Source organism: Stenella coeruleoalba (assembly GCF_951394435.1).
Source record: "Stenella coeruleoalba genome assembly, contig: scaffold_134, whole genome shotgun sequence".
Lineage (NCBI taxonomy): Eukaryota > Metazoa > Chordata > Mammalia > Artiodactyla > Delphinidae > Stenella > Stenella coeruleoalba.
The window spans coordinates 1-963,048 of NW_027646170.1; the positions used below are offsets into that span (position 1 = coordinate 1).

A 963,048-nucleotide genomic window follows, 5' to 3' on the forward strand; every position below is an offset into this window, starting at 1 on the left:
GTGCCCTAGGTTCTGTTGCTTTGTTTTTTAGATGTTTCAGGAAACACCATACACTTCTCCCAAGTGGTTGTTGGCAATTTACATCCCGCCCATCAGCATAACAAGGCTCCCAGTTCTCCATGGCCTGTCCTGCCTTTCTGGATTTTACACTTTTTTCAGATGGCCCTTTTGACCGGGGGAAAGTGAGACTTCATTGTAGTGCAGATTTCCTTTGCAAGCTTGCTTGGTTGGCCAAAAAGGGCGTATGCGTTTTTTCCTGAATATATTCAGGAAAAAACGCATACGCCCTTTTTGGCCAAGTGCATCATTGTGGACGTTCTGCCTCTTTTCCTATGCTTTCAATGCAATTCCAGTCTACCTCCTGAAATCGGTTTCCTGCAATTCTGCCCCGCTTTCAAGTCCTCTTGGCAGCCTTACTTCAGTCTATTTTTGGACGATAGCTGTCATTTATAACTCTGCAGGTTTGTGAATTACAGTGCCCCTGAGTTCCTTTGTTCAACTCGCTTTATTTTGAGCTGGCCGCAACACCGCAGGATGGCTTCAGGCCCTAATCTGTTTCCGGTACCGCACGCTGAGCCTTTGGTTATTTCCTGTTCCTGGTGGGAAATGAGAGTTAAATTTGCCCGTCCAGACACCTCCAGCTAGCCTCTCATTGGTTCTCGCTATTCCTGTTCATCTTCCGCAGAAATTGCAAACTGGGCCAAACAGGAGGTTAAAGGCGCTGACTCTCCAAGTGGGGAGAGTGTTAGTAAAGCGTCTGGAATGTTGCACCCGAGTACCAGGGGAGGAAAACTGAGACATATTTGAACACGTCTCCCGTTCACATGGTTGATCATACTTGGGTTCCACATGCATGTTTTAGCTGAAGGAAGAATACCTTAAACCTGGAGAGTTGAGACCCGTGTAATGGGTACCATGCAATATGACTTCAAAGGGTCTTCATTTGCTCACCGAACCTCTCCAATCCTATCACTGCTGCGTTTATGCCCCTGTACACATGCTTGATTCTCTTTTGGAGACATAGCAATCCATAGGTTTTAAGATACTTACTAGTCAGGTACATTCTTAGGCGTTTAATATGCGGTGTTGAGTCCATTTCGTTGAGCAAGGAGTAGCTCTTGTCTATTCCATATTTGGCTTAAAGAACTTTATCTGTGCTCATTTCAATCTCTGGTTTTATGCAGCACCCCAACTCACCTTTACCCTTAAGCAAGCATAAGTTGGTTTTCTAAATTTGAGAACCTGTTCTGTTTTGGAATTCAGTTCCTGTGTAGCCAAGTTTACATTCCGTGTATTAGTGATATCTTATGATGTTTCTTTTTCTGTGTGACTTATTTCAGTTAGAATCATCGTACCTGAATCCACTCATTGTGCTGCTAAGGGCCTGATGACACAGATTTCATTGCTGAGTGATATTGCTTTGTAAGTAAATACCACAACTTCTTTATCCATTTTTCACTTTCTGCGATGTTGAACTTGTACTGTAAACGAGGTTCTTGTAAACAGAGCCGTTCCAAACTTTGGGGTGGCTGTGTCTTTTTGATTTTAATTTCCCTAAGCTATAGGACCATAAGTGGCAGTGCCCTAGGCTCTGTTGCTTTGTTTTTTAGATGTTTCAGGAAACACCATACACTTCTCCCGAGTGTCTGTTGGCAATTTACATCCCGCCCATCAGCATAACAAGGCTCCCAGTTCTCCATGGCCTGTCCTGCCTTTCTGGATTTTACACTTTTTTCAGATGGCCCTTTTGACCGGGGGGAAGTGAGACTTCATTGTAGTGCAGATTTCCTTTGCAAGCTTGCTTGGTTGGCCAAAAAGGGCGTATGCGTTTTTTCCTGAATATATTCAGGAAAAAACGCATACGCCCTTTTTGGCCAAGTGCATCATTGTGGACGTTCTGCCTCTTTTCCTATGCTTTCAATGCAATTCCAGTCTACCTCCTGAAATCGGTTTCCTGCAATTCTGCCCCGCTTTCAAGTCCTCTTGGCAGCCTTACTTCAGTCTATTTTTGGACGATAGCTGTCATTTATAACTCTGCTGGTTTGTGAATTACAGTGCCCCTGAGCTCCTTTGTTCAACTCGCTTTCTTTTGAGCTGGCCGCAACACCGCAGGATGGCTTCAGGCCCTAATCTGGTTCCGGTACGGCACGCTGAGCCTTTGGTTATTTCCTGTTCCTGGTGGGAAATGAGAGTTAAATTTGCCCGTCCAGACACCTCCAGCTAGCCTCTCATTGGTTCTCGCTATTCCTGTTCATCTTCCGCAGAAATTGCAAACTGGGCCAAACAGGAGGTTAAAGGCGCTGACTCTCCAAGTGGGGAGAGTGTTAGTAAAGCGTCTGGAATGTTGCACCCGAGTACCAGGGGAGGAAAACTGAGACATATTTGAACACGTCTCCCGTTCACATGGTTGATCATACTTGGGTTCCACATGCATGTTTTAGCTGAAGGAAGAATACCTTAAACCTGGAGAGTTGAGACCCGTGTAATGGGTACCATGCAATATGACTTCAAAGGGTCTTCATTTGCTCACCGAACCTCTCCAATCCTATCACTGCTGCGTTTATGCCCCTGTTCACATGCTTGATTCTCTTTTGGAGACATAGCAATCCATAGGTTTGAAGATACTTACTAGTCAGGTACATTCTTAGGCGTTTAATATGCGGTGTTGAGTCCATTTCGTTGAGCAAGGAGTAGCTCTTGTCTATTCCATATTTGGCTTAAAGAACTTTATCTGTGCTCATTTCAATCTCTGGTTTTATGCAGCACCCCAACTCACCTTTACCCTTAAGCAAGCATAAGTTGGTTTTCTAAATTTGAGAACCTGTTCTGTTTTGGAATTCAGTTCCTGTGTAGCCAAGTTTACATTCCGTGTATTAGTGATATCTTATGATGTTTCTTTTTCTGTGTGACTTATTTCAGTTAGAATCATCGTACCTGAATCCACTCATTGTGCTGCTAAGGGCCTGATGACACAGATTTCATTGCTGAGTGATATTGCTTTGTAAGTAAATACCACAACTTCTTTATCCATTTTTCACTTTCTGCGATGTTGAACTTGTACTGTAAACGAGGTTCTTGTAAACAGAGCCGTTCCAAACTTTGGGGTGGCTGTGTCTTTTTGATTTTAATTTCCCTAAGCTATAGGACCATAAGTGGCAGTGCCCTAGGCTCTGTTGCTTTGTTTTTTAGATGTTTCAGGAAACACCATACACTTCTCCCGAGTGTCTGTTGGCAATTTACATCCCGCCCATCAGCATAACAAGGCTCCCAGTTCTCCATGGCCTGTCCTGCCTTTCTGGATTTTACACTTTTTTCAGATGGCCCTTTTGACCGGGGGGAAGTGAGACTTCATTGTAGTGCAGATTTCCTTTGCAAGCTTGCTTGGTTGGCCAAAAAGGGCGTATGCGTTTTTTCCTGAATATATTCAGGAAAAAACGCATACGCCCTTTTTGGCCAAGTGCATCATTGTGGACGTTCTGCCTCTTTTCCTATGCTTTCAATGCAATTCCAGTCTACCTCCTGAAATCGGTTTCCTGCAATTCTGCCCCGCTTTCAAGTCCTCTTGGCAGCCTTACTTCAGTCTATTTTTGGACGATAGCTGTCATTTATAACTCTGCAGGTTTGTGAATTACAGTGCCCCTGAGCTCCTTTGTTCAACTCGCTTTCTTTTGAGCTGGCCGCAACACCGCAGGATGGCTTCAGGCCCTAATCTGGTTCCGGTACGGCACGCTGAGCCTTTGGTTATTTCCTGTTCCTGGTGGGAAATGAGAGTTAAATTTGCCCGTCCAGACACCTCCAGCTAGCCTCTCATTGGTTCTCGCTATTCCTGTTCATCTTCCGCAGAAATTGCAAACTGGGCCAAACAGGAGGTTAAAGGCGCTGACTCTCCAAGTGGGGAGAGTGTTAGTAAAGCGTCTGGAATGTTGCACCCGAGTACCAGGGGAGGAAAACTGAGACATATTTGAACACGTCTCCCGTTCACATGGTTGATCATACTTGGGTTCCACATGCATGTTTTAGCTGAAGGAAGAATACCTTAAACCTGGAGAGTTGAGACCCGTGTAATGGGTACCATGCAATATGACTTCAAAGGGTCTTCATTTGCTCACCGAACCTCTCCAATCCTATCACTGCTGCGTTTATGCCCCTGTTCACATGCTTGATTCTCTTTTGGAGACATAGCAATCCATAGGTTTTACGATACTTACTAGTCAGGTACATTCTTAGGCGTTTAATATGCGGTGTTGAGTCCATTTCGTTGAGCAAGGAGTAGCTCTTGTCTATTCCATATTTGACTTAAGGAACTTTATCTGTGCTCATTTCAATCTCTGGTTTTATGCAGCACCCCAAGTCACCTTTCCCCTTAAGCAAGCATAAGTTGGTTTTCTAAATTTGAGACCCTGTTCTGTTTTGGAATTCAGTTCCTGTGTAGCCAAGTTTACATTCCGTGTATTAGTGATATCTTATGATGTTTCTTTTTCTGTGTGACTTATTTCAGTTAGAATCATCATACCTGAATCCACTCATTGTGCTGCTAAGGGCCTGATGACATAGATTTCATTGCTGAGTGATATTGCTTTGTAAGTAAATACCACAACTTCTTTATCCATTTTTCACTTTCTGCGATGTTGAACTTGTACTGTAAACGAGCTTCTTGTAAACAGAGCCGTTCTAAACTTTGGGGTGGCTGTGTCTTTTTGATTTCAATTTCCCTAAGCTATAGGACCATAAGTGGAAGTGCCCTAGGTTCTGTTGCTTTGTTTTTTAGATGTTTCAGGAAACACCATATACTTCTCCCGACTGGTTGTTGGCAATTTACATCCCGCCCATCAGATTAACAAGGCTCCCAGTTCTCCATGGCCTGTCCTGCCTTTCTGGATTTTACACTTTTTTCAGATGGCCCTTTTGACCGGGGGGAAGTGAGACTTCATTGTAGTGCAGATTTCCTTTGCAAGCTTGCTTGGTTGGCCAAAAAGGGCGTATGCGTTTTTTCCTGAATATATTCAGGAAAAAACGCATACGCCCTTTTTGGCCAAGTGCATCATTGTGGACGTTCTGCCTCTTTTCCTATGCTTTCAGTGCAATTCCAGTCTACCTCCTGAAATCGGTTTCCTGCAATTCTGCCCCGCTTTCAAGTCCTCTTGGCAGCCTTACTTCAGTCTATTTTTGGACGATAGCTGTCATTTATAACTCTGCAGGTTTGTGAATTACAGTGCCCCTGAGCTCCTTTCTTCAACTTGCTTTCTTGTGACCTGGCCGCAACACCGCAGGATGGCTTCAGGCCCTAATCTGGTTCCGGTACGGCACGCTGAGCCTTTGGTTATTTCCTCTTCCTGGTGGGAAATGAGAGTTAAATTTGCCCGTCCAGACTCCTCCAGCTAGTCTCTCATTGGTTCTCGGTATTCCTGTTCATCTTCCGCAGAAATTGCAAACTGGGCCAAACAGGAGGTTAAAGGCGCTGACTCTCCAAGTGGGGAGAGTGTTAGTAAAGCGTCTGGAATGTTGCACCCGAGTACCAGGGGAGGAAAACTGAGACATATTTGAACACGTCTCCCGTTCACATGGTTGATCATACTTGGGTTCCTCATGCATGTTTTAGCTGAAGGAAGAATACCTTAAACCTGGGGAGTTAAGACCCGTGTAATGGGTACCATGCAATATGACTTCAAAGGGTCTTCATTTGCTCACCGAACCTCTCCAATCCTATCACTGCTGCGTTTATGCCCCTGTACACATGCTTCATTCTCTTTCGGAGACATAGCAATCCATAGGTTTGAAGATACTTACTAGTCAGGTACATTCTTAGGCGTTTAATATGCGGTGTTGAGTCCATTTCGTTGAGCAAGGAGTAGCTCTTGTCTATTCCATATTTGACTTAAGGAACTTTATCTGTGCTCATTTCAATCTCTGGTTTTATGCAGCACCCCAACTCACCTTTACCCTTAAGCAAGCATAAGTTGGTTTTCTAAATTTGAGACCCTGTTCTGTTCTGTAATTCAGTTCCTGTGTAGCCAAGTTTACATTCCGTGTATTACTGATATCTTATGATGTTTCTTTTTCTGTGTGACTTACTTCAGTTAGAATCATCATACCTGAATCCACTCATTGTGCTGCTACGGGCCTGATGACACAGATTTCATTGCTGAGTGATATTGCTTTGTAAGTAAATACCACAACTTCTTTATCCATTTTTCACTTTCTGCGATGTTGAACTTGTACTGTAAACGAGGTTCTTGTAAACAGAGCCGTTCCAAACTTTGGGGTGGCTGTGTCTTTTTGATTTTAATTTCCCTAAGCTATAGGACCATAAGTGGAAGTGCCCTAGGTTCTGTTGCTTTGTTTTTTAGATGTTTCAGGAAACACCATACACTTCTCCCAAGTGGTTGTTGGCAATTTACATCCCGCCCATCAGCATAACAAGGCTCCCAGTTCTCCATGGCCTGTCCTGCCTTTCTGGATTTTACACTTTTTTCAGATGGCCCTTTTGACCGGGGGAAAGTGAGACTTCATTGTAGTGCAGATTTCCTTTGCAAGCTTGCTTGGTTGGCCAAAAAGGGCGTATGCGTTTTTTCCTGAATATATTCAGGAAAAAACGCATACGCCCTTTTTGGCCAAGTGCATCATTGTGGACGTTCTGCCTCTTTTCCTATGCTTTCAATGCAATTCCAGTCTACCTCCTGAAATCGGTTTCCTGCAATTCTGCCCCGCTTTCAAGTCCTCTTGGCAGCCTTACTTCAGTCTATTTTTGGACGATAGCTGTCATTTATAACTCTGCAGGTTTGTGAATTACAGTGCCCCTGAGTTCCTTTGTTCAACTCGCTTTATTTTGAGCTGGCCGCAACACCGCAGGATGGCTTCAGGCCCTAATCTGTTTCCGGTACGGCACGCTGAGCCTTTGGTTATTTCCTGTTCCTGGTGGGAAATGAGAGTTAAATTTGCCCGTCCAGACACCTCCAGCTAGCCTCTCATTGGTTCTCGCTATTCCTGTTCATCTTCCGCAGAAATTGCAAACTGGGCCAAACAGGAGGTTAAAGGCGCTGACTCTCCAAGTGGGGAGAGTGTTAGTAAAGCGTCTGGAATGTTGCACCCGAGTACCAGGGGAGGAAAACTGAGACATATTTGAACACGTCTCCCGTTCACATGGTTGATCATACTTGGGTTCCACATGCATGTTTTAGCTGAAGGAAGAATACCTTAAACCTGGAGAGTTGAGACCCGTGTAATGGGTACCATGCAATATGACTTCAAAGGGTCTTCATTTGCTCACCGAACCTCTCCAATCCTATCACTGCTGCGTTTATGCCCCTGTACACATGCTTGATTCTCTTTTGGAGACATAGCAATCCATAGGTTTTAAGATACTTACTAGTCAGGTACATTCTTAGGCGTTTAATATGCGGTGTTGAGTCCATTTCGTTGAGCAAGGAGTAGCTCTTGTCTATTCCATATTTGGCTTAAAGAACTTTATCTGTGCTCATTTCAATCTCTGGTTTTATGCAGCACCCCAACTCACCTTTACCCTTAAGCAAGCATAAGTTGGTTTTCTAAATTTGAGAACCTGTTCTGTTTTGGAATTCAGTTCCTGTGTAGCCAAGTTTACATTCCGTGTATTAGTGATATCTTATGATGTTTCTTTTTCTGTGTGACTTATTTCAGTTAGAATCATCGTACCTGAATCCACTCATTGTGCTGCTAAGGGCCTGATGACACAGATTTCATTGCTGAGTGATATTGCTTTGTAAGTAAATACCACAACTTCTTTATCCATTTTTCACTTTCTGCGATGTTGAACTTGTACTGTAAACGAGGTTCTTGTAAACAGAGCCGTTCCAAACTTTGGGGTGGCTGTGTCTTTTTGATTTTAATTTCCCTAAGCTATAGGACCATAAGTGGCAGTGCCCTAGGTTCTGTTGCTTTGTTTTTTAGATGTTTCAGGAAACACCATACACTTCTCCCGAGTGTCTGTTGGCAATTTACATCCCGCCCATCAGCATAACAAGGCTCTCAGTTCTCCATGGCCTGTCCTGCCTTTCTGGATTTTACACTTTTTTCAGATGGCCCTTTTGACCGGGGGGAAGTGAGACTTCATTGTAGTGCAGATTTCCTTTGCAAGCTTGCTTGGTTGGCCAAAAAGGGCGTATGCGTTTTTTCATGAATATATTCAGGAAAAAACGCATACGCCCTTTTTGGCCAAGTGCATCATTGTGGACGTTCTGCCTCTTTTCCTATGCTTTCAATGCAATTCCAGTCTACCTCCTGAAATCGGTTTCCTGCAATTCTGCCCCGCTTTCAAGTCCTCTTGGCAGCCTTACTTCAGTCTATTTTTGGACGATAGCTGTCATTTATAACTCTGCAGGTTTGTGAATTACAGTGCCCCTGAGCTCCTTTGTTCAACTCGCTTTCTTTTGAGCTGGCCGCAACACCGCAGGATGGCTTCAGGCCCTAATCTGGTTCCGGTACGGCACGCTGAGCCTTTGGTTATTTCCTGTTCCTGGTGGGAAATGAGAGTTAAATTTGCCCGTCCAGACACCTCCAGCTAGCCTCTCATTGGTTCTCGCTATTCCTGTTCATCTTCCGCAGAAATTGCAAACTGGGCCAAACAGGAGGTTAAAGGCGCTGACTCTCCAAGTGGGGAGAGTGTTAGTAAAGCGTCTGGAATGTTGCACCCGAGTACCAGGGGAGGAAAACTGAGACATATTTGAACACGTCTCCCGTTCACATGGTTGATCATACTTGGGTTCCACATGCATGTTTTAGCTGAAGGAAGAATACCTTAAACCTGGAGAGTTGAGACCCGTGTAATGGGTACCATGCAATATGACTTCAAAGGGTCTTCATTTGCTCACCGAACCTCTCCAATCCTATCACTGCTGCGTTTATGCCCCTGTTCACATGCTTGATTCTCTTTTGGAGACATAGCAATCCATAGGTTTGAAGATACTTACTAGTCAGGTACATTCTTAGGCGTTTAATATGCGGTGTTGAGTCCATTTCGTTGAGCAAGGAGTAGCTCTTGTCTATTCCATATTTGGCTTAAAGAACTTTATCTGTGCTCATTTCAATCTCTGGTTTTATGCAGCACCCCAACTCACCTTTACCCTTAAGCAAGCATAAGTTGGTTTTCTAAATTTGAGAACCTGTTCTGTTTTGGAATTCAGTTCCTGTGTAGCCAAGTTTACATTCCGTGTATTAGTGATATCTTATGATGTTTCTTTTTCTGTGTGACTTATTTCAGTTAGAATCATCGTACCTGAATCCACTCATTGTGCTGCTAAGGGCCTGATGACACAGATTTCATTGCTGAGTGATATTGCTTTGTAAGTAAATACCACAACTTCTTTATCCATTTTTCACTTTCTGCGATGTTGAACTTGTACTGTAAACGAGGTTCTTGTAAACAGAGCCGTTCCAAACTTTGGGGTGGCTGTGTCTTTTTGATTTTAATTTCCCTAAGCTATAGGACCATAAGTGGCAGTGCCCTAGGCTCTGTTGCTTTGTTTTTTAGATGTTTCAGGAAACACCATACACTTCTCCCGAGTGTCTGTTGGCAATTTACATCCCGCCCATCAGCATAACAAGGCTCCCAGTTCTCCATGGCCTGTCCTGCCTTTCTGGATTTTACACTTTTTTCAGATGGCCCTTTTGACCGGGGGGAAGTGAGACTTCATTGTAGTGCAGATTTCCTTTGCAAGCTTGCTTGGTTGGCCAAAAAGGGCGTATGCGTTTTTTCCTGAATATATTCAGGAAAAAACGCATACGCCCTTTTTGGCCAAGTGCATCATTGTGGACGTTCTGCCTCTTTTCCTATGCTTTCAATGCAATTCCAGTCTACCTCCTGAAATCGGTTTCCTGCAATTCTGCCCCGCTTTCAAGTCCTCTTGGCAGCCTTACTTCAGTCTATTTTTGGACGATAGCTGTCATTTATAACTCTGCAGGTTTGTGAATTACAGTGCCCCTGAGCTCCTTTGTTCAACTCGCTTTCTTTTGAGCTGGCCGCAACACCGCAGGATGGCTTCAGGCCCTAATCTGGTTCCGGTACGGCACGCTGAGCCTTTGGTTATTTCCTGTTCCTGGTGGGAAATGAGAGTTAAATTTGCCCGTCCAGACACCTCCAGCTAGCCTCTCATTGGTTCTCGCTATTCCTGTTCATCTTCCGCAGAAATTGCAAACTGGGCCAAACAGGAGGTTAAAGGCGCTGACTCTCCAAGTGGGGAGAGTGTTAGTAAAGCGTCTGGAATGTTGCACCCGAGTACCAGGGGAGGAAAACTGAGACATATTTGAACACGTCTCCCGTTCACATGGTTGATCATACTTGGGTTCCACATGCATGTTTTAGCTGAAGGAAGAATACCTTAAACCTGGAGAGTTGAGACCCGTGTAATGGGTACCATGCAATATGACTTCAAAGGGTCTTCATTTGCTCACCGAACCTCTCCAATCCTATCACTGCTGCGTTTATGCCCCTGTTCACATGCTTGATTCTCTTTTGGAGACATAGCAATCCATAGGTTTTACGATACTTACTAGTCAGGTACATTCTTAGGCGTTTAATATGCGGTGTTGAGTCCATTTCGTTGAGCAAGGAGTAGCTCTTGTCTATTCCATATTTGACTTAAGGAACTTTATCTGTGCTCATTTCAATCTCTGGTTTTATGCAGCACCCCAAGTCACCTTTCCCCTTAAGCAAGCATAAGTTGGTTTTCTAAATTTGAGACCCTGTTCTGTTTTGGAATTCAGTTCCTGTGTAGCCAAGTTTACATTCCGTGTATTAGTGATATCTTATGATGTTTCTTTTTCTGTGTGACTTATTTCAGTTAGAATCATCATACCTGAATCCACTCATTGTGCTGCTAAGGGCCTGATGACATAGATTTCATTGCTGAGTGATATTGCTTTGTAAGTAAATACCACAACTTCTTTATCCATTTTTCACTTTCTGCGATGTTGAACTTGTACTGTAAACGAGCTTCTTGTAAACAGAGCCGTTCTAAACTTTGGGGTGGCTGTGTCTTTTTGATTTCAATTTCCCTAAGCTATAGGACCATAAGTGGAAGTGCCCTAGGTTCTGTTGCTTTGTTTTTTAGATGTTTCAGGAAACACCATATACTTCTCCCGACTGGTTGTTGGCAATTTACATCCCGCCCATCAGATTAACAAGGCTCCCAGTTCTCCATGGCCTGTCCTGCCTTTCTGGATTTTACACTTTTTTCAGATGGCCCTTTTGACCGGGGGGAAGTGAGACTTCATTGTAGTGCAGATTTCCTTTGCAAGCTTGCTTGGTTGGCCAAAAAGGGCGTATGCGTTTTTTCCTGAATATATTCAGGAAAAAACGCATACGCCCTTTTTGGCCAAGTGCATCATTGTGGACGTTCTGCCTCTTTTCCTATGCTTTCAGTGCAATTCCAGTCTACCTCCTGAAATCGGTTTCCTGCAATTCTGCCCCGCTTTCAAGTCCTCTTGGCAGCCTTACTTCAGTCTATTTTTGGACGATAGCTGTCATTTATAACTCTGCAGGTTTGTGAATTACAGTGCCCCTGAGCTCCTTTCTTCAACTTGCTTTCTTGTGACCTGGCCGCAACACCGCAGGATGGCTTCAGGCCCTAATCTGGTTCCGGTACGGCACGCTGAGCCTTTGGTTATTTCCTCTTCCTGGTGGGAAATGAGAGTTAAATTTGCCCGTCCAGACTCCTCCAGCTAGTCTCTCATTGGTTCTCGGTATTCCTGTTCATCTTCCGCAGAAATTGCAAACTGGGCCAAACAGGAGGTTAAAGGCGCTGACTCTCCAAGTGGGGAGAGTGTTAGTAAAGCGTCTGGAATGTTGCACCCGAGTACCAGGGGAGGAAAACTGAGACATATTTGAACACGTCTCCCGTTCACATGGTTGATCATACTTGGGTTCCTCATGCATGTTTTAGCTGAAGGAAGAATACCTTAAACCTGGGGAGTTAAGACCCGTGTAATGGGTACCATGCAATATGACTTCAAAGGGTCTTCATTTGCTCACCGAACCTCTCCAATCCTATCACTGCTGCGTTTATGCCCCTGTACACATGCTTCATTCTCTTTCGGAGACATAGCAATCCATAGGTTTGAAGATACTTACTAGTCAGGTACATTCTTAGGCGTTTAATATGCGGTGTTGAGTCCATTTCGTTGAGCAAGGAGTAGCTCTTGTCTATTCCATATTTGACTTAAGGAACTTTATCTGTGCTCATTTCAATCTCTGGTTTTATGCAGCACCCCAACTCACCTTTACCCTTAAGCAAGCATAAGTTGGTTTTCTAAATTTGAGACCCTGTTCTGTTCTGTAATTCAGTTCCTGTGTAGCCAAGTTTACATTCCGTGTATTACTGATATCTTATGATGTTTCTTTTTCTGTGTGACTTACTTCAGTTAGAATCATCATACCTGAATCCACTCATTGTGCTGCTACGGGCCTGATGACACAGATTTCATTGCTGAGTGATATTGCTTTGTAAGTAAATACCACAACTTCTTTATCCATTTTTCACTTTCTGCGATGTTGAACTTGTACTGTAAACGAGGTTCTTGTAAACAGAGCCGTTCCAAACTTTGGGGTGGCTGTGTCTTTTTGATTTTAATTTCCCTAAGCTATAGGACCATAAGTGGAAGTGCCCTAGGTTCTGTTGCTTTGTTTTTTAGATGTTTCAGGAAACACCATACACTTCTCCCAAGTGGTTGTTGGCAATTTACATCCCGCCCATCAGCATAACAAGGCTCCCAGTTCTCCATGGCCTGTCCTGCCTTTCTGGATTTTACACTTTTTTCAGATGGCCCTTTTGACCGGGGGAAAGTGAGACTTCATTGTAGTGCAGATTTCCTTTGCAAGCTTGCTTGGTTGGCCAAAAAGGGCGTATGCGTTTTTTCCTGAATATATTCAGGAAAAAACGCATACGCCCTTTTTGGCCAAGTGCATCATTGTGGACGTTCTGCCTCTTTTCCTATGCTTTCAATGCAATTCCAGTCTACCTCCTGAAATCGGTTTCCTGCAATTCTGCCCCGCTTTCAAGTCCTCTTGGCAGCCTTACTTCAGTCTATTTTTGGACGATAGCTGTCATTTATAACTCTGCAGGTTTGTGAATTACAGTGCCCCTGAGTTCCTTTGTTCAACTCGCTTTATTTTGAGCTGGCCGCAACACCGCAGGATGGCTTCAGGCCCTAATCTGTTTCCGGTACGGCACGCTGAGCCTTTGGTTATTTCCTGTTCCTGGTGGGAAATGAGAGTTAAATTTGCCCGTCCAGACACCTCCAGCTAGCCTCTCATTGGTTCTCGCTATTCCTGTTCATCTTCCGCAGAAATTGCAAACTGGGCCAAACAGGAGGTTAAAGGCGCTGACTCTCCAAGTGGGGAGAGTGTTAGTAAAGCGTCTGGAATGTTGCACCCGAGTACCAGGGGAGGAAAACTGAGACATATTTGAACACGTCTCCCGTTCACATGGTTGATCATACTTGGGTTCCACATGCATGTTTTAGCTGAAGGAAGAATACCTTAAACCTGGAGAGTTGAGACCCGTGTAATGGGTACCATGCAATATGACTTCAAAGGGTCTTCATTTGCTCACCGAACCTCTCCAATCCTATCACTGCTGCGTTTATGCCCCTGTACACATGCTTGATTCTCTTTTGGAGACATAGCAATCCATAGGTTTTAAGATACTTACTAGTCAGGTACATTCTTAGGCGTTTAATATGCGGTGTTGAGTCCATTTCGTTGAGCAAGGAGTAGCTCTTGTCTATTCCATATTTGGCTTAAAGAACTTTATCTGTGCTCATTTCAATCTCTGGTTTTATGCAGCACCCCAACTCACCTTTACCCTTAAGCAAGCATAAGTTGGTTTTCTAAATTTGAGAACCTGTTCTGTTTTGGAATTCAGTTCCTGTGTAGCCAAGTTTACATTCCGTGTATTAGTGATATCTTATGATGTTTCTTTTTCTGTGTGACTTATTTCAGTTAGAATCATCGTACCTGAATCCACTCATTGTGCTGCTAAGGGCCTGATGACACAGATTTCATTGCTGAGTGATATTGCTTTGTAAGTAAATACCACAACTTCTTTATCCATTTTTCACTTTCTGCGATGTTGAACTTGTACTGTAAACGAGGTTCTTGTAAACAGAGCCGTTCCAAACTTTGGGGTGGCTGTGTCTTTTTGATTTTAATTTCCCTAAGCTATAGGACCATAAGTGGCAGTGCCCTAGGTTCTGTTGCTTTGTTTTTTAGATGTTTCAGGAAACACCATACACTTCTCCCGAGTGTCTGTTGGCAATTTACATCCCGCCCATCAGCATAACAAGGCTCTCAGTTCTCCATGGCCTGTCCTGCCTTTCTGGATTTTACACTTTTTTCAGATGGCCCTTTTGACCGGGGGGAAGTGAGACTTCATTGTAGTGCAGATTTCCTTTGCAAGCTTGCTTGGTTGGCCAAAAAGGGCGTATGCGTTTTTTCATGAATATATTCAGGAAAAAACGCATACGCCCTTTTTGGCCAAGTGCATCATTGTGGACGTTCTGCCTCTTTTCCTATGCTTTCAATGCAATTCCAGTCTACCTCCTGAAATCGGTTTCCTGCAATTCTGCCCCGCTTTCAAGTCCTCTTGGCAGCCTTACTTCAGTCTATTTTTGGACGATAGCTGTCATTTATAACTCTGCAGGTTTGTGAATTACAGTGCCCCTGAGCTCCTTTGTTCAACTCGCTTTCTTTTGAGCTGGCCGCAACACCGCAGGATGGCTTCAGGCCCTAATCTGGTTCCGGTACGGCACGCTGAGCCTTTGGTTATTTCCTGTTCCTGGTGGGAAATGAGAGTTAAATTTGCCCGTCCAGACACCTCCAGCTAGCCTCTCATTGGTTCTCGCTATTCCTGTTCATCTTCCGCAGAAATTGCAAACTGGGCCAAACAGGAGGTTAAAGGCGCTGACTCTCCAAGTGGGGAGAGTGTTAGTAAAGCGTCTGGAATGTTGCACCCGAGTACCAGGGGAGGAAAACTGAGACATATTTGAACACGTCTCCCGTTCACATGGTTGATCATACTTGGGTTCCACATGCATGTTTTAGCTGAAGGAAGAATACCTTAAACCTGGAGAGTTGAGACCCGTGTAATGGGTACCATGCAATATGACTTCAAAGGGTCTTCTATTGCTCACCGAACCTCTCCAATCCTATCACTGCTGCGTTTATGCCCCTGTTCACATGCTTGATTCTCTTTTGGAGACATAGCAATCCATAGGTTTTACGATACTTACTAGTCAGGTACATTCTTAGGCGTTTAATATGCGGTGTTGAGTCCATTTCGTTGAGCAAGGAGTAGCTCTTGTCTATTCCATATTTGACTTAAGGAACTTTATCTGTGCTCATTTCAATCTCTGGTTTTATGCAGCACCCCAACTCACCTTTCCCCTTAAGCAAGCATAAGTTGGTTTTCTAAATTTGAGACCCTGTTCTGTTCTGTAATTCAGTTCCTGTGTAGCCAAGTTTACATTCCGTGTATTACTGATATCTTATGATGTTTCTTTTTCTGTGTGACTTATTTCAGTTAGAATCATCATACCTGAATCCACTCATTGTGATGCTAAGGGCCTGATGACATAGATTTCATTGCTGAGTGATATTGCTTTGTAAGTAAATACCACAACTTCTTTATCCATTTTTCACTTTCTGCGATGTTGAACTTGTACTGTAAACGAGCTTCTTGTAAACAGAGCCGTTCTAAACTTTGGGGTGGCTGTGTCTTTTTGATTTCAATTTCCCTAAGCTATAGGACCATAAGTGGAAGTGCCCTAGGTTCTGTTGCTTTGTTTTTTAGATGTTTCAGGAAACACCATATACTTCTCCCGACTGGTTGTTGGCAATTTACATCCCGCCCATCAGATTAACAAGGCTCCCAGTTCTCCATGGCCTGTCCTGCCTTTCTGGATTTTACACTTTTTTCAGATGGCCCTTTTGACCGGGGGGAAGTGAGACTTCATTGTAGTGCAGATTTCCTTTGCAAGCTTGCTTGGTTGGCCAAAAAGGGCGTATGCGTTTTTTCCTGAATATATTCAGGAAAAAACGCATACGCCCTTTTTGGCCAAGTGCATCATTGTGGACGTTCTGCCTCTTTTCCTATGCTTTCAGTGCAATTCCAGTCTACCTCCTGAAATCGGTTTCCTGCAATTCTGCCCCGCTTTCAAGTCCTCTTGGCAGCCTTACTTCAGTCTATTTTTGGACGATAGCTGTCATTTATAACTCTGCAGGTTTGTGAATTACAGTGCCCCTGAGCTCCTTTCTTCAACTTGCTTTCTTGTGACCTGGCCGCAACACCGCAGGATGGCTTCAGGCCCTAATCTGTTTCCGGTACGGCACGCTGAGCCTTTGGTTATTTCCTCTTCCTGGTGGGAAATGAGAGTTAAATTTGCCCGTCCAGACTCCTCCAGCTAGTCTCTCATTGGTTCTCGGTATTCCTGTTCATCTTCCGCAGAAATTGCAAACTGGGCCAAACAGGAGGTTAAAGGCGCTGACTCTCCAAGTGGGGAGAGTGTTAGTAAAGCGTCTGGAATGTTGCACCCGAGTACCAGGGGAGGAAAACTGAGACATATTTGAACACGTCTCCCGTTCACATGGTTGATCATACTTGGGTTCCTCATGCATGTTTTAGCTGAAGGAAGAATACCTTAAACCTGGGGAGTTAAGACCCGTGTAATGGGTACCATGCAATATGACTTCAAAGGGTCTTCATTTGCTCACCGAACCTCTCCAATCCTATCACTGCTGCGTTTATGCCCCTGTACACATGCTTCATTCTCTTTCGGAGACATAGCAATCCATAGGTTTGAAGATACTTACTAGTCAGGTACATTCTTAGGCGTTTAATATGCGGTGTTGAGTCCATTTCGTTGAGCAAGGAGTAGCTCTTGTCTATTCCATATTTGACTTAAGGAACTTTATCTGTGCTCATTTCAATCTCTGGTTTTATGCAGCACCCCAACTCACCTTTACCCTTAAGCAAGCATAAGTTGGTTTTCTAAATTTGAGACCCTGTTCTGTTCTGTAATTCAGTTCCTGTGTAGCCAAGTTTACATTCCGTGTATTACTGATATCTTATGATGTTTCTTTTTCTGTGTGACTTACTTCAGTTAGAATCATCATACCTGAATCCACTCATTGTGCTGCTACGGGCCTGATGACACAGATTTCATTGCTGAGTGATATTGCTTTGTAAGTAAATACCACAACTTCTTTATCCATTTTTCACTTTCTGCGATGTTGAACTTGTACTGTAAACGAGGTTCTTGTAAACAGAGCCGTTCCAAACTTTGGGGTGGCTGTGTCTTTTTGATTTTAATTTCCCTAAGCTATAGGACCATAAGTGGAAGTGCCCTAGGTTCTGTTGCTTTGTTTTTTAGATGTTTCAGGAAACACCATACACTTCTCCCAAGTGGTTGTTGGCAATTTACATCCCGCCCATCAGCATAACAAGGCTCCCAGTTCTCCATGGCCTGTCCTGCCTTTCTGGATTTTACACTTTTTTCAGATGGCCCTTTTGACCGGGGGAAAGTGAGACTTCATTGTAGTGCAGATTTCCTTTGCAAGCTTGCTTGGTTGGCCAAAAAGGGCGTATGCGTTTTTTCCTGAATATATTCAGGAAAAAACGCATACGCCCTTTTTGGCCAAGTGCATCATTGTGGACGTTCTGCCTCTTTTCCTATGCTTTCAATGCAATTCCAGTCTACCTCCTGAAATCGGTTTCCTGCAATTCTGCCCCGCTTTCAAGTCCTCTTGGCAGCCTTACTTCAGTCTATTTTTGGACGATAGCTGTCATTTATAACTCTGCAGGTTTGTGAATTACAGTGCCCCTGAGTTCCTTTGTTCAACTCGCTTTATTTTGAGCTGGCCGCAACACCGCAGGATGGCTTCAGGCCCTAATCTGTTTCCGGTACGGCACGCTGAGCCTTTGGTTATTTCCTGTTCCTGGTGGGAAATGAGAGTTAAATTTGCCCGTCCAGACACCTCCAGCTAGCCTCTCATTGGTTCTCGCTATTCCTGTTCATCTTCCGCAGAAATTGCAAACTGGGCCAAACAGGAGGTTAAAGGCGCTGACTCTCCAAGTGGGGAGAGTGTTAGTAAAGCGTCTGGAATGTTGCACCCGAGTACCAGGGGAGGAAAACTGAGACATATTTGAACACGTCTCCCGTTCACATGGTTGATCATACTTGGGTTCCACATGCATGTTTTAGCTGAAGGAAGAATACCTTAAACCTGGAGAGTTGAGACCCGTGTAATGGGTACCATGCAATATGACTTCAAAGGGTCTTCATTTGCTCACCGAACCTCTCCAATCCTATCACTGCTGCGTTTATGCCCCTGTACACATGCTTGATTCTCTTTTGGAGACATAGCAATCCATAGGTTTTAAGATACTTACTAGTCAGGTACATTCTTAGGCGTTTAATATGCGGTGTTGAGTCCATTTCGTTGAGCAAGGAGTAGCTCTTGTCTATTCCATATTTGGCTTAAAGAACTTTATCTGTGCTCATTTCAATCTCTGGTTTTATGCAGCACCCCAACTCACCTTTACCCTTAAGCAAGCATAAGTTGGTTTTCTAAATTTGAGAACCTGTTCTGTTTTGGAATTCAGTTCCTGTGTAGCCAAGTTTACATTCCTTGTATTAGTGATATCTTATGATGTTTCTTTTTCTGTGTGACTTATTTCAGTTAGAATCATCGTACCTGAATCCACTCATTGTGCTGCTAAGGGCCTGATGACACAGATTTCATTGCTGAGTGATATTGCTTTGTAAGTAAATACCACAACTTCTTTATCCATTTTTCACTTTCTGCGATGTTGAACTTGTACTGTAAACGAGGTTCTTGTAAACAGAGCCGTTCCAAACTTTGGGGTGGCTGTGTCTTTTTGATTTTAATTTCCCTAAGCTATAGGACCATAAGTGGCAGTGCCCTAGGTTCTGTTGCTTTGTTTTTTAGATGTTTCAGGAAACACCATACACTTCTCCCGAGTGTCTGTTGGCAATTTACATCCCGCCCATCAGCATAACAAGGCTCTCAGTTCTCCATGGCCTGTCCTGCCTTTCTGGATTTTACACTTTTTTCAGATGGCCCTTTTGACCGGGGGGAAGTGAGACTTCATTGTAGTGCAGATTTCCTTTGCAAGCTTGCTTGGTTGGCCAAAAAGGGCGTATGCGTTTTTTCATGAATATATTCAGGAAAAAACGCATACGCCCTTTTTGGCCAAGTGCATCATTGTGGACGTTCTGCCTCTTTTCCTATGCTTTCAATGCAATTCCAGTCTACCTCCTGAAATCGGTTTCCTGCAATTCTGCCCCGCTTTCAAGTCCTCTTGGCAGCCTTACTTCAGTCTATTTTTGGACGATAGCTGTCATTTATAACTCTGCAGGTTTGTGAATTACAGTGCCCCTGAGCTCCTTTGTTCAACTCGCTTTCTTTTGAGCTGGCCGCAACACCGCAGGATGGCTTCAGGCCCTAATCTGGTTCCGGTACGGCACGCTGAGCCTTTGGTTATTTCCTGTTCCTGGTGGGAAATGAGAGTTAAATTTGCCCGTCCAGACACCTCCAGCTAGCCTCTCATTGGTTCTCGCTATTCCTGTTCATCTTCCGCAGAAATTGCAAACTGGGCCAAACAGGAGGTTAAAGGCGCTGACTCTCCAAGTGGGGAGAGTGTTAGTAAAGCGTCTGGAATGTTGCACCCGAGTACCAGGGGAGGAAAACTGAGACATATTTGAACACGTCTCCCGTTCACATGGTTGATCATACTTGGGTTCCACATGCATGTTTTAGCTGAAGGAAGAATACCTTAAACCTGGAGAGTTGAGACCCGTGTAATGGGTACCATGCAATATGACTTCAAAGGGTCTTCTATTGCTCACCGAACCTCTCCAATCCTATCACTGCTGCGTTTATGCCCCTGTTCACATGCTTGATTCTCTTTTGGAGACATAGCAATCCATAGGTTTTACGATACTTACTAGTCAGGTACATTCTTAGGCGTTTAATATGCGGTGTTGAGTCCATTTCGTTGAGCAAGGAGTAGCTCTTGTCTATTCCATATTTGACTTAAGGAACTTTATCTGTGCTCATTTCAATCTCTGGTTTTATGCAGCACCCCAACTCACCTTTCCCCTTAAGCAAGCATAAGTTGGTTTTCTAAATTTGAGACCCTGTTCTGTTCTGTAATTCAGTTCCTGTGTAGCCAAGTTTACATTCCGTGTATTACTGATATCTTATGATGTTTCTTTTTCTGTGTGACTTATTTCAGTTAGAATCATCATACCTGAATCCACTCATTGTGATGCTAAGGGCCTGATGACATAGATTTCATTGCTGAGTGATATTGCTTTGTAAGTAAATACCACAACTTCTTTATCCATTTTTCACTTTCTGCGATGTTGAACTTGTAGTGTAAACGAGGTTCTTGTAAACAGAGCCGTTCCAAACTTTGGGGTGGCTGTGTCTTTTTGATTTTAATTTCCCTAAGCTATAGGACCATAAGTGGCAGTGCCCTAGGCTCTGTTGCTTTGTTTTTTAGATGTTTCAGGAAACACCATACACTTCTCCCGAGTGTCTGTTGGCAATTTACATCCCGCCCATCAGCATAACAAGGCTCCCAGTTCTCCATGGCCTGTCCTGCCTTTCTGGATTTTACACTTTTTTCAGATGGCCCTTTTGACCGGGGGGAAGTGAGACTTCATTGTAGTGCAGATTTCCTTTGCAAGCTTGCTTGGTTGGCCAAAAAGGGCGTATGCGTTTTTTCATGAATATATTCAGGAAAAAATGCATACGCCCTTTTTGGCCAAGTGCATCATTGTGGACGTTCTGCCTCTTTTCCTATGCTTTCAATGCAATTCCAGTCTACCTCCTGAAATCGGTTTCCTGCAATTCTGCCCCGCTTTCAAGTCCTCTTGGCAGCCTTACTTCAGTGTATTTTTGGACGATAACTGTCATTTATAACTCTGCAGGTTTGTGAATTACAGTGCCCCTGAGCTCCTTTCTTCAACTCGCTTTCTTTTGAGCTGGCCGCAACACCGCAGGATGGCTTCAGGCCCTAATCTGGTTCCGGTACGGCACACTGAGCCTTTGGTTATTTCCTCTTCCTGGTGGGAAATGAGAGTTAAATTTGCCCGTCCAGACACCTCCAGCTAGCCTCTCATTGGTTCTCGCTATTCCTGTTCATCTTCCGCAGAAATTGCAAACTGGGCCAAACAGGAGGTTAAAGGGACTGACTCTCCAAGTCGGGAGAGTGTTAGTAAAGCGTCTGGAATGTTGCACCCGAGTACCAGGGGAGGAAAACTGAGACATATTTGAACACGTCTCCCGTTCACATGGTTGATCATACTCTGGGTTCCACATGCATGTTTTAGCTGAAGGAAGAATACCTTAAACCTGGGTAGTTGAAACCCGTGGAATGGGTACCATGCAATATGACTTCAAAGGGTCTTCATTTGCTCACCGAACCTCTCCAATCCTATCACTGCTGCGTTTATGCCCCTGTACACATGCTTGATTCTCTTTCGGAGACATAGCAATCCATAGGTTTTAAGATACTTACTAGTCAGGTACATTCTTAGGCGTTTAATATGCGGTGTTGAGTCCATTTCGTTGAGCAAGGAGTAGCTCTTGTCTATTCCATATTTGGCTTAAGGAACTTTATGTGTGCTCATTTCAATCTCTGGTTTTATGCAGCACCCCAACTCACCTTTCCCCTTAAGCAAGCATAAGTTGGTTTTCTAAATTTGAGACCCTGTTCTGTTCTGTAATTCAGTTCCTGTGTAGCCAAGTTTACATTCCGTGTATTACTGATATCTTATGATGTTTCTTTTTCTGTGTGACTTATTTCAGTTAGAATCATCGTACCTGAATCCACTCATTGTGCTGCTAAGGGCCTGATGACATAGATTTCATTGCTGAGTGATATTGCTTTGTAAGTAAATACCACAACTTCTTTATCCATTTTTCACTTTCTGCGATGTTGAACTTGTACGGTAAACGAGGTTCTTGTAAACAGAGGCGTCCCAAACTTTGGAGTGGCTGTGTCTTTTTGATTTTAAATTCCCTAAGCTATAGGACCATAAGTGGAAGTGCCCTAGGCTCTGTTGCTTTGTTTTTTAGATGTTTCAGGAAACACCATACACTTCTCCCGAGTGTCTGTTGGCAATTTACATCCCGCCCATCAGCATAACAAGGCTCCCAGTTCTCCATGGCCTGTCCTGCCTTTCTGGATTTTACGCTTTTTTCAGATGGCCCTTTTGACCGGGGGGAAGTGAGACTTCATTGTAGTGCAGATTTCCTTTGCAAGTTTGCTTGGTTGGCCAAAAGGGGCGTATGCGTTTTTTCCTGAATATGTTCAGGAAAAAACGCATACGCCCTTTTTGGCCAAGTGCATCATTGTGGACGTTCTGCCTCTTTTCCTATGCTTTCAATGCAATTCCAGTCTAACTCTTGAAATCGGTTTCCTGCAATTCTGCCCCGCTTTCAAGTCCTCTTGGCAGCCTTACTTCAGTCTATTTTTGGATGATAGCTGTCATTTATAACTCTGCAGGTTTGTGAATTACAGGGCCCCTGAGCTCCTTTCTTCAACTCGCTTTCTTGTGACCTGGCCGCAACACCGCAGGATGTCTTCAGGCCCTAATCTGGTTCCGGCACGGCACGCTGAGCCTTTGGTTAATTCCTCTTCCTGGTGGGAAATGAGAGTTAAATTTGCCCGTTCAGACACCTCCAGCTATTCTCTCATTGGTTCTCGTTATTCCTGTTCATCTTCCGCAGAAATTGCAAACTGGGCCAAACAGGAGGTTAAAGGGACTGACTCTCCAAGTCGGTAGAGTGTTAGTAAAGCGTCTGGAATGTTGCACCCGAGTAGCAGGGTACGAAAACTGAGACATATTTGAACACGTCTCCCGATCACATGGTTGATCATACTCTAGGTTCCACATGCATGTTTTAGCTGAAGGAAGAATACCTTAAACCTGGGTAGGTGAAACCCGTGGAATGGGTACCATGCAATATGACTTCAAAGGGTCTTCATTTTCTCACCGAACCTCTCCAATCCTATCACAGCTGCGTTTATGCCCCTGTACACATGCTTGATTCTCTTTCGGAGACATAGCAATCCATAGGTTTTAAGATACTTACTAGTCAGGTACATTCTTAGGCGTTTAATATGGGGTTTTGAGTCCATTTCGTTGAGCAAGGAGTAGCTCTTGTCTATTCCATATTTGGCTTAAGGAACTTTATCTGTGCTCATTTCAATCTCTGGTTTTATGCAGCACCCCAACTAACCTTTCCCCTTAAGCAAGCATAAGTTGGTTTTCTAAATTTGAGACCCTGTTCTGTTCTGTAATTCAGTTCCTGTGTAGCCAAGTATACATTCCGTGTATTACTGATATCTTATGATGTTTCTTTTTCTGTGTGACTTATTTCACTTAGAATCATCGTACCTGAATCCACTCATTATACTGCTACGGGCCTGATGACATAGATTTCATTGCTGAGTGATACTGCATTGTACGTAAGTACCACAAGTTCTTTATCCATTTTTCACTTTCTGTGATATTGAACTTGTACGGTAAACGAGGTTCTTGTAAATGGAGGCGTCCCAAACTTTGGGGTTGCTGTGTCTTTTTGATTTTAATTTCCCTAAGTTATAGGACCATAAGTGGCAGTGCCCTAGGCTCTGTTGCTTTGTTTTTTAGATGTTTCAGGAAACACCATACACTTCTCCTGAGTGTCTGTTGGCAATTTACATCCCGCCCATCAGCATAACAAGGCTCCCAGTTCTCCATGGCCTGTCCTGCCTTTCTGGATTTTATACTTTTTTCAGATGGCCCTTTTGACCGGGGGGAAGTGAGACTTCATTGTAGTGCAGATTTCCTTTGCAAGTTTGCTTGGTTGGCCAAAAAGGGCGTATGCGTTTTTTCCTGAATATATTCAGGAAAAAAGGCATACGCCCTTTTTGGCCAAGTGCATCATTGTGGACGTTCTGCCTCTTTTCCTATGCTTTCAATGCAATTCCAGTCTACCTCCTGAAATCGGTTTCCTGCAATTCTGCCCCGCTTTCAAGTCCTCTTGGCAGCCTTACTTCAGTATATTTTTGGACGATAGCTGTCATTTATAACTCTGCAGGTTTGTGAATTACAGTGCCCCTGAGCTCCTTTCTTCAACTCGCTTTCTTGTGACCTGGCCGCAACACCGCAGGATGGCTTCAGGCCCTAATCTGGTTCTGGCACGGCACGCTGAGCCTTTGGTTAATTCCTCTTCCTTGTGGGAAATGAGAGTTAAATTTGCCCATCCAGACACCTCCAGCTAGTCTCTCATTGGTTCTCGCTATTCCTGTTCATCTTCCACAGAAATTGCAAACTGGGCCAAACAGGAGGTTAAAGGGACTGACTCTCCAAGTCGGGAGAGTGTTAGTAAAGCGTCTGGAATGTTGCACCCGAGTACCAGGGTACGAAAACTGAGACATATTTGAACACGTCTCCCGATCACATGGTTGATCATACTCTGGGTTCCACATGCATGTTTTAGCTGAAGGAAGAATACCTAAAACCTGGGTAGTTGAAAACCATGGAATGGGTACAATGCAATATGACTTCAAAGGGTCTTCATTTGCTCACCGAACATCTCCAATCCTATCACTGCTGCGTTTATGCCCCTGTACACATGCTTGATTCTCTTTCGGAGACATAGCAATCCATAGGTTTTAAGATACTTACTAGTCAGGTACATTCTTAGGCGTTTAATATGCGGTGTTGAGTCCATTTCGTTGAGCAAGGAGTAGCTCTTGTCTATTCCATATTTGGCTTAAGGATCTTTATCTGTGCTCATTTCAATCTCTGGTTTTATGCAGCACCCCAACTCACCTTTCCCCTTAAGCAAGCATAAGTTGGTTTTCTAAATTTGAGAACCTGTTCTGTTCTGTAATTCAGTTCCTGTGTAGCCAAGTTTACATTCCGTGTATTACTGATATCTTATGATGTTTCTTTTTCTGTGTGACTTATTTCAGTTAGAATCATCATACCTGAATCCACTCATTGTGCTGCTAAGGGCCTGATGACACAGATTTCATTGCTGAGTGATATTGCTTTGTAAGTAAATACCACAACTTCTTTATCCATTTTTCACTTTCCGCGATGTTGAACTTGTACTGTAAACGAGGTTCTTGTAAACAGAGCCGTTCCGAACTTTGAGGTGGCTGTGTCTTTTTGATTTTAATTTCCCTAAGCTATAGGACCATAAGTGGAAGTGCCCTAGGTTCTGTTGCTTTGTTTTTTAGATGTTTCAGGAAACACCATACACTTCTCCTGAGTGTCTGTTGGAAATTTACATCCCGCCCATCAGCATAACAAGGCTCCCAGTTCTCCATGGCCTGTCCTGCCTTTCTGGATTTTACCCTTTTTTCAGATGGCCCTTTTGACCGGGGGGAAGTGAGACTTCATTGTAGTGCAGATTTCCTTTGCAAGCTTGCTTGGTTGGCCAAAAAGGGCGTATGCGTTTTTTCCTGAATATATTCAGGAAAAAACGCATACGCCCTTTTTGGCCAAGTGCATCATTGTGGACGTTCTGCCTCTTTTCCTATGCTTTCAATGCAATTCCAGTCTACCTCCTGAAATCGGTTTCCTGCAATTCTGCCCCGCTTTCAAGTCCTCTTGGCAGCCTTACTTCAGTCTATTTTTGGATGATAGCTGTCATTTATAACTCTGCAGGTTTGTGAATTACAGTGCCCCTGAGCTCCTTTCTTCAACTCGCTTTCTTTTGAGCTGGCCGCAACACTGCAGGATGGCTTCAGGCCCTAATCTGGTTCCGGCACGGCACACTGAGCCTTTGGTTATTTCCTCTTCCTGGTGGGAAATGAGAGTTAAATTTGCCCGTCCAGACACCTCCAGCTAGCCTCTCATTGGTTCTCGCTATTCCTGTTCATCTTCCGCAGAAATTGCAAACTGTGCCAAACAGGAGGTTAAAGGCGCTGACTCTCCAAGTGGGGAGAGTGTTAGTAAAGCGTCTGGAATGTTGCACCCGAGTTCCAGGGGAGGAAAACTGAGACATATTTGAACACGTCTCCCATTGACATGGTTGATCATACTTGGGTTCCACATGCATGTTTTAGCTGAAGGAAGAATACCTAAAACCTGGGTGTTGAAACCCGTGGAATGGGTACCATGCAATATGACTTCAAAGGGTCTTCATTTGCTCACCGAACCTCTCCAATCCTATCACTGCTTCGTTTATGCCCCTGTACACATGCTTGATTCTCTTTCGGAGACATAGCAATCCATAGGTTTTAAGATACTTACTAGTCAGGTACATTCTTAGGCGTTTAATATGCGGTGTTGAGTCCATTTCGTTGAGCAAGGAGTAGCTCTTGTCTATTCCATATTTGGCTTAAGGAACTTTATCTGTGCTCATTTCAATCTCTGGTTTTATGCAGCACCTGAACTCACCTTTACCCTTAAGCAAGCATAAGTTGGTTTTCTAAATTTGAGACCCTGTTCTGTTCTGTAATTCAGTTCCTGTGTAGCCAAGTTTACATTCCGTGTCTTACTGATATCTTATGATGTTTCTTTTTCTGTGTGACTTATTTCAGTTAGAATCATCATACCTGAATCCACTCATTGTGCTGCTAAGGGCCTGATGACACAGATTTCATTGCTGAGTGATATTGCTTTGTAAGTAAATACCACAACTTCTTTATCCATTTTTCACTTTCTGCGATGTTGAACTTGTACTGTAAATGAGGTTCTTGTAAACAGAGCCGTTCCAAACTTTGGGGTGGCTGTGTCTTTTTGATTTTAATTTCCCTAAGCTATAGGACCATAAGTGGAAGTGCCCTAGGTTCTGTTGCTTTGTTTTTTAGATGTTTCAGGAAACACCATACACTTCTCCCGAGTGGTTGTTGGCAATTTACATCCCGCCCATCAGCATAACAAGGCTCCCAGTTCTCCATGGCCTGTCCTGCCTTTCTGGATTTTACACTTTTTTCAGATGGCCCTTTTGACCGGGGGGAAGTGAGACTTCATTGTAGTGCAGATTTCCTTTGCAAGCTTGCTTGGTTGGCCAAAAAGGGCGTATGCGTTTTTTCCTGAATATATTCAGGAAAAAACGCATACGCCCTTTTTGGCCAAGTGCATCATTGTGGACGTTCTGCCTCTTTTCCTATGCTTTCAATGCAATTCCAGTCTACCTCCTGAAATCGGTTTCCTGCAATTCTGCCCCGCTTTCAAGTCCTCTTGGCAGCCTTACTTCAGTCTATTTTTGGACGATAGCTGTCATTTATAACTCTGCAGGTTTGTGAATTACAGTGCCCCTGAGCTCCTTTCTTCAACTCGCTTTCTTGTGACCTGGCCGCAACACCGCAGGATGGCTTCAGGCCCTAATCTGGTTCCGGAACGGCACACTGAGCCTTTGGTTATTTCCTCTTCCTGGTGGGAAATGAGAGTTAAATTTGCCCGTCCAGACACCTCCAGCTAGCCTCTCATTGGTTCTCGCTATTCCTGTTCATCTTCCGCAGAAATTGCAAACTGGGCCAAACAGGAGGTTAAAGGCGCTGACTTTCCAAGTGGGGAGAGTGTTAGTAAAGCGTCTGGAATGTTGCACCCGAGGACCAGGGGAGGAAAACTGAGACATATTTGAACACGTCTCCCATTGACATGGTTGATCATACTTGGGTTCCACATGCATGTTTTAGCTGAAGGAAGAATACCTAAAACCTGGGTAGTTGAAACCCGTGGAATGGGTACCATGCAATATGACTTCAAAGGGTCTTCATTTGCTCACCGAACCTCTCCTATCCTATCACTGCTGCGTTTATGCCCCTGTACACATGCTTGATTCTCTTTCGGAGACATAGCAATCCATAGGTTTTAAGATACTTACTAGTCAGGTACATTCTTAGGCGTTTAATATGCGGTGTTGAGTCCATTTCGTTGAGCAAGGAGTAGCTCTTGTCTATTCCATATTTGGCTTAAGGAACTTTATCTGTGCTCATTTCAATCTCTGGTTTTATGCAGCACCCCAACTCACCTTTCCCCTTAAGCAAGCATAAGTTGGTTTTCTAAATTTGAGACCTTGTTCTGTTCTGTAATTCAGTTCCTGTGTAGCCAAGTTTACATTCCGTGTATTACTGATATCTTATGATGTTTCTTTTTCTGTGTGACTTATTTCAGTTAGAATCATCATACCTGAATCCACTCATTGTGCTGCTAAGGGCCTGATGACACAGATTTCATTGCTGAGTGATATTGCTTTGTAAGTAAATACCACAACTTCTTTATCCATTTTTCACTTTCTGCGATGTTGAACTTGTACTGTAAATGAGGTTCTTGTAAACAGAGCCGTTCCAAACTTTGGGGTGGCTGTGTCTTTTTGATTTTAATTTCCCTAAGCTATAGGACCATAAGTGGAAGTGCCCTAGGTTCTGTTGCTTTGTTTTTTAGATGTTTCAGGAAACACCATACACTTCTCCCGAGTGGTTGTTGGCAATTTACATCCCGCCCATCAGCATAACAAGGCTCCCAGTTCTCCATGGCCTGTCCTGCCTTTCTGGATTTTACACTTTTTTCAGATGGCCCTTTTGACCGGGGGGAAGTGAGACTTCATTGTAGTGCAGATTTCCTTTGCAAGCTTGCTTGGTTGGCCAAAAAGGGCGTATGCGTTTTTTCCTGAATATATTCAGGAAAAAACGCATACGCCCTTTTTGGCCAAGTGCATCATTGTGGACGTTCTGCCTCTTTTCCTATGCTTTCAATGCAATTCCAGTCTACCTCCTGAAATCGGTTTCCTGCAATTCTGCCCCGCTTTCAAGTCCTCTTGGCAGCCTTACTTCAGTCTATTTTTGGACGATAGCTGTCATTTATAACTCTGCAGGTTTGTGAATTACAGTGCCCCTGAGCTCCTTTCTTCAACTCGCTTTCTTGTGACCTGGCCGCAACACCGCAGGATGGCTTCAGGCCCTAATCTGGTTCCGGAACGGCACACTGAGCCTTTGGTTATTTCCTCTTCCTGGTGGGAAATGAGAGTTAAATTTGCCCGTCCAGACACCTCCAGCTAGCCTCTCATTGGTTCTCGCTATTCCTGTTCATCTTCCGCAGAAATTGCAAACTGGGCCAAACAGGAGGTTAAAGGCCCTGACTCTCCAAGTGGGGAGAGTGTTAGTAAAGCGTCTGGAATGTTGCACCCGAGTTCCAGGGGAGGAAAACTGAGACATATTTGAACACGTCTCCCATTGACATGGTTGATCATACTTGGGTTCCACATGCATGTTTTAGCTGAAGGAAGAATACCTAAAACCTGGGTAGTTGAAACCCGTGGAATGGGTACCATGCAATATGATTCAAAGGGTCTTCATTTGCTCACCGAACCTCTCCAATCCTATCACTGCTGCGTTTATGCCCCTGTAAACATGCTTGATTCTCTTTCGGAGACATAGCAATCCATAGGTTTTAAGATACTTACTAGTCAGGTACATTCTTAGGCGTTTAATATGCGGTGTTGAGTCCATTTCGTTGAGCAAGGAGTAGCTCTTGTCTATTCCATATTTGGCTTAAGAAACTTTATCTGTGCTCATTTCAATCTCTGGTTTTATGCAGCACCCCAACTCACCTTTCCCCTTAAGCAAGCATAAGTTGGTTTTCTAAATTTGAGAACCTGTTCTGTTCTGTAATTCAGTTCCTGTGTAGCCAAGTTTACATTCCGTGTATTACTGATATCTTATGATGTTTCTTTTTCTGTGTGACTTATTTCAGTTAGAATCATCATACCTGAATCCACTCATTGTGCTGCTAAGGGCCTGATGACACAGATTTCATTGCTGAGTGATATTGCTTTGTAAGTAAATACCACAACTTCTTTATCCATTTTTCACTTTCTGCGATGTTGAACTTGTACTGTAAACGAGGTTCTTGTAAACAGAGCCGTTCCGAACTTTGAGGTGGCTGTGTCTTTTTGATTTTAATTTCCCTAAGCTATAGGACCATAAGTGGAAGTGCCCTAGGTTCTGTTGCTTTGTTTTTTAGATGTTTCAGGAAACACCATACACTTCTCCCGAGTGGTTGTTGGCAATTTACATCCCGCCCATCAGCATAACAAGGCTCCCAGTTCTCCATGGCCTGTCCTGCCTTTCTGGATTTTACACTTTTTTCAGATGGCCCTTTTGACCGGGGGGAAGTGAGACTTCATTGTAGTGCAGATTTCCTTTGCAAGCTTGCTTGGTTGGCCAAAAAGGGCGTATGCGTTTTTTCCTGAATATATTCAGGAAAAAACGCATGCGCCCTTTTTGGCCAAGTGCATCATTGTGGACGTTCTGCCTCTTTTCCTATGCTTTCAAGGCAATTCCAGTCTACCTCCTGAAATCGGTTTCCTGCAATTCTGCCCCGCTTTCAAGTCCTCTTGGCAGCCTTACTTCAGTCTATTTTTGGACGATAGCTGTCATTTATAACTCTGCAGGTTTGTGAATTACAGTGCCCCTGAGCTCCTTTCTTCAACTCGCTTTCTTGTGACCTGGCCGCAACACCGCAGGATGGCTTCAGGCCCTAATCTGGTTCCGGCACGGCACACTGAGCCTTTGGTTATTTCCTCTTCCTGGTGGGAAATGAGAGTTAAATTTGCCCGTCCAGACACCTCCAGCTAGCCTCTCATTGGTTCTCGCTCTTCCTGTTCATCTTCCGCAGAAATTGCAAACTGGGCCAAACAGGAGGTTAAATGCGCTGACTCTCCAAGTGGGGAGAGTGTTAGTAAAGCGTCTGGAATGTTGCACCCGAGTTCCAGGGGAGGAAAACTGAGACATATTTGAACACGTCTCCCATTGACATGGTTGATCATACTTGGGTTCCACATGCATGTTTTAGCTGAAGGAAGAATACCTAAAACCTGGGTAGTTGAAACCCGTGGAATGGGTACCATGCAATATGACTTCAAAGGGTCTTCATTTGCTCACCGCACCTCTCCAATCCTATCACTGCTGCGTTTATGCCCCTGTACACATGCTTGATTCTCTTTCGGAGACATAGCAATCCATAGGTTTTAAGATACTTACTAGTCAGGTACATTCCTAGGCGTTTAATATGGGGTGTTGAGTCCATTTCGTTGAGCAAGGAGTAGCTCTTGTCTATTCCATATTTGGCTTAAGGAACTTTATCTGTGCTCATTTCAATCTCTGGCTTTATGCAGCACCCCAACTCACCTTTCCCCTTAAGCAAGCATAAATTGGTTTTCTAAATTTGAGACCCTGTTGTGTTCTGTAATTCAGTTCCTGTGTAGCCAAGTTTACATTCCGTGTATTACTGATATCTTATGATGTTTCTGTTTCTGTGTGACATATTTCAGTTAGAATCATCATACCTGAATCCACTCATTGTGCTGCTAAGGGCCTGATGACACAGATTTCATTGCTGAGTGATATTGCTTTGTAAGTAAATACCACAACTTCTTTATCCATTTTTCAATTTCTGCGATGTTGAACTTGTACTGTAAACGAGGTTCTTGTAAACAGAGGCGTCCCAAACATTGGGGTGGCTGTGTCTTTTTGATTTTAATTTCCCTAAGCTATAAGACCATAAGTGGCAGTGCCCTAGGCTCTGTTGCTTTGTTTTTTAGATGTTTCAGGAAACACCATACACTTCTCCTGAGTGTCTGTTGGCAATTTACATCCCGCCCATCAGCATAACAAGGCTCCCAGTTCTCCATGGCCTGTCCTGCCTTTCTGGATTTTACACTTTTTTCAGATGGCCCTTTTGACCGGGGGGAAGTGAGACTTCATTGTAGTGCAGATTTCCTTTGCAAGCTTGCTTGGTTGGCCAAAAAGGGCGTATGCGTTTTTTCCTGAATATATTCAGGAAAAAACGCATACGCCCTTTTTGTCCAAGTGCATCATTGTGGACGTTCTGCCTCTTTTCCTATGCTTTCAATGCAATTCCAGTCTACCTCCTGAAATCGGTTTCCTGCAATTCTGCCCCGCTTTCAAGTCCTCTTGGCAGCCTTACTTCAGTCTATTTTTGGACGATAGCTGTCATTTATAACTCTGCAGGTTTGTGAATTACAGTGCCCCTGAGCTCTTTCTTCAACTCGCTTTCTTGTGAGCTGGCCGCAACACCGCAGGATGGCTTCAGGCCCTAATCTGGTTCCGGCACGGCACGCTGAGCCTTTGGTTATTTCCTCTTCCTGGTGGGAAATGAGAGTTAAATTTGCCCGTCCAGACACCTCCAGCTAATCTCTCATTGGTTCTCGCTATTCCTGTTCATCTTCCACAGAAATTGCAAACTGGGCCAAACAGGAGGTTAAAGGCGATGACTCTCCAAGTCGGGAGAGTGTTAGTAAAGCGTCTGGAATGTTGCAGCAGAGTACCAGGGGAGGAAAACTGAGACATATTTGAACACGTCTCCCGTTCACACGGATGATCATACTCTGGGTTCCACATGCATGTTTTAGCTGAAGGAAGAATACCTAAAACCTGGGTAGTTGAAACCCGTGGAATGGGTACCATGCAATATGACTTCAAAGGGTCTTCATTTGCTCACCGAACCTCTCCAATCCTATCACTGCTGCGTTTATGCCCCTGTACACATGCTTGATTCTCTTTCGGAGACATAGCAATCCATAGGTTTTAAGATACTTACTAGTCAGGTACATTCTTAGGCGTTTAATATGCGGTGTTGAGTCCATTTCGTTGAGCAAGGAGTAGCTCTTGTCTATTCCATATTTGGCTTAAGGAACTTTATCTGTGCTCATTTCAATCTCTAGTTTTATGCAGCACCCGAACTCACCTTTCCCCTTAAGCAAGCATAAGTTGGTTTTCTAAATTTGAGACCCTGTTCTGTTCTGTAATTCAGTTCCTGTGTAGCCAAGTTTACATTCCGTGTATTAGTGATATCTTATGATGTTTCTTTTTCTGTGTGACTTATTTCAGTTAGAATCATCATACCTGAATCCACTCATTGTGCTGCTAAGGGCCTGATGACACAGATTTCATTGCTGAGTGATATTGCTTTGTAAGTAAATACCACAACTTCTTTATCCATTTTTCACTTTCTGCGATGTTGAACTTGTACTGTAAATGAGGTTCTTGTAAACAGAGCCGTTCCAAACTTTGGGGTGGCTGTGTCTTTTTGATTTTAATTTCCCTAAGCTATAGGACCATAAGTGGAAGTGCCCTAGGTTCTGTTGCTTTGTTTTTTAGATGTTTCAGGAAACACCATACACTTCTCCCGAGTGGTTGTTGGCAATTTACATCCCGCCCATCAGCATAACAAGGCTCCCAGTTCTCCATGGCCTGTCCTGCCTTTCTGGATTTTACACTTTTTTCAGATGGCCCTTTTGACCGGGGGGAAGTGAGACTTCATTGTAGTGCAGATTTCCTTTGCAAGCTTGCTTGGTTGGCCAAAAAGGGCGTATGCGTTTTTTCCTGAATATATTCAGGAAAAAACGCATACGCCCTTTTTGGCCAAGTGCATCATTGTGGACGTTCTGCCTCTTTTCCTATGCTTTCAATGCAATTCCAGTCTACCTCCTGAAATCGGTTTCCTGCAATTCTGCCCCGCTTTCAAGTCCTCTTGGCAGCCTTACTTCAGTCTATTTTTGGACGATAGCTGTCATTTATAACTCTGCAGGTTTGTGAATTACAGTGCCCCTGAGCTCTTTCTTCAACTCGCTTTCTTGTGAGCTGGCCGCAACACCACAGGATGGCTTCAGGCCCTAATCTGGTTCCGGCACGGCACGCTGAGCCTTTGGTTATTTCCTCTTCCTGGTGGGAAATGAGAGTTAAATTTGCCCGTTCCGACACCTCCAGCTAGTCTCTCATTGGTTCTCGCTATTCCTGTTCATCTTCCACAGAAATTACAAACTGGGCCAAACAGGAGGTTAAAGGCGATGACTCTCCAAGTCGGGAGAGTGTTAGTAAAGCGTCTGGAATGTTGCACCCGAGTACCAGGGGAGGAAAACTGAGACATATTTGAACACGTCTCCCGTTCACACGGATGATCATACTCTGGGTTCCACATGCATGTTTTAGCTGAAGGAAGAATACCTAAAACCTGGGTAGTTGAAACCCGTGGAATGGGTACCATGCAATATGACTTCAAAGGGTCTTCATTTGCTCACCGAACCTCTCCAATCCTATCACTGCTGCGTTTATGCCCCTGTACACATGCTTGATTCTCTTTCGGAGACATAGCAATCCATAGGTTTTAAGATACTTACTAGTCAGGTACATTCTTAGGCGTTTAATATGCGGTGTTGAGTCCATTTCGTTGAGCAAGGAGTAGCTCTTGTCTATTCCATATTTGGCTTAAGGAACTTTATCTGTACTCATTTCAATCTCTGGTTTTATGCAGCACCCCAACTCACCTTTCCCCTTAAGCAAGCATAAGTTGGTTTTCTAAATTTGAGACCTTGTTCTGTTCTGTAATTCAGTTCCTGTGTAGCCAAGTTTACATTCCGTGTATTACTGATATCTTATGATGTTTCTTTTTCTGTGTGACTTATTTCAGTTAGAATCATCATACCTGAATCCACTCATTGTGCTGCTAAGGGCCTGATGACACAGATTTCATTGCTGAGTGATATTGCTTTGTAAGTAAATACCACAACTTCTTTATCCATTTTTCACTTTCTGCGATGTTGAACTTGTAATGTAAATGAGGTTCTTGTAAACAGAGCTGTTCCAAACTTTGGGGTGGCTGTGTCTTTTTGATTTTAATTTCCCTAAGCTATAGGACCATAAGTGGAAGTGCCCTAGGTTCTGTTGCTTTGTTTTTTAGATGTTTCAGGAAACACCATACACTTCTCCCGAGTGGTTGTTGGCAATTTACATCCCGCCCATCAGCATAACAAGGCTCCCAGTTCTCCATGCCCTGTCCTGCCTTTCTGGATTTTACACTTTTTTCAGATGGCCCTTTTGACCGGGGGGAAGTGAGACTTCATTGTAGTGCAGATTTCCTTTGCAAGCTTGCTTGGTTGGCCAAAAAGGGCGTATGCGTTTTTTCCTGAATATATTCAGGAAAAAACGCATACGCCCTTTTTGGCCTAGTGCATCATTGTGGACGTTCTGCCTCTTTTCCTATGCTTTCAATGCAATTCCAGTCTACCTCCTGAAATCGGTTTCCTGCAATTCTGCCCCGCTTTCAAGTCCTCTTGGCAGCCTTACTTCAGTCTATTTTTGGACAATAGCTGTCATTTATAACTCTGCAGGTTTGTGAATTACAGTGCCTCTGAGCTCCTTTCTTCAACTCGCTTTCTTGTGAGCTGGCCGCAACACCGCAGGATGGCTTCAGGCCCTAATCTGGTTCCGGCACGGCACACTGAGCCTTTGGTTATTTCCTCTTCCTGGTGGGAAATGAGAGTTAAATTTGCCCGTCCAGACACCTCCAGCTAGCCTCTCATTGGTTCTCGCTATTCCTGTTCATCTTCCGCAGAAATTGCAAACTGGGCCAAACAGGAGGTTAAAGGCGCTGACTTTCCAAGTGGGGAGAGTGTTAGTAAAGCGTCTGGAATGTTGCACCCGAGTACCAGGGGAGGAAAACTGAGACATATTTGAACACGTCTCCCATTCACATGGTTGATCATACTTGGGTTCCACATGCATGTTTTAGCTGAAGGAAGAATACCTTAAACTTTTGTAGTTGAAACCCGTGGAATGGGTACCATGCAATATGACTTCAAAGGGTCTTCATTTGCTCACCGAACCTCTCCAATCCTATCACTGCTGCGTTTATGCCCCTGTACACATGCTTGATTCTCTTTCGGAGACATAGCAATCCATAGGTTTTAAGATACTTACTAGTCAGGTACATTCTTAGGCGTTTAATATGCGGTGTTGAGTCCATTTCGTTGAGCAAGGAGTAGCTCTTGTCTATTCCATATTTGGCTTAAGGAACTTTATCTGTGCTCATTTCAATCTCTGGTTTTATGCAGCACCCCAACTCACCTTTCCCCTTAAGCAAGCATAAGTTGGTTTTCTAAATTTGAGACCTTGTTCTGTTCTGTAATTCAGTTCCTGTGTAGCCAAGTTTACATTCAGTGTATTACTGATATCTTATGATGTTTCTTTTTCTGTGTGACTTATTTCAGTTAGAATCATCATACCTGAATCCACTCATTGTGCTGCTAAGGGCCTGATGACACAGATTTCATTGCTGAGTGATATTGCTTTGTAAGTAAATACCACAACCTCTTTATCCATTTTTCAATTTCTGCGATGTTGAACTTGTACTGTAAACGAGGTTCTTGTAAACAGAGGTGTCCCAAACTTTGGGGTGGCTGTGTCTTTTTGATTTTAATTTCCCTAAGCTATAGGACCATAAGTGGCAGTGCCCTAGGCTCTGTTGCTTTGTTTTTTAGATGTTTCAGGAAACACCATACACTTCTCCTGAGTGTCTGTTGGTAATTTACATCCCGCCCATCAGCATAACATGGCTCCCAGTTCTCCATGGCCTGTCCTGCCTTTCTGGATTTTACACTTTTTTCAGATGGCCCTTTTGACCAGGGGGAAGTGAGATTTCATTGTAGTGCAGATTTCCTTTGCAAGCTTGCTTGGTTGGCCAAAAAGGGCGTATGCGTTTTTTCCTGAATATATTCAGGAAAAAACGCATACGCCCTTTTTGGCCAAGTGCATCATTGTGGACGTTCTGCCTCTTTTCCTATGCTTTCAACGCAATTCCAGTCTACCTCCTGAAATCGGTTTCCTGCAATTCTGCCCCACTTTCAAGTCCTCTTGGCAGCCTTACTTCAGTCTATTTTTGGACGATAGCTGTCATTTATAACTCTGCAGGTTTGTGAATTACAGTGCCCCTGAGCTCCTTTCTTCAACTCGCTTTCTTGTGACCTGGCCGCAACACTGCAGGATGTCTTCAGGCCCTAATCTGGTTCTGGCACGGCACGCTGAGCCTTTGGTTATTTCCTCTTCCTGTTGGGAAATGAGAGTTAAATTTGCCCATCCAGACACCTCCAGCTAGTCTCTCATTGGTTCTCGCTATTCCTGTTCATCTTCCACAGAAATTGCAAACTGGGCCAAACAGGAGGTTAAAGGGACTGACTCTCCAAGTGGGGAGAGTGTTAGTAAAGCGTCTGGAATGTTGCACCCGAGTACCAGGGTACGAAAACTGAGACATATTTGAACACGTCTCCCGTTCACATGGTTGATCATACTCTGGGTTCCACATGCATGTTTTAGCTGAAGGAAGAATACCTTAAACCTGGAGAGTTGAGACCCGTGTAATGGGTACCATGCAATATGACTTCAAAGGGTCTTCATTTGCTCACCGAACCTCTCCAATCCTATCACTGCTGCGTTTATACCCCTGTACACACGCTTGATTCTCTTTTGGAGACATAGCAATCCATAGGTATTAAGATACTTACTAGTCAGGTACATTCTTAGGCGTTTAATATGGGGTGTTGAGTCCATTTCGTTGAGCAAGGAGTAGCTCTTGTCTATTCCATATTTGACTTAAGGAACTTTATCTGTACTCATTTCAATCTCTGGTTTTATGCAGCACCCCAAGTCACCTTTCCCCTTAAGCAAGCATAAGTTGGTTTTCTAAATTTGAGACCCTGTTCTGTTTTGGAATGCAGTTCCTTTGTAGCCAAGTTTACATTCCGTGTATTAGTGATATCTTATGATGTTTCTTTTTCTGTGTGACTTATTTCAGTTAGAATCATCGTACCTGAATCCACTCATTATGCTGCTACGGGCCTGATGACATAGATTTCATTGCTGAGTGATACTGCATTGTACGTAAGTACCACAAGTTCTTTATCCATTTTTCACTTTTTGCGATGTTGAACTTGTACCGTAAACGAGGTTCTTGTAAACAGAGCCGTTCCAAACTTTGGGGTGGCTGTGTCTTTTTGATTTTAATTTCCCTAAGCTATAGGACCATAAGTGGAAGTGCCCTAGGCTCTGTTGCTTTGTTTTTTAGATGTTTCAGGAAACACCATACACTTCTCCCGAGTGGTTGTTGGCAATTTCCATCCCGCCCATCAGCATAACAAGGCTCCCAGTTCTCCATGGCCTGTCCTGCCTTTCTGGATTTTACACTTTTTTCAGATGGCCCTTTTGACCGGGGGGAAGTGAGACTTCATTGTAGTGCAGATTTCCTTTGCAAGCTTGCTTGGTTGGCCAAAAAGGGCGTATGCGTTTTTTCCTGAATATATTCAGGAAAAAACGCATACGCCCTTTTTGGCCAAGTGCATCATTGTGGACGTTCTGCCTCTTTTCCTATGCTTTCAGTGCAATTCCAGTCTACCTCCTGAAATCGGTTTCCTGCAATTCTGCCCCGCTTTCAAGTCCTCTTGGCAGCCTTACTTCAGTCTATTTTTGGACGATAGCTGTCATTTATAACTCTGCAGGTTTGTGAATTACAGTGCCCCTGAGCTCCTTTCTTCAACTCGCTTTCTTTTGAGCTGGCCGCAACACCGCAGGATGGCTTCAGGCCCTAATCTGGTTCCGGCACGGCACGCTGAGCCTTTGGTTATTTCCTCTTCCTGGTGGGAAATGAGAGTTAAATTTGCCCGTCCAGACACCTCCAGCTAGTCTCTCATTGGTTCTCGCTATTCCTGTTCATCTTCCGCAGAAATTGCAAACTGGGCCAAACAGGAGGTTAAAGGCGCTGACTCTCCAAGTGGGGAGAGTGTTAGTAAAGCGTCTGGAATGTTGCACCCGAGTACCAGGGGAGGAAAACTGAGACATATTTGAACACGTCTCCCGTTCACATGGTTGATCATACTTGGGTTCCACATGCATGTTTTAGCTGAAGGAAGAATACCTTAAACCTGGAGAGTTAAGACCCGTGTAATGGGTACCATGCAATATGACTTCAAAGGGTCTTCATTTGCTCACCGAACCTCTCCAATCCTATCACTGCTGCGTTTATGCCCCTGTACACATGCTTGATTCTCTTTTGGAGACATAGCAATCCATAGGTTTTCCGATACTTACTAGTCAGGTACATTCTTAGGCGTTTAATATGCGGTGTTGAGTCCATTTCGTTGAGCAAGGCGTAGCTCTTGTCTATTCCATATTTGACTTAAGGAACTTTATCTGTGCTCATTTCAATCTCTGGTTTTATGCAGCACCCCAACTCACCTTTACCCTTAAGCAAGCATAAGTTGGTTTTCTAAATTTGAGACCCTGTTCTGTTCTGTAATTCAGTTCCTGTGTAGCCAAGTTTACATTCCGTGTATTACTGATATCTTATGATGTTTCTTTTTCTGTGTGACTTATTTCAGTTAGAATCATCATACCTGAATCCACTCATTGTGATGCTAAGGGCCTGATGACATAGATTTCATTGCTGAGTGATATTGCTTTGTAAGTAAATACCACAACTTCTTTATCCATTTTTCACTTTCTGCGATGTTGAACTTGTACTGTAAACGAGGTTCTTGTAAACAGAGGCGTCCCAAACTTTGGGGTGGCTGTGTCTTTTTGATTTTAATTTCCCTAAGCTATAGGACCATAAGTGGCAGTGCCCTAGGCTCTGTTGCTTTGTTTTTTAGATGTTTCAGGAAACACCATACACTTCTCCCGAGTGTCTGTTGGCAATTTACATCCCACCCATCAGCATAACAAGGCTCCCAGTTCTCCATGGCCTGTCCTGCCTTTCTGGATTTTACACTTTTTTCAGATGGCCCTTTTGACCGGGGGGAAGTGAGACTTCATTGTAGTGCAGATTTCCTTTGCAAGCTTGCTTGGTTGGCCAAAAAGGGCGTATGCGTTTTTTCCTGAATATATTCAGGAAAAAACGCATACGCCCTTTTTGGCCAAGTGCATCATTGTGGACGTTCTGCCTCTTTTCCTATGCTTTCAATGCAATTCCAGTCTACCTCCTGAAATCGGTTTCCTGCAATTCTGCCCCGCTTTCAAGTCCTCTTGGCAGCCTTACTTCAGTCTATTTTTGGACGATAGCTGTCATTTATAACTCTGCAGGTTTGTGAATTACAGTGCCCCTGAGCTCCTTTCTTCAACTCGCTTTCTTTGGAGCTGGCCGCAACACCGCAGGATGGCTTCAGGCCCTAATCTGGTTCCGGCACGGCATGCTGAGCCTTTGGTTAATTCCTCTTCCTGGTGGGAAATGAGAGTTAAATTTGCCCGTCCAGACACCTCCAGCTAGCCTCTCATTGGTTCTCGCTATTCCTGTTCATCTTCCGCAGAAATTGCAAACTGGGCCAAACAGGAGGTTAAAGGGACTGACTTTCCAAGTGGGGAGAGTGTTAGTAAAAAGTCTGGAATGTTGTACCCGAGTACCAGGGGAGGAAAACTGAGACATATTTGAACACGTCTCCCGATCACATGGTTGATCATACTCTAGGTTCCACCTGCATGTTTTAGCTGAAGGAAGAATACCTTAAACCTGGGTAGTTGAAACCCGTGGAATGGGTACCATGCAATATGACTTCAAAGGGTCTTCATTTGCTCACCGAACCTCTCCAATCCTATCACTGCTGCGTTTATGACCCTGTACACATGCTTGATTCTCTTTCGGAGACATAGCAATCCATAGGTTTTAAGATACTTACTAGTCAGGTACATTCTTAGGCGTTTAATATGCGGTGTTGAGTCCATTTCGTTGAGCAAGGAGTAGCTCTTGTCTATTCCATATTTGACTTAAGGAACTTTATCTGTGCTCATTTCAATCTCTGGTTTTATGCAGCACCCCAACTCACCTTTACACTTAAGCAAGCATAAGTTGGTTTTCTAAATTTGAGACCCTGTTCTGTTTTGGAATACAGTTCCTGTGTAGCCAAGTTTACATTCCGTGTATAAGTGATATCTTATGATGTTTCTTTTTCTGTGTGACTTATTTCAGTTAAAATCATCATACCTGAATCCACTCATTGTGCTGCTAAGGGCCTGATGACATAGATTTCATTGCTGAGTGATATTGCTTTGTAAGTAAATACCACAACTTCTTTATCCATTTTTCACTTTCTGCGATGTTGAACTTGTACTGTAAACGAGGTTCTTGTAAACAGAGCCGTTCTAAACTTTGGGGTGGCTGTGTCTTTTTGATTTTAATTTCCCTAAGCTATAGGACCATAAGTGGAAGTGCCCTAGGTTCTGTTGCTTTGTTTTTTAGATGTTTCAGGAAACAGCATATACTTCTCCCGAGTTGTTGTTGGCAATTTACATCCCGCCCATCAGCATAACAAGGCTCCCAGTTCTCCATGGCCTGTCCTGCCTTTCTGGATTTTACACTTTTTTCAGATGGCCCTTTTGACCGGGGGGAAGTGAGACTTCATTGTAGTGCAGATTTCCTTTGCAAGCTTGCTTGGTTGGCCAAAAAGGGCGTATGCGTTTTTTCCTGAATATATTCAGGAAAAAACGCATACGCCCTTTTTGGCCAAGTGCATCATTGTGGACGTTCTGCCTCTTTTCCTATGCTTTCAGTGCAATTCCAGTCTACCTCCTGAAATCGGTTTCCTGCAATTCTGCCCCGCTTTCAAGTCCTCTTGGCAGCCTTACTTCAGTCTATTTTTGGACGATAGCTGTCATTTATAACTCTGCAGGTTTGTGAATTACAGTGCCCCTGAGCTCCTTTCTTCAACTTGCTTTCTTGTGACCTGGCCGCAACACCGCAGGATGGCTTCAGGCCCTAATCTGGTTCCGGTACGGCACGCTGAGCCTTTGGTTATTTCCTCTTCCTGGTGGGAAATGAGAGTTAAATTTGCCCGTCCAGACTCCTCCAGCTAGTCTCTCATTGGTTCTCGGTATTCCTGTTCATCTTCCGCAGAAATTGCAAACTGGGCCAAACAGGAAGTTAAAGGCGCTGACTCTCCAAGTGGGGAGAGTGTTAGTAAAGCGTCTGGAATGTTGCACCCGAGTACCAGGGGAGGAAAACTGAGACAGATTTGAACATGTCTCCCGTTCACATGGTTGATCATACTTGGGTTCCACATGCATGTTTTAGCTGAAGGAAGAATACCTTAAACCTGGAGAGTTAAGACCCGTGTAATGGGTACCATGCAATATGACTTCAAAGGGTCTTCATTTGCTCACCGAACCTCTCCAATCCTATCACTGCTGCGTTTATGCCCCTGTACACATGCTTGATTCTCTTTCGGAGACATAGCAATCCATAGGTTTGAAGATACTTACTAGTCAGGTACATTCTTAGGCGTTTAATATGCGGTGTTGAGTCCATTTCGTTGAGCAAGGAGTAGCTCTTGTCTATTCCATATTTGGCTTAAAGAACTTTATCTGTGCTCATTTCAATCTCTGGTTTTATGCAGCACCCCAACTCACCTTTACCCTTAAGCAAGCATAAGTTGGTTTTCTAAATTTGAGACCCTGTTCTGTTTTGGAATTCAGTTCCTGTGTAGCCAAGTTTACATTCCGTGTATTAGTGATATCTTATGATGTTTCTTTTTCTGTGTGACTTATTTCAGTTAGAATCATCATACCTGAATCCACTCATTGTGCTGCTAAGGGCCTGATGACACAGATTTCATTGCTGAGTGATATTGCTTTGTAAGTAAATACCACAACTTCTTTATCCATTTTTCACTTTCTGCGATGTTGAACTTGTAGTGTAAATGAGGTTCTTGTAAACAGAGCCGTTCCAAACTTTGGGGTGGCTGTGTCTTTTTGATTTTAATTTCCCTAAGCTATAGGACCATAAGTGGCAGTGCCCTAGGCTCTGTTGCTTTGTTTTTTAGATGTTTCAGGAAACACCATACACTTCTCCGCAGTGTCTGTTGGCAATTTACATCCCGCCCATCAGCATAACAAGGCTCCCAGTTCTCCATGGCCTGTCCTGCCTTTCTGGATTTTACACTTTTTTCAGATGGCCCTTTTGACCGGGGGGAAGTGAGACTTCATTGTAGTGCAGATTTCCTTTGCAAGCTTGCTTGGTTGGCCAAAAAGGGCGTATGCGTTTTTTCCTGAATATATTCAGGAAAAAACGCATACGCCCTTTTTGGCCAAGTGCATCATTGTGGACGTTCTGCCTCTTTTCCTATGCTTTCAATGCAATTCCAGTCTACCTCCTGAAATCGGTTTCCTGCAATTCTGCCCCGCTTTCAAGTCCTCTTGGCAGCCTTACTTCAGTCTATTTTTGGACGATAGCTGTCATTTATAACTCTGCAGGTTTGTGAATTACAGTGCCCCTGAGCTCCTTTCTTCAACTCGCTTTCTTTTGAGCTGGCCGCAACACCGCAGGATGGCTTCAGGCCCTAATCTGGTTCCGGTACGGCAAGCTGAGCCTTTGGTTATTTCCTGTTCCTGGTGGGAAATGAGAGTTAAATTTGCCCGTTCAGACACTTCCAGCTAGCCTCTCATTGGTTCTCGCTATTCCTGTTCATCTTCCGCAGAAATTGCAAACTGGGCCAAACAGGAGGTTAAAGGGACTGACTCTCCAAGTCGGGAGAGTGTTAGTAAAGCGTCTGGAATGTTGCACCCGAGTACCAGTGTAGGAAACCTGAGACATATTTGAACACGTCTCCCGTTCACATGGTTGATCATACTCTGGGTTCCACATGCATGTTTTAGCTGAAGGAAGAATACCTTAAACCTGGAGAGTTGAGACCCGTGTAATGGGTACCATGCAATACGACTTCAAAGGGTCTTCATTTTCTCACCGAACCTCTCCAATCCTATCACAGCTGCGTTTATGCCCCTGTACACATGCTTGATTCTCTTTCGGAGACATAGCAATCCATAGGTTTTAAGATACTTACTAGTCAGGTACATTCTTAGGCGTTTAATATGCGGTGTTGAGTCCATTTCGTTGAGCAAGGAGTAGCTCTTGTCTATTCCATATTTGGCTTAAGGAACTTTATCTGTGCTCATTTCAATCTCTGGTTTTATGCAGCACCCCAACTCACCTTTCCCCTTAAGCAAGCATAAGTTGGTTTTCTAAATTTGAGACCCTGTTCTGTTCTGTAATTCAGTTCCTGTGTAGCCAAGTTTACATTCCGTGTATTACTGATATCTTATGATGTTTCTTTTTCTGTGTGACTTATTTCAGTTAGAATCATCATACCTGAATCCACTCATTGTGCTGCTAAGGGCCTGATGACACAGATTTCATTGCTGAGTGATATTGCTTTGTAAGTAAATACCACAACTTTTTTATCCATTTTTCACTTTCTGCGATGTTGAACTTGTACTGTAAACGAGGTTCTTGTAAACAGAGCCGTTCGAAACTTTGGGGTGGCTGTGTCTTTTTGATTTTAAATTCCCTAAGCTATAGGACCATAAGTGGAAGTGCCCTAGGCTCTGTTGCTTTGTTTTTTAGATGTTTCAGGAAACACCATACACTTCTCCCGAGTGTTTGTTGGCAATTTACATCCCGCCCTTCAGCATAACAAGGCTGCCAGTTCTCCATGGCCTGTCCTGCCTTTCTGGATTTTACACTTTTTTCAGATGGCCCTTTTGACCGGGGGGAAGTGAGACTTCATTGTAGTGCAGATTTCCTTTGCAAGCTTGCTTGGTTGGCCAAAAAGGGCGTATGCGTTTTTTCCTGAATATATTCAGGAAAAAAGGCATACGCCCTTTTTGTCCAAGTGCATCATTGTGGACGTTCTGCCTCTTTTCCTATGCTTTCAATGCAATTCCAGTCTACCTCCTGAAATCGGTTTCCTGCAATTCTGCCCCGCTTTCAAGTCCTCTTGGCAGCCTTACTTCAGTATATTTTTGGACGATAGCTGTCATTTATAACTCTGCAGGTTTGTGAATTACAGTGCCCCTGAGCTCCTTTCTTCAACTCGCTTTCTTGTGACCTGGCCGCAACACCGCAGGATGGCTTCAGGCCCTAATCTGGTTCTGGCACGGCACGCTGAGCCTTTGGTTAATTCCTCTTCCTGGTGGGAAATGAGAGTTAAATTTGCCCATCCAGACACCTCCAGCTAGTCTCTCATTGGTTCTCGCTATTCCTGTTCATCTTCCACAGAAATTGCAAACTGGGCCAAACAGGAGGTTAAAGGGACTGACTCTCCAAGTCGGGAGAGTGTTAGTAAAGCGTCTGGAATGTTGCACCCGAGTACCAGGGTACGAAAACTGAGACATATTTGAACACGTCTCCCGATCACATGGTTGATCATACTCTGGGTTCCACATGCATGTTTTAGGTGAAGGAAGAATACCTAAAACCTGGGTAGTTGAAAACCATGGAATGGGTACAATGCAATATGACTTCAAAGGGTCTTCATTTGCTCACCGAACATCTCCAATCCTATCACTGCTGCGTTTATGCCCCTGTACACATGCTTGATTCTCTTTCGGAGACATAGCAATCCATAGGTTTTAAGATACTTACTAGTCAGGTACATTCTTAGGCGTTTAATATGCGGTGTTGAGTCCATTTCGTTGAGCAAGGAGTAGCTCTTGTCTATTCCATATTTGGCTTAAGGAACTTTATCTGTGCTCATTTCAATCTCTGGTTTTATGCAGCACCCCAACTCACCTTTCCTCTTAAGCAAGCATAAGTTGGTTTTCTAAATTTGAGAACCTGTTCTGTTCTGTAATTCAGTTCCTGTGTAGCCAAGTTTACATTCCGTGTATTACTGATATCTTATGATGTTTCTTTTTCTGTGTGACTTATTTCAGTTAGAATCATCATACCTGAATCCACTCATTGTGCTGCTAAGGGCCTGATGACACAGATTTCATTGCTGAGTGATATTGCTTTGTAAGTAAATACCACAACTTCTTTATCCATTTTTCACTTTCTGCGATGTTGAACTTGTACTGTAAACGAGGTTCTTGTAAACAGAGCCGTTCCGAACTTTGAGGTGGCTGTGTCTTTTTGATTTTAATTTCCCTAAGCTATAGGACCATAAGTGGAAGTGCCCTAGGTTCTGTTGCTTTGTTTTTTAGATGTTTCAGGAAACACCATACACTTCTCCTGAATGTCTGTTGGCAATTTACATCCCGCCCATCAGCATAACAAGGCTCCCAGTTCTCCATGGCCTGTCCTGCCTTTCTGGATTTTACCCTTTTTTCAGATGGCCCTTTTGACCGGGGGGAAGTGAGACTTCATTGTAGTGCAGATTTCCTTTGCAAGCTTGCTTGGTTGGCCAAAAAGGGCGTATGCATTTTCCTGAATATATTCAGGAAAAAACGCATACGCCCTTTTTGGCCAAGTGCATCATTGTGGACGTTCTGCCTCTTTTCCTATGCTTTCAATGCAATTCCAGTCTACCTCCTGAAATCGGTTTCCTGCAATTCTGCCCCGCTTTCAAGTCCTCTTGGCAGCCTTACTTCAGTCTATTTTTGGATGATAGCTGTCATTTATAACTCTGCAGGTTTGTGAATTACAGTGCCCCTGAGCTCCTTTCTTCAACTCGCTTTCTTTTGAGCTGGCCGCAACACTGCAGGATGGCTTCAGGCCCTAATCTGGTTCCGGCACGGCACACTGAGCCTTTGGTTATTTCCTCTTCCTGGTGGGAAATGAGAGTTAAATTTGCCCGTCCAGACACCTCCAGCTAGCCTCTCATTGGTTCTCGCTATTCCTGTTCATCTTCCGCAGAAATTGCAAACTGTGCCAAACAGGAGGTTAAAGGCGCTGACTCTCCAAGTGGGGAGAGTGTTAGTAAAGCGTCTGGAATGTTGCACCCGAGTTCCAGGGGAGGAAAACTGAGACATATTTGAACACGTCTCCCATTGACATGGTTGATCATACTTGGGTTCCACATGCATGTTTTAGCTGAAGGAAGATAACCTAAAACCTGGGTAGTTGAAACCCGTGGAATGGGTACCATGCAATATGACTTCAAAGGGTCTTCATTTGCTCACCGAACCTCTCCAATCCTATCACTGCTGCGTTTATGCCCCTGTACACATGCTTGATTCTCTTTCGGAGACATAGCAATCCATAGGTTTTAAGATACTTACTAGTCAGGTACATTCTTAGGCGTTTAATATGCGGTGTTGAGTCCATTTCGTTGAGCAAGGAGTAGCTCTTGTCTATTCCATATTTGGCTTAAGGGACTTTATCTGTGCTCATTTCAATCTCTGGTTTTATGCAGCACCCGAACTCACCTTTACCCTTAAGCAAGCATAAGTTGGTTTTCTAAATTTGAGACCCTGTTCTGTTCTGTAATTCAGTTCCTGTGTAGCCAAGTTTACATTCCGTGTATTACTGATATCTTATGATGTTTCTTTTTCTGTGTGACTTATTTCAGTTAGAATCATCATACCTGAATCCACTCATTGTGCTGCTAAGGGCCTGATGACACAGATTTCATTGCTGAGTGATATTGCTTTGTAAGTAAATACCACAACTTCTTTATCCATTTTTCACTTTCTGCGATGTTGAACTTGTACTGTAAATGAGGTTCTTGTAAACAGAGCCGTTCCAAACTTTGGGGTGGCTGTGTCTTTTTGATTTTAATTTCCCTAAGCTATAGGACCATAAGTGGAAGTGCCCTAGGTTCTGTTGCTTTGTTTTTTAGATGTTTCAGGAAACACCATACACTTCTCCCGAGTGGTTGTTGGCAATTTACATCCCGCCCATCAGCATAACAAGGCTCCCAGTTCTCCATGGCCTGTCCTGCCTTTCTGGATTTTACCCTTTTTTCAGATGGCCCTTTTGACCGGGGGGAAGTGAGACTTCATTGTAGTGCAGATTTCCTTTGCAAGCTTGCCTGGTTGGCCAAAAAGGGCGTATGCGTTTTTTCCTGAATATATTCAGGAAAAAAGGCATACGCCCTTTTTGTCCAAGTGCATCATTGTGGACGTTCTGCCTCTTTTCCTATGCTTTCAATGCAATTCCAGTCTACCTCCTGAAATCGGTTTCCTGCAATTCTGCCCCGCTTTCAAGTCCTCTTGGCAGCCTTACTTCAGTCTATTTTTGGACGATAGCTGTCATTTATAACTCTGCAGGTTTGTGAATTACAGTGCCCCTGAGCTCCTTTCTTCAACTCGCTTTCTTGTGACCTGGCCGCAACACCGCAGGATGGCTTCAGGCCCTAATCTGGTTCCGGCACGGCACACTGAGCCTTTGGTTATTTCCTCTTCCTGGTGGGAAATGAGAGTTAAATTTGCCCGTCCAGACACCTCCAGCTAGCCTCTCATTGGTTCTCGCTATTCCTGTTCATCTTCCGCAGAAATTGCAAACTGGGCCAAACAGGAGGTTAAAGGCGCTGACATTCCAAGTGGGGAGAGTGTTAGTAAAGCGTCTGGAATGTTGCACCCGAGTACCAGGGGAGGAAAACTGAGACATATTTGAACACGTCTCCCATTCACATGGTTGATCATACTTGGGTTCCACATGCATGTTTTAGCTGAAGGAAGAATACCTAAAACCTGGGTAGTTGAAACCCGTGGAATGGGTACCATGCAATATGACTTCAAAGGGTCTTCATTTGCTCACCGAACCTCTCCAATCCTATCACTGCTGCGTTTATGCCCCTGTACACATGCTTGATTCTCTTTCGGAGACATAGCAATCCATAGGTTTTAAGATACTTACTAGTCAGGTACATTCTTAGGCGTTTAATATGCGGTGTTGAGTCCATTTCGTTGAGCAAGGAGTAGCTCTTGTCTATTCCATATTTGGCTTAAGGAACTTTATCTGTGCTCATTTCAATCTCTGGTTTTATGCAGCACCCCAACTCACCTTTCCCCTTAAGCAAGCATAAGTTGGTTTTCTAAATTTGAGACCTTGTTCTGTTCTGTAATTCAGTTCCTGTGTAGCCAAGTTTACATTCCGTGTATTACTGATATCTTATGATGTTTCTTTTTCTGTGTGACTTATTTCAGTTAGAATCATCATACCTGAATCCACTCATTGTGCTGCTAAGGGCCTGATGACACAGATTTCATTGCTGAGTGATATTGCTTTGTAAGTAAATACCACAACTTCTTTATCCATTTTTCACTTTCTGCGATGTTGAACTTGTACTGTAAATGAGGTTCTTGTAAACAGAGCCGTTCCAAACTTTGGGGTGGCTGTGTCTTTTTGATTTTAATTTCCCTAAGCTATAGGACCATAAGTGGAAGTGCCCTAGGTTCTGTTGCTTTGTTTTTTAGATGTTTCAGGAAACACCATACACTTCTCCCGAGTGGTTGTTGGCAATTTACATCCCGCCCATCAGCATAACAAGGCTCCCAGTTCTCCATGGCCTGTCCTGCCTTTCTGGATTTTACACTTTTTTCAGATGGCCCTTTTGACCGGGGGGAAGTGAGACTTCATTGTAGTGCAGATTTCCTTTGCAAGCTTGCTTGGTTGTCCAAAAAGGGCGTATGCGTTTTTTCCTGAATATATTCAGGAAAAAACGCATAGGCCCTTTTTGGCCAAGTGCATCATTGTGGACGTTCTGCCTCTTTTCCTATGCTTTCAATGCAATTCCAGTCTACCTCCTGAAATCGGTTTCCTGCAATTCTGCCCCGCTTTCAAGTCCTCTTGGCAGCCTTACTTCAGTCTATTTTTGGACGATAGCTGTCATTTATAACTCTGCAGGTTTGTGAATTACAGTGCCCCTGAGCTCCTTTCTTCAACTCGCTTTCTTGTGACCTGGCCGCAACACCGCAGGATGGCTTCAGGCCCTAATCTGGTTCCGGCACGGCACACTGAGCCTTTGGTTATTTCCTCTTCCTGGTGGGAAATGAGAGTTAAATTTGCCCGTCCAGACACCTCCAGCTAGCCTCTCATTGGTTCTCGCTATTCCTGTTCATCTTCCGCAGAAATTGCAAACTGGGCCAAACAGGAGGTTAAAGGCCCTGACTCTCCAAGTGGGGAGAGTGTTAGTAAAGCGTCTGGAATGTTGAACCCGAGTTCCAGGGGAGGAAAACTGAGACATATTTGAACACGTCTCCCATTGACATGGTTGATCATACTTGGGTTCCACATGCATGTTTTAGCTGAAGGAAGAATACCTAAAACCTGGGTAGTTGAAACCCGTGGAATGGGTACCATGCAATATGATTCAAAGGGTCTTCATTTGCTCACCGAACCTCTCCAATCCTATCACTGCTGCGTTTATGCCCCTGTACACATGCTTGATTCTGTTTCGGAGACATAGCAATCCATAGGTTTTAAGATACTTACTAGTCAGGTACATTCCTAGGCGTTTAATATGCGGTGTTGAGTCCATTTCGTTGAGCAAGGAGTAGCTCTTGTCTATTCCATATTTGGCTTAAGGAACTTTATCTGTGCTCATTTCAATCTCTGGTTTTATGCAGCACCCCAACTCACCTTTCCCCTTAAGCAAGCATAAGTTGGTTTTCTAAATTTGAGACCCTGTTCTGTTCTGTAATTCAGTTCCTGTGTAGCCAAGTTTACATTCCGTGTATTACTGATATCTTATGATGTTTCTTTTTCTGTGTGACTTATTTCAGTTAGAATCATCATACCTGAATCCACTCATTGTGCTGCTAAGGGCCTGATGACACAGATTTCATTGCTGAGTGATATTGCTTTGTAAGTAAATACCACAACTTCTTTATCCATTTTTCACTTTCTGCGATGTTGAACTTGTACTGTAAACGAGGTTCTTGTAAACAGAGCCGTTCTGAACTTTGAGGTGGCTGTGTCTTTTTGATTTTAATTTCCCTAAGCTATAGGACCATAAGTGGAAGTGCCCTAGGTTCTGTTGCTTTGTTTTTTAGATGTTTCAGGAAACACCATACACTTCTCCCGAGTGGTTGTTGGCAATTTACATCCCGCCCATCAGCATAACAAGGCTCCCAGTTCTCCATGGCCTGTCCTGCCTTTCTGGATTTTACACTTTTTTCAGATGGCCCTTTTGACCGGGGGGAAGTGAGACTTCATTGTAGTGCAGATTTCCTTTGCAAGCTTGCTTGGTTGGCCAAAAAGGGCGTATGCGTTTTTTCCTGAATATATTCAGGAAAAAACGCATACGCCCTTTTTGGCCAAGTGCATCATTGTGGACGTTCTGCCTCTTTTCCTATGCTTTCAATGCAATTCCAGTCTACCTCCTGAAATCGGTTTCCTGCAATTCTGCCCCGCTTTCAAGTCCTCTTGGCAGCCTTACTTCAGTCTATTTTTGGACGATAGCTGTCATTTATAACTCTGCAGGTTTGTGAATTACAGTGCCCCTGAGCTCCTTTCTTCAACTCGCTTTCTTTTGAGCTGGCCGCAACACCGCAGGATGGCTTCAGGCCCTAATCTGGTTCCGGCACGGCACACTGAGCCTTTGGTTATTTCCTCTTCCTGGTGGGAAATGAGAGTTAAATTTGCCCGTCCAGACACCTCCAGCTAGCCTCTCATTGGTTCTCGCTCTTCCTGTTCATCTTCCGCAGAAATTGCAAACTGGGCCAAACAGGAGTTTAAATGCGCTGACTCTCCAAGTGGGGAGAGTGTTAGTAAAGCGTCTGGAATGTTGCACCCGAGTTCCAGGGGAGGAAAACTGAGACATATTTGAACACGTCTCCCATTGACATGGTTGATCATACTTGGGTTCCACATGCATGTTTTAGCTGAAGGAAGAATACCTAAAACCTGGGTAGTTGAAACCCGTGGAATGGGTACCATGCAATATGACTTCAAAGGGTCTTCATTTGCTCACCGAACCTCTCCAATCCTATCACTGCTGCGTTTATGCCCCTGTACACATGCTTGATTCTCTTTCGGAGACATAGCAATCCATAGGTTTTAAGATACTTACTAGTCAGGTACATTCTTAGGCGTTTAATATGCGATGTTGAGTCCATTTCGTTGAGCAAGGAGTAGCTCTTGTCTATTCCATATTTGGCTTAAGGAACTTTATCTGTGCTCATTTCAATCTCTGGTTTTATGCAGCACCCGAACTCACCTTTACCCTTAAGCAAGCATAAGTTGGTTTTCTAAATTTGAGATCCTGTTCTGTTCTGTAATTCAGTTCCTGTGTAGCCAAGTTTACATTCCGTGTATTACTGATATCTTATGATGTTTCTTTTTCTGTGTGACTTATTTCAGTTAGAATCATCATACCTGAATCCACTCATTGTGCTGCTAAGGGCCTGATGACACAGATTTCATTGCTGAGTGATATTGCTTTGTAAGTAAATACCACAACTTCTTTATCCATTTTTCACTTTCTGCGATGTTGAACTTGTACTGTAAATGAGGTTCTTGTAAACAGAGCCGTTCCAAACTTTGGGGTGGCTGTGTCTTTTTGATTTTAATTTCCCTAAGCTATAGGACCATAAGTGGCAGTGCCCTAGGTTCTGTTGCTTTGTTTTTTAGATGTTTCAGGAAACACCATACACTTCTCCCAAGTGGTTCTTGGCAATTTACATCCCGCCCATCAGCATAACAAGGCTCCCAGTTCTCCATGGCCTGTCCTGCCTTTCTGGATTTTACACTTTTTTCAGATGGCCCTTTTGACCGGGGGGAAGTGAGACTTCATTGTAGTGCAGATTTCCTTTGCAAGCTTGCTTGGTTGGCCAAAAAGGGCGTATGCGTTTTTTCCTGAATATATTCAGGAAAAAACGCATACGCCCTTTTTGGCCAAGTGCATCATTGTGGACGTTCTGCCTCTTTTCCTATGCTTTCAATGCAATTCCAGTCTACCTCCTGAAATCGGTTCCCTGCAATTCTGCCCCGCTTTCAAGTCCTCTTGGCAGCCTTACTTCAGTCTATTTTTGGACGATAGCTGTCATTTATAACTCTGCAGGTTTGTGAATTACAGTGCCCCTGAGCTCCTTTCTTCAACTCGCTTTCTTGTGACCTGTCCGCAACACCGCAGGATGGCTTCAGGCCCTAATCTGGTTCCGGCACGGCACACTGAGCCTTTGGTTATTTCCTCTTCCTGGTGGGAAATGAGAGTTAAATTTGCCCGTCCAGACACCTCCAGCTAGCCTCTCATTGGTTCTCGCTATTCCTGTTCATCTTCCGCAGAAATTGCAAACTGGGCCAAACAGGAGGTTAAAGGCGCTGACTTTCCAAGTGGGGAGAGTGTTAGTAAAGCGTCTGGAATGTTGCACCCGAGTACCAGGGGAGGAAAACTGAGACATATTTGAACACGTCTCCCATTGACATGGTTGATCATACTTGGGTTCCACATGCATGTTTTAGCTGAAGGAAGAATACCTAAAACCTGGGTAGTTGAAACCCGTGGAATGGGTACCATGCAATATGACTTCAAAGGGTCTTCATTTGCTCACCGAACCTCTCCAATCCTATCACTGCTGCGTTTATGCCCCTGTACACATGCTTGATTCTGTTTCGGAGACATAGCAATCCATAGGTTTTAAGATACTTACTAGTCAGGTACATTCCTAGGCGTTTAATATGCGGTGTTGAGTCCATTTCGTTGAGCAAGGAGTAGCTCTTGTCTATTCCATATTTGGCTTAAGGAACTTTATCTGTGCTCATTTCAATCTCTGGTTTTATGCAGCACCCCAACTCACCTTTCCCCTTAAGCAAGCATAAGTTGGTTTTCTAAATTTGAGACCCTGTTCTGTTCTGTAATTCAGTTCCTGTGTAGCCAAGTTTACATTCCGTGTATTACTGATATCTTATGATGTTTCTTTTTCTGTGTGACTTATTTCAGTTAGAATCATCATACCTGAATCCACTCATTGTGCTGCTAAGGGCCTGATGACACAGATTTCATTGCTGAGTGATATTGCTTTGTAAGTAAATACCACAACTTCTTTATCCATTTTTCACTTTCTGCGATGTTGAACTTGTACTGTAAACGAGGTTCTTGTAAACAGAGCCGTTCTGAACTTTGAGGTGGCTGTGTCTTTTTGATTTTAATTTCCCTAAGCTATAGGACCATAAGTGGAAGTGCCCTAGGTTCTGTTGCTTTGTTTTTTAGATGTTTCAGGAAACACCATACACTTCTCCCGAGTGGTTGTTGGCAATTTACATCCCGCCCATCAGCATAACAAGGCTCCCAGTTCTCCATGGCCTGTCCTGCCTTTCTGGATTTTACACTTTTTTCAGATGGCCCTTTTGACCGGGGGGAAGTGAGACTTCATTGTAGTGCAGATTTCCTTTGCAAGCTTGCTTGGTTGGCCAAAAAGGGCGTATGCGTTTTTTCCTGAATATATTCAGGAAAAAACGCATACGCCCTTTTTGGCCAAGTGCATCATTGTGGACGTTCTGCCTCTTTTCCTATGCTTTCAATGCAATTCCAGTCTACCTCCTGAAATCGGTTTCCTGCAATTCTGCCCCGCTTTCAAGTCCTCTTGGCAGCCTTACTTCAGTCTATTTTTGGACGATAGCTGTCATTTATAACTCTGCAGGTTTGTGAATTACAGTGCCCCTGAGCTCCTTTCTTCAACTCGCTTTCTTTTGAGCTGGCCGCAACACCGCAGGATGGCTTCAGGCCCTAATCTGGTTCCGGCACGGCACACTGAGCCTTTGGTTATTTCCTCTTCCTGGTGGGAAATGAGAGTTAAATTTGCCCGTCCAGACACCTCCAGCTAGCCTCTCATTGGTTCTCGCTCTTCCTGTTCATCTTCCGCAGAAATTGCAAACTGGGCCAAACAGGAGTTTAAATGCGCTGACTCTCCAAGTGGGGAGAGTGTTAGTAAAGCGTCTGGAATGTTGCACCCGAGTTCCAGGGGAGGAAAACTGAGACATATTTGAACACGTCTCCCATTGACATGGTTGATCATACTTGGGTTCCACATGCATGTTTTAGCTGAAGGAAGAATACCTAAAACCTGGGTAGTTGAAACCCGTGGAATGGGTACCATGCAATATGACTTCAAAGGGTCTTCATTTGCTCACCGAACCTCTCCAATCCTATCACTGCTGCGTTTATGCCCCTGTACACATGCTTGATTCTCTTTCGGAGACATAGCAATCCATAGGTTTTAAGATACTTACTAGTCAGGTACATTCTTAGGCGTTTAATATGCGATGTTGAGTCCATTTCGTTGAGCAAGGAGTAGCTCTTGTCTATTCCATATTTGGCTTAAGGAACTTTATCTGTGCTCATTTCAATCTCTGGTTTTATGCAGCACCCGAACTCACCTTTACCCTTAAGCAAGCATAAGTTGGTTTTCTAAATTTGAGATCCTGTTCTGTTCTGTAATTCAGTTCCTGTGTAGCCAAGTTTACATTCCGTGTATTACTGATATCTTATGATGTTTCTTTTTCTGTGTGACTTATTTCAGTTAGAATCATCATACCTGAATCCACTCATTGTGCTGCTAAGGGCCTGATGACACAGATTTCATTGCTGAGTGATATTGCTTTGTAAGTAAATACCACAACTTCTTTATCCATTTTTCACTTTCTGCGATGTTGAACTTGTACTGTAAATGAGGTTCTTGTAAACAGAGCCGTTCCAAACTTTGGGGTGGCTGTGTCTTTTTGATTTTAATTTCCCTAAGCTATAGGACCATAAGTGGCAGTGCCCTAGGTTCTGTTGCTTTGTTTTTTAGATGTTTCAGGAAACACCATACACTTCTCCCAAGTGGTTCTTGGCAATTTACATCCCGCCCATCAGCATAACAAGGCTGCCAGTTCTCCATGGCCTGTCCTGCCTTTCTGGATTTTACACTTTTTTCAGATGGCCCTTTTGACCGGGGGGAAGTGAGACTTCATTGTAGTGCAGATTTCCTTTGCAAGCTTGCTTGGTTGGCCAAAAAGGGCGTATGCGTTTTTTCCTGAATATATTCAGGAAAAAACGCATACGCCCTTTTTGGCCAAGTGCATCATTGTGGACGTTCTGCCTCTTTTCCTATGCTTTCAATGCAATTCCAGTCTACCTCCTGAAATCGGTTTCCTGCAATTCTGCCCCGCTTTCAAGTCCTCTTGGCAGCCTTACTTCAGTCTATTTTTGGACGATAGCTGTCATTTATAACTCTGCAGGTTTGTGAATTACAGTGCCCCTGAGCTCCTTTCTTCAACTCGCTTTCTTTTGAGCTGGCCGCAACACCGCAGGATGGCTTCAGGCCCTAATCTGGTTCCGGCACGGCACACTGAGCCTTTGGTTATTTCCTCTTCCTGGTGGGAAATGAGAGTTAAATTTGCCCGTCCAGACACCTCCAGCTAGCCTCTCATTGGTTCTCGCTATTCCTGTTCATCTTCCGCAGAAATTGCAAACTGGGCCAAACAGGAGGTTAAAGGCGCTGACTTTCCAAGTGGGGAGAGTGTTAGTAAAGCGTCTGGAATGTTGCACCCGAGTACCAGGGGAGGAAAACTGAGACATATTTGAACACGTCTCCCGATCACATGGTTGATCATAATCTAGGTTCCACATGCATGTTTTAGCTGAAGGAAGAATACCTAAAACCTGGGTAGTTGAAACCCGTGGAATGGGTACCATGCAATATGACTTCAAAGGGTCTTCATTTGCTCACCGAACCTCTCCAATCCTATCACTGCTGCGTTTATGCCCCTGTACACATGCTTGATTCTCTTTCGGAGACATAGCAATCCATAGGTTTTAAGATACTTACTAGTCAGGTACATTCTTAGGCGTTTAATATGGGGTGTTGAGACCATTTCGTTGAGCAAGGAGTAGCTCTTGTCTATTCCATATTTGGCTTAAGGAACTTTATCTGTGCTCATTTCAATCTCTGGTTTTATGCAGCACCCCAACTCACCTTTCCCCTTAAGCAAGCATAAGTTGGTTTTCTAAATTTGAGACCTTGTTCTGTTCTGTAATTCAGTTCCTGTGTAGCCAAGTTTACATTCCGTGTATTACTGATATCTTATGATGTTTCTTTTTCTGTGTGACTTATTTCAGTTAGAATCATCATACCTGAATCCACTCATTGTGCTGCTAAGGGCCTGATGACACAGATTTCATTGCTGAGTGATATTGCTTTGTAAGTAAATACCACAACTTCTTTATCCATTTTTCACTTTCTGCGATGTTGAACTTGTACTGTAAACGAGGTTCTTGTAAACAGAGGCGTCCCAAACTTTGGGGTGGCTGTGTCTTTTTGATTTTAATTTCCCTAAGCTATAGGACCATAAGTGGCAGTGCCCTAGGCTCTGTTGCTTTGTTTTTTAGATGTTTCAGGAAACACCATACACTTCTCCTGAGTGTCTGTTGGTAATTTACATCCCGCCCATCAGCATAACATGGCTCCCAGTTCTCCATGGCCTGTCCTGCCTTTCTGGATTTTACACTTTTTTCAGATGGCCCTTTTGACCAGGGGGAAGTGAGACTTCATTGTAGTGCAGATTTCCTTTGCAAGCTTGCTTGGTTGGCCAAAAAGGGCGTATGCGTTTTTTCCTGAATATATTCAGGAAAAAACGCATACGCCCTTTTTGGCCAAGTGCATCATTGTGGACGTTCTGCCTCTTTTCCTATGCTTTCAACGCAATTCCAGTCTACCTCCTGAAATCGGTTTCCTGCAATTCTGCCCCACTTTCAAGTCCTCTTGGCAGCCTTACTTCAGTCTATTTTTGGACGATAGCTGTCATTTATAACTCTGCAGGTTTGTGAATTACAGTGCTCCTGAGCTCCTTTCTTCAACTCGCTTTCTTGTGACCTGGCCGCAACACCGCAGGATGTCTTCAGGCCCTAATCTGGTCTGGCACGGCACGCTGAGCCTTTGGTTAATTCCTCTTCCTGGTGGGAAATGAGAGTTAAATTTGCCCATCCAGACACCTCCAGCTAGTCTCTCATTGGTTCTCGCTATTCCTGTTCATCTTCCACAGAAATTGCAAACTGGGCCAAACAGGAGGTTAAAGGGACTGACTCTCCAAGTCGGGAGAGTGTTAGTAAAGCGTCTGGAATGTTGCACCCGAGTACCAGGGTACGAAAACTGAGACATATTTGAACACGTCTCCCGATCACATGGTTGATCATACTCTAGGTTCCACATGCATGTTTTAGCTGAAGGAAGAATACCTTAAACCTGGAGAGTTGAAACCCGTGGAATGGGTACCATGCAATATGACTTCAAAGGGTCTTCATTTGCTCACCGAACCTCTCCAATCCTATCACTGCTGCGTTTATGCCCCTGTAAACATGCTTGATTCTCTTTCGGAGACATAGCAATCCATAGGTTTTAAGATACTTACTAGTCAGGTACATTCTTAGGCGTTTAATATGCGGTGTTGAGTCCATTTCGTTGAGCAAGGAGTAGCTCTTGTCTATTCCATATTTGGCTTAAGGAACTTTATCTGTGCTCATTTCAATCTCTGGTTTTATGCAGCACCCCAACTCACCTTTCCCCTTAAGCAAGCATAAGTTGGTTTTCTAAATTTGAGACCCTGTTCTGTTCTGTAATTCAGTTCCTGTGTAGCCAAGTTTACATTCCGTGTATTACTGATATCTTATGATGTTTCTTTTTCTGTGTGACTTATTTCAGTTAGAATCATCATACCTGAATCCACTCATTGTGCTGCTAAGGGCCTGATGACACAGATTTCATTGCTGAGTGATATTGCTTTGTAAGTAAATACCACAACTTCTTTATCCATTTTTCACTTTCTGCGATGTTGAACTTGTACTGTAAATGAGGTTCTTGTAAACAGAGCCGTTCCAAACTTTGGGGTGGCTGTGTCTTTTTGATTTTAATTTCCCTAAGCTATAGGACCATAAGTGGAAGTGCCCTAGGTTCTGTTGCTTTGTTTTTTAGATGTTTCAGGAAACACCATACACTTCTCCCAAGTGGTTCTTGGCAATTTACATCCCGCCCATCAGCATAACAAGGCTCCCAGTTCTCCATGGCCTGTCCTGCCTTTCTGGATTTTACATTTTTTTCAGATGGCCCTTTTGATCGGGGGGAAGTGAGACTTCATTGTAGTGCAGATTTCCTTTGCAAGCTTGCTTGGTTGGCCAAAAAGGGCGTATGCGTTTTTTCCTGAATATATTCAGGAAAAAACGCATACGCCCTTTTTGGCCAAGTGCATCATTGTGGACGTTCTGCCTCTTTTCCTATGCTTTCAATGCAATTCCAGTCTACCTCCTGAAATCGGTTTCCTGCAATTCTGCCCCGCTTTCAAGTCCTCTTGGCAGCCTTACTTCAGTCTATTTTTGGACGATAGCTGTCATTTATAACTCTGCAGGTTTGTGAATTACAGTGCCCCTGAGCTCCTTTCTTCAACTCGCTTTCTTTTGAGCTGGCCGCAACACCGCAGGACGGCTTCAGGCCCTAATCTGGTTCCGGCACGGCACACTGAGCCTTTGGTTATTTCCTCTTCCTGGTGGGAAATGAGAGTTAAATTTGCCCATCCAGACACCTCCAGCTAGCCTCTCATTGGTTCTCGCTATTCCTGTTCATCTTCCGCAGAAATTGCAAACTGGGCCAAACAGGAGGTTAAAGGCGCTGACTTTCCAAGTGGGGAGAGTGTTAGTAAAGCGTCTGGAATGTTGCACCCGAGTACCAGGGGAGGAAAACTGAGACATATTTGAACACGTCTCCCGATCACATGGTTGATCATAATCTAGGTTCCACATGCATGTTTTAGCTGAAGGAAGAATACCTAAAACCTGGGTAGTTGAAACCCGTGGAATGGGTACCATGCAATATGACTTCAAAGGGTCTTCATTTGCTCACCGAACCTCTCCAATCCTATCACTGCTGCGTTTATGCCCCTGTACACATGCTTGATTCTCTTTCGGAGACATAGCAATCCATAGGTTTTAAGATACTTACTAGTCAGGTACATTCTTAGGCGTTTAATATGGGGTGTTGAGACCATTTCGTTGAGCAAGGAGTAGCTCTTGTCTATTCCATATTTGGCTTAAGGAACTTTATCTGTGCTCATTTCAATCTCTGGTTTTATGCAGCACCCCAACTCACCTTTCCCCTTAAGCAAGCATAAGTTGGTTTTCTAAATTTGAGACCTTGTTCTGTTCTGTAATTCAGTTCCTGTGTAGCCAAGTTTACATTCCGTGTATTACTGATATCTTATGATGTTTCTTTTTCTGTGTGACTTATTTCAGTTAGAATCATCATACCTGAATCCACTCATTGTGCTGCTAAGGGCCTGATGACACAGATTTCATTGCTGAGTGATATTGCTTTGTAAGTAAATACCACAACTTCTTTATCCATTTTTCACTTTCTGCGATGTTGAACTTGTACTGTAAACGAGGTTCTTGTAAACAGAGGCGTCCCAAACTTTGGGGTGGCTGTGTCTTTTTGATTTTAATTTCCCTAAGCTATAGGACCATAAGTGGCAGTGCCCTAGGCTCTGTTGCTTTGTTTTTTAGATGTTTCAGGAAACACCATACACTTCTCCTGAGTGTCTGTTGGTAATTTACATCCCGCCCATCAGCATAACAAGGCTCCCAGTTCTCCATGGCCTGTCCTGCCTTTCTGGAGTTTACACTTTTTTCAGATGGCCCTTTTGACCGGCGGGAAGTGAGACTTCATTGTAGTGCAGATTTCCTTTGCAAGCTTGCTTGGTTGGCCAAAAAGGGCGTATGCGTTTTTTCCTGAATATATTCAGGAAAAAACGCATACGCCCTTTTTGGCCAAGTGCATCATTGTGGACGTTCTGCCTCTTTTCCTATGCTTTCAATGCAATTCCAGTCTACCTCCTGAAATCGGTTTCCTGCAATTCTGCCCCGCTTTCAAGTCCTCTTGGCAGCCTTACTTCAGTCTATTTTTGGACGATAGCTGTCATTTATAACTCTGCAGGTTTGTGAATTACAGTGCTCCTGAGCTCCTTTCTTCAACTCGCTTTCTTGTGACCTGGCCGCAACACCGCATGATGTCTTCAGGCCCTAATGTGGTTCTGGCAAGGCATGCTGAGCCTTTGGTTAATTCCTCTTCCTGGTGGGAAATGAGAGTTAAATTTGCCCATCCAGACACCTCCAGCTAGTCTCTCATTGGTTCTCGCTATTCCTGTTCATCTTCCACAGAAATTGCAAACTGGGCCAAACAGGAGGTTAAAGGGACTGACTCTCCAAGTGGGGAGAGTGTTAGTAAAGCGTCTGGAATGTTGCATCCGAGTACCAGCGTACGAAAACTGAGACATATTTGAACACGTCTCCCGATCACATGGTTGATCATACTCTAGGTTCCACATGCATGTTTTAGCTGAAGGAAGAATACCTTAAACCTGGAGAGTTGAAACCCGTGGAATGGGTACCATGCGATATGACTTCAAAGGGTCTTCATTTGCTCACCGAACCTCTCCAATCCTATCACTGCTGCGTTTATGCCCCTGTAAACATGCTTGATTCTCTTTCGGAGACATAGCAATCCATAGGTTTTAAGATACTTACTAGTCAGGTACATTCTTAGGCGTTTAATATGCGGTGTTGAGTCCATTTCGTTGAGCAAGGAGTAGCTCTTGTCTATTCCATATTTGGCTTAAGGAACTTTATCTGTGCTCATTTCAATCTCTGGTTTTATGCAGCACCCCAACTCACCTTTCCCCTTAAGCAAGCATAAGTTGGTTTTCTAAATTTGAGACCCTGTTCTGTTCTGTAATTCAGTTCCTGTGTAGCCAAGTTTACATTCCGTGTATTACTGATATCTTATGATGTTTCTTTTTCTGTATGACTTATTTCAGTTAGAATCATCATACCTGAATCCACTCATTGTGCTGCTAAGGGCCTGATGACACAGATTTCATTGCTGAGTGATATTGCTTTGTAAGTAAATACCACAACTTCTTTATCCATTTTTCACTTTCTGCGATGTTGAACTTGTACTGTAAACGAGGTTCTTGTAAACAGAGCCATTCCAAACTTTGGGGTGGCTGTGTCTTTTTGATTTTAAATTCCCTAAGGTATAGGACCATAAGTGGAAGTGCCGTAGGGTCTGTTGCTTTGTATTTTAGATGTTTCAGGAAACACCATACACTTCTCCCGAGTGGTTGTTGGCAATTTACATACCGCCCATCAGCATAACAAGGCTCCCAGTTCTCCATGGCCTGTCCTGCCTTTCTGGATTTTACACTTTTTTCAGATGGCCCTTTTGACTGGGGGGAAGTGAGACTTCATTGTAGTGCAGATTTCCTTTGCAAGCTTGCTTGGTTGGCCAAAAAGGGCGTATGCGTTTTTTCCTGAATATATTCAGGAAAAAACGCATACGCCCTTTTTGGCCAAGTGCATCATTGTGGACGTTCTGCCTCTTTTCCTATGCTTTCAATGCAATTCCAGTCTACCTCCTGAAATCGGTTTCCTGCAATTCTGCCCCGCTTTCAAGTCCTCTTGGCAGCCTTACTTCAGTCTATTTTTGGACGATAGCTGTCATTTATAACTCTGCAGGTTTGTGAATTACAGTGCCCCTGAGCTCCTTTCTTCAACTCGATTTCTTGTGACCTGGCCGCAACACCGCAGGATGTCTTCAGGCCCTAATCTGGTTCTGGCACGGCACGCTGAGCCTTTGGTTAATTCCTCTTCCTGGTGGGAAATGAGAGTTAAATTTGCCCATCCAGACACCTCCAGCTAGTCTCTCATTGGTTCTCGCTATTCCTGTTCATCTTCCACAGAAATTGCAAACTGGGCCAAACAGGAGGTTAAAGGGACTGACTCTCCAAGTGGGGAGAGTGTTAGTAAAGCGTCTGGAATGTTGCACCCGAGTACCAGGGTACGAAAACTGAGACATATTTGAACACATCTCCCGATCACATGGTTGATCATACTCTAGGTTCCACATGCATGTTTTAGCTGAAGGAAGAATACCTTAAACCTGGGTAGTTGAAACCCGTGGAATGGGTACCATGCAATATGACTTCAAAGGGTCTTCATTTGCTCACCGAACCTCTCCAATCCTATCACAGCTGCGTTTATGCCCCTGTACACATGCTTGATTCTCTTTTGGAGACATAGCAATCCATAGGTTTTAAGATACTTACTAGTCAGCTACATTCTTAGGCATTTAATATGCAGTGTTGAGTCCATTTCGTTGAGCAAGGAGTAGCTCTTGTCTATTCCATATTTGGCTTAAGGAACTTTATCTGTGCTCATTTCAATCTCTGGTTTTATGCAGCACCCCAACTCACCTTTCCCCTTAAGCAAGCATAAGTTGGTTTTCTAAATTTGAGACCCTGTTCTGTTTTGGAATGCAGTTCCTGTGTAGCCAAGTTTACATTCCGTGTATTAGTGATATCTTATGATGTTTCTTTTTCTGTGTGACTTATTTCAGTTAGAATCATCATACCTGAATCCACTCATTGTGCTGCTATGGGCCTGATGACATAGATTTCATTGCTGAGTGATACTGCATTGTACGTAAGTACCACAAGTTCTTTATCCATTTTTCACTTTCTGTGATATTGAACTTGTACGGTAAACGAGGTTCTTGTAAACGGAGGCGTCCCAAACTTTGAGGTGGCTGTGTGTTTTTCATTTTAATTTCCCTAAGCTATAGGACCATAAGTGGAAGTGCCCTAGGTTCTGTTGCTTTGTTTTTTAGATGTTTCAGGAAACACCATACACTTCTCCTGAGTGTCTGTTGGCAATTTACATCCCGCCCATCAGCATAACAAGGCTCCCAGTTCTCAATGGCCTGTTGCATTTCTGGATTTTACACTTTTTTCAGATGGCCCTTTTGACCGGGGGGAAGTGAGACTTCATTGTAGTGCAGATTTCCTTTGCAAGCTTGCTTGGTTGGCCAAAAAGTGCGTATGCGTTTTTTCCTGAGTATATTCAGGAAAAAACGCATATGCCCTTTTTGGCCAAGTGCATCATTGTGGACGTTCTGCCTCTTTTCCTATGCTTTCAATGCAATTCCAGTCTACCTCCTGAAATCGGTTTCCTGCAATTCTGCCCCGCTTTCAAGTCCTCTTGGCAGCCTTACTTCAGTCTATTTTTGGACGATAGCTGTCATTTATAACTCTGCAGGTTTGTGAATTACAGTGCCCCTGAGCTCCTTTCTTCAACTCGCTTTCTTGTGACCAGGCCGCAACACCGCAGGATGGCTTCAGGCCCTAATCTGGTTCCGGCCCGGCATGCTGAGCCTTTGGTTAATTCCTCTTCCTGGTGGGAAATGAGAGTTAAATTTGCCCGTCCAGACACCTCCAGCTAGCCTCCCATTGGTTCTTGCTATTCCTGTTCATCTTCCGCAGAAATTGCAAACTGGGCCAAACAGGAGGTTAAAGGCGCCGACTCTCCAAGTGGGGAGAGTGTTAGTAAAGCGTCTGGAATGTTGCACCCGAGTACCAGGGGAGGAAAACTGAGACATATTTGAACACGTCTCCCGATCACATGGTTGATCAAACTCTGGGTTCCACATTCATGTTTTAGCTGAAGGAAGAATACCTAAAATCTGGGTAGTTGAAAACCGTGGAATGGGTACCATGCAATATGACTTCAAAGGGTCTTCATTTGCTCACTGAACCTCTCCAATCCTATCACTGCTGCGTTTATGCCCCTGTACACATGCTTGATTCTCTTTCGGAGACATAGCAATCCATAGGTTTTAAGATACTTACTAGTCAGGTACATTCTTAGGCGTTTAATATGCGGTGTTGAGTCCATTTCGTTGAGCAAGGAGTAGCTCTTGTCTATTCCATATTTGGCTTAAGGAACTTTATCTGTGCTCATTTCAATCTCTGGTTTTATGCAGCACGCCAACTCACCTTTACCCTTAAGCAAGCATAAGTTGGTTTTCTAAATTTGAGACCCTGTTCTGTTCTGTAATTCAGTTCCTGTGTAGCCAAGTTTACATTCCGTGTATTACTGATATCTTATGATGTTTCTTTTTCTGTGTGACTTATTTCAGTTAGAATCATCATACCTGAATCCACTCATTGTGCTGCTAAGGGCCTGATGACACAGATTTCATTGCTGAGTGATATTGCTTTGTAAGTAAATACCACAACTTCTTTATCCATTTTTCACTTTCTGCGATGTTGAACTTGTACTGTAAACGAGGTTCTTGTAAACAGAGCCGTTCCAAACTTTGGGGTGGCTGTGTCTTTTTGATTTTAAATTCCCTAAGCTATAGGACCATAAGTGGAAGTGCCCTAGGCTCTGTTGCTTTGTTTTTTAGATGTTTCAGGAAACACCATACACTTCTCCCGAGTGTTTGTTGGCAATTTACATCCCGCCCTTCAGCATAACAAGGCTCCCAGTTCTCCATTGCCTGTCCTGCCTTTCTGGATTTTACCCTTTTTTCAGATGGCCCTTTTGACCGGGGGGAAGTGAGACTTCATTGTAGTGCAGATTTCCTTTGCAAGCTTGCTTGGTTGGCCAAAAAGTGCGTATGCGTTTTTTCCTGAATATATTCAGGAAAAAACGCATACACCCTTTTTGGCCAAGTGCATCATTGTGGACGTTCTGCCTCTTTTCCTATGCTTTCAATGCAATTCCAGTCTGCCTCCTGAAATCGGTTTCCTGCAATTCTGCCCCGCTTTCAAGTCCTCTTGGCAGCCTTACTTCAGTCTATTTTTGGACGATAGCTGTCATTTATAACTCTGCAGGTTTGTGAATTACAGTGCCCCTGAGCTCCTTTCTTCAACTCGATTTCTTGTGACCTGGCCGCAACACCGCAGGATGTCTTCAGGCCCTAATCTGGTTCTGGCACGGCACGCTGAGCCTTTGGTTAATTCCTCTTCCTGGTGGGAAATGAGAGTTAAATTTGCCCATCCAGACACCTCCAGCTAGTCTCTCATTGGTTCTCGCTATTCCTGTTCATCTTCCACAGAAATTGCAAACTGGGCCAAACAGGAGGTTAAAGGGACTGACTCTCCAAGTGGGGAGAGTGTTAGTAAAGCGTCTGGAATGTTGCACCCGAGTACCAGGGTACGAAAACTGAGACATATTTGAACACATCTCCCGATCACATGGTTGATCATACTCTAGGTTCCACATGCATGTTTTAGCTGAAGGAAGAATACCTTAAACCTGGGTAGTTGAAACCCGTGGAATGGGTACCATGCAATATGACTTCAAAGGGTCTTCATTTGCTCTCCGAACCTCTCCAATCCTATCACAGCTGCGTTTATGCCCCTGTACACATGCTTGATTCTCTTTTGGAGACATAGCAATCCATAGGTTTTAAGATACTTACTAGTCAGCTACATTCTTAGGCATTTAATATGCAGTGTTGAGTCCATTTCGTTGAGCAAGGAGTAGCTCTTGTCTATTCCATATTTGGCTTAAGGAACTTTATCTGTGCTCATTTCAATCTCTGGTTTTATGCAGCACCCCAACTCACCTTTCCCCTTAAGCAAGCATAAGTTGGTTTTCTAAATTTGAGACCCTGTTCTGTTTTGGAATGCAGTTCCTGTGTAGCCAAGTTTACATTCCGTGTATTAGTGATATCTTATGATGTTTCTTTTTCTGTGTGACTTATTTCAGTTAGAATCATCATACCTGAATCCACTCATTGTGCTGCTATGGGCCTGATGACATAGATTTCATTGCTGAGTGATACTGCATTGTACGTAAGTACCACAAGTTCTTTATCCATTTTTCACTTTCTGTGATATTGAACTTGTACGGTAAACGAGGTTCTTGTAAACGGAGGCGTCCCAAACTTTGAGGTGGCTGTGTGTTTTTCATTTTAATTTCCCTAAGCTATAGGACCATAAGTGGAAGTGCCCTAGGTTCTGTTGCTTTGTTTTTTAGATGTTTCAGGAAACACCATACACTTCTCCTGAGTGTCTGTTGGCAATTTACATCCCGCCCATCAGCATAACAAGGCTCCCAGTTCTCAATGGCCTGTTGCATTTCTGGATTTTACACTTTTTTCAGATGGCCCTTTTGACCGGGGGGAAGTGAGACTTCATTGTAGTGCAGATTTCCTTTGCAAGCTTGCTTGGTTGGCCAAAAAGTGCGTATGCGTTTTTTCCTGAGTATATTCAGGAAAAAACGCATACGCCCTTTTTGGCCAAGTGCATCATTGTGGACGTTCTGCCTCTTTTCCTATGCTTTCAATGCAATTCCAGTCTACCTCCTGAAATCGGTTTCCTGCAATTCTGCCCCGCTTTCAAGTCCTCTTGGCAGCCTTACTTCAGTCTATTTTTGGACGATAGCTGTCATTTATAACTCTGCAGGTTTGTGAATTACAGTGCCCCTGAGCTCCTTTCTTCAACTCGCTTTCTTGTGACCAGGCCGCAACACCGCAGGATGGCTTCAGGCCCTAATCTGGTTCCGGCCCGGCATGCTGAGCCTTTGGTTAATTCCTCTTCCTGGTGGGAAATGAGAGTTAAATTTGCCCGTCCAGACACCTCCAGCTAGCCTCTCATTGGTTCTTGCTATTCCTGTTCATCTTCCGCAGAAATTGCAAACTGGGCCAAACAGGAGGTTAAAGGCGCCGACTCTCCAAGTGGGGAGAGTGTTAGTAAAGCGTCTGGAATGTTGCACCCGAGTACCAGGGGAGGAAAACTGAGACATATTTGAACACGTCTCCCGATCACATGGTTGATCAAACTCTGGGTTCCACATTCATGTTTTAGCTGAAGGAAGAATACCTAAAATCTGGGTAGTTGAAAACCGTGGAATGGGTACCATGCAATATGACTTCAAAGGGTCTTCATTTGCTCACTGAACCTCTCCAATCCTATCACTGCTGCGTTTATGCCCCTGTACACATGCTTGATTCTCTTTCGGAGACATAGCAATCCATAGGTTTTAAGATACTTACTAGTCAGGTACATTCTTAGGCGTTTAATATGCGGTGTTGAGTCCATTTCGTTGAGCAAGGAGTAGCTCTTGTCTATTCCATATTTGGCTTAAGGAACTTTATCTGTGCTCATTTCAATCTCTGGTTTTATGCAGCACGCCAACTCACCTTTACCCTTAAGCAAGCATAAGTTGGTTTTCTAAATTTGAGACCCTGTTCTGTTCTGTAATTCAGTTCCTGTGTAGCCAAGTTTACATTCCGTGTATTACTGATATCTTATGATGTTTCTTTTTCTGTGTGACTTATTTCAGTTAGAATCATCATACCTGAATCCACTCATTGTGCTGCTAAGGGCCTGATGACACAGATTTCATTGCTGAGTGATATTGCTTTGTAAGTAATGACCACAACTTCTTTATCCATTTTTCACTTTCTGCGATGTTGAACTTGTACTGTAAACGAGGTTCTTGTAAACAGAGCCGTTCCAAACTTTGGGGTGGCTGTGTCTTTTTGATTTTAAATTCCCTAAGCTATAGGACCATAAGTGGAAGTGCCCTAGGCTCTGTTGCTTTGTTTTTTAGATGTTTCAGGAAACACCATACACTTCTCCCGAGTGTTTGTTGGCAATTTACATCCCGCCCTTCAGCATAACAAGGCTCCCAGTTCTCCATGGCCTGTCCTGCCTTTCTGGATTTTACACTTTTTTCAGATGGCCCTTTTGACCGGGGGGAAGTGAGACTTCATTGTAGTGCAGATTTCCTTTGCAAGCTTGCTTGGTTGGCCAAAAAGTGCGTATGCGTTTTTTCCTGAATATATTCAGGAAAAAACGCATACACCCTTTTTGGCCAAGTGCATCATTGTGGACGTTCTGCCTCTTTTCCTATGCTTTCAATGCAATTCCAGTCTGCCTCCTGAAATCGGTTTCCTGCAATTCTGCCCCGCTTTCAAGTCCTCTTGGCAGCCTTACTTCAGTCTATTTTTGGACGATAGCTGTCATTTATAACTCTGCAGGTTTGTGAATTACAGTGCCCCTGAGCTCCTTTCTTCAACTCGCTTTCTTTTGAGCTGGCCGCAACACCGCAGGATGGCTTCAGGCCCTAATCTGGTTCCGGTACGGCATGCTGAGCCTTTGGTTATTTCCTCTTCCTGGTGGGAAATGAGAGTTAAATTTGCCCGTCCAGACACCTCCAGCTAGTCTCTCATTGGCTCTCGCTATTCCTGTTCATCTTCCGCAGAAATTGCAAACTGGGCCAAACAGGAGGTTAAAGGCGCTGACTCTCCAAGTCGGGAGAGTGTTAGTAAAGCGTCTGGAATGTTGCACCCGAGTACCAAGGTACGAAAACTGAGACATATTTGAACACGTCTCCCGATCACATGGTTGATCATACTCTAGGTTCCACATGCATGTTTTAGCTGAAGGAAGAATACCTTAAACCTGGGTATTTGAAACCCGTGGAATGGGTACCATGTAATATGACTTCAAAGGGTCTTCATTGGCTCACGAACCCCTCCAATCCTATCACTGCTGCATTTATGCCCATGTACACATGCTTGATTCTCTTTCGGAGACATAGCAATCCATAGGTTTTAAGATACTTACTAGTCAGGTACATTCTTAGGCGTTTAATATGCGGTGTTGAGTCCATTTCGTTGAGCAAGGAGTAGCTCTTGTCTATTCCATATTTGGCTTAAGGAACTTTATCTGTGCTCATTTCAATCTCTGGTTTTATGCAGCACCCCAACTCACCTTTCCCCTTAAGCAAGCATAAGTTGGTTTTCTAAATTTGAGACCCTGTTCTGTTTTGGAATGCAGTTCCTGTGTAGCCAAGTTTACATTCCGTGTATTAGTGATATCTTATGATGTTTCTTTTTCTGTGTGACTTATTTCAGTTAGAATCATCGTACCTGAATCCACTCATTATGCTGCTAAGGGCATGATGACATAGATTTCATTGCTGAGTGATACTGCATTGTACGTAAGTACCACAAGTTCTTTATCCATTTTTCACTTTCTGTGATATTGAACTTGTACGGTAAACGAGGTTCTTGTAAACGGAGACGTCCCAAACTTTGGGGTGGCTGTGTCTTTTTGATTTTAATTTCCCTAAGCTATAGGACCATAAGCGCAAGTGCCCTCGGCTCTGTTGCTTTGTTTTTTAGATGTTTCAGGAAACACCATACACTTCTCCTGAGTGTCTGTTGGCAATTTACATCCCGCCCATCAGCATAACAAGGCTCCCAGTTCTCCATGGCCTGTCCTGCCTTTCTGGATTTTACACTTTTTTCAGATGGCCCTTTTGACCGGGGGGAAGTGAGACTTCATTGTAGTGCAGATTTCCTTTGCAAGTTTGCTTGGTTGGCCAAAAAGGGCGTATGCGTTTTTTCCTGAATATATTCAGGAAAAAACGCATACGCCCTTTTTGGCCAAGTGCATCATTGTGGACGTTCTGCCTCTTTTCCTATGCTTTCAATGCAATTCCAGTCTACCTCCTGAAATCGGTTTCCTGCAATTCTGCCCCGCTTTCAAATCCTCTTGGCAGCCTTACTTCAGTCTATTTTTGGACGATAGCTGTCATTTATAACTCTGCAGGTTTGTGAATTACAGTGCCCCTGAGCTCCTTTCTTCAACTCGCTTTCTTGTGGCCTGGCCGCAACACCGCAGGATGTCTTCAGGCCCTAATCTGGTTCTGGCACGGCACGCTGAGCCTTTGGTTAATTCCTCTTCCTGGTGGGAAATGAGAGTTAAATTTGCCCGTCCAGACACCTCCAGCTATTCTTTCATTGGTTCTCGCTATTCCTGTTCATCTTCCACAGAAATTGCAAACTGGGCCAAACAGGAGGTTAAAGGGACTGACTCTCCAAGTCGGGAGAGTGTTAGTAAAGCGTCTGGAAAGTTGCACCCGAGTACCAGGGTACGAAAACTGAGACATATTTGAACACGTCTCCCGATCACATGGTTGATCATACTCTAGGTTCCACATGCATGTTTTAGCTGAAGGAAGAATACCTTAAAACTGGGTAGTTGAAACCCGTGGAATGAGTACCATGCAATATGACTTCAAAGGGTCTTCATTTGCTCACGAACCTCTCCAATCCTATCACTGCTGCGTTTATGCCCCTGTACACATGCTTGATTCTCTTTCGGAGACATAGCAATCCATAGGTTTTAAGATACTTACTAGTCAGGTACATTCTTAGGCGTTTAATATGGGGTGTTGAGTCCATTTCGTTGAGCAAGGAGTAGCTCTTGTCTATTCCATATTTGGCTTAAGGAACTTTATCTGTGCTCATTTCAATCTCTGGTTTTATGCAGCACCCCAACTCACCTTTCCCCTTAAGCAAGCATAAGTTAGTTTTCTAAATTTGAGACCCTGTTCTGTTCTGTAATTCAGTTCCTGTGTAGCCAAGTTTCCATTCCGTGTATTACTGATATCTTATGATGTTTCTTTTTCTGTGTGACTTATTTCAGTTAGAATCATCATACCTGAATCCACTCATTGTGCTGCTAAGGGCCTGTTGACACAGATTTCATTGCTGAGTGATATTGCTTTGTAAGTAAATACCACAACTTCTTTATCCATTTTTCACTTTCTGCGATGTTGAACTTGTACTGTAAATGAGGTTCTTGTAAACAGAGCCGTTCCAAACTTTGGGGTGGCTGTGTCTTTTTGATTTTAATTTCCCTAAGCTATAGGACCATAAGTGGAAGTGCCCTAGGTTCTGTTGCTTTGTTTTTTAGTTGTTTCAGGAAACACCATACACTTCTCCCAAGTGGTTGTTGGCAATTTACATCCCGCCCATCAGCATAACAAGGCTCCCAGTTCTCCATGGCCTGTCCTGCCTTTCTGGATTTTACACTTTTATCAGATGGCCCTTTTGACCGGGGGGAAGTGAGACTTCATTGTAGTGCAGATTTCCTTTGCAAGCTTGCTTGGTTGGCCAAAAAGGGCGTATGCGTTTTTTCCTGAATATATTCAGGAAAAAACGCATACGCCCTTTTTGGCCAAGTGCATCATTGTGGACCTTCTGCCTCTTTTCCTATGCTTTCAATGCAATTCCAGTCTACCTCCTGAAATCGGTTTCCTGCAATTCTGCCCCGCTTTCAAGTCCTCTTGGCAGCCTTACTTCAGTATATTTTTGGACGATAGCTGTCATTTATAACTCTGCAGGTTTGTGAATTACAGTGCCCCTGAGCTCCTTTCTTCAACTCGCTTTCTTTTGAGCTGGCCGCAACACCGCAGGATGTCTTCAGGCCCTAATCTGGTTCCGGTACGGCACACTGAGCCTTTGGTTATTTCCTCTTCCTGGTGGGAAATGAGAGTTAAATTTGCCCGTCCAGACATCTCCAGCTAGCCTCTCATTGGTTCTCGCTATTCCTGTTCATCTTCCGCAGAAATTGGAAACTGTGCCAAACAGGAGGTTAAAGGCGCTGACTCTCCAAGTGGGGAGAGTGTTAGTAAAGTGTCTGGAATGTTGCACCCGAGTACCAGGGTTCGAAAACTGAGACATATTTGAACACGTCTCCCGATCACATGGTTGATCATACTCTGGGTTCCACATGCATGTTTTAGCTGAAGGAAGAATACCTTAAACCTGGAGAGTTAAGACCCGTGTAATGGGTACCATGCAATATGACTTAAAAGGGTCTTCATTTGCTCACCGAACCTCTCCAATCCTATCACTGCTGCGTTTATGCCCCTGTACACATGCTTGATTCTCTTTCGGAGACATAGCAATCCATAGGTTTTAAGATACTTACTAGTCAGGTACATTCTTAGGCGTTTAATATGGGGTTTTGAGTCCATTTCGTTGAGCAAGGAGTAGCTCTTGTCTATTCCATATTTGGCTTAAGGAACTTTATCTGTGCTCATTTCAATCTCTGGTTTTATGCAGCACCCCAACTCACCTTTCCCCTTAAGCAAGCATAAGTTGGTTTTCTAAATTTGAGACCCTGTTCTGTTTTGGAATGCAGTTCCTGTGTAGCCAAGTTTACATTCCGTGTATTAGTGATATCTTATGATGTTTCTTTTTCTGTGTGACTTATTTCAGTTAGAATCATCATACCTGAATCCACTCATTATGCTGCTACGGGCCTGATGACATAGATTTCATTGCTGAGTGATACTGCATTGTACGTAAGTACCACAAGTTCTTTATCCATTTTTCACTTTCTGTGATATTGAACTTGTACGGTAAACGAGGTTCTTGTAAACGGAGGTGTCCCAAACTTTGGGGTGGCTGTGTCTTTTTGATTTTAATTTCCCTAAGCTATAGGACCATAAGTGGAAGTTCCCTAGGCTCTGATGCTTTGTTTTTTAGATGTTTCAGGAAACACCATACACTTCTCCTGAGTGTCTGTTGGCAATTTACATCCCGCCCATCAGCATAACAAGGCTCCCAGTTCTCCATGGCCTGTCCTGCCTTTCTGGAGTTTACACTTTTTTCAGATGGCCCTTTTGACCGGGGAGAAGTGAGACTTCATTGTAGTGCAGATTTCCTTTGCAAGTTTGCTTGGTTGGCCAAAAAGGGCGTATGCGTTTTTTCCTGAATATATTCAGGAAAAAACGCATACACCCTTTTTGGCCAAGTGCATCATTGTGGACGTTCTGCCTCTTTTCCTATGCCTTCAATGCAATTCCAGTCTACCTCCTGAAATCGGTTTCCTGCAATTCTGCCCCGCTTTCAAGTCCTCTTGGCAGCCTTACTTCAGTCTATTTTTGGACGATAGCTGTCATTTATAACTCTGCAGGTTTGTGAATTACAGTGCCCCTGAGCTCCTTTCTTCAACTCGCCTTCTTGTGACCTGGCCGCAACACCGCAGGATGTCTACAGGCCCTAATCTGGTTCCGGCACGGCACGCTGAGCCTTTGGTTAATTCCTCTTCCTGGTGGGAAATGAGAGTTAAATTTGCCCATCCAGACACCTCCAGCTAGTCTCTCATTGGTTCTCGCTATTCCTGTTCTTCTTCCACAGAAATTGCAAACTGGGCCAAACAGGAGGTTAAAGGGACTGACTCTCCAAGTGGGGAGAGTGTTAGTAAAGCGTCTGGAATGTTGAACCCGAGTACCAGGGTACGAAAACTGAGACATATTTGAACACGTCTCCCGATCACAGGGTTGATCATAATCTAGGTTCCACATGCATGTTTTAGCTGAAGGAACAATACCTTAAACCTGGAGAGTTGAGACCCGTGGAATGGGTATCATGCAATATGACTTCAAAGGGTCTTCATTTGCTCACGAACCCCTCCAATCCTATCACTGCTGCATTTATGCCCATGTACACATGCTTGATTCTCTTTCGGAGACATAGCAATCCATAGGTTTTAAGATACTTACTAGTCAGGTACATTCTTAGGCGTTTAATATGCGGTGTTGAGTCCATTTCGTTGAGCAAGGAGTAGCTCTTGTCTATTCCATATTTGGCTTAAGGAACTTTATCTGTGCTCATTTCAATCTCTGGTTTTATGCAGCACCCCAACTCACCTTTCCCCTTAAGCAAGCATAAGTTGGTTTTCTAAATTTGAGACCCTGTTCTGTTCTGTAATTCAGTTCCTGTGTAGCCAAATTTCCATTCCGTGTATTACTGATATCTTATGATGTTTCTTTTTCTGTGTGACTTATTTCAGTTAGAATCATCATACCTGAATCCACTCATTGTGATGCTAAGGGCCTGATGACATAGATTTCATTGCTGAGTGATATTGCTTTGTAAGTAAATACCACAACTTCTTTATCCATTTTTCACTTTCTGCGATGTTGAACTTGTACTGTAAACGAGTTTCTTGTAAACAGAGGCGTCCCAAACTTTGAGGTGGCTGTGTGTTTTTCATTTTAATTTCCCTAAGCTATAGGACCATAAGTGGAAGTGCCCTAGGTTCTGTTGCTTTGTTTTTTAGATGTTTCAGGAAACACCATACACTTCTCCTGAGTGTCTGTTGGCAATTTACATCCCGCCCATCAGCATAACAAGGCTCCCAGTTCTCAATGGCCTGTTGCATTTCTGGATTTTACACTTTTTTCAGATGGCCCTTTTGACCGGGGGGAAGTGAGACTTCATTGTAGTGCAGATTTCCTTTGCAAGCTTGCTTGGTTGGCCAAAAAGGGCGTATGCGTTTTTTCCTGAATATATTCAGGAAAAAACGCATATGCCCTTTTTGGCCAAGTGCATCATTGTGGACGTTCTGCCTCTTTTCCTATGCTTTCAATGCAATTCCAGTCTACCTCCTGAAATCGGTTTCCTGCAATTCTGCCCCGCTTTCAAGTCCTCTTGGCAGCCTTACTTCAGTCTATTTTTGGACGATAGCTGTCATTTATAACTCTGCAGGTTTGTGAATTACAGTGCCCCTGAGCTCCTTTCTTCAACTCGCTTTCTTGTGACCAGGCCGCAACACCGCAGGATGGCTTCAGGCCCTAATCTGGTTCCGGCCCGGCATGCTGAGCCTTTGGTTAATTCCTCTTCCTGGTGGGAAATGAAAGTTGAATTTGCCCGTCCAGACACCTCCAGCTAGCCTCTCATTGGTTCTCGCTATTCCTGTTCATCTTCCGCAGAAATTGCAAACTGGGCCAAACAGGAGGTTAAAGGGACTGACTCTCCAAGTAGGGAGAGTGTTAGTAAAGCGTCTGGAATGTTGCACCCGAGTACCAGGGGAGGAAAACTGAGACATATTTGAACACGTCTCCCGTTCACATGGTTGATCATACTCTGGGTTCCACATGCATGTTTTAGCTGAAGGAAGAATACCTTAAACCTGGAGAGTTGAGAACCGTGTAATGGGTACCATGCAATATGACTTCAAAGGGTCTTCATTTGCTCACCGAACCTCTCCAATCCTATCACTGCTTCGTTTATGCCCCTGTACACACGCTTGATTCTCTTTTGGAGACATAGCAATCCATAGGTTTTAAGATACTTACTAGTCAGGTACATTCTTAGGCGTTTAATATGGGGTTTTGAATCCATTTCGTTGAGCAAGGAGTAGCTCTTGTCTATTCCATATATGGCTTAAGGAACTTTATCTGTGCTCATTTCAATCTCTGGTTTTATGCAGCACCCCAACTCACCTTTCCCCTTAAGCAAGCATAAGTTGGTTTTCTAAATTTGAGACCCTGTTCTGTTTTGGAATGCAGTTCCTGTGTAGCCAAGTTTACATTCCGTGTATTAGTGATATCTTATGATGTTTCTTTTTCTGTGTGACTTATTTCAGTTAGAATCATCATACCTGAATCCACTCATTGTGCTGCTAAGGGCCTGATGACACAGATTTCATTGCTGAGTGATATTGCTTTGTAAGTAAATACCACAACTTCTTTATCCATTTTTCACTTTCTGCGATGTTGAACTTGTACTGTAAACGAGGTTCTTGTAAACAGAGCCGTTCCAAACTTTGGGGTGGCTGTGTCTTTTTCATTTTAATTTCCCTAAGCTATAGGACCATAAGTGGAAGTGCCCTAGGTTCTGTTGCTTTGTTTTTTAGTTGTTTCAGGAAACACCATACACTTCTCCCAAGTGGTTCTTGGCAATTTACATCCCGCCCATCAGCATAACAAGGCTCCCAGTTCTCCATGGCCTGTCCTGCCTTTCTGGATTTTACACTTTTTTCAGATGGCCCTTTTGACCGGGGGGAAGTGAGACTTCATTGTAGTGCAGATTTCCTTTGCAAGCTTCCTTGGTTGGCCAAAAAGGGCGTATGCGTTTTTTCCTGAATATATTCAGGAAAAAACGCATACGCCCTTTTTGGCCAAGTGCATCATTGTGGACGTTCTGCCTCTTTTCCTATGCTTTCAATGCAATTCCAGTCTACCTCCTGAAATCGGTTTCCTGCAATTCTGCCCCGCTTTCAAGTCCTCTTGGCAGCCTTACTTCAGTCTATTTTTGGACGATAGCTGTCATTTATAACTCTGCAGGTTTGTGAATTACAGTGCCCCTGAGCTCCTTTCTTCAACTCGCTTTCTTGTGACCTGGCCGCAACACCGCAGGATGTCTTCAGGCCCTAATCTGGTTCCGGTACGGCACGCTGAGCCTTTGGTTAATTCCTCTTCCTGGTGGGAAATGAGAGTTAAATTTGCCCATCCAGACACCTCCAGCTAGTCTCTCATTGGTTCTCGCTATTCCTGTTCATCTTCCACAGAAATTGCAAACTGGGCCAAACAGGAGGTTAAAGGGACTGACTCTCCAAGTGGGGAGAGTGTTAGTAAAGCGTCTGGAATGTTGAACCCGAGTACCAGGGTACGAAAACTGAGACATATTTGAACACGTCTCCCGATCACATGGTTGATCATAATCTAGGTTCCACATGCATGTTTTAGCTGAAGGAACAATACCTTAAACCTGGAGAGTTGAGACCCGTGGAATGGGTACCATGCAATATGACTTCAAAGGGTCTTCATTGGCTCACGAACCCCTCCAATCCTATCACTGCTGCATTTATGCCCATGTACACATGCTTGATTCTCTTTCGGAGACATAGCAATCCATAGGTTTTAAGATACTTACTAGTCAGGTACATTCTTAGGCGTTTAATATGCGGTGTTGAGTCCATTTCGTTGAGCAAGGAGTAGCTCTTGTCTATTCCATATTTGGCTTAAGGAACTTTATCTGTGCTCATTTCAATCTCTGGTTTTATGCAGCACCCCAACTCACCTTTCCCCTTAAGCAAGCATAAGTTGGTTTTCTAAATTTGAGACCCTGTTCTGTTTTGGAATGCAGTTCCTGTGTAGCCAAGTTTACATTCCGTGTATTAGTGATATCTTATGATGTTTCTTTTTCTGTGTGACTTATTTCAGTTAGAATCATCGTACCTGAATCCACTCATTATGCTGCTACGGGCATGATGACATAGATTTCATTGCTGAGTGATACTGCATTGTACGTAAGTACCACAAGTTCTTTATCCATTTTTCACTTTCTGTGATATTGAACTTGTACGGTAAACGAGGTTCTTGTAAACGGAGACGTCCCAAACTTTGGGGTGGCTGTGTCTTTTTGATTTTAATTTCCCTAAGCTATAGGACCATAAGCGCAAGTGCCCTCGGCTCTGTTGCTTTGTTTTTTAGATGTTTCAGGAAACACCATACACTTCTCCCGAGTGTCTGTTGGCAATTTACATCCCGCCCATCAGCATAACAAGGCTCCCAGTTCTCCATGGCCTGTCCTGCCTTTCTGGATTTTACACTTTTTTCAGATGGCCCTTTTGACCGGGGGGAAGTGAGACTTCATTGTAGTGCAGATTTCCTTTGCAAGTTTGCTTGGTTGGCCAAAAAGGGCGTATGCGTTTTTTCCTGAATATATTCAGGAAAAAACGCATACGCCCTTTTTGGCCAAGTGCATCATTGTGGACGTTCTGCCTCTTTTCCTATGCTTTCAATGCAATTCCAGTCTACCTCCTGAAATCGGTTTCCTGCAATTCTGCCCCGCTTTCAAGTCCTCTTGGCAGCCTTACTTCAGTCTATTTTTGGACGATAGCTGTCATTTATAACTCTGCAGGTTTGTGAATTACAGTGCCCCTGAGCTCCTTTCTTCAACTCGCTTTCTTGTGGCCTGGCCGCAACACCGCAGGATGTCTTCAGGCCCTAATCTGGTTCTGGCACGGCACGCTGAGCCTTTGGTTAATTCCTCTTCCTGGTGGGAAATGAGAGTTAAATTTGCCCGTCCAGACACCTCCAGCTATTCTTTCATTGGTTCTCGCTATTCCTGTTCATCTTCCACAGAAATTGCAAACTGGGCCAAACAGGAGGTTAAAGGGACTGACTCTCCAAGTCGGGAGAGTGTTAGTAAAGCGTCTGGAAAGTTGCACCCGAGTACCAGGGTACGAAAACTGAGACATATTTGAACACGTCTCCCGATCACATGGTTGATCATACTCTAGGTTCCACATGCATGTTTTAGCTGAAGGAAGAATACCTTAAACCTGGGTAGTTGAAACCCGTGGAATGGGTACCATGCAATATGACTTCAAAGGGTCTTCATTTGCTCACGAACCTCTCCAATCCTATCACTGCTGCGTTTATGCCCCTGTAAACATGCTTGATTCTCTTTCGGAGACATAGCAATCCATAGGTTTTAAGATACTTACTAGTCAGGTACATTCTTAGGCGTTTAATATGGGGTGTTGAGTCCATTTCGTTGAGCAAGGAGTAGCTCTTGTCTATTCCATATTTGGCTTAAGGAACTTTATCTGTGCTCATTTCAATCTCTGGTTTTATGCAGCACCCCAACTCACCTTTCCCCTTAAGCAAGCATAAGTTAGTTTTCTAAATTTGAGACCCTGTTCTGTTCTGTAATTCAGTTCCTGTGTAGCCAAGTTTCCATTCCGTGTATTACTGATATCTTATGATGTTTCTTTTTCTGTGTGACTTATTTCAGTTAGAATCATCATACCTGAATCCACTCATTGTGCTGCTAAGGGCCTGTTGACACAGATTTCATTGCTGAGTGATATTGCTTTGTAAGTAAATACCACAACTTCTTTATCCATTTTTCACTTTCTGCGATGTTGAACTTGTACTGTAAATGAGGTTCTTGTAAACAGAGCCGTTCCAAACTTTGGGGTGGCTGTGTCTTTTTGATTTTAATTTCCCTAAGCTATAGGACCATAAGTGGAAGTGCCCTAGGTTCTGTTGCTTTGTTTTTTAGTTGTTTCAGGAAACACCATACACTTCTCCCAAGTGGTTGTTGGCAATTTACATCCCGCCCATCAGCATAACAAGGCTCCCAGTTCTCCATGGCCTGTCCTGCCTTTCTGGATTTTACACTTTTATCAGATGGCCCTTTTGACCGGGGGGAAGTGAGACTTCATTGTAGTGCAGATTTCCTTTGCAAGCTTGCTTGGTTGGCCAAAAAGGGCGTATGCGTTTTTTCCTGAATATATTCAGGAAAAAACGCATACGCCCTTTTTGGCCAAGTGCATCATTGTGGACCTTCTGCCTCTTTTCCTATGCTTTCAATGCAATTCCAGTCTACCTCCTGAAATCGGTTTCCTGCAATTCTGCCCCGCTTTCAAGTCCTCTTGGCAGCCTTACTTCAGTATATTTTTGGACGATAGCTGTCATTTATAACTCTGCAGGTTTGTGAATTACAGTGCCCCTGAGCTCCTTTCTTCAACTCGCTTTCTTTTGAGCTGGCCGCAACACCGCAGGATGTCTTCAGGCCCTAATCTGGTTCCGGTACGGCACACTGAGCCTTTGGTTATTTCCTCTTCCTGGTGGGAAATGAGAGTTAAATTTGCCCGTCCAGACATCTCCAGCTAGCCTCTCATTGGTTCTCGCTATTCCTGTTCATCTTCCGCAGAAATTGGAAACTGTGCCAAACAGGAGGTTAAAGGCGCTGACTCTCCAAGTGGGGAGAGTGTTAGTAAAGCGTCTGGAATGTTGCACCCGAGTACCAGGGTTCGAAAACTGAGACATATTTGAACACGTCTCCCGATCACATGGTTGATCATACTCTGGGTTCCACATGCATGTTTTAGCTGAAGGAAGAATACCTTAAACCTGGAGAGTTAAGACCCGTGTAATGGGTACCATGCAATATGACTTAAAAGGGTCTTCATTTGCTCACCGAACCTCTCCAATCCTATCACTGCTGCGTTTATGCCCCTGTACACATGCTTGATTCTCTTTCGGAGACATAGCAATCCATAGGTTTTAAGATACTTACTAGTCAGGTACATTCTTAGGCGTTTAATATGGGGTTTTGAGTCCATTTCGTTGAGCAAGGAGTAGCTCTTGTCTATTCCATATTTGGCTTAAGGAACTTTATCTGTGCTCATTTCAATCTCTGGTTTTATGCAGCACCCCAACTCACCTTTCCCCTTAAGCAAGCATAAGTTGGTTTTCTAAATTTGAGACCCTGTTCTGTTTTGGAATGCAGTTCCTGTGTAGCCAAGTTTACATTCCGTGTATTAGTGATATCTTATGATGTTTCTTTTTCTGTGTGACTTATTTCAGTTAGAATCATCATACCTGAATCCACTCATTATGCTGCTACGGGCCTGATGACATAGATTTCATTGCTGAGTGATACTGCATTGTACGTAAGTACCACAAGTTCTTTATCCATTTTTCACTTTCTGTGATATTGAACTTGTACGGTAAACGAGGTTCTTGTAAACGGAGGTGTCCCAAACTTTGGGGTGGCTGTGTCTTTTTGATTTTAATTTCCCTAAGCTATAGGACCATAAGTGGAAGTTCCCTAGGCTCTGATGCTTTGTTTTTTAGATGTTTCAGGAAACACCATACACTTCTCCTGAGTGTCTGTTGGCAATTTACATCCCGCCCATCAGCATAACAAGGCTCCCAGTTCTCCATGGCCTGTCCTGCCTTTCTGGAGTTTACACTTTTTTCAGATGGCCCTTTTGACCGGGGAGAAGTGAGACTTCATTGTAGTGCAGATTTCCTTTGCAAGTTTGCTTGGTTGGCCAAAAAGGGCGTATGCGTTTTTTCCTGAATATATTCAGGAAAAAACGCATACACCCTTTTTGGCCAAGTGCATCATTGTGGACGTTCTGCCTCTTTTCCTATGCCTTCAATGCAATTCCAGTCTACCTCCTGAAATCGGTTTCCTGCAATTCTGCCCCGCTTTCAAGTCCTCTTGGCAGCCTTACTTCAGTCTATTTTTGGACGATAGCTGTCATTTATAACTCTGCAGGTTTGTGAATTACAGTGCCCCTGAGCTCCTTTCTTCAACTCGCCTTCTTGTGACCTGGCCGCAACACCGCAGGATGTCTACAGGCCCTAATCTGGTTCCGGCACGGCACGCTGAGCCTTTGGTTAATTCCTCTTCCTGGTGGGAAATGAGAGTTAAATTTGCCCATCCAGACACCTCCAGCTAGTCTCTCATTGGTTCTCGCTATTCCTGTTCTTCTTCCACAGAAATTGCAAACTGGGCCAAACAGGAGGTTAAAGGGACTGACTCTCCAAGTGGGGAGAGTGTTAGTAAAGCGTCTGGAATGTTGAACCCGAGTACCAGGGTACGAAAACTGAGACATATTTGAACACGTCTCCCGATCACAGGGTTGATCATAATCTAGGTTCCACATGCATGTTTTAGCTGAAGGAACAATACCTTAAACCTGGAGAGTTGAGACCCGTGGAATGGGTATCATGCAATATGACTTCAAAGGGTCTTCATTTGCTCACGAACCCCTCCAATCCTATCACTGCTGCATTTATGCCCATGTACACATGCTTGATTCTCTTTCGGAGACATAGCAATCCATAGGTTTTAAGATACTTACTAGTCAGGTACATTCTTAGGCGTTTAATATGCGGTGTTGAGTCCATTTCGTTGAGCAAGGAGTAGCTCTTGTCTATTCCATATTTGGCTTAAGGAACTTTATCTGTGCTCATTTCAATCTCTGGTTTTATGCAGCACCCCAACTCACCTTTCCCCTTAAGCAAGCATAAGTTGGTTTTCTAAATTTGAGACCCTGTTCTGTTCTGTAATTCAGTTCCTGTGTAGCCAAATTTCCATTCCGTGTATTACTGATATCTTATGATGTTTCTTTTTCTGTGTGACTTATTTCAGTTAGAATCATCATACCTGAATCCACTCATTGTGATGCTAAGGGCCTGATGACATAGATTTCATTGCTGAGTGATATTGCTTTGTAAGTAAATACCACAACTTCTTTATCCATTTTTCACTTTCTGCGATGTTGAACTTGTACTGTAAACGAGTTTCTTGTAAACAGAGGCGTCCCAAACTTTGGGGTGGCTGTGTCTTTTTGATTTTAATTTCCCTAAGGTATAGGACCATAAGTGGCAGTGCCCTAGGCTCTGTTGCTTTGTTTTTTAGATGTTTCAGGAAACACCATACACTTCTCCCGAGTGGTTGTTGGCAATTTACATCCCGCCCATCAGCATAACAAGGCTCCCAGTTCTCCATTGCCTGTCCTGCCTTTCTGGATTTTACACTTTTTTCAGATGGCCCTTTTGACCGGGGGGAAGTGAGACTTCATTGTAGTGCAGATTTCCTTTGCAAGCTTGCTTGGTTGGCCAAAAAGGGCGTATGCATTTTTTCCTGAATATATTCAGGAAAAAACGCATACGCCCTTTTTGGCCAAGTGCATCATTGTGGACGTTCTGCCTCTTTTCCTATGCTTTCAATGCAATTCCAGTCTACCTCCTGAAATCGGTTTCCTGCAATTCTGCCCCGCTTTCAAGTCCTCTTGGCAGCCTTACTTCAGTGTATTTTTGGACGATAGCTGTCATTTATAACTCTGCAGGTTTGTGAATTACAGTGCCCCTGAGCTCCTTTCTTCAACTCGCTTTCTTTTGAGCTGGCCGCAACACCGCAGGATGGCTTCAGGCCCTAATCTGGTTCTGGTACGGCACGCTGAGCCTTTGGTTATTTCCTCTTCCTGTTGGGAAATGAGAGTTAAATTTGCCCGTCCAGACACCTCCAGCTAGCCTCTCATTGGTTCTCGCTATTCCTGTTCATCTTCCGCAGAAATTGCAAACTGGGCCAAACAGGAGTTTAAAGGGACTGACTCTCCAAGTCGGAAGAGTGTTAGTAAAGCGTCTGGAATGTTGCACCCGAGTACCAGGGGAGGAAAACTGAGACATATTTGAACACGTCTCCCGTTCACATGGTTGATCATACTCTGGGTTCCACATGCATGTTTTAGCTGAAGGAAGAATACCTTAAACCTGGAGAGTTGAGACCCGTGGAATGGGTACCATGCAATATGACTTCAAAGGGTCTTCATTTGCTCACGAACCTCTCCAATCCTATCACTGCTGCGTTTATTCCCCTGTACACACGCTTGATTCTCTTTTGGAGACATAGCAATCCATAGGTTTTAAGATACTTACTAGTCAGGTACATTCTTAGGCGTTTAATATGGGGTGTTGAGTCCATTTCGTTGAGCAAGGAGTAGCTCTTGTCTATTCCATATTTGGCTTAAGGAACTTTATCTGTGCTCATTTCAATCTCTGGTTTTATGCAGCACCCCAACTCACCTTTCCCCTTAAGCAAGCATAAGTTGGTTTTCTAAATTTGAGACCCTCTTCTGTTCTGTAATTCAGTTCCTGTGTAGCCAAATTTCCATTCCGTGTATTACTGATATCTTATGATGTTTCTTTTTCTGTGTGACTTATTTCAGTTAGAATCATCATACCTGAATCCACTCATTGTGATGCTAAGGGCCTGATGACATAGATTTCATTGCTGAGTGATATTGCTTTGTAAGTAAATACCACAACTTCTTTATCCATTTTTCACTTTCTGCGGTGTTGAACTTGTACTGTAAACGAGTTTCTTGTAAACAGAGGCGTCCCAAACTTTGGGGTGGCTGTGTCTTTTTGATTTTAATTTCCCTAAGGTATAGGACCATAAGTGGCAGTGCCCTAGGCTCTGTTGCTTTGTTTTTTAGATGTTTCAGGAAACACCATACACTTCTCCCGAGTGGTTGTTGGCAATTTACATCCCGCCCATCAGCATAACAAGGCTCCCAGTTCTCCATGGCCTGTCCTGCCTTTCTGGATTTTACACTTTTTTCAGATGGCCCTTTTGACCGGGGGGAAGTGAGACTTCATTGTAGTGCAGATTTCCTTTGCAAGCTTGCTTGGTTGGCCAAAAAGGGCGTATGCGTTTTTTCCTGAATATATTCAGGAAAAAACGCATACGCCCTTTTTGGCCAAGTGCATCATTGTGGACGTTCTGCCTCTTTTCCTATGCTTTCAATGCAATTCCAGTCTACCTCCTGAAATCGGTTTCCTGCAATTCTGCCCCGCTTTCAAGTCCTCTTGGCAGCCTTACTTCAGTGTATTTTTGGACGATAGCTGTCATTTATAACTCTGCAGGTTTGTGAATTACAGTGCCCCTGAGCTCCTTTCTTCAACTCGCTTTCTTTTGAGCTGGCCGCAACACCGCAGGATGGCTTCAGGCCCTAATCTGGTTCTGGTACGGCACGCTGAGCCTTTGGTTATTTCCTCTTCCTGTTGGGAAATGAGAGTTAAATTTGCCCGTCCAGACACCTCCAGCTAGCCTCTCATTGGTTCTCGCTATTCCTGTTCATCTTCCGCAGAAATTGCAAACTGTGCCAAACAGGAGGTTAAAGGCGCTGACTCTCCAAGTGGGGAGAGTGTTAGTAAAGCGTCTGGAATGTTGCACCCGAGTACCAGGGGAGGAAAACTGAGACATATTTGAACACGTCTCCCGATCACATGGTTGATCATACTCTGGGTTCCACATGCATGTTTTATCTGAAGGAAGAATACCTAAAACCTGGGTAGTTGAAACCCGTGGAATGGGTACCATGCAATATGACTTCAAAGGGTCTTCATTTGCTCACCGAACCTCTCCAATCCTATCACTGCTGCGTTTATGCCCCTGTACACATGCTTGATTCTCTTTCGGAGACATAGCAATCCATAGGTTTTAAGATACTTACTAGTCAGTTACATTCTTAGGCGTTTAATATGCGGTGTTGAGTCCATTTCGTTGAGCAAGGAGTAGCTCTTGTCTATTCCATATTTGACTTAAGGAACTTTATCTGTGCTCATTTCAATCTCTGGTTTTATGCAGCACCCCAACTCACCTTTCCCCTTAAGCAAGCATAAGTTGGTTTTCTAAATTTGAGACCCTGTTCTGTTCTGTAATTCAGTTCCTGTGTAGCCAAGTTTACATTCCGTGTATTACTGATATCTTATGATGTTTCTTTTTCTGTGTGACTTACTTCAGTTAGAATCATCATACCTGAATCCACTCATTGTGCTGCTAAGGGCCTGATGACACAGATTTCATTGCTGAGTGATATTGCTTTGTAAGTAAATACCACAACTTCTTTATCCATTTTTCACTTTCTGCGATGTTGAACTTGTACTGTAAACGAGGTTCTTGTAAACAGAGGCGTCCCAAACTTTGGGGTGGCTGTGTCTTTTTGATTTAAATTTCCCTAAGCTATAGGACCATAAGTGGCAGTGCCCTAGGCTCTGTTGCTTTGTTTTTTAGATGTTTCAGGAAACACCATACACTTCTCCTGAGTGTCTGTTGGTAATTTACATCCCGCCCATCAGCATAACAAGGCTCCCAGTTCTCCATGGCCTGTCCTGCCTTTCTGGAGTTTACACTTTTTTCAGATGGCCCTTTTGACCGGCGGGAAGTGAGACTTCATTGTAGTGCAGATTTCCTTTGCAAGCTTGCTTGGTTGGCCAAAAAGGGCGTATGCGTTTTTTCCTGAATATATTCAGGAAAAAACGCATATGCCCTTTTTGGCCAAGTGCATCATTGTGGACGTTCTGCCTCTTTTCCTATGCTTTCAATGCAATTCCAGTCTACCTCCTGAAATCGGTTTCCTGCAATTCTGCCCCGCTTTCAAGTCCTCTTGGCAGCCTTACTTCAGTCTATTTTTGGACGATAGCTGTCATTTATAACTCTGCAGGTTTGTGAATTACAGTGCTCCTGAGCTCCTTTCTTCAACTCGCTTTCTTGTGACCTGGCCGCAACACCGCATGATGTCTTCAGGCCCTAATGTGGTTCTGGCAAGGCATGCTGAGCCTTTGGTTAATTCCTCTTCCTGGTGGGAAATGAGAGTTAAATTTGCCCATCCAGACACCTCCAGCTAGTCTCTCATTGGTTCTCGCTATTCCTGTTCATCTTCCACAGAAATTGCAAACTGGGCCAAACAGGAGGTTAAAGGGACTGACTCTCCAAGTGGGGAGAGTGTTAGTAAAGCGTCTGGAATGTTGCATCCGAGTACCAGCGTACGAAAACTGAGACATATTTGAACACGTCTCCCGATCACATGGTTGATCATACTCTAGGTTCCACATGCATGTTTTAGCTGAAGGAAGAATACCTTAAACCTGGAGAGTTGAAACCCGTGGAATGGGTACCATGCGATATGACTTCAAAGGGTCTTCATTTGCTCACCGAACCTCTCCAATCCTATCACTGCTGCGTTTATGCCCCTGTAAACATGCTTGATTCTCTTTCGGAGACATAGCAATCCATAGGTTTTAAGATACTTACTAGTCAGGTACATTCTTAGGCGTTTAATATGCGGTGTTGAGTCCATTTCGTTGAGCAAGGAGTAGCTCTTGTCTATTCCATATTTGGCTTAAGGAACTTTATCTGTGCTCATTTCAATCTCTGGTTTTATGCAGCACCCCAACTCACCTTTCCCCTTAAGCAAGCATAAGTTGGTTTTCTAAATTTGAGACCCTGTTCTGTTCTGTAATTCAGTTCCTGTGTAGCCAAGTTTACATTCCGTGTATTACTGATATCTTATGATGTTTCTTTTTCTGTATGACTTATTTCAGTTAGAATCATCATACCTGAATCCACTCATTGTGCTGCTAAGGGCCTGATGACACAGATTTCATTGCTGAGTGATATTGCTTTGTAAGTAAATACCACAACTTCTTTATCCATTTTTCACTTTCTGCGATGTTGAACTTGTACTGTAAACGAGGTTCTTGTAAACAGAGCCATTCCAAACTTTGGGGTGGCTGTGTCTTTTTGATTTTAAATTCCCTAAGCTATAGGACCATAAGTGGAAGTGCCGTAGGGTCTGTTGCTTTGTATTTTAGATGTTTCAGGAAACACCATACACTTCTCCCGAGTGGTTGTTGGCAATTTACATACCGCCCATCAGCATAACAAGGCTCCCAGTTCTCCATGGCCTGTCCTGCCTTTCTGGATTTTACACTTTTTTCAGATGGCCCTTTTGACTGGGGGGAAGTGAGACTTCATTGTAGTGCAGATTTCCTTTGCAAGCTTGCTTGGTTGGCCAAAAAGGGCGTATGCGTTTTTTCCTGAATATATTCAGGAAAAAACGCATACGCCCTTTTTGGCCAAGTGCATCATTGTGGACGTTCTGCCTCTTTTCCTATGCTTTCAATGCAATTCCAGTCTACCTCCTGAAATTGGTTTCCTGCAATTCTGCCCCGCTTTCAAGTCCTCTTGGCAGCCTTACTTCAGTCTATTTTTGGACGATAGCTGTCATTTATAACTCTGCAGGTTTGTGAATTACAGTGCCCCTGAGCTCCTTTCTTCAACTCGATTTCTTGTGACCTGGCCGCAACACCGCAGGATGTCTTCAGGCCCTAATCTGGTTCTGGCACGGCACGCTGAGCCTTTGGTTAATTCCTCTTCCTGGTGGGAAATGAGAGTTAAATTTGCCCATCCAGACACCTCCAGCTAGTCTCTCATTGGTTCTCGCTATTCCTGTTCATCTTCCACAGAAATTGCAAACTGGGCCAAACAGGAGGTTAAAGGGACTGACTCTCCAAGTGGGGAGAGTGTTAGTAAAGCGTCTGGAATGTTGCACCCGAGTACCAGGGTACGAAAACTGAGACATATTTGAACACATCTCCCGATCACATGGTTGATCATACTCTAGGTTCCACATGCATGTTTTAGCTGAAGGAAGAATACCTTAAACCTGGGTAGTTGAAACCCGTGGAATGGGTACCATGCAATATGACTTCAAAGGGTCTTCATTTGCTCACCGAACCTCTCCAATCCTATCACAGCTGCGTTTATGCCCCTGTACACATGCTTGATTCTCTTTTGGAGACATAGCAATCCATAGGTTTTAAGATACTTACTAGTCAGCTACATTCTTAGGCATTTAATATGCAGTGTTGAGTCCATTTCGTTGAGCAAGGAGTAGCTCTTGTCTATTCCATATTTGGCTTAAGGAACTTTATCTGTGCTCATTTCAATCTCTGGTTTTATGCAGCACCCCAACTCACCTTTCCCCTTAAGCAAGCATAAGTTGGTTTTCTAAATTTGAGACCCTGTTCTGTTTTGGAATGCAGTTCCTGTGTAGCCAAGTTTACATTCCGTGTATTACTGATATCTTATGATGTTTCTTTTTCTGTGTGACTTATTTCAGTTAGAATCATCGTACCTGAATCCACTCATTATGCTGCTATGGGCCTGATGACATAGATTTCATTGCTGAGTGATACTGCATTGTACGTAAGTACCACAAGTTCTTTATCCATTTTTCACTTTCTGTGATATTGAACTTGTACGGTAAACGAGGTTCTTGTAAACGGAGGCGTCCCAAACTTTGAGGTGGCTGTGTGTTTTTCATTTTAATTTCCCTAAGCTATAGGACCATAAGTGGAAGTGCCCTAGGTTCTGTTGCTTTGTTTTTTAGTTGTTTCAGGAAACACCATACACTTCTCCCAAGTGGTTCTTGGCAATTTACATCCCGCCCATCAGCATAACAAGGCTCCCAGTTCTCCATGGCCTGTCCTGCCTTTCTGGATTTTACACTTTTTTCAGATGGCCCTTTTGACCGGGGGGAAGTGAGACTTCATTGTAGTGCAGATTTCCTTTGCAAGCTTGCTTGGTTGGCCAAAAAGGGCGTATGCGTTTTTTCCTGAATATATTCAGGAAAAAACGCATACGCCCTTTTTGGCCAAGTGCATCATTGTGGACGTTCTGCCTCTTTTCCTATGCTTTCAATGCAATTCCAGTCTACCTCCTGAAATCGGTTTCCTGCAATTCTGCCCCGCTTTCAAGTCCTCTTGGCAGCCTTACTTCAGTCTATTTTTGGACGATAGCTGTCATTTATAACTCTGCAGGTTTGTGAATTACAGTGCCCCTGAGCTCCTTTCTTCAACTCGCTTTCTTGTGGCCTGGCCGCAACACCGCAGGATGTCTTCAGGCCCTAATCTGGTTCTGGCACGGCACGCTGATCCTTTGGTTAATTCCTCTTCCTGGTGGGAAATGAGAGTTAAATTTGCCCGTCCAGACACCTCCAGCTATTCTTTCATTGGTTCTCGCTATTCCTGTTCATCTTCCACAGAAATTGCAAACTGGGCCAAACAGGAGGTTAAAGGGACTGACTCTCCAAGTCGGGAGAGTGTTAGTAAAGCGTCTGGAAAGTTGCACCCGAGTACCAGGGTACGAAAACTGAGACATATTTGAACACGTCTCCCGATCACATGGTTGATCATACTCTAGGTTCCACATGCATGTTTTAGCTGAAGGAAGAATACCTTAAACCTGGGTAGTTGAAACCCGTGGAATGGGTACCATGCAATATGACTTCAAAGGGTCTTCATTTGCTCACGAACCTCTCCAATCCTATCACTGCTGCGTTTATGCCCCTGTACACATGCTTGATTCTCTTTCGGAGACATAGCAATCCATAGGTTTTAAGATACTTACTAGTCAGGTACATTCTTAGGCGTTTAATATGGGGTGTTGAGTCCATTTCGTTGAGCAAGGAGTAGCTCTTGTCTATTCCATATTTGGCTTAAGGAACTTTATCTGTGCTCATTTCAATCTCTGGTTTTATGCAGCACCCCAACTCACCTTTCCCCTTAAGCAAGCATAAGTTAGTTTTCTAAATTTGAGACCCTGTTCTGTTCTGTAATTCAGTTCCTGTGTAGCCAAGTTTCCATTCCGTGTATTACTGATATCTTATGATGTTTCTTTTTCTGTGTGACTTATTTCAGTTAGAATCATCATACCTGAATCCACTCATTGTGCTGCTAAGGGCCTGTTGACACAGATTTCATTGCTGAGTGATATTGCTTTGTAAGTAAATACCACAACTTCTTTATCCATTTTTCACTTTCTGCGATGTTGAACTTGTACTGTAAATGAGGTTCTTGTAAACAGAGCCGTTCCAAACTTTGGGGTGGCTGTGTCTTTTTGATTTTAATTTCCCTAAGCTATAGGACCATAAGTGGAAGTGCCCTAGGTTCTGTTGCTTTGTTTTTTAGTTGTTTCAGGAAACACCATACACTTCTCCCAAGTGGTTGTTGGCAATTTACATCCCGCCCATCAGCATAACAAGGCTCCCAGTTCTCCATGGCCTGTCCTGCCTTTCTGGATTTTACACTTTTATCAGATGGCCCTTTTGACCGGGGGGAAGTGAGACTTCATTGTAGTGCAGATTTCCTTTGCAAGCTTGCTTGGTTGGCCAAAAAGTGCGTATGCGTTTTTTCCTGAATATATTCAGGAAAAAACGCATACGCCCTTTTTGGCCAAGTGCATCATTGTGGACCTTCTGCCTCTTTTCCTATGCTTTCAATGCAATTCCAGTCTACCTCCTGAAATCGGTTTCCTGCAATTCTGCCCCGCTTTCAAGTCCTCTTGGCAGCCTTACTTCAGTATATTTTTGGACGATAGCTGTCATTTATAACTCTGCAGGTTTGTGAATTACAGTGCCCCTGAGCTCCTTTCTTCAACTCGCTTTCTTTTGAGCTGGCCGCAACACCGCAGGATGTCTTCAGGCCCTAATCTGGTTCCGGTACGGCACACTGAGCCTTTGGTTATTTCCTCTTCCTGGTGGGAAATGAGAGTTAAATTTGCCCGTCCAGACATCTCCAGCTAGCCTCTCATTGGTTCTCGCTATTCCTGTTCATCTTCCGCAGAAATTGGAAACTGTGCCAAACAGGAGGTTAAAGGCGCTGACTCTCCAAGTGCGGAGAGTGTTAGTAAAGCGTCTGGAATGTTGCACCCGAGTACCAGGGTTCGAAAACTGAGACATATTTGAACACGTCTCCCGATCACATGGTTGATCATACTCTGGGTTCCACATGCATGTTTTAGCTGAAGGAAGAATACCTTAAACCTGGAGAGTTAAGACCCGTGTAATGGGTACCATGCAATATGACTTAAAAGGGTCTTCATTTGCTCACCGAACCTCTCCAATCCTATCACTGCTGCGTTTATGCCCCTGTACACATGCTTGATTCTCTTTCGGAGACATAGCAATCCATAGGTTTTAAGATACTTACTAGTCAGGTACATTCTTAGGCGTTTAATATGGGGTTTTGAGTCCATTTCGTTGAGCAAGGAGTAGCTCTTGTCTATTCCATATTTGGCTTAAGGAACTTTATCTGTGCTCATTTCAATCTCTGGTTTTATGCAGCACCCCAACTCACCTTTCCCCTTAAGCAAGCATAAGTTGGTTTTCTAAATTTGAGACCCTGTTCTGTTTTGGAATGCAGTTCCTGTGTAGCCAAGTTTACATTCCGTGTATTAGTGATATCTTATGATGTTTCTTTTTCTGTGTGACTTATTTCAGTTAGAATCATCATACCTGAATCCACTCATTATGCTGCTACGGGCCTGATGACATAGATTTCATTGCTGAGTGATACTGCATTGTACGTAAGTACCACAAGTTCTTTATCCATTTTTCACTTTCTGTGATATTGAACTTGTACGGTAAACGAGGTTCTTGTAAACGGAGGTGTCCCAAAATTTGGGGTGGCTGTGTCTTTTTGATTTTAATTTCCCTAAGCTATAGGACCATAAGTGGAAGTTCCCTAGGCTCTGATGCTTTGTTTTTTAGATGTTTCAGGAAACACCATACACTTCTCCTGAGTGTCTGTTGGCAATTTACATCCCGCCCATCAGCATAACAAGGCTCCCAGTTCTCCATGGCCTGTCCTGCCTTTCTGGAGTTTACACTTTTTTCAGATGGCCCTTTTGACCGGGGAGAAGTGAGACTTCATTGTAGTGCAGATTTCCTTTGCAAGTTTGCTTGGTTTGCCAAAAAGTGCGTATGCGTTTTTTCCTGAATATATTCAGGAAAAAACGCATACACCCTTTTTGGCCAAGTGCATCATTGTGGACGTTCTGCCTCTTTTCCTATGCCTTCAATGCAATTCCAGTCTACCTCCTGAAATCGGTTTCCTGCAATTCTGCCCCGCTTTCAAGTCCTCTTGGCAGCCTTACTTCAGTCTATTTTTAGACGATAGCTGTCATTTATAACTCTGCAGGTTTGTGAATTACAGTGCCCCTGAGCTCCTTTCTTCAACTCGCCTTCTTGTGACCTGGCCGCAACACCGCAGGATGTCTACAGGCCCTAATCTGGTTCCGGCACGGCACGCTGAGCCTTTGGTTAATTCCTCTTCCTGGTGGGAAATGAGAGTTAAATTTGCCCATCCAGACACCTCCAGCTAGTCTCTCATTGGTTCTCGCTATTCCTGTTCTTCTTCCACAGAAATTGCAAACTGGGCCAAACAGGAGGTTAAAGGGACTGACTCTCCAAGTGGGGAGAGTGTTAGTAAAGCGTCTGGAATGTTGAACCCGAGTACCAGGGTACGAAAACTGAGACATATTTGAACACGTCTCCCGATCACAGGGTTGATCATAATCTAGGTTCCACATGCATGTTTTAGCTGAAGGAACAATACCTTAAACCTGGAGAGTTGAGACCCGTGGAATGGGTATCATGCAATATGACTTCAAAGGGTCTTCATTGGCTCACGAACCCCTCCAATCCTATCACTGCTGCATTTATGCCCATGTACACATGCTTGATTCTCTTTCGGAGACATAGCAATCCATAGGTTTTAAGATACTTACTAGTCAGGTACATTCTTAGGCGTTTAATATGCGGTGTTGAGTCCATTTCGTTGAGCAAGGAGTAGCTCTTGTCTATTCCATATTTGGCTTAAGGAACTTTATCTGTGCTCATTTCAATCTCTGGTTTTATGCAGCACCCCAACTCACCTTTCCCCTTAAGCAAGCATAAGTTGGTTTTCTAAATTTGAGACCCTGTTCTGTTCTGTAATTCAGTTCCTGTGTAGCCAAGTCTCCATTCCGTATATTACTGATATCTTATGATGTTTCTTTTTCTGTGTGACTTATTTCAGTTAGAATCATCATACCTGAATCCACTCATTGTGCTGCTAAGGGCCTGTTGACACAGATTTCATTGCTGAGTGATATTGCTTTGTAAGTAAATACCACAGCTTCTTTATCCATTTTTCACTTTCTGCGATGTTGAACTTGTACTGTAAATGAGTTTCTTGTAAACAGAGCCGTTCCAAACTTTGGGGTGGCTGTGTCTTTTTGATTTTAATTTCCCTAAGCTATAGGACCATAAGTGGAAGTGCCCTAGGTTCTGTTGCTTTGTTTTTTAGATGTTTCAGGAAACACCATACACTTCTCCCGAGTGGTTGTTGGCAATTTACATCCCGCCCATCAGCATAACAAGGCTCCCAGTTCTCCATGGCCTGTCCTGCCTTTCTGGATTTTACACTTTTTTCAGATGGCCCTTTTGACCGGGGGGAAGTGAGACTTCATTGTAGTGCAGATTTCCTTTGCAAGCTTGCTTGGTTGGCCAAAAAGGGCGTATGCGTTTTTTCCTGAATATATTCAGGAAAAAACGCATACGCCCTTTTTGGCCAAGTGCATCATTGTGGACGTTCTGCCTCTTTTCCTATGCTTTCAATGCAATTCCAGTCTACCTCCTGAAATCGGTTTCCTGCAATTCTGCCCCGCTTTCAAGTCCTCTTGGCAGCCTTACTTCAGTCTATTTTTGGACGATAGCTGTCATTTATAACTCTGCAGGTTTGTGAATTACAGTGCCCCTGAGCTCCTTTCTTCAACTCGCTTTCTTGTGGCCTGGCCGCAACACCGCAGGATGGCTTCAGGCCCTAATCTGGTTCTGGCACGTCACGCTGAGCCTTTGGTTAATTCCTCTTCCTGGTGGGAAATGAGAGTTAAATTTGCCCGTCCAGACACCTCCAGCTAGCCTCTCATTGGTTCTCGCTCTTCCTGTTCATCTTCCACAGATATTGCAAACTGGGCCAAACAGGAGGTTAAATGCGCTGACTCTCCAAGTCGGGAGAGTGTTAGTAAAGCGTCTGGAATGTTGCACCCGAGTACCAGGGGAGGAAAACTGAGACATATTTGAACACGTCTCCCGTTCACATGGTTGATCATACTCTGGGTTCCACATGCATGTTTTAGCTGAAGGAAGAATACCTTAAACCTGGAGAGTTGAGACCCGTGTAATGGGTACCATGCAATATGACTTCCAAGGGTCTTCATTTGCTCACCGAACCTCTCCAATCCTATCACTGCTGCGTTTATGCCCCTGTACACACGCTTGATTCTCTTTTGGAGACATAGCAATCCATAGGTTTTAAGATACTTACTTGTCAGGTACATTCTTAGGCGTTTAATATGGGGTTTTGAGTCCATTTCGTTGAGCAAGGAGTAGCTCTTGTCTATTCCATATTTGGCTTAAGGAACTTTATCTGTGCTCATTTCAATCTCTGGTTTTATGCAGCACCCCAACTCACCTTTCCCCTTAAGCAAGCATAAGTTGGTTTTCTAAATTTGAGACCCTGTTCTGTTTTGGAATGCAGTTCCTGTGTAGCCAAGTTTACATTCCGTGTATTAGTGATATCTTATGATGTTTCTTTTTCTGTGTGACTTATTTCAGTTAGAATCATCATACCTGAATCCACTCATTGTGCTGCTAAGGGCCTGATGACACAGATTTCATTGCTGAGTGATATTGCTTTGTAAGTAAATACCACAACTTCTTTATCCATTTTTCACTTTCTGGGATGTTGAACTTGTACTGTAAACGAGGTTCTTGTAAACAGAGCCGTTCCAAACTTTGGGGTGGCTGTGTCTTTTTCATTTTAATTTCCCTAAGCTATAGGACCATAAGTGGAAGTGCCCTAGGTTCTGTTGCTTTGTTTTTTAGTTGTTTCAGGAAACACCATACACTTCTCCCAAGTGGTTCTTGGCAATTTACATCCCGCCCATCAGCATAACAAGGCTCCCAGTTCTCCATGGCCTGTCCTGCCTTTCTGGATTTTACACTTTTTTCAGATGGCCTTTTTGACCGGGGGGAAGTGAGACTTCATTGTAGTGCAGATTTCCTTTGCAAGCTTGCTTGGTTGGCCAAAAAGGGCGTATGCGTTTTTTCCTGAATATATTCAGGAAAAAACGCATACGCCCTTTTTGGCCAAGTGCATCATTGTGGACGTTCTGCCTCTTTTCCTATGCTTTCAATGCAATTCCAGTCTACCTCCTGAAATCGGTTTCCTGCAATTCTGCCCCGCTTCCAAGTCCTCTTGGCAGCCTTACTTCAGTCTATTTTTGGACGATAGCTGTCATTTATAACTCTGCAGGTTTGTGAATTACAGTGCCCCTGAGCTCCTTTCTTCAACTCGCTTTCTTTTGAGCTGGCCGCAACACCGCAGGATGGCTTCAGGCCCTAATCTGGTTCTGGCACGGCACACTGAGCCTTTGGTTAATTCCTCTTCCTGGTGGGAAATGAGAGTTAAATTTGCCCGTCCAGACACCTCCAGCTAGTCTTTCATTGGTTCTCGTTATTCCTGTTCATCTTTCACAGAAATTGCAAACTGGGCCAAACAGGAAGTTAAAGGAACTGACTCTCCAAGTGGGGAGAGTGTTAGTAAAGCGTCTGGAATGTTGCACCCGAGTACCAGGGTACGAAAACTGAGACATATTTGAACACGTCTCCCGATCACATGGTTGATCATACTCTAGGTTCCACATGCATGTTTTAGATGAAGGAAGAATACCTTAAACCTGGGTAGTTGAAACCCGTGGAATGGGTACCATGCAATATGACTTCAAAGGGTCTTCATTTGCTCACGAACCTCTCCAATCCTATCACTGCTGCGTTTATGCCCCTGTACACATGCTTGATTCTCTTTCGGAGACATAGCAATCCATAGGTTTTAAGATACTTACTAGTCAGGTGCATTCTTAGGCGTTTAATATGGGGTTTTGTGTCCATTTCGTTGAGCAAGGAGTAGCTCTTGTGTATTCCATATTTGGCTTAAGGAACTTTATCTGTGCTCATTTCAATCTCTGGTTTTATGCAGCACCCCAACTCACCTTTCACCTTAAGCAAGCATAAGTTGGTTTTCTAAATTTGAGACCCTGTTCTGTTTTGGAATGCAGTTCCTGTGTAGCCAAGTTTACATTCCGTGTATTAGTGATATCTTATGATGTTTCTTTTTCTGTGTGACTTATTTCAGTTAGAATCATCGTACCTGAATCCACTCATTATGCTGCTACGGGCCTGATGACATAGATTTCATTGCTGAGTGATACTGCATTGTACGTAAGTACCACAAGTTCTTTATCCATTTTTCACTTTCTGTGATATTGAACTTGTACGGTAAACGAGGTTCTTGTAAACGGAGGTGTCCCAAACTTTGGGGTGGCTGTGTGTTTTTGATTTTAATTTCCCTAAGCTATAGGACCATAAGTGGAAGTGTCCTAGGCTCTGATGCTTTGTTTTTTAGATGTTTCAGGAAACACCATACACTTCTCCTGAGTGTCTGTTGGCAATTTACATCCCGCCCATCAGCATAACAAGGCTCCCAGTTCTCCATGGCCTGTCCTGCCTTTCTGGAGTTTACACTTTTTTCAGATGACCCTTTTGACCGGGGAGAAGTGAGACTTCATTGTAGTGCAGATTTCCTTTGCAAGTTTGCTTGGTTGGCCAAAAAGGGCGTATGCGTTTTTTCCTGAATATATTCAGGCAAAAACGCATACGCCCTTTTTGGCCAAGTGCATCATTGTGGACGTTCTGCCTCTTTTCCTATGCCTTCAATGCAATTCCAGTCTACCTCCTGAAATCGGTTTCCTGCAATTCTGCCCCGCTTTCAAGTCCTCTTGGCAGCCTTACTTCAGTCTATTTTTGGACGATAGCTGTCATTTATAACTCTGCAGGTTTGTGAATTACAGTGCCCCTGAGCTCCTTTCTTCAACTCGCTTTCTTGTGACCTGGCCGCAACACCGCAGGATGTCTACAGGCCCTAATCTGGTTCCGGCACGGCACGCTGAGCCTTTGGTTAATTCCTCTTCCTGGTGGGAAATGAGAGTTAAATTTGCCCATCCAGACACCTCCAGCTAGTCTCTCATTGGTTCTCGCTATTCCTGTTCATCTTCCACAGAAATTGCAAACTGGGCCAAACAGGAGGTTAAAGGGACTGACTCTCCAAGTGGGGAGAGTGTTAGTAAAGCATCTGGAATGTTGAACCCGAGTACCAGGGTACGAAAACTGAGACATATTTGAACACGTCTCCCGATCACATGGTTGATCATACTCTAGGTTCCACATGCATGTTTTAGCTGAAGGAAGAATACCTTAAACCTGGGTAGTTGAAACCCGTGGAATGGGTACCATGCAATATGACTTCAAAGGGTCTTCATTTGCTCACGAACCTCTCCAATCCTATCACTGCTGCGTTTATGCCCCTGTACACATGCTTGATTCTCTTTCGGAGACATAGCAATCCATAGGTTTTAAGATACTTACTAGTCAGGTACATTCTTAGGCGTTTAATATGGGGTGTTGTGTCCATTTCGTTGAGCAAGGAGTAGCTCTTGTCTATTCCATATTTGGCTTAAGGAACTTTATCTGTGCTCATTTCAATCTCTGGTTTTATGCAGCACCCCAACTCACCTTTCCCCTTAAGCAAGCATAAGTTAGTTTTCTAAATTTGAGACCCTGTTCTGTTCTGTAATTCAGTTCCTGTGTAGCCAAGTTTCCATTCCGTGTATTACTGATATCTTATGATGTTTCTTTTTCTGTGTGACTTATTTCAGTTAGAATCATCATACCTGAATCCACTCATTGTGCTGCTAAGGGCCTGTTGACACAGATTTCATTGCTGAGTGATATTGCTTTGTAAGTAAATACCACAACTTCTTTATCCATTTTTCACTTTCTGCGATGTTGAACTTGTACTGTAAATGAGGTTCTTGTAAACAGAGCCGTTCCAAACTTTGGGGTGGCTGTGTCTTTTTGATTTTAATTTCCCTAAGCTATAGGACCATAAGTGGAAGTGCCCTAGGTTCTGTTGCTTTGTTTTTTAGTTGTTTCAGGAAACACCATACACTTCTCCCAAGTGGTTGTTGGCAATTTACATCCCGCCCATCAGCATAACAAGGCTCCCAGTTCTCCATGGCCTGTCCTGCCTTTCTGGATTTTACACTTTTATCAGATGGCCTTTTTGACCGGGGGGAAGTGAGACTTCATTGTAGTGCAGATTTCCTTTGCAAGCTTGCTTGGTTGGCCAAAAAGGGCGTATGCGTTTTTTCCTGAATATATCCAGGAAAAAACGCATACGCCCTTTTTGGCCAAGTGCATCATTGTGGACCTTCTGCCTCTTTTCCTATGCTTTCAATGCAATTCCAGTCTACCTCCTGAAATCGGTTTCCTGCAATTCTGCCCCGCTTTCAAGTCCTCTTGGCAGCCTTACTTCAGTATATTTTTGGACGATAGCTGTCATTTATAACTCTGCAGGTTTGTGAATTACAGTGCCCCTGAGCTCCTTTCTTCAACTCGCTTTCTTTTGAGCTGGCCGCAACACCGCAGGATGTCTTCAGGCCCTAATCTGGTTCCGGTACGGCACACTGAGCCTTTGGTTATTTCCTCTTCCTGGTGGGAAATGAGAGTTAAATTTGCCCGTCCAGACATCTCCAGCTAGCCTCTCATTGGTTCTCGCTATTCCTGTTCATCTTCCGCAGAAATTGGAAACTGTGCCAAACAGGAGGTTAAAGGCGCTGACTCTCCAAGTGGGGAGAGTGTTAGTAAAGCGTCTGGAATGTTGCACCCGAGTACCAGGGTTCGAAAACTGAGACATATTTGAACACGTCTCCCGATCACATGGTTGATCATACTCTGGGTTCCACATGCATGTTTTAGCTGAAGGAAGAATACCTTAAACCTGGAGAGTTGAGACCCGTGTAATGGGTACCATGCAATATGACTTCCAAGGGTCTTCATTTGCTCACCGAACCTCTCCAATCCTATCACTGCTGCGTTTATGCCCCTGTACACACGCTTGATTCTCTTTTGGAGACATAGCAATCCATAGGTTTTAAGATACTTACTTGTCAGGTACATTCTTAGGCGTTTAATATGGGGTTTTGAGTCCATTTCGTTGAGCAAGGAGTAGCTCTTGTCTATTCCATATTTGGCTTAAGGAACTTTATCTGTGCTCATTTCAATCTCTGGTTTTATGCAGCACCCCAACTCACCTTTCCCCTTAAGCAAGCATAAGTTGGTTTTCTAAATTTGAGACCCTGTTCTGTTTTGGAATGCAGTTCCTGTGTAGCCAAGTTTACATTCCGTGTATTAGTGATATCTTATGATGTTTCTTTTTCTGTGTGACTTATTTCAGTTAGAATCATCATACCTGAATCCACTCATTGTGCTGCTAAGGGCCTGATGACACAGATTTCATTGCTGAGTGATATTGCTTTGTAAGTAAATACCACAACTTCTTTATCCATTTTTCACTTTCTGGGATGTTGAACTTGTACTGTAAACGAGGTTCTTGTAAACAGAGCCGTTCCAAACTTTGGGGTGGCTGTGTCTTTTTCATTTTAATTTCCCTAAGCTATAGGACCATAAGTGGAAGTGCCCTAGGTTCTGTTGCTTTGTTTTTTAGTTGTTTCAGGAAACACCATACACTTCTCCCAAGTGGTTCTTGGCAATTTACATCCCGCCCATCAGCATAACAAGGCTCCCAGTTCTCCATGGCCTGTCCTGCCTTTCTGGATTTTACACTTTTTTCAGATGGCCTTTTTGACCGGGGGGAAGTGAGACTTCATTGTAGTGCAGATTTCCTTTGCAAGCTTGCTTGGTTGGCCAAAAAGGGCGTATGCGTTTTTTCCTGAATATATTCAGGAAAAAACGCATACGCCCTTTTTGGCCAAGTGCATCATTGTGGACGTTCTGCCTCTTTTCCTATGCTTTCAATGCAATTCCAGTCTACCTCCTGAAATCGGTTTCCTGCAATTCTGCCCCGCTTCCAAGTCCTCTTGGCAGCCTTACTTCAGTCTATTTTTGGACGATAGCTGTCATTTATAACTCTGCAGGTTTGTGAATTACAGTGCCCCTGAGCTCCTTTCTTCAACTCGCTTTCTTTTGAGCTGGCCGCAACACCGCAGGATGGCTTCAGGCCCTAATCTGGTTCTGGCACGGCACACTGAGCCTTTGGTTAATTCCTCTTCCTGGTGGGAAATGAGAGTTAAATTTGCCCGTCCAGACACCTCCAGCTAGTCTTTCATTGGTTCTCGTTATTCCTGTTCATCTTTCACAGAAATTGCAAACTGGGCCAAACAGGAAGTTAAAGGAACTGACTCTCCAAGTGGGGAGAGTGTTAGTAAAGCGTCTGGAATGTTGCACCCGAGTACCAGGGTACGAAAACTGAGACATATTTGAACACGTCTCCCGATCACATGGTTGATCATACTCTAGGTTCCACATGCATGTTTTAGATGAAGGAAGAATACCTTAAACCTGGGTAGTTGAAACCCGTGGAATGGGTACCATGCAATATGACTTCAAAGGGTCTTCATTTGCTCACGAACCTCTCCAATCCTATCACTGCTGCGTTTATGCCCCTGTACACATGCTTGATTCTCTTTCGGAGACATAGCAATCCATAGGTTTTAAGATACTTACTAGTCAGGTGCATTCTTAGGCGTTTAATATGGGGTTTTGTGTCCATTTCGTTGAGCAAGGAGTAGCTCTTGTGTATTCCATATTTGGCTTAAGGAACTTTATCTGTGCTCATTTCAATCTCTGGTTTTATGCAGCACCCCAACTCACCTTTCACCTTAAGCAAGCATAAGTTGGTTTTCTAAATTTGAGACCCTGTTCTGTTTTGGAATGCAGTTCCTGTGTAGCCAAGTTTACATTCCGTGTATTAGTGATATCTTATGATGTTTCTTTTTCTGTGTGACTTATTTCAGTTAGAATCATCGTACCTGAATCCACTCATTATGCTGCTACGGGCCTGATGACATAGATTTCATTGCTGAGTGATACTGCATTGTACGTAAGTACCACAAGTTCTTTATCCATTTTTCACTTTCTGTGATATTGAACTTGTACGGTAAACGAGGTTCTTGTAAACGGAGGTGTCCCAAACTTTGGGGTGGCTGTGTGTTTTTGATTTTAATTTCCCTAAGCTATAGGACCATAAGTGGAAGTGTCCTAGGCTCTGATGCTTTGTTTTTTAGATGTTTCAGGAAACACCATACACTTCTCCTGAGTGTCTGTTGGCAATTTACATCCCGCCCATCAGCATAACAAGGCTCCCAGTTCTCCATGGCCTGTCCTGCCTTTCTGGAGTTTACACTTTTTTCAGATGACCCTTTTGACCGGGGAGAAGTGAGACTTCATTGTAGTGCAGATTTCCTTTGCAAGTTTGCTTGGTTGGCCAAAAAGGGCGTATGCGTTTTTTCCTGAATATATTCAGGCAAAAACGCATACGCCCTTTTTGGCCAAGTGCATCATTGTGGACGTTCTGCCTCTTTTCCTATGCCTTCAATGCAATTCCAGTCTACCTCCTGAAATCGGTTTCCTGCAATTCTGCCCCGCTTTCAAGTCCTCTTGGCAGCCTTACTTCAGTCTATTTTTGGACGATAGCTGTCATTTATAACTCTGCAGGTTTGTGAATTACAGTGCCCCTGAGCTCCTTTCTTCAACTCGCTTTCTTGTGACCTGGCCGCAACACCGCAGGATGTCTACAGGCCCTAATCTGGTTCCGGCACGGCACGCTGAGCCTTTGGTTAATTCCTCTTCCTGGTGGGAAATGAGAGTTAAATTTGCCCATCCAGACACCTCCAGCTAGTCTCTCATTGGTTCTCGCTATTCCTGTTCATCTTCCACAGAAATTGCAAACTGGGCCAAACAGGAGGTTAAAGGGACTGACTCTCCAAGTGGGGAGAGTGTTAGTAAAGCATCTGGAATGTTGAACCCGAGTACCAGGGTACGAAAACTGAGACATATTTGAACACGTCTCCCGATCACATGGTTGATCATACTCTAGGTTCCACATGCATGTTTTAGCTGAAGGAAGAATACCTTAAACCTGGGTAGTTGAAACCCGTGGAATGGGTACCATGCAATATGACTTCAAAGGGTCTTCATTTGCTCACGAACCTCTCCAATCCTATCACTGCTGCGTTTATGCCCCTGTACACATGCTTGATTCTCTTTCGGAGACATAGCAATCCATAGGTTTTAAGATACTTACTAGTCAGGTACATTCTTAGGCGTTTAATATGGGGTGTTGTGTCCATTTCGTTGAGCAAGGAGTAGCTCTTGTCTATTCCATATTTGGCTTAAGGAACTTTATCTGTGCTCATTTCAATCTCTGGTTTTATGCAGCACCCCAACTCACCTTTCCCCTTAAGCAAGCATAAGTTAGTTTTCTAAATTTGAGACCCTGTTCTGTTCTGTAATTCAGTTCCTGTGTAGCCAAGTTTCCATTCCGTGTATTACTGATATCTTATGATGTTTCTTTTTCTGTGTGACTTATTTCAGTTAGAATCATCATACCTGAATCCACTCATTGTGCTGCTAAGGGCCTGTTGACACAGATTTCATTGCTGAGTGATATTGCTTTGTAAGTAAATACCACAACTTCTTTATCCATTTTTCACTTTCTGCGATGTTGAACTTGTACTGTAAATGAGGTTCTTGTAAACAGAGCCGTTCCAAACTTTGGGGTGGCTGTGTCTTTTTGATTTTAATTTCCCTAAGCTATAGGACCATAAGTGGAAGTGCCCTAGGTTCTGTTGCTTTGTTTTTTAGTTGTTTCAGGAAACACCATACACTTCTCCCAAGTGGTTGTTGGCAATTTACATCCCGCCCATCAGCATAACAAGGCTCCCAGTTCTCCATGGCCTGTCCTGCCTTTCTGGATTTTACACTTTTATCAGATGGCCCTTTTGACCGGGGGGAAGTGAGACTTCATTGTAGTGCAGATTTCCTTTGCAAGCTTGCTTGGTTGGCCAAAAAGGGCGTATGCGTTTTTTCCTGAATATATCCAGGAAAAAACGCATACGCCCTTTTTGGCCAAGTGCATCATTGTGGACCTTCTGCCTCTTTTCCTATGCTTTCAATGCAATTCCAGTCTACCTCCTGAAATCGGTTTCCTGCAATTCTGCCCCGCTTTCAAGTCCTCTTGGCAGCCTTACTTCAGTATATTTTTGGACGATAGCTGTCATTTATAACTCTGCAGGTTTGTGAATTACAGTGCCCCTGAGCTCCTTTCTTCAACTCGCTTTCTTTTGAGCTGGCCGCAACACCGCAGGATGTCTTCAGGCCCTAATCTGGTTCCGGTACGGCACACTGAGCCTTTGGTTATTTCCTCTTCCTGGTGGGAAATGAGAGTTAAATTTGCCCGTCCAGACATCTCCAGCTAGCCTCTCATTGGTTCTCGCTATTCCTGTTCATCTTCCGCAGAAATTGGAAACTGTGCCAAACAGGAGGTTAAAGGCGCTGACTCTCCAAGTGGGGAGAGTGTTAGTAAAGCGTCTGGAATGTTGCACCCGAGTACCAGGGTTCGAAAACTGAGACATATTTGAACACGTCTCCCGATCACATGGTTGATCATACTCTGGGTTCCACATGCATGTTTTAGCTGAAGGAAGAATACCTTAAACCTGGAGAGTTGAGACCCGTGTAATGGGTACCATGCAATATGACTTCCAAGGGTCTTCATTTGCTCACCGAACCTCTCCAATCCTATCACTGCTGCGTTTATGCCCCTGTACACACGCTTGATTCTCTTTTGGAGACATAGCAATCCATAGGTTTTAAGATACTTACTTGTCAGGTACATTCTTAGGCGTTTAATATGGGGTTTTGAGTCCATTTCGTTGAGCAAGGAGTAGCTCTTGTCTATTCCATATTTGGCTTAAGGAACTTTATCTGTGCTCATTTCAATCTCTGGTTTTATGCAGCACCCCAACTCACCTTTCCCCTTAAGCAAGCATAAGTTGGTTTTCTAAATTTGAGACCCTGTTCTGTTTTGGAATGCAGTTCCTGTGTAGCCAAGTTTACATTCCGTGTATTAGTGATATCTTATGATGTTTCTTTTTCTGTGTGACTTATTTCAGTTAGAATCATCATACCTGAATCCACTCATTGTGCTGCTAAGGGCCTGATGACACAGATTTCATTGCTGAGTGATATTGCTTTGTAAGTAAATACCACAACTTCTTTATCCATTTTTCACTTTCTGGGATGTTGAACTTGTACTGTAAACGAGGTTCTTGTAAACAGAGCCGTTCCAAACTTTGGGGTGGCTGTGTCTTTTTCATTTTAATTTCCCTAAGCTATAGGACCATAAGTGGAAGTGCCCTAGGTTCTGTTGCTTTGTTTTTTAGTTGTTTCAGGAAACACCATACACTTCTCCCAAGTGGTTCTTGGCAATTTACATCCCGCCCATCAGCATAACAAGGCTCCCAGTTCTCCATGGCCTGTCCTGCCTTTCTGGATTTTACACTTTTTTCAGATGGCCTTTTTGACCGGGGGGAAGTGAGACTTCATTGTAGTGCAGATTTCCTTTGCAAGCTTGCTTGGTTGGCCAAAAAGGGCGTATGCGTTTTTTCCTGAATATATTCAGGAAAAAACGCATACGCCCTTTTTGGCCAAGTGCATCATTGTGGACGTTCTGCCTCTTTTCCTATGCTTTCAATGCAATTCCAGTCTACCTCCTGAAATCGGTTTCCTGCAATTCTGCCCCGCTTCCAAGTCCTCTTGGCAGCCTTACTTCAGTCTATTTTTGGACGATAGCTGTCATTTATAACTCTGCAGGTTTGTGAATTACAGTGCCCCTGAGCTCCTTTCTTCAACTCGCTTTCTTTTGAGCTGGCCGCAACACCGCAGGATGGCTTCAGGCCCTAATCTGGTTCTGGCACGGCACACTGAGCCTTTGGTTAATTCCTCTTCCTGGTGGGAAATGAGAGTTAAATTTGCCCGTCCAGACACCTCCAGCTAGTCTTTCATTGGTTCTCGTTATTCCTGTTCATCTTTCACAGAAATTGCAAACTGGGCCAAACAGGAAGTTAAAGGAACTGACTCTCCAAGTGGGGAGAGTGTTAGTAAAGCGTCTGGAATGTTGCACCCGAGTACCAGGGTACGAAAACTGAGACATATTTGAACACGTCTCCCGATCACATGGTTGATCATACTCTAGGTTCCACATGCATGTTTTAGATGAAGGAAGAATACCTTAAACCTGGGTAGTTGAAACCCGTGGAATGGGTACCATGCAATATGACTTCAAAGGGTCTTCATTTGCTCACGAACCTCTCCAATCCTATCACTGCTGCGTTTATGCCCCTGTACACATGCTTGATTCTCTTTCGGAGACATAGCAATCCATAGGTTTTAAGATACTTACTAGTCAGGTGCATTCTTAGGCGTTTAATATGGGGTTTTGTGTCCATTTCGTTGAGCAAGGAGTAGCTCTTGTGTATTCCATATTTGGCTTAAGGAACTTTATCTGTGCTCATTTCAATCTCTGGTTTTATGCAGCACCCCAACTCACCTTTCACCTTAAGCAAGCATAAGTTGGTTTTCTAAATTTGAGACCCTGTTCTGTTTTGGAATGCAGTTCCTGTGTAGCCAAGTTTACATTCCGTGTATTAGTGATATCTTATGATGTTTCTTTTTCTGTGTGACTTATTTCAGTTAGAATCATCGTACCTGAATCCACTCATTATGCTGCTACGGGCCTGATGACATAGATTTCATTGCTGAGTGATACTGCATTGTACGTAAGTACCACAAGTTCTTTATCCATTTTTCACTTTCTGTGATATTGAACTTGTACGGTAAACGAGGTTCTTGTAAACGGAGGTGTCCCAAACTTTGGGGTGGCTGTGTGTTTTTGATTTTAATTTCCCTAAGCTATAGGACCATAAGTGGAAGTGTCCTAGGCTCTGATGCTTTGTTTTTTAGATGTTTCAGGAAACACCATACACTTCTCCTGAGTGTCTGTTGGCAATTTACATCCCGCCCATCAGCATAACAAGGCTCCCAGTTCTCCATGGCCTGTCCTGCCTTTCTGGAGTTTACACTTTTTTCAGATGACCCTTTTGACCGGGGAGAAGTGAGACTTCATTGTAGTGCAGATTTCCTTTGCAAGTTTGCTTGGTTGGCCAAAAAGGGCGTATGCGTTTTTTCCTGAATATATTCAGGCAAAAACGCATACGCCCTTTTTGGCCAAGTGCATCATTGTGGACGTTCTGCCTCTTTTCCTATGCCTTCAATGCAATTCCAGTCTACCTCCTGAAATCGGTTTCCTGCAATTCTGCCCCGCTTTCAAGTCCTCTTGGCAGCCTTACTTCAGTCTATTTTTGGACGATAGCTGTCATTTATAACTCTGCAGGTTTGTGAATTACAGTGCCCCTGAGCTCCTTTCTTCAATTCGCTTTCTTGTGACCTGGCCGCAACACCGCAGGATGTCTACAGGCCCTAATCTGGTTCCGGCACGGCACGCTGAGCCTTTGGTTAATTCCTCTTCCTGGTGGGAAATGAGAGTTAAATTTGCCCATCCAGACACCTCCAGCTAGTCTCTCATTGGTTCTCGCTATTCCTGTTCATCTTCCACAGAAATTGCAAACTGGGCCAAACAGGAGGTTAAAGGGACTGACTCTCCAAGTGGGGAGAGTGTTAGTAAAGCATCTGGAATGTTGAACCCGAGTACCAGGGTACGAAAACTGAGACATATTTGAACACGTCTCCCGATCACATGGTTGATCATACTCTAGGTTCCACATGCATGTTTTAGCTGAAGGAAGAATACCTTAAACCTGGGTAGTTGAAACCCGTGGAATGGGTACCATGCAATATGACTTCAAAGGGTCTTCATTTGCTCACGAACCTCTCCAATCCTATCACTGCTGCGTTTATGCCCCTGTACACATGCTTGATTCTCTTTCGGAGACATAGCAATCCATAGGTTTTAAGATAGTTACTAGTCAGGTACATTCTTAGGCGTTTAATATGGGGTTTTGAGTCCATTTCGTTGAGCAAGGAGTAGCTCTTGTCTATTCCATATTTGGCTTAAGGAACTTTATCTGTGCTCATTTCAATCTCTGGTTTTATGCAGCACCCCAACTCACCTTTCCCCTTAAGCAAGCATAAGTTAGTTTTCTAAATTTGAGACCCTGTTCTGTTCTGTAATTCAGTTCCTGTGTAGCCAAGTTTCCATTCCGTGTATTACTGATATCTTATGATGTTTCTTTTTCTGTGTGACTTATTTCAGTTAGAATCATCATACCTGAATCCACTCATTGTGCTGCTAAGGGCCTGTTGACACAGATTTCATTGCTGAGTGATATTGCTTTGTAAGTAAATACCACAACTTCTTTATCCATTTTTCACTTTCTGCGATGTTGAACTTGTACTGTAAATGAGGTTCTTGTAAACAGAGCCGTTCCAAACTTTGGGGTGGCTGTGTCTTTTTGATTTTAATTTCCCTAAGCTATAGGACCATAAGTGGAAGTTCCCTAGGTTCTGTTGCTTTGTTTTTTAGTTGTTTCAGGAAACACCATACACTTCTCCCAAGTGGTTGTTGGCAATTTACATCCCGCCCATCAGCATAACAAGGCTCCCAGTTCTCCATGGCCTGTCCTGCCTTTCTGGATTTTACACTTTTATCAGATGGCCCTTTTGACCGGGGGGAAGTGAGACTTCATTGTAGTGCAGATTTCCTTTGCAAGCTTGCTTGGTTGGCCAAAAAGGGCGTATGCGTTTTTTCCTGAATATATTCAGGAAAAAACGCATACGCCCTTTTTGGCCAAGTGCATCATTGTGGACCTTCTGCCTCTTTTCCTATGCCTTCAATGCAATTCCAGTCTACCTCCTGAAATCGGTTTCCTGCAATTCTGCCCCGCTTTCAAGTCCTCTTGGCAGCCTTACTTCAGTATATTTTTGGACGATAGCTGTCATTTATAACTCTGCAGGTTTGTGAATTACAGTGCCCCTGAGCTCCTTTCTTCAACTCGCCTTCTTGTGACCTGGCCGCAACACCGCAGGATGTCTTCAGGCCCTAATCTGGTTCCGGCACGGCACGCTGAGCCTTTGGTTAATTCCTCTTCCTGGTGGGAAATGAGAGTTAAATTTGCCCATCCAGACACCTCCAGCTAGTCTCTCATTGGTTCTCGCTATTCCTGTTCTTCTTCCACAGAAATTGCAAACTGGGCCAAACAGGAGGTTAAAGGGACTGACTCTCCAAGTGGGGAGAGTGTTAGTAAAGCGTCTGGAATGTTGAACCCGAGTACCAGGGTACGAAAACTGAGACATATTTGAACACGTCTCCCGATCACAGGGTTGATCATAATCTAGGTTCCACATGCATGTTTTAGCTGAAGGAACAATACCTTAAACCTGGAGAGTTGAGACCCGTGGAATGGGTATCATGCAATATGACTTCAAAGGGTCTTCATTTGCTCACGAACCCCTCCAATCCTATCACTGCTGCATTTATGCCCATGTACACATGCTTGATTCTCTTTCGGAGACATAGCAATCCATAGGTTTTAAGATACTTACTAGTCAGGTACATTCTTAGGCGTTTAATATGCGGTGTTGAGTCCATTTCGTTGAGCAAGGAGTAGCTCTTGTCTATTCCATATTTGGCTTAAGGAACTTTATCTGTGCTCATTTCAATCTCTGGTTTTATGCAGCACCCCAACTCACCTTTCCCCTTAAGCAAGCATAAGTTGGTTTTCTAAATTTGAGACCCTGTTCTGTTCTGTAATTCAGTTCCTGTGTAGCCAAGTTTCCATTCCGTATATTACTGATATCTTATGATGTTTCTTTTTCTGTGTGACTTATTTCAGTTAGAATCATCATACCTGAATCCACTCATTGTGCTGCTAAGGGCCTGTTGACACAGATTTCATTGCTGAGTGATATTGCTTTGTAAGTAAATACCACAGCTTCTTTATCCATTTTTCACTTTCTGCGATGTTGAACTTGTACTGTAAATGAGTTTCTTGTAAACAGAGCCGTTCCAAACTTTGGGGTGGCTGTGTCTTTTTGATTTTAATTTCCCTAAGCTATAGGACCATAAGTGGAAGTGCCCTAGGTTCTGTTGCTTTGTTTTTTAGATGTTTCAGGAAACACCATACACTTCTCCCAAGTGGTTGTTGGCAATTTACATCCCGCCCATCAGCATAACAAGGCTCCCAGTTCTCCATGGCCTGTCCTGCCTTTCTGGATTTTACACTTTTTTCAGATGGCCCTTTTGACCGGGGGGAAGTGAGACTTCATTGTAGTGCAGATTTCCTTTGCAAGCTTGCTTGGTTGGCCAAAAAGGGCGTATGCGTTTTTTCCTGAATATATTCAGGAAAAAACGCATACGCGCTTTTTGGCCAAGTGCATCATTGTGGACGTTCTGCCTCTTTTCCTATGCTTTCAATGCAATTCCAGTCTACCTCCTGAAATCGGTTTCCTGCAATTCTGCCCCGCTTTCAAGTCCTCTTGGCAGCCTTACTTCAGTCTATTTTTGGACGATAGCTGTCATTTATAACTCTGCAGGTTTGTGAATTACAGTGCCCCTGAGCTCCTTTCTTCAACTCGCTTTCTTGTGGCCTGGCCGCAACACCGCAGGATGGCTTCAGGCCCTAATCTGGTTCTGGCACGTCACGCTGAGCCTTTGGTTAATTCCTCTTCCTGGTGGGAAATGAGAGTTAAATTTGCCCGTCCAGACACCTCCAGCTATTCTTTCATTGGTTCTCGCTATTCCTGTTCATCTTCCACAGAAATTGCAAACTGGGCCAAACAGGAAGTTAAAGGGACTGACCTTCCAAGTCGGGAGAGTGTTAGTAAAGCGTCTGGAATGTTGCACCCGAGTACCAGGGGAGGAAAACTGAGACATATTTGAACACGTCTCCCGTTCACATGGTTGATCATACTCTGGGTTCCACATGCATGTTTTAGCTGAAGGAAGAATACCTTAAACCTGGAGAGTTGAGAACCGTGTAATGGGTACCATGCAATATGACTTCCAAGGGTCTTCATTTGCTCACCGAACCTCTCCAATCCTATCACTGCTGCGTTTATGCCCCTGTACACACGCTTGATTCTCTTTTGGAGACATAGCAATCCATAGGTTTTAAGATACTTACTTGTCAGGTACATTCTTAGGCGTTTAATATGGGGTTTTGAGTCCATTTCGTTGAGCAAGGAGTAGCTCTTGTCTATTCCATATTTGGCTTAAGGAACTTTATCTGTGCTCATTTCAATCTCTGGTTTTATGCAGCACCCCAACTCACCTTTCCCCTTAAGCAAGCATAAGTTGGTTTTCTAAATTTGAGACCCTGTTCTGTTTTGGAATGCAGTTCCTGTGTAGCCAAGTTTACATTCCGTGTATTAGTGATATCTTATGATGTTTCTTTTTCTGTGTGACTTATTTCAGTTAGAATCATCATACCTGAATCCACTCATTGTGCTGCTAAGGGCCTGATGACACAGATTTCATTGCTGAGTGATATTGCTTTGTAAGTAAATACCACAACTTCTTTATCCATTTTTCACTTTCTGGGATGTTGAACTTGTACTGTAAACGAGGTTCTTGTAAACAGAGCCGTTCCAAACTTTGGGGTGGCTGTGTCTTTTTCATTTTAATTTCCCTAAGCTATAGGACCATAAGTGGAAGTGCCCTAGGTTCTGTTGCTTTGTTTTTTAGTTGTTTCAGGAAACACCATACACTTCTCCCAAGTGGTTCTTGGCAATTTACATCCCGCCCATCAGCATAACAAGGCTCCCAGTTCTCCATGGCCTGTCCTGCCTTTCTGGATTTTACACTTTTTTCAGATGGCCTTTTTGACCGGGGGGAAGTGAGACTTCATTGTAGTGCAGATTTCCTTTGCAAGCTTGCTTGGTTGGCCAAAAAGGGCGTATGCGTTTTTTCCTGAATATATTCAGGAAAAAACGCATACGCCCTTTTTGGCCAAGTGCATCATTGTGGACGTTCTGCCTCTTTTCCTATGCTTTCAATGCAATTCCAGTCTACCTCCTGAAATCGGTTTCCTGCAATTCTGCCCCGCTTTCAAGTCCTCTTGGCAGCCTTACTTCAGTCTATTTTTGGACGATAGCTGTCATTTATAACTCTGCAGGTTTGTGAATTACAGTGCCCCTGAGCTCCTTTCTTCAACTCGCTTTCTTTTGAGCTGGCCGCAACACCGCAGGATGGCTTCAGGCCCTAATCTGGTTCTGACACGGCACACTGAGCCTTTGGTTAATTCCTCTTCCTGGTGGGAAATGAGAGTTAAATTTGCCCGTCCAGACACCTCCAGCTAGTCTTTCATTGGTTCTCGTTATTCCTGTTCATCTTTCACAGAAATTGCAAACTGGGCCAAACAGGAAGTTAAAGGAACTGACTCTCCAAGTGGGGAGAGTGTTAGTAAAGCGTCTGGAATGTTGCACCCGAGTACCAGGGTACGAAAACTGAGACATATTTGAACACGTCTCCCGATCACATGGTTGATCATACTCTAGGTTCCACATGCATGTTTTAGATGAAGGAAGAATACCTTAAACCTGGAGAGTTGAGACCCGTGGAATGGGTATCATGCAATATGACTTCAAAGGGTCTTCATTTGCTCACGAACCCCTCCAATCCTATCACTGCTGCATTTATGCCCATGTACACATGCTTGATTCTCTTTCGGAGACATAGCAATCCATAGGTTTTAAGATACTTACTAGTCAGGTACATTCTTAGGCGTTTAATATGCGGTGTTGAGTCCATTTCGTTGAGCAAGGAGTAGCTCTTGTCTATTCCATATTTGGCTTAAGGAACTTTATCTGTGCTCATTTCAATCTCTGGTTTTATGCAGCACCCCAACTCACCTTTCCCCTTAAGCAAGCATAAGTTGGTTTTCTAAATTTGAGACCCTGTTCTGTTCTGTAATTCAGTTCCTGTGTAGCCAAGTTTCCATTCCGTATATTACTGATATCTTATGATGTTTCTTTTTCTGTGTGACTTATTTCAGTTAGAATCATCATACCTGAATCCACTCATTGTGCTGCTAAGGGCCTGTTGACACAGATTTCATTGCTGAGTGATATTGCTTTGTAAGTAAATACCACAGCTTCTTTATCCATTTTTCACTTTCTGCGATGTTGAACTTGTACTGTAAATGAGTTTCTTGTAAACAGAGCCGTTCCAAACTTTGGGGTGGCTGTGTCTTTTTGATTTTAATTTCCCTAAGCTATAGGACCATAAGTGGAAGTGCCCTAGGTTCTGTTGCTTTGTTTTTTAGATGTTTCAGGAAACACCATACACTTCTCCCAAGTGGTTGTTGGCAATTTACATCCCGCCCATCAGCATAACAAGGCTCCCAGTTCTCCATGGCCTGTCCTGCCTTTCTGGATTTTACACTTTTTTCAGATGGCCCTTTTGACCGGGGGGAAGTGAGACTTCATTGTAGTGCAGATTTCCTTTGCAAGCTTGCTTGGTTGGCCAAAAAGGGCGTATGCGTTTTTTCCTGAATATATTCAGGAAAAAACGCATACGCGCTTTTTGGCCAAGTGCATCATTGTGGACGTTCTGCCTCTTTTCCTATGCTTTCAATGCAATTCCAGTCTACCTCCTGAAATCGGTTTCCTGCAATTCTGCCCCGCTTTCAAGTCCTCTTGGCAGCCTTACTTCAGTCTATTTTTGGACGATAGCTGTCATTTATAACTCTGCAGGTTTGTGAATTACAGTGCCCCTGAGCTCCTTTCTTCAACTCGCTTTCTTGTGGCCTGGCCGCAACACCGCAGGATGGCTTCAGGCCCTAATCTGGTTCTGGCACGTCACGCTGAGCCTTTGGTTAATTCCTCTTCCTGGTGGGAAATGAGAGTTAAATTTGCCCGTCCAGACACCTCCAGCTATTCTTTCATTGGTTCTCGCTATTCCTGTTCATCTTCCACAGAAATTGCAAACTGGGCCAAACAGGAAGTTAAAGGGACTGACCTTCCAAGTCGGGAGAGTGTTAGTAAAGCGTCTGGAATGTTGCACCCGAGTACCAGGGGAGGAAAACTGAGACATATTTGAACACGTCTCCCGTTCACATGGTTGATCATACTCTGGGTTCCACATGCATGTTTTAGCTGAAGGAAGAATACCTTAAACCTGGAGAGTTGAGAACCGTGTAATGGGTACCATGCAATATGACTTCCAAGGGTCTTCATTTGCTCACCGAACCTCTCCAATCCTATCACTGCTGCGTTTATGCCCCTGTACACACGCTTGATTCTCTTTTGGAGACATAGCAATCCATAGGTTTTAAGATACTTACTTGTCAGGTACATTCTTAGGCGTTTAATATGGGGTTTTGAGTCCATTTCGTTGAGCAAGGAGTAGCTCTTGTCTATTCCATATTTGGCTTAAGGAACTTTATCTGTGCTCATTTCAATCTCTGGTTTTATGCAGCACCCCAACTCACCTTTCCCCTTAAGCAAGCATAAGTTGGTTTTCTAAATTTGAGACCCTGTTCTGTTTTGGAATGCAGTTCCTGTGTAGCCAAGTTTACATTCCGTGTATTAGTGATATCTTATGATGTTTCTTTTTCTGTGTGACTTATTTCAGTTAGAATCATCATACCTGAATCCACTCATTGTGCTGCTAAGGGCCTGATGACACAGATTTCATTGCTGAGTGATATTGCTTTGTAAGTAAATACCACAACTTCTTTATCCATTTTTCACTTTCTGGGATGTTGAACTTGTACTGTAAACGAGGTTCTTGTAAACAGAGCCGTTCCAAACTTTGGGGTGGCTGTGTCTTTTTCATTTTAATTTCCCTAAGCTATAGGACCATAAGTGGAAGTGCCCTAGGTTCTGTTGCTTTGTTTTTTAGTTGTTTCAGGAAACACCATACACTTCTCCCAAGTGGTTCTTGGCAATTTACATCCCGCCCATCAGCATAACAAGGCTCCCAGTTCTCCATGGCCTGTCCTGCCTTTCTGGATTTTACACTTTTTTCAGATGGCCTTTTTGACCGGGGGGAAGTGAGACTTCATTGTAGTGCAGATTTCCTTTGCAAGCTTGCTTGGTTGGCCAAAAAGGGCGTATGCGTTTTTTCCTGAATATATTCAGGAAAAAACGCATACGCCCTTTTTGGCCAAGTGCATCATTGTGGACGTTCTGCCTCTTTTCCTATGCTTTCAATGCAATTCCAGTCTACCTCCTGAAATCGGTTTCCTGCAATTCTGCCCCGCTTTCAAGTCCTCTTGGCAGCCTTACTTCAGTCTATTTTTGGACGATAGCTGTCATTTATAACTCTGCAGGTTTGTGAATTACAGTGCCCCTGAGCTCCTTTCTTCAACTCGCTTTCTTTTGAGCTGGCCGCAACACCGCAGGATGGCTTCAGGCCCTAATCTGGTTCTGACACGGCACACTGAGCCTTTGGTTAATTCCTCTTCCTGGTGGGAAATGAGAGTTAAATTTGCCCGTCCAGACACCTCCAGCTAGTCTTTCATTGGTTCTCGTTATTCCTGTTCATCTTTCACAGAAATTGCAAACTGGGCCAAACAGGAAGTTAAAGGAACTGACTCTCCAAGTGGGGAGAGTGTTAGTAAAGCGTCTGGAATGTTGCACCCGAGTACCAGGGTACGAAAACTGAGACATATTTGAACACGTCTCCCGATCACATGGTTGATCATACTCTAGGTTCCACATGCATGTTTTAGATGAAGGAAGAATACCTTAAACCTGGGTAGTTGAAACCCGTGGAATGGGTACCATGCAATATGACTTCAAAGGGTCTTCATTTGCTCACGAACCTCTCCAATCCTATCACTGCTGCGTTTATGCCCCTGTACACATGCTTGATTCTCTTTCGGAGACATAGCAATCCATAGGTTTTAAGATACTTACTAGTCAGGTGCATTCTTAGGCGTTTAATATGGGGTTTTGTGTCCATTTCGTTGAGCAAGGAGTAGCTCTTGTGTATTCCATATTTGGCTTAAGGAACTTTATCTGTGCTCATTTCAATCTCTGGTTTTATGCAGCACCCCAACTCACCTTTCACCTTAAGCAAGCATAAGTTGGTTTTCTAAATTTGAGACCCTGTTCTGTTTTGGAATGCAGTTCCTGTGTAGCCAAGTTTACATTCCGTGTATTAGTGATATCTTATGATGTTTCTTTTTCTGTGTGACTTATTTCAGTTAGAATCATCGTACCTGAATCCACTCATTATGCTGCTACGGGCCTGATGACATAGATTTCATTGCTGAGTGATACTGCATTGTACGTAAGTACCACAAGTTCTTTATCCATTTTTCACTTTCTGTGATATTGAACTTGTACGGTAAACGAGGTTCTTGTAAACGGAGGTGTCCCAAACTTTGGGGTGGCTGTGTGTTTTTGATTTTAATTTCCCTAAGCTATAGGACCATAAGTGGAAGTGCCCTAGGCTCTGATGCTTTGTTTTTTAGATGTTTCAGGAAACACCATACACTTCTCCTGAGTGTCTGTTGGCAATTTACATCCCGCCCATCAGCATAACAAGGCTCCCAGTTCTCCATGGCCTGTCCTGCCTTTCTGGAGTTTACACTTTTTTCAGATGACCCTTTTGACCGGGGAGAAGTGAGACTTCATTGTAGTGCAGATTTCCTTTGCAAGTTTGCTTGGTTGGCCAAAAAGGGCGTATGCGTTTTTTCCTGAATATATTCAGGAAAAAACGCATACGCCCTTTTTGGCCAAGTGCATCATTGTGGACGTTCTGCCTCTTTTCCTATGCCTTCAATGCAATTCCAGTCTACCTCCTGAAATCGGTTTCCTGCAATTCTGCCCCGCTTTCAAGTCCTCTTGGCAGCCTTACTTCAGTCTATTTTTGGACGATAGCTGTCATTTATAACTCTGCAGGTTTGTGAATTACAGTGCCCCTGAGCTCCTTTCTTCAACTCGCTTTCTTGTGACCTGGCCGCAACACCGCAGGATGTCTACAGGCCCTAATCTGTTTCCGGCACGGCACGCTGAGCCTTTGGTTAATTCCTCTTCCTGGTGGGAAATGAGAGTTAAATTTGCCCATCCAGACACCTCCAGCTAGTCTCTCATTGGTTCTCGCTATTCCTGTTCATCTTCCACAGAAATTGCAAACTGGGCCAAACAGGAGGTTAAAGGGACTGACTCTCCAAGTGGGGAGAGTGTTAGTAAAGCGTCTGGAATGTTGAACCCGAGTACCAGGGTACGAAAACTGAGACATATTTGAACACGTCTCCCGATCACATGGTTGATCATAATCTAGATTCCACATGCATGTTTTAGCTGAAGGAACAATACCTTAAACCTGGAGAGTTGAGACCCGTGGAATGGGTACCATGCAATATGACTTCAAAGGGTCTTCATTGGCTCACGAACCCCTCCAATCCTATCACTGCTGCATTTATGCCCATGTACACATGCTTGATTCTCTTTTGGAGACATAGCAATCCATAGGTTTTAAGATACTTACTAGTCAGGTACATTCTTAGGCGTTTAATATGCGGTGTTGAGTCCATTTCGTTGAGCAAGGAGTAGCTCTTGTCTATTCCATATTTGGCTTAAGGAACTTTATCTGTGCTCATTTCAATCTCTGGTTTTATGCAGCACCCCAACTCACCTTTCCCCTTAAGCAAGCATAAGTTGGTTTTCTAAATTTGAGACCCTGTTCTGTTCTGTAATTCAGTTCCTGTGTAGCCAAGTTTACATTCCGTGTATTACTGATATCTTATGATGTTTCTTTTTCTGTGTGACTTATTTCAGTTAGAATCATCATACCTGAATCCACTCATTGTGATGCTAAGGGCCTGATGACACAGATTTCATTGCTGAGTGATATTGCTTTGTAAGTAAATACCACAACTTCTTTATCCATTTTTCACTTTCTGCGATGTTGAACTTGTACTGTAAACGAGTTTCTTGTAAACAGAGCCGTTCCAAACTTTGGGGTGGCTGTGTCTTTTTGATTTTAATTTCCCTAAGCTATAGGACCATAAGTGGAAGTACCCTAGGTTCTGTTGCTTTGTTTTTTAGATGTTTCAGGAAACACCATACACTTCTCCCAAGTGGTTGTTGGCAATTTACATCCCGCCCATCAGCATAACAAGGCTCCCAGTTCTCCATGGCCTGTCCTGCCTTTCTGGATTTTACACTTTTTTCAGATGGCCCTTTTGACCGGGGGGAAGTAAGACTTCATTGTAGTGCAGATTTCCTTTGCAAGCTTGCTTGGTTGGCCAAAAAGGGCGTATGCGTTTTTTCCTGAATATATTCAGGAAAAAACGCATACGCCCTTTTTGGCCAAGTGCATCATTGTGGACGTTCTGCCTCTTTTCCTATGCTTTCAATGCAATTCCAGTCTACCTCCTGAAATCGGTTTCCTGCAATTCTGCCCCGCTTTCAAGTCCTCTTGGCAGCCTTACTTCAGTATATTTTTGGACGATAGCTGTCATTTATAACTCTGCAGGTTTGTGAATTACAGTGCCCCTGAGCTCCTTTCTTCAACTCGCTTTCTTTTGAGCTGGCCGCAACACCGCAGGATGTCTTCAGGCCCTAATCTGGTTCTGGCACGGCACGCTGAGCCTTTGGTTAATTCCTCTTCCTGGTGGGAAATGAGAGTTAAATTTGCCCGTCCAGACACCTCCAGCTAGTCTTTCATTGGTTCTCGTTATTCCTGTTCATCTTCCACAGAAATTGCAAACTGGGCCAAACAGGAAGTTAAAGGAACTGACTCTCCAATTGGGGAGAGTGTTAGTAAAGCGTCTGGAATGTTGCACCCGAGTACCAGGGTACGGAAACTGAGACATATTTGAACACGTCTCCCGATCACATGGTTGATCATACTCTAGGTTCCACATGCATGTTTTAGATGAAGGAAGAATACCTTAAACCTGGGTAGTTGAAACCCGTGGAATGGGTACCATGCAATATGACTTCAAAGGGTCTTCATTTGCTCACGAACCTCTCCAATCCTATCACTGCTGCGTTTATGCCCCTGTACACATGCTTGATTCTCTTTTGGAGACATAGCAATCCATAGGTTTTAAGATACTTACTAGTCAGGTGCATTCTTAGGCGTTTAATATGGGGTTTTGTGTCCATTTCGTTGAGCAAGGAGTAGCTCTTGTGTATTCCATATTTGGCTTAAGGAACATTATCTGTGCTCATTTCAATCTCTGGTTTTATGCAGCACCCCAACTCACCTTTCACCTGAAGCAAGCATAAGTTGGTTTTCTAAATTTGAGACCCTGTTCTGTTTTGGAATGCAGTTCCTGTGTAGCCAAGTTTACATTCCGTGTATTACTGATATCTTATGATGTTTCTTTTTCTGTGTGACTTATTTCAGTTAGAATCATCGTACCTGAATCCACTCATTATGCTGCTACGGGCCTGATGACATAGATTTCATTGCTGAGTGATACTGCATTGTACGTAAGTACCACAAGTTCTTTATCCATTTTTCACTTTCTGTGATATTGAACTTGTACGGTAAACGAGGTTCTTGTAAATGGAGGCGTCCCAAACTTTGGGGTGGCTGTGTCTTTTTGATTTTAATTTCCCTAAGCTATAGGACCATAAGCGCAAGTGCCCTCGGCTCTGTTGCTTGGTTTTTTAGATGTTTCAGGAAACACCATACACTTCTCCTGAGTGTCTGTTGGCAATTTACATCCCGCCCATCAGCATAACAAGGCTCCCAGTTCTCCATGGCCTGTCCTGCCTTTCTGGATTTTACACTTTTTTCAGATGGCCCTTTTGACCGGGGGGAAGTGCGACTTCATTGTAGTGCAGATTTCCTTTGCAAGTTTGTTTGGTTGGCCAAAAAGGGCGTATGCTTTTTTTCCTGAATATATTCAGGAAAAAACGCATACGCCCTTTTTGGCCAAGTGCATCATTGTGGACGTTCTGCCTCTTTTCCTATGCTTTCAATGCAATTCCAGTCTACCTCCTGAAATCGGTTTCCTGCAATTCTGCCCCGCTTTCAAGTCCTCTTGGCAGCCTTACTTCAGTCTATTTTTGGACGATAGCTGTCATTTATAACTCTGCAGGTTTGTGAATTACAGTGCCCCTGAGCTCCTTTCTTCAACTCGCTTTCTTATGGCCTGGCCGCAACACCGCAGGATGTCTTCAGACCCTAATCTGGTTCTGGCACGGCACGCTGAGCCTTTGGTTAATTCCTCTTCCTGGTGGGAAATGAGAGTTAAATTTGCCCATCCAGACACCTCCAGCTATTCTTTCATTGGTTCTCGCTATTCCTGTTCATCTTCTGCAGAAATTGCAAACTGGGCCAAACAGGAGGTTAAAGGGACTGACTCTCCAAGTCGGGAGAGTGTTAGTAAAGCATTTGGAAAGTTGCACCCGAGTACCTGGGTACGAAAACTGAGACATATTTGAACACGTCTCCCGATCACATGGTTGATCATACTCTAGGTTCCACATGCATGTTTTAGCTGAAGGAAGAATACCTTAAACCTGGGTAGTTGAAACCCGTGGAATGGGTACCATGCAATATGACTTCAAAGGGTCTTCATTTGCTCACGAACCTCTCCAATCCTATCACTGCTGCGTTTATGCCCCTGTACACATGCTTGATTCTCTTTCAGAGACATAGCAATCCATAGGTTTTAAGATACTTACTAGTCAGGTACATTCTTAGGCGTTTAATATGGGGTGTTGAGTCCATGTCGTTGAGCAAGGAGTAGCTCTTGTCTATTCCATATTTGGCTTAAGGAACTTTATCTGTGCTCATTTCAATCTCTGGTTTTATGCAGCACCCCAACTCACCTTTCCCCTTAAGCAAGCATAAGTTAGTTTTCTAAATTTGAGACCCTGTTCTGTTCTGTAATTCAGTTCCTGTGTAGCCAAGTTTCCATTCCGTGTATTACTGATATCTTATGATGTTTCTTTTTCTGTGTGACTTATTTCAGTTAGAATCATCATACCTGAATCCACTCATTGTGCTGCTAAGGGCCTGATGACACAGATTTCATTGCTGAGTGATATTGCTTTGTAAGTAAATACCACAACTTCTTTATCCATTTTTCACTTTCTGCGATGTTGAACTTGTACTGTAAACGAGGTTCTTGTAAACAGAGCCGTTCCAAACTTTGGGGTGGCTGTGTCTTTTTGATTTTAATTTCCCTAAGCTATAGGACCATAAGTGGAAGTGCCCTAGATTCTGTTGCTTTGTTTTTTAGTTGTTTCAGGAAACACCATACACTTCTCCCAAGTGGTTGTTGGCAATTTACATCCCGCCCATCAGCATAACAAGGCTCCCAGTTCTCCATGGCCTGTCCTGCCTTTCTGGATTTTACACTTTTATCAGATGGCCCTTTTGACCGGGGGGAAGTGAGACTTCATTGTAGTGCAGATTTCCTTTGCAAGCTTGCTTGGTTGGCCAAAAAGAGCGTATGCGTTTTTTCCTGAATATATTCAGGAAAAAACGCATACGCCCTTTTTGGCCAAGTGCATCATTGTGGACGTTCTGCCTCTTTTCCTATGCTTTCAATGCAATTCCAGTCTACCTCCTGAAATCGGTTTCCTGCAATTCTGCCCCGCTTTCAAGTCCTCTTGGCAGCCTTACTTCAGTATATTTTTGGACGATAGCTGTCATTTATAACTCTGCAGGTTTGTGAATTACAGTGACCCTGAGCTCCTTTCTTCAACTCGCTTTCTTTTGAGCTGGCCGCAACACCGCAGGATGGCTTCCGGCCCTAATCTGGTTCCGGCACGGCACGCTGAGCCTTTGGTTATTTCCTCTTCCTGGTGGGAAATGAGAGTTAAATTTGCCCGTCCAGACACCTCCAGCTAGCCTCTCATTGGTTCTCGCTATTCCTGTTCATCTTCCGCAGAAATTGCAAACTGGGCCAAACAGGAGGTTAAAGGCGCTGACTCTCCAAGTGGGGAGAGTGTTAGTAAAGCGTCTGGAATGTTGCACCCGAGTACCAGGGGAGGAAAACTGAGACATATTTGAACACGTCTCCCGTTCACATGGTTGATCATACTTGGGTTCCACATGCATGTTTTAGCTGAAGGAAGAATACCTTAAACCTGGGTATTTGAAACCCGTGGAATGGGTACCATGCAATATGACTTCAAAGGGTGTTCATTTGCTCACCGAACCTCTCCAATCCTATCACTGCTGTGTTTATGCCCCTGTACACATGCTTGATTCTCTTTCGGAGACATAGCAATCCATAGGTTTTAAGATACTTACTAGTCAGGTACATTCTTAGGCGTTTAATATGCGGTGTTGAGTCCATTTCGTTGAGCAAGGAGTAGCTCTTGTCTATTCCATATTTGGCTTAAGGAACTTTATCTGTGCTCATTTCAATCTCTGGTTTTATGCAGCACCCCAACTCACCTTTCCCCTTAAGCAAGCATAAGTTGGTTTTCTAAATTTGAGACCCTGTTCTGTTCTGTAATTCAGTTCCTGTGTAGCCAAGTTTCCATTCCGTGTATTACTGATATCTTATGATGTTTCTTTTTCTGTGTGACTTATTTCAGTTAGAATCATCATACCTGAATCCACTCATTGTGATGCTAAGGGCCTGATGACACAGATTTCATTGCTGAGTGATATTGCTTTGTAAGTAAATACCACAACTTCTTTATCCATTTTTCACTTTCTTCGATGTTGAACTTGTACTGTAAACGAGGTTCTTGTAAACAGAGCCGTTCCAAACATTGGGGTGGCTGTGTCTTTTTGATTTTAATTTCCCTAAGCTATAGGACCATAAGTGGAAGTGCCCTAGGTTCTGTTGCTTTGTTTTTTAGATGTTTCAGGAAACACCATACACTTCTCCCAAGTGGTTGTTGGCAATTTACATCCCGCCCATCAGCATAACAAGGCTCCCAGTTCTCCATGGCCTGTCCTGCCTTTCTGGATTTTACACTTTTTTCAGATGGCCCTTTTGACCGGGGGGAAGTGAGACTTCATTGTAGTGCAGATTTCCTTTGCAAGCTTGCTTGGTTGGCCAAAAAGAGCGTATGCGTTTTTTCCTGAATATATTCAGGAAAAAACGCATACGCCCTTTTTGGCCAAGTGCATCATTGTGGACGTTCTGCCTCTTTTCCTATGCTTTCAATGCAATTCCAGTCTACCTCCTGAAATCGGTTTCCTGCAATTCTGCCCCGCTTTCAAGTCCTCTTGGCAGCCTTACTTCAGTATATTTTTGGACGATAGCTGTCATTTATAACTCTGCAGGTTTGTGAATTACAGTGACCCTGAGCTCCTTTCTTCAACTCGCTTTCTTTTGAGCTGGCCGCAACACCGCAGGATGGCTTCCGGCCCTAATCTGGTTCCGGCACGGCACGCTGAGCCTTTGGTTATTTCCTCTTCCTGGTGGGAAATGAGAGTTAAATTTGCCCGTCCAGACACCTCCAGCTAGCCTCTCATTGGTTCTCGCTATTCCTGTTCATCTTCCGCAGAAATTGCAAACTGGTCCAAACAGGAGGTTAAAGGCGCTGACTCTCCAAGTGGGGAGAGTGTTAGTAAAGCGTCTGGAATGTTGCACCCGAGTACCAGGGGAGGAAAACTGAGACATATTTGAACACGTCTCCCGTTCACATGGTTGATCATACTTGGGTTCCACATGCATGTTTTAGCTGAAGGAAGAATACCTTAAACCTGGGTATTTGAAACCCGTGGAATGGGTACCATGCAATATGACTTCAAAGGGTGTTCATTTGCTCACCGAACCTCTCCAATCCTATCACTGCTGTGTTTATGCCCCTGTACACATGCTTGATTCTCTTTCGGAGACATAGCAATCCATAGGTTTTAAGATACTTACTAGTCAGGTACATTCTTAGGCGTTTAATATGCGGTGTTGAGTCCATTTCGTTGAGCAAGGAGTAGCTCTTGTCTATTCCATATTTGGCTTAAGGAACTTTATCTGTGCTCATTTCAATCTCTGGTTTTATGCAGCACCCCAACTCACCTTTCCCCTTAAGCAAGCATAAGTTGGTTTTCTAAATTTGAGACCCTGTTCTGTTCTGTAATTCAGTTCCTGTGTAGCCAAGTTTCCATTCCGTGTATTACTGATATCTTATGATGTTTCTTTTTCTGTGTGACTTATTTCAGTTAGAATCATCATACCTGAATCCACTCATTGTGATGCTAAGGGCCTGATGACACAGATTTCATTGCTGAGTGATATTGCTTTGTAAGTAAATACCACAACTTCTTTATCCATTTTTCACTTTCTTCGATGTTGAACTTGTACTGTAAACGAGGTTCTTGTAAACAGAGCCGTTCCAAACATTGGGGTGGCTGTGTCTTTTTGATTTTAATTTCCCTAAGCTATAGGACCATAAGTGGAAGTGCCCTAGGTTCTGTTGCTTTGTTTTTTAGATGTTTCAGGAAACACCATACACTTCTCCCAAGTGGTTGTTGGCAATTTACATCCCGCCCATCAGCATAACAAGGCTCCCAGTTCTCCATGGCCTGTCCTGCCTTTCTGGATTTTACACTTTTTTCAGATGGCCCTTTTGACCGGGGGGAAGTGAGACTTCATTGTAGTGCAGATTTCCTTTGCAAGCTTGCTTGGTTGGCCAAAAAGGGCGTATGCGTTTTTTCCTGAATATATTCAGGAAAAAACGCATACGCCCTTTTTGGCCAAGTGCATCATTGTGGACGTTCTGCCTCTTTTCCTATGCTTTCAATGCAATTCCAGTCTACCTCCTGAAATCGGTTTCCTGCAATTCTGCCCCGCTTTCAAGTCCTCTTGGCAGCCTTACTTCAGTCTATTTTTGGACGATAGCTGTCATTTATAACTCTGCAGGTTTGTGAATTACAGTGCCCCTGAGCTCCTTTCTTCAACTCGCTTTCTTGTGACCTGGCCGCAACACCGCAGGATGGCTTCAGGCCCTAATCTGGTTCCGGCACGGCACGCTGAGCCTTTGGTTAATTCCTCTTCCTGGTGGGAAATGAGAGTTAAATTTGCCCGTCGAGACACCTCCAGCTAGTCTCTCATTGGTTCTCTCTATTCCTGTTCATTTCCGCAGAAATTGCAAAATGGGCCAAACAGGAGGTTAAAGGGACTGACTCTCCAAGTGGGGAGAGTGTTAGTAAAGCGTCTGGAATGTTGCACCCGAGTACCAGGGGAGGAAAACTGAGACATATTTGAACACGTCTCCCGTTCACATGGTTGATCATACTCTGGGTTCCACATGCATGTTTTAGCTGAAGGAAGAATACCTTAAACCTGGAGAGTTAAGACCCGTGTAATGGGTACCATGCAATATGACTTAAAAGGGTCTTCATTTGCTCACCGAACCTCTCCAATCCTATCACTGCTGCGTTTATGCCCCTGTACACATGCTTGATTCTCTTTCGGAGACATAGCAATCCATAGGTTTTAAGATACTTACTAGTCAGGTACATTCTTAGGCGTTTAATATGGGGTTTTGAGTCCATTTCGTTGAGCAAGGAGTAGCTCTTGTCTATTCCATATTTGGCTTAAGGAACTTTATCTGTGCTCATTTCAATCTCTGGTTTTATGCAGCACCCCAACTCACCTTTCCCCTTAAGCAAGCATAAGTTGGTTTTCTAAATTTGAGACCCTGTTCTGTTTTGGAATGCAGTTCCTGTGTAGCCAAGTTTACATTCCGTGTATTAGTGATAACTTATGATGTTTCTTTTTCTGTGTGACTTATTTCAGTTAGAATCATCATACCTGAATCCACTCATTATGCTGCTACGGGCCTGATGACATAGATTTCATTGCTGAGTGATACTGCATTGTACGTAAGTACCACAAGTTCTTTATCCATTTTTCACTTTCTGTGATATTGAACTTGTACGGTAAACGAGGTTCTTGTAAACGGAGGTGTCCCAAACTTTGGGGTGGCTGTGTCTTTTTGATTTTAATTTCCCTAAGCTATAGGACCATAAGTGGAAGTGCCCTAGGCTCTGATGCTTTGTTTTTTAGATGTTTCAGGAAACACCATACACTTCTCCCCAGTGGTTGTTGGCAATTTACATCCCGCCCATCAGCATAACAAGGCTCCCAGTTCTCCATGGCCTGTCCTGCCTTTCTGGAGTTTACGCTTTTTTCAGATGACCCTTTTGACCGGGGAGAAGTGAGACTTCATTGTAGTGCAGATTTCCTTTGCAAGTTTGCTTGGTTGGCCAAAAAGGGCGTATGCGTTTTTTCCTGAATATATTCAGGAAAAAACGCATACGCCCTTTTTGGCCAAGTGCATCATTGTGGACGTTCTGCCTCTTTTCCTATGCCTTCAATGCAATTCCAGTCTACCTCATGAAATCGGTTTCCTGCAATTCTGCCCCGCTTTCAAGTCCTCTTGGCAGCCTTACTTCAGTCTATTTTTGGACGATAGCTGTCATTTATAACTCTGCAGGTTTGTGAATTACAGTGCCCCTGAGCTCCTTTCTTCAACTCGCTTTCTTGTGACCTGGCCGCAACACCGCAGGATGTCTACAGGCCCTAATCTGGTTCCGGCACGGCACGCTGAGCCTTTGGTTAATCCCTCTTCCTGGTGGGAAATGAGAGTTAAATTTGCCCATCCAGACACCTCCAGCTAGTCTCTCATTGGTTCTCGCTATTCCTGTTCATCTTCCACAGAAATTGCAAACTGGGCCAAACAGGAGGTTAAAGGGACTGACTCTCCAAGTGGGGAGAGTGTTAGTAAAGCGTCTGGAATGTTGAACCCGAGTACCAGGGTACGAAAACTGAGACATATTTGAACACGTCTCCCGATCACATGGTTGATCATACTCTGGGTTCCACATGCATGTTTTAGCTGAAGGAACAATACCTTAAACCTGGAGAGTTGAGACCCGTGGAATGGGTACCATGCAATATGACTTCAAAGGGTCTTCATTTGCTCACGAACCCCTCCAATCCTATCACTGCTGCATTTATGCCCATGTACACATGCTTGATTCTCTTTCGGAGACATAGCAATCCATAGGTTTTAAGATACTTACTAGTCAGGTACATTCTTAGGCGTTTAATATGCGGTGTTGAGTCCATTTCGTTGAGCAAGGAGTAGCTCTTGTCTATTCCATATTTGGCTTAAGGAACTTTATCTGTGCTCATTTCAATCTCTGGTTTTATGCAGCACCCCAACTCACCTTTCCCCTTAAGCAAGCATAAGTTGGTTTTCTAAATTTGAGACCCTGTTCTGTTCTGTAATTCAGTTCCTGTGTAGCCAAGTTTACATTCCGTGTATTACTGATATCTTATGATGTTTCTTTTTCTGTGTGACTTATTTCAGTTAGAATCATCATACCTGAATCCACTCATTGTGATGCTAAGGGCCTGATGACACAGATTTCATTGCTGAGTGATATTGCTTTGTAAGTAAATACCACAACTTCTTTATCCATTTTTCACTTTCTGCGATGTTGAACTTGTACTGTAAACAAGGTTCTTGTAAACAGAGCCGTTCCAAACTTTGGGGTGGCTGTGTCTTTTTGATTTTAATTTCCCTAAGCTATAGGACCATAAGTGGAAGTGCCCTAGGTTCTGTTGCTTTGTTTTTTAGATGTTTCAGGAAACACCATACACTTCTCCCAAGTGGTTGTTGGCAATTTACATCCCACCCATCAGCATAACAAGGCTCCCAATTCTCCATGGCCTGTCCTGCCTTTCTGGATTTTACACTTTTTTCAGATGGCCCTTTTGACCGGGGGAAGTGAGACTTCATTGTAGTGCAGATTTCCTTTGCAAGCTTGCTTGGTTGGCCAAAAAGGGCGTATGCGTTTTTTCCTGAATATATTCAGGAAAAAACGCATACGCCCTTTTTGGCCAAGTGCATCATTGTGGACGTTCTGCCTCTTTTCCTATGCTTTCAATGCAATTCCAGTCTACCTCCTGAAATCGGTTTCCTGCAATTCTGCCCCGCTTTCAAGTCCTCTTGGCAGCCTTACTTCAGTCTATTTTTGGACGATAGCTGTCATTTATAACTCTGCAGGTTTGTGAATTACAGTGCCCCTGAGCTCCTTTCTTCAACTCGCTTTCTTGTGACCTGGCCGCAACACCGCAGGATGGCTTCAGGCCCTAATCTGGTTCTGGCACGGCACGCTGAGCCTTTGGTTAATTCCTCTTCCTGGTGGGAAATGAGAGTTATATTTGCCCATCCAGACACCTCCAGCTAGTCTTTCATTGGTTCTCGCTATTCCTGTTCATCTTCCACAGAAATTGCAAACTGGGCCAAACAGGAAGTTAAAGGGACTGACTCTCCAAGTGGGGAGAGTGTTAGTAAAGCGTCTGGAATGTTGCACCCGAGTACCAGGGTACGAAAACTGAGACATATTTGAACACGTCTCCCGATCACATGGTTGATCATACTCTAGGTTCCACATGCATGTTTTAGATGAAGGAAGAATACCTTAAACCTGGGTAGTTGAAACCCGTGGAATGGGTACCATGCAATATGACTTCAAAGGGTCTTCATTTGCTCACGAACCTCTCCAATCCTATCACTGCTGCGTTTATGCCCCTGTACACATGCTTGATTCTCTTTCGGAGACATAGCAATCCATAGGTTTTAAGATACTTACTAGTCAGGTGCATTCTTAGGCGTTTAATATGGGGTTTTGTGTCCATTTCGTTGAGCAAGGAGTAGCTCTTGTGTATTCCATATTTAGCTTAAGGAACTTTATCTGTGCTCATTTCAATCTCTGGTTTTATGCAGCACCCCAACTCACCTTTCACCTTAAGCAAGCATAAGTTGGTTTTCTAAATTTGAGACCCTGTTCTGTTTTGGAATGCAGTTCCTGTGTAGCCAAGTTTACATTCCGTGTATTAGTGATATCTTATGATGTTTCTTTTTCTGTGTGACTTATTTCAGTTAGAATCATCGTACCTGAATCCACTCATTATGCTGCTACGGGCCTGATGACATAGATTTCATTGCTGAGTGATACTGCATTGTACGTAAGTACCACAAGTTCTTTATCCATTTTTCACTTTCTGTGATATTGAACTTGTACGGTAAACGAGGTTCTTGTAAACGGAGGCGTCCCAAACTTTGGGGTGGCTGTGTCTTTTTGATTTTAATTTCCCTAAGCTATAGGACCATAAGCGCAAGTGCCCTCGGCTCTGTTGCTTTGTTTTTTAGATGTTTCAGGAAACACCATACACTTCTCCTGAGTGTCTGTTGGCAATTTACATCCCGCCCATCAGCATAACAAGGCTCCCAGTTCTCCATGGCCTGTCCTGCCTTTCTGGATTTTACACTTTTTTCAGATGGCCCTTTTGACAGGGGGGAAGTGAGACTTCATTGTAGTGCAGATTTCCTTTGCAAGTTTGCTTGGTTGGCCAAAAAGGGCGTATGCGTTTTTTCCTGTATATATTCAGGAAAAAACGCATACGCCCTTTTTGGCCAAGTGCATCATTGTGGACGTTCTGCCTCTTTTCCTATGCTTTCAATGCAATTCCAGTCTACCTCCTGAAATCGGTTTCCTGCAATTCTGCCCCGCTTTCAAGTCCTCTTGGCAGCCTTACTTCAGTCTATTTTTGGACGATAGCTGTCATTTATAACTCTGCAGGTTTGTGAATTACAGTGCCCCTGAGTTCCTTTCTTCAACTCGCTTTCTTGTGACCTGGCCGCAACACCGCAGGATGGCTTCAGGCCCTAATCTGGTTTCGGCCCGGCATGCTGAGCCTTTGGTTAATTCCTCTTCCTGGTGGGAAATGAGAGTTGAATTTGCCCGTCCAGACACCTCCAGCTAGCCTCTCATTGGTTCTCGCTATTCCTGTTCATCTTCCGCAGAAATTGCAAACTGGGCCAAACAGGAGGTTAAAGGGACTGACTCTCCAAGTCGGGAGAGTGTTAGTAAAGCGTCTGGAATGTTGCACCCGAGTACCAGGGGAGGAAAACTGAGACATATTTGAACACGTCTCCCGTTCACATGGTTGATCATACTCTGGGTTCCACATGCATGTTTTAGCTGAAGGAAGAATACCTTAAACCTGGAGAGTTGAGACCCGTGTAATGGGTACCATGCAATATGACTTCAAAGGGTCTTCATTTGCTCACCGAACCTCCCCAATCCTATCACTGCTGCGTTTATGCCCCTGTACACACGCTTGATTCTCTTTTGGAGACATAGCAATCCATAGGTTTTAAGATACTTACTAGTCAGGTACATTCTTAGGCGTTTAATATGGGGTTTTGAGTCCATTTCGTTGAGCAAGGAGTAGCTCTTGTCTATTCCATATTTGGCTTAAGGAACTTTATCTGTGCTCATTTCAATCTCTGGTTTTATGCAGCACCCCAACTCACCTTTCCCCTTAAGCAAGCATAAGTTGGTTTTCTAAATTTGAGACCCTGTTCTGTTTTGGAATGCAGTTCCTGTGTAGCCAAGTTTACATTCCGTGTATTAGTGATATCTTATGATGTTTCTTTTTCTGTGTGACTTATTTCAATTAGAATCATCATACCTGAATCCACTCATTGTGCTGCTAAGGGCCTGATGACACAGATTTCATTGCTGAGTGATATTGCTTTGTAAGTAAATACCACAACTTCTTTATCCATTTTTCACTTTCTGCGATGTTGAACTTGTACTGTAAACGAGGTTCTTGTAAACAGAGCCGTTCCAAACTTTGGGGTGGCTGTGTCTTTTTCATTTTAATTTCCCTAAGCTATAGGACCATAAGTGGAAGTGCCCTAGGTTCTGTTGCTTTGTTTTTTAGATGTTTCAGGAAACACCATACACTTCTCCCGAGTGGTTGTTGGCAAATTACATCCCGCCCATCAGCATAACAAGGCTCCCAGTTCTCCATGGCCTGTCCTGCCTTTCTGGATTTTACACTTTTTTCAGATGGCCCTTTTGACCGGGGGGAAGTGAGACTTCATTGTAGTGCAGATTTCCTTTGCAAGCTTGCTTGGTTGGCCAAAAAGGGCGTATGCGTTTTTTCCTGAATATATTCAGGAAAAAACGCATACGCCCTTTTTGGCCAAGTGCATCATTGTGGACGTTCTGCCTCTTTTCCTATGCTTTCAATGCAATTCCAGTCTACCTCCTGAAATCGGTTTCCTGCAATTCTGCCCCGCTTTCAAGTCCTCTTGGCAGCCTTACTTCAGTCTATTTTTGGACGATAGCTGTCATTTATAACTCTGCAGGTTTGTGAATTACAGTGCCCCTGAGCTCCTTTCTTCAACTCGCTTTCTTGTGACCTGGCCGCAACACCGCAGGATGGCTTCAGGCCCTAATCTGGTTCCGGCACGGCACGCTGAGCCTTTGGTAAATTCCTCTTCCTGGTGGGAAATGAGAGTTAAATTTGCCCGTCCAGACACCTCCAGGTAGTCTCTCATTGGTTCTCGCTATTCCTGTTCATCTTCCGCAGAAATTGCAAACTGGGCCAAACAGGAGGTTAAAGGGACTGACTCTCCAAGTGGGGAGAGTGTTAGTAAAGCGTCTGGAATGTTGCACCCGAGTACCAGGGTACGAAAACTGAGACATATTTGAACACGTCTCCCGATCACATGGTTGATCATACTCTAGGTTCCACATGCATGTTTTAGATGAAGGAAGAATACCTTAAACCTGGGTAGTTGAAACCCGTGGAATGGGTACCATGCAATATGACTTCAAAGGGTCTTCATTTGCTCACGAACCTCTCCAATCCTATCACTGCTGCGTTTATGCCCCTGTACACATGCTTGATTCTCTTTCGGAGACATAGCAATCCATAGGTTTTAAGATACTTACTAGTCAGGTGCATTCTTAGGCGTTTAATATGGAGTTTTGTGTCCATTTCGTTGAGCAAGGAGTAGCTCTTGTGTATTCCATATTTGGCTTAAGGAACTTTATCTGTGTTCATTTCAATCTCTGGTTTTATGCAGCACCCCAACTCACCTTTCACCTTAAGCAAGCATAAGTTGGTTTTCTAAATTTGAGACCCTGTTCTGTTTTGGAATGCAGTTCCTGTGTAGCCAAGTTTACATTCCGTGTATTAGTGATATCTTATGATGTTTCTTTTTCTGTGTGACTTATTTCAGTTAGAATCATCGTACCTGAATCCACTCATTATGCTGCTACGGGCCTGATGACATAGATTTCATTGCTGAGTGATACTGCATTGTACGTAAGTACCACAAGTTCTTTATCCATTTTTCACTTTCTGTGATATTGAACTTGTACGGTAAACGAGGTTCTTGTAAACGGAGGCGTCCCAAACTTTGGGGTGGCTGTGTCTTTTTGATTTTAATTTCCCTAAGCTATAGGACCATAAGCGCAAGTGCCCTCGGCTATGTTGCTTTGTTTTTTAGATGTTTCAGGAAACACCATACACTTCTCCTGAGTGTCTGTTGGCAATTTACATCCCGCCCATCAGCATAACAAGGCTCCCAGTTCTCCATGGCCTGTCCTGCCTTTCTGGAGTTTACACTTTTTTCAGATGGCCCTTTTGACCGGGGAGAAGTGAGACTTCATTGTAGTGCAGATTTCCTTTGCAAGTTTGCTTGGTTGGCCAAAAAGGGCGTATGCGTTTTTTCCTGAATATATTCAGGAAAAAAACGCATACGCCCTTTTTGGCCAAGTGCATCATTGTGGACGTTCTGCCTCTTTTCCTATGCCTTTAATGCAATTCCAGTCTACCTCCTGAAATCGGTTTCCTGCAATTCTGCCCCGCTTTCAAGTCCTCTTGGCAGCCTTACTTCAGTCTATTTTTGGACGATAGCTGTCAATTATAACTCTGCAGGTTTGTGAATTACAGTGCCCCTGAGCTCCTTTCTTCAACTCGCTTTCTTGTGACCTGGCCGCAACACCGCAGGATGTCTACAGGCCCTAATCTGGTTCTGGCATGGCACGCTGAGCCTTTGGTTAATTCCTCTTCCTGGTGGGAAATGAGAGTTAAATTTGCCCATCCAGACACCTCCAGCTAGTCTCTCATTGGTTCTCGCTATTCCTGTTCATCTTCCACAGAAATTGCAAACTGGGCCAAACAGGAGGTTAAAGGGACTGACTCTCCAAGTGGAGAGAGTGTTAGTAAAGCGTCTGGAATGTTGAACCCGAGTACCAGGGTACGAAAACTGAGACATATTTGAACACGTCTCCCGATCACATGGTTGATCATAATCTAGGTTCCACATGCATGTTTTAGCTGAAGGAACAATACCTTAAACTTGGAGAGTTGAGACCCGTGGAATGGGTACCATGCAATATGACTTCAAAGGGTCTTCATTTGCTCACGAACCCCTCAAATCCTATCACTGCTACATTTATGCCCATGTACACATGCTTGATTCTCTTTCGGAGACATAGCAATCCATAGGTTTTAAGATACTTACTAGTCAGGTACATTCTTAGGCGTTTAATATGCGGTGTTGAGTCCATTTCGTTGCGCAAGGAGTAGCTCTTGTCTATTCCATATTTGGCTTAAGGAACTTTATCTGTGCTCATTTCAATCTCTGGTTTTATGCAGCACCCCAACTCACCTTTCCCCTTAAGCAAGCATAAGATGGTTTTCTAAATTTGAGACCCTGTTCTGTTTTGGAATGCAGTTCCTGTGTAGCCAAGTTTACATTCCGTGTATTAGTGATATCTTATGATGTTTCTTTTTCTGTGTGACTTATTTCAGTTAGAATCATCATACCTGAATCCACTCATTGTGCTGCTAAGGGCCTGATGACACAGATTTCATTTCTGAGTGATATTGCTTTGTAAGTAAATACCACAACTTCTTTATCCATTTTTCACTTTCTGCGATGTTGAACTTGTACTGTAAACGAGGTTCTTGTAAACAGAGCCGTTCCAAACTTTGGGGTGGCTGTGTCTTTTTCATTTTAATTTCCCTAAGCTATAGGACCATAAGTGGAAGTGCCCTAGGTTCTGTTGCTTTGTTTTTTAGTTGTTTCAGGAAACACCATACACTTCTCCCAAGTGGTTCTTGGCAATTTACATCCCGCCCATCAGCATAACAAGGCTCCCAGTTCTCCATGGCCTGTCCTGCCTTTCTGGATTTTACACTTTTTTCAGATGGCCCTTTTGACCGGGGGGAAGTGAGACTTCATTGTAGTGCAGATTTCCTTTGCAAGCTTGCTTGGTTGGCCAAAAAGGGCGTATGCGTTTTTTCCTGAATATATTCAGGAAAAAACGCATACGCCCTTTTTGGCCAAGTGCATCATTGTGGACGTTCTGCCTCTTTTCCTATGCTTTCAATGCAATTCCAGTCTACCTCCTGAAATCGGTTTCCTGCAATTCTGCCCCGCTTTCAAGTCCTCTTGGCAGCCTTACTTCAGTCTATTTTTGGACGATAGCTGTCATTTATAACTCTGCAGGTTTGTGAATTACAGTGCCCCTGAGCTCCTTTCTTCAACTCGCTTTCTTGTGACCTGGCCGCAACACCGCAGGATGTCTTCAGGCCCTAATCTGGTTCTGGCACGGCACGCTGAGCCTTTGGTTAATTCCTCTTCCTGGTGGGAAATGAGAGTTCTATTTGCCCATCCAGACACCTCCAGCTAGTCTTTCATTGGTTCTCGCTATTCCTGTTCATCTTCCACAGAAATTGCAAACTGGGCCAAACAGGAAGTTAAAGGGACTGACTCTCCAAGTGGGGAGAGTGTTAGTAAAGCGTCTGGAATGTTGCACCCGAGTACCAGGGTACGAAAACTGAGACATATTTGAACACGTCTCCCGATCACATGGTTGATCATACTCTAGGTTCCACATGCATGTTTTAGATGAAGGAAGAATACCTTAAACCTGGGTAGTTGAAACCCGTGGAATGGGTACCATGCAATATGACTTCAAAGGGTCTTCATTTGCTCACGAACCTCTCCAATCCTATCACTGCTGCGTTTATGCCCCTGTACACATGCTTGATTCTCTTTCGGAGACATAGCAATCCATAGGTTTTAAGATACTTACTAGTCAGGTGCATTCTTAGGCGTTTAATATGGGGTTTTGTGTCCATTTCGTTGAGCAAGGAGTAGCTCTTGTCTATTCCATATTTGGCTTAAGGAACTTTATCTGTGCTCATTTCAATCTCTGGTTTTATGCAGCACCCCAACTCAACTTTCCCCTTAAGCAAGCATAAGTTGGTTTTCTAAATTTGAGAACCTGTTCTGTTTTGGAATGCAGTTCCTGTGTAGCCAAGTTTACATTCCGTGTATTAGTGATATCTTATGATGTTTCTTTTTCTGTGTGACTTATTTCAGTTAGAATCATCGTACCTGAATCCACTCATTATGCTGCTACGGGCCTGATGACATAGATTTCATTGCTGCGTGATACTGCATTGTACGTAAGTACCACAACTTCTTTATCCATTTTTCACTTTCTGTGATATTGAACTTGTACGGTAAACGAGGTTCTTGTAAACGGAGGCGTCCCAAACTTTGGGGTGGCTGTGTCTTTTTGATTTTAATTTCCCTAAGCTATAGGACCATAAGCGCAAGTGCCCTCGGCTCTGTTGCTTTGTTTTTTAGATGTTTCAGGAAACAACATACACTTCTCCTGAGTGTCTGTTGGCAATTTACATCCCGCCCATCAGCATAACAAGGCTCCCAGTTCTCCATGGCCTGTCCTGCCTTTCTGGATTTTACACTTTTATCAGATGGCCCTTTTGACCGGGGGGAAGTGAGACTTCATTGTAGTGCAGATTTCCTTTGCAAGCTTGCTTGGTTGGCCAAAAAGGGCGTATGCGTTTTTTCCTGAATATATTCAGGAAAAAACGCATACGCCCTTTTTGGCCAAGTGCATCATTGTGGACGTTCTGCCTCTTTTCCTATGCTTTGAATGCAATTCCAGTCTACCTCCTGAAATCGGTTTCCTGCAATTCTGCCCCGCTTTCAAGTCCTCTTGGCAGCCTTACTTCAGTCTATTTTTGGACGATAGCTGTCATTTATAACTCTGCAGGTTTGTGAATTACAGTGCCCCTGAGCTCCTTTCTTCAACTCGCTTTCTTTTGAGCTGGCCGCAACACCGCAGGATGGCTTCAGGCCCTAATCTGGTTCCGGCACGGCATGCTGAGCCTTTGGTTATTTCCTCTTCTTGGTGGGAAATGAGAGTTAAATTTGCCCGTCCAGACACCTCCAGCTAACCTCTCATTGGTTCTAGCTATTCCTGTTCATCTTCCGCAGAAATTGCAAACTGGGCCAAACAGGAGGTTAAAGGCGCTGACTTTCCAAGTGGGGAGAGTGTTAGTAAAGCGTCTGGAATGTTGCACCCGAGTACCAGGGGAGGAAAACTGAGACATATTTGAACACGTCTCCCGATCACATGGTTGATCATAATCTAGGTTCCACATGCATGTTTTAGCTGAAGGAAGAATACCTTAAACCTGGGTATTTGAAACCCGTGGAATGGGTACCATGCAATATGACTTCAAAGGGTGTTCATTTGCTCACCGAACCTCTCCAATCCTATCACTGCTGCGTTTATGCCCCTGTACACATGCTTGATTCTCTTTCGGAGACATAGCAATCCATAGGTTTTTAGATACTTACTAGTCAGGTACATTCTTAGGCGTTTAATATGCGGTGTTGAGTCCATTTCGTTGAGCAAGGAGTAGCTCTTGTCTGTTCCATATTTGGCTTAAGGAACTTTATCTGTGCTCATTTCAATCTCTGGTTTTTTGCAGCACCCCAACTCACCTTTCCCCTTAAGCAAGCATAAGTTGGTTTTCGAAATTTGAGACCCTGTTCTGTTTTGGAATGCAGTTCCTGTGTAGCCAAGTTTACATTCCGTGTATTACTGATATCTTATGATGTTTCTTTTTCTGTGTGACTTATTTCAGTTAGAATCATCATACCTGAATCCAATCATTGTGCTGCTAAGGGCCTGATGACACAGATTTCATTGCTGAGTGATATTGCTTTGTAAGTAAATACCACAACTTTTTTATCCATTTTTCACTTTCTGCGATGTTGAACTTGTACTGTAAACGAGGTTCTTGTAAACAGAGCTGTTCCAAACTTTGGGGTGGCTGTGTCTTTTTGATTTTAATTTCCCTAAGCTATAGGACCATAAGTGGAAGTGCCCTAGGCTCTGATGCTTTGTTTTTTAGATGTTTCAGGAAACACCATACACTTCTCCTGAGCGTCTGTTGGCAATTTACATCCCGCCCATCAGCATAACAAGGCTCCCAGTTCTCCATGGCCTGTCCAGCCTTTCTGGAGTTTACACTTTTTTCAGATGGCCCTTTTGACCGGGGAGAAGTGAGACTTCATTGTAGTGCAGATTTCCTTTGCAAGTTTGCTTGGTTGGCCAAAAAGGGCGTATGCGTTTTTTCCTGAATATATTCAGGAAAAAACGCATATGCCCTTTTTGGCCAAGTGCATCATTGTGGACCTTCTGCCTCTTTTCCTATGCCTTTAATGTAATTCCAGTCTACCTCCTGAAATCGGTTTCCTGCAATTCTGCCCCGCTTTCAAGTCCTCTTGGCAGCCTTACTTCAGTCTATTTTTGGACGATAGCTGTCAATTATAACTCTGCAGGTTTGTGAATTACAGTGCCCCTGAGCTCCTTTCTTCAACTCGCTTTCTTGTGACCTGGCCGCAACACCGCAGGATGTCTACAGGCCCTAATCTGGTTCTGGCATGGCACGCTGAGCCTTTGGTTAATTCCTCTTCCTGGTGGGAAATGAGAGTTAAATTTGCCCATCCAGACACCTCCAGCTAGTCTCTCATTGGTTCTCGCTATTCCTGTTCATCTTCCACAGAAATTGCAAACTGGGCCAAACAGGAGGTTAAAGGAACTGACTCTCCAAGTGGGGAGAGTGTTAGTAAAGCGTCTGGAATGTTGAACCCGAGTACCAGGGTACGAAAACTGAGACATATTTGAACACGTCTCCCGATCACATGGTTGATCATAATCTAGGTTCCACATGCATGTTTTAGCTGAAGGAACAATACCTTAAACTTGGAGAGTTGAGACCCGTGGAATGGGTACCATGCAATATGACTTCAAAGGGTCTTCATTTGCTCACTGAACCTCTCCAATCCTATCACTGCTGCGTTTATGCCCCTGTACACATGCTTGATTCTCTTTCGGAGACATAGCAATCTATAGGTTTTAAGATACTTACTAGTCAGGTACATTCTTAGGCGTTTAATATGCGGTGTTGAGTCCATTTCGTTGAGCAAAGAGTAGCTCTTGTCTATTCCATATTTGGCTTAAGGAACTTTATCTGTGCTCATTTCAATCTCTGGTTTTTTGCAGCACCCCAACTCACCTTTACCCTTAAGCAAGCATAAGTTGGTTTTCTAAATTTGAGACCCTGTTCTGTTCTGTAATTCAGTTCCTGTGTAGCCAAGTTTACATTCCGTGTATTACTGATATCTTATGATGTTTCTTTTTCTGTGTGACTTATTTCAGTTAGAATCATCATACCTGAATCCACTCATTGTGCTGCTAAGGGCCTGATGACACAGATTTCATTGCTGAGTGATATTGCTTTGTAAGTAAATACCACAACTTCTTTATCCATTTTTCACTTTCTGCGATGTTGAACTTGTACTGTAAACGAGGTTCTTGTAAACAGAGCCGTTCCAAACTTTGGGGTGGCTGTGTCTTTTTGATTTTAATTTCCCTAAGCTATAGGACCATAAGTGGAAGTGCCCTAGGTTCTGTTGCTTTGTATTTTTGATGTTTCAGGAAACACCATACACTTCTCCCGAGTGGTTGTTGGCAATTTACATCCCGCCCATCAGCATAACAAGGCTCCCAGTTCTCCATGGCCTGTCCTGCCTTTCTGGATTTTACCCTTTTTTCAGATGGCCCTTTTGACCGGGGGGAAGTGAGACTTCATTGTAGTGCAGATTTCCTTTGCAAGCTTGCTTGGTTGGCCAAAAAGGGCGTATGCGTTTTTTCCTGAATATATTCAGGAAAAAACGCATACGCCCTTTTTGGCCAAGTGCATCATTGTGGACGTTCTGCCTCTTTTCCTATGCTTTCAATGCAATTCCAGTCTACCTCCTGAAATCGGTTTCCTGCAATTCTGCCCCGCTTTCAAGTCCTCTTGGCAGCCTTACTTCAGTCTATTTTTGGACGATAGCTGTCATTTATAACTCTGCAGGTTTGTGAATTACAGTGCCCCTGAGCTCCTTTCTTCAACTCGTTTTCTTGTGAGCTGGCCGCAACACCGCAGGATGGCTTCAGGCCCTAATCTGGTTCCGGCACGGCACACTGAGCCTTTGGTTATTTCCTCTTCTTGGTGGGAAATGAGAGTTAAATTTGCCCGTCCAGACACCTCCAGCTAGCCTCTCATTGGTTCTCGCTATTCCTGTTCATCTTCCGCAGAAATTGCAAACTGGGCCAAACAGGAGGTTAAAGGGACTGACTCTCCAAGTCGGGAGAGTGTTAGTAAAGCGTCTGGAATGTTGCACCCGAGTACCAGGGGAAGAAAACTGAGACATATTTGAACACGTCTCCCGTTCACATGGTTGATCATACTTGGGTTCCACATGCATGTTTTAGCTGAAGGAAGAATACCTAAAACCTGGGTAGTTGAAACCCGTGGAATGGATACCATGCAATATGACTTCAAAGGGTCTTCATTTGCTCACCGAACCTCTCCAATCCTATCACTGCTGCGTTTATGCCCCTGTACACATGCTTGATTCTCTTTCAGAGACATAGCAATCCATAGGTTTTAAGATACTTACTAGTCAGGTACATTCTTAGGCGTTTAATATGCGGTGTTGAGTCCATTTCGTTGAGCAAGGAGTAGCTCTTGTCTATTCCATATTTGGCTTAAGGAACTTTATCTGTGCTCATTTCAATCTCTGGTTTTATGCAGCACCCCAACTCACCTTTCCCCTTAAGCAAGCATAAGTTGGTTTTCGAAATTTGAGACCCTGTTCTGTTCTGTAATTCAGTTCCTGTGTAGCCAAGTTTACATTCCGTGTATTACTGATATCTTATGATGTTTCTTTTTCTGTGTGACTTATTTCAGTTAGAATCATCATACCTGAATCCACTCATTGTGCTGCTAAGGGCCTGATGACACAGATTTCATTGCTGAGTGATATTCCTTTTTAAGTAAATACCACAACTTCTTTATCCATTTTTCACTTTCTGCGATGTTGAACTTGTACTGTAAACGAGGTTCTTGTAAACAGAGCCGTTCCAAACTTTGGGGTGGCTGTGTCTTTTTGATTTTAAATTCCCTAAGCTATAGGACCATAAGTGGAAGTGCCCTAGGCTCTGTTGCTTTGTTTTTTAGATGTTTCAGGAAACACAATACACTTCTCCCGAGTGGTTGTTGGCAATTTACATCCCGCCCATCAGCATAACAAGGCTCCCAGTTCTCCATGGCCTGTCCTGCCTTTCTGGATTTTACACTTTTTTCAGATGGCCCTTTTGACCAGGGGGAAGTGAGACTTCATTGTAGTGCAGATTTCCTTTGCAAGCTTGCTTGGTTGGCCAAAAAGGGCGTATGCGTTTTTTCCTGAATATATTCAGGAAAAAACGCATACGCCCTTTTTGGCCAAGTGCATCATTGTGGACGTTCTGCCTCTTTTCCTATGCTTTCAATGCAATTCCAGTCTACCTCCTGAAATCGGTTTCCTGCAATTCTGCCCTGTTTTCAAGTCCTCTTGGCAGCCTTACTTCAGTCTATTTTTGGACGATAGCTGTCATTTATAACTCTGCAGGTTTGTGAATTACAGTGCCCCTGAGCTCCTTTCTTCAACTCGCTTTCTTGTGACCTGGCCGCAACACCGCAGGATGGCTTCAGGCCCTAATCTGGTTCCGGCCCGGCATGCTGAGCCTTTGGTTAATTCCTCTTCCTGGTGGGAAATGAGAGTTGAATTTGCCCGTCCAGACACCTCCAGCTAGCCTCTCATTGGTTCTCGCTATTCCTGTTCATCTTCCGCAGAAATTGCAAACTGGGCCAAACAGGAGGTTAAAGGGACTGACTCTCCAAGTCGGGAGAGTGTTAGTAAAGCGTCTGGAATGTTGCACCCGAGTACCAGGGGAGGAAAACTGAGACATATTTGAACACGTCTCCCGTTCACATGGTTGATCATACTCTGGGTTCCACATGCATGTTTTAGCTGAAGGAAGAATACCTTAAACCTGGAGAGTTGAGACCCGTGTAATGGGTACCATGCAATATGACTTCAAAGGGTCTTCATTTGCTCCCCGAACCTCTCCAATCCTATCACTGCTGCGTTTATGCCCCTGTACACACGCTTGATTCTCTTTTGGAGACATAGCAATCCATAGGTTTTAAGATACTTACTAGTCAGGTACATTCTTAGGCGTTTAATATGGGGTTTTGAGTCCATTTCGTTGAGCAAGGAGTAGCTCTTGTCTATTCCATATTTGGCTTAAGGAACTTTATCTGTGCTCATTTCAATCTCTGGTTTTATGCAGCACCCCAACTCACCTTTCCCCTTAAGCAAGCATAAGTTGGTTTTCTAAATTTGAGACCCTGTTCTGTTTTGGAATGCAGTTCCTGTGTAGCCAAGTTTACATTCCGTGTATTAGTGATATCTTATGATGTTTCTTTTTCTGTGTGACTTATTTCAGTTAGAATCATCATACCTGAATCCACTCATTGTGCTGCTAAGGGCCTGATGACACAGATTTCATTGCTGAGTGATATTGTTTGTAAGTAAATACCACAACTTCTTTATCCATTTTTCACTTTCTGCGATGTTGAACTTGTACTGTAAACGAGGTTCTTGTAAACACAGCCATTCCAAACTTTGGGGTGGCTGTGTCTTTTTGATTTTAAATTCCCTAAGCTATAGGACCATAAGTGGAAGTGCCCTAGGTTCTGTTGCTTTGTTTTTTAGATGTTTCAGGAAACACCATACACTTCTCCCGAGTGGTTGTTGGCAATTTACATCCCGCCCATCAGCATAACAAGGCTCCCAGTTCTCCATGGCCTGTCCTGCCTTTCTGGATTTTACACTTTTTTCAGATGGCCCTTTTGACCGGGGGGAAGTGAGACTTCATTGTAGTGCAGATTTCCTTTGCAAGCTTGCTTGGTTGGCCAAAAAGGGCGTATGCGTTTTTTCCTGAATATATTCAGGAAAAAACGCATACGCCCTTTTTGGCCAAGTGCATCATTGTGGACGTTCTGCCTCTTTTCCTATGCTTTCAATGCAATTCCAGTCTACCTCCTGAAATCGGTTTCCTGCAATTCTGCCCTGTTTTCAAGTCCTCTTGGCAGCCTTACTTCAGTCTATTTTTGGACGATAGCTGTCATTTATAACTCTGCAGGTTTGTGAATTACAGTGCCCCTGAGCTCCTTTCTTCAACTCGCTTTCTTGTGACCTGGCCGCAACACCGCAGGATGGCTTCAGGCCCTAATCTGGTTCCGGCCCGGCATGCTGAGCCTTTGGTTAATTCCTCTTCCTGGTGGGAAATGAGAGTTGAATTTGCCCGTCCAGACACCTCCAGCTAGCCTCTCATTGGTTCTCGCTATTCCTGTTCATCTTCCGCAGAAATTGCAAACTGGGCCAAACAGGAGGTTAAAGGGACTGACTCTCCAAGTCGGGAGAGTGTTAGTAAAGCGTCTGGAATGTTGCACCCGAGTACCAGGGGAGGAAAACTGAGACATATTTGAACACGTCTCCCGTTCACATGGTTGATCATACTCTGGGTTCCACATGCATGTTTTAGCTGAAGGAAGAATACCTTAAACCTGGAGAGTTGAGACCCGTGTAATGGGTACCATGCAATATGACTTCAAAGGGTCTTCATTTGCTCCCCGAACCTCTCCAATCCTATCACTGCTGCGTTTATGCCCCTGTACACACGCTTGATTCTCTTTTGGAGACATAGCAATCCATAGGTTTTAAGATACTTACTAGTCAGGTACATTCTTAGGCGTTTAATATGGGGTTTTGAGTCCATTTCGTTGAGCAAGGAGTAGCTCTTGTCTATTCCATATTTGGCTTAAGGAACTTTATCTGTGCTCATTTCAATCTCTGGTTTTATGCAGCACCCCAACTCACCTTTCCCCTTAAGCAAGCATAAGTTGGTTTTCTAAATTTGAGACCCTGTTCTGTTTTGGAATGCAGTTCCTGTGTAGCCAAGTTTACATTCCGTGTATTAGTGATATCTTATGATGTTTCTTTTTCTGTGTGACTTATTTCAGTTAGAATCATCATACCTGAATCCACTCATTGTGCTGCTAAGGGCCTGATGACACAGATTTCATTGCTGAGTGATATTGTTTGTAAGTAAATACCACAACTTCTTTATCCATTTTTCACTTTCTGCGATGTTGAACTTGTACTGTAAACGAGGTTCTTGTAAACACAGCCATTCCAAACTTTGGGGTGGCTGTGTCTTTTTGATTTTAAATTCCCTAAGCTATAGGACCATAAGTGGAAGTGCCCTAGGTTCTGTTGCTTTGTTTTTTAGATGTTTCAGGAAACACCATACACTTCTCCCGAGTGGTTGTTGGCAATTTACATCCCGCCCATCAGCATAACAAGGCTCCCAGTTCTCCATGGCCTGTCCTGCCTTTCTGGATTTTACACTTTTTTCAGATGGCCCTTTTGACCGGGGGGAAGTGAGACTTCATTGTAGTGCAGATTTCCTTTGTAAGCTTGCTTGGTTGGCCAAAAAGGGCGTATGCGTTTTTTCCTGAATATATTCAGGAAAAAACGCATACACCCTTTTTGGCCAAGTGCATCATTGTGGACGTTCGGCCTCTTTTCCTATGCTTTCAATGCAATTCCAGTCTACCTCCTGAAATCGGTTTCCTGCAATTCTGCCCCGCTTTCAAGTCCTCTTGGCAGCCTTACTTCAGTCTATTTTTGGACGATAGCTGTCATTTATAACTCTGCAGGTTTGTGAATTACAGTGCCCCTGAGCTCCTTTCTTCAACTCGCTTTCTTGTGACCTGGCCGCAACACCGCAGGATGTCTTCAGGCCCTAATCTGGTTCTGGCACGGCACGCTGAGCCTTTGGTTATTTCCTCTTCCTGGTGGGAAATGAGAGTTGAATTTGCCCGTCCAGACACCTCCAGCTAGCCTCTCATTGGTTCTCGCTATTCCTATTCATCTTCCGCAGAAATTGCAAACTGGGCCAAACAGGAGGTTAAAGGCGCTGACTCTCCAAGTGGGGAGAGTGTTAGTAAAGCGTCTGGAATGTTGCACCCGAGTACCAGGGGAAGAAAACTGAGACATATTTGAACACGTCTCCCGATCACATGGTTGATCATACTTGGGTTCCACATGCATGTTTTAGCTGAAGGAAGAATACCTAAAACCTGGGTAGTTGAAACCCGTGGAATGGGTACCATGCAATATGACTTCAAAGGGTCTTCATTTGCTCACCGAACCTCTTCAATCCTATCACTGCTGCGTTTATGCCCCTGTACACATGCTTGATTCTCTTTCAGAGACATAGCAATCCATAGGTTTTAAGATACTTACTAGTCAGGTACATTCTTAGGCGTTTAATATGCGGTGTTGAGTCCATTTCGTTGAGCAAGGAGTAGCTCTTGTCTATTCCATATTTGGCTTAAGGAACTTTATCTGTGCTCATTTCAATCTCTGGTTTTATGCAGCACCCCAACTCACCTTTCCCCTTAAGCAAGCATAAGTTGGTTTTCTAAATTTGAGACCCTGTTCTGTTCTGTAATTCAGTTCCTGTGTAGCCAAGTTTACATTCCGTGTATTACTGATATCTTATGATGTTTCTTTTTCTGTGTGACTTATTTCAGTTAGAATCATCATACCTGAATCCACTCATTGTGCTGCTAAGGGCCTGATGACACAGATTTCATTGCTGAGTGATATTGCTTTTTAAGTAAATACCACAACTTCTTTATCCATTTTTCACTTTCTGCGATGTTGAACTTGTACTGTAAACGAGGTTCTTGTAAACAGAGCCGTTCCAAACTTTGGGGTGGCTGTGTCTTTTTGATTTTAAATTCCCTAAGCTATAGGACCATAAGTGGAAGTGCCCTAGGCTCTGTTGCTTTGTTTTTTAGATGTTTCAGGAAACACCATACACTTCTCCCGAGTGGTTGTTGGCAATTTACATCCCGCCCATCAGCATAACAAGGCTCCCAGTTCTCCATGGCCTGTCCTGCCTTTCTGGATTTTACACTTTTTTCAGATGGCCCTTTTGAACAGGGGGAAGTGAGACTTCATTGTAGTGCAGATTTCCTTTGCAAGCTTGCTTGGTTGGCCAAAAAGGGCGTATGCGTTTTTTCCTGAATATATTCAGGAAAAAACGCATACGCCCTTTTTGGCCAAGTGCATCATTGTGGACGTTCTGCCTCTTTTCCTATGCTTTCAATGCAATTCCAGTCTACCTCCTGAAATCGGTTTCCTGCAATTCTGCCCCGCTTTCAAGTCCTCTTGGCAGCCTTACTTCAGTCTATTTTTGGACGATAGCTGTCATTTATAACTCTGCAGGTTTGTGAATTACAGTGCCCCTGAGCTCCTTTCTTCAACTCGCTTTCTTGTGACCTGGCCGCAACACCGCAGGATGGCTTCAGGCCCTAATCTGGTTCCGGCCCGGCATGCTGAGCCTTTGGTTAATTCCTCTTCCTGGTGGGAAATGAGAGTTGAATTTGCCCGTCCAGACACCTGCAGCTAACCTCTCATTGGTTCTCGCTATTCCTGTTCATCTTCCGCAGAAATTGCAAACTGGGCCAAACAGGAGGTTAAAGGGACTGACTCTCCAAGTCGGGAGAGTGTTAGTAAAGCCTCTGGAATGTTGCACCCGAGTACCAGGGGAAGAAAACTGAGACATATTTGAACACGTCTCCCGTTCACATGGTTGATCATACTTGGGTTCCACATGCATGTTTTAGCTGAAGGAAGAATACCTAAAACCTGGGTAGTTGAAACCCGTGGAATGGGTACCATGCAATATGACTTCAAAGGGTCTTCATTTGCTCACGAACCTCTCCAATACTATCACTGCTGCGTTTATGCCCCTGTACACATGCTTGATTCTCTTTCGGAGACATAGCAATCCATAGGTTTTAAGATACTTACTAGTCAGGTACATTCTTAGGCGTTTAATATGCGGTGTTGAGTCCATTTCGTTGAGCAAGGAGTAGCTCTTGTCTATTCCATATTTGGCTTAAGGAACTTTATCTGTGCTCATTTCAATCTCTGGTTTTATGCAGCACCCCAACTCACCTTTCCCCTTAAGCAAGCATAAGTTGGTTTTCTAAATTTGAGACCCTGTTCTGTTCTGTAATTCAGTTCCTGTGTAGCCAAGTTTCCATTCCGTGTATTACTGATATCTTATGATGTTTCTTTTTCTGTGTGACTTATTTCAGTTAGAATCATCATACCTGAATCCACTCATTGTGCTGCTAAGGGCCTGATGACACAGATTTCATTGCTGAGTGATATTGCTTTGTAAGTAAATACCACAACTTCTTTATCCATTTTTCACTTTCTGCGATGTTCAACTTGTACTGTAAACGAGGTTCTTGTAAACAGAGCCATTCCAAACTTTGGGGTGGCTGTGTCTTTTTGATTTTAAATTCCCTAAGCTATAGGACCATAAGTGGAAGTGCCCTAGGCTCTGTTGCTTTGTTCTTTAGATGTTTCAGGAAACACCATACACTTCTCCCGAGTGGTTGTTTGCAGTTTACATCCCGCCCATCAGCATAACAAGGCTCCCAGTTCTCCATGGCCTGTCCTGCCTTTCTGGATTTTACACTTTTTTCAGATGGCCCTTTTGACCGGGGGGAAGTGAGACTTCATTGTAGTGCAGATTTCCTTTGTAAGCTTGCTTGGTTGGCCAAAAAGGGCGTATGCGTTTTTTCCTGAATATATTCAGGAAAAAACGCATACGCCCTTTTTGGCCAAGTGCATCATTGTGGACGTTCTGCCTCTTTTCCTATGCCTTCAGTGCAATTCCAGTCTACCTCCTGAAATCGGTTTCCTGCAATTCTGCCCCGCTTTCAAGTCCTCTTGGCAGCCTTACTTCAGTCTATTTTTGGACGATAGCTGTCATTTATAACTCTGCAGGTTTGTGAATTACAGTGCCCCTGAGCTCCTTTCTTCAACTCGCTTTGTTGTGACCTGGCCGCAACACCGCAGGATGTCTTCAGGCCCTAATCTGGTTCTGGCACGGCATGCTGAGCCTTTGGTTATTTCCTCTTCCTGGTGGGAAATGAGAGTTAAATTTGCCCGTCCAGACACCTCCAGCTAGCCTCTCATTGGTTCTCGCTATTCCTGTTCATCTTCCGCAGAAATTGCAAACTGGGCCAAACAGGAGGTTAAAGGGACTGACTCTCCAAGTCGGGAGAGTGTTAGTAAAGCGTCTGGAATGTTGCACCCGAGTACCAGGGGAAGAAAACTGAGACATATTTGAACACGTCTCCCGATCACATGGTTGATCATACTTGGGTTCCACATGCATGTTTTAGCTGAAGGAAGAATACCTAAAACCTGGGTAGTTGAAACCCGTGGAATGGGTACCATGCAATATGACTTCAAAGGGTCTTCATTTGCTCACCGAACCTCTCCAATCCTATCACTGCTGCGTTTATGCCCCTGTACACATGCTTGATTCTCTTTCGGAGACATAGCAATCCATAGGTTTTAAGATACTTACTAGTCAGGTACATTCTTAGGCGTTTAATATGCGGGGTTGAGTCCATTTCGTTGAGCAAGGAGTAGCTCTTGTCTATTCCATATTTGGCTTAAGGAACTTTATCTGTGCTCATTTCAATCTCTGGTTTTATGCAGCACCCCAACTCACCTTTCCCCTTAAGCAAGCATAAGTTGGTTTTCTAAATTTGAGACCCTGTTCTGTTCTGTAATTCAGTTCCTGTGTAGCCAAGTTTACATTCCGTGTATTACTGATATCTTATGATGTTTCTTTTTCTGTGTGACTTATTTCAGTTAGAATCATCATACCTGAATCCACTCATTGTGCTGCTAAGGGCCTGATGACACAGATTTCATTGCTGAGTGATATTGCTTTGTAAGTAAATACCACAACTTCTTTATCCATTTTTCACTTTCTGCGATGTTGAACTTGTACTGTAAACGAGGTTCTTGTAAACAGAGCCGATCCAAACTTTGGGGTGGCTGTGTCTTTTTGATTTTAATTTCCCTAAGCTATAGGACCATAAGTGGAAGTGCCCTAGGTTCTGTTGCTTTGTTTTTTAGATGTTTCAGGAAACACCATACACTTCTCCCGAGTGGTTGTTGGCAATTTACATCCCGCCCATCAGCATAACAAGGCTCCCAGTTCTCCATGGCCTGTCCTGCCTTTCTGGATTTTACACTTTTTTCAGATGGCCCTTTTGACCGGGGGGAAGTGAGACTTCATTGTAGTGTAGATTTCCTTTGCAAGCTTGCTTGGTTGGCCAAAAAGTGCGTATGCGTTTTTTCCTGAATATATTCAGGAAAAAACACATACGCCCTTTTTGGCCAAGTGCATCATTGTGGACGTTCTGCCTCTTTTCCTATGCTTTCAATGCAATTCCAGTCTACCTCCTGAAATCGGTTTCCTGCAATTCTGCCCTGCTTTCAAGTCCTCTTGGCAGCCTTACTTCAGTCTATTTTTGGACGATAGCTGTCATTTATAACTCTGCAGGTTTGTGAATTACAGTGCCCCTGAGCTCCTTTCTTCAACTCGCTTTCTTTTGAGCTGGCCGCAACACCGCAGGATGGCTTCAGGCCCTAATCTGATTCCGGTACGGCACGCTGAGCCTTTGGTTATTTCCTCTTCCTGGTGGGAAATGAGAGTTAAATTTGCCCGTCCAGACACCTCCAGCTAGTCTCTCATTGGTTCTCGCTATTCCTGTTCATCTTCCGCAGAAATTGCAAACTGGGCCAAACAGGAGGTTAAAGGCGCTGACTCTCCAAGTGGGGACAGTGTTAGTAAAGCGTCTGGAATGTTGCACCCGAGTACCAGGGGAGGAAAACTGAGACATATTTGAACACGTCTCCCGATCTCATGGTTGATCATACTCTGGGTTCCACATGCATGTTTTACCTGAAGGAAGAATACCTAAAACCTGGGTAGTTGAAACCCGTGGAATGGGTACCATGCAATATGACTTCAAAGGGTCTTCATTTGCTCACCGAACCTCTCTAATCCTATCACTGCTGCGTTTATGCCCCTGTACACATGCTTGATTCTCTTTCGGAGACATAGCAATCCCTAGGTTTTAAGATACTTACTAGTCAGGTACATTCTTAGGCGTTTAATATGCGGTGTTGGGTCCATTTCTTCGAGCAAGGAGTAGCTCTTGTCTATTCCATATTTGGCTTAAGGAACTTTATCTGTGCTCATTTCAATCTCTGGTTTTATGCAGCACCCCAACTCACCCTTCCCCTTAAGCAAGCATAAGTTGGTTTTCTAAATTTGAGACCCTGTTCTGTTCTGTAATTCAGTTCCTGTGTAGCCAAGTTTACATTCTGTGTATTACTGATATCTTATGATGTTTCTGTTTCTGTGTGACTTATTTCAGTTAGAATCATCATACCTGAATCCACTCATTGTGCTGCTAAGGGCCTGATGACACAGATTTCATTGCTGAGTGATATTGCTTTGTAAGTAAATACCACAACTTTTTTATCCATTTTTCACTTTCTGCGATGTTGAACTTGTACTGTAAACGAGGTTCTTGTAAACAGAGCCATTCGAAACTTTGGGGTGGCTGTGTCTTTTTGATTTTAAATTCCCTAAGCTATAGGACCATAAGTGGAAGTGCCCTAGGCTCTCTTGCTTTGTTTTTTAGATGTTTCAGGAAACACCATACACTTCTCCCGAGTGTTTGTTGGCAATTTACATCCCGCCCTTCAGCATAACAAGGCTCCCAGTTCTCCATGGCCTGTCCTGCCTTTCTGGATTTTACACTTTTTTCAGATGGCCCTTTTGACCGGGGGGAAGTGAGACTTCATTGTAGTGCAGATTTCCTTTGCAAGCTTGCTTGGTTGGCCAAAAAGGGCGTATGCGTTTTTTCCTGAATATATTCAGGAAAAAACGCATACGCCCTTTTTGGCCAAGTGCATCATTGTGGACGTTCTGCCTCTTTTCCTATGCTTTCAATGCAATTCCAGTCTACCTCCTGAAATCGGTTTCCTGCAATTCTGCCCCGCTTTCAAGTCCTCTTGGCAGCCTTACTTCAGTCTATTTTTGGACGATAGCTGTCATTTATAACTCTGCAGGTTTGTGAATTACAGTGCCCCTGAGCTCCTTTCTTCAACTCGCTTTCTTGTGACCTGGCCGCAACACCGCAGGATGGCTTCAGGCCCTAATCTGGTTCCGGCCCGGCATGCTGAGCCTTTGGTTAATTCCTCTTCCTGGTGGGAAATGAGAGTTAAATTTGCCCGTCCAGACACCTCCAGCTAGCCTCTCATTGGTTCTCGCTATTCCTGTTCATCTTCCGCAGAAATTGCAAACTGGGCCAAACAGGAGGTTAAAGGCGCTGACTCTCCAAGTGGGGAGAGTGTTAGTAAAGCGTCTGGAATGTTGCACCCGAGTACCAGGGTACGAAAACTGAGACATATTTGAACATGTCTCCCGATCACATGGTTGATCATACTCTGGGTTCCACATGCATGTTTTAGCTGAAGGAAGAATACCTTAAACCTGGGTAGGTGAAACCCGTGGAATGGGTACCATGCAATATGACTTCAAAGGGTCTTCATTTGCTCACCGAACCTCTCCAATCCTATCACTGCTGCGTTTATGCCCCTGTACACATGCTTGATTCTCTTTCGGAGACATAGCAATCCATAGGTTTTAAGATACTTACTAGTCAGGTACATTCTTAGGCGTTTAATATGCGGTGTTGAGTCCATTTCGTTGAGCAAGGAGTAGCTCTTGTCTATTCCATATTTGGCTTAAGGAACTTTATCTGTGCTCATTTCAATCTCTGGTTTTATGCAGCACCCCAACTCACCTTTCCCCTTAAGCAAGCATAAGTTGGTTTTCTAAATTTGAGACCCTGTTCTGTTCTGTAATTCAGTTCCTGTGTAGCCAAGTTTCCATTCCGTGTATTACTGATATCTTATGATGTTTCTTTTTCTGTGTGACTTATTTCAGTTAGAATCATCATACCTGAATCCACTCATTGTGCTGCTACGGGCCTGATGACATAGATTTCATTGCTGAGTGATACTGCATTGTAAGTGAATACCACAACTTCTTTATCCATTTTTCACTTTCTGCGATGTTGAACTTGTACTGTAAACGAGGTTCTTGTAAACAGAGCCGTTCCAAACTATGGGGTGGCTGTGTCTTTTTGATTTTAATTTCCCTAAGCTATAGGACCATAAGTGGAAGTGCCCTAGGCTCTGTTGCTTTGTTTTTTAGATGTTTCAGGAAACACCATACACTTCTCCCAAGTGTCTGTTGGCAATTTACATCCCGCCCATCAGCATAACAAGGCTCCCAGTTCTCCATGGCCTGTCCTGCCTTTCTGGATTTTACACTTTTTTCAGATGGCCCTTTTGACCGGGGGGAAGTGAGACTTCATTGTAGTGCAGATTTCCTTTGCAAGCTTGCTTGGTTGGCCAAAAAGGGCGTATGCGTTTTTTCCTGAATATATTCAGGAAAAAACGCATACGCCCTTTTTGGCCAAGTGCATCATTGTGGACGTTCTGCCTCTTTTCCTATGCTTTCAATGCAATTCCAGTCTACCTCCTGAAATCGGTTTCCTGCAATTCTGCCCCGCTTTCAAGTCCTCTTGGCAGCCTTACTTCAGTCTATTTTTGGACGATAGCTGTCATTTATAACTCTGCAGGTTTGTGAATTACAGTGCCCCTGAGCTCCTTTCTTCAACTCGCTTTCTTGTGACCTGGCCGCAACACCGCAGGATGGCTTCAGGCCCTAATCTGGTTCCGGCCCGGCATTCTGAGCCTTTGGTTAATTCCTCTTCCTGGTGGGAAATGAGAGTTAAATTTGCCCGTCCAGACACCTCCAGCTAGCCTCTCATTGGTTCTCGCTATTCCTGTTCATCTTCCGCAGAAATTGCAAACTGGGCCAAACAGGAGGTTAAAGGGACTGACTCTCCAAGTCGGGAGAGTGTTAGTAAAGCGTCTGGAATGTTGCACCCGAGTACCAGGGTACGAAAACTGAGACATATTTGAACACGTCTCCCGTTCACATGGTTGATCATACTCTGGGTTCCACATGCATGTTTTACCTGAAGGAAGAATACCTTAAACCTGGGTAGTTGAGACCCGTGTAATGGGTACCATGCAATATGACTTCAAAGGGTCTTCATTTGCTCACCGAACATCTCGAATCCTATCACTGCTGCGTTTATGCCCCTGTACACATGCTTGATTCTCTTTCGGAGACATAGCAATCCCTATGTTTTAAGATACTTACTAGTCAGGTACATTCTTAGGCGTTTAATATGCGGTGTTGAGTCCATTTCTTTGAGCAAGGAGTAGCTCTTGTCTATTCCATATTTGGCTTAAGGAACTTTATCAGTGCTCATTTCAATCTCTGGTTTTATGCAGCACCCCAACTCACCTTTCCCCTTAAGCAAGCATAATTTGGTTTTCTAAATTTCAGACCCTGTTCTGTTCTGTAATTCAGTTCCTGTGTAGCCAAGTTTCCATTCCGTGTATTACTGATATCTTATGATGTTTCTTTTTCTGTGTGACTTATTTCAGTTAGAATCATCATACCTGAATCCACTCATTGTGCTGCTAAGGGCCTGATGACACAGATTTCATTGCTGAGTGATATTGCTTTGTAAGTAAATACCACAACTTCTTTATCCATTTTTCACTTTCTGCGATGTTGAACTTGTACTGTAAACGAGGTTCTTGTAAACAGAGCCATTCCAAACTTTGGGGTGGCTGTGTCTTTTTGATTTTAAATTCCCTAAGCTATAGGACCATAAGTGGAAGTGCCCTAGGCTCTGTTGCTTTGTTCTTTAGATGTTTCAGGAAACACCATACACTTCTCCCGAGTGGTTGTTTGCAGTTTACATCCCGCCCATCAGCATAACAAGGCTCCCAGTTCTCCATGGCCTGTCCTGCCTTTCTGGATTTTACACTTTTTTCAGATGGCCCTTTTGACCGGGGGGAAGTGAGACTTCATTGTAGTGCAGATTTCCTTTGTAAGCTTGCTTGGTTGGCCAAAAAGGGCGTATGCGTTTTTTCCTGAATATATTCAGGAAAAAACGCATACGCCCTTTTTGGCCAAGTGCATCATTGTGGACGTTCTGCCTCTTTTCCTATGCCTTCAGTGCAATTCCAGTCTACCTCCTGAAATCGGTTTCCTGCAATTCTGCCCCGCTTTCAAGTCCTCTTGGCAGCCTTACTTCAGTCTATTTTTGGACGATAGCTGTCATTTATAACTCTGCAGGTTTGTGAATTACAGTGCCCCTGAGCTCCTTTCTTCAACTCGCTTTGTTGTGACCTGGCCGCAACACCGCAGGATGTCTTCAGGCCCTAATCTGGTTCTGGCACGGCATGCTGAGCCTTTGGTTATTTCCTCTTCCTGGTGGGAAATGAGAGTTAAATTTGCCCGTCCAGACACCTCCAGCTAGCCTCTCATTGGTTCTCGCTATTCCTGTTCATCTTCCGCAGAAATTGCAAACTGGGCCAAACAGGAGGTTAAAGGGACTGACTCTCCAAGTCGGGAGAGTGTTAGTAAAGCGTCTGGAATGTTGCACCCGAGTACCAGGGGAAGAAAACTGAGACATATTTGAACACGTCTCCCGATCACATGGTTGATCATACTTGGGTTCCACATGCATGTTTTAGCTGAAGGAACAATACCTTAAACCTGGGTAGTTGAAACCCGTGGAATGGGTACCATGCAATATGACTTCAAAGGGTCTTCATTTGCTCACCGAACCTCTCCAATCCTATCACTGCTGCGTTTATGCCCCTGTACACATGCTTGATTCTCTTTCGGAGACATAGCAATCCATAGGTTTTAAGATACTTACTAGTCAGGTACATTCTTAGGCGTTTAATATGCGGGGTTGAGTCCATTTCGTTGAGCAAGGAGTAGCTCTTGTCTATTCCATATTTGGCTTAAGGAACTTTATCTGTGCTCATTTCAATCTCTGGTTTTATGCAGCACCCCAACTCACCTTTCACCTTAAGCAAGCATAAGTTGGTTTTCTAAATTTGAGACCCTGTTCTGTTCTGTAATTCAGTTCCTGTGTAGCCAAGTTTACATTCCGTGTATTACTGATATCTTATGATGTTTCTTTTTCTGTGTGACTTATTTCAGTTAGAATCATCATACCTGAATCCACTCATTGTGCTGCTAAGGGCCTGATGACACAGATTTCATTGCTGAGTGATATTGCTTTGTAAGTAAATACCACAACTTCTTTATCCATTTTTCACTTTCTGCGATGTTGAACTTGTACTGTAAACGAGGTTCTTGTAAACAGAGCCGATCCAAACTTTGGGGTGGCTGTGTCTTTTTGATTTTAATTTCCCTAAGCTATAGGACCATAAGTGGAAGTGCCCTAGGTTCTGTTGCTTTGTTTTTTAGATGTTTCAGGAAACACCATACACTTCTCCCGAGTGGTTGTTGGCAATTTACATCCCGCCCATCAGCATAACAAGGCTCCCAGTTCTCCATGGCCTGTCCTGCCTTTCTGGATTTTACACTTTTTTCAGATGGCCCTTTTGACCGGGGGGAAGTGAGACTTCATTGTAGTGTAGATTTCCTTTGCAAGCTTGCTTGGTTGGCCAAAAAGTGCGTATGCGTTTTTTCCTGAATATATTCAGGAAAAAACACATACGCCCTTTTTGGCCAAGTGCATCATTGTGGACGTTCTGCCTCTTTTCCTATGCTTTCAATGCAATTCCAGTCTACCTCCTGAAATCGGTTTCCTGCAATTCTGCCCTGCTTTCAAGTCCTCTTGGCAGCCTTACTTCAGTCTATTTTTGGACGATAGCTGTCATTTATAACTCTGCAGGTTTGTGAATTACAGTGCCCCTGAGCTCCTTTCTTCAACTCGCTTTCTTTTGAGCTGGCCGCAACACCGCAGGATGGCTTCAGGCCCTAATGTGATTCCGGTACGGCACGCTGAGCCTTTGGTTATTTCCTCTTCCTGGTGGGAAATGAGAGTTAAATTTGCCCGTCCAGACACCTCCAGCTAGTCTCTCATTGGTTCTCGCTATTCCTGTTCATCTTCCGCAGAAATTGCAAACTGGGCCAAACAGGAGGTTAAAGGCGCTGACTCTCCAAGTGGGGACAGTGTTAGTAAAGCGTCTGGAATGTTGCACCCGAGTACCAGGGGAGGAAAACTGAGACATATTTGAACACGTCTCCCGATCTCATGGTTGATCATACTCTGGGTTCCACATGCATGTTTTACCTGAAGGAAGAATACCTAAAACCTGGGTAGTTGAAACCCGTGGAATGGGTACCATGCAATATGACTTCAAAGGGTCTTCATTTGCTCACCGAACCTCTCTAATCCTATCACTGCTGCGTTTATGCCCCTGTACACATGCTTGATTCTCTTTCGGAGACATAGCAATCCCTAGGTTTTAAGATACTTACTAGTCAGGTACATTCTTAGGCGTTTAATATGCGGTGTTGGGTCCATTTCTTCGAGCAAGGAGTAGCTCTTGTCTATTCCATATTTGGCTTAAGGAACTTTATCTGTGCTCATTTCAATCTCTGGTTTTATGCAGCACCCCAACTCACCCTTCCCCTTAAGCAAGCATAAGTTGGTTTTCTAAATTTGAGACCCTGTTCTGTTCTGTAATTCAGTTCCTGTGTAGCCAAGTTTACATTCTGTGTATTACTGATATCTTATGATGTTTCTGTTTCTGTGTGACTTATTTCAGTTAGAATCATCATACCTGAATCCACTCATTGTGCTGCTAAGGGCCTGATGACACAGATTTCATTGCTGAGTGATATTGCTTTGTAAGTAAATACCACAACTTTTTTATCCATTTTTCACTTTCTGCGATGTTGAACTTGTACTGTAAACGAGGTTCTTGTAAACAGAGCCATTCGAAACTTTGGGGTGGCTGTGTCTTTTTGATTTTAAATTCCCTAAGCTATAGGACCATAAGTGGAAGTGCCCTAGGCTCTCTTGCTTTGTTTTTTAGATGTTTCAGGAAACACCATACACTTCTCCCGAGTGTTTGTTGGCAATTTACATCCCGCCCTTCAGCATAACAAGGCTCCCAGTTCTCCATGGCCTGTCCTGCCTTTCTGGATTTTACACTTTTTTCAGATGGCCCTTTTGACCGGGGGGAAGTGAGACTTCATTGTAGTGCAGATTTCCTTTGCAAGCTTGCTTGGTTGGCCAAAAAGGGCGTATGCGTTTTTTCCTGAATATATTCAGGAAAAAACGCATACGCCCTTTTTGGCCAAGTGCATCATTGTGGACGTTCTGCCTCTTTTCCTATGCTTTCAATGCAATTCCAGTCTACCTCCTGAAATCGGTTTCCTGCAATTCTGCCCCGCTTTCAAGTCCTCTTGGCAGCCTTACTTCAGTCTATTTTTGGACGATAGCTGTCATTTATAACTCTGCAGGTTTGTGAATTACAGTGCCCCTGAGCTCCTTTCTTCAACTCGCTTTCTTGTGACCTGGCCGCAACACCGCAGGATGGCTTCAGGCCCTAATCTGGTTCCGGCCCGGCATGCTGAGCCTTTGGTTAATTCCTCTTCCTGGTGGGAAATGAGAGTTAAATTTGCCCGTCCAGACACCTGCAGCTAGCCTCTCATTGGTTCTCGCTATTCCTGTTCATCTTCCGCAGAAATTGCAAACTGGGCCAAACAGGAGGTTAAAGGCGCTGACTCTCCAAGTGGGGAGAGTGTTAGTAAAGCGTCTGGAATGTTGCACCCGAGTACCAGGGTACGAAAACTGAGACATATTTGAACACGTCTCCCGATCACATGGTTGATCATACTCTGGGTTCCACATGCATGTTTTAGCTGAAGGAAGAATACCTTAAACCTGGGTAGGTGAAACCCGTGGAATGGGTACCATGCAATATGACTTCAAAGGGTCTTCATTTGCTCACCGAACCTCTCCAATCCTATCACTGCTGCGTTTATGCCCCTGTACACATGCTTGATTCTCTTTCGGAGACATAGCAATCCATAGGTTTTAAGATACTTACTAGTCAGGTACATTCTTAGGCGTTTAATATGCGGTGTTGAGTCCATTTCGTTGAGCAAGGAGTAGCTCTTGTCTATTCCATATTTGGCTTAAGGAACTTTATCTGTGCTCATTTCAATCTCTGGTTTTATGCAGCACCCCAACTCACCTTTCCCCTTAAGCAAGCATAAGTTGGTTTTCTAAATTTGAGACCCTGTTCTGTTCTGTAATTCAGTTCCTGTGTAGCCAAGTTTCCATTCCGTGTATTACTGATATCTTATGATGTTTCTTTTTCTGTGTGACTTATTTCAGTTAGAATCATCATACCTGAATCCACTCATTGTGCTGCTACGGGCCTGATGACATAGATTTCATTGCTGAGTGATACTGCATTGTAAGTGAATACCACAACTTCTTTATCCATTTTTCACTTTCTGCGATGTTGAACTTGTACTGTAAACGAGGTTCTTGTAAACAGAGCCGTTCCAAACTTTGGGGTGGCTGTGTCTTTTTGATTTTAATTTCCCTAAGCTATAGGACCATAAGTGGAAGTGCCCTAGGCTCTGTTGCTTTGTTTTTTAGATGTTTCAGGAAACACCATACACTTCTCCCAAGTGTCTGTTGGCAATTTACATCCCGCCCATCAGCATAACAAGGCTCCCAGTTCTCCATGGCCTGTCCTGCCTTTCTGGATTTTACACTTTTTTCAGATGGCCCTTTTGACCGGGGGGAAGTGAGACTTCATTGTAGTGCAGATTTCCTTTGCAAGCTTGCTTGGTTGGCCAAAAAGGGCGTATGCGTTTTTTCCTGAATATATTCAGGAAAAAACGCATACGCCCTTTTTGGCCAAGTGCATCATTGTGGACGTTCTGCCTCTTTTCCTATGCTTTCAATGCAATTCCAGTCTACCTCCTGAAATCGGTTTCCTGCAATTCTGCCCCGCTTTCAAGTCCTCTTGGCAGCCTTACTTCAGTCTATTTTTGGACGATAGCTGTCATTTATAACTCTGCAGGTTTGTGAATTACAGTGCCCCTGAGCTCCTTTCTTCAACTCGCTTTCTTGTGACCTGGCCGCAACACCGCAGGATGGCTTCAGGCCCTAATCTGGTTCCGGCCCGGCATTCTGAGCCTTTGGTTACTTCCTCTTCCTGGTGGGAAATGAGAGTTAAATTTGCCCGTCCAGACACCTCCAGCTAGCCTCTCATTGGTTCTCGCTATTCCTGTTCATCTTCCGCAGAAATTGCAAACTGGGCCAAACAGGAGGTTAAAGGGACTGACTCTCCAAGTCGGGAGAGTGTTAGTAAAGCGTCTGGAATGTTGCACCCGAGTACCAGGGTACGAAAACTGAGACATATTTGAACACGTCTCCCGTTCACATGGTTGATCATACTCTGGGTTCCACATGCATGTTTTACCTGAAGGAAGAATACCTTAAACCTGGGTAGTTGAGACCCGTGTAATGGGTACCATGCAATATGACTTCAAAGGGTCTTCATTTGCTCACCGAACATCTCGAATCCTATCACTGCTGCGTTTATGCCCCTGTACACATGCTTGATTCTCTTTCGGAGACATAGCAATCCCTATGTTTTAAGATACTTACTAGTCAGGTACATTCTTAGGCGTTTAATATGCGGTGTTGAGTCCATTTCTTTGAGCAAGGAGTAGCTCTTGTCTATTCCATATTTGGCTTAAGGAACTTTATCAGTGCTCATTTCAATCTCTGGTTTTATGCAGCACCCCAACTCACCTTTCCCCTTAAGCAAGCATAATTTGGTTTTCTAAATTTCAGACCCTGTTCTGTTCTGTAATTCAGTTCCTGTGTAGCCAAGTTTACATTCCGTGTATTACTGATATCTTATGATGTTTCTTTTTCTGTGTGACTTATTTCAGTTAGAATCATCATACCTGAATCCACTCATTGTGCTGCTAAGGGCCTGATGACACAGATTTCATTGCTGAGTGATATTGCTTTGTAAGTAAATACCACAACTTTTTTATCCATTTTTCACTTTCTGCGATGTTGAACTTGTACTGTAAACGAGGTTCTTGTAAACAGAGCCGTTCCAAACTTTGGGGTGGCTGTGTCTTTTTGATTTTAAATTCCCTAAGCTATAGGACCATAAGTGGAAGTGCCCTAGGCTCTCTTGCTTTGTTTTTTAGATGTTTCAGGAAACACCATACACTTCTCCCGAGTGTCTGTTGGCAATTTACATCCCGCCCATCAGCATAACAAGGCTCCCAGTTCTCCATGGCCTGTCCTGCCTTTCTGGATTTTACACTTTTTTCAGATGGCCCTTTTGACCGGGGGGAAGTGAGACTTCATTGTAGTGCAGATTTCCTTTGCAAGCTTGCTTGGTTGGCCAAAAAGGGCGTATGCGTTTTTTCCTGAATGTATTCAGGAAAAAACGCATACGCCCTTTTTGGCCAAGTGCATCATTGTGGACGTTCTGCCTCTTTTCCTATGCTTTCAATGCAATTCCAGTCTACCTCCTGAAATCGGTTTCCTGCAATTCTGCCCCGCTTTCAAGTCCTCTTGGCAGCCTTACTTCAGTCTATTTTTGGACGATAGCTGTCATTTATAACTCTGCAGGTTTGTGAATTACAGTGCCCCTGAGCTCCTTTCTTCAACTCGCTTTCTTGTGACCTGGCCGCAACACCGCAGGATGGCTTCGGGCCCTAATCTGGTTCCGGCACGGCACGCTGAACCTTTGGTTAATTCCTCTTCCTGGTGGGAAATGAGAGTTAAATTTGCCCGTTCAGACACCTCCAGCTAGCCTCTCATTGGTTCTCGCTATTCCTGTTCATCTTCCACAGAAATTGCAAACTGGGCCAAACAGGAAGTTAAAGGGACTGACTCTCCAAGTCGGGAGAGTGTTAGTAAAGCGTCTGGAATGTTGCACCCGAGTACCAGGGTAGGAAAACTGAGACATATTTGAACACGTCTCCCGTTCACATGGTTGATCATACTCCGGGTTCCACATGCATGTTTTAGCTGAAGGAAGAATACCTTAAACCTGGAGAGTTGAGACCCGTGTAATGGGTACCATGCAATATGACTTCAAAGGGTCTTCATTTGCTCACCGAACCTCTCCAATCCTATCACTGCTGCGTTTATGCCCCTGTACACATGCTTGATTCTCTTTCGGAGACATAGCAATCCATAGGTTTTAAGATACTTACTAGTCAGGTACATTCTTCGGAGTTTAATATGCGGTGTTGAGTCCAATTCTTTGAGCAAGGAGTAGCTCTTGTCTATTCCATATTTGGCTTAAGGAACTTTATCTGTGCTCATTTCAATCTCTGGTTTTATGCAGCACCCCAACTCACCTTTCCCCTTAAGCAAGCATAAGTTGGTTTTCTAAATTTGAGACCCTGTTCTGTTCTGTAATTCAGTTCCTGTGTAGCCAAGTTTACATTCCGTGTATTACTGATATCTTATGATGTTTCTTTTTCTGTGTGACTTATTTCAGTTAGAATCATCATACCTGAATCCACTCATTGTGCTGCTAAGGGCCTGATGACACAGATTTCATTGCTGAGTGATATTGCTTTGTAAGTAAATACCACAACTTTTTTATCCATTTTTCACTTTCTGCGATGTTGAACTTGTACTGTAAACGAGGTTCTTGTAAACAGAGCCATTCGTAACTTTGGGGTGGCTGTGTCTTTTTGATTTTAAATTCCCTAAGCTATAGGACCATAAGTGGAAGTGCCCTAGGCTCTCTTGCTTTGTTTTTTAGATGTTTCAGGAAACACCATACACTTCTCCCAAGTGTCTGTTGGCAATTTACATCCCGCTCATCAACATAACAAGGCTCCCAGTTCTCAATGGCCTGTTACCTTTCTGGATTTTACACTTTTTACAGATGGCCTTTCTGGCCGGGGGGAAGTGAGACTTCATTGTAGTGCAGATTTCCTTTGCAAGCTTGCTTGGTTGGCCAAAAAGGGCGTATGCGTTTTTTCCTGAATATATTCAGGAAAAAACACATACGCCCTTTTTGGCCAAGTGCATCATTGTGGACGTTCTGCCTCTTTTCCTATGCTTTCAATGCAATTCCAGTCTACCTCCTGAAATCGGTTTCCTGCAATTCTGCCCCGCTTTCAAGTCCTCTTGGCAGCCTTACTTCAGTCTATTTTTGGACGATAGCTGTCATTTATAACTCTGCAGGTTTGTGAATTACAGTGCCCCTGAGCTCCTTTCTTCAACTCGCTTTCTTTTGAGCTGGCCGCAACACCGCAGGTTGGCTGCAGGCCCTAATCTGGTTCTGGCCCGGCATTCTGAGCCTTTGGTTAATTCCTTTCCTGGTGGGAAATGAGAGTTAAATTTGCCCGTCCAGACACCTCCAGCTAGCCTCTCATTGGTTCTCGCTATTCCTGTTCATCTTCCGCAGAAATTGCAAACTGGGCCAAACAGGAGGTTAAAGGCGCTGACTCTCCAAGTGGGGAGAGTGTTAGTAAAGCGTCTGGAATGTTGCACCCGAGTACCAGGGGAGGAAAACTGAAACATATTTGAACACGTCTCCCGATCACATGGTTGATCATACTCTGGGTTCCACATGCATGTTTTAGCTGAAGGAAGAATACCTAAAACCTGGGTAGTTGAAACCCGTGAAATGGGTACCATGCAATATGACTTCAAAGGGTCTTCATTTGCTCACCGAACCTCTCCAATCCTATCACTGCTGCGTTTATGCCCCTGTACACATGCTTGACTCTCTTTCGGAGACATAGCAATCCATAGGTTTTAAGATACTTACTAGTCAGGTACATTCTTAGGCGTTTAATATGCGGTGTTGAGTCCATTTCGTTGAGCAAGGAGTAGCTCTTGTCTATTCCATATTTGGCTTAAGGAACTTTATCTGTGCTCATTTCAATCTCTGGTTTTATGCAGCACCCCAACTCACCTTTCCCCTTAAGCAAGCATAAGTTGGTTTTCTAAATTTGAGACCCTGTTCTGTTCTGTAATTCAGTTCCTGTGTAGCCAAGTTTCCATTCCGTGTATTACTGATATCTTATGATGTTTCTTTTTCTGTGTGACTTATTTCAGTTAGAATCATCATACCTGAATCCACTCATTGTGCTGCTACGGGCCTGATGACACAGATTTCATTGCTGAGTGATACTGCATTGTAAGTGAATACCACAACTTCTTTATCCATTTTTCACTTTCTGCAATGTTGAACTTGTACTGTAAACGAGGTTCTTGTAAACAGAGCCGTTCCAAACTTTTGGGTGGCTGTGTCTTTTTGATTTTAATTTCCCTAAGCTATAGGACCATAAGTGGAAGTGCCCTAGGCTCTGTTGCTTTGTTTTTTAGATGTTTCAGGAAACACCATACACTTCTCCCAAGTGTCTGTTGGCAATTTACATCCCGCCCATCAGCATAACAAGGCTCCCAGTTCTCCATGGCCTGTCCTGCCTTTCTGGATTTTACCCTTTTTTCAGATGGCCCTTTTGACCGGGGGGAAGTGAGACTTCATTGTAGTGCAGATTTCCTTTGCAAGCTTGCTTGGTTGGCCAAAAAGGGCGTATGCGTTTTTTCCTGAATATATTCAGGAAAAAACGCATACGCCCTTTTTGGCCAAGTGCATCATTGTGGACGTTCTGCCTCTTTTCCTATGCTTTCAATGCAATTCCAGTCTACCTCCTGAAATCGGTTTCCTGCAATTCTGCCCCGCTTTCAAGTCCTCTTGGCAGCCTTACTTCAGTCTATTTTTGGACGATAGCTGTCATTTATAACTCTGCAGGTTTGTGAATTACAGTGCCCCTGAGCTCCTTTCTTCAACTCGCTTTCTTGTGACCTGGCCGCAACACCGCAGGATGGCTTCAGGCCCTAATCTGGTTCTGGCCCGGCATTCTGAGCCTTTGGTTAATTCCTTTCCTGGTGGGAAATGAGAGTTAAATTTGCCCGTTCAGACACCTCCAGCTAGCCTCTCATTGGTTCTCACTATTCCTGTTCATCTTCCGCAGAAATTGCCAACTGGGCCAAACAGGAGGTTAAAGGGACTGACTCTCCAAGTCGGGAGAGTGTTAGTAAAGCGTCTGGAATGTTGCACCCGAGTACCAGGGTACGAAAACTGAGACATATTTGAACACGTCTCCCGTTCACATGGTTGATCATACTCTGGGTTCCACATGCATGTTTTAGCTGAAGGAAGAATACCTTAAACCTGGAGAGTTGAGACCCGTGTTATGGGTACCATGCAATATGACTTCAAAGGGTCTTCATTTGCTCACCGAACTTCTCCAATCCTATCACTGCTGCGTTTATGCCCCTGTACACACGCTTGATTCTCTTTTGGAGACATAGCAATCCATAGGTTTTAAGATACTTACTAGTCAGGTACATTCTTAGGCGTTTAATATGCGGTGTTGAGTCTATTTCGTTGAGCAAGGAGTAGCTCTTGTCTATTCCATATTTGGCTTAAGGAACTTTATCTGTGCTCATTTCAATCTCTGGTTTTATGCAGCACCCCAACTCACCTTTCCCCTTAAGCAAGCATAAGTTGGTTTTCTAAATTTGAGACCCTGTTCTGTTTTGGAATGCAGTTCCTGTGTAGCCAAGTATACATTCCGTGTATTAGTGATATCTTATGATGTTTCTTTTTCTGTGTGACTTATTTCAGTTAGAATCATCGTACCTGAATCCACTCATTATGCTGCTACGGACCTGATGACATAGATTTCATTGCTGAGTGATACTGCATTGTACGTAAGTACCACAAGTTCTTTATCCATTTTTCACTTTCTGTGATATTGAACTTGTACGGTAAACGAGGTTCTTGTAAACAGAGCCGTTCCAAACTTTGGGGTGGCTGTGTCTTTTTGATTTTAATTTCCCTAAGCTATAGGACCATAAGTGGAAGTGCCCTATGTTATGTTGCTTTGTTTTTTAGATGTTTCAGGAAACACCATACACTTCTCCCGAGTGGTTGTTGGCAATTTACATCCCGCCCTTCAGCATAACAAGGCTCCCAGTTCTCCATGGCCTGTCCTGCCTTTCTGGATTTTACCCTTTTTTCAGATGGCCCTTTTGACCGGGGGGAAGTGAGACTTCATTGTAGTGCAGATTTCCTTTGCAAGCTTGCTTGGTTGGCCAAAATGGGCGTATGCGTTTTTTCCTGAATATATTCAGGAAAAAACGCATACGCCCTTTTTGGCCAAGTGCATCATTGTGGACGTTCTGCCTCTTTTCCTATGCTTTCAATGCAATTCCAGTCTACCTCCTGAAATCGGTTTCCTGCAATTCTGCCCCGCTTTCAAGTCCTCTTGGCAGCCTTACTTCAGTCTATTTTTGGACGATAGCTGTCATTTATAACTCTGCAGGTTTGTGAATTACAGTGCCCCTGAGCTCCTTTCTTCAACTCGCTTTCTTGTGACCTGGCCGCAACACCGCAGGATGGCTTCAGGCCCTAATCTGGTTCCGGCCAGGCATGCTGAGCCTTTGGTTAATTCCTCTTCCTGGTGGGAAATGAGAGTTAAATTTGCCCGTCCAGGCACCTGCAGCTAGCCTCTCATTGGTTCTCGCTATTCCTGTTCATCTTCCGCAGAAATTGCAAACTGGGCCAAACAGGAGGTTAAAGGCGCTGACTCTCCAAGTGGGGAGAGTGTTAGTAAAGCGTCTGGAATGTTGCACCCGAGTACCAGGGTACGAAAACTGAGACATATTTGAACACGTCTCCCGATCACATGGTTGATCATACTCTGGGTTCCACATGCATGTTTTAGCTGAAGGAAGAATACCTAAAACCTGGGTAGTTGAAACCCGTGGAATGGGTACCATGCAATATGACTTCAAAGGGTCTTCATTTGCTCACCGAACCTCTCCAATCCTATCACTGCTGCGTTTATGCCCCTGTACACATGCTTGATTCTCTTTCGGAGACATAGCAATCTATAGGTTTTAAGATACTTACTAGTCAGGTACATTCTTAGGCGTTTAATATGCGGTGTTGAGTCCATTTCGTTGAGCAAGGAGTAGCTGTTGCCTATTCCATATTTGGCTTAAGGAACTTTATCTGTGCTCATTTCAATCTCTGGTTTTATGCAGCACCCCAACTCACCTTTACCCTTAAGCAAGCATAAGTTGGTTTTCTAAATTTGAGACACTGTTCTGTTCTGTAATTCAGTTCCTGTGTAGCCAAGTTTACATTCCGTGTATTACTGATATCTTATGATGTTTCTTTTTCTGTGTGACTTATTTCAGTTAGAATCATCATACCTGAATCCACTCATTGTGCTGCTAAGGGCCTGATGACACAGATTTCATTGCTGAGTGATATTGCTTTGTAAGTAAATACCACATCTTTTTTATCCATTTTTCACTTTCTGTGATATTGAACTTGTACGGTAAACGAGGTTCTTGTAAACGGAGGCGTCCCAAACTTTGGGGTGGCTGTGTCTTCTTGATTTTAATTTCCCTAAGCTATAGGACCATAAGTGGCAGTGCCCTAGGCTCTGTTGCTTTGTTTTTTAGATGTTTCAGGAAACACCATACACTTCTCCGGAGTGTCTGTTGGCAATTTACATCCCGCCCATCAGCATAACAAGGCTCCCAGTTCTCCATGGCCTGTCCTGCCTTTCTGGATTTTACACTTTTTTCAGATGGCCCTTTTGACCGGGGGGAAGTGAGACTTCATTGTAGTGCAGATTTCCTTTGCAAGTTTGCTTGGTTGGCTAAAAAGGGCGTATGCGTTTTTTCCTGAATATATTCAGGAAAAAACGCATACGCCCTTTTTGGCCAAGTGCATCATTGTGGACGTTCTGCCTCTCTTCTTAAGCTTTCAATGCAATTCCAATCTACCTCCTGAAATCGGTTTCCTGCAATTCTGCCCCGCTTTCAAGTCCTCTTGGCAGCCTTACTTCAGTCTATTTTTGGACGATAGCTGTCATTTATAACTCTGCAGGTTTGTGAATTACAGTGCCGCTGAGCTCCTTTCTTCAACTCGCTTTCTTGTGACCTGGCCGCAACACCGCAGGATGTCTTCAGGCCCTAATCTGGTTCCGGCATGGCACGCTGAGCCTTTGGTTAATTCCTCTTCCTGGTGGGAAATGAGAGTTAAATTTGCCCGTTCAGACACCTCCAGCTAGTCTCTCATTGGTTCTCGCTATTCCTGTTCATCTTCCGCAGAAATTGCAAACTGGGCCAAACAGGAGGTTAAAGGGACTGACTCTCCAAGTGGGGAGAGTGTTAGTAAAGCCTCTGGAATGTTGCACCCGAGTACCAGGGTACGAAAACTGAGACATATTTGAACACGTCTCCCGATCACATGGCTGATCATACTCTAGGTTCCACATGCATGTTTTAGCTGAAGAAGAATACCTTAAACCTGGGTAGGTGAAACCTGTGGAATGGGTACCATGCAATATGTCTTCAAAGGGTCTTCGTTTGCTCACCGAACCTCTCTAATCCTATCACTGCTGCGTTTATGCCCCTGTACACATGCTTGATTCTCTTTCGGAGACATAGCAATCCATAGGTTTTAAGATACTTACTAGTCAGGTACATTCTTAGGCGTTTAATATGCGGTGTTGAGTCCATTTCGTTGAGCAAGGAGTAGCTCTTGTCTATTCCATATTTGGCTTAAGGAACTTTATCTGTGCTCATTTCAATCTCTGGTTTTATGCAGCACCCCAACTCACCTTTCCCCTTAAGCAAGCATAAGTTGGTTTTCTAAATTTGAGACCCTGTTCTGTTCTGTAATTCAGTTCCTGTGTAGCCAAGTTTCCATTCCGTGTATTACTGATATCTTATGATGTTTCTTTTTCTGTGTGACTTATTTCAGTTAGAATCATCATACCTGAATCCACTCATTGTGCTGCTAAGGGCCTGATGACATAGATTTCATTGCTGAGTGATACTGCATTGTAAGTGAATACCACAAATTCTTTATCCATTTTTCACTTTCTGCGATGTTGAACTTGTACTGTAAACGAGGTTCTTGTAAACAGAGCCGTTCCAAATTTTGGGGTGGCTGTGTCTTTTTGATTTTAATTTCCCTAAGCTATAGGACCATAAGTGGAAGTGCCCTAGGCTCTGTTGCTTTGTTTTTTAGATGTTTCAGGAAACACCATACACTTCTCCCAAGTGTCTGTTGGCAATTTACATCCCGCCCATCAGCATAACAAGGCTCCCAGTTCTCCATGGCCTGTCCTGCCTTTCTGGATTTTACCCTTTTTTCAGATGGCCCTTTTGACCGGGGGGAAGTGAGACTTCATTGTAGTGCAGATTTCCTTTGCAAGCTTGCTTGGTTGGCCAAAAAGGGCGTATGCGTTTTTTCCTGAATATATTCAGGAAAAAACGCATACGCCCTTTTTGGCCAAGTGCATCATTGTGGACGTTCTGCCTCTTTTCCTATGCTTTCAATGCAATTCCAGTCTACCTCCTGAAATCGGTTTCCTGCAATTCTGCCCCGCTTTCAAGTCCTCTTGGCAGCCTTACTTCAGTCTATTTTTGGACGATAGCTGTCATTTATAACTCTGCAGGTTTGTGAATTACAGTGCCCCTGAGCTTCTTTCTTCAACTCGCTTTCTTGTGACCTGGCCGCAACACCGCAGGATGGCTTCAGGCCCTAATCTGGTTCCGGCCCGGCATTCTGAGCCTTTGGTTAATTCCTCTTCCTGGTGGGAAATGAGAGTTAAATTTGCCCGTCCAGACACCTCCAGCTAGCCTCTCATTGGTTCTCCCTATTCCTGTTCATCTTCCGCAGAAATTGCAAACTGGGCCAAACAGGAGGTTAAAGGGACTGACTCTCCAAGTCGGGAGAGTGTTAGTAAAGCATCTGGAATGTTGCACCCGAGTACCAGGGTAGGAAAACTGAGACATATTTGAACACATCTCCCGTTCACATGGTTGATCATACTCTGGGTTCCACATGCATGGTTTAGCTGAAGGAAGAATACCTTAAACCTGGAGAGTTGAGACCCGTGTAATGTGTACCATGCAATATGACTTCAAAGGGTCTTCATTTGCTCACCGAACATCTCCAATCCTATCACTGCTGCGTTTATGCCCCTGTACACATGCTTGATTCTCTTTCGGAGACATAGCAATCTATAGGTTTTAAGATACTTACTAGTCAGGTACATTCTTAGGCGTTTAATATGCGGTGTTGAGTCCATTTCTTTGAGCAAGGAGTAGCTCTTGTCTATTCCATATTTGGCTTAAGGAACTTTATCTGTGCTCATTTCAATCTCTGGTTTTATGCAGCACCCCAACTCACCTTTCCCCTTAAGCAAGCATAAGTTGGTTTTCTAAATTTGAGACCCTGTTCTGTTCTGTAATTCAGTTCCTGTGTAGCCAAGTTTACATTCCGTGTATTACTGATATCTTATGATGTTTCTTTTTCTGTGTGACTTATTTCAGTTAGAATCATCATACCTGAATCCACTCATTGTGCTGCTAAGGGCCTGATGACACAGATTTCATTGCTGAGTGATATTGCTTTGTAAGTAAATACCACAACTTTTTTATCCATTTTTCACTTTCTGCGATGTTGAACTTGTACTGTAAACGAGGTTCTTGTAAACAGAGCCGTTCGAAACTTTGGGGTGGCTGTCTTTTTGATTTTAAATTCCCTAAGCTATAGGACCATAAGTGGAAGTGCCCTAGGCTCTCTTGCTTTCTTTTTTAGATGTTTCAGGAAACACCATACACTTCTCCCGAGTGTCTGTTGGCAATTTACATCCCGCCCTTCAGCATAACAAGGCTCCCAGTTCTCCATGGCCTGTCCTGCCTTTCTGGATTTTACACTTTTTTCAGATGGCCCTTTTGACCGGGGGGAAGTGAGACTTCATTGTAGTGCAGATTTCCTTTGCAAGCTTGCTTGGTTGGCCAAAAAGTGCGTATGCGTTTTTTCCTGAATATATTCAGGAAAAAACGCATACGCCCTTTTTGGCCAAGTGCATCATTGTGGACGTTCTGCCTCTTTTCCTATGCTTTCAATGCAATTCCAGTCTACCTCCTGAAATCGGTTTCCTGCAATTCTGCCCCGCTTTCAAGTCCTCTTGGCAGCCTTACTTCAGTCTATTTTTGGACGATAGCTGTCATTTATAACTCTGCAGGTTTGTGAATTACAGTGCCCCTGAGCTCCTTTCTTCAACTCGCTTTCTTGTGACCTGGCCGCAACACCGCAGGATGGCTTCGGGCCCTAATCTGGTTCCGGCCCGGCATGCTGAGCCTTTGGTTAATTCCTCTTCCTGGTGGGAAATGAGAGTTAAATTTGCCCGTCCAGACACCTGCAGCTAGCCTCTCATTGGTTCTCGCTATTCCTGTCCATCTTCTGCAGAAATTGCAAACTGGGCCAAACAGGAGGTTAAAGGCGCTGACTCTCCAAGTGGGGAGAGTGTTAGTAAAGCGTCTGGAATGTTGCACCCGAGTACCAGGGTACGAAAACTGAGACATATTTGAACACGTCTCCCGATCACATGGTTGATCATACTCTGGGTTCCACATGCATGTTTTAGCTGAAGGAAGAATACCTAAAACCTGGGTAGTTGAAACCCGTGGAATGGGTACCATGCAATATGACTTCAAAGGGTCTTCATTTGCTCACCGAACCTCTCCAATCCTATCACTGCTGCGTTTATGCCCCTGTACACATGCTTGATTCTCTTTCGGAGACATAGCAATCTATAGGTTTTAAGATACTTACTAGTCAGGTACATTCTTAGGCGTTTAATATGCGGTGTTGAGTCCATTTCGTTGAGCAAGGAGTAGCTCTTGTCTATTCCATATTTGGCTTAAGGAACTTTATCTGTGCTCATTTCAATCTCTGGTTTTATGCAGCACCCCAACTCACCTTTCCCCTTAAGCAAGCATAAGTTGGTTTTCTAAATTTGAGACACTGTTCTGTTCTGTAATTCAGTTCCTGTGTAGCCAAGTTTACATTCCGTGTATTACTAATATCTTATGATGTTTCTTTTTCTGTGTGACTTATTTCAGTTAGAATCATCATACCTGAATCCACTCATTGTGCTGCTAAGGGCCTGATGACACAGATTTCATTGCTGAGTGATATTGTTTTGTAAGTAAATACCACAAATTCTTTACCCATTTTTCACTTTCTGCGATGTTGAACTTGTACGGTAAATGAGGTTCTTGTAAACAGAGGCGTCCCAAACTTTGGGGTGGCTGTGTCTTTTTGATTTTAATTTCCCTAAGCTATAGGACCATAAGTGGAAGTGCCCTAGGCTCTGTTGCTTTGTTTTTTAGATGTTTCAGGAAACACCATACACTTCTCCAGAGTGGCTGTTGGCAATTTACATCCCGCCCATCAGCATAACAAGGCTCCCAGTTCTCCATGGCCTGTCCTGCCTTTCTGGATTTTACACTTTTTTCAGATGGCCCTTTTGACCGGGGGGAAGTGAGACTTCATTGTAGTGCAGATTTCCTTTGCAAGCTTGCTTGGTTGGCCAAAAAGGGCGTATGCGTTTTTTCCTGAATATATTCAGGAAAAAACGCATACGCCCTTTTTGGCCAAGTGCATCATTGTGGACGTTGTGCCTCTTTTCCTATGCTTTCAATGCAATTCCAGTCTACCTCCTGAAATCGGTTTCCTGCAATTCTGCCCCGCTTTCAAGTCCTCTTGGCAGCCTTACTTCAGTCTATTTTTGGACGATAGCTGTCATTTATAACTCTGCAGGTTTGTGAATTACAGTGCCCCTGAGCTCCTTTCTTCAACTCGCTTTCTTTTGAGCTGGCCGCAACACCGCAGGATGGCTTCAGGCCCTAATCTGGTTCCGGCACGGCACGCTGAGCCTTTGGTTAATTCCTCTTCCTGGTGGGAAATGAGAGTTAAATTTGCCCATCCAGACACCTCCAGCTAGTCTCTCATTGGTTCTCGCTATTCCTGTTCATCTTCCACAGAAATTGCAAACTGGGCCAAACAGGAGGTTAAAGGGACTGACTCTCCAAGTCGGGAGAGTGTTAGTAAAGCGTCTGGAATGTTGCACCCAAGTACCAGGGTACGAAAACTGAGACATATTTGAACACATCTCCCGATCACATGGTTGATCATACTCTGGGTTCCACATGCATGTTTTAGCTGAAGGAAGAATACCTAAAACCTGGGTAGTTGAAACCCGTGGAATGGGTACCATGCAATATGACTTCAAAGGGTCTTCATTTGCTCACCGAACATCTCCAATCCTATCACTGCTGCGTTTATGCCCCTGTACACATGCTTGATTCTCTTTCGGAGACATAGCAATCCATAGGTTTTAAGATACTTACTAGTCAGGTACATTCTTAGGCGTTTAATATGCGGTGTTGAGTCCATTTCGTTGAGCAAGGAGTAGCTCTTGTCTATTCCATATTTGGCTTAAGGAACTTTATCTGTGCTCATTTCAATCTCTGGTTTTATGCAGCACCCCAACTCACCTTTCCCCTTAAGCAAGCATAAGTTGGTTTTCTAAATGTGAGAACCTGTTCTGTTCTGTAATTCAGTTCCTGTGTAGCCAAGTTTACATTCCGTGTATTAGTGATATCTTATGATGTTTCTTTTTCTGTGTGACTTATTTCAGTTAGAATCATCGTACCTGAATCTACTCATTATGCTGCTACGGGCCTGATGACATAGATTTCATTGCTGAGTGATACTGCATTGTACGTAAGTACCACAAGTTCTTTATGCATTTTTCACTTTCTGTGATATTGAACTTGTACGGTAAACGAGGTTCTTGTAAACAGAGGCGTCCCAAACTTTGGGGTGGCTGTGTCTTTTTGATTTTAATTTCCCTAAGCTATAGGACCATAAGTGGAAGTGCCCTAGGCTCTGTTGCTTTGTTTTTTAGATGTTTCAGGAAACACCATACACTTCTCCTGAGTGTCTGTTTGTAATTTACATCCCGCCCATCAGCATAACAAGGCTCCCAGTTCTCCATGGCCTGTCCTGCCTTTCTGGATTTTACACTTTTTTCAGATGGCCCTTTTGACCGGGGGGAAGTGAGACTTCATTGTAGTGCAGATTTCCTTTGCAAGCTTGCTTGGTTGGCCAAAAAGGGCGTATGCGTTTTTTCCTGAATATATTCAGGAAAAAACGCATACGCCCTTTTTGGCCAAGTGCATCATTGTGGACGTTGTGCCTCTTTTCCTATGCTTTCAATGCAATTCCAGTCTACCTCCTGAAATCAGTTTCCTGCAATTCTGCCCCGCTTTCAAGTCCTCTTGGCAGCCTTACTTCAGTCTATTTTTGGACGATAGCTGTCATTTATAACTCTGCAGGTTTGTGAATTACAGTGCCCCTGAGCTGCTTTCTTCAACTCGCTTTCTTGTGACCTGGCCGCAACACCGCAGGATGTCTTCAGGCCCTAATCTGGTTCTGGCACGGCATGCTGAGCCTTTGGTTAATTCCTCTTCCTGGTGGGAAATGAGAGTTAAATTTGCCCGTCCAGAAACCTCCAACTAGACTCTCATTGGTTCTCGCTATTCCTGTTCATCTTCCGCAGAAATTGCAAACTGGGCCAAACAGGAGGTTAAAGGGACTGACTCTCCAAGTGGGGAGAGTGTTAGTAAAGCGTCTGGAATGTTGCACCCGAGTACCAGGGTACGAAAACTGGGACATATTTGAACACGTCTCCCGATCACATGGTTGATCATACTCTAGGTTCCACATGCATGTTTTAGCTGAAGGAAGAATACCTTAAACCCGGGTAGTTGAAACCCGTGGAATGGGTACCATGCAATATGACTTCAAAGGGTCTTCATTTGCTCACGAACCTCTCCAATCCTATCACTGCTGCATTTATGCCCCTGTACACATGCTTGATTCTCTTTCGGAGACATAGCAATCCATAGGTTTTAAGATACTTACTAGTCAGGTACATTCTTAGGCGTTTAATATGGGGTGTTGAGTCCAATTCGTTGAGCAAGGAGTAGCCCTTGTCTATTCCATATTTGGCTTAAGGAACTTTATCTGTGCTCATTTCAATCTCTGGTTTTATGCAGCAGCCCAACTCACCTTTCCCCTTAAGCAAGCATAAGTTGGTTTTCTAAATTTGTGACACTGTTCTGTTCTGTAATTCAGTTCCTGTGTAGCCAAGTTTACATTCCGTGTATTACTGATATCTTATGATGTTTCTTTTTCTGTGTGACTTATTTCAGTTAGAATCATCATACCTGAATCCACTCATTGTGCTGCTAAGGGCCTGATGACACAGATTTCATTGCTGAGTGATATTGTTTTGTAAGTAAATACCACAACTTCTTTACCCATTTTTCACTTTCTGCGATGTTGAACTTGTACTGTAAACGAGGTTCTTGTAAACAGAGCCGTTCCAAACTTTGGGGTGGCTGTGTCTTTTTGATTTTAATTTCCCTAAGCTATAGGACCATAAGTGGAAGTGCCCTAGGTTCTGTTGCTTTGTTTTTTAGATGTTTCAGGAAACACCATACACTTCTCCCGAGTGGTTGTTGGCAATTTACATCCCGCCCTTCAGCATAACAAGGCTCCCAGTTCTCCATGGCCTGTCCTGCCTTTCTGGATTTTACCCTTTTTTCAGATGGCCCTTTTGACCGGGGGGAAGTGAGACTTCATTGTAGTGCAGATTTCCTTTGCAAGCTTGCTTGGTTGGCCAAAAAGGGCGTATGCGTTTTTTCCTGAATATATTCAGGAAAAAACGCATATGCCCTTTTTGGCCAAGTGTATCATTGTGGACTTTCTGCCTCTTTTCCTATGCTTTCAATGCAATTCCAGTCTACCTCCTGAAATCGGTTTCCTGCAATTCTGCCCCGCTTTCAAGTCCTCTTGGCAGCCTTACTTCAGTCTATTTTTGGACGATAGCTGTCATTTATAACTCTGCAGGTTTGTGAATTACAGTGCCCCTGAGCTCCTTTCTTCAACTCGCTTTCTTGTGACCTGGCCGCAACACCGCAGGATGGCTTCAGGCCCTAATCTGGATCCGGCACGGCACGCTGAGCCTTTGGTTATTTCCTCTTCCTGGTGGGAAATGAGAGTTAAATTTGCCCGTCCAGACACCTCCAGCTAGTCTCTCATTGGTTCTCGCTATTCCTGTTCATCTTCCGCAGAAATTGCAAACTGGGCCAAACAGGAGGTTAAAGGCGCTGACTCTCCAAGTGGGGAGAGTGTTAGTAAAGCGTCTGGAATGTTGCACCCGAGTACCAGGGGAGGAAAACTGAGACATATTTGAACACGTCTCCCGTTCACATGGTTGATCATACTTGGGTTCCACATGCATGTTTTAGCTGAAGGAAGAATACCTAAAACCTGAGTAGTTGAAACCCGTGGAATGGGTACCATGCAATATGACTTCAAAGGGTCTTCATTTGCTCACCGAACCTCTCCAATCCTATCACTGCTGCGTTTATGCCCCTGTACACATGCTTGATTCTCTTTCGGAGACATAGCAATCCATAGGTTTTAAGATACTTACTAGTCAGGTACATTCTTAGGCGTTTAATATGCGGTGTTGAGTCCATTTCGTTGAGCAAGGAGTAGCTCTTGTCTATTCCATATTTGGCTTAAGGAACTTTATCTGTGCTCATTTCAATCTCTGGTTTTATGCAGCACCCCAACTCACCTTTCCCCTTAAGCAAGCATAAGTTGGTTTTCTAAATTTGAGACCCTGTTCTGTTTTGGAATGCAGTTCCTGTGTAGCCAAGTTTACATTCCGTGTATTAGTGATATCTTATGATGTTTCTTTTTCTGTGTGACTTATTTCAGTTAGAATCATCGTACCTGAATCTACTCATTATGCTGCTACGGGCCTGATGACATAGATTTCATTGCTGAGTGATACTGCATTGTACGTAAGTACCACAAGTTCTTTATGCATTTTTCACTTTCTGTGATATTGAACTTGTACGGTAAACGAGGTTCTTGTAAACAGAGGCGTCCCAAACTTTGGGGTGGCTGTGTCTTTTTGATTTTAATTTCCCTAAGCTATAGGACCATAAGTGGAAGTGCCCTAGGCTCTGTTGCTTTGTTTTTTAGATGTTTCAGGAAAGACCATACACTTCTCCCGAGTGTCTGTTGGCAATTTACATCCCGCCCATCAGCATAACAAGGCTCCCAGTTCTCCATGGCCTGTCCTGCTTTTCTGGATTTTACACTTTTTTCAGATGGCCCTTTTGACCGGGGGGAAGTGAGACTTCATTGTAGTGCAGATTTCCTTTGCAAGCTTGCTTGGTTGGCCAAAAAGGGCGTATGCGTTTTTTCCTGAATATATTCAGGAAAAAACGCATACGCCGTTTTTGGCCAAGTGCATCATTGTGGACGTTCTGCCTCTTTTCCTATGCTTTCAATGCAATTCCAGTCTACCTCCTGAAATCGGTTTCCTGCAATTCTGCCCCGCTTTCAAGTCCTCTTGGCAGCCTTACTTCAGTCTATTTTTGGACGATAGCTGTCATTTATAACTCTGCAGGTTTGTGAATTACAGTGCCTCTGAGCTCCTTTCTTCAACTCGCTTTCTTTTGAGCTGGCCGCAACACCGCAGGATGGCTTCAGGCCCTAATCTGGTTCCGGCACGGCACACTGAGCCTTTGGTTAATTCCTCTTCCTGGTGGGAAATGAGAGTTAAATTTGCCCGTCCAGACACCTCCAGCTAGCCTCTCATTGGTTCTCGCTATTCCTGTTCATCTTCCGCAGAAATTGCAAACTGGGCCAAACAGGAGGTTAAAGGGACTGACTCTCCAAGTCGGGAGAGTGTTAGTAAAGCGTCTGGAATGTTGCACCCGAGTACCAGGGTACGAAAACTGGGACATATTTGAACACGTCTCCCGATCACATGGTTGATCATACTCTAGGTTGCACATGCATGTTTTAGCTGAAGGAAGAATACCTTAAACCTGGGTAGTTGAAACCCGTGGAATGGGTACCATGCAATATGACTTCAAAGGGTCTTCATTTGCTCACCGAACCTCTCCAATCCTATCACTGCTGCGTTTATGCCCCTGTACACATGCTTGATTCTCTTTCGGAGACATAGCAATCCATAGGTTTTAAGATACTTACTAGTCAGGTACATTCTTAGGCGTTTAATATGGGGTGTTGAGTCCATTTCGTTGAGCAAGGAGTAGCTCTTGTCTATTCCATATTTGGCTTAAGGAACTTTATCTGTGCTCATTTCAATCTCTGGTTTTATGCAGCACCCCAACTCACCTTTCCCCTTAAGCAAGCATAAGTTGGTTTTCTAAATTTGAGACCCTGTTCTGTTCTGTAATTCAGTTCCTGTTTAGCCAAGTTTACATTCCGTGTATTAGTGATATCTTATGATGTTTCTTTTTCTGTGTGACTTATTTCAGTTAGAATCATCATACCTGAATCCACTCATTGTGCTGCTAAGGGCCTGATGACACAGATTTCATTGCTGAGTGATATTGCTTTGTAAGTAAATACCACAACTTCTTTATCCATTTTTCACTTTCTGTGATGTTGAACTTGTACTGTAAACGAGGTTCTTGTAAACAGAGCCGTTCCAAACTTGGTGGTGGCTGTGTCTTTTTGATTTTAAATTCCCTAAGCTATAGGACCATAAGTGGAAGTGCCCTAGGCTCTGTTGTTTTGTTTTTTAGATGTTTCAGGAAACACCATACACTTCTCCCGAGTGGTTGTTGGCAATTTACATCCCGCCTTTCAGCATAACAAGGCTCACAGTTCTCCATGGCCTGTCCTGCCTTTCTGGATTTTACACTTTTTTCAGATGGCCCTTTTGACCGGGGGGAAGTGAGACTTCATTGTAGTGCAGATTTCCTTTGCAAGCTTGCTTGGTTGGCCAAAAAGGGCGTATGCGTTTTTTCCTGAATATATTCAGGAAAAAACGCATACGCCCTTTTTGGCCAAGTGCATCATTGTGGACGTTCTGCCTCTTTTCCTATGCTTTCAATGCAATTCCAGTCTACCTCCTGAAATCGGTTTCCTGCAATTCTGCCCCGCTTTCAAGTCCTCTTGGCAGCCTTACTTCAGTCTATTTTTGGACGATAGCTGTCATTTATAACTCTGCAGGTTTGTGAATTACAGTGCCCCTGAGTTGCTTTCTTCAACTCGCTTTCTTGTGACCTGGCCGCAACACCGCAGGATGTCTTCAGGCCCTAATCTGGTTCTGGCACGGCATGCTGAGCCTTTGGTTAATTCCTCTTCCTTGTGGGAAATGAGAGTTAAATTTGCCCATCCAGACACCTCCAGCTAGTCTCTCATTGGTTCTCGCTATTCCTGTTCATCTTCCGCAGAAATTGCAAACTGGGCCAAACAGGAGGTTAAAGAGACTGACTCTCCAAGTCGGGAGAGTGTTAGTAAAGCGTCTGGAATGTTGCACCCGAGTACCAGCGTACGAAAACTGGGACATATTTGAACACGTCTCCCGATCACATGGTTGATCATACTCTAGGTTCCACATGCATGTTTTAGCTGAAGGAAGAATACCTTAAACCTGGGTAGTTGAAACCCGTGGAATGGGTACCATGCAATATGACTTCAAAGGGTCTTCATTTGCTCACGAACCTCTCCAATCCTATCACTGCTGCGTTTATGCCCCTGTACACATGCTTGATTCTCTTTCGGAGACATAGCAATCCATAGGTTTTAAGATACTTACTAGTCAGGTACATTCTTAGGCGTTTAATATGGGGTGTTGAGTCCATTTCGTTGAGCAAGGAGTAGCTCTTGTCTATTCCATATTTGGCTTAAGGAACTTTATCTGTGCTCATTTCAATCTCTGGTTTTATGCAGCACCCCAACTCACCTTTCCCCTTAAGCAAGCATAAGTTGGTTTTCTAAATTTGAGACACTGTTCTGTTCTGTAATTCAGTTCCTGTGTAGCCAAGTTTACATTCCGTGTATTACTGATATCTTATGATGTTTCTTTTTCTGTGTGACTTATTTCAGTTAGAATCATCATACCTGAATCCACTCATTGTGCTGCTAAGGGCCTGATGACACAGATTTCATTGCTGAGTGATATTGTTTTGTAAGTAAATACCACAACTTCTTTACCCATTTTTCACTTTCTGCGATGTTGAACTTGTACTGTAAACGAGGTTCTTGTAAACAGAGCCGTTCCAAACTTTGGGGTGGCTGTGTCTTTTTGATTTTAATTTCCCTAAGCTATAGGACCATAAGTGGAAGTGCCCTAGGTTCTGTTGCTTTGTTTTTTAGATGTTTCAGGAAACACCATACACTTCTCCCGAGTGGTTGTTGGCAATTTACATCCCGCCCTTCAGCATAACAAGGCTCCCAGTTCTCCATGGCCTGTCCTGCCTTTCTGGATTTTACCCTTTTTTCAGATGGCCCTTTTGACCGGGGGGAAGTGAGACTTCATTGTAGTGCAGATTTCCTTTGCAAGCTTGCTTGGTTGGCCAAAAAGGGCGTATGCGTTTTTTCCTGAATATATTCAGTAAAAAACGCATACGCCCTTTTTGGCCAAGTGCATCATTGTGGACGTTCTGCCTCTTTTCCTATGCTTTCAATGCAATTCCAGTCTACCTCCTGAAATCGGTTTCCTGCAATTCTGCCCCGCTTTCAAGTCCTCTTGGCAGCCTTACTTCAGTCTATTTTTGGACGATAGCTGTCATTTATAACTCTGCAGGTTTGTGAATTACAGTGCCCCTGAGCTCCTTTCTTCAACTCGCTTTCTTGTGACCTGGCCGCAACACCGCAGGATGGCTTCAGGCCCTAATCTGGATCCGGCACGGCACGCTGAGCCTTTGGTTATTTCCTCTTCCTGGTGGGAAATGAGAGTTAAATTTGCCCGTCCAGACACCTCCAGCTAGTCTCTCATTGGTTCTCGCTATTCCTGTTCATCTTCCGCAGAAATTGCAAACTGGGCCAAACAGGAGGTTAAAGGCGCTGACTCTCCAAGTGGGGAGAGTGTTAGTAAAGCGTCTGGAATGTTGCACCCGAGTACCAGGGGAGGAAAACTGAGACATATTTGAACACGTCTCCCGTTCACATGGTTGATCATACTTGGGTTCCACATGCATGTTTTAGCTGAAGGAAGAATACCTAAAACCTGGGTAGTTGAAACCCGTGGAATGGGTACCATGCAATATGACTTCAAAGGGTCTTCATTTGCTCACCGAACCTCTCCAATCCTATCACTGCTGCGTTTATGCCCCTGTACACATGCTTGATTCTCTTTCGGAGACATAGCAATCCATAGGTTTTAAGATACTTACTAGTCAGGTACATTCTTAGGCGTTTAATATGCGGTGTTTAGTCCATTTCGTTGAGCAAGGAGTAGCTCTTGTCTATTCCATATTTGGCTTAAGGAACTTTATCTGTGCTCATTTCAATCTCTGGTTTTATGCAGCACCCCAACTCACCTTTCCCCTTAAGCAAGCATAAGTTGGTTTTCTAAATTTGAGTCCCTGTTCTGTTTTGGAATGCAGTTCCTGTGTAGCCAAGTTTACATTCCGTGTATTAGTGATATCTTATGATGTTTCTTTTTCTGTGTGACTTATTTCAGTTAGAATCATCGTACCTGAATCTACTCATTATGCTGCTACGGGCCTGATGACATAGATTTCATTGCTGAGTGATACTGCATTGTACGTAAGTACCACAAGTTCTTTATGCATTTTTCACTTTCTGTGATATTGAACTTGTACGGTAAACGAGGTTCTTGTAAACAGAGGCGTCCCAAACTTTGGGGTAGCTGTGTCTTTTTGATTTTAATTTCCCTAAGCTATAGGACCATAAGTGGAAGTGCCCTAGGCTCTGTTGCTTTCTTTTTTAGATGTTTCAGGAAACACCATACACTTCTCCCGAGTGTCTGTTTGCAATTTACATCCCGCCCATCAGCATAACAAGGCTCCCAGTTCTCCATGGCCTGTCCTGCCTTTCTGGATTTTACACTTTTTTCAGATGGCCCTTTTGACCGGGGGGAAGTGAGACTTCATTGTAGTGCAGATTTCCTTTGCAAGTTTGCTTGGTTGGCCAAAAAGGGCGTATGCGTTTTTTCCTGAATATATTCAGGAAAAAACGCATACGCCCTTTTTGGCCAAGTGCATCATTGTGGACGTTCTGCCTCTTTTCCTATGCTTTCAATGCAATTCCAGTCTACCTCCTGAAATCGGTTTCCTGCAATTCTGCCCCGCTTTCAAGTCCTCTTGGCAGCCTTACTTCAGTCTATTTTTGGACGATAGCTGTCATTTATAACTCTGCAGGTTTGTGAATTACAGTGCCCCTGAGCTCCTTTCTTCAACTCGCTTTCTTTTGAGCTGGCCGCAACACCGCAGGATGGCTTCAGGCCCTAATCTGGTTCCGGCACGGCACGCTGAGCCTTTGGTTAATTCCTCTTCCTGGTGGGAAATGAGAGTTAAATTTGCCCATCCAGACACCTCCAGCTAGTCTCTCATTGGTTCTCGCTATTCCTGTTCATCTTCCACAGAAATTGCAAACTGGGCCAAACAGGAGGTTAAAGGGACTGACTCTCCAAGTCGGGAGAGTGTTAGTAAAGCGTCTGGAATGTTGCACCCGAGTACCAGGGGAAGAAAACTGAGACATATTTGAACACGTCTCCCGATCACATGGTTGATCATACTCTGGGTTCCACATGCATGTTTTAGATGAAGGAAGAATACCTTAAACCTGGGTAGTTGAAACCCGTGGAATGGGTACCATGCAATATGACTTCAAAGGGTCTTCATTTGCTCATGAACCTCTCCAATCCTATCACTGCTGCGTTTATGCCCCTGTACACATGCTTGATTCTCTTTCGGAGACATAGCAATCCATAGGTTTTAAGATACTTACTAGTCAGGTACATTCTTAGGCGTTTAATATGCGGTGTTGAGTCCATTTCGTTGAACAAGGAGTAGCTCTTGTCTATTCCATATTTGGCTTAAGGAACTTTATCTGTGCTCATTTCAATCTCTGGTTTTATGCAGCACCCCAACTCACCTTTCCCCTTAAGCAAGCATAAGTTGGTTTTCTAAATTTGAGACCCTGTTCTGTTCTGTAATTCAGTTCCTGTGTAGCCAAGTTTACATTCCGTGTATTACTGATATCTTATGATGTTTCTTTTTCTGTGTGACTTATTTCAGTTAGAATCATCATACCTGAATCCACTCATTGTGCTGCTAAGGGCCTGATGACACAGATTTCATTGCTGAGTGATATTGTTTTGTAAGTAAATACCACAACTTCTTTACCCATTTTTCACTTTCTGCGATGTTGAACTTGTACTGTAAACGAGGTTCTTGTAAACAGAGCCGTTCCAAACTTTGGGGTGGCTCTGTCTTTTTGATTTTAATTTCCCTAAGCTATAGGACCATAAGTGGAAGTGCCCTAGGTTCTGTTGCTTTGTTTTTTAGATGTTTCAGGAAACACCATACACTTCTCCCGAGTGGTTGTTGGCAATTTACATCCCACCCTTCAGCATAACAAGGCTCCCAGTTCTCCATGGCCTGTCCTGCCTTTCTGGATTTTACCCTTTTTTCAGATGGCCCTTTTGACCGGGGGGAAGTGAGACTTCATTGTAGTGCAGATTTCCTTTGCAAGTTTGCTTGGTTGGCCAAAAAGGGCGTATGCGTTTTTTCCTGAATATATTCAGGAAAAAACGCATACGCCCTTTTTGGCCAAGTGCATCATTGTGGACGTTCTGCCTCTTTTCCTATGCTTTCAATGCAATTCCAGTCTACCTCCTGAAATCGGTTTCCTGCAATTCTGCCCCGCTTTCAAGTCCTCTTGGCAGCCTTACTTCAGTCTATTTTTGGACGATAGCTGTCATTTATAACTCTGCAGGTTTGTGAATTACAGTGCCCCTGAGCTCCTTTCTTCAACTCGCTTTCTTTTGAGCTGGCCGCAACACCGCAGGATGGCTTCAGGCCCTAATCTGGTTCCGGCATGGCACGCTGAGCCTTTGGTTAATTCCTCTTCCTGGTGGGAAATGAGAGTTAAATTTGCCCATCCAGACACCTCCAGCTAGTCTCTCATTGGTTCTCGCTATTCCTGTTCATCTTCCACAGAAATTGCAAACTGGGCCAAACAGGAGGTTAAAGGGACTGACTCTCCAATTCGGGAGAGTGTTAGTAAAGCGTCTGGAATGTTGCACCCGAGTACCAGGGTACGAAAACTGAGACATATTTGAACACGTCTCCCGATCACATGGTTGATCATACTCTAGGTTCCACATGCATGTTTTAGCTGAAGGAAGAATACCTTAAACCTGGGTAGGTGAAACCCGTGGAATGGGTACCATGCAATATGACTTCAAAGGGTCTTCATTTGCTCACCGAACATCTCCAATCCTATCACTGCTGCGTTTATGCCCCTGTACACATGCTTGATTCTCTTTCGGAGACATAGCAATCCATAGGTTTTAAGATACTTACTAGTCAGGTACATTCTTAGGCGTTTAATATGGGGTGTTGAGTCCATTTCGTTGAGCAAGGAGTAGCTCTTGTCTATTCCATATTTGGCTTAAGGAACTTTATCTGTGCTCATTTCAATCTCTGGTTTTATGCAGCACCCCAACTCACCTTTCCCCTTAAGCAAGCATAAGTTGGTTTTCTAAATTTGAGACACTGTTCTGTTCTGTAATTCAGTTCCTGTGTAGCCAAGTTTACATTCCGTGTATTACTGATATCTTATGATGTTTCTTTTTCTGTGTGACTTATTTCAGTTAGAATCATCATACCTGAATCCACTCATTGTGCTGCTAAGGGCCTGATGACACAGATTTCATTGCTGAGTGATATTGTTTTGTAAGTAAATACCACAACTTCTTTACCCATTTTTCACTTTCTGCGATGTTGAACTTGTACTGTAAACGAGGTTCTTGTAAACAGAGCCGTTCCAAACTTTGGGGTGGCTGTGTCTTTTTGATTTTAATTTCCCTAAGCTATAGGACCATAAGTGGAAGTGCCCTAGGTTCTGTTGCTTTGTTTTTTAGATGTTTCAGGAAACACCATACACTTCTCCCGAGTGGTTGTTGGCAATTTACATCCCGCCCTTCAGCATAACAAGGCTCCCAGTTCTCCATGGCCTGTCCTGCCTTTCTGGATTTTACCCTTTTTTCAGATGGCCCTTTTGACCGGGGGGAAGTGAGACTTCATTGTAGTGCAGATTTCCTTTGCAAGCTTGCTTGGTTGGCCAAAAAGGGCGTATGCGTTTTTTCCTGAATATATTCAGGAAAAAACGCATACGCCCTTTTTGGCCAAGTGCATCATTGTGGACGTTCTGCCTCTTTTCCTATGCTTTCAATGCAATTCCAGTCTACCTCCTGAAATCGGTTTCCTGCAATTCTGCCCCGCTTTCAAGTCCTCTTGGCAGCCTTACTTCAGTCTATTTTTGGACGATAGCTGTCATTTATAACTCTGCAGGTTTGTGAATTACAGTGCCCCTGAGCTCCTTTCTTCAACTCGCTTTCTTGTGACCTGGCCGCAACACCGCAGGATGGCTTCAGGCCCTAATCTGGATCCGGCACGGCACGCTGAGCCTTTGGTTATTTCCTCTTCCTGGTGGGAAATGAGAGTTAAATTTGCCCGTCCAGACACCTCCAGCTAGTCTCTCATTGGTTCTCGCTATTCCTGTTCATCTTCTGCAGAAATTGCAAACTGGGCCAAACAGGAGGTTAAAGGCGCTGACTCTCCAAGTGGGGAGACTGTTAGTAAAGCATCTGGAATGTTGCACCCGAGTACCAGGGGAGGAAAACTGAGACATATTTGAACACGTCTCCCGTTCACATGGTTGATCATACTTGGGTTCCACATGCATGTTTTAGCTGAAGGAAGAATACCTAAAACCTGGGTAGTTGAAACCCGTGGAATGGGTACCATGCAATATGACTTCAAAGGGTCTTCATTTGCTCACCGAACCTCTCCAATCCTATCACTGCTGCGTTTATGCCCCTGTACACATGCTTGATTCTCTTTCAGAGACATAGCAATCCATAGGTTTTAAGATACTTACTAGTCAGGTACATTCTTAGGCGTTTAATATGCGGTGTTTAGTCCATTTCGTTGAGCAAGGAGTAGCTCTTGTCTATTCCATATTTGGCTTAAGGAACTTTATCTGTGCTCATTTCAATCTCTGGTTTTATGCAGCACCCCAACTCACCTTTCCCCTTAAGCAAGCATAAGTTGGTTTTCTAAATTTGAGACACTGTTCTGTTCTGTAATTCAGTTCCTGTGTAGCCAAGTTTACATTCCGTGTATTACTGATATCTTATGATGTTTCTTTTTCTGTGTGACTTATTTCAGTTAGAATCATCATACCTGAATCCACTCATTGTGCTGCTAAGGGCCTGATGACACAGATTTCATTGCTGAGTGATATTGTTTTGTAAGTAAATACCACAACTTCTTTACCCATTTTTCACTTTCTGCGATGTTGAACTTGTACTGTAAACGAGGTTCTTGTAAACAGAGCCGTTCCAAACTTTGGGGTGGCTGTGTCTTTTTGATTTTAATTTCCCTAAGCTATAGGACCATAAGTGGAAGTGCCCTAGGTTCTGTTGCTTTGTTTTTTAGATGTTTCAGGAAACACCATACACTTCTCCCGAGTGGTTGTTGGCAATTTACATCCCGCCCTTCAGCATAACAAGGCTCCCAGTTCTCCATGGCCTGTCCTGCCTTTCTGGATTTTACCCTTTTTTCAGATGGCCCTTTTGACCGGGGGGAAGTGAGACTTCATTGTAGTGCAGATTTCCTTTGCAAGCTTGCTTGGTTGGCCAAAAAGGGCGTATGCGTTTTTTCCTGAATATATTCAGGAAAAAACGCATACGCCCTTTTTGGCCAAGTGCATCATTGTGGACGTTCTGCCTCTTTTCCTATGCTTTCAATGCAATTCCAGTCTACCTCCTGAAATCGGTTTCCTGCAATTCTGCCCCGCTTTCAAGTCCTCTTGGCAGCCTTACTTCAGTCTATTTTTGGACGATAGCTGTCATTTATATCTCTGCAGGTTTGTGAATTACAGTGCCCCTGAGCTCCTTTCTTCAACTCGCTTTCTTGTGACCTGGCCGCAACACCGCAGGATGGCTTCAGGCCCTAATCTGGATCCGGCACGGCACGCTGAGCCTTTGGTTATTTCCTCTTCCTGGTGGGAAATGAGAGTTAAATTTGCCCGTCCAGACACCTCCAGCTAGTCTCTCATTGGTTCTCGCTATTCCTGTTCATCTTCCGCAGAAATTGCAAACTGGGCCAAACAGGAGGTTAAAGGCGCTGACTCTCCAAGTGGGGAGAGTGTTAGTAAAGCATCTGGAATGTTGCACCCGAGTACCAGGGGAGGAAAACTGAGACATATTTGAACACGTCTCCCGTTCACATGGTTGATCATACTTGGGTTCCACATGCATGTTTTAGCTGAAGGAAGAATACCTAAAACCTGGGTAGTTGAAACCCGTGGAATGGGTACCATGCAATATGACTTCAAAGGGTCTTCATTTGCTCACCGAACCTCTCCAATCCTATCACTGCTGCGTTTATGCCCCTGTACACATGCTTGATTCTCTTTCGGAGACATAGCAATCCATAGGTTTTAAGATACTTACTAGTCAGGTACATTCTTAGGCGTTTAATATGCGGTGTTTAGTCCATTTCGTTGAGCAAGGAGTAGCTCTTGTCTATTCCATATTTGGCTTAAGGAACTTTATCTGTGCTCATTTCAATCTCTGGTTTTATGCAGCACCCCAACTCACCTTTCCCCTTAAGCAAGCATAAGTTGGTTTTCTAAATTTGAGACCCTGTTCTGTTTTGGAATGCAGTTCCTGTGTAGCCAAGTTTACATTCCGTGTATTAGTGATATCTTATGATGTTTCTTTTTCTGTGTGACTTATTTCAGTTAGAATCATCGTACCTGAATCTACTCATTATGCTGCTACGGGCCTGATGACATAGATTTCATTGCTGAGTGATACTGCATTGTACGTAAGTACCACAAGTTCTTTATGCATTTTTCACTTTCTGTGATATTGAACTTGTACGGTAAACGAGGTTCTTGTAAACAGAGGCGTCCCAAACTTTGGGGTGGCTGTGTCTTTTTGATTTTAATTTCCCTAAGCTATAGGACCATAAGTGGAAGTGCCCTAGGCTCTGTTGCTTTGTTTTTTAGATGTTTCAGGAAACACCATACACTTCTCCCGAGTGTCTGTTGGCAATTTACATCCCGCCCATCAGCATAACAAGGCTCCCAGTTCTCCATGGCCTGTCCTGCCTTTCTGGATTTTATACTTTTTTCAGATGGCCCTTTTGACCGGGGGGAAGTGAGACTTCATTGTAGTGCAGATTTCCTTTGCAAGTTTGCTTGGTTGGCCAAAAAGGGCGTATGCGTTTTTTCCTGAATATATTCAGGAAAAAACGCATACGCCCTTTTTGGCCAAGTGCATCATTGTGGACGTTCTGCCTCTTTTCCTATGCTTTCAATGCAATTCCAGTCTACCTCCTGAAATCGGTTTCCTGCAATTCTGCCCCGCTTTCAAGTCCTCTTGGCAGCCTTACTTCAGTCTATTTTTGGACGATAGCTGTCATTTATAACTCTGCAGGTTTGTGAATTACAGTGCCCCTGAGCTCCTTTCTTCAACTCGCTTTCTTGTGACCTGGCCGCAACACGGCAGGATGGCTTCAGGCCCTAATGTGGTTCCAGTACGGCACACTGAGCCTTTGGTTATTTCCTCTTCCTGGTGGGAAATGAGAGTTGAATTTGCCCGTCCAGACACCTCCAGCTAGCCTCTCATTGGTTCTCGCTATTCCTGTTCATCTTCCGCAGAAATTGCAAACTGTGCCAAACAGGAGGTTAAAGGCGCTGACTCTCCAAGTGGGGAGAGTGTTAGTAAAGCGTCTGGAATGTTGTACCCGAGTACCAGGGGAGGAAAACTGAGACATATTTGAACACGTCTCCCGATCACATGGTTGATCATACTCTGGGTTCCACATGCATGTTTTAGCTGAAGGAAGAATACCTAAAACCTGGGTAGTTGAAACCCGTGGAATGGGTACCATGCAATATGACTTCAAAGGGTCTTCATTTGCTCACCGAACCTCTCCAATCCTATCACTGCTGCGTTTATGCCCCTGTACACATGCTTGATTCTCTTTCAGAGACATAGCAATCCATAGGTTTTAAGATACTTACTAGTCAGGTACATTCTTAGGCGTTTTATATGCGGGGTTGAGTCCATTTCGTTGAGCAAGGAGTAGCTCTTGTCTATTCCATATTTGGCTTAAGGAACTTTATCTGTGCTCATTTCAATCTCTGGTTTTATGCAGCAACCCAACTCACCTTTCCCCTTAAGCAAGCATAAGTTGGTTTTCTAAATTTGAGAACCTGTTCTGTTTTGGAATTCAGTTCCTGTGTAGCCAAGTTTACATTCCGTGTATTACTGATATCTTATGATGTTTCTTTTTCTGTGTGACTTATTTCAGTTAGAATCATCGTACCTGAATCTACTCATTATGCTGCTACGGGCCTGATGACATAGATTTCATTGCTGAGTGATACTGCATTGTACGTAAGTACCACAAGTTCTTTATCCATTTTTCACTTTCTGTGATATTGAACTTGTACGGTAAACGAGGTTCTTGTAAACAGAGGCGTCCCAAACTTTGGGGTGGCTGTGTCTTTTTGATTTTAATTTCCCGAAGCTATAGGACCATAAGTGGCAGTGCCCTAGGCTCTGTTGCTTTGTTATTTAGATGTTTCAGGAAACACCATACACTTCTCCTGAGTGTCTGTTGGTAATTTACATCCCGCCCATCAGCATAACAAGGCTCCCAGTTCTCCATGGCCTGTCCTGCCTTTCTGGATTTTACACTTTTTTCAGATGGCCCTTTTGACCGGGGGGAAGTGAGACTTCATTGTAGTGCAGATTTCCTTTGCAAGCTTGCTTGGTTGGCCAAAAAGGGTGTATGCGTTTTTTCCTGAATATATTCAGGAAAAAACGCATACGCCGTTTTTGGCCAAGTGCATCATTGTGGACGTTCTGCCTCTTTTCCTATGCTTTCAATGCAATTCCAGTCTACCTCCTGAAATCGGTTTCCTGCAATTCTGCCCTGCTTTCAAGTCCTCTTGGTAGCCTTACTTCAGTCTATTTTTGGACGATAGCTGTCATTTATAACTCTGCAGGTTTGTGAATTACAGTGCCTCTGAGCTCCTTTCTTCAACTCGCTTTCTTTTGAGCTGGCCGCAACACCGCAGGATGGCTTCAGGCCCTAATCTGGTTCCGGCACGGCACGCTGAGCCTTTGGTTAATTCCTCTTCCTGGTGGGAAATGAGAGTTAAATTTGCCCGTCCAGACACCTCCAGCTAGCCTCTCATTGGTTCTCGCTATTCCTGTTCATCTTCCACAGAAATTGCAAACTGGGCCAAACAGGAGGTTAAAGGCACTGACTCTCCAAGTGGGGAGAGTGTTAGTAAAGCGTCTGGAATGTTGCACCCGAGTACCAGGGTACGAAAACTGGGACATATTTGAACACGTCTCCCGATCACATGGTTGATCATACTCTAGGTTGCACATGCATGTTTTAGCTGAAGGAAAAATACCTGAAACCTGGGTAGTTGAAACCCGTGGAATGGGTACCATGCAATATGACTTCAAAGGGTCTTCATTTGCTCACCGAACTTCTCCAATCCTATCACTGCTGCGTTTATGCCCCTGTACACATGCTTGATTCTCTTTCGGAGACATTGCAATCCATAGGTTTTAAGATACTTACGAGTCAGGTACATTCTTAGGCGTTTAATATGCGGTGTTGAGTCCATTTCGTTGAGCAAGGAGTAGCTCTTGTCTATTCCATATTTGGCTTAAGGAACTTTATCTGTGCTCATTTCAATCTCTGGTTTTATGCTGCACCGCAACTCACCTTTACCCTTAAGCAAGCATAAGTTGGTTTTCTAAATTTGAGACCCTGTTCTGTTCTGTAATTCAGTTCCTGTGTAGCCAAGTTTACATTCCGTGTATTACTGATATCTTATGATGTTTCTTTTTCTGTGTGACTTATTTCAGTTAGAATCATCATACCTGAATCCACTCATTGTGCTGCTAAGGGCCTGATGACACAGATTCATTCCTGAGTGATATTGCTTTGTAAGTAAATACCACAACTTCTTTATCCATTTTTCACTTTCTGCGATGTTGAACTTGTACTGTAAACGAGGTTCTTGTAAACAGAGGCGTCCCAAACTTTGGGGTGGCTGTGTCTTTTTTATTTTAATTTCCCTAAGCTATAGGACCATAAGTGGAAGTGCCCTAGGTTCTGTTGCTTTGTTTTTTAGATGTTTCAGGAAACACCATACACTTCTCCCGAGTGTCTGTTGGCAATTTACATCCCGCCCATCAGCATAACAAGGCTCCCAGTTCTCCATGGCCTGTCCTGCCTTTCTGGATTTTACACTTTTTTCAGATGGCCCTTTTGACCGGGGGGAAGTGAGACTTCATTGTAGTGCAGATTTCCTTTGCAAGCTTGCTTGGTTGGCCAAAAAGGGCGTATGCGCTTTTTCCTGAATATATTCAGGAAAAAACGCATACGCCCTTTTTGGCCAAGTGCATCATTGTGGACGTTCTGCCTCTTTTCCTATGCTTTCAATGTAATTCCAGTCTACCTCCTGAAATCGGTTTCCTGCAATTCTGCCCCGCTTTCAAGTCCTCTTGGCAGCCTTACTTCAGTCTATTTTTGGACGATAGCTGTCATTTATAACTCTGCAGGTTTGTGAATTACAGTGCCTCTGAGCTCCTTTCTTCAACTCGCTTTCTTTTGAGCTGGCCGCAACACCGCAGGATGGCTTCAGGCCCTAATCTGGTTCCGGCACGGCACGCTGAGCCTTTGGTTAATTCCTCTTCCTGGTGGGAAATGAGAGTTAAATTTGCCCGTCCAGACACCTCCAGCTAGTCTCTCATTGGTTCTCACTATTCCTGTTCATCTTCCGCAGAAATTGCAAACTGGGCCAAACAGGAGGTTAAAGGGACTGACTCTCCAAGTCGGGAGAGTGTTAGTAAAGCGTCTGGAATGTTGCACCCGAGTACCAGGGTACGAAAACTGAGACATATTTGAACACGTCTCCCGATCACATGGTTGATCATACTCTGGGTTCCACATGCATGTTTTAGCTGAAGGAAGAATACCTAAAACCTGGGTAGTTGAAACCCGTGGAATGGGTACCATGCAATATGACTTCAAAGGGTCTTCATTTGCTCACCGAACCTCTCCAATCCTATCACTGCTGCGTTTATGGCCCTGTACACATGCTTGATTCTCTTTCGGAGACATAGCAATCCATAGGTTTTAAGATACTTACTAGTCAGGTACATTCTTAGGCGTTTAATATGCGGTGTTGAGTCCATTTCGTTGAGCAAGGAGTAGCTCTTGTCTATTCCATATTTGGCTTAAGGAACTTTATCTGTGCTCATTTCAATCTCTGGTTTTATGCAGCACCCCAACTCACCTTTACCCTTAAGCAAGCATAAGTTGGTTTTCTAAATTTGAGACCCTGTTCTGTTCTGTAATTCAGTTCCTGTGTAGCCAAGTTTACATTCCATGTATTACTGATATCTTATGATGTTTCTTTTTCTGTGTGACTTATTTCAGTTAGAATCATCATACCTGAATCCACTCATTGTGCTGCTAAGGGCCTGATGACACAGATTTCATTGCTGAGTGATATTGCTTTGTAAGTAAATACCACAACTTCTTTATCCATTTTTCACTTTCTACAATGTTGAACTTGTACTGTAAACGAGGTTCTTGTAAACAGAGGCGTCCCAAACTTTGGGGTGGCTGTGTCTTTTTGATTTTAATTTCCCTAAGCTATAGGACCATAAGTGGCAGTGTCCTAGGCTCTGTTGCATTGTTTTTTAGATGTTTCAGGAAACACCATACACTTCTCCCGAGTGTCTGTTGGCAATTTCCATCCCGCCCATCAGCATAACAAGGCTCCCAGTTCTCCATGGCCTGTCCTGCCTTTCTGGATTTTACACCTTTTTCAGATGGCCCTTTTGACCGGGGGGAAGTGAGACTTCATTGTAGTGCAGATTTCCTTTGCAAGTTTGCTTGCTTGGCCAAAAAGGGCGTATGCGTTTTTACCTGAATATATTCAGGAAAAAACGCATACGCCCTTTTTGGCCAAGTGCATCATTGTGGACGTTCTGCCTCTTTTCCTATGCTTTCAATGCAATTCCAGTCTACCTCCTGAAATCGGTTTCCTGCAATTCTGCCCCGCTTTCAAGTCCTCTTGGCAGCCTTACTTCAGTCTATTTTTGGACGATAGCTGTCATTTATAACTCTGCAGGTTTGTGAATTACAGTGCCCCTGAGCTCCTTTCTTCAACTCGCTTTCTTGTGAGCTGGCCGCAACACCGCAGGATGGCTTCAGGCCCTAATCTGGTTCCGGCACGGCACGCTGAGCCTTTGGTTAATTCCTCTTCCTGGTGGGATGTGAGTGTTAAATTTGCCCGTCAGGACACCTCCAGCTAGTCTCTCATTGGTTCTCGCTATTCCTGTTCATCTTCCGCAGAAATTGCAAACTGGGCCAAACAGGAGATTTAAGGGATTGACTCTGAAGTCGGGAGAGTGTTAGTAAAGCGTCTGGAATGTTGCACCCGAGTACCAGGGTACAAAAACTGAGACATATTTGAACACGTCTCCCGATCACATGGTTGATCATACTCTAGGTTCCACATGCATGTTTTAGCTGAAGGAAGAATACCTGAAACCTGGAGAGTTGAAACCCGTGGAATGGGTACCATGCAATATGACTTCAAAGGGTCTTCATTTGCTCACCGAACCTCTCCAATCCTATCACTGCTGCGTTTATGCCCCTGTACACACGCTTGATTCTCTTTTGGAGACATAGCAATCCATAGGTTTTAAGATACTTACTAGTCAGGTACATTCTTAGGCGTTTAATATGGGGTGTTGAGTCCATTTCGTTGAGCAAGGAGTAGCTCTTGTCTATTCCATATTTGGCTTAAGGAACTTTATCTGTGCTCATTTCAATCTCTGGTTTTATGCAGCACCCCAACTCACCTTTCCCCTTAAGCAAGCATAAGTTGGCTTTCTAAATTTGAGACCCTGTTCTGTTCTGTAATTCAGTTCCTGTGTAGCCAAGTTTCCATTCCGTGTATTACTGATATCTTATGATGTTTCTTTTTCTGTGTGACTTATTTCAGTTAGCATCATCGTACCTGAATCCACTCATTATGCTGCCACGGGCCTGATGACATAGATTTCATTGCTGAGTGATACTGCATTGTACGTAAGTACCACAAGTTCTTTATCCATTTTTCACTTTCTGTGATATTGAACTTGTACGGTAAACGAGGTTCTTGTAAACAGAGGCGTCCCAAACTTTGGGGTGGCTGTGTCTTTTTGATTTTAATTTCCCTAAGCTATAGGACCATAAGTGGAAGTGCCCTAGGCTCTGTTTCTTTGTTTTTTAGATGTTTAAGGAAACACCATACACTTTTCCGGAGTGTCTGTTGGCAATTTACATCCCGCCCATCAGCATAACAAGTCTCCCAGTTGTCCATGGCCTGTCCTGCCTTTCTGGATTTTACATTTTTTTCAGATGGCCCTTTTGACCGGGGGGAAGTGAGACTTCATTGTAGTGCAGATTTCCTTTGCAAGTTTGCTTGTTTGGCCAAAAAGGGCGTATGCGTTTTTTCCTGAATATATTCAGGAAAAAACGCATACGCCCTTTTTGGCCAAGTGCATCATTGTGGACGTTCTGCCTCTTTTCCTATGCTTTCAATGCAATTCCAGTCTACATCCTGAAATCGGTTTCCTGCAATTCTGCCCCGCTTTCAAGTCCTCTTGGCAGCCTTACTTCAGTATATTTTTGGACGATAGCTGTCATTTATAACTCTGCAGGTTTGTGAATTACAGTGCCCCTGAGCTCCTTTCTTCAACTCACTTTCTTGTGACCTGGCCGCCACACTGCAGGATTGCTTGAGGCCCTAATCTGGTACCGGCACGGCACGCTGAGCCTTTGGTTAATTCCTCTTCCTGGTGGGAAATGAGAGTTAAATTTGCCCGTCCAGACACCTCCATCTAGTCTCCCATTGGTTCTCCCTATTCCTGTTCATCTTCCGCAGAAATTGCAAACTGGGCCAAACAGGAGGTTAAAGGTGCTGACTCTCCAAGTGGGGAGAGTGTTAATAAAGCATCTGGAATGTTGCACCCGAGTACCAGGGGAGGAAAACTGAGACATATTTGAACACGTCTCCCGTTCACACAGTTGATCATACTCTGGGTTCCACATGCATGTTTTAGCTGAAGGAAGAATACCTGAAACCTGCAGAGTTGAGACCCGTGAAATGGGTACCATGCAATATGACTTCAAAGGGTCTTCATTTGCTCACCGAACCTCTCCAATCCTATCACTCCTGCGTTTATGCCCCTGTACACACGCTTGATTCCCTTTTGGAGACATAGCAATCCATAGGTTTTAAGATACTTACTAGTCAGGTACATTCTTAGGCGTTTAATATGGGGTGTTGAGTCCATTTCGTTGAGCAAGGAGTAGCTCTTGTCTATTCCATATTTGGCTTAAGGAACTTTATCTGTGCTCATTTCAATCTCTGGTTTTATGCAGCACCCCAACTCACCTTTCCCCTTAAGCAAGCATAAGTTGGTTTTCTAAATTTGAGACCCTGTTCTGTTTGGAATTCAGTTCCTGTGTAGCCAAGTTTACATTCCGTGTATTAGTGATATCTTATGATGTTTCTTTTTCTGTGTGACTTATTTCAGTTAGAATCATCGTACCTGAATCCACTCATTATGCTGCTACGGGCCTGATGACATAGATTTCATTGCTGAGTGATACTGCATTGTACGTAAGTACCACAAGTTCTTTATCCATTTTTCACTTTCTGTGACATTGAACTTGTACGGTAAACGAGGTTCTTGTAAACAGAGGCGTCCCAAACTTTGGGGTGGCTGTGTCTTTTTTATTTTAATTTCCCTAAGCTATAGGACCATAAGTGGAAGTGCCCTAGGCTCTGTTGCTTTGTTTTTTAGATGTTTCAGGAAACACCATACACTTCTCCCGAGTGTCTGTGGCAATTTACATCCCGCCCATCAGCATAACAAGGCTCCCAGTTCTCCATGGCCTGTCCTGCCTTTCTGGATTTTACACTTTTTTCAGATGGCCCTTTTGACCGGGGGGAAGTGAGACTTCATTGTACTGCAGATTTCCTTTGCAAGCTTGCTTGGTTGGCCAAAAATGGCGTATGCGTTTTTTCCTGAATATATTCAGGAAAAAACGCATACGCCCTTTTTGGCCAAGTGCATCATTGTGGACGTTCTGCCTCTTTTCCTATGCTTTCAATGCAATTCCAGTCTACCTCCTGAAATCGGTTTCCTGCAATTCTGCCCCGCTTTCAAGTCCTCTTGGCAGCCTTACTTCAGTCTATTTTTGGACGATAGCTGTCATTTATAACTCTGCAGGTTTGTGAATTACAGTGCCCCTGAGCTCCTTTCTTCAACTCGCTTTCTTGTGACCTGGCCGCAACACCGCAGGATGGCTTCAGGCCCTAATCTGGTTCCGGCCCGGCATGCTGAGCCTTTGATTAATTCCTCTTCCTGGTGGGAAATGAGAGTTAAATTTGCCTGTTCAGAGACCTCCAGCTAGCCTCTCATTGGTTCTCGCTATTCCTGTTCATCTTCCGCAGAAATTGCAAACTGGGCCAAACAGGAGGTTAAAGGCACTGACTCTCCAAGTCGGGAGAGTGTTAGTAAAGCGTTTGGAATGTTGCACCCGAGTACCAGGGGAGGAAAACTGAGACATATTTGAACACGTCTCCCGTTCACATGGTTGATCATACTCTGGGTTCAACATGCATGTTTTAGCTGAAGGAAGAATACCTGAAACCTGCAGAGTTGAGACTCGTGGAATGGGTACCATGCAATATGACTTCAAAGGGTCTTCATTTGCTCACCGAACCTCTCCAATCCTATCACTGCTGCGTTTATGCCCCTGTACACATGCTTGATTCTCTTTCGGAGACATAGCAATCCATAGGTTTTAAGATACTTACTAGTCAGGTACATTCTTAGGCGTTTAATATGGGGTGTTGAGTCCATTTCGTTGAGCAAGGAGTAGCTCTTGTCTATTCCATATTTGGCTTAAGGAACTTTATCTGTGCTCATTTCGATCTCTGGTTTTATGCAGCACCCCAACTCACCTTTCCCCTTAAGCAAGCATAAGTTGGTTTTCTAAATTTGAGACCCTGTTCTGTTCTGTAATTCAGTTCCTGTGTAGCCAAGTTTACATTCCGTGTATTACTGATATCTTATGATGTTTCTTTTTCTGTGTGACTTATTTCAGTTAGAATCATCGTACCTGAATCCACTCATTATGCTGCTACGGGCCTGATGACATAGATTTCATTGCTGAGTGATACTGCATTGTACGTAAGTACCACAAGTTCTTTATCCATTTTTCACTTTCTGTGACATTGAACTTGTACGGTAAACGAGGTTCTTGTAAACAGAGGCGTCCCAAACTTTGGGGTGGCTGTGTCTTTTTTATTTTAATTTCCCTAAGCTATAGGACCATAAGTGGAAGTGCCCTAGGCTCTGTTGCTTTGTTTTTTAGATGTTTCAGGAAACACCATACACTTCTCCCGAGTGTCTGTGGCAATTTACATCCCGCCCATCAGCATAACAAGGCTCCCAGTTCTCCATGGCCTGTCCTGCCTTTCTGGATTTTACACTTTTTTCAGATGGCCCTTTTGACCGGGGGGAAGTGAGACTTCATTGTACTGCAGATTTCCTTTGCAAGCTTGCTTGGTTGGCCAAAAAGGGCGTATGCGTTTTTTCCTGAATATATTCAGGAAAAAACGCATACGCCCTTTTTGGCCAAGTGCATCATTGTGGACGTTCTGCCTCTTTTCCTATGCTTTCAATGCAATTCCAGTCTACCTCCTGAAATCGGTTTCCTGAAATTCTGCCCCGCTTTCAAGTCCTCTTGGCAGCCTTACTTCAGTCTATTTTTGGACGATAGCTGTCATTTATAACTCTGCAGGTTTGTGAATTACAGTGCCCCTGAGCTCCTTTCTTCAACTCGCTTTCTTGTGACCTGGCCGCAACACCGCAGGATGGCTTCAGGCCCTAATCTGGTTCCGGCCCGGCATGCTGAGCCTTTGATTAATTCCTCTTCCTGGTGGGAAATGAGAGTTAAATTTGCCTGTTCAGAGACCTCCAGCTAGCCTCTCATTGGTTCTCGCTATTCCTGTTCATCTTCCGCAGAAATTGCAAACTGGGCCAAACAGGAGGTTAAAGGCACTGACTCTCCAAATCGGGAGAGTGTTAGTAAAGCGTTTGGAATGTTGCACCCGAGTACCAGGGGAGGAAAACTGAGACATATTTGAACACGTCTCCCGTTCACATGGTTGATCATACTCTGGGTTCAACATGCATGTTTTAGCTGAAGGAAGAATACCTTAAACCTGGAGAGTTGAGACCCGTGTAATGGGTACCATGCAATATGACTTCAAAGAGTCTTCATTTGCTCACCGAACCTCTCCAATCCTATCACTGCTGCGTTTATGCCCCTGTACACAAGCTTGATTCTCTTTCGGCGACATAGCAATCCATAGGTTTTAAGATACTTACTAGTCAGGTACATTCTTAGGCGTTTAATATGGGGTGTTGAGTCCATTTCGTTGAGCAAGGAGTAGCTCTTGTCTATTCCATATTTGGCTTAAGGAACTTTATCTGTGCTCATTTCAATCTCTGGTTTTATGCAGCACCCCAACTCACCTTTCCCCTTAAGCAAGCATAAGTTGGTTTTCTAAATTTGAGACCCTGTTCTGTTCTGTAATTCAGTTCCTGTGTAGCCAAGTTTACATTCCGTGTATTAGAGATATCTTATGATGTTTCTTTTTCTGTGTGACTTATTTCAGTTAGAATCATCGTACCTGAATCCACTCATTATGCTGCTACGGGCCTGATGACATAGATTTCATTGCTGAGTGATACTGCATTGTACGTAAGTACCACAAGTTCTTTATCCATTTTTCACTTTCTGTGACATTGAACTTGTACGGTAAACGAGGTTCTTGTAAACAGAGGCGTCCCAAACTTTGGGGTGGCTGTGTCTTTTTGATTTTAATTTCCCTAAGCTATAGGACCATAAGTGGAAGTGCCCTAGGCTCTGTTGCTTTGTTTTTTAGATGTTTCAGGAAACACCATACACTTCTCCCGAGTGTCTGTGGCAATTTACATCCCGCCCATCAGCATAACAAGGCTCCCAGTTCTCCATGGCCTGTCCTGCCTTTCTGGATTTTACACTTTTTTCAGATGGCCCTTTTGACCGGGGGGAAGTGAGACTTCATTGTACTGCAGATTTCCTTTGCAAGCTTGCTTGGTTGGCCAAAAAGGGCGTATGCGTTTTTTCCTGAATATATTCAGGAAAAAACGCATACGCCCTTTTTGGCCAAGTGCATCATTGTGGACGTTCTGCCTCTTTTCCTATGCTTTCAATGCAATTCCAGTCTACCTCCTGAAATCGGTTTCCTGCAATTCTGCCCCGCTTTCAAGTCCTCTTGGCAGCCTTACTTCAGTCTATTTTTGGACGATAGCTGTCATTTATAACTCTGCAGGTTTGTGAATTACAGTGCCCCTGAGCTCCTTTCTTCAACTCGCTTTCTTGTGACCTGGCCGCAACACCGCAGGATGGCTTCAGGCCCTAATCTGGTTCTGGCACGGCACGCTGAGCCTTTGGTTAATTCCTCTTGCTGGTGGGATGTGAGTGTTAAATTTGCCCGTCCAGACACCTCCAGCTAGTCTCTCATTGGTTCTCGCTATTCCTGTTCATCTTCCACAGAAATTGCAAACTGGGCCAAACAGGAGGTTAAAGGGACTGACTCTCCAAGTCGGGAGAGTGTTAGTAAAGCATCTGGAATGTTGCACCCGAGTACCAGGGGAGGAAAACTGAGACATATTTGAACACGTCTCCCGATCAAATGGTTGATCATACTGTAGGTTCCACATGCATGTTTTAGCTGAAGGAAGAATACCTTAAACCTGGGTAGTTGAAACCCGTGGAATGGGTACCATGCAATATGACTTCAAAGGGTGTTCATTTGCTCACCAAACCTCTCCAATCCTATCACTGCTGCGTTTATGCCCCTGTACACTTGCTTGATTCTCTTTCGGAGACATAGCAATCCATAGGTTTTAAGATACTTACTAGTCAGGTACATTCTTAGGCGTTTAATATGCGGTGTTGAGTCCATTTCGTTGAGCAAGGAGTAGCTCTTGTCTATTCCATATTTGGCTTAAGGAATTTTATCTGTGCTCATTTCAATCTCTGGTTTTATGCAGCACCACAACTCACCTTTACCCTTAAGCAAGCATAAGTTTGTTTTCTAAATTTGAGACCCTGTTCTGTTCTGTAATTCAGTTCCTGTGTAGCCAAGTTTCCATTCCGTGTATTACTGATATCTTATGATGTTTCTTTTTCTGTGTGACTTATTTCAGTTAGAATCATCATACCTGAATCCACTCATTGTGCTGCTAAGGGTCTGATGACACAGATTTCATTGCTGAGTGATATTGCTTTGTAAGTAAATACCACAACTTCTTTATCCATTTTTCACTTTCTGCGATGTTGAGCTTGTACTGTAAACGAGGTTCTTGTAAACAGAGCCATTCCAAACTTTGGGGTGGCTGTGTCTTTTTGATTTTAATTTCCCTAAGCTATAGGACCATAAGTGGAAGTGCCCTAGGCTCTGTTGCTTTGTTTTTTAGATGTTTCAGGAAACACCATACACTTCTCCCGAGTGGTTGTTGGCAATTTACATCCCGCCCATCAGCATAACAAGGCTCCCAGTTCTCCATGGCCTGTCCTGCCTTTCTGGATTTTACACTTTTTTCAGATGGCCCTTTTGACCGGGGGGAAGTGAGACTTCATTGTAGTGCAGATTTCTTTGCAAGCTTGCTTGGTTGGCCAAAAAGGGCGTATGCGTTTTTTCCTGAATATATTCAGGAAAAAACGCATACGCCCTTTTTGGCCAAGTGCATCATTGTGGACGTTCTGCCTCTTTTCCTATGCTTTCAATGCAATTCCAGTCTACCTCCTGAAATCGGTTTCCTGCAATTCTGCCCCGCTTTCAAGTCCTCTTGGCAGCCTTACTTCAGTCTATTTTTGGACGATAGCTGTCATTTATAACTCTGCAGGTTTGTGAATTACAGTGCCCCTGAGCTCCTTTCTTCAACTCGCTTTCTTTTGAGCTCGCCGCAACACCGCAGGATGGCTTCAGGCCCTAAATTGGTTCCGGTACGGCACGCTGAGCCTTTGGTTATTTCCTCTTCCTGGTGGGAAATGAGAGTTAAATTTGCCCGTCCAGACACCTCCAGCTAGCCTCTCATTGGTTCTCGCTATTCCTGTTCAACTTCCGCAGAAATTGCAAACTGGACCAAACAGGAGGTTAAAGGGACTGACTCTCCAAGTCGGGAGAGTGTTAGTAATGCGTCCGGAATGTTGCACCCGAGTACCAGGGTAAGAAAACTGAGACATATTTGAACACGTCTCCCGATCACATGGTTGATCATACTCTAGGTTCCACATGCATGTTTTAGCTGAAGGAAGAATACCTTAAACCTGGGTAGTTGAAACCCGTGGAATGGGTACCATGCAATATGACTTCAAAGGGTCTTCATTTGCTCACCGAACCTCTCCAATCCTATCACTGCTGCGTTTATGGCCCTGTACACATGCTTGATTCTCTTTCGGAGACATAGCAATCCATAGGTTTTAAGATACTTCCTACTCAGGTACATTCTTAGGTGTTTAATATGCGGTGTTGAGTCCATTTCGTTGAGCAAGGAGTAGCTCTTGTCTATTCCATATTTGGCGTAAGGAACTTTATCTGTGCTCATTTCAATCTCTGGTTTTATGCAGCACCCCAACTCACCTTTACCCTTAAGCAAGCATAAGTTGGTTTTCTAAATTTGAGACCCTGTTCTGTTCTGTAATTCAGTTCCTGTGTAGCCAAGTTTACATTCCGTGTATTACTGATATCTTATGATGTTTCTTTTTCTGTGTGACTTATTTCAGTTAGAATCATCATACCTGAATCCACTCATTGTGCTGCTAAGGGCCTGATGACATAGATTTCATTGCTGAGTGATATTGCTTTGTAACTAAATACCACAACTTCTTTATCCATTGTTCACTTTCTGCGATGTTGAACTTTTACTGTAAACGAGGTTCTTGTAAACAGAGCCGTTCCAAACTTTGGGGTGGCTGTGTCTTTTTGATTTTAATTTCCCTAAGCTATAGGACCATAAGTGGAAGTGCCCTAGGTTCTGTTGCTTTGTTTTTTAGATGTTTCAGGAAACACCATACACTTCTCCCGAGTGGTTGTTGGCAATTTACATCCCGCCCTTCAGCATAACAAGGCTCCCAGTTCTCCATGGCCTGTCCTGCCTTTCTGGATTTTACCCTTTTTTCAGATGGCCCTTTTGACCGGGGGGAAGTGAGACTTCATTGTAGTGCAGATTTCCTTTGCAAGCTTGCTTGGTTGGCCAAAAAGGGCGTATGCGTTTTTTCCTGAATATATTCAGGAAAAAACGCATACGCCCTTTTTGGCCAAGTGCATCATTGTGGACGTTCTGCCTCTTTTCCTATGCTTTCAATGCAATTCCAGTCTACCTCCTGAAATCGGTTTCCTGCAATTCTGCCCCGCTTTCAAGTCCTCTTGGCAGCCTTACTTCAGTCTATTTTTGGACGATAGCTGTCATTTATATCTCTGCAGGTTTGTGAATTACAGTGCCCCTGAGCTCCTTTCTTCAACTCGCTTTCTTGTGACCTGGCCGCAACACCGCAGGATGGCTTCAGGCCCTAATCTGGATCCGGCACGGCACGCTGAGCCTTTGGTTATTTCCTCTTCCTGGTGGGAAATGAGAGTTAAATTTGCCCGTCCAGACACCTCCAGCTAGTCTCTCATTGGTTCTCGCTATTCCTGTTCATCTTCCGCAGAAATTGCAAACTGGGCCAAACAGGAGGTTAAAGGCGCTGACTCTCCAAGTGGGGAGAGTGTTAGTAAAGCATCTGGAATGTTGCACCCGAGTACCAGGGGAGGAAAACTGAGACATATTTGAACACGTCTCCCGTTCACATGGTTGATCATACTTGGGTTCCACATGCATGTTTTAGCTGAAGGAAGAATACCTAAAACCTGGGTAGTTGAAACCCGTGGAATGGGTACCATGCAATATGACTTCAAAGGGTCTTCATTTGCTCACCGAACCTCTCCAATCCTATCACTGCTGCGTTTATGCCCCTGTACACATGCTTGATTCTCTTTCGGAGACATAGCAATCCATAGGTTTTAAGATACTTACTAGTCAGGTACATTCTTAGGCGTTTAATATGCGGTGTTTAGTCCATTTCGTTGAGCAAGGAGTAGCTCTTGTCTATTCCATATTTGGCTTAAGGAACTTTATCTGTGCTCATTTCAATCTCTGGTTTTATGCAGCACCCCAACTCACCTTTCCCCTTAAGCAAGCATAAGTTGGTTTTCTAAATTTGAGACCCTGTTCTGTTTTGGAATGCAGTTCCTGTGTAGCCAAGTTTACATTCCGTGTATTAGTGATATCTTATGATGTTTCTTTTTCTGTGTGACTTATTTCAGTTAGAATCATCGTACCTGAATCTACTCATTATGCTGCTACGGGCCTGATGACATAGATTTCATTGCTGAGTGATACTGCATTGTACGTAAGTACCACAAGTTCTTTATGCATTTTTCACTTTCTGTGATATTGAACTTGTACGGTAAACGAGGTTCTTGTAAACAGAGGCGTCCCAAACTTTGGGGTGGCTGTGTCTTTTTGATTTTAATTTCCCTAAGCTATAGGACCATAAGTGGAAGTGCCCTAGGCTCTGTTGCTTTGTTTTTTAGATGTTTCAGGAAACACCATACACTTCTCCCGAGTGTCTGTTGGCAATTTACATCCCGCCCATCAGCATAACAAGGCTCCCAGTTCTCCATGGCCTGTCCTGCCTTTCTGGATTTTATACTTTTTTCAGATGGCCCTTTTGACCGGGGGGAAGTGAGACTTCATTGTAGTGCAGATTTCCTTTGCAAGTTTGCTTGGTTGGCCAAAAAGGGCGTATGCGTTTTTTCCTGAATATATTCAGGAAAAAACGCATACGCCCTTTTTGGCCAAGTGCATCATTGTGGACGTTCTGCCTCTTTTCCTATGCTTTCAATGCAATTCCAGTCTACCTCCTGAAATCGGTTTCCTGCAATTCTGCCCCGCTTTCAAGTCCTCTTGGCAGCCTTACTTCAGTCTATTTTTGGACGATAGCTGTCATTTATAACTCTGCAGGTTTGTGAATTACAGTGCCCCTGAGCTCCTTTCTTCAACTCGCTTTCTTGTGACCTGGCCGCAACACGGCAGGATGGCTTCAGGCCCTAATCTGGTTCCAGTACGGCACACTGAGCCTTTGGTTATTTCCTCTTCCTGGTGGGAAATGAGAGTTGAATTTGCCCGTCCAGACACCTCCAGCTAGCCTCTCATTGGTTCTCGCTATTCCTGTTCATCTTCCGCAGAAATTGCAAACTGTGCCAAACAGGAGGTTAAAGGCGCTGACTCTCCAAGTGGGGAGAGTGTTAGTAAAGCGTCTGGAATGTTGTACCCGAGTACCAGGGGAGGAAAACTGAGACATATTTGAACACGTCTCCCGATCACATGGTTGATCATACTCTGGGTTCCACATGCATGTTTTAGCTGAAGGAAGAATACCTAAAACCTGGGTAGTTGAAACCCGTGGAATGGGTACCATGCAATATGACTTCAAAGGGTCTTCATTTGCTCACCGAACCTCTCCAATCCTATCACTGCTGCGTTTATGCCCCTGTACACATGCTTGATTCTCTTTCAGAGACATAGCAATCCATAGGTTTTAAGATACTTACTAGTCAGGTACATTCTTAGGCGTTTTATATGCGGGGTTGAGTCCATTTCGTTGAGCAAGGAGTAGCTCTTGTCTATTCCATATTTGGCATAAGGAACTTTATCTGTGCTCATTTCAATCTCTGGTTTTATGCAGCAACCCAACTCACCTTTCCCCTTAAGCAAGCATAAGTTGGTTTTCTAAATTTGAGAACCTGTTCTGTTTTGGAATTCAGTTCCTGTGTAGCCAAGTTTACATTCCGTGTATTACTGATATCTTATGATGTTTCTTTTTCTGTGTGACTTATTTCAGTTAGAATCATCGTACCTGAATCTACTCATTATGCTGCTACGGGCCTGATGACATAGATTTCATTGCTGAGTGATACTGCATTGTACGTAAGTACCACAAGTTCTTTATCCATTTTTCACTTTCTGTGATATTGAACTTGTACGGTAAACGAGGTTCTTGTAAACAGAGGCGTCCCAAACTTTGGGGTGGCTGTGTCTTTTTGATTTTAATTTCCCGAAGCTATAGGACCATAAGTGGCAGTGCCCTAGGCTCTGTTGCTTTGTTATTTAGATGTTTCAGGAAACACCATACACTTCTCCTGAGTGTCTGTTGGTAATTTACATCCCGCCCATCAGCATAACAAGGCTCCCAGTTCTCCATGGCCTGTCCTGCCTTTCTGGATTTTACACTTTTTTCAGATGGCCCTTTTGACCGGGGGGAAGTGAGACTTCATTGTAGTGCAGATTTCCTTTGCAAGCTTGCTTGGTTGGCCAAAAAGGGTGTATGCGTTTTTTCCTGAATATATTCAGGAAAAAACGCATACGCCGTTTTTGGCCAAGTGCATCATTGTGGACGTTCTGCCTCTTTTCCTATGCTTTCAATGCAATTCCAGTCTACCTCCTGAAATCGGTTTCCTGCAATTCTGCCCTGCTTTCAAGTCCTCTTGGTAGCCTTACTTCAGTCTATTTTTGGACGATAGCTGTCATTTATAACTCTGCAGGTTTGTGAATTACAGTGCCTCTGAGCTCCTTTCTTCAACTCGCTTTCTTTTGAGCTGGCCGCAACACCGCAGGATGGCTTCAGGCCCTAATCTGGTTCCGGCACGGCACGCTGAGCCTTTGGTTAATTCCTCTTCCTGGTGGGAAATGAGAGTTAAATTTGCCCGTCCAGACACCTCCAGCTAGCCTCTCATTGGTTCTCGCTATTCCTGTTCATCTTCCACAGAAATTGCAAACTGGGCCAAACAGGAGGTTAAAGGCACTGACTCTCCAAGTGGGGAGAGTGTTAGTAAAGCGTCTGGAATGTTGCACCCGAGTACCAGGGTACGAAAACTGGGACATATTTGAACACGTCTCCCGATCACATGGTTGATCATACTCTAGGTTGCACATGCATGTTTTAGCTGAAGGAAAAATACCTGAAACCTGGGTAGTTGAAACCCGTGGAATGGGTACCATGCAATATGACTTCAAAGGGTCTTCATTTGCTCACCGAACTTCTCCAATCCTATCACTGCTGCGTTTATGCCCCTGTACACATGCTTGATTCTCTTTCGGAGACATTGCAATCCATAGGTTTTAAGATACTTACGAGTCAGGTACATTCTTAGGCGTTTAATATGCGGTGTTGAGTCCATTTCGTTGAGCAAGGAGTAGCTCTTGTCTATTCCATATTTGGCTTAAGGAACTTTATCTGTGCTCATTTCAATCTCTGGTTTTATGCAGCACCGCAACTCACCTTTACCCTTAAGCAAGCATAAGTTGGTTTTCTAAATTTGAGACCCTGTTCTGTTCTGTAATTCAGTTCCTGTGTAGCCAAGTTTACATTCCGTGTATTACTGATATCTTATGATGTTTCTTTTTCTGTGTGACTTATTTCAGTTAGAATCATCATACCTGAATCCACTCATTGTGCTGCTAAGGGCCTGATGACACAGATTCATTCCTGAGTGATATTGCTTTGTAAGTAAATACCACAACTTCTTTATCCATTTTTCACTTTCTGCGATGTTGAACTTGTACTGTAAACGAGGTTCTTGTAAACAGAGGCGTCCCAAACTTTGGGGTGGCTGTGTCTTTTTTATTTTAATTTCCCTAAGCTATAGGACCATAAGTGGAAGTGCCCTAGGTTCTGTTGCTTTGTTTTTTAGATGTTTCAGGAAACACCATACACTTCTCCCGAGTGTCTGTTGGCAATTTACATCCCGCCCATCAGCATAACAAGGCTCCCAGTTCTCCATGGCCTGTCCTGCCTTTCTGGATTTTACACTTTTTTCAGATGGCCCTTTTGACCGGGGGGAAGTGAGACTTCATTGTAGTGCAGATTTCCTTTGCAAGCTTGCTTGGTTGGCCAAAAAGGGCGTATGCGCTTTTTCCTGAATATATTCAGGAAAAAACGCATACGCCCTTTTTGGCCAAGTGCATCATTGTGGACGTTCTGCCTCTTTTCCTATGCTTTCAATGTAATTCCAGTCTACCTCCTGAAATCGGTTTCCTGCAATTCTGCCCCGCTTTCAAGTCCTCTTGGCAGCCTTACTTCAGTCTATTTTTGGACGATAGCTGTCATTTATAACTCTGCAGGTTTGTGAATTACAGTGCCTCTGAGCTCCTTTCTTCAACTCGCTTTCTTTTGAGCTGGCCGCAACACCGCAGGATGGCTTCAGGCCCTAATCTGGTTCCGGCACGGCACGCTGAGCCTTTGGTTAATTCCTCTTCCTGGTGGGAAATGAGAGTTAAATTTGCCCGTCCAGACACCTCCAGCTAGTCTCTCATTGGTTCTCACTATTCCTGTTCATCTTCCGCAGAAATTGCAAACTGGGCCAAACAGGAGGTTAAAGGGACTGACTCTCCAAGTCGGGAGAGTGTTAGTAAAGCGTCTGGAATGTTGCACCCGAGTACCAGGGTACGAAAACTGAGACATATTTGAACACGTCTCCCGATCACATGGTTGATCATACTCTGGGTTCCACATGCATGTTTTAGCTGAAGGAAGAATACCTAAAACCTGGGTAGTTGAAACCCGTGGAATGGGTACCATGCAATATGACTTCAAAGGGTCTTCATTTGCTCACCGAACCTCTCCAATCCTATCACTGCTGCGTTTATGGCCCTGTACACATGCTTGATTCTCTTTCGGAGACATAGCAATCCATAGGTTTTAAGATACTTACTAGTCAGGTACATTCTTAGGCGTTTAATATGCGGTGTTGAGTCCATTTCGTTGAGCAAGGAGTAGCTCTTGTCTATTCCATATTTGGCTTAAGGAACTTTATCTGTGCTCATTTCAATCTCTGGTTTTATGCAGCACCCCAACTCACCTTTACCCTTAAGCAAGCATAAGTTGGTTTTCTAAATTTGAGACCCTGTTCTGTTCTGTAATTCAGTTCCTGTGTAGCCAAGTTTACATTCCATGTATTACTGATATCTTATGATGTTTCTTTTTCTGTGTGACTTATTTCAGTTAGAATCATCATACCTGAATCCACTCATTGTGCTGCTAAGGGCCTGATGACACAGATTTCATTGCTGAGTGATATTGCTTTGTAAGTAAATACCACAACTTCTTTATCCATTTTTCACTTTCTACAATGTTGAACTTGTACTGTAAACGAGGTTCTTGTAAACAGAGGCGTCCCAAACTTTGGGGTGGCTGTGTCTTTTTGATTTTAATTTCCCTAAGCTATAGGACCATAAGTGGCAGTGTCCTAGGCTCTGTTGCATTGTTTTTTAGATGTTTCAGGAAACACCATACACTTCTCCCGAGTGTCTGTTGGCAATTTCCATCCCGCCCATCAGCATAACAAGGCTCCCAGTTCTCCATGGCCTGTCCTGCCTTTCTGGATTTTACACCTTTTTCAGATGGCCCTTTTGACCGGGGGGAAGTGAGACTTCATTGTAGTGCAGATTTCCTTTGCAAGTTTGCTTGCTTGGCCAAAAAGGGCGTATGCGTTTTTACCTGAATATATTCAGGAAAAAACGCATACGCCCTTTTTGGCCAAGTGCATCATTGTGGACGTTCTGCCTCTTTTCCTATGCTTTCAATGCAATTCCAGTCTACCTCCTGAAATCGGTTTCCTGCAATTCTGCCCCGCTTTCAAGTCCTCTTGGCAGCCTTACTTCAGTCTATTTTTGGACGATAGCTGTCATTTATAACTCTGCAGGTTTGTGAATTACAGTGCCCCTGAGCTCCTTTCTTCAACTCGCTTTCTTGTGAGCTGGCCGCAACACCGCAGGATGGCTTCAGGCCCTAATCTGGTTCCGGCACGGCACGCTGAGCCTTTGGTTAATTCCTCTTCCTGGTGGGATGTGAGTGTTAAATTTGCCCGTCAGGACACCTCCAGCTAGTCTCTCATTGGTTCTCGCTATTCCTGTTCATCTTCCGCAGAAATTGCAAACTGGGCCAAACAGGAGATTTAAGGGATTGACTCTGAAGTCGGGAGAGTGTTAGTAAAGCGTCTGGAATGTTGCACCCGAGTACCAGGGTACAAAAACTGAGACATATTTGAACACGTCTCCCGATCACATGGTTGATCATACTCTAGGTTCCACATGCATGTTTTAGCTGAAGGAAGAATACCTGAAACCTGGAGAGTTGAAACCCGTGGAATGGGTACCATGCAATATGACTTCAAAGGGTCTTCATTTGCTCACCGAACCTCTCCAATCCTATCACTGCTGCGTTTATGCCCCTGTACACACGCTTGATTCTCTTTTGGAGACATAGCAATCCATAGGTTTTAAGATACTTACTAGTCAGGTACATTCTTAGGCGTTTAATATGGGGTGTTGAGTCCATTTCGTTGAGCAAGGAGTAGCTCTTGTCTATTCCATATTTGGCTTAAGGAACTTTATCTGTGCTCATTTCAATCTCTGGTTTTATGCAGCACCCCAACTCACCTTTCCCCTTAAGCAAGCATAAGTTGGCTTTCTAAATTTGAGACCCTGTTCTGTTCTGTAATTCAGTTCCTGTGTAGCCAAGTTTCCATTCCGTGTATTACTGATATCTTATGATGTTTCTTTTTCTGTGTGACTTATTTCAGTTAGCATCATCGTACCTGAATCCACTCATTATGCTGCCACGGGCCTGATGACATAGATTTCATTGCTGAGTGATACTGCATTGTACGTAAGTACCACAAGTTCTTTATCCATTTTTCACTTTCTGTGATATTGAACTTGTACGGTAAACGAGGTTCTTGTAAACAGAGGCGTCCCAAACTTTGGGGTGGCTGTGTCTTTTTGATTTTAATTTCCCTAAGCTATAGGACCATAAGTGGAAGTGCCCTAGGCTCTGTTTCTTTGTTTTTTAGATGTTTAAGGAAACACCATACACTTTTCCGGAGTGTCTGTTGGCAATTTACATCCCGCCCATCAGCATAACAAGTCTCCCAGTTGTCCATGGCCTGTCCTGCCTTTCTGGATTTTACATTTTTTTCAGATGGCCCTTTTGACCGGGGGGAAGTGAGACTTCATTGTAGTGCAGATTTCCTTTGCAAGTTTGCTTGTTTGGCCAAAAAGGGCGTATGCGTTTTTTCCTGAATATATTCAGGAAAAAACGCATACGCCCTTTTTGGCCAAGTGCATCATTGTGGACGTTCTGCCTCTTTTCCTATGCTTTCAATGCAATTCCAGTCTACATCCTGAAATCGGTTTCCTGCAATTCTGCCCCGCTTTCAAGTCCTCTTGGCAGCCTTACTTCAGTATATTTTTGGACGATAGCTGTCATTTATAACTCTGCAGGTTTGTGAATTACAGTGCCCCTGAGCTCCTTTCTTCAACTCACTTTCTTGTGACCTGGCCGCCACACTGCAGGATTGCTTGAGGCCCTAATCTGGTACCGGCACGGCACGCTGAGCCTTTGGTTAATTCCTCTTCCTGGTGGGAAATGAGAGTTAAATTTGCCCGTCCAGACACCTCCATCTAGTCTCCCATTGGTTCTCCCTATTCCTGTTCATCTTCCGCAGAAATTGCAAACTGGGCCAAACAGGAGGTTAAAGGTGCTGACTCTCCAAGTGGGGAGAGTGTTAATAAAGCATCTGGAATGTTGCACCCGAGTACCAGGGGAGGAAAACTGAGACATATTTGAACACGTCTCCCGTTCACACAGTTGATCATACTCTGGGTTCCACATGCATGTTTTAGCTGAAGGAAGAATACCTGAAACCTGCAGAGTTGAGACCCGTGAAATGGGTACCATGCAATATGACTTCAAAGGGTCTTCATTTGCTCACCGAACCTCTCCAATCCTATCACTCCTGCGTTTATGCCCCTGTACACACGCTTGATTCCCTTTTGGAGACATAGCAATCCATAGGTTTTAAGATACTTACTAGTCAGGTACATTCTTAGGCGTTTAATATGGGGTGTTGAGTCCATTTCGTTGAGCAAGGAGTAGCTCTTGTCTATTCCATATTTGGCTTAAGGAACTTTATCTGTGCTCATTTCAATCTCTGGTTTTATGCAGCACCCCAACTCACCTTTCCCCTTAAGCAAGCATAAGTTGGTTTTCTAAATTTGAGACCCTGTTCTGTTTGGAATTCAGTTCCTGTGTAGCCAAGTTTACATTCCGTGTATTAGTGATATCTTATGATGTTTCTTTTTCTGTGTGACTTATTTCAGTTAGAATCATCGTACCTGAATCCACTCATTATGCTGCTACGGGCCTGATGACATAGATTTCATTGCTGAGTGATACTGCATTGTACGTAAGTACCACAAGTTCTTTATCCATTTTTCACTTTCTGTGACATTGAACTTGTACGGTAAACGAGGTTCTTGTAAACAGAGGCGTCCCAAACTTTGGGGTGGCTGTGTCTTTTTTATTTTAATTTCCCTAAGCTATAGGACCATAAGTGGAAGTGCCCTAGGCTCTGTTGCTTTGTTTTTTAGATGTTTCAGGAAACACCATACACTTCTCCCGAGTGTCTGTGGCAATTTACATCCCGCCCATCAGCATAACAAGGCTCCCAGTTCTCCATGGCCTGTCCTGCCTTTCTGGATTTTACACTTTTTTCAGATGGCCCTTTTGACCGGGGGGAAGTGAGACTTCATTGTAGTGCAGATTTCCTTTGCAAGCTTGCTTGGTTGGCCAAAAAGGGCGTATGCGCTTTTTCCTGAATATATTCAGGAAAAAACGCATACGCCCTTTTTGGCCAAGTGCATCATTGTGGACGTTCTGCCTCTTTTCCTATGCTTTCAATGTAATTCCAGTCTACCTCCTGAAATCGGTTTCCTGCAATTCTGCCCCGCTTTCAAGTCCTCTTGGCAGCCTTACTTCAGTCTATTTTTGGACGATAGCTGTCATTTATAACTCTGCAGGTTTGTGAATTACAGTGCCTCTGAGCTCCTTTCTTCAACTCGCTTTCTTTTGAGCTGGCCGCAACACCGCAGGATGGCTTCAGGCCCTAATCTGGTTCCGGCACGGCACGCTGAGCCTTTGGTTAATTCCTCTTCCTGGTGGGAAATGAGAGTTAAATTTGCCCGTCCAGACACCTCCAGCTAGTCTCTCATTGGTTCTCACTATTCCTGTTCATCTTCCGCAGAAATTGCAAACTGGGCCAAACAGGAGGTTAAAGGGACTGACTCTCCAAGTCGGGAGAGTGTTAGTAAAGCGTCTGGAATGTTGCACCCGAGTACCAGGGTACGAAAACTGAGACATATTTGAACACGTCTCCCGATCACATGGTTGATCATACTCTGGGTTCCACATGCATGTTTTAGCTGAAGGAAGAATACCTAAAACCTGGGTAGTTGAAACCCGTGGAATGGGTACCATGCAATATGACTTCAAAGGGTCTTCATTTGCTCACCGAACCTCTCCAATCCTATCACTGCTGCGTTTATGGCCCTGTACACATGCTTGATTCTCTTTCGGAGACATAGCAATCCATAGGTTTTAAGATACTTACTAGTCAGGTACATTCTTAGGCGTTTAATATGCGGTGTTGAGTCCATTTCGTTGAGCAAGGAGTAGCTCTTGTCTATTCCATATTTGGCTTAAGGAACTTTATCTGTGCTCATTTCAATCTCTGGTTTTATGCAGCACCCCAACTCACCTTTACCCTTAAGCAAGCATAAGTTGGTTTTCTAAATTTGAGACCCTGTTCTGTTCTGTAATTCAGTTCCTGTGTAGCCAAGTTTACATTCCATGTATTACTGATATCTTATGATGTTTCTTTTTCTGTGTGACTTATTTCAGTTAGAATCATCATACCTGAATCCACTCATTGTGCTGCTAAGGGCCTGATGACACAGATTTCATTGCTGAGTGATATTGCTTTGTAAGTAAATACCACAACTTCTTTATCCATTTTTCACTTTCTACAATGTTGAACTTGTACTGTAAACGAGGTTCTTGTAAACAGAGGCGTCCCAAACTTTGGGGTGGCTGTGTCTTTTTGATTTTAATTTCCCTAAGCTATAGGACCATAAGTGGCAGTGTCCTAGGCTCTGTTGCATTGTTTTTTAGATGTTTCAGGAAACACCATACACTTCTCCCGAGTGTCTGTTGGCAATTTCCATCCCGCCCATCAGCATAACAAGGCTCCCAGTTCTCCATGGCCTGTCCTGCCTTTCTGGATTTTACACCTTTTTCAGATGGCCCTTTTGACCGGGGGGAAGTGAGACTTCATTGTAGTGCAGATTTCCTTTGCAAGTTTGCTTGCTTGGCCAAAAAGGGCGTATGCGTTTTTACCTGAATATATTCAGGAAAAAACGCATACGCCCTTTTTGGCCAAGTGCATCATTGTGGACGTTCTGCCTCTTTTCCTATGCTTTCAATGCAATTCCAGTCTACCTCCTGAAATCGGTTTCCTGCAATTCTGCCCCGCTTTCAAGTCCTCTTGGCAGCCTTACTTCAGTCTATTTTTGGACGATAGCTGTCATTTATAACTCTGCAGGTTTGTGAATTACAGTGCCCCTGAGCTCCTTTCTTCAACTCGCTTTCTTGTGAGCTGGCCGCAACACCGCAGGATGGCTTCAGGCCCTAATCTGGTTCCGGCACGGCACGCTGAGCCTTTGGTTAATTCCTCTTCCTGGTGGGATGTGAGTGTTAAATTTGCCCGTCAGGACACCTCCAGCTAGTCTCTCATTGGTTCTCGCTATTCCTGTTCATCTTCCGCAGAAATTGCAAACTGGGCCAAACAGGAGATTTAAGGGATTGACTCTGAAGTCGGGAGAGTGTTAGTAAAGCGTCTGGAATGTTGCACCCGAGTACCAGGGTACAAAAACTGAGACATATTTGAACACGTCTCCCGATCACATGGTTGATCATACTCTAGGTTCCACATGCATGTTTTAGCTGAAGGAAGAATACCTGAAACCTGGAGAGTTGAAACCCGTGGAATGGGTACCATGCAATATGACTTCAAAGGGTCTTCATTTGCTCACCGAACCTCTCCAATCCTATCACTGCTGCGTTTATGCCCCTGTACACACGCTTGATTCTCTTTTGGAGACATAGCAATCCATAGGTTTTAAGATACTTACTAGTCAGGTACATTCTTAGGCGTTTAATATGGGGTGTTGAGTCCATTTCGTTGAGCAAGGAGTAGCTCTTGTCTATTCCATATTTGGCTTAAGGAACTTTATCTGTGCTCATTTCAATCTCTGGTTTTATGCAGCACCCCAACTCACCTTTCCCCTTAAGCAAGCATAAGTTGGCTTTCTAAATTTGAGACCCTGTTCTGTTCTGTAATTCAGTTCCTGTGTAGCCAAGTTTCCATTCCGTGTATTACTGATATCTTATGATGTTTCTTTTTCTGTGTGACTTATTTCAGTTAGCATCATCGTACCTGAATCCACTCATTATGCTGCCACGGGCCTGATGACATAGATTTCATTGCTGAGTGATACTGCATTGTACGTAAGTACCACAAGTTCTTTATCCATTTTTCACTTTCTGTGATATTGAACTTGTACGGTAAACGAGGTTCTTGTAAACAGAGGCGTCCCAAACTTTGGGGTGGCTGTGTCTTTTTGATTTTAATTTCCCTAAGCTATAGGACCATAAGTGGAAGTGCCCTAGGCTCTGTTTCTTTGTTTTTTAGATGTTTAAGGAAACACCATACACTTTTCCGGAGTGTCTGTTGGCAATTTACATCCCGCCCATCAGCATAACAAGTCTCCCAGTTGTCCATGGCCTGTCCTGCCTTTCTGGATTTTACATTTTTTTCAGATGGCCCTTTTGACCGGGGGGAAGTGAGACTTCATTGTAGTGCAGATTTCCTTTGCAAGTTTGCTTGTTTGGCCAAAAAGGGCGTATGCGTTTTTTCCTGAATATATTCAGGAAAAAACGCATACGCCCTTTTTGGCCAAGTGCATCATTGTGGACGTTCTGCCTCTTTTCCTATGCTTTCAATGCAATTCCAGTCTACATCCTGAAATCGGTTTCCTGCAATTCTGCCCCGCTTTCAAGTCCTCTTGGCAGCCTTACTTCAGTATATTTTTGGACGATAGCTGTCATTTATAACTCTGCAGGTTTGTGAATTACAGTGCCCCTGAGCTCCTTTCTTCAACTCACTTTCTTGTGACCTGGCCGCCACACTGCAGGATTGCTTGAGGCCCTAATCTGGTACCGGCACGGCACGCTGAGCCTTTGGTTAATTCCTCTTCCTGGTGGGAAATGAGAGTTAAATTTGCCCGTCCAGACACCTCCATCTAGTCTCCCATTGGTTCTCCCTATTCCTGTTCATCTTCCGCAGAAATTGCAAACTGGGCCAAACAGGAGGTTAAAGGTGCTGACTCTCCAAGTGGGGAGAGTGTTAATAAAGCATCTGGAATGTTGCACCCGAGTACCAGGGGAGGAAAACTGAGACATATTTGAACACGTCTCCCGTTCACACAGTTGATCATACTCTGGGTTCCACATGCATGTTTTAGCTGAAGGAAGAATACCTGAAACCTGCAGAGTTGAGACCCGTGAAATGGGTACCATGCAATATGACTTCAAAGGGTCTTCATTTGCTCACCGAACCTCTCCAATCCTATCACTCCTGCGTTTATGCCCCTGTACACACGCTTGATTCCCTTTTGGAGACATAGCAATCCATAGGTTTTAAGATACTTACTAGTCAGGTACATTCTTAGGCGTTTAATATGGGGTGTTGAGTCCATTTCGTTGAGCAAGGAGTAGCTCTTGTCTATTCCATATTTGGCTTAAGGAACTTTATCTGTGCTCATTTCAATCTCTGGTTTTATGCAGCACCCCAACTCACCTTTCCCCTTAAGCAAGCATAAGTTGGTTTTCTAAATTTGAGACCCTGTTCTGTTTGGAATTCAGTTCCTGTGTAGCCAAGTTTACATTCCGTGTATTAGTGATATCTTATGATGTTTCTTTTTCTGTGTGACTTATTTCAGTTAGAATCATCGTACCTGAATCCACTCATTATGCTGCTACGGGCCTGATGACATAGATTTCATTGCTGAGTGATACTGCATTGTACGTAAGTACCACAAGTTCTTTATCCATTTTTCACTTTCTGTGACATTGAACTTGTACGGTAAACGAGGTTCTTGTAAACAGAGGCGTCCCAAACTTTGGGGTGGCTGTGTCTTTTTTATTTTAATTTCCCTAAGCTATAGGACCATAAGTGGAAGTGCCCTAGGCTCTGTTGCTTTGTTTTTTAGATGTTTCAGGAAACACCATACACTTCTCCCGAGTGTCTGTGGCAATTTACATCCCGCCCATCAGCATAACAAGGCTCCCAGTTCTCCATGGCCTGTCCTGCCTTTCTGGATTTTACACTTTTTTCAGATGGCCCTTTTGACCGGGGGGAAGTGAGACTTCATTGTACTGCAGATTTCCTTTGCAAGCTTGCTTGGTTGGCCAAAAATGGCGTATGCGTTTTTTCCTGAATATATTCAGGAAAAAACGCATACGCCCTTTTTGGCCAAGTGCATCATTGTGGACGTTCTGCCTCTTTTCCTATGCTTTCAATGCAATTCCAGTCTACCTCCTGAAATCGGTTTCCTGCAATTCTGCCCCGCTTTCAAGTCCTCTTGGCAGCCTTACTTCAGTCTATTTTTGGACGATAGCTGTCATTTATAACTCTGCAGGTTTGTGAATTACAGTGCCCCTGAGCTCCTTTCTTCAACTCGCTTTCTTGTGACCTGGCCGCAACACCGCAGGATGGCTTCAGGCCCTAATCTGGTTCCGGCCCGGCATGCTGAGCCTTTGATTAATTCCTCTTCCTGGTGGGAAATGAGAGTTAAATTTGCCTGTTCAGAGACCTCCAGCTAGCCTCTCATTGGTTCTCGCTATTCCTGTTCATCTTCCGCAGAAATTGCAAACTGGGCCAAACAGGAGGTTAAAGGCACTGACTCTCCAAGTCGGGAGAGTGTTAGTAAAGCGTTTGGAATGTTGCACCCGAGTACCAGGGGAGGAAAACTGAGACATATTTGAACACGTCTCCCGTTCACATGGTTGATCATACTCTGGGTTCAACATGCATGTTTTAGCTGAAGGAAGAATACCTGAAACCTGCAGAGTTGAGACTCGTGGAATGGGTACCATGCAATATGACTTCAAAGGGTCTTCATTTGCTCACCGAACCTCTCCAATCCTATCACTGCTGCGTTTATGCCCCTGTACACATGCTTGATTCTCTTTCGGAGACATAGCAATCCATAGGTTTTAAGATACTTACTAGTCAGGTACATTCTTAGGCGTTTAATATGGGGTGTTGAGTCCATTTCGTTGAGCAAGGAGTAGCTCTTGTCTATTCCATATTTGGCTTAAGGAACTTTATCTGTGCTCATTTCGATCTCTGGTTTTATGCAGCACCCCAACTCACCTTTCCCCTTAAGCAAGCATAAGTTGGTTTTCTAAATTTGAGACCCTGTTCTGTTCTGTAATTCAGTTCCTGTGTAGCCAAGTTTACATTCCGTGTATTACTGATATCTTATGATGTTTCTTTTTCTGTGTGACTTATTTCAGTTAGAATCATCGTACCTGAATCCACTCATTATGCTGCTACGGGCCTGATGACATAGATTTCATTGCTGAGTGATACTGCATTGTACGTAAGTACCACAAGTTCTTTATCCATTTTTCACTTTCTGTGACATTGAACTTGTACGGTAAACGAGGTTCTTGTAAACAGAGGCGTCCCAAACTTTGGGGTGGCTGTGTCTTTTTGATTTTAATTTCCCTAAGCTATAGGACCATAAGTGGAAGTGCCCTAGGCTCTGTTGCTTTGTTTTTTAGATGTTTCAGGAAACACCATACACTTCTCCCGAGTGTCTGTGGCAATTTACATCCCGCCCATCAGCATAACAAGGCTCCCAGTTCTCCATGGCCTGTCCTGCCTTTCTGGATTTTACACTTTTTTCAGATGGCCCTTTTGACCGGGGGGAAGTGAGACTTCATTGTACTGCAGATTTCCTTTGCAAGCTTGCTTGGTTGGCCAAAAATGGCGTATGCGTTTTTTCCTGAATATATTCAGGAAAAAACGCATACGCCCTTTTTGGCCAAGTGCATCATTGTGGACGTTCTGCCTCTTTTCCTATGCTTTCAATGCAATTCCAGTCTACCTCCTGAAATCGGTTTCCTGCAATTCTGCCCCGCTTTCAAGTCCTCTTGGCAGCCTTACTTCAGTCTATTTTTGGACGATAGCTGTCATTTATAACTCTGCAGGTTTGTGAATTACAGTGCCCCTGAGCTCCTTTCTTCAACTCGCTTTCTTGTGACCTGGCCGCAACACCGCAGGATGGCTTCAGGCCCTAATCTGGTTCCGGCCCGGCATGCTGAGCCTTTGATTAATTCCTCTTCCTGGTGGGAAATGAGAGTTAAATTTGCCTGTTCAGAGACCTCCAGCTAGCCTCTCATTGGTTCTCGCTATTCCTGTTCATCTTCCGCAGAAATTGCAAACTGGGCCAAACAGGAGGTTAAAGGCACTGACTCTCCAAATCGGGAGAGTGTTAGTAAAGCGTTTGGAATGTTGCACCCGAGTACCAGGGGAGGAAAACTGAGACATATTTGAACACGTCTCCCGTTCGCATGGTTGATCATACTCTGGGTTCAACATGCATGTTTTAGCTGAAGGAAGAATACCTTAAACCTGGAGAGTTGAGACCCGTGTAATGGGTACCATGCAATATGACTTCAAAGAGTCTTCATTTGCTCACCGAACCTCTCCAATCCTATCACTGCTGCGTTTATGCCCCTGTACACAAGCTTGATTCTCTTTCGGCGACATAGCAATCCATAGGTTTTAAGATACTTACTAGTCAGGTACATTCTTAGGCGTTTAATATGGGGTGTTGAGTCCATTTCGTTGAGCAAGGAGTAGCTCTTGTCTATTCCATATTTGGCTTAAGGAACTTTATCTGTGCTCATTTCAATCTCTGGTTTTATGCAGCACCCCAACTCACCTTTCCCCTTAAGCAAGCATAAGTTGGTTTTCTAAATTTGAGACCCTGTTCTGTTCTGTAATTCAGTTCCTGTGTAGCCAAGTTTACATTCCGTGTATTAGAGATATCTTATGATGTTTCTTTTTCTGTGTGACTTATTTCAGTTAGAATCATCGTACCTGAATCCACTCATTATGCTGCTACGGGCCTGATGACATAGATTTCATTGCTGAGTGATACTGCATTGTACGTAAGTACCACAAGTTCTTTATCCATTTTTCACTTTCTGTGACATTGAACTTGTACGGTAAACGAGGTTCTTGTAAACAGAGGCGTCCCAAACTTTGGGGTGGCTGTGTCTTTTTGATTTTAATTTCCCTAAGCTATAGGACCATAAGTGGAAGTGCCCTAGGCTCTGTTGCTTTGTTTTTTAGATGTTTCAGGAAACACCATACACTTCTCCCGAGTGTCTGTGGCAATTTACATCCCGCCCATCAGCATAACAAGGCTCCCAGTTCTCCATGGCCTGTCCTGCCTTTCTGGATTTTACACTTTTTTCAGATGGCCCTTTTGACCGGGGGGAAGTGAGACTTCATTGTACTGCAGATTTCCTTTGCAAGCTTGCTTGGTTGGCCAAAAAGGGCGTATGCGTTTTTTCCTGAATATATTCAGGAAAAAACGCATACGCCCTTTTTGGCCAAGTGCATCATTGTGGACGTTCTGCCTCTTTTCCTATGCTTTCAATGCAATTCCAGTCTACCTCCTGAAATCGGTTTCCTGCAATTCTGCCCCGCTTTCAAGTCCTCTTGGCAGCCTTACTTCAGTCTATTTTTGGACGATAGCTGTCATTTATAACTCTGCAGGTTTGTGAATTACAGTGCCCCTGAGCTCCTTTCTTCAACTCGCTTTCTTGTGACCTGGCCGCAACACCGCAGGATGGCTTCAGGCCCTAATCTGGTTCTGGCACGGCACGCTGAGCCTTTGGTTAATTCCTCTTGCTGGTGGGATGTGAGTGTTAAATTTGCCCGTCCAGACACCTCCAGCTAGTCTCTCATTGGTTCTCGCTATTCCTGTTCATCTTCCGCAGAAATTGCAAACTGGGCCAAACAGGAGGTTAAAGGGACTGACTCTCCAAGTCGGGAGAGTGTTAGTAAAGCGTCTGGAATGTTGCACCCGAGTACCAGGGTACAAAAACTGAGACATATTTGAACACGTCTCCCGTTCACACAGTTGATCATACTCTGGGTTCCACATGCATGTTTTAGCTGAAGGAAGAATACCTGAAACCTGCAGAGTTGAGACTCGTGGAATGGGTACCATGCAATATGACTTCAAAGGGTCTTCATTTGCTCACCGAACCTCTCCAATCCTATCACTGCTGCGTTTATGGCCCTGTACACATGCTTGATTCTCTTTCGGAGACATAGCAATCCATAGGTTTTAAGATACTTACTAGTCAGGTACATTCTTAGGCGTTTAATATGCGGTGTTGAGTCCATTTCGTTGAGCAAGGAGTAGCTCTTGTCTATTCCATATTTGGCTTAAGGAACTTTATCTGTGCTCATTTCGATCTCTGGTTTTATGCAGCACCCCAACTCACCTTTCCCCTTAAGCAAGCATAAGTTGGTTTTCTAAATTTGAGACCCTGTTCTGTTCTGTAATTCAGTTCCTGTGTAGCCAAGTTTACATTCCGTGTATTACTGATATCTTATGATGTTTCTTTTTCTGTGTGACTTATTTCAGTTAGAATCATCATACCTGAATCCACTCATTGTGCTGCTAAAGGCCTGATGACATAGATTTCATTGCTGAGTGATATTTCTTTGTAAGTAAATACCACAACTTCTTTATCCATTTTTCACATTCTGCGATGTTGAACTTGTACTGTAAACGAGGTTCTTGTAAACAGAGCCGTTCCAAACTTTTGGGTGGCTGTGTCTTTTTGATTTTAATTTCCGTAATCTATACGACCATAAGTGGAAGAGCCCTAGGCTCTGTTGCTTTGTTTTTTAGATGTTTCAGGAAACACCATACACTTCTCCCGAGTGTCTGTTGGCAATTTACATCCCGCCCATCAGCATAACAATGCTCCCAGTTCTCCATGGCCTGTCCTGCCTTTCTGGATTTTACACATTTTTCAGATGGCCCTTTTGACCGGGGGGAAGTGAGACTTCATTGTAGTGCAGATTTCCTTTGCAAGCTTGCTTGGTTGGCCAAAAAGGGCGTATGCGTTTTTTCCTGAATATATTCAGGAAAAAACGCATACGCCCTTTTTGGCCAAGTGCATCATTGTGGACGTTCTGCCTCTTTTCCTATGCTTTCAATACAATTCCAGTCTACCTCCTGAAATCGGTTTCCTGCAATTCTGCCCCGCTTTCAAGTCCTCTTGGCAGCCTTACTTCAGTCTATTTTTGGACGATAGCTGTCATTTATAACTCTGCAGGTTTGTGAATTACAGTGCCCCTGAGCTCCTTTCTTCAACTCGCTTTCTTTTGAGCTGGCCGCAACACCGCAGGATGGCTTCAGGCCCTAATCTGGTTCCGGCCCGGCATGCTGAGCCTTTGGTTAATTCCTCTTCCTGGTGGGAAATGAGAGTTAAATTTGCCCATCCAGACACCTCCAGCTAGCCTCTCATTGGTTCTCGCTATTCCTGTTCATCTTCCACAGAAATTGCAAACTGGGCCAAACAGGAGGTTAAAGGGACTGACTCTCCAAGTCGGGAGAGTGTTAGTAAAGCATCTGGAATGTTGCACCCGAGTACCAGGGGAGGAAAACTGAGACATATTTGAACACGTCTCCCGATCAAATGGTTGATCATACTGTAGGTTCCACATGCATGTTTTAGCTGAAGGAAGAATACCTTAAACCTGGGTAGTTGAAACCCGTGGAATGGGTACCATGCAATATGACTTCAAAGGGTGTTCATTTGCTCACCAAACCTCTCCAATCCTATCACTGCTGCGTTTATGCCCCTGTACACTTGCTTGATTCTCTTTCGGAGACATAGCAATCCATAGGTTTTAAGATACTTACTAGTCAGGTACATTCTTAGGCGTTTAATATGCGGTGTTGAGTCCATTTCGTTGAGCAAGGAGTAGCTCTTGTCTATTCCATATTTGGCTTAAGGAATTTTATCTGTGCTCATTTCAATCTCTGGTTTTATGCAGCACCACAACTCACCTTTACCCTTAAGCAAGCATAAGTTTGTTTTCTAAATTTGAGACCCTGTTCTGTTCTGTAATTCAGTTCCTGTGTAGCCAAGTTTCCATTCCGTGTATTACTGATATCTTATGATGTTTCTTTTTCTGTGTGACTTATTTCAGTTAGAATCATCATACCTGAATCCACTCATTGTGCTGCTAAGGGTCTGATGACACAGATTTCATTGCTGAGTGATATTGCTTTGTAAGTAAATACCACAACTTCTTTATCCATTTTTCACTTTCTGCGATGTTGAGCTTGTACTGTAAACGAGGTTCTTGTAAACAGAGCCATTCCAAACTTTGGGGTGGCTGTGTCTTTTTGATTTTAATTTCCCTAAGCTATAGGACCATAAGTGGAAGTGCCCTAGGCTCTGTTGCTTTGTTTTTTAGATGTTTCAGGAAACACCATACACTTCTCCCGAGTGGTTGTTGGCAATTTACATCCCGCCCATCAGCATAACAAGGCTCCCAGTTCTCCATGGCCTGTCCTGCCTTTCTGGATTTTACACTTTTTTCAGATGGCCCTTTTGACCGGGGGGAAGTGAGACTTCATTGTAGTGCAGATTTCTTTGCAAGCTTGCTTGGTTGGCCAAAAAGGGCGTATGCGTTTTTTCCTGAATATATTCAGGAAAAAACGCATACGCCCTTTTTGGCCAAGTGCATCATTGTGGACGTTCTGCCTCTTTTCCTATGCTTTCAATGCAATTCCAGTCTACCTCCTGAAATCGGTTTCCTGCAATTCTGCCCCGCTTTCAAGTCCTCTTGGCAGCCTTACTTCAGTCTATTTTTGGACGATAGCTGTCATTTATAACTCTGCAGGTTTGTGAATTACAGTGCCCCTGAGCTCCTTTCTTCAACTCGCTTTCTTTTGAGCTCGCCGCAACACCGCAGGATGGCTTCAGGCCCTAAATTGGTTCCGGTACGGCACGCTGAGCCTTTGGTTATTTCCTCTTCCTGGTGGGAAATGAGAGTTAAATTTGCCCGTCCAGACACCTCCAGCTAGCCTCTCATTGGTTCTCGCTATTCCTGTTCAACTTCCGCAGAAATTGCAAACTGGACCAAACAGGAGGTTAAAGGGACTGACTCTCCAAGTCGGGAGAGTGTTAGTAATGCGTCCGGAATGTTGCACCCGAGTACCAGGGTAAGAAAACTGAGACATATTTGAACACGTCTCCCGATCACATGGTTGATCATACTCTAGGTTCCACATGCATGTTTTAGCTGAAGGAAGAATACCTTAAACCTGGGTAGTTGAAACCCGTGGAATGGGTACCATGCAATATGACTTCAAAGGGTCTTCATTTGCTCACCGAACCTCTCCAATCCTATCACTGCTGCGTTTATGGCCCTGTACACATGCTTGATTCTCTTTCGGAGACATAGCAATCCATAGGTTTTAAGATACTTCCTACTCAGGTACATTCTTAGGTGTTTAATATGCGGTGTTGAGTCCATTTCGTTGAGCAAGGAGTAGCTCTTGTCTATTCCATATTTGGCGTAAGGAACTTTATCTGTGCTCATTTCAATCTCTGGTTTTATGCAGCACCCCAACTCACCTTTACCCTTAAGCAAGCATAAGTTGGTTTTCTAAATTTGAGACCCTGTTCTGTTCTGTAATTCAGTTCCTGTGTAGCCAAGTTTACATTCCGTGTATTACTGATATCTTATGATGTTTCTTTTTCTGTGTGACTTATTTCAGTTAGAATCATCATACCTGAATCCACTCATTGTGCTGCTAAGGGCCTGATGACATAGATTTCATTGCTGAGTGATATTGCTTTGTAACTAAATACCACAACTTCTTTATCCATTGTTCACTTTCTGCGATGTTGAACTTGTACTGTAAACGAGGTTCTTGTAAACAGAGCCGTTCCAAACTTTGGGGTGGCTGTGTCTTTTTGATTTTAATTTCCCTAAGCTATAGGACCATAAATGGAAGTGCCCTAGGTTCTGTTGCTTTGTTTTTTAGATGTTTCAGGAAACACCATACACTTCTCCTGAGTGTCTGTTGGCAATTTACATCCCGCCCATCAGCATAACAAGGCTCCCAGTTCTCCATGGCCTGTCCTGCCTTTCTGGATTTTACACTTTTTTCAGATGGCCCTTTTGACCAGGGGGAAGTGAGACTTCATTGTAGTGCAGATTTCCTTCGCAAGCTTGCTTGGTTGGCCAAAAAGGGCGTATGCGTTTTTTCCTGAATATATTCAGGAAAAAACGCATACGCCCTTTTTGGCCAAGTGCATCATTGTGGACGTTCTGCCTCTTTTCCTATGCTTTCAATGCAATTCCAGTCTACCTCCTGAAATCGGTTTCCTGCAATTCTGCCCCGCTTTCAAGTCCTCTTGGCAGCCTTACTTCAGTCTATTTTTGGACGATAGCTGTCATTTATAACTCTGCAGGTTTGTGAATTACAGTGCCCCTGAGCTCCTTTCTTCAACTCGCTTTCTTGTGACCTGGCCGCAACACCGCAGGATGGCTTCAGGCCCTAATCTGGTTCTGGCATAGCACGCTGAGCCTTTGGTTAATTCCTCTTCCTGGTAGGAAATGAGAGTTAAATTTGCCCGTCCAGACACCTCCAGCTAGTCTCCATTGGTTCTCGCTATTCCTGTTCATCTTCCGCAGAAATTGCAAACTGGGCCAAACAGGAGGTTAAAGTCGCTGATTCTCCAAGTGGGGAGAGTGTTAGTAAAGCGTCTGGAATGTTGCACCCGAGTACCAGGGGAGGAAAACTGAGACATATTTGAACACGTCTCCCGTTCACATGGTTGATCATACTTGGGTTCCACATGCATGTTTTAGCTGAAGGAAGAATACCTAAAACATGGGTAGTTGAAACCCGTGGAATGGGTACCATGCAATATGACTTCAAAGGGTCTTCATTTGCTCACCGAACCTCTCCAATCCTATCACTGCTGCGTTTATGGCCCTGTACACATGCTTGATTCTCTTTCGGAGACATAGCAATCCATAGGTTTTAAGATACTTCCTAGTCAGGTACATTCTTAGGTGTTTAATATGCGGTGTTGAGTCCATTTCGTTGAGCAAGGAGTAGCTCTTGTCTATTCCATATTTGGCGTAAGGAACTTTATCTGTGCTCATTTCAATCTCTGGTTTTATGCAGCACCCCAACTCACCTTTACCCTTAAGCAAGCATAAGTTGGTTTTCTAAATTTGAGACCCTGTTCTGTTCTGTAATTCAGTTCCTGTGTAGCCAAGTTTACATTCCGTGTATTACTGATATCTTATGATGTTTCTTTTTCTGTGTGACTTATTTCAGTTAGAATCATCATACCTGAATCCACTCATTGTGCTGCTAAGGGCCTGATGACATAGATTTCATTGCTGAGTGATATTGCTTTGTAACTAAATACCACAACTTCTTTATCCATTGTTCACTTTCTGCGATGTTGAACTTGTACTGTAAACGAGGTTCTTGTAAACAGAGCCGTTCCAAACTTTGGGGTGGCTGTGTCTTTTTGATTTTAATTTCCCTAAGCTATAGGACCATAAGTGGAAGTGCCCTAGGTTCTGTTGCTTTGTTTTTTAGATGTTTCAGGAAACACCATACACTTCTCCTGAGTGTCTGTTGGCAATTTACATCCCGCCCATCAGCATAACAAGGCTCCCAGTTCTCCATGGCCTGTCCTGCCTTTCTGGATTTTACACTTTTTTCAGATGGCCCTTTTGACCAGGGGGAAGTGAGACTTCATTGTAGTGCAGATTTCCTTCGCAAGCTTGCTTGGTTGGCCAAAAAGGGCGTATGCGTTTTTTCCTGAATATATTCAGGAAAAAACGCATACGCCCTTTTTGGCCAAGTGCATCATTGTGGACGTTCTGCCTCTTTTCCTATGCTTTCAATGCAATTCCAGTCTACCTCCTGAAATCGGTTTCCTGCATTTCTGCCCCGCTTTCAAGTCCTCTTGGCAGCCTTACTTCAGTCTATTTTTGGACGATAGCTGTCATTTATAACTCTGCAGGTTTGTGAATTACAGTGCCCCTGAGCTCCTTTCTTCAACTCGCTTTCTTGTGACCTGGCCGCAACACCGCAGGATGTCTTCAGGCCCTAATCTGGTTCTGGCACGGCACACTGAGCCTTTGGTTAATTCCTCTTCCTGGTGGGAAATGAGAGTTAAATTTGCCCGTCCAGACACCTCCAGCTAGTCTTTCATTGGTTCTCGTTATTCCTGTTCATCTTCCACAGAAATTGCAAACTGGGCCAAACAGGAAGTTAAAGGAACTGACTCTCCAAGTGGGGAGAGTGTTAGTAAAGCGTCTGGAATGTTGCACCCGAGTACCAGGGTACGAAAACTGAGACATATTTGAACACGTCTCCCGATCACATGGTTGATCATACTCTAGGTTCCACATGCATGTTTTAGATGAAGGAAGAATACCTTAAACCTGGGTAGTTGAAACCCGTGGAATGGGTACCATGCAATATGACTTCAAAGGGTCTTCAGTTGCTCACGAACCTCTCCAATCCTATCACTGCTGCGTTTATGCCCCTGTACACATGCTTGATTCTCTTTCGGAGACATAGCAATCCATAGGTTTTAAGATACTTACTAGTCAGGTGCATTCTTAGGCGTTTAATATGGGGTTTTGTGTCCATTTCGTTGAGCAAGGAGTAGCTCTTGTGTATTCCATATTTGGCTTAAGGAACATTATCTGTGCTCATTTCAATCTCTGGTTTTATGCAGCACCCCAACTCACCTTTCACCTTAAGCAAGCATAAGTTGGTTTTCTAAATTTGAGACCCTGTTCTGTTTTGGAATGCAGTTCCTGTGTAGCCAAGTTTACATTCCGTGTATTACTGATATCTTATGATATTTCTTTTTCTGTGTGACTTATTTCAGTTAGAATCATCATACCTGAATCCACTCATTATGCTGCTACGGGCCTGATGACATAGATTTCATTGCTGAGTGATACTGCATTGTACGTAAGTACCACAACTTCTTTATCCATTTTTCACTTTCTGTGATATTGAACTTGTACGGTAAACGAGGTTCTTGTAAACGGAGGCGTCCCAAATTTTGGGGTGGCTGTGTCTTTTTGATTTTAATTTCCCTAAGCTATAGGACCATAAGCGCAAGTGCCCTCGGCTCTGTTGCTTTGTTTTTTAGATGTTTCAGGAAACACCATACACTTCTCCCCAGTGGTTGTTGGCAATTTACATCCCGCCCATCAGCATAACAAGGCTCCCAGTTCTCCATGGCCTGTCCTGCCTTTCTGGAGTTTACGCTTTTTTCAGATGACCCTTTTGACCGGGGAGAAGTGAGACTTCATTGTAGTGCAGATTTCCTTTGCAAGCTTGCTTGGTTGGCCAAAAAGGGCGTATGCGTTTTTTCCTGAATATATTCAGGAAAAAACGCATACGCCCTTTTTGGCCAAGTGCATCATTGTGGACGTTCTGCCTCTTTTCCTATGCCTTCAATGCAGTTCCAGTCTACCTCCTGAAATCGGTTTCCTGCAATTCTGCCCCGCTTTCAAGTCCTCTTGGCAGCCTTACTTCAGTCTATTTTTGGACGATAGCTGTCATTTATAACTCTGCAGGTTTGTGAATTACAGTGCCCCTGAGCTCCTTTCTTCAACTCGCTTTCTTGTGACCTGGCCGCAACACCGCAGGATGTCTACAGGCCCTAATCTGGTTCCTGCACGGCACGCTGAGCCTTTGGTTAATCCCTCTTCCTGGTGGGAAATGAGAGTTAAATTTGCCCATCCAGACACCTCCAGCTAGTCTCTCATTGGTTCTCGCTATTCCTGTTCATCTTCCACAGAAATTGCAAACTGGGCCAAACAGGAGGTTAAAGGGACTGACTCTCCAAGTGGGGAGAGTGTTAGTAAAGCGTCTGGAATGTTGAACCCGAGTACCAGGGTACGAAAACTGAGACATATTTGAACACGTCTCCCGATCACATGGTTGATCATAATCTAGGTTCCACATGCATGTTTTAGCTGAAGGAACAATACCTTAAACCTGGAGAGTTGAGACCCGTGGAATGGGTACCATGCAATATGACTTCAAAGGGTCTTCATTTGCTCACGAACCCCTCCAATCCTATCACTGCTGCATTTATGCCCATGTACACATGCTTGATTCTCTTTCGGAGACATAGCAATCCATAGGTTTTAAGATACTTACTAGTCAGGTACATTCTTAGGCGTTTAATATGCGGTGTTGAGTCCATTTCGTTGAGCAAGGAGTAGCTCTTGTCTATTCCATATTTGGCTTAAGGAACTTTATCTGTGCTCATTTCAATCTCTGGTTTTATGCAGCACCCCAACTCACCTTTCCCCTTAAGCAAGCATAAGTTGGTTTTCTAAATTTGAGACCCTGTTCTGTTCTGTAATTCAGTTCCTGTGTAGCCAAGTTTCCATTCCGTGTATTACTGATATCTTATGATGTTTCTTTTTCTGTGTGACTTATTTCAGTTAGAATCATCATACCTGAATCCACTCATTGTGATGCTAAGGGCCTGATGACACAGATTTCATTGCTGAGTGATATTGCTTTGTAAGTAAATACCACAACTTCTTTATCCATTTTTCACTTTCTTCGATGTTGAACTTGTACTGTAAACGAGGTTCTTGTAAACAGAGCCGTTCCAAACATTGGGGTGGCTGTGTCTTTTTGATTTTAATTTCCCTAAGCTATAGGACCATAAGTGGAAGTGCCCTAGGTTCTGTTGCTTTGTTTTTTAGATGTTTCAGGAAACACCATACACTTCTCCCAAGTGGTTGTTGGCAATTTACATCCCGCCCATCAGCATAACAAGGCTCCCAGTTCTCCATGGCCTGTCCTGCCTTTCTGGATTTTACACTTTTTTCAGATGGCCCTTTTGACCGGGGGGAAGTGAGACTTCATTGTAGTGCAGATTTCCTTTGCAAGCTTGCTTGGTTGGCCAAAATGGGCGTATGCGTTTTTTCCTGAATATATTCAGGAAAAAACGCATACGCCCTTTTTGGCCAAGTGCATCATTGTGGACGTTCTGCCTCTTTTCCTATGCTTTCAATGCAATTCCAGTCTACCTCCTGAAATCGGTTTCCTGCAATTCTGCCCCGCTTTCAAGTCCTCTTGGCAGCCTTACTTCAGTCTATTTTTGGACGATAGCTGTCATTTATAACTCTGCAGGTTTGTGAATTACAGTGCCCCTGAGCTCCTTTCTTCAACTCGCTTTCTTGTGACCTGGCCGCAACACCGCAGGATGGCTTCAGGCCCTAATCTGGTTCCGGCACGGCACGCTGAGCCTTTGGTTAATTCCTCTTCCTGGTGGGAAATGAGAGTTAAATTTGCCCGTCCAGACACCTCCAGCTAGTCTCTCATTGGTTCTCTCTATTCCTGTTCATTTCCGCAGAAATTGCAAACTGGGCCAAACAGGAGGTTAAAGGGACTGACTCTCCAAGTGGGGAGAGTGTTAGTAAAGCATCTGGAATGTTGCACCCGAGTACCAGGGGAGGAAAACTGAGACATATTTGAACACGTCTCCCGTTCACATGGTTGATCATACTCTGGGTTCCACATGCATGTTTTAGCTGAAGGAAGAATACCTTAAACCTGGAGAGTTAAGACCCGTGTAATGGGTACCATGCAATATGACTTAAAAGGGTCTTCATTTGCTCACCGAACCTCTCCAATCCTATCACTGCTGCGTTTATGCCCCTGTACACATGCTTGATTCTCTTTCGGAGACATAGCAATCCATAGGTTTTAAGATACTTACTAGTCAGGTACATTCTTAGGCGTTTAATATGGGGTTTTGAGTCCATTTCGTTGAGCAAGGAGTAGCTCTTGTCTATTCCATATTTGGCTTAAGGAACTTTATCTGTGCTCATTTCAATCTCTGGTTTTATGCAGCACCCCAACTCACCTTTCCCCTTAAGCAAGCATAAGTTGGTTTTCTAAATTTGAGACCCTGTTCTGTTCTGTAATTCAGTTCCTGTGTAGCCAAGTTTCCATTCCGTGTATTACTGATATCTTATGATGTTTCTTTTTCTGTGTGACTTATTTCAGTTAGAATCATCATACCTGAATCCACTCATTGTGATGCTAAGGGCCTGATGACACAGATTTCATTGCTGAGTGATATTGCTTTGTAAGTAAATACCACAACTTCTTTATCCATTTTTCACTTTCTTCGATGTTGAACTTGTACTGTAAACGAGGTTCTTGTAAACAGAGCCGTTCCAAACATTGGGGTGGCTGTGTCTTTTTGATTTTAATTTCCCTAAGCTATAGGACCATAAGTGGAAGTGCCCTAGGTTCTGTTGCTTTGTTTTTTAGATGTTTCAGGAAACACCATACACTTCTCCCAAGTGGTTGTTGGCAATTTACATCCCGCCCATCAGCATAACAAGGCTCCCAGTTCTCCATGGCCTGTCCTGCCTTTCTGGATTTTACACTTTTTTCAGATGGCCCTTTTGACCGGGGGGAAGTGAGACTTCATTGTAGTGCAGATTTCCTTTGCAAGCTTGCTTGGTTGGCCAAAATGGGCGTATGCGTTTTTTCCTGAATATATTCAGGAAAAAACGCATACGCCCTTTTTGGCCAAGTGCATCATTGTGGACGTTCTGCCTCTTTTCCTATGCTTTCAATGCAATTCCAGTCTACCTCCTGAAATCGGTTTCCTGCAATTCTGCCCCGCTTTCAAGTCCTCTTGGCAGCCTTACTTCAGTCTATTTTTGGACGATAGCTGTCATTTATAACTCTGCAGGTTTGTGAATTACAGTGCCCCTGAGCTCCTTTCTTCAACTCGCTTTCTTGTGACCTGGCCGCAACACCGCAGGATGGCTTCAGGCCCTAATCTGGTTCCGGCACGGCACGCTGAGCCTTTGGTTAATCCCTCTTCCTGGTGGGAAATGAGAGTTAAATTTGCCCGTCCAGACACCTCCAGCTAGTCTCTCATTGGTTCTCTCTATTCCTGTTCATTTCCGCAGAAATTGCAAACTGGGCCAAACAGGAGGTTAAAGGGACTGACTCTCCAAGTGGGGAGAGTGTTAGTAAAGCATCTGGAATGTTGCACCCGAGTACCAGGGGAGGAAAACTGAGACATATTTGAACACGTCTCCCGTTCACATGGTTGATCATACTCTGGGTTCCACATGCATGTTTTAGCTGAAGGAAGAATACCTTAAACCTGGAGAGTTAAGACCCGTGTAATGGGTACCATGCAATATGACTTAAAAGGGTCTTCATTTGCTCACCGAACCTCTCCAATCCTATCACTGCTGCGTTTATGCCCCTGTACACATGCTTGATTCTCTTTCGGAGACATAGCAATCCATAGGTTTTAAGATACTTACTAGTCAGGTACATTCTTAGGCGTTTAATATGGGGTTTTGAGTCCATTTCGTTGAGCAAGGAGTAGCTCTTGTCTATTCCATATTTGGCTTAAGGAACTTTATCTGTGCTCATTTCAATCTCTGGTTTTATGCAGCACCCCAACTCACCTTTCCCCTTAAGCAAGCATAAGTTGGTTTTCTAAATTTGTGACCCTGTTCTGTTTTGGAATGCAGTTCCTGTGTAGCCAAGTTTACATTCCGTGTATTAGTGATAACTTATGATGTTTCTTTTTCTGTGTGACTTATTTCAGTTAGAATCATCATACCTGAATCCACTCATTATGCTGCTACGGGCCTGATGACATAGATTTCATTGCTGAGCGATACTGCATTTTACGTAAGTACCACAAGTTCTTTATCCATTTTTCACTTTCTGTGATATTGAACTTGTACGGTAAACGAGGTTCTTGTAAACGGAGGTGTCCCAAACTTTGGGGTGGCTGTGTCTTTTTGATTTTAATTTCCCTAAGCTATAGGACCATAAGTGGAAGTGCCCTAGGCTCTGATGCTTTGTTTTTTAGATGTTTCAGGAAACACCATACACTTCTCCCCAGTGGTTGTTGGCAATTTACATCCCGCCCATCAGCATAACAAGGCTCCCAGTTCTCCATGGCCTGTCCTGCCTTTCTGGAGTTTACGCTTTTTTCAGATGACCCTTTTGACCGGGGAGAAGTGAGACTTCATTGTAGTGCAGATTTCCTTTGCAAGCTTGCTTGGTTGGCCAAAAAGGGCGTATGCGTTTTTTCCTGAATATATTCAGGAAAAAACGCATACGCCCTTTTTGGCCAAGTGCATCATTGTGGACGTTCTGCCTCTTTTCCTATGCCTTCAATGCAATTCCAGTCTACCTCCTGAAATCGGTTTCCTGCAATTCTGCCCCGCTTTCAAGTCCTCTTGGCAGCCTTACTTCAGTCTATTTTTGGACGATAGCTGTCATTTATAACTCTGCAGGTTTGTGAATTACAGTGCCCCTGAGCTCCTTTCTTCAACTCGCTTTCTTGTGACCTGGCCGCAACACCCCAGGATGGCTTCAGGCCCTAATCTGGTTCCGGCCCGGCATGCTGAGCCTTTGGTTAATTCCTCTTCCTGGTGGGAAATGAGAGTTAAATTTGCCCATCCAGACACCTCCAGCTAGTCTCTCATTGGTTCTCGCTATTCCTGTTCATCTTCCACAGAAATTGCAAACTGGGCCAAACAGGAGGTTAAAGGGACTGACTCTCCAAGTGGGGAGAGTGTTAGTAAAGCGTCAGGAATGTTGAACCCGAGTACCAGGGTACGAAAACTGAGACATATTTGAACACGTCTCCCGATCACATGGTTGATCATAATCTAGGTTCCACATGCATGTTTTAGCTGAAGGAACAATACCTTAAACCTGGAGAGTTGAGACCCGTGGAATGGGTACCATGCAATATGACTTCAAAGGGTCTTCATTTGCTCACGAACCCGTCCAATCCTATCACTGCTGCATTTATGCCCATGTACACATGCTTGATTCTCTTTCGGAGACATAGCAATCCATAGGTTTTAAGATACTTACTAGTCAGGTACATTCTTAGGCGTTTAATATGGGGTGTTGAGTCCATTTCGTTGAGCAAGGAGTAGCTCTTGTCTATTCCATATTTGGCTTAAGGAACTTTATCTGTGCTCATTTCAATCTCTGGTTTTATGCAGCACCCCAACTCACCTTTCCCCTTAAGCAAGCATAAGTTGGTTTTCTAAATTTGAGACCCTGTTCTGTTCTGTAATTCAGTTCCTGTGTAGCCAAGTTTACATTCCGTGTATTACTGATATCTTATGATGTTTCTTTTTCTGTGTGACTTATTTCAGTTAGAATCATCATACCTGAATCCACTCATTGTGATGCTAAGGGCCTGATGACACAGATTTCATTGCTGAGTGATATTGCTTTGTAAGTAAATACCACAACTTCTTTATCCATTTTTCACTTTCTGCGATGTTGAACTTGTACTGTAAACGAGTTTCTTGTAAACAGAGCCATTCCAAACTTTGGGGTGGCTGTGTCTTTTTTATTTTAATTTCCCTAAGCTATAGGACCATAAGTGGAAGTGCCCTAGGTTCTGTTGCTTTGTTTATTAGATGTTTCAGGAAACACCATACACTTCTCCCAAGTGGTTGTTGGCAATTTACATTCCGCCCATCAGCATAACAAGGCTCCCAGTTCTCCATGGCCTGTCCTGCCTTTCTGGATTTTACACTTTTTTCAGATTGCCCTTTTGACGGGGGGAAGTGAGACTTCATTGTAGTGCAGATTTCCTTTGCAAGCTTGCTTGGTTTGCCAAAAAGGGCGTATGCGTTTTTTCCTGAATATATTCAGGAAAAAACGCATACGCCCTTTTTGGCCAAGTGCATCATTGTGGACGTTCTGCCTCTTTTCCTATGCTTTCAATGCAATTCCAGTCTACCTCCTGAAATCGGTTTCCTGCAATTCTGCCCCGCTTTCAAGTCCTCTTGGCAGCCTTACTTCAGTCTATTTTTGGACGATAGCTGTCATTTATAACTCTGCAGGTTTGTGAATTACAGTGCCCCTGAGCTCCTTTCTTCAACTCGCTTTCTTGTGACCTGGCCGCAACACCGCAGGATGTCTTCAGGCCCTAATCTGGTTCTGGCACGGCACGCTGAGCCTTTGGTTAATTCCTCTTCCTGGTGGGAAATGAGAGTTATATTTGCCCATCCAGACACCTCCAGCTAGTCTTTCATTGGTTCTCGCTATTCCTGTTCATCTTCCACAGAAATTGCAAACTGGGCCAAACAGGAAGTTAAAGAGACTGACTCTCCAAGTGGGGAGAGTGTTAGTAAAGCGTCTGGAATGTTGCACCCGAGTACCAGGGTACGAAAACTGAGACATATTTGAACACGTCTCCCGATCACATGGTTGATCATACTCTAGGTTCCACATGCATGTTTTAGATGAAGGAAGAATACCTTAAACCTGGGTAGTTGAAACCCGTGGAATGGGTACCATGCAATATGACTTCAAAGGGTCTTCATTTGCTCACCGAACCTCTCCAATCCTATCACTGCTGCGTTTATGCCCCTGTACACATGCTTGATTCTCTTTCGGAGACATAGCAATCCATAGGTTTTAAGATACTTACTAGTCAGGTGCATTCTTAGGCGTTTAATATGGGGTTTTGTGTCCATTTCGTTGAGCAAGGAGTAGCTCTTGTGTATTCCATATTTGGCTTAAGGAACTTTATCTGTGCTCATTTCAATCTCTGGTTTTATGCAGCACCCCAACTCACCTTTCACCTTAAGCAAGCATAAGTTGGTTTTCTAAATTTGAGACCCTGTTCTGTTTTGGAATGCAGTTCATGTGTAGCCAAGTTTACATTCCGTGTATTAGTGATATCTTATGATGTTTCTTTTTCTGTGTGACTTATTTCAGTTAGAATCATCGTACCTGAATCCACTCATTATGCTGCTACGGGCCTGATGACATAGATTTCATTGCTGAGTGATACTGCATTGTACGTAAGTACCACAAGTTCTTTATCCATTTTTCACTTTCTGTGATATTGAACTTGTACGGTAAACGAGGTTCTTGTAAACGGAGGCGTCCCAAACTTTGGGGTGGCTGTGTCTTTTTGATTTTAATTTCCCTAAGCTATAGGACCATAAGCGCAAGTGCCCTCGGCTCTGTTGCTTTGTTTTTTAGATGTTTCAGGAAACACCATACACTTCTCCCGAGTGGTTGTTGGCAATTTACATCCCGCCCATCAGCATAACAAGGCTCCCAGTTCTCCATGGCCTGTCCTGCCTTTCTGGATTTTACACTTTTTTCAGATGGCCCTTTTGACCGGGGGGAAGTGAGACTTCATTGTAGTGCAGATTTCCTTTGCAAGCTTGCTTGGTTGGCCAAAAAGGGCGTATGCGTTTTTTCCTGAATATATTCAGGAAAAAACGCATACGCCCTTTTTGGCCAAGTGCATCATTGTGGACGTTCTGCCTCTTTTCCTATGCTTTCAATGCAATTCCAGTCTACCTCCTGAAATCAGTTTCCTGCAATTCTGCCCCGCTTTCAAGTCCTCTTGGCAGCCTTACTTCAGTCTATTTTTGGACGATAGCTGTCATTTATAACTCTGCAGGTTTGTGAATTACAGTGCCCCTGAGTTCCTTTCTTCAACTCGCTTTCTTGTGAGCTGGCCGCAACACCGCAGGATGGCTTCAGGCCCTAATCTGGTTTCGGCCCGGCATGCTGAGCCTTTGGTTAATTCCTCTTCCTGGTGGGAAATGAGAGTTGAATTTGCCCGTCCAGACACCTCCAGCTAGCCTCTCATTGGTTCTCGCTATTCCTGTTCATCTTCCGCAGAAATTGCAAACTGGGCCAAACAGGAGGTTAAAGGGACTGACTCTCCAAGTCGGGAGAGTGTTAGTAAAGCGTCTGGAATGTTGCACCCGAGTACCAGGGGAGGAAAACTGAGACATATTTGAACACGTCTCCCGTTCACATGGTTGATCATACTCTGGGTTCCACATGCATGTTTTAGCTGAAGGAAGAATACCTTAAACCTGGAGAGTTGAGACCCGTGTAATGGGTACCATGCAATATGACTTCAAAGGGTCTTCATTTGCTCACCGAACCTCTCCAATCCTATCACTGCTGCGTTTATGCCCCTGTACACATGCTTGATTCTCTTTCGGAGACATAGCAATCCATAGGTTTTAAGATACTTACTAGTCAGGTGCATTCTTAGGCGTTTAATATGGGGTTTTGTGTCCATTTCGTTGAGCAAGGAGTAGCTCTTGTGTATTCCATATTTGGCTTAAGGAACTTTATCTGTGCTCATTTCAATCTCTGGTTTTATGCAGCACCCCAACTCACCTTTCACCTTAAGCAAGCATAAGTTGGTTTTCTAAATTTGAGACCCTGTTCTGTTTTGGAATGCAGTTCATGTGTAGCCAAGTTTACATTCCGTGTATTAGTGATATCTTATGATGTTTCTTTTTCTGTGTGACTTATTTCAGTTAGAATCATCGTACCTGAATCCACTCATTATGCTGCTACGGGCCTGATGACATAGATTTCATTGCTGAGTGATACTGCATTGTACGTAAGTACCACAAGTTCTTTATCCATTTTTCACTTTCTGTGATATTGAACTTGTACGGTAAACGAGGTTCTTGTAAACGGAGGCGTCCCAAACTTTGGGGTGGCTGTGTCTTTTTGATTTTAATTTCCCTAAGCTATAGGACCATAAGCGCAAGTGCCCTCGGCTCTGTTGCTTTGTTTTTTAGATGTTTCAGGAAACACCATACACTTCTCCCGAGTGGTTGTTGGCAATTTACATCCCGCCCATCAGCATAACAAGGCTCCCAGTTCTCCATGGCCTGTCCTGCCTTTCTGGATTTTACACTTTTTTCAGATGGCCCTTTTGACCGGGGGGAAGTGAGACTTCATTGTAGTGCAGATTTCCTTTGCAAGCTTGCTTGGTTGGCCAAAAAGGGCGTATGCGTTTTTTCCTGAATATATTCAGGAAAAAACGCATACGCCCTTTTTGGCCAAGTGCATCATTGTGGACGTTCTGCCTCTTTTCCTATGCTTTCAATGCAATTCCAGTCTACCTCCTGAAATCAGTTTCCTGCAATTCTGCCCCGCTTTCAAGTCCTCTTGGCAGCCTTACTTCAGTCTATTTTTGGACGATAGCTGTCATTTATAACTCTGCAGGTTTGTGAATTACAGTGCCCCTGAGTTCCTTTCTTCAACTCGCTTTCTTGTGAGCTGGCCGCAACACCGCAGGATGGCTTCAGGCCCTAATCTGATTTCGGCCCGGCATGCTGAGCCTTTGGTTAATTCCTCTTCCTGGTGGGAAATGAGAGTTGAATTTGCCCGTCCAGACACCTCCAGCTAGCCTCTCATTGGTTCTCGCTATTCCTGTTCATCTTCCGCAGAAATTGCAAACTGGGCCAAACAGGAGGTTAAAGGGACTGACTCTCCAAGTCGAGAGAGTGTTAGTAAAGCGTCTGGAATGTTGCACCCGACTACCAGGGGAGGAAAACTGAGACATATTTGAACACGTCTCCCGTTCACATGGTTGATCATACTCTGGGTTCCACATGCATGTTTTAGCTGAAGGAAGAATACCTTAAACCTGGAGAGTTGAGACCCGTGTAATGGGTACCATGCAATATGACTTCAAAGGGTCTTCATTTGCTCACCGAACCTCCCCAATCCTATCACTGCTGCGTTTATGCCCCTGTACACACGCTTGATTCTCTTTTGGAGACATAGCAATCCATAGGTTTTAAGATACTTACTAGTCAGGTACATTCTTAGGCGTTTAATATGGGGTTTTGAGTCCATTTCGTTGAGCAAGGAGTAGCTCTTGTCTATTCCATATTTGGCTTAAGGAACTTTATCTGTGCTCATTTCAATCTCTGGTTTTATGCAGCACCCCAACTCACCTTTCCCCTTAAGCAAGCATAAGTTGGTTTTCTAAATTTGAGACCCTGTTCTGTTTTGGAATGCAGTTCCTGTGTAGCCAAGTTTACATTCCGTGTATTAGTGATATCTTATGATGTTTCTTTTTCTGTGTGACTTATTTCAGTTAGAATCATCATACCTGAATCCACTCATTGTGCTGCTAAGGGCCTGATGACACAGATTTCATTGCTGAGTGATATTGCTTTGTAAGTAAATACCACAACTTCTTTATCCATTTTTCACTTTCTGCGATGTTGAACTTGTACTGTAAACGAGGTTCTTGTAAACAGAGCCGTTCCAAACTTTGGGGTGGCTGTGTCTTTTTCATTTTAATTTCCCTAAGCTATAGGACCATAAGTGGAAGTGCCCTAGGTTCTGTTGCTTTGTTTTTTAGATGTTTCAGGAAACACCATACACTTCTCCCGAGTGGTTGTTGGCAAATTACATCCCGCCCATCAGCATAACAAGGCTCCCAGTTCTCCATGGCCTGTCCTGCCTTTCTGGATTTTACACTTTTTTCAGATGGCCCTTTTGACCGGGGGGAAGTGAGACTTCATTGTAGTGCAGATTTCCTTTGCAAGCTTGCTTGGTTGGCCAAAAAGGGCGTATGCGTTTTTTCCTGAATATATTCAGGAAAAAACGCATACGCCCTTTTTGGCCAAGTGCATCATTGTGGACGTTCTGCCTCTTTTCCTATGCTTTCAATGCAATTCCAGTCTACCTCCTGAAATCGGTTTCCTGCAATTCTGCCCCGCTTTCAAGTCCTCTTGGCAGCCTTACTTCAGTCTATTTTTGGACGATAGCTGTCATTTATAACTCTGCAGGTTTGTGAATTACAGTGCCCCTGAGCTCCTTTCTTCAACTCGCTTTCTTGTGAGCTGGCCGCAACACCGCAGGATGGCTTCAGGCCCTAATCTGATTTCGGCCCGGCATGCTGAGCCTTTGGTTAATTCCTCTTCCTGGTGGGAAATGAGAGTTGAATTTGCCCGTCCAGACACCTCCAGCTAGCCTCTCATTGGTTCTCGCTATTCCTGTTCATCTTCCGCAGAAATTGCAAACTGGGCCAAACAGGAGGTTAAAGGGACTGACTCTCCAAGTCGAGAGAGTGTTAGTAAAGCGTCTGGAATGTTGCACCCGAGTACCAGGGGAGGAAAACTGAGACATATTTGAACACGTCTCCCGTTCACATGGTTGATCATACTCTGGGTTCCACATGCATGTTTTAGCTGAAGGAAGAATACCTTAAACCTGGAGAGTTGAGACCCGTGTAATGGGTACCATGCAATATGACTTCAAAGGGTCTTCATTTGCTCACCGAACCTCCCCAATCCTATCACTGCTGCGTTTATGCCCCTGTACACACGCTTGATTCTCTTTTGGAGACATAGCAATCCATAGGTTTTAAGATACTTACTAGTCAGGTACATTCTTAGGCGTTTAATATGGGGTTTTGAGTCCATTTCGTTGAGCAAGGAGTAGCTCTTGTCTATTCCATATTTGGCTTAAGGAACTTTATCTGTGCTCATTTCAATCTCTGGTTTTATGCAGCACCCCAACTCACCTTTCCCCTTAAGCAAGCATAAGTTGGTTTTCTAAATTTGAGACCCTGTTCTGTTTTGGAATGCAGTTCCTGTGTAGCCAAGTTTACATTCCGTGTATTAGTGATATCTTATGATGTTTCTTTTTCTGTGTGACTTATTTCAGTTAGAATCATCATACCTGAATCCACTCATTGTGCTGCTAAGGGCCTGATGACACAGATTTCATTGCTGAGTGATATTGCTTTGTAAGTAAATACCACAACTTCTTTATCCATTTTTCACTTTCTGCGATGTTGAACTTGTACTGTAAACGAGGTTCTTGTAAACAGAGCCGTTCCAAACTTTGGGGTGGCTGTGTCTTTTTCATTTTAATTTCCCTAAGCTATAGGACCATAAGTGGAAGTGCCCTAGGTTCTGTTGCTTTGTTTTTTAGATGTTTCAGGAAACACCATACACTTCTCCCGAGTGGTTGTTGGCAAATTACATCCCGCCCATCAGCATAACAAGGCTCCCAGTTCTCCATGGCCTGTCCTGCCTTTCTGGATTTTACACTTTTTTCAGATGGCCCTTTTGACCGGGGGGAAGTGAGACTTCATTGTAGTGCAGATTTCCTTTGCAAGCTTGCTTGGTTGGCCAAAAAGGGCGTATGCGTTTTTTCCTGAATATATTCAGGAAAAAACGCATACGCCCTTTTTGGCCAAGTGCATCATTGTGGACGTTCTGCCTCTTTTCCTATGCTTTCAATGCAATTCCAGTCTACCTCCTGAAATCGGTTTCCTGCAATTCTGCCCCGCTTTCAAGTCCTCTTGGCAGCCTTACTTCAGTCTATTTTTGGACGATAGCTGTCATTTATAACTCTGCAGGTTTGTGAATTACAGTGCCCCTGAGCTCCTTTCTTCAACTCGCTTTCTTGTGACCTGGCCGCAACACCGCAGGATGGCTTCAGGCCCTAATCTGGTTCCGGCACGGCACGCTGAGCCTTTGGTAAATTCCTCTTCCTGGTGGGAAATGAGAGTTAAATTTGCCCGTCCAGACACCTCCAGGTAGTCTCTCATTGGTTCTCGCTATTCCTGTTCATCTTCCGCAGAAATTGCAAACTGGGGCAAACAGGAGGTTAAAGGGACTGACTCTCCAAGTGGGGAGAGTGTTAGTAAAGCGTCTGGAATGTTGCACCCGAGTACCAGGGTACGAAAACTGAGACATATTTGAACACGTCTCCCGATCACATGGTTGATCATACTCTAGGTTCCACATGCATGTTTTAGATGAAGGAAGAATACCTTAAACCTGGGTAGTTGAAACCCGTGGAATGGGTACCATGCAATATGACTTCAAAGGGTCTTCATTTGCTCACGAACCTCTCCAATCCTATCACTGCTGCGTTTATGCCCCTGTACACATGCTTGATTCTCTTTCGGAGACATAGCAATCCATAGGTTTTAAGATACTTACTAGTCAGGTGCATTCTTAGGCGTTTAATATGGGGTTTTGTGTCCATTTCGTTGAGCAAGGAGTAGCTCTTGTGTATTCCATATTTGGCTTAAGGAACTTTATCTGTGCTCATTTCAATCTCTGGTTTTATGCAGCACCCCAACTCACCTTTCACCTTAAGCAAGCATAAGTTGGTTTTCTAAATTTGAGACCCTGTTCTGTTTTGGAATGCAGTTCCTGTGTAGCCAAGTTTACATTCCGTGTATTAGTGATATCTTATGATGTTTCTTTTTCTGTGTGACTTATTTCAGTTAGAATCATCGTACCTGAATCCACTCATTATGCTGCTACGGGCCTGATGACATAGATTTCATTGCTGAGTGATACTGCATTGTACGTAAGTACCACAAGTTCTTTATCCATTTTTCACTTTCTGTGATATTGAACTTGTACGGTAAACGAGGTTCTTGTAAACGGAGGCGTCCCAAACTTTGGGGTGGCTGTGTCTTTTTGATTTTAATTTCCCTAAGCTATAGGACCATAAGCGCAAGTGCCCTCGGCTATGTTGCTTTGTTTTTTAGATGTTTCAGGAAACACCATACACTTCTCCTGAGTGTCTGTTGGCAATTTACATCCCGCCCATCAGCATAACAAGGCTCCCAGTTCTCCATGGCCTGTCCTGCCTTTCTGGATTTTACACTTTTTTCAGATGGCCCTTTTGACCGGGGGGAAGTGAGACTTCATTGTAGTGCAGATTTCCTTTGCAAGTTTGCTTGGTTGGCCAAAAAGGGCGTATGCGTTTTTTCCTGAATATATTCAGGAAAAAACGCATACGCCCTTTTTGGCCAAGTGCATCATTGTGGACGTTCTGCCTCTTTTCCTATGCCTTCAATGCAATTCCAGTCTACCTCCTGAAATCGGTTTCCTGCAATTCTGCCCCGCTTTCAAGTCCTCTTGGCAGCCTTACTTCAGTCTATTTTTGGACGATAGCTGTCATTTATAACTCTGCAGGTTTGTGAATTACAGTGCCCCTGAGCTCCTTTCTTCAACTCGCTTTCTTGTGACCTGGCCGCAACACCGCAGGATGTCTACAGGCCCTAATCTGGTTCCGGCACGGCACGCTGAGCCTTTGGTTAATTCCTCTTCCTGGTGGGAAATGAGAGTTAAATTTGCCCATCCAGACACCTCCAGCTAGTCTCTCATTGGTTCTCGCTATTCCTGTTCATCTTCCACAGAAATTGCAAACTGGGCCAAACAGGAGGTTAAAGGGACTGACTCTCCAAGTGGGGAGAGTGTTAGTAAAGCGTCTGGAATGTTGAACCCGAGTACCAGGGTACGAAAACTGAGACATATTTGAACACGTCTCCCGATCACATGGTTGATCATAATCTAGGTTCCACATGCATGTTTTAGCTGAAGGAACAATACCTTAAACCTGGAGAGTTGAGACCCGTGGAATGGGTACCATGCAATATGACTTCAAAGGGTCTTCATTTGCTCACGAACCCCTCCAATCCTATCACTGCTGCATTTATGCCCATGTACACATGCTTGATTCTCTTTCGGAGACATAGCAATCCATAGGTTTTAAGATACTTACTAGTCAGGTACATTCTTAGGCGTTTAATATGCGGTGTTGAGTCCATTTCGTTGAGCAAGGAGTAGCTCTTGTCTATTCCATATTTGGCTTAAGGAACTTTATCTGTGCTCATTTCAATCTCTGGTTTTATGCAGCACCCCAACTCACCTTTCCCCTTAAGCAAGCATAAGTTGGTTTTCTAAATTTGAGACCCTGTTCTGTTCTGTAATTCAGTTCCTGTGTAGCCAAGTTTCCATTCCGTGTATTACTGATATCTTATGATGTTTCTTTTTCTGTGTGACTTATTTCAGTTAGAATCATCATACCTGAATCCACTCATTGTGATGCTAAGGGCCTGATGACACAGATTTCATTGCTGAGTGATATTGCTTTGTAAGTAAATACCACAACTTCTTTATCCATTTTTCACTTTCTGCGATGTTGAACTTGTACTGTAAACGAGTTTCTTGTAAACAGAGCCGTTCCAAACTTTGGGGTGGCTGTGTCTTTTTGATTTTAATTTCCCTAAGCTATAGGACCATAAGTGGAAGTGCCTTAGGTTCTGTTGCTTTGTTTTTTAGATGTTTCAGGAAACACCATACACTTCTCCCAAGTGGTTGTTGGCAATTTACATCCCGCCCATCAGCATAACAAGGCTCCCAGTTCTCCATGGCCTGTCCTGCCTTTCTGGAGTTTACACTTTTTTCAGATGGCCCTTTTGACTGGGGGGAAGTGAGACTTCATTGTAGTGCAGATTTCCTTTGCAAGCTTGCTTGGTTGGCCAAAAAGGGCGTATGCGTTTTTTCCTGAATATATTCAGGAAAAAACGCATACGCCCTTTTTGGCCAAGTGCATCATTGTGGACGTTCTGCCACTTTTCCTATGCTTTCAATGCAATTCCAGTCTACCTCCTGAAATCGGTTTCCTGCAATTCTGCCCCGCTTTCAAGTCCTCTTGGCAGCCTTACTTCAGTCTATTTTTGGACGATAGCTGTCATTTATAACTCTGCAGGTTTGTGAATTACAGTGCCCCTGAGCTCCTTTCTTCAACTCGCTTTCTTTTGAGCTGGCCGCAACACCGCAGGATGGCTTCAGGCCCTAATCTGGTTCCGGTACGGCACGCTGAGCCTTTGGTTATTTCCTCTTCCTGGTGGGAAATGAGAGTTAAATTTGCCCGTCCAGACACCTCCAGCTAGCCTCTCATTGGTTCTAGCTATTCCTGTTCATCTTCCGCAGAAATTGCAAACTGGGCCAAACAGGAGGTTAAAGGCGCTGACTTTCCAAGTGGGGAGAGTGTTAGTAAAGCGTCTGGAATGTTGCACCCGAGTACCAGGGTACGAAAACTGAGACATATTTGAACACGTCTCCCGATCACATGGTTGATCATAATCTAGGTTCCACATGCATGTTTTAGCTGAAGGAACAATACCTTAAACCTGGGTATTTGAAACCCGTGGAATGGGTACCATGCAATATGACTTCAAAGGGTGTTCATTTGCTCACCGAACCTCTCCAATCCTATCACTGCTGCGTTTATGCCCCTGTACACATGCTTGATTCTCTTTCGGAGACATAGCAATCCATAGGTTTTTAGATACTTACTAGTCAGGTACATTCTTAGGCGTTTAATATGCGGTGTTGAGTCCATTTCGTTGAGCAAGGAGTAGCTCTTGTCTGTTCCATATTTGGCTTAAGGAACTTTATCTGTGCTCATTTCAATCTCTGGTTTTTTGCAGCACCACAACTCACCTTTCCCCTTAAGCAAGCATAAGTTGGTTTCCGAAATTTGAGACCCTGTTCTGTTTTGGAATGCAGTTCCTGTGTAGCCAAGTTTACATTCCGTGTATTACTGATATCTTATGATGTTTCTTTTTCTGTGTGACTTATTTCAGTTAGAATCATCATACCTGAATCCAATCATTGTGCTGCTAAGGGCCTGATGACACAGATTTCATTGCTGAGTGATATTGCTTTGTAAGTAAATACCACAACTTTTTTATCCATTTTTCACTTTCTGCGATGTTGAACTTGTACTGTAAACGAGGTTCTTGTAAACAGAGCTGTTCCAAACTTTGGGGTGGCTGTGTCTTTTTCATTTTAATTTCCCTAAGCTATAGGACCATAAGTGGAAGTTCCCTAGGCTCTGATGCTTTGTTTTTTAGATGTTTCAGGAAACACCATACACTTCTCCTGAGCGTCTGTTGGCAATTTACATCCCGCCCATCAGCATAACAAGGCTCCCAGTTCTCCATGGCCTGTCCTGCCTTTCTGGAGTTTACACTTTTTTCAGATGGCCCTTTTGACCGGGTAGAAGTGAGACTTCATTGTAGTGCAGATTTCCTTTGCAAGTTTGCTTGGTTGGCCAAAAAGGGCGTATGCGTTTTTTCCTGAATATATTCAGGAAAAAAACGCATACGCCCTTTTTGGCCAAGTGCATCATTGTGGACGTTCTGCCTCTTTTCCTATGCCTTTAATGCAATTCCAGTCTACCTCCTGAAATCGGTTTCCTGCAATTCTGCCCCGCTTTCAAGTCCTCTTGGCAGCCTTACTTCAGTCTATTTTTGGACGATAGCTGTCAATTATAACTCTGCAGGTTTGTGAATTACAGTGCCCCTGAGCTCCTTTCTTCAACTCGCTTTCTTGTGACCTGGCCGCAACACCGCAGGATGTCTACAGGCCCTAATCTGGTTCTGGCATGGCACGCTGAGCCTTTGGTTAATTCCTCTTCCTGGTGGGAAATGAGAGTTAAATTTGCCCATCCAGACACCTCCAGCTAGTCTCTCATTGGTTCTCGCTATTCCTGTTCATCTTCCACAGAAATTGCAAACTGGGCCAAACAGGAGGTTAAAGGGACTGACTCTCCAAGTGGAGAGAGTGTTAGTAAAGCGTCTGGAATGTTGAACCCGAGTACCAGGGTACGAAAACTGAGACATATTTGAACACGTCTCCCGATCACATGGTTGATCATAATCTAGGTTCCACATGCATGTTTTAGCTGAAGGAACAATACCTTAAACTTTGAGAGTTGAGACCCGTGGAATGGGTACCATGCAATATGACTTCAAAGGGTCTTCATTTGCTCACGAACCCCTCCAATCCTATCACTGCTACATTTATGCCCATGTACACATGCTTGATTCTCTTTCGGAGACATAGCAATCCATAGGTTTTAAGATACTTACTAGTCAGGTACATTCTTAGGCGTTTAATATGCGGTGTTGAGTCCATTTCGTTGCGCAAGGAGTAGCTCTTGTCTATTCCATATTTGGCTTAAGGAACTTTATCTGTGCTCATTTCAATCTCTGGTTTTATGCAGCACCCCAACTCACCTTTCCCCTTAAGCAAGCATAAGATGGTTTTCTAAATTTGAGACCCTGTTCTGTTTTGGAATGCAGTTCCTGTGTAGCCAAGTTTACATTCCGTGTATTAGTGATATCTTATGATGTTTCTTTTTCTGTGTGACTTATTTCAGTTAGAATCATCATACCTGAATCCACTCATTGTGCTGCTAAGGGCCTGATGACACAGATTTCATTTCTGAGTGATATTGCTTTGTAAGTAAATACCACAACTTCTTTATCCATTTTTCACTTTCTGCGATGTTGAACTTGTACTGTAAACGAGGTTCTTGTAAACAGAGCCGTTCCAAACTTTGGGGTGGCTGTGTCTTTTTCATTTTAATTTCCCTAAGCTATAGGACCATAAGTGGAAGTGCCCTAGGTTCTGTTGCTTTGTTTTTTAGTTGTTTCAGGAAACACCATACACTTCTCCCAAGTGGTTCTTGGCAATTTACATCCCGCCCATCAGCATAACAAGGCTCCCAGTTCTCCATGGCCTGTCCTGCCTTTCTGGATTTTACACTTTTTTCAGATGGCCCTTTTGACCGGGGGGAAGTGAGACTTCATTGTAGTGCAGATTTCCTTTGCAAGCTTGCTTGGTTGGCCAAAAAGGGCGTATGCGTTTTTTCCTGAATATATTCAGGAAAAAACGCATACGCCGTTTTTGGCCAAGTGCATCATTGTGGACGTTCTGCCTCTTTTCCTATGCTTTCAATGCAATTCCAGTCTACCTCCTGAAATCGGTTTCCTGCAATTCTGCCCCGCTTTCAAGTCCTCTTGGCAGCCTTACTTCAGTCTATTTTTGGACGATAGCTGTCATTTATAACTCTGCAGGTTTGTGAATTACAGTGCCCCTGAGCTCCTTTCTTCAACTCGCTTTCTTGTGACCTGGCCGCAACTCCACAGGATGGCTTCAGGCCCTAATCTGGTTCCGGCCTGGCATGCTGAGCCTTTGGTTAATTCCTCTTTCTGGTGGGAAATGAGAGTTGAATTTGCCCGTCCAGACACCTCCAGCTAGCCTCTCATTGGTTCTCGCTATTCCTGTTCATCTTCCGCAGAAATTGCAAACTGGGCCAAACAGGAGGTTAAAGGGACTGACTCTCCAAGTCGGAAGAGTGTTAGTAAAGCATCTGGAATGTTGCACCCGAGTACCAGGGGAGGAAAACTGAGACATATTTGAACACGTCTCCAGATCACATGGTTGATCATACTCTGGGTTCCACATGCATGTTTTAGCTGAAGGAAGAATACCTAAAATCTGGGTAGTTGAAACCCGTGGAATGGGTACCATGCAATATGACTTCAAAGGGTCTTCATTTGCTCACTGAACCTCTCCAATCCTATCACTGCTGCGTTTATGCCCCTGTACACATGCTTGATTCTCTTTCGGAGACATAGCAATCCCTAGGTTTTAAGATACTTACTAGTCAGGTACATTCTTAGGCGTTTAATATGCGGTGTTGAGTCCATTTCGTTGAGCAAGGAGTAGCTCTTGTCTATTCCATATTTGGCTTAAGGAACTTTATCTGTGCTCATTTCAATCTCTGGTTTTATGCAGCACCCCAACTCACCTTTACCCTTAAGCAAGCATAAGTTGGTTTTCTAAATTTGAGACCCTGTTCTGTTCTGTAATTCAGTTCCTGTGTAGCCAAGTTTACATTCCGTGTATTACTGATATCTTATGATGTTTCTTTTTCTGTGTGACTTATTTCAGTTAGAATCATCATACCTGAATCCACTCATTGTGCTGCTAAGGGCCTGATGACACAGATTTCATTGCTGAGTGATATTGCTTTGTAAGTAAATACCACAACTTCTTTATCCATTTTTCACTTTCTGCAATGTTGAACTTGTACTGTAAACGAGGTTCTTGTAAACAGAGCCGTTCCAAACTTTGGGGTGGCTGTGTCTTTTTGATTTTAATTTCCCTAAGCTATAGGACCATAAGTGGAAGTGCCCTAGGCTCTGTTGCTTTGTTTTTTAGATGTTTCAGGAAACACCATACACTTCTCCCGAGTGTTTGTTGGCAATTTACATCCCGCCCTTCAGCATAACAAGGCTCCCAGTTCTCCATGGCCTGTCCTGCCTTTCTGCATTTTACACTTTTTTCAGATGGCCCTTTTGACCGGGGGAAGTGAGACTTCATTGTAGTGCAGATTTCCTTTGCAAGCTTGCTTGTTTGGCCAAAAAGGGCGTATGCGTTTTTTCCTGAATATATTCAGGAAAAAACGCATACGCCCTTTTTGGCCAAGTGCATCATTGTGGACGTTCTGCCTCTTTTCCTATGCTTTCAATGCAATTCCAGTCTACCTCCTGAAATCGGTTTCCTGCAATTCTGCCCCGCTTTCAAGTCCTCTTGGCAGCCTTACTTCAGTCTATTTTTGGACGATAGCTGTCATTTATAACTCTGCAGGTTTGTGAATTACAGTGCCCCTGAGCTCCTTTCTTCAACTCGCTTTCTTTTGAGCTGGCCGCAACACCGCATGATGGCTTCAGGCCCTAATCTGGTTCTGGTACGGTACGATGAGCCTTTGGTTATTTCCTCTTCCTGGTGGGAAATGAGAGTTAAATTTGCCCGTCCAGACACCTCCAGCTAGCCTCTCATTGGTTCTCGCTATTCCTGTTCATCTTCCGCAGAAATTGCAAACTGGGCCAAACAGGAGGTTAAAGGCGCTGACTCTCCAAGTGGGGAGAGTGTTAGTAAAGCGTCTGGAATGTTGCACCCGAGTACCAGGGGAGGAAAACTGAGACATATTTGAACACGTCTCCCGTTCACATGGTTGATCATACTCTGGGTTCCACATGCATGTTTTAGCTGAAGGAAGAATACCTTAAACCTGGAGAGTTGAGACCCGTGTAATGGGTACCATGCAATATGACTTCAAAGGGTCTTCATTTGCTCACCGAACCTCTCCAATACTATCACTGCTGCGTTTATACCCCTGTACACACGCTTGATTCTCTTTTGGAGACATAGCAATCCATAGGTTTTAAGATACTTACTAGTCAGGTACATTCTTAGGCGTTTAATATGGGGTGTTGAGTCCATTTCGTTGAGCAAGGAGTAGCTCTTGTCTATTCCATATTTGGCTTAAGGAACTTTATCTGTACTCATTTCAATCTCTGGTTTTATGCAGCACCCCAACTCACCTTTCCCCTTAAGCAAGCATAAGTTGGTTTTCTAAATTTGAGACCCTGTTCTGTTTTGGAATGCAGTTCCTGTGTAGCCAAGTTTACATTCCGTGTATTAGTGATATCTTATGATGTTTCTTTTTCTGTGTGACTTATTTCAGTTAGAATCATCGTACCTGAATCCACTCATTATGATGCTACGGGCCTGATGACATAGATTTCATTGCTGAGTGATACTGCATTGTACGTAAGTACCACAAGTTCTTTATCCATTTTTCACTTTCTGCGATGTTGAACTTGTACTGTAAACGAGGTTCTTGTAAACAGAGCCGTTCCAAACTTTGGGGTGGCTGTGTCTTTTTGATTTTAATTTCCCTAAGCTATAGGACCATAAGTGGAAGTGCCCTAGGCTCTGTTGCTTTCTTTTTTAGATGTTTCAGGAAACACCATACACTTCTCCCGAGTGGTTGTTGGCAATTTCCATCCCGCCCATCAGCATAACAAGGCTCCCAGTTCTCCATGGCCTGTCCTGCCTTTCTGGATTTTACACTTTTTTCAGATGGCCCTTTTGACCGGGGGGGAAGTGAGACTTCATTGTAGTGCAGATTTCCTTTGCAAGCTTGCTTGGTTGGCCAAAAAGGGCGTATGCGTTTTTTCCTGAATATATTCAGGAAAAAACGCATACGCCCTTTTTGGCCAAGTGCATCATTGTGGACGTTCTGCCTCTTTTCCTATGCTTTCAATGCAATTCCAGTCTACCTCCTGAAATCGGTTTCCTGCAATTCTGCCCCGCTTTCAAGTCCTCTTGGCAGCCTTACTTCAGTCTATTTTTGGACGATAGCTGTCATTTATAACTCTGCAGGTTTGTGAATTACAGTGCCCCTGAGCTCCTTTCTTCAACTCGCTTTCTTTTGAGCTGGCCGCAACACCGCAGGATGGCTTCAGGCCCTAATCTGGTTCCGGCACGGCATGCTGAGCCTTTGGTTATTTCCTCTTCCTGGTGGGAAATGAGAGTTAAATTTGCCCGTCCAGACACCTCCAGCTAGTCTCTCATTGGTTCTCGCTATTCCTGTTCATCTTCCACAGAAATTGCAAACTGGGCCAAACAGGAGGTTAAAGGGACTGACTCTCCAAGTCAGGAGAGTGTTAGTAAAGCGTCTGGAATGTTGCACCTGAGTACCAGGGGAGGAAAACTGAGACATATTTGAACACGTCTCCCGTTCACATGGTTGATCATACTTGGGTTCCACATGCATGTTTTAGCTGAAGGAAGAATACCTTAAACCTGTGTATTTGAAAGCCGTGGAATGGGTACCATGCAATATGACTTCAAAGGGTCTTCATTTGCTCACCGAACCTCTCCAATCCTATCACTGCTGCGTTTATGCCCCTGTACACATGCTTGATTCTCTTTTGGAGACATAGCAATCCATAGGTTTTAACATACTTACTAGTCAGGTACATTCTTAGGCGTTTAATATGCGGTGTTGAGTCCATTTCGTTGAGCAAGGAGTAGCTCTTGTCTATTCCATATTTGGCTTAAGGAACTTTATCTGTGCTCATTTCAATCTCTGGTTTTATGCAGCACCCCAACTCACCTTTACCCTTAAGCAAGCATAAGTTGGTTTTCTAAATTTGAGACCCTGTTCTGTTCTGTAACTGAGTTCCTGTGTAGCCAAATTTACATTCTGTGTATTACTGATATCTTATGATGTTTCTTTTTCTGTGTGACTTATTTCAGTTAGAATCATCATACCTGAATCCACTCATTGTGCTGCTAAGGGCCTGATGACACAGATTTCATTGCTGAGTGATATTGCTTTGTAAGTAAATACCACAACTTTTTTATCCATTTTTCACTTTCTGTGATGTTGAACTTGTACTGTAAACGAGGTTCTTGTAAACAGAGCCGTTCGAAATTTTGGGGTGGCTGTGTCTTTTTGATTTTAAATTCCCTAAGCTATAGGACCATAAGTGGAAGTGCCCTAGGCTCTGTTGCTTTGTTTTTTAGATGTTTCAGGAAACACCATACACTTCTCCCCAGTGTTTGTTGGCAATTTACATCCCGCCCTTCAGCATAACAAGGCTCCCAGTTCTCCATGGCCTGTCCTGCCTTTCTGCATTTTACACTTTTTTCAGATGGCCCTTTTGACCCGGGGAAGTGAGACTTCATTGTAGTGCAGATTTCCTTTGCAAGCTTGCTTGGTTGGCCAAAAAGGGCGTATGCGTTTTTTCCTGAATATATTCAGGAAAAAACGCATACGCCCTTTTTGGCCAAGTGCATCATTGTGGACGTTCTGCCTCTTTTCCTATGCTTTCAATGCAATTCCAGTCTACCTCCTGAAATCGGTTTCCTGCAATTCTGCCCCGCTTTCAAGTCCTCTTGGCAGCCTTACTTCAGTCTATTTTTGGACGATAGCTGTCATTTATAACTCTGCAGGTTTGTGAATTACAGTGCCCCTGAGCTCCTTTCTTCAACTCGCTTTCTTTTGAGCTGGCCGCAACACCGCATGATGGCTTCAGGCCCTAATCTGGTTCCGGTACGGCACGCTGAGCCTTTGGTTATTTCCTCTCCCTGGTGGGAAATGAGAGTTAAATTTGCCCGTCCAGACACCTCCAGCTAGCCTCTCATTGGTTCTCGCTATTCCTGTTCATCTTCCGCAGGAATTGCAAACTGGGCCAAACAGGAGGTTAAAGGCGCTGACTCTCCAAGTGGGGAGAGTGTTAGTAAAGCGTCTGGAATGTTGCACCCGAGTACCAGGGGAGGAAAACTGAGACATATTTGAACACGTCTCCCGTTCACATGGTTGATCATACTCTGGGTTCCACATGCATGTTTTAGCTGAAGGAAGAATACCTTAAACCTGGAGAGTTGAGACCCGTGTAATGGGTACCATGCAATATGACTTCAAAGGGTCTTCATTTGCTCACCGAACCTCTCCAATCCTATCACTGCTGCGTTTATACCCCTGTACACACGCTTGATTCTCTTTTGGAGACATAGCAATCCATAGGTATTAAGATACTTACTAGTCAGGTACATTCTTAGGCGTTTAATATGGAGTGTTGAGTCCATTTCGTTGAGCAAGGAGTAGCTCTTGTCTATTCCATATTTGACTTAAGGAAATTTATCTGTACTCATTTCAATCTCTGGTTTTATGCAGCACCCCAAGTCACCTTTCCCCTTAAGCAAGCATAAGTTGGTTTTCTAAATTTGAGACCCTGTTCTGTTTTGGAATGCAGTTCCTGTGTAGCCAAGTTTACATTCCGTGTATTAGTGATATCTTATGATGTTTCTTTTTCTGTGTGACTTATTTCAGTTAGAATCATCGTACCTGAATCCACTCATTATGCTGCTACGGGCCTGATGACATAGATTTCATTGCTGAGTGATACTGCATTGTAAGTAAGTACCACAAGTTCTTTATCCATTTTTCACTTTCTGCGATGTTGAACTTGTACTGTAAACGAGGTTCTTGTAAACAGAGCCGTTCCAAACTTTGGGGTGGCTGTGTCTTTTTGATTTTAATTTCCCTAAGCTATAGGACCATAAGTGGAAGTGCCCTAGGTTCTGTTGCTTTGTTTTTTAGATGTTTCAGGAAACAGCATATACTTCTCCCGAGTTGTTGTTGGCAATTTCCATCCCGCCCATCAGCATAACAAGGCTCCCAGTTCTCCATGGCCTGTCCTGCCTTTCTGGATTTTACACTTTTTTCAAATGGCCCTTTTGACCGGGGGGAAGTGAGACTTCATTGTAGTGCAGATTTCCTATGCAAGCTTGCTTGGTTGGCCAAAAAGGGCGTATGCGTTTTTTCCTGAATATATTCAGGAAAAAACACATACGCCCTTTTTGGCCAAGTGCATCATTGTGGACGTTCTGCCTCTTTTCCTATGCTTTCAGTGCAATTCCAGTCTACCTCCTGAAATCGGTTTCCTGCAATTCTGCCCCGCTTTCAAGTCCTCTTGGCAGCCTTACTTCAGTCTATTTTTGGACGATAGCTGTCATTTATAACTCTGCAGGTTTGTGAATTACAGTGCCCCTGAGCTCCTTTGTTCAACTCGCTTTCTTTTGAGCTGGCCGCAACACCGCAGGATGTCTTCAGGCCCTAATCTGGTTCCGGCACGGCACGCTGAGCCTTTGGTTATTTCCTCTTCCTGGTGGGAAATGAGAGTTAAATTTGCCCGTCCAGACACCTCCAGCTAGTCTCTCATTGGTTCTCGCTATTCCTGTTCATCTTCCGCAGAAATTGCAAACTGGGCCAAACAGGAGGTTAAAGGCGCTGACTCTCCAAGTGGGGAGAGTGTTATTAAAGCGTCTGGAATGTTGCACCCGAGTACCAGGGGAGGAAAACTGAGACATATTTGAACACGTCTCCCGTTCACATGGTTGATCATACTTGGGTTCCACATGCATGTTTTAGCTGAAGGAAGAATACCTTAAACCTGGAGAGTTAAGACCCGTGTAATGGGTACCATGCAATATGACTTCAAAGGGTCTTCATTTGCTCACCGAACCTCTCCAATCCTATCACTGCTGCGTTTATGCCCCTGTACACATGCTTGATTCTCTTTTGGAGACATAGCAATCCATAGGTTTTCCGATACTTACTAGTCAGGTACATTCTTAGGCGTTTAATATGCGGTGTTGAGTCCATTTCGTTGAGCAAGGAGTAGCTCTTGTGTATTCCATATTTGACTTAAGGAACTTTATCTGTGCTCATTTCAATCTCTGGTTTTATGCAGCACCCCAACTCACCTTTCCCCTTAAGCAAGCATAAGTTGGTTTTCTAAATTTGAGACCCTGTTCTGTTCTGTAATTCAGTTCCTGTGTAGCCAAGTTTACATTCCGTGTATTACTGATATCTTATGATGTTTCTTTTTCTGTGTGACTTATTTCAGTTAGAATCATCATACCTGAATCCACTCATTGTGATGCTAAGGGCCTGATGACATAGATTTAATTGCTGAGTGATATTGCTTTGTAAGTAAATACCACAACTTCTTTATCCATTTTTCACTTTCTGCGATGTTGAACTTGTACTGTAAACGAGGTTCTTGTAAACAGAGGCGTCCCAAACTTTGGGGTGGCTGTGTCTTTTTGATTTTAATTTCCCTAAGCTATAGGACCATAAGTGGCAGTGCCCTAGGCTCTGTTGCTTTGTTTTTTAGATGTTTCAGGAAACACCATACACTTCTCCCGAGTGTGTGTTGGCAAATTTCATCCCACCCATCAGCATAACAAGGCTCCCAGTTCTCCATGGCCTGTCCTGCCTTTCTGGATTTTACACTTTTTTCAGATGGTCTTTTTGACCGGGGGGTAGTGAGACTTCATTGTAGTGCAGATTTCCTTTGCAAGCTTGCTTGGTTGGCCAAAAAGGGCGTATGCGTTTTTTCCTGAATATATTCAGGAAAAAACGCATACGCCCTTTTTGGCCAAGTGCATCATTGTGGACGTTCTGCCTCTTTTCCTATGCTTTCAATGCAATTCCAGTCTACCTCCTGAAATCGGTTTCCTGCAATTCTGCCCCGCTTTCAAGTCCTCTTGGCAGCCTTACTTCAGTCTATTTTTGGACGATAGCTGTCATTTATAACTCTGCAGGTTTGTGAATTACAGTGCCCCTGAGCTCCTTTCTTCAACTCGCTTTCTTTTGAGCTGGCCGCAACACCGCAGGATGGTTTCAGGCCCTAATCTGGTTCCGGCACGGCATGCTGAGCCTTTGGTTAATTCCTCTTCCTGGTGGGAAATGAGAGTTAAATTTGCCCGTCCAGACACCTCCAGCTAGCCTCTCATTGGTTCTCGCTATTCCTGTTCATCTTCCGCAGAAATTGCAAACTGGGCCAAACAGGAGGTTAAAGGGACTGACTCTCCAAGTGGGGAGAGTGTTAGTAAAGCGTCTGGAATGTTGTACCCGAGTACCAGGGGAGGAAAACTGAGACATATTTGAACACGTCTCCCGATCACATGGTTGATCATACTCTAGGTTCCACATGCATGTTTTAGCTGAAGGAAGAATACCTTAAACCTGGGTAGTTGAAACCCGTGGAATGGGTACCATGCAATATGACTTCAAAGGGTCTTCATTTGCTCACCGAACCTCTCCAATCCTATCACTGCTGCGTTTATGCCCCTGTACACATGCTTGATTCTCTTTCGGAGACATAGCAATCCATAGGTTTTAAGATACTTACTAGTCAGGTACATTCTTAGGCGTTTAATATGCGGTGTTGAGTCCATTTCGTTGAGCAAGGAGTAGCTCTTGTCTATTCCATATTTGACTTAAGGAACTTTATCTGTGCTCATTTCAATCTCTGGTTTTATGCAGCACCCCAACTCACCTTTCCCCTTAAGCAAGCATAAGTTGGTTTTCTAAATTTGAGACCCTGTTCTGTTTTGGAATTCAGTTCCTGTGTAGCCAAGTTTACATTCCGTGTATTACTGATATCTTATGATGTTTCTTTTTCTGTGTGACTTATTTCAGTTAGAATCATCATACCTGAATCCACTCATTGTGCTGCTAAGGGCCTGATGACATAGATTTCATTGCTGAGTGATATTGCTTTGTAAGTAAATACCACAACTTCTTTATCCATTTTTCACTTTCTGTGATGTTGAACTTGTACTGTAAACGAGGTTCTTGTAAACAGAGCCGTTCCAAACTTTGGGGTGGCTGTGTCTTTTTGATTTTAATTTCCCTAAGCTATAGGACCATAAGTGGAAGTGCCCTAGGTTCTGTTGCTTTGTTTTTTAGATGTTTCAGGAAACAGCATATACTTCTCCCGAGTTGTTGTTGGCAATTTCCATCCCGCCCATCAGCATAACAAGGCTCCCAGTTCTCCATGGCCTGTCCTGCCTTTCTGGATTTTACACTTTTTTCAGATGGCCCTTTTGACCGGGGGGAAGTGAGACTTCATTGTAGTGCAGATTTCCTTTGCAAGCTTGCTTGGTTGGCCAAAAAGGGCGTATGCGTTTTTTCCTGAATATATTCAGGAAAAAACACATACGCCCTTTTTGGCCAAGTGCATCATTGTGGACGTTCTGCCTCTTTTCCTATGCTTTCAGTGCAATTCCAGTCTACCTCCTGAAATCGGTTTCCTGCAATTCTGCCCCGCTTTCAAGTCCTCTTGGCAGCCTTACTTCAGTCTATTTTTGGACGATAGCTGTCATTTATAACTCTGCAGGTTTGTGAATTACAGTGCCCCTGAGCTCCTTTGTTCAACTCGCTTTCTTTTGAGCTGGCCGCAACACCGCAGGATGGCTTCAGGCCCTAATCTGGTTCCGGCACGGCACGCTGAGCCTTTGGTTATTTCCTCTTCCTGGTGGGAAATGAGAGTTAAATTTGCCCGTCCAGACACCTCCAGCTAGTCTCTCATTGGTTCTCGCTATTCCTGTTCATCTTCCGCAGAAATTGCAAACTGGGCCAAACAGGAGGTTAAAGGCGCTGACTCTCCAAGTGGGGAGAGTGTTAGTAAAGCGTCTAGAATGTTGCACCCGAGTACCAGGGGAGGAAAACTGAGACATATTTGAACACGTCTCCCGTTCACATGGTTGATCATACTTGGGTTCCACATGCATGTTTTAGCTGAAGGAAGAATACCTTAAACCTGGAGAGTTAAGACCCGTGTAATGGGTACCATGCAATATGACTTCAAAGGGTCTTCATTTGCTCACCGAACCTCTCCAATCCTATCACTGCTGCGTTTATGCCCCTGTACACATGCTTGATTCTCTTTCGGAGACATAGCAATCCATAGGTTTTAAGATACTTACTAGTCAGGTACATTCTTAGGCGTTTAATATGCGGTGTTTAGTCCATTTCGTTGAGCAAGGAGTAGCTCTTGTCTATTCCATATTTGACTTAAGGAACTTTATCTGTGCTCATTTCAATCTCTGGTTTTATGCAGCACCCCAACTCACCTTTACACTTAAGCAAGCATAAGTTGGTTTTCTAAATTTGAGACCCTGTTCTGTTTTGGAATTCAGTTCCTGTGTAGCCAAGTTTACATTCCGTGTATTAGTGATATCTTATGATGTTTCTTTTTCTGTGTGACTTATTTCAGTTAGAATCATCATACCTGAATCCACTCATTGTGCTGCTAAGGGCCTGATGACATAGATTTAATTGCTGAGTGATATTGCTTTGTAAGTAAATACCACAACTTCTTTATCCATTTTTCACTTTCTGCGATGTTGAACTTGTACTGTAAACGAGGTTCTTGTAAACAGAGGCGTCCCAAACTTTGGGGTGGCTGTGTCTTTTTGATTTTAATTTCCCTAAGCTATAGGACCATAAGTGGCAGTGCCCTAGGCTCTGTTGCTTTGTTTTTTAGATGTTTCAGGAAACACCATACACTTCTCCCGAGTGTCTGTTGGCAATTTACATCCCACCCATCAGCATAACAAGGCTCCCAGTTCTCCATGGCCTGTCCTGCCTTTCTGGATTTTACACTTTTTTCAGATGGTCCTTTTGACCGGGGGGAAGTGAGACTTCATTGTAGTGCAGATTTCCTTTGCAAGCTTGCTTGGTTGGCCAAAAAGGGCGTATGCGTTTTTTCCTGAATATATTCAGGAAAAAACGCATACGCCCTTTTTGGCCAAGTGCATCATTGTGGACGTTCTGCCTCTTTTCCTATGCTTTCAATGCAATTCCAGTCTACCTCCTGAAATCGATTTCCTGCAATTCTGCCCCGCTTTCAAGTCCTCTTGGCAGCCTTACTTCAGTCTATTTTTGGACGATAGCTGTCATTTATAACTCTGCAGGTTTGTGAATTACAGTGCCCCTGAGCTCCTTTCTTCAACTCGCTTTCTTTTGAGCTGGCCGCAACACCGCAGGATGGCTTCAGGCCCTAATCTGGTTCCGGCACGGCATGCTGAGCCTTTGGTTAATTCCTCTTCCTGGTGGGAAATGAGAGTTAAATTTGCCCGTCCAGACACCTCCAGCTAGCCTCTCATTGGTTCTCGCTATTCCTGTTCATCTTCCGCAGAAATTGCAAACTGGGCCAAACAGGAGGTTAAAGGGACTGACTCTCCAAGTGGGGAGAGTGTTAGTAAAGCATCTGGATTGTTGTACCCGAGTACCAGGGGAGGAAAACTGAGACATATTTGAACACGTCTCCCGATCACATGGTTGATCATACTCTAGGTTCCACATGCATGTTTTAGCTGAAGGAAGAATACCTTAAACCTGGGTAGTTGAAACCCGTGGAATGGGTACCATGCAATATGACTTCAAAGGGTCTTCATTTGCTCACCGAACCTCTCCAATCCTATCACTGCTGCGTTTATGCCCCTGTACACATGCTTGATTCTCTTTCGGAGACATAGCAATCCATAGGTTTTAAGATACTTACTAGTCAGGTACATTCTTAGGCGTTTAATATGCGGTGTTGAGTCCATTTCGTTGAGCAAGGAGTAGCTCTTGTCTATTCCATATTTGACTTAAGGAACTTTATCTGTGCTCATTTCAATCTCTGGTTTTATGCAGCACCCCAACTCACCTTTACACTTAAGCAAGCATAAGTTGGTTTTCTAAATTTGAGACCCTGTTCTGTTTTGGAATTCAGTTCCTGTGTAGCCAAGTTTACATTCCGTGTATTAGTGATATCTTATGATGTTTCTTTTTCTGTGTGACTTATTTCAGTTAGAATCATCATACCTGAATCCACTCATTGTGCTGCTAAGGGCCTGATGACATAGATTTCATTGCTGAGTGATATTGCTTTGTAAGTAAATACCACAACTTCTTTATCCATTTTTCACTTTCTGCGATGTTGAACTTGTACTGTAAACGAGGTTCTTGTAAACAGAGCCGTTCTAAACTTTGGGGTGGCTGTGTCTTTTTGATTTTAATTTCCCTAAGCTATAGGACCATAAGTGGAAGTGCCCTAGGTTCTGTTGCTTTGTTTTTTAGATGTTTCAGGAAACACCATATACTTCTCCCGACTGGTTGTTGGCAATTTACATACCGCCCATCAGATTAACAAGGCTCCCAGTTCTCCATGGCCTGTCCTGCCTTTCTGGATTTTACACTTTTTTCAGATGACCCTTTTGACCGGGGGGAAGTGAGACTTCATTGTAGTGCAGATTTCCTTTGCAAGCTTGCTTGGTTGGCCAAAAAGGGCGTATGCGTTTTTTCCTGAATATATTCAGGAAAAAACGCATACGCCCTTTTTGGCCAAGTGCATCATTGTGGACGTTCTGCCTCTTTTCCTATGCTTTCAGTGCAATTCCAGTCTACCTCCTGAAATCGGTTTCCTGCAATTCTGCCCCGCTTTCAAGTCCTCTTGGCAGCCTTACTTCAGTCTATTTTTGGACGATAGCTGTCATTTATAACTCTGCAGGTTTGTGAATTACAGTGCCCCTGAGCTCCTTTCTTCAACTTGCTTTCTTGTGACCTGGCCGCAACACCGCAGGATGGCTTCAGGCCCTAATCTGGTTCCGGTACGGCACGCTGAGCCTTTGGTTATTTCCTCTTCCTGGTGGGAAATGAGAGTTAAATTTGCCCGTCCAGACTCCTCCAGCTAGTCTCTCATTGGTTCTCGGTATTCCTGTTCATCTTCCGCAGAAATTGCAAACTGGGCCAAACAGGAGGTTAAAGGCGCTGACTCTCCAAGTGGGGAGAGTGTTAGTAAAGCGTCTGGAATGTTGCACCCGAGTACCAGGGGAGGAAAACTGAGACATATTTGAACACGTCTCCCGTTCACATGGTTGATCATACTTGGGTTCCACATGCATGTTTTAGCTGAAGGAAGAATACCTTAAACCTGGAGAGTTAAGACCCGTGTAATGGGTACCATGCAATATGACTTCAAAGGGTCTTCATTTGCTCACCGAACCTCTCCAATCCTATCACTGCTGCGTTTATGCCCCTGTACACATGCTTGATTCTCTTTCGGAGACATAGCAATCCATAGGTTTGAAGATACTTACTAGTCAGGCACATTCTTAGGCGTTTAATATGCGGTGTTGAGTCCATTTCGTTGAGCAAGGAGTAGCTCTTGTCTATTCCATATTTGACTTAAGGAACTTTATCTGTGCTCATTTCAATCTCTGGTTTTATGCAGCACCCCAACTCACCTTTACCCTTAAGCAAGCATAAGTTGGTTTTCTAAATTTGAGACCCTGTTCTGTTCTGTAATTCAGTTCCTGTGTAGCCAAGTTTACATTCCGTGTATTACTGATATCTTATGATGTTTCTTTTTCTGTGTGACTTACTTCAGTTAGAATCATCATACCTGAATCCACTCATTGTGCTGCTACGGGCCTGATGACACAGATTTCATTGCTGAGTGATATTGCTTTGTAAGTAAATACCACAACTTCTTTATCCATTTTTCACTTTCTGCGATGTTGAACTTGTACTGTAAACGAGGTTCTTGTAAACAGAGCCGTTCCAAACTTTGGGGTGGCTGTGTCTTTTTGATTTTAATTTCCCTAAGCTATTGGACCATAAGTGGAAGTGCCCTAGGTTCTGTTGCTTTGTTTTTTAGATGTTTCAGGAAACACCATACACTTCTCCCGAGTGGTTGTTGGCAATTTACATCCCGCCCATCAGCATAACAAGGCTCCCAGTTCTCCATGGCCTGTCCTGCCTTTCTGGATTTTACACTTTTTTCAGATGGCCCTTTTGACCGGGGGAAAGTGAGACTTCATTGTAGTGCAGATTTCCTTTGCAAGCTTGCTTGGTTGGCCAAAAAGGGCGTATGCGTTTTTTCCTGAATATATTCAGGAAAAAACGCATACGCCCTTTTTGGCCAAGTGCATCATTGTGGACGTTCTGCCTCTTTTCCTATGCTTTCAATGCAATTCCAGTCTACCTCCTGAAATCGGTTTCCTGCAATTCTGCCCCGCTTTCAAGTCCTCTTGGCAGCCTTACTTCAGTCTATTTTTGGACGATAGCTGTCATTTATAACTCTGCAGGTTTGTGAATTACAGTGCCCCTGAGTTCCTTTGTTCAACTCGCTTTCTTTTGAGATGGCCGCAACACCGCAGGAAGGCTTCAGGCCCTAATCTGTTTCCGGTATGGCACGCTGAGCCTTTGGTTATTTCCTGTTCCTGGTGGGAAATGAGAGTTAAATTTGCCCGTCCAGACACCTCCAGCTAGCCTCTCATTGGTTCTCGCTATTCCTGTTCATCTTCCGCAGAAATTGCAAACTGGGCCAAACAGGAGGTTAAAGGCGCTGACTCTCCAAGTGGGGAGAGTGTTAGTAAAGCGTCTGGAATGTTGCACCCGAGTACCAGGGGAGGAAAACTGAGACATATTTGAACACGTCTCCCGATCACATGGTTGATCATACTTGGGTTCCACATGCATGTTTTAGCTGAAGGAAGAATACCTTAAACCTGGAGAGTTGAGACCCGTGTAATGGGTACCATGCAATATGACTTCAAAGGGTCTTCATTTGCTCACCGAACCTCTCCAATCCTATCACTGCTGCGTTTATGCCCCTGTACACATGCTTGATTCTCTTTTGGAGACATAGCAATCCATAGGTTTTAAGATACTTACTAGTCAGGTACATTCTTAGGCGTTTAATATGCGGTGTTGAGTCCATTCCGTTGAGCAAGGAGTAGCTCTTGTCTATTCCATATTTGGCTTAAAGAACTTTATCTGTGCTCATTTCAATCTCTGGTTTTATGCAGCACCCCAACTCACCTTTACCCTTAAGCAAGCATAAGTTGGTTTTCTAAATTTGAGAACCTGTTCTGTTTTGGAATTCAGTTCCTGTGTAGCCAAGTTTACATTCCGTGTATTAGTGATATCTTATGATGTTTCTTTTTCTGTGTGACTTATTTCAGTTAGAATCATCGTACCTGAATCCACTCATTGTGCTGCTAAGGGCCTGATGACACAGATTTCATTGCTGAGTGATATTGCTTTGTAAGTAAATACCACAACTTGTTTATCCATTTTTCACTTTCTGCGATGTTGAACTTGTACTGTAAACGAGGTTCTTGTAAACAGAGCCGTTCCAAACTTTGGGGTGGCTGTGTCTTTTTGATTTTAATTTCCCTAAGCTATAGGACCATAAGTGGCAGTGCCCTAGGCTCTGTTGCTTTGTTTTTTAGATGTTTCAGGAAACACCATACACTTCTCCCGAGTGTCTGTTGGCAATTTACATCCCGCCCATCAGCATAACAAGGCTCCCAGTTCTCCATGGCCTGTCCTGCCTTTCTGGATTTTACACTTTTTTCAGATGGCCCTTTTGACCGGGGGGAAGTGAGACTTCATTGTAGTGCAGATTTCCTTTGCAAGCTTGCTTGGTTGGCCAAAAAGGGCGTATGCGTTTTTTCCTGAATATATTCAGGAAAAAACGCATACGCCCTTTTTGGCCAAGTGCATCATTGTGGACGTTCTGCCTCTTTTCCTATGCTTTCAATGCAATTCCAGTCTACCTCCTGAAATCGGTTTCCTGCAATTCTGCCCCGCTTTCAAGTCCTCTTGGCAGCCTTACTTCAGTCTATTTTTGGACGATAGCTGTCATTTATAACTCTGCAGGTTTGTGAATTACAGTGCCCCTGAGCTCCTTTGTTCAACTCGCTTTCTTTTGAGCTGGCCGCAACACCGCAGGATGGCTTCAGGCCCTAATCTGGTTCCGGTACGGCACGCTGAGCCTTTGGTTATTTCCTGTTCCTGGTGGGAAATGAGAGTTAAATTTGCCCGTCCAGACACCTCCAGCTAGCCTCTCATTGGTTCTCGCTATTCCTGTTCATCTTCCGCAGAAATTGCAAACTGGGCCAAACAGGAGGTTAAAGGCGCTGACTCTCCAAGTGGGGAGAGTGTTAGTAAAGCGTCTGGAATGTTGCACCCGAGTACCAGGGGAGGAAAACTGAGACATATTTGAACACGTCTCCCGTTCACATGGTTGATCATACTTGGGTTCCACATGCATGTTTTAGCTGAAGGAAGAATACCTTAAACCTGGAGAGTTGAGACCCGTGTAATGGGTACCATGCAATATGACTTCAAAGGGTCTTCTATTGCTCACCGAACCTCTCCAATCCTATCACTGCTGCGTTTATGCCCCTGTTCACATGCGTGATTCTCTTTTGGAGACATAGCAATCCATAGGTTTTCCGATACTTACTAGTCAGGTACATTCTTAGGCGTTTAATATGCGGTGTTGAGTCCATTTCGTTGAGCAAGGAGTAGCTCTTGTCTATTCCATATTTGACTTAAGGAACTTTATCTGTGCTCATTTCAATCTCTGGTTTTATGCAGCACCCCAACTCACCTTTCCCCTTAAGCAAGCATAAGTTGGTTTTCTAAATTTGAGACCCTGTTCTGTTCTGTAATTCAGTTCCTGTGTAGCCAAGTTTACATTCCGTGTATTACTGATATCTTATGATGTTTCTTTTTCTGTGTGACTTATTTCAGTTAGAATCATCATACCTGAATCCACTCATTGTGATGCTAAGGGCCTGATGACATAGATTTCATTGCTGAGTGATATTGCTTTGTAAGTAAATACCACAACTTCTTTATCCATTTTTCACTTTCTGCGATGTTGAACTTGTAGTGTAAACGAGGTTCTTGTAAACAGAGCCGTTCCAAACTTTGGGGTGGCTGTGTCTTTTTGATTTTAATTTCCCTAAGCTATTGGACCATAAGTGGAAGTGCCCTAGGCTCTGTTGCTTTGTTTTTTAGATGTTTCAGGAAACACCATACACTTCTCCCGAGTGGTTGTTGGCAATTTACATCCCGCCCATCAGCATAACAAGGCTCCCAGTTCTCCATGGCCTGTCCTGCCTTTCTGGATTTTACACTTTTTTCAGATGGCCCTTTTGACCGGGGGAAAGTGAGACTTCATTGTAGTGCAGATTTCCTTTGCAAGCTTGCTTGGTTGGCCAAAAAGGGCGTATGCGTTTTTTCCTGAATATATTCAGGAAAAAACGCATACGCCCTTTTTGGCCAAGTGCATCATTGTGGACGTTCTGCCTCTTTTCCTATGCTTTCAATGCAATTCCAGTCTACCTCCTGAAATCGGTTTCCTGCAATTCTGCCCCGCTTTCAAGTCCTCTTGGCAGCCTTACTTCAGTCTATTTTTGGACGATAGCTGTCATTTATAACTCTGCAGGTTTGTGAATTACAGTGCCCCTGAGTTCCTTTGTTCAACTCGCTTTCTTTTGAGATGGCCGCAACACCGCAGGAATGCTTCAGGCCCTAATCTGTTTCCGGTATGGCACGCTGAGCCTTTGGTTATTTCCTGTTCCTGGTGGGAAATGAGAGTTAAATTTGCCCGTCCAGACACCTCCAGCTAGCCTCTCATTGGTTCTCGCTATTCCTGTTCATCTTCCGCAGAAATTGCAAACTGGGCCAAACAGGAGGTTAAAGGCGCTGACTCTCCAAGTGGGGAGAGTGTTAGTAAAGCGTCTGGAATGTTGCACCCGAGTACCAGGGGAGGAAAACTGAGACATATTTGAACACGTCTCCCGATCACATGGTTGATCATACTTGGGTTCCACATGCATGTTTTAGCTGAAGGAAGAATACCTTAAACCTGGAGAGTTGAGACCCGTGTAATGGGTACCATGCAATATGACTTCAAAGGGTCTTCATTTGCTCACCGAACCTCTCCAATCCTATCACTGCTGCGTTTATGCCCCTGTACACATGCTTGATTCTCTTTTGGAGACATAGCAATCCATAGGTTTTAAGATACTTACTAGTCAGGTACATTCTTAGGCGTTTAATATGCGGTGTTGAGTCCATTCCGTTGAGCAAGGAGTAGCTCTTGTCTATTCCATATTTGGCTTAAAGAACTTTATCTGTGCTCATTTCAATCTCTGGTTTTATGCAGCACCCCAACTCACCTTTACCCTTAAGCAAGCATAAGTTGGTTTTCTAAATTTGAGAACCTGTTCTGTTTTGGAATTCAGTTCCTGTGTAGCCAAGTTTACATTCCGTGTATTAGTGATATCTTATGATGTTTCTTTTTCTGTGTGACTTATTTCAGTTAGAATCATCGTACCTGAATCCACTCATTGTGCTGCTAAGGGCCTGATGACACAGATTTCATTGCTGAGTGATATTGCTTTGTAAGTAAATACCACAACTTGTTTATCCATTTTTCACTTTCTGCGATGTTGAACTTGTACTGTAAACGAGGTTCTTGTAAACAGAGCCGTTCCAAACTTTGGGGTGGCTGTGTCTTTTTGATTTTAATTTCCCTAAGCTATAGGACCATAAGTGGCAGTGCCCTAGGCTCTGTTGCTTTGTTTTTTAGATGTTTCAGGAAACACCATACACTTCTCCCGAGTGTCTGTTGGCAATTTACATCCCGCCCATCAGCATAACAAGGCTCCCAGTTCTCCATGGCCTGTCCTGCCTTTCTGGATTTTACACTTTTTTCAGATGGCCCTTTTGACCGGGGGGAAGTGAGACTTCATTGTAGTGCAGATTTCCTTTGCAAGCTTGCTTGGTTGGCCAAAAAGGGCGTATGCGTTTTTTCATGAATATATTCAGGAAAAAACGCATACGCCCTTTTTGGCCAAGTGCATCATTGTGGACGTTCTGCCTCTTTTCCTATGCTTTCAATGCAATTCCAGTCTACCTCCTGAAATCGGTTTCCTGCAATTCTGCCCCGCTTTCAAGTCCTCTTGGCAGCCTTACTTCAGTCTATTTTTGGACGATAGCTGTCATTTATAACTCTGCAGGTTTGTGAATTACAGTGCCCCTGAGCTCCTTTGTTCAACTCGCTTTCTTTTGAGCTGGCCGCAACACCGCAGGATGGCTTCAGGCCCTAATCTGGTTCCGGTACGGCACGCTGAGCCTTTGGTTATTTCCTCTTCCTGGTGGGAAATGAGAGTTAAATTTGCCCGTCCAGACACCTCCAGCTAGCCTCTCATTGGTTCTCGCTATTCCTGTTCATCTTCCGCAGAAATTGCAAACTGGGCCAAACAGGAGGTTAAAGGCGCTGACTCTCCAAGTGGGGAGAGTGTTAGTAAAGCGTCTGGAATGTTGCACCCGAGTACCAGGGGAGGAAAACTGAGACATATTTGAACACGTCTCCCGTTCACATGGTTGATCATACTTGGGTTCCACATGCATGTTTTAGCTGAAGGAAGAATACCTTAAACCTGGAGAGTTGAGACCCGTGTAATGGGTACCATGCAATATGACTTCAAAGGGTCTTCTATTGCTCACCGAACCTCTCCAATCCTATCACTGCTGCGTTTATGCCCCTGTTCACATGCGTGATTCTCTTTTGGAGACATAGCAATCCATAGGTTTTCCGATACTTACTAGTCAGGTACATTCTTAGGCGTTTAATATGCGGTGTTGAGTCCATTTCGTTGAGCAAGGAGTAGCTCTTGTCTATTCCATATTTGACTTAAGGAACTTTATCTGTGCTCATTTCAATCTCTGGTTTTATGCAGCACCCCAACTCACCTTTACCCTTAAGCAAGCATAAGTTGGTTTTCTAAATTTGAGACCCTGTTCTGTTCTGTAATTCAGTTCCTGTGTAGCCAAGTTTACATTCCGTGTATTACTGATATCTTATGATGTTTCTTTTTCTGTGTGACTTATTTCAGTTAGAATCATCATACCTGAATCCACTCATTGTGATGCTAAGGGCCTGATGACATAGATTTCATTGCTGAGTGATATTGCTTTGTAAGTAAATACCACAACTTCTTTATCCATTTTTCACTTTCTGCGATGTTGAACTTGTAGTGTAAACGAGGTTCTTGTAAACAGAGCCGTTCCAAACTTTGGGGTGGCTGTGTCTTTTTGATTTTAATTTCCCTAAGCTATAGGACCATAAGTGGCAGTGCCCTAGGCTCTGTTGCTTTGTTTTTTAGATGTTTCAGGAAACACCATACACTTCTCCCGAGTGTCTGTTGGCAATTCACATCCCGCCCATCAGCATAACAAGGCTCCCAGTTCTCCATGGCCTGTCCTGCCTTTCTGGATTTTACACTTTTTTCAGATGGCCCTTTTGACCGGGGGGAAGTGAGACTTCATTGTAGTGCAGATTTCCTTTGCAAGCTTGCTTGGTTGGCCAAAAAGGGCGTATGCGTTTTTTCCTGAATATATTCAGGAAAAAACGCATACGCCCTTTTTGGCCAAGTGCATCATTGTGGACGTTCTGCCTCTTTTCCTATGCTTTCAATGCAATTCCAGTCTACCTCCTGAAATCGGTTTCCTGCAATTCTGCCCCGCTTTCAAGTCCTCTTGGCAGCCTTACTTCAGTGTATTTTTGGACGATAACTGTCATTTATAACTCTGCAGGTTTGTGAATTACAGTGCCCCTGAGCTCCTTTCTTCAACTCGCTTTCTTTTGAGCTGGCCGCAACACCGCAGGATGGCTTCAGGCCCTAATCTGGTTCCGGTACGGCACGCTGAGCCTTTGGTTATTTCCTCTTCCTGGTGGGAAATGAGAGTTAAATTTGCCCGTCCAGACACCTCCAGCTAGCCTCTCATTGGTTCTCGCTATTCCTGTTCATCTTCCGCAGAAATTGCAAACTGGGCCAAACAGGAGGTTAAAGGGACTGACTCTCCAAGTCGGGAGAGTGTTAGTAAAGCGTCTGGAATGTTGCACCCGAGTACCAGGGGAGGAAAACTGAGACATATTTGAACACGTCTCCCGTTCACATGGTTGATCATACTCTAGGTTCCACATGCATGTTTTAGCTGAAGGAAGAATACCTTAAACATGGAGAGTTGAGACCCGTGGAATGGGTACCATGCAATATGACTTCAAAGGGTCTTCATTTGCTCACCGAACCTCTCCAATCCTATCACTGCTGCGTTTATTCCCCTGTACACACGCTTGATTCTCTTTTGGAGACATAGCAATCCATAGGTTTTAAGATACTTACTAGTCAGGTACATTCTTAGGTGTTTAATATGGGGTGTTGAGTCCATTTCGTTGAGCAAGGAGTAGCTCTTGTCTATTCCATATTTGGCTTAAAGAACTTTATCTGTGCTCATTTCAATCTCTGGTTTTATGCAGCACCCCAACTCACCTTTACCCTTCAGCAAGCATAAGTTGGTTTTCTAAATTTGAGACCCTGTTCTGTTCTGTAATTCAGTTCCTGTGTAGCCAAGTTTACATTCCGTGTATTACTGATATCTTATGATGTTTCTTTTTCTGTGTGACTTATTTCAGTTAGCATCATCATACCTGAATCCACTCATTGTACTGCTAAGGGCCTGATAACACAGATTTCATTGCTGAGTGATATTGCTTTGTAAGTAAATACCACAACTTCTTTATCCATTTTTCACTTTCTGCGATGTTGAACTTGTACTGTAAACGAGGTTCTTGTAAACAGAGCCGTTCCAAACTTTGGGGTGGCTGTGTCTTTTTCATTTTAATTTCCCTAAGCTATAGGACCATAAGTGGAAGTGCCCTAGGCTCTGTTGCTTTGTTTTTTAGATGTTTCAGGAAACACCATACACTTCTCCCAAGTGGTTGTTGGCAATTTACATCCCGCCCATCAGCATAACAAGGCTCCCAGTTCTCCATGGCCTGTCCTGCTTTTCTGGATTTTACACTTTTTTCAGATGGCCCTTTTGACCGGGGGGAAGTGAGACTTCATTGTAGTGCAGATTTCCTTTGCAAGCTTGCTTGGTTGGCCAAAAAGGGCGTATGCGTTTTTTCCTGAATATATTCAGGAAAAATATATTCAGGAAAAAACGCATACGCCCTTTTTGGCCAAGTGCATCATTGTGGACGTTCTGCCTCTTTTCCTATGCTTTCAATGCAATTCCAGTCTACCTCCTGAAATCGGTTTCCTGCAATTCTGCCCCGCTTTCAAGTCCTCTTGGCAGCCTTACTTCAGTCTATTTTTGGACGATAGCTGTCATTTATAACTCTGCAGGTTTGTGAATTACAGTGCCCCTGAGCTCCTTTCTTCAACTCGCTTTCTTGTGACCTGGCCGCAACACCGCAGGATGTCTTCAGGCCCTAATCTGGTTCCGGCACGGCACGCTGAGCCTTTGGTTAATTCCTCTTCCTGGTGGGAAATGAGAGTTAAATTTGCCCGTCCAGACACCTCCAGCTAGCCTCTCATTGGTTCTCGCTATTCCTGTTCATCTTCCGCAGAAATTGCAAACTGGGCCAAACAGGAGGTTAAAGGGACTGACTCTCCAAGTCGGGAGAGTGTTAGTAAAGCGTCTGGAATGTTGCACCCGAGTACCAGGGGAGGAAAACTGAGACATATTTGAACACGTCTCCCGTTCACATGGTTGATCATACTCTAGGTTCCACATGCATGTTTTAGCTGAAGGAAGAATACCTTAAACATGGAGAGTTGAGACCCGTGGAATGGGTACCATGCAATATGACTTCAAAGGGTCTTCATTTGCTCACCGAACCTCTCCAATCCTATCACTGCTGCGTTTATTCCCCTGTACACACGCTTGATTCTCTTTTGGAGACATAGCAATCCATAGGTTTTAAGATACTTACTAGTCAGGTACATTCTTAGGTGTTTAATATGGGGTGTTGAGTCCATTTCGTTGAGCAAGGAGTAGCTCTTGTCTATTCCATATTTGGCTTAAAGAACTTTATCTGTGCTCATTTCAATCTCTGGTTTTATGCAGCACCCCAACTCACCTTTACCCTTCAGCAAGCATAAGTTGGTTTTCTAAATTTGAGACCCTGTTCTGTTCTGTAATTCAGTTCCTGTGTAGCCAAGTTTACATTCCGTGTATTACTGATATCTTATGATGTTTCTTTTTCTGTGTGACTTATTTCAGTTAGCATCATCATACCTGAATCCACTCATTGTACTGCTAAGGGCCTGATAACACAGATTTCATTGCTGAGTGATATTGCTTTGTAAGTAAATACCACAACTTCTTTATCCATTTTTCACTTTCTGCGATGTTGAACTTGTACTGTAAACGAGGTTCTTGTAAACAGAGCCGTTCCAAACTTTGGGGTGGCTGTGTCTTTTTCATTTTAATTTCCCTAAGCTATAGGACCATAAGTGGAAGTGCCCTAGGCTCTGTTGCTTTGTTTTTTAGATGTTTCAGGAAACACCATACACTTCTCCCAAGTGGTTGTTGGCAATTTACATCCCGCCCATCAGCATAACAAGGCTCCCAGTTCTCCATGGCCTGTCCTGCCTTTCTGGATTTTACACTTTTTTCAGATGGCCCTTTTGACCGGGGGGAAGTGAGACTTCATTGTAGTGCAGATTTCCTTTGCAAGCTTGCTTGGTTGGCCAAAAAGGGCGTATGCGTTTTTTCCTGAATATATTCAGGAAAAATATATTCAGGAAAAAACGCATACGCCCTTTTTGGCCAAGTGCATCATTGTGGACGTTCTGCCTCTTTTCCTATGCTTTCAATGCAATTCCAGTCTACCTCCTGAAATCGGTTTCCTGCAATTCTGCCCCGCTTTCAAGTCCTCTTGGCAGCCTTACTTCAGTCTATTTTTGGACGATAGCTGTCATTTATAACTCTGCAGGTTTGTGAATTACAGTGCCCCTGAGCTCCTTTCTTCAACTCGCTTTCTTGTGACCTGGCCGCAACACCGCAGGATGTCTTCAGGCCCTAATCTGGTTCCGGCACGGCACGCTGAGCCTTTGGTTAATTCCTCTTCCTGGTGGGAAATGAGAGTTAAATTTGCCCGTTCAGACACCTCCAGCTAGTCTATCATTGGTTCTCGCTATTCCTGTTCATCTTCCACAGAAATTGCAAACTGGGCCAAACAGGAGGTTAAAGGGACTGACTCTCCAAGTCGGGAGAGTGTTAGTAAAGCATCTGGAATGTTGCACCCGAGTACCAGGTGAGGAAAACTGAGACATATTTGAACACGTCTCCCGTTCACGTGGTTGATCATACTCTGGGTTCCACATGCATGTTTTAGCTGAAGGAAGAATACCTTAAACCTGGGTAGTTGAAACCCGTGGAATGGGTACCATGCAATATGACTTCAAAGGGTCTTCATTTGCTCACCGAACCTCTCCAATCCTATCACTGCTGCGTTTATGCCCCTGTACACATGCTTGATTCTCTTTCGGAGACATAGCAATCCATAGGTTTTAAGATACTTACTAGTCAGGTACATTCTTAGGCGTTTAATATGCGGTGTTGAGTCCATTTCGTTGAGCAAGGAGTAGCTCTTGTCTATTCCATATTTGGCTTAAGGAACTTTATCTGTGCTCATTTCAATCTCTGGTTTTATGCAGCACCCCAACTCACCTTTCCCCTTAAGCAAGCATAAGTTGGTTTTCTAAATTTGAGACCCTGTTCTGTTCTGTAATTCAGTTCCTGTGTAGCCAAGTTTACATTCCGTGTATTACTGATATCTTATGATGTTTCTTTTTCTGTGTGACTTATTTCAGTTAGAATCATCGTACCTGAATCCACTCATTGTGCTGCTAAGGGCCTGATGACATAGATTTCATTGCTGAGTGATATTGCTTTGTAAGTAAATACCACAACTTCTTTATCCATTTTTCACTTTCTGCGATGTTGTACTTGTACGGTAAACGAGGTTCTTGTAAACAGAGGCGTCCCAAACTTTGGGGTGGCTGTGTCTTTTTGATTTTAATTTCCCTAAGCTATAGGACCATAAGTGGAAGTGCCCTAGGCTCTGTTGCTTTGTTTTTTAGATGTTTCAGGAAACACCATACACTTCTCCCGAGTGTCTGTTGGCAATTTACATCCCGCCCATCAGCATAACAAGGCTCCCAGTTCTCCATGGCCTGTCCTGCCTTTCTGGATTTTACACTTTTTTCAGATGGCCCTTTTGACCGGGGGGAAGTGAGACTTCATTGTAGTGCAGATTTCCTTTGCAAGTTTGCTTGGTTGGCCAAAAGGGGCGTATGCGTTTTTTCCTGAATATGTTCAGGAAAAAACGCATACGCCCTTTTTGGCCAAGTGCATCATTGTGGACGTTCTGCCTCTTTTCCTATGCTTTCAATGCAATTCCAGTCTACCTCTTGAAATCGGTTTCCTGCAATTCTGCCCCGCTTTCAAGTCCTCTTGGCAGCCTTACTTCAGTCTATTTTTGGACGATAGCTGTCATTTATAACTCTGCAGGTTTGTGAATTACAGTGCCCCTGAGCTCCTTTCTTCAACTCGCTTTCTTGTGACCTGGCCGCAACACCGCAGGATGTCTTCAGGCCCTAATCTGGTTCCGGCACAGCACGCTGAGCCTTTGGTTAATTCCTCTTCCTGGTGGGAAATGAGAGTTAAATTTGCCCGTTCAGACACCTCCAGCTATTCTCTCATTGGTTCTCGTTATTCCTGTTCATCTTCCGCAGAAATTGCAAACTGGGCCAAACAGGAGGTTAAAGGGACTGACTCTCCAAGTCGGTAGAGTGTTAGTAAAGCGTCTGGAATGTTGCACCCGAGTACCAGGGTACGAAAACTGAGACATATTTGAACACGTCTCCCGATCACATGGTTGATCATACTCTAGGTTCCACATGCATGTTTTAGCTGAAGGAAGAATACCTTAAACCTGGGTAGGTGAAACCCGTGGAATGGGTACCATGCAATATGACTTCAAAGGGTCTTCATTTTCTCACCGAACCTCTCCAATCCTATCACAGCTGCGTTTATGCCCCTGTACACATGCTTGATTCTCTTTCGGAGACATAGCAATCCATAGGTTTTAAGATACTTACTAGTCAGGTACATTCTTAGGCGTTTAATATGCGGTGTTGAGTCCATTTCGTTGAGCAAGGAGTAGCTCTTGTCTATTCCATATTTGGCTTAAGGAACTTTATCTGTGCTCATTTCAATCTCTGGTTTTATGCAGCACCCCAACTCACCTTTCCCCTTAAGCAAGCATAAGTTGGTTTTCTAAATTTGAGACCCTGTTCTGTTCTGTAATTCAGTTCCTGTGTAGCCAAGTTTACATTCCGTGTATTACTGATATCTTATGATGTTTCTTTTTCTGTGTGACTTATTTCAGTTAGAATCATCATACCTGAATCCACTCATTGTGCTGCTAAGGGCCTGATGACACAGATTTCATTGCTGAGTGATATTGCTTTGTAAGTAAATACCACAACTTCTTTATCCATTTTTCACTTTCTGCGATGTTGAACTTGTACGGTAAACGAGGTTCTTGTAAACAGAGCCGTTCCAAACTTTGGGGTGGCTGTGTCTTTTTGATTTTAATTTCCCTAAGCTATAGGACCATAAGTGGAAGTGCCCTAGGTTCTGTTGCTTTTTTTTTAGATGTTTCAGGAAACACCATACACTTCTCCCGAGTGGTTGTTGGCAATTTACATCCCGCCCATCAGCATAACAAGGTTCCCAGTTCTCCATGGCCTGTCCTGCCTTTCTGGATTTTACACTTTTTTCAGATGGCCCTTTTGACCGGGGGGAAGTGAGACTTCATTGTAGTGCAGATTTCCTTTGCAAGCTTGCTTGGTTGGCCAAAAAGGGCGTATGCGTTTTTTCCTGAATATATTCAGGAAAAAACGCATACGCCCTTTTTGGCCAAGTGCATCATTGTGGACGTTCTGCCTCTTTTCCTATGCTTTCAATGCAATTCCAGTCTACCTCCTGAAATCGGTTTCCTGCAATTCTGCCCCGCTTTCAAGTCCTCTTGGCAGCCTTACTTCAGTCTATTTTTGGACGATAGCTGTCATTTATAACTCTGCAGGTTTGTGAATTACAGTGCCCCTGAGCTCCTTTCTTCAACTCGCTTTCTTGTGACCTGGCCGCAACACCGCAGGATAGCTTCAGGCCCTAATCTGGTTCCGGCATGGCACGCTGAGCCTCTGGTTATTTCCTCTTCCTGTGGGAAATGAGAGTTAAATTTGCCCGTCCAGGCACCTCCAGCTAGTCTCTCATTGGTTCTCGCTATTCCTGTTCATCTTCCGCAGAAATTGCAAACTAGGCCAAACAGGAGGTTAAAGGCGCTGACTCTCCAAGTGGGGAGAGTGTTAGTAAAGGGTCTGGAATGTTGCACCCGAGTACCAGGGGAGGAAAACTGAGACATATTTGAACACGTCTCCCGATCTCATGGTTGATCATACTCTGGGTTCCACATGCATGTTTTAGCTGAAGGAAGAATACCTAAAACCTGGGTAGTTGAAACCCGTTGAATGGGTACCATGCAATATGACTTCAAAGGGTCTTCATTTGCTCACCAAACCTCTCCAATCCTATCACTGCTGCGTTTATGCCCCTGTACACATGCTTGATTCTCTTTCGGAGACATAGCAATCCCTAGGTTTTAAGATACTTACTAGTCAGGTACATTCTTAGGCGTTTAATATGCGGTGTTGAGTCCATTTCTTTGAGCAAGGAGTAGCTCTTGTCTATTCCATATTTGGCTTAAGGAACTTTATCTGTGCTCATTTCAATCTCTGGTTTTATGCAGCACCCCAACTCACCTTTCCCCTTAAGCAAGCATAAGTTGGTTTTCTAAATTTGAGAACCTGTTCTGTTCTGTAATTCAGTTCCTGTGTATCCAAGTTTACAATCCGTGTATTAGTGATATCCTATGATGTTTCTTTTTCTGTGTGACTTATTTCAGTTAGAATCATCGTACCTGAATCCACTCATTATGCTGCTACAGGCCTGATGACATAGATTTCATTGCTGAGTGATACTGCATTTTACGTAAGTACCACAAGTTCTTTATCCATTTTTCACTTTCTGTGATATTGAACTTGTACGGTAAACGAGGTTCTTGTAAACAGAGGCGTCCCAAACTTTGGGGTGGCTGTGTCTTTTTGATTTTAATTTCCCTAAGCTATAGGACCATAAGTGGAAGTACCCTAGGCTCTGTTGCTTTGTTTTTTAGATGTTTCAGGAAACACCATACACTTCTCCCGAGTGTCTGTTGGCAATTTACATCCCGCCCATCAGCATAACAAGGCTCCCAGTTCTCCATGGCCTGTCCTGCCTTTCGGGAGTTTACACTTTTTTCAGATGGCCCTTTTGACTGGGGGGAAGTGAGACTTCATTGTAGTGCAGATTTCCTTTGCAAGCTTGCTTGGTTGGCCAAAAAGGGCGTATGCGTTTTTTCCTGAATATATTCAGGAAAAAACGCATACGCCCTTTTTGGCCAAGTGCATCATTGTGGACGTTCTGCCTCTTTTCCTATGCTTTCAATGCAATTCCAGTCTACCTCCTGAAATCGGTTTCCTGCAATTCTGCCCCGCTTTCAAGTCCTCTTGGCAGCCTTACTTCAGTCTATTTTTGGACGATAGCTGTCATTTATAACTCTGCAGGTTTGTGAATTACAGTGCCCCTGAGCTCCTTTCTTCAACTCGCTTTCTTGTGACCTGGCCGCAACACCGCAGGATGGCTTCAGGCCCTAATCTGGTTCCGGCCCGGCATGCTGAGCCTTTGGTTAATTCCTCTTCCTGGTGGGAAATGAGAGTTAAATTTGCCCGTCCAGACACCTGCAGCTAGCCTCTCATTGGTTCTCGCTATTCCCGTTCATCTTCCGCAGAAATTGCAAACTGGGCCAAACAGGAGGTTAAAGGCGCGGACTCTCCAGGTGGGGAGAGTGTTAGTAAAACGTCTGGAATGTTGAACCCGAGTACCAGGGGAGGAAAACTGAGACATATTTGAACACGTCTCCCGATCACATGGTTGATCATACTCTGGGTTCCACATGCATGTTTTAGCTGAAGGAAGAATACCTAAAACCTGGGTAGTTGAAACCCGTGGAATGGGTACCAGGCAATATGACTTCAAAGGGTCTTCATTTGCTCACCGAACCTCTCCAATCCTATCACTGCTGCGTTTATGCCCCTGTACACATGCTTGATTCTCTTTCGGAGACATAGCAATCTATAGGTTTTAAGATACTTACTAGTCAGGTACATTCTTAGGCGTTTAATATGCGGTGTTGAGTCCATTTCGTTGAGCAAGGAGTAGCTCTTGTCTATTCCATATTTGGCTTAAGGAACTTTATCTGTGCTCATTTTAATCTCTGGTTTTATGCAGCACCCCAACTCACCTTTCCCCTTAAGCAAGCATAAGTTGGTTTTCTAAATTTGAGACCCTGTTCTGTTCTGTAATTCAGTTCCTGTGTAGCCAACTTTACATTCCGTGTATTACTGATATCTTATGATGTTTCTTTTTCTGTGTGACTTATTTCAGTTAGAATCATCGTACCTAAATCCACTCATTATACTGCTACGGGCCTGATGACATAGATTTCATTGCTGAGTGATACTGCATTGTACGTAAGTACCACAAGTTCTTTATCCATTTTTCACTTTCTGTGATATTGAACTTGTACGGTAAACGAGGTTCTTGTAAATGGAGGCGTCCCAAACTTTGGGGTTGCTGTGTCTTTTTGATTTTAATTTCCCTAAGTTATAGGACCATAAGTGGAAGTGCCCTAGGCTCTGTTGCTTTGTTTTTTAGATGTTTCAGGAAACACCATACACTTCTCCTGAGTGTCTGTTGGCAATTTACATCCCGCCCATCAGCATAACAAGGCTCCCAGTTCTCCATGGCCTGTCCTGCCTTTCTGGATTTTATACTTTTTTCAGATGGCCCTTTTGACCGGGGGGAAGTGAGACTTCATTGTAGTGCAGATTTCCTTTGCAAGTTTGCTTGGTTGGCCAAAAAGGGCGTATGCGTTTTTTCCTGAATATATTCAGGAAAAAAGGCATACGCCCTTTTTGGCCAAGTGCATCATTGTGGACGTTCTGCCTCTTTTCCTATGCTTTCAATGCAATTCCAGTCTACCTCCTGAAATCGGTTTCCTGCAATTCTGCCCCGCTTTCAAGTCCTCTTGGCAGCCTTACTTCAGTCTATTTTTGGACGATAGCTGTCATTTATAACTCTGCAGGTTTGTGAATTACAGTGCCCCTGAGCTCCTTTCTTCAACTCGCTTTCTTGTGACCTGGCCGCAACACCGCAGGATGGCTTCAGGTCCTAATCTGGTTCTGGCACGGCACGCTGAGCCTTTGGTTAATTCCTCTTCCTGGTGGGAAATGAGAGTTAAATTTGCCCATCCAGACACCTCCAGCTAGCCTCTCATTGGTTCTCGCTATTCCTGTTCATCTTCCACAGAAATTGCAAACTGGGCCAAACAGGAGGTTAAAGGGACTGACTCTCCAAGTCGGGAGAGTGTTAGTAAAGCGTCTGGAATGTTGCACCGAGTACCAGGGTACGAAAACTGAGACATATTTGAACACGTCTCCCGATCAAATGGTTGATCATACTCTGGGTTCCACATGCATGTTTTAGCTGAAGGAAGAATACCTAAAACCTGGGTAGTTGAAAACCATGGAATGGGTACAATGCAATATGACTTCAAAGGGTCTTCATTTGCTCACCAAACATCTCCAATCCTATCACTGCTGCGTTTATGCCCCTGTACACATGCTTGATTCTCTTTCGGAGACATAGCAATCCATAGGTTTTAAGATACTTACTAGTCAGGTACATTCTTAGGCGTTTAATATGCGGTGTTGAGTCCATTTCGTTGAGCAAGGAGTAGCTCTTGTCTATTCCATATTTGGCTTAAGGAACTTTATCTGTGCTCATTTCAATCTCTGGTTTTATGCAGCACCCCAACTCACCTTTCCCCTTAAGCAAGCATAAGTTGGTTTTCTAAATTTGAGAACCTGTTCTGTTCTGTAATTCAGTTCCTGTGTAGCCAAGTTTACATTCCGTGTATTACTGATATCTTATGATGTTTCTTTTTCTGTGTGACTTATTTCAGTTAGAATCATCATACCTGAATCCACTCATTGTGCTGCTAAGGGCCTGATGACACAGATTTCATTGCTGAGTGATATTGCTTTGTAAGTAAATACCACAACTTCTTTATCCATTTTTCACTTTCTGCGATGTTGAACTTGTACTGTAAACGAGGTTCTTGTAAACAGAGCCGTTCCGAACTTTGAGGTGGCTGTGTCTTTTTGATTTTAATTTCCCTAAGCTATAGGACCATAAGTGGAAGTGCCCTAGGTTCTGTTGCTTTGTTTTTTAGATGTTTCAGGAAACACCATACACTTCTCCTGAGTGTCTGTTGGCAATTTACATCCCGCCCATCAGCATAACAAGGCTCCCAGTTCTCCATGGCCTGTCCTGCCTTTCTGGATTTTACCCTTTTTTCAGATGGCCCTTTTGACCGGGGGGAAGTGAGACTTCATTGTAGTGCAGATTTCCTTTGCAAGCTTGCTTGGTTGGCCAAAAAGGGCGTATGCGTTTTTTCCTGAATATATTCAGGAAAAAACGCATACGCCCTTTTTGGCCAAGTGCATCATTGTGGACGTTCTGCCTCTTTTCCTATGCTTTCAATGCAATTCCAGTCTACCTCCTGAAATCGGTTTCCTGCAATTCTGCCCCGCTTTCAAGTCCTCTTGGCAGCCTTACTTCAGTCTATTTTTGGATGATAGCTGTCATTTATAACTCTGCAGGTTTGTGAATTACAGTGCCCCTGAGCTCCTTTCTTCAACTCGCTTTCTTTTGAGCTGGCCGCAACACTGCAGGATGGCTTCAGGCCCTAATCTGGTTCCGGCACGGCACACTGAGCCTTTGGTTATTTCCTCTTCCTGGTGGGAAATGAGAGTTAAATTTGCCCGTCCAGACACCTCCAGCTAGCGTCTCATTGGTTCTCGCTATTCCTGTTCATCTTCCGCAGAAATTGCAAACTGTGCCAAACAGGAGGTTAAAGGCGCTGACTCTCCAAGTGGGGAGAGTGTTAGTAAAGCGTCTGGAATGTTGCACCCGAGTTCCAGGGGAGGAAAACTGAGACATATTTGAACACGTCTCCCATTGACATGGTTGATCATACTTGGGTTCCACATGCATGTTTTAGCTGAAGGAAGAATACCTAAAACCTGGGTAGTTGAAACCCGTGGAATGGGTACCATGCAATATGACTTCAAAGGGTCTTCATTTGCTCACCGAACCTCTCCAATCCTATCACTGCTGCGTTTATGCCCCTGTACACATGCTTGATTCTCTTTCGGAGACATAGCAATCCATAGGTTTTAAGATACTTACTAGTCAGGTACATTCTTAGGCGTTTAATATGCGGTGTTGAGTCCATTTCGTTGAGCAAGGAGTAGCTCTTGTCTATTCCATATTTGGCTTAAGGAACTTTATCTGTGCTCATTTCAATCTCTGGTTTTATGCAGCACCCGAACTCACCTTTACCCTTAAGCAAGCATAAGTTGGTTTTCTAAATTTGAGACCCTGTTCTGTTCTGTAATTCAGTTCCTGTGTAGCCAAGTTTACATTCCGTGTCTTACTGATATCTTATGATGTTTCTTTTTCTGTGTGACTTATTTCAGTTAGAATCATCATACCTGAATCCACTCATTGTGCTGCTAAGGGCCTGATGACACAGATTTCATTGCTGAGTGATATTGCTTTGTAAGTAAATACCACAACTTCTTTATCCATTTTTCACTTTCTGCGATGTTGAACTTGTACTGTAAACGAGGTTCTTGTAAACAGAGCCATTCCAAACTTTGGGGTGGCTGTGTCTTTTTGACTTTAAATTCCCTAAGCTATAGGACCATAAGTGGAAGTGCCGTAGGGTCTGTTGCTTTGTATTTTAGATGTTTCAGGAAACACCATACACTTCTCCCGAGTGGTTGTTGGCAATTTACATACCGCCCATCAGCATAACAAGGCTCCCAGTTCTCCATGGCCTGTCCTGCCTTTCTGGATTTTACACTTTTTTCAGATGGCCCTTTTGACTGGGGGGAAGTGAGACTTCATTGTAGTGCAGATTTCCTTTGCAAGCTTGCTTGGTTGGCCAAAAAGGGCATATGCGTTTTTTCCTGAATATATTCAGGAAAAAACGCATACGCCCTTTTTGGCCAAGTGCATCATTGTGGACGTTCTGCCTCTTTTCCTATGCTTTCAATGCAATTCCAGTCTACCTCCTGAAATCGGTTTCCTGCAATTCTGCCCCGCTTTCAAGTCCTCTTGGCAGCCTTACTTCAGTCTATTTTTGGACGATAGCTGTCATTTATAACTCTGCAGGTTTGTGAATTACAGTGCCCCTGAGCTCCTTTCTTCAACTAGATTTCTTGTGACCTGGCCGCAACACCGCAGGATGTCTTCAGGCCCTAATCTGGTTCTGGCACGGCACGCTGAGCCTTTGGTTAATTCCTCTTCCTGGTGGGAAATGAGAGTTAAATTTGCCCATCCAGACACCTCCAGCTAGTCTCTCATTGGTTCTCGCTATTCCTGTTCATCTTCCACAGAAATTGCAAACTGGGCCAAACAGGAGGTTAAAGGGACTGACTCTCCAAGTGGGGAGAGTGTTAGTAAAGCGTCTGGAATGTTGCACCCGAGTACCAGGGTACGAAAACTGAGACATATTTGAACACATCTCCCGATCACATGGTTGATCATACTCTAGGTTCCACATGCATGTTTTAGCTGAAGGAAGAATACCTTAAACCTGGGTAGTTGAAACCCGTGGAATGGGTACCATGCAATATGACTTCAAAGGGTCTTCATTTGCTCACCGAACCTCTCCAATCCTATCACAGCTGCGTTTATGCCCCTGTACACATGCTTGATTGTCTTTCGGAGACATAGCAATCCATAGGTTTTAAGATACTTACTAGTCAGCTACATTCTTAGGCATTTAATATGGGGTGTTGAGTCCATTTCGTTGAGCAAGGAGTAGCTCTTGTCTATTCCATATTTGGCTTAAGGAACTTTATCTGTGCTCATTTCAATCTCTGGTTTTATGCAGCACCCCAACTCACCTTTCCCCTTAAGCAAGCATAAGTTGGTTTTCTAAATTTGAGACCCTGTTCTGTTTTGGAATGCAGTTCCTGTGTAGCCAAGTTTACATTCCGTGTATTAGTGATATCTTATGATGTTTCTTTTTCTGTGTGACTTATTTCAGTTAGAATCATCGTACCTGAATCCACTCATTATGCTGCTATGGGCCTGATGACATAGATTTCATTGCTGAGTGATACTGCATTGTACGTAAGTACCACAAGTTCTTTATCCATTTTTCACTTTCTGTGATATTGAACTTGTACGGTAAACGAGGTTCTTGTAAACGGAGGCGTCCCAAACTTTGAGGTGGCTGTGTGTTTTTCATTTTAATTTCCCTAAGCTATAAGACCATAAGTGGAAGTGCCCTAGGTTCTGTTGCTTTGTTTTTTAGATGTTTCAGGAAACACCATACACTTCTCCTGAGTGTCTGTTGGCAATTTACATCCCGCCCATCAGCATAACAAGGCTCCCAGTTCTCAATGGCCTGTTGCATTTCTGGATTTTACACTTTTTTCAGATGGCCCTTTTGACCGGGGGGAAGTGAGACTTCATTGTAGTGCAGATTTCCTTTGCAAGCTTGCTTGGTTGGCCAAAAAGTGCGTATGCGTTTTTTCCTGAGTATATTCAGGAAAAAACGCATATGCCCTTTTTGGCCAAGTGCATCATTGTGGACGTTCTGCCTCTTTTCCTATGCTTTCAATGCAATTCCAGTCTACCTCCTGAAATCGGTTTCCTGCAATTCTGCCCCGCTTTCAAGTCCTCTTGGCAGCCTTACTTCAGTCTATTTTTGGACGATAGCTGTCATTTATAACTCTGCAGGTTTGTGAATTACAGTGCCCCTGAGCTCCTTTCTTCAACTTGCTTTCTTGTGACCAGGCCGCAACACCGCAGGATGGCTTCAGGCCCTAATCTGGTTCCGGCCCGGCATGCTGAGCCTTTGGTTAATTCCTCTTCCTGGTGGGAAATGAGAGTTAAATTTGCCCGTCCAGACACCTCCAGCTAGCCTCTCATTGGTTCTTGCTATTCCTGTTCATCTTCCGCAGAAATTGCAAACTGGGCCAAACAGGAGGTTAAAGGCGCTGACTCTCCAAGTGGGGAGAGTGTTAGTAAAGCATCTGCAATGTTGCACCCGAGTACCAGGGGAGGAAAACTGAGACATATTTGAACACGTCTCCCGATCACATGGTTGATCAAACTCTGGGTTCCACATGCATGTTTTAGCTGAAGGAAGAATACCTAAAATCTGGGTAGTTGAAAACCGTGGAATGGGTACCATGCAATATGACTTCAAAGGGTCTTCATTTGCTCACTGAACCTCTCCAATCCTATCACTGCTGCGTTTATGCCCCTGTACACATGCTTGATTCTCTTTCGGAGACATAGCAATCCATAGGTTTTAAGATACTTACTAGTCAGGTACATTCTTAGGCGTTTAATATGCGGTGTTGAGTCCATTTCGTTGAGCAAGGAGTAGCTCTTGTCTATTCCATATTTGGCTTAAGGAACTTTATCTGTGCTCATTTCAATCTCTGGTTTTATGCAGCACGCCAACTCACCTTTACCCTTAAGCAAGCATAAGTTGGTTTTCTAAATTTGAGACCCTGTTCTGTTCTGTAATTCAGTTCCTGTGTAGCCAAGTTTACATTCCGTGTATTACTGATATCTTATGATGTTTCTTTTTCTGTGTGACTTATTTCAGTTAGAATCATCATACCTGAATCCACTCATTGTGCTGCTAAGGGCCTGATGACACAGATTTCATTGCTGAGTGATATTGCTTTGTAAGTAAATACCACAACTTCTTTATCCATTTTTCACTTTCTGTGATGTTGAACTTGTACTGTAAACGAGGTTCTTGTAAACAGAGCCGTTCCAAACTTTGGGGTGGCTGTGTCTTTTTGATTTTAAATTCCCTAAGCTATAGGACCATAAGTGGAAGTGCCCTAGGCTCTGTTGCTTTGTTTTTTAGATGTTTCAGGAAACACCATACACTTCTCCCGAGTGTTTGTTGGCAATTTACATCCCGCCCTTCAGCATAACAAGGCTCCCAGTTCTCCATGGCCTGTCCTGCCTTTCTGGATTTTACACTTTTTTCAGATGGCCCTTTTGACCGGGGGGAAGTGAGACTTCATTGTAGTGCAGATTTCCTTTGCAAGCTTGCTTGGTTGGCCAAAAAGTGCGTATGCGTTTTTTCCTGAATATATTCAGGAAAAAACGCATACACCCTTTTTGGCCAAGTGCATCATTGTGGACGTTCTGCCTCTTTTCCTATGCTTTCAATGCAATTCCAGTCTGCCTCCTGAAATCGGTTTCCTGCAATTCTGCCCCGCTTTCAAGTCCTCTTGGCAGCCTTACTTCAGTCTATTTTTGGACGATAGCTGTCATTTATAACTCTGCAGGTTTGTGAATTACAGTGCCCCTGAGCTCCTTTCTTCAACTCGCTTTCTTTTGAGCTGGCCGCAACACCGCAGGATGGCTTCAGGCCCTAATCTGGTTCCGGTACGGCATGCTGAGCCTTTGGTTATTTCCTCTTCCTGGTGGGAAATGAGAGTTAAATTTGCCCGTCCAGACACCTCCAGCTGGTCTCTCATTGGCTCTCGCTATTCCTGTTCACCTTCCGCAGAAATTGCAAACTGGGCCAAACAGGAGGTTAAAGGGACTGACTCTCCAAGTCGGGAGAGTGTTAGTAAAGCGTCTGGAATGTTGCACCCGAGTACCAGGGAAGGAAAACTGAGACATATTTGAACACGTCTCCCGATCACATGGTTGATCATACTCTAGGTTCCACATGCATGTTTTAGCTGAAGGAAGAATACCTTAAACCTGGAGAGTTGAGAACCGTGTAATGGGTACCATGCAATATGACTTCAAAGGGTCTTCATTTGCTCACCGAACCTCTCCAATCCTATCACTGCTGCGTTTATGCCCCTGTACACACGCTTGATTCTCTTTTGGAGACATAGCAATCCATAGGTTTTAAGATACTTACGAGTCAGGTACATTCTTAGGCGTTTAATATGGGGTTTTGTGTCCATTTCGTTGAGCAAGGAGTAGCTCTTGTCTATTCCATATTTGGCTTAAGGAACTTTATCTGTGCTCATTTCAATCTCTGGTTTTATGCTGCACCCCAACTCACCTTTCACCTTAAGCAAGCATAAGTTGGTTTTCTAAATTTGAGACCCTGTTCTGTTTTGGAATGCAGTTCCTGTGTAGCCAAGTTTACATTCCGTGTATTAGTGATATCTTATGATGTTTCTTTTTCTGTGTGACTTATTTCAGTTAGAATCATCGTACCTGAATCCACTCATTATGCTGCTACGGGTCTGATGACATAGATTTCATTGCTGAGTGATACTGCATTGTACGTAAGTACCACAAGTTCTTTATCCATTTTTCACTTTCTGTGATATTGAACTTGTACTGTAAACGAGGTTCTTGTAAATGGAGGCGTCCCAAACTTTGGGGTGGCTGTGTCTTTTTGATTTTAATTTCCCTAAGCTATAGGACCATAAGCGCAAGTGCCCTCGGCTCTGTTGCTTGGTTTTTTAGATGTTTCAGGAAACACCATACACTTCTCCTGAGTGTCTGTTGGCTATTTACATCCCGCCCATCAGCATAACAAGGCTCCCAGTTCTCCATGGCCTGTCCTGCCTTTCTGGATTTTACACTTTTTTCAGATGGCCCTTTTGACCGGGGGGAAGTGAGACTTCATTGTAGTGCAGATTTCCTTTGCAAGTTTGCTTGGTTGGCCAAAAAGGGCATATGCGTTTTTTCCTGAATATATTCAGGAAAAAACGCATACGCCCTTTTTGGCCAAGTGCATCATTGTGGACGTTCTGCCTCTTTTCCTATGCCTTCAATGCAATTCCAGTCTACCTCCTGAAATCGGTTTCCTGCAATTCTGCCCCGCTTTCAAGTCCTCTTGGCAGCCTTACTTCAGTCTATTTTTGGACGATAGCTGTCATTTATAACTCTGCAGGTTTGTGAATTACAGTGCCCCTGAGCTCCTTTCTTCAACTCGCTTTCTTGTGACCTGGCCGCAACACCGCAGGATGTCTACAGGCCCTAATCTGGTTCCGGCACGGCATGCTGAGCCTTTGGTTAATTCCTCTTCCTGGTGGGAAATGAGAGTTAAATTTGCCCATCCAGACACCTCCAGCTAGTCTCTCATTGGTTCTCGCTATTCCTGTTCATCTTCCACAGAAATTGCAAACTGGGCCAAACAGGAGGTTAAAGGGACTGACTCTCCAAGTGGGGAGAGTGTTAGTAAAGCGTCTGGAATGTTGAACCCGAGTACCAGGGTACGAAAACTGAGACATATTTGAACACGTCTCCCGATCACATGGTTGATCATAATCTAGGTTCCACATGCATGTTTTAGCTGAAGGAACAATACCTTAAACCTGGAGAGTTGAGACCCGTGGAATGGGTACCATGCAATATGACTTCAAAGGGTCTTCATTTGCTCACGAACCCGTCCAATCCTATCACTGCTGCATTTATGCCCATGTACACATGCTTGATTCTCTTTCGGAGACATAGCAATCCATAGGTTTTAAGATACTTACTAGTCAGGTACATTCTTAGGCGTTTAATATGCGGTGTTGAGTCCATTTCGTTGAGCAAGGAGTAGCTCTTGTCTATTCCATATTTGGCTTAAGGAACTTTATCTGTGCTCATTTCAATCTCTGGTTTTATGCAGCACCCCAACTCACCTTTCCCCTTAAGCAAGCATAAGTTGGTTTTCTAAATTTGAGACCCTGTTGTGTTCTGTAATTCAGTTCCTGTATAGCCAAGTTTACATTCCGTGTATTACTGATATCTTATGATGTTTCTTTTTCTGTGTGACTTATTTCAGTTAGAATCATCATACCTGAATCCACTCATTGTGATGCTAAGGGCCTGATGACACAGATTTCATTGCTGAGTGATATTGCTTTGTAAGTAAATACCACAACTTCTTTATCCATTTTTCACTTTCTGCGATGTTGAACTTGTACTGTAAACGAGTTTCTTGTAAACAGAGCCGTTCCAAACTTTGGGGTGGCTGTGTCTTTTTGATTTTAATTTCCCTAAGCTATAGGGCCATAAGTGGAAGTGCCCTAGGTTCTGTTGCTTTGTTTTTTAGATGTTTCAGGAAACACCATACACTTCTCCCAAGTGGTTGTTGGCAATTTACATTCCGCCCATCAGCATAACAAGGCTCCCAGTTCTCCATGGCCTGTCCTGCCTTTCTGGATTTTACACTTTTTTCAGATTGCCCTTTTGACGGGGGGAAGTGAGACTTCATTGTAGTGCAGATTTCCTTTGCAAGCTTGCTTGGTTTGCCAAAAAGGGCGTATGCGTTTTTTCCTGAATATATTCAGGAAAAAACGCATACGCCCTTTTTGGCCAAGTGCATCATTGTGGACGTTCTGCCTCTTTTCCTATGCTTTCAATGCAATTCCAGTCTACCTCCTGAAATCGGTTTCCTGCAATTCTGCCCCGCTTTCAAGTCCTCTTGGCAGCCTTACTTCAGTCTATTTTTGGACGATAGCTGTCATTTATAACTCTGCAGGTTTGTGAATTACAGTGCCCCTGAGCTCCTTTCTTCAACTCGCTTTCTTGTGACCTGGCCGCAACACCGCAGGATGTCTTCAGGCCCTAATCTGGTTCTGGCACGGCACGCTGAGCCTTTGGTTAATTCCTCTTCCTGGTGGGAAATGAGAGTTATATTTGCCCATCCAGACACCTCCAGCTAGTCTTTCATTGGTTCTCGCTATTCCTGTTCATCTTCCACAGAAATTGCAAACTGGGCCAAACAGGAAGTTAAAGGGACTGACTCTCCAAGTGGGGAGAGTGTTAGTAAAGCGTCTGGAATGTTGCACCCGAGTACCAGGGTACGAAAACTGAGACATATTTGAACACGTCTCCCGATCACATGGTTGATCATACTCTAGGTTCCACATGCATGTTTTAGATGAAGGAAGAATACCTTAAACCTGGGTAGTTGAACCCGTGGAATGGGTACCATGCAATATGACTTCAAAGGGTCTTCATTTGCTCACGAACCTCTCCAATCCTATCACTGCTGCGTTTATGCCCCTGTACACATGCTTGATTCTCTTTCGGAGACATAGCAATCCATAGGTTTTAATATACTTACTAGTCAGGTGCATTCTTAGGCGTTTAATATGGGGTTTTGTGTCTATTTCGTTGAGCAAGGAGTAGCTCTTGTGTATTCCATATTTGGCTTAAGGAACTTTATCTGTGCTCATTTCAATCTCTGGTTTTATGCAGCACCCCAACTCACCTTTCACCTTAAGCAAGCATAAGTTGGTTTTCTAAATTTGAGACCCTGTTCTGTTTTGGAATGCAGTTCATGTGTAGCCAAGTTTACATTCCGTGTATTAGTGATATCTTATGATGTTTCTTTTTCTGTGTGACTTATTTCAGTTAGAATCATCGTACCTGAATCCACTCATTATGCTGCTACGGGCCTGATGACATAGATTTCATTGCTGAGTGATACTGCATTGTACGTAAGTACCACAAGTTCTTTATCCATTTTTCACTTTCTGTGATATTGAACTTGTACGGTAAACGAGGTTCTTGTAAACGGAGGCGTCCCAAACTTTGGGGTGGCTGTGTCTTTTTGATTTTAATTTCCCTAAGCTATAGGACCATAAGCGCAAGTGCCCTCGGCTCTGTTGCTTTGTTTTTTAGATGTTTCAGGAAACACCATACACTTCTCCTGAGTGTCTGTTGGCAATTTACATCCCGCCCATCAGCATAACAAGGCTCCCAGTTCTCCATGGCCTGTCCTGCCTTTCTGGATTTTACACTTTTTTCAGATGGCCCTTTTGACCGGGGGGAAGTGAGACTTCATTGTAGTGCAGATTTCCTTTGCAAGTTTGCTTGGTTGGCCAAAAAGGGCGTATGCGTTTTTTCCTGTATATATTCAGGAAAAAACGCATACGCCCTTTTTGGCCAAGTGCATCATTGTGGACGTTCTGCCTCTTTTCCTATGCTTTCAATGCAATTCCAGTCTACCTCCTGAAATCGGTTTCCTGCAATTCTGCCCCGCTTTCAAGTCCTCTTGGCAGCCTTACTTCAGTCTATTTTTGGACGATAGCTGTCATTTATAACTCTGCAGGTTTGTGAATTACAGTGCCCCTGAGCTCCTTTCTTCAACTCGCTTTCTTGTGGCCTGGCCGCAACACCGCAGGATGTCTTCAGGCCCTAATCTGGTTCTGGCACGGCACGCTGAGCCTTTGGTTAATTCCTCTTCCTGGTGGGAAATGAGAGTTAAATTTGTCCGTCCAGACACCTCCAGCTATTCTTTCATTGGTTCTCGCTATTCCTGTTCATCTTCCACAGAAATTGCAAACTGGGCCAAACAGGAGGTTAAAGGGACTGACTCTCCAAGTCGGGAGAGTGTTAGTAAAGCGTCTGGAATGTTGCACCCGAGTACCAGGGGAGGAAAACTGAGACATATTTGAACACGTCTCCCGTTCACATGGTTGATCATACTCTGGGTTCCACATGCATGTTTTAGCTGAAGGAAGAATACCTTAAACCTGGAGAGTTGAGACCCGTGTAATGGGTACCATGCAATATGACTTCAAAGGGTCTTCATTTGCTCACCGAACCTCTCCAATCCTATCACTGCTGCGTTTATGCCCCTGTACACATGCTTGATTCTCTTTTGGAGACATAGCAATCCATAGGTTTTAAGATACTTACTTGTCAGGTACATTCTTAGGCGTTTAATATGGGGTTTTGAGTCCATTTCGTTGAGCAAGGAGTAGCTCTTGTCTATTCCATATTTGGCTTAAGGAACTTTATCTGTGCTCATTTCAATCTCTGGTTTTATGCAGCACCCCAACTCACCTTTCCCCTTAAGCAAGCATAAGTTGGTTTTCTAAATTTGAGACCCTGTTCTGTTTTGGAATGCAGTTCCTGTGTAGCCAAGTTTACATTCCGTGTATTAGTGATATCTTATGATGTTTCTTTTTCTGTGTGACTTATTTCAGTTAGAATCATCATACCTGAATCCACTCATTGTGCTGCTAAGGGCCTGATGACACAGATTTCATTGCTGAGTGATATTGCTTTGTAAGTAAATACCACAACTTCTTTATCCATTTTTCACTTTCTGCGATGTTGAACTTGTACTGTAAACGAGGTTCTTGTAAACAGAGCCGTTCCAAACTTTGGGGTGGCTGTGTCTTTTTCATTTTAATTTCCCTAAGCTTTAGGACCATAAGTGGAAGTGCCCTAGGTTCTGTTGCTTTGTTTTTTAGTTGTTTCAGGAAACACCATACACTTCTCCCAAGTGGTTCTTGGCAATTTACATCCCGCCCATCAGCATAACAAGGCTCCCAGTTCTCCATGGCCTGTCCTGCCTTTCTGGATTTTACACTTTTTTCAGATGGCCCTTTTGACCGGGGGGAAGTGAGACTTCATTGTAGTGCAGATTTCCTTTGCAAGCTTGCTTGGTTGGCCAAAAAGGGCGTATGCGTTTTTTCCTGAATATATTCAGGAAAAAACGCATACGCCCTTTTTGGCCAAGTGCATCATTGTGGACGTTCTGCCTCTTTTCCTATGCTTTCAATGCAATTCCAGTCTACCTCCTGAAATCAGTTTCCTGCAATTCTGCCCCGCTTTCAAGTCCTCTTGGCAGCCTTACTTCAGTCTATTTTTGGACGATAGCTGTCATTTATAACTCTGCAGGTTTGTGAATTACAGTGCCGCTGAGTTCCTTTCTTCAACTCGCTTTCTTGTGACCTGGCCGCAACACCGCAGGATGGCTTCAGGCCCTAATCTGGTTTCGGCCCGGCATGCTGAGCCTTTGGTTAATTCCTCTTCCTGGTGGGAAATGAGAGTTGAATTTGCCCGTCCAGACACCTCCAGCTAGCCTCTCATTGGTTCTCGCTATTCCTGTTCATCTTCCGCAGAAATTGCAAACTGGGCCAAACAGGAGGTTAAAGGGACTGACTCTCCAAGTCGGGAGAGTGTTAGTAAAGCGTCTGGAATGTTGCACCCGAGTACCAGGGGAGGAAAACTGAGACATATTTGAACACGTCTCCCGTTCACATGGTTGATCATACTCTGGGTTCCACATGCATGTTTTAGCTGAAGGAAGAATACCTTAAACCTGGAGAGTTGAGACCCGTGTAATGGGTACCATGCAATATGACTTCAAAGGGTCTTCATTTGCTCACCGAACCTCCCCAATCCTATCACTGCTGCGTTTATGCCCCTGTACACATGCTTGATTCTCTTTTGGAGACATAGCAATCCATAGGTTTTAAGATACTTACTAGTCAGGTACATTCTTAGGCGTTTAATATGGGGTTTTGAGTCCATTTCGTTGAGCAAGGAGTAGCTCTTGTCTATTCCATATTTGGCTTAAGGAACTTTATCTGTGCTCATTTCAATCTCTGGTTTTATGCAGCACCCCAACTCACCTTTCCCCTTAAGCAAGCATAAGTTGGTTTTCTAAATTTGAGACCCTGTTCTGTTTTGGAATGCAGTTCCTGTGTAGCCAAGTTTACATTCCGTGTATTAGTGATATCTTATGATGTTTCTTTTCCTGTGTGACTTATTTCAGTTAGAATCATCATACCTGAATCCACTCATTGTGCTGCTAAGGGCCTGATGACACAGATTTCATTGCTGAGTGATATTGCTTTGTAAGTAAATACCACAACTTCTTTATCCATTTTTCACTTTCTGCGATGTTGAACTTGTACTGTAAACGAGGTTCTTGTAAACAGAGCCGTTCCAAACTTTGGGGTGGCTGTGTCTTTTTCATTTTAATTTCCCTAAGCTATAGGACCATAAGTGGAAGTGCCCTAGGTTCTGTTGCTTTGTTTTTTAGATGTTTCAGGAAACACCATACACTTCTCCCGAGTGGTTGTTGGCAAATTACATCCCGCCCATCAGCATAACAAGGCTCCCAGTTCTCCATGGCCTGTCCTGCCTTTCTGGATTTTACACTTTATTCTGATGGCCCTTTTGACCGGGGGGAAGTGAGACTAAATTGTAGTGCAGATTTCCTTTGCAAGCTTGCTTGGTTGGCCAAAAAGGGCGTATGCGTTTTTTCCTGAATATATTCAGGAAAAAACGCATACGCCCTTTTTGGCCAAGTGCATCATTGTGGACGTTCTGCCTCTTTTCCTATGCTTTCAATGCAATTCCAGTCTACCTCCTGAAATCGGTTTCCTGCAATTCTGCCCCGCTTTCAAGTCCTCTTGGCAGCCTTACTTCAGTCTATTTTTGGACGATAGCTGTCATTTATAACTCTGCAGGTTTGTGAATTACAGTGCCCCTGAGCTCCTTTCTTCAACTCGCTTTCTTGTGACCTGGCCGCAACACCGCAGGATGTCTTCAGGCCCTAAACTGGTTCTGGCACGGCACGCTGAGCCTTTGGTTAATTCCTCTTCCTGGTGGGAAATGAGAGTTATATTTGCCCATCCAGACACCTCCAGCTAGTCTTTCATTGGTTCTCGCTATTCGTGTTCATCTTCCACAGAAATTGCAAACTGGGCCAAACAGGAGGTTAAAGGGACTGACTCTCCAAGTCGGGAGAGTGTTAGTAAAGCGTCTGGAATGTTGCACCCGAGTACCAGGGGAGGAAAACTGAGACATATTTGAACACGTCTCCCGTTCACATGGTTGATCATACTCTGGGTTCCACATGCATGTTTTAGCTGAAGGAAGAATACCTTAAACCTGGAGAGTTGAGACCCGTGTAATGGGTACCATGCAATATGACTTCAAAGGGTCTTCATTTGCTCACCGAACCTCTCCAATCCTATCACTGCTGCGTTTATGCCCCTGTACACATGCTTGATTCTCTTTTGGAGACATAGCAATCCATAGGTTTTAAGATACTTACTTGTCAGGTACATTCTTAGGCGTTTAATATGGGGTTTTGAGTCCATTTCGTTGAGCAAGGAGTAGCTCTTGTCTATTCCATATTTGGCTTAAGGAACTTTATCTGTGCTCATTTCAATCTCTGGTTTTATGCAGCACCCCAACTCACCTTTCCCCTTAAGCAAGCATAAGTTGGTTTTCTAAATTTGAGACCCTGTTCTGTTTTGGAATGCAGTTCCTGTGTAGCCAAGTTTACATTCCGTGTATTAGTGATATCTTATGATGTTTCTTTTTCTGTGTGACTTATTTCAGTTAGAATCATCATACCTGAATCCACTCATTGTGCTGCTAAGGGCCTGATGACACAGATTTCATTGCTGAGTGATATTGCTTTGTAAGTAAATACCACAACTTCTTTATCCATTTTTCACTTTCTGCGATGTTGAACTTGTACTGTAAACGAGGTTCTTGTAAACAGAGCCGTTCCAAACTTTGGGGTGGCTGTGTCTTTTTCATTTTAATTTCCCTAAGCTATAGGACCATAAGTGGAAGTGCCCTAGGTTCTGTTGCTTTGTTTTTTAGTTGTTTCAGGAAACACCATACACTTCTCCCAAGTGGTTCTTGGCAATTTACATCCCGCCCATCAGCATAACAAGGCTCCCAGTTCTCCATGGCCTGTCCTGCCTTTCTGGATTTTACACTTTTTTCAGATGGCCCTTTTGACCGGGGGGAAGTGAGACTTCATTGTAGTGCAGATTTCCTTTGCAAGCTTGCTTGGTTGGCCAAAAAGGGCGTATGCGTTTTTTCCTGAATATATTCAGGAAAAAACGCATACGCCCTTTTTGGCCAAGTGCATCATTGTGGACGTTCTGCCTCTTTTCCTATGCTTTCAATGCAATTCCAGTCTACCTCCTGAAATCAGTTTCCTGCAATTCTGCCCCGCTTTCAAGTCCTCTTGGCAGCCTTACTTCAGTCTATTTTTGGACGATAGCTGTCATTTATAACTCTGCAGGTTTGTGAATTACAGTGCCGCTGAGTTCCTTTCTTCAACTCGCTTTCTTGTGACCTGGCCGCAACACCGCAGGATGGCTTCAGGCCCTAATCTGGTTTCGGCCCGGCATGCTGAGCCTTTGGTTAATTCCTCTTCCTGGTGGGAAATGAGAGTTGAATTTGCCCGTCCAGACACCTCCAGCTAGCCTCTCATTGGTTCTCGCTATTCCTGTTCATCTTCCGCAGAAATTGCAAACTGGGCCAAACAGGAGGTTAAAGGGACTGACTCTCCAAGTCGGGAGAGTGTTAGTAAAGCGTCTGGAATGTTGCACCCGAGTACCAGGGGAGGAAAACTGAGACATATTTGAACACGTCTCCCGTTCACATGGTTGATCATACTCTGGGTTCCACATGCATGTTTTAGCTGAAGGAAGAATACCTTAAACCTGGAGAGTTGAGACCCGTGTAATGGGTACCATGCAATATGACTTCAAAGGGTCTTCATTTGCTCACCGAACCTCCCCAATCCTATCACTGCTGCGTTTATGCCCCTGTACACACGCTTGATTCTCTTTTGGAGACATAGCAATCCATAGGTTTTAAGATACTTACTAGTCAGGTACATTCTTAGGCGTTTAATATGGGGTTTTGAGTCCATTTCGTTGAGCAAGGAGTAGCTCTTGTCTATTCCATATTTGGCTTAAGGAACTTTATCTGTGCTCATTTCAATCTCTGGTTTTATGCAGCACCCCAACTCACCTTTCCCCTTAAGCAAGCATAAGTTGGTTTTCTAAATTTGAGACCCTGTTCTGTTTTGGAATGCAGTTCCTGTGTAGCCAAGTTTACATTCCGTGTATTAGTGATATCTTATGATGTTTCTTTTTCTGTGTGACTTATTTCAGTTAGAATCATCATACCTGAATCCACTCATTGTGCTGCTAAGGGCCTGATGACACAGATTTCATTGCTGAGTGATATTGCTTTGTAAGTAAATACCACAACTTCTTTATCCATTTTTCACTTTCTGCGATGTTGAACTTGTACTGTAAACGAGGTTCTTGTAAACAGAGCCGTTCCAAACTTTGGGGTGGCTGTGTCTTTTTCATTTTAATTTCCCTAAGCTATAGGACCATAAGTGGAAGTGCCCTAGGTTCTGTTGCTTTGTTTTTTAGATGTTTCAGGAAACACCATACACTTCTCCCGAGTGGTTGTTGGCAAATTACATCCCGCCCAACAGCATAACAAGGCTCCCAGTTCTCCATGGCCTGTCCTGCCTTTCTGGATTTTACACTTTTTTCAGATGGCCCTTTTGACCGGGGGGAAGTGAGACTTCATTGTAGTGCAGATTTCCTTTGCAAGCTTGCTTGGTTGGCCAAAAAGGGCGTATGCGTTTTTTCCTGAATATATTCAGGAAAAAACGCATACGCCCTTTTTGGCCAAGTGCATCATTGTGGACGTTCTGCCTCTTTTCCTATGCTTTCAATGCAATTCCAGTCTACCTCCTGAAATCGGTTTCCTGCAATTCTGCCCCGCTTTCAAGTCCTCTTGGCAGCCTTACTTCAGTCTATTTTTGGACGATAGCTGTCATTTATAACTCTGCAGGTTTGTGAATTACAGTGCCCCTGAGCTCCTTTCTTCAACTCGCTTTCTTGTGACCTGGCCGCAACACCGCAGGATGTCTTCAGGCCCTAAACTGGTTCTGGCACGGCACGCTGAGCCTTTGGTTAATTCCTCTTCCTGGTGGGAAATGAGAGTTATATTTGCCCATCCAGACACCTCCAGCTAGTCTTTCATTGGTTCTCGCTATTCCTGTTCATCTTCCTCAGAAATTGCAAACTGGGCCAAACAGGAAGTTAAAGGGACTGACTCTCCAAGTGGGGAGAGTGTTAGTAAAGCGTCTGGAATGTTGCACCCGAGTACCAGGGTACGAAAACTGAGACATATTTGAACACGTCTCCCGATCACATGGTTGATCATACTCTAGGTTCCACATGCATGTTTTAGATGAAGGAAGAATACCTTAAACCTGGGTAGTTGAAACCCGTGGAATGGGTACCATGCAATATGACTTCAAAGGGTCTTCATTTGCTCACGAACCTCTCCAATCCTATCACTGCTGCGTTTATGCCCCTGTACACATGCTTGATTCTCTTTCGGAGACATAGCAATCCATAGGTTTTAAGATACTTACTAGTCAGGTGCATTCTTAGGCGTTTAATATGGGGTTTTGTGTCCATTTCGTTGAGCAAGGAGTAGCTCTTGTGTATTCCATATTTGGCTTAAGGAACTTTATCTGTGCTCATTTCAATCTCTGGTTTTATGCAGCACCCCAACTCACCTTTCACCTTAAGCAAGCATAAGTTGGTTTTCTAAATTTGAGACCCTGTTCTGTTTTGGAATGCAGTTCCTGTGTAGCCAAGTTTACATTCCGTGTATTAGTGATATCTTATGATGTTTCTTTTTCTGTGTGACTTATTTCAGTTAGAATCATCGTACCTGAATCCACTCATTATGCTGCTACGGGCCTGATGACATAGATTTCATTGCTGAGTGATACTGCATTGTACGTAAGTACCACAAGTTCTTTATCCATTTTTCACTTTCTGTGATATTGAACTTGTACGGTAAACGAGGTTCTTGTAAACGGAGGCGTCCCAAACTTTGAGGTGGCTGTGTCTTTTTGATTTTAATTTCCCTAAGCTATAGGACCATAAGCGCAAGTGCCCTCGGCTATGTTGCTTTGTTTTTTAGATGTTTCAGGAAACACCATACACTTCTCCTGAGTGTCTGTTGGCAATTTACATCCCGCCCATCAGCATAACAAGGCTCCCAGTTCTCCATGGCCTGTCCTGCCTTTCTGGATTTTACACTTTTTTCAGATGGCCCTTTTGACCGGGGGGAAGTGAGACTTCATTGTAGTGCAGATTTCCTTTGCAAGCTTGCTTGGTTGGCCAAAAAGGGCGTATGCGTTTTTTCCTGAATATATTCAGGAAAAAACGCATACGCCCTTTTTGGCCAAGTGCATCATTGTGGACGTTCTGCCTCTTTTCCTATGCCTTCAATGCAATTCCAGTCTACCTCCTGAAATCGGTTTCCTGCAATTCTGCCCCGCTTTCAAGTCCTCTTGGCAGCCTTACTTCAGTCTATTTTTGGACGATAGCTGTCATTTATAACTCTGCAGGTTTGTGAATTACAGTGCCCCTGAGCTCCTTTCTTCAACTCGCTTTCTTGTGACCTGGCCGCAACACCGCAGGATGTCTACAGGCCCTAATCTGGTTCTGGCACGGCACGCTGAGCCTTTGGTTAATTCCTCTTCCTGGTGGGAAATGAGAGTTAAATTTGCCCATCCAGACACCTCCAGCTAGTCTCTCATTGGTTCTCGCTATTCCTGTTCATCTTCCACAGAAATTGCAAACTGGGCCAAACAGGAGGTTAAAGGGACTGACTCTCCAAGTGGGGAGAGTGTTAGTAAAGCGTCTGGAATGTTGAACCCGAGTACCAGGGTACGAAAACTGAGACATATTTGAACACGTCTCCCGATCACATGGTTGATCATAATCTAGGTTCCACATGCATGTTTTAGCTGAAGGAACAATACCTTAAACCTGGAGAGTTGAGACCCGTGGAATGGGTACCATGCAATATGACTTCAAAGGGTCTTCATTTGCTCACGAACCCCTCCAATCCTATCACTGCTGCATTTATGCCCATGTACACATGCTTGATTCTCTTTCGGAGACATAGCAATCCATAGGTTTTAAGATACTTACTAGTCAGGTACATTCTTAGGCGTTTAATATGCGGTGTTGAGTCCATTTCGTTGAGCAAGGAGTAGCTCTTGTCTATTCCATATTTGGCTTAAGGAACTTTATCTGTGCTCATTTCAATCTCTGGTTTTATGCAGCACCCCAACTCACCTTTCCCCTTAAGCAAGCATAAGTTGGTTTTCTAAATTTGAGACCCTGTTCTGTTCTGTAATTCAGTTCCTGTGTAGCCAAGTTTCCATTCCGTGTATTACTGATATCTTATGATGTTTCTTTTTCTGTGTGACTTATTTCAGTTAGAATCATCATACCTGAATCCACTCATTGTGATGCTAAGGGCCTGATGACACAGATTTCATTGCTGAGTGATATTGCTTTGTAAGTAAATACCACAACTTCTTTATCCATTTTTCACTTTCTGCGATGTTGAACTTGTACTGTAAACGAGTTTCTTGTAAACAGAGCCGTTCCAAACTTTGGGGTGGCTGTGTCTTTTTGATTTTAATTTCCCTAAGCTATAGGACCATAAGTGGAAGTGCCTTAGGTTCTGTTGCTTTGTTTTTTAGATGTTTCAGGAAACACCATACACTTCTCCCAAGTGGTTGTTGGCAATTTACATCCCGCCCATCAGCATAACAAGGCTCCCAGTTCTCCATGGCCTGTCCTGCCTTTCTGGAGTTTACACATTTTTCAGATGGCCCTTTTGACCGGGGGGAAGTGAGACTTCATTGTAGTGCAGATTTCCTTTGCAAGCTTGCTTGGTTGGCCAAAAAGGGCGTATGCGTTTTTTCCTGAATATATTCAGGAAAAAACGCATACGCCCTTTTTGGCCAAGTGCATCATTGTGGACGTTCTGCCTCTTTTCCTATGCTTTCAATGCAATTCCAGTCTACCTCCTGAAATCGGTTTCCTGCAATTCTGCCCCGCTTTCAAGTCCTCTTGGCAGCCTTACTTCAGTCTATTTTTGGACGATAGCTGTCATTTATAACTCTGCAGGTTTGTGAATTACAGTGCCCCTGAGCTCCTTTCTTCAACTCGCTTTCTTGTGACCTGGCCGCAACACCGCAGGATGGCTTCAGGCCCTAATCTGGTTCTGGCACGGCACGCTGAGCCTTTGGTTAATTCCTCTTCCTGGTGGGAAATGAGAGTTATATTTGCCCATCCAGACACCTCCAGCTAGTCTTCCATTGGTTCTCGCTATTCCTGTTCATCTTCCACAGAAATTGCAAACTGGGCCAAACAGGAAGTTAAAGGGACTGACTCTCCAAGTGGGGAGAGTGTTAGTAAAGCGTCTGGAATGTTGCACCCGAGTACCAGGGTACGAAAACTGAGACATATTTGAACACGTCTCCCGATCACATGGTTGATCATACTCTAGGTTCCACATGCATGTTTTAGCTGAAGGAAGAATACCTTAAACCTGGGTATTTGAAACCCGTGGAATGGGTACCATGCAATATGACTTCAAAGGGTCTTCATTTGCTCACGAACCCCTCCAATCCTATCACTGCTGCATTTATGCCCATGTACACATGCTTGATTCTCTTTCGGAGACATAGCAATCCATAGGTTTTAAGATACTTACTAGTCAGGTACATTCTTAGGCGTTTAATATGCGGTGTTGAGTCCATTTCGTTGCGCAAGGAGTAGCTCTTGTCTATTCCATATTTGGCTTAAGGAACTTTATCTGTGCTCATTTCAATCTCTGGTTTTATGCAGCACCCCAACTCACCTTTCCCCTTAAGCAAGCATAAGATGGTTTTCTAAATTTGAGACCCTGTTCTGTTTTGGAATGCAGTTCCTGTGTAGCCAAGTTTACATTCCGTGTATTAGTGATATCTTATGATGTTTCTTTTTCTGTGTGACTTATTTCAGTTAGAATCATCATACCTGAATCCACTCATTGTGCTGCTAAGGGCCTGATGACACAGATTTCATTTCTGAGTGATATTGCTTTGTAAGTAAATACCACAACTTCTTTATCCATTTTTCACTTTCTGCGATGTTGAACTTGTACTGTAAACGAGGTTCTTGTAAACAGAGCCGTTCCAAACTTTGGGGTGGCTGTGTCTTTTTCATTTTAATTTCCCTAAGCTATAGGACCATAAGTTGAAGTGCCCTAGGTTCTGTTGCTTTGTTTTTTAGTTGTTTCAGGAAACACCATACACTTCTCCCAAGTGGTTCTTGGCAATTTACATCCCGCCCATCAGCATAACAAGGCTCCCAGTTCTCCATGGCCTGTCCTGCCTTTCTGGATTTTACACTTTTTTCAGATGGCCCTTTTGACCGGGGGGAAGTGAGACTTCATTGTAGTGCAGATTTCCTTTGCAAGCTTGCTTGGTTGGCCAAAAAGGGCGTATGCGTTTTTTCCTGAATATATTCAGGAAAAAACGCATACGCCCTTTTTGGCCAAGTGCATCATTGTGGACGTTCTGCCTCTTTTCCTATGCTTTCAATGCAATTCCAGTCTACCTCCTGAAATCGGTTTCCTGCAATTCTGCCCCGCTTTCAAGTCCTCTTGGCAGCCTTACTTCAGTCTATTTTTGGACGATAGCTGTCATTTATAACTCTGCAGGTTTGTGAATTACAGTGCCCCTGAGCTCCTTTCTTCAACTCGCTTTCTTGTGACCTGGCCGCAACACCGCAGGATGGCTTCAGGCCCTAATCTGGTTCCGGCCCGGCATGCTGAGCCTTTGGTTAATTCCTCTTCCTGGTGGGAAATGAGAGTTGAATTTGCCCGTCCAGACACCTCCAGCTAGCCTCTCATTGGTTCTCGCTATTCCTGTTCATCTTCCGCAGAAATTGCAAACTGGGCCAAACAGGAGGTTAAAGGGACTGACTCTCCAAGTCGGAAGAGTGTTAGTAAAGCATCTGGAATGTTGCACCCGAGTACCAGGGGAGGAAAACTGAGACATATTTGAACACGTCTCCAGATCACATGGTTGATCATACTCTGGGTTCCACATGCATGTTTTAGCTGAAGGAAGAATACCTAAAATCTGGGTAGTTGAAACCCGTGGAATGGGTACCATGCAATATGACTTCAAAGGGTCTTCATTTGCTCACTGAACCTCTCCAATCCTATCACTGCTGCGTTTATGCCCCTGTACACATGCTTGATTCTCTTTCGGAGACATAGCAATCTATAGGTTTTAAGATACTTACTAGTCAGGTACATTCTTAGGCGTTTAATATGCGGTGTTGAGTCCATTTCGTTGAGCAAGGAGTAGCTCTTGTCTATTCCATATTTGGCGTAAGGAACTTTATCTGTGCTCATTTCAATCTCTGGTTTTATGCAGCACCCCAACTCACCTTTACCCTTAAGCAAGCATAAGTTGGTTTTCTAAATTTGAGACCCTGTTCTGTTCTGTAATTCAGTTCCTGTGTAGCCAAGTTTACATTCCGTGTATTACTGATATCTTATGATGTTTCTTTTTCTGTGTGACTTATTTCAGTTAGAATCATCATACCTGAATCCACTCATTGTGCTGCTAAGGGCCTGATGACACAGATTTCATTGCTGAGTGATATTGCTTTGTAAGTAAATACCACAACTTCTTTATCCATTTTTCACTTTCTGCGATGTTGAACTTGTACTGTAAACGAGGTTCTTGTAAACAGAGCCGTTCCAAACTTTGGGGTGGCTGTGTCTTTTTGATTTTAATTTCCCTAAGCTATAGGACCATAAGTGGAAGTGCCCTAGGTTCTGTTGCTTTGTATTTTTGATGTTTCAGGAAACACCATACACTTCTCCCGAGTGGTTGTTGGCAATTTACATCCCGCCCATCAGCATAACAAGGCTCCCAGTTCTCCATGGCCTGTCCTGCCTTTCTGGATTTTACACTTTTTTCAGATGGCCCTTTTGACCGGGGGGAAGTGAGACTTCATTGTAGTGCAGATTTCCTTTGCAAGCTTGCTTGGTTGGCCAAAAAGGGCGTATGCGTTTTTTCCTGAATATATTCAGGAAAAAACGCATACGCCCTTTTTGGCCAAGTGCATCATTGTGGACGTTCGGCCTCTTTTCCTATGCTTTCAATGCAATTCCAGTCTACCTCCTGAAATCGGTTTCCTGCAATTCTGCCCCGCTTTCAAGTCCTCTTGGCAGCCTTACTTCAGTCTATTTTTGGACGATAGCTGTCATTTATAACTCTGCAGGTTTGTGAATTACAGTGCCCCTGAGCTCCTTTCTTCAACTCGCTTTCTTGTGACCTGGCCGCAACACCGCAGGATGGCTTCGGGCCCTAATCTGGTTCCGGCACGGCACGCTGAACCTTTGGTTAATTCCTCTTCCTGGTGGGAAATGAGAGTTAAATTTGCCCGTTCAGACACCTCCAGCTAGTCTCTCATTGGTTCTCGCTATTCCTGTTCATCTTCCACAGAAATTGCAAACTGGGCCAAACAGGAGGTTAAAGGGACTGACTCTCCAAGTCGGGAGAGTGTTAGTAAAGCAACTGGAATGTTGCACCCGAGTACCAGGGTAGGAAAACTGAGACATATTTGAACACGTCTCCCGTTCACATGGTTGATCATACTCTGGGTTCCACATGCATGGTTTAGCTGAAGGAAGAATACCATAAACCTGGAGAGTTGAGACCCGTGTAATGTGTACCATGCAATATGACTTCAAAGGGTCTTCATTTGCTCACCGAACATCTCCAATCCTATCACTGCTGCGTTTATGCCCCTGTACACATGCTTGATTCTCTTTCGGAGACATAGCAATCTATAGGTTTTAAGATACTTACTAGTCAGGTACATTCTTAGGCGTTTAATATGCGGTGTTGAGTCCATTTCGTTGAGCAAGGAGTAGCTCTTGTCTATTCCATATTTGGCTTAAGGAACTTTATCTGTGCTCATTTCAATCTCTGGTTTTATGCAGCACCCCAACTCACCTTTCCCCTTAAGCAAGCATAAGTTGGTTTTCTAAATTTGAGACCCTGTTCTGTTCTGTAATTCAGTTCCTGTGTAGCCAAGTTTACATTCCGTGTATTACTGATATCTTATGATGTTTCTTTTTCTGTGTGACTTATTTCAGTTAGAATCATCATACCTGAATCCACTCATTGTGCTGCTAAGGGCCTGATGACACAGATTTCATTGCTGAGTGATATTGCTTTGTAAGTAAATACCACAACTTTTTTATCCATTTTTCACTTTCTGCGATGTTGAACTTGTACTGTAAACGAGGTTCTTGTAAACAGAGCCGTTCGAAACTTTGGGGTGGCTGTCTTTTTGATTTTAAATTCCCTAAGCTATAGGACCATAAGTGGAAGTGCCCTAGGCTCTCTTGCTTTGTTTTTTAGATGTTTCAGGAAACACCATACACTTCTCCCGAGTGTCTGTTGGCAATTTACATCCCGCCCTTCAGCATAACAAGTCTCCCAGTTCTCCATGGCCTGTCCTGCCTTTCTGGATTTTACACTTTTTTCAGATGGCCCTTTTGACCGGGGGGAAGTGAGACTTCATTGTAGTGCAGATTTCCTTTGCAAGCTTGCTTGGTTGGCCAAAAAGTGCGTATGCGTTTTTTCCTGAATATATTCAGGAAAAAACGCATACGCCCTTTTTGGCCAAGTGCATCATTGTGGACGTTCTGCCTCTTTTCCTATGCTTTCAATGCAATTCCAGTCTACCTCCTGAAATCGGTTTCCTGCAATTCTGCCCCGCTTTCAAGTCCTCTTGGCAGCCTTACTTCAGTCTATTTTTGGACGATAGCTGTCATTTATAACTCTGCAGGTTTGTGAATTACAGTGCCCCTGAGCTCCTTTCTTCAACTCGCTTTCTTGTGACCTGGCCGCAACACCGCAGGATGGCTTCGGGCCCTAATCTGGTTCCGGCCCGGCATGCTGAGCCTTTGGTTAATTCCTCTTCCTGGTGGGAAATGAGAGTTAAATTTGCCCGTCCAGACACCTGCAGCTAGCCTCTCATTGGTTCTCGCTATTCCTGTCCATCTTTTGCAGAAATTGCAAACTGGGCCAAACAGGAGGTTAAAGGCGCTGACTCTCCAAGTGGGGAGAGTGTTAGTAAAGCGTCTGGAATGTTGCACCCGAGTACCAGGGTACGAAAACTGAGACATATTTGAACACGTCTCCCGATCACATGGTTGATCATACTCTGGGTTCCACATGCATGTTTTAGCTGAAGGAAGAATACCTAAAACCTGGGTAGTTGAAACCCGTGGAATGGGTACCATGCAATATGACTTCAAAGGGTCTTCATTTGCTCACCGAACCTCTCCAATCCTATCACTGCTGCGTTTATGCCCCTGTACACATGCTTGATTCTCTTTCGGAGACATAGCAATCTATAGGTTTTAAGATACTTACTAGTCAGGTACATTCTTAGGCGTTTAATATGCGGTGTTGAGTCCATTTCGTTGAGCAAGGAGTAGCTCTTGTCTATTCCATATTTGGCTTAAGGAACTTTATCTGTGCTCATTTCAATCTCTGGTGTTATGCAGCACCCCAACTCACCTTTCCCCTTAAGCAAGCATAAGTTGGTTTTCTAAATTTGAGACACTGTTCTGTTCTGTAATTCAGTTCCTGTGTAGCCAAGTTTACATTCCGTGTATTACTAATATCTTATGATGTTTCTTTTTCTGTGTGACTTATTTCAGTTAGAATCATCATACCTGAATCCACTCATTGTGCTGCTAAGGGCCTGATGACACAGATTTCATTGCTGAGTGATATTGTTTTGTAAGTAAATACCACAAATTCTTTACCCATTTTTCACTTTCTGCGATGTTGAACTTGTATGGTAAATGAGGTTCTTGTAAACAGAGGCGTCCCAAACTTTGGGGTGGCTGTGTCTTTTTGATTTTAATTTCCCTAAGCTATAGGACCATAAGTGGAAGTGCCCTAGGCTCTGTTGCTTTGTTTTTTAGATGTTTCAGGAAACACCATACACTTCTCCCGAGTGTCTGTTGGCAATTTACATCCCGCCCATCAGCATAACAAGGCTCCCAGTTCTCCATGGCCTGTCCTGCCTTTCTGGATTTTACACTTTTTTCAGATGGCCCTTTTGACCGGGGGGAAGTGAGACTTCATTGTAGTGCAGATTTCCTTTGCAAGCTTGCTTGGTTGGCCAAAAAGGGCGTATGCGTTTTTTCCTGAATATATTCAGGAAAAAACGCATACGCCCTTTTTGGCCAAGTGCATCATTGTGGACGTTCTGCCTCTTTTCCTATGCTTTCAATGCAATTCCAGTCTACCTCCTGAAATCGGTTTCCTGCAATTCTGCCCCGCTTTCAAGTCCTCTTGGCAGCCTTACTTCAGTCTATTTTTGGACGATAGCTGTCATTTATAACTCTGCAGGTTTGTGAATTACAGTGCCCCTGAGCTCCTTTCTTCAACTCGCTTTCTTTTGAGCTGGCCGCAACACCGCAGGATGGCTTCAGGCCCTAATCTGGTTCCGGCACGGCACGCTGAGCCTTTGGTTAATTCCTCTTCCTGGTGGGAAATGAGAGTTAAATTTGCCCATCCAGACACCTCCAGCTAGTCTCTCATTGGTTCTCGCTATTCCTGTTCATCTTCCACAGAAATTGCAAACTGGGCCAAACAGGAGGTTAAAGGGACTGACTCTCCAAGTCGGGAGAGTGTTAGTAAAGCGTCTGGAATGTTGCACCCAAGTACCAGGGTACGAAAACTGAGACATATTTGAACACATCTCCCGATCACATGGTTGATCATACTCTGGGTTCCACATGCATGTTTTAGCTGAAGGAAGAATACCTAAAACCTGGGTAGTTGAAACCCGTGGAATGGGTACCATGCAATATGACTTCAAAGGGTCTTCATTTGCTCACCGAACATCTCCAATCCTATCACTGCTGCGTTTATGCCCCTGTACACATGCTTGATTCTCTTTCGGAGACATAGCAATCCATAGGTTTTAAGATACTTACTAGTCAGGTACATTCTTAGGCGTTTAATATGCGGTGTTGAGTCCATTTCGTTGAGCAAGGAGTAGCTCTTGTCTATTCCATATTTGGCTTAAGGAACTTTATCTGTGCTCATTTCAATCTCTGGTTTTATGCAGCACCCCAACTCACCTTTCCCCTTAAGCAAGCATAAGTTGGTTTTCTAAATGTGAGAACCTGTTCTGTTCTGTAATTCAGTTCCTGTGTAGCCAAGTTTACATTCCGTGTATTAGTGATATCTTATGATGTTTCTTTTTCTGTGTGACTTATTTCAGTTAGAATCATCGTACCTGAATCTACTCATTATGCTGCTACGGGCCTGATGACATAGATTTCATTGCTGAGTGATACTGCATTGTACGTAAGTACCACAAGTTCTTTATGCATTTTTCACTTTCTGTGATATTGAACTTGTACGGTAAACGAGGTTCTTGTAAACAGAGGCGTCCCAAACTTTGGGGTGGCTGTGTCTTTTTGATTTTAATTTCCCTAAGCTATAGGACCATAAGTGGAAGTGCCCTAGGCTCTGTTGCTTTGTTTTTTAGATGTTTCAGGAAACACCATACACTTCTCCTGAGTGTCTGTTTGTAATTTACATCCCGCCCATCAGCATAACAAGGCTCCCAGTTCTCCATGGCCTGTCCTGCCTTTCTGTATTTTACACTTTTTTCAGATGGCCCTTTTGACCGGGGGGAAGTGAGACTTCATTGTAGTGCAGATTTCCTTTGCAAGCTTGCTTGGTTGGCCAAAAAGGGCGTATGCGTTTTTTCCTGAATATATTCAGGAAAAAACGCATACGCCCTTTTTGGCCAAGTGCATCATTGTGGACGTTGTGCCTCTTTTCCTATGCTTTCAATGCAATTCCAGTCTACCTCCTGAAATCGGTTTCCTGCAATTCTGCCCCGCTTTCAAGTCCTCTTGGCAGCCTTACTTCAGTCTATTTTTGGACGATAGCTGTCATTTATAACTCTGCAGGTTTGTGAATTACAGTGCCCCTGAGCTGCTTTCTTCAACTCGCTTTCTTGTGACCTGGCCGCAACACCGCAGGATGTCTTCAGGCCCTAATCTGGTTCTGGCACGGCACGCTGAGCCTTTGGTTAATTCCTCTTCCTGGTGGGAAATGAGAGTTAAATTTGCCCGTCCAGAAACCTCCAACTAGACTCTCATTGGTTCTCGCTATTCCTGTTCATCTTCCGCAGAAATTGCAAACTGGGCCAAACAGGAGGTTAAAGGGACTGACTCTCCAAGTGGGGAGAGTGTTAGTAAAGCGTCTGGAATGTTGCACCCGAGTACCAGGGTACGAAAACTGGGACATATTTGAACACGTCTCCCGATCACATGGTTGATCATACTCTAGGTTCCACATGCATGTTTTAGCTGAAGGAAGAATACCTTAAACCTGGGTAGTTGAAACCCGTGGAATGGGTACCATGCAATATGACTTCAAAGGGTCTTCATTTGCTCACGAACCTCTCCAATCCTATCACTGCTGCATTTATGCCCCTGTACACATGCTTGATTCTCTTTCGGAGACATAGCAATCCATAGGTTTTAAGATACTTACTAGTCAGGTACATTCTTAGGCGTTTAATATGGGGTGTTGAGTCCAATTCGTTGAGCAAGGAGTAGCCCTTGTCTATTCCATATTTGGCTTAAGGAACTTTATCTGTGCTCATTTCAATCTCTGGTTTTATGCAGCAGCCCAACTCACCTTTCCCCTTAAGCAAGCATAAGTTGGTTTTCTAAATTTGTGACACTGTTCTGTTCTGTAATTCAGTTCCTGTGTAGCCAAGTTTACATTCCGTGTATTACTGATATCTTATGATGTTTCTTTTTCTGTGTGACTTATTTCAGTTAGAATCATCATACCTGAATCCACTCATTGTGCTGCTAAGGGCCTGATGACACAGATTTCATTGCTGAGTGATATTGTTTTGTAAGTAAATACCACAACTTCTTTACCCATTTTTAACTTTCTGCGATGTTGAACTTGTACTGTAAACGAGGTTCTTGTAAACAGAGCCGTTCCAAACTTTGGGGTGGCTGTGTCTTTTTGATTTTAATTTCCCTAAGCTATAGGACCATAAGTGGAAGTGCCCTAGGTTCTGTTGCTTTGTTTTTTAGATGTTTCAGGAAACACCATACACTTCTCCCGAGTGGTTGTTGGCAATTTACATCCCGCCCTTCAGCATAACAAGGCTCCCAGTTCTCCATGGCCTGTCCTGCCTTTCTGGATTTTACCCTTTTTTCAGATGGCCCTTTTGACCGGGGGGAAGTGAGACTTCATTGTAGTGCAGATTTCCTTTGCAAGCTTGCTTGGTTGGCCAAAAAGGGCGTATGCGTTTTTTCCTGAATATATTCAGGAAAAAACGCATACGCCCTTTTTGGCCAAGTGCATCATTGTGGACGTTCTGCCTCTTTTCCTATGCTTTCAATGCAATTCCAGTCTACCTCCTGAAATCGGTTTCCTGCAATTCTGCCCCGCTTTCAAGTCCTCTTGGCAGCCTTACTTCAGTCTATTTTTGGACGATAGCTGTCATTTATAACTCTGCAGGTTTGTGAATTACAGTGCCCCTGAGCTCCTTTCTTCAACTCGCTTTCTTTTGAGCTGGCCGCAACACCGCAGGATGGCTTCAGGCCCTAATCTGGTTCCGGCACGGCACGCTGAGCCTTTGGTTAATTCCTCTTCCTGGTGGGAAATGAGAGTTAAATTTGCCCATCCAGACACCTCCAGCTAGTCTCTCATTGGTTCTCGCTATTCCTGTTCATCTTCCACAGAAATTGCAAACTGGGCCAAACAGGAGGTTAAAGGGACTGACTCTCCAAGTCGGGAGAGTGTTAGTAAAGCGTCTGGAATGTTGCACCCAAGTACCAGGGTACGAAAACTGAGACATATTTGAACACATCTCCCGATCACATGGTTGATCATACTCTGGGTTCCACATGCATGTTTTAGCTGAAGGAAGAATACCTAAAACCTGGGTAGTTGAAACCCGTGGAATGGGTACCATGCAATATGACTTCAAAGGGTCTTCATTTGCTCACCGAACATCTCCAATCCTATCACTGCTGCGTTTATGCCCCTGTACACATGCTTGATTCTCTTTCGGAGACATAGCAATCCATAGGTTTTAAGATACTTACTAGTCAGGTACATTCTTAGGCGTTTAATATGCGGTGTTGAGTCCATTTCGTTGAGCAAGGAGTAGCTCTTGTCTATTCCATATTTGGCTTAAGGAACTTTATCTGTGCTCATTTCAATCTCTGGTTTTATGCAGCACCCCAACTCACCTTTCCCCTTAAGCAAGCATAAGTTGGTTTTCTAAATGTGAGAACCTGTTCTGTTCTGTAATTCAGTTCCTGTGTAGCCAAGTTTACATTCCGTGTATTAGTGATATCTTATGATGTTTCTTTTTCTGTGTGACTTATTTCAGTTAGAATCATCGTACCTGAATCTACTCATTATGCTGCTACGGGCCTGATGACATAGATTTCATTGCTGAGTGATACTGCATTGTACGTAAGTACCACAAGTTCTTTATGCATTTTTCACTTTCTGTGATATTGAACTTGTACGGTAAACGAGGTTCTTGTAAACAGAGGCGTCCCAAACTTTGGGGTGGCTGTGTCTTTTTGATTTTAATTTCCCTAAGCTATAGGACCATAAGTGGAAGTGCCCTAGGCTCTGTTGCTTTGTTTTTTAGATGTTTCAGGAAACACCATACACTTCTCCTGAGTGTCTGTTTGTAATTTACATCCCGCCCATCAGCATAACAAGGCTCCCAGTTCTCCATGGCCTGTCCTGCCTTTCTGGATTTTACACTTTTTTCAGATGGCCCTTTTGACCGGGGGGAAGTGAGACTTCATTGTAGTGCAGATTTCCTTTGCAAGCTTGCTTGGTTGGCCAAAAAGGGCGTATGCGTTTTTTCCTGAATATATTCAGGAAAAAACGCATACGCCCTTTTTGGCCAAGTGCATCATTGTGGACGTTGTGCCTCTTTTCCTATGCTTTCAATGCAATTCCAGTCTACCTCCTGAAATCGGTTTCCTGCAATTCTGCCCCGCTTTCAAGTCCTCTTGGCAGCCTTACTTCAGTCTATTTTTGGACGATAGCTGTCATTTATAACTCTGCAGGTTTGTGAATTACAGTGCCCCTGAGCTGCTTTCTTCAACTCGCTTTCTTGTGACCTGGCCGCAACACCGCAGGATGTCTTCAGGCCCTAATCTGGTTCTGGCACGGCATGCTGAGCCTTTGGTTAATTCCTCTTCCTGGTGGGAAATGAGAGTTAAATTTGCCCGTCCAGAAACCTCCAACTAGACTCTCATTGGTTCTCGCTATTCCTGTTCATCTTCCGCAGAAATTGCAAACTGGGCCAAACAGGAGGTTAAAGGGACTGACTCTCCAAGTGGGGAGAGTGTTAGTAAAGCGTCTGGAATGTTGCACCCGAGTACCAGGGTACGAAAACTGGGACATATTTGAACACGTCTCCCGATCACATGGTTGATCATACTCTAGGTTCCACATGCATGTTTTAGCTGAAGGAAGAATACCTTAAACCTGGGTAGTTGAAACCCGTGGAATGGGTACCATGCAATATGACTTCAAAGGGTCTTCATTTGCTCACGAACCTCTCCAATCCTATCACTGCTGCATTTATGCCCCTGTACACATGCTTGATTCTCTTTCGGAGACATAGCAATCCATAGGTTTTAAGATACTTACTAGTCAGGTACATTCTTAGGCGTTTAATATGGGGTGTTGAGTCCAATTCGTTGAGCAAGGAGTAGCCCTTGTCTATTCCATATTTGGCTTAAGGAACTTTATCTGTGCTCATTTCAATCTCTGGTTTTATGCAGCAGCCCAACTCACCTTTCCCCTTAAGCAAGCATAAGTTGGTTTTCTAAATTTGTGACACTGTTCTGTTCTGTAATTCAGTTCCTGTGTAGCCAAGTTTACATTCCGTGTATTACTGATATCTTATGATGTTTCTTTTTCTGTGTGACTTATTTCAGTTAGAATCATCATACCTGAATCCACTCATTGTGCTGCTAAGGGCCTGATGACACAGATTTCATTGCTGAGTGATATTGTTTTGTAAGTAAATACCACAACTTCTTTACCCATTTTTAACTTTCTGCGATGTTGAACTTGTACTGTAAACGAGGTTCTTGTAAACAGAGCCGTTCCAAACTTTGGGGTGGCTGTGTCTTTTTGATTTTAATTTCCCTAAGCTATAGGACCATAAGTGGAAGTGCCCTAGGTTCTGTTGCTTTGTTTTTTAGATGTTTCAGGAAACACCATACACTTCTCCCGAGTGGTTGTTGGCAATTTACATCCCGCCCTTCAGCATAACAAGGCTCCCAGTTCTCCATGGCCTGTCCTGCCTTTCTGGATTTTACCCTTTTTTCAGATGGCCCTTTTGACCGGGGGGAAGTGAGACTTCATTGTAGTGCAGATTTCCTTTGCAAGCTTGCTTGGTTGGCCAAAAAGGGCGTATGCGTTTTTTCCTGAATATATTCAGGAAAAAACGCATATGCCCTTTTTGGCCAAGTGTATCATTGTGGACTTTCTGCCTCTTTTCCTATGCTTTCAATGCAATTCCAGTCTACCTCCTGAAATCGGTTTCCTGCAATTCTGCCCCGCTTTCAAGTCCTCTTGGCAGCCTTACTTCAGTCTATTTTTGGACGATAGCTGTCATTTATAACTCTGCAGGTTTGTGAATTACAGTGCCCCTGAGCTCCTTTCTTCAACTCGCTTTCTTGTGACCTGGCCGCAACACCGCAGGATGGCTTCAGGCCCTAATCTGGATCCGGCACGGCACGCTGAGCCTTTGGTTATTTCCTCTTCCTGGTGGGAAATGAGAGTTAAATTTGCCCGTCCAGACACCTCCAGCTAGTCTCTCATTGGTTCTCGCTATTCCTGTTCATCTTCCGCAGAAATTGCAAACTGGGCCAAACAGGAGGTTAAAGGCGCTGACTCTCCAAGTGGGGAGAGTGTTAGTAAAGCGTCTGGAATGTTGCACCCGAGTACCAGGGGAGGAAAACTGAGACATATTTGAACACGTCTCCCGTTCACATGGTTGATCATACTTGGGTTCCACATGCATGTTTTAGCTGAAGGAAGAATACCTAAAACCTGAGTAGTTGAAACCCGTGGAATGGGTACCATGCAATATGACTTCAAAGGGTCTTCATTTGCTCACCGAACCTCTCCAATCCTATCACTGCTGCGTTTATGCCCCTGTACACATGCTTGATTCTCTTTCGGAGACATAGCAATCCATAGGTTTTAAGATACTTACTAGTCAGGTACATTCTTAGGCGTTTAATATGCGGTGTTGAGTCCATTTCGTTGAGCAAGGAGTAGCTCTTGTCTATTCCATATTTGGCTTAAGGAACTTTATCTGTGCTCATTTCAATCTCTGGTTTTATGCAGCACCCCAACTCACCTTTCCCCTTAAGCAAGCATAAGTTGGTTTTCTAAATTTGAGACCCTGTTCTGTTTTGGAATGCAGTTCCTGTGTAGCCAAGTTTACATTCCGTGTATTAGTGATATCTTATGATGTTTCTTTTTCTGTGTGACTTATTTCAGTTAGAATCATCGTACCTGAATCTACTCATTATGCTGCTACGGGCCTGATGACATAGATTTCATTGCTGAGTGATACTGCATTGTACGTAAGTACCACAAGTTCTTTATGCATTTTTCACTTTCTGTGATATTGAACTTGTACGGTAAACGAGGTTCTTGTAAACAGAGGCGTCCCAAACTTTGGGGTGGCTGTGTCTTTTTGATTTTAATTTCCCTAAGCTATAGGACCATAAGTGGAAGTGCCCTAGGCTCTGTTGCTTTGTTTTTTAGATGTTTCAGGAAAGACCATACACTTCTCCCGAGTGTCTGTTGGCAATTTACATCCCGCCCATCAGCATAACAAGGCTCCCAGTTCTCCATGGCCTGTCCTGCTTTTCTGGATTTTACACTTTTTTCAGATGGCCCTTTTGACCGGGGGGAAGTGAGACTTCATTGTAGTGCAGATTTCCTTTGCAAGTTTGCTTGGTTGGCCAAAAAGGGCGTATGCGTTTTTTCCTGAATATATTCAGGAAAAAACGCATACGCCCTTTTTGGCCAAGTGCATCATTGTGGACGTTCTGCCTCTTTTCCTATGCTTTCAATGCAATTCCAGTCTACCTCCTGAAATCGGTTTCCTGCAATTCTGCCCCGCTTTCAAGTCCTCTTGGCAGCCTTACTTCAGTCTATTTTTGGACGATAGCTGTCATTTATAACTCTTCAGGTTTGTGAATTACAGTGCCCCTGAGCTCCTTTCTTCAACTCGCTTTCTTCTGAGCTGGCCACAACACCGCAGGATGGCTTCAGGCCCTAATCTGGTTCCGGCACGGCACGCTGAGCCTTTGGTTAATTCCTCTTCCTGGTGGGAAATGAGAGTTAAATTTCCCATCCAGACACCTCCAGCTAGTCTCTCATTGGTTCTCGCTATTCCTGTTCATCTTCCACAGAAATTGCAAACTGGGCCACACAGGAGGTTAAAGGGACTGACTCTCCAAGTCGGGAGAGTGTTAGTAAAGCGTCTGGAATGTTGCACCCGAGTACCAGGGTACGAAAACTGAGACATATTTGAACACGTCTCCCGATCAAATGGTTGATCATACTCTGGGTTCCACATGCATGTTTTAGCTGAAGGAAGAATACCTTAAACCTGGAGAGTTAAGACCCGTGTAATGGGTACCATGCAATATGACTTCAAAGGGTCTTCATTTGCTCACCGAACATCTCCAATCCTATCACTGCTGCGTTTATGCCCCTGTACACATGCTTGATTCTCTTTCGGAGACATAGCAATCCATAGGTTTTAAGATACTTACTAGTCAGGTACATTCTTAGGCGTTTAATATGCGGTGTTGAGTCCATTTCGTTGAGCAAGGAGTAGCTCTTGTCTATTCCATATTTGGCTTAAGGAACTTTATCTGTGCTCATTTCAATCTCTGGTTTTATGCAGCAACCCAACTCACCTTTCCCCTTAAGCAAGCATAAGTTGGTTTTCTAAATTTGAGAACCTGTTCTGTTTTGGAATTCAGTTCCTGTGTAGCCAAGTTTACATTCCGTGTATTACTGATATCTTATGATGTTTCTTTTTCTGTGTGACTTATTTCAGTTAGAATCATCGTACCTGAATCTACTGATTATGCTGCTACGGGCCTGATGACATAGATTTCATTGCTGAGTGATACTGCATTGTACGTAAGTACCACAAGTTCTTTATCCATTTTTCACTTTCTGCGATGTTGAACTTGTACTGTAAACGAGGTTCTTGTAAACAGAGCCGTTCCAAACATTGGGGTGGCTGTGTCTTTTTGATTTTAATTTCCCTAAGCTATAGGACCATAAGTGGAAGTGCCCTAGGCTCTGTTGCTTTGTTTTTTAGATGTTTCAGGAAACACCATACACTTCTCCTGAGTGTCTGTTGGTAATTTACATCCCGCCCATCAGCATAACAAGGCTTCCAGTTCTCCATGGCCTGTCCTGCCTTTCTGGATTTTACACTTTTTTCAGATGGCCCTTTTGACCGGGGGGAAGTGAGACTTCATTGTAGTGCAGATTTCCTTTGCAAGCTTGCTTGGTTGGCCAAAAAGGGTGTATGCGTTTTTTCCTGAATATATTCAGGAAAAAACGCATACGCCGTTTTTGGCCAAGTGCATCATTGTGGACGTTCTGCCTCTTTTCCTATGCTTTCAATGCAATTCCAGTCTACCTCCTGAAATCGGTTTCCTGCAATTCTGCCCCGCTTTCAAGTCCTCTTGGCAGTCTTACTTCAGTCTATTTTTGGACGATAGCTGTCATTTATAACTCTGCAGGTTTGTGAATTACAGTGCCTCTGAGCTCCTTTCTTCAACTCGCTTTCTTTTGAGCTGGCCGCAACACCGCAGGATGGCTTCAGGCCCTAATCTGGTTCCGGTACGGCACACTGAGCCTTTGGTTAATTCCTCTTCCTGGTGGGAAATGAGAGTTAAATTTGCCCGTCCAGACACCTGCAGCTAGCCTCTCATTGGTTCTCGCTATTCCTGTTCATCTTCCGCAGAAATTGCAAACTGGGCCAAACAGGAGGTTAAAGGGACTGACTCTCCAAGTCGGGAGAGTGTTAGTAAAGCGTCTGGAATGTTGCACCCGAGTACCAGGGTACGAAAACTGGGACATATTTGAACACGTCTCCCGATCACATGGTTGATCATACTCTAGGTTGCACATGCATGTTTTAGCTGAAGGAAGAATACCTTAAACCTGGGTAGTTGAAACCCGTGGAATGGGTACCATGCAATATGACTTCAAAGGGTCTTCATTTGCTCACCGAACCTCTCCAATCCTATCACTGCTGCGTTTATGCCCCTGTACACATGCTTGATTCTCTTTCGGAGACATAGCAATCCATAGGTTTTAAGATACTTACTAGTCAGGTACATTCTTAGGCGTTTAATATGGGGTGTTGAGTCCATTTCGTTGAGCAAGGAGTAGCTCTTGTCTATTCCATATTTGGCTTAAGGAACTTTATCTGTGCTCATTTCAATCTCTGGTTTTATGCAGCACCCCAACTCACCTTTCCCCTTAAGCAAGCATAAGTTGGTTTTCTAAATTTGAGACCCTGTTCTGTTCTGTAATTCAGTTCCTGTTTAGCCAAGTTTACATTCCGTGTATTACTGATATCTTATGATGTTTCTTTTTCTGTGTGACTTATTTCAGTTAGAATCATCATACCTGAATCCACTCATTGTGCTGCTAAGGGCCTGATGACACAGATTTCATTGCTGAGTGATATTGCTTTGTAAGTAAATACCACAACTTCTTTATCCATTTTTCACTTTCTGCGATGTTGAACTTGTACTGTAAACGAGGTTCTTGTAAACAGAGCCGTTCCAAACTTGGTGGTGGCTGTGTCTTTTTGATTTTAAATTCCCTAAGCTATAGGACCATAAGTGGAAGTGCCCTAGGCTCTGTTGCTTTGTTTTTTAGATGTTTCAGGAAACACCATACACTTCTCCCGAGTGGTTGTTGGCAATTTACATCCCGCCTTTCAGCATAACAAGGCTCACAGTTCTCCATGGCCTGTCCTGCCTTTCTGGATTTTACACTTTTTTCAGATGGCCCTTTTGACCGGGGGGAAGTGAGACTTCATTGTAGTGCAGATTTCCTTTGCAAGCTTGCTTGGTTGGCCAAAAAGGGCGTATGCGTTTTTTCCTGAATATATTCAGGAAAAAACGCATACGCCCTTTTTGGCCAAGTGCATCATTGTGGACGTTCTGCCTCTTTTCCTATGCTTTCAATGCAATTCCAGTCTACCTCCTGAAATCGGTTTCCTGCAATTCTGCCCCGCTTTCAAGTCCTCTTGGCAGCCTTACTTCAGTCTATTTTTGGACGATAGCTGTCATTTATAACTCTGCAGGTTTGTGAATTACAGTGCCCCTGAGTTGCTTTCTTCAACTCGCTTTCTTGTGACCTGGCCGCAACACCGCAGGATGTCTTCAGGCCCTAATCTGGTTCTGGCACGGCATGCTGAGCCTTTGGTTAATTCCTCTTCCTTGTGGGAAATGAGAGTTAAATTTGCCCATCCAGACACCTCCAGCTAGTCTCTCATTGGTTCTCGCTATTCCTGTTCATCTTCCGCAGAAATTGCAAACTGGGCCAAACAGGAGGTTAAAGAGACTGACTCTCCAAGTCGGGAGAGTGTTAGTAAAGCGTCTGGAATGTTGCACCCGAGTACCAGCGTACGAAAACTGGGACATATTTGAACACGTCTCCCGATCACATGGTTGATCATACTCTAGGTTCCACATGCATGTTTTAGCTGAAGGAAGAATACCTTAAACCTGGGTAGTTGAAACCCGTGGAATGGGTACCATGCAATATGACTTCAAAGGGTCTTCATTTGCTCACGAACCTCTCCAATCCTATCACTGCTGCGTTTATGCCCCTGTACACATGCTTGATTCTCTTTCGGAGACATAGCAATCCATAGGTTTTAAGATACTTACTAGTCAGGTACATTCTTAGGCGTTTAATATGGGGTGTTGAGTCCATTTCGTTGAGCAAGGAGTAGCTCTTGTCTATTCCATATTTGGCTTAAGGAACTTTATCTGTGCTCATTTCAATCTCTGGTTTTATGCAGCACCCCAACTCACCTTTCCCCTTAAGCAAGCATAAGTTGGTTTTCTAAATTTGAGACCCTGTTCTGTTTTGGAATGCAGTTCCTGTGTAGCCAAGTTTACATTCCGTGTATTACTGATATCTTATGATGTTTCTTTTTCTGTGTGACTTATTTCAGTTAGAATCATCATACCTGAATCCACTCATTGTGCTGCTAATGGCCTGATGACACAGATTTCATTGCTGAGTGATATTGTTTTGTAAGTAAATACCACAACTTCTTTACCCATTTTTCACTTTCTGCGATGTTGAACTTGTACTGTAAACGAGGTTCTTGTAAACAGAGCCGTTCCAAACTTTGGGGTGGCTGTGTCTTTTTGATTTTAATTTCCCTAAGCTATAGGACCATAAGTGGAAGTGCCCTAGGTTCTGTTGCTTTGTTTTTTAGATGTTTCAGGAAACACCATACACTTCTCCCGAGTGGTTGTTGGCAATTTACATCCCGCCCTTCAGCATAACAAGGCTCCCAGTTCTCCATGGCCTGTCCTGCCTTTCTGGATTTTACCCTTTTTTCAGATGGCCCTTTTGACCGGGGGGAAGTGAGACTTCATTGTAGTGCAGATTTCCTTTGCAAGCTTGCTTGGTTGGCCAAAAAGGGCGTATGCGTTTTTTCCTGAATATATTCAGGAAAAAACGCATACGCCCTTTTTGGCCAAGTGCATCATTGTGGACGTTCTGCCTCTTTTCCTATGCTTTCAATGCAATTCCAGTCTACCTCCTGAAATCGGTTTCCTGCAATTCTGCCCCGCTTTCAAGTCCTCTTGGCAGCCTTACTTCAGTCTATTTTTGGACGATAGCTGTCATTTATAACTCTGCAGGTTTGTGAATTACAGTGCCCCTGAGCTCCTTTCTTCAACTCGCTTTCTTGTGACCTGGCCGCAACACCGCAGGATGGCTTCAGGCCCTAATCTGGATCCGGCACGGCACGCTGAGCCTTTGGTTATTTCCTCTTCCTGGTGGGAAATGAGAGTTAAATTTGCCCGTCCAGACACCTCCAGCTAGTCTCTCATTGGTTCTCGCTATTCCTGTTCATCTTCCGCAGAAATTACAAACTGGGCCAAACAGGAGGTTAAAGGCGCTGACTCTCCAAGTGGGGAGAGTGTTAGTAAAGCGTCTGGAATGTTGCACCTGAGTACCAGGGTACGAAAACTGGGACATATTTGAACACGTCTCCCGATCACATGGTTGATCATACTCTAGGTTCCACATGCATGTTTTAGCTGAAGGAAGAATACCTAAAACCTGGGTAGTTGAAACCCGTGGAATGGGTACCATGCAATATGACTTCAAAGGGTCTTCATTTGCTCACGAACCTCTCCAATCCTATCACTGCTGCGTTTATGCCCCTGTACACATGCTTGATTCTCTTTCGGAGACATAGCAATCCATAGGTTTTAAGATACTTACTAGTCAGGTACATTCTTAGGCGTTTAATATGCGGTGTTGAGTCCATTTCGTTGAGCAAGGAGTAGCTCTTGTCTATTCCATATTTGGCTTAAGGAACTTTATCTGTGCTCATTTCAATCTCTGGTTTTATGCAGCACCCCAACTCACCTTTCCCCTTAAGCAAGCATAAGTTGGTTTTCTAAATTTGAGACCCTGTTCTGTTTTGGAATGCAGTTCCTGTGTAGCCAAGTTTACATTCCGTGTATTAGTGATATCTTATGATGTTTCTTTTTCTGTGTGACTTATTTCAGTTAGAATCATCGTACCTGAATCTACTCATTATGCTGCTACGGGCCTGATGACATAGATTTCATTGCTGAGTGATACTGCATTGTACGTAAGTACCACAAGTTCTTTATGCATTTTTCACTTTCTGTGATATTGAACTTGTACGGTAAACGAGGTTCTTGTAAACAGAGGCGTCCCAAACTTTGGGGTAGCTGTGTCTTTTTGATTTTAATTTCCCTAAGCTATAGGACCATAAGTGGAAGTGCCCTAGGCTCTGTTGCTTTCTTTTTTAGATGTTTCAGGAAACACCATACACTTCTCCCGAGTGTCTGTTGGCAATTTACATCCCGCCCATCAGCATAACAAGGCTCCCAGTTCTCCATGGCCTGTCCTGCCTTTCTGGATTTTACACTTTTTTCAGATGGCCCTTTTGACCGGGGGGAAGTGAGACTTCATTGTAGTGCAGATTTCCTTTGCAAGTTTGCTTGGTTGGCCAAAAAGGGCGTATGCGTTTTTTCCTGAATATATTCAGGAAAAAACGCATACGCCCTTTTTGGCCAAGTGCATCATTGTGGACGTTCTGCCTCTTTTCCTATGCTTTCAATGCAATTCCAGTCTACCTCCTGAAATCGGTTTCCTGCAATTCTGCCCCGCTTTCAAGTCCTCTTGGCAGCCTTACTTCAGTCTATTTTTGGACGATAGCTGTCATTTATAACTCTGCAGGTTTGTGAATTACAGTGCCCCTGAGCTCCTTTCTTCAACTCGCTTTCTTTTGAGCTGGCCGCAACACCGCAGGATGGCTTCAGGCCCTAATCTGGTTCCGGCACGGCACGCTGAGCCTTTGGTTAATTCCTCTTCCTGGTGGGAAATGAGAGTTAAATTTGCCCATCCAGACACCTCCAGCTAGTCTCTCATTGGTTCTCGCTATTCCTGTTCATCTTCCACAGAAATTGCAAACTGGGCCAAACAGGAGGTTAAAGGGACTGACTCTCCAAGTCGGGAGAGTGTTAGTAAAGCGTCTGGAATGTTGCACCCGAGTACCAGGGGAAGAAAACTGAGACATATTTGAACACGTCTCCCGATCACATGGTTGATCATACTCTGGGTTCCACATGCATGTTTTAGATGAAGGAAGAATACCTTAAACCTGGGTAGTTGAAACCCGTGGAATGGGTACCATGCAATATGACTTCAAAGGGTCTTCATTTGCTCATGAACCTCTCCAATCCTATCACTGCTGCGTTTATGCCCCTGTACACATGCTTGATTCTCTTTCGGAGACATAGCAATCCATAGGTTTTAAGATACTTACTAGTCAGGTACATTCTTAGGCGTTTAATATGCGGTGTTGAGTCCATTTCGTTGAACAAGGAGTAGCTCTTGTCTATTCCATATTTGGCTTAAGGAACTTTATCTGTGCTCATTTCAATCTCTGGTTTTATGCAGCACCCCAACTCACCTTTCCCCTTAAGCAAGCATAAGTTGGTTTTCTAAATTTGAGACCCTGTTCTGTTCTGTAATTCAGTTCCTGTGTAGCCAAGTTTACATTCCGTGTATTACTGATATCTTATGATGTTTCTTTTTCTGTGTGACTTATTTCAGTTAGAATCATCATACCTGAATCCACTCATTGTGCTGCTAAGGGCCTGATGACACAGATTTCATTGCTGAGTGATATTGTTTTGTAAGTAAATACCACAACTTCTTTACCCATTTTTCACTTTCTGCGATGTTGAACTTGTACTGTAAACGAGGTTCTTGTAAACAGAGCCATTCCAAACTTTGGGGTGGCTCTGTCTTTTTGATTTTAATTTCCCTAAGCTATAGGACCATAAGTGGAAGTGCCCTAGGTTCTGTTGCTTTGTTTTTTAGATGTTTCAGGAAACACCATACACTTCTCCCGAGTGGTTGTTGGCAATTTACATCCCGCCCTTCAGCATAACAAGGCTCCCAGTTCTCCATGGCCTGTCCTGCCTTTCTGGATTTTACCCTTTTTTCAGATGGCCCTTTTGACCGGGGGGAAGTGAGACTTCATTGTAGTGCAGATTTCCTTTGCAAGTTTGCTTGGTTGGCCAAAAAGGGCGTATGCGTTTTTTCCTGAATATATTCAGGAAAAAACGCATACGCCCTTTTTGGCCAAGTGCATCATTGTGGACGTTCTGCCTCTTTTCCTATGCTTTCAATGCAATTCCAGTCTACCTCCTGAAATCGGTTTCCTGCAATTCTGCCCCGCTTTCAAGTCCTCTTGGCAGCCTTACTTCAGTCTATTTTTGGACGATAGCTGTCATTTATAACTCTGCAGGTTTGTGAATTACAGTGCCCCTGAGCTCCTTTCTTCAACTCGCTTTCTTTTGAGCTGGCCGCAACACCGCAGGATGGCTTCAGGCCCTAATCTGGTTCCGGCATGGCACGCTGAGCCTTTGGTTAATTCCTCTTCCTGGTGGGAAATGAGAGTTAAATTTGCCCATCCAGACACCTCCAGCTAGTCTCTCATTGGTTCTCGCTATTCCTGTTCATCTTCCACAGAAATTGCAAACTGGGCCAAACAGGAGGTTAAAGGGACTGACTCTCCAATTCGGGAGAGTGTTAGTAAAGCGTCTGGAATGTTGCACCCGAGTACCAGGGTACGAAAACTGAGACATATTTGAACACGTCTCCCGATCACATGGTTGATCATACTCTAGGTTCCACATGCATGTTTTAGCTGAAGGAAGAATACCTTAAACCTGGGTAGGTGAAACCCGTGGAATGGGTACCATGCAATATGACTTCAAAGGGTCTTCATTTGCTCACCGAACATCTCCAATCCTATCACTGTTGCGTTTATGCCCCTGTACACATGCTTGATTCTCTTTCGGAGACATAGCAATCCATAGGTTTTAAGATACTTACTAGTCAGGTACATTCTTAGGCGTTTAATATGGGGTGTTGAGTCCATTTCGTTGAGCAAGGAGTAGCTCTTGTCTATTCCATATTTGGCTTAAGGAACTTTATCTGTGCTCATTTCAATCTCTGGTTTTATGCAGCACCCCAACTTACCTTTCCCCTTAAGCAAGCATAAGTTGGTTTTCTAAATTTGAGACACTGTTCTGTTCTGTAATTCAGTTCCTGTGTAGCCAAGTTTCCATTCCGTGTATTACTGATATCTTATGATGTTTCTTTTTCTGTGTGACTTATTTCAGTTAGAATCATCATACCTGAATCCACTCATTGTGCTGCTAAGGGCCTGATGACACAGATTTCATTGCTGAGTGATATTGTTTTGTAAGTAAATACCACAACTACTTTACCCATTTTTCACTTTCTGCGATGTTGAACTTGTACTGTAAACGAGGTTCTTGTAAACAGAGCCGTTCCAAACTTTGGGGTGGCTGTGTCTTTTTGATTTTAATTTCCCTAAGCTATAGGACCATAAGTGGAAGTGCCCTAGGTTCTGTTGCTTTGTTTTTTAGATGTTTCAGGAAACACCATACACTTCTCCCGAGTGGTTGTTGGCAATTTACATCCCGCCCTTCAGCATAACAAGGCTCCCAGTTCTCCATGGCCTGTCCTGCCTTTCTGGATTTTACCCTTTTTTCAGATGGCCCTTTTGACCGGGGGGAAGTGAGACTTCATTGTAGTGCAGATTTCCTTTGCAAGCTTGCTTGGTTGGCCAAAAAGGGCGTATGCGTTTTTTCCTGAATATATTCAGGAAAAAACGCATACGCCCTTTTTGGCCAAGTGCATCATTGTGGACGTTCTGCCTCTTTTCCTATGCTTTCAATGCAATTCCAGTCTACCTCCTGAAATCGGTTTCCTGCAATTCTGCCCCGCTTTCAAGTCCTCTTGGCAGCCTTACTTCAGTCTATTTTTGGACGATAGCTGTCATTTATAACTCTGCAGGTTTGTGAATTACAGTGCCCCTGAGCTCCTTTCTTCAACTCGCTTTCTTGTGACCTGGCCGCAACACCGCAGGATGGCTTCAGGCCCTAATCTGGATCCGGCACGGCATGCTGAGCCTTTGGTTATTTCCTCTTCCTGGTGGGAAATGAGAGTTAAATTTGCCCGTCCAGACACCTCCAGCTAGTCTCTCATTGGTTCTCGCTATTCCTGTTCATCTTCCGCAGAAATTGCAAACTGGGCCAAACAGGAGGTTAAAGGCGCTGACTCTCCAAGTGGGGAGAGTGTTAGTAAAGCGTCTGGAATGTTGCACCTGAGTACCAGGGTACGAAAACTGGGACATATTTGAACACGTCTCCCGATCACATGGTTGATCATACTCTAGGTTCCACATGCATGTTTTAGCTGAAGGAAGAATACCTAAAACCTGGGTAGTTGAAACCCGTGGAATGGGTACCATGCAATATGACTTCAAAGGGTCTTCATTTGCTCACGAACCTCTCCAATCCTATCACTGCTGCGTTTATGCCCCTGTACACATGCTTGATTCTCTTTCGGAGACATAGCAATCCATAGGTTTTAAGATACTTACTAGTCAGGTACATTCTTAGGCGTTTAATATGGGGTGTTGAGTCCATTTCGTTGAGCAAGGAGTAGCTCTTGTCTATTCCATATTTGGCTTAAGGAACTTTATCTGTGCTCATTTCAATCTCTGGTTTTATGCAGCACCCCAACTCACCTTTCCCCTTAAGCAAGCATAAGTTGGTTTTCTAAATTTGAGACACTGTTCTGTTCTGTAATTCAGTTCCTGTGTAGCCAAGTTTACATTCCGTGTATTACTGATATCTTATGATGTTTCTTTTTCTGTGTGACTTATTTCAGTTAGAATCATCATACCTGAATCCACTCATTGTGCTGCTAAGGGCCTGATGACACAGATTTCATTGCTGAGTGATATTGTTTTGTAAGTAAATACCACAACTTCTTTACCCATTTTTCACTTTCTGCGATGTTGAACTTGTACTGTAAACGAGGTTCTTGTAAACAGAGCCGTTCCAAACTTTGGGGTGGCTGTGTCTTTTTGATTTTAATTTCCCTAAGCTATAGGACCATAAGTGGAAGTGCCCTAGGTTCTGTTGCTTTGTTTTTTAGATGTTTCAGGAAACACCATACACTTCTCCCGAGTGGTTGTTGGCAATTTACATCCCGCCCTTCAGCATAACAAGGCTCCCAGTTCTCCATGGCCTGTCCTGCCTTTCTGGATTTTACCCTTTTTTCAGATGGCCCTTTTGACCGGGGGGAAGTGAGACTTCATTGTAGTGCAGATTTCCTTTGCAAGCTTGCTTGGTTGGCCAAAAAGGGCGTATGCGTTTTTTCCTGAATATATTCAGGAAAAAACGCATACGCCCTTTTTGGCCAAGTGCATCATTGTGGACGTTCTGCCTCTTTTCCTATGCTTTCAATGCAATTCCAGTCTACCTCCTGAAATCGGTTTCCTGCAATTCTGCCCCGCTTTCAAGTCCTCTTGGCAGCCTTACTTCAGTCTATTTTTGGACGATAGCTGTCATTTATAACTCTGCAGGTTTGTGAATTACAGTGCCCCTGAGCTCCTTTCTTCAACTCGCTTTCTTGTGACCTGGCCGCAACACCGCAGGATGGCTTCAGGCCCTAATCTGGATCCGGCACGGCACGCTGAGCCTTTGGTTATTTCCTCTTCCTGGTGGGAAATGAGAGTTAAATTTGCCTGTCCAGACACCTCCAGCTAGTCTCTCATTGGTTCTCGCTATTCCTGTTCATCTTCCGCAGAAATTGCAAACTGGGCCAAACAGGAGGTTAAAGGCGCTGACTCTCCAAGTGGGGAGAGTGTTAGTAAAGCATCTGGAATGTTGCACCCGAGTACCAGGGGAAGAAAACTGAGACATATTTGAACACGTCTCCCGTTCACATGGTTGATCATACTTGGGTTCCACATGCATGTTTTAGCTGAAGGAAGAATACCTAAAACCTGGGTAGTTGAAACCCGTGGAATGGGTACCATGCAATATGACTTCAAAGGGTCTTCATTTGCTCACCGAACCTCTCCAATCCTATCACTGCTGCGTTTATGCCCCTGTACACATGCTTGATTCTCTTTCGGAGACATAGCAATCCATAGGTTTTAAGATACTTACTAGTCAGGTACATTCTTAGGCGTTTAATATGCGGTGTTTAGTCCATTTCGTTGAGCAAGGAGTAGCTCTTGTCTATTCCATATTTGGCTTAAGGAACTTTATCTGTGCTCATTTCAATCTCTGGTTTTATGCAGCACCCCAACTCACCTTTCCCCTTAAGCAAGCATAAGTTGGTTTTCTAAATTTGAGACCCTGTTCTGTTTTGGAATGCAGTTCCTGTGTAGCCAAGTTTACATTCCGTGTATTAGTGATATCTTATGATGTTTCTTTTTCTGTGTGACTTATTTCAGTTAGAATCATCGTACCTGAATCTACTCATTATGCTGCTACGGGCCTGATGACATAGATTTCATTGCTGAGTGATACTGCATTGTACGTAAGTACCACAAGTTCTTTATGCATTTTTCACTTTCTGTGATATTGAACTTGTACGGTAAACGAGGTTCTTGTAAACAGAGGCGTCCCAAACTTTGGGGTGGCTGTGTCTTTTTGATTTTAATTTCCCTAAGCTATAGGACCATAAGTGGAAGTGCCCTAGGCTCTGTTGCTTTGTTTTTTAGATGTTTCAGGAAAGACCATACACTTCTCCCGAGTGGTTGTTGGCAATTTACATCCCGCCCTTCAGCATAACAAGGCTCCCAGTTCTCCATGGCCTGTCCTGGCTTTCTGGATTTTACCCTTTTTTCAGATGGCCCTTTTGACCGGGGGGAAGTGAGACTTCATTGTAGTGCAGATTTCCTTTGCAAGCTTGCTTGGTTGGCCAAAAAGGGCGTATGCGTTTTTTCCTGAATATATTCAGGAAAAAACGCATACGCCCTTTTTGGCCAAGTGCATCATTGTGGACGTTCTGCCTCTTTTCCTATGCTTTCAATGCAATTCCAGTCTACCTCCTGAAATCGGTTTCCTGCAATTCTGCCCCGCTTTCAAGTCATCTTGGCAGCCTTACTTCAGTCTATTTTTGGACGATAGCTGTCATTTATAACTCTGCAGGTTTGTGAATTACAGTGCCCCTGAGCTCCTTTCTTCAACTCGCTTTCTTGTGACCTGGCCGCAACACCGCAGGATGGCTTCAGGCCCTAATCTGGATCCGGCACGGCACGCTGAGCCTTTGGTTATTTCCTCTTCCTGGTGGGAAATGAGAGTTAAATTTGCCCGTCCAGACACCTCCAGCTAGTCTCTCATTGGTTCTCGCTATTCCTGTTCATCTTCCGCAGAAATTGCAAACTGGGCCAAACAGGAGGTTAAAGGCGCTGACTCTCCAAGTGGGGAGAGTGTTAGTAAAGCGTCTGGAATGTTGCACCTGAGTACCAGGGTACGAAAACTGGGACATATTTGAACACGTCTCCCGATCACATGGTTGATCATACTCTAGGTTCCACATGCATGTTTTAGCTGAAGGAAGAATACCTAAAACCTGGGTAGTTGAAACCCGTGGAATGGGTACCATGCAATATGACTTCAAAGGGTCTTCATTTGCTCACGAACCTCTCCAATCCTATCACTGCTGCGTTTATGCCCCTGTACACATGCTTGATTCTCTTTCGGAGACATAGCAATCCATAGGTTTTAAGATACTTACTAGTCAGGTACATTCTTAGGCGTTTAATATGGGGTGTTGAGTCCATTTCGTTGAGCAAGGAGTAGCTCTTGTCTATTCCATATTTGGCTTAAGGAACTTTATCTGTGCTCATTTCAATCTCTGGTTTTATGCAGCACCCCAACTCACCTTTCCCCTTAAGCAAGCATAAGTTGGTTTTCTAAATTTGAGACACTGTTCTGTTCTGTAATTCAGTTCCTGTGTAGCCAAGTTTCCATTCCGTGTATTACTGATATCTTATGATGTTTCTTTTTCTGTGTGACTTATTTCAGTTAGAATCATCATACCTGAATCCACTCATTGTGCTGCTAAGGGCCTGATGACACAGATTTCATTGCTGAGTGATATTGTTTTGTAAGTAAATACCACAACTTCTTTACCCATTTTTCACTTTCTGCGATGTTGAACTTGTACTGTAAACGAGGTTCTTGTAAACAGAGCCGTTCCAAACTTTGGGGTGGCTGTGTCTTTTTGATTTTAATTTCCCTAAGCTATAGGACCATAAGTGGAAGTGCCCTAGGTTCTGTTGCTTTGTTTTTTAGATGTTTCAGGAAACACCATACACTTCTCCCGAGTGGTTGTTGGCAATTTACATCCCGCCCTTCAGCATAACAAGGCTCCCAGTTCTCCATGGCCTGTCCTGCCTTTCTGGATTTTACCCTTTTTTCAGATGGCCCTTTTGAGCGGGGGGAAGTGAGACTTCATTGTAGTGCAGATTTCCTTTGCAAGCTTGCTTGGTTGGCCAAAAAGGGCGTATGCGTTTTTTCCTGAATATATTCAGGAAAAAACGCATACGCCCTTTTTGGCCAAGTGCATCATTGTGGACGTTCTGCCTCTTTTCCTATGCTTTCAATGCAATTCCAGTCTACCTCCTGAAATCGGTTTCCTGCAATTCTGCCCCGCTTTCAAGTCCTCTTGGCAGCCTTACTTCAGTCTATTTTTGGACGATAGCTGTCATTTATATCTCTGCAGGTTTGTGAATTACAGTGCCCCTGAGCTCCTTTCTTCAACTCGCTTTCTTGTGACCTGGCCGCAACACCGCAGGATGGCTTCAGGCCCTAATCTGGATCCGGCACGGCACGCTGAGCCTTTGGTTATTTCCTCTTCCTGGTGGGAAATGAGAGTTAAATTTGCCCGTCCAGACACCTCCAGCTAGTCTCTCATTGGTTCTCGCTATTCCTGTTCATCTTCCGCAGAAATTGCAAACTGGGCCAAACAGGAGGTTAAAGGCGCTGACTCTCCAAGTGGGGAGAGTGTTAGTAAAGCATCTGGAATGTTGCACCCGAGTACCAGGGGAGGAAAACTGAGACATATTTGAACACGTCTCCCGTTCACATGGTTGATCATACTTGGGTTCCACATGCATGTTTTAGCTGAAGGAAGAATACCTAAAACCTGGGTAGTTGAAACCCGTGGAATGGGTACCATGCAATATGACTTCAAAGGGTCTTCATTTGCTCACCGAACCTCTCCAATCCTATCACTGCTGCGTTTATGCCCCTGTACACATGCTTGATTCTCTTTCGGAGACATAGCAATCCATAGGTTTTAAGATACTTACTAGTCAGGTACATTCTTAGGCGTTTAATATGCGGTGTTTAGTCCATTTCGTTGAGCAAGGAGTAGCTCTTGTCTATTCCATATTTGGCTTAAGGAACTTTATCTGTGCTCATTTCAATCTCTGGTTTTATGCAGCACCCCAACTCACCTTTCCCCTTAAGCAAGCATAAGTTGGTTTTCTAAATTTGAGACCCTGTTCTGTTTTGGAATGCAGTTCCTGTGTAGCCAAGTTTACATTCCGTGTATTAGTGATATCTTATGATGTTTCTTTTTCTGTGTGACTTATTTCAGTTAGAATCATCGTACCTGAATCTACTCATTATGCTGCTACGGGCCTGATGACATAGATTTCATTGCTGAGTGATACTGCATTGTACGTAAGTACCACAAGTTCTTTATGCATTTTTCACTTTCTGTGATATTGAACTTGTACGGTAAACGAGGTTCTTGTAAACAGAGGCGTCCCAAACTTTGGGGTGGCTGTGTCTTTTTGATTTTAATTTCCCTAAGCTATAGGACCATAAGTGGAAGTGCCCTAGGCTCTGTTGCTTTGTTTTTTAGATGTTTCAGGAAACACCATACACTTCTCCCGAGTGTCTGTTGGCAATTTACATCCCGCCCATCAGCATAACAAGGCTCCCAGTTCTCCATGGCCTGTCCTGCCTTTCTGGATTTTATACTTTTTTCAGATGGCCCTTTTGACCGGGGGGAAGTGAGACTTCATTGTAGTGCAGATTTCCTTTGCAAGTTTGCTTGGTTGGCCAAAAAGGGCGTATGCGTTTTTTCCTGAATATATTCAGGAAAAAACGCATACGCCCTTTTTGGCCAAGTGCATCATTGTGGACGTTCTGCCTCTTTTCCTATGCTTTCAATGCAATTCCAGTCTACCTCCTGAAATCGGTTTCCTGCAATTCTGCCCCGCTTTCAAGTCCTCTTGGCAGCCTTACTTCAGTCTATTTTTGGACGATAGCTGTCATTTATAACTCTGCAGGTTTGTGAATTACAGTGCCCCTGAGCTCCTTTCTTCAACTCGCTTTCTTGTGACCTGGCCGCAACACGGCAGGATGGCTTCAGGCCCTAATCTGGTTCCAGTACGGCACACTGAGCCTTTGGTTATTTCCTCTTCCTGGTGGGAAATGAGAGTTGAATTTGCCCGTCCAGACACCTCCAGCTAGCCTCTCATTGGTTCTCGCTATTCCTGTTCATCTTCCGCAGAAATTGCAAACTGTGCCAAACAGGAGGTTAAAGGCGCTGACTCTCCAAGTGGGGAGAGTGTTAGTAAAGCGTCTGGAATGTTGTACCCGAGTACCAGGGGAGGAAAACTGAGACATATTTGAACACGTCTCCCGATCACATGGTTGATCATACTCTGGGTTCCACATGCATGTTTTAGCTGAAGGAAGAATACCTAAAACCTGGGTAGTTTAAACCCGTGGAATGGGTACCATGCAATATGACTTCAAAGGGTCTTCATTTGCTCACCGAACCTCTCCAATCCTATCACTGCTGCGTTTATGCCCCTGTACACATGCTTGATTCTCTTTCAGAGACATAGCAATCCATAGGTTTTAAGATACTTACTAGTCAGGTACATTCTTAGGCGTTTAATATGCGGGGTTGAGTCCATTTCGTTGAGCAAGGAGTAGCTCTTGTCTATTCCATATTTGCCTTAAGGAACTTTATCTGTGCTCATTTCAATCTCTGGTTTTATGCAGCAACCCAACTCACCTTTCCCCTTAAGCAAGCATAAGTTGGTTTTCTAAATTTGAGAACCTGTTCTGTTTTGGAATTCAGTTCCTGTGTAGCCAAGTTTACATTCCGTGTATTACTGATATCTTATGATGTTTCTTTTTCTGTGTGACTTATTTCAGTTAGAATCATCGTACCTGAATCTACTCATTATGCTGCTACGGGCCTGATGACATAGATTTCATTGCTGAGTGATACTGCATTGTACGTAAGTACCACAAGTTCTTTATCCATTTTTCACTTTCTGTGATATTGAACTTGTACGGTAAACGAGGTTCTTGTAAACAGAGGCGTCCCAAACTTTGGGGTGGCTGTGTCTTTTTGATTTTAATTTCCCGAAGCTATAGGACCATAAGTGGCAGTGCCCTAGGCTCTGTTGCTTTGTTATTTAGATGTTTCAGGAAACACCATACACTTCTCCTGAGTGTCTGTTGGTAATTTACATCCCGCCCATCAGCATAACAAGGCTCCCAGTTCTCCATGGCCTGTCCTGCCTTTCTGGATTTTACACTTTTTTCAGATGGCCCTTTTGACCGGGGGGAAGTGAGACTTCATTGTAGTGCAGATTTCCTTTGCAAGCTTGCTTGGTTGGCCAAAAAGGGTGTATGCGTTTTTTCCTGAATATATTCAGGAAAAAACGCATACGCCGTTTTTGGCCAAGTGCATCATTGTGGACGTTCTGCCTCTTTTCCTATGCTTTCAATGCAATTCCAGTCTACCTCCTGAAATCGGTTTCCTGCAATTCTGCCCTGCTTTCAAGTCCTCTTGGTAGCCTTACTTCAGTCTATTTTTGGACGATAGCTGTCATTTATAACTCTGCAGGTTTGTGAATTACAGTGCCTCTGAGCTCCTTTCTTCAACTCGCTTTCTTTTGAGCTGGCCGCAACACCGCAGGATGGCTTCAGGCCCTAATCTGGTTCCGGCACGGCACGCTGAGCCTTTGGTTAATTCCTCTTCCTGGTGGGAAATGAGAGTTAAATTTGCCCGTCCAGACACCTCCAGCTAGCCTCTCATTGGTTCTCGCTATTCCTGTTCATCTTCCACAGAAATTGCAAACTGGGCCAAACAGGAGGTTAAAGGGACTGACTCTCCAAGTCGGGAGAGTGTTAGTAAAGCGTCTGGAATGTTGCACCCGAGTACCAGGGTACGAAAACTGGGACATATTTGAACACGTCTCCCGATCACATGGTTGATCATACTCTAGGTTGCACATGCATGTTTTAGCTGAAGGAAGAATACCTTAAACCTGGGTAGTTGAAACCCGTGGAATGGGAACCATGCAATATGACTTCAAAGGGTCTTCATTTGCTCACCGAACCTCTCCAATCCTATCACTGCTGCGTTTATGCCCCTGTACACATGCTTGATTCTCTTTCGGAGACATAGCAATCCATAGGTTTTAAGATACTTACTAGTCAGGTACATTCTTAGGCGTTTAATATGGGGTGTTGAGTCCATTTCGTTGAGCAAGGAGTAGCTCTTGTCTATTCCATATTTGGCTTAAGGAACTTTATCTGTGCTCATTTCAATCTCTGGTTTTATGCAGCACCCCAACTCACCTTTCCCCTTAAGCAAGCATAAGTTGGTTTTCTAAATTTGAGACCCTGTTCTGTTCTGTAATTCAGTTCCTGTGTAGCCAAGTTTACATTCCGTGTATTACTGATATCTTATGATGTTTCTTTTTCTGTGTGACTTATTTCAGTTAGAATCATCATACCTGAATCCACTCATTGTGCTGCTAAGGGCCTGATGACACAGATTTCATTGCTGAGTGATATTGCTTTGTAAGTAAATACCACAACTTCTTTATCCATTTTTCACTTTCTGCGATGTTGAACTTGTACTGTAAACGAGGTTCTTGTAAACAGAGCCATTCCAAACTTTGGGGTGGCTGTGTCTTTTTGATTTTAAATTCCCTAATCTATAGGACCATAAGTGGAAGTGCCCTAGGCTCTGTTGCTTTGTTTTTTAGATGTTTCAGGAAACACCATACACTTCTCCCGAGTGGTTGTTGGCAATTTACATCCCGCCTTTCAGCATAACAAGGCTCACAGTTCTCCATGGCCTGTCCTGCCTTTCTGGATTTTACACTTTTTTCAGATGGCCCTTTTGACCGGGGGGAAGTGAGACTTCATTGTAGTGCAGATTTCCTTTGCAAGCTTGCTTGGTTGGCCAAAAAGGGCGTATGCGTTTTTTCCTGAATATATTCAGGAAAAAACGCATACGCCCTTTTTGGCCAAGTGCATCATTGTGGACGTTCTGCCTCTTTTCCTATGCTTTCAATGCAATTCCAGTCTACCTCCTGAAATCGGTTTCCTGCAATTCTGCCCCGCTTTCAAGTCCTCTTGGCAGCCTTACTTCAGTCTATTTTTGGACGATAGCTGTCATTTATAACTCTGCAGGTTTGTGAATTACAGTGCCCCTGAGCTCCTTTCTTCAACTCGCTTTCTTGTGACCTGGCCGCAACACCGCAGGATGGCTTCAGGCCCTAATCTGGTTCTGGCCCGGCATGCTGAGCCTTTGATTAATTCCTCTTCCTGGTGGGAAATGAGAGTTAAATTTGCCCGTTCAGACACCTCCAGCTAGCCTCTCATTGGTTCTCGCTATTCCTGTTCATCTTCCGCAGAAATTGCAAACTGGGCCAAACAGGAGGTTAAAGGCACTGACTCTCCAAGTGGGGAGAGTGTTAGTAAAGCGTCTGGAATGTTGCACCCGAGTACCAGGGTACGAAAACTGAGACATATTTGAACACGTCTCCCGATCACATGGTTGATCATACTCTAGGTTCCACATGCATGTTTTAGCTGAAGGAAGAATACCTGAAACCTGGGTAGTTGAAACCCGTGGAATGGGTACCATGCAATATGACTTCAAAGGGTCTTCATTTGCTCACCAAACATCTCCAAACCTATCACTGCTGCGTTTATGCCCCTGTACACATGCTTGATTCTCTTTCGGAGACATTGCAATCCATAGGTTTTAAGATACTTACTAGTCAGGTACATTCTTAGGCGTTTAATATGCGGTGTTGAGTCCATTTCGTTGAGCAAGGAGTAGCTCTTGTCTATTCCATATTTGGCTTAAGGAACTTTATCTGTGCTCATTTCAATCTCTGGTTTTATGCAGCACCGCAACTCACCTTTACCCTTAAGCAAGCATAAGTTGGTTTTCTAAATTTGAGACCCTGTTCTGTTCTGTAATTCAGTTCCTGTGTAGCCAAGTTTACATTCCGTGTATTACTGATATCTTATGATGTTTCTTTTTCTGTGTGACTTATTTCAGTTAGAATCATCATACCTGAATCCACTCATTGTGCTGCTAAGGGCCTGATGACACAGATTCATTCCTGAGTGATATTGCTTTGTAAGTAAATACCACAACTTCTTTATCCATTTTTCACTTTCTGCGATGTTGAACTTGTACTGTAAACGAGGTTCTTGTAAACAGAGGCGTCCCAAACTTTGGGGTGGCTGTGTCTTTTTTATTTTAATTTCCCTAAGCTATAGGACCATAAGTGGAAGTGCCCTAGGTTCTGTTGCTTTGTTTTTTAGATGTTTCAGGAAACACCATACACTTCTCCCGAGTGTCTGTTGGCAATTTACATCCCGCCCATCAGCATAACAAGGCTCCCAGTTCTCCATGGCCTGTCCTGCCTTTCTGGATTTTACACTTTTTTCAGATGGCCCTTTTGACCGGGGGGAAGTGAGACTTCATTGTAGTGCAGATTTCCTTTGCAAGCTTGCTTGGTTGGCCAAAAAGGGCGTATGCGCTTTTTCCTGAATATATTCAGGAAAAAACGCATACGCCCTTTTTGGCCAAGTGCATCATTGTGGACGTTCTGCCTCTTTTCCTATGCTTTCAATGCAATTCCAGTCTACCTCCTGAAATCGGTTTCCTGCAATTCTGCCCCGCTTTCAAGTCCTCTTGGCAGCCTTACTTCAGTCTATTTTTGGACGATAGCTGTCATTTATAACTCTGCAGGTTTGTGAATTACAGTGCCTCTGAGCTCCTTTCTTCAACTCGCTTTCTTTTGAGCTGGCCGCAACACCGCAGGATGGCTTCAGGCCCTAATCTGGTTCCGGCACGGCACGCTGAGCCTTTGGTTAATTCCTCTTCCTGGTGGGAAATGAGAGTTAAATTTGCCCGTCCAGACACCTCCAGCTAGTCTCTCATTGGTTCTCACTATTCCTGTTCATCTTCCGCAGAAATTGCAAACTGGGCCAAACAGGAGGTTAAAGGGACTGACTCTCCAAGTCGGGAGAGTGTTAGTAAAGCGTCTGGAATGTTGCACCCGAGTACCAGGGTACGAAAACTGAGACATATTTGAACACGTCTCCCGATCACATGGTTGATCATACTCTGGGTTCCACATGCATGTTTTAGCTGAAGGAAGAATACCTAAAACCTGGGTAGTTGAAACCCGTGGAATGGGTACCATGCAATATGACTTCAAAGGGTCTTCATTTGCTCACCGAACCTCTCCAATCCTATCACTGCTGCGTTTATGGCCCTGTACACATGCTTGATTCTCTTTCGGAGACATAGCAATCCATAGGTTTTAAGATACTTACTAGTCAGGTACATTCTTAGGCGTTTAATATGCGGTGTTGAGTCCATTTCGTTGAGCAAGGAGTAGCTCTTGTCTATTCCATATTTGGCTTAAGGAACTTTATCTGTGCTCATTTCAATCTCTGGTTTTATGCAGCACCCCAACTCACCTTTACCCTTAAGCAAGCATAAGTTGGTTTTCTAAATTTGAGACCCTGTTCTGTTCTGTAATTCAGTTCCTGTGTAGCCAAGTTTACATTCCATGTATTACTGATATCTTATGATGTTTCTTTTTCTGTGTGACTTATTTCAGTTAGAATCATCATACCTGAATCCACTCATTGTGCTGCTAAGGGCCTGATGACACAGATTTCATTGCTGAGTGATATTGCTTTGTAAGTAAATACCACAACTTCTTTATCCATTTTTCACTTTCTACAATGTTGAACTTGTACTGTAAACGAGGTTCTTGTAAACAGAGGCGTCCCAAACTTTGGGGTGGCTGTGTCTTTTTGATTTTAATTTCCCTAAGCTATAGGACCATAAGTGGCAGTGTCCTAGGCTCTGTTGCATTGTTTTTTAGATGTTTCAGGAAACACCATACACTTCTCCCGAGTGTCTGTTGGCAATTTACATCCCGCCCATCAGCATATCAAGGCTCCCAGTTCTCCATGGCCTGTCCTGCCTTTCTGGATTTTACACCTTTTTCAGATGGCCCTTTTGACCGGGGGGAAGTGAGACTTCATTGTAGTGCAGATTTCCTTTGCAAGTTTGCTTGCTTGGCCAAAAAGGGCGTATGCGTTTTTACCTGAATATATTCAGGAAAAAACGCATACGCCCTTTTTGGCCAAGTGCATCATTGTGGACGTTCTGCCTCTTTTCCTATGCTTTCAATGCAATTCCAGTCTACCTCCTGAAATCGGTTTCCTGCAATTCTGCCCCGCTTTCAAGTCCTCTTGGCAGCCTTACTTCAGTCTATTTTTGGACGATAGCTGTCATTTATAACTCTGCAGGTTTGTGAATTACAGTGCCCCTGAGCTCCTTTCTTCAACTCGCTTTCTTCTGAGCTGGCCGCAACACCGCAGGATGGCTTCAGGCCCTAATCTGGTTCCGGCACGGCACGCTGAGCCTTTGGTTAATTCCTCTTCCTGGTGGGATGTGAGTGTTAAATTTGCCCGTCAGGACACCTCCAGCTAGTCTCTCATTGGTTCTCGCTATTCCTGTTCATCTTCCGCAGAAATTGCTAACTGGGCCAAACAGGAGATTTAAGGGATTGACTCTGAAGTCGGGAGAGTGTTAGTAAAGCGTCTGGAATGTTGCACCCGAGTACCAGGGTACAAAAACTGAGACATATTTGAACACGTCTCCCGATCACATGGTTGATCATACTCTAGGTTCCACATGCATGTTTTAGCTGAAGGAAGAATACCTGAAACCTGGAGAGTTGAGACCCGTGTAATGGGTACCATGCAATATGACTTCAAAGGGTCTTCATTTGCTCACCGAACCTCTCCAATCCTATCACTGCTGCGTTTATGCCCCTGTACACACGCTTGATTCTCTTTTGGAGACATAGCAATCCATAGGTTTTAAGATACTTACTAGTCAGGTACATTCTTAGGCGTTTAATATGGGGTGTTGAGTCCATTTCGTTGAGCAAGGAGTAGCTCTTGTCTATTCCATATTTGGCTTAAGGAACTTTATCTGTGCTCATTTCAATCTCTGGTTTTATGCAGCACCCCAACTCACCTTTCCCCTTAAGCAAGCATAAGTTGGTTTTCTAAATTTGAGACCCTGTTCTGTTTGGAATTCAGTTCCTGTGTAGCCAAGTTTACATTCCGTGTATTAGTGATATCTTATGATGTTTCTTTTTCTGTGTGACTTATTTCAGTCAGAATCATCGTACCTGAATCCACTCATTATGCTGCTACGGGCCTGATGACATAGATTTCATTGCTGAGTGATACTGCATTGTACGTAAGTACCACAAGTTCTTTATCCATTTTTCACTTTCTGTGACATTGAACTTGTACGGTAAACGAGGTTCTTGTAAACAGAGGCGTCCCAAACTTTGGGGTGGCTGTGTCTTTTTTATTTTAATTTCCCTAAGCTATAGGACCATAAGTGGAAGTGCCCTAGGCTCTGTTGCTTTGTTTTTTAGATGTTTCAGGAAACACCATACACTTCTCCCGAGTGTCTGTGGCAATTTACATCCCGCCCATCAGCATAACAAGGCTCCCAGTTCTCCATGGCCTGTCCTGCCTTTCTGGATTTTACACTTTTTTCAGATGGCCCTTTTGACCGGGGGGAAGTGAGACTTCATTGTACTGCAGATTTCCTTTGCAAGCTTGCTTGGTTGGCCAAAAATGGCGTATGCGTTTTTTCCTGAATATATTCAGGAAAAAACGCATACGCCCTTTTTGGCCAAGTGCATCATTGTGGACGTTCTGCCTCTTTTCCTATGCTTTCAATGCAATTCCAGTCTACCTCCTGAAATCGGTTTCCTGCAATTCTGCCCCGCTTTCAAGTCCTCTTGGCAGCCTTACTTCAGTCTATTTTTGGACGATAGCTGTCATTTATAACTCTGCAGGTTTGTGAATTACAGTGCCCCTGAGCTCCTTTCTTCAACTCGCTTTCTTGTGACCTGGCCGCAACACCGCAGGATGGCTTCAGGCCCTAATCTGGTTCCGGCCCGGCATGCTGAGCCTTTGATTAATTCCTCTTCCTGGTGGGAAATGAGAGTTAAATTTGCCTGTTCAGAGACCTCCAGCTAGCCTCTCATTGGTTCCCGCTATTCCTGTTCATCTTCCGCAGAAATTGCAAACTGGGCCAAACAGGAGGTTAAAGGCACTGACTCTCCAAGTCGGGAGAGTGTTAGTAAAGCGTTTGGAATGTTGCACCCGAGTACCAGGGGAGGAAAACTGAGACATATTTGAACACGTCTCCCGTTCACATGGTTGATCATACTCTGGGTTCAACATGCATGTTTTAGCTGAAGGAAGAATACCTTAAACCTAGAGAGTTGAGACCCGTGTAATGGGTACCATGCAATATGACTTCAAAGAGTCTTCATTTGCTCACCGAACCTCTCCAATCCTATCACTGCTGCGTTTATGCCCCTGTACACAAGCTTGATTCTCTTTCGGCGACATAGCAATCCATAGGTTTTAAGATACTTACTAGTCAGGTACATTCTTAGGCGTTTAATATGGGGTGTTGAGTCCATTTCGTTGAGCAAGGAGTAGCTCTTGTCTATTCCATATTTGGCTTAAGGAACTTTATCTGTGCTCATTTCAATCTCTGGTTTTATGCAGCACCCCAACTCACCTTTCCCCTTAAGCAAGCATAAGTTGGTTTTCTAAATTTGAGACCCTGTTCTGTTCTGTAATTCAGTTCCTGTGTAGCCAAGTTTACATTCCGTGTATTAGAGATATCTTATGATGTTTCTTTTTCTGTGTGACTTATTTCAGTTAGAATCATCGTACCTGAATCCACTCATTATGCTGCTACGGGCCTGATGACATAGATTTCATTGCTGAGTGATACTGCATTGTACGTAAGTACCACAAGTTCTTTATCCATTTTTCACTTTCTGTGACATTGAACTTGTACGGTAAACGAGGTTCTTGTAAACAGAGGCGTCCCAAACTTTGGGGTGGCTGTGTCTTTTTGATTTTAATTTCCCTAAGCTATAGGACCATAAGTGGAAGTGCCCTAGGCTCTGTTGCTTTGTTTTTTAGATGTTTCAGGAAACACCATACACTTCTCCCGAGTGTCTGTGGCAATTTACATCCCGCCCATCAGCATAACAAGGCTCCCAGTTCTCCATGGCCTGTCCTGCCTTTCTGGATTTTACACTTTTTTCAGATGGCCCTTTTGACCGGGGGGAAGTGAGACTTCATTGTAGTGCAGATTTCCTTTGCAAGCTTGCTTGGTTGGCCAAAAAGGGCGTATGCGTTTTTTCCTGAATATATTCAGGAAAAAACGCATACGCCCTTTTTGGCCAAGTGCATCATTGTGGACGTTCTGCCTCTTTTCCTATGCTTTCAATGCAATTCCAGTCTACCTCCTGAAATCGGTTTCCTGCAATTCTGCCCCGCTTTCAAGTCCTCTTGGCAGCCTTACTTCAGTCTATTTTTGGACGATAGCTGTCATTTATAACTCTGCAGGTTTGTGAATTACAGTGCCCCTGAGCTCCTTTCTTCAACTCGCTTTCTTGTGACCTGGCCGCAACACCGCAGGATGGCTTCAGGCCCTAATCTGGTTCTGGCACGGCACGCTGAGCCTTTGGTTAATTCCTCTTGCTGGTGGGATGTGAGTGTTAAATTTGCCCGTCCAGACACCTCCAGCTAGTCTCTCATTGGTTCTCGCTATTCCTGTTCATCTTCCGCAGAAATTGCAAACTGGGCCAAACAGGAGGTTAAAGGGACTGACTCTCCAAGTCGGGAGAGTGTTAATAAAGCGTCTGGAATGTTGCACCCGAGTACCAGGGTACAAAAACTGAGACATATTTGAACACGTCTCCCGTTCACACAGTTGATCATACTCTGGGTTCCACATGCATGTTTTAGCTGAAGGAAGAATACCTGAAACCTGCAGAGTTGAGACTCGTGGAATGGGTACCATGCAATATGACTTCAAAGGGTCTTCATTTGCTCACCGAACCTCTCCAATCCTATCACTGCTGCGTTTATGCCCCTGTACACATGCTTGATTCTCTTTCGGAGACATAGCAATCCATAGGTTTTAAGATACTTACTAGTCAGGTACATTCTTAGGCGTTTAATATGGGGTGTTGAGTCCATTTCGTTGAGCAAGGAGTAGCTCTTGTCTATTCCATATTTGGCTTAAGGAACTTTATCTGTGCTCATTTCGATCTCTGGTTTTATGCAGCACCCCAACTCACCTTTCCCCTTAAGCAAGCATAAGTTGGTTTTCTAAATTTGAGACCCTGTTCTGTTCTGTAATTCAGTTCCTGTGTAGCCAAGTTTACATTCCGTGTATTACTGATATCTTATGATGTTTCTTTTTCTGTGTGACTTATTTCAGTTAGAATCATCATACCTGAATCCACTCATTGTGCTGCTAAAGGCCTGATGACATAGATTTCATTGCTGAGTGATATTTCTTTGTAAGTAAATACCACAACTTCTTTATCCATTTTTCACATTCTGCGATGTTGAACTTGTACTGTAAACGAGGTTCTTGTAAACAGAGCCGTTCCAAACTTTTGGGTGGCTGTGTCTTTTTGATTTTAATTTCCGTAAGCTATACGACCATAAGTGGAAGAGCCCTAGGCTCTGTTGCTTTGTTTTTTAGATGTTTCAGGAAACACCATACACTTCTCCCCAGTGTCTGTTGGCAATTTACATCCCGCCCATCAGCATAACAAGGCTCCCAGTTCTCCATGGCCTGTCCTGCCTTTCTGGATTTTACACATTTTTCAGATGGCCCTTTTGACCGGGGGGAAGTGAGACTTCATTGTAGTGCAGATTTCCTTTGCAAGCTTGCTTGGTTGGCCAAAAAGGGCGTATGCGTTTTTTCCTGAATATATTCAGGAAAAAACGCATACGCCCTTTTTGGCCAAGTGCATCATTGTGGACGTTCTGCCTCTTTTCCTATGCTTTCAATACAATTCCAGTCTACCTCCTGAAATCGGTTTCCTGCAATTCTGCCCCGCTTTCAAGTCCTCTTGGCAGCCTTACTTCAGTCTATTTTTGGACGATAGCTGTCATTTATAACTCTGCAGGTTTGTGAATTACAGTGCCCCTGAGCTCCTTTCTTCAACTCGCTTTCTTTTGAGCTGGCCGCAACACCGAAGGATGGCTTCAGGCCCTAATCTGGTTCCGGCCCGGCATGCTGAGCCTTTGGTTAATTCCTCTTCCTGGTGGGAAATGAGAGTTAAATTTGCCCATCCAGACACCTCCAGCTAGCCTCTCATTGGTTCTCGCTATTCCTGTTCATCTTCCACAGAAATTGCAAACTGGGCCAAACAGGAGGTTAAAGGGACTGACTCTCCAAGTCGGGAGAGTGTTAGTAAAGCATCTGGAATGTTGCACCCGAGTACCAGGGGAGGAAAACTGAGACATATTTGAACACGTCTCCCGATCAAATGGTTGATCATACTGTAGGTTCCACATGCATGTTTTAGCTGAAGGAAGAATACCTTAAACCTGGGTAGTTGAAACCCGTGGAATGGGTACCATGCAATATGACTTCAAAGGGTGTTCATTTGCTCACCAAACCTCTCCAATCCTATCACTGCTGCGTTTATGCCCCTGTACACTTGCTTGATTCTCTTTCGGAGACATAGCAATCCATAGGTTTTAAGATACTTACTAGTCAGGTACATTCTTAGGCGTTTAATATGCGGTGTTGAGTCCATTTCGTTGAGCAAGGAGTAGCTCTTGTCTATTCCATATTTGGCTTAAGGAACTTTATCTGTGCTCATTTCAATCTCTGGTTTTATGCAGCACCACAACTCACCTTTACCCTTAAGCAAGCATAAGTTTGTTTTCTAAATTTGAGACCCTGTTCTGTTCTGTAATTCAGTTCCTGTGTAGCCAAGTTTCCATTCCGTGTATTACTGATATCTTATGATGTTTCTTTTTCTGTGTGACTTATTTCAGTTAGAATCATCATACCTGAATCCACTCATTGTGCTGCTAAGGGTCTGATGACACAGATTTCATTGCTGAGTGATATTGCTTTGTAAGTAAATACCACAACTTCTTTATCCATTTTTCACTTTCTGCGATGTTGAGCTTGTACTGTAAACGAGGTTCTTGTAAACAGAGCCATTCCAAACTTTGGGGTGGCTGTGTCTTTTTGATTTTAATTTCCCTAAGCTATAGGACCATAAGTGGAAGTGCCCTAGGCTCTGTTGCTTTGTTTTTTAGATGTTTCAGGAAACACCATACACTTCTCCCGAGTGGTTGTTGGCAATTTACATCCCGCCCATCAGCATAACAAGGCTCCCAGTTCTCCATGGCCTGTCCTGCCTTTCTGGATTTTACACTTTTTTCAGATGGCCCTTTTGACCGGGGGGAAGTGAGACTTCATTGTAGTGCAGATTTCTTTGCAAGCTTGCTTGGTTGGCCAAAAAGGGCGTATGCGTTTTTTCCTGAATATATTCAGGAAAAAACGCATACGCCCTTTTTGGCCAAGTGCATCATTGTGGACGTTCTGCCTCTTTTCCTATGCTTTCAATGCAATTCCAGTCTACCTCCTGAAATCGGTTTCCTGCAATTCTGCCCCGCTTTCAAGTCCTCTTGGCAGCCTTACTTCAGTCTATTTTTGGACGATAGCTGTCATTTATAACTCTGCAGGTTTGTGAATTACAGTGCCCCTGAGCTCCTTTCTTCAACTCGCTTTCTTTTGAGCTCGCCGCAACACCGCAGGATGGCTTCAGGCCCTAAATTGGTTCCGGTACGGCACGCTGAGCCTTTGGTTATTTCCTCTTCCTGGTGGGAAATGAGAGTTAAATTTGCCCGTCCAGACACCTCCAGCTAGCCTCTCATTGGTTCTCGCTATTCCTGTTCAACTTCCGCAGAAATTGCAAACTGGACCAAACAGGAGGTTAAAGGGACTGACTCTCCAAGTCGGGAGAGTGTAGGTAATGCGTCCGGAATGTTGCACCCGAGTACCAGGGTAAGAAAACTGAGACATATTTGAACATGTCTCCCGATCACATGGTTGATCATACTCTAGGTTCCACATGCATGTTTTAGCTGAAGGAAGAATACCTTAAACCTGGGTAGTTGAAACCCGTGGAATGGGTACCATGCAATATGACTTCAAAGGGTCTTCATTTGCTCACCGAACCTCTCCAATCCTATCACTGCTGCGTTTATGGCCCTGTACACATGCTTGATTCTCTTTCGGAGACATAGCAATCCATAGGTTTTAAGATACTTCCTACTCAGGTACATTCTTAGGTGTTTAATATGCGGTGTTGAGTCCATTTCGTTGAGCAAGGAGTAGCTCTTGTCTATTCCATATTTGGCGTAAGGAACTTTATCTGTGCTCATTTCAATCTCTGGTTTTATGCAGCACCCCAACTCACCTTTACCCTTAAGCAAGCATAAGTTGGTTTTCTAAATTTGAGACCCTGTTCTGTTCTGTAATTCAGTTCCTGTGTAGCCAAGTTTACATTCCGTGTATTACTGATATCTTATGATGTTTCTTTTTCTGTGTGACTTATTTCAGTTAGAATCATCATACCTGAATCCACTCATTGTGCTGCTAAGGGCCTGATGACATAGATTTCATTGCTGAGTGATATTGCTTTGTAACTAAATACCACAACTTCTTTATCCATTGTTCACTTTCTGCGATGTTGAACTTGTACTGTAAACGAGGTTCTTGTAAACAGAGCCGTTCCAAACTTTGGGGTGGCTGTGTCTTTTTGATTTTAATTTCCCTAAGCTATAGGACCATAAGTGGAAGTGCCCTAGGTTCTGTTGCTTTGTTTTTTAGATGTTTCAGGAAACACCATACACTTCTCCTGAGTGTCTGTTGGCAATTTACATCCCGCCCATCAGCATAACAAGGCTCCCAGTTCTCCATGGCCTGTCCTGCCTTTCTGGATTTTACACTTTTTTCAGATGGCCCTTTTGACCAGGGGGAAGTGAGACTTCATTGTAGTGCAGATTTCCTTCGCAAGCTTGCTTGGTTGGCCAAAAAGGGCGTATGCGTTTTTTCCTGAATATATTCAGGAAAAAACGCATACGCCCTTTTTGGCCAAGTGCATCATTGTGGACGTTCTGCCTCTTTTCCTATGCTTTCAATGCAATTCCAGTCTACCTCCTGAAATCGGTTTCCTGCATTTCTGCCCCGCTTTCAAGTCCTCTTGGCAGCCTTACTTCAGTCTATTTTTGGACGATAGCTGTCATATATAACTCTGCAGGTTTGTGAATTACAGTGCCCCTGAGCTCCTTTCTTCAACTCGCTTTCTTGTGACCTGGCCGCAACACCGCAGGATGGCTTCAGGCCCTAATCTGGTTCTGGCATAGCACGCTGAGCCTTTGGTTAATTCCTCTTCCTGGTAGGAAATGAGAGTTAAATTTGCCCGTCCAGACACCTCCAGCTAGTCTCCATTGGTTCTCGCTATTCCTGTTCATCTTCCGCAGAAATTGCAAACTGGGCCAAACAGGAGGTTAAAGTCGCTGACTCTCCAAGTGGGGAGAGTTTTAGTAAAGCGTCTGGAATGTTGCACCCGAGTACCAGGGGAGGAAAACTGAGACATATTTGAACACGTCTCCCGTTCACATGGTTGATCATACTTGGGTTCCACATGCATGTTTTAGCTGAAGGAAGAATACCTAAAACCTGGGTAGTTGAAACCCGTGGAATGGGTACCATGCAATATGACTTCAAAGGGTCTTCATTTGCTCACCGAACCTCTCCAATCCTATCACTGCTGCGTTTATGGCCCTGTACACATGCTTGATTCTCTTTCGGAGACATAGCAATCCATAGGTTTTAAGATACTTCCTAGTCAGGTACATTCTTAGGTGTTTAATATGCGGTGTTGAGTCCATTTCGTTGAGCAAGGAGTAGCTCTTGTCTATTCCATATTTGGCGTAAGGAACTTTATCTGTGCTCATTTCAATCTCTGGTTTTATGCAGCACCCCAACTCACCTTTACCCTTAAGCAAGCATAAGTTGGTTTTCTAAATTTGAGACCCTGTTCTGTTCTGTAATTCAGTTCCTGTGTAGCCAAGTTTACATTCCGTGTATTACTGATATCTTATGATGTTTCTTTTTCTGTGTGACTTATTTCAGTTAGAATCATCATACCTGAATCCACTCATTGTGCTGCTAAGGGCCTGATGACATAGATTTCATTGCTGAGTGATATTGCTTTGTAACTAAATACCACAACTTCTTTATCCATTGTTCACTTTCTGCGATGTTGAACTTGTACTGTAAACGAGGTTCTTGTAAACAGAGCCGTTCCAAACATTGGGGTGGCTGTGTCTTTTTGATTTTAATTTCCCTAAGCTATAGGACCATAAGTGGAAGTGCCCTAGGTTCTGTTGCTTTGTTTTTTAGATGTTTCAGGAAACACCATACACTTCTCCTGAGTGTCTGTTGGCAATTTACATCCCGCCCATCAGCATAACAAGGCTCCCAGTTCTCCATGGCCTGTCCTGCCTTTCTGGATTTTACACTTTTTTCAGATGGCCCTTTTGACCAGGGGGAAGTGAGACTTCATTGTAGTGCAGATTTCCTTCGCAAGCTTGCTTGGTTGGCCAAAAAGGGCGTATGCGTTTTTTCCTGAATATATTCAGGAAAAAACGCATACGCCCTTTTTGGCCAAGTGCATCATTGTGGACGTTCTGCCTCTTTTCCTATGCTTTCAATGCAATTCCAGTCTACCTCCTGAAATCGGTTTCCTGCATTTCTGCCCCGCTTTCAAGTCCTCTTGGCAGCCTTACTTCAGTCTATTTTTGGACGATAGCTGTCATTTATAACTCTGCAGGTTTGTGAATTACAGTGCCCCTGAGCTCCTTTCTTCAACTCGCTTTCTTGTGACCTGGCCGCAACACCGCAGGATGTCTTCAGGCCCTAATCTGGTTCTGGCACGGCACACTGAGCCTTTGGTTAATTCCTCTTCCTGGTGGGAAATGAGAGTTAAATTTGCCCGTCCAGACACCTCCAGCTAGTCTTTCATTGGTTCTCGTTATTCCTGTTCATCTTCCACAGAAATTGCAAACTGGGCCAAACAGGAAGTTAAAGGAACTGACTCTCCAAGTGGGGAGAGTGTTAGTAAAGCGTCTGGAATGTTGCACCCGAGTACCAGGGTACGAAAACTGAGACATATTTGAACACGTCTCCCGATCACATGGTTGATCATACTCTAGGTTCCACATGCATGTTTTAGATGAAGGAAGAATACCTTAAACCTGGGTAGTTGAAACCCGTGGAATGGGTACCATGCAATATGACTTCAAAGGGTCTTCAGTTGCTCACGAACCTCTCCAATCCTATCACTGCTGCGTTTATGCCCCTGTACACATGCTTGATTCTCTTTCGGAGACATAGCAATCCATAGGTTTTAAGATACTTACTAGTCAGGTGCATTCTTAGGCGTTTAATATGGGGTTTTGTGTCCATTTCGTTGAGCAAGGAGTAGCTCTTGTGTATTCCATATTTGGCTTAAGGAACATTATCTGTGCTCATTTCAATCTCTGGTTTTATGCAGCACCCCAACTCACCTTTCACCTTAAGCAAGCATAAGTTGGTTTTCTAAATTTGAGACCCTGTTCTGTTTTGGAATGCAGTTCCTGTGTAGCCAAGTTTACATTCCGTGTATTACTGATATCTTATGATATTTCTTTTTCTGTGTGACTTATTTCAGTTAGAATCATCATACCTGAATCCACTCATTATGCTGCTACGGGCCTGATGACATAGATTTCATTGCTGAGTGATACTGCATTGTACGTAAGTACCACAACTTCTTTATCCATTTTTCACTTTCTGTGATATTGAACTTGTATGGTAAACGAGGTTCTTGTAAACGGAGGCGTCCCAAATTTTGGGGTGGCTGTGTCTTTTTGATTTTAATTTCCCTAAGCTATAGGACCATAAGCGCAAGTGCCCTCGGCTCTGTTGCTTTGTTTTTTAGATGTTTCAGGAAACACCATACACTACTCCCCAGTGGTTGTTGGCAATTTACATCCCGCCCATCAGTATAACAAGGCTCCCAGTTCTCCATGGCCTGTCCTGCCTTTCTGGAGTTTACGCTTTTTTCAGATGACCCTTTTGACCGGGGAGAAGTGAGACTTCATTGTAGTGCAGATTTCCTTTGCAAGCTTGCTTGGTTGGCCAAAAAGGGCGTATGCGTTTTTTCCTGAATATATTCAGGAAAAAACGCATACGCCCTTTTTGGCCAAGTGCATCATTGTGGACGTTCTGCCTCTTTTCCTATGCCTTCAATGCAATTCCAGTCTACCTCCTGAAATCGGTTTCCTGCAATTCTGCCCCGCTTTCAAGTCCTCTTGGCAGCCTTACTTCAGTCTATTTTTGGACGATAGCTGTCATTTATAACTCTGCAGGTTTGTGAATTACAGTGCCCCTGAGCTCCTTTCTTCAACTCGCTTTCTTGTGACCTGGCCGCAACACCGCAGGATGTCTACAGGCCCTAATCTGGTTCCGGCACGGCACGCTGAGCCTTTGGTTAATCCCTCTTCCTGGTGGGAAATGAGAGTTAAATTTGCCCATCCAGACACCTCCAGCTAGTCTCTCATTGGTTCTCGCTATTCCTGTTCATCTTCCACAGAAATTGCAAACTGGGCCAAACAGGAGGTTAAAGGGACTGACTCTCCAATTCGGGAGAGTGTTAGTAAAGCGTCTGGAATGTTGAACCCGAGTACCAGGGTACGAAAACTGAGACATATTTGCACACGTCTCCCGATCACATGGTTGATCATAATCTAGGTTCCACATGCATGTTTTAGCTGAAGGAACAATACCTTAAACCTGGAGAGTTGAGACCCGTGGAATGGGTACCATGCAATATGACTTCAAAGGGTCTTCATTTGCTCACGAACCCCTCCAATCCTATCACTGCTGCATTTATGCCCATGTACACATGCTTGATTCTCTTTCGGAGACATAGCAATCCATAGGTTTTAAGATACTTACTAGTCAGGTACATTCTTAGGCGTTTAATATGCGGTGTTGAGTCCATTTCGTTGAGCAAGGAGTAGCTCTTGTCTATTCCATATTTGGCTTAAGGAACTTTATCTGTGCTCATTTCAATCTCTGGTTTTATGCAGCACCCCAACTCACCTTTCCCCTTAAGCAAGCATAAGTTGGTTTTCTAAATTTGAGACCCTGTTCTGTTCTGTAATTCAGTTCCTGTGTAGCCAAGTTTCCATTCCGTGTATTACTGATATCTTATGATGTTTCTTTTTCTGTGTGACTTATTTCAGTTAGAATCATCATACCTGAATCCACTCATTGTGATGCTAAGGGCCTGATGACACAGATTTCATTGCTGAGTGATATTGCTTTGTAAGTAAATACCACAACTTCTTTATCCATTTTTCACTTTCTTCGATGTTGAACTTGTACTGTAAACGAGGTTCTTGTAAACAGAGCCGTTCCAAACATTGGGGTGGCTGTGTCTTTTTGATTTTAATTTCCCTAAGCTATAGGACCATAAGTGGAAGTGCCCTAGGTTCTGTTGCTTTGTTTTTTAGATGTTTCAGGAAACACCATACAATTCTCCCAAGTGGTTGTTGGCAATTTACATCCCGCCCATCAGCATAACAAGGCTCCCAGTTCTCCATGGCCTGTCCTGCCTTTCTGGATTTTACACTTTTTTCAGATGGCCCTTTTGACCGGGGGGAAGTGAGACTTCATTGTAGTGCAGATTTCCTTTGCAAGCTTGCTTGGTTGGCCAAAATGGGCGTATGCGTTTTTTCCTGAATATATTCAGGAAAAAACGCATACGCCCTTTTTGGCCAAGTGCATCATTGTGGACGTTCTGCCTCTTTTCCTATGCTTTCAATGCAATTCCAGTCTACCTCCTGAAATCGGTTTCCTGCAATTCTGCCCCGCTTTCAAGTCCTCTTGGCAGCCTTACTTCAGTCTATTTTTGGACGATAGCTGTCATTTATAACTCTGCAGGTTTGTGAATTACAGTGCCCCTGAGCTCCTTTCTTCAACTCGCTTTCTTGTGACCTGGCCGCAACACCGCAGGATGGCTTCAGGCCCTAATCTGGTTCCGGCACGGCACGCTGAGCCTTTGGTTAATTCCTCTTCCTGGTGGGAAATGAGAGTTAAATTTGCCCGTCCAGACACCTCCAGCTAGTCTCTCATTGGTTCTCTCTATTCCTGTTCATTTCCGCAGAAATTGCAAACTGGGCCAAACAGGAGGTTAAAGGGACTGACTCTCCAAGTGGGGAGAGTGTTAGTAAAGCATCTGGAATGTTGCACCCGAGTACCAGGGGAGGAAAACTGAGACATATTTGAACACGTCTCCCGTTCACATGGTTGATCATACTCTGGGTTCCACATGCATGTTTTAGCTGAAGGAAGAATACCTTAAACCTGGAGAGTTAAGACCCGTGTAATGGGTACCATGCAATATGACTTAAAAGGGTCTTCATTTGCTCACCGAACCTCTCCAATCCTATCACTGCTGCGTTTATGCCCCTGTACACATGCTTGATTCTCTTTCGGAGACATAGCAATCCATAGGTTTTAAGATACTTACTAGTCAGGTACATTCTTAGGCGTTTAATATGGGGTTTTGAGTCCATTTCGTTGAGCAAGGAGTAGCTCTTGTCTAATCCATATTTGGCTTAAGGAACTTTATCTGTGCTCATTTCAATCTCTGGTTTTATGCAGCACCCCAACTCACCTTTCCCCTTAAGCAAGCATAAGTTGGTTTTCTAAATTTGTGACCCTGTTCTGTTTTGGAATGCAGTTCCTGTGTAGCCAAGTTTACATTCCGTGTATTAGTGATAACTTATGATGTTTCTTTTTCTGTGTGACTTATTTCAGTTAGAATCATCATACCTGAATCCACTCATTATGCTGCTACGGGCCTGATGACATAGATTTCATTGCTGAGCGATACTGCATTTTACGTAAGTACCACAAGTTCTTTATCCATTTTTCACTTTCTGTGATATTGAACTTGTACGGTAAACGAGGTTCTTGTAAACGGAGGTGTCCCAAACTTTGGGGTGGCTGTGTCTTTTTGATTTTAATTTCCCTAAGCTATAGGACCATAAGTGGAAGTGCCCTAGGCTCTGATGCTTTGTTTTTTAGATGTTTCAGGAAACACCATACACTTCTCCCCAGTGGTTGTTGGCAATTTACATCCCGCCCATCAGCATAACAAGGCTCCCAGTTCTCCATGGCCTGTCCTGCCTTTCTGGAGTTTACGCTTTTTTCAGATGACCCTTTTGACCGGGGAGAAGTGAGACTTCATTGTAGTGCAGATTTCCTTTGCAAGCTTGCTTGGTTGGCCAAAAAGGGCGTATGCGTTTTTTCCTGAATATATTCAGGAAAAAACGCATACGCCCTTTTTGGCCAAGTGCATCATTGTGGACGTTCTGCCTCTTTTCCTATGCTTTCAATGCAATTCCAGTCTACCTCCTGAAATCGGTTTCCTGCAATTCTGCCCCGCTTTCAAGTCCTCTTGGCAGCCTTACTTCAGTCTATTTTTGGACGATAGCTGTCATTTATAACTCTGCAGGTTTGTGAATTACAGTGCCCCTGAGCTCCTTTCTTCAACTCGCTTTCTTGTGACCTGGCCGCAACACCGCAGGATGTCTTCAGGCCCTAATCTGGTTCTGGCACGGCACGCTGAGCCTTTGGTTAATTCCTCTTCCTGGTGGGAAATGAGAGTTATATTTGCCCATCCAGACACCTCCAGCTAGTCTTTCATTGGTTCTCGCTATTCCTGTTCATCTTCCACAGAAATTGCAAACTGGGCCAAACAGGAAGTTAAAGGGACTGACTCTCCAAGTGGGGAGAGTGTTAGTAAAGCGTCTGGAATGTTGCACCCGAGTACCAGGGTACGAAAACTGAGACATATTTGAACACGTCTCCCGATCACATGGTTGATCATACTCTAGGTTCCACATGCATGTTTTAGATGAAGGAAGAATACCTTAAACCTGGGTAGTTGAAACCCGTGGAATGGGTACCATGCAATATGACTTCAAAGGGTCTTCATTTGCTCACCGAACCTCTCCAATCCTATCACTGCTGCGTTTATGCCCCTGTACACATGCTTGATTCTCTTTCGGAGACATAGCAATCCATAGGTTTTAAGATACTTACTAGTCAGGTGCATTCTTAGGCGTTTAATATGGGGTTTTGTGTCCATTTCGTTGAGCAAGGAGTAGCTCTTGTGTATTCCATATTTGGCTTAAGGAACTTTATCTGTGCTCATTTCAATCTCTGGTTTTATGCAGCACCCCAACTCACCTTTCACCTTAAGCAAGCATAAGTTGGTTTTCTAAATTTGAGACCCTGTTCTGTTTTGGAATGCAGTTCATGTGTAGCCAAGTTTACATTCCGTGTATTAGTGATATCTTATGATGTTTCTTTTTCTGTGTGACTTATTTCAGTTAGAATCATCGTACCTGAATCCACTCATTATGCTGCTACGGACCTGATGACATAGATTTCATTGCTGAGTGATACTGCATTGTACGTAAGTACCACAAGTTCTTTATCCATTTTTCACTTTCTGTGATATTGAACTTGTACGGTAAACGAGGTTCTTGTAAACGGAGGCGTCCCAAACTTTGGGGTGGCTGTGTCTTTTTGATTTTAATTTCCCTAAGCTATAGGACCATAAGCGCAAGTGCCCTCGGCTCTGTTGCTTTGTTTTTTAGATGTTTCAGGAAACACCATACACTTCTCCCGAGTGGTTGTTGGCAATTTACATCCCGCCCATCAGCATAACAAGGCTCCCAGTTCTCCATGGCCTGTCCTGCCTTTCTGGATTTTACACTTTTTTCAGATGGCCCTTTTGACCGGGGGGAAGTGAGACTTCATTGTAGTGCAGATTTCCTTTGCAAGCTTGCTTGGTTGGCCAAAAAGGGCGTATGCGTTTTTTCCTGAATATATTCAGGAAAAAACGCATACGCCCATTTGGCCAAGTGCATCATTGTGGACGTTCTGCCTCTTTTCCTATGCTTTCAATGCAATTCCAGTCTACCTCCTGAAATCAGTTTCCCGCAATTCTGCCCCGCTTTCAAGTCCTCTTGGCAGCCTTACTTCACTCTATTTTTGGACGATAGCTGTCATTTATAACTCTGCAGGTTTGTGAATTACAGTGCCCCTGAGTTCCTTTCTTCAACTCGCTTTCTTGTGAGCTGGCTGCAACACCGCAGGATGGCTTCAGGCCCTAATCTGGTTTCGGCCCGGCATGCTGAGCCTTTGGTTAATTCCTCTTCCTGGTGGGAAATGAGAGTTGAATTTGCCCGTCCAGACACCTCCAGCTAGCCTCTCATTGGTTCTCGCTATTCCTGTTCATCTTCCGCAGAAATTGCAAACTGGGCCAAACAGGAGGTTAAAGGGACTGACTCTCCAAGTCGGGAGAGTGTTAGTAAAGCGTCTGGAATGTTGCACCCGAGTACCAGGGGAGGAAAACTGAGACATATTTGAACACGTCTCCCGTTCACATGGTTGATCATACTCTGGGTTCCACATGCATGTTTTAGCTGAAGGAAGAATACCTTAAACCTGGAGAGTTGAGACCCGTGTAATGGGTACCATGCAATATGACTTCAAAGGGTCTTCATTTGCTCACCGAACCTCCCCAATCCTATCACTGCTGCGTTTATGCCCCTGTACACACGCTTGATTCTCTTTTGGAGACATAGCAATCCATAGGTTTTAAGATACTTACTAGTCAGGTACATTCTTAGGCGTTTAATATGGGGTTTTGAGTCCATTTCGTTGAGCAAGGAGTAGCTCTTGTCTATTCCATATTTGGCTTAAGGAACTTTATCTGTGCTCATTTCAATCTCTGGTTTTATGCAGCACCCCAACTCACCTTTCCCCTTAAGCAAGCATAAGTTGGTTTTCTAAATTTGAGACCCTGTTCTGTTTTGGAATGCAGTTCCTGTGTAGCCAAGTTTACATTCCGTGTATTAGTGATATCTTATGATGTTTCTTTTTCTGTGTGACTTATTTCAGTTAGAATCATCATACCTGAATCCACTCATTGTGCTGCTAAGGGCCTGATGACACAGATTTCATTGCTGAGTGATATTGCTTTGTAAGTAAATACCACAACTTCTTTATCCATTTTTCACTTTCTGCGATGTTGAACTTGTACTGTAAACGAGGTTCTTGTAAACAGAGCCGTTCCAAACTTTGGGGTGGCTGTGTCTTTTTCATTTTAATTTCCCTAAGCTATAGGACCATAAGTGGAAGTGCCCTAGGTTCTGTTGCTTTGTTTTTTAGATGTTTCAGGAAACACCATACACTTCTCCTGAGTGGTTGTTGGCAAATTACATCCCGCCCATCAGCATAACAAGGCTCCCAGTTCTCCATGGCCTGTCCTGCCTTTCTGGATTTTACACTTTTTTCAGATGGCCCTTTTGACCGGGGGGAAGTGAGACTTCATTGTAGTGCAGATTTCCTTTGCAAGCTTGCTTGGTTGGCCAAAAAGGGCGTATGCGTTTTTTCCTGAATATATTCAGGAAAAAACGCATACGCCCTTTTTGGCCAAGTGCATCATTGTGGACGTTCTGCCTCTTTTCCTATGCTTTCAATTCAATTCCAGTCTACCTCCTGAAATCGGTTTCCTGCAATTCTGCCCCGCTTTCAAGTCCTCTTGGCAGCCTTACTTCAGTCTATTTTTGGACGATAGCTGTCATTTATAACTCTGCAGGTTTGTGAATTACAGTGCCCCTGAGCTCCTTTCTTCAACTCGCTTTCTTGTGACCTGGCCGCAACACCGCAGGATGGCTTCAGGCCCTAATCTGGTTCCGGCACGGCACGCTGAGCCTTTGGTAAATTCCTCTTCCTGGTGGGAAATGAGAGTTAAATTTGCCCGTCCAGACACCTCCAGGTAGTCTCTCATTGGTTCTCGCTATTCCTGTTCATCTTCCGCAGAAATTGCAAACTGGGCCAAACAGGAGGTTAAAGGGACTGACTCTCCAAGTGGGGAGAGTGTTAGTAAAGCGTCTGGAATGTTGCACCCGAGTACCAGGGGAGGAAAACTGAGACATATTTGAACACGTCTCCCGTTCACATGGTTGATCATACTCTGGGTTCCACATGCATGTTTTAGCTGAAGGAAGAATACCTTAAACCTGGAGAGTTAAGACCCGTGTAATGGGTACCATGCAATATGACTTCAAAGGGTCTTCATTTGCTCACGAACCTCTCCAATCCTATCACTGCTGCGTTTATGCCCCTGTACACATGCTTGATTCTCTTTCGGAGACGTAGCAATCCATAGGTTTTAAGATACTTACTAGTCAGGTACATTCTTAGGCGTTTAATATGGGGTGTTGAGTCCATGTCGTCGAGCAAGGAGTAGCTCTTGTCTATTCCATATTTGGCTTAAGGAACTTTATCTGTGCTCATTTCAATCTCTGGTTTTATGCAGCACCCCAACTCACCTTTCCCCTTAAGCAAGCATAAGTTGGTTTTCTAAATTTGAGACCCTGTTCTGTTCTGTAATTCAGTTCCTGTGTAGCCAAGTTTCCATTCCGTGTATTACTGATATCTTATGATGTTTCTTTTTCTGTGTGACTTATTTCAGTTAGAATCATCATACCTGAATCCACTCATTGTGCTGCTAAGGGCCTGATGACACAGATTTCATTGCTGAGTGATATTGCTTTGTAAGTAAATACCACAACTTCTTTATCCATTTTTCACTTTCTGCGATGTTGAACTTGTACTGTAAACGAGGTTCTTGTAAACAGAGCCGTTCCAAACTTTGGGGTGGCTGTGTCTTTTTGATTTTAATTTCCCTAAGCTATAGGACCATAAGTGGATGTGCCCTAGGTTCTGTTGCTTTGTTTTTTAGATGTTTCAGGAAACACCATACACTTCTCCCAAGTGGTTGTTGGCAATTTACATCCCGCCCATCAGCATAACAAGGCTCCCAGTTCTCCATGGCCTGTCCTGCCTTTCTGGATTTTACACTTTTTTCAGATGGCCCTTTTGACCAGGGGGAAGTGAGACTTCATTGTAGTGCAGATTTCCTTTGCAAGCTTGCTTGGTTGGCCAAAAAGGGCGTATGCGTTTTTTCCTGAATATATTCAGGAAAAAACGCATACGCCCTTTTTGGCCAAGTGCATCATTGTGGACGTTCTGCCTCTTTTCCTATGCTTTCAATGCAATTCCAGTCTACCTCCTGAAATCGGTTTCCTGCAATTCTGCCCCGCTTTCAAGTCCTCTTGGCAGCCTTACTTCAGTCTATTTTTGGACGATAGCTGTCATTTATAACTCTGAAGGTTTGTGAATTACAGTGCCCCTGAGCTCCTTTCTTCAACTCGCTTTCTTGTGACCTGGCCGCAACACCGCAGGATGTCTTCAGGCCCTAAACTGGTTCTGGCACGGCACGCTGAGCCTTTGGTTAATTCCTCTTCCTGGTGGGAAATGAGAGTTATATTTGCCCATCCAGACACCTCCAGCTAGTCTTTCATTGGTTCTCGCTATTCCTGTTCATCTTCCACAGAAATTGCAAACTGGGCCAAACAGGAGGTTAAAGGGACTGACTCTCCAAGTGGGGAGAGTGTTAGTAAAGCGTCTGGAATGTTGCACCCGAGTACCAGGGTACGAAAACTGAGACATATTTGAACACGTCTCCCGATCACATGGTTGATCATACTCTAGGTTCCACATGCATGTTTTAGATGAAGGAAGAATACCTTAAACCTGGATAGTTGAAACCCGTGGAATGGGTACCATGCAATATGACTTCAAAGGGTCTTCATTTGCTCACGAACCTCTCCAATCCTATCACTGCTGCGTTTATGCCCCTGTACACATGCTTGATTCTCTTTCGGAGACATAGCAATCCATAGGTTTTAAGATACTTACTAGTCAGGTGCATTCTTAGGCGTTTAATATGGGGTTTTGTGTCCATTTCGTTGAGCAAGGAGTAGCTCTTGTGTATTCCATATTTGGCTTAAGGAACTTTATCTGTGCTCATTTCAATCTCTGGTTTTATGCAGCACCCCAACTCACCTTTCACCTTAAGCAAGCATAAGTTGGTTTTCTAAATTTGAGACCCTGTTCTGTTTTGGAATGCAGTTCCTGTGTAGCCAAGTTTACATTCCGTGTATTAGTGATATCTTATGATGTTTCTTTTTCTGTGTGACTTATTTCAGTTAGAATCATCGTACCTGAATCCACTCATTATGCTGCTACGGGCCTGATGACATAGATTTCATTGCTGAGTGATACTGCATTGTACGTAAGTACCACAAGTTCTTTATCCATTTTTCACTTTCTGTGATATTGAACTTGTACGGTAAACGAGGTTCTTGTAACCGGAGGCGTCCCAAACTTTGGGGTGGCTGTGTCTTTTTGATTTTAATTTCCCTAAGCTATAGGACCATAAGCGCAAGTGCCCTCGGCTCTGTTGCTTTGTTTTTTAGATGTTTCAGGAAACACCATACACTTCTCCTGAGTGTCTGTTGGCAATTTACATCCCGCCCATCAGCATAACAAGGCTCCCAGTTCTCCATGGCCTGTCCTGCCTTTCTGGATTTTACACTTTTTTCAGATGGCCCTTTTGACCGGGGGGAAGTGAGACTTCATTGTAGTGCAGATTTCCTTTGCAAGCTTGCTTGGTTGGCCAAAAAGGGCGTATGCGTTTTTTCCTGAATATATTCAGGAAAAAACGCATACGCCCTTTTTGGCCAAGTGCATCATTGTGGACGTTCTGCCTCTTTTCCTATGCCTTCAATGCAATTCCAGTCTACCTCCTGAAATCGGTTTCCTGCAATTCTGCCCCGCTTTCAAGTCCTCTTGGCAGCCTTACTTCAGTCTATTTTTGGACGATAGCTGTCATTTATAACTCTGCAGGTTTGTGAATTACAGTGCCCCTGAGCTCCTTTCTTCAACTCGCTTTCTTGTGACCTGGCCGCAACACTGCAGGATGTCTTCAGGCCCTAATCTGGTTCTGGCACGGCACGCTGAGCCTTTGGTTAATTCCTCTTCCTGGTGGGAAATGAGAGTTATATTTGCCCATCCAGACACCTCCAGCTAGTCTTTCATTGGTTCTCGCTATTCCTGTTCATCTTCCACAGAAATTGCAAACTGGGCCAAACAGGAAGTTAAAGGGACTGACTCTCCAAGTGGGGAGAGTGTTAGTAAAGCGTCTGGAATGTTGCACCCGAGTACCAGGGTACGAAAACTGAGACATATTTGAACACGTCTCCCGATCACATGGTTGATCATACTCTAGGTTCCACATGCATGTTTTAGATGAAGGAAGAATACCTTAAACCTGGGTAGTTGAAACCCGTGGAATGGGTACCATGCAATATGACTTCAAAGGGTGTTCATTTGCTCACGAACCTCTCCAATCCTATCACTGCTGCGTTTATGCCCCTGTACACATGCTTGATTCTCTTTCGGAGACATAGCAATCCATAGGTTTTAAGATACTTACTAGTGAGGTGCATTCTTAGGCGTTTAATATGCGGTGTTGAGTCCATTTCGTTGAGCAAGGAGTAGCTCTTGTCTGTTCCATATTTGGCTTAAGGAACATTATCTGTGCTCATTTCAATCTCTGGTTTTTTGCAGCACCCCAACTCACCTTTCCCCTTAAGCAAGCATAAGTTGGTTTTCGAAATTTGAGACCCTGTTCTGTTTTGGAATGCAGTTCCTGTGTAGCCAAGTTTACATTCCGTGTATTACTGATATCTTATGATGTTTCTTTTTCTGTGTGACTTATTTCAGTTAGAATCATCATACCTGAATCCAATCATTGTGCTGCTAAGGGCCTGATGACACAGATTTCATTGCTGAGTGATATTGCTTTGTAAGTAAATACCACAACTTTTTTATCCATTTTTCACTTTCTGCGATGTTGAACTTGTACTGTAAACGAGGTTCTTGTAAACAGAGCCGTTCCAAACTTTGGGGTGGCTGTGTCTTTTTGATTTTAATTTCCCTAAGCTATAGGACCATAAGTGGAAGTGCCCTAGGCTCTGATGCTTTGTTTTTTAGATGTTTCAGGAAACACCATACACTTCTCCTGAGCATCTGTTGGCAATTTACATCCCGCCCATCAGCATAACAAGGCTCCCAGTTCTCCATGGCCTGTCCTGCCTTTCTGGAGTTTACACTTTTTTCAGATGGCCCTTTTGACCGGGGAGAAGTGAGACTTCATTGTAGTGCAGATTTCCTTTGCAAGTTTGCTTGGTTGGCCAAAAAGGGCGTATGCGTTTTTTCCTGAATATATTCAGGAAAAAACGCATACGCCCTTTTTGGCCAAGTGCATAATTGTGGGCCTTCTGCCTCTTTTCCTATGCCTTTAATGCAATTCCAGTCTACCTCCTGAAATCGGTTTCCTGCAATTCTGCCCCGCTTTCAAGTCCTCTTGGCAGCCTTACTTCAGTCTATTTTTGGACGATAGCTGTCAATTATAACTCTGCAGGTTTGTGAATTACAGTGCCCCTGAGCTCCTTTCTTCAACTCGCTTTCTTGTGACCTGGCCGCAACACCGCAGGATGTCTACAGGCCCTAATCTGGTTCTGGCATGGCACACTGAGCCTTTGGTTAATTCCTCTTCCTGGTGGGAAATGAGAGTTAAATTTGCCCATCCAGACACCTCCAGCTAGTCTCTCATTGGTTCTCGCTATTCCTGTTCATCTTCCACAGAAATTGCAAACTGGGCCAAACAGGAGGTTAAAGGGACTGACTCTCCAAGTGGGGAGAGTGTTAGTAAAGCGTCTGGAATGTTGAACCCGAGTACCAGGGTACGAAAACTGAGACATATTTGAACACGTCTCCCGATCACATGGTTGATCATAATCTAGGTTCCACATGCATGTTTTAGCTGAAGGAACAATACCTTAAACTTGGAGAGTTGAGACCCGTGGAATGGGTACCATGCAATATGACTTCAAAGGGTCTTCATTTGCTCACGAACCCCTCCAATCCTATCACTGCTGCATTTATGCCCATGTACACATGCTTGATTCTCTTTCGGAGACATAGCAATCCATAGGTTTTAAGATACTTACTAGTCAGGTACATTCTTAGGCGTTTAATATGCGGTGTTGAGTCCATTTCGTTGCGCAAGGAGTAGCTCTTGTCTATTCCATATTTGGCTTAAGGAACTTTATCTGTGCTCATTTCAATCTCTGGTTTTATGCAGCACCCCAACTCACCTTTCCCCTTAAGCAAGCATAAGATGGTTTTCTAAATTTGAGACCCTGTTCTGTTTTGGAATGCAGTTCCTGTGTAGCCAAGTTTACATTCCGTGTATTAGTGATATCTTATGATGTTTCTTTTTCTGTGTGACTTATTTCAGTTAGAATCATCATACCTGAATCCACTCATTGTGCTGCTAAGGGCCTGATGACACAGATTTCATTTCTGAGTGATATTGCTTTGTAAGTAAATACCACAACTTCTTTATCCATTTTTCACTTTCTGCGATGTTGAACTTGTACTGTAAACGAGGTTCTTGTAAACAGAGCCGTTCCAAACTTTGGGGTGGCTGTGTCTTTTTCATTTTAATTTCCCTAAGCTATAGGACCATAAGTGGAAGTGCCCTAGGTTCTGTTGCTTTGTTTTTTAGTTGTTTCAGGAAACACCATACACTTCTCCCAAGTGGTTCTTGGCAATTTACATCCCGCCCATCAGCATAACAAGGCTCCCAGTTCTCCATGGCCTGTCCTGCCTTTCTGGATTTTACACTTTTTTCAGATGGCCCTTTTGACCGGGGGGAAGTGAGACTTCATTGTAGTGCAGATTTCCTTTGCAAGCTTGCTTGGTTGGCCAAAAAGGGCGTATTCGTTTTTTCCTGAATATATTCAGGAAAAAACGCATACGCCCTTTTTGGCCAAGTGCATCATTGTGGACGTTCTGCCTCTTTTCCTATGCTTTCAATGCAATTCCAGTCTACCTCCTGAAATCGGTTTCCTGTAATTCTGCCCCGCTTTCAAGTCCTCTTGGCAGCCTTACTTCAGTCTATTTTTGGACGATAGCTGTCATTTATAACTCTGCAGGTTTGTGAATTACAGTGCCCCTGAGCTCCTTTCTTCAACTCGCTTTCTTGTGACCTGGCCGCAACTCCGCAGGATGGCTTCAGGCCCTAATCTGGTTCCGGCCCGGCATGCTGAGCCTTTGGTTAATTACTCTTCCTGGTGGGAAATGAGAGTTGAATTTGCCCGTCCAGACACCTCCAGCTAGCCTCTCATTGGTTCTCGCTATTCCTGTTCATCTTCCGCAGAAATTGCAAACTGGGCCAAACAGGAGGTTAAAGGGACTGACTCTCCAAGTCGGAAGAGTGTTAGTAAAGCATCTGGAATGTTGCACCCGAGTACCAGGGGAGGAAAACTGAGACATATTTGAACACGTCTCCAGATCACATGGTTGATCATACTCTGGGTTCCACATGCATGTTTTAGCTGAAGGAAGAATACCTAAAATCTGGGTAGTTGAAACCCGTGGAATGGGTACCATGCAATATGACTTCAAAGGGTCTTCATTTGCTCACTGAACCTCTCCAATCCTATCACTGCTGCGTTTATGCCCCTGTACACATGCTTGATTCTCTTTCGGAGACATAGCAATCTATGGGTTTTAAGATACTTACTAGTCAGGTACATTCTTAGGCGTTTAATATGCGGTGTTGAGTCCATTTCGTTGAGCAAGGAGTAGCTCTTGTCTATTCCATATTTGGCTTAAGGAACTTTATCTGTGCTCATTTCCATCTCTGGTTTTATGCAGCACCCCAACTCACCTTTACCCTTAAGCAAGCATAAGTTGGTTTTCTAAATTTGAGACCCTGTTCTGTTCTGTAATTCAGTTCCTGTGTAGCCAAGTTTACATTCCGTGTATTACTGATATCTTATGATGTTTCTTTTTCTGTGTGACTTATTTCAGTTAGAATCATCATACCTGAATCCACTCATTGTGCTGCTAAGGGCCTGATGACACAGATTTCATTGCTGAGTGATATTGCTTTGTAAGTAAATACCACAACTTCTTTATCCATTTTTCACTTTCTGCGATGTTGAACTTGTACTGTAAACGAGGTTCTTGTAAACAGAGCCGTTCCAAACTTTGGGGTGGCTGTGTCTTTTTGATTTTAATTTCCCTAAGCTATAGGACCATAAGTGGAAGTGCCCTAGGTTCTGTTGCTTTGTATTTTTGATGTTTCAGGAAACACCATACACTTCTCCCGAGTGGTTGTTGGCAATTTACATCCCGCCCATCAGCATAACAAGGCTCCCAGTTCTCCATGGCCTGTCCTGCCTTTCTGGATTTTACACTTTTTTCAGATGGCCCTTTTGACCGGGGGGAAGTGAGACTTCATTGTAGTGCAGATTTCCTTTGCAAGCTTGCTTGGTTGGCCAAAAAGGGCGTATGCGTTTTTTCCTGAATATATTCAGGAAAAAACGCATACGCCCTTTTTGGCCAAGTGCATCATTGTGGACGTTCGGCCTCTTTTCCTATGCTTTCAATGCAATTCCAGTCTACCTCCTGAAATCGGTTTCCTGCAATTCTGCCCCGCTTTCAAGTCCTCTTGGCAGCCTTACTTCAGTCTATTTTTGGACGATAGCTGTCATTTATAACTCTGCAGGTTTGTGAATTACAGTGCCCCTGAGCTCCTTTCTTCAACTCGTTTTCTTGTGAGCTGGCCGCAACACCGCAGGATGGCTTCAGGCCCTAATCTGGTTCCGGCACGGCACACTGAGCCTTTGGTTATTTCCTCTTCTTGGTGGGAAATGAGAGTTAAATTTGCCCGTCCAGACACCTCCAGGTAGTCTCTCATTGGTTCTCGCTATTCCTGTTCATCTTCCGCAGAAATTGCAAACTGGGCCAAACAGGAGGTTAAAGGGACTGACTCTCCAAGTCGGGAGAGTGTTAGTAAAGCGTCTGGAATGTTGCACCCGAGTACCAGGGGAAGAAAACTGAGACATATTTGAACACGTCTCCCGTTCACATGGTTGATCATACTTGGGTTCCACATGCATGTTTTAGCTGAAGGAAGAATACCTAAAACCTGGGTAGTTGAAACCCGTGGAATGGGTACCATGCAATATGACTTCAAAGGGTCTTCATTTGCTCACCGAACCTCTCCAATCCTATCACTGCTGCGTTTATGCCCCTGTACACATGCTTGATTCTCTTTCGGAGACATAGCAATCTATAGGTTTTAAGATACTTACTAGTCAGGTACATTCTTAGGCGTTTAATATGCGGTGTTGAGTCCATTTCGTTGAGCAAGGAGTAGCTCTTGTCTATTCCATATTTGGCTTAAGGAACTTTATCTGTGCTCATTTCAATCTCTGGTTTTATGCAGCACCCCAACTCACCTTTCCCCTTAAGCAAGCATAAGTTGGTTTTCGAAATTTGAGACCCTGTTCTGTTCTGTAATTCAGTTCCTGTGTAGCCAAGTTTACATTCCGTGTATTACTGATATCTTATGATGTTTCTTTTTCTGTGTGACTTATTTCAGTTAGAATCATCATACCTGAATCCACTCATTGTGCTGCTAAGGGCCTGATGACACAGATTTCATTGCTGAGTGATATTGATTTTTAAGTAAATACCACAACTTCTTTAACCATTTTTCACTTTCTGCGATGTTGAACTTGTACTGTAAACGAGGTTCTTGTAAACAGAGCCGTTCCAAACTTTGGGGTGGCTGTGTCTTTTTGATTTTAAATTCCCTAAGCTATAGGACCATAAGTGGAAGTGCCCTAGGCTCTGTTGCTTTGTTTTTTAGATGTTTCAGGAAACACCATACACTTCTCCCGAGTGGTTGTTGGCAATTTACATCCCGCCCATCAGCATAACAAGGCTCCCAGTTCTCCATGGCCTGTCCTGCCTTTCTGGATTTTACACTTTTTTCAGATGGCCCTTTTGACCAGGGGGAAGTGAGACTTCATTGTAGTGCAGATTTCCTTTGCAAGCTTGCTTGGTTGGCCAAAAAGGGCGTATGCGTTTTTTCCTGAATATATTCAGGAAAAAACGCATACGCCCTTTTTGGCCAAGTGCATCATTGTGGACGTTCTGCCTCTTTTCCTATGCTTTCAATGCAATTCCAGTCTACCTCCTGAAATCGGTTTCCTGCAATTCTGCCCCGTTTTCAAGTCCTCTTGGCAGCCTTACTTCAGTCTATTTTTGGACGATAGCTGTCATTTATAACTCTGCAGGTTTGTGAATTACAGTGCCCCTGAGCTCCTTTCTTCAACTCGCTTTCTTGTGACCTGGCCGCAACACCGCAGGATGGCTTCAGGCCCTAATCTGGTTCCGGCCCGGCATGCTGAGCCTTTGGTTAATTCCTCTTCCTGGTGGGAAATGAGAGTTGAATTTGCCTGTCCAGACACCTCCAGCTAGCCTCTCATTGGTTCTCGCTATTCCTGTTCATCTTCCGCAGAAATTGCAAACTGGGCCAAACAGGAGGTTAAAGGGACTGACTCTCCAAGTCGGGAGAGTGTTAGTAAAGCGTCTGGAATGTTGCACCCGAGTACCAGGGGAGGAAAACTGAGACATATTTGAACACGTCTCCCGTTCACATGGTTGATCATACTCTGGGTTCCACATGCATGTTTTAGCTGAAGGAAGAATACCTTAAACCTGGAGAGTTGAGACCCGTGTAATGGGTACCATGCAATATGACTTCAAAGGGTCTTCATTTGCTCCCCGAACCTCTCCAATCCTATCACTGCTGCGTTTATGCCCCTGTACACACGCTTGATTCTCTTTTGGAGACATAGCAATCCATAGGTTTTAAGATACTTACTAGTCAGGTACATTCTTAGGCGTTTAATATGGGGTTTTGAGTCCATTTCGTTGAGCAAGGAGTAGCTCTTGTCTATTCCATATTTGGCTTAAGGAACTTTATCTGTGCTCATTTCAATCTCTGGTTTTATGCAGCACCCCAACTCACCTTTCCCCTTAAGCAAGCATAAGTTGGTTTTCTAAATTTGAGACCCTGTTCTGTTTTGGAATGCAGTTCCTGTGTAGCCAAGTTTACATTCCGTGTATTAGTGATATCTTATGATGTTTCTTTTTCTGTGTGACTTATTTCAGTTAGAATCATCATACCTGAATCCACTCATTGTGCTGCTAAGGGCCTGATGACACAGATTTCATTGCTGAGTGATATTGCTTTGTAAGTAAATACCACAACTTCTTTATCCATTTTTCACTTTCTGCGATGTTGAACTTGTACTGTAAACGAGGTTCTTGTAAACAGAGCCGTTCCAAACTTTGGGGTGGCTGTGTCTTTTTGATTTTAATTTCCCTAAGCTATAGGACCATAAGTGGATGTGCCCTAGGTTCTGTTGCTTTGTTTTTTAGATGTTTCAGGAAACACCATACACTTCTCCCAAGTGGTTGTTGGCAATTTACATCCCGCCCATCAGCATAACAAGGCTCCCAGTTCTCCATGGCCTGTCCTGCCTTTCTGGATTTTACACTTTTTTCAGATGGCCCTTTTGACCGGGGGGAAGTGAGACTTCATTGTAGTGCAGATTTCCTTTGCAAGCTTGCTTGGTTGGCCAAAAAGGGCGTATGCGTTTTTTCCTGAATATATTCAGGAAAAAACGCATACGCCCTTTTTGGCCAAGTGCATCATTGTGGACGTTCTGCCTCTTTTCCTATGCTTTCAATGCAATTCCAGTCTACCTCCTGAAATCGGTTTCCTGCAATTCTGCCCCGCTTTCAAGTCCTCTTGGCAGCCTTACTTCAGTCTATTTTTGGACGATAGCTGTCATTTATAACTCTGAAGGTTTGTGAATTACAGTGCCCCTGAGCTCCTTTCTTCAACTCGCTTTCTTGTGACCTGGCCGCAACACCGCAGGATGTCTTCAGGCCCTAAACTGGTTCTGGCACGGCACGCTGAGCCTTTGGTTAATTCCTCTTCCTGGTGGGAAATGAGAGTTATATTTGCCCATCCAGACACCTCCAGCTAGTCTTTCATTGGTTCTCGCTATTCCTGTTCATCTTCCACAGAAATTGCAAACTGGGCCAAACAGGAGGTTAAAGGGACTGACTCTCCAAGTGGGGAGAGTGTTAGTAAAGCGTCTGGAATGTTGCACCCGAGTACCAGGGTACGAAAACTGAGACATATTTGAACACGTCTCCCGATCACATGGTTGATCATACTCTAGGTTCCACATGCATGTTTTAGATGAAGGAAGAATACCTTAAACCTGGGTAGTTGAAACCCGTGGAATGGGTACCATGCAATATGACTTCAAAGGGTCTTCATTTGCTCACGAACCTCTCCAATCCTATCACTGCTGCGTTTATGCCCCTGTACACATGCTTGATTCTCTTTCGGAGACATAGCAATCCATAGGTTTTAAGATACTTACTAGTCAGGTGCATTCTTAGGCGTTTAATATGGGGTTTTGTGTCCATTTCGTTGAGCAAGGAGTAGCTCTTGTGTATTCCATATTTGGCTTAAGGAACTTTATCTGTGCTCATTTCAATCTCTGGTTTTATGCAGCACCCCAACTCACCTTTCACCTTAAGCAAGCATAAGTTGGTTTTCTAAATTTGAGACCCTGTTCTGTTTTGGAATGCAGTTCCTGTGTAGCCAAGTTTACATTCCGTGTATTAGTGATATCTTATGATGTTTCTGTTTCTGTGTGACTTATTTCAGTTAGAATCATCGTACCTGAATCCACTCATTATGCTGCTACGGGCCTGATGACATAGATTTCATTGCTGAGTGATACTGCATTGTACGTAAGTACCACAAGTTCTTTATCCATTTTTCACTTTCTGTGATATTGAACTTGTACGGTAAACGAGGTTCTTGTAACCGGAGGCGTCCCAAACTTTGGGGTGGCTGTGTCTTTTTGATTTTAATTTCCCTAAGCTATAGGACCATAAGCGCAAGTGCCCTCGGCTCTGTTGCTTTGTTTTTTAGATGTTTCAGGAAACACCATACACTTCTCCTGAGTGTCTGTTGGCAATTTACATCCCGCCCATCAGCATAACAAGGCTCCCAGTTCTCCATGGCCTGTCCTGCCTTTCTGGATTTTACACTTTTTTCAGATGGCCCTTTTGACCGGGGGGAAGTGAGACTTCATTGTAGTGCAGATTTCCTTTGCAAGCTTGCTTGGTTGGCCAAAAAGGGCGTATGCGTTTTTTCCTGAATATATTCAGGAAAAAACGCATACGCCCTTTTTGGCCAAGTGCATCATTGTGGACGTTCTGCCTCTTTTCCTATGCCTTCAATGCAATTCCAGTCTACCTCCTGAAATCGGTTTCCTGCAATTCTGCCCCGCTTTCAAGTCCTCTTGGCAGCCTTACTTCAGTCTATTTTTGGACGATAGCTGTCATTTATAACTCTGCAGGTTTGTGAATTACAGTGCCCCTGAGCTCCTTTCTTCAACTCGCTTTCTTGTGACCTGGCCGCAACACTGCAGGATGTCTTCAGGCCCTAATCTGGTTCTGGCACGGCACGCTGAGCCTTTGGTTAATTCCTCTTCCTGGTGGGAAATGAGAGTTATATTTGCCCATCCAGACACCTCCAGCTAGTCTTTCATTGGTTCTCGCTATTCCTGTTCATCTTCCACAGAAATTGCAAACTGGGCCAAACAGGAAGTTAAAGGGACTGACTCTCCAAGTGGGGAGAGTGTTAGTAAAGCGTCTGGAATGTTGCACCCGAGTACCAGGGTACGAAAACTGAGACATATTTGAACACGTCTCCCGATCACATGGTTGATCATACTCTAGGTTCCACATGCATGTTTTAGATGAAGGAAGAATACCTTAAACCTGGGTAGTTGAAACCCGTGGAATGGGTACCATGCAATATGACTTTAAAGGGTGTTCATTTGCTCACGAACCTCTCCAATCCTATCACTGCTGCGTTTATGCCCCTGTACACATGCTTGATTCTCTTTCGGAGACATAGCAATCCATAGGTTTTAAGATACTTACTAGTGAGGTGCATTCTTAGGCGTTTAATATGCGGTGTTGAGTCCATTTCGTTGAGCAAGGAGTAGCTCTTGTCTGTTCCATATTTGGCTTAAGGAACTTTATCTGTGCTCATTTCAATCTCTGGTTTTTTGCAGCACCCCAACTCACCTTTCCCCTTAAGCAAGCATAAGTTGGTTTTCGAAATTTGAGACCCTGTTCTGTTTTGGAATGCAGTTCCTGTGTAGCCAAGTTTACATTCCGTGTATTACTGATATCTTATGATGTTTCTTTTTCTGTGTGACTTATTTCAGTTAGAATCATCATACCTGAATCCAATCATTGTGCTGCTAAGGGCCTGATGACACAGATTTCATTGCTGAGTGATATTGCTTTGTAAGTAAATACCACAACTTTTTTATCCATTTTTCACTTTCTGCGATGTTGAACTTGTACTGTAAACGAGGTTCTTGTAAACAGAGCCGTTCCAAACTTTGGGGTGGCTGTGTCTTTTTGATTTTAATTTCCCTAAGCTATAGGACCATAAGTGGAAGTGCCCTAGGCTCTGATGCTTTGTTTTTTAGATGTTTCAGGAAACACCATACACTTCTCCTGAGCATCTGTTGGCAATTTACATCCCGCCCATCAGCATAACAAGGCTCCCAGTTCTCCATGGCCTGTCCTGCCTTTCTGGAGTTTACACTTTTTTCAGATGGCCCTTTTGACCGGGGAGAAGTGAGACTTCATTGTAGTGCAGATTTCCTTTGCAAGTTTGCTTGGTTGGCCAAAAAGGGCGTATGCGTTTTTTCCTGAATATATTCAGGAAAAAACGCATACGCCCTTTTTGGCCAAGTGCATCATTGTGGGCCTTCTGCCTCTTTTCCTATGCCTTTAATGCAATTCCAGTCTACCTCCTGAAATCGGTTTCCTGCAATTCTGCCCCGCTTTCAAGTCCTCTTGGCAGCCTTACTTCAGTCTATTTTTGGACGATAGCTGTCAATTATAACTCTGCAGGTTTGTGAATTACAGTGCCCCTGAGCTCCTTTCTTCAACTCGCTTTCTTGTGACCTGGCCGCAACACCGCAGGATGTCTACAGGCCCTAATCTGGTTCTGGCATGGCACACTGAGCCTTTGGTTAATTCCTCTTCCTGGTGGGAAATGAGAGTTAAATTTGCCCATCCAGACACCTCCAGCTAGTCTCTCATTGGTTCTCGCTATTCCTGTTCATCTTCCACAGAAATTGCAAACTGGGCCAAACAGGAGGTTAAAGGGACTGACTCTCCAAGTGGGGAGAGTGTTAGTAAAGCGTCTGGAATGTTGAACCCGAGTACCAGGGTACGAAAACTGAGACATATTTGAACACGTCTCCCGATCACATGGTTGATCATAATCTAGGTTCCACATGCATGTTTTAGCTGAAGGAACAATACCTTAAACTTGGAGAGTTGAGACCCGTGGAATGGGTACCATGCAATATGACTTCAAAGGGTCTTCATTTGCTCACGAACCCCTCCAATCCTATCACTGCTGCATTTATGCCCATGTACACATGCTTGATTCTCTTTCGGAGACATAGCAATCCATAGGTTTTAAGATACTTACTAGTCAGGTACATTCTTAGGCGTTTAATATGCGGTGTTGAGTCCATTTCGTTGCGCAAGGAGTAGCTCTTGTCTATTCCATATTTGGCTTAAGGAACTTTATCTGTGCTCATTTCAATCTCTGGTTTTATGCAGCACCCCAACTCACCTTTCCCCTTAAGCAAGCATAAGATGGTTTTCTAAATTTGAGACCCTGTTCTGTTTTGGAATGCAGTTCCTGTGTAGCCAAGTTTACATTCCGTGTATTAGTGATATCTTATGATGTTTCTTTTTCTGTGTGACTTATTTCAGTTAGAATCATCATACCTGAATCCACTCATTGTGCTGCTAAGGGCCTGATGACACAGATTTCATTTCTGAGTGATATTGCTTTGTAAGTAAATACCACAACTTCTTTATCCATTTTTCACTTTCTGCGATGTTGAACTTGTACTGTAAACGAGGTTCTTGTAAACAGAGCCGTTCCAAACTTTGGGGTGGCTGTGTCTTTTTCATTTTAATTTCCCTAAGCTATAGGACCATAAGTGGAAGTGCCCTAGGTTCTGTTGCTTTGTTTTTTAGTTGTTTCAGGAAACACCTTACACTTCTCCCAAGTGGTTCTTGGCAATTTACATCCCGCCCATCAGCATAACAAGGCTCCCAGTTCTCCATGGCCTGTCCTGCCTTTCTGGATTTTACACTTTTTTCAGATGGCCCTTTTGACCGGGGGGAAGTGAGACTTCATTGTAGTGCAGATTTCCTTTGCAAGCTTGCTTGGTTGGCCAAAAAGGGCGTATTCGTTTTTTCCTGAATATATTCAGGAAAAAACGCATACGCCCTTTTTGGCCAAGTGCATCATTGTGGACGTTCTGCCTCTTTTCCTATGCTTTCAATGCAATTCCAGTCTACCTCCTGAAATCGGTTTCCTGCAATTCTGCCCCGCTTTCAAGTCCTCTTGGCAGCCTTACTTCAGTCTATTTTTGGACGATAGCTGTCATTTATAACTCTGCAGGTTTGTGAATTACAGTGCCCCTGAGCTCCTTTCTTCAACTCGCTTTCTTGTGACCTGGCCGCAACTCCGCAGGATGGCTTCAGGCCCTAATCTGGTTCCGGCCCGGCATGCTGAGCCTTTGGTTAATTACTCTTCCTGGTGGGAAATGAGAGTTGAATTTGCCCGTCCAGACACCTCCAGCTAGCCTCTCATTGGTTCTCGCTATTCCTGTTCATCTTCCGCAGAAATTGCAAACTGGGCCAAACAGGAGGTTAAAGGGACTGACTCTCCAAGTCGGAAGAGTGTTAGTAAAGCATCTGGAATGTTGCACCCGAGTACCAGGGGAGGAAAACTGAGACATATTTGAACACGTCTCCAGATCACATGGTTGATCATACTCTGGGTTCCACATGCATGTTTTAGCTGAAGGAAGAATACCTAAAATCTGGGTAGTTGAAACCCGTGGAATGGGTACCATGCAATATGACTTCAAAGGGTCTTCATTTGCTCACCGAACCTCTCCAATCCTATCACTGCTGCGTTTATGCCCCTGTACACATGCTTGATTCTCTTTCGGAGACATAGCAATCTATGGGTTTTAAGATACTTACTAGTCAGGTACATTCTTAGGCGTTTAATATGCGGTGTTGAGTCCATTTCGTTGAGCAAGGAGTAGCTCTTGTCTATTCCATATTTGGCTAAAGGAACTTTATCTGTGCTCATTTCCATCTCTGGTTTTATGCAGCACCCCAACTCACCTTTACCCTTAAGCAAGCATAAGTTGGTTTTCTAAATTTGAGACCCTGTTCTGTTCTGTAATTCAGTTCCTGTGTAGCCAAGTTTACATTCCGTGTATTACTGATATCTTATGATGTTTCTTTTTCTGTGTGACTTATTTCAGTTAGAATCATCATACCTGAATCCACTCATTGTGCTGCTAAGGGCCTGATGACACAGATTTCATTGCTGAGTGATATTGCTTTGTAAGTAAATACCACAACTTCTTTATCCATTTTTCACTTTCTGCGATGTTGAACTTGTACTGTAAACGAGGTTCTTGTAAACAGAGCCGTTCCAAACTTTGGGGTGGCTGTGTCTTTTTGATTTTAATTTCCCTAAGCTATAGGACCATAAGTGGAAGTGCCCTAGGTTCTGTTGCTTTGTATTTTTGATGTTTCAGGAAACACCATACACTTCTCCCGAGTGGTTGTTGGCAATTTACATCCCGCCCATCAGCATAACAAGGCTCCCAGTTCTCCATGGCCTGTCCTGCCTTTCTGGATTTTACACTTTTTTCAGATGGCCCTTTTGACCGGGGGGAAGTGAGACTTCATTGTAGTGCAGATTTCCTTTGCAAGCTTGCTTGGTTGGCCAAAAAGGGCGTATGCGTTTTTTCCTGAATATATTCAGGAAAAAACGCATACGCCCTTTTTGGCCAAGTGCATCATTGTGGACGTTCGGCCTCTTTTCCTATGCTTTCAATGCAATTCCAGTCTACCTCCTGAAATCGGTTTCCTGCAATTCTGCCCCGCTTTCAAGTCCTCTTGGCAGCCTTACTTCAGTCTATTTTTGGACGATAGCTGTCATTTATAACTCTGCAGGTTTGTGAATTACAGTGCCCCTGAGCTCCTTTCTTCAACTCGTTTTCTTGTGAGCTGGCCGCAACACCGCAGGATGGCTTCAGGCCCTAATCTGGTTCCGGCACGGCACACTGAGCCTTTGGTTATTTCCTCTTCTTGGTGGGAAATGAGAGTTAAATTTGCCCGTCCAGACACCTCCAGGTAGTCTCTCATTGGTTCTCGCTATTCCTGTTCATCTTCCGCAGAAATTGCAAACTGGGCCAAACAGGAGGTTAAAGGGACTGACTCTCCAAGTCGGGAGAGTGTTAGTAAAGCGTCTGGAATGTTGCACCCGAGTACCAGGGGAAGAAAACTGAGACATATTTGAACACGTCTCCCGTTCACATGGTTGATCATACTTGGGTTCCACATGCATGTTTTAGCTGAAGGAAGAATACCTAAAACCTGGGTAGTTGAAACCCGTGGAATGGGTACCATGCAATATGACTTCAAAGGGTCTTCATTTGCTCACCGAACCTCTCCAATCCTATCACTGCTGCGTTTATGCCCCTGTACACATGCTTGATTCTCTTTCGGAGACATAGCAATCCATAGGTTTTAAGATACTTACTAGTCAGGTACATTCTTAGGCGTTTAATATGCGGTGTTGAGTCCATTTCGTTGAGCAAGGAGTAGCTCTTGTCTATTCCATATTTGGCTTAAGGAACTTTATCTGTGCTCATTTCAATCTCTGGTTTTATGCAGCACCCCAACTCACCTTTCCCCTTAAGCAAGCATAAGTTGGTTTTCGAAATTTGAGACCCTGTTCTGTTCTGTAATTCAGTTCCTGTGTAGCCAAGTTTACATTCCGTGTATTACTGATATCTTATGATGTTTCTTTTTCTGTGTGACTTATTTCAGTTAGAATCATCATACCTGAATCCACTCATTGTGCTGCTAAGGGCCTGATGACACAGATTTCATTGCTGAGTGATATTGATTTTTAAGTAAATACCACAACTTCTTTAACCATTTTTCACTTTCTGCGATGTTGAACTTGTACTGTAAACGAGGTTCTTGTAAACAGAGCCGTTCCAAACTTTGGGGTGGCTGTGTCTTTTTGATTTTAAATTCCCTAAGCTATAGGACCATAAGTGGAAGTGCCCTAGGCTCTGTTGCTTTGTTTTTTAGATGTTTCAGGAAACACCATACACTTCTCCCGAGTGGTTGTTGGCAATTTACATCCCGCCCATCAGCATAACAAGGCTCCCAGTTCTCCATGGCCTGTCCTGCCTTTCTGGATTTTACACTTTTTTCAGATGGCCCTTTTGACCAGGGGGAAGTGAGACTTCATTGTAGTGCAGATTTCCTTTGCAAGCTTGCTTGGTTGGCCAAAAAGGGCGTATGCGTTTTTTCCTGAATATATTCAGGAAAAAACGCATACGCCCTTTTTGGCCAAGTGCATCATTGTGGACGTTCTGCCTCTTTTCCTATGCTTTCAATGCAATTCCAGTCTACCTCCTGAAATCGGTTTCCTGCAATTCTGCCCCGTTTTCAAGTCCTCTTGGCAGCCTTACTTCAGTCTATTTTTGGACGATAGCTGTCATTTATAACTCTGCAGGTTTGTGAATTACAGTGCCCCTGAGCTCCTTTCTTCAACTCGCTTTCTTGTGACCTGGCCGCAACACCGCAGGATGGCTTCAGGCCCTAATCTGGTTCCGGCCCGGCATGCTGAGCCTTTGGTTAATTCCTCTTCCTGGTGGGAAATGAGAGTTGAATTTGCCTGTCCAGACACCTCCAGCTAGCCTCTCATTGGTTCTCGCTATTCCTGTTCATCTTCCGCAGAAATTGCAAACTGGGCCAAACAGGAGGTTAAAGGGACTGACTCTCCAAGTCGGGAGAGTGTTAGTAAAGCGTCTGGAATGTTGCACCCGAGTACCAGGGGAGGAAAACTGAGACATATTTGAACACGTCTCCCGTTCACATGGTTGATCATACTCTGGGTTCCACATGCATGTTTTAGCTGAAGGAAGAATACCTTAAACCTGGAGAGTTGAGACCCGTGTAATGGGTACCATGCAATATGACTTCAAAGGGTCTTCATTTGCTCCCCGAACCTCTCCAATCCTATCACTGCTGCGTTTATGCCCCTGTACACACGCTTGATTCTCTTTTGGAGACATAGCAATCCATAGGTTTTAAGATACTTACTAGTCAGGTACATTCTTAGGCGTTTAATATGGGGTTTTGAGTCCATTTCGTTGAGCAAGGAGTAGCTCTTGTCTATTCCATATTTGGCTTAAGGAACTTTATCTGTGCTCATTTCAATCTCTGGTTTTATGCAGCACCCCAACTCACCTTTCCCCTTAAGCAAGCATAAGTTGGTTTTCTAAATTTGAGACCCTGTTCTGTTTTGGAATGCAGTTCCTGTGTAGCCAAGTTTACATTCCGTGTATTAGTGATATCTTATGATGTTTCTTTTTCTGTGTGACTTATTTCAGTTAGAATCATCATACCTGAATCCACTCATTGTGCTGCTAAGGGCCTGATGACACAGATTTCATTGCTGAGTGATATTGCTTTGTAAGTAAATACCACAACTTCTTTATCCATTTTTCACTTTCTGCGATGTTGAACTTGTACTGTAAACGAGGTTCTTGTAAACAGAGCCGTTCCAAACTTTGGGGTGGCTGTGTCTTTTTCATTTTAATTTCCCTAAGCTATAGGACCATAAGTGGAAGTGCCCTAGGTTCTGTTGCTTTGTTTTTCAGATGTTTCAGGAAACACCATACACTTCTCCCAAGTGGTTTTTGGCAAATTACATCCCGCCCATCAGCATAACAAGGCTCCCAGTTCTCCATGGCCTGTCCTGCCTTTCTGGATTTTACACTTTTTTCAGATGGCCCTTTTGACCGGGGGGAAGTGAGACTTCATTGTAGTGCAGATTTCCTTTGCAAGCTTGCTTGGTTGGCCAAAAAGGGCGTATGCGTTTTTTCCTGAATATATTCAGGAAAAAACGCATACACCCTTTTTGGCAAGTGCATCATTGTGGACGTTCTGCCTCTTTTCCTATGCTTTCAATGCAATTCCAGTCTACCTCCTGAAATCGGTTTCCTGCAATTCTGCCCCGCTTTCAAGTCCTCTTGGCAGCCTTACTTCAGTCTATTTTTGGACGATAGCTGTCATTTATAACTCTGCAGGTTTGTGAATTACAGTGCCCCTGAGCTCCTTTCTTCAACTCGCTTTCTTGTGACCTGGCCGCAACACCGCAGGATGGCTTCAGGCCCTAATCTGGTTCCGGCCCGGCATGCTGAGCCTTTGGTTAATTCCTCTTCCTGGTGGGAAATGAGAGTTGAATTTGCCCGTCCAGACACCTCCAGCTAGCCTCTCATTGGTTCTCGCTATTCCTGTTCATCTTCCGCAGAAATTGCAAACTGGGCCAAACAGGAGGTTAAAGGGACTGACTCTCCAAGTCGGGAGAGTGTTAGTAAAGCGTCTGGAATGTTGCACCCGAGTACCAGGGGAAGAAAACTGAGACATATTTGAACACGTCTCCCGTTCACATGGTTGATCATACTTGGGTTCCACATGCATGTTTTAGCTGAAGGAAGAATACCTAAAACCTGGGTAGTTGAAACCCGTGGAATGGGTACCATGCAATATGACTTCAAAGGGTCTTCATTTGCTCACGAACCTCTCCAATCCTATCACTGCTGCGTTTATGCCCCTGTACACATGCTTGATTCTCTTTCGGAGACATAGCAATCCATAGGTTTTAAGATACTTACTAGTCAGGTACATTCTTAGGCGTTTAATATGCGGTGTTGAGTCCATTTCGTTGAGCAAGGAGTAGCTCTTGTCTATTCCATATTTGGCTTAAGGAACTTTATCTGTGCTCATTTCAATCTCTGGTTTTATGCAGCACCCCAACTCACCTTTCCCCTTAAGCAAGCATAAGTTGGTTTTCGAAATTTGAGACCCTGTTCTGTTCTGTAATTCAGTTCCTGTGTAGCCAAGTTTCCATTCCGTGTATTACTGATATCTTATGATGTTTCTTTTTCTGTGTGACTTATTTCAGTTAGAATCATCATACCTGAATCCACTCATTGTGCTGCTAAGGGCCTGATGACACAGATTTCATTGCTGAGTGATATTGCTTTGTAAGTAAATACCACAACTTCTTTATCCATTTTTCACTTTCTGCGATGTTGAACTTGTACTGTAAACGAGGTTCTTGTAAACAGAGCCGTTCCAAACTTTGGGGTGGCTGTGTCTTTTTCATTTTAATTTCCCTAAGCTATAGGACCATAAGTGGAAGTGCCCTAGGTTCTGTTGCTTTGTATTTTAGATATTTCAGGAAACACCATACACTTCTCCCGAGTGGTTGTTGGCAATTTACATCCCGCCCATCAGCATAACAAGGCTCCCAGTTCTCCATGGCCTGTCCTGCCTTTCTGGATTTTACCCTTTTTTCAGATGGCCCTTTTGACCGGGGGGAAGTGAGACTTCATTGTAGTGCAGATTTCCTTTGCAAGCTTGCTTGGTTGGCCAAAAAGGGCGTATGCGTTTTTTCCTGAATATATTCAGGAAAAAACGCATATGCCCTTTTTGGCCAAGTGCATGATTGTGGACGTTCGGCCTCTTTTCCTATGCTTTCAATGCAATTCCAGTCTACCTCCTGAAATCGGTTTCCTGCAATTCTGCCCCGATTTCAAGTCCTCTTGGCAGCCTTACTTCAGTCTATTTTTGGACGATAGCTGTCATTTATAACTCTGCAGGTTTGTGAATTACAGTGCCCCTGAGCTCCTTTCTTCAACTCGTTTTCTTGTGAGCTGGCCGCAACACCGCAGGATGGCTTCAGGCCCTAATCTGGTTCCGGCACGGCACACTGAGCCTTTGGTTATTTCCTCTTCCTGGTGGGAAATGAGAGTTAAATTTGCCCGTCCAGACACCTCCAGCTAGCCTCTCATTGGTTCTCGCTATTCCTGTTCATCTTCCGCAGAAATTGCAAACTGGGCCAAACAGGAGGTTAAAGGGACTGACTCTCCAAGTCGGGAGAGTGTTAGTAAAGCGTCTGGAATGTTGCACCCGAGTACCAGGGGAAGAAAACTGAGACATATTTGAACACGTCTCCCGTTCACATGGTTGATCATACTTGGGTTCCACATGCATGTTTTAGCTGAAGGAAGAATACCTAAAACCTGGGTAGTTGAAACCCGTGGAATTGGTACCATGCAATATGACTTCAAAGGGTCTTCATTTGCTCACGAACCTCTCCAATCCTATCACTGCTGCATTTATGCCCCTGTACACATGCTTGATTCTCTTTCGGAGACATAGCAATCCATAGGTTTTAAGATACTTACTAGTCAGGTACATTCTTAGGCGTTTAATATGCGGTGTTGAGTCCATTTCGTTGAGCAAGGAGTAGCTCTTGTCTATTCCATATTTGGCTTAAGGAACTTTATCTGTGCTCATTTCAATCTCTGGTTTTATGCAGCACCCCAACTCACCTTTACCCTTAAGCAAGCATAAGTTGGTTTTCTAAATTTGAGACCCTGTTCTGTTCTGTAATTCAGTTCCTGTGTAGCCAAGTTTACATTCCGTGTATTACTGATATCTTATGATGTTTCTTTTTCTGTGTGACTTATTTCAGTTAGAATCATCATACCTGAATCCACTCATTGTGCTGCTAAGGGCCTGATGACACAGATTTCATTGCTGAGTGATATTGCTTTGTAAGTAAATACCACAACTTCTTTATCCATTTTTCACTTTCTGCGATGTTGAACTTGTACTGTAAACGAGGTTCTTGTAAACACAGCCATTCCAAACTTTGGGGTGGCTGTGTCTTTTTGATTTTAAATTCCCTAAGCTATAGGACCATAAGTGGAAGTGCCCTAGGCTCTGTTGCTTTGTTTTTTAGATGTTTCAGGAAACACCATACACTTCTCCCGAGTGGTTGTTTGCAATTTACATCCCGCCCATCAGCATAACAAGGCTCCCAGTTCTCCATGGCCTGTCCTGCCTTTCTGGATTTTACACTTTTTTCAGATGGCCCTATTGACCGGGGGGAAGTGAGACTTCATTGTAGTGCAGATTTCCTTTGTAAGCTTGCTTGGTTGGCCAAAAAGGGCGTATGCGTTTTTTCCTGAATATATTCAGGAAAAAACGCATACACCCTTTTTGGCCAAGTGCATCATTGTGGACGTTCGGCCTCTTTTCCTATGCTTTCAATGCAATTCCAGTCTACCTCCTGAAATCGGTTTCCTGCAATTCTGCCCCGCTTTCAAGTCCTCTTGGCAGCCTTACTTCAGTCTATTTTTGGACGATAGCTGTCATTTATAACTCTGCAGGTTTGTGAATTACAGTGCCCCTGAGCTCCTTTCTTCAACTCGCTTTCTTGTGACCTGGCCGCAACACCGCAGGATGTCTTCAGGCCCTAATCTGGTTCTGGCACGGCATGCTGAGCCTTTGGTTATTTCCTCTTCCTGGTGGGAAATGAGAGTTGAATTTGCCCGTCCAGACACCTCCAGCTAGCCTCTCATTGGTTCTCGCTATTCCTGTTCATCTTCCGCAGAAATTGCAAACTGGGCCAAACAGGAGGTTAAAGGCGCTGACTCTCCAAGTGGGGAGAGTGTTAGTAAAGCGTCTGGAATGTTGCACCCGAGTACCAGGGGAAGAAAACTGAGACATATTTGAACACGTCTCCCGATCACATGGTTGATCATACTTGGGTTCCACATGCATGTTTTAGCTGAAGGAAGAATACCTAAAACCTGGGTAGTTGAAACCCGTGGAATGGGTACCATGCAATATGACTTCAAAGGGTCTTCATTTGCTCACCGAACCTCTCCAATCCTATCACTGCTGCGTTTATGCCCCTGTACACATGCTTGATTCTCTTTCAGAGACATAGCAATCCATAGGTTTTAAGATACTTACTAGTCAGGTACATTCTTAGGCGTTTAATATGCGGTGTTGAGTCCATTTCGTTGAGCAAGGAGTAGCTCTTGTCTATTCCATATTTGGCTTAAGGAACTTTATCTGTGCTCATTTCAATCTCTGGTTTTATGCAGCACCCCAACTCACCTTTCCCCTTAAGCAAGCATAAGTTGGTTTTCTAAATTTGAGACCCTGTTCTGTTCTGTAATTCAGTTCCTGTGTAGCCAAGTTTACATTCCGTGTATTACTGATATCTTATGATGTTTCTTTTTCTGTGTGACTTATTTCAGTTAGAATCATCATACCTGAATCCACTCATTGTGCTGCTAAGGGCCTGATGACACAGATTTCATTGCTGAGTGATATTGCTTTTTAAGTAAATACCACAACTTCTTTATCCATTTTTCACTTTCTGCGATGTTGAACTTGTACTGTAAACGAGGTTCTTGTAAACAGAGCCGTTCGAAACTTTGGGGTGGCTGTGTCTTTTTGATTTTAAATTCCCTAAGCTATAGGACCATAAGTGGAAGTGCCCTAGGCTCTGTTGCTTTGTTTTTTAGATGTTTCAGGAAACACCATACACTTCTCCCGAGTGGTTGTTGGCAATATACATCCCGCCCATCAGCATAACAAGGCTCCCAGTTCTCCATGGCCTGTCCTGCCTTTCTGGATTTTACACTTTTTTCAGATGGCCCTTTTGAACAGGGGGAAGTGAGACTTCATTGTAGTGCAGATTTCCTTTGCAAGCTTGCTTGGTTGGCCAAAAAGGGCGTATGCGTTTTTTCCTGAATATATTCAGGAAAAAACGCATACGCCCTTTTTGGCCAAGTGCATCATTGTGGACGTTCTGCCTCTTTTCCTATGCTTTCAATGCAATTCCAGTCTACCTCCTGAAATCGGTTTCCTGCAATTCTGCCCCGCTTTCAAGTCCTCTTGGCAGCCTTACTTCAGTCTATTTTTGGACGATAGCTGTCATTTATAACTCTGCAGGTTTGTGAATTACAGTGCCCCTGAGCTCCTTTCTTCAACTCGCTTTCTTGTGACCTGGCCGCAACACCGCAGGATGGCTTCAGGCCCTAATCTGGTTCCGGCCCGGCATGCTGAGCCTTTGGTTAATTCCTCTTCCTGGTGGGAAATGAGAGTTGAATTTGCCCGTCCAGACACCTCCAGCTAGCCTCTCATTGGTTCTCGCTATTCCTGTTCATCTTCCGCAGAAATTGCAAACTGGGCCAAACAGGAGGTTAAAGGGACTGACTCTCCAAGTCGGGAGAGTGTTAGTAAAGCCTCTGGAATGTTGCACCCGAGTACCAGGGGAAGAAAACTGAGACATATTTGAACACGTCTCCCGTTCACATGGTTGATCATACTTGGGTTCCACATGCATGTTTTAGCTGAAGGAAGAATACCTAAAACCTGGGTAGTTGAAACCCGTGGAATGGGTACCATGCAATATGACTTCAAAGGGTCTTCATTTGCTCACAAACCTCTCCAATCCTATCACTGCTGCGTTTATGCCCCTGTACACATGCTTGATTCTCTTTCGGAGACATAGCAATCCATAGGTTTTAAGATACTTACTAGTCAGGTACATTCTTAGGCGTTTAATATGCGGTGTTGAGTCCATTTCGTTGAGCAAGGAGTAGCTCTTGTCTATTACATATTTGGCTTAAGGAACTTTATCTGTGCTCATTTCAATCTCTGGTTTTATGCAGCACCCCAACTCACCTTTCCCCTTAAGCAAGCATAAGTTGGTTTTCTAAATTTGAGACCCTGTTCTGTTCTGTAATTCAGTTCCTGTGTAGCCAAGTTTCCATTCCGTGTATTACTGATATCTTATGATGTTTCTTTTTCTGTGTGACTTATTTCAGTTAGAATCATCATACCTGAATCCACTCATTGTGCTGCTAAGGGCCTGATGACACAGATTTCATTGCTGAGTGATATTGCTTTGTAAGTAAATACCACAACTTCTTTATCCATTTTTCACTTTCTGCGATGTTCAACTTGTACTGTAAACGAGGTTCTTGTAAACAGAGCCATTCCAAACTTTGGGGTGGCTGTGTCTTTTTGATTTTAAATTCCCTAAGCTATAGGACCATAAGTGGAAGTGCCCTAGGCTCTGTTGCTTTGTTTTTTAGATGTTTCAGGAAACACCATACACTTCTCCCGAGTGGTTGTTTGCAATTTACATCCCGCCCATCAGCATAACAAGGCTCCCAGTTCTCCATGGCCTGTCCTGCCTTTCTGGATTTTACACTTTTTTCAGATGGCCCTTTTGACCGGGGGGAAGTGAGACTTCATTGTAGTGCAGATTTCCTTTGTAAGCTTGCTTGGTTGGCCAAAAAGGGCGTATGCGTTTTTTCCTGAATATATTCAGGAAAAAACGCATACGCACTTTTTGGCCAAGTGCATCATTGTGGACGTTCTGCCTCTTTTCCTATGCCTTCAGTGCAATTCCAGTCTACCTCCTGAAATCGGTTTCCTGCAATTCTGCCCCGCTTTCAAGTCCTCTTGGCAGCCTTACTTCAGTCTATTTTTGGACGATAGCTGTCATTTATAACTCTGCAGGTTTGTGAATTACAGTGCCCCTGAGCTCCTTTCTTCAACTCGCTTTCTTGTGACCTGGCCGCAACACCGCAGGATGGCTTCAGGCCCTAATCTGGTTCTGGCACGGCATGCTGAGCCTTTGGTTATTTCCTCTTCCTGGTGGGAAATGAGAGTTAAATTTGCCCGTCCAGACACCTCCAGCTAGCCTCTCATTGGTTCTCGCTATTCCTGTTCATCTTCCGCAGAAATTGCAAACTGGGCCAAACAGGAGGTTAAAGGGACTGACTCTCCAAGTCGGGAGAGTGTTAGTAAAGCGTCTGGAATGTTGCACCCGAGTACCAGGGGAAGAAAACTGAGACATATTTGAACACGTCTCCCGTTCACATGGTTGATCATACTTGGGTTCCACATGCATGTTTTAGCTAAAGGAAGAATACCTAAAACCTGGGTAGTTGAAACCCGTGGAATGGGTACCATGCAATATGACTTCAAAGGGTCTTCATTTGCTCACCGAACCTCTGCAATCCTATCACTGCTGCGTTTATGCCCCTGTACACATGCTTGATTCTCTTTCGGAGACATAGCAATCCATAGGTTTTAAGATACTTACTAGTCAGGTACATTCTTAGGCGTTTAATATGCGGTGTTGAGTCCATTTCGTTGAGCAAGGAGTAGCTCTTGTCTATTCCATATTTGGCTTAAGGAACTTTATCTGTGCTCATTTCAATCTCTGGTTTTATGCAGCACCCCAACTCACCTTTCCCCTTAAGCAAGCATAAGTTGGTTTTCGAAATTTGAGACCCTGTTCTGTTCTGTAATTCAGTTCCTGTGTAGCCAAGTTTACATTCCGTGTATTACTGATATCTTATGATGTTTCTTTTTCTGTGTGACTTATTTCAGTTAGAATCATCATACCTGAATCCACTCATTGTGCTGCTAAGGGCCTGATGACACAGATTTCATTGCTGAGTGATATTGCTTTGTAAGTAAATACCACAACTTCTTTATCCATTTTTCACTTTCTGCAATGTTGAACTTGTACTGTAAACGAGGTTCTTGTAAACAGAGCCGATCCAAACTTTGGGGTGGCTGTGTCTTTTTGATTTTAATTTCCCTAAGCTATAGGACCATAAGTGGAAGTGCCCTAGGTTCTGTTGCTTTGTTTTTTAGATGTTTCAGGAAACACCATACACTTCTCCCGAGTGGTTGTTGGCAATTTACATCCCGCCCATCAGCATAACAAGGCTCCCAGTTCTCCATGGCCTGTCCTGCCTTTCTGGATTTTACACTTTTTTCAGATGGCCCTTTTGACCGGGGGGAAGTGAGACTTCATTGTAGTGTAGATTTCCTTTGCAAGCTTGCTTGGTTGGCCAAAAAGGGCGTATGCGTTTTTTCCTGAATATATTCAGGAAAAAACGCATATGCCCTTTTTGGCCAAGTACATCATTGTGGACGTTCTGCCTCTTTTCCTATGCTTTCAATGCAATTCCAGTCTACCTCCTTAAATCGGTTTCCTGCAATTCTGCCCTGCTTTCAAGTCCTCTGGGCAGCCTTACTTCAGTCTATTTTTGGACGATAGCTGTCATTTATAACTCTGCAGGTTTGTGAATTACAGTGCCCCTGAGCTCCTTTCTTCAACTCGCTTTCTTTTGAGCTGGCCGCAACACCGCAGGATGGCTTCAGGCCCTAATCTGATTCCGGTACGGCACGCTGAGCCTTTGGTTATTTCCTCTTCCTGGTGGGAAATGAGAGTTAAATTTGCCCGTCCAGACACCTCCAGCTAGTCTCTCATTGGTTCTCGCTATTCCTGTTCATCTTCCGCAGAAATTGCAAACTGGGCCAAACAGGAGGTTAAAGGCGCTGACTCTCCAAGTGGGGACAGTGTTAGTAAAGCGTCTGGAATGTTGCACCCGAGTACCAGGGGAGGAAAACTGAGACATATTTGAACACGTCTCCCGATCTCATGGTTGATCATACTCTGGGTTCCACATGCATGTTTTACCTGAAGGAAGAATACCTAAAACCTGGGTAGTTGAAACCCGTGGAATGGGTACCATGCAATATGACTTCAAAGGGTCTTCATTTGCTCACCGAACCTCTCTAATCCTATCACTGCTGCGTTTATGCCCCTGTACACATGCTTGATTCTCTTTCGGAGACATAGCAATCCCTAGGTTTTAAGATACTTACTAGTCAGGTACATTCTTAGGCGTTTAATATGCGGTGTTGGGTCCATTTCTTCGAGCAAGGAGTAGCTCTTGTCTATTCCATATTTGGCTTAAGGAACTTTATCTGTGCTCATTTCAATCTCTGGTTTTATGCAGCACCCCAACTCACCCTTCCCCTTAAGCAAGCATAAGTTGGTTTTCTAAATTTGAGACCCTGTTCTGTTCTGTAATTCAGTTCCTGTGTAGCCAAGTTTACATTCTGTGTATTACTGATATCTTATGATGTTTCTGTTTCTGTGTGACTTATTTCAGTTAGAATCATCATACCTGAATCCACTCATTGTGCTGCTAAGGGCCTGATGACACAGATTTCATTGCTGAGTGATATTGCTTTGTAAGTAAATACCACAACTTTTTTATCCATTTTTCACTTTCTGCGATGTTGAACTTGTACTGTAAACGAGGTTCTTGTAAACAGAGCCATTCGAAACTTTGGGGTGGCTGTGTCTTTTTGATTTTAAATTCCCTAAGCTATAGGACCATAAGTGGAAGTGCCCTAGGCTCTCTTGCTTTGTTTTTTAGATGTTTCAGGAAACACCATACACTTCTCCCGAGTGTTTGTTGGCAATTTACATCCCGCCCTTCAGCATAACAAGGCTCCCAGTTCTCCATGGCCTGTCCTGCCTTTCTGGATTTTACACTTTTTTCAGATGGCCCTTTTGACCGGGGGGAAGTGAGACTTCATTGTAGTGCAGATTTCCTTTGCAAGCTTGCTTGGTTGGCCAAAAAGGGCGTATGCGTTTTTTCCTGAATATATTCAGGAAAAAACGCATACGCCCTTTTTGGCCAAGTGCATCATTGTGGACGTTCTGCCTCTTTTCCTATGCTTTCAATGCAATTCCAGTCTACCTCCTGAAATCGGTTTCCTGCAATTCTGCCCCGCTTTCAAGTCCTCTTGGCAGCCTTACTTCAGTCTATTTTTGGACGATAGCTGTCATTTATAACTCTGCAGGTTTGTGAATTACAGTGCCCCTGAGCTCCTTTCTTCAACTCGCTTTCTTGTGACCTGGCCGCAACACCGCATGATGGCTTCAGGCCCTAATCTGGTTCCGGCCCGGCATTCTGAGCCATTGGTTAATTCCTCTTCCTGGTGGGAAATGAGAGTTAAATTTGCCCGTCCAGACACCTCCAGCTAGCCTCTCATTGGTTCTCGCTATTCCTGTTAATCTTCCGCAGAAATTGCAAACTGGGCCAAACAGGAGGTTAAAGGGACTGACTCTCCAAGTCGGGAGAGTGTTAGTAAAGCGTCTGGAATGTTGCACCCGAGTACCAGGGTACGAAAACTGAGACATATTTGAACACGTCTCCCGTTCACATGGTTGATCATACTCTGGGTTCCACATGCATGTTTTACCTGAAGGAAGAATACCTTAAACCTGGGTAGTTGAGACCCGTGTAATGGGTACCATGCAATATGACTTCAAAGGGTCTTCATTTGCTCACCGAACATCTCCAATCCTATCACTGCTGCGTTTATGCCCCTGTACACATGCTTGATTCTCTTTCGGAGACATAGCAATCCCTATGTTTTAAGATACTTACTAGTCAGGTACATTCTTAGGCGTTTAATATGCGGTGTTGAGTCCATTTCTTTGAGCAAGGAGTAGCTCTTGTCTATTCCATATTTGGCTTAAGGAACTTTATCTGTGCTCATTTCAATCTCTGGTTTTATGCAGCACCCCAACTCACCTTTCCCCTTAAGCAAGCATAAGTTGGTTTTCTAAATTTCAGACCCTGTTCTGTTCTGTAATTCAGTTCCTGTGTAGCCAAGTTTACATTCCGTGTATTACTGATATCTTATGATGTTTCTTTTTCTGTGTGACTTATTTCAGTTAGAATCATCATACCTGAATCCACTCATTGTGCTGCTAAGGGCCTGATGACACAGATTTCATTGCTGAGTGATATTGCTTTGTAAGTAAATACCACAACTTTTTTATCCATTTTTCACTTTCTGCGATGTTGAACTTGTACTGTAAACGAGGTTCTTGTAAACAGAGCCGTTCCAAATTTTGGGGTGGCCGTGTCTTTTTGATTTTAAATTCCCTAAGCTATAGGACCATAAGTGGAAGTGCCCTAGGCTCTCTTGCTTTGTTTTTTAGATGTTTCAGGAAACACCATACACTTCTCCCGAGTGTCTGTTGGCAATTTACATCCCGCCCTTCAGCATAACAAGGCTCCCAGTTCTCCATGGCCTGTCCTGCCTTTCTGGATTTTACACTTTTTTCAGATGGCCCTTTTGACCGGGGGGAAGTGAGACTTCATTGTAGTGCAGATTTCCTTTGCAAGCTTGCTTGGTTGGCCAAAAAGTGCGTATGCGTTTTTTCCTGAATGTATTCAGGAAAAAACGCATACGCCCTTTTTGGCCAAGTGCATCATTGTGGACGTTCTGCCTCTTTTCCTATGCTTTCAATGCAATTCCAGTCTACCTCCTGAAATCGGTTTCCTGCAATTCTGCCCCGCTTTCAAGTCCTCTTGGCAGCCTTACTTCAGTCTATTTTTGGACGATAGCTGTCATTTATAACTCTGCAGGTTTGTGAATTACAGTGCCCCTGAGCTCCTTTCTTCAACTCGCTTTCTTGTGACCTGGCCGCAACACCGCAGGATGGCTTCGGGCCCTAATCTGGTTCCGGCCCGGCATGCTGAGCCTTTGGTTAATTCCTCTTCCTGGTGGGAAATGAGAGTTAAATTTGCCCGTCCAGACACCTGCAGCTAGCCTCTCATTGGTTCTCGCTATTCCTGTTCATCTTCTGCAGAAATTGCAAACTGGGCCAAACAGGAGGTTAAAGGCGCTGACTCTCCAAGTGGGGAGAGTGTTAGTAAAGCGTCTGGAATGTTGCACCCGAGTACCAGGGTACGAAAACTGAGACATATTTGAACACGTCTCCCGATCACATGGTTGATCATACTCTGGGTTCCACATGCATGTTTTAGCTGAAGGAAGAATACCTAAAACCTGGGTAGTTGAAACCCGTGGAATGGGTACCATGCAATATGACTTCAAAGGGTCTTCATTTGCTCACCGAACCTCTCCAATCCTATCACTGCTGCGTTTATGCCCCTGTACACATGCTTGATTCTCTTTCGGAGACATAGCAATCTATAGGTTTTAAGATACTTACTAGTCAGGTACATTCTTAGGCGTTTAATATGCGGTGTTGAGTCCATTTCGTTGAGCAAGGAGTAGCTCTTGTCTATTCCATATTTGGCTTAAGGAACTTTATTTGTGCTCATTTCAATCTCTGGTTTTATGCAGCACCCCAACTCACCTTTCCCCTTAAGCAAGCATAAGTTGGTTTTCTAAATTTGAGACCCTGTTCTGTTCTGTAATTCAGTTCCTGTGTAGCCAAGTTTACATTCCGTGTATTACTGATATCTTATGATGTTTCTTTTTCTGTGTGACTTATTTCAGTTAGAATCATCATACCTGAATCCACTCATTATGCTGCTACGGGCCTGATGACATAGGTTTCATTGCTGAGTGATACTGCATTGTACGTAAGTACCACAAGTTCTTTATCCATTTTTCACATTCTATGATATTGAACTTGTACGGTAAACGAGGTTCTTGTAAACAGAGGCGTCCCAAACTTTGGGGTGGCTGTGTCTTTTTGATTTTAATTTCCCTAAGCTATAGGACCATAAGTGGAAGTGCCCTAGGCTCTGTTGCTTTGTTTTTTAGATGTTTCAGGAAACACCATACACTTCTCCGGAGTGTCTGTTGGCAATTTACATCCCGCCCATCAGCATAACAAGGCTCCCAGTTCTCCATGGCCTGTCCTGCCTTTCTGGATTTTACACTTTTTTCAGATGGCCCTTTTGACCGGGGGGAAGTGAGACTTCATTGTAGTGCAGATTTCCTTTGCAAGTTTGCTTGGTTGGCCAAAAAGGGCGTATGCGTTTTTTCCTGAATATATTCAGGAAAAAACGCATACGCCCTTTTTGGCCAAGTGCATCATTGTGGACGTTCTGCCTCTTTTCCTATGCTTTCAATGCAATTCCAGTCTACCTCCTGAAATCGGTTTCCTGCAATTCTGCCCCGCTTTCAAGTCCTCTTGGCAGCCTTACTTCAGTCTATTTTTGGACGATAGCTGTCATTTATAACTCTGCAGGTTTGTGAATTACAGTGCCCCTGAGCTCCTTTCTTCAACTCGCTTTCTTGTGACCTGGCCGCAACACCGCATGATGGCTTCAGGCCCTAATCTGGTTCCGGCCCGGCATTCTGAGCCATTGGTTAATTCCTCTTCCTGGTGGGAAATGAGAGTTAAATTTGCCCGTCCAGACACCTCCAGCTAGCCTCTCATTGGTTCTCGCTATTCCTGTTAATCTTCCGCAGAAATTGCAAACTGGGCCAAACAGGAGGTTAAAGGGACTGACTCTCCAAGTCGGGAGAGTGTTAGTAAAGCGTCTGGAATGTTGCACCCGAGTACCAGGGTACGAAAACTGAGACATATTTGAACACGTCTCCCGTTCACATGGTTGATCATACTCTGGGTTCCACATGCATGTTTTACCTGAAGGAAGAATACCTTAAACCTGGGTAGTTGAGACCCGTGTAATGGGTACCATGCAATATGACTTCAAAGGGTCTTCATTTGCTCACCGAACATCTCCAATCCTATCACTGCTGCGTTTATGCCCCTGTACACATGCTTGATTCTCTTTCGGAGACATAGCAATCCCTATGTTTTAAGATAATTACTAGTCAGGTACATTCTTAGGCGTTTAATATGCGGTGTTGAGTCCATTTCTTTGAGCAAGGAGTAGCTCTTGTCTATTCCATATTTGGCTTAAGGAACTTTATCTGTGCTCATTTCAATCTCTGGTTTTATGCAGCACCCCAACTCACCTTTCCCCTTAAGCAAGCATAAGTTGGTTTTCTAAATTTCAGACCCTGTTCTGTTCTGTAATTCAGTTCCTGTGTAGCCAAGTTTACATTCCGTGTATTACTGATATCTTATGATGTTTCTTTTTCTGTGTGACTTATTTCAGTTAGAATCATCATACCTGAATCCACTCATTGTGCTGCTAAGGGCCTGATGACACAGATTTCATTGCTGAGTGATATTGCTTTGTAAGTAAATACCACAACTTTTTTATCCATTTTTCACTTTCTGCGATGTTGAACTTGTACTGTAAACGAGGTTCTTGTAAACAGAGCCGTTCCAAACTTTGGGGTGGCTGTGTCTTTTTGATTTTAAATTCCCTAAGCTATAGGACCATAAGTGGAAGTGCCCTAGGCTCTCTTGCTTTGTTTTTTAGATGTTTCAGGAAACACCATACACTTCTCCCGAGTGGCTGTTGGCAATTTACATCCCGCCCTTCAGCATAACAAGGCTCCCAGTTCTCCATGGCCTGTCCTGCCTTTCTGGATTTTACACTTTTTTCAGATGGCCCTTTTGACCGGGGGGAAGTGAGACTTCATTGTAGTGCAGATTTCCTTTGCAAGCTTGCTTGGTTGGCCAAAAAGTGCGTATGCGTTTTTTCCTGAATGTATTCAGGAAAAAACGCATACGCCCTTTTTGGCCAAGTGCATCATTGTGGACGTTCTGCCTCTTTTCCTATGCTTTCAATGCAATTCCAGTCTACCTCCTGAAATCGGTTTCCTGCAATTCTGCCCCGCTTTCAAGTCCTCTTGGCAGCCTTACTTCAGTCTATTTTTGGACGATAGCTGTCATTTATAACTCTGCAGGTTTGTGAATTACAGTGCCCCTGAGCTCCTTTCTTCAACTCGCTTTCTTGTGACCTGGCCGCAACACCGCAGGATGGCTTCGGGCCCTAATCTGGTTCCGGCCCGGCATGCTGAGCCTTTGGTTAATTCCTCTTCCTGGTGGGAAATGAGAGTTAAATTTGCCCGTCCAGACACCTGCAGCTAGCCTCTCATTGGTTCTCGCTATTCCTGTTCATCTTCTGCAGAAATTGCAAACTGGGCCAAACAGGAGGTTAAAGGCGCTGACTCTCCAAGTGGGGAGAGTGTTAGTAAAGCGTCTGGAATGTTGCACCCGAGTACCAGGGTACGAAAACTGAGACATATTTGAACACGTCTCCCGATCACATGGTTGATCATACTCTGGGTTCCACATGCATGTTTTAGCTGAAGGAAGAATACCTAAAACCTGGGTAGTTGAAACCCGTGGAATGGGTACCATGCAATATGACTTCAAAGGGTCTTCATTTGCTCACCGAACCTCTCCAATCCTATCACTGCTGCGTTTATGCCCCTGTACACATGCTTGATTCTCTTTCGGAGACATAGCAATCTATAGGTTTTAAGATACTTACTAGTCAGGTACATTCTTAGGCGTTTAATATGCGGTGTTGAGTCCATTTCGTTGAGCAAGGAGTAGCTCTTGTCTATTCCATATTTGGCTTAAGGAACTTTATTTGTGCTCATTTCAATCTCTGGTTTTATGCAGCACCCCAACTCACCTTTCCCCTTAAGCAAGCATAAGTTGGTTTTCTAAATTTGAGACCCTGTTCTGTTCTGTAATTCAGTTCCTGTGTAGCCAAGTTTACATTCCGTGTATTACTGATATCTTATGATGTTTCTTTTTCTGTGTGACTTATTTCAGTTAGAATCATCATACCTGAATCCACTCATTATGCTGCTACGGGCCTGATGACATAGGTTTCATTGCTGAGTGATACTGCATTGTCCGTAAGTACCACAAGTTCTTTATCCATTTTTCACATTCTATGATATTGAACTTGTACGGTAAACGAGGTTCTTGTAAACAGAGGCGTCCCAAACTTTGGGGTGGCTGTGTCTTTTTGATTTTAATTTCCCTAAGCTATAGGACCATAAGTGGAAGTGCCCTAGGCTCTGTTGCTTTGTTTTTTAGATGTTTCAGGAAACACCATACACTTCTCCGGAGTGTCTGTTGGCAATTTACATCCCGCCCATCAGCATAACAAGGCTCCCAGTTCTCCATGGCCTGTCCTGCCTTTCTGGATTTTACACTTTTTTCAGATGGCCCTTTTGACCGGGGGGAAGTGAGACTTCATTGTAGTGCAGATTTCCTTTGCAAGTTTGCTTGGTTGGCCAAAAAGGGCGTATGCGTTTTTTCCTGAATATATTCAGGAAAAAACGCATACGCCCTTTTTGGCCAAGTGCATCATTGTGGACGTTCTGCCTCTTTTCCTATGCTTTCAATGCAATTCCAATCTACCTCCTGAAATCGGTTTCCTGCAATTCTGCCCCGCTTTCGAGTCCTCTTGGCAGCCTTACTTCAGTCTATTTTTGGACGATAGCTGTCATTTATAACTCTGCAGGTTTGTGAATTACAGTGCCCCTGAGCTCCTTTCTTCAACTCGCTTTCTTGTGACCTGGCCGCAACAACGCAGGATGTCTTCAGGCCCTAATCTGGTTCCGGCACGGCACGCTGAACCTTTGGTTAATTCCTCTTCCTGGTGGGAAATGAGAGTTAAATTTGCCCGTTCAGACACCTCCAGCTAGTCTCTCATTGGTTCTCGCTATTCCTGTTCATCTTCCACAGAAATTGCAAACTGGGCCAAACAGGAGGTTAACGGGACTGACTCTCCAAGTCGGGAGAGTGTTAGTAAAGCGTCTCGAATGTTGCACCCGAGTACCAGGGTAGGAAAACTGAGACATATTTGAACACGTCTCCCGTTCACATGGTTGATCATACTCCGGGTTCCACATGCATGTTTTAGCTGAAGGAAGAATACCTTAAACCTGGAGAGTTGAGACCCGTGTAATGGGTACCATGCAATATGACTTCAAAGGGTCTTCATTTGCTCACCGAACCTCTCCAATCCTATCACTGCTGCGTTTATGCCCCTGTACACATGCTTGATTCTCTTTCGGAGACATAGCAATCCATAGGTTTTAAGATACTTACTAGTCAGGTACATTCTTCGGAGTTTAATATGCGGTGTTGAGTCCAATTCTTTGAGCAAGGAGTAGCTCTTGTCTATTCCATATTTGGCTTAAGGAACTTTATCTGTGCTCATTTCAATCTCTGGTTTTATGCAGCACCCCAACTCACCTTTCCCCTTAAGCAAGCATAAGTTGGTTTTCTAAATTTCAGACCCTTTTCTGTTCTGTAATTCAGTTCCTGTGTAGCCAAGTTTACATTCCGTGTATTACTGATATCTTATGATGTTTCTTTTTCTGTGTGACTTATTTCAGTTAGAATCATCATACCTGAATCCACTCATTGTGCTTCTACGGGCCTGATGACACAGATTTCATTGCTGAGTGATATTGCTTTGTAAGTAAATACCACAACTTTTTTATCCATTTTTCACTTTCTGCGATGTTGAACTTGTACTGTAAATGAGGTTCTTGTAAACAGAGCCATTCGAAACTTTGGGGTGGCTGTGTCTTTTTGATTTTAAATTCCCTAAGCTATAGGACCATAAGTGGAAGTGCCCTAGGCTCTCTTGCTTTGTTTTTTAGATGTTTCAGGAAACACCATACACTTCTCCCAAGTGTCTGTTGGCAATTTACATCCCGCTCATCAGCATAACAAGGCTCCCAGTTCTCAATGGCCTGTTACCTTTCTGGATTTTACACTTTTTACAGATGGCCTTTCTGACCAGGGGGAAGTGAGACTTCATTGTAGTGCAGATTTCCTTTGCAAGCTTGCTTGGTTGGCCAAAATGGGCGTATGCGTTTTTTCCTGAATATATTCAGGAAAAAACGCATACGCCCTTTTTGGCCAAATGCATCATTGTGGACGTTCTGCCTCTTTTCCTATGCTTTCAATGCAATTCCAGTCTACCTCCTGAAATCGGTTTCCTGCAATTCTGCCCCGCTTTCAAGTCCTCTTGGCAGCCTTACTTCAGTCTATTTTTGGACGATAGCTGTCATTTATAACTCTGCAGGTTTGTGAATTACAGTGCCCCTGAGCTCCTTTCTTCAACTCGCTTTCTTTTGAGCTGGCCGCAACACCGCAGGTTGGCTTCAGGCCCTAATCTGGTTCTGGCCCGGCATTCTGAGCCTTTGGTTAATTCCTTTCCTGGTGGGAAATGAGAGTTAAATTTGCCCGTCCAGACACCTCCAGCTAGCCTCTCATTGGTTCTCGCTATTCCTGTTCATCTTCCGCAGAAATTGCAAACTGGGCCAAACAGGAGGTTAAAGGCGCTGACTCTCCAAGTGGGGAGAGTGTTAGTAAAGCGTCTGGAATGTTGCACCCGAGTACCAGGGGAGGAAAACTGAAACATATTTGAACACGTCTCCCGATCACATGGTTGATCATACTCTGGGTTCCACATGCATGTTTTAGCTGAAGGAAGAATACCTAAAACCTGGGTAGTTGAAACCCGTGGAATGGGTACCATGCAATATGACTTCAAAGGGTCTTCATTTGCTCACCGAACCTCTCCAATCCTATCACTGCTGCGTTTATGCCCCTGTACACATGCTTGATTCTCTTTCAGAGACATAGCAATCCATAGGTTTTAAGATACTTACTAGTCAGGTACATTCTTAGGCGTTTAATATGCGGTGTTGAGTCCATTTCGTTGAGCAAGGAGTAGCTCTTGTCTATTCCATATTTGGCTTAAGGAACTTTATCTGTGCTCATTTCAATCTCTGGTTTTATGCAGCACCCCAACTCACCTTTCCCCTTAAGCAAGCATAAGTTGGTTTTCTAAATTTGAGACCCTGTTCTGTTCTGTAATTCAGTTCCTGTGTAGCCAAGTTTCCATTCCGTGTATTACTGATATCTTATGATGTTTCTTTTTCTGTGTGACTTATTTCAGTTAGAATCATCATACCTGAATCCACTCATTGTGCTGCTAAGGGCCTGATGACACAGATTTCATTGCTGAGTGATATTGCTTTTTAAGTAAATACCACAACTTCTTTATCCATTTTTCACTTTCTGCGATGTTGAACTTGTACTGTAAATGAGGTTCTTGTAAACAGAGCCGTTCGAAACTTTGGGGTGGCTGTGTCTTTTTGATTTTAAATTCCCTAAGCTATAGGACCATAAGTGGAAGTGCCCTAGGCTCTGTTGCTTTGTTTTTTAGATGTTTCAGGAAACACCATACACTTCTCCCGAGTGGTTGTTGGCAATATACATCCCGCCCATCAGCATAACAAGGCTCCCAGTTCTCCATGGCCTGTCCTGCCTTTCTGGATTTTACACTTTTTTCAGATGGCCCTTTTGAACAGGGGGAAGTGAGACTTCATTGTAGTGCAGATTTCCTTTGCAAGCTTGCTTGGTTGGCCAAAAAGGGCGTATGCGTTTTTTCCTGAATATATTCAGGAAAAAACGCATACGCCCTTTTTGGCCAAGTGCATCTTTGTGGACGTTCTGCCTCTTTTCCTATGCTTTCAATGCAATTCCAGTCTACCTCCTGAAATCGGTTTCCTGCAATTCTGCCCCGCTTTCAAGTCCTCTTGGCAGCCTTACTTCAGTCTATTTTTGGACGATAGCTGTCATTTATAACTCTGCAGGTTTGTGAATTACAGTGCCCCTGAGCTCCTTTCTTCAACTCGCTTTCTTGTGACCTGGCCGCAACACCGCAGGATGGCTTCAGGCCCTAATCTGGTTCCGGCCCGGCATGCTGAGCCTTTGGTTAATTCCTCTTCCTGGTGGGAAATGAGAGTTGAATTTGCCCGTCCAGACACCTCCAGCTAGCCTCTCATTGGTTCTCGCTATTCCTGTTCATCTTCCGCAGAAATTGCAAACTGGGCCAAACAGGAGGTTAAAGGGACTGACTCTCCAAGTCGGGAGAGTGTTAGTAAAGCCTCTGGAATGTTGCACCCGAGTACCAGGGGAAGAAAACTGAGACATATTTGAACACGTCTCCCGTGCACATGGTTGATCATACTTGGGTTCCACATGCATGTTTTAGCTGAAGGAAGAATACCTAAAACCTGGGTAGTTGAAACCCGTGGAATGGGTACCATGCAATATGACTTCAAAGGGTCTTCATTTGCTCACGAACCTCTCCAATCCTATCACTGCTGCGTTTATGCCCCTGTACACATGCTTGATTCTCTTTCGGAGACATAGCAATCCATAGGTTTTAAGATACTTACTAGTCAGGTACATTCTTAGGCGTTTAATATGCGGTGTTGAGTCCATTTCGTTGAGCAAGGAGTAGCTCTTGTCTATTCCATATTTGGCTTAAGGAACTTTATCTGTGCTCATTTCAATCTCTGGTTTTATGCAGCACCCCAACTCACCTTTCCCCTTAAGCAAGCATAAGTTGGTTTTCGAAATTTGAGACCCTGTTCTGTTCTGTAATTCAGTTCCTGTGTAGCCAAGTTTACATTCCGTGTATTACTGATATCTTATGATGTTTCTTTTTCTGTGTGACTTATTTCAGTTAGAATCATCATACCTGAATCCACTCATTGTGCTGCTAAGGGCCTGATGACACAGATTTCATTGCTGAGTGATATTGCTTTGTAAGTAAATACCACAACTTCTTTATCCATTTTTCACTTTCTGCAATGTTGAACTTGTACTGTAAACGAGGTTCTTGTAAACAGAGCCGATCCAAACTTTGGGGTGGCTGTGTCTTTTTGATTTTAATTTCCCTAAGCTATAGGACCATAAGTGGAAGTGCCCTAGGTTCTGTTGCTTTGTTTTTTAGATGTTTCAGGAAACACCATACACTTCTCCCGAGTGGTTGTTGGCAATTTACATCCCGCCCATCAGCATAACAAGGCTCCCAGTTCTCCATGGCCTGTCCTGCCTTTCTGGATTTTACACTTTTTTCAGGTGGCCCTTTTGACCGGGGGGAAGTGAGACTTCATTGTAGTGCAGATTTCCTTTGCAAGCTTGCTTGGTTGGCCAAAAAGGGCGTATGCGTTTTTTCCTGAATATATTCAGGAAAAAACGCATATGCCCTTTTTGGCCAAGTGCATCATTGTGGACGTTCTGCCTCTTTTCCTATGCTTTCAATGCAATTCCAGTCTACCTCCTGAAATCGGTTTCCTGCAATTCTGCCCTGCTTTCAAGTCCTCTTGGCAGCCTTACTTCAGTCTATTTTTGGACGATAGCTGTCATTTATAACTCTGCAGGTTTGTGAATTACAGTGCCCCTGAGCTCCTTTCTTCAACTCGCTTTCTTTTGAGCTGGCCGCAACACCGCAGGATGGCTTCAGGCCCTAATCTGATTCCGGTACAGCACGCTGAGCCTTTGCTTATTTTCTCTTCCTGGTGGGAAATGAGAGTTAAATTTGCCCGTCCAGACACCTCCAGCTAGTCTCTCATTGGTTCTCGCTATTCCTGTTCATCTTCCGCAGAAATTGCAAACTGGGCCAAACAGGAGGTTAAAGGCGCTGACTCTCCAAGTGGGGAGAGTGTTAGTAAAGCGTCTGGAATGTTGCACCCGAGTACCAGGGGAGGAAAGCTGAGACATATTTGAACACGTCTCCCGATCTCATGGTTGATCATACTCTGGGTTCCACATGCATGTTTTACCTGAAGGAAGAATACCTAAAACCTGGGTAGTTGAAACTCGTGGAATGGGTACCATGCAATATGACTTCAAAGGGTCTTCATTTGCTCACCGAACCTTTCTAATCCTATCACTGCTGCGTTTATGCCCCTGTACACATGCTTGATTCTCTTTCGGAGACATAGCAATTCCTAGGTTTTAAGATACTTACTAGTCAGGTACATTCTTAGGCGTTTAATATGCGGTGTTGGATCCATTTCTTCGAGCAAGGAGTAGCTCTTGTCTATTCCATATTTGGCTTAAAGAACTTTATCTGTGCTCATTTTAATCTCTGGTTTTATGCAGTACCCCAACTCACCCTTCCCCTTAAGCAAGCATAAGTTGGTTTTCTAAATTTGAGACCCTGTTCTGTTCTGTAATTCAGTTCCTGTGTAGCCAAGTTTACATTCTGTGTATTACTGATATCTTATGATGTTTCTGTTTCTGTGTGACTTATTTCAGTTAGAATCATCATACCTGAATCCACTCATTGTGCTGCTAAGGGCCTGATGACACAGATTTCATTGCTGAGTGATATTGCTTTGTAAGTAAATACCACAACTTTTTTATCCATTTTTCACTTTCTGCGATGTTGAACTTGTACTGTAAACGAGGTTCTTGTAAACAGAGCCATTCCAAACTTTGGGGTGGCTGTGTCTTTTTGATTTTAAATTCCCTAAGCTATAGGACCATAAGTGGAAGTGCCCTAGGCTCTCTTGCTTTGTTTTTTAGATGTTTCAGGAAACACCATACACTTCTCCCGAGTGTTTGTTGGCAATTTACATCCCGCCCTTCAGCATAACAAGGCTCCCAGTTCTCCATGGCCTGTCCTGCCTTTCTGGATTTTACACTTTTTTCAGATGGCCCTTTTGACCGGGGGGAAGTGAGACTTCATTGTAGTGCAGATTTCCTTTGCAAGCTTGCTTGGTTGGCCAAAAAGGGCGTATGCGTTTTTTCCTGAATATATTCAGGAAAAAACGCATACGCCCTTTTTGGCCAAGTGCATCATTGTGGACGTTCTGCCTCTTTTCCTATGCTTTCAATGCAATTCCAGTCTACCTCCTGAAATCGGTTTCCTGCAATTCTGCCCCGCTTTCAAGTCCTCTTGGCAGCCTTACTTCAGTCTATTTTTGGACGATAGCTGTCATTTATAACTCTGCAGGTTTGTGAATTACAGTGCCCCTGAGCTCCTTTCTTCAACTCGCTTTCTTGTGACCTGGCCGCAACACCGCAGGATGGCTTCAGGCCCTAATCTGGTTCCGGCCCGGCATGCTGAGCCTTTGGTTAATTCCTCTTCCTGGTGGGAAATGAGAGTTAAATTTGCCCGTCCAGACACCTGCAGCTAGCCTCTCATTGGTTCTCGCTATTCCTGTTCATCTTCCGCAGAAATTGCAAACTGGGCCAAACAGGAGGTTAAAGGCGCTGACTCTCCAAGTGGGGAGAGTGTTAGTAAAGTGTCTGGAATGTTGCACCCGAGTACCAGGGTACGAAAACTGAGACATATTTGAACACGTCTCCCGATCACATGGTTGATCATACTCTGGGTTCCACATGCATGTTTTAGCTGAAGGAAGAATACCTTAAACCTGGGTAGGTGAAACCCGTGGAATGGGTACCATGCAATATGACTTCAAAGGGTCTTCATTTGCTCACCGAACCTCTCCAATCCTATCACTGCTGCGTTTATGCCCCTGTACACATGCTTGATTCTCTTTCGGAGACATAGCAATCCATAGGTTTTAAGATACTTACTAGTCAGGTACATTCTTAGGCGTTTAATATGCGGTGTTGAGTCCATTTCGTTGAGCAAGGAGTAGCTCTTGTCTATTCCATATTTGGCTTAAGGAACTTTATCTGTGCTCTTTCAATCTCTGGTTTTATGCAGCACCCCAACTCACCTTTCCCCTTAAGCAAGCATAAGTTGGTTTTCTAAATTTGAGACCCTGTTCTGTTCTGTAATTCAGTTCCTGTGTAGCCAAGTTTCCATTCCGTGTATTACTGATATCTTATGATGTTTCTTTTTCTGTGTGACTTATTTCAGTTAGAATCATCATACCTGAATCCACTCATTGTGCTGCTACGGGCCTGATGACATAGATTTCATTGCTGAGTGATACTGCATTGTAAGTGAATACCACAACTTCTTTATCCATTTTTCACTTTCTGCGATGTTGAACTTGTACTGTAAACGAGGTTCTTGTAAACAGAGCCGTTCGAAACTTTGGGGTGGCTGTGTCTTTTTGATTTTAATTTCCCTAAGCTATAGGACCATAAGTGGAAGTGCCCTAGGCTCTGTTGCTTTGTTTTTTAGATGTTTCAGGAAACACCATACACTTCTCCCAAGTGTCTGTTGGCAGTTTACATCCCGCCCATCAGCATAACAAGGCTCCCAGTTCTCCATGGCCTGTCCTGCCTTTCTGGATTTTACACTTTTTTCAGATGGCCCTTTTGACCGGGGGGAAGTGAGACTTCATTGTAGTGCAGATTTCCTTTGCAAGCTTGCTTGGTTGGCCAAAAAGGGCGTATGCGTTTTTTCCTGAATATATTCAGGAAAAAACGCATACGCCCATTTTGGCCAAGTGCATCATTGTGGACGTTCTGCCTCTTTTCCTATGCTTTCAATGCAATTCCAGTCTACCTCCTGAAATCGGTTTCCTGCAATTCTGCCCCGCTTTCAAGTCCTCTTGGCAGCCTTACTTCAGTCTATTTTTGGACGATAGCTGTCATTTATAACTCTGCAGGTTTGTGAATTACAGTGCCCCTGAGCTCCTTTCTTCAACTCGCTTTCTTGTGACCTGGCCGCAACACCGAATGATGGCTTCAGGCCCTAATCTGGTTCCGGCCCGGCATTCTGAGCCATTGGTTAATTCCTCTTCCTGGTGGGAAATGAGAGTTAAATTTGCCCGTCCAGACACCTCCAGCTAGCCTCTCATTGGTTCTCGCTATTCCTGTTCATCTTCCGCAGAAATTGCAAACTGGGCCAAACAGGAGGTTAAAGGGACTGACTCTCCAAGTCGGGAGAGTGTTAGTAAAGCGTCTGGAATGTTGCACCCGAGTACCAGGGTACGAAAACTGAGACATATTTGAACACGTCTCCCGTTCACATGGTTGATCATACTCTGGGTTCCACATGCATGTTTTACCTGAAGGAAGAATACCTTAAACCTGGGTAGTTGAGACCCGTGTAATGGGTACCATGCAATATGACTTCAAAGGGTCTTCATTTGCTCACCGAACATCTCCAATCCTATCACTGCTGCGTTTATGCCCCTGTACACATGCTTGATTCTCTTTCGGAGACATAGCAATCCCTATGTTTTAAGATACTTACTAGTCAGGTACATTCTTAGGCGTTTAATATGCGGTGTTGAGTCCATTTCGTTGAGCAAGGAGTAGCTCTTGTCTATTCCATATTTGGCTTAAGGAACTTTATCTGTGCTCATTTCAATCTCTGGTTTTATGCAGCACCCCAACTCACCTTTCCCCTTAAGCAAGCATAAGTTGGTTTTCTAAATTTCAGACCCTGTTCTGTTCTGTAATTCAGTTCCTGTGTAGCCAAGTTTACATTCCGTGTATTACTGATATCTTATGATGTTTCTTTTTCTGTGTGACTTATTTCAGTTAGAATCATCATACCTGAATCCACTCATTGTGCTGCTAAGGGCCTGATGACACAGATTTCATTGCTGAGTGATATTGCTTTGTAAGTAAATACCACAACTTTTTTATCCATTTTTCACTTTCTGCGATGTTGAACTTGTACTGTAAACGAGGTTCTTGTAAACAGAGCCGTTCCAAACTTTGGGGTGGCTGTGTCTTTTTGATTTTAAATTCCCTAAGCTATAGGACCATAAGTGGAAGTGCCCTAGGCTCTCTTGCTTTGTTTTTTAGATGTTTCAGGAAACACCATACACTTCTCCCGAGTGTTGGCAATTTACATCCCGCCCTTCAGCATAACAAGGCTCCCAGTTCTCCATGGCCTGTCCTGCCTTTCTGGATTTTACACTTTTTTCAGATGGCCCTTTTGACCGGGGGGAAGTGAGACTTCATTGTAGTGCAGATTTCCTTTGCAAGCTTGCTTGGTTGGCCAAAAAGTGCGTATGCGTTTTTTCCTGAATGTATTCAGGAAAAAACGCATACGCCCTTTTTGGCCAAGTGCATCATTGTGGACGTTCTGCCTCTTTTCCTATGCTTTCAATGCAATTCCAGTCTACCTCCTGAAATCGGTTTCCTGCAATTCTGCCCCGCTTTCAAGTCCTCTTGGCAGCCTTACTTCAGTCTATTTTTGGACGATAGCTGTCATTTATAACTCTGCAGGTTTGTGAATTACAGTGCCCCTGAGCTCCTTTCTTCAACTCGCTTTCTTGTGACCTGGCCGCAACACCGCAGGATGGCTTCGGGCCCTAATCTGGTTCCGGCCCGGCATGCTGAGCCTTTGGTTAATTCCTCTTCCTGGTGGGAAATGAGAGTTAAATTTGCCCGTCCAGACACCTGCAGCTAGCCTCTCATTGGTTCTCGCTATTCCTGTTCATCTTCTGCAGAAATTGCAAACTGGGCCAAACAGGAGGTTAAAGGCGCTGACTCTCCAAGTGGGGAGAGTGTTAGTAAAGCGTCTGGAATGTTGCACCCGAGTACCAGGGTACGAAAACTGAGACATATTTGAACACGTCTCCCGATCACATGGTTGATCATACTCTGGGTTCCACATGCATGTTTTAGCTGAAGGAAGAATACCTAAAACCTGGGTAGTTGAAACCCGTGGAATGGGTACCATGCAATATGACTTCAAAGGGTCTTCATTTGCTCACCGAACCTCTCCAATCCTATCACTGCTGCGTTTATGCCCCTGTACACATGCTTGATTCTCTTTCGGAGACATAGCAATCCATAGGTTTTAAGATACTTACTAGTCAGGTACATTCTTAGGCGTTTAATATGCGGTGTTGAGTCCATTTCGTTGAGCAAGGAGTAGCTCTTGTCTATTCCATATTTGGCTTAAGGAACTTTATTTGTGCTCATTTCAATCTCTGGTTTTATGCAGCAGCCCAACTCACCTTTCCCCTTAAGCAAGCATAAGTTGGTTTTCTAAATTTGTGACACTCTTCTGTTCTGTAATTCAGTTCCTGTGTAGCCAAGTTTCCATTCCGTGTATTACTGATATCTTATGATGTTTCTTTTTCTGTGTGACTTATTTCAGTTAGAATCATCATACCTGAATCCACTCATTGTGCTGCTAAGGGCCTGATGACACAGATTTCATTGCTGAGTGATATTGTTTTGTAAGTAAATACCACAACTTCTTTACCCATTTTTCACTTTCTGCGATGTTGAACTTGTACTGTAAACGAGGTTCTTGTAAACAGAGCCGTTCCAAACTTTGGGGTGGCTGTGTCTTTTTGATTTTAATTTCCCTAAGCTATAGGACCATAAGTGGAAGTGCCCTAGGTTCTGTTGCTTTGTTTTTTAGATGTTTCAGGAAACACCATACACTTCTCCCGAGTGGTTGTTGGCAATTTACATCCCGCCCTTCAGCATAAGAAGGCTCCCAGTTCTCCATGGCCTGTCCTGCCTTTCTGGATTTTACCCTTTTTTCAGATGGCCCTTTTGACCGGGGGGAAGTGAGACTTCATTGTAGTGCAGATTTCCTTTGCAAGCTTGCTTGGTTGGCCAAAAAGGGCGTATGCGTTTTTTCCTGAATATATTCAGGAAAAAACGCATATGCCCTTTTTGGCCAAGTGCATCATTGTGGACTTTCTGCCTCTTTTCCTATGCTTTCAATGCAATTCCAGTCTACCTCCTGAAATCGGTTTCCTGCAATTCTGCCCCGCTTTCAAGTCCTCTTGGCAGCCTTACTTCAGTCTATTTTTGGACGATAGCTGTCATTTATAACTCTGCAGGTTTGTGAATTACAGTGACCCTGAGCTCCTTTCTTCAACTCGCTTTCTTGTGACCTGGCCGCAACACCGCAGGATGGCTTCAGGCCCTAATCTGGATCCGGCATGGCACGCTGAGCCTTTGGTTATTTCCTCTTCCTGGTGGGAAATGAGAGTTAAATTTGCCCGTCCAGACACCTCCAGCTAGTCTCTCATTGGTTCTCGCTATTCCTGTTCATCTTCCGCAGAAATTGCAAACTGGGCCAAACAGGAGGTTAAAGGCGCTGACTCTCCAAGTGGGGAGAGTGTTAGTAAAGCGTCTGGAATGTTGCACCCGAGTACCAGGGGAGGAAAACTGAGACATATTTGAACACGTCTCCCGTTCACATGGTTGATCATACTTGGGTTCCACATGCATGTTTTAGCTGAAGGAAGAATACCTAAAACCTGGGTAGTTGAAACCCGTGGAATGGGTACCATGCAATATGACTTCAAAGGGTCTTCATTTGCTCACCGAACCTCTCCAATCCTATCACTGCTGCGTTTATGCCCCTGTACACATGCTTGATTCTCTTTCGGAGACATAGCAATCCATAGGTTTTAAGATACTTACTAGTCAGGTACATTCTTAGGCGTTTAATATGCGGTGTTGAGTCCATTTCGTTGAGCAAGGAGTAGCTCTTGTCTATTCCATATTTGGCTTAAGGAACTTTATCTGTGCTCATTTCAATCTCTGGTTTTATGCAGCACCCCAACTCACCTTTCCCCTTAAGCAAGCATAAGTTGGTTTTCTAAATTTGAGACCCTGTTCTGTTTTGGAATGCAGTTCCTGTGTAGCCAAGTTTACATTCCGTGTATTACTGATATCTTATGATGTTTCTTTTTCTGTGTGACTTATTTCAGTTAGAATCATCGTACCTGAATCTACTCATTATGCTGCTACGGGCCTGATGACATAGATTTCATTGCTGAGTGATACTGCATTGTACGTAAGTACCACAAGTTCTTTATGCATTTTTCACTTTCTGTGATATTGAACTTGTACGGTAAACGAGGTTCTTGTAAACAGAGGCGTCCCAAACTTTGGGGTGGCTGTGTCTTTTTGATTTTAATTTCCCTAAGCTATAGGACCATAAGTGGAAGTGCCCTAGGCTCTGTTGCTTTGTTTTTTAGATGTTTCAGGAAAGACCATACACTTCTCCCGAGTGTCTGTTGGCAATTTACCTCCCGCCCATCAGCATAACAAGGCTCCCAGTTCTCCATGGCCTGTCCTGCTTTTCTGGATTTTACACTTTTTTCAGATGGCCCTTTTGACCGGGGGGAAGTGAGACTTCATTGTAGTGCAGATTTCCTTTGCAAGTTTGTTTGGTTGGCCAAAAAGGGCGTATGCGTTTTTTCCTGAATATATTCAGGAAAAAACGCATACGCCCTTTTTGGCCAAGTGCATCATTGTGGACGTTCTGCCTCTTTTCCTATGCTTTCAATGCAATTCCAGTCTACCTCCTGAAATCGGTTTCCTGCAATTCTGCCCCGCTTTCAAGTCCTCTTGGCAGCCTTACTTCAGTCTATTTTTGGACGATAGCTGTCATTTATAACTCTGCAGGTTTGTGAATTACAGTGCCCCTGAGCTCCTTTCTTCAACTCGCTTTCTTTTGAGCTGGCCGCAACACCGCAGGATGGCTTCAGGCCCTAATCTGGTTCCGGCACGGCACGCTGAGCCTTTGGTTAATTCCTCTTCCTGGTGGGAAATGAGAGTTAAATTTCCCATCCAGACACCTCCAGCTAGTCTCTCATTGGTTCTCGCTATTCCTGTTCATCTTTCACAGAAATTGCAAACTGGGCCACACAGGAGGTTAAAGGGACTGACTCTCCAAGTCGGGAGAGTGTTAGTAAAGCGTCTGGAATGTTGCACCCGAGTACCAGGGTACGAAAACTGAGACATATTTGAACACGTCTCCCGATCAAATGGTTGATCATACTCTGGGTTCCACATGCATGTTTTAGCTGAAGGAAGAATACCTTAAACCTGGAGAGTTAAGACCCGTGTAATGGGTACCATGCAATATGACTTCAAAGGGTCTTCATTTGCTCACCGAGCATCTCCAATCCTATCACTGCTGCGTTTATGCCCCTGTACACATGCTTGATTCTCTTTCGGAGACATAGCAATCCATAGGTTTTAAGATACTTACTAGTCAGGTACATTCTTAGGCGTTTAATATGCGGTGTTGAGTCCATTTCGTTGAGCAAGGAGTAGCTCTTGTCTATTCCATATTTGGCTTAAGGAACTTTATCTGTGCTCATTTCAATCTCTGGTTTTATGCAGCACCCCAACTCACCTTTCCCCTTAAGCAAGCATAAGTTGGTTTTCTAAATTTGAGAACCTGTTCTGTTTTGGAATTCAGTTCCTGTGTAGCCAAGTTTACATTCCGTGTATTACTGATATCTTATGATGTTTCTTTTTCTGTGTGACTTATTTCAGTTAGAATCATCGTACCTGAATCTACTCATTATGCTGCTACGGGCCTGATGACATAGATTTCATTGCTGAGTGATACTGCATTGTACGTAAGTACCACAAGTTCTTTATCCATTTTTCACTTTCTGCGATGTTGAACTTGTACTGTAAACGAGGTTCTTGTAAACAGAGCCGTTCCAAACTTTGGGGTGGCTGTGTCTTTTTGATTTTGATTTCCCTAAGCTATAGGACCATAAGTGGCAGTGCCCTAGGCTCTGTTGCTTTGTTTTTTAGATGTTTCAGGAAACACCATACACTTCTCCTGAGTGTCTGTTGGTAATTTACATCCCGCCCATCAGCATAACAAGGCTTCCAGTTCTCCATGGCCTGTCCTGCCTTTCTGGATTTTACACTTTTTTCAGATGGCCCTTTTGACCGGGGGGAAGTGAGACTTCATTGTAGTGCAGATTTCCTTTGCAAGCTTGCTTGGTTGGCCAAAAAGGGCGTATGCGTTTTTTCCTGAATATATTCAGGAAAAAACGCATACGCCGTTTTTGGCCAAGTGCATCATTGTGGACGTTCTGCCTCTTTTCCTATGCTTTCAATGCAATTCCAGTCTACCTCCTGAAATCGGTTTCCTGCAATTCTGCCCCGCTTTCAAGTCCTCTTGGCAGCCTTACTTCAGTCTATTTTTGGACGATAGCTGTCATTTATAACTCTGCAGGTTTGTGAATTACAGTGCCTCTGAGCTCCTTTCTTCAACTCGCTTTCTTTTGAGCTGGCCGCAACACCGCAGGATGGCTTCAGGCCCTAATCTGGTTCCGGCACGGCACACTGAGCCTTTGGTTAATTCCTCTTCCTGGTGGGAAATGAGAGTTAAATTTGCCCGTCCAGACACCTCCAGCTAGCCTCTCATTGGTTCTCGCTATTCCTGTTCATCTTCCGCAGAAATTGCAAACTGGGCCAAACAGGAGGTTAAAGGGACTGACTCTCCAAGTCGGGAGAGTGTTAGTAAAGCGTCTGGAATGTTGCACCCGAGTACCAGGGTACGAAAACTGGGACATATTTGAACACGTCTCCCGATCACATGGTTGATCATACTCTAGGTTGCACATGCATGTTTTAGCTGAAGGAAGACTACCTTAAACCTGGGTAGTTGAAACCCGTGGAATGGGTACCATGCAATATGACTTCAAAGGGTCTTCATTTGCTCACCGAACCTCTCCAATCCTATCACTGCTGCGTTTATGCCCCTGTACACATGCTTGATTCTCTTTCGGAGACATAGCAATCCATAGGTTTTAAGATACTTACTAGTCAGGTACATTCTTAGGCGTTTAATATGGGGTGTTGAGTCCATTTCGTTGAGCAAGGAGTAGCTCTTGTCTATTCCATATTTGGCTTAAGGAACTTTATCTGTGCTCATTTTAATCTCTGGTTTTATGCAGCACCCCAACTCACCTTTCCCCTTAAGCAAGCATAAGTTGGTTTTCTACATTTGAGACCCTGTTCTGTTCTGTAATTCAGTTCCTGTGTAGCCAAGTTTACATTCCGTGTATTACTGATATCTTATGATGTTTCTTTTTCTGTGTGACTTATTTCAGTTAGAATCATCATACCTGAATCCACTCATTGTGCTGCTAAGGGCCTGATGACACAGATTTCATTGCTGAGTGATATTGCTTTGTAAGTAAATACCACAACTTCTTTATCCATTTTTCACTTTCTGCGATGTTGAACTTGTACTGTAAACGAGGTTCTTGTAAACAGAGCCGTTCCAAACTTGGAGGTGGCTGTGTCTTTTTGATTTTAAATTCCCTAAGCTATAGGACCATAAGTGGAAGTGCCCTAGGCTCTGTTGCTTTGTTTTTTAGATGTTTCAGGAAACACCATACACTTCTCCCGAGTGGTTGTTGGCAATTTACATCCCGCCCTTCAGCATAACAAGGCTCCCAGTTCTCCATGGCCTGTCCTGCCTTTCTGGATTTTACCCTTTTTTCAGATGGCCCTTTTGACCGGGGGGAAGTGAGACTTCATTGTAGTGCAGATTTCCTTTGCAAGCTTGCTTGGTTGGCCAAAAAGGGCGTATGCGTTTTTTCCTGAATATATTCAGGAAAAAACGCATATGCCCTTTTTGGCCAAGTGCATCATTGTGGACTTTCTGCCTCTTTTCCTATGCTTTCAATGCAATTCCAGTCTACCTCCTGAAATCGGTTTCCTGCAATTCTGCCCCGCTTTCAAGTCCTCTTGGCAGCCTTACTTCAGTCTATTTTTGGACGATAGCTGTCATTTATAACTCTGCAGGTTTGTGAATTACAGTGCCCCTGAGCTCCTTTCTTCAACTCGCTTTCTTGTGACCTGGCCGCAACACCGCAGGATGGCTTCAGGCCCTAATCTGGATCCGGCACGGCACGCTGAGCCTTTGGTTATTTCCTCTTCCTGGTGGGAAATGAGAGTTAAATTTGCCCGTCCAGACACCTCCAGCTAGTCTCTCATTGGTTCTCGCTATTCCTGTTCATCTTCCGCAGAAATTGCAAACTGGGCCAAACAGGAGGTTAAAGGCGCTGACTCTCCAAGTGGGGAGAGTGTTAGTAAAGCGTCTGGAATGTTGCACCCGAGTACCAGGGGAGGAAAACTGAGACATATTTGAACACGTCTCCCGTTCACATGGTTGATCATACTTGGGTTCCACATGCATGTTTTAGCTGAAGGAAGAATACCTAAAACCTGGGTAGTTGAAACCCGTGGAATGGGTACCATGCAATATGACTTCAAAGGGTCTTCATTTGCTCACCGAACCTCTCCAATCCTATCACTGCTGCGTTTATGCCCCTGTACACATGCTTGATTCTCTTTCGGAGACATAGCAATCCATAGATTTTAAGATACTTACTAGTCAGGTACATTCTTAGGCGTTTAATATGCAGTGTTGAGTCCATTTCGTTGAGCAAGGAGTAGCTCTTGTCTATTCCATATTTGGCTTAAGGAACTTTATCTGTGCTCATTTCAATCTCTGGTTTTATGCAGCACCCCAACTCACCTTTCCCCTTAAGCAAGCATAAGTTGGTTTTCTAAATTTGAGACCCTGTTCTGTTTTGGAATGCAGTTCCTGTGTAGCCAAGTTTACATTCCGTGTATTACTGATATCTTATGATGTTTCTTTTTCTGTGTGACTTATTTCAGTTAGAATCATCGTACCTGAATCTACTCATTATGCTGCTACGGGCCTGATGACATAGATTTCATTGCTGAGTGATACTGCATTGTACGTAAGTACCACAAGTTCTTTATGCATTTTTCACTTTCTGTGATATTGAACTTGTACGGTAAACGAGGTTCTTGTAAACAGAGGCGTCCCAAACTTTGGGGTGGCTGTGTCTTTTTGATTTTAATTTCCCTAAGCTATAGGACCATAAGTGGAAGTGCCCTAGGCTCTGTTGCTTTGTTTTTTAGATGTTTCAGGAAAGACCATACACTTCTCCCGAGTGTCTGTTGGCAATTTACCTCCCGCCCATCAGCATAACAAGGCTCCCAGTTCTCCATGGCCTGTCCTGCTTTTCTGGATTTTACACTTTTTTCAGATGGCCCTTTTGACCGGGGGGAAGTGAGACTTCATTGTAGTGCAGATTTCCTTTGCAAGTTTGCTTGGTTGGCCAAAAAGGGCGTATGCGTTTTTTCCTGAATATATTCAGGAAAAAACGCATACGCCCTTTTTGGCCAAGTGCATCATTGTGGACGTTCTGCCTCTTTTCCTATGCTTTCAATGCAATTCCAGTCTACCTCCTGAAATCGGTTTCCTGCAATTCTGCCCCGCTTTCAAGTCCTCTTGGCAGCCTTACTTCAGTCTATTTTTGGACGATAGCTGTCATTTATAACTCTGCAGGTTTGTGAATTACAGTGCCCCTGAGCTCCTTTCTTCAACTCGCTTTCTTTTGAGCTGGCCGCAACACCGCAGGATGGCTTCAGGCCCTAATCTGGTTCCGGCACGGCACGCTGAGCCTTTGGTTAATTCCTCTTCCTGGTGGGAAATGAGAGTTAAATTTCCCATCCAGACACCTCCAGCTAGTCTCTCATTGGTTCTCGCTATTCCTGTTCATCTTCCGCAGAAATTGCAAACTGGGCCACACAGGAGGTTAAAGGGACTGACTCTCCAAGTCGGGAGAGTGTTAGTAAAGCGTCTGGAATGTTGCACCCGAGTACCAGGGTACGAAAACTGAGACATATTTGAACACGTCTCCCGATCAAATGGTTGATCATACTCTGGGTTCCACATGCATGTTTTAGCTGAAGGAAGAATACCTTAAACCTGGAGAGTTAAGACCCGTGTAATGGGTACCATGCAATATGACTTCAAAGGGTCTTCATTTGCTCACCGAGCATCTCCAATCCTATCACTGCTGCGTTTATGCCCCTGTACACATGCTTGACTCTCTTTCGGAGACATAGCAATCCATAGGTTTTAAGATACTTACTAGTCAGGTACATTCTTACGCGTTCAATATGCGGTGTTGAGTCCATTTCGTTGAGCAAGGAGTAGCTCTTGTCTATTCCATATTTGGCTTAAGGAACTTTATCTGTGCTCATTTCAATCTCTGGTTTTATGCAGCAACCCAACTCACCTTTCCCGTTAAGCAAGCATAAGTTGGTTTTCTAAATTTGAGACCCTGTTCTGTTTTGGAATGCAGTTCCTGTGTAGCCAAGTTTACATTCTGTGTATTACTGATATCTTATGATGTTTCTTTTTCTGTGTGACTTATTTCAGTTAGAATCATCGTACCTGAATCTACTCATTATGCTGCTACGGGCCTGATGACATAGATTTCATTGCTGAGTGATACTGCATTGTACGTAAGTACCACAAGTTCTTTATCCATTTTTCACTTTCTGCGATGTTGAACTTGTACTGTAAACGAGGTTCTTGTAAACAGAGCTGTTCCAAACTTTGGGGTGGCTGTGTCTTTTTGATTTTAATTTCCCTAAGCTATAGGACCATAAGTGGCAGTGCCCTAGGCTCGGTTGCTTTGTTTTTTAGATGTTTCAGGAAACACCATACACTTCTCCCGAGTGGTTGTTGGCAATTTACATCCCGCCTTTCAGCATAACAAGGCTCACAGTTCTCCATGGCCTGTCCTGCCTTTCTGGATTTTACACTTTTTTCAGATGGCCCTTTTGACCGGGGGGAAGTGAGACTTCATTGTAGTGCAGATTTCCTTTGCAAGCTTGCTTGGTTGGCCAAAAAGGGCGTATGCGTTTTTTCCTGAATATATTCAGGAAAAAACGCATACGCCCTTTTTGGCCAAGTGCATCATTGTGGACGTTCTGCCTCTTTTCCTATGCTTTCAATGCAATTCCAGTCTACCTCCTGAAATCGGTTTCCTGCAATTCTGCCCCGCTTTCAAGTCCTCTTGGCAGCCTTACTTCAGTCTATTTTTGGACGATAGCTGTCATTTATAACTCTGCAGGTTTGTGAATTACAGTGCCCCTGAGTTGCTTTCTTCAACTCGCTTTCTTGTGACCTGGCCGCAACACCGCAGGATGTCTTCAGGCCCTAATCTGGTTCTGGCACGGCATGCTGAGCCTTTGGTTAATTCCTCTTCCTGGTGGGAAATGAGAGTTAAATTTGCCCATCCAGACACCTCCAGCTAGTCTCTCATTGGTTCTCGCTATTCCTGTTCATCTTCCGCAGAAATTGCAAACTGGGCCAAACAGGAGGTTAAAGAGACTGACTCTCCAAGTCGGGAGAGTGTTAGTAAAGCGTCTGGAATGTTGCACCCGAGTACCAGCGTACGAAAACTGGGACATATTTGAACACGTCTCCCGATCACATGGTTGATCATACTCTAGGTTGCACATGCATGTTTTAGATGAAGGAAGAATACCTTAAACCTGGGTAGTTGAAACCCGTGGAATGGGTACCATGCAATATGACTTCAAAGGGTCTTCATTTGCTCACGAACCTCTCCAATCCTATCACTGCTGCGTTTATGTCCCTGTACACATGCTTGATTCTCTTTCGGAGACATAGCAATCCATAGGTTTTAAGATACTTACTAGTCAGGTACATTCTTAGGCGTTTAATATGGGGTGTTGAGTCCATTTCGTTGAGCAAGGAGTAGCTCTTGTCTATTCCATATTTGGCTTAAGGAACTTTATCTGTGCTCATTTCAATCTCTGGTTTTATGCAGCACCCCAACTCACCTTTCCCCTTAAGCAAGCATAAGTTGGTTTTCTAAATTTGAGACACTGTTCTGTTCTGTAATTCAGTTCCTGTGTAGCCAAGTTTACATTCCGTGTATTACTGATATCTTATGATGTTTCTTTTTCTGTGTGACTTATTTCAGTTAGAATCATCATACCTGAATCCACTCATTGTGCTGCTAAGGGCCTGATGACACAGATTTCATTGCTGAGTGATATTGTTTTGTAAGTAAATACCACAACTTCTTTACCCATTTTTCACTTTCTGCGATGTTGAACTTGTACTGTAAACGAGGTTCTTGTAAACAGAGCCGTTCCAAACTTTGGGGTGGCTGTGTCTTTTTGATTTTAATTTCCCTAAGCTATAGGACCATAAGTGGAAGTGCCCTAGGTTCTGTTGCTTTGTTTTTTAGATGTTTCAGGAAACACCATACACTTCTCCCGAGTGGTTGTTGGCAATTTACATCCCGCCCTTCAGCATAACAAGGCTCCCAGTTCTCCATGGCCTGTCCTGCCTTTCTGGATTTTACCCTTTTTTCAGATGGCCCTTTTGACCGGGGGGAAGTGAGACTTCAATGTAGTGCAGATTTCCTTTGCAAGCTTGCTTGGTTGGCCAAAAAGGGCGTATGCATTTTTTCCTGAATATATTCAGGAAAAAACGCATACGCCCTTTTTGGCCAAGTGCATCATTGTGGACGTTCTGCCTCTTTTCCTATGCTTTCAATGCAATTCCAGTCTACCTCCTGAAATCGGTTTCCTGCAATTCTGCCCCGCTTTCAAGTCCTCTTGGCAGCCTTACTTCAGTCTATTTTTGGACGATAGCTGTCATTTATAACTCTGCAGGTTTGTGAATTACAGTGCCCCTGAGCTCCTTTCTTCAACTCGCTTTCTTGTGACCTGGCCGCAACACCGCAGGATGGCTTCAGGCCCTAATCTGGATCCGGCACGGCACGCTGAGCCTTTGGTTATTTCCTCTTCCTGGTGGGAAATGAGAGTTAAATTTGCCCGTCCAGACACCTCCAGCTAGTCTCTCATTGGTTCTCGCTATTCCTGTTCATCTTCCGCAGAAATTGCAAACTGGGCCAAACAGGAGGTTAAAGGCGCTGACTCTCCAAGTGGGGAGAGTGTTAGTAAAGCGTCTGGAATGTTGCACCTGAGTACCAGGGTACGAAAACTGGGACATATTTGAACACGTCTCCCGATCACATGGTTGATCATACTCTAGGTTCCACATGCATGTTTTAGCTGAAGGAAGAATACCTAAAACCTGGGTAGTTGAAACCCGTGGAATGGGTACCATGCAATATGACTTCAAAGGGTGTTCATTTGCTCACGAACCTCTCCAATCCTATCACTGCTGCGTTTATGCCCCTGTACACATGCTTGATTCTCTTTAGGAGACATAGCAATCCATAGGTTTTAAGATATTTACTAGTCAGGTACATTCTTAGGCGTTTAATATGGGGTGTTGAGTCCATTTCGTTGAGCAAGGAGTAGCTCTTGTCTATTCCATATTTGGCTTAAGGAACTTTATCTGTGCTCATTTCAATCTCTGGTTTTATGCAGCACCCCAACTCACCTTTCCCCTTAAGCAAGCATAAGTTGGTTTTCTAAATTTGAGACACTGTTCTGTTCTGTAATTCAGTTCCTGTGTAGCCAAGTTTACATTCCGTGTATTACTGATATCTTATGATGTTTCTTTTTCTGTGTGACTTATTTCAGTTAGAATCATCATACCTGAATCCACTCATTGTGCTGCTAAGGGCCTGATGACACAGATTTCATTGCTGAGTGATATTGTTTTGTAAGTAAATACCACAACTTCTTTACCCATTTTTCACTTTCTGCGATGTTGAACTTGTACTGTAAACGAGGTTCTTGTAAACAGAGCCATTCCAAACTTTGGGGTGGCTGTGTCTTTTTGATTTTAATTTCCCTAAGCTATAGGACCATAAGTGGAAGTGCCCTAGGTTCTGTTGCTTTGTTTTTTAGATGTTTCAGGAAACACCATACACTTCTCCCGAGTGGTTGTTGGCAATTTACATCCCGCCCTTCAGCATAACAAGGCTCCCAGTTCTCCATGGCCTGTCCTGCCTTTCTGGATTTTACCCTTTTTTCAGATGGCCCTTTTGACCGGGGGGAAGTGAGACTTCATTGTAGTGCAGATTTCCTTTGCAAGCTTGCTTGGTTGGCCAAAAAGGGCGTATGCGTTTTTTCCTGAATATATTCAGGAAAAAACGCATACGCCCTTTTTGGCCAAGTGCATCATTGTGGACGTTCTGCCTCTTTTCCTATGCTTTCAATGCAATTCCAGTCTACCTCCTGAAATCGGTTTCCTGCAATTCTGCCCCGCTTTCAAGTCCTCTTGGCAGCCTTACTTCAGTCTATTTTTGGACAATAGCTGTCATTTATAACTCTGCAGGTTTGTGAATTACAGTGCCCCTGAGCTCCTTTCTTCAACTCGCTTTCTTGTGACCTGGCCGCAACACCGCAGGATGGCTTCAGGCCCTAATCTGGATCCGGCACGGCACGCTGAGCCTTTGGTTATTTCCTCTTCCTGGTGGGAAATGAGAGTTAAATTTGCCCGTCCAGACACCTCCAGCTAGTCTCTCATTGGTTCTCGCTATTCCTGTTCATCTTCCGCAGAAATTGCAAACTGGGCCAAACAGGAGGTTAAAGGCGCTGACTCTCCAAGTGGGGAGAGTGTTAGTAAAGCGTCTGGAATGTTGCACCCGAGTACCAGGGGAGGAAAACTGAGACATATTTGAACACGTCTCCCGTTCACATGGTTGATCATACTTGGGTTCCACATGCATGTTTTAGCTGAAGGAAGAATACCTAAAACCTGGGTAGTTGAAACCCGTGGAATGGGTACCATGCAATATGACTTCAAAGGGTGTTCATTTGCTCACGAACCTCTCCAATCCTATCACTGCTGCGTTTATGCCCCTGTACACATGCTTGATTCTCTTTCGGAGACATAGCAATCCATAGGTTTTAAGATACTTACTAGTCAGGTACATTCTTAGGCGTTTAATATGCGGTGTTTAGTCCATTTCGTTGAGCAAGGAGTAGCTCTTGTCTATTCCATATTTGGCTTAAGGAACTTTATCTGTGCTCATTTCAATCTCTGGTTTTATGCAGCACCCCAACTCACCTTTCCCCTTAAGCAAGCATAAGTTGGTTTTCTAAATTTGAGACCCTGTTCTGTTTTGGAATGCAGTTCCTGTGTAGCCAAGTTTACATTCCGTGTATTAGTGATATCTTATGATGTTTCTTTTTCTGTGTGACTTATTTCAGTTAGAATCATCGTACCTGAATCTACTCATTATGCTGCTATGGGCCTGATGACATAGATTTCATTGCTGAGTGATACTGCATTGTACGTAAGTACCACAAGTTCTTTATGCATTTTTCACTTTCTGTGATATTGAACTTGTACGGTAAACGAGGTTCTTGTAAACAGAGGCGTCCCAAACTTTGGGGTGGCTGTGTCTTTTTGATTTTAATTTCCCTAAGCTATAGGACCATAAGTGGAAGTGCCCTAGGCTCTGTTGCTTTGTTTTTTAGATGTTTCAGGAAACACCATACACTTCTCCCGAGTGTCTGTTGGCAATTTACATCCCGCCCATCAGCATAACAAGGCTCCCAGTTCTCCATGGCCTGTCCTGCCTTTCTGGATTTTACACTTTTTTCAGATGGCCCTTTTGACCGGGGGGAAGTGAGACTTCATTGTAGTGCAGATTTCCTTTGCAAGTTTGCTTGGTTGGCCAAAAAGGGCGTATGCGTTTTTTCCTGAATATATTCAGGAAAAAACGCATACGCCCTTTTTGGCCAAGTGCATCATTGTGGACGTTCTGCCTCTTTTCCTATGCTTTCAATGCAATTCCAGTCTACCTCCTGAAATCGGTTTCCTGCAATTCTGCCCCGCTTTCAAGTCCTCTTGGCAGCCTTACTTCAGTCTATTTTTGGACGATAGCTGTCATTTATAACTCTGCAGGTTTGTGAATTACAGTGCCCCTGAGCTCCTTTCTTCAACTCGCTTTCTTTTGAGCTGGCCGCAACACCGCAGGATGGCTTCAGGCCCTAATCTGGTTCCGGCACGGCACGCTGAGCCTTTGGTTAATTCCTCTTCCTGGTGGGAAATGAGAGTTAAATTTGCCCATCCAGACACCTCCAGCTAGTCTCTCATTGGTTCTCGCTATTCCTGTTCATCTTCCACAGAAATTGCAAACTGGGCCAAACAGGAGGTTAAAGGGACTGACTCTCCAAGTCGGGAGAGTGTTAGTAAAGCGTCTGGAATGTTGCACCCGAGTACCAGGGGAAGAAAACTGAGACATATTTGAACACGTCTCCCGATCACATGGTTGATCATACTCTGGGTTCCACATGCATGTTTTAGCTGAAGGAAGAATACCTAAAACCTGGGTAGTTGAAACCCGTGGAATGGGTACCATGCAATATGACTTCAAAGGGTCTTCATTTGCTCACGAACCTCTCCAATCCTATCACTGCTGCGTTTATGCCCCTGTACACATGCTTGATTCTCTTTCGGAGACATAGCAATCCATAGGTTTTAAGATACTTACTAGTCAGGTACATTCTTAGGCGTTTAATATGCTGTGTTGAGTCCATTTCGTTGAGCAAGGAGTAGCTCTTGTCTATTCCATATTTGGCTTAAGGAACTTTATCTGTGCTCATTTCAATCTCTGGTTTTATGCAGCACCCCAACTCACCTTTCCCCTTAAGCAAGCATAAGTTGGTTTTCTAAATTTGAGACACTGTTCTGTTCTGTAATTCAGTTCCTGTGTAGCCAAGTTTACATTCCGTGTATTACTGATATCTTATGATGTTTCTTTTTCTGTGTGACTTATTTCAGTTAGAATCATCATACCTGAATCCACTCATTGTGCTGCTAAGGGCCTGATGACACAGATTTCATTGCTGAGTGATATTGTTTTGTAAGTAAATACCACAACTTCTTTACCCATTTTTCACTTTCTGCGATGTTGAACTTGTACTGTAAACGAGGTTCTTGTAAACAGAGCCGTTCCAAACTTTGGGGTGGCTGTGTCTTTTTGATTTTAATTTCCCTAAGCTATAGGACCATAAGTGGAAGTGCCCTAGGTTCTGTTGCTTTGTTTTTTAGATGTTTCAGGAAACACCATACACTTCTCCCGAGTGGTTGTTGGCAATTTACATCCCGCCCTTCAGCATAACAAGGCTCCCAGTTCTCCATGGCCTGTCCTGCCTTTCTGGATTTTACACTTTTTTCAGATGGCCCTTTTGACCGGGGGGAAGTGAGACTTCATTGTAGTGCAGATTTCCTTTGCAAGTTTGCTTGGTTGGCCAAAAAGGGCGTATGCGTTTTTTCCTGAATATATTCAGGAAAAAACGCATACGCCCTTTTTGGCCAAGTGCATCATTGTGGACGTTCTGCCTCTTTTCCTATGCTTTCAATGCAATTCCAGTCTACCTCCTGAAATCGGTTTCCTGCAATTCTGCCCCGCTTTCAAGTCCTCTTGGCAGCCTTACTTCAGTCTATTTTTGGACGATAGCTGTCATTTATAACTCTGCAGGTTTGTGAATTACAGTGCCCCTGAGTTCCTTTCTTCAACTCGCTTTCTTGTGACCTGGCCGCAACACCGCAGGATGGCTTCAGGCCCTAATCTGGATCCGGCACAGCACGCTGAGCCTTTGGTTATTTCCTCTTCCTGGTGGGAAATGAGAGTTAAATTTGCCCGTCCAGACACCTCCAGCTAGTCTCTCATTGGTTCTCGCTATTCCTGTTCATCTTCCGCAGAAATTGCAAACTGGGCCAAACAGGAGGTTAAAGGCGCTGACTCTCCAAGTGGGGAGAGTGTTAGTAAAGCGTCTGGAATGTTGCACCCGAGTACCAGGGGAGGAAAACTGAGACATATTTGAACACGTCTCCCGTTCACATGGTTGATCATACTTGGGTTCCACATGCATGTTTTAGCTGAAGGAAGAATACCTAAAACCTGGGTAGTTGAAACCCGTGGAATGGGTACCATGCAATATGACTTCAAAGGGTCTTCATTTGCTCACCGAACCTCTCCAATCCTATCACTGCTGCGTTTATGCCCCTGTACACATGCTTGATTCTCTTTCGGAGACATAGCAATCCATAGGTTTTAAGATACTTACTAGTCAGGTACATTCTTAGGCGTTTAATATGCGGTGTTTAGTCCATTTCGTTGAGCAAGGAGTAGCTCTTGTCTATTCCATATTTGGCTTAAGGAACTTTATCTGTGCTCATTTCAATCTCTGGTTTTATGCAGCACCCCAACTCACCTTTCCCCTTAAGCAAGCATAAGTTGGTTTTCTAAATTTGAGACCCTGTTCTGTTTTGGAATGCAGTTCCTGTGTAGCCAAGTTTACATTCCGTGTATTAGTGATATCTTATGATGTTTCTTTTTCTGTGTGACTTATTTCAGTTAGAATCATCGTACCTGAATCTACTCATTATGCTGCTATGGGCCTGATGACATAGATTTCATTGCTGAGTGATACTGCATTGTACGTAAGTACCACAAGTTCTTTATGCATTTTTCACTTTCTGTGATATTGAACTTGTACGGTAAACGAGGTTCTTGTAAACAGAGGCGTCCCAAACTTTGGGGTGGCTGTGTCTTTTTGATTTTAATTTCCCTAAGCTATAGGACCATAAGTGGAAGTGCCCTAGGTTCTGTTGCTTTGTTTTTTAGATGTTTCAGGAAACACCATACACTTCTCCCGAGTGGTTGTTGGCAATTTACATCCCGCCCCTCAGCATAACAAGGCTCCCAGTTCTCCATGGCCTGTCCTGCCTTTCTGGATTTTACCCTTTTTTCAGATGGCCCTTTTGACCGGGGGGAAGTGAGACTTCATTGTAGTGCAGATTTCCTTTGCAAGTTTGCTTGGTTGGCCAAAAAGGGCGTATGCGTTTTTTCCTGAATATATTCAGGAAAAAACGCATACGCCCTTTTTGGCCAAGTGCATCATTGTGGACGTTCTGCCTCTTTTCCTATGCTTTCAATGCAATTCCAGTCTACCTCCTGAAATCGGTTTCCTGCAATTCTGCCCCGCTTTCAAGTCCTCTTGGCAGCCTTACTTCAGTCTATTTTTGGACGATAGCTGTCATTTATAACTCTGCAGGTTTGTGAATTACAGTGCCCCTGAGCTCCTTTCTTCAACTCGCTTTCTTTTGAGCTGGCCGCAACACCGCAGGATGGCTTCAGGCCCTAATCTGCTTCCGGCATGGCACGCTGAGCCTTTGGTTAATTCCTCTTCCTGGTGGGAAATGAGAGTTAAATTTGCCCATCCAGACACCTCCAGCTAGTCTCTCATTGGTTCTCGCTATTCCTGTTCATCTTCCACAGAAATTGCAAACTGGGCCAAACAGGAGGTTAAAGGGACTGACTCTCCAATTCGGGAGAGTGTTAGTAAAGCGTCTGGAATGTTGCACCCGAGTACCAGGGTACGAAAACTGAGACATATTTGAACACATCTCCCGATCACATGGTTGATCATACTCTAGGTTCCACATGCATGTTTTAGCTGAAGGAAGAATACCTTAAACCTGGGTAGGTGAAACCCGTGGAATGGGTACCATGCAATATGACTTCAAAGGGTCTTCATTTGCTCACCGAACATCTCCAATCCTATCACTGCTGCGTTTATGCCCCTGTACACATGCTTGATTCTCTTTCGGAGACATAGCAATCCATAGGTTTTAAGATACTTACTAGTCAGGTACATTCTTAGGCGTTTAATATGGGGTGTTGAGTCCATTTCGTTGAGCAAGGAGTAGCTCTTGTCTATTCCATATTTGGCTTAAGGAACTTTATCTGTGCTCATTTCAATCTCTGGTTTTATGCAGCACCCCAACTCACCTTTCCCCTTAAGCAAGCATAAGTTGGTTTTCTAAATTTGAGACACTGTTCTGTTCTGTAATTCAGTTCCTGTGTAGCCAAGTTTACATTCCGTGTATTACTGATATCTTATGATGTTTCTTTTTCTGTGTGACTTATTTCAGTTAGAATCATCATACCTGAATCCACTCATTGTGCTGCTAAGGGCCTGATGACACAGATTTCATTGCTGAGTGATATTGTTTTGTAAGTAAATACCACAACTACTTTACCCATTTTTCACTTTCTGCGATGTTGAACTTGTACTGTAAACGAGGTTCTTGTAAACAGAGCCGTTCCAAACTTTGGGGTGGCTGTGTCTTTTTGATTTTAATTTCCCTAAGCTATAGGACCATAAGTGGAAGTGCCCTAGGTTCTGTTGCTTTGTTTTTTAGATGTTTCAGGAAACACCATACACTTCTCCCGAGTGGTTGTTGGCAATTTACATCCCGCCCTTCAGCATAACAAGGCTCCCAGTTCTCCATGGCCTGTCCTGCCTTTCTGGATTTTACCCTTTTTTCAGATGGCCCTTTTGACCGGGGGGAAGTGAGACTTCATTGTAGTGCAGATTTCCTTTGCAAGCTTGCTTGGTTGGCCAAAAAGGGCGTATGCGTTTTTTCCTGAATATATTCAGGAAAAAACGCATACGCCCTTTTTGGCCAAGTGCATCATTGTGGACGTTCTGCCTCTTTTCCTATGCTTTCAATGCAATTCCAGTCTACCTCCTGAAATCGGTTTCCTGCAATTCTGCCCCGCTTTCAAGTCCTCTTGGCAGCCTTACTTCAGTCTATTTTTGGACGATAGCTGTCATTTATAACTCTGCAGGTTTGTGAATTACAGTGCCCCTGAGCTCCTTTCTTCAACTCGCTTTCTTGTGACCTGGCCGCAACACCGCAGGATGGCTTCAGGCCTTAATCTGGATCCGGCACGGCATGCTGAGCCTTTGGTTATTTCCTCTTCCTGGTGGGAAATGAGAGTTAAATTTGCCCGTCCAGACACCTCCAGCTAGTCTCTCATTGGTTCTCGCTATTCCTGTTCATCTTCCGCAGAAATTGCAAACTGGGCCAAACAGGAGGTTAAAGGCGCTGACTCTCCAAGTGGGGAGAGTGTTAGTAAAGCATCTGGAATGTTGCACCCGAGTACCAGGGGAGGAAAACTGAGACATATTTGAACACGTCTCCCGTTCACATGGTTGATCATACTTGGGTTCCACATGCATGTTTTAGCTGAAGGAAGAATACCTAAAACCTGGGTAGTTGAAACCCGTGGAATGGGTACCATGCAATATGACTTCAAAGGGTCTTCATTTGCTCACCGAACCTCTCCAATCCTATCACTGCTGCGTTTATGCCCCTGTACACATGCTTGATTCTCTTTTGGAGACATAGCAATCCATAGGTTTTAAGATACTTACTAGTCAGGTACATTCTTAGGCGTTTAATATGCGGTGTTTAGTCCATTTCGTTGAGCAAGGAGTAGCTCTTGTCTATTCCATATTTGGCTTAAGGAACTTTATCTGTGCTCATTTCAATCTCTGGTTTTATGCAGCACCCCAACTCACCTTTCCCCTTAAGCAAGCATAAGTTGGTTTTCTAAATTTGAGACCCTGTTCTGTTTTGGAATGCAGTTCCTGTGTAGCCAAGTTTACATTCCGTGTATTAGTGATATCTTATGATGTTTCTTTTTCTGTGTGACTTATTTCAGTTAGAATCATCGTACCTGAATCTACTCATTATGCTGCTATGGGCCTGATGACATAGATTTCATTGCTGAGTGATACTGCATTGTACGTAAGTACCACAAGTTCTTTATGCATTTTTTACTTTCTGTGATATTGAACTTGTACGGTAAACGAGGTTCTTGTAAACAGAGGCGTCCCAAACTTTGGGGTGGCTGTGTCTTTTTGATTTTAATTTCCCTAAGCTATAGGACCATAAGTGGAAGTGCCCTAGGTTCTGTTGCTTTGTTTTTTAGATGTTTCAGGAAACACCATACACTTCTCCCGAGTGGTTGTTGGCAATTTACATCCCGCCCCTCAGCATAACAAGGCTCCCAGTTCTCCATGGCCTGTCCTGCCTTTCTGGATTTTACCCTTTTTTCAGATGGCCCTTTTGACCGGGGGGAAGTGAGACTTCATTGTAGTGCAGATTTCCTTTGCAAGTTTGCTTGGTTGGCCAAAAAGGGCGTATGCGTTTTTTCCTGAATATATTCAGGAAAAAACGCATACGCCCTTTTTGGCCAAGTGCATCATTGTGGACGTTCTGCCTCTTTTCCTATGCTTTCAATGCAATTCCAGTCTACCTCCTGAAATCGGTTTCCTGCAATTCTGCCCCGCTTTCAAGTCCTCTTGGCAGCCTTACTTCAGTCTATTTTTGGACGATAGCTGTCATTTATAACTCTGCAGGTTTGTGAATTACAGTGCCCCTGAGCTCCTTTCTTCAACTCGCTTTCTTTTGAGCTGGCCGCAACACCGCAGGATGGCTTCAGGCCCTAATCTGGTTCCGGCATGGCACGCTGAGCCTTTGGTTAATTCCTCTTCCTGGTGGGAAATGAGAGTTAAATTTGCCCATCCAGACACCTCCAGCTAGTCTCTCATTGGTTCTCGCTATTCCTGTTCATCTTCCACAGAAATTGCAAACTGGGCCAAACAGGAGGTTAAAGGGACTGACTCTCCAATTCGGGAGAGTGTTAGTAAAGCGTCTGGAATGTTGCACCCGAGTACCAGGGTACGAAAACTGGGACATATTTGAACACGTCTCCCGATCACATGGTTGATCATACTCTAGGTTGCACATGCATGTTTTAGCTGAAGGAAGAATACCTTAAACCTGGGTAGTTGAAACCCGTGGAATGGGAACCATGCAATATGACTTCAAAGGGTCTTCATTTGCTCACCGAACCTCTCCAATCCTATCACTGCTGCGTTTATGCCCCTGTACACATGCTTGATTCTCTTTCAGAGACATAGCAATCCATAGGTTTTAAGATACTTACTAGTCAGGTACATTCTTAGGCGTTTAATATGGGGTGTTGAGTCCATTTCGTTGAGCAAGGAGTAGCTCTTGTCTATTCCATATTTGGCTTAAGGAACTTTATCTGTGCTCATTTCAATCTCTGGTTTTATGCAGCACCCCAACTCACCTTTCCCCTTAAGCAAGCATAAGTTGGTTTTCTAAATTTGAGACCCTGTTCTGTTCTGTAATTCAGTTCCTGTGTAGCCAAGTTTACATTCCGTGTATTACTGATATCTTATGATGTTTCTTTTTCTGTGTGACTTATTTCAGTTAGAATCATCATACCTGAATCCACTCATTGTGCTGCTAAGGGCCTGATGACACAGATTTCATTGCTGAGTGATATTGCTTTGTAAGTAAATACCACAACTTCTTTATCCATTTTTCACTTTCTGCGATGTTGAACTTGTACTGTAAACGAGGTTCTTGTAAACAGAGCCATTCCAAACTTTGGGGTGGCTGTGTCTTTTTGATTTTAAATTCCCTAAGCTATAGGACCATAAGTGGAAGTGCCCTAGGCTCTGTTGCTTTGTTTTTTAGATGTTTCAGGAAACACCATACACTTCTCCCGAGTGGTTGTTGGCAATTTACATCCCGCCTTTCAGCATAACAAGGCTCACAGTTCTCCATGGCCTGTCCTGCCTTTCTGGATTTTACACTTTTTTCAGATGGCCCTTTTGACCGGGGGGAAGTGAGACTTCATTGTAGTGCAGATTTCCTTTGCAAGCTTGCTTGGTTGGCCAAAAAGGGCGTATGCGTTTTTTCCTGAATATATTCAGAAAAAAACGCATACGCCCTTTTTGGCCAAGTGCATCATTGTGGACGTTCTGCCTCTTTTCCTATGCTTTCAATGCAATTCCAGTCTACCTCCTGAAATCGGTTTCCTGCAATTCTGCCCCGCTTTCAAGTCCTCTTGGCAGCCTTACTTCAGTCTATTTTTGGACGATAGCTGTCATTTATAACTCTGCAGGTTTGTGAATTACAGTGTCCCTGAGCTCCTTTCTTCAACTCGCTTTCTTGTGACCTGGCCGCAACACCGCAGGATGGCTTCAGGCCCTAATCTGGTTCCGGCCCGGCATGCTGAGCCTTTGATTAATTCCTCTTCCTGGTGGGAAATGAGAGTTAAATTTGCCCGTTCAGACACCTCCAGCTAGCCTCTCATTGGTTCTCGCTATTCCTGTTCATCTTCCGCAGAAATTGCAAACTGGGCCAAACAGGAGGTTAAAGGCACTGACTCTCCAAGTGGGGAGAGTGTTAGTAAAGCGTCTGGAATGTTGCACCCGAGTACCAGGGTACGAAAACTGAGACATATTTGAACACGTCTCCCGATCACATGGTTGATCATACTCTAGGTTCCACATGCATGTTTTAGCTGAAGGAAGAATACCTTAAACCTGGAGAGTTGAGACCCGTGGAATAGGTACCATGCAATATGACTTCAAAGGGTCTTCATTTGCTCACCAAACATCTCCAAACCTATCACTGCTGCGTTTATGCCCCTGTACACATGCTTGATTCTCTTTCGGAGACATTGCAATCCATAGGTTTTAAGATACTTACTAGTCAGGTACATTCTTAGGCGTTTAATATGCGGTGTTGAGTCCATTTCGTTGAGCAAGGAGTAGCTCTTGTCTATTCCATATTTGGCTTAAGGAACTTTATCTGTGCTCATTTCAATCTCTGGTTTTATGCAGCACCCCAACTCACCTTTACCCTTAAGCAAGCATAAGTTGGTTTTCTAAATTTGAGACCCTGTTCTGTTCTGTAATTCAGTTCCTGTGTAGCCAAGTTTCCATTCCGTGTATTACTGATATCTTATGATGTTTCTTTTTCTGTGTGACTTATTTCAGTTAGAATCATCATACCTGAATCCACTCATTGTGCTGCTAAGGGCCTGATGACACAGATTCATTCCTGAGTGATATTGCTTTGTAAGTAAATACCACAACTTCTTTATCCATTTTTCACTTTCTGCGATGTTGAACTTGTACTGTAAACGAGGTTCTTGTAAACAGAGGCGTCCCAAACTTTGGGGTGGCTGTGTCTTTTTTATTTTAATTTCCCTAAGCTATAGGACCATAAGTGGAAGTGCCCTAGGCTCTGTTGCTTTGTTTTTTAGATGTTTCAGGAAACACCATACACTTCTCCCGAGTGTCTGTTGGCAATTTACATCCCGCCCATCAGCATAACAAGGCTCCCAGTTTTCCATGGCCTGTCCTGCCTTTCTGGATTTTACCCTTTTTTCAGATGGCCCTTTTGACCGGGGGGAAGTGAGACTTCATTGTAGTGCAGATTTCCTTTGCAAGCTTGCTTGGTTGGCCAAAAAGTGCGTATGCGCTTTTTCCTGAATATATTCAGGAAAAAACGCATACGCCCTTTTTGGCCAAGTGCATCATTGTGGACGTTCTGCCTCTTTTCCTATGCTTTCAATGCAATTCCAGTCTACCTCCTGAAATCGGTTTCCTGCAATTCTGCCCCGCTTTCAAGTCCTCTTGGCAGCCTTACTTCAGTCTATTTTTGGACGATAGCTGTCATTTATAACTCTGCAGGTTTGTGAATTACAGTGCCTCTGAGCTCCTTTCTTCAACTCGCTTTCTTTTGAGCTGGCCGCAACACCGCAGGATGGCTTCAGGCCCTAATCTGGTTCCGGCACGGCACGCTGAGCCTTTGGTTAATTCCTCTTCCTGGTGGGAAATGAGAGTTAAATTTGCCCGTCCAGACACCTCCAGCTAGTCTCTCATTGGTTCTCACTATTCCTGTTCATCTTCCGCAGAAATTGCAAACTGGGCCAAACAGGAGGTTAAAGGGACTGACTCTCCAAGTCGGGAGAGTGTTAGTAAAGCGTCTGGAATGTTGCACCCGAGTACCAGGGTACGAAAACTGAGACATATTTGAACACGTCTCCCGATCACATGGTTGATCATACTCTGGGTTCCACATGCATGTTTTAGCTGAAGGAAGAATACCTAAAACCTGGGTAGTTGAAACCCGTGGAATGGGTACCATGCAATATGACTTCAAAGGGTCTTCATTTGCTCACCGAACCTCTCCAATCCTATCACTGCTGCGTTTATGGCCCTGTACACATGCTTGATTCTCTTTCGGAGACATAGCAATCCATAGGTTTTAAGATACTTACTAGTCAGGTACATTCTTAGGCGTTTAATATGCGGTGTTGAGTCCATTTCGTTGAGCAAGGAGTAGCTCTTGTGTATTCCATATTTGGCTTAAGGAACTTTATCTGTGCTCATTTCAATCTCTGGTTTTATGCAGCACCCCAACTCACCTTTCCCCTTAAGCAAGCATAAGTTGGTTTTCTAAATTTGAGACCCTTTTCTGTTCTGTAATTCAGTTCCTGTGTAGCCAAGTTTACATTCCGTGTATTACTGATATCTTATGATGTTTCTTTTTCTGTGTGACTTATTTCAGTTAGAATCATCATACCTGAATCCACTCATTGTGCTGCTAAGGGCCTGATGACACAGATTTCATTGCTGAGTGATATTGCTTTGTAAGTAAATACCACAACTTCTTTATCCATTTTTCACTTTCTGCGATGTTGAACTTGTACTGTAAACGAGGTTCTTGTAAACAGAGCCGTTCCAAACTTTGGGGTGGCTGTGTCTTTTTGATTTTAATTTCCCTAAGCTATAGGACCATAAGTGGAAGTGCCCTAGGTTCTGTTGCTTTGTTTTTTAGATGTTTCAGGAAACACCATACACTTCTCCCGAGTGTCTGTTGGCAATTTACATCCCGCCCATCAGCATAACAAGGCTCCCAGTTCTCCATGGCCTGTCCTGCCTTTCTGGATTTTACACCTTTTTCAGATGGCCCTTTTGACCGGGGGGAAGTGAGACTTCATTGTAGTGCAGATTTCCTTTGCAAGCTTGCTTGGTTGGCCAAAAAGAGCGTATGCGTTTTTTCCTGAATATATTCAGGAAAAAACGCATACGCCCTTTTTGGCCAAGTGCATCATTGTGGACGTTCTGCCTCTTTTCCTATGCTTTCAATGCAATTCCAGTCTACCTCCTGAAATCGGTTTCCTGCAATTCTGCCCTGCTTTCAAGTCCTCTTGGCAGCCTTACTTCAGTCTATTTTTGGACGATAGCTGTCATTTATAACTCTGTAGGTTTGTGAATTACAGTGCCCCTGAGCTCCTTTCTTCACCTCGCTTTCTTTTGAGCTGGCCGCAACACCGCAGGATGGCTTCAGGCCCTAATCTTGTTCTGGCACGGCACGCTGAGCCTTTGGTTAATTCCTCTTCCTGGTGGGAAATGAGAGTTAAATTTGCCCGTCCAGACACCTCCAGCTAGTCTCTCATTGGTTCTCGCTATTCCTGTTCATCTTCCGCAGAAATTGCAAACTGGGCCAAACAGGAGGTTAAAGGGACTGACTCTCCAAGTCGGGAGAGTGTTAGTAAAGCGTCTGGAATGTTGCACCCGAGTACCAGGGTACAAAAACTGAGACATATTTGAACACGTCTCCCGATCACATGGTTGATCATACTCTAGGTTCCACATGCATGTTTTAGCTGAAGGAAGAATACCTTAAACCTGGGTAGTTGAAACCCGTGGAATGGGTAGCATGCAATATGACTTCAAAGGGTTTTCATTTGCTCACCGAACCTCTCCAATCCTATCACTGCTGCGTTTATGCCCCTATACACATGCTTGATTCTCTTTCGGAGACATAGAAATCCATAGGTTTTAAGATACTTACTAGTCAGGTACATTCTTAGGCGTTTAATATGGGGTGTTGAGTCCATTTCGTTGAGCAAGGAGTAGCTCTTGTCTATTCCATATTTGGCTTAAGGAATTTTATCTGTGCTCATTTCAATCTCTGGTTTTATGCAGCACCCCAACTCACCTTTCCCCTTAAGCAAGCATAAGTTGGTTTTCTAAATTTGAGACCCTGTTCTGTTCTGTAATTCAGTTCCTGTGTAGCCAAGTTTACATTCCGTGTATTAGAGATATCTTATGATGTTTCTTTTTCTGTGTGACTTATTTCAGTTAGAATCATCGTACCTGAATCCACTCATTATGCTGCTACGGGCCTGATGACATAGATTTCATTGCTGAGTGATACTGCATTGTACGTAAGTACCACAAGTTCTTTATCCATTTTTCACTTTCTGTGACATTGAACTTGTACGGTAAACGAGGTTCTTGTAAACAGAGGCGTCCCAAACTTTGGGGTGGCTGTGTCTTTTTGATTTTAATTTCCCTAAGCTATAGGACCATAAGTGGAAGTGCCCTAGGCTCTGTTGCTTTGTTTTTTAGATGTTTCAGGAAACACCATACACTTCTCCCGAGTGTCTGTGGCAATTTACATCCCGCCCATCAGCATAACAAGGCTCCCAGTTCTCCATGGCCTGTCCTGCCTTTCTGGATTTTACACTTTTTTCAGATGGCCCTTTTGACCGGGGGGAAGTGAGACTTCATTGTACTGCAGATTTCCTTTGCAAGCTTGCTTGGTTGGCCAAAAAGGGCGTATGCGTTTTTTCCTGAATATATTCAGGAAAAAACGCATACGCCCTTTTTGGCCAAGTGCATCATTGTGGACGTTCTGCCTCTTTTCCTATGCTTTCAATGCAATTCCAGTCTACCTCCTGAAATCGGTTCCTGCAATTCTGCCCCGCTTTCAAGTCCTCTTGGCAGCCTTACTTCAGTCTATTTTTGGACGATAGCTGTCATTTATAACTCTGCAGGTTTGTGAATTACAGTGCCCCTGAGCTCCTTTCTTCAACTCGCTTTCTTGTGACCTGGCCGCAACACCGCAGGATGGCTTCAGGCCCTAATCTGGTTCCGGCACGGCACGCTGAGCCTTTGGTTAATTCCTCTTGCTGGTGGGATGTGAGTGTTAAATTTGCCCGTCCAGACACCTCCAGCTAGTCTCTCATTGGTTCTCGCTATTCCTGTTCATCTTCCGCAGAAATTGCAAACTGGGCCAAACAGGAGGTTAAAGGGACTGACTCTCCAAGTCGGGAGAGTGTTAGTAAAGCGTCTGGAATGTTGCACCCGAGTACCAGGGTACAAAAACTGAGACATATTTGCACACGTCTCCCTTTCACACAGTTGATCATACTCTGGGTTCCACATGCATGTTTTAGCTGTAGGAAGAATACCTGAAACCTGCAGAGTTGAGACTCGTGGAATGGGTACCATGCAATATGACTTCAAAGGGTCTTCATTTGCTCACCGAACCTCTCCAATCCTATCACTGCTGCGTTTATGCCCCTGTACACATGCTTGATTCTCTTTCGGAGACATAGCAATCCATAGGTTTTAAGATAAATACTAGTCAGGTACATTCTTAGGCGTTTAATATGGGGTGTTGAGTCCATTTCGTTGAGCAAGGAGTAGCTCTTGTCTATTCCATATTTGGCTTAAGGAACTTTATCTGTGCTCATTTCGATCTCTGGTTTTATGCAGCACCCCAACTCACCTTTCCCCTTAAGCAAGCATAAGTTGGTTTTCTAAATTTGAGACACTGTTCTGTTCTGTAATTCAGTTCCTGTGTAGCCAAGTTTACATTCCGTGTATTACTGATATCTTATGATGTTTCTTTTTCTGTGTGACTTATTTCAGTTAGAATCATCATACCTGAATCCACTCATTGTGCTGCTAAAGGCCTGATGACATAGATTTCATTGCTGAGTGATATTTCTTTGTAAGTAAATACCACAACTTCTTTATCCATTTTTCACATTCTGCGATGTTGAACTTGTACTGTAAACGAGGTTCTTGTAAACAGAGCCGTTCCAAACTTTAGGGTGGCTGTGTCTTTTTGATTTTAATTTCCGTAAGCTATACGACCATAAGTGGAAGAGCCCTAGGCTCTGTTGCTTTGTTTTTTAGATGTTTCAGGAAACACCATACACTTCTCCCGAGTGTCTGTTGGCAATTTACATACCGCCCATCAGCATAACAAGGCTCCCAGTTCTCCATGGCCTGTCCTGCCTTTCTGGATTTTACACATTTTTCAGATGGCCCTTTTGACCGGGGGGAAGTGAGACTTCATTGTAGTGCAGATTTCCTTTGCAAGCTTGCTTGGTTGGCCAAAAAGGGCGTATGCGTTTTTTCCTGAATATATTCAGGAAAAAACGCATACGCCCTTTTTGGCCAAGTGCATCATTGTGGACGTTCTGCCTCTTTTCCTATGCTTTCAATACAATTCCAGTCTACCTCCTGAAATCGGTTTCCTGCAATTCTGCCCCGCTTTCAAGTCCTCTTGGCAGCCTTACTTCAGTCTATTTTTGGACGATAGCTGTCATTTATAACTCTGGAGGTTTGTGAATTACAGTGCCCCTGAGCTCCTTTCTTCAACTCGCTTTCTTTTGAGCTGGCCGCAACACCGCAGGATGGCTTCAGGCCCTAATCTTGTTCCGGCCCGGCATGCTGAGCCTTTGGTTAATTCCTCTTCCTGGTGGGAAATGAGAGTTAAATTTGCCCATCCAGACACCTCCAGCTAGCCTCTCATTGGTTCTCGCTATTCCTGTTCATCTTCCACAGAAATTGCAAACTGGGCCAAACAGGAGGTTAAAGGGACTGACTCTCCAAGTCGGGAGAGTGTTAGTAAAGCGTCTGGAATGTTGCACCCGAGTACCAGGGGAGGAAAACTGAGACATATTTGAACACGTCTCCCGTTCACACGGTTGATCATACTCTGGGTTCCACATGCATGTTATAGCTGAAGGAAGAATACCTTAAACCTGGAGAGTTGAGACCCGTGTAATGGGTACCATGCAATATGACTTCAAAGGGTCTTCATTTGCTCACCGAACCTCTCCAATCCTATCACTGCTGCGTTTATGCCCATGTACACATGCTTGATTCTCTTTCAGAGACATAGCAATCCATAGGTTTTAAGATACTTACTAGTCAGGTACATTCTTAGGCGTTTAATATGCGGTGTTGAGTCCATTTCGTTGAGCAAGGAGTAGCTCTTGTCTATTCCATATTTGGCTTAAGGAACTTTATCTGTGCTCATTTCAATCTCTGGTTTTATGCAGCACCCCAACTCACCTTTCCCCTTAAGCAAGCATAAGTTGGTTTTCTAAATTTGAGACCCTGTTCTGTTCTGTAATTCAGTTCCTGTGTAGCCAAGTTTACATTCCGTGTATTACTGATATCTTATGATGTTTCTTTTTCTGTGTGACTTATTTCAGTTAGAATCATCATACCTGAATCCACTCATTGTGCTGCTAAGGGCCTTGTGACACAGATTTCATTGCTGAGTGATGTTGCTTTGTAAGTAAATACCACAACTTCTTTATCCATTTTTCACTTTCTGCGATGTTGAACTTGTACTATAAATGAGTTTCTTGTAAACAGAGCCGTTCCAAACTTTGGGGTGGCTGTGTCTTTTTGATTTTAATTTCCCTAAGCTATAGGACCATAAGTGGAAGTGCCCTAGGTTCTGTTGCTTTGTTTTTTAGATGTTTCAGGAAACACCATACACTTCTCCCGAGTGGTTGTTGGCAATTTACATCCCGCCCATCAGCATAACAAGGCTCCCAGTTCTCCATGGCCTGTCCTGCCTTTCTGGATTTTACACTTTTTTCAGATGGCCCTTTTGACTGGGGGGAAGTGAGACTTCATTGTAGTGCAGATTTCCTTTGCAAGCTTGCTTGGTTGGCCAAAAAGGGCGTATGCGTTTTTTCCTGAATATATTCAGGAAAAAACGCATACGCCCTTTTTGGCCAAGTGCATCATTGTGGACGTTCTGCCTCTTTTCCTATGCTTTCAATGCAATTCCAGTCTACCTCCTGAAATCGGTTTCCTGCATTTCTGCCCCGCTTTCAAGTCCTCTTGGCAGCCTTACTTCAGTCTATTTTTGGACGATAGCTGTCATTTATAACTCTGCAGGTTTGTGAATTACAGTGCCCCTGAGCTCCTTTCTTCAACTCGCTTTCTTGTGACCTGGCCGCAACACCGCAGGATGGCTTCAGGCCCTAATCTGGTTCTGGCATGGCACGCTGAGCCTTTGGTTAATTCCTCTTCCTGGTAGGAAATGAGAGTTAAATTTGCCCGTCCAGACACCTCCAGCTAGTCTCCATTGGTTCTCGCTATTCCTGTTCATCTTCCGCAGAAATTGCAAACTGGGCCATACAGGAGGTTAAAGTCACTGACTCTCCAAGTGGGGAGAGTGTTAGTAAAGCGTCTGGAATGTTGCACCCGAGTACCAGGGGAGGAAAACTGAGACATATTTGAACACGTCTCCCGTTCACATGGTTGATCATACTTGGGTTCCACATGCATGTTTTAGCTGAATGAAGAATACCTTAAACCTGGAGCGTTGAGACCCGTGTAATGGGTACCTTGCAATATGACTTCAAAGGGTCTTCATTTGCTCACCGAACCTCTCCAATCCTATCACTGCTACGTTTATGCCCCTGTACACATGCTTGATTCTCTTTTGGAGACATAGCAATCCATAAGTTTTACGATACTTACTAGTCAGGTACATTCTTAGGCGTTTAATATGCGGTGTTGAGTCCATTTCGTTGAGCAAGGAGTAGCTCTTGTCTATTCCATATTTGACTTAAGGAACTTTATCTGTGCTCATTTCAATCTCTGGTTTTATGCAGCACCACAACTCACCTTTACCCTTAAGCAAGCATAAGTTGGTTTTCTAAATTTGAGACCCTGTTCTGTACTGTAATTCAGTTCCTGTGTAGCCAAGTTTACATTCCGTGTATTACTGATATCTTATGATGTTTCTTTTTCTGTGTGACTTATTTCAGTTAGAATCATCATACCTGAATCCACTCATTGTTCTCCTAAGGGCCTGATGACACAGATTTCATTGCTGAGTGATATTGCTTTGTAAGTAAATACCACAACTTCTTTATCCATTTTTCACTTTCTGCGATGTTGAACTTGTACTGTAAACGAGGTTCTTGTAAACAGAGCCGTTCCAAACTTTGGGGTGGCTGTGTCTTTTTGATTTTAATTTCCCTAAGCTATAGGACCATAAGTGGAAGTGCCCTAGGTTCTGTTGCTTTGTTTTTTAGATGTTTCAGGAAACACCATACACTTCTCCCGAGTGGTTGTTGGCAATTTACATCCCGCCCATCAGCATAACAAGGCTCCCAGTTCTCCATGGCCTGTCCTGCCTTTCTGGATTTTACACTTTTTTCAGATGGCCCTTTTGACCCGGGGGAAGTGAGACTTCATTGTAGTGCAGATTTCCTTAGCAAGCTTGCTTGGTTGGCCAAAAAGGGCGTATGCGTTTTTTCCTGAATATATTCAGGAAAAAACGCATACGCCCTTTTTGGCCAAGTGCATCATTGTGGACGTTCTGCCTCTTTTCCTATGCTTTCAATGCAATTCCAGTCTACCTCCTGAAATTGGTTTCCTGCAATTCTGCCCCACTTTCAAGTCCTCTTGGCAGCCTTACTTCAGTCTATTTTTGGACGATACCTGTCATTTATAACTCTGCAGGTTTGTGAATTACAGTGCCCCTGAGCTCCTTTCTTCAACTCGCTTTCTTGTGAGCTGGCCGAAACACCGCAGGATGGCTTCAGGCCCTAATCTGGTTCCGGCACGGCACGCTGAGCCTTTGGTTAATTCCTCTTCCTGGTAGGAAATGAGAGTTAAATTTGCCCGTCCAGACACCTCCAGCTAGTCTCCATTGGTTCTCGCTATTCCTGTTCATCTTCCGCAGAAATTGCAAACTGGGCCAAACAGGAGGTTAAAGGCGCTGACTCTCCAAGTGGGGAGAGTGTCAGTAAAGCGTCTGGAATGTTGCACCTGAGTACCAGGGTACGAAAACTGGGACATATTTGAACACGTCTCCCGATCACATGGTTGATCATACTCTAGGTTCCACATGCATGTTTTAGCTGAAGGAAGAATACCTAAAACCTGGGTAGTTGAAACCCGTGGAATGGGTACCATGCAATATGACTTCAAAGGGTCTTCATTTGCTCACGAACCTCTCCAATCCTATCACTGCTGCGTTTATGCCCCTGTACACATGCTTGATTCTCTTTCGGAGACATAGCAATCCATAGGTTTTAAGATACTTACTAGTCAGGTACATTCTTAGGCGTTTAATATGGGGTGTTGAGTCCATTTCGTTGAGCAAGGAGTAGCTCTTGTCTATTCCATATTTGGCTTAAGGAACTTTATCTGTGCTCATTTCAATCTCTGGTTTTATGCAGCACCCCAACTCACCTTTCCCCTTAAGCAAGCATAAGTTGGTTTTCTAAATTTGAGACACTGTTCTGTTCTGTAATTCAGTTCCTGTGTAGCCAAGTTTACATTCCGTGTATTACTGATATCTTATGATGTTTCTTTTTCTGTGTGACTTATTTCAGTTAGAATCATCATACCTGAATCCACTCATTGTGCTGCTAAGGGCCTGATGACACAGATTTCATTGCTGAGTGATATTGTTTTGTAAGTAAATACCACAACTTCTTTACCCATTTTTCACTTTCTGCGATGTTGAACTTGTACTGTAAACGAGGTTCTTGTAAACAGAGCCGTTCCAAACTTTGGGGTGGCTGTGTCTTTTTGATTTTAATTTCCCTAAGCTATAGGACCATAAGTGGAAGTGCCCTAGGTTCTGTTGCTTTGTTTTTTAGATGTTTCAGGAAACACCATACACTTCTCCCGAGTGGTTGTTGGCAATTTACATCCCGCCCTTCAGCATAACAAGGCTCCCAGTTCTCCATGGCCTGTCCTGCCTTTCTGGATTTTACCCTTTTTTCAGATGGCCCTTTTGACCGGGGGGAAGTGAGACTTCATTGTAGTGCAGATTTCCTTTGCAAGCTTGCTTGGTTGGCCAAAAAGGGCGTATGCGTTTTTTCCTGAATATATTCAGGAAAAAACGCATACGCACTTTTTGGCCAAGTGCATCATTGTGGACGTTCTGCCTCTTTTCCTATGCTTTCAATGCAATTCCAGTCTACCTCCTGAAATCGGTTTCCTGCAATTCTGCCCCGCTTTCAAGTCCTCTTGGCAGCCTTACTTCAGTCTATTTTTGGACGATAGCTGTCATTTATAACTCTGCAGGTTTGTGAATTACAGTGCCCCTGAGCTCCTTTCTTCAACTCGCTTTCTTGTGAGCTGGCCGCAACACCGCAGGATGGCTTCAGGCCCTAATCTGGATCCGGCACGGCACGCTGAGCCTTTGGTTATTTCCTCTTCCTGGTGGGAAATGAGAGTTAAATTTGCCCGTCCAGACACCTCCAGCTAGTCTCTCATTGGTTCTCGCTATTCCTGTTCATCTTCCGCAGAAATTGCAAACTGGGCCAAACAGGAGGTTAAAGGCGCTGACTCTCCAAGTGGGGAGAGTGTTAGTAAAGCATCTGGAATGTTGCACCCGAGTACCAGGGGAGGAAAACTGAGACATATTTGAACACGTCTCCCGTTCACATGGTTGATCATACTTGGGTTCCACATGCATGTTTTAGCTGAAGGAAGAATACCTAAAACCTGGGTAGTTGAAACCCGTGGAATGGGTACCATGCAATATGACTTCAAAGGGTCTTCATTTGCTCACCGAACCTCTCCAATCCTATCACTGCTGCGTTTATGCCCCTGTACACATGCTTGATTCTCTTTCGGAGACATAGCAATCCATAGGTTTTAAGATACTTACTAGTCAGGTACATTCTTAGGCGTTTAATATGCGGTGTTGAGTCCATTTCGTTGAGCAAGGAGTAGCTCTTGTCTATTCCATATTTGGCTTAAGGAACTTTATCTGTGCTCATTTCAATCTCTGGTTTTATGCAGCACCCCAAGTCACCTTTCCCCTTAAGCAAGCATAAGTTGGTTTTCTAAATTTGAGACACTGTTCTGTTCTGTAATTCAGTTCCTGTGTAGCCAAGTTTACATTCCGTGTATTACTGATATCTTATGATGTTTCTTTTTCTGTGTGACTTATTTCAGTTAGAATCATCATACCTGAATCCACTCATTGTGCTGCTAAGGGCCTGATGACACAGATTTCATTGCTGAGTGATATTGTTTTGTAAGTAAATACCACAACTTCTTTACCCATTTTTCACTTTCTGCGATGTTGAACTTGTACTGTAAACGAGGTTCTTGTAAACAGAGCCGTTCCAAACTTTGGGGTGGCTGTGTCTTTTTGATTTTAATTTCCTTAAGCTATAGGACCATAAGTGGAAGTGCCCTAGGTTCTGTTGCTTTGTTTTTTAGATGTTTCAGGAAACACCATACACTTCTCCCGAGTGGTTCTTGGCAATTTACATCCCGCCCTTCAGCATAACAAGGCTCCCAGTTCTCCATGGCCTGTCCTGCCTTTCTGGATTTTACCCTTTTTTCAGATGGCCCTTTTGACCGGGGGGAAGTGAGACTTCATTGTAGTGCAGATTTCCTTTGCAAGCTTGCTTGGTTGGCCAAAAAGGGCGTATGCGTTTTTTCCTGAATATATTCAGGAAAAAACGCATACGCCCTTTTTGGCCAAGTGCATCATTGTGGACGTTCTGCCTCTTTTCCTATGCTTTCAATGCAATTCCAGTCTACCTCCTGAAATCGGTTTCCTGCAATTCTGCCCCGCTTTCAAGTCCTCTTGGCAGCCTTACTTCAGGCTATTTTTGGACGATAGCTGTCATTTATAACTCTGCAGGTTTGTGAATTACAGTGCCCCTGAGCTCCTTTCTTCAACTCGCTTTCTTGTGAGCTGGCCGCAACACCGCAGGATGGCTTCAGGCCCTAATCTGGTTCTGGCACGGCACGCTGAGCCTTTGATTAATTCCTCTTCCTGGTGGGAAATGAGAGTTAAATTTGCCCGTTCAGAGACCTCCAGCTAGCCTCTCATTGGTTCTCGCTATTCCTGTTCATCTTCCGCAGAAATTGCAAACTGGGCCAAACAGGAGGTTAAAGGCACTGACTCTCCAAGTCGGGAGAGTGTTAGTAAAGCGTTTGGAATGTTGCACCCGAGTACCAGGGGAGGAAAACTGAGACATATTTGAACACGTCTCCCGTTCACATGGTTGATCATACTCTGGGTTCAACATGCATGTTTTAGCTGAAGGAAGAATACCTTAAACCTGGAGAGTTGAGACCCGTGTAATGGGTACCATGCAATATGACTTCAAAGAGTCTTCATTTGCTCACCGAACCTCTCCAATCCTATCACTGCTGCGTTTATGGCCCTGTACACATGCTTGATTCTCTTTCGGAGACATAGCAATCCATAGGTTTTAAGATACTTACTAGTCAGGTACATTCTTAGGCGTTTAATATGCGGTGTTGAGCCCATTTCGTTGAGCAAGGAGTAGCTCTTGTGTATTCCATATTTGGCTTAAGGAACTTTATCTGTGCTCATTTCAATCTCTGGTTTTATGCAGCACCCCAACTCACCTTTCCCCTTAAGCAAGCATAAGTTGGTTTTCTAAATTTGAGACCCTGTTCTGTTTTGGAATGCAGTTCCTGTGTAGCCAAGTTTACATTCCGTGTATTACTGATATCTTATGATGTTTCTTTTTCTGTGTGACTTATTTCAGTTAGAATCATCATACCTGAATCCACTCATTGTGCTGCTAAGGGCCTGATGACACAGATTTCATTGCGGAGTGATATTGCTTTGTAAGTAAATACCACAACTTCTTTATCCATTTTTCACTTTCTGCGATGTTGAACTTGTACTGTAAACGAGGTTCTTGTAAACAGAGCCGTTCCAAACTTTGGGGTGGCTTTGTCTTTTTGATTTTAATTTCCCTAAGCTATAGGACCATAAGTGGAAGTGCCCTAGGTTCTGTTGCTTTGTTTTTTAGATGTTTCAGGAAACACCATACACTTCTCCCGAGTGTCTGTTGGCAATTTACATCCCGCCCATCAGCATAACAAGGCTCCCAGTTCTCCATGGCCTGTCCTGCCTTTCTGGATTTTACACCTTTTTCAGATGGCCCTTTTGACCGGGGGGAAGTGAGACTTCTTTGTGGTGCAGATTTCCTTTGCAAGCTTGCTTGGTTGGCCAAAAAGGGCGTATGCATTTTTTCCTGAATATATTCAGGAAAAAACGCATACGCCCTTTTTGGCCAAGTGCATCATTGTGGACGTTCTGCCTCTTTTCCTATGCTTTCAATGCAATTCCAGTCTACCTCCTGAAATCGGTTTCCTGCAATTCTGCCCTGCTTTCAAGTCCTCTTGGCAGCCTTACTTCAGTCTATTTTTGGACGATAGCTGTCATTTATAACTCTGCAGGTTTGTGAATTACAGTGCCCCTGAGCTCCTTTCTTCAACTCGCTTTCTTTTGAGCTGGCCGCAACACCACAGGATGGCTTCAGGCCCTAATCTGGTTCTGGCACGGCATGCTGAGCCTTTGGTTAATTCCTCTTCCTGGTGGGAAATGAGAGTTAAATTTGCCCGTCCAGACACCTCCAGCTAGCCTCTCATTGGTTCTCGCTATTCCTGTTCATCTTCCGCAGAAATTGCAAACTGGGCCAAACAGGAGGTTAAAGGCGCTGACTCTCCAAGTGGGGAGAGTGTTAGTAAAGCATCTGGAATGTTGCACCCGAGTACCAGGGGAGGAAAACTGAGACATATTTGAACACGTCTCTCGTTCACATGGTTGATCATATTTGGGTTCCACATGCATGTTTTAGCTGAAGGAAGAATACCTTAAACCTGGAGAGTTGAGACCCGTGTAATGGGTACCATGCAATATGACTTCAAAGGGTCTTCATTTGCTCACCGAACCTCTCCAATCCTATCACTGCTGCGTTTATGCCCCTGTACACATGCTTGATTCTCTTTCGGAGACATAGCAATCCATAGGTTTTACGATACTTACTAGTCAGGTACATTCTTACGCGTTTAATATGCAGTGTTGAGTCCATTTCGTTGAGCAAGGAGTAGCTCTTGTCTATTCCATATTTGACTTAAGGAACTTTATCTGTGCTCATTTCAATCTCTGGTTTTATGCAGCACCCCAACTCACCTTTACCCTTAAGCAAGCATAAGTTGGTTTTCTAAATTTGAGACCCTGTTCTGTTCTGTAATTCAGTTCCTGTGTAGCCAAGTTTCCATTCCGTGTATTACTGATATCTTATGATGTTTCTTTTTCTGTGTGACTTATTTCAGTTAGAATCATCATACCTGAATCCACTCATTGTGCTGCTAAGGGCCTGATGACACAGATTTCATTGCGGAGTGATATTGCTTTGTAAGTAAATACCACAACTTCTTTATCCATTTTTCACTTTCTGCGATGTTGAACTTGTACTGTAAACGAGGTTCTTGTAAACAGAGCCGTTCCAAACTTTGGGGTGGCTGTGTCTTTTTGATTTTAATTTCCCTAAGCTATAGGACCATAAGTGGAAGTGCCCTAGGCTCTGTTGCTTTGTTTTTTAGATGTTTCAGGAAACACCATACACTTCTCCGGAGTCTCTGTTGGCAATTTACATCCCGCCCATCAGCATAACAAGGCTCCCAGTTCTCCATGGCCTGTCCTGCCTTTCTGGATTTTACACTTTTTTCAGATGGCCCTTTTGACCGGGGGGAAGTGAGACTTCATTGTAGTGCAGATTTCCTTTGCAAGCTTGCTTGTTTGGCCAAAAAGGGCGTATGCGTTTTTTCCTGAATATATTCAGGAAAAAACGCATATGCCCTTTTTGGCCAAGTGCATCATTGTGGACGTTCTGCCTCTTTTCCTATGCTTTCAATGCAATTCCAGTCTACCTCCTGAAATCGGTTTCCTGCAATTCTGCCCCGCTTTCAAGCCCTCTTGGCAGCCTTACTTCAGTCTATTTTTGGGCGATAGCTGTCATTTATAACTCTGCAGGTTTGTGAATTACAGTGCCCCTGAGCTCCTTTCTTCAACTCGCTTTCTTGTGACCTGGCCGCAACACCGCAGGATGGCTTCAGGCCCTAATCTGGTTCCGGCACGGTACGCTGAGCCTTTGGTTAATTCCTCTTCCTGGTGGGAAATGAGAGTTAAATTTGCCCGTGCAGACACCTCCAGATAGCCTCTCATTGGTTCTCGCTATTCCTGTTCATCTTCCGCAGAAATTGCAAACTGGGCCAAACAGGAGGTTAAAGGGACTGACTCTCCAAGACGGGAGTGTGTTAGTAAAGCGTCTGGAATGTTGCACCCGAGTACCAGGGGGGGAAAACTGAGACATATTTGAACACGTCTCCCGTTCACATGGTTGATCATACTCTGGGTTCCACATGCATCTTTTAGCTGAAGGAAGAATACCTTAAACCTGGAGAGTTAAGACCCGTGGAAAGGGTACTATGCAATATGACTTCAAAGGATCTTCATTTGCTCATGAACCTCTCCAATCCTATCACTGCTGCGTTTATGCCCCTGTACACATGCTTGATTCTCTTTCAGAGACATAGCAATCCATAGGTTTTAAGATACTTACTAGTCAGGTATATTCTTAGGCGTTTAATATGGGGTGTTGAGTCCATTTCGTTGAGCAAGGAGTAGCTCTTGTCTATTCCATATTTGACTTAAGGAACTTTATCTGTGCTCATTTCAATCTCTGGTTTTATGCAGCACCCCAACTCACCTTCCCCGTTAAGCAATCATAAGTTGGTTTTCTAAACTTGAGACACTGTTCTGTTTTGTAATTCAGTTCATGTGTAGCCAAGTTCACATTCTGTGCATTAGTGACACCTTATGATGTTTCTTTTCTGTGTGACTTATTTCAGTTCGAATCATCATACCTGAATCCACTCATTATGCTGCTACGGGCCTGATGACATAGATTTCATTGCTTAGTGATATTGCATTGTACGTAAGTACCACAAGTTCTTTATCCATTTTTCACTTTCTGCGATATTGAACTTGTACGGTAAACGAGGTTCTTGTAAACAGAGCCGTCCCAAACTTTGGGGTGGCTGTGTCTTTTTGATTTTAATTTCCCTAAGCTATAGGACCATAAGTGGAAGTGCCCTAGGCTCTGTTGCTTTGTTTTTTAGATGTTTCAGGAAACACCATACACTTCTCCAGAGTGTCTGTTGGCAATTTACATCCCGCCCATCAGCATAAGAAGGCTCCCAGTTCTCCATGGCCTGTCGTGCCTTTATGGATTTTACACTTTTTTCAGATGGCCCTTTTGACCGGGGGGAAGTGAGACTTCATTGTAGTGCAGATTTCCTTTGCAAGCTTGCTTGGTTGGCCAAAAAGTGCGTATGCGTTTTTTCCTGAATATATTCAGGAAAAAACACATACGCCCTTTTTGGCCAAGTGCATCATTGTCGAGTTTCTGACTCTCTTCATATGTTTTCAATGCAATTCCAGTCTACCTCCTGAAATCGGTTTCCTGCAGTTCTGCCTTGCTTTCAGTGCCTCTTCATAGCCTTACCTAAATATATTTTTGAAAAATAGTTGGCCTTTATAACTCTGCAGGTTTTTGAATTGCAGTGGCCCTTAGCTCCATTTTTTAGCTCTTATTTTTGTGGTCTTGCCCCGTAACCACAGGATTCCTTGAAGCCCTATTTTTCTTCTGGGGCACCTTGCTGTGCCTTTGGTTAATTCTTCTTACTGATGTGATATTAGAGTGACATGTGCCCATTGAAACCGCTACAGCTAGTTTCTCACTGGTTCCCCCTATTCCCATTCATCCTCTGCACTAACTGCAGACTGTGCGATACCAGAACTTAAAGGCATTGACTCCATGTGGGGATGTTGTTAGTAAAGCGGCTGGAATGTCGATCCGGAGCCCCAGGAGAGGAAAAATGAGGTGCGTTTTAGAAACCTTTCCCGATCATATGGTATACCAGTCACTGGGTTTCCCAAGCATGGTTTAGCTGTAGGAAGATTCCCTTCAACCTGGAGTGTTGGGACCCTTGGACTGAGTAGCATGAAGTATTGCATTAAACTTTCGGCAGTTGCTCACCAAAGCTCACCAATCCTGTCAGCCCCAAGTGTCCAGCCTTATGTCTTATCCAGCTGTGGGTTTATATGTGGTCAATCCAGGTTGCATCACAGCCCCTGAGCGAATTTTGTAAGAATTTTTCTCTCTTTCATTGTTTCAGCGTTTTGTTTTTAAAATTTATTTCTATAATGGGGTTTAGCTCATTTTCACTGCTGTGTTTGTGCCGCTCTGCACACACTTGATTCCCTTATGGAGATATATCAATACATGGGTTTTAAGATTCTTATTCCTCAGATATATTTCTCTGCGGTGTATAGGGTGTGTTGAGGCCAGTTCATTGAGCAAGGTGTAGATCTTGTCTAATACCTATTTGGTTTATTGAACGGTATCTGTGCTAATTTCAAACTCTGGTTTTATGCATCACCCCACCTCTCCTTTCCCCTTAAGCTGACATAAGTGTGTTTTCTAAATGTGAGACACTGTTCTGTTCTGTAATTCATTTCTTGTGCAGCCATATTTACCCTCCCTCTATAAGTGATATCTTATGATATGTTTCTTTTTCTGTTTGACTTATTTCAAGTAGTATTATCGGACCTAAATCCACTCTTTATCCTTCTACTAGCCTTATTACATTGATTTCATGGTGAAGAGATATTCCATTGTACATAAGTACCACATCTTCTTTATCCATTGTTCTCTTTCCTGGGATATTTAAGGTGTACTGAAGTTGAGGTTCTTGTAAACAGAGTAGCCCTAAACTGTGGTGTGCTTGTGTCTTGTTGATTTTTAGACTTCCCTAGATATACTCCCATGATTGGAAGAGTCCTATGCTCTGTAGCTCTGTTTTTTAGATGATTTAGGAACCACCATACACTTCTCCAGAGTGGCTCTCGGCAGTTCACACACTGCCCATCAGCGTATAAAAGCTCCCTGTTCTCCATGGCCTGTCCTGCATTTCTGGTTTTTACAATTTTTTAGGATGGCCCTTTTGACCGGTGGGAAGTGAGACTTCTTTGTTGTGCACATTTGCATTGCTTGCTTGCTTCGTTGCCCATAAAGTGCGTATGCGTTTTTTCCTGGATATAATCAGGAAAAAACGCATACGCCCTTTTGGGCCAACTGCATCATTGTCGAAATTCTGCCGCTTTTCATGTGCGTTAAAGACGAGTCCAATCTATCTCTTGAAATCTGTTTCTTGCAATTCTGTCTTGCATTCAGATCCTCTTCTTTGCCTTACCTCAACATATTTTTGGACGTTAGTTTTCATTTATAACTCTGCAGGTTTGTGAATTGCAGTGACCCTGAGCTCCATTTTTTAAGTTGCTCTTTTGTGAGCTGGCCTCAAACCCGCAGGATTGCTTCAGGCCCTATTTTGGCTCCGGCGAGGCAGGCTGAGCCTTTCTTTAATTCTTATTCTTAATGGGAAATTAGAGTGATATGTGCCCGTCCAAACCCCTACAACTCTTCTCTCATTGGTTCCCCCTCTTCCCGTTCATCCTCCTCACAATTTGCAAAATGTGTGAAACAGAAGTTTAAATGTGCTGATTCTCCAAGTGGGGAGATTCTAAGTAGCGTGGCTGGAATGGTGAACAGGAGCACCAGGAGAGGATAAATGAGGTGCATTTTAGACACATCTCCCGATCACATGGTGTACAGTCCTCTGGGTTTTCCATGCATGTTTTAGTTGTAGGAAGATCCCTTGAACCTGCAGATTTGGGACCCATTGAATGGGTACCAGGTAGTATTACTTTAAAGGGTGTGCATTTCCTCACCCAACCTCACATTTCTCTTAGCGCAAACAGTTTCCAGCCTTATGTCTCATCCTGCTGTGGGTCTAGATGTGTTCAATCCATGTTGCATCACCGTCCCTGAGGAAAAGTTGTAAGAGGTTTTCTCTGTCTCTCTGTCGTTTATTTTTTTCAATTTATTACTATATTGGTTACAGCTGATTTTCAAAGCTCTGTTTCTTGCTGCTGTACATCCACTTGATTCACGTACAGAGAGACATCAATAAATTCTTTTTCAGATTCTTACCAGTCGTATATATTCTTTTCTGGTGACTTGAGTGTCCTGAGTGCAGTTCTTTTAGCTACCGTGTAGGCCTTGTTGATTATCAGTTTGGTATTTGGAATGGTATCTTTGCTAATTTCAACCTCCTGGATGATGCCTCACCCCTCCCCACCTTTCCCGTTTAGCAGCCTTATGCGTGTTTTCTACATATTTGACTATGTTTTTGTTTTGTAATTTATTTCATGTGTAGCCATTTTGGATTCCACCTTTAAGTGATATCTTATGATATGTGTCTTTTTCTTTTTGAATTCTGTCACTTAGAATGATCATACGTAACTCCTCCGGAGTCGTTACAACTGGCCATATTTCATTGATTTCCAGGCTGAATAATATTCCACTCTACCTAAGTACCACATCTCTATCCATTTTTTCCCTCCAGAGACATTTAAGTTATATCCTAGTCGAGGATCTTTTAAACAGAGAGGGGGTAAACATTGGGGTGCCTGTGTCCTCTCGATTTTTGTTTTTCCCAAGATATACGCCCATGAGTGCAAGTGCCCTATGCTCTGTAGCTCATTTTTTAGATGCTTTAGTAAACACAATACACTTCTCCAGAATGGCCGTTGGCAATATACATTTCCACTATAAGTCTCACAGGGCTCCCTCTTCTCGTTGCCCTGTCCTGCATTTCTGTTGTTTACGCTTTATGAGGATGGCTCTTCTGACTGATGCGAAGTGATATCTTTTGTAGTATTGACTTCCAGTGCCCACCTGTTTGGTTGGCTAAAAAAGTGTATGCCCTTTTCTTGAATATATACAGAAAAGAACGCATACACCCTTTTTGGCCAACTGCAATGTTGGCAATGTTCAGCTCCTTTTCTTGTGCTTAATGGCGAGTCCTTTCTACCTCCTCAAATCCCTTTCCTGCCATTCTCCCTTGCTTACAAGTCCTTTTCTCTGACTTTCCTCAAGACATTTTTCAGTGATGGATATTTTCAACTCTGCAGTTTTGTGAATTTTACTGCCCCTGAGTTCCATTGTTCAACTCGTGTTTATGGGAACTGGCCACAAAGCAGCGGGATTTCCTCAAGCCCTATACTGTTTCCATGGGCAACCCTAGCCTTTGGTCAATTCGTCTTCCTGATTGGAAATTAGAGTGACATGTGCCTGTCTGAACACCTAGGACTTGTCTCTCATTGTTCCTCATCCTTCCGCTTCATCCTCTGGACAAATTCCAAACTGTACGCAACAGGATGTTGACAGTGCTGACATCTCCAAGTGGGGAGACTGTTAGTAAAGACGCTGGAGGGGTGAACCCGAGCACCAGGAGATGAGGAGATGAGATGCCTTTTCCAAACTCTTCCCGATCAGACGGTATACCATCCTCTGGGTGTGACAGACATGTTTTAGCAGTAGGAAGAGTCCCATTCATGTAAGGAGAACACCAGGGCTTTTTCAAAATCAATGTCTCCCCGAAACCCAAACTGGGGAAGTTTTTAAGCTACGGCTACACATATGTTCATTAAGGGCCTTGGGAAGTAGGCAGAGTCCAAACTTTAGATGATTGAAGTCTTCAGGGTCAGAAGCACTCACCACCAGCTTCCCTTAGGCTACACTTTAACTGTCATTGATAGATGATGTCAATAAAAATATCTATTCTTTTTCAGATTATTTCCCCTTATAGGTTATTGCAAAATGTTGAGTGTAGTTCCCTGTGCTATACAGTAGTTCCTTGTTGATGATCTATTTTATACATAGCAGTGTGTATGTGTTAATTCCAAACTGTTAATTTATCCCTCCTCCCACCTTTCCCCTTTGGTAATAATAAATTATAAGATTTTATACTTCTCAGAAATGTGGGAGCTGAAAGAGAGGTATCATTTTCAATGGAAAAGCATTTAAAACAAGATTGAAGCTTTAACCAAGATTATTAGATGTACATCCTTGGAAAGAAATCACTTCGTTTCTCTAATATTGACCTGACAAATAAGACAAACCTTTTCACTGAACTTGCTTATAAAAAGTGATGGAAATATCAAATGGAAGTGTTAAAAACATCTTATTTTACCCGAGCCTTATACACTGTTCTATGTTAACTACAGTTTGGCTCACACATCTGTTCATTGAGGTTACAATAGTCTCAATTTCTGTTACTGATCCTCCAGAGTGGACCCCAACAAGTGTCCCCCTGCCCAGTGTCATTGGGGCCAACAGATCGAGACTGAGTTTGGTTCACAAGCAAAGGAAACTTTATATTTTGATCAGAGAATGGAGAGGTGAGAGCATGCACTACCCCGTGGGCTGTGGGCTGGGCTGCTGTGTAGAGATCCTGTCAGAGTCAGTGGGAGGGAGGGAGGCGGCGGAGCTCTCGAGGGCCGGGTTGGCTGTAGCTCAGGCTCTATATCGTGGAGTCTGCACTGGGCCCCAGGAGCTGAGGTGTCGACCCAGCCATTCTGCACTAGGAAATCTGGTCTGAAGTGCCGGGTGTGGAACCTCTGCATGCGGGACCCTAGGAGCACGTGAAATTAGACAAAGCACAAAGGATAAAAAAGGTTAGACTTGACTTTATTGCCCAGATTCTATTTTTATCTCCCAGGGATTTTTAATGGGCTTTGCTGGGGACAAACCCCTCTTCTGCCTTTTGTCCCGTTCCTCATTCTTGGAGTGCTGAGGGTGCAGACCCTTCTTCTGTAACTGCTGAGTGCTGAGTTGGGAGCCCTCATACCCTGGGGCGAGGGTCAGAGCTTCTCCCCAGCAGCCTCCCGGTGACGTTGATTGTCCCCAGGACACCTGCCTCCCTGCTCGTCCACCTGAGCACCAGCATTGGAAGTGTTATAGATTCTAATGACCTTTAAGGGTCCAGGAAAGAGATGTGCAGAGACGCTGTGGGGGCCGGTTTCACCCCGCCCCACATTTGTTCGGCCACCTTAGGCTGACTGTCTCTGCCAGCCTAGATGTTCTGACCAGTAGTCTGCGCTTTCTTCAGTTAGGCCCCTGAATTAACGTACAAACAGCACCAGGTGTCAGAGCCCTGCCCGCTCAACTCCCAGACAGTCCAGGGTCAGTGGTGACCAAGGACCATGATGGCTACTGAGTCAACAGCCTTTTGAAGTAAACAGGAGTCCAGCCGGTCTTATTGGCCACCATCATCACGGTGTCTGTCGGCTTTTCTATGGTGACAGTGTGGTATACTGTTCCCCCGCCAAGATTATTAGCTCCCCTCTGGGTGCAGTAAGTCCTGCAAGCAGTAGTCTACTCTTTTGGGACACACTCTTGTTGTTTTATGAGAGAAACTCCAGGTCAAGTGATGTTCACACGAGTCGTCATGGTGCCCTGTTGCCCCCGGTTATCTCTCTGGATGTTGGAGTTGGAGGGCCTCCTCACTCGAGGTCGGTGTGCCCACGGAGCGAACCCTGCAACTTCAGGGCATGGTTGGTGGTTAGGATCACCACGTGGGGTCCTTTTCCCTTAGGAGGGAGGTGGCCTTTTGGGCTGCTGATTTCCAGGTTTTTAGATACCGCCAGTATCTTGGCCAGATGTGGCAGTGGGCCAAGCCCCTTAGTGACCGTAGTTTATCCTACCTGGATGGCATTCTTGCATTGTTCCATTTCAAGTGGTCCCAGTTTTTACACTAATTCTCCAATGGCGATTCACCTTTCACCGGGAATGTAAAGGTCAAAGGGTTTAGCTAAATTAGGGAGTTCCAGGGCAAGGGTCTGAATTGACTGCTCTTTCCATTCTTGAAAGGCCACTTCTGGATTCTATTCAAAAGGATCATCATCTTTTCCTTTCAGTGTTTCATATAGAGGCCCAGCTAGTAGACTGTAGTTAGGGATCCAGAAGCAGCAAACCCTGGCCTCCCCAGGAACCCCTAAGCTGTCTTCTAGTTTTAGAAAGGGGTAAGGCTGAAAATGGTTTCTTCCCTTTCCTGGGATGGGCTTCTCTGACCTTCTGTGAGAATGAAGCCCAGGCAGGTCACCGCAGTCTGTGATATTTGAGCTTTTTCTTGGACAACTTCTATCCTTTATTGGCTTGGTAGTTCAGAGGCCTCCTTAGTAGGGCTGGTGATCAGAATGTCGTCTGCATATTGAAGGAGGGTTTCCTTTTCCAGAGGTAGAACTTTTAGGTCTTTAGCTAAGCTTTCCCCAAAGATGGTGTGGGAATTTTTGCACCCTTGGGGCCAGACGGCCCGGAAGTATTGTTTTAGTTGTATGTTGAGTCCTGCCACTCACAAGCCAAAATTTCTTGTGACTCTGGGACTAATGGAATACAAAAGAAGGCATCATTGAAGACTAATACAGAATACCATGTCCTGGTGGTTGGTAGAATGACCAGCAGGGTGTAGGAATTAGGAGCAACTGGAGGTATATCCTCGGTGGCTTCACTGACTGTCCTGACATCCTTTACCAGGTCCCCAGCAGCCCATGGGGCTCTCGTGGTCAGACCAATCCCAGAATATGGAGCTCACCTGGGCAGGTACCCCACCCCCACCCCAGCCCACGGGGCTCTCGTGGTCAGGCCCCTCCCAGGATACAGAGCTACCCTTGCGGGTACCGTGGCAGGGCTGGGCACACAGGAACCGTGCACATAGCCCTCATTGCAGAGCACCCCCAGCTCACCTGTCGCTCAGAGCTGACACAGAGCACCTCAGAGCAGGACTTGAACTAACAAACAGCAGCTGCGACAGGTCTGTGACCCTGGGCATCACTCCGTGAGGCCTCCCTCCACCTGGTCTTCCAGAGACTTCCACTGCACCCGGGGCACCAGGCCTCTGTCTCCAACCACCACCCACCCCTCCTCTCCCTGACTCCTGGGTTCCTCTCATTAGGAGAGGGTTTTCTTGAAGTTGTCTCCCACTCATGGGCCAGATAAAATGATTAGAAAACAAGCCAAAGCTGCAGCCCCTTGTCTATCCTGACTCTCAGGAGCCCACACCTGTTCCTTGGACCTGGCCGGTTCAGCAAGTTCCATTTTCTGCAACTGTGAGCCCCTGAGGGGTGATGATTGGCTGACCTGGGCAGCCTTACCGTGCCGGCCAGCCCTCCCCAGGTGTGCCTGGGTTGAGATCAATATAAATACCACTCCAGGCAGCAAGAGCCCCTGCAGCCATGCCTGACGCCATTTTCTCTGCCCTGTCAGCAGTCTCGGGGCTGGGCTGGTGGGAGGGAGTGAGAGGCCACGGCTTTGTGGGTGGCCCAGTGTGAGTGGGGCTCTGCTGGACTTTCTGCAGCAGTTGCCAGGCTGCCACCTGCTAAAGAAGAGGATGTGTCACCCATACCTGCTGCTGGAATTTCTCCCTGGGCAGAGGTGAGGAAGGAAAAAAGCAGTGGGGGCAGGGACAGGACGGGTATCTCAGGCAGGGAAATGGAAATCTTCCAGAAGAGCACCCAGGGCCAGGACCATCCTGGCTGGCCTGCAGGCACCAAGTCGGCCGGCATGCTGTCACTCGTGTGGCTCTATGGCCCTTCCTCTAGGCTTTCAAGTCCTTGTATATATTCAGGTGTTTTACCTGGGACGGGTGGGAATAGTTCAGCAGCAACTGGCCTGGGGCTCAGCTCACGTTTACTCACAGATGCCTCGGCACGGTGCCCCAGCTTTGCAATGAGGACGCTTGTTGCGTGGGGGCTGCTGGCTGAATGGGAGACGATTCCCCACCACTGATCAACTTCAGAATTGTTTACAACTGGAGCAAGTGCCCTGATACGGTTTTCCTCTGTGTAACTGGTGGGTTCTGTGTTTTTTTTCTCTTTTTCGTTTTTGGTTCAAGGTAGATTTTATTCCTCTTTTTTGTATTTACAGATATAAGCATGGAAATAATTTATTCATATAAATACATGTATGTGCAGGGAATAATTGTTTTTTCTGTTTTATTTTTTAAATTTTACTTCTTTTTAATTTTGAATTTTATTTTATATTTTTATACAGCAGGTTCTTATTGGTTATCTATTTTATACATATAAATGTATACATGCCAATCCCAGTCTCTCAACTCCTCCCACCACCACCCCCCCAACAGCTTTCCCCCCTTGTTGTCCATACGTTTGTTGTCTACATCTGTTGCTCTATTTATGCCTTGCAAAATGGTTAATCTGTACAGTTTTTCTAGGTTCCACATATATGCATGAATATACAAGATTTGTTTTTCTCTTTCTGACTTACTTCACTCTGTATGACAGTCTCTAGATCCATCGACGTCTCTACAAATGACCCAATTTCATTCCTTTTCATGGCTGAGTAATATTCCATTTTATATATGTACCACAGCTTTATGCATTCGTCTGTCTGTGGGCATTTAGGTTGCTTCCATTACCTCGATATTGTAAATAGTGATGCAATGAACATTGCGGTGAATGACTCTTTTTGATTTATGGTTTTGTCTGGGTATATGTCCAGTACTGGGATTGCTGTATCATATGGTAATTCTATTGTTAGTTTCTTAAGAAATTCCATATTGTTCTCCATAATGACTGTATCAATTTATATTCCCAACAATAGTGGAAGAGGGTTCCTTTTCTCCACACCCTTTCCAGCATTTTTTGTTTGTAGATTTTCAATGATGCCTATTCTACCAGGTGTGAGGTGATACCTCATTGTTGAATCCATTTCGTTGAGCAAGGGGTAGCTCTTGTCTATTACATATTTGGCTTATGGAACGGTATCTGTGCTAATTTCAAACTCTGCTTTTATGCAGCACCCCAACTCACCTTCCCCCTTAAGCAGGCATAAGTTGGTTTTCTAAACTTGAGACCCTGTTCTGTTTTGTAATTCAGTTCATGTGTAGCCAAGTTCACATTCCGTGTATTAGTGATACCTTAAGATGTTTCTTTTTCTGTGTGACTTATTTCACTTAGAATCATCGTGCCTCAATCCACTCATTATGCTGGTACGGGCCTGGTGACATAGATTTCATTGCTGAGTGGTATTCTGTTGTACAGAAGTACCGCAACTTCTTTATCCATTATTTGCTCTCTGGGATATTTAACTTGTGCCGTAGAAGAGATTCCTGTAAAAAGAGCCGTCCCAAATTTTGGGGTTGCTGTGTCTTTTTGATATTAATTTCCCTAAGCTATAGGACCATAAGTGGAAGTGCCCTAGGCTCTGTTGCTTTGTTTTTTAGATGTTTCAGGAAACACCATACACTTCTCCCGAGTGTCTGTTGGCAATTTAAATCCTGCCCATCAGCATAACAAGGCTCCCAGTTCTCCATGGCCTGTCCTGCCTTTCTGGATTTTACACTTTATTCTGATGGCCCTTTTGACCGGGGGGAAGTGAGACTTCATTGTAGTGCAGATTTCCTTTGCAAGCTTGCTTGGTTGGCCAAAAAGGGCCTATGCGTTTTTTCCTGAATATATTCAGGAAAAAACGCATAGGCCCTTTTTGGCCAAGTTCATCATTGTGGACGTTCTGCCTCTTTTCCTATGCTTTCAATGCAATTCCAGTCTACCTCCTGAAATCGGTTTCCTGCAATTCTGCCCCGCTTTCAAGTCCTCTTGGCAGCCTTACTTCAGTCTATTTTTGGACGATAGCTGTCATTTATAACTCTGCAGGTTTGTGAATTACAGTGCCCCTGAGCTCCTTTCTTCAACTCGCTTTCTTGTGACCTGGCCGCAACACCGCAGGATGGCTTCAGGCCCTAATCTGGTTCCGGCCCGGCATGCTGAGCCTTTGGTTAATTCCTCTTCCTGGTGGGAAATGAGAGTTAAATTTGCCCGTCCAGCCACCTCCAGCTAGCCTCTCATTGCTTCTCGCTATTCCTGTTCATCTTCCGCAGAAATTGCAAACTGGGCCAAACAGGAGGTTAAAGGGGCTGACTCTCCAAGTGGGGAGAGTGTTAGTAAAGCGTCTGGAATGTTGCACCCGAGTACCAGGGGAGGAAAACTGAGACATATTTGAACACGTCTCCTGATCACATGGTTCATCATACTCTGGGTTCCACATGCATGTTTTAGCTGAAGGAAGAATACCTAAAACCTGGGTAGTTGAAACCCGTGGAATGGGTACCAGGCAATATGACTTCAAAGGGTCTTCATTTGCTCACCGAACTTCTCCAATCCTATCACTGCTGCGTTTATGCCCCTGTACACATGCTTGATTCTCTTTCGGAGACATAGCAATCTATAGGTTTTAAGATACTTACTAGTCAGGTACATTCTTAGGAGTTTAATATGCGGTGTTGAGTCCATTTCATTGAGCAAGGAGTAGCTCTTGTCTATTCCATATTTGGCTTAAGGAACTTTATCTGTGCTCATTTCAATCTCTGGTTTTATGCAGCACCCCAACTCACCTTTCCCCTTAAGCAAGCATAAGTTGGTTTTCTAAATTTGAGACCCTGTTCTGTTTTGGAATGCAGTTCCTGTGTAGCCAAGTTTACATTCCGTGTATTAGTGATATCTTATGATGTTTCTTTTTCTGTGTGACTTATTTCAGTTAGAATCATCATACCTGAATCCACTCATTGTGCTGCTAAGGGCCTGATGACATAGATTTCATTGCTGAGTGATATTGCTTTGTAAGTAAATACCACAACTTCTTTATCCATTTTTCACTTTCTGCGATGTTGAACTTGTACTGTAAACGAGGTTCTTGTAAACAGAGCCGTTTGAAACTTTGGGGTGGCTGTGTCTTTTTGATTTTAATTTCCCTAAGCTATAGGACCATAAGTGGAAGTGCCCTAGGCTCTGTTGCTTTGTTTTTTAGATGTTTCAGGAAACACCATACACTTCTCCGGAGTCTCTGTTGGCAATTTACATCCCGCCCATCAGCATAACAAGGCTCCCAGTTCTCCATGGCCTGTCCTGCCTTTCTGGATTTTACACTTTTTTCAGATGGCCCTTTTGACCGGGGGGAAGTGAGACTTCATTGTAGTGCAGATTTCCTTTGCAAGCTTGCTTGTTTGGCCAAAAAGGGCGTATGCGTTTTTTCCTGAATATATTCAGGCAAAAACGCATATGCCCTTTTTGGCCAAGTGCATCATTGTGGACGTTCTGCCTCTTTTCCTATGCTTGAAATGCAATTTCAGTCTACCTCCTGAAATCGGTTTCCTGCAATTCTGCCCCACTTTCAAGCCCTCTTGGCAGCCTTACTTCAGTCTATTTTTGGGCGATAGCTGTCATTTATAACTCTGCAGGTTTGTGAATTACAGTGCCCCTGAGCTCCTTTCTTCAACTCGCTTTCTTGTGAGCTGGCCGCAACACCGCAGGATGGCTTCAGGCCCTAATCTGGTTCCGGCACGGTACGCTGAGCCTTTAGTTAATTCCTCTTCCTGGTGGGAAATGAGAGTTAAATTTGCCCGTGCAGACACCTCCAGATAGCCTCTCATTGGTTCTCACTATTCCTGTTCATCTTCCGCAGAAATTGCAAACTGGGCCAAACAGGAGGTTAAAGGGACTGACTCTCCAAGACGGGAGTGTGTTAGTAAAGCGTCTGGAATGTTGCACCCGAGTACCAGGGGGGGAAAACTGAGACATATTTGAACACGTCTCCCGTTCACATGGTTGATCATACTCTGGGTTCCACATGCATGTTTTAGCTGAAGGAAGAATACCTTAAACCTGGAGAGTTAAGACCCGTGGAAAGGGTACCATGCAATATGACTTCAAAGGGTCTTCATTTGCTCATGAACCTCTCCAATCCTATCACTGCTGCGTTTATGCCCCTGTACACATGCTTGATTCTCTTTCAGAGACATAGCAATCCATAGGTTTTAAGATACTTACTAATCAGGTATATTCTTAGGCATTTAATATGGGGTGTTGAGTCCATTTCGTTGAGCAAGGAGTAGCTCTTGTCTATTCCATATTTGACTTAAGGAACTTTATCTGTGCTCATTTCAATCTCTGGTTTTATGCAGCACCCCAACTCACCTTCCCCGTTAAGGAATCATAAGTTGGTTTTCTAAACTTGAGACACTGTTCTGTTTTGTAATTCAGTTCATGTGTAGCCAAGTTCACATTCTGTGCATTAGTGACACCTTATGATGTTTCTTTTCTGTGTTACTTATTTCAGTTCGAATCATCATACCTGAATCCACTCATTATGCTGCTACGGGCCTGATGACATAGATTTCATTGCTTAGTGATATTGCATTGTACGTAAGTACCACAAGTTCTTTATCCATTTTTCACTTTCTGCGATATTGAACTTGTACGGTAAACGAGGTTCTTGTAAACAGAGCCGTCCCAAACTTTGGGGTGGCTGTGTCTTTTTGATTTTAATTTCCCTAAGCTATAGGACCATAAGTGGAAGTGCCCTAGGCTCTGTTGCTTTGTTTTTTAGATGTTTCAGGAAACACCATACACTTCTCCAGAGTGTCTGTTGGCAATTTACATCCCGCCCATCAGCATAAGAAGGCTCCCAGTTCTCCATGGCCTGTCGTGCCTTTATGGATTTTACACTTTTTTCAGATGGCCCTTTTGACCGGGGGGAAGTGAGACTTCATTGTAGTGCAGATTTCCTTTGCAAGCTTGCTTGGTTGGCCAAAAAGGGCGTATGCGTTTTTTCCTGAATATATTCAGGAAAAAACACATACGCCCTTTTTGGCCAAGTGCATCATTGTCGAGTTTCTGACTCTCTTCATATGTTTTCAATGCAATTCCAGTCTACCTCCTGAAATCGGTTTCCTGCAGTTCTGCCTTGCTTTCAGTGCCTCTTCATAGCCTTACCTAAATATATTTTTGAAAAATAGTTGGCCTTTATAACTCTGCAGGTTTTTGAATTGCAGTGGCCCTTAGCTCCATTTTTTAGCTCTTATTTTTGTGGTCTTGCCCCGTAACCACAGGATTCCTTGAAGCCCTATTTTTCTTCTGGGGCACCTTGCTGTGCCTTTGGTTAATTCTTCTTACTGATGTGATATTAGAGTGACATGTGCCCATTGAAACCGCTACAGCTAGTTTCTCACTGGTTCCCCCTATTCCCATTCATCCTCTGCACTAACTGCAGACTGTGCGATACCAGAACTTAAAGGCATTGACTCCATGTGGGGATGTTGTTAGTAAAGCGGCTGGAATGTCGATCCGGAGCCCCAGGAGAGGAAAAATGAGGTGCATTTTAGAAACCTTTCCCGATCATATGGTATACCAGTCGCTGGGTTTCCCAAGCATGGTTTAGCTGTAGGAAGATTCCCTTCAACCTGGAGTGTTGGGACCCTTGGACTGAGTAGCATGAAGTATTGCATTAAACTTTCGGCAGTTGCTCACCAAAGCTCACCAATCCTGTCAGCCCCAAGTGTCCAGCCTTATGTCTTATCCAGCTGTGGGTTTATATGTGGTCAATCCAGGTTGCATCACAGCCCCTGAGCGAATTTTGTAAGAATTTTTCTCTCTTTCATTGTTTCAGAGTTTTGTTTTTAAAATTTATTTCTATAATGGGGTTTAGCTCATTTTCACTGCTGTGTTTGTGCCGCTCTGCACACACTTGATTCCCTTATGGAGATATATCAATACATGGGTTTTAAGATTCTTATTCCTCAGATATATTTCTCTGCGGTGTATAGGGTGTGTTGAGGCCAGTTCATTGAGCAAGGTGTAGATCTTGTCTAATACCTATTTGGTTTATTGAACGGTATCTGTGCTAATTTCAAACTCTGGTTTTATGCATCACCCCACCTCTCCTTTCCCCTTAAGCTGACATAAGTGTGTTTTCTAAATGTGAGACACTGTTCTGTTCTGTAATTCATTTCTTGTGCGGCCATATTTACCCTCCCTCTATAAGTGATATCTTATGATATGTTTCTTTTTCTGTTTGACTTATTTCAAGTAGTATTATCGGACCTAAATCCACTCTTTATCCTTCTACTAGCCTTATTACATTGATTTCATGGTGAAGAGATATTCCATTGTACATAAGTACCACATCTTCTTTATCCATTGTTCTCTTTCCTGGGATATTTAAGGTGTACTGAAGTTGAGGTTCTTGTAAACAGAGTAACCCTAAACTGTGGTGTGCTTGTGTCTTGTTGATTTTTAGACTTCCCTAGATATACTCCCATGATTGGAAGAGTCCTATGCTCTGTAGCTCTGTTTTTTAGATGATTTAGGAACCACCATACACTTCTCCAGAGTGGCTCTCGGCAGTTCACACACTGCCCATCAGCGTATAAAAGCTCCCTGTTCTCCATGGCCTGTCCTGCATTTCTGGTTTTTACAATTTTTTAGGATGGCCCTTTTGACCGGTGGGAAGTGAGACTTCTTTGTTGTGCACATTTGCATTGCTTGCTTGCTTCGTTGCCCATAAAGTGCGTATGCGTTTTTTCCTGGATATAATCAGGAAAAAACGCATACGCCCTTTTGGGCCAACTGCATCATTGTCGAAATTCTGCCGCTTTTCATGTGCGTTAAAGACGAGTCCAATCTATCTCTTGAAATCTGTTTCTTGCAATTCTGTCTTGCATTCAGATCCTCTTCTTTGCCTTACCTCAACATATTTTTGGACGTTAGTTTTCATTTATAACTCTGCAGGTTTGTGAATTGCAGTGACCCTGAGCTCCATTTTTTAAGTTGCTCTTTTGTGAGCTGGCCTCAAACCCGCAGGATTGCTTCAGGCCCTATTTTGGCTCCGGCGAGGCAGGCTGAGCCTTTCTTTAATTCTTATTCTTAATGGGAAATTAGAGTGATATGTGCCCGTCCAAACCCCTACAACTCTTCTCTCATTGGTTCCCCCTCTTCCCGTTCATCCTCCTCACAATTTGCAAAATGTGTGAAACAGAAGTTTAAATGTGCTGATTCTCCAAGTGGGGAGATTCTAAGTAGCGTGGCTGGAATGGTGAACAGGAGCACCAGGAGAGGATAAATGAGGTGCATTTTAGACACATCTCCCGATCACATGGTGTACAGTCCTCTGGGTTTTCCATGCATGTTTTAGTTGTAGGAAGATCCCTTGAACCTGCAGATTTGGGACCCATTGAATGGGTACCAGGTAGTATTACTTTAAAGGGTGTGCATTTCCTCACCCAACCTCACATTTCTCTTAGCGCAAACAGTTTCCAGCCTTATGTCTCATCCTGCTGTGGGTCTAGATGTGTTCAATCCATGTTGCATCACCGTCCCTGAGGAAAAGTTGTAAGAGGTTTTCTCTGTCTCTCTGTCGTTTATTTTTTTCAATTTATTACTATATTGGTTACAGCTGATTTTCAAAGCTCTGTTTCTTGCTGCTGTACATCCACTTGATTCACGTACAGAGAGACATCAATAAATTCTTTTTCAGATTCTTACCAGTCGTATATATTCTTTTCTGGTGACTTGAGTGTGCTGAGTGCAGTTCTTTTAGCTACCGTGTAGGCCTTGTTGATTATCAGTTTGGTATTTGGAATGGTATCTTTGCTAATTTCAACCTCCTGGATGATGCCTCACCCCTCCCCACCTTTCCCGTTTAGCAGCCTTATGCGTGTTTTCTACATATTTGACTATGTTTTTGTTTTGTAATTTATTTCATGTGTAGCCATTTTGGATTCCACCTTTAAGTGATATCTTATGATATGTGTCTTTTTCTTTTTGAATTCTGTCACTTAGAATGATCATACGTAACTCCTCCGGAGTCGTTACAACTGGCCATATTTCATTGATTTCCAGGCTGAATAATATTCCACTCTACCTAAGTACCACATCTCTATCCATTTTTTCCCTCCAGAGACATTTAAGTTATATCCTAGTCGAGGATCTTTTAAACAGAGAGGGGGTAAACATTGGGGTGCCTGTGTCCTCTCGATTTTTGTTTTTCCCAAGATATACGCCCATGAGTGCAAGTGCCCTATGCTCTGTAGCTCATTTTTTAGATGCTTTAGTAAACACAATACACTTCTCCAGAATGGCCGTTGGCAATATACATTTCCACTATAAGTCTCACAGGGCTCCCTCTTCTCGTTGCCCTGTCCTGCATTTCTGTTGTTTACGCTTTATGAGGATGGCTCTTCTGACTGATGCGAAGTGATATCTTTTGTAGTATTGACTTCCAGTGCCCACCTGTTTGGTTGGCTAAAAAAGTGTATGCCCTTTTCTTGAATATATACAGAAAAGAACGCATACACCCTTTTTGGCCAACTGCAATGTTGGCAATGTTCAGCTCCTTTTCTTGTGCTTAATGGCGAGTCCTTTCTACCTCCTCAAATCCCTTTCCTGCCATTCTCCCTTGCTTACAAGTCCTTTTCTCTGACTTTCCTCAAGACATTTTTCAGTGATGGATATTTTCAACTCTGCAATTTTGTGAATTTTACTGCCCCTGAGTTCCATTGTTCAACTCGTGTTTATGGGAACTGGCCACAAAGCAGCGGGATTTCCTCAAGCCCTATACTGTTTCCATGGGCAACCCTAGCCTTTGGTCAATTCGTCTTCCTGATTGGAAATTAGAGTGACATGTGCCTGTCTGAACACCTAGGACTTGTCTCTCATTGTTCCTCATCCTTCCGCTTCATCCTCTGGACAAATTCCAAACTGTACGCAACAGGATGTTGACAGTGCTGACATCTCCAAGTGGGGAGACTGTTAGTAAAGACGCTGGAGGGGTGAACCCGAGCACCAGGAGATGAGGAGATGAGATGCCTTTTCCAAACTCTTCCCGATCAGACGGTATACCATCCTCTGGGTGTGACAGACATGTTTTAGCAGTAGGAAGAGTCCCATTCATGTAAGGAGAACACCAGGGCTTTTTCAAAATCAGTGTCTCCCCGAAACCCAAACTGGGGAAGTTTTTAAGCTACGGCTACACATATGTTCATTAAGGGCCTTGGGAAGTAGGCAGAGTCCAAACTTTAGATGATTGAAGTCTTCAGGGTCAGAAGCACTCACCACCAGCTTCCCTTAGGCTACACTTTAACTGTCATTGATAGATGATGTCAATAAAAATATCTATTCTTTTTCAGATTATTTCCCCTTATAGGTTATTGCAAAATGTTGAGTGTAGTTCCCTGTGCTATACAGTAGTTCCTTGTTGATGATCTATTTTATACATAGCAGTGTGTATGTGTTAATTCCAAACTGTTAATTTATCCCTCCTCCCACCTTTCCCCTTTGGTAATAATAAATTATAAGATTTTATACTTCTCAGAAATGTGGGAGCTGAAAGAGAGGTATCATTTTCAATGGAAAAGCATTTAAAACAAGATTGAAGCTTTAACCAAGATTATTAGATGTACATCCTTGGAAAGAAATCACTTCGTTTCTCTAATATTGACCTGACAAATAAGACAAACCTTTTCACTGAACTTGCTTATAAAAAGTGATGGAAATATCAAATGGAAGTGTTAAAAACATCTTATTTTACCCGAGCCTTATACACTGTTCTATGTTAACTACAGTTTGGCTCACACATCTGTTCATTGAGGTTACAATAGTCTCAATTTCTGTTACTGATCCTCCAGAGTGGACCCCAACAAGTGTCCCCCTGCCCAGTGTCATTGGGGCCAACAGATCGAGACTGAGTTTGGTTCACAAGCAAAGGAAACTTTATATTTTGATCAGAGAATGGAGAGGTGAGAGCATGCACTACCCCGTGGGCTGTGGGCTGGGCTGCTGTGTAGAGATCCTGTCAGAGTCAGTGGGAGGGAGGGAGGCGGCGGAGCTCTCGAGGGCCGGGTTGGCTGTAGCTCAGGCTCTATATCGTGGAGTCTGCACTGGGCCCCAGGAGCTGAGGTGTCGACCCAGCCATTCTGCACTAGGAAATCTGGTCTGAAGTGCCGGGTGTGGAACCTCTGCATGCGGGACCCTAGGAGCACGTGAAATTAGACAAAGCACAAAGGATAAAAAAGGTTAGACTTGACTTTATTGCCCAGATTCTATTTTTATCTCCCAGGGATTTTTAATGGGCTTTGCTGGGGACAAACCCCTCTTCTGCCTTTTGTCCCGTTCCTCATTCTTGGAGTGCTGAGGGTGCAGACCCTTCTTCTGTAACTGCTGAGTGCTGAGTTGGGAGCCCTCATACCCTGGGGCGAGGGTCAGAGCTTCTCCCCAGCAGCCTCCCGGTGACATTGATTGTCCCCAGGACACCTGCCTCCCTGCTCGTCCACCTGAGCACCAGCATTGGAAGTGTTATAGATTCTAATGACCTTTAAGGGTCCAGGAAAGAGATGTGCAGAGACGCTGTGGGGGCCGGTTTCACCCCGCCCCACATTTGTTCGGCCACCTTAGGCTGACTGTCTCTGCCAGCCTAGATGTTCTGACCAGTAGTCTGCGCTTTCTTCAGTTAGGCCCCTGAATTAACGTACAAACAGCACCAGGTGTCAGAGCCCTGCCCGCTCAACTCCCAGACAGTCCAGGGTCAGTGGTGACCAAGGACCATGATGGCTACTGAGTCAACAGCCTTTTGAAGTAAACAGGAGTCCAGCCGGTCTTATTGGCCACCATCATCACGGTGTCTGTCGGCTTTTCTATGGTGACAGTGTGGTATACTGTTCCCCCGCCAAGATTATTAGCTCCCCTCTGGGTGCAGTAAGTCCTGCAAGCAGTAGTCTACTCTTTTGGGACACACTCTTGTTGTTTTATGAGAGAAACTCCAGGTCAAGTGATGTTCACACAAGTCGTCATGGTGCCCTGTTGCCCCCGGTTATCTCTCTGGATGTTGGAGTTGGAGGGCCTCCTCACTCGAGGTCGGTGTGCCCACGGAGCGAACCCTGCAACTTCAGGGCATGGTTGGTGGTTAGGATCACCACGTGGGGTCCTTTTCCCTTAGGAGGGAGGTGGCCTTTTGGGCTGCTGATTTCCAGGTTTTTAGATACCGCCAGTATCTTGGCCAGATGTGGCAGTGGGCCAAGCCCCTTAGTGACCGTAGTTTATCCTACCTGGATGGCATTCTTGCATTGTTCCATTTCAAGTGGTCCCAGTTTTTGCACTAATTCTCCAATGGCGATTCACCTTTCACCGGGAATGTAAAGGTCAAAGGGTTTAGCTAAATTAGGGAGTTCCAGGGCAAGGGTCTGAATTGACTGCTCTTTCCATTCTTGAAAGGCCACTTCTGGATTCTATTCAAAAGGATCATCATCTTTTCCTTTCAGTGTTTCATATAGAGGCCCAGCTAGTAGACTGTAGTTAGGGATCCAGAAGCAGCAAACCCTGGCCTCCCCAGGAACCCCTAAGCTGTCTTCTAGTTTTAGAAAGGGGTAAGGCTGAAAATGGTTTCTTCCCTTTCCTGGGATGGGCTTCTCTGACCTTCTGTGAGAATGAAGCCCAGGCAGGTCACCGCAGTCTGTGATATTTGAGCTTTTTCTTGGACAACTTCTATCCTTTATTGGCTTGGTAGTTCAGAGGCCTCCTTAGTAGGGCTGGTGATCAGAATGTCGTCTGCATATTGAAGGAGGGTTTCCTTTTCCAGAGGTAGAACTTTTAGGTCTTTAGCTAAGCTTTCCCCAAAGATGGTGTGGGAATTTTTGCACCCTTGGGGCCAGACGGCCCGGAAGTATTGTTTTAGTTGTATGTTGAGTCCTGCCACTCACAAGCCAAAATTTCTTGTGACTCTGGGACTAATGGAATACAAAAGAAGGCATCATTGAAGACTAATACAGAATACCATGTCCTGGTGGTTGGTAGAATGACCAGCAGGGTGTAGGAATTAGGAGCAACTGGAGGTATATCCTCGGTGGCTTCACTGACTGTCCTGACATCCTTTACCAGGTCCCCAGCAGCCCATGGGGCTCTCGTGGTCAGACCAATCCCAGAATATGGAGCTCACCTGGGCAGGTACCCCACCCCCACCCCAGCCCACGGGGCTCTCGTGGTCAGGCCCCTCCCAGGATACAGAGCTACCCTTGCGGGTACCGTGGCAGGGCTGGGCACACAGGAACCGTGCACATAGCCCTCATTGCAGAGCACCCCCAGCTCACCTGTCGCTCAGAGCTGACACAGAGCACCTCAGAGCAGGACTTGAACTAACAAACAGCAGCTGCGACAGGTCTGTGACCCTGGGCATCACTCTGTGAGGCCTCCCTCCACCTGGTCTTCCAGAGACTTCCACTGCACCCGGGGCACCAGGCCTCTGTCTCCAACCACCACCCACCCCTCCTCTCCCTGACTCCTGGGTTCCTCTCATTAGGAGAGGGTTTTCTTGAAGTTGTCTCCCACTCATGGGCCAGATAAAATGATTAGAAAACAAGCCAAAGCTGCAGCCCCTTGTCTATCCTGACTCTCAGGAGCCCACACCTGTTCCTTGGACCTGGCCGGTTCAGCAAGTTCCATTTTCTGCAACTGTGAGCCCCTGAGGGGTGATGATTGGCTGACCTGGGCAGCCTTACCGTGCCGGCCAGCCCTCCCCAGGTGTGCCTGGGTTGAGATCAATATAAATACCACTCCAGGCAGCAAGAGCCCCTGCAGCCATGCCTGACGCCATTTTCTCTGCCCTGTCAGCAGTCTCGGGGCTGGGCTGGTGGGAGGGAGTGAGAGGCCACGGCTTTGTGGGTGGCCCAGTGTGAGTGGGGCTCTGCTGGACTTTCTGCAGCAGTTGCCAGGCTGCCACCTGCTAAAGAAGAGGATGTGTCACCCATACCTGCTGCTGGAATTTCTCCCTGGGCAGAGGTGAGGAAGGAAAAAAGCAGTGGGGGCAGGGACAGGACGGGTATCTCAGGCAGGGAAATGGAAATCTTCCAGAAGAGCACCCAGGGCCAGGACCATCCTGGCTGGCCTGCAGGCACCAAGTCGGCCGGCATGCTGTCACTCGTGTGGCTCTATGGCCCTTCCTCTAGGCTTTCAAGTCCTTGTATATATTCAGGTGTTTTACCTGGGACGGGTGGGAATAGTTCAGCAGCAACTGGCCTGGGGCTCAGCTCACGTTTACTCACAGATGCCTCGGCACGGTGCCCCAGCTTTGCAATGAGGACGCTTGTTGCGTGGGGGCTGCTGGCTGAATGGGAGACGATTCCCCACCACTGACCAACTTCAGAATTGTTTACAACTGGAGCAAGTGCCCTGATACGGTTTTCCTCTGTGTAACTGGTGGGTTCTGTGTTTTTTTTCTCTTTTTCGTTTTTGGTTCAAGGTAGATTTTATTCCTCTTTTTTGTATTTACAGATATAAGCATGGAAATAATTTATTCATATAAATACATGTATGTGCAGGGAATAATTGTTTTTTCTGTTTTATTTTTTAAATTTTACTTCTTTTTAATTTTGAATTTTATTTTATATTTTTATACAGCAGGTTCTTATTGGTTATCTATTTTATACATATAAATGTATACATGCCAATCCCAGTCTCTCAACTCCTCCCACCACCACCCCCCCAACAGCTTTCCCCCCTTGTTGTCCATACGTTTGTTGTCTACATCTGTTGCTCTATTTATGCCTTGCAAAATGGTTAATCTGTACAGTTTTTCTAGGTTCCACATATATGCATGAATATACAAGATTTGTTTTTCTCTTTCTGACTTACTTCACTCTGTATGACAGTCTCTAGATCCATCGACGTCTCTACAAATGACCCAATTTCATTCCTTTGCATGGCTGAGTAATATTCCATTTTATATATGTACCACAGCTTTATGCATTCGTCTGTCTGTGGGCATTTAGGTTGCTTCCATTACCTCGATATTGTAAATAGTGATGCAATGAACATTGCGGTGAATGACTCTTTTTGATTTATGGTTTTGTCTGGGTATATGTCCAGTACTGGGATTGCTGTATCATATGGTAATTCTATTGTTAGTTTCTTAAGAAATTCCATATTGTTCTCCATAATGACTGTATCAATTTATATTCCCAACAATAGTGGAAGAGGGTTCCTTTTCTCCACACCCTTTCCAGCATTTTTTGTTTGTAGATTTTCAATGATGCCTATTCTACCAGGTGTGAGGTGATACCTCATTGTTGAATCCATTTCGTTGAGCAAGGGGTAGCTCTTGTCTATTACATATTTGGCTTATGGAACGGTATCTGTGCTAATTTCAAACTCTGCTTTTATGCAGCACCCCAACTCACCTTCCCCCTTAAGCAGGCATAAGTTGGTTTTCTAAACTTGAGACCCTGTTCTGTTTTGTAATTCAGTTCATGTGTAGCCAAGTTCACATTCCGTGTATTAGTGATACCTTATGATGTTTCTTTTTCTGTGTGACTTATTTCACTTAGAATCATCGTGCCTCAATCCACTCATTATGCTGGTACGGGCCTGGTGACATAGATTTCATTGCTGAGTGGTATTCTGTTGTACAGAAGTACCGCAACTTCTTTATCCATTATTTGCTCTCTGGGATATTTAACTTGTGCCGTAGAAGAGATTCCTGTAAAAAGAGCCGTCCCAAATTTTGGGGTTGCTGTGTCTTTTTGATATTAATTTCCCTAAGCTATAGGACCATAAGTGGAAGTGCCCTAGTCTCTGTTGCTTTGTTTTTTAGATGTTTCAGGAAACACCATACACTTCTCCCGAGTGGCTGTTGGCAATTTACATCCCGCCCATCAGCATAACAAGGCTCCCAGTTCTCCATGGCCTGTCCTGCCTTTCTGGATTTTACACTTTATTCTGATGGCCCTTTTGACCGGGGGGAAGTGAGACTAAATTGTAGTGCAGATTTCCTTTGCAAGCTTGCTTGGTTGGCCAAAAAGGGCGTATGCGTTTTTTCCTGAATATATTCAGGAAAAAACGCATACGCCCTTGTTGGCCTAGTGCATCACTGTGGACGTTCTGCCTCATTTCCTATGCTTGAAATGCAATTCCTGTCTACCTCCTGAAATCGGTTTCCTGCAATTCTGCCCCGCTTTCAAGTCCTCTTGGCAGCCTTACTTCAGTCTATTTTTGGACAATAGCTGTCATTTATAACTCTGCAGGTTTGTGAATTACAGTGCCCCTGAGCTCCTTTCTTCAACTCGCTTTCTTGTGACCTGGCCGCAACACCGCAGGATGGCTTCAGGCCCTAATCTGGTTCCTGCACGGCATGCTGAGCCTTTGGTTAATTCCTCTTCCTGGTGGGAAATGAGAGTTAAATTTGCCCGTCCAGACACCTCCAGCTAGTCTCTCATTGGTTCTCGCTATTCCTGTTCATCTTCCGCAGAAATTGCAAACTGGACCAAACAGGAGGTTAAAGGCGCTGACTCTCCAAGTGGGGAGAGTGTTAGTAAAGCGTCTGGAATGTTGCACCCGAGTACCAGGGGAAGAAAACTGAGACATATTTGAACACGTCTCCCGTTCACACGGTTGATCATACTCTGGGTTCCACATGCATGTTTTAGCTGAAGGAAGAATACCTTAAAACTGGAGAGTTGAGACCCGTGTAATGGGTACCATGCAATATGTCTTCAAAGGGTCTTCATTTGCTCACCGAACCTCTCCAATCCTATCACTGCTGCATTTATGCCCCTGTACACACGCTTGATTCTCTTTTGGAGACATAGCAATCCATAGGTTTTAAGATACTTACTAGTCAGGTACATTCTTAGGCGTTTAATATGGGGTGTTGAGTCCATTTCGTTGAGCAAGGAGTAGCTCTTGTCTATTCCATATTTGGCTTAAGGAACTTTATCTGTGCTCATTTCAATCTCTGGTTTTATGCAGCACCCCAACTCACCTTTCCCCTTAAGCAAGCATAAGTTGGTTTTCTAAATTTGAGACCCTGTTCTGTTTTGGAATGCAGTTCCTGTGTAGCCAAGTTTACATTCCGTGTATTAGTGATATCTTATGATGTTTCTTTTTCTGTGTGACTTATTTCAGTTAGAATCATCATACCTGAATCCACTCATTGTGCTGCTAAGGGCCTGATGACATAGATTTCATTGCTGAGTGATATTGCTTTGTAAGTAAATACCACAACTTCTTTATCCATTTTTCACTTTCTGCGATGTTGAACTTGTACTGTAAACGAGGTTCTTGTAAACAGAGCCGTTTGAAACTTTGGGGTGGCTGTGTCTTTTTGATTTTAATTTCCCTAAGCTATAGGACCATAAGTGGAAGTGCCCTAGGCTCTGTTGCTTTGTTTTTTAGATGTTTCAGGAAACACCATACACTTCTCCGGAGTCTCTGTTGGCAATTTACATCCCGCCCATCAGCATAACAAGGCTCCCAGTTCTCCATGGCCTGTCCTGCCTTTCTGGATTTTACACTTTTTTCAGATGGCCCTTTTGACCGGGGGGAAGTGAGACTTCATTGTAGTGCAGATTTCCTTTGCAAGCTTGCTTGTTTGGCCAAAAAGGGCGTATGCGTTTTTTCCTGAATATATTCAGGCAAAAACGCATAGGCCCTTTTTGGCCAAGTGCATCATTGTGGACGTTCTGCCTCTTTTCCTATGCTTGAAATGCAATTTCAGTCTACCTCCTGAAATCGGTTTCCTGCAATTCTGCCCCGCTTTCAAGCCCTCTTGGCAGCCTTACTTCAGTCTATTTTTGGGCGATAGCTGTCATTTATAACTCTGCAGGTTTGTGAATTACAGTGCCCCTGAGCTCCTTTCTTCAACTCGCTTTCTTGTGAGCTGGCCGCAACACCGCAGGATGGCTTCAGGCCCTAATCTGGTTCCGGTACGGTACGCTGAGCCTTTGGTTAATTCCTCTTCCTGGTGGGAAATGAGAGTTAAATTTGCCCGTGCAGACACCTCCAGATAGCCTCTCATTGGTTCTCGCTATTCCTGTTCATCTTCCGCAGAAATTGCAAACTGGGCCAAACAGGAGGTTAAAGGGACTGACTCTCCAAGACGGGAGTGTGTTAGTAAAGCGTCTGGAATGTTGCACCCGAGTACCAGGGGGGGAAAACTGAGACATATTTGAACACGTCTCCCGTTCACATGGTTGATCATACTCTGGGTTCCACATGCATGTTTTAGCTGAAGGAAGAATACCTTAAACCTGGAGAGTTAAGACCCGTGGAAAGGGTACCATGCAATATGACTTCAAAGGGTCTTCATTTGCTCATGAACCTCTCCAATCCTATCACTGCTGCGTTTATGCCCCTGTACACATGCTTGATTCTCTTTCAGAGACATAGCAATCCATAGGTTTTAAGATACTTACTAGTCAGGTATATTCTTAGGCATTTAATATGGGGTGTTGAGTCCATTTCGTTGAGCAAGGAGTAGCTCTTGTCTATTCCATATTTGACTTAAGGAACTTTATCTGTGCTCATTTCAATCTCTGGTTTTATGCAGCACCCCAACTCACCTTCCCCGTTAAGGAATCATAAGTTGGTTTTCTAAACTTGAGACACTGTTCTGTTTTGTAATTCAGTTCATGTGTAGCCAAGTTCACATTCTGTGCATTAGTGACACCTTATGATGTTTCTTTTCTGTGTTACTTATTTCAGTTCGAATCATCATACCTGAATCCACTCATTATGCTGCTACGGGCCTGATGACATAGATTTCATTGCTTAGTGATATTGCATTGTACGTAAGTACCACAAGTTCTTTATCCATTTTTCACTTTCTGCGATATTGAACTTGTACGGTAAACGAGGTTCTTGTAAACAGAGCCGTCCCAAACTTTGGGGTGGCTGTGTCTTTTTGATTTTAATTTCCCTAAGCTATAGGACCATAAGTGGAAGTGCCCTAGGCTCTGTTGCTTTGTTTTTTAGATGTTTCAGGAAACACCATACACTTCTCCAGAGTGTCTGTTGGCAATTTACATCCCGCCCATCAGCATAAGAAGGCTCCCAGTTCTCCATGGCCTGTCGTGCCTTTATGGATTTTACACTTTTTTCAGATGGCCCTTTTGACCGGGGGGAAGTGAGACTTCATTGTAGTGCAGATTTCCTTTGCAAGCTTGCTTGGTTGGCCAAAAAGGGCGTATGCGTTTTTTCCTGAATATATTCAGGAAAAAACACATACGCCCTTTTTGGCCAAGTGCATCATTGTCGAGTTTCTGACTCTCTTCATATGTTTTCAATGCAATTCCAGTCTACCTCCTGAAATCGGTTTCCTGCAGTTCTGCCTTGCTTTCAGTGCCTCTTCATAGCCTTACCTAAATATATTTTTGAAAAATAGTTGGCCTTTATAACTCTGCAGGTTTTTGAATTGCAGTGGCCCTTAGCTCCATTTTTTAGCTCTTATTTTTGTGGTCTTGCCCCGTAACCACAGGATTCCTTGAAGCCCTATTTTTCTTCTGGGGCACCTTGCTGTGCCTTTGGTTAATTCTTCTTACTGATGTGATATTAGAGTGACATGTGCCCATTGAAACCGCTACAGCTAGTTTCTCACTGGTTCCCCCTATTCCCATTCATCCTCTGCACTAACTGCAGACTGTGCGATACCAGAACTTAAAGGCATTGACTCCATGTGGGGATGTTGTTAGTAAAGCGGCTGGAATGTCGATCCGGAGCCCCAGGAGAGGAAAAATGAGGTGCGTTTTAGAAACCTTTCCCGATCATATGGTATACCAGTCGCTGGGTTTCCCAAGCATGGTTTAGCTGTAGGAAGATTCCCTTCAACCTGGAGTGTTGGGACCCTTGGACTGAGTAGCATGAAGTATTGCATTAAACTTTCGGCAGTTGCTCACCAAAGCTCACCAATCCTGTCAGCCCCAAGTGTCCAGCCTTATGTCTTATCCAGCTGTGGGTTTATATGTGGTCAATCCAGGTTGCATCACAGCCCCTGAGCGAATTTTGTAAGAATTTTTCTCTCTTTCATTGTTTCAGAGTTTTGTTTTTAAAATTTATTTCTATAATGGGGTTTAGCTCATTTTCACTGCTGTGTTTGTGCCGCTCTGCACACACTTGATTCCCTTATGGAGATATATCAATACATGGGTTTTAAGATTCTTATTCCTCAGATATATTTCTCTGCGGTGTATAGGGTGTGTTGAGGCCAGTTCATTGAGCAAGGTGTAGATCTTGTCTAATACCTATTTGGTTTATTGAACGGTATCTGTGCTAATTTCAAACTCTGGTTTTATGCATCACCCCACCTCTCCTTTCCCCTTAAGCTGACATAAGTGTGTTTTCTAAATGTGAGACACTGTTCTGTTCTGTAATTCATTTCTTGTGCAGCCATATTTACCCTCCCTCTATAAGTGATATCTTATGATATGTTTCTTTTTCTGTTTGACTTATTTCAAGTAGTATTATCGGACCTAAATCCACTCTTTATCCTTCTACTAGCCTTATTACATTGATTTCATGGTGAAGAGATATTCCATTGTACATAAGTACCACATCTTCTTTATCCATTGTTCTCTTTCCTGGGATATTTAAGGTGTACTGAAGTTGAGGTTCTTGTAAACAGAGTAACCCTAAACTGTGGTGTGCTTGTGTCTTGTTGATTTTTAGACTTCCCTAGATATACTCCCATGATTGGAAGAGTCCTATGCTCTGTAGCTCTGTTTTTTAGATGATTTAGGAACCACCATACACTTCTCCAGAGTGGCTCTCGGCAGTTCACACACTGCCCATCAGCGTATAAAAGCTCCCTGTTCTCCATGGCCTGTCCTGCATTTCTGGTTTTTACAATTTTTTAGGATGGCCCTTTTGACCGGTGGGAAGTGAGACTTCTTTGTTGTGCACATTTGCATTGCTTGCTTGCTTCGTTGCCCATAAAGTGCGTATGCGTTTTTTCCTGGATATAATCAGGAAAAAACGCATACGCCCTTTTGGGCCAACTGCATCATTGTCGAAATTCTGCCGCTTTTCATGTGCGTTAAAGACGAGTCCAATCTATCTCTTGAAATCTGTTTCTTGCAATTCTGTCTTGCATTCAGATCCTCTTCTTTGCCTTACCTCAACATATTTTTGGACGTTAGTTTTCATTTATAACTCTGCAGGTTTGTGAATTGCAGTGACCCTGAGCTCCATTTTTTAAGTTGCTCTTTTGTGAGCTGGCCTCAAACCCGCAGGATTGCTTCAGGCCCTATTTTGGCTCCGGCGAGGCAGGCTGAGCCTTTCTTTAATTCTTATTCTTAATGGGAAATTAGAGTGATATGTGCCCGTCCAAACCCCTACAACTCTTCTCTCATTGGTTCCCCCTCTTCCCGTTCATCCTCCTCACAATTTGCAAAATGTGTGAAACAGAAGTTTAAATGTGCTGATTCTCCAAGTGGGGAGATTCTAAGTAGCGTGGCTGGAATGGTGAACAGGAGCACCAGGAGAGGATAAATGAGGTGCATTTTAGACACATCTCCCGATCACATGGTGTACAGTCCTCTGGGTTTTCCATGCATGTTTTAGTTGTAGGAAGATCCCTTGAACCTGCAGATTTGGGACCCATTGAATGGGTACCAGGTAGTATTACTTTAAAGGGTGTGCATTTCCTCACCCAACCTCACATTTCTCTTAGCGCAAACAGTTTCCAGCCTTATGTCTCATCCTGCTGTGGGTCTAGATGTGTTCAATCCATGTTGCATCACCGTCCCTGAGGAAAAGTTGTAAGAGGTTTTCTCTGTCTCTCTGTCGTTTATTTTTTTCAATTTATTACTATATTGGTTACAGCTGATTTTCAAAGCTCTGTTTCTTGCTGCTGTACATCCACTTGATTCACGTACAGAGAGACATCAATAAATTCTTTTTCAGATTCTTACCAGTCGTATATATTCTTTTCTGGTGACTTGAGTGTGCTGAGTGCAGTTCTTTTAGCTACCGTGTAGGCCTTGTTGATTATCAGTTTGGTATTTGGAATGGTATCTTTGCTAATTTCAACCTCCTGGATGATGCCTCACCCCTCCCCACCTTTCCCGTTTAGCAGCCTTATGTGTGTTTTCTACATATTTGACTATGTTTTTGTTTTGTAATTTATTTCATGTGTAGCCATTTTGGATTCCACCTTTAAGTGATATCTTATGATATGTGTCTTTTTCTTTTTGAATTCTGTCACTTAGAATGATCATACGTAACTCCTCCGGAGTCGTTACAACTGGCCATATTTCATTGATTTCCAGGCTGAATAATATTCCACTCTACCTAAGTACCACATCTCTATCCATTTTTTCCCTCCAGAGACATTTAAGTTATATCCTAGTCGAGGATCTTTTAAACAGAGAGGGGGTAAACATTGGGGTGCCTGTGTCCTCTCGATTTTTGTTTTTCCCAAGATATACGCCCATGAGTGCAAGTGCCCTATGCTCTGTAGCTCATTTTTTAGATGCTTTAGTAAACACAATACACTTCTCCAGAATGGCCGTTGGCAATATACATTTCCACTATAAGTCTCACAGGGCTCCCTCTTCTCGTTGCCCTGTCCTGCATTTCTGTTGTTTACGCTTTATGAGGATGGCTCTTCTGACTGATGCGAAGTGATATCTTTTGTAGTATTGACTTCCAGTGCCCACCTGTTTGGTTGGCTAAAAAAGTGTATGCCCTTTTCTTGAATATATACAGAAAAGAACGCATACACCCTTTTTGGCCAACTGCAATGTTGGCAATGTTCAGCTCCTTTTCTTGTGCTTAATGGCGAGTCCTTTCTACCTCCTCAAATCCCTTTCCTGCCATTCTCCCTTGCTTACAAGTCCTTTTCTCTGACTTTCCTCAAGACATTTTTCAGTGATGGATATTTTCAACTCTGCAGTTTTGTGAATTTTACTGCCCCTGAGTTCCATTGTTCAACTCGTGTTTATGGGAACTGGCCACAAAGCAGCGGGATTTCCTCAAGCCCTATACTGTTTCCATGGGCAACCCTAGCCTTTGGTCAATTCGTCTTCCTGATTGGAAATTAGAGTGACATGTGCCTGTCTGAACACCTAGGACTTGTCTCTCATTGTTCCTCATCCTTCCGCTTCATCCTCTGGACAAATTCCAAACTGTACGCAACAGGATGTTGACAGTGCTGACATCTCCAAGTGGGGAGACTGTTAGTAAAGACGCTGGAGGGGTGAACCCGAGCACCAGGAGATGAGGAGATGAGATGCCTTTTCCAAACTCTTCCCGATCAGACGGTATACCATCCTCTGGGTGTGACAGACATGTTTTAGCAGTAGGAAGAGTCCCATTCATGTAAGGAGAACACCAGGGCTTTTTCAAAATCAGTGTCTCCCCGAAACCCAAACTGGGGAAGTTTTTAAGCTACGGCTACACATATGTTCATTAAGGGCCTTGGGAAGTAGGCAGAGTCCAAACTTTAGATGATTGAAGTCTTCAGGGTCAGAAGCACTCACCACCAGCTTCCCTTAGGCTACACTTTAACTGTCATTGATAGATGATGTCAATAAAAATATCTATTCTTTTTCAGATTATTTCCCCTTATAGGTTATTGCAAAATGTTGAGTGTAGTTCCCTGTGCTATACAGTAGTTCCTTGTTGATGATCTATTTTATACATAGCAGTGTGTATGTGTTAATTCCAAACTGTTAATTTATCCCTCCTCCCACCTTTCCCCTTTGGTAATAATAAATTATAAGATTTTATACTTCTCAGAAATGTGGGAGCTGAAAGAGAGGTATCATTTTCAATGGAAAAGCATTTAAAACAAGATTGAAGCTTTAACCAAGATTATTAGATGTACATCCTTGGAAAGAAATCACTTCGTTTCTCTAATATTGACCTGACAAATAAGACAAACCTTTTCACTGAACTTGCTTATAAAAAGTGATGGAAATATCAAATGGAAGTGTTAAAAACATCTTATTTTACCCGAGCCTTATACACTGTTCTATGTTAACTACAGTTTGGCTCACACATCTGTTCATTGAGGTTACAATAGTCTCAATTTCTGTTACTGATCCTCCAGAGTGGACCCCAACAAGTGTCCCCCTGCCCAGTGTCATTGGGGCCAACAGATCGAGACTGAGTTTGGTTCACAAGCAAAGGAAACTTTATATTTTGATCAGAGAATGGAGAGGTGAGAGCATGCACTACCCCGTGGGCTGTGGGCTGGGCTGCTGTGTAGAGATCCTGTCAGAGTCAGTGGGAGGGAGGGAGGCGGCGGAGCTCTTGAGGGCCGGGTTGGCTGTAGCTCAGGCTCTATATCGTGGAGTCTGCACTGGGCCCCAGGAGCTGAGGTGTCGACCCAGCCATTCTGCACTAGGAAATCTGGTCTGAAGTGCCGGGTGTGGAACCTCTGCATGCGGGACCCTAGGAGCACGTGAAATTAGACAAAGCACAAAGGATAAAAAAGGTTAGACTTGACTTTATTGCCCAGATTCTATTTTTATCTCCCAGGGATTTTTAATGGGCTTTGCTGGGGACAAACCCCTCTTCTGCCTTTTGTCCCGTTCCTCATTCTTGGAGTGCTGAGGGTGCAGACCCTTCTTCTGTAACTGCTGAGTGCTGAGTTGGGAGCCCTCATACCCTGGGGCGAGGGTCAGAGCTTCTCCCCAGCAGCCTCCCGGTGACGTTGATTGTCCCCAGGACACCTGCCTCCCTGCTCGTCCACCTGAGCACCAGCATTGGAAGTGTTATGATTCTAATGACCTTTAAGGGTCCAGGAAAGAGATGTGCAGAGACGCTGTGGGGGCCGGTTTCACCCCGCCCCACATTTGTTCGGCCACCTTAGGCTGACTGTCTCTGCCAGCCTAGATGTTCTGACCAGTAGTCTGCGCTTTCTTCAGTTAGGCCCCTGAATTAACGTACAAACAGCACCAGGTGTCAGAGCCCTGCCCGCTCAACTCCCAGACAGTCCAGGGTCAGTGGTGACCAAGGACCATGATGGCTACTGAGTCAACAGCCTTTTGAAGTAAACAGGAGTCCAGCCGGTCTTATTGGCCACCATCATCACGGTGTCTGTCGGCTTTTCTATGGTGACAGTGTGGTATACTGTTCCCCCGCCAAGATTATTAGCTCCCCTCTGGGTGCAGTAAGTCCTGCAAGCAGTAGTCTACTCTTTTGGGACACACTCTTGTTGTTTTATGAGAGAAACTCCAGGTCAAGTGATGTTCACACGAGTCGTCATGGTGCCCTGTTGCCCCCGGTTATCTCTCTGGATGTTGGAGTTGGAGGGCCTCCTCACTCGAGGTCGGTGTGCCCACGGAGCGAACCCTGCAACTTCAGGGCATGGTTGGTGGTTAGGATCACCACGTGGGGTCCTTTTCCCTTAGGAGGGAGGTGGCCTTTTGGGCTGCTGATTTCCAGGTTTTTAGATACCGCCAGTATCTTGGCCAGATGTGGCAGTGGGCCAAGCCCCTTAGTGACCGTAGTTTATCCTACCTGGATGGCATTCTTGCATTGTTCCATTTCAAGTGGTCCCAGTTTTTGCACTAATTCTCCAATGGCGATTCACCTTTCACCGGGAATGTAAAGGTCAAAGGGTTTAGCTAAATTAGGGAGTTCCAGGGCAAGGGTCTGAATTGACTGCTCTTTCCATTCTTGAAAGGCCACTTCTGGATTCTATTCAAAAGGATCATCATCTTTTCCTTTCAGTGTTTCATATAGAGGCCCAGCTAGTAGACTGTAGTTAGGGATCCAGAAGCAGCAAACCCTGGCCTCCCCAGGAACCCCTAAGCTGTCTTCTAGTTTTAGAAAGGGGTAAGGCTGAAAATGGTTTCTTCCCTTTCCTGGGATGGGCTTCTCTGACCTTCTGTGAGAATGAAGCCCAGGCAGGTCACCGCAGTCTGTGATATTTGAGCTTTTTCTTGGACAACTTCTATCCTTTATTGGCTTGGTAGTTCAGAGGCCTCCTTAGTAGGGCTGGTGATCAGAATGTCGTCTGCATATTGAAGGAGGGTTTCCTTTTCCAGAGGTAGAACTTTTAGGTCTTTAGCTAAGCTTTCCCCAAAGATGGTGTGGGAATTTTTGCACCCTTGGGGCCAGACGGCCCGGAAGTATTGTTTTAGTTGTATGTTGAGTCCTGCCACTCACAAGCCAAAATTTCTTGTGACTCTGGGACTAATGGAATACAAAAGAAGGCATCATTGAAGACTAATACAGAATACCATGTCCTGGTGGTTGGTAGAATGACCAGCAGGGTGTAGGAATTAGGAGCAACTGGAGGTATATCCTCGGTGGCTTCACTGACTGTCCTGACATCCTTTACCAGGTCCCCAGCAGCCCATGGGGCTCTCGTGGTCAGACCAATCCCAGAATATGGAGCTCACCTGGGCAGGTACCCCACCCCCACCCCAGCCCACGGGGCTCTCGTGGTCAGGCCCCTCCCAGGATACAGAGCTACCCTTGCGGGTACCGTGGCAGGGCTGGGCACACAGGAACCGTGCACATAGCCCTCATTGCAGAGCACCCCCAGCTCACCTGTCGCTCAGAGCTGACACAGAGCACCTCAGAGCAGGACTTGAACTAACAAACAGCAGCTGCGACAGGTCTGTGACCCTGGGCATCACTCCGTGAGGCCTCCCTCCACCTGGTCTTCCAGAGACTTCCACTGCACCCGGGGCACCAGGCCTCTGTCTCCAGCCACCACCCACCCCTCCTCTCCCTGACTCCTGGGTTCCTCTCATTAGGAGAGGGTTTTCTTGAAGTTGTCTCCCACTCATGGGCCAGATAAAATGATTAGAAAACAAGCCAAAGCTGCAGCCCCTTGTCTATCCTGACTCTCAGGAGCCCACACCTGTTCCTTGGACCTGGCCGGTTCAGCAAGTTCCATTTTCTGCAACTGTGAGCCCCTGAGGGGTGATGATTGGCTGACCTGGGCAGCCTTACCGTGCCGGCCAGCCCTCCCCAGGTGTGCCTGGGTTGAGATCAATATAAATACCACTCCAGGCAGCAAGAGCCCCTGCAGCCATGCCTGACGCCATTTTCTCTGCCCTGTCAGCAGTCTCGGGGCTGGGCTGGTGGGAGGGAGTGAGAGGCCACGGCTTTGTGGGTGGCCCAGTGTGAGTGGGGCTCTGCTGGACTTTCTGCAGCAGTTGCCAGGCTGCCACCTGCTAAAGAAGAGGATGTGTCACCCATACCTGCTGCTGGAATTTCTCCCTGGGCAGAGGTGAGGAAGGAAAAAAGCAGTGGGGGCAGGGACAGGACGGGTATCTCAGGCAGGGAAATGGAAATCTTCCAGAAGAGCACCCAGGGCCAGGACCATCCTGGCTGGCCTGCAGGCACCAAGTCGGCCGGCATGCTGTCACTCGTGTGGCTCTATGGCCCTTCCTCTAGGCTTTCAAGTCCTTGTATATATTCAGGTGTTTTACCTGGGACGGGTGGGAATAGTTCAGCAGCAACTGGCCTGGGGCTCAGCTCACGTTTACTCACAGATGCCTCGGCACGGTGCCCCAGCTTTGCAATGAGGACGCTTGTTGCGTGGGGGCTGCTGGCTGAATGGGAGACGATTCCCCACCACTGACCAACTTCAGAATTGTTTACAACTGGAGCAAGTGCCCTGATACGGTTTTCCTCTGTGTAACTGGTGGGTTCTGTGTTTTTTTTCTCTTTTTCGTTTTTGGTTCAAGGTAGATTTTATTCCTCTTTTTTGTATTTACAGATATAAGCATGGAAATAATTTATTCATATAAATACATGTATGTGCAGGGAATAATTGTTTTTTCTGTTTTATTTTTTAAATTTTACTTCTTTTTAATTTTGAATTTTATTTTATATTTTTATACAGCAGGTTCTTATTGGTTATCTATTTTATACATATAAATGTATACATGCCAATCCCAGTCTCTCAACTCCTCCCACCACCACCCCCCCAACAGCTTTCCCCCCTTGTTGTCCATACGTTTGTTGTCTACATCTGTTGCTCTATTTATGCCTTGCAAAATGGTTAATCTGTACAGTTTTTCTAGGTTCCACATATATGCATGAATATACAAGATTTGTTTTTCTCTTTCTGACTTACTTCACTCTGTATGACAGTCTCTAGATCCATCGACGTCTCTACAAATGACCCAATTTCATTCCTTTGCATGGCTGAGTAATATTCCATTTTATATATGTACCACAGCTTTATGCATTCGTCTGTCTGTGGGCATTTAGGTTGCTTCCATTACCTCGATATTGTAAATAGTGATGCAATGAACATTGCGGTGAATGACTCTTTTTGATTTATGGTTTTGTCTGGGTATATGTCCAGTACTGGGATTGCTGTATCATATGGTAATTCTATTGTTAGTTTCTTAAGAAATTCCATATTGTTCTCCATAATGACTGTATCAATTTATATTCCCAACAATAGTGGAAGAGGGTTCCTTTTCTCCACACCCTTTCCAGCATTTTTTGTTTGTAGATTTTCAATGATGCCTATTCTACCAGGTGTGAGGTGATACCTCATTGTTGAATCCATTTCGTTGAGCAAGGGGTAGCTCTTGTCTATTACATATTTGGCTTATGGAACGGTATCTGTGCTAATTTCAAACTCTGCTTTTATGCAGCACCCCAACTCACCTTCCCCCTTAAGCAGGCATAAGTTGGTTTTCTAAACTTGAGACCCTGTTCTGTTTTGTAATTCAGTTCATGTGTAGCCAAGTTCACATTCCGTGTATTAGTGATACCTTATGATGTTTCTTTTTCTGTGTGACTTATTTCACTTAGAATCATCGTGCCTCAATCCACTCATTATGCTGGTACGGGCCTGGTGACATAGATTTCATTGCTGAGTGGTATTCTGTTGTACAGAAGTACCGCAACTTCTTTATCCATTATTTGCTCTCTGGGATATTTAACTTGTGCCGTAGAAGAGATTCCTGTAAAAAGAGCCGTCCCAAATTTTGGGGTTGCTGTGTCTTTTTGATATTAATTTCCCTAAGCTATAGGACCATAAGTGGAAGTGCCCTAGGCTCTGTTGCTTTGTTTTTTAGATGTTTCAGGAAACACCATACACTTCTCCCGAGTGGCTGTTGGCAATTTACATCCCGCCCATCAGCATAACAAGGCTCCCAGTTCTCCATGGCCTGTCCTGCCTTTCTGGATTTTACACTTTATTCTGATGGCCCTTTTGACCGGGGGGAAGTGAGACTAAATTGTAGTGCAGATTTCCTTTGCAAGCTTGCTTGGTTGGCCAAAAAGGGCGTATGCGTTTTTTCCTGAATATATTCAGGAAAAAACGCATACGCCCTTGTTGGCCTAGTGCATCACTGTGGACGTTCTGCCTCATTTCCTATGCTTGAAATGCAATTCCTGTCTACCTCCTGAAATCGGTTTCCTGCAATTCTGCCCCGCTTTCAAGTCCTCTTGGCAGCCTTACTTCAGTCTATTTTTGGACAATAGCTGTCATTTATAACTCTGCAGGTTTGTGAATTACAGTGCCCCTGAGCTCCTTTCTTCAACTCGCTTTCTTGTGAGCTGGCCGCAACACCGCAGGATGGCTTCAGGCCCTAATCTGGTTCCTGCACGGCATGCTGAGCCTTTGGTTATTTCCTCTTCCTGGTGGGAAATGAGAGTTAAATTTGCCCGTCCAGACACCTCCAGCTAGTCTCTCATTGGTTCTCGCTATTCCTGTTCATCTTCCGCAGAAATTGCAAACTGGACCAAACAGGAGGTTAAAGGCGCTGACTCTCCAAGTGGGGAGAGTGTTAGTAAAGCGTCTGGAATGTTGCACCCGAGTACCAGGGGAAGAAAACTGAGACATATTTGAACACGTCTCCCGTTCACACGGTTGATCATACTCTGGGTTCCACATGCATGTTTTAGCTGAAGGAAGAATACCTTAAAACTGGAGAGTTGAGACCCGTGGAATGGGTACCATGCAATATGTCTTCAAAGGGTCTTCATTTGCTCACCGAACCTCTCCAATCCTATCACTGCTGCATTTATGCCCCTGTACACACGCTTGATTCTCTTTTGGAGACATAGCAATCCATAGGTTTTAAGATACTTACTAGTCAGGTACATTCTTAGGCGTTTAATATGGGGTGTTGAGTCCATTTCGTTGAGCAAGGAGTAGCTCTTGTCTATTCCATATTTGGCTTAAGGAACTTTATCTGTGCTCATTTCAATCTCTGGTTTTATGCAGCACCCCAACTCACCTTTCCCCTTAAGCAAGCATAAGTTGGTTTTCTAAATTTGAGACCCTGTTCTGTTTTGGAATGCAGTTCCTGTGTAGCCAAGTTTACATTCCGTGTATTAGTGATATCTTATGATGTTTCTTTTTCTGTGTGACTTATTTCAGTTAGAATTATCGTACCTGAATCCACTCATTATGCTGCTACGGGCCTGATGACATAGATTTCATTGCTGAGTGATACTGCATTGTATGTAAGTACCACAACTTCTTTATCCATTTTTCACTTTCTGTGATATTGAACTTGTACGGTAAATGAGGTTCTTGTAAACGGAGGCGTGCCAAACATTGGGGTGGCTGTGTCTTTCTGATTTTAATTTCCCTAAGCTATAGGACCATAACTGGAAGTGCCCTACGCTCTGTTGCTTTGTTTTCTAGATGTTTCAGGAAACACCATACACTTCTCCTGAGTGTCTGTTGGCAATTTACATCCCGCCCATCAGCATAACAAGGCTCCCAGTTCTCCATGGCCTGTCCTGCCTTTCTGGATTTTACACTTTTTTCAGATGGCCCTTTTGACCAGGGGGAAGTGAGACTTCATTGTAGTGCCGATTTCCTTTGCAAGCTTGCTTGGTTGGCCAAAAAGGGCGTATGCGTTTTTTCCTGAATATATTCAGGAAAAAACGCATACGCCCTTGTTGGCCAAGTGCATCATTGAGGACGTTCTGCCTCTTTTCCTATGCTTTCAATGCAATTCCAGTCTACCTCCTGAAATCGGTTTCCTGCAATTCTGCCCCGCTTTCAAGTCCTCTTGGCAGCCTTACTTCAGTCTATTTTTGGACGACAGCTATCATTTATAACTCTGCAGGTTTGTGAATTACAGTGCCCCTGAGCTCCTTTCTTCAACTCGCTTTCTTGTGACCTGGCCGCAACACCGCAGGATGGCTTCAGGCCCTAATCTGGTTCCGGCACGGCACGCTGAGCCTTTGGTTAATTCCTCTTCCTGGTGGGAAATGAGAGTTAAATTTGCCCGTCCAGACACCTCCAGCTAGCCTATCATTGGTTCTCGCTATTCCTGTTCATCTTCCGCAGAAATTGCAAACTGGGCCAAACAGGAGGTTAAAGGGACTGACTCTCCAAGTGGGGAGAGTGTTAGTAAAGCGTCTGGAATGTTGCACCCGAGTACCAGGGGAGGAAAACTGAGACATATTTGAACACGTCTCCCGTTCACATGGTTGATCATACTTGGGTTCCACATGCATGTTTTAGCTGAAGGAAGAATACCTTAAACCTGGAGAGTTAAGACCCGTGGAATGGGTACCATGCAATATGACTTCAAAGGGTCTTCATTTGCTCACCGAACCTCTCCAATCCTATCACTGCTGCATTTATGCCCCTGTACACATGCTTGATTCTCTTTCGGAGACATAGCAATCCCTAGGTTTTAAGATACTTACTAGTCAGGTACATTCTTAGGAGTTTAATATGCGGTGTTGAGTCCATTTTGTTGAGCAAGGAGTAGCTCTTGTCTATTCCATATTTGGCTTAAGGAACTTTATCTGTGCTCATTTCAATCTCTGGTTTTATGCAGCACCCCAACTCACCTTTCCCCTTAAGCAAGCATAAGTTGGTTTTCTAAATTTGAGACCCTGTTCTGTTCTGTAATTCAGTTCCTGTGTAGCCAAGTTTACATTCCGTGTATTACTGATATCTTATGATGTTTCTTTTTCTGTGTGACTTATTTCAGTTAGAATCATCATACCTGAATCCACTCATTGTGCTGCTAAGGGCCTGATGACACAGATTTCATTGCTGAGTGATATTGCTTTGTAAGTAAATACCACAACTTCTTTCTCCATTTTTCACTTTCTGCGATGTTGAACTTGTACTGTAAACGAGGTTCTTGTAAACAGAGCCGTTCCAAACTTTGGGGTGGCTGTGTCTTTTTGATTTTAATTTCCCTAAGCTATAGGACCATAAGTGGAAGTGCCCTAGGTTCTGTTGCTTTGTTTTTTAGATGTTTCAGGAAACACCATACACTTCTCCCGAGTGGTTGTTGGCAATTTACATCCCGCCCATCAGCATAACAAGGCTCCCAGTTCTCCATGGCCTGTCCTGCCTTTCTGGATTTTACACTTTTTTCAGATGGCCCTTTTGACCAGGGGGAAGTGAGACTTCATTTTAGTGCAGATTTCCTTTGCAAGCTTGCTTGGTTGGCCAAAAAGGGCGTATGCGTTTTTTCCTGAATATATTCAGGAAAAAACGCATACGCCCATTTTGGCCAAGTGCATCATTGTGGACGTTCTGCCTCTTTTCCTATGCTTTCAATGCAATTCCAGTCTACCTCCTGAAATCGGTTTCCTGCAATTCTGCCCCGCTTTCAAGTCCTCTTGGCAGCCTTACTTCAGTCTATTTTTGGACGATAGCTGTCATTTATAACTCTGCAGGTTTGTGAATTACAGTGCCCCTGAGCTCCTTTCTTCAACTCGCTTTCTTGTGACCTGGCCGCAACACCGCAGGATGGCTTCAGGCCCTAATCTGGTTCCGGCCCGGCACGCTGAGCCTTTGGTTATTTCGTCTTCCTGGTGGGAAATGAGAGTTAAATTTGCCCGTCCAGACACCTCCAGCTAGCCTCTCATTGGTTCTCGCTATTCCTGTTCATCTTCCGCAGAAATTGCAAACTGGGCCAAACAGGAGGTTAAAGGGACTGACTCTCCAAGTGGGGAGAGTGTTAGTAAAGCGTCTGGAATGTTGCACCCGAGTACCAGGGGAGGAAAACTGAGACATATTTGAACACGTCTCCCGATCACATGGTTGATCATACTCTAGGTTCCCCATGCATGTTTTAGCTGAAGGAAGAATACCTTAAACCTGGGTAGTTGAAACCCGTGGAATGGGTACCATGCAATATGACTTCAAAGGGTCTTCATTTGCTCACCGAACCTCTCCAATCCTATCACTGCTGCATTTATGCCCCTGTACACATGCTTGATTCTCTTTCGGAGACATAGCAATCCATAGGTTTTAAGATACTTACTAGTCAGGTACATTCTTAGGCGTTTAATATGCGGTGTTGAGTCCATTTCGTTGAGCAAGGAGTAGCTCTTGTCTATTCCATATTTGACTTAAGGAACTTTATCTGTGCTCATTTCAATCTCTGGTTTTATGCAGCACCCCAACTCACCTTTACCCTTAAGCAAGCATAAGTTGGTTTTCTAAATTTGAGACCCTGTTCTGTTCTGTAATTCAGTTTCTGTGTAGCCAAGTTTACATTCCGTGTATTACTGATATCTTATGATGTTTCTTTTTCTGTGTGACTTATTTCAGTTAGAATCATCATACCTGAATCCACTCATTGTGATGCTAAGGGCCTGATGACATAGATTTCATTGCGGAGTGATATTGCTTTGTAAGTAAATACCACAACTTCTTTATCCTTTTTTCACTTTCTGCGATGTTGAACTTGTACTGTAAACGAGGTTCTTGTAAACAGAGGCGTCCCAAACTTTGGGGTGGCTGTGTCTTTTTGATTTTAATTTCCCTAAGCTATAGGACCATAAGTGGCAGTGCCCTAGGCTCTGTTGCTTTGTTTTTTAGATGTTTCAGGAAACACCATACACTTCTCCCGAGTGTCTATTGGCAATTTACATCCCACCCATCAGCATAACAAGGCTCCCAGTTCTCCATGGCCTGTCCTGCCTTTCTGGATTTTACACTTTTTTCAGATGGCCCTTTTGACCGGGGGGAAGTGAGACTTCATTGTAGTGCAGATTTCCTTTGCAAGCTTGCTTGGTTGGCCAAAAAGGGCGTATGCGTTTTTTCCTGAATATATTCAGGAAAAAACGCATACGCCCTTTTTGGCCAAGTGCATCATTGTGGACGTTCTGCCTCTTTTCCTATGCTTTCAATGCAATTCCAGTCTACCTCCTGAAATCGGTTTCCTGCAATTCTGCCCCGCTTTCAAGTCCTCTTGGCAGCCTTACTTCAGTCTATTTTTGGACGATAGCTGTCATTTATAACTCTGCAGGTTTGTGAATTACAGTGCCCCTGAGCTCCTTTCTTCAACTCGCTTTCTTTTGAGCTGGCCGCAACACCGCAGGATGGCTTCAGGCCCTAATCTGGTTCCGGCACGGCACACTGAGCCTTTGGTTAATTCCTCTTCCTGGTGGGAAATGAGAGTTAAATTTGCCCGTCCAGACACCTCCAGCTAGCCTCTCATTGGTTCTCGCTATTCCTGTTCATCTTCCGCAGAAATTGCAAACTGGGCCAAACAGGAGGTTAAAGGCGCTGACTCTCCAAGTGGGGAGAGTGTTAGTAAAGCATCTGGAATGTTGCACCCGAGTACCAGGGGAGGAAAACTGAGACATATTTGAACACGTCTCCCGTTCACATGGTTGATCATATTTGGGTTCCACATGCATGTTTTAGCTGAAGGAAGAATACCTTAAACCTGGAGAGTTGAGACCCGTGTAATGGGTACCATGCAATATGACTTCAAAGGGTCTTCATTTGCTCACCGAACCTCTCCAATCCTATCACTGCTGCGTTTATGCCCCTGTACACATGCTTGATTCTCTTTCGGAGACATAGCAATCCATAGGTTTTACGATACTTACTAGTCAGGTACATTCTTACGCGTTTAATATGCGGTGTTGAGTCCATTTCGTTGAGCAAGGAGTAGCTCTTGTCTATTCCATATTTGACTTAAGGAACTTTATCTGTGCTCATTTCAGTCTCTGGTTTTATGCAGCACCCCAACTCACCTTTACCCTTAAGCAAGCATAAGTTGGTTTTCTAAATTTGAGACCCTGTTCTGTTCTGTAATTCAGTTCCTGTGTAGCCAAGTTTCCATTCCGTGTATTACTGATATCTTATGATGTTTCTTTTTCTGTGTGACTTATTTCAGTTAGAATCATCATACCTGAATCCACTCATTGTGCTGCTAAGGGCCTGATGACATAGATTTCATTGCTGAGTGATATTGCTTTGTAAGTAAATACCACAACTTCTTTATCCATTTTTCACTTTCTGCGATGTTGAACTTGTACTGTAAACGAGGTTCTTGTAAACAGAGCCGTTTGAAACTTTGGGGTGGCTGTGTCTTTTTGATTTTAATTTCCCTAAGCTATAGGACCATAAGTGGCAGTGCCCTAGGCTCTGTTGCTTTGTTTTTTAGATGTTTCAGGAAACACCATACACTTCTCCGGAGTCTCTGTTGGCAATTTACATCCCGCCCATCAGCATAACAAGGCTCCCAGTTCTCCATGGCCTGTCCTGCCTTTCTGGATTTTACACTTTTTTCAGATGGCCCTTTTGACCGGGGGGAAGTGAGACTTCATTGTAGTGCAGATTTCCTTTGCAAGCTTGCTTGTTTGGCCAAAAAGGGCGTATGCGTTTTTTCCTGAATATATTCAGGCAAAAACGCATATGCCCTTTTTGGCCAAGTGCATCATTGTGGACGTTCTGCCTCTTTTCCTATGCTTTCAATGCAATTCCAGTCTACCTCCTGAAATCGGTTTCCTGCAATTCTGCCCCGCTTTCAAGTCCTCTTGGCAGCCTTACTTCAGTCTATTTTTGGACGATAGCTGTCATTTATAACTCTGCAGGTTTGTGAATTACAGTGCCCCTGAGCTCCTTTCTTCAACTCGCTTTCTTGTGACCTGGCCGCAACACCGCAGGATGGCTTCAGGCCCTAATCTGGTTCCGGCCCGGCATGCTGAGCCTTTGGTTAATTCCTCTTCCTGGTGGGAAATGAGAGTTAAATTTGCCCGTCCAGCCACCTCCAGCTAGCCTCTCATTGCTTCTCGCTATTCCTGTTCATCTTCCGCAGAAATTGCAAACTGGGCCAAACAGGAGGTTAAAGGGGCTGACTCTCCAAGTGGGGAGAGTGTTAGTAAAGCGTCTGGAATGTTGCACCCGAGTACCAGGGGAGGAAAACTGAGACATATTTGAACACGTCTCCTGATCACATGGTTCATCATACTCTGGGTTCCACATGCATGTTTTAGCTGAAGGAAGAATACCTAAAACCTGGGTAGTTGAAACCCGTGGAATGGGTACCAGGCAATATGACTTCAAAGGGTCTTCATTTGCTCACCGAACCTCTCCAATCCTATCACTGCTGCGTTTATGCCCCTGTACACATGCTTGATTCTCTTTCGGAGACATAGCAATCTATAGGTTTTAAGATACTTACTAGTCAGGTACATTCTTAGGAGTTTAATATGCGGTGTTGAGTCCATTTCATTGAGCAAGGAGTAGCTCTTGTCTATTCCATATTTGGCTTAAGGAACTTTATCTGTGCTCATTTCAATCTCTGGTTTTATGCAGCACCCCAACTCACCTTTCCCCTTAAGCAAGCATAAGTTGGTTTTCTAAATTTGAGACCCTGTTCTGTTTTGGAATGCAGTTCCTGTGTAGCCAAGTTTACATTCCGTGTATTAGTGATATCTTATGATGTTTCTTTTTCTGTGTGACTTATTTCAGTTAGAATTATGGTACCTGAATCCACTCATTATGCTGCTACGGGCCTGATGACATAGATTTCATTGCTGAGTGATACTGCATTGTACGTAAGTACCACAACTTCTTTATCCATTTTTCACTTTCTGTGATATTGAACTTGTACGGTAAATGAGGTTCTTGTAAACAGAGGCGTGCCAAACATTGGGGTGGCTGTGTCTTTTTGATTTTAATTTCCCTAAGCTATAGGACCATAACTGGAAGTGCCCTAGGCTCTGTTGCTTTGTTTTCTAGATGTTTCAGGAAACACCATACACTTCTCCTGAGTGTCTGTTGGCAATTTACATCCCGCCCATCAGCATAACAAGGCTCCCAGTTCTCCATGGCCTGTCCTGCCTTTCTGGATTTTACACTTTTTTCAGATGGCCCTTTTGACCGGGGGGAAGTGAGACTTCATTGTAGTGCCGATTTCCTTTGCAAGCTTGCTTGGTTGGCCAAAAAGGGCGTATGCGTTTTTTCCTGAATATATTCAGGAAAAAACGCATACGCCCTTGTTGGCCAAGTGCATCATTGAGGACGTTCTGCCTCTTTTCCTATGCTTTCAATGCAATTCCAGTCTACCTCCTGAAATCGGTTTCCTGCAATTCTGCCCCGCTTTCAAGTCCTCTTGGCAGCCTTACTTCAGTCTATTTTTGGACGACAGCTATCATTTATAACTCTGCAGGTTTGTGAATTACAGTGCCCCTGAGCTCCTTTCTTCAACTCGCTTTCTTGTGACCTGGCCGCAACACCGCAGGATGGCTTCAGGCCCTAATCTGGTTCCGGCACGGCACGCTGAGCCTTTGGTTAATTCCTCTTCCTGGTGGGAAATGAGAGTTAAATTTGCCCGTCCAGACACCTCCAGCTAGTCTCTCATTGGTTCTCGCTATTCCTGTTCATCTTCCGCAGAAATTGCAAACTGGGCCAAACAGGAGGTTAAAGGGACTGACTCTCCAAGTGGGGAGAGTGTTAGTAAAGCGTCTCGAATGTTGCACCCGAGTACCAGGGGAGGAAAACTGAGACATATTTGAACACGTCTCCCGTTCACATGGTTGATCATACTTGGGTTCCACATGCATGTTTTAGCTGAAGGAAGAATACCTTAAACCTGGAGAGTTAAGACCCGTGGAATGGGTACCATGCAATATGACTTCAAAGGGTCTTCATTTGCTCACCGAACCTCTCCAATCCTATCACTGCTGCATTTATGCCCCTGTACACATGCTTGATTCTCTTTCGGAGACATAGCAATCCCTAGGTTTTAAGATACTTACTAGTCAGGTACATTCTTAGGAGTTTAATATGCGGTGTTGAGTCCATTTTGTTGAGCAAGGAGTAGCTCTTGTCTATTCCATATTTGGCTTAAGGAACTTTATCTGTGCTCATTTCAATCTCTGGTTTTATGCAGCACCCCAACTCACCTTTCCCCTTAAGCAAGCATAAGTTGGTTTTCTAAATTTGAGACCCTGTTCTGTTCTGTAATTCAGTTCCTGTGTAGCCAAGTTTACATTCCGTGTATTACTGATATCTTATGATGTTTCTTTTTCTGTGTGACTTATTTCAGTTAGAATCATCATACCTGAATCCACTCATTGTGCTGCTAAGGGCCTGATGACACAGATTTCATTGCTGAGTGATATTGCTTTGTAAGTAAATACCACAACTTCTTTCTCCATTTTTCACTTTCTGCGATGTTGAACTTGTACTGTAAACGAGGTTCTTGTAAACAGAGCCGTTCCAAACTTTGGGGTGGCTGTGTCTTTTTGATTTTAATTTCCCTAAGCTATAGGACCATAAGTGGAAGTGCCCTAGGTTCTGTTGCTTTGTGTTTTAGATGTTTCAGGAAACACCATACACTTCTCCCGAGTGGTTGTTGGCAATTTACATCCCGCCCATCAGCATAACAAGGCTCCCAGTTCTCCATGGCCTGTCCTGCCTTTCTGGATTTTACACTTTTTTCAGATGGCCCTTTTGACCAGGGGGAAGTGAGACTTCATTGTAGTGCAGATTTCCTTTGCAAGCTTGCTTGGTTGGCCAAAATGGGCGTATGCGTTTTTTCCTGAATATATTCAGGAAAAAACGCATACGCCCATTTTGGCCAAGTGCATCATTGTGGACGTTCTGCCTCTTTTCCTATGCTTTCAATGCAATTCCAGTCTACCTCCTGAAATCGGTTTCCTGCAATTCTGCCCCGCTTTCAAGTCCTCTTGGCAGCCTTACTTCAGTCTATTTTTGGACGATAGCTGTCATTTATAACTCTGCAGGTTTGTGAATTACAGTGCCCCTGAGCTCCTTTCTTCAACTCGCTTTCTTTTGAGCTGGCCGCAACACCGCAGGATGGCTTCAGGCCCTAATCTGGTTCCGGCCCGGCACGCTGAGCCTTTGGTTATTTCGTCTTCCTGGTGGGAAATGAGAGTTAAATTTGCCCGTCCAGACACCTCCAGCTAGCCTCTCATTGGTTCTCGCTATTCCTGTTCATCTTCCGCAGAAATTGCAAACTGGGCCAAACAGGAGGTTAAAGGGACTGACTCTCCAAGACGGGAGTGTGTTAGTAAAGCGTCTGGAATGTTGCACCCGAGTACCCGGGGAGGAAAACTGAGACATATTTGAACACGTCTCCCGATCACATGGTTGATCATACTCTAGGTTCCCCATGCATGTTTTAGCTGAAGGAAGAATACCTTAAACCTGGGTAGTTGAAACCCGTGGAATGGGTACCATGCAATATGACTTCAAAGGGTCTTCATTTGCTCACCGAACCTCTCCAATCCTATCACTGCTGCGTTTATGCCCCTGTACACATGCTTGATTCTCTTTCGGAGACATAGCAATCCATAGGTTTTAAGATACTTACAGGTCAGGTACATTCTTAGGCGTTTAATATGCGGTGTTGAGTCCATTTCGTTGAGCAAGGAGTAGCTCTTGTCTATTCCATATTTGACTTAAGGAACTTTATCTGTGCTCATTTCAATCTCTGGTTTTATGCAGCACCCCAACTCACCTTTACCCTTAAGCAAGCATAAGTTGGTTTTCTAAATTTGAGACCCTGTTCTGTTCTGTAATTCAGTTTCTGTGTAGCCAAGTTTACATTCCGTGTATTACTGATATCTTATGATGTTTCTTTTTCTGTGTGACTTATTTCAGTTAGAATCATCATACCTGAATCCACTCATTGTGATGCTAAGGGCCTGATGACATAGATTTCATTGCGTTGTGATATTGCTTTGTAAGTAAATACCACAACTTCTTTATCCTTTTTTCACTTTCTGCGATGTTGAACTTGTACTGTAAACGAGGTTCTTGTAAACAGAGGCGTCCCAAACTTTGGGGTGGCTGTGTCTTTTTGATTTTAATTTCCCTAAGCTATAGGACCATAAGTGGCAGTGCCCTAGGCTCTGTTGCTTTGTTTTTTAGATGTTTCAGGAAACACCATACACTTCTCCCGAGTGTCTATTGGCAATTTACATCCCACCCATCAGCATAACAAGGCTCCCAGTTCTCCATGGCCTGTCCTGCCTTTCTGGATTTTACACTTTTTTCAGATGGCCCTTTTGACCGGGGGGAAGTGAGACTTCATTGTAGTGCAGATTTCCTTTGCAAGCTTGCTTGGTTGGCCAGAAAGGGCGTATGCGTTTTTTCCTGAATATATTCAGGAAAAAACGCATACGCCCTTTTTGTCCAAGTGCATCATTGTGGACGTTCTGCCTCTTTTCCTATGCTTTCAATGCAATTCCAGTCTACCTCCTGAAATCGGTTTCCTGCAATTCTGCCCCGCTTTCAAGTCCTCTTGGCAGCCTTACTTCAGTCTATTTTTGGACGATAGCTGTCATTTATAACTCTGCAGGTTTGTGAATTACAGTGCCCCTGAGCTCCTTTCTTCAACTCGCTTTCTTTTGAGCTGGCCGCAACACCGCAGGATGGCTTCAGGCCCTAATCTGGTTCCGGCACGGCACACTGAGCCTTTGGTTAATTCCTCTTCCTGGTGGGAAATGAGAGTTAAATTTGCCCGTCCAGACACCTCCAGCTAGCCTCTCATTGGTTCTCGCTATTCCTGTTCATCTTCCGCAGAAATTGCAAACTGGGCCAAACAGGAGGTTAAAGGCGCTGACTCTCCAAGTGGGGAGAGTGTTAGTATAGCATCTGGAATGTTGCACCCGAGTACCAGGGGAGGAAAACTGAGACATATTTGAACACGTCTCCCGTTCACATGGTTGATCATATTTGGATTCCACATGCATGTTTTAGCTGAAGGAAGAATACCTTAAACCTGGAGAGTTGAGACCCGTGGAATGGGTACCATGCAATATGACTTCAAAGGGTCTTCATTTGCTCACCGAACCTCTCCAATCCTATCACTGCTGCGTTTATGCCCCTGTACACATGCTTGATTCTCTTTCGGAGACATAGCAATCCATAGGTTTTACGATACTTACTAGTCAGGTACATTCTTACGCGTTTAATATGCGGTGTTGAGTCCATTTCGTTGAGCAAGGAGTAGCTCTTGTCTATTCCATATTTGACTTAAGGAACTTTATCTGTGCTCATTTCAATCTCTGGTTTTATGCAGCACCCCAACTCACCTTTACCCTTAAGCAAGCATAAGTTGGTTTTCTAAATTTGAGACCCTGTTCTGTTCTGTAATTCAGTTCCTGTGTAGCCAAGTTTCCATTCCGTGTATTACTGATATCTTATGATGTTTCTTTTTCTGTGTGACTTATTTCAGTTAGAATCATCATACCTGAATCCACTCATTGTGCTGCTAAGGGCCTGATGACATAGATTTCATTGCTGAGTGATATTGCTTTGTAAGTAAATACCACAACTTCTTTATCCATTTTTCACTTTCTGCGATGTTGAACTTGTACTGTAAACGAGGTTCTTGTAAACAGAGCCGTTTGAAACTTTGGGGTGGCTGTGTCTTTTGATTTTAATTTCCCTAAGCTATAGGACCATAAGTGGAAGTGCCCTAGGCTCTGTTGCTTTGTTTTCTAGATGTTTCAGGAAACACCATACACTTCTCCGGAGTCTCTGTTGGCAATTTCAATCCCGCCCATCAGCATAACAAGGCTCCCAGTTCTCCATGGCCTGTCCTGCCTTTCTGGATTTTACACTTTTTTCAGATGGCCCTTTTGACCGGGGGGAAGTGAGACTTCATTGTAGTGCAGATTTCCTTTGCAAGCTTGCTTGTTTGGCCAAAAAGGGCGTATGCGTTTTTTCCTGAATATATTCAGGCAAAAACGCATATGCCCTTTTTGGCCAAGTGCATCATTGTGGACGTTCTGCCTCTTTTCCTATGCTTGAAATGCAATTTCAGTCTACCTCCTGAAATCGGTTTCCTGCAATTCTGCCCCGCTTTCAAGCCCTCTTGGCAGCCTTACTTCAGTCTATTTTTGGGCGATAGCTGTCATTTATAACTCTGCAGGTTTGTGAATTACAGTGCCCCTGAGCTCCTTTCTTCAACTCGCTTTCTTGTGAGCTGGCCGCAACACCGCAGGATGGCTTCAGGCCCTAATCTGGTTCCGGCACGGTACGCTGAGCCTTTGGTTAATTCCTCTTCCTGGTGGGAAATGAGAGTTAAATTTGCCCGTGCAGACACCTCCAGATAGCCTCTCATTGGTTCTCGCTATTCCTGTTCATCTTCCGCAGAAATTGCAAACTGGGCCAAACAGGAGGTTAAAGGGACTGACTCTCCAAGACGGGAGTGTGTTAGTAAAGCGTCTGGAATGTTGCACCCGAGTACCAGGGGGGGAAAACTGAGACATATTTGAACACGTCTCCCGTTCACATGGTTGATCATACTCTGGGTTCCACATGCATGTTTTAGCTGAAGGAAGAATACCTTAAACCTGGAGAGTTAAGACCCGTGGAAAGGGTACTATGCAATATGACTTCAAAGGGTCTTCATTTGCTCATGAACCTCTCCAATCCTATCACTGCTGCGTTTATGCCCCTGTACACATGCTTGATTCTCTTTCAGAGACATAGCAATCCATAGGTTTTAAGATACTTACTAGTCAGGTATATTCTTAGGCGTTTAATATGGGGTGTTGAGTCCATTTCGTTGAGCAAGGAGTAGCTCTTGTCTATTCCATATTTGACTTAAGGAACTTTATCTGTGCTCATTTCAATCTCTGGTTTTATGCAGCACCCCAACTCACCTTCCCCGTTAAGCAATCATAAGTTGGTTTTCTAAACTTGAGACACTGTTCTGTTTTGTAATTCAGTTCATGTGTAGCCAAGTTCACATTCTGTGCATTAGTGACACCTTATGATGTTTCTTTTCTGTGTGACTTATTTCAGTTCGAATCATCATACCTGAATCCACTCATTATGCTGCTACGGGCCTGATGACATAGATTTCATTGCTTAGTGATATTGCATTGTACGTAAGTACCACAAGTTCTTTATCCATTTTTCACTTTCTGCGATATTGAACTTGTACGGTAAACGAGGTTCTTGTAAACAGAGCCGTCCCAAACTTTGGGGTGGCTGTGTCTTTTTGATTTTAATTTCCCTAAGCTATAGGACCATAAGTGGAAGTGCCCTAGGCTCTGTTGCTTTGTTTTTTAGATGTTTCAGGAAACACCATACACTTCTCCAGAGTGTCTGTTGGCAATTTACATCCCGCCCATCAGCATAAGAAGGCTCCCAGTTCTCCATGGCCTGTCGTGCCTTTATGGATTTTACACTTTTTTCAGATGGCCCTTTTGACCGGGGGGAAGTGAGACTTCATTGTAGTGCAGATTTCCTTTGCAAGCTTGCTTGGTTGGCCAAAAAGTGCGTATGCGTTTTTTCCTGAATATATTCAGGAAAAAACACATACGCCCTTTTTGGCCAAGTGCATCATTGTCGAGTTTCTGACTCTCTTCATATGTTTTCAATGCAATTCCAGTCTACCTCCTGAAATCGGTTTCCTGCAGTTCTGCCTTGCTTTCAGTGCCTCTTCATAGCCTTACCTAAATATATTTTTAAAAAATAGTTGGCCTTTATAACTCTGCAGGTTTTTGAATTGCAGTGGCCCTTAGCTCCATTTTTTAGCTCTTATTTTTGTGGTCTTGCCCCGTAACCACAGGATTCCTTGAAGCCCTATTTTTCTTCTGGGGCACCTTGCTGTGCCTTTGGTTAATTCTTCTTACTGATGTGATATTAGAGTGACATGTGCCCATTGAAACCGCTACAGCTAGTTTCTCACTGGTTCCCCCTATTCCCATTCATCCTCTGCACTAACTGCAGACTGTGCGATACCAGAACTTAAAGGCATTGACTCCATGTGGGTATGTTGTTAGTAAAGCGGCTGGAATGTCGATCCGGAGCCCCAGGAGAGGAAAAATGAGGTGCGTTTTAGAAACCTTTCCCGATCATATGGTATACCAGTCGCTGGGTTTCCCAAGCATGGTTTAGCTGTAGGAAGATTCCCTTCAACCTGGAGTGTTGGGACCCTTGGACTGAGTAGCATGAAGTATTGCATTAAACTTTCGGCAGTTGCTCACCAAAGCTCACCAATCCTGTCAGCCCCAAGTGTCCAGCCTTATGTCTTATCCAGCTGTGGGTTTATATGTGGTCAATCCAGGTTGCATCACAGCCCCTGAGCGAATTTTGTAAGAATTTTTCTCTCTTTCATTGTTTCAGAGTTTTGTTTTTAAAATTTATTTCTATAATGGGGTTTAGCTCATTTTCACTGCTGTGTTTGTGCCGCTCTGCACACACTTGATTCCCTTATGGAGATATATCAATACATGGGTTTTAAGATTCTTATTCCTCAGATATATTTCTCTGCGGTGTATAGGGTGTGTTGAGGCCAGTTCATTGAGCAAGGTGTAGATCTTGTCTAATACCTATTTGGTTTATTGAACGGTATCTGTGCTAATTTCAAACTCTGGTTTTATGCATCACCCCACCTCTCCTTTCCCCTTAAGCTGACATAAGTGTGTTTTCTAAATGTGAGACACTGTTCTGTTCTGTAATTCATTTCTTGTGCAGCCATATTTACCCTCCCTCTATAAGTGATATCTTATGATATGTTTCTTTTTCTGTTTGACTTATTTCAAGTAGTATTATCGGACCTAAATCCACTCTTTATCCTTCTACTAGCCTTATTACATTGATTTCATGGTGAAGAGATATTCCATTGTACATAAGTACCACATCTTCTTTATCCATTGTTCTCTTTCCTGGGATATTTAAGGTGTACTGAAGTTGAGGTTCTTGTAAACAGAGTAACCCTAAACTGTGGTGTGCTTGTGTCTTGTTGATTTTTAGACTTCCCTAGATATACTCCCATGATTGGAAGAGTCCTATGCTCTGTAGCTCTGTTTTTTAGATGATTTAGGAACCACCATACACTTCTCCAGAGTGGCTCTCGGCAGTTCACACACTGCCCATCAGCGTATAAAAGCTCCCTGTTCTCCATGGCCTGTCCTGCATTTCTGGTTTTTACAATTTTTTAGGATGGCCCTTTTGACCGGTGGGAAGTGAGACTTCTTTGTTGTGCACATTTGCATTGCTTGCTTGCTTCGTTGCCCATAAAGTGCGTATGCGTTTTTTCCTGGATATAATCAGGAAAAAACGCATACGCCCTTTTGGGCCAACTGCATCATTGTCGAAATTCTGCCGCTTTTCATGTGCGTTAAAGACGAGTCCAATCTATCTCTTGAAATCTGTTTCTTGCAATTCTGTCTTGCATTCAGATCCTCTTCTTTGCCTTACCTCAACATATTTTTGGACGTTAGTTTTCATTTATAACTCTGCAGGTTTGTGAATTGCAGTGACCCTGAGCTCCATTTTTTAAGTTGCTCTTTTGTGAGCTGGCCTCAAACCCGCAGGATTGCTTCAGGCCCTATTTTGGCTCCGGCGAGGCAGGCTGAGCCTTTCTTTAATTCTTATTCTTAATGGGAAATTAGAGTGATATGTGCCCGTCCAAACCCCTACAACTCTTCTCTCATTGGTTCCCCCTCTTCCCGTTCATCCTCCTCACAATTTGCAAAATGTGTGAAACAGAAGTTTAAATGTGCTGATTCTCCAAGTGGGGAGATTCTAAGTAGCGTGGCTGGAATGGTGAACAGGAGCACCAGGAGAGGATAAATGAGGTGCATTTTAGACACATCTCCCGATCACATGGTGTACAGTCCTCTGGGTTTTCCATGCATGTTTTAGTTGTAGGAAGATCCCTTGAACCTGCAGATTTGGGACCCATTGAATGGGTACCAGGTAGTATTACTTTAAAGGGTGTGCATTTCCTCACCCAACCTCACATTTCTCTTAGCGCAAACAGTTTCCAGCCTTATGTCTCATCCTGCTGTGGGTCTAGATGTGTTCAATCCATGTTGCATCACCGTCCCTGAGGAAAAGTTGTAAGAGGTTTTCTCTGTCTCTCTGTCGTTTATTTTTTTCAATTTATTACTATATTGGTTACAGCTGATTTTCAAAGCTCTGTTTCTTGCTGCTGTACATCCACTTGATTCACGTACAGAGAGACATCAATAAATTCTTTTTCAGATTCTTACCAGTCGTATATATTCTTTTCTGGTGACTTGAGTGTGCTGAGTGCAGTTCTTTTAGCTACCGTGTAGGCCTTGTTGATTATCAGTTTGGTATTTGGAATGGTATCTTTGCTAATTTCAACCTCCTGGATGATGCCTCACCCCTCCCCACCTTTCCCGTTTAGCAGCCTTATGTGTGTTTTCTACATATTTGACTATGTTTTTGTTTTGTAATTTATTTCATGTGTAGCCATTTTGGATTCCACCTTTAAGTGATATCTTATGATATGTGTCTTTTTCTTTTTGAATTCTGTCACTTAGAATGATCATACGTAACTCCTCCGGAGTCGTTACAACTGGCCATATTTCATTGATTTCCAGGCTGAATAATATTCCACTCTACCTAAGTACCACATCTCTATCCATTTTTTCCCTCCAGAGACATTTAAGTTATATCCTAGTCGAGGATCTTTTAAACAGAGAGGGGGTAAACATTGGGGTGCCTGTGTCCTCTCGATTTTTGTTTTTCCCAAGATATACGCCCATGAGTGCAAGTGCCCTATGCTCTGTAGCTCATTTTTTAGATGCTTTAGTAAACACAATACACTTCTCCAGAATGGCCGTTGGCAATATACATTTCCACTATAAGTCTCACAGGGCTCCCTCTTCTCGTTGCCCTGTCCTGCATTTCTGTTGTTTACGCTTTATGAGGATGGCTCTTCTGACTGATGCGAAGTGATATCTTTTGTAGTATTGACTTCCAGTGCCCACCTGTTTGGTTGGCTAAAAAAGTGTATGCCCTTTTCTTGAATATATACAGAAAAGAACGCATACACCCTTTTTGGCCAACTGCAATGTTGGCAATGTTCAGCTCCTTTTCTTGTGCTTAATGGCGAGTCCTTTCTACCTCCTCAAATCCCTTTCCTGCCATTCTCCCTTGCTTACAAGTCCTTTTCTCTGACTTTCCTCAAGACATTTTTCAGTGATGGATATTTTCAACTCTGCAGTTTTGTGAATTTTACTGCCCCTGAGTTCCATTGTTCAACTCGTGTTTATGGGAACTGGCCACAAAGCAGCGGGATTTCCTCAAGCCCTATACTGTTTCCATGGGCAACCCTAGCCTTTGGTCAATTCGTCTTCCTGATTGGAAATTAGAGTGACATGTGCCTGTCTGAACACCTAGGACTTGTCTCTCATTGTTCCTCATCCTTCCGCTTCATCCTCTGGACAAATTCCAAACTGTACGCAACAGGATGTTGACAGTGCTGACATCTCCAAGTGGGGAGACTGTTAGTAAAGACGCTGGAGGGGTGAACCCGAGCACCAGGAGATGAGGAGATGAGATGCCTTTTCCAAACTCTTCCCGATCAGACGGTATACCATCCTCTGGGTGTGACAGACATGTTTTAGCAGTAGGAAGAGTCCCATTCATGTAAGGAGAACACCAGGGCTTTTTCAAAATCAGTGTCTCCCCGAAACCCAAACTGGGGAAGTTTTTAAGCTACGGCTACACATATGTTCATTAAGGGCCTTGGGAAGTAGGCAGAGTCCAAACTTTAGATGATTGAAGTCTTCAGGGTCAGAAGCACTCACCACCAGCTTCCCTTAGGCTACACTTTAACTGTCATTGATAGATGATGTCAATAAAAATATCTATTCTTTTTCAGATTATTTCCCCTTATAGGTTATTGCAAAATGTTGAGTGTAGTTCCCTGTGCTATACAGTAGTTCCTTGTTGATGATCTATTTTATACATAGCAGTGTGTATGTGTTAATTCCAAACTGTTAATTTATCCCTCCTCCCACCTTTCCCCTTTGGTAATAATAAATTATAAGATTTTATACTTCTCAGAAATGTGGGAGCTGAAAGAGAGGTATCATTTTCAATGGAAAAGCATTTAAAACAAGATTGAAGCTTTAACCAAGATTATTAGATGTACATCCTTGGAAAGAAATCACTTCGTTTCTCTAATATTGACCTGACAAATAAGACAAACCTTTTCACTGAACTTGCTTATAAAAAGTGATGGAAATATCAAATGGAAGTGTTAAAAACATCTTATTTTACCCGAGCCTTATACACTGTTCTATGTTAACTACAGTTTGGCTCACACATCTGTTCATTGAGGTTACAATAGTCTCAATTTCTGTTACTGATCCTCCAGAGTGGACCCCAACAAGTGTCCCCCTGCCCAGTGTCATTGGGGCCAACAGATCGAGACTGAGTTTTGTTCACAAGCAAAGGAAACTTTATATTTTGATCAGAGAATGGAGAGGTGAGAGCATGCACTACCCCGTGGGCTGTGGGCTGGGCTGCTGTGTAGAGATCCTGTCAGAGTCAGTGGGAGGGAGGGAGGCGGCGGAGCTCTCGAGGGCCGGGTTGGCTGTAGCTCAGGCTCTATATCGTGGAGTCTGCACTGGGCCCCAGGAGCTGAGGTGTCGACCCAGCCATTCTGCACTAGGAAATCTGGTCTGAAGTGCCGGGTGTGGAACCTCTGCATGCGGGACCCTAGGAGCACGTGAAATTAGACAAAGCACAAAGGATAAAAAAGGTTAGACTTGACTTTATTGCCCAGATTCTATTTTTATCTCCCAGGGATTTTTAATGGGCTTTGCTGGGGACAAACCCCTCTTCTGCCTTTTGTCCCGTTCCTCATTCTTGGAGTGCTGAGGGTGCAGACCCTTCTTCTGTAACTGCTGAGTGCTGAGTTGGGAGCCCTCATACCCTGGGGCGAGGGTCAGAGCTTCTCCCCAGCAGCCTCCCGGTGACATTGATTGTCCCCAGGACACCTGCCTCCCTGCTCGTCCACCTGAGCACCAGCATTGGAAGTGTTATAGATTCTAATGACCTTTAAGGGTCCAGGAAAGAGATGTGCAGAGACGCTGTGGGGGCCGGTTTCACCCCGCCCCACATTTGTTCGGCCACCTTAGGCTGACTGTCTCTGCCAGCCTAGATGTTCTGACCAGTAGTCTGCGCTTTCTTCAGTTAGGCCCCTGAATTAACGTACAAACAGCACCAGGTGTCAGAGCCCTGCCCGCTCAACTCCCAGACAGTCCAGGGTCAGTGGTGACCAAGGACCATGATGGCTACTGAGTCAACAGCCTTTTGAAGTAAACAGGAGTCCAGCCGGTCTTATTGGCCACCATCATCACGGTGTCTGTCGGCTTTTCTATGGTGACAGTGTGGTATACTGTTCCCCCGCCAAGATTATTAGCTCCCCTCTGGGTGCAGTAAGTCCTGCAAGCAGTAGTCTACTCTTTTGGGACACACTCTTGTTGTTTTATGAGAGAAACTCCAGGTCAAGTGATGTTCACACGAGTCGTCATGGTGCCCTGTTGCCCCCGGTTATCTCTCTGGATGTTGGAGTTGGAGGGCCTCCTCACTCGAGGTCGGTGTGCCCACGGAGCGAACCCTGCAACTTCAGGGCATGGTTGGTGGTTAGGATCACCACGTGGGGTCCTTTTCCCTTAGGAGGGAGGTGGCCTTTTGGGCTGCTGATTTCCAGGTTTTTAGATACCGCCAGTATCTTGGCCAGATGTGGCAGTGGGCCAAGCCCCTTAGTGACCGTAGTTTATCCTACCTGGATGGCATTCTTGAATTGTTCCATTTCAAGTGGTCCCTGTTTTTGCACTAATTCTCCAATGGCGATTCACCTTTCACCGGGAATGTAAAGGTCAAAGGGTTTAGCTAAATTAGGGAGTTCCAGGGCAAGGGTCTGAATTGACTGCTCTTTCCATTCTTGAAAGGCCACTTCTGGATTCTATTCAAAAGGATCATCATCTTTTCCTTTCAGTGTTTCATATAGAGGCCCAGCTAGTAGACTGTAGTTAGGGATCCAGAAGCAGCAAACCCTGGCCTCCCCAGGAACCCCTAAGCTGTCTTCTAGTTTTAGAAAGGGGTAAGGCTGAAAATGGTTTCTTCCCTTTCCTGGGATGGGCTTCTCTGACCTTCTGTGAGAATGAAGCCCAGGCAGGTCACCGCAGTCTGTGATATTTGAGCTTTTTCTTGGACAACTTCTATCCTTTATTGGCTTGGTAGTTCAGAGGCCTCCTTAGTAGGGCTGGTGATCAGAATGTCGTCTGCATATTGAAGGAGGGTTTCCTTTTCCAGAGGTAGAACTTTTAGGTCTTTAGCTAAGCTTTCCCCAAAGATGGTGTGGGAATTTTTGCACCCTTGGGGCCAGACGGCCCGGAAGTATTGTTTTAGTTGTATGTAGAGTCCTGCCACTCACAAGCCAAAATTTCTTGTGACTCTGGGACTAATGGAATACAAAAGAAGGCATCATTGAAGACTAATACAGAATACCATGTCCTGGTGGTTGGTAGAATGACCAGCAGGGTGTAGGAATTAGGAGCAACTGGAGGTATATCCTCGGTGGCTTCACTGACTGTCCTGACATCCTTTACCAGGTCCCCAGCAGCCCATGGGGCTCTCGTGGTCAGACCAATCCCAGAATATGGAGCTCACCTGGGCAGGTACCCCACCCCCACCCCAGCCCACGGGGCTCTCGTGGTCAGGCCCCTCCCAGGATACAGAGCTACCCTTGCGGGTACCGTGGCAGGGCTGGGCACACAGGAACCGTGCACATAGCCCTCATTGCAGAGCACCCCCAGCTCACCTGTCGCTCAGAGCTGACACAGAGCACCTCAGAGCAGGACTTGAACTAACAAACAGCAGCTGCGACAGGTCTGTGACCCTGGGCATCACTCCGTGAGGCCTCCCTCCACCTGGTCTTCCAGAGACTTCCACTGCACCCGGGGCACCAGGCCTCTGTCTCCAACCACCACCCACCCCTCCTCTCCCTGACTCCTGGGTTCCTCTCATTAGGAGAGGGTTTTCTTGAAGTTGTCTCCCACTCATGGGCCAGATAAAATGATTAGAAAACAAGCCAAAGCTGCAGCCCCTTGTCTATCCTGACTCTCAGGAGCCCACACCTGTTCCTTGGACCTGGCCGGTTCAGCAAGTTCCATTTTCTGCAACTGTGAGCCCCTGAGGGGTGATGATTGGCTGACCTGGGCAGCCTTACCGTGCCGGCCAGCCCTCCCCAGGTGTGCCTGGGTTGAGATCAATATAAATACCACTCCAGGCAGCAAGAGCCCCTGCAGCCATGCCTGACGCCATTTTCTCTGCCCTGTCAGCAGTCTCGGGGCTGGGCTGGTGGGAGGGAGTGAGAGGCCACGGCTTTGTGGGTGGCCCAGTGTGAGTGGGGCTCTGCTGGACTTTCTGCAGCAGTTGCCAGGCTGCCAACTGCTAAAGAAGAGGATGTGTCACCCATACCTGCTGCTGGAATTTCTCCCTGGGCAGAGGTGAGGAAGGAAAAAAGCAGTGGGGGCAGGGACAGGACGGGTATCTCAGGCAGGGAAATGGAAATCTTCCAGAAGAGCACCCAGGGCCAGGACCATCCTGGCTGGCCTGCAGGCACCAAGTCGGCCGGCATGCTGTCACTCGTGTGGCTCTATGGCCCTTCCTCTAGGCTTTCAAGTCCTTGTATATATTCAGGTGTTTTACCTGGGACGGGTGGGAATAGTTCAGCAGCAACTGGCCTGGGGCTCAGCTCACGTTTACTCACAGATGCCTCGGCACGGTGCCCCAGCTTTGCAATGAGGACGCTTGTTGCGTGGGGGCTGCTGGCTGAATGGGAGACGATTCCCCACCACTGACCAACTTCAGAATTGTTTACAACTGGAGCAAGTGCCCTGATACGGTTTTCCTCTGTGTAACTGGTGGGTTCTGTGTTTTTTTTCTCTTTTTCGTTTTTGGTTCAAGGTAGATTTTATTCCTCTTTTTTGTATTTACAGATATAAGCATGGAAATAATTTATTCATATAAATACATGTATGTGCAGGGAATAATTGTTTTTTCTGTTTTATTTTTTAAATTTTACTTCTTTTTAATTTTGAATTTTATTTTATATTTTTATACAGCAGGTTCTTATTGGTTATCTATTTTATACATATAAATGTATACATGCCAATCCCAGTCTCTCAACTCCTCCCACCACCACCCCCCCAACAGCTTTCCCCCCTTGTTGTCCATACGTTTGTTGTCTACATCTGTTGCTCTATTTATGCCTTGCAAAATGGTTAATCTGTACAGTTTTTCTAGGTTCCACATATATGCATGAATATACAAGATTTGTTTTTCTCTTTCTGACTTACTTCACTCTGTATGACAGTCTCTAGATCCATCGACGTCTCTACAAATGACCCAATTTCATTCCTTTGCATGGCTGAGTAATATTCCATTTTATATATGTACCACAGCTTTATGCATTCGTCTGTCTGTGGGCATTTAGGTTGCTTCCATTACCTCGATATTGTAAATAGTGATGCAATGAACATTGCGGTGAATGACTCTTTTTGATTTATGGTTTTGTCTGGGTATATGTCCAGTACTGGGATTGCTGTATCATATGGTAATTCTATTGTTAGTTTCTTAAGAAATTCCATATTGTTCTCCATAATGACTGTATCAATTTATATTCCCAACAATAGTGGAAGAGGGTTCCTTTTCTCCACACCCTTTCCAGCATTTTTTGTTTGTAGATTTTCAATGATGCCTATTCTACCAGGTGTGAGGTGATACCTCATTGTTGAATCCATTTCGTTGAGCAAGGGGTAGCTCTTGTCTATTACATATTTGGCTTATGGAACGGTATCTGTGCTAATTTCAAACTCTGCTTTTATGCAGCACCCCAACTCACCTTCCCCCTTAAGCAGGCATAAGTTGGTTTTCTAAACTTGAGACCCTGTTCTGTTTTGTAATTCAGTTCATGTGTAGCCAAGTTCACATTCCGTGTATTAGTGATACCTTATGATGTTTCTTTTTCTGTGTGACTTATTTCACTTAGAATCATCGTGCCTCAATCCACTCATTATGCTGGTACGGGCCTGGTGACATAGATTTCATTGCTGAGTGGTATTCTGTTGTACAGAAGTACCGCAACTTCTTTATCCATTATTTGCTCTCTGGGATATTTAACTTGTGCCGTAGAAGAGATTCCTGTAAAAAGAGCCGTCCCAAATTTTGGGGTTGCTGTGTCTTTTTGATATTAATTTCCCTAAGCTATAGGACCATAAGTGGAAGTGCCCTAGGCTCTGTTGCTTTGTTTTTTAGATGTTTCAGGAAACACCATACACTTCTCCCGAGTGGCTGTTGGCAATTTACATCCCGCCCATCAGCATAACAAGGCTCCCAGTTCTCCATGGCCTGTCCTGCCTTTCTGGATTTTACACTTTATTCTGATGGCCCTTTTGACCGGGGGGAAGTGAGACTAAATTGTAGTGCAGATTTCCTTTGCAAGCTTGCTTGGTTGGCCAAAAAGGGCGTATGCGTTTTTTCCTGAATATATTCAGGAAAAAACGCATACGCCCTTGTTGGCCTAGTGCATCACTGTGGACGTTCTGCCTCATTTCCTATGCTTGAAATGCAATTCCTGTCTACCTCCTGAAATCGGTTTCCTGCAATTCTGCCCCGCTTTCAAGTCCTCTTGGCAGCCTTACTTCAGTCTATTTTTGGACAATAGCTGTCATTTATAACTCTGCAGGTTTGTGAATTACAGTGCCCCTGAGCTCCTTTCTTCAACTCGCTTTCTTGTGAGCTGGCCGCAACACCGCAGGATGGCTTCAGGCCCTAATCTGGTTCCTGCACGGCATGCTGAGCCTTTGGTTATTTCCTCTTCCTGGTGGGAAATGAGAGTTAAATTTGCCCGTCCAGACACCTCCAGCTAGTCTCTCATTGGTTCTCGCTATTCCTGTTCATCTTCCGCAGAAATTGCAAACTGGACCAAACAGGAGGTTAAAGGCGCTGACTCTCCAAGTGGGGAGAGTGTTAGTAAAGCGTCTGGAATGTTGCACCCGAGTACCAGGGGAAGAAAACTGAGACATATTTGAACACGTCTCCCGTTCACACGGTTGATCATACTCTGGGTTCCACATGCATGTTTTAGCTGAAGGAAGAATACCTTAAACCTGGGTAGTTGAAACCCGTGGAATGGGTACCATGCAATATGACTTCAAAGGGTCTTCATTTGCTCACCGAACCTCTCCAATCCTATCACTGCTGCGTTTATGGCCCTGTACACATGCTTGATTCTCTTTCGGAGACATAGCAATCCATAGGTTTTAAGATACTTCCTAGTCAGGTACATTCTTAGGTGTTTAATATGCGGTGTTGAGTCCATTTCGTTGAGCAAGGAGTAGCTCTTGTCTATTCCATATTTGGCGTAAGGAACTTTATATGTGCTCATTTCAATCTCTGGTTTTATACAGCACCCCAACTCACCTTTACCCTTAAGCAAGCATAAGTTGGTTTTCTAAATTTGAGACCCTGTTCTGTTCTGTAATTCAGTTCCTGTGTAGCCAAGTTTACATTCCGTGTATTACTGATATCTTATGATGTTTCTTTTTCTGTGTGACTTATTTCAGTTAGAATCATCATACCTGAATCCACTCATTGTGCTGCTAAGGGCCTGATGACATAGATTTCATTGCTGAGTGATATTGCTTTGTAACTAAATACCACAACTTCTTTATCCATTGTTCACTTTCTGCGATGTTGAACTTGTACTGTAAACGAGGTTCTTGTAAACAGAGCCGTTCCAAACTTTGGGGTGGCTGTGTCTTTTTGATTTTAATTCCCCTAAGCTATAGGACCATAAGTGGAAGTGCCCTAGGTTCTGTTGCTTTGTTTTTTAGATGTTTCAGGAAACACCATACACTTCTCCCGAGTGGTTGTTGGCAATTTACATCCCGCCCATCAGCATAACAAGGCTCCCAGTTCTCCATGGCCTGTCCTGCCTTTCTGGATTTTACACTTTTTTCAGATGGCCCTTTTGACCGGGGGAAATGAGACTTCATTGTAGTGCAGATTTCCTTTGCAAGCTTGCTTGGTTGGCCTAAAAGGGCGTATGCGTTTTTTCCTGAATATATTCAGGAAAAAACGCATACGCCCTTTTTGGCCAAGTGCATCATTGTGGACGTTCTGCCTCTTTTCCTATGCTTTCAATGCAATTCCATTCTACCTCCTGAAATTGGTTTCCTGCAATTCTGCCCCACTTTCAAGTCCTCTTGGCAGCCTTACTTCAGTCTATTTTTGGACGATAGCTGTCATTTATAACTCTGCAGGTTTGTGAATTACAGTGCCCCTGAGCTCCTTTCTTCAACTCGCTTTCTTGTGAGCTGGCCGAAACACCGCAGGATGGCTTCAGACCCTAATCTGGTTCCGGCACGGCACGCTGAGCCTTTGGTTAATTCCTCTTCCTGGTAGGAAATGAGAGTTAAATTTGCCCGTCCAGACACCTCCAGCTAGTCTCCATTGGTTCTCGCTATTCCTGTTCATCTTCCGCAGAAATTGCAAACTGGGCCAAACAGGAGGTTAAAGGCGCTGACTCTCCAAATGGGGAGAGTGTTAGTAAAGCGTCTGGAATGTTACACCCGAGTACCAGGGGAGGAAAACTGAGACATATTTGAACACGTCTCCCGTTCACATGGTTGATCATACTTGGGTTCCACATACATGTTTTAGCTGAAGGAAGAATACCTTAAACCTGGAGAGTTGAGACCCGTGGAATGGGTACCATGCAATATGACTTCAAAGGGTCTTCATTTGCTCACCGAACCTCTCCAATCCTATCACTGCTACGTTTATGCCCCTGTACACATGCTTGATTCTCTTTTGGAGACATAGCAATCCATAGGTTTTACGATACTTACTAGTCAGGTACATTCTTAGGCGTTTAATATGCGGTGTTGAGTCCATTTCGTTGAGCAAGGAGTAGCTCTTGTCTATTCCATATTTGGCTTAAGGAATTTTATCTGTGCTCATTTCAATCTCTGGTTTTATGCAGCACCCCAACTCACCTTTCCCCTTAAGCAAGCATAAGTTGGTTTTCTAAATTTGAGACCCTGTTCTGTTCTGTAATTCAGTTCCTGTGTAGCCAAGTTTATATTCCGTGTATTACTGATATCTTATGATGTTTCTTTTTCTGTGTGACTTATTTCAGTTAGAATCATCATACCTGAATCCACTCATTGTGCTGCTAAGGGCCTGATGACACAGATTTCATTGCTGTGTGATATTGCTTTGTAAGTAAATACCACAACTTCTTTATCCATTTTTCACTTTCTGCGATGTTGAACTTGTACTGTAAACGAGGTTCTTGTAAACAGAGGCGTCCCAAACTTTGGGGTGGCTGTGTCTTTTTGATTTTAATTTCCCTAAGCTATAGGACCATAAGTGGCAGTGCCCTAGGCTCTGTTGCTTTGTTTTTTAGATGTTTCAGGAAACACCATACACTTCTCCCCAGTGTCTGTTGGCAATTTACATCCCGCCCATCAGCATAACAAGGCTCCCAGTTCTCCATGGCCTGTCCTGCCTTTCTGGATTTTACACTTTTTTCAGATGGCCCTTTTGACCGGGGGGAAGTGAGACTTCATTGTAGTGCAGATTTCCTTTGCAAGCTTGCTTGGTTGGCCAAAAAGGGCGTATGCGTTTTTTCCTGAATATATTCAGGAAAAAACGCATACGCCCTTTTTGGCCAAGTGCATCATTGTGGACGTTCTGCCTCTTTTCCTATGCTTTCAATGCAATTCCAGTCTACCTCCTGAAATCGGTTTCCTGCAATTCTGCCCCGCTTTCAAGTCCTCTTGGCAGCCTTACTTCAGTCTATTTTTGGACGATAGCTGTCATTTATAACTCTGCAGGTTTGTGAATTACAGTGCCCCTGAGCTCCTTTCTTCAACTCGCTTTCTTGTGACCTGGCCGCAACACCGCAGGATGGCTTCAGGCCCTAATCTGGATCCGGCACGGCACGCTGAGCCTTTGGTTATTTCCTCTTCCTGGTGGGAAATGAGAGTTAAATTTGCCCGTCCAGACACCTCCAGCTAGTCTCTCATTGGTTCTCGCTATTCCTGTTCATCTTCCGCAGAAATTGCAAACTGGGCCAAACAGGAGGTTAAAGGCGCTGACTCTCCAAGTGGGGAGAGTGTCAGTAAAGCGTCTGGAATCTTGCACCTGAGTACCAGGGTACGAAAACTGGGACATATTTGAACACGTCTCCCGATCACATGGTTGATCATACTCTAGGTTCCACATGCATGTTTTAGCTGAAGGAAGAATACCTAAAACCTGGGTAGTTGAAACCCGTGGAATGGGTACCATGCAATATGACTTCAAAGGGTCTTCATTTGCTCACGAACCTCTCCAATCCTATCACTGCTGCGTTTATGCCCCTGTACACATGCTTGATTCTCTTTCGGAGACATAGCAATCCATAGGTTTTAAGATACTTACTAGTCAGGTACATTCTTAGGCGTTTAATATGGGGTGTTGAGTCCATTTCGTTGAGCAAGGAGTAGCTCTTGTCTATTCCATATTTGGCTTAAGGAACTTTATCTGTGCTCATTTCAATCTCTGGTTTTATGCAGCACCCCAACTCACCTTTCCCCTTAAGCAAGCATAAGTTGGCTTTCTAAATTTGAGACCCTGTTCTGTTCTGTAATTCAGTTCCTGTGTAGCCAAGTTTACATTCCGTGTATTACTGATATCTTATGATGTTTCTTTTTCTGTGTGACTTATTTCAGTTAGAATCATCATACCTGAATCCACTCATTGTGCTGCTAAGGGCCTGATGACACAGATTTCATTGCTGAGTGATATTGTTTTGTAAGTAAATACCACAACTTCTTTACCCATTTTTCACTTTCTGCGATGTTGAACTTGTACTGTAAACGAGGTTCTTGTAAACAGAGCCGTTCCAAACTTTGGGGTGGCTGTGTCTTTTTGATTTTAATTTCCCTAAGCTATAGGACCATAAGTGGAAGTGCCCTAGGTTCTGTTGCTTTGTTTTTTAGATGTTTCAGGAAACACCATACACTTCTCCCGAGTGGTTGTTGGCAATTTACATCCCGCCCTTCAGCATAACAAGGCTCCCAGTTCTCCATGGCCTGTCCTGCCTTTCTGGATTTTACCCTTTTTTCAGATGGCCCTTTTGACCGGGGGGAAGTGAGACTTCATTGTAGTGCAGATTTCCTTTGCAAGCTTGCTTGGTTGGCCAAAAAGGGCGTATGCGTTTTTTCCTGAATATATTCAGGAAAAAACGCATACGCCCTTTTTGGCCAAGTGCATCATTGTGGACGTTCTGCCTCTTTTCCTATGCTTTCAATGCAATTCCAGTCTACCTCCTGAAATCGGTTTCCTGCAATTCTGCCCCGCTTTCAAGTCCTCTTGGCAGCCTTACTTCAGTCTATTTTTGGGCGATAGCTGTCATTTATAACTCTGCAGGTTTGTGAATTACAGTGCCCCTGAGCTCCTTTCTTCAACTCGCTTTCTTGTGACCTGGCCGCAACACCGCAGGATGGCTTCAGGCCCTAATCTGGATCCGGCACGGCACGCTGAGCCTTTGGTTATTTCCTCTTCCTGGTGGGAAATGAGAGTTAAATTTGCCCGTCCAGACACCTCCAGCTAGTCTCTCATTGGTTCTCGCTATTCCTGTTCATCTTCCGCAGAAATTGCAAACTGGGCCAAACAGGAGGTTAAAGGCGCTGACTCTCCAAGTGGGGAGAGTGTTAGTAAAGCATCTGGAATGTTGCACCCGAGTACCAGGGGAGGAAAACTGAGACATATTTGAACACGTCTCCCGTTCACATGGTTGATCATACTTGGGTTCCACATGCATGTTTTAGCTGAAGGAAGAATACCTAAAACCTGGGTAGTTGAAACCCGTGGAATGGGTACCATGCAATATGACTTCAAAGGGTCTTCATTTGCTCACCGAACCTCTCCAATCCTATCACTGCTGCGTTTATGCCCCTGTACACATGCTTGATTCTCTTTCGGAGACATAGCAATCCATAGGTTTTAAGATACTTACTAGTCAGGTACATTCTTAGGCGTTTAATATGCGGTGTTGAGTCCATTTCGTTGAGCAAGGAGTAGCTCTTGTCTATTCCATATTTGGCTTAAGGAACTTTATCTGTGCTCATTTCAATCTCTGGTTTTATGCAGCACCCCAACTCACCTTTCCCCTTAAGCAAGCATAAGTTGGTTTTCTAAATTTGAGACCCTGTTCTGTTTTGGAATGCAGTTCCTGTGTAACCAAGTTTACATTCCGTGTATTAGTGATATCTTATGATGTTTCTTTTTCTGTGTGACTTATTTCAGTTAGAATCATCGTACCTGAATCTACTCATTATGCTGCTACGGGCCTGATGACATAGATTTCATTGCTGAGTGAGACTGCATTGTACGTAAGTACCACAAGTTCTTTATGCATTTTTCACTTTCTGTGATATTGAACTTGTACGGTAAACGAGGTTCTTGTAAACAGAGGCGTCCCAAACTTTGGGGTGGCTGTGTCTTTTTGATTTTAATTTCCCTAAGCTATAGGACCATAAGTGGAAGTGCCCTAGGCTCTGTTGCTTTGTTTTTTAGATGTTTCAGGAAACACCATACACTTCTCCCGAGTGTCTGTTGGCAATTTACATCCCGCCCATCAGCATAACAAGGCTCCCAGTTCTCCATGGCCTGTCCTGCCTTTCTGGATTTTACACTTTTTTCAGATGGCCCTTTTGACCGGGGGGAAGTGAGACTTCATTGTAGTGCAGATTTCCTTTGCAAGTTTGCTTGGTTGGCCAAAAAGGGCGTATGCGTTTTTTCCTGAATATATTCAGGAAAAAACGCATACGCCCTTTTTGGCCAAGTGCATCATTGTGGACGTTCTGCCTCTTTTCCTATGCTTTCAATGCAATTCCAGTCTACCTCCTGAAATCGGTTTCCTGCAATTCTGCCCCGCTTTCAAGTCCTCTTGGCAGCCTTACTTCAGTCTATTTTTGGACGATAGCTGTCATTTATAACTCTGCAGGTTTGTGAATTACAGTGCCCCTGAGCTCCTTTCTTCAACTCGCTTTCTTTTGAGCTGGCCGCAACACCGCAGGATGGCTTCAGGCCCTAATCTGGTTCCGGCACGGCACGCTGAGCCTTTGGTTAATTCCTCTTCCTGGTGGGAAATGAGAGTTAAATTTGCCCATCCAGACACCTCCAGCTAGTCTCTCATTGGTTCTCGCTATTCCTGTTCATCTTCCACAGATATTGCAAACTGGGCCAAACAGGAGGTTAAAGGGACTGACTCTCCAAGTCGGGAGAGTGTTAGTAAAGCGTCTGGAATGTTGCACCCGAGTACCAGGGTACGAAAACTGAGACATATTTGAACACGTCTCCCGATCACATGGTTGATCATACTCTGGGTTCCACATGCATGTTTTAGCTGAAGGAAGAATACCTAAAACCTGGGTAGTTGAAACCCGTGGAATGGGTACCATGCAATATGACTTCAAAGGGTCTTCATTTGCTCACCGAACATCTCCAATCCTATCACTGCTGCGTTTATGCCCCTGTACACATGCTTGATTCTCTTTCGGAGACATAGCAATCCATAGGTTTTAAGATACTTACTAGTCAGGTACATTCTTAGGCGTTTAATATGCGGTGTTTAGTCCATTTCGTTGAGCAAGGAGTAGCTCTTGTCTATTCCATATTTGGCTTAAGGAACTTTATCTGTGCTCATTTCAATCTCTGGTTTTATGCAGCACCCCAACTCACCTTTCCCCTTAAGCAAGCATAAGTTGGTTTTCTAAATTTGAGAACCTGTTCTGTTCTGTAATTCAGTTCCTGTGTAGCCAAGTTTACATTCCGTGTATTAGTGATATCTTATGATGTTTCTTTTTCTGTGTGACTTATTTCAGTTAGAATCATCGTACCTGAATCTACTCATTATGCTGCTACGGGCCTGATGACATAGATTTCATTGCTGAGTGATACTGCATTGTACGTAAGTACCACAAGTTCTTTATGCATTTTTCACTTTCTGTGATATTGAACTTGTACGGAAAACGAGGTTCTTGTAAACAGAGGCGTCCCAAACTTTGGGGTGGCTGTGTCTTTTTGATTTTAATTTCCCTAAGCTATAGGACCATAAGTGGAAGTGCCCTAGGCTCTCTTGCTTTGTTTTTTAGATGTTTCAGGAAACACCATACACTTCTCCTGAGTGTCTGTTGGTAATTTACATCCCGCCCATCAGCATAAAAAGGCTCCCAGTTCTCCATGGCCTGTCCTGCCTTTCTGGATTTTACACTTTTTTCAGATGGCCCTTTTTACCGGGGGGAAGTGAGACTTCATTGTAGTGCAGATTTCCTTTGCAAGCTTGCTTGGTTGGCCAAAAAGGGCGTATGCGTTTTTTCCTGAATATATTAAGGAAAAAACGCATACGCCCTTTTTGGCCAAGTGCATCATTGTGGACCTTCTGCCTCTTTTCCTGTGCTTTCAATGCAATTCCAGTCTACCTCCTGAAATCGGTTTCCTGCAATTCTGCCCCGCTTTCAAGTCCTCTTGGCAGCCTTACTTCAGTCTATTTTTGGACGATAGCTGTCATTTATAACTCTGCAGGTTTGTGAATTACAGTGCCCCTGAGCTGCTTTCTTCAACTCGCTTTCTTGTGACCTGGCCGCAACACCGCAGGATGTCTTCAGGCCCTAATCTGGTTCTGGCATGGCATGCTGAGCCTTTGGTTAATTCCTCTTCCTGGTGGGAAATGAGAGTTAAATTTGCCCATCCAGACACCTCCAGCTAGACTCTCATTGGTTCTCGCTATTCCTGTTCATCTTCCGCAGAAATTGCAAACTGGGCCAAACAGGAGGTTAAAGGGACTGACTCTCCAAGTCGGGAGAGTGTTAGTAAAGCGTCTGGAATGTTGCACCCGAGTACCACGGTACGAAAACTGGGACATATTTGAACACGTCTCCCGATCACATGGTTGATCATACTCTAGGTTCCACATGCATGTTTTAGCTGAAGGAAGAATACCTTAAACCTGGGTAGTTGAAACCCGTGGAATGGGTACCATGCAATATGACTTCAAAGGGTCTTCATTTGCTCACCGAACCTCTCCAATCCTATCACTGCTGCGTTTATGCCCCTGTACACATGCTTGATTCTCTTTCGGAGACATAGCAATCCATAGGTTTTAAGATACTTACTAGTCAGGTACATTCTTAGGCGTTTAATATGGGGTGTTGAGTCCATTTCGTTGAGCAAGGAGTAGCTCTTGTCTATTCCATATTTGGCTTAAGGAACTTTATCTGTGCTCATTTCAATCTCTGGTTTTATGCAGCACCCCAACTCACCTTTCCCCTTAAGCAAGCATAAGTTGGTTTTCTAAATTTGAGACACTGTTCTCTTCTGTAATTCAGTTCCTGTGTAGCCAAGTTTACATTCCGTGTATTACTGATATCTTATGATGTTTCTTTTTCTGTGTGACTTATTTCAGTTAGAATCATCATACCTGAATCCACTCATTGTGCTGCTAAGGGCCTGATGACACAGATTTCATTGCTGAGTGATATTGTTTTGTAAGTAAATACCACAACTTCTTTACCCATTTTTCACTTTCTGCGATGTTGAACTTGTACTGTAAACGAGGTTCTTGTAAACAGAGCCGTTCCAAACTTTGGGGTGGCTGTGTCTTTTTGATTTTAATATCCCTAAGCTATAGGACCATAAGTGGAAGTGCCCTAGGTTCTGTTGCTTTGTTTTTTAGATGTTTCAGGAAACACCATACACTTCTCCCGAGTGGTTCTTGGCAATTTACATCCCGCCCTTCAGCATAACAAGGCTCCCAGTTCTCCATGGCCTGTCCTGCCTTTCTGGATTTTACCCTTTTTTCAGATGTCCCTTTTGACCGGGGGGAAGTGAGACTTCATTGTAGTGCAGATTTCCTTTGCAAGCTTGCTTGGTTGGCCAAAAAGGGCGTATGCGTTTTTTCCTGAATATATTCAGGAAAAAACGCATACGCCCTTTTTGGCCAAGTGCATCATTGTGGACGTTCTGCCTCTTTTCCTATGCTTTCAATGCAATTCCAGTCTACCTCCTGAAATCGGTTTCCTGCAATTCTGCCCCGCTTTCAAGTCCTCTTGGCAGCCTTACTTCAGGCTATTTTTGGACGATAGCTGTCATTTATAACTCTGCAGGTTTGTGAATTACAGTGCCCCTGAGCTCCTTTCTTCAACTCGCTTTCTTGTGACCTGGCCGCAACACGGCAGGATGGCTTCAGGCCCTAATCTGGTTCCAGTACGGCACACTGAGCCTTTGGTTATTTCCTCTTCCTGGTGGGAAATGAGAGTTAAATTTGCCCGTCCAGACACCTCCAGCTAGCCTCTCATTGGTTCTCGCTATTCCTGTTCATCTTCCGCAGAAATTGCAAACTGTGCCAAACAGGAGGTTAAAGGCGCTGACTCTCCAAGTGGGGAGAGTGTTAGTAAAGCGTCTGGAATGTTGTACCCGAGTACCAGGGGAGGAAAACTGAGACATATTTGAACACGTCTCCCGATCACATGGTTGATCATACTCTGGGTTCCACATGCATGTTTTAGCTGAAGGAAGAATACCTTAAACCTGGGTAGTTGAAACCCGTGGAATGGGTACCATGCAATATGACTTCAAAGGGTCTTCATTTGCTCACCGAACCTCTCCAATCCTATCACTGCTGCGTTTATGCCCCTGTACACATGCTTGATTCTCTTTCGGAGACATAGCAATCCATAGGTTTTAAGATACTTACTAGTCAGGTACATTCTTAGGCGTTTTATATGCGGGGTTGAGTCCATTTCGTTGAGCAAGGAGTAGCTCTTGTCTATTCCATATTTGGCTTAAGGAACTTTATCTGTGCTCATTTCAATCTCTGGTTTTATGCAGCACCCCAACTCACCTTTCCCCTTAAGCAAGCATAAGTTGGTTTTCTAAATTTGAGACCCTGTTCTGTTCTGTAATTCAGTTCCTGTGTAGCCAAGTTTACATTCCGTGTATTACTGATATCTTATGATGTTTCTTTTTCTGTGTGACTTATTTCAGTTAGAATCATCATACCTGAATCCACTCATTGTGCTGCTAAGGGCCTGATGACACAGATTTCATTGCTGAGTGATATTGCTTTGTAAGTAAATACCACAACTTCTTTATCCATTTTTCACTTTCTGCGATGTTGAACTTGTACTGTAAACGAGGTTCTTGTAAACAGAGCCGTTCCAAACATTGGGGTGGCTGTGTCTTTTTGATTTTAAATTCCCTAAGCTATAGGACCATAAGTGGAAGTGCCCTAGGCTCTGTTGCTTTGTTTTTCAGATGTTTCAGGAAACACCATACACTTCTCCCGAGTGGTTGTTGGCAATTTACATCCCGCCTTTCAGCATAACAAGGCTCACAGTTCTCCATGGCCTGTCCTGCCTTTCTGGATTTTACACTTTTTTCAGATGGCCCTTTTGACCGGGGGGAAGTGAGACTTCATTGTAGTGCAGATTTCTTTGCAAGCTTGCTTGGTTGGCCAAAAAGGGCGTATGCGTTTTTTCCTGAATATATTCAGGAAAAAACGCATACGCCCTTTTTGGCCAAGTGCATCATTGTGGACGTTCTGCCTCTTTTCCTATGCTTTCAATGCAATTCCAGTCTACCTCCTGAAATCGGATTCCTGCAATTCTGCCCCGCTTTCAAGTCCTCTTGGCAGCCTTACGTCAGTCTATTTTTGGACGATAGCTGTCATTTATAACTCTGCAGGTTTGTGAATTACAGTGCCCCTGAGCTCCTTTCATCAACTCGTTTCTTGTGAGCTGGCCGCAACACCGCAGGATGGCTTCAGGCCCTAATCTGGTTCTGGCACGGCACGCTGAGCCTTTGATTAATTCCTCTTCCTGGTGGGAAATGAGAGTTAAATTTGCCCGTTCAGAGACCTCCAGCTAGCCTCTCATTGGTTCTCGCTATTCCTGTTCATCTTCCGCAGAAATTGCAAACTGGGCCAAACAGGAGGTTAAAGGCACTGACTCTCCAAGTCGGGAGAGTGTTAGTAAAGCGTTTGGAATGTTGCACCCGAGTACCAGGGGAGGAAAACTGAGACATATTTGAACACGTCTCCCGTTCACATGGTTGATCATACTCTGGGTTCAACATGCATGTTTTAGCTGAAGGAAGAATACCTTAAACCTGGAGAGTTGAGACCCGTGTAATGGGTACCATGCAATATGACTTCAAAGAGTCTTCATTTGCTCACCGAACCTCTCCAATCCTATCACTGCTGCGTTTATGCCCCTGTACACAAGCTTGATTCTCTTTCGGCGACATAGCAATCCATAGGTTTTAAGATACTTACTAGTCAGGTACATTCTTAGGCGTTTAATATGGGGTGTTGAGTCCATTTCGTTGAGCAAGGAGTAGCTCTTGTCTATTCCATATTTGGCTTAAGGAACTTTATCTGTGCTCATTTCAATCTCTGGTTTTATGCAGCACCCCAACTCACCTTTCCCCTTAAGCAAGCATAAGTTGGTTTTCTAAATTTGAGACCCTGTTCTGTTTTGGAATGCAGTTCCTGTGTAGCCAAGTTTACATTCCGTGTATTAGTGATATCTTATGATGTTTCTTTTTCTGTGTGACTTATTTCAGTTAGAATCATCGTACCTGAATCCACTCATTATGCTGCTAAGGGCCTGATGACATAGATTTCATTGCTGAGTGATACTGCATTGTACGTAAGTACCACAACTTCTTTATCCATTTTTCACTTTCTGCGATGTTGAACTTGTACTGTAAACGAGGTTCTTGTAAACAGAGGCGTCCCAAACTTTGGGGTGGCTGTGTCTTTTTTATTTTAATTTCCCTAAGCTATAGGACCATAAGTGGAAGTGCCCTAGGCTCTGTTGCTTTGTTTTTTAGATGTTTCAGGAAACACCATACACTTCTCCGGAGTCTCTGTTGGCAATTTACATCCCGCCCATCAGCATAACAAGGCTCCCAGTTCTCCATGGCCTGTCCTGCCTTTCTGGATTTTACACTTTTTTCAGATGGCCCTTTTGACCGGGGGGAAGTGAGACTTCATTGTAGTGCAGATTTCCTTTGCAAGCTTGCTTGGTTGGCCAAAAAGGGCGTATGCGCTTTTTCCTGAATATATTCAGGAAAAAACGCATACGCCCTTTTTGGCCAAGTGCATCATTGTGGACGTTCTGCCTCTTTTCCTATGCTTTCAATGCAATTCCAGTCTACCTCCTGAAATCGGTTTCCTGCAATTCTGCCCCGCTTTCAAGTCCTCTTGGCAGCCTTACTTCAGTCTATTTTTGGACGATAGCTGTCATTTATAACTCTGCAGGTTTGTGAATTACAGTGTCCCTGAGCTCCTTTCTTCAACTCGCTTTCTTTTGAGCTGGCGGCAACACCGCAGGATGGCTTCAGGCCCTAATCTGGTTCCGGCACGGCACGCTGAGCCTTTGGTTAATTCCTCTTCCTGGTGGGAAATGAGAGTTAAATTTGCCCGTCCAGACACCTCCAGCTAGTCTCTCATTGGTTCTCACTATTCCTGTTCATCTTCCGCAGAAATTGCAAACTGGGCCAAACAGGAGGTTAAAGGGACTGACTCTCCAAGTCGGGAGATTGTTAGTAAAGCGTCTGGAATGTTGCACCCGAGTACCAGGGGAAGAAAACTGAGACATATTTGAACACGTCTCCCGATCACATGGTTGATCATACTCTGCGTTCCACATGCATGTTTTAGCTGAAGGAAGAATACCTAAAACCTGGGTAGTTGAAACCCGTGGAATGGGTACCATGCAATATGACTTCAAAGGGTCTTCATTTGCTCACCGAACCTCTCCAATCCTATCACTGCTGCGTTTATGGCCCTGTACACATGCTTGATTCTCTTTCGGAGACATAGCAATCCATAGGTTTTAAGATACTTACTAGTCAGGTACATTCTTAGGCGTTTAATATGCGGTGTTGAGTCCATTTCGTTGAGCAAGGAGTAGCTCTTGTGTATTCCATATTTGGCTTAAGGAACTTTATCTGTGCTCATTTCAATCTCCGGTTTTATGCAGCACCCCAACTCACCTTTCCCCTTAAGCAAGCATAAGTTGGTTTTCTAAATTTGAGACCCTGTTCTGTTCTGTAATTCAGTTCCTGTGTAGCCAAGTTTACATTCCGTGTATTACTGATATCTTATGATGTTTCTTTTTCTGTGTGACTTATTTCAGTTAGAATCATCATACCTGAATCCACTCATTGTGCTGCTAAGGGCCTGATGACACAGATTTCATTGCTGAGTGATATTGCTTTGTAAGTAAATACCACAACTTCTTTACCCATTTTTCACTTTCTGCGATGTTGAACTTGTACTGTAAACGAGGTTCTTGTAAACAGAGCCGTTCCAAACTTTGGGGTGGCTGTGTCTTTTTGATTTTAATTTCCCTAAGCTATAGGACCATAAGTGGAAGTGCCCTAGGTTCTGTTGCTTTGTTTTTTAGATGTTTCAGGAAACACCATACACTTCTCCCGAGTGTCTGTTGGCAATTTACATCCCGCCCATCAGCATAACAAGGCTCCCAGTTCTCCATGGCCTGTCCTGCCTTTCTGGATTTTACACCTTTTTCAGATGGCCCTTTTGACCGGGGGGAAGTGAGACTTCTTTGTGGTGCAGATTTCCTTTGCAAGCTTGCTTGGTTGGCCAAAAAGGGCGTATGCATTTTTTCCTGAATATATTCAGGAAAAAACGCATACGCCCTTTTTGGCCAAGTGCATCATTGTGGACGTTCTGCCTCTTTTCCTATGCTTTCAATGCAATTCCAGTCTACCTCCTGAAATCGGTTTCCTGCAATTCTGCCCTGCTTTCTAGTCCTCTTGGCAGCCTTACTTCAGTCTATTTTTGGACGATAGCTGTCATTTATAACTCTGCAGGTTTGTGAATTACAGTGCCCCTGAGCTCCTTTCTTCAACTCGCTTTCTTTTGAGCTGGCCGCAACACCACAGGATGGCTTCAGGCCCTTATCTGGTTCTGGCACGGCATGCTGAGCCTTTGGTTAATTCCTCTTCCTGGTGGGAAATGAGAGTTAAATTTGCCCGTCCAGACACCTCCAGCTAGCCTCTCATTGGTTCTCGCTATTCCTGTTCATCTTCCGCAGAAATTGCAAACTGGGCCAAACAGGAGGTTAAAGGCGCTGACTCTCCAAGTGGGGAGAGTGTTAGTACAGCATCTGGAATGTTGCACCCGAGTACCAGGGGAGGAAAACTGAGACATATTTGAACACGTCTCTCGTTCACATGGTTGATCATATTTGGGTTCCACATGCATGTTTTAGCTGAAGGAAGAATACCTTAAACCTGGAGAGTTGAGACCCGTGTAATGGGTACCATGCAATATGACTTCAAAGGGTCTTCATTTGCTCACCGAACCTCTCCAATCCTATCACTGCTGCGTTTATGCCCCTGTACACATGCTTGATTCTCTTTCGGAGACATAGCAATCCATAGGTTTTACGATACTTACTAGTCAGGTACATTCTTACGCGTTTAATATGCAGTGTTGAGTCCATTTCGTTGAGCAAGGAGTAGCTCTTGTCTATTCCATATTTGACTTAAGGAACTTTATCTGTGCTCATTTCAATCTCTGGTTTTATGCAGCACCCCAACTCACCTTTACCCTTAAGCAAGCATAAGTTGGTTTTCTAAATTTGAGACCCTGTTCTGTTCTGTAATTCAGTTCCTGTGTAGCCAAGTTTCCATTCCATGTATTACTGATATCTTATGATGTTTCTTTTTCTGTGTGACTTATTTCAGTTAGAATCATCATACCTGAATCCACTCATTGTGCTGCTAAGGGCCTGATGACATAGATTTCATTGCTGAGTGATATTGCTTTGTAAGTAAATACCACAACTTCTTTATCCATTTTTCACTTTCTGCGATGTTGAACTTGTACTGTAAACGAGGTTCTTGTAAACAGAGCCGTTTGAAACTTTGGGGTGGCTGTGTCTTTTTGATTTTAATTTCCCTAAGCTATAGGACCATAAGTGGAAGTGCCCTAGGCTCTGTTGCTTTGTTTTTTAGATGTTTCAGGAAACACCATACACTTCTCCGGAGTCTCTGTTGGCAATTTACATCCCGCCCATCAGCATAACAAGGCTCCCAGTTCTCCATGGCCTGTCCTGCCTTTCTGGATTTTACACTTTTTTCAGATGGCCCTTTTGACCGGGGGGAAGTGAGACTTCATTGTAGTGCAGATTTCCTTTGCAAGCTTGCTTGGTTGGCCAAAAAGGGCGTATGCGTTTTTTCCTGAATATATTCAGGAAAAAACGCATATGCCCTTTTTGGCCAAGTGCATCATTGTGGACGTTCTGCCTCTTTTCCTATGCTTTCAATGCAATTCCAGTCTACCTCCTGAAATCGGTTTCCTGCAATTCTGCCCCGCTTTCAAGCCCTCTTGGCAGCCTTACTTCAGTCTATTTTTGGGCGATAGCTGTCATTTATAACTCTGCAGGTTTGTGAATTACAGTGCCCCTGAGCTCCTTTCTTCAACTCGCTTTCTTGTGACCTGGCCGCAACACCGCAGGATGGCTTCAGGCCCTAATCTGGTTCCGGCACGGTACGCTGAGCCTTTGGTTAATTCCTCTTCCTGGTGGGAAATGAGAGTTAAATTTGCCCGTGCAGACACCTCCAGATAGCCTCTCATTGGTTCTCGCTATTCCTGTTCATCTTCCGCAGAAATTGCAAACTGGGCCAAACAGGAGGTTAAAGGGACTGACTCTCCAAGACGGGAGTGTGTTAGTAAAGCGTCTGGAATGTTGCACCCGAGTACCACGGGGGGAAAACTGAGACATATTTGAACACGTCTCCCGATCACATGGTTGATCATACTCTGGGTTCCACATGCATGTTTTAGCTGAAGGAAGAATACCTTAAACCTGGAGAGTTAAGACCCGTGGAAAGGGTACTATGCAATATGACTTCAAAGGGTCTTCATTTGCTCATGAACCTCTCCAATCCTATCACTGCTGCGTTTATGCCCCTGTACACATGCTTGATTCTCTTTCAGAGACATAGCAATCCATAGGTTTTAAGATACTTACTAGTCAGGTATATTCTTAGGCGTTTAATATGGGGTGTTGAGTCCATTTCGTTGAGCAAGGAGTAGCTCTTGTCTATTCCATATTTGACTTAAGGAACTTTATCTGTGCTCATTTCAATCTCTGGTTTTATGCAGCACCCCAACTCACCTTCCCCGTTAAGGAATCATAAGTTGGTTTTCTAAACTTGAGACACTGTTCTGTTTTGTAATTCAGTTCATGTGTAGCCAAGTTCACATTCTGTGCATTAGTGACACCTTATGATGTTTCTTTTCTGTGTTACTTATTTCAGTTCGAATCATCATACCTGAATCCACTCATTATGCTGCTACGGGCCTGATGACATAGATTTCATTGCTTAGTGATATTGCATTGTACGTAAGTACCACAAGTTCTTTATCCATTTTTCACTTTCTGCGATATTGAACTTGTACGGTAAACGAGGTTCTTGTAAACAGAGCCGTCCCAAACTTTGGGGTGGCTGTGTCTTTTTGATTTTAATTTCCCTAAGCTATAGGACCATAAGTGGAAGTGCCCTAGGCTCTGTTGCTTTGTTTTTTAGATGTTTCAGGAAACACCATACACTTCTCCAGAGTGTCTGTTGGCAATTTACATCCCGCCCATCAGCATAAGAAGGCTCCCAGTTCTCCATGGCCTGTCGTGCCTTTATGGATTTTACACTTTTTTCAGATGGCCCTTTTGACCGGGGGGAAGTGAGACTTCATTGTAGTGCAGATTTCCTTTGCAAGCTTGCTTGGTTGGCCAAAAAGGGCGTATGCGTTTTTTCCTGAATATATTCAGGAAAAAACACATACGCCCTTTTTGGCCAAGTGCATCATTGTCGAGTTTCTGACTCTCTTCATATGTTTTCAATGCAATTCCAGTCTACCTCCTGAAATCGGTTTCCTGCAGTTCTGCCTTGCTTTCAGTGCCTCTTCATAGCCTTACCTAAATATATTTTTGAAAAATAGTTGGCCTTTATAACTCTGCAGGTTTTTGAATTGCAGTGGCCCTTAGCTCCATTTTTTAGCTCTTATTTTTGTGGTCTTGCCCCGTAACCACAGGATTCCTTGAAGCCCTATTTTTCTTCTGGGGCACCTTGCTGTGCCTTTGGTTAATTCTTCTTACTGATGTGATATTAGAGTGACATGTGCCCATTGAAACCGCTACAGCTAGTTTCTCACTGGTTCCCCCTATTCCCATTCATCCTCTGCACTAACTGCAGACTGTGCGATACCAGAACTTAAAGGCATTGACTCCATGTGGGGATGTTGTTAGTAAAGCGGCTGGAATGTCGATCCGGAGCCCCAGGAGAGGAAAAATGAGGTGCGTTTTAGAAACCTTTCCCGATCATATGGTATACCAGTCACTGGGTTTCCCAAGCATGGTTTAGCTGTAGGAAGATTCCCTTCAACCTGGAGTGTTGGGACCCTTGGACTGAGTAGCATGAAGTATTGCATTAAACTTTCGGCAGTTGCTCACCAAAGCTCACCAATCCTGTCAGCCCCAAGTGTCCAGCCTTATGTCTTATCCAGCTGTGGGTTTATATGTGGTCAATCCAGGTTGCATCACAGCCCCTGAGCGAATTTTGTAAGAATTTTTCTCTCTTTCATTGTTTCAGCGTTTTGTTTTTAAAATTTATTTCTATAATGGGGTTTAGCTCATTTTCACTGCTGTGTTTGTGCCGCTCTGCACACACTTGATTCCCTTATGGAGATATATCAATACATGGGTTTTAAGATTCTTATTCCTCAGATATATTTCTCTGCGGTGTATAGGGTGTGTTGAGGCCAGTTCATTGAGCAAGGTGTAGATCTTGTCTAATACCTATTTGGTTTATTGAACGGTATCTGTGCTAATTTCAAACTCTGGTTTTATGCATCACCCCACCTCTCCTTTCCCCTTAAGCTGACATAAGTGTGTTTTCTAAATGTGAGACACTGTTCTGTTCTGTAATTCATTTCTTGTGCAGCCATATTTACCCTCCCTCTATAAGTGATATCTTATGATATGTTTCTTTTTCTGTTTGACTTATTTCAAGTAGTATTATCGGACCTAAATCCACTCTTTATCCTTCTACTAGCCTTATTACATTGATTTCATGGTGAAGAGATATTCCATTGTACATAAGTACCACATCTTCTTTATCCATTGTTCTCTTTCCTGGGATATTTAAGGTGTACTGAAGTTGAGGTTCTTGTAAACAGAGTAGCCCTAAACTGTGGTGTGCTTGTGTCTTGTTGATTTTTAGACTTCCCTAGATATACTCCCATGATTGGAAGAGTCCTATGCTCTGTAGCTCTGTTTTTTAGATGATTTAGGAACCACCATACACTTCTCCAGAGTGGCTCTCGGCAGTTCACACACTGCCCATCAGCGTATAAAAGCTCCCTGTTCTCCATGGCCTGTCCTGCATTTCTGGTTTTTACAATTTTTTAGGATGGCCCTTTTGACCGGTGGGAAGTGAGACTTCTTTGTTGTGCACATTTGCATTGCTTGCTTGCTTCGTTGCCCATAAAGTGCGTATGCGTTTTTTCCTGGATATAATCAGGAAAAAACGCATACGCCCTTTTGGGCCAACTGCATCATTGTCGAAATTCTGCCGCTTTTCATGTGCGTTAAAGACGAGTCCAATCTATCTCTTGAAATCTGTTTCTTGCAATTCTGTCTTGCATTCAGATCCTCTTCTTTGCCTTACCTCAACATATTTTTGGACGTTAGTTTTCATTTATAACTCTGCAGGTTTGTGAATTGCAGTGACCCTGAGCTCCATTTTTTAAGTTGCTCTTTTGTGAGCTGGCCTCAAACCCGCAGGATTGCTTCAGGCCCTATTTTGGCTCCGGCGAGGCAGGCTGAGCCTTTCTTTAATTCTTATTCTTAATGGGAAATTAGAGTGATATGTGCCCGTCCAAACCCCTACAACTCTTCTCTCATTGGTTCCCCCTCTTCCCGTTCATCCTCCTCACAATTTGCAAAATGTGTGAAACAGAAGTTTAAATGTGCTGATTCTCCAAGTGGGGAGATTCTAAGTAGCGTGGCTGGAATGGTGAACAGGAGCACCAGGAGAGGATAAATGAGGTGCATTTTAGACACATCTCCCGATCACATGGTGTACAGTCCTCTGGGTTTTCCATGCATGTTTTAGTTGTAGGAAGATCCCTTGAACCTGCAGATTTGGGACCCATTGAATGGGTACCAGGTAGTATTACTTTAAAGGGTGTGCATTTCCTCACCCAACCTCACATTTCTCTTAGCGCAAACAGTTTCCAGCCTTATGTCTCATCCTGCTGTGGGTCTAGATGTGTTCAATCCATGTTGCATCACCGTCCCTGAGGAAAAGTTGTAAGAGGTTTTCTCTGTCTCTCTGTCGTTTATTTTTTTCAATTTATTACTATATTGGTTACAGCTGATTTTCAAAGCTCTGTTTCTTGCTGCTGTACATCCACTTGATTCACGTACAGAGAGACATCAATAAATTCTTTTTCAGATTCTTACCAGTCGTATATATTCTTTTCTGGTGACTTGAGTGTGCTGAGTGCAGTTCTTTTAGCTACCGTGTAGGCCTTGTTGATTATCAGTTTGGTATTTGGAATGGTATCTTTGCTAATTTCAACCTCCTGGATGATGCCTCACCCCTCCCCACCTTTCCCGTTTAGCAGCCTTATGTGTGTTTTCTACATATTTGACTATGTTTTTGTTTTGTAATTTATTTCATGTGTAGCCATTTTGGATTCCACCTTTAAGTGATATCTTATGATATGTGTCTTTTTCTTTTTGAATTCTGTCACTTAGAATGATCATACGTAACTCCTCCGGAGTCGTTACAACTGGCCATATTTCATTGATTTCCAGGCTGAATAATATTCCACTCTACCTAAGTACCACATCTCTATCTATTTTTTCCCTCCAGAGACATTTAAGTTATATCCTAGTCGAGGATCTTTTAAACAGAGAGGGGGTAAACATTGGGGTGCCTGTGTCCTCTCGATTTTTGTTTTTCCCAAGATATACGCCCATGAGTGCAAGTGCCCTATGCTCTGTAGCTCATTTTTTAGATGCTTTAGTAAACACAATACACTTCTCCAGAATGGCCGTTGGCAATATACATTTCCACTATAAGTCTCACAGGGCTCCCTCTTCTCGTTGCCCTGTCCTGCATTTCTGTTGTTTACGCTTTATGAGGATGGCTCTTCTGACTGATGCGAAGTGATATCTTTTGTAGTATTGACTTCCAGTGCCCACCTGTTTGGTTGGCTAAAAAAGTGTATGCCCTTTTCTTGAATATATACAGAAAAGAACGCATACACCCTTTTTGGCCAACTGCAATGTTGGCAATGTTCAGCTCCTTTTCTTGTGCTTAATGGCGAGTCCTTTCTACCTCCTCAAATCCCTTTCCTGCCATTCTCCCTTGCTTACAAGTCCTTTTCTCTGACTTTCCTCAAGACATTTTTCAGTGATGGATATTTTCAACTCTGCAGTTTTGTGAATTTTACTGCCCCTGAGTTCCATTGTTCAACTCGTGTTTATGGGAACTGGCCACAAAGCAGCGGGATTTCCTCAAGCCCTATACTGTTTCCATGGGCAACCCTAGCCTTTGGTCAATTCGTCTTCCTGATTGGAAATTAGAGTGACATGTGCCTGTCTGAACACCTAGGACTTGTCTCTCATTGTTCCTCATCCTTCCGCTTCATCCTCTGGACAAATTCCAAACTGTACGCAACAGGATGTTGACAGTGCTGACATCTCCAAGTGGGGAGACTGTTAGTAAAGACGCTGGAGGGGTGAACCCGAGCACCAGGAGATGAGGAGATGAGATGCCTTTTCCAAACTCTTCCCGATCAGACGGTATACCATCCTCTGGGTGTGACAGACATGTTTTAGCAGTAGGAAGAGTCCCATTCATGTAAGGAGAACACCAGGGCTTTTTCAAAATCAGTGTCTCCCCGAAACCCAAACTGGGGAAGTTTTTAAGCTACGGCTACACATATGTTCATTAAGGGCCTTGGGAAGTAGGCAGAGTCCAAACTTTAGATGATTGAAGTCTTCAGGGTCAGAAGCACTCACCACCAGCTTCCCTTAGGCTACACTTTAACTGTCATTGATAGATGATGTCAATAAAAATATCTATTCTTTTTCAGATTATTTCCCCTTATAGGTTATTGCAAAATGTTGAGTGTAGTTCCCTGTGCTATACAGTAGTTCCTTGTTGATGATCTATTTTATACATAGCAGTGTGTATGTGTTAATTCCAAACTGTTAATTTATCCCTCCTCCCACCTTTCCCCTTTGGTAATAATAAATTATAAGATTTTATACTTCTCAGAAATGTGGGAGCTGAAAGAGAGGTATCATTTTCAATGGAAAAGCATTTAAAACAAGATTGAAGCTTTAACCAAGATTATTAGATGTACATCCTTGGAAAGAAATCACTTCGTTTCTCTAATATTGACCTGACAAATAAGACAAACCTTTTCACTGAACTTGCTTATAAAAAGTGATGGAAATATCAAATGGAAGTGTTAAAAACATCTTATTTTACCCGAGCCTTATACACTGTTCTATGTTAACTACAGTTTGGCTCACACATCTGTTCATTGAGGTTACAATAGTCTCAATTTCTGTTACTGATCCTCCAGAGTGGACCCCAACAAGTGTCCCCCTGCCCAGTGTCATTGGGGCCAACAGATCGAGACTGAGTTTGGTTCACAAGCAAAGGAAACTTTATATTTTGATCAGAGAATGGAGAGGTGAGAGCATGCACTACCCCGTGGGCTGTGGGCTGGGCTGCTGTGTAGAGATCCTGTCAGAGTCAGTGGGAGGGAGGGAGGCGGCGGAGCTCTCGAGGGCCGGGTTGGCTGTAGCTCAGGCTCTATATCGTGGAGTCTGCACTGGGCCCCAGGAGCTGAGGTGTCGACCCAGCCATTCTGCACTAGGAAATCTGGTCTGAAGTGCCGGGTGTGGAACCTCTGCATGCGGGACCCTAGGAGCACGTGAAATTAGACAAAGCACAAAGGATAAAAAAGGTTAGACTTGACTTTATTGCCCAGATTCTATTTTTATCTCCCAGGGATTTTTAATGGGCTTTGCTGGGGACAAACCCCTCTTCTGCCTTTTGTCCCGTTCCTCATTCTTGGAGTGCTGAGGGTGCAGACCCTTCTTCTGTAACTGCTGAGTGCTGAGTTGGGAGCCCTCATACCCTGGGGCGAGGGTCAGAGCTTCTCCCCAGCAGCCTCCCGGTGACGTTGATTGTCCCCAGGACACCTGCCTCCCTGCTCGTCCACCTGAGCACCAGCATTGGAAGTGTTATAGATTCTAATGACCTTTAAGGGTCCAGGAAAGAGATGTGCAGAGACGCTGTGGGGGCCGGTTTCACCCCGCCCCACATTTGTTCGGCCACCTTAGGCTGACTGTCTCTGCCAGCCTAGATGTTCTGACCAGTAGTCTGCGCTTTCTTCAGTTAGGCCCCTGAATTAACGTACAAACAGCACCAGGTGTCAGAGCCCTGCCCGCTCAACTCCCAGACAGTCCAGGGTCAGTGGTGACCAAGGACCATGATGGCTACTGAGTCAACAGCCTTTTGAAGTAAACAGGAGTCCAGCCGGTCTTATTGGCCACCATCATCACGGTGTCTGTCGGCTTTTCTATGGTGACAGTGTGGTATACTGTTCCCCCGCCAAGATTATTAGCTCCCCTCTGGGTGCAGTAAGTCCTGCAAGCAGTAGTCTACTCTTTTGGGACACACTCTTGTTGTTTTATGAGAGAAACTCCAGGTCAAGTGATGTTCACACGAGTCGTCATGGTGCCCTGTTGCCCCCGGTTATCTCTCTGGATGTTGGAGTTGGAGGGCCTCCTCACTCGAGGTCGGTGTGCCCACGGAGCGAACCCTGCAACTTCAGGGCATGGTTGGTGGTTAGGATCACCACGTGGGGTCCTTTTCCCTTAGGAGGGAGGTGGCCTTTTGGGCTGCTGATTTCCAGGTTTTTAGATACCGCCAGTATCTTGGCCAGATGTGGCAGTGGGCCAAGCCCCTTAGTGACCGTAGTTTATCCTACCTGGATGGCATTCTTGCATTGTTCCATTTCAAGTGGTCCCAGTTTTTGCACTAATTCTCCAATGGCGATTCACCTTTCACCGGGAATGTAAAGGTCAAAGGGTTTAGCTAAATTAGGGAGTTCCAGGGCAAGGGTCTGAATTGACTGCTCTTTCCATTCTTGAAAGGCCACTTCTGGATTCTATTCAAAAGGATCATCATCTTTTCCTTTCAGTGTTTCATATAGAGGCCCAGCTAGTAGACTGTAGTTAGGGATCCAGAAGCAGCAAACCCTGGCCTCCCCAGGAACCCCTAAGCTGTCTTCTAGTTTTAGAAAGGGGTAAGGCTGAAAATGGTTTCTTCCCTTTCCTGGGATGGGCTTCTCTGACCTTCTGTGAGAATGAAGCCCAGGCAGGTCACCGCAGTCTGTGATATTTGAGCTTTTTCTTGGACAACTTCTATCCTTTATTGGCTTGGTAGTTCAGAGGCCTCCTTAGTAGGGCTGGTGATCAGAATGTCGTCTGCATATTGAAGGAGGGTTTCCTTTTCCAGAGGTAGAACTTTTAGGTCTTTAGCTAAGCTTTCCCCAAAGATGGTGTGGGAATTTTTGCACCCTTGGGGCCAGACGGCCCGGAAGTATTGTTTTAGTTGTATGTTGAGTCCTGCCACTCACAAGCCAAAATTTCTTGTGACTCTGGGACTAATGGAATACAAAAGAAGGCATCATTGAAGACTAATACAGAATACCATGTCCTGGTGGTTGGTAGAATGACCAGCAGGGTGTAGGAATTAGGAGCAACTGGAGGTATATCCTCGGTGGCTTCACTGACTGTCCTGACATCCTTTACCAGGTCCCCAGCAGCCCATGGGGCTCTCGTGGTCAGACCAATCCCAGAATATGGAGCTCACCTGGGCAGGTACCCCACCCCCACCCCAGCCCACGGGGCTCTCGTGGTCAGGCCCCTCCCAGGATACAGAGCTACCCTTGCGGGTACCGTGGCAGGGCTGTGCACACAGGAACCGTGCACATAGCCCTCATTGCAGAGCACCCCCAGCTCACCTGTCGCTCAGAGCTGACACAGAGCACCTCAGAGCAGGACTTGAACTAACAAACAGCAGCTGCGACAGGTCTGTGACCCTGGGCATCACTCCGTGAGGCCTCCCTCCACCTGGTCTTCCAGAGACTTCCACTGCACCCGGGGCACCAGGCCTCTGTCTCCAACCACCACCCACCCCTCCTCTCCCTGACTCCTGGGTTCCTCTCATTAGGAGAGGGTTTTCTTGAAGTTGTCTCCCACTCATGGGCCAGATAAAATGATTAGAAAACAAGCCAAAGCTGCAGCTCCTTGTCTATCCTGACTCTCAGGAGCCCACACCTGTTCCTTGGACCTGGCCGGTTCAGCAAGTTCCATTTTCTGCAACTGTGAGCCCCTGAGGGGTGATGATTGGCTGACCTGGGCAGCCTTACCGTGCCGGCCAGCCCTCCCCAGGTGTGCCTGGGTTGAGATCAATATAAATACCACTCCAGGCAGCAAGAGCCCCTGCAGCCATGCCTGACGCCATTTTCTCTGCCCTGTCAGCAGTCTCGGGGCTGGGCTGGTGGGAGGGAGTGAGAGGCCACGGCTTTGTGGGTGGCCCAGTGTGAGTGGGGCTCTGCTGGACTTTCTGCAGCAGTTGCCAGGCTGCCACCTGCTAAAGAAGAGGATGTGTCACCCATACCTGCTGCTGGAATTTCTCCCTGGGCAGAGGTGAGGAAGGAAAAAAGCAGTGGGGGCAGGGACAGGACGGGTATCTCAGGCAGGGAAATGGAAATCTTCCAGAAGAGCACCCAGGGCCAGGACCATCCTGGCTGGCCTGCAGGCACCAAGTCGGCCGGCATGCTGTCACTCGTGTGGCTCTATGGCCCTTCCTCTAGGCTTTCAAGTCCTTGTATATATTCAGGTGTTTTACCTGGGACGGGTGGGAATAGTTCAGCAGCAACTGGCCTGGGGCTCAGCTCACGTTTACTCACAGATGCCTCGGCACGGTGCCCCAGCTTTGCAATGAGGACGCTTGTTGCGTGGGGGCTGCTGGCTGAATGGGAGACGATTCCCCACCACTGACCAACTTCAGAATTGTTTACAACTGGAGCAAGTGCCCTGATACGGTTTTCCTCTGTGTAACTGGTGGGTTCTGTGTTTTTTTTCTCTTTTTCGTTTTTGGTTCAAGGTAGATTTTATTCCTCTTTTTTGTATTTACAGATATAAGCATGGAAATAATTTATTCATATAAATACATGTATGTGCAGGGAATAATTGTTTTTTCTGTTTTATTTTTTAAATTTTACTTCTTTTTAATTTTGAATTTTATTTTATATTTTTATACAGCAGGTTCTTATTGGTTATCTATTTTATACATATAAATGTATACATGCCAATCCCAGTCTCTCAACTCCTCCCACCACCACCCCCCCAACAGCTTTCCCCCCTTGTTGTCCATACGTTTGTTGTCTACATCTGTTGCTCTATTTATGCCTTGCAAAATGGTTAATCTGTACAGTTTTTCTAGGTTCCACATATATGCATGAATATACAAGATTTGTTTTTCTCTTTCTGACTTACTTCACTCTGTATGACAGTCTCTAGATCCATCGACGTCTCTACAAATGACCCAATTTCATTCCTTTTCATGGCTGAGTAATATTCCATTTTATATATGTACCACAGCTTTATGCATTCGTCTGTCTGTGGGCATTTAGGTTGCTTCCATTACCTCGATATTGTAAATAGTGATGCAATGAACATTGCGGTGAATGACTCTTTTTGATTTATGGTTTTGTCTGGGTATATGTCCAGTACTGGGATTGCTGTATCATATGGTAATTCTATTGTTAGTTTCTTAAGAAATTCCATATTGTTCTCCATAATGACTGTATCAATTTATATTCCCAACAATAGTGGAAGAGGGTTCCTTTTCTCCACACCCTTTCCAGCATTTTTTGTTTGTAGATTTTCAATGATGCCTATTCTACCAGGTGTGAGGTGATACCTCATTGTTGAATCCATTTCGTTGAGCAAGGGGTAGCTCTTGTCTATTACATATTTGGCTTATGGAACGGTATCTGTGCTAATTTCAAACTCTGCTTTTATGCAGCACCCCAACTCACCTTCCCCCTTAAGCAGGCATAAGTTGGTTTTCTAAACTTGAGACCCTGTTCTGTTTTGTAATTCAGTTCATGTGTAGCCAAGTTCACATTCCGTGTATTAGTGATACCTTATGATGTTTCTTTTTCTGTGTGACTTATTTCACTTAGAATCATCGTGCCTCAATCCACTCATTATGCTGGTACGGGCCTGGTGACATAGATTTCATTGCTGAGTGGTATTCTGTTGTACAGAAGTACCGCAACTTCTTTATCCATTATTTGCTCTCTGGGATATTTAACTTGTGCCGTAGAAGAGATTCCTGTAAAAAGAGCCGTCCCAAATTTTGGGGTTGCTGTGTCTTTTTGATATTAATTTCCCTAAGCTATAGGACCATAAGTGGAAGTGCCCTAGGCTCTGTTGCTTTGTTTTTTAGATGTTTCAGGAAACACCATACACTTCTCCCGAGTGGCTGTTGGCAATTTACATCCCGCCCATCAGCATAACAAGGCTCCCAGTTCTCCATGGCCTGTCCTGCACTTTCTGGATTTTACACTTTATTCTGATGGCCCTTTTGACCGGGGGGAAGTGAGACTAAATTGTAGTGCAGATTTCCTTTGCAAGCTTGCTTGGTTGGCCAAAAAGGGCGTATGCGTTTTTTCCTGAATATATTCAGGAAAAAACGCATACGCCCTTGTTGGCCTAGTGCATCACTGTGGACGTTCTGCCTCATTTCCTATGCTTGAAATGCAATTCCTGTCTACCTCCTGAAATCGGTTTCCTGCAATTCTGCCCCGCTTTCAAGTCCTCTTGGCAGCCTTACTTCAGTCTATTTTTGGACAATAGCTGTCATTTATAACTCTGCAGGTTTGTGAATTACAGTGCCCCTGAGCTCCTTTCTTCAACTCGCTTTCTTGTGACCTGGCCGCAACACCGCAGGATGGCTTCAGGCCCTAATCTGGTTCCTGCACGGCATGCTGAGCCTTTGGTTAATTCCTCTTCCTGGTGGGAAATGAGAGTTAAATTTGCCCGTCCAGACACCTCCAGCTAGTCTCTCATTGGTTCTCGCTATTCCTGTTCATCTTCCGCAGAAATTGCAAACTGGACCAAACAGGAGGTTAAAGGCGCTGACTCTCCAAGTGGGGAGAGTGTTAGTAAAGCGTCTGGAATGTTGCACCCGAGTACCAGGGGAAGAAAACTGAGACATATTTGAACACGTCTCCCGTTCACACGGTTGATCATACTCTGGGTTCCACATGCATGTTTTAGCTGAAGGAAGAATACCTTAAAACTGGAGAGTTGAGACCCGTGGAATGGGTACCATGCAATATGTCTTCAAAGGGTCTTCATTTGCTCACCGAACCTCTCCAATCCTATCACTGCTGCATTTATGCCCCTGTACACACGCTTGATTCTCTTTTGGAGACATAGCAATCCATAGGTTTTAAGATACTTACTAGTCAGGTACATTCTTAGGCGTTTAATATGGGGTGTTGAGTCCATTTCGTTGAGCAAGGAGTAGCTCTTGTCTATTCCATATTTGGCTTAAGGAACTTTATCTGTGCTCATTTCAATCTCTGGTTTTATGCAGCACCCCAACTCACCTTTCCCCTTAAGCAAGCATAAGTTGGTTTTCTAAATTTGAGACCCTGTTCTGTTTTGGAATGCAGTTCCTGTGTAGCCAAGTTTACATTCCGTGTATTAGTGATATCTTATGATGTTTCTTTTTCTGTGTGACTTATTTCAGTTAGAATCATCATACCTGAATCCACTCATTGTGCTGCTAAGGGCCTGATGACATAGATTTCATTGCTGAGTGATATTGCTTTGTAAGTAAATACCACAACTTCTTTATCCATTTTTCACTTTCTGCGATGTTGAACTTGTACTGTAAACGAGGTTCTTGTAAACAGAGCCGTTTGAAACTTTGGGGTGGCTGTGTCTTTTTGATTTTAATTTCCCTAAGCTATAGGACCATAAGTGGAAGTGCCCTAGGCTCTGTTGCTTTGTTTTCTAGATGTTTCAGGAAACACCATACACTTCTCCGGAGTCTCTGTTGGCAATTTACATCCCGCCCATCAGCATAACAAGGCTCCCAGTTCTCCATGGCCTGTCCTGCCTTTCTGGATTTTACACTTTTTTCAGATGGCCCTTTTGACCGGGGGGAAGTGAGACTTCATTGTAGTGCAGATTTCCTTTGCAAGCTTGCTTGTTTGGCCAAAAAGGGCGTATGCGTTTTTTCCTGAATATATTCAGGCAAAAACGCATAGGCCCTTTTTGGCCAAGTGCATCATTGTGGACGTTCTGCCTCTTTTCCTATGCTTGAAATGCAATTTCAGTCTACCTCCTGAAATCGGTTTCCTGCAATTCTGCCCCGCTTTCAAGCCCTCTTGGCAGCCTTACTTCAGTCTATTTTTGGGCGATAGCTGTCATTTATAACTCTGCAGGTTTGTGAATTACAGTGCCCCTGAGCTCCTTTCTTCAACTCGCTTTCTTGTGAGCTGGCCGCAACACCGCAGGATGGCTTCAGGCCCTAATCTGGTTCCGGTACGGTACGCTGAGCCTTTGGTTAATTCCTCTTCCTGGTGGGAAATGAGAGTTAAATTTGCCCGTGCAGACACCTCCAGATAGCCTCTCATTGGTTCTCGCTATTCCTGTTCATCTTCCGCAGAAATTGCAAACTGGGCCAAACAGGAGGTTAAAGGGACTGACTCTCCAAGACGGGAGTGTGTTAGTAAAGCGTCTGGAATGTTGCACCCGAGTACCAGGGGGGGAAAACTGAGACATATTTGAACACGTCTCCCGTTCACATGGTTGATCATACTCTGGGTTCCACATGCATGTTTTAGCTGAAGGAAGAATACCTTAAACCTGGAGAGTTAAGACCCGTGGAAAGGGTACCATGCAATATGACTTCAAAGGGTCTTCATTTGCTCATGAACCTCTCCAATCCTATCACTGCTGCGTTTATGCCCCTGTACACATGCTTGATTCTCTTTCAGAGACATAGCAATCCATAGGTTTTAAGATACTTACTAATCAGGTATATTCTTAGGCATTTAATATGGGGTGTTGAGTCCATTTCGTTGAGCAAGGAGTAGCTCTTGTCTATTCCATATTTGACTTAAGGAACTTTATCTGTGCTCATTTCAATCTCTGGTTTTATGCAGCACCCCAACTCACCTTCCCCGTTAAGGAATCATAAGTTGGTTTTCTAAACTTGAGACACTGTTCTGTTTTGTAATTCAGTTCATGTGTAGCCAAGTTCACATTCTGTGCATTAGTGACACCTTATGATGTTTCTTTTCTGTGTTACTTATTTCAGTTCGAATCATCATACCTGAATCCACTCATTATGCTGCTACGGGCCTGATGACATAGATTTCATTGCTTAGTGATATTGCATTGTACGTAAGTACCACAAGTTCTTTATCCATTTTTCACTTTCTGCGATATTGAACTTGTACGGTAAACGAGGTTCTTGTAAACAGAGCCGTCCCAAACTTTGGGGTGGCTGTGTCTTTTTGATTTTAATTTCCCTAAGCTATAGGACCATAAGTGGAAGTGCCCTAGGCTCTGTTGCTTTGTTTTTTAGATGTTTCAGGAAACACCATACACTTCTCCAGAGTGTCTGTTGGCAATTTACATCCCGCCCATCAGCATAAGAAGGCTCCCAGTTCTCCATGGCCTGTCGTGCCTTTATGGATTTTACACTTTTTTCAGATGGCCCTTTTGACCGGGGGGAAGTGAGACTTCATTGTAGTGCAGATTTCCTTTGCAAGCTTGCTTGGTTGGCCAAAAAGGGCGTATGCGTTTTTTCCTGAATATATTCAGGAAAAAACACATACGCCCTTTTTGGCCAAGTGCATCATTGTCGAGTTTCTGACTCTCTTCATATGTTTTCAATGCAATTCCAGTCTACCTCCTGAAATCGGTTTCCTGCAGTTCTGCCTTGCTTTCAGTGCCTCTTCATAGCCTTACCTAAATATATTTTTGAAAAATAGTTGGCCTTTATAACTCTGCAGGTTTTTGAATTGCAGTGGCCCTTAGCTCCATTTTTTAGCTCTTATTTTTGTGGTCTTGCCCCGTAACCACAGGATTCCTTGAAGCCCTATTTTTCTTCTGGGGCACCTTGCTGTGCCTTTGGTTAATTCTTCTTACTGATGTGATATTAGAGTGACATGTGCCCATTGAAACCGCTACAGCTAGTTTCTCACTGGTTCCCCCTATTCCCATTCATCCTCTGCACTAACTGCAGACTGTGCGATACCAGAACTTAAAGGCATTGACTCCATGTGGGGATGTTGTTAGTAAAGCGGCTGGAATGTCGATCCGGAGCCCCAGGAGAGGAAAAATGAGGTGCGTTTTAGAAACCTTTCCCGATCATATGGTATACCAGTCGCTGGGTTTCCCAAGCATGGTTTAGCTGTAGGAAGATTCCCTTCAACCTGGAGTGTTGGGACCCTTGGACTGAGTAGCATGAAGTATTGCATTAAACTTTCGACAGTTGCTCACCAAAGCTCACCAATCCTGTCAGCCCCAAGTGTCCAGCCTTATGTCTTATCCAGCTGTGGGTTTATATGTGGTCAATCCAGGTTGCATCACAGCCCCTGAGCGAATTTTGTAAGAATTTTTCTCTCTTTCATTGTTTCAGAGTTTTGTTTTTAAAATTTATTTCTATAATGGGGTTTAGCTCATTTTCACTGCTGTGTTTGTGCCGCTCTGCACACACTTGATTCCCTTATGGAGATATATCAATACATGGGTTTTAAGATTCTTATTCCTCAGATATATTTCTCTGCGGTGTATAGGGTGTGTTGAGGCCAGTTCATTGAGCAAGGTGTAGATCTTGTCTAATACCTATTTGGTTTATTGAACGGTATCTGTGCTAATTTCAAACTCTGGTTTTATGCATCACCCCACCTCTCCTTTCCCCTTAAGCTGACATAAGTGTGTTTTCTAAATGTGAGACACTGTTCTGTTCTGTAATTCATTTCTTGTGCAGCCATATTTACCCTCCCTCTATAAGTGATATCTTATGATATGTTTCTTTTTCTGTTTGACTTATTTCAAGTAGTATTATCGGACCTAAATCCACTCTTTATCCTTCTACTAGCCTTATTACATTGATTTCATGGTGAAGAGATATTCCATTGTACATAAGTACCACATCTTCTTTATCCATTGTTCTCTTTCCTGGGATATTTAAGGTGTACTGAAGTTGAGGTTCTTGTAAACAGAGTAGCCCTAAACTGTGGTGTGCTTGTGTCTTGTTGATTTTTAGACTTCCCTAGATATACTCCCATGATTGGAAGAGTCCTATGCTCTGTAGCTCTGTTTTTTAGATGATTTAGGAACCACCATACACTTCTCCAGAGTGGCTCTCGGCAGTTCACACACTGCCCATCAGCGTATAAAAGCTCCCTGTTCTCCATGGCCTGTCCTGCATTTCTGGTTTTTACAATTTTTTAGGATGGCCCTTTTGACCGGTGGGAAGTGAGACTTCTTTGTTGTGCACATTTGCATTGCTTGCTTGCTTCGTTGCCCATAAAGTGCGTATGCGTTTTTTCCTGGATATAATCAGGAAAAAACGCATACGCCCTTTTGGGCCAACTGCATCATTGTCGAAATTCTGCCGCTTTTCATGTGCGTTAAAGACGAGTCCAATCTATCTCTTGAAATCTGTTTCTTGCAATTCTGTCTTGCATTCAGATCCTCTTCTTTGCCTTACCTCAACATATTTTTGGACGTTAGTTTTCATTTATAACTCTGCAGGTTTGTGAATTGCAGTGACCCTGAGCTCCATTTTTTAAGTTGCTCTTTTGTGAGCTGGCCTCAAACCCGCAGGATTGCTTCAGGCCCTATTTTGGCTCCGGCGAGGCAGGCTGAGCCTTTCTTTAATTCTTATTCTTAATGGGAAATTAGAGTGATATGTGCCCGTCCAAACCCCTACAACTCTTCTCTCATTGGTTCCCCCTCTTCCCGTTCATCCTCCTCACAATTTGCAAAATGTGTGAAACAGAAGTTTAAATGTGCTGATTCTCCAAGTGGGGAGATTCTAAGTAGCGTGGCTGGAATGGTGAACAGGAGCACCAGGAGAGGATAAATGAGGTGCATTTTAGACACATCTCCCGATCACATGGTGTACAGTCCTCTGGGTTTTCCATGCATGTTTTAGTTGTAGGAAGATCCCTTGAACCTGCAGATTTGGGACCCATTGAATGGGTACCAGGTAGTATTACTTTAAAGGGTGTGCATTTCCTCACCCAACCTCACATTTCTCTTAGCGCAAACAGTTTCCAGCCTTATGTCTCATCCTGCTGTGGGTCTAGATGTGTTCAATCCATGTTGCATCACCGTCCCTGAGGAAAAGTTGTAAGAGGTTTTCTCTGTCTCTCTGTCGTTTATTTTTTTCAATTTATTACTATATTGGTTACAGCTGATTTTCAAAGCTCTGTTTCTTGCTGCTGTACATCCACTTGATTCACGTACAGAGAGACATCAATAAATTCTTTTTCAGATTCTTACCAGTCGTATATATTCTTTTCTGGTGACTTGAGTGTGCTGAGTGCAGTTCTTTTAGCTACCGTGTAGGCCTTGTTGATTATCAGTTTGGTATTTGGAATGGTATCTTTGCTAATTTCAACCTCCTGGATGATGCCTCACCCCTCCCCACCTTTCCCGTTTAGCAGCCTTATGTGTGTTTTCTACATATTTGACTATGTTTTTGTTTTGTAATTTATTTCATGTGTAGCCATTTTGGATTCCACCTTTAAGTGATATCTTATGATATGTGTCTTTTTCTTTTTGAATTCTGTCACTTAGAATGATCATACGTAACTCCTCCGGAGTCGTTACAACTGGCCATATTTCATTGATTTCCAGGCTGAATAATATTCCATTCTACCTAAGTACCACATCTCTATCCATTTTTTCCCTCCAGAGACATTTAAGTTATATCCTAGTCGAGGATCTTTTAAACAGAGAGGGGGTAAACATTGGGGTGCCTGTGTCCTCTCGATTTTTGTTTTTCCCAAGATATACGCCCATGAGTGCAAGTGCCCTATGCTCTGTAGCTCATTTTTTAGATGCTTTAGTAAACACAATACACTTCTCCAGAATGGCCGTTGGCAATATACATTTCCACTATAAGTCTCACAGGGCTCCCTCTTCTCGTTGCCCTGTCCTGCATTTCTGTTGTTTACGCTTTATGAGGATGGCTCTTCTGACTGATGCGAAGTGATATCTTTTGTAGTATTGACTTCCAGTGCCCACCTGTTTGGTTGGCTAAAAAAGTGTATGCCCTTTTCTTGAATATATACAGAAAAGAACGCATACACCCTTTTTGGCCAACTGCAATGTTGGCAATGTTCAGCTCCTTTTCTTGTGCTTAATGGCGAGTCCTTTCTACCTCCTCAAATCCCTTTCCTGCCATTCTCCCTTGCTTACAAGTCCTTTTCTCTGACTTTCCTCAAGACATTTTTCAGTGATGGATATTTTCAACTCTGCAGTTTTGTGAATTTTACTGCCCCTGAGTTCCATTGTTCAACTCGTGTTTATGGGAACTGGCCACAAAGCAGCGGGATTTCCTCAAGCCCTATACTGTTTCCATGGGCAACCCTAGCCTTTGGTCAATTCGTCTTCCTGATTGGAAATTAGAGTGACATGTGCCTGTCTGAACACCTAGGACTTGTCTCTCATTGTTCCTCATCCTTCCGCTTCATCCTCTGGACAAATTCCAAACTGTACGCAACAGGATGTTGACAGTGCTGACATCTCCAAGTGGGGAGACTGTTAGTAAAGACGCTGGAGGGGTGAACCCGAGCACCAGGAGATGAGGAGATGAGATGCCTTTTCCAAACTCTTCCCGATCAGACGGTATACCATCCTCTGGGTGTGACAGACATGTTTTAGCAGTAGGAAGAGTCCCATTCATGTAAGGAGAACACCAGGGCTTTTTCAAAATCAGTGTCTCCCCGAAACCCAAACTGGGGAAGTTTTTAAGCTACGGCTACACATATGTTCATTAAGGGCCTTGGGAAGTAGGCAGAGTCCAAACTTTAGATGATTGAAGTCTTCAGGGTCAGAAGCACTCACCACCAGCTTCCCTTAGGCTACACTTTAACTGTCATTGATAGATGATGTCAATAAAAATATCTATTCTTTTTCAGATTATTTCCCCTTATAGGTTATTGCAAAATGTTGAGTGTAGTTCCCTGTGCTATACAGTAGTTCCTTGTTGATGATCTATTTTATACATAGCAGTGTGTATGTGTTAATTCCAAACTGTTAATTTATCCCTCCTCCCACCTTTCCCCTTTGGTAATAATAAATTATAAGATTTTATACTTCTCAGAAATGTGGGAGCTGAAAGAGAGGTATCATTTTCAATGGAAAAGCATTTAAAACAAGATTGAAGCTTTAACCAAGATTATTAGATGTACATCCTTGGAAAGAAATCACTTCGTTTCTCTAATATTGACCTGACAAATAAGACAAACCTTTTCACTGAACTTGCTTATAAAAAGTGATGGAAATATCAAATGGAAGTGTTAAAAACATCTTATTTTACCCGAGCCTTATACACTGTTCTATGTTAACTACAGTTTGGCTCACACATCTGTTCATTGAGGTTACAATAGTCTCAATTTCTGTTACTGATCCTCCAGAGTGGACCCCAACAAGTGTCCCCCTGCCCAGTGTCATTGGGGCCAACAGATCGAGACTGAGTTTTGTTCACAAGCAAAGGAAACTTTATATTTTGATCAGAGAATGGAGAGGTGAGAGCATGCACTACCCCGTGGGCTGTGGGCTGGGCTGCTGTGTAGAGATCCTGTCAGAGTCAGTGGGAGGGAGGGAGGCGGCGGAGCTCTCGAGGGCCGGGTTGGCTGTAGCTCAGGCTCTATATCGTGGAGTCTGCACTGGGCCCCAGGAGCTGAGGTGTCGACCCAGCCATTCTGCACTAGGAAATCTGGTCTGAAGTGCCGGGTGTGGAACCTCTGCATGCGGGACCCTAGGAGCACGTGAAATTAGACAAAGCACAAAGGATAAAAAAGGTTAGACTTGACTTTATTGCCCAGATTCTATTTTTATCTCCCAGGGATTTTTAATGGGCTTTGCTGGGGACAAACCCCTCTTCTGCCTTTTGTCCCGTTCCTCATTCTTGGAGTGCTGAGGGTGCAGACCCTTCTTCTGTAACTGCTGAGTGCTGAGTTGGGAGCCCTCATACCCTGGGGCGAGGGTCAGAGCTTCTCCCCAGCAGCCTCCCGGTGACGTTGATTGTCCCCAGGACACCTGCCTCCCTGCTCGTCCACCTGAGCACCAGCATTGGAAGTGTTATAGATTCTAATGACCTTTAAGGGTCCAGGAAAGAGATGTGCAGAGACGCTGTGGGGGCCGGTTTCACCCCGCCCCACATTTGTTCGGCCACCTTAGGCTGACTGTCTCTGCCAGCCTAGATGTTCTGACCAGTAGTCTGCGCTTTCTTCAGTTAGGCCCCTGAATTAACGTACAAACAGCACCAGGTGTCAGAGCCCTGCCCGCTCAACTCCCAGACAGTCCAGGGTCAGTGGTGACCAAGGACCATGATGGCTACTGAGTCAACAGCCTTTTGAAGTAAACAGGAGTCCAGCCGGTCTTATTGGCCACCATCATCACGGTGTCTGTCGGCTTTTCTATGGTGACAGTGTGGTATACTGTTCCCCCGCCAAGATTATTAGCTCCCCTCTGGGTGCAGTAAGTCCTGCAAGCAGTAGTCTACTCTTTTGGGACACACTCTTGTTGTTTTATGAGAGAAACTCCAGGTCAAGTGATGTTCACACGAGTCGTCATGGTGCCCTGTTGCCCCCGGTTATCTCTCTGGATGTTGGAGTTGGAGGGCCTCCTCACTCGAGGTCGGTGTGCCCACGGAGCGAACCCTGCAACTTCAGGGCATGGTTGGTGGTTAGGATCACCACGTGGGGTCCTTTTCCCTTAGGAGGGAGGTGGCCTTTTGGGCTGCTGATTTCCAGGTTTTTAGATACCGCCAGTATCTTGGCCAGATGTGGCAGTGGGCCAAGCCCCTTAGTGACCGTAGTTTATCCTACCTGGATGGCATTCTTGCATTGTTCCATTTCAAGTGGTCCCAGTTTTTGCACTAATTCTCCAATGGCGATTCACCTTTCACCGGGAATGTAAAGGTCAAAGGGTTTAGCTAAATTAGGGAGTTCCAGGGCAAGGGTCTGAATTGACTGCTCTTTCCATTCTTGAAAGGCCACTTCTGGATTCTATTCAAAAGGATCATCATCTTTTCCTTTCAGTGTTTCATATAGAGGCCCAGCTAGTAGACTGTAGTTAGGGATCCAGAAGCAGCAAACCCTGGCCTCCCCAGGAACCCCTAAGCTGTCTTCTAGTTTTAGAAAGGGGTAAGGCTGAAAATGGTTTCTTCCCTTTCCTGGGATGGGCTTCTCTGACCTTCTGTGAGAATGAAGCCCAGGCAGGTCACCGCAGTCTGTGATATTTGAGCTTTTTCTTGGACAACTTCTATCCTTTATTGGCTTGGTAGTTCAGAGGCCTCCTTAGTAGGGCTGGTGATCAGAATGTCGTCTGCATATTGAAGGAGGGTTTCCTTTTCCAGAGGTAGAACTTTTAGGTCTTTAGCTAAGCTTTCCCCAAAGATGGTGTGGGAATTTTTGCACCCTTGGGGCCAGACGGCCCGGAAGTATTGTTTTAGTTGTATGTGGAGTCCTGCCACTCACAAGCCAAAATTTCTTGTGACTCTGGGACTAATGGAATACAAAAGAAGGCATCATTGAAGACTAATACAGAATACCATGTCCTGGTGGTTGGTAGAATGACCAGCAGGGTGTAGGAATTAGGAGCAACTGGAGGTATATCCTCGGTGGCTTCACTGACTGTCCTGACATCCTTTACCAGGTCCCCAGCAGCCCATGGGGCTCTCGTGGTCAGACCAATCCCAGAATATGGAGCTCACCTGGGCAGGTACCCCACCCCCACCCCAGCCCACGGGGCTCTCGTGGTCAGGCCCCTCCCAGGATACAGAGCTACCCTTGCGGGTACCGTGGCAGGGCTGTGCACACAGGAACCGTGCACATAGCCCTCATTGCAGAGCACCCCCAGCTCACCTGTCGCTCAGAGCTGACACAGAGCACCTCAGAGCAGGACTTGAACTAACAAACAGCAGCTGCGACAGGTCTGTGACCCTGGGCATCACTCCGTGAGGCCTCCCTCCACCTGGTCTTCCAGAGACTTCCACTGCACCCGGGGCACCAGGCCTCTGTCTCCAACCACCACCCACCCCTCCTCTCCCTGACTCCTGGGTTCCTCTCATTAGGAGAGGGTTTTCTTGAAGTTGTCTCCCACTCATGGGCCAGATAAAATGATTAGAAAACAAGCCAAAGCTGCAGCCCCTTGTCTATCCTGACTCTCAGGAGCCCACACCTGTTCCTTGGACCTGGCCGGTTCAGCAAGTTCCATTTTCTGCAACTGTGAGCCCCTGAGGGGTGATGATTGGCTGACCTGGGCAGCCTTACCGTGCCGGCCAGCCCTCCCCAGGTGTGCCTGGGTTGAGATCAATATAAATACCACTCCAGGCAGCAAGAGCCCCTGCAGCCATGCCTGACGCCATTTTCTCTGCCCTGTCAGCAGTCTCGGGGCTGGGCTGGTGGGAGGGAGTGAGAGGCCACGGCTTTGTGGGTGGCCCAGTGTGAGTGGGGCTCTGCTGGACTTTCTGCAGCAGTTGCCAGGCTGCCAACTGCTAAAGAAGAGGATGTGTCACCCATACCTGCTGCTGGAATTTCTCCCTGGGCAGAGGTGAGGAAGGAAAAAAGCAGTGGGGGCAGGGACAGGACGGGTATCTCAGGCAGGGAAATGGAAATCTTCCAGAAGAGCACCCAGGGCCAGGACCATCCTGGCTGGCCTGCAGGCACCAAGTCGGCCGGCATGCTGTCACTCGTGTGGCTCTATGGCCCTTCCTCTAGGCTTTCAAGTCCTTGTATATATTCAGGTGTTTTACCTGGGACGGGTGGGAATAGTTCAGCAGCAACTGGCCTGGGGCTCAGCTCACGTTTACTCACAGATGCCTCGGCACGGTGCCCCAGCTTTGCAATGAGGACGCTTGTTGCGTGGGGGCTGCTGGCTGAATGGGAGACGATTCCCCACCACTGACCAACTTCAGAATTGTTTACAACTGGAGCAAGTGCCCTGATACGGTTTTCCTCTGTGTAACTGGTGGGTTCTGTGTTTTTTTTCTCTTTTTCGTTTTTGGTTCAAGGTAGATTTTATTCCTCTTTTTTGTATTTACAGATATAAGCATGGAAATAATTTATTCATATAAATACATGTATGTGCAGGGAATAATTGTTTTTTCTGTTTTATTTTTTAAATTTTACTTCTTTTTAATTTTGAATTTTATTTTATATTTTTATACAGCAGGTTCTTATTGGTTATCTATTTTATACATATAAATGTATACATGCCAATCCCAGTCTCTCAACTCCTCCCACCACCACCCCCCCAACAGCTTTCCCCCCTTGTTGTCCATACGTTTGTTGTCTACATCTGTTGCTCTATTTATGCCTTGCAAAATGGTTAATCTGTACAGTTTTTCTAGGTTCCACATATATGCATGAATATACAAGATTTGTTTTTCTCTTTCTGACTTACTTCACTCTGTATGACAGTCTCTAGATCCATCGACGTCTCTACAAATGACCCAATTTCATTCCTTTTCATGGCTGAGTAATATTCCATTTTATATATGTACCACAGCTTTATGCATTCGTCTGTCTGTGGGCATTTAGGTTGCTTCCATTACCTCGATATTGTAAATAGTGATGCAATGAACATTGCGGTGAATGACTCTTTTTGATTTATGGTTTTGTCTGGGTATATGTCCAGTACTGGGATTGCTGTATCATATGGTAATTCTATTGTTAGTTTCTTAAGAAATTCCATATTGTTCTCCATAATGACTGTATCAATTTATATTCCCAACAATAGTGGAAGAGGGTTCCTTTTCTCCACACCCTTTCCAGCATTTTTTGTTTGTAGATTTTCAATGATGCCTATTCTACCAGGTGTGAGGTGATACCTCATTGTTGAATCCATTTCGTTGAGCAAGGGGTAGCTCTTGTCTATTACATATTTGGCTTATGGAACGGTATCTGTGCTAATTTCAAACTCTGCTTTTATGCAGCACCCCAACTCACCTTCCCCCTTAAGCAGGCATAAGTTGGTTTTCTAAACTTGAGACCCTGTTCTGTTTTGTAATTCAGTTCATGTGTAGCCAAGTTCACATTCCGTGTATTAGTGATACCTTATGATGTTTCTTTTTCTGTGTGACTTATTTCACTTAGAATCATCGTGCCTCAATCCACTCATTATGCTGGTACGGGCCTGGTGACATAGATTTCATTGCTGAGTGGTATTCTGTTGTACAGAAGTACCGCAACTTCTTTATCCATTATTTGCTCTCTGGGATATTTAACTTGTGCCGTAGAAGAGATTCCTGTAAAAAGAGCCGTCCCAAATTTTGGGGTTGCTGTGTCTTTTTGATATTAATTTCCCTAAGCTATAGGACCATAAGTGGAAGTGCCCTAGGCTCTGTTGCTTTGTTTTTTAGATGTTTCAGGAAACACCATACACTTCTCCCGAGTGGCTGTTGGCAATTTACATCCCGCCCATCAGCATAACAAGGCTCCCAGTTCTCCATGGCCTGTCCTGCACTTTCTGGATTTTACACTTTATTCTGATGGCCCTTTTGACCGGGGGGAAGTGAGACTAAATTGTAGTGCAGATTTCCTTTGCAAGCTTGCTTGGTTGGCCAAAAAGGGCGTATGCGTTTTTTCCTGAATATATTCAGGAAAAAACGCATACGCCCTTGTTGGCCTAGTGCATCACTGTGGACGTTCTGCCTCATTTCCTATGCTTGAAATGCAATTCCTGTCTACCTCCTGAAATCGGTTTCCTGCAATTCTGCCCCGCTTTCAAGTCCTCTTGGCAGCCTTACTTCAGTCTATTTTTGGACAATAGCTGTCATTTATAACTCTGCAGGTTTGTGAATTACAGTGCCCCTGAGCTCCTTTCTTCAACTCGCTTTCTTGTGACCTGGCCGCAACACCGCAGGATGGCTTCAGGCCCTAATCTGGTTCCTGCACGGCATGCTGAGCCTTTGGTTAATTCCTCTTCCTGGTGGGAAATGAGAGTTAAATTTGCCCGTCCAGACACCTCCAGCTAGTCTCTCATTGGTTCTCGCTATTCCTGTTCATCTTCCGCAGAAATTGCAAACTGGACCAAACAGGAGGTTAAAGGCGCTGACTCTCCAAGTGGGGAGAGTGTTAGTAAAGCGTCTGGAATGTTGCACCCGAGTACCAGGGGAAGAAAACTGAGACATATTTGAACACGTCTCCCGTTCACACGGTTGATCATACTCTGGGTTCCACATGCATGTTTTAGCTGAAGGAAGAATACCTTAAAACTGGAGAGTTGAGACCCGTGGAATGGGTACCATGCAATATGTCTTCAAAGGGTCTTCATTTGCTCACCGAACCTCTCCAATCCTATCACTGCTGCATTTATGCCCCTGTACACACGCTTGATTCTCTTTTGGAGACATAGCAATCCATAGGTTTTAAGATACTTACTAGTCAGGTACATTCTTAGGCGTTTAATATGGGGTGTTGAGTCCATTTCGTTGAGCAAGGAGTAGCTCTTGTCTATTCCATATTTGGCTTAAGGAACTTTATCTGTGCTCATTTCAATCTCTGGTTTTATGCAGCACCCCAACTCACCTTTCCCCTTAAGCAAGCATAAGTTGGTTTTCTAAATTTGAGACCCTGTTCTGTTTTGGAATGCAGTTCCTGTGTAGCCAAGTTTACATTCCGTGTATTAGTGATATCTTATGATGTTTCTTTTTCTGTGTGACTTATTTCAGTTAGAATCATCATACCTGAATCCACTCATTGTGCTGCTAAGGGCCTGATGACATAGATTTCATTGCTGAGTGATATTGCTTTGTAAGTAAATACCACAACTTCTTTATCCATTTTTCACTTTCTGCGATGTTGAACTTGTACTGTAAACGAGGTTCTTGTAAACAGAGCCGTTTGAAACTTTGGGGTGGCTGTGTCTTTTTGATTTTAATTTCCCTAAGCTATAGGACCATAAGTGGAAGTGCCCTAGGCTCTGTTGCTTTGTTTTCTAGATGTTTCAGGAAACACCATACACTTCTCCGGAGTCTCTGTTGGCAATTTACATCCCGCCCATCAGCATAACAAGGCTCCCAGTTCTCCATGGCCTGTCCTGCCTTTCTGGATTTTACACTTTTTTCAGATGGCCCTTTTGACCGGGGGGAAGTGAGACTTCATTGTAGTGCAGATTTCCTTTGCAAGCTTGCTTGTTTGGCCAAAAAGGGCGTATGCGTTTTTTCCTGAATATATTCAGGCAAAAACGCATAGGCCCTTTTTGGCCAAGTGCATCATTGTGGACGTTCTGCCTCTTTTCCTATGCTTGAAATGCAATTTCAGTCTACCTCCTGAAATCGGTTTCCTGCAATTCTGCCCCGCTTTCAAGCCCTCTTGGCAGCCTTACTTCAGTCTATTTTTGGGCGATAGCTGTCATTTATAACTCTGCAGGTTTGTGAATTACAGTGCCCCTGAGCTCCTTTCTTCAACTCGCTTTCTTGTGAGCTGGCCGCAACACCGCAGGATGGCTTCAGGCCCTAATCTGGTTCCGGTACGGTACGCTGAGCCTTTGGTTAATTCCTCTTCCTGGTGGGAAATGAGAGTTAAATTTGCCCGTGCAGACACCTCCAGATAGCCTCTCATTGGTTCTCGCTATTCCTGTTCATCTTCCGCAGAAATTGCAAACTGGGCCAAACAGGAGGTTAAAGGGACTGACTCTCCAAGACGGGAGTGTGTTAGTAAAGCGTCTGGAATGTTGCACCCGAGTACCAGGGGGGGAAAACTGAGACATATTTGAACACGTCTCCCGTTCACATGGTTGATCATACTCTGGGTTCCACATGCATGTTTTAGCTGAAGGAAGAATACCTTAAACCTGGAGAGTTAAGACCCGTGGAAAGGGTACCATGCAATATGACTTCAAAGGGTCTTCATTTGCTCATGAACCTCTCCAATCCTATCACTGCTGCGTTTATGCCCCTGTACACATGCTTGATTCTCTTTCAGAGACATAGCAATCCATAGGTTTTAAGATACTTACTAATCAGGTATATTCTTAGGCATTTAATATGGGGTGTTGAGTCCATTTCGTTGAGCAAGGAGTAGCTCTTGTCTATTCCATATTTGACTTAAGGAACTTTATCTGTGCTCATTTCAATCTCTGGTTTTATGCAGCACCCCAACTCACCTTCCCCGTTAAGGAATCATAAGTTGGTTTTCTAAACTTGAGACACTGTTCTGTTTTGTAATTCAGTTCATGTGTAGCCAAGTTCACATTCTGTGCATTAGTGACACCTTATGATGTTTCTTTTCTGTGTTACTTATTTCAGTTCGAATCATCATACCTGAATCCACTCATTATGCTGCTACGGGCCTGATGACATAGATTTCATTGCTTAGTGATATTGCATTGTACGTAAGTACCACAAGTTCTTTATCCATTTTTCACTTTCTGCGATATTGAACTTGTACGGTAAACGAGGTTCTTGTAAACAGAGCCGTCCCAAACTTTGGGGTGGCTGTGTCTTTTTGATTTTAATTTCCCTAAGCTATAGGACCATAAGTGGAAGTGCCCTAGGCTCTGTTGCTTTGTTTTTTAGATGTTTCAGGAAACACCATACACTTCTCCAGAGTGTCTGTTGGCAATTTACATCCCGCCCATCAGCATAAGAAGGCTCCCAGTTCTCCATGGCCTGTCGTGCCTTTATGGATTTTACACTTTTTTCAGATGGCCCTTTTGACCGGGGGGAAGTGAGACTTCATTGTAGTGCAGATTTCCTTTGCAAGCTTGCTTGGTTGGCCAAAAAGGGCGTATGCGTTTTTTCCTGAATATATTCAGGAAAAAACACATACGCCCTTTTTGGCCAAGTGCATCATTGTCGAGTTTCTGACTCTCTTCATATGTTTTCAATGCAATTCCAGTCTACCTCCTGAAATCGGTTTCCTGCAGTTCTGCCTTGCTTTCAGTGCCTCTTCATAGCCTTACCTAAATATATTTTTGAAAAATAGTTGGCCTTTATAACTCTGCAGGTTTTTGAATTGCAGTGGCCCTTAGCTCCATTTTTTAGCTCTTATTTTTGTGGTCTTGCCCCGTAACCACAGGATTCCTTGAAGCCCTATTTTTCTTCTGGGGCACCTTGCTGTGCCTTTGGTTAATTCTTCTTACTGATGTGATATTAGAGTGACATGTGCCCATTGAAACCGCTACAGCTAGTTTCTCACTGGTTCCCCCTATTCCCATTCATCCTCTGCACTAACTGCAGACTGTGCGATACCAGAACTTAAAGGCATTGACTCCATGTGGGGATGTTGTTAGTAAAGCGGCTGGAATGTCGATCCGGAGCCCCAGGAGAGGAAAAATGAGGTGCGTTTTAGAAACCTTTCCCGATCATATGGTATACCAGTCGCTGGGTTTCCCAAGCATGGTTTAGCTGTAGGAAGATTCCCTTCAACCTGGAGTGTTGGGACCCTTGGACTGAGTAGCATGAAGTATTGCATTAAACTTTCGACAGTTGCTCACCAAAGCTCACCAATCCTGTCAGCCCCAAGTGTCCAGCCTTATGTCTTATCCAGCTGTGGGTTTATATGTGGTCAATCCAGGTTGCATCACAGCCCCTGAGCGAATTTTGTAAGAATTTTTCTCTCTTTCATTGTTTCAGAGTTTTGTTTTTAAAATTTATTTCTATAATGGGGTTTAGCTCATTTTCACTGCTGTGTTTGTGCCGCTCTGCACACACTTGATTCCCTTATGGAGATATATCAATACATGGGTTTTAAGATTCTTATTCCTCAGATATATTTCTCTGCGGTGTATAGGGTGTGTTGAGGCCAGTTCATTGAGCAAGGTGTAGATCTTGTCTAATACCTATTTGGTTTATTGAACGGTATCTGTGCTAATTTCAAACTCTGGTTTTATGCATCACCCCACCTCTCCTTTCCCCTTAAGCTGACATAAGTGTGTTTTCTAAATGTGAGACACTGTTCTGTTCTGTAATTCATTTCTTGTGCAGCCATATTTACCCTCCCTCTATAAGTGATATCTTATGATATGTTTCTTTTTCTGTTTGACTTATTTCAAGTAGTATTATCGGACCTAAATCCACTCTTTATCCTTCTACTAGCCTTATTACATTGATTTCATGGTGAAGAGATATTCCATTGTACATAAGTACCACATCTTCTTTATCCATTGTTCTCTTTCCTGGGATATTTAAGGTGTACTGAAGTTGAGGTTCTTGTAAACAGAGTAGCCCTAAACTGTGGTGTGCTTGTGTCTTGTTGATTTTTAGACTTCCCTAGATATACTCCCATGATTGGAAGAGTCCTATGCTCTGTAGCTCTGTTTTTTAGATGATTTAGGAACCACCATACACTTCTCCAGAGTGGCTCTCGGCAGTTCACACACTGCCCATCAGCGTATAAAAGCTCCCTGTTCTCCATGGCCTGTCCTGCATTTCTGGTTTTTACAATTTTTTAGGATGGCCCTTTTGACCGGTGGGAAGTGAGACTTCTTTGTTGTGCACATTTGCATTGCTTGCTTGCTTCGTTGCCCATAAAGTGCGTATGCGTTTTTTCCTGGATATAATCAGGAAAAAACGCATACGCCCTTTTGGGCCAACTGCATCATTGTCGAAATTCTGCCGCTTTTCATGTGCGTTAAAGACGAGTCCAATCTATCTCTTGAAATCTGTTTCTTGCAATTCTGTCTTGCATTCAGATCCTCTTCTTTGCCTTACCTCAACATATTTTTGGACGTTAGTTTTCATTTATAACTCTGCAGGTTTGTGAATTGCAGTGACCCTGAGCTCCATTTTTTAAGTTGCTCTTTTGTGAGCTGGCCTCAAACCCGCAGGATTGCTTCAGGCCCTATTTTGGCTCCGGCGAGGCAGGCTGAGCCTTTCTTTAATTCTTATTCTTAATGGGAAATTAGAGTGATATGTGCCCGTCCAAACCCCTACAACTCTTCTCTCATTGGTTCCCCCTCTTCCCGTTCATCCTCCTCACAATTTGCAAAATGTGTGAAACAGAAGTTTAAATGTGCTGATTCTCCAAGTGGGGAGATTCTAAGTAGCGTGGCTGGAATGGTGAACAGGAGCACCAGGAGAGGATAAATGAGGTGCATTTTAGACACATCTCCCGATCACATGGTGTACAGTCCTCTGGGTTTTCCATGCATGTTTTAGTTGTAGGAAGATCCCTTGAACCTGCAGATTTGGGACCCATTGAATGGGTACCAGGTAGTATTACTTTAAAGGGTGTGCATTTCCTCACCCAACCTCACATTTCTCTTAGCGCAAACAGTTTCCAGCCTTATGTCTCATCCTGCTGTGGGTCTAGATGTGTTCAATCCATGTTGCATCACCGTCCCTGAGGAAAAGTTGTAAGAGGTTTTCTCTGTCTCTCTGTCGTTTATTTTTTTCAATTTATTACTATATTGGTTACAGCTGATTTTCAAAGCTCTGTTTCTTGCTGCTGTACATCCACTTGATTCACGTACAGAGAGACATCAATAAATTCTTTTTCAGATTCTTACCAGTCGTATATATTCTTTTCTGGTGACTTGAGTGTGCTGAGTGCAGTTCTTTTAGCTACCGTGTAGGCCTTGTTGATTATCAGTTTGGTATTTGGAATGGTATCTTTGCTAATTTCAACCTCCTGGATGATGCCTCACCCCTCCCCACCTTTCCCGTTTAGCAGCCTTATGTGTGTTTTCTACATATTTGACTATGTTTTTGTTTTGTAATTTATTTCATGTGTAGCCATTTTGGATTCCACCTTTAAGTGATATCTTATGATATGTGTCTTTTTCTTTTTGAATTCTGTCACTTAGAATGATCATACGTAACTCCTCCGGAGTCGTTACAACTGGCCATATTTCATTGATTTCCAGGCTGAATAATATTCCATTCTACCTAAGTACCACATCTCTATCCATTTTTTCCCTCCAGAGACATTTAAGTTATATCCTAGTCGAGGATCTTTTAAACAGAGAGGGGGTAAACATTGGGGTGCCTGTGTCCTCTCGATTTTTGTTTTTCCCAAGATATACGCCCATGAGTGCAAGTGCCCTATGCTCTGTAGCTCATTTTTTAGATGCTTTAGTAAACACAATACACTTCTCCAGAATGGCCGTTGGCAATATACATTTCCACTATAAGTCTCACAGGGCTCCCTCTTCTCGTTGCCCTGTCCTGCATTTCTGTTGTTTACGCTTTATGAGGATGGCTCTTCTGACTGATGTGAAGTGATATCTTTTGTAGTATTGACTTCCAGTGCCCACCTGTTTGGTTGGCTAAAAAAGTGTATGCCCTTTTCTTGAATATATACAGAAAAGAACGCATACACCCTTTTTGGCCAACTGCAATGTTGGCAATGTTCAGCTCCTTTTCTTGTGCTTAATGGCGAGTCCTTTCTACCTCCTCAAATCCCTTTCCTGCCATTCTCCCTTGCTTACAAGTCCTTTTCTCTGACTTTCCTCAAGACATTTTTCAGTGATGGATATTTTCAACTCTGCAGTTTTGTGAATTTTACTGCCCCTGAGTTCCATTGTTCAACTCGTGTTTATGGGAACTGGCCACAAAGCAGCGGGATTTCCTCAAGCCCTATACTGTTTCCATGGGCAACCCTAGCCTTTGGTCAATTCGTCTTCCTGATTGGAAATTAGAGTGACATGTGCCTGTCTGAACACCTAGGACTTGTCTCTCATTGTTCCTCATCCTTCCGCTTCATCCTCTGGACAAATTCCAAACTGTACGCAACAGGATGTTGACAGTGCTGACATCTCCAAGTGGGGAGACTGTTAGTAAAGACGCTGGAGGGGTGAACCCGAGCACCAGGAGATGAGGAGATGAGATGCCTTTTCCAAACTCTTCCCGATCAGACGGTATACCATCCTCTGGGTGTGACAGACATGTTTTAGCAGTAGGAAGAGTCCCATTCATGTAAGGAGAACACCAGGGCTTTTTCAAAATCAGTGTCTCCCCGAAACCCAAACTGGGGAAGTTTTTAAGCTACGGCTACACATATGTTCATTAAGGGCCTTGGGAAGTAGGCAGAGTCCAAACTTTAGATGATTGAAGTCTTCAGGGTCAGAAGCACTCACCACCAGCTTCCCTTAGGCTACACTTTAACTGTCATTGATAGATGATGTCAATAAAAATATCTATTCTTTTTCAGATTATTTCCCCTTATAGGTTATTGCAAAATGTTGAGTGTAGTTCCCTGTGCTATACAGTAGTTCCTTGTTGATGATCTATTTTATACATAGCAGTGTGTATGTGTTAATTCCAAACTGTTAATTTATCCCTCCTCCCACCTTTCCCCTTTGGTAATAATAAATTATAAGATTTTATACTTCTCAGAAATGTGGGAGCTGAAAGAGAGGTATCATTTTCAATGGAAAAGCATTTAAAACAAGATTGAAGCTTTAACCAAGATTATTAGATGTACATCCTTGGAAAGAAATCACTTCGTTTCTCTAATATTGACCTGACAAATAAGACAAACCTTTTCACTGAACTTGCTTATAAAAAGTGATGGAAATATCAAATGGAAGTGTTAAAAACATCTTATTTTACCCGAGCCTTATACACTGTTCTATGTTAACTACAGTTTGGCTCACACATCTGTTCATTGAGGTTACAATAGTCTCAATTTCTGTTACTGATCCTCCAGAGTGGACCCCAACAAGTGTCCCCCTGCCCAGTGTCATTGGGGCCAACAGATCGAGACTGAGTTTTGTTCACAAGCAAAGGAAACTTTATATTTTGATCAGAGAATGGAGAGGTGAGAGCATGCACTACCCCGTGGGCTGTGGGCTGGGCTGCTGTGTAGAGATCCTGTCAGAGTCAGTGGGAGGGAGGGAGGCGGCGGAGCTCTCGAGGGCCGGGTTGGCTGTAGCTCAGGCTCTATATCGTGGAGTCTGCACTGGGCCCCAGGAGCTGAGGTGTCGACCCAGCCATTCTGCACTAGGAAATCTGGTCTGAAGTGCCGGGTGTGGAACCTCTGCATGTGGGACCCTAGGAGCACGTGAAATTAGACAAAGCACAAAGGATAAAAAAGGTTAGACTTGACTTTATTGCCCAGATTCTATTTTTATCTCCCAGGGATTTTTAATGGGCTTTGCTGGGGACAAACCCCTCCTCTGCCTTTTGTCCCGTTCCTCATTCTTGGAGTGCTGAGGGTGCAGACCCTTCTTCTGTAACTGCTGAGTGCTGAGTTGGGAGCCCTCATACCCTGGGGCGAGGGTCAGAGCTTCTCCCCAGCAGCCTCCCGGTGACGTTGATTGTCCCCAGGACACCTGCCTCCCTGCTCGTCCACCTGAGCACCAGCATTGGAAGTGTTATAGATTCTAATGACCTTTAAGGGTCCAGGAAAGAGATGTGCAGAGACGCTGTGGGGGCCGGTTTCACCCCGCCCCACATTTGTTCGGCCACCTTAGGCTGACTGTCTCTGCCAGCCTAGATGTTCTGACCAGTAGTCTGCGCTTTCTTCAGTTAGGCCCCTGAATTAACGTACAAACAGCACCAGGTGTCAGAGCCCTGCCCGCTCAACTCCCAGACAGTCCAGGGTCAGTGGTGACCAAGGACCATGATGGCTACTGAGTCAACAGCCTTTTGAAGTAAACAGGAGTCCAGCCGGTCTTATTGGCCACCATCATCACGGTGTCTGTCGGCTTTTCTATGGTGACAGTGTGGTATACTGTTCCCCCGCCAAGATTATTAGCTCCCCTCTGGGTGCAGTAAGTCCTGCAAGCAGTAGTCTACTCTTTTGGGACACACTCTTGTTGTTTTATGAGAGAAACTCCAGGTCAAGTGATGTTCACACGAGTCGTCATGGTGCCCTGTTGCCCCCGGTTATCTCTCTGGATGTTGGAGTTGGAGGGCCTCCTCACTCGAGGTCGGTGTGCCCACGGAGCGAACCCTGCAACTTCAGGGCATGGTTGGTGGTTAGGATCACCACGTGGGGTCCTTTTCCCTTAGGAGGGAGGTGGCCTTTTGGGCTGCTGATTTCCAGGTTTTTAGATACCGCCAGTATCTTGGCCAGATGTGGCAGTGGGCCAAGCCCCTTAGTGACCGTAGTTTATCCTACCTGGATGGCATTCTTGCATTGTTCCATTTCAAGTGGTCCCAGTTTTTGCACTAATTCTCCAATGGCGATTCACCTTTCACCGGGAATGTAAAGGTCAAAGGGTTTAGCTAAATTAGGGAGTTCCAGGGCAAGGGTCTGAATTGACTGCTCTTTCCATTCTTGAAAGGCCACTTCTGGATTCTATTCAAAAGGATCATCATCTTTTCCTTTCAGTGTTTCATATAGAGGCCCAGCTAGTAGACTGTAGTTAGGGATCCAGAAGCAGCAAACCCTGGCCTCCCCAGGAACCCCTAAGCTGTCTTCTAGTTTTAGAAAGGGGTAAGGCTGAAAATGGTTTCTTCCCTTTCCTGGGATGGGCTTCTCTGACCTTCTGTGAGAATGAAGCCCAGGCAGGTCACCGCAGTCTGTGATATTTGAGCTTTTTCTTGGACAACTTCTATCCTTTATTGGCTTGGTAGTTCAGAGGCCTCCTTAGTAGGGCTGGTGATCAGAATGTCGTCTGCATATTGAAGGAGGGTTTCCTTTTCCAGAGGTAGAACTTTTAGGTCTTTAGCTAAGCTTTCCCCAAAGATGGTGTGGGAATTTTTGCACCCTTGGGGCCAGACGGCCCGGAAGTATTGTTTTAGTTGTATGTTGAGTCCTGCCACTCACAAGCCAAAATTTCTTGTGACTCTGGGACTAATGGAATACAAAAGAAGGCATCATTGAAGACTAATACAGAATACCATGTCCTGGTGGTTGGTAGAATGACCAGCAGGGTGTAGGAATTAGGAGCAACTGGAGGTATATCCTCGGTGGCTTCACTGACTGTCCTGACATCCTTTACCAGGTCCCCAGCAGCCCATGGGGCTCTCGTGGTCAGACCAATCCCAGAATATGGAGCTCACCTGGGCAGGTACCCCACCCCCACCCCAGCCCACGGGGCTCTCGTGGTCAGGCCCCTCCCAGGATACAGAGCTACCCTTGCGGGTACCGTGGCAGGGCTGGGCACACAGGAACCGTGCACATAGCCCTCATTGCAGAGCACCCCCAGCTCACCTGTCGCTCAGAGCTGACACAGAGCACCTCAGAGCAGGACTTGAACTAACAAACAGCAGCTGCGACAGGTCTGTGACCCTGGGCATCACTCCGTGAGGCCTCCCTCCACCTGGTCTTCCAGAGACTTCCACTGCACCCGGGGCACCAGGCCTCTGTCTCCAACCACCACCCACCCCTCCTCTCCCTGACTCCTGGGTTCCTCTCATTAGGAGAGGGTTTTCTTGAAGTTGTCTCCCACTCATGGGCCAGATAAAATGATTAGAAAACAAGCCAAAGCTGCAGCCCCTTGTCTATCCTGACTCTCAGGAGCCCACACCTGTTCCTTGGACCTGGCCGGTTCAGCAAGTTCCATTTTCTGCAACTGTGAGCCCCTGAGGGGTGATGATTGGCTGACCTGGGCAGCCTTACCGTGCCGGCCAGCCCTCCCCAGGTGTGCCTGGGTTGAGATCAATATAAATACCACTCCAGGCAGCAAGAGGCCCTGCAGCCATGCCTGACGCCATTTTCTCTGCCCTGTCAGCAGTCTCGGGGCTGGGCTGGTGGGAGGGAGTGAGAGGCCACGGCTTTGTGGGTGGCCCAGTGTGAGTGGGGCTCTGCTGGACTTTCTGCAGCAGTTGCCAGGCTGCCAACTGCTAAAGAAGAGGATGTGTCACCCATACCTGCTGCTGGAATTTCTCCCTGGGCAGAGGTGAGGAAGGAAAAAAGCAGTGGGGGCAGGGACAGGACGGGTATCTCAGGCAGGGAAATGGAAATCTTCCAGAAGAGCACCCAGGGCCAGGACCATCCTGGCTGGCCTGCAGGCACCAAGTCGGCCGGCATGCTGTCACTCGTGTGGCTCTATGGCCCTTCCTCTAGGCTTTCAAGTCCTTGTATATATTCAGGTGTTTTACCTGGGACGGGTGGGAATAGTTCAGCAGCAACTGGCCTGGGGCTCAGCTCACGTTTACTCACAGATGCCTCGGCACGGTGCCCCAGCTTTGCAATGAGGACGCTTGTTGCGTGGGGGCTGCTGGCTGAATGGGAGACGATTCCCCACCACTGACCAACTTCAGAATTGTTTACAACTGGAGCAAGTGCCCTGATACGGTTTTCCTCTGTGTAACTGGTGGGTTCTGTGTTTTTTTTCTCTTTTTCGTTTTTGGTTCAAGGTAGATTTTATTCCTCTTTTTTGTATTTACAGATATAAGCATGGAAATAATTTATTCATATAAATACATGTATGTGCAGGGAATAATTGTTTTTTCTGTTTTATTTTTTAAATTTTACTTCTTTTTAATTTTGAATTTTATTTTATATTTTTATACAGCAGGTTCTTATTGGTTATCTATTTTATACATATAAATGTATACATGCCAATCCCAGTCTCTCAACTCCTCCCACCACCACCCCCCCAACAGCTTTCCCCCCTTGTTGTCCATACGTTTGTTGTCTACATCTGTTGCTCTATTTATGCCTTGCAAAATGGTTAATCTGTACAGTTTTTCTAGGTTCCACATATATGCATGAATATACAAGATTTGTTTTTCTCTTTCTGACTTACTTCACTCTGTATGACAGTCTCTAGATCCATCGACGTCTCTACAAATGACCCAATTTCATTCCTTTGCATGGCTGAGTAATATTCCATTTTATATATGTACCACAGCTTTATGCATTCGTCTGTCTGTGGGCATTTAGGTTGCTTCCATTACCTCGATATTGTAAATAGTGATGCAATGAACATTGCGGTGAATGACTCTTTTTGATTTATGGTTTTGTCTGGGTATATGTCCAGTACTGGGATTGCTGTATCATATGGTAATTCTATTGTTAGTTTCTTAAGAAATTCCATATTGTTCTCCATAATGACTGTATCAATTTATATTCCCAACAATAGTGGAAGAGGGTTCCTTTTCTCCACACCCTTTCCAGCATTTTTTGTTTGTAGATTTTCAATGATGCCTATTCTACCAGGTGTGAGGTGATACCTCATTGTTGAATCCATTTCGTTGAGCAAGGGGTAGCTCTTGTCTATTACATATTTGGCTTATGGAACGGTATCTGTGCTAATTTCAAACTCTGCTTTTATGCAGCACCCCAACTCACCTTCCCCCTTAAGCAGGCATAAGTTGGTTTTCTAAACTTGAGACCCTGTTCTGTTTTGTAATTCAGTTCATGTGTAGCCAAGTTCACATTCCGTGTATTAGTGATACCTTATGATGTTTCTTTTTCTGTGTGACTTATTTCACTTAGAATCATCGTGCCTCAATCCACTCATTATGCTGGTACGGGCCTGGTGACATAGATTTCATTGCTGAGTGGTATTCTGTTGTACAGAAGTACCGCAACTTCTTTATCCATTATTTGCTCTCTGGGATATTTAACTTGTGCCGTAGAAGAGATTCCTGTAAAAAGAGCCGTCCCAAATTTTGGGGTTGCTGTGTCTTTTTGATATTAATTTCCCTAAGCTATAGGACCATAAGTGGAAGTGCCCTAGGCTCTGTTGCTTTGTTTTTTAGATGTTTCAGGAAACACCATACACTTCTCCCGAGTGGCTGTTGGCAATTTACATCCCGCCCATCAGCATAACAAGGCTCCCAGTTCTCCATGGCCTGTCCTGCCTTTCTGGATTTTACACTTTATTCTGATGGCCCTTTTGACCGGGGGGAAGTGAGACTAAATTGTAGTGCAGATTTCCTTTGCAAGCTTGCTTGGTTGGCCAAAAAGGGCGTATGCGTTTTTTCCTGAATATATTCAGGAAAAAACGCATACGCCCTTGTTGGCCTAGTGCATCACTGTGGACGTTCTGCCTCATTTCCTATGCTTGAAATGCAATTCCTGTCTACCTCCTGAAATCGGTTTCCTGCAATTCTGCCCCGCTTTCAAGTCCTCTTGGCAGCCTTACTTCAGTCTATTTTTGGACAATAGCTGTCATTTATAACTCTGCAGGTTTGTGAATTACAGTGCCCCTGAGCTCCTTTCTTCAACTCGCTTTCTTGTGACCTGGCCGCAACACCGCAGGATGGCTTCAGGCCCTAATCTGGTTCCGGCCCGGCATGCTGAGCCTTTGGTTAATTCCTCTTCCTGGTGGGAAATGAGAGTTAAATTTGCCCGTCCAGACACCTCCAGCTAGTCTCTCATTGGTTCTCGCTATTCCTGTTCATCTTCCGCAGAAATTGCAAACTGGACCAAACAGGAGGTTAAAGGCGCTGACTCTCCAAGTGGGGAGAGTGTTAGTAAAGCGTCTGGAATGTTGCACCCGAGTACCAGGGGAAGAAAACTGAGACATATTTGAACACGTCTCCCGTTCACACGGTTGATCATACTCTGGGTTCCACATGCATGTTTTAGCTGAAGGAAGAATACCTTAAAACTGGAGAGTTGAGACCCGTGGAATGGGTACCATGCAATATGTCTTCAAAGGGTCTTCATTTGCTCACCGAACCTCTCCAATCCTATCACTGCTGCATTTATGCCCCTGTACACACGCTTGATTCTCTTTTGGAGACATAGCAATCCATAGGTTTTAAGATACTTACTAGTCAGGTACATTCTTAGGCGTTTAATATGGGGTGTTGAGTCCATTTCGTTGAGCAAGGAGTAGCTCTTGTCTATTCCATATTTGGCTTAAGGAACTTTATCTGTGCTCATTTCAATCTCTGGTTTTATGCAGCACCCCAACTCACCTTTCCCCTTAAGCAAGCATAAGTTGGTTTTCTAAATTTGAGACCCTGTTCTGTTCTGTAATTCAGTTCCTGTGTAGCCAAGTTTACATTCCGTGTATTACTGATATCTTATGATGTTTCTTTTTCTGTGTGACTTATTTCAGTTAGAATCATCATACCTGAATCCACTAATTGTGCTGCTAAGGGCCTGATGACATAGATTTCATTGCTGAGTGATATTACTTTGTAAGTAAATACCACAACTTCTTTATCCATTTTTCACTTTCTGCGATGTTGAACTTGTACTGTAAACGAGGTTCTTGTAAACAGAGGCGTCCCAAACTTTGGGGTGGCTGTGTCTTTTTGATTTTAATTTCCCTAAGCTATAGGACCATAAGTGGCAGTGCCCTCGGCTCTGTTGCTTTGTTTTTTAGATGTTTCAGGAAACACCATACACTTCTCCCGAGTGTCTGTTGGCAATTTAAATCCTGCCCATCAGCATAACAAGGCTCCCAGTTCTCCATGGCCTGTCCTGCCTTTCTGGATTTTACACTTTTTTCAGATGGCCCTTTTGACCGGGGGGAAGTGAGACTTCATTGTAGTGCAGATTTCCTTTGCAAGCTTGCTTGGTTGGCCAAAAAGGGCCTATGCGTTTTTTCCTGAATATATTCAGGAAAAAACGCATAGGCCCTTTTTGGCCAAGTTCATCATTGTGGACGTTCTGCCTCTTTTCCTATGCTTTCAATGCAATTCCAGTCTACCTCCTGAAATCGGTTTCCTGCAATTCTGCCCCGCTTTCAAGTCCTCTTGGCAGCCTTACTTCAGTCTATTTTTGGACGATAGCTGTCATTTATAACTCTGCAGGTTTGTGAATTACAGTGCCCCTGAGCTCCTTTCTTCAACTCGCTTTCTTGTGACCTGGCCGCAACACCGCAGGATGGCTTCAGGCCCTAATCTGGTTCCGGCCCGGCATGCTGAGCCTTTGGTTAATTCCTCTTCCTGGTGGGAAATGAGAGTTAAATTTGCCCGTCCAGCCACCTCCAGCTAGCCTCTCATTGCTTCTCGCTATTCCTGTTCATCTTCCGCAGAAATTGCAAACTGGGCCAAACAGGAAGTTAAAGGGGCTGACTCTCCAAGTGGGGAGAGTGTTAGTAAAGCGTCTGGAATGTTGCACCCGAGTACCAGGGGAGGAAAACTGAGACATATTTGAACACGTCTCCTGATCACATGGTTCATCATACTCTGGGTTCCACATGCATGTTTTAGCTGAAGGAAGAATACCTAAAACCTGGGTAGTTGAAACCCGTGGAATGGGTACCAGGCAATATGACTTCAAAGGGTCTTCATTTGCTCACCGAACTTCTCCAATCCTATCACTGCTGCGTTTATGCCCCTGTACACATGCTTGATTCTCTTTCGGAGACATAGCAATCTATAGGTTTTAAGATACTTACTAGTCAGGTACATTCTTAGGAGTTTAATATGCGGTGTTGAGTCCATTTCATTGAGCAAGGAGTAGCTCTTGTCTATTCCATATTTGGCTTAAGGAACTTTATCTGTGCTCATTTCAATCTCTGGTTTTATGCAGCACCCCAACTCACCTTTCCCCTTAAGCAAGCATAAGTTGGTTTTCTAAATTTGAGACCCTGTTCTGTTTTGGAATGCAGTTCCTGTGTAGCCAAGTTTACATTCCGTGTATTAGTGATATCTTATGATGTTTCTTTTTCTGTGTGACTTATTTCAGTTAGAATCATCATACCTGAATCCACTCATTGTGCTGCTAAGGGCCTGATGACATAGATTTCATTGCTGAGTGATATTGCTTTGTAAGTAAATACCACAACTTCTTTATCCATTTTTCACTTTCTGCGATGTTGAACTTGTACTGTAAACGAGGTTCTTGTAAACAGAGCCGTTTGAAACTTTGGGGTGGCTGTGTCTTTTTGATTTTAATTTCCCTAAGCTATAGGACCATAAGTGGAAGTGCCCTAGGCTCTGTTGCTTTGTTTTTTAGATGTTTCAGGAAACACCATACACTTCTCCGGAGTCTCTGTTGGCAATTTACATCCCGCCCATCAGCATAACAAGGCTCCCAGTTCTCCATGGCCTGTCCTGCCTTTCTGGATTTTACACTTTTTTCAGATGGCCCTTTTGACCGGGGGGAAGTGAGACTTCATTGTAGTGCAGATTTCCTTTGCAAGCTTGCTTGGTTGGCCAAAAAGGGCGTATGCCTTTTTTCCTGAATATATTCAGGCAAAAACGCATATGCCCTTTTTGGCCAAGTGCATCATTGTGGACGTTCTGCCTCTTTTCCTATGCTTGAAATGCAATTTCAGTCTACCTCCTGAAATCGGTTTCCTGCAATTCTGCCCCGCTTTCAAGCCCTCTTGGCAGCCTTACTTCAGTCTATTTTTGGGCGATAGCTGTCATTTATAACTCTGCAGGTTTGTGAATTACAGTGCCCCTGAGCTCCTTTCTTCAACTCGCTTTCTTGTGAGCTGGCCGCAACACCGCAGGATGGCTTCAGGCCCTAATCTGGTTCCGGCACGGTACGCTGAGCCTTTGGTTAATTCCTCTTCCTGGTGGGAAATGAGAGTTAAATTTGCCCGTGCAGACACCTCCAGATAGCCTCTCATTGGTTCTCGCTATTCCTGTTCATCTTCCGCAGAAATTGCAAACTGGGCCAAACAGGAGGTTAAAGGGACTGACTCTCCAAGACGGGAGTGTGTTAGTAAAGCGTCTGGAATGTTGCACCCGAGTACCAGGGGGGGAAAACTGAGACATATTTGAACACGTCTCCCGTTCACATGGTTGATCATACTCTGGGTTCCACATGCATGTTTTAGCTGAAGGAAGAATACCTTAAACCTGGAGAGTTAAGACCCGTGGAAAGGGTACCATGCAATATGACTTCAAAGGGTCTTCATTTGCTCATGAACCTCTCCAATCCTATCACTGCTGCGTTTATGCCCCTGTACACATGCTTGATTCTCTTTCAGAGACATAGCAATCCATAGGTTTTAAGATACTTACTAGTCAGGTATATTCTTAGGCATTTAATATGGGGTGTTGAGTCCATTTCGTTGAGCAAGGAGTAGCTCTTGTCTATTCCATATTTGACTTAAGGAACTTTATCTGTGCTCATTTCAATCTCTGGTTTTATGCAGCACCCCAACTCACCTTCCCCGTTAAGGAATCATAAGTTGGTTTTCTAAACTTGAGACACTGTTCTGTTTTGTAATTCAGTTCATGTGTAGCCAAGTTCACATTCTGTGCATTAGTGACACCTTATGATGTTTCTTTTCTGTGTTACTTATTTCAGTTCGAATCATCATACCTGAATCCACTCATTATGCTGCTACGGGCCTGATGACATAGATTTCATTGCTTAGTGATATTGCATTGTACGTAAGTACCACAAGTTCTTTATCCATTTTTCACTTTCTGCGATATTGAACTTGTACGGTAAACGAGGTTCTTGTAAACAGAGCCGTCCCAAACTTTGGGGTGGCTGTGTCTTTTTGATTTTAATTTCCCTAAGCTATAGGACCATAAGTGGAAGTGCCCTAGGCTCTGTTGCTTTGTTTTTTAGATGTTTCAGGAAACACCATACACTTCTCCAGAGTGTCTGTTGGCAATTTACATCCCGCCCATCAGCATAAGAAGGCTCCCAGTTCTCCATGGCCTGTCGTGCCTTTATGGATTTTACACTTTTTTCAGATGGCCCTTTTGACCGGGGGGAAGTGAGACTTCATTGTAGTGCAGATTTCCTTTGCAAGCTTGCTTGGTTGGCCAAAAAGTGCGTATGCGTTTTTTCCTGAATATATTCAGGAAAAAACACATACGCCCTTTTTGGCCAAGTGCATCATTGTCGAGTTTCTGACTCTCTTCATATGTTTTCAATGCAATTCCAGTCTACCTCCTGAAATCGGTTTCCTGCAGTTCTGCCTTGCTTTCAGTGCCTCTTCATAGCCTTACCTAAATATATTTTTTAAAAATAGTTGGCCTTTATAACTCTGCAGGTTTTTGAATTGCAGTGGCCCTTAGCTCCATTTTTTAGCTCTTATTTTTGTGGTCTTGCCCCGTAACCACAGGATTCCTTGAAGCCCTATTTTTCTTCTGGGGCACCTTGCTGTGCCTTTGGTTAATTCTTCTTACTGATGTGATATTAGAGTGACATGTGCCCATTGAAACCGCTACAGCTAGTTTCTCACTGGTTCCCCCTATTCCCATTCATCCTCTGCACTAACTGCAGACTGTGCGATACCAGAACTTAAAGGCATTGACTCCATGTGGGGATGTTGTTAGTAAAGCGGCTGGAATGTCGATCCGGAGCCCCAGGAGAGGAACAATGAGGTGCATTTTAGAAACCTTTCCCGATCATATGGTATACCAGTCGCTGGGTTTCCCAAGCATGGTTTAGCTGTAGGAAGATTCCCTTCAACCTGGAGTGTTGGGACCCTTGGACTGAGTAGCATGAAGTATTGCATTAAACTTTCGGCAGTTGCTCACCAAAGCTCACCAATCCTGTCAGCCCCAAGTGTCCAGCCTTATGTCTTATCCAGCTGTGGGTTTATATGTGGTCAATCCAGGTTGCATCACAGCCCCTGAGCGAATTTTGTAAGAATTTTTCTCTCTTTCATTGTTTCAGAGTTTTGTTTTTAAAATTTATTTCTATAATGGGGTTTAGCTCATTTTCACTGCTGTGTTTGTGCCGCTCTGCACACACTTGATTCCCTTATGGAGATATATCAATACATGGGTTTTAAGATTCTTATTCCTCAGATATATTTCTCTGCGGTGTATAGGGTGTGTTGAGGCCAGTTCATTGAGCAAGGTGTAGATCTTGTCTAATACCTATTTGGTTTATTGAACGGTATCTGTGCTAATTTCAAACTCTGGTTTTATGCATCACCCCACCTCTCCTTTCCCCTTAAGCTGACATAAGTGTGTTTTCTAAATGTGAGACACTGTTCTGTTCTGTAATTCATTTCTTGTGCAGCCATATTTACCCTCCCTCTATAAGTGATATCTTATGATATGTTTCTTTTTCTGTTTGACTTATTTCAAGTAGTATTATCGGACCTAAATCCACTCTTTATCCTTCTACTAGCCTTATTACATTGATTTCATGGTGAAGAGATATTCCATTGTACATAAGTACCACATCTTCTTTATCCATTGTTCTCTTTCCTGGGATATTTAAGGTGTACTGAAGTTGAGGTTCTTGTAAACAGAGTAGCCCTAAACTGTGGTGTGCTTGTGTCTTGTTGATTTTTAGACTTCCCTAGATATACTCCCATGATTGGAAGAGTCCTATGCTCTGTAGCTCTGTTTTTTAGATGATTTAGGAACCACCATACACTTCTCCAGAGTGGCTCTCGGCAGTTCACACACTGCCCATCAGCGTATAAAAGCTCCCTGTTCTCCATGGCCTGTCCTGCATTTCTGGTTTTTACAATTTTTTAGGATGGCCCTTTTGACCGGTGGGAAGTGAGACTTCTTTGTTGTGCACATTTGCATTGCTTGCTTGCTTCGTTGCCCATAAAGTGCGTATGCGTTTTTTCCTGGATATAATCAGGAAAAAACGCATACGCCCTTTTGGGCCAACTGCATCATTGTCGAAATTCTGCCGCTTTTCATGTGCGTTAAAGACGAGTCCAATCTATCTCTTGAAATCTGTTTCTTGCAATTCTGTCTTGCATTCAGATCCTCTTCTTTGCCTTACCTCAACATATTTTTGGACGTTAGTTTTCATTTATAACTCTGCAGGTTTGTGAATTGCAGTGACCCTGAGCTCCATTTTTTAAGTTGCTCTTTTGTGAGCTGGCCTCAAACCCGCAGGATTGCTTCAGGCCCTATTTTGGCTCCGGCGAGGCAGGCTGAGCCTTTCTTTAATTCTTATTCTTAATGGGAAATTAGAGTGATATGTGCCCGTCCAAACCCCTACAACTCTTCTCTCATTGGTTCCCCCTCTTCCCGTTCATCCTCCTCACAATTTGCAAAATGTGTGAAACAGAAGTTTAAATGTGCTGATTCTCCAAGTGGGGAGATTCTAAGTAGCGTGGCTGGAATGGTGAACAGGAGCACCAGGAGAGGATAAATGAGGTGCATTTTAGACACATCTCCCGATCACATGGTGTACAGTCCTCTGGGTTTTCCATGCATGTTTTAGTTGTAGGAAGATCCCTTGAACCTGCAGATTTGGGACCCATTGAATGGGTACCAGGTAGTATTACTTTAAAGGGTGTGCATTTCCTCACCCAACCTCACATTTCTCTTAGCGCAAACAGTTTCCAGCCTTATGTCTCATCCTGCTGTGGGTCTAGATGTGTTCAATCCATGTTGCATCACCGTCCCTGAGGAAAAGTTGTAAGAGGTTTTCTCTGTCTCTCTGTCGTTTATTTTTTTCAATTTATTACTATATTGGTTACAGCTGATTTTCAAAGCTCTGTTTCTTGCTGCTGTACATCCACTTGATTCACGTACAGAGAGACATCAATAAATTCTTTTTCAGATTCTTACCAGTCGTATATATTCTTTTCTGGTGACTTGAGTGTGCTGAGTGCAGTTCTTTTAGCTACCGTGTAGGCCTTGTTGATTATCAGTTTGGTATTTGGAATGGTATCTTTGCTAATTTCAACCTCCTGGATGATGCCTCACCCCTCCCCACCTTTCCCGTTTAGCAGCCTTATGTGTGTTTTCTACATATTTGACTATGTTTTTGTTTTGTAATTTATTTCATGTGTAGCCATTTTGGATTCCACCTTTAAGTGATATCTTATGATATGTGTCTTTTTCTTTTTGAATTCTGTCACTTAGAATGATCATACGTAACTCCTCCGGAGTCGTTACAACTGGCCATATTTCATTGATTTCCAGGCTGAATAATATTCCATTCTACCTAAGTACCACATCTCTATCCATTTTTTCCCTCCAGAGACATTTAAGTTATATCCTAGTCGAGGATCTTTTAAACAGAGAGGGGGTAAACATTGGGGTGCCTGTGTCCTCTCGATTTTTGTTTTTCCCAAGATATACGCCCATGAGTGCAAGTGCCCTATGCTCTGTAGCTCATTTTTTAGATGCTTTAGTAAACACAATACACTTCTCCAGAATGGCCGTTGGCAATATACATTTCCACTATAAGTCTCACAGGGCTCCCTCTTCTCGTTGCCCTGTCCTGCATTTCTGTTGTTTACGCTTTATGAGGATGGCTCTTCTGACTGATGCGAAGTGATATCTTTTGTAGTATTGACTTCCAGTGCCCACCTGTTTGGTTGGCTAAAAAAGTGTATGCCCTTTTCTTGAATATATACAGAAAAGAACGCATACACCCTTTTTGGCCAACTGCAATGTTGGCAATGTTCAGCTCCTTTTCTTGTGCTTAATGGCGAGTCCTTTCTACCTCCTCAAATCCCTTTCCTGCCATTCTCCCTTGCTTACAAGTCCTTTTCTCTGACTTTCCTCAAGACATTTTTCAGTGATGGATATTTTCAACTCTGCAGTTTTGTGAATTTTACTGCCCCTGAGTTCCATTGTTCAACTCGTGTTTATGGGAACTGGCCACAAAGCAGCGGGATTTCCTCAAGCCCTATACTGTTTCCATGGGCAACCCTAGCCTTTGGTCAATTCGTCTTCCTGATTGGAAATTAGAGTGACATGTGCCTGTCTGAACACCTAGGACTTGTCTCTCATTGTTCCTCATCCTTCCGCTTCATCCTCTGGACAAATTCCAAACTGTACGCAACAGGATGTTGACAGTGCTGACATCTCCAAGTGGGGAGACTGTTAGTAAAGACGCTGGAGGGGTGAACCCGAGCACCAGGAGATGAGGAGATGAGATGCCTTTTCCAAACTCTTCCCGATCAGACGGTATACCATCCTCTGGGTGTGACAGACATGTTTTAGCAGTAGGAAGAGTCCCATTCATGTAAGGAGAACACCAGGGCTTTTTCAAAATCAGTGTCTCCCCGAAACCCAAACTGGGGAAGTTTTTAAGCTACGGCTACACATATGTTCATTAAGGGCCTTGGGAAGTAGGCAGAGTCCAAACTTTAGATGATTGAAGTCTTCAGGGTCAGAAGCACTCACCACCAGCTTCCCTTAGGCTACACTTTAACTGTCATTGATAGATGATGTCAATAAAAATATCTATTCTTTTTCAGATTATTTCCCCTTATAGGTTATTGCAAAATGTTGAGTGTAGTTCCCTGTGCTATACAGTAGTTCCTTGTTGATGATCTATTTTATACATAGCAGTGTGTATGTGTTCATTCCAAACTGTTAATTTATCCCTCCTCCCACCTTTCCCCTTTGGTAATAATAAATTATAAGATTTTATACTTCTCAGAAATGTGGGAGCTGAAAGAGAGGTATCATTTTCAATGGAAAAGCATTTAAAACAAGATTGAAGCTTTAACCAAGATTATTAGATGTACATCCTTGGAAAGAAATCACTTCGTTTCTCTAATATTGACCTGACAAATAAGACAAACCTTTTCACTGAACTTGCTTATAAAAAGTGATGGAAATATCAAATGGAAGTGTTAAAAACATCTTATTTTACCCGAGCCTTATACACTGTTCTATGTTAACTACAGTTTGGCTCACACATCTGTTCATTGAGGTTACAATAGTCTCAATTTCTGTTACTGATCCTCCAGAGTGGACCCCAACAAGTGTCCCCCTGCCCAGTGTCATTGGGGCCAACAGATCGAGACTGAGTTTTGTTCACAAGCAAAGGAAACTTTATATTTTGATCAGAGAATGGAGAGGTGAGAGCATGCACTACCCCGTGGGCTGTGGGCTGGGCTGCTGTGTAGAGATCCTGTCAGAGTCAGTGGGAGGGAGGGAGGCGGCGGAGCTCTCGAGGGCCGGGTTGGCTGTAGCTCAGGCTCTATATCGTGGAGTCTGCACTGGGCCCCAGGAGCTGAGGTGTCGACCCAGCCATTCTGCACTAGGAAATCTGGTCTGAAGTGCCGGGTGTGGAACCTCTGCATGTGGGACCCTAGGAGCACGTGAAATTAGACAAAGCACAAAGGATAAAAAAGGTTAGACTTGACTTTATTGCCCAGATTCTATTTTTATCTCCCAGGGATTTTTAATGGGCTTTGCTGGGGACAAACCCCTCCTCTGCCTTTTGTCCCGTTCCTCATTCTTGGAGTGCTGAGGGTGCAGACCCTTCTTCTGTAACTGCTGAGTGCTGAGTTGGGAGCCCTCATACCCTGGGGCGAGGGTCAGAGCTTCTCCCCAGCAGCCTCCCGGTGACGTTGATTGTCCCCAGGACACCTGCCTCCCTGCTCGTCCACCTGAGCACCAGCATTGGAAGTGTTATAGATTCTAATGACCTTTAAGGGTCCAGGAAAGAGATGTGCAGAGACGCTGTGGGGGCCGGTTTCACCCCGCCCCACATTTGTTCGGCCACCTTAGGCTGACTGTCTCTGCCAGCCTAGATGTTCTGACCAGTAGTCTGCGCTTTCTTCAGTTAGGCCCCTGAATTAACGTACAAACAGCACCAGGTGTCAGAGCCCTGCCCGCTCAACTCCCAGACAGTCCAGGGTCAGTGGTGACCAAGGACCATGATGGCTACTGAGTCAACAGCCTTTTGAAGTAAACAGGAGTCCAGCCGGTCTTATTGGCCACCATCATCACGGTGTCTGTCGGCTTTTCTATGGTGACAGTGTGGTATACTGTTCCCCCGCCAAGATTATTAGCTCCCCTCTGGGTGCAGTAAGTCCTGCAAGCAGTAGTCTACTCTTTTGGGACACACTCTTGTTGTTTTATGAGAGAAACTCCAGGTCAAGTGATGTTCACACGAGTCGTCATGGTGCCCTGTTGCCCCCGGTTATCTCTCTGGATGTTGGAGTTGGAGGGCCTCCTCACTCGAGGTCGGTGTGCCCACGGAGCGAACCCTGCAACTTCAGGGCATGGTTGGTGGTTAGGATCACCACGTGGGGTCCTTTTCCCTTAGGAGGGAGGTGGCCTTTTGGGCTGCTGATTTCCAGGTTTTTAGATACCGCCAGTATCTTGGCCAGATGTGGCAGTGGGCCAAGCCCCTTAGTGACCGTAGTTTATCCTACCTGGATGGCATTCTTGCATTGTTCCATTTCAAGTGGTCCCAGTTTTTGCACTAATTCTCCAATGGCGATTCACCTTTCACCGGGAATGTAAAGGTCAAAGGGTTTAGCTAAATTAGGGAGTTCCAGGGCAAGGGTCTGAATTGACTGCTCTTTCCATTCTTGAAAGGCCACTTCTGGATTCTATTCAAAAGGATCATCATCTTTTCCTTTCAGTGTTTCATATAGAGGCCCAGCTAGTAGACTGTAGTTAGGGATCCAGAAGCAGCAAACCCTGGCCTCCCCAGGAACCCCTAAGCTGTCTTCTAGTTTTAGAAAGGGGTAAGGCTGAAAATGGTTTCTTCCCTTTCCTGGGATGGGCTTCTCTGACCTTCTGTGAGAATGAAGCCCAGGCAGGTCACCGCAGTCTGTGATATTTGAGCTTTTTCTTGGACAACTTCTATCCTTTATTGGCTTGGTAGTTCAGAGGCCTCCTTAGTAGGGCTGGTGATCAGAATGTCGTCTGCATATTGAAGGAGGGTTTCCTTTTCCAGAGGTAGAACTTTTAGGTCTTTAGCTAAGCTTTCCCCAAAGATGGTGTGGGAATTTTTGCACCCTTGGGGCCAGACGGCCCGGAAGTATTGTTTTAGTTGTATGTTGAGTCCTGCCACTCACAAGCCAAAATTTCTTGTGACTCTGGGACTAATGGAATACAAAAGAAGGCATCATTGAAGACTAATACAGAATACCATGTCCTGGTGGTTGGTAGAATGACCAGCAGGGTGTAGGAATTAGGAGCAACTGGAGGTATATCCTCGGTGGCTTCACTGACTGTCCTGACATCCTTTACCAGGTCCCCAGCAGCCCATGGGGCTCTCGTGGTCAGACCAATCCCAGAATATGGAGCTCACCTGGGCAGGTACCCCACCCCCACCCCAGCCCACGGGGCTCTCGTGGTCAGGCCCCTCCCAGGATACAGAGCTACCCTTGCGGGTACCGTGGCAGGGCTGGGCACACAGGAACCGTGCACATAGCCCTCATTGCAGAGCACCCCCAGCTCACCTGTCGCTCAGAGCTGACACAGAGCACCTCAGAGCAGGACTTGAACTAACAAACAGCAGCTGCGACAGGTCTGTGACCCTGGGCATCACTCCGTGAGGCCTCCCTCCACCTGGTCTTCCAGAGACTTCCACTGCACCCGGGGCACCAGGCCTCTGTCTCCAACCACCACCCACCCCTCCTCTCCCTGACTCCTGGGTTCCTCTCATTAGGAGAGGGTTTTCTTGAAGTTGTCTCCCACTCATGGGCCAGATAAAATGATTAGAAAACAAGCCAAAGCTGCAGCCCCTTGTCTATCCTGACTCTCAGGAGCCCACACCTGTTCCTTGGACCTGGCCGGTTCAGCAAGTTCCATTTTCTGCAACTGTGAGCCCCTGAGGGGTGATGATTGGCTGACCTGGGCAGCCTTACCGTGCCGGCCAGCCCTCCCCAGGTGTGCCTGGGTTGAGATCAATATAAATACCACTCCAGGCAGCAAGAGCCCCTGCAGCCATGCCTGACGCCATTTTCTCTGCCCTGTCAGCAGTCTCGGGGCTGGGCTGGTGGGAGGGAGTGAGAGGCCACGGCTTTGTGGGTGGCCCAGTGTGAGTGGGGCTCTGCTGGACTTTCTGCAGCAGTTGCCAGGCTGCCACCTGCTAAAGAAGAGGATGTGTCACCCATACCTGCTGCTGGAATTTCTCCCTGGGCAGAGGTGAGGAAGGAAAAAAGCAGTGGGGGCAGGGACAGGACGGGTATCTCAGGCAGGGAAATGGAAATCTTCCAGAAGAGCACCCAGGGCCAGGACCATCCTGGCTGGCCTGCAGGCACCAAGTCGGCCGGCATGCTGTCACTCGTGTGGCTCTATGGCCCTTCCTCTAGGCTTTCAAGTCCTTGTATATATTCAGGTGTTTTACCTGGGACGGGTGGGAATAGTTCAGCAGCAACTGGCCTGGGGCTCAGCTCACGTTTACTCACAGATGCCTCGGCACGGTGCCCCAGCTTTGCAATGAGGACGCTTGTTGCGTGGGGGCTGCTGGCTGAATGGGAGACGATTCCCCACCACTGACCAACTTCAGAATTGTTTACAACTGGAGCAAGTGCCCTGATACGGTTTTCCTCTGTGTAACTGGTGGGTTCTGTGTTTTTTTTCTCTTTTTCGTTTTTGGTTCAAGGTAGATTTTATTCCTCTTTTTTGTATTTACAGATATAAGCATGGAAATAATTTATTCATATAAATACATGTATGTGCAGGGAATAATTGTTTTTTCTGTTTTATTTTTTAAATTTTACTTCTTTTTAATTTTGAATTTTATTTTATATTTTTATACAGCAGGTTCTTATTGGTTATCTATTTTATACATATAAATGTATACATGCCAATCCCAGTCTCTCAACTCCTCCCACCACCACCCCCCCAACAGCTTTCCCCCCTTGTTGTCCATACGTTTGTTGTCTACATCTGTTGCTCTATTTATGCCTTGCAAAATGGTTAATCTGTACAGTTTTTCTAGGTTCCACATATATGCATGAATATACAAGATTTGTTTTTCTCTTTCTGACTTACTTCACTCTGTATGACAGTCTCTAGATCCATCGACGTCTCTACAAATGACCCAATTTCATTCCTTTTCATGGCTGAGTAATATTCCATTTTATATATGTACCACAGCTTTATGCATTCGTCTGTCTGTGGGCATTTAGGTTGCTTCCATTACCTCGATATTGTAAATAGTGATGCAATGAACATTGCGGTGAATGACTCTTTTTGATTTATGGTTTTGTCTGGGTATATGTCCAGTACTGGGATTGCTGTATCATATGGTAATTCTATTGTTAGTTTCTTAAGAAATTCCATATTGTTCTCCATAAATGACTGTATCAATTTATATTCCCAACAATAGTGGAAGAGGGTTCCTTTTCTCCACACCCTTTCCAGCATTTTTTGTTTGTAGATTTTCAATGATGCCTATTCTACCAGGTGTGAGGTGATACCTCATTGTTGAATCCATTTCATTGAGCAAGGGGTAGCTCTTGTCTATTACATATTTGGCTTATGGAACGGTATCTGTGCTAATTTCAAACTCTGCTTTTATGCAGCACCCCAACTCACCTTCCCCCTTAAGCAGGCATAAGTTGGTTTTCTAAACTTGAGACCCTGTTCTGTTTTGTAATTCAGTTCATGTGTAGCCAAGTTCACATTCCGTGTATTAGTGATACCTTATGATGTTTCTTTTTCTGTGTGACTTATTTCACTTAGAATCATCGTGCCTCAATCCACTCATTATGCTGGTACGGGCCTGGTGACATAGATTTCATTGCTGAGTGGTATTCTGTTGTACAGAAGTACCGCAACTTCTTTATCCATTATTTGCTCTCTGGGATATTTAACTTGTGCCGTAGAAGAGATTCCTGTAAAAAGAGCCGTCCCAAATTTTGGGGTTGCTGTGTCTTTTTGATATTAATTTCCCTAAGCTATAGGACCATAAGTGGAAGTGCCCTAGGCTCTGTTGCTTTGTTTTTTAGATGTTTCAGGAAACACCATACACTTCTCCCGAGTGGCTGTTGGCAATTTACATCCCGCCCATCAGCATAACAAGGCTCCCAGTTCTCCATGGCCTGTCCTGCCTTTCTGGATTTTACACTTTATTCTGATGGCCCTTTTGACCGGGGGGAAGTGAGACTAAATTGTAGTGCAGATTTCCTTTGCAAGCTTGCTTGGTTGGCCAAAAAGGGCGTATGCGTTTTTTCCTGAATATATTCAGGAAGAAACGCATACGCCCTTGTTGGCCTAGTGCATCACTGTGGACGTTCTGCCTCATTTCCTATGCTTGAAATGCAATTCCTGTCTACCTCCTGAAATCGGTTTCCTGCAATTCTGCCCCGCTTTCAAGTCCTCTTGGCAGCCTTACTTCAGTCTATTTTTGGACAATAGCTGTCATTTATAACTCTGCAGGTTTGTGAATTACAGTGCCCCTGAGCTCCTTTCTTCAACTCGCTTTCTTGTGACCTGGCCGCAACACCGCAGGATGGCTTCAGGCCCTAATCTGGTTCCTGCACGGCATGCTGAGCCTTTGGTTAATTCCTCTTCCTGGTGGGAAATGAGAGTTAAATTTGCCCGTCCAGACACCTCCAGCTAGTCTCTCATTGGTTCTCGCTATTCCTGTTCATCTTCCGCAGAAATTGCAAACTGGACCAAACAGGAGGTTAAAGGCGCTGACTCTCCAAGTGGGGAGAGTGTTAGTAAAGCGTCTGGAATGTTGCACCCGAGTACCAGGGGAAGAAAACTGAGACATATTTGAACACGTCTCCCGTTCACACGGTTGATCATACTCTGGGTTCCACATGCATGTTTTAGCTGAAGGAAGAATACCTTAAAACTGGAGAGTTGAGACCCGTGGAATGGGTACCATGCAATATGTCTTCAAAGGGTCTTCATTTGCTCACCGAACCTCTCCAATCCTATCACTGCTGCATTTATGCCCCTGTACACACGCTTGATTCTCTTTTGGAGACATAGCAATCCATAGGTTTTAAGATACTTACTAGTCAGGTACATTCTTAGGCGTTTAATATGGGGTGTTGAGTCCATTTCGTTGAGCAAGGAGTAGCTCTTGTCTATTCCATATTTGGCTTAAGGAACTTTATCTGTGCTCATTTCAATCTCTGGTTTTATGCAGCACCCCAACTCACCTTTCCCCTTAAGCAAGCATAAGTTGGTTTTCTAAATTTGAGACCCTGTTCTGTTCTGTAATTCAGTTCCTGTGTAGCCAAGTTTACATTCCGTGTATTACTGATATCTTATGATGTTTCTTTTTCTGTGTGACTTATTTCAGTTAGAATCATCATACCTGAATCCACTCATTGTGCTGCTAACGGCCTGATGACATAGATTTCATTGCTGAGTGATATTACTTTGTAAGTAAATACCACAACTTCTTTATCCATTTTTCACTTTCTGCGATGTTGAACTTGTACTGTAAACGAGGTTCTTGTAAACAGAGGCGTCCCAAACTTTGGGGTGGCTGTGTCTTTTTGATTTTAATTTCCCTAAGCTATAGGACCATAAGTGGCAGTGCCCTAGGCTCTGTTGCTTTGTTTTTTAGATGTTTCAGGAAACACCATACACTTCTCCTGAGTGTCTGTTGGCAATTTACATCCCGCCCATCAGCATAACAAGGCTCCCAGTTCTCCATGGCCTGTCCTGCCTTTCTGGATTTTACACTTTTTTCAGATGGCCCTTTTGACCGGGGGGAAGTGAGACTTCATTGTAGTGCAGATTTCCTTTGCAAGCTTGCTTGGTTGGCCAAAAAGGGCGTATGCGTTTTTTCCTGAATATATTCAGGAAAAAACGCATACGCCCTTGTTGGCCAAGTGCATCATTGAGGACGTTCTGCCTCTTTTCCTATGCTTTCAGTGTAATTCCAGTCTACCTCCTGAAATCGGTTTCCTGCAATTCTGCCCCGCTTTCAAGTCCTCTTGGCAGCCTTACTTCAGTCTATTTTTGGACGACAGCTATCATTTATAACTCTGCAGGTTTGTGAATTACAGTGCCCCTGAGCTCCTTTCTTCAACTCGCTTTCTTGTGACCTGGCCGCAACACCGCAGGATGGCTTCAGGCCCTAATCTGGTTCCGGCACGGCACGCTGAGCCTTTGGTTAATTCCTCTTCCTGGTGGGAAATGAGAGTTAAATTTGCCCGTCCAGACACCTCCAGCTAGCCTATCATTGGTTCTCGCTATTCCTGTTCATCTTCCGCAGAAATTGCAAACTGGGCCAAACAGGAGGTTAAAGGGACTGACTCTCCAAGTGGGGAGAGTGTTAGTAAAGCGTCTGGAATGTTGCACCCGAGTACCAGGGGAGGAAAACTGAGACATATTTGAACACGTCTCCCGTTCACATGGTTGATCATACTTGGGTTCCACATGCATGTTTTAGCTGAAGGAAGAATACCTTAAACCTGGAGAGTTAAGACCCGTGGAATGGGTACCATGCAATATGACTTCAAAGGGTCTTCATTTGCTCACCGAACCTCTCCAATCCTATCACTGCTGCGTTTATGCCCCTGTACACATGCTTGATTCTCTTTCGGAGACATAGCAATCCCTAGGTTTTAAGATACTTACTAGTCAGGTACATTCTTAGGAGTTTAATATGCGGTGTTGAGTCCATTTCGTTGAGCAAGGAGTAGCTCTTGTCTATTCCATATTTGGCTTAAGGAACTTTATCTGTGCTCATTTCAATCTCTGGTTTTATGCAGCACCCCAACTCACCTTTCCCCTTAAGCAAGCATAAGTTGGTTTTCTAAATTTGAGACCCTGTTCTGTTCTGTAATTCAGTTCCTGTGTAGCCAAGTTTACATTCCGTGTATTACTGATATCTTATGATGTTTCTTTTTCTGTGTGACTTATTTCAGTTAGAATCATCATACCTGAATCCACTCATTGTGCTGCTAAGGGCCTGATGACACAGATTTCATTGCTGAGTGATATTGCTTTGTAAGTAAATACCACAACTTCTTTCTCCATTTTTCACTTTCTGCGATGTTGAACTTGTACTGTAAACGAAGTTCTTGTAAACAGAGGCGTCCCAAACTTTGGGGTGGCTGTGTCTTTTTGATTTTAATTTCCCTAAGCTATAGGACCATAAGTGGCAGTGCCCTAGGCTCTGTTGCTTTGTTTTTTAGATGTTTCAGGAAACACCATACACTTCTCCCGAGTGTCTGTTGGCAATTTAAATCCTGCCCATCAGCATAACAAGGCTCCCAGTTCTCCATGGCCTGTCCTGCCTTTCTGGATTTTACACTTTTTTCAGATGGCCCTTTTGACCGGGGGGAAGTGAGACTTCATTGTAGTGCAGATTTCCTTTGCAAGCTTGCTTGGTTGGCCAAAAAGGGCCTATGCGTTTTTTCCTGAATATATTCAGGAAAAAACGCATAGGCCCTTTTTGGCCAAGTGCATCATTGTGGACGTTCTGCCTCTTTTCCTATGCTTTCAATGCAATTCCAGTCTACCTCCTGAAATCGGTTTCCTGCAATTCTGCCCCGCTTTCAAGTCCTCTTGGCAGCCTTACTTCAGTCTATTTTTGGACGATAGCTGTCATTTATAACTCTGCAGGTTTGTGAATTACAGTGCCCCTGAGCTCCTTTCTTCAACTCGCTTTCTTGTGACCTGGCCGCAACACCGCAGGATGGCTTCAGGCCCTAATCTGGTTCCGGCCCGGCATGCTGAGCCTTTGGTTAATTCCTCTTCCTGGTGGGAAATGAGAGTTAAATTTGCCCGTCCAGCCACCTCCAGCTAGCCTCTCATTGCTTCTCGCTATTCCTGTTCATCTTCCGCAGAAATTGCAAACTGGGCCAAACAGGAGGTTAAAGGGGCTGACTCTCCAAGTGGGGAGAGTGTTAGTAAAGCGTCTGGAATGTTGCACCCGAGTACCAGGGGAGGAAAACTGAGACATATTTGAACACGTCTCCTGATCACATGGTTCATCATACTCTGGGTTCCACATGCATGTTTTAGCTGAAGGAAGAATACCTAAAACATGGGTAGTTGAAACCCGTGGAATGGGTACCAGGCAATATGACTTCAAAGGGTCTTCATTTGCTCACCGAACCTCTCCAATCCTATCACTGCTGCGTTTATGCCCCTGTACACATGCTTGATTCTCTTTCGGAGACATAGCAATCTATAGGTTTTAAGATACTTACTAGTCAGGTACATTCTTAGGAGTTTAATATGCGGTGTTGAGTCCATTTCATTGAGCAAGGAGTAGCTCTTGTCTATTCCATATTTGGCTTAAGGAACTTTATCTGTGCTCATTTCAATCTCTGGTTTTATGCAGCACCCCAACTCACCTTTCCCCTTAAGCAAGCATAAGTTGGTTTTCTAAATTTGAGACCCTGTTCTGTTTTGGAATGCAGTTCCTGTGTAGCCAAGTTTACATTCCGTGTATTAGTGATATCTTATGATGTTTCTTTTTCTGTGTGACTTATTTCAGTTAGAATTATCGTACCTGAATCCACTCATTATTCTGCTACGGGCCTGATGACATAGATTTCATTGCTGAGTGATACTGCATTGTACGTAAGTACCACAACTTCTTTATCCATTTTTCACTTTCTGTGATATTGAACTTGTACGGTAAATGAGGTTCTTGTAAACGGAGGCGTGCCAAACATTGGGGTGGCTGTGTCTTTTTGATTTTAATTTCCCTAAGCTATAGGACCATAACTGGAAGTGCCCTAGGCTCTGTTGCTTTGTTTTCTAGATGTTTCAGGAAACACCATACACTTCTCCTGAGTGTCTGTTGGCAATTTACATCCCGCCCATCAGCATAACAAGGCTCCCAGTTCTCCATGGCCTGTCCTGCCTTTCTGGATTTTACACTTTTTTCAGATGGCCCTTTTGACCGGGGGGAAGTGAGACTTCATTGTACTGCCGATTTCCTTTGCAAGCTTGCTTGGTTGGCCAAAAAGGGCGTATGCGTTTTTTCCTGAATATATTCAGGAAAAAACGCATACGCCCTTGTTGGCCAAGTGCATCATTGAGGACGTTCTGCCTCTTTTCCTATGCTTTCAATGCAATTCCAGTCTACCTCCTGAAATCGGTTTCCTGCAATTCTGCCCCGCTTTCAAGTCCTCTTGGCAGCCTTACTTCAGTCTATTTTTGGACGACAGCTATCATTTATAACTCTGCAGGTTTGTGAATTACAGTGCCCCTGAGCTCCTTTCTTCAACTCGCTTTCTTGTGACCTGGCCGCAACACCGCAGGATGGCTTCAGGCCCTAATCTGGTTCCGGCACGGCACGCTGAGCCTTTGGTTAATTCCTCTTCCTGGTGGGAAATGAGAGTTAAATTTGCCCGTCCAGACACCTCCAGCTAGCCTATCATTGGTTCTCGCTATTCCTGTTCATCTTCCGCAGAAATTGCAAACTGGGCCAAACAGGAGGTTAAAGGGACTGACTCTCCAAGTGGGGAGAGTGTTAGTAAAGCGTCTGGAATGTTGCACCCGAGTACCAGGGGAGGAAAACTGAGACATATTTGAACACGTCTCCCGTTCACATGGTTGATCATACTTGGGTTCCACATGCATGTTTTAGCTGAAGGAAGAATACCTTAAACCTGGAGAGTTAAGACCTGTGGAATGGGTACCATGCAATATGACTTCAAAGGGTCTTCATTTGCTCACCGAACCTCTCCAATCCTATCACTGCTGCATTTATGCCCCTGTACACATGCTTGATTCTCTTTCGGAGACATAGCAATCCCTAGGTTTTAAGATACTTACTAGTCAGGTACATTCTTAGGAGTTTAATATGCGGTGTTGAGTCCATTTTGTTGAGCAAGGAGTAGCTCTTGTCTATTCCATATTTGACTTAAGGAACTTTATCTGTGCTCATTTCAATCTCTGGTTTTATGCAGCACCCCAACTCACCTTTACCCTTAAGCAAGCATAAGTTGGTTTTCTAAATTTGAGACCCTGTTCTGTTCTGTAATTCAGTTCCTGTGTAGCCAAGTTTACATTCCGTGTATTACTGATATCTTATGATGTTTCTTTTTCTGTGTGACTTATTTCAGTTAGAATCATCATACCTGAATCCACTCATTGTGCTGCTAAGGGCCTGATGACACAGATTTCATTGCTGAGTGATATTGCTTTGTAAGTAAATACCACAACTTCTTTCTCCATTTTTCACTTTCTGCGATGTTGAACTTGTACTGTAAACGAGGTTCTTGTAAACAGAGCCATTCCAAACTTTGGGGTGGCTGTGTCTTTTTGATTTTAATTTCCCTAAGCTATAGGACCATAAGTGGAAGTGCCCTAGGTTCTGTTGCTTTGTTTTTTAGATGTTTCAGGAAACACCATACACTTCTCCCGAGTGGTTGTTGGCAATTTACATCCCGCCCATCAGCATAACAAGGCTCCCAGTTCTCCATGGCCTGTCCTGCCTTTCTGGATTTTACACTTTTTTCAGATGGCCCTTTTGACCAGGGGGAAGTGAGACTTCATTGTAGTGCAGATTTCCTTTGCAAGCTTGCTTGGTTGGCCAAAAAGGGCGTATGCGTTTTTTCCTGAATATATTCAGGAAAAAACGCATACGCCCATTTTGGCCAAGTGCATCATTGTGGACGTTCTGCCTCTTTTCCTATGCTTTCAATGCAATTCCAGTCTACCTCCTGAAATCGGTTTCCTGCAATTCTGCCCCGCTTTCAAGTCCTCTTGGCAGCCTTACTTCAGTCTATTTTTGGACGATAGCTGTCATTTATAACTCTGCAGGTTTGTGAATTACAGTGCCCCTGAGCTCCTTTCTTCAACTCGCTTTCTTTTGAGCTGGCCGCAACACCGCAGGATGGCTTCAGGCCCTAATCTGGTTCCGGCCCGGCACGCTGAGCCTTTGGTTATTTCGTCTTCCTGGTGGGAAATGAGAGTTAAATTTGCCCGTCCAGACACCTCCAGCTAGCCTCTCATTGGTTCTCGCTATTCCTGTTCATCTTCCGCAGAAATTGCAAACTGGGCCAAACAGGAGGTTAAAGGGACTGACTCTCCAAGTGGGGAGAGTGTTAGTAAAGCGTCTGGAATGTTGCACCCGAGTACCACGGGAGGAAAACTGAGACATATTTGAACACGTCTCCCGATCACATGGTTGATCATACTCTAGGTTCCCCATGCATGTTTTAGCTGAAGGAAGAATACCTTAAACCTGGGTAGTTGAAACCCGTGGAATGGGTACCATGCAATATGACTTCAAAGGGTCTTCATTTGCTCACCGAACCTCTCCAATCCTATCACTGCTGCGTTTATGCCCCTGTACACATGCTTGATTCTCTTTCGGAGACATAGCAATCCATAGGTTTTAAGATACTTACTAGTCAGGTACATTCTTAGGCGTTTAATATGCGGTGTTGAGTCCATTTCGTTGAGCAAGGAGTAGCTCTTGTCTATTCCATATTTGACTTAAGGAACTTTATCTGTGCTCATTTCAATCTCTGGTTTTATGCAGCACCCCAACTCACCTTTACCCTTAAGCAAGCATAAGTTGGTTTTCTAAATTTGAGACCCTGTTCTGTTCTGTAATTCAGTTTCTGTGTAGCCAAGTTTACATTCCGTGTATTACTGATATCTTATGATGTTTCTTTTTCTGTGTGACTTATTTCAGTTAGAATCATCATACCTGAATCCACTCATTGTGATGCTAAGGGCCTGATGACATAGATTTCATTGCGGAGTGATATTGCTTTGTAAGTAAATACCACAACTTCTTTATCCTTTTTTCACTTTCTGCGATGTTGAACTTGTACTGTAAACGAGGTTCTTGTAAACAGAGGCGTCCCAAACTTTGGGGTGGCTGTGTCTTTTTGATTTTAATTTCCCTAAGCTATAGGACCATAAGTGGCAGTGCCCTAGGCTCTGTTGCTTTGTTTTTTAGATGTTTCAGGAAACACCATACACTTCTCCCGAGTGTCTATTGGCAATTTACATCCCACCCATCAGCATAACAAGGCTCCCAGTTCTCCATGGCCTGTCCTGCCTTTCTGGATTTTACACTTTTTTCAGATGGCCCTTTTGACCGGGGGGAAGTGAGACTTCATTGTAGTGCAGATTTCCTTTGCAAGCTTGCTTGGTTGGCCAAAAAGGGCGTATGCGTTTTTTCCTGAATATATTCAGGAAAAAACGCATACGCCCTTTTTGGCCAAGTGCATCATTGTGGACGTTCTGCCTCTTTTCCTATGCTTTCAATGCAATTCCAGTCTACCTCCTGAAATCGGTTTCCTGCAATTCTGCCCCGCTTTCAAGTCCTCTTGGCAGCCTTACTTCAGTCTATTTTTGGACGATAGCTGTCATTTATAACTCTGCAGGTTTGTGAATTACAGTGCCCCTGAGCTCCTTTCTTCAACTCGCTTTCTTTTGAGCTGGCCGCAACACCGCAGGATGGCTTCAGGCCCTAATCTGGTTCCGGAACGGCACACTGAGCCTTTGGTTAATTCCTCTTCCTGGTGGGAAATGAGAGTTAAATTTGCCCGTCCAGACACCTCCAGCTAGCCTCTCATTGGTTCTCGCTATTCCTGTTCATCTTCCGCAGAAATTGCAAACTGGGCCAAACAGGAGGTTAAAGGTGCTGACTCTCCAAGTGGGGAGAGTGTTAGTAAAGCATCTGGAATGTTGCACCCGAGTACCAGGGGAGGAAAACTGAGACATATTTGAACACGTCTCCCGTTCACATGGTTGATCATATTTGGGTTCCACATGCATGTTTTAGCTGAAGGAAGAATACCTTAAACCTGGAGAGTTGAGACCCGTGTAATGGGTACCATGCAATATGACTTCAAAGGGTCTTCATTTGCTCACCGAACCTCTCCAATCCTATCACTGCTGCGTTTATGCCCCTGTACACATGCTTGATTCTCTTTCGGAGACATAGCAATCCATAGGTTTTACGATACTTACTAGTCAGGTACATTCTTACGCGTTTAATATGCGGTGTTGAGTCCATTTCGTTGAGCAAGGAGTAGCTCTTGTCTATTCCATATTTGACTTAAGGAACTTTATCTGTGCTCATTTCAATCTCTGGTTTTATGCAGCACCCCAACTCACCTTTACCCTTAAGCAAGCATAAGTTGGTTTTCTAAATTTGAGACCCTGTTCTGTTCTGTAATTCAGTTCCTGTGTAGCCAAGTTTCCATTCCGTGTATTACTGATATCTTATGATGTTTCTTTTTCTGTGTGACTTATTTCAGTTAGAATCATCATACCTGAATCCACTCATTGTGCTGCTAAGGGCCTGATGACATAGATTTCATTGCTGAGTGATATTGCTTTGTAAGTAAATACCACAACTTCTTTATCCATTTTTCACTTTCTGCGATGTTGAACTTGTACTGTAAACGAGGTTCTTGTAAACAGAGCCGTTTGAAACTTTGGGGAGGCTGTGTCTTTTTGATTTTAATTTCCCTAAGCTATAGGACCATAAGTGGAAGTGCCCTAGGCTCTGTTGCTTTGTTTTTTAGATGTTTCAGGAAACACCATACACTTCTCCGGAGTCTCTGTTGGCAATTTACATCCCGCCCATCAGCATAACAAGGCTCCCAGTTCTCCATGGCCTGTCCTGCCTTTCTGGATTTTACACTTTTTTCAGATGGCCCTTTTGACCGGGGGGAAGTGAGACTTCATTGTAGTGCAGATTTCCTTTGCAAGCTTGCTTGTTTGGCCAAAAAGGGCGTATGCGTTTTTTCCTGAATATATTCAGGGAAAAACGCATATGCCCTTTTTGGCCAAGTGCATCATTGTGGACGTTCTGCCTCTTTTCCTATGCTTTCAATGCAATTCCAGTCTACCTCCTGAAATCGGTTTCCTGCAATTCTGCCCCGCTTTCAAGCCCTCTTGGCAGCCTTACTTCAGTCTATTTTTGGGCGATAGCTGTCATTTATAACTCTGCAGGTTTGTGAATTACAGTGCCCCTGAGCTCCTTTCTTCAACTCGCTTTCTTGTGAGCTGGCCGCAACACCGCAGGATGGCTTCAGGCCCTAATCTGGTTCCGGCACGGTACGCTGAGCCTTTGGTTAATTCCTCTTCCTGGTGGGAAATGAGAGTTAAATTTGCCCGTGCAGACACCTCCAGATAGCCTCTCATTGGTTCTCGCTATTCCTGTTCATCTTCCGCAGAAATTGCAAACTGGGCCAAACAGGAGGTTAAAGGGACTGACTCTCCAAGACGGGAGTGTGTTAGTAAAGCGTCTGGAATGTTGCACCCGAGTACCAGGGGGGGAAAACTGAGACATATTTGAACACGTCTCCCGTTCACATGGTTGATCATACTTGGGTTCCACATGCATGTTTTAGCTGAAGGAAGAATACCTTAAACCTGGAGAGTTGAGACCCGTGGAATGGGTACCATGCAATATGACTTCAAAGGGTCTTCATTTGCTCACCGAACCTCTCCAATCCTATCACTGCTGCGTTTATGCCCCTGTACACATGCTTGATTCTCTTTCGGAGACATAGCAATCCATAGGTTTTAAGATACTTACTAGTCAGGTACATTCTTAGGCGTTTAATATGCGGTGTTGAGTCCATTTCGTTGAGCAAGGAGTAGCTCTTGTCTATTCCATATTTGACTTAAGGAACTTTATCTGTGCTCATTTCAATCTCTGGTTTTATGCAGCACCCCAACTCACCTTTCCCCTTAAGCAAGCATAAGTTGGTTTTCTAAATTTGAGACCCTGTTCTGTTCTGTAATTCAGTTCCTGTGTAGCCAAGTTTACATTCCGTGTATTACTGATATCTTATGATGTTTCATTTTCTGTGTGACTTATTTCAGTTAGAATCATCATACCTGAATCCACTCATTATGCTGCTATGGGCCTGATGACATAGATTTCATTGCTGAGTGATACTGCATTGTACGTAAGTACCACAACTTCTTTATCCATTTTTCACTTTCTGTGATATTGAACTTGTACGGTAAATGAGGTTCTTGTAAACGGAGGCGTGCCAAACATTGGGGTGGCTGTGTCTTTTCGATTTTAATTTCCCTAAGCTATAGGACCATAACTGGAAGTGCCCTAGGCTCTGTTGCTTTGTTTTCTAGATGTTTCAGGAAACACCATACACTTCTCCTGAGTGTCTGTTGGCAATTTACATCCCGCCCATCAGCATAACAAGGCTCCCAGTTCTCCATGGCCTGTCCTGCCTTTCTGGATTTTACACTTTTTTCAGATGGCCCTTTTGACCGGGGGGAAGTGAGACTTCATTGTAGTGCCGATTTCCTTTGCAAGCTTGGTTGGTTGGCCAAAAAGGGCGTATGCATTTTTTCCTGAATATATTCAGGAAAAAACGCATACGCCCTTGTTGGCCAAGTGCATCATTGAGGACGTTCTGCCTCTTTTCCTATGCTTTCAATGCAATTCCAGTCTACCTCCTGAAATTGGTTTCCTGCAATTCTGCCCCGCTTTCAAGTCCTCTTGGCAGCCTTACTTCAGTCTATTTTTGGACGACAGCTATCATTTATAACTCTGCAGGTTTGTGAATTACAGTGCCCCTGAGCTCCTTTCTTCAACTCGCTTTCTTGTGACCTGGCCGCAACACCGCAGGATGGCTTCAGGCCCTAATCTGGTTCCGGCACGGCACGCTGAGCCTTTGGTTAATTCCTCTTCCTGGTGGGAAATGAGAGTTAAATTTGCCCGTCCAGACACCTCCAGCTAGCCTATCATTGGTTCTCGCTATTCCTGTTCATCTTCCGCAGAAATTGCAAACTGGGCCAAACAGGAGGTTAAAGGGACTGACTCTCCAAGTGGGGAGAGTGTTAGTAAAGCGTCTGGAATGTTGCACCCGAGTACCAGGGGAGGAAAACTGAGACATATTTGAACACGTCTCCCGATCACATGGTTGATCATACTCTGGGTTCCACATGCATGTTTTAGCTGAAGGAAGAATACCTAAAACCTGGGTAGTTGAAACCCGTGGAATGGGTACCATGCAATATGACTTCAAAGGGTCTTCATTTGCTCACCGAACCTCTCCAATCCTATCACTGCTGCGTTTATGCCCCTGTACACATGCTTGATTCTCTTTCGGAGACATAGCAATCCATAGGTTTTAAGATACTTACTAGTCAGGTACATTCTTAGGCGTTTAATATGCGGTGTTGAGTCCATTTCGTTGAGTAAGGAGTAGCTCTTGTCTATTCCATATTTGGCTTAAGGAACTTTATCTGTGCTCATTTCAATCTCTGGTTTTATGCAGCAACCCAGCTCACCTTTCCCCTTAAGCAAGCAGAAGTTGGTTTTCTAAATTTGAGAACCTGTTCTGTTTTGCAATTCAGTTCCTGTGTAGCCAAGTTTACATTCCGTGTATTAGTGATATCTTATGATGTTTCTTTTTCTGTGTGACTTATTTCAGTTAGAATCATCGTACCTGAATCTACTCATTATGCTGCTACGGGCCTGATGACATAGATTTCATTGCTGAGTGATACTGCATTGTACGTAAGTACCACAAGTTCTTTATCCATTTTTCACTTTCTGCGATGTTGAACTTGTACTGTAAACGAGGTTCTTGTAAACAGAGCCGTTCCAAACTTTGGGGTGGCTGTGTCTTTTTGATTTTAATTTCCCTAAGCTATAGGACCATAAGTGGAAGTGCCCTAGGCTCTGTTGTTTTGTTTTTTAGATGTTTCAGGAAACACCATACACTTCTCCCGAGTGGTTGTTGGCAATTTACATCCCGCCCATCAGCATAACAAGGCTCCCAGTTCTCCATGGCCTGTCCTGCCTTTCTGGATTTTACACTTTTTTCAGATGGCCCTTTTGACCGGGGGGAAGTGAGACTTCATTGTAGTGCAGATTTCCTTTGCAAGCTTGCTTGGTTGGCCAAAAAGGGCGTATGCGTTTTTTCCTGAATATATTCAGGAAAAAACGCATACGCCCTTTTTGGCCAAGTGCATCATTGTGGACGTTCTGCCTCTTTTCCTATGCTTTCAATGCAATTCCAGTCTACCTCCTGAAATCGGTTTCCTGCAATTCTGCCCCGCTTTCAAGTCCTCTTGGCAGCCTTGCTTCAGTTTATTTTTAGACGATAGCTGTCATTTATAACTCTGCAGGTTTGTGAATTACAGTGCCCCTGAGCTCCTTTCTTCAACTCGCTTTCTTTTGAGCTGGCCGCAAAACCGCAGGATGGCTTCAGGCCCTAATCTGGTTCCGGTACGGCACGCTGAGCCTTTGGTTATTTCCTCTTCCTGGTGGGAAATGAGAGTTAAATTTGCCCGTCCAGACACCTCCAGCTAGCCTCTCATTGGTTCTCGCTATTCCTGTTCATCTTCCGCAGAAATTGCAAACTGGGCCAAACAGTAGGTTAAGGGCGCTGACTCTCCAAGTGGGGAGAGTGTTAGTAAAGCATCTGGAATGTTGCACCCGAATACCAGGGGAGGAAAACTGAGACATATTTGAACATGGCTCCCGATCACCTGGTTGATCATACTCTGGGTTCCACATGCATGTTTTAGCTGAAGGAAGAATACCTAAAACCTGGGTAGTTGAGACCCGTGGAATGGGTACCATGCAATATGACTTCAAAGGGTCTTCATTTGCTCACCGAACCTCTCCAATCCTATCACTGCTGCGTTTATGCCCCTGTACACATGCTTGATTCTCTTTCGGAGACATAGCAATCCATAGGTTTTACGATACTTACTAGTCAGGTACATTCTTAGGCGTTTAATATGCGGTGTTGAGTCCATTTCGTTGAGCAAGGAGTAGCTCTTGTCTATTCCATATTTGCCTAAGGAACTTTATCTGTGCTCATTTCAATCTCTGGTTTTATGCAGCACCCCAACTCACCTTTCCCCTTAAGCAAGCATAAGTTGGTTTTCTAAATTTGAGACACTGTTCTGTTCTGTAATTCAGTTCCTGTGTAGCCAAGTTTCCATTCCGTGTATTACTGATATCTTATGATGTTTCTTTTTCTGTGTGACTTATTTCAGTTAGAATCATCGTACGTGAATCCACTCATTATGCTGCTACGGGCCTGATGACATAGATTTCATTGCTGAGTGATACTGCATTGTACGTAAGTACCACAAGTTCTTTATCCATTTTTCACTTTCTGCGATGTTGAACTTGTACTGTGAACGAGGTTCTTGTAAACAGAGGCTTCCCAAACATTGGGGTGGCTGCGTCTTTTTGATTTTAATTTCCCTAAGCTATAGGACCATAAGTGGAAGTGCCCTAGGCTCTGTTGCTTTGTTTTTTAGATGTTTCAGGAAACACCATACACTTCTCCCAATTGTCTGTTGGCAATTTACATCCCGCCCATCAGCATAACAAGGCTCCCAGTTCTCAATGGCCTGTTGCCTTTCTGGATTTTACACTTTTTTCAGATGGCCCTTTTGACCGGGGGGAAGTGAGACTTCATTGTAGTGCAGATTTCCTTTGCAAGCTTGCTTGGTTGGCCAAAAAGGGCGTATGCGTTTTTACCTGAATATATTCAGGAAAAAATGCATACGCCCTTTTTGGCCAAGTGCATCATTGTGGACGTTCTGCCTCTTTTCCTATGCTTTCAATGCAATTCCAGTCTACCTCCTGAAATCGGTTTCCTGCAATTCTGCCCCGCTTTCAAGTCCTCTTGGCAGCCTTACTTCAGTCTATTTTTGGACGATAGCTGTCATTTATAACTCTGCAGGTTTGTGAATTACAGTGCCCCTGAGCTCCTTTCTTCAACTCGCTTTCTTGTGACCTGGCCGCAACACCGCAGGATGGCTTCAGGCCCTAATCTGGTTCCGGCCCGGCATGCTGAGCCTTTGGTTAATTCCTCTTCCTGGTGGGAAATGAGAGTTAAATTTGCCCGTCCAGACACCTCCAGCTAGCCTCTCATTGGTTCTCGCTATTCCTGTTCATCTTCCGCAGAAATTGCAAACTGGGCCAAACAGGAGGTTAAAGGGACTGACTCTCCAAGTGGGGAGAGTGTTAGTAAAGCGTCTGGAATGTTGCACCCGAGTACCAGGGGAGGAAAACTGAGACATATTTGAACACGTCTCCCAATCACATGGTTGATCATACTCTAGGTTCCACATGCATGTTTTAGCTGAAGGAAGAATACCTTAAACCTGGGTAGTTGAAACCCGTGGAATGGGTACCATGCAATATGACTTCAAAGGGTCTTCATTTGCTCACCGAACCTCTCCAATCCTATCACTGCTGCGTTTATGCCCCTGTACACATGCTTGATTCTCTTTTGGAGACATAGCAATCCATAGGTTTTACGATACTTACTAGTCAGGTACATTCTTAGGCGTTTAATATGCGGTGTTGAGTCCATTTCGTTGAGCAAGGAGTAGCTCTTGTCTATTCCATATTTGACTTAAGGAACTTTATCTGTGCTCATTTCAATCTCTGGTTTTATGCAGCAATCCAACTCACATTTCCCCTTAAGCAAGCATAAGTTGGTTTTCTAAATTTGAGACCCTGTTCTGTTCTGTAATTCAGTTCCTGTGTAGCCAAGTTTCCATTCGTGTATTACAGATATCTTATGATGTTTCATTTTCTGTGTGACTTATTTCAGTTAGAATCATCATACCTGAATCCACTGATTGTGATGCTAAGGGCCTGATGACATAGATTTCATTGCTGAGTGATATTGCTTTGTAAGTAAATACCACAACTTCTTTATCCATTTTTCACTTTCTGCAATGTTGAACTTGTACTGTAAACGAGGTTCTTGTAAACAGAGGCTTCCCAAACTTTGGGGTGGCTTTGTCTTTTTGATTTTAATTTCCCTAAGCTATAGGACCATAAGTGGCAGTGCCCTAGGCTCTGTTGCTTTGTTTTTTAGATGTTTCAGGAAACACCATACACTTCTCCCGAGTGTCTGTTGGCAATTTACATCCCGCCCATCAGCATAACAAGGCTCCCAGTTCTCCATGGCCTGTCCTGCCTTTCTGGATTTTACACTTTTTTCAGATGGCCCTTTTGACTGGGGGGAAGTGAGACTTCATTGTAGTGCAGATTTCCTTTGCAAGCTTGCTTGGTTGGCCAAAAAGGGCGTATGCGTTTTTTCCTGAATATATTCAGGAAAAAACGCATACGCCCTTTTTGGCCAAGTGCATCATTGTGGACGTTCTGCCTCTTTTCCTATGCTTTCAATGCAATTCCAGTCTACCTCCTGAAATCTGTTTCCTGCAATTCTGCCCCGCTTTCAAGTCCTCTTGGCAGCCTTACTTCAGTCTATTTTTGGACGATAGCTGTCATTTATAACTCTGCAGGTTTGTGAATTACAGGGCCCCTGAGCTCCTTTCTTCAACTCGCTTTCTTGTGACCTGGCCGCAACACCGCAGGATGGCTTCAGGCCCTAATCTGGATCCGGCACGGCATGCTGAGCCTTTGGTTATTTCCTCTTCCTGGTGGGAAATGAGAGTTAAATTTGCCCGTCCAGACACCTCCAGCTAGTCTCTCATTGGTTCTCGCTATTCCTGTTCATCTTCCGCAGAAATTGCAAACTGGGCCAAACAGGAGGTTAAAGGCGCTGACTCTCCAAGTGGGGAGAGTGTTAGTAAAGCGTCTGGAATGTTGCACCCGAGTACCAGGGGAGGAAAACTGAGACATATTTGAACACGTCTCCCGTTCACATGGTTGATCATACTTGGGTTCCACATGCATGTTTTAGCTGAAGGAAGAATACCTTAAACCTGGAGAGTTAAGACCCGTGTAATGGGTACCATGCAATATGACTTCAAAGGGTCTTCATTTGCTCACCGAACCTCTCCAATCCTATCACTGCTGCGTTTATGCCCCTGTACACATGCTTGATTCTCTTTCGGAGACATAGCAATCCATAGGTTTTAAGATACTTACTAGTCAGGTACATTCTTAGGCGTTTAATATGCGGTGTTGAGTCCATTTCGTTGAGCAAGGAGTAGCTCTTGTCTATTCCATATTTGACTTAAGGAACTTTATCTGTGCTCATTTCAATCTCTGGTTTTATGCAGCACCCCAACTCACCTTTACCCTTAAGCAAGCATAAGTTGGTTTTCTAAATTTGAGACCCTGTTCTGTTCTGTAATTCAGTTTCTGTGTAGCCAAGTTTACATTCCGTGTATTACTGATATCTTATGATGTTTCTTTTTCTGTGTGACTTATTTCAGTTAGAATCATCATACCTGAATCCACTCATTGTGATGTTAAGGGCCTGATGACATAGATTTCATTGCGGAGTGATATTGCTTTGTAAGTAAATACCACAACTTCTTTATCCATTTTTCACTTTCTGCGATGTTGAACTTGTACTGTAAACGAGGTTCTTGTAAACAGAGGCGTCCCAAACTTTGGGGTGGCTGTGTCTTTTTGATTTTAATTTCCCTAAGCTATAGGACCATAAGTGGCAGTGCCCTAGGCTCTGTTGCTTTGTTTTTTAGATGTTTCAGGAAACACCATACACTTCTCCCGAGTGTCTGTTGGCAATTTACATCCCGCCCATCAGCATAACAAGGCTCCCAGTTCTCCATGGCCTGTCCTGCCTTTCTGGATTTTACACTTTTTTCAGATGGCCCTTTTGACTGGGGGAAGTGAGACTTCATTGTAGTGCAGATTTCCTTTGCAAGCTTGCTTGGTTGGCCAAAAAGGGCGTATGCGTTTTTTCCTGAATATATTCAGGAAAAAACGCATACGCCCTTTTTGGCCAAGTGCATCATTGTGGACGTTTTGCCTCTTTTCCTATGCTTTCAATGCAATTCCAGTCTACCTCCTGAAATCGGTTTCCTGCAATTCTGCCCCGCTTTCAAGTCCTCTTGGCAGCCTTACTTCAGTCTATTTTTGGAGGATAGCTGTCATTTATAACTCTGCAGGTTTGTGAATTACAGTGCCCCTGAGCTCCTTTCTTCAACTCGCTTTCTTGTGACCTGGCCGCAACACCGCAGGATGGCTTCAGGCCCTAATCTGGTTCCGGCACGGCATGCTGAGCCTTTGGTTATTTCCTCTTCCTGGTGGGAAATGAGAGTTAAATTTGCCCGTCCAGACACCTCCAGCTAGTCTCTCATTGGTTCTCGCTATTCCTGTTCATCTTCCGCAGAAATTGCAAATTGGGCCAAACAGGAGGTTAAAGGCGCTGACTCTCCAAGTGGGGAGAGTGTTAGTAAAGCGTCTGGAATGTTGCACCCGAGTACCAGGGGAGGAAAACTGAGACATATTTGAACACGTCTCCCGTTCACATGGTTGATCATACTTGGGTTCCACATGCATGTTTTAGCTGAAGGAAGAATACCTTAAACCTGGAGAGTTAAGACCCGTGTAATGGGTACCATGCAATATGACTTCAAAGGGTCTTCATTTGCTCACCGAACCTCTCCAATCCTATCACTGCTGCGTTTATGCCCCTGTACACATGCTTGATTCTCTTTCGGAGACATAGCAATCCATAGGTTTTAAGATACTTACTAGTCAGGTACATTCTTAGGCGTTTAATATGCGGTGTTGAGTCCATTTCGTTGAGCAAGGAGTAGCTCTTGTCTATTCCATATTTGACTTAAGGAACTTTATCTGTGCTCATTTCAATCTCTGGTTTTATGCAGCACCCCAACTCACCTTTCCCCTTAAGCAAGCATAAGTTGGTTTTCTAAATTTGAGACCCTGTTCTGTTCTGTAATTCAGTTCCTGTGTAGCCAAGTTTACATTCCGTGTATTACTGATATCTTATGATGTTTCTTTTTCTGTGTGACTTATTTCAGTTAGAATCATCATATCTGAATCCACTCATTGTGATGCTAAGGGCCTGATGACATAGATTTCATTGCGGAGTGATATTGCTTTGTAAGTAAATACCACAACTTCTTTATCCTTTTTTCACTTTCTGCGATGTTGAACTTGTACTGTAAACGAGGTTCTTGTAAACAGAGGCGTCCCAAACTTTGGGGTGGCTGTGTCTTTTTGATTTTAATTTCCCTAAGCTATAGGACCATAAGTGGAAGTGCCCTAGGCTCTGTTGCTTTGTTTTTTAGATGTTTCAGGAAACACCATACACTTCTCCCGAGTGTCTGTTGGCAATTTACATCCCGCCCATCAGCATAACAAGGCTCCCAGTTCTCCATGGCCTGTCCTGCCTTTCTGGATTTTACACTTTTTTCAGATGGCCCTTTTGACCGGGGGGAAGTGAGACTTCATTGTAGTGCAGATTTCCTTTGCAAGCTTGCTTGGTTGGCCAAAAAGGGCGTATGCGTTTTTTCCTGAATATATTCAGGAAAAAACGCATACGCCCTTTTTGGCCAAGTGCATCATTGTGGACGTTCTGCCTCTTTTCCTATGCTTTCAATGCAATTCCAGTCTACCTCCTGAAATCGGTTTCCTGCAATTCTGCCCCGCTTTCAAGTCCTCTTGGCAGCCTTACTTCAGTCTATTTTTGGACGATAGCTGTCATTTATAACTCTGCAGGTTTGTGAATTACAGTGCCCCTGAGCTCCTTTCTTCAACTCGCTTTCTTGTGACCTGGCCGCAACACCGCAGGATGGCTTCAGGCCCTAATCTGGTTCCGGCCCGGCATGCTGAGCCTTTGGTTAATTCCTCTTCCTGGTGGGAAATGAGAGTTAAATTTGCCCGTCCAGACACCTGCAGCTAGCCTCTCATTGGTTCTCGCTATTCCTGTTCATCTTCCGCAGAAATTGCAAACTGGGCCAAACAGGAGGTTAAAGGGACTGACGCTCCAAGTGGGGAGAGTGTTAGTAAAGCGTCTGGAATGTTGCACCTGAGTACCAGGGGAGGAAAACTGAGACATATTTGAACACGTCTCCTGATCACATGGTTGATCATACTGTAGGTTCCACATGCATGTTTTAGCTGAAGGAAGAATACCTTAAACCTGGAGAGTTGAAACCCGTGGAATGGGTACCATGCAATATGACTTCAAAGGGTCTTCATTTGCTCACCGAACCTCTCCAATCCTATCACTGCTGCGTTTATGCCCCTGTACACATGCTTGATTCTCTTTCGGAGACATAGCAATCCATAGGTTTTAAGATACTTACTAGTCAGGTACATTCTTAGGCGTTTAATATGGGGTGTTGAGTCCATTTCGTTGAGCAAGGAGTAGCTCTTGTCTATTCCATATTTGGCTTAAGGAACTTTATCTGTGCTCATTTCAATCTCTGGTTTTATGCAGCACCCCAACTCACCTTTCCCGTTAAGCAAGAATAAGTTGGTTTTCTAAATTTGAGAACCTGTTCTGTTCTGTAATTCAGTTCCTGTGTAGCCAAGTTTCCATTCCGTGTATTACTGATATCTTATGATGTTTCTTTTTCTGTGTGACTTATTTCAGTTAGAATCATCATACCTGAATCCACTCATTGTGCTGCTAAGGGCCTGATGACACAGATTTCATTGCTGAGTGATATTGCTTTGTAAGTAAATACCACAACTTCTTTATCCATTTTTCACTTTCTGCGATGTTGAACTTGTACTGTAAACGAGGTTCTTGTAAACAGAGCCGTTCCAAACTTTGGGGTGGCTGTGTCTTTTTGATTTTAATTTCCCTAAGCTATAGGACCATAAGTGGAAGTGCCCTAGGCTCTGTTGCTTTGTTTTTTAGATGTTTCAGGAAACACCATACACTTCTCCCGAGTGGTTGTTGGCAATTTACATCCCGCCCATCAGCATAACAAGGCTCCTAGTTCTCCATGGCCTGTCCTGCCTTTCTGGATTTTACACTTTTTTCAGATGGCCCTTTTGACCGGGGGGAAGTGAGACTTCATTGTAGTGCAGATTTCCTTTGCAAGCTTGCTTGGTTGGCCAAAAAGGGCGTATGCGTTTTTTCCTGAATATATTCAGGAAAAAACGCATACGCCCTTTTTGGCCAAGTGCATCACTGTGGACGTTCTGCCTCTTTTCCTATGCTTTCAATGCAATTCCAGTCTACCTCCTGAAATCGGTTTCCTGCAATTCTGCCCCGCTTTCAAGTCCTCTTGGCAGCCTTACTTCAGTATATTTTTGGACGATAGCTGTCATTTATAACTCTGCAGGTTTGTGAATTACAGTGCCCCTGAGCTCCTTTCTTCAACTCGCTTTCTTGTGACCTGGCCGCAACACCGCAGGATGGCTTCAGGCCCTAATCTCGTTCCGGCCCGGCATGCTGAGCCTTTGGTTAATTCCTCTTCCTGGTGGGAAATGAGAGTTAAATTTGCCCGTTCAGACACCTCCAGCTAGCCTCTCATTGGTTCTCGCTATTCCTGTTCATCTTCCGCAGAAATTGCAAACTGGGCCAAACAGGAGGTTAAAGGGACTGACTCTCCAAGTGGGGAGAGTGTTAGTAAAGCATCTGGAATGTTGCACCCGAGTACCAGGGGAGGAAAACTGAGACATATTTGAACACATCTCCCATTCACATGGTTGATCATACTTGGGTTCCACATGCATGTTTTAGCTGAAGGAAGAATACCTTAAACCTGGAGAGTTGAGACCCGTGTAATGGGTACCATGCAATATGACTTCAAAGGGTCTTCATTTGCTCACCGAACCTCTCCAATCCTATCACTGCTGCGTTTATGCCCCTGTACACATGCTTGATTCTCTTTCGGAGACATAGCAATCCATAGGTTTTAAGATACTTACTAGTCAGGTACATTCTTAGGCGTTTAATATGCGGTGTTGAGTCCATTTCGTTGAGCAAGGAGTAGCTCTTGTCTATTCCATATTTGACTTAAGGAACTTTATCTGTGCTCATTTCAATCTCTGGTTTTATGCAGCACCCCAACTCACCTTTACCCTTAAGCAAGCATAAGTTGGTTTTCTAAATTTGAGACCCTGTTCTGTTCTGTAATTCAGTTTCTGTGTAGCCAAGTTTACATTCCGTGTATTACTGATATCTTATGATGTTTCTTTTTCTGTGTGACTTATTTCAGTTAGAATCATCATACCTGAATCCACTCATTGTGATGCTAAGTGCCTGATGACATAGATTTCATTGCGGAGTGATATTGCTTTGTAAGTAAATACCACAACTTCTTTATCCTTTTTTCACTTTCTGCGATGTTGAACTTGTACTGTAAACGAGGTTCTTGTAAACAGAGGCGTCCCAAACTTTGGGGTGGCTGTGTCTTTTTGATTTTAATTTCCCTAAGCTATAGGACCATAAGTGGCAGTGCCCTAGGCTCTGTTGCTTTGTTTTTTAGATGTTTCAGGAAACACCATACACTTCTCCGGAGTGTCTGTTGGCAATTTACATCCCGCCCATCAGCATAACAAGGCTCCCAGTTCTCCATGGCCTGTCCTGCCTTTCTGGATTTTACCCTTTTTTCAGATGGCCCTTTTGACCGGGGGGAAGTGAGACTTCATTGTAGTGCAGATTTCCTTTGCAAGCTTGCTTGGTTGGCCAAAAAGGGCGTATGCGTTTTTTCCTGAATATATTCAGGAAAAAACGCATACGCCCTTTTTGGCCAAGTGCATCATTGTGGACGTTCTGCCTCTTTTCCTATGCTTTCAATGCAATTCCAGTCTACCTCCTGAAATCGGTTTCCTGCAATTCTGTCCCGCTTTCAAGTCCTCTTGGCAGCCTTACTTCAGTCTATTTTTGGACGATAGCTGTCATTTATAACTCTGCAGGTTTGTGAATTACAGTGCCCCTGAGCTCCTTTCTTCAACTCGCTTTCTTGTGACCTGGCCGCAACACCGCAGGATGGCTTCAGGCCCTAATCTGGTTCCGGCCCGGCATGCTGAGCCTTTGGTTAATTCCTCTTCCTGGTGGGAAATGAGAGTTAAATTTGCCCGTCCAGACACCTCCAGCTAGCCTCTCATTGGTTCTCGCTATTCCTGTTCATCTTCCGCAGAAATTGCAAACTGGGCCAAACAGGAGGTTAAAGGCGCTGACTCTCCAAGTGGTGAGAGTGTTAGTAAAGCGTCTGGAATGTTGCACCCGAGTACCAGGGGAGGAAAACTGAGACATATTTGAACACGTCTCCCGATCACATGGTTGATCATACTCTAGGTTCCACATGCATGTTTTAGCTGAAGGAAGAATACCTTAAACCTGGGTAGTTGAAACCTGTGTAATGGGTACCATGCAATATGACTTCAAAGGGTTTTCATTTGCTCACCGAACCTCTCCAATCCTATCACTGCTGCGTTTATGCCCCTGTACACATGCTTGATTCTCTTTCGGAGACATAGCAATCCATAGGTTTTAAGATACTTACTAGTCAGGTACATTTTAGGCGTTTAATATGCGGTGTTGAGTCCATTTCGTTGAGCAAGGAGTAGCTCTTGTCTATTCCATATTTGGCTTAAGGAACTTTATCTGTGCTCATTTCAATCTCTGGTTTTATGCAGCATCCCAACTCACCTTTCCCCTTAAGCAAGCATAAGTTGGTTTTCTAAATTTGAGACCCTGTTCTGTTTTGGAATGCAGTTCCTGTGTAGCCAAGTTTGCATTCTGTGTATTAGTGATATCTTATGATGTTTCTTTTTCTGTGTGAGTTATTTCAGTTAGAATCATCGTACCTGAATCCACTCATTATGCTGCTAAGGGCCTGATGACATAGATTTCATTGCTGAGTGATACTGCATTGTACGTAAGTACCACAAGTTCTTTATCCATTTTTCACTTTCTGTGATATTGAACTTGTACGGTAAACGAGGTTCTTGTAAACAGAGGCGTCCCAAACTTTGGGGTGGCTGTGTCTTTTTGATTTTAATTTCCCTAAGCTATAGGACCATAAGTGGAAGTGCCCTAGGCTCTGTTGCTTTGTTTTTTAGATGTTTCAGGAAACACCATACACTTCTCCCGAGTGGTTGTTGGCAATTTACATCCCGCCCATCAGCATAACAAGGCTCCCAGTTCTCCATGGCCTGTCCTGCCTTTCTGGATTTTACACTTTTTTCAGATGGCCCTTTTGACTGGGGGGAAGTGAGACTTCATTGTAGTGCAGATTTCCTTTGCAAGCTTGCTTGGTTGGCCAAAAAGGGCGTATGCGTTTTTTCCTGAATATATTCAGGAAAAAACGCATACGCCCTTTTTGGCCAAGTGCATCATTGTGGACGTTCTGCCTCTTTTCCTATGCTTTCAATGCAATTCCAGTCTACCTCCTGAAATCTGTTTCCTGCAATTCTGCCCCGCTTTCAAGTCCTCTTGGCAGCCTTACTTCAGTCTATTTTTGGACGATAGCTGTCATTTATAACTCTGCAGGTTTGTGAATTACAGGGCCCCTGAGCTCCTTTCTTCAACTCGCTTTCTTGTGACCTGGCCGCAACACCGCAGGATGGCTTCAGGCCCTAATCTGGTTCCGGCACGGCATGCTGAGCCTTTGGTTATTTCCTCTTCCTGGTGGGAAATGAGAGTTAAATTTGCCCGTCCAGACACCTCCAGCTAGTCTCTCATTGGTTCTCGCTATTCCTGTTCATCTTCCGCAGAAATTGCAAACTGGGCCAAACAGGAGGTTAAAGGCGCTGACTCTCCAAGTGGGGAGAGTGTTAGTAAAGCGTCTGGAATGTTGCACCCGAGTACCAGGGGAGGAAAACTGAGACATATTTGAACACGTCTCCCGTTCACATGGTTGATCATACTTGGGTTCCACATGCATGTTTTAGCTGAAGGAAGAATACCTTAAACCTGGAGAGTTAAGACCCGTGTAATGGGTACCATGCAATATGACTTCAAAGGGTCTTCATTTGCTCACCGAACCTCTCCAATCCTATCACTGCTGCGTTTATGCCCCTGTACACATGCTTGATTCTCTTTCGGAGACATAGCAATCCATAGGTTTTAAGATACTTACTAGTCAGGTACATTCTTAGGCGTTTAATATGCGGTGTTGAGTCCATTTCGTTGAGCAAGGAGTAGCTCTTGTCTATTCCATATTTGACTTAAGGAACTTTATCTGTGCTCATTTCAATCTCTGGTTTTATGCAGCACCCCAACTCACCTTTACCCTTAAGCAAGCATAAGTTGGTTTTCTAAATTTGAGACCCTGTTCTGTTCTGTAATTCAGTTTCTGTGTAGCCAAGTTTACATTCCGTGTATTACTGATATCTTATGATGTTTCTTTTTCTGTGTGACTTATTTCAGTTAGAATCATCATACCTGAATCCACTCATTGTGATGTTAAGGGCCTGATGACATAGATTTCATTGCGGAGTGATATTGCTTTGTAAGTAAATACCACAACTTCTTTATCCATTTTTCACTTTCTGCGATGTTGAACTTGTACTGTAAACGAGGTTCTTGTAAACAGAGGCGTCCCAAACTTTGGGGTGGCTGTGTCTTTTTGATTTTAATTTCCCTAAGCTATAGGACCATAAGTGGCAGTGCCCTAGGCTCTGTTGCTTTGTTTTTTAGATGTTTCAGGAAACACCATACACTTCTCCCGAGTGTCTGTTGGCAATTTACATCCCGCCCATCAGCATAACAAGGCTCCCAGTTCTCCATGGCCTGTCCTGCCTTTCTGGATTTTACACTTTTTTCAGATGGCCCTTTTGACTGGGGGAAGTGAGACTTCATTGTAGTGCAGATTTCCTTTGCAAGCTTGCTTGGTTGGCCAAAAAGGGCGTATGCGTTTTTTCCTGAATATATTCAGGAAAAAACGCATACGCCCTTTTTGGCCAAGTGCATCATTGTGGACGTTTTGCCTCTTTTCCTATGCTTTCAATGCAATTCCAGTCTACCTCCTGAAATCGGTTTCCTGCAATTCTGCCCCGCTTTCAAGTCCTCTTGGCAGCCTTACTTCAGTCTATTTTTGGAGGATAGCTGTCATTTATAACTCTGCAGGTTTGTGAATTACAGTGCCCCTGAGCTCCTTTCTTCAACTCGCTTTCTTGTGACCTGGCCGCAACACCGCAGGATGGCTTCAGGCCCTAATCTGGTTCCGGCACGGCATGCTGAGCCTTTGGTTATTTCCTCTTCCTGGTGGGAAATGAGAGTTAAATTTGCCCGTCCAGACACCTCCAGCTAGTCTCTCATTGGTTCTCGCTATTCCTGTTCATCTTCCGCAGAAATTGCAAATTGGGCCAAACAGGAGGTTAAAGGCGCTGACTCTCCAAGTGGGGAGAGTGTTAGTAAAGCGTCTGGAATGTTGCACCCGAGTACCAGGGGAGGAAAACTGAGACATATTTGAACACGTCTCCCGTTCACATGGTTGATCATACTTGGGTTCCACATGCATGTTTTAGCTGAAGGAAGAATACCTTAAACCTGGAGAGTTAAGACCCGTGTAATGGGTACCATGCAATATGACTTCAAAGGGTCTTCATTTGCTCACCGAACCTCTCCAATCCTATCACTGCTGCGTTTATGCCCCTGTACACATGCTTGATTCTCTTTCGGAGACATAGCAATCCATAGGTTTTAAGATACTTACTAGTCAGGTACATTCTTAGGCGTTTAATGTGCGGTGTTGAGTCCATTTCGTTGAGCAAGGAGTAGCTCTTGTCTATTCCATATTTGACTTAAGGAACTTTATCTGTGCTCATTTCAATCTCTGGTTTTATGCAGCACCCCAACTCACCTTTCCCCTTAAGCAAGCATAAGTTGGTTTTCTAAATTTGAGACCCTGTTCTGTTCTGTAATTCAGTTCCTGTGTAGCCAAGTTTACATTCCGTGTATTACTGATATCTTATGATGTTTCTTTTTCTGTGTGACTTATTTCAGTTAGAATCATCATATCTGAATCCACTCATTGTGATGCTAAGGGCCTGATGACATAGATTTCATTGCGGAGTGATATTGCTTTGTAAGTAAATACCACAACTTCGTTATCCTTTTTTCACTTTCTGCGATGTTGAACTTGTACTGTAAACGAGGTTCTTGTAAACAGAGGCGTCCCAAACTTTGGGGTGGCTGTGTCTTTTTGATTTTAATTTCCCTAAGCTATAGGACCATAAGTGGAAGTGCCCTAGGCTCTGTTGCTTTGTTTTTTAGATGTTTCAGGAAACACCATACACTTCTCCCGAGTGTCTGTTGGCAATTTACATCCCGCCCATCAGCATAACAAGGCTCCCAGTTCTCCATGGCCTGTCCTGCCTTTCTGGATTTTACACTTTTTTCAGATGGCCCTTTTGACCGGGGGGAAGTGAGACTTCATTGTAGTGCAGATTTCCTTTGCAAGCTTGCTTGGTTGGCCAAAAAGGGCGTATGCGTTTTTTCCTGAATATATTCAGGAAAAAACGCATACGCCCTTTTTGGCCAAGTGCATCATTGTGGACGTTCTGCCTCTTTTCCTATGCTTTCAATGCAATTCCAGTCTACCTCCTGAAATCGGTTTCCTGCAATTCTGCCCCGCTTTCAAGTCCTCTTGGCAGCCTTACTTCAGTCTATTTTTGGACGATAGCTGTCATTTATAACTCTGCAGGTTTGTGAATTACAGTGCCCCTGAGCTCCTTTCTTCAACTCGCTTTCTTGTGACCTGGCCGCAACACCGCAGGATGGCTTCAGGCCCTAATCTGGTTCCGGCCCGGCATGCTGAGCCTTTGGTTAATTCCTCTTCCTGGTGGGAAATGAGAGTTAAATTTGCCCGTCCAGACACCTGCAGCTAGCCTCTCATTGGTTCTCGCTATTCCTGTTCATCTTCCGCAGAAATTGCAAACTGGGCCAAACAGGAGGTTAAAGGGACTGACGCTCCAAGTGGGGAGAGTGTTAGTAAAGCGTCTGGAATGTTGCACCTGAGTACCAGGGGAGGAAAACTGAGACATATTTGAACACGTCTCCTGATCACATGGTTGATCATACTGTAGGTTCCACATGCATGTTTTAGCTGAAGGAAGAATACCTTAAACCTGGAGAGTTGAAACCCGTGGAATGGGTACCATGCAATATGACTTCAAAGGGTCTTCATTTGCTCACCGAACCTCTCCAATCCTATCACTGCTGCGTTTATGCCCCTGTACACATGCTTGATTCTCTTTCGGAGACATAGCAATCCATAGGTTTTAAGATACTTACTAGTCAGGTACATTCTTAGGCGTTTAATATGGGGTGTTGAGTCCATTTCGTTGAGCAAGGAGTAGCTCTTGTCTATTCCATATTTGGCTTAAGGAACTTTATCTGTGCTCATTTCAATCTCTGGTTTTATGCAGCACCCCAACTCACCTTTCCCGTTAAGCAAGAATAAGTTGGTTTTCTAAATTTGAGAACCTGTTCTGTTCTGTAATTCAGTTCCTGTGTAGCCAAGTTTCCATTCCGTGTATTACTGATATCTTATGATGTTTCTTTTTCTGTGTGACTTATTTCAGTTAGAATCATCATACCTGAATCCACTCATTGTGCTGCTAAGGGCCTGATGACACAGATTTCATTGCTGAGTGATATTGCTTTGTAAGTAAATACCACAACTTCTTTATCCATTTTTCACTTTCTGCGATGTTGAACTTGTACTGTAAACGAGGTTCTTGTAAACAGAGCCGTTCCAAACTTTGGGGTGGCTGTGTCTTTTTGATTTTAATTTCCCTAAGCTATAGGACCATAAGTGGAAGTGCCCTAGGCTCTGTTGCTTTGTTTTTTAGATGTTTCAGGAAACACCATACACTTCTCCCGAGTGGTTGTTGGCAATTTACATCCCGCCCATCAGCATAACAAGGCTCCTAGTTCTCCATGGCCTGTCCTGCCTTTCTGGATTTTACACTTTTTTCAGATGGCCCTTTTGACCGGGGGGAAGTGAGACTTCATTGTAGTGCAGATTTCCTTTGCAAGCTTGCTTGGTTGGCCAAAAAGGGCGTATGCGTTTTTTCCTGAATATATTCAGGAAAAAACGCATACGCCCTTTTTGGCCAAGTGCATCACTGTGGACGTTCTGCCTCTTTTCCTATGCTTTCAATGCAATTCCAGTCTACCTCCTGAAATCGGTTTCCTGCAATTCTGCCCCGCTTTCAAGTCCTCTTGGCAGCCTTACTTCAGTATATTTTTGGACGATAGCTGTCATTTATAACTCTGCAGGTTTGTGAATTACAGTGCCCCTGAGCTCCTTTCTTCAACTCGCTTTCTTGTGACCTGGCCGCAACACCGCAGGATGGCTTCAGGCCCTAATCTCGTTCCGGCCCGGCATGCTGAGCCTTTGGTTAATTCCTCTTCCTGGTGGGAAATGAGAGTTAAATTTGCCCGTTCAGACACCTCCAGCTAGCCTCTCATTGGTTCTCGCTATTCCTGTTCATCTTCCGCAGAAATTGCAAACTGGGCCAAACAGGAGGTTAAAGGGACTGACTCTCCAAGTGGGGAGAGTGTTAGTAAAGCATCTGGAATGTTGCACCCGAGTACCAGGGGAGGAAAACTGAGACATATTTGAACACATCTCCCATTCACATGGTTGATCATACTTGGGTTCCACATGCATGTTTTAGCTGAAGGAAGAATACCTTAAACCTGGAGAGTTGAGACCCGTGTAATGGGTACCATGCAATATGACTTCAAAGGGTCTTCATTTGCTCACCGAACCTCTCCAATCCTATCACTGCTGCGTTTATGCCCCTGTACACATGCTTGATTCTCTTTCGGAGACATAGCAATCCATAGGTTTTAAGATACTTACTAGTCAGGTACATTCTTAGGCGTTTAATATGCGGTGTTGAGTCCATTTCGTTGAGCAAGGAGTAGCTCTTGTCTATTCCATATTTGACTTAAGGAACTTTATCTGTGCTCATTTCAATCTCTGGTTTTATGCAGCACCCCAACTCACCTTTACCCTTAAGCAAGCATAAGTTGGTTTTCTAAATTTGAGACCCTGTTCTGTTCTGTAATTCAGTTTCTGTGTAGCCAAGTTTACATTCCGTGTATTACTGATATCTTATGATGTTTCTTTTTCTGTGTGACTTATTTCAGTTAGAATCATCATACCTGAATCCACTCATTGTGATGCTAAGTGCCTGATGACATAGATTTCATTGCGGAGTGATATTGCTTTGTAAGTAAATACCACAACTTCTTTATCCTTTTTTCACTTTCTGCGATGTTGAACTTGTACTGTAAACGAGGTTCTTGTAAACAGAGGCGTCCCAAACTTTGGGGTGGCTGTGTCTTTTTGATTTTAATTTCCCTAAGCTATAGGACCATAAGTGGCAGTGCCCTAGGCTCTGTTGCTTTGTTTTTTAGATGTTTCAGGAAACACCATACACTTCTCCGGAGTGTCTATTGGCAATTTACATCCCGCCCATCAGCATAACAAGGCTCCCAGTTCTCCATGGCCTGTCCTGCCTTTCTGGATTTTACCCTTTTTTCAGATGGCCCTTTTGACCGGGGGGAAGTGAGACTTCATTGTAGTGCAGATTTCCTTTGCAAGCTTGCTTGGTTGGCCAAAAAGGGCGTATGCGTTTTTTCCTGAATATATTCAGGAAAAAACGCATACGCCCTTTTTGGCCAAGTGCATCATTGTGGACGTTCTGCCTCTTTTCCTATGCTTTCAATGCAATTCCAGTCTACCTCCTGAAATCGGTTTCCTGCAATTCTGTCCCGCTTTCAAGTCCTCTTGGCAGCCTTACTTCAGTCTATTTTTGGACGATAGCTGTCATTTATAACTCTGCAGGTTTGTGAATTACAGTGCCCCTGAGCTCCTTTCTTCAACTCGCTTTCTTGTGACCTGGCCGCAACACCGCAGGATGGCTTCAGGCCCTAATCTGGTTCCGGCCCGGCATGCTGAGCCTTTGGTTAATTCCTCTTCCTGGTGGGAAATGAGAGTTAAATTTGCCCGTCCAGACACCTCCAGCTAGCCTCTCATTGGTTCTCGCTATTCCTGTTCATCTTCCGCAGAAATTGCAAACTGGGCCAAACAGGAGGTTAAAGGCGCTGACTCTCCAAGTGGTGAGAGTGTTAGTAAAGCGTCTGGAATGTTGCACCCGAGTACCAGGGGAGGAAAACTGAGACATATTTGAACACGTCTCCCGATCACATGGTTGATCATACTCTAGGTTCCACATGCATGTTTTAGCTGAAGGAAGAATACCTTAAACCTGGGTAGTTGAAACCTGTGTAATGGGTACCATGCAATATGACTTCAAAGGGTTTTCATTTGCTCACCGAACCTCTCCAATCCTATCACTGCTGCGTTTATGCCCCTGTACACATGCTTGATTCTCTTTCGGAGACATAGCAATCCATAGGTTTTAAGATACTTACTAGTCAGGTACATTTTAGGCGTTTAATATGCGGTGTTGAGTCCATTTCGTTGAGCAAGGAGTAGCTCTTGTCTATTCCATATTTGGCTTAAGGAACTTTATCTGTGCTCATTTCAATCTCTGGTTTTATGCAGCATCCCAACTCACCTTTCCCCTTAAGCAAGCATAAGTTGGTTTTCTAAATTTGAGACCCTGTTCTGTTTTGGAATGCAGTTCCTGTGTAGCCAAGTTTGCATTCTGTGTATTAGTGATATCTTATGATGTTTCTTTTTCTGTGTGACTTATTTCAGTTAGAATCATCGTACCTGAATCCACTCATTATGCTGCTAAGGGCCTGATGACATAGATTTCATTGCTGAGTGATACTGCATTGTACGTAAGTACCACAAGTTCTTTATCCATTTTTCACTTTCTGTGATATTGAACTTGTACGGTAAACGAGGTTCTTGTAAACGGAGGCGTCCCAAACTTTGGGGTGGCTGTGTCTTTTTGATTTTAATTTCCCAAAGCTATAGGACCATAAGTGGAAGTGCCCTAGGCTCTGTTGCTTTGTTTTTTAGATGTTTCAGGAAACACCATACACTTCTCCCGAGTGGTTGTTGGCAATTTACATCCCGCCCATCAGCATAACAAGGCTCCCAGTTCTCCATGGCCTGTCCTGCCTTTCTGGATTTTACACTTTTTTCAGATGGCCCTTTTGACCGGGGGGAAGTGAGACTTCATTGTAGTGCACATTTCCTTTGCAAGCTTGCTTGGTTGGCCAAAAAGGGCGTATGCGTTTTTTCCTGAATATATTCAGGAAAAAATGCATACGCCCTTTTTGGCCAAGTGCATCATTGTGGACGTTCTGCCTCTTTTCCTATGCTTTCAATGCAATTCCAGTCTACCTCCTGAAATTGGTTTCCTGCAATTCTGCCCCGCTTTCAAGTCCTCTTGGCAGCCTTACTTCAGTCTATTTTTGGACGATAGCTGTCATTTATAACTCTGCAGGTTTGTGAATTACAGTGCCCCTGAGCTCCTTTCTTCAACTCGCTTTCTTTTGAGCTGGCCGCAACACCGCAGGATGGCTTCAGGCCCTAATCTGGTTCCGGTACGGCACGCTGAGCCTTTGGTTATTTCCTCTTCCTGGTGGGAAATGAGAGTTAAATTTGCCCGTCCAGACACCTCCAGCTAGCCTCTCATTGGTTCTCGCTATTCCTGTACATCTTCCGCAGAAATTGCAAACTGGGCCAAACAGGAGGTTAAAGGGACTGACTCTCCAAGTGGGGAGAGTTTTAGTAAAGCGTCTGGAATGTTGCACCCGAGTACCAGGGGAGGAAAACTGAGACATATTTGAACACGTCTCCCATTCACATGGTTGATCATACTTGGGTTCCACATGCATGTTTTAGCTGAAAGAAGAATACCTTAAACCTGGAGATTTGAGACCCGTGGAATGGGTACCATGCAATATGACTTCAAAGGGTCTTCATTTGCTCACCGAACCTCTCCAATCCTATCACTGCGGCGTTTATGCCCCTGTACACATGCTTGATTCTCTTTCGGAGACATAGCAATCCATAGGTTTTAAGATACTTACTAGTCAGGTACATTCTTAGGCGTTTAATATGCGGTGTTGAGTCCATTTCGTTAAGCAAGGAGTAGCTCTTGTCTATTCCATATTTGACTTAAGGAACTTTATCTGTGCTCATTTCAATCTCTGGTTTTATGCAGCACCCCAACTCACCTTACCCTTAAGCAAACATAAGTTGGTTTTCTAAATTTGAGACCCTGTTCTGTTCTGTAATTCAGTTCCTGTGTAGCCAAGTTTACATTCCGTGTATTACTGATATCTTATGATGTTTCTTTTTCTGTGTGACTTATTTCAGTTAGAATCATCATACCTGAATCCACTCATTGTGATGCTAAGGGCCTGATGACATAGATTTCATTGCTGAGTGATATTGCTTTGTAAGTAAATACCACAACTTCTTTATCCATTTTTCACTTTCTGCGATGTTGAACTTGTACTGTAAACGAGGTTCTTGTAAACAGAGCCGTTCCAAACTTTGGGGTGGCTGTGTCTTTTTGATTTTAATTTCCCTAAGCTATAGGACCATAAGTGGCAGTGCCCTAGGCTCTGTTGCTTTGTTTTTTAGATGTTTCAGGAAACACCATACACTTCTCCCGAGTGGTTGTTGGCAATTTACATCCCGCCCATCAGCATAACAAGGCTCCCAGTTCTCCATGGCCTGTCCTGCCTTTCTGGATTTTACACTTTTTTCAGATGGCCCTTTTGACCGGGGGGAAGTGAGACTTCATTGTAGTGCAGATTTCCTTTGCAAGCTTGCTTGGTTGGCCAAAAAGGGCGTATGCGTTTTTTCCTGAATATATTCAGGAAAAAACGCATACGCCCTTTTTGGCCAAGTGCATCATTGTGGACGTTCTGCCTCTTTTCCTATGCTTTCAATGCAATTCCAGTCTACCTCCTGAAATCGGTTTCCTGCAATTCTGCCCCACTTTCAAGTCCTCTTGGCAGCCTTACTTCAGTATATTTTTGGACGATAGCTATCATTTATAACTCTGCAGGTTTGTGAATTACAGTGCCCCTGAGCTCCTTTCTTCAACTTGCTTTCTTGTGACCTGGCCGCAACACCGCAGGATGGCTTCAGGCCCTAATCTGGTTCCGGCACGGCACGCTGAGCCTTTGGTTATTTCCTCTTCCTGGTGGGAAATGAGAGTTAAATTTGCCCGTTCAGACACCTCCAGCTAGTCTCTCATTGGTTCTCGCTATTCCTGTTCATCTTCCGCAGAAATTGCAAACTGGGCCAAACAGGAGGTTAAAGGCGCTGACTCTCCAAGTGGGGAGAGTGTTAGTAAAGCGTCTGGAATGTTGCACCCGAGTACCAGGGGAGGAAACCTGAGACATATTTGAACACGTCTCCCGTTTACATGGTTGATCATCCTTGGGTTCCACATGCATGTTTTAGCTGAAGGAAGAATACCTTAAACCTGGAGAGTTGAGACCCGTGTAATGGGTACCATGAAATATGACTTCAAGGGGTCTTCATTTGCTCACCGAACATCTGCAATCCTATCACTGCTGCGTGTATGCCCCTGTACACATGCTTGATTCTCTTTCGGAGACATAGCAATCCATAGGTTTTAAGATACTTACTAGTCAGGTACATTCTTAGGCGTTTAATATGCGGTGTTGAGTCCATTTCGTTGAGCAAGGAGTAGCTCTTGTCTATTCTATATTTGGCTTAAGGAACTTTATCTGTGCTCATTTCAATCTCTGGTTTTATGCAGCACCCCAACTCACCTTTCCCCTTAAGCAAGCATAAGTTGGTTTTCTAAATTTGAGACCCTGTTCTGTTCTGTAATGCAGTTCCTGTGTAGCCAAGTTTACATTCCGTGTATTAGTGATATCTTATGATGTTTCTTTTTCTGTGTGACTTATTTCAGTTAGAATCACCGTACCTGAATCCACTCATTATGCTGCTACGGGCCTGATGACATAGATTTCATTGCTGAGTGATACTGCATTGTACGTAAGTACCACAACTTCTTTATCCATTTTTCACTTTCTGTGATATTGAACTTGTACGGTAAACGAGGTTCTTGTAAACAGAGGTGTCCCAAACTTTGGGGTGGCTGTGTGTTTTTGATTTTAATTTCCCTAAGCTATAGGAACATAAGTGGAAGTGCCCTAGGCTCTGTTGCTTTGTTTTTTAGATGTTTCAGGAAACACCATACACTTCTCCCGAGTGGTTGTTGGCAATTTACATCCCGCACATCAGCATAACAAGGCTCCCAGTTCTCCATGGCCTGTCCTGCCTTTCTGGATTTTACACTTTTTTCAGATGGCCCTTTTGACCGGGGGGAATTGAGACTTCATTGTAGTGCACATTTCCTTTGCAAGCTTGCTTGGTTGGCCAAAAAGGGCGTATGCGTTTTTTCCTGAATATATTCAGGAAAAAACGCATACGCCCTTTTTGGCCAAGTGCATCATTGTGGACGTTCTGCCTCTTTTCCTATGCTTTCAATGCAATTCCAGTCTACCTCCTGAAATCGGTTTCCTGCAATTCTGCCCCACTTTCAAGTCCTCTTGGCAGCCTTACTTCAGTCTATTTTTGGACGATAGCTGTCATTTATAACTCTGCAGGTTTGTGAATTACAGTGCCCCTGAGCTCCTTTCTTCAACTCGCTTTCTTGTGACCTGGCCGCAACACCGCAGAATGGCTTCAGGCCCTAATCTGGTTCCGGCACGGCACGCTGAGCCTTTGGTTATTTCCTCTTCCTGGTGGGAAATGAGAGTTAAATTTGCCCGTTCAGACACCTCCAGCTAGTCTCTCATTGGTTCTCGCTATTCCTGTTCATCTTCCGCAGAAATTGCAAACTGGGCCAAACAGGAGGTTAAAGGCGCTGACTCTCCAAGTGGGGAGAGTGTTAGTAAAGCGTCTGGAATGTTGCACCCGAGTCCCAGGGGAGGAAAACTGAGACATATTTGAACACGTCTCCCGTTTACATGGTTGATCATACTTGGGTTCCACATGCATGTTTTAGCTGAAGGAAGAATACCTTAAACCTGGAGAGTTAAGACCCGTGTAATGGGTATCATGCAATATGACTTCAAAGGGTCTTCATTTGCTCACCGAACCTCTCCAATCCTATCACTGCTGCGTTTATGTCCCTGTACACATGCTTGATTCTCTTTCGGAGACATAGCAATCCATAGGTTTTAAGATACTTACTAGTCAGGTACATTCTTAGGTATTTAATATGCGGTGTTGAGTCCATTTCGTTGAGCAAGGAGTAGCTCTTGTGTATTCCATATTTGACTTAAGGAACTTTATCTGTGCTCATTTCAATCTCTGGTTTTATGCAGCACCCCAACTCACCTTTACCCTTAAGCAAGCATAAGTTGGTTTTCTAAATTTGAGACCCTGTTCTGTTCTGTAATTCAGTTCCTGTGTAGCCAAGTTTACATTCCGTGTATTACTGATATCTTATGATGTTTCTTTTTCTGTGTGACTTACTTCAGTTAGAACCATCATACCTGAATCCACTCATTGTGCTGCTAAGGGCCTGATGACACAGATTTCATTGCTGAGTGATATTGCTTTGTAAGTAAATACCACAACTTCTTTATCCATTTTTCACTTTCTGCGATGTTGAACTTGTACTGTAAACGAGGTTCTTGTAAACAGAGCCGTTCCAAACTTTGGGGTGGCTGTGTCTTTTTGATTTTAATTTCCCTAAGCTATAGGACCATAAGTGGAAGTGCCCTAGGTTCTGTTGCTTTGTTTTTTAGATGTTTCAGGAAACACCATACACTTCTCCCGAGTGGTTGTTGGCAATTTACATCCCACCCATCAGCATAACAAGGCTCCCAGTTCTCCATGGCCTGTCCTGCCTTTCTGGATTTTACACTTTTTTCAGATGGCCCTTTTGACCGGGGGGAAGTGAGACTTCATTGTAGTGCAGATTTCCTTTGCAAGCTTGCTTGGTTGGCCAAAAAGGGCGTATGCGTTTTTTCCTGAATATATTCAGGAAAAAACGCATACGCCCTTTTTGGCCAAGTGCATCATTGTGGACGTTCTGCCTCTTTTCCTATGCTTTCAATGCAATTCCAGTCTACCTCCTGAAATCGGTTTCCTGCAATTCTGCCCCGCTTTCAAGTCCTCTTGGCAGCCTTACTTCAGTCTATTTTTGGACGATAGCTGTCATTTATAACTCTGCAGGTTTGTGAATTACAGTTCCCCTGAGCTCCTTTCTTCAACTCGCTTTCTTGTGACCTGGCCGCAACACCGCAGGATGGCTTCAGGCCCTAATCTGGTTCCGGCCTGGCATGCTGAGCCTTTGGTTAATTCCTCTTCCTGGTGGGAAATGAGAGTTAAATTTGCCCGTCCAGACACCTCCAGCTAGCCTCTCATTGGTTCTCGCTATTCCTGTTCATCTTCCGCAGAAATTGCAAACTGGGCCAAACAGGAGGTTAAAGGGACTGACTCTCCAAGTGGGGAGAGTGTTAGTAAAGCGTCTGGAATGTTGCACCCGAGTACCAGGGGAGGAAAACTGAGACATATTTGAACACGTCTCCTGATCACATGGTTGATCATACTCTGGGTTCCACATGCATGTTTTAGCTGAAGGAAGAATACCTGAAACCTGGGTAGTTGAAACCCGTGGAATGGGTACCATGCAATATGACTTCAAAGGGTCTTCATTTGCTCACGAACCTCTCCAATCCTATCACTGCTGCGTTTATGCCCCTGTACACATGCTTGATTCTCTTTCGGAGACATAGCAATCCATAGGTTTTAAGATACTTACTAGTCAGGTACATTCTTAGGCGTTTAATATGGGGTGTTGAGTCCATTTCGTTGAGCAAGGAGTAGCTCTTGTCTATTCCATATTTGGCTTAAGGAACTTTATCTGTGCTCATTTCAATCTCTGGTTTTATGCAGCACCCCAACTCACCTTTACCCTTAAGCAAGCATAAGTTGGTTTTCTAAATTTGAGACCCTGTTCTGTTCTGTAATTCAGTTCCTGTGTAGCCAAGTTTACATTCCGTGTATTACTGATATCTTATGATGTTTCTTTTTCTGTGTGACTTACTTCAGTTAGAATCATCATACCTGAATCCACTCATTGTGCTGCTAAGGGCCTGATGACACAGATTTCATTGCTGAGTGATATTGCTTTGTAAGTAAATACCACAACTTCTTTATCCATTTTTCACTTTCTGCGATGTTGAACTTGTACTGTAAACGAGGTTCTTGTAAACAGAGCCGTTCCAAACTTTGGGGTGGCTGTGTCTTTTTGATTTTAATTTCCCTAAGCTATAGGACCATAAGTGGAAGTGCCCTAGGTTCTGTTGCTTTGTTTTTTAGATGTTTCAGGAAACACCATACACTTCTCCCGAGTGGTTGTTGGCAATTTACATCCCACCCATCAGCATAACAAGGCTCCCAGTTCTCCATGGCCTGTCCTGCCTTTCTGGATTTTACACTTTTTTCAGATGGCCCTTTTGACCGGGGGGAAGTGAGACTTCATTGTAGTGCAGATTTCCTTTGCAAGCTTGCTTGGTTGGCCAAAAAGGGCGTATGCGTTTTTTCCTGAATATATTCAGGAAAAAACGCATACGCCCTTTTTGACCAAGTGCATCATTGTGGACGTTCTGCCTCTTTTCCTATGTTTTCAATGCAATTCCAGTCTACCTCCTGAAATCGGTTTCCTGCAATTCTGCCCCGCTTTCAAGTCCTCTTGGCAGCCTTACTTCAGTCTATTTTTGGACGATAGCTGTCATTTATAACTCTGCAGGTTTGTGAATTACAGTGCCCCTGAGCTCCTTTCTTCAACTCGCTTTCTTTTGAGCTGGCCGCAACACCACAGGATGGCTTCAGGCCCTAATCTGGTTCCGGTACGGCACACTGAGCCTTTGGTTATTTCCTCTTCCTGGTGGGAAATGAGAGTTAAATTTGCCCGTCCAGACACCTCCAGCTAGCCTCTCATTGGTTCTCGCTATTCCTGTTCATCTTCCGCAGAAATTGCAAACTGGGCCAAACAGGAGGTTAAAGGCGCTGACTCTCCAAGTGGGGAGAGTGTTAGTAAAGCGTCTGGAATGTTGCACCCGAGTACCAGGGGAGGAAAACTGAGACATATTTGAACACGTCTCCCGTTCACATGGTTGATCATACTTGGGATCCACATGCATGTTTTAGCTGAAGGAAGAATACCTTAAACCTGGAGAGTTGAGACCCGTGGAATGGGTACCATGCAATATGACTTCAAAGGGTCTTCATTTGCTCACCGAACCTCTCCAATCCTATCACTGCTGCGTTTATGCCCCTGTACACATGCTTGATTCTCTTTCGGAGACATAGCAATCCATAGGTTTTAAGATACTTACTAGTCAGGTACATTCTTAGGCGTTTAATATGCGGTGTTGTGTCCATTTCGTTGAGCAAGGAGTAGCTCTTGTCTATTCCATATTTGACTTAAGGAACTTTATCTGTGCTCATTTCAATCTCTGGTTTTATGCAGCACCCCAACTCACCTTTACCCTTAAGCAAGCATAAGTTGGTTTTCTAAATTTGAGACCCTGTTCTGTTCTGTAATTCAGTTCCTGTGTAGCCAAGTTTCCATTCCGTGTATTACTGATATCTTATGATGTTTCCTTTTCTGTGTGACTTATTTCAGTTAGAATCATCATACCTGAATCCACTCATTGTGATGCTAAGGGCCTGATGACATAGATTTCATTGCTGAGTGATATTGCTTTGTAAGTAAATACCACAACTTCTTTATCCATTTTTCACTTTCTGCGATGTTGAACTTGTACGGTAAACGAGGTTCTTGTAAACGGAGGCGTCCCAAACTTTGGGGTGGCTGTGTGTTTTTGATTTTAATTTCCCTAAGCTATAGGAACATAAGTGGAAGTGCCCTAGGCTCTGTTGCTTTGTTTTTTAGATGTTTCAGGAAACACCATACACTTCTCCCGAGTGTCTGTTGGCAATTTACATCCCGCCCATCAGTATAACAAGGCTCCCAGTTCTCCATGGCCTGTCCTGCCTTTCTGGATTTTACACTTTATTCAGATGGCCCTTTTGACCGGGGGGAAGTGAGACTTCATTGTAGTGCAGATTTCCTTTGCAAGCTTGCTTGGTTGGCCAAAAAGGGCGTATGCGTTTTTTCCTGAATATATTCAGGAAAAAACGCATACGCCCTTTTCGGCCAAGTGCATCATTGTGGACGTTCTGCCTCTTTTCCTATGCTTTCAATGCAATTCCAGTCTACCTCCTGAAATCGGTTTCCTGCAATTCTGCCCCGCTTTCAAGTCCTCTTGGCAGCCTTACTTCAGTCTATTTTTGGACGATAGCTGTCATTTATAACTCTGCAGGTTTGTGAATTACAGTGCCCCTTAGCTCCTTTATTCAACTCGCTTTCTTGTGACCTGGCCGCAACACCGCAGGATGGCTTCAGGCCCTAATCTGGTTCCGGCACGGCATGCTGAGCCTTTGGTTAATTCCTCTTCCTGGTGGGAAATGAGAGTTAAATTTGCCCGTCCAGACACCTCCAGCTAGCCTCTCATTGGTTCTCGCTATTCCTGTTCATCTTCCGCAGAAATTGCAAACTGGGCCAAACAGGAGGTTAAAGGCGCTGACTCTCCAAGTGGGGAGAGTGTTAGTAAAGCGTCTGGAATGTTGCACCCGAGTACCAGGGGAGGAAAACTGAGACATATTTGAACACGTCTCCCGTTCACATGGTTGATCATACTTGGGTTCCACATGCATGTTTTAGCTGAAGGAAGAATACCTTAAACCTGGAGAGTTGAGACCCGTGGAATGGGTACCATGCAATATGACTTCAAAGGGTCTTCATTTGCTCACCGAACCTCTCCAATCCTATCACTGCTGCGTTTATGCCCCTGTACACATGCTTGATTCTCTTTCGGAGACATAGCAATCCATAGGTTTTAAGATACTTACTAGTCAGGTACATTCTTAGGCGTTTAATATGCGGTGTTGAGTCCATTTCGTTGAGCAAGGAGTAGCTCTTGTCTATTCCATATTTGACTTAAGGAACTTTATCTGTGCTCATTTCAATCTCTGGTTTTATGCAGCACCCCAACTCACCTTTCCCCTTAAGCAAGCATAAGTTGGTTTTCTAAATTTGAGACCCTGTTCTGTTCCGTAATTCAGTTCCTGTGTAGCCAAGTTTACATTCCGTGTATTACTGATATCTTATGATGTTTCTTTTTCTGTGTGACTTATTTCAGTTAGAATCATCATACCTGAATCCACTCATTGTGATGCTAAGGGCCTGATGACATAGATTTCATTGCTGAGTGATATTGCTTTGTAAGTAAATACCACAACTTCTTTATCCATTTTTCACTTTCTGCGATGTTGAACTTGTACTGTAAACGAGGTTCTTGTAAACAGAGGCGTCCCAAACTTTGGGGTGGCTGTGTCTTTTTGATTTTAATTTCCCTAAGCTATAGGACCATAAGTGGCAGTGCCCTAGGCTCTGTTGCTTTGTTTTTTAGATGTTTCAGGAAACACCATACACTTCTCCCGAGTGTCTGTTGGCAATTTACATCCCGCCCATCAGTATAACAAGGCTCCCAGTTCTCCATGGCCTGTCCTGCCTTTCTGGATTTTACACTTTATTCAGATGGCCCTTTTGACCGGGGGGAAGTGAGACTTCATTGTAGTGCAGATTTCCTTTGCAAGCTTGCTTGGTTGGCCAAAAAGGGCGTATGCGTTTTTTCCTGAATATATTCAGGAAAAAACGCATACGCCCTTTTTGACCAAGTGCATCATTGTGGACGTTCTGCCTCTTTTCCTATGTTTTCAATGCAATTCCAGTCTACCTCCTGAAATCGGTTTCCTGCAATTCTGCCCCGCTTTCAAGTCCTCTTGGCAGCCTTACTTCAGTCTATTTTTGGACGATAGCTGTCATTTATAACTCTGCAGGTTTGTGAATTACAGTGCCCCTGAGCTCCTTTCTTCAACTCGCTTTCTTTTGAGCTGGCCGCAACACCACAGGATGGCTTCAGGCCCTAATCTGGTTCCGGTACGGCACGCTGAGCCTTTGGTTATTTCCTCTTCCTGGTGGGAAATGAGAGTTAAATTTGCCCGTCCAGACACCTCCAGCTAGCCTCTCATTGGTTCTCGCTATTCCTGTTCATCTTCCGCAGAAATTGCAAACTGGGCCAAACAGGAGGTTAAAGGCGCTGACTCTCCAAGTGGGGAGAGTGTTAGTAAAGCGTCTGGAATGTTGCACCCGAGTACCAGGGGAGGAAAACTGAGACATATTTGAACACGTCTCCCGTTCACATGGTTGATCATACTTGGGATCCACATGCATGTTTTAGCTGAAGGAAGAATACCTTAAACCTGGAGAGTTGAGACCCGTGGAATGGGTACCATGCAATATGACTTCAAAGGGTCTTCATTTGCTCACCGAACCTCTCCAATCCTATCACTGCTGCGTTTATGCCCCTGTACACATGCTTGATTCTCTTTCGGAGACATAGCAATCCATAGGTTTTAAGATACTTACTAGTCAGGTACATTCTTAGGCGTTTAATATGCGGTGTTGTGTCCATTTCGTTGAGCAAGGAGTAGCTCTTGTCTATTCCATATTTGACTTAAGGAACTTTATCTGTGCTCATTTCAATCTCTGGTTTTATGCAGCACCCCAACTCACCTTTACCCTTAAGCAAGCATAAGTTGGTTTTCTAAATTTGAGACCCTGTTCTGTTCTGTAATTCAGTTCCTGTGTAGCCAAGTTTCCATTCCGTGTATTACTGATATCTTATGATGTTTCCTTTTCTGTGTGACTTATTTCAGTTAGAATCATCATACCTGAATCCACTCATTGTGATGCTAAGGGCCTGATGACATAGATTTCATTGCTGAGTGATATTGCTTTGTAAGTAAATACCACAACTTCTTTATCCATTTTTCACTTTCTGCGATGTTGAACTTGTACGGTAAACGAGGTTCTTGTAAACGGAGGCGTCCCAAACTTTGGGGTGGCTGTGTGTTTTTGATTTTAATTTCCCTAAGCTATAGGAACATAAGTGGAAGTGCCCTAGGCTCTGTTGCTTTGTTTTTTAGATGTTTCAGGAAACACCATACACTTCTCCCGAGTGTCTGTTGGCAATTTACATCCCGCCCATCAGTATAACAAGGCTCCCAGTTCTCCATGGCCTGTCCTGCCTTTCTGGATTTTACACTTTATTCAGATGGCCCTTTTGACCGGGGGGAAGTGAGACTTCATTGTAGTGCAGATTTCCTTTGCAAGCTTGCTTGGTTGGCCAAAAAGGGCGTATGCGTTTTTTCCTGAATATATTCAGGAAAAAACGCATACGCCCTTTTCGGCCAAGTGCATCATTGTGGACGTTCTGCCTCTTTTCCTATGCTTTCAATGCAATTCCAGTCTACCTCCTGAAATCGGTTTCCTGCAATTCTGCCCCGCTTTCAAGTCCTCTTGGCAGCCTTACTTCAGTCTATTTTTGGACGATAGCTGTCATTTATAACTCTGCAGGTTTGTGAATTACAGTGCCCCTTAGCTCCTTTATTCAACTCGCTTTCTTGTGACCTGGCCGCAACACCGCAGGATGGCTTCAGGCCCTAATCTGGTTCCGGCACGGCATGCTGAGCCTTTGGTTAATTCCTCTTCCTGGTGGGAAATGAGAGTTAAATTTGCCCGTCCAGACACCTCCAGCTAGCCTCTCATTGGTTCTCGCTATTCCTGTTCATCTTCCGCAGAAATTGCAAACTGGGCCAAACAGGAGGTTAAAGGCGCTGACTCTCCAAGTGGGGAGAGTGTTAGTAAAGCGTCTGGAATGTTGCACCCGAGTACCAGGGGAGGAAAACTGAGACATATTTGAACACGTCTCCCGTTCACATGGTTGATCATACTTGGGTTCCACATGCATGTTTTAGCTGAAGGAAGAATACCTTAAACCTGGAGAGTTGAGACCCGTGGAATGGGTACCATGCAATATGACTTCAAAGGGTCTTCATTTGCTCACCGAACCTCTCCAATCCTATCACTGCTGCGTTTATGCCCCTGTACACATGCTTGATTCTCTTTCGGAGACATAGCAATCCATAGGTTTTAAGATACTTACTAGTCAGGTACATTCTTAGGCGTTTAATATGCGGTGTTGAGTCCATTTCGTTGAGCAAGGAGTAGCTCTTGTCTATTCCATATTTGACTTAAGGAACTTTATCTGTGCTCATTTCAATCTCTGGTTTTATGCAGCACCCCAACTCACCTTTCCCCTTAAGCAAGCATAAGTTGGTTTTCTAAATTTGAGACCCTGTTCTGTTCCGTAATTCAGTTCCTGTGTAGCCAAGTTTACATTCCGTGTATTACTGATATCTTATGATGTTTCTTTTTCTGTGTGACTTATTTCAGTTAGAATCATCATACCTGAATCCACTCATTGTGATGCTAAGGGCCTGATGACATAGATTTCATTGCTGAGTGATATTGCTTTGTAAGTAAATACCACAACTTCTTTATCCATTTTTCACTTTCTGCGATGTTGAACTTGTACTGTAAACGAGGTTCTTGTAAACAGAGGCGTCCCAAACTTTGGGGTGGCTGTGTCTTTTTGATTTTAATTTCCCTAAGCTATAGGACCATAAGTGGCAGTGCCCTAGGCTCTGTTGCTTTGTTTTTTAGATGTTTCAGGAAACACCATACACTTCTCCCGAGTGTCTGTTGGCAATTTACATCCCGCCCATCAGTATAACAAGGCTCCCAGTTCTCCATGGCCTGTCCTGCCTTTCTGGATTTTACACTTTATTCAGATGGCCCTTTTGACCGGGGGGAAGTGAGACTTCATTGTAGTGCAGATTTCCTTTGCAAGCTTGCTTGGTTGGCCAAAAAGGGCGTATGCGTTTTTTCCTGAATATATTCAGGAAAAAACGCATACGCCCTTTTCGGCCAAGTGCATCATTGTGGACGTTCTGCCTCTTTTCCTATGCTTTCAATGCAATTCCAGTCTACCTCCTGAAATCGGTTTCCTGCAATTCTGCCCCGCTTTCAAGTCCTCTTGGCAGCCTTACTTCAGTCTATTTTTGGACGATAGCTGTCATTTATAACTCTGCAGGTTTGTGAATTACAGTGCCCCTGAGCTCCTTTCTTCAACTCGCTTTCTTGTGACCTGGCCGCAACACCGCAGGATGGCTTCAGGCCCTAATCTGGTTCCGGCCCGGCATGCTGAGCCTTTGGTTAATTCCTCTTCCTGGTGGGAAATGAGAGTTAAATTTGCCCGTCCAGACACCTCCAGCTAGCCTCTCATTGGTTCTCGCTATTCCTGTTCATCTTCCGCAGAAATTGCAAACTGGGCCAAACAGGAGGTTAAAGGCGCTGACTCTCCAAGTGGGGAGAGTGTTAGTAAAGCGTCTGGAATGTTGCACCCGAGTACCAGGGGAGGAAAACTGAGACATATTTGAACACGTCTCCCGTTCACATGGTTGATCATACTTGGGTTCCACATGCATGTTTTAGCTGAAGGAAGAATACCTTAAACCTGGAGAGTTGAGACCCGTGGAATGGGTACCATGCAATATGACTTCAAAGGGTCTTCATTTGCTCACCGAACCTCTCCAATCCTATCACTGCTGCGTTTATGCCCCTGTACACATGCTTGATTCTCTTTCGGAGACATAGCAATCCATAGGTTTTAAGATACTTACTAGTCAGGTACATTCTTAGGCGTTTAATATGCGGTGTTGAGTCCATTTCGTTGAGCAAGGAGTAGCTCTTGTCTATTCCATATTTGACTTAAGGAACTTTATCTGTGCTCATTTCAATCTCTGGTTTTATGCAGCACCCCAACTCACCTTTCCCCTTAAGCAAGCATAAGTTGGTTTTCTAAATTTGAGACCCTGATCTGTTCTGTAATTCAGTTCCTGTGTAGCCAAGTTTCCATTCCGTGTATTACTGATATCTTATGATGTTTCTTTTTCTGTGTGACTTATTTCAGTTAGAATCATCATACCTGAATCCACTCATTGTGATGCTAAGGGCCTGATGACATAGATTTCATTGCTGAGTGATATTGCTTTGTAAGTAAATACCACAACTTCTTTATCCATTTTTCACTTTCTGTGATGTTGAACTTGTACTGTAAACGAGGTTCTTGTAAACAGAGGCGTCCCAAACATTGGGGTGGCTGTGTCTTTTTGATTTTAATTTCCCTAAGCTATAGGACCATAAGTGGCAGTGCCCTAGGCTCTGTTGCTTTCTTTTTTAGATGTTTCAGGAAACACCATACACTTCTCCCGAGTGTCTGTTGGCAATTTACATCCCGCCCATCAGCATAACAAGGCTCCCAGTTCTCCATGGCCTGTCCTGCCTTTCTGGATTTTACACTTTTTTCAGATGGCCCTTTTGACCGGGGGGAAGTGAGACTTCATTGTAGTGCAGATTTCCTTTGCAAGCTTGCTTGGTTGGCCAAAAAGTGCGTATGCGTTTTTTCCTGAATATATTCAGGAAAAAACACATACGCCCTTTTTGGCCAAGTGCATCATTGTGGACGTTCTGCCTCTTTTCCTATGCTTTCAATGCAATTCCAGTCTACCTCCTGAAATCGGTTTCCTGCAATTCTGCCCCGCTGTCAAGTCCTCTTGTCAGCCTTACTTCAGTATATTTTTGGACGATAGCTGTCATTTATAACTCTGCAGGTTTGTGAATTACAGTGCCCCTGAGCTCCTTTCTTCAACTCGCTTTCTTGTGACCTGGCCGCAACACCGCAGGATGGCTTCAGACCCTAATATGGTTCTGGCAACGGCACGCTGAGCCTTTGGTTAATTCCTCTTCTTCGTGGGAAATGAGAGTTAAATTTGCCCGTCCAGACACCTCCAGCTAGCCTCTCATTGGTTCTCGCTATTCCTGTTCATCTTCCGCAGAAATTGCAAACTGGGCCAAACAGGAGGTTAAAGGCGCTGACTCTCCAAGTGGGGAGAGTGTTAATAAAGCGTCTGGAATGTTGCACCCGAGTACCAGGGGAGGAAAACTGAGACATATTTGAACACGTCTCCCGTTCACATGGTTGATCATACTTGGGTTCCACATGCATGTTTTAGCTGAAGGAAGAATACCTTAAACCTGGAGAGTTGAGACCCGTGTAATGGGTACCATGCAATATGACTTCAAAGCGTCTTCATTTGCTCACCGAACCTCTCCAATCCTATCACTGCTGCGTTTATGCCCCTGTACACATGCTTGATTCTCTTTTGGAGACATAGCAATCCATAGGTTTTACGATACTTACTAGTTAGGTACATTCTTAGGCGTTTAATATGCGGTGTTGAGTCCATTTCGTTGAGCAAGGAGTAGCTCTTGTCTATTCCATATTTGACTTAAGGAACTTTATCTGTGCTCATTTCAATCTCTGGTTTTATGCAGCACCCCAACTCACCTTTACCCTTAAGCAAGCATAAGTTGGTTTTCTAAATTTGAGAACCTTTTCTGTTTTGGAATTCAGTTCCTGTGTAGCCAAGTTTCCATTCCGTGTATTACTGATATCTTATGATGTTTCTTTTTCTGTGTGACTTATTTCAGTTAGAATCATCGTACCTGAATCTACTCATTATGCTGCTACGGTCCTGATGACATAGATTTCATTGCTGAGTGATACTGCATTGTACGTAAGTACCACAAGTTCTTTATCCATTTTTCACTTTCTGCGATGTTGAACTTGTACTGTAAACGAGGTTCTTGTAAACAGAGCCGTTCCAAACTTTGGGGTGGCTGTGTCTTTTTGATTTTAATTTCCCTAAGCTATAGGACCATAAGTGGAAGTGCCCTAGGCTCTGTTGCTTTGTTTTTTAGATGTTTCAGGAAACACCATACACTTCTCCCAAGTGTCTGTTGGCAATTTACATCCCGCCCTTCAGCATAACAAGGCTCCCAGTTCTCAATGGCCTGTTGCATTTCTGGATTTTACACTTTTTTCAGATGGCCCTTTTGACCGGGGGGAAGTGAGACTTCATTGTAGTGCACATTTCCTTTGCAAGCTTGCTTGGTTGGCCAAAAAGAGCGTATGCCTTTTTTCCTGAATATATTCAGGAAAAAACGCATATGCCCTTTTTGGCCAAGTGCATCATTGTGGACGTTCTGCCTCTTTTCCTATGCTTTCAATGCAATTCCAGTCTACCTCCTGAAATCAGTTTCCTGCAATTCTGCCCCGCTTTCAAGTCCTCTTGGCAGCCTTACTTCAGTCTATTTTTGGACGATAGCTGTCATTTATAACTCTGCAGGTTTGTGAATTACAGTGCCCCTGAGCTCCTTTCTTCAACTCGCTTTCTTTTGAGCTGGCCGCAACACCGCAGGATGGCTTCAGGCCCTAATCTGGTTCCGGCCCGGCACGCTGAGCCTTTGGTTATTTCCTCTTCCTGGTGGGAAATGAGAGTTAAATTTGCCCGTCCAGACACCTCCAGCTAGCCTCTCATTGGTTCTCGCTATTCCTGTTCATCTTCCGCAGAAATTGCAAACTGGGCCAAACAGGAGGTTAAAGGGACTGACTCTCCAAGTGGGGAGAGTGTTAGTAAAGCGTCTGGAATGTTGCACCCGAGTACCAGGGGAGGAAAACTGAGACATATTTGAACACGTCTCCCGATCACATGGTTGATCATACTTGGGTTCCCCATGCATGTTTTAGCTGAAGGAAGAATACCTTAAACCTGGGTAGTTGAAACCCGTGGAATGGGTACCATGCAATATGACTTCAAAGGGTCTTCATTTGCTCACCGAACCTCTCCAATCCTATCACTGCTGCGTTTATGCCCCTGTACACATGCTTGATTCTCTTTCGGAGACATAGCAATCCATAGGTTTTAAGATACTTACTAGTCAGGTACATTCTTAGGCGTTTAATATGCGGTGTTGAGTCCATTTCGTTGAGCAAGGAGTAGCTCTTGTCTATTCCATATTTGACTTAAGGAACTTTATCTGTGCTCATTTCAATCTCTGGTTTTATGCAGCACCCCAACTCACCTTTACCCTTAAGCAAGCATAAGTTGGTTTTCTAAATTTGAGACCCTGTTCTGTTCTGTAATTCAGTTTCTGTGTAGCCAAGTTTACATTCCGTGTATTACTGATATCTTATGATGTTTCTTTTTCTGTGTGACTTATTTCAGTTAGAATCATCATACCTGAATCCACTCATTGTGATGCTAAGGGCCTGATGACATAGATTTCATTGCGGCGTGATATTGCTTTGTAAGTAAATACCACAACTTCTTTATCCATTTTTCACTTTCTGCGATGTTGAACTTGTACTGTAAACGAGGTTCTTGTAAACAGAGCCGTTCCAAACTTTGGGGTGGCTGTGTCTTTTTGATTTTAATTTCCCTAAGCTATAGGACCATAAGTGGCAGTGCCCTAGGCTCTGTTGCTTTGTTTTTTAGATGTTTCAGGAAACACCATACACTTCTCCCGAGTGTCTGTTGGCAATTTACATCCCACCCATCAGCATAACAAGGCTCCCAGTTCTCCATGGCCTGTCCTGCCTTTCTGGATTTTACACTTTTTTCAGATGGCCCTTTTGACCCGGGGGAAGTGAGACTTCATTGTAGTGCAGATTTCCTTTGCAAGCTTGCTTGGTTGGCCAAAAAGGGCGTATGCGTTTTTTCCTGAATATATTCAGGAAAAAACGCATACGCCCTTTTTGGCCAAGTGCATCATTGTGGACGTTCTGCCTCTTTTCCTATGCTTTCAATGCAATTCCAGTCTACCTCCTGAAATCGGTTTCCTGCAATTCTGCCCCACTTTCAAGTCCTCTTGGCAGCCTTACTTCAGTCTATTTTTGGACGATAGCTATCATTTATAACTCTGCAGGTTTGTGAATTACAGTGTCCCTGAGCTCCTTTCTTCAACTCGCTTTCTTTTGAGCTGGCCGCAACACCACAGGATGGCTTCAGGCCCTAATCTGGTTCCGGTACGGCACGCTGAGCCTTTGGTTATTTCCTCTTCCTGGTGGGAAATGAGAGTTAAATTTGCCCGTCCAGACACCTCCAGCTAGCCTCTCATTGGTTCTCGCTATTCCTGTTCATCTTCCGCAGAAATTGCAAACTGTGCCAAACAGGATGTTAAAGGCGCTGACTCTCCAAGTGGGGAGAGTGTTAGTAAAGCGTCTGGAATGTTGCACCCGAGTACCAGGGGAGGAAAACTGAGACATATTTGAACACGTCTCCCGATCACATGGTTGATCATACTCTGGGTTCCACATGCATATTTTAGCTGAAGGAAGAATACCTAAAACCTGGGTAGTTGAAACCCGTGGAATGGGTACCATGCAATATGACTTCAAAGGGTCTTCATTTGCTCACCGAACCTCTCCAGTCCTATCACTGCTGCGTTTATGCCCCTGTACACATGCTTGATTCTCTTTCGGAGACATAGCAATCCATAGGTTTTAAGATACTTACTAGTCAGGTACATTTTAGGCGTTTAATATGGGGTGTTGAGTCCATTTCGTTGAGCAAGGAGTAGCTCTTGTCTATTCCATATTTGGCTTAAGGAACTTTATCTGTGCTCATTTCAATCTCTGGTTTTATGCAGCACCCCAACTCACCTTTCCCCTTAAGCAAGCATAAGTTGGTTTTCTAAATTTGAGACCCTGTTCTGTTTTGGAATGCAGTTCCTGTGTAGCCAAGTTTACATTCTGTGTATTAGTGATATCTTATGATGTTTCTTTTTCTGTGTGACTTATTTCAGTTAGAATCATCGTACCTGAATCCACTCATTATGCTGCTAAGGGCCTGATGACATAGATTTCATTGCTGAGTGATACTGCATTGTACGTAAGTACCACAAGTTCTTTATCCATTTTTCACTTTCTGTGATATTGAACTTGTACGGTAAACGAGGTTCTTGTAAACGGAGGCGTCCCAAACTTTGGTGTGGCTGTGTGTTTTTGATTTTAATTTCCCTAAGCTATAGGACCATAAGTGGAAGTGCCCTAGGCTCTGTTGCTTTGTTTTTTAGATGTTTCAGGAAACACCATACACTTCTCCCAAGTGTCTGTTGGCAATTTACATCCCGCCCATCAGCATAACAAGGCTCCCAGTTCTCCATGGCCTGTCCTGCCTTTCTGGATTCCTCACTTTTTTCAGATGGCCCTTTTGACCGGGGGGAAGTGAGACTTCATTGTAGTGCACATTTCCTTTGCAAGCTTGCTTGGTTGGCCAAAAAGGGCGTATGCGTTTTTTCCTGAATATATTCAGGAAAAAATGCATACGCCCTTTTTGGCCAAGTGCATCATTGTGGACGTTCTGCCTCTTTTCCTATGCTTTCAATGCAATTCCAGTCTACCTCCTGAAATCGGTTTCCTGCAATTCTGCCCCGCTTTCAAGTCCTCTTGGCAGCCTTACTTCAGTCTATTTTTGGACGATAGCTGTCATTTATAACTCTGCAGGTTTGTGAATTACAGTGTCCCTGAGCTCCTTTCTTCCACTTGCTTTCTTGTGACCTGGCCGCAACACCGCAGGATGGCTTCAGGCCCTAATCTGGTTCCGGCACGGCACGCTGAGCCTTTGGTTATTTCCTCTTCCTGGTGGGAAATGAGAGTTAAATTTGCCCGTCCAGACACCTCCAGCTAGCCTCTCATTGGTTCTCGCTATTCCTGTTCATCTTCCGCAGAAATTGCAAACTGGGCCAAACAGGAGGTTAAAGGCGCTGACTCTCCAAGTGGGGAGAGTGTTAGTAAAGCGTCTGGAATGTTGCACCCGAGTACCAGGGGAGGAAAACTGAAACATATTTGAACACGTCTCCCGTTCACATGGTTGATCATACTTGGGTTCCACATGCATGATTTAGCTGAAGGAAGAATACCTTAAACCTGGAGAGTTAAGACCCGTGTAATGGGTACCATGCAATACGACTTCAAAGGGTCTTCATTTGCTCACCGAACCTCTCCAATCCTATCACTGCTGCGTTTATGCCCCTGTACACATGCTTGATTCTCTTTCGGAGACATAGCAATCCATAGGTTTTAAGATACTTACTAGTCAGGTACATTCTTAGGCGTTTAATATGCGGTGTTGAGTCCATTTCGTTGAGCAAGGAGTAGCTCTTGTCTATTCCATATTTGACTTAAGGAACTTTATCTGTGCTCATTTCAATCTCTGGTTTTATGCAGCACCCCAACTCACCTTTACACTTAAGCAAGCATAAGTTGGTTTTCTAAATTTGAGACCCTGTTCTGTTCTGTAATTCAGTTCCTGTGTAGCCAAGTTTACATTCCGTGTATTACTGATATCTTATGATGTTTCTTTTTCTGTGTGACTTATTTCAGTTAGAATCATCATACCTGAATCCACTCATTGTGATGCGAAGGGCCTGATGACATAGATTTCATTGCTGAGTGATATTGCTTTGTAAGTAAATACCACAACTTCTTTATCCATTTTTCACTTTCTGCGATGTTGAACTTGTACTGTAAACGAGGTTCTTGTAAACAGAGCCGTTCCAAACTTTGGGGTGGCTGTGTCTTTTTGATTTTAATTTCCCTAAGCTATAGGACCATAAGGGGCAGTGCCCTAGGCTCTGTTGCTTTGTTTTTTAGATGTTTCAGGAAACACCATACACTTCTCCCAAGTGTCTGTTGGCAATTTACATCCCGCCCATCAGCATAACAAGGCTCCCAGTTCTCCATGGCCTGTCCTGCCTTTCTGGATTTTACACTTTTTTCAGATGGCCCTTTTGACCGGGGGGAAGTGAGACTTCATTGTAGTGCAGATTTCCTTTGCAAGCTTGCTTGGTTGGCCAAAAAGGGCGTATGCGTTTTTTCCTGAATATATTCAGGAAAAAACGCATACGCCCTTTTTGGCCAAGTGCATCATTGTGGACGTTCTGCCTCTTTTCCTATGCTTTCAATGCAATTCCAGTCTACCTCCTGAAATCGGTTTCCTGCAATTCTGCCCCGCTTTCAAGTCCTCTTGGCAGCCTTACTTCAGTCTATTTTTGGACGATAGCTGTCATTTATAACTCTGCAGGTTTGTGAATTACAGTGCCCCTGAGCTCCTTTCTTCAACTCGCTTTCTTTTGAGCTGGCCGCAACACCGCAGGATGGCTTCAGGCCCTAATCTGGTTCCGGTACGGCACGCTGAGCCTTTGGTTATTTCCTCTTCCTGGTGGGAAATGAGAGTTAAATTTGCCCGTCCAGACACCTCCAGCTAGCCTCTCATTGGTTCTCGCTCTTCCTGTTCATCTTCCGCAGAAATTGCAAACTGGGCCAAACAGGAGGTTAAAGGCGCTGACTCTCCAAGTGGGGAGAGTGTTAGTAAAGCGTCTGGAATGTTGCACCCGAGTACCAGGGGAGGAAAACTGAGACATATTTGAACACGTCTCCCGATCACATGGTTGATCATACTCTGGGTTCCACATGCATATTTTAGCTGAAGGAAGAAACCTAAAACCTGGGTAGTTGAAACCCGTGGAATGGGTACCATGCAATATGACTTCAAAGGGTCTTCATTTGCTCACCGAACCTCTCCAGTCCTATCACTGCTGCGTTTATGCCCCTGTACACATGCTTGATTCTCTTTCAGAGACATAGCAATCCATAGGTTTTAAGATACTTACTAGTCAGGTACATTTTAGGCGTTTAATATGGGGTGTTGAGTCCATTTCGTTGAGCAAGGAGTAGCTCTTGTCTATTCCATATTTGGCTTAAGGAACTTTATCTGTGCTCATTTCAATCTCTGGTTTTATGCAGCACCCCAACTCACCTTTCCCCTTAAGCAAGCATAAGTTGGTTTTCTAAATTTGAGACCCTGTTCTGTTTTGGAATGCAGTTCCTGTGTAGCCAAGTTTACATTCTGTGTATTAGTGATATCTTATGATGTTTCCTTTTCTGTGTGACTTATTTCAGTTAGAATCATCGTACCTGAATCCACTCATTATGCTGCTAAGGGCCTGATGACATAGATTTCATTGCTGAGTGATACTGCATTGTACGTAAGTACCACAAATTCTTTATCCATTTTTCACTTTCTGTGATATTGAACTTGTACGGTAAACGAGGTTCTTGTAAACGGAGGCGTCCCAAACTTTGGGGTGGCTGTGTGTTTTTGATTTTAATTTCCCTAAGCTATAGGACCATAAGTGGAAGTGCCCTAGGCTCTGTTGCTTTGTTTTTTAGATGTTTCAGGAAACACCATACACTTCTCCCGAGTGGTTGTTGGCAATTTACATCCCGCCCATCAGCATAACAAGGCTCCCAGTTCTCCATGGCCTGTCCTGCCTTTCTGGATTTTACACTTTTTTCAGATGGCCCTTTTGACCAGGGGGAAGTGAGACTTCATTGTAGTGCACATTTCCTTTGCAAGCTTGCTTGGTTGGCCAAAAAGGGCGTATGCGTTTTTTCCTGAATATATTCAGGAAAAAATGCATACGCCCTTTTTGGCCAAGTGCATCATTGTGGACGTTCTGCCTCTTTTCCTATGCTTTCAATGCAATTCCAGTCTACCTCCTGAAATCGGTTTCCTGCAATTCTGCCCCGCTTTCAAGTCCTCTTGGCAGCCTTACTTCAGTCTATTTTTGGACGATAGCTGTCATTTATAACTCTGCAGGTTTGTGAATTACAGTGCCCCTGAGCTCCTTTCTTCAACTTGCTTTCTTGTGACCTGGCCGCAACACCGCAGGATGGCTTCAGGCCCTAATCTGGTTCCGGCACGGCACGCTGAGCCTTTGGTTATTTCCTCTTCCTGGTGGGAAATGAGAGTTAAATTTGCCCGTCCAGACACCTCCAGCTAGTCTCTCATTGGTTCTCGCTATTCCTGTTCATCTTCCGCAGAAATTGCAAACTGGGCCAAACAGGAGGTTAAAGGCGCTGACTCTCCAAGTGGGGAGAGTGTTAGTAAAGCGTCTGGAATGTTGCACCCGAGTACCAGGGGAGGAAAACTGAGACATATTTGAACACGTCTCCCGTTCACATGGTTGATCATACTTGGGTTCCACATGCATGATTTAGCTGAAGGAAGAATACCTTAAACCTGGAGAGTTAAGACCCGTGTAATGGGTACCATGCAATACGACTTCAAAGGGTCTTCATTTGCTCACCGAACCTCTCCAATCCTATCACTGCTGCGTTTATGCCCCTGTACACATGCTTGATTCTCTTTCGGAGACATAGCAATCCATAGGTTTTAAGATACTTACTAGTCAGGTACATTCTTAGGCGTTTAATATGCGGTGTTGAGTCCATTTCGTTGAGCAAGGAGTAGCTCTTGTCTATTCCATATTTGACTTAAGGAACTTTATCTGTGCTCATTTCAATCTCTGGTTTTATGCAGCACCCCAACTCACCTTTACACTTAAGCAAGCATAAGTTGGTTTTCTAAATTTGAGACCCTGTTCTGTTCTGTAATTCAGTTCCTGTGTAGCCAAGTTTACATTCCGTGTATTACTGATATCTTATGATGTTTCTTTTTCTGTGTGACTTATTTCAGTTAGAATCATCATACCTGAATCCACTCATTGTGATGCTAAGGGCCTGATGACATAGATTTCATTGCTGAGTGATATTGCTTTGTAAGTAAATACCACAACTTCTTTATCCATTTTTCACTTTCTGCGATGTTGAACTTGTACTGTAAACGAGGTTCTTGTAAACAGAGCCGTTCCAAACTTTGGGGTGGCTGTGTCTTTTTGATTTTAATTTCCCTAAGCTATAGGACCATAAGGGGCAGTGCCCTAGGCTCTGTTGCTTTGTTTTTTAGATGTTTCAGGAAACACCATACACTTCTCCCAAGTGTCTGTTGGCAATTTACATCCCGCCCATCAGCATAACAAGGCTCCCAGTTCTCCATGGCCTGTCCTGCCTTTCTGGATTTTACACTTTTTTCAGATGGCCCTTTTGACCGGGGGGAAGTGAGACTTCATTGTAGTGCAGATTTCCTTTGCAAGCTTGCTTGGTTGGCCAAAAAGGGCGTATGCGTTTTTTCCTGAATATATTCAGGAAAAAACGCATACGCCCTTTTTGGCCAAGTGCATCATTGTGGACGTTCTGCCTCTTTTCCTATGCTTTCAATGCAATTCCAGTCTACCTCCTGAAATCGGTTTCCTGCAATTCTGCCCCGCTTTCAAGTCCTCTTGGCAGCCTTACTTCAGTCTATTTTTGGACGATAGCTGTCATTTATAACTCTGCAGGTTTGTGAATTACAGTGCCCCTGAACTCCTTTCTTCAACTCGCTTTCTTTTGAGCTGGCCGCAACACCGCAGGATGGCTTCAGGCCCTAATCTGGTTCCGGTACGGCACGCTGAGCCTTTGGTTATTTCCTCTTCCTGGTGGGAAATGAGAGTTAAATTTGCCCGTCCAGACTTCTCCAGCTAGCCTCTCATTGGTTCTCGCTCTTCCTGTTCATCTTCCGCAGAAATTGCAAACTGGGCCAAACAGGAGGTTAAAGGCGCTGACTCTCCAAGTGGGGAGAGTGTTAGTAAAGCGTCTGGAATGTTGCACCCGAGTACCAGGGGAGGAAAACTGAGACATATTTGAACACGTCTCCCGTTCACATGGTTGATCATACTTGGGTTCCACATGCATGTTTTAGCTGAAGGAAGAATACCTTAAACCTGGAGAGTTGAGACCCGTGTAATGGGTACCATGCAATATGACTTCAAAGGGTCTTCATTTGCTCACCGAACCTCTCCAATCCTATCACTGCTGCGTTTATGCCCCTGTACACATGCTTGATTCTCTTTCAGAGACATAGCAATCCATAGGTTTTAAGATACTTACTAGTCACGTACATTTTAGGCGTTTAATATGCTGTGTTGAGTCCATTTCGTTGAGCAAGGAGTAGCTCTTCTCTATTCTATATTTGGCTTAAGGAACTTTATCTGTGCTCATTTCAATCTCTGGTTTTATGCAGCACCCCAACTCACCTTTCCCCTTAAGCAAGCATAAGTTGGTTTTCTAAATTTGAGACCCTGTTCTGTTCTGTAATTCAGTTCCTGTGTAGCCAAGTTTACATTCCGTGTATTAGTGATATCTTATGATGTTTCTTTTTCTGTGTGACTTATTTCAGTTAGAATCATCGTACCTGAATCCACTCATTATGCTGCTACGGGCCTGATGACATAGATTTCATTGCTGAGTGATACTGCATTGTACGTAAGTACCACAAGTTCTTTATCCATTTTTCACATTCTGTGATATTGAACTTGTACGGTAAACGAGGTTCTTGTAAAAGCAGGCGTCCCAAACTTTGGGGTGGCTGTGTGTTTTTGATTTTAATTTCCCTAAGCTATAGGAACATAAGTGGAAGTTCCCTAGGCTCTGTTGCTTTGTTTTTTAGATGTTTCAGGAAACACCATACACTTCTCCCGAGTGGTTGTTGGCAATTTACATCCCGCCCATCAGCATAACAAGGCTCCCAGTTCTCCATGGCCTGTCCTGCCTTTCTGGATTTTACACTTTTTTCAGATGGCCCTTTTGACCGGGGGGAAGTGAGACTTCATTGTAGTGCAGATTTCCTTTGCAAGCTTGCTTGGTTGGCCAAAAAGGGCGTATGCGTTTTTTCCTGAATATATTCAGGAAAAAACGCATACGCCCTTTTTGGCCAAGTGCATCATTGTGGACGTTCTGCCTCTTTTCCTATGCTTTCAATGCAATTCCAGTCTACCTCCTGAAATCGGTTTCCTGCAATTCTGCCCCGCTTTCAAGTCCTCTTGGCAGCCTTACTTCAGTCTATTTTTGGACGATAGCTGTCATTTATAACTCTGCAGGTTTGTGAATTACAGTGCCCCTGAGCTCCTTTCTTCAACTTGCTTTCTTGTGACCTGGCCGCAACACCGCAGGATGGCTTCAGACCCTAATCTGGTTCCAGCACGGCACGCTGAGCCTTTGGTTATTTCCTCTTCCTGGTGGGAAATGAGAGTTAAATTTGCCCGTTCAGACACCTCCAGCTAGTCTCTCATTGGTTCTCGCTATTCCTGTTCATCTTCCGCAGAAATTGCAAACTGGGCCAAACAGGAGGTTAAAGGCGCTGACTCTCCAAGTGGGGAGAGTGTTAGTAAAGCGTCTGGAATGTTGCACCCGAGTACCAGGGGAGGAAAACTGAGACATATTTGAACACGTCTCCCGTTTACATGGTTGATCATACTTGGGTTCCACATGCATGTTTTAGCTGAAGGAAGAATACCTTAAACCTGGAGAGTTAAGACCCGTGTAATGGGTACCATGAAATATGACTTCAAAGGGTCTTCATTTGCTCACCGAACCTCTCCAATCCTATCACTGCTGCGTTTATGCCCCTGTACACATGCTTGATTCTCTTTCGGAGACATAGCAATCCATAGGTTTTAAGATACTTACTAGTCAGGTACATTCTTAGGCATTTAATATGCGGTGTTGAGTCCATTTCGTTGAGCAAGGAGTAGCTCTTGTCTATTCCATATTTGACTTAAGGAACTTTATCTGTGCTCATTTCAATCTCTGGTTTTATGCAGCACCCCAACTCACCTTTCCCCTTAAGCAAGCATAAGTTGGTTTTCTAAATTTGAGACCCTGTTCTGTTCTGTAATTCAGTTCCTGTGTAGCCAAGTTTACATTCCGTGTATTACAGATATCTTATGATGTTTCTTTTTCTGTGTGACTTATTTCAGTTAGAATCATCATACCTGAATCCACTCATTGTGATGCTAAGGGCCTGATGACACAGATTTCATTGCTGAGTGATATTGCTTTGTAAGTAAATACCACAACTTCTTTATCCATTTTTCACTTTCTGCGATGTTGAACTTGTACTGTAAACGAGGTTCTTGTAAACAGAGCCGTTCCAAACTTTGGGGTGGCTGTGTCTTTTTGATTTTAATTTCCCTAAGCTATAGGACCATAAGTGGCAGTGCCCTAGGCTCTGTTGCTTTGTTTTTTAGATGTTTCAGGAAACACCATACACTTCTCCCGAGTGGTTGTTGGCAATTTACATCCCGCCCATCAGCATAACAAGGCTCCCAGTTCTCAATGGCCTGTTGCCTTTCTGGATTTTACACTTTTTTCAGATGGCCCTTTTGACCGGGGGGAAGTGAGACTTCATTGTAGTGCAGATTTCCTTTGCAAGCTTGCTTGGTTGGCCAAAAAGGGCGTATGCGTTTTTTCCTGAATATATTCAGGAAAAAACGCATACGCCCTTTTTGGCCAAGTGCATCATTGTGGACGTTCTGCCTCTTTTCCTATGCTTTCAATGCAATTCCAGTCTACCTCCTGAAATCGGTTTCCTGCAATTCTGCCCCGCTTTCAAGTCCTCTTGGCAGCCTTACTTCAGTCTATTTTTGGACGATAGCTGTCATTTATAACTCTGCAGGTTTGTGAATTACAGTGCCCCTGAGCTCCTTTGTTCAACTCGCTTTCTTTTGAGCTGGCCGCAACACCGCAGGATGGCTTCAGGCCCTAATCTGGTTCCGGTACGGCACGCTGAGCCTTTGGTTATTTCCTCTTCCTGGTGGGAAATGAGAGTTAAATTTGCCCGTCCAGACACGTCCAGCTAGCCTCTCATTGGTTCTCGCTATTCCTGTTCATCTTCCGCAGAAATTGCAAACTGGGCCAAACAGGAGGTTAAAGGCGCTGACTCTCCAAGTGGGGAGAGTGTTAGTAAAGCGTCTGGAATGTTGCACCCGAGTACCAGGGGAGGAAAACTGAGACATATTTGAACACGTCTCCCGTTCACATGGTTGATCATACTTGGGTTCCACATGCATGTTTTAGCTGAAGGAAGAATACCTTAAACCTGGAGAGTTGAGACCCGTGTAATGGGTACCATGAAATATGACTTCAAGGGGTCTTCATTTGCTCACCGAACATCTCCAATCCTATCACTGCTGCGTGTATGCCCCTGTACACATGCTTGATTCTCTTTCAGAGACATAGCAATCCATAGGTTTTAAGATACTTACTAGTCAGGTACATTCTTAGGCGTTTAATATGCGGTGTTGAGTCCATTTCGCTGAGCAAGGAGTAGCTCTTGTCTATTCTATATTTGGCTTAAGGAACTTTATCTGTGCTCATTTCAATCTCTGGTTTTATGCAGCACCCCAACTCACCTTTCCCCTTAAGCAAGCATAAGTTGTTTTTCTAAATTTGAGACCCTGTTCTGTTTTGGAATGCAGTTCCTGTGTAGCCAAGTTTACATTCCGTGTATTAGTGATATCTTATGATGTTTCTTTTTCTGTGTGACTTATTTCAGTTAGAATCATCGTACCTGAATCCACTCATTATGCTGCTACGGGCCTGATGACATAGATTTCATTGCTGAGTGATACTGCATTGTACGTAAGTACCACAAGTTCTTTATCCATTTTTCACTTTCTGTGATATTGAACTTGTACGGTAAACGAGGTTCTTGTAAACGGAGGCATCCCAAACTTTGGGGTGGCTGTGTGTTTTTGATTTTAATTTCCCTAAGCTATAGGAACATATGTGGAAGTGCCCTAGGCTCTGTTGCTTTGTTTTTTAGATGTTTCAGGAAACACCATACACTTCTCCCGAGTGGTTGTTGGCAATTTACATCCCGCCCATCAGCATAACAAGGCTCCCAGTTCTCCATGGCCTGTCCTGCCTTTCTGGATTTTACACTTTTTTCAGATGGCCCTTTTGACCGGGGGGAAGTGAGACTTCATTGTAGTGCACATTTCCTTTGCAAGCTTGCTTGGTTGGCCAAAAAGGGCGTTTGCGTTTTTTCCTGAATATATTCAGGAAAAAACGCATATGCCCTTTTTGGCCAAGTGCATCATTGTGGACGTTCTGCCTCTTTTCCTATGCTTTCAATGCAATTCCAGTCTACCTCCTGAAATCGGTTTCCTGCAATTCTGCCCCGCTTTCAAGTCCTCTTGGCAGCCTTACTTCAGTCTATTTTTGGACGATAGCTGTCATTTATAACTCTGCAGGTTTGTGAATTACAGTGCCCCTGAGCTCCTTTCTTCAACTCGCTTTCTTGTGACCTGGCCGCAACACTGCAGGATGGCTTCAGGCCCTAATCTGGTTCCGGCACGGCACGCTGAGCCTTTGGTTATTTCCTCTTCCTGGTGGGAAATGAGAGTTAAATTTGCCCGTTCAGACACCTCCAGCTAGTCTCTCATTGGTTCTCGCTATTCCTGTTCATCTTCCGCAGAAATTGCAAACTGGGCCAAACAGGAGGTTAAAGGCGCTGACTCTCCAAGTGGGGAGAGTGTTAGTAAAGCGTCTGGAATGTTGCACCCGAGTACCAGGGGAGGAAAACTGAGACATATTTGAACACGTCTCCCGTTTACATGGTTGATCATACTTGGGTTCCACATGCATGTTTTAGCTGAAGGAAGAATACCTTAAACCTGGAGAGTTAAGACCCGTGTAATGGGTATCATGCAATATGACTTCAAAGGGTCTTCATTTGCTCACCGAACCTCTCCAATCCTATCACTGCTGCGTTTATGCCCCTGTACACATGCTTGATTCTCTTTCGGAGACATAGCAATACATAGGTTTTAAGATACTTACTAGTCAGGTACATTCTTAGGTATTTAATATGCGGTGTTGAGTCCATTTCGTTGAGCAAGGAGTAGCTCTTGTCTATTCCATATTTGACTTAAGGAACTTTATCTGTGCTCATTTCAATCTCTGGTTTTATGCCGCACCCCAACTCACCTTTACCCTTAAGCAAGCATAAGTTGGTTTTCTAAATTTGAGACCCTGTTCTGTTCTGTAATTCAGTTCCTGTGTAGCCAAGTTTCCATTCCGTGTATTACTGATATCTTATGATGTTTCTTTTTCTGTGTGACTTACTTCAGTTAGAATCATCATACCTGAATCCACTCATTGTGCTGCTAAGGGCCTGATGACACAGATTTCATTGCTGAGTGATATTGCTTTGTAAGTAAATACCACAACTTCTTTATCCATTTTTCACTTTCTGCGATGTTGAACTTGTACTGTAAACGAGGTTCTTGTAAACAGAGCCGTTCCAAACTTTGGGGTGGCTGTGTCTTTTTGATTTTAATTTCCCTAAGCTATAGGACCATAAGTGGAAGTGCCCTAGGTTCTGTTGCTTTGTTTTTTAGATGTTTCAGGAAACACCATACACTTCTCCCGAGTGGTTGTTGGCAATTTACATCCCACCCATCAGCATAACAAGGCTCCCAGTTCTCCATGGCCTGTCCTGCCTTTCTGGATTTTACACTTTTTTCAGATGGCCCTTTTGACCGGGGGGAAGTGAGACTTCATTGTAGTGCAGATTTCCTTTGCAAGCTTGCTTGGTTGGCCAAAAAGGGCGTATGCGTTTTTTCCTGAATATATTCAGGAAAAAACGCATACGCCCTTTTTGGCCAAGTGCATCATTGTGGACGTTCTGCCTCTTTTCCTATGCTTTCAATGCAATTCCAGTCTACCTCCTGAAATCGGTTTCCTGCAATTCTGCCCCGCTTTCAAGTCCTCTTGGCAGCCTTACTTCAGTCTATTTTTGGACGATAGCTGTCATTTATAACTCTGCAGGTTTGTGAATTACAGTGCCCCTGAGCTCCTTTCTTCAACTCGCTTTCTTGTGACCTGGCCGCAACACCGCAGGATGGCTTCAGGCCCTAATCTGGTTCCGGCCCGGCATGCTGAGCCTTTGGTTAATTCCTCTTCCTGGTGGGAAATGAGAGTTAAATTTGCCCGTCCAGACACCTCCAGCTAGCCTCTCATTGGTTCTCGCTATTCCTGTTCATCTTCCGCAGAAATTGCAAACTGGGCCAAACAGGAGGTTAAAGGGACTGACTCTCCAAGTGGGGAGAGTGTTAGTAAAGCGTCTGGAATGTTGCACCCGAGTACCAGGGGAGGAAAACTGAGACATATTTGAACACGTCTCCCGATCACATGGTTGATCATACTCTGGGTTCCACATGCATGTTTTAGCTGAAGGAAGAATACCTAAAACCTGGGTAGTTGAAACCCGTGGAATGGGTACCATGCAATATGACTTCAAAGGGTCTTCATTTGCTCACGAACCTCTCCAATCCTATCACTGCTGCGTTTATGCCCCTGTACACATGCTTGATTCTCTTTCGGAGACATAGCAATCCATAGGTTTTAAGATACTTACTAGTCAGGTACATTCTTAGGCGTTTAATATGCGGTGTTGAGTCCATTTCGTTGAGCAAGGAGTAGCTCTTGTCTATTCCATATTTGACTTAAGGAACTTTATCTGTGCTCATTTCAATCTCTGGTTTTATGCAGCACCCCAACTCACCTTTACCCTTAAGCAAGCATAAGTTGGTTTTCTAAATTTGAGACCCTGTTCTGTTCTGTAATTCAGTTCCTGTGTAGCCAAGTTTACATTCCGTGTATTACTGATATCTTATGATGTTTCTTTTTCTGTGTGACTTACTTCAGTTAGAATCATCATACCTGAATCCACTCATTGTGCTGCTAAGGGCCTGATGACACAGATTTCATTGCTGAGTGATATTGCTTTGTAAGTAAATACCACAACTTCTTTATCCATTTTTCACTTTCTGCGATGTTGAACTTGTACTGTAAACGAGGTTCTTGTAAACAGAGCCGTTCCAAACTTTGGGGTGGCTGTGTCTTTTTGATTTTAATTTCCCTAAGCTATAGGACCATAAGTGGAAATGCCCTAGGTTCTGTTGCTTTGTTTTTTAGATGTTTCAGGAAACACCATACACTTCTCCAGAGTGGTTGTTGGCAATTTACATCCCACCCATCAGCATAACAAGGCTCCCAGTTCTCCATGGCCTGTCCTGCCTTCCTGGATTTTACACTTTTTTCAGATGGCCCTTTTGACCGGGGGGAAGTGAGACTTCATTGTAGTGCACATTTCCTTTGCAAGCTTGCTTGGTTGGCCAAAAAGGGCGTATGCGTTTTTTCCTGAATATATTCAGGAAAAAACGCATACGCCCTTTTTGGCCAAGTGCATCATTGTGGACGTTCTGCCTCTTTTCCTATGCTTTCAATGCAATTCCAGTCTACCTCCTGAAATCGGTTTCCTGCAATTCTGCCCCGCTTTCAAGTCCTCTTGGCAGCCTTACTTCAGTCTATTTTTGGACGATAGCTGTCATTTATAACTCTGCAGGTTTGTGAATTACAGTGCCCCTGAGCTCCTTTCTTCAACTCGCTTTCTTGTGACCTGGCCGCAACACCGCAGGATGGCTTCAGGCCCTAATCTGGTTCCGGTACGGCACGCTGAGCCTCTGGTTATTTCCTCTTCCTGGTGGGAAATGAGAGTTAAATTTGCCCGTCCAGACACGTCCAGCTAGCCTCTCATTGGTTCTCGCTATTCCTGTTCATCTTCCGCAGAAATTGCAAACTGGGCCAAACAGGAGGTTAAAGGCGCTGACTCTCCAAGTGGGGAGAGTGTTAGTAAAGCGTCTGGAATGTTGCACCCGAGTACCAGGGGAGGAAAACTGAGACATATTTGAACACGTCTCCCGTTCACATGGTTGATCATACTTGGGTTCCACATGCATGTTTTAGCTGAAGGAAGAATACCTTAAACCTGGAGAGTTGAGACCCGTGGAATGGGTACCATGCAATATGACTTCAAAGGGTCTTCATTTGCTCACCGAACCTCTCCAATCCTATCACTGCTGCGTTTATGCCCCTGTACACATGCTTGATTCTCTTTCGGAGACATAGCAATCCATAGGTTTTAAGATACTTACTAGTCAGGTACATTCTTAGGCGTTTAATATGCGGTTTTGAGTCCATTTCGTTGAGCAAGGAGTAGCTCTTGTCTATTCCATATTTGACTTAAGGAACTTTATCTGTGCTCATTTCAATCTCTGGTTTTATGCAGCACCCCAACTCACCTTTAACCTTAAGCAAGTATAAGTTGGTTTTCTAAATTTGAGACCCTGTTCTGTTCTGTAATTCAGTTCCTGTGTAGCCAAGTTTCCATTCCGTGTATTACTGATATCTTATGATGTTTCTTTTTCTGTGTGACTTACTTCAGTTAGAATCATCATACCTGAATCCACTCATTGTGATGCTAAGGGCCTGATGACACAGATTTCATTGCTGAGTGATATTGCTTTGTAAGTAAATACCACAACTTCTTTATCCATTTTTCACTTTCTGCGATGTTGAACTTGTACTGTAAACGAGGTTCTTGTAAACAGAGGCGTCCCAAACTTTGGGGTGGCTGTGTCTTTTTGATTTTAATTTCCCTAAGCTATAGGACCATAAGTGGAAGTGCCCTAGGTTCTGTTGCTTTGTTTTTTAGATGTTTCAGGAAACACCATACACTTCTCCCGAGTGGTTGTTGGCAATTTACATCCCACCCATCAGCATAACAAGGCTCCCAGTTCTCCATGGCCTGTCCTGCCTTTCTGGATTTTACACTTTTTTCAGATGGCCCTTTTGACCGGGGGGAAGTGAGACTTCATTGTAGTGCAGATTTCCTTTGCAAGCTTGCTTGGTTGGCCAAAAAGGGCGTATGCGTTTTTTCCTGAATATATTCAGGAAAAAACGCATACGCCCTTTTTGGCCAAGTGCATCATTGTGGACGTTCTGCCTCTTTTCCTATGCTTTCAATGCAATTCCAGTCTACCTCCTGAAATCGGTTTCCTGCAATTCTGCCCCGCTTTCAAGTCCTCTTGGCAGCCTTACTTCAGTCTATTTTTGGACGATAGCTGTCATTTATAACTCTGCAGGTTTGTGAATTACAGTGCCCCTGAGCTCCTTTCTTCAACTCGCTTTCTTGTGACCTGGCCGCAACACCGCAGGATGGCTTCAGGCCCTAATCTGGTTCCGGTACGGCACGCTGAGCCTCTGGTTATTTCCTCTTCCTGGTGGGAAATGAGAGTTAAATTTGCCCGTCCAGACACGTCCAGCTAGCCTCTCATTGGTTCTCGCTATTCCTGTTCATCTTCCGCAGAAATTGCAAACTGGGCCAAACAGGAGGTTAAAGGCGCTGACTCTCCAAGTGGGGAGAGTGTTAGTAAAGCGTCTGGAATGTTGCACCCGAGTACCAGGGGAGGAAAACTGAGACATATTTGAACACGTCTCCCGATCACATGGTTGATCATACTCTGGGTTCCACATGCATGTTTTAGCTGAAGGAAGAATACCTAAAACCTTGGTAGTTGAAACCCGTGGAATGGGTACCATGCAATATGACTTCAAAGGGTCTTCATTTGCTCACGAACCTCTCCAATCCTATCACTGCTGCGTTTATGCCCCTGTACACATGCTTGATTCTCTTTCGGAGACATAGCAATCCATAGGTTTTAAGATACTTACTAGTCAGGTACATTCTTAGGCGTTTAATATGCGGTGTTGAGTCCATTTCGTTGAGCAAGGAGTAGCTCTTGTCTATTCCATATTTGACTTAAGGAACTTTATCTGTGCTCATTTCAATCTCTGGTTTTATGCAGCACCCCAACTCACCTTTACCCTTAAGCAAGCATAAGTTGGTTTTCTAAATTTGAGACCCTGTTCTGTTCTGTAATTCAGTTCCTGTGTAGCCAAGTTTACATTCCGTGTATTACTGATATCTTATGATGTTTCTTTTTCTGTGTGACTTACTTCAGTTAGAATCATCATACCTGAATCCACACATTGTGCTGCTAAGGGCCTGATGACACAGATTTCATTGCTGAGTGATATTGCTTTGTAAGTAAATACCACAACTTCTTTATCCATTTTTCACTTTCTGCGATGTTGAACTTGTACTGTAAACGAGGTTCTTGTAAACAGAGCCGTTCCAAACTTTGGGGTGGCTGTGTCTTTTTGATTTTAATTTCCCTAAGCTATAGGACCATAAGTGGAAGTGCCCTAGGTTCTGTTGCTTTGTTTTTTAGATGTTTCAGGAAACACCATACACTTCTCCCGAGTGGTTGTTGGCAATTTACATCCCACCCATCAGCATAACAAGGCTCCCAGTTCTCCATGGCCTGTCCTGCCTTTCTGGATTTTACACTTTTTTCAGATGGCCCTTTTGACCGGGGGGAAGTGAGACTTCATTGTAGTGCAGATTTCCTTTGCAAGCTTGCTTGGTTGGCCAAAAAGGGCGTATGCGTTTTTTCCTGAATATATTCAGGAAAAAACGCATACGCCCTTTTTGGCCAAGTGCATCATTGTGGACGTTCTGCCTCTTTTCCTATGCTTTCAATGCAATTCCAGTCTACCTCCTGAAATCGGTTTCCTGCAATTCTGCCCCGCTTTCAAGTCCTCTTGGCAGCCTTACTTCAGTCTATTTTTGGACGATAGCTGTCATTTATAACTCTGCAGGTTTGTGAATTACAGTGCCCCTGAGCTCCTTTGTTCAACTCGCTTTCTTTTGAGCTGGCCGCAACACCGCAGGATGGCTTCAGGCCCTAATCTGGTTCCGGTACGGCACGCTGAGCCTCTGGTTATTTCCTCTTCCTGGTGGGAAATGAGAGTTAAATTTGCCCGTCCAGACACGTCCAGCTAGCCTCTCATTGGTTCTCGCTATTCCTGTTCATCTTCCGCAGAAATTGCAAACTGGGCCAAACAGGAGGTTAAAGGCGCTGACTCTCCAAGTGGGGAGAGTGTTAGTAAAGCGTCTGGAATGTTGCACCCGAGTACCAGGGGAGGAAAACTGAGACATATTTGAACACGTCTCCCGTTCACATGGTTGATCATACTTGGGTTCCACATGCATGTTTTAGCTGAAGGAAGAATACCTTAAACCTGGAGAGTTGAGACCCGTGGAATGGGTACCATGCAATATGACTTCAAAGGGTCTTCATTTGCTCACCGAACCTCTCCAATCCTATCACTGCTGCGTTTATGCCCCTGTACACATGCTTGATTCTCTTTCGGAGACATAGCAATCCATAGGTTTTAAGATACTTACTAGTCAGGTACATTCTTAGGCGTTTAATATGCGGTGTTGAGTCCATTTCGTTGAGCAAGGAGTAGCTCTTGTCTATTCCATATTTGACTTAAGGAACTTTATCTGTGCTCATTTCAATCTCTGGTTTTATGCAGCACCCCAACTCACCTTTAACCTTAAGCAAGCATAAGTTTGTTTTCTAAATTTGAGACCCTGTTCTGTTCTGTAATTCAGTTCCTGTGTAGCCAAGTTTCCATTCCGTGTATTACTGATATCTTATGATGTTTCTTTTTCTGTGTGACTTATTTCAGTTAGAATCATCATACCTGAATCCACTCATTGTGATGCTAAGGGCCTGATGACACAGATTTCATTGCTGAGTGATATTGCTTTGTAAGTAAATACCACAACTTCTTTATCCATTTTTCACTTTCTGCGATGTTGAACTTGTACAGTAAACGAGGTTCTTGTAAACAGAGGCGTCCCAAACTTTGGGGTGGCTGTGTGTTTTTGATTTTAATTTCCCTAAGCTATAGGAACATAAGTGGAAGTGCCCTAGGCTCTGTTGCTTTGTTTTTTAGATGTTTCAGGAAACACCATACACTTCTCCAGAGTGTCTGTTGGCAATTTACATCCCGCCCATCAGCATAACAAGGCTCCCAGTTCTCCATGGCCTGTCCTGCCTTTCTGGATTTTACACTTTTTTCAGATGGCCCTTTTGACCGGGGGGAAGTGAGACTTCATTGTAGTGCAGATTTCCTTTGCAAGCTTGCTTGGTTGGCCAAAAAGGGCGTATGCGTTTTTTCCTGAATATATTCAGGAAAAAACGCATACGCCCTTTTTGGCCAAGTGCATCATTGTGGACGTTCTGCCTCTTTTCCTATGCTTTCAATGCAATTCCAGTCTACCTCCTGAAATCGGTTTCCTGCAATTCTGCCCCGCTTTCAAGTCCTCTTGGCAGCCTTACTTCAGTCTATTTTTGGACGATAGCTGTCATTTATAACTCTGCAGGTTTGTGAATTACAGTGCCCCTGAGCTCCTTTCTTCAACTCGCTTTCTTGTGACCTGGCCGCAACACCGCAGGATGGCTTCAGGCCCTAATCTGGTTCCGGCCCGGCATGCTGAGCCTTTGGTTAATTCCTCTTCCTGGTGGGAAATGAGAGTTAAATTTGCCCGTCCAGACACCTCCAGCTAGCCTCTCATTGGTTCTCGCTATTCCTGTTCATCTTCCGCAGAAATTGCAAACTGGGCCAAACAGGAGGTTAAAGGCGCTGACTCTCCAAGTGGGGAGAGTGTTAGTAAAGCGTCTGGAATGTTGCACCCGAGTACCAGGGGAGGAAAACTGAGACATATTTGAACACGTCTCCCGTTCACATGGTTGATCATACTTGGGTTCCACATGCATGTTTTAGCTGAAGGAAGAATACCTTAAACCTGGAGAGTTGAGACCCGTGTAATGGGTACCATGCAATATGACTTCAAAGGGTCTTCATTTGCTCACCGAACCTCTCCAATCCTATCACTGCTGCGTTTATGCCCCTGTACACATGCTTGATTCTCTTTCGGAGACATAGCAATCCATAGGTTTTAAGATACTTACTAGTCAGGTACATTCTTAGGCGTTTAATATGCGGTGTTGAGTCCATTTTGTTGAGCAAGGAGTAGCTCTTGTCTATTCCATATTTGACTTAAGGAACTTTATCTGTGCTCATTTCAATCTCTGGTTTTATGCAGCACCCCAACTCACCTTTACCCTTAAGCAAGCATAAGTTGGTTTTCTAAATTTGAGACCCTGTTCTGTTCTGTAATTCAGTTCCTGTGTAGCCAAGTTTACATTCCGTGTATTACTGATATCTTATGATGTTTCTTTTTCTGTGTGACTTACTTCAGTTAGAATCATCATACCTGAATCCACTCATTGTGCTGCTAAGGGCCTGATGACACAGATTTCATTGCTGAGTGATATTGCTTTGTAAGTAAATACCACAACTTCTTTATCCATTTTTCACTTTCTGCGATGTTGAACTTGTACTGTAAACGAGGTTCTTGTAAACAGAGGCGTCCCAAACTTTGGGGTGGCTGTGTCTTTTTGATTTTAATTTCCCTAAGCTATAGGACCATAAGTGGCAGTGCCCTAGGCTCTGTTGCTTTGTTTTTTAGATGTTTCAGGAAACACCATACACTTCTCCAGAGTGTCTGTTGGCAATTTACATCCCGCCCATCAGCATAACAAGGCTCCCAGTTCTCCATGGCCTGTCCTGCCTTTCTGGATTTTACACTTTTTTCAGATGGCCCTTTTGACCGGGGGGAAGTGAGACTTCATTGTAGTGCAGATTTCCTTTGCAAGCTTGCTTGGTTGGCCAAAAAGGGCGTATGCGTTTTTTCCTGAATATATTCAGGAAAAAACGCATACGCCCTTTTTGGCCAAGTGCATCATTGTGGACGTTCTGCCTCTTTTCCTATGCTTTCAATGCAATTCCAGTCTACCTCCTGAAATCGGTTTCCTGCAATTCTGCCCCGCTTTCAAGTCCTCTTGGCAGCCTTACTTCAGTGTATTTTTGGACGATAGCTGTCATTTATAACTCTGCAGGTTTGTGAATTACAGTGTCCCTGAGCTCCTTTCTTCAACTCGCTTTCTTGTGACCTGGCCGCAGCACCGCAGGATGGCTTCAGGCCCTAATCTGTTTCCGGCCCGGCATGCTGAGCCTTTGGTTAATTCCTCTTCCTGGTGGGAAATGAGAGTTAAATTTGCCCGTCCAGACACCTCCAGCTAGCCTCTCATTGGTTCTCGCTATTCCTGTTCATCTTCCGCAGAAATTGCAAACTGGGCCAAACAGGAGGTTAAAGGGACTGACTCTCCAAGTGGGGAGAGTGTTAGTAAAGCGTCTGGAATGTTGCACCCGAGTACCAGGGGAGGAAAACTGAGACATATTTGAACACGTCTCCCGTTCACATGGTTGATCATACTTGGGTTCCACATGCATGTTTTAGCTGAAGGAAGAATACCTTAAACCTGGAGAGTTGAGACCCGTGGAATGGGTACCATGCAATATGACTTCAAAGGGTCTTCATTTGCTCACCGAACCTCTCCAATCCTATCACTGCTGCGTTTATGCCCCTGTACACATGCTTGATTCTCTTTCGGAGACATAGCAATCCATAGGTTTTAAGATACTTACTAGTCAGGTACATTCTTAGGCGTTTAATATGCGGTGTTGAGTCCATTTCGTTGAGCAAGGAGTAGCTCTTGTCTATTCCATATTTGACTTAAGGAACTTTATCTGTGCTCATTTCAATCTCTGGTTTTATGCAGCACCCCAACTCACCTTTACCCTTAAGCAAGCATAAGTTGGTTTTCTAAATTTGAGACCCTGTTCTGTTCCGTAATTCAGTTCCTGTGTAGCCAAGTTTACATTCCGTGTATTACTGATATCTTATGATGTTTCTTTTTCTGTGTGACTTATTTCAGTTAGAATCATCATACCTGAATCCACTCATTGTGATGCTAATGGCCTGATGACATAGATTTCATTGCTGAGTGATATTGCTTTGTAAGTAAATACCACAACTTCTTTATCCATTTTTCACTTTCTGCGATGTTGAACTTGTACTGTAAACGAGGTTCTTGTAAACAGAGGCGTCCCAAACTTTGGGGTGGCTGTGTCTTTTTGATTTTAATTTCCCTAAGCTATAGGACCATAAGTGGCAGTGCCCTAGGCTCTGTTGCTTTGTTTTTTAGATGTTTCAGGAAACACCATACACTTCTCCCGAGTGTCTGTTGGCAATTTACATCCCGCCCATCAGCATAACAAGGCTCCCAGTTCTCCATGGCCTGTCCTGCCTTTCTGGATTTTACACTTTATTCAGATGGCCCTTTTGACCGGGGGGAAGTGAGACTTCATTGTAGTGCAGATTTCCTTTGCAAGCTTGCTTGGTTGGCCAAAAAGGGCGTATGCGTTTTTTCCTGAATATATTCAGGAAAAAACGCATATGCCCTTTTTGGCCAAGTGCATCATTGTGGACGTTCTGCCTCTTTTCCTATGCTTTCAATGCAATTCCAGTCTACCTCCTGAAATCAGTTTCCTGCAATTCTGCCCCGCTTTCAAGTCCTCTTGGCAGCCTTACTTCAGTCTATTTTTGGACGATAGCTGTCATTTATAACTCTGCAGGTTTGTGAATTACAGTGTCCCTGAGCTCCTTTCTTCAACTCGCTTTCTTGTGACCTGGCCGCAGCACCGCAGGATGGCTTCAGGCCCTAATCTGGTTCCGGCCCGGCATGCTGAGCCTTTGGTTAATTCCTCTTCCTGGTGGGAAATGAGAGTTAAATTTGCCCGTCCAGACACCTCCAGCTAGCCTCTCATTGGTTCTCGCTATTCCTGTTCATCTTCCGCAGGAATTGCAAACTGGGCCAAACAGGAGGTTAAAGGGACTGACTCTCCAAGTGGGGAGAGTGTTAGTAAAGCGTCTGGAATGTTGCACCCGAGTACCAGGGGAGGAAAACTGAGACATATTTGAACACGTCTCCCGTTCACATGGTTGATCATACTTGGGTTCCACATGCATGTTTTAGCTGAAGGAAGAATACCTTAAACCTGGAGAGTTGAGACCCGTGGAATAGGTACCATGCAATATGACTTCAAAGGGTCTTCATTTGCTCACCGAACCTCTCCAATCCTATCACTGCTGCGTTTATGCCCCTGTACACATGCTTGATTCTCTTTCGGAGACATAGCAATCCATAGGTTTTAAGATACTTACTAGTCAGGTACATTCTTAGGCGTTTAATATGCGGTGTTGAGTCCATTTTGTTGAGCAAGGAGTAGCTCTTGTCTATTCCATATTTGACTTAAGGAACTTTATCTGTGCTCATTTCAGTCTCTGGTTTTATGCAGCACCCCAACTCACCTTTACCCTTAAGCAAGCATAAGTTGGTTTTCTACATTTGAGACCCTGTTCTGTTCTGTAATTCAGTTCCTGTGTAGCCAAGTTTACATTCCGTGTATTACTGATATCTTATGATGTTTCTTTTTCTGTGTGACTTATTTCAGTTAGAATCATCATACCTGAATCCACTCATTGTGATGCTAAGGGCCTGATGACATAGATTTCATTACTGAGTGATATTGCTTTGTAAGTAAATTCCACAACTTCTTTATCCATTTTTCACTTTCTGCGATGTTGAACTTGTACTGTAAACGAGGGTCTTGTAAACAGAGGCGTCCCAAAGTTTGGGGTGGCTGTGTCTTTTTGATTTTAATTTCCCTAAGCTATAGGACCATAAGTGGCAGTGCCCTAGGCTCTGTTGCTTTGTTTTTTAGATGTTTCAGGAAACACCATACACTTCTCCCGAGTGTCTGTTGGCAATTTACATCCCGCCCATCAGCATAACAAGGCTCCCAGTTCTCCATGGCCTGTCCTGCCTTTCTGGATTTTACACTTTTTTCAGATGGCCCTTTTGACCGGGGGGAAGTGAGACTTCATTGTAGTGCAGATTTCCTTTGCAAGCTTGCTTGGTTGGCCAAAAAGGGCGTATGCGTTTTTTCCTGAATATATTCAGGAAAAAACGCATACACCCTTTTTGGCCAAGTGCATCATTGTGGACGTTCTGCCTCTTTTCCTATGCTTTCAATGCAATTCCAGTCTACCTCCTGAAATCGGTATCCTGCAATTCTGCCCCGCTTTCAAGTCCTCTTGGCAGCCTTACTTCGGTCTATTTTTGGACGATAGCTGTCATTTATAACTCTGCAGGTTTGTGAATTACAGTGCCCCTGAGCTCCTTTCTTCAACTTGCTTTCTTGTGACCTGGCCGCAACACCGCAGGATGGCTTCAGGCCCTAATCTGGTTCCGGCCCGGCACGCTGAGCCTTTGGTTATTTCCTTTTCCTGGTGGGAAATGAGAGTTAAATTTGCCCGTCCAGTCACCTCCAGCTAGTCTCTCATTGGTTCTCGCTATTCCTGTTCATCTTCCGCAGAAATTGCAAACTGGGCCAAACAGGAGGTTAAAGGCGCTGACTCTCCAAGTGGGGAGAGTGTTAGTAAAGCGTCTGGAATGTTGCACCCGAGTACCAGGGGAGGAAAACTGAGACATATTTGAACACGTCTCCCGTTCACATGGTTGATCATATTTGGGTTCCACATGCATGTTTTAGCTGAAGGAAGAATACCTTAAACCTGGAGAGTTAAGACCCGTGTAATGGGTACCATGCAATATGACTTCAAAGGGTCTTCATTTGCTCACCGAACCTCTCCAATCCTATCACTGCTGCGTTTATGCCCCTGTACACATGCTTGATTCTCTTTCGGAGACATAGCAATCCATAGGTTTTAAGATACTTACTAGTCAGGTACATTCTTAGGCGTTTAATATGCGGTGTTGAGTCCATTTTGTTGAGCAAGGAGTAGCTCTTGTCTATTCCATATTTGACTTAAGGAACTTTATCTGTGCTCATTTCAATCTCTGGTTTTATGCAGCACCCCAACTCACCTTTACCCTTAAGCAAGCATAAGTTGGTTTTCTAAATTTGAGACCCTGTTCTGTTCTGCAATTCAATTCCTGTGTAGCCAAGTTTACATTCCGTGTATTACTGATATCTTATGATGTTTCTTTTTCTGTGTGACTTACTTCAGTTAGAATCATCATACCTGAATCCACTCATTGTGCTGCTAAGGGCCTGATGACACAGATTTCATTGCTGAGTGATATTGCTTTGTAAGTAAATACCACAACTTCTTTATCCATTTTTCACTTTCTGCGATGTTGAACTTGTACTGTAAACGAGGTTCTTGTAAACAGAGGCGTCCCAAACTTTGGGGTGGCTGTGTCTTTTTGATTTTAATTTCCCTAAGCTATAGGACCATAAGTGGCAGTGCCCTAGGCTCTGTTGCTTTGTTTTTTAGATGTTTCAGGAAACACCATACACTTCTCCAGAGTGTCTGTTGGCAATTTACATCCCGCCCATCAGCATAACAAGGCTCCCAGTTCTCCATGGCCTGTCCTGCCTTTCTGGATTTTACACTTTTTTCAGATGGCCCTTTTGACCGGGGGGAAGTGAGACTTCATTGTAGTGCAGATTTCCTTTGCAAGCTTGCTTGGTTGGCCAAAAAGGGCGTATGCGTTTTTTCCTGAATATATTCAGGAAAAAACGCATACGCCCTTTTTGGCCAAGTGCATCATTGTGGACGTTCTGCCTCTTTTCCTATGCTTTCAATGCAATTCCAGTCTACCTCCTGAAATCGGTTTCCTGCAATTCTGCCCCGCTGTCAAGTCCTCTTGGCAGCCTTACTTCAGTCTATTTTTGGACGATAGCTGTCATTTATAACTCTGCAGGTTTGTGAATTACAGTGCCCCTGAGCTCCTTTCTTAAACTCGCTTTCTTGTGACCTGGCCGCAACACCGCAGGATGGCTTCAGGCCCTAATCTGGTTCTGGCAACGGCACGCTGAGCCTTTGGTTAATTCCTCTTCTTCGTGGGAAATGAGAGTTAAATTTGCCCGTCCAGACACCTCCAGCTAGCCTCTCATTGGTTCTCGCTATTCCTGTTCATCTTCCGCAGAAATTGCAAACTGGGCCAAACAGGAGGTTAAAGGCGCTGACTCTCCAAGTGGGGAGAGTGTTAGTAAAGCGTCTGGAATGTTGCACCCGAGTACCAGGGGAGGAAAACTGAGACATATTTGAACACGTCTCCCGTTCACATGGTTGATCATACTTGGGTTCCACATGCATGTTTTAGCTGAAGGAAGAATACCTTAAACCTGGAGAGTTAAGACCCGTGTAATGGGTACCATGCAATATGACTTCAAAGGGTCTTCATTTGCTCACCGAACCTCTCCAATCCTATCACTGCTGCGTTTATGCCCCTGTACACATGCTTGATTCTCTTTCGGAGACATAGCAATCCATAGGTTTTAAGATACTTACTAGTCAGGTACATTCTTAGGCGTTTAATATGCGGTGTTGAGTCCATTTCGTTGAGCAAGGAGTAGCTCTTGTCTATTCCATATTTGACTTAAGGAACTTTATCTGTGCTCATTTCAATCTCTGGTTTTATGCAGCACCCCAACTCACCTTTACCCTTAAGCAAGCATAAGTTGGTTTTCTAAATTTGAAACCCTGTTCTGTTCTGTAATTCAGTTCCTGTGTAGCCAAGTTTCCATTCCGTGTATTACTGATATCTTATGATGTTTCTTTTTCTGTGTGACTTATTTCAGTTAGAATCATCATACCTGAATCCACTCATTGTGATGCTAAGGGCCTGATGACATAGATTTCATTGCTGAGTGATGTTGTTTTGTAAGTGAATACCACAACTTCTTTATCCATTTTTCACTTTCTGCGATGTTGAACTTGTACTGTAAACGAGGGTCTTGTAAACAGAGGCGTCCCAAACTTTGGGGTGGCTGTGTCTTTTTTATTTTAATTTCCCTAAGCTATAGGACCATAAGTGGCAGTGCCCTAGGCTCTGTTGCTTTGTTTTTTAGATGTTTCAGGAAACACCATACACTTCTCCCGAGTGGTTGTTGGCAATTTACATCCCGCCCATCAGCATAACAAGGCTCCCAGTTCTCCATGGCCTGTCCTGCCTTTCTGGATTTTACACTTTTTTCAGATGGCCCTTTTGACCGGGGGGAAGTGAGACTTCATTGTAGTGCAGATTTCCTTTGCAAGCTTGCTTGGTTGGCCAAAAAGGGCGTATGCGTTTTTTCCTGAATATATTCAGGAAAAAACTCCTACGCCCTTTTTGGCCAAGTGCATCATTGTGGACGTTCTGCCTCTTTTCCTATGCTTTCAATGCAATTCCAGTCTACCTCCTGAAATCGGTTTCCTGCAATTCTGCCCCGCTTTCAAGTCCTCTTGGCAGCCTTACTTCAGTCTATTTTTGGACGATAGCTGTCATTTATAACTCTGCAGGTTTGTGAATTACAGTGCCCCTGAGCTCCTTTCTTCAACTCGCTTTCTTTTGAGCTGGCCGCAACACCGCATGATGGCTTCAGGCCCTAATCTGGTTCCGGCCCGGCATGCTGAGCCTTTGGTTAATTCCTCTTCCTGGTGGGAAATGAGAGTTAAATTTGCCCGTCCCAGACACCTCCAGCTAGCCTCTCATTGGTTCTCACTATTCCTGTTCATCTTCCGCAGAAATTGCAAACTGGGCCAAACAGGAGGTTAAAGGGACTGACTCTCCAAGTGGGGAGAGTGTTAGTAAAGCGTCTGGAATGTTGCACCCGAGTACCAGGGGAGGAAAACTGAGAGATATTTGAACACGTCTCCCGATCACATGGTTGATCATACTCTAGGTTCCACATGCATGTTTTAGCTGAAGGAAGAATACCTTAAACCTGGGTAGTTGAAACCCGTGGAATGGGTACCAGGCAATATGACTTCAAAGGGTCTTCATTTGCTCACCGAACCTCTCCAATCCTATCACTGCTGCGTTTATGCCCCTGTACACATGCTTGATTCTCTTTCGGAGACATAGCAATCCATAGGTTTTAAGATACTTACAAGTCAGGTACATTCTTAGGCGTTTAATATGGGGTGTTGAGTCCATTTCGTTGAGCAAGGAGTAGCTCTTGTCTATTCCATATTTGGCTTAAGGAACTTTATCTGTGCTCATTTCAATCTCTGGTTTTATGCAGCACCCCAACTCACCTTTACCCTTAAGCAAGAATAAGTTGGTTTTCTAAATTTGAGACCCTGTTCTGTTCTGTAATTCAGTTCCTGTGTAGCCAAGTTTACATTCCGTGTATTACTGATATCTTATGATGTTTCTTTTTCTGTGTGACTTATTTCAGTTAGAATCATCAAACCTGAATCCACTCATTGTGCTGCTAAGGGCCTGATGACACAGATTTCATTGCTGAGTGATATTGCTTTGTAAGTAAATACCACAACTTCTTTATCCATTTTTCACTTTCTGCGATGTTGAACTTGTACTGTAAACGAGGTTCTTGTAAACAGAGGCGTCCCAAACTTTGGGGTGGCTGTGTCTTTTTGATTTTAATTTCCCTAAGCTATAGTACCATAAGTGGCAGTGCCCTAGGCTCTGTTGCTTTGTTTTTTAGATGTTTCAGGAAACACCATACACTTCTCCCAAGTTGTTGTTGGCAATTTACATCCCGCCCATCAGCATAACAAGGCTCCCAGTTCTCCATGGCCTGTCCTGCCTTTCTGGATTTTACACTTTTTTCAGATGGCCCTTTTGACCGGGGGGAAGTGAGACTTCATTGTAGTGCAGATTTCCTTTGCAAGCTTGCTTGGTTGGCCAAAAAGGGCGTATGCGTTTTTTCCTGAATATATTCAGGAAAAAACGCATACGCCCTTTTTGGCCAAGTGCATCATTGTGGACGTTCTGCCTCTTTTCCTATGCTTTCAATGCAATTCCAGTCTACCTCCTGAAATCGGTTTCCTGCAATTCTGCCCCGCTTTCAAGTCCTCTTGGCAGCCTTACTTCAGTCTATTTTTGGACGATAGCTGTCATTTATAACTCTGCAGGTTTGTGAATTACAGTGCCCCTGAGCTCCTTTCTTAAACTCGCTTTCTTGTGACCTGGCCGCAACACCGCAGGATGGCTTCAGGCCCTAATCTGGTTCTGGCAACGGCACGCTGAGCCTTTGGTTAATTCCTCTTCTTCGTGGGAAATGAGAGTTAAATTTGCCCGTCCAGACACCTCCAGCTAGCCTCTCATTGGTTCTCGCTCTTCCTGTTCATCTTCCGCAGAAATTGCAAACTGGGCCAAACAGGAGGTTAAAGGCGCTGACTCTCCAAGTGGGGAGAGTGTTAGTAAAGCGTCTGGAATGTTGCACCCGAGTACCAGGGGAGGAAAACTGAGACATATTTGAACACGTCTCCCGTTCACATGGTTGATCATACTTGGGTTCCACATGCATGTTTTAGCTGAAGGAAGAATACCTTAAACCTGGAGAGTTAAGACCCGTGGAATGGGTACCATGCAATATGACTTCAAAGGGTCTTCATTTGCTCACCGAACCTCTCCAATCCTATCACTGCTGCGTTTATGCCCCTGTACACATGCTTGATTCTCTTTCGGAGACATAGCAATCCATAGGTTTTAAGATACTTACTAGTCAGGTACATTCTTAGGCGTTTAATATGCGGTGTTGAGTCCATTTCGTTGAGCAAGGAGTAGCTCTTGTCTATTCCATATTTGACTTAAGGAACTTTATCTGTGCTCATTTCAATCTCTGGTTTTATGCAGCACCCCAACTCACCTTTACCCTTAAGCAAGAATAAGTTGGTTTTCTAAATTTGAGACCCTGTTCTGTTCTGTAATTCAGTTCCTGTGTAGCCAAGTTTACATTCCGTGTATTACTGATATCTTATGATGTTTCTTTTTCTGTGTGACTTATTTCAGTTAGAATCATCGTACCTGAATCCACTCATTGTGATGCTAAGGGCCTGATGACATAGATTTCATTGCTGAGTGATGTTGCTTTGTAAGTAAATACCACAACTTCTTTATCCATTTTTCACTTTCTGCGATGTTGAACTTGTACTGTAAACGAGGGTCTTGTAAACAGAGGCGTCCCAAACTTTGGGGTGGCTGTGTCTTTTTGATTTTAATTTTCCTAAGCTATAGGACCATAAGTGGCAGTGCCCTAGGCTCTGTTGCTTTGTTTTTTAGATGTTTCAGGAAACACCATACACTTCTCCTGAGTGTCTGTTGGCAATTTACATCCCGCCCATCAGCATAACAAGGCTCCCAGTTCTCCATGGCCTGTCCTGCCTTTCTGGATTTTACACTTTTTTCAGATGGCTCTTTTGACCGGGGGGAAGTGAGACTTCATTGTAGTGCAGATTTCCTTTGCAAGCTTGCTTGGTTGGCCAAAAAGGGCGTATGCGTTTTTTCCTGAATATATTCAGGAAAAAACGCATACGCCCTTTTTGGCCAAGTGCATCATTGTGGACGTTCTGCCTCTTTTCCTATGCTTTCAATGCAATTCCAGTCTACCTCCTGAAATCGGTTTCCTGCAATTCTGCCCCACTTTCAAGTCCTCTTGGCAGCCTTACTTCAGTCTATTTTTGGACGATAGCTGTCGTTTATAACTCTGCAGGTTTGTGAATTACAGTGCCCCTGAGCTCCTTTCTTCAACTCGCTTTCTTGTGACCTGGCCGCAACACCGCAGGATGGCTTCAGGCCCTAATCTGGTTCCGGCCCGGCATGCTGAGCCTTTGGTTAATTCCTCTTCCTGGTGGGAAATAAGAGTTAAATTTGCCCGTCCAGACACCTCCAGCTAGCCTCTCATTGGTTCTCGGTATTCCTGTTCATCTTCCGCAGAAATTGCAAACTGGGCCAAACAGGAGGTTAAAGGGACTGACTCTCCAAGTGGGGAGAGTGTTAGTAAAGCGTCTGGAATGTTGCACCCGAGTACCAGGGGAGGAAACTGAGACATATTTGAACACGTCTCCCGATCACATGGTTGATCATACTCTAGGTTCCACATGCATGTTTTAGCTGAAGGAAGAATACCTTAAACCTGGGTAGTTGAAACCCGTGGAATGGGTACCATGCAATATGACTTCAAAGGGTCTTCATTTGCTCACCGAACCTGTCCAATCCTATCACTGCTGCGTTTATGCCCCTGTACACATGCTTGATTCTCTTTCGGAGACATAGCAATCCATAGGTTTTAAGATACTTACAAGTCAGGTACATTCTTAGGCGTTTAATATGCGGTGTTGAGTCCATTTTGTTGAGCAAGGAGTAGCTCTTGTCTATTCCATATTTGACTTAAGGAACTTTATCTGTGCTCATTTCAGTCTCTGGTTTTATGCAGCACCCCAACTCACCTTTACCCTTAAGCAAGCATAAGTTGGTTTTCTACATTTGAGACCCTGTTCTGTTCTGTAATTCAGTTCCTGTGTAGCCAAGTTTCCATTCCGTGTATTAGTGATATCTTATGATGTTTCTTTTTCTGTGTGACTTATTTCAGTTAGAATCATCATACCTGAATCCACTCATTGTGCTGCTAAGGGCCTGATGACATAGATTTCATTGCTGAGTGATATTGCTTTGTAAGTGAATACCACAACTTCTTTATCCATTTTTCACTTTCTGCAATGTTGAACTTGTACTGTAAACGAGGTTCTTGTAAACAGAGCCGTTCCAAACTTTGGGGTGGCTGTGTCTTTTTGATTTTAATTTCCCTAAGCTATAGGACCATAAGTGGAAGTGCCCTAGGCTCTGTTGCTTTGTTTTTTAGATGTTTCAGGAAACACCATACACTTCTCCCAAGTGTCTGTTGGCAATTTACATCCCGCCCATCAGCATAACAAGGCTCCCAGTTCTCAATGGCCTGTCCTGCCTTTCTGGATTTTACACTTTTTTCAGATGACCCTTTTGACCGGGGGGAAGTGAGACTTCATTGTAGTGCAGATTTCCTTTGCAAGCTTGCTTGGTTGGCCAAAAAGGGCGTATGCGTTTTTTCCTGAATATATTCAGGAAAAAACGCATACGCCCTTTTTGGCCAAGTGCATCATTGTGGACGTTCTGCCTCTTTTCCTATGCTTTCAATGCAATTCCAGTCTACCTCCTGAAATCGGTTTCCTGCAATTCTGCCCCGCTTTCAAGTCCTCTTGGCAGCCTTACTTCAGTCTATTTTTGGACGATAGCTGTCATTTATAACTCTGCAGGTTTGTGAATTACAGTGCCCCTGAGCTCCTTTCTTCAACTCGCTTTCTTGTGAGCTGGCCGCAACACCGCAGGATGGCTTCAGGCCCTAATCTGGTTCCGGCCCGGCATGCTGAGCCTTTGGTTAATTCCTCTTCCTGGTGGGAAATGAGAGTTAAATTTGCCCGTCCAGACACCTCCAGCTAGCCTCTCATTGGTTCTCGCTATTCCTGTTCATCTTCCGCAGAAATTGCAAACTGGGCCAAACAGGAGGTTAAAGGGACTGACTCTCCAAGTGGGGAGAGTGTTAGTAAAGCGTCTGGAATGTTGCACCCGAGTACCAGGGGAGGAAAACTGAGACATATTTGAACACGTCTCCCGATCACATGGTTGATCATACTCTAGGTTCCACATGCATGTTTTAGCTGAAGGAAGAATACCTTAAACCTGGGTAGTTGAAACCCGTGGAATGGGTACCATGCAATATGACTTCAAAGGGTCTTCATTTGCTCACCGAACCTCTCCAATCCTATCACTGCTGCGTTTATGCCCCTGTACACATGCTTGATTCTCTTTCGGAGACATAGCAATCCATAGGTTTTAAGATACTTACTAGTCAGGTACATTCTTAGGCGTTTAATATGGGGTGTTGAGTCCATTTCGTTGAGCAAGGAGTAGCTCTTGTCTATTCCATATTTGGCTTAAGGAACTTTATCTGTGCTCATTTCAATCTCTGGTTTTATGCAGCACCCCAACTCACCTTTACCCTTAAGCAAGCATAAGTTGGTTTTCTACATTTGAGACCCTGTTCTGTTCTGTAATTCAGTTCCTGTGTAGCCAAGTTTCCATTCCGTGTATTACTGATATCTTATGATGTTTCTTTTTCTGTGTGACTTATTTCAGTTAGAATCATCATACCTGAATCCACTCATTGTGCTGCTAAGGGCCTGATGACATAGATTTCATTGCTGAGTGATATTGCTTTGTAAGTGAATACCACAACTTCTTTATCCATTTTTCACTTTCTGCGATGTTGAACTTGTACTGTAAACGAGGTTCTTGTAAACAGAGCCGTTCCAAACATTGGGGTGGCTGTGTCTTTTTGATTTTAATTTCCCTAAGCTATAGGACCATAAGTGGAAGTGCCCTAGGCTCTGTTGCTTTGTTTTTTAGATGTTTCAGGAAACACCATACACTTCTCCCAAGTGTCTGTTGGCAATTTACATCCCGCCCATCAGCATAACAAGGCTCCCAGTTCTCAATGGCCTGTTGCCTTTCTGGATTTTACACTTTTTTCAGATGGCCCTTTTGACCGGGGGGAAGTGAGACTTCATTGTAGTGCAGATTTCCTTTGCAAGCTTGCTTGGTTGGCCAAAAAGGGCGTATGCGTTTTTTCCTGAATATATTCAGGAAAAAACGCATACGCCCTTTTTGGCCAAGTGCATCATTGTGGACGTTCTGCCTCTTTTCCTATGCTTTCAATGCAATTCCAGTCTACCTCCTGAAATCGGTTTCCTGCAATTCTGCCCCGCTTTCAAGTCCTCTTGGCAGCCTTACTTCAGTCTATTTTTGGACGATAGCTGTCATTTATAACTCTGCAGGTTTGTGAATTACAGTGCCCCTGAGCTCCTTTCTTAAACTCGCTTTCTTGTGACCTGGCCGCAACACCGCAGGATGGCTTCAGGCCCTAATCTGGTTCCGGCCCGGCATGCTGAGCCTTTGGTTAATTCCTCTTCCTGGTGGGAAATGAGAGTTAAATTTGCCCGTCCAGACACCTCCAGCTAGCCTCTCATTGGTTCTCGCTATTCCTGTTCATCTTCCGCAGAAATTGCAAACTGGGCCAAACAGGAGGTTAAAGGGACTGACTCTCCAAGTGGGGAGAGTGTTAGTAAAGCGTCTGGAATGTTGCACCCGAGTACCAGGGGACGAAAACTGAGACATATTTGAACACGTCTCCCGATCACATGGTTGATCATACTCTAGGTTCCACATGCATGTTTTAGCTGAAGGAAGAATACCTTAAACCTGGGTAGTTGAAACCCGTGGAATGGGTACCATGCAATATGACTTCAAAGGGTCTTCATTTGCTCACCGAACCTCTCCAATCCTATCACTGCTGCGTTTATGCCCCTGTACACATGCTTGATTCTCTTTCGGAGACATAGCAATCCATAGGTTTTAAGATACTTACAAGTCAGGTACATTCTTAGGCGTTTAATATGCGGTGTTGAATCCATTTCGTTGAGCAAGGAGTAGCTCTTGTCTATTCCATATTTGACTTAAGGAACTTTATCTGTGCTCATTTCAATCTCTGGTTTTATGCAGGACCCCAACTCACCTTTACCCTTAAGCAAGCATAAGTTGGTTTTCTAAATTTGAGACCCTGTTCTGTTCTGTAATTCAGTTCCTGTGTAGCCAAGTTTCCATTCCGTGTATTAGTGATATCTTATGATGTTTCTTTTTCTGTGTGACTTATTTCAGTTAGAATCATCATACCTGAATCCACTCATTGTGCTGCTAAGGGCCTGATGACATAGATTTCATTGCTGAGTGATATTGCTTTGTAAGTGAATACCACAACTTCTTTATCCATTTTTCACTTTCTGCGATGTTGAACTTGTACTGTAAACGAGGTTCTTGTAAACAGAGCCGTTCCAAACTTTGGGGTGGCTGTGTCTTTTTGATTTTAATTTCCCTAATCTATAGGACCATAAGTGGAAGTGCCCTAGGCTCTGTTGCTTTGTTTTTTAGATGTTTCAGGAAACACCATACACTTCTCCCAAGTGTCTGTTGGCAATTTACATCCCGCCCATCAGCATAACAAGGCTCCCAGTTCTCAACGGCCTGTTGCCTTTCTGGATTTTACACTTTTTTCAGATGGCCCTTTTGACCGGGGGGAAGTGAGACTTCATTGTAGTGCAGATTTCCTTTGCAAGCTTGCTTGGTTGGCCAAAAAGGGCGTATGCGTTTTTTCCTGAATATATTCAGGAAAAAACGCATACGCCCTTTTTGGCCAAGTGCATCATTGTGGACGTTCTGCCTCTTTTCCTATGCTTTCAATGCAATTCCAGTCTACCTCCTGAAATCGGTTTCCTGCAATTCTGCCCCGCTTTCAAGTCCTCTTGGCAGCCTTACTTCAGTCTATTTTTGGACGATAGCTGTCATTTATAACTCTGCAGGTTTGTGAATTACAGTGCCCCTGAGCTCCTTTCTTCAACTCGCTTTCTTTTGAGCTGGCCGCAACACCGCAGGATGGCTTCAGGCCCTAATCTGGTTCCGGCCCGGCATGCTGAGCCTTTGGTTAATTCCTCTTCCTGGTGGGAAATGAGAGTTAAATTTGCCCGTCCAGACACCTCCAGCTAGCCTCTCATTGGTTCTCGCTATTCCTGTTCATCTTCCGCAGAAATTGCAAACTGGGCCAAACAGGAGGTTAAAGGGACTGACTCTCCAAGTGGGGAGAGTGTTAGTAAAGCGTCTGGAATGTTGCACCCGAGTACCAGGAGAGGAAAACTGAGACATATTTGAACACGTCTCCCGATCACATGGTTGATCATACTCTAGGTTCCACATGCATGTTTTAGCTGAAGGAAGAATACCTTAAACCTGGGTAGTTGAAACCCGTGGAATGGGTACCATGCAATATGACTTCAAAGGGTCTTCATTTGCTCACCGAACCTCTCCAATCCTATCACTGCTGCGTTTATGCCCCTGTACACATGCTTGATTCTCTTTCGGAGACATAGCAATCCATAGGTTTTAAGATACTTACAAGTCAGGTACATTCTTAGGCGTTTAATATGCGGTGTTGAGTCCATTTCGTTGAGCAAGGAGTAGCTCTTGTCTATTCCATATTTGACTTAAGGAACTTTATCTGTGCTCATTTCAATCTCTGGTTTTATGCAGCACCCCAACTCACCTTTACCCTTAAGCAAGCATAAGTTGGTTTTCTAAATTTGAGACCCTGTTCTGTTCTGTAATTCAGTTCCTGTGTAGCCAAGTTTCCATTCCGTGTATTACTGATATCTTATGATGTTTCTTTTTCTGTGTGACTTATTTCAGTTAGAATCATCATACCTGAATCCACTCATTGTGCTGCTAAGGGCCTGATGACATAGATTTCATTGCTGAGTGATATTGCTTTGTAAGTGAATACCACAACTTCTTTATCCATTTTTCACTTTCTGCGATGTTGAACTTGTACTGTAAACGAGGTTCTTGTAAACAGAGCCGTTCCAAACTTTGGGGTGGCTGTGTCTTTTTGATTTTAATTTCCCTAAGCTATAGGACCATAAGTGGAAGTGCCCTAGGCTCTGTTGCTTTGTTTTTTAGATGTTTCAGGAAACACCATACACTTCTCCCAAGTGTCTGTTTGCAATTTACATCCCGCCCATCAGCATAACAAGGCTCCCAGTTCTCAATGGCCTGTTGCCTTTCTGGATTTTACACTTTTTTCAGATGGCCCTTTTGACCGGGGGGAAGTGAGACTTCATTGTAGTGCAGATTTCCTTTGCAAGCTTGCTTGGTTGGCCAAAAAGGGCGTATGCGTTTTTTCCTGAATATATTCAGGAAAAAACGCATACGCCCTTTTTGGCCAAGTGCATCATTGTGGACGTTCTGCCTCTTTGCCTATGCTTTCAATGCAATTCCAGTCTACCTCCTGAAATCGGTTTCCTGCAATTCTGCCCCGCTTTCAAGTCCTCTTGGCAGCCTTACTTCAGTCTATTTTTGGACGATAGCTGTCATTTATAACTCTGCAGGTTTGTGAATTACAGTGCCCCTGAGCTCCTGTCTTCAACTCGCTTTCTTTTGAGCTGGCCGCAACACCGCAGGATGGCTTCAGGCCCTAATCTGGTTCCGGCCCGGCATGCTGAGCCTTTGGTTAATTCCTCTTCCTGGTGGGAAATAAGAGTTAAATTTGCCCGTCCAGACACCTCCAGCTAGCCTCTCATTGGTTCTCGCTATTCCTGTTCATCTTCCGCAGAAATTGCAAACTGGGCCAAACAGGAGGTTAAAGGGACTGACTCTCCAAGTGGGGAGAGTGTTAGTAAAGCGTCTGGAATGTTGCACCCGAGTACCAGGGGACGAAAACTGAGACATATTTGAACACGTCTCCCGATCACATGGTTGATCATACTCTAGGTTCCACATGCATGTTTTAGCTGAAGGAAGAATACCTTAAACCTGGGTAGTTATAACCCGTGGAATGGGTACCATGCAATATGACTTCAAAGGGTCTTCATTTGCTCACCGAACCTCTCCAATCCTATCACTGCTGCGTTTATGCCCCTGTACACATGCTTGATTCTCTTTCGGAGACATAGCAATCCCTAGGTTTTAAGATACCTACAAGTCAGGTACATTCTTAGGCGTTTAATATGCGGTGTTGAGTCCATTTCGTTGAGCAAGGAGTAGCTCTTGTCTATTCCATATTTGACTTAAGGAACTTTATCTGTGCTCATTTCAATCTCTGGTTTTATGCAGCACCCCAACTCACCTTTACCCTTAAGCAAGCATAAGTTGGTTTACTAAATTTGAGACCCTGTTCTGTTCTGTAATTCAGTTCCTGTGTAGCCAAGTTTCCATTCCGTGTATTAGTGATATCTTATGATGTTTCCTTTTCTGTGTGACTTATTTCAGTTAGAATCATCATACCTGAATCCACTCATTGTGCTGCTAAGGGCCTGATGACATAGATTTCATTGCTGAGTGATATTGCTTTGTAAGTGAATACCACAACTTCTTTATCCATTTTTCACTTTCTGCGATGTTGAACTTGTACTGTAAACGAGGTTCTTGTAAACAGAGCTGTTCCAAACTTTGGGGTGGCTGTGTCTTTTTGATTTTAATTTCCCTAAGCTATAGGACCATAAGTGGAAGTGCCCTAGGCTCTGTTGCTTTGTTTTTTAGATGTTTCAGGAAACACCATACACTTCTCCCAAGTGTCTGTTGGCAATTTACATCCCGCCCATCAACATAACAAGGCTCCCAGTTCTCAATGGCCTGTTGCCTTTCTGGATTTTACACTTTTTTCAGATGGCCCTTTTGACCGGGGGGAAGTGAGACTTCATTTTAGTGCAGATTTCCTTTGCAAGCTTGCTTGGTTGGCCAAAAAGGGCGTATGCGTTTTTTCCTGAATATATTCAGGAAAAAACGCATACGCCCTTTTTGGCCAAGTGCATCATTGTGGACGTTCTGCCTCTTTTCCTATGCTTTCAATGCAATTCCAGTCTACCTCCTGAAATCGGTTTCCTGCAATTCTGCCCCGCTTTCAAGTCCTCTTGGCAGCCTTACTTCAGTCTATTTTTGGACGATAGCTGTCATTTATAACTCTGCAGGTTTGTGAATTACAGTGCCCCTGAGCTCCTTTCTTCAACTCTCTTTCTTGTGAGCTGGCCGCAACACCGCAGGATGGCTTCAGGCCCTAATCTGGTTCCGGCCCGGCATGCTGAGCCTTTGGTTAATTCCTCTTCCTGGTGGGAAATGAGAGTTAAATTTGCCCGTCCAGACACCTCCAGCTAGCCTCTCATTGGTTCTCGCTATTCCTGTTCATCTTCCGCAGAAATTGCAAACTGGGCCAAACAGGAGGTTAAAGGGACTGACTCTCCAAGTGGGGAGAGTGTTAGTAAAGCGTCTGGAATGTTGCACCCGAGTACCAGGGGACGAAAACTGAGACATATTTGAACACATCTCCCGATCACATGGTTGATCATACTCTAGGTTCCACATGCATGTTTTAGCTGAAGGAAGAATACCTTAAACCTGGGTAGTTGAAACCCGTGGAATGGGTACCATGCAATATGACTTCAAAGGGTCTTCATTTGCTCACCGAACCTCTCCAATCCTATCACTGCTGCGTTTATGCCCCTGTACACATGCTTGATTCTCTTTCGGAGACATAGCAATCCATAGGTTTTAAGATACTTACAAGTCAGGTACATTCTTAGGCGTTTAATATGCGGTGTTGAGTCCATTTCGTTGAGCAAGGAGTAGCTCTTGTCTATTCCATATTTGACTTAAGGAACTTTATCTGTGCTCATTTCAATCTCTGGTTTTATGCAGCACCCCAACTCACCTTTACCCTTAAGCAAGCATAAGTTGGTTTTCTAAATTTGAGACCCTGTTCTGTTCTGTAATTCAGTTCCTGTGTAGCCAAGTTTCCATTCCGTGTATTACTGATATCTTATGATGTTTCTTTTTCTGTGTGACTTATTTCAGTTAGAATCATCATACCTGAATCCACTCATTGTGCTGCTAAGGGCCTGATGACATAGATTTCATTGCTGAGTGATATTGCTTTGTAAGTGAATACCACAACTTCTTTATCCATTTTTCACTTTCTGCGATGTTGAACTTGTACTGTAAACGAGGTTCTTGTAAACAGAGCCGTTCCAAACTTTGGGGTGGCTGTGTCTTTTTGATTTTAATTTCCCTAAGCTATAGGACCATAAGTGGAAGTGCCCTAGGCTCTGTTGCTTTGTTTTTTAGATGTTTCAGGAAACACCATACACTTCTCCCAAGTGTCTGTTGGCAATTTACATCCCGCCCATCAGCATAACAAGGCTCCCAGTTCTCAACGGCCTGTTGCCTTTCTGTATTTTACACTTTTTTCAGATGGCCCTTTTGACTGGGGGGAAGTGAGACTTCATTGTAGTGCAGATTTCCTTTGCAAGCTTGCTTGGTTGGCCAAAAAGGGCGTATGCGTTTTTTCCTGAATATATTCAGGAAAAAACGCATACGCCCTTTTTGGCCAAGTGCATCATTGTGGACGTTCTGCCTCTTTGCCTATGCTTTCAATGCAATTCCAGTCTACCTCCTGAAATCGGTTTCCTGCAATTCTGCCCCGCTTTCAAGTCCTCTTGGCAGCCTTACTTCAGTCTATTTTTGGACGATAGCTGTCATTTATAACTCTGCAGGTTTGTGAATTACAGTGCCCCTGAGCTCCTTTCTTCAACTCTCTTTCTTGTGAGCTGGCCGCAACACCGCAGGATGGCTTCAGGCCCTAATCTGGTTCCGGCCCGGCATGCTGAGCCTTTGGTTAATTCCTCTTCCTGGTGGGAAATGAGAGTTAAATTTGCCCGTCCAGACACCTCCAGCTAGCCTCTCATTGGTTCTCGCTATTCCTGTTCATCTTCCGCAGAAATTGCAAACTGGGCCAAACAGGAGGTTAAAGGGACTGACTCTCCAAGTGGGGAGAGTGTTAATAAAGCATCTGGAATGTTGTACCCGAGTACCAGGGGACGAAAACTGAGACATATTTGAACACGTCTCCCGATCACATGGTTGATCATACTCTAGGTTCCACATGCGTGTTTTAGCTGAAGGAAGAATACCTTAAACCTGGGTAGTTGAAACCCGTGGAATGGGTACCATGCAATATGACTTCAAAGGGTCTTCATTTGCTCACCGAACCTCTCCAATCCTATCACTGCTGCGTTTATGCCCCTGTACACATGCTTGATTCTCTTTCGGAGACATAGCAATCCATAGGTTTTAAGATACTTACAAGTCAGGTACATTCTTAGGCGTTTAATATGCGGTGTTGAGTCCATTTCGTTGAGCAAGGAGTAGCTCTTGTCTATTCCATATTTGACTTAAGGAACTTTATCTGTGCTCATTTCAATCTCTGGTTTTATGCAGCACCCCAACTCACCTTTACCCTTAAGCAAGCATAAGTTGGTTTTCTAAATTTGAGACCCTGTTCTGTTCTGTAATTCAGTTCCTGTGTAGCCAAGTTTCCATTCCGTGTATTACTGATATCTTATGATGTTTCTTTTTCTGTGTGACTTATTTCAGTTAGAATCATCATACCTGAATCCACTCATTGTGCTGCTAAGGGCCTGATGACATAGATTTCATTGCTGAGTGATATTGCTTTGTAAGTGAATACCACAACTTCTTTATCCATTTTTCACTTTCTGCGATGTTGAACTTGTACTGTAAACGAGGTTCTTGTAAACAGAGCCGTTCCAAACTTTGGGGTGGCTGTGTCTTTTTGATTTTAATTTCCCTAAGCTATAGGACCATAAGTGGAAGTGCCCTAGGCTCTGTTGCTTTGTTTTTTAGATGTTTCAGGAAACACCATACACTTCTCCCAAGTGTCTGTTGGCAATTTACATCCCGCCCATCAGCATAACAAGGCTCCCAGTTCTCAATGGCCTGTCCTGCCTTTCTGGATTTTACACTTTTTTCAGATGGCCCTTTTGACCGGGGGGAAGTGAGACTTCATTGTAGTGCAGATTTCCTTTGCAAGCTTGCTTGGTTGGCCAAAAAGGGCGTATGCGTTTTTTCCTGAATATATTCAGGAAAAAACGCATACGCCCTTTTTGGCCAAGTGCATCATTGTGGACGTTCTGCCTCTTTGCCTATGCTTTCAATGCAATTCCAGTCTACCTCCTGAAATCGGTTTCCTGCAATTCTGCCCCGCTTTCAAGTCCTCTTGGCAGCCTTACTTCAGTCTATTTTTGGACGATAGCTGTCATTTATAACTCTGCAGGTTTGTGAATTACAGTGCCCCTGAGCTCCTTTCTTCAACTCTCTTTCTTGTGAGCTGGCCGCAACACCGCAGGATGGCTTCAGGCCCTAATCTGGTTCCGGCCCGGCATGCTGAGCCTTTGGTTAATTCCTCTTCCTGGTGGGAAATGAGAGTTAAATTTGCCCGTCCAGACACCTCCAGCTAGCCTCTCATTGGTTCTCGCTATTCCTGTTCATCTTCCGCAGAAATTGCAAACTGGGCCAAACAGGAGGTTAAAGGGACTGACTCTCCAAGTGGGGAGAGTGTTAGTAAAGCGTCTGGAATGTTGCACCCGAGTACCAGGGGACGAAAACTGAGACATATTTGAACACGTCTCCCGATCACATGGTTGATCATACTCTAGGTTCCACATGCATGTTTTAGCTGAAGGAAGAATACCTTAAACCTGGGTAGTTGAAACCCGTGGAATGGGTACCATGCAATATGACTTCAAAGGGTCTTCATTTGCTCACCGAACCTCTCCAATCCTATCACTGCTGCGTTTATGCCCCTGTACACATGCTTGATTCTCTTTCGGAGACATAGCAATCCATAGGTTTTAAGATACTTACAAGTCAGGTACATTCTTAGGCGTTTAATATGCGGTGTTGAGTCCATTTCGTTGAGCAAGGAGTAGCTCTTGTCTATTCCATATTTGACTTAAGGAACTTTATCTGTGCTCATTTCAATCTCTGGTTTTATGCAGCACCCCAACTCACCTTTACCCTTAAGCAAGCATAAGTTGGTTTTCTAAATTTGAGACCCTGTTCTGTTCTGTAATTCAGTTCCTGTGTAGCCAAGTTTCCATTCCGTGTATTACTGATATCTTATGATGTTTCTTTTTCTGTGTGACTTATTTCAGTTAGAATCATCATACCTGAATCCACTCATTGTGCTGCTAAGGGCCTGATGACATAGATTTCATTGCTGAGTGATATTGCTTTGTAAGTGAATACCACAACTTCTTTATCCATTTTTCACTTTCTGCGATGTTGAACTTGTACTGTAAACGAGATTCTTGTAAACAGAGCCGTTCCAAACTTTGGGGTGGCTGTGTCTTTTTGATTTTAATTTCCCTAAGCTATAGGACCATAAGTGGAAGTGCCCTAGGCTCTGTTGCTTTGTTTTTTAGATGTTTCAGGAAACACCATACACTTCTCCCAAGTGTCTGTTGGCAATTTACATCCCGCCCATCAACATAACAAGGCTCCCAGTTCTCAATGGCCTGTTGCCTTTCTGGATTTTACACTTTTTTCAGATGGCCCTTTTGACCGGGGGGAAGTGAGACTTCATTTTAGTGCAGATTTCCTTTGCAAGCTTGCTTGGTTGGCCAAAAAGGGCGTATGCGTTTTTTCCTGAATATATTCAGGAAAAAACGCATACGCCCTTTTTGGCCAAGTGCATCATTGTGGACGTTCTGCCTCTTTTCCTATGCTTTCAATGCAATTCCAGTCTACCTCCTGAAATCGGTTTCCTGCAATTCTGCCCCGCTTTCAAGTCCTCTTGGCAGCCTTACTTCAGTCTATTTTTGGACGATAGCTGTCATTTATAACTCTGCAGGTTTGTGAATTACAGTGCCCCTGAGCTCCTTTCTTCAACTCTCTTTCTTGTGAGCTGGCCGCAACACCGCAGGATGGCTTCAGGCCCTAATCTGGTTCCGGCCCGGCATGCTGAGCCTTTGGTTAATTCCTCTTCCTGGTGGGAAATGAGAGTTAAATTTGCCCGTCCAGACACCTCCAGCTAGCCTCTCATTGGTTCTCGCTATTCCTGTTCATCTTCCGCAGAAATTGCAAACTGGGCCAAACAGGAGGTTAAAGGGACTGACTCTCCAAGTGGGGAGAGTGTTAGTAAAGCGTCTGGAATGTTGCACCCGAGTACCAGGGGACGAAAACTGAGACATATTTGAACACGTCTCCCGATCACATGGTTGATCATACTCTAGGTTCCACATGCATGTTTTAGCTGAAGGAAGAATACCTTAAACCTGGGTAGTTGAAACCCGTGGAATGGGTACCATGCAATATGACTTCAAAGGGTCTTCATTTGCTCACCGAACCTCTCCAATCCTATCACTGCTGCGTTTATGCCCCTGTACACATGCTTGATTCTCTTTCGGAGACATAGCAATCCATAGGTTTTAAGATACTTACAAGTCAGGTACATTCTTAGGCGTTTAATATGCGGTGTTGAGTCCATTTCGTTGAGCAAGGAGTAGCTCTTGTCTATTCCATATTTGACTTAAGGAACTTTATCTGTGCTCATTTCAATCTCTGGTTTTATGCAGCACCCCAACTCACCTTTACCCTTAAGCAAGCATAAGTTGGTTTTCTAAATTTGAGACCCTGTTCTGTTCTGTAATTCAGTTCCTGTGTAGCCAAGTTTCCATTCCGTGTATTAGTGATATCTTATGATGTTTCTTTTTCTGTGTGACTTATTTCAGTTAGAATCATCATACCTGAATCCACTCATTGTGCTGCTAAGGGCCTGATGACATAGATTTCATTGCTGAGTGATATTGCTTTGTAAGTGAATACCACAACTTCTTTATCCATTTTTCACTTTCTGCGATGTTGAACTTGTACTGTAAACGAGGTTCTTGTAAACAGAGCCGTTCCAAACTTTGGGGTGGCTGTGTCTTTTTGATTTTAATTTCCCTAAGCTATAGGACCATAAGTGGAAGTGCCCTAGGCTCTGTTGCTTTGTTTTTTAGATGTTTCAGGAAACACCATACACTTCTCCCAAGTGTCTGTTGGTAATTTACATCCCGCCCATCAGCATAACAAGGCTCCCAGTTCTCAACGGCCTGTTGCCTTTCTGTATTTTACACTTTTTTCAGATGGCCCTTTTGACCGGGGGGAAGTGAGACTTCATTGTAGTGCAGATTTCCTTTGCAAGCTTGCTTGGTTGGCCAAAAAGGGCGTATGCGTTTTTTCCTGAATATATTCAGGAAAAAACGCATACGCCCTTTTTGGCCAAGTGCATCATTGTGGACGTTCTGCCTCTTTGCCTATGCTTTCAATGCAATTCCAGTCTACCTCCTGAAATCGGTTTCCTGCAATTCTGCCCCGCTTTCAAGTCCTCTTGGCAGCCTTACTTCAGTCTATTTTTGGACGATAGCTGTCATTTATAACTCTGCAGGTTTGTGAATTACAGTGCCCCTGAGCTCCTTTCTTCAACTCTCTTTCTTGTGAGCTGGCCGCAACACCGCAGGATGGCTTCAGGCCCTAATCTGGTTCCGGCACGGCACGCTGAGCCTTTGGTTAATTCCTCTTCCTGGTGGGAAATGAGAGTTAAATTTGCCCGTCCAGACACCTCCAGCTAGCCTCTCATTGGTTCTCGCTATTCCTGTTCATCTTCCGCAGAAATTGCAAACTGGGCCAAACAGGAGGTTAAAGGGACTGACTCTCCAAGTGGGGAGAGTGTTAGTAAAGCATCTGGAATGTTGCACCCGAGTACCAGGGGACGAAAACTGAGACATATTTGAACACGTCTCCCGATCACATGGTTGATCATACTCTAGGTTCCACATGCATGTTTTAGCTGAAGGAAGAATACCTTAAACCTGGGTAGTTGAAACCCGTGGAATGGGTACCATGCAATATGACTTCAAAGGGTCTTCATTTGCTCACCGAACCTCTCCAATCCTATCACTGCTGCGTTTATGCCCCTGTACACATGCTTGATTCTCTTTCGGAGACATAGCAATCCATAGGTTTTAAGATACTTACAAGTCAGGTACATTCTTAGGCGTTTAATATGCGGTGTTGAGTCCATTTCGTTGAGCAAGGAGTAGCTCTTGTCTATTCCATATTTGACTTAAGGAACTTTATCTGTGCTCATTTCAATCTCTGGTTTTATGCAGCACCCCAACTCACCTTTACCCTTAAGCAAGCATAAGTTGGTTTTCTAAATTTGAGACCCTGTTCTGTTCTGTAATTCAGTTCCTGTGTAGCCAAGTTTCCATTCCGTGTATTACTGATATCTTATGATGTTTCTTTTTCTGTGTGACTTATTTCAGTTAGAATCATCATACCTGAATCCACTCATTGTGCTGCTAAGGGCCTGATGACATAGATTTCATTGCTGAGTGATATTGCTTTGTAAGTGAATACCACAACTTCTTTATCCATTTTTCACTTTCTGCGATGTTGAACTTGTACTGTAAACGAGGTTCTTGTAAACAGAGCCGTTCCAAACTTTGGGGTGGCTGTGTCTTTTTGATTTTAATTTCCCTAAGCTATAGGACCATAAGTGGAAGTGCCCTAGGCTCTGTTGCTTTGTTTTTTAGATGTTTCAGGAAACACCATACACTTCTCCCAAGTGTCTGTTGGCAATTTACATCCCGCCCATCAGCATAACAAGGCTCCCAGTTCTCAATGGCCTGTCCTGCCTTTCTGGATTTTACACTTTTTTCAGATGGCCCTTTTGACCGGGGGGAAGTGAGACTTCATTGTAGTGCAGATTTCCTTTGCAAGCTTGCTTGGTTGGCCAAAAAGGGCGTATGCGTTTTTTCCTGAATATATTCAGGAAAAAACGCATACGCCCTTTTTGGCCAAGTGCATCATTGTGGACGTTCTGCCTCTTTGCCTATGCTTTCAATGCAATTCCAGTCTACCTCCTGAAATCGGTTTCCTGCAATTCTGCCCCGCTTTCAAGTCCTCTTGGCAGCCTTACTTCAGTCTATTTTTGGACGATAGCTGTCATTTATAACTCTGCAGGTTTGTGAATTACAGTGCCCCTGAGCTCCTTTCTTCAACTCTCTTTCTTGTGAGCTGGCCGCAACACCGCAGGATGGCTTCAGGCCCTAATCTGGTTCCGGCCCGGCATGCTGAGCCTTTGGTTAATTCCTCTTCCTGGTGGGAAATGAGAGTTAAATTTGCCCGTCCAGACACCTCCAGCTAGCCTCTCATTGGTTCTCGCTATTCCTGTTCATCTTCCGCAGAAATTGCAAACTGGGCCAAACAGGAGGTTAAAGGGACTGACTCTCCAAGTGGGGAGAGTGTTAGTAAAGCGTCTGGAATGTTGCACCCGAGTACCAGGGGACGAAAACTGAGACATATTTGAACACGTCTCCCGATCACATGGTTGATCATACTCTAGGTTCCACATGCATGTTTTAGCTGAAGGAAGAATACCTTAAACCTGGGTAGTTGAAACCCGTGGAATGGGTACCATGCAATATGACTTCAAAGGGTCTTCATTTGCTCACCGAACCTCTCCAATCCTATCACTGCTGCGTTTATGCCCCTGTACACATGCTTGATTCTCTTTCGGAGACATAGCAATCCATAGGTTTTAAGATACTTACAAGTCAGGTACATTCTTAGGCGTTTAATATGCGGTGTTGAGTCCATTTCGTTGAGCAAGGAGTAGCTCTTGTCTATTCCATATTTGACTTAAGGAACTTTATCTGTGCTCATTTCAATCTCTGGTTTTATGCAGCACCCCAACTCACCTTTACCCTTAAGCAAGCATAAGTTGGTTTTCTAAATTTGAGACCCTGTTCTGTTCTGTAATTCAGTTCCTGTGTAGCCAAGTTTCCATTCCGTGTATTACTGATATCTTATGATGTTTCTTTTTCTGTGTGACTTATTTCAGTTAGAATCATCATACCTGAATCCACTCATTGTGCTGCTAAGGGCCTGATGACATAGATTTCATTGCTGAGTGATATTGCTTTGTAAGTGAATACCACAACTTCTTTATCCATTTTTCACTTTCTGCGATGTTGAACTTGTACTGTAAACGAGGTTCTTGTAAACAGAGCCGTTCCAAACTTTGGGGTGGCTGTGTCTTTTTGATTTTAATTTCCCTAAGCTATAGGACCATAAGTGGAAGTGCCCTAGGCTCTGTTGCTTTGTTTTTTAGATGTTTCAGGAAACACCATACACTTCTCCCAAGTGTCTGTTGGCAATTTACATCCCGCCCATCAGCATAACAAGGCTCCCAGTTCTCAATGGCCTGTTGCCTTTCTGGATTTTACACTTTTTTCAGATGGCCCTTTTGACCGGGGGGAAGTGAGACTTCATTGTAGTGCAGATTTCCTTTGCAAGCTTGCTTGGTTGGCCAAAAAGGGCGTATGCGTTTTTTCCTGAATATATTCAGGAAAAAACGCATACGCCCTTTTTGGCCAAGTGCATCATTGTGGACGTTCTGCCTCTTTTCCTATGCTTTCAATGCAATTCCAGTCTACCTCCTGAAATCGGTTTCCTGCAATTCTGCCCCGCTTTCAAGTCCTCTTGGCAGCCTTACTTCAGTCTATTTTTGGACGATAGCTGTCATTTATAACTCTGCAGGTTTGTGAATTACAGTGCCCCTGAGCTCCTTTCTTCAACTCTCTTTCTTGTGAGCTGGCCGCAACACCGCAGGATGGCTTCAGGCCCTAATCTGGTTCCGGCCCGGCATGCTGAGTCTTTGGTTAATTCCTCTTCCTGGTGGGAAATGAGAGTTAAATTTGCCCGTCCAGACACCTCCAGCTAGCCTCTCATTGGTTCTCGCTATTCCTGTTCATCTTCCGCAGAAATTGCAAACTGGGCCAAACAGGAGGTTAAAGGGACTGACTCTCCAAGTGGGGAGAGTGTTAGTAAAGCGTCTGGAATGTTGCACCCGAGTACCAGGGGACGAAAACTGAGACATATTTGAACACGTCTCCCGATCACATGGTTGATCATACTCTAGGTTCCACATGCATGTTTTAGCTGAAGGAAGAATACCTTAAACCTGGGTAGTTGAAACCCGTGGAATGGGTACCATGCAATATGACTTCAAAGGGTCTTCATTTGCTCACCGAACCTCTCCAATCCTATCACTGCTGCGTTTATGCCCCTGTACACATGCTTGATTCTCTTTCGGAGACATAGCAATCCATAGTTTTAAGATACTTACAAGTCAGGTACATTCTTAGGCGTTTAATATGCGGTGTTGAGTCCATTTCGTTGAGCAAGGAGTAGCTCTTGTCTATTCCATATTTGACTTAAGGAACTTTATCTGTGCTCATTTCAATCTCTGGTTTTATGCAGCACCCCAACTCACCTTTACCCTTAAGCAAGCATAAGTTGGTTTTCTAAATTTGAGACCCTGTTCTGTTCTGTAATTCAGTTCCTGTGTAGCCAAGTTTCCATTCCGTGTATTACTGATATCCTATGATGTTTCTTTTTCTGTGTGACTTATTTCAGTTAGAATCATCATACCTGAATCCACTCATTGTGCTGCTAAGGGCCTGATGACATAGATTTCATTGCTGAGTGATATTGCTTTGTAAGTGAATACCACAACTTCTTTATCCATTTTTCACTTTCTGCGATGTTGAACTTGTACTGTAAACGAGGTTCTTGTAAACAGAGCCGTTCCAAACTTTGGGGTGGCTGTGTCTTTTTGATTTTAATTTCCCTAAGCTATAGGACCATAAGTGGAAGTGCCCTAGGCTCTGTTGCTTTGTTTTTTAGATGTTTCAGGAAACACCATACACTTCTCCAAGTGTCTGTTGGCAATTTACATCCCGCCCATCAGCATAACAAGGCTCCCAGTTCTCAATGGCCTGTTGCCTTTCTGGATTTTACACTTTTTTCAGATGGCCCTTTTGACCGGGGGGAAGTGAGACTTCATTGTAGTGCAGATTTCCTTTGCAAGCTTGCTTGGTTGGCCAAAAAGGGCGTATGCGTTTTTTCCTGAATATATTCAGGAAAAAACGCATACGCCCTTTTTGGCCAAGTGCATCATTGTGGACGTTCTGCCTCTTTTCCTATGCTTTCAATGCAATTCCAGTCTACCTCCTGAAATCGGTTTCCTGCAATTCTGCCCCGCTTTCAAGTCCTCTTGGCAGCCTTACTTCAGTCTATTTTTGGACGATAGCTGTCATTTATAACTCTGCAGGTTTGTGAATTACAGTGCCCCTGAGCTCCTTTCTTCAACTCTCTTTCTTGTGAGCTGGCCGCAACACCGCAGGATGGCTTCAGGCCCTAATCTGGTTCCGGCCCGGCATGCTGAGCCTTTGGTTAATTCCTCTTCCTGGTGGGAAATGAGAGTTAAATTTGCCCGTCCAGACACCTCCAGCTAGCCTCTCATTGGTTCTCGCTATTCCTGTTCATCTTCCGCAGAAATTGCAAACTGGGCCAAACAGGAGGTTAAAGGGACTGACTCTCCAAGTGGGGAGAGTGTTAGTAAAGCGTCTGGAATGTTGCACCCGAGTACCAGGGGACGAAAACTGAGACATATTTGAACACGTCTCCCGATCACATGGTTGATCATACTCTAGGTTCCACATGCATGTTTTAGCTGAAGGAAGAATACCTTAAACCTGGGTAGTTGAAACCCGTGGAATGGGTACCATGCAATATGACTTCAAAGGGTCTTCATTTGCTCACCGAACTTCTCAATCCTATCACTGCTGCGTTTATGCCCCTGTACACATGCTTGATTCTCTTTCGGAGACATAGCAATCCATAGGTTTTAAGATACTTACAAGTCAGGTACATTCTTAGGCGTTTAATATGCGGTGTTGAGTCCATTTCGTTGAGCAAGGAGTAGCTCTTGTCTATTCCATATTTGACTTAAGGAACTTTATCTGTGCTCATTTCAATCTCTGGTTTTATGCAGCACCCCAACTCACCTTTACCCTTAAGCAAGCATAAGTTGGTTTTCTAAATTTGAGACCCTGTTCTGTTCTGTAATTCAGTTCCTGTGTAGCCAAGTTTCCATTCCGTGTATTACTGATATCTTATGATGTTTCTTTTTCTGTGTGACTTATTTCAGTTAGAATCATCATACCTGAATCCACTCATTGTGCTGCTAAGGGCCTGATGACATAGATTTCATTGCTGAGTGATATTGCTTTGTAAGTGAATACCACAACTTCTTTATCCATTTTTCACTTTCTGCGATGTTGAACTTGTACTGTAAACGAGGTTCTTGTAAACAGAGCCGTTCCAAACTTTGGGGTGGCTGTGTCTTTTGATTTTAATTTCCCTAAGCTATAGGACCATAAGTGGAAGTGCCCTAGGCTCTGTTGCTTTGTTTTTTAGATGTTTCAGGAAACACCATACACTTCTCCCAAGTGTCTGTTGGCAATTTACATCCCGCCCATCAGCATAACAAGGCTCCCAGTTCTCAATGGCCTGTTGCCTTTCTGGATTTTACACTTTTTTCAGATGGCCCTTTTGACCGGGGGGAAGTGAGACTTCATTGTAGTGCAGATTTCCTTTGCAAGCTTGCTTGGTTGGCCAAAAAGGGCGTATGCGTTTTTTCCTGAATATATTCAGGAAAAAACGCATACGCCCTTTTTGGCCAAGTGCATCATTGTGGACGTTCTGCCTCTTTGCCTATGCTTTCAATGCAATTCCAGTCTACCTCCTGAAATAGGTTTCCTGCAATTCTGCCCCGCTTTCAAGTCCTCTTGGCAGCCTTACTTCAGTCTATTTTTGGATGATAGCTGTCATTTATAACTCTGCAGGTTTGTGAATTACAGTGCCCCTGAGCTCCTTTCTTCAACTCTCTTTCTTGTGAGCTGGCCGCAACACCGCAGGATGGCTTCAGGCCCTAATCTGGTTCCGGCCCGGCATGCTGAGCCTTTGGTTAATTCCTCTTCCTGGTGGGAAATGAGAGTTAAATTTGCCCGTCCAGACACCTCCAGCTAGCCTCTCATTGGTTCTCGCTATTCCTGTTCATCTTCCGCAGAAATTGCAAACTGGGCCAAACAGGAGGTTAAAGGGACTGACTCTCCAAGTGGGGAGAGTGTTAGTAAAGCGTCTGGAATGTTGCACCCGAGTACCAGGGGACGAAAACTGAGACATATTTGAACACGTCTCCGATCACATGGTTGATCATACTCTAGGTTCCACATGCATGTTTTAGCTGAAGGAAGAATACCTTAAACCTGGGTAGTTGAAACCCGTGGAATGGGTACCATGCAATATGACTTCAAAGGGTCTTCATTTGCTCACCGAACCTCTCCAATCCTATCACTGCTGCGTTTATGCCCCTGTACACATGCTTGATTCTCTTTCGGAGACATAGCAATCCATAGGTTTTAAGATACTTACAAGTCAGGTACATTCTTAGGCGTTTAATATGCGGTGTTGAGTCCATTTCGTTGAGCAAGGAGTAGCTCTTGTCTATTCCATATTTGGCTTAAGGAACTTTATCTGTGCTCATTTAAATCTCTGGTTTTATGCAGCACCCCAACTCACCTTTACCCTTAAGCAAGCATAAGTTGGTTTTCTAAATTTGAGACCCTGTTCTGTTCTGTAATTCAGTTCCTGTGTAGCCAAGTTTCCATTCCGTGTATTACTGATATCTTATGATGTTTCTTTTTCTGTGTGACTTATTTCAGTTAGAATCATCATACCTGAATCCACTCATTGTGCTGCTAAGGGCCTGATGACACAGATTTCATTGCTGAGTGATATTGCTTTGTAAGTAAATACCACAACTTCTTTATCCATTTTTCACTTTCTGCGATGTTGAACTTGTACTGTAAACGAGGTTCTTGTAAACAGAGCCGTTCCAAACTTTGGGGTGGCTGTGTCTTTTTGATTTTAATTTCCCTAAGCTATAGGACCATAAGTGGAAGTGCCCTAGGTTCTGTTGCTTTGTTTTTTAGATGTTTCAGGAAACACCATACACTTCTCCGAGTGGTTGTTGGCAATTTACATCCCGCCCCCGCCCATCAGCATAACAAGGCTCCCAGTTCTCCATGGCCTGTCCTGCCTTTCTGGATTTTACACTTTTTTCAGATGGCCCTTTTGACCAGGGGGAAGTGAGACTTCATTGTAGTGCAGATTTCCTTTGCAAGCTTGCTTGGTTGGCCAAAAAGGGCGTATGGGTTTTTTCCTGAATATATTCAGGAAAAAACGCATACGCCCTTTTTGGCCAAGTGCATCATTGTGGACGTTCTGCGTCTTTTCCTATGCTTTCAATGCAATTCCAGTCTACCTCCTGAAATCGGTTTCCTGCAATTCTGCCCCGCTTTCAAGTCCTCTTAGCAGCCTTACTTCAGTCTATTTTTGGACGATAGCTGTCATTTATAACTCTGCAGGTTTCTGAATTACAGTGCCCCTGAGCTCCTTTCTTCAACTTGCTTTCTTGTGACCTGGCCGCAACACCGCAGGGTGGCTTCAGGCCCTAATCTGGTTCCGGCACGGCACGCTGAGCCTTTGGTTATTTCCTCTTCCTGGTGGGAAATGAGAGTTAAATTTGCCCGTCCAGACACCTCCAGCTAGTCTCTCATTGGTTCTCGCTATTCCTGTTCATCTTCCGCAGAAATTGCAAACTGGGCCAAACAGGAGGTTAAAGGCGCTGACTCTCCAAGTGGGGAGAGTGTTAGTAAAGCGTCTGGAATGTTGCACCCGAGTACCAGGGGAGGAAAACTGAGACATATTTGAACACGTCTCCCGATCACATGGTTGATCATACTCTAGGTTCCACATGCATGTTTTAGCTGAAGGAAGAATACCTTAAACCTGGGTAGTTGAAACCCGTGGAATGGGTACCATGCAATATGACTTCAAAGGGTCTTCATTTGCTCACCGAACCTCTCCAATCCTATCACTGCTGCGTTTATGCCCCTGTACACATGCTTGATTCTCTTTCGGAGACATAGCAATCCATAGGTTTTAAGATACTTACAAGTCAGGTACATTCTTAGGCGTTTAATATGCGGTGTTGAGTCCATTTCGTTGAGCAAGGAGTAGCTCTTGTGTATTCCATATTTGACTTAAGGAACTTTATCTGTGCTCATTTCAATCTCTGGTTTTATGCAGCACCCCAACTCACCTTTACCCTTAAGCAAGCATAAGTTGGTTTTCTAAATTTGAGACCCTGTTCTGTTCTGTAATTCAGTTCCTGTGTAGCCAAGTTTCCATTCCGTGTATTACTGATATCTTATGATGTTTCTTTTTCTGTGTGACTTATTTCAGTTAGAATCATCATACCTGAATCCACTCATTGTGCTGCTAAGGGCCTGATGACATAGATTTCATTGCTGAGTGATATTGCTTTGTAAGTGAATACCACAACTTCTTTATCCATTTTTCACTTTCTGCGATGTTGAACTTGTACTGTAAACGAGGTTCTTGTAAACAGAGCCGTTCCAAACTTTGGGGTGGCTGTGTCTTTTTGATTTTAATTTCCCTAAGCTATAGGACCATAAGTGGAATTGCCCTAGGCTCTGTTGCTTTGTTTTTTAGATGTTTCAGGAAACACCATACACTTCTCCCAAGTGTCTGTTGGCAATTTACATCCCGCCCATCAGCATAACAAGGCTCCCAGTTCTCAATGGCCTGTTACCTTTCTGGATTTTACACTTTTTTCAGATGGCCCTTTTGACCGGGGGGAAGTGAGACTTCATTGTAGTGCACATTTCCTTTGCAAGCTTGCTTGGTTGGCCAAAAAGGGCGTATGCGTTTTTTCCTGAATATATTCAGGAAAAAACGCATACGCCCTTTTTGGCCAAGTGCATCATTGTGGACGTTCTGCCTCTTTTCCTATGCTTTCAATGCAATTCCAGTCTACCTCCTGAAATCGGTTTCCTGCAATTCTGCCCCGCTTTCAAGTCCTCTTGGCAGCCTTACTTCAGTCTATTTTTGGACGATAGCTGTCATTTATAACTCTGCAGGTTTGTGAATTACAGTGCCCCTGAGCTCCTTTCTTCAACTCGCTTTCTTTTGAGCTGGCCGCAACACCGCAGGATGGCTTCAGGCCCTAATCTGGTTCCGGCCAGGCATGCTGAGCCTTTGGTTAATTCCTCTTCCTGGTGGGAAATGAGAGTTAAATTTGCCCGTCCAGACACCTCCAGCTAGCCTCTCATTGGTTCTCACTATTCCTGTTCATCTTCCGCAGAAATTGCAAACTGGGCCAAACAGGAGGTTAAAGGGACTGACTCTCCAAGTGGGGAGAGTGTTAGTAAAGCGTCTGGAATGTTGCACCCGAGTACCAGGGGAGGAAAACTGAGACATATTTGAACACGTCTCCCGATCACATGGTTGATCATACTCTAGGTTCCACATGCATGTTTTAGCTGAAGGAAGAATACCTTAAACCTGGGTAGTTGAAACCCGTGGAATGGGTACCATGCAATATGACTTCAAAGGGTCTTCATTTGCTCACCGAACCTCTCCAATCCTATCACTGCTGCGTTTATGCCCCTGTACACATGCTTGATTCTCTTTCGGAGACATAGCAATCCATAGGTTTTAAGATACTTACTAGTCAGGTACATTCTTAGGTGTTTAATATGGGGTGTTGAGTCCATTTCGTTGAGCAAGGAGTAGCTCTTGTCTATTCTATATTTGGCTTAAGGAACTTTATCTGTGCTCATTTAAATCTCTGGTTTTATGCAGCACCCCAACTCACCTTTACCCTTAAGCAAGAATAAGTTGGTTTTCTAAATTTGAGACCCTGTTCTGTTCTGTAATTCAGTTCCTGTGTAGCCAAGTTTACATTCCGTGTATTACTGATATCTTATGATGTTTCTTTTTCTGTGTGACTTATTTCAGTTAGAATCATCATACCTGAATCCACTCATTGTGCTGCTAAGGGCCTGATGACATAGATTTCATTGCTGAGTGATATTGCTTTGTAAGTGAATACCACAACTTCTTTATCCATTTTTCACTTTCTGCGATGTTGAACTTGTACTGTAAATGAGGTTCTTGTAAACAGAGCCGTTCCAAACTTTGGGGTGGCTGTGTCTTTTTGATTTTAATTTCCCTAAGCTATAGGACCATAAGTGGAAGTGCCCTAGGCTCTGTTGCTTTGTTTTTTAGATGTTTCAGGAAACACCATACACTTCTCCCAAGTGTCTGTTGGCAATTTACATCCCGCCCATCAGCATAACAAGGCTCCCAGTTCTCAACGGCCTGTTGCCTTTCTGTATTTTACACTTTTTTCAGATGGCCCTTTTGACCGGGGGGAAGTGAGACTTCATTGTAGTGCAGATTTCCTTTGCAAGCTTGCTTGGTTGGCCAAAAAGGGCGTATGCGTTTTTTCCTGAATATATTCAGGAAAAAACGCATACGCCCTTTTTGGCCAAGTGCATCATTGTGGACGTTCTGCCTCTTTGCCTATGCTTTCAATGCAATTCCAGTCTACCTCCTGAAATCGGTTTCCTGCAATTCTGCCCCGCTTTCAAGTCCTCTTGGCAGCCTTACTTCAGTCTATTTTTGGACGATAGCTGTCATTTATAACTCTGCAGGTTTGTGAATTACAGTGCCCCTGAGCTCCTTTCTTCAACTCTCTTTCTTGTGAGCTGGCCGCAACACCGCAGGATGGCTTCAGGCCCTAATCTGGTTCCGGCCCGGCATGCTGAGCCTTTGGTTAATTCCTCTTCCTGGTGGGAAATGAGAGTTAAATTTGCCCGTCCAGACACCTCCAGCTAGCCTCTCATTGGTTCTCGCTATTCCTGTTCATCTTCCGCAGAAATTGCAAACTGGGCCAAACAGGAGGTTAAAGGGACTGACTCTCCAAGTGGGGAGAGTGTTAGTAAAGCGTCTGGAATGTTGCACCCGAGTACCAGGGGACGAAAACTGAGACATATTTGAACACGTCTCCCGATCACATGGTTGATCATACTCTAGGTTCCACATGCATGTTTTAGCTGAAGGAAGAATACCTTAAACCTGGGTAGTTGAAACCCGTGGAATGGGTACCATGCAATATGACTTCAAAGGGTCTTCATTTGCTCACCGAACCTCTCCAATCCTATCACTGCTGCGTTTATGCCCCTGTACACATGCTTGATTCTCTTTCGGAGACATAGCAATCCATAGGTTTTAAGATACTTACAAGTCAGGTACATTCTTAGGCGTTTAATATGCGGTGTTGAGTCCATTTCGTTGAGCAAGGAGTAGCTCTTGTCTATTCCATATTTGACTTAAGGAACTTTATCTGTGCTCATTTCAATCTCTGGTTTTATGCAGCACCCCAACTCACCTTTACCCTTAAGCAAGCATAAGTTGGTTTTCTAAATTTGAGACCCTGTTCTGTTCTGTAATTCAGTTCCTGTGTAGCCAAGTTTCCATTCCGTGTATTACTGATATCTTATGATGTTTCTTTTTCTGTGTGACTTATTTCAGTTAGAATCATCATACCTGAATCCACTCATTGTGCTGCTAAGGGCCTGATGACATAGATTTCATTGCTGAGTGATATTGCTTTGTAAGTGAATACCACAACTTCTTTATCCATTTTTCACTTTCTGCGATGTTGAACTTGTACTGTAAACGAGGTTCTTGTAAACAGAGCCGTTCCAAACTTTGGGGTGGCTGTGTCTTTTTGATTTTAATTTCCCTAAGCTATAGGACCATAAGTGGAAGTGCCCTAGGCTCTGTTGCTTTGTTTTTTAGATGTTTCAGGAAACACCATACACTTCTCCCAAGTGTCTGTTGGCAATTTACATCCCGCCCATCAGCATAACAAGGCTCCCAGTTCTCAATGGCCTGTTGCCTTTCTGGATTTTACACTTTTTTCAGATGGCCCTTTTGACCGGGGGGAGTGAGACTTCATTGTAGTGCAGATTTCCTTTGCAAGCTTGCTTGGTTGGCCAAAAAGGGCGTATGCGTTTTTTCCTGAATATATTCAGGAAAAAACGCATACGCCCTTTTTGGCCAAGTGCATCATTGTGGACGTTCTGCCTCTTTTCCTATGCTTTCAATGCAATTCCAGTCTACCTCCTGAAATCGGTTTCCTGCAATTCTGCCCCGCTTTCAAGTCCTCTTGGCAGCCTTACTTCAGTCTATTTTTGGACGATAGCTGTCATTTATAACTCTGCAGGTTTGTGAATTACAGTGCCCCTGAGCTCCTTTCTTCAACTCTCTTTCTTGTGAGCTGGCCGCAACACCGCAGGATGGCTTCAGGCCCTAATCTGGTTCCGGCCCGGCATGCTGAGCCTTTGGTTAATTCCTCTTCCTGGTGGGAAATGAGAGTTAAATTTGCCCGTCCAGACACCTCCAGCTAGCCTCTCATTGGTTCTCGCTATTCCTGTTCATCTTCCGCAGAAATTGCAAACTGGGCCAAACAGGAGGTTAAAGGGACTGACTCTCCAAGTGGGGAGAGTGTTAGTAAAGCGTCTGGAATGTTGCACCCGAGTACCAGGGGATGAAAACTGAGACATATTTGAACACGTCTCCCGATCACATGGTTGATCATACTCTAGGTTCCACATGCATGTTTTAGCTGAAGGAAGAATACCTTAAACCTGGGTAGTTGAAACCCGTGGAATGGGTACCATGCAATATGACTTCAAAGGGTCTTCATTTGCTCACCGAACCTCTCCAATCCTATCACTGCTGCGTTTATGCCCCTGTACACATGCTTGATTCTCTTTCGGAGACATAGCAATCCATAGGTTTTAAGATACTTACAAGTCAGGTACATTCTTAGGCGTTTAATATGCGGTGTTGAGTCCATTTCGTTGAGCAAGGAGTAGCTCTTGTCTATTCCATATTTGACTTAAGGAACTTTATCTGTGCTCATTTCAATCTCTGGTTTTATGCAGCACCCCAACTCACCTTTACCCTTAAGCAAGCATAAGTTGGTTTTCTAAATTTGAGACCCTGTTCTGTTCTGTAATTCAGTTCCTGTGTAGCCAAGTTTCCATTCCGTGTATTACTGATATCCTATGATGTTTTTTTTTCTGTGTGACTTATTTCAGTTAGAATCATCATACCTGAATCCACTCATTGTGCTGCTAAGGGCCTGATGACATAGATTTCATTGCTGAGTGATATTGCTTTGTAAGTGAATACCACAACTTCTTTATCCATTTTTCACTTTCTGCGATGTTGAACTTGTACTGTAAACGAGGTTCTTGTAAACAGAGCCGTTCCAAACTTTGGGGTGGCTGTGTCTTTTTGATTTTAATTTCCCTAAGCTATAGGACCATAAGTGGAAGTGCCCTAGGCTCTGTTGCTTTGTTTTTTAGATGTTTCAGGAAACACCATACACTTCTCCCAAGTGTCTGTTGGCAATTTACATCCCGCCCATCAGCATAACAAGGCTCCCAGTTCTCAATGGCCTGTTGCCTTTCTGGATTTTACACTTTTTTCAGATGGCCCTTTTGACCGGGGGGAAGTGAGACTTCATTGTAGTGCAGATTTCCTTTGCAAGCTTGCTTGGTTGGCCAAAAAGGGCGTATGCGTTTTTTCCTGAATATATTCAGGAAAAAACGCATACGCCCTTTTTGGCCAAGTGCATCATTGTGGACGTTCTGCCTCTTTGCCTATGCTTTCAATGCAATTCCAGTCTACCTCCTGAAATCGGTTTCCTGCAATTCTGCCCCGCTTTCAAGTCCTCTTGGCAGCCTTACTTCAGTCTATTTTTGGACGATAGCTGTCATTTATAACTCTGCAGGTTTGTGAATTACAGTGCCCCTGAGCTCCTTTCTTCAACTCTCTTTCTTGTGAGCTGGCCGCAACACCGCAGGATGGCTTCAGGCCCTAATCTGGTTCCGGCCCGGCATGCTGAGCCTTTGGTTAATTCCTCTTCCTGGTGGGAAATGAGAGTTAAATTTGCCCGTCCAGACACGTCCAGCTAGCCTCTCATTGGTTCTCGCTATTCCTGTTCATCTTCCGCAGAAATTGCAAACTGGGCCAAACAGGAGGTTAAAGGGACTGACTCTCCAAGTGGGGAGAGTGTTAGTAAAGCGTCTGGAATGTTGCACCCGAGTACCAGGGGACGAAAACTGAGACATATTTGAACACGTCTCCCGATCACATGGTTGATCATACTCTAGGTTCCACATGCATGTTTTAGCTGAAGGAAGAATACCTTAAACCTGGGTAGTTGAAACCCGTGGAATGGGTACCATGCAATATGACTTCAAAGGGTCTTCATTTGCTCACCGAACCTCTCCAATCCTATCACTGCTGCGTTTATGCCCCTGTACACATGCTTGATTCTCTTTCGGAGACATAGCAATCCATAGGTTTTAAGATACTTACAAGTCAGGTACATTCTTAGGCGTTTAATATGCGGTGTTGAGTCCATTTCGTTGAGCAAGGAGTAGCTCTTGTCTATTCCATATTTGGCTTAAGGAACTTTATCTGTGCTCATTTAAATCTCTGGTTTTATGCAGCACCCCAACTCACCTTTACCCTTAAGCAAGCATAAGTTGGTTTTCTAAATTTGAGACCCTGTTCTGTTCTGTAATTCAGTTCCTGTGTAGCCAAGTTTACATTCCGTGTATTACTGATATCTTATGATGTTTCTTTTTCTGTGTGACTTATTTCAGTTAGAATCATCATACCTGAATCCACTCATTGTGCTGCTAAGGGCCTGATGACACAGATTTCATTGCTGAGTGATATTGCTTTGTAAGTAAATACCACAACTTCTTTATCCATTTTTCACTTTCTGCGATGTTGAACTTGTACTGTAAACGAGGTTCTTGTAAACAGAGCCGTTCCAAACTTTGGGGTGGCTGTGTCTTTTTGATTTTAATTTCCCTAAGCTATAGGACCATAAGTGGAAGTGCCCTAGGTTCTGTTGCTTTGTTTTTTAGATGTTTCAGGAAACACCATACACTTCTCCCGAGTGGTTGTTGGCAATTTACATCCCGCCCATCAGCATAACAAGGCTCCCAGTTCTCCATGGCCTGTCCTGCCTTTCTGGATTTTACACTTTTTTCAGATGGCCCTTTTGACCAGGGGGAAGTGAGACTTCATTGTAGTGCAGATTTCCTTTGCAAGCTTGCTTGGTTGGCCAAAAAGGGCGTATGGGTTTTTTCCTGAATATATTCAGGAAAAAACGCATACGCACTTTTTGGCCAAGTGCATCATTGTGGACGTTCTGCGTCTTTTCCTATGCTTTCAATGCAATTCCAGTCTACCTCCTGAAATCGGTTTCCTGCAATTCTGCCCCGCTTTCAAGTCCTCTTGGCAGCCTTACTTCAGTCTATTTTTGGACGATAGCTGTCATTTATAACTCTGCAGGTTTCTGAATTACAGTGCCCCTGAGCTCCTTTCTTCAACTTGCTTTCTTGTGACCTGGCCGCAACACCGCAGGATGGCTTCAGGCCCTAATCTGGTTCCGGCACGGCACGCTGAGCCTTTGGTTATTTCCTCTTCCTGGTGGGAAATGAGGTAAATTTGCCCGTCCAGACACCTCCAGCTAGTCTCTCATTGGTTCTCGCTATTCCTGTTCATCTTCCGCAGAAATTGCAAACTGGGCCAAACAGGAGTTTAAAGGCGCTGACTCTCCAAGTGGGGAGAGTGTTAGTAAAGCGTCTGGAATGTTGCACCCGAGTACCAGGGGAGGAAAACTGAGACATATTTGAACACGTCTCCCGATCACATGGTTGATCATACTCTAGGTTCCACATGCATGTTTTAGCTGAAGGAAGAATACCTTAAACCTGGGTAGTTGAAACCCGTGCAATGGGTACCATGCAATATGACTTCAAAGGGTCTTCATTTGCTCACCGAACCTCTCCAATCCTATCACTGCTGCGTTTATGCCCCTGTACACATGCTTGATTCTCTTTCGGAGACATAGCAATCCATAGGTTTTAAGATACTTACAAGTCAGGTACATTCTTAGGCGTTTAATATGCGGTGTTGAGTCCATTTCGTTGAGCAAGGAGTAGCTCTTGTGTATTCCATATTTGACTTAAGGAACTTTATCTGTGCTCATTTCAATCTCTGGTTTTATGCAGCACCCCAACTCACCTTTACCCTTAAGCAAGCATAAGTTGGTTTTCTAAATTTGAGACCCTGTTCTGTTCTGTAATTCAGTTCCTGTGTAGCCAAGTTTCCATTCCGTGTATTACTGATATCTTATGATGTTTCTTTTTCTGTGTGACTTATTTCAGTTAGAATCATCATACCTGAATCCACTCATTGTGCTGCTAAGGGCCTGATGACATAGATTTCATTGCTGAGTGATATTGCTTTGTAAGTGAATACCACAACTTCTTTATCCATTTTTCACTTTCTGCGATGTTGAACTTGTACTGTAAACGAGGTTCTTGTAAACAGAGCCGTTCCAAACTTTGGGGTGGCTGTGTCTTTTTGATTTTAATTTCCCTAAGCTATAGGACCATAAGTGGAATTGCCCTAGGCTCTGTTGCTTTGTTTTTTAGATGTTTCAGGAAACACCATACACTTCTCCCAAGTGTCTGTTGGCAATTTACATCCCGCCCATCAGCATAACAAGGCTCCCAGTTCTCAATGGCCTGTTACCTTTCTGGATTTTACACTTTTTTCAGATGGCCCTTTTGACCGGGGGGAAGTGAGACTTCATTGTAGTGCACATTTCCTTTGCAAGCTTGCTTGGTTGGCCAAAAAGGGCGTATGCGTTTTTTCCTGAATATATTCAGGAAAAAACGCATACGCCCTTTTTGGCCAAGTGCATCATTGTGGACGTTCTGCCTCTTTTCCTATGCTTTCAATGCAATTCCAGTCTACCTCCTGAAATCGGTTTCCTGCAATTCTGCCCCGCTTTCAAGTCCTCTTGGCAGCCTTACTTCAGTCTATTTTTGGACGATAGCTGTCATTTATAACTCTGCAGGTTTGTGAATTACAGTGCCCCTGAGCTCCTTTCTTCAACTCGCTTTCTTTTGAGCTGGCCGCAACACCGCAGGATGGCTTCAGGCCCTAATCTGGTTCCGGCCAGGCATGCTGAGCCTTTGGTTAATTCCTCTTCCTGGTGGGAAATGAGAGTTAAATTTGCCCGTCCAGACACCTCCAGCTAGCCTCTCATTGGTTCTCGCTATTCCTGTTCATCTTCCGCAGAAATTGCAAACTGGGCCAAACAGGAGGTTAAAGGGACTGACTCTCCAAGTGGGGAGAGTGTTAGTAAAGCGTCTGGAATGTTGCACCCGAGTACCAGGGGAGGAAAACTGAGACATATTTGAACACGTCTCCCGATCACATGGTTGATCATACTCTAGGTTCCACATGCATGTTTTAGCTGAAGGAAGAATACCTTAAACCTGGGTAGTTGAAACCCGTGGAATGGGTACCATGCAATATGACTTCAAAGGGTCTTCATTTGCTCACCGAACCTCTCCAATCCTATCACTGCTGCGTTTATGCCCCTGTACACATGCTTGATTCTCTTTCGGAGACATAGCAATCCATAGGTTTTAAGATACTTACTAGTCAGGTACATTCTTAGGTGTTTAATATGGGGTGTTGAGTCCATTTCGTTGAGCAAGGAGTAGCTCTTGTCTATTCCATATTTGGCTTAAGGAACTTTATCTGTGCTCATTTAAATCTCTGGTTTTATGCAGCACCCCAACTCACCTTTACCCTTAAGCAAGAATAAGTTGGTTTTCTAAATTTGAGACCCTGTTCTGTTCTGTAATTCAGTTCCTGTGTAGCCAAGTTTACATTCCGTGTATTACTGATATCTTATGATGTTTCTTTTTCTGTGTGACTTATTTCAGTTAGAATCATCATACCTGAATCCACTCATTGTGCTGCTAAGGGCCTGATGACACAGATTTCATTGCTGAGTGATATTGCTTTGTAAGTAAATACCACAACTTCTTTATCCATTTTTCACTTTCTGCGATGTTGAACTTGTACTGTAAACGAGGTTCTTGTAAACAGAGCCGTTCCAAACTTTGGGGTGGCTGTGTCTTTTTGATTTTAATTTCCCTAAGCTATAGGACCATAAGTGGAAGTGCCCTAGGTTCTGTTGCTTTGTTTTTTAGATGTTTCAGGAAACACCATACACTTCTCCCGAGTGGTTGTTGGCAATTTACATCCCGCCCATCAGCATAACAAGGCTCCCAGTTCTCCATGGCCTGTCCTGCCTTTCTGGATTTTACACTTTTTTCAGATGGCCCTTTTGACCAGGGGGAAGTGAGACTTCATTGTAGTGCAGATTTCCTTTGCAAGCTTGCTTGGTTGGCCAAAAAGGGCGTATGCGTTTTTTCCTGAATATATTCAGGAAAAAACGCATACGCCCTTTTTGGCCAAGTGCATCATTGTGGACGTTCTGCGTCTTTTCCTATGCTTTCAATGCAATTCCAGTCTACCTCCTGAAATCGGTTTCCTGCAATTCTGCCCCGCTTTCAAGTCCTCTTGGCAGCCTTACTTCAGTCTATTTTTGGACGATAGCTGTCATTTATAACTCTGCAGGTTTCTGAATTACAGTGCCCCTGAGCTCCTTTCTTCAACTTGCTTTCTTGTGACCTGGCCGCAACACCGCAGGATGGCTTCAGGCCCTAATCTGGTTCCGGCACGGCATGCTGAGCCTTTGGTTAATTCCTTTTCCTGGTGGGAAATGAGAGTTAAATTTGCCCGTCCAGAAACCTCCAGCTAGTCTCTCATTGGTTCTCGCTATTCCTGTTCATCTTCCACAGAAATTGCAAACTGGGCCAAACAGGAGGTTAAAGGCGCTGACTCTCCAAGTGGGGAGAGTGTTAGTAAAGCATCTGGAATGTTGCACCCGAGTACCAGGGGAGGAAAACTGAGACATATTTGAACACGTCTCCTGTTCACATGGTTGATCATACTTGGGTTCCACATGCATGTTTTAGCTGAAGGAAGAATACCTTAAACCTGGAGAGTTAAGACCCGTGGAATGGGTACCATGCAATATGACTTCAAAGGGTCTTCATTTGCTCACCGAACCTCTCCAATCCTATCACTGCTGTGTTTTTGCCCCTGTACACATGCTTGATTCTCTTTCGGAGACATAGCAATCCATAGGTTTTAAGATACTTACTAGTCAGGTACATTCTTAGGCGTTTAATATGCGGTGTTGAGTCCATTTCGTTGAGCAAGGAGTAGCTCTTGTCTATTCCATATTTGACTTAAGGAACTTTATCTGTGCTCATTTCAATCCCTGGTTTTATGCAGCACCCCAACTCACCTTTACCCTTAAGCAAGCATAAGTTGGTTTTCTAAATTTGAGACCCTGTTCTGTTCTGTAATTCAGTTCCTGTGTAGCCAAGTTTACATTCCGTGTATTACTGATATCTTATGATGTTTCTTTTTCTGTGTGACTTATTTCAGTTAGAATCATCATACCTGAATCCACTCATTATGCTGCTACGGGCCTGATGACATAGATTTCATTGCTGAGTGATATTGCTTTGTAAGTAAATACCACAACTTCTTTATCCATTTTTCACTTTCTGCGATGTTGAACTTGTACTGTAAACGAGGTTCTTGTAAACAGAGCCGTTCCAAACTTTGGGGTGGCTGTGTCTTTTTGATTTTAATTTCCCTAAGCTATAGGACCATAAGTGGAAGTGCCCTAGGTTCTGTTGCTTTGTTTTTTAGATGTTTCAGGAAACACCATACACTTCACCCGAGTGGTTGTTGGCAATATACATCCCGCCCATCAGCATAACAAGGCTCCCAGTTCTCCATGGCCTGTCCTGCCTTTCTGGATTTTACACTTTTTTCAGATGGCCCTTTTGACCGGGGGGAAGTGAGACTTCATTGTAGTGCACATTTCCTTTGCAAGCTTGCTTGGTTGGCCAAAAAGGGCGTATGCGTTTTTTCCTGAATATATTCAGGAAAAAACGCATACGCCCTTTTTGGCCAAGTGCATCATTGTGGACGTTCTGCCTCTTTTCCTATGCTTTCAATGCAATTCCAGTCTACCTCCTAAAATCGGGTTCCTACAATTCTGCCCCGCTTTCAAGTCCTCTTGGCAGCCTTACTTCAGTCTATTTTTGGACGATAGCTGTCATTTATAACTCTGCAGGTTTGTGAATTACAGTGCCCCTGAGCTCCTTTCTTCAACTCGCTTTCTTTTGAGCTGGCTGCAACACCGCAGGATGGCTTCAGGCCCTAATCTGGTTCCGGTACGGCACGCTGAGCCTTTGGTTATTTCCTCTTCCTGGTGGGAAATGAGAGTTAAATTTCCCGTCCAGACACCTCCAGCTAGCCTCTCATTGGTTCTCGCTATTCCTGTTCATCTTCCGCAGAAATTGCAAACTGGGCCAAACAGGAGGTTAAAGGCGCTGACTCTCCAAGTGGGGAGAGTGTTAGTAAAGCGTCTGGAATGTTGCACCCGAGTACCAGGGGAGGAAAACTGAGACATATTTGAACACGTCTCCCGATCACATGGTTGATCATACTCTAGGTTCCACATGCATGTTTTAGCTGAAGGAAGAATACCTTAAACCTGGGTAGTTGAAACCCGTGGAATGGGTACCATGCAATATGACTTCAAAGGGTCTTCATTTGCTCACCGAACCTCTCCAATCCTATCACTGCTGCGTTTATGCCCCTGTACACATGCTTGATTCTCTTTCGGAGACATAGCAATCCATAGGTTTTAAGATACTTACTAGTCAGGTACATTCTTAGGCGTTTAATATGGGGTGTTGAGTCCATTTCGTTGAGCAAGGAGTAGCTCTTGCTATTCCATATTTGGCTTAAGGAACTTTATCTGTGCTCATTTCAATCTCTGGTTTTATGCAGCACCCCAACTCACCTTTACCCTTAAGCAAGAATAAGTTGGTTTTCTAAATTTGGGACCCTGTTCAGTTCTGTAATTCAGTTCCTGTGTAGCCAAGTTTACATTCCGTGTATTACTGATATCTTATGATGTTTCTTTTTCTGTGTGACTTATTTCAGTTAGAATCATCATAACTGAATCCACTCATTGTGCTGCTAAGGGCCTGATGACACAGATTTCATTGCTGAGTGATATTGCTTTGTAAGTACATACCACAACTTCTTTATCCATTTTTCACTTTCTGCGATGTTGAACTTGTACTGTAAACGACGTTCTTGTAAACACAGCCGTTCCAAACTTTGGGGTGGCTGTGTCTTTTTGATTTTAATTTCCCTAAGCTATAGGACCATAAGTGGAAGTGCCCTAGGTTCTGTTGCTTGGTTTTTTAGATGTTTCAGGAAACACCATACACTTCACCCGAGTGTCTGTTGGCAATTTACATCCCGCCCATCAGCATAACAAGGCTCCCAGTTCTCCATGGCCTGTCCTGCCTTTCTGGATTTTACACTTTTTTCAGATGGCCCTTTTGACTGGGGGGAAGTGAGACTTCATTGTAGTGCAGATTTCCTTTGCAAGCTTGCTTGGTTGGCCAAAAAGGGCGTATGCGTTTTTTCCTGAATATATTCAGGAAAAAACGCATACGCCCTTTTTGGCCAAGTGCATCATTGTGGACGTTCTGCCTCTTTTCCTATGCTTTCAATGCAATTCCAGTCTACCTTCTGAAATCGGTTTCTTGCAATTCTGCCCCGCTTTCAAGTCCTCTTGGCAGCCTTACTTCAGTCTATTTTTGGACGATAGCTGTCATTTATAACTCTGCAGGTTTGTGAATTACAGTGCCCCTGAGCTCCTTTCTTCAACTTGCTTTCTTGTGACCTGGCCGCAACACCGCAGGATGGCTTCAGGCCCTAATCTGGTTCCGGCACGGCACGCTGAGCATTTCGTTATTTCCTTTTCCTGGTGGGAAATGAGAGTTAAATTTGCCCGTCCAGACACCTCCAGCTAGTCTCTCATTGGTTCTCGCTATTCCTGTTCATCTTCCGCAGAAATTGCAAACTGGGCCAAACAGGAGGTTAAAGGCGCTGACTCTCCAAGTGGGGAGAGTGTTAGTAAAGCGTCTGGAATGTTGCACCTGAGTACCAGGGGAGGAAAAGTGAGACATATTTGAACACGTCTCCCGTTCACATGGTTGATCATACTTGGGTTCCACATGCATGTTTTAGCTGAAGGAAGAATACCTTAAACCTGGAGAGTTAAGACCCGTGTAATGGGTACCATGCAATATGACTTCAAAGGGTCTTCATTTGCTCACCGAACCTCTCCAATCCTATCACTGCTGCGTTTATGCCCCTGTACACATGCTTGATTCTCTTTCGGAGACATAGCAATCCATAGGTTTTAAGATACTTACTAGTCAGGTACATTCTTAGGCGTTTAATATGCGGTGTTGAGTCCATTTCGTTGAGCAAGGAGTAGCTCTTGTCTATTCCATATTTGACTTAAGGAACTTTATCTGTGCTCATTTCAATCTCTGGTTTTATGCAGCACCCCAACTCACCTTTACCCTTAAGCAAGCATAAGTTGGTTTTCTAAATTTGAGGCCCTGTTCTGTTCTGTAATTCAGTTCCTGTGTAGCCAAGTTTACATTCCGTGTATTACTGATATCTTATGATGTTTCTTTTTCTGTGTGACTTATTTCAGTTAGAATCATCATACCTGAATCCACTCATTGTGCTGCTAAGGGCCTGATGACATAGATTTCATTGCTGAGTGATATTGCTTTGTAAGTGAATACCACAACTTCTTTATCCATTTTTCACTTTCTGCGATGTTGAACTTGTACTGTAAACGAGGTTCTTGTAAACAGAGCCATTCCAAACTTTGGGGTGGCTGTGTCTTTTTGATTTTAATTTCCCTAAGCTATAGGACCATAAGTGGAAATGCCCTAGGCTCTGTTGCTTTGTTTTTTAGATGTTTCAGGAAACACCATACACTTCTCCCAAGTGTCTGTTGGCAATTTACATCCCGCCCATCAGCATAACAAGGCTCCCAATTCTCAATGGCCTGTTGCCTTTCTGGATTTTACACTTTTTTCAGATGGCCCTTTTGACCGGGGGGAAGTGAGACTTCATTGTAGTGCAGATTTCCTTTGCAAGCTTGCTTGGTTGGCCAAAAAGGGCGTATGCGTTTTTTCCTGAATATATTCAGGAAAAAACGCATACGCCCTTTTTGGCCAAGTGCATCATTGTGGACGTTCTGCCTCTTTTCCTATGCTTTCAATGCAATTCCAGTCTACCTCCTGAAATCGGTTTCCTGCAATTCTGCCCCGCTTTCAAGTCCTCTTGGCAGCCTTACTTCAGTGTATTTTTGGACGATAGCTGTCATTTATAACTCTGCAGGTTTGTGAATTACAGTGCCCCTGAGCTCCTTTCTTCAACTTGCTTTCTTGTGACCTGGCCGCAACACCGCAGGATGGCTTCAGGCCCTAATCTGTTTCCGGCCCGGCACGCTGAGCCTTTGGTTAATTCCTCTTCCTGGTGGGAAATGAGAGTTAAATTTGCCCGTCCAGACACCTCCAGCTAGCCTCTCATTGGTTCTCGCTATTCCTGTTCATCTTCCGCACAAATTGCAAACTGGGCAAAACAGGAGGTTAAAGGGACTGACTCTCCAAGTGGGGAGAGTGTTAGTAAAGCGTCTGGAATGTTGCACCCGAGTACCAGGGGAGGAAAACTGAGACATATTTGAACACGTCTCCCGTTCACATGGTTGATCATACTTGGGTTCCACATGCATGTTTTTGCTGAAGGAAGAATACCTTAAACCTGGAAAGTTCAGACCCGTGTAATGGGTACCATGCAATATGACTTCAAAGGGTCTTCATTTGCTCAGCAAACCTCTCCAATCCTATCACTGCTGTGTTTATGCCCCTGTACACATGCTTGATTCTCTTTTGGAGACATAGCAATCCATAGGTTTTACGATACTTACTAGTCAGGTACATTCTTAGGCGTTTAATATGCGGTGTTGAGTCCATTTCGTTGAGCAAGGAGTAGCTCTTGTCTATTCCATATTTGACTTAAGGAACTTTATCTGTGCTCATTTCAATCTCTGGTTTTATGCAGCACCCCACCTCACCTTTACCCTTAAGCAAGCATAAGTTGGTTTTCTAAATTTGAGACCCTGTTCTGTTCTGTAATTCAGTTCCTGTGTAGCCAAGTTTACGTTCCGTGTATTACAGATATCTTATGATGTTTCTTTTTCTGTGTGACTTATTTCAGTTAGAATCATCGTACCTGAATCTACTCATTATGCTGCTACGGGCCTGATGACATAGATTTCATTGCTGAGTGATACTGCATTGTACGTAAGTACCACAAGTTCTTTATCCATTTTTCACTTTCTGCGATGTTGAACTTGTACTGTAAACGAGGTTCTTGTAAACAGAGCCGTTCCAAACTTTGGGGTGGCTGTGTCTTTTTGATTTTAATTTCCCTAAGCTATAGGACCATAAGTGGCAGTGCCCTAGGCTCTGTTGCTTTGTTTTTTAGATGTTTCAGGAAACACCATACACTTCTCCCGAGTGTCTGTTGGCAATTTACATCCCGCCCTTCAGCATAACAAGGCTCCCAGTTCTCCATGGCCTGTCCTGCCTTTCTGGATTTTACACTTTATTCAGATGGCCCTTTTGACCGGGGGGAAGTGAGACTTCATTGTAGTGCAGATTTCCTTTGCAAGCCTGCTTGGTTGGCCAAAAAGGGCGTATGCGTTTTTTCCTGAATATATTCAGGAAAAAACGCATACGCCCTTTTTGGCCAAGTGCATCATTGTGGACGTTCTGCCTCTTTTCCTATGCTTTCAATGCAATTCCAGTCTACCTCCTGAAATCGGTTTCCTGCAATTCTGCCCCGCTTTCAAGTCCTCTTGGCAGCCTTACTTCAGTCTATTTTTGGACGATAGCTGTCATTTATAACTCTGCAGGTTTGTGAATTACAGTGCCCCTGAGCTCCTTTCTTCAACATGCTTTCTTGTGACCTGGCCGCAACACCGCAGGATGGCTTCAGGCCCTAATCTGGTTCCGGCACGGCACGCTGAGCCTTTGGTTATTTCCTCTTCCTGGTGGGAAATGAGAGTTAAATTTGCCCGTCCAGACACCTTCAGCTAGCCTCTCATTGGTTCTCGCTATTCCTGTTCATCTTCCGCAGAAATTGCAAACTGGGCCAAACAGGAGGTTAAAGGCGCTGACTCTCCAAGTGGGGAGAGTGTTAGTAAAGCATCTGGAATGTTGCACCCGAGTACCAGGGGAGGAAAACTGAGACATATTTGAACACGTCTCCCGTTCACATGGTTGATCATACTTGGGTTCCACATGCATGTTTTAGCTGAAGGAAGAATACCTTAAACCTGGAGAGTTAAGACCCGTGTAATGGGTACCATGCAATATGACTTCAAAGGGTCTTCATTTGCTCACCGAACCTCTCCAATCCTATCACTGCTGCGTTTATGCCCCTGTACACATGCTTGATTCTCTTTCGGAGACATAGCAATCCATAGGTTTTAAGATACTTACTAGTCAGGTACATTCTTAGGCGTTTAATATGCGGTGTTGAGTCCATTTCGTTGAGCAAGGAGTAGCTCTTGTCTATTCCATATTTGACTTAAGGAACTTTATCTGTGCTCATTTCAATCTCTGGTTTTATGCAGCACCCCAACTCACCTTTACCCTTAAGCAAGCATAAGTTGGTTTTCTAAATTTGAGACCCTGTTCTGTTCTGTAATTCAGTTCCTGTGTAGCCAAGTTTACATTCCGTGTATTACTGATATCTTATGATGTTTCTTTTTCTGTGTGACTTATTTCAGTTAGAATCATCATACCTGAATCCACTCATTGTGCTGCTAAGGGCCTGATGACATAGATTTCATTGCTGAGTGATATTGCTTTGTAAGTAAATACCACAACTTCTTTATCCATTTTTCACTTTCTGCGATGTTGAACTTGTACTGTAAACGAGGTTCTTGTAAACAGAGCCATTCCAAACTTTGGGGTGGCTGTGTGTTTTTGATTTTAATTTCCCTAAGCTATAGGACCATAAGTGGAAGTGCCCTAGGCTCTGTTGCTTTGTTTTTTAGATGTTTCAGGAAACACCATACACTTCTCCCGAGTGGTTGTTGGCAATTTACATCCCGCCCATCAGCATAACAAGGCTCCCAGTTCTCCATGGCCTGTCCTGCCTTTCTGGATTTTACACTTTTTTCAGATGGCCCTTTTGACCGGGGGGAAGTGAGACTTCATTGTAGTGCAGATTTCCTTTGCAAGCTTGCTTGGTTGGCCAAAAAGGGCGTATGCGTTTTTTCCTGAATATATTCAGGAAAAAACGCATACGCCCTTTTTGGCCAAGTGCATCATTGTGGACGTTCTGCCTCTTTTCCTATGCTTTCAATGCAATTCCAGTCTACCTCCTGAAATTGGTTTCCTGCAATTCTGCCCCGCTTTCAAGTCCTCTTGGCAGCCTTACTTCAGTTTATTTTTGGACGATAGCTGTCATTTATAACCCTGCAGGTTTGTGAATTACAGTGCCCCTGAGCTCCTTTCTTCACCTCGCTTTCTTTTGAGCTGGCCGCAACACCGCAGGATGGCTTCAGGCCCTAATCTGGTTCCGGTACGGCACACTGAGCCTTTGTTTATTTCCTCTTCCTGGTGGGAAATGAGAGTTAAATTTGCCCGTCCAGACACCTCCAGCTAACCTCTCATTGGTTCTCGCTATTCCTGTTCATCTTCCGCAGAAATTGCAAACTGGGCCAAACAGGAGGTTAAAGGCGCTGACTCTCCAAGAGGGGAGAGTGTTAGTAAAGCGTCTGGAATGTTGCACCCGAGTACCAGGGGAGGAAAACTGAGACATATTTGAACACGTCTCCCGTTCACATGGTTGATCATACTTGGGTTCCACATGCATGTTTTTGCTGAAGGAAGAATACCTGAAACCTGGAAAGTTCAGACCCGTGTAATGGGTACCATGCAATATGACTTCAAAGGGTCTTCATTTGCTCACCAAACCTCTCCAATCCTATCACTGCTGTGTTTATGCCCCTGTACACATGCTTGATTCTCTTTTGGAGACATAGCAATCCATAGGTTTTACGATACTTACTAGTCAGGTACATTCTTAGGCGTTTAATATGCGGTGTTGAGTCCATTTCGTTGAGCAAGGAGTAGCTCTTGTCTATTCCATATTTGACTTAAGGAACTTTATCTGTGCTCATTTCAATCTCTGGTTTTATGCAGCACCCCACCTCACCTTTACCCTTAAGCAAGCATAAGTTGGTTTTCTAAATTTGAGACCCTGTTCTGTTCTGTAATTCAGTTCCTGTGTAGCCAAGTTTACATTCCGTGTATTACTGATATCTTATGATGTTTCTTTTTCTGTGTGACTTATTTCAGTTAGAATCATCATACCTGAATCCACTCATTGTGCTGCTAAGGGCCTGATGACATAGATTTCATTGCTGAGTGATATTGCTTTGTAAGTAAATACCACAACTTCTTTATCCATTTCTCACTTTCTGCGATGTTGAACTTGTACTGTAAACGAGGTTCTTGTAAACAGAGCCATTCCAAACTTTGGGGTGGCTGTGTCTTTTTGATTTTAATTTCCCTAAGCTATAGGACCATAAGTGGCAGTGCCCTAGGCTCTGTTGCTTTGTTTTTTAGATGTTTCAGGAAACACCATACACTTCTCCCGAGTGTCTGTTGGCAATTTGCATCCCGCCCATCAGCATAACAAGGCTCCCAGTTCTCAATGGCCTGTCCTGCCTTTCTGGATTTTACACTTTTTTCAGATGGCCCTTTTGACCGGGGGGAAGTGAGACTTCATTGTAGTGCAGATTTCCTTTGCAAGCCTGCTTGGTTGGCCAAAAAGGGCGTATGCGTTTTTTCCTGAATATATTCAGGAAAAAACGCATACACACTTTTTGGCCAAGTGCATCATTGTGGACGTTCTGCCTCTTTTCCTATGCTTTCAATGCAATTCCAGTCTACCTCCTGAAATCGGTTTCCTGCAATTCTGCGCCGCTTTCAAGTCCTCTTGGCAGCCTTACTTCAGTATATTTTTAGACAATAGCTGTCATTTATAACTCTGCAGGTTTGTGAATTACAGTGCCCCTGAGCTCCTTTCTTCAACTCGCTTTCTTTTGAGCTGGCCGCAACACCGCAGGATGGGTTCAGGCCCTAATCTGGTTCCGGTACGGCACGCTGAGCCTTTGGTTATTTCCTCTTCCTGTTGGGAAATGAGAGTTAAATTTGCCCGTCCAGACACCTCCAGCTAGCCTCTCATTGGTTCTCGCTATTCCTGTTCATCTTCCGCAGAAATTGCAAACTGGGCCAAACAGGAGGTTAAAGGCGCTGACTCTCCAAGTGGGGAGAGTGTTAGTAAAGCGTCTGGAATGTTGCACCCGAGTACCAGGGGAGGAAAACTGAGACATATTTGAACACGTCTCCCGATCACATGGTTAATCATACTCTGGGTTCCACATGCATGTTTTAGCTGAAGGAAGAATACCTAAAACCTGGGTAGTTGAAACCCGTGGAATGGGTACCATGCAATATGACTTCAAACGGTCTTCATTTGCACACCGAACCTCTCCAATCCTATCACTGCTGCGTTTATGCCCCTGTACACATGCTTGATTTTCTTTTGGAGACATAGCAATCCATAGGTTTTACGATACTTACTAGTCAGGTACATTCTTAGGCATTTAATATGCGGTGTTGAGTCCATTTCGTTGAGCAAGGAGTAGCTCTTGTCTATTCCATATTTGACTTAAGGAACTTTATCTGTGCTCATTTCAATCTCTGGTTTTATGCAGCACCCCAACTCACCTTTACCCTTAAGCAAGCATAAGTTGGTTTTCTAAATTTGAGAACCTGTTCTGTTCTGTAATTCAGTTCCTGTGTAGCCAAGTTTACATTCCATGTATTTCTGATATCTTATGATGTTTCTTTTTCTGTGTGACTTATTTCAGTTAGAATCATCATACCTGAATCCACTCATTGTGCTGCTAAGGGCCTGATGACATAGATTTCATTGCTGAGTGATATTGCTTTGTAAGTGAATACCACAACTTCTTTATCCATTTTTCACTTTCAGCGATGTTGAACTTGTACTGTAAACGAGGTTCTTGTAAACAGAGCCGTTCCAAACTTTGGGGTGGCTGTGTCTTTTTGATTTTAATTTCCCTAAGCTATAGGACCATAAGTGGAAGTGCCCTAGGCTCTGTTGCTTTGTTTTTTAGATGTTTCAGGAAACACCATACACTTCTCCCGAGTTGTTGTTGGCAATTTACATCCCGCCCATCAGCATAACAAGGCTCCCAGTTCTCCATGGCATGTCCTGCCTTTCTGGATTTTACACTTTTTTCAGATGGCCCTTTTGACCGGGGGGAAGTGAGACTTCATTGTAGTGCAGATTTCCTTTGCAAGCCTGCTTGGTTGGCCAAAAAGGGCGTATGCGTTTTTTCCTGAATATATTCAGGAAAAAACGCATACGCCCTTTTTGGCCAAGTGCATCATTGTGGACGTTCTGCCTCTTTTCCTATGCTTTCAATGCAATTCCAGTCTACCTCCTGAAATCGGTTTCCTGCAATTCTGCCCCGCTTTCAAGTCCTCTTGGCAGCCTTACTTCAGTCTATTTTTGGACGATAGCTGTCATTTATAACTCTGCAGGTTTGTGAATTACAGTGTCCCTGAGCTCCTTTCTTCAACATGCTTTCTTGTGACCTGGCCGCAACACCGCAGGATGCCTTCAGGCCCTAATCTGGTTCCGGCACGGCACGCTGAGCCTTTGTTTATTTCCTCTTCCTGGTGGGAAATGAGAGTTAAATTTGCCCGTCCAGACACCTTCAGCTAGCCTCTCATTGGTTCTCGCTATTCCTGTTCATCTTCCGCAGAAATTGCAAACTGGGCCAAACAGGAGGTTAAAGGCGCTGACTCTCCAAGTGGGGAGAGTGTTAGTAAAGCGTCTGGAATGTTGCACCCGAGTACCAGGGGAGGAAAACTGAGACATATTTGAACACGTCTCCCGTTCACATGGTTGATCATACTTGGGTTCCACATGCATGTTTTAGCTGAAGGAAGAATACCTTAAACCTGGAGAGTTAAGACCCGTGTAATGGGTACCATGCAATATGACTTCAAAGGGTCTTCATTTGCTCACCGAACCTCTCCAATCCTATCACTGCTGCGTTTATGCCCCTGTACACATGCTTGATTCTCTTTCGGAGACATAGCAATCCATAGGTTTTAAGATACTTACTAGTCAGGTACATTCTTAGGCGTTTAATATGCGGTGTTGAGTCCATTTCGTTGAGCAAGGAGTAGCTCTTGTCTATTCCATATTTGACTTAAGGAACTTTATCTGTGCTCATTTCAATCTCTGGTTTTATGCAGCACCCCAACTCACCTTTACCCTTAAGCAAGCATAAGTTGGTTTTCTAAATTTGAGACCCTGTTCTGTTCTGTAATTCAGTTCCTGTGTAGCCAAGTTTACATTCCGTGTATTACTGATATCTTATGATGTTTCTTTTTCTGTGTGACTTATTTCAGTTAGAATCATCATACCTGAATCCACTCATTGTGCTGCTAAGGGCCTGATGACATAGATTTCATTGCTGAGTGATATTGCTTTGTAAGTAAATACCACAACTTCTTTATCCATTTTTCACTTTCTGCGATGTTGAACTTGTACTGTAAACGAGGTTCTTGTAAACAGAGCCGTCCCAAACTTTGGGGTGGCTGTGTGTTTTTGATTTTAATTTCCCTAAGCTATAGGACCATAAGTGGAAGTGCCCTAGGCTCTGTTGCTTTGTTTTTTAGATGTTTCAGGAAACACCATACACTTCTCCCGAGTGGTTGTTGGCAATTTACATCCCGCCCATCAGCATAACAAGGCTCCCAGTTCTCCATGGCCTGTCCTGCCTTTCTGGATTTTACACTTTTTTCAGATGGCCCTTTTGACCGGGGGGAAGTGAGACTTCATTGTAGTGCAGATTTCCTTTGCAAGCTTGCTTGGTTGGCCAAAAAGGGCGTATGCGTTTTTTCCTGAATATATTCAGGAAAAAACGCATACGCCCTTTTTGGCCAAGTGCATCATTGTGGACGTTCTGCCTCTTTTCCTATGCTTTCAATGCAATTCCAGTCTACCTCCTGAAATCGGTTTCCTGCAATTCTGCCCCGCTTTCAAGTCCTCTTGGCAGCCTTACTTCAGTCTATTTTTGGACGATAGCTGTCATTTATAACTCTGCAGGTTTGTGAATTACAGTGCCCCTGAGCTCCTTTCTTCAACATGCTTTCTTGTGACCTGGCCGCAACACCGCAGGATGGCTTCAGGCCCTAATCTGGTTCCGGCACGGCACGCTGAGCCTTTGGTTATTTCCTCTTCCTGGTGGGAAATGAGAGTTAAATTTGCCCGTCCAGACACCTTCAGCTAGCCTCTCATTGGTTCTCGCTATTCCTGTTCATCTTCCGCAGAAATTGCAAACTGGGCCAAACAGGAGGTTAAAGGCGCTGACTCTCCAAGTGGGGAGAGTGTTAGTAAAGCGTCTGGAATGTTGCACCCGAGTACCAGGGGAGGAAAACTGAGACATATTTGAACACGTCTCCCGTTCACATGGTTGATCATACTTGGGTTCCACATGCATGTTTTAGCTGAAGGAAGAATACCTTAAACCTGGAGAGTTAAGACCCGTGTAATGGGTACCATGCAATATGACTTCAAAGGGTCTTCATTTGCTCACCGAACCTCTCCAATCCTATCACTGCTGCGTTTATGCCCCTGTACACATGCTTGATTCTCTTTCGGAGACATAGCAATCCATAGGTTTTAAGATACTTACTAGTCAGGTACATTCTTAGGCGTTTAATATGCGGTGTTGAGTCCATTTCGTTGAGCAAGGAGTAGCTCTTGTCTATTCCATATTTGACTTAAGGAACTTTATCTGTGCTCATTTCAATCTCTGGTTTTATGCAGCACCCCAACTCACCTTTACCCTTAAGCAAGCATAAGTTGGTTTTCTAAATTTGAGACCCTGTTCTGTTCTGTAATTCAGTTCCTGTGTAGCCAAGTTTACATTCCGTGTATTACTGATATCTTATGATGTTTCTTTTTCTGTGTGACTTATTTCAGTTAGAATCATCATACCTGAATCCACTCATTGTGCTGCTAAGGGCCTGATGACATAGATTTCATTGCTGAGTGATATTGCTTTGTAAGTAAATACCACAACTTCTTTATCCATTTTTCACTTTCTGCGATGTTGAACTAGTACTGTAAACGAGGTTCTTGTAAACAGAGCCGTTCCAAACTTTGGGGTGGCTGTGTGTTTTTGATTTTAATTTCCCTAAGCTATAGGACCATAAGTGGAAGTGCCCTAGGCTCTGTTGCTTTGTTTTTTAGATGTTTCAGGAAACACCATACACTTCTCCCGAGTGGTTGTTGGCAATTTACATCCCGCCCATCAGCATAACAAGGCTCCCAGTTCTCCATGGCCTGTCCTGCCTTTCTGGATTTTACACTTTTTTCAGATGGCCCTTTTGACCGGGGGGAAGTGAGACTTCATTGTAGTGCAGATTTCCTTTGCAAGCTTGCTTGGTTGGCCAAAAAGGGCGTATGCGTTTTTTCCTGAATATATTCAGGAAAAAACGCATACGCCCTTTTTGGCCAAGTGCATCATTGTGGACGTTCTGCCTCTTTTCCTATGCTTTCAATGCAATTCCAGTCTACCTCCTGAAATCGGTTTCCTGCAATTCTGCCCCGCTTTCAAGTCCTCTTGGCAGCCTTACTTCAGTTTATTTTTGGACGATAGCTGTCATTTATAACCCTGCAGGTTTGTGAATTACAGTGCCCCTGAGCTCCTTTCTTCACCTCGCTTTCTTTTGAGCTGGCCGCAACACCGCAGGATGGCTTCAGGCCCTAATCTGGTTCCGGTACGGCACGCTGAGCCTTTGTTTATTTCCTCTTCCTGGTGGGAAATGAGAGTTAAATTTGCCCGTCCAGACACCTCCAGCTAACCTCTCATTGGTTCTCGCTATTCCTGTTCATCTTCCGCAGAAATTGCAAACTGGGCCAAACAGGAGGTTAAAGGCGCTGACTCTCCAAGAGGGGAGAGTGTTAGTAAAGCATCTGGAATGTTGCACCCGAGTACCAGGGGAGGAAAACTGAGACATATTTGAACACGTCTCCCGTTCACATGGTTGATCATACTTGGGTTCCACATGCATGTTTTTGCTGAAGGAAGAATACCTGAAACCTGGAAAGTTCAGACCCGTGTAATGGGTACCATGCAATATGACTTCAAAGGGTCTTCATTTGCTCACCAAACCTCTCCAATCCTATCACTGCTGTGTTTATGCCCCTGTACACATGCTTGATTCTCTTTTGGAGACATAGCAATCCATAGGTTTTACGATACTTACTAGTCAGGTACATTCTTAGGCGTTTAATATGCGGTGTTGAGTCCATTTTGTTGAGCAAGGAGTAGCTCTTGTCTATTCCATATTTGACTTAAGGAACTTTATCTGTGCTCATTTCAATCTCTGGTTTTATGCAGCACCCCACCTCACCTTTACCCTTAAGCAAGCATAAGTTGGTTTTCTAAATTTGAGACCCTGTTCTGTTCTGTAATTCAGTTCCTGTGTAGCCAAGTTTACATTCCGTGTATTACTGATATCTTATGATGTTTCTTTTTCTGTGTGACTTATTTCAGTTAGAATCATCATACCTGAATCCACTCATTGTGCTGCTAAGGGCCTGATGACATAGATTTCATTGCTGAGTGATATTGCTTTGTAAGTAAATACCACAACTTCTTTATCCATTTCTCACTTTCTGCGATGTTGAACTTGTACTGTAAACGAGGTTCTTGTAAACAGAGCCATTCCAAACTTTGGGGTGGCTGTGTCTTTTTGATTTTAATTTCCCTAAGCTATAGGACCATAAGTGGCAGTGCCCTAGGCTCTGTTGCTTTGTTTTTTAGATGTTTCAGGAAACACCATACACTTCTCCCGAGTGTCTGTTGGCAATTTGCATCCCGCCCATCAGCATAACAAGGCTCCCAGTTCTCCATGGCCTGTCCTGCCTTTCTGGATTTTACACTTTTTTCAGATGGCCCTTTTGACCGGGGGGAAGTGAGACTTCATTGTAGTGCAGATTTCCTTTGCAAGCTTGCTTGGTTGGCCAAAAAGGGCGTATGTGTTTTTTCCTGAATATATTCAGGAAAAAACGCATACACACTTTTTGGCCAAGTGCATCATTGTGGACGTTCTGCCTCTTTTCCTATGCTTTCAATGCAATTCCAGTCTACCTCCTGAAATCGGTTTCCTGCAATTCTGCCCCGCTTTCAAGTCCTCTTGGCAGCCTTACTTCAGTATATTTTTAGACAATAGCTGTCATTTATAACTCTGCAGGTTTGTGAATTACAGTGCCCCTGAGCTCCTTTCTTCAACTCGCTTTCTTTTGAGCTGGCCGCAACACCGCAGGATGGCTTCAGGCCCTAATCTGGTTCCGGTACGGCACGCTGAGCCTTTGGTTATTTCCTCTTCCTGTTGGGAAATGAGAGTTAAATTTGCCCGTCCAGACACCTCCAGCTAGCCTCTCATTGGTTCTCGCTATTCCTGTTCATCTTCCGCAGAAATTGCAAACTGGGCCAAACAGGAGGTTAAAGGCGCTGACTCTCCAAGTGGGGAGAGTGTTAGTAAAGCGTCTGGAATGTTGCACCCGAGTACCAGGGGAGGAAAACTGAGACATATTTGAACACGTCTCCCGATCACATGGTTGATCATACTCTGGGTTCCACATGCATGTTTTAGCTGAAGGAAGAATACCTAAAACCTGGGTAGTTGAAACCCGTGGAATGGGTACCATGCAATATGACTTCAAAGGGTCTTCATTTGCACACCGAACCTCTCCAATCCTATCACTGCTGCGTTTATGCCCCTGTACACATGCTTGATTTTCTTTTGGAGACATAGCAATCCATAGGTTTTACGATACTTACTAGTCAGGTACATTCTTAGGCGTTTAATATGCGGTGTTGAGTCCATTTCGTTGAGCAAGGAGTAGCTCTTGTCTATTCCATATTTGACTTAAGGAACTTTATCTGTGCTCATTTCAATCTCTGGTTTTATGCAGCACCCCAACTCACCTTTACCCTTAAGCAAGCATAAGTTGGTTTTCTAAATTTGAGAACCTGTTCTGTTCTGTAATTCAGTTCCTGTGTAGCCAAGTTTACATTCCATGTATTTCTGATATCTTATGATGTTTCTTTTTCTGTGTGACTTATTTCAGTTAGAATCATCATACCTGAATCCACTCATTGTGCTGCTAAGGGCCTGATGACATAGATTTCATTGCTGAGTGATATTGCTTTGTAAGTGAATACCACAACGTCTTTATCCATTTTTCACTTTCAGCGATGTTGAACTTGTACTGTAAACGAGGTTCTTGTAAACAGAGCCGTTCCAAACTTTGGGGTGGCTGTGTCTTTTTGATTTTAATTTCCCTAAGCTATAGGACCATAAGTGGAAGTGCCCTAGGCTCTGTTGCTTTGTTTTTTAGATGTTTCAGGAAACACCATACACTTCTCCCAAGTGTCTGTTGGCAATTTACATCCCGCCCATCAGCATAACAAGGCTCCCAGTTCTCAATGGCCTGTTGCCTTTCTGGATTTTACCCTTTTTTCAGATGGCCCTTTTGACCGGGGGGAAGTGAGACTTCATTGTAGTGCAGATTTCCTTTGCAAGCTTGCTTGGTTGGCCAAAAAGGGCGTATGCGTTTTTTCCTGAATATATTCAGGAAAAAACGCATACGCCCTTTTTGGCCAAGTGCATCATTGTGGACGTTCTGCCTCTTTTCCTATGCTTTCAATGCAATTCCAGTCTACCTCCTGAAATCGGTTTCCTGCAATTCTGCCCCGCTTTCAAGTCCTCTTGGCAGCCTTACTTCAGTGTATTTTTGGACGATAGCTGTCATTTATAACTCTGCAGGTTTGTGAATTACAGTGCCCCTGAGCTCCTTTCTTCAACTTGCTTTCTTGTGACCTGGCCGCAACACCGCAGGATGGCTTCAGGCCCTAATCTGGTTCCGGCCCGGCACGCTGAGCCTTTGGTTAATTCCTCTTCCTGGTGGGAAATGAGAGTTAAATTTGCCCGTCCAGACACCTCCAGCTAGCCTCTCATTGGTTCTCGCTATTCCTGTTCATCTTCCGCAGAAATTGCAAACTGGGCAAAACAGGAGGTTAAAGGGACTGACTCTCCAAGTGGGGAGAGTGTTAGTAAAGCGTCTGGAATGTTGCACCCGAGTACCAGGGGAGGAAAACTGAGACATATTTGAACACGTCTCCCGATCACATGGTTGATCATACTCTGGGTTCCACATGCATGTTTTAGCTGAAGGAAGAATACCTTAAACCTGGGTAGTTGAAACCCGTGGAATGGGTACCATGCAATATGACTTCAAAGGGTCTTCATTTGCTCACCGAACCTCTCCAATCCTATCACTGCTGCGTTTATGCCCCTGTACACATGCTTGATTCTCTTTCGGAGACATAGCAATCCATAGGTTTTAAGATACTTACAAGTCAGGTACATTCTTAGGCGTTTAATATGCGGTGTTGAGTCCATTTCGTTGAGCAAGGAGTAGCTCTTGTCTATTCCATATTTGGCTTAAGGAACTTTATCTGTGCTCATTTCAATCTCTGGTTTTATGCAGCAACCCAACTCACCTTTCCCCTTAAGCAAGCATAAGTTGGTTTTCTAAATTTGAGACCCTGTTCTGTTTTGGAATTCAGTTCCTGTGTAGCCAAGTTTACATTCCGTGTATTAGTGATATCTTATGATGTTTCTTTTTCTGTGTGACTTATTTCAGTTAGAATCATCGTACCTGAATCTACTCATTATGCTGCTACGGGCCTGATGACATAGATTTCATTGCTGAGTGATACTGCATTGTACGTAAGTACCACAAGTTCTTTATCCATTTTTCACTTTCTGCGATGTTGAACTTGTACTGTAAACGAGGTTCTTGTAAACAGAGCCGTTCCAAACTTTGGGGTGGCTGTGTCTTTTTGATTTTAATTTCCCTAAGCTATAGGACCATAAGTGGAAGTGCCCTAGGTTCTGTTGCTTTGTTTTTTAGATGTTTCAGGAAACACCATACACTTCTCCCGAGTGGTTGTTGGCAATTTACATCCCGCCCATCAGCATAACAAGGCTCCCAGTTCTCCATGGCCTGTCCTGCCTTTCTGGATTTTACACTTTTTTCAGATGGCCCTTTTGACCGGGGGGAAGTGAGACTTCATTGTAGTGCAGATTTCCTTTGCAAGCTTGCTTGGTTGGCCAAAAAGGGCGTATGCGTTTTTTCCTTAATATATTCAGGAAAAAACGCATACACCCTTTTTGGCCAAGTGCATCATTGTGGACGTTCTGCCTCTTTTCCTATGCTTTCAATGCAATTCCAGTCTACCTCCTGAAATCGGTTTCCTGCAATTCTGCCCCGCTTTCAAGTCCTCTTGGCAGCCTTACTTCAGTATATTTTTGGACGATAGCTGTCATTTATAACTCTGCAGGTTTGTGAATTACAGTGCCCCTGAGCTCCTTTCTTCAACTCGCTTTCTTGTGACCTGGCCGCAACACCGCAGGATGGCTTCAGGCCCTAATCTGCTTCCAGTACGGCACGCTGAGCCTTTGGTTATTTCCTCTTCCTGGTGGGAAATGAGAGTTAAATTTGCCCGTCCAGACACCTCCAGCTAGCCTCTCATTGGTTCTCGCTATTCCTGTTCATCTTCCGCAGAAATTGCAAACTGGGCCAAACAGGAGGTTAAAGGGACTGACTCTCCAAGTGGGGAGAGTGTTAGTAAAGCGTCTGGAATGTTGCACCCGAGTACCAGGGGAGGAAAACTGAGACATATTTGAACACGTCTCCCGTTCACATGGTTGATCATACTTGGGTTCCACATGCATGTTTTAGCTGAAGGAAGAATACCTAAAACCTGGGTAGTTGAAACCCGTGGAATGGGTACCATGCAATATGACTTCAAAGGGTCTTCATTTGCTCACCGAACCTCTCCAATCCTATCACTGCTGCGTTTATGCCCCTGTACACATGCTTGATTCTCTTTCGCAGACATAGCAATCCATAGGTTTTAAGATACTTACTAGTCAGGTACATTCTTAGGCGTTTAATATGCGGTGTTGAGTCCATTTTGTTGAGCAAGGAGTAGCTCTTGTCTATTCCATATTTGGCTTAAGGAACTTTATCTGTGCTCATTTCAATCTCTGGTTTTATGCAGCAACCCAACTCACCTTTCCCCTTAAGCAAGCATAAGTTGGTTTTCTAAATTTGAGACCCTGTTCTGTTCTGTAATTCAGTTCCTGTGTAGCCAAGTTTCCATTCCGTGTGTTACTCATATCTTATGATGTTTCTTTTTCTGTGTGACTTATTTCAGTTAGAATCATCATAACTGAATCCACTCATTGTGATGCTAAGGGCCTGATGACACAGATTTCATTGCTGAGTGATATTGCTTTGTAAGTGAATACCACAAATTCTTTATCCATTTTTCACTTTTTGCGATGTTGAACTTGTACTGTAAACGAGGTTCTTGTAAACAGAGCCGTTCCAAACTTTGGGGTGGCTGTGTCTTTTTGATTTTAATTTCCCTAAGCTATAGGACCATAAGTGGTTATGCCCTAGGCTCTGTTGCTTTGTTTTTTAGATGTTTCAGGAAACACCATACACTTCTCCCAAGTGTCTGTTGGCAATTTACATCCCACCCATCAGCATAACAAGGCTCCCAGTTCTCAATGGCCTGTTGCCTTTCTGGATTTTACACTTTTTTCAGATGGCCCTTTTGACCGGGGGGAAGTGAGACTTCAGTGTAGTGCAGATTTCCTTTGCAAGCTTGCTTGGTTGGCCAAAAAGGGCGTATGCGTTTTTTCCTGAATATATTCAGGAAAAAACGCATACGCCCTTTTTGGCCAAGTGCATCATTGTGGACGTTCTGCCTCTTTTCCTATGCTTTCAATGCAATTCCAGTCTACCTCCTGAAATCGGTTTCCTGCAATTCTGCCCCGCTTTCAAGTCCTCTTGGCAGCCTTACTTCAGTCTATTTTTGGACGATAGCTGTCATTTATAACTCTGCAGGTTTGTGAATTACAGTGCCCCTGAGCTCCTTTCTTCAACTCGCTTTCTTGTGACCTGGCCGCAACACCGCAGGATGGCTTCAGGCCCTAATCTGGTTCCGGCCCGGCACGCTGAGCCTTTGCTTAATTCCTCTTCCTGGTGGGAAATGAGAGTTAAATTTGCCCGTCCAGACACCTCCAGCTAGCCTCTCATTGGTTCTCGCTATTCCTGTTCATCTTCCGCAGAAATTGCAAACTGGGCCAAACAGGAGGTTAAAGGGACTGACTCTCCAAGTGGGGAGAGTGTTAGTAAAGCGTCTGGAATGTTGCACCCGAGTACCAGGGGAGGAAAACTGAGACATATTTGAACACGTCTCCCGATCACATGGTTGATCATACTCTAGGTTCCACATGCATGTTTTAGCTGAAGGAAGAATACCTTAAACCTGGGTAGTTGAAACCCGTGGAATGGGTACCATGCAATATGACTTCAAAGGGTCTTCATTTGCTTACCGAACCTCTCCAATCCTATCACTGCTGCGTTTATGCCCCTGTACACATGCTTGATTCTCTTTCGGAGACATAGCAATCCATAGGTTTTAAGATACTTACTAGTCAGGTACATTCTTAGGCGTTTAATATGCGGTGTTGAGTCCATTTCGTTGAGCAAGGAGTAGCTCTTGTCTATTCCATATTTGGCTTAAGGAACTTTATCTGTGCTCATTTCAATCTCTGGTTTTATGCAGCACCCCAACTCACCTTTACCCTTAAGCAAGAATAAGTTGGTTTTCTAAATTTGAGACCCTGTTCTGTTCTGTAATTCAGTTCCTGTGTAGCCAAGTTTACATTCCGTGTATTACTGATATCTTATGATGTTTCTTTTTCTGTGTGACTTATTTCAGTTAGAATCATCATACCTGAATCCACTCATTGTGCTGCTAAGGGCCTGATGACACAGATTTCATTGCTGAGTGATATTGCTTTGTAAGTAAATACCACAACTTCTTTATCCATTTCTCACTTTCTGCGATGTTGAACTTGTACTGTAAACGAGGTTCTTGTAAACAGAGCCGTTCCAAACTTTGGGGTGGCTGTGTCTTTTTGATTTTAATTTCCATAAGCTATAGGACCATAAGTGGAAGTGCCCTAGGTTCTGTTGCTTTGTTTTTTAGATGTTTCAGGAAACACCATACACTTCTCCCGAGTGGTTCTTGGCAATTTACATCCCGCCCATCAGCATAACAAGGCTCCCAGTTCTCCATGGCCTGTCCTGCCTTTCTGGATTTTACACTTTTTTCAGATGGCCCTTTTGACCGGGGGGAAGTGAGACTTCATTGTAGTGCAGATTTCCTTTGCAAGCTTGCTTGGTTGGACAAAAAGGGCGTATGCGTTTTTTCCTGAATATATTCAGGAAAAAACGCATACGCCCTTTTTGGCCAAGTGCATCATTGTGGACGTTCTGCCTCTTTTCCTATGCTTTCAATGCAATTCCAGTCTACCTCCTGAAATCGGTTTCCTGCAATTCTGCCCCGCTTTCAAGTCCTCTTGGCAGCCTTACTTCAGTCTATTTTTGGACGATAGCTGTCATTTATAACTCTGCAGGTTTGTGAATTACAGTGCCCCTGGGCTCCTTTCTTCAACTCGCTTTCTTGTGACCTGGCCGCAACACCGCAGGATGGCTTCAGGCCCTAATCTGGTTCCGGTACGGCACGCTGAGCCTTTGGTTATTTCCTCTTCCTGGTGGGAAATGAGAGTTAAATTTGCCCGTCCAGACACCACCAGCTAGCCTCTCATTGGTTCTCGCTATTCCTGTTCATCTTCCGCAGAAATTGCAAACTGGGCCAAACAGGAGGTTAAAGGGACTGACTCTCCAAGTGGGGAGAGTGTTAGTAAAGCGTCTGGAATGTTGCACCCGAGTACCAGGGGAGGAAAACTGAGACATATTTGAACACGTCTCCCGTTCACATGGTTGATCATACTTGGGTTCCACATGCATGTTTTAGCTGAAGGAAGAATACCTAAAACCTGGGTAGTTGAAACCCGTGGAATGGGTACCATGCAATATGACTTCAAAGGGTCTTCATTTGCTCACCGAACCTCTCCAATCCTATCACTGCTGCGTTTATGCCCCTGTACACATGCTTGATTCTCTTTCGAAGACATAGCAATCCATAGGTTTTAAGATACTTACTAGTCAGGTACATTCTTAGGCGTTTAATATGCGGTGTTGAGTCCATTTCGTTGAGCAAGGAGTAGCTCTTGTCTATTCCATATTTGGCTTAAGGAACTTTATCTGTGCTCATTTCAATCTCTGGTTTTATGCAGCAACCCAACTCACCTTTCCCCTTAAGCAAGCATAAGTTGGTTTTCTAAATTTGAGACCCTGTTCTGTTCTGTAATTCAGTTCCTGTGTAGCCAAGTTTACATTCCGTGTGTTACTCATATCTTATGATGTTTCTTTTTCTGTGTGACTTATTTCAGTTAGAATCATCATAACTGAATCCACTCATTGTGATGCTAAGGGCCTGATGACACAGATTTCATTGCTGAGTGATATTGCTTTGTAAGTGAATACCACAACTTCTTTATCCATTTTTCACTTTCTGCGATGTTGAACTTGTACTGTAAACGAGGTTCTTGTAAACAGAGCCGTTCCAAACTTTGGGGTGGCTGTGTCTTTTTGATTTTAATTTCCCTAAGCTATAGGACCATAAGTGGCAGTGTCCTAGGCTCTGTTGCTTTGTTTTTTAGATGTTTCAGGAAACACCATACACTTCTCCCGAGTGTCTGTTGGCAATTTACATCCCGCCCATCAGCATAACAAGGCTCCCAGTTCTCCATGGCCTGTCCTGCCTTTCTGGATTTTACACTTTTTTCAGATTGCCCTTTTGACCGGGGGGAAGTGAGACTTCATTGTAGTGCAGATTTCCTTTGCAAGCTTGCTTGGTTGGCCAAAAAGTGCGTATGCGTTTTTTCCTGAATATATTCAGGAAAAAACGCATACACCCTTTTTGGCCAAGTGCATCATTGTGAACGTTCTGCCTCTTTTCCTATGCTTTCAATGCAATTCCAGTCTACCTCCTGAAATCGGTTTCCTGCAATTCTGCCCCGCTTTCAAGTCCTCTTGGCAGCCTTACTTCAGTCTATTTTTGGACGATAGCTGTCATTTATAACTCTGCAGGTTTGTGAATTACAGTGCCCCTGAGCTCCTTTCTTCAACTCGCTTTCTTGTGAACTGCCGCAACACCGCAGGATGGCTTCAGGCCCTAATCTGGTTCCGGCACGGCACGCTGAGCCTTTGGTTATTTCCTCTTCCTGGTGGGAAATGACAGTTAAATTTGCCCGTCCAGACACCTCCAGCTAGTCTCTCATTGGTTCTCGCTATTCCTGTTCATCTTCCGCAGAAATTGCAAACTGGGCCAAACAGGAGGTTAAAGGGACTGACTCTCCAAGTCGGGAGAGTGTTAGTAAAGCGTCTGGAATGTTGCACCCGAGTACCAGGGTACGAAAACTGAGACATATTTGAACACGTCTCCCGATCACATGGTTGATCATACTCTAGGTTCCACATGCATGTTTTAGCTGAAGGAAGAATACCTTAAACCTGGAGAGTTGAGACCCGTGTAATGGGTACCATGCAATATGACTTCAAAGGGTCTTCATTTGCTCACCGAACCTCTCCAATCCTATCACTGCTGCGTTTATTCCCCAGTACACACGCTTGATTCTCTTTTGGAGACATAGCAATCCATAGGTTTTAAGATATTTACTAGTCAGGTACATTCTTAAGGGTTTAATATGGGGTTTTGAGTCCATTTCGTTGAGCAAGGAGTAGCTCTTGTCTATTCCATATTTGGCTTAAGGAACTTTATCTGTGCTCATTTCAATCTCTGGTTTTATGCAGCACCCCAACTCACCTTTCCCCTTAAGCAAGCATAAGTTGGTTTTCTAAATTTGAGACCCTGTTCTGTTCTGTAATTCAGTTCCTGTGTAGCCAAGTTTACATTCTGTGTATTACTGATATCTTATGATGTTGCTTTTTCTGTGTGACTTATTTCAGTTAGAATCATCATACCTGAATCCACTCATTGTGATGCTAAGGGCCTGATGACATAGAATTCCTTGCTGAGTGATATTGCTTTGTAAGTAAATACCACAACTTCTTTATCCATTTTTCACTTTCTGCGATGTTGAACTTGTACTGTAAACGAGATTCTTGTAAACAGAGGCGTCCCAAACTTTGGGGTGGCTGTGTCTTTTTGATTTTAATTTCCCTAAGCTATAGGACCATAAGTGGCAGTGCCCTAGGCTCTGTTGCTTTGTTTTTTAGATGTTTCAGGAAACCCCATACACTTCTCCCAAGTGTCTGTTGGCAATTTACATCCCGCCCATCAGCATAACAAGGCTCCCAGTTCTCCATGGCCTGTCCTGCCTTTCTGGATTTTACACTTTTTTCAGATGGCCCTTTTGACCGGGGGGAAGTGAGACTTCATTGTAGTGCAGATTTCCTTTGCAAGCTTGCTTGGTTGGCCAAAAAGGGCGTATGCGTTTTTTCCTGAATATATTCAGGAAAAAACGCATACGCCCTTTTTGGCCAAGTGCATCATTGTGAACGTTCTGCCTCTTTTCCTATGCTTTCAATGCAATTCCAGTCTACCTCCTGAAATCGGTTTCCTGCAATTCTGCCCCACATTCAAGGCCTCTTGGCAGCCTTACTTCAGTCTATTTTTGGACGATAGCTGTCATTTATAACTCTGCAGGTTTGTGAATTACAGTGCCCCTGAGCTCCTTTCTTCAACTCGCTTTCTTGTGACCTGCCGCAACACCGCAGGATGGCTTCAGGCCCTAATCTGGTTCGGGCACGGCACGCTGAGCCTTTGGTTATTTCCTCTTCCTGGTGGGAAATGAGAGTTAAATTTGCCCGTCCAGACACCTCCAGCTAGTCTCTCATTGGTTCTCGCTATTCCTGTTCATCTTCCGCAGAAATTGCAAACTGGGCCAAACAGGAGGTTAAAGGGACTGACTCTCCAAGTCGGGAGAGTGTTAGTAAAGCGTCTGGAATGTTGCACCCGAGTACCAGGGTACGAAAACTGAGACATATTTGAACACGTCTCCCGATCACATGGTTGATCATACTCTAGGTTCCACATGCATGTTTTAGCTGAAGGAAGAATACCTTATACCTGGGTAGTTGAAACCCGTGGAATGGGTACCATGCAATATGAATTCAAAGGGTCTTCATTTGCTCACCGAACCTCTCCAATCCTATCACTGCTGCGTTTATGCCCCTGTACACATGCTTGATTCTCTTTCGGAGACATAGCAATCCATAGGTTTTAAGATACTTACTAGTCAGGTACATTCTTAGGCGTTTAATATGCGGTGTTGAGTCCATTTCGTTGAGCAAGGAGTAGCTCTTGTCTATTCCATATTTGACTTAAGGAACTTTATCTGTGCTCATTTCAATCTCTGGTTTTATGCAGCACCCCAACTCACCTTTACCCTTAAGCAAGCATAAGTTGGTTTTCTAAATTTGAGTCCCTGTTCTGTTCTGTAATTCAGTTCCTGTGTAGCCAAGTTTACATTCCGTGTATTACTGATATCTTATGATGTTTCTTTTTCTGTGTGACTTATTTCAGTTAGAATCATCATACCTGAATCCACTCATTGTGCTGCTAAGGGCCTGATGACACAGATTTCATTGCTGAGTGATATTGCTTTGTAAGTAAATACCACAACTTCTTTATCCATTTTTCACTTTCTGCGATGTTGAACTTGTACTGTAAACGAGGTTCTTGTAAACAGAGCCGTTCCAAACTTTGGGGTGGCTGTGTCTTTTTGATTTTAATTTCCCTAAGCTATAGGACCATAAGTGGCAGTGCCCTAGGCTCTGTTGCTTTGTTTTTTAGATGTTTCAGGAAACACCATACACTTCTCCCGAGTGGTTGTTGGCAATTTACATCCCGCCCATCAGCATAACAAGGCTCCCAGTTCTCCATGGCCTGTCCTGCCTTTCTGGATTTTACACTTTTTTCAGATGGCCCTTTTGACCAGGGGGAAGTGAGACTTCATTGTAGTGCAGATTTCCTTTGCAAGCTTGCTTGGTTGGCCAAAAAGGGCGTATGCGTTTTTTCCTGAATATATTCAGGAAAAAACGCATACGCCCTTTTTGGCCAAGTGCATCATTGTGGACGTTCTGCCTCTTTTCCTATGCTTTCAATGCAATTCCAGTCTACCTCCTGAAATCGGTTTCCTGCAATTCTGCCCCGCTTTCAAGTCCTCTTGGCAGCCTTACTTCAGTCTATTTTTGGACGATAGCTGTCATTTATAACTCTGCAGGTTTGTGAATTACAGTGCCCCTGAGCTCCTTTCTTCAACTCGCTTTCTTTTGAGCTGGCCGCAACACCACAGGATGGCTTCAGGCCCTAATCTAGTTCCGGTACGGCACGCTGAGCCTTTGGTTATTTCCTCTTCCTGGTGGGAAATGAGAGTTAAATTTGCCCGTCCAGACACCTCCAGCTAGCCTCTCATTGGTTCTCGCTATTCCTGTTCATCTTCCGCAGAAATTGCAAACTGGGCCAAACAGGAGGTTAAAGGCGCTGACTCTCCAAGTGGGGAGAGTGTTAGTAAAGCGTCTGGAATGTTGCACCCGAGTACCAGGGGAGGAAAACTGAGACATATTTGAACACGTCTCCCGTTCACATGGTTGATCATACTTGGGTTCCACATGCATGCTTTAGCTGAAGGAAGAATACCTTAAACCTGGAGAGTTGAGACCCGTGTAATGGGTACCATGCAATATGACTTCAAAGGGTCTTCATTTGCTCACCGAACCTCTCCAATCCTATCACTGCTGCGTTTATGCCCCTGTACACATGCTTGATTCTCTTTCGGAGACATAGCAATCCATAGGTTTTAAGATACTTACTAGTCAGGTACATTCTTAGGCGTTTAATATGCGGTGTTGAGTCCATTTCGTTGAGCAAGGAGTAGCTCTTGTCTATTCCATATTTGGCTTAAGGAACTTTATCTGTGCTCATTTCAATCTCTGGTTTTATGCAGCACCCCAACTCACCTTTCCCCTTAAGGAAGAATAAGTTGGTTTTCTAAATTTGAGACCCTGTTCTGTTCTGTAATTCAGTTCCTGTGTAGCCAAGTTTACATTCCGTGTATTACTGATATCTTATGATGTTTCTTTTCTGTGTGACTTATTTCAGTTAGAATCATCATACCTGAATCCACTCATTGTGATGCTACGGGCCTGATGACACAGATTTCATTGCTGAGTGATATTGCTTTGTAAGTAAATACCACAACTTCTTTATCCATATTTCACTTTCTGCGATGTTGAACTTGTACTGTAAACGAGGTTCTTGTAAACAGAGCCGTTCCAAACTTTGGGGTGGCTATGTCTTTTTGATTTTAATTTCCCTAAGCTATAGGACCATAAGTGGAAGTGCCCTAGGTTCTGTTGCTTTGTTTTTTAGATGTTTCAGGAAACAGCATATACTTCTCCCGAGTAGTTGTTGGCAATTTACATCCCGCCCGTCAGCATAACAAGGCTCCCAGTTCTCCATGGCCTGTCCTGCCTTTCTGGATTTTACACTTTTTTCAGATGGCCCTTTTGACCGGGGGGAAGTGAGACTTCATTGTAGTGCAGATTTCCTTTGCAAGCTTGCTTGGTTGGCCAAAAAGGGCGTATGCGTTTTTTCCTGAATATATTCAGGAAAAAACGCATACGCCCTTTTTGGCCAAGTGCATCATTGTGGACGTTCTGCCTCTTTTCCTATGCTTTCAATGCAATTCCAGTCTACCTCCTGAAATCGGTTTCCTGCAATTCTGCCCCGCTTTCAAGTCCTCTTGGCAGCCTTACTTCAGTCTATTTTTGGACGATAGCTGTCATTTATAACTCTGCAGGTTTGTGAATTACAGTGCCCCTGGGCTCCTTTCTTCAACTCGCTTTCTTGTGACCTGGCCGCAACACCGCAGGATGGCTTCAGGCCCTAATCTGGTTCCGGTACGGCACGCTGAGCCTTTGGTTATTTCCTCTTCCTGGTGGGAAATGAGAGTTAAATTTGCCCGTCCAGACACCTCCAGCTAGCCTCTCATTGGTTCTCGCTATTCCTGTTCATCTTCCGCAGAAATTGCAAACTGGGCCAAACAGGAGGTTAAAGGGACTGACTCTCCAAGTGGGGAGAATGTTAGTAAAGCGTCTGGAATGTTGCACCCGAGTACCAGGGGAGGAAAACTGAGACATATTTGAACACGTCTCCCGTTCACATGGTTGATCATACTCTGGGTTCCACATGCATGTTTTAGCTGAAGGAAGCATACCTTAAACCTGGAGAGTTGAGACCCGTGTAATGGGTACCATGCAATATGACTTCAAAGGGTCTTCATTTGCTCACCGAACCTCTCCAATCCTATCACTGCTGCGTTTATTCCCCTGTACACACGCTTGATTCTCTTTTGGAGACATAGCAATCCATAGGTTTTAAGATACTTACTAGTCAGGTACATTCTTAGGGGTTTAATATGGGGTTTTGAGTCCATTTCGTTGAGCAAGGAGTAGCTCTTGTCTATTCCATATTTGGCTTAAGGAACTTTATCTGTGCTCATTTCAATCTCTGGTTTTATGCAGCACCCCAACTCACCTTTCCCCTTAAGCAAGCATAAGTTGGTTTTCTAAATTTGAGACCCTGTTCTGTTCTGTAATTCAGTTCCTGTGTAGCCAAGTTTACATTCCGTGTATTACTGATATCTTATGATGTTTCTTTTCTGTGTGACTTATTTCAGTTAGAATCATCATACCTGAATCCACTCATTGGGCTGCTACGGGCCTGATGACACAGATTTCATTGCTGAGTGATATTGCTTTGTAAGTAAATACCACAACTTCTTTATCCATTTTTCACTTTCTGCGATGTTGAACTTGTACTGTAAACGAGGTTCTTGTAAACAGAGCCGTTCAAAACTTTGGGGTGGCTGTGTCTTTTTGATTTTAATTTCCCTAAGCTATAGGACCATAAGTGGCAGTGCCCTAGGCTCTGTTGCTTTGTTTTTTAGATGTTTCAGGAAACACCATACACTTCTCCCGAGTGTCTGTTGGCAATTTACATCCCGCCCATCAGCATAACAAGGCTCCCAGTTCTCCATGGCCTGTCCTGCCTTTCTGGATTTTACACTTTTTTCAGATGGCCCTTTTGACCGGGGGGAAGTGAGACTTCATTGTAGTGCAGATTTCCTTTGCAAGCTTGCTTGGTTGGCCAAAAAGGGCGTATGCGTTTTTTCCTGAATATATTCAGGAAAAAACACATACGCCCTTTTTGGCCAAGTGCATCATTGTGGACGTTCTGCCTCTTTTCCTATGCTTTCAATGCAATTCCAGTCTACCTCCTGAAATCGGGTTCCTGCAATTCTGCCCCGCTTTCAAGTCCTCTTGGCAGCCTTACTTCAGTCTATTTTTGGACGATAGCTGTCATTTATAACTCTGCAGGTTTGTGAATTACAGTGCCCCTGAGCTCCTTTCTTCAACTCGCTTTCTTGTGACCTGGCCGCAACACCGCAGGATGGCTTCAGGCCCTAATCTGGTTCCGGCCCGGCACGCTGAGCCTTTGGTTAATTCCTCTTCCTGGTGGGAAATGAGAGTTAAATTTGCCCGTCCAGACACCTCCAGCTAGCCTCTCATTGGTTCTCGCTATTCCTGTTCATCTTCCGCAGAAATTGCAAACTGTGCCAAACAGGAGGTTAAAGGCGCTGACTCTCCAAGTGGGGAGAGTGTTAGTAAAGCGTCTGGAATGTTGCACCCGAGTCCCAGGGTACGAAAACTGAGACATATTTGAACACGTCTCCCGATCACATTGTTGATCATACTCTAGGTTCCACATGCATGTTTTAGCTGAAGGAAGAATACCTTAAACCTGGGTAGTTGAAACCCGTGGAATGGGTACCATGCAATATGACTTCAAAGGGTCTTCATTTGCTCACCGAACCTCTCCAATCCTATCACTGCTGCGTTTATGCCCCTGTACACATGCTTGATTCTCTTTCGGAGACATAGCAATCCATAGGTTTTAAGATACTTACTAGTCAGGAACATTCTTAGGCGTTTAATATGGGGTGTTGAGTCCATTTCATTGAGCAAGGAGTAGCTCTTGTCTATTACATATTTGGCTTAAGGAACTTTAACTGTGCTCATTTCAATCTCTGGTTTTATGCAGCACCCCAATTCACCTTTACCCTTAAGCAAGCATAAGTTGGTTTTCTAAATTTGAGTCCCTGTTCTGTTCTGTAATTCAGTTCCTGTGTAGCCAAGTTTCCATTCCGTGTATTACTGATATCTTATGATGTTTCTTTTTCTGTGTGACTTACTTCAGTTAGATTCATCATACCTGAATCCACTCATTGTGATGCTAAGGGCCTGATGACACAGATTTCATTGCTGAGTGATATTGCTTTGTAAGTAAATACCACAACTTCTTTATCCATTTTTCACTTTCTGCGATGTTGAACTTGTACTGTAAACGAGGTTCTTGTAAACAGAGCCGTTCGAAACTTTGGGGTGGCTGTGTCTTTTTGATTTTAATTTCCCTAAGCTATAGGACCATAAGTGGAAGTGCCCTAGGTTCTGTTGCTTTGTTTTTTAGATGTTTCAGGAAACACCATACACTTCTCCCGAGTGGTTGTTGGCAATTTACATCCCGCCCATCAGCATAACAAGGCTCCCAGTTCTCCATGGCCTGTCCTGCCTTTCTGGATTTTACACTTTTTTCAGATGGCCCTTTTGACCGGGGGGAAGTGAGACTTCATTGTAGTGCAGATTTCCTTTGCAAGCTTGCTTGGTTGGCCAAAAAGGGCGTATGCGTTTTTTCCTGAATATATTTAGGAAAAAACGCATACGCCCTTTTTGGCCAAGTGCATCATTGTGGACGTTCTGCCTCTTTTCCTATGCTTTCAATGCAATTCCAGTCTACCTCCTGAAATCGGTTTCCTGCAATTCTGCCCCGCTTTCAAGTCCTCTTGGCAGCCTTACTTCAGTCTATTTTTGGACGATAGCTGTCATTTATAACTCTGCAGGTTTGTGAATTACAGTGCCCCTGAGCTCCTTTCTTCAACTCGCTTTCTTGTGACCTGGCCGCAACACCGCAGGATGGCTTCAGGCCCTAATCTGGTTCCGGCACGGCACGCTGAGCCTTTGGTTATTTCCTCTTCCTGGTGGGAAATGAGAGTTAAATTTGCCCGTCCAGACACCTCCAGCTAGTCTCTCATTGGTTCTCGCTATTCCTGTTCATCTTCCGCAGAAATTGCAAACTGGGCCAAACAGGAGGTTAAAGGGACTGACTCTCCAAGTGGGGAGAGTGTTAGTAAAGCGTCTGGAATGTTGCACCCGAATACCAGGGGAGGAAAACTGAGACATATTTGAACACGTCTCCCGTTCACATGGTTGATCATACTTGGGTTCCACATGCATGTTTTAGCTGAAGGAAGAATACCTTAAACCTGGAGAGTTGAGACCCGTGTAATGGGTACCATGCAATATGACTTCAAAGGGTCTTCATTTGCTCACCGAACCTCTCCAATCCTATCACTGCTGCGTTTATGCCCCTGTACACATGCTTGATTCTCTTTCGGAGACATAGCAATCCATAGGTTTTAAGATACTTACTAGTCAGGTACATTCTTAGGCGTTTAATATGCGGTGTTGAGTCCATTTCGTTGAGCAAGGAGTAGCTCTTGTCTATTCCATATTTGACTTAAGGAACTTTATCTGTGCTCATTTCAATCTCTGGTTTTATGCAGCACCCCAACTCACCTTTACCCTTAAGCAAGCATAAGTTGGTTTTCTAAATTTGAGGCCCTGTTCTGTTCTGTAATTCAGTTCCTGTGTAGCCAAGTTTCCATTCCGTGTATTACTGATATCTTATGATGTTTCTTTTTCTGTGTGACTTATTTCAGTTAGAATCATCATACCTGAATCCACTCATTGTGCTGCTAAGGGCCTGATGACACAGATTTCATTGCTGAGTGATATTGCTTTGTAAGTAAATACCACAACTTCTTTATCCATTTTTCACTTTCTGCGATGTTGAACTTGTACTGTAAACGAGGTTCTTGTAAACAGAGCCGTTCCAAACTTTGGGGTGGCTGTGTCTTTTTGATTTTAATTTCCCTAAGCTATAGGACCATAAGTGGCAGTGCCCTAGGCTCTGTTGCGTTGTTTTTTAGATGTCTCAGGAAACACCATACACTTCTCCCGAGTGTCTGTTGGCAATTTACATCCCGCCCATCAGCATAACAAAGCTCCCAGTTCTCCATGGCCTGTCCTGCCTTTCTGGATTTTACACTTTTTTCAGATGGCCCTTTTGACCGGGGGGAAGTGAGACTTCATTGTAGTGCAGATTTCCTTTGCAAGCTTGCTTGGTTGGCCAAAAAGGGCGTATGCGTTTTTTCCTGAATATATTCAGGAAAAAACGCATATGCCCTTTTTGGCCAAGTGCATCATTGTGGACGTTCTGCCTCTTTTCCTATGCTTTCAATGCAATTCCAGTCTACCTCCTGAAATCGGTTTCCTGCAATTCTGCCCCGCTTTCAAGTCCTCTTGGCAGCCTTACTTCAGTCTATTTTTGGACGATAGCTGTCATTTATAACTCTGCAGGTTTGTGAATTACAGTGCCCCTGAGCTCCTTTCTTCAACTCGCTTTCTTTGGAGCTGGCCGCTACACCGCAGGATGGCTTCAGGCCCTAATCTGGTTCCGGCATGGCACGCTGAGCCTTTGGTTAATTCCTCTTCCTGGTGGGAAATGAGAGTTAAATTTGCCCGTCCAGACACCTCCAAGTAGCCTCTCATTGGTTCTCGCTATTCCTGTTCATCTTCCGCAGAAATTGCAAACTGGGCCAAACAGGAGGTTAAAGGGACTGACTCTCCAAGTCGGGAGAGTGTTAGTAAAGCGTCTGGAATGTTGCACCCGAGTACCAGGGGAGGAAAACTGAGACATATTTGAACACGTCTCCCGTTCACATGGTTGATCATACTCTGGGTTCCACATGCATGTTTTAGCTGAAGGAAGAATACCTTAAACCTGGAGAGTTGAGACCCGTGTAATGGGTACCATGCAATATGACTTCAAAGGGTCTTCATTTGCTCACCGAACCTCTCCAATCCTATCACTGCTGCGTTTATTCCCCTGTACACACGCTTGATTCTCTTTTGGAGACATAGCAATCCATAGGTTTTAAGATACTTACTAGTCAGGTACATTCTTAGGGGTTTAATATGGGGTTTTGAGTCCATTTCGTTGAGCAAGGAGTAGCTCTTGTCTATTCCATATTTGGCTTAAGGAACTTTATCTGTGCTCATTTCAATCTCTGGTTTTATGCAGCACCCCAACTCACCTTTCCCCTTAAGCAAGCATAAGTTGGTTTTCTAAATTTGAGACCCTGTTCTGTTCTGTAATTCAGTTCCTGTGTAGCCAAGTTTACATTCCGTGTATTAGTGATATCTTATGATGTTTCTTTTTCTGTGTGACTTATTTCAGTTAGAATCATCATACCTGAATCCACTCATTATGCTGCTACGGGCCTGATGACATAGATTTCATTGCTGAGTGATACTGCATTGTACGTAAGTACCACAAGTTCTTTATCCATTTTTCACTTTCTGCGATGTTGAACTTGTACTGTAAACGAGGTTCTTGTAAAGAGAGGCGTCCCAAACTTTGGGGTGGCTGTGTCTTTTTGATTTTAATTTCCCTAAGCTATAGGACCATAAGTGGAAGTGCCCTAGGCTCTGTTGCTTTGTTTTTTAGATGTTTCAGGAAACACCATACACTTCTCCCGAGTGTCTGTTGGCAATTTACATCCCGCCCATCAGCATAACAAGGCTCCCAGTTCTCCATGGTCTGTCCTGCCTTTCTGGATTTTACACTTTTTTCAGATGGCCCTTTTGACTGGGGGGAAGTGAGACTTCATTGTAGTGCAGATTTCCTTTGCAAGCTTGCTTGGTTGGCCAAAAAGGGCGTATGCGTTTTTTCCTGAATATATTCAGGAAAAAACGCATACGCCCTTTTTGGCCAAGTGCATCATTGTGGACGTTCTGCCTCTTTTCCTATGCTTTCAATGCAATTCCAGTCTACCTCCTGAAATCGGTTTCCTGCAATTCTGCCCCGCTTTCAAGTCCTCTTGGCAGCCTTACTTCAGTATATTTTTGGACGATAGCTGTCATTTATAACTCTGCAGGTTTGTGAATTACAGTGCCCCTGAGCACCTTTCTTCAATTCGCTTTCTTTTGAGCTGGCCGCAACACCGCAGGATGGCTTCAGGCCCTAATCTGGATCCGGTACGGCACGCTGAGCCTTTGCTTATTTCCTCTTCCTGTTGGGAAATGAGAGTTAAATTTGCCCGTCTAGACACCTCCAGCTAGCCTCTCATTGGTTCTTGCTATTCCTGTTCATCTTCCGCAGAAATTGTAAACTGGGCCAAACAGGAGGTTAAAGGGACTGACTCTCCAAGTCGGGAGAGTGTTAGTAAAGCGTCTGGAATGTTGCACCCGAATACCAGGGTACGAAAACTGACATATTTGAACACGTCTCCCGATCACATGGTTGATCATACTCTAGGTTCCACATGCATGTTTTAGCTGAAGGAAGAATACCTTAAACCTGGAGAGTTGAAACCTGTGGAATGGGTACCATGCAATATGACTTCAAAGGGTCTTCATTTGCTCACCGAACCTCTCCAATCCTATCACTGCTGCGTTTATGCCCCTGTACACATGCTTGATTCTCTTTCGGAGACATAGCAATCCATAGGTTTTAAGATACTTACTAGTCAGGTACATTCTTAGGCGTTTCATATGCGGTGTTGAGTCCATTTCGTTGAGCAAGGAGTAGCTCTTGTCTATTCCATATTTGACTTAAGGAACTTTATCTGTGCTCATTTCAATCTCTGGTTTTATGCAGCACCCCAACTCACCTTTCCCCTTAAGCAAGCATAAGTTGGTTTTCTAAATTTGAGACCCTGTTCTGGTTTGGAATGCAGTTCCTGTGTAGCCAAGTTTACATTCCGTGTATTACTGATATCTTATGATGTTTCTTTTTCTGTGTGACTTACTTCAGTTAGAATCATCATACCTGAATCCACTCATTGTGCTGCTAAGGGCCTGATGACACAGATTTCATTGCTGAGTGATATTGCTTTGTAAGTAAATACCACATCTTCTTTATCCATTTTTCACTTTCCGCGATGTTGAACTTGTACTGTAAACGAGGTTCTTGTAAACAGAGCCGTTCCAAACTTTGGGGTGGCTGTGTCTTTTTGATTTTAATTTCCCTAAGCTATAGGACCATAAGTGGAAGTGCCCTAGGTTCTGTTGCTTTGTTTTTTAGATGTTTCAGGAAACACCATACACTTCTCCCGAGTGGTTGTTGGCAATTTACATCCCGACCATCAGCATAACAAGGCTCCCAGTTCTCCATGGCCTGTCCTGCCTTTCTGGATTTTACACTTTTTTCAGATGGCCCTTTTGACCGGGGGGAAGTGAGACTTCATTGTAGTGCAGATTTCCTTTGCAAGCTTGCTTGGTTGGCCAAAAAGGGCGTATGCGTTTTTTCCTGAATATATTCAGGAAAAAACGCATACGCCCTTTTTGGCCAAGTGCATCATTGTGGACGTTCTGCCTCTTTTCCTATGCTTTCAATGCAATTCCAGTCTACCTCCTGAAATCGGTTTCCTGCAATTCTGCCCCGCTTTCAAGTCCTCTTGGCAGCCTTACTTCAGTCTATTTTTGGACGATAGCTGTCATTTATAACTCTGCAGGTTTGTGAATTACAGTGCCCCTGAGCTCCTTTCTTCAACTCGCTTTCTTGTGACCTGGCCGCAACACCGCAGGATGGCTTCAGGCCCTAATCTGGTTCCGGCACGGCACGCTGAGCCTTTGGTTAATTCCTCTTCCTGGTGGGAAATGAGAGTTAAATTTGCCCGTCCAGACACCTCCAGCTAGTCTCTCATTGGTTCTCGCTATTCCTGTTCATCTTCCGCAGAAATTGCAAACTGGGCCAAACAGGAGGTTAAAGGGACTTACTCTCCAAGTCGGAAGAGTGTTAGTAAAGCGTCTGGAATGTTGCACCCGAGTACCAGGGGAGGAAAACTGAGACATATTTGAACACGTCTCCCGTTCACATGGTTGATCATACTCTGGGTTCCACATGCATGTTTTAGCTGAAGGAAGAATACCTTAAACCTGGAGAGTTGAGACCCGTGGAATGGGTACCATGCAATATGACTTCAAAGGGTCTTCATTTGCTCACCGAACCTCTCCAATCCTATCACTGCTGCGTTTATGCCCCTGTACACACGCTTGATTCTCTTTTGGAGACATAGCAATCCATAGGTTTTAAGATACTTACTAGTCAGGTACATTGTTAGGCGTTTAATATGGGGTGTTGAGTCCATTTCGTTGAGCAAGGAGTAGCTCTTGTCTATTCCATATTTGGCTTAAGGAACTTTATCTGTGCTCATTTCAATCTCTGGTTTTATGCAGCACCCCAACTCACCTTTCCCCTTAAGCAAGCATAAGTTGGTTTTCTAAATTTGAGACCCTGTTCTGTTTTGGAATGCAGTTCCTGTGTAGCCAAGTTTACATTCCGTGTATTAGTGATATCTTATGATGTTTCTTTTTCTGTGTGACTTACTTCAGTTAGAATCTTCATACCTGAATCCACTCATTGTGCTGCTAAGGGCCTGATGACACAGATTTCATTGCTGAGTGATATTGCTTTGTAAGTAAATACCACAACTTCTTTATCCATTTTTCACTTTCTGCGATGTTGAACTTGTACTGTAAACGAGGTTCTTGTAAACAGAGCCGTTCCAAACTTTGGGGTGGCTGTGTCTTTTTGATTTTAATTTCCCTAAGCTATAGGACCATAAGTGGAAGTGCCCTAGGTTCTGTTGCTTTGTTTTTTAGATGTTTCAGGAAACACCATACACTTCTCCCGAGTGGTTGTTGGCAATTTACATCCCGCCCATCAGCATAACAAGGCTCCCAGTTCTCCATGGCCTGTCTTGCCTTTCTGGATTTTACACTTTTTTCAGATGGCCCTTTTGACCGGGGGGAAGTGAGACTTCATTGTAGTGCAGATTTCCTTTGCAAGCTTGCTTGGTTGGCCAAAAAGGGCGTATGCGTTTTTTCCTGAATATATTCAGGAAAAAACGCATACGCCCTTTTTGGCCAAGTGCATCATTGTGGACGTTCTGCCTCTTTTCCTATGCTTTCAATGCAATTCCAGTCTACCTCCTGAAATCGGTTTCCTGCAATTCTGCCCCGCTTTCAAGTCCTCTTGGCAGCCTTACTTCAGTCTATTTTTGGACGATAGCTGTCATTTATAAGTCTGCAGGTTTGTGAATTACAGTGCCCCTGAGCTCCTTTATTCAACTCGCTTTCTTTTGAGCTGGCCGCAACACCGCAGGATGGCTTCAGGCCCTAATCTGGTTCTGGCACGGCCCGCTGAGCCTTTGGTTAATTCCTCTTCCTGGTGGGAAATGAGAGTTAAATTTGCCCGTCCAGACACCTCCAGCTAGTCTCTCATTGGTTCTCGCTATTCCTGTTCATCTTCCGCAGAAATTGCAAACTGGGCCAAACAGGAGGTTAAAGACGCTGACTCTCCAAGTGGGGAGAGTGTTAGTAAAGCGTCTGGAATGTTGCACCCGAGTACCAGGGGAGGAAAACTGAGACATATTTGAACACGTCTCCCGTTCACATGGTTGATCATACTTGGGTTCCACATGCATGTTTTAGCTGAAGGAAGAATACCTTAAACCTGGAGAGTTGAGACCCGTGTAATGGGTACCATGCAATATGACTTCAAAGGGTCTTCATTTGCTCACCGAACCTCTCCAATCCTATCACTGCTGCGTTTATGCCCCTGTACACATGCTTGATTCTCTTTTGGAGACATAGCAATCCATAGGTTTTCCGATACTTATTAGTCAGGTACATTCTTAGGCGTTTAATATGCGGTGTTGAGTCCATTTCGTTGAGCAAGGAGTAGCTCTTGTCTATTCCATATTTGGCCTAAGGAACTTTATCTGTGCTCATTTCAATCTCTGGTTTTATGCAGCACCCCAACTCACCTTTACCCTTAAGCAAGCATAGGTTGGTTTTCTAAATTTGAGACCCTGTTCTGTTCTGCAATTCAGTTCCTGTGTAGCCAAGTTTACATTCCGTGTATTACTGATATCTTATGATGTTTCTTTTTCTGTGTGACTTACTTCAGTTAGAATCATCATACCTGAATCCACTCATTGTGCTGCTAAGGGCCTGATGACACAGATTTCATTGCTGAGTGATATTGCTTTGTAAGTAAATACCACAACTTCTTTATCCATTTTTCACTTTCTGCGATGTTGAACTTGTACTGTAAACGAGGTTCTTGTAAACAGAGCCGTTCCAAACTTTGGGGTGGCTGTGTCTTTTTGATTTTAATTTCCCTAAGCTATAGGACCATAAGTGGAAGTGCCCTAGGTTCTGTTGCTTTGTTTTTTAGATGTTTCAGGAAACACCATACACTTCTCCCGAGTGGTTGTTGGCAATTTACATCCCGCCCATCAGCATAACAAGGCTCCCAGTTCTCCATGGCCTGTCCTGCCTTTCTGGATTTTACACTTTTTTCAGATGGCCCTTTTGACCGGGGGGAAGTGAGACTTCATTGTAGTGCAGATTTCCTTTGCAAGCTTGCTTGGTTGGCCAAAAAGGGCGTATGCGTTTTTTCCTGAATATATTCAGGAAAAAACGCATACGCCCTTTTTGGCCAAGTGCATCATTGTGGACGTTCTGCCTCTTTTCCTATGCTTTCAATGCAATTCCAGTCTACCTCCTGAAATCGGTTTCCTGCAATTCTGCCCCACTTTCAAGTCCTCTTGGCAGCCTTACTTCAGTCTATTTTTGGACGATAGCTGTCATTTATAACTCTGCAGGTTTGTGAATTACAGTGCCCCTGAGCTCCTTTCTTCAACTCGCTTTCTTTTGAGCTGGCCGCAACACCGCAGGATGGCTTCAGGCCCTAATCTGGTTCCGGTACGGCACGCTGAGCCTTTGGTTATTTCCTCTTCCTGGTGGGAAATGAGAGTTAAATTTGCCCGTCCAGACACCTCCAGCTAGCCTCTCATTGGTTCTCGCTATTCCTGTTCATCTTCCGCAGAAATTGCAAACTGGGCCAAACAGGAGGTTAAAGGCGCTGACTCTCCAAGTGGGGAGAGTGTTAGTAAAGCGTCTGGAATGTTGCACCCGAGTACCAGGGGAGGAAAACTGAGACATATTTGAACACGTCTCCCGTTCACATGGTTGATCATACTTGGGTTCCACATGCATGTTTTAGCTGAAGGAAGAATACCTAAAACCTGGGTAGTTGAAACCCGTGGAATGGGTACCATGCAATATGACTTCAAAGGGTCTTCATTTACTCACCGAACCTCTCCAATCCTATCACTGCTGCGTTTATGCCCCTGTACACATGCTTGATTCTCTTTCGGAGACATAGCAATCCATAGGTTTTAAGATATTTACTAGTCAGGTACATTCTTAGGCATTTAATATGCGGTGTTGAGTCCATTTCGTTGAGCAAGGAGTAGCTCTTGTCTATTCCATATTTGGCTTAAGGAACTTTATCTGTGCTCATTTCAATCTCTGGTTTTATGCAGCACCCCAACTCACCTTTCCCCTTAAGCAAGCATAAGTTGGTTTTCTAAATTTGAGACCCTGTTCTGTTTTGGAATTCAGTTCCTGTGTAGCCAAGTTTACATTCTGTGTATTAGTGATATCTTATGATGTTTCTTTTTCTGTGTGACTTATTTCAGTTAGAATCATCGTACCTGAATCTACTCACTATGCTGCTACGGGCCTGATGACATAGATTTCATTGCTGAGTGATACTGCATTGTACGTAAGTACCACAAATTCTTTATCCATTTTTCACTTTCTGCGATGTTGAACTTGTACTGTAAACGAGGTTCTTGTAAACAGAGCCGTTCCAAACTTTGGGGTGGCTGTGTGTTTTTGATTTTAATTTCCCTAAGCTATAGGACCATAAGTGGCAGTGCCCTAGGCTCTGTTGCTTTGTTTTTTAGATGTTTCAGGAAACACCATACACTTCTCCCGAGTGGTTGTTGGCAATTTACATCCCGCCCATCAGCATAACAAGGCTCCCAGTTCTCCATGGCCTGTCCTGCCTTTCTGGATTTTACACTTTTTTCAGATGGCCCTTTTGACCGGGGGGAAGTGTGACTTCATTGTAGTGCAGATTTCCTTTGCAAGCTTGCTTGGTTGGCCAAAAAGGGCGTATGCGTTTTTTCCTGAATATATTCAGGAAAAAACGCATACGCCCTTTTTGGCCAAGTGCATCATTGTGGACGTTCTGCCTCTTTTCCCATGCTTTCAATGCAATTCCAGTCTACCTCCTGAAATCGGTTTCCTGCAATTCTGCCCCGCTTTCAAGTCCTCTTGGCAGCCTTACTTCAGTCTATTTTTGGATGATAGCTGTCATTTATAACTCTGCAGGTTTGTGCATTACAGTGCCCCTGAGCTCCTTTCTTCAAGTTGCTTTCTTGTGACCTGGCCGCAACACCGCTGGATGGCTTCAGGCCCTAATCTGGTTCCGGCACGGCACGCTGAGCCTTTGGTTATTTCCTCTTCCTGGTGGGAAATGAGAGTTAAATTTGCCCGTCCAGACACCTCCAGCTAGTCTCTCATTGGTTCTCGCTATTCCTGGTCATCTTCCGCAGAAATTGCAAACTGGGCCAAACAGGAGGTTAAAGGGACTGACTCTCCAAGTCGGGAGAGTGTTAGTAAAGCGTCTGGTATGTTGCACCCGAGTACCAGGGTACGAAAACTGAGACATATTTGAACACGTCTCCCGATCACATGGTTGATCATACTCTGGGTTCCACATGCGTGTTTTAGCTAGAGGAAGAATACCTAAAACCTGGGTAGTTGAAACCCGTGGAATGGGTACCATGCAATATGACTTCAAAGGGTCTTCATTTGCTCACGAACCTCTCCAATCCTATCACTGCTGCGTTTATGCCCCTGTACACATGCTTGATTCTCTTTCGGAGACATAGCAATCCATAGGTTTTAAGATACTTACTAGTCAGGTACATTCTTAGGCGTTTAATATGGGGTGTTGAGTCCATTTCGTTGAGCAAGGAGTAGCTCTTGTCTATTCCATATTTGGCTTAAGGAACTTTATCTGTGCTCATTTCAATCTCTGGTTTTATGCAGCACCCCAACTCACGTTTCCCCTTCAGCAAGCATAAGTTGGTTTTCTAAATTTGAGACCCTGTTCTGTTCTGTAATTCAGTTCCTGTGTAGCCAAGTTTACATTCCGTGTATTACTGATATCTTATGATGTTTCTTTTTCTGTGTGACTTATTTCAGTTACAATCATCATACCTGAATCCACTCATTGTGCTGCTAAGGGCCTGATGACATAGATTTCATTGCTGAGTGATATTGCTTTGTAAGTAAATACCACAACTTCTTTATCCATTTTTCACTTTCTGCGATGTTGAACTTGTACTGTAAACGAGGTTCTTGTAAACAGAGCCGTTCCAAACTTTGGGGTGGCTGTGTCTTTTTGATTTTAATTTCCCTAAGCTATAGGACCATAAGTGGCAGTGCCCTAAGCTCTGTTGCTTTGTTTTTTAGATGTTTCAGGAAACACCATACACTTCTCCAGAGTGGTTGTTGGCAATTTACATCCCGCCCATCAGCATAACAAGGCTCCCAGTTCTCCATGGCCTGTCCTGCCTTTCTGGATTTTACACTTTTTTCAGATGGCCCTTTTGACCGGGGGGAAGTGAGACTTCATTGTAGTGCAGATTTCCTTTGCAAGCTTGCTTGGTTGGCCAAAAAGGGAGTATGCGTTTTTTCCTGAATATATTCAGGAAAAAACGCATACGCCCTTTTTGGCCAAGTGCATCATTGTGGACGTTCTGCCTCTTTTCCCATGCTTTCAATGCAATTCCAGTCTACCTCCTGAAATCGGTTTCCTGCAATTCTGCCCCGCTTTCAAGTCCTCTTGGCAGCCTTACTTCAGTCTATTTTTGGATGATAGCTGTCATTTATAACTCTGCAGGTTTGTGCATTACAGTGCCCCTGAGCTCCTTTCTTCAAGTTGCTTTCTTGTGACCTGGCCGCAACACCGCTGGATGGCTTCAGGCCCTAATCTGGTTCCGGCACGGCACGCTGAGCCTTTGGTTATTTCCTCTTCCTGGTGGGAAATGAGAGTTAAATTTGCCCGTCCAGACACCTCCAGCTAGTCTCTCATTGGTTCTCGCTATTCCTGGTCATCTTCCGCAGAAATTGCAAACTGGGCCAAACAGGAGGTTAAAGGGACTGACTCTCCAAGTCGGGAGAGTGTTAGTAAAGCGTCTGGTATGTTGCACCCGAGTACCAGGGTACGAAAACTGAGACATATTTGAACACGTCTCCCGATCACATGGTTGATCATACTCTGGGTTCCACATGCGTGTTTTAGCTAGAGGAAGAATACCTAAAACCTGGGTAGTTGAAACCCGTGGAATGGGTACCATGCAATATGACTTCAAAGGGTCTTCATTTGCTCACGAACCTCTCCAATCCTATCACTGCTGCGTTTATGCCCCTGTACACATGCTTGATTCTCTTTCGGAGACATAGCAATCCATAGGTTTTAAGATACTTACTAGTCAGGTACATTCTTAGGCGTTTAATATGGGGTGTTGAGTCCATTTCGTTGAGCAAGGAGTAGCTCTTGTCTATTCCATATTTGGCTTAAGGAACTTTATCTGTGCTCATTTCAATCTCTGGTTTTATGCAGCACCCCAACTCACGTTTCCCCTTCAGCAAGCATAAGTTGGTTTTCTAAATTTGAGACCCTGTTCTGTTCTGTAATTCAGTTCCTGTGTAGCCAAGTTTACATTCCGTGTATTACTGATATCTTATGATGTTTCTTTTTCTGTGTGACTTATTTCAGTTACAATCATCATACCTGAATCCACTCATTGTGCTGCTAAGGGCCTGATGACATAGATTTCATTGCTGAGTGATATTGCTTTGTAAGTAAATACCACAACTTCTTTATCCATTTTTCACTTTCTGCGATGTTGAACTTGTACTGTAAACGAGGTTCTTGTAAACAGAGCCGTTCCAAACTTTGGGGTGGCTGTGTCTTTTTGATTTTAATTTCCCTAAGCTATAGGACCATAAGTGGCAGTGCCCTAAGCTCTGTTGCTTTGTTTTTTAGATGTTTCAGGAAACACCATACACTTCTCCAGAGTGGTTGTTGGCAATTTACATCCCGCCCATCAGCATAACAAGGCTCCCAGTTCTCCATGGCCTGTCCTGCCTTTCTGGATTTTACACTTTTTTCAGATGGCCCTTTTGACCGGGGGGAAGTGAGACTTCATTGTAGTGCAGATTTCCTTTGCAAGCTTGCTTGGTTGGCCAAAAAGGGAGTATGCGTTTTTTCCTGAATATATTCAGGAAAAAACGCATACGCCCTTTTTGGCCAAGTGCATCATTGTGGACGTTCTGCCTCTTTTCCTATGCTTTCAATGCAATTCCAGTCTACCTCCTGAAATCGGTTTCCTGCAATTCTGCCCCGCTTTCAAGCCCTCTTGGCAGCCTTACTTCAGTATATTTTTGGACGATAGCTGTCATTTATAACTCTGCAGGTTTGTGAATTACAGGGCCCCTGAGCTCCTTTCTTCAACTCGCTTTCTTTTGAGCTGGCCGCAACACCGCAGGATGGCTTCAGGCCCTAATCTGATTCTGGTACGCAACGCTGAGCCTTTGGTTATTTCCTCTTCCTGGTGGGAAATGAGAGTTAAATTTGCCCGTCCAGACACCTCCAGCTAGTCTCTCATTGGTTCTCGCTATTCCTGTTCATCTTCCGCAGAAATTGCAAACTGGGCCAAACAGGAGGTTAAAGGGACTGACTCTCCAAGTCGGGAGAGTGTTAGTAAAGCGTCTGGAATTTTGCATCCAAGTACCAGGGTACGAAAACTGAGACATATTTGAACACGTCTCCCGATCACATGGTTGATCATACTCTAGGTTCCACATGCATGTTTTAGCTGAAGGAAGAATACCTTAAACCTGGGTAGTTGAAACCCGTGGAATGGGTACCATGCAATATGACTTCAAAGGGTCTTCATTTGCTCACCGAACCTCTCCAATCCTATCACTGCTGCATTTATGCCCCTGTACACATGCTTGATTCTCTTTCGGAGACATAGCAATCCATAGGTTTTAAGATACTTACTAGTCAGGTACATTCTTAGGCGTTTAATATGCGGTTTTGAGTCCATTTCGTTGAGCAAGGAGTAGCTCTTGTCTATTCCATATTTGGCTTAAGGAACTTTATCTGTGCTCATTTCAATCTCTGGTTTTATGCAGCAATCCAACTCACATTTCCCCTTAAGCAAGCATAAGTTGGTTTTCTAAATTTGAGAACCTGTTCTGTTCTGTCATTCAGTTCCTGTGTAGCCAAGTTTACAATCCGTGTATTAGTGATATCTTATGATGTTTCTTTTTCTGTGTGACTTATTTCAGTTAGAATCATCATACCTGAATCCACTCATTGTGCTGCAAAGGGCCTGATGACACAGATTTCATTGCTGAGTGATATTGCTTTGTAAGTAAATACCACAACTTCTTTATCCATTTTTCACTTTCTGCGATGTTGAACTTGTACTGTAAACGAGGTTCTTGTAAACAGAGCCGTTCCAAACATTGGGGTGGCTGTGTCTTTTTGATTTTAATTTCCCTAAGCTATAGGACCATAAGTGGCAGTGCCCTAGGCTCTGTTGCTTTGTTTCTTAGATGTTTAAGGAAACACCATACACTTCTCCCGAGTGTCTGTTGGCAATTTACATCCCGCCCATCAGCATAACAAGGCTCCCAGTTCTCCATGGCCTGTCCTGCCTTTCTGGATTTTACACTTTTTTCAGATGGCCCTTTTGACCAGGGAGAAGTGAGACTTCATTGTAGTGCAGATTTCCTTTGCAAGCTTGCTTGGTTGGCCAAAAAGGGCGTATGCGTTTTTTCCTGAATATATTCAGGAAAAAACGCATACGCCCTTTTTGGCCAAGTGCATCATTGTGGACGTTCTGCCTCTTTTCCTATGCTTTCAATGCAATTCCAGTCTACCTCCTGAAATCGGTTTCCTGCAATTCTGCCCCGCTTTCAAGTCCTCTTGGCAGCCTTACTTCAGTCTATTTTTGGACGATAGCTGTCATTTATAACTCTGCAGGTTTGTGAATTACAGTGCCCCTGAGCTCCTCTCTTCAACTCGCTTTCTTTTGAGTTGGCCGCAACACCGCAGGATGGCTTCAGGCCCTAATCTGGTTCCGGTACGGCACGCTGAGCCTTTGGTTAATTCCTCTTCCTGGTGGGAAATGAGAGTTAAATTTGCCCGTCCAGACACCTCCAGCTAGTCTCTCATTGGTTTTCGCTATTCCTGTTCATCTTCCACAGAAATTGCAAACTGGGCCAAACAGGAAGTTAAAGGGACTGACTCTCCAAGTGGGGAGAGTGTTAGTAAAGCGTCTGGAATGTTGCACGCGAGTACCAGTGGAGGAAAACTGAGACATATTTGAACACGTCTCCCGTTCACATGGTTGATCATACTTGGGTTCCACATGCATGTTTTAGCTGAAGGAAGAATACCTTAAACCTGTGTATTTGAAACCCGTGGAATGGGTACCATGCAATATGACTTCAAAGGGTCTTCATTTGCTCACCGAACCTCTCCAATCCTATCACTGCTGCGTTTATGTATCTGTACACATGCTTGATTCTCTTTCGGAGACATAGCAATCCATAGGTTTTAAGATACTTACTAGTCAGGTACATTCTTAGGCGTTTAATATGGGGTGTTGAGTCCATTTCGTTGAGCAAGGAGTAGCTCTTGTCTATTCCATATTTGGCTTAAGGAACTTTATCTGTGCTCATTTCAATCTCTGGTTTTATGCAGCACCCCAACTCACCTTTCCCCTTAAGCAAGCATAAGATGGTTTTCTAAATTTGAGACCCTGTTCTGTTTTGGAATGCAGTTCCTGTGTAGCCAAGTTTACATTCCGTGTATTAGTGATATCTTATGATGTTTCTTTTTCTGTGTGACTTATTTCAGTTAGAATCATCGTACCTGAATCCAGTCATTATGCTGCTACGGGCCTGATGACATAGATTTCATTGCTGAGTGATACTGCATTGTACGTAAGTACCACAACTTCTTTATCCATTTTTCACTTTCTGTGATATTGAACTTGTACTGTAAACGAGGTTCTTGTAAACGGAGGCGTTCCAAACTTTGGGGTGGCTGTTTGTTTTTGATTTTAATTTCCCTAAGCTATAGGACCATAAGTGGAAGTGGCCTAGGCTCTGTTGCTTTGTTTTTTAGATGTTTCAGGAAACACCATACACTTCTCCCAAGTGTCTGTTGGCAATTTACATCCCGCCCATCAGCATAACAAGGCTCCCAGTTCTCCATGGCCTGTCCTGCCTTTCTGGATTTTACACTTTTTTCAGATGGCCCTTTTGACCGGGGGGAAGTGAGACTTCATTGTAGTGCAGATTTCCTTTGCAAGCTTGCTTGGTTGGCCAAAAAGGACGTATGCGTTTTTTCCTGAATATATTCAGGAAAAAACGCATACACCCTTTTTGGCCAAGTGCATCATTGTGGACGTTCTGCCTCTTTTCCTATGCTTTCAATGCAATTCCAGTCTACCTCCTGAAATCGGTTTCCTGCAATTCTGCCCCGCTTTCAAGTCCTCTTGGCAGCCTTACTTCAGTCTATTTTTGGACGATAGCTGTCATTTATAACTCTGCAGGTTTGTGAATTACAGTGCCCCTGAGCTCCTTTCCTCAACTTGCTTTCTTGTGACTTGGGCGCAACACCGCAGGATGGCTTCAGGCCCTAATCTGTCTCCGGCACGACACGCTGAGCCTTTGGTTATTTCCTCTTCCTGGTGGGAAATGAGAGTTAAATTTGCCCGTCCAGACACCTCCAGCTAGTCTCTCATTGGTTCTCGCTATTCCTGTTCATCTTCCGCAGAAATTGCAAACTGGGCCAAACAGGAGGTTAAAGTGACTGACTCTCCAAGTCGGGAGAGTGTTACTAAAGCGTCTGGAATGTTGCACCCGAGTACCAGGGTACGAAAACTGAGACATATTTGAACACGTCTCCCGATCACATGGTTGATCATACTCTGGGTTCCACATGCGTGTTTTAGCTAGAGGAAGAATACCTAAAACCTGGGTAGTTGAAAGCCGTGGAATGGGTACCATGCAATATGACTTCAAAGGGTCTTCATTTGCTCACCGAACCTCTCCAATCCTATCACTGCTGCGTTTATGCCCCTGTACACATGCTTGATTCTCTTTCGGAGACATAGCAATCCATAGGTTTTAAGATACTTACTAGTCAGGTACATTCTTAGGCGTTTAATATGGGGTGTTGAGTCCATTTCGTTGAGCAAGGAGTAGCTCTTGTCTATTCCATATTTGGCTTAAGGAACTTTATCTGTGCTCATTTCAATCTCTGGTTTTATGCAGCACCCCAACTCACGTTTCCCCTTCAGCAAGCATAAGTTGGTTTTCTAAATTTGAGACCCTGTTCTGTTCTGTAATTCAGTTCCTGTGTAGCCAAGTTTACATTCCGTGTATTACTGATATCTTATGATGTTTCTTTTTCTGTGTGACTTATTTCAGTTACAATCATCATACCTGAATCCACTCATTGTGCTGCTAAGGGCCTGATGACATAGATTTCATTGCTGAGTGATATTGCTTTGTAAGTAAATACCACAACTTCTTTATCCATTTTTCACTTTCTGCAATGTTGAACTTGTACTGTAAACGAGGTTCTTGTAAACAGAGGCGTCCCAAACTTTGGGGTGGCTGTGTCTTTTTGATTTTAATTTCCCTAAGCTATAGGACCATAAGTGGAAGTGCCCTAGGCTCTGTTGCTTTGTTTTTTAGATGTTTCAGGAAACACCATACACTTCTCCCGAGTGTCTGTTGGCAATTTACATCCCGCCCATCAGCATAACAAGGCTCCCAGTTCTCCATGGCCTGTCCTGCCTTTCTGGATTTTACACTTTTTTCAGATGGCCCTTTTGACCGGGGGGAAGTGAGACTTCATTGTAGTGCAGATTTCCTTTGCAAGCTTGCTTGGTTGGCCAAAAAGGGTGTATGCGTTTTTTCCTGAATATATTCAGGAAAAAACGCATACACCCTTTTTGGCCAAGTGCATCATTGTGGACGTTCTGCCTCTTTTCCTATGCTTTCAATGCAATTCCAGTCTACCTCCTGAAATCGGTTTCCTGCAATTCTGCCCCGTTTTCAAGTCCTCTTGGCAGCCTTACTTCAGTCTATTTTTGGACGATAGCTGTCATTTATAACTCTGCAGGTTTGTGAATTACAGTGCCCCTGAGCTCCTTTCTTCAACTCGCTTTCTTTTGAGCTGGCCGCAACACCACAGGATGGCTTCAGGCCCTAATTTGGTTCCGGCACGGCACGCTGAGCCTTTGGTTAATTCCTCTTCCTGGTGGGAAATGAGAGTTAAATTTGCCCGTCCAGACACCTTCAGCTAGCCTCTCATTGGTTCTCGCTATTCCTGTTCATCTTCCGCAGAAATTGCAAACTGGGCCAAACAGGAGGTTAAAGGGACTGACTCTCCAAGTCGGGAGAGTGTTAGTAAAGCGTCTGGAATGTTGCACCCGAGTACCAGGGTACGAAAACTGGGACATATTTGAACACGTCTCCCGATCACATGGTTGATCATACTCTAGGTTCCACATGCATGTTTTAGCTGAAGGAAGAATACCTTAAACCTGGGTAGTTGAAACCCGTGGAATGGGTACCATGCAATATGACTTCAAAGGGTCTTCATTTGCTCACCGAACCTCTCCAATCCTATCACTGCTGCGTTTATGCCCCTGTACACATGCTTGATTCTCTTTCGGAGACATAGCAATCCATAGGTTTTAAGATACTTACTAGTCAGGTACATTCTTAGGCGTTTAATATGCGGTGTTGAGTCCATTTCGTTGAGCAATGAGTAGCTCTTGTCTATTCCATATTTGGCTTAAGGAACTTTATCTGTGCTCATTTCAATCTCTGGTTTTATGCAGCACCCCAACTCACCTTTCCCTTTAAGCAAGCATAAGTTGGTTTTCTAAATTTGAGACCCTGTTCTGTTCTGTAATTCAGTTCCTGTGTAGCCAAGTTTACATTCCGTGTATTACTGATATCTTATGATGTTTCTTTTTCTGTGTCACTTATTTCAGTTAGAATCATCATACCTGAATCCACTCATTGTGCTGCTAAGGGCCTGATGACATAGATTTCATTGCTGAGTGATATTGCTTTGTAAGTAAATACCACAAGTTCTTTATCCATTTTTCACTTTCTGCGATGTTGAACTTGTACTGTAAACGAGGTTCTTGTAAACAGAGGCGTCCCAAACTTTGGGGTGGCTGTGTCTTTTTGATTTTAATTTCCCTAAGCTATAGGACCATAAGTGGAAGTGCCCTAGGTTCTGTTGCTTTGTTTTTTAGATGTTTCAGGAAACACCATACACTTCTCCGGAGTGGTTGTTGGCAATTTACATCCCGCCCATCAACATAACAAGGCTCCCAGTTCTCCATGGCCTGTCCTGCCTTTCTGGATTTTACACTTTTTTCAGATGGCCCTTTTGACCGGGGGGAAGTGAGACTTCATTGTAGTGCAGATTTCCTTTGCAAGCTTGCTTGGTTGGCCAAAAAGGGCGTATGCGTTTTTTCCTGAATATATTCAGGAAAAAACGCATACGCCCTTTTTGGCCAAGTGCATCATTGTGGACGTTCTGCCTCTTTTCCTATGCTTTCAATGCAATTCCAGTCTACCTCCTGAAATCGGTTTCCTGCAATTCTGCCCTGCTTTCAAGTCCTCTTGGCAGCCTTACTTCAGTCTATTTTTGGACGATAGCTGTCATTTATAACTCTGCAGGTTTGTGAATTACAGTGCCCCTGAGCTCCTTTCTTCAACTCGCTTTCTTTTGAGCTGGCCGCAACACCGCAGGATGGCTTCAGGCCCTAATCTGATTCTGGTACGGCACGCTGAGCCTTTGCTTATTTCCTCTTCCTGGTGGAAAATGAGAGTTAAATTTGCCCGTCCAGACACCTCCAGCTAGTCTCTCATTGGTTCTCACTATTCCTGTTCATCTTCCGCAGAAATTGCAAACTGGGCCAAACAGGAGGTTAAAGGGACTGACTCTCCAAGTCGGGAGAGTGTTAGTAAAGCGTCTGGAATGTTGCACCCAAGTACCAGGGTACGAAAACTGAGACATATTTGAACACGTCTCCCGATCACATGGTTGATCATACTCTAGGTTCCACATGCATGTTTTACCTGAAGGAAGAATACCTTAAACCTGGGTATTTGAAACCCGTGGAATGGGTACCATGCAATATGACTTCAAAGGGTCTTCATTTGCTCACCGAACATCTCCAATCCTATCACTGCTGCGTTTATGCCCCTGTACACATGCTTGATTCTCTTTCGGAGACATAGCAATCCATAGGTTTTAAGATACTTACTAGTCAGGTACATTCTTAGGCGTTTAATATGCGGTGTTGAGTCCATTTCGTTGAGCAAGGAGTAGCTCTTGTCTATTCCATATTTGGCTTAAGGAACTTTATCTGTGCTCATTTCAATCTCTGGTTTTATGCAGCAATCCAACTCACATTTCCCCTTAAGCAAGCATAAGTTGGTTTTCTAAATTTGAGAACCTGTTCTGTTTTGGAATTCAGTTCCTGTGTAGCCAAGTTTACATTCCGTGTATTAGTGATATCTTATGATGTTTCTTTTTCTGTGTGACTTATTTCAGTTAGAATCATCGTACCTAAATCCACTCATGATGCTGCTACGGGCTTGATGACATAGATTTCATTGCTGAGTGATACTGCATTGTACGTAAGTACCACAAGTTCTTTATCCATTTTTCACTTTCTGTGATATTGAACTTGTACGGTAAACGAGGTTCTTGTAAACAGAGGCGTCCCAAACTTTGGGGTGGCTGTGTCTTTTTTATTTTAATTTCCCTAAGCTATAGGACCATAAGTGGAAGTGCCCTAGGCTCTGTTTCTTTGTTTTTTAGATGTTTCAGGAAACACCATACACTTCTCCCGAGTGGTTGTTGGCAATTTACATCCCGCCCATCAGCATAACAAGGCTCCCAGTTCTCCATGGCCTGTCCTGCCTTTCTGGACTTTACACTTTTTTCAGATGGCCCTTTTGACCGGGGGGAAGTGAGACTTCATTGTAGTGCAGATTTCCTTTGCAAGCTTGCTTGGTTGGCCAAAAAGGGCGTATGCGTTTTTTCCTGAATATATTCAGGAAAAAACGCATACGCCCTTTTTGGCCAAGTGCATCATTGTGGACGTTCTGCCTCTTTTCCTATGCTTTCAATGCAATTCCAGTCTACCTCCTGAAATCGGTTTCCTGCAATTCTGCCCTGCTTTGAAGTCCTCTTGGCAGCCTTACTTCAGTATATTTTTGGACGATAGCTGTCATTTATAACTCTGCAGGTTTGTGAATTACAGTGCCCCTGAGCTTCTTTCTTCAACTCGCTTTCTTTTGAGCTGGCCGCAACACCGCAGGATGGCTTCAGGCCCTAATCTGATTCTGGTACGGCACGCTGAGCCTTTGGTTATTTCCTCTTCCTGGTGGGAAATGAGAGTTAAATTTGCCCGTCCAGACACCTCCAGCTAGTCTCTCATTGGTTCTCGCTATTCCTGTTCATCTTCCGCAGAAATTGCAAACAGGGCCAAACAGGAGGTTAAAGGGACTGACTCTCCAAGTCGGGAGTGTGTTAGTAAAGCGTCTGGAATGTTGCACCCGAGTACCAGGGTACGAAAACTGAGACATATTTGAACACGTCTCCCGATCACATGGTTGATCATACTCTAGGTTCCACATGCATGTTTTAGCTGAAGGAAGAATACCTTAAACCTGGGTAGGTGAAACCCGTGGAATGGGTACCATGCAATATGACTTCAAAGGGTCTTCATTTGCTCACCGAACCTCTCCAATCCTATCACTGCTGCGTTTATGCCCCTGTACACATGCTTGATTCTCTTTCGGAGACATAGCAATCCATAGGTTTTAAGATACTTACTAGTCAGGTACATTCTTAGGTGTTTAATATGCGGTGTTGAGTCCATTTCGTTGAGCAAGGAGTAGCTCTTGTCTATTCCATATTTGGCTTAAGGAACTTTATCTGTGCTCATTTCAATCTCTGGTTTTATGCAGCACCCCAACTCACCTTTACCCTTAAGCAAGCATAAGTTGGTTTTCTAAATTTGAGACCCTGTTCTGTTCTGTAATTCAGTTCCTGTGTAGCCAAGTTTACATTCCGTGTATTACTGATATCTTATGATGTTTCTTTTTCTGTGTGACTTATTTCAGTTAGAATCATCATACCTGAATCCACTCATTGTGCTGCTAAGGGCCTGATGACATAGATTTCATTGCTGAGTGATATTGCTTTGTAAGTAAATACCACAAGTTCTTTATCCATTTTTCACTTTCTGCGATGTTGAACTTGTACTGTAAACGAGGTTCTTGTAAACAGAGCCGTTCGAAACTTTGGGGTGGCTGTGTCTTTTTGATTTTAAATTCCCTAAGCTATAGGACCATAAGTGGAAGTGCCCTAGGCTCTGTTGCTTTGTTTTTTAGATGTTTCAGGAAACACCATACACTTCTCCCGAGTGTTTGTTGGCAATTTACATACCGCCCTTCAGCATAACAAGGCTCCCAGTTCTCCATGGCCTGTCCTGCCTTTCTGGATTTTACACTTTATTCAGATGGCCCTTTTGACCGGGGGGAAGTGAGACTTCATTGTAGTGCAGATTTCCTTTGCAAGCTTGCTTGGTTGGCCAAAAAGGGCGTATGCGTTTTTTCCTGAATATATTCAGGAAAAAACGCATACGCCCTTTTTGGCCAAGTGCATCATTGTGGACGTTCTGCCTCTTTTCCTATGCTTTCAATGCAATTCCAGTCTACCTCCTGAAATCGGTTTCCTGCAATTCTGCCCCGCTTTCAAGTCCTCTTGGCAGCCTTACTTCAGTCTATTTTTGGACGATAGCTGTCATTTATAACTCTGCAGGTTTGTGAATTACAGTGCCCCTGAGCTCCTTTCTTCAACTCTCTTTCTTGTGACCTGGCCGCAACACCGCAGGATGGCTTCAGGCCCTAATCTGGTTCCGGCCCGGCATGCTGAGCCTTTGGTTAATTCCTCTTCCTGGTGGGAAATGAGAGTTAAATTTGCCCGTCCAGACACCTGCAGCTAGCCTCTCATTGGTTCTCGCTATTCCTGTTCAGCTTCCGCAGAAATTGCAAACTGGGCCAAACAGGAGGTTAAAGGGACTGACTCTCCAAGTCGGGAGAGTGTTAGTAAAGCGTCTGGAACGTTGCACCCGAGTACCAGGGGAGGAAAACTGAGACATATTTGAACACGTCTCCCGATCACATGGTTGATCATACTCTAGGTTCCACATGCATGTTTTAGCTGAAGGAAGAATACCTTAAACCTGGGTAGTTGAAACCCGTGGAATGGGTACCATGCAATATGACTTCAAAGGGTCTTCATTTGCTCTCCGAACCTCTCCAATCCTATCACTGCTGCGTTTATGCCCCTGTACACATGCTTGATTCTCTTTCGGAGACATAGCAATCCATAGGTTTTAAGATACTTACTAGTCAGGTACATTCTTAGGCGTTTAATATGGGGTGTTGAGTCCATTTCATTGAGCAAGGAGTAGCTCTTGTCTATTCCATATTTGGCTTAAGGAACTTTATCTGTGCTCATTTCAATCTCTGGTTTTATGCAGCACCCCAACTCACATTTACCCTTAAGCAAGCATAAGTTGGTTTTCTAAATTTGAGACCCTGTTCTGTTCTGTAATTCAGTTCCTGTGTAGCCAAGTTTACATTCTGTGTATTACTGATATCTTATGATGTTTCTTTTTCTGTGTGACTTATTTCAGTTAGAATCATCATACCTGAATCCACTCATTGTGCTGCTAAGGGCCTGATGACACAGATTTCATTGATTGGTGATATTGCTTTGTAAGTAAATACCACAACTTCTTTATCCATTTTTCACTTTCTGCGATGTTGAACTTGTACTGTAAACGAGGTTCTTGTAAACAGAGCCGTTCCAAACTTTGGGGTGGCTGTGTCTTTTTGATTTTAATTTCCCTAAGCTATAGGACCATAAGTGGAAGTGCCCTAGGTTCTGTTGCTTTGTTTTTTAGATGTTTCAGGAAACACCATACACTTCTCCTGAGTGGTTGTTGACAATTTACATCCCGCCCATCAGCATAACAAGGCTCCCAGTTCTCCATGGCCTGTCCTGCCTTTCTGGATTTTACCCTTTTTTCAGATGGCCCTTTTGACCGGGGGGAAGTGAGACTTCATTGTAGTGCAGATTTCCTTTGCAAGCTTGCTTGGTTGGCCAAAAAGGACGTATGCGTTTTTTCCTGAATATATTCAGGAAAAAACGCATACGCCCTTTTTGGCCAAGTGCATCATTGTGGACGTTCTGCCTCTTTTCCTATGCTTTCAATGCAATTCCAGTCTACCTCCTGAAATCGGTTTCCTGCAATTCTGCCCCGCTTTCAAGTCCTCTTGGCAGCCTTACTTCAGTCTATTTTTGGACGATAGCTGTCATTTGTAACTCTGCAGGTTTGTGAATTACAGTGCCCCTGAGCTCCTTTCTTCAACTCGCTTTCTTTTGAGCTGGCCGCAACACCACAGGATGGCTTCAGGCCCTAATCTGGTTCTGGCACAGCACGCTGAGCCTTTGGTTAATTCCTCTTCCTGGTGGGAAATGAGAGTTAAATTTGCCCGTCCAGACACCTCCAGCTAGTCTCTCATTGGTTCTCGCTATTCCTGTTCATCTTCCGCAGAAATTGCAAACTGGGCCAAACAGGAGGTTAAAGGCGCTGACTCTCCAAGTGGGGAGAGTGTTAGTAAAACGTCTGGAATGTTGCACGCGAGTACCAGTGGAGGAAACTGAAAAATATTTCAACACGTCTCCCGTTCACATGGTTGATCATACTCTGGGTTCCACATGCATGTTTTAGCTGAAGGAAGAATACCTTAAACCTGGAGAGTTAAGACCCGTGGAATGGGTACCATGCAATATGACTTCAAAGGGGCTTCATTTGCTCACCGAACCTCTCCAATCCTATCACTGCTGCGTTTATGCCCCTGTACACATGCTTGATTCTCTTTCGGAGACATAGCAATCCATAGGTTTTAAGATACTTACTAGTCAGGTACATTCTTAGGCGTTTAATATGCGGTGTTGAGTCCATTTCGTTGAGCAAGGAGTAGCTCTTGTCTATTCCATATTTGGCTTAAGGAACTTTATCTGTGCTCATTTCAATCTCTGGTTTTATGCAGCACCCCAACTCACCTTTACCCTTAAGCAAGCATAAGTTGGTTTTCTAAATTTGAGACACTGTTCTGTTCTGTAATGCAGTTCCTGTGTAGCCAAGTTTACATTCCGTGTATTACTGATATCTTATGATGTTTCTTTTTCTGTGTGACTTATTTCAGTTAGAATCATCATACCTGAATCCACTCATTGTGCTGCTAAGGGCCTGATGACACAGATTTCATTGCTGAGTGATATTGCTTTGTAAGTAAATACCACAACTTTTTTATCCATTTTTAACTTTCTTCGATGTTGAACTTGTACTGTAAACGAGGTTCTTGTAAACAGAGCCGTTCGAAACTTTGGGGTGGCTGTGTCTTTTTGATTTTAAATTCCCTAAGCTATAGGACCATAAGTGGAAGTGCCCTAGGCTCTGTTGCTTTGTTTTTTAGATGTTTCAGGAAACACCATACACTTCTCCCGAGTGTCTGTTGGCAATTTACATCCCGCCCTTCAGCATAACAAGGCTCCCAGTTCTCCATGGCCTGTCCTGCCTTTCTGGATTTTACACTTTTTTCAGATGGCCCTTTTGACCGGGGGGAAGTGAGACTTCATTGTAGTGCAGATTTCCTTTGCAAGTTTGCTTGGTTGGCCAAAAAGGGCGTATGAGTTTTTTCCTGAATATATTCAGGAAAAAACGCATACGCCCTTTTTGGCCAAGTGCATCATTGTGGACGTTCTGCCTCTTTTCCTATGCTTTCAATGCAATTCCAGTCTACCTCCTGAAATCGGTTTCCTGCAATTCTGCCCCGCTTTCAAGTCCTCTTGGCAGCCTTACTTCAGTCTATTTTTGGACGATAGCTGTCATTTATAACTCTGCAGGTTTGTGAATTACAGTGCCCCTGAGCTCCTTTCTTCAACTCGCTTTCTTGTGACCTGGCAGCAACACCGCAGGATGGCTTCAGGCCCTAATCTGGTTCCGGCACGGCACGCTGAGCCTTTGGTTAATTCCTCTTCCTGGTGGGAAATGAGAGTTAAATTTGCCCGTCCAGACACCTCCAGGTAGTCTCTCATTGGTTCTCGCTATTCCTGTTCATCTTCCGCAGAAATTGCAAACTGGGCCAAACAGGAGGTTAAAGGGACTGACTCTCCAAGTCGGGAGTGTGTTAGTAAAGCGTCTGGAATGTTGCACCCGAGTACCAGGGTACGAAAACTGAGACATATTTGAACACGTCTCCCGATCACATGGTTGATCATACTCTAGGTTCCACATGCATGTTTTACCTGAAGGAAGAATACCTTAAACCTGGGTAGGTGAAACCCGTGGAATGGGTACCATGCAATATGACTTCAAAGGGTCTTCATTTACTCACCGAACCTCTCCAATCCTATCACTGCTGCGTTTATGCCCCTGTACACATGCTTGATTCTCTTTCGGAGACATAGCAATCCATAGGTTTTAAGATACTTACTAGTCAGGTACATTCTTAGGCGTTTCATATGCGGTGTTGAGTCCATTTCGTTGAGCAAGGAGTAGCTCTTGTCTATTCCATATTTGGCTTAAGGAACTTTATCTGTGCTCATTTCAATCTCTGGTTTTATGCAGCACCCCAACTCACCTTTACCCTTAAGCAAGCATAAGTTGGTTTTCTAAATTTGAGACCCTGTTCTGTTCTGTAATTCAGTTCCTGTGTAGCCAAGTTTACATTCCGTGTATTACTGATATCTTATGATGTTTCTTTTTCTGTGTCACTTATTTCAGTTAGAATCATCATACCTGAATCCACTCATTGTGCTGCTAAGGGCCTGATGACACAGATTTCATTGCTGAGTGATATTGCTTTGTAAGTAAATACCACAACTTTTTTATCCATTTTTAACTTTCTTCGATGTTGAACTTGTACTGTAAACGAGGTTCTTGTAAACAGAGCCGTTCGAAACTTTGGGGTGGCTGTGTCTTTTTGATTTTAAATTCCCTAAGCTATAGGACCATAAGTGGAAGTGCCCTAGGCTCTGTTGCTTTGTTTTTTAGATGTTTCAGGAAACACCATACACTTCTCCCGAGTGTCTGTTGGCAATTTACATCCCGCCCTTCAGCATAACAAGGCTCCCAGTTCTCCATGGCCTGTCCTGCCTTTCTGGATTTTACACTTTTTTCAGATGGCCCTTTTGACCGGGGGGAAGTGAGACTTCATTGTAGTGCAGATTTCCTTTGCAAGCTTGCTTGGTTGGCCAAAAAGGGCGTATGCGTTTTTTCCTGAATATATTCAGGAAAAAACGCATACGCCCTTTTTGGCCAAGTGCATCATTGTGGACGTTCTGCCTCTTTTCCTATGCTTTCAATGCAATTCCAGTCTACCTCCTGAAATCGGTTTCCTGCAATTCTGCCCCGCTTTCAAGTCCTCTTGGCAGCCTTAGTTCAGTCTATTTTTGGACGATAGCTGTCATTTATAACCCTGCAGGTTTGTGAATTACAGTGCCCCTGAGCTCCTTTCTTCAACTCGCTTTCTTGTGACCTGGCCGCAACACCGCAGGATGGCTTCAGGCCCTAATCTGGTTCCGGCACGGCACGCTGAGCCTTTGGTTAATTCCTCTTCCTGGTGGGAAATGAGAGTTAAATTTGCCCGTTCAGACACCTCCAGGTAGTCTCTCATTGGTTCTCGCTATTCCTGTTCATCTTCCGCAGAAATTGCAAACTGGGCCAAACAGGAGGTTAAAGGGACTGACTCTCCAAGTCGGGAGTGTGTTAGTAAAGCGTCTGGAATGTTGCACCCGAGTACCAGGGTACGAAAACTGAGACATATTTGAACACGTCTCCCGATCACATGGTTGATCATACTCTAGGTTCCACATGCATGTTTTAGCTGAAGGAAGAATACCTTAAACCTGGGTAGGTGAAACCCGTGGAATGGGTACCATGCAATATGACTTCAAAGGGTCTTCATTTGCTCACCGAACCTCTCCAATCCTATCACTGCTGCGTTTATGCCCCTGTACACATGCTTGATTCTCTTTCGGAGACATAGCAATCCATAGGTTTTAAGATACTTACTAGTCAGGTACATTCTTAGGCGTTTAATATGCGGTGTTGAGTCCATTTCGTTGAGCAAGGAGTAGCTCTTGTCTATTCCATATTTGGCTTAAGGAACTTTATCTGTGCTCATTTCAATCTCTGGTTTTATGCAGCACCCCAACTCACCTTTACCCTTAAGCAAGCATAAGTTGGTTTTCTAAATTTGAGACCCTGCTCTGTTCTGTAATTCAGTTCCTGTGTAGCCAAGTTTACATTCCGTGTATTACTGATGTCTTATGATGTTTCTTTTTCTGTGTCACTTATTTCAGTTAGAATCATCATACCTGAATCCACTCATTGTGCTGCTAAGGGACTGATGACACAGATTTCATTGCTGAGTGATATTGCTTTGTAAGTAAATACCACAACTTTTTTATCCATTTTTAACTTTCTTCGATGTTGAACTTGTACTGTAAACGAGGTTCTTGTAAACAGAGCCGTTCGAAACTTTGGGGTGGCTGTGTCTTTTTGATTTTAAATTCCCTAAGCTATAGGACCATAAGTGGAAGTGCCCTAGGCTCTGTTGCTTTGTTTTTTAGATGTTTCAGGAAACACCATACACTTCTCCGGAGTGTCTGTTGGCAATTTACATCCCGCCCTTCAGCATAACAAGGCTCCCAGTTCTCCATGGCCTGTCCTGCCTTTCTGGATTTTACACTTTTTTCAGATGGCCCTTTTGACCGGGGGGAAGTGAGACTTCATTGTAGTGCAGATTTCCTTTGCAAGCTTGCTTGGTTGGCCAAAAAGGGCGTATGCGTTTTTTCCTGAATATATTCAGGAAAAAACGCATACGCCCTTTTTGGCCAAGTGCATCATTGTGGACGTTCTGCCTCTTTTCCTATGCTTTCAATGCAATTCCAGTCTACCTCCTGAAATCGGTTTCCTGCAATTCTGCCCCGCTTTCAAGTCCTCTTGGCAGCCTTACTTCAGTCTATTTTCGGACGATAGCTGTCATTTATAACCCTGCAGGTTTGTGAATTACAGTGCCCCTGAGCTCCTTTCTTCAACTCGCTTTCTTGTGACCTGGCCGCAACACCGCAGGATGGCTTCAGGCCCTAATCTGGTTCCGGCACGGCACGCTGAGCCTTTGGTTAATTCCTCTTCCTGGTGGGAAATGAGAGTTAAATTTGCCCGTTCAGACACCTCCAGGTAGTCTCTCATTGGTTCTCGCTATTCCTGTTCATCTTCCGCAGAAATTGCAAACTGGGCCAAACAGGAGGTTAAAGGGACTGACTCTCCAAGTGGGGAGAGTGTTAGTAAAGCGTCTGGAATGTTGCACCCGAGTACCAGGGGAGGAAAACTGAGACATATTTGAACACGTCTCCCGATCACATGGTTGATCATACTCTAGGTTCCACATGCATGTTTTAGCTGAAGGAAGAATACCTTAAACCTGGGTAGTTGAAACCCGTGGAATGGGTACCATGCAATATGACTTCAAAGGGTCTTCATTTGCTCACCGAACCTCTCCAATCCTATCACTGCTGCGTTTATGCCCCTGTACACATGCTTGATTCTCTTTCGGAGACATAGCAATCCATAGGTTTTAAGATACTTACTAGTCAGGTACATTCTTAGGCGTTTAATATGCGGTGTTGAGTCCATTTCGTTGAGCAAGGAGTAGCTCTTGTCTATTCCATATTTGGCTTAAGGAACTTTATCTGTGCTCATTTCAATCTCTGGTTTTATGCAGCACCCCAACTCACCTTTACCCTTAAGCAAGCATAAGTTGGTTTTCTAAATTTGAGACCCTGTTCTGTTCTGTAATTCAGTTCCTGTGTAGCCAAGTTTACATTCCGTGTATTACTGATATCTTATGATGTTTCTTTTTCTGTGTCACTTATTTCAGTTAGAATCATCATACCTGAATCCACTCATTGTGCTGCTAAGGGCCTGATGACACAGATTTCATTGCTGAGTGATATTGCTTTGTAAGTAAATACCACAACTTTTTTATCCATTTTTCACTTTCTGCGATGTTGAACTTGTACTGTAAACGAGGTTCTTGTAAACAGAGCCGTTCCAAACTTTGGGGTGGCTGTGTCTTTTTGATTTTAAATTCCCTAAGCTATAGGACCATAAGTGGAAGTGCCCTAGGCTCTGTTGCTTTGTTTTTTAGATGTTTCAGGAAACACCATACACTTCTCCCGAGTGTTTGTTGGCAATTTACATCCCGCCCTTCAGCATAACAAGGCTCCCAGTTCTCCATGGCCTGTCCTGCCTTTCTGGATTTTACACTTTTTTCAGATGGCCCTTTTGACCGGGGGGAAGTGAGACTTCATTGTAGTGCAGATTTCCTTTGCAAGCTTGCTTGGTTGGCCAAAAAGGGCGTATGCGTTTTTTCCTGAATATATTCAGGAAAAAACGCATACGCCCTTTTTGGCCAAGTGCATCATTGTGGACGTTCTGCCTCTTTTCCTATGCTTTCAATGCAATTCCAGTCTACCTCTTGAAATCGGTTTCCTGCAATTCTGCCCCGCTTTCAAGTCCTCTTGGCAGCCTTACTTCAGTCTATTTTTGGACGATAGCTGTCATTTATAACCCTGCAGGTTTGTGAATTACAGTGCCCCTGAGCTCCTTTCTTCAACTCGCTTTCTTGTGACCTGGCAGCAACACCGCAGGATGGCTTCAGGCACTAATCTGGTTCCGGCACGGCACGCTGAGCCTTTGGTTAATTCCTCTTCCTGGTGGGAAATGAGAGTTAAATTTGCCCGTTCAGACACCTCCAGGTAGTCTCTCATTGGTTCTCGCTATTCCTGTTCATCTTCCGTAGAAATTGCAAACTGGGCCAAACAGGAGGTTAAAGGGACTGACTCTCCAAGTCGGGAGTGTGTTAGTAAAGCGTCTGGAATGTTGCACCCGAGTACCAGGGTACGAAAACTGAGACATATTTGAACACGTCTCCCGATCACATGGTTGATCATACTCTAGGTTCCACATGCATGTTTTAGCTGAAGGAAGAATACCTTAAACCTGGGTAGGTGAAACCCGTGGAATGGGTACCATGCAATATGACTTCAAAGGGTCTTCATTTGCTCACCGAACCTCTCCAATCCTATCACTGCTGCGTTTATGCCCCTGTACACATGCTTGATTCTCTTTCGGAGACATAGCAATCCATAGGTTTTTAGATACTTACTAGTCAGGTACATTCTTAGGCGTTTAATATGCGGTGTTGAGTCCATTTCGTTGAGCAAGGAGTAGCTCTTGTCTATTCCATATTTGGCTTAAGGAACTTTATCTGTGCTCATTTCAATCTCTGGTTTATGCAGCACCCCAACTCACCTTTACCCTTAAGCAAGCATAAGTTGGTTTTCTAAATTTGAGACCCTGTTCTGTTCTGTAATTCAGTTCCTGTGTAGCCAAGTTTACATTCCGTGTATTACTGATATCTTATGATGTTTCTTTTTCTGTGTGACTTATTTCAGTTAGAATCATCATACCTGAATCCACTCATTGTGCTGCTAAGGGCCTGATGACACAGATTTCATTGCTGAGTGATATTGCTTTGTAAGTAAATACCACAACTTTTTTACCCATTTTTCACTTTCTGCGATGTTGAACTTGTACTGTAAACGAGGTTCTTGTAAACAGAGCCGTTCGAAACTTTGGGGTGGCTGTGTCTTTTTGATTTTAAATTCCCTAAGCTATAGGACCATAAGTGGAAGTGCCCTAGGCTCTGTTGCTTTGTTTTTTAGATGTTTCAGGAAACACCATACACTTCTCCAGAGTGTTTGTTGGCAATTTACATCCCGCCCTTCAGCATAACAAGGCTCCCAGTTCTCCATGGCCTGTCCTGCCTTTCTGGATTTTACACTTTTTTCAGATGGCCCTTTTGACCGGGGGGAAGTGAGACTTCATTGTAGTGCAGATTTCCTTTGCAAGCTTGCTTGGTTGGCCAAAAAGGGCGTATGCGTTTTTTCCTGAATATATTCAGGAAAAAACGCATACGCCCTTTTTGGCCAAGTGCATCATTGTGGACGTTCTGCCTCTTTTCCTATGCTTTCAATGCAATTCCAGTCTACCTCCTGAAATCGGTTTCCTGCAATTCTGCCACGCATTCAAGTCCTCTTGGCAGCCTTACTTCAGTCTATTTTTGGACGATAGCTGTCATTTGTAACTCTGCAGGTTTGTGAATTACAGTGCCCCTGAGCTCCTTTCTTCAACTCGCTTTCTTGTGACCTGTCCGCAACACCACAGGATGGCTTCAGGCCCTAATCTGGTTCCGGCACGGCACGCTGAGCCTTTGGTTATTTCCTCTTCCTGGTGGGAAATGAGAGTTAAATTTGCCCATCCAGACACCTCCAGCTAGTCTCTCATTGGTTCTCGCTATTCCTGTTCATCTTCCGCAGAAATTGCAAACTGGGCCAAACAGGAGGTTAAAGGCGCTGACTCTCCAAGTGGGGAGAGTGTTAGTAAAGCGTCTGGAATGTTGCACGCGAGTACCAGTGGAGGAAAACTGAGACATATTTGAACACGTCTCCCGTTCACATGGTTGATCATACTTGGGTTCCACATGCATGTTTTAGCTGAAGGAAGAATACCTTAAACCTGGAGAGTTAAGACCCGTGGAATGGATACCATGCAATATGATTTCAAAGGGTCTTCATTTGCTCACCGAACCTCTCCAATCCTATTACTGCTGCATTTATGCCCCTGTACACACGCTTGATTCTCTTTTGGAGACATAGCAATCCATAGGTTTTAAGATACTTACTAGTCAGGTACATTCTTAGGCGTTTAATATGGGGTTTTGAGTCCATTTCGTTGAGCAAGGAGTAGCTCTTGTCTATTCCATATTTGGCTTAAGGAACTTTATCTGTGCTCATTTCAATCTCTGGTTTTATGCAGCACCCCAACTCACCTTTCCCCTTAAGCAAGCATAAGTTGGTTTTCTAAATTTGAGACCCTGTTCTGTTTTGGAATTCAGTTCCTGTGTAGCCAAGTTTACATTCCGTGTATTAGTGATATCTTATGATGTTTCTTTTTCTGTGTGACTTATTTCAGTTAGAATCATCGTACCTGAATCCACTCATTATGCTGCTACGGGCCTGATGACATAGATTTCATTGCTGAGTGATACTGCATTGTACGTAAGTACCACAAGTTCTTTATCCATTTTTCACTTTCTGTGATATTGAACTTGTACGGTAAACGAGGTTCTTGTAAACGGAGGCGTCCCAAACTTTGGGGTGGCTGTGTCTTTTTGATTTTAATTTCCCTAAGCTATAGGACCCTAAGTGGAAGTGCCCTAGGCTCTGTTGCTTTGTTTTTTAGATGTTTCAGGAAACACCATACACTTCTCCTGAGTGTCTGTTGGCAATTTACATCCCGCCCATCAGCATAACAAGGCTCCCAGTTCTCCATGGCCTGTCCTGCCTTTCTGGATTTTACACTTTTTTCAGATGGCCCTTTTGACCGGGGGGAAGTGAGACTTCATTGTAGTGCAGATTTCCTTTGCAAGTTTGCTTGGTTGGCCAAAAAGGGCGTATGCGATTTTTCCTGAATATATTCAGGAAAAAACGCATACGCCCTTTTTGGCCAAGTGCATCATTGTGGACGTTCTGCCTCTTTTCCTATGCTTTCAATGCAATTCCAGTCTACCTCCTGAAATCGGTTTCCTGTAATTCTGCCCCGCTTTCAAGTCCTCTTGGCAGCCTTACTTCAGTATATTTTTGGACGATAGCTGTCATTTATAACTCTGCAGGTTTGTGAATTACAGTGCCCCTGAGCTCCTTTCTTCAACTCGCTTTCTTGTGACCTTGCCGCAACACCGCATGATGTCTTCAGGCCCTAATCTGGTTCTGGCACGGCACGCTGAGCCTTTGGTTATTTCCTCTTCCTGGTGGGAAATGAGAGTTAAATTTGCCCATCCAGACACCTCCAGCTAGTCTCTCATTGGTTTTCGCTATTCCTGTTCATCTTCCGCAGAAATTGCAAACTGGGCCAAACAGGAGGTTAAAGGCGCTGACTCTCCAAGTGGGGAGAGTTTTAGTAAAGCGTCTGGAATGTTGCACCCGAGTACCAGGGGAGGAAAACTGAGACATATTTGAACACGTCTCCCGTTCACATGGTTGATCATACTTGGGTTCCACATGCATGTTTTAGCTGAAGGAAGAATACCTTAAACCTGGAGAGTTAAGACCCGTGTAATGGGTACCATGCAATATGACTTCAAAGGGTCTTCATTTGCTCACCAAACCTCTCCAATCCTATCACTGCTGCGTTTATGCCCCTGTACACATGCTTGATTCTCTTTTGGAGACATAGCAATCCCTAGATTTTAAGATACTTACTAGTCAGGTACATTCTTAGGCGTTTAATATGCGGTGTTGAGTCCATTTCGTTGAGCAAGGAGTAGCTCTTGTCTATTCCATATTTGGCTTAAGGAACTTTATCTGTGCTCATTTCAATCTCTGGTTTATGCAGCACCCCAACTCACCTTTACCCTCAAGCAAGCATAAGTTGGTTTTCTAAATTTGAGACCCTGTTCTGTACTGTAATTCAGTTCCTGTGTAGCCAAGTTTACATTCCGTGTATTACTGACATCTTACGATGTTTCTTTTTCTGTGTGATTTATTTCAGTTAGAATCATCATACCTGAATCCACTCATTGTGCTGCTAAGGGCCTGATGACACAGATTTCATTGCTGAGTGATATTGCTTTGTAAGTAAATACCACAACTTTTTTATCCATTTTTCACTTTCTGCGATGTTGAACTTGTACTGTAAACGAGGTTCTTGTAAACAGAGCCGTTCCAAACTTTGGGGTGGCTGTGTCTTTTTGATTTTAAATTCCCTAAGCTATAGGACCATAAGTGGAAGTGCCCTAGGCTCTGTTGCTTTGTTTTTTAGATGTTTCAGGAAACACCATACACTTCTCCCGAGTGGTTGTTGGCAATTTACATCCCGCCCTTCAGCATAACAAGGCTCCCAGTTCTCCATGGCCTGTCCTGCCTTTCTGGATTTTACACTTTTTTCAGATGGCCCTTTTGACCGGGGGGAAGTGAGACTTCATTGTAGTGCAGATTTCCTTTGCAAGCTTGCTTGGTTGGCCAAAAAGGGCGTATGCAGGAAAAAACGCATATGCCCTTTTTGGCCAAGTGCATCATTGTGGACGTTCTGCCTCTTTTCCTATGCTTTCAATGCAATTCCAGTCTACCTCCTGAAATCGGTTTCCTGCAATTCTGCCCCGCTTTCAAGTCCTCTTGGCAGCCTTACTTCAGTCTATTTTTGGACGATAGCTGTCATTTATAACTCTGCAGGTTTGTGAATTACAGTGCCCCTGAGCTCCTTTCTTCAACTCGCTTTCTTTTGAGCTGGCCGCAACACCGCAGGATGGCTTCAGGCCCTAATCTGGTTCCGGCACGGCACGCTGAGCCTTTGGTTATTTCCTCTTCCTGGTGGGAAATGAGAGTTAAATTTGCCCGTCCAGACACCTCCAGCTAGCCTCTCATTGGTACTCGCTATTCCTGTTCATCTTCCGCAGAAATTGCAAACTGGGCCAAACAGGAGGTTAAAGGCGCTGACTCTCCAAGTGGGGAGAGTGTTAGTAAAGCGTCTGGAGTGTTGCACCCGAGTACCAGGGTATGAAAACTGAGACATATTTGAACACGTCTCCCGTTCACATGGTTGATCATACTCTGGGTTCCACATGCATGTTTTAGCTGAAGGAAGAATACCTTAAACCTGGAGAGTTGAGACCCGTGGAATGGGTACCGTGCAATATGACTTCAAAGGGTCTTCATTTGCTCACCGAACCTCTCCAATCCTATCACTGCTGCATTTAGCCCCTGTACACACGCTTGATTCTCTTTTGGAGACATAGCAATCCATAGGTTTTAAGATACTTACTAGTCAGGTACATTCTTAGGCGTTTAATATGGGGTTTTGAGTCCATTTCATTGAGCAAGGAGTAGCTCTTGTCTATTCCATATTTGGCTTAAGGAACTTTATCTGTGCTCATTTCAATCTCTGGTTTTATGCAGCACCCCAACTCACCTTTCCCGTTAAGCAAGCATAAGTTGGTTTTCTAAATTTGAGACCCTGCTCTGTTTTGGAATGCAGTTCCTGTGTAGCCAAGTTTACATTCCGTGTATTAGTGATATCTTATGATGTTTCTTTTTCTGTGTGACTTATTTCAGTTAGAATCATCGTACCTGAATCCACTCATTATGCTGCTACGGGCCTGATGACATAGATTTCATTGCTGAGTGATACTGCATTGTACGTAAGTACCACAAGTTCTTTATCCATTTTTCACTTTCTGTGATATTGAACTTGTACGGTAAACGAGGTTCTTGTAAACGGAGGCGTCCCAAACTTTGGGGTGGCTGTGTCTTTTTGATTTTAATTTCCCTAAGCTATAGGACCATAAGTGGAAGTGCCCTAGGCTCTGTTGCTTTGTTTTTTAGATGTTTCAGGAAACACCATACACTTCTCCAGAGTGTCTGTTGGCAATTTACATCCCGCCCATCAGCATAACAAGGCTCCCAGTTCTCCATGGCCTGTCCTGCCTTTCTGGATTTTACACTTTTTTCAGATGGCCCTTTTGACCGGGGGGAAGTGAGACTTCATTGTAGTGCAGATTTCCTTTGCAAGCTTGCTTGGTTGGCCAAAAAGGGCGTATGCGTTTTTTCCTGAATATATTCAGGAAAAAACGCATACGCCCATTTTGGCCAAGTGCATCATTGTGGACGTTCTGCCTCTTTTCCCATGCTTTCAATGCAATTCCAGTCTACCTCCTGAAATCGGTTTCCTGTAATTCTGCCCCGCTTTCAAGTCCTCTTGGAAGCCTTACTTCAGTATATTTTTGGACGATAGCTGTCATTTATAACTCTGCAGGTTTGTGAATTACAGTGCCCCTGAGCTCCTTTCTTCAACTCGCTTTCTTGTGACCTGGCCGCAACACCGCAGGATGTCTTCAGGCCCTAATATGGTTCTGGCATGGCACGCTGAGCCGTTGGTTAATTCCTCTTCCTGGTGGGAAATGAGAGTTAAATTTGCCCATCCAGACACCTCCAGCTAATCTCTCATTGGTTCTCGCTATTCCTGTTCATCTTCCACAGAAATTGCAAACTGGGCCAAACAGGAGGTTAAAGGGACTGACTCTCCAAGTCGGGAGAGTGTTAGTAAAGCATCTGGAATGTTGCACCCGAGTACCAGGGTACGAAAACTGAGACATATTTGAACACGTCTCCCGATCACATGGTTGATCATACTCTGGGTTCCACATGCATGTTTTAGCTGAAGGAAGAATACCTTAAACCTGGAGAGTTGAGACCCGTGGAATGGGTACCATGCAATATGACTTCAAAGGGTCATCATTTGCTCACCGAACATCTCCAATCCTATCACTGCTGCGTTTATGCCCCTGTACACATGCTTGATTCTGTTTCGGAGACATAGCAATCCATAGGTTTTAAGATAATTACTAGTCAGGTACATTCTTAGGCGTTTAATATGCGGTGTTGAGTCCATTTCGTTGAGCAAGGAGTAGCTCTTGTCTATCCCATATTTGGCTTAAGGAACTTTATCTGTGCTCATTTCAATCTCTGGTTTTATGCAGCACCCCAACTCACCTTTCCCCTTAAGCAAGCATAAGTTGGTTTTCTAAATTTGAGACCCTGTTCTGTTCTGTAATTCAGTTCCTGTGTAGCCAAGTTTACATTCCGTGTATTACTGATATCTTATGATGTTTCTTTTTCTGTGTGACTTATTTCAGTTAGAATCATCATACCTGAATCCACTCATTGTGCTGCTAAGGGCCTGATGACATAGATTTCATTGCTGAGTGATATTGCTTTGTAAGTAAATACCACAACTTCTTTATCCATTTTTCACTTTCTGCGATGTTGAACTTGTACTGTAAACGAGGTTCTTGTAAACAGAGGCGTCCCAAACTTTGGGGTGGCTGTGTCTTTTTGATTTTAATTTCCCTAAGCTATAGGACCATAAGTGGCAGTGCCCTAGGCTCTCTTGCTTTGTTTTTTAGATATTTCAGGAAACACCATACACTTCTCCCCAGTGGTTGTTGGCAATTTACATCCCGCCCATCAGCATAACAAGGCTCCCAGTTCTCCATGGCCTGTCCTGCCTTTCTGGATTTTACACTTTTTCAGATGGCCCTTTTGACCGGGGGGAAGTGAGACTTCATTGTAGTGCAGATTTCCTTTGCAAGCTTGCTTGGTTGGCCAAAAAGGGCGTATGCGTTTTTTCCTGAATATATTCAGGAAAAAACGCATACGCCCTTTTTGGCCAAGTGCATCATTGTGGACGTTCTGCCTCTTTTCCCATGCTTTCAATGCAATTCCAGTCTACCTCCTGAAATCGGTTTCCTGCAATTCTGCCCCGCTTTCAAGTCCTCTTGGCAGCCTTACTTCAGTATATTTTGGATGATAGCTGTCATTTATAACTCTGCAGGTTTGTGAATTACAGTGCCCCTGAGCTCCTTTCTTCAACTCGCTTTCTTGTGACCTGGCTGCAACACCGCAGGATGGCTTCAGGCCCTAATCTGGTTCCGGCACGGCACGCTGAGCCTTTGGTTAATTCCTCTTCCTGGTGGGAAATGAGAGTTAAATTTGCCCGTCCAGATACCTCCAGCTAGTCTCTCATTGGTTCTCGCTATTCCTGTTCATCTTCCACAGAAATTGCAAACTGGGCCAAACAGGAGTTTAAAGGGACTGACTCTCCAAGTCGGGAGAGTGTTAGTAAAGCGTCTGGAATGTTGCACCCGAGTACCAGGGTATGAAAACTGAGACATATTTGAACACGTCTCCCGATCACATGGTTGATCATACTCTAGGTTCCACATGCATGTTTTAGCTGAAGGAAGAATACCTTAAACCTGGAGAGTTGAGACCCGTGGAATGGGTACCATGCAATATGACTTCAAAGGGTCTTCATTTGCTCACCGAACCTCTCCAATCCTATCACTGCTGCGTTTATGCCCCTGCACACACGCTTGATTCTCTTTTGGAGACATAGCAATCCATAGATTTTAAGATACTTACTAGTCAGGTACATTCTTAGGCGTTTAATATGGGGTGTTGAGTCCATTTCGTTGAGCAAGGAGTAGCTCTTGTCTATTCCATATTTGGCTTAAGGAACTTTATCTGTGCTCATTTCAATCTCTGGTTTTATGCAGCACCCCAACTCACCTTTCCCCTTAAGCAAGCATAAGTTGGTTTTCTAAATTTGAGACCCTGTTCTGTTTTGGAATTCAGTTCCTGTGTAGCCAAGTTTACATTCCGTGTATTACTGATATCTTATGATGTTTCTTTTTCTGTGTGAATTATTTCAGTTAGAATCATCGTACCTGAATACACTCATTATGCTGCTACGGGCCTGATGACATAGATTTCATTGTTGAGTGATACTGCATTGTACGTAAGTACCACAAGTTCTTTATCCATTTTTCAATTTCTGTGATATTGAACATGTACTGTAAACGAGGTTCTTGTAAACAGAGGCGTCCCAAACTTTGGGGTGGCTGTGTCTTTTTTATTTTAATTTCCCTAAGCTATAGGACCATAAGTGGAAGTGCCCTAGGCTCTGTTGCTTTGTTTTTTAGATGTTTCAGGAAACACCATACACTTCTCCGGAGTGTCTGTTGGCAATTGACATCCCACCCATCAGCATAACAAGGCTCCCAGTTCTCCATGGCCTGTCCTGCCTTTCTGGATTTTACACTTTTTTCAGATGGCCCTTTTTACCGGGGGGAAGTGAGACTTCATTGTAGTGCAGATTTCCTTTGCAAGCTTGCTTGGTTGGCCAAAAAGGGCGTATGTATTTTTTCCTGAATATATTCAGGAAAAAACGCATACGCCCTTTTTGGCCAAGTGCATCATTGTGGACGTTCTGCCTCTTTTCCTATGCTTTCAATGCAATTCCAGTCTACCTCCTGAAATCGGTTTCCTGCAATTCTGCCCCGCTTTCAAGTCCTCTTGGCAGCCTTACTTCAGTCTATTTTTGGACGATAGCTGTCATTTATAACTCTGCAGGTTTGTGAATTACAGTGCCCCTGAGCTCCTTTCTTCAACTTGCTTTCTTTTGAGCTGGCCACAACACCGCAGGATGGCTTCAGGCCCTAATCTGGTTCCGGCACGGCACGCTGAGCCTTTGGTTATTCCCTCTTCCTGGTGGGAAATGAGAGTTAAATTTGCCCGTCCAGACACCTCCAGCTAGTCTCTCATTGGTTCTCGCTATTCCTGTTCATCTTCCGCAGAAATTGCAAACTGGGCCAAACAGGAGGTTAAAGGCGCTGACTCTCCAAGTGGGGAGAGTGTTAGTAAAGCGTCTGGAATGTTGCACCCGAGTACCAGGGGAGGAAAACTGAGACATATTTGAACACATCTCCCGTTCACACGGTTGATCATACTCTGGGTTCCACATGCATGTTTTAGCTGAAGGAAGAATACCTTAAACCTGGAGAGTTGAGACCCGTGGAATGGGTACCATGCAATATGACTTCAAAGGGTCTTCATTTGCTCACCGAACCTCTCCAATCCTATCACTGCTGCGTTTATGCCCCTTCACACATGCTTGATTCTCTTTCGGAGACATAGCAATCCATAGGTTTTAAGATACTTACTAGTCAGGTACATTGTTAGGCGTTTAATATGGGGTGTTGAGTCCATTTCATTGAGCAAGGAGTAGCTCTTGTCTATCCCATATTTGGCTTAAGGAACTTTATCTGTGCTCATTTCAATCTCTGGTTTTATGCAGCACCCCAACTCACCTTTCCCCTTAAGCAAGCATAAGTTGGTTTTCTAAATTTGAGACCCTATTCTGTTCTGTAATTCAGTTCCTGTGTAGCCAAGTTTACATTCCGTGTATTACTGATATCTTATGATGTTTCTTTTTCTGTGTGACTTATTTCAGTTAGAATCATCGTACCTGAATCCACTCATTGTGCGGCTACGGGCCTGATGACATAGATTTCATTGCTGAGTGATACTGCATTGTACGTAAGTACCAGAAGATCTTTATCCATTTTTCACTTTCTGTGATATTGAACTTGTACGGTAAACGAGGTTCTTGTAAACAGAGGCGTCCCAAACTTTGAGGTGGCTGTGTCTTTTTGATTTTAATTTCCCTAAGCTATAGGACCATAAGTGGAAGTGCCCTAGGTTCTGTTGCTTTGTTTTTTAGATGTTTCAGGAAACACCATACACTTCTCCCGAGTGTCTGTTGGCAATTTACATCCCGCCCATCAGCATAACAAGGCTCCCAGTTCTCCATGGCCTGTCCTCCCTTTCTGGATTTTACACTTTTTTCAGATGGCCCTTTTGACCGGGGGGAAGTGAGACTTCATTGTAGTGCAGATTTCCTTTGCAAGCTTGCTTGGTTGGCCAAAAAGGGCGTATGCGTTTTTTCCTGAATATATTCAGGAAAAAACGCATATGCACTTTTTGGCCAAGTGCATCATTGTGGACGTTCTGCCTCTTTTCCTATGCTTTCAATGCAATTCCAGTCTACCTCCTGAAATCGGTTTCCTGCAATTCTTCCCTGCTTTCAAGTCCTCTTGGCAGCCTTACTTCAGTCTATTTTTGGATGATAGCTGTCATTTATAACTCTGCAGGTTTGTGCATTACAGTGCCCCTGAGCTCCTTTCTTCAACTCGCTTTCTTGTGACCTGGCCGCAACACCGCAGGATGGCTTCAGGCCCTAATCTGGTTCCGGCACGGCACGCTGAGCCTTTGGTTAATTCCTCTTCCTGGTGGGAAATGAGAGTTAAATTTGCCCGTCCAGATACCTCCAGCTAGTCTCTCATTGGTTCTCGCTATTCCTGTTTATCTTCCACAGAAATTGCAAACTGGGCCAAACAGGAGGTTAAAGGGACTTACTTTCCAAGTCGGGAGAGTGTTAGTAAAGCGTCTGGAATGTTGCACCCGAGTACCAGGGTACGAAAAGTGAGACATATTTGAACACATCTCCCGATCACATGGTTGATCATACTCTAGGTTCCACATGCATGTTTTAGCTGAAGGAAGAATACCTTAAACCTGGGTAGTTGAAACCCGTGGAATGGGTACCATGCAATATGACTTCAAAGGGTCTTCATTTGCTCACCGAACCTCTCCAATCCTATCACTGCTGCGTTTATGCCCCTGTACACACGCTTGATTCTCTTTTGGAGACATAGCAATCCATAGGTTTTAAGATACTTACTAGTCAGGTACATTCTTAGGCGTTTAATATGGGGTGTTGAGTCCATTTCGTTGAGCAAGGAGTAGCTCTTGTCTATTCCATATTTGGCTTAAGGAACTTTATCTGTGCTCATTTCAATCTCTGGTTTTATGCAGCACCCCAACTCACCTTTCCCCTTAAGCAAGCATAAGTTGGTTTTCTAAATTTGACACCCTGTTCTGTTTTGGAATTCAGTTCCTGTGTAGGCAAGTTTACATTCCGTGTATTAGTGATATCTTATGATGTTTCTTTTTCTGTGTGACTTATTTCAGTTAGAATCATCGTACCTGAATCCACTCATTGTGCTGCTTTGGGCCTGATGACATAGATTTCATTGCTGAGTGATACTGCATTGTACGTAAGTACCACAAGTTCTTTATCCATTTTTCACTTTCTGTGATATTGAACTTGTACGGTAAACGAGGTTCTTGTAAACAGAGGTGTCCCAAACTTTGGGGTGGCTGTGTCTTTTTGATTTTAATTTCCCTAAGCTATAGGACCATATGTGGAAATGCCCTAGGCTCTGTTGCTTTGTTTTTTAGATGTTTCAAAAACACCATACACTTCTCCCGAGTGTCTGTTGGCAATTTACATCCCGCCCATCAGCATAACAAGGCTCCCAGTTCTCCATGGCCTGTCCTGCCTTTCTGGATTTTACACTTTTTTCAGATGGCCCTTTTGACCGGGGGGAAGTGAGACTTCATTGTAGTGCAGATTGCCTTTGCAAGTTTGCTTGGTTGGCCAAAAAGGGCGTATGCGTTTTTTCCTGAATATATTCAGGAAAAAACGCATACGCCCTTTTTGGCCAAGTGCATCATTGTGGACGTTCTGCCTCTTTTCCTATGCTTTCAATGCAATTCCAGTCTACCTCCTGAAATCGGTTTCCTGCAATTCTGCCCCGCTTTCAAGTCCTCTTGGCAGCCTTACTTCAGTATATTTTTGGACGATAGCTGTCATTTATAACTCTACAGGTTTGTGCATTACAGTGCCCCAGAGCTCCTTTCTTCAACTTGCTTTCTTGTGAGCTGGACAAAACACCGCAGGATGGCTTCAGGCCCTAATCTGGTACCGGCACGGCACGCTGAGCCTTTGGTTATTTCCTCTTCCTGGTGGGAAATGAGAGTTAAATTTGCCCGTCCAGACACCGCCAGCTAGTCTCTCATTGGTTTTCGCTATTCCTGTTCATCTTCCGCAGAAATTGCAAACTGGGCCAAACAGGAGGTTAAAGGGACTGACTCTCCAAGTCGGGAGAGTGTTAGTAAAGCGTCTGGAATGTTGCACCCAAGGACCAGGGTACGAAAGCTGAGACATATTTGAACACATCTCCCGATCACATGGTTGATCATACTCTAGGTTCCACATGCATGTTTTAGCTGAAGGAAGAATACCTTAAACCTGGGTAGTTGAAACCCGTGGAATGGGTACCATGCAATATGACTTCAAAGGGTCTTCATTTGCTCACCGAACCTCTCCAATCCTATCACTGCTGAGTTTATGCCCCTGTACACATGCTTGATTCTCTTTCTGAGACATAGCAATCCATAGGTTTTAAGATACTTACTAGTCAGGTACATATTTTGGCGTTTAATATGCGGTGTTGAGTCCATTTCATTGAGCAAGGAGTAGCTCTTGTCTATTCTATATTTGGCTTAAGGAACTTTATCTGTGCTCATTTCAATCTCTGGTTTTATGCAGCACCCCAACTCACCTTTCCCCTTAAGCAAGCATAAGTTGGTTTTCTAAATTTAAGACCCTATTCTGTTCTGTAATTCAGTATCTGTGTAGCCAAGTTTACATTCCTTGTATTACTGATATCTTATGATGTTTCTTTTTCTGTGTGACTTATTTCAGTTAGCATCATCATACCTGAATCCACTCATTGTGCTGCTAAGGACCTGATGACATAGATTTCATTGCTGATTGATATTGCTTTGTAAGTAAATACCACAAGTTCTTTATCCATTTTTCACTTTCTGCGATGTTGAACTTGTACTGTAAATGAGGTTCTTGTAAACAGAGGCGTCCCAAACTTTGGGGTGGCTGTGTCTTTCTGATTTTAATTTCCCTAAGCTATAGGACCATAAGTGGAAGTGCCCTAGGCTCTGTTGCTTTGTTTTTTAGATGTTTCAGGAAACACCATACACTTCTCCTGAGTGTCTGTTGGCAATTTACATCCCGCCCATCAGCATAACAAGGCTCCCAGTTCTCCATGGCCTGTCCTGCCTTTCTGGATTTTACACTTTTTTCAGATGGCCCTTTTGACCAGGGGGAAGTGAGACTTCATTGTAGTGCAGATTTCCTTTGCAAGCTTGCTTTGTTGGCCAAAAAGTGCGTATGCGTTTTTTCCTGAATATATTCAGAAAAAAACGCATACGCCCTTTTTGGCCAAGTGCATCATTGTGGACGTTCTGCCTCTTTTCCTATGCTTTCAATGCAATTCCAGTCTACCTCCTGAAATCGGTTTCCTGCAATTCTGCCCCGCTTTCAAGTCCTCTTGGTAATCTTACTTCAGTATATTTTTGGACGATAGCTGTCATTTATAACTCTGCAGGTTTGTGCATTACAGTGCCCCTGAGCTCCTTTCTTCAACTCGCTTTCTTGTGACCTGGCCGCAACACCACAGGATGGCTTCAGGCCCTAATCTGGTTCCGGCACAGCACGCTGAGCCTTTGGTTAATTCCTCTTCCTGGTGGGAAATGAGAGTTAAATTTGCCCGTCCAGACACCTCCAGCTAGTCTCTCATTGGTTCTCCCTATTCCTGTTCATCTTCCGCAGAAATTGCAAACTGGGCCAAACAGGAGGTTAAAGGGACTGACTCTCCAAGTGGGGAGAGTGTTAGTAAAGCGTCTGGAATGTTGCACCCGAGTACCAGGGTACGAAAACTGAGACATATTTGAACACGTCTCCCGATCACATGGTTGATCATACTCTAGGTTCCACATGCATGTTTTAGCTGAAGGAAGAATACCTTAAACCTGGGTAGTTGAAACCCGTGGAATGGGTACCATGCAATATGACTTCAAAGGGTCTTCATTTGCTCACCGAACCTCTCCAATCCTATCACTGCTGCGTTTATGCCCCTGTACACATGCTTGATTCTCTTTCAGAGACATAGCAATCCATAGGTTTTAAGATACTTACTAGTCAGGTACATTCTTAGGCGTTTAATATGCGGTGTTGAGTCCATTTCGTTGAGCAAGGAGTAGCTCTTGTCTATTCCATATTTGGCTTAAGGAACTTTATCTGTGCTCATTTCAATCTCTGGTTTTATGCAGCACCCCAACTCACCTTTCCCCTTAAGCAAGCATAAGTTGGTTTTCTAAATTTGAGACCCTGTTCTGTTCTGTAATTCAGTTCCTGTGTAGCCAAGTTTACATTCCTTGTATTACTGATATCTTATGATGTTTCTTTTTCTGTGTGATTTATTTCAGTTAGAATCATGATACCTGAATCCACTCATTGTGCTGCTAAGGGCCTGATGACATAGATTTCATTGCTGCGTGATATTGCTTTGTAAGTAAATACCACAACTTCTTTATCCATTTTTCACTTTCTGCGATGTTGAACTTGTACTGTAAATGAGGTTCTTGTAAACAGAGGCGTCCCAAACTTTGGGGTGGCTGTGTCTTTTTTATTTTAATTTCCCTAAGCTATAGGACCATAAGTGGAAGTGCTCTAGGGTCTGTTGCTTTGTTTTTTAGATGTTTCAGGAAACACCATACACTTCTCCCGAGTGTCTGTTGGCAATTTACATCCCGCCCATCAACACAACAAGGCTCCCAGTTCTCCATGGCCTGTCCTGCCTTTCTGGATTTTACACTTTTTTCAGATGGCCCTTTTGACTGGGGCGAAGTGAGACTTCCTTGTAGTGCAGATTTCCTTTGCAAGCTTGCTTGGTTGGCCAAAAAGGGCGTATGCGTTTTTTCCTGAATATATTCAGGAAAAAACGCATACGCCCTTTTTGGCCAAGTGCATCATTGTGGACGTTCTGCCTCTTTTCCTATGCTTTCAATGCAATTCCAGTCTACCTCCTGAAATCGGTTTCCTGCAATTCTGCCCCGCTTTCAAGTCCTCTTGGCAGCCTTACTTCAGTATATTTTTGGACGATAGCTGTCATTTATAACTCTGAAGGTTTGTGAATTACAGTGCCCCTGAGCTCCTTTCTTCAACTCGCTTTCTTTTGAGCTGGCCGCAACACTGCAGGATGGCTTCAGGCCCTAATCTGGTTCCGGCACGGCACACTGAGCCTTTGTTTATTTCCTCTTCCTGGTGGGAAATGAGAGTTAAATTTGCCCGTCCAGACACCTCCAGCTAGTCTCTCATTGGGTCTCCCTATTCCTGTTCATCTTCCGCAGAAATTGCAAACTGTGCCAAACAGGAGGTTAAAGGCACTGACTCTCCAAGATGGGAGAGTGTTAGTAAATCGCCTGGAATGTTGCACCCGATTACCAGGGTACGAAAACTGAGACATATTTGAACACGTCTCCCGATCACACGGTTGATGATACTCTGGGTTCCACATGCATGTTTTTGCTGAAGGAAGAATCCCTTAAACCTGGAGAGTTGAGACCCGTGGAATGGGTACCATGCAATATGACTTCAAAGGGTCTTCATTTGCTCACCGAACCTCTCCAATCCTATCACTGCTGCGTTTATGCCCCTGTACACACGCTTGATTCTCTTTCGGAGACATAGCAATCCATAGGTTTTCAGATACTTACTAGTCAGGTACATTCTTAGGCGTTTAATATGGGGTGTTGAGTCTATTTCGTTGAGCAAGGAGTAGCTCTTGTCCATTCCATATTTGGCTTAAGGAAATTTATCTGTGCTCATTTCAATCCCTGGTTTTATGCAGCACCCCAACTCACCTTTCCTCTTAAGCAAGCATAAGTTGGTTTTCTAAATTTGAGACCCTGTTCTGTTTTGCAATCCAGTTCCTGTGTAGCCAAGTTTCCATTCCGTGTATTAGTGATATCTTATGATGTTTCTTTTTCTGTGTGACTTATTTCAGTTAGAATTATCATACCTGAATCCACTCATTATGCTGCTACGGGCCTGATGACATAGATTTCATTGTTGAGTGATATTGCATTCTACGTAAGTACCACAACTTCTTTATCCATTTTTCACTTTCTGCGATATTGAACTTTTACCGTAAATGAGGTTCTTGTAAACAGAGCTGTCCCAAACTTTGGGGTGGCTGTGTCTTTTTGATTTTAATTTCCCTAAGCTATAGGACCATAAGTGGAAGTGCCCTAGGCTCTGTTGCTTTGTTTTTTAGATGTTTCAGGAAACACCATACAGTTCTCCCCGAGTGGCTGTTGGCAATTTACATCCCACCCATCAGCATAACAAGGCTCCCAGTTCTCCATGGCCTGTCCTGCCTTTCTGGATTTTACACTTTTCTCAGATGGCCCTTTTAACCAGTGGGAAGTGAGACTTCATTGTAGTGCAGATTTCCTTTGCAAGCTTGCTTGGTTGTACAAAAAGTGCATATGCGTTTTTTCCTGAATATATTCAGGAAAAAACACATACGCCCTTTTTGGCCAAGTGCATCATTGTCGACGTTCTGCCTCATTTCCTATGCTTTAAATGCAATTCCAGTCTACCTCCTGAAATCGGTTTCCTGCAATTCTGCCTTTCTTTCAATGCCTCTTCATAGCCTTTCCTCAATATCCTTTTTGAAAATTGTTGGCCTTTATAACTCTGCACGTTTTTGAATTGCAGTGGCCCTGAGCTCCATTTTTCAGCTCTTATTTTTGTGATCTTGCCTCATAACCGCAGGATTCCTTCAGGCCCTATTCTTCTTGTGGGACACCTTGCTGTGCCTTTGGTTAATTCTTCTTACTGATGTGAAATTAGAGTGACATGTGCCCATTGAAACCACTACATTAGTTTCTCACTGGTTCCCCCTAACCCATTCATCCTCCGCACTATCTGCAGACTGTGCGATACTGGGACTTAAAGGCATTGACTCTCCATGTGAGGTTGTTGTTAGTAAAGCGGCTGGAATGTCGATCCGGAGCCCCAGGAGAGGAACAATGAGGTGTGTTTTAGAAACCTTTCCTGATCATATGGTATACCAGTCGCTGGGTTTCCCAAGCATGGTTTAGCTGTAGGAAGATTCCCTTCAACCTGGAGTGTTGGGACCCTTGCAATGAGTAGCATGAAGTATTGCATTAAACTTTTGGCAGTTGCTCACCAAAGCTCACCAATCCTCTCAGCCCCAAGTGTCCAGCCTTATGTCTTATCCAGCTGTGGGTTTATATGTGGTCAATCCAGGTTGCATCACAGCCCCTGAGCGAATTTTGTAAGAATTTTTCTCTCTTTCATTGTTTCTGCGTTTTGTTTTTAAAATTTATTTCTATAATGGGGTTTAGCTCATCTTCACTGCTGTGTTTGTGCCGCTCTGCACACACTTGATTCCCTTATGGAGATATATCAATACATGGGTTTTAAGATTCTTATTACTCAGATATATTTCTCTGCGGTGTATAGGGTGTGTTGAGGCCAGTTCATTGAGCAAGGTGTAGATCTTGTCTAATACCTATTTGGTTTATTGAACGGTATCTGTGCTAATTTCAAACTCTGGTTTTATGCATCACCCCACCTCTCCTTTCCCCTTAAGCTGACATAAGTGTGTTTTCTAAATGTGAGACACTGTTCTGTTCTGTAATTCATTTCTTGTGCAGCCATATTTACCCTCCCTCTATAAGTGATATCTTATGATATGTTTCTTTTTCTGTTTGACTTATTTCAAGTAGTATTATCGGACCTAAATCCACTCTTTATCCTTCTACTAGCCTTATTACATTGATTTCATGGTGAAGAGATATTCCATTGTACATAAGTACCACATCTTCTTTATCCATTGTTCTCTTTCCTGGGATATTTAAGGTGTACTGAAGTTGAGGTTCTTGTAAACAGAGTAGCCCTAAACTGTGGTGTGCTTGTGTCTTGTTGATTTTTAGACTTCCCTAGATATACTCCCATGATTGGAAGAGTCCTATGCTCTGTAGCTCTGTTTTTTAGATGATTTAGGAACCACCATACACTCCTCCAGAGTGGCTCTCGGCAGTTCACACACTGCCCATCAGCGTATAAAGGCTCCCTGTTCTCCATGGCCTGTCCTGCATTTCTGGTTTTTACAATTTTTTAGGATGGCCCTTTTGACCGGTGGGAAGTGAGACTTCTTTGTTGTGCACATTTGCATTGCTTGCTTGGTTCCTTGCCCATAAGGTGCATATGCGTTTTTTCCTGGATATAATCAGGAAAAAACGCATACGCCCTTTTGGGCCAACTGCATCATTGTCGAAATTCTGCCGCTTTTCATGTGCTTTAAAGACGAGTCCAATCTATCTCTTGAAATCTGTTTCTTGCAATTCTGTCTTGCATTCAGATCCTCTTCTTTGCCTTACCTCAACATAATTTTGGACGTTAGTTTTCATTTATAACTCTGCAGGTTTGTGAATTGCAGTGACCCTGAGCTCCATTTTTTAAGTTGTTCTTTTGTGAGCTGGCCTCAAACCCGCAGGATTGCTTCAGGCCCTATTTTGGCTCCAGCGAGGTGGGCTGAGCCTTTTTTTAATTCTTATTCTTAATGGGAAATTAGAGTGATATGTGCCCGTCCAAACCCCTACAACTATTCTCTCATTGGTTCCCCCTCTTCCCGTTCATCCTCCTCACAATTTGCAAAATGTGTGAAACAGAAGTTGAAATGTGCTGATTCTCCAAGTGGGGAGATTCTAAGTAACGTGGCTGGAATGGTGAACAGGAGCACCAGGAGAGGATAAATGAGCTGCATTTTAGACACATCTCCTGATCACATGGTGTACAGTCCTCTGGGTTTTCCATGCATGTTTTAGCTGTAGGAAGATCCCTTGAACCTGCAGATTTGGGACCCATTGAATGGGCACCAGGTAGTATTACTTTAAAGGGTGTGCATTTCCTCACCCAAGCTCACATTTCTCTTAGCGCGAACAGTTTCCAGCCTTATGTCTCATCCTGCTGTGGGTCTAGACGTGTTCAATCCATGTTGCATCACCGTCCCTGAGGAAAAGTTGTAAGAGGTTTTCTCTGTCTCTCTGTCGTTTATTTTTTTCAATTTATTACTATATTGGTTACAGCTGATTTTCAAAGCTCTGTTTCTTGCTGCTGTACATCCACTTGATTCACGTACAGAGAGACATCAGTAAATTCTTTTTCAGATTCTTACCAGTCGTATATATTCTTTTCTGGTGACTTGAGTGTGCTGAGTGTAGTTCTTTTAGCTACCGTGTAGGCCTTGTTGATTATCAGTTTGGTATTTGGAATGGTATCTTTGCTAATTTCAACCTCCTGGATGATGCCTCACCCCTCCCCACCTTTCCCGTTTAGCAGCCTTATGCGTGTTTTCTACATATTTGACTATGTTTTTGTTTTGTAATTTATTTCATGTGTAGCTATTTTGGATTCCACCTTTAAGTGATATCTTATGATATGTGTCTTTTTCTTTTTGAATTCTGTCACTTAGAATGATCATACGTAACTCCTCCAGAGTTGTTACAACTGGCCATATTTCATTGATTTCCAGGCTGAGTAATATTCCACTCTACATAAGTACCTCATCTCTATCCATTTTTTCCCTCCAGAGACATTTAAGTTATATCCTAGTCGAGGATCTTTTAAACAGAGAGGGGGTAAACATTGGGGTGCCTGTGTCCTCTCGATTTTTGTTTTTCCCAAGATATACGCCCATGAGTGCAAGTGCCCTATGCTCTGTAGCTCATTTTTTAGATGCTTTAGTAAACACAATATACTTCTCCAGAATGGCCGTTGGCAATATACATTTCCACTATAAGTCTCACAGGGCTCCCTCTTCTCATTGCCCTGTCCTGCATTTCTGTTGTTTACGCTTTATGAGGATGGCTCTTGTGACTGATGCGAAGTGATATCTTTTGTAGTATTGATTTCCAGTGCCCACCTGTTTGGTTGGCTAAAAAAGTGTATGCCCTTTTCTTGAATATATACAGAAAAAAACGCATACACCCTTTTTGGCCAACTGCAATGTTGGCAATGTTCAGCTCCTTTTCTTGTGCTTAATGGCGAGTCCTTTCTACCTCCTCAAATCCCTTTCCTGCCATTCTCCCTTGCTTACAAGTCCTTTTCTCTGACTTTCCTCAAGACATTTTTCAGTGATGGATATTTTCAACTCTGCAGTTTCGTGAATTTTACTGCCCCTGAGTTCCATTGTTCAACTTGTGTTTATGGGAACTGGCCACAAAGCAGCAGGATTTCCTCAAGCCCTATACTGTTTCCATGGGCAACCCTAGCCTTTGGTCAATTCGTCTTCCTGATTGGAAATTAGAGTGACATGTGCCTGTCTGAACACCTAGGACTTGTCTCTCATTGTTCCTCATCCTTCCGCTTCATCCTCTGGACAAATTCCAAACTGTACGCAACAGAATGTTGACAGTGCTGACATCTCCAAGTGGGGAGACTGTTAGTAAAGACGCTGGAGGGGTGAACCCGAGCACCAGGAGATGAGGAGATGAGATGCCTTTTCCAAACTCTTCCCGATCAGACGGTATACTATCCTCTGGGTGTGACAGACATGTTTTAGCAGTAGGAAGAGTCCCATTCATGTAAGGAGAACACCAGGGCTTTTTCAAAATCAGTGTCTCCCCGAAACCCAAACTGGGGAATTTTTTAAGCTACGGCTACACATATGTTCATTAAGGGCCTTGGGAAGTAGGCAGAGTCCAAACTTTAGATGATTGAAGTCTTCAGGGTCAGAAGCACTCACCACCAGCTTCCCTTAGGCTACACTTTAACTGTCATTGATAGATGATGTCAATAAAAATATCTATTCTTTTTCAGATTATTTCCCCTTATAGGTTATTGCAAAATGTTGAGTGTAGTTCCCTGTGCTATACAGTAGTTCCTTGTTGATGATCTATTTTATACATAGCAGTGTGTATGTGTTAATCCCAAACTGTTAATTTATCCCTCCTCCCACCTTTCCCCTTTGGTAATAATAAATTATAAGATTTTATACTTCTCAGAAATGGGGGAGCTGAAAGAGAGGTATCATTTTCAATGGAAAAGCATTTAAAACAAGATTGAAGGTTTAACCAAGATTATTAGATGTACATCCTTGGAAAGAAATCACTTCGTTTCTCTAATATTGACCTGACAAATAAGACAAACCCTTTCACTGAACTTGCTTATAATAAAGTGATGGAAATATCAAATGGAAGTGTTAGAAACATCTTATTTTACCCGAGCCTTATACACTGTTCTATGTTAACTACAGTTTGGCTCACACATCTGTTCATTGAGGTTACAATAGTCTCAATTTCTGTTACTGATCCTCCAGAGTGGACCCCAACAAGTGTTCCCCTGCCCAGTGTCATTGGGGCCAACAGATCGAGACTGAGTTTGGTTCACAAGCAAAGGAAACTTTATATTTTGATCAGAGAATGGAGAGGTGAGAGCATGCACTACCCCGTGGGCTGTGGGCTGGGCTGCTGTGTAGAGATCCTGTCAGAGTCATTGGGAGGGAGGGGACAGAGCTTTCAAGGGCTGGGTTGGCTGCAGCTCAGGCTCTATATCGTGGAGTCTGCACTGGGCCCCAGGAGCTGAGGTGTCGACCCAGCCATTCTGCACTAGGAAATCTGGTCTGAAGTGGCGGGTGTGGAGCCTCTGCATGCGAGACCCTAGGAGTACGTGAAATTAGACAAAGCACAAAGGATAAAAAAGTTAGACTTGACTTTATTGCACAGATTCTATTTTTATCTCCCAGGGATTTTTAATGGGCTTTGCTGGGGACAAACCCCTCCTCTGCCTTTTGTCCCGTTGCTCATTCTTGGAGTTCTGAGGGTGCAGACCCTTCTTCTGTAACTGCTGAGTGCTGAGTTGGGAGCCCTCATACCCAGGGGCGAGGGTCAGAACTTCTCACCAGCAGCCTCCAGGTGGCGTTGATTTTCCCCAGGCCCCCTGCCTCCTTGCTCGTCCACCTGAACACCAGCATTGGAAGTGTTATAGATTCTAATGACCTTTAAGGGTCCAGGAAAGAGATGTGCAGAGACGTTGTGGGGGCCGGTTTCACCCCGCCCCACATTTGTTCGGCCACCTTAGGCTGACCGTTTCTGCCAGCCTAGATGCTCTGACCAGTAGTCTGTGCTTTCTTCAGTTAGGCCCCTGAATTAACGTACAAACAGCACCAGGTGTCAGAGCCCTGCCCACTCAACTCCCAGACAGTCCAGGGTCAGTGGTGATCAAGGACCATGATGGCCACTGAGTCAACAGCCTTTTGAAGTAAACAGGAGTCCAGCCGGTCTTATTGGCCACCATCATCACGGTGTCTGTAGGCTTTTCTATAGTGACAGTGTGATATACGGTTCCCCCGCCAAGATTATTAGCTCCCCTCTGGGTGCAGTAAGTCCTGCAAGCAGTAGTCTACTGTTTTGGGACACACTCTTGTTGTTTTATGAGAAAAACTCCAGGTCAAGTGATGTTCACACGAGTCGTCATGGTGCCCTGTTGCCCCCGGTTATCTCTCTGGATGTTGGAGTTGGAAGGCCTCCTCACTCGAGGTCGGTGTGCCAACGGAACGAACCCTGCAACTTCAGGGCATGGTTGGTGGTTAGGATCACCACGTGGGGTCCTTTTCCCTTAGGAGGGAGGTGGCCTTTTGGGCTGCTGATTTCCAGGTTTTTAGATACCGCCAGTATCTTGGCCAGATGTGGCAGTGGGTCAAGCCCCTTGGTGACCATAGTTTATCCTACCTGGATGGCATTCTTGCATTGTTCCATTTCAAGTGGTCCCAGTTTTTGCACTAATTCTCCAATGGCGATTCACCTTTCACCGGGAATGTAAAGGTCAAAGGGTTTAGCTAAATTAGGGAGTTCCAGGGCAAGGGTCTGAATTGACTGCTCTTTCCATTCTTGAAAGGCCACTTCTGGATTCTATTCAAAAGGATCATCATCTTTTCCTTTCAGTGTTTCATATAGAGGCCCAGCTAGTAGACTGTAGTTAGGGATCCAGAAGCAGCAAACCCTGGCCTCCCCAGGAACCCCTAAGCTGTCTTCTAGTTTTAGAAAGGGGTAAGGCTGAAAATGGTTTCTTCCCTTTCCTGGGATGGGCTTCTCTGACCTTCTGTGAGAATGAAGCCCTGGCAGGTCACCGCAGTCTGTGATATTTGAGCTTCTTTTTGGACGACTTCTATCCTTTATTGGCTTGGTAGTTCAGAGGCCTCCTTAGTAGGGCTGGCGATCAGAATGTCATCTGCGTATTGAAGGAGGGTTTCCTTTTCCAGAGGTAGAACTTTTAGGTCTTTACCTAAGCTTTCCCCAAAGACGGTGTGGGAATTTTTGCACCCTTGGGGCAAGACGGCCCGGAAGTATTGTTTTAGTTGTATGTTGAGTCCTGCCACTCACAAGCCAAAATTTCTTGTGACTCTGGGACTAATGGAATACAAAAGAAGGCATCATTGAAGACTAATACAGAATACCATGTCCTGGTGGTTGGTAGAATGACCAGCAGGGTGTAGGAATTAGGAGCAGCTGGAGGTATATCCTCGGTGGCTTCACTGACTGTCCTGACATTCTTTACCAGGTCCCCAGCAGCCCATGGGGCTCTCGTGGTCAGACCAATCCCCGGATACAGAGCTACCCTTGCAGGTACCGTGGCAGGGCTGGGCACACAGGAACCATGCACATAGCCCTCATTGCAGAGCACCCCCAGCTCACCTGTCACTCAGAGCTGACACAGAACACCTCAGAGCAGGACTTGAACTAACAAACAGCAGCTGCGACAGGTCTGTGACCCTGGTCATCACTCTGTACGGCCTCCCTCCACCTGGTCTTCCAGAGACTTCCACTGCACCCGGGGCACCAGGCCTCTGTCTCCAACCACCACCCACCCCTCCTCTCCCTGACTCCTGGGTTCCTCTCATTAGGAGAGTGTTTTCTTGAAGTTGTCTCCCACTCATGGGCCAGATAAAATGATTAGAAAACAAGCCAAAGCTGCAGCCCCTTGTCTATCTTGACTCTCAGGAGCCCACACCTGTTCCTTGGACCTGGCCGGTTCAGCAAGTTCCATTTTCTGCAACTGTGAGCCCCTGAGGGGTGATGATTGGCTGACCTGGGCAGCCTTACCGTGCCGGCCAGCCCTCCCCAGGTGTGCCTGGGTTGAGATCAATATAAATACCACTCCAGGCAGCAAGAGCCCCTGCAGCCGTGCCTGACGCCATTTTCTCTGCCCTGTCAGCAGTCTCGGGGCTGGGCTGGTGGGAGGGAGTGAGAGGCCACAGCTTTGTGGGTGGCCCAGTGTGAGTGGGGCTCTGTTGGACTTTCTGCAGCAGTTGCCAGGCTGCCACCTGCTAAGGAAGAGGATGTGTCACCCATACCTGCTGCTGGAATTTCTCCCTGGGCAGAGGTGAGGAAGGAAAAAAGCAGTGGGGGCAGGGACAGGACGGGTATCTCAGGCAGGGAAATGGAAATCTTCCAGAAGAGCACCCAGGGCCAGTACCATCCTGGCTGGCCTGCAGGCACCAAGTCGGCTGGCATGCTGTCACTCGTGTGGCTCCATGGCCCTTCCTCTAGGCTTTCAAGTCCTTGTACATATTCAGGTGTTTTACCTGGGAAGGTTGGGAACAGTCCAGCAGCAGCTGGCCTGGGGCTCATCTCACGTTTACTCACAGATGCCTCGGCACAGTCCCCCAGGCTTGTAATGAGGACACTCCTTGCGGGGGGGCTGCTGGCTGCATGCGAGATGATTCCCCACCTCTGACCAACTTCAGAATTGTCTACCACTGAAGCAAGTGCCCTGATAGGGTTTTCATCTGTATAACTGGTGGGTTCTGTTTTGTTTTTTCTTTTTTGTTTCAAGGTAGGTTTTATTCCTCTTTTTTGTACTTATGGATGTAAGCATGGAAATAATTCATTCATATAAATACATGTATGTGAAGGGAATAACTTTTTTCCGTTTTTTAAAAAATTTTATTTTTCATTTTATTTTATTTATTTTTATACAGCAGGTTCTTATTGGTTATCTATTTTATACATATAAATGTATACATGTCAATCCCAATCTCCCAACTCCTCCCACCGCCACCCCCCCCCATGGTTTTCCCCTCTTTGTGTCCATACATTTGTTCTCTACATCTGTGTCTCTATTTCTGCCCTTCAAACTGGTTCATCTGTACCATTTTTCTAGGTTCCACATATATGCGTTAATATACAATATTTGTTTTTCTCTCTCTGACTTACTCCACTCTGTATGACAGTCTCTAGATCCATCGACGTCTCTACAAATGACACAATTTCATTCCTTTTTATGGCTAATAGTCCATTTTATATATGTACCACATCTTTATCCATTCGTCTGTCTGTGGGCATTTAGGTTGCTTCCATTACCTGGCTATTGTAAATAGTGCTGCAATGAACATTGTGGTGAATGTGTCTTTTTGATTTATGGTTTTCTCTGGGTATATGCCCAGTAGTGGGTTGCTGGATCATATGGTAATTCTATTTTTAGTTTTTTAAGGAACCTCCATACTGTTCTCCATAGTGACTATCAATTTACATTCCCACCAATCGTGGAAGAGGGTTCCTTTTCTCCACACCCTCTCCAGCATTTGTTGTTTGTAGATTTTCTGATGATGCCCATTCTAACAGGTGTGAGGTGATACCTCATTGTAGTTTTGATTTGCATTTCTCTAATAATTAGTGATGTAGAGCAGCTTTTCATGTGCTCCTTGGCCATCTCTACATCTTTTTGGAAGAAATGTCTATTTAGATCTTCTGCCCATTTTTGTATTGGGTTGTTTGTTTTTTTAATATTGAGCTGCATCAGCTGTTTATATATATTGGAGATTAATCCTTTGTCCATTGATTCAGTTGCAAATATATTCTCCCATTCTGAGGGTTGTCTTTTTGTGTTTGTAGTTTCCATTGCTTTGCAAAAGCTTTTACGTTTCATTAGGTCCCATTTGTTTAGTTTTCTTTTTTATGTCATTACTCTAGGAGGTGGATCAAAAAAGATCTTGCTGTGATTTATGTTAGAGTATTCTTCCTATGTTTTCCTCTAAGAGTTTTATACTGTCCGGTCTTACATTAAGGTCTCTAATCCATTTTGAATTTATTTTTGTGTATGGTGTTAGGGGGTGTTCTAATTTCATTCTTTTACATGTAGCTGTCCATTTTTCCCAGCACCACTGATTGAAGACACTGTCTTTTCTCCATTGTATAGTCTTGCCTACTTTGTCATAGATTAGTTGACCATAGGTGTGTAGGTTTATCTCTGGGCTTCTTTCTTTTTTATTTTCCTTTTACACCTTTATTGGAGTATAATTGCTTTACAATGGAGTGTTAGTTTCTGCTGTATAACAAAGTGAGTCAATTATACATATACATATATCACCATATCCCCTCCCTCTTACATCTCCCTCCCACCCTCCACATCCCACCCCTTTAGGTGGTCGCAAAGCACCGAGCTGATCTCCCTGTGCTATGTGGCTGCTTCCCAGTAGCTATCGATGTTACATTTGGTAATGTATATATGTCCATGGCACTCTCTCACTTCGTCCCAGCTTACCCTTCCCCCTCCCCGTGTCCTCAAGTCCTTTCTCTATGTCTGTGTCCTTAATCCTGTCCTGCCCCTAGGTTCTTCATAAACTTTTTTCTTTAGATTCCATATATCTCTGTTAGTACACGGTATTTATTTTTCTCTTTCTGACTTACTTCACTGTGTAGGACAGACTCTAAGTCCATCCCCCTCACTACAAATAACTCAGTTTTGTTTCTTTTTATGGCTGAGTAATATTCCATTTATATATGTGCCAGATATTCTTTATCCATTTATCTGTCGATGGACACTTAGGTTGCTTCCATGTCCTGGCTATTGTAAGTAGAACTGCAATGAACATTGTTGTATATAACTCTTTTTGAATTATGGTTTTCTCAGGGCAAATGCCCAGTAGTTGGATTGCTGGGTCGTATGGTACTTCTATTTTTAGTTTTTTCAGGAACCTCTATACTGTTATCCCTAGTGGGTATAGCAATTTACATTCCCAGCAACAGTGCAAGAACGTTCCCTTTTCTCCAGTAAATGCCTCTCCAGCATTTATTGTTTGTAGATTTTTTGATGATTGCCATTCTGACTGCTGGGAGTTGATACCTCACTGTAGTTTTGATTTGCATTTCTCTAATGATTAGTGATGTTCAGCATCCTTTCACGTGTTTATTGGCAATCTGTATATCTCCTTTGGAGAAATGTCTATTTAGGTCTTCTGCCCATTTTTGGATTGTGTTGTTTGTTTTTGTGATATTGAGCTACACGAGCTGCTTGTAAATTTTGGAGATTAATCTTTTGTCATTTGCTTCATTTGAAAACATTTTCTCCCATTCTGAGGGTTGTATTTTCGTCTTGTTTATGTTTTCCTTTGCTGTGCAAAAGCTTTGAAGTTTCATTAGGTCCCATTTGTTTATTTTTGTTTTTATTTCCACTTCTCTAGGAGGTGGGTCAAAAAGGATCTTGCTGTGATTTATGTCATAGAGTGTTCTGCCTATGTTTTCCTCTAATAATTTTATAGTGTCTGGTCTAACATTTAGATCTCTAATTCATTTTGAGTTTATTTTTGTGTATGGTGTTATGGAGTGTTCTAATTTCATTCTTTCACGTGTAGTTGTCCAGTTTTCCCAGCACCACTTACTGAAGAGACTGTCTTTTCTTCATTGTATATCTTTGCCTCCTTTGTCATAGATGAGTTAGCCATAGGTACGTAGGTTTATCTCTGGGCTTTCTATCTTGTTCAATTGATCTATATTTCTGTTTTTGTGCCAGTACCATATAGTCTTGATTAATGTAGCTTTGTAGTATAGTCTGAAGTTAGGAAGTCTGATTCCTCCAGCTCTTTTAATTTCCCTCAAGACTGCTTTGGCTATTCGGGGTCTTTTGTGTCTCCATACAAATTTTAAGATTTTTTTGTTCTAGTTCTGTAGAAAATGCCAGTGGTATTTGATAGGGATTGCATTGAATCTGTAGCTTGCTTTGGGTACTATAGTCATTTTCACAATATTGATTCTTCTAATCCAAGAACATGGTTTATACCTCCATATGTTTATATCATCTTTGATTTCTTTCAGCAGTGTCTTATAGTTTTCTGAGTACAGGTCTTTTACCTCCTTATGTAGGGTCATTCCTCCGTATTTTATTCTTTTTGTTGCAATGGTGAATGAGATTGTTTCCTTAATTTCTCTTTCTGATCTTTCATTGTTAGTGTATAGGAATGCAAGAGATTTCTGTGCATTAATTTTGTATCCTGCAACTTTACCAAATTCATTGATTAGCTCTGGTAGTTTTCTGGTGGCATCTGTAGGATTCACTATGTGTAGTATCGTGTCATTTGCAAACAGTGACAATTTTACTTCTTCTTTTCCAATTTGTATTCCTTTTATTTCTTTTTCTTCTCTGATTACTGTGTCTAGGACTTCCAAAAACTATGTTGAGTAATAGTGGTGAGAGTGGACATCCTTGTCTTGTTCCTGATCTTAGAGGAAATGCTTTTAGTTTTTCACTATTGAGAATGATGTTTGCTGTGGGTTTGTCATATACTGCCTTTATTATGTTGAGGTAGATTCCCTCTATGCCCACTTTTTGGAGACTTTTAATCATAAATTGGTGTTGAATTTTGTCAAAAGCTTTTCCTGCATCTATTGGGATGATCATATTTTTATTCTACAATTTGTTAATATGGTGTATCACATTGATTGATTTGTGTATATTGAAGAATTCTTGCATCCCTGGGATAAACCCCACCTGATCATGGTGCATGATCCTTTTAATGTGTTGTTTAATTCTGTTTCCTAGTATTTTGTTGAGGATTTTTACATCTATATTAATCAGTGATATTGGTCTTTAATTTTCTTTTTCTGTAGTATCTTTGTCTGGTTTTGGTATCAGGGTGATTGTGGCCTCATATAATGAGTTTGGGAGTGTTCCTTCCCCTGAAAAGTTCTGAAGAGTTTGAGAAGATTGGGTGTTAGCTCTTGTCTAAATGTTTGATAGAATTCACTTCTGATGCCATCTCGTTCTGGACTTTTGTTTGTTGGAAGATTTTTAATCACACTTTCAATTTCATTACTTGTGATTGGTCTGTTCATATTTTCTATTTCTTCCCGGTTCAGTCTTGGAAGGTTATACCTTTCTAAGAATTTGTCCATTTCTTCCAGGTTGTCCATTTTATTGGCATAGAGTTGCTTGTAGAGGTCTCTTAGGATGCTTTGTATTTCTGTGGTGTCTGTTACAACTTCTCCTGTTTCATTTCTAATTTTATTGATTTGAGTCCTCTCCCTCTTTTACTTGAGTCTGGCTAAAGGTTTATCATTTTTGTTTATCTTCTCAAAGAACCAGCTTTTAGTTTTATTGATCTTTGCTATTGTTTTTATTTCATTTATTTCTGCTCTGATCTTTATGATTTCTTTCCTTCTATTAACTTTGGGTTTTGTTCTTCATTCTCTAGTTCCTTTAGGTGTAGGGTTAGATTGTTTATTTGAGATTTTTCTGGTTTCTTGAGGTAGGCTTTTATTGCTATAAACTTCCCTCTTAGAACTGTTTTTGCTGCATCCCATAGGTTTTGGATCATCGTGTTTTTGTTGTCATTTGTCTCTAGGTATTTTTTGATTTCCTCTTTGATTTCCTCAGTGATCTCTTGGTTATTTAGAAATGTATTGTTTAGCCTCCATGTGTTTGTTTTTTACGTTACTTTCCCTGTAATTGATTTCTAATCTCATAGCATTGTGGTCGGAACAGCTGCTTGATATGATTTCAGTTTTCTTAAATTTACTGAGGCTTTATTTGTGACCCAAGATGTGATCTATCCCGGAGAATGTTCCGTGTGCCATTGAGAAGAACTTGTAGTCTGCTGTTTTTGGATGGAATGTCCTATAAATATCCATTAAATCTATCTGGTCTATTGTGTCATTTAAAGCTTGTGTTTCCTTATTAATTTTCTGTCTGGATGATCTCCATTGGTGTAAGTGAGGTGTTAAAGTCCCTTGCTATTATTGTGTTACTGTTGATTTCCTCTTTTATAGCTGTTAGCAGTTGCCTTATGTATTGAGGTGTTCCTGTGTTGGGTACATATATATTTATAATTGTTATATCTTGGATTGATCCCTTGATCATTATGTAGTGTCCTTCCTTGTCTCTTGTAACATTCTTTATTTTAAAATCTATTTTATCTGATATGAGTATTGCTACTCCAGCTTTCTTTTGATTTTCATTTGCATGGAATATATTTTTCCATCCTCTCACTTTCAGTCTGTATGTGTCCCTAGGTCTGAAATGGGTCTCTTGTAGACAGCATATATATGGATCTTGTTTTTGTATCCATTCAGTGAGCCTGTGTCATTTGGTTGGAGCATTTAATCCATTCACGTTTAAGGTAATTATCAATATGTATGTTCCTATTATTATTTTCTTAATTGTTATGGGTTTGTCTTAGTGGGTCCTTTTCTTCTCTTGTGTTTCCCACTTAGAGAAGTTCCTTTAGCATTTGTTGTAGAGCTGGTTTCGTGGTGCTGAATTCTCTTAGCTTTTGCTTGTCTGTAAAGCTTTTGATTTCTCCATCAAATCTGAATGAGATACTTGCTGGGTGGAGTACTCTTGGTGGTAGGTTCTTCCCTTTCATCACGTTAAATTTATCATGCCACTCCCTTCTGGCTTGTAGATTTTCTGCTGAGAAATCAGCTGTTAACCTTATGGGAATTCCGTTGTATGTTGTCATTTTTCCCTTGTTGCTTTCAATAATTTTTCTTTGTCTTTAATTTTTTCAATTTGATTACTGTGTGTCTCGGCATTTTTCTCCTTTGGTTTATCCTGCCTGGGACTCTCTGCGCTTCGTGGACTTCGGTGGCTATTTCTTTTCCCATGCTAGGGAAGTTTTCAACTATAATCTCTTCAGATATTTTCTCGAGTCCTTTCTCTCTCTGTTCTCCATCTGGGACCCCTATAATGCGAATGTTGTTGCATTTAATGTTGTCCCAGAAGTCTCTTAGGTTGTCTTCATTTATTTTCATTCTTTTTCTTTATTTTGTTCCATGGCAGTGATTTCCACCTTTCTGTCTTCCAGGTCACTTATCCGTTCTTCTGTCACAGTTATTCTGCTACTGATTCCTTCTAGTGTATTTTTCATTTCAGTTATTGTATTGTTCATCTCTGTTTGTTTGTTCTTTAATTCTTCTAGGTGTTTGTTCCTTAATTCTTCTAGGTCTTTGTTAAGCATTTCTTGCATCTTCTCGATCTTTGCCTCCATTATTTTTCTAAGGTTTTGGATCATCTTCACTATCATTATTCTGAATTCTTTTACTGGAAGGTTACCTATCCCCACTTCATTTCGTTGTTTTTCTGAGGATTTATCTTGTTCCTTGATCTGGTATAAAGTCCTCTGCCTTTTCATTTTCTCTATCTTTCTGTGAATGTGGTTTTCCTTCCACAGGCTGCAGAATTGTAGTTCTTCTTGCTTCTGCTGTCTGCTCTCCAGTGATTGAGTCTATCTGAGAGGCTTGTGCAAGCTTCCTTATGCGAGGGACTGGTGGTGGGTAGAGCTGGGTGTTGTTCTGGTGGGCAGAGCTTTAATCTGCTTGTCTGTGGATTAAATAAAAGTTTAATAAAAAGTTTAATCCACTTGTCTGCTAATGCATGGGGCTGGGTTCCCTCCCTGTTGGTTGTTTGGACTGAGGCGACCCAGCACTGGAGCCTACCTTGCTCTTGGTGGGGCTAATGGTGGACTCTGGGAGAGTTCACGCCAAGGAGTATTTCCCAGAACTTCTGCTGTCAGTGTCGTTGTCCCCATGGTGAGCTGCAGCCACACCCCACCTCTGCAGGAGACCCTCTAAAACTAGCAGCTAGGTATGATCATTCACCTACGGGGTGACTGCTCCTTCCCTTGGGTCCTGATGTGCACACTACTTTGTGTGTGTCCTCCAAGAGTGGAGTCTCTGTTGAGACTCTGAGTCTCTGAATGCAGTTGAGACTCTGAGTGGAGTCGCACAGACTCTGGGTCCTGTGAAGCTTCGATGTTTTGTGGTTCTAGAAATCCTATAGGAGACAGTCCACAGCAGGTGAAGCTAATGCTGTCATAGAGGTGGTGAAACCAAAGATCTGCAGTTCCGACTAGAGGTGCTGATGTACAAACAGGACAAAATCATCTCATGTGAATGTAGTTCAGGCACGTTTAAAATGAATGCAGTCATGTTAATGCCTAACATCTTCTATCTTGTGCCTCTCCTCAAGGACCCCCTCCTCAGTTCCTGAGGCTCCTGTAAGTCATGTACAGGGGAATGGAGAGTGGGCTCTGTCCAGTCTGAGCCCTGAGTTACCCTGTGTGTATCTTAGGATACTTTGTATTTCTGTGGTGGCTCTTGTAACATCATCTCTTTCAGTTCTGATTTATTTGGCCCCTCTCTTTAAAAAAAATACTACTGTTGTCTTTTATTCTTTACAGAAGTTTAATAAGTGTTTGATCTACTACCCTTACTCTATGTATACTTTTTGCCGTGAGATTTTTACTTTTGTTTGTTTTCTTGTTACTGTCAATAATTAGTGAGAATTCTTTTAAGCTACCTTCAACATTGCTTATAAAGCTGCTTTATTAGTGATGACAGAGCTTTAATGGAAGTCGTGTTCTGGTTGTAAATTAGAATGCAATGTGCCAGCAAAAAGCCCCTTAAGTGTATGTCTCATTACTTCTCGTTCTTTTTTTCCCCTTTTTTTCTCTCTTTTTTTTCTTGTTCTTTTTTTAATGTTTATTTTTTATCAGAGCAAATTTGATTAAAATGTTTTGTTTGTTCTAGGTGTGTAAGATGTTGTTCTTTTACACATATACATGTATCTATACTTCTTCAGATCGTTTTCTCATGTAGCTTGTGACACAATGTTGAGTAGTCTTCTCTTGGTATTCCATAGGTCTTTGGTGATTATATATTTCACATGTGTTTCTATATCTATGTTAACCCCAATATCCTAATGTATCCAGTCCTCACACCTTTCCATTTGGTGAACCATAACTTTGTTTAATGAATCTGTGATTGCCTTTCTCTGTGGAAATATCTTCATTGGTATCAATTTTTAGCTAACACCTATAAGTGATATTATAGGATATGTGTCTTTTGCTGTCTGACTTAGTACAATTTGCCTGATTACCTCTAGAATCATCTACGGTGCTGCAAATGGCATTGTTTCATTTTTTTCCCTAGATAATATTCCATCTGTACATGTACCAGTTCTTCTTTGTCCACTCACCTGTTGATGGACTTTTTGGTTGCCTCCATGTCTTGGCTATTGTAATACTGCTGCACTGCACATTTGCCTGCCTGTGTCTTTACAATTCTGTCTTCTTATGTTATAGGCCCAGGAGTGGGCATCCTGTATCATATGGTATCTCGGGGTTTACCGTTTAAATGCACCACGATTCTGTGCTCATTATTGGCTCTTTCCAGGTTACATCCCACTTAAAGTTGAGGGTATGCATTTCTCCACAACACCTTCAGCATTTATTTATTTATTTATTTTTAATATCTTTATTGAAGTATAATTGCTTTACAATGGTGTGCTAGCTTGTGCTTTACAACAAAATGAATCAGTTATACATATACATATGTTCCCATATCACTTCCCTCTTGCGTCTCCCTCCCTCCCACCCTCCCTCCCCTCCAGGCGGTCACAAAGCACCGAGCTGATCTCCCTGTGCCATGCTGCTGCTTCCCACTAGCTATCTACCTTATGTTTGGTAGTGTATATATGTCCATGCCTCTCTCTCCCTTTGTCACAGCTTACCCTTCCCCCTCCCCATATCCTCAAGTCCATTCTCTAGTAGATCTCTGTCTTTATTCCTGTTTTACCCCTAGGTTCTTCATGACATTTTTTTCCCTTAAATTCCAGGTATATGTGTTAGCATACGGTATTTGTCTCTCTCTTTCTGACTTACTTCACTGTGTATGACAGACTCTAGGTCTATCCACCTCATTACAAATAGCTCAATTTCGTTTCTTTTTATGGCTTCAGCATTTATTGTTTGTAGTTTTCTTGCTGATGGATATTCTGACTGGTGTGAGCTGATACCTCTTTGTGGTTGAATTTGCATATGACTCATAATCCTTTGAAATTGAGCTTTAAGTCATGTCCTTTTTATTTTTCAAACTGTGATTACAGCTTAGCTCTTCAAAGTGTTTTCTAAAGTATGTGTTACATTTTGAAATTTATTGGCCATTACCTCCCTCAAAACATTTTGAGGGCAGGTTTCATTTACAGCCCTGCAGTACTTGTTCACATGAAGTGACCATTAGCACAGGCTTTAAAGCTGCTTTTGCAGGTAACGGCCAGATTGCGGCAGCCTTTCTTTGTTCCCCATGCTGGTACTAGGGAAACAGAGCTTCCGGCCGGTGGTCTTCCTCGGTTATAAATTAGAGTGGAATGTGCCCAGATAAACCCCCAAAGGCTGATGTCTCCTTACTTTTGTTTGTTTTTTTAATTTAATTTATATTTTTATCGGAATAATATTCCATTTTGTATATGGACCACTTCTTGGTGCATTGCTCTGTTGAGGGACATTTTCGTTGCTTCCAAGTGTTGGCTATATTAAATATTGCTGGAGTGCAAGATTGCCAGCTTGTGACTTTTTGATTCTCATTTTCTCAGGTGATAGTCCCAGCAGTGGGTATGACTGATTGACTAGTAGCTCAATGTTTACCTTTTCAAAGCACCTCCATTGTGTTTTCATTAGTGGCTCTTACCATGTCTCCCTTAGAGCCGAGGGTACGAACTTCTCCACAATCCCTTCAGCATTTATAGTTTGCAGCATTTTTGCTAATGGCCAATCTGACTGTTGTGACCTGATAGGTTTTTGTAATTTGGGTTTGCATGACTTTAAAAATTCCTAAAATTCATCATTTTCCATGCCTTTTTCCTTTCTGTTAAAAATCAAGTGTGAGTACAATCTATCTCTTGAAGCTGTCTTCTTGGAAGGTTGCCCTCTTTTGAATTTTTGGTGGATATTCGACCCCAGGATTTTTTTGGAGGGCAGATGTCATTACAGAACTGCAAGTTTGGTGAATATTTAGTGACCATTAGCACTGGGTTTAAAGCTGCTGTTGTGGGAAACGGCCACAAGGAGGCAGCATTTGTCCTTTCCCAAATCTGGGTACTAGGGCAGCAGAGCCTTTCTGGAAGTCGTGGTCCTAGGTTTTAAGTTAGAATGGAATGTGCCAGGAGGAACGCCCATAAGTTTATGTCTCATTACATCTTGGTTTTTAAAATTTATTTAATCGGGGTAATGATTAGATATTGTTTGTCCAGATGTACACAATCTGGTTCATTTGTACAATATATATGTCTATTCATGTTCAGATCCTCTTCCCATGTAAAATATTACAGTGTTCCATAGACCTCCCTTGCTATATGGTCCGTCTTTTTGATATATGTTTATTATATGTATTTGTATACGTATGGTAACGTTAATCTTAATTTATCCATTCTGCCCACCTTTCCTTTTAGATAAGCATACTTAATTTCTAAGTCTGTGAGTGTCTTTCTCTGTGGAAATATGTTCATTTGTGTTAGTTATTAGATAACGCCTATAAGTGATATCATAGGATATAGGTCTTTTGCTTTCTGACTTACCTCATATTCTGTGATTATCTCCAAGCTCATCTATGGCACCTCAAATAGCAGTGTTTCATTGTTTTCCATGGCTAATATTCTATTGTGAACGTGAACCACTTCTTCTTCATCCATACATCTGTTGATGGACATTTTGGTGGCTTCACTGTCTTGGCTATTGTGAATAAGGCTGCAGTGCAGCTTTTGCAGCCCGCGTCTTCTCGATTCTGGTCTTCTCAGGTGAGAGGCCCAGTGGTGTGACTGCTGCATCGAATGGTACCTCAACTTTTACTTTTAATCGTAGCTCCTTTCTGTTCTCATTATTGGCTCTTACCACGTTACATCTCACCAGCAGCTAGAGGGTACACAGTTCTCTAAAACCCCTTCAGAATTTATTGTTTGTAGACCTTTTGCTGATGGTCAGTCGACTGGTGTGAGTTGAAACCTTTTTGTACATTAGATTTGCATGAGTCTAATAATTCCTGAGGTTGAGCTTTCACCCATTTTCCTTTTTTTAAACAAGAGAGTGAGTCAAACTTACCTCTTCATACTATCGTCTTGAAAAATTTGCCAGTTTTGAATTTTATTGTCCATTCCCTACCTCAGCACAGTTGTTTAGGGCAGGTGTCCTTTGCAGCCCTGAGTCCTTGTGAATGTTAAGAGAACATTAGCTGTGGGCTTAACGCCGCTCTTGCGGAAAACGGCCACAAGGCAGCAGAATTTCTACATTTCCAACTCTGGGTTTTTGGGCAGCAGAGCCTTCCTGGAAATCGTGTTAGTAGGCTGCAAATTAGAGTGGAATGTGCCAGAGCACATCCCCAAGAGCTTATATCTCCTTACTTCTTGTTTGTTTTATAAATTTAATTTTTATTAATTATCAGAGCAAACTTGATAAAAATATTTTTTTTCTCCTAGGTGTACAGAATCTCGTTCATTATATCAATGTATCTGTCATTTATCTTTGCATTCTTTACCATGTAGGTTATTACAGAGTGTTGCCTAGACCTCTCTTGGTATTCCATAGGTATTTTGTGATTATATATTTCATATGTATTAGTACATGTCTGTTAACCCTCATATCCTAATTCACACATTCCTTACACTTTTCCATTGGTTAAACATAATTTTTTTTTCTTAATCCATGCTTTTCCTTCTCTTGGAAATAAGTTCATGAGTATCAACTTTTAGGTAACACCTAGAAGTGATGTCATAGGATATCTGTCTTTCACTTTCTTTCTTTAATTTGAGTGATTATCTCTAGGTCCTTATATGGTGGTGCAAACGGCACTGTTTCATTGTTTTCCATGGCTTATATTCCATTGTTTACATGGACCACTTCCTCTTTGTGCATTTTTCTGTTGATGGACATTTTGGTTTCTTCCAAGTCTTGGCTATGTTAAATATTCCTGCAGTGCAGGATTGCCAGTCTGTGTCTTTTCCATTCTGCTCTGCTCAGGTGATAGGCACATCAAAGGACCTACCAGATCACATGGTAGCTCAATTTTTACCCTTAAACGCACCTCCATTATGTTCTCACTACTGGCTGTTACCAGTTTACATCCCCCCCAGCAGCTGGAGGGTACACAGTTCTCTGAAACCCCTTCAGCATTTATTCTTTGTAGACTTTTTGCTGAAGAACATTCTGACGGCTGTGAGGTGAACATTTCTGTAATTGGATTTGCATGGCTTTATTCATTGCTGATGTTGCGCATTTTTCAATTCCCTTTTATTTTAAAGAGAAAAAAAAGAAAAGACAAAATGTGCGTAAAATATGCCTCTTGACATTGTCTTCTTGAAATGTTGACGTCTTTTGAATTTTCTGGTCGATTACGACCCCAGGACATTTTTGAGGCCCGGTGTCCTTTACAGTGCTGCACATATTTTGAATATTAAGTGACCATTACCTCTTGGTTTAAAGCTGCTGTTGTGTGAAACAGTCACAAGGCGGCAGCATTTCTCCTTTACCAAATCTGGTTACCAGGGCAACAGAGCCTTAATGGAAGTCCTGTTCTAGGTTGAAAATTAGAATGGGATGTGCCAGGAAAAATTCCTTTCAGTTTATGTCTCATTATTTCTTGTTCATATTTTTAATTTAATTTTTATTTTTTATCGCAGCAAATTTGATTACAATGTTTTTTTTTTTGTTGTTCTAGGTGTGCAAGATGTGGTTCTTTCACACACATACATATATCTATTCTTCTTCAGAACCTTTTCCCAGGTAGGTTATGACACAATGTTGAGTAGTCTTCTCTTGGTATTCCGTAGGTCTTTGGTGATTATATATTTCACATGTGTTTCTATATCTATGTTAACCCCAATATCGTAATGTATCCAATCCTCACACCTTTCGATTTGGGGAACCATAAGTTTGTTCAATGAATCTGTGATTGCCTTTCTCTGTGGAAATATCTTCATTGTTATCAATTTTCAGGTAACACCTATAAGTGATATACGTTAGGTGTCTTTCGCTTTCTCACTTACTACAAGTTGCATGGTTACCTCTAGACTCATCTATGGTGCTGCAAATGGCATTGTTTCACTTTTTTCCCGAGCTAATATTCCATCTCTACATGTAACAGTTCCTCTTTGTCCACTCATCTGTTGATGGACTTTTGGTTGCTTCCATGTCTTGGCTATTGTAATACTGCTGCAGTGCAGATTTGCCTGCCTGTGTCTTTCCAATTCTGTCTTCTTATGTTATAGGCCCAGGAGTGGGCCTGCTGGATCATATAATAGCTCAATATTTACCTTTTAAAGGCACCTCCACCCTGTTCCCATTAGTGACTCTTACCAGGTTACGTCCCACTTCAAATTAAGGGTATGCATTTCTCCACAACCTCTTCAGCATTGATCGTTTGTAGTTTCTTTCCTGATGGTTATTCTGAATGGTGTGAGCTGATACCTCTGTGTGGTTGGATTTGCATGTGTCTCATAATCCTTTGAAACTGAGCTTTCAGGCATGTCCTTTTATTTTTCAAACGGTTATTACAGCTTAGTTCTTCAAATGGTTTTCTTGAAATATGTGCCACATTTTGAAATACTTTGGCCTTTACCTCCCGCAAGACATGATGAAGGCAGGTTTCCTTTACAGCCCTGCAGGACTTGTTCATATGAAGTGACAATTAGCATAGGTTTTAAAGCTGTTTTTTCAGGTAATGGCCAGAGGGTGGAGCATTTCATAATTCTATGAAACGTAACTGAACACACAATATATATTTTTTCTTTTAAATTTCCATTGTTACTTTTTTAAAGTACAATTATAATTGAAGTTCTTTGTAACAAGTGAAATTTAAAAAATTAAAGGAAAAGATAATATTTTACCACTTGCCATCCTTTCCCATTTACTGAAACGACCAGCATAATGTGTAGGTTTCTCATTTTATCCAGGTGTTCTATACATCTGGAATATCATGCTTCTCACTGTAGAAAAACAGATTTAGCTCTCACACTTTTTATAGGCTACATAACATTCCATAGAACAGAAGTACCAACTATTTCAGACTTAGCTTTTTGAGGGACACTCAGGTTACTTTCTGTTTTATTTTGTTGTTCTTTTTTTGGGGGGGGGTAGGAGTTTATTATTTATTTATTTATTTTTGTTGTGTTGGGTCTGAGTTTCCGTGTGAGGGCTTTCTCTAGTTGTGGCAAGTGGGGGGCCACTCTTGATCTCGGTGCGCAGGCCTCTCACTATTGCGGCCTCTCTTGTTGCAGAGCACAGGCTCCAGATGCGAGGGCTCACTGGTTGTGGCTTATGGGCCTAGTTGCTCCATGGCATGTGGGATCCTCCCAGACCAGGGCTCGAACCTGTGTCCCCTGCATTAGCAGGCAGATTCTAACCACCGCACCACCAGCGAAGCCCTCTATTTTGTTGTTCTGCTAGTTTGTTTTAACCCAAGAAAATATTTTTTTAAATACAAAAAAACAAAATTAAGCTAAGGGTAAGGATTAGGGTTTAGGGTAAGATTTAGGGTTAGGGTACGGGTTAGGATTATTGTATGGCTTAGAGTATGGTTTAGGGTTATGGTTATGGTACGGGTTAGTGTTAGGGTACAGTTTAGGGTATGGCTATGGTTTAGTGTTAGGGTACGGGTTAAGGTATGGGTTAGTGTTAGGGTATGGGTTAGGATTCAGGTACGGTTTATGTTCAGGGTTATGGTTAGGTTTAGTGTATGGGTTAGTGTTAGGTACGGGTTAGGGTTAGGTTTAGTGTTAAGGAAGGGGTAGAGTTTAGGGTACAGGATAGGGAACAACAAAGGGTTAGGGTTAGGGTACGTGTTAGGGTACAGTTTAGTGTTAGTGTACGGGTTAGGATTAGGGTACGGTTTAGGGTAAGGTTTAGAGTTAGGGTTAGGGGACGGGTATGGTTTGGGGTACAGTTTAGGGTATGACCACGGGTTAGGAGTAGGGTAAGTGTTAGGGTACGGTTTAGTGTTAGTGTACAGGTTAGGATTATGGTACGGGATAGTGTAAGGGTTAGGGTTAGGGAATGGGTACAGATTAGGTTGCAGGTTAGGGTATGACAACGGGTTAAGGTTAGGGTACGTGTTAGTGTATGGGTTAGGATTAGGGTACGGGTTAGGTTATGGGTTAGTGTTAGGGGATGGGTTAGGATTAGGATACGGGTTATGGTATGGTTTAGGGAAAGGGTTAGGATACGGGGTAGGGTTAGGATAAAGTTTAGTGTATGGCTATGTGTTACTGTTAGGGTACATGTTAACGTACGGGTTAGTGTTCGTGTACAGCTTAGGGTAAGGGTTAGGGTTAGGGAACGGGTACGGTCTCAGGTACAGGTTAGGGTATGGTAGCGGGATAGGGATAGTGTACGTGTTAGGATGAGACTTCTTTGTAGTGCAGATTTGAATTTCCCGCTTGCTTGGTGGGCCAAAAAGTGTGTATGCATTTTATCCTGAATATACTCAGGAAAAAACGTATACGCCCTTTTTGGCCAAGTGCATCGCTGCCAAACGATGTGCCAAACAGGAGGTTACAAGCACTGACTCTCCAAGTGGGGAGATTGTTAGTAAAGCGTCTGGAATGGCGAACCCGAGTACCAGAGGACGAATAATGAGATGCGTTTTAGAAACCTTGCCCGATCACACTGTGGACCATCCTCTGGGTTTCCCACGCATGTTTTAGCTGTAGGAAGAATCCCTTAAACCTGGAGGGTTGGGACCCATGGAATGGGTAGCACGCAGTACTACTTCAAAGGGTCTGCATTTGCTCACCGAACCTCACCAATCCTCACAGCCCCAAGTGTCCAGCCTTATGCCTCACTCAGCTGTGGGTGTAGATGTGGTAAATCCAGGTTTCATCACAAGCCTGAACGAGTTATTTAAGAATTTCTCTCTCTTTCACTGTCTTTGTGTTTTGATTTTGAAATTTATTTTTATAATGGGGTTTAGCTGATTTGCACTGCTGTGTTTATGCCGCTCGATGCACACTTGATTCTCTTACGGAGACATATAAATACATAGGTTTTAAGATTCTTACTACTCAGATATATTCCTCTGCGGTGAATAGGGGGTGTTGAGTCCACTTCGTTGAACAAGGAGTATATCTTGTCTATTACTGGCTTATGGAACGGTATCTGTGCTCATTTCAATCTCTGGATTTATGCAGCACCCCAACTCACCTTTCCCCTTAAGCAAGCATAAGTTGGTTTTCTAAATGTGAGACTCTGTTCTGTTTTGTAATTCAGTTCATGTGTAGCCAAGTTTACATTCCCTCTATAAGTGTTATCTTATGACTAGTTTCTTTTTCTGTGTGACTTATTTCACTCAGAATCATCGAACCTAAATCCACTCATTATGCTGCTACGGGCCTGATGACATTGATTTCATTGCGGAGTGATATTCCATTGTATGTAAGTACCACAACTTCTTTATCCATTTTTCTCTTTCTGGGATATTTAAGTTGTTCCGTTGTCGAGGTTCTTGTAAACACAGCAGCCCTAAACTTTGGGGTGGCTGTGTCTTTTTTATTTTAATTTCCCTAAGCTATAGGACCATAAGTGGAAGTGCCCGAGTCTCTGTAGCTTTGTTTTTTAGATGTTTCAGGAAACACCATACACTTCTCCAGAGTGGCTGTTGGCCATTTACATCCCGCCCATCAGCATAACAAGGCTCCCAGTTCTCCATGGCCTGTCCTGCCTTTCTGGATTTTACACTTTTTTCAGATGGCCCATTTAACCAGTGGGAAGTGAGACTTCATTGTAGTGCGGATTTCCATTGCACGCTTCCTTGGTTGGCAAAAATGGCCGTATGCGTTTTTTCCTGGATATATTCAGGAAAAAACGCATATGCATTTTTTGGCCAAGTGCATCATTGTCGAAGTTCTGCCGCTTTTCATATGCTTTAAATGCAATTCCAATCTACCTCCTGAAATCTGTTTCCTGCAATTGTGCCTTGCTTTCAAGTCCTCTTCACAGCCTTACCTCAATATATTTTTGGACGATAGTTGTCCTTTATAACTCTGCAAGTTTGTGAATTGCAGTGACCCTGAGCTCTTTTTTCCAACTCGCTTTTTTGTGAGCTGGACGCAAAACGGCAGGATTGCTTCAGGCCCTAATCTGGTTCCAGCGTGGCACGCTGAGCCTTTGGTTAATTCTTCTTCTTGGTGGGAAATTAGAGTGAAATGTGCCCGTCCAAACAACTACAGATAGTCTCTCATTGGTTCTCCCTATTCCCGTTCATCCTCCGCAGAAATTGCAGAGTGTGCCAAACAGGAGGTTACAAGCACTGACTCTCCAAGTGGGGAGATTGTTACTAAAGCGTCTGGAATGGCGAACCCGAGTACCAGAGGACGAATAATGAGATGCGTTTTAGAAACCTTGCCCGATCACACTGTGGACCATCCTCTGGGTTTCCCACGCATGTTTTAGGTGTAGGAAGAATCCCTTAAACCTGGAGAGTTGGGACCCATGGAATGGGTAGCACGCAGTACTACTTCAAAGAGCCTGCATTTGCTCACCGAATCTCACCAATTCTCTCAGCCCCAAGTGTCCAGCCTTATGTCTCACCCAGCTGTGGGTGTAGATGTGGTAAATCCAGGTTTCATCACAAGCCTGAACGAATTATTTAAGAATTTCTCTCTCTTTCACTGTCTTTCTGTTTTGTTTTTGAAGTTTATTTTTATAATGGGGTTGAGCTAATTTTCACTGCTGTGTTTATGCGTCTGTACACACACTTGATTCTCTTACGGAGACATATAAATACATAGATTTTAAGATTCTTACTAGTCAGATATATTCCTCTGCGGTGAATAGGGGGTGTTGAGTCCACTTCGCTGAGCAAGGAGTAGGTCTTGTCTATTACATATTTGGCTTATGGAACGGTATCTGTGCTCATTTCAATCTCTGGATTTATGCAGCACCCCAACTCACCTTTCCCCTTAAGCAAACATGTTTGTTTTCTAAATGTGAGACTCTGTTCTGTTTTGTAATTCAGTTCATGTGTAGCCAAGTTTACATTCCCTCTATAAGTGATATCTTATGATAAGTTTCTTTATCTGTGTGACTTATTTCCTTAGAATCATCGTACCTAAATTCACTCATTATGCTCCTACGGGCCTGATGATATTGATTTCATTGCTGAGTGATATTTCATTGTACATAAGTACCACAACTTCTTTATCCCTTTTCCTCTTTCTGGGATATTTAAATTGTACCATAGTTGAGGTTCTTGTAAACACAGCAGCCCTAAACTTTGGGGTGGCTGTGTCTTGTTGATTTTAATTTTCCTAAGCTATAGGACCATAAGTGGAAGCAACCTAGGCTCTGTAGCTTTGTTTTTTAGAGGTTTCAGGAAACACCATACACTTCTCCAGAGTGGCTGTTGGCAATTTACATCCCGCCCATCAGCATAACAAGGCTCCCAGTTCTCCATGGCCTGTCCTGCCTTTCTGGTTTTTACACTTTTTTCAGATGGCCCTTTTGACCGGTGGGAAGTGAGACTTCATTGTAGTGCAGATCTCCGTTGCAGGCTTGCTTATTTGGACAAAAAGAGCATATGCGTTTTTTCCTGCATGTATTCAGGAAAAAAACGCATACGCCCTTTTTGGCCAAGTGCATCATTGTCAAAGTTCTGCCGCTTTTCATATGCTTTAAATGCAGTTTCCATCTACCTCCTGAAATATATTTCCTGCAATTGTGCCATGCTTTCAAGTCCTCTTCGCAGCCTTACCTCAATATATTTTTGGACGATAGCTGTCATTTATAACTCTGCAGGTTTATGAATTACAGTGCCCCTGAGGTCCTTTCTTCAACTCGCTTTCTTGTGCGCTGGCCGCAGAACTGCAGGATTGCTTCAGGCCCTAATCTTGTTTCATCACGGCATGCTGAGCCTTTTGTTAATTCCTCTTCCTGGTGGGAAATTACAGTGACATGTGACCGTCCAAACACCTACAGCTAGTCTCTCATTGGTTCTCCCGATTCCCGTTCAACCTCCGCAGAAATTGCTAACTGTGCCAAACAGGAGTTTTAAGGCACTGACTCTCCACGTGGGGAGATGTTTAGTAAAGCGTCTGGAATGGCGAACCCGTGTACCAGGGGACAAAAAATGAGATGGGTTTTAGAAACGTTGCCCGATCACATGGTGTACAATCCTCTGGGTTTCCCATGCATGTTTTAGCTGTAGGAAGAATCCCTTAAACCAGGAGAGTTGGGACCCAGGGAATGGGTAGCATACAGTATTACTTCAAAGGGTCTGCATTTGCTCACCGAACCTCACCAATCCTCTCAGCCCCAAATGTCCTGCCTTATGTCTCACCCAGCTGTGGGTGTAGATGTGGTAAATCCAAGTTTCATCACAAGCCCTGAACGAATTATTTAAGAACTTTCTCTCCTTCACTGTCTTTGTTTTTGAAATTTATTTTAATAATGGGGTTTAGTTGATTTTTCACGGCTGTGTATACTGCTCTACACACACTTGATTCTCTTACAGAGACATATAGATACATATGTTTTAATATTCTTATTGTCAGATATATTCCTCTGCGGTGAATAGGTGGTGTTGAGTCTAATTCGTTGAGCAAGGAGTATATCTTGTCTATTATATATTTGGCTTATGGAATAGTATCTGTGCTCATTTCAATCTCTGGTTTTACGCAGCACCCCAACTCACCATTCCCCTTAAGAAAGCATAAGTTTGTTTTCTAAATGTGAGACTCTGTTCTGTTTTGTAATTCAGTTCATGTGTAGCCAAGTTTACATTCCCTCTATAAGTGATATCTTATGATAAGTTTCTTTTTCTGTGTGACTTATTTCCTTTGAATCATCGTACCTAAATCCATTCATTATACTTGTACGGGCCTGATGACATTGATTTCATTATTGAGTGATATTCCATTGTACGTAAGTACGAAAACTTCTTTATCCATTTCTCTCTTTCAAGGATATTTAATTTGTACCGTAGTCGAGGCTCTTGTAAACAGAGCAGCCCTAAACTTTGCGGTGGTTGTTTCTTGTTATTTTAATTTTCCTGAGCTATAGTGCAATAAGTGGGTTTAGGGTAGGGTTAAGGTTAGCATTAGGGAACGGGTATGGTTTAGGATGCGACAATGGTTTAGGGTGAGCGAAAGTGTTAGGGTACAGGTCAGTGTTAGTGTACCGTTTAGGATTAGGGTAAGTGTTAGGGTAATGCTTCGGGTTAGGGTTACAGTTAGGGAACGGGGACGGTTTAGGGTACAGGTTAGGGTACGACAACAGTTTAGGGATAGCGTACATGTAAGGGTAAGATTTAGTGTTAGCGTACGGGTAAGGATTAGGGGACGGGTGAGGGTCAGGCTTCGGGGAAGGGTTAGGGTTAGGGTTCGGGCTAGGGTTAGGGTTAGGGGACGGGGACGGTTTAGGGTCCAGGTGAGGGTACGGCAACGCTTTAGGGGGAGCGTGCGTGTGAGGGCGCGGGTTAGTGTTAGCGTACGGGTTAGGATTAGGGGACGGGTGAGGGTCAGGCTTCGGGGAAGGGTTAGGGTTAGGGTTCGGGCTAGGGTTAGGGTTAGGGGACGGGGACGGTTTAGGGTCCAGGTGAGGGTACGGCAACGCTTTAGGGGGAGCGTGCGTGTGAGGGCGCGGGTTAGTGTTAGCGTACGGGTTAGGATTAGGGGACGGGTGAGGGTCAGGCTTCAGGGAAGGGTTAGAGTTAGGGTTCGGGCTAGGGTTAGGGGACGGGGACGGTTTAGGGTCCAGGTGAGGGTACGGCAACGCTTTAGGGGGAGCGTGCGTGTGAGGGCGCGGGTTAGTGTTAGCGTACGGGTTAGGATTAGGGGACGGGTGAGGGTCAGGCTTCGGGGAAGGGTTAGGGTTAGGGTTCGGGCTAGGGTTAGGTTTAGGGGCCGGGGACGGTTTAGGGTCCAGGTGAGAGTACGGCAACGCTTTAGGGGGAGCATGCGTGTGAGGGCACGGGTTAGTGTTAGCGTACGGGTTAGGATTAGGGGACAGGTGAGGGTCAGGCTTCGGGGAAGGGTTAGGGTTAGGGTTCGGGCTAGGGTTAGGGTTAGGGGACGGGGACGGTTTAGGGCCCAGGTGAGGGTATGGCAACGCTTTAGGGGGAGCGTGCGTGTGAGGGCGCGGGTTAGTGTTAGCGTACGGGTTAGGATTAGGGGACGGGTGAGGGTCAGGCTTCGGGGAAGGGTTAGGGTTAGGGTTCGGGCTAGGGTTACGGTTAGGAGACGGGGACGGTTTAGGGTCCAGGTGAGGGTACGGCACCGCTTTAGGGGGAGCGTGCGTGTGAGGGCGCGGGTTAGTGTTAGCGTACGGGTTAGGATTAGGGGACGGGTGAGGGTCAGGGTTCGGGGAAGGATTAGGGTTAGGTTTCGGGCTAGGGTTAGGGGACGGGGACGGTTTAGGGTCCAGGTGAGGGTACGGCAACGCTTTAGGGGGAGCGTGCGTGTGAGGGCGCGGGTTAGTGTTAGCGTACGGGTTAGGATTAGGGGACGGGTGAGAGTCAGGCTTCGGGGAAGGGTTAGGGTTAGGGTTCGGGCTAGGGTTAGGGTTAGGGGACGGGGACGGTTTAGGGTCCAGGTGAGGGTACGGCAACGCTTTAGGGGGAGCATGCGTGTGAGAGCGCGGGTTAGTGTTAGCGTACGGGTTAGGATTAGGGGACAGGTGAGGGTCAGGCTTCGGGGAAGGGTTAGGGTTAGGGTTCGGGCTAGGGTTAGGGTTAGGGGACGGGGACGATTTAGGGTCCAGGTGAGGTTACGGCAACGCTTTAGGGGGAGCGTGCGTGTGAGGGCGCGGGTTAGTGTTAGCGTACGGGTTAGGATTAGGGGACGGGTGAGGGTCAGGCTTCGGGGAACGGTTAGGGTTAGGGTTCGGGCTAGGGTTAGGGTTAGGGGACTGGGACGGTTTAGGGTCCAGGTGAGGGTACGGCAACGCTTTAGGGGGAGCGTGCGTGTGAGGGCGCGGGTTAGTGTTAGCGTACGGGTTAGGATTAGGGGACGGGTGAGGGTCAGGCTTCGGGGAAGGGTTAGGGTTAGGGTTCGGGCTAGGGTTAGGGTTAGGGGACGGGGACGGTTTAGGGTCCAGGTGAGGGTACGGCAGCGCTTTAGGGGGAGCGTGCGTGTGAGGTCGCGGGATAGTGTTAGCGTACGGGTTAGGAGTAGGGGACGGGTGAGGGTCAGGCTTCGGGGAAGGGTTAGGGTTAGGGTTCGTGCTAGGGTTAGGGTTAGGGTTAGGGGACGGTTTAGGGTCCAGGTGAGGGTACGGCAACGCTTTAGGGGGAGCGTGCGTGTGAGGGCGCGGGTTAGTGTTAGCGTACGGGTTAGGATTAGGTGACGGGTGACGGTCAGGCTTCAGGGAAGGGTTAGGGTTAGGGTTCGGGCTAGGGTTAGGGTTAGGGGACGGGGACGGTTTAGGGTCCAGGTGAGGGTACGGCAACGCTTTAGGGGGAGCGTGCGTGTGAGGGCGCGGGTTAGTGTTAGCCTACGGGTTAGGATTAGGGGACGGGTGAGGGTCAGGCTTCGGGGAAGTGTTAGTGTTTGGGTTCGGGCTAGGGTTAGGGTTAGGGGACGGGGACGGTTTAGGGTCCAGGTGAGGGTACGGCAACGCTTTAGGGGGAGCGTGCATGTGAGGGCGCGGGTTAGTGTTAGCGTACGGGTTAGGATTAGGGGACGGGTGACGGTCAGGCTTCGGTGAAGGGTTAGGGTTAGGATTCGGGCTTGGGTTAGGGTTAGGGGACGGGGAAGGTTTAGGGTCCAGGTGAGGGTACGGCAACGCTTTAGGGGGAGCGTGTGTGTGAGGGCGCGGGTTAGTGTTAGCGTATGGCTTAGGATTAGGAGACGGGTGAGGGTCATGCTTCGGGGAAGGGTTAGGGTTAGGGTTCGGGCTAGGGTTAGGGATAGGGGACGGGGACGGTTTAGGGTCCAGGTGAGGGTACGGCAACGCTTTAGGGGGAGCGTGCATGTGAGGGTGTGGGGTAGTGTTAGCGTACGGGTTAGGATTAGGGGACGGGTGTGGGTCAAGCTTCGGGGAAGGGTTAGGGTTAGGGTTCGGGCTAGGGTTAGGGTTAGGTGACGGGGACGGTTTAGGGTCAAGGTGAGGGTACGGCAACGCTTTAGGGGGAGCGTGCGTGTGAGGGCGCGGGTTAGTGTTAGCGTGCGGGTTAGGATTAGGGGACGGGTGAGGGTCAGGCTTCGGGGAAGGGTTAGGGTAAGGGTTCGGGCTAGGGTTAGGGTTAGGGGACGGGGACGATTTAGGGTCCAGGTGAGGGTACGGCAACGCTTTAGGGGGAGCGTGCGTGTGAGGGCGCGGGTTAGTGTTAGCGTACGGGTTAGGATTAGGTGACGGGTGAGGGTAAGGCTTCGGGGAAGGGTTAGGGTTAGGGTTCGGGCTAGGGTTAGGGTTAGGGGACGGGGACGGTTTAGGGTCCAGGTGAGGGTACGGCAACGCTTTAGGGGGAGCGTGCGTGTGAGGGCGCGGGTTAGTGTTAGCGTACGGGTTAGGATTAGGGGACGGGTGAGGGTCAGGCTTCGGGGAAGGGTTAGGGTTAGGGTTCGGGCTAGGGTTAGGGTTAGGGGACGGGGACGGTTTAGGGTCCAGGTGAGGTTACGGCAACGCTTTAGGGGGAGCGTGCGTGTGAGGGCACGGGTTAGTGTTAGCGTACGGGTTAGGATTAGGGGACGGGTGAGGGTCAGGCTTCGGGGAAGGGTTAGGGTTAGGGTTCGGGCTAGGGTTAGGGTTAGGTGACGGGGACGGTTTCGGGTCCAGGTGAGGGTACGGCAACGCTTTAGGGGGAGCGTGCGTGTGAGGGCGCGGGTTAGTGTTAGCGTGCGGGTTAGGATTAGGGGACGGGTGAGGGTCAGGCTTCGGGGAAGTGTTAGGGTAAGGGTTCGGGCTAGGGTTAGGGTTAGGGGACGGGGAAGATTTAGGGTCCAGGTGAGGGTACAGCAACGCTTTAGGGGGAGCGTGCGTGTGAGGGCGCGGGTTAGTGTTAGCGTACGGGTTAGGATTAGGGGACGGGTTAGGGTCAGGCTTCGGGGAAGGGTTAGGGTTAGGGTTCGGGCTAGGGTTAGGGTTAGGGGACGGGGACGGTTTAGGGTCCAGGTGAGGGTACGGCAACGCTTTAGGGGGAGCGTGTGTGTGAGGGCGCGGGTTAGTGTTAGCGTACGGGTTAGGATTAGGGGACGGGTGAGGGTCAGGCTTCGGGGAAGGGTTAGGGTTAGGGTTCGGGCTAGGGTTAGGGTTAGGGGACGGGGACGGATTAGGGTCCAGGTGAGGGTACGGCAACGCTTTAGGGGGAGCGTGCGTGTGAGGGCGCGGGTTAGTGTTAGCGTACGGGTTAGGATTAGGGGACGGGAGAGGGTCAGGCTTCGGGGAAGTGTTAGGGTTAGGGTTCGGGCTAGGGTTAGGATTAGGGGACGGGGACGGTTTAGGGTCCAGGTGAGGGTACGGCAACGCTTTAGGGGGAGCGTGCGTGTGAGGGCGTGGGTTAGTGTTAGCCTACGGGTTAGGATTAGGGGACGGGTGAGGGTCAGGCTTCGGGGAAGGGTTAGGGTTAGGGTTCGGGCTAGGGTTGGGGTTAGGGGACGGGGACGGTTTAGGGTCCAGGTGAGGGTACGGCAACGCTTTAGGGGGAGCGTGCGTGTGAGGGCGCGGGTTAGTGTTAGCGTACGGGTTAGGATTAGGGGACGGGTGAGGGTCAGGCTTCGGGGAAGGGTTAGGGTTAGGGTTCGGGCTAGGGTTAGGGTTAGGGGACGGGGACGGTTTAGGGTCCAGGTGAGGGAACGGCAACGCTTTAGGGGGAGCGTGCGTGTGAGGGCGCGGGTTAGTGTTAGCGTACGGCATAGGATTAGGGGACGGGTGAGGGTCAGGCTTCGGGGAAGGGTTAGGGTTAGGGTTCGGGCTAGGGTTAGGGTTAGGGGACGGGGACGGTTTAGGGTCCAGGTGAGTGTACGGCAACGCTTTAGGGGGAGCGTGCGTGTGAGGGCGCAGGTTAGTGTTAGCGTACGGGTTAGGATTAGGGGACGGGTGAGTGTCAAGCTTCGGGGAAGGGTTAGGGTTAGGGTTCGGGCTAGGGTTAGGGTTAGGGGACGGGGACGGTTTCGGGTCCAGGTGAGGGTACGGCAATGCTTTAGGGGGAGCGTGCGTGTGAGGGCGCGGGTTAGTGTTAGTGTACGGGTTAGGATTAGGGGACGGGTGAGGGTCAGGCTTCGGGGAAGGGTTAGGGTTAGGGTTCGGGCTAGGGTTAGGGTTAGGGGACGGGGACGGTTTAGGGTCCAGGTGAGGGTACGGCAACGCTTTAGGGGGAGCGTGCGTGTGAGGGCGCGGGTTAGTTTTAGCGTACGGGTTAGGATTAGGGGACGGGTGAGGGTCAGGCTTCGGGGAAGGGTTAGAGTTAGGGTTCGGGCTAGGGTTAGGGTTAGGGGACGGGGACGGTTTAGGGTCCAGGTGAGGGTACGGCACCGCTTTAGGGGGAGCGTGCGTGTGAGGGCGCGGGTTAGTGTTAGCGTACGGGTTAGGATTAGGGGACGGGTTAGGGTCAGGCTTCGGGGAAGGGTTAGGGTTAGGGTTCGGGCTAGGGTTAGGGTTAGGGGACGGGGACGGTTTAGGGTCCAGGTGAGGGTACGGCAACGCTTTAGGGGGAGCGTGCGTGTGAGGGCGCGGGTTAGTGTTAGCGTACGGGTTAGGATTAGGGGAAGGGTGAGGGTCAGGCTTCGGGGAAGGATTAGGGTTTGGGTTCGGGCTAGGGTTGGGGACGGGGACGGTTTAGGGTCAGGTGAGGGTACTGCAACGCTTTAGGGGGAGCGTGCGTGTGAGGGCGCGGGTTAGTGTTAGCGTACGGGTTAGGATTAGGGGACGGGTGAGGGTCAGGCTTCGGGGAAGGGTTAGGGTTAGGGTTCGGGCTAGGGTTAGGGTTAGGGGACGGGGAAGGTTTAGGATCCAGGTGAGGGTACGGCAATGCTTTAGGGAGAGCGTGCGTGTGAGGGCGCGGGTTAGTGTTAGCATACGGGTTAGGATTAGGGGACGGGTGAGGGTCAGGCTTCGGGGAAGGGTTAGGTTTAGGGTTCGGGCTAGGGTTAGGGTTAGGGGACGGGGACGGTTTAGGGTCCAGGTGAGGGTACGGCAACGCTTTAGGGGGAGCGTGCGTGTGAGGGCGCGGGTTAGTGTTAGCGTACGGGTTAGGATTAGGTGACGGGTGAGGGTAAGGCTTCGGGGAAGGGTTAGGGTTAGGGTTTGGGCTAGGGTTAGGGTTAGGGGACGGGGACGGTTTAGGGTCCAGGTGAGGGTACGGCAACGCTTTAGGGGGAGCGTGCGTGTGAGGGCGCGGGTTAGTGTTAGCGTACGGGTTAGGATTAGGGGACGGTTGAGGGTCAGGCTTCGGGGAAGGGTTAGGGTTAGGGTTCGGGCTAGGGTTAGGGTTAGGGGACGGGGACGGTTTAGGGTCCAGGTGAGGTTACGGCAACGCTTTAGGGGGAGCGTGCGTGTGAGGGCACGGGTTAGTGTTAGCGTACGGGTTAGGATTAGGGGACGGGTGAGGGTCAGGCTTCGGGGAAGGGTTATGGTTAGGGTTCGGGCTAGTGTTAGGGTTAGGTGACGGGGACGGTTTCGGGTCCAGGTGAGGGTACGGCAACGCTTTAGGGGGAGCGTGCGTGTGAGGGCGCGGGTTAGTGTTAGCGTGCGGGTTAGGATTAGGGGACGGGTGAGGGTCAGGCTTCGGGGAAGGGTTAGGGTAAGGGTTCGGGCTAGGGTTAGGGTTAGGGGACGGGGACGATTTAGGGTCCAGGTGAGGGTACAGCAACGCTTTAGGGGGAGCGTGCGTGTGAGGGCGCGGGTTAGTGTTAGCGTACGAGTTAGGATTAGGGGACGGGTTAGGGTCAGGCTTCGGGGAAGGGTTAGGGTTAGGGTTCGGGCTAGGGTTAGGGTTAGGGGACGGGGACGGTTTAGGGTCCAGGTGAGGGTACGGCAACGCTTTAGGGGGAGCGTGTGTGTGAGGGCGCGGGTTAGTGTTAGCGTACGGGTTAGGATTAGGGGACGGGTGAGGGTCAGGCTTCGGGGAAGGGTTAGGGTTAGGGTTCGGGCTAGGGTTAGGGTTAGGGGACGGGGACGGATTAGGGTCCAGGTGAGGGTACGGCAACGCTTTAGGGGGAGCGTGCGTGTGAGGGCGCGGGTTAGTGTTAGCGTACGGGTTAGGATTAGGGGACGGGAGAGGGTCAGGCTTCGGGGAAGTGTTAGGGTTAGGGTTCGGGCTAGGGTTAGGATTAGGGGATGGGGACGGTTTAGGGTCCAGGTGAGGGTACGGCAACGCTTTAGGGGGAGCGTGCGTGTGAGGGCGTGGGTTAGTGTTAGCCTACGGGTTAGGATTAGGGGACGGGTGAGGGTCAGGCTTCGGGGAAGGGTTAGGGTTAGGGTTCGGGCTAGGGTTAGGGTTAGGGGACGGGGACGGTTTAGGGTCCAGGTGAGGGTACTGCAACGCTTTAGGGGGAGCGTGCGTGTGAGGGCACGGGTTAGTGTTAGCGTACGGGTTAGGATTAGGGGACGGATGAGGGTCAGGCTTCGGGGAAGGGTTAGGGTTAGGGTTCGGGCTAGGGTTAGGGTTAGGGGACGGGGACGGTTTAGGGTCCAGGTGAGGGTACGGCAACGCTTTAGGGGGAGCGTGCGTGTGAGGGCGCGGGTTAGTGTTAGCGTACGGGTTAGGATTAGGGGACGGGTGAGGGTCAGGCTTCGGGGAAGGGTTAGGGTTAGGGTTCGGGCTAGGGTTAGGGTTAGGGGACGGGGACGGTTTAGGGTCCAGGTGAGGGTACGGCAACGGTTTAGGGGGTGCGTGGGTGTGAGGGTGCGGGTTAGTGTTAGCGTACGGGTTAGGATTAGGGGACGGGTGAGGGTCAGGCTTCGGGGAAGGGTTAGGGTTAGGGTTCGGGCTAGGGTTAGGGTAAGGGGACGGGGACGGTTTCGGGTCCAGGTGAGGGTACGGCAACGCTTTAGGGGGAGCGTGCGTGTGAGGGCGCGGGTTAGTGTTAGCGTACGGGTTAGGATTAGGGGACGGGTGAGGGTCAGGCTTCGGGGAAGCGTTAGGGTTAGGGTTCGGGCTAGGGTTAGGGTTAGGGGACGGGGACGGTTTAGGGTCCAGGTGAGGGTACGGCAACGCTTTAGGGGGAGCGTGCGTGTGAGGGCGCGGGTTAGTGTTAGCGTACGGGTTAGGATTAGGGGACGGGTGAGGGTCAGGCTTCGGGGAAGGGTTAGGGTTAGGGTTCGGGCTAGGGTTAGGATTAGGGGACGGGGACGGTTTAGGGTCCAGGTGAGGGTACAGCAACGCTTTAGGGGGAGCGTGGGTGTGAGGGCGCGGGTTAGTGTTAGCGTACGGGTTAGGATTAGGGGACGGGTGCGGGTCAGGCTTCGGGGAAGGGTTAGGGTTAGGGTTCAGGCTAGGGTTAGGGTTAGGGGACGGGGACGGTTTAGGGTCCAGGTGAGGGAACGGCAACGCTTTAGGGGGAGCGTGCGTGTGAGGGCGCGGGTCAGTGTTAGCGTACGGGTTAGGATTAGGGGACGGGTGAGGGTCAGGCTTCGGGGAAGGGTTAGGGTTAGGGTTCAGGCTAGGGTTAGGGTTAGGGGAAGGGCACGGTTTAGGGTCCAGGTGAGGGTACGGCAACGCTTTAGGGGGAGCGTGGGTGTGAGGGCGCAGGTTAGTGTTAGCGTACGGGTTAGGATTAGGTGACGGGTGAGGGTCAGGCTTCGGGGAAGGGTTAGGGTTAGGGTTCTGGCTAGGGTTAGGGTTAGGGGACGGGGACGGTTTAGGGTCCAGGTGAGGGTACGGCAACGCTTTAGGGGGAGCGAGCGTGTGAGGGCGCGGTTTAGTGTTAGCGTACGGGTTAGGATTAGGGGACGGGTGAGGGTCAGGCTTCGGGGAAGGGTTAGGGTTAGGGTTCGGGCTAGGGTTAGGGTTAGGTGACGGGGACGGTTTCGGGTCCAGGTTAGGGTACAGCAATGCTTTAGGGGGAGCGTGCGTGTGAGGGCGCGGGTTAGTGTTAGCGTGCGGGTTAGGATTAGGGGACGGGTGAGGGTCAGGCTTCGGGGAAGGGTTAGGGTAAGGGTTCGGGCTAGGGTTAGGGTTAGGGGACGGGGACGATTTAGGGTCCAGGTGAGGGTACAGCAACGCTTTAGGGGGAGCGTGCGTGTGAGGGCGCGGGTTAGTGTTAGCGGACGGGTTAGGATTAGGGGACGGGTTAGGGTCAGGCTTCGGGGAAGGGTTAGGGTTAGGGTTCGGGCTAGGGTTAGGGTTAGGGGACGGGGACGGTTTAGGGTCCAGGTGAGGGTACGGCAACGCTTTAGGGGGAGCGTGTGTGTGAGGGCGCGGGTTAGTGTTAGCGTACGGGTTAGGATTAGGGGACGGGTGAGTGTCAGGCTTCGGGGAAGGGTTAGGGTTAGGGTTCGGGCTAGGGTTAGGGTTAGGGGACGGGGACGGATTAGGGTCCAGGTGAGGGTACGGCAACGCTTTAGGGGGAGCGTGCGTGTGAGGGCGCGGGTTAGTGTTAGCGTACGGGTTAGGATTAGGGGACGGGAGAGGGTCAGGCTTCGGGGAAGTGTTAGGGTTAGGGTTCGGGCTAGGGTTAGGATTAGGGGACGGGGACGGTTTAGGGTCCAGGTGAGGGTACGGCAACGCTTTAGGGGGAGCGTGCGTGTGAGGGCGTGGGTTAGTGTTAGCCTACGGGTTAGGATTAGGGGACGGGTGAGGGTCAGGCTTCGGGGAAGGGTTAGGGTTAGGGTTCGGGCTAGGGTTAGGGTTAGGGGACGGGGACGGTTTAGGGTCCAGGTGAGGGTACTGCAACGCTTTAGGGGGAGCGTGCGTGTGAGTGCGCGGGTTAGTGTTAGCGTACGGGGTAGGATTAGGGGACGGGTGAGGGTCAGGCTTCGGGGAAGTGTTAGGGTTAGGGTTCGGGCTAGGGTTAGGGTTAGGGGACGGGGACGGTTTAGGGTCCAGGTGAGGGTACGGCAATGGTTTAGGGGGTGCGTGGGTGTGAGGGCGCGGGTTAGTGTTAGCGTACGGGTTAGGATTAGGGGACGGGTGAGGGTCAGGCTTCGGGGAAGGGTTAGGGTTAGGGTTCGGGCTAGGGTTAGGGTTAGGGGACGGGGACGGTTTAGGGTCCAGGTGAGGGTACGGCAACGCTTTAGGGGGAGCGTGCGTGTGAGGGCGCGGGTTAGTGTTAGCGTACGGGTTAGGATTAGGGGACGGGTGAGGGTCAGGCTTCGGGGAAGGGTTAGGGTTAGGGTTCGGGCTAGGGTTAGGGTTAGGGGACGGGGACGGTTTAGGGTCCAGGTGAGGGTACGGCAACGCTTTAGGGGGAGCGTGCGTGTGAGGGCGCGGATTAGTGTTAGCGTACGGGTTAGGATTAGGGGACGGGTGAGGGTCAGGCTTCGGGGAAGGGTTAGGGTTAGGGTTCGGGCTAGGGTTAGGATTAGGGGACGGGGACGGTTTAGGGTCCAGGTGAGGGTACGGCAACGCTTTAGGGGGAGCGTGGGTGTGAGGGCGCGGGTTAGTGTTAGCGTACGGGTTAGGATTAGGGGACGGGTGAGGGTCAGGCTTCGGGGAAGGGTTAGGGTTAGGGTTCGGGCTAGGGTTAGGGTTAGGGGACGGGGACGGTTTAGGGTCCAGGTGAGGGAACGGCAACGCTTTAGGGGGAGCGTGCGTGTGAGGGCGCGGGTTAGTGTTAGCGTACGGCTTAGGATTAGGGGACGGGTGAGGGTCAGGCTTCGGGGAAGGGTTAGGGTTAGGGTTCGGGCTAGGGTTAGGGTTAGGGGACGGGGACGGTTTAGGGTCCAGGTGAGGGTACGGCAACGCTTTAGGGGGAGTGTGGGTGTGAGGGGGCAGGTTAGTGTTAGCGTACGGGTTAGGATTAGGTGACGGGTGAGGGTCAGGCTTCGGGGAAGGGTTAGGGTTAGGGTTCGGGCTAGGGTTAGGGTTAGGGGACGGGGACGGTTTCGGGTCCAGGTGAGGGTACGGCAACGCTTTAGGGGGAGCGTGCGTGTGAGGGCGCGGGTTAGTGTTAGCGTACGGGTTAGAATTAGGGGACGGGTGAGGGTCAGGCTTCGGGGAAGGGTTAGGGTTAGGGTTCGGGCTAAGGTTAGGGTTAGGGGACGGGGACGGTTTCGGGTCGAGGTGAGGGTACGGCAACGCTTTAGGGGGAGCGTGCGTGTGAGGGCGCGGGTTAGTGTTAGCGTACGGGTTAGGATTAGGGGACGGGTGAGGGTCAGGCCTCGGGGAAGGGTTAGGGTTAGGGTTCGGGCTAGGGTTAGGGTTTGGGGACGGGGACGGTTTAGGGTCCAGGTGAGGGTACGGCAACGCTTTAGGGGGAGCGTGCGTGTGAGGGCGCGGGTTAGTTTTAGCGTACGGGTTAGGATTAGGGGACGGGTGTGGGTCAGGCTTCGGGGAAGGGTTAGGGTTAGGGTTCGGGCTAGGGTTAGGGTTAGGGGACGGGGACGGTTTAGGGTCCAGGTGAGGGTACGGCACCGCTTTAGGGGGAGCGTGCGTGTGAGGGCGCGGGTTAGTGTTAGCGTACGGGTTAGGATTAGGGGACGGGTGAGGGTCAGGCTTCGGGGAAGGTTTCGGCTTAGGGTTCGGGCTAGGGTTAGGGTTAGGGGACGGGGACGGTTTAGGGTCCAGGTGAGGGTACGGCAACGCTTTAGGGGGAGCGTGCGTGTGAGGGCGCAGGTTAGTGTTAGCGTACGGGTTAGGATTAGGGGACGGGTGAGTGTCAAGCTTCGGGGAAGGGTTAGGGTTAGGGTTCGGGCTAGGGTTAGGGTTAGGGGACGGGGACGGTTTCGGGTCCAGGTGAGGGTACGGCAATGCTTTAGGGGGAGCGTGCGTGTGAGGGCGCGGGTTAGTGTTAGTGTACGGGTTAGGATTAGGGGACGGGTGAGGGTCAGGCTTCGGGGAAGGGTTAGGGTTAGGGTTCGGGCTAGGGTTAGGGTTAGGGGACGGGGACGGTTTAGGGTCCAGGTGAGGGTACGGCAACGCTTTAGGGGGAGCGTGCGTGTGAGGGCGCGGGTTAGTTTTAGCGTACGGGTTAGGATTAGGGGACGGGTGAGGGTCAGGCTTCGGGGAAGGGTTAGAGTTAGGGTTCGGGCTAGGGTTAGGGTTAGGGGACGGGGACGGTTTAGGGTCCAGGTGAGGGTACGGCACCGCTTTAGGGGTAGCGTGCGTGTGAGGGCGCGGGTTAGTGTTAGCGTACGGGTTAGGATTAGGGGACGGGTTAGGGTCAGGCTTCGGGGAAGGGTTAGGGTTAGGGTTCGGGCTAGGGTTAGGGTTAGGGGACGGGGACGGTTTAGGGTCCAGGTGAGGGTACGGCAACGCTTTAGGGGGAGCGTGCGTGTGAGGGCGCGGGTTAGTGTTAGCGTACGGGTTAGGATTAGGGGAAGGGTGAGGGTCAGGCTTCGGGGAAGGATTAGGGTTTGGGTTCGGGCTAGGGTTGGGGACGGGGACGGTTTAGGGTCAGGTGAGGGTACTGCAACGCTTTAGGGGTAGCGTGCGTGTGAGGGCACGGGTTAGTGTTAGCGTACGGGTTAGGATTAGGGGACGGGTGAGGGTCAGGCTTCGGGGAAGGGTTAGGGTTAGGGTTCGGGCTAGGGTAGGGTTAGGGGACGGGGACGGTTTAGGGTCCAGGTGAGGGTACGGCAACGCTTTAGGGGGAGCGTGCGTGTGAGGGCGTGGGTTAGTGTTAGCCTACGGGTTAGGATTAGGGGACGGGTGAGGGTCAGGCTTCGGGGAAGGGTTAGGGTTAGGGTTCGGGCTAGGGTTAGGGTTAGGGGACGGGGACGGTTTAGGGTCCAGGTGAGGGTACTGCAACGCTTTAGGGGGAGCGTGCGTGTGAGGGCACGGGTTAGTGTTAGCGTACGGGGTAGGATTAGGGGACGGGTGAGGGTCAGGCTTCGGGGAAGTGTTAGGGTTAGGGTTCGGTCTAGGGTTAGGGTTAGGGGACGGGGACGGTTTAGGGTCCAGGTGAGGGTACGGCAACGGTTTAGGGGGTGCGTGGGTGTGAGGGCGCGGGTTAGTGTTAGCGTACGGGTTAGGATTAGGGGACGGGTGAGGGTCAGGCTTCGGGGAAGGGTTAGGGTTAGGGTTCGGGCTAGGGTTAGGGTTAGGGGACGGGGCCGGTTTAGGGTCCAGGTGAGGGTACGGCAACGCTTTAGGGGGAGCATGCGTGTGAGGGCGCGGGTTAGTGTTAGCGTACGGGTTAGGATTAGGGGACGGGTGAGGGTCAGGCTTCGGGGAAGGGTTAGGGTTAGGGTTCGGGCTAGGGTTAGGGTTAGGGGACGGGGACGGTTTAGGGTCCAGGTGAGGGTACGGCAACGCTTTAGGGGGAGCGTGCGTGTGAGGTCGCAGGTTAGTGTTAGCGTACGGGTTAGGATTAGGGGACGGGTGAGGGTCAGGCTTCGGGGACGGGTTAGGGTTAGGGTTCGGGCTAGGGTTAGGATTAGGGGACGGGGACGGTTTAGGGTCCAGGTGAGGGTACGGCAACGCTTTAGGGGGAGCGTGGGTGTGAGGGCGCGGGTTAGAGTTAGCGTACGGGTTAGGATTAGGGGACGGGTGAGGGTCAGGCTTCGGGGAAGGGTTAGGGTTAGGGTTCGGGCTAGGGTTAGGGTTAGGGGACGGGGACGGTTTAGGGTCCAGGTGAGGGAACGGCAACGCTTTAGGGGGAGCGTGCGTGTGAGGGCGCGGGTTAGTGTTAGCGTACGGGTTAGGATTAGGGGACGGGTGAGGGTCAGGCTTCGGGCAAGGGTTAGGGTTAGGGTTTGGGCTAGGGTTAGGGTTAGGGGACGGGGACGGTTTAGGGTCCAGGTGAGGGTACGGCAACGCTTTAGAGGGAGCGTGGGTGTGAGGGGGCAGGTTAGTGTTAGCGTACGGGTTAGGATTAGGTGACGGGTGAGGGTCAGGCTTCGGGGAAGGGTTAGGGTTAGGGTTCGGGCTAGGGTTAGGGTTAGGGGACGGGGACGGTTTAGGGTCCAGGTGAGGGTACGGCAACGCTTTAGGGGGAGCGTGCGTGTGAGGGCGCGGGTTAGTGTTAGCGTACGGGTTAGGATTAGGGGACGGGTGAGGGTCAGGCTTCGGGGAAGGATTAGGGTTAGGGTTCGGGCTAGGGTTGGGGACGGGGACGGTTTAGGGTCCAGGTGAGGGTACTGCAACGCTTTAGGGGGAGCGTGCGTGTGAGGGCGCGGGTTAGTGTTAGCGTACGGGTTAGGATTAGGGGACGGGTGAGGGTCAGGCTTCGGGGAAGGGTTAGGGTTAGGGTTCGGGCTAGGGTAGGGTTAGGGGACGGGGACGGTTTAGGGTCCAGGTGAGGGTACGGCAACGCTTTAGGGGGAGCGTGCGTGTGAGGGCGTGGGTTAGTGTTAGCGTACGGGTTAGGATTAGGGGACGGGTGAGGGTCAGGCTTCGGGGAAGGGTTAGGGTTAGGGTTCGGGCTAGGGTTAGGGTTAGGGGACGGGGACGGTTTAGGGTCCAGGTGAGGGTACGGCAACGCTTTAGGGGGACCGTGCGTGTGAGGGCGCGGGTTAGTGTTAGCGTACGGGTTAGGATTAGGGGACGGGTGTGGGTCAGGCTTCGGGGAAGGGTTATGGTTAGGGTTCGGGCTAGGGTTAGGGTTAGGGGACGGGGACGGTTTAGGGTCCAGGTGAGCGTACGACAACGCTTTAGGGGGAGCGTGCGTGTGAGGGGCGGGTTAGTGTTAGCGTACGGGTTAGGATTAGGTGACGAGTGAGGGTCAGGCTTCGGGGAAGGGTTAGGGTTAGGGTTCGGGCTAGGGTTAGGGTTAGGGGACGGGGACGGTTTCGGGTCCAGGTGAGGGTACGGCAACGCTTTAGGGGGAGCGTGCGTGTGAGGGCGCGGGTTAGTGTTAGCGTACGGGTTAGAATTAGGGGACGGGTGAGGGTCAGGCTTCAGGGAAGGGTTAGGGTTAGGGTTCGGGCTAAGGTTAGGGTTAGGGGACGGGGACGGTTTCGGGTCCAGGTGAGGGTACGGCAACGCTTTAGGGGGAGCGTGCGTGTGAGGGCGCGGGTTAGTGTTAGCGTACGGGTTAGGATTAGGGGACGGGTGAGGGTCAGGCCTCGGGGAAGTGTTAGGGTTAGGGTTCTGGCTAGGGTTAGGGTTTGGGGACGGGGACGGTTTAGGGTCCAGGTGAGGGTACGGCAACGCTTTAGGGGGAGTGTGCGTGTGAGGGCGCGGGTTAGTTTTAGCGTACGGGTTAGGATTAGGGGACGGGTGTGGGTCAGGCTTCGGGGAAGGGTTAGGGTTAGGGTTCGGGCTAGGGTTAGGGTTAGGGGACGGGGACGGTTTAGGGTCCAGGTGAGGGTATGGCACCGCTTTAGGGGGAGCGTGCGTGTGAGGGCGCGGGTTAGTGTTAGCGTACGGGTTAGGATTAGGGGACGGGTGAGGGTCAGGCTTCGGGGAAGGTTTCGGCTTAGGGTTCGGGCTAGGGTTAGGGTTAGGGGACGGGGACGGTTTAGGGTCCAGGTGAGGGTACGGCAACGCTTTAGTGGGAGCGTGCGTGTGAGGGCGCGGGTTAGTGTTAGCGTACGGGTTAGGATTAGGGGACGGGTGAGTGTCAAGCTTCGGGGAAGGGTTAGGGTTAGGGTTCGGGCTAGGGTTAGGGTTAGGGGACGGGGACGGTTTCGGGTCCAGGTGAGGGTATGGCAATGCTTTAGGGGGAGCGTGCGTGTGAGGGCGCGGGTTAGTGTTAGTGTACGGGTTAGGATTAGGGGACGGGTGAGGGTCAGGCTTCGGGGAAGGGTTAGGGTTAGGGTTCGGGCTAGGGTTAGGGTTAGGGGACGGGGACAGTTTAGGGTCCAGGTGAGGGTACGGCAACGCTTTAGGGGGAGCGTGCGTGTGAGGGCGCGGGTTAGTTTTAGCGTACGGGTTAGGATTAGGGGACGGGTGAGGGTCAGGCTTCGGGGAAGGGTTAGAGTTAGGGTTCGGGCTAGGGTTAGGGTTAGGGGACGGGGACGGTTTAGGGTCCAGGTGAGGGTACGGCACCGCTTTAGGGGGAGCGTGCGTGTGAGGGCGCGGGTTAGTGTTAGCGTACGGGTTAGGATTAGGGGACGGGTGAGGGTCAGGCTTCGGGGAAGGGTTAGGGTTAGGGTTCGGGCTAGGGTTAGGGTTAGGTGACGGGGACGGTTTCGGGTCCAGGTTAGGGTACAGCAATGCTTTAGGGGGAGCGTGCGTGTGAGGGCGCGGGTTAGTGTTAGCGTGCGGGTTAGGATTAGGGGACGGGTGAGGGTCAGGCTTCGGGGAAGGGTTAGGGTAAGGGTTCGGGCTAGGGTTAGGGTTAGGGGACGGGGACGATTTAGGGTCCAGGTGAGGGTACAGCAACGCTTTAGGGGGAGCGTGCGTGTGAGGGCGCGGGTTAGTGTTAGCGGACGGGTTAGGATTAGGGGACGGGTTAGGGTCAGGCTTCGGGGAAGGGTTAGGGTTAGGGTTCGGGCTAGGGTTAGGGTTAGGGGACGGGGACGGTTTAGGGTCCAGGTGAGGGTACGGCAACGCTTTAGGGGGAGCGTGTGTGTGAGGGCGCGGGTTAGTGTTAGCGTACGGGTTAGGATTAGGGGACGGGTGAGTGTCAGGCTTCGGGGAAGGGTTAGGGTTAGGGTTCGGGCTAGGGTTAGGGTTAGGGGACGGGGACGGTTTAGGGTCCAGGTGAGGGTACGGCAACGCTTTAGGGGGAGCGTGCGTGTGAGGGCGCGGGTTAGTTTTAGCGTACGGGTTAGGATTAGGGGACGGGTGAGGGTCAGGCTTCGGGGAAGGGTTTGGGTTAGGGTTCGGGCTAGGGTTAGGGTTAGGGGACGGGGACGGTTTAGGGTCCAGGTGAGGGTACGGCACCGCTTTAGGGGGAGCGTGCCTGTGAGGGCGCGGGTTAGTGTTAGCGTACGGGTTAGGATTAGGGGACGGGTGAGGGTCAGGCTTCGGGGAAGGTTTAGGCTTAGGGTTCGGGCTAGGGTTAGGGTTAGGGGACGGGGACGGTTTAGGGTCCAGGTGAGGGTACGGCAACGCTTTAGGGGGAGCGTGCGTGTGAGGGCGCGGGTTAGTGTTAGCGTACGGGTTAGGATTAGGGGACGGGTGAGGGTCAAGCTTCGGGGAAGGGTTAGGGTTAGGGTTCGGGCTAGGGTAGGGTTAGGGGACGGGGACGGTTTCGGGTCCAGGTGAGGGTACGGCAACGCTTTAGGGGGAGCGTGCGTGTGAGGGCGTGGGTTAGTGTTAGCGTACGGCTTAGGATTAGGGGACGGGTGAGGGTCAGGCTTCGGGGAAGGGTTAGGGTTAGGGTTCGGGCTAGGGTTAGGGTTAGGGGACGGGGACGGTTTCGGGTCCAGGTGAGGGTACGGCAACGCTTTAGGGGGAGCGTGCGTGTGAGGGCGTGGGTTAGTGTTAGCGTACGGGTTAGAATTAGGGGACGGGTGAGGGTCAGGCTTTGGGGAAGTGTTAGGGTTAGGGTTCGGGCTAAGGTTAGGGTTAGGGGACGGGGACGGTTTAGGGTCCAGGTGAGGGTACGGCAACGCTTTAGGGGGAGCGTGCGTGTGAGGGCGCGGGTTAGTGTTAGCGTACGGGTTAGGATTCGGGGACGGGTGAGGGTCAGACTTCGGGGAAGGGTTAGGGTTAGGGTTCGGGCTAGGGTTAGGGTTAGGGGACGGGGACGGTTTAGGGTCCAGGTGAGGGTACGGCAACGCTTTAGGGGGAGCGTGCGTGTGAGGGCGCGGGTTAGTTTTAGCGTACGGGTTAGGATTAGGGGACGGGTGAGGGTCAGGCTTCGGGGAAGGGTTAGGGTTAGGGTTCGGGCTAGGGTTAGGGTTAGGGGATGGGGACGGTTTAGGGTCCAGGTGAGGGTACGGCACCGCTCTAGGGGGAGCGTGCGTGTGAGGGCGCGGGTTAGTGTTAGCGTACGGGTTAGGATTAGGGGACGGGTGAGGGTCAGGCTTCGGGGAAGGTTTAGGGTTAGGGTTCGGGCTAGGGTTAGGGTTAGGGGACGGGGACGGTTTCGGGTCCAGGTGAGGGTACGGCAATGCTTTAGGGGGAGCGCGCGTGTGAGGGCGCGGGTTAGTGTTAGCGTACGGCTTAGGATTAGGGGACGGGTGAGGGTCAGGCTTCGGGGAAGGGTTAGGGTTAGGGTTCGGGCTAGGGTTAGGGTTAGGGGACGGGGACGGTTTAGGGTCCAGGTGAGGGTACGGCAACGCTTTAGGGGGAGCGTGCGTGTGAGGACGCAGGTTAGTGTTAGCGTACGGGTTAGGATTATGGGACGGGTGAGGGTCAGGCTTCGGGGAAGGGTTAGGGTTAGGGTTCGGGCTAGGGTTAGGGTTAGGGGACGGGGACGGTTTAGGGTCCAGGTGAGGGTACGGCAACGCTTTAGGGGGAGCGTGCGTGTGAGGGCGCGGGTTAGTGTTAGCGTACGGGTTAGGATTAGGGGACGGGTGAGGGTCAAGCTTCGGGGAAGGGTTAGGGTTAGGGTTCGGGCTAGGGTAGGGTTAGGGGACGGGGACGGTTTCGGGTCCAGGTGAGGGTACGGCAACGCTTTAGGGGGAGCGTGCGTGTGAGGGCGTGGGTTAGTGTTAGCGTACGGCTTAGGATTAGGGGACGGGTGAGGGTCAGGCTTCGGGGAAGGGTTAGGGTTAGGGTTCGGGCTAGGGTTAGGGTTAGGGGACGGGGACGGTTTCGGGTCCAGGTGAGGGTACGGCAACGCTTTAGGGGGAGCGTGCGTGTGAGGACGCAGGTTAGTGTTAGCGTACGGGTTAGGATTATGGGACGGGTGAGGGTCAGGCTTCGGGGAAGTGTTAGGGTTAGGGTTCGGGCTAGGGTTAGGGTTAGGGGACGGGGACGGTTTAGGGTCCAGGTGAGGGTACGGCAACGCTTTAGGGGGAGCGTGCGTGTGAGGGCGTGGGTTAGTGTTAGCGTACGGGTTAGAATTAGGGGACGGGTGAGGGTCAGGCTTTGGGGAAGTGTTAGGGTTAGGGTTCGAGCTAAGGTTAGGGTTAGGGGACGGGGACGGTTTAGGGTCCAGGTGAGGGTACGGCAACGCTTTAGGGGGAGCGTGCGTGTGAGGGCGCGGGTTAGTGTTAGCGTACGGGTTAGGATTCGGGGACGGGTGAGGGTCAGGCTTCGGGGAAGGGTTAGGGTTAAGTTTCGGGCTAGGGTTAGGGTTAGGGGACGGGGACGGTTTAGGGTCCAGGTGAGGGTACGGCAACGCTTTAGGGGGAGCGTGCGTGTGAGGGCGCGGGTTAGTTTTAGCGTACGGGTTAGGATTAGGGGACGGGTGAGGGTCAGGCTTCGGGGAAGGGTTAGGGTTAGGGTTCGGGCTAGGGTTAGGGTTAGGGGATGGGGACGGTTTCGGGTCCAGGTGAGGGTACGGCAATGCTTTAGGGGGAGCGCGCGTGTGAGGGCGCGGGTTAGTGTTAGCGTACGGCTTAGGATTAGGGGACGGGTGAGGGTCAGGCTTCGGGGAAGGGTTAGGGTTAGGGTTCGGGCTAGGGTTAGGGTTAGGGGACGGGGACGGTTTAGGGTCCAGGTGAGGGTACGGCAACGCTTTAGGGGGAGCGTGCGTGTGAGGACGCAGGTTAGTGTTAGCGTACGGGTTAGGATTATGGGACGGGTGAGGGTCAGGCTTCGGGGAAGTGTTAGGGTTAGGGTTCGGGCTAGGGTTAGGGTTAGGGGACGGGGACGGTTTAGGGTCCAGGTGAGGGTACGGCAACGCTTTAGGGGGAGCGTGCGTGTGAGGGCGCGGGTTAGTGTTAGCGTACGGGTTAGGATTAGGGGACGGGTGAGGGTCAGGCTTCGGGGAGGAGTTAGGGTTAGGGTTCGGGCTAGGGTTAGGGTTAGGGGACGGGGACGGTTTCGGGTCCAGGTGAGGGTACGGCAACGCTTTAGGGGGAGCGTGCGTGTGAGGGCGCGGGTTAGTGTTAGCGTAGGGGTTAGGATTAGGCGACGGGTGAGGGTCAGGCTTCGGGGAAGGGTTAGGGTTAGGGTTCGGGCTAGGGTTAGGGTTAGGGGACGGGGACGGTTTAGGGTCCAGGTGAGGGTACGGCAACGCTTTAGGGGGAGCGTGCGTGTGAGGGCGCGGGTTAGTGTTAGCGTACGGGTTAGGATTAGGCGACGGGTGAGGGTCAGGCTTCGGGGAAGGGTTAGGGTTAGGGTTCGGGCTAGGGTTAGGGTTAGGGGACGGGGACGGTTTAGGGTCCAGGTGAGGGTACGGCAACGCTTTAGGGGGAGCGTGCGTGTGAGGGCGTGGGTTAGTGTTAGCGTACGGGTTAGGATTAGGGGACGGGTGAGGGTCAGGCTTCGGGGAAGGGTTAGGGTTAGGGTTCCGGCTAGGGTTAGGGTTAGGGTACGGGGACGGTTTAGGGTCCAGATGAGGGTACGGCAACGCTTTAGGGGGAGCGTGCGTGTGAGGGCGCGGGTTAGTGTTAGCGTACGGGTTAGGATTAGGGGACGGGTGTGGGTCAGGCTTCGGGGAAGGGTTGGGGTTAGGGTTCGGGCTAGGGTTAGGGTTAGGGGACGGGGACGGTTTAGGGTCCAGGTGAGCGTATGGCAACGCTTTAGGGGGAGCGTGCGTGTGAGGGCGTGGGTTAGTGTTCGCGTACGGGTTAGGATTAGGTGACGGGTGAGTGTCAGGCTTCGGGGAAGGGTTAGGGTTAGGGTTCGGGCTAGGGTTAGGGTTAGGGGACGGGGACGGTTTAGGGTCCAGGTGAGGGTACGGCAACGCTTTAGGGGGAGCGTGCGTGTGAGGGCGCGCGTTAGTGTTAGCGTACGGGTTAGAATTAGGGGACGGGTGAGGGTCAGGCTTCGGGGAAGGGTTAGGGTTAGGGTTCGGGCTAGGGTTAGGGTTAGGGGACGGGGACGGTTTAGGGTCCAGGTGAGGGTACGGCAACGCTTTAGGGGGAGCGTGCGTGTGAGGGCGCGGGTTAGTGTTAGCGTACGGGTTAGGATTAGGGGACGGGTGAGGGTCAGGCTTCGGGGAAGGGTTAGGGTTAGGGTTCGGGCTAGGGTTAGGGTTAGGGGACGGGGATGGTTTAGGGTCCAGGTGAGGGTACGGCAACGCTTTAGGGGGAGCGTGCGTGTGAGGGCGCACGTTACTGTTAGCGTACGGCTTAGAATTAGGGGACGGGTGAGGGTCAGGCTTCGGGAAAGTGTTAGGGTTAGGGTTCGGGCTAGGGTTAGGGTTAAGGGATGGGGACGGTTTAGGGTCCAGGTGAGGGTACGGCAACGCTTTAGGGGGAGCGTGCGTGTGAGGGCGTGGGTTAGTGTTAGCGTACGGGTTAGGATTAGGGGATGGGTTAGGGTCAGGCTTCAGGGAAGGGTTAGGGTTAGGGTTCGGGCTAGGGTTAGGGTTAGGGGACGGGGACGGTTTAGGGTCCAGGTGAGGGTACGGCAACGCTTTAGGGGGAGCGTGCGTGTGAGGGCGCGGGTTAGTGTTAGCGTACGGGTTAGGATTAGGGGACGGGTGAGGGTCAGGTTTCGGGGAAGGGTTAGGGTTAGGGTTCGGGCTAGGGTTAGGGTTAGGGGACGGGGACGGTTTAGGGTCCAGGTGAGGGTACGGCAACGCTTTAGGGGGAGCGTGCGTGTGAGGGCGCGGGTTAGTGTTAGCGTACGGGTTAGGATTAGGGGACGGGTGAGGGTCAGGCTTCGGGGAAGGGTTAGGGTTAGGGTTCGGGCTAGGGTTAGGGTTAGGGGACGGGGACGGTTTAGGGTCCAGGTGAGTGTACGGCAACACTTTAGGGGGAGCGTGCGTGTGAGGGCGCGGGTTAGTGTTAGCGTACGGGTTAGGATTAGGCGACGGGTGATGGTCAGGCTTCGGGGAAGGGTTAGGGTTAGGGTTCGGGCTAGGGTTAGGGTTAGGGGACGGGGACGGTTTAGGGTCCAGGTGAGGGTACGGCAACGCTTTAGGGGGAGCGTGCGTGTGAGGGCGTGGGTTATCGTTAGCGTACGGGTTAGGATTAGGGGACGGGTGAGGGTCAGGCTTCGGGGAAGTGTTAGGGTTAGGGTTCGGGCTAGGGTTAGGGTTAGGGGACGGGGACTGTTTAGGGTCCAGGTGAGGGTACGGCAACGCTTTAGGGGGAGCGTGCGTGTGAGGGCGCGGGTTAGTGTTAGCGTACGGGTTAGGATTAGGGGACGGGTGTGGGTCAGGCTTCGGGGAAGGGTTAGGGTTAGGGTTCGGGCTAGGGTTAGGGTTAGGGGACGGGGACGGTTTAGGGTCCAGGTGAGGGTACGGCAACGCTTTAGGGGGAGCGTGCCTGTGAGGGCGCGGGTTAGTGTTAGCGTACGGGTTAGGATTAGGGGACTGGTGAGGGTTAGGCTTCGGGGAAGGGTTAGTGTTAGGGTTCGGGCTAGGGTTAGGGTTAGGGGACGGGGACCGTTTAGGGTCGAGGTGAGGGTACGGCAACGCTTTAGGGGGAGCGTGCGTGTGAGGGCGTGGGTTATTGTTAACGTACGGGTTAGAATTAGGGGACGGGTGAGGGTCAGGCTTCGGGGAAGGGTTAGGGTTAGGGTTCGGGCTAGGGTTAGGGTTAGGGGACGGGGACGGTTTCGGGTCCAGGTGAGGGTACGGCAACGCTTTAGGGGGAGCGTGCGTGTGAGGGCGCGGGTTAGTGTTAGCGTACGGGTTAGGATTAGGGGACGGGTGAGGGTCAGGCTTCGGGGAAGGGTTAGGGTTAGGGTTCGGGCTAGGGTTAGGGTTAGGGGACAGGGACGGTTTAGGGTCCAGGTGAGGGTACGGCAACGCTTTAGGGGGAGCGTGCGTGTGAGGGCGCGCGTTATTGTTAGCGTACGGCTTAGGATTAGGGGACGGGTGAGGGTCAGGCTTCGGGAAAGGGTTAGGGTTAGGGTTCGGGCTAGGGTTAGGGTTAGGGGATGGGGACTGTTTAGGGTCCAGGTGAGGGTACGGCAACGCTTTAGGGGGAGCGTGCGTGTGAGGGCGCGGGTTAGTGTTAGCGTACGGCTTAGGATTAGGGCACGGGTGAGGGTCAGGCTTCGGGGAAGGGTGAGGGTTAGGGTTCGGGCTAGGGTTAGGGTTAGGGGACGGGGCCGGTTTAGGGACCAGGTGAGGGTACAGCAACGCTTTAGGGGGAGCGTGCATGTGAGGGCGCGGGTTTGTGTTAGCGTACGGGTTAGGATTAGGGGACGGGTGAGGGTCAGGCTTCGGGGAAGGGTTAGGGTAGGGTTCGGGCTAGGGTTAGGGTTAGGGGACGGGGACGGTTTAGGGTCCAGGTGAGGGTACGGCAACGCTTTAGGGGGAGCGTCCGTGTGAGGGCGCGGGTTAGTGTTAGCGTACGGGTTAGGATTAGGGGACGGGTGAGGGTCAGGCTTCGGGGAAGGGTTAGGGTTAGGGTTCGGGCTAGGGTTAGGGTTAGGGGACGGGGACGGTTTAGGGTCCAGGTGAGGGTACGGCAACGTTTTAGGGGGAGCGTGCGTGTGAGGGCGCGGTTTAGTGTTAGCGTACGGGTTAGGATTAGAGGACGGGTGAGGGTCAGGCTTCGGGGAAGGGTTAGGGTTAGGGTTCGGGCTAGGGTTAGGGTTAGGGGACGGGGACGGTTTCGCGTCCAGGTGAGGGTACGGCAACGCTTTAGGGGGAGCGTGCGTGTGAGGGCGTGGGTTAGTGTTAGCGTACGGCTTAGGATTAGGGGATGGGTGAGGGTCAGGCTTCGGGGAAGGGTTAGGGTTAGGGTTCGGGCTAGGGTTAGGGTTAGGGGACGGGGACGGTTTAGGGTCCAGGTGAGGGTACGGCAACGCTTTAAGGGGAGCGTGCGTGTGAGGGCGCGGCTTAGTGTTAGCGTACGGGTTAGGATTAGGGGACGGGTGAGGGTCAGGCTTCGGGGAAGGATTAGGGTTAGGGTTCGGGCTAGGGTTGGGGACGGGGACGGTTTAGGGTCCAGGTGAGGGTACTGCAACGCTTTAGGGGGAGCGTGCGTGTGAGGGCGCGGGTTAGTGTTAGCGTACGGGTTAGGATTAGGGGACGGGTGAGGGTCAGGCTTCGGGGAAGGGTTAGGGTTAGGGTTCGGGCTAGGGTAGGGTTAGGGGACGGGGACGGTTTAGGGTCCAGGTGAGGGTACGGCAACGCTTTAGGGGGAGCGTGCGTGTGAGGGCGTGGGTTAGTGTTAGCGTACGGGTTAGGATTAGGGGACGGGTGAGGGTCAGGCTTCGGGGAAGGGTTAGGGTTAGGGTTCGGGCTAGGGTTAGGGTTAGGGGACGGGGACGGTTTAGGGTCCAGGTGAGGGTACGGCAACGCTTTAGGGGGACCGTGCGTGTGAGGGCGCGGGTTAGTGTTAGCGTACGGGTTAGGATTAGGGGACGGGTGTGGGTCAGGCTTCGGGGAAGGGTTATGGTTAGGGTTCGGGCTAGGGTTAGGGTTAGGGGACGGGGACGGTTTAGGGTCCAGGTGAGCGTACGACAACGCTTTAGGGGGAGCGTGCGTGTGAGGGGCGGGTTAGTGTTAGCGTACGGGTTAGGATTAGGTGACGAGTGAGGGTCAGGCTTCGGGGAAGGGTTAGGGTTAGGGTTCGGGCTAGGGTTAGGGTTAGGGGACGGGGACGGTTTCGGGTCCAGGTGAGGGTACGGCAACGCTTTAGGGGGAGCGTGCGTGTGAGGGCGCGGGTTAGTGTTAGCGTACGGGTTAGAATTAGGGGACGGGTGAGGGTCAGGCTTCAGGGAAGGGTTAGGGTTAGGGTTAGGGCTAAGGTTAGGGTTAGGGGACGGGGACGGTTTCGGGTCCAGGTGAGGGTACGGCAACGCTTTAGGGGGAGCGTGCGTGTGAGGGCGCGGGTTAGTGTTAGCGTACGGGTTAGGATTAGGGGACGGGTGAGGGTCAGGCCTCGGGGAAGTGTTAGGGTTAGGGTTCTGGCTAGGGTTAGGGTTTGGGGACGGGGACGGTTTAGGGTCCAGGTGAGGGTACGGCAACGCTTTAGGGGGAGTGTGCGTGTGAGGGCGCGGGTTAGTTTTAGCGTACGGGTTAGGATTAGGGGACGGGTGTGGGTCAGGCTTCGGGGAAGGGTTAGGGTTAGGGTTCGGGCTAGGGTTAGGGTTAGGGGACGGGGACGGTTTAGGGTCCAGGTGAGGGTATGGCACCGCTTTAGGGGGAGCGTGCGTGTGAGGGCGCGGGTTAGTGTTAGCGTACGGGTTAGGATTAGGGGACGGGTGAGGGTCAGGCTTCGGGGAAGGTTTCGGCTTAGGGTTCGGGCTAGGGTTAGGGTTAGGGGACGGGGACGGTTTAGGGTCCAGGTGAGGGTACGGCAACGCTTTAGTGGGAGCGTGCGTGTGAGGGCGCGGGTTAGTGTTAGCGTACGGGTTAGGATTAGGGGACGGGTGAGTGTCAAGCTTCGGGGAAGGGTTAGGGTTAGGGTTCGGGCTAGGGTTAGGGTTAGGGGACGGGGACGGTTTCGGGTCCAGGTGAGGGTATGGCAATGCTTTAGGGGGAGCGTGCGTGTGAGGGCGCGGGTTAGTGTTAGTGTACGGGTTAGGATTAGGGGACGGGTGAGGGTCAGGCTTCGGGGAAGGGTTAGGGTTAGGGTTCGGGCTAGGGTTAGGGTTAGGGGACGGGGACAGTTTAGGGTCCAGGTGAGGGTACGGCAACGCTTTAGGGGGAGCGTGCGTGTGAGGGCGCGGGTTAGTTTTAGCGTACGGGTTAGGATTAGGGGACGGGTGAGGGTCAGGCTTCGGGGAAGGGTTAGAGTTAGGGTTCGGGCTAGGGTTAGGGTTAGGGGACGGGGACGGTTTAGGGTCCAGGTGAGGGTACGGCACCGCTTTAGGGGGAGCGTGCGTGTGAGGGCGCGGGTTAGTGTTAGCGTACGGGTTAGGATTAGGGGACGGGTGAGGGTCAGGCTTCGGGGAAGGGTTAGGGTTAGGGTTCGGGCTAGGGTTAGGGTTAGGTGACGGGGACGGTTTCGGGTCCAGGTTAGGGTACAGCAATGCTTTAGGGGGAGCGTGCGTGTGAGGGCGCGGGTTAGTGTTAGCGTGCGGGTTAGGATTAGGGGACGGGTGAGGGTCAGGCTTCGGGGAAGGGTTAGGGTAAGGGTTCGGGCTAGGGTTAGGGTTAGGGGACGGGGACGATTTAGGGTCCAGGTGAGGGTACAGCAACGCTTTAGGGGGAGCGTGCGTGTGAGGGCGCGGGTTAGTGTTAGCGGACGGGTTAGGATTAGGGGACGGGTTAGGGTCAGGCTTCGGGGAAGGGTTAGGGTTAGGGTTCGGGCTAGGGTTAGGGTTAGGGGACGGGGACGGTTTAGGGTCCAGGTGAGGGTACGGCAACGCTTTAGGGGGAGCGTGTGTGTGAGGGCGCGGGTTAGTGTTAGCGTACGGGTTAGGATTAGGGGACGGGTGAGTGTCAGGCTTCGGGGAAGGGTTAGGGTTAGGGTTCGGGCTAGGGTTAGGGTTAGGGGACGGGGACGGTTTAGGGTCCAGGTGAGGGTACGGCAACGCTTTAGGGGGAGCGTGCGTGTGAGGGCGCGGGTTAGTTTTAGCGTACGGGTTAGGATTAGGGGACGGGTGAGGGTCAGGCTTCGGGGAAGGGTTTGGGTTAGGGTTCGGGCTAGGGTTAGGGTTAGGGGACGGGGACGGTTTAGGGTCCAGGTGAGGGTACGGCACCGCTTTAGGGGGAGCGTGCCTGTGAGGGCGCGGGTTAGTGTTAGCGTACGGGTTAGGATTAGGGGACGGGTGAGGGTCAGGCTTCGGGGAAGGTTTAGGCTTAGGGTTCGGGCTAGGGTTAGGGTTAGGGGACGGGGACGGTTTAGGGTCCAGGTGAGGGTACGGCAACGCTTTAGGGGGAGCGTGCGTGTGAGGGCGCGGGTTAGTGTTAGCGTACGGGTTAGGATTAGGGGACGGGTGAGGGTCAAGCTTCGGGGAAGGGTTAGGGTTAGGGTTCGGGCTAGGGTAGGGTTAGGGGACGGGGACGGTTTCGGGTCCAGGTGAGGGTACGGCAACGCTTTAGGGGGAGCGTGCGTGTGAGGGCGTGGGTTAGTGTTAGCGTACGGCTTAGGATTAGGGGACGGGTGAGGGTCAGGCTTCGGGGAAGGGTTAGGGTTAGGGTTCGGGCTAGGGTTAGGGTTAGGGGACGGGGACGGTTTCGGGTCCAGGTGAGGGTACGGCAACGCTTTAGGGGGAGCGTGCGTGTGAGGGCGTGGGTTAGTGTTAGCGTACGGGTTAGAATTAGGGGACGGGTGAGGGTCAGGCTTTGGGGAAGTGTTAGGGTTAGGGTTCGGGCTAAGGTTAGGGTTAGGGGACGGGGACGGTTTAGGGTCCAGGTGAGGGTACGGCAACGCTTTAGGGGGAGCGTGCGTGTGAGGGCGCGGGTTAGTGTTAGCGTACGGGTTAGGATTCGGGGACGGGTGAGGGTCAGACTTCGGGGAAGGGTTAGGGTTAGGGTTCGGGCTAGGGTTAGGGTTAGGGGACGGGGACGGTTTAGGGTCCAGGTGAGGGTACGGCAACGCTTTAGGGGGAGCGTGCGTGTGAGGGCGCGGGTTAGTTTTAGCGTACGGGTTAGGATTAGGGGACGGGTGAGGGTCAGGCTTCGGGGAAGGGTTAGGGTTAGGGTTCGGGCTAGGGTTAGGGTTAGGGGATGGGGACGGTTTAGGGTCCAGGTGAGGGTACGGCACCGCTCTAGGGGGAGCGTGCGTGTGAGGGCGCGGGTTAGTGTTAGCGTACGGGTTAGGATTAGGGGACGGGTGAGGGTCAGGCTTCGGGGAAGGTTTAGGGTTAGGGTTCGGGCTAGGGTTAGGGTTAGGGGACGGGGACGGTTTCGGGTCCAGGTGAGGGTACGGCAATGCTTTAGGGGGAGCGCGCGTGTGAGGGCGCGGGTTAGTGTTAGCGTACGGCTTAGGATTAGGGGACGGGTGAGGGTCAGGCTTCGGGGAAGGGTTAGGGTTAGGGTTCGGGCTAGGGTTAGGGTTAGGGGACGGGGACGGTTTAGGGTCCAGGTGAGGGTACGGCAACGCTTTAGGGGGAGCGTGCGTGTGAGGACGCAGGTTAGTGTTAGCGTACGGGTTAGGATTATGGGACGGGTGAGGGTCAGGCTTCGGGGAAGGGTTAGGGTTAGGGTTCGGGCTAGGGTTAGGGTTAGGGGACGGGGACGGTTTAGGGTCCAGGTGAGGGTACGGCAACGCTTTAGGGGGAGCGTGCGTGTGAGGGCGCGGGTTAGTGTTAGCGTACGGGTTAGGATTAGGGGACGGGTGAGGGTCAAGCTTCGGGGAAGGGTTAGGGTTAGGGTTCGGGCTAGGGTAGGTTTAGGGGACGGGGACGGTTTCGGGTCCAGGTGAGGGTACGGCAACGCTTTAGGGGGAGCGTGCGTGTGAGGGCGTGGGTTAGTGTTAGCGTACGGCTTAGGATTAGGGGACGGGTGAGGGTCAGGCTTCGGGGAAGGGTTAGGGTTAGGGTTCGGGCTAGGGTTAGGGTTAGGGGACGGGGACGGTTTCGGGTCCAGGTGAGGGTACGGCAACGCTTTAGGGGGAGCGTGCGTGTGAGGACGCAGGTTAGTGTTAGCGTACGGGTTAGGATTATGGGACGGGTGAGGGTCAGGCTTCGGGGAAGTGTTAGGGTTAGGGTTCGGGCTAGGGTTAGGGTTAGGGGACGGGGACGGTTTAGGGTCCAGGTGAGGGTACGGCAACGCTTTAGGGGGAGCGTGCGTGTGAGGGCGTGGGTTAGTGTTAGCGTACGGGTTAGAATTAGGGGACGGGTGAGGGTCAGGCTTTGGGGAAGTGTTAGGGTTAGGGTTCGAGCTAAGGTTAGGGTTAGGGGACGGGGACGGTTTAGGGTCCAGGTGAGGGTACGGCAACGCTTTAGGGGGAGCGTGCGTGTGAGGGCGCGGGTTAGTGTTAGCGTACGGGTTAGGATTCGGGGACGGGTGAGGGTCAGGCTTCGGGGAAGGGTTAGGGTTAAGTTTCGGGCTAGGGTTAGGGTTAGGGGACGGGGACGGTTTAGGGTCCAGGTGAGGGTACGGCAACGCTTTAGGGGGAGCGTGCGTGTGAGGGCGCGGGTTAGTTTTAGCGTACGGGTTAGGATTAGGGGACGGGTGAGGGTCAGGCTTCGGGGAAGGGTTAGGGTTAGGGTTCGGGCTAGGGTTAGGGTTAGGGGATGGGGACGGTTTCGGGTCCAGGTGAGGGTACGGCAATGCTTTAGGGGGAGCGCGCGTGTGAGGGCGCGGGTTAGTGTTAGCGTACGGCTTAGGATTAGGGGACGGGTGAGGGTCAGGCTTCGGGGAAGGGTTAGGGTTAGGGTTCGGGCTAGGGTTAGGGTTAGGGGACGGGGACGGTTTAGGGTCCAGGTGAGGGTACGGCAACGCTTTAGGGGGAGCGTGCGTGTGAGGACGCAGGTTAGTGTTAGCGTACGGGTTAGGATTATGGGACGGGTGAGGGTCAGGCTTCGGGGAAGTGTTAGGGTTAGGGTTCGGGCTAGGGTTAGGGTTAGGGGACGGGGACGGTTTAGGGTCCAGGTGAGGGTACGGCAACGCTTTAGGGGGAGCGTGCGTGTGAGGGCGCGGGTTAGTGTTAGCGTACGGGTTAGGATTAGGGGACGGGTGAGGGTCAGGCTTCGGGGAGGAGTTAGGGTTAGGGTTCGGGCTAGGGTTAGGGTTAGGGGACGGGGACGGTTTCGGGTCCAGGTGAGGGTACGGCAACGCTTTAGGGGGAGCGTGCGTGTGAGGGCGCGGGTTAGTGTTAGCGTAGGGGTTAGGATTAGGCGACGGGTGAGGGTCAGGCTTCGGGGAAGGGTTAGGGTTAGGGTTCGGGCTAGGGTTAGGGTTAGGGGACGGGGACGGTTTAGGGTCCAGGTGAGGGTACGGCAACGCTTTAGGGGGAGCGTGCGTGTGAGGGCGCGGGTTAGTGTTAGCGTACGGGTTAGGATTAGGCGACGGGTGAGGGTCAGGCTTCGGGGAAGGGTTAGGGTTAGGGTTCGGGCTAGGGTTAGGGTTAGGGGACGGGGACGGTTTAGGGTCCAGGTGAGGGTACGGCAACGCTTTAGGGGGAGCGTGCGTGTGAGGGCGTGGGTTAGTGTTAGCGTACGGGTTAGGATTAGGGGACGGGTGAGGGTCAGGCTTCGGGGAAGGGTTAGGGTTAGGGTTCCGGCTAGGGTTAGGGTTAGGGTACGGGGACGGTTTAGGGTCCAGATGAGGGTACGGCAACGCTTTAGGGGGAGCGTGCGTGTGAGGGCGCGGGTTAGTGTTAGCGTACGGGTTAGGATTAGGGGACGGGTGTGGGTCAGGCTTCGGGGAAGGGTTGGGGTTACGGTTCGGGCTAGGGTTAGGGTTAGGGGACGGGGACGGTTTAGGGTCCAGGTGAGCGTATGGCAACGCTTTAGGGGGAGCGTGCGTGTGAGGGCGTGGGTTAGTGTTCGCGTACGGGTTAGGATTAGGTGACGGGTGAGTGTCAGGCTTCGGGGAAGGGTTAGGGTTAGGGTTCGGGCTAGGGTTAGGGTTAGGGGACGGGGACGGTTTAGGGTCCAGGTGAGGGTACGGCAACGCTTTAGGGGGAGCGTGCGTGTGAGGGCGCGCGTTAGTGTTAGCGTACGGGTTAGAATTAGGGGACGGGTGAGGGTCAGGCTTCGGGGAAGGGTTAGGGTTAGGGTTCGGGCTAGGGTTAGGGTTAGGGGACGGGGACGGTTTAGGGTCCAGGTGAGGGTACGGCAACGCTTTAGGGGGAGCGTGCGTGTGAGGGCGCGGGTTAGTGTTAGCGTACGGGTTAGGATTAGGGGACGGGTGAGGGTCAGGCTTCGGGGAAGGGTTAGGGTTAGGGTTCGGGCTAGGGTTAGGGTTAGGGGACGGGGATGGTTTAGGGTCCAGGTGAGGGTACGGCAACGCTTTAGGGGGAGCGTGCGTGTGAGGGCGCACGTTACTGTTAGCGTACGGCTTAGAATTAGGGGACGGGTGAGGGTCAGGCTTCGGGAAAGTGTTAGGGTTAGGGTTCGGGCTAGGGTTAGGGTTAAGGGATGGGGACGGTTTAGGGTCCAGGTGAGGGTACGGCAACGCTTTAGGGGGAGCGTGCGTGTGAGGGCGTGGGTTAGTGTTAGCGTACGGGTTAGGATTAGGGGATGGGTTAGGGTCAGGCTTCAGGGAAGGGTTAGGGTTAGGGTTCGGGCTAGGGTTAGGGTTAGGGGACGGGGACGGTTTAGGGTCCAGGTGAGGGTACGGCAACGCTTTAGGGGGAGCGTGCGTGTGAGGGCGCGGGTTAGTGTTAGCGTACGGGTTAGGATTAGGGGACGGGTGAGGGTCAGGTTTCGGGGAAGGGTTAGGGTTAGGGTTCGGGCTAGGGTTAGGGTTAGGGGACGGGGACGGTTTAGGGTCCAGGTGAGGGTACGGCAACGCTTTAGGGGGAGCGTGCGTGTGAGGGCGCGGGTTAGTGTTAGCGTACGGGTTAGGATTAGGGGACGGGTGAGGGTCAGGCTTCGGGGAAGGGTTAGGGTTAGGGTTCGGGCTAGGGTTAGGGTTAGGGGACGGGGACGGTTTAGGGTCCAGGTGAGTGTACGGCAACACTTTAGGGGGAGCGTGCGTGTGAGGGCGCGGGTTAGTGTTAGCGTACGGGTTAGGATTAGGCGACGGGTGATGGTCAGGCTTCGGGGAAGGGTTAGGGTTAGGGTTCGGGCTAGGGTTAGGGTTAGGGGACGGGGACGGTTTAGGGTCCAGGTGAGGGTACGGCAACGCTTTAGGGGGAGCGTGCGTGTGAGGGCGTGGGTTATCGTTAGCGTACGGGTTAGGATTAGGGGACGGGTGAGGGTCAGGCTTCGGGGAAGTGTTAGGGTTAGGGTTCGGGCTAGGGTTAGGGTTAGGGGACGGGGACTGTTTAGGGTCCAGGTGAGGGTACGGCAACGCTTTAGGGGGAGCGTGCGTGTGAGGGCGCGGGTTAGTGTTAGCGTACGGGTTAGGATTAGGGGACGGGTGTGGGTCAGGCTTCGGGGAAGGGTTAGGGTTAGGGTTCGGGCTAGGGTTAGGGTTAGGGGACGGGGACGGTTTAGGGTCCAGGTGAGGGTACGGCAACGCTTTAGGGGGAGCGTGCCTGTGAGGGCGCGGGTTAGTGTTAGCGTACGGGTTAGGATTAGGGGACTGGTGAGGGTTAGGCTTCGGGGAAGGGTTAGTGTTAGGGTTCGGGCTAGGGTTAGGGTTAGGGGACGGGGACCGTTTAGGGTCGAGGTGAGGGTACGGCAACGCTTTAGGGGGAGCGTGCGTGTGAGGGCGTGGGTTAGTGTTAACGTACGGGTTAGAATTAGGGGACGGGTGAGGGTCAGGCTTCGGGGAAGGGTTAGGGTTAGGGTTCGGGCTAGGGTTAGGGTTAGGGGACGGGGACGGTTTCGGGTCCAGGTGAGGGTACGGCAACGCTTTAGGGGGAGCGTGCGTGTGAGGGCGCGGGTTAGTGTTAGCGTACGGGTTAGGATTAGGGGACGGGTGAGGGTCAGGCTTCGGGGAAGGGTTAGGGTTAGGGTTCGGGCTAGGGTTAGGGTTAGGGGACAGGGACGGTTTAGGGTCCAGGTGAGGGTACGGCAACGCTTTAGGGGGAGCGTGCGTGTGAGGGCGCGCGTTATTGTTAGCGTACGGCTTAGGATTAGGGGACGGGTGAGGGTCAGGCTTCGGGAAAGGGTTAGGGTTAGGGTTCGGGCTAGGGTTAGGGTTAGGGGATGGGGACTGTTTAGGGTCCAGGTGAGGGTACGGCAACGCTTTAGGGGGAGCGTGCGTGTGAGGGCGCGGGTTAGTGTTAGCGTACGGCTTAGGATTAGGGCACGGGTGAGGGTCAGGCTTCGGGGAAGGGTGAGGGTTAGGGTTCGGGCTAGGGTTAGGGTTAGGGGACGGGGCCGGTTTAGGGACCAGGTGAGGGTACAGCAACGCTTTAGGGGGAGCGTGCATGTGAGGGCGCGGGTTTGTGTTAGCGTACGGGTTAGGATTAGGGGACGGGTGAGGGTCAGGCTTCGGGGAAGGGTTAGGGTAGGGTTCGGGCTAGGGTTAGGGTTAGGGGACGGGGACGGTTTAGGGTCCAGGTGAGGGTACGGCAACGCTTTAGGGGGAGCGTCCGTGTGAGGGCGCGGGTTAGTGTTAGCGTACGGGTTAGGATTAGGGGACGGGTGAGGGTCAGGCTTCGGGGAAGGGTTAGGGTTAGGGTTCGGGCTAGGGTTAGGGTTAGGGGACGGGGACGGTTTAGGGTCCAGGTGAGGGTACGGCAACGTTTTAGGGGGAGCGTGCGTGTGAGGGCGCGGTTTAGTGTTAGCGTACGGGTTAGGATTAGAGGACGGGTGAGGGTCAGGCTTCGGGGAAGGGTTAGGGTTAGGGTTCGGGCTAGGGTTAGGGTTAGGGGACGGGGACGGTTTCGCGTCCAGGTGAGGGTACGGCAACGCTTTAGGGGGAGCGTGCGTGTGAGGGCGTGGGTTAGTGTTAGCGTACGGCTTAGGATTAGGGGATGGGTGAGGGTCAGGCTTCGGGGAAGGGTTAGGGTTAGGGTTCGGGCTAGGGTTAGGGTTAGGGGACGGGGACGGTTTAGGGTCCAGGTGAGGGTACGGCAACGCTTTAAGGGGAGCGTGCGTGTGAGGGCGCGGCTTAGTGTTAGCGTACGGGTTAGGATTAGGGGACGGGTGAGGGTCAGGCTTCGGGGAAGGGTTAGGGTTAGGGTTCGGGCTAGGGTTAGGGTTAGGGGACGGGGACGGTTTAGGGTCCAGGTGAGGGTACGGCAACGCTTTAGGGGGAGCGTGCGTGTGAGGGCGCGGGTTAGTGTTAGCGTACAGGTTAGGATTAGGGGACGGGTGTGGGTCAGGCTTCGGGGAAGGGTTAGGGTTAGGGTTCGGGCTAGGGTTAGGTTTAGGGGACGGGAACGGTTTCGGGTCCAGGTGAGGGTACGGCAACGCTTTAGGGGGAGCGTGCGTGTGAAGGCTCGGGTTAGTGTTAGCGTACGGGTTAGGATTAGGGGACGGGTGAGGGTCAGGCTTCGGGGAAAGGTTAGGGTTAGGGTTCGGGCTAGGGTTAGGGTTAGGGGACGGGGACGGTTTCGGGTCCAGGTGAGGGTACGGCAACGCTTTAGGGGGAGCGTGCGTGTGAGGGCGCGGGTTAGTGTTAGCGTACGGCTTAGGATTAGGGCACGGGTGAGGGTCAGGCTTCGGGGAAGGGTGAGGGTTAGGGTTCGGGCTAGGGTTAGGGTTAGGGGACGGGGACGGTTTAGGGTCCAGGTGAGTGTACGGCAACGCTTTAGGGGGAGCGTGCGTGTGAGGACGCAGGTTAGTGTTAGCGTACGGGTTAGGATTATGGGACGGGTGAGGGTCAGGCTTCGGGGAAGTGTTAGGGTTAGGGTTCGGGCTAGGGTTAGGGCTAGGGGACGGGGACGGTTTAGGGTCCAGGTGAGGGTACGGCAACGCTTTAGGGGGAGCGTGCGTGTGAGGGCGCGGGTTAGTGTTAGCGTACGGGTTAGGATTAGGGGACGGGTGAGGGTCAGGCTTCGGGGAGGAGTTAGGGTTAGGGTTCGGGCTAGGGTTAGGGTTAGGGGACGGGGACGGTTTAGGGTCCAGGTGAGGGTACGGCAACGCTTTAGGGGGAGTGTGCGTGTGAGGGCGTGGGTTAGTGTTAGCGTACGGGTTAGGATTAGGCGACGGGTGAGGTTCAGGCTTCGGGGAAGGGTTAGGGTTAGGGTTCGGGCTAGGGTTAGGGTTAGGGGACGGGGACGGTTTAGGGTCCAGGTGAGTGTACGGCAACGCTTTAGGGGGAGCGTGCGTGTGAGGGCGCGGGTTAGTGTTAGCGTACGGGTTAGGATTAGGCGACGGGTGAGGGTCAGGCTTCGGGGAAGGGTTAGGGTTAGGGTTCGGGCCAGGGTTAGGGTTAGGGGACGGGGACGGTTTAGGGTCCAGGTGAGGGTACGGCAACGCTTTAGGGGGAGCGTGCGTGTGAGGGCGTGGGTTAGTGTTAGCGTACGGGTTACGATTAGGGGACGGGTGAGTGTCAGGCTTCGGGGAAGGGTTAGGGTTAGGGTACGGCCTAGGGTTAGGGTTAGGGGACGGGGACGGTTTAGGGTCCAGTTGAGGGTACGGCAACGCTTTAGGGGGAGCGTGCGTGTGAGGGCGCGGGTTAGTGTTAGCGTACGGGTTAGGATTAGGGGACGGGTGTGGGTCAGGCTTCGGGGAAGGGTTAGGGTTAGGGTTCGGGCTAGGGTTAGGGTTAGGGGACGGGGACGGTTTAGGGTCCAGGTGAGCGTATGGCAACGCTTTAGGGGGAGCGTGCGTGTGAGGGCGCGTGTTAGTGTTCGCGTACGGGTTAGGATTAGGTGACGGGTGAGGGTCAGGCTTCGGGGAAGGGTTAGGTTTAGGGTTCGGGCTAGGGTTAGGGTTAGGGGACGGGGACGGTTTAGGGTCCAGGTGAGGGTACGGAAATGCTTTAGGGGGAGCGTGCGTGTGAGGGCGTGGGTTAGTGTTAGCGTACGGGTTACAATTAGGGGACGGGTGAGGGTCAGGCTTCGGGGAAGGGTTAGGGTTAGGGTTCGGGCTAGGGTTAGGGTTAGGGGACGGGGACGGTTTAGGGTCCAGGTGAGGGTACGGCAACGCTTTAGGGGGAGTGTGCGTGTGAGGGCGCACGTTACTGTTAGCGTACGGCTTAGGATTAGGGGACGGGTGAGGGTCAGGCTTCGGGAAACGGTTAGGGTTAGGGTTCGGGCTAGGGTTAGGGTTAGGGGATGGGGACTGTTTAGGGTCCAGGTGAGGGTACGGCAACGCTTTAGGGGGAGCGTGCGTGTGAGGGCGCGGGTTAGTGTTAGCGTACGGGTTAGGATTACGGGATGGGTTAGGGTCAGGCTTCAGGGAAGGGTTAGGGTTAGGGTTCGGCTAGGGTTAGGGTTAGGGGACGGGGACGGTTTAGGGTCCAGGTGAGGGTACGGCAACGCTTTAGGGGGAGCGTGCGTGTGAGGGCGCGGGTTAGTGTTAGCGTACGGGTTAGGATTAGGGGACGTGTGAGGGTCAGGTTTCGGGGAAGGGTTAGGGTTAGGGTTCGGGCTAGGGTTAGGGTTAGGGGACGGGGACGGTTTAGGGTCCACGTGAGGGTACGGCAACGCTTTAGGGGGAGCGTGCGTGTGAGGGCGCGGGTTAGTGTTAGCGTATGGGTTAGGATTAGGGGACGGGTGAGGGTCAAGCTTCGGGGAAGGGTTAGGGTTAGGGTTCGGGCTAGGGTTAGGGTTAGGGGACGGGGACGGTTTAGGGTCCAGGTGAGTGTACGGCAACGCTTTAGGGGGAGCGTGCGTGTGAGGGCGCGGGTTAGTGTTAGCGTACGGGTTAGAATTAGGCGACGGGTGATGGTCAGGCTTCGGGGAAGGGTTAGGGTTAGGGTTCGGGCTAGGGTTAGGGTTAGGGGACGGGGACGGTTTAGGGTCCAGGTGAGGGTACGGCAACGCTTTAGGGGGATTTTGCGTGTGAGGGCGTGGGTTAGCGTTAGCGTACGGGTTAGGATTAGGGGACGGGTGAGGGTCAGGCTTCGGGGAAGTGTTAGGGTTAGGGTTCGGGCTAGGGTTAGGGTTAGGGGACGGGGACTGTTTAGGGTCCAGGTGAGGGTACGGCAACGCTTTAGGGGGAGCGTGCGTGTGAGGGCGCGGGTTAGTGTTAGCGTACGGGTTAGGATTAGGGGATGGGTGTGGGTCAGGCTTCGGGGAAGGGTTAGGGTTAGGGTTCGGGCTAGGGTTAGGGTTAGGGGACGGGGACGGTTTAGGGGCCAGGTGAGCGTACGGCAACGCTTTAGGGGGAGCGTGCGTGTGAGGGCGCGGGTTAGTGTTAGCGTACGGGTTAGGATTAGGTGACGGGTGAGGGTCAGGCTTCGGGGAAGGGTTAGGGTTAGGGTTCGGGCTAGGGTTAGGGTTAGGGGACGGGGACGGTTTAGGGTCCAGGTGAGGGTACGGCAACGCTTTAGGGGGAGCGTGCGTGTGAGGGCGTGGGTTAGTGTTAGCGTACGGGTTAGAATTAGGGGACGGGTGAGGGTCAGGCTTCGGGGAAGTGTTAGGGTTAGGGTTCGGGCTAGGGTTAGGGTTAGGGGACGGGGACGGTTTCGGGTCCAGGTGAGGGTACGGCAACGCTTTAGGGGGAGCGTGCGTGTGAGGGCGCGGGTTAGTGTTAGCGTACGGGTTAGGATTATGGGACGGGTGAGGGTCAGGCTTAGGGGAAGGGTTAGGGTTAGGGTTCGGGCTAGGGATAGGGTTAGGGGACGGGGACGGTTTAGGGTCCAGGTGAGGGTACGGCAACGCTTTAGGGGGAGCGTGCGTGTGAGGGCGCGCGTTATTGTTAGCGTACGGCTTAGGATTAGGGGACGGGTGAGGGTCAGGCTTCGGGGAAGGGTTAGGGTTAGGGTTCGGGCTAGGGTTAGGGTTAGGGGACGGGGCCGGTTTAGGGACCAGGTGAGGGTACGGCAACTCTTTAGGGGGAGCGTGCATGTGAGGGCCCGGGTTAGTGTTAGCGTACGGGTTAGGATTAGGCGACGGGTGAGGGTCAGGCTTCGGGGAAGGGTTAGGGTTAGGGTTCGGGCTAGGGTTAGGGTTAGGGGACGGGGACGGTTTAGGGTCCAGGTGAGGGTACGGCAACGCTTTAGGGGGAGCGTGCATGTGAGGGCGCGGGTTAGTGTTAGCGTACGGGTTAGGATTAGGGGACGGGTGAGGGTCAGGCTTCGGGGAAGGGTTAGGGTTAGGGTTCGGGCTAGGGTTAGGGTTAGGGGACGGGGACGGTTTAGGGTCCAGGTGAGGGTACGGCAACGTTTTAGGGGGAGCGTGCGTGTGAGGGCGCGGGTTAGTGTTAGCGTACGGGTTAGGATTAGGGGACGGGTGAGGGTCAGGCTTCGGGGAAGGGTTAGGGTTAGGGTTCGGGCTAGGGTTAGGGTTAGGGGACGGGAACGGTTTAGGGTCCACGTGAGGGTACGGCAACGCTTTAGGGGGAGCGTGCGTGTGAGGGCGCGGGTTAGTGTTAGCGTACGGGTTAGGATTAGGGGACGGGTGAGGGTCAGGCTTCGGGGAAGGGTTAGGGTTAGGGTTCGGGCTAGGGTTAGGGTTAGGGGACGGGGACGGTTTAGGGTCCAGGTGAGTGTACGGCAACGCTTTAGGGGGAGCGTGCGTGTGAGGGCGCGGGTTAGTGTTAGCGTACGGGTTAGGATTAGGCGACGGGTGATGGTCAGGCTTCGGGGAAGGGTTAGGGTTAGGGTTCGGGCTAGGGTTAGGGTTAGGGGACGGGGACGGTTTAGGGTCCAGGTGAGTGTACGGCAACGCTTTAGGGGGAGCGTGCGTGTGAGGGCGTGGCTTAGCGTTAGCGTACGGGTTAGCATTAGGGGACGGGTGAGGGTCAGGCTTCGGGGAAGTGTTAGGGTTAGGGTTCGGGCTACGGTTAGGGTTAGGGGACGGGGACTGTTTAGGGTCCAGGTGAGGGTACGGCAACGCTTTAGGGGGAGCGTGCGTGTGAGGGCGCGGGTTAGTGTTAGCGTACGGGTTAGGATTAGGGGACGGGTGAGGGTCAGGCTTCGGGGAAGGGTTAGGGTTAGGGTTCGGGCTAGGGTTAGGGTTAGGGGACGGGGACGGTTTCGCGTCCAGGTGAGGGTACGGCAACGCTTTAGGGGGAGCGTGCGTGTGAGGGCGCGGGTTAGTGTTAGCGTACGGGTTAGGATTAGGGGACGGGTGTGGGTCAGGATTCGGGGAAGGGTTAGGGTTAGGGTTCGGGCTAGGGTTAGGGTTAGGGGACGGGAACGCTTTCGGGTCCAGGTGAGGGTACGGCAACGCTTTAGGGGGAGCGTGCGTGTGAGGGCGCGGGTGAGTGTTAGCGTACGGGTTAGGATTAGGGGAAGGGTGAGGGTCAGGCTACGGGGAAGGGTTAGGGTTAGGGTTCGGGCTAGGGTTAGGGTTAGGGGACGGGGACGGTTTAGGGTCCAGGTGAGGGTACGGCAACGCTTTAGGTTGAGCGTGCGTGTGAGGGCGCGGGTTAGTGTTAGCGTACGGGTTAGGATTAGGGGACGGGTGAGGGTCAGGCTTCGGGGAAGGGTTAGGATTAGGGTTCGGGCTAGGGTTAGGGTTAGGGGACGGGGACGGTTTAGGGTCCAGGTGAGGGTACGGCAACGCTTTAGGGGGAGTGTGCGTGTGAGGGCGCGGGTTACTGTTAGCGTACGGGTTAGGATTAGGGGACGGGTGTGGGTCAGGATTCGGGGAAGGGTTAGGGTTAGGGTTCGGGCTAGGGTTAGGGTTAGGGGACGGGAACGGTTTCGGGTCCAGGTGAGGGTACGGCAACGCTTTAGGGGGAGCGTGCGTGTGAGGGCGCGGGTGAGTGTTAGCGTACGGGTTAGGATTAGGGGACGGGTGAGGGTCAGGCTACGGGGAAGGGTTAGGGTTAGTGTTCGGGCTAGGGTTAGGGTTAGGGGACGGGGACGGTTTAGGGTCCAGGTGAGGGTACGGCAACGCTTTAGGTTGAGCGTGCGTGTGAGGGCGCGGGTTAGTGTTAGCGTACGGGTTAGGATTAGGGGACGGGTGAGGGTCAGGCTTCGGGGAAGGGTTAGGATTAGGGTTCGGGCTAGGGTTAGGGTTAGGGGACGGGGACGGTTTAGGGTCCAGGTGAGGGTACGGCAACGCTTTAGGGGGAGCGTGCGTGTGAGGGCGCGCGTTAGTGTTAGCGTACGGCTTAGGATTAGGGGACGGGTGAGGGTCAGGCTTCGGGGAAGGGTTAGGGTTAGGGTTCGGGCTAGGGTTAGGGTTAGGGGACGGGGACGGTTTAGGGTCCAGGTGAGGGTACGGCAACGCTTTCGGGGGAGCGTGCGTGTGAGGGCGCGCGTTAGTGTTAGCGTACGGCTTAGGATTAGGGGACGGGTGAGGGTCAGGCTTCGGGGAAGGGTTAGGGTTAGGGTTCGGGCTAGGGTTAGGGGACGGGGACGGTTTAGGGTCCAGGTGAGGGTACGGCAACGCTTTAGGGGGAGCGTGCGTGTGAGGGCGCGGGTTAGTGTTAGCGTACGGGTTAGGATTAGGGGACGGGTGAGGTTCAGGCTTCGCGGAAGTGTTAGGGTTAGGGTTCGGGCTAGGGTTAGGGTTAGGGGACGGGGACGGTTTAGGGTCCAGGTGAGGGTACGGCAACGCTTTAGGGGGAGCGTGCGTGTGAGGGCGCGGGGTAGTGTTAGCGTACGGGTTAGGATTAGGAGATGGGTGAGGGTCAGGCTTCGGGGAAGGGTTAGGGTTAGGGTTCGGGCTAGGGTTAGGGTTAGGGGACGGGGACGGTTTCGGTTCCAGGTGAGGGTACGGCAACGCTTTAGGGGGAGCATGCGTGTGAGGGCGCGGGTTAGTGTTAGCGTACAGGTTAAGATTAGGGGACGGGTGAGGGTCAGGCTTCGGGGAAGGGTTAGGGTTAGGGTTCGGGCTAGGGTTAGGGTTACGGGTCGGGGACGGTTTAGGGTCCAGGTGAGGGTACGGCAACGCTTTAGGGGGAGCGTGCGTGTGAGGGCGCGGGTTAGTGTTAGCGTACGGGTTAGGATTAGGGGACGGGTGAGGGTCAGGCTACGGGGAAGGGTTAGGGTTAGGGTTCGGGCTAGGGTTAGGGTTAGGGGACGGGGACGGTTTCGCGTCCAGGTGAGGGTACGGCAACGCTTTAGGGGGAGCGTGCGTGTGAGGGCGCGGGTTAGTGTTAGCGTAAGGCTTAGGATTAGGGGATGGGTGAGGGTCAGGCTTCGGGGAAGGGTTAGGGTTAGGGTTCGGGCTAGGGTTAGGGTTAGGGGACGGGGACGGTTTAGGGTCCAGGTGAGGGTACGGCAACGCTTTAAGGGGAGCGTGCGTGTGAGGGCGCGGGTTAGTGTTAGCGTACAGGTTAGGATTAGGGGACGGGTGAGGGTCAGGCTTCGGGGAAGGGTTAGGGTTAGGGTTCGGGCTAGGGTTAGGGTTAGGGGACGGGGACGGTTTAGGGTCCAGGTGAGGGTACGGCAACGCTTTAGGGGGAGCGTGCGTGTGAGGGCGCGGGTTAGTGTTAGCGTACAGGTTAGGATTAGGGGACGGGTGTGGGTCAGGCTTCGGGGAAGGGTTAGGGTTAGGGTTCGGGCTAGGGTTAGGGTTAGGGGACGGGAACGGTTTAGGGTCCAGGTGAGGGTACGGCAACGCTTTAGGGGGAGCGTGCGTGTGAGGGCGCGGGTTAGTGTTAGCGTACGGGTTAGGATTAGGGGACGGGTGAGGGTCAGGCTTCGGGGAAGGGTTAGGGATAGGGTTCGGGCTAGGGTTAGGGTTAGGGGACGGGGACGGTTTAGGGTCCAGTTGAGGGTACGGCAACGCTTTAGGGGGAGCGTGCGTGTGAGGGCGCGGGTTAGTGTTAGCGTACGGGTTAGGATTAGGGGACGGGTGAGGGTCAGGCTTCGGGGAAGGGTTAGGGTTAGGGTTCGGGCTAGGGTTAGGGTTAGGGGACGGGGACGGTTTCGGGTCCAGGTGAGGGTACGGCAACGCTTTAGGGGGAGCGTGCATGTGAGGGCGCGGGTTAGTGTTAGCGTACGGGTTAGGATTAGGGGACGGGTGAGGGTCAGGCTTCGGTGAAGGGTTAGGGTTAGGGTTCGGGCTAGGGTTAGGGTTAGGGAACGGGGACGGTTTAGGTTCCAGGTGAGGGCACGGCAACGCTTTAGGGGGAGCGTGCGTGTGAGGGCGCGGGTTAGTATTAGCGTACGGGTTAGGATTAGGGGACGGGTGAGGGTCAGGCTTCGGGGAAGAGTTAGGGTTAGGGTTCGGCCTAGGGTTAGGGTTAGGGGACGGGGACGGTTTAGGGTCCAGGTGAGGGTACGGCAACGCTTTAGGGGGAGCGTGCGTGTGAGGGCGCGGGTTAGTGTTAGCGTACGGGTTAGGATTAGGGGACGGGTGAGGGTCAGGCTTCGGGGAAGTGTTAGGGTTAGGTTTCGGGCTAGGGTTAGGGTTACGGGACGGGGACGGTTTAGGGTCCAGGTGAGGGTACGGCAACGCTTTAGGGGGAACGTGCGTGTGAGGGCGCGGGTTAGTGTTAGCGTACGGGTTAGGAGTAGGGGACGGTTGAGGGTCAGGCTTCGGGGAAGGGTTAGGGTTAGGGTTCGGGCTAGGGTTAGGGTTAGGGGACGGGGACTGTTTAGGTTCCAGGTGAGAGTACGGCAACGCTTTACGGGGAGCGTGCGTCTGGGGGCGTGGGTTAGTGTTAGCGTACGGCTTAGGATTAGGGGATGGGTGAGGGTCAGGCTTCGGGGAAGGGTTAGGGTTAGGGTTCGGGCTAGGGTTAGGGTTAGGGGACGGGGACGGTTTAGGGTCCAGGTGAGGGTACGGCAACGCTTTAAGGGGAGCGTGCGTGTGAGGGCGCGGCTTAGTGTTAGCGTACGGGTTAGGATTAGGGGACGGGTGAGGGTCAGGCTTCGGGGAAGGGTTAGGGTTAGGGTTCGGGCTAGGGTTAGGGTTAGGGGACGGGGACGGTTTAGGGTCCAGGTGAGGGTACGGCAACGCTTTAGGGGGAGCGTGCGTGTGAGGGCGCGTGTTAGTGTTAGCGTACAGGTTAGGATTAGGGGACGGGTGTGGGTCAGGCTTCGGGGAAGGGTTAGGGTTAGGGTTCGGGCTAGGGTTAGGTTTAGGGGACGGGAACGGTTTCGGGTCCAGGTGAGGGTACGGCAACGCTTTAGGGGGAGCGTGCGTGTGAAGGCTCGGGTTAGTGTTAGCGTACGGGTTAGGATTAGGGGACGGGTGAGGGTCAGGCTTCGGGGAAAGGTTAGGGTTAGGGTTCGGGCTAGGGTTAGGGTTAGGGGACGGGGACGGTTTCGGATCCAGGTGAGGGTACGGCAACGCTTTAGGGGGAGCGTGCGTGTGAGCGCGCGGGTTAGTGTTAGCGTACGGCTTAGGATTAGGGCACGGGTGAGGGTCAGGCTTCGGGGAAGGGTGAGGGTTAGGGTTCGGGCTAGGGTTAGGGTTAGGGGACGGGGACTGTTTAGGGTCCAGGTGAGTGTACGGCAACGCTTTAGGGGGAGCGTGCGTGTGAGGACGCAGGTTAGTGTTAGCGTACGGGTTAGGATTATGGGACGGGTGAGGGTCAGGCTTCGGGGAAGTGTTAGGGTTAGGGTTCGGGCTAGGGTTCGGGCTAGGGGACGGGGACGGTTTAGGGTCCAGGTGAGGGTACGGCAACGCTTTAGGGGGAGCGTGCGTGTGAGGGCGCGGGTTAGTGTTAGCGTACGGGTTAGGATTAGGGGACGGGTGAGGGTCAGGCTTCGGGGAGGAGTTAGGGTTAGGGTTCGGGCTAGGGTTAGGGTTAGGGGACGGGGACGGTTTAGGGTCCAGGTGAGGGTACGGCAACGCTTTAGGGGGAGTGTGCGTGTGAGGGCGTGGGTTAGTGTTAGCGTACGGGTTAGGATTAGGCGACGGGTGAGGGTCAGGCTTCGGGGAAGGGTTAGGGTTAGGGTTCGGGCTAGGGTTAGGGTTAGGGGACGGGGACGGTTTAGGGTCCAGGTGAGTGTACGGCAACGCTTTAGGGGGAGCGTGCGTGTGAGGGCGCGGGTTAGTGTTAGCGTACGGGTTAGGATTAGGCGACGGGTGAGGGTCAGGCTTCGGGGAAGGGTTAGGGTTAGGGTTCGGGCCAGGGTTAGGGTTAGGGGACGGGGACGGTTTAGGGTCCAGTTGAGGGTACGGCAACGCTTTAGGGGGAGCGTGCGTGTGAGGGCGCGGGTTAGTGTTAGCGTACGGGTTAGGATTAGGGGACGGGTGTGGGTCAGGCTTCGGGGAAGGGTTAGGGTTAGGGTTCGGGCTAGGGTTAGGGTTAGGGGACGGGGACGGTTTAGGGTCCAGGTGAGCGTATGGGAACGCTTTAGGGGGAGCGTGCGTGTGAGGGCGCGTGTTAGTGTTCGCGTACGGGTTAGGATTAGGTGACGGGTGAGGGTCAGGCTTCGGGGAAGGGTTAGGGTTAGGGTTCGGGCTAGGGTTAGGGTTAGGGGACGGGGACGGTTTAGGGTCCAGGTGAGGGTACGGAAATGCTTTAGGGGGAGCGTGCGTGTGAGGGCGTGGGTTAGTGTTAGCGTACGGGTTACAATTAGGGGACGGGTGAGGGTCAGGCTTCGGGGAAGGGTTAGGGTTAGGGTTCGGGCTAGGGTTAGGGTTAGGGGACGGGGACGGTTTAGGGTCCAGGTGAGGGTACGGCAACGCTTTAGGGGGAGTGTGCGTGTGAGGGCGCACGTTACTGTTAGCGTACGGCTTAGGATTAGGGGACGGGTGAGGGTCAGGCTTCGGGAAACGGTTAGGGTTAGGGTTCGGGCTAGGGTTAGGGTTAGGGGATGGGGACTGTTTAGGGTCCAGGTGAGGGTACGGCACCGCTTTAGGGGGAGCGTGCGTGTGAGGGCGCGGGTTAGTGTTAGCGTACGGGTTAGGATTACGGGATGGGTTAGGGTCAGGCTTCAGGGAAGGGTTAGTGTTAGGGTTCGGCTAGGGTTAGGGTTAGGGGACGGGGACGGTTTAGGGTCCAGGTGAGGGTACGGCAACGCTTTAGGGGGAGCGTGCGTGTGAGGGCGCGGGTTAGTGTTAGCGTACGGGTTAGGATTAGGGGACGTGTGAGGGTCAGGTTTCGGGGAAGGGTTAGGGTTAGGGTTCGGGCTAGGGTTAGGGTTAGGGGACGGGGACGGTTTAGGGTCCACGTGAGGGTACGGCAACGCTTTAGGGGGAGCGTGCGTGTGAGGGCGCGGGTTAGTGTTAGCGTATGGGTTAGGATTAGGGGACGGGTGAGGGTCAAGCTTCGGGGAAGGGTTAGGGTTAGGGTTCGGGCTAGGGTTAGGGTTAGGGGACGGGGACGGTTTAGGGTCCAGGTGAGTGTACGGCAACGCTTTAGGGGGAGCGTGCGTGTGAGGGCGCGGGTTAGTGTTAGCGTACGGGTTAGGATTAGGCGACGGGTGATGGTCAGGCTTCGGGGAAGGGTTAGGGTTAGGGTTCGGGCTAGGGTTAGGGTTAGGGGACGGGGACGGTTTAGGGTCCAGGTGAGGGTACGGCAACGCTTTAGGGGGATTTTGCGTGTGAGGGCGTGGGTTAGCGTTAGCGTACGGGTTAGGATTAGGGGACGGGTGAGGGTCAGGCTTCGGGGAAGTGTTAGGGTTAGGGTTCGGGCTAGGGTTAGGGTTAGGGGACGGGGACTGTTTAGGGTCCAGGTGAGGGTACGGCAACGCTTTAGGGGGAGCGTGCGTGTGAGGGCGCGGGTTAGTGTTAGCGTACGGGTTAGGATTAGGGGACGGGTGTGGGTCAGGCTTCGGGGAAGGGTTAGGGTTAGGGTTCGGGCTAGGGTTAGGGTTATGGGACGGGGACGGTTTAGGGTCCAGGTGAGCGTACGGCAACGCTTTAGGGGGAGCGTGCGTGTGAGGGCGCGGGTTAGTGTTAGCGTACGGGTTAGGATTAGGTGACGGGTGAGGGTCAGGCTTCGGGGAAGGGTTAGGGTTAGGGTTCGGGCTAGGGTTAGGGTTAGGGGACGGGGACGGTTTAGGGTCCAGGTGAGGGTACGGCAACGCTTTAGGGGGAGCGTGCGTGTGAGGGCGTGGGTTAGTGTTAGCGTACGGGTTAGAATTAGGGGACGGGTGAGGGTCAGGCTTCGGGGAAGTGTTAGGGTTAGGGTTCGGGCTAGGGTTAGGGTTAGGGGACGGGGACGGTTTCGGGTCCAGGTGAGGGTACGGCAACGCTTTAGGGGGAGCGTGCGTGTGAGGGCGCGGGTTAGTGTTAGCGTACGGGTTAGGATTAGGGGACGGGTGAGGGTCAGGCTTAGGGGAAGGGTTAGGGTTAGGGTTCGGGCTAGGGTTAGGGTTAGGGGACGGGGACGGTTTAGGGTCCAGGTGAGGGTACGGCAACGCTTTAGGGGGAGCGTGCGTGTGAGGGCGCGCGTTATTGTTAGCGTACGGCTTAGGATTAGGGGACGGGTGAGGGTCAGGCTTCGGGGAAGGGTTAGGGTTAGGGTTCGGGCTAGGGTTAGGGTTAGGGGACGGGGCCGGTTTAGGGACCAGGTGAGGGTACGGCAACTCTTTAGGTGGAGCGTGCATGTGAGGGCCCGGGTTAGTGTTAGCGTACGGGTTAGGATTAGGCGACGGGTGAGGGTCAGGCTTCGGGGAAGGGTTAGGGTTAGGGTTCGGGCTAGGGTTAGGGTTAGGGGACGGGGACGGTTTAGGGTCCAGGTGAGGGTACGGCAACGCTTTAGGGGGAGCGTGCATGTGAGGGCGCGGGTTAGTGTTAGCGTACGGGTTAGGATTAGGGGACGGGTGAGGGTCAGGCTTCGGGGAAGGGTTAGGGTTAGGGTTCGGGCTAGGGTTAGGGTTAGGGGACGGGGACGGTTTAGGGTCCAGGTGAGGGTACGGCAACGTTTTAGGGGGAGCGTGCGTGTGAGGGCGCGGGTTAGTGTTAGCGTACGGGTTAGGATTAGGGGACGGGTGAGGGTCAGGCTTCGGGGAAGGGTTAGGGTTAGGGTTCGGGCTAGGGTTAGGGTTAGGGGACGGGAACGGTTTAGGGTCCACGTGAGGGTACGGCAACGCTTTAGGGGGAGCGTGCGTGTGAGGGCGCGGGTTAGTGTTAGCGTACGGGTTAGGATTAGGGGACGGGTGAGGGTCAGGCTTCGGGGAAGGGTTAGGGTTAGGGTTCGGGCTAGGGTTAGGGTTAGGGGACGGGGACGGTTTAGGGTCCAGGTGAGTGTACGGCAACGCTTTAGGGGGAGCGTGCGTGTGAGGGCGCGGGTTAGTGTTAGCGTACGGGTTAGGATTAGGCGACGGGTGATGGTCAGGCTTCGGGGAAGGGTTAGGGTTAGGGTTCGGGCTAGGGTTAGGGTTAGGGGACGGGGACGGTTTAGGGTCCAGGTGAGGGTACGGCAACGCTTTAGGGGGAGCGTGCGTGTGAGGGCGTGGCTTAGCGTTAGCGTACGGGTTAGCATTAGGGGACGGGTGAGGGTCAGGCTTCGGGGAAGTGTTAGGGTTAGGGTTCGGGCTACGGTTAGGGTTAGGGGACGGGGACTGTTTAGGGTCCAGGTGAGGGTACGGCAACGCTTTAGGGGGAGCGTGCGTGTGAGGGCGCGGGTTAGTGTTAGCGTACGGGTTAGGATTAGGGGACGGGTGAGGGTCAGGCTTCGGGGAAGGGTTAGGGTTAGGGTTCGGGCTAGGGTTAGGGTTAGGGGACGGGGACGGTTTCGCGTCCAGGTGAGGGTACGGCAACGCTTTAGGGGGAGCGTGCGTGTGAGGGCGCGGGTTAGTGTTAGCGTACGGGTTAGGATTAGGGGACGGGTGTGGGTCAGGATTCGGGGAAGGGTTAGGGTTAGGGTTCGGGCTAGGGTTAGGGTTAGGGGACGGGAACGCTTTCGGGTCCAGGTGAGGGTACGGCAACGCTTTAGGGGGAGCGTGCGTGTGAGGGCGCGGGTGAGTGTTAGCGTACGGGTTAGGATTAGGGGAAGGGTGAGGGTCAGGCTACGGGGAAGGGTTAGGGTTAGGGTTCGGGCTAGGGTTAGGGTTAGGGGACGGGGACGGTTTAGGGTCCAGGTGAGGGTACGGCAACGCTTTAGGTTGAGCGTGCGTGTGAGGGCGCGGGTTAGTGTTAGCGTACGGGTTAGGATTAGGGGACGGGTGAGGGTCAGGCTTCGGGGAAGGGTTAGGATTAGGGTTCGGGCTAGGGTTAGGGTTAGGGGACGGGGACGGTTTAGGGTCCAGGTGAGGGTACGGCAACGCTTTAGGGGGAGTGTGCGTGTGAGGGCGCGGGTTAGTGTTAGCGTACGGGTTAGGATTAGGGGACGGGTGTGGGTCAGGATTCGGGGAAGGGTTAGGGTTAGGGTTCGGGCTAGGGTTAGGGTTAGGGGACGGGAACGGTTTCGGGTCCAGGTGAGGGTACGGCAACGCTTTAGGGGGAGCGTGCGTGTGAGGGCGCGGGTGAGTGTTAGCGTACGGGTTAGGATTAGGGGACGGGTGAGGGTCAGGCTACGGGGAAGGGTTAGGGTTAGGGTTCGGGCTAGGGTTAGGGTTAGGGGACGGGGACGGTTTAGGGTCCAGGTGAGGGTACGGCAATGCTTTAGGTTGAGCGTGCGTGTGAGGGCGCGGGTTAGTGTTAGCGTACGGGTTAGGATTAGGGGACGGGTGAGGGTCAGGCTTCGGGGAAGGGTTAGGATTAGGGTTCGGGCTAGGGTTAGGGTTAGGGGACGGGGACGGTTTAGGGTCCAGGTGAGGGTACGGCAACGCTTTAGGGGGAGCGTGCGTGTGATGGCGCGCGTTAGTGTTAGCGTACGGCTTAGGATTAGGGGACGGGTGAGGGTCAGGCTTCGGGGAAGGGTTAGGGTTAGGGTTCGGGCTAGGGTTAGGGTTAGGGGACGGGGACGGTTTAGGGTCCAGGTGAGGGTACGGCAACGCTTTCGGGGGAGCGTGCGTGTGAGGGCGCGCGTTAGTGTTAGCGTACGGCTTAGGATTAGGGGACGGGTGAGGGTCAGGCTTCGGGGAAGGGTTAGGGTTAGGGTTCGGGCTAGGGTTAGGGGACGGGGACGGTTTAGGGTCCAGGTGAGGGTACGGCAACGCTTTAGGGGGAGCGTGCGTGTGAGGGCGCGGGTTAGTGTTAGCGTACGGGTTAGGATTAGGGGACGGGTGAGGTTCAGGCTTCGGGGAAGGGTTAGGGTTAGGGTTCGGGCTAGGGTTAGGGTTAGGGGACGGGGACGGTTTAGGGTCCAGGTGAGGGTACGGCAACGCTTTAGGGGGAGCGTGCGTGTGAGGGCGCGGGGTAGTGTTAGCGTACGTGTTAGGATTAGGAGATGGGTGAGGGTCAGGCTTCGGGGAAGGGTTAGGGTTAGGGTTCGGGCTAGGGTTAGGGTTAGGGGACGGGGACGGTTTCGGTTCCAGGTGAGGGTACGGCAACGCTTTAGGGGGAGCATGCGTGTGAGGGCGCGGGTTAGTGTTAGCGTACAGGTTAAGATTAGGGGACGGGTGAGGGTCAGGCTTCGGGGAAGGGTTAGGTTTAGGGTTCGGGCTAGGGTTAGGGTTACGGGTCGGGGACGGTTTAGGGTCCAGGTGAGGGTACGGCAACGCTTTAGGGGGAGAGTGCGTGTGAGGGCGCGGGTTAGTGTTAGCGTACGGGTTAGGATTAGGGGACGGGTGAGGGTCAGGCTACGGGGAAGGGTTAGGGTTAGGGTTCGGGCTAGGGTTAGGGTTAGGGGACGGGGACGGTTTCGCGTCCAGGTGAGGGTACGGCAACGCTTTAGGGGGAGCGTGCGTGTGAGGGCGCGGGTTAGTGTTAGCGTAAGGCTTAGGATTAGGGGATGGGTGAGGGTCAGGCTTCGGGGAAGGGTTAGGGTTAGGGTTCGGGCTAGGGTTAGGGTTAGGGGACGGGGACGGTTTAGGGTCCAGGTGAGGGTACGGCAACGCTTTAAGGGGAGCGTGCGTGTGAGGGCGCGGGTTAGTGTTAGCGTACAGGTTAGGATTAGGGGACGGGTGAGGGTCAGGCTTCGGGGAAGGGTTAGGGTTAGGGTTCGGGCTAGGGTTAGGGTTAGGGGACGGGGACGGTTTAGGGTCCAGGTGAGGGTACGGCAACGCTTTAGGGGGAGCGTGCGTGTGAGGGCGCGGGTTAGTGTTAGCGTACAGGTTAGGATTAGGGGACGGGTGTGGGTCAGGCTTCGGGGAAGGGTTAGGGTTAGGGTTCGGGCTAGGGTTAGGGTTAGGGGACGGGAACGGTTTAGGGTCCAGGTGAGGGTACGGCAACGCTTTAGGGGGAGCGTGCGTGTGAGGGCGCGGGTTAGTGTTAGCGTACGGGTTAGGATTAGGGGACGGGTGAGGGTCAGGCTTCGGGGAAGGGTTAGGGTTAGGGTTCGGGCTAGGGTTAGGGTTAGGGGACGGGGACGGTTTAGGGTCCAGTTGAGGGTACGGCAACGCTTTAGGGGGAGCGTGCGTGTGAGGGCGCGGGTTAGTGTTAGCGTACGGGTTAGGATTAGGGGACGGGTGAGGGTCAGGCTAAGGGGAAGGGTTAGGGTTAGGGTTCGGGCTAGGGTTAGGGTTAGGGGACGGGGACGGTTTCGGGTCCAGGTGAGGGTACGGCAACGCTTTAGGGGGAGCGTGCATGTGAGGGCGCGGGTTAGTGTTAGCGTACGGGTTAGGATTAGGGGACGGGTGAGGGTCAGGCTTCGGGGAAGGGTTAGGGTTAGGGTTCGGGCTAGGGTTAGGGTTAGGGAACGGGGACGGTTTAGGTTCCAGGTGAGGGCACGGCAACGCTTTAGGGGGAGCGTGCGTGTGAGGGCGCGGGTTAGTATTAGCGTACGGGTTAGGATTAGGGGACGGGTGAGGGTCAGGCTTCGGGGAAGAGTTAGGGTTAGGGTTCGGCCTAGGGTTAGGGTTAGGGGACGGGGACGGTTTAGGGTCCAGGTGAGGGTACGGCAACGCTTTAGGGGGAGCGTGCGTGTGAGGGCGCGGGTTAGTGTTAGCGTACGGGTTAGGATTAGGGGACGGGTGAGGGTCAGGCTTCGGGGAAGTGTTAGGGTTAGGTTTCGGGCTAGGGTTAGGGTTACGGGACGGGGACGGTTTAGGGTCCAGGTGAGGGTACGGCAACGCTTTAGGGGGAACGTGCGTGTGAGGGCGCGGGTTAGTGTTAGCGTACGGGTTAGGAGTAGGGGACGGTTGAGGGTCAGGCTTCGGGGAAGGGTTAGGGTTAGGGTTCGGGCTAGGGTTAGGGTTAGGGGACGGGGACTGTTTAGGTTCCAGGTGAGAGTACGGCAACGCTTTACGGGGAGCGTGCGTCTGGGGGCGCGGGTTAGTGTTAGCGTACGGGTTAGGATTAGGGGACGGGTGAGGGTCAGGCTTCGGGGAAGGGTTAGGGTTAGGGTTCGGGCTAGGGTTAGGGTTAGGGGACGGGGACGGTTTGGGGTCCAGGTGAGGGTATGGCAATGCTTTAGGGGGAGCGTGCGTGTGAGGGCGCGGGTTAGTGTTAGCGTACGGTTTAGTATTAAGGGACGGGTGAGGGTCAGGCTTCGGGGAAGGGTTAGGGTTAGGGTTCGGGCTATGGTTAGGGATAGGGGACAGGGACGGTTTAGAGTCCAGGTGAGGGTACGGCAATGCTTTAAGGGGAGCGTGCGTGTGAGGGCGCTGGGTAGTGTTAGAGTACGGTTAGGATTAGGGGACGGGTGAGGGTCAGGCTTCGGGGAAGGGTTAGGGTTAGGGTTCGGGCTAGGGTTAGGGTCAGGGGACGGGGACGGTTTAGGGTCCAGGTGAGGGTACGGCAACGCTTTAGGGGGAGCGTGCGTGTGAGGGCGCGGGTTAGTGTTAGCGTACGGCTTAGGATTAGGGGACGGGTGAGGGTCAGGCTTCGGGGAAGGGTTAGGGTTAGGGTTCGGGCTAGGGTTAGGGTTAGGGGACGGGGACGGTTTAGGGTCCAGGTGAGGGTACGGCAACGCTTTAGGGGGAGCATGCATGTGAGGGCGCGGGTTAGTGTTAGCGTACGCGTTAGGATTAGGGGACGGTTGAGTGTCAGGCTTCGGGGAAGGGTTAGGGTTAGGGTTCGGGCTAGGGTTAGGGGACAGGGACGGTTTAGGGTCCAGGTGAGGGTACGGCAACGCTTTAGGGGGAGCGTGCGTGTGAGGGCGCGGGTTAGTGTTAGCGTACGGGTTAGGATTAGGGGACGGGTGAGGGTCAGGCTTCGGGGAAGTGTTAGGGTTAGGTTTCGGGCTAGGGTTAGGGTTACGGGACGGGGACGGTTTAGGGTCCAGGTGAGGGTACGGCAACGCTTTAGGGGGAACGTGCGTGTGAGGGCGCGGGTTAGTGTTAGCGTACGGGTTAGGAGTAGGGGACGGTTGAGGGTCAGGCTTCGGGGAAGGGTTAGGGTTAGGGTTCGGGCTAGGGTTAGGGTTAGGGGACGGGGACGGTTTAGGGTCCAGGTGAGGGTACGGAAACACTTTAGGGGGAGCGTGCGTGTGAGGGCGAGGGTTAGTGTTAGCGTACGGTTTAGGATTAGGTGACGGGTGAGGGTCAGGCTTCGGGGAAGGGTTAGGGTTAGGGTTCGGGCTAGGGTTAGGGTTAGGGGACGGGGACGGTTTAGGGTCCAGGTGAGGGTACGGCAACGCTTTAGGGGGAGCGTGCGTGTGAGGGCGTGGGTTACTGTTAGCGTACGGGTTAGGATTAGGGGACGGGTGAGGGTCAGGCTTCGGGGAAGGGTTAGGGTTAGGGTTCGGGCTAGGGTTAGGGTTAGGGGACGGGGACGGTTTAGGGTCCAGGTGAGGGTACGGCAACGCTTTAGGGGGAGCGTGCGTGTGAGGGTGCGGGTTAGTGTTAGCGTACGCGTTAGGATTAGGGGACGGTTGAGTGTCAGGCTTCGGGGAAGGGTTAGGGTTAGGGTTCGGGCTAGGGTTAGGGGACAGGGACGGTTTAGGGTCCAGGTGAGGGTACGGCAACGCTTTAGGGGGAGCGTGCGTGTGAGGGCGCGGGTTAGTGTTAGCGTACGGGTTAGGATTAGGGGACGGGTGAGGGTCAGGCTTCGGGGAAGTGTTAGGGTTAGGTTTCGGGCTAGGGTTAGGGTTACGGGACGGGGACGGTTTAGGGTCCAGGTGAGGGTACGGCAACGCTTTAGGGGGAACGTGCGTGTGAGGGAGCGGGTTAGTGTTAGCGTACGGGTTAGGAGTAGGGGACGGTTGAGGGTCAGGCTTCGGGGAAGGGTTAGGGTTAGGGTTCGGGCTAGGGTTAGGGTTAGGGGACGGGGACGGTTTAGGGTCCAGGTGAGGGTACGGAAACACTTTAGGGGGAGCGTGCGTGTGAGGGCGAGGGTTAGTGTTAGCGTACGGTTTAGGATTAGGGGACGGGTGAGGGTCAGGCTTCGGGGAAGGGTTAGGGTTAGGGTTCGGGCTAGGGTTAGGGTTAGGGGATGGGGACGGTTTAGGGTCCAGGTGAGGGTACGACAACGTTTTAGGGGGAGCGTGCGTGTGAGGGCGCGGGTTAGTGTTAGCGTACGGTTTAGGGTTAGGGGACGGGTGAGGGTCAGGCTTCGGGGAAGGGTTAGGGTTAGGGTTCGGGCTAGGGTTAGGGTTAGGGGACGGGGACGGTTTAGGGTCCAGGTGAGGGTACGGCAACGCTTTAGGGGGAGCGTGCGTGTGAGGGCGCGGGTTAGTGTTAACGTACGTGTTAGGATTAGGGGACGGGTGAGGGTCATGCTTCGGGGAAGGGTTATGGTTAGGGTTCGGGCTAGGGTTAGGGTTAGGTGACTGGGACGGTTTAGGGTCCAGGTGAGGGTACGGCAACGCTTTAGGGGGAGCGTGCGTGTGAGGGCGCGGTGTAGTGTTAGCGTACGGGTTAGGATTAGGGGACGGTTGAGGGTCAGGCTTCGGGGAAGGTTTAGGGTTAGGGTTTGGGCTAGGGTTAGGGTTAGCGGACGGGGACGGTTTAGGGTCCAGGTGAGGTTACAGCAACGCTTTAGGGGGAGCGTGCGTGTGAGGGCGCGGGTTAGTGTTAGCGTACGGGTTAGGATTAGGGGACGGGTGAGGGTCAGGCTTAGGGAAGGGTTAGGGTTAGGGTTCGGGCTAGGGTTAGGGTTAGGGGACGGGGACTGTTTAGGTTCCAGGTGAGAGTACGGCAACGCTTTACGGGGAGCGTGCGTGTGAGGGCGCGGGTTAGTGTTAGCGTACGGGTTAGGATTAGGGGACGGGTGAGTGTCAGGCTTCGGGGAAGGGTTAGGGTTAGGGTTCGGGCTAGGGTTAGGGTTAGGGGACGGGGACAGTTTAGGGTCCAGGTGAGGGTATGGCAATGCTTTAGGGGGAGCGTGCGTGTGAGGGCGCGGGTTAGTGTTAGCGTACGGGTTAGTATTAAGGGACGGGTGAGGGTCAGGCTTCGGGGAAGGGTTAGGGTTAGGGTTCGGGCTAGGGTTAGGGTTAGGGGACGGGGACGGTTTAGGGTCCATGTGAGGGTATGGCAATGCTTTAGTTGGGGCGTGCGTGTGAGGGCGCGGGTTAGTGTTAGCGTACGGGTTAGTATTAAGGGACGGGTGAGGGTCAGGCTTCGGGGAAGGATTAGGGTTAGGGTTCGGGCTAGGGTTAGGGTTAGGGGACAGGGACGGTTTAGGGTCCAGGTGAGGGTACGGCAACGCTTTAGGGGGAGCGTGCGTGTGAGGGCGCTGGGTAGTGTTAGAGTACGGTTAGGATTAGGGGACGGGTGAGGGTCAGGCTTCGGGGAAGGGTTAGGGTTAGGGTTCGGGCTAGGGTAAGGGTTAGGGGACGGGGACGGTTTAGGGTCCAGGTGAGGGTACGGCAACGCTTTAGGGGGACCGTGCGTGTGAGGGCGCGGGTTAGTGTTAGCGTACGGGTTAGGATTAGGGGACGGGTGAGGGTCAGGCTTCGGGGAAGGGTTAGGGTTAGGGTTCGGGCTAGGGTTAGGGTTAGGGGACGGGGACGGTTTAGGGTCCAGGTGAGGGTACGGCAACGCTTTAGGGGGAGCGTGCGTGTGAGGGTGCGGGTTAGTGTTAGCGTACGCGTTAGGATTAGGGGACGGTTGAGTGTCAGGCTTCGGGGAAGGGTTAGGGTTAGGGTTCGGGCTAGGGTTAGGGGACAGGGACGGTTTAGGGTCCAGGTGAGGGTACGGCAACGCTTTAGGGGGAGCGTGCGTGTGAGGGCGCGGGTTAGTGTTAGCGTACGGGTTAGGATTAGGGGACGGGTGAGGGTCAGGCTTCGGGGAAGGGTTAGGGTTAGGTTTCGGGCTAGGGTTAGGGTTACGGGACGGGGACGGTTTAGGGTCCAGGTGAGGGTACGGCAACGCTTTAGGGGGAACGTGCGTGTGAGGGCGCGGGTTAGTGTTAGCGTACGGGTTAGGAGTAGGGGACGGTTGAGGGTCAGGCTTCGGGGAAGGGTTAGGGTTAGGGTTCGGGCTAGGGTTAGGGTTAGGGGACGGGGACGGTTTAGGGTCCAGGTGAGGGTACGGAAACACTTTAGGGGGAGCGTGCGTGTGAGGGCGAGGGTTAGTGTTAGCGTACGGTTTAGGATTAGGGGACGGGTGAGGGTCAGGCTTCGGGGAAGGTTTAGGGTTAGGGTTCGGGCTAGGGTTAGGGTTAGGGGACGGGGACGGTTTAGGGTCCAGGTGAGGGTACGACAACGTTTTAGGGGGAGCGTGCGTGTGAGGGCGCGGGTTAGTGTTAGCGTACGGTTTAGGGTTAGGGGACGGGTGAGGGTCAGGCTTCGGGGAAGGGTTAGGGTTAGGGTTCGGGCTAGGGTTAGGGTTAGGGGACGGGGACGGTTTAGGGTCCAGGTGAGGGTACGGCAACGCTTTAGGGGGAGCGTGCGTGTGAGGGCGCGGGTTAGTGTTAACGTACGTGTTAGGATTAGGGGACGGGTGAGGGTCATGCTTCGGGGAAGGGTTATGGTTAGGGTTCGGGCTAGGGTTAGGGTTAGGTGACTGGGACGGTTTAGGGTCCAGGTGAGGGTACGGCAACGCTTTAGGGGGAGCGTGCGTGTGAGGGCGCGGCGTAGTGTTAGCGTACGGGTTAGGATTAGGGGACGGTTGAGGGTCAGGCTTCGGGGAAGGTTTAGGGTTAGGGTTTGGGCTAGGGTTAGGGTTAGCGGACGGGGACGGTTTAGGGTCCAGGTGAGGGTACAGCAACGCTTTAGGGGGAGCATGCGTGTGCGGGCGCGGGTTAGTGTTAGCGTACGGGTTAGGATTAGGGGACGGGTGAGGGTCAGGCTTAGGGAAGGGTTAGGGTTAGGGTTCGGGCTAGGGTTAGGGTTAGGGGACGGGGACTGTTTAGGTTCCAGGTGAGAGTACGGCAACGCTTTACGGGGAGCGTGCGTGTGAGGGCGCGGGTTAGTGTTAGCGTACGGGTTAGGATTAGGGGACGGGTGAGTGTCAGGCTTCGGGGAAGGGTTAGGGTTAGGGTTCGGGCTAGGGTTAGGGTTAGGGGACGGGGACAGTTTAGGGTCCAGGTGAGGGTATGGCAATGCTTTAGGGGGAGCGTGCGTGTGAGGGCGCGGGTTAGTGTTAGCGTACGGGTTAGTATTAAGGGACGGGTGAGGGTCAGGCTTCGGGGAAGGGTTAGGGTTAGGGTTCGGGCTAGGGTTAGGGTTAGGGGACGGGGACAGTTTAGGGTCCAGGTGAGGGTATGGCAATGCTTTAGGGGGAGCGTGCGTGTGAGGGCGCGGGTTAGTGTTAGCGTACGGGTTAGTATTAAGGGACGGGTGAGGGTCAGGCTTCGGGGAAGGGTTAGGGTTAGGGTTCGGGCTAGGGTTAGGGTTAGGGGACGGGGACGGTTTAGGGTCCATGTGAGGGTATGGCAATGCTTTAGTTGGGGCGTGCGTGTGAGGGCGCGGGTTAGTGTTAGCGTACGGGTTAGTATTAAGGGACGGGTGAGGGTCAGGCTTCGGGGAAGGATTAGGGTTAGGGTTCGGGCTAGGGTTAGGGTTAGGGGACAGGGACGGTTTAGGGTCCAGGTGAGGGTACGGCAACGCTTTAGGGGGAGCGTGCGTGTGAGGGCGCTGGGTAGTGTTAGAGTACGGTTAGGATTAGGGGACGGGTGAGGGTCAGGCTTCGGGGAAGGGTTAGGGTTAGGGTTCGGGCTAGGGTAAGGGTTAGGGGACGGGGACGGTTTAGGGTCCAGGTGAGGGTACGGCAACGCTTTAGGGGGACCGTGCGTGTGAGGGCGCGGGTTAGTGTTAGCGTACGGGTTAGGATTAGGGGACGGGTGAGGGTCAGGCTTCGGGGAAGGGTTAGGGTTAGGGTTCGGGCTAGGGTTAGGGTTAGGGGACGGGGACGGTTTAGGGTCCAGGTGAGGGTACGGCAACGCTTTAGGGGGAGCGTGCGTGTGAGGGTGCGGGTTAGTGTTAGCGTACGCGTTAGGATTAGGGGACGGTTGAGTGTCAGGCTTCGGGGAAGGGTTAGGGTTAGGGTTCGGGCTAGGGTTAGGGGACAGGGACGGTTTAGGGTCCAGGTGAGGGTACGGCAACGCTTTAGGGGGAGCGTGCGTGTGAGGGCGCGGGTTAGTGTTAGCGTACGGGTTAGGATTAGGGGACGGGTGAGGGTCAGGCTTCGGGGAAGGGTTAGGGTTAGGTTTCGGGCTAGGGTTAGGGTTACGGGACGGGGACGGTTTAGGGTCCAGGTGAGGGTACGGCAACGCTTTAGGGGGAACGTGCGTGTGAGGGCGCGGGTTAGTGTTAGCGTACGGGTTAGGAGTAGGGGACGGTTGAGGGTCAGGCTTCGGGGAAGGGTTAGGGTTAGGGTTCGGGCTAGGGTTAGGGTTAGGGGACGGGGACGGTTTAGGGTCCAGGTGAGGGTACGGAAACACTTTAGGGGGAGCGTGCGTGTGAGGGCGAGGGTTAGTGTTAGCGTACGGTTTAGGATTAGGGGACGGGTGAGGGTCAGGCTTCGGGGAAGGTTTAGGGTTAGGGTTCGGGCTAGGGTTAGGGTTAGGGGACGGGGACGGTTTAGGGTCCAGGTGAGGGTACGACAACGTTTTAGGGGGAGCGTGCGTGTGAGGGCGCGGGTTAGTGTTAGCGTACGGTTTAGGGTTAGGGGACGGGTGAGGGTCAGGCTTCGGGGAAGGGTTAGGGTTAGGGTTCGGGCTAGGGTTAGGGTTAGGGGACGGGGACGGTTTAGGGTCCAGGTGAGGGTACGGCAACGCTTTAGGGGGAGCGTGCGTGTGAGGGCGCGGGTTAGTGTTAACGTACGTGTTAGGATTAGGGGACGGGTGAGGGTCATGCTTCGGGGAAGGGTTATGGTTAGGGTTCGGGCTAGGGTTAGGGTTAGGTGACTGGGACGGTTTAGGGTCCAGGTGAGGGTACGGCAACGCTTTAGGGGGAGCGTGCGTGTGAGGGCGCGGCGTAGTGTTAGCGTACGGGTTAGGATTAGGGGACGGTTGAGGGTCAGGCTTCGGGGAAGGTTTAGGGTTAGGGTTTGGGCTAGGGTTAGGGTTAGCGGACGGGGACGGTTTAGGGTCCAGGTGAGGGTACAGCAACGCTTTAGGGGGAGCATGCGTGTGCGGGCGCGGGTTAGTGTTAGCGTACGGGTTAGGATTAGGGGACGGGTGAGGGTCAGGCTTAGGGAAGGGTTAGGGTTAGGGTTCGGGCTAGGGTTAGGGTTAGGGGACGGGGACTGTTTAGGTTCCAGGTGAGAGTACGGCAACGCTTTACGGGGAGCGTGCGTGTGAGGGCGCGGGTTAGTGTTAGCGTACGGGTTAGGATTAGGGGACGGGTGAGTGTCAGGCTTCGGGGAAGGGTTAGGGTTAGGGTTCGGGCTAGGGTTAGGGTTAGGGGACGGGGACAGTTTAGGGTCCAGGTGAGGGTATGGCAATGCTTTAGGGGGAGCGTGCGTGTGAGGGCGCGGGTTAGTGTTAGCGTACGGGTTAGTATTAAGGGACGGGTGAGGGTCAGGCTTCGGGGAAGGGTTAGGGTTAGGGTTCGGGCTAGGGTTAGGGTTAGGGGACGGGGACGGTTTAGGGTCCATGTGAGGGTATGGCAATGCTTTAGTGGGGGCGTGCGTGTGAGGGCGCGGGTTAGTGTTAGCGTACGGGTTAGTATTAAGGGACGGGTGAGGGTCAGGCTTCGGGGAAGGATTAGGGTTAGGGTTCGGGCTAGGGTTAGGGTTAGGGGACAGGGACGGTTTAGGGTCCAGGTGAGGGTACGGCAATGCTTTAGGGGGAGCGTGCGTGTGAGGGCGCTGGGTAGTGTTAGAGTACGGTTAGGATTAGGGGACGGGTGAGGGTCAGGCTTCGGGGAAGGGTTAGGGTTAGGGTTCGGGCTAGGGTAAGGGTTAGGGGACGGGGACGGTTTAGGGTCCAGGTGAGGGTACGGCAACGCTTTAGGGGGACCGTGCGTGTGAGGGCGCGGGTTAGTGTTAGCGTACGGGTTAGGATTAGGGGACGGGTGAGGGTCAGGCTTCGGGGAAGGGTTAGGGTTAGGGTTCGGGCTAGGGTTAGGGTTAGGGGACGGGGACGGTTTAGTGTCCAGGTGAGGGTACGGCAACGCTTTAGGGGGAGCGTGCGTGTGAGGGCGCGGGTTAGTGGTAGCGTACGGCTTAGGATTAGGGGATGGGTGAGGGTCAGGCTTCGGGGAAGGGTTAGGGTTAGGGTTCGGGCTAGGGTTAGGGTTAGGGGACGGGGACGGTTTAGGGTCCAGGTGAGGGTACGGAAACACTTTAGGGGGAGCGTGCGTGTGAGGGCGAGGGTTAGTGTTAGCGTACGGTTTAGGATTAGGGGACGGGTGAGGGTCAGGCTTCGGGGAAGGGTTAGGGTTAGGGTTCGGCCTAGGGTTAGGGTTAGGGGACGGGGACGGTTTCGGGTCCAGGTGAGGGTACGGCAACGCTTTAGGGGGAGCGTGCGTGTGAGGGCGCGTGTTAGTGTTAGCGTACGGGTTAGGATTAGGGGACGGGTGAGGGTCAGGCTTCGGGGAAGGGTTAGGGTTAGGGTTCGGGCTAGGGTTAGGGTTAGGGAACGGGGACGGTTTAGGGTCCAGGTGAGGGTACGGCAACGCTTTAGGGGGAGCGTGCGTGTGAGGGCGCGGGTTAGTGTTAGCGTACGGGTTAGGATTAGGGGACGGGTGAGGGTCAGGCTTCGGGGAAGAGTTAGGGTTAGGGTTCGGCCTAGGGTTAGGGTTAGGGGACGGGGACGGTTTAGGGTCCAGGTGAGGGTACGGCAACGCTTTAGGGGGAGCGTGCGTGTGAGGGCGCGGGTTAGTGTTAGCGTACGGGTTAGGATTAGGGGACGGGTGAGGGTCAGGCTTCGGGGAAGTGTTAGGGTTAGGTTTCGGGCTAGGGTTAGGGTTACGGGACGGGGACGGTTTAGGGTCCAGGTGAGGGTACGGCAATGCTTTAGGGGGAACGTGCGTGTGAGGGCGCGGGTTAGTGTTAGCGTACGGGTTAGGAGTAGGGGACGGTTGAGGTTCAGGCTTCGGGGAAGGTTTAGGGTTAGGGTTCGGGCTAGGGTTAGGGTTAGGGGACGGGGACTGTTTAGGTTCCAGGTGAGAGTACGGCAACGCTTTACGGGGAGCGTGCGTGTGAGGGCGCGGGTTAGTGTTAGCGTACGGGTTAGGATTAGGGGACGGGTCAGGGTCAGGCTTCGGGGAAGGGTTAGGTTTAGGGTTCGGGCTAGGGTTAGGGTTAGGGGACGGGGACGGTTTAGGGTCCAGGTGAGGGTATGGCAATGCTTTAGGGGGAGCGTGCGTGTGAGGGCGCGGGTTAGTGTTAGCGTACGGTTTAGTATTAAGGGACGGGTGAGGGTCAGGCTTCGGGGAAGTGTTAGGGTTAGGGTTCGGGCTAGGGTTAGGGTTAGGGGACGGGGACGGTTTAGGGTCCAGGTGAGGGTATGGCAATTCTTTAGTGGAGGCGTGCGTGTGAGGGCGCGGGTTAGTGTTAGCGTACGGGTTAGTATTAAGGGACGGGTGAGGGTCAGGCTTCGGGGAAGGATTAGGGTTAGGGTTCGGGCTAGGGTTAGGGTTAGGGGACAGGGACGGTTTAGAGTCCAGGTGAGGGTACGGCAATGCTTTAGGGGGAGCGTGCGTGTGAGGGCGCTGGGTAGTGTTAGCGTACGGGTTAGGATTAGGGGACGGGTGAGGGTCAGGCTTCGGGGAAGGGTTAGGGTTAGGGTTCGGGCTAGGGTTAGGGTTAGGGGACGGGGACGGTTTAGGGTCCAGGTGAGGGTACGGCAACGCTTTAGGGGGAGCGTGCGTGTGAGGGCGTGGGTTACTGTTAGCGTTCGGGTTAGGATTAGGGGACGGGTGAGGGTCAGGCTTCGGGGAAGGGTTAGGGTTAGGGTTCGGGCTAGGGTTAGGGTTAGGAGACGGGGACGGTTTAGGGTCCAGGTGAGGGTACGGCAACGCTTTAGGGGGAGCGTGCGTGTGAGGGCGCGCGTTAGTGTTAGCGTACGGCTTAGGATTAGGGGACGGGTGAGGTTCAGGCTTCGGGGAAGGGTTAGGGTTAGGGTTCGGGCTAGGGTTAGGGGACGGGGACAGTTTAGGGTCCAGGTGAGGGTACGGCAACGCTTTCGGTGGAGCGTGCGTGTGAGGGTGCGGGTTAGTGTTAGCGTACGGGTTAGGATTAGGGGACAGGTGAGGGTCAGGCTTCGGGGAAGGGTTAGGGTTAGGGTTCGGGCTAGGGTTAGGGTTAGGGGACGGGGACGGTTTAGGGTCCAGGTGAGGGTACGGCAACGCTTTAGGGGGAGCGTGCGTGTGAGGGCGAGGGTTAGTGTTAGCGTACGGGTTAGGATTAGGGGACGGGTGAGGGTCAGGCTTCGGGGAAGTGTTAGGGTTAGGGTTCGGGCTAGGGTTAGGGTTAGGGGACGGGGACGGTTTAGGGTCCAGGTGAGGGTACGGCAACGCTTTAGGGGGAGCGTGCGTGTGAGGGCGTGGGTTAGTGTTAGCGTACGGGTTAGGATTAGGAGACGGTTGAGGGTCAGGCTTCGGGGAAGGGTTAGGGTTAGGGTTTGGGCTAGGGTTAGGGTTAGGGGCCGGGGACGGTTTAGGGTCCAGGTGAGGGTACGGCAACGCTTTAGGGGGAGCGTGCGTGTGAGGGCGCGGGTTAGTGTTAGCGTACGGGTTAGGATTAGGGGACGGGTGAGGGTCAGGCTTCGGGGAAGCGTTAGGGTTAGGGTTCGGGCTAGGGTTAGGGTTAGGGGACGGGGACGGTTTAGGGTCCAGGTGAGGGTACGGCAACGCTTTAGGGGGAGCGTGCGTGTGAGGGCGTGGGTTACTGTTAGCGTACGGGTTAGGATTAGGGGACGGGTGAGGGTCAGGCTTCGGGGAAGGGTTAGGGTTAGGGTTCGGGCTAGGGTTAGGGTTAGGGGACGGGGACGGTTTAGGGTCCAGGTGAGGGTACGGCAACGCTTTAGGGGGAGCGTGCGTGTGAGGGCGCGCGTTAGTGTTAGCGTACGGCTTAGGATTAGGGGACGGGTGAGGGTCAGGCTTCGGGGAAGGGTTAGGGTTAGGGTTCGGGCTAGGGTTAGGGTTAGGGGACGGGGACGGTTTAGGGTCCAGGTGAGGGTACGGCAACGCTTTCGGTGGAGCGTGCGTGTGAGGGCGCGGGTTAGTGTTAGCGTACGGGTTAGGATTAGGGGACAGGTGAGGGTCAGGCTTCGGGGAAGGGTTAGTGTTAGGGTTCGGGCTAGGGTTAGGGTTAGGGGACGGGGACGGTTTAGGGTCCAGGTGAGGGTACGGCAACGCTTTAGGGGGAGTGTGCGTGTGAGAGCGAGGGTTAGTGTTAGCGTACGGGTTAGGATTAGGGGACGGGTGAGGATCAGGCTTCAGGGAAGTGTTAGGGTTAGGGTTCGGGATAGGGTTAGGGTTAGGGGACGGGGACGGTTTAGGGTCCAGGTGAGGGTACGGCAACGCTTTAGGGGGAGCGTGCGTGTGAGGGCGTGGGTTAGTGTTAGCGTACGGGTTAGGATTAGGAGACGGTTGAGGGTCAGGCTTCGGGGAAGTGTTAGGGTTAGGGTTCGGGCTAGGGTTAGGGTTAGGGGACGGGGACGGTTTAGGGTCCAGGTGAGGGTACGGCAACGCTTTAGGGGGAGCGTGCGTGTGAGGGCGCGGGTTAGTGTTAGCGTACGGGTTAGGATTAGGGGACGGGTGAGGGTCAGGCTTCGGGGAAGGGTTAGGGTTAGGGTTCGGGCTAGGGTTAGGGTTAGGGGACGGGGACGGTTTAGGGTCCAGGTGAGGGTACGGCAACGTTTTAGGGGGAGCATGCGTGTGAGGGCGCGGGTTAGTGTTAGCGTACGCGTTAGGATTAGGGGACGGTTGAGTGTCAGGCTTCGGGGAAGGGTTAGGGTTAGGGTTCGGGCTAGGGTTAGGGTTAGGGGACGGGGACGGTTTAGGGTCAAGGTGAGGGTATGGCAACGCTTTAGGGGGAGCGTGCGTGTGAGGGCGCGCGTTAGTGTTAGCGTACGGCTTAGGATTAGGGGACGGGTGAGGGTCAGGTTTCGGGGAAGGGTTAGGGTTAGGTTTCGGGCTAGGGTTAGGGTTAGGGGACGGGGACGGTTTAGGGTCCAGGTGAGGGTACGGCAACGCTTTAGGGGGAGCGTGCGTGTGAGGGCGCGGGTTAGTGTTAGCGTACGGCTTAGGATTAGGGGACGGGTGAGGGTCAGGCTTCGGGGAAGGGTTAGGGTTAGGGTTCGGGCTAGGGTTAGGGTTAGGGGACGGGGACGGTTTAGGGTCCAGGTGAGGGTACGGCAACGCTTTAGGGGGAGCGTGCGTGTGAGGGCGCGGGTTAGTGTTAGCGTACGGGTTAGGATTAGGGGACGGGTGAGGGTCAGGCTTCGGGGAAGGGTTAGGGTTAGGGTTCGGGCTAGGGTTAGGGTTAGGGGACGGGGACGGTTTAGGGTCCAGGTGAGGGTACGGCAACGCTTTAGGGGGAGCGTGCGTGTGAGGGCGCGGGTTAGTGTTAGCGTACGGCTTAGGATTAGGGGACGGGTGAGGGTCAGGCTTCGGGGAAGGGTTAGGGTTAGGGTTCGGGCTAGGGTTAGGGTTAGGGGACGGGGACGGTTTAGGGTCCAGGTGAGGGTACGGCAATGCTTTAGGGGGAGCGTGCGTGTGAGGGCGCGGGTTAGTGTTAGCGTACGGGTTAGGATTAGGGGACGGGTGAGGGTCAGGCTTCGGGGAAGGGTTAGGGTTAGGGTTCGGGCTAGGGTTACGGTTAGGGGACGGGGACGGTTTAGGGTCCAGGTGAGGGTACGGCAACGCTTTAGGGGGAGCGTGCGTGTGAGGGTGCGGGTTAGTGTTAGCGTACGGCTTAGGATTAGGGGACGGGTGAGGGTCAGGCTTCGGGGAAGGGTTAGGGTTAGGGTTCGGGCTAGGGTTAGGGTTAGGGGACGGGGACGGTTTAGGGTCCAGGTGAGGGTACGGCAACGCTTTAGGGGGAGCGTGCGTGTGAGGGCGCGGGTTAGTGTTAGCGTACGGCTTAGGATTAGGGGACAGGTGAGGGTCAGGCTTCGGGGAAGGGTTAGGGTTAGGGTTCGGGCTAGGGTTAGGGTTAGGGGACGGGGACGATTTAGGGTCCAGGTGAGGGTACGGCAACGCTTTAGGGGGAGCGTGCGTGTGAGGGCGCGGGTTAGTGTTAGCGTACGGCTTAGGATTAGGGGACGGGTGAGGGTCAGGCTTCGGGGAAGGGTTAGGGTTAGGGTTCGGGCTAGGGTTAGGGTTAGGGGACGGGGACGGTTTCGGGTCCAGGTGAGGGTACGGCAACGCTTTAGGGGGAGCGTGCGTGTGAGGGCGCGGGTTAGTGTTAGCGTACGGGTTAGGATTAGGGGACGGGTGAGGGTCAGGCTTCGGGGAAGGGTTAGGGTTAGGGTTCGGGCTAGGGTTAGGGTTAGGGGACGGGGACGGTTTAGGGTCCAGGTGAGGGTACGGCAACGCTTTAGGGGGAGGGTGCGTGTGAGGGCGCGGGTTAGTGTTAGCGTACGGGTTAGGATTAGGAGACGGGTGAGGGTCAGGCTTCGGGGAAGGGTTAGGGTTAGGGTTCGGGCTAGGGTTAGGGTTAGGGGACGGGGACGGTTTAGGGTCCAGGTGAGGGTACGGCAACGCTTTAGGGGGAGCGTGCGTGTGAGGGCGCGGGTTAGTGGTAGCGTACGGCTTAGGATTAGGGAATGGGTGAGGGTCAGGCTTCGGGGAAGGGTTAGGGTTAGGGTTCGGGCTAGGGTTAGGGTTAGGGGACGGGGACGGTTTAGGGTCCAGGTGAGGGTACGGCAACGCTTTAGGGGGAGCGTGCATGTGAGGGCGCGGGTTAGTGTTAGCGTACGAGTTAGGATTAGGGGACGGGTGAGGGTCAGGCTTCGGGGAAGGGTTAGGGTTAGGGTTCGGGCTAGGGTTAGGGTTAGGGAACGGGGACGGTTTAGGGTCCAGGTGAGGGTACGGCAACGCTTTATGGGGAGCGTGCGTGTGAGGGCGCGGGTTAGTGGTATCGTACGGGTTAGGATTAGGGGACGGGTGAGGGTCAGGCTTCGGGGAAGAGTTAGGGTTAGGGTTCGGCCTAGGGTTAGGGTTAGGGGACGGGGACGGTTTAGGGTCCAGGTGAGGGTACGGCAACGCTTTAGGGGGAGCGTGCGTGTGAGGGCGCGGGTTAGTGTTAGCGTACGGGTTAGGATTAGGGGACGGGTGAGGGTCAGGCTTCGGGGAAGTGTTAGGGTTAGGTTTCGGGCTAGGGTTAGGGTTAGGGGACGGGGACGGTTTAGGGTCCAGGTGAGGGTACGGCAATGCTTTAGGGGGAACGTGCGTGTGAGGGCGCGGGTTAGTGTTAGCGTACGGGTTAGGAGTAGGGGACGGTTGAGGGTCAGGCTTCGGGGAAGGGTTAGGGTTAGGGTTCGGGCTAGGGTTAGGGTTAGGGGACGGGGACTGTTTAGGTTCCAGGTGAGAGTACGGCAACGCTTTACGGGGAGCGTGCGTGTGAGGGCGCGGGTTAGTGTTAGCGTACGGGTTAGGATTAGGGGACGAGTGAGGGTCAGGCTTCGGGGAAGGGTTAGGTTTAGGGTTCGGGCTAGGGTTAGGGTTAGGGGACGGGGACGGTTTGGGGTCCAGGTGAGGGTATGGCAATGCTTTAGGGGGAGCGTGCGTGTGAGGGCGCGGGTTAGTGTTAGCGTACGGTTTAGTATTAAGGGAAGGGTGAGGGTCAGGCTTCGGGGAAGGGTTAGGGTTAGGGTTCGGGCTAGGGTTAGGGTTAGGGGACGGGGACGGTTTAGGGTCCAGGTGAGGGTATGGCAATGCTTTAGTGGGGGCGTGCGTGTGAGGGCGCGGGTTAGTGTTAGCGTACGGGTTAGTATTAAGGGACGGGTGAGGGTCAGGCTTCGGGGAAGGATTAGGGTTAGGGTTCGGGCTAGGGTTAGGGTTAGGGGACAGGGACGGTTTAGAGTCCAGGTGAGGGTACGGAAATGCTTTAGGGGGAGCGTGCGTGTGAGGGTGCTGGGTAGTGTGAGAGTACAGTTAGGATTAGGGGACGGGTGAGGGTCAGGCTTCGGGGAAGGGTTAGGGTTAGGGTTCGGGCTAGGGTTAGGTTTAGGGGACGGGGACGGTTTAGGGTCCAGGTGAGGGTACGGCAACGCTTTAGGGGGAGCGTGCGTGTGAGGGCGTGGGTTACTGTTAGCGTACGGGTTAGGATTAGGGGACGGGTGAGGGTCAGGCTTCGGGGAAGGGTTAGGGTTAGGGTTCGGGCTAGGGTTAGGGTTAGGGGACGGGGACGGTTTAGGGTCCAGGTGAGGGTACGGCAACGCTTTAGGGGGAGCGTGCGTGTGAGGGCGCGCGTTAGTGTTAGCGTACGGCTTAGGATTAGGGGACGGGTGAGGGTCAGGCTTCGGGGAAGGGTTAGGGTTAGGGTTCGGGCTAGGGTTAGGGTTAGGGGACGGGGACGGTTTAGGGTCCAGGTGAGGGTACGGCAACGCTTTCGGTGGAGCGTGCGTGTGAGGGCGCGGGTTAGTGTTAGCGTACGGGTTAGGATTAGGGGACAGGTGCGGGTCAGGCTTCGGGGAAGTGTTAGGGTTAGGGTTCGGGATAGGGTTAGGGTTAGGGGACGGGGACGGTTTAGGGTCCAGGTGAGGGTACGGCAACGCTTTAGGGGGAGCGTGCGTGTGAGGGCGAGGGTTAGTGTTAGCGTACGGGTTAGGATTAGGGGACGGGTGAGGGTCAGGCTTCGGGGAAGTGTTAGGGTTAGGGTTCGGGATAGGGTTAGGGTTAGGGGACGGGGACGGTTTAGGGTCCATGTGAGGGTACGGCAACGCTTTAGGGGGAGCGTGCGTGTGAGGGCGTGGGTTAGTGTTAGCGTACGGGTTAGGATTAGGAGACGGTTGAGGGTCAGGCTTCGGGGAAGGGTTAGGGTTAGGGTTCGGGCTAGGGTTAGGGTTAGGGGACGGGGACGGTTTAGGTTCCAGGTGAGGGTACGGCAACGCTTTAGGGGGAGCGTGCGTGTGAGGGCGCGGGTTAGTGTTAGCGTACGGGTTAGGATTAGGGGACGGGTGAGGGTCAGGCTTCGGGGAAGGGTTAGGGTTAGGGTTCGGGCTAGGGTTAGGGTTAGGGGACGGGGACGGTTTAGGGTCCAGGTGAGGGTACGGCAACGCTTTAGGGGGAGCGTGCGTGTGAGGGCGTGGGTTACTGTTAGCGTACGGGTTAGGATTAGGGGACGGGTGAGGGTCAGGCTTCGGGGAAGGGTTAGGGTTAGGGTTTGGGCTAGGGTTAGGGTTAGGGGACGGGGACGGTTTAGGGTCCAGGTGAGGGTACGGCAACGCTTTAGGGGGAGCGTGCGTGTGAGGGCGCGCGTTAGTGTTAGCGTATGGCTTAGGATTAGGGGACGGGTGAGGGTCAGGCTTCGGGGAAGGGTTAGGGTTAGGGTTCGGGCTAGGGTTAGGGTTAGGGGACGGGGACGGTTTAGGGTCCAGGTGAGGGTACGGCAACGCTTTCGGTGGAGCGTGCGTGTGAGGGCGCGGGTTAGTGTTAGCGTACGGGTTAGGATTAGGGGACAGGTGAGGGTCAGGCTTCGGGGAAGGGTTAGGGTTACGGTTCGGGCTAGGGTTAGGGTTAGGGGACGGGGACGGTTTAGGGTCCAGGTGAGGGTACGGCAACGCTTTAGGGGGAGCGTGCGTGTGAGGGCGAGGGTTAGTGTTAGCGTACGGGTTAGGATTAGGGGACGGGTGAGGGTCAGGCTTCAGGGAAGTGTTAGGGTTAGGGTTCGGGATAGGGTTAGGGTTAGGGGACGGGGACGGTTTAGGATCCAGGTGAGGGTACGGCAACACTTTAGGGGGAGCGTGCGTGTGAGGGCGTGGGTTAGTGTTAGCGTACGGGTTAGGATTAGGAGACGGTTGAGGGTCAGGCTTCGGGGAAGGGTTAGGGTTAGGGTTCGGGCTAGGGTTAGGGTTAGGGGACGGGGACGGTTTAGGGTCCAGGTGAGGGTACGGCAACGCTTTAGGGGGAGCGTGCGTGTGAGGGCGCGGGTTAGTGGTAGCGTATGGCTTAGGATTAGGGGATGGGTGAGGGTCAGGCTTCGGGGAAGGTTTAGGGTTAGGGTTCAGGCTAGGGTTAGGGTTAGGGGACGGGGACGGTTTAGGGTCCAGGTGAGGGTACGGCAACGCTTTAGGGGGAGCGTGCGTGTGAGGGCGCGTGTTAGTGTTAGCGTACGGCTTAGGATTAGGGGACGGGTGAGGGTCAGGCTTCGGGGAAGGGTTAGGGTTAGGTTTCGGGCTAGGGTTAGGGTTAGGGGACGGGGACGGTTTAGGGTCCAGGTGAGGGTACGGCAACGCTTTAGGGGGAGCGTGCGTGTGAGGGTGCGGGTTAGTGTTAGCGTACGGCTTAGGATTAGGGGACGGGTGAGGGTCAGGCTTCGGGGAAGGGTTAGGGTTAGGTTTCGGGCTACGGTTAGGGTTAGGGGACGGGGACGGTTTCGGGTCCAGGTGAGGGTACGGCAACGCTTTAGGGGGAGCGTGCGTGTGAGGGCGTGGGTTAGTGTTAGCGTACGGGTTAGGATTAGGGGACGGGTGAGGGTCAGGCTTCGGGGAAGGGTTAGGGTTAGGGTTCGGGCTAGGGTTAGGGTTAGGGGACGGGGACGGTTTAGGGTCCAGGTGAGGGTACGGCAACGCTTTAGGGGGAGCGTGCGTGTGAGGGCGCGGGTTAGTGTTAGCGTACGGGTTAGGATTAGGGGACGGGTGAGGGTCAGGCTTCGGGGAAGGGTTAGGGTTAGGGTTCGGGCTAGGGTTAGGGTTAAGGGACGGGGACGGTTTAGGGTCCAGGTGAGGGTACGGCAACGCTTTAGGGGGAGCGTGCGTGTGAGGGCGCGGGTTAGTGTTAGCGTACGGCTTAGGATTAGCGGACGGGTGAGGGTCAGGCTTCGGGGAAGGGTTAGGGTTAGGGTTCGGGCTAGGGTTAGGGTTAGGGGACAGGGAGGTTTTAGGGTCCAGGTGAGGGTACGGCAATGCTTTAGGGGGAGCGTGCGTGTGAGGGCGCGGGTTAGTGTTAGCGTACGGGTTAGGATTAGGGGACGGGTGAGGGTCAGGCTTCGGGGAAGGGTTAGGGTTAGGGTTCGGGCTAGGGTTAGGGTTAGGGGACGGGGAAGGTTTAGGGTCCAGGTGAGGGTACGGCAACGCTTTAGGGGGAGCGTGCGTGTGAGGGTGCGGGTTAGTGTTAGCGTACGGCTTAGGATTAGGGGACGGGTGAGGGTCAGGCTTCGGGGAAGGGTTAGGGTTAGGGTTCGGGCTAGGGTTAGGGTTAGGGGACGGGGACGGTTTAGGGTCCAGGTGAGGGTACGGCAACGCTTTAGGGGGAGCGTGCGTGTGAGGGCGCGGGTTAGTGTTAGCGTACGGCTTAGGATTAGGGGACAGGTAAGGGTCAGGCTTCGGGGAAGGGTTAGGGTTAGGGTTCGGGCTAGGGTTAGGGTTAGGGGACGGGGATGATTTAGGGTCCAGGTGAGGGTACGGCAACGCTTTAGGGGGAGCGTGCGTGTGAGGGCGCGGGTTAGTGTTAGCGTACGGCTTAGGATTAGGGGACGGGTGAGGGTCAGGCTTCGGGGAAGGGTTAGGGTTAGGGTTCGGGCTAGGGTTAGGGTTAGGGGACGGGGACGGTTTCGGGTCCAGGTGAGGGTACGGCAACGCTTTAGGGGGAGCGTGCGTGTGAGGGCGCGGGTTAGTGTTAGCGTACGGGTTAGGATTAGGGGACGGGTGAGGGTCAGGCTTCGGGGAAGGGTTAGGGTTAGGGTTCGGGCTAGGGTTAGGGTTAGGGGATGGGGACGGTTTAGGGTCCAGGTGAGGGTACGGCAACGCTTTAGGGGGAGCGTGCGTGTGAGGGCGCGGGTTAGTGTTAGCGTACGGGTTAGGATTAGGAGACGGGTGAGGGTCAGGCTTCGGGAAAGGGTTAGGGTTAGGGTTCGGGCTAGGGTTAGGGTTAGGGGACGGGGAAGGTTTAGGGTCCAGGTGAGGGTACGGCAACGCTTTAGGGGGAGCGTGCGTGTGAGGGCGCGGGTTAGTGGTAGCGTACGGCTTAGGATTAGGGGATGGGTGAGGGTCAGGCTTCGGGGAAGGGTTAGGGTTAGGGTTCGGGCTAGGGTTAGGGTTAGGGGACGGGGACGGTTTAGGGTCCAGGTGAGGGTACGGCAACGCTTTAGGGGGAGCGTGCGTGTGAGGGCGCGGGTTAGTGTTAGCGTACGGGTTAGGATTAGGGGACGGGTGAGGGTCAGGCTTCGGGGAAGGGTTAGGGTTAGGGTTCGGGCTAGGGTTAGGGTTAGGGGACAGGGACGGTTTCGGGTCCAGGTGAGGGTACGGCAAAGCTTTAGGGGGAGCGTGCGTGTGAGGGCGCGTGTTAGTGTTAGCGTACGGGTTAGGATTAGGGGACGGGTGAGGGTCAGGCTTCGGGGAAGGGTTAGGGTTAGGGTTCGGGCTAGGGTTAGGGTTAGGGGACGGGGACGGTTTCGGGTCCAGGTGAGGGTACGGCAACGCTTTAGGCGGAGCGTGCGTGTGAGGGCGCGGGTTAGTGTTAGCATACGGCTTAGGATTAGGGGACGGGTGAGGGTCAGGCTTCGGGGAAGGGTTAGGGTTAGGGTTCGGGCTAGGGTTAGGGTTAGGGGACGGGGACGGTTTAGGGTCCAGGTGAGGGTACGGCAACGCTTTAGGGGGAGCGTGCGTGTGAGGGCGCGGGTTAGTGTTAGCGTACGGGTTAGGATTAGGGGACGGGTGAGGGTCAGGCTTCGGGGAAGGGTTAGGGTTAGGGTTCGGGCTAGGGTTAGGGTTAGGGGACGGGGACGGTTTAGGGTCCAGGTGAGGGTACGGCAACGCTTTAGGGGGAGCGTGCGTGTGAGGGTGCGGGTTAGTGTTAGCGTACGGCTTAGGATTAGGGGACGGGTGAGGGTCAGGCTTCGGGGAAGGGTTAGGGTTAGGGTTCGGGCTAGGGTTAGGTTTAGGGGACGGGGACGGTTTAGGGTCCAGGTGAGGGTACGGCAACGCTTTAGGGGGAGCGTGCGTGTGAGGGCGCGGGTTAGTGTTAGCGTACGGCTTAGGATTAGGGGACGGGTGAGGGTCAGGCTTCGGGGAAGGGTTAGGGTTAGGGTTCGGGCTAGGGTTAGGGTTAGGGGACGGGGACGGTTTAGGGTCCAGGTGAGGGTACGGCAACGCTTTAGGGGGAGCGTGCGTGTGAGGGCGCGGGTTAGTGTTAGCGTACGGCTTAGGATTAGGGGACGGGTGAGGGTCAGGCTTCGGGGAAGGGTTAGGGTTAGGGTTCGGGCTAGGGTTAGGGGACGGGGACAGTTTAGGGTCCAGGTGAGGGTACGGCAACGCTTTCGGTGGAGCGTGCGTGTGAGGGTGCGGGTTAGTGTTAGCGTACGGGTTAGGATTAGGGGACAGGTGAGGGTCAGGCTTCGGGGAAGGGTTAGGGTTAGGGTTCGGGCTAGGGTTAGGGTTAGGGGACGGGGACGGTTTAGGGTCCAGGTGAGGGTACGGCAACGCTTTAGGGGGAGCGTGCGTGTGAGGGTGAGGGTTAGTGTTAGCGTACGGGTTAGGATTAGGGGACGGGTGAGGGTCAGGCTTCGGGGAAGTGTTAGGGTTAGGGTTCGGGCTAGGGTTAGGGTTAGGGGACGGGGACGGTTTAGGGTCCAGGTGAGGGTACGGCAACGCTTTAGGGGGAGCGTGCGTGTGAGGGCGTGGGTTAGTGTTAGCGTACGGGTTAGGATTAGGAGACGGTTGAGGGTCAGGCTTCGGGGAAGGGTTAGGGTTAGGGTTTGGGCTAGGGTTAGGGTTAGGGGCCGGGGACGGTTTAGGGTCCAGGTGAGGGTACGGCAACGCTTTAGGGGGAGCGTGCGTGTGAGGGCGCGGGTTAGTGTTAGCGTACGGGTTAGGATTAGGGGACGGGTGAGGGTCAGGCTTCGGGGAAGCGTTAGGGTTAGGGTTCGGGCTAGGGTTAGGGTTAGGGGACGGGGACGGTTTAGGGTCCAGGTGAGGGTACGGCAACGCTTTAGGGGGAGCGTGCGTGTGAGGGCGTGGGTTACTGTTAGCGTACGGGTTAGGATTAGGGGACGGGTGAGGGTCAGGCTTCGGGGAAGGGTTAGGGTTAGGGTTCGGGCTAGGGTTAGGGTTAGGGGACGGGGACGGTTTAGGGTCCAGGTGAGGGTACGGCAACGCTTTAGGGGGAGCGTGCGTGTGAGGGCGCGCGTTAGTGTTAGCGTACGGCTTAGGATTAGGGGACGGGTGAGGGTCAGGCTTCGGGGAAGGGTTAGGGTTAGGGTTCGGGCTAGGGTTAGGGTTAGGGGACGGGGACGGTTTAGGGTCCAGGTGAGGGTACGGCAACGCTTTCGGTGGAGCGTGCGTGTGAGGGCGCGGGTTAGTGTTAGCGTACGGGTTAGGATTAGGGGACAGGTGAGGGTCAGGCTTCGGGGAAGGGTTAGTGTTAGGGTTCGGGCTAGGGTTAGGGTTAGGGGACGGGGACGGTTTAGGGTCCAGGTGAGGGTACGGCAACGCTTTAGGGGGAGTGTGCGTGTGAGAGCGAGGGTTAGTGTTAGCGTACGGGTTAGGATTAGGGGACGGGTGAGGATCAGGCTTCAGGGAAGTGTTAGGGTTAGGGTTCGGGATAGGGTTAGGGTTAGGGGACGGGGACGGTTTAGGGTCCAGGTGAGGGTACGGCAACGCTTTAGGGGGAGCGTGCGTGTGAGGGCGTGGGTTAGTGTTAGCGTACGGGTTAGGATTAGGAGACGGTTGAGGGTCAGGCTTCGGGGAAGTGTTAGGGTTAGGGTTCGGGCTAGGGTTAGGGTTAGGGGACGGGGACGGTTTAGGGTCCAGGTGAGGGTACGGCAACGCTTTAGGGGGAGCGTGCGTGTGAGGGCGCGGGTTAGTGTTAGCGTACGGGTTAGGATTAGGGGACGGGTGAGGGTCAGGCTTCGGGGAAGGGTTAGGGTTAGGGTTCGGGCTAGGGTTAGGGTTAGGGGACGGGGACGGTTTAGGGTCCAGGTGAGGGTACGGCAACGTTTTAGGGGGAGCATGCGTGTGAGGGCGCGGGTTAGTGTTAGCGTACGCGTTAGGATTAGGGGACGGTTGAGTGTCAGGCTTCGGGGAAGGGTTAGGGTTAGGGTTCGGGCTAGGGTTAGGGTTAGGGGACGGGGACGGTTTAGGGTCAAGGTGAGGGTATGGCAACGCTTTAGGGGGAGCGTGCGTGTGAGGGCGCGCGTTAGTGTTAGCGTACGGCTTAGGATTAGGGGACGGGTGAGGGTCAGGTTTCGGGGAAGGGTTAGGGTTAGGTTTCGGGCTAGGGTTAGGGTTAGGGGACGGGGACGGTTTAGGGTCCAGGTGAGGGTACGGCAACGCTTTAGGGGGAGCGTGCGTGTGAGGGTGCGGGTTAGTGTTAGCGTACGGCTTAGGATTAGGGGACGGGTGAGGGTCAGGCTTCGGGGAAGGGTTAGGGTTAGGGTTCGGGCTAGGGTTAGGGTTAGGGGACGGGGACGGTTTAGGGTCCAGGTGAGGGTACGGCAACGCTTTAGGGGGAGCGTGCGTGTGAGGGCGCGGGTTAGTGTTAGCGTACGGGTTAGGATTAGGGGACGGGTGAGGGTCAGGCTTCGGGGAAGGGTTAGGGTTAGGGTTCGGGCTAGGGTTAGGGTTAGGGGACGGGGACGGTTTAGGGTCCAGGTGAGGGTACGGCAACGCTTTAGGGGGAGCGTGCGTGTGAGGGCGCGGGTTAGTGTTAGCGTACGGCTTAGGATTAGGGGACGGGTGAGGGTCAGGCTTCGGGGAAGAGTTAGGGTTAGGGTTCGGGCTAGGGTTAGGGTTAGGGGACGGGGACGGTTTAGGGTCCAGGTGAGGGTACGGCAATGCTTTAGGGGGAGCGTGCGTGTGAGGGCGCGGGTTAGTGTTAGCGTACGGGTTAGGATTAGGGGACGGGTGAGGGTCAGGCTTCGGGGAAGGGTTAGGGTTAGGGTTCGGGCTAGGGTTACGGTTAGGGGACGGGGACGGTTTAGGGTCCAGGTGAGGGTACGGCAACGCTTTAGGGGGAGCGTGCGTGTGAGGGTGCGGGTTAGTGTTAGCGTACGGCTTAGGATTAGGGGACGGGTGAGGGTCAGGCTTCGGGGAAGGGTTAGGGTTAGGGTTCGGGCTAGGGTTAGGGTTAGGGGACGGGGACGGTTTAGGGTCCAGGTGAGGGTACGGCAACGCTTTAGGGGGAGCGTGAGTGTGAGGGCGCGGGTTAGTGTTAGCGTACGGCTTAGGATTAGGGGACAGGTGAGGGTCAGGCTTCGGGGAAGGGTTAGGGTTAGGGTTCGGGCTAGGGTTAGGGTTAGGGGACGGGGACGATTTAGGGTCCAGGTGAGGGTACGGCAACGCTTTAGGGGGAGCGTGCGTGTGAGGGCGCGGGTTAGTGTTAGCGTACGGCTTAGGATTAGGGGACGGGTGAGGGTCAGGCTTCGGGGAAGGGTTAGGGTTAGGGTTCGGGCTAGGGTTAGGGTTAGGGGACGGGGACGGTTTCGGGTCCAGGTGAGGGTACGGCAACGCTTTAGGGGGAGCGTGCGTGTGAGGGCGCGGGTTAGTGTTAGCGTACGGGTTAGGATTAGGGGACGGGTGAGGGTCAGGCTTCGGGGAAGGGTTAGGGTTAGGGTTCGGGCTAGGGTTAGGGTTAGGGGACGGGGACGGTTTAGGGTCCAGGTGAGGGTACGGCAACGCTTTAGGGGGAGGGTGCGTGTGAGGGCGCGGGTTAGTGTTAGCGTACGGGTTAGGATTAGGAGACGGGTGAGGGTCAGGCTTCGGGGAAGGGTTAGGGTTAGGGTTCGGGCTAGGGTTAGGGTTAGGGGACGGGGACGGTTTAGGGTCCAGGTGAGGGTACGGCAACGCTTTAGGGGGAGCGTGCGTGTGAGGGCGCGGGTTAGTGGTAGCGTACGGCTTAGGATTAGGGAATGGGTGAGGGTCAGGCTTCGGGGAAGGGTTAGGGTTAGGGTTCGGGCTAGGGTTAGGGTTAGGGGACGGGGACGGTTTAGGGTCCAGGTGAGGGTACGGCAACGCTTTAGGGGGAGCGTGCATGTGAGGGCGCGGGTTAGTGTTAGCGTACGAGTTAGGATTAGGGGACGGGTGAGGGTCAGGCTTCGGGGAAGGGTTAGGGTTAGGGTTCGGGCTAGGGTTAGGGTTAGGGAACGGGGACGGTTTAGGGTCCAGGTGAGGGTACGGCAACGCTTTATGGGGAGCGTGCGTGTGAGGGCGCGGGTTAGTGGTATCGTACGGGTTAGGATTAGGGGACGGGTGAGGGTCAGGCTTCGGGGAAGAGTTAGGGTTAGGGTTCGGCCTAGGGTTAGGGTTAGGGGACGGGGACGGTTTAGGGTCCAGGTGAGGGTACGGCAACGCTTTAGGGGGAGCGTGCGTGTGAGGGCGCGGGTTAGTGTTAGCGTACGGGTTAGGATTAGGGGACGGGTGAGGGTCAGGCTTCGGGGAAGTGTTAGGGTTAGGTTTCGGGCTAGGGTTAGGGTTAGGGGACGGGGACGGTTTAGGGTCCAGGTGAGGGTACGGCAATGCTTTAGGGGGAACGTGCGTGTGAGGGCGCGGGTTAGTGTTAGCGTACGGGTTAGGAGTAGGGGACGGTTGAGGGTCAGGCTTCGGGGAAGGGTTAGGGTTAGGGTTCGGGCTAGGGTTAGGGTTAGGGGACGGGGACTGTTTAGGTTCCAGGTCAGAGTACGGCAACGCTTTACGGGGAGCGTGCGTGTGAGGGCGCGGGTTAGTGTTAGCGTACGGGTTAGGATTAGGGGACGAGTGAGGGTCAGGCTTCGGGGAAGGGTTAGGTTTAGGGTTCGGGCTAGGGTTAGGGTTAGGGGACGGGGACGGTTTGGGGTCCAGGTGAGGGTATGGCAATGCTTTAGGGGGAGCGTGCGTGTGAGGGCGCGGGTTAGTGTTAGCGTACGGTTTAGTATTAAGGGAAGTGTGAGGGTCAGGCTTCGGGGAAGGGTTAGGGTTAGGGTTCGGGCTAGGGTTAGGGTTAGGGGACGGGGACGGTTTAGGGTCCAGGTGAGGGTATGGCAATGCTTTAGTGGGGGCGTGCGTGTGAGGGCGCGGGTTAGTGTTAGCGTACGGGTTAGTATTAAGGGACGGGTGAGGGTCAGGCTTCGGGGAAGGATTAGGGTTAGGGTTCGGGCTAGGGTTAGGGTTAGGGGACAGGGACGGTTTAGAGTCCAGGTGAGGGTACGGAAATGCTTTAGGGGGAGCGTGCGTGTGAGGGCGCTGGGTAGTGTTAGAGTACAGTTAGGATTAGGGGACGGGTGAGGGTCAGGCTTCGGGGAAGGGTTAGGGTTAGGGTTCGGGCTAGGGTTAGGTTTAGGGGACGGGGACGGTTTAGGGTCCAGGTGAGGGTACGGCAACGCTTTAGGGGGAGCGTGCGTGTGAGGGCGTGGGTTACTGTTAGCGTACGGGTTAGGATTAGGGGACGGGTGAGGGTCAGGCTTCGGGGAAGGGTTAGGGTTAGGGTTCGGGCTAGGGTTAGGGTTAGGGGACGGGGACGGTTTAGGGTCCAGGTGAGGGTACGGCAACGCTTTAGGGGGAGCGTGCGTGTGAGGGCGCGCGTTAGTGTTAGCGTACGGCTTAGGATTAGGGGACGGGTGAGGGTCAGGCTTCGGGGAAGGGTTAGGGTTAGGGTTCGGGCTAGGGTTAGGGTTAGGGGACGGGGACGGTTTAGGGTCCAGGTGAGGGTACGGCAACGCTTTCGGTGGAGCGTGCGTGTGAGGGCGCGGGTTAGTGTTAGCGTACGGGTTAGGATTAGGGGACAGGTGCGGGTCAGGCTTCGGGGAAGTGTTAGGGTTAGGGTTCGGGATAGGGTTAGGGTTAGGGGACGGGGACGGTTTAGGGTCCAGGTGAGGGTACGGCAACGCTTTAGGGGGAGCGTGCGTGTGAGGGCGCGGGTTAGTGTTAGCGTACGAGTTAGGATTAGGGGACGGGTGAGGGTCAGGCTTCGGGGAAGGGTTAGGGTTAGGGTTCGGGCTAGGGTTAGGGTTAGGGAACGGGGACGGTTTAGGGTCCAGGTGAGGGTACGGCAACGCTTTATGGGGAGCGTGCGTGTGAGGGCGCGGGTTAGTGGTATCGTACGGGTTAGGATTAGGGGACGGGTGAGGGTCAGGCTTCGGGGAAGAGTTAGGGTTAGGGTTCGGCCTAGGGTTAGGGTTAGGGGACGGGGACGGTTTAGGGTCCAGGTGAGGGTACGGCAACGCTTTAGGGGGAGCGTGCGTGTGAGGGCGCGGGTTAGTGTTAGCGTACGGGTTAGGATTAGGGGACGGGTGAGGGTCAGGCTTCGGGGAAGTGTTAGGGTTAGGTTTCGGGCTAGGGTTAGGGTTAGGGGACGGGGACGGTTTAGGGTCCAGGTGAGGGTACGGCAATGCTTTAGGGGGAACGTGCGTGTGAGGGCGCGGGTTAGTGTTAGCGTACGGGTTAGGAGTAGGGGACGGTTGAGGGTCAGGCTTCGGGGAAGGGTTAGGGTTAGGGTTCGGGCTAGGGTTAGGGTTAGGGGACGGGGACTGTTTAGGTTCCAGGTCAGAGTACGGCAACGCTTTACGGGGAGCGTGCGTGTGAGGGCGCGGGTTAGTGTTAGCGTACGGGTTAGGATTAGGGGACGAGTGAGGGTCAGGCTTCGGGGAAGGGTTAGGTTTAGGGTTCGGGCTAGGGTTAGGGTTAGGGGACGGGGACGGTTTGGGGTCCAGGTGAGGGTATGGCAATGCTTTAGGGGGAGCGTGCGTGTGAGGGCGCGGGTTAGTGTTAGCGTACGGTTTAGTATTAAGGGAAGTGTGAGGGTCAGGCTTCGGGGAAGGGTTAGGGTTAGGGTTCGGGCTAGGGTTAGGGTTAGGGGACGGGGACGGTTTAGGGTCCAGGTGAGGGTATGGCAATGCTTTAGTGGGGGCGTGCGTGTGAGGGCGCGGGTTAGTGTTAGCGTACGGGTTAGTATTAAGGGACGGGTGAGGGTCAGGCTTCGGGGAAGGATTAGGGTTAGGGTTCGGGCTAGGGTTAGGGTTAGGGGACAGGGACGGTTTAGAGTCCAGGTGAGGGTACGGAAATGCTTTAGGGGGAGCGTGCGTGTGAGGGCGCTGGGTAGTGTTAGAGTACAGTTAGGATTAGGGGACGGGTGAGGGTCAGGCTTCGGGGAAGGGTTAGGGTTAGGGTTCGGGCTAGGGTTAGGTTTAGGGGACGGGGACGGTTTAGGGTCCAGGTGAGGGTACGGCAACGCTTTAGGGGGAGCGTGCGTGTGAGGGCGTGGGTTACTGTTAGCGTACGGGTTAGGATTAGGGGACGGGTGAGGGTCAGGCTTCGGGGAAGGGTTAGGGTTAGGGTTCGGGCTAGGGTTAGGGTTAGGGGACGGGGACGGTTTAGGGTCCAGGTGAGGGTACGGCAACGCTTTAGGGGGAGCGTGCGTGTGAGGGCGCGCGTTAGTGTTAGCGTACGGCTTAGGATTAGGGGACGGGTGAGGGTCAGGCTTCGGGGAAGGGTTAGGGTTAGGGTTCGGGCTAGGGTTAGGGTTAGGGGACGGGGACGGTTTAGGGTCCAGGTGAGGGTACGGCAACGCTTTCGGTGGAGCGTGCGTGTGAGGGCGCGGGTTAGTGTTAGCGTACGGGTTAGGATTAGGGGACAGGTGCGGGTCAGGCTTCGGGGAAGTGTTAGGGTTAGGGTTCGGGATAGGGTTAGGGTTAGGGGACGGGGACGGTTTAGGGTCCAGGTGAGGGTACGGCAACGCTTTAGGGGGAGCGTGCGTGTGAGGGCGAGGGTTAGTGTTAGCGTACGGGTTAGGATTAGGGGACGGGTGAGGGTCAGGCTTCGGGGAAGTGTTAGGGTTAGGGTTCGGGATAGGGTTAGGGTTAGGGGACAGGGACGGTTTAGGGTCCAGGTGAGGGTACGGCAACGCTTTAGGGGGAGCGTGCGTGTGAGGGCGTGGGTTAGTGTTAGCGTACGGGTTAGGATTAGGAGACGGTTGAGGGTCAGGCTTCGGGGAAGGGTTAGGGTTAGGGTTCCAGCTAGGGTTAGGGTTAGGGGACGGGGACGGTTTAGGTTCCAGGTGAGGGTACGGCAACGCTTTAGGGGGAGCGTGCGTGTGAGGGCGCGGGTTAGTGTTAGCGTACGGGTTAGGATTAGGGGACGGGTGAGGGTCAGGCTTCGGGGAAGGGTTAGGGTTAGGGTTCGGGCTAGGGTTAGGGTTAGGGGACGGGGACGGTTTAGGGTCCAGGTGAGGGTACGGCAACGCTTTAGGGGGAGCGTGCGTGTGAGGGCGTGGGTTACTGTTAGCGTACGGGTTAGGATTAGGGGACGGGTGAGGGTCAGGCTTCGGGGAAGGGTTAGGGTTAGGGTTTGGGCTAGGGTTAGGGTTAGGGGACGGGGACGGTTTAGGGTCCAGGTGAGGGTACGGCAACGCTTTAGGGGGAGCGTGCGTGTGAGGGCGCGCGTTAGTGTTAGCGTATGGCTTAGGATTAGGGGACGGGTGAGGGTCAGGCTTCGGGGAAGGGTTAGGGTTAGGGTTCGGGCTAGGGTTAGGGTTAGGGGACGGGGACGGTTTAGGGTCCAGGTGAGGGTACGGCAACGCTTTCGGTGGAGCGTGCGTGTGAGGGCGCGGGTTAGTGTTAGCGTACGGGTTAGGATTAGGGGACAGGTGAGGATCAGGCTTCGGGGAAGGGTTAGGGTTACGGTTCGGGCTAGGGTTAGGGTTAGGGGACGGGGACGGTTTAGGGTCCAGGTGAGGGTACGGCAACGCTTTAGGGGGAGCGTGCGTGTGAGGGCGCGGGTTAGTGTTAGCGTACGGGTTAGGATTAGGGGACGGGTGAGGGTCAGGCTTCGGGGAAGTGTTAGGGTTAGGTTTCGGGCTAGGGTTAGGGTTAGGGGACGGGGACGGTTTAGGGTCCAGGTGAGGGTACGGCAATGCTTTAGGGGGAACGTGCGTGTGAGGGCGCGGGTTAGTGTTAGCGTACGGGTTAGGAGTAGGGGACGGTTGAGGGTCAGGCTTCGGGGAAGGGTTAGGGTTAGGGTTCGGGCTAGGGTTAGGGTTAGGGGACGGGGACTGTTTAGGTTCCAGGTGAGAGTACGGCAACGCTTTACGGGGAGCGTGCGTGTGAGGGCGCGGGTTAGTGTTAGCGTACGGGTTAGGATTAGGGGACGAGTGAGGGTCAGGCTTCGGGGAAGGGTTAGGTTTAGGGTTCGGGCTAGGGTTAGGGTTAGGGGACGGGGACGGTTTGGGGTCCAGGTGAGGGTATGGCAATGCTTTAGGGGGAGCGTGCGTGTGAGGGCGCGGGTTAGTGTTAGCGTACGGTTTAGTATTAAGGGAAGGGTGAGGGTCAGGCTTCGGGGAAGGGTTAGGGTTAGGGTTCGGGCTAGGGTTAGGGTTAGGGGACGGGGACGGTTTAGGGTCCAGGTGAGGGTATGGCAATGCTTTAGTGGGGGCGTGCGTGTGAGGGCGCGGGTTAGTGTTAGCGTACGGGTTAGTATTAAGGGACGGGTGAGGGTCAGGCTTCGGGGAAGGATTAGGGTTAGGGTTCGGGCTAGGGTTAGGGTTAGGGGACAGGGACGGTTTAGAGTCCAGGTGAGGGTACGGAAATGCTTTAGGGGGAGCGTGCGTGTGAGGGCGCTGGGTAGTGTTAGAGTACAGTTAGGATTAGGGGACGGGTGAGGGTCAGGCTTCGGGGAAGGGTTAGGGTTAGGGTTCGGGCTAGGGTTAGGTTTAGGGGACGGGGACGGTTTAGGGTCCAGGTGAGGGTACGGCAACGCTTTAGGGGGAGCGTGCGTGTGAGGGCGTGGGTTACTGTTAGCGTACGGGTTAGGATTAGGGGACGGGTGAGGGTCAGGCTTCGGGGAAGGGTTAGGGTTAGGGTTCGGGCTAGGGTTAGGGTTAGGGGACGGGGACGGTTTAGGGTCCAGGTGAGGGTACGGCAACGCTTTAGGGGGAGCGTGCATGTGAGGGCGCGCGTTAGTGTTAGCGTACGGCTTAGGATTAGGGGACGGGTGAGGGTCAGGCTTCGGGGAAGGGTTAGGGTTAGGGTTCGGGCTAGGGTTAGGGTTAGGGGACGGGGACGGTTTAGGGTCCAGGTGAGGGTACGGCAACGCTTTCGGTGGAGCGTGCGTGTGAGGGCGCGGGTTAGTGTTAGCGTACGGGTTAGGATTAGGGGACAGGTGCGGGTCAGGCTTCGGGGAAGTGTTAGGGTTAGGGTTCGGGATAGGGTTAGGGTTAGGGGACGGGGACGGTTTAGGGTCCAGGTGAGGGTACGGCAACGCTTTAGGGGGAGCGTGCGTGTGAGGGCGAGGGTTAGTGTTAGCGTACGGGTTAGGATTAGGGGACGGGTGAGGGTCAGGCTTCGGTGAAGTGTTAGGGTTAGGGTTCGGGATAGGGTTAGGGTTAGGGGACGGGGACGGTTTAGGGTCCAGGTGAGGGTACGGCAACGCTTTAGGGGGAGCGTGCGTGTGAGGGCGTGGGTTAGTGTTAGCGTACGGGTTAGGATTAGGAGACGGTTGAGGGTCAGGCTTCGGGGAAGGGTTAGGGTTAGGGTTCGGGCTAGGGTTAGGGTTAGGGGACGGGGACGGTTTAGGTTCCAGGTGAGGGTACGGCAACGCTTTAGGGGGAGCGTGCGTGTGAGGGCGCGGGTTAGTGTTAGCGTACGGGTTAGGATTAGGGGACGGGTGAGGGTCAGGCTTCGGGGAAGGGTTAGGGTTAGGGTTCGGGCTAGGGTTAGGGTTAGGGGACGGGGACGGTTTAGGGTCCAGGTGAGGGTACGGCAACGCTTTAGGGGGAGCGTGCGTGTGAGGGCGTGGGTTACTGTTAGCGTACGGGTTAGGATTAGGGGACGGGTGAGGGTCAGGCTTCGGGGAAGGGTTAGGGTTAGGGTTTGGGCTAGGGTTAGGGTTAGGGGACGGGGACGGTTTAGGGTCCAGGTGAGGGTACGGCAACGCTTTAGGGGGAGCGTGCGTGTGAGGGCGCGCGTTAGTGTTAGCGTATGGCTTAGGATTAGGGGACGGGTGAGGGTCAGGCTTCGGGGAAGGGTTAGGGTTAGGGTTCGGGCTAGGGTTAGGGTTAGGGGACGGGGACGGTTTAGGGTCCAGGTGAGGGTACGGCAACGCTTTCGGTGGAGCGTGCGTGTGAGGGCGTGGGTTAGTGTTAGCGTACGGGTTAGGATTAGGGGACAGGTGAGGGTCAGGCTTCGGGGAAGGGTTAGGGTTACGGTTCGGGCTAGGGTTAGGGTTAGGGGACGGGGACGGTTTAGGGTCCAGGTGAGGGTACGGCAACGCTTTAGGGGGAGCGTGCGTGTGAGGGCGAGGGTTAGTGTTAGCGTACGGGTTAGGATTAGGGGACGGGTGAGGGTCAGGCTTCAGGGAAGTGTTAGGGTTAGGGTTCGGGATAGGGTTAGGGTTAGGGGACGGGGACGGTTTAGGATCCAGGTGAGGGTACGGCAACACTTTAGGGGGAGCGTGCGTGTGAGGGCGTGGGTTAGTGTTAGCGTACGGGTTAGGATTAGGAGACGGTTGAGGGTCAGGCTTCGGGGAAGGGTTAGGGTTAGGGTTCGGGCTAGGGTTAGGGTTAGGGGACGGGGACGGTTTAGGGTCCAGGTGAGGGTACGGCAACGCTTTAGGGGGAGCGTGCGTGTGAGGGCGCGGGTTAGTGGTAGCGTATGGCTTAGGATTAGGGGATGGGTGAGGGTCAGGCTTCGGGGAAGGGTTAGGGTTAGGGTTCAGGCTAGGGTTAGGGTTAGGGGACGGGGACGGTTTAGGGTCCAGGTGAGGGTACGGCAACGCTTTAGGGGGAGCGTGCGTGTGAGGGCGCGTGTTAGTGTTAGCGTACGGCTTAGGATTAGGGGACGGGTGAGGGTCAGGCTTCGGGGAAGGGTTAGGGTTAGGTTTCGGGCTAGGGTTAGGGTTAGGGGACGGGGACGGTTTAGGGTCCAGGTGAGGGTACGGCAACGCTTTAGGGGGAGCGTGCGTGTGAGGGTGCGGGTTAGTGTTAGCGTACGGCTTAGGATTAGGGGACGGGTGAGGGTCAGGCTTCGGGGAAGGGTTAGGGTTAGGTTTCGGGCTACGGTTAGGGTTAGGGGACGGGGACGGTTTCGGGTCCAGGTGAGGGTACGGCAACGCTTTAGGGGGAGCGTGCGTGTGAGGGCGTGGGTTAGTGTTAGCGTACGGGTTAGGATTAGGGGACGGGTGAGGGTCAGGCTTCGGGGAAGGGTTAGGGTTAGGGTTCGGGCTAGGGTTAGGGTTAGGGGACGGGGACGGTTTAGGGTCCAGGTGAGGGTACGGCAACGCTTTAGGGGGAGCGTGCGTGTGAGGGCGCGGGTTAGTGTTAGCGTACGGGTTAGGATTAGGGGACGGGTGAGGGTCAGGCTTCGGGGAAGGGTTAGGGTTAGGGTTCGGGCTAGGGTTAGGGTTAAGGGACGGGGACGGTTTAGGGTCCAGGTGAGGGTACGGCAACGCTTTAGGGGGAGCGTGCGTGTGAGGGCGCGGGTTAGTGTTAGCGTACGGCTTAGGATTAGCGGACGGGTGAGGGTCAGGCTTCGGGGAAGGGTTAGGGTTAGGGTTCGGGCTAGGGTTAGGGTTAGGGGACGGGGACGGTTTAGGGTCCAGGTGAGGGTATGGCAATGCTTTAGTGGGGGCGTGCGTGTGAGGGCGCGGGTTAGTGTTAGCGTACGGGTTAGTATTAAGGGACGGGTGAGGGTCAGGCTTCGGGGAAGGATTAGGGTTAGGGTTCGGGCTAGGGTTAGGGTTAGGGGACAGGGACGGTTTAGAGTCCAGGTGAGGGTACGGAAATGCTTTAGGGGGAGCGTGCGTGTGAGGGCGTTGGGTAGTGTTAGAGTACAGTTAGGATTAGGGGACGGGTGAGGGTCAGGCTTCGGGGAAGGGTTAGGGTTAGGGTTCGGCCTAGGGTTAGGTTTAGGGGACGGGGACGGTTTAGGGTCCAGGTGAGGGTACGGCAACGCTTTAGGGGGAGCGTGCGTGTGAGGGCGTGGGTTACTGTTAGCGTACGGGTTAGGATTAGGGGACGGGTGAGGGTCAGGCTTCGGGGAAGGGTTAGGGTTAGGGTTCGGGCTAGGGTTAGGGTTAGGGGACGGGGACGGTTTAGGGTCCAGGTGAGGGTACGGCAACGCTTTAGGGGGAGCGTGCGTGTGAGGGCGCGCGTTAGTGTTAGCGTACGGCTTAGGATTAGGGGACGGGTGAGGGTCAGGCTTCGGGGAAGGGTTAGGGTTAGGGTTCGGGCTAGGGTTAGGGTTAGGGGACGGGGACGGTTTAGGGTCCAGGTGAGGGTACGGCAACGCTTTCGGTGGAGCGTGCGTGTGAGGGCGCGGGTTAGTGTTAGCGTACGGGTTAGGATTAGGGGACAGGTGCGGGTCAGGCTTCGGGGAAGTGTTAGGGTTAGGGTTCGGGATAGGGTTAGGGTTAGGGGACGGGGACGGTTTAGGGTCCAGGTGAGGGTACGGCAACGCTTTAGGGGGAGCGTGCGTGTGAGGGCGAGGGTTAGTGTTAGCGTACGGGTTAGGATTAGGGGACGGGTGAGGGTCAGGCTTCGGGGAAGTGTTAGGGTTAGGGTTCGGGATAGGGTTAGGGTTAGGGGACAGGGACGGTTTAGGGTCCAGGTGAGGGTACGGCAACGCTTTAGGGGGAGCGTGCGTGTGAGGGCGTGGGTTAGTGTTAGCGTACGGGTTAGGATTAGGAGACGGTTGAGGGTCAGGCTTCGGGGAAGGGTTAGGGTTAGGGTTCCAGCTAGGGTTAGGGTTAGGGGACGGGGACGGTTTAGGTTCCAGGTGAGGGTACGGCAACGCTTTAGGGGGAGCGTGCGTGTGAGGGCGCGGGTTAGTGTTAGCGTACGGGTTAGGATTAGGGGACGGGTGAGGGTCAGGCTTCGGGGAAGGGTTAGGGTTAGGGTTCGGGCTAGGGTTAGGGTTAGGGGACGGGGACGGTTTAGGGTCCAGGTGAGGGTACGGCAACGCTTTAGGGGGAGCGTGCGTGTGAGGGCGTGGGTTACTGTTAGCGTACGGGTTAGGATTAGGGGACGGGTGAGGGTCAGGCTTCGGGGAAGGGTTAGGGTTAGGGTTTGGGCTAGGGTTAGGGTTAGGGGACGGGGACGGTTTAGGGTCCAGGTGAGGGTACGGCAACGCTTTAGGGGGAGCGTGCGTGTGAGGGCGCGCGTTAGTGTTAGCGTATGGCTTAGGATTAGGGGACGGGTGAGGGTCAGGCTTCGGGGAAGGGTTAGGGTTAGGGTTCGGGCTAGGGTTAGGGTTAGGGGACGGGGACGGTTTAGGGTCCAGGTGAGGGTACGGCAACGCTTTCGGTGGAGCGTGCGTGTGAGGGCGCGGGTTAGTGTTAGCGTACGGGTTAGGATTAGGGGACAGGTGAGGATCAGGCTTCGGGGAAGGGTTAGGGTTACGGTTCGGGCTAGGGTTAGGGTTAGGGGACGGGGACGGTTTAGGGTCCAGGTGAGGGTACGGCAACGCTTTAGGGGGAGCGTGCGTGTGAGGGCGCGGGTTAGTGTTAGCGTACGGGTTAGGATTAGGGGACGGGTGAGGGTCAGGCTTCGGGGAAGTGTTAGGGTTAGGTTTCGGGCTAGGGTTAGGGTTAGGGGACGGGGACGGTTTAGGGTCCAGGTGAGGGTACGGCAATGCTTTAGGGGGAACGTGCGTGTGAGGGCGCGGGTTAGTGTTAGCGTACGGGTTAGGAGTAGGGGACGGTTGAGGGTCAGGCTTCGGGGAAGGGTTAGGGTTAGGGTTCGGGCTAGGGTTAGGGTTAGGGGACGGGGACTGTTTAGGTTCCAGGTGAGAGTACGGCAACGCTTTACGGGGAGCGTGCGTGTGAGGGCGCGGGTTAGTGTTAGCGTACGGGTTAGGATTAGGGGACGAGTGAGGGTCAGGCTTCGGGGAAGGGTTAGGTTTAGGGTTCGGGCTAGGGTTAGGGTTAGGGGACGGGGACGGTTTGGGGTCCAGGTGAGGGTATGGCAATGCTTTAGGGGGAGCGTGCGTGTGAGGGCGCGGGTTAGTGTTAGCGTACGGTTTAGTATTAAGGGAAGGGTGAGGGTCAGGCTTCGGGGAAGGGTTAGGGTTAGGGTTCGGGCTAGGGTTAGGGTTAGGGGACGGGGACGGTTTAGGGTCCAGGTGAGGGTATGGCAATGCTTTAGTGGGGGCGTGCGTGTGAGGGCGCGGGTTAGTGTTAGCGTACGGGTTAGTATTAAGGGACGGGTGAGGGTCAGGCTTCGGGGAAGGATTAGGGTTAGGGTTCGGGCTAGGGTTAGGGTTAGGGGACAGGGACGGTTTAGAGTCCAGGTGAGGGTACGGAAATGCTTTAGGGGGAGCGTGCGTGTGAGGGCGCTGGGTAGTGTTAGAGTACAGTTAGGATTAGGGGACGGGTGAGGGTCAGGCTTCGGGGAAGGGTTAGGGTTAGGGTTCGGGCTAGGGTTAGGTTTAGGGGACGGGGACGGTTTAGGGTCCAGGTGAGGGTACGGCAACGCTTTAGGGGGAGCGTGCGTGTGAGGGCGTGGGTTACTGTTAGCGTACGGGTTAGGATTAGGGGACGGGTGAGGGTCAGGCTTCGGGGAAGGGTTAGGGTTAGGGTTCGGGCTAGGGTTAGGGTTAGGGGACGGGGACGGTTTAGGGTCCAGGTGAGGGTACGGCAACGCTTTAGGGGGAGCGTGCATGTGAGGGCGCGCGTTAGTGTTAGCGTACGGCTTAGGATTAGGGGACGGGTGAGGGTCAGGCTTCGGGGAAGGGTTAGGGTTAGGGTTCGGGCTAGGGTTAGGGTTAGGGGACGGGGACGGTTTAGGGTCCAGGTGAGGGTACGGCAACGCTTTCGGTGGAGCGTGCGTGTGAGGGCGCGGGTTAGTGTTAGCGTACGGGTTAGGATTAGGGGACAGGTGCGGGTCAGGCTTCGGGGAAGTGTTAGGGTTAGGGTTCGGGATAGGGTTAGGGTTAGGGGACGGGGACGGTTTAGGGTCCAGGTGAGGGTACGGCAACGCTTTAGGGGGAGCGTGCGTGTGAGGGCGAGGGTTAGTGTTAGCGTACGGGTTAGGATTAGGGGACGGGTGAGGGTCAGGCTTCGGTGAAGTGTTAGGGTTAGGGTTCGGGATAGGGTTAGGGTTAGGGGACGGGGACGGTTTAGGGTCCAGGTGAGGGTACGGCAACGCTTTAGGGGGAGCGTGCGTGTGAGGGCGTGGGTTAGTGTTAGCGTACGGGTTAGGATTAGGAGACGGTTGAGGGTCAGGCTTCGGGGAAGGGTTAGGGTTAGGGTTCGGGCTAGGGTTAGGGTTAGGGGACGGGGACGGTTTAGGTTCCAGGTGAGGGTACGGCAACGCTTTAGGGGGAGCGTGCGTGTGAGGGCGCGGGTTAGTGTTAGCGTACGGGTTAGGATTAGGGGACGGGTGAGGGTCAGGCTTCGGGGAAGGGTTAGGGTTAGGGTTCGGGCTAGGGTTAGGGTTAGGGGACGGGGACGGTTTAGGGTCCAGGTGAGGGTACGGCAACGCTTTAGGGGGAGCGTGCGTGTGAGGGCGTGGGTTACTGTTAGCGTACGGGTTAGGATTAGGGGACGGGTGAGGGTCAGGCTTCGGGGAAGGGTTAGGGTTAGGGTTTGGGCTAGGGTTAGGGTTAGGGGACGGGGACGGTTTAGGGTCCAGGTGAGGGTACGGCAACGCTTTAGGGGGAGCGTGCGTGTGAGGGCGCGCGTTAGTGTTAGCGTATGGCTTAGGATTAGGGGACGGGTGAGGGTCAGGCTTCGGGGAAGGGTTAGGGTTAGGGTTCGGGCTAGGGTTAGGGTTAGGGGACGGGGACGGTTTAGGGTCCAGGTGAGGGTACGGCAACGCTTTCGGTGGAGCGTGCGTGTGAGGGCGCGGGTTAGTGTTAGCGTACGGGTTAGGATTAGGGGACAGGTGAGGGTCAGGCTTCGGGGAAGGGTTAGGGTTACGGTTCGGGCTAGGGTTAGGGTTAGGGGACGGGGACGGTTTAGGGTCCAGGTGAGGGTACGGCAACGCTTTAGGGGGAGCGTGCGTGTGAGGGCGAGGGTTAGTGTTAGCGTACGGGTTAGGATTAGGGGACGGGTGAGGGTCAGGCTTCAGGGAAGTGTTAGGGTTAGGGTTCGGGATAGGGTTAGGGTTAGGGGACGGGGACGGTTTAGGATCCAGGTGAGGGTACGGCAACACTTTAGGGGGAGCGTGCGTGTGAGGGCGTGGGTTAGTGTTAGCGTACGGGTTAGGATTAGGAGACGGTTGAGGGTCAGGCTTCGGGGAAGGGTTAGGGTTAGGGTTCGGGCTAGGGTTAGGGTTAGGGGACGGGGACGGTTTAGGGTCCAGGTGAGGGTACGGCAACGCTTTAGGGGGAGCGTGCGTGTGAGGGCGCGGGTTAGTGGTAGCGTATGGCTTAGGATTAGGGGATGGGTGAGGGTCAGGCTTCGGGGAAGGGTTAGGGTTAGGGTTCAGGCTAGGGTTAGGGTTAGGGGACGGGGACGGTTTAGGGTCCAGGTGAGGGTACGGCAACGCTTTAGGGGGAGCGTGCGTGTGAGGGCGCGTGTTAGTGTTAGCGTACGGCTTAGGATTAGGGGACGGGTGAGGGTCAGGCTTCGGGGAAGGGTTAGGGTTAGGTTTCGGGCTAGGGTTAGGGTTAGGGGACGGGGACGGTTTAGGGTCCAGGTGAGGGTACGGCAACGCTTTAGGGGGAGCGTGCGTGTGAGGGTGCGGGTTAGTGTTAGCGTACGGCTTAGGATTAGGGGACGGGTGAGGGTCAGGCTTCGGGGAAGGGTTAGGGTTAGGTTTCGGGCTACGGTTAGGGTTAGGGGACGGGGACGGTTTCGGGTCCAGGTGAGGGTACGGCAACGCTTTAGGGGGAGCGTGCGTGTGAGGGCGTGGGTTAGTGTTAGCGTACGGGTTAGGATTAGGGGACGGGTGAGGGTCAGGCTTCGGGGAAGGGTTAGGGTTAGGGTTCGGGCTAGGGTTAGGGTTAGGGGACGGGGACGGTTTAGGGTCCAGGTGAGGGTACGGCAACGCTTTAGGGGGAGCGTGCGTGTGAGGGCGCGGGTTAGTGTTAGCGTACGGGTTAGGATTAGGGGACGGGTGAGGGTCAGGCTTCGGGGAAGGGTTAGGGTTAGGGTTCGGGCTAGGGTTAGGGTTAAGGGACGGGGACGGTTTAGGGTCCAGGTGAGGGTACGGCAACGCTTTAGGGGGAGCGTGCGTGTGAGGGCGCGGGTTAGTGTTAGCGTACGGCTTAGGATTAGCGGACGGGTGAGGGTCAGGCTTCGGGGAAGGGTTAGGGTTAGGGTTCGGGCTAGGGTTAGGGTTAGGGGACAGGGAGGTTTTAGGGTCCAGGTGAGGGTACGGCAATGCTTTAGGGGGAGCGTGCGTGTGAGGGCGCGGGTTAGTGTTAGCGTACGGGTTAGGATTAGGGGACGGGTGAGGGTCAGGCTTCGGGGAAGGGTTAGGGTTAGGGTTCGGGCTAGGGTTAGGGTTAGGGGACGGGGAAGGTTTAGGGTCCAGGTGAGGGTACGGCAACGCTTTAGGGGGAGCGTGCGTGTGAGGGTGCGGGTTAGTGTTAGCGTACGGCTTAGGATTAGGGGACGGGTGAGGGTCAGGCTTCGGGGAAGGGTTAGGGTTAGGGTTCGGGCTAGGGTTAGGGTTAGGGGACGGGGACGGTTTAGGGTCCAGGTGAGGGTACGGCAACGCTTTAGGGGGAGCGTGCGTGTGAGGGCGCGGGTTAGTGTTAGCGTACGGCTTAGGATTAGGGGACAGGTAAGGGTCAGGCTTCGGGGAAGGGTTAGGGTTAGGGTTCGGGCTAGGGTTAGGGTTAGGGGACGGGGATGATTTAGGGTCCAGGTGAGGGTACGGCAACGCTTTAGGGGGAGCGTGCGTGTGAGGGCGCGGGTTAGTGTTAGCGTACGGCTTAGGATTAGGGGACGGGTGAGGGTCAGGCTTCGGGGAAGGGTTAGGGTTAGGGTTCGGGCTAGGGTTAGGGTTAGGGGACGGGGACGGTTTCGGGTCCAGGTGAGGGTACGGCAACGCTTTAGGGGGAGCGTGCGTGTGAGGGCGCGGGTTAGTGTTAGCGTACGGGTTAGGATTAGGGGACGGGTGAGGGTCAGGCTTCGGGGAAGGGTTAGGGTTAGGGTTCGGGCTAGGGTTAGGGTTAGGGGATGGGGACGGTTTAGGGTCCAGGTGAGGGTACGGCAACGCTTTAGGGGGAGCGTGCGTGTGAGGGCGCGGGTTAGTGTTAGCGTACGGGTTAGGATTAGGAGACGGGTGAGGGTCAGGCTTCGGGAAAGGGTTAGGGTTAGGGTTCGGGCTAGGGTTAGGGTTAGGGGACGGGGAAGGTTTAGGGTCCAGGTGAGGGTACGGCAACGCTTTAGGGGGAGCGTGCGTGTGAGGGCGCGGGTTAGTGGTAGCGTACGGCTTAGGATTAGGGGATGGGTGAGGGTCAGGCTTCGGGGAAGGGTTAGGGTTAGGGTTCGGGCTAGGGTTAGGGTTAGGGGACGGGGACGGTTTAGGGTCCAGGTGAGGGTACGGCAACGCTTTAGGGGGAGCGTGCGTGTGAGGGCGCGGGTTAGTGTTAGCGTACGGGTTAGGATTAGGGGACGGGTGAGGGTCAGGCTTCGGGGAAGGGTTAGGGTTAGGGTTCGGGCTAGGGTTAGGGTTAGGGGACAGGGACGGTTTCGGGTCCAGGTGAGGGTACGGCAAAGCTTTAGGGGGAGCGTGCGTGTGAGGGCGCGTGTTAGTGTTAGCGTACGGGTTAGGATTAGGGGACGGGTGAGGGTCAGGCTTCGGGGAAGGGTTAGGGTTAGGGTTCGGGCTAGGGTTAGGGTTAGGGGACGGGGACGGTTTCGGGTCCAGGTGAGGGTACGGCAACGCTTTAGGCGGAGCGTGCGTGTGAGGGCGCGGGTTAGTGTTAGCATACGGCTTAGGATTAGGGGACGGGTGAGGGTCAGGCTTCGGGGAAGGGTTAGGGTTAGGGTTCGGGCTAGGGTTAGGGTTAGGGGACGGGGACGGTTTAGGGTCCAGGTGAGGGTACGGCAACGCTTTAGGGGGAGCGTGCGTGTGAGGGCGCGGGTTAGTGTTAGCGTACGGGTTAGGATTAGGGGACGGGTGAGGGTCAGGCTTCGGGGAAGGGTTAGGGTTAGGGTTCGGGCTAGGGTTAGGGTTAGGGGACGGGGACGGTTTAGGGTCCAGGTGAGGGTACGGCAACGCTTTAGGGGGAGCGTGCGTGTGAGGGTGCGGGTTAGTGTTAGCGTACGGCTTAGGATTAGGGGACGGGTGAGGGTCAGGCTTCGGGGAAGGGTTAGGGTTAGGGTTCGGGCTAGGGTTAGGTTTAGGGGACGGGGACGGTTTAGGGTCCAGGTGAGGGTACGGCAACGCTTTAGGGGGAGCGTGCGTGTGAGGGCGCGGGTTAGTGTTAGCGTACGGCTTAGGATTAGGGGACGGGTGAGGGTCAGGCTTCGGGGAAGGGTTAGGGTTAGGGTTCGGGCTAGGGTTAGGGTTAGGGGACGGGGACGGTTTAGGGTCCAGGTGAGGGTACGGCAACGCTTTAGGGGGAGCGTGCGTGTGAGGGCGCGGGTTAGTGTTAGCGTACGGCTTAGGATTAGGGGACGGGTGAGGGTCAGGCTTCGGGGAAGGGTTAGGGTTAGGGTTCGGGCTAGGGTTAGGGTTAGGGGACGGGGACGGTTTCGGGTCCAGGTGAGGGTACGGCAACGCTTTAGGGGGAGCGTGCGTGTGAGGGCGCGGGTTACTGTTAGCGTACGGGTTAGGATTAGGGGACGGGTGAGGGTCAGGCTTCGGGGAAGGGTTAGGGTTAGGGTTCGGGCTAGGGTTAGGGTTAGGGGACGGGGACGGTTTAGGGTCCAGGTGAGGGTACGGCAACGCTTTAGGGGGAGCGTGCGTGTGAGGGTGCGGGTGAGTGTTAGCGTACGGCTTAGGATTAGGGGACGGGTGAGGGTCAGGCTTCGGGGAAGGGTTAGGGTTAGGGTTCGTGCTAGGGTTAGGGTTAGGGGACGGGGACGGTTTAGGGTCCAGGTGAGGGTACGGCAATGCTTTAGGGGGAGCGTGCGTGTGAGGGCGCTGGGTAGTGTTAGAGTACGGTTAGGATTAGGGGACGGGTGAGGGTCAGGCTTCGGGGAAGTGTTAGGGTTAGGGTTCGGGCTAGGGTTAGGGTTAGGGGACGGGGACGGTTTAGGGTCCAGGTGAGGGTACGGCAACGCTTTAGGGGGAGCGTGCGTGTGAGGGCGCGGGGTAGTGTTAGCGTACGGGTTAGGATTAGGGCACGGGTGAGGGTCAGGCTTCGGGGAAGGGTTAGGGTTAGTGTTCGGGCTAGGGTAAGGGTTATGGGACGGGGACGGTTTAGGGTCCAGGTGAGGGTACGGCAACGCTTTAGGGGGAGCGTGCGTGTGAGGGCGCGGGTTAGTGTTAGCGTACGGGTTAGGATTAGGGGACGGGTGAGGGTCAGGCTTCGGGGAAGGGTTAGGGTTAGGGTTCGGGCTAGGGTTAGGGTTAAGGGACGGGGACGGTTTAGGCTCCAGGTGAGGGTACGGCAACGCTTTAGGGGGAGCGTGCGTGTGAGGACGCGGGTTAGTGTTAGCGTACGGGTTAGGATTAGGGGACGGGTGAGGGTCAGGCTTCTGGGAAGGGTTAGGGTTAGGGTTCGGGCTAGGGTTAGGGTTAGGGGACGGGAACGGTTTAGGGTCCAGGCGAGGGTACGGCAACGCTTTAGGGGGAGCGTGCGTGTGAGGGCACGGGTTAGTGGTAGCGTACGGCTTAGGATTAGGGGATGGGTGAGGGTCAGGCTTCGGGGAAGGGTTAGGGTTAGGGTTCGGGCTAGGGTTAGGGTTAGGGGACGGGGACGGTTTAGGGTCCAGGTGAGGGTACGGCAACGCTTTAGGGGGAGCGTGCGTGTGAGGGCGCGGGTTAGTGTTAGCGTACGGGTTAGGATTAGGGGAGGGGTGAGGGTCAGGCTTCGGGGAAGGGTTAGGGTTAGGGTTCGGGCTAGGGTTAGGGTTAGGGGATGGGGACGGTTTAGGGTCCAGGTGAGGGTACGGCAAAGCTTTAGGGGGAGCGTGCGTGTGAGGGCGCGTGTTAGTGTTAGCGTACGGGTTAGGATTAGGGGACGGGTGAGGGTCAGGCTTCGGGGAAGGGTTAGGGTTAGGGTTCGGGCTAGGGTTAGGGTTAGGGGACGGGGACGGTTTCGGGTCCAGGTGAGGGTACGGCAACGCTTTAGGCGGAGCGTGCGTGTGAGGGCGCGGGTTAGTGTTAGCATACGGCTTAGGATTAGGGGACGGGTGAGGGTCAGGCTTCGGGGAAGGGTTAGGGTTAGGGTTCGGGCTAGGGTTAGGGTTAGGGGACGGGGACGGTTTAGGGTCCAGGTGAGGGTACGGCAACGCTTTAGGGGGAGCGTGCGTGTGAGGGCGCGGGTTAGTGTTAGCGTACGGGTTAGGATTAGGGGACGGGTGAGGGTCAGGCTTCGGGGAAGGGTTAGGGTTAGGGTTCGGGCTAGGGTTAGGGTTAGGGGACGGGGACGGTTTAGGGTCCAGGTGAGGGTACGGCAACGCTTTAGGGGGAGCGTGCGTGTGAGGGTGCGGGTTAGTGTTAGCGTACGGCTTAGGATTAGGGGACGGGTGAGGGTCAGGCTTCGGGGAAGGGTTAGGGTTAGGGTTCGGGCTAGGGTTAGGTTTAGGGGACGGGGACGGTTTAGGGTCCAGGTGAGGGTACGGCAACGCTTTAGGGGGAGCGTGCGTGTGAGGGCGCGGGTTAGTGTTAGCGTACGGCTTAGGATTAGGGGACGGGTGAGGGTCAGGCTTCGGAGAAGGGTTAGGGTTAGGGTTCGGGCTAGGGTTAGGGTTAGGGGACGGGGACGGTTTAGGGTCCAGGTGAGGGTACGGCAACGCTTTAGGGGGAGCGTGCGTGTGAGGGCGCGGGTTAGTGTTAGCGTACGGCTTAGGATTAGGGGACGGGTGAGGGTCAGGCTTCGGGGAAGGGTTAGGGTTAGGGTTCGGGCTAGGGTTAGGGTTAGGGGACGGGGACGGTTTCGGGTCCAGGTGAGGGTACGGCAACGCTTTAGGGGCAGCGTGCGTGTGAGGGCGCGGGTTACTGTTAGCGTACGGGTTAGGATTAGGGGACGGGTGAGGGTCAGGCTTCGGGGAAGGGTTAGGGTTAGGGTTCGGGCTAGGGTTAGGGTTAGGGGACGGGGACGGTTTAGGGTCCAGGTGAGGGTACGGCAACGCTTTAGGGGGAGCGTGCGTGTGAGGGTGCGGGTGAGTGTTAGCGTACGGCTTAGGATTAGGGGACGGGTGAGGGTCAGGCTTCGGGGAAGGGTTAGGGTTAGGGTTCGGGCTAGGGTTAGGGTTAGGGGACGGGGACGGTTTAGGGTCCAGGTGAGGGTACGGCAATGCTTTAGGGGGAGCGTGCGTGTGAGGGCGCTGGGTAGTGTTAGAGTACGGTTAGGATTAGGGGACGGGTGAGGGTCAGGCTTCGGGGAAGGGTTAGGGTTAGGGTTCGGGCTAGGGTTAGGGTTAGGGGACGGGGACGGTTTAGGGTCCAGGTGAGGGTACGGCAACGCTTTAGGGGGAGCGTGCGTGTGAGGGCGCGGGGTAGTGTTAGCGTACGGGTTAGGATTAGGGCACGGGTGAGGGTCAGGCTTCGGGGAAGGGTTAGGGTTAGGGTTCGGGCTAGGGTAAGGGTTAGGGGACGGGGACGGTTTAGGGTCCAGGTGAGGGTACGGCAACGCTTTAGGGGGAGCGTGCGTGTGAGGGCGCGGGTTAGTGTTAGCGTACGGGTTAGGATTAGGGGACGGGTGAGGGTGAGGCTTCGGGGAAGGGTTAGGGTTAGGGTTCGGGCTAGGGTTAGGGTTAAGGGACGGGGACGGTTTAGGGTCCAGGTGAGGGTACGGCAACGCTTTAGGGGGATCGTGCGTGTGAGGACGCGGGTTAGTGTTAGCGTACGGGTTAGGATTAGGGGACGGGTGAGGGTCAGGCTTCTGGGAAGGGTTAGGGTTAGGGTTCGGGCTAGGGTTAGGGTTAGGGGAAGGGAACGGTTTAGGGTCCAGGCGAGGGTACGGCAACGCTTTAGGGGGAGCGTGCGTGTGAGGGCACGGGTTAGTGGTAGCGTACGGCTTAGGATTAGGGGATGGGTGAGGGTCAGGCTTCGGGGAAGGGTTAGGGTTAGGGTTCGGGCTAGGGTTAGGGTTAGGGGACGGGGACGGTTTAGGGTCCAGGTGAGGGTACGGCAACGCTTTAGGGGGAGCGTGCGTGTGAGGGCGCGGGTTAGTGTTAGCGTACGGGTTAGGATTAGGGGACGGGTGAGGGTCAGGCTTCGGGGAAGGGTTAGGGTTAGGGTTCGGGCTAGGGTTAGGGTGAGGGGACGGGGACGGTTTAGGGTCCAGGTGAGGGTACGGCAACGCTGTAGGGTGAGCGTGCGTGTGAGGGCGTGGGTTAGTGTTAGCGTACGGGTTAGGTTTAGGGGACGGGTGAGGGTCAGGCTTCGGGGAAGGTTTAGGGTTAGGGTTCGGGCTAGGGTAAGGGTTAGGGGACGGGGACGGTTTAGGGTCCAGGTGAGGGTACGGCAACGCTTAAGGGGGAGCGTGCGTGTGAGGGCGCGGGTTAGTGTTAGCGTACGGGTTAGGATTAGGGGACGGGTGAGGGTCAGGCTTCGGGGAAGGGTTAGGGTTAGGGTTCGGGCTAGGGTTAGGGTTAGGGGACGGGGACGGTTTAGGGTCCAGGTGAGGGTACGGCAACGCTTTAGGGGGAGCATGCGTGTGAGGGCGCGGGGTAGTGTTAGCGTACGGGTTAGCATTAGGGCACGGGTGAGGGTCAGGCTTCGGGGAAGGGTTAGGGTTAGGGTTCGGGCTAGGGTAAGGGTTAGGGGACGGGGACGGTTTAGGGTCCAGGTGAGGGTACGGCAACACTTTAGGGGGAGCGTGCGTGTGAGGGCGCGGTTAGTGTTAGCGTACGGCTTAGGATTAGGGGACGGGTGAGGGTCAGGCTTCGGGGAAGGGTTAGGGTTAGGGTTCGGGCTAGGGTTAGGGTTAAGGGACGGGGACGGTTTAGGGCCCAGGTGAGGGTACGGCAACGCTTTAGGGGGAGCGTGCGTGTGAGGGCGCGGGTTAGTGTTAGCGTACGGGTTAGGATTAGGGGACGGGTGTGGGTCAGGATTCAGGGAAGGGTTAGGGTTAGGGTTCGGGCTAAGGTTAGGGTTAGGGGACGGGAACGGTTTAGGGTCCAGGAGAGGGTACGGCAACGCTTTAGGGGGAGCGTGCGTGTGAGGGCGCGGGTTAGTGGTAGCGTACGGCTTAGGATTAGGGGATGGGTGAGGGTCAGGCTTCGGGGAAGGGTTAGGGTTAGGGTTCGGGCTAGGGTTAGGGTTAGGGGACGGGGACGGTTTAGGGTCCAGGTGAGGGTACGGCAACGCTTTAGGGGGAGCGTGCGTGTGAGGGCGTGGGTTAGTGTTAGCGTACGGGTTAGGATTAGGGGACGGGTGAGGGTCAGGCTTCGGGGAAGGGTTAGGGTTAGGGTTCGGGCTAGGGTTAGGGTTAGGGGACGGGGACGGTTTCGGGTCCAGGTGAGGGTACGGCAAAGCTTTAGGGGGAGCGTGCGTGTGAGGGCGCGTGTTAGTGTTAGCGTACGGGTTAGGATTAGGGGACGGGTGAGGGTCAGGCTTCGGGGAAGGGTTAGGGTTAGGTTTCGGGCTAGGGTTAGGTTTAGGGGACGGGGACGGTTTCGGGTCCAGGTGAGGGTACGGCAACGCTTTAGGGGGAGCGTGCGTGTGAGGGCGCGGGTTAGTGTTAGCATACGGCTTAGGATTAGGGGACGGGTGAGGGTCAGGCTTCGGGGAAGGGTTAGGGTTAGGGTTCGGGCTAGGGTTAGGGTTAGGGGACGGGGACGGTTTAGGGTCCAGGTGAGGGTACGGCAACGCTTTAGGGGGAGCGTGCGTGTGAGGGCGCGGGGTAGTGTTAGCGTACGGGTTAGGATTAGGGCACGGGTGAGGGTCAGGCTTCGGGGAAGGGTTAGGGTTAGGGTTTGGGCTAGGGTTAGGGTTAGGGGACGGGGACGGTTTAGGGTCCAGGTGAGGGTACGGCAACGCTTTAGGGGGAGCGTGCGTGTGAGGGCGCGGGTTAGTGTTAGCGTACGGGTTAGGATTAGGGGACGGGTGAGGGTCAGGCTTCGGGGAAGGGTTAGGGTTAGGGTTCGGGCTAGGGTTAGGGTTAGGGGACGGGGACGGTTTAGGGTCCAGGTGAGGGTACGGCAACGCTTTAGGGTGAGTGTGCGTGTGAGGGCGTGGGTTAGTGTTAGCGTACGGGTTAGGTTTAGGGGACGGGTGAGGGTCAGGCTTCGGGGAAGGTTTAGGGTTAGGGTGCGGGCTAGGGTAAGGGTTAGGGGACGGGGACGGTTTAGGGTCCAGATGAGGGTACGGCAATGCTTTAGGGGGAGCGTGCGTGTGAGGGCGCGGGTTAGTGTTAGCGTACGGGTTAGGATTAGGGGACGGGTGAGGGTCAGGCTTCGGGGAAGGGTTAGGGTTAGGGTTCGGGCTAGGGTTAGGGTTAGGGGACGGGGACGGTTTAGGGTCCAGGTGAGGGTACGGCAACGCTTTAGGGGGAGCATGCGTGTGAGGGCGCGGGGTAGTGTTAGCGTACGGGTTAGGATTAGGGCACGGGTGAGGGTCAGGCTTCGGGGAAGGGTTAGGGTTAGGGTTCGGGCTAGGGTAAGGGTTAGGGGACGGGGACGGTTTAGGGTCCAGGTGAGGGTACGGCAACGCTTTAGGGGGAGCGTGCGTGTGAGGGCGCGGGTTAGTGTTAGCGTACGGCTTAGGATTAGGGGACGGGTGAGGGTCAGGCTTCGGGGAAGGGTTAGGGTTAGGGTTCGGGCTAGGGTTAGGGTTAAGGGACGGGGACGGTTTAGGGTCCAGGTGAGGGTACGGCAACGCTTTAGGGGGAGCGTGCGTGTGAGGGCGCGGGTTAGTGTTAGCGTACGGGTTAGGATTAGGGGACGGGTGTGGGTCAGGCTTCAGGGAAGGGTTAGGGTTAGGGTTCGGGCTAAGGTTAGGGTTAGGGGACGGGAACGGTTTAGGGTCCAGGCGAGGGTACGGCAACGCTTTAGGGGGAGCGTGCGTGTGAGGGCGCGGGTTAGTGGTAGCGTACGGCTTAGGATTAGGGGATGGGTGAGGGTCAGGCTTCGGGGAAGGGTTAGGGTTAGGGTTCGGGCTAGGGTTAGGGTTAGGGGACGGGGACGGTTTAGGGTCCAGGTGAGGGTACGGCAACGCTTTAGGGGGAGCGTGCGTGTGAGGGCGCGGGTTAGTTTTAGCGTACGGGTTAGGATTAGGGGACGGGTGAGGGTCAGGCTTCGGGGAAGGGTTAGGGTTAGGGTTCGGGCTAGGGTTAGGGTTAGGGGACGGGGACGGTTTCGGGTCCAGGTGAGGGTACGGCAAAGCTTTAGGGGGAGCGTGCGTGTGAGGGCGCGTGTTAGTGTTAGCGTACGGGTTAGGATTAGGGGACGGGTGAGGGTCAGGCTTCGGGGAAGGGTTAGGGTTAGGTTTCGGGCTAGGGTTAGGGTTAGGGGACGGGGACGGTTTCGGGTCCAGGTGAGGGTACGGCAACGCTTTAGGGGGAGCGTGCGTGTGAGGGCGCGGGTTAGTGATAGCATACGGCTTAGGATTAGGGGACGGGTGAGGGTCAGGCTTCGGGGAAGGGTTAGGGTTAGGGTTCGGGCTAGGGTTAGGGTTAGGGGACGGGGACGGTTTAGGGTCCAGGTGAGGGTACGGCAACGCTTTAGGGGGAGCGTGCGTGTGAGGGCGCGGGTTAGTGTTAGCGTACGGGTTAGGATTAGGGGACGGGTGAGGGTCAGGCTTCGGGGAAGGGTTAGGGTTAGGGTTCGGGCTAGGGTTAGGGTTAGGGGACGGGGACGGTTTAGGCTCCAGGTGAGGGTACGGCAACGCTTTAGGGGGAGCGTGCGTGTGAGGGCGCTGGGTAGTGTTAGAGTACGGTTAGGATTAGGGGACGGGTGTGGGTCAGGCTTCGGGGAAGGGTTAGGGTTAGGGTTCGGGCTAGGGTTAGGGTTAGGGGACGGGGACGGTTTAGGGTCCAGGTGAGGGTACGGCAACGCTTTAGGGGGAGCGTGCGTGTGAGGGCGTGAGGTAGTGTTAGCGTACGGGTTAGGATTAGGGCACGGGTGAGGGTCAGGCTTCGGGGAAGGGTTAGGGTTAGGGTTTGGGCTAGGGTTAGGGTTAGGGGACGGAGACGGTTTAGGGTCCAGGTGAGGGTACGGCAACGCTTTAGGGGGAGCGTGCGTGTGAGGGCGCGGGGTAGTGTTAGCGTACGGGTTAGGATTAGGGGACGGGTGAGGGTCAGGCTTCGGGGAAGGGTTAGGGTTAGGGTTCGGGCTAGGGTTAGGGTTAGGGGACGGGGACGGTTTCGGTTCCAGGTGAGGGTACAGCAACGCTTTAGGGGGAGCGTGCGTGTGAGGGCGCGGGTTAGTGTTAGCGTATGGGTTAAGATTAGGGGACGGGTGAGGGTCAGGCTTCGGGGAAGGGTTAGGGTTAGGGTTTGGGCTAGGGTTAGGGTTAGGGGACGGGGACGGTTTAGGGTCCAGGTGAGGGTACGGCAACGCTTTAGGGGGAGCGTGCGTGTGAGGGCGCGGGTTAGTGTTAGCGTACGGGTTAGGATTAGGGGACGGGTGAGGGTCAGGCTTCCGGGAAGGGTTAGGGTTAGGGTTCGGGCTAGGGTAAGGGTTAGGGGACGGGGACGGTTTAGGGTCCAGGTGAGGGTACGGCAACGCTTTAGGGGGAGCGTGCGTGTGAGGGCGCGGGTTAGTGTTAGCGTACGGGTTAGGATTAGGGGACGGGTGAGGGTCAGGCATCGGGGAAGGGTTAGGGTTAGGGTTCGGGCTAGGGTTAGGGTTAAGGGACGGGGACGGTTTAGGGTCCAGGTGAGGGTACGGCAACGCTTTAGGGGGAGCGTGCGTGTGAGGGCGCGGGTTAGTGTTAGCGTACGGGTTAGGATTAGGGGACGGGTGTGTGTCAGGCTTCGGGGAAGGGTTAGGGTTAGGGTTCGGGCTAGGGTTAGGGTTAGGGGACGGGAACGGTTTAGGGTCCAGGCGAGGGTACGGCAACGCTTTAGGGGGAGCGTGCATGTGAGGGCGCGGGTTAGTGTTAGCGTACGGGTTAGGATTAGGGGACGGGTGAGGGTCAGGCTTCGGGGAAGCGTTAGGGTTAGGGTTCGGGCTAGGGTTAGGGTTAGGGGACGGGGACGGTTTAGGGTCCAGGTGAGGGTACGGCAACGCTTTAGGGGGAGCGTGCGTGTGAGGGCGCGGGTTAGTGTTAGCGTACGGGTTAGGATTAGGGGACGGGTGAGAGTCAGGCTTCGGGGAAGGGTTAGGGTTAGGGTTCGGGCTAGGGTTAGGTTTAGGGGACGGGGACGGTTTCGGGTCCAGGTGAGGGTACGGCAACGCTTTAGGGGGAGCGTGCGTGTGAGGGCGCGGGTTAGTGTTAGCGTACGGGTTAGGATTAGGGGACGGGTGAGGGTCAGGCTTCAGGGAAGGGTTAGGGTTAGGGTTCGGGCTAGGGTTAGGGTTAGGGGACGGGGACGGTTTAGGGTCCAGGTGAGGGTACGGCAACGCTTTAGGGGGAGCGTGCGTGTGAGGGCGCGGGTTAGTGTTAGCGTACGGGTTAGGATTAGGGGACGGGTGAGGGTCAGGCTTCGGGGAAGGGTTAGGGTTAGGGTTCGGGCTAGGGTTAGGGTTAGGGGACGGGGACGGTTTAGGGTCCAGGTGAGGGTACGGCAACGCTTTAGGGTGAGTGTGCGTGTGAGGGCGTGGGTTAGTGTTAGCGTACGGGTTAGGTTTAGGGGACGGGTGAGGGTCAGGCTTCGGGGAAGGTTTAGGGTTAGGGTTCGGGCTAGGGTTAGGGTTAGGGGACGGGGACGGTTTAGGGTCCAGGTGAGGGTACGGCAACGCTTTAGGGGGAGCGTGCGTGTGAGGGCGCGCGTTAGTGTTAGCGTACGGCTTAGGATTAGGGGACGGGTGAGGGTCAGGCTTCGGGGAAGGGTTAGGGTTAGGGTTCGGGCTAGGGTTAGGGTTAGGGGACGGGGACGGTTTAGGGTCCAGGTGAGGGTACGGCAACGCTTTAGGGGGAGCGTGCGTGTGAGGGCGCGCGTTAGTGTTAGCGTACGGCTTAGGATTAGGGGACGGGTGAGGGTCAGGCTTCGGGGAAGGGTTAGGGTTAGGTTTCGGGCTAGGGTTAGGGTTAGGGTACGGGGACGGTTTAGGGTCCAGGTGAGGGTACGGCAACGCTTTAGGGGGAGCGTGCGTGTGAGGGTGCGGGTTAGTGTTAGCGTACGGCTTAGGATTAGGGGACGGGTGAGGGTCAGGCTTCGGGGAAGGGTTAGGGTTAGGTTTCGGGCTACGGTTAGGGTTAGGGGACGGGGACGGTTTCGGGTCCAGGTGAGGGTACGGCAACGCTTTAGGGGGAGCGTGCCTGTGAGGGCGCGGGTTAGTGTTAGCGTACGGGTTAGGATTAGGGGACGGGTGAGGGTCAGGCTTCGGGGAAGGGTTAGGGTTAGGGTTCGGGCTAGGGTTAGGTTTAGGGGACGGGGACGGTTTAGGGTCCAGGTGAGGGTACGGCAACGCTTTAGGGGGAGGGTGCGTGTGAGGGCGCGGGTTAGTGTTAGCGTACGGGTTAGGATTAGGGGACGGGTGAGGGTCAGGCTTCGGGGAAGGGTTAGGTTTAGGTTTCGGGCTAGGGTTAGGGTTAGGGGACGGGGACGGTTTAGGGTCCAGGTGAGGGTACGGCAACGCTTTAGGGGGAGCGTGCGTGTGAGGGCGCGGGTTAGTGTTAGCGTACGGCTTAGGATTAGGGGACGGGTGAGGGTCAGGCTTCGGGGAAGGTTTAGGGTTAGGGTTCGGGCTAGGGTTAGGGTTAGGGGACAGGGACGGTTTAGGGTCCAGGTGAGGGTACGGCAACGCTTTAGGGGGAGCGTGCGTGTGAGGGCGCGGGTTAGTGTTAGCGTACGGGTTAGGATTAGGGGACGGGTGAGGGTCAGGCTTCGGGGAAGGGTTAGGGTTAGGGTTCGGGCTAGGGTTAGGGTTAGGGGACGGGGACGGTTTAGGGTCCAGGTGAGGGTACGGCAACGCTTTAGGGGGAGCGTGCGTGTGAGGGCGCGGGTTAGTGTTAGCGTACGGCTTAGGATTAGGGGACGGGTGAGGGTCAGGCTTCGGGGAAGGGTTAGGGTTAGGGTTCGGGCTAGGGTTAGGGTTAGGGGACGGGGACGGTTTAGGGTCCAGGTGAGGGTACGGCAATGCTTTAGGGGGAGCGTGCGTGTGAGGGCGCTGGGTAGTGTTAGAGGACGGTTAGGATTAGGGGACGGGTGAGGGTCAGGCTTCGGGGAAGGGTTAGGGTTAGGGTTCGGGCTAGGGTTAGGGTTAGGGGACGGGGACGGTTTAGGGTCCAGGTGAGGGTACGGCAACGCTTTAGGGGGAGCGTGCGTGTGAGGGCGCGGGGTAGTGTTAGCGTACGGGTTAGGATTAGGGCACGGGTGAGGGTCAGGCTTCTGGGAAGGGTTAGGGTTAGGGTTCGGGCTAGGGTAAGGGTTAGGGGACGGGGACGGTTTAGGGTCCAGGTGAGGGTACGGCAACGCTTTAGGGGGAGCGTGCGTGTGAGGGCAAGGGTTAGTGTTAGCGTACGGGTTAGGATTAGGGGACGGGTGAGGGTCAGGCGTCGGGGAAGGGTTAGGGTTAGGGTTCGGGCTAGGGTTAGGGTTAAGGGACGGGGACGGTTTAGGGTCCAGGTGAGGGTACGGCAACGCTTTAGGGGGAGCGTGCGTGTGAGGGCGCGGGTTAGTGTTAGCGTACGGGTTAGGATTAGGGGACGGGTGTGGGTCAGGCTTCAGGGAAGGGTTAGGGTTAGGGTTCGGGCTAAGGTTAGGGTTAGGGGACGGGAACGGTTTAGGGTCCAGGCGAGGGTACGGCAACGCTTTAGGGGGAGCGTGCGTGTGAGGGCGCGGGTTAGTGGTAGCGTACGGCTTAGGATTAGGGGATGGGTGAGGGTCAGGCTTCGGGGAAGGGTTAGGGTTAGGGTTCGGGCTAGGGTTAGGGTTAGGGGACGGGGACGGTTTAGGGTCCAGGTGAGGGTACGGCAACGCTTTAGGGGGAGCGTGCGAGTGAGGGCGCGGGTTAGTGTTAGCGTACGGGTTAGGATTAGGGGACGGGTGAGGGTCAGGCTTCGGGGAAGGGTTAGGGTTAGGGTTCGGGCTAGGGTTAGGGTTAGGGGACGGGGACGGTTTAGGGTCCAGGTGAGGGTACGGCAACGCTTTAGGGGGAGCATGCGTGTGAGGGCGAGGGGTAGTGTTAGCGTACGGGTTAGGATTAGGGCACGGGTGAGGGTCAGGCTTCGGGGAAGGGTTAGGGTTAGGGTTCGGGCTAGGGTAAGGGTTAGGGGACGGGGACGGTTTAGGGTCCAGGTGAGGGTACGGCAACGCTTTAGGGGGAGCGTGCGTGTGAGGGCGCGGGTTAGTGTTAGCGTACGGCTTAGGATTAGGGGACGGGTGAGGGTCAGGCTTCGGGTAAGGGTTAGGGTTAGGGTTCGGGCTAGGGTTAGGGTTAAGGGAAAGGGACGGTTTAGGGTCCAGGTGAGGGTACGGCAACGCTTTAGGGGGAGCGTGCGTGTGAGGGCGCGGGTTAGTGTTAGCGTACGGGTTAGGATTAGGGGACGGGTGTGGGTCAGGCTTCAGGGAAGGGTTAGGGTTAGGGTTCGGGCTAAGGTTAGGGTTAGGGGACGGGAACGGTTTAGGGTCCAGGCGAGGGTACGGCAACGCTTTAGGGGGAGCGTGCGTGTGAGGGCGCGGGTTAGTGGTAGCGTACGGCTTAGGATTAGGGGATGGGTGAGGGTCAGGCTTCGGGGAAGGGTTAGGGTTAGGGTTCGGGCTAGGGTTAGGGTTAGGGGACGGGGACGGTTTAGGGTCCAGGTGAGGGTACGGCAACGCTTTAGGGGGAGCGTGCGTGTGAGGGCGCGGGTTAGTTTTAGCGTACGGGTTAGGATTAGGGGACGGGTGAGGGTCAGGCTTCGGGGAACGGTTAGGGTTAGGGTTCGGGCTAGGGTTAGGGTTAGGGGACGGGGACGGTTTCGGGTCCAGGTGAGGGTACGGCAAAGCTTTAGGGGGAGCGTGCGTGTGAGGGCGCGTGTTAGTGTTAGCGTACGGGTTAGGATTAGGGGACGGGTGAGGGTCAGGCTTCGGGGAAGGGTTAGGGTTAGGGTTCGGGCTAGGGTTAGGGTTAGGGGACGGGGACGGTTTAGGGTCCAGGTGAGGGTACGGCAACGCTTTAGGGGGAGCGTGCGTGTGAGGGCGCGGGTTAGTGTTAGCATACGGCTTAGGATTAGGGGACGGGTGAGGGTCAGGCTTCGGGGAAGGGTTATGGTTAGGGTTCGGGCTAGGGTTAGGGTTAGGGGACGGGGACGGTTTAGGGTCCAGGTGAGGGTACGGCAACGCTTTAGGGGGAGCGTGCGTGTGAGGGCGCGGGTTAGTGTTAGCGTACGGGTTAGGATTAGGGGACGGGTGAGGGTCAGGCTTCGGGGAAGGGTTAGGGTTAGGGTTCGGGCTAGGGTTAGGGTTAGGGGACGGGGACAGTTTAGGGTCCAGGTGAGGGTACGGCAACGCTTTAGGGGGAGCGTGCGTGTGAGGGCGCTGGGTAGTGTTAGAGTACGGTTAGGATTAGGGGACGGGTGTGGGTCAGGCTTCGGGGAAGGGTTAGGGTTAGGGTTCGGGCTAGGGTTAGGGTTAGGGGACGGGGACGGTTTAGGGTCCAGGTGAGGGTACGGCAACGCTTTAGGGGGAGCGTGCGTGTGAGGGCGCGAGGTAGTGTTAGCGTACGGGTTAGGATTAGGGCACGGGTGAGGGTCAGGCTTCGGGGAAGGGTTAGGGTTAGGGTTTGGGCTAGGGTTAGGGTTAGGGGACGGGGACGGTTTAGGGTCCAGGTGAGGGTACGGCAACGCTTTAGGGGGAGCGTGCGTGTGAGGGCGCGGGGTAGTGTTAGCGTACGGGTTAGGATTAGGGGACGGGTGAGGGTCAGGCTTCGGGGAAGGGTTAGGGTTAGGGTTCGGGCTAGCGTTAGGGTTAGGGGACGGGGACGGTTTCGGTTCCAGGTGAGGGTACAGCAACGCTTTAGGGGGAGCGTGCGTGTGAGGGCGCGGGTTAGTGTTAGCGTATGGGTTAAGATTAGGGGACGGGTGAGGGTCAGGCTTCGGGGAAGGGTTAGGGTAAGGGTTTGGGCTAGGGTTAGGGTTAGGGGACGGGGACGGTTTAGGGTCCAGGTGAGGGTACGGCAACGCTTTAGGGGGAGCGTGCGTGTGAGGGCGCGGGTTAGTGTTAGCGTACGGGTTAGGATTAGGGCACGGGTGAGGGTCAGGCTTCGGGGAAGGGTTAGGGTTAGGGTTCGGGCTAGGGTAAGGGTTAGGGGACGGGGACGGTTTAGGGTCCAGGTGAGGGTACGGCAACGCTTTAGGGGGAGCGTGCGTGTGAGGGCGCGGGTTAGTGTTAGCGTACGGGTTAGGATTAGGGGACGGGTGAGGGTCAGGCATCGGGGAAGGGTTAGGGTTAGGGTTCGGGCTAGGGTTAGGGTTAAGGGACGGGGACGGTTTAGGGTCCAGGTGAGGGTACGGCAACGCTTTAGGGGGAGCGTGCATGTGAGGGCGCGGGTTAGTGTTAGCGTACGGGTTAGGATTAGGGGACGGGTGTGGGTCAGGCTTCGGGGAAGGGTTAGGGTTAGGGTTCGGGCTAGGGTTAGGGTTAGGGGACGGGAACGGTTTAGGGTCCAGGCGAGGGTACGGCAACGCTTTAGGGGGAGCGTGCATGTGAGGGCGCGGGTTAGTGTTAGCATACGGCTTAGGATTAGGGGACGGGTGAGGGTCAGGCTTCGGGGAAGGGTTAGGGTTAGGGTTCGGGCTAGGGTTAGGGTTAGGGGACGGGGACGGTTTAGGGTCCAGGTGAGGGTACGGCAACGCTTTAGGGGGAGCGTGCGTGTGAGGGCGCGGGTTAGTGTTAGCGTACGGGTTAGGATTAGGGGACGGGTGAGAGTCAGGCTTCGGGGAAGGGTTAGGGTTAGGGTTCGGGCTAGGGTTAGGTTTAGGGGACGGGGACGGTTTCGGGTCCAGGTGAGGGTACGGCAACGCTTTAGGGGGAGCGTGCGTGTGAGGGCGCGGGTTAGTGTTAGCGTACGGGTTAGGATTAGGGGACGGGTGAGGGTCAGGCTTCAGGGAAGGGTTAGGGTTAGGGTTCGGGCTAGGGTTAGGGTTAGGGGACGGGGACGGTTTAGGGTCCAGGTGAGGGTACGGCAACGCTTTAGGGGGAGCGTGCGTGTGAGGGCGCGGGTTAGTGTTAGCGTACGGGTTAGGATTAGGGGACGGGTGAGGGTCAGGCTTCGGGGAAGGGTTAGGGTTAGGGTTCGGGCTAGGGTTAGGGTTAGGGGACGGGGACGGTTTAGGGTCCAGGTGAGGGTACGGCAACGCTTTAGGGTGAGCGTGCGTGTGAGGGCGTGGGTTAGTGTTAGCGTACGGGTTAGGTTTAGGGGACGGGTGAGGGTCAGGCTTCGGGGAAGGTTTAGGGTTAGGGTTCGGGCTAGGGTTAGGGTTAGGGGACGGGGACGGTTTAGGGTCCAGGTGAGGGTACGGCAACGCTTTAGGGGGAGCGTGCGTGTGAGGGCGCGCGTTAGTGTTAGCGTACGGCTTAGGATTAGGGGACGGGTGAGGGTCAGGCTTCGGGGAAGGGTTAGGGTTAGGGTTCGGGCTAGGGTTAGGGTTAGGGGACGGGGACGGTTTAGGGTCCAGGTGAGGGTACGGCAACGCTTTAGGGGGAGCGAGCGTGTGAGGGCGCGCGTTAGTGTTAGCGTACGGCTTAGGATTAGGGGACGGGTGAGGGTCAGGCTTCGGGGAAGGGTTAGGGTTAGGTTTCGGGCTAGGGTTAGGGTTAGGGGACGGGGACGGTTTAGGGTCCAGGTGAGGGTACGGCAACGCTTTAGGGGGAGCGTGCGTGTGAGGGTGCGGGTTAGTGTTAGCGTACGGCTTAGGATTAGGGGACGGGTGAGGGTCAGGCTTCGGGGAAGGGTTAGGGTTAGGTTTCGGGCTACGGTTAGGGTTAGGGGACGGGGACGGTTTCGGGTCCAGGTGAGGGTACGGCAACGCTTTAGGGGGAGCGTGCGTGTGAGGGCGCGGGTTAGTGTTAGCGTACGGGTTAGGATTAGGGGACGGGTGAGGGTCAGGCTTCGGGGAAGGGTTAGGGTTAGGGTTCGGGCTAGGGTTAGGTTTAGGGGACGGGGACGGTTTAGGGTCCAGGTGAGGGTACGGCAACGCTTTAGGGGGAGCGTGCGTGTGAGGGCGCGGGTTAGTGTTAGCGTACGGGTTAGGATTAGGGGACAGGTGAGGGTCAGGCTTCGGGGAAGGGTTAGGTTTAGGGTTCGGCCTAGGGTTAGGGTTAGGGGACGGGGACGGTTTAGGGTCCAGGTGAGGGTACGGCAACGCTTTAGGGGGAGCGTGCGTGTGAGGGCGCGGGTTAGTGTTAGCGTACGGCTTAGGATTAGGGGACGGGTGAGGGTCAGGCTTCGGGGAAGGGTTAGGGTTAGGGTTCGGGCTAGGGTTAGGGTTAGGGGACAGGGACGGTTTAGGGTCCAGGTGAGGGTACGGCAACGCTTTAGGGGGAGCGTGCGTGTGAGGGCGCGGGTTAGTGTTAGCGTACGGGTTAGGATTAGGGGACGGGTGAGGGTCAGGCTTCGGGGAAGGGTTAGGGTTAGGGTTCGGGCTAGGGTTAGGGTTAGGGGACGGGGACGGTTTAGGGTCCAGGTGAGGGTACGGCAACGCTTTAGGGGGAGCGTGCGTGTGAGGGTGCGGGTTAGTGTTAGCGTACGGCTTAGGATTAGGGGACGGGTGAGGGTCAGGCTTCGGGGAAGGGTTAGGGTTAGGGTTCGGGCTAGGGTTAGGGTTAGGGGACGGGGACGGTTTAGGGTCCAGGTGAGGGTACGGCAACGCTTTAGGGGGAGCGTGCGTGTGAGGGCGCTGGGTAGTGTTAGAGTTCGGTAAGGATTAGGGGACGGGTGAGGGTCAGGCTTCGGGGAAGGGTTAGGGTTAGGGTTCGGGCTAGGGTTAGGGTTAGGGGACGGGGACGGTTTAGGGTCCAGGTGAGGGTACGGCAACGCTTTAGGGGGAGCGTGCGTGTGAGGGCGCGAGGTAGTGTTAGCGTACGGGTTAGGATTAGGGCACGGGTGAGGGTCAGGCTTCGGGGAAGGGTTAGGGTTAGGGTTTGGGCTAGGGTTAGGGTTAGGGGACGGGGACGGTTTAGGGTCCAGGTGAGGGTACGGCAACGCTTTAAGGGGAGCGTGCGTGTGAGGGCGTGGGGTAGTGTTAGCGTACGGGTTAGGATTAGGGGACGGGTGAGGGTCAGGCTTCGGGGAAGGGTTAGGGTTAGGGTTCGGGCTAGGGTTAGGGTTAGGGGACGGGGACGGTTTCGGGTCCAGGTGAGGGTACGGCAAAGCTTTAGGGGGAGCGTGCGTGTGAGGGCGCGTGTTAGTGTTAGCGTACGGGTTAGGATTAGGGGACGGGTGAGGGTCGGGCTTCGGGGAAGGGTTAGGGTTAGGGTTCGGGCTAGGGTTAGGGTTAGGGGACGGGGACGGTTTCGGGTCCAGGTGAGGGTACGGCAACGCTTTAGGGGGAGCGTGCGTGTGAGGGCGCGGGTTAGTGTTAGCATACGGCTTAGGATTAGGGGACGGGTGAGGGTCAGGCTTCGGGGAAGGGTTAGGGTTAGGGTTCGGGCTAGGGTTAGGGTTAGGGGACGGGGACGGTTTAGGGTCCAGGTGAGGGTACGGCAACGCTTTAGGGGGAGCGTGCGTGTGAGGGCGCGGGGTAGTGTTAGCGTACGGGTTAGGATTAGGGCACGGGTGAGGGTCAGGCTTCGGGGAAGGGTTAGGGTTAGGGTTTGGGCTAGGGTTAGGGTTAGGGGACGGGGACGGTTTAGGGTCCAGGTGAGGGTACGGCAACGCTTTAGGGGGAGCGTGCGTGTGAGGGCGCGGGGTAGTGTTAGCGTACGGGTTAGGATTAGGGGACGGGTGAGGTTCAGGCTTCGGGGAAGGGTTAGGGTTAGGGTTCGGGCTAGGGTTAGGGTTAGGGGACGGGGACGGTTTCGGTTCCAGGTGAGGGTACGGCAACGCTTTAGGGGGAGCGTGCGTGTGAGGGCGCGGGTTAGTGTTAGCGTACGGGTTAAGATTAGGGGACGGGTGAGGGTCAGGCTTCGGGGAAGGGTTAGGGTTAGGGTTTGGGCTAGGGTTAGGGTTAGGGGACGGGGACGGTTTAGGGTCCAGGTGAGGGTACGGCAACGCTTTAGGGGGAGCGTGCGTGTGAGGGCGCGGGTTAGTGTTAGCGTACGGGTTAGGATTAGGGGACGGGTGAGTGTCAGGCTTCGGGGAAGGGTTAGGGTTAGGGTTCGGGCTAGGGTTAGGGTTAGGGGACGGGGACGGTTTAGGGTCCAGGTGAGGGTACGGCAACGCTTTAGGGGGAGCGTGCGTGTGAGGGCGCGGGTTAGTGTTAGCGTACGGGTTAGGATTAGGGGACGGGTGAGGGTCAGGCTTCGGGGAAGGGTTAGGGTTAGGGTTCGGGCTAGGGTTAGGGTTAGGGGACGGGGACGGTTTAGGGTCCAGGTGAGGGTACGGCAACGCTTTAGGGTGAGCGTGCGTGTGAGGGCGTGGGTTAGTGTTAGCGTACGGGTTAGGTTTAGGGGACGGGTGAGGGTCAGGCTTCGGGGAAGGTTTAGGGTTAGGGTTCGGGCTAGGGTAAGGGTTAGGGGACGGGGACGGTTTAGGGTCCAGGTGAGGGTACGGCAACGCTTTAGGGGGAGCGTGCGTGTGAGGGCGCGGGTTAGTGTTAGCGTACGGGTTAGGATTAGGGGACGGGTGAGGGTCAGGCTTCGGGGAAGGGTTAGGGTTAGGGTTCGGGCTAGGGTTAGGGTTAGGGGACGGGGACGGTTTAGGGTCCAGGTGAGGGTACGGCAACGCTTTAGGGGGAGCATGCGTGTGAGGGCGCGGGGTAGTGTTAGCGTACGGGTTAGGATTAGGGCACGGGTGAGGGTCAGGCTTCGGGGAAGGGTTAGGGTTAGGGTTCGGGCTAGGGTAAGGGTTAGGGGACGGGGACGGTTTAGGGTCCAGGCGAGGGTACGGAAACGCTTTAGGGGGAGCGTGCGTGTGAGGGCGCGGGTTAGTGGTAGCGTACGGCTTAGGATTAGGGGATGGGTGAGGGTCAGGCTTCGGGGAAGGGTTAGGGTTAGGGTTCGGGCTAGGGTTAGGGTTAGGGGACGGGGACGGTTTAGGGTCCAGGTGAGGGTACGGCAACGCTTTAGGGGGAGCGTGCGTGTGAGGGCGCGGGTTAGTGTTAGCGTACGGGTTAGGATTAGGGGACGGGTGAGGGTCAGGCTTCGGGGAAGGGTTAGGGTTAGGGTTCGGGCTAGGGTTAGGGTTAGGGGACGGGGACGGTTTCGGGTCCAGGTGAGGGTACGGCAAAGCTTTAGGGGGAGCGTGCGTGTGAGGGCGCGTGTTAGTGTTAGCGTACGGGTTAGGATTAGGGGACGGGTGAGGGTCAGGCTTCGGGGAAGGCTTAGGGTTAGGGTTCGGGCTAGGGTTAGGGTTAGGGGACGGGGACGGTTTCGGGTCCAGGTGAGGGTACGGCAACGCTTTAGGGGGAGCGTGCGTGTGAGGGCGCGGGTTAGTGTTAGCATACGGCTTAGGATTAGGGGACGGGTGAGGGTCAGGCTTCGGGGAAGGGTTAGGGTTAGGGTTCGGGCTAGGGTTAGGGTTAGGGGACGGGGACGGTTTAGGGTCCAGGTGAGGGTACGGCAACGCTTTAGGGGGAGCGTGCGTGTGAGGGCGCGGGGTAGTGTTAGCGTACGGGTTAGGATTAGGGCACGGGTGAGGGTCAGGCTTCGGGGAAGGGTTAGGGTTAGGGTTTGGGCTAGGGTTAGGGTTAGGGGACGGGGACGGTTTAGGGTCCAGGTGAGGGTACGGCAACGCTTTAGGGGGAGCGTGCGTGTGAGGGCGCGGGGTAGTGTTAGCGTACGGGTTAGGATTAGGGGACGGGTGAGGGTCAGGCTTCGGGGAAGGGTTAGGGTTAGGGTTCGGGCTAGGGTTAGGGTTAGGGGACGGGGACGGTTTCGGTTCCAGGTGAGGGTACGGCAACGCTTTAGGGGGAGCGTGCGTGTGAGGACGCGGGTTAGTGTTAGCGTACGGGTTAAGATTAGGGGACGGGTGAGGGTCAGGCTTCGGGGAAGGGTTAGGGTTAGGGTTTGGGCTAGGGTTAGGGTTAGGGGACGGGGACGGTTTAGGGTCCAGGTGAGGGTACGGCAACGCTTTAGGGGGAGCGTGCGTGTGAGGGCGCGGGTTAGTGTTAGCGTACGGGTTAGGATTAGGGGACGGGTGAGGGTCAGGCTTCGGGGAAGGGTTAGGGTTAGGGTTCGGGCTAGGGTTACGGTTAGGGGACGGGGACGGTTTAGGGTCCAGGTGAGGGTACGGCAACGCTTTAGGGTGAGCGTGCGTGTGAGGGCGTGGGTTAGTGTTAGCGTACGGGTTAGGTTTAGGGGACGGGTGAGGGTCAGGCTTCGGGGAAGGTTTAGGGTTAGGGTTCGGGCTAGGGTAAGGGTTAGGGGACGGGGACGGTTTAGGGTCCAGGTGAGGGTACGGCAACGCTTTAGGGGGAGCGTGCGTGTGAGGGCGCGGGTTAGTGTTAGCGTACGGGTTAGGATTAGGGGACGGGTGAGGGTCAGGCTTCGGGGAAGGGTTAGGGTTAGGGTTCGGGCTAGGGTTAGGGTTAGGGGACGGGGACGGTTTAGGGTCCAGGTGAGGGTACGGCAACGCTTTAGGGGGAGCATGCGTGTGAGGGCGCGGGGTAGTGTTAGCGTACGGGTTAGGATTAGGGCACGGGTGAGGGTCAGGCTTCGGGGAAGGGTTAGGGTTAGGGTTCGGGCTAGGGTAAGGGTTAGGGGACTGGGACGGTTTAGGGTCCAGGTGAGGGTACGGCAACGCTTTAGGGGGAGCGTGCGTGTGAGGGCGCGGGTTAGTGTTAGCGTACGGCTTAGGATTAGGGGACGGGTGAGGGTCAGGCTTCGGGGAAGGGTTAGGGTTAGGGTTCGGGCTAGGGTTAGGGTTAAGGGACGGGGACGGTTTAGGGTCCAGGTGAGGGTACGGCAACGCTTTAGGGGGAGCGTGCGTGTGAGGGCGCGGGTTAGTGTTAGCGTACGGGTTAGGATTAGGGGACGGGTGTGGGTCAGGCTTCAGGGAAGGGTTAGGGTTAGGGTTCGGGCTAAGGTTAGGGTTAGGGGACGGGAACGGTTTAGGGTCCAGGCGAGGGTACGGCAACGCTTTAGGGGGAGCGTGCGTGTGAGGGCGCGGGTTAGTGGTAGCGTACGGCTTAGGATTAGGGGATGGGTGAGTGTCAGGCTTCGGGGAAGGGTTAGGGTTAGGGTTCGGGCTAGGGTTAGGGTTAGGGGACGAGGACGGTTTAGGGTCCAGGTGAGGGTACGGCAACGCTTTAGGGGGAGCGTGCGTGTGAGGGCGCGGGTTAGTGTTAGCGTACGGGTTAGGATTAGGGGACGGGTGAGGGTCAGGCTTCGGGGAAGGGTTAGGGTTAGGGTTCGGGCTAGGGTTAGGGTTAGGGGACGGGGACGGTTTCGGGTCCAGGTGAGGGTACGGCAAAGCTTTAGGGGGAGCGTGCGTGTGAGGGCGCGAGGTAGTGTTAGCGTACGGGTTAGGATTAGGGCACGGGTGAGGGTCAGGCTTCGGGGAAGGGTTAGGGTTAGGGTTCGGGCTAGGGTTAGGGTTAGGGGACGGGGACGGTTTCGGGTCCAGGTGAGGGTACGGCAACGCTTTAGGGGGAGCGTGCGTGTGAGGGCGCGGGTTAGTGTTAGCATACGGCTTAGGATTAGGGGACGGGTGAGGGTCAGGCTTCGGGGAAGGGTTAGGGTTAGGGTTCGGGCTAGGGTTAGGGTTAGGGGACGGGGACGGTTTAGGGTCCAGGTGAGGGTACGGCAACGCTTTAGGGGGAGCGTGCGTGTGAGGGCGCGGGTTAGTGTTAGCGTACGGGTTAGGATTAGGGGACGGGTGAGGGTCAGGCTTCGGGGAAGGGTTAGGGTTAGGGTTCGGGCTAGGGTTAGGGTTAGGGGACGGGGACGGTTTAGGGTCCAGGTGAGGGTACGGCAACGCTTTAGGGGGAGCGTGCGTGTGAGGGCGCTGGGTAGTGTTAGAGTACGGTTAGGATTAGGGGACGGGTGAGGGTCAGGCTTCGGGGAAGGGTTAGGGTTAGGGTTCGGGCTAGGGTTAGGGTTAGGGGACGGGGACGGTTTAGGGTCCAGGTGAGGGTACGGCAACGCTTTAGGGGGAGCGTGCATGTGAGGGCGCGAGGTAGTGTTAGCGTACGGGTTAGGATTAGGGCACGGGTGAGGGTCAGGCTTCGGGGAAGGGTTAGGGTTAGGGTTCGGGCTAGAGTTAGGGTTAGGGGACGGGGACGGTTTAGGGTCCAGGTGAGGGTACGGCAACGCTTTAGGGGGAGCGTGCGTGTGAGGGCGCGGGTTAGTGTTAGCGTACGGGTTAGGATTAGGGGACGGGTGAGGGTCAGGCTTCGGGGAAGGGTTAGGGTTAGGGTTCGGGCTAGGGTTAGGGTTAGGGGACGGGGACGGTTTAGGGTCCAGGTGAGGGTACGGCAACGCTTTAGGGGGAGCGTGCGTGTGAGGGTGCGGGTTAGTGTTAGCGTACGGCTTAGGATTAGGGGACGGGTGAGGGTCAGGCTTCGGGGAAGGGTTAGGGTTAGGGTTCGGGCTACGGTTAGGGTTAGGGGACGGGGACGGTTTAGGGTCCAGGTGAGGGTACGGCAATGCTTTAGGGGGAGCGTGCGTGTGAGGGCGCTGGGTAGTGTTAGAGGACGGTTAGCATTAGGGGACGGGTGAGGGTCAGGCTTCGGGGAAGGGTTAGGGTTAGGGTTCGGGCTAGGGTTAGGGTTAGGGGACGGGGACGGTTTAGGGTCCAGGTGAGGGTACGGCAACGCTTTAGGGGGAGCGTGCGTGTGAGGGCGCGGGGTAGTGTTAGCGTACGGGTTAGGATTAGGGCACGGGTGAGGGTCAGGCTTCTGGGAAGGGTTAGGGTTAGGGTTCGGGCTAGGGTAAGGGTTAGGGGATGGGGACGGTTTAGGGTCCAGGTGAGGGTACGGCAACGCTTTAGGGCGAGCGTGCGTGTGAGGGCAAGGGTTAGTGTTAGCGTACGGGTTAGGATTAGGGGACGAGTGAGGGTCAGGCTTCGGGGAAGGGTTAGGGTTAGGGTTCGGGCTAGGGTTAGGGTTAAGGGACGGGGACGGTTTAGGGTCCAGGTGAGGGTACGGCAACGCTTTAGGGGGAGCGTGCGTGTGAGGGCGCGGGTTAGTGTTAGCGTACGGGTTAGGATTAGGGGACGGGTGTGGGTCAGGCTTCAGGGAAGGGTTAGGGTTAGGGTTCGGGCTAAGGTTAGGGTTAGGGGACGGGAACGGTTTAGGGTCCAGGCGAGGGTACGGCAATGCTTTAGGGGGAGCGTGCGTGTGAGGGCGCGGGTTAGTGGTAGCGTACGGCTTAGGATTAGGGGATGGGTGAGGGTCAGGCTTCGGGGAAGGGTTAGGGTTAGGGTTCGGGCTAGGGTTAGGGTTAGGGGACGGGGACGGTTTAGGGTCCAGGTGAGGGTACGGCAACGCTTTAGGGGGAGCGTGCGTGTGAGGGCGCGGGTTAGTGTTAGCGTACGGGTTAGGATTAGGGGACGGGTGAGGGTCAGGCTTCGGGGAAGGGTTAGGGTTAGGGTTCGGGCTAGGGTTAGGGTTAGGGGACGGGGACGGTTTCGGGTCCAGGTGAGGGTACGGCAACGCTTTAGGGGGAGCGTGCATGTGAGGGCGCGGATTAGTGTTAGCGTACGGGTTAGGATTAGGGGACGGGTGAGGGTCAGGCTTCGGGGAAGGGTTAGGGTTAGGGTTCGGGCTAGGGTTAGGTTTAGGGGACGGGGACGGTTTAGGGTCCAGGTGAGGGTACGGCAACGCTTTAGGGGGAGCGTGGGTGTGAGGGCGCGGGTTAGTGTTAGCATACGGGTTAGGATTAGGGGACGGGTGAGGGTCAGGCTTCGGGGAAGGGTTAGGGTTAGGGTTCAGGCTAGGGTTAGGGTTAGGGGACGGGGACGGTTTAGGGTCCAGGTGAGGGTACGGCAACGCTTTAGGGGGAGCGTGCGTGTGAGGGCGCGGGTTAGTGTTAGCGTACGGCTTAGGATTAGGGGACGGGTGAGGGTCAGGCTTCGGGGAAGGGTTAGGGTTAGCGTTCGGGCTAGGGTTAGGGTTAGGGGACGGGGACGGTTTAGGGTCCAGGTGAGGGTACGGCAACGCTTTAGGGGGAGCGTGCGTGTGAGGGCGCTGGGTAGTGTTAGAGTTCGGTTAGGATTAGGGGACGGGTGAGGGTCAGGCTTCGGGGAAGGGTTAGGGTTAGGGTTCGGGCTAGGGTTATGGTTAGGGGACGGGGACGGTTTAGGGTCCAGGTGAGGGTACGGCAACGCTTTAGGGGGAGCGTGCGTGTGAGGGCGCGAGGTAGTGTTAGCGTACGGGTTAGGATTAGGGCACGGGTGAGGGTCAGGCTTCGGGGAAGGGTTAGGGTTAGGGTTTGGGCTAGGGTTAGGGTTAGGGGACGGGGACGGTTTAGGGTCCAGGTGAGGGTACGGCAACGCTTTAGGGGGAGCGTGCGTGTGAGGGCGCGGGGTAGTGTTAGCGTACGGGTTAGGATTAGGGGACGGGTGAGGGTCAGGCTTCGGGGAAGGGTTAGGGTTAGGGTTCGGGCTAGGGTTAGGGTTAGGGGACGGGGAAGGTTTCGGTTCCAGGTGAGGGTACAGCAACGCTTTAGGGGGAGCGTGCGTGTGAGGGCGCGGGTTAGTGTTAGCGTACGGGTTAAGATTAGGGGACGGGTGAGGGTCAGGCTTCGGGGAAGGGTTAGGGTTAGGGTTTGGGCTAGGGTTAGGGTTAGGGGATGGGGACGGTTTAGGGTCCAGGTGAGGGTACGGCAACGCTTTAGGGGGAGCGTGCGTGTTAGGGCGCGGGTTAGTGTTAGCGTACGGGTTAGGATTAGGGGACGAGTGAGGGTCAGGCTTCGGGGAAGGGTTAGGGTTAGGGTTCGGGCTAGGGTAAGGGTTAGGGGACGGGGACGGTTTAGGGTCCAGGTGAGGGTACGGCAACGCTTTAGGGGGAGCGTGCGTGTTAGGGCGCGGGTTAGTGTTAGCGTACGGGTTAGGATTAGGGGACGGGTGAGGGTCAGGCATCGAGGAAGGGTTAGGGTTAGGGTTCGGGCTAGGGTTAGGGTTAAGGGACGGGGACGGTTTAGGGTCCAGGTGAGGGTACGGCAACGCTTTAGGGGGAGCGTGCGTGTGAGGGCGCTGGGTAGTGTTAGAGTTCGGTTAGGATTAGGGGACGGGTGAGGGTCAGGCTTCGGGGAAGGGTTAGGGTTAGGGTTCGGGCTAGGGTTAGGGTTAGGGGCCGGGGACGGTTTAGGGTCCAGGTGAGGGTACGGCAACGCTTTAGGGGGAGCGTGCGTGTGAGGGCGCGAGGTAGTGTTAGCGTACGGGTTAGGATTAGGGCACGGGTGAGGGTCAGGCTTCGGGGAAGGGTTAGGGTTAGGGTTTGGGCTAGGGTTAGGGTTAGGGGACGGGGACGGTTTAGGGTCCAGGTGAGGGTACGGCAACGCTTTAGGGGGAGCGTGCGTGTGAGGGCGCGGGGTAGTGTTAGCGTACGGATTAGGATTAGGGGACGGGTGAGGGTCAGGCTTCGGGGAAGGGTTAGGGTTAGGGTTCGGGCTAGGGTTAGGGTTAGGGGACGGGGACGGTTTCGGTTCCAGGTGAGGGTACAGCAACGCTTTAGGGGGAGCGTGCGTGTGAGGGCGCGGGTTAGTGTTAGCGTACGGGTTAAGATTAGGGGACGGGTGAGGGTCAGGCTTCGGGGAAGGGTTAGGGTTAGGGTTTGGGCTAGGGTTAGGGTTAGGGGATGGGGACGGTTTAGGGTCCAGGTGAGGGTACGGCAACGCTTTAGGGGGAGCGTGCGTGTGAGGGCGCGGGTTAGTGTTAGCGTACGGGTTAGGATTAGGGGACGAGTGAGGGTCAGGCTTCGGGGAAGGGTTAGGGTTAGGGTTCGGGCTAGGGTAAGGGTTAGGGGACGGGGACGGTTTAGGGTCCAGGTGAGGGTACGGCAACGCTTTAGGGGGAGCGTGCGTGTTAGGGCGCGGGTTAGTGTTAGCGTACGGTTTAGGATTAGGGGACGGGTGAGGGTCAGGCATCGAGGAAGGGTTAGGGTTAGGGTTCGGGCTAGGGTTAGGGTTAAGGGACGGGGACGGTTTAGGGTCCAGGTGAGGGTACGGCAACGCTTTAGGGGGAGCGTGCGTGTGAGGGCGCGGGTTAGTGTTAGCGTACGGGTTAGGATTAGGGGACGGGTGTGGGTCAGGCTTCGGGGAAGGGTTAGGGTTAGGGTTCGGGCTAGGGTTAGGGTTAGGGGACGGGAACGGTTTAGGGTCCAGGCGAGGGTACGGCAACGCTTTAGGGGGAGCGTGCATGTGAGGGCGCGGGTTAGTGTTAGCGTACGGGTTAGGATTAGGGGACGGGTGAGGGTCAGGCTTCGGGGAAGGGTTAGGGTTAGGGTTCGGGCTAGGGTTAGGGTTAGGGGACGGGGACGGTTTAGGGTCCAGGTGAGGGTACGGCAACGCTTTAGGGGGAGCGTGCGTGTGAGGGCGCGGGTTAGTGTTAGCGTACGGGTTAGGATTAGGGGACGGGTGAGAGTCAGGCTTCGGGGAAGGGTTAGGGTTAAGGTTCGGGCTAGGGTTAGGTTTTGGGGACGGGGACGGTTTCGGGTCCAGGTGAGGGTACGGCAACGCTTTAGGGGGAGCGTGCGTGTGAGGGCGCGGGTTAGTGTTAGCGTACGGGTTAGGATTAGGGGACGGGTGAGGGTCAGGCTTCGGGGAAGGGTTAGGGTTAGGGTTCGGGCTAGGGTTAGGGTTAGGGGACGGGGACGGTTTAGGGTCCAGGTGAGGGTACGGCAACGCTTTAGGGTGAGCGTGCGTGTGAGGGCGTGGGTTAGTGTTAGCGTACGGGTTAGGTTTAGGGGACGGGTGAGGGTCAGGCTTCGGGGAAGGTTTAGGGTTAGGGTTCAGGCTAGGGTTAGGGTTAGGGGACGGGGACGGTTTCGGGTCCAGGTGAGGGTACGGCAACGCTTTAGGGGGAGCGTGCGTGTGAGGGCGCGCGTTAGTGTTAGCGTACGGCTTAGGATTAGGGGACGGGTGAGGGTCAGGCTTCGGGGAAGGGTTAGGGTTAGGGTTCGGGCTAGGGTTAGGGGACGGGGACGGGGACGGTTTAGGGTCCAGGTGAGGGTACGGCAACGCTTTAGGGGGAGCGTGCGTGTGAGGGCGCGCGTTAGTGTTAGCGTACGGCTTAGGATTAGGGGACGGGTGAGGGTCAGGCTTCGGGGAAGGGTTAGGGTTAGGGTTCGGGCTAGGGTTAGGGTTAGGGGACGGGGACGGTTTAGGGTCCAGGTGAGGGTACGGCAACGCTTTAGGGGGAGCGTGCGTGTGAGGGTGCGGGTTAGTGTTAGCGTACGGCTTAGGATTAGGGGACGGGTGAGGGTCAGGCTTCGGGGAAGGGTTAGGGTTAGGTTTCGGGCTACGGTTAGGGTTAGGGGACGCGGACGGTTTCGGGTCCAGGTGAGGGTACGGCAACGCTTTAGGGGGAGCGTGCATGTGAGGGCGCGGGTTAGTGTTAGCGTACGGGTTAGGATTAGGGGACGGGTGAGGGTCAGGCTTCGGGGAAGGGTTAGGGTTAGGGTTCGGGCTAGGGTTAGGTTTAGGGGACGGGGACGGTTTAGGGTCCAGGTGAGGGTACGGCAACGCTTTAGGGGGAGCGTGGGTGTGAGGGCGCGGGTTAGTGTTAGCGTACGGGTTAGGATTAGGGGACGGGTGAGGGTCAGGCTTCGGGGAAGGGTTAGGGTTAGGGTTCGGGCTAGGGTTAGGGTTAGGGGACGGGGACGGTTTAGGGTCCAGGTGAGGGTACGGCAACGCTTTAGGGGGAGCGTGCGTGTGAGGGCGTGGGTTAGTGTTAGCGTACGGCTTAGGATTAGGGGACGGGTGAGGGTCAGGCTTCGGGGAAGGGTTAGGGTTAGGGTTCGGGCTAGGGTTAGGGTTAGGGGACAGGGACGGTTTAGGGTCCAGGTGAGGGTACGGCAACGCTTTAGGGGGAGCGTGCGTGTGAGGGCGCGGGTTAGTGTTAGCGTACGGGTTAGGATTAGGGGACGGGTGAGGGTCAGGCTTCGGGGAAGGGTTAGGGTTATGGTTCGGGCTAGGGTTAGGGGACGGGGACGGGGACGGTTTAGGGTCCAGGTGAGGGTACGGCAACGCTTTAGGGGGAGCGTGCGTGTGAGGGTGCGGGTTAGTGTTAGCGTACGGCTTAGGATTAGGGGACGGGTGAGGGTCAGGCTTCGGGGAAGGGTTAGGGTTAGGGTTCGGGCTAGGGTTAGGGTTAGGGGACGGGGACGGTTTAGGGTCCAGGTGAGGGTACGGCAACGCTTTAGGGGGAGCGTGCGTGTGAGGGCGCGGGTTAGTGTTAGCGTACGGCTTAGGATTAGGGGACGGGTGAGGGTCAGGTTTCGGGGAAGGGTTAGGGTTAGTATTCGGGCTAGGGTTAGGGTTAGGGGACGGGGACGATTTAGGGTCCAGGTGAGGGTACGGCAACGCTTTAGGGGGAGCGTGCGTGTGAGGGCGCGGGTTAGTGTTAGCGTACGGCTTAGGATTAGGGGACGGGTGAGGGTCAGGCTTCGGGGAAGGGTTAGGGTTAGGGTTCGGGCTAGGGTTAGGGTTAGGGGACGGGGACGGTTTAGGGTCCAGGTGAGGGTACGGCAACGCTTTAGGGGGAGCGTGTGTGTGAGTGCGCGCATTAGTGTTAGCGTACGGCTTAGGATTAGGGGACGGGTGAGGGTCAGGCTTCGGGGAAGGGTTAGGGTTAGGTTTCGGGCTAGGGTTAGGGTTAGGGGACGGGGACGGTTTAGGGTCCAGGTGAGGGTACGGCAACGTTTTAGGGGGAGCGTGCGTGTGAGGGTGCGGGTTAGTGTTAGCGTACGGCTTAGGATTAGGGGGACGGGTGAGGGTCAGGCTTCGGGAAGGGTTAGGGTTAGGGTTCGGGCTAGGCTTAGGGTTAGGGGACGGGGACGGTTTAGGGTCCAGGTGAGGGTACGGCAACGCTTTAGGGGGAGCGTGCGTGTGAGGGCGCGGGTTAGTGTTAGCGTACGGCTTAGGATTAGGGGATGGGTGAGGGTCAGGCTTCGGGGAAGGGTTAGGGTTAGGGTTCGGGCTAGGGTTAGGGTTAGGGGACGGGGACGGTTTAGGGTCCAGGTGAGGGTACGGCAACGCTTTAGGGGGAGCGTGCGTGTGAGGCGCGGGTTAGTGTTAGCGTACGGCTTAGGATTAGGGGACGGGTGAGGGTCAGGCTTCGGGGAAGGGTTAGGGTTAGGGTTCGGGCTAGGGTTAGGGTTAGGGGACGGGGACAGTTTCGGATCCAGGTGAGGGTACGGCAACGCTTTAGGGGGAGCGTGCGTGTGAGGGCGCGGGTTACTGTTAGCGTACGGGTTAGGATTAGGGGACGGGTGAGGGTCAGGCTTCGGGGAAGGGTTAGGGTTAGGGTTCGGGCTAGGGTTAGGGTTAGGGGACGGGGACGGTTTCGGGTCCAGGTGAGGGTACGGCAACGCTTTAGGGGGAGCGTGCGTGTGAGGGCGCGGGTTAGTGTTAGCATACGGCTTAGGATTAGGGGACGGGTGAGGGTCAGGCTACGGGGAAGGGTTAGGGTTAGGGTTCGGGCTAGGGTTAGGGTTAGGGGACGGGGACGGTTTAGGGTCCAGGTGAGGGTACGGCAACGCTTTAGGGGGAGCGTGCGTGTGAGGGTGCGGGTTAGTGTTAGCGTACGGGTTAGGATTAGGGGACGGGTGAGGGTCAGGCTTCGGGGAAGGGTTAGGGTTAGGGTTCGGGCTAGGGTTAGGGTTAGGGGATGGGGACGGTTTAGGGTCCAGGTGAGGGTACGGCAACGCTTTAAGGGGAGCGTGCGTGTGAGGGCGCGGGTTAGTGTTAGCGTACGGGTTAGGATTAGGGGACGGGTGAGGGTCAGGCTTCGGGGAAGGGTTAGGGTTAGGGTTCGGGCTAGGGTTAGGGTTAGGGGACGGGGACGGTTTAGGGTCCAGGTGAGGGTACGGCAACGCTTTAGGGGGAGCGTGCGTGTGAGGGCGCGGGTTAGTGTTAGCGTACGGGTTAGGATTAGGGGACGGGTGAGGGTCAGGCTTCGGGGAAGGGTTAGGGTTAGGGTTCGGGCTAGGGTTAGGGTTAGGGGACGGGGACGGTTTAGGGTCCAGGTGAGGGTACGGCAACGCTTTAGGGGGAGCGTGCGTGTGAGGGCGCGGGTTAGTGTTAGCGTACGGGTTAGGATTAGGGGACGGGTGAGGGTCAGGCTTCGGGGAAGGGTTAGGGTTAGGGTTCGGGCTAGGGTTAGGGTTAGGGGACGGGGACGGTTTAGGGTCCAGGTGAGGGTACGGCAACGCTTTAGGGGGAGCGTGCGTGTGAGGGCGCGGGTTAGTGTTAGCGTACGGCTTAGGATTAGGGGACGGGTGAGGGTCAGGCTTCGGGGAAGGGTTAGGGTTAGGGTTCGGGCTAGGGTTAGGGTTAGGGGACGGGGACAGTTTCGGGTCCAGGTGAGGGTACGGCAACGCTTTAGGGGGAGCGTGCGTGTGAGGGCGCGGGTTAGTGTTAGCGTACGGCTTAGGATTAGGGGACGGGTGAGGGTCAGGCTTCGGGGAAGTGTTAGGGTTAGGGTTCGGGCTAGGGTTAGGGTTAGGGGACAGGGACGGTTTAGGGTCCAGGTGAGGGTACGGCAACGCTTTAGGGGGAGCGTGCGTGTGAGGGCGCGGATTAGTGTTAGCGTACGGGTTAGGATTAGGGGACGGGTGAGGGTCAGGCTTCGGGGAAGGGTTAGGGTTAGGGTTCGGGCTAGGGTTAGGGTTAGGGGACGGGGACGGTTTAGGGTCCAGGTGAGGGTACGGCAACGCTTTAGGGGGAGCGTGCGTGTGAGGGTGCGGGTTAGTGTTAGCGTACGGCTTAGGATTAGGGGACGGGTGAGGGTCAGGCTTCGGGGAAGGGTTAGGGTTAGGGTTCGGGCTAGGGTTAGGGTTAGGGGACGGGGACGGTTTAGGGTCCAGGTGAGGGTACGGCAACGCTTTAGGGGGAGCGTGCGTGTGAGGGCGCGGGTTAGTGTTAGCGTACGGCTTAGGATTAGGGGACGGGTGAGGGTCAGGTTTCGGGGAAGGGTTAGGGTTAGGGTTCGGGCTAGGGTTAGGGTTAGGGGACGGGGACGATTTAGGGTCCAGGTGAGGGTACGGCAACGCTTTAGGGGGAGCGTGCGTGTGAGGGCGCGGGTTAGTGTTAGCGTACGGCTTAGGATTAGGGGACGGGTGAGGGTCAGGCTTCGGGGAAGGGTTAGGGTTAGGGTTCGGGCTAGGGTTAGGGTTAGGGAACGGGGACAGTTTCGGGTCCAGGTGAGGGTACGGCAACGCTTTAGGGGGAGCGTGCGTGTGAGGGCGCGGGTTAGTGTTAGCGTACGGGTTAGGATTAGGGGACGGGTGAGGGTCAGGCTTCGGGGAAGGGTTAGGGTTAGGGTTCGGGCTAGGGTTAGGTTTAGGGGACGGGGACGGTTTCGGGTCCAGGTGAGGGTACGGCAACGCTTTAGGGGGAGCGTGCGTGTGAGGGCGCGGGTTAGTGTTAGCGTACGGCTTAGGATTAGGGGACGGGTGAGGGTCAGGCTTCGGGGAAGGGTTAGGGTTAGGGTTCGGGCTAGGGTTAGGGTTAGGGGACGGGGACGGTTTAGGGTCCAGGTGAGGGTACGGCAACGCTTTAGGGGGAGCGTGCGTGTGAGGGCGCGGGTTAGTGTTAGCGTACGGGTTAGGATTATGGGACGGGTGAGGGTCAGGCTTCGGGGAAGGGTTAGGGTTAGGGTTCGGGCTAGGGTTAGGGTTAGGGGACGGGGACGGTTTAGGGTCCAGGTGAGGGTACGGCAACGCTTTAGGGTGAGCGTGCGTGTGAGGGCGTGGGTTAGTGTTAGCGTACGGGTTAGGTTTAGGGGACGGGTGAGGGTCAGGCTTCGGGGAAGGTTTAGGGTTAGGGTTCGGGCTAGGGTTAGGGTTAGGGGACGGGGACGGTTTAGGGTCCAGGTGAGGGTACGGCAACGCTTTAGGGGGAGCGTGCGTGTGAGGGCGCGCGTTAGTGTTAGCGTACGGCTTAGGATTAGGGGACGGGTGAGGGTCAGTCTTCGGGGAAGGTTTAGGGTTAGGGTTTGGGCTAGGGTTAGGGTTAGGGGACGGGGACGGTTTAGGGTCCAGGTGAGGGTACGGCAACGGTTTAGGGGGAGCGTGCGTGTGAGTGCGCGCGTTAGTGTTAGCGTACGGCTTAGGATTAGGGGACGGGTGAGGGTCAGGCTTCGGGGAAGGGTTAGGGTTAGGTTTCGGGCTAGGGTTAGGGTTAGGGGACGGGGACGGTTTAGGGTCCAGGTGAGGGTACGGCAACGCTTTAGGGGGAGCGTGCGTGTGAGGGTGCGGGTTAGTGTTAGCGTACGGCTTAGGATTAGGGGACGGGTGAGGGTCAGGCTTCGGGGAAGGGTTAGGGTTAGGTTTCGGGCTACGGTTAGGGTTAGGGGACGGGGACGGTTTCGGGTCCAGGTGAGGGTACGGCAACGCTTTAGGGGGAGCGTGCGTGTGAGGGCGCGGGTTAGTGTTAGCGTACGGCTTAGGATTAGGGGACGGGTGAGGGTCAGGCTTCGGGGAAGGGTTAGGGTTAGGGTTCAGGCTAGGGTTAGGGTTAGGGGACGGGGACGGTTTAGGGTCCAGGTGAGGGTACGGCAACGCTTTAGGGGGAGCGTGCGTGTGAGGGCGCGGGTTAGTGTTAGCGTACGGGTTAGGATTAGGGGACGGGTGAGGGTCAGGCTTCGGGGAAGGGTTAGGGTTAGGGTTCGGGCTAGGGTTAGGGTTAGGGGACGGGGACGGTTTAGGGTCCAGGTGAGGGTACGGCAACTCTTTAGGAGGAGCGTGCGTGTGAGGGCGCGGTTTACTGTTAGCGTACGGCTTAGGATTAGGGGACGGGTGAGGGTCAGGCTTCGGGGAAGGGTTAGGGTTAGGGTTCGGGCTAGGGTTAGGGTTAGGGGACAGGGACGGTTTAGGGTCCAGGTGAGGGTACGGCAATGCTTTAGGGGGAGCGTGCGTGTGAGGGCGCGGGTTAGTGTTAGCGTACGGGTTAGGATTAGGGGACGGGTGAGGGTCAGGCTTCGGGGAATGGTTAGGGTTAGGGTTCGGGCTAGGGTTAGGGTTAGGGGATGGGGAAGGTTTAGGGTCCAGGTGAGGGAACGGCAACGATTTAGGGGGAGCGTGCGTGTGAGGGCGCGGGTTAGTGTTAGCGTACGGGTTAGGATTAGGGGACGGGTGAGGGTCAGGCTTCGGGGAAGGGTTAGGGTTAGGGTTCGGGCTAGGGTTAGGGTTAGGGGACGGGGACGGTTTCGGGTCCAGGTGAGGGTACGGCAACGCTTTAGGGGGAGCGTGCGTGTGAGGGCGCGGGTTAGTGTTAGCATACGGCTTAGGATTAGGGGACGGGTGAGGGTCAGGCTTCGGGGAAGGGTTAGGGTTAGGGTTCGGGCTAGGGTTAGGGTTAGGGGACGGGGACGGTTTAGGGTCCAGGTGAGGGTACGGCAACGCTTTAGGGGGAGCGTGCGTGTGAGGGCGCGGGTTAGTGTTAGCGTACGGGTTAGGATTAGGGGACGGGTGAGGGTCAGGCTTCGGGGAAGGGTTAGGGTTAGGGTTCGGGCTAGGGTTAGGGTTAGGGTACGGGGACGGTTTAGGGTCCAGGTGAGGGTATGGCAACGCTTTAGGGGGAGCGTGCGTGTGAGGGCACGGGTTAGTGTTAGCGTACGGGTTAGGATTAGGGGACGGGTGAGGGTCAGGCTTCGGGGAAGGTTTAGGGTTAGGGTTCGGGCTAGGGTTAGGGTTAGGGGACGGGGACGGTTTAGGGTCCAGGTGAGGGTACGGCAACGCTTTAGGGGGAGCGTGCGTGTGAGGGCGCGGGTTAGTGTTAGCGTACGGGTTAGGATTAGGGGACGGGTGAGGGTCCGGCTTCGGGGAAGGGTTAGGGTTAGGGTTCGGGCTAGGGTTAGGGTTAGGGGACGGGGAAGGTTTAGGGTCCAGGTGAGGGTACGGCAACGCTTTAGGGGGAGCTTGCGTGTGAGGGCGCGGGTTAGTGTTAGCGTACGGGTTAGGATTAAGGGACGGGTGAGGGTCAGGCTTCGGGGATGGGTTAGGGTTAGGGTTCGGGCTAGGGTTAGGGTTAGGGGACGGGGACGGATAGGGTCCAGGTGAGGGTACGGCATCGCTTTAGGGGGAGCGTGCGTGTGAGGGCGCGGGTTAGTGTTAGCGTACGGGTTAAGATTGGGGACGGGTGAGGGTCAGGCTTCGGGGAAGGGTTAGGGTTAGGGTTCGGGCTAGGGTTAGGGTTAGGGGACGGGGACGGTTTCGGGTCCAGGTGAGGGTACGGCAACGCTTTAGGGGGAGCGTGCGTGTGAGGGCGCGGGTTAGTGTTAGCGTACGGGTTAGGATTAGGGGACGGGTGAGGGTCAGGCTTCGGGGAAGGGTTAGGGTTAGGGTTCGGGCTAGGGTTAGGGTTAGGGGACGGGGACGGTTTCGGGTCCAGGTGAGGGTACGGCAACGCTTTAGGGGGAGCGTGCATGTGAGTGCGCGGGTTAGTGTTAGCGTACGGGTTAGGATTAGGGGACGGGTGAGGGTCAGGCTTCTGGGAAGGGTTAGGGTTAGGGTTCGGGCTAGGGTTAGGGTTAGGGGACGGGGACGGTTTAGGGTCCAGGTGAGGGTACGGCAACGCTTTAGGGGGAGCGTGCGTGTGATGGCGCGGGTTAGTGTTAGCGTACGGGTTAGGATTAGGGGACGGGTGAGGGTCAGGCTTCGGGGAAGGGTTAGGGTTAGGGTTCGGGCTAGGGTTAGGGTTAGGGGACGGGGACGGTTTAGGGTTCAGGTGAGGGTACGGCAATGCTTTAGGGGTAGCGTGCGTGTGAGAGCGCGGGTTAGTGTTAGCGTACGGGTTAGGATTAGGGGACGGGTGAGGGTCAGGCTTCGGGGAAGGGTTAGGTTTAGGGTTCGGGCTACGGTTAGGGTTAGGGGACGGGGAAGGTTTAGGGTCCAGGTGAGGGTACGCCAACGCTTTAGGGGGAGCGTGCGTGTGAGGGCGTGGGTTAGTGTTAGCGTACGGGTTAGGATTAGGGGACGGGTGAGGGTCAGGCTTCGGGGAAGGGTTAGGGTTAGGTTTCGGGCTAGGGTTAGGGTTAGGGTATGGGGACGGTTTCGGGTCCAGGTGAGGGTACGGCAACGCTTTAGGGGGAGCGTGCGTGTGAAGGCGCGATTTGTGTTAGCGTATGGGTTAGGATTAGGGGACGGGTGAGGGTCAGGCTTCGGGGAAGGGTTAGGGTTAGGGTTCGGGCTAGGGTTAGGGTTAGGGGACGGTTACGGTTTAGGGTTCAGGTGAGGGTACGGCAACGCTTTAGGGGGAGAGTGCGTGTGAGGGCGCGGGTTAGTGTTAGCGTACGGCTTAGGATTAGGGGACGGGTGAGGGTCAGGCTTCGGGGAAGGGTTAGGGTTAGGGTTCGGGCTAGGGTTAGGGTTAGGGTACGGGGACGGTTTAGGGTCCAGGTGAGGGTACGGCAACGCTTTAGGGGGAGCTTGCGTGTGAGGGCGCGGGTTAGTGTTAGCGTACGGGTTAGGATTAGGGGACGGGTGAGGGTCAGGCTTCGGGGATGGGTTAGGGTTAGGGTTCGGGCTAGGGTTAGGGTTAGGGGACGGGGACGGTTTAGGGTCCAGGTGAGGGTACGGCATCGCTTTAGGGGGAGCGTGCGTGTGAGGGCGCGGGTTAGTGTTAGCGTACGGGTTAAGATTGGGGACGGGTGAGGGTCAAGCTTCGGGGAAGGGTTAGGGTTAGGGTTCGGGCTAGGGTTAGGGTTAGGGGACGGGGACGGTTTCGGGTCCAGGTCAGGGTACGGCAACGCTTTAGGGGGAGCGTGCGTGTGAGGGCGCGGGTTAGTGTTAGCGTACGGGTTAGGATTAGGGGACGGGTGAGGGTCAGGCTTCGGGGAAGGGTTAGGGTTAGGGTTCGGGCTAGGGTTAGGGTTAGGGGACGGGGACGGTTTCAGGTCCAGGTGAGGGTACGGCAACGCTTTAGGGGGAGCGTGCATGTGAGGGCGCGGGTTAGTGTTAGCGTACGGGTTAGGATTAGGGGACGGGTGAGGGTCAGGCTTCTGGGAAGGGTTAGGGTTAGGGTTCGGGCTAGGGTTAGGGTTAGGGGACGGGGACGGTTTAGGGTCCAGGTGAGGGTACGGCAACGCTTTAGGGGGAGCGTGCGTGTGAGGGCGCGGGTTAGTGTTAGTGTACGGGTTAGGGGACGGGGACGGTTTAGGGTCCAGGTGAGGGTACGGCAACGCTTTAGGGGGAGCGTGCGTGTGAGGGTGCGGGTTAGTGTTAGCGTACGGCTTAGGATTAGGGGACGGGTGAGGGTCAGGCTTCGGGGAAGGGTTAGGGTTAGGGTTCGGGCTAGGGTTAGGGTTAGGGGACGGGGACGGTTTAGGGTCCAGGTGAGGGTACGGCAACGCTTTAGGGGGAGCGTGCGTGTGAGGGCGCGGGTTAGTGTTAGCGTACGGCTTAGGATTAGGGGACGGGTGAGGGTCAGGTTTCGGGGAAGGGTTAGGGTTAGGGTTCGGGCTAGGGTTAGGGTTAGGGGACGGGGACGATTTAGGGTCCAGGTGAGGGTACGGCAACGCTTTAGGGGGAGCGTGCGTGTGAGGGCGCGGGTTAGTGTTAGCGTACGGCTTAGGATTAGGGGACGGGTGAGGGTCAGGCTTCGGGGAAGGGTTAGGGTTAGGGTTCGGGCTAGGGTTAGGGTTAGGGGACGGGGACAGTTTCGGGTCCAGGTGAGGGTACGGCAACGCTTTAGGGGGAGCGTGCGTGTGAGGGCGCGGGTTAGTGTTAGCGTACGGCTTAGGATTAGGGGACGGGTGAGGGTCAGGCTTCGGGGAAGGGTTAGGGTTAGGGTTCGGGCTAGGGTTAGGGTTAGGGGACGGGGACGGTTTAGGGTCCAGGTGAGGGTACGGCAACGCTTTAGGGGGAGCGTGCGTGTGAGGGCGCGGATTAGTGTTAGCGTACGGGTTAGGATTAGGGGACGGGTGAGGGTCAGGCTTCGGGGAAGGGTTAGGGTTAGGGTTCGGGCTAGGGTTAGGGTTAGGGGACGGGGACGGTTTAGGGTCCAGGTGAGGGTACTGCAACGCTTTAGGGGGAGCGTGCGTGTGAGGGTGCGGGTTAGTGTTAGCGTACGGCTTAGGATTAGGGGACGGGTGAGGGTCAGGCTTCGGGGAAGGGTTAGGGTTAGGGTTCGGGCTAGGGTTAGGGTTAGGGGACGGGGACGGTTTCGGGTCCAGGTGAGGGTACGGCAACGCTTTAGGGGGAGCGTGCGTGTGAGGGCGCGGGTTAGTGTTAGCGTACGGCTTAGGATTAGGGGACGGGTGAGGGTCAGGTTTCGGGGAAGGGTTAGGGTTAGGGTTCGGGCTAGGGTTAGGGTTAGGGGACGGGGACGATTTAGGGTCCAGGTGAGGGTACGGCAACGCTTTAGGGGGAGCGTGCGTGTGAGGGCGCGGGTTAGTGTTAGCGTACGGCTTAGGATTAGGGGACGGGTGAGGGTCAGGCTTCGGGGAAGGGTTAGGGTTAGGGTTCGGGCTAGGGTTAGGGTTAGGGGACGGGGACAGTTTCGGGTCCAGGTGAGGGTACGGCAACGCTTTAGGGGGAGCGTGCGTGTGAGGGCGCGGGTTAGTGTTAGCGTACGGCTTAGGATTAGGGGACGGGTGAGGGTCAGGCTTCGGGGAAGGGTTAGGGTTAGGGTTCGGGCTAGGGTTAGGGTTAGGGGACAGGGACGGTTTAGGGTCCAGGTGAGGGTACGGCAACGCTTTAGGGGGAGCGTGCGTGTGAGGGCGCGGATTAGTGTTAGCGTACGGGTTAGGATTAGGGGACGGGTGAGGGTCAGGCTTCGGGGAAGGGTTAGGGTTAGGGTTCGGGCTAGGGTTAGGGTTAGGGGACGGGGACGGTTTAGGGTCCAGGTGAGGGTACTGCAACGCTTTAGGGGGAGCGTGCGTGTGAGGGTGCGGGTTAGTGTTAGCGTACGGCTTAGGATTAGGGGACGGGTGAGGGTCAGGCTTCGGGGAAGGGTTAGGGTTAGGGTTCGGGCTAGGGTTAGGGTTAGGGGACGGGGACGGTTTCGGGTCCAGGTGAGGGTACGGCAACGCTTTAGGGGGAGCGTGCGTGTGAGGGCGCGGGTTAGTGTTAGCGTACGGCTTAGGATTAGGGGACGGGTGAGGGTCAGGTTTCGGGGAAGGGTTAGGGTTAGGGTTCGGGCTAGGGTTAGGGTTAGGGGACGGGGACGATTTAGGGTCCAGGTGAGGTTACGGCAACGCTTTAGGGGGAGCGTGCGTGTGAGGGCGCGGGTTAGTGTTAGCGTACGGCTTAGGATTAGGGGACGGGTGAGGGTCAGGCTTCGGGGAAGGGTTAGGGTTAGGGTTCGGGCTAGGGTTAGGGTTAGGGGACGGGGACAGTTTCGGGTCCAGGTGAGGGTACGGCAACGCTTTAGGGGGAGCGTGCGTGTGAGGGCGCGGGTTAGTGTTAGCGTACGGGTTAGGATTAGGGGACGGGTGAGGGTCAGGCTTCGGGGAAGGGTTAGGGTTAGGGTTCGGGCTAGGGTTAGGTTTAGGGGACGGGGACGGTTTCGGGTCCAGGTGAGGGTACGGCAACGCTTTAGGGGGAGCGTGCGTGTGAGGGCGCGGGTTAGTGTTAGCGTACGGCTTAGGATTAGGGGACGGGTGAGGGTCAGGCTTCGGGGAAGGGTTAGGGTTAGGGTTCGGGCTAGGGTTAGGGTTAGGGGACGGGGACGGTTTAGGGTCCAGGTGAGGGTACGGCAACGCTTTAGGGGGAGCGTGCGTGTGAGGGCGCGGGTTAGTGTTAGCGTACGGGTTAGGATTATGGGACGGGTGAGGGTCAGGCTTCGGGGAAGGGTTAGGGTTAGGGTTCGGGCTAGGGTTAGGGTTAGGGGACGGGGACGGTTTAGGCTCCAGGTGAGGGTACGGCAACGCTTTAGGGTGAGCGTCCGTGTGAGGGCGTGGGTTAGTGTTAGCGTACGGGTTAGGTTTAGGGGACGGGTGAGGGTCAGGCTTCGGGGAAGGTTTAGGGTTAGGGTTCGGGCTAGGGTTAGGGTTAGGGGACGGGGACGGTTTAGGGTCCAGGTGAGGGTACGGCAACGCTTTAGGGGGAGCGTGCGTGTGAGGGCGCGCGTTAGTGTTAGCGTACGGCTTAGGATTAGGGGACGGGTGAGGGTCAGGCTTCGGGGAAGGTTTAGGGTTAGGGTTTGGGCTAGGGTTAGGGTTAGGGGACGGGGATGGTTTAGGGTCCAGGTGAGGGTACGGCAACGCTTTAGGGGGAGCGTGCGTGTGAGTGCGCGCGTTAGTGTTAGCGTACGGCTTAGGATTAGGGGACGGGTGAGGGTCAGGCTTCGGGGAAGGGTTAGGGTTAGGTTTCGGGCTAGGGTTAGGGTTAGGGGACGGGGACGGTTTAGGGTCCAGGTGAGGGTACGGCAACGCTTTAGGGGGAGCGTGCGTGTGAGGGTGCGGGTTAGTGTTAGCGTACGGCTTAGGATTAGGGGACGGGTGAGGGTCAGGCTTCGGGGAAGGGTTAGGGTTAGGTTTCGGGCTACGGTTAGGGTTAGGGGACGGGGACGGTTTCGGGTCCAGGTCAGGGTACGGCAACGCTTTAGGGGGAGCGTGCGTGTGAGGGCGCGGGTTAGTGTTAGCGTACGGCTTAGGATTAGGGGACGGGTGAGGGTCAGGCTTCGGGGAAGGGTTAGGGTTAGGGTTCAGGCTAGGGTTAGGGTTAGGGGACGAGGACGGTTTAGGGTCCAGGTGAGGGTACGGCAACGCTTTAGGGGGAGCGTGCGTGTGAGGGCGCGGGTTAGTGTTAGCGTACGGGTTAGGATTAGGGGACGGGTGAGGGTCAGGCTTCGGGGAAGGGTTAGGGTTAGGGTTCGGGCTAGGGTTAGGGTTAGGGGACGGGGACGGTTTAGGGTCCAGGTGAGGGTACGGCAACTCTTTAGGAGGAGCGTGCGTGTGAGGGCGCGGTTTACTGTTAGCGTACGGCTTAGGATTAGGGGACGGGTGAGGGTCAGGCTTCGGGGAAGGGTTAGGGTTAGGGTTCGGGCTAGGGTTAGGGTTAGGGGACAGGGACGGTTTAGGGTCCAGGTGAGGGTACGGCAATGCTTTAGGGGGAGCGTGCGTGTGAGGGCGCGGGTTAGTGTTAGCGTACGGGTTAGGATTAGGGGACGGGTGAGGGTCAGGCTTCGGGGAATGGTTAGGGTTAGGGTTCGGGCTAGGTTTAGGGTTAGGGGATGGGGAAGGTTTAGGGTCCAGGTGAGGGAACGGCAACGATTTAGGGGGAGCGTGCGTGTGAGGGCGCGGGTTAGTGTTAGCGTACGGGTTAGGATTAGGGGACGGGTGAGGGTCAGGCTTCGGGGAAGGGTTAGGGTTAGGGTTCGGGCTAGGGTTAGGGTTAGGGGACGGGGACGGTTTCGGGTCCAGGTGAGGGTACGGCAACGCTTTAGGGGGAGCGTGCGTGTGAGGGCGCGGGTTAGTGTTAGCATACGGCTTAGGATTAGGGGACGGGTGAGGGTCAGGCTTCGGGGAAGGGTTAGGGTTAGGGTTCGGGCTAGGGTTAGGGTTAGGGGACGGGGACGGTTTAGGGTCCAGGTGAGGGTACGGCAACGCTTTAGGGGGAGCGTGCGTGTGAGGGCGCGGGTTAGTGTTAGCGTACGGGTTAGGATTAGGGGACGGGTGAGGGTCAGGCTTCGGGGAAGGGTTAGGGTTAGGGTTCGGGCTAGGGTTAGGGTTAGGGTACGGGGACGGTTTAGGGTCCAGGTGAGGGTATGGCAACGCTTTAGGGGGAGCGTGCGTGTGAGGGCACGGGTTAGTGTTAGCGTACGGGTTAGGATTAGGGGACGGGTGAGGGTCAGGCTTCGGGGAAGGTTTAGGGTTAGGGTTCGGGCTAGGGTTAGGGTTAGGGGACGGGGACGGTTTAGGGTCCAGGTGAGGGTACGGCAACGCTTTAGGGGGAGCGTGCGTGTGAGGGCGCGGGTTAGTGTTAGCGTACGGGTTAGGATTAGGGGACGGGTGAGGGTCCGGCTTCGGGGAAGGGTTATGGTTAGGGTTCGGGCTAGGGTTAGGGTTAGGGGACGGGGAAGGTTTAGGGTCCAGGTGAGGGTACGGCAACGCTTTAGGGGGAGCGTGCGTGTGAGGGCGCGGGTTAGTGTTAGCGTACGGGTTAGGATTAGGGGACGGGTGAGGGTCCGGCTTCGGGGAAGGGTTATGGTTAGGGTTCGGGCTAGGGTTAGGGTTAGGGGACGGGGAAGGTTTAGGGTCCAGGTGAGGGTACGGCAACGCTTTAGGGGGAGCGTGCGTGTGAGGGCGCGGGTTAGTGTTAGCGTACGGCTTAGGATTAGGGGACGGGTGAGGGTCAGGCTTCGGGGAAGGTTTAGGGTTAGGGTTTGGGCTAGGGTTAGGGTTAGGGGACGGGGACGGTTTAGGGTCCAGGTGAGGGTACGGCAACGCTTTAGGGGGAGCGTGCGTGTGAGTGCGCGCGTTAGTGTTAGCGTACGGCTTAGGATTAGGGGACGGTTGAGGGTCAGGCTTCGGGGAAGGGTTAGGGTTAGGTTTCGGGCTAGGGTTAGGGTTAGGGGACGGGGACGGTTTAGGGTCCAGCTGAGGGTACGGCAACGCTTTAGGGGGAGCGTGCGTGTGAGGGTGCGGGTTAGTGTTAGCGTACGGCTTAGGATTAGGGGACGGGTGAGGGTCAGGCTTCGGGGAAGGGTTAGGGTTAGGTTTCGGGCTACGGTTAGGGTTAGGGGACGGGGACGGTTTCGGGTCCAGGTGAGGGTACGGCAACGCTTTAGGGGGAGCGTGCGTGTGAGGGCGCGGGTTAGTGTTAGCGTACGGCTTAGGATTAGGGGACGGGTGAGGGTCAGGCTTCGGGGAAGGGTTAGGGTTAGGGTTCAGGCTAGGGTTAGGGTTAGGGGACGGGGACGGTTTAGGGTCCAGGTGAGGGTACGGCAACGCTTTAGGGGGAGCGTGCGTGTGAGGGCGCGGGTTAGTGTTAGCGTACGGGTTAGGATTAGGGGACGGGTGAGGGTCAGGCTTCGGGGAAGGGTTAGGGTTAGGGTTCGGGCTAGGGTTAGGGTTAGGGGACGGGGACGGTTTAGGGTCCAGGTGAGGGTACGGCAACTCTTTAGGAGGAGCGTGCGTGTGAGGGCGCGGTTTACTGTTAGCGTACGGCTTAGGATTAGGGGACGGGTGAGGGTCAGGCTTCGGGGAAGGGTTAGGGTTAGGGTTCGGGCTAGGGTTAGGGTTAGGGGACGGGGACGGTTTCGGGTCCAGGTGAGGGTACGGCAACGTTTTAGGGGGAGCGTGCGTGTGAGGGCGCGGGTTAGTGATAGCGTACGGGTTAGGATTATTGGACGGGTGAGGGTCAGGCTTCGGGGAAGGGTTAGGGTTAGGGTTCGGGCTAGGGTTAGGGTTAGGGGACGGGGACGGTTTAGGGTCCAGGTGAGGGTACGGCAACGCTTTAGGGGGAGCGTGCGTGTGAGGGCGCGGGTTAGTGTTAGCGTACGGGTTAGGATTAGGGGACGGGTGAGGGTCAGGCTTCGGGGAAGGGTTAGGTTTAGGGTTCGGGCTAGGGTTAGGGTTAGGGGATGGGGAAGGTTTAGGGTCCAGGTGAGGGTACGGCAACGCTTTAGGGGGAGCGTGCGTGTGAGGGCGCTGGTTAGTGTTAGCGTACGGGTTAGGATTAGGGGACGGGTGAGGGTCAGGCTTCGGGGAAGGGTTAGGGTTAGGGTTCGGGCTAGGGTTAGGGTTAAGGGACGGGGACGGTTTAGGGTCCAGGTGAGGGTACGGCAACGCTTTAGGGGGAGCGTGCGTGTGAGGACGCGGGTTAGTGTTAGCGTACGGGTTAGGATTAGGGGACGGGTGAGGGTCAGGCTTCGGGGAAGGGTTAGGGTTAGGGTTCGGGCTAGGGTTAGGGTTAGGGGACGGGGACGGTTTAGGGTCCAGGTGAGGGTACGGCAACGCTTTAGGGGGAGCGTGCGTGTGAGGGCGCGGGTTAGTGTTAGCGTACGGGTTAGGATTAGGGGACGGGTGAGGGTCAGGCTTCGGGGAATGGTTAGGGTTAGGGTTCGGGCTAGGGTTAGGGTTAGGGGATGGGGAAGGTTTAGGGTCCAGGTGAGGGAACGGCAACGATTTAGGGGGAGCGTGCGTGTGAGGGCGCGGGTTAGTGTTAGCGTACGGGTTAGGATTAGGGGACGGGTGAGGGTCAGGCTTCGTGGAAGGGTTAGGGTTAGGGTTCGGGCTAGGGTTAGGGTTAGGGGACGGGGACGGTTTCGGGTCCAGGTGAGGGTACGGCAACGCTTTAGGGGGAGCGTGCGTGTGAGGGCGCGGGTTAGTGTTAGCATACGGCTTAGGATTAGGGGACGGGTGAGGGTCAGGCTTCGGGGAAGGGTTAGGGTTAGGGTTCGGGCTAGGGTTAGGGTTAGGGGACGGGGACGGTTTAGGGTCCAGGTGAGGGTACGGCAACGCTTTAGGGGGAGCGTGCGTGTGAGGGCGCGGGTTAGTGTTAGCGTACGGGTTAGGATTAGGGGACGGGTGAGGGTCAGGCTTGGGGGAAGGGTTAGGGTTAGGGTTCGGGCTAGGGTTAGGGTTAGGGTACGGGGACGGTTTAGGGTCCAGGTGAGGGTACGGCAACGCTTTAGGGGGAGCGTGCGTGTGAGGGCGCGGGTTAGTGTTAGCGTACGGGTTAGGATTAGGGGACGGGTGAGGGTCAGGCTTCGGGGAAGGGTTAGTGTTAGGGTTCGGGCTAGGGTTAGGGTTAGGGTACGGGGACAGTTTAGGGTCCAGGTGAGGGTATGGCAACGCTTTAGGGGGAGCGTGCGTGTGAGGGCACGGGTTAGTGTTAGCGTACGGGTTAGGATTAGGGGACGGGTGAGGGTCAGGCTTCGGGGAAGGTTTAGGGTTAGGGTTCGGGCTAGGGTTAGGGTTAGGGGACGGGGACGGTTTAGGGTCCAGGTGAGGGTACGGCAACGCTTTAGGGGGAGCGTGCGTGTGAGGGCGCGGGTTAGTGTTAGCGTACGGGTTAGGATTAGGGGACGGGTGAGGGTCCGGCTTCGGGGAAGGGTTAGGGTTAGGGTTCGGGCTAGGGTTAGGGTTAGGGGACGGGGAAGGTTTAGGGTCCAGGTGAGGGTACGGCAACGCTTTAGGGGGAGCTTGCGTGTGAGGGCGCGGGTTAGTGTTAGCGTACGGGTTAGGATTAAGGGACGGGTGAGGGTCAGGCTTCGGGGATGGGTTAGGGTTAGGGTTCGGGCTAGGGTTAGGGTTAGGGGACGGGGACGGATAGGGTCCAGGTGAGGGTACGGCATCGCTTTAGGGGGAGCGTGCGTGTGAGGGCGCGGGTTAGTGTTAGCGTACGGGTTAAGATTGGGGACGGGTGAGGGTCAGGCTTCGGGGAAGGGTTAGGGTTAGGGTTCGGGCTAGGGTTAGGGTTAGGGGACGGGGACGGTTTCGGGTCCAGGTGAGGGTACGGCAACGCTTTAGGGGGAGCGTGCGTGTGAGGGCGCGGGTTAGTGTTAGCGTACGGGTTAGGATTAGGGGACGGGTGAGGGTCAGGCTTCGGGGAAGGGTTAGGGTTAGGGTTCGGGCTAGGGTTAGGGTTAGGGGACGGGGACGGTTTCGGGTCCAGGTGAGGGTACGGCAACGCTTTAGGGGGAGCGTGCATGTGAGTGCGCGGGTTAGTGTTAGCGTACGGGTTAGGATTAGGGGACGGGTGAGGGTCAGGCTTCTGGGAAGGGTTAGGGTTAGGGTTCGGGCTAGGGTTAGGGTTAGGGGACGGGGACGGTTTAGGGTCCAGGTGAGGGTACGGCAACGCTTTAGGGGGAGCGTGCGTGTGATGGCGCGGGTTAGTGTTAGCGTACGGGTTAGGATTAGGGGACGGGTGAGGGTCAGGCTTCGGGGAAGGGTTAGGGTTAGGGTTCGGGCTAGGGTTAGGGTTAGGGGACGGGGACGGTTTAGGGTTCAGGTGAGGGTACGGCAATGCTTTAGGGGTAGCGTGCGTGTGAGAGCGCGGGTTAGTGTTAGCGTACGGCTTAGGATTAGGGGACGGGTGAGGGTCAGGCTTCGGGGAAGGGTTAGGTTTAGGGTTCGGGCTACGGTTAGGGTTAGGGGACGGGGAAGGTTTAGGGTCCAGGTGAGGGTACGCCAACGCTTTAGGGGGAGCGTGCGTGTGAGGGCGTGGGTTAGTGTTAGCGTACGGGTTAGGATTAGGGGACGGGTGAGGGTCAGGCTTCGGGGAAGGGTTAGGGTTAGGGTTCAGGCTAGGGTTAGGGTTAGGGGACGAGGACGGTTTAGGGTCCAGGTGAGGGTACGGCAACGCTTTAGGGGGAGCGTGCGTGTGAGGGCGCGGGTTAGTGTTAGCGTACGGGTTAGGATTAGGGGACGGGTGAGGGTCAGGCTTCGGGGAAGGGTTAGGGTTAGGGTTCGGGCTAGGGTTAGGGTTAGGGGACGGGGACGGTTTAGGGTCCAGGTGAGGGTACGGCAACTCTTTAGGAGGAGCGTGCGTGTGAGGGCGCGGTTTACTGTTAGCGTACGGCTTAGGATTAGGGGACGGGTGAGGGTCAGGCTTCGGGGAAGGGTTAGGGTTAGGGTTCGGGCTAGGGTTAGGGTTAGGGGACAGGGACGGTTTAGGGTCCAGGTGAGGGTACGGCAATGCTTTAGGGGGAGCGTGCGTGTGAGGGCGCGGGTTAGTGTTAGCGTACGGGTTAGGATTAGGGGACGGGTGAGGGTCAGGCTTCGGGGAATGGTTAGGGTTAGGGTTCGGGCTAGGTTTAGGGTTAGGGGATGGGGAAGGTTTAGGGTCCAGGTGAGGGAACGGCAACGATTTAGGGGGAGCGTGCGTGTGAGGGCGCGGGTTAGTGTTAGCGTACGGGTTAGGATTAGGGGACGGGTGAGGGTCAGGCTTCGGGGAAGGGTTAGGGTTAGGGTTCGGGCTAGGGTTAGGGTTAGGGGACGGGGACGGTTTCGGGTCCAGGTGAGGGTACGGCAACGCTTTAGGGGGAGCGTGCGTGTGAGGGCGCGGGTTAGTGTTAGCATACGGCTTAGGATTAGGGGACGGGTGAGGGTCAGGCTTCGGGGAAGGGTTAGGGTTAGGGTTCGGGCTAGGGTTAGGGTTAGGGGACGGGGACGGTTTAGGGTCCAGGTGAGGGTACGGCAACGCTTTAGGGGGAGCGTGCGTGTGAGGGCGCGGGTTAGTGTTAGCGTACGGGTTAGGATTAGGGGACGGGTGAGGGTCAGGCTTCGGGGAAGGGTTAGGGTTAGGGTTCGGGCTAGGGTTAGGGTTAGGGTACGGGGACGGTTTAGGGTCCAGGTGAGGGTATGGCAACGCTTTAGGGGGAGCGTGCGTGTGAGGGCACGGGTTAGTGTTAGCGTACGGGTTAGGATTAGGGGACGGGTGAGGGTCAGGCTTCGGGGAAGGTTTAGGGTTAGGGTTCGGGCTAGGGTTAGGGTTAGGGGACGGGGACGGTTTAGGGTCCAGGTGAGGGTACGGCAACGCTTTAGGGGGAGCGTGCGTGTGAGGGCGCGGGTTAGTGTTAGCGTACGGGTTAGGATTAGGGGACGGGTGAGGGTCCGGCTTCGGGGAAGGGTTATGGTTAGGGTTCGGGCTAGGGTTAGGGTTAGGGGACGGGGAAGGTTTAGGGTCCAGGTGAGGGTACGGCAACGCTTTAGGGGGAGCGTGCGTGTGAGGGCGCGGGTTAGTGTTAGCGTACGGGTTAGGATTAGGGGACGGGTGAGGGTCCGGCTTCGGGGAAGGGTTATGGTTAGGGTTCGGGCTAGGGTTAGGGTTAGGGGACGGGGAAGGTTTAGGGTCCAGGTGAGGGTACGGCAACGCTTTAGGGGGAGCGTGCGTGTGAGGGCGCGGGTTAGTGTTAGCGTACGGCTTAGGATTAGGGGACGGGTGAGGGTCAGGCTTCGGGGAAGGTTTAGGGTTAGGGTTTGGGCTAGGGTTAGGGTTAGGGGACGGGGACGGTTTAGGGTCCAGGTGAGGGTACGGCAACGCTTTAGGGGGAGCGTGCGTGTGAGTGCGCGCGTTAGTGTTAGCGTACGGCTTAGGATTAGGGGACGGTTGAGGGTCAGGCTTCGGGGAAGGGTTAGGGTTAGGTTTCGGGCTAGGGTTAGGGTTAGGGGACGGGGACGGTTTAGGGTCCAGGTGAGGGTACGGCAATGCTTTAGGGGGAGCGTGCGTGTGAGGGCGCGGGTTAGTGTTAGCGTACGGGTTAGGATTAGGGGACGGGTGAGGGTCAGGCTTCGGGGAATGGTTAGGGTTAGGGTTCGGGCTAGGGTTAGGGTTAGGGGATGGGGAAGGTTTAGGGTCCAGGTGAGGGAACGGCAACGATTTAGGGGGAGCGTGCGTGTGAGGGCGCGGGTTAGTGTTAGCGTACGGGTTAGGATTAGGGGACGGGTGAGGGTCAGGCTTCGTGGAAGGGTTAGGGTTAGGGTTCGGGCTAGGGTTAGGGTTAGGGGACGGGGACGGTTTCGGGTCCAGGTGAGGGTACGGCAACGCTTTAGGGGGAGCGTGCGTGTGAGGGCGCGGGTTAGTGTTAGCATACGGCTTAGGATTAGGGGACGGGTGAGGGTCAGGCTTCGGGGAAGGGTTAGGGTTAGGGTTCGGGCTAGGGTTAGGGTTAGGGGACGGGGACGGTTTAGGGTCCAGGTGAGGGTACGGCAACGCTTTAGGGGGAGCGTGCGTGTGAGGGCGCGGGTTAGTGTTAGCGTACGGGTTAGGATTAGGGGACGGGTGAGGGTCAGGCTTCGGGGAAGGGTTAGGGTTAGGGTTCGGGCTAGGGTTAGGGTTAGGGTACGGGGACAGTTTAGGGTCCAGGTGAGGGTATGGCAACGCTTTAGGGGGAGCGTGCGTATGAGGGCACGGGTTAGTGTTAGCGTACGGGTTAGGATTAGGGGACGGGTGAGGGTCAGGCTTCGGGGAAGGTTTAGGGTTAGGGTTCGGGCTAGGGTTAGGGTTAGGGGACGGGGACGGTTTAGGGTCCAGGTGAGGGTACGGCAACGCTTTAGGGGGAGCGTGCGTGTGAGGGCGCGGGTTAGTGTTAGCGTACGGGTTAGGATTAGGGGACGGGTGAGGGTCCGGCTTCGGGGAAGGGTTAGGGTTAGGGTTCGGGCTAGGGTTAGGGTTAGGGGACGGGGAAGGTTTAGGGTCCAGGTGAGGGTACGGCAACGCTTTAGGGGGAGCTTGCGTGTGAGGGCGCGGGTTAGTGTTAGCGTACGGGTTAGGATTAAGGGACGGGTGAGGGTCAGGCTTCGGGGATGGGTTAGGGTTAGGGTTCGGGCTAGGGTTAGGGTTAGGGGACGGGGACGGATAGGGTCCAGGTGAGGGTACGGCATCGCTTTAGGGGGAGCGTGCGTGTGAGGGCGCGGGTTAGTGTTAGCGTACGGGTTAAGATTGGGGACGGGTGAGGGTCAGGCTTCGGGGAAGGGTTAGGGTTAGGGTTCGGGCTAGGGTTAGGGTTAGGGGACGGGGACGGTTTCGGGTCCAGGTGAGGGTACGGCAACGCTTTAGGGGGAGCGTGCGTGTGAGGGCGCGGGTTAGTGTTAGCGTACGGGTTAGGATTAGGGGACGGGTGAGGGTCAGGCTTCGGGGAAGGGTTAGGGTTAGGGTTCGGGCTAGGGTTAGGGTTAGGGGACGGGGACGGTTTCGGGTCCAGGTGAGGGTACGGCAACGCTTTAGGGGGAGCGTGCATGTGAGTGCGCGGGTTAGTGTTAGCGTACGGGTTAGGATTAGGGGACGGGTGAGGGTCAGGCTTCTGGGAAGGGTTAGGGTTAGGGTTCGGGCTAGGGTTAGGGTTAGGGGACGGGGACGGTTTAGGGTCCAGGTGAGGGTACGGCAACGCTTTAGGGGGAGCGTGCGTGTGATGGCGCGGGTTAGTGTTAGCGTACGGGTTAGGATTAGGGGACGGGTGAGGGTCAGGCTTCGGGGAAGGGTTAGGGTTAGGGTTCGGGCTAGGGTTAGGGTTAGGGGACGGGGACGGTTTAGGGTTCAGGTGAGGGTACGGCAATGCTTTAGGGGTAGCGTGCGTGTGAGAGCGCGGGTTAGTGTTAGCGTACGGCTTAGGATTAGGGGACGGGTGAGGGTCAGGCTTCGGGGAAGGGTTAGGTTTAGGGTTCGGGCTACGGTTAGGGTTAGGGGACGGGGAAGGTTTAGGGTCCAGGTGAGGGTACGCCAACGCTTTAGGGGGAGCGTGCGTGTGAGGGCGTGGGTTAGTGTTAGCGTACGGGTTAGGATTAGGGGACGGGTGAGGGTCAGGCTTCGGGGAAGGGTTAGGGTTAGGTTTCGGGCTAGGGTTAGGGTTAGGGTATGGGGACGGTTTCGGGTCCAGGTGAGGGTACGGCAACGCTTTAGGGGGAGCGTGCGTGTGAAGGCGCGATTTGTGTTAGCGTATGGGTTAGGATTAGGGGACGGGTGAGGGTCAGGCTTCGGGGAAGGGTTAGGGTTAGGGTTCGGGCTAGGGTTAGGGTTAGGGGACGGTTACGGTTTAGGGTTCAGGTGAGGGTACGGCAACGCTTTAGGGGGAGCGTGCGTGTGAGGGCGTGGGTTAGTGTTAGCGTACGGCTTAGGATTAGGGGACGGGTGAGGGTCAGGCTTCGGGGAAGGGTTAGGGTTAGGGTTCGGGCTAGGGTTAGGGTTAGGGTACGGGGACGGTTTAGGGTCCAGGTGAGGGTATGGCAACGCTTTAGGGGGAGCGTGCGTGTGAGGGCACGGGTTAGTGTTAGCGTACGGGTTAGGATTAGGGGACGGGTGAGGGTCAGGCTTCGGGGAAGGGTTAGGGTTAGGGTTCGGGCTAGGGTTAGGGTTAGGGGACGGGGACGGTTTAGGGTCCAGGTGAGGGTACGGCAACGCTTTAGGGGGAGCGTGCATGTGAGGGCCCGGGTTAGTGTTAGCGTACGGGTTAGGATTAGGAGACGGGTGAGGGTCCGGCTTCGGGGAAGGGTTAGGGTTAGGGTTCGGGCTAGGGTTAGGGTTAGGGGACGGGGACGGTTTAGGGTCCAGGTGAGGGTACGGCAACGCTTTAGGGGGAGCTTGCGTGTGAGGGCGCGGGTTAGTGTTAGCGTACGGGTTAGGATTAGGGGACGGGTGAGGGTCAGGCTTCGGGGATGGGTTAGGGTTAGGGTTCGGGCTAGGGTTAGGGTTAGGGGACGGGGACGGTTTAGGGTCCAGGTGAGGGTACGGCATCGCTTTAGGGGGAGCGTGCGTGTGAGGGCGCGGGTTAGTGTTAGCGTACGGGTTAAGATTGGGGACGGGTGAGGGTCAAGCTTCGGGGAAGGGTTAGGGTTAGGGTTCGGGCTAGGGTTAGGGTTAGGGGACGGGGACGGTTTCGGGTCCAGGTCAGGGTACGGCAACGCTTTAGGGGGAGCGTGCGTTTGAGGGCGCGGGTTAGTGTTAGCGTACGGGTTAGGATTAGGGGACGGGTGAGGGTCAGGCTTCGGGGAAGGGTTAGGGTTAGGGTTCGGGCTAGGGTTAGGGTTAGGGGACGGGGACGGTTTCAGGTCCAGGTGAGGGTACGGCAACGCTTTAGGGGGAGCGTGCATGTGAGGGCGCGGGTTAGTGTTAGCGTACGGGTTAGGATTAGGGGACGGGTGAGGGTCAGGCTTCTGGGAAGGGTTAGGGTTAGGGTTCGGGCTAGGGTTAGGGTTAGGGGACGGGGACGGTTTAGGGTCCAGGTGAGGGTACGGCAACGCTTTAGGGGGAGCGTGCGTGTGAGGGCGCGGGTTAGTGTTAGTGTACGGGTTAGGATTAGGGGACGGGTGAGGGTCAGGCTTCGGGGAAGGGTTAGGGTTAGGGTTCGGGCTAGGGTTAGGGTTAGGGGACGGGGACGGTTTAGGGTCCAGGTGAGGGTACGGCAACGCTTTAGGGGGAGCGTGCGTGTGAGGGTGCGGGTTAGTGTTAGCGTACGGCTTAGGATTAGGGGACGGGTGAGGGTCAGGCTTCGGGGAAGGGTTAGGGTTAGGGTTCGGGCTAGGGTTAGGGTTAGGGGACGGGGACGGTTTAGGGTCCAGGTGAGGGTACGGCAACGCTTTAGGGGGAGCGTGCGTGTGAGGGCGCGGGTTAGTGTTAGCGTACGGCTTAGGATTAGGGGACGGGTGAGGGTCAGGTTTCGGGGAAGGGTTAGGGTTAGGGTTCGGGCTAGGGTTAGGGTTAGGGGACGGGGACGATTTAGGGTCCAGGTGAGGGTACGGCAACGCTTTAGGGGGAGCGTGCGTGTGAGGGCGCGGGTTAGTGTTAGCGTACGGCTTAGGATTAGGGGACGGGTGAGGGTCAGGCTTCGGGGAAGGGTTAGGGTTAGGGTTCGGGCTAGGGTTAGGGTTAGGGGACGGGGACAGTTTCGGGTCCAGGTGAGGGTACGGCAACGCTTTAGGGGGAGCGTGCGTGTGAGGGCGCGGGTTAGTGTTAGCGTACGGCTTAGGATTAGGGGACGGGTGAGGGTCAGGCTTCGGGGAAGGGTTAGGGTTAGGGTTCGGGCTAGGGTTAGGGTTAGGGGACAGGGACGGTTTAGGGTCCAGGTGAGGGTACGGCAACGCTTTAGGGGGAGCGTGCGTGTGAGGGCGCGGATTAGTGTTAGCGTACGGGTTAGGATTAGGGGACGGGTGAGGGTCAGGCTTCGGGGAAGAGTTAGGGTTAGGGTTCGGGCTAGGGTTAGGGTTAGGGGACGGGGACGGTTTAGGGTCCAGGTGAGGGTACTGCAACGCTTTAGGGGGAGCGTGCGTGTGAGGGTGCGGGTTAGTGTTAGCGTACGGCTTAGGATTAGGGGACGGGTGAGGGTCAGGCTTCGGGGAAGGGTTAGGGTTAGGGTTCGGGCTAGGGTTAGGGTTAGGGGACGGGGACGGTTTCGGGTCCAGGTGAGGGTACGGCAACGCTTTAGGGGGAGCGTGCGTGTGAGGGCGCGGGTTAGTGTTAGCGTACGGCTTAGGATTAGGGGACGGGTGAGGGTCAGGTTTCGGGGAAGGGTTAGGGTTAGGGTTCGGGCTAGGGTTAGGGTTAGGGGACGGGGACGATTTAGGGTCCAGGTGAGGGTACGGCAACGCTTTAGGGGGAGCGTGCGTGTGAGGGCGCGGGTTAGTGTTAGCGTACGGCTTAGGATTAGGGGACGGGTGAGGGTCAGGCTTCGGGGAAGGGTTAGGGTTAGGGTTCGGGCTAGGGTTAGGGTTAGGGGACGGGGACAGTTTCGGGTCCAGGTGAGGGTACGGCAACGCTTTAGGGGGAGCGTGCGTGTGAGGGCGCGGGTTAGTGTTAGCGTACGGGTTAGGATTAGGGGACGGGTGAGGGTCAGGCTTCGGGGAAGGGTTAGGGTTAGGGTTCGGGCTAGGGTTAGGTTTAGGGGACGGGGACGGTTTCGGGTCCAGGTGAGGGTACGGCAACGCTTTAGGGGGAGCGTGCGTGTGAGGGCGCGGGTTAGTGTTAGCGTACGGCTTAGGATTAGGGGACGGGTGAGGGTCAGGCTTCGGGGAAGGGTTAGGGTTAGGGTTCGGGCTAGGGTTAGGGTTAGGGGACGGGGACGGTTTAGGGTCCAGGTGAGGGTACGGCAACGCTTTAGGGGGAGCGTGCGTGTGAGGGCGCGGGTTAGTGTTAGCGTACGGGTTAGGATTATGGGACGGGTGAGGGTCAGGCTTCGGGGAAGGGTTAGGGTTAGGGTTCGGGCTAGGGTTAGGGTTAGGGGACGGGGACGGTTTAGGGTCCAGGTGAGGGTACGGCAACGCTTTAGGGTGAGCGTGCGTGTGAGGGCGTGGGTTAGTGTTAGCGTACGGGTTAGGTTTAGGGGACGGGTGAGGGTCAGGCTTCGGGGAAGGTTTAGGGTTATGGTTCGGGCTAGGGTTAGGGTTAGGGGACGGGGACGGTTTAGGGTCCAGGTGAGGGTACGGCAACGCTTTAGGGGGAGCGTGCGTGTGAGGGCGCGCGTTAGTGTTAGCGTACGGCTTAGGATTAGGGGACGGGTGAGGGTCAGGCTTCGGGGAAGGTTTAGGGTTAGGGTTTGGGCTAGGGTTAGGGTTAGGGGACGGGGATGGTTTAGGGTCCAGGTGAGGGTACGGCAACGCTTTAGGGGGAGCGTGCGTGTGAGTGCGCGCGTTAGTGTTAGCGTACGGCTTAGGATTAGGGGACGGGTGAGGGTCAGGCTTCGGGGAAGGGTTAGGGTTAGGTTTCGGGCTAGGGTTAGGGTTAGGGGACGGGGACGGTTTAGGGTCCAGGTGAGGGTACGGCAACGCTTTAGGGGGAGCGTGCGTGTGAGGGTGCGGGTTAGTGTTAGCGTACGGCTTAGGATTAGGGGACGGGTGAGGGTCAGGCTTCGGGGAAGGGTTAGGGTTAGGTTTCGGGCTACGGTTAGGGTTAGGGGACGGGGACGGTTTCGGGTCCAGGTGAGGGTACGGCAACGCTTTAGGGGGAGCGTGCGTGTGAGGGCGCGGGTTAGTGTTAGCGTACGGCTTAGGATTAGGGGACGGGTGAGGGTCAGGCTTCGGGGAAGGGTTAGGGTTAGGGTTCAGGCTAGGGTTAGGGTTAGGGGACGAGGACGGTTTAGGGTCCAGGTGAGGGTACGGCAACGCTTTAGGGGGAGCGTGCGTGTGAGGGCGCGGGTTAGTGTTAGCGTACGGGTTAGGATTAGGGGACGGGTGAGGGTCAGGCTTCGGGGAAGGGTTAGGGTTAGGGTTCGGGCTAGGGTTAGGGTTAGGGGACGGGGACGGTTTAGGGTCCAGGTGAGGGTACGGCAACTCTTTAGGAGGAGCGTGCGTGTGAGGGCGCGGTTTACTCTTAGCGTACGGCTTAGGATTAGGGGACGGGTGAGGGTCAGGCTTCGGGGAAGGGTTAGGGTTAGGGTTCGGGCTAGGGTTAGGGTTAGGGGACAGGGACGGTTTAGGGTCCAGGTGAGGGTACGGCAATGCTTTAGGGGGAGCGTGCGTGTGAGGGCGCGGGTTAGTGTTAGCGTACGGGTTAGGATTAGGGGACGGGTGAGGGTCAGGCTTCGGGGAATGGTTAGGGTTAGGGTTCGGGCTAGGGTTAGGGTTAGGGGATGGGGAAGGTTTAGGGTCCAGTTGAGGGAACGGCAACGATTTAGGGGGAGCGTGCGTGTGAGGGCGCGGGTTAGTGTTAGCGTACGGGTTAGGATTAGGGGACGGGTGAGGGTCAGGCTTCGGGGAAGGGTTAGGGTTAGGGTTCGGGCTAGGGTTAGGGTTAGGGGACGGGGACGGTTTCGGGTCCAGGTGAGGGTACGGCAACGCTTTAGGGGGAGCGTGCGTGTGAGGGCGCGGGTTAGTGTTAGCATACGGCTTAGGATTAGGGGACGGGTGAGGGTCAGGCTTCGGGGAAGGGTTAGGGTTAGGGTTCGGGCTAGGGTTAGGGTTAGGGGACGGGGACGGTTTAGGGTCCAGGTGAGGGTACGGCAACGCTTTAGGGGGAGCGTGCGTGTGAGGGCGCGGGTTAGTGTTAGCGTACGGGTTAGGATTAGGGGACGGGTGAGGGTCAGGCTTCGGGGAAGGGTTAGGGTTAGGGTTCGGGCTAGGGTTAGGGTTAGGGTACGGGGACGGTTTAGGGTCCAGGTGAGGGTATGGCAACGCTTTAGGGGGAGCGTGCGTGTGAGGGCACGGGTTAGTGTTAGCGTACGGGTTAGGATTAGGGGACGGGTGAGGGTCAGGCTTCGGGGAAGGTTTAGGGTTAGGGTTCGGGCTAGGGTTAGGGTTAGGGGACGGGGACGGTTTAGGGTCCAGGTGAGGGTACGGCAACGCTTTAGGGGGAGCGTGCGTGTGAGGGCGCGGGTTAGTGTTAGCGTACGGGTTAGGATTAGGGGACGGGTGAGGGTCCGGCTTCGGGGAAGGGTTATGGTTAGGGTTCGGGCTAGGGTTAGGGTTAGGGGACGGGGAAGGTTTAGGGTCCAGGTGAGGGTACGGCAACGCTTTAGGGGGAGCTTGCGTGTGAGGGCGCGGGTTAGTGTTAGCGTACGGGTTAGGATTAAGGGACGGGTGAGGGTCAGACTTCGGGGATGGGTTAGGGTTAGGGTTCGGGCTAGGGTTAGGGTTAGGGGACGGGGACGGATAGGGTCCAGGTGAGGGTACGGCATCGCTTTAGGGGGAGCGTGCGTGTGAGGGCGCGGGTTAGTGTTAGCGTACGGGTTAAGATTGGGGACGGGTGAGGGTCAGGCTTCGGGTAAGGGTTAGGGTTAGGGTTCGGGCTAGGGTTAGGGTTAGGGGACGGGGACGGTTTCGGGTCCAGGTGAGGGTACGGCAACGCTTTAGGGGGAGCGTGCGTGTGAGGGCGCGGGTTAGTGTTAGCGTACGGGTTAGGATTAGGGGACGGGTGAGGGTCAGGCTTCGGGGAAGGGTTAGGGTTAGGGTTCGGGCTAGGGTTAGGGTTAGGGGACGGGGACGGTTTCGGGTCCAGGTGAGGGTACGGCAACGCTTTAGGGGGAGCGTGCATGTGAGGGCGCGGGTTAGTGTTAGCGTACGGGTTAGGATTAGGGGACGGGTGAGGGTCAGGCTTCTGGGAAGGGTTAGGTTTAGGGTTCGGGCTAGGGTTAGGGTTAGGGGACGGGGACGGTTTAGGGTCCAGGTGAGGGTACGGCAACGCTTTAGGGGGAGCGTGCGTGTGATGGCGCGGGTTAGTGTTAGCGTACGGGTTAGGATTAGGGGACGGGTGAGGGTCAGGCTTCGGGGAAGGGTTAGGGTTAGGGTTCGGGCTAGGGTTAGGGTTAGGGGACGGGGACGGTTTAGGGTTCAGGTGAGGGTACGGCAATGCTTTAGGGGTAGCGTGCGTGTGAGAGCGCGGGTTAGTGTTAGCGTACGGCTTAGGATTAGGGGACGGGTGAGGGTCAGGCTTCGGGGAAGGGTTAGGTTTAGGGTTCGGGCTACGGTTAGGGTTAGGGGACGGGGAAGGTTTAGTGTCCAGGTGAGGGTACGCCAACGCTTTAGGGGGAGCGTGCGTGTGAGGGCGTGGGTTAGTGTTAGCGTACGGGTTAGGATTAGGGGACGGGTGAGGGTCAGGCTTCGGGGAAGGGTTAGGGTTAGGTTTCGGGCTAGGGTTAGGGTTAGGGTATGGGGACGGTTTCGGGTCCAGGTGAGGGTACGGCAACGCTTTAGGGGGAGCGTGCGTGTGAAGGCGCGATTTGTGTTAGCGTATGGGTTAGGATTAGGGACGGGTGAGGGTCAGGCTTCGGGGAAGGGTTAGGGTTAGGGTTCGGGCTAGGGTTAGGGTTAGGGGACGGTTACGGTTTAGGGTTCAGGTGAGGGTACGGCAACGCTTTAGGGGGAGCGTGCGTGTGAGGGCGCGGGTTAGTGTTAGCGTACGGCTTAGGATTAGGGGACGGGTGAGGGTCAGGCTTCGGGGAAGGGTTAGGGTTAGGGTTCGGGCTAGGGTTAGGGTTAGGGTACGGGGACGGTTTAGGGTCCAGGTGAGGGTATGGCAACGCTTTAGGGGGAGCGTGCGTGTGAGGACACGGGTTAGTGTTAGCGTACGGGTTAGGATTAGGGGACGGGTGAGGGTCAGGCTTCGGGGAAGGGTTAGGGTTAGGGTTCGGGCTAGGGTTAGGGTTAGGGGACGGGGACGGTTTAGGGTCCAGGTGAGGGTACGGCAACGCTTTAGGGGGAGCGTGCATGTGAGGGCCCGGGTTAGTGTTAGCGTACGGGTTAGGATTAGGAGACGGGTGAGGGTCCGGCTTCGGGGAAGGGTTAGGGTTAGGGTTCGGGCTAGGGTTAGGGTTAGGGGACGGGGACGGTTTAGGGTCCAGGTGAGGGTACGGCAACGCTTTAGGGGGAGCTTGCGTGTGAGGGCGCGGGTTAGTGTTAGCGTACGGGTTAGGATTAGGGGACGGGTGAGGGTCAGGCTTCGGGGATGGGTTAGGGTTAGGGTTCGGGCTAGGGTTAGGGTTAGGGGACGGGGACGGTTTAGGGTCCAGGTGAGGGTACGGCATCGCTTTAGGGGGAGCGTGCGTGTGAGGGCGCGGCTTAGTGTTAGCGTACGGGTTAAGATTGGGGACGGGTGAGGGTCAGGCTTCGGGGAAGGGTTAGGGTTAGGGTTCGGGCTAGGGTTAGGGTTAGGGGACGGGGACGGTTTCGGGTCCAGGTCAGGGTACGGCAACGCTTTAGGGGGAGCGTGCGTGTGAGGGCGCGGGTTAGTGTTAGCGTACGGGTTAGGATTAGGGGACGGGTGAGGGTCAGGCTTCGGGGAAGGGTTAGGGTTAGGGTTCGGGCTAGGGTTAGGGTTAGGGGACGGGGACGGTTTCAGGTCCAGGTGAGGGTACGGCAACGCTTTAGGGGGAGCGTGCATGTGAGGGCGCGGGTTAGTGTTAGCGTACGGGTTAGGATTAGGGGACGGGTGAGGGTCAGGCTTCTGGGAAGGGTTAGGGTTAGGGTTCGGGCTAGGGTTAGGGTTAGGGGACGGGGACGGTTTAGGGTCCAGGTGAGGGTACGGCAACGCTTTAGGGGGAGCGTGCGTGTGAGGGCGCGGGTTAGTGTTAGTGTACGGGTTAGGATTAGGGGACGGGTGAGGGTCAGGCTTCGGGGAAGGGTTAGGGTTAGGGTTCGGGCTAGGGTTAGGGTTAGGGGACGGGGACGGTTTAGGGTCCAGGTGTGGGTACGGCAACGCTTTAGGGGGAGCGTGCGTGTGAGGGCACGGGTTAGTGTTAGCGTACGGGTTAGGATTAGGGGACGGGTGAGGGTCAGGCTTCGGGGAAGGGTTAGGGTTAGGGTTCGGGCTAGGGTTAGGGTTAGGGGACGGGGACGGTTTAGGGTTCAGGTGAGGGTACGGCAATGCTTTAGGGGTAGCGTGCGTGTGAGAGCGCGGGTTAGTGTTAGCGTACGGCTTACGATTAGGGGACGGGTGAGGGTCAGGCTTCGGGGAAGGGTTAGGGTTAGGGTTCGGCCTACGGTTAGGGTTAGGGGACGGGGAAGGTTTAGGGTCCAGGTGAGGGTACGGCAACGCTTTAGGGGGAGCGTGCGTGTGAGGGCGTGGGTTAGTGTTAGCGTACGGGTTAGGATTAGGGGACGGGTGAGGGTCAGGCTTCGGGGAAGGGTTAGGGTTAGGGTTCGGGCTAGGGTTAGGGTTAGGGGACGGGGACGGTTTAGGGTCCAGGTGAGGGTACGGCAACGCTTTAGGGGGAGCGTGCGTGTGAGGGCGCGGGTTAGTGTTAGCGTACGGCTTAGGATTAGGGGACGGGGGAGGGTCAGGCTTCGGGGAAGGGTTAGGGTTAGGGTTCGGGCTAGGGTTAGGGTTAGGGGACGGGGACGGTTTAGGGTCCAGGTGAGGGTACGGCAACGCTTTAGGGGGAGCGTGCGTGTGAGGGCGCGGGTTAGTGTTAGCGTACAGCTTAGGATTAGGGGACGGGTGAGGGTCAGGCTTCGGGGAAGGGTTAGGGTTAGGGTTCGGGCTAGGGTTAGGGTTAGGGGACGGGGACGGTTTAGGGCCCAGGTGAGGGTACGGCAACGCTTTAGGGGGAGCGTGCGTGTGAGGGCGCGGGTTAGTGTTAGCGTACGGGTTAGGATTAGGGGACGGGTGAGGGTCAAGCTTCGTGGAAGGGTTAGGGTTCGGGTTCGGGCTAGGGTTAGGGTTAGGGGACGGGGACGGTTTAGGGTCCAGGTGAGGGTACGGCAACGCTTTAGGGGGAGCGTGCGTGTGAGGGCGTGGGTTAGTGTTAGCGTACGGTTAGGATTAGGGGACGGGTGAGGGTCAGGCTTCGGGGAAGGGTTAGGGTTAGGGTTCGGGCTAGGGTTAGGGTTAGGGGACGGGGACGGTTTCGGGTCCAGGTGAGGGTACGGCAACGTTTTAGGGGGAGCGTGCGTGTGAGGGCGCGGGTTAGTGATAGCGTACGGGTTAGGATTATTGGACGGGTGAGGGTCAGGCTTCGGGGAAGGGTTAGGGTTAGGGTTCGGGCTAGGGTTAGGGTTAGGGGACGGGGACGGTTTAGGGTCCAGGTGAGGGTACGGCAACGCTTTAGGGGGAGCGTGCGTGTGAGGGCGCGGGTTAGTGTTAGCGTACGGGTTAGGATTAGGGGACGGGTGAGTGTCAGGCTTCTGGGAAGGGTTAGGGTTAGGGTTCGGGTTAGGGTTAGGGGACGGGGACGGTTTTGGGTCCAGGTGAGGGTACGGCAACGTTTTAGGGGGAGCGTGCGTGTGAGGGCGCGGGTTAGTGTTAGCGTACGGGTTAGGATTAGGGGACGGGTGAGGGTCAGGCTTCGGGGAAGGGTTAGGGTTAGGGTTCGGGCTAGGGTTAGGGTTAGGGTACGGGGACGGTTTAGAGTCCAGGTGAGGGAACGGCAACGCTTTAGGGGGAGCGTGCGTGTGAGGGCGCGTGTTAGTGTTAGCGTACGGGTTAGGATTAGGGGACGGGTGAGGGTCAGGCTTCGGGGAAGGGTTAGGGTTAGGGTTCGGGCTAGGGTTAGGGTTAGGGGACGGGGACGGTTTAGGGTCCAGGTGAGGGTACGGCAACGCTTTAGGGGGAGCGTGCGTGTGAGGGCGCGGGTTAGTGTTAGCGTACGGGTTAGGATTAGGGGACGGGTGAGGGTCAGGCTTCGGGGAAGGGTTAGGTTTAGGGTTCGGGCTAGGGTTAGGGTTAGGGGATGGGGAAGGTTTAGGGTCCAGGTGAGGGTACGGCAACGCTTTAGGGGGAGCGTGCGTGTGAGGGCGCGGGTTAGTGTTAGCGTACGGGTTAGGATTAGGGGACGGGTGAGGGTCAGGCTTCGGGGAAGGGTTAGGGTTAGGGTTCGGGCTAGGGTTAGGGTTAAGGGACGGGGACGGTTTAGGGTCCAGGTGAGGGTACGGCAACGCTTTAGGGGGAGCGTGCGTGTGAGGACGCGGGTTAGTGTTAGCGTACGGGTTAGGATTAGGGGACGGGTGAGGGTCAGGCTTCGGGGAAGGGTTAGGGTTAGGGTTCGGGCTAGGGTTAGGGTTAGGGGACGGGGACGGTTTAGGGTCCAGGTGAGGGTACGGCAACGCTTTAGGGGGAGCGTGCGTGTGAGGGCCCGGGTTAGTGTTAGCGTACGGGTTAGGATTAGGGGACGGGTGAGGGTCAGGCTTCGCGGAAGGGTTAGGGTTAGGGTTCGGGCTAGGGTTAGGGTTAGGGGACGGGGACGGTTTAGGGTCCAGGTGAGGGTACGGCAACGCTTTAGGGGGAGCTTGCGTGTGAGGGCGCGGGTTAGTGTTAGCGTACGGGTTAGGATTAGGGGACGGGTGAGGGTCAGGCTTCGGGGATGGATTAGGGTTAGGGTTCGGGCTAGGGTTAGGGTTAGGGGACGGGGACGGTTTAGGGTCCAGGTGAGGGTACGGCATCGCTTTAGGGGGAGCGTGCGTGTGAGGGCGCGGGTTAGTGTTAGCGTACGGGTTAAGATTGGGGACGGGTGAGGGTCAGGCTTCGGGGAAGAGTTAGGGTTAGGGTTCGGGCTAGGGTTAGGGTTAGGGGACGGGGACGGTTTCGGGTCCAGGTGAGGGTACGGCAACGCTTTAGGGGGAGCGTGCGTGTGAGGGCGCGGGTTAGTGTTAGCGTACGGGTTAGGATTAGGGGACGGGTGAGGGTCAGGCTTCGGGGATGGGTTAGGGTTAGGGTTCGGGCTAGGGTTAGGGTTAGGGGACGGGGACGGTTTAGGGTCCAGGTGAGGGTACGGCATCGCTTTAGGGGGAGCGTGCGTGTGAGGGCGCGGCTTAGTGTTAGCGTACGGGTTAAGATTGGGGACGGGTGAGGGTCAGGCTTCGGGGAAGGGTTAGGGTTAGGGTTCGGGCTAGGGTTAGGGTTAGGGGACGGGGACGGTTTCGGGTCCAGGTCAGGGTACGGCAACGCTTTAGGGGGAGCGTGCGTGTGAGGGCGCGGGTTAGTGTTAGCGTACGGGTTAGGATTAGGGGACGGGTGAGGGTCAGGCTTCGGGGAAGGGTTAGGGTTAGGGTTCGGGCTAGGGTTAGGGTTAGGGGACGGGGACGGTTTCAGGTCCAGGTGAGGGTACGGCAACGCTTTAGGGGGAGCGTGCATGTGAGGGCGCGGGTTAGTGTTAGCGTACGGGTTAGGATTAGGGGACGGGTGAGGGTCAGGCTTCTGGGAAGGGTTAGGGTTAGGGTTCGGGCTAGGGTTAGGGTTAGGGGACGGGGACGGTTTAGGGTCCAGGTGAGGGTACGGCAACGCTTTAGGGGGAGCGTGCGTGTGAGGGCGCGGGTTAGTGTTAGTGTACGGGTTAGGATTAGGGGACGGGTGAGGGTCAGGCTTCGGGGAAGGGTTAGGGTTAGGGTTCGGGCTAGGGTTAGGGTTAGGGGACGGGGACGGTTTAGGGTCCAGGTGTGGGTACGGCAACGCTTTAGGGGGAGCGTGCGTGTGAGGGCACGGGTTAGTGTTAGCGTACGGGTTAGGATTAGGGGACGGGTGAGGGTCAGGCTTCGGGGAAGGGTTAGGGTTAGGGTTCGGGCTAGGGTTAGGGTTAGGGGACGGGGACGGTTTAGGGTTCAGGTGAGGGTACGGCAATGCTTTAGGGGTAGCGTGCGTGTGAGAGCGCGGGTTAGTGTTAGCGTACGGCTTACGATTAGGGGACGGGTGAGGGTCAGGCTTCGGGGAAGGGTTAGGGTTAGGGTTCGGCCTACGGTTAGGGTTAGGGGACGGGGAAGGTTTAGGGTCCAGGTGAGGGTACGGCAACGCTTTAGGGGGAGCGTGCGTGTGAGGGCGTGGGTTAGTGTTAGCGTACGGGTTAGGATTAGGGGACGGGTGAGGGTCAGGCTTCGGGGAAGGGTTAGGGTTAGGGTTCGGGCTAGGGTTAGGGTTAGGGGACGGGGACGGTTTAGGGTCCAGGTGAGGGTACGGCAACGCTTTAGGGGGAGCGTGCGTGTGAGGGCGCGGGTTAGTGTTAGCGTACGGCTTAGGATTAGGGGACGGGGGAGGGTCAGGCTTCGGGGAAGGGTTAGGGTTAGGGTTCGGGCTAGGGTTAGGGTTAGGGGACGGGGACGGTTTAGGGTCCAGGTGAGGGTACGGCAACGCTTTAGGGGGAGCGTGCGTGTGAGGGCGCGGGTTAGTGTTAGCGTACAGCTTAGGATTAGGGGACGGGTGAGGGTCAGGCTTCGGGGAAGGGTTAGGGTTAGGGTTCGGGCTAGGGTTAGGGTTAGGGGACGGGGACGGTTTAGGGCCCAGGTGAGGGTACGGCAACGCTTTAGGGGGAGCGTGCGTGTGAGGGCGCGGGTTAGTGTTAGCGTACGGGTTAGGATTAGGGGACGGGTGAGGGTCAAGCTTCGTGGAAGGGTTAGGGTTCGGGTTCGGGCTAGGGTTAGGGTTAGGGGACGGGGACGGTTTAGGGTCCAGGTGAGGGTACGGCAACGCTTTAGGGGGAGCGTGCGTGTGAGGGCGTGGGTTAGTGTTAGCGTACGGTTAGGATTAGGGGACGGGTGAGGGTCAGGCTTCGGGGAAGGGTTAGGGTTAGGGTTCGGGCTAGGGTTAGGGTTAGGGGACGGGGACGGTTTCGGGTCCAGGTGAGGGTACGGCAACGTTTTAGGGGGAGCGTGCGTGTGAGGGCGCGGGTTAGTGATAGCGTACGGGTTAGGATTATTGGACGGGTGAGGGTCAGGCTTCGGGGAAGGGTTAGGGTTAGGGTTCGGGCTAGGGTTAGGGTTAGGGGACGGGGACGGTTTAGGGTCCAGGTGAGGGTACGGCAACGCTTTAGGGGGAGCGTGCGTGTGAGGGCGCGGGTTAGTGTTAGCGTACGGGTTAGGATTAGGGGACGGGTGAGTGTCAGGCTTCTGGGAAGGGTTAGGGTTAGGGTTCGGGTTAGGGTTAGGGGACGGGGACGGTTTTGGGTCCAGGTGAGGGTACGGCAACGTTTTAGGGGGAGCGTGCGTGTGAGGGCGCGGGTTAGTGTTAGCGTACGGGTTAGGATTAGGGGACGGGTGAGGGTCAGGCTTCGGGGAAGGGTTAGGGTTAGGGTTCGGGCTAGGGTTAGGGTTAGGGTACGGGGACGGTTTAGAGTCCAGGTGAGGGAACGGCAACGCTTTAGGGGGAGCGTGCGTGTGAGGGCGCGTGTTAGTGTTAGCGTACGGGTTAGGATTAGGGGACGGGTGAGGGTCAGGCTTCGGGGAAGGGTTAGGGTTAGGGTTCGGGCTAGGGTTAGGGTTAGGGGACGGGGACGGTTTAGGGTCCAGGTGAGGGTACGGCAACGCTTTAGGGGGAGCGTGCGTGTGAGGGCGCGGGTTAGTGTTAGCGTACGGGTTAGGATTAGGGGACGGGTGAGGGTCAGGCTTCGGGGAAGGGTTAGGTTTAGGGTTCGGGCTAGGGTTAGGGTTAGGGGATGGGGAAGGTTTAGGGTCCAGGTGAGGGTACGGCAACGCTTTAGGGGGAGCGTGCGTGTGAGGGCGCGGGTTAGTGTTAGCGTACGGGTTAGGATTAGGGGACGGGTGAGGGTCAGGCTTCGGGGAAGGGTTAGGGTTAGGGTTCGGGCTAGGGTTAGGGTTAAGGGACGGGGACGGTTTAGGGTCCAGGTGAGGGTACGGCAACGCTTTAGGGGGAGCGTGCGTGTGAGGACGCGGGTTAGTGTTAGCGTACGGGTTAGGATTAGGGGACGGGTGAGGGTCAGGCTTCGGGGAAGGGTTAGGGTTAGGGTTCGGGCTAGGGTTAGGGTTAGGGGACGGGGACGGTTTAGGGTCCAGGTGAGGGTACGGCAACGCTTTAGGGGGAGCGTGCGTGTGAGGGCCCGGGTTAGTGTTAGCGTACGGGTTAGGATTAGGGGACGGGTGAGGGTCAGGCTTCGGGGAAGGGTTAGGGTTAGGGTTCGGGCTAGGGTTAGGGTTAGGGGACGGGGACGGTTTAGGGTCCAGGTGAGGGTACGGCAACGCTTTAGGGGGAGCTTGCGTGTGAGGGCGCGGGTTAGTGTTAGCGTACGGGTTAGGATTAGGGGACGGGTGAGGGTCAGGCTTCGGGGATGGATTAGGGTTAGGGTTCGGGCTAGGGTTAGGGTTAGGGGACGGGGACGGTTTAGGGTCCAGGTGAGGGTACGGCATCGCTTTAGGGGGAGCGTGCGTGTGAGGGCGCGGGTTAGTGTTAGCGTACGGGTTAAGATTGGGGACGGGTGAGGGTCAGGCTTCGGGGAAGAGTTAGGGTTAGGGTTCGGGCTAGGGTTAGGGTTAGGGGACGGGGACGGTTTCGGGTCCAGGTGAGGGTACGGCAACGCTTTAGGGGGAGCGTGCGTGTGAGGGCGCGGGTTAGTGTTAGCGTACGGGTTAGGATTAGGGGACGGGTGAGGGTCAGGCTTCGGGGAAGGGTTAGGGTTAGGGTTCGGGCTAGGGTTAGGGTTAGGGGACGGGGACGGTTTCAGGTCCAGGTGAGGGTAGGGCAACGCTTTAGGGGGAGCTTGCATGTGAGGGCGCGGGTTAGTGTTAGCGTACGGGTTAGGATTAGGGGACGGGTGAGGGTCAGGCTTCTGGGAAGGGTTAGGGTTAGGGTTCGGGCTAGGGTTAGGGTTAGGGGACGGGGACGGTTTAGGGTCCAGGTGAGGGTACGGCAACGCTTTAGGGGGAGCGTGCGTGAGAGGGCGCGGGTTAGTGTTAGCGTACGGGTTAGGATTAGGGGACGGGTGAGGGTCAGGCTTCGGGGAAGGGTTAGGGTTAGGGTTCGGGCTAGGGTTAGGGTTAGGGGACGGGGACGGTTTAGGGTCCAGGTGAGGGTACGGCAACGCTTTAGGGGGAGCGTGCGTGTGAGGGCGCGGGTTAGTGTTAGCGTACGGGTTAGGATTAGGGGACGGGTGAGGGTCAGGCTTCGGGGAAGGGTTAGGGTTAGGGTTCGGGCTAGGGTTAGGGTTAGGGGACGGGGACGGTTTAGGGTTCAGGTGAGGGTACGGCAATGCTTTAGGGGTAGCGTGCGTGTGAGAGCGCGGGTTAGTGTTAGCGTACGGCTTAGGATTAGGGGACGGGTGAGGGTCAGGCTTCGGGGAAGGGTTAGGGTTAGGGTTCGGCCTACGGTTAGGGTTAGGGGACGGGGAAGGTTTAGGGTCCAGGTGAGGGTACGGCAACGCTTTAGGGGGAGCGGGCGTGTGAGGGTGCGGGTTAGTGTTAGCGTACGGGTTAGGATTAGGGGACGGGTGAGGGTCAGGCTTCGGGAAAGGGTTAGGGTTAGGGTTCGGGCTAGGGTTAGGGTTAGGGTACGGGGACGGTTTCGGGTCCAGGTGAGGGTACGGCAACGCTTTAGGGGGAGCGTGCGTGTGAGGGCGCGGGTTAGTGTTAGCGTATGGGTTAGGATTAGGGGACGGGTGAGGGTCAGGCTTCGGGGAAGGGTTAGGGTTAGGGTTCGGGCTAGGGTTAGAGTAAGGGTACGGGGACGGTTTAGGGTCCAGGTGAGGGTACGGCAACGCTTTAGGGGGAGCGTGCGTGTGAGGGCGCGGGTTAGTGTTAGCGTACAGGTTAGGATTAGGGCACAGGTGAGGGTCAGGCTTCGGGGAAGGGTTAGGGTTAGGGTTCGGGCTAGGGTTAGGGTTAGGGGACGGGGACGGTTTCGGGTCCAGGTGAGGGTACGGCAACGCTTTAGGGGGAGCGTGCGTGTGAGGGCGCGGGTTAGTGTTAGCGTACGGGTTAGGATTAGGGGACGGGTGAGGGTCAGGCTTCGGGGAAGGGTTAGGGTTAGGGTTCGGGCTAGGGTTAGGGTTAGGGGACGGGGATGGTTTAGGGTCCAGGTGAGGGTACGGCAACGCTTTAGGGGGAGCGTGCGTGTGAGGGCGCTGGTTAGTGTTAGCGTACGGGTTAGGATTAGGGGACGGGTGAGGGTCAGGCTTCGGGGAAGGGTTAGGGTTAGGGTTCGGGCTAGGGTTAGGGTTAGGGGACGGGGATGGTTTAGGGTCCAGGTGAGGGTACGGCAACGCTTTAGGGGGAGCGTGCGTGTGAGGGCGCGGGTTAGTGTTAGCGTACGGGTTAGGATTAGGGCACAGGTGAGGGTCAGGCTTCGGGGAAGGGTTAGGGTTAGGGTTCGGGCTAGGGTTAGGGTTAGGGGACGGGGACGGTTTCGGGTCCAGGTGAGGGTACGGCAACGCTTTAGGGGGAGCGTGCGTGTGAGGGCGCGGGTTAGTGTTAGCGTACGGGTTAGGATTAGGGGACGGGTGAGGGTCAGGCTTCGGGGAAGGGTTAGGGTTAGGGTTCGGGCTAGGGTTAGGGTTAGGGGACGGGGACGGTTTAGGGTCCAGGTGAGGGTACGGCAACGCTTTAGGGGGAGCGTGCGTGTGAGGGCCCGGGTTAGTGTTAGCGTACGGGTTAGGATTAGGGGACGGGTGAGGGTCAGGCTTCGGGGAAGGGTTAGGGTTAGGGTTCGGGCTAGGGTTAGGGTTAGGGGACGGGGACGGTTTAGGGTCCAGGTGAGGGTACGGCAACGCTTTAGGGGGAGCTTGCGTGTGAGGGCGCGGGTTAGTGTTAGCGTACGGGTTAGGATTAGGGGACGGGTGAGGGTCAGGCTTCGGGGATGGATTAGGGTTAGGGTTCGGGCTAGGGTTAGGGTTAGGGGACGGGGACGGTTTAGGGTCCAGGTGAGGGTACGGCATCGCTTTAGGGGGAGCGTGCGTGTGAGGGCGCGGGTTAGTGTTAGCGTACGGGTTAAGATTGGGGACGGGTGAGGGTCAGGCTTCGGGGAAGAGTTAGGGTTAGGGTTCGGGCTAGGGTTAGGGTTAGGGGACGGGGACGGTTTCGGGTCCAGGTGAGGGTACGGCAACGCTTTAGGGGGAGCGTGCGTGTGAGGGCGCGGGTTAGTGTTAGCGTACGGGTTAGGATTAGGGGACGGGTGAGGGTCAGGCTTCGGGGAAGGGTTAGGGTTAGGGTTCGGGCTAGGGTTAGGGTTAGGGGACGGGGACGGTTTCAGGTCCAGGTGAGGGTAGGGCAACGCTTTAGGGGGAGCTTGCATGTGAGGGCGCGGGTTAGTGTTAGCGTACGTGTTAGGATTAGGGGACGGGTGAGGGTCAGGCTTCTGGGAAGGGTTAGGGTTAGGGTTCGGGCTAGGGTTAGGGTTAGGGGACGGGGACGGTTTAGGGTCCAGGTGAGGGTACGGCAACGCTTTAGGGGGAGCGTGCGTGTGAGGGCGCGGGTTAGTGTTAGCGTACGGGTTAGGATTAGGGGACGGGTGAGGGTCAGGCTTCGGGGAAGGGTTAGGGTTAGGGTTCGGGCTAGGGTTAGGGTTAGGGGACGGGGACGGTTTAGGGTCCAGGTGAGGGTACGGCAACGCTTTAGGGGGAGCGTGCGTGTGAGGGCGCGGGTTAGTGTTAGCGTACGGGTTAGGATTAGGGGACGGGTGAGGGTCAGGCTTCGGGGAAGGGTTAGGGTTAGGGTTCGGGCTAGGGTTAGGGTTAGGGGACGGGGACGGTTTAGGGTTCAGGTGAGGGTACGGCAATGCTTTAGGGGTAGCGTGCGTGTGAGAGCGCGGGTTAGTGTTAGCGTACGGCTTAGGATTAGGGGACGGGTGAGGGTCAGGCTTCGGGGAAGGGTTAGGGTTAGGGTTCGGCCTACGGTTAGGGTTAGGGGACGGGGAAGGTTTAGGGTCCAGGTGAGGGTACGGCAACGCTTTAGGGGGAGCGTGCGTGTGAGGGTGCGGGTTAGTGTTAGCGTACGGGTTAGGATTAGGGGACGGGTGAGGGTCAGGCTTCGGGAAAGGGTTAGGGTTAGGGTTCGGGTTAGGGTTAGGGTTAGGGTACGGGGACGGTTTCGGGTCCAGGTGAGGGTACGGCAACGCTTTAGGGGGAGCGTGCGTGTGAGGGCGCGGGTTAGTGTTAGCGTATGGGTTAGGATTAGGGGACGGGTGAGGGTCAGGCTTCGGGGAAGGGTTAGGGTTAGGGTTCGGGCTAGGGTTAGAGTAAGGGTACGGGGACGGTTTAGGGTCCAGGTGAGGGTACGGCAACGCTTTAGGGGGAGCGTGCGTGTGAGGGCGCGGGTTAGTGTTAGCGTACAGGTTAGGATTAGGGCACAGGTGAGGGTCAGGCTTCGGGGAAGGGTTAGGGTTAGGGTTCGGGCTAGGGTTAGGGTTAGGGGACGGGGACGGTTTCGGGTCCAGGTGAGGGTACGGCAACGCTTTAGGGGGAGCGTGCGTGTGAGGGCGCGGGTTAGTGTTAGCGTACGGGTTAGGATTAGGGGACGGGTGAGGGTCAGGCTTCGGGGAAGGGTTAGGGTTAGGGTTCGGGCTAGGGTTAGGGTTAGGGGACGGGGATGGTTTAGGGTCCAGGTGAGGGTACGGCAACGCTTTAGGGGGAGCGTGCGTGTGAGGGCGCGGGTTAGTGTTAGCGTACGGGTTAGGATTAGGGGACGGGTGAGGGTCAGGCTTCGGGGAAGGGTTAGGGTTAGGGTTCGGGCTAGGGTTAGGGTTAGGGGACGGGGATGGTTTAGGGTCCAGGTGAGGGTACGGCAACGCTTTAGGGGGAGCGTGCGTGTGAGGGCGCGGGTTAGTGTTAGCGTACGGGTTAGGATTAGGGCACAGGTGAGGGTCAGGTTTCGGGGAAGGGTTAGGGTTAGGGTTCGGGCTAGGGTTAGGGTTAGGGGACGGGGACGGTTTCGGGTCCAGGTGAGGGTACGGCAACGCTTTAGGGGGAGCGTGCGTGTGAGGGCGCGGGTTAGTGTTAGCGTACGGGTTAGGATTAGGGGACGGGTGAGGGTCAGGCTTCGGGGAAGGGTTAGGGTTAGGGTTCGGGCTAGGGTTAGGGTTAGGGGACGGGGATGGTTTAGGGTCCAGGTGAGGGTACGGCAACGCTTTAGGGGGAGCGTGCGTGTGAGGGCGCGGGTTAGTGTTAGCGTACGGGTTAGGATTAGGGGACGGGTGAGGGTCAGGCTTCGGGGAAGGGTTAGGGTTAGGGTTCGGGCTAGGGTTAGGGTTAGGGGACGGGGACGGTTTAGGGTCCAGGTGAGGGTACGGCAACGCTTTAGGGGGAGCGTGCGTGTGAGGGCGCGGGTTAGTGTTAGCGTACGGCTTAGGATTAGAGGACGGGTGAGGGTCAGGCTTCGGGAAAGTGTTAGGGTTAGGGTTCGGGCTAGGGTTAGGGTTAGGGGACAGGGACGGTTTAGGGTCCAGGTGAGGGTACGGCAACGCTTTAGGGGGAGCGTGCATGTGAGGGCGCGGGTTAGTGTTAGCGTACGGGTTAGGATTAGGGGAAGGGTGAGGGTCAGGCTTCGGGGAAGGGTTAGGGTTAGGGTTCGGGCTAGGGTTAGGATTAGGGGACGGGGACGGTTTAGGGTCCAGGTGAGGGTACGGCAACGCTTTAGGGGGAGCGTGCGTGTGAGGGTGCGGGTTAGTGTTAGCGAACGGCTTAGGATTAGGGGACGGGTGAGGGTCAGGCTTCGGGGAAGGGTTAGGGTTAGGGTTCGGGCTAGGGTTAGGGTTAGGGGACGGGGACGGTTTAGGGTCCAGGTGAGGGTACGGCAACGCTTTAGGGGGAGCGTGCGTGTGAGGGCGCGGGTTAGTGTTAGCGTACGGGTTAGGATTAGGGGACGGGTGAGGGTCAGGCTTCGGGGAAGGGTTAGGGTTAGGGTTCGGGCTAGGGTAAGGGTTAAGGGACGGGGACGGTTTAGGGTCCAGGTGAGGGTACGGCAACGCTTTAGGGGGAGCGTGCGTGTGAGGACGCGGGTTAGTGTTAGCGTACGGGTTAGGATTAGGGGACGGGTGAGGGTCAGGCTTCGGGGAAGGGTTAGGGTTAGGGTTCGGGCTAGGGTTAGGGTTAGGGGACCGGGACGGTTTAGGGTCCAGGTGAGGGTACGGCAACGCTTTAGGGGGAGCGTGCGTGTGAGGGCGTGGGTTAGTGTTAGCGTACGGTTAGGATTAGGGGACGGGTGAGGGTCAGGCTTCGGGGAAGGGTTAGGGTTAGGGTTCGGGCTAGGGTTAGGGTTAGGGGACGGGGACGGTTTCGGGTCCAGGTGAGGGTACGGCAACGTTTTAGGGGGAGCGTGCGTGTGAGGGCGCGGGTTAGTGATAGCGTACGGGTTAGGATTAGGGGACGGGTGAGGGTCAGGCTTCGGGGAAGGGTTAGGGTTAGGGTTCGGGCTAGGGTTAGGGTTAGGGGACGGGGACGGTTTAGGGTCCAGGTGAGGGTACGGCAACGCTTTAGGGGGAGCGTGCGTGTGAGGGCGCGGGTTAGTGTTAGCGTACGGGTTAGTATTAGGGGACGGGTGAGGGTCAGGCTTCTGGGAAGGGTTAGGGTTAGGGTTCGGGCTAGGGTTAGGGTTAGGGGACGGGGACGGTTTAGGGTCCAGGTGAGGGTACGGCAACGTTTTAGGGGGAGCGTGTGTGTGAGGGCGCGGGTTAGTGTTAGCGTACGGGTTAGGATTAGGGGACGGGTGAGGGTCAGGCTTCGGGGAAGGGTTAGGGTTAGGGTTCGGGCTAGGGTTAGGGTTAGGGGACGGGGATGGTTTAGGGTCCAGGTGAGGGTACGGCAACGCTTTAGGGGGAGCGTGCGTGTGAGGGCGCGGGTTAGTGTTAGCGTACGGGTTAGGATTAGGGGACGGGTGAGGGTCAGGCTTTGGGGAAGGGTTAGGGTTAGGGTTCGGGCTAGGGTTAGGGTTAGGGGACGGGGATGGTTTAGGGTCCAGGTGAGGGTACGGCAACGCTTTAGGGGGAGCGTGCGTGTGAGGGCGCGGGTTAGTGTTAGCGTAGGGGTTAGGATTAGGGGACGGGTGAGGGTCAGGCTTCGGGGAAGGGTTAGGGTTAGGGTTCGGGCTAGGGTTAGGGTTAGGGGACGGGGACGGTTTAGGGTCCAGGTGAGGGTACGGCAACGCTTTAGGGGGAGCGTGCGTGTGAGGACGCGGGTTAGTGTTAGCGTACGGGTTAGGATTAGGGGACGGGTGAGGGTCAGGCTTCGGGGAAGGGTTAGGGTTAGGGTTCGGGCTAGGGTTAGGGTTAGGGGACCGGGACGGTTTAGGGTCCAGGTGAGGGTACGGCAACGCTTTAGGGGGAGCGTGCGTGTGAGGGCGTGGGTTAGTGTTAGCGTACGGTTAGGATTAGTGGACGGGTGAGGGTCAGGCTTCGGGGAAGGGTTAGGGTTAGGGTTCGGGCTAGGGTTAGGGTTAGGGGACGGGGACGGTTTCGGGTCCAGGTGAGGGTACGGCAACGTTTTAGGGGGAGCGTGCGTGTGAGGGCGCGGGTTAGTGATAGCGTACGGGTTAGGATTAGGGGACGGGTGAGGGTCAGGCTTCGGGGAAGGGTTAGGGTTAGGGTTCGGGCTAGGGTTAGGGTTAGGGGACGGGGACGGTTTAGGGTCCAGGTGAGGGTACGGCAACGCTTTAGGGGGAGCGTGCGTGTGAGGGCGCGGGTTAGTGTTAGCGTACGGGTTAGTATTAGGGGACGGGTGAGGGTCAGGCTTCTGGGAAGGGTTAGGGTTAGGGTTCGGGCTAGGGTTAGGGTTAGGGGACGGGGACGGTTTAGGGTCCAGGTGAGGGTACGGCAACGTTTTAGGGGGAGCGTGCGTGTGAGGGCGCGGGTTAGTGTTAGCGTACGGGTTAGGATTAGGGGACGGGTGAGGGTCAGGCTTCGGGGAAGGGTTAGGGTTAGGGTTCGGGCTAGGGTTAGGGTTAGGGGACGGGGATGGTTTAGGGTCCAGGTGAGGGTACGGCAACGCTTTAGGGGGAGCGTGCGTGTGAGGGCGCGGGTTAGTGTTAGCGTACGGGTTAGGATTAGGGGACGGGTGAGGGTCAGGCTTTGGGGAAGGGTTAGGGTTAGGGTTCGGGCTAGGGTTAGGGTTAGGGGACGGGGATGGTTTAGGGTCCAGGTGAGGGTACGGCAACGCTTTAGGGGGAGCGTGCGTGTGAGGGCGCGGGTTAGTGTTAGCGTAGGGGTTAGGATTAGGGGACGGGTGAGGGTCAGGCTTCGGGGAAGGGTTAGGGTTAGGGTTCGGGCTAGGGTTAGGGTTAGGGGACGGGGACGGTTTAGGGTCCAGGTGAGGGTACGGCAACGCTTTAGGGGGAGCGTGCATGTGAGGGCGCGGGTTAGTGTTAGCGTACGGGTTAGGATTAGGGGAAGGGTGAGGGTCAGGCTTCGGGGAAGGGTTAGGGTTAGGGTTCGGGCTAGGGTTAGGGTTAGGGGACGGGGACGGTTTAGGGTCCAGGTGAGGGTACGGCAACGCTTTAGGGGGAGCGTGCGTGTGAGGGTGCGGGTTAGTGTTAGCGAACGGCTTAGGATTAGGGGACGGGTGAGGGTCAGGCTTCGGGGAAGGGTTAGGGTTAGGGTTCGGGCTAGGGTTAGGGTTAGGGGACGGGGACGGTTTAGGGTCCAGGTGAGGGTACGGCAACGCTTTAGGGGGAGCGTGCGTGTGAGGGCGCGGGTTAGTGTTAGCGTACGGGTTAGGATTAGGGGACGGGTGAGGGTCAGGCTTCGGGGAAGGGTTAGGGTTAGGGTTCGGGCTAGGGTAAGGGTTAAGGGACGGGGACGGTTTAGGGTCCAGGTGAGGGTACGGCAACGCTTTAGGGGGAGCGTGCGTGTGAGGACGCGGGTTAGTGTTAGCGTACGGGTTAGGATTAGGGGACGGGTGAGGGTCAGGCTTCGGGGAAGGGTTAGGGTTAGGGTTCGGGCTAGGGTTAGGGTTAGGGGACGGGGACGGTTTAGGGTCCAGGTGAGGGTACGGCAACGCTTTAGGGGGAGCGTGCGTGTGAGGGCGTGGGTTAGTGTTAGCGTACGGTTAGGATTAGGGGACGGGTGAGGGTCAGGCTTCGGGGAAGGGTTAGGGTTAGGGTTCGGGCTAGGGTTAGGGTTAGGGGACGGGGACGGTTTCGGGTCCAGGTGAGGGTACGGCAACGTTTTAGGGGGAGCGTGCGTGTGAGGGCGCGGGTTAGTGATAGCGTACGGGTTAGGATTAGGGGACGGGTGAGGGTCAGGCTTCGGGGAAGGGTTAGGGTTAGGGTTCGGGCTAGGGTTAGGGTTAGGGGACGGGGACGGTTTAGGGTCCAGGTGAGGGTACGGCAACGCTTTAGGGGGAGCGTGCGTGTGAGGGCGCGGGTTAGTGTTAGCGTACGGGTTAGGATTAGGGGACGGGTGAGGGTCAGGCTTCTGGGAAGGGTTAGGGTTAGGGTTCGGGCTAGGGTTAGGGTTAGGGGACGGGGACGGTTTAGGGTCCAGGTGAGGGTACGGCAACGTTTTAGGGGGAGCGTGCGTGTGAGGGCGCGGGTTAGTGTTAGCGTACGGGTTAGGATTAGGGGACGGGTGAGGGTCAGGCTTCGGGGAAGGGTTAGGGTTAGGGTTCGGGCTAGGGTTAGGGTTAGGGGACGGGGATGGTTTAGGGTCCAGGTGAGGGTACGGCAACGCTTTAGGGGGAGCGTGCGTGTGAGGGCGCGGGTTAGTGTTAGCGTACGGGTTAGGATTAGGGGACGGGTGAGGGTCAGGCTTCGGGGAAGGGTTAGGGTTAGGGTTCGGGCTAGGTTTAGGGTTAGGGGACGGGGATGGTTTAGGGTCCAGGTGAGGGTACGGCAACGCTTTAGGGGGAGCGTGCGTGTGAGGGCGCGGGTTAGTGTTAGCGTACGGGTTAGGATTAGGGGACGGGTGAGGGTCAGGCTTCGGGGAAGGGTTAGGGTTAGGGTTCGGGCTAGGGTTAGGGTTAGGGGACGGGGATGGTTTAGGGTCCAGGTGAGGGTACGGCAACGCTTTAGGGGGAGCGTGCGTGTGAGGGCGCGGGTTAGTGTTAGCGTACGGGTAAGGATTAGGGGACGGGTGAGGGTCAGGCTTCGGGGAAGGGTTAGGGTTAGGGTTCGGGCTAGGGTTAGGGTTAGGGGACGGGGACGGTTTAGGGTCCAGGTGAGGGTACGGCAACGCTTTAGGGGGAGCGTGCGTGTGAGGGCGCGGGTTAGTGTTAGCGTACGGCTTAGGATTAGAGGACGGGTGAGGGTCAGGCTTCGGGAAAGGGTTAGGGTTAGGGTTCGGGCTAGGGTTAGGGTTAGGGGACAGGGACGGTTTAGGGTCCAGGTGAGGGTACGGCAACGCTTTAGGGGGAGCGTGCATGTGAGGGCGCGGGTTAGTGTTAGCGTACGGGTTAGGATTAGGGGAAGGGTGAGGGTCAGGCTTCGGGGAAGGGTTAGGGTTAGGGTTCGGGCTAGGGTTAGGGTTAGGGGACGGGGACGGTTTAGGGTCCAGGTGAGGGTACGGCAACGCTTTAGGGGGAGCGTGCGTGTGAGGGTGCGGGTTAGTGTTAGCGAACGGCTTAGGATTAGGGGACGGGTGAGGGTCAGGCTTCGGGGAAGGGTTAGGGTTAGGGTTCGGGCTAGGGTTAGGGTTAGGGGACGGGGACGGTTTAGGGTCCAGGTGAGGGTACGGCAACGCTTTAGGGGGAGCGTGCGTGTGAGGGCGCGGGTTAGTGTTAGCGTACGGGTTAGGATTAGGGGACGGGTGAGGGTCAGGCTTCGGGGAAGGGTTAGGGTTAGGGTTCGGGCTAGGGTAAGGGTTAAGGGACGGGGACGGTTTAGGGTCCAGGTGAGGGTACGGCAACGCTTTAGGGGGAGCATGCGTGTGAGGACGCGGGTTAGTGTTAGCGTACGGGTTAGGATTAGGGGACGGGTGAGGGTCAGGCTTCGGGGAAGGGTTAGGGTTAGGGTTCGGGCTAGGGTTAGGGTTAGGGGACGGGGACGGTTTAGGGTCCAGGTGAGGGTACGGCAACGCTTTAGGGGGAGCGTGCGTGTGAGGGCGTGGGTTAGTGTTAGCGTACGGTTAGGATTAGGGGACGGGTGAGGGTCAGGCTTCGGGGAAGGGTTAGGGTTAGGGTTCGGGCTAGGGTTAGGGTTAGGGGACGGGGACGGTTTCGGGTCCAGGTGAGGGTACGGCAACGTTTTAGGGGGAGCGTGCGTGTGAGGGCGCGGGTTAGTGATAGAGTACGGCTTAGGATTAGGGGACGGGTGAGGGTCAGGCTTCGGGGAAGGGTTAGGGTTAGGGTTCGGGCTAGGGTTAGGGTTAGGGGACGGGGACGGTTTAGGGTCCAGGTGAGGGTAAGGCAACGCTTTAGGGGGAGCGTGCGTGTGAGGGCGCGGGTTAGTGTTAGCGTACGGGTTAGGATTAGGGGACGGGTGAGGGTCAGGCTTCTGGGAAGGGTTAGGGTTAGGGTTCGGGCTAGGGTTAGGGTTAGGGGACGGGGACGGTTTAGGGTCCAGGTGAGGGTACGGCAACGTTTTAGGGGGAGCGTGCGTGTGAGGGCGCGGGTTAGTGTTAGCGTACGGGTTAGGATTAGGGGACGGGTGAGGGTCAGGCTTCGGGGAAGGGTTAGGGTTAGGGTTCGGGCTAGGGTTAGGGTTAGGGTACAGGGACGGTTTAGGGTCCAGGTGAGGGAACGGCAACGCTTTAGGGGGAGCGTGCGTGTGAGGGCGCGTGTTAGTGTTAGCGTACGGGTTAGGATTAGGGGACGGGTGAGGGTCAGGCTTCGGGGAAGGGTTAGGGTTAGGGTTCGGGCTAGGGTTAGGGTTAGGGGACGGGGACGGTTTAGGGTCCAGGTGAGGGTACGGCAACGCTTTAGGGGGAGCGTGCGTGTGAGGGCGCGGGTTAGTGTTAGCGTACGGGTTAGGATTAGGGGACGGGTGAGGGTCAGGCTTCGGGGAAGGGTTAGGGTTAGGGTTCGGGCTAGGGTTAGGGTTAGTGGACGGGGACGGTTTCGGGTCCAGGTGAGGGTACGGCAACGATTTAGGGGGAGCGTGCGTGTGAGGGTGCGGGTTAGTGTTAGCGTACGGCTTAGGATTAGGGGACGGGTGAGGGTCAGGCTTCGGGGAAGGGTTAGGGTTAGGGTTCGGGCTAGGGTTAGGGTTAGGGGACAGGGACGGTTTCGGGTCCAGGTGAGGGTACGGCAACGCTTTAGGGCGAGCTTGCGTGTGAGGGCGCGCGTTACTGTTAGCGTACGGCTTAGGATTAGGGGACGGGTGAGGGTCAGGCTTCGGGGAAGGGTTAGGGTTAGGGTTCGGGCTAGGGTTAGGGTTAGGGGACGGGGACGGTTTAGGGTCCAGGTGAGGGTACGGCAACGCTTTAGGGGGAGCGTGCGTGTGAGGGCGCGGGTTAGTGTTAGCGTACAGGTTAGGATTAGGGCACAGGTGAGGGTCAGGCTTCGGGGAAGGGTTAGGGTTAGGGTTCGGGCTAGGGTTAGGGTTAGGGGACGGGGACGGTTTCGGGTCCAGGTGAGGGTACGGCAACGCTTTAGGGGGAGCGTGCGTGTGAGGGCGCGGGTTAGTGTTAGCGTACGGGTTAGGATTAGGGGACGGGGGAGGGTCAGGCTTCGGGGAAGGGTTAGGGTTAGGGTTCGGGCTAGGGTTAGGGTTAGGGGACGGGGACGGTTTAGGGTCCAGGTGAGGGTACGGCAACGCTTTAGGGGGAGCGTGCGTGTGAGGGCGCGGGTTAGTGTTAGCGTACAGCTTAGGATTAGGGGACGGGTGAGGGTCAGGCTTCGGGGAAGGGTTAGGGTTAGGGTTCGGGCTAGGGTTAGGGTTAGGGGACGGGGACGGTTTAGGGCCCAGGTGAGGGTACGGCAACGCTTTAGGGGGAGCGTGCGTGTGAGGGCGCGGGTTAGTGTTAGCGTACGGGTTAGGATTAGGGGACGGGTGAGGGTCAGGCTTCTGGGAAGGGTTAGGGTTAGGGTTCGGGTTAGGGTTAGGGGACGGGGACGGTTTTGGGTCCAGGTGAGGGTACGGCAACGTTTTAGGGGGAGCGTGCGTGTGAGGGCGCGGGTTAGTGTTAGCGTACGGGTTAGGATTAGGGGACGGGTGAGGGTCAGGCTTCGGGGAAGGGTTAGGGTTAGGGTTCGGGCTAGGGTTAGGGTTAGGGTACGGGGACGGTTTAGAGTCCAGGTGAGGGAACGGCAACGCTTTAGGGGGAGCGTGCGTGTGAGGGCGCGTGTTAGTGTTAGCGTACGGGTTAGGATTAGGGGACGGGTGAGGGTCAGGCTTCGGGGAAGGGTTAGGGTTAGGGTTCGGGCTAGGGTTAGGGTTAGGGGACGGGGACGGTTTAGGGTCCAGGTGAGGGTACGGCAACGCTTTAGGGGGAGCGTGCGTGTGAGGGCGCGGGTTAGTGTTAGCGTACGGGTTAGGATTAGGGGACGGGTGAGGGTCAGGCTTCGGGGAAGGGTTAGGTTTAGGGTTCGGGCTAGGGTTAGGGTTAGGGGATGGGGAAGGTTTAGGGTCCAGGTGAGGGTACGGCAACGCTTTAGGGGGAGCGTGCGTGTGAGGGCGCTGGTTAGTGTTAGCGTACGGGTTAGGATTAGGGGACGGGTGAGGGTCAGGCTTCGGGGAAGGGTTAGGGTTAGGGTTCGGGCTAGGGTTAGGGTTAAGGGACGGGGACGGTTTAGGGTCCAGGTGAGGGTACGGCAACGCTTTAGGGGGAGCGTGCGTGTGAGGACGCGGGTTAGTGTTAGCGTACGGGTTAGGATTAGGGGACGGGTGAGGGTCAGGCTTCGGGGAAGGGTTAGGGTTAGGGTTCGGGCTAGGGTTAGGGTTAGGGGACGGGGACGGTTTAGGGTCCAGGTGAGGGTACGGCAACGCTTTAGGGGGAGCGTGCGTGTGAGGGCCCGGGTTAGTGTTAGCGTACGGGTTAGGATTAGGGGACGGGTGAGGGTCAAGCTTCGTGGAAGGGTTAGGGTTCGGGTTCGGGCTAGGGTTAGGGTTAGGGTACGGGGACGGTTTAGAGTCCAGGTGAGGGAACGGCAACGCTTTAGGGGGAGCGTGCGTGTGAGGGCGCGTGTTAGTGTTAGCGTACGGGTTAGGATTAGGGGACGGGTGAGGGTCAGGCTTCGGGGAAGGGTTAGGGTTAGGGTTCGGGCTAGGGTTAGGGTTAGGGGACGGGGACGGTTTAGGGTCCAGGTGAGGGTACGGCAACGCTTTAGGGGGAGCGTGCGTGTGAGGGCGCGGGTTAGTGTTAGCGTACGGGTTAGGATTAGGGGACGGGTGAGGGTCAGGCTTCGGGGAAGGGTTAGGTTTAGGGTTCGGGCTAGGGTTAGGGTTAGGGGACGGGGACGGTTTAGGGTCCAGGTGAGGGTACGGCAACGCTTTAGGGGGAGCGTGCGTGTGAGGGCGCGGGTTAGTGTTAGCGTACGGTTAGGATTAGGGGACGGGTGAGGGTCAGGCTTCGGGGAAGGGTTAGGGTTAGGGTTCGGGCTAGGGTTAGGGTTAGGGGACGGGGACGGTTTCGGGTCCAGGTGAGGGTACGGCAACGTTTTAGGGGGAGCGTGCGTGTGAGGGCGCGGGTTAGTGATAGCGTACGGGTTAGGATTATTGGACGGGTGAGGGTCAGGCTTCGGGGAAGGGTTAGGGTTAGGGTTCGGGCTAGGGTTAGGGTTAGGGGACGGGGACGGTTTAGGGTCCAGGTGAGGGTACGGCAACGCTTTAGGGGGAGCGTGCGTGTGAGGGCGCGGGTTAGTGTTAGCGTACGGGTTAGGATTAGGGGACGGGTGAGTGTCAGGCTTCTGGGAAGGGTTAGGGTTAGGGTTCGGGTTAGGGTTAGGGGACGGGGACGGTTTTGGGTCCAGGTGAGGGTACGGCAACGTTTTAGGGGGAGCGTGCGTGTGAGGGCGCGGGTTAGTGTTAGCGTACGGGTTAGGATTAGGGGACGGGTGAGGGTCAGGCTTCGGGGAAGGGTTAGGGTTAGGGTTCGGGCTAGGGTTAGGGTTAGGGTACGGGGACGGTTTAGAGTCCAGGTGAGGGAACGGCAACGCTTTAGGGGGAGCGTGCGTGTGAGGGCGCGTGTTAGTGTTAGCGTACGGGTTAGGATTAGGGGACGGGTGAGGGTCAGGCTTCGGGGAAGGGTTAGGGTTAGGGTTCGGGCTAGGGTTAGGGTTAGGGGACGGGGACGGTTTAGGGTCCAGGTGAGGGTACGGCAATGCTTTAGGGGGAGCGTGCGTGTGAGGGCGCGGGTTAGTGTTAGCGTACGGGTTAGGATTAGGGGACGGGTGAGGGTCAGGCTTCGGGGAAGGGTTAGGTTTAGGGTTCGGGCTAGGGTTAGGGTTAGGGGATGGGGAAGGTTTAGGGTCCAGGTGAGGGTACGGCAACGCTTTAGGGGGAGCGTGCGTGTGAGGGCGCTGGTTAGTGTTAGCGTACGGGTTAGGATTAGGGGACGGGTGAGGGTCAGGCTTCGGGGAAGGGTTAGGGTTAGGGTTCGGGCTAGGGTTAGGGTTAAGGGACGGGGACGGTTTAGGGTCCAGGTGAGGGTACGGCAACGCTTTAGGGGGAGCGTGCGTGTGAGGACGCGGGTTAGTGTTAGCGTACGGGTTAGGATTAGGGGACGGGTGAGGGTCAGGCTTCGGGGAAGGGTTAGGGTTAGGGTTCGGGCTAGGGTTAGGGTTAGGGGACGGGGACGGTTTAGGGTCCAGGTGAGGGTACGGCAACGCTTTAGGGGGAGCGTGCGTGTGAGGGCCCGGGTTAGTGTTAGCGTACGGGTTAGGATTAGGGGACGGGTGAGGGTCAAGCTTCGTGGAAGGGTTAGGGTTCGGGTTCGGGCTAGGGTTAGGGTTAGGGGACGGGGACGGTTTAGGGTCCAGGTGAGGGTACGGCAACGCTTTAGGGGGAGCGTGCGTGTGAGGGCGTGGGTTAGTGTTAGCGTACGGTTAGGATTAGGGGACGGGTGAGGGTCAGGCTTCGGGGAAGGGTTAGGGTTAGGGTTCGGGCTAGGGTTAGGGTTAGGGGACGGGGACGGTTTCGGGTCCAGGTGAGGGTACGGCAACGTTTTAGGGGGAGCGTGCGTGTGAGGGCGCGGGTTAGTGATAGCGTACGGGTTAGGATTATTGGACGGGTGAGGGTCAGGCTTCGGGGAAGGGTTAGGGTTAGGGTTCGGGCTAGGGTTAGGGTTAGGGGACGGGGACGGTTTAGGGTCCAGGTGAGGGTACGGCAACGCTTTAGGGGGAGCGTGCGTGTGAGGGCGCGGGTTAGTGTTAGCGTACGGGTTAGGATTAGGGGACGGGTGAGTGTCAGGCTTCGGGGAAGGGTTAGGTTTAGGGTTCGGGCTAGGGTTAGGGTTAGGGGATGGGGAAGGTTTAGGGTCCAGGTGAGGGTACGGCAACGCTTTAGGGGGAGCGTGCGTGTGAGGGCGCTGGTTAGTGTTAGCGTACGGGTTAGGATTAGGGGACGGGTGAGGGTCAGGCTTCGGGGAAGGGTTAGGGTTAGGGTTCGGGCTAGGGTTAGGGTTAAGGGACGGGGACGGTTTAGGGTCCAGGTGAGGGTACGGCAACGCTTTAGGGGGAGCGTGCGTGTGAGGACGCGGGTTAGTGTTAGCGTACGGGTTAGGATTAGGGGACGGGTGAGGGTCAGGCTTCGGGGAAGGGTTAGGGTTAGGGTTCGGGCTAGGGTTAGGGTTAGGGGACGGGGACGGTTTAGGGTCCAGGTGAGGGTACGGCAACGCTTTAGGGGGAGCGTGCGTGTGAGGGCCCGGGTTAGTGTTAGCGTACGGGTTAGGATTAGGGGACGGGTGAGGGTCAGGCTTCGGGGAAGGGTTAGGGTTAGGGTTCGGGCTAGGGTTAGGGTTAGGGGACGGGGACGGTTTAGGGTCCAGGTGAGGGTACGGCAACGCTTTAGGGGGAGCTTGCGTGTGAGGGCGCGGGTTAGTGTTAGCGTACGGGTTAGGATTAGGGGACGGGTGAGGGTCAGGCTTCGGGGATGGATTAGGGTTAGGGTTCGGGCTAGGGTTAGGGTTAGGGGACGGGGACGGTTTAGGGTCCAGGTGAGGGTACGGCATCGCTTTAGGGGGAGCGTGCGTGTGAGGGCGCGGGTTAGTGTTAGCGTACGGGTTAAGATTGGGGACGGGTGAGGGTCAGGCTTCGGGGAAGAGTTAGGGTTAGGGTTCGGGCTAGGGTTAGGGTTAGGGGACGGGGACGGTTTCGGGTCCAGGTGAGGGTACGGCAACGCTTTAGGGGGAGCGTGCGTGTGAGGGCGCGGGTTAGTGTTAGCGTACGGGTTAGGATTAGGGGACGGGTGAGGGTCAGGCTTCGGGGAAGGGTTAGGGTTAGGGTTCGGGCTAGGGTTAGGGTTAGGGGACGGGGACGGTTTCAGGTCCAGGTGAGGGTAGGGCAACGCTTTAGGGGGAGCTTGCATGTGAGGGCGCGGGTTAGTGTTAGCGTACGGGTTAGGATTAGGGGACGGGTGAGGGTCAGGCTTCTGGGAAGGGTTAGGGTTAGGGTTCGGGCTAGGGTTAGGGTTAGGGGACGGGGACGGTTTAGGGTCCAGGTGAGGGTACGGCAACGCTTTAGGGGGAGCGTGCGTGTGAGGGCGCGGGTTAGTGTTAGCGTACGGGTTAGGATTAGGGGACGGGTGAGGGTCAGGCTTCGGGGAAGGGTTAGGGTTAGGGTTCGGGCTAGGGTTAGGGTTAGGGGACGGGGACGGTTTAGGGTCCAGGTGAGGGTACGGCAACGCTTTAGGGGGAGCGTGCGTGTGAGGGCGCGGGTTAGTGTTAGCGTACGGGTTAGGATTAGGGGACGGGTGAGGGTCAGGCTTCGGGGAAGGGTTAGGGTTAGGGTTCGGGCTAGGGTTAGGGTTAGGGGACGGGGACGGTTTAGGGTTCAGGTGAGGGTACGGCAATGCTTTAGGGGTAGCGTGCGTGTGAGAGCGCGGGTTAGTGTTAGCGTACGGCTTAGGATTAGGGGACGGGTGAGGGTCAGGCTTCGGGGAAGGGTTAGGGTTAGGGTTCGGCCTACGGTTAGGGTTAGGGGACGGGGAAGGTTTAGGGTCCAGGTGAGGGTACGGCAACGCTTTAGGGGGAGCGGGCGTGTGAGGGTGCGGGTTAGTGTTAGCGTACGGGTTAGGATTAGGGGACGGGTGAGGGTCAGGCTTCGGGAAAGGGTTAGGGTTAGGGTTCGGGCTAGGGTTAGGGTTAGGGTACGGGGACGGTTTCGGGTCCAGGTGAGGGTACGGCAACGCTTTAGGGGGAGCGTGCGTGTGAGGGCGCGGGTTAGTGTTAGCGTATGGGTTAGGATTAGGGGACGGGTGAGGGTCAGGCTTCGGGGAAGGGTTAGGGTTAGGGTTCGGGCTAAGGTTAGAGTAAGGGTACGGGGACGGTTTAGGGTCCAGGTGAGGGTACGGCAACGCTTTAGGGGGAGCGTGCGTGTGAGGGCGCGGGTTAGTGTTAGCGTACAGGTTAGGATTAGGGCACAGGTGAGGGTCAGGCTTCGGGGAAGGGTTAGGGTTAGGGTTCGGGCTAGGGTTAGGGTTAGGGGACGGGGACGGTTTCGGGTCCAGGTGAGGGTACGGCAACGCTTTAGGGGGAGCGTGCGTGTGAGGGCGCGGGTTAGTGTTAGCGTACGGGTTAGGATTAGGGGACGGGTGAGGGTCAGGCTTCGGGGAAGGGTTAGGGTTAGGGTTCGGGCTAGGGTTAGGGTTAGGGGACGGGGATGGTTTAGGGTCCAGGTGAGGGTACGGCAACGCTTTAGGGGGAGCGTGCGTGTGAGGGCGCGGGTTAGTGTTAGCGTACGGGTTAGGATTAGGGGACGGGTGAGGGTCAGGCTTCGGGGAAGGGTTAGGGTTAGGGTTCGGGCTAGGGTTAGGGTTAGGGGACGGGGATGGTTTAGGGTCCAGGTGAGGGTACGGCAACGCTTTAGGGGGAGCGTGCGTGTGAGGGCGCGGGTTAGTGTTAGCGTACGGGTTAGGATTAGGGCACAGGTGAGGGTCAGGTTTCGGGGAAGGGTTAGGGTTAGGGTTCGGGCTAGGGTTAGGGTTAGGGGACGGGGACGGTTTCGGGTCCAGGTGAGGGTACGGCAACGCTTTAGGGGGAGCGTGCGTGTGAGGGCGCGGGTTAGTGTTAGCGTACGGGTTAGGATTAGGGGACGGGTGAGGGTCAGGCTTCGGGGAAGGGTTAGGGTTAGGGTTCGGGCTAGGGTTAGGGTTAGGGGACGGGGACGGTTTAGGGTCCAGGTGAGGGTACGGCAACGCTTTAGGGGGAGCGTGCGTGTGAGGGCCCGGGTTAGTGTTAGCGTACGGGTTAGGATTAGGGGACGGGTGAGGGTCAGGCTTCGGGGAAGGGTTAGGGTTAGGGTTCGGGCTAGGGTTAGGGTTAGGGGACGGGGACGGTTTAGGGTCCAGGTGAGGGTACGGCAACGCTTTAGGGGGAGCTTGCGTGTGAGGGCGCGGGTTAGTGTTAGCGTACGGGTTAGGATTAGGGGATGGGTGAGGGTCAGGCTTCGGGGATGGATTAGGGTTAGGGTTCGGGCTAGGGTTAGGGTTAGGGGACGGGGACGGTTTAGGGTCCAGGTGAGGGTACGGCATCGCTTTAGGGGGAGCGTGCGTGTGAGGGCGCGGGTTAGTGTTAGCGTACGGGTTAAGATTGGGGACGGGTGAGGGTCAGGCTTCGGGGAAGAGTTAGGGTTAGGGTTCGGGCTAGGGTTAGGGTTAGGGGACGGGGACGGTTTCGGGTCCAGGTGAGGGTACGGCAACGCTTTAGGGGGAGCGTGCGTGTGAGGGCGCGGGTTAGTGTTAGCGTACGGGTTAGGATTAGGGGACGGGTGAGGGTCAGGCTTCGGGGAAGGGTTAGGGTTAGGGTTCGGGCTAGGGTTAGGGTTAGGGGACGGGGACGGTTTCAGGTCCAGGTGAGGGTAGGGCAACGCTTTAGGGGGAGCTTGCATGTGAGGGCGCGGGTTAGTGTTAGCGTACGGGTTAGGATTAGGGGACGGGTGAGGGTCAGGCTTCTGGGAAGGGTTAGGGTTAGGGTTCGGGCTAGGGTTAGGGTTAGGGGACGGGGACGTTTTAGGGTCCAGGTGAGGGTACGGCAACGCTTTAGGGGGAGCGTGCGTGTGAGGGCGCGGGTTAGTGTTAGCGTACGGGTTAGGATTAGGGGACGGGTGAGGGTCAGGCTTCGGGGAAGGGTTAGGGTTAGGGTTCGGGCTAGGGTTAGGGTTAGGGGACGGGGACGGTTTAGGGTCCAGGTGAGGGTACGGCAATGCTTTAGGGGTAGCGTGCGTGTGAGAGCGCGGGTTAGTGTTAGCGTACGGCTTAGGATTAGGGGACGGGTGAGGGTCAGGCTTCGGGGAAGGGTTAGGGTTAGGGTTCGGCCTACGGTTAGGGTTAGGGGACGGGGAAGGTTTAGGGTCCAGGTGAGGGTACGGCAACGCTTTAGGGGGAGTGTGCGTGTGAGGGTGCGGGTTAGTGTTAGCGTACGGGTTAGGATTAGGGGACGGGTGAGGGTCAGGCTTCGGGAAAGGGTTAGGGTTAGGGTTCGGGCTAGGGTTAGGGTTAGGGTACGGGGACGGTTTCGGGTCCAGGTGAGGGTACGGCAACGCTTTAGGGGGAGCGTGCGTGTGAGGGCGCGGGTTAGTGTTAGCGTATGGGTTAGGATTAGGGGACGGGTGAGGGTCAGGCTTCGGGGAAGGGTTAGGGTTAGGGTTCGGGCTAGGGTTAGAGTAAGGGTACGGGGACGGTTTAGGGTCCAGGTGAGGGTACGGCAACGCTTTAGGGGGAGCGTGCGTGTGAGGGCGCGGGTTAGTGTTAGCGTACAGGTTAGGATTAGGGCACAGGTGAGGGTCAGGCTTCGGGGAAGGGTTAGGGTTAGGGTTCGGGCTAGGGTTAGGGTTAGGGGACGGGGACGGTTTCGGGTCCAGGTGAGGGTACGGCAACGCTTTAGGGGGAGCGTGCGTGTGAGGGCGCGGGTTAGTGTTAGCGTACGGGTTAGGATTAGGGGACGGGTGAGGGTCAGGCTTCGGGGAAGGGTTAGGGTTAGGGTTCGGGCTAGGGTTAGGGTTAGGGGACGGGGATGGTTTAGGGTCCAGGTGAGGGTACGGCAACGCTTTAGGGGGAGCGTGCGTGTGAGGGCGCGGGTTAGTGTTAGCGTACGGGTTAGGATTAGGGGACGGGTGAGGGTCAGGCTTCGGGGAAGGGTTAGGGTTAGGGTTCGGGCTAGGGTTAGGGTTAGGGGACGGGGATGGTTTAGGGTCCAGGTGAGGGTACGGCAACGCTTTAGGGGGAGCGTGCGTGTGAGGGCGCGGGTTAGTGTTAGCGTACGGGTTAGGATTAGGGCACAGGTGAGGGTCAGGTTTCGGGGAAGGGTTAGGGTTAGGGTTCGGGCTAGGGTAAGGGTTAGGGGACGGGGACGGTTTCGGGTCCAGGTGAGGGTACGGCAACGCTTTAGGGGGAGCGTGCGTGTGAGGGCGTGGGTTAGTGTTAGCGTACGGGTTAGGATTAGGGGACGGGTGAGGGTCAGGCTTCGGGGAAGGGTTAGGGTTAGGGTTCGGGCTAGGGTTAGGGTTAGGGGACGGGGATGGTTTAGGGTCCAGGTGAGGGTACGGCAACGCTTTAGGGGGAGCGTGCGTGTGAGGGCGCGGGTTAGTGTTAGCGTACGGGTTAGGATTAGGGGACGGGTGAGGGTCAGGCTTCGGGGAAGGGTTAGGGTTAGGGTTCGGGCTAGGGTTAGGGTTAGGGGACGGGGACGGTTTAGGGTCCAGGTGAGGGTACGGCAACGCTTTAGGGGGAGCGTGCGTGTGAGGGCGCGGGTTAGTGTTAGCGTACGGCTTAGGATTAGAGGACGGGTGAGGGTCAGGCTTCGGGAAAGTGTTAGGGTTAGGGTTCGGGCTAGGGTTAGGGTTAGGGGACAGGGACGGTTTAGGGTCCAGGTGAGGGTACGGCAACGCTTTAGGGGGAGCGTGCATGTGAGGGCGCGGGTTAGTGTTAGCGTACGGGTTAGGATTAGGGGACGGGTGAGGGTCAGGCTTCTGGGAAGGGTTAGGGTTAGGGTTCGGGCTAGGGTTAGGGTTAGGGGACGGGGACGTTTTAGGGTCCAGGTGAGGGTACGGCAACGCTTTAGGGGGAGCGTGCGTGTGAGGGCGCGGGTTAGTGTTAGCGTACGGGTTAGGATTAGGGGACGGGTGAGGGTCAGGCTTCGGGGAAGGGTTAGGGTTAGGGTTCGGGCTAGGGTTAGGGTTAGGGGACGGGGACGGTTTAGGGTCCAGGTGAGGGTACGGCAACACTTTAGGGGGAGCGTGCGTGTGAGGGCGCGGGTTAGTGTTAGCGTACGGGTTAGGATTAGGGGACGGGTGAGGGTCAGGCTTCGGGGAAGGGTTAGGGTTAGGGTTCGGGCTAGGGTTAGGGTTAGGGGACGGGGACGGTTTAGGGTTCAGGTGAGGGTACGGCAATGCTTTAGGGGTAGCGTGCGTGTGAGAGCGCGGGTTAGTGTTAGCGTACGGCTTAGGATTAGGGGACGGGTGAGGGTCAGGCTTCGGGGAAGGGTTAGGGTTAGGGTTCGGCCTACGGTTAGGGTTAGGGGACGGGGAAGGTTTAGGGTCCAGGTGAGGGTACGGCAACGCTTTAGGGGGAGTGTGCGTGTGAGGGTGCGGGTTAGTGTTAGCGTACGGGTTAGGATTAGGGGACGGGTGAGGGTCAGGCTTCGGGAAAGGGTTAGGGTTAGGGTTCGGGCTAGGGTTAGGGTTAGGGTACGGGGACGGTTTCGGGTCCAGGTGAGGGTACGGCAACGCTTTAGGGGGAGCGTGCGTGTGAGGGCGCGGGTTAGTGTTAGCGTATGGGTTAGGATTAGGGGACGGGTGAGGGTCAGGCTTCGGGGAAGGGTTAGGGTTAGGGTTCGGGCTAGGGTTAGAGTAAGGGTACGGGGACGGTTTAGGGTCCAGGTGAGGGTACGGCAACGCTTTAGGGGGAGCGTGCGTGTGAGGGCGCGGGTTAGTGTTAGCGTACAGGTTAGGATTAGGGCACAGGTGAGGGTCAGGCTTCGGGGAAGGGTTAGGGTTAGGGTTCGGGCTAGGGTTAGGGTTAGGGGACGGGGACGGTTTCGGGTCCAGGTGAGGGTACGGCAACGCTTTAGGGGGAGCGTGCGTGTGAGGGCGCGGGTTAGTGTTAGCGTACGGGTTAGGATTAGGGGACGGGTGAGGGTCAGGCTTCGGGGAAGGGTTAGGGTTAGGGTTCGGGCTAGGGTTAGGGTTAGGGGACGGGGATGGTTTAGGGTCCAGGTGAGGGTACGGCAACGCTTTAGGGGGAGCGTGCGTGTGAGGGCGCGGGTTAGTGTTAGCGTACGGGTTAGGATTAGGGGACGGGTGAGGGTCAGGCTTCGGGGAAGGGTTAGGGTTAGGGTTCGGGCTAGGGTTAGGGTTAGGGGACGGGGATGGTTTAGGGTCCAGGTGAGGGTACGGCAACGCTTTAGGGGGAGCGTGCGTGTGAGGGCGCGGGTTAGTGTTAGCGTACGGGTTAGGATTAGGGCACAGGTGAGGGTCAGGTTTCGGGGAAGGGTTAGGGTTAGGGTTCGGGCTAGGGTTAGGGTTAGGGGACGGGGACGGTTTCGGGTCCAGGTGAGGGTACGGCAACGCTTTAGGGGGAGCGTGCGTGTGAGGGCGTGGGTTAGTGTTAGCGTACGGGTTAGGATTAGGGGACGGGTGAGGGTCAGGCTTCGGGGAAGGGTTAGGGTTAGGGTTCGGGCTAGGGTTAGGGTTAGGGGACGGGGATGGTTTAGGGTCCAGGTGAGGGTACGGCAACGCTTTAGGGGGAGCGTGCGTGTGAGGGCGCGGGTTAGTGTTAGCGTACGGGTTAGGATTAGGGGACGGGTGAGGGTCAGGCTTCGGGGAAGGGTTAGGGTTAGGGTTCGGGCTAGGGTTAGGGTTAGGGGACGGGGACGGTTTAGGGTCCAGGTGAGGGTACGGCAACGCTTTAGGGGGAGCGTGCGTGTGAGGGCGCGGGTTAGTGTTAGCGTACGGCTTAGGATTAGAGGACGGGTGAGGGTCAGGCTTCGGGAAAGTGTTAGGGTTAGGGTTCGGGCTAGGGTTAGGGTTAGGGGACAGGGACGGTTTAGGGTCCAGGTGAGGGTACGGCAACGCTTTAGGGGGAGCGTGCATGTGAGGGCGCGGGTTAGTGTTAGCGTACGGGTTAGGATTAGGGGAAGGGTGAGGGTCAGGCTTCGGGGAAGGGTTAGGGTTAGGGTTCGGGCTAGGGTTAGGATTAGGGGACGGGGACGGTTTAGGGTCCAGGTGAGGGTACGGCAACGCTTTAGGGGGAGCGTGCGTGTGAGGGTGCGGGTTAGTGTTAGCGAACGGCTTAGGATTAGGGGACGGGTGAGGGTCAGGCTTCGGGGAAGGGTTAGGGTTAGGGTTCGGGCTAGGGTTAGGGTTAGGGGACGGGGACGGTTTAGGGTCCAGGTGAGGGTACGGCAACGCTTTAGGGGGAGCGTGCGTGTGAGGGCGCGGGTTAGTGTTAGCGTACGGGTTAGGATTAGGGGACGGGTGAGGGTCAGGCTTCGGGGAAGGGTTAGGGTTAGGGTTCGGGCTAGGGTAAGGGTTAAGGGACGGGGACGGTTTAGGGTCCAGGTGAGGGTACGGCAACGCTTTAGGGGGAGCGTGCGTGTGAGGACGCGGGTTAGTGTTAGCGTACGGGTTAGGATTAGGGGACGGGTGAGGGTCAGGCTTCGGGGAAGGGTTAGGGTTAGGGTTCGGGCTAGGGTTAGGGTTAGGGGACGGGGACGGTTTAGGGTCCAGGTGAGGGTACGGCAATGCTTTAGGGGGAGCGTGCGTGTGAGGGCGTGGGTTAGTGTTAGCGTACGGTTAGGATTAGGGGACGGGTGAGGGTCAGGCTTCGGGGAAGGGTTAGGGTTAGGTTTCGGGCTAGGGTTAGGGTTAGGGGACGGGGACGGTTTCGGGTCCAGGTGAGGGTACGGCAACGTTTTAGGGGGAGCGTGCGTGTGAGGGCGCGGGTTAGTGATAGCGTACGGGTTAGGATTAGGGGACGGGTGAGGGTCAGGCTTCGGGGAAGGGTTAGGGTTAGGGTTCGGGCTAGGGTTAGGGTTAGGGGACGGGGACGGTTTAGGGTCCAGGTGAGGGTACGGCAACGCTTTAGGGGGAGCGTGCGTGTGAGGGCGCGGGTTAGTGTTAGCGTACGGGTTAGTATTAGGGGACGGGTGAGGGTCAGGCTTCTGGGAAGGGTTAGGGTTAGGGTTCGGGCTAGGGTTAGGGTTAGGGGACGGGGACGGTTTAGGGTCCAGGTGAGGGTACGGCAACGTTTTAGGGGGAGCGTGCGTGTGAGGGCGCGGGTTAGTGTTAGCGTACGGGTTAGGATTAGGGGACGGGTGAGGGTCAGGCTTCGGGGAAGGGTTAGGGTTAGGGTTCGGGCTAGGGTTAGGGTTAGGGGACGGGGATGGTTTAGGGTCCAGGTGAGGGTACGGCAACGCTTTAGGGGGAGCGTGCGTGTGAGGGCGCGGGTTAGTGTTAGCGTACGGGTTAGGATTAGGGGACGGGTGAGGGTCAGGCTTTGGGGAAGGGTTAGGGTTAGGGTTCGGGCTAGGGTTAGGGTTAGGGGACGGGGATGGTTTAGGGTCCAGGTGAGGGTACGGCAACGCTTTAGGGGGAGCGTGCGTGTGAGGGCGCGGGTTAGTGTTAGCGTACGGGTTAGGATTAGGGGACGGGTGAGGGTCAGGCTTCGGGGAAGGGTTAGGGTTAGGGTTCGGGCTAGGGTTAGGGTTAGGGGACGGGGACGGTTTAGGGTCCAGGTGAGGGTACGGCAACGCTTTAGGGGGAGCGTGCATGTGAGGGCGCGGGTTAGTGTTAGCGTACGGGTTAGGATTAGGGGAAGGGTGAGGGTCAGGCTTCGGGGAAGGGTTAGGGTTAGGGTTCGGGCTAGGGTTAGGGTTAGGGGACGGGGACGGTTTAGGGTCCAGGTGAGGGTACGGCAACGCTTTAGGGGGAGCGTGCGTGTGAGGGTGCGGGTTAGTGTTAGCGAACGGCTTAGGATTAGGGGACGGGTGAGGGTCAGGCTTCGGGGAAGGGTTAGGGTTAGGGTTCGGGCTAGGGTTAGGGTTAGGGGACGGGGACGGTTTAGGGTCCAGGTGAGGGTACGGCAACGCTTTAGGGGGAGCGTGCGTGTGAGGGCGCGGGTTAGTGTTAGCGTACGGGTTAGGATTAGGGGACGGGTGAGGGTCAGGCTTCGGGGAAGGGTTAGGGTTAGGGTTCGGGCTAGGGTAAGGGTTAAGGGACGGGGACGGTTTAGGGTCCAGGTGAGGGTACGGCAACGCTTTAGGGGGAGCGTGCGTGTGAGGACGCGGGTTAGTGTTAGCGTACGGGTTAGGATTAGGGGACGGGTGAGGGTCAGGCTTCGGGGAAGGGTTAGGGTTAGGGTTCGGGCTAGGGTTAGGGTTAGGGGACGGGGACGGTTTAGGGTCCAGGTGAGGGTACGGCAACGCTTTAGGGGGAGCGTGCGTGTGAGGGCGCGGGTTAGTGTTAGCGTACGGTTAGGATTAGGGGACGGGTGAGGGTCAGGCTTCGGGGAAGGGTTAGGGTTAGGGTTCGGGCTAGGGTTAGGGTTAGGGGACGGGGACGGTTTCGGGTCCAGGTGAGGGTACGGCAACGTTTTAGGGGAGCGTGCGTGTGAGGGCGCGGGTTAGTGATAGCGTACGGGTTAGGATTAGGGGACGGGTGAGGGTCAGGCTTCGGGGAAGGGTTAGGGTTAGGGTTCGGGCTAGGGTTAGGGTTAGGGGACGGGGACGGTTTAGGGTCCAGGTGAGGGTACGGCAACGCTTTA

At 47.0% G+C, this 963,048-nt stretch overlaps 2 long non-coding RNA genes across 4 annotated transcripts; both read left to right on the forward strand.

Moving 5' to 3' along the window:
• Positions 1 to 138,753: 138,753 nt before the first annotated feature.
• On the forward strand, positions 138,754 to 639,172 carry LOC307181290. 3 transcript variants are annotated; one of them, XR_013826336.1, is made up of 7 exons: positions 138,754 to 138,817; positions 143,473 to 143,554; positions 356,705 to 356,786; positions 366,181 to 366,262; positions 372,495 to 372,576; positions 386,709 to 386,790; positions 639,033 to 639,172. It is a non-coding gene; the product is annotated as an uncharacterized lncRNA (long non-coding RNA). The 3 variants fall into 3 exon arrangements; XR_013826337.1 differs by lacking the exon at positions 639,033 to 639,172 and adding an exon at positions 499,447 to 499,577; XR_013826338.1 differs by lacking the exon at positions 639,033 to 639,172 and adding an exon at positions 394,602 to 394,682.
• A 113,522-nt stretch (positions 639,173 to 752,694) lies between these two features.
• LOC307181291 lies at positions 752,695 to 778,786 on the forward strand. Its single transcript, XR_013826339.1, has 3 exons — positions 752,695 to 752,780; positions 774,479 to 774,543; positions 778,107 to 778,786. It is a non-coding gene; the product is annotated as an uncharacterized lncRNA (long non-coding RNA).
• The last annotated feature ends 184,262 nt before the right edge of the window (positions 778,787 to 963,048 follow it).